The sequence below is a fragment of the Dendropsophus ebraccatus genome, chromosome 1 (genome assembly GCF_027789765.1).
Source record: "Dendropsophus ebraccatus isolate aDenEbr1 chromosome 1, aDenEbr1.pat, whole genome shotgun sequence".
Taxonomy (NCBI): domain Eukaryota; kingdom Metazoa; phylum Chordata; class Amphibia; order Anura; family Hylidae; genus Dendropsophus; species Dendropsophus ebraccatus.
The window spans coordinates 50024082-51177514 of record NC_091454.1 but is presented as its reverse complement, the minus strand read 5'-3'; the positions used below and the strand labels follow the sequence as shown (position 1 = coordinate 51177514).

Genomic DNA, 1153433 nt, shown 5'->3' with positions numbered 1-1153433 from the left:
GGGAGATCTATATTCGATAATATTAGTAGAGTTTTTGCGAATGTTCAGTTAGAAACAGAGGCCCCCCACTCCATCCTGTCTTTAGACGCAATGAAGGCGTTTGATAGGGTGGAGTGGGGGTTCCTCTGGAAGGTTTTGGAGGCATTTGATCTAGGGGACAATTTTATAAGTTGGGTAAAACTGTTGTACGAGACTCCTAGGGCGAGGGTGGTGGTGAATGAGGGGCATACTGGATGGTTCAACCTTACTAGGGGGACTAGGCAGGGGTGCCCCCTTTCGCCGCTGCTGTTTGCCTTTTATATGGAGCCTTTGGCAATGAAATTTAGGGAAGTAGAAGATTTTGAGGGGTTTGGTTTAGAAGGGGTAAAGGACAGATTTCTTTTTTATGCAGATGATGTGCTGGTTTTTTTGAGGGATTGGAGGGATGGCATCCCGAAAGTTATGGCTGTAATCGAGGAGTATGGACAATTCTCTGGGCTGAGAATTAATTGGGAGAAGTCGTCACTGCTGCCAATTGGAGAAGATATATCTGGGGTTTTTCTCCCTGTCGCGGTTCTAAAACCGGGAGTAGCGTTAGAGTATTTGGGAGTCTTAATCCCCGCGCAAATTGCTAAATTTTCAGAGCTAAATTTACAGTCTCTGATTAAAAAAATCCGGAGTAAAAGAGAGATATGGATTAAGATGCCAATATCTATAGCAGATCGGATTGCAATTATTAAAATGATTTTCTTACCGCAGGTATTATTTTTTCTTTATGCGTCCCCGATCTGGATTTCTAATGCATGGTTTCAAAAATTAATGAAAATGATGAATTCCTTTATTTGGGGTGGGAAAAAGCCTAGGTTAAAATATAGTACATGGACACAGAGAACGGGGGAAGGAGGGATAGGATTGCCGGATTTTTAAAAATACTTCTTAGCAGCAAAGGCACAAGACATTAAGAGAGGGCAGAAGTCTGCTGTGCTCAATTATATGTTGGGATTAGGTAAGGGGGTGTACAAGGACGTAGTAGAGGCCGTTGAGGCTAATTTTGGGGGTAAAAGTACACTTACACAGCTAGAAATGTATAGTAAAGTATGGGTAAGCATTAAGAGAATATGTAAAATAAAGGGAGGGTTAGGGTTCACTCCATTATGGCAAAATAGCAATCTGAAAGAGTTTTTTAAGATTACTAATACACAGTTCTGGAGACAGAAAGGGGTAAATTATTTATCACAGGTAGTAAAAGATGGTAAACTAATTACGTGGGAAGAGTGTAAGAGGGAATGGGGGTTGTTAGACTCACAAGTATTTTGGTATGCACAAATTAAAAATGCTTTTACACATACAATAAATAAGGAATTATGGAATATTAGTGATCATAATATAATTGAGTACATTAAGGAGTCAGGTCTAGCTGGGAAGTTCCTAACCCCTTTATATAGAATGCTGATTAGAGAAACAGGAAAAGGGCAATTAGAGAAATTGAAAGATAAATGGGACTTACTTATTGGAGAAATTCATGGAGATTATTGGAGTATTATCATTGCTAATTCTGGTTTGGTTAGCTGTAATGAGCCCTACAGACTTATAGTCCTAAAAATTTTGTATAGGGTTTATTTTTCCCCATTAAACGCAATGAGTAGAGGATACAGAAATAACTCAGAGTGTCCAAAATGTTTGAGGGAACAAGCTGATTTTTTGCATCTATTATGGGACTGTGAAAAAGTTCAAATATTATGGAAAAAGGTTATGGCATATATGCGAGATGACCTGCAAATGGATCCTGGGTCAGATCTTTCCCAGATATTACTGGGGGGATTCCCAAATGACGGAAAGGAAGGTTCCCTTAAAAATAAATTGTTCCTTTTAGTTAAGGTGCTGATTGCTAGGAAGTGGGGAGGGAATGATTCACCCAGTTTTGGGCAGTGGAAGGAATTAGTAGATAAAATATGTAAATATGAATTAATGTTAGCCAAGAAGAATTCTGTAAAATCAGAAAGAAGATGTAGGAATATTTGGAGTAAATGGGATAGCTGTGGGGGTAATTCTTGAAGAATAACTGATATTGATCACCTCCTCTCCCTTGCTTTTTGGGTTTCCCCCCAGGTAAATATCTACAGATATTTATTTATATATATATAATTTGGGTTGTTTTTTTTTTTGTTTTTTTTTTGGTCTATCTCTCTTCCTCGTGGGGTGGGTGGTAGGGTGGGGAGGGGGAGGGGAAAGGGGTGGGTTTAGGGGGGGATATATAAATGTATATAATGTGATTTTTTTTTTTTATTGTTCTTCACAAATATAATTGTGTTGTGGAGTGCTCTATTGGTATAGAAAAATAAAAGATATTTATAATTAAAAAAAAGAAAATATGTCACAAATTTAAGTTTGTTTCTTTTCTATTAAATTCTATGGTAATATATTGTTGCAGCAGAGAGACGCTAAAATCCGAACCATATATCTGTGGTAAGAATTTCTACAGCCTAGTTGTTGTTTTAATATATGTGTAAAGGCTGCCATACATCTTCAATAACTGACAGCCGAACAATCCTTCAGCCATCAGTTATCTCTCTCGCCCACCTCCTGTCCTTCCCACAGGATTATTTGGCATGGCCAAGTGATCTTGTGTCCTCCTTGGGGAGGGAAGGGTTAAGCTGCAGCCAGAGGCTATGGCTTACGGACAAAAAAAGAGGTAGGTTTTTTCCATTATGCCCGACCCCTAACTTAACCAAAATCCACTGTCGATGGTTGCTTGTGAGAGCCCTATACACCTTATACTGACAAAATTATATGGTGGATGGGAACATTAACGGAGAAGCTTACGGAAAGAAAAACAAAATAAAATGCAAATGCATAAAAACAACACAAAAGCACCACAGTAAAAACAACAAAAACAGAAAAGACTTTGTAGTGAAGTGTTTCTCCTTAATTTATTGATGCAGTAAACTGGAGTTTTTGTAAAAAAATAAATAAATAAAAATCTGTAAGAACCTTAAGGCCTCCATTACACAAAGCTTTTGGTGGCTTTTTGACTTCTAAAAATGTTATGTTTTTCTTTCACAGTTTAAAAAAAAAAACTGCATTTTTTACCTCTTCTGCTATTATCTGTAAAGCATGGTGTTTCTATGTTCTGTCTAGGAACATAGCAACCTGTGTCTGGCAGAGACATATTGTCTTCCAATTAGTGCCCTGCAGATCACACTACATTACTCTAAAGCACTGCAAATTAAACACTACAATTCACATTCCCAGACCAGATATCAAGTGTCAGAACAAGTTACATCCAGCAATGTTTGTAATGCTCCTATTTATTGCACCTTTTCTAACACTTTGGTGTCCTAATATAGTACACGATCTGCATAGGATGGCAGTGGTTTGATAACTTTACTAATAATAACCCAACAATGTTTCCTTTCATTTACTGCTGACCAAATATAACACTTACACTTTTATAACCAGTAAACTTGCAGTTGTCATGTTACCTGTCTTTGCATATTATCCTGTGTTTGGCATCCTGTTCACAGACTTTGCAGTCTTACAGGGATTGAAAACACAGAAAAGGTGCAAATCTTTCTATTATAATTTTTCTCTGTTGGTTCTGCTCCTGGACTTGGCTGTAAAGACCAAAATACTGTGTGTGAACATAGCCTCATACTAGCTTATAGTTAGTTTTATCAGTGAGTATAGTTTTTTGATACTTAATTAAAGGGAACATGTCACCCCGGTATCCCCCCCCTGCCGCATGCGGGGCCCTGTCTAGGGTAGGGGTGGGTTTGGGCAGCCTGTCCAGGGTGATAGGTTCCCTTTAAGGCCTAATATGTAATGTATTGCCATTGGTAAGGTGAGTTGTAATACCATACACAATCTCAGGACAGGAGTGGTGCTCATAATATTAGCATCTTACATAGTTAGTACAATTGAAAAGAGATGTATGTCCATCAAGTTCAACGATCTTAAGCCCCTGGCAATCAGAGGGAGCAAGCAAACGCCGATCTGTCAGGTCAGCGCTCACTGCTATTACACGCGCCAACTGCAAATGGGTAAGTGCGCGGAGGGGGGTGAGGGGAGATGCAGTAGGGGCTAAAGATCATCAAGGGAGCCCAAAGGAGATAGCGGTGGTCTGCTGCCACCACTTATATTAAACTTGATGGCAGAAGACTGCACTTTTCGGCTTATCGTTGCCTTTTATTATACAAAGAGATTATTGGCCATAATGGACAAATACAGCCGATAATCACTTCATGTAATAGGACCTTTAGTAAGCTTGATATATAGAAGGTTGTTCATCAGGTTTCCTTTAGGTTTAGGTTCTGGAGGAGCAAAGAGTGTGGCTTTAGAATTTGGTCAAGCCAAAGGTTAAGGAGGCAACATCCAATAAAACACAGACCCTGTGGTGGTTAGATTGGATCTGGCAGCAGCTTATCAGGGGTAAAATAAGCCCATGGCTAAACAGAGTGTCTCATCAAGATTCTGGAAATACCCTGTTTATCTCCATAGTATTTGATCAGATAAAAATATAGTTATTGATATGTAATTGTGCTTCAAATATCCAGGGGACATTTTCCAGCTCAGCAAGAGTCCAAGGTTAGGCCATCTCCTCTTGTTCATCCCTCTGCTTGCATACATATACTTCTCTTTGATTGACAGCGGGTACAGAATGCCCCATGAGCCATTGAAGAATCACATACATGGCTAGGTTTGACCCACATGGGTGCCTTATTCGGGCAACTCACACCAGAGGAGATTTATTTAAAATGAAGCAAAGAAAAAGAAGCAGTTGACTAAAACAATTGATCATATTTAAACTCTCCTTTTTTTCAGAAATCTTTTTAAAAACTAAAGAATCAGCTGACTAGTTACTATGGGCAACTGCTCCACTTTTCTTTTTCAATATAGTCATTGCAGTACATTGATATGATTGGACAACTTGTTCACACCACACAATGGATTACTGTATGTATGTAATTAAACTCATTTTTAATTAACATGTTAAGGTATACCCCTTCATTTCTGTATAATACTAATATGATCATCCTCAAAGTGTATCTGTCAGCTGTAATTTGCATCTCAAACTCCTGACATTGCTACATATTTGTAACTACTGGCACTCCAATATATGTGGAATAAACTTGGACTTTTATTCACCCATTATGTGCTGTGCAACGTTGCTTTTTCAATAATTAGTGACATCATTAAATAATTAGTGACATCATTAGTGACATCATTGACATTCCCTTGAAGATTTGCCAGTGGATAGATCGGAAGCTGGTGCCATGGTCCTTTTTTTCAACTGCACCCCGATTCCTGTGTATGGTGCTGTTCTATTCACGGGCACCGGCCGGGGGTGAAGCACTGGATGCGACCCAGTCTGCCCCGCCCCCAGTGCACTTGTCCCTGCCCACTGTCCCTACCTACTTGCCACCATCAGCCCTAGGTTTCTGCAGACAACTGGGTTGTAGTCCCTGACTTAAAGTATGTTTCACACTAAAGACAGACAGACACACACAATAGAAGAGGATCAACAGTCCGAGGTCACGATGAGCGTGCAGCAGATGTACAAGAACGTAATCCAAAGAGAAGTCAAGTCACAAGCCAAAAGGTCAGGGCAGGCGGAAAATCTGATAGCAAAGAAATCACTGAGCATTCTAGGGAACCTAGACTTAATAGACAACAAGGGGTTAATACACAGGAGAGGTTTTAAAGCATGTCCTGCTCCAGAACATGATTGGACCAGTCCTCCGATCTTCAACCGCAGACACCTGTAGTTCTTGCATGCTAAATGACAGGAGACCTGCTAGTCACAGAATCCCCCATGGAGATTCCCTACTTACTATTATGTGGCTGCCAAAACGTGTTCCTAGTGATCCCAGGGGGGGCAATTCAACAGAATAGGACTGGAGCACTGGAGGGTAGGTTTATAATAATACGTCCCAACACCTAACTGAAAATTAGAGTTAAAGTAGAACTCTGATAAGAAAATACCTTATATAAGGGCTAGGGATAATTTTTATCCTCATGTTCATACATATGCTTATCCTGAAATGAGGTGTAGGAATTAAAGAGTATAATTTCTTTTTTCATAGATATAAAGTACATGTAAAGATAACAAACTTAAAGGAGAACTATCAGCAGGTTAGACTAATCTAACCTGCTGATAGCTGTTAGGAGCACAGCAAGAGGTTAATTTGTACTCCTGATCAAATTTCCCCCTGCCCCTCATTTCAATGCAACACATTATCACTAGGACGGCTGTTGTTTTCATCGGAAACAACAGGCGTTCTTGTCTAAAAAATATATTGTGTGAACCAAAGCCATTTTTTCCATAAGAAATCATTAAAATGCAGACAATGGGTTCCACACCCCAAATATAATGATTATTTATTCGGAATAACATGTAGAACAGATGAAACAAACAAACATTTAGAAACCGCTGGATATGTCATATTAAAAGTTACTGCACAATATAGCAATCAGCATGTGGAGTATAATGTATAGTAAGTGCATAAACCTGAAAAACAGCAGCAGTTTGTAGATACAGGATGGAGGTGCAGATCCCCATAATGGAGAGGATGGGAAACACAAAGGTGGACAGAGACTGCAGGGAGCATGAAGGAATGAGCAGGGCAGATGTGCACACATACATGCAGCGCTCTCTGTCCAGGGAATACAGGGGTTACAGCTATGAAGAGATTACCCCCACAGTCTTGTCCCTGAAGCAAGCCCCAGCCTGAAGTAGATCTGCTATGATTTGGAAGGTGACGGAGACTTCCTGGGTCAGAGTACAGTACTGTAGACTAGAGATGAGCGGACCGTCTGACTTTTGGTCTGACAACATCGGTGGTCTCTCATCATGCCTTTGATCCCGGTCGCATACTTGCGTTCCCGCGAATATGCGGCCAGGATATTCCAGGGAATTCAACAGGGAAAAACTGTGAGCTCTTAAACCAAAAAGCTCTTAATCCAAGTTACTCTTAAACCAAGGTAACACTGTATTTCTCTTTATTTTGACTGCAGACGATTGCATTATTGCCACTGGAAACAGGTTCACAATCCCTCCCACCATTATTTATATCCAGGAACAAGGATGTCCCATACTTCACAACTCTCTTCCCACTGTACTCTACTTGGATTACCATGGATTATAACTGGTCCTCTGTACCTGAGTCCTCATTAATCATTCCCATTTATTCCCCAGCCCTCTTCTTTCTCTTTTCTATAGAGCAGAGAAGCAAGCTATTTTAGCAAGATACACACAGAGGCCTTGCTGCAGCTTATACCTCTACCTCCTTACTCAGTGCTGGATTGACAAATACACTGCTCTGTCTCTGTACTGAACTTTTTTTTTTCTCTTTGTGCAGTATATACAAGATATCATAGCAATCAGTCGCCTCCCACTAAGCCCTGAAAAAAACTGAGGAAAAAGCCAATAAAAGAGGAAACTATTACATTTAAATACCAGATAAAAGTTATATGATGACCACATACTATATGCTACTATGCCTTTTTTCAAACTACATTCCAATGTTACCTATGTACACATAGCACCAAAAAGACTGAAATACTAAATAATTAAGTGAGTGTGGGTGTTTTAGGATGTTGGAATTCAGTGCGCAACCCTTATGCAGTTCGAATTTCAAAAAGAATATTTCCTACTGAATGAGGTTTCTGATGAACAAAATATCAAATATGCTTTTATTTCAGGTGAAGTAAAATAGTGAGTGTCCGCTCCCATGTGGCTTATTTTTCTTTGTGATATGTGGACAACGGCGTCTCTATATCACTGGTAATTTCTGTATTAGTCTACCCAGGTAATTATGACAGGTTGCGCATTATTGAGACAGATTGCCTTAAAGAAACAACTTTCCAATTTTCAAATGACTGTACAGTTCCCATAATTTCAAGTAGATAAACGCAGCGCCAAAAAAGTGACATTTGTTATTGTTTCATTTCCCCGAGGATTAATTGAATTTCTGTAATAAAACATAGAAAAACGAATTCTGAATAATAGTCAGACATTCCCTCTACAAGAAAGAGAAATAAAATCCATTAACAGCAGGTAACTGTTCAAGTTTGCTAGCAGAGTGAATTTATGAGATATTGATTGGCTACCAAGTCAATTTTAATACAGATTAAATATTGTGGCTTTACTCCAGAGCCCCTGCCAACTCTTCTTATAATATTGAAACTTTACTAATTGGTTCAATTAATTCTAGAACTTTGAAACCAGTAAAGCTAGCATGGCTTCATGGAGATTATTTGTCTCCGTACCATTCTGCAAACATGTGATATAGTCAATTTTGCTTTGTTTTTAATCTCATGGTTGATTCCCTACAAACAAAAAAACAATTCTTGTATCTTCAAAGATATGGCAATTGGAATAAATCAGGATTATCCACAGGGAATTGCTATTTCATTCATGAGAGATAAAACCTTGTCAAAACCCACTCAAACATTGCCCACGAAGCTCTTGGGTTTCTAAAGCCCTCTTATTGCAGGAGTCTTTCAGGTGAACAATTTCAAAGAGGATCTGGGGACTGTATCACAGCATTACAATCTCTTCTAAATGAGACTACTGCCAGGAAGAAATTATTCTCCACGTCGTCCATCTGACATGAAAAACTTGGTGATGTAAAATTAATAAATGCTTGTGCTTAGTGCAATAAGGTAGTTGACGAATGAGCTCAAATTTCATAAGGTCAGGCTGAAAGTAGTTGTAGTTACATTAAGTATACATCATACACATGACAAAAAGTCTATTTAGATCTGCCAAAAGAACACCATTGTGCTTCATAGCTTACTGTATATTAATGTCTGTACTAGATTCACATTTCTTTAACTTTGTCTGGAAATATACTGTACCATGAAGCAGCCAGTGTCATCATTTCAGTGGTCCAAACAGAGTCACCAAGTGCCCTCTAGAGTTGGTGCAAGGCACCCGCAAACAGGCCTTATATATAATCATAGTCAGCAGGCAGGGTCGTGAGGGGACAATCAATAGTACCAGGGATGAGACAGGTATTGTAGTCAGAAAGGCGAAGGGTCAGGGCAGGTGGCTGCAGAGGAAGGTCAACCAATCCAAGTCAGCAACAGGAGAGGCATATAATACAGACAGGGGTCAGAAAGAAACCGTAATTCCTCTGGAATGGCAAAGGGCAGTAGTAGGTGGAGACCAGTTGCCACATCCAGGGCAGTTTTCTGCATGCATACCCAGCAGAAGGTGGAAGAAGATGCCAGAAGAGACAAGCAGCCCCAAGAACAGCATGGAGAATAGCAGAGAAGTGGACAGGATGGAGGCAGCGAGTGGGTGCTGGACTTGGGCAGTGCCATCGGTGATCACCCGGCAGCATTACACTAAAATATTAAATCTTTATATTCATAAATAATTTAATATTTATATAACTATATTATTACATGGAATCCATCAGTAGGTTAGAACATCCTTGGGGACCTTACACAGATTCACATGATGCATTTATATACTAAATGTACTATATAGTGTAAGCCACTATATAGTAAACAATGCCTTTTGCGAATCTGTATCGCCTGAACACTGCCCCAAACCCCTGATACCATTTATAAGCTCTTCTCAATCCATGCCTGGTCCCGGGGTCCATTTGTCTCCTGGGGCCAGTGTTTGGGTAAAAAAAAACTTCTTTGTTAAAAGGGCAGAGCCTAAAGCATCCGTGCCCTAAGCCTAAGAAAATGAAGGGATGAAGAGAGGCACTGCAGGCCTAGAGATACCTGAATAAAAGAAGTTTTTTTTACTCAAACACAGGCTTCAGGCGACACCCCAGAACAGGCATAATTTGAAATAAGCTTACAAATAGTTTTGGGGGTTTGGGGGAGGTGTTTGGGCCATACAGATTCAGTTTAAGAAAAGGCAACCGGAGCCTTGCAGGAGAAGCTTCTAACATTGTTTGTTTTCCTATGTGACTGTGCTGCCCTCTTTCAAGGTCATTATCAATTTTAAACTACTGTTTTTCAGTCAGATGAATATTCATTAGGCTACATCATCAATGGAAAGGGAAAGCAATGCACTGGGGGACTGGGCTTTTCTCCAGTGCACCAGACTTGCTAATTTACGTATCTAAAATGGTGGGCATATCTTCTGAACCATGCTAATAGGCCAGTACTACACAAACAGATTTCCAGATTTCTAAGCCGTATGTCCAGTGATTAGGTGCGCACTTCTTATGCTGCAGCTGATACTATGCAGTTCTGCTCCTGGTTGATTTGTTGCTTTCGTGTTCAGGTGATATGATTTAGCAGGTCCACTTAGCTAATCTGCCTCTTAGGGGTGTCCCAACTACCACATTGCTGCACTGCAGAATTTTTACACTGAAGAAGGCCTTGTAATGGTCTAAAACATGTAGGGAGGGGGCAATATTAATGGGGAGGCTATGTTCCCTTTGTGTGCAGCAGCACCCACCATCCCGCCTTCTCGCTGTTTTCTTGTAATAAGCAATGCAGAAAGCAAAAAGTTACCACCTTTTTATTCAAGATAGGTGTTTGTGCAGTCATTTTGTGACTTTTTTTTTTGTCTACATCTGGCACACAGCTTCATAAATCCTCCCCATTGGCTCAAAAGGTGGAGTGTTGGTCAAGGCAATACAAAGAAATAATAAAAAAAAAAAAAATAGACACAGAAGGGCTTTAGTCTTTTTGTATGTTTACCTGTTTAAATAATAAAAATAATAATAATAATAATAATAATAATAATAATAATAATAATAATAATAATAATACCACCAGATGGAGAATAAACACAATGGTTTCTCCCTGTGGACTTTAGATTAATAGATTTGCTGAGGAATATAGTAGCAGGCAAGTGGACTGGATTTAAAAGATCTAATTTACCGTTCTGTGGAACTTTTTCCCTTGGAAACCAACCTGCAGGCAGTTTCGTAAACATGTATTGATCATGGATTACATAAGGATTTCCCAACATTGACCTTAATGAGGAAATCAAAATTTGCAATAAAATCCACAATGAAATTCTTTAACTCTGAATTTCAAAGACAATAATTTTCCCTTTTACTGTTAAAATACATTGTGATGCTGAATATGTTACGTCAGCCCTTTGCTTCTCAAATAAAACCAGAGAATTTGTCATCTCACCCTCTCACAGGACTGACATTTGGATTCCTTGATACATTAGATACATGGAACATGGCTTTAATGTTTCTGCCATTGTCATGTTTCTAGTCATGGGAGAATTTGTCAGTCATCTTCCCACTGTCTTAACTGTGATCACTCATTTCACAATCTATTCAGATTATGGATAGACTGTAATCGAAGAGGCTATAAAATGTAATTGCTAACTTTTCAGCAAATAACAGCCGTAGAAAATTGAAAGGATTCCAGTAACATTTTTCATGGTATTAGTAAATGGCCATAAAGTCATAAAGAAATGATCTTAGGGTTTTTTGATTAATAGGTAAATCAGCCTCAGCACCATTGGTATTTTTATAAGCACTATGATATTATCTCATCCTGATAAATAAGCCTAGTTCATTGGAAAACAGGCATCACTCCAAGTGTGAAAGATGAAAAGCATGTATTGATATATGGGCAGTGTGGTAAAATGTAAATGATTACACTATAAAATGTCTCAAGTGCCACAACATTCTTTATCTTAAATGGCACTTGTTTTGTATGTATGATCCTAATAAGCACTCCCACTGCCAGATGAAACCACATTTTTTATTCTCTATACAGCTATGAATTGTTATCCTTTAAAGTACATGTTGTAGACTCCATGGAAGGAAAACATGCTGTCTAATGTGGTTTCATGGAAAGAAAATCTTCCTGTTAAGCAATGTATCATGTTATTACATATTGCGCCATGCTTAATATAAGCTGGACAAGGCATTTATAATAACATACAGATTGGAGACCAGAAAATACCCTTCTTGCTTCTTTTTTATGTCATGTGTTTATAGGCTTTATTTATCATCCAGTGTCTATACAAATATTAATTGATGGATTGGATCCTAGGCAGCTATAACACTAAATACAGACAGTGGTGTATGTAGGAGAAAGGCGGTAACAAAAATACCCCCCCCCCCCCCCCCCCCATCATTTACAATGCATCAGGAATGTTGTTTTTTTTTTTTTTTTTTTTTTCCTTTTAATTGCTTTTCTGGCCGAAACAGACTGATAAACTATCCGTAAGACAGGTCATTAGTCACTGTTCTGAAGCATAGTGACATCCCACACATCTTCAGATCAGCTGTTCAGTGCCCATATTACACAGTGGGGTTGGCAGCTTTTGCCACTGCTTAGTAAGCAGACATGGTTGCTGCAGCTCAGCTGCCATTAACTTGAATAGGAGCTTCATTAATGTTGCTACACAGTGAATGGAGCCAACTGCATTCACTGAGTAGTATAGGTATTGATACCTCATCGGATTGAGCAGATGGCAATGTTGCAATAAGGCAGTTCAAAAAATGTCTTCCCTCCTAAATATTGTACACCCAACTGTGATTGATTTTATTAAAAGTTGGCAAAATATAGGAATCACATTAACCCTAAACTTTCTGGTTACGTAGTGCTGAAGAGTATGAAACCTGAAAAACAGCTCTTAAGGGACAATGAGCCACCCAGTGGGACTGCTTTTTGGCACATTTGTGTAGTAGTTCTATTGGGGTTGCCAAAAAGTCACCAATCTTTGCCATGTGCAAGAAGATTCATGGCATGCAAGCCTTACTGTACATCACCAAGTACTATATCAAGCAATGGAGGGATTGCATGGTGCCACTAGACTTTGGAGCACTGGAAACATGCTCTGTGGGGTGATTAACCATGCTTCTCTATCTAAGTATGTGTCTGGGTTTTGCAAATGCACGATAAACGATACCCACCTGACTGCATTTAGCCAACTGTAAATTTGGTGGAGGAGGGATATTGCATGAGTTGTTTCTCAGGTAAAGAACTAGGTCCCTTAGTTACAGTGAGGGGAAATCTTAACGCTTCAGCATACCAAGACATTTTGAACAATGGTATGCCTTCAACTGTGTAGCAATAGTTTGGGTTTGGCCCTTTTCTGTTCTGTCTTAATGAACTAAGCAAAGTCCATAAAGGCATGGTTAAGTAAGAACTTGACTGGCCTGCAGCAAGGCCAATCCCAAACCCATCACACATTTTTTTTAGAAAAAACTTAAAAAAAAAAAAAAAGGTTCACACTTTTGTAATCCTTAGAAACTTCTATGAGCAATACCATGAATGCTCATAGGAATCACTGAAGTACCTATGTACTGCATTGATTCCACTTAGGTCTGGCTACTAGGGGTATGTCACATGCCAATAGCAGTGCCATGAGCCCGCACCACTCAGGCTGCTATGTATCAGTGATGCCAGTGATTGTCATACGGTGGCTCACTAACGTTCCTCTACATATTGTACTTCTAATTTCTCTGATATTTACTTATACTTACTATTAAGTATGCTTACAATTACAATACTATTCTCGCTGCTCTCTTTCTTGGTTTTACCTGGCTAGTTTACCTGATTGCTGTCTGTTTTCTGTTATTTATCCTCCATCGTTTCTGTGCACTTATCCAGTGTCATGTTTGTCGCTTGCAGTCACAGAGGCTGGGGCAGTGGCTGTGGGTGAGATCAGGGCTTACTCCATCCCTCTGGCATGACAGAACCACTGACAGGGCCATGAGTGCCTAAGGCTTATTGTTGATTGTAGAGACAAGTGAGCACCAAAATACTTGAGTGCTTATTACTCAAGTTGAGTGCTTGAAACAAGTAACAAGCACCCTTGGAAACAATGGGAGACTCAAGTATTTAACCAAGTGCCCCCCGCTGCATTTGCAATGGTGTCCCACCTTCCACCTCAAAGTGGTAAGTACTCTTTCCCCGCACTCCACCCCCCCTTCCTCTTCCAATGTAGTTTAAACTGTACCTGTCACAATCGGCCCTTCTGGATTAGTGGCAAGATCCTCAAGCAGCACTCAGTACACATACGAGTATCTAGAACTTTGAATTAAGCCAATACTCGCTCAAATACTATACTTGCTTGTTTGGTTGATACAGTACATAAAGTAAACTTATTTTGAAATAAGAAGACAAAGTGATGTACTTAAACATCAGTATCAGAAGACCTGCACGTGGTACATGAGGCAATATGGTTTGGCCAAATTATATACTAACTTCTGATGTTGGTTTTAAATGTAGCTGAACAAGCTTTCGTGTCAGCCATGGGTGCGATGTGCAGCCATTTCTGTCTTTTTGGCTTGCGCATATTTGATGTACTTAAACAGTAACATTGAAAAGGAGTTTTTTTTTGTCTTTTTTTGGTCATTAGATAAATAATGACCTTTATTTCATAATTTAGGCCATTATTGTACAAATGACGGCCATCATTGTAAAATAACAGCTGTTATTTGGCCTCAAACAGCCACAAAAACATTGTGGGAACATAACCTGTCGTATGTTTATAGTTAGGACAAGACTTGTAGTGATTTTAGTACCCTTCATAACGCCCTGTTCACACCACATTTTACAAACATTTGGCAATACAAGTGAAAAAAATGTACACATTATGGTGAACGTTTTTAATTATTAAAATCAATAAATATTCTAACAGTTTCCCTTTTAAAAGTCACAGCATCATAGGTTGTAAGGCTGAAAAAAGACACATCCATCCAGTTCAGTTTATTATGCTCTAGTGTTGATCAAGGGAGAGGCAAAAAAAAAAACACATGAGGTATAAGAGAATTTTCTTAATTTTAAGCGATTAATAAGGAATAGAGATGAGCGAACCGGGTTCGGGTTCGAGTCGATCCGAACCCGAACGATCAGCATTTGATTAGCTGGGGCTGCTGAACTTAAATAAAGCTCTAAGGTTGTCTGAAAAACATGGATACAGCCAATGACTATATCCATGTTTTCCACATAGCCTTAGGGCTTTATTCAAGGTCAGCAGCCACCGCTAATCAAATGCTGATCGTTCGGGTTCAGATGGACTCGAACCCGAACCCGGTTCGCTCATCTCTAATAAGGAATTAATATTGTAAAAAAAAACATGGGATAAAAAAAATATCTTTAAAAACCATAAAGAAAAACATAGGCTATTTTTACCTCTGTCATTTTACAAGTTCAGTTTGGAAATAGCCTTAATACACGAGGTAAAGTCAGGTTTCTGTGCTGGATAAGATTGCGGTACTTAATAACTCATAAACAAGGCAATCAAGGCCAGCTGGGCTCATTTCAACAGAGGACAAAAGTGCTTTATTGTTAAAGGCAACCTAATAGATGTAACCAGGAAGCTCACATTGCAAATAAATAATATTTTTATTATTTTGTTCAAAATCAGAATTTTCTTCTCCTTCAAAATATTTCAGCTGCTCCATTAACTTAAAAATCCTTCAAGGGGATTGTATCAGCTTCACCTTTTATACAAATAACAAAACTGAGTAAACACACAGTGCTGGGGTGACAGTGGCGAATATGCAAAACTATGCAGAACAAAAACTGAAGGAAAAATCATGTTTTTCCCAGAGCAACTTTTCCGTCTGTAAAATCCTTGGCAGAATCTGTTGCAGAAATTGTAAGCATGCACTTAGAATTTCACTGTATGTTGCAGATTATGATCAGGAAATCAGGTGCAGATTTAGCCCCTGTCTACCCAATGGGGCATATTTATCAAACTTGCACTGGTGGCATACGCCATGGAGAAGGCTCAAATTCCTACCTTCTCCATGGTGTCTGCCAGTCGCAATGCCTGCTTACCTAAGGATGGTTTGTAAGCAGAAATTACATGGATTTCTGCTTGGAATGCATGCAACTGGAGACAAGGGAAAACTCAGAGGTACATTATGGATACAGAATTTCATGATTTCACCTCATGGGAACATGTTGTCCTATAACAAGGAAAGGTAGCTGTCTACTGATAATGACATCCACTAATAATAATCATGATCACTATTTGCAGCCGTTAATATTAACAGATGGCATCCTTTCCCATTATGATCTCTTTGTGGAAACATAGCCTATCAACATTTAACTGAAAAATAAATGTTCACACAACGTCAAAAAAAAGAAAAGGTGCCTCTTTTCTTTTTTGGACATAGCCTTACATAGTGAACATAGCCTTACACATAATGAAAAATGAGAAATCATTCATGTATACGATGTAAAAAATTAAGGAAAATATTTTACATGAATCATGCTCTAAAAAAATAATGAATAGTGTTTGTTTATGCCCCCAATAATGTTTTCATCCACAAAGTCACACCCCTTCTTGTGATGAGTCGGTTTTGTCAGGAAAATGATATTTATGGTGAAAATGTTAAAATTATTTCCCTAGTATTTCCTGTTATTGTAGATAATTTAATCTGTCATCCATGCTGGTCTAGAATGGTTAAGATATTAACCTATCTACTATATCTCTAGAGCTATAGGTAGTTTAATCTCGCATATGGGTTTGGATAACGTGGTTAGGAGAGATAGTGAATAGAGTTGATCGAACCTCGGAAAATCCTAAGTTTGATTGAACCTTCCGCAGTAGATTGCTGATGTCTTCACAGTCCGTGCGGAAGAAGGAACGTGCCCTGGGTAATAGGCTGAATCCCGGAATTCCAGGAGGTCCCACGGCACTCTCCTCCTTCCCCACGGACTGTGAAGATATCAGCAATCTAATGCGGACGGTTCGGGAATGTTCGAGTTCGATCGAATCTAGGATGTTCCGAAGTTTAATCAACTCTAAGAGTAAAGGGAAGAACAGTTTAGCTAATATTTTACTTTATCTATTTTTATGATTAAAAATTATAAAGTGGGTTAAAGTTCTATTTTTATTATTCTAATATGGAGATCCAGGTCGACCGTTAAAGGGGAAGTGTCACTTAAATTTTCTTTTACTGATTAGAGACAGATACTAAATCTCTAATCTGTTTCTATTTTCTGACTGTATTTTTATATTTTTTATTTAACTTTTTGAACATTGCAAGGGGGCTGCCATCTTACCTTGGATGTTCTTAACAGCATTAAGTGACATGCTTTACAGCAGAATTCATGACATAGATGACAATAGAATAGAGAAGAAATCAGGCGATACCTTTTGGAGGCTAACTGAGTATATTTGATTGTAAGCTTTCGAGAGTCTAGCTCCCTTCGTCAGACATGATGTTATACAAAACTGAAAAAATCACAGACTTATATACACACTAGACAGATCTCATCTGTTTTGTATAACATCATGTTACCAACAATTCTTGAAAAAATATAATTAACTTAGAAACATTCTTTAAACAATAGGTCATTTCTGAGGACGTAATCCCTTTAACTGTCACAGAATCAATGAAATAAGGGATTTAACCTTGTCTGCCTACAGCCACCACTGGGAAGAGCCTATTGCAAAGTTCCTAGTGAACCCAATACAAAAGTCATATGCAGTGAGTGCTACCTAGTGGCAGATGAACAAATTTCATCACTTAGCTCAGCAGAGAAACCCTCTCTGAATAAATATATATATATATATATATATATATATATATATATATATATATATATATGTCTGTCACACCTTAATACACCCCAGCCTATAACTTGCCATGCTTTTTGATTCAATACTAGTGTTGCACATATCTTTGCAGCACAGTGTAATATGTTTAGTACAGTGTAATGTGTTTAACCTCAAAGTTATTCTTTGTGATCTAGCAATGAGTGAATGAGAAAATCTGTGATTTCTCTGTGCCAAGGTACTCCTCATAAGAGATTCACAATTAGAAAGGTCTAAAGTAATTTAGCTTCATGTGCAGAAGTGATAATACACACAAATTAGATTGACATATGTTTTCCCATATGGGCGTTTGTTCCCATGAGCCGATTTGGTAATAGAGACGTCTGCAACACATTACTCATCACCAAACAAAATACAGTGACTCAGCAGACGCTGCGTGGCTGCTATTTTCAGCACGGATAGAAGTATAGCAGCTTCAGTTGAGAAAACTGGAACAAGTGTTATCTATTTAAATCACAATTGAATGCAGGAAGAAAGAGAAACAAAATTTTAATGAAAATTATATAACTCTTAACATTTTGGAATTCCATATACCTTTCTGCACTTTGGACAGGATAAAACGTCCAAAAAAGTGCTATAGAGATGTATTAATTATCAAGCATGCACAATTGTATTTTGCTTCTCATAGGATCAGACATATTGTACAAAGCTAAGCATTTAAAATGAAATGAAATGTTTAAAGCCGGAAAAAAAAAAAAAAAAAAACATTTTACAGATGTAGCAGAGCTAACTTTACACTTGGCCTGCTGCTTCTGTCGAAGTGCACTTCTCAGTATAGTGATTTTATAAGAAGCAAGGACACCTGTCTTTGACTACTAACAGTAAGCCAGTGATGCATAAAGCTGACTTACTGTCTTGTAAGAGCCACAGGGGACTATGCATAATTAGTCACATACATATAGTAGCTCTATGCAAAGCAAGTAGATCTTTGTTAAGGTGACAACCACTCTATATATTTCTTTATTGGATTGATCTATTAGTGAACATTCTATATACTGTACTTCTCACTTCCAGTTCTCCTTCAGCTGGAAGTGTGTATACAAAGGATCTACTGCTGTAGAATATTATCTAGTCATTGCTAAAGACTATGCCAGCATGGAGATGGTGTAGATTTATTAGGCTGTCACACATATCAAGTGGGCAGAATTTATGAAGAAGCATGTGTCAATGTATTTTTATTTTATTTTTTTATTTTTTTTACTGCTGTTGTGGTTTTTTGTATTTTCTAAAGTGGACACTAATGGTCCTGTGTGTATGCACAAGATCTGCCAAGTCAGTCTTGCTAAGGGCTCTATTACTAGCAGTGATTATTAGCCAAATAGAGAAATACTGCCCTGTGTAATAGGGCTTGTGCTTAGCCAACAAAGAAGGAGTCGTTTTGGGGCTCATTGCTTAGCTCTGCAAGAATATCTCTCATCAGGTGCACATCTCCTTGTGTAATAGAGGATGTGTAGCCGATAAATGATGACAGCGAAGGGCTGTGTAAGCCAGTCATCTTTTGTGATCTTCCCTTTGTGGTAGTGGAGCCATATAATCCAATGTAATAGTGCACCTGGTGTTCAGATTGTTTCTATGAACACAAATTATTAGCCCTCTAGTGGCCAATATTAATCTATTTTGTATTTAATAACACAAACTCAGTATTATAACATTGCACATCTGTCTAATATATTTACATTGTTTTTGTTGCTTTTACTTATTTTTCATCCTTTTTTTTTTAACCCTACATATTGTATAAAATTTTCCATTCACTATTTGGAAACCATAAACAAGTTGGTATTTAGGGATTCTATACTTTTTATACTCTGTTTCTATTTTGTATATTTATTTAAGAATGCAAATGACTAAGCTTGGATATAAAACATATCTTTAAAAGGTTACTCACTTTAGTTTTTGCGACTCCGTTTTCACAGCAATTTATTCCATTTATCAGTTTGTGAAACTTCTGTCCATTTCTTCCTACCTGTTTGCCATGATATTTGTCTCTGCTACCCATCACGCTCAGAGCCAGAATAAGAAACCTAAAGTATTAATAATAAAAATATTAATAACAGAAACAATGCATCTAGTACGGTAACATCCATGTTACTGTACTAGAACAACATGAATTAGTGAATAAGCTCCATTTACTGTATTTGTTATATTTGCTTATAGATAGACAGACAGACAGACAGACATACGGTGTATAGATAGAGAGATATATTCATATATATATATATATATATATATATATATATATATATATATATATCTTAACAATCAAGAAATGAAAGAAATAAATAGCCAAATATGAAATAGATACATAGATAAATAGATAGATGATAGATAGATAGATAGATAGATAGACAAAAGATGGATGTTAGATATACAGATAGATAGATAGATAGATAGACATAAGATAGTTAGGTGTTAGATAGATAGATAGATAGATAGATAGATAGATAGATAGATAGATAGATAGATAGATAGACAGACACAGTAGATAGATAGATAGACATAAGATAGTTAGGTGTTAGATAGATAGATAGACACAGTAGATAGGTAGACATAAGATAGATGTTACATAGATAGATAGATAGATAGATAGATAGATAGATAGATAGATATCCACAATCAAGATATGAGATAGATAGATAGATAGATATGAAAACGATAGATAGATAGATAGATAGATAGATGTAGTAAGAGATAAATAAATATAGATATTAGCAGATTAAAATCCTAATTCCTTATTCATAAACAGGATGTTTTATAATAGAAATAAAGTCTCCAACAACAGTGAATTGCCTGCACTGAGTAATGTTATGTGACACTTTACAGAATTGTGTTATTTATTGTTCCATAATCTTATGCTGCTGCTTTACCAGTTTTAGGAAAACACTCTGACCCTGAGGATGATATAGAATAGAAACCTAGTTCCTACATGAAGATGCTCAGAGAGAGCCAATAATGACCCCACTACACACGCTGCATGGTTTCAATTACAGCTTTATATGAGTAGACAGCATGGGGCCAGAGAGGAACAATTGTAACAATCCAAATGGTTCTCTACTTCATGGTTCAGATAACCAAGAATTTGCTTTTGTCTTTCCTATTAATGTTTATTTTATTTCTTCGGCATCTCTTGTTTGAAGATAGGCATTTTAGCATTTGAATACAGAAAAAATTAACTTTAAAGCTTGTCCTGTAATAACCTGACATTTTCAGTCTTAAACCATATTAAAATTCATTTTCTTTTCTGTAGTCTAAAATAAAGTTGAAGTTGTTTAGGAAAGTGGAATAATTCACTCCTTTGAAAAACAAAGGACAAACTCAAGGAGACAAAATAGCATTTTGTTCTTTTGATAAAGCATATAAAAGTTTAGATGAAAGGTATAAACCAGGGGGAAAAGGCTTAATGATTGAATCATCCGTTTTTCAAAGAAAAGAGAATATTTTTTTCAAATGTAAACACTTTAGACTTTTCTTCTCTATTTGCTCCAAGTGTTCGGTTCATGGTAACGTCCAGTGAACATGAAGCTTAGTCCAAGTATTCCCAGAAATACTAAATGCTAAATTTCAAATGATGGATGATTTGTATTTTCACATATTAAATATCTTCTAAGAATATTAGCTAAGCCAAGCAATGGCACAACAAAGTATGCTTCCCCTGCTATTCACTAGATTTTCTTTAACCATTACATCTACATGGAAAAACTTGGATCAAAATTATGTGAAAATTTTGAAAACAAAAATTATTCTAAATTCTTTGCTTGTAGGAAAGATAGTTGTGCCACATTAAAAAACATTAAAGGGAAAGTGTCATCAGAAAAGAATTTTTTAAATAATGCTTTATATTAAACATATTTTTAAAGAATTTTTGGTTAAGTTTCTATCTTACTATCTATATTATAAAAATAATCCTGAAATCTTGCAGTTTTCTTTATCACCACTAGGGGCTAAAACTAAGGGCCCTATTACACCATTTATCTGACAGATTTTTTAAAGCCAAAGCCAGGAATGGATTTGAAAAGAGGAGAAATTGCAGTCTTTCCTTTATTACCTGTTTATAGTTTATTCCTGGGTTTGGCTCAAAGAAATCTGTCAGATAATCTGTTGGTGTAATAGGGGCCTAAAATGAGGCTGTACAGCATTGCAGTGACATGTGAAAATTTTTAACGTTTTAAAAAAACATGACATAGCCCTGCCACCAATAAAAGTTTAAATCACCCTCCTTTCCCATCTTATAAATAAAATACATACAATTAAATAAATAAACATATTGTCATGAATGTGCCTGTGCCGAACTCCGTGCGCCCCTTGGCTCATGCTGCACGCCTGAGATGGCGCTGATTCAGTGTTTTTGTATGTTTGTGCGTGTCCTGAGCCTTGTCTGAACACTGCTCTATTTCCTTCTGTGTTTGTTCAGCCACACCCGCTTTGCCTGAGATACTCCTGGCCATTCCGGAGTTAACTCTGATGCTGGTTAGCTAGTCTGACAGACTGTTCTCCCTGCCAGTCAGGTTGCTATTGCCCCAGGTGTTCTGAGGAGATTAGGGGTCTGGTCCAATCAGCTCCTGCAGTAGACCTATGGTCTCCTATAAAGTGTCTGCCAGCCTGCCTCTCACTGCCGGATATTGAGCTTGTCTCTGCCTGGTTCTGTTTCTCTTGCTCTGTTTATTCTGACTCTTCTGTTTTGTATTTCTGACCGTCCCTGCTAGCTGCCTGCCCTGACCATACTGCCTGTTTATTGACCTTACTTCTTGGATTGTGATTTTGTACTTTTCTGCCCGATTGTTGTGACCCGGACTGTCGACCATTCTTTATTGTGTTTTGTCTGTCTGTCTTGTCTTTGTGTCCCACCAAGCCAGTACAGGGACCGCCGCCAAGTTGCCCGCCGCCATCTTAGGGCGGATTGCGGCAAGCAGGTAGGGACAGTGGGCGGGGTTCAGCGTCAGGGCTCACTGTCTTGTATTGTCCTGCTGTCCGGTTCCTCACACATATTATATACCATAGCATGTGTAATCGTCCGATCTAATAAAATAAATCAATATTGTTCCCGCACGGTGAATGGCGTAAACAACATGCGGTAAAAAAAAAAGCCAGGATTGATTCATTTATTACATTTTATTTAAAATAAAATGAATAAAAATCGATTAGTTATGTCTCATCTTCAGAAATAAGGTAATAATAAAATCTAAAGATCATGGCACAAAAAATTACATCCCATACAGCCCCATACGTGAAAAAATAGAAACGCTATAGGAGTCAAGAAAGAGCCATTGTAATCAGACCTATTTGCAAAAAAAAAAGTTTTACTGTTAATAAAAATAGTAAAACATTAGAAAAGCAGTATAAAAGGCATATTGCTGTATTCAGACGGACCTATAGAAGAAAGGTATCATGTTTTACCATAAAGTGCATTACGTAAATAGGGAACCCCCCCAAACACACACAAATTTTTCCCAATTTCATCCCATAAATGATATATTTAGGGTTCCATGATGCATGGTATGATAAATCAAAAGGTGCCTTTACAAAGTACATCTGTTTCTGAAAAAAACAGGCCCTTACATAGCCCAGTAGCTTAAAAAATAAAAGAGTTATAGCTCTTAGAAGGCGAGTCGTGAAAAACAAAAGTGCTAAATTGAAATTTGTTCCAGTCTTTAAGGCCATTTTGGGCTCTGTCTTTAAAGGGTTAAATTTATTTCTATGTTATACAGCAGATGTTGCTAGAGTAAATAAAAGTTATGTTTTTACAGATATCCTGTATGCGGCCTTAGAGCGCTACTTAATTCACATTAAGGTGGTTTAAATAATTCAATATAAGAGCAAGCCTTAGTCAATGTTGGAAGATGACTTCAGAGTCAATTGCTTGCCACTAGGGTCTATTTTTCATAGGTTGATTTTCAACCCTGCTTGACCTCATTGACAATAGATCCTTTGTGTGTAAAGATTTACAAATTATACAATGCTGAAGTCAATGTACAGATAAAGGGTCATTGTAAATATAGAGGTTACAGTGGGCCCTCTATATAATTTTACTTGTGTGCTGATAGAAGTCCAGTTCAAAACTGAATTTTACCCGTTCCTAAAGTAAAGAATCAGATAAATGTCAAAAGTACAAAAAGTGGCAACATATGTTCTGTTATTTGTAAAGGTTATTATTGCCTATTGAAGAAATAAAGGTAACATTTCACCATAAATGTATTTGTTAGAGTCCTTGTTGCCACTATGAGTTATCAAAATATGAAAAAAAAAAATGAAAATTTCAGTAGTTTAGAAATTCTCCTATTCTGATATATCTTTCAGCACTTCGGGTTATTTTGAACTTTACAAAACTGAGCAAATGTAATCAATTTTTAGCCTTGATAAAGAGATCTTATTCTGAGCCTTGATAGTTCTTACAGGTCTGCCATAGCATGAAAAATGTTAGAAAGCTATTGAATTTTCCATAACATTAAAATAACCTGTGGCTCATATCAGAACAGTGGTTCAGGGAAGAAAAGGAGTGCTGCACCTCACACCTATGGCTAATACTAGTGCCCCTAGGCTAAATGAAAAACACATCAGAATTTTGTGTATGAATTGATCAAGCCATACTGCCCCATGTACCATCGTGCAGGTATCAGATACACATGGGTCCCTACACTAAGTCCACACCGTGCCAGTCAGTGGCCACCAACCCCGCAGGCGTGCATAGCCAGGGAATGGGGGCCATGGGATGGCCCTGCGACCCCCATGCCACAGGACCAGACCCAAAAGCACCACACCAGAACCCGGCCAGCACCGCCGGCGGAGAAGGTCGTCCCCAAACAGCACAAGTCTGGATGAGGTATTGCGCTCACCATAGCTGCTGCAGACAGAATGGGAAAAGACAGGAAGGATTAAAACCATGTGCACTCAGGTGTCTCCTGCTAATTGCGGTCATGTGGGTCTCACCAGGAGGAGTGCAAAACACGGAGAAAAGAGAGAAACAAAATGCGGTTCAGGGAAGAAAAGGAGCGCTGCACCTCACACCTATGGCTGATACTAGTGCCCCTAGGCTAAATGAAAAACACATCAGAATTTTGTGTATGAATTGATCAAGCCATACTGCCCTATGTACCATCGTGCAGGTATCTGGTACACACCGTGCCAGTCAGTGGCCACCAACCCCGCAGGCATCCATAGCCAGGTAGCCACTGACTGGCACGGTGTGGACTTAGTGTAGGGACCCATGTGTATCAGATACCTGCACGATGGTACATGGGGCAGTATGGCTTGATCAATTCATACACAAAATTCTGATGTGTTTTTTATTTAGCCTAGGGGCACTAGTATTAGCCATAGGTGTGAGGTGCAACGCTCTTTTTCTTCCCTGAACCTCATATCAGAACAGTGCTAGCGGTTCTGGGACATACTAGACGGGGCACTGGTTGTAGACAGGGTCTTGTGGCCCTGGATGCAGAAAAGGCCTTCGATAATGTCGATTGGGGCTGGTTGCAGATGGTATTAGAAAAATTTGGTATCACTGGCCCCTTTGGACATTATCTGAAGGCCATCTACACGGCTCCTAAGGCACAGGTATATTCATCCGGGGCGTTTTCTTTGCAAAAGGGGGCGAAGCAGGGCTGCCCCCTGTCCCCCCTCCTATTTGATCTGGCTTTAGAGCCGCTGGCTCTCTACTTGTATATATTGGGATACAAGTAGGTGCGAGAACACTCAAGTTGACGTGCTTTGCGGATGACATGTTGTTAAACATGCACGATCCACATGGACAATTGTGGGGGGTGCTTCGTTTTATTGAAAATTTTGCAGGGATCTCGGGTTATAAGATAAACTCCTTCAAATGCCAACTTCTTTACATAGGGGATCTGCCTCTCTCTGATTTTAAAATAGGGGGTGTCTCCTTACAACAACAAACCATCACTTTTTTAGGGGTTTAGGTAGTCTATTGACCGTCATCCCTATACAGCCTTAATATTACACCAATTATAGGTAAAGTTATCAAGGAATTAGACAAGTGGAAGACACTGCCCCTCTCTCTTTGGAAGAGCTCATCTGTACAAGATGGTATGCTTTGCACGTTTACTTTATCCTCTGCAGACCATACCACTTTTAATGGAGCACTTAGACCAATAAAAACTGCAGACAGCTGGGATCTCATTCTTATGGCAGGGCAAGAGGCCACGCATTGCCTATAAAAAGATGGCTCGTCCAAAGAGAGTGGGGGATCTCCAGTCCGATTCAAACGGTGGGAGACATCATGAATTCAGATGACGGTACATATCTGTCCTGGGAAAGGGTAGCTACTAAGGGACATCTAGGCCCCAATCAATACTTACAATATTGCCAACTGAAGGAATATTGCAAATCTTTAGCCTTGTCATGGGGGGTGGGGTAGAAGGAAATGTCCAGAAGCTTTGATGACTTAGTTGGCCCTGGATCACGACACGACTTGCTGTCATACCTCTATAGTGTACTGCGAAAACAAATGCTATTGAGGGACAAGAGTTATCTCTTTAAGGGTCTGTCCACACGTACAGACTCGCAGCGTAAATCTCGCCTGAGTCTGTCAGGTCCAGCAAGTTCCCTGTCACAACATACTCGCAGCTGTCTGAACGACCGATGCGTATATGTAATTCTGCCGGCCCCTTAACCCCTCCGGCTCCCACTCTGCTGTGTCTGTACATACATTAACTGTCAACTGCACGGGATCCCAGCATCCTGCTCTCCCGCCCAGCCAATCAGTGTGTTGCCCAGCCGCAGCCACTGATTGTCTGGATGGGAGAGCAGGACAGCGGGACCCCGTGCAGCGAGGACAGGTAACTTATTTACAGACACAGCAGGGCGGGAGCCAAAGGGGTTAAGGGGTCGGCAGAATTACATATACGCAGCAGTCGTTCAGACAGCTGCGAGTATGTAGTGACAGTGAACTGCCAGGACCTGACAGACTCGCAGCGAGATTTACACTGCGAGTCTGTACGTGTGAACTGACCCTAAAAAGTGGGTAACTGAACTAGCTGCTTATAAAGTTTCCACACAGTTGCTGAAAGGATGGGAAGGAGTGAGGAAACATATGGTTAATGAACAATGGCGGGAAATGTTTTTAGGATTCTGCACAGAGCAACATATGCATTCAATTTATCATATAGAGATGCACCTGCGCATTACCTGAGAGGATGCCCGAAGTAACAATTGACAGGGGCCAATCTAATGCATGTGATATGGCACTGCCCTCATATTCAACCCTTCTGGGTTTCTGTGCAGAGTTATTTAAAACAAGTGTGGGTAGCTGACGTACCATTAAGGCCTCGTAACCTGATTTTTCATGATTTCATGTTAGATCAACCTCATTTGACCTTGGGGAGTACCGGGGTCAAGATGTTGCATATTGATAGCCTAGCAGCAAAAAGTGCATTCTCCGCAATTGGTTACAACCTTATACCCCCTCCTTGGCAGAACTGACATGTGTTCTACACAGATAACATCTGTAAATTTAAAATTGAGACACTGAGACACAAAGAAAAGGAAACCAAAAAATGTATTTATAAATGGAGGGCCTTTATTTGTTACTACTTTTCTCGAGCAGAACTTGATGACCTGAAGACCAGAATTTAGGAGCACTGGCCGGTACAATACAGAAGGGTTAAAAAGTACTTAGGGAGTTTTAGAGATTTAGAGAGCTGGGTGACTACCGAGGGGGGGGGGGGCTGTTCTTATGTTGGGTTTTATTTTGTTTTTCATTTATATGTCTGACTTACTGGCACCTGCCTACTACCGTTTTGTGTCAGGATTATTCACTACTATGCAATGAGAGGTTGTCCTTGTATTTTATTGCTTGACTGTTGTCACATGCGGATTGTGTTATGACCGCAACAGGATTCTGGATCCGCTGATTGGGAACAGGGCTTTCTATGGCCACTGGGATATCAAGTAACTGGGACTCCTTTCTCATGTTAGGGCTAACTCCTTTGGGAATGAGACAGGGTAGGGTGGGGTGTACTAATGTGGCTTGGCACTCTCTGGTTGTGCTTACTGTGGCTCTACAACATGTATAATGTTCTTGATATTTCTTTTTTTTTTTTTGCATATGAAAACAATAAATATATATTTTAAAAAAAACCTGTGGCTAAATTACCCTAGGAGATAATTCAACATAAGCACATGATATTTACATAACTGTCCAATTAATATAAGGCAGGACTATACAGTTGTAAACATCTGTCACTGGCTCTCACTCACTAAAAAACGAAAAATACATGGAACACGTGTTTGGTGGGAAAGTGCAGCTAAATTAGCTTTTCAATTTGTTTGAAGGGATTGTTCGGCGTACAATATTAATAAGGGTACTCACTGCAATTACTGACAGCAGCTCCTTGTGTTCCTATAGAGCTAAAATCAGACTCCCCTTCTCCAAGTTGTGCCATGCTGCTCTGTGGTGAGTCTGTCCATAAGATAGCCGACATGGAGGAGCATGTGACCATGCTCCAACCCCCGAGTCTTCCATAGTCATATATACCCTCAGTGGTGGACATTGGGGTCAGAGTATGGTCAAACACTCTTCCATGTTGACCATTTTATGAACAGATCAACCACAAAGCAGGAAAGCACAGCCTAGAGAAGTAGCATTTGATTTTTGCTCTATGTAGTACACAGGGAGCTGCTGTCAGTAAGTGCAGTTAGTATACTTAATAACGGCATGTTCACATGGTGTAAGACTCCAACCGGGTCACAGAACGGCCAGTGTCAGAGAAGATCATACCGGGCGGATGATCTTCACTTCTGATGAATTGGAATGCAGGCGCATGCATCGCCGCTGCATACAATGGAAGGAGCGCCCGGAGCCGCATGCTCCATTGTGTGAACTGACAGGTTTTCTGCGGCCGCTATTTAATGAATATTCAATATATATTTGATGAATATATATTGAATATTCAATATATATTCAATAACTGACATGTCAGCTTTTTGCGGCTCTTCTAGGGATCCCGGCCCGAGGGTATACTATGTGTATACATTCCAGCCGGGATTCCATCAGCTGTAGCACATTGTAGGTAAAGTAATAATTAATACTTTGCTTACGTTGTGTGAACATAGCCTAATACTATGCACACTGAACAATTTTACTGTAAAGTGTTCAACCCCTTAAACCGAAACAATTACTAAGTAAGCCAACATGATGCATAGATTTGATTTAAGAAGTCTATCTAATCCTAGCATGCAGTAAAATCACCAAATGCACAGCATAACCATGATCCAAACAGGATCTTATATCAGCACTAGCGATGAGCGAGCATGCTCGTCCGAGCTTGGTACTCGATCGAGCATTAGGGTACTTGATGGTACTCGTTACTCGGACGAGCATCTTGTGATACTCGAGAAAATCTCATCATCAATTTCCTGTAAGTTTCGGCACAATTTCTCAGCCAATCAACATGCAGGAGACTCTTTGGTACATCCTGTGATCACGTGGGACCCATACATGTCGATAGCAACGATTGGTTGGCCAGATCAGATGACCCGTGGCTTGGCTTACATGCATGCTAGAAGAGATTAGGGACAGCGCTGCTGCTGATCAGGGAGAGCTTTAGGGAGGGAATTAGTGTTCCAGTAGGCAGGGAATACCAGCGAAACAACCAAACAGCCCTTGTAAGGGTTTCAAATCGTTTTTAAATTGTATTACTACACAATTTCAGCAGCACATTGTGGTGATCGGCTGCTGGCAGAAAGGGGACATTAGGTGTTGCATACAGACCCCTAAGAAGTGCTCAGTACTATTTTATGATTTTGTGGCTGGTGGTGCTGCTGTAATACATTGTATTGCTGGGATTTGTAGTACACCTGCATAGAACTTCACTGCTCATTGTAAATGGGCGTCACAGAGTGTGTATAGGTGAAGCCACCAACAGATTATATCCCACAGCCCCCCAAAAACTCGTGGGCCCTCTACTATATTCTACTATACCTTGTTTGCTGTCAATGAATGGAAACACCCAGTACTCTTGTTTGCGGCCAATGAATGGAAACACCCAGTAGCCTTGTTTGCTGTCACTGATTGCAAACTCCCAGTAACCTAGTTTACTGTCACTGAATGCAAACTCCCAGTAACCTAGTTTGCTGTCACTGAATGCAAACACCCAGTAACCTTGTTTGCTGTCACTGATTGAAAATACCCAGTAGCCTTGTTTGCTGTCACTGAATGGAAACACACAGGAACCGTGATTGCTTTCATTGAATGCAAACACCCAGTAACCTTCTTTGCTATCAATGAATGGAAACACCCAGTAGCCTGGTTTGCTGTCACTGAATGCAAACACCCAGTAACCTAGTTTGCTGTCACTGAATGCAAACACCCAGTAACCTAGTTTGCTGTCACTGAATGGAAACACACAGTAACCTTGCTTGCTGTCACCAATTTTGGGGTTTTTCATATGCTACCTCCGTTTTAATGGTTCCCTGTTTTCTCAATGCCATGCTGTGTAAGGCTGAGTTTTTGGGTGGTTCATATGCCTACCTCTGTTTTAACCAGGCTGTTGCCCACAATTCGGCATAATGGTGCGATTAGGCAGCCTCAGAGGCATGCATACATAGTGCCCCTGCTGTTTCCCAGTGGCGGTCTTTGGCACCAAGCACCCCAAGCGATCGCTTGGGGCCCCCAACATCCAAGGGGGCCCCCACGCCCGCTCTTGTGCTCAAGACGGCTGGACAGGGCCGCTGCCCCGTTCGCTGCTGCCATCTGAACTGTAACTATGAGCGCTCATAGTTACATGCAGCAGCACTGACAGGGCGGGAGCCATTGGCTCCCTTCCTGTCAGTCACTCTTGTGGCTGCAGAAAGTGTTTTCCCTGCGGTCACAAGTGGCCGCTTTGTCCTTGTGGTTCCGGCGCTCCAGTGACATCACTGGAGCATCGGCGCCAGGACAAGGGGAGTGCGGCCTCTTGTGATCGCAGGGAAAACCCTTCCTGAGGCCACAAGAGTGAAGAGAAGAGGAGACGCCCGGACCCAGGTGAATATAAGTGTTTGTTTTATTGTGTTATATACTATATGGGAGGGGGAGCACACAGGGGTCTGTTTAACTGGGGGAGCGCACATCGGGGGTCTATATAAATGGGGGGAGCACACAGGGGGGCTATATAACAGGTGGAGCACACAGGGGGGGCTATATAACTGGGGGAGCACACAGGGGGGCTATAGACTACTGGGGCTTCACAGAGGGGTCTATATACTACTGGTGAGGCAGACAGGTGGTCTATATACTGCTGGGGGCAGCAAACAGGGGGTCTATATATAACTGGGGGAGCACACAGGGGTCTGTATACTACTGGGGCAGCACACAAGGGGTCTATATAATACTGGTGGGGCACACAGGGGGTCTATATACTACTGGGGGAACCACACAGAGGGTTTATATACAACTGGAGGAGCACACAGGGGTCTATATCCAAGTGGGGGAGCACACAGGAGGTCTATATCCAAGTGGGGAAGCACACAGGGGGGCTAAATACCTCTGAGGGAGCACACAGGGGGGCTATATACTAGTGGGGGAGCACACAAGGGGTATATACAACTGGGGGCAGCACACAGGGGGTCTATATACAACTGTGGCAGCACACAGGAGGTCTATATACTTCTGGGGGAGCACACGGGGGGCTATATATAACTGTGGGAACACACAGGGGTCTATATACTACTGGGGGAAGCACACAAGGGGTATATACTACTGGGGGGCAGGACACAAGGGGTATATACTACTGGGGGCAGCACACTAGGAGTATATATTACTGGCGGTAGTGCACAAGGGGTATATACTACTGGGGGCAGCACACAGCGGTCTATTGTTGTGGAGCGCGTGTTGAGGGGGGGGGGGGCCCAGACATAACTTCGCCTGGGGCCCCAGAGATGCCAAGACCGCCCCTGCTGTTTCCTGTCCATTTCCGTTGTGTCTCCAGCATTTTCTAAGGTTGACAGGTTTTCACACGACTTTCCCTCTACCGAACTTGGGTCCCCTGCAAAAATGCTTGAGTCTCCCATTGACTTCAATGGGGTTCGTTACTCAAAACGAGCACTCGAATATCGGGAGATATTCGTCTCGAGTAACGAGCACCTGAGCAATTTAGTACTCGCGCATCACTAATCAGCACACATTGGATATGATTTATTTACTCTATAGTGGTAAAACATATTATAAAAAAAATGACATCACAAAATGCTAACTGCACTGTATTTACAGTAGTACTATTCTTTTTTGCAAAATGTCTACAATCTACTTTAATGATGTGCATGTATACTTCTTTGTAGTGTATATTGTGCTTAACTTCCACACGATTTACATGAATTAATGTTGAACAATTAACCTAGAAAATATTTTCCTATATTTAAAAAAAAAATACAATATTATTTCTTACTATGCTGACTGCTGTCTAATAAATAATAAATCCTATTCTTGCATCGATTTTCAAGGTTACTGTTAATCTTACATATCATCAGTGTCAAGGCTTAAAACATGGTTGTTTGAAACAATAAAGCATAAAAAACAAAGTCTCTGTTAAATATCTGCTACCTGGTATTACTGTATGTTCTTAGCCAGGTTGTTGTTAATAATAATAATAATAATAATAATAATAATAATAATAATAATAATAATATTAGAAACAGAAAATTGTCAGCAGAGAAAACCATCAGGTTCATCTAGTCTGCCCTTATATTATTTCCTTTCTTACTATCTTGAGCTATGTTCACACAACGTAAAACTACGGCCGTAGTTTTGCGGTGTGGAACAATGCCTTATTTGCAATCGGATCCCGGCTGGAGCGTACACACATCGTATAGGCTCCGGCCAGGATCCCATACGCCGCGAGAAAAAACTGACAGGTCAGTTTTCTGCGGCCGGAATTCAGTGAATTCCGGTCGCAGAAAGACCTGTCAGTTCACACAGTGAAGCGAGCGGCTCCGGACGCTCGCTTCACTGTGGGCTATGTTAAGCTCTGATGCGGGTGCACGCTGATGCGCCCGCATCAGAGCTCTGCGGCCGGAAAGATCACCCGGCCGGTACTTAAGTATTGGCCGAGATGATCCGTTCAGAGATCGTTCCGTTCTTTCAATTCAGCTGGTGTCAGAAAGTTATATAGATTTGTAACTTACTTCTATTTAAAAATGTCAAGTCTTCCCATACTTATAAGCTACTATATGTCCTGCAGAAAGTGTTGTTTTATTTTCAGTCTGACACAGTGCTCTCTGTGCCATCTCTGTCCATGTCAGGAACTGTCCAGAGCAGTAGTAAATCCCCACAAAAAATATCTCCTGACACCAATTGATTTAAATGATTTTTTATGCTGAATAACCCCTTTAAGGTTTTGATCATGCCCCCCCCCCCCTTTCCTCCAGTCCTTACAGTTTTTTATGGTTAAGTTGACGATGATGATGATGATGATTGTTAGTAAAACTGTTGTTAGAAAATCAGATTGTTCTGAAGACTGTTTCATAAGTGTCCAGTGCTATATAGAATAAAATACTTTTTGTTTCTCCATAGTACAATAGTGCTTAAAAAAGGAATTGAAGTGGTTCTAACTTCCCGACCAGTTTTGCCTTATACTTCATCAGTCCCAAAAATGAAGTTGGAAAGTGAAACTCGTTGGAAGAGAACAAATATTCTACAGATTACTTACTATAACATTTTTTTAATCTTATATGTTGAATGCAGTGTATGTATTTTGTCCACAGTAATTTTAGATTTCTTTCATTTCCTAAACAAAACCAGGGACACTGGTGTGGTGTACAAGCAGACTTGTAACTGACAGAAATTGAAGAAATGCCAGTTAACTTGCAGTTAGACCTTTTAGCAAAAGATTGCAGATTGCTCTGAGAAAACTGTTACCCACACATGAGAAAAATTTCACCCACTGGAGTAGTGACTCTGACATTCTGCTAAATGTATTCAGTGTTGTTTGATGTGATATTACCAGCCTTTCCCAACATGATCTTCAGTCACTATAACTAAGCATACACACTGTACAAGGAGTTGTATCTCATATGCAGATAGTTATATAAACAACATGTTTTGGAGGCTCTGATAGCATGTCCTAATATTCAGTTGAAAGTTTTTTTATATGAAATTGTAATCCTTAGCTAAACTAAAGAAAAGGTAAGGTTGGACACAAGTGTACTACTATTGGGCTGCGGAGAAACACAGATTTTTTAGACCTTTGTTAACACAGGAGGGACACAAATGTGACCTTTATATTAATTACTCTATATTATTGCTTCTGGCTTTCAAAAAATAATATTTGTTTTAACAATCCCCAAGTACTCCGGTTGTAATTTTTTTTTGGGGGGCCAACAAGTCTCATTGCCTGCATCCTTCAGCGATGATGTGTCTACACATTTGACTGCTGCACTTACATGCAGACGTGACACATTAACGCTGGATAGCAAATGAACAAAAAGACCAAATATGCATGCTTCCTTTTACGAAGCACTGCCTAAAAATATATCTCCATATACCATGTGTATATAACCTGGTTCTCAACCTGCTCAGCACCGTCACTCAGTCAGCTCTTCTGCTGTTCTCCATGCTCACTATGGGGCTTTTGGTGTTCATCCTCCATCTGGTCTCTGCTGATACCTCTGGCCACTAGGGGGAGCATGTGTCCACATGCTTTGGATTTACAGTATAAAGGCAGCTTCTCTCCACCTACCACTGCTGTCTGTCTGCCCTAAACAACCTGCACCTATTTAAGCTAGCTTCACCTTCTCCTGTCTTTGCCTGAGCGTCACTGCATTTGTGAAATCTGTAATCTGTAATTCTGTAATTCTGTAATCTCTGTGTATCCTGACCTGACAATATATATAGAAAGTTTAGCTTACCGTGTGCATATTACATGAATGGATGTTGGTCCTCAAATAAAAATGGAGCAGTTGACCGTACACCGGTCTTTAATGAGGTATAAGAACAGGAATGTCCGCAGCTCCAAAAAAAGTCTTGAAGTTTATTACAACATCCTCCTAAAAATCCATATTACAACAATAAAAAAAACACTGTCTGTTCTCTGGCTTACACTTCCTGCTTGTCCCCTGCCTTTACCATGTGCCTCCCCTGTTGCCCACTCAAATCCCCTGATCTGCCTCTGAATCCTGATCCTTTGACTAACTACCATATCTGTCTCATCCCCGGTACTGTGCTGACTCTCCTTTTGACGACCTGGCCTGCTGATAATGATTACTTGGCCTGCTCGCCGATGCCTTGCACCGACTCTGTCTGGTACTTGTAAATCAGCTGCTGCTCACACCTGAACATGTGAGGTGACCTGGTGTCCTCTGGCGACTCCTGGAGTGGGGGTATAAGGTAAAAAACCAGAGGACACTTCCCCCCAAAGTGATACATTTAAGTCCTCATAAGCACAGAATTACAGTATGTGCACTGTAGTTCTAATGAGAATGATTTACCTCCAGTCACCATTGTACTATTATGTGCTATTTGTCCTATTTAATATAAAGAGCAAGCCTTATTATACAGACTATAGAACTTGGAGCCAATGTAGAATTACATAGGTATAATTTGTTAATGCATTTTCTATTATTAGGCCATAAAAAAATAAATGTTAGAAAAATACCATTACTCATGTTAGATCCATGTATAACATAACATTAGGGAAAGGTTGAAAATGATATCATCGCCTTCCCATTCTGGATGTAAGGACAAGTGGGACTTAACAGTCACAGATGTACAGAAGAGGATTATTCTTACATTTCAATACAGAAAAAAATAAATAAATCTGGACTGTGAATGCCCAATGCTTAACAGGATTTGCACAATTTTACTTGATTACAAATCATGCGGCGTGAATATTAGGAGTTTTGTCCATTTAAGACATAATTTACAAAAGAAATTGACAAACCAGTTACCAAGAAAAACATATGGCTGTAAAATAAATCCCTCATTTGTTTCATATTAGCACCATCCTTGATATTTTCAATGAAAATAGACCAATGCCACGCACTGCTGAATAAAGAAATAGCTTTTTTTGTTCAATAGACGGTAGCACATGACTAATTCTGTACGTAGCACAGCACATTAACACAGCAGTTTTATTCAATATGAAAAACATGTTGTGCAGAGCCACAGTCTCGTCTACAACCTTTCAAATACTTCAGAGCGTTTGCTACTGCAGTGTCACCTTTGTTGGTATGGGGTAATAGGAAATTTCAACAGCTGTAATTCATTCCTTAACATAATGAACTGAAAATGTGCAATGGATATGAAATGCCGAAGTCACAAAATAAAACTTTAACCACCTATTGAAAAGTGCCTGAGTACAAATAGGAACACATATATAGTTGATAGAAGCATAAATTCAGTGACTAAGGTCATTTTGTTATAGCAATCATAATATGGGTTAGGTACCTGCTCAAGCACCTCTCTGGGCTGGTCTTTACCCGTCTCCATTTGTATTGATCACCAGTTTCGTGTTGGTAATTGTGCTCACAAATGTTATCACTCCAGTGGCGGCTTAGACTTCACATTCTGAGTTCACAATCTGTCTCTTTCATTGGGCACTTTTTTTTGTCTTGACCGCCCCTGATACCTTTTCTATGTAAACTTTGGCTCTTCTCTTTGGCTACTTATTGGCCCATCTTCTGACTTTGTTTTTTATAGTGCAGTTACCTTTGAGATTATCCAGGAGACTGGTTACCTGGGGTGTTCCATATAATTGTTTATACAAAGTCACAAGTAGAATAAACAAGTAGATAAAAGCCAAATACTCATTTCCCTGGTTACTCTTTTGAGCTTTGAGCAACCTAAAATTCACGATATACATTCAAGGAATGGTTTATGCCAATATTAAAATAGTATTCCAACTATTAGTGGATATTTCATAAATGTTAACAATGTGGGTCCCACCTCAGGGATGCATAACTAACAGGAGAACAGAAGTATCATTGTGTCACACAAAATAGTGGAGAAGAAAAGGACAAAAATCTGGAGAAAGCAAACTTGCATGCAAGAAGCTTTTTTTCCATTGAAGTCTATGGTAGTTAAAGTGAACCTAAGACAATGAAAATGCAGTCTAGTCTTCAGGCAGCATGTTGTGGAGCAGGAGATGCTGAGCAAAATAATATATGCTTTTAAGTCATCTATTCATCTACGTCTCTGGCCATTCTGGGCTTAGTAGTGAAGTGGGCAGCTATCTGAATAGGTGTGCATATAGAGAAAGCTGTCAATGATTTGGACTGCCCACTTGACTTGCTCAAAATTAGAGATAGGTGAATCAGTCAAAAATTCATTTTGTGAGACTACTGAATATTCATTCCGATTTGCAAATATTTACTAATCTCATGCAAACAAAATTCAATAAAACAGCCACAATATTGTAGCTAAAATAGTGGAACTATTACAGAGTAATGTTTTGTTCAACAGCTACTGTCAAAAATTGGAAAATGTCAGCCAGTTAATTATTTAATTTTCGCCCTGGACAGCAGTGGACTTTGGTGGATCAACAGCGTACAATCAATTTTTTCCAAGGACAGCAGTGGATACTGGCGTCCAAGCACCCACAGACTAATTTGTATAGACACTGGCTTCACAGCATCAACAGACTGGATTAACTAAAAACTGTCTTAACAGCACCTACAGACTGGTTTGAATGGACACTGGCTTCACAGCACACACAGGCTGGATTCATTGGAGACTGGATTCATAGCAACAACACACTGGGGAAACAATGGGTTAACTTCATGCATACAACCCAAATAGATACACTATATACAGGGGGAGGTGCTGACATCACAATGGGGCTTCCAGGTGATTGGACGGCCACAAGGGATTATGGATAGTCCCTTGCTCTCGCCAAGTGACAGTACTGTAACTAAACATGTGTGTCCGCCATTGTGGCCACCATGTTTAGCAAATTTGTTAATGAATTCACTTTGCAAAACAAAGCAAATAATGAACAACATGAACAAATAAATATTCAAAAACTTTTTCCATATAACTATATCAATCTGTTGAGCTTCTCCTGCTATATAAAGTGATGCAGACTGGACTGTATTTTTTATGTTACAGGTTCCCTTTATGGGAACAGCTGTGCTACTGTACTCCTCTGATTCTGGAATTTACACTGACTTTAATACAGATAGGTGAATTTAGTTTGTAAGCCCTAACAGGGAACCTGACTGGCAGTTTTCTATCTAATGGGGACATAGACCGATTTTAGTGATGACAAGCTTCTATAAGTTTTGCATTGCAGAATAGGTTGGTGCTATATAAATAAAAACAAAATATAAGACAGCGCTCCATAGCGTAACTCAGACAGGGCTGAAGTGGTGAAAGTAAGCACATGGAACTCTCACCTGAGTAGGTTGTGCTGATGTAAGGCACAACTCTTACTGATAGCAATAACACATATATAAAGTCTGTAGAACTCCACCATACAAGACGCTACCAGTACTGCTCTAATGTATGGGGGATGGGTATTAAGTTACGAACTTCGGGTTCTAGTAGCAAGCTAAATACCAATAAAACAACAACTGAACCTCTAATATATTACAACATATAGTTTTTATTGTTAAAATTACAATACAATGACAAAATAATAGATAAATACGCAATGAACCATGGCTGACAAAATGTTAAAAACGACAAACATACAGTGAGGGGGCTGCTGCAGATGGACACAAGTAAATAAATAAATAAATGAATAGATGGTAGACTAAAGTACTAGATATAGTACAAAAAGAGCTATGAATAAATGATTTTATAGTAAACAAGCTAAAAAAGTGCTATAAAGAATTCATAGATCTCAACTGGTGTAAAACTACTAGAGTGTCATACCATAAATGATAGCAGTCAGAGTGTCCACCGGCGGCCCCCACCCCAACGCACGTTTCGGCGTAGCCTTTTTCAAGGGGTACTTACTGATAGCATGTGAATGAACCGCAGCCACTCCCGACTAATCCCCACAGGGATTAAAGACAGTCAGTGGAGGAGGATACTGACTATATAAATAAAGGGATTGTTAATGAGAGTGGAAACAGCAGTGTATAGGCCACTCTCTCGTGCTGCTTTTCTTTATATGCTGCGGTTAGCAATTTAACTAGGAACAACAAGGGACATAAAGTAGACCCTTCGTTCTCCTGACAAGTGAGTGTCTCTGGCGGACAACCTTTGTGATTGGTCACAATACACCTATAAAATCCTGCCTAAATAGTCATGGTTACCAGACCTACAGGATGAAGCTAATTCATTTATGAAACAAGGCAACATTATGTAATAGAAGTTCTCACCAAAGCTGAGAATTTTTGCACCATTTATGTTAACTTTAGATTTCTTCTCTTAATTGCCCCATTGTTAGGGCTTCTGTGATGAATTATAGCAGGTGTTTTTCCTCTAAACGTGTTATATTCATATTTTCTTTTGGAGAACTCCCTATAGAAATACATCATAGCAACTTATTGCACAAGATGATGAAAATCTATTTTTGAACTAGCCAATGGAAAGGTTACTTTGACATTTAATCAACATCTTACATCTCTATCATTTGCTGTGTACTTAATTGCTTATCTGAATAATTAAAACTCCTTAAGAGAGGCCTTTGGTTAATCACATAAAGCTTATAATAGATGATGTTTTTACTCTGGGAATCGAGCACATTACAAACGGCAAACAACAGAAAATCACGGAGATTTGTTAAATCCTAGGCTTTCTATTTTGAACAAAGGCAGCATATCTTTATTATCGGTAAAACGTTATGTTAATGCAACACAGGCAGGTTATTACAGTATGCATAAGGTCAACTGTCTACACATTCTCTCTGTTTATTAGAAGAAATAGCTGTTGTGTTCTGTGATATTTTATCATCCATGTCTCTAATAATCAGCCTGCTAACTTCAGTTTGTTTGTTTTTTACTATTCCTTAACCACTTTATATTTGAGGTATCTTTTTCACCTTAAGGCTAGGTTCACAGAGGGTGATACACTGGCCGTGTCACAGAATGGCCAGTGTAAGTGAAGATCATCCCGGCAAGTACTGCAGTACAAGCCGGATGAACTTCATTTATGTTGAATTGGGATGTGGGTGCATCCGTGTGTGCCCACATTCCAATTCACCATTGTACACAAAGGAGAGTGCAGCCAGAGCTGCACTTTCCGTTGTGTGCATGACAGTTTTGTGCATGACAGTTCAAAGACAGTTCAGTGAATAGCAGCCGTACAAAACTGACATGTCAGTTTTTTCTTGCGGTCGCTAGGGATCACGGCTGGAGTGTATTATGTTCTATGTTTATGTACCATGTTTATACACTCCAGCCGGGATTCCATTGATTTCAGCGCAATGCATTTTTTTAATTAATCTAATTATTTTAAAATATACATTGTGTGAACATGGTCTAAGGGTGCCTTCACACATAACATATCACAGCTGATTGTATGCAGCGAGTCCCGCTGTGAAATCAGCTGCAATACTGGGCACTGTCATTTCATATGGCTTTACCTAAATTACCAAGCTAAATGTAATGAGTGATGGGTACATCCATAGAGCACCTGGGCAGCCTACGTGAAGCAACACTGTGACCGAAATCTATTCCAATGTGTGGCTTTGCCACAAATCAATGCAGTTTTCAAAATGATTGTTAAAGTGACACTGTCACCCCTTTTTGCATTCTGACTTCTCTACACAGGTGTAAAGGGTAGGACAATTTTCTTACCTTATTTTATATCATGGTGCCTGTTTCAGTAAAAAGTGATCTTTTCTCATTTGCGGACTGTGCCTCCTCGACGGCCATTGGTATTGACTGAGGGGGTGTGACCTAAAACTTTAGTCAAGACTATTCAAATGGCCATCAAGGCGGCAGGGCCTGGACATTACAGAGAGGCAGGGTCTATGTCAATGTTTTGGACGGGGCTAAAGGGCGATTTGGTCAAGAAGCCCCGCCCAGTTGGCACAATCCGCAGATGATAAAAGATCACTTTAAACTGGAGCAAGCACCATGACGTATGATATAAAATAAGGTATGAAAACTGTAAAATGTACCCTTCACATCGTAGTAGAGAAGTCATACTGCAAAAAGGGTGTGACAGTGTCACTTTAATGAACATCTGGCCTTGAAGGTAAAACTGTTTATCAGCAAAATTTTGCCATTATTACTGTCAAATCAATTTAAAAAAATCATGATACTCTACATTTCAAAGCAGATTTTGAACTGTAAGCTGGTCACCTGGTAGCCAATCCTTTTGGCCATGCACATGGTCCCAAAAGCACCTAGGTATTCTGTGTGAGATTACTTATACAAAATAGTGTCACATCTCAAAGTAATGGATTTATCAGAACATTTACATGAATAACCCAATTGCCAACTTTGAATAAAACATTTGCTTTAGAAAAAGGAAAAAAATACATATCTTATGTACCATCATTAACTATGTCATTCAACATAAAAGCTTTGAATACAGAAAAATATAAGATGGGAGCAGTCATGGCCACTCTACTTGTCTTTTATAATCGACACAATGTTCCTGTTCACAAATTTTCATAAGGTAATTGCATTGAGTTGTTTGTGCCTCTCATCAAGAGGTGCCATTTCAATCTCAGAAACATTGACTTTTCACAAAAGAAAACCTTCAACTCCAGAGCACACATATAGCAGGTGCTCTACATGCTTTTTAGTATGGTATTTTAAAAATTATTGAAATCCATCTGCATATATTTCTTTGTAAACAATGTTATTTTACAGTGATCAAATAGCAAAACTTTAACTTCCTGACACCCTTATAAATTCTCTGCAGAAAAAAAAATAAAAACATATACAGCATATATGTTAATGCATTATACAGTATGTTAATGCATTGGAAATTATGTGCAAGAAGCTCTATAGATTACAACAGTACCAGTCAGTATACATTTTAATGGAAATTTGACCCCTAGCAGTCCCCGCTGAAATAATACTGCGTTTTTACAGATATACCCCTAGGAGGTCGGCACACAAGGTATGGTATGATAACACTTTAGCGGCTCTATTAGGAGCTGCAAACAGCGTTATATGCATTATTAGGCTACATTCACAATTAGTTTAACAGTGCCCATTGCATAGCAATGGACGCTGTTAAACTGTCGGCCACCGGGCTGCATTCAGCAGCTTTCTTTTTTTACAACTGAATTAACCATTGATTTCAGTGCAAAGTGCAGCCAGCTATTGTTTCCGGACACCGTTCCTTCTAAAGAATAGGTGTTAAAATAACGATGTGTACATACAGCTGGCAGCATTGCATTAACTTCAATGTAATGCCGCCCCTACCATAAAGAACGAACGCTGATTCTATTGCAATCAGCATTGATTCTTTGCTGAAAAAAGCCTAAGGCTATGTTCACGCAACATAACTTTTGTATTAATCTTGGCCTTTGTTGCCGATTTGCAACAATGGTCGTGATTAATACAAAAGATACAGTGTACTGCAATTTGAGGAAATCCTGGACGGAGTTTACACACATAGTATACACTCCGGATGGGATCCTCATTGAATAGCACAACACTGTCAGCTAACACGATGGAAAGTCCGGTCGCACTCTCCATTGTCAGCTATGGTGAATTGGGATGCGAGCACACACGGATGCACCCGCATCCCAATTACCAAATGCCAAATGAAGATCTTCCAGCTGGTACGGCAGTACCGGGCAGGACGATCTTTACTGACACTGGCCGTTCTGTAACCCGGCCGGGTCACGGAACGGCCGGTGTGATACGTATTGTGAACCTGGCCTAATAGTGATTGGTTCAGGCCACATCCAAACATTGTATTTATTTTATTATTTAAAATGCCATTACTACTATATATACTATACTAATAAGGTGAGATTTTAGTTTTTTCAAGTTTTACTCTCTGTTTGAGGGTATGTTTACATGAGGTTTTTTTCTTTCCGTTTATTATTTTTTTTTAATTAAATCACCCATTACACATTTTGGACGCCTGTCATTACAACATGGTTGTTGGTACATTATTTTAGTTCAGGTGTCCTTTAGATAAATTTTTTATTGAAAAGTTGATTTAATTTAATAGTAAAGATGGTGAAAGGACGGTGAAAAAAGAATGGTGAAGCACCTAGATATAAAGATTCTTAGCTACAGTCCTCCCCATATTATTGGTAGAAACATAAATGCCTTTAGGCTATGTTCACACAATGTAAGATCAGTATTAATCACGGCCATTGTTGTTCTGTGATCCAGCCGGGTCACAGAACGGCCAGTGTTTTACAGTATGTGATCATAGCCTTAAGAGTGATCGATATCATGATTCTTTCAATACAATCCTTCTTACATGGTCGCTAAGCTTTGGAGGCGTCTCTGTGTAGATTAACAGCCATAGAATAAGCTTTTGATGATTTAATGATAAGGGTAACATAGGTTTAATATAGCTTTACAACATACTGTTGAGTTACTTTGTATTACTGTAAACTACTGTTAAATAGTGTATTGTCTGATTAAAACATGCTCTGATGATTCCCATTGAGAAAATCTTGTCTGTAAAGAAAAACACACTCTCCCACTCTATTATAAAAACTCAGCTATGCTGTTAGTGATATACATCTATCCATTAATAAATTTCACTACTTCAGAATTACAATTGTAGAATATAATACAGGCTGTAAACACCAGTGTAACATACTGCAAGTAATGCAGTGTATCTCAAGGATTCTCAAAATAGATTGGATAGATAGATAGATAGATAGATAGATAGATAGATAGATAGATACTATGGACTTAAGTTCAAAAGTTAAAATATCTATATCTTTAAAATATTTAGTGACTTTGTATACTGTATCTATTTGCTCTGTTAGATCTGTTAGATTACGTTGGTGGTGTAAGTCTAGCATTGACATCTTGAAATCCTCACAATGACTTCTATAGATCCAATAAGCGTTATTCTTCTGGTATTCATGAAGCTGTTGGCAACCTTTATTTTTTATTTTTTCAGTGGGAAAATGCATCTGTATAGAAGGCAAGTTGCACGTATTGGGGTTATACAGTGGATTTGTATGCCAGAAATGTAAAGAACAAATGCCATGTGAAGATGGCCTAAAGCCTTTCCCGTTCACATGATTTCATGGGGTCTGCAGTTACTTGATGCTACATTTAAACACATTTTCAGGTCAGGTGCCCATAGGCAATCTCCATTAAACTAATTATGAAAAAGTAATACCAACTGGTTGTTCCAGCAAGGCAAATGTGTGTCAGTGTTTTATGTTTCTTTCTAAGGATAACATTAAAGAAACTTAGTTTTATTCTGACAATAAATGTTGATAACGATCAAAAAGCATAATGAAATTATGAAATAATAGGGGGCTGTACTATCTATCTATCTATTACAAATTAGTCAATAGCTTTACAAAGGTAGTTTATTTTATCTTTCCATATTGTTAAAGAAATTACAGCACATTTTGCATCTTTGGGGTCTTACTGAAATAGTGAACCTTAAATTTTATTAGCATAACCCTAAAAGGCATTTTTATAATACATCTAACACAAAACAATTGAAGAAATGATAATGTCAGCTGACACTATTCAACAGTGGTTCGAGTGCCATTGCACATGATCGCTGGTCATGTGTGTAGTGTAGCAAAAAAGATGAACCCATAGACAATAGTGTAAATAATTCATAATAGGTGTATCGCTGGTAGGAGAAAGTAAGCACTGTCCATTCAAAAAAGTAAGGATGTACCAAATAGAGGGGAAGGGATTTAGTGGTCTTAAGTAGGGAGGATCACTAGTACTTGACCCTATTATGAGGTACCTGCAAGTATCCCCATGGCTAGACAGAACTGTCAGAGGCCCTGCTCAGGAAGCTACCTCTTACTTTCCTTTAGGTCTCTACTTGTGCTAGGTGAGGCTAGCTTCGTAAGTACCAGTTCAGCTTGTCATGTGCCCCTGGAACACAATAAATGGTAAATAATAGTCGTGGACACTCGGTGTGTCAAGCTGGAAGTACGTGTGGTAACCAAAAGTGCAGTATCCTGTCTAGATAAGGGTCCTTTTCCACCTACAGATGAATTGCTTAGGCGCTCGTTAGCGAACTACAAGTGATTTTTTTTTTCAAATGATAGGCACTTAGACGAGAAGATAAAAGTTTGAGATATGAGAAAAGATATGAAAAGTTTTTTATGCAATCGCAATTACGACCATACTTGCCTTCCTATATATACTGTGAATGATCTTAATTGCATTCATATCTATATACTGTGAGTGTCTACACTGAAAGACTTGAGAATAACTAACAAAGATTTGGGGGTCAGCTCAAAAGATGCGATAAACGACATACAAACAAATTTTTGTTCATCGTATAATGGATGCTTAGCTTACACCAGAAGATTATTGCTTATACATGTAGAATAGAGAAGAAATCAGGCGATACCTTTTTGAAGGTATATTTGATTGTAAGCTTTCGAGAGTCTAGCTCCCTTTGTCAGACATGATGTTATATAAAACTGAAAAAATCACAGACTTATATACACACTAGACAGATCTCATCAAAGGATTTTAGAAACTTTAAAAATAACAAAATGCAATATACACAGGGTCTGCTATTTACAACTGGTCAATAAACTAACTTTGCAACATTGTCTCAATATCCATGCCAGCTTCATGTATGACCTGTTCTGGCTACGAAGACCATTAATTGCTATCAGGCCATTAATCTAACAACAATTAGATAGCAACAAGAGCTTACCATCCTCTTGTCACGCCTCAAGAGCTCTAGTTTATTGACCGGTTGTAAATAGCAGACCCTGTGTATATTGCATTTTGTTATTTTTAAAGTTTCTAAAATCCTTTCATGAGATCTGTCTAGTGTATATAAGTCTGTGATTTTTTCAGTTTTATATAACATCATGTCTGACGAAGGGAGCTAGACTCTCGAAAGCTTACAATTAAATATACTCAGTTAGCCTCCAAAAGGTATCGCCTGATTTCTTCTCTATTCTACTGATTTCTATGGCTAACACGGTATAACAATACTCTACTTGCTTATACATGAACAGTTTAACTTTTTTGTAAGAGAATCGGTCCTTGTAAAAAGCCCCTAGGTACTGTAAGTGTCGGCTGACATTATAATTTTTTACAATTGCTTTGTGTTTCAATTGTTCTATGTATTATGCAAATGCCTTTTAGGTTTATCCTAACAAAAGTTACTTTTTAGTATTTTAGTGACTAAACCTGTACAGTGATCTCTCAACTTACAATGGCCTCAACATACAATATTTTCAACATACAATGGTTTTTTCTGGACCATCGTAAATTGAGACCAGACTCAACATACAATGCTATAGGCAATCGGGATCTGCAGCAAATCCAAAAAAAAAAATAGATGATCGACCAATGAAAGTGGCCATTTTAGTGGTAAACCCCAGTATTCCTGAAGTGGATGCAGTGACTGCCTGTCAAATATCCCCTCCCTACAGTATAGTGTGCGGCTCTCTACCTGTAGCAAATGAGCTGGTCCTTTGGGCACCAGGTGAGGACGGCTTTTATTTTTCTGGGACCCTGCTTGACCTGTACAGGACCCTAAACATGCTCCCATCTTCTACAAAGAAAGCAATTTACAATCTCCAGTAGCTCTTACTGACTGTTGTTTGTAAGGACTTGCTTTACCATATTAGTTAGCTTACCAAAAAAAGGGGGGGCCTAAATAGTGCGGTCTAAGCGCACTCAAAACTATCCAACACCAAAAACAAAAAGCAGAATGCAAGACCAATGTAAATATAATATTTTTATTTGTATATCAAAAAGAGAAATCATTTAAAAAATACATAATGGGGGGGCTAAAGCTAATACAAATCCCCATATAAACGGTGGATCAAAGAGTTTTTTACATAAAATGCTATATCAAAAGGTAGGAAAAAATGAACAACCTACATATACAAACATATATACTGGGCACTGGGTTGGTACTACATACAGCAAATAAATAACTCCCACAGTGGGTATATGGCAGAGAGACATATAAAAAAATACCATAAACACATAGTAAATATTACCCATACATGTCCTTAGTATATAAGTCCACCTCACCGTACACCCGACGCGCGTTTCGCGTATTGCTTTCTCGAGGGTGATGCCCCAAGTACTAAGCTCGGACCTTATAAACCCCATATAGCCAATCAGGTCTATGCCCACCATGTGTGTTGGATAAAGCAATCAGCCAAGCCGAAAAACCGGAAATGGCGTCACTCGGTCATGTGACCATCCTCCATCACATGACGGGCATATGGTCACCAGATACATCCTTTCCCATATATACACCCCCATCTGGAGTCCTCCCTTACAAGCCTAGTTAATGCCCTATCTCTCCTCTTCAAACAAATACTGTACCTTTGTTTGATCCGCGGACTGTACCGCAAAACCGGAAATGACGCGCGTCACGTGACCGCATCACATGACCGCGTCATTCCCGGAAATCCAGCCGCCGGAACTGCCACTCCATGGGTGTCATCCAGCGCGAATTATGGATTGTATATGCGGCCACGTGACATCCAGCAGGCCACATGACCGGACAGCAGATCACATGGCCGGCCCGATGTCACATGACCGCACGTATTGTAAATAAAGCCCTACATCCAAATGGACATTAACAACCAGGTCTGATTCTGCATTATGTATGTGTATCAGAAGACACGGGCGATATACATATATATACATATCCCAGAATGAAAAATAATAAAAAAATTAATAAATAATAAAAAATAAATAAATAAATAAAATACATATCCAAAAGAATAAATATAAATAGATGAAAAATAAACATAGCAATAAATATAAATATAAATATAAATATATGTCAATATATATAAAGAGTAAAATACATAAATAAAAAATGAAAAATAAATATGAATTAATTAAAAAATAAATAAATAAATAAAATAAATATAATGATGAAAATAAATAAAAATTTTTATGAATAAAAATAAATAATAAAATTTTGAAAAAAATGTAGAAGATAATAATACTGAAAAATAATAATAATGAAGAATAATAAAGAAGGAAATAAATATTGTGCACACAATGATGATCTAAGTGAGTGAAAGATATTAAAAGTGACAGTGCAAAAAGAAAAAAGTGCAAATGGTGCTAAAAGTGCAAACCAGTGCATAAAAAAGTGTAATGCTGTGGAAAGTGACAAGCAATACTTACCTGATAGGTTACATTAACTACAGTTGCTATATAATACCATAGAAAAAAAATATTTTTTTGAAAATTAATTGCACATAATCTATATATCCTAAATGGGTGAAAAAGGTATATGATATATAAAAAAAGAAAGAAGAAAGATATATATAGTATAATAAATATAATACACATATAAATAGAAAAATTTATAAAATGTATACATATATATGTATACATATATACATACAGTACATATATAAAACGTGTAGAATACCCACATATATACAATGTAATAGTGATACAAACATAAAGTGATTTATGTGCATAAATGCCAAAATATTCCATGTGTGTATAAATGTGTATGTGTTCATGTGTATGTGTACGTATACATGTGCCTACAAATCATGAGTGGATAAATAATGTGAAAAAAAGGGAGTGTGTATGATATACACTGAGTGCGATAAACTAACTAAATAAACAATGACGAAAATATAACTAAAATAAAAGGGATATGTATATAATGTAGATATGATAGAAATACCAATAAATATATGTGTGGCATGTCAAGATGAATATCTGAAAGATAGGTAGTGTGTGCATCACATGTCCTCCAACGATGTCCCAGAGGTATATATATGTGCCATACAAAAGTGCTTTTTCCATCATTATGTAAAGAACACCTTTCTATAAATAACAACGTACCAACTAAATATATAAATAACATATTTGCCCATGTCCCATGAACACAACAATATTGCATTTAATATACAACCCAGTGCCACAGTACAATAACCCAAGTACCGCAAATACCCAAAAACTTTAACTTTATAGATACAAGATAACTATCACACACATCACCTATTATTATAGTATTCAGATGATGTGATATGATCTTTTCTTCTCCTTGAAGGACCGAAAGTGTCGAGTGCTATGTGTAAACAATATAAAGTTACATCTCTAATTCCTAATGCAACCCGGCAATAAGGCAAGGAGATTGAGGAGTCCAGATATTGAATAGGCATATTTCCGATCTAGGTACCAAACAAGTCGCATAGAAGAGATGGACGGAAGAAGGAGGAGCAGAGGAATACCGGATTGGTCTATACTTGAATCATAGAACACCTAGAAATGAAAAGAGCCATAAAAATAGTTTTAATGAAAAATACAGATAAAATGCCTCAAAAAAGGCAGATATAAAAGCGTTTAAAAACAAGGAAATGGGGAAAGGGGTAAAAACTAATAAAGTAAAGGAGAGCCCCTTACTTAGGCATAAAAATAGTACAAAGGACCGTGCTTGGCGATTTGTTGCTTGGAGAAAATAAATTTGTAATTCTCCATGTATGCGTATGCGCTACGTATCATCATGTTCTAATCTGAAAAAAGGGGGAGAGGGGAAGAGAGAGAAAAAAAGAAAAGAGAAAAGGAAGGAGAGAAGAGAGCTTAGCTTTAGCCCCCCCATTATGTATTTTTTAAATGATTTCTCTTTTTGATATACATATTAGTTAGCTGCTGATTTTCCTTTAAGATTTTTTTTTCTCATTCCGGGATGACATTTTGGGGGTTCAGAACCAATTACCAGTTTTCCATAAAGTTTTGGTCTGAACATACAATGGTTTCCACATACAATAGTCGTCCTCGAACTAATTAATATCATACAGTATGTTGAGGGACCACTGTATTATTTCTACCAATAATTTACATTTTGAATCTTTATTCACCTAATCTGCAAGCCACAACATTTGTCTATTGTTGACTAACTCAATGCAATGCATGTGATATTTTTATACTCTATTCACATGCTTGGGGAAAAGAGCATCACAAAATATTGAATATTGTATATTGTCACAGATGGAACATTCGAATACACAGATCAGCAACTTTGGATTGCTGTGGCAGATTTTGTGAAAAATTCTTGATGAAATCTTGGCCAATTAGTTTGTCTCTTTAGAGAGGGCACTGCACTGTTTCTCTCATTTATTTCCGTGGACAATGACTACACAGGTGCAATTATTTTTAGAAAAACAGAAAAAATAGTACATCTCACCTGCACGTAATGGTCAATGCACTGAACCTTACTGGAAATATAGACTGCGAACAATATAGAAGTCCATAGAGATAGCTCTTGGTCTGACAGATTAGGAGGACACCAAGTCCTGTGCATGAAATGTCTAAGTCTTATTTCACTGTCTGGTTTCCATGGGCATGGCATTTATGTTTTTGTGATTTGAATAGTTTGTCGCTATTTCCATCGCTATATTTAGCCCTTCAGTGATTATCTTTACATTGAGGATGGGGACCTCTGTTCCCCTTCTTTACTGGATTCAGTAAAGGTCTTAGCAGTCGTGCCCCAACAGATGACTTATGCATATCTACTGTATGTCAGAGAGAAGGTCAGACATGTCTGTATGTTAGGGTTACAAAAACTTTAAGCAAAAGAAAGTCCAAAATTCAATATAGACAGTGAAAGAAAAGTAGTTAAAGAAGACACAGTAGTAATGCAAACTTACGATTATCACATTCTACCACAACTTACTCTACGCAAATGATCATTTTTGCTTTTTTTACATATGTAAATCCTGCAACTTTTACGGAATAAATTGACTTGTTTATCTTCCTTCTGGTATGCTCAGCTATATATTGATTTTATATAATTATTGTTTTGTTCTGTGTTAAACTGATGAATCTTATTTTGCCATATGCATTAAAAAGCTGAAAAAAATATACACTAAAAGCAATTTTCTTTAGCTTTCAGGCAAATTACATGTTATCTATAATTCTTTACAGGACTTTACTTCTAGTTGGAGAACATTATATGTAAATGAAGACTGCAAACACCTGCATTGAAAACCTTACTTGATAACTTACTTATCCAAGTTAGCTCTAGGCATATTATAATCCTTGCTACTTTTTGGGGGGTTGAAATTATATTAATACAACTGGTAGTCAAACTTGTAGAATGTTTGAAGAAACAACTTTTGCACTTTTCGACACTTAGTAATGTACAGATTTTCATTTTATAGGAAAAACATATCATATCGTATTATATATAATGCTGCCCCCTTAATTATAAAAGGTACATAGTCAAAAAATGTTTAGAATGTCAAACTCATAACTCAACATTTAATATTTATACTTTTCCCTTCAGGCTGATCTTTAGAGTGATTTAGTATGGCTACTGAAACTATACTTTTAAGTTTAAGGTATTGATTTTATAACGAAGAGGAATGTAAGACATCTTAGGCATTTATTTATTAACAACACTAAATATTCACTAACTATTGTACCAATAGATAGACTTCCTGGTGTAGATTGTTTCTTCAAGCTGAGAAGTGACCTCCATTAAGCAGCTAACCCATCCGATTCGCCAAATGACAGAATAACTGCTTGAAATTAAAATGGAAATCCCTCAGCATTGTTCACATTTAATTCGTTCGGTGATTTAACTCTTTGCAGCCTTGGGGGATTTTTTCCCCAATGACCAGTCCTTCTTTCAATGATTTTGTTCTTTGTTTATTACATGTTTTCTTGTAAAATTGGATTCAACCAGTTTTTTTGTAATTCTAAAAAAAAAAAGACATTGGCTAATGAAAAATGGCAAAAAATCATTAAGAAATTGCTCTCTAAATGTGTCCAAGGCTTTAAGCCATGTTAATTATTTTATTGATAATAGATCAAATCATCATAAAAATATTATTATATATTAAGGCTATACTTCTCGCCGCAGAACTACGGCCGTAGTTTTGAGGGGTGGAACATAGCCTTATTTTCAATGGGATCCCGGCCGGAGCGTACACACATTGTATGCGCTCCGGCCTGGATCCCATGCGGCAGCGGAAAAAACTGACATGTCAGTTTTCTGCAGCCAGAATTCAGTGAATTCCGGCCGCAGAAAGACCTGTCAGTTCACACTCCGGCTCCAGCCGCTTGCTTCACTGTGGGCTATGGGAAGCTCTGATGCTGGCGCGCGCTGCTGCGCCCGCATCAGAGCTCTGCAGATGGAAAGATCACCGGCCGAGATGATCCGGCCAGAGACCGGCCGTTCTGAGACCCGGCCGGGGTCACGGAATGGCCGGTCTCATACGTTGTGTGAACATAGCCTAAAAAGGCAGAAAACTAAACCTTAACATGATACAAGCAAGAGCGACACAGGTTTTTGTTTGTTTTTACAGTACTGTGATCAATAAACAAAACTTGTAAGAACTAACATCTTGCATCTAACTTTCATTTATGTGAAATGGAGAGAAGAGTGCAGCTGCACCTCACACCTATGGCCGATACTAAAGCCGCTAGGCTACTTTAAAAACAAACACCAGGAATTTGGTATACAATTTGATCAAACCATACTGCCCCGTGTACCCCTTGCAGGTATCCTGGTTCACACGGGTCCCTACGCTAACTCTGTACCATGTGAGTCAGTGACTGCCTCCCCCGCAAGGCGTGCACATGCTGGGAAGTGAGGCCATGGAATGGCCCTGCAACCCCACTGTCACAGGACCAAACTCAAAATGCCCCACACAAGCCCTGCCGACACCGCCGGCAGAGAATGCTACCCCCAAATGACACACACTCTTCTCTCCATTTCACATTTTGTAACTTTCATTTATCATGGAAGCCATAATACTGCGATCGGTCTGTTGGGCTATGAGCCTTGGCAGTTACCAAAGGACTACATTCACTTACAATAGGGTCCATTGGATTTCAGTCTTAATTAAAAAAAAAAATTGTAGCAAGAGTTTAAATGCATATGAGAGCAGAGCCTTAACCCCTTAATATCATATGTCATTGCCCATTCAAAGAGTAAGGACCTGAGCACACTAAGCTGACAGTCAGTGGCCAGCATCAAATTTACCTCAAATACTAGTTATCTAACTTGGTATCTAGGCTGTTAGATGACAGATACTGATGACAGGTTCTCATGGCTGCCAAGGGGCATGTTACAGCCTAGCCATAGGATGTCATTAGAATGACAGGAAAGTGCAATACACACATAAGCCAGTATAATGTATATGTCATCAGGTGACATAGGGAGAATGAAAATGTAATTTTAAAGTAAAAAAAAAAATTAAGAAAGGAAAAATCTATAGTGCAAGAAAAATGTGTAAATGTCTAAACTAAAGCAATATTTATCCCCCATGATAAATGCTGTAAAGCTGAAAATTAAAAAAGGCTATGAGGGACAGAATATATTTTTTTACACTCATTTACAAGCACATTGGTAAAATCCAACAATTTATCCAACAATTTATTCATGAATTTCTAAGAGGATCAAAGGATTAAAAACACAACACATAAATTAAATTTCACAGAGAAGACAAATACAGTATGTGGAAGAACAGACATGTCAGGTATGTTGAGAGGCCTTATTAATCCAATGTTAGGCTGGGGCTACACAGCGATTCCTACCATCCACCATGTTGCACTGTAGAAAGCCTTATAGATAGTTTTAAAAGTATAAACAAGAAGTTTCTAAAAGTGTCTACTATGTGACGGCACAAACCCAAAATTCTATCAATATGAACAACATCCTGCTGTTTGAAATACACCCGTTAAATTACTTAGGTATTAAAAAAAAAATTGCAGCACTTGTAGAAGTAGACAATTGGATGTAAAATTAGCTTCCACAGAGAATTCCGTATTTCTTGAGAAACACTTTAAGAGTTTAGTTGACTATTTCTTGTTTAAGCCTGAACAATAACCTAGCTTAAATGTCACTGTAAAATACACAGAAAAGCAAACATCATATTATGACATTTGGACCGATAGTGAATCAACTGTTTTATATAGGGTGACCAGGTGCAGGTGTAAGTGGCTATTTCATCATTTCCACTTAGCGTGTTTTTTCACCATAGATATATGAAAGGGTTCACAAAAGTTAGGTCAGAGAGCATGGTCTGAAACCATAGCTTCAAGCTTTTCAATATCACATACAGCACTAGTTGTAGGCTGGGATAGGTATCGGATAGTGCAGACACTTGATAGAAGATGGATCAAAAGAAGTGAGAATTAGATCATTTCTAACACAAAGTCAAAGTAGTGAACTTGAGACTTAAAAGTTGCTTGAATGAAATATCAAAGGAACAGGAGATATAGAGAACTTTCTCAGAACTTAATTCATGCATACCCATGTCTGTGCTTTTCTGTAACCGTACCTCAAATATAGGAGAGATTATTTGTTTACAGCCAGAAAAGTCAACACCTAATAAAATAGGGAACATGAAACTTATCATAAAATTGATTAAAACACCAAAACATTTTTTTCCCTTTAAAAAATAATTTTATTTGGGCTGTAATTTTATTGTGGTGCAAGTTCATTCAGGTACATAGCCTGAGGTGTTCTCTTCAATGATAAAGCCACAGCTTCGAATATTGAATAACTCAAAAAATGTTATCAAAGATTTAAAGTCTAGCAAAACATAAATTACTAGACAAGTCACAGTTGGACCAGCATAAAATGATTGGGTTACCCTTCTCTCCATGGCATTAGTGCGGGATGCACATTCCCAGAAATATCGCTATAATGGGTTAATGATCACTTTGCTTTTAATACTATGCAATTTTGTACTGAGCATACCCTGGGAAGTTCAGCCTTTTAGGCTTAGGGGTCCAATCAAAAATTGCGAGAGTTCAGGATTAAAAATAAAAATTAGGCCGAGATTTATCAATTCACCTGAAACCAATTTTGTCTGGTTTTAACTATAACAACCAATCACAACTCAGCTTAAATAAAAGCTGAGCTGTAAATAGTTGGTATGCTCAAAACCAGAGATTTTAGGCAGATTAATAAACTGGAACCACAGTGTCATGAAAAGAAAAAAGCAAAAAAAAACAAAAAAAAAAAGATCATTTGCTGATGACACGTTCCCTTTACCCAAGTTAGATTTAAAAAAAAATCTGGAAAGCAGTAAGGAAATAAAATTGCCTGTTGCTTGATTTCAGTGCTTTATCTATGGTGCAGAATGGTGCCAATTCAGGGCAATTATGGAGATTGTCAGCTGCTTTATTACTCTGTTATTGGTTCTCTACGGCTTAAGAAACTGATGTAAATTTCTATTATATACATCATAGCCTGTAGTTAAATCTACTTTTTAAAATTATTTAATTGCAACAGGATCAATAACCAAACTATCATTGCACTAGAAGTTCTCTAATGATAGGAATTAGCCACCTGTAGGAGTAAGATGTCCAAAAACCTAATAACAATCACATGTCTGTTCTTTAAACTCATAACCCCATAACCTACAAAGTCTGCTTTCTACTTTTAATAAACTAGCATTTTGTCTAGTAAATCTGTTGATGTGGTATCATATCCAAATTACCCTTCATTTTGAACAGCTGTAAATTATAATAACGATTGGATTGATTTTTATATAAATCAGTATTTGTGGATTAGAACATTAAAATTAATATCTAACTGGTAATTTTTATTATTGGCTCCTCTTCAACAGTCGACTGTGGAAATCAATGTTTTCTTGACTTATTCTTATTTGATTATGTTTTCTTCCTTTTTTATTTAGATGTACTCAGTTTGTACTTTTAGGCTATGTTTACGCAATGATTTTCAACAGGCATTATATAATACTAAAAATAACTGTTATTTTAACCCCTTAGTGTTCCAGCTAGTTTGGGCTTTAATCTGACCTTTCTCACTATATGCGGTTATAGTGCCATAATACATTAATATATGCTGTATATGCTGGCGATTCTGAGACCGTTTTTTCGTGACATATTGTACTTTTTATTAGAGGCTAAATTTGGTCACTATCTTGTGTGATTTTTTTGTTAAAAACATCAAAATATCATGAAACATTGGAAAAATGATCATTAATTTTTCCAGTTTTTTAAATATCAAACATACGCTATTTAGCATGCGGTAAAAAAAATACATAATTATTGTATTCTCTGGGTCACTATGGTTATGTCGATACCAAGTTTGCATAGTTTTTTATATTATTACTACTTTGTTGACACTATAGAAACTATCTTCCTGAAAAAAAAGGATAAAAACTGTCGCCATATTGCAAGATCCATAGTGTTCTTATCTTTCGCGCAACAGAGCTGGCTTTGAGCACATTTTCTGTGGGAAGATGTGTAGTTTTTACTGATACCAAGTATTACATGTATATGACGTCTTGATCTCTTTTAGGCTATGTTCACACTGCGTATAAGTCCGGCACCTTACATGTGCGGCTGAAACTACGGGCGTGGGAAAAATTGGCATGCTTCCCTAGCTTGTTTCGAAGCGATCTGAGGCAGGTCATTTACTTGGAAATCTTCGCCTAGCCCCGTAAACCACACAGAACCTTTTGGATCGAAAAATCAAGTTCAATTTGGCTGAAATAAGTACTTCATACGGGACCGCATGGAAATCCACGGCCGTGAGTTTCAACATTTCCGTCCTCAAACAATGGTCTTGTTCATTTTTCACGGCGCCGTATACGATTCGGCCGTAAGCTTTGTGCGGGCATATATCGTATACTTTCAAGCGAATGCATCAACCTCAAAACTTTGTGCGTATATACGCGGTTCGCACTACGGCCGGAGACATACGCAGTGTGAACATAGCCTAATGCTGTATTTTCTGAAGCGGATAAATAAAATACAGCAATTCTGGCGCAGTTTTTTTACATTTTTCTTTTACCGCATGTGTCATGCAATATAATTAATAAAAAAAAAAAATTGAGATTGGGTCTTTACGGGCGGGGCAATACCAAACATGTATAGGTTTTATGTTTTTTTTCACTTTTACACCACTGTACATTACTTTACACTTGTGTATATTAAGCAGTGATGTTAGCAAAGAGCTGACAGCCAATCTACACAGCCATGCCTCGCGCATGACTGTGTGGAGACCTTGCCGTGGGACTTCCGATCAGGTGTTTATATTGCTGCACCTGACCGGAACCCGTTACATGCCGCTGTCATGACTTAGCAGCGGCATATAACGAGTTAAAACTACCCAGAGCGGTAAATTGTTTGCTAAATAGCGGCTGCCAAGAAATGTCCTGAACATTAATTTGCCGTTCAATTCGAACAATGTCTGTTATTCTATTCATTGTGTGAGCTAATGGCCAATTGTGTAAGAAATTAATAAAGATTTTTAATTTACTTCTATTAAAACTTTTTTTCAAGCCTTCCAGTACTTCCAGTACTCAAGCCTTCCAGTAGCATAATCCCCCTAGAAAACCTCCCCTGTCACAGACCAATCACGGGAGGTGGCAGCAGAGAGCACTGTGTCAGACTGGAAAGAATACACCACTTCCTGCAGGACGTACAGCAGCTGAAACTTTTTTTTTTTTTTTTTTATAGAAACAAATTATTTTTTTACTTCTTTGTTAGCGACTGTCTATTTAATATGGTCCTGGCGTGACCAACGACCTAGGCACCAACAGTAACTCAAGGTTTCCCAGCAAAACTTTTTTTTCCTGCTGCCCCTGTTTTTTCAAATTTCCTTCAGTGAATCATGTTGATGCCATCTCTTCCCCAGAAATACAACACGCATGTATCCATGCGTCCATATTTGTAAATGTTTTTTTCCTGCTGTTTATGAACTGTTCTGTACATTTTCTGTACAGTTTGATCTGCATCTGCCTTAACATTCTTTATTGTGTTTGTCCATCTTGGCTTGATCTGTGTTTCACCTTACCCAGCGTAGGGTAGTTGGTTAGGCCACAATCGCTTGTTGCCTAGGGCAATATCAGCAGGTAGGCAGGGGAAGTATTTGGGGGGGGGGGGGAGGCTAGCACTAAGGCTCACACTATCTGTTAACAGGAGCGTAGTACCATAGGCTGGAATAGGGAAGCAGGGCTGCTGTCAGGGTCTGTTTGGTCACATGACAGCAAGTGAGAACCACAGAGCTGTGCAGGAGGACAGTGACTGAAACTTTTCTATACAGCAGTATAAATGGCTGAGTGTAAATGGCTATAATGTGCAAGCACATTATAGCAGGAATGGAAAGAATGAGAAATACAAGGGCTAATAAAGACTGCAGGGAACATGAATGAATGAGCAGGGCAGATGTGGGGACAGTATAGCATCCCTATCTATCCTGGGACGAAGATGTTATGGCTATGAAGATATTACCTTCACAGTCCTGTCCCCTGATGCAAGCCCCAGCCTAAAGTGGATCTGCTATGATTTGGAAAGTGAGGGAGACTTACTGGGTCAGAGTACAGTGCTGTAGACTACGCTATGCAAGCCATGTCCCTTCCCCACTCCCCCTCCCACCCAGTACAGGGAGTTTTTAAAACAAAGCAATGCTCTTAAACCAAGTTACAATTTTGAAAAACTGTGAGCTCCAATTGCAAAGTGCTCTCTATCCAAGTTACTCTTAAACCAAGGTACCACTGTCTGTGTGTGTGTGTGTGTGTGTGTGTGTGTGTGTGTGTGTGTGTGTGTATATATATATATATATATATATATATATATATATATATAGCGTGCATGTAGTATAAAACATGTAATACAGTGGATAAGGGGAGAAGAGTATTACAGAACTGGCAAATGCAAACACATTGCGCAGACGGGCACAAGGATGCAACAGATGGCAGAAAGTGGACAGTTCTTTAATGACCTGATATGCAGTCAATCAACAGAATACCGAGCAAGAAAATCCAAATCAGTCTTGTCATTATCAGGAGAATTTTAATTGAAGCAATAAGGTTCTTTCATCTCAGCTGGTTTCAAAGTAAGTAATAACACAAACAAGCATCCTCCACTGATATTCTTTAATTAAAGCCTTGAAATTTGTTATTTTAGCTGAATTGGTAATGTCATATGATTACCAAAATTCTTGGCAATTATATTTTAATTGTACATAATAGCTCATAAATTTTCTACCATCGCAACCTAAGGAGAAAATGTTATCACTTCAACGTAGATAAGAAAAACATTGTTTTAGGAAAATGAAATCTCGTAATTTGAATACCAAAATGATTCTATTGTATAAAGAGAGAAGCATATGTTACAGTAAGTGTGCTCAGTTATTAGGTTTTATTGTTATTACTTTACATCATTAAGCACAATTGTGTTTCTTTATGCAATCTATATGTTTTGATTTCATTTAATTTGTTGAACAACTAGCATTATTTTTTATATATAACTTTGTGTTATCTATTAGTACCTAAGGCCTGATGCGAAATACAAAGCTTCTTAACAATCAATGAATTAACCTTTCTTTAAAGGGAAATTCAAGCCTAGATTTAAAATTATTATTGTGCCAGGCCCTTACAAAAATTACTATCCTAGCCCCTCCCCCTCGCTGTTCCCCCACAGCTCCTGTTGGGCTCTGTCCGTTCCCCTGATCTTCTCTTTTCTTCCTCCTTTCCAGAGAAGCTCCTGGGAGCAGGACTGGCCGAGATAGTTTAGTGGGTCCTGCTCTTAAGCATTTATCTCAAAACAAGGACATAAGGGAAGATTACGGGACCAGAAGGGCAAAACAGGAGCTGCAGGGGAGCAGTGGGGGACAGTATGGATTTTTTTTTATTTTGTAAGTGCCCCAGCACATTGTTAATTTTTAACCTAGAGCCTAAATATTTAAGTAGTGTTGTAGATTTTCACCCTTCGTTTCAAGGGTGTAGGTGCAACTCTAATCTCTGCATGCACTGTTATAGTTATTCTCTGGGAGGAACATTCTGACAATTGTAGCAGTGCATGCTTTTTCTACACAAAACAGTGCGGACATAGATTGGACTGACTGTCTCATTATTTCTTCCACATTGCACACGTTTCAGGCCTTATTAAGGTATAATATGTGAGGATCAGTGTACATGCCCATCTGTCACTAAGGACGTTGTATCAGCGTATTCTCTATTCTTCACAAGATACTCCGGATAGTAAAGATAGACTTTCCTAGAGCATACGCCAGGTCACCTCTTGAGATAAAAAAAAATAAGTGACAGCTATTAAGGGCTGACCAAACAGACAGTATAGACAAATATGCAAACACAGGACACACCGGATGTAAGGGACAAAGACAGAGGTGCAGGTCATACGATGCAGTTCAGACAGAGTGTAAGGAACGGTAGCAGGTGCAAATACGGGTTGGTTCAGGTTTACACTCAGGATAAGAATACAAAGTCATACTGGAAGCAACTGGTAGTACAGGCTAAGACAGCAGGAACACTAGAACACCACAGTGGGAACACAAGAACCAGGTTGGAAATTGCAGGAACACTGTGGTAGGAAAACAGGAACCAGGATGGGGAATATAGGAACATTTGGCTGGGAAGTAACGGTAAGACAGATACAGGTTCTCAGGAATGCTTTTTCTAGGCAAATACAGGAACACCTTTGCAGGACCATGGGACCTTAACGTTCAGGCAGAGCATATGTGTAAGAAGCCTCCTGAAATGCCTATGCCACATGTGCAGAGTAATTAATGTGCCTATAAATCTAGGAAGGGTGTGTGCCCCCTCTAGTGGCCAGATTTACACTGCACGGAGGAAGGAAAGAGAGGACACATGCTCTAAGCAGCTTGGACTGAAAGCCATAACGACCCAGGAATACCCAGCCAGCGTTACATAATGGACCAATAGTTGTTGTTGTTGTTGTTATTATTATTATTATTAATATTATTATTATTATTTTTTATTATTATTATCTTTATTTTTCTATTCACATACAAAGTTTCTAATTCTATAAATAAATCATATAAATTCCCTTATTACAAAATTAAATTTCACTTCCCAATTATACATCAATTTTACCCACCTATTTTATTTACTCAACCCCTTCCTTTCCCCCTCATACAAATGTATCACTTCTTTCCAGTTACTAACATTTGGTGCTTCCTTTTCTTAACTATCACTAGTCTTGCCCAAAATGGCCTCTTATTTAATATTTTTATTTTCTTTATATCAAGCCCCATTGTCTGCAAGTCCTCCCCCAATTTACTCAACCATGGGTTTTCCACTAGATTCACTTCCAATTTCTTTATTAATTTCTTATAGAATCCCCTTCCAATATTTCTCTAGTACCTGACATGCCCATAGGGTATAAACCCAATCTGTATCCTCCTCTTCCTATCTCACACATTTGGCTGTTTTTTTCTTTCCAATTTTCCAGAAAAACAAGGGGTATAATGAAATCTATGAATCATATTGAATTGATGGTTTTGGTTCTTAGATATGACGTTTAGATTACTCCATTTCCTTTCGCACTGGTTATCTGCAATTTTTTCTAGATCTCTATTCCATTTTTCCCAGCTCCTCATTGTTATATCTGTTTAGTCTCACTCTCTCTCAGTTTTTTTTTGTATATCCTTGACATTCCTTTCTGCTGATTTGTACTTTTCGCTATAAGTTTGATCACTTCTGGTGTCAGTTTGATTTTGCAGATAATTTTATTTTCAGTTTTGAGGTACAAGGCATAACTTAATATTCTGTATTCAAATAGACCAGTGGTCTGATTGAGTATTGCACTTCTTTTGCACAAAGTGGTCTTCGTGTTCCAAGCAGTGTTTCTATAGAAAGCATAGATATATTATAGCATCTAAGATTAGGGTGCTATTACTTTACATGTAGCATTTTGTCATGCCTTTAAATGAGCATTTTTCGTTTAATCAAACTTCTTAACCCCTTCATGACCCGGCCCAAAATGATCCATATGACCGCGACAATTTTAAATTTAGCATTTTTATTTTTACCTCCTTGACTTCTAAGAGCTACAACACTTTCATTTTTCTATCTACAGGGCCATGTGAGGGCTTGTTTTTTTCAGGAATAAGTATTTTGTAATGGTATATGCCCACAAAGTAATTCTTGAGGAAAACTCCATGCGGAATCCGACGCTCGCTCCCTCGTGCTCCCACTTGAAGTTCCGCCTGTCACATAGGCTTCATTATAGAAAAATAAATATTAACTGCACACATTACATTGCCAAATATATTTCTTCTTTTTTTTTTTGGGGGGGGGGTATTTTTGCATTAAGGGTTTTAAACAGTTATCAACACGGGTAGTATATCGCTCAAAGCATATTTTTAGTATGCCATATTATTGCTGGACGTTTTGGTCAAAACATGACCTTTATCATCACATGGCGGCTTTGAACATAGCCTTAATGATATCTAAAGTAATAGGAGTGTGTTCATGTCTCCTAAAACAACAAGATACACCAAAAAGAGAAAGCTTGAGACCATGGCAAGAGCATCATAAAATCTAGAAACACTTATCAGATTGCATAGTTGTAAATATGCAGACATATGCAAAATAGTGCAAGTGAAGGACTTAAAGGTAACCAATCAGCACAATTGTGATGATATGGTTTCCTGCTGCACAGTATAGCTCTGCCGAGACTACCACCCACGGCTGCAACGGTAGCTTTACAGCAGGGAAAAAGTCACTAGTCACGGCTTTCTGCCAGTCAGCGCACTCTGCTCGGATGATTGACAGGCAGAGAGACCCATTAGTGACCTCTCTGCCTTTCATTCATCCCTGCAGAAGGCACTGACAGGCAGAGAGCCGCGACTAGTTGCCTCCTCATTGCACAGGGGAATAAAACAACTTTTTCCCCACTGTGCATATAAAGGCACTGCACACAATATATATAATGCCCTGGTACGGGAATGTATACAAGTATTCCATGCAGCAAGAAGTGGTGTTTCTGGTACCTATCCTTGTCCCACGCATACCGTTAGTGTTAAGGCACCCCTGATTAAGTTAGCAGGACACTAATGGAATGTGTTGGACAGGGGCTTGTTTCTTAGTGTTCCCAGACTACAGATGCTATAACTGCCCAGCTTTGTACTGGTAAATTTGTCATGTAATATTTAATGTCATGTAATACTTAGCCATATTTGCTATCCCCGACCCTGGAAAATAGGTAACTGAAATCTCTGCCAATTTATGTAGTGACATATCCTCCATAGCCGTAGCCTAGGTGGGGTTGAAGAAAAGCTGGATAACAAATCATATGTAAACTGATTATTTCTAAATCTGGAAAGCTGGGTACCACTTACATAAAGCAGTACTGGGTATATTTGATGCAGCAGAGCTGAGTGTGTATGATGCAGAAGAGCAGGGTGTGTATTGTGCATGCTGCAGAGCTGTGTATGTGTGAGTATAAAGTACTGTCATAAAGAGTGTTAAAGTTGCCCTGTCATTTTAATGAACTTTGATCTTTTCACTGCACTAAACCACCAGGGAAGTTTAATTAGTATGAAATATTTTTTTTTTTCCTGTTTCCTGTGGTCTAAACCAGGGGTGTATGTTATAGTCAGACCCATCCTATATAGCGAAAAATACAGTATATAAGCAAAATTAGGGTGTTTAGGGTCTATATCTTTTCCACTGCTCTCAGATAAATGCAAGACATAATAATGGAAAATTGTGCTGATTCGTATGCCAATCTGCCAATATCTCAGTAATTTATGCAACTTTTTCTTCTTGTTTTCTATGTCCATTTTTATGATAATTTAGGCATGATTAAAATTCATACAATTTCCTCTTTGGTCAGTTTAAGGATGTGGAATTATTTTTTTCCTCACAGTTGATTTCCTTTAAAGTTATTTAAGAATATTAGATCAGAAGAGGTCAAACCTTAGCACCCCAAACAGATTTTTGAGAGGGGGGGGGGGGGTAGTGCCTGGGAAGAACTACAGCTTTTTCAGTGTTGCCATTAGTGGTCCCTATGTTCCTAGAAATGTTTCTATAGATAACTTACAGATATAGCCATGGTAAATATGATCCCTGATGCAACAATTATGCCAAGGATGTATGTTACATCAATTAGAACATTGAGTTTAAACACATCATTGTGATCAAGTTAACACAGGCTACATCTGTAGATACCACACATAAATGTTTTTCTGTTTCCATTACTAATCTTTCTACTTGCTTTAACAGGTTTGCCCACTATGATTTTTTACAACTGACCCAAAGTTATCAGCACTACATAAGGCTTTATCATGCATTTAAATAAGTTTAACAAATGTATGTGATTGTGTGAATGAGTTTGTACTAGCAGCATATTTAGTTAAGTATCATTTATTTTTATTTTTCAGTAACCCCCTAGCATAACACATAAAATATTCTTAAGTACCAGAATATTCTTTAAGACTTTTTCTAGATAGACAAAGGGGAACATTTATCAAAGGGTGTAAAATTTAGACTGGTGCAAACTGCCCACAGCAACCAATCACAACTCCTTTTTCCTTCCACCAGAGCTGAAAGCTGAGCTGTGATTGGTTGCTGTGGGCAGTTTGCACCAGTCTAAATTTTACACCCTTTGATAAATCTCACCCAAGCAGTTTTTCATTATGAATGATCGGTTTTGGGCTAAGGGCAGGTAGGCAAGCTGGTACATGCAGAGTCTTATTTTTCTGATAAGGTATATTACAGTTTTTTTATATTCACATGCAGTATGATTTAAAAGAATTTTTTTTTTTTTTAAGAAATTAGCAGGGGTTAAGATTGCAAGCAGTTTTTCAAAATACTCTCTTTGTTTTTGTTTAGGTTTTCTATGTTTAAATAAATGTTATACATATGGCCACTAGATGGCCCTGTCAAAACAGCAGTCCATGCTCCCTTAGTGCCGATATTAGTTTTTTTTCTCTGTTCAAAAAAGGGAGCAAACATAGGAAGTCCCAATCCTTTGCACAAATATGGCTTGATATTGAATGACAACCATTCTCAAGTGTGCACAAAGCGGGGCAAGTCTTAACTGTACAGCTGTTGCACATCCTCATTCAGTAGCAGAGAATCCTGAGGGTGCTCACATTGTATGGTCAGCTCAGCACCAAAACCTCTGTTACCACTGTAATATTATACTGATGGAATACTTGTATAACAAGAAGATTGTCAGGGGTTTACCTTATACGGCGGAAAATGTTAACCCCTTCCTGACTGCAGCCCTGCAGCGGTCATGCAGAGGTTAACTGCAGCCGGTGTAGGCAGTGTGAAATACACTATGCCGGAGACGGAGATCCTCGAACCTCTCCTGGGCAGCCTCATTGGAGAGGCTCGGAGATGCTCGGCTGCCGGGAGAGCTTTGGGAGAATAAGAGAGAGGCTTCGTGAACTTCTTTCTCCTCTCTCCTTCTCCCAAAGCCCTCTGGCAGCTGAGTGTCTCCGAACCTCTCCAATGAGATGCTCAGCTGCCCGGGAGAGGTTAGGGGATCTCTGTCTCCAGGGCAGGCAGTGTACATCAGGTGAGTTAACTGTTTTTTTTTATACTGGTCGCCCCATGCGGAGGGGATGCGGCCATTTTTTAGCTCCCCCACCATATGGGGCGACAATACCCGGCGTCTAAGACGACCGCCGACTTTTAAGAGGAATTTTCTGGGGTTATAAAGTCGTCTTATGCTGGAAAATATGGTATTATTTTCAGCTGTCTGGATAACCTGCTGGTTAGAGAAATTGTGTAACATAAGCATTGTGCTGCACATTTAAAAATTTACGATGAAAGTGGTGAAATCCACTGTGAAAACCTGCAACAAATCTGCAAAAGAATAAGCATACTGTAAATATGAAAATCAACAGCACACTTATATTTCCATAGAGACAATACCCACAATGTGATGATGAGGTTTGTAAAATCTTTTCCACTTCCACTGTAATCCAATAGAGATTTTGTCTGCTCAAATCTGCAGGTAAACCTGCAGCTATCCCATCCCATGTGAATTCACACTAATAGCACATTCTCATATTCTTGATGTAAACTCTTTTCTATATATAGTCTAAACATATATTCTCCAATACAAGTAAATACATTGTAGCATTTGTGGTTTACAAGGCAAATAAGTGATACTGAATATGTACTTTATATTAAAATATACATTTTCCTATAGCAGCACATAACATTTGATGCTTACCTATGTCTTACAACAGTAAAACATTTATACACTCTTTAACAATATATAATTATCATCATGATAAATTGAAGGATTTATAATAAGGTAACAGTAAACACCATTTCTATTTATTTCAATAGTTTATTTTGTATCATTCATGATGCTTTACATCTGTTTTGAACGAAGGACCTTGTTATTAGAGATGAGCGAGTAGTGAAATATTCGACTTTCGAGAATTCGAGGCACCGAGATTCAAAATTCTCGGCACTTGGAAATCCAAATTCGACCACTTGGAGGTCACCAAGTCCCCCCATGAAACCTCCCTAAACGAAGCCAACACCTCCGGAATGACACTGTGACATTGGGGGAGCATGCCTGGGTGCACCCAACACCCCAAAATTGCAGTATAATGCCACTGTCCGCAGTTGCGAATGAAAAATATTTGCGAACGCTTTACAAACGTTTACGGCAATGTTCACACATTTCCTTCGTATTTCTTGCGCAGTGTTACATACATGATTCCAATGTGCGTCCATAGAGCGTCATATGATTTGTGCGTATCACGCATTACGCTGTACGAACACTAGGCCGCAGCAGAGCGGAGATTGGCACACTGGATATCACAAGCCTTTTACTGGGCAACTGGCACACTGGGTATCACGTGCCTTTTACTGGGTAACTGGCACACTGGGTATCACTTGCCTTTTACTGGGCAACAGGCACACTGGGTATCACGTGCCTTTTACTGGGCAACTGGAACACTGGGTATCTCATGCCTTTTACTGGGAAATTGGCACACTGGGTATCACATGCCTTTTACTGGGCAACTGGCACACTGGGTATCTCATACCTTTTACTGGGCAACTGCCACACTGGGTATCACATGCCTTTTACTGGGTAACTGGCACACTAGTGGGTATCACGTGCCTTTTACTGGGTAACTGGCACACTAGGTATCACGTGCCTTTAACTGGGTAACTGGCACAATAGGTATAATGTTAACGAGCCCTTAGAGGGCTAAACCAGGGACACTATAAGTCAATTGTACACACAAGGTACTGGAATGAATACAGTTGCTGATGTTGATGCTGCTGTGATCTATTTCTTAGCACTGAGAAGTGCTTAGGATGATGAGATGACTTTTTCGCTGGATATTAGCCCCGAAAAGGACTTTTGGGTTCAGTAGTAAGTCTGCCTAACCAAAACGCTATTAAAAACCTATCTGTCCCTGCTCGATGAACTCTCCCTGACTAGGTTGAAAGCGCATCTGCGGTCGAGAGGTGGGAGGCTTGTATTAAAGATTTGAGGTTATGTGGTTCAGCCATCCAATGAGGGTATACGCCGTTTTCACACTGCGTGCGTACTCCCAGGGTCCCTCACTGCCTCCCTGCATGGATTTAAAAAAGCGCCAAGTGCGATGGGAGGGCTTTCGAATGTTTGCCGTGTATTCCACACACTACTCAATTGTATTTCAATCTTTCGAATACCGCAATATTCGATCGAATACCTACTCGATCGAATTGTGTTCGCTCATCTCTACTTGTTATGTTAATAATGTCCAAAAGCAAATATGCAATTTCATGTAATTGATGACCAATCCCTAAGATTGTTAACGGTATTAAATTGGTGGGTGATCAATTGCCATCACCCCCACTTCTCAACCGTAAGGAAAATGTTACACTGAATTGTCATGAGCTAGGTCATGTGCACTGAATGCCGGGTCCTTACAAGGAAAGTTTAACCCCATAAAACACACGCTTCAATATGTGAGCATTGTGGAAAATTTTGTTAATGATAAACAGAATTTTTGATTTTGTTGTTGAAGAAAAGGACAGGAGACACAAGGATAGGCTTATTTCTCCCACAAGTGATTTTATTAATGCTGCCATTGTTTGCCAGACCAATCTACTGAACACAGATTGAAGCACAGTCTGTTTTTGTTTGCTGTGTGCCAGTTAAAAGGCTGTTGAAATAGTTGACAATAATCACTGAAGTTCCATCAGTGAGCTGTATGGGAATTCAGATAGAACCAAAATTAAATGTCCGCATTTTAAGGATCATAGGTTAACATGAAAATAGAAGAAAAAAAAGTAAGAACAAAAAAAAATGAATACTACATTTGTTTGCAAATTAAGGACATTTTTTTTCCTGAAAAATTATGAAAAATATATCACTGTGCTTCAATATGTTTACAAATCAGAAAGTCATCAGAGGTGCACATATAAAATACATATAAAAAATTATTTTGGTAGATTTCTGCACTGCAGCAGACAAACTAAGAGATAGCCAGAAGAATAAGATAAACAGAATTTAGCCCAGATTGTGTGTGAGCCAGACTATCAGAGGTGCCAGGATTATGTACAAATGAGCCTGGCAGAATAGTGTCTACTGGTCCACCCTAATCATGCATTATGATGCATTATGTATTGTATATTGTTTTCAGGACTCTACAATCCTGTACCAGTTGCTGTGATTCAGGAGCTCAGGATGAGAAAAACAGGATTAAACACCCACAAAATAAAGAGTGTAGGTACATTTGTACTTTTTATTGATGATTTGTTTACTACATGCAAAATAAAGCAATGTTCTAAATAGTCTTCAATAAAATTCTTTACCATTCAGCTGCTATTACCATAAGGGCCCTTTAAGATGAGCCAACCAGCAGCTGTATATGACCACCAAACTGGTAGATTAGGGGTTGTTTAACTCCTTCATGTCAGCCATATGTATATATACGTTCCTGCTGCACATCTTGCGTGCAGCAGGAGCGTATGTATACGTTCCTGACAGTGAAGGGCTTTTGATGTGTGCAGAACCGTTGCAGTGAGAGTGGTCCCTCACACATCAGGCGCCTGTCACTGACTGATCAGGACCCCCACATGTACTGACAGGAGGGGGTAAGCCACTTCCTTCTGTCCTGTCGGATCGGCCATCTGAGCATAGAGTCTGCTCTCAGGCAGGCTCTATGCATAGATCGCCAATAACACTGATCTACACATTCATCAGTATATGCAATCTATTGATTGCATATTTCAAAGCAAATTAAAGTGTTTTATGTGGGTTTTTTAAGTGTAATGAAAAAAGTGTAATGAAAAAATAGAAAAAGTATGTTTAGAAATAAATAAACATATTACATATCATAGTGTACAGAATGGTCCGATTTTTTAAAAAAAATTCTAAATCAGAAAAAAAATTAATAAAAGCGATCAAAATTTTCATTTTACACCAATGTGATATTAATAAAAACAAGAGATCATGGCGCAAAAAATAACACCCCAAACAGCCCTGTAGGTGGAAAAATAAAAGCGTTATGGCTCTTGGAAGGTGGGGAGGAACATTGCATTAAAGAGGAACTCCAGGTAGAGGTTAAAAAAAAATTAAACTTCTGCAGAAGCATAACGCATTACTTACCTGTCTATCCCAGTTTTGAAACTACCAAAATCCATTTGTTTGGGGGGTTTTGCTCTGTTTTGTGTTTCTGTTCTTCCTGGTTTGGCATTTCCCAGAATGCAATGCTTTCCCTCATGTGATCATCACAGCCCCTACCTATTACAATCAGTGAAATTAGTGCAGCAGCGGCTTCTGTTCAGAGATGGTAAATCAGTCAGGGGATTGGGTTATCCAGCCAAGCCTCCTGTGACATCACGCCCTGCCCCCTGTCTGCATCATCAGCAAACACACACAATGTGAGACAGAGGCATGGAAGATTTGTCTCCTAGGTGGGGATAGCAGAAGGAGCAGGAGACAATGTAAATTGACACATTTTTTCACTTCCTGGATTACTATCAGCTACCAGTGGGGCAGAACCGTACAGATACAGTAATACATTGTATAGACACATCTATATAACTTTTAATGTACTTTTAATAGAAAACAAGTTTTTCTTATCCGGAGTTCCCCTTTAATTTTACCCGGACATCCTGGCACCAATGACCTCGGTCATGAAGGGGTTAAGGAACCTTTACATGTCTAAAACCCAATCAAAGCAAAGCGGTTTATATGCAACTCAATTCAATGATGAAAACTGTTACTTGGCTAGCTATCTACCCATCCCTAAACTCAATGCACAGCGCTGGTTGTCTTTCCATATATTTATCGATATATGTGGCCCTCCCTGTGGTTTTGCATATTTGCAGCCTTACTTTCTCAAGTGCAATCAAACTGTAATTGAAAATTTCTATGTAGTTTTTTTTTTTTTTATTAATGTAATTGTTCCTTACTCGATAATTCTAAAAAGCACTTTGATTGTGCAAGGTATACATGATTATTGCCTTTTACTACTTAAACAGGGATTGATTATTATTCTAAAGATGACAGTAAAAAGAGAGTTGTATCTTTAATTGTCTCTGTAGATTAAGTGTTGCTATGAGCTAAAACTGAAATTCCAAATTAACTTTACTGTGAAGCCATTATTGTACAGTGACTTAAATTAAGTAAATTAAGGCAACACTTCTAAAGCAACTAAAACAGTAGACGAGGTCTAGAAAATAGGATACTTGGAAACACTTTCTAAATGTAAGGCAGTATTAATAAAAAAAATAAAAATAATAATAATAATAATAATAATGGCCATTAACCCATTCCCACATCAGCACATAACTGTACATCCTGCTGGTGGAGGGGGGTTCAGAGAGGGGTTGTGTGGTGACCCCGATCTGAAGCGCTGCGATCTCAGCTGCTATCTGCAGCCTGGGACCATGGCTATTACCGGGTGCTGACAGCTACATTAAAATGTATTAAGGGCCCCTCTCCCTGGTGTCTAGTGGGGAGATCTCCTCCATGCAAAGTGATTGTGGAATGGAGATCCCTTCTGCTTACTGGGCTGGGGCTAAGCATCGCACTGACGCTGATCCCGGCTCAGCAATCAATGTATCTAGTCTGCTGCAGACCAGAGTAAGGCTATGTTCACACAATGTCAAAAATATCGAAAAGGTGGCCAATTTTCATATTTTAAAAAACGTCAGTTTTTGCCGAATTTAACTGACTGCAATGGCAATGCATTGAAGTCAATGAGAAGACGGACTTTCAATACACAGTGTATTGAATAACCGACATTTGTGTCAAAATAATAAACATCATTATTTTCAGATGTTTTTTGCAAACAGCTGACATTTTTTATTAGTAGTTCACACACAATTTTTCTTTTGTCACCGTTCTTTCTCTGTTTTTACTATTAAATTCAATGAACTTTTCAATTAAGCCACACCCAAAGTCCAATTAGTAACTCCAAACTAAAATGATGTGCAAACACCAGTCATTGCACTAAGGGAAGGCCAGACAGCTAAATAACATCCGTTATTTTAGACTCAAAATAACGGACATCATTTTAAATGGAGCTCAAAAGATGTTGTGTGAACATAGCCTAATACAGCAATGATCTTATCGATCAGTGCTATATTTGGTATACTGCAGTGATCTCTATGGGAGATCATTGCAGTAATATTAAAAGTCCCCCAGGGGGACTAAAAGTTAAAGTATACAGTTGTTTTTATTAATAAAAATCCCATCCCATGATAAAAGTTTTAATCATCCCCCTTTTCCCATTTTATAAATAAAAATAAATAAACCTGTTTGGTATCGTCGTGCGTGTAATCGCCCGAACTATTGAATTATCACATTCATGATCTTGCATGATAAATGGCATAAGCACAAAAAACCCAGCAAAGTGCAAAATAACAGATTTTTGTCACATCAAATCCAGAAAAATTGTAATAAAAAGTGATCAAAAAGTTGTATATATGCAAGCAAGGTACCGATAGGAATTACATATCATGGCCCAAAAAATTACACCTCGGCCAGCCCCATAGACCAAAGGATAAAAGTGTTAAAGGATGGAAATAGAGCAATTTTAAACACATTTAGTTTTTTTCTAAAGGTTTTAATTTTTTAAAAGCAGTCAGTTCAAATATAAGTTATATAAATTACATATACAGTGGTACCTTGGTTTAAGAGTAACTTGGTTTAAGAGCGTTTTGGTTTAAGAGCTCACAGTTTTTCAAAATTTTGATTTGGTTTAAGAGCATTGCTTTGGTTTAAGAGCTCCCTGTACTGGGTGAGAGGGCGAATGGGGGAGGGGCATGGTCTGCATAGCAGGGTCTACAGCACTGTACTCTGACCCAGGAAGTCTTCCTCACCTTCCAAATCATAGCAGATCAACTTCAGGCTGGGGCTTACATCAGGGGACAGGACTGCGGGGGTAATCTCTCCATAGCTGTAACCCCTCTCTCCCCGGACAGAGAGTGCTGCTATACTGTGCCCACATCTGCCCTGCCCATTCCTTCATGCTCCCTGCAGTCTTTGTCAGCCCTTGTGTTTCCCATCCTCTCCATTACTGTACAGTAACTTATAATATCACATATTCTGCTGTTTCTGAATGTTTGTTTCATCTGTTTTACATGTTATTCAGAATAATAAATCATTATTTTTGGGGTTTGGAACCAATTGTCTGCATTTCAATGATTTCTTATGGGGAAATTTGCTTTGGTTTAAGAGTGGATTTGGATTACAAGCGCAGTCCCGGAACGGATTATGCTCGTAATCCAAGGCACCACTGTAGTTGTAATTGTACTGACTTGAGGAACATATTTAACATGTCAGTTTTACCATAAGGCAAATAGCGTAAACATGAAACCCCCAAAATGAAAACAAATTCCTTTTTTTTTATTTTCAATTTCACTGCACAAATTATTTTTTTCTGGTTTCAAAGCATACTTTATGGAAAAAATAAGTCTTTCATAGCAAAGTACAATTGGTTTGGCAAAAAAAAAAAAAAGCACACGTGGGTCTGTAGGAAAACAAATACAAGCGTTATGGACTAATAAACATGGAGATGAAAAAATTAAAGTACAAAAATAAAAATTTACCCAATCCTGAAGGGGTTAAATAGGTATCAAAAGTACTTTACCGGTCCACGCTCCGGCCTGCTTCTGTGGTTTCTGGCATCCTGACATCCCACTCAGCCAATCTGTGTTTGAAGGCCGGACAGCGCTATGATTGGCTGAGCAGGACTTCAGGGGGCTGGGAGCCATAAAAGCAGGCTAGAGCGTAGGCCTGTAAAGTATTCACTGGGCTGCGGCAGGCTTAAGAGGGGGAAAAAAAAACATGGAATGAAAAGGTATGCAAACTTCAGATTGATACTGTATATATTATTTAGACAATATAAATGTTTGTAACTTATGCTGCCTGTGAATTTACGGTTAACTGACAGGGAAACCAAACAAAGAAGCAGCTGTGCTGCTGTTGAATTAGTTGGACTGGCAGCTTCTCCTGCCAGTCAGATTGTTTAGTGTTCTGTGGAGATCTGTGGAGATCCGTTATTGAGTTTGTCTCTGCCTGATAGTGCTATTACTATTCTGACTTTGACCTTGCTTTTGGATCTTGTTTTGTACTGTGTTGCCCTTTGGTTACCGACCTTCACTCTCCTTTATTGTGTTGTGCGTTTTGTCTGCGTTTTATGTTACCCTTGCCAAGGTCAGGGACGGTTGTCTAGTTGCTCACTACCTTGAGGACATATTGTGGCAAGAAGGCAGGGACAGTGGTCAGGGCTAAGCTTAGGGTCCATTGTTTGCGGCTCCTGTTCTGCTTCCTTGTGACCAGTCCATAACAATAAAGGTGAAAGGCTGTACTGTTGTTTTGTCTATTTACTGTAAGGCTATGTTTACACAACGCCAAAAATGAAGAAAAGACGGCTGATTTTGATATTTAAATGCGATTTAACTCACTGCAATGGCAATGCATTGAAATCAATGGGAAGACGGACTTCCAATGCACACAATGAATTTAATAACGGATGTTTTTACCACAGACATCAAAATAATGCGCTCTGATTGGCTGAGCAGGACTTCAGGGGGCTGGGAGCCATAAAAGCAGGCTGGAGCGCAGGCCGGTAAAGTATTCACTGGGCTGCGGCTGGTTAAGAGGGATGGGGCTTTACATACTTGCAGCGGAATGAAAATTCCGCTGCAAGTATGTAAACCTATACAAATGACAGTACCAGGAATCGCTGTGGATTCCATTGTGGAACTCTCAGTGTGAAATCTGCTGCAATCCGAAACGTGTGAACCCACCCTTATAGTAGCTCAAATAGAACAGAAAAATGCTGGTATATAAATCTATGCCTATCTATCTATCTATCTATCTATCTATTTATGTCTAATAATTACCCTAATAGTCAAAACACACCCATGATAGTGGTCCTTAAAGGGGTTATCCAGCATGGGGGCACTATTTTGGGGGGACCGGGGAGGAGGTGGCTGAAATAAAAGATGTCCACTTACCTCGCCAGTTTCAGCGGCGGGTCCCGCATCACGGCGCTTCCTGGTGTCTGACGCCGCCCGAGACGCTACAAGACGCCACTCAGTGAAGGAGGCGGGATCGAAGCGGACTTTAAACGGATCCCGCCTCCTTCACTGAGTGGCTGAGCGGCCCTGAGATGTAGCATCTCGGGCGGCGTCAGACACCAGGAAGCGGCCGTGAACCGGGCACCGGAGCGCCGTGATGCGGGACCCACCGCTGGAATCGGTCAGGTAAGTGGACTTCTTTTATTTCAGCCACCTACTCCCCGATCCCCCCCAAAAAGTGCCCCCACGCTGGATAACCCCTTTAATACAAACCCATTTGACTTCTCCAAGTGCTACAAAAGAATCTTTCCTGGATATGGTTAATAGGAAAACATTCAACGATAAACTAGCGAAAAATACACAATGTCTGGTAGAAGTGCATAATTGTGATTTAAGGCATACCTACTGATTCAGAAATCAATATCAGTATTGCTATGTCTAGTATTCTGACAAAAACCAATTCGTTTAATTAATAGAAACCTTTGCCGTTACTTCATTTATGTATATTCCAACTGTGTCCATTAAAAGCATATTGATGGAAAAAATGTCCATAGCTTTGCCATGCTGAGAAACAATTCGGATCACTTAGGAAGAGATAAGTAATAGTAGAAACGCAATAGCTTTATCTAAGTTGGGAGACCTTACAGCAACAGCAATTCATGGTAATCTGAATTTATGTAAGGGCCTACGCACAGGAACATTGCTATGTATACAGATTCCGTATGACAGCACCAATCAAAAGTTTTGCCAACTTTTCATTCTGTGTTTTTTTTTTGTTTGTCTGTTTGTTTTTTGGTTGGTTTTTCTTTTGCTTGTTTTTCTACATTGTAGGTTCATATTGCAGATAGTGAAACATTACTATTACTATTACATGCAAGATGTTGAGGCAATATCATGCAATCGTCGGTCACCACATGTAGGCATGGTTTTGTTAGCATGCCATGATTACAACATGGTGATCACGAGATGGTATCCAGCCCACCCTCGTCTCAGATATTTCTCTTCTAGATCAAGCTGGAAGTGGAGTGCTAAAAACAAAGGAAAGGTAATGCCTTGAATTTTGAATAAATCACCAATAGTGCCCCACACCATTATACCTTCTCTATGCATTGAAAACCACACATGTGAAATTCATATGTTCGCCATTCCGGCATCACACAAAGTTATGGTGTTTGCATGCAAAAATCTCTAAACTCATCAGATCAGATACAGATTTCCACTGGTACTGTTAATATTGTTCATGTGCAGTTTCGGAGTTTGATGTCTGTAATGAACTTATTTTATGCAGCTGCAGTAACTCTTAGACCCATGGGTCAATTATAAGCAACAAGTGTTCCTAGAAATGCTTATTCAGTCAAAGAAAAAAAAATGGAATGAAAAGGTATGCAAACTTCAGATTGATACTGTATATATTATTTAGACAATATAAATGTTAGTAACTTATGCTGCCTGTGACTTTACGGTTAACTGACAGGGAAACCAAACAAAGAAGCAGCTGTGCTGCTGCTGAATTAGTTGGACTTCTCCTGCCAGTCAGATTGTTTAGTGTTCTGTGGAGATCCGTTATTGAGTTTGTCTCTGCCTGATAGTGCTATTACTTTTCTGTCTTTGACCTTGCTTTTGGATCTTGTTTTGACTGTGTTGCCCTTTGGCTACCGACCTGGTCTGTTCACTCTCCTTTATTGTGTTGCGCTTTTTGTCTGCGTTTTATGTTACGCTTGCCAAGGTCAGGGACGGTTTTCTAGTTGCTCACTACCTTGAGGGCATATTGTGGCAAGAAGGCAGGGACAGTGGTCAGGGCCAAGCTTAGGCTCCTGTTCTGCTTCCTTGTGACCAGTCCATAACAATAAAGGTTAAAGGCTGTACTGTTGTTTTGTCTATTCACTGTAAGGCTATGTTTACACAACGTCAAAAATGGAGAAAAGACGGACGATTTTGATATTTAAATGCGATTTAACTCACTGCAATGGCAATGCATTGAAATCAATGGGAAGACGGACTTCCAATGCACACAATGAATTGAATAACGGATGTTTTTACCACAGTCGTCAAAATAATGAACGTAATCATTATTTTCGACATCTTTTGCAAACAGCGGACGTTTTTATTATTTGTTCACACAGTTTTTCTTTTGTCACCCTTCTATCTCACTTTTTACTATTAAATTCAATGGACTTTTCAATTACGCCACACCCAAAGGGCAATTAGTAAATCCAAACTAGAATAATGTACAAACACCAGTCATTGCGCTAAGGGGAGACCAGGTAGCTAAATGACGGCCGTAATTTTAGACCCAAAAACGGAAGCAAAAACGGATGCAGTTGTATGACAACTGTTAAGATCCAGTTTCCATTGACCTACATAATTAAAAAAAAAATAATAATGTTTTTATTATTAGGTGTTGACCACATTTTCTGTATGTTAAAACTAAACTTTTGAAAATGGATCTGTTAAATGGAAAGCAAAAACACAGTGTGAACCAAGCTTAATGTGAACTATATTTCTGATAACTTAAAAAGTAATAGTACAAAGAATTCAGAAAGTAAGAGAACACAATAAGAGAAAAGAAGTGTTTCTTGCATGTTGTACTTGTTTAAAGTACCTGTAGAAAATCAAAGAGATTGCTGCATTGAATTAATTTTTGAGATAACCTTCAATCCCAAGGGACACATAGGTATTGACTGGGTATATGAGGTGAGTTAGAAGGAAACGTGAGAAAATCCAAAATTTTCTGGCTTTTTTTTTCTGGACGTGACTACAGTCATGTAAGGCGAATCAATCTGCCAGGACAGCACAACTATTTGTAAATTTCAGTAAAGTTTAAGGTTTCTAAAAAAGTTTAGGATTTTGGATTACTGTTCTAATATATTTGACATTAAACCTTCAGTTATCTGTAAACCATTCCACATAACCAATTTAAAGATCTCTGAGCTCATTCATCGTTCCTCATTTGAAGATATTACATACACATATGTGTACTGTATATAGATACAAATTCAAGCAGGTTATGCAGCACTCCAAAAATGGAATGATTTTGCCAAGCTTTACACACTCTTGTGACCACGAGTGCAAATATATAGAGCAGAAAGGTACTGCAGCACTCAAAAAAGTAATGTTAAGAAAACATGTTGTTTATTTCACCCAAAAACCACTGTAAAAACTATTCTTTTGGGGAAAAATAAACAACAAATCTTCCTTATGTGTTTGTGAGTGCTGCAGTACTTTTTTTTTTTCCTGTGTTTAGATAGATAGATAGATAGATACTGTAGATAGATAGATAGATAGATAGATAGATAGATAGATAGATAGATAAGAAATTCAGAATGAATGCAGCACTCGTGTAGCAATCGATGTGGTGCCAGGCGGTATATACCAGCGACCACCTGGTATAGGTAATATAAATCAGAAGAATACCGCAGCACTCGTGAGATAGAATTCAAAACAGCGTGTTTATTTCCCCAAACCGCAACATTTTGCTCTCCACACTGAGAGCTTTTTCAAGCAGAGCAGATTTTAGACACTCACCCTGTGTGGTTGGGGCCTGGTAAGGGTGGTTTGGGGGGATGAATCTGTAAAATTCTGCTTGTAATGGGGAATAGGACTGGTGAGAAGAAAGTGTATAGTTGGCATTAGAAGTGGTTAGGTGGACAGAGTGGGAATGGGAAGAGGAATGAACTACTGCCAACTAGGGGAAGGGTGGGATTGTGAACAGCACTACTGCTAGTGGGAGTGGAGGGGTGAGCATGGAGACAGTGATGTTACTAGTGATGGGGAGAAGTGGGCATGAGGAAAATACTGTTGTCAGTGGGGAAATGAGGGGTGGGAATGGAGACAATACTGCTTCCAGTGGGGGAGTGATGGGCATGAAGAAGAAGTGGTGGCCATGGGGCATTACTGCTAACAGTGGGGTACAGGGCTGTGCATGGGGACAAGACTGGTTCCAGTTGGGAATGGGCAGGCATGTGTTTAGCATTATTGCCAGTTGGAAAGAGGTGGACATGAATATAGTGCTGCTAACAGTGGCATAAAGGGCTGGGCATAGGGGACAATACTGCTAACAGTGGGGGAGAAATGGGGACAATGCTGCTACATTATTTTTAGCACTGCTGAGGAGGTGTTTTTGCTGCACTGTGTTGCTTGTTTAGCACTACTATTTTGTGTTACATTAGTGTATATTGTGATTATTTAGTACTGTTACAATATGTTATGCTTCACTGTTAGGCTATGTTCACACTACGTATATTTTAGTCAGTATTGTGGTCCTCATATTGCAACCAAAACCAGGAGTGGATTGAATACACAGAAAGGATCTGTTCACACAATGTTGAAATTGAGTGGATGGCCGTTATTTAATGGCAAATATTTGCTGTTATTTTAGAACAACGGCTGTTATATTGAAATAATGGCAGTTATTTACTGTTATATGGCGGCTCAATTTGTGCGAACATTGTGTGAACAGAGCCTTTCTGTGTTTTCAATCCACTCCTGGTTTTGGTTGCAATATGAGGACCACAATACTGACTGAAATATACGTAGTGTGAACCCAGCCTCAAAATGTAAAAGATAGAAATAGGTACTTGATAGTACCTTTTTGGGACGTATTATGGAGACTAAAATGATCTAAGAGGCAGGGATTTTAGAAACAAGCTTCATACTGTCTTCAAGATCAAAAGCGTCTTTCGTTCTTCAATGAGTTATTTGTTCGGTGATGATGGAGAGGTATTTTGTACACTGTTGAGGGTAATTTGGTTGCGGCTTGTTGATATTCGGCACTGTTTGGCAGTATTATTTTGGTGGTGAGGCCTAAGGGGAAATAATTTGGGAAGGCCTAAACTAGACTGTAACCTGATAGCGCCATGCTGCTAATTAAATATATATACTAGTTATATAACATTTGGCTCCCATTAAATAGTAATTGGCAATAGTTTGAGATTATGCTATGACATATGTTATGTTTTCTGTAATCACACAGGGGAGCCAACAATAGTCTATAGGTTAAAGTGAATAAAAGTATTCCGGAAATGTCATAAAATTTAACATTTTTCTTTCAAGGGTAGAATCAAAATATATGCTCATTTTTCAGATCAAAAGTCTTTTGTTCTTGAGTTTTCTTTCTCCGAATTGTGCCAGTTTGGTATTGCAATGATTTATCCTAGGAAAGTGTTCAGCCACAGGTATGTCTCCTTGATCATTTCAGCATTCTTTCATTTTGTGTCTGTGAAGATTGATTCTTGTTCTTAGTTTGCCTCACCAATGTAGCATTTATCTTTGCATCTCTTGTACTGTATGAAGTGTACTTCATTCCAGAAAAAAAAACAGGAGTTAGATTCTAGGGTATCACATTTTTCAGCTGTGAGTGACAGTTGACGCTGGGCACAGTTTGCAGCATCTAGTTACAAGCATTTGTGCCACTTTATTCTACTATATGGAACTTATTCTGTGTAAGAAGAAAGACATCTTTGTCCAGTTTTTCATGTTATCACCCATTGACAACAATAGGTTTAAAAGGCGATAACTGTTTTGTCAGCTTTTTAAGGCAAAAGCTGAAAAAATTGAAGCACCGTGGGAAAACACTAGAGATTCAATTTTTAGATACAAAGACTTTATGCATACAATAGTCAGCTAAAAGTAGCAGGAAAAAAAATAGTTTTTTATATTATTAATCAAACTTTGGCTTATCCATTCTTAAATTGTCCCTTAACAAGGGTCGGCTGTGGAAACTTTGTTAAATTTGTTTAGGTACCTTGTGTGAGTGTAAGATTGCAATCATGCACCTCAGGAGTTATCTTGCGAAAATCTTTTTCTTTCAAATTAACTGGTTTGAGAAAGTTATATAGATTTGTAATTTACTTCTATTTTAAAAATCACAAGTCGTCCCATACTTATTAGCTGCTGTATGTCCTGTAGGATGTGTTGTTTTGTTTTCATTCTGTCACAGTGCTCTTTGCTGACATCTATGTCTGAAACAGGAACTGTCCAGAGCAGCGGCAAATCCCCATAGAAACCCTCTACTGCTTAGGACAGTTCCTGTCTCAGGGTATGTGCACACTGAGTAAACAGGACGGAAAGTCCGTCGCATAATCCGACGCTCGCACCCCCTCGTGGACAGCGGCGCGCGCGCGCTTCTCCGCCCGTGCTATAGACTTCATTCTATGCATGGACGGATTCCTTCCTCCGCCCAAAGAATCAGTCGGTGCATAGAATGGAGTCTATGGCACGGAGGGAGACGCGCGCGCCGCTGTCCGTGAGCGGGTGCGAGCGTTGGATTACGCAGCGGACTTTCCGTCCTATTTACTCAGTGTGCACATACCCTCAGACAGAGATGTCAGCAGAAAGCAGTGTTAGACTGAAAACAAAGCATTTCCTGCAGGACACAAAGCAGCTGATACGTATGGGAAGACTTGAAATTTTTAAATAGAAATAAATTACATATCTAATTTTCTGACACCAGTTGATTTGTAGTAAAAGATTTTTGCAGGATACCCTCTTTAGTGCACATTCACAAGTACAGGATCTGCAGCAGATCTGCAGCAAATTTGATGGCACAGATTTAAATCTGCAGCAGATCCGCAGCAGATCACCAGCAGATTTGATGGCCCAGATTTGCTTTGCTTTGAATCTGCAACTTCAAATCAACACCATCAAATCTGCTGCAGATCTTCTGCAGATCCTGCACGTGTGAACGCACCATTGCAGCCGTTTTAGGTGAGCCAACCTTTGGGGCTGGTGACATTAGATTGGATAGATCATTACGCGCTTAGCGAAGCTACTATATGGCTCAACTGTGAGCACGCATCTGCCAAACATGTACAGTGGACATTCAGGCTCTTATTTACCACTAGGCACCCGTGCACCAGGGAGCAGAGAGAAGGTAAGAACTTTTTTTCTTGTTTTTATTTTTGTTGTCTCCCACCTCTCGTTCAGACTTGCCAGTAAATCTGGTGTCTTTTCGAGTTGGGGGTGGGGGTGGGGTATGGTGGTATTGGTCAGGTCTGCTATAGCGTTGTTATCCAACCACAGTATGGCGGTACTGGTCAGGCCTGGTATGGCGGTGTTATGCAGTCACAGTATGGCGGTATTGGTCAGGTCTGGTAAGGCAGTGTTATCCAGTCACAGTATAGTGGTATTAGTCAGGGTTGGTCAAGTGGTAGCAGAGAGTGCTGTGTCAGACTGGAAAGAATACACCACTTCCCGCTGGACATACAGCAGATTTTATGTTCTGGAAGACTTGATATTTTTTTTATTTATTTTTTTGTAATAAATTACAAATCTCTGACACTTTCTGGCACCAGTTAATTTAATTTTTTTGCTGAACTACCACCTTTATGGTGGCCATTTGGTGAGCTGAAGCTCACATTCTAAATAAGTTAGAAAAAATTAAAATAGTTTAAAAATAATAACTTATTAGATAACAAAATACCATGTTGAAACAGGACAGCAGGGTAGCTGTAAGTGTATAAAAATGGTGCCACCCAAATGGAGAAACAAACAGATTTTTGACATGAGACAAAAAACCCTACGAATCCAATAACTGTAAGCAGAAAGACATATGTTGTCGCTTTTCTTTTCATTTTCTACTTTTATTTTACTACACATATTATTGCTTATTTTCAGATGTGAATAAATAACCAGCTCCCGTTTTACAATGTTTTAGACATTAACGTGGCACTTTCCCCACCAGATAAAATAGCGTTATAGCTACGCCAGCTATTTTAAGTGTTGCAACTTGTTTATTTGTGTATTCTCACAGAGAATGGATGTAGAAAAAATCATATAAAGGTAACATATTGAATGGAGTATGCTGTACTTATTGCAAAACTGTTTCCTATTTTTATTTTTAGTTAAGCTCTGCCTGGTGCAACTGAAAAAAAAAGTTGGTTGACGCCACAAACTTTGTGACTGTGTCTATGAAGGGAATTAACTCAGTTTGAGACCCAAGACAATTTCATTGTGACCTTGAGCAAGCCACTTCATCTCCCTGTGCTCCAGGTACCAAGCAATTATTTTATGAAGTGTTTGGAGCAAGGGATATTTGTGTTAGTAGAATCCAGCCATACTATTCAGTAATATAAAGGAAAAGGAAAGATTCTGATTTATTAATGTGCTGCATGTTACAGAAAAAGACATAAAAATGAAAAAGTTTGATATATACTTATAAGGGAAAGCCGCAGCTAGATGGCTTCTTATCCATTTCCTATGCTAATAAATATGTATGGAAGTTAGCAAGAGAGAAAAAAAATGAACTGTAAATTCTTCAAACTTTTGTGATCCTAGTCAGTAGTATCTACATATACACATCTAACTATCACATTCCAAGATTCAGTATCAGGTTATTCAATAGGCAGTCCTGTTCACTGGGCAAGCATCTATACTGATAAATTAACTTAAAGGGATTGTCCAGGGAGCAGAAGAAGCTTAAGCTCTTTCTTCTCCCCAGCACTTACGGTCATTTCTCATCTTGGAAGTATCGCTTCCGAGACATGAAGGAATGGGTCTAAGTGCCCATCATTGTGTGCAGATAAAGGCACAATGTTGCAGTGACACTGTGCACCCAGTGCAAGTGTGGTTTCTCCTGCACGCAATGATTAATGCTTAGACCTGCCCCTCCATGTCTTGGGGCAGAGGGGAAGAAGACCTTTCAGCGCCACTGAGCAGAAGATTTTAGCTGTCCTATACTCCCCAGTCAACACCTCTAAGGAATTTGGTGGAAGTTATTCACACGTGAGGTGTGTTTTTGTGGTTATTTTATTTTAATGTGAATATTAAAGGTCATGTTCTAGAAGATCCGATCTGTGATTAGTATATATACTTGGTATCTTCTTTTTGTCTAATGACATGTGTTGGACTTTGCTGTGATAACCCCTCTAAAGAGTCAAAAACTTTACACATTTCTGTCAATACAAAAAAAATATTGGTATGTTGCAGAGACATGTCAGGTTTTGATCTTACCAAGATGACTTATTGAAGACTTATTCCTTAAGTTAGTTTTGATGCTGGTCTGCAGCCTCATTCTTTAATGTGTTCCAACCCAAAGACATAGATTTGGGCATCCCGTGCTGCACACAGAATACCCACCTATAGTTCTCTGCATAATAGCACATACTGTTTGGTACTGCTGCTATGCAATTTTAAAATGTTGTGAAATTTCAGTATCATGGTGCAGTTTAAGGCAATGTTCACACAACGTATATTTTCACAAAACTACGGCCGTTGTACAACAGCCGTGATTTATACGGAAATATACGTACATGGCCGGAGCGTATACGCATAATATACGCTCCGGCCGGGATCCCTTGTGGCGCAGCAAAGAACTGACATTCAGTGAATAATGGCCGTAGAAAACCATGTCAGTGAGCACTGTGGAGCGAGCAGCTGCGGCACGGATATGCCCACATCCTCTGCGGCAGGAAAGATCATGCAGCCGGGATGGTCATTTCAGAGAACGACCAGGAAAACAGCCGATCTCTTATGTTGTGTGAACGTAGCCTAAAGAAGTCCAGTGAAAATTTTTATTAAAATATTGTATTTCCCCCCAAAAGTTATACAAATCACCAATGTACACTTGGTCATACACTTGGAAATGAACATAAAGTGCTTTTTTTCCCCTGCACTTCCTACTGCATCAAGGCTTCACTTCCTGGATAAAATGGTGATGTCACAACCCAACTCCCAGAATTGTGCGGGCTGTGGCTGCTGGAGAGGATAATGGCAGGGGGATGCTCAGTGTCCCTCCAGTGCCCTGTGTCCCTCAGTGTCCCCCTGCCATCATCCACTCCAGCAGCCACAGCCTGCACAGCTCTGGGAGTCGGGTCGTGACATCACCATTTTATCCAGGAAGTGAAGCCTTGATGCAGTAGTAAGTGCAGGGGGAAAAGCCCTTTATGTGCATTTCCTGCAATAAGTGTATATTGGGGATTTGTATAAATTTTGAAGGGCAATACAATACTTTAATAAAAATTTTCTCAGGGCTTGTCCTTTAACCGCATTTGGATAATCAAAGTAAAATTGTGACCTTTTTTACATGATGATACCAACACAATTTTAGTTGTTATGCAGAGGGCTGAGGGCAGGTATTTAGTGTGGTGCAAGCCGTTTAGGTGGCCCACAGTGACACATGCACTGTTATGAAGAGACCTATGGGAGGGGAAACATGGAAGAGTGTATACATAGCCTAATGTGTGCAAGACATGATATTTCTAGTGAGGGATGCGCTGGGCAGGAATGCAGACTGCTAAGAGGGTAGTTGAAGGGAGCAGAGCTGGGCTGTTAGGAAACTTCTGACACTCCCTCTCTGCACACTGAGCGGCTGAGCAGGAGTAATGTGTAGATGACAGAAAGCACCAAAACACATCAAGGTATTGAAATAGATTTATTTATGCATATACCAACCTTTTCTATCACTTTTATAACTTCTTTACGCCCCAGATAACCCATTTAATTTACAAATTCAGGAAGCAGACTGATACAGCCAAAATGCAACCAGACATTTGCAAGAAAAATGTGAAACAATGCTCCCAGGTTGTAATACACCATGAAGCTTATTCATTCAATTCATAGCATCTCTGTTCTCTCCTCCACTGTCAGGAAGCTTTGATCATCCAATGACAAACTAATCCCATGTTATTTCCTGTTTCTGTCCTAATTTACATCACTCTGAACAAAAAGACCAGATGATGTTAAGGTTAAAAGGACTCATTTCTTTCCCATTCTGACTGCCATAACACAGCAAAACAATTCACTTATGTAAATGAAGATGCTGGAAAGACAGGGAGAACGATCTACATAGTTCATACAGACTGCACTGCCACCCAAATGTATATGGAACCGAGGAGGAAACTTTTTAAGAATATACCCCCTAGAGAAGTGGTCAAAGGTTGGTTTGTTGTCAGAAAAAAGTCCTCTCTTTTCTATGATCTGTGTTTTACATTACACATTTGAGCCCTAAACATAGTGTTGCTTTAAAAAAAAAATAGTTTAAACCAAATGTTAAGCCATACAACTTTATTAGGGCATGTTATAGGGGAAGTCCAGTGATTTCTAAAAGCCATCAGCCTGCAGGAGGATATTGATTACAAGCAGGGCCGGCGTCAGCACCCGGCATACTCGGGCAAGTGCCGGGGCCCACAGTGCCTCAAGGGGCCCCCCGGCACTTGCCAACACCATCTCTCTCCCTCCCGTCTCCCTGCGCAGACACACTGACAATGCCTGACACACTGTCACTGTGTGCGCACACATCATTGCAGGAGGCTGTGGGGGGAGGGGGGATGACCCGGGCGCAGGGATGAGGGAGGCCTTTCTCTCTCAGCGTCGGACCAGAGGAGAGGGGGGCGGGGCTCACTGCACGGCAGCCTGTAGAGGCCAAACAGCAGGTCAGGGCCCAGCTGCCTGTGCTGCCTGCCCCCTCCTCCAGCTGTATTCCTGGGTCTCCTGACCTCCACAGTGGCCCAGGGCAGAGGGAGAAGATGTGACAGGACTGCTGCCTGACAGATCCACACAGAGGTGAGTGTATGCTGTGACTGGGTATACATGCATATGTGTGTAAGTCTGTATGCAGAGGTAGGTGTGTGTAGGTGTGTGTGTGTAGTAGGGAGGTACGTTTTAGTGTCATCTGTGGCATATCTGCTGCAGTGGATTTATTGCAGACTTTCCCCTTTACTTTCCATGGGGGAGTCACAATATGCAATAAATCCACCGTGTTCGCATATCTATCCCTCTATTTAGTGTAGGTGATCAGCAGTGTATTATAATAAGTGTATAATACTCTGCTTTATACCTACACAGAATGGAGAGGTAAATACTTATTATCCTCCTGTATTAGTGTGTATATATATCCCCATTCTGTGTAGGTATACAGCAGTGTATTATATACTTATTATCCTCCTGTATGAGTGTGTATATATCTCCATTCTGTGTAGGTATACAGCAGTGTATTATATACTTGTTATCCTCCTGTAGGAGTGTATATATCTCTCCATTCTGTGTAGGTATACAGCAGTGTATTATATACTTATTATCCCCTAGTATGAGTGTGCGTGTGTGTGTGTGTGTGTGTGTGTATATACAGTATATCACCATTCTGTGTAGGTATACAGCAGTTATTATATACGTATTATTCCTCCTGTATGAGTGTGTATATATCTCCAGTCTGTGTAGGTATACAGCTGTGTATTATATACTTATTATCCTCCTGTATGAGTGTATATATCCCCATTCTTTGTAGGTATACAGCAGTGTATTATATACTTATTATCCTCCTGTATGAGTGTGTATATATACTTATTATCCTCCTGTATGAGTGTGTATATATCTCCATTCTGTGTAGGTATACAGCAGTGTATATACTTATTATCCTCCTGTATGAGTGTGTATATATCTCCATTCTGTGTAGGTATACAGCAGTGTATTATATAATAACTGCTGTATACCTACACAGAATGGAGAGATATATATACACTCATACAGGGGGAGGATAATAAGTATATAATACACTGCTGTATACCTACACAGAATGAAAGATATATACACACTCATACAGGAGGGGGATAATAAGTATATAATAACTGCTGTATACCTACACAGAATGGAGAGATATATACACACTCATACAGTGGGAGGATAATAAGTATATAATACACAGCTGTATACCTACACAGAATGGAGAAATAGAGACCCTCATGTGATGCCACATGATTTGCTATACAAAGGAGCCCGCTGAGGCTCTGTCGCCCAAGGGCCCACCAAAACCTGGTGCCGGCCCTGATTACAAGTATGAATTTACCTGTCCCCATGAGCACGGTGAGCAGCTGGAGCAGCCGTGGAAGTAATTTTCCCCAAGTTTTGATAATCTTTAGATCCTCTGGGTGGCCAATAAGAGATAGTTGCTGTCGTCTGCCGCCGCTCCTGTCAAACTGAGCAATGGCCAGCAGACCATCGCTATTGTTTAAGGTTATTGTTATTGTTATTGTTTATTGTTGAAAGACGAGGATCAGCCGACATTGTGCATGTCAGTAGGCTGGCTGGACCGCCTGGAATACTGGGATACAGCCTATTACCTAGGCTGAATCCCAGAATTCCAAGCGGTCCCCAGGATGTCTCCTCCTTCCGCATGGACCGTGAAGACATCAGCAATCAAATGCGGAAGGTCTGGTTAGGTTCGAGTTTGATCGATCCCAGCTTTTTCCAATGTTCAATCAAGCCTACATGTCAGCTGATCATTGCACTTTAACAGGAGCTATTACACCAAGTGATTATCGGCCATAAAGGCCGATAGTCGTCTAAATACATCCAGTAATCGCTAGGTGTCATAGGGCCTTAAGGTATATTACACCCTAAGGCTATCTTCACACATTGTTATTCAGTGGCCATTGTTTGACAAGGCCATTGTTTTGAGTGTCAAACAGCAGCCATTGTATTACGTGTTCCTCCAGCCATAAAGGCATCATCGTGCATAGCAACATTATTTTCCACGCATACAAGTCTGCTGGCTTTATGAGTGTAAATGAAAATCAATTAACCATCCAATTTCATTCACACTAAAGCCCACAGGATGGCCACACAGTGTGTGAAAAGTCTTTTTTTTGCGGCCGTAAAAAATAGACATGTTCATTATTTTATACAGCCGCAGTAAACAACGTCTGTAGTTGATGCAATGTGTGCACAACAATGGCCGTTGTTCTATTGAAATCAACAGAACAAAATGAATTCAGAAACCTACAGCCATAGTTTCCCAAATTCTATAGAATTGTGTGAGCATAGCCTAAGAGTAAAAAGTAACACAAAACTAATGTATAATATTTAAGACTAAATACTTAGCGAAATATAACTTTTCAAGAAAGATCCTTCGTAATTCCAGACGGTTCTCTTACAAATGTCAAACATCACTTGAAAAGGATTAAGATTTACTAAATGCTACCTACAAACATTTTAAGAGTTCAAAAGTGTTTTAATCATCCAGTAAGAGATAAAGGGGGTTAACCCTTCCTTTCCAAATATTACAATGCAGTCTTTATGTGTTGGGGCATAGGGTGATCTTCTTGATGGTCAACTGAATCTTGACATTATGAAGGCACACTTTATTTTAGAAGAAATGTCCACAGTATGAGCAGCATTGGAGTTCGTCTTTTACAGTTATTCACTGTTTGTCATGCTTTCTTATGAAAATCTTGATTATCATAGCTAGCCTTACAACAAAATCAGTCTGAAGATACAGTGTTTTCTGATAGATCAAACATTAGCCCAGTTTTTGATGCACAATTGAAAAACTCTCATATCTCCCTGGCATCTGACTCAAGCTGTATATATTTTTTATGTTTAAAGCTGTTGTGCCAAGTCTCCTATCGGAGGGCAGCATGGGTTATAAGGAGGGATGCTGAGCTCTGAGATTAAGAGTCTTCTATGATTTTATTCAGTATTTGTCATAAAGCAAGTTCAATGCTGTCAGAAGTTGTACAAAAAGCCTGTGAGTCCTACATTCCCAGCCCACACAAAGTAATTGACAGCTATCCATATATACAAATAGGAAAGCTGTCAATCACTGTGTGGGCAGGGTAGCAGGAATCACAAGCTTCCTTCATGAATGAATCAAATTATCGAAAACTATATATCCCCAAGCGCAGCATCTCCCCTTTTATCTCATGCTGCCCTCAGATAGGAGATCTGACACATCTTCTTTGATGTAATACAGCGACTTAAGCTCTGAATGTAGTTCTGCAATGTTTATGCAAAGAGTTAAAGAGGACCTGTCACCATTCTTGGCCTGTCTGTTTTTGCAAATGTAAGTAATGCCAAGGAAATAACAATCCGGGATCACCTATTTTTATAGCTTTGTGATGTGCCATTCCTCCCAATTTGGGTTAGGGTCCCTACACTGTCTTACACTATCCAATGAAAGATAACATAATCACAGTCGTTGTTACAATGGCTGTGATTACTGTGGAACTTATGTAGTGCTGCCTTCTAAGGAATCCCGGCCGGAGTGTATACACATTGGGGGACATGTATTAAGGTGCGTATCGGCGGAAGGTGGCGTTTTGCGTATTATTTTATTCGCAAATGGTCGATTTGCGAATAAAATATTCGCATATTGGCAGTTTCCGCCGGGTACGCCGGGGGGGGGGGGGGGGGGGGGGACGGGGTGGGGTTGTGGAAGGGGCAGATGGGGGGGCACGGACTCAGAGTCCGCTCGATTTATCTTTTCCTCTGGCAAAAGATACACCGAAAACCTACTCCACCTTTCAGGTGGCGTAGGTTTCCTGCCGTGTGCACCGACGCGCACGGGATTTATGTAGAGGCAGTACGCCTCTACATAAATCTCTGTAGCGCTGGAGATGCAGGGACATTTTTAAGTCCGGGGTAAAAAAAGTCGGACTTAATAAATGTCCCCCATTGTATACACTCTGGCTGGGATCCCTAGCAGCGCCACAAGAAACTGACATGTCATTTTGCGCCCGCATCTGAATTCAGTGGCAGTAAAGATCATCCGGCCGGATGATCTTCTCAGACACCGGCCATTCCGTGACCCGGCCGAGTCACGGAATGGCTGGTGTCTTACAAATTGTGAACATAGTCCCATACTGTATAGTGACATACCATCAACTGGTAACACCCAGTTGAATATTCAGTTTTTGATGCATGTTTTTAGCTGTACTCGTGCTTGTTTTTGGGCTTCAAACTCATAACAAAAGACAAAATATGGAGCATTAAAAACATAGGTGTGATGGTACCCTTAAATATCGCTTAAACTGAAGCTATTACACAGCTTGATTATCGTGCAGCCCTTGCCCTAAGTGTAAAATAATAAACTTTATACATCACTGTCCATTCTCCCTGGTGTTCTTCTCGCTTCTTCCCTCTGTCTGCTCCCCCGGGACTTCTAAGGTGGTGACAGGCTGCTCAGCCAATCACTGTCCGAGACAGGACTGTGCCGCATCCAGTGTGAAGCTTATCACTTTAGAGACCAGCTCAAAAGTTACAGCAGTGACTGCAGGCAGAAGTGAGAATGACACAGTGGAGCATGGACAGGTATGTATAATGTTTATTTATTTTTATACATTCATAAGCATAGCAATGCGCCATCTGCCGCTGATCATTTTTCAACAGGTTCATGATAAGAGATGAGCGAACATCAGGATTTTGCAGGTTCGATCGAACTCGAACATTCTCAAACCTGCAGCATTTGATTCTTGATGCCTTCCCGGTCTGTGGGGAAGGTGAAGCAAGCCTGGGTACTGCCTTGAATTCTGGGATTCCAGGCGGTACCCGGGCTGTCTCCTCCTTCCCCACGGACCGGGAAAGCATTGGAAATCAAATGCTGCAGGTTCGAGAATTCGATCGAACTTGCAAAATCCCGAGGTTTGATCATCTCTATTAATGATTGTTTCTTTAGCTGATCGTTGTCTGTATTACAAGGAGCGATAATCTGCTGAATCTACATGATTGAGCAGATTATCACTCCATGTAATTGGGCCTTTAAGGTAATGTAATATTGCTTTTCACCAGCATTTCTTTGTCTGTCACTTCTTGCTCCTTCTGTTATAAAAAAAGACCCAATCCGATTCACTAATAAGCATAAACACTGTAATGTTTGCATATATTTATTTTGCAAGAAAACACAAATAACAAAAATGTTCAAACATAAAACAAAGACTTAAGACACGGTGATTGTTGATTCTCCCAGCTGCTACTAGTTCAGTGATGGTCAGACTGGGACACAGAATCTAATGCTACGTTTACACGAAACTATAATTGGCCCGATTGTACGATTAACGATGTCGGAGTAACGGGTTTTTTTCATAACGATCAGCGTTCAGACGGTACGATATATCATACGGAAAAATCGTTTTGCTATCGTTTTGCTGCAGCCTGGCCCGCCCGCAGCCCGGCCCCCCGCTAATCCGCAGCCCGGCATCACGGTCAACCGCAGCCCCCTGTGCCGCCCCGATCGCCACCCCCGCCGCTCCGATTCGCCACGGCCGCCGCCACTCCGATACCCCCTCCCCCCACCGCCGCCGATCGCCGAACGATAATTTTACAATTACATTTGAGTGATAATCGGCTCGTGTAAACACAGCTAACGATCAAGCGACGAGCAATAAATCGTTCATCGTGATCTTTCAACATGTTCTCAATTTGTCGTTGGTTGTTCTCTGAAATTTCGCAGATCACTTTGTCTTAACCGATTTTTTTCACCGATTTACCCTATGTGTGAGATGGGCTCAAGCGATCTTAAAATGTCTTAAAATGATCGCATAACGATTTTTCCAAACAATATATTGTTCAGTCTAAACGCTGATCGTTAGAAAAAACACATTGTTACTTCAAAATCATTAATCGTTTGATTGGGCGAATTATCGCTCCGTGTAAAGGGACCATTTGACCAAAAACGATGACACAGGGCGGCCAGACAAAATTGTAGGACATGCAAATATAGACACAGGACAGAAGAAACAAAAATGTAGACACAGAAGCAGGAATGATATCCAGAATCACTTGGCAGAAGCAGAGTCTGGGAGCAGGCCAGGTCAGAACCAGAAGGCAACTTGGAAACAGATGACACTTGGAACAGGCTACAAACAGACAAGACTTAGAACCAGGATGACTTGAGGCAAAATCCACAGAACAGGGATAAACTATGCTGACACTCAAGCAGAGACTGTGAGCATTAGGCTGGTATAGTGTAGATAGCAAACCCTGATACACAGTAAGCAGCAGCTGTATGTAACCAGAAGACCAAAGACAGGTCAGGTTAACCGTTGCCATGCTGAAGTATAGGGTGTGACAGAAACAGAGGGAAGTTGCATAGACCACCAGGATCAAAAGAGATGTTATCAGCAGGGAAGAGATGAGCAACAGTGCTAATTATGACACACACAAAGGAAAAAGAATACCTGGAAGCTCTCTTATGAATAACTATAAGGGGAAACATTGATTTTTCAATATGTAAGGATACCTGGTAAAAGAAGTTCCAACAATAGGCTGAAAAGATTTTGAAGAAGACCACTGACATCTTCAAGGGTATACACACTATAAATGTAGAATATGGGGCCCTTAAAGAGAGAGAGAGAAAACAAAGGTCTGTTTTATTCCAACCCTTTGTTAATGGGAGGTGAATGAAAACCTATGCAAGACCCCCTCCCCAGAAAACCGGAAGTATTAGCAAACAAGAGGGGGGGGGGGACTAGTCAAAGGGTCACAAGTGCAGTGAGAGGGACCCATAGGTTTAAATTTTTGCTTTCTTTTTAAATAAATGCCAGTGTAAAGCTTCCTCCATCTAACCGTAGTGACTACTGCTGTAAAGTAATGTCGAGCAGCCATAACTCATGCAATGTTGATCCGTTCACAAAAAGAACAGCATTGTGTGTCTATACCAACCACACTATTAATAGGCTAAATAATGTGGACTTTTTTTTACCTCTACATTAGACTTGCACTAAAAACCCTTCCAGCTATTCTTTATCTGGATGCTGGTTTACTACAGAGATAAAAGCTTGTATTTATGTATACTTCCTGGCTTTTAATAAATACGCTTTAAAAAACGATAGCCTAGGCAAGTCATTTCCAAACGCTTCTACATATGAAGCAGGAGTGGATAACTTATTTAGACCATAAAAGAGACTACTTTTTTATTTTTTCCTCTCCTCTAAAGTTTCCCGATAGCTTTTCGCTCTAGATATATACAGTTGCCTGGCACTTGAGCTATTATTTAGATAAATCAGAGCACGAGAACCAGACAGAAATATAACACAAAGCAGATTCAGCAATATAAAAATGGTTTGAAATACTTCGGCTCGGTGCTAGCGTGGAATGTGTTACTTATCTTGAAACATATCATTTAAGCAGTAAGTACTTCCAGTATATGTCCACAGTAACTCATCGCTCATTATCCTTGACTACAAACATGTTTTTTACTCCGCAAAGACATCTTGGATTTAACTGTATTACGCTGAATATTTAGATTTATTTGTACATGTTACACCATCTGTGGCCTTATCCCATTTAGTTAATTGCAAATTTGAAGCAGTCATGATTTTTGCAATCATCCCTAACTTGGATCCTGAAAACTGTAAATGGGACATCTTGAAATTTATATGAGATGTGATTATAATGTCTTTTTGTTCCATTGCTAACATTGCTATAAATAAAAGTGAACTTCATATTCATGAACCCCATCAATCCATGAATTTGCATCTTTTTATAGACAGTTGCTTGGGGGGGGGGGTATGACTTTAGCATGTTAGTGAGCGGAAACATTTTCTTCAGAGAATAAATGATTTAGGGGGGAAAATAAATAAAATAAAGCGTTTCACGTTTAATGAAAATGTTATTAAAGATGACACTTCTTTTCTGAAGTTTTGAAGATGTGTTTTTTAGTGGTGGTGGGGGGGGGGGAAAGATAAAGCAGGGAAATGTTTAGTTGCCTTGAAGAGAAGCGGGGCCTGTCACAAAACATTTCCATGTAATAGAAAGTAAATGTAGCACAAAATCAAAATATCAAAATGCCATAGTCATAGAATTCCTAATTGAGGTAAGTAAATAATGCCTATTCCATAAGGCAAAGTTGTTGATCTCCTGCTCTCTAGCTGTTGAAAAACTACAATTCCCATCGTGCATGGACAGCTAAAGCTTTAGCTGTGCAGGCATAATGGGAATTGTAGTTTTGCAACATAAGGGTTCCAAATAGTACAGCTCATCTGCCACAAACTGCCTGGCTACCTACCACACTGGACTTCTGTGAGTTTTTACCTCTACAAAAGACTCCATGACATAGGTTCAAAATGTCAGATTACTCTGACCATTTTGTTGCACTAATAAATTAGAGGTTGAGACAGTATTACACAGATAAAGGTGGATTTACTACATTTTACTACTTCTATAGCTGCAAGTTTGTGCTTATTAGTTGATCTAGGCATATCACCCTAGGGTTGGGACATATGCAGCATAATTACTGAAAAATCCATACCATTTCTGCTGCAAAATCCACAGCAGAGAGTCAACATTGAATCTTGCTGATTTTTTTTGTGGATTTTGTGTGTGTGTGTGTGTGTGTGTAGGCACTAAGGTGATATAAATCTGCTCCTGTGCATTTAGTTGTAGTTCCACAGTAGAAATCTACCCCTGTAGATTTAGTGCAGGTTTTGATCTCCTAATAGCAAAAAATCCACAGAAGGTTCAATACAAATAAAACTGACATGGTACAGATTAGTGATGAGCGAGCATGCTCGTCCGAGCTTGGTACTCGTTCGAAAATTAAGGTACTCGAAGGTGCTAGATGATCGGACAAGCATCTCGCGATACTCGAGAAAATCTCATCATCCTATTCCTGCAAGTTTGGGCACAATTTCTCAGCCAATCAACATGCAGGAGACTCTTTGGTACATCATGCGATGACCTGGGACCCATACATGTCGATAGCAGTGATTGGTTGGCCAGATCAGATGACCCGGGCATATAAAAATCTGGGCCGGCGGTGCAGGGACAGCAGGGACAGAGCTGCTGCTGGTCAGGGAGAGCGTTAGGCAGGAAATTAGTGTTCCAGTAGGCAGGGATACTAGTAAAAAAAAAAAAACAACAGCCCTTGTAAGGACTTAATTTTTTTTTTTAATACTCCAGACTGCTGGCTGGGACTTGCAGTGCAGCTACCACTATCTTAGCTGCACACTGTGGTGATCGACTGCTGGCTGAAAGGGGACAGCAGGTATTGCATACAGACCCCCAAAAAGTCCTCAGTACTATTATATTTTTTTGTGGCTGGTGCTGCTGTTGTAGATTGTATTGCTGAGATTTGTAGTACAGCTGCATAGAACCTCACTGTTTTTTGTCCTGTGTAAGAGGTGGCATACACCATATAGCACCACTTACACACAGACTCTATACAACAGCCTCCAAAAACTAGTCTGACCAGTATCTTTTGTCATCTGCAGCCAGTCTGCAGAATAATGGCATAATGGTGCGATTAGGCAGCCTCAGAGGCATCCATGCATGCTGCCCCTGCTGCCCTGAGGTTGACAGGTTTTAACACAACCTTCCCTGGGCCGAGCTTGGGTCCCTTGCAAAAATGCTCTAGTTTCCCTTTGACTTCAATGGGGTTCGTTACTCGAAACAAGCACCCGAGCATTGGGAAGTATTCGTCTCGAGTACCGTGCACCCGAGCATTTTAGTACTCGCTCATCACTAGTACAGGTTAAAATATCATCTATTCTTCTGTTGCTCTAAATGCCATGCAGCATTTCATCTATGTTTGACCCTACCCATAGCAGTATGTAGGCAGAGAAAAAAATGGCATGTTAAAACAAAAAGATAATACCAAAGGCAAAAAGATATATTTCTAATTGTTATTATCACTTTCCTTTGTGTTCTATATTTTAAAATTAATAAAAATGTATATAATAAAAAAAGGAAGAACATATAAAGTGGAGAAAATAACTATTTGATACACTGCAGATTTTCCAAGTTTTCCCACCTTCAAAAAATAGAAAAGTAACATATTTTCCGACACGTATAAGATGACTTTTTAACTCCAAAAAAATCTTCTTAGAAGTTGGGGGTCGTCTTCTACGCCAGGTATGGTCACCCCATACGGTGGGGGAGTTCAAAAATGGCCTCATCCCCACCGTATGGGGAAACCACTACAAAAAAAACAAAGAGTTAACTCACCTGAGGCCCGTTTCCAGCCTCCGCTCACCTCCTGTCCCGTTCCCGGCCTCCACGCCTCCCGGCGCAGGCAGTATGACGTACACTGACTGTGCCGGGGTTCCCCAAAGCTCTCTCTTGAGCAGCCGAGTGTCTCATCGGAGAAGCTAGGAGACGCTCGGCTGCCAGGAGAGCTTTGGAAGAATGACAGAGACTTCGGGTACTTCCGGGCCCCAGGTGAGTTAACTGTTTGTTTGTTTTTAAATTTAGCTGCAGTTAACCCTGCCTGTTAGGCAGGGGTTAACATTTTCCGGCGTATAAGATGAACCCCTGACAATCTTCTTAAAAGTCAGAGGTCGTCTTATATGCCCAGTCAGCTTATTCGCTGAATAATATGGTATGTCATTTTTTTTGTAGGTCACTTCAACTATGAGAGACAGAATCTATCAAAAAAATTCCAGAAAATCACATTGTTTGATTTTTAAATAATTATAATTAGAGATGAGCGAACCTCGAGCATGCTCGAGTCGATCCGAACCCGAACTTTCGGCATTTGATTAGCGGTGGCTGCTGAACTTGGATAAAGCCCTAAGGCTATGTAGAAAACATGGATACAGCCAATGACTATATCCATGTTTTCCAGACAACCTTAGAGCTTTATCCAAGTTCAGCAGCCCCGGCTAATCAAATGTCGATTGTTCGGGTTCAGATGGACTCGAACCAGAACCCGATTCACTCATCTCTAATTATAATCCCTTTTATTGCATGAAATAAGTATTTGATACAGTAGAAAAACAGAACTTAGTATTTGGTACAAAAATCTTTGTTTGCAATTACAGAGGTCAGGTGTTTCCTGTAGTTCTTGACCAGGACTGCACACACTACAGCAGGGATTTCTTCCCACTCTTCCATACAGATTTTCTGCAGTTCTTCCTCCAAACATGGCAAGTGAAGTTGATAACAATAAGTTTTATTTTGGTTTCATCTGAATTCATGATCTTCTCCCATTTGTTCGTTGGCAAACTTTAAACAAGCCTGGACATGAGCAGGGATACCTGGCCAGATGTGCTTTTCCCCAGTTAGCTGACCAATTGGCTAACCTTTGTTTACAATTGGATTGTTTTCATGAGAGATCTGTCAGATCTTCTATTTTACCCCACCAATGAAGGGAAAATATTGAGTGGGGAGAAAATCACACAGCACACTGGGCATAGGCCATGCGGCGCAGAGCCAGGAGGGCCCACATTTAGGCTAGGTTCACACTATGTAACTGTGCGGCTGTATTTTTTATGCGGCTGTAAATGTGCGGATGAAACTGCGGCCGTGGGAAAAAATAGACATGCGGCTCAAAACATACGGTCATTTACTTGGAAATCTGGTTCAACTAAAAATAACAAATAAAATCTTAAGAAAGTGATGCAAACACCTCTGGATGCATCTGGGAAAGCAGTTTACATTAATTGCTATTACCGGGGTTTGCGATCCTCTGCACTAATGCCGATGTCTCTCATGGTTAATCTATTAAAATAATAAAACACATTTTCGTTGTAATAAAGTGCCTTTCGTTGTTCAATAATTAAATTTAAACTAATCCATCATTTTGCAATTAAATATACTGTTAAAATAAGTATATATATAAAAATATGTATATTTATATATATATTTATTTTTTGACAGTATATTTAATTGCACAATGATGGATTCGTTAGAATTAAATTATTGAACAACGAAACTGAATTTATTTCATCGGAAATGTGTTTTATTAATTAAATATTAATTAGGACCCTATGCGTTTTTTTTAATTATTTATTTATTTTAAAAAAACCCGCATAGGGTCCCCCCTATTTTTATAACCAGACGGGTTAAAAACCAAACGACAGCAGCCTGGTAACACCAGGGTGGGAAGAGCCATTGGTTTAGGCCCTCCCCAGCCTAAATCTTACCAGCCTGCTGCCGCCCGGTCAAGGAGCGCCAATTTTGACGCTCCAGGACCACTGGCACCCGGCTCTTCCCAGTACCCCTGGTGGCATTGGGTACTGGGGTAATAATAGGGGGTTAGTGTTAGCCATTTTATACCGGCTAACACTAGGCCCCAACTTAGTAATGGATTCCGTCTATTAGACGGCTTCCACTACTAAGTCTATAAAGTAAAGAAATAAAGACAAGACACAAGTTAAAAAAAATTTTTTATTCAAATAAAAACACCCCCACTCCCCTCATTGACCATTTTATTAAAAAAATAAATAAAAAACCGCTGGTCATCGACGTAGTCCACGGAATCCAACGTAATCCCCAGGATACCAATATCTGAAAAACAAAAAGGGAGAAACACACAAAAAACACACAAACAGGAGCACAACACCCATCATTGTGAGCGGTGTTGTGCACCTTATAGTATGCAGCATCTTTACAGATCGCTGCTTACAGTCTGGCCCCCAATGGGTTAAGGGAGGATGTATTGCATCCCCCTTAACCCCTTGGGGGCCAGACTGATGTCAGACTGCACCCATCCCAGCAAGGAAGGGGTTAACTGACCCCCCCTTCCTTGCTGGGAGGGGTGCAGTGCTGGGGAGGGGGTGGGGAGAGCTCTATACTCACCCCGATGTGTCTTCTTCGCTGGTCCGCAGCACAATGAAGTCACTGTACTGCGGACCGGCTCTTTATATGTGTGCTCAGCCGATCAGCCAATCAGCTGAGCGCACATATAATTCTAAATGTTTCTTCTAATAATGCTATTGTCATAACATAATTAAAAGAAACATGATGAAAGTGATGATTAGTACAGAATGCTCTTTTGCCGGCAATATGAATTAACGGCTTATGGAGCTTCCTGTACTAATTAATATTTAATTAATAAAACACATTTTCGATGAAATAAATTCAGTTTCGTTGTTCAATAATTTAATTCCATCAAATCCATCATTGTACAATTAAATATACTGTCAAAAAATAAATATATATATAAATATACATTTATTTATATATATATTTATTTTAACAGTATATTTAATTGCAAAATGATGGATTCGTTAGAATTAAATTATTGACCAACGAAAGGGACTTTATTACAAAGAAAATGTGTTTTATTAATTTAATATATTAACTATTAGAGGCATCTGCATTCGGCATCATTGCCGGCTATTTTTGAAGTACTCCGTACGGACCGCCTGTCAATCCACGGCCGCGTTTCCAGCCGCAAACAATGGTCTTGTTCATTTTTTACGGGTCCGTTTACGATCGGGCCGTAGATTCAGACATAGTGTGCACTGTGTAGCCGTATATCCTATACTTTCCAGCGTACGCATGAACCACCAAAAATACCGCCGCACAATTACAGCCGCAAATACAGCCGCACAGTTACATAGTCTGAACCTGGCCCTAATGTGCACTTCTCCCATTTCATTCTACAGAACACACAAAACCTCAATCAATCAAAACTTTTGACATGTCCCTATGGCATGTCAAAAGTTCTTTTTTAAGCTGACCTGTCAGCAGGTTTTAAGCAGTGGCTATAGAAATCCTGCTTCTGCCACCTGATTGACAGCTTTTGGAAGCAAGAGTCTGGCCTAGATTTACCAAGCTGCCTGAAACCCACACTGTCTGTTTTTCTCCACACCAACCAATCACACCTCTGGTTTTATATCTTAACAAGCTCTGGGATAATGAAACCTAGGCTATGATTGGTTACTGAAGGGAAAAACGGAAAATGTAGGTTTTAGGCAGCTTGGTAAATTGGGGCTTCTTTTCTTATGCCACTAAAACATTATTCCTACAAAGGGTTATGGATGACGTGACTGATGGTTGTCACATTGGCTGAAGATTAGTCAGGGAACACAGCTGTGTTGATCCCAAATGTACAATGCTTTTGAGTGGATCTTAGCTTACTTCTGATTGAACTGAGCTTAGGTATGCACTGCAGAGTTGAAGGAAACAATCTCAAGGGAAGAAGAGGATGTGAGGCAAAAAAAATCTATTTGTTTTTTCACTGTCATGTAAAAACTGCTTTGAGCTTGCGCTTAGCTCTTTATCAGACCAAGGTCATATTTACATACAACACGTATGAAAGGGTTTACAAAGCATAAAGAACACAGAAAAACATTAAAGTAACTTGCAAAATTACCATAAATAATCTATTTTGTCAACAAAAAATAAGTCATGCAAACATACATGTACATAAGCAGAAAAATGCCAAAGGGAGAAGCTTTTTCTGGTGGCTGGGCAGAATCTGGGAGATATAAGAATAAAGAGTCATTTTTTCAACTGAATGTTCATAGAATCATAATAAAAGGGATTAATAAAAAGGGAGCAACATTGGTGACTTCGGACAACACTGCAAATAGCAACATGCACCTCCCTCTTGATTCAGAAGGCATACTTCCAAGATTGCAAGAGGGAGGAAGCGGATCATTGTGGAGCAGAACAGGTAAGACCTTTTCTGCTCTCTGGATTACCCCTTTAATAGTAGGTGTAAGCCAGGTGCAGTTAAACATCAATCATTTTATACTCACCTTTTATACTTCTTGTGTCATTATATTACTACCATTGTTGTCAAGTTGATATGGTGCAGCCCTTAGTATAAACAAAATGCCCTTTTTTTTACTATTAAATTATACCTGTTTCTTTAATAAGCTTATGAGATATTATGGAGATTATTTCCTAGAATTAGCTGTCTTCTAATTACTTTAGCACATTGTTCTATAGAAAGTCTACGAGCCTGTCTAAGCCCGTGGCTGAACGCTTCTCTACCTGCTCTCTGACTAGGACACCATTATGGTCCTATATGATGGTCTCTGACTAGGGCACCATTACGGTCCTCCTCGACCAGGAAAGATGGGCGTTATGATACTGGCTACTTTGGTGTAATAGTGTGTTCTTGCATTGTCACATGGCAGTGTAGTGCAACTAACTCCATTTTCTTTTGTGAGTTTTGTCTTTTGAACATTTTGTCACAGTAGTTACTTCAGTGATACAAGAATGAGATTTTTCGAAAGCTAGGATTTAATGAAACAGTTTTAGCTCTTTACTGATAGACAAAAACAACTTATGGCTATGTTGTTGCACAGCCCCACATGAAGGGTGTACTTGGGAAAACAGGTGCGATGTGTAAGCCACTTTGCAATAACTCCAACTTAAAGGGGTACTCCAGCAAAAAAAAAATCTGTCTTCCAGTACTTATCAGCAGCTGTACACCCTGCAGGAAATTGTGTATGCTTTCCAGTCCGACACAGTGCTCTCTGCTGCCAACTCTGTCCGTGACTGGACCTTACCAGAGCAGGAGGGGGTTTCTATGGGGATTTGCTACTGCTCTGGACCGTTTCTGTCATGGACAGCAGAGGTGCCAGCAGAGAGCAGTACTGGAAAAAATACACCTTCTCCTGCAGGGCATACAGCAACTGATAAGTACTGGAAGACTAGAGATTATTATTATTATTATTATTATTATTATTATTAAAACTTAATTACAAATCTTTAGAACTTTCTGATACCAGTTGATTTGAAAGAAAAAAAATTCTGGAGTACCCCTTTAAGCCATCAAAGAGTCAAGTGTCACAAGAAAATCGTAAAAAAAAACTGATACCTCTCCTGACTTGCCAATTTTCTGTGTCTGGATTAACAGCAGATGCTTGTAGTAGAACTTTCCTCTCAGCCTTGACTGTCTTGGGGAAGCTTTACAAAGCCACATGATGCTGTAATGTATGAAGCCCAGATTGGTCCTCAAGAAAAGGTAGCAATTGGAGCTGGTTGGAGTAATTATACAATATAAAATTAAAGGGGTTATCCAGCGCTACAAAAACATGGCCACTTTCCCCCCTACTGTTGTCTCCAGATTGGGTGGGGTTTTCAAACTCAGTTCCATTGAAGTAAATGGAGCTTAATTGTAAACTGCACCTGAACTGGAGACAACAGTAGGGGGAAAAGTGGCCATGTTTTTGTAGCGCTGGATAACCCCTTTAACTAATTACTTTAGCAGGTTACAGGGAACTTAAAAGTAGAAGACTGGAGACTAGGCCAAAGGTATGGTGGAAAACCCAGCACTAACGTCTATTCAGCTGCAAAGATAGCATACAGTTCCTTTCACCACTTTGGCGAGGCCAGCCTGAGAGTTTCAGAGATCTGGACAAAAAGCATTGGATTGGGACCGCCGACAAGTTGTCCGCTGTCACTAGGACTGCTGTGGCAAGTAGGCAGGGGTAGCTGGGTGGGTGCCAGTGTTAGAACTGCGCCTGTCCTTTGTCTTGCTGGTCCTATATATCCTGACACTATGTCATGCCCTTACCCACGCCAGCGATCTCGGCGGTTCAACATGTCTGTTGAACCATCAGTAGCTGACCGTTTTGACAATATTGTGACATGGATGGAGGGCATGGTAGGCACCATCGCCATGGCACAGCTGTCACAGCGTGTTGACAACCTGACCCAGACAGCGACTCAGTCAACTACAACACCAGCCCCTGTGACTGTTCCTGTTCTGACCTCCCGTCCTAAGATGCTAATGCCCCACAGATTTTACGGGAACCCGACAAATTCAGGTCTTTCAGGGAGTCCTGTAATTTGTACTTTATATTCAACCCATTCTCTGGGGACGCAGAGAGGGTTGCTATGATTGTATCTCTCCTCCAGGGGGCCCCTCTCTTCCTACCTCCTGGAGCCCCTGAATGGAGTTCAGTCTAGAATTTGTTTTTGTCCCTAGGACAAATTTATGATGATCACAACCGTGCCGCCCTTGCTGAGTCCCATTTGCTGTCTATTCAGCAAGGTCGCCGCACAGCAGAGGACTACTCCTCTGAATTTAGACAATTGAGTGCGGTGACTGGGTGGTCTGATGCTCCATTGAAGACCCCTTATCGCCAGGGTTTGTCAGATGCGATAAAGGATGCCATGGTTAGTCACCCTACCCCCGACTCACTTAATGACCTAATGACACTTGCAATTTCCATAGACAGACGTCTGAGAGAGAGACGGCGGGAAAAGCAGGGGGTGACAACTGTGGTACCACGCCACAGTCAGTTAGCCAGGCCTTCCCTGACCCTTCCCAGTACTCCTGTGTCTTCTCCTCCACCTTTTCCAGAGGAGGAGCCTATGATGTTGGGGTCCACCTCGGCCGCTGCCCACCGGAAGATCCGTTTGGAAAAATCCCTGTGCCTATATTGTGGGAAACCTGGCCACTTCATCAGGGATTGTCCCTCGAAGCCTAATCAGCAGTCGGGGAAACGCCAGTGCCTGAGTGATGGTCCGGAGGGTCACTCAGACACCCAGGTACCTCTGCAATCAGTTGATAGATTTTTGTTACCTATTATCTTGTTTTGTTGTGGCAATTCTTTTTCAGGAAGCGCTATGGTTGATTTCGGTTCCACACTAAGTTTTATACGAACTTCTGTTGCTGTGTCTCTAGGTCTCGAGTTAATCCCGTTATATTCTCCATTTCTTGTTTCTGGAGCTGACTCCACCCCCTTGAGAGAAGGGAGGATTAAGTTCCGCACATCCAATGTTACCTTGAGGGTAGGATGTCTGCATCATGAAATTATGTCTTTTTTTGTTAGGGATGGGTTGGCGTCAGACCTCATTCTGGGGTTGCCCTGGTTATGCCTTCATAATCCAGTGTTCAACTGGAGAACCACTGAACTCATTAAGTAAGGCAGTTCTTGTGGTTCTCAACTAAGTCCAGTGGGTCCGCCTGTTTGTCTAGTTAATGATGCTGTTACCTTGCCTGGATACATTTCTGATTTCAGTGACGTCTTTGACGAGACAATTGCTGATGCCCTGCCTCCCCATCGCCCGTATGACTTTGCCATCGACCTCGTACCTGGGGCAAGGTTTCCTAAAGGCCGCATTTTTAACCTTTCGCCCCCAGAGCGAGAATCGATGGGCTTGTTCATACAGGAAAGTTTAAAAAAGGGTCACATCCGTCCGTCTGTATCTTCTATGGGTGCTGGATTCTTTTTTGTTAAAAAAAAAGATGGTGGTCTACGACCCTGTATAGACTACCGTGAACTCAACAAAATCACCATCAAGGACCAGCATCGACTTCCTCTAATCCCGGATCTTCTCAACCAGGTGGTAGGTGCCCAATGGTTCTCTAAAATTGACCTTCGGGGCGCCTACAATCTGATCCGCATTAGAGAGGGGGACTAGTGGAAAACGGCGTTCAATACTCCAGAAGGGCATTTTGAGTATTTGGTAATGCCCTTCGGTCTAAGCAATGCTCCTGCCGTCTTCCAGCGGTTCGTAAATGATATTTTTCATGATCTGTTTGGCTGATATGTGGTTATTTACCTCGACGACATCCTCATTTTCTCCCCGGACTGGGACTCTCAACTAAAACATGTACGTGAGGTGTTGTCCAGGTTACGAAAAAATTCTCTCTGTGCTAAATTTTCTAAATGCTTGTTTGGTGTCAAAGAGGTTGGGTTTCTTGGGTACATTCTGACTCCCAATTCAGTGCAGATGGACCCCATAAAAAGGTTTCAGCCGTGCTTCAATGGGTTAAACCCACAACTCTAAAAGAAGTCCAAAGATTTTTGGGGTTTGCCAATTTTTATAGGAAATTTATTAAGAATTTCTCCCTTGTTGTTAAGCCTCTGACTGAATTGACTAAAAAGGGGGTAGACCCAATCTCTTGGTCGCCAGAAGCCGAACAGGCCTTTGTACACAGGCCTTTGTACAGTTAAAAAAAAACTTTTCTTGCACTCCTGTATTGGTGCACCCAGATCTAGAGTCTCCGTTTGTAGTAGAGGTTGATGCTTCTGAGGCTGGTGTTGGGGCAGTGTTGTCTCAAGGTAAAGGACCCTAGACCAATTTAAAACCAGTGGCATATTTCTCCAGAAAGTTCTCCACCTCCGAGGTTAATTATGATATTGAGAACCGGGAGCTGCTGGCCATAAAGTGGGCTTTCGAGGAGTGGAGACACTTTCTGGAGGGAGACAGACATCAGGTTACGGTTCTGACGGATCATAAAAACCTTTTGTATTTGGACAAGGCAAAAAGGCTAAACCCTCGTTGTTAGGAACCGGACAGCAGGACAAGACAGTGAGCCCTAAGCTCAGCCCCGCCCACTGTCCTCTACCTACTTGCCACAATCCGCCCTAAAATGGCGGCGAGCAACTGGGCGGCAGTCCCTGCACTGGCTAGGTGAGACACAAAGACAAGACAGACAGACAAAACACAATGAAGAATGGTCAGCAATCTGGGTCACAACAGTCTGGCAGCAAAGGTACAAAATCAGGATCCAAAAGAGTAGTGAAATAACAGGCAATAAGGTCAGGGGCAGGCAGCAAGCAAAGGTAGTCCGAAAACAAGGCAAGGGACAGAAAACCAGAGGTAACGCAGATAGATGCAGGCAGAGCTGGAATGCAGGACAGGGAAGCTATACTGAATAATCAGCAATGAACTGGGATACTGAGAATGACTTATAGTGAACCAGAGCCCGGTCCAGAATCCTATTGGAGCAGCCTCCTGACTGCAGAGCATGCACAGCTGATAACAAGGAAACTGACTTGCTATAAGATCCCTTAATCACATAGAAACCAGAGCAAGAAAGCTTAACTCTGAACCTGCCAGAGAGCTACACAGGTGAACACGGGTGTGGTGGAAGCCTGCTAATCACCACCCTGCAAGGGCTGGAATAAAACAGTGTTCAGATCAAGTTCAGACATAAATTAAATACAAACATAAAAGTGCAGAATCATGGCAAAAAGCGCAGTCTCGGTCGTATATAAGGTTCCAACAGGAACATTCATGACACTCGTCAAGCACGTTGGGCATTGTTTTTTACTAGGTTTAATTTTATTGTTACCTACCGCCCAGGGGCTAAGAATGTAAAAGCCGATGCCTTGTCCAGAAGCTTTGGGGTCAATGAAGTACTAGAGCTGGAACCCGAAAGTATTCTGCCACCAGACGTGGTAGTAGCTAGTATGTCTGTGGACTTAAAGTCTTTAATTTTGAGATCTCAAAATACTGCACCTGCGAATTTACCTCCTGAAAAACTGTTTGTACCGCTGTATCTTAGGTTAAAAGTGTTAGATGAAATTCACTCCTCTGCCTTGGCTGGACACCCTGGTATAGCAGGTACCTCTTATTTGTTATCTCGTTCATGCTGGTGGCCTTCCTGGAAGAAAGATGTGCAGGAATTTGTGAAAGCATGTGAGGCGGGGCTTGGGCCAAGACCCCTAGGTCATTGCCAGAGGGTCTTCTCCAACCTCTCCCTCTGCCTAGCAGACCCTTGTCTCATGTGTCCATGGATTTTATTACCGACCGTCCCTCCTCCCAGGGGAAGACTGTGGTCTGGGTAATTGTGGACAGGTTTAGCAAGATGTGCCATCTGGTAGCGTTGAAAAAACTGCCCAACGCTAAAACCCTTGCAAGTTTGTTTATTCGACATGTCCTTCGCCTACATGGCATACCATACCCACGAATATAGTGTCGGACAGAGGGGTTCAGTTTGTGTCCAAGTTCTGGAGGGCGCTCTGCAGCCAATTGGGTACCACATTGTCTTTCTCCTCTGCTTTTCATTACGAGACCAACGGGCAAACCGAACGTTTAAATCAGTGTCTAGAGCAGTATTTAAGGTGGACACAGCAGACCTGCACCGCCAAGCAGTGTTCCAGTGTCTAAGGACCCACGGAGGTAGGTGTGCAAAGCTCCCGGCGACGTGTTCGGCTGAAGACCGGGGGTGCAGGACAGTAGCACAGAGATATAATGTATGGTAGGAAGATGAATCAGCACTCACCCGGTATCTTGAATCAGCTCACTTTATTGCATCTGTCGCGGGTAGCGAGGAGGGAGAGGTGAGGACGCGCACTGGGAAGGCCGTTTCGGGGTCACGTCCCCTTTGTCGACCAGGTGATAGCGTCATGAGGGAAGGAGGTGTGCTCTATATACAGGTAACGTGCACGTGACCAAAGAAAAAACACATAAACACAATATACCTAAACAAGAACATTACACAAACACACTGATATCATTCCATTCGTTAACACCAAGCGGGCCAGTAGCGTTGAGCCGAGAAATCCAGAGAGACTCTTTTCTTAAGAGTATTTGATGCTTGTCTGCTCCCTCTGGTATAAGATTGACTCTTTCCAGGCCGAGGAACTCCAGAGTCCTAGTATCACCTTTATGGGCAGTCCGTACATGTTCTATTAGGCGTGGGACGCTTTTGCCTGTCCTTATGGAATATGCGTGTTCTTTAAATCTTATCCATAGTGGTCTTTTGTTTTTTCCCACATATTATGACCCACAGCTACAGACTATTGCATAGACAACATATGAAGATTTACATGTAATGAAATCTCTAATCATACATTCGTGTCCCCCTAGACAGATGAAGGAGACATTAAGTAGTTGAGTGCAGAATTTGCACTGGCCACACTTTCTGTTGCCCTGGGGTAATGTCCGGGACAGCCAATTTTTATTTTTAACTTGTATGTTAGGAGTATTAAGATGGTCAGCTATTGTTCTGTTCTTTCTATAAGAGATGCATGGTTTCTTTTCTGCAATGTCCCTAAGGTCAAAATCTGATTCTAGGAGGTGCCAATGTTTTTTAATGGCCTCTTGTATAGCTGAATTCATAGGGGAATTCTGGAATATGAAATTAAACCTTCTGTCTTGATTTTTGTGTTTTGCTGAAGATGAAAGAAGGGTGCGTCTATCTTGTGAGTAAGCCCTTTGTCGCGCCTCCCTAACTAAAGTAGTGGGGTACCCTCTTTAAGCAAATCTCCTCTCCATCTCGACAGCCTGTAAATTGAAAGATTCATCAGTAGAGTTCACCCTGCGCAGGCGCAGCATTTGACCGTAAGGATTGCTTTCTTAACATGCGCAGGGTGCAAGCTGTCGAAGTGGAGAAGGGAGTTGCAAGAGGTAGGTTTTCTATACACCGACGTATGAATTTCATTATTGTGGATATTGACTTGAACATCTAAAAACTCTAAAGAATGACCCCCAAACTTAGATGTGAAAAACATATTTACGTGGTTGTGTGTATTTAAAAAAATGTATGAAATCAGAAAACTGTGCCTCTGTACCCTGCCAAACAACAAAAACATCGTCTACAAAACGATGGTACGATCTGATACAATTAATATAAGGGTTATCTGTGGAAAAAACAACATCGTGTTCCAGCTTAGCGAGGAACAGGTTAGCGTACGTACAGGAGACCGGCGTGCCCATGGCAGTACCGATCTCCTGACGGTACCACCTGTCCTCGTAGCGGAACACGTTGTTGGTGAGGATGAAATATAGAGCTTCCCCAATAAAGTCGCACAAGGTTTCAGAATTGCCGCCCTGTGTGACATGCCACTTAACAGCCTCTACACCCGCATCATGTGGGATGCGGGTGTAGAGGCTTACCACGTCAATGGAGGCCAGGGCACATTCGTCATTCCATGAGACATCGTCTAGAATTCTTAAAAAATCGCTGGAATCCTTTAGGTAAGTCGGGGTACCTTTTAGGATAGGGTTAAGGAGCCAATCTAAAAATTGAGATAGGCTTTCTGTCACAGAGTTGATAGCGGAGACTATAGATCGCCCAGGTGGCAACTCCAAGGATTTGTGTACCTTAGGCAAAAAATACCACCTGGGCGGTCTAGGAGCATCGAGGAGGAGCTTCTCTGCCTGCTTCTTGTCCAAAGCACCCGTTCTAGTGTGTTTGCCTAACAATTTCCTAAGTCCCTCTTGTACGCCTAACATAGGGTCCTTTTTTAAGTTCCTCGGCCTGGAAAGAGTCAATCTTATACCAGAGGGAGCAGACAAGCATCAAATACTCTTAAGAAAAGAATCTCTCTGGATTTCTCGGCTCAACGCTACTGGCCCGCTCGGTGTTAACGAACGGAATGATCTCAGTGTGTTTGTGTAATGTTCTTGTTTAGGTATATTGTGTTTATGTGTTTTTTCTTTGGTCACGTGCACGTTACCTGTATTTAGAGCACAACTCCTTCCCTCATGATGCTATCACCTGGTCGACAAAGGGGGCGTGACCCCGAAACGGCCGTCCCAGTGCGTGTCCTCACCTCTCCCTCCTTGCTACCTGCGACAGATGCAGTAAAGTGAGCTGATTCAAGATACCGGGTGAGTGCTGATTCATCTTCCTACCATACATTTAAGGTGCTATGTTGCTGACAACCAGGAGAGATGGTCTGAATTCCTACCAATGGCAGAATTTGCCCTCAATAATCATGTTAATGCTTTGACACAACTGTCCCCCTTTTTCTGCAATTACGGTTATCATCCTAAGTTCTCTGCTGTACCTAACCAAGAAGTACAATTTTCATCAGTTAGTGAGCTAACAAAACAACTGTGCACAGTTTGGGCACAAAGTCTGGTGACTCTGCGAAATGCTCAACAAAAACAAGTCAAATACGCCAACCATAAACGTCGCCCTGGCCCTGACTACGTAGTGGGTGATAAAGTCTGGTTATCCACAAAGAACCTACGTCTCCGAGTACCCTCCGCTAAGCTTGCTCCTCGTTTTATAGGACCCTTTTCCATCACTGAGGTCATAAATCCTGTTCCTTTAGATTACAATTGCCTCGTTCTCTTAAAATTCACCCTGTGTTCCATAACACAAGAGGTATATTCCTCCAGCGGTCTCTTGTCCTCCACCTCCTCCAGTGGTTGTACAGGGAGAGTTAGAATTCAAGGTGGAGCGAATCCTGGACTCCAGAAGAGTTCGTAACTCCTTACAGTATCTAGTACACTGGAGGGGTTACGGCCCAGAAGAACGTACTTGGGTGACCGCTCGATCTCCTGGTTAGGAGATTCCACTTGTCATATCCTACCAAGCCTGGAGGTCCTCATGAGGGTCTGAAAGGCCCCTCCTCAGAGGGTGGTTCTGTTAGGACTCGGGCCATGCCTTTGGCTCGGTGTCCATAGCAGCCAGACTGCTTCTCAGGTTTTTCTCTGCTCTGCTATTCCATGTGGTAGCAGAGCCCAGTGTTTCACTCTCTGGCTGATCAGCATAGGTGTTTGAGTGTTCACTGATTATTGACTGACAGCTGACTTACCAGTTAGCTATCTGTATCTGGGCAGGACCTGGAGCCTCAGCCCCAATCATGTCAGGGGCTGGGACTACAGGGTGCATAAGTATCCTCACTTGTCTCATGTTCTTTGCCTGAGATAGTGTTCCTTGATCTAGCGGTTTTCCCTGCATTGTATTTTTGGTTACCTGACCTTTGGCTTTTGGACTTGGCTCCTGGATTACGTTTTGTACTGCGCAGCCCTCCTGTTGCTGACTTGGACCTCTGACCTTTCTGTATTGTGTTGCGTTTGTCCTGTCTGTTGTTTTGTGTTCACACTATATAGGGTAGGGACAAGTTGTCCGCTGTACCTAGGACTGCTGTGGCAAGTAGGCAGGGGCAGCAGGGCGGGTGCCAGTGTTAGGGCTGCACCTGTCCTTTGTCTTGCTGGTCCTATATATCCTGACACCAGCGCTACAAAAACATGGCCACTTTTCCCCCCTCTCTTGTCTCCAGTTCAGGTGTGGTTTGCAATTAAACTCCATTTACTTCAATGGAACTGAGTTTGAAACCCCACCCAATCTGAAGACAAGAGAGGGGGAAAAGTGGCCATGTTTTTGTAGCACTGGATAACCCTTTTAAACCAGCAGCTCATTTGAGAACAAAGTCTAGAATTATGTTGCATTTAAACATGTATCAACATTAGAGATAATGTCGGTATCTCTGTGATATATTAGAAATGTTATCATATCCTATACTAATTAGCACTTAATATAAATTCAAAATATTTTTGTGTATTCAGATAAGCAGAGGCACAAATCCTTTCAGCGAGGATAGAAAAGACATTTTAGCATATTTGTAAAAGGACAGAATTAAACACAAAGGTCAAATGACTTACATGTATCTGCAGATGCCATATGGTAATTTGCATAGAAATATCATAGGTATATGGTATAGATATAGGTATACACTAATGTGATGCACAAATGTCACACAAATGTTAATATTAACATGATAGCAACACTGATTACCACAGCTTTAAGCTTTGATATATATACAGTGGTGCTGAGTACAATTCGTTCCGGTGCTGAGAACAATTCGTTCCGTACCAAAGCAAATTTTCTTAAGAAATCATTGAAATTCAGACAATTGGTTCCATGCCCCAAAAATAATGATTTATTATTCTGAATAACATGTAAAACAAATGAAACAAAAATTTATAAACAGCTGAATATGTGATATTATAAGTTACTGTACAGTATAGCAATCAGCATGTGGAGTATAATGTTTAGTAACTGCATAAACCTGAAAAACAGCAGCAGTTTGTAGATACAGGATGGAAGTGCAGATCCCCATAATGCAGAGAGCATGAAGGAATGAGCAAAGACATATGTAGACACATACATGCAGCACTCTCTGTCTGGGGAGAGAGGGGTTATAGCTATAAAGAGATTATATCCACAGTCCTGTCCCCTGATGTAAGCCCCAGCCTGAAGTGGATCTGCTATGATTTGAAAGGTGAGGGAGACTTCCTGGGTCAGAGAACAGTGCTGTAGACCCTGCTATGCAGACCATGCCCCTCCCCAACTGGCCCTTCCACCCAGTACAGGGAGCTCTTAAACCAAAACAATGCTCTTAAACCAAATCACAATTTTGAAAAACTTTGAGCTCTTAAACCAAGTTACTCTTAAACCAAGGTACAACTATATATATTATTTTAGGAGGGAAAAATTAGTGTTCCTATAACTAAGGCCAGCCCAAAGAGGAGGGGAGGGGGTTATTCAGGGTGAGAGAGGGTGGATTGATGGAAGCTGGTGCGGTTTGCTGTGAGCCATCCCCCAGCTCTGACATCTAATCCACTATTTTGTGGCTAGATAGGAGGGGAATGAACCAGATGTGCCACAAGCACCTGCTCCCATCTCATTGGTGCAGGCACTTGAGGGCAGGTAGAGGGCATCTTCACCACTTCACTGAGCCTGCATAATGGAGGCAGCACTTGAGGTGCATCTTCATGATACACCACCACCACCCCACTCCACAGCAACATTACAGGGGCAAAGGATAATCCAACAATAGGACTGAATGTGGCACCATGAATGTAAACCACCTTGTGGTAGAGATCTTGCAGTGTGAATAATGGAATAATGATTCTCTAACTTATGATTATCTTGTAAGTAGGTTTGGGAACATTTTATTTTTCAGGTCTACATGTGTGTGAATCATCTCTGTAACGTCTGACATGTAGGGGATTAGCTGTGCTTCATCTGTGGGAATCAGCTCTGTTATAGTGGGAATGCCTTGCCAGCAGTTTTCCGAGGCAAGGGAATACATCCATGCATACACATCAGGGCGGACACAGACTGCAAAGGGCCTCTGTGCAAAAAATGGGTTTGGGCCCCCATAACCTATTCATTTCTCCACCTTTTTGCCTTGAAGATGTACACATATGTACGCCTGTGTGTCCGGTATGTGTCCTGGTTTTTTGGGAGGGCCCTACAGCGCAGATGCCAGGGTCCACTAAAGGACTGTACTGCAGTCTGTGCAGGCCCCAGTGTGGGACTGAGGTACCTGTGGCCCACCAATAGAACTGATCATGAGGGGCACCCAAATAAATAATCCGTCAGAAGCGACATGCAGACCTTGTCCCATCTTGGACTGATTTATCTGTGACTCTTGGAATAAAAATAACTACAACTCTCACAATTCCTTACACTTATGAAGCTCTCACAGAAGACAACCCCTTGAGTTGTCTGCTTATTTGTACCTCAAATCTCAGCATATCCTGAGGGCAGCAGACTGTAGTAAATGCTGGGAGTGGTAGTGTTTGCAGCTGTTGTACTTGGAGGGTCCTAGGTGCATTGTACGAAGAACAAATGGGCCCTTATAATAAACGACCATGCTGCAGAGGGGGGCACAGTTATTAGCAAAAAAAAGCATAACTTACAATAAACTTACAGCATCAGCATCAGGGTGGGGGAGGGGGGGGCTCTGTGCTTTCTCTTACACAGTCCACCTTCTATCTAACAACTTCCAGCAGCCTGACAGACACACTGACAATAAATCACTCACATTCAGAGCTGCTGCTGCTGTTGCTTCTCTTCACAGGTATGCTGGACAATGGAGAACAGGAGGGGGGGGGCTGTCAGCAGTAGGAGGAGAGAGAGAGAGAGGAGAACCAGCCTCAGCATCCAGTCACTAAGTGGGCCCCACAGGAACAAGGGGCCCACACTTCCCTGGAGCTGATACCGGCTGGGGGCCCACTACAAACATGTTCCATGCTGAAAAATTCAGACTTGGTAAGACCAGCTAGGTTTGGGAGCTTTTCATTTTTTAGCTCTTGGCTGGAATACCCTTTTAAATATCCACATTGAAACTACTGTTCATAAGAGCAGCCCAAGGGAGGCGGGGGGTGTTAAGAAATGGCAATTTCACCTACTGTAAATGGAGATCAGGAGGTTATTTTCTTTTGCTCCCCAGTGCTCATTTCCTATGAATTCATGTCTCAGAGACACGGCAAGGGTGGGCAGATATCCCAATCACCCACATGTGATTTCAATAACTGCCCACACACAATGATCAAGCTATACCTTACAACTGCCCCCTTTACATCTCAGGTGGCTTACTTTTGAATTGTGCATTCACAGAAAGTAAGCGCCAGGAAGAAGAAGCCATCAGCCATTTTCTGCTGCCAGGTCAACCCCTTTATTAAAATATGTTTGAAGTACAAGGCATTTTGCAAGTGCAAGAAAGTGGTCATGTGGGATGTGTGTACATCATGTGACTGCTTTCTTTTTTGTCCTAAGGAAGAGCGGTACAAAAGCAAGATGCAAATAGTGAGGTCAAAGGTACAGTAAGCCAAAGTCAGGTAATCAGGTACAGCAGAAAGAGAGTAAAGACACAAGAGATACACTAGCATGCCTTACCAGAAAAGACTGATAGCTAGCAAAGGGTTACTAGACCAGCATGTGATTGGGCCCAGAACCCAGGCCGACAAGGTGAAGTGAAAAAAGTGTGTCAATCAAAAGCACAATTAAGGTTAATTCTTCACTGACCAAAGGGATCTACAATATGCAGGAAAGAGATGGGTGTGGTAAAAAATTACTAAAGGCCCTATTACACTAAGCAATTATTGGCCTTACTTGGCTAATTACTGGTCGGTCAGGCCCATATCAGCCGACATGCATGCTCCCTGCTAATCCACACTTACTGTCTGTGTGTGTAATAGAACAAGCAGTGAGCAGGGAACGGGGTGGAGGTGGAAAGAGGGCACTGAACTGAAAGGTCAGTGCTTGCTTCCCCCCGATTATCATGATGTGTAATATGGCCTTAAGGAAGAAGGAATTGAGCAGTATTCAGAATGGTGCAGATGAAAAACACAAATATCAATTTATGACAAAGAGACCCATCTCAGCCATATACCACAAGCCAAGGACCACGCTGAGGTCCTAACAGGTACAGTCATGACACATACTGCTATCTACTAAGGCTGCACATTGAAATTAATTACAAAACAATTGCATGGATGACATAGTATCATATATAATGTACATATAATGCACAACTGCAGTCACTGGCTCTTGCTTTTCTAGGTGTTGTAAATATTATATAGTGAAACATTATGGTTTTATGTACCAATTAAAAAAGAAGCCTGCTAGTGTATGTACTCTTGAAAGGTAAAAAAAAAAAAAAAAACGGAATAGTAAATGAAAAGCGCTGCCTGAACCTCATGCATACCATTTGTGTGACAAAACTGAAGATTGAATTATTAAACTATCCAGAAAAAAAATGTTGTTTAAATAAACAGAAACTTACAGGTTTACCATTAGATGTCTGAGAATATCATGCCTTTAAAAGAGACATCATGACACCAAGTCCTGCATGATTTAACACTGCTAAATAATTTGTAGAACAAGTAGTAATTCTTATCACCATTATCTTACATCCTTTTTGAATTTCAAAAGCTCTCCACTGGGCATTTTCATTTGGAGCAGAGACTGCATGAACTGTCAGAAGGCTAACTTTTAATCATTGACAGTTACGAGTTTACAACCGGAGAGCTCTGACTTCTACCCAGTAATTAGAAGAGAGCTTGTGTTCTTCCATGGTAAACGCATGCAATTAGATTCCTTCTGCCAGCTTTTCATTGCCAATATCTTCAACCTCCCACCAATACACCGTAGGATACAAGGTTTTGTCTCTTTTGATAATAATGGGATGGCTTTATTTAAATAGAAGTACCTTGACTAATATTTTTTTTATTAAATGAAGTATGAAATGCATAAATTAAGATTCTGGCTTACTTAATTATAATTATTTTATCATTAAATAATTTTCTTTCTCCTATTTTATTAACTCTTTATTTTAGAAGATACTTAAAGTGTTGCTGGGATTTTAAACAAAACTTTTGACATTCGATAAAGACATACAAAAACAGAAAAATGCAACAGCAACCTGCTGGATTTATCGTACGCACTCTTCCCGTCTCGAAAACAATCTAGATATTTGAAATGGAAAAACTGCTCTAAAAATGCAAGTGAGGTTCTTAGCAAACCATTTGCTCAAATAGAGTGTACCGTCTTACCACATTAAGGTGAACCTCAGAGAGATGGTTCTACACCAGGGATGGGGAACCTTTGGCCCTCCAGCTGCTGAAAAACTACAATTCTCATCATTCCCGGACAACCAAAGCTAAAGCTTCCGCTCTCCGGGCATGATGGGAATTGTAGTTTTGCAAAAGCTGGAGGGCCGAACGTTAAATGAGGATTCACGTATTTCTTTTATACATGTTTCCCAGGGAGCAATGCACCTAGGATTTCACTGGACTGAGCTCTTTATCCGGCAGCAAGCAGTGTTATTGTTTGGCTGCTCTCCCTGAGATCAGCGATCTGTTTCTCTACACTAACAATAGCCTTTCTTGGGCTAATACAAAGCCTACAAAACTGGACATGCAGGACCCAAGTAATCTATATTTTAAACACCCACAGGAGATGGGTGGAGTGCAAGTCAAAAGAAAGTAACCACATCCCCCACATATAACGCAAAAAAACGACCGTCACTCCAAAAAAAATGCAACAGCAACCTGAAGGTGCTAGGACTTACTGTATACACTCCCCTTTTTAAGTCATGAAGGCATGTCAAAGGTTTGATTGATGGAGGGTCTGAGTAATGAAATTTCTACAAACTAAAGGGAGAGGTGCAAAGCTGAATGCTGTTTCTCCTTGCCTTCTCATCGCTGGGTTCTATAGAATGTCTCTGAGCCTGTCTCCCACAGTGGAGAGATGATGGGGAAAAACAGCTTAGCGCTTCTCCCTGTTTGTTTTAGCGATCAGTAGTGGTCTATGTCCCTAGATCCCACTGATCAAATTTCTGATATATCTCCATGATATGTTAAAAGTATTTTATGACAGTTCCCTTGTATCTGTCCTCTACATCTTGATATATCATTGAATGTATGTTAGCACAAAGTAGGGGACACATGAAAACCAGTATTAAGCTACAAGACTGCAGGATTTACACTAAGTGAAACACATTTGGTTTTTGACACAATGGAGGTGCAACGTCTGAGTATATCGGCGATACAACGGCAAGTGTCAGACAATCTTTTAAATTATTTAAGTGTCTTTTAAGTCTTGTATGATAAACTATATTGCATGTATTTTGGCGGTACAGACCTATTTGTTTCAGCCTTTGGGCTGTTTGTTGTTATATCTTGAATTGGGCTTGAAGGGCTAGTACTTTCTATAGAATTGGGTGGTTTTTTGCTTGTTTTTTTTAAAGCAGACTGCTTTTCTCTCTCTCTCTCTCTTTTTTTTTTTTTTTTTTTTTTTTTTACAGTGTGAACATAGACATAAACTAATATGTTTCCCTAGAAATCTGTTCTGATTTAACCTTCTTTTAACCCTTGGTTGGACTTTAGAAATGCCAGTATGCCAGTGTCCTACAGACCTTGCAACTTAAGTAAGACAATTATACGTTTTATCAAACAGATCCAAATGTTTCAACTGTGCAAACACAATTACAAAAAAAATCTCTAATTACCATTTGGTATTTAAGTGATGATGAGTTCAGAGAGTTTACTCTATATACATATTCATCAGTAATGGCAGATTAAAATTGGGCTTTACAATCGTGTGTCAATAAAATTATCAACTCTTAGAAATACAGTTCACTGTAGATTTTTTGTGCATATGATGTGTTTGTTAGGTAAAGGTTGCTTCTATACTCAAATCCTTTGAACAACTTGGCCTTTTTTTCTAGCTTATATGTTTATTTACATCTTCCTGAATTTGTCAGTCAGAATTATATTTTTTAGGGGTTGCAATCCTTTTATTTCTTGCAGCTTCTCTTTTGTCAGGGAGAGTGGGAGGTGAGGAATATGTGTAAAGTGTGCCAAGTGCTGTCAAAATGCCTGTTCTGCACAAAAAATGAAAGAGTGTAAACATTCTAAACTTTTACATAATAAACCATTGCTTCAAATAACTGTTCATCTGTTAGATCTATTTAGGTTAGCTGCTGTTTTCTTATCGACGGTCCAGTACTATCCTCAAACTAACTTTTTAACAGTTTTTTTTTTTTTTACTTTTATCTATTTGCTTTTGTCGTGTTGCTCTCTTACATAGGCAGTTTGTACCGTGTCTTCATGAAAACCACATTATTCTGTAAAATATCCATTTACCTAAGATGACCTTATTTCCTTATTTTAGTAACATATGATGGCTCCCTAGAGGGGTTGTCAGAACCTTTTCCTTATTGAAATAGAAAATCATTTGTAATCCTTCCCTGTCCTTTAGTTATTTCCTACAACCTTATTTTGCCTCTGTGCCCCTGGGCATTTTCTGTTGCTGCTTTTTATTTCTGGTGTGCTTGTTTATTTACATAAAGAAGTTCCTATTGCAGGTCTCCTGCTCCACACCCACCTCTTCGAATGTAGATCCACCTACTCTACCCCTAGTGCTCTGTGTTATAAAAAAAAATGTGTTGTATAATATCCAATCTGTGTAGTTGGACATGATGGCTTAGTGATTAACACCATTCCCTTGCAATGCTTGGGCTCCTAGATCAGTATTAGAGGTGACTTACTAGTTAGTGCTTCTGTTTTTCAGAACAAAGGTTCTGGGTTCCCCCCCCCCAAGGGCAGCAACTGCAAAAAGCTTGTATTTTCACTGTAAGTCAATATATAGAATACATATTTTTTCTTTATATGTAGATTTTTTTTATGCCATTTTCTTTACTTTTTATTAAAAATATAGTGTAGTCAGGAAACCAAGTGTATGTAGACAGAGCTGAATTATGATTGTGGGTGACTCCAGGACAAAAAATCTTGGAGGGCCTTTATCAGCAACCACCGCAGTATCTTTCAATAAGCCTGTACAACCGGTACATGATTTTTTTGTTTTTTACATAAATAGACCGGTGCCTGAGTGGGGATGCCGGTGCCGCAGTCCTTTTTTTGAACCGCTGCCTGCCTGGTTCCCATGCACAGTGCTTGTCTATTACCGAGCACCGGCTGGGCATGAAGCAATGGAGGCAGGTTCCCAGCCCCCAGTGTGACAAACTGGCCTTCCCTCTGTGATGCAGCAACATTGATATTAATGGGGGATTCATCACACAGGAGCGGTACATTGGCTTTAAGGTGTACACTAGGTGCAGACTTTGATACATGTGGCCCTAGGAGTGTGCAAGATTTTTTTTCATTTTTAACATGTCTACTAGGCTGTCTACTCTAAATTTAGACCATTTCATAGGGGGCTTACATTTTGGCACATAACATCACTTTTAAGCTATGCCCTATTGCCGTGCATGGTGCACAGATCTGTCTGTTTTGTCTAATTTGTTTTAAGGGTGCGTTCACACGTACAGGATCTGCAGCAGGTCTGAAGAAGATTTGATGGCGCAGATTTGAAGCTGCAAATTCAAGACAAATCAATTCTGGGCCATCAAATCTGCTGTGGATCTACTGCGGATCTGCTGCAGATTCAAATCTGCGCCATCAAATCTGCTGCAGATTCTGTACGTGTGAACACACCCTAAATATGTCTTAGAACACTTGAGACACATTTTTGGGTGCAATATATAGCAAACATCTGGCACATACAATTCTATACTCTATATATTTCCCCCACTGTGGTATACACATCTCTACCAAAATCTAAAGACAAATAAGTGATAATCTGCCTTAAAGTTTTTAGGACTTTGTTGGTCTCCAATTTCCTTCATATTTATAAAAAGTCTTCAAAGTGCAACAATGACTTTTGGTGGCTCTTGAAAATTTTTCTTTTTGAACTGGCATCATAGCTGGAGATTGGTAGAGCTCTTATTGTGAGAATTTATTTAGTAAAGTAAATGCCCATGTGGGAGAGTCACCAATCGAATATTACTTTAAATTAATGCATAAAAATTGTTCAGTAATGAAAAATGTTCTTTTCTTGGAAAAAGAGGGTAAAATAGCTTACACCGAACTCAATACAGAGACAAGCTGCCATATTCATATTTATCATTCAGTTGTTGAATAAGCATTTCTTAAAATACAAAAGACAAATGTGATCAATTACATTTATTTAGAGACCTATTCTGCCATAGCAAAAGCTTTCGTTTCCTTCATAATTCATGTTTTGTTGTCAATTCAAGTTTTAAACCATAAGGGAATAAATGTTTTTCTTTTCAAAGCTTCTTATCATGCTGCCTAATGTGAAATGGTGATATTGTATTCACTGGATATCTTTGCAACCCTACATACTATTTCTATTTCACAAATATAAGAAGCTTAGCAGGATTTTGTCGGTCAACACAATGTTCTTTTGTTTATTTGTTTTTTACTTTATTTTATATGGGGTTGCATTTCTAATTGTAGATGAAATGCTAAAAACTTCAAGAGGTTTGTGCAATTGTAAAGAAAAAAAAAGCTCCCAACCGGTCAGGATTTGTATAGCAATCAATGAGATGAATGTCTGTTTCTAGCACCCCACTTGTTAGAAAAATTAACTATGTTAGTCATTATTATTATTAAGAAAGAAAGAATACTGGCAGTCATACAAAATGTACATTAATTATCAGCAGGATTTTACATAACCCATTCTACCCCCAAAATATTAGTATTATATTGTTAAATGATCCAATATACTGTGAAAGGTACAATGCAATATTAGCACAATTGTGAGAGTTGTCACATACCGAAAGCACTGTAGACCCGGTGACATAATGAGCAGAAATTACTTCTTCTCAACACAAATGAATACATGTGACAGGTTGTCAAATGGTTTTGGTATGCAATGCATACATATTAAATTAAAAGAATATTCCTTAAATATAAGATCACAGACAGACATGTGTTCCAAGCATTTGAGCTTAGTGGGATAAGAAATCGATAAAGGTGAAATAAATTGATTCATGTGATGTAATTGAAGAATGACTATTGGTCTCTTAAAGGGGTCTGGGCACCCTGCCATTCAGCGCTTGATGGCCTATCCTATAGATTGGCCATGAATGGATTTTCTTTATGAAAACCCCTTTAAGATTTATCAGCTCTGATATGGAAATGCATAATGATTGATGATATTTATTTAAATTGCAGTGTAACTGCTATGCTTTACTGCATCCCTAATACAGTAATATATCGTCTTACATGTGCCAGTGCCAACAAAATACCATATTTTTAATCGACATGATACATTTTAATACCTAAAGGTCAGTGTTAACACATTCCCGTGTCTGTTCATGTATTCATAGTCTGCATCAGATGGACTGGAAATCCCAGTGCCCTCATTTAAGTGTGTGTCTTTGTTGTATTATACAGTACAGCTCCTAAGTCAATATGAGACAAGCTTTGCTGTTAGCAATGGGGGCCGATCATTGCAGCCTTTGGCTTCTGAGTACATGGTACCAGGGGAACAGAATATTCAGACTCATAGTCCAAAAGTTAATTAGAATAATAAACCTTTGTAAACATTCCATGATATTAATAGGCAACTGAAGGTGATTGCATCTAGTGTGTAGTTCCGTATTTGTTTCTTTAGCTTTACTTAATCTTTGGTAGTTCCTGAAGAGCAGCAAGAACTACTCCATCGATATTGCTGTATACAGGAAATGTTTATCCGGTTTACTAATGTGCATGTGTTTCTTGAGCAGCCTCTACATTGATTTCTTTCCATTGTATCTCCATAACGATTTCTTTCATAGCTAAAACTGCATCCCATCTTTCATTTAGTTCTTTAAAAAGTCATTTTGCTAGTCGCCATTGCAACTTTTGGTACTACATTTTGAGTAAACTTTCGAGCAATGGGTCATTTAGTCTTTGGCTCTGGTATACTGTATGTTTCACCATTCACTTTAATTGACCAACAATACTGCATCTAGACAGAGCTGAGTGGAGTGGACAGCAGTGTCAAAGTATTGCTGCTTAGTCATTTAGCTATTAGTTTGGTTGAGCACCATGAGACTTCTACCAATTAGACATTGGTGGGCTATCCTAGTGATATACGATATGGCTATGTTCACACAACGTCTTTTCATCTCCGTTTAAAATTATGTCCGTCATTTTGAGTCTAAAATAATGAACGTTATTTAGCATCCTGGCTTCCCCTTAGTGCACTGGCGAGTGTTTGTACATTATACTAGTTTGGGGTTACTAATTGGACTTTGGATGCGGCTTAATTGAAAAGTCCATTGAATATAATAGTAAAAACAGAGACAGATCGGTGACAAAAAGAAAACTGTGTGTGAACTACAAATAAAAAACATCCGCTGTTTGCAAAAGACGCCCGAAAATAATGATCATGTTCATTATTTTGACGCCCGCGACAAAAACGTCCGTTATCCAATATGCTGTGTGCATTGGACGTCCGTCTTCCCATTGACTTCAATGCATTGCATTGCAGTCAGTTAAATCTTGGCAAAAACGGACGTTATTTTAAATATGAAAATCATCCGCCTTTTTAATATTTTTGACGTTGTGTGAACATAGCCTATAAATGTATAATATATATATATATATGTATGAGTCCAGAAGAAGTGCAAGCCGTGCAAAACAGGCCATCACCTGAGGAATGCCCCTGCTGTACTCTGTCTCCCACTTTGTTGATTATTGTCAATACAATAGATGATCAATTGTCTGTCTAAAAATAAAATTTAGGAAAGCATATATGCATAGATATTTTCACCCTAATTCATAACAAAGTATGACCTCCATTTAAAGCATTTACATTACTTGCAAAAGATTCTGTTTAGTGTCATTGTCTCTCCAGTAAAAGAGAAGTTCAGCATTAAAAAATCATAATCATTGAACCTCAAATAATTAAGAGTCTAAATAACTCTCTCTATATGTAAAAAGACATTTGGCTGTTAGCATCCATACCATGCTGTCAGACATTATCCCATTTATTAGAATTACTGACTATATTTGTAATTCAGTAAGGCAATCGGCTAAGCTAATTTGAAACAATGCTGACTTCCTAATTTGTACACGGTGACGTGTCACTGAACGCAATAATGTTTCAAATAAAGACAATGCAATTAACACAGAACAAAGAAATGATGACATGAGCGTAACCACCTTTCCGTTGTAAGAACTATCACGTTAACAACTTGCCAAATGAATTTTGTGATGTATGCCATCAAATGTATGGCAGAGATAAGTTAATAATCTCAATTAAAGAAATAATTAGGGTGACCTTGCTTATTTTTATGGCTTTTTTTTTGTTTGCCTTTATAAATGTTCAGTTTTACATTGCATTATCATTCCTTATCAGTTGGCTAGTTTTTTAGCAAAAATTTAGGTTAGGTTTGATTGAATAGAAATCCTTTATTAGTATAATATTCAAAACAGCATTTTTTTCCTGACAAATACAAAATGTCTTTCCAAAGAGATAACAAGGTGAACAATATTATATTAGTAACTGTACACTGTAATTAGAGTATGTATCTGAATCCAAACTGAAATACGATTGTGCTCCTGATTCATCTGCAATTGCAGTGACAGTGTACAGAAACAATTTGTGATCCAGACTTTTCCTGCTTTATGGATACAATACTGCTCATTACTAATGTAAGCCATGGTTACTTTAAAAAAAAAAAAAAATCTTTCCTCTTTCAGCCTTTCCTGGCAAATAAAAATATCATGCCTTACTCCACTCCCAACCCCCTTTGGGTACAGAGACATAGAATAGTCATATAACCTTTAAAGGAGAGTAGATATTTAAGGTGTTTTACATAAGTGGGTAAAAGCCACAATGACACCTAAAAAAAAACAACATGGTCTTTATTGTGGTTTTCCATGTGACTTTCCATGTGGAGTTCCAAGTTAAACAGCTCTGAAAAATGGCATCTATCTAGATTCCAGAGCCTGGAAATATAAGACTACAGAATGCCAGTGGTGGTGTGTGTGTGTGGGGGGGGGGGTGTTGAGGGGTCAAGGGAAGTTGCATGTAGGGTCATTTTCTGTTTTAACAGCACCAGAAGATATACAGCAAAACATCTATTGATGTAGAAAGAAGGAGAAGCTCTCACCTGGTACGTGAATAAGATGCTTTATTCTAGGAACTACAAGCAGGATGCATGCAGGCGCATTCCAAAAAAGCAACAACCCTTTCACAGCTACAGCCAATTCTTCCAGCTCACATATCATGTACTAGGTGAGAGTTGCTCCTTCTTTCTTATTTTGATGGATTTATTGCTGATGCCCTTTCGAGTAGAGCACCTTCTGAAGGGACTGTGTCTGTCCGGGACTTGCAGATTGCCATCTACGCACGGCTGAGTGCAGAAGTCTTTCTTGTCCTCATGGTGAGATATACCAAAAACTATTTGCATTCAGAAAACCCCTTAAGGCTATGTTAAAGGGAACATACTGGGGAAAGGTGACCGTCTTGTTATATAGATGGCTGCTAATAATGATCATGAACTGAGCATGTCCCAAGAAAGTGGAAGCCTTGTGGGCCATTACCAAGGGCAACAAGTTATCAAACAAAGCAGGCACATGGGGGATTAGGGAATCTATATATTTCAAACTATATATTTTTGCATATTTTACATAATGTATCAGCATGGACCTAGTTTCCTTCGTTACACCACCCGTTTGATCTGTAAAAAGAGCTCAACAGGGGCTTGTATTTATTTCTTTAAAAATCCAATATTACAAATTATAGTTGGTAAATTATTGAAGACGGTTTGTTGATTTAGAAAAATAATTGTGAATTTGGAGATGGTAAGTTTGGGGGAGTTTTTTTCCTTAAATTGGGAGAATCACTTTCTATCTCATATGGCTTGTATCTTTCAATAGATCAATATTGCAGGTAAAGTGATTGAAAGAGATCGATTTTTAGGGTATGTTCACAAAACATTTTCTGAGGCAAAAATACTACCATATTTTGCTCATTGCGGGCGTAAATACTGCCCGTGATCATTATTTATAGCCATAATTATAAACTACACATGTCGATGCATTTTTAGAGGAATACAATGAGGCTACATTTTTTTCTAAAGCAGTCTAAGGCTATGTTCACACAATGTTCTTTTTGCAATGGAATCAGCATCCATTCTTTACTGCAGAAGCAGCATTACATTAAAGTCAAAGCTATAGCAAGTAATAGCTGCCCACACAATGTAAAGTGCAGCAGCGGCCGCACTTTGCATTGAAGTGAATGGTTAATTGATTTGCGGCCACACCCAACAGTGCCCACAAGTCAATTGCAAAAGAAAGAACGTCCCTGCAGCCGATTCAGTGCTGGCGTTTAACAACATCTGTTGCTATGCAATGGGCGCTGTTAAACGAAGTGTGAACATAACCCTATTGTGCATATTTTTATGTACTTCTATATGATTAGTGTAAGCAATGCAGTTGCATTATAGCAGCCCTTCAATATTATTATATTAATATTATAAGAAAATATTATTCTTCCCATTTGTCATAACTTCCTGACATACTGATTTATGTTTACGGTTCAGAGAGCTTTTAAATTGAAGATAATATTGTGAATAAAGCTCTCCATTTTGTCCCAGGCTGCCAAGCAATTATGAGATTTTTCACCCTACGCTAAACTCATTATCTAACTATAGTGGAAATGAATATTATTTGAAAATTTGCAAGTAGGAATAAACTAACATCATCTAGAAATAGAAGCTGAAGACCTAGTGAGAGGAAAAGGTATATTATGAAATACAAACTGTATGCAGAACAGATATGTAGATAGATTATGAGGTAAACAGGAAATGTCGTGCTATGATGCTCGTGAAATGCTGCCTTCTGAATACACTACAATCTGTTATTATTTGTTTCTAAGTAATGAACTTTTACTGAGTATGTCCTCCAAAGCACAATATTTTAGTAAAGACCAGCATTTTGATGTCACTTTGTAACATACATATATAAAATATGTATAGTATATAGTATGCTATATATAGCATATATATTAGAGCCTAGTGCTCCAAATGGAAACTCTCAGTTGATTTATTTAAAAAATCAGTCATTTCACTGGTGCTCTATAAAACTTCCCTATTACCTTGTCACAGTGGGCTACAGCTCTCTGGTGATGTGCCCACCAGTCTGTGGTGGGACAGCATTTTTGAACACATCAGTCATTAATCCTCACTCCCAGCACCTAATAAGTAGGCATGAGTGTGGAGGCGTAGCAGCATGTAGTCACACTGGGTGAGTGGTCTTACCGGGCAAAACATATTTTTGGTACCAGAGGTCTAATTATCTTTTTTTGCATCACTTTCTTATACTTGTTTTTCTCTTTGATCATATTCCTTTGTAAATTTTTGCACTGGTATTTTTTTTTTAACTTTTTTGGCTGCACTTGCAGCTCACCCTTTTGTGCATATACATATGTACTAAAGATTTAAGCACTTTAGCAGTATATTGCTTTCTTAGATTCATACACCTTGGTACCCCTTGTGATTGAGTGACATATCATCAATTTAATTGCTATACAGAGTATATATTATCCCATCTGCCTTGTAAGCCATCCAATGCATGTACTGTATTATTTTCATGCCTCCTTGTTTTTTATATGTTTTTAGATATACATTCTTTTTTTTATATGTGACAATAAAGTATGGATTTGATTTATTGATTTGGGTGTACTGTCTAGCATCATTTTTTTGTAGGAGATATATTTATTTTCTGATGCATATGGACATTGGAGATAAGTAGTCTGAATTTAGGTTACTAAATTGCCCCACAATAAGGAGTTTATGCCTCGTTTTTTTGTCCAGGTGAGATTGGCAGTGCCGGCTCTGATCCTCTTTGCTGTTTAGCATCATTTACTTGTGTTACTGCATCATTTTTGTGAATACGCTGCAGTACTGCAATAAAGCTCCAACATGTGTGAACACAGCCCTAATTTTACTGCACACTGCCCTAATTTTACTGCACACTTCTGCACAATCAACAAAATTGCAGCAGCTGCTTCTGGACTGTCAGAGATGGTGAATCACTCAGGGGTTGGGGGATCCAGCCAAGCCTCCTGTGGCATCACACCCTGCCCCCTGTCTGCATCATCAGCCTGTGCTCAGCAAACACACAATGTGAGACAGAGACATGGAATATTTGTCTCCTAAGGTGGGAGAACAGCGAAAGCAGGAGACAATGTGAATTGGCACAGAGGCCATTTTTTTTCTCTTGCTGGATTTCTATTAGCTACCAGTGTAGCAGAACCGCACAGATATGGTAATACATTAAATAGACACATCTATATAACTTTTAATGTATTTTTAAAAGAAAACAAATTTTCCTTATGTGGAGTTTCCCTTTAATAACCCATGCAGAAGATAGGTCATCATCGATATTAAAAAACTAGATAACACCTTTAAGTGGCAATCAATTATCAGAAATGTTATTCATTACCAAATAGAGCATTTAATGATAATAATACACAAGACTGTGAAGGGATAATCAGAAGAATACATACAAATGTATCGTACAAGTTGTACAAAGCTATAAGAGGGCACCAAAAAGTGTCTATTTATAGTGGACTTTACTATAAATCTATAAGCCTCTGACTTCATTTAGAACCTTTCTTGAATTACATACGGCATCAGGCACTGTATTATGGATCTGTTTTACCCTACAAGAATTCTAAGAACATATCACATACTATATACACCACAGAGTACCTACTGCTTTATATAGCACTGCCCTGTGTACCTCCATACTGAGTTCAGCACAAAGAAAAAGTGGAAAAAATAGTGGCTTTCCTGGCGCAGTCCATCTGGACCAGGAGTGTAATGTCTGGATCACTGGGTTTCTTCAATGGTACCGGACAATGACTCCACGTTCTGGTGAAAAAAGGTCTTTATTTGCATTCAGTGACACGATTTGAGAAAGCCTCCCTCCTCTTCATCAGGCATCTTCATACTGAGTTCATAAGGATAATAGATTTAAAAGAGACATAAGTTCATCTAAATCATACTATTAACTTACTGTGATCCAGAATAAGCAAAAACAAACCCAAAGAGTACAAGACCTGCCAATAATCCCTGTAAAGTTATAAAGCCAATTTCTAACTATAAATATGCAAAAATCTTACATAGTTACATAGTTAATACGGTTGAAAAAAGACACATGTCCATCAAGTTCATGTCTCCATTTGAACAATTTATTAGTGTTATGTAAAATATCAATACTCTAGAGATAGATTGTTTCCCAAAAGATCCTAGCAGCATGAACTCAGTGGATGTCAGGATAATCCTGTCTTGTTCATAATGTAGTACACGGTGATAATAATGCACATTGAATGTCATAATTTATTTGGCTTGCAGGAAACATATCAATAAGTGTTGCAAAACAGAACAAAAAAAATAACTGAACCCTAGGTGAGTTTCTTCAGCTCTGGTTATATGAAACATTGCTATGCACCAACACTTCCCAAATAAATAATTCAACGTAATAAATCCTTTTGTGGTTTTTCCTCTGCTGTTCTGCCTGCTCCCGTTTCAGGGATCGTCCCTAATCAAATATGAGTTTGTCATCAGTTGCCTTATTAATTTGCCGTATAAGTAAGGAGAACATGATACGTCAGTTAATTGCCTTTGGTGCCGCAACGCCTGCTTATACAATCATGATAAATAAGAAAATATAAATAAAGACCTTTCTATCAGGTGTCCTTAAATAAGTCTTGGATGAAGGTTTCAGCTTCATGTGCACAAAGCCAGGCAGCCTTTTGTGTTTGCACCTTCATTAATATTCTGTGCTACACATCATCTGACTCACTCTTGATAATCTATCAGAACACCTGTTTTCTTTACAATGGCCACAAGGCAGCTCAAAACACTGTGGTATTTAGCATTTAATAATGAGCACAAGATATACAATTTTGACACTTCAAATTTTCTTTACAAACGTGAAAAGGAAAAGACATTTTTGAATAAATTTCAGAAACTTTAACATTTTCATTCTGCCCCTTCAAAGTTACGCTTCTCACATTCTTCTAGGGTTGTGCACAACCTGAATCAATCATTTTTGGGACCCAGGTCACATGATAAATTACTTCAATATACATATCATGGCTTAACAAGTAGACAAATGATAGTGGAAATCCACAAACAATTTATTATTTTTTTCTTAGTTTCCTGAGATGCCACACAGCAATATCAAATCCACAATATATTATAATCAGAAGCGATGAATTATGGAACTAGATTTTTGACGTATAAATTATTGGTATCTCTGTGATATGTTTTCCCGTGTACTCAAGTTACAAATCTGATACTTTATTTGGTGCTAAAAATATGCTGCATTTGCTTTCTATTTGGAATATGCTGACACTGTCCAACCCTCCTTGTATTCATTTATTTATTAAAGCACATTATATTCATTATATCTATATCCAAATATGTATCTGCCAGCACCTTTTTTATCTAAATTGTATCTAAGTAGTGGAAGATATTATGATTAGTAACCAATGTTTGTACAAAAAAAAAAAAAAAAATTCTACAAAGAATGAAAGCAGTAAAATGTAAAGATGTTAAAACCATAATTCACAATGGGCAAAGTTAGGTGAACACATCAATACTCAATAAAGCATGTAACTATACATAAGAAAGGCTTTGTTCACACAATGTCAAAAATAGAGAAAAGGCGGCCGATTTTCATATTTAAAATAACTTTGCCGCGAATTAACTGACTTCAATGGCAGTGTATTGGGAATGGGAAGATGGACGTCCAATGCACACAGTGTACTGAATAATGGACGTTTTTGCTGCGGATGTCAAAATAATGAACATGATCATTATTTTCAGACATCTTTTGCAAACAGCGGACGTTTGTTATAAGTAGTTCACACAATTCGCCTTTTTCCACTGTTCTTTCTCTGTCTTTACTATTAAATTCAATGGACTTTTCAATTAAGACACACCCAAAGTTCAATTAGTAACCCCAAGCTAAAATAATGTACAAACACGAGTCAGGGAGCCACTAAGGGGAGGTCAGGCTGCTAAATAACGTCCGTTATTTTAGACTCAAAATAATGGACGTCATTTTAAACTGAGCTGAAAAAACGTTGTGTGAACATAGCCAAAGAAAGCAGTCCAATGCAGAAGATCCCAAAAGGTGACTATATTGGTGCAATTAAAAGCACTCCACAATGACTCCGATGCATGTAACCATATTTTATTGTGTCAGCTAAAATAGCAATCAACATGGCTTTAAAGCGGACATACACTCAAAGAGATGTCACCTATAGAAACCAGAATAGAAAAAAGAAAACACTTACCGTAGCACGGTGCATTAAAGGAGATAAAATAAAAGAATATTCACAGGAACATAAACCACTACCTAAAAGTGGATCAGTAGTAGCTTGGCTGGCAGTTTGTGCAGTTTAAACACCTAGGGGGCGATTTATTAAACTGGTGTAAAGTAGAATTATCTTAGTTGGCCCTAGCAACCAATCAGATTCAACCTTTCATTCATTACAGATTCTTTGAAAAATGAAAGGTGGAATCTGATTGGTTGCTTGGGGCAACCGAGCCAGTTCTACTTTACACCAGTTTGATAAATCTCCCCCTAACTTTTGGAAGAGAGTCCCATTAATATACTCTCTCTCTCTTCAAAAGCAGAATTACCGCAGCACGTTGTTTTGAAGTCATCCCTTGGAGTGCTGCGTTAAGTCTGCCACAGTAAACTATTAGATACATTAGAATTCTGCCGGGATGCCGGAAATTGCCAAACAGGGGCACCTGGTTAAATGCTTCAGTCTCTCATTGATTTCCATCGGGTTCTTTACTTGAAGCGAGCACTCAAGCATTGAAAAATGCTTAACTCAAGTAACGAGCACTTAAATATTTTAGTGTTTACTCAACATTATTATTTGATCACTCCCCAGTTGTCTTTTTTTCCAAACTTAATAACACCAATGTTGATAATCTTTCTTGCTTCTCTGTGTCCACCTTTGAACCCTTTCAAGCTCTACTATTGTGTGCTGGAGTATGTCCACCTTTGCCCATCTGATACATTCTACGGTCCTATTTATATTAGCTGTGTGACACTGGTTACTACAGTTAAATCTACTGTCAGCTGAAAGTTCTTTTGCATATCTGTTTTACCATTTAGTAAATAACCTTGCCATAATTTTATACACTGTGTGCATTGGATGTCCGTAATTCCATTGACTTCAATACATTACATTTCAGTCAGTTAAAACGCGGCAATAACTGACATCTTTTTAAGTAGGTAAAGCAGACGCCTTTTCTCTCCTTTTGAGATTGTTTGAACATAGCCTTTCCTGGGACTTAAACAAAAGGAGTAAAAATGCTGATAAAAAATATATTGACAATATTACTAAAGTAAATCCAAAATGTAAGGGTTGTTAGTAGTGATGAGCGAATAGTGAGATATTCGAATATTTGATATTCGTACGAATATTCCGCGAATATTCGAATATTCGATCGAATATTCAATCCCATTAAAGTCTATGGGAACAAGTATTCGATTAGTATAAAACATCTATTTGACCATTTGGAGGGTGAAACCGGAAGCTGGGGGATTTGAACGCTTATCAAATATTTATCGAATATTCGCGGGATATTCGTACGAATATCAAATATTCAAATATCTCACTATTCAATCGAATATCTATTCGATCGAACAGTATTCGCTCATCACTAATTGTTAGAATAAAAAGGATCAGGCTGGTGCTAATCAGGTACTCACAGTGCTGTCATGGTGATGCAGTGTAAAGTCTTGAGAAGTCATGGATAGAGATAAGAATAGGCATAGATATACATGTACACACTTCCTACTTGATATGTGCAGACTTTATGGAAAGTAAACTGTGAAAAATTCCATCATACCATTTAGAGATATGCTTTCCATTAATGCGTCTGTAACCATATAAATACAGATCATATGAGATTCATAAGGAGTAATTTAATATAACCCATTAAATATCTATAGAGCTATACAAATTATTGAGAAAAAACATTCTCTATTGAACCTACCACAAAGTCCAGCATCATGCATAAAAGTCACACTTGTTTCCAAAAGTTGCACCATTCAGATGAGGCAAAAAATTGAAACATGAGTTAAAGCGACCCTGTACCCAAAATCTACCTCCCCAAACTGCTACTACCTTTGGATAGCCTCTTTTAATCCAAGATCCGTCCTGGGGTTCGTTTGGCAGGTGATGCAGTTATTGTCTTAAAAACAACTTTTAAACTTGAAGCCCTATGTCAAATTGGCGTGGCCTAGAGCGTGAACACTGCACAGGTGCCTTAACGACCTGTGCAGTGTTCACACAGGTGATGAATAGGAAAAAACCTGCCTGGAGCATTCCTAATGATGTAGAGGGTGGGGAGAAGGGACGGAGAGGCGGAGCAAGACTAATGCACAGACACTGTATGCCACACCAATTTGACACTGGGCTGCAAATTTAAAAGTTGTTTTTTAGGACAATAACTAAATCACCTGCCGAACAGACCCCAGGACAGATATTGGATTAAAAGAGGCTATCTGAGGGTACAAGTGGTTTGGGGAGGCAGATTGTGCATACAGAGTCGCTTTAAAGCATGTTTTATAATCCAGAGCTACTGGTCATCAATGGAAACAACCAGCAAGCTTGTCAGCAGACTCCTAAAAGCTTACTGTTAATTAGAATGTAGACTCTAATACACTGCTTATAATTTTAGTATTTAACAAGTCCATGGATTTCAAGTTGAACATGATGTGTGGTGCCTTTCAGGACAAGCTGCGAAGCATTTGTTATTACTGTTATGGGAAGAATAGTTATTTGTTCTGATAAATCTGCGCATTCTGTTGTACATGTTTATATTTTTTGGCAGTACATAAAATTGCAGAACACTTGTAATGTAATATAAGTCAATGACAGAAATAAAAGGAAGAGCTGAAATTCCCTTGTATTGGGTGCATTTAGATGAACTTAAATGGTTACATTTTCACTTTGATAGTACACCTATGCAATGAAAAGGAAATGCTGAACATAAGCAGGGGCTGTAGCAATATCTATAAAATATAGAAAAATAAAACAGTCTATTTTCCAAAAAGTATGAAGTTAGAGAAAACATCAAAAACAATGGGTTTTGGATTTCTTGAATATAAATCTATAGCTTTTTTTTCAGCTAGAAGAGGTTAAAAGTACATGGCTGTCTTTAATGCTTTATTTTAGATTCTAGTGAGAATTCCTTCAGACAATATGCAGACTGCTCTAATTATTGATTCAATGTGGAAAGTTGTTTATGTTTTAAAGCAATTAAAAAAATGAAAAACGAGATTCAGACAGTGTTTCTACATGTAGAGGAATGCATGTGGCCGAAACCACACTCCCATTTCTTCCACAATAGTCATGTGCTGTTATCTGGATTATTGGCCATACACCTATTGGTTACCGCATGAGAGTCTGGTATCGGCTGCATGTGGTGATGTACAGTAAATGTGGGAACGCGGCTTAAGACTGATCAGGTATGATGTTCAGACAGAAGATGGGGCGTCTGCAGGTTTAGGGCCTAGGGCAGCAGCAGCTGTTAATATGACCCCCCTGCACTACATAGTGCATTCTGTACCTGTTCTCCCTGTATGTCAATTTGTTTTCTGTTTTTTTACTTTTTGTGTGTGTGTGTGTGTGTGAAATTTTTGTGAAAAAGCAGAACATAAAAGATTTTATTTAATAATTTCTAGTAACAGACAATAAACCTTATAAAGGGCTGCCCTCAATTATAGATACTGTATCAGATCCAGGTATTTACAATGAAGTTGTAAATCAAGCATAGTTGATAATCATATTACATGTGAAAAAATGCAGTATTGTGTCATCTTTTGATAATATATTGGAAAAACTATTTATCATATGTACAAACAACTATGGGATCATGTATGGTTAATGATAATATACTTTTAAGAAAAAGAAGCTAACAGATTTTGAAAACGAAAGTACTTCACCCATCTTTGCAAGGTTTTATTTGGGCAGATGTGAAAGAAACAGCAGCAAGGCAAAGAAGGGGTTACACTAAACACTGACTTGCTGCTATAGATGAAAGCCCTGATTTACCTTTCATGGACATTAGAGATTCTATGGAAAATAGATGAAGCAACAGCTTGCATGCACACACCCCATAATCTCTATTTCTTGCTCCTTCTCCTGCACAGAGCAGTAGCAAATCCCCAACCCCTACTTCCTTTGTCATGTCTAGCTTCCTAGAGACACCTATAGGTCAAGACTTTACAGCTTTTTTTCTAGGTAAAGAGTCATTTTTGGTAATTTAAGTGAATTGTAAAATGTTAGGAATTGCATAGGCAATTTTAACTGCATCTAGTAATAAGGAATAGATACCCTATACACCTGAATCATTGTTCTACCTCTGCTACTTCGTAAGCTATTTTTTCTATACAATAAATAGTGACAGTGATAACAATATGGTATACCTTCTAACCGCTATGGCAAATTGGTTTATTTTTGGTATAAACTAACACAGGTAAATAATGTTTTGTGTTGTTTTAATTAAACAGTATCTGAATTTTACTCCTTCATTTTAAATTTATACTATTACTTGCCAGAGATGTACACAGTATGGTATTACAGTGAACACTTAAAAGCATACCTTTTTTTTTTACACAGTTTGAGCTTACACACATCTTTATAAAATCTCAAGTGAGGAACACCGTAAAGCATTTAATGAAACACACAATATACATTTAATAAAAATCAAAATTGAACACCAAGAGATTTGTGAGACCTTTGAATAGACCTGTCATCTGATTAATTGCACCTTATGTGTAGCTGCATTTGTACGTATGTTATAATTATCATTAAATCTGCATTTTAAATGCTAATGAGCTGCATTTGTCATCCAAGATGAATTTTGCTGTCTGCAAAGCTTTAAAATGAAGAACATTATGTTAATCATACATTGACTGTCAAAGTTTACATAAACTTAACATATCAAATTTACACACACCATAGTACAAAAAAATAAATATGAATAGGAAAATTGAAATTTAAAGACTCATGTACTTTACGTGTCTAAATTTTTAGGTTTAGATGATTTGAATGTCGTATTCCCCAATAATTAAAAACATTTTATTCATTTCGATGTCTCCTCTAGATAATGTGACACATGGATGATACCATTACTATTACCAATAGATATTGTCTGTACATACTCTGGCATTGTCCAGTCAGTGCTAATAGTAGCAGGGATATGCTAAATATGAATTGCCTATGAATCTGTTAACCATGGTTGGACAATGTCAGATTTTGTAAGGACATCCATTGACAAGGGAAATAGTAACCAGTTGTTAACAAATACACTTTCATTATGAAATAATAGAAGAATGACAATGTGGATGTCCAATCTACTCCAGAAATTATTTTGGAATATAGGAAGAAATTATTTGCTCTCTAGAGATGAGTTATCAGATTAGTTTTGCTTCATTCGAATGAAAACCTACCTGCGCTCATCTCCCTCAGGCTGCCGGCTCCATGTAGAGAGAGGATACTGCCCGGGGACCGCCTGAAAAATGCCTGGAAAACATGGATACAGCCATAGCTGCCTGGAAAACATGGAGACATCAATAGCTGCCTGGAAAATGCCTGGAAAACATGCCTACAGCCATAGCTGCCTGGAAAATGCCTGGAAAACATGCATACAGCCATAGCTGCCTGGAAAATGCCTGGAAAACATGCATACAGCCATAGCTGTATCAGTTGAAAGCGGTTCCTGGGCGGTATCTTCCCTCTGCACAGAGCTAGCAGCTTGAGCCAGATAAGTGCAGATCAGTTTGCTTTGTACAAAGTAAAACTAAAGTGTGACGAGTTGGGGATAAAGGGGTCTCCCAGCGAGGAGCCATAAGGGGAGGTCTCTGCGACCACTACAGGTTTAGTGGGGTTTTGTTAGTTTGAAGTCCAAATGTAATGGTGGCAGTAGTTGGTTACAACTAAGATGGCCCCTGATAGAGGGTGGGGGAGGGGGGAACAGGTATGGCCTTTGTGTAGAGACAAAGGGGTCATTAGTATGCAGAGGGAATACCTGGGGGAGGTAGTGAGCTGAGCTACGTGGTAAAGGGGGCGGGGTTGTAGAGTATAAAAGGACAGGTAGCCAGACCAGGGACACAGCACTTTTCAAGGTCCCACCCTTGTTATATATTGGATTTATTGTGTTTATCTGTATGTTTGGTTGTATTTACTGTGCTATTGTGAGGCAGAAATCACAATCCTTTTAGCCCAGGTTTGCACTTTAGGTTAGGGGCCTCATTGACAGGGACAGTTCTCCTATACGGGAGCGCTGCTGCCAATGGGGGAGGGAAGGTCTGGTCAGGGCAACCCCCAGTAAATGGTCGCTCTTAGTTTCCTGGCTGAAAGAGCGTGATTTGTGTCGGGCCTCCCCGTTTATGTGTACAATGTTAAATAAAGTGCAGCGTATGCTGCAATTTCCGCCAAACATGTGTTTATTGTGTTTTTTGGGAGGTATGGGTCTATGGGAGTGGGGTTAGCAGGTTTCCCCCTCATTTGATTCGCTCATCTCTAGTACCTGTCACTGTGCCTCTGCACAGTTTGCTGTGGAAACGCAGCTGACTTGGGAAGATCTGCTTTCCTAGGAAACCATCCATGCCTGGGAAGTTTATTAAGCCTATTAATTAAAATAGCGCTTGTGAACTTGCCAGGCATCAGTTGTATCTCCACAACTTGTAAAGGTGTCAGGTTCCCTTTAAATCATATTATATCACTTTATATACAGTCTGAGAACTTCAGATATTTGAAGTATTTGCCAAAGATAGACACTCATAGACACTCATACCGGTCTATCTTTGTCTGGCTAATAAGGTTGAATGGAGTAATGGCCCTTATGTATTACCAGCAGTCCATTTAACTTTGCCGACAAAAAATGTACTCATGATCAGTGGGGACCAACTGATCAGACACTCACTATTCAGACACTTACCCTTTTTAAAAGGGGACCCTTTCCTTTTTGATTGTACCGATTACTGTATAGCAATTAAAATGGTTTCGCAAAGTGTTGTGTGATAATGGTGGAAATCCAATGGAAGCTCTTGGGTGAGCAAGTTAGACGCACATACCTTCCCTGGCGCATATGACTAACTGCAGCACCAGCAAGATGACCGTTATTTCTGATAAATTGGGATGCGGGCGCATCTGTGTGCACCCACATCCCAATTTGCTGGCCCCAAAGCTCCTAACTCACAGATGTACTGCCAACACAGAAGCTAATACCCAGATGTACTGGCCCCACAGTAATTTGTGCCCTGAAAAGGGCAGTTAGTAAAATGTTCCTGTTTGTCTGTCCCTACAAGCAGCCCCCCCCCAGTCTGATCAGCAGCAGAATGATGGCAGGACACATGACCGTCGCTATTATACAGCGGGGTCACATGACTCGCCTGTCCAACAACATTCCATATGTGGATTCTGGAAAAGACCTGAACTTTCACTATTTAAAACCTCAAAATATGTTATTTCTCCAAACCTTAAAATCACATAACAATATTATCTAGCAAAAATAACATTTAATTTTTACACTTATGAGAATAAGCAGGTACATTAATGCAAGCTCACATGTTCCAAAGAAGGCTCAGATATGTCCAGGATAAGAAACTCAATTTACATCTTAAAACAAAAACTGTATTTTTATGTACTTTTCTTTATTAATGTAACCATATGTTTGAAAAGAATGAAGCTGTAATGAGATTTTTTTCATACTTGAAATAATGCATACTGTAAAATATTGAAGGATATAAAAGCCGGAAAATGCTATCAGAATCACAGTCCATCAGGGACATAGCAATATATTGTACATTGTGACCTCCACTTGGTATAGTAAGCACAAAATTGCTACATATTTCCATCCCTAAACAATGAGATGTTCATATTAACAAGATAACATTGGAAAAAAATCACATAAAGCAACCCTCTCAACATTATTTTCAATTTAAGGGCCAGTTCACATGGAGCAAAAGGGGTGGAATTCCACCTGCCTCTGTCTCCCACAGTATGTCTAAGGGAGGGTTTGCGCACCTCGACATTTCAATTCTTTGAGTGGAGAGCAACGAAAGTGGAGGCACCCCAGCCCTCCCATAGACATACTGTAACGGACTTCTCCCCCGCCCGGGCAGCATCTGTGATAAGATGCTAGGAACGGGGGAACTGTACAGATATGTGCCGTGCTGTAATGAATCAGCCGCGCGGCACTGTCATTACAATGTGGCACATATCTGTACAGTTCCCCCGCTCCCAGCATCTTATCACAGATACTGCCCGGGCGGGGGAAGAGTCTGTTACAGGCATTCCACATCCGTGTTCCGTGAGGAACACGGAATGTGAGAATGCAGCCTAGTATTTTACTTTTTTATGCACAGAATAGTCATAACATTAAAACCAGCGATGAATGAAGTGAATTACATTGATCTCATTGCAATATCACCTACAAGGAATGGAAAGAAAGGTCAAGCTTAAAGGATCTGAGCAGGGCCAAAATGGGATGGCTATATGTGTAAGTGCATATCCAAAACGGCTTAGCCCTCATGTCTGCTTACTAAGTGCTGGGAAGGACGATTAAAATTGTGTTGCATATATTTAAAGAGCACCCGGAGCCCACAAGGTACTCAGTAGAGCATCCCAATGCTGGACTGAGCATCCTTGCTAAGCATACAAAATAAAAACACATGTGTGCAGAAATTATGGAGAAGGGTAAGACTGAGAACATCCATGCTACACACATGACTTGCTGTCCTACAGCTAATTCATATACAATCCCTTTTGTAAGCAGTACTGTTTTGCTTTTGTTTTTCTTCTTTTTAAAAACCGATCTATTTAGCTACTTTTGTACTGCAGTAGTATGGGCCAATAACAGTGGATCTTCTTCAGGATATCTTCTATTAGCTGAAATATAAAATACCAGCTAATATAAGGTAGCCAAGATGGAGTATGCAGATTTCTCGGAGCTCCCTGCAACTCTCACGTATTATGTTTGCACTGCTTATATATATATATATAAAGCTTGTTAAACATAAAGAGAAGTATCCTTTTGTGAGCCTAAACTTTGATTAGAAGCGTGATTTATTTTATTGACATTCACCATAGCTGAAGCGTAGTCTCTTTTTATCGGTGTGTCATGGTTGAGAAGATTTTATGAGGCTCCTCAGTGAGTTTTTTCAGAAGGGACCTGCTAAAAGGAGATAAAAGTTTCTATTGTATGGTTAGGTCATTGAGCCTGAGCATATAAAAGGGACAAGGGCAGATTAAACAACTTGTCCTGTACAGATATACAGTAGTGCATCTGACTTCTAAATTCTGGTACAGCTTATGGACACAACTCCTTTCGGAAAGTCCAATTGGACTAATAACTTTTAGAGACTATTGTTTCCCCCAGCATCTTGTCAGTTAGAGGAGATGCTTTTAAACATTTGGGTTTTTTCCTTGTTTTTTTTTTTTTTTCACCATAGGAACATATACGCGAAAAATATTTTCAATATAATCGTATGTTAACTAATAATGCATGAGCTTCATAATAATAATAGTAATTATTATTATCCATATGAATGATATTGTATAAATTATACAGTATGTATAGAGAGAGACATGGTAAAACCTACTCAGGCAAGTATAATTAGAAAATGAATTATTGTTTGAAAAGTACCTGTCCTTTCTGGTGACTTTTCAGCTATCATTTGTTTATATGAGCAATGGCAGCATTTATAGCTAGACATGAGCACAACTTGAGCATGCTTGAGTGTGAGTTATTTGGAATATGAATACTAGTGGCTGAAAAAGTTGCAAGCACTCCTAGGGAGTCCAGAAAAGCATAGGCTGTATCTATGTTTTCCTAGACTCTCTAGAGCTGCTTCCAACTTCTTCAGCCATCGGTGCTTGGGTAAAGGTGGCCATACATTCAATAACTGATGGCTGAACAATTGTACAATTTTTTTGTTCTAATTTTTCTATATTTCTTTCCTTGAAGGGATGTTTAAACGAAACAAAAATTAGAAGAAAAAAAATTAAATAGGTTTTTAATGTTCTAATGTGTCGTGCAATCCAGCGAGTGAATTTACAACCATTACTACTTATTATCAATGCATATTGGTGAAATGAAAAGTACACTATCCTGTCTATCTTTACTATATGACATGTTACCTATAAATATGGCATCAGTTTTTTTTTATTTTGTGCTAAAATGTTCTCTCAAGTTTTATAGCTAGATAGGAGCAAAAAAATAACTTTACCACTGAATCTCCATAAAACAAGTCAGACCATGTCAGTGTGAACTTCATGCTAAGTCTTGAGAAATATATAAAAATAAATGTGTTCACCACTGATTCTCCAACATAAAATCAGCTTGATTCATTGCACTCTTGTATTGTATTTTATACTACAATATATATTTTTTTCTTGGAATTTCTCACAGTGTGCTTATTACAGCTACGAATCATATGCACATTCAGATATACACCTACATGAGTTGTCTTCCCAAGTTTATCTACAAGAAGATCAGAGTCCTTAGTTGAAATGTAATTCCAGAGATTTGATGACGAAAAATGTTGCAATTTCTTCAATAAAAATGCTGCATTTGCTTGTTTAAAGTGTTACCTTTACCTTGCTGCAGTTGTGTCTGAGGCTGGCAGTTATATTGATTGCTGTTGAAATCCAAGAAGAAGGAAAAGGCTTCTTTCTAACTTACTAACTTACTGACTCAATGTTAAACTTCATTTTCCAGCATTACAAAAAAAAAAAGGAATGTTTAACATTAATTGCTGTGCATTAACCTGTTCATGACCAAGGACGTAACTGTTCGTCAATTTTTGCATTACTGCTCATGAATGAACAGTTTTGCCCTCAAAAGAAACAGATTCAGTAGATGCTCCCGTACCATCTGTGGCAGGTCCTCGATGTCAGTTATAGCCGGGCAACCCTCCATCACTGCTGAGACTTGAGCCAGATCGCCACAGTTAAACCTATAGATGCTGCGATAAGTGTGACCCTGGCATCTAGGGTTGAAAAGAGTGAGATAAAAAGCTAATATGGTTGGCAGAAAGATGCTTTCAGCTCATACCCTTTTTGAGCCCAGTTTTTGCTGGAAAAATCATGCGAAAAGAGGCAGAGTTTATGAAAACCTTACCAGAAGGGGGTGTTTTGGAGACATTCATGGCTTTTCTTGAGGACAGGGCTTAATGCCTCATTTGGCTTTAAAAATGTTGGCAACTACCCCAGACATTAAAGGTACAACACAAAAAGGTGACAAAAATGTTCACACTACATTAAAAACATGGCCGTATTTCATAACAACAGCCATGTTTTTTACGTAGTGTTAACCGGCCTAATAAGTATTGAAAATATATCCTATATGAAAACATGTTCCTATACAGGATTAAGAAATGCAGATGATTTTCTTGTTTGGATAGGCATGGGTAATAGTCAAAAGAATGTAATAGTGATTTGGATCTGGATTTGCATCAAAAAATTATGATTGGTTGTTCCTCTCCCATCAGTGAAGATAAAGCTAAATGTGGAATCACCCTATCTTTATTAAATATTACTCTCTGCTCCTGAGCACCGCTGCGCATTCACCAAAGAATATGAGCCCCGAAAGTTGCAGAGGTAAGCAGTGTTATGATTTTTAGGTGGCACCAGTAAGTAAATTCTTTTCCTTATGAGGGTTGCTTTGCAAATTTTTTTCTCTGATTGAAGTTTGCGTGGCCTATAAGATTCCCTATACCTTTTAGTAATCTCCTAATGGAAAATGTTTACCGTTCAGTCCTACAACAAAGGCCTTTTTGCTAGCTGGTAATGATAAGGGGCGATTATCCTAAAACAGAAGTCTGCATATGAGTAAAGAGCATATTACACAGCACAATGTAAGGAGAAAGCGAGCGCCACAATGTCAGGTCAATGCTCACCTCCTCCTCATTCCCATCTTGCTCTCTGGGCTATAACATGCACAGACAGCAGAGAGGAAGAACGGGGGGTTGGGAGGGGTCAAAAGATTGTCTGGGTGGCCCATTGAAGAAAGCCAATATAATTACTCAGAGTGGCGGGCAGCAGACCACCGCTGTCTTGATTGTTTTGATTCAACAAGTTGGAAAACTGCGATCAGTCGACATCGCGCATCTAAATACGGACAATAATTGCTTGGTATAATAGGGCCCTAACTCTTCACTCTGGCTATCTGGCATGTTTGAAGACTCTTAAAAAGGACCAAGCATTGATTTTCATAAATGTCACCTCTGATGTGTGGCATATGAACTTAGGCTCCCTTCCTTTTGAATAAAGGCTACTTTGCAATTTATTTATTGCTGTGTCCTGAAAAACTGGGATCAAATCTTTTGCAAGTTTGCCATTTAAACACTGTTGTGATTATAGAACAGATAATGCGTATGAGGGAGGTAGGGTGGGAAAGTCAAATTTTATTTCTATTTGTATTTGTAGTCATTCATTTTTTTAAAAGGCAAGTCTTTGTCAATATAATATGTGCCGATGTCATAAAGTCATATGATTTAATATACTTTCTTCCCCTATAACATGCTCCAAATATAACAAACAATAAGAGACACTTACAAGCACATACATGCTTTATGGCTTCATTGTCATTGTAATTAATTCAAGGGTACATTTCATGTGTTTGATTTAACTGCAATGAATCCATTGCCCATGTGAATCTTGTGTGTCTGGACTAATGGTAATCCTTGTTCCTTTTATTATGCTTAAAAACCAGAATTATCAGTGTATGATGATGACTTAAGACAGATGAGCACAGCCTTGTATACAAAACTGCTGCTGGAGTAGCATCTGTACGTGGCTTGACAAATTAAAAAAAAAATGTTTGTAGCCATCTTATGCAAATGAAGGTAGATTTTCTGTGGTAACGCTTGTGCTTTAATACTCTAATAGAGGACATACTGCAAGTTGATTATTGTAATCCTACTGAGTTATCTCATCAGCAAGTGGATTAAGGGAGTTCTTTCTGCTTGAGGGGTCTGAATAAACATTTTCATTTACTCCTGCTGTGTCATTGACAAATAGAGCCTTTATCAGTGGATGTTTAGAGGCAGAAAGTAAACAAAACTATGGTAGACTACAAGCCTTGACACTTTTTATATCATTCAAGTCAATATCTAGCCAAACTTTTTCAGCGACTCAGTTAGTTAATATTTTTGCATTTTTATTTGTACTTTTTCTTCTGTTGAAAAAAAAAGTAAATAAATTAGTTTAAATTAAGGGATTACTCTGAAAAATATCAATTGGTCTATTGATAGTGATATTTGGTCAGAACAGCTACTGAGGTAATATGAGATCTACAAAGCAGAATAAGCTCACTTGTTAGGTCCGCACATTACTGTGATAAGTTGGTAAGGCAAAAGTAAAAAAAAATATATATATATTTGAAAAGCCTTGTAGGGGGGCATAGAATTAGTGTGTTTTTTTTTTTTTTTTAAAGATTGTCTAAATAAAATAAAAAAAATAAAAAACATAAAAATGTCTTCTTTTTATATATTTGTTTCAAGTGCAGTCTCAAATACAACAGCATCTCCCTCACCCCACATACACCATGCACATTCCCTGGCCCAGGTACAGGAGTGCCTGGCCTGGTGATTATAGTATCATTATAGTATCATGCAACCACTCTCAGATTGGTGGCAGTTACATTTCTAACTGTACAGCAGTGCTTCTCAAACTGTGAGGCTTCAGCAAACCAGCACTTGAGCAAACCCTAGGCACTTTATAGGAAAAGTATTCAACTGTCTTATGGAAAGATCCACTTTTTCTGTCTATAGCAATCAATGAGAGCTGAGCTTTTATTTTACCAGACATGATTGGTTTCTATGAGCAACAAACAGAATATTATTATAAAACAGTTTGATAAACCTCCCATTTTGTCTCTAAGCCATTAACCTTTGCAGGATTTAAAGGGTTTTTCTGGGCACACAAGTTTTTAATTTGTCTTGTTGTTCATGCCTCTGGGTTCAGTGGAAAAAAAAAAGAATACAGGGAGAGAAAGAAGCTTACACTCACTGGAGCTGTCTTCTGCAAGTGGAACACACAGGGAGGGGATGGGGGCGAAACACACTGGTGCGTCTCCTGAGGGAAGGCTGTTTTAGGTTTACACCCGCCTTACAGCCAGGATACCACGTCATTATGAGGGAATGCCTTATAAACACAGTGAACAGGTACATGTGATCAAAGTAACATAACGCATACAAAGTAACAAAGTAACAGCAATGGCAAAATAGCCTTACAGGAAGAAAAAAAAAACACTGAAATCGTTCCTCTCATTGAGGTCCCAAGGTCCTGTTGTGTTTTACCTTGCTATCCATACCGCTTCTCTTCTCAGTAAAAGCTGATGCCTGTCACCTTCCCAATCTACAGCAATAACCCTCTCTAATTCTAGGAACCGTTAGAGTTTCACATCTCCTGAATATATGGGTCTCACATGCTTGATGAGTCGGAGAACCCCCTTCCCTGACCACACCCACAGTAACAGTACTCCTTAAACCTTGTCCAGAGCAGTCTATTTGTTTACCCTACATAAAATTTGCTGCATGGGCCGACAGTCAAATAAACGGTATACAGGGTTTTGCAGGTCATAAACTCTTTCACATGGCATTCCCTGCTGTTATGAACAGATGTTGCCGGTCATGAACTTTTTGAAATGACATTCCAAGCCATTAAGACCAATGTAGGCAGTAGTAAGCATCTGGACACAGTACTCTCACTGTTAGCATTGCCTGTTTCTTGCAGACAGCATCTGAGATAACCAAGTACTGGATTTTTTAACCTGTTTAGTACTGCTCAGCGCATCACCTATGGTGCTAGGAAATCGCTGCTCAGGAGCCGCTGATTACATTTTTTTGAACTGCAGCATAGGTGATGAGCTAAGCAGTACTGAACAGGTTTAAAAATCTAGTACAGTGGTACCTTGGTTTAACAGTAACTTGGTTTAAGAGCGTTTTGGTTTAAGAACTCAGTTTTTCAAAATTATGTCTTGGTTTAAGAGCTCCCTGTACTGGGTGGGAGCACGAGTGGGGGAGGGGCATGGTCTGCATAGCTTGGTCTACAGCACACAGGAAGTCTCCCTCACCTTTCAAATCATAGCAGATCCACTTCAGGCTGGGGCTTACATCAGGGGACAGAACTGTGGAGGTAATCTCTTCATAGCTGTAACCCCTCTCTCCCCAGACAGAGAGCGCTGCATGTATCTGCCCTGCTCATTCCTTCATGCTCCCTGCCGTCTCTGTCAGCCCTTGTGTTTTCCATCTTCTCCATTCCTGTACAGTGACTTATAATTCACATATTCTGTTGTTTCTGAATGTTTGTTTCATTAGTTTTACATGTTATTCAGGGTGTTTTTAGGGTGTGGAACCAATTTTCTGCATTTCTATGATTTCTTATGGGAAAATTTGATTTGGTTTCAGAGTGGATTTTGATTACAAGCGCGGTGCCGGAACGAATTATGCTTGTAATCCAAGGCACCACTGTACTTGCTTATCCTAGACACTGTATGCAGAGAATAGACAATGGGGACAGTGCAAGTACTGTGTCCAAATGCTTACTACTGCCTACATCAGTTTTAATGGCTTGGAATGTCATCTCAAAAAGTTCATGTCCTGAAAAACCCTGTATAGCGTTCATGCGATTGTCTGCCAATGCAGACAATTTTATACAGGGGGAACAAGAAGACCGCTCTGGACAAGGTTTAAGGAGCACTGTTACTCGGTGCGGTTGGCGAAAGGGGTTCCCCGACTTATCAAGAATGTGAGAACTGTCCATTTAGGAGATGTGAAACTCTGACAGTTCCTAGGGTCAGAGAAGGTTAGCGCTGCAGATGGGGGAGATGACAGACATTCGCTTCTTTTGAGTATGGATAACAAGGTTAAACGAGACATTACCTCTGGGCCTCAATAAAAGCAATAATTGGAGTGTTTTCCTGTAAGGCTATTTTGCCATTATTGTTACTTTGTTCTCTTTGCTTATGTGTTACTTTGTATGTAATATGTTACTTTGATCACATGCATCTGTTCACTGTGTATACAAGGCATTTCCTAACAATGATGTGATATCCTGGCCAGAAGAAGGGTGTAAACCTGAAACCGCCTTCCCTCAGGAGACGCATCCCACACCAGTACCATCCCTTCCCCTCCCCGTGCATTTCACTTCAATAAAGTTGCAGAAGACATCAGCTCCGGTGAGTTTCTTCCACTCTCTGCATGTATTTCTCTGCCATTCCTTCTCTACACCCCGAGCAGTGTCCACACCTATAGACTATATTGGGTAATATATATCTTACATCAGCCATACCAATTGGCTTTAATAGTGCGACATCTGTCTCTACTGTACTAAAAGGGGGGGGGGGGGGGGGGGAAAGCCATACAAACCTGTCCTGAAAACCCCTTTAAACAGACATGTTTTCTGATAAATAATTACCCGAATCATGTTCAGTAACAAGTCAATTCCTGGAACTCTCATAACAGACAAGACATTCTGTCTTTGCTCTAGTAACAACCTACTTCATAAAGCAAAAAGACAAATATTTTAATGTATGTCTGGTGGTCTAATCATGATGTCTCGATGGTAAAATGAAGCCTAATTTGCCTGCAATGCAAGCTAGTTTTTCCTTAATCACATGTCGTAGCTGAAAGAATGAAACTTCCATTATGTCACCTTGGCAAAGTCTGTTTCCGAGCGTAATATCAATTAGCTTAATCCTATTGATTTGTGAAGCTGTCCTATCCTATTGTCCTGGCTTGCATGATTAATGAGACTCCTATTATGTACAAGTATTTTACGCGACACAAGTAACTGAAGAGATAACTGTTACCACATTTAATATTTCAGATGCGCTGAAAACCTGCTAAACATATAACCTCACGGCACAAATAATTTATTCTTTTATCGAGTTCTCAATTAAAAGATCTGTATTGTTAAAACAAACATGCTGGTTAATTGCTGCCCAAAATGTAAGTAATTGAAGAAGTCTTAACACAATTAATTAATGAGCTATAAGAAGCCTATGACCTATTCTATGTGTTACTCTGCTTAATAAAAACGAACTTTGCTGCCTAAAATGAACCACTGTGTCAACACTAGTTGACAGTAGCTGTCTGCTTTCATCTATTTAGTGCAAAAATAATATTTGCATAGAATTCTCATTCTGAGCTCGTTTTATACCAAAAATTCACTAGACTCACTTGACAGACACTTCGGATGCAACCCAAACATTAAATCTGGTCTCTCCGTGGGAAATGGTAACATTGTCATTTTCGCTTAATTTGAAAGCAGTGCCAAAGCTTTATGGCAGCATTCCAATTCTAGATTGTGAACTATAATTTTCTTTTTTTCTTTAACCAAGGTCTTACCACTAAATATATTAAATCCTAAGATGCAGCCACAACAATTACATTCTTAAGTGGAATTTAGTCAAACTAGGGATTTCACCTTAATTCATATTTGGAACTGATGCAGCTATCACAATTTAAAAATTGTGCAGCTGCATGTTAGGCGAGGTTAACACATTGCAGTCAATGCAGACTACACCACTCTGACTTGTGGTTTACAAAATAACTTTTATTAGCCACATGGTAAATTGCATCTACACTATAAGGCTATGTTCACACAATGTATTGACAACGGCTGTTGTTTGACACGGCTGTTGTTAGCAGTGTTAAACAACGGCCCATGTCTAGCATGTTCACCCAGCCGATACTTTAGTATCAGCCGGATGAACACTATTTTATTTCTCCAACAAGAAAGAAAAAAGAGATGGCACTGCCTGGCTCTCCACTAGATGGCACTATCTCAGGCTGGGTCCGGTATGTGGTGGTGCTCAATCCGAAATAAACATGCTGTATGAACAATGAATAAAGGATAAAAGGAGGCACTCACCAGCAGTGTATTCAGACCATCCGGCTTTTATTGCTGCCTCCCCCGCTCCCCCTGCGCACAGCAATAAAAGCCGGATGGTCTGAATACACTGCTGGTGAGTGCCTCCTTTTATCCTTTATTCATTGTTCACTATTTTATTTCTATTTGGATTGTGGGCACCTTTGGGTGTGCCCGCATTGCAATTAAGCATTGCACACAATGTAAAGTATGGCCGGCAGCCATACTTTACATTGTGTGCACAGCTATTTTCATTACCAACGATTGTTCTTTTCAGTGAAAAGCCGTTGCTAACAAAATTAATACCTTGTGTGAACATGGCCTAATACTGCAAAGACATAAACAAAAGGTCATTAATTAGACTACAATATGTGAACCTAGCCTCAGGACCAACACACATAGCAGAGCCAGCCTGGAAACCAGTGTGCTCAGGCCATACAACAACTTGGAAAGCTGCTGTGCAGCCTTCTTAGAGAACAAAAATCCTCTGTACATATGGAGTGTGATGAAGTATGCTGCCATTTTTCCCTATTTTTCAAACTTAAAAAGTCCTGTATACCTTTATATGTTTATACATTAACAGGTATAGTAGGGAATCTCATCCCTTCAACTCATAGCAGTAATACAATACTATACATGATCCATTAAAGCAAGCTACCAATATCAGCACCTATATTTCACATTACTTTGAAAGAGTTTTCCCACCATTAAAGTGATGACATCCCTTCCTGTGTTTTTGTGTGTGTGGTGTTTTTTTTTTTTTTTTTTTTTTTTGGGGGGGGGGGGTATGACTGATAAGTCCTGCAGCAATCCCCAACATGAAATAGACACAAAACTTTAGTGGTATACCCATCTGAAGGAGTTATCCCCTATGCAGAGCCATATCCTAGCAATATGTTATAGTATTTCAGAATAAGGATACTTTGTTTACTTCTATCCTAACAGTAAACAACATTCAATCTTATGTAAATCGCCTGTACAAAATTCTGCACCGTTTTATAGATTATAGGTAATTTAAATTATTACAGAAAAATGGTGTAACATTGCAATCACATTTCTGCAGGCTTCAGTGCTGAAGTTTCCCAGGTCCCCTTGCCAACTCAATCTCTGTAGAGAGTATTCTGTTCTGGTAATTTGTATATTGTGAAGTGTATTCTCTAAGGCATGTCCAGTACAGTTATCTGATGGTAGAAGAAAAACAAACTCCTCAACTACATTTTAGGGAATATGATACGTGTTAGAGACACGTCTGCATTTATACTGCTATGAAGGATGACCAGCAGTGACTGTACAGGAAACTTTGGTCTCTAGTAGAGACTGTCACTTTTACCAGTTGTACAATTGGTTATGTAAATTTATACAATGCATAATGCTGAAAGCACAACCAAAGAGCACTTGAAATTTTATGTTTACTTCAATCTCATTCTAAAATACTGCGGAGACACTATCACGTGTTTCTCACATCAGTAAACTATCCAGATTCTCTACCAGGAAAGAACAACTAAGGCAAGGGGGTCTCCAGTCAAGGAAACCACCTTTGGAAGGTAGTCTCCTTGTCTGGAGAACTCCCCCTGGCTTGGTTGTTCCTTCCCGGTGCAAGGTTTGGCTAGTTCATTGACATTTAGAAACACTTAATGGTGTCTTCGCAGTATTTTTGCATATATGTCCTCCCAGGGAAATGTTCCTAGATTCCCTGATGCTGAGAAACTGGTGATGGTGTCTCGTTTTGGTTTTGGTTTGGTTCAGTGTTTTGGTTGATCTTCAGTCAACCGTCATTTCTTTGAATACCTTAAACTCATGGACACAACAATTTTTTTCACTAGAGTTGAAGGGAATTCTCTTCAGAAAGCCAGATTTGCAGATTTAGGCCTCCTTCACATGTTTTGTATACTGACCGTAGCCGCTGGCCAAAATTACAGGCAGCTTAATGAAGTGCTTTTGTAGGATGTTCACAATGTACAGAGCTATTTAACGTAGGACAGTAATCACGGACTGATAACACATACAGAACATGTGAATGGGTCTGTAGCTTTCTCCGTAATTGCTTTCCACAATTACTGGCACACTGCAGAACATGTGAATGCGGCCGAATGAGGTCGATTCAGCGATTATCACTCCATGTAATAGAGAGAGCGATCAGCCAATGCAACGATTATCGGCTGATCAATTCTTTAGGTGTAAACCTAATATCATCGGGCACTGGGAGCGCAGCAATATGTATAATAGCGCTGCGCAGTCAAGAGCTGATGATTTTAGTATAAAATAATAAAGCATTTACATACCTTACCACGTTCCCCATGTCCTCAGGCCTTCCCCGATCTCTACAGCTGCAGCTCTGCCTTCTTTTTCTCCCTGGTCCGATCTCTGCACTGCTGCTCAGCCAATCATTGTCCAACACAGGACTAGGCAAAGGCCCTTGCCGCCCCATAGTCGGCCAGTGTAATTACTTAGTAAGCGAGTGCTGTTCTAGCAGATTGGCCCTCATTTACACTTTATGATTAGGCAGTGTCATATGACCCTTACAGTTTCATATGCTTTGGTCCTCACATGGATTAGCCCTATTCAATAAGGCTATTCCACATATAATACACCCCAGATTAACCACAAAAAATTACAGTAAGTGATATTTGACTTGTTTTTCACATTCGGGATTGCTAATTTGTGCAGGAAAAATCGTTTGAACAAATTGGAGCAAAATATAAAGACAAAGACCATTGACCTTATGAAGTACTTCAATCTACCTGTGCTCTTAATTAATAACTGGACTGTAATTCTGATATTTTTCCTATTGAGACAGACATTCCCTGTAATAGAAACAAATTGTTTACTCACCTGATGTAATTTCTATTGGTCACAAGTAAAGCAAATGATATTATTAACTCCTAGAACAAATTATTTTACCAACTAACAATAATTGTTATCTATTCTTGTGACCTATACGGCCATATCAACTTTCAGCAAACAGCGTTTGTTTAGAAAAAATCCTAACCTATGTTTAAGCACTTTTCTTTCACGCTGTGAAATTCTCTGATTTCTACAGACTTTGTAATAGAAAAGATTTAGGTAACGCCTTGCAATAACCTTTCTCTTCAATGATCTAACCATAGAACAAGAATTCCATGTTTAGTTTGCATGGTCATTCCTGCACAACATAGGTTCTACGTGTCTCTTTCGCTGTACTGCAGCTAGTGGGAAGTAAAAGGACGATGAGAGGGCACTCCCACCGACTGACAAGGACATCAGTGGAGCACAGAGAAGAAGAGGGAGAGCCCATTGACCATGCTGATATAATCACATACTCTTTAAATTCAATAAAGGATACTGGAGATTGGAATCTCAGTAGACATCAAGTCGGACATTCATTATATATGGCCAAAATTATGCAGACACCGGCTCGCTGATCGGTCTGACTCCCGGCAGGAGATAGACAGGCCCCATATAGAAGTCTTCCCACTATCTATTGATCAGCAGGGGTCATATGCACTGAAATCTCAAGTAATCAAAATTATTTTTATTTAGGTTTATCTTTTTTCTAGATTTTGTGTGTTTTTTAAATATATTTAACAATGAATGTGCGAAATCAATACTTGCATAACAGATGACTGCAGTGTATACTGGATATACAGTATATTCTATCTTCTATCAGCCCACTTAGAATACAGTAGAGTTTACCACAGGTTAATAAGATGTCGATGTAGACACCAATTACCAATGAGCTACAACTAGGCACTGAATACCATTTGCCCTGCTGGCCACCGATAGCCACAAGCTTCTCACACTTAATGGTAAAAAAAATAATAATTTCTGGTCAAGTTATCTGGCATTTAAGAATCTCTAAATAAAATTTATCTTCCTTTGGAATTAAAGTCCACTTTACAGTAAAAAAGGAAGTACCAGTATTAATACAGATGTGGCAGGTCTGAATTACTTCATCATGATATGACTTTGTCATAGTAATATAGGCACTCTACCTGCTGTCCTATGTTAAACCAAATGTAATATCACATTATATCACAATGCCACAAGGAACTTAGATCTGCTACATGTGTATTTGTGTGCATTGCTGGTTATCTTTCCTATTCGGTAATGCTATCTTAGTTCTGGGTGCATGTTTTTGACTGTATGAAAATACACTACTGCCACTATTTGAGGCACACAAATTAGAAAAGTCTGGTCTTAAAGTTTGTTGTAGGTATATGTCAGTATCCTATTTTGATATACTGGGTAAAACAGTGTGGACTAACGCTACAGTCACAGATTCAATGCATAGTCCGTATAAATGGCCAATCTGCTACAAAACGGAATTTGGGACTCCTGGCATCATCATTCATAATGATGCAGTGAGCTCTAAAACTGCTGTACAGCTGTGTCAATACAGTAGCGCAAAGACTCCACTGTTGCGGCATTGTGAAGACCTTTCCACAGGGCATCGTCCATATATATGGACCGTACACAGAACGTGTAAATATAGCGTAAGAATGCTCAATGATGTTCACACAACGTAATTTTTTAGTAAAGAACGGACGCTGATTGCAATGGAATCAGCGTTCCTTCGTTACTAGAAGAGCGGCATTGCATTGTAGTCAATACAATGTAGCCCACTGGGTTCACACAGCGTTATGTTAAAGCACCTTTTTTAGAACAGGCATTAAAATAATGTACCTGCCTATTATTCCTGGTCGCTGTTCAGTGAACGGTGCTCGCAAATCAATAGTAAAAAAAGAAGGTTCTGCAGCCGATACCTCTGAATGCCCTAAATGCAGCCTGGTGGCCGGCAGTATAACAGCGTCAGTTGCTATGCAATGGACACTGTTAACTGTTGTGTGAACATAGCCAAACAGTGTACACCATTAATACCAATATTGGATTGTGATTTTCCAGTTGTTCAAGATAAAACTGTAAATGAAAAATAGAATAGTCAGTGTAAATTAATGTATGTAATAAGTAAGTAATAATGTATTGCCAAAATGCCTTTTCAAAAACACGAAACTTAGTCTACATTACCTACATTACATTAGTCTACATTTAAGTACAATATATTATTGTGGAGATATTCATTATAGGCAATATATTTTTACTACAGCATTTCACTCTGCTTTCCCAGTTTTGTCTTCTTCACCTATAAATATGGCATTAACAGCAAGCTTCTATCTATGGATAGTCCTCAAGCCCTAAATAACACTCTATTCATCTGGATGGAGTCAATCTAGTATTTCCAGAGCTACAGCAGAAACAGCAATTTTCTTTGACAGTGAAACCGAAAGGGAGGTCATTGTCTCTTAATGGCCCCCTACAGAGTTAATCTCAGCCGCTAGGAACTATCTTGACTGCCTTGGCAGCAAACAGGTTGTGTTGGCTATATCTCTGCCTAGAGAGGAAAATCATTTCAATGCACCCATTGGCGATGTGCAAAAAGGTAATTAGCTCCTCTTTTATTTCGTGGCAACCTAATACGTGTTAATGTAGCAGGCCCCCACTGGTAGAATCAACTTTTGGTATTATGAATATTTTTATTGTGTTATTCTTGCCTTTGAATTATTTATAGTATTGCTAATGTATTTTAGATTGTGTTATTCACTAGTTTAGAATACAGTATCCATTAGTGTCTTGTAATTATAATCCATGTTATTAATGAACCTTTAAGTATGCCCCTCACCCAAGACCACCATAAGAAGCTTTGCATGGTCTCTTTTGTCTGACTATGGAATGCTTTGTGAATCTAGCAATGAAAAAGCTTTACCAGCTTACCATTATTTTCAAAAGGAATCAGGAAATGGCATATAGTTTGACTCAACTTTTTATGTTACGCATACCGTTTAATCCTTTAATTACTACGAAAGTTGTTTTTTTTTGTTTGTTTTTTGCATAACCAATTGTAATCTTTGATGGCATCCTTCATTTTACCATAAAACGTAAATATGAAGTAAAAAAAAAATATTTGCAAGATTAAATTGGGGGGGAAAAATGGAACTCCGCAATGCTCTTGAGCGGTTTGGAATTAACACCATTCACTGGTAAATTAAACGTGTTTTCTTTATTGTTTAGGTTAGTATAATTACAGCACTATCCAATTGTCAGCATTTTTTCCTATTAACCTAAAAACAAAAAAATGCTCAACACCTCCATATTACCACTTTAGTTTTTAATATATATATATTTTTTCAACAAAGCTGTATGAGGGCTCATTTGTCGCAACATGATGTAGTTTTACTATACCACATGGAGCCACTCGGCCTGCTCCATACTCATCTGATTTGCTGTATACAGTATGTGCGGTAGTTGGGCGATAACAGATTAAGATTTTTTTTTTCATGTTTTGCTCATTTTTCCATATTTCTATCTATAATAAAATAAGTTATTATAAAATAATATTGAAATCTTGCAGTTTTTATTTTGGACAATTGACCAAATATTCAGCAAACACTTCCTATTCTCTAGAGATTGCTGCCATTCTTTTCATTACAGGCAATATTATAATGAAAGGTTAAACTGATGTATAGATAAAACAGAATTAGACTATTAGAAGATAGTCAGGGCTCAGCTTCATTTGTTCCAGTACAATGTCCTCTGCACTGGTGATAGAGCATGACTGTAAAACTTTCCCATAGAAGTGAATTGGATCAGTGCCAATGTCCATTAGCCTTGCTGTAAAGCATATCTTAAAAAGCATTACTGCCCCATAAAAAAAACACTTTTGACATGTAAAAAGTTTTGACCAGTTGATGTCGGGTTGTTCAGACCTCTTTTGTTCATAAGATAGTACTAACAGTTTTACTCTCTAGTCTGCTGCTCTACCTATATCATTGCAGGATTAAGGTTCTATAGCAACCATAGCCAGTCTCCTGCAGCGAGACAGGAACACTAGAGAGCCAAGAAGTGAAGCACTTAGCCCTGTACTTCCTCCAGCTCTATTTAACAATCAGTAGGGATCTGAACAACTTCTCAGAAAATTAAATAGAAAATTAACAAAGAATACTAGCAGTATGCTCATCATTCATTAGTAAGAAGCAGTTAGCTAGAATAAAAAGTATACTTCTTTTGTGTAGGACTCAAAAGTGTAGCCTTCCACACTTTTGAGTCCTGGTCATAAGAACTGTGCTTCTGACAAATGGACAGAAGGTAGTCACAAAATTACTATATTCTGCCCATACATGTCAACATGGCTGTTGACCCCACACGGGGCTGGCTTATTTCATCAAAATCTTTTTATAGATTCCCAACTTGCAGCCTGGAGTGGGGCCGATGTGAACCTAGCCTTACTTTTGAGATACACTTTACATGTCATAACTGCTGTCTACCACTCAAGGTTATTCAATCTATCACCACTCTGGAGTGCTGAGCCAATCAGGGCCCTGGCTCAGTATTTCTTTTTAGGTCAAGGCTCCACGTCATCATTCTACATAGTGGTTTTGTGCTTCATGCACCCTAGAACTTCGCAGGCATGATGGGAATTGTAGTTTTTAACAACTGGAGGGCCTGAGTTTGACAACTGTAACCTAGGAGGTGCCTTATTTTTGGTAGCTTGTTTTGAGTCCTTTTGAACATTGTTTATGCCGAGACTCTTGTAGTCCTAATATAAGTCCTCTATAGCTAAAAAATGTTTTTGGATGTATTTGGATCAACACCTAATAGTCCAGGCTGATAATTTCACATGATCTGTACAGCGGATCTTTATTGGCTGACTGAATGCATACATTAAATAAAACATTTAGTGCTAAGAGTCTCAATTCAGATGCCTTCCAGCAAGAATTTTCTAGTCAAATTGAAGCTGCAGTAAAGCTTCTTATATGTGCTTTGTATACAGGATTAAATTTTGTCAAATAGATACACACAAAGATTTCCTAATGAAACTAATGCAAATTACGCATCTGGTGCCTTTTGTTTTCACCACAATTACTACACAATGGGATGATTCAGTGTGTTTATCCTTTAAATTTCTTTCTGTAACTACTAAATAGAAATTCTTGTAAGATGCCATTGTCATTACCTTCTCAGCATAAAGGTAAGTTCATGGTTATATGGAGCTGCCTGTAGAATGCAGGAAATAATGATATTGTTTTTTGCTCTTACTATGGTGATGACTGAAATACATTCTTATTCATTTAGACTGGCTTCGAGCAGAAGTCTATTTAATGATTTTTATTGTGCAAACAGACGGGGGACGCAGGAAGATCTACTATTTCATGAGTTCATTTACAGCAACCAAGATGTGTTTGTAAGGCAGGATAATTTATCCACATTTTAGAGGTCACATGATGCTCTTAACAGTTTTATTTGCCTTAATGTTCTCATGTTTTTTATTATCTGTAGTAAGATGTCTATGGCACAAATCACTTCAATGAGAATAATACAATTAACTACACATACATAGCTGCCAAATGTTTTATTTTTCTTACAGGAACTTAAAATGTAAAAATGCATAAAACATGCTACAAAACTACAAATATATCCTATCCAAAATCACAGTCCAAAAAAAGGAAAAGTTCATTGTACGTCAGAAAGTTTTTATTGGGTCTTACCCTCCTTCTCACAGATCTCAAAGATCTGTAGATTGCTGCAAAAAGAGTCTTGCTGCTTAAGAAAACTATGCCCTTGAGCATGTATATATATATATATATATATATATATATATATATATATATATATAATATTAGAATGCAAGTAGCATGAGCATACCTAAGGAGGGAAGATAGCTGGCAGAGAGTGGGGCGGGAGGTTGAATAACCAACGGGTATGCTTAAAACCTGCACAGGATAAATCATTAGTCACTGATCAGCAGAGCAGGGATAACCGGCCTTACAGACTACACACTGCAACTGCCACTACACACTGCCACTGCCACTGCAGACGCAGACTTACTAGTATCCGGAGACCGTGCTGGGGAATAAATTTTTGCTGTAGAGCTGCCAATGCAGCGATTCAGCGCAGTCCCACCCTAGGTCTTGGGAGCACACATGCTTCCCGTGTACCCCTACCCTGCATGGTTCTAAACAAGGGCCAGTGAGTAGCCGCAGTGCAGCAAGACCTGTCTAACTCACACTGTTAAGCCCTTCCATCACATACCCTGTAGTTTAATAGGCACATAAGACATTAGTGAGCAACAGAATCCTATTTTTGGGTTTGTCTTGACCTTCATTTATAAGCACCGTTTTCCACCACTTGTGGCACCTGTGCTGATATACTCCCCTGATGACGCCGCGGTAACAAGTGGCAGAAACGCGTTGGGAGAACATAACATATTTTTATCTGATTTGGGGCTCATTAGCCTCTATTCTGTGTACCATACTTTATATTATTTCTGGTTTAGGATGCACTCCGGATATGCGACAATCCAAACCAATTTTTGAAAAATTTGTAGCTTGGTGATGGGCACACTATTATTGGTGTATCTTAATCATTTGAAATAAAAGTTACATTTTTGGCACTATCCCCTCTTTTTTCTTTTTATACTCATTGCAGGGATACAATTATCTTGGACGCACACCTAAATTGTACCGTCTTATAAGACTACACACTCTATTCACTGTGTAGTGGTGGTGATCTGTAACTGCAGCTCTGCTCTGAAGTGAAAAAGAGCAGTTCTGCAGTTACAGGTGGCCACTAGTGTTGATCAAACTTGCCGAACTGTTCAGGTTCAGTAACGTTCTCCAAACCTGATTGCTCTGCATTTAACTCCCGGTGGCTGGAGAAGTTAAATAAACTTAGAAAACATGGATACAGCCTATAACAGTTGACATTTATGATCTATACTAACAATGGGGAATCAATGTTGGTATATTTCTTTATTTATAGAGCTTTTGGTCACTGTATATTGGTATAATTTGAGCAGTAGTGGTGGAGGTATTGTGTCTTATTATTACTAAGGCTATGTATAGCACATTATCTCTGTAATTTTTAGACGTGGCAGCAATAATATTGCTATTAAAGGGGTATTCCAATGTGGGCCAAAAATGTGCTGGGGTGATAAATAAAGCTATACTTTCCCCTTTACCTACCCCTAGTTCCCAGCAGGTTTGTCTGCTTCTAGTAGCCTGCCACACATCTCTTTTGCGTGCTTCTGAGACAAATGTTTGGAGCAGGACCTGCCCACCCAACCAACCACTGTGACATTAACTAAGCCAATGATTGGCTGAGCAGGTATAATTATTTGGCACACATCATGATTGGTGAGGTAAGAGAAGGTACTACAAAGAATACCATCCAATATAAACCTTCACCTATGCACCCTTAGCAGTCTGCAGTGAAGTCTGATTCATAAAATAGATCAAATAATTTTTTGATAATTGCACAGTTCTGTAGAATAACTATGCCTTACTTGGTAATTAAGGCATTATACATCTGTCTATGGCCATTTTTACAGTCAGAAAATACTCATCTGGAAGTCTTCCAGGAGGCTTCAGGAAACAGTCAGTATTTTCCGATCATAAAAACGGAAAAAAAGAAAAGAATAAATAAAATCTCATACTTACGTGATGCACGGCAGCGCAGCTAGGGAGAGAAAAGCCTATTGTGACTAGAAGTATAATACAGCCCCCAGCCAAAAGAGTAATTGACAGGACAAAGAGCCAATGGCTCATTGCTCTGTCTAGCACAGCACTGCAATTAACTGTATGTGCTCCTAATTAGGAATGCGTACAGTTAAAGGGCCAGGTGCAGCATCTGGCGACACTTGCCTTAGTGCTGACACTGTCCCAGACTGGCTTGCAGTGCATTCTGAATTCCAGTCAGTTTTTGCAGAAGCGCATCCAGAATCATACAGAATTCTGGATGTTCCCATAGGGTTCTATGGAGCATCCGTGCAAAAACATTGAAAAACCTACACAGCAAGATTTCAAGTGTGCTAGAGTATTCTGCCAAAATGCAATATAAAAGCACATGACAAAATATAGTCTCAATGATTGTAACTGTAGATCGGGTTGCATTCCAGATTAGAAAGCAATACTGCACACAATGCATAATATGCAGTCAAACAAATCTGGAATCAAACCCCCTAAAAACATTGCTAACACAATATGGGGAATGCATAAATGCCATACAACCTGCAATACCTAATGAGGGCAGAAAGACAGGATGGCCCAACCCATTATGCTGCAATCAGGCAGCTTCATCAGGAGCTATATTATGGTGTGTTCAAGTCACGGTGCTTTATTTTTATCTTCCTATACATTAAGCGTTTGTTATCACCTGCAGCACCCAACATACATTGCATATATACAAAGTGGTGCCCTCCTACTCTATTTCCTTTAGCTATTTTCCGAGATAGACACCCTTTAAAAAAATCCTGAAAGGTGCCCATGCCTAATAGAACCCTATGGGTCCAGAAATCTATCCAAATTTTCCTGATAAGAAATCCAGATAGATTATTCGGACGTGTGCATGGAGCTAGAGGCAGCATGATATAGATGTTATAGATCAGTTAACTTATTAGAAGTTAAATACACAGAAATATAAGCAATTACAAAATTTCACAAATCTTTTCTCACAACCACATTGGACCTCTCATTTAGATGACTGGATGGTATTACGTATTGGATAAATCTATGCACAGTTATTTCAAGAAATAAATTTGTATTTTACTTCTTTCTAGTGAAACATATAACAAATACATTACCTGTGGATTAGTTGACCGGACCTTTTCTTTAATGCTAGATAGTTTATAAAAAATGCATATAGCTTGACAGCATGTGGCGCTACCTTCAGATTTTAAAGTAGGCTGTATAGAATAAAAAATCCTTATTGGAAATGGTGGATCGAGCATCTTCTTGGTCTTTGATATTTTGTTGCCTCAGCAGGCTAATTATTCAAAGAGCCTGTAATGCATAAGCTCTGTAGACCACATAGTGGAGCTGTACATGATCCTGCGGCAGATTTTACATTTTACAAGATTTTAAAGATGTGTGCACTGGTATTCACTAACCGGTATGGTTTCAAAAGGTCATGCATAATAAAACCAGGAATATATTTCCTGTGGTTAAACAAAGCTTGTCACATCTTACGATGGACAACACAGCAGCAATATAATGAAGAATACATATCACAAAATGTTACACTTTAAATTATAGCAACTGTCACTGCAAAATATGCATGAGGTGTATACATGGATTTTGGTACCTAACCCTATTAATTTCATATTGTGAGAAATACAAGCCATATTAATTCTGTAATCTGTGCAGATTATAATAAAGGAGAAGTCCAGTGAAAATTGTTATTAAAGTATTGCATGCCCCACCAAAATTTATACAAATCACCAATATACCAGCTTGTTCGGGCACCCAGAGAGAAGTGGTATGGAATTCAAAGGCAGCCTGCTAACAAGTCGACGCCCAAGCCTAGCGAAGCACGTTGCTAGTACTGTGATTTTGCATTTCCCTACTCATGGTTTATGGTTTGGGCAGCATGAAAGTGATGACAGTTTTCCTTAAAATAAAGAGGAAGTATTTTTTTTTCTCCTGGACCAATGCCATTTATTAAAAAGGGGCTTTACTACAAAATCATGCATAAGGATTTAATAGACTTTATGTGAACATTTTGGCTCCCAGAATAATTTTTTTGTTAACATGAACAATATTATTCATTTTGGATATGTTTCTACTGTCATTTATTAATAACTGCAGTTATAGTTTCATTAGTATCTTGTATTTGTAGCACACAAATATTGCCTAGCACACTTTCTACAAAAACAGCATTTAATCCCAAAATAAAATCCTGTTTATAACATTATGAGGACAGATACATGGTTCACAAGTATGGCAGCGTACGCAAGCCCTAAAGCTCAGTTTAATTATGTTTCTGTTTTGTTAAAATTACATTTATCTGTGACAGAATAATCTGCTTCTTTTCTGTGCATGTTTGTATTCAAATACATTTATTCCTAAATCTAAAAGGGGTATTCTAAGCTTAAAGGTTTGTTTAAAAAAACAAAAAAAAACAAACGTGCTCAGCCTTTTAGAAAAATTACATATACATACTTCCCTCTCTTACCACCCCCACCCCATTGCCCGGTGCCATTCTCCCATAGCCAGTCTCATTGTGCATAGCTTCTTGTGTTTGGGGACAATGCGTGGTATTATTGTCTTCTTTTCCTCTCAACCAATCATCAGCTAAGGCAGAGCAGAGCTGTGGCCACTGACTGGCTGAGCAGGGCAATCCATTTCTTTTTTTTTTCCCAAAGGAAACAAGTAGTTATTTACAGAGCTTAAAAAAACTAATATTATAGGCAAGACCATTTTATGGTTAACATTTTAAGTTATCATGTGTACAGGTGACAAGCAGTACAACATAGATGGAGTAGGGAAAATCAATGTTGTAAAGATTAGGTGACATAAAGGTTAATCTGTCTCAGATGCCTCAGAAGAAGCAGTGTTGCTTAAAGTGACTCTGTACCCACAATCTGCCCACCCCAAACCGCTTGCATCTTCAGATAGCTGCTTTTAATCCAAGATCTGTCCTGGGGTCCATTCGGCAGGTGATGCAGTTATTCTCCTGAAAAACAACTTTTAAACTTGCAGCGCAGTGTCAAATTGGCGTGGCCTAGAGTGTCTGTGCAATAGGCTGGCACAACCTCTTTGTCCCTCCTCCCCGCCCTCTTCATCATTAGAAATGCTCTAGGCAGATTGTCTACTATTCATCATCTGTGTGAGCACGGCACATGGGCTGGATCGTTAAGGTACCTGTGCAGTGTTCAGACAAGTGAGGAATAGGAGAATACCTGGCTAGAGCATTCCTAATAACGAAGAGGGCGGAGAGGAAGGACAGAGAGGTTGTGCCAGCCTAATACACAGACACTCTAGGCCACACCAGTTTGACACAGGGCTGCAAGTTTAAAAGTTTTTTCAGGACAATAACTGCATCACCTGCCACATCGACTTAGATATATTTACTATGACAGTGCTACATTTTAATGAATCAGTCATAAGATATTGGAACAAAAAAGACTCCTTTGTAAATGGTCCCCTTTGTGTTTTTTAAAAAAAAGGTGTGAAAGTTGTAAGCTCATATGTATTTACCCCATTTTGTCTAAACACCCTAAATAAGGTCTAATGCAACCAAGTCACGTTACAAAATGCATTTCCTCAGTGTGCAAGTAAAGTGTCACATGATCTGTCACATGATGTCAGTGTACCTATCTAACTTCTATCTATCTGTTCTGAAATGCCCTTAAGTTTGCAACACAAATAAGCAAGGAACATAAAGACCAAGGAAGTCTTTGAACAGGTCAGGTACATAGTTGTAGAGAAGTATTAATAAGGACTGTGTTATAAGAACATCCCATATATTACTATTTAATTATAACAAAATGGAAAGAATATAGCATTCATAAGAGTATCAAGGAACTCAAAGTTCATAACAGAAATTAAAGTGCCTGTCCATAGGATCATTATAAACCATAAACTTTATAGTGTGACTTAAAGGGATGTTCCGGGTTTACAAAAAACATTACAAAAGCAGTTTTTCAGAAACAACACCATTCTTTTCCTCAGTTTGGGTGTAGGTTTTGCATCTCAGTTCCACTCAAGTAAATGCAGCTGAACTGTAATACCAAAAAGGTATACAGTATATCTGTGCAGATGTAATGCAACAGAGCACACACCCTTCCCATGCCCCCTTGCTTGCACGTGCATTGGAGAATGACTAAGCCTGTAGTTTGCAGTTGAGCTAAGAATACTTTAATCAAATTTATCCATTTTTATAACAAGTTGGAGGCTTTTTATATCAAAGACTAAATTGTGGATAGTCTGATATCCTTACCTCACCACGCTTCCCAGGTTTCCTCTCTCTGTTTCTCTGGGTCGCCCACTGATGAATCTTTCTCCACACTGATGTCCTGCTCAACCAATGACTGGCCGCAGCACTGTCCTGTCTCAGTCAGTGATTGGCTGAGCGGGCTGTTACTGCTGAGACAAGCCCAATCAAGAAGTGGTGGTGGCAGCCATCATTGGGGGACCTAAAAACATCACAGGCAGACACAGAGGGAGTGCAGTGAAGTAAGATAGTCTTAGAATTAAGAAGATATGTTTTGTATGAGGTCAGAACTATATAAAAAGTTTTTAATTACCGGATTACCCCTTTAAGCTTGGGATCAGTCAGTTGTGGTGGCCCATCTCATTTTGCTATGTGGCCCTATTAATTCTAGTTACTCCCCTGACATAACTTTTATAGCTAGCGTTAAACAGGGTATGTGTATTTCTACTATATTCAAGCTTGGAATTTTGCTGATTAAAAAAAATCATCTGATAAAACCGACAGCGTAATAAGGTAGAATACTGATTTAATTCTCCATCTGTAATTTAAATCAGTTTAAAGGAAAAGCTTTGAGAATGACATTTACTGCTGTCGTAATTCTGTAACATGTATAAATGATGCGTATATTATTTACGTTAGTCATTCAATGCATCTACCGTATATTATGGAAATTGCCTTGCTTTCACTTTTTGTCTTCCCGTATGCTGTGAGAAGCTGCAGCACACTTGGCATTTGTCAAGTAGGATGCTATAGTGCTTTTGTGTTGACAGTAGCATCTTCGTATGAGATTCAGTCAAGTAAATATTGTCACAAATCAAAGGACTGCATTTCACAAAAGAACCTCTATGATATGGGATTCATTTGCTAGGCTTACAAATATGGAAACAATTTCTGAAACCCGCCACATTCACTGTTTTAGGCTGTGTATAATGAAATAGATGGGCTGCATAAGGCTATTATTAAGCTTTCCTGACACCATCATTTTAATTTTACTTTAGATGCTCCACACAATTTTATATCACATTGAAGTTGCGCTTCTTGGACATTAATTTACAGTTTATACAATCTACGCCTGCAGCTTGCATTAGGCCGCTTCCTCCAAAGCTAATTTACAGAAGTAATTACTACTTATGCAAGGTCATGCATACATGCAGTCATTTTTCACTTATCATACAAATTATCCTTCCCTTGCTTGTAGTATCATGATCACACCATGGATGCACAATGTTATAAAACACTAGTCTCAAGAGCCTCAAGAGTCAACCAAGGCAGTTGCAAATGATAACTAGTTCAGAATAATTCTTTTGCCATTGCTAAATCGTTACATATTGAAGGCATGCACATAGCAAATGGATTTATTTGTTTGTATCACAGAAACAGCTTTTTATTTTAACTAGAAATATAGGGTGACATTCACTAAAAGTCTAAGGTGTGCGATTATTCTAATGGTGCTTATTTTTTTTCCATTATATTGTGTGTGATTTATGGAAAAGTCGCACTGTCATAATAAATGCGCGTAAGTATAAGGCCGGGATCACACAGCGTGAGACAACGTGTCACAGAACGGCTGGTGTCAGTGGAGATTATCCCAGCCGGTACTTCATTTATGTTGAATTGGGATGCCAGCCAGAGCGTATACTATGGGGGAGATTTATCAAAAATGGTGTAAAGTGAAACTGGCTCAGTTGCCCCTAGCAACCAATCAGATTCCACCTTTCATTCCTCACAGACTCTTTGGAAAATTAAAGGTGGAATCTGATTGGTTGCTAGGGGCAACTGAGCCAGTTTCACTTTATACCATATTTGATAAATCTCCCCATATGTGTATACACTCCGGCCAGGATTCTATTCATTTTCAGTGCAAAGTATCTTTGAATTAAACACGTTGTGTGAACTTAGCCTAAGGTTGCTCTGTTCTGATTGGCTGAGCAAGCTGTAAGCCATATAACAGTTCTACAGAGTCAGTTAGACATCAAAAGAGACAAAATGCATCATGGGAAAGCCCAAACCAGGAAGTGAAGGAAAGACACCAACTGGAGCGACAGTGCCAGAAGTAATGACAGGAAGCCGCGGTCACGCAGCTGAATGCCATTAATCCCTTGAACGCCACGATGCATAGCAATTACAGTATTTAAGAAGGTCAGTGACAGGATAAGCAACTGTCACTGACTGATTGGCTGTGGGGTTCCCATCACTTATGCTGACTGTTGGACAACGATCTCTCAGGCAGACTCTATGCATAGATCGCAGATAGTACTGAGCCCCAAGGGACTTATATGTGCAATTGTAAATGTGTAAAAATGAAAAAATAAAAATTTAAAATATATTTTTAAAAAACCCTTAGGCCACGTTTACACAATGTATTTTTTGATTAGACAATGGCGGTTGTTGCAAGACTCTGTTTATGAGACCAGGATGGTCCCATAGACTTACATGTGACACAGAACAGAGAGAGCCTGCTAATCCCGGCTAATTCTTATGATTGGTCATACCCGGCCCAATCAAACATTTTGATATGCCACTATAAATAATCAAAGGTATTTTGTTTGTTTTTTTAATCACAGTGCCCATTTAGGCTATGTTCCCACTATGATAATTTGCCATCCTATGTCGAGAAAAGATGGCCGTCTGTTCATAATGGGCTCCTTTGGGCTCCTTTCCCCAATATAGGATGGCACATACCTGGATATCTGTCGTGTGTGCAGTTTGTGCATCTTAACTCAAGGGGAGAGTTTTACAAGTAAAACGCAGATGCTTCTCTGTCCAAAATCAACATCATACATTACATGCATGATGCAATTTAAAGTGTGACTGTCGTTATAACTTTCAAAATCTAAATCAACAGTAGATGTGATATAAACCGAGTTTGCAATATACATTCATTATTCTTTTTTAGTTATCAACAAAACATTACACTACCTGTGTTTAGATTTTTTTTTAGAGACTAAACACAGGTCGAATGTTTCCCAGACCATCTGAGCGCTCACAGAGAAGGCAGTCATGTGACTGATGGACGCATTGAGCCGTAAATCTCTGCTCGTGCCAGACTTTATGTGTTTAGTCTGTTTTTTTCAACCGCCACAAGACTAAAAAGTTGGGGGGGAGGGAGAGAATGTAAATTGCAAACCTGCTTTATATCACATCCATTGTTGATTTAGAATTTTAAAATTATAATGACAGTGCCACTTTGAGGATACAGTTATACAGTAATTTGTTTTACACAATCATTATTATATAAAGCATGATGTGAACAGACACTAACATTCCACGTTGCTTCCCTTCATTCTTTCAGCAAACCCTGGCTATTGTGTGACAGACTACAGCCAGTGAAAAACAGTGAAGTGTTGTCTGCTATCAGACTGCTAGAACATCATTTTCCTATCATAAATGCTATTCAATAATATGTTCTATACCAATAACAGATAATGTATATACTAGATCATGTAAAGATAACATAAAACAATTCTTCATATGAATTAAAGGTAAACTACTAGCGAATTTATAAGGCGAAAGCTTTATTTTTAAGTCTATACAAACTAAACTGTTCAAATAATGTTCTTCTGACAGCAGTCTCTTAAGTGTTAGAATAATCTTCCCATGGGGGATGCATTGTTAAGAAAATAAGCTGGGTAGCCTATATGAATGTGGCCACCTTCGCTTTGCTCCCACCTAACATGTGCTTGTATGTGCTTCCAAGCATTTTCTTTCCTGTGGCCTTTTCTCAATGCTTTTGGACATGTCTGAAGCTGTTTTTTTGCCAGCACTCAAACGCCTACAAACAACAAGAAATGTGAGTCTTATTCTATTTCCTCCTCCAGTATTTTATTCTCAACATCCACTACCATTCCAACAGAATAATCTCTCCTGAATTAACCTCTAGCAACAGCATCTGCTACAGTGTTTGTCATAAAGTCTGTAGATCTGCTAGACTTCTAGAGCTGCACTAAGTTATATTTATTAATGCTACATGTTTCTCGTGGCTTTATAGAGATTTCTAGTCACAAGCTGCACTGCGTTCGGCTGCACTGTTATAGAATTTGCTATAACAGTTCTATGTAAAGTGTTGTTAGTGAGGAATGTTAGTGAAGAGGTATTTCTTACTGCCACCTGGTGGTGGTTTTCCTCAGTTAACGTTATTATGAGATCTATGGGAAGACATGCACCATGTTACTTAACATTAGCATCACAGAGAGAAAGCAGTAAATAAAGTATTGTGATTGATGGACGGAAGAACTGCAGGAAGGAGGCTCACTGGGGGTTGCTGGGCTCACGTTACAGACTCTTTGTCTCATTTGCGAGAGATGTGATATTAATTCTGTGTATCTTCATTCTGAAAACACAAGGATAACATGTATTTGGATATAAGAACTACAAATAATGAGTTCCCAGGTGCTGAAGAAAAGACACAATCACATAAATGTTTGTAAAATATTGAGAAATGAAGTTGTTTCTTATTTAAAGTAGTTTACAAACAGTTGTGCTGACGCTTCCCTGGTCCCTCGACAGTCTCCCTTTACTGACTCGGTATCTCATTACATGACCACTGGCTGTAGCGGACACATCTGGGGACACCACTAAAACCAGTGCATGGCTGCAGCAGTCATATGTAACATCAACATGACAGCACTGGGGATGAAAGGACAGTAAACTGCACAGGAACAGGGAACTGTCATCATGGGAGCTGGAAGGTGGGTACTACTCATTTTGTTATTAAAAAAAAAAAATAAAAAAATAATAATAAATTAATTGTGTTAGAGGATATCATTATTTATGGTATTGCATTATAAATATAAAATTAGATTATCGATAGGAATACACATACACTATATCGACAATAGTATTATGGCACCTAAGGCTTGTATGCAGCTGCTTGGACTTGGTCACAGTTCTTGGCTGAGTCAGCAGAGTGTCGGTAACTTTCATGCATTATGCGTCTCAGTACCTAATTACCCCACTTTGTGCATTTAAATGGTATGCCACTTTGTCGCCAACTTGCTGTGATTCCTAAATACTTCCCCAGGGCCGTTCCTACCATGAGACTAAATGAGTTTATTAATGTGGCGGCAGATTTGTCGGGGCGGCATGTTTTATGAAGTGGCCATAAGTTATACTGTCTGCTACACCACTGACTTCTTTGACCCTATGGCCTGTAAATGATAGCTGGACACAGATGTAAAATGCAAGGAAGTCAGGACTGCAAACACTTTTCAGGTATTGTTATATGCTTCAGACATCACTACATTACAAGAGAAAATTTAGAGTACAAACAAAGCGAAGTGCTTCGTTAGCTCAGCAGTCTGCTTATCAGCCAGCAGCCTTTGAACTCCATGCAGCTCTGTGCCACTCCGCTATGAGTGACTGGAAAAGCTGGATCTTGGCCTGGGAAACTGGGAGAAATTCCCAGGACTGGATGCAGATTTTCCAGGCACTTGTTGCTGAGTGTCAAGAAGCATCACAGAGTTTAAAGGCAGTGGACTGATAAGATTACTGCTAAGCTAACAAAGCACTTTGCTTTGTTTGTACTGTAAAATCCGCTCATCTCTAATCAGTACCCCTTTAAATGGAGCACAAGGTATAATAGTAGTATGACCATGATTAACCCCTAGACGACTAAGGACGTACCGATAAGCCATGGAAGTCTGTGCCCAGACGACCCTGGGTGTACGGGTACATCCTGACCTATGAAGCGCGCTTTGGAGCAGTGAAGCTCAATGAGCAGGCTCAATGAGCAGATCACCTATCACAATGATCAATGCTATGCCTATGCTATGCAAAAAAAGGCCTGAAAAAAACGAATTGCAAAAATGCAGTGTGAACCTAGCCTTACTTATGATTTGGTGGGGAGCGGGGTGGGTGCTAGGAGGTGCACTATTTCAGGTTTTGCCTACAATAATGGCATCCTCAGTTTAAGGGTTTAACAAAAGAGTATAAAAGGTCTTACCCGTTCTTCTCTCCAGTGTTCTACTTTCATCCTCTGTCCATCTCAGATGATAGCTTTCGAGACAAGTGGGGGGGGGGGGAGTCAGGTGCACAATGACAGAAGTCACACCCTCACGCGACATCTAATATCTGTACAATGTCTCTGTAATGTTGGCAATATTGTTGCCAATGAACATCACCTGCAAAATGCACCCTCCCCTCTTTTGTCTCAAAAGATACCTTCTAAATCAGCAAGAGGGAGGAAGTGGAGCACCTGGGAGCAGAACAGGTAGGACTTTTTTCGCTCTCCAGAAAATCCCTATAATCATAGAAGATCTATAAAGGAAGAGATTTCTCTTGTTGCAGCGGTAACGTCCTATTATAGCACCATGCTGGAAATCATTGAGCTCTTTATAATGAGATTCTTTAACAAATGTTTGTAAAGCAGAAGGCATTGTAGGTTGATTTTTTACACCTTTGGCAATGAGAATAAATGAAACACCTGAATTTACTGATTATGAGCTATGGCACAATACTTTTGTTCCAGCAGTATACATTGACATTACAAATTGCAAATTTTATTAGCCATGGAACGTGTGTACATTATAGATGCAGGCATAAAATGACAACGAGTGCCTCATTACATATTTTGTCCCACCAATAGGACTCACCCCCTATCCACAAGATAAGTGTATGATTATGGATGTCTGAACGTTGGGACCTTCTGTGGTCTTAAGAATAGGGACCTGATTCTCCTGTCGGGATGGGACCACAGTCACCTTTTATAAACTATAAAGCCAAGTACAGTGCCTGGCTGTCTCTGTCAACTTCCATAGACAATGACTGGAGTGCTCATGTGCAGGCATAAGACCTGCTCCATTCCAATGGGAGACTTTGGTTGCCATGTTCTAGCTTAAGGGTGTCCCTGTAGATCCTACACTTATCACCTATCCTATGGAGATCCAGAGGATAAGTTTTAAGGCCGTCAAACCTGTTATACTTGAATTAAAATATAACTCAGTTATTTACATATTATATCACCTTTAGCTATACTTTATAGGATGACCCAGATTATATAGGCTAAATCTAATTATTAGTTTTAGTTTTTATTCAAAGGATGCAACTTTCCATATTTGAGCAAGAAGGCTGAAAAACTGCAAATATTCCCAACTTCTTAGTATCTGGATGTCAGCCAACCAAGTGCAGCTGCAGTTGTGAACAATTTGCTCTAAACTCCTCCGCAATGTTACTGCTAGACATCACTAAATTATTTGTAAGAATAGCCAGCTCCATATGCAGATCAATTAGTGCCACCAAGAATATTTAGGATGACGATAAAGCTGTTGTCTGGCTCAATGTACAAAAGAAAAATTAATCGGATGTGGTTATGAGCACAGTGAATGCGACCATCAAATTTAGCACAATTTGGGAGAAGGAGCACTTCCTAGGCAGAATGGAGATGTAATTTAGTATCTTGATTTCCAGAATCGAAGATAAACATCCCTGGATGAAGCATCCAGTAACCAGGAAACAGATTTCATCTCCAGTATGTTACCTTCCTATGTCGGCACTCAGCAGCTCTGTTTACATTGTGTCATACTGCAAACCTTAGGATTTATATCACGGTTTGCTTAACCTTTTCTGAATATTGATGAGACAAGACACAGCTTCTTTTACTGTTGTCATAGGTAAACATACATTTTCCTGACTATCTTGTAAACCCATGATCTGTCAGACGCAAAGTAACATGCACTTCCAAAAAATATATTAATACACATTAAAAGCAGTGTTCAGCTGCTCAGAGCTTTAGTAACTCTGTTTTAATAATAGGGATTAGCTGTTACATGTTTGTTTGTTTCTTTGCTGGATGTTTTACTCATTTATACATCTATCATTAGTGGAGGCCATAACATCTTCATAAATCTGGATGAATCAATTTGATGTTTAATCACAACAAATATTGGGGTAGATTTAAAAATAAGTGTATGCACCAGAATTTTGGAACAGTTTGGACCAAGATAGTATCACATTACTCACAGTACCATAGTATCACAGTACACATTATTAGACAGATTTTTTAAAACAAATTTTTAAAAAGAATCCAAAAAACTACAACTCATTCTGCAAACAACAGGCTCTGACTCAACTGCATCACATAAAAAATAAAAAAGTTATAGTTATTAGAATATGGCCACTTACAAAAAGTTTTTTTTTATATTTGTGTTTTTATTGTGCAATGATAGAAAAACATAAAAAAACTACATAAATTGGGTATTGCCATAATTGCACTAACCTGCAGAATAATGTCCCTTGTATATAAAGCAGCGGTATACACACTTAACCAAGGCAATTTTTTGTCCTTGACTTTGCTGGTATGTCAACATATTGCATTGTGTAGATATATGTTACTAATACAGTGGTGTGGACTTAAAGGGAACCAATCCCTTTTGTGCTGATTGGACTCCCAGAACAGTTGCACAGACCTCCTATGCTGTCAGAGGTTGCGGGCTCGGTATGCTTCAAGTTGAGTAAAATGCTTTTTTATCCCATGGCAAGGGGAAAACAGTGAACCAGTCATCTAGGCTGTGACTAATCATGGCTCTCTGTCCTGTCAGCATGCTCTGCGGGGTGATTGACAGACAAGGAGGTCTGTAAGTGGCCATAGCAGACTTCTATTATCTTAAAAAATCCCAGTTTGTGCGGATGAAAATTATTTCATAATTTCATAACTTACTGTAGGGTGTATATGGTTTTAGGTATACTAAATGTATTTACATTGTATTCTTTAAGCCTGAAGAAGAGACTGTCCAAGTCCTAAAAATCTTTAATGAACTAAGCCTTAAATGCCTTACTGATCCCTGGCCCACTTGCATGCATGCATCTAAGAGGGGTTTAATGGTGTACGGTGAATGGCATGACAGAAAAAAAAAAAACGTTGATAGTGTCTTTTCATTCATACTGTTGCCCTTTTACTGACACTGGTGTACTGCACTTGCATTTAACTCTACAGTGAGTTAAGAGGCTGCAGTTTTATGTGTTATGGCTTCCGCCCAATGAAGTTCTCCTGGCCACAGCCACTGTTTTCAGACTCAACACACTCAACAAACCAGCAGTTCAGGTCATAGACACCCCTACTAGGTGTGCACCAAAAATCATTGTGTGATAGCAGGTTGGTGTGAATCTGCTTTAATGGCTCTTTTCAAGCAAGGCCTCTCAAATAGTGTTACGGATGCTTGGGTAGGCCATCCTGATGCCCCTCTCAGGCTGGGTTCGCACTTAGTTTTTGTGAACAGTTTTTTGTTTTCCCCATCCATTTTTTCCAAAAAAAATTAAATGAAAAAATGGATGGATTTGTGTGCATCCATTTTGATCTGTTTTTTGATTGACTTCTATTATAAAACTAAAAAACTAATCCGTTTTTTGTTAAATAGACACAAAAAAAAATGTCTACTATGTTTTTGTGTACGTTTAATAACCCTTACTTGCCCTCTATCAGTAACTGGAGCTCATTTTACCCCACTGTTAAGGGGTAAGATCTGATTTAGGTTTTTTTTGTGTGATGCACAATCTATCCTCTGAAATTATTTTGGAGCTTTTCTGGCTGGACCTCCATAATCCTGTTTTTGAATAGACCAAAAGAGAGCTGGTAAAATTAGGTTCACATCGTACTTCCCATTGCGTTACTCTGCATACTGCTGACTGTCTCTGAGGAGGTTGAGATTCCTAGTTTTATTTTTTATTTCAAAGATGTATTGAGCACCATCCAGGATCAAAATATCCGAAGGGAAAGATCTTTGACCTCTCTGTTCCTGAAAGTAGGGACATAAGGGATATATTTGTCTGTTTAATTCTCCCATAGGGGTTGGTTTCTTCTTTAAAAAAAAAAAAAAAAAAAAGACGGGATCCTCAGACGATGTATCTATTATAAAGAATTGAACAAGTCCCTTCCACTCATTCCTGATCTTAACAACCAGATTGTAGGCGCCTGCTGGTTCTCCGGAATTTATCTCTACAGAGCTTACAATCTGATTTAGATCAGAAAGAGCAACAAGTGGAAAACGGCTTTCAACACCCCAAAGGGCTACTGAATATCTTGTCATGCCCTTCAGGTTGTGCAATGTACTGGCCATTTCCCAGCACTTTGTAAATAGTGTTTTCAGAGCCTTATTTGGTAATTTTGTTGTAGTCTACCTACATTGGTATATTTTCTCTCCTTTTCTCTCCTTTTTTACTTATGCCAGAATCACCTCTTAGCTGGGTGGGGCAAGTTCAGCGCTCACTGTCCATGCCTCCATATATCCTCCCTGGTCATCCAGTAGCAGCCCAGCTGAAATTTTACTATTAGGCGATGTTTACACATCTTTTTCCATTGTGAAGCAAGAATACTAATGCAATATGCAAATTATGACCATATTTGCATAATTTTCGTCAAAAAATCATGGCTGTTAAAAAAAAAAAGGCCACAAAAAGAAGTTGCGTGAATACAGTCTAAAAGTATCTCCTAAATACATAGATTCAAACATTATATTTCAGTGGGAATATTGCAACATATGGCCCACATTTACTAAAACTCAGACTCTTTGTCCACCACAATTTTCAGCCAGATTCAGGGGCATTTTTGTGCAAAATAGACCATGACCCATTTTTCCATAAACTCTGCCCCTTTTTCCTACCAGGCAGAAAACTGTCTAAGTGGTGGAAAAGTATCTAAAATGCATAATAAGTGTGGAGAAAAGTCCTGTACACCACTTTTTCAGCCAAAATTCTGGCAGAGACACATTAGGAAAACTGGGCAAATTAATATTATTCTACCAGCAGATATTACTCGAAAGGATATTATCTTTATATTTTTTATTTATTACTTTTACATCTTCTGCCTACATTTGCTCAGAATGGGTTAAATCTTGCCTACGTTTTGTTGACACAAAGTGACATTTTGTAGCTTCAATGTCATGTCAATATGTGACATTCATATCTTGGAATTTTCTCTAAGCAGAATTCAAGACTATGCCAAGTGAGACTATTTGACAACAAGGCATGCTCTGCAATCTGTATAATATTGTTAATTGTGTCACTTTTCAAATGGCAAATGGTGTCTTTATTTGAACATGTATCAAGACAAATGTGCATCACTGTGGAAACTTAAGGTTTAAGGTTACAGTCATTGTATTGTTTGCATTTTTATCTAACTTTTTAATTATACTCAGTGTAATGAACAAGAAACAACTGATGGATATTTAAAAGATCTACTTTAAGTGGTGACAATATTTAACCTTTCTCTGTATTTGTAGTCGACTTTGTTGGTCTATCAGGAATACAATTCCCTACCACTTCCATGTAGTTTCCATCAGTAGAACTCATTTATGAAGTCTATATTCTGTCAGTAAACTGAGCAGCTGATGTGAGGTCACTGAACTGTACACTGACATGAGAGGACATGCATGTAGGGATTTGAATTGGACTCCAGAATAAGAATTCACCACAGTTAGTAGAAGCCAATGAGGCTCATCAAACATCCCTCATAGTGCAGAATTTTCTCATATCACGAGTATCCACAGGTGAGCAACGTATTTTTTTTTTCTTAATCAGCAAAGCTTGTATGGTTTGTGCCCTCTACTGTCTAAAATAAATTTAAGATTAACAGCTGACTGGACAGGGAAAAGCAATACTCTACTGTATACACAGCTATCACTATGAACCATGACTGTAGATAATAGCCACATACAATAATAATAGCTACACTGCAAAAACAAAAATATATATCAAATAGTCTTCTATTCTCTACTGAGAATTTCCAAAGTTCACATGATTTGTTGTTTTCTAGGCATTTAAAACAATACTATTTCTTATTGGTTGACACAATTCCGGGTGGAATACTGAAGAAACCAGAGGTTGGAAAGATTCAGATTTTTGATCGTAGAGCAAATGGAGCTCAATAAGGATATTTTCCCTTTGATAAAGTGATGTTATGACTGTTATATCAAATTTCACTGAAACACTGGATAAAACTTTTTTAGTTGACTGTAAATGTAACTGTAGCAACTAATTTGAACTGATTCCACTCATTTGAATGGGACAATTCTAACCATCTGGCTCTTAAATATGGATGCCAGATCGCCGGACACATTATACATTACTGTTGTATCCCCAACAGCCCCAGCAGCATCACAGATTTTGAATTTATCATGGTCAACTCAATGATACCGGCCGATGATCTTCATATCTGGTGAAATCAGATGCGGCGTACCTGTGTGCGCCCGCATCCCAATTCACCGCCGCACACAATTGAGCATGCGGCCGAAGCCACATGCTCCATTATGTGAACTGACATGTCTGAGCGGCTGCAGAAAACTGACATGAGTTTTTTGTGCGGCCAGATGGAATTCCAGCCGGAGCGTATGCAACGTATGTTTTGTATAAATCATGGACGTTGTTGCAAATTGCAACAACAGACGTGATTTATGCAAAATATATGTTGTGTGAACATAGCCTAACTGTGTAGGAGCTGTAGCCTAGAGATAGATCACATGTCTAGTACCTTACAAAAGTTTTCCCTGGGTTCAATTCCCCCTAATGGAAATGAAATGTGTGTATATACATTTTTATATATATATATATATATATATATATATATATATATATATATATAGTGGTGCCTTGGTTTAAGAGTAACTTGGTTTAATTGCATTTTGGTTTAAGAGCTCACAGTTTTTCAAAATTGTAACTTGGTTTAAGAGCATTGCTTTGGTTTAAGAGCTCCCTGTACTGGGTGGGAGCGCGAGTGGGGGAGGGGCATGGTCTGCATAGGTGGTCTACAGCACTATACTCTGACCCAGGAAGTCTCCCTCACCTTCCAAATCATGGCAGATCCACTTCAGGCTGGGGCTTGCATCAGGGGACAGGACTGTGGAGGTAATCTCTCCATAGCTGTAAACCCTCTCTCCCCGGACAGAGTGTGCTGCATGTATGTGCCCACATCTGTCCTGTTCATTCCTTTATGCTCCCTGCAGTCTCTGTCTGCCCTTGTGTTTCCCATCATCTCCATTACTGTACAGTAACTTATGATATAACATATTCAGCTGTTTTTTAATGTTTGTTTCATCTGTCCTACATGTTATTCAGAATAATAAATCATTATTTTTGGGATGTGGAACCAGTTGTCTGCATTTCTATAATCCAAGGCACCACTGTATATATATATATATATATATATATATATATATATATATATATACACATTCTCATTATTGTATAATTTTTACAAAGTCTAAAGAATACCCAATCAGGTCCATTTTATACAATGATAAGAAAAAATTATAACTATATTTAATTTCATCAGGTGAATCAAACCCAGGAAAATTAGGCCTAAAGATTCAACTATACCTGATTGCAGATCCTCCTTCTGGAGGCAGTGACTGAAAAAAAACCACTCAGATACCTTGGCTGACAGCATGAGCGAGAAGGGGGCTGGGCAGAGTGGGAAGAGTGAGGAGAAAGCAGTGGTGAGATGTGCTAGAGTGCAACACAAACACTGAGTCACAACACCTGTTTGACTCTTCATTACAGTAGGAGAAAATATAGCATGCTTACTAGAGGACTGTAAGCACTTCAAGTAGGGCCCAGGTGTTGACAGATTCCCTTTAAGTAAAACTAAACTGTGACACATGGGATGTTAGATTTTACAGCCATATAGCCAGTGATAATAAAGTCTAAGGCTTCACTTGAGGAACACATTAACATAATTAAATCTTTCCATAAACTTTCTAGAAAAGTTGCATTTCCTCAAAAACGCTGTGTTAGATACATACTTGTCCAATCCACCTAGAATCATTGAGCTGGATAAATTATGTGAGCAATGCTTGGAGTCAATGTACCTAGAATAATTTTTTTGCAGTTTATTATTACCTACAAAATGATATGGTTAGCTTGCATGTGACAAATGAGTGTTAGTCATTAGATGTTGATTTTCTTCAGTTGATTCCTTAATTATATACATAAAATTAAAGATTTTGGTACATTTAGTGCTGTAGTTGAATAAACACATCATTCATATTTAAGATAACAATTGTTTTTAATTTAACTTTGGAACAACTTAAAATTTAAACTTTTTAACGTTTCAATGTATAGAGATAAAAGGAATGGATCAAAAATGTATTTGGATAATAACACACAGATGCAGACTTACAGTGAGAATGGTAGAAGTAGTACTAAGTACACAAAATACCACCATCAAATTGCACTTTGGTCACAGGACAGGAGACAAATTGCTTTATGATGCCTGCATTTGCTATTGTTTTTATTCTTGCTGGTTGGTCTGTGCCAGCCATTTATTATTCTATCAAAACCAATGTCAAGGGCATGCTGGCTGCACAATTACTAATCTAGGACTTATTTGTTTGAAACTGGCCAGGTGTAAAGACAATGCAGTTCAAATGTCTATGTCACTTTTGGGTAAAGTGATTCATGATTAATAGTACTTCTAAGTATCTCATGCAAATGTTACGCAGGGGAATCTGAAATGTAAACTTTTATTATCCTAAAATCACACCCATGATAGCATTGTGGTGAACAGACAGAGCATACCTTTACATGTAAAAGAGTAGTTGTTGGTTTTTTTGCATTTAATGAGTGATAATATTGATGAATTTATAGCATCATTCTAATAATAACATAAAGTAATAATAAAATGAATGATAAAATTGTTTTTGTGTTTTTTAGTCTGTAGGACTTTCTGCATACTCTTAAAAGAGTCTTGTAGATACCTTATAAAGAATACAGGAGTCATTTATAATTCAATTTCTTTCATTTATTACTACTAGTCAACTGATGGACAAGACACGTGGTAGGACTTCACACTTCTTTTCTCCTTTCAGCTGGTTTCATACCGGCTACAATTTTTGCAACCCCCCCCCCAAAAAAAAAAAATGCCACAGACAGATGTAATTTTATGAAATGCCATACTTACTTGGTGTTTTATCTGTGGTGTTCAATGGAATTTCTTCTTTTTGTCTCAAAAATGGAAAAGGCAAAAAAAAAAAAAAAAAGAACAGTTTACCTAAAGTCAAAAACTCCAGAAGATAATCTTTGGCAGTTTTACTGGCATTTTCTGAAGGCCAGAAAAATTCCACAAAGAAGCCATGTCTGGGGCGCCCTTTAAAGACTAGGCTATTGGAGGAAGAAGTTGTCTTACAGGCATAGATTGATCCCCTAGGGCATACAAAGAAGACCTCTAAATATGGATAGAGAAATAGATAATTCAACAGGCACTGCAGACGTCCAACTTACTGGAATAGAACAGAAATTTATTTGCAATTCATAGTGGTGCACTAAAAGCAGAGCTCCAGAAACATTGCACTCCATTTTGTCATAAATAAACCACTTTTTATTACTATTTTTTAAAATGTTGCGGTTTCTGCTTAATTCTTTGAACAGTGACCTTTGCATCTCAGCTGTTGTTCCCTATAACCTTACTACTTTCCACCTTAATGAAAGCACTGCTTTTCTGGTAATCTGGGACATACACCTATCTGAAGAAAGGCAATTAGAGGTGGAGAAGCCAAACACAGCCAAACTAGATGTTTTACGCTCTTAGGGGGAAATTTATCACTAATGTGCCTGGCATATGCCCTGCTCACCTAATGGGCAGGCAGGGGGCATGGCAAGGCAGGGGGGAGGAGTGGCCTCCCCTTGCACCTGATTTACAAAGGCATAAATCATGGCAAAAATCGACACCAGCTCCAAAGCAGGAGAAGATCTGCTGGATTTACTAAGAGGCATGTGCCATTATATTAGATCAGCTTACTTGTAAATTGGTCTTGATAAATTCCTCCCTTAATGTAACCAAGATACAAAAATAGAGGAGCGCTGCGTGCTACAAGCTTTACACACTCCTCATTAAGCTCTATGAAAGTTATGTACAGTGTATAAAACAGCTTACTCCATTGTTGCCAGCTTACCCACCACCTCTAGCCAGATGAGGCCAGGAAGCCTTGGTTCTCAGGAGGTGAGATCTGTTTCTATTAGATATTTATAGCATATCCTGTGAAATGGGAATACCCATGGAAAGTAAGTACAGTGAGGCAAAGAGCACATGTATAGCCACTGGCCAGATTTTATCTATTTTGATTCTGTTGCTCATCAAATAATAATTGTTGAAGTTCAATACCTGGTTCAGTGAGACAGGGATGCATTTAAACATAGCCAAACTTTTTCTATTTTATTTTAAAATCATACCCAACCATCTTCAATAGTTTAATTATTTTGATCAGCATTATTATAATCATGAAATGTCATCTTGAGAAAATGGTAATCTAATCATTATTATATTTCAATGTCACCTTTGTCAACTCATGCTTAACTTTCATTAAACATGCTTTCATCAATTCAGTAATTAGACATAATTTGTGATATGACCAGCAATTCTCCATAAGTAGTTTGCCCAAAAGGCCCAAGTGTTTTTTCAAGCACAAATTATTTTGTAGCTGTCAAGGTAAATTGCAATCGGCTGCATATTCTATACAGTACTTCAAAAATATCATCTGCAAAGTTGCAGCTTTGCCTGTGATTAATTCTTTTTACTGGACAGATATGTTTGTCTATTTAGATACATTTTTTAATTTAGCGGAAGAGGCTCTCTCATTGAGAAAGTTTTGCTTATTTTAATGATATTACATTTTTGTAATGCTCTTTCATACCTATCAAGGTGATCGGGGATAATGGTCTATAGCTCCAGCAATTTACCATTTGCTCTCTACTTCCTCTAAATCCTATTACATTGCCAGCTATTCAGCTGGACCCTCAATATAGACACTATTATTCCTGAACACAGCAGAGTTTAGGGAACAGTTAGTCCCAGTAAAAGTTAGTCTCTATGGATAGGAGGGCAATAAATGGAAATCTAAGAAATGGTAGGATAAATAGAGGCTGATAATAAAAAAAACCCCATCTCAGCTTAGTCATCAAACACAGTCTAAAGTGACAATATAAGGACACACAGAAGTACCCAATGAGCAGAGTTGTACTAGAGCAAAAGAAGATGGAAAATGATGTAATAAAAGTTATCAGACAATTAATCAAAACCTGGCTGAAGTACAATACAAAAAATATATATTTAGACCTACAACATGAGAAAAGCCCCCTAAAAGCCCCCATGCATATTAAAGTGAATGCACCACCAGGTACATCGCTATGGGCATTTTACATGACAGACCGTAGTCGGCACTTGGATGCCGGAGGTGTGGCCCTTTCTTGAACCATCGCCTGGCCTATTACCAAGCCCCAAAACCTCATATTGCAGAGTGACCAGCCAACCATCTGACATGTATGATGGCCTCCCAATTTTTTCATACCAGAGGATGTTAGCGAAGAGAAGTATTGAGTACAGTATATTGAATTATACTGAATCAAGTCACCAAGTGGGGCACTCAACTGTTGAACATTTAGAAAAAGAAAAGATGGGTTTGCTCTCCTCTTCACATAGGACATCCATGACTATAGAATGTAACCTAGGATATTAACTAACAAAACAAGTGAGCCAAGTACTACTGTAAAATCAATACTATTAACCCTACTTCTATGCATTTGCATTGGGTATTGATTTTGCACTGGTATTAAGTTTTTGACATGTGGAAGGAAAAATTGCTTGCACTACATAAAAGTTCACACATTTTAGCAAGCAACCCCCTAAATGACCGGTTTACATCAGGCTCTTTCACCCTTAAAGGAGCACTCCAATAAAACATTTTTTCTTTCAAATCAACTGGTTTCAGAAATCTATACAGATTTGTAATTTGCCTCTGTTTAAAATTCTCAAGTATTCCAGTACTTAACAGCTGCTATATGTCCTGCAATAGGTGGTGTATTTATCTAGTCTGACACAGTGCTCTCTGCTGCCACCTCTGTCTGTGACAGGAACTGTCCAAAGTAGAAGCCCATCCCCATAGAAAACCTCTCCTGCTTTGGACAGTTCCTATCACAGAGGAAGTAGCAGAGAGCACTGTGTCAGACTAGACAAAAAAAACATAACTTCCTGTAGGGCAAATAGCAGCTCATTGGTACTAGAAGACTTGATATTTTTTAAGAGAAGTAAATTACAAATCTATATAACTTTCTGACACCAGTTGAGTTGTGCTTTAATCTCATAGATTTCCTTCCATCCTATTTAATCTCAAGTTACAAATACAGTGAGAAATACAGTATAATAAAAAATCTTCCTTATGTCTGAGGAGGTCAGCTATGGCCCCTGCTCCCTCACAATCTGATGACTGACCTTAAAAGTTCCCATACACTTATATATTTCTGTCGGCCGAACACGCCAGGTACGCCATTCGCAGGTTCACCCATCAGTTAAAAGTGTATTGGGCTCCCCTGAGGTTCCACAGATAGAGGAGATTGGTGGAGATAGGGGTCAGGCAGTCTAGCTATGGCAGAAAACAAAGGAATGTTTGGCCTTGCTGAACATTCATGTATATGGGGAGAATAGGAGAGATAATTTCTAACATCTTGAGTGATGGGCTATGGGGATCTCTGCCCTGTGATCCCCCGTCAAATATTACAACAAAGGGCTAGCAGTGCTTCCTGGCACTGTCATTTTGAATAGGTTTACATACTTGTAGCAGAGTTTTCATTCCGCTGCACCTCTGCGGCTCCGCTGCGGGACATCATACTGATTGGCTGAGCGGAACGTCAGGATGCTGCTCAGCTGTCCTTTTTATCCCTTTTTATATTTGTACGGTGATTACTTTCTTGTGTATGTTATCAAACTCCACAGCGAATTCCTTAACTGTCACTTTTATTAGGATTACATACTTGCAACAAGTATGTAAATGGAAGCCACCTTAACCCCCCGCAGCACGCTGCATACATTACTGGGTCCGCGCTCCCGCTTGCTTCAAGGGATCCCAGCATCTGAATGTCCTGCTCAGTGCACTGCCACAGCCACTGATAGGCTAAGCGGGACGTCCAGACAGCGGGAAACCGCAAGGCAAGCCGGAGCATGGCCCAGTAATGTATGTAGGGACTGTAGGGGTTAAGGGGGCTGCCATTTACATACTGGTAGTGGGTTGACAATTCAACTGCCAGTATGTAATCCTACTGAAAGTGACAGTTAAGTAATATGCAGCGGATTTCGTAGCAAAACTCGCAGCGTGAATTCCACTGTGGATCTGTTACGTGTGAAGGCACCCTTAAACTAGTGAGTATGTTGTGTGTGTGATGTGTGTGTGTGAGTGTGACTTAACAGCAGAGGGAGTGTTAGTGGTGTGTAGTCATCAAGGTGTGGAAGAAGGTGATTCGCCAATCTTTCAGACTTGTATTCTAGGGGCTATTACAGAGGAAAATAACAGGTACTCAGAGGCTGCTGATCTGACCATTAGGTTCACATGAAAAAAGAAGATTGATGCTCCAAGACCAAACATCCTTTGGTATTATGAAGTTAAAATTAATTATCTTTGTAAAAAAAAAAAAATATAATAATAATAAAAAAAAATTTGTGCTCATATGCTTAATGCAAATTCAAGACCTTATGCACACCTCAGTGAAAGCTGTATATCACAATATATTTTACTCTCACTAGAGAAATGGAGGCATTAAGGTGTAAGGTCTTAGTGTGTAAGGTCTAAGGGGGAGATTTATCAAAGGGTGTAAAATTTAGACTGGTGCAAACTACCCACAGCAACCAATCACAGCTCAGCTTTAGGCAGTGCTGAAAGGAAAGCTGAGCTGTGATTGGTTGCTGTGGGCAGTTTGCACCAGTCTAAATTTTACACCCTTTGATAAATCTCCCCCTAAAAGTGTGTATGTAACCTGGTCTCAAAGTAAAGTGGGATTTTATATTGAATGTTAGCTCCTTATATAAGTTATATGAAAGTATCTGTTCACTAATTTTTAAGTAGCCAAAAAGGATATGCTTTGCAGTTTAAGAAAGGTATGACTGCACTGTGCAACATCCTATACTGTCTATATTGATGAATTAAGGATGAGGCATACATATTGGATCACCTCCATGTTTTAGAAATATGACCTTGAGCTTATACGGTATGATGCATTATGTGTGTTTGATCATAGCCTTCCATTCACTTCATTGCTAATCACTGCACACTTTAAGTGAAATGTGGATTGAATTATAGTTTACTAGGTTTAATATTACTGCTTTTAAGAGAAAAATAAAAAACCCAAGATTTTCACATGGATTTTATTCACAAACTAGAAAATGTACCCGGCGCTGCCCAGGTGTAAAGTGTCAGTGTGTTAATTAGATTTATTCTAAGGTGCCCAGGAGGCCAATCTATGTCCTTGTTTTTTTTAAGGGAAAAACGCCAGTAGCCCTATATGTCCCTATATACTGGACAGTTCTGCACTGTTTAAATAAATTGTAGATTATGCACATTAGAAATAAAATAAAAACTTCAAACATCCGTCCTCTATACCTGTAGTGTATAGTTGGGGGGGCTGTATACCTGTAGTGTATAGTTGAGGGGGTCCTGTATACCTGTAGTGTGTAGTTCGGGGGGCTGTATGCCTGTAGTGTATAGTTGAGGGAGGTCCTGTATACCTGTAGTGTATAGTTTTGGGGTCCTATATACCTGTAGTGTTCTGTAGTATATAGTTCGGTGGGTCCTGTATACCTGTACTGTATAGTTTGAGGGTCATGTATACCTGTAGTGTATAGTTTTGGGGTCCTATATACCTGTAGTGTTCTGTAGTATATAGTTTGGAGGACCTGTATACCTGTACTGTATAGTTTGAGGGTCCTGTATACCTATAGTATAGAGTTGGTGGAGGTGCTGTATACCTGTAGTATAGAGTTGGTGGAGGTCCTGTATACCTGTAGTGTATAGTTTTGGGGTCCTGTATACCTGTAGTATATAGTAAGTGGAGTTCCTGTATACCTGTAGTGTATAGTTTTGGTCCTGTATACCTGTAGTATAGAGTTGGTGGGGGTTCTGTATACCTGTAGTATAGAGTTGGTGGAGGTCCTGTATACCTGTAGGGTAAAGATTTTGATTCCTCTATACCTGTAGTGTATAGTTTGGTGCCCTGTATACCTGTAGTATATAGTCGGTGGAGATCCTGTATACCTGTAGTATAGAGTTGGTGGAGGTCCTGTATACCTGTAGTGTATAGTTTGGGGTCCTGTATACCTGGTGTGGCAGTGTTATCCATTCACGGTATGGTGGTATTGGTCAGGTCTGGTATGGCAGTGTCATCCAGTCACAGTATGATGGTATTGGTCAGGTCTGGTATAGCAGTGTTATCCATTCACAGTATGGCGGTATTGGTCAGGTCTGGTATGGTGGTGTTATCTAGTCACAGTGTGTCGGTATTGGTCAGGTCGGGTGTGGCGATGTTATCCAGTCACAGTATGGCGGTATTGGTCAGGTCTGGTATGGCAGGGGTATCCAGTCACAGTATGGTGGTATTGGTCAGGTCTGGTATGGCAATGTTATCCAGTCACAGTGTGGCGGTATTGGTCAGGTCTGGTATGGCGGTTTTATCCAGTTACAGTGTGGCCGTATTGGTTAGGTCTGATATGGTGGTGTTATCCAGTCACAGTGTGGCCGTATTGGTCAGGTCTGGTATAGCGGTGTTTTCCAGTCACAGTATGGCGGTATTGGTCAGGTCTGGTATAGCGGTGTTATCCAGTCACAGTATGGTGTTATTGGTCAGGTCTGGTATGGTGGTGTTATCCAGTCACAGTATGGCGGTATTGGTCAGGTCTGGTGTGGCGGTGTTATCCAGTCACAGTATGGCGGTATTGGTCAGGTCTGGTATGGCGGTGTTATCCAGTCACAGTGTGGCAGTATTGGTCAGGTCTGATATGGCAGTGTTATCCAGTCACAGTATGGCAGTATTGGTCAGGTCTGGTATGGCGGTATTGGTCAGATCTAATATGGTGGTGTTAAATAGGAATTCTGGAGCTATTACCTACCAATCTATCATGATGCTAATTGGTGAGTGAGGATGGGGCGTCCTCAGGTTTATCACTTAGGGCAGCAGTAGCTGGTAATACTGCCCTGTATACATGTACTGTATAGATGGAGTAGGGGTCTACCAGTTATTTCTGTGGATGTTGTGAGACAGCTGCCCTAGCAACCACAGCTCCCTGTGAAAATGAAAGTAGTAATCCTAATGGTTGCTAAGGCTTCAACCTGCCGTTTACTGCTGGGCAGAGCTGCAGCTAATTATGTCACCTGTGTGTGCAGTGTGGAGATTTTCCCATTCATGTCTACGGGGCGCACTTTCCCCTCCCCTCCTGTACATCTAGCGGGGACGGGACCTTCGCTCTAACCTTCCCAGGCACCCAATGTATCTGTGGGCCAAATTTGGGGTCAAACGGTTCAGGTGTTTGGAAGTCTATAGAGGACAGACTTTCTTTTTTATGATATAGATTAGATATTTGACAACTTCAGGTAGGGCGATGAGGGACTGGCACGCAGCCAGAATGTATTGACATCACAGAAAAGGTGGCTATAAAGACAACAGTGGTATTTCCTTAATATATATTGCCTTACCATTGTAGCTCTGTGAAGTCACATAGTTAAAAAGCAATAAACACATGCTAGTTTACAGAGTGGCTAAAGTTTCACTAGCTGTTGAAAGATCAGAAAATCACAGTTATACGTACCATTACAACATTCTTTTATGTTTTAGAACAATTGTGTTTAAATAACATATATATATATAAAATAAACAGTCACAAAAATCAAAACACTTGCTTTTCTCCACACCAGACAAGTGCTGCTGAGCACTATAAATATAGCAGAGAAGAGAAAATTGGTGTGTGTAAATGGACAATTGAACTGATTGAAATACATTTTGTCTGCCAGAAAATTTATCTGACCTGCACATTTTTTTGTGTATGTACAACAATATTCATTATTGCCATTGTAGTGCGAAAAATATAGATCTGGGCGACGAACCCATCATGTGGAAAACATTCTATTTCGACAAAATGGGATTATTTCTGTAAAACTTTGTCAGTCCTAATAAATTATATGTATGTGTTTACATATGACAGATATGAAAGCGTTTTTTCACCATGAAAAGGAATTCTGTGGCCCTCCCTCACATATGTTCCCTGCTGACACAATTTCACATATCTGCAGTACAGACTAGGGATGGTCCGAAACTGCCGAGGTTCGGGTTTGTATGAACCCGAACACTCGGCATCAGATTCCCGCTGTCTGCCCGCTCAGTGCAGCAGGTGGATACAGCGGGAGGGCCGCCTGGAAAACTGGGATACAGCCTATGGCTATGGCTGTATCCCAGTTTTCCAGGCGGTCCTCCCGCTGTATCCACCCTTTCCACAGAGAGGGCAGAAAGCGGGAATCATTCCCGAGAGTTCGGGTTCTTATGAACCCGAACCGAACTCGGTTCAGACCATCCCTAGTACAGCTGTGTTGATGTTCTTTGCACACCTGATAGCCACTGCTTAAACCTACTATGTATTATTATGACTTTTTCGACAGTAGACCATAACAAAATCTCAGTAACATTTAACCCCTTCCTGCACCAACCCCACCCCAACACACAGACAAATTTCAAAATTTCGCTTTACGTATGTTTTCTTCCTCCTCAACACCAGTTGAGTATTACAGGGCCATATTTTTTGTAACACAACGTGTACTTTTTACTGCTACCCTTCATGAACGTAAGTTACTTTTAAAAATGCAACTATGCAAAGTTTAAGGCAATATTTTTTTTCACCAGACAGTTGAAATGACACGCTAAATGTATTGTACAAGTCAGTGCTACATTTATCTATTTAATCATCACTCTATGGGTACAGCCTGGCAGGCCATAGGAGTAGCATGACTACAACAGGCATCACAGGGGTGCGGAGCAGACTGCTGAACACCAATAACATGCACCAAAACTGATTACATAATTTTAACAGTTAAATGTCATCAAGTGATTTCCAATGTCGATCATTACCAGTGTGTCTCCACTGCAGATAACAGCTGGGACCTGCCGTATATAACACAGACTTAGTTCCTAAGCTTACGATGCTATGACTAGTGATGAGCGAGTACTAAAATGCTCGGGTGCTCGTTACTCGAGCCGAGTATTTCCTGATACTCAAGTGCTCGTTTCGAGTAACGAACCCCATTGAACCCCATTGAAGGTCGTGTGAAAACCTGTCAACCTCAGAAATTGATGGAAACACAACAGAAATGGACAGGAAACAGCAGAAGCAGCATGTATGCATGCCTCTGAGGCTGCCTAATGGCACCATTATGCCTAATTCTGTGCAACAGCCTGGTTAAAACAGAGGTAGGCATAGGGACCACCCAAAAACTCAGCCTGACACAGCATGGCATTGAGAACACAGGGAACCATTAAAACAGAGGTAGCTTATCATGAACCACCCAAAAATTCTGCCTGACACAGCATAGTGGTGAGGACAGAGTGAACAAGGTAGAAGCGGTAGCCAGTCAGCCTTCCAAAAATTATACCAGACCTAGCATGGCAGTGAGCTCACAGAGAACCATTAAAAGTGAGTGAGGAAGAAAGTGAGCCTCCCCAAAATTAGGCCAAACACTGCATGGCATTGAGCACACAGAGAACTGCCGGGATCAGCAGTAGCCAACATGAAGGCCAGGAAGGAGCAACAGTAACCAACATGGAGGCCAGGCAGGAGCAACAGTAGTTAACATGGAGGCCAGGCAGGATCAGCAGTAGCCAACATGGAGGCAAGGGCAGGCACACCAGTAGTCAGCAGTAGTGAACATGGATGCCAGTTAAGGCCAAGCAGTAGCCAACATGGAGGCAAGGGCAGGCACCACAGTAGTCAGCAGTAGTCAACATGGATGCCAGTTAAGGCCCAGCAGTAGTCAACATGGAAGCCAGTTAAGGCCCAGCAGTAGTCAACATGGATGCCAGTTAAGGCCCAGCAGTAGTCAACATGGATGCCAGTTAAGGCCCAGCAGTAGCCAACATGGAGGTAAGGGCAGCCACCACAGTAGTTAGCAGTAGTTTACATGGATGCCAGTAAAGGCCCAGCAGTAGTCAACATGGATGCCAGTTAAGGCCCAGCAGTAGTAAACATGGATGCCAGTTAAGGCCCAGCAGTAGTCAACATGGATGCCAGTTAAGGCCTAGCAGTAGCCAACATGGAGGCAAGGAAAGGCACAACAGTAGTCAACATGAATGCCAGTAAAGGCCCAGCAGTAGTCTACATGGATGCCAGTTAAGGCCCAGCAGTAGCCAACATGGAGGCAAAAGCAGGCACACCAGTAGTCAACATGGATGCCAGTTAAGGCCCAGCAGTAGCCAACATGGAGGCAAGGGCAGGCACACCAGTAGTCAGCAGTAGTAAACATGGATGCCAGTTAAGGCCCAGCAGTAGCCAACATGGAGGCAAGGGCAGGCACCACAGTAGTCAGCAGTAGTCAACATGGATGCCAATAAAGGCCCAGCAGTAGTCTACATGGATGCCAGTTAAGGCCCAGCAGTAGCCAACATGGAGGCAATGGCAGGCACACCAGTAGTCAGCAGTAGTTAACATGGATGCCAGTTAAAGAGAACCTATCACCTAAAAATCACTTTCCCTATTATTAAAGTACATCTCTCCCTAAGTCTATCTATGAAGATACAGGCTGCCTTTGCAGTCTGTATCTTATACTTTACCCAATTCCTAGTTTTCGGTGCAGCAAGGCCGGGCGCCGCCATCTTGATTAAGTCACTTGCGTTCCACAGCGGTGGAACGCAAGTGACGTAATCAAGATGGCGGCGCCGGCCTTGTTGCACCGCAAAAGAGGATTGGGTAAAGTATAAGATACAGACTGCAAAGGCAGTCTGTATCTTCATTTTGTCCATTTATGAAGGTACAGACTGCCTTTGCAGTCTGTATCTTATACTTTACCTGATCCTGTTGTTCGCGGCAGTAAGGCTGGCGCCGCCATCTTGATTACGTCACTTGCGTTCCAGCGGTGGAACGCAAGTAATGTAATCAAGATGGTGGTGCCGGCCTTACTGCAGCGAACAACAGGATCAGGTAAAGTATAAGATACAGACTGCAAAGGCAGTCTGTACCTTCATAAATGGACAAAATGAAGATACAGACTGCCTTTGCAGTCTGTATCTTATACTTTACCTGATCAGTTGTTCGCGGCAGTAAGGCTGGCACCGCCATCTTGATTACATTACTTGCGTTCCACCGCTGGAACGCAAGTGACGTAATCAAGATGGCGGCGCCGGCCTTACTGCCGCGAACAACAGGATCAGGTAAAGTATAAGATACAAAGCCAAAGAAAAAAACCCTAAATAAACGCAAATCACATGCCAAAACTGATTTTACAAAATATCAATCCTTTATTATTGTATAAATCCCAAACCTATCCCATAAAAACAACATATACACATTAGACTCCTTGAGAAAGGTCTACGAAACGCGTTGGAGGGTGAGGTGCAGGGGCCGCATTATAAGGGGATGGGGATTCCGTATGTATGGCACTGATCTGAGGTTTAACCATTTCAGGAATGGCAATATTAGCCATGTGATGTATAATTATATTCCTTTTGCTATACTCAGTATTTGGCTGGATGTATATTGGTTGCACTTAGCACTTTAACTAATTGGTTTTAAGCCATCCGGAATCCCATCATTTATGTAAACTAGCATAGTTCTTTTCCCCTTTTTTTGTTGTTGCATTGGAATTTGTTATAGATTGTTATGGTCCCCTGCACCGTGTTTTTTAAGTGTCTAATGTGTATATGTTGTTTTTATGGGATAGGTTTGGGATTTATACAATAATAAAGGATTGATATTTTGTAAAATCAGTTTTGGCATGTGATTTGCGTTTATTTAGGGTTTTTTTCTTTGGCTTTGGATATATAGAGTGAACCCTATTTGGTATTTATTGATCAGAGACCCTAATGTAGGTTTTTGTGTTGTTGTTTTAAAGTATAAGATACAGACTGCAAAGGCAGTCTGGATCTTCATGGTTACACTAGCAGCGTGAGTTAGGACAGACATACACAGCGATCCCACGCTGTATAGCGCGAGATCGCTGTGTATTCACAGAGCGGCGGGCAAAGGCTCATGAGAGCCCTTCCCGCCGCTCGGCATGCCGGGAGTTTCCTGTCTCGAGCCGGCTCTTTTGAAAAGAGTCGGCTCGAGACAGGAAATGAAAAATATTACAGTGACAAAACGAAGCAATAAAAATAATTAATTATATTTACAAATATTAATAAAATCACAATTCACATAAAATTAGCAAAAAAAAAATTGTCATTTTTGCTCATGATTGGTTCTCTTTAAGGCCCAGCAGTAGCCAACATGGAGGCAAGGGCAGGCACACCAGTAGTCAGCAATAGTCAACATGGATGCCAGTTAAGGCCCAGCAGTAGCCAACATGGAGGCAAGGGCAGGCACAACAGTAGTCAACATGGATGCCAGTAAAGGCCAAGCAGTAACCAACATGGAGGCAAGGGCAGCATGGTGGCTCAGTGGTTAGCACTGTAGCCTTGCAGCGCTGGAGTCCTGGGTTCAAAGACGACTAAGGACAACATCTGCAAAAAGTTTGTATGTTCTCTCCATGTTTGCGTGGGTTTCCTCCGGGTACTCCGGTTTCCTCCCACACCCAAAAACATACAGATAGGTGAAGTGCTGTGGAATCTGTGTGCGCTATACAAATAATAATAATAAAAAAAAAAAACAAGGGCAGGCAGAGCAGTAGTCAACATGGATGCCAGTAAAGACCCAGCAATAGTCAACATGGATGCCAGTAAAGGCCCAGCAGTAGTCAACATGGATGCCAGTAAAGGCCCAGCAGTAGTCCACATGGATGCCAGTAAAGGCCCAGCAGTAGTCAACATGGATGCTAGTAAAGGCCCAGCGTTAGTCATCATGGATGCCAGTAAAGGCCCAGCAATAGTCAACATGGATGCCAGCAAAAAGGGCCAGCAAAAAGGAGGCAAGGGCAGGCACACCTAGTGAGGCTCCCCAAAACTAGGCCAGACACTGCAGGGCCTTGAACACACAGAGAGCCATTACAAGTGAGTGAGGAAGCTAGTGAGGTTCCCCAAAACCCAAAAATTGGAGTGAGTCCAGGGGCTGGGATATGTAGTGGACATGAACGCGGGTGCTGACAGCTAACTGGATAGGCCTGCTCTCACTCACCACTCACCATCAAGAGTACACTTGATGCCTCTCGACCGGGGGTGGTGAGGCCCTGGCCACGGCTAGACAAAAAAAAAAAAACAGCTGGCTGGTTGGCGGGGGCGCGATCGGCAGGCCCCCGGCAACCAGTCCTGCTCCTCTGCAGACGTAGTGTGACGTCAGGCAGTGAGGACACATAGAACAATACAGTCTTCTTAAGAGGCCCTGGAATTTGAGAACACGGGGAACCATTAAACCATATCATGAACCACCCATAAATTCAGCCTGACACAACATGCTGGCGAGAACAGAGCGAACAAGGTAGAAGCGGTGGCCAGTTAGCCTTCTAAAAATTATACCAGACCTAGCATGGCATTGAGCACACAGAGAATCCTTAAAAGTTAGTAAGGAAGCACGTGAGCCTCCCAAAAATTAGGACAGACACAGCAGGGCCTTGAACACACAGATAACCATTACAAGTCAGTGAGGAAGCAAGTGAGCCTCCCAAAAATTAGGCCAGAAGCAGCATGGCATTGAACACCCAGATAACCATTACAAGTCAGTGAGGTAGCAAGTGAGCCTCCCAAAAATTGGAGTGAGTCCAGGGGCTGGGATATGTAGTAGACATGAACCCGGGTGCTGACAGCTAACTGGCTAGGCCAGTTGTCAGTCAGCACTCACCATCAAGGGTACACTTGATGCCTCTCGACCGGGGGTGGTGAGGCCCCAGCCATCGCTACACAAAATAAAAACCAAAAAAAAAAACAGCAGGCTGGTGGCCGGGGGCGCGATCGGCGGGCCCCTGGCAACCAGTCCTGCTCCTTCGCAGATGTAGTGTGATGTCAGAGCATGGCAGTGAGGACACAGATAACAATTAGAAGTGATACAGAAGCAATACAGTGCAGTGCCCATTAGTTTAGGGGGGACTTGACGGTGCTATCTGGTATGGGCACCAACTGTACACACTTTGTCACCCCAATACAATGAGCAGTGAAGTAAGTTCTATGCAGGATGCACTACAAATCCCAGCTATACAGTGCAGTACACCAGGACCACCAGCCCCAAAATCAAAAAGGAGTATACTGAGCACTTCTTAGGGGTGTGTATGCAACACCTAATGCCCCCTTTCTGCAAGCAGCCGGTCACCACAGTGTGCTGGTTAACAGTGTGCAACTCCCAGCCAGCAGTCTGTAGTGATAGTATTAATAAAAGCTGTTAAGCCCTGAAAAGGGCTGTTTGTTTATATTGCTAGTATATACCCTGCCTACTGGAACGCTAAATCCTACACTGACACTCTCCCTGACCAGCAGCAGCTCTGTCCCTGATCTCTCACAGCATGCGTCTGAAGCGAGCACTGCCGGCGCTGAGTTTAATATGGCAGGGTCATCTGATCTGGCCAACCAATCTATCTGCTATCGACAAGTATGGGTCCCACGTCATCGCAGGATGTACCAAAGAGTCTACTGCATGTTTATTGGCTTCGAAAAAGCGCGCAAACTTGCAGGAAACGGATGATGAGATTTTCTCGAGTATTCGCTCATCTCTAGTTATGACATGTAATGTTAGTAAGGGGTTAATATTAGTCTGACTGCCGCAAAAACTATCATGAGGCAACCCAGCCCAAACACCTTAGAAGATAAACCACCACACCTATGATCAGTGGCGGACTGGGGTTCCTTGGGCCCACCAGGGAATATTTTATTCTAGGGACCCACCCTACATACACCAGATATACCCAGCGCCAAACCTTTGACATTACTATAGCGGCTTTGCACAGTGCTTTGTATGTGACCGGCAATGCTCGCTCACTGTTTGTAACTGGTCAGACATTCTATGCCAGGGATAGGGAACCTTCAGCCTTTTAGCTGTTGCAAAACTATACTATACTATACTAGTTTTGCAAAAGCTGGAAGGCCGAAGGTTCCTCATCCCTGTTCTAGTGTATAGGAGCTGTCCAGGCAAGATGGGAGTTGTAGTTTTGCAACTGCTGGAGGGTCGAAGGTTCCCTATCCCTGCTCCATGCAAACAGCACAGCCGTCCACTTAAGTTTCTTGAAAGGTGAAGTCCCATGAAACTAACTGGGGGATTATATGTCATCCTGAAGCTGCTAAACAAGGATACAGACCTCCTGCTCAGGGGCCCACCAATGGGTAGGGCCCACCGGGGGATTCCCCTGCTCCCCTGTGGGCCAATCCGAGCCTGGCAGGTCAACTGACAGGTCAACTCAGTGCATTCACTCTATTTTTGTGTATACTACAGAATAAAAATGCATAGATAGGTGCATCATACTACCTGTGGTTACACCGAAGTGCGGTGCACAATTTTGCCATCTTGCAGGCCACAGGTCTAAAGTTGCCTTTGGCCAAAATAACGATAAGTGAGAAACCTTATAGCTTTTAACCTTATCCATTTCCCGAGCCTGCAGGTAAAGCCGAAAGTGGCACTGATCTGGGATCCTGGACACCAAGATGAATTTTTAGTGCCTGTGGATCCCCAGTCGGCTCCCTCTGGACAACTACTCAACTTCTTTGACCCCCTCCCCCCCATGCCTTGAATGTATTCCAACTTAATGCAGCAGTTTAATCAAATAATCTATTCTTTACGACTTCATTCACTTCCTATTGGAACTCATTAAAACTGTTTGCACTCACGGCCACTACAAACAAAATGTCATTCCAAACGTTTATTTCTATTTGTAATCCACCATTATCCTATTAAGCTTTTTATTTATGGCATGCAAATTGCATTGAGTTTGCGATCGGTTTAATCAAAATGAAGCCGAGATAACTAAGGGTGCTGATTTAAGACTACATTTTCATCTCCAAAATGATACACAATAATTACCAAGCGGGCCGAGAAAAGGAACGCATAAATGCTGACAGCTCCGGTGAAATTTCTTGTATAGAATGTCTTGAAGTAAATACAAAATGTTGACAGTCCTATCAGTCAGACAAAGGGACCAGCCAAAATGGATACACGTGAAGAAGTGGCAGCACAATGTGACCTTATTAATATTTATACAATATGATAATGAGCAGAGAAGTGGGATACAGTTTAGGTATTTGTAAACCCTGTTCAATTCGGCATTAAAATGTTTTTTAATTCACACATCATACGCTAATTAGCAAATATCTAATTAGTGTTAGAAGATTAATAGCTCATGGGGTTTATGGAGGCTTTTATTCTGTATGAGAAAGAGAAAAAAAGAGTGGTCTTTTAGTTAAAATGACTAAGGTACAGGAACTCCCAACATAATACGTTTAATTGATTTGTTTTCAGGACATTGAAAAAATAAATAAACTGCATGAACATAATGGAATCATTTGCCTGTGACAATGTTTGATAGCTTTAGGGCTACAAAGTTAACAGACAACATTCTCCCCTTTATAGAAATTACTACGCGCATAAATAGTGATTGGTATGAGCCTCAGCACAGGCATAGAGCAGATTTCCAAGGCAACCATTTTCTTTGATTTTGCCTACTATTATGCTTCGGAGAACACAGTGGTTACCTACATGTAGCCATGTCAACTGTCATTGTCTTGAAGCCTCACACATTCTGTGATATCCATTTTTCCAGCCTGTTCATCTCTGTGCCAGGGAGTCTGACAATAATGCTCATTTCTTTTTAATATATAAACACAACATTTTTAAATGTAGTGTGTGTTATTAACCTTTTTTTATTTTTATTTTTTTTTGGGGGGGGGGGTGCAGTAGTGGACAGGAATGGGAAAGTGCAACTGAGAATAAAAATAAATAAATAAAAGTTAAAGGGAAACTTCCGTGTTGAAAAATGCAATATGATATAAAATTGGGAAATGAGCAGGTTAGTTTTATAATAAAATCTTAAGTATAGGGTGAGCTACTAATTTAAATCTTTAGGCACACAGTATATTTCAGTCAGTATTTGGTCAGTATTTTGCAACCTTAACCTGGAGTGGATTGAAAACACAGAAAGGCTCTGTTCACACAATGTTGAAATTGAGTGGATGGCCGCCATATAACGGTAAGCCGTTGTTTTAAAATAACAGTAAATATTTGTCATTAAATGGCGGCCATCCACTCAATTTCAACAGTGTGTGAACAGAGCCTTTCTGTGTTTTCAATCCACCCCTGGTTTTGGTTGCAATATGAGGACCAAAATACTGAAATATACTGTGTATGAACCCAGCCTTAGGGTTAACCCCTTCAGGACTGGACAAGACACATTTTTCCATTTACAGAGCAATATAAGGACTTGTCCCATCTGAGTCCCTTCTATACACGGCGCTAGTGGTGTTTTTTTCTTTAGTAGTGCTTAATGGAAAATTAATACATGCTGATGGGGTTCAGTACGTATTACAGATTGTCATGATCTTATTATCTTCTACCAAGCTGTGTATTCAAAGCAGGGAACCCACTTAAAGGGAATCTGCAAGAGTCAGCTGCAAATCATTTTTCTAACTGCTGACACTATTAGAGACCTGTTAGGACAAGAAGACACATTGGGCAAGATTTTAATGGGGAACAATTTAGGCCACTTTTTTGGAGTAGAAAAGTCTTTGAGCAGCCGCAATTTCTAGGTGTGTTGTGTTTTCTTTCATTAATTTACAGGCGTAGTAGTGGAAGCTGTCTGAAAGACGGAACCTATTACTAAGTCGGGACTTAGTGTTAGCTGGTATAAAATGGCTAGCACTAACCCCCCCATTATTACCCCAGTACCCAATGCCACCATGGGTACTGGAAAGGGCAGGGTGTAAGTAGTCCCGCAGCGACAAAAATTGGCGCTCCTGGACTGACCGGCAGCAGGCTGGTATTATTAGGCTGGGGAGGGTAAAAATAAATTGCCCTTCCCACCCTGGTACTACTAGGCTGCTGTTGTTTGGTTTTAAACCCGTCTGGTTATAAAAAAGAGGGGAGCTCCTATGCCTTTGTTATTTTTTAAAAATTATTTATTTATTTAAAAAAAAAATGCATAGAATATCCCCCTCCTTTCCATAACCAGCCAGGTTAAAAACCAAGCAACAGCAGCCTCGTAGTACCAGGGTGGGAAGGACCATTTATTTTGACCCTCCACAGCCTAATAATACCAGCCTGCTACCGCCCAGTGCAGGAGCGCCAATTTTGACACTCCAGGACTACTGGCACCCGGCTCTTCCCAGTACCCATGGTGGCATTGGGTACTTGGGTAATAATTGGGGGGTTTCCACTTCTAAGCCTGTAAATTAATGAAAGAAAACAGAACACCCCCACACTCCTCGTTGACCATTTTATTGAACATTAAAGTCCGCTGGTCATCGACGTAGTCCAAACGAATCCAATGTAATCCTCTGCATGCCGGAATCTAAAAAAGAAAGGTAGAAGAAAATGCTCTTTACCTAGGAGACAAACCAGAGCCAATGAGACTATTTAGAGACAATTCTGAGACAAATAAATCAGCACCACAGAAAATAGACCAGGCTTATCCTTGATAGTAAATTGCACTTTAAATAGACCAGTCTATTCTTGCCATAGCAGAAATAGACCACAACTAGAAAAATCGCCTGTTGATAAATTTCCCCTATTGTACCTTTTATATATCCGTCTCTGCTCCTAGAATGTAGAAAATACTTTTATTCTATAGCAGGGGTGTCAAACTCAAATACGCAGTGGGCCAAAATAAAATAATTTGACAAAGTCGCGGGCCAAAATTGATAGTTATTGAAGAGTGCATGCGGCGGTCTTGACACTGTCAGAGTAGTGTGTGGCGTGCCTGGCACTGTCAGTGGTGTGCGTCTCCCAGTGCTGTACATTATTATAAATTACATGATAAATTGCTTTGACATGATTAAACTCCAACCTAAGTAATAGCCAACTCCCCAATATTGCCCCATGTAGTAGCCAACCCAACCAAAATTGCCCCACATATTAGCCAGCTCTTCCAATAGTGCCCAAATAGTAGCCAGCCCCCAAGTGTCCCATATAGTAGCCAGCCCTCCCCAATAGTCTAATAAAGTAGCCATCCCTCCCCTGTAGTCTCATATAGTAGCCAGCTCTTCCCAGTAGTCTTATATAGAAGCCAGGCCTCCCCAGTAGTCTCATATAGTAGCCAGCCCTCCCCTGTAGTCTTATATTGTAGCCAGCCTTCCCCCATAGTCTCTTATATAGTAGTCAGCCCCTAGAACAGTTTTTAAAGGAAACCTGTCACCCCTGGATGGCCCTCGATTACACCCTACCCCTGGATACAGCCCCCCATACTCCTCCAATCCTAACGGTCCTGCTCTTGATGCCGGTCCTGCCGCGGGGATACGGCCGCCCACTCATGTTTTCATGTAAGTGTGAGGGGTCGTATGCAGGGGTAGGGTGGGTTCAGGGGGCTGTCCAGGGGTAACAAGTTGTCCTAATAGCTTGCACTCACCCTTGTCTGCTGCCCCAGAGGCTGCGGGAGGCGCCCAGCACAGGACGTGTGTGATGACTTCACTGCGCTGGTGGTGTCGGGACACAGCCTACATACTCCTAGGCCGCAGGCTAAAAATTGGTTGTGGCCTACAAGATTATAATATGGGAGGTCCGAGCGGCGGTCCAAACCACCCATATTATAATCTAATGCAATGTCGGTGGGTCAGATGCTATTCAAACTGCAAATTGCCTGGTGGGCCAAAAATAATGGCATTGCGGTCCAGAGTTTGACATGACTGTTCTATAGTATGTAAAGTCAAAGAGGCTTTCCTGATCTCCTGATCTCAAAAGATCAGCTCAGAACTAACCAATTTCCTTATCTATATTAATAATTTACCAATGATGATTTATACAGTTCTTATTTGCTCTGTTAGCCATATATAAGAGGTACAGTAAGTGCATCCATTCCCGCTATTTACTAATATCAATAGAGAATATTGAGAATATAAAAATTATAAAAAAAAAAATCCATGCAACAGTTTCTTACTAATTTACAATCATTCTTCAATGACAATTTGTAATTCTGCATAACATAAGCTGCTGCATGGTGCTGCTCAATGCTACCATATTTTTAAAGGTTCTGATACTGCAGAGGAGAAAACCTTTACAATATGGCAGTATTGTGACATTGATTTTTCTTCCACAAATGTTATATATCAGTATAAGCATTCGTTCACATATTGTATTGTATACTATAAGCACACACAAAAAGACAAAAATTACTTGCATCCAATGACATGATATAGATTTAATGAAGAAAAAATAATCTAAATTGATTATGTAGCAAAACAAATAATATTGTAGATAAAACAATGAATATACAATCTTGGAATTCATACACTATACATGCAACCCCCACCCACAAAGCTAGCTGGGAACAATCTGTCAACAGGAAGACATGGGCTATGAGCTAGCGTTTGGATCACATGTGTGCCAACAAAGATGAGCTGTATCCAGTGTTTGTTTAAAACCAGTATAAAATTTAAAGGCAAAATTAGTATGAAATAGACTAGAGAATCGTGTGCTCTACTACTAATATTGCTATGCCCTAGATAAAGCTATGCTGACCTGCAACGTATAGGGGTAGCCCCATCGCAACTAATGCAGGTAAACCTGTAGAGTATGTCAAGTTAAATATTGTTGTTCCTTCCCCTGATATATCCACTCTAAAACTGGCATCTCATATGTAACCTTAGTAAAAATTCCTTGGCTTTAACATTTAGCTGAATCATTAAGGGGTGTATGATGAATCAGCCGCTGCAGCAGCTGTCGAGCACATTGCACTCCCAAGCTAGTGTACATTTCCGTTACAATACATGCTATACATATACAGTAGGAGGGTGGATTTAATAAGACTGGTGTATCTGTATTCTGGTATAAATTAAACCCCTATTCTATGCTGGATTTATTAAGATGTACTGTACATGCCTCTCAATAAATCTGGCAATTCAGAGGCTGTCATGAAAATCTCTGAAATCTATGCCAGCACAGATTTGTGCAATGACTTACACATGCTTGCAGGCATAAATCATGGTAAATAGGGTCACAACCCCTTACTGCAGCCCCCTGTCTACCCATCAGGAAGTAAGGGGAAAAAATTACCTCCTACGTCTATATATATTTATTCGTTTGACCACTGCATTTAGAGCAGAGTGGTGGTTGGTAACCAAGACAGCAAGCTGTATTTGCAAAAGTATTTAACTTTATGTACCCTTAAGGCGACTCTGTACCCACAATCTTACACTCCCCCCCCCCCCCAAACCACTTGTACCTTCAGATAGCAGCTTTTAATCCAAGATCTGTCCTGCGGTCTGTTTGGCAGGTGATGCAACTTTTAAACTTACACCTCGTGCCCGATCAGGAACCCTGTCATGTAACTGCAGGGGTCCCCATCGCTTCCAGAGCCAATGGAGATCTCTTACCCTCCTCTGTGCAGTCCGGCTGGTGTTCTGCTCATACAGTCTTCCACAGGCAGACTCTATGTGCAGAACGGTGATAACACTGATCAATGCTATGCCTATAGCATAGCAATCATCAGTTTATGCACTCTAAAGATTGTATGTAAAAGTCTCCCAGGGGGACTTATAAAGTGTTAAAAATAAGTGAAAACATTTTTAAAAATACCCCAAAGCCCCTCCCTAATAAAAATGTAAATCACTACCCCATCTATTTATACAAATAAAACATAGAAACAAATAAAAAAAAAATAAACCCATTATATACTGTGGCATACCGTGCATAATGGTACAATCTATTAAAATATAACAATTGTGATCCTGTACAGCGAACGGTGTAAAAGAAATGAGGGGGGAAAGCAATTTTTTTTACATTATATACAAAAATAAAAAATAAAAAGTGATAAAAACGTCCGATCTACACAAATATGATAATACTAAAGACTAGAGATCATGGTGAAAAAAATAACACATACAGCCCCGTAGGTGAAAAACTAAAGCTGTTATAGTAGTCACAGTAGAGCCATTTTGCTGATAATTAATTGCAAAAAAAAAAATCTGTAGAAAATCTGTGTAAACGTGCATATCATTGTGATTGGACTGACCAACTGAATAACAGTATCATGTCACTTTTACCGTAAAGTGCATAATGTAAACACAGGAACCCCACAAAAGTTCCAATATTATTTTGGGGTTCCGTCATACAAATTATGGTGTATTGAACTACACATTTAACGTACACTTGACCTTTCAAGTGCACTTTCAATGTGTGCCGGGCCCTTACATGTCCCTGTAGATATAAAAATTAAAGTGCTATAGCTCTCAGAAGGGGAGGAGGAAAAAACAAAAAATGCTAAAATTAAAGTCACAAGAGGGTTAATGATCCCATACAAATAAAAGCAAATATGACCTTAAACCACAATTTTCTACCATCTATCGTATGTGTCTTGGGGATGTGCCAAAGCTTTCCTGATGGCAGATGGCAGGAAAAGAGCGCATATGGTGGGCATATGGATCTCACATTGGTCATTTTCAGAGTTGTCCGGCTTATGACCCTCTTCCTACTCAGAACACATGCACATGTGGGTGTAGCTGAATGTGCATGTATATAGAAAATCACTTAGCTGTTTGGAATGGACAGCTACTTTGAGTATATGCCTACTTTTAGTTATAGTGGACAGTGCAGTAGGGTTGGCCCAAATTCTGGCTGCATGGAATTGTGGCTGCAATGCTGTCATAGTTATTGGCACTTTAGGTGACTATATGAACTTAATCACATTATACTACCGGTATATCCTAATAAATAAATATAATCTTGTCATATAGATTTATGTGAATTGAATTAGTATGGTAATATATCCAGTCCATAATTGTAGCATAAAAGGAATTTGCTTCCCTATGGTAATTCCCATAAGGCAATCTATATGTGTGGCCCTTTTTAATGTAGGAAAGAGGATATGTAAAGTAGCTTTTTCTCAGAGGGAGCGACTTTGCTCTCTTGTGCCACCTTTTGAAGGGAAACATCTCTTAAAGAGAGTGCTTGACTCCTTTAAAGGGAAGTTGACATCACTTTCATGCTATCAGAACAATGGGTCATTGGGGGCATCTTCATCCCATCAGCCTTGATTGATTGGTTTCATCCTGTTTGAATATAGGTTGAGCTCTATAAGTCAAGGCCAGTAGGGCAAGCAAAAGCCATTGGGAACTATCCCAATGACTCCAAGCCAGAATCTATCCCAAAAGGGTAAGTTACCAGTGCTGTACCTGTTCAAATAGTAAAATGTTTGACACTTAATTAGGGATAACGAAATTTTACTGTGTCTACACCTATTTCTGATGATGATAACCGTGGCTTTTCCAGCAAGGAAAAAAAAAATATGGGAGGTTGCAGGATTCCTGCTTCTTTCTAAATTATTGAAAGCTTATACGACCTATAAAATATGTAGTGTAGTTTGATTGAGTCAGCTGAAATATTGAGAATTATTGATAAAACTAACAATAAATGTGTTACATGAATATTTTAGGGATTCCTGGCTGGTCCCACTGTACTATATATAGTGCATTTGTTTATGTAGGATGCCATTTTAAACTGGGTCATTTTGCTATCACAACAGTGCATGGCTGAGCGAGTTATTTATCTTAAAGGTTTAACATTGTATACGAGCCATGAAATGACAGCTTGGAGAATAGCTGAGTTTTCTGCTTGGAAATATGCAGTGAGTGACTGGAAGATGAATTCTTTATAGATTATATGTATTATTTCTAGTAAATAGAGATGGAGAGGGGGAGATTTTTGAACCAGCTGGGTCAAATATTATAGTACCGAATGCTTGCATTTTAACCATAAGAAAAACAACCCAAAACTACATCTTTTCAGAATGCTCAAAGCCTAAAGAGTGTGTCTATTTCATACAGCTTCCGATCAATACTTCAGGGTTCAGTATTTCTGTGGTTCCACAAGCTTTGTCACATATGTCTTACTCTATTCCTACTGTACAGATAGAGACCTTTCTGACCTCCCATAATTTGGCCCATTGGTTACCAGATGGAAAAGAAAATATAGCCAGTGCCTGAGTAAAGGAATCATCAACTTGCTGTGATTGAAAATGCTAATGAAGTTATTTTTCCAGTGCAGCGCGTTCTTACGCGTGGAGAAATGGTTTAGACATTCAGCGGGCAGCAAAAGTTTTATATAACTGTAGTCGATTATTTTGTTAGCCAAATAATACCAATTGTAAAAGTCCTTTTGGTCAATGCCATTACACATAGTATTTCTGTTAGTCTTTTGGTCTGTGATGGGGTGATTATCAAAGAACACACAGGGATGAAGCAATTTATAAAAAGGAGGAAAATTTATTAACCCAAGTAGGCGCCACCTGAAATCCGGTGGCGCCACCTGGTAATCCAACACCAGTAATGTCCACCCATATGGATTTAGCAAAAGTCCACACAGTCTATCAGTCCTCTCCTCAGCAATGGCTTCCACTGGATCCCACAGATGTGCAGTGCTCACACCAGCTCCCCCTCTCTCAGAGCCTCATAGATCTCCCTCCCTTGGACCCTAGGATGTGCCACAGCTGCAGCTCCTGACACCTTCATCACATCTCAGCCAACTGCCCCCTGTGTTCTGAGTTCTTTGTCTTCTGGTCAGGATGTTTGAGCTAGGTGTCTGCATAGGCTACAGTCCCCTGCTTCACACCTAGTGTCCTCAGGGGTCAACAGCCAGGCACATGGTCACTCCTGGTTTTGGTGGAAAAATACTGATGGAAATAATGTGTTAACATAGTCATACACTATAATGAAAAGTGGTGACAATACTCTATGGGGGGGGGGAAACAGACGTGCTATATTCACACAACGGGATTTTGTAAAATAAAAATGTCCGTTATTGGCAGATAATGGCCATCTACAATGATCATGATCATAATCATCACGATCATTGTACAGTAGATGTCCGTCATCTGCAAATATCGGACATCTTCTTGACAGCCTTTGGCAATGACGGCACAGAGTCCAATTGTGTGAACTAAGCCTCGGATGCACATAAATATTCTATACACTAATCAACTGCTTCTCAGCACATTCAAAACTAACATCAGGAGTTAGCATACAGTCTTCTGGCTGGGAGCAAACTGTAAGCTTATCCACCTGTTCACACTGGTGTGGTTCTGTGCGACAACCATTGTTGCCGTAATGCAATGCCTGTGGGGTTATGTGACCCAGGGGGCTAGCATGTTAGCACTGACCTATGGCACAGTGGAGTGGTGTACCCTCGCACCTCCAGTGAGTGTATGGCTAGTTCCTGATAATTTTGGCTGTACTTGTTCCTCAGACCTCTTATATTCTTTAACCCCGGGCCAATTTAGTTTTTTGTGTTTTCGTTTTTTCCTCCTTGTGCTTAAAAGGCCATAGCACTTGCAATATTTCACCTAGAAACCCACATGAGCCCTTATTTTTTGCGCAACGAATTGTATTTTGCAATGACAGGCTGAATTTTTTCATAAAGTACACTTTTAAAGCAGGAAAAAAATAAATGTGTGGTAAAATTGAAAAAAAAAAAGCATTTTGTTTATTTGGGGGGTATTTGTTTTTACGCCATTCGCCCTGGGGTAAAACTGACTTGTTATATATGTTCCTCAAGTCGTTACGACTACAACGATATGTAACATGTATAACTTTTCTTGTATGGGATGGCTTGTAAAAAATTCAAACCATTGTTATCAAAAATATGTTCCTTAAAATTGCTCCATTCCCAGGCTTATAGCGCTTTTATCCTTTGGTCTATGGGGCTGTGTAAGGTGTCATTTTATGCGCCATGAAGTGTTCTTTCTATCGGTACCTTGATTGCGCATATGCGATTTTATTACAATTCTTCTGGATTTGATGCGACCGAAAATGCGCAAATTTGCACTTTGGGATTTTTTTGAGCTTACGCCGTTTACTGTGCGAGATCAGGAATGGGATAGATTAATAGTTCGGGTGATTACACACGCGGCGACACCAAATATGTTTATTTATTTATCTATTTAGTTAGTTTTAGTTATACCATGGGAAAAGGGGGATGATTCAAACTTTTATTAGGGAAGGGGGCTTTTTATTATTAAGGACACTTTTTTATTTTTTTTTAACACATATACTTGAAGCCCCCCTGGGGGACTTCTAGTATAAGCACACTGATATCTCATTACGATCTATGCTGTATAGATATACAGCATAGATTGATGAGATAGGCACACGATTGCTTCCGGTTGCTGCACTAGTGCCCACTAGACACCAGGGAATGGCTCCGGAAGGTAATCTGATGCAGCTGTCAACTTTGACAGCTGCCTCTGATTACATGATTAGCGATTGGACCGTGCCCGCTAATAGCCGCGGTCCCGGGCTACATGCGGCATCCGGGATCGCGGCGGATCGCGGCCCCGCTCTGAACTCCCTTACCGACCTCAGGGCATAAATATATGCCCGCGGTCATTAAGGGGTTAAGGTCTTTAGCTGTACTACGTCGTTTTGCATCACATTGTAGCCAATCCCAAGCTTGCACAAAAAGCATTATACAAATAATGTATATAAAATGAGTTATTTCTTGCAGGAGTATTCTGAGAGGAAAATTAAACTGTAATGTCTGTATCACAAACCCAGATGCACTTTCACTAATCTTTAGAATAATTGCCCGTATTCATCATATCTGGCATACTTTTAACATAAAGATCTTCAGAACTATTCAGATTACAAAATTAATATTCAAATTAACATGAATGTTCATTAATAGAATCAATTAAACATAATGTAAAACATTAAAGAACACCGAATATAGTGCAGTGTCACTGTAAATCATATCATATTCTATTTTAAATCAATTTTTGCTAATTCTAAATAGATCCCTACCTCTCTCCTCTCATATTACAGGAAAACCTGTAATTTTACCATGGCTTTGGAAGTCCCAGTATAAACTCCCAATCCTCACTTCAATTAACTGTAAAGTCCAAGTCTTTCTTTCCTATCTTACTTTATTAATAAAATATGCAAATACAAAGATTATTGACATTTCTGTTATGGTGCAGTCTGGATATTTGCGTAGAATTGGTATTTTTTTTAATCCATAAATGACTGCCTGGGAAAAAAATGTAGCCTTTATTACATGAACAAGTCAAATAAGTTCAAAAGCAACCATCTATAAGAATCCATATTCCTTAAATAATGTTATTCTATATAATGGTATAGATATGGGACTAATTATAGTATCTGTTTTTTCCACCCAGGATAGAAGTTTCTTTCTTTTCTCCAACCCGTTGTTACCAGTTCAGAAAAGAGGTTTGACAAAAGATTCTTGCTATCCAGCAGCAAAGTGGATGAAACCAACCAAGGCTGGTTTCACTTTGAGTAAGGGTGGTATTACACAGAACGATTTTTCGACGATTAACAATTAACAAGAAATCTCAAACGACCGATATGACAAATGATCTTAAATTGTTCACTCTATTACACAGGTCGATGATCATTACTTACTGGACTAGCAAAACGGTCGCCATTTCCATTTGGAGCACAATTTTTCAAACTTGTACACCCTTGGTCAATTGCTACTTTTTCCTCGCATTCGAGCTTAGTAGCAGTGCTATGGTCTGCCGCTAAGGAATTCTACATATCACATGCAAATGTAGTAGGCCTCTACAGCCTGTAACATTTATATTATGGTAAATATCTTATACAGTTGCACCCTGCATTGCATTATGGTTCTTCACGAGGCAGCACTATGCCTCACTTCATAAAACCAAATATTACATTGATGTGTGAAACAAATAAGAGCCACCAACTTCTAATAGAATAATGTGCTGGTTATATTGACATTGAGAATTTTCATGCAAAAATCGATTATACCATTGCAAGCCATGTACAAAGATAACTATTTTGTTTTGTCACCTTTAGTTGGCTTCTGGTTAAAATGATCATTTTGTTGGTAATAAAAGGGAAGGTCAATGGGATGTACAAACCACAAAATGTATGGAGAAAATAAAGGGTTTTTCACCACTGTATAGACAGCATCGGTCCGGCAGGAACCTTCACGCCCGGAAAATCCAGAGCAAGAAATACTCACAATGTCTTCATGACTATATTTCTTTTATTTCATACTTCGTTGCATATTGAAGCTCACAGCTGATGTACTCATCAGACACAGAAGTGACACGGAAGGTCAATAGGATGACCATTTACAATCAGTTTATGAGACAAATTCAAAGGTGACACGAATATAATCGAACTTGCTGTTGTCTCTCAAAAATAGCTGTAAACCAAAGATTGTAGCTTTTGGTTTATTTATTTATGATCCAATATATATATTTTTGGTGGACGTCTTCTTTAAAGGATAAGAGAATGGAAAAACAAAAATTAGACAAAGTAAGAGGAATAATTAGCTGATCTATTTGAAACATCTTCACCAGTAATATTGCCAAGGTAATCATGGTGATGGAACTAATGCCAAGATGTTAAGTAGAACTGACCCATATGTGCCCCAGAGTTTCGGAGTTGCCTCTTAAATTTGTGAGACTCACAGTCAGTTTTATTACTAGTTGGTAATTACTACAATATAGATCCCAACTATTAGATATGTTGACTCATAGTGTTACTTGACCATTTAACTCGGTTTAGAAAGGACATTACATTTTTCATTATTCCAACAGGTTCCACCCCACATTTTTGGCATATAAAGAAAAACCATAATAATATGTGTCTTCACTTCCTTAAGATTTACAATCAAATACTTGGCTCCTTCTTCTTCATTTTTAATGACATTGGGACATCTTCCAGGAATCCTTGCTTTATATATTGTATTTAGTAAACCAATTATTTTCTAGATAAAATGTTAAGTGCACTTAATATGTGAGATATTAATATTACGTTTTTGATTTAATAAATGAATGGCGTCCTCTTCGACCCGTTGACTGAGTATAAATAACCCTGGTGATTTGATTTTGGCTTTTTGCTGATTTTAGCAGAAACCAATTAACATCGATGTCCTGCGTAAATGGTTAATTATTATATTGTTGTCAGTCTCTCACCTTCCAGCGGAGACGTCCAGCTTGCCGGCAGAGGCGCAGATAGCACTCCAGAATAATTGTAAAGCACTTTGGAAGCAAAATGTATTAGATAGTTGCGAGAAAGTATCATTATTTGTTAAATCTTTTCTCAGATGCAGCTTTAGCTTCCGATGCAGCCAGGAGCGAGAATCACATTACCGTTTTGACTGATCATAAAAATAGCACATTTTAGTTAAGGCTTGAAGTATTTCTCTTAAATCAGTAGATATTGTAACAGGGATCATGCACAGCACCTCTAAGTAACAATGCCAGAGAGTAATTGGATATTAGTGTAGAGAGGAGTTGTTACTAACAAGGAAATCTGCTGTTCTTGTTTTTAAGACGTGAAAACCTTACCTTGAAACATTTCTCAAACAAAAGCAGATTTTTATTTTATCACCACTTGTGATGTTAATAGGCTAAAGCATATTTCTCTTTTATGGCGCTCTGTTACAGCAACCACAATACCGCACATTATCCTTTACTCAGATGCTGTGCTTCACGATTTAGAACAATGCAAGTCTTCTGAATGTCTGACTCTACAAGTTTAAAAAGTAATTGTGATACATGAGAAACCTGCCTCGAAGAGGCAGAAGCCTCTCTTACAACACCAGTTCCATGGATCATGGGATATATAGGAGTAAATCAAAAAGAAAAGAAAGAAAATCAAGCCAGATAGAAGCCTAGAAAATGACAAAAAAAAATCAGCGATAAGATCAGCAGGTGTCTCTTTGATGGAAAATCAGCTTATACTGTTTTTTTTTTCTATAAAGCCTTGATCCTGTCAGTGATTTTTATCTTTCATTTCCTTGCATGGGACGTGGTGTTTCCAAACATAGCCTTCTTCTAATACATTGAGTCCCACTTGACAAGTTCATTCATGCTTCTTGCCGTTTGTGTGAGATATGTATTCATTACTGTGAGCTCAGTGGGGACAAAATTTGGAACTTTGTACAGAAGCATTCCATCTTGGTTTAACAACCATCACAGCAATACATTCCGCCATATGCTTATAGAAGAAAATGGACTATTGTTCAATATTGAAGAATCATGGGGTGCTTGTAGAGTTTAACTAAAAGTATACTGAAAATTGCTTTATATGTACTATAATAGTAAAAAGAAAATGTATCATTGGTAAGCAGTGACAAAGTGCAGAGAAATGCAGCCTATACTATTTTCTGGGTAATAGCAATAGACATATCAGTAAGCATGAGCTGGGATTAGTGTACCATAAATACTGAGCCTAAATCCTTTGCCACCATGCTCATTCCTTATTACTGTGACATTATAGTGGGGTGAGTTGTCAATTGAGTGGGGAAACAGTAAAATATGATCTACTAGTAGACTTCTGAGAATTTAGTCTATATTTGTCCAATAAATTAAAAAGTTTAAAAAATTTTAGCAACTAAAGTCCAAAATGTAACGTCACAGTGTCTTCTGGCACCATGCTTGTAATCCAAATCACTCTTAAAGCAAACAATGGAAATGCAGACAATTGGTTCCACACCCCAAAATCAATGATTTTTTTAATTCTAAATAAGATGTAAAACAGATGAAACAAACATTTAGAAACAGCTAAATATGCCATATAATAAGTTATATTATATGTTACTGTAGAGTAATGGAGAGGATGGGAAACACAAGGGCTGACAGAGACTGCAGACCATGCCCCTCTCCCACTCCCCCTCCCACCCATTACAGGGAGCTCTTAAACGAAAGCAATGCTCTTAAACCAAGCCACAATTTTGAAAAACTGGGAGCTCTTCTTGCAAAATGCTCTGAATCCAAGTTACTCTTAAACCAAGGAATCACCGTGTGTGTGTGTGTGTATGTATATATATATATATATATATATATATATATATATATATACATACATATATGGTTTGGACTAACAGATCCCAATGGTAACCTGTAAAAAAGGAACGAGACAATCAATATGTGTACTTGCCTCAGACAGCCCTAGGTGACTGCAGGCAACTGGGCAACAGTCCAAGACTTGCAATGCGTGAAAACACTGAACATAGACAAGACAAACTTACAAATAAGGCATAATTATTCAGACTGGAAATTCTTTCCAATGTATCACTTTTAAAATATGAATCATGTTCTTAATTCCTTCCCCAAAATGAAAAGTGATGGTGACTGTATAAGTGAGTTTCCTCTAGGGGTCTCTGCAGTCAGAATTTATTTCTTTATTTTGGGTTGTAGAACTGCTGCTCACAGTCTGCAGCAGATAGGTTCCTGACCATACTTCTTCCCTAAACCCAATAGGTAGACCAAGCCTACCAGATCTTCAGGTAAGTATAGAACAAACACAATTTAAAGCAATTTTTCAGCTGTCTAATAAATGAACATACACTACCGTTAAAAAGTTTGGGGTCACATTGAAATGTCCTTATTTTTGAAGGAAAAGCACTGTACTTTTCAATGAAGATAACTTTAAACTAGTCCTAACTTTAAACAAATACACTCTATACATTGCTAATGTGGTAAATGACTATTCTAGCTGCAAATGCCTGGTTTTTGGTGCAATATCTACACAGGTGTATAGAGGCCCATTTCCAGCAACTATCACTGCAGTGTTCTAATGGTACAATGTGTTTGCTCATTGGCTCAGAAGGCTAATTGATGATTAGAAAACCCTTGTGCAATCATGTTCACACATCTGAAAACAGTCTAGCTCGTTACAAAAGCTACAAAACTGACCTTCCTTTGAGCAGATTGTGTTTCTGGAGCATCACATTTGTGGGGTCAATTAAACACTCAAAATGGCCAGAAAAAGAAAACTTTCATCTGAAACTCGACAGTCTATTCTTGTTCTTAGAAATGAAGGCTATTCCATGCGAGAAATTGCTAAGAAATTGAAGATTTCCTACAACGGTGTGTACTACTCCCTTCAGAGGACAGCACAAACAGGCTCTAACCAGAGTAGAAAAAGAAGTGGGAGGCCGCGTTGCACAACTAAGCAAGAAGATAAGCACATTAGAGTCTCGAGTTTGAGAAACAGACGCCTCACAGGTCCCCAACTGGCATCTTCATTAAATAGTACCCGCAAAACACCAACGTCAACATCTACAGTGAAGAGGCGGCTGCAGGATTTTGGGCTTCAGGGCAGAGTGGCAAAGAAAAAGCCATATCTGAGACTGGCCAATAAAAGAAAAAGATTAAGATGGGCAAAAGAACACAGACATTGGACAGAGGAAGACTGGAAAAAAGTGTTGTGGACGGATGAATCCAAGTTTGAGGTGTTTGGATCACAAAGAAGAACGTTTGTGAGACGCAGAACAAATGAAAAGATGCTGGAAAAATGCCTGATGCCATCTGTTAAGCATGGTGGAGGTAATGTGATGGTCTAGGGTTGCTTTGGTGCTGGTAAGGTGGGAGATTTGTACAGGTTAAAAGGGCTTCTGAATAAGGAAGGCTACCACTCAATTTTGCAACGCCATGCCATACCCAGTGGACAGCGCTTGATTGGAGCCAATTTCATCCTACAACAGGACAATGACCCTAAACACACCTCCAAATTGTGCAAGAACTATTTACAGCAGAAGCAGGCAGCTGGTATTCTATCGGTAATGGAGTGGCCAGCAGAGTCACCAGATCTGAACCCCATTGAGCTGTTGTGGTTGCAGCTTGACCGTATAGTACGCCAGAAGTGCCCATCCAACCAATCCAACTTGTGGGAGCTGCTTCTAGAAGCGTGGGGTGCAATTTCTCCAGCTTACCTCAACAGATTAATAGCTAGAATGCCAAAGGTGTGCAATGCTGTAATTGCTGCAAAAGGAGGATTCTTTGACGAAAGCAAAGTTTGATGTAAAAACAATGTTATTTCAAATACAAATCATTATTTCTAACTTTGTCAATGTCTTGACTCTATTTTCTATTCATTTCACAATGTATGGTGGTGAATAAGTGTGACTTTTCATGGAAAACACAAAATTGTTTGGGTGACCCCAAACTTTTGAACGGTAGTGTATATTTTGATGAATAAAGTTATTTTGGTACCTTTTTGTAGACCTTACTGCTTTAACCCCTAGACGACCCAGGGCGTATAGTTACGCCATGGAAGTCTGTCCCCAGACGACCTAGGGCGTAACTGTACGCCCTGGGTGTTTCTCCCGCTATGAAGCGTGCTCCGGAGCGGAGCGCGCTTCATAACAGGTGGGGGCCGGCTGCAATCAGCAGCCGGGACCCCACCGGTAATGACACGCTGCAGCGATCGCGCTGCCGCGTGTCATTAACTCCTTAAACGCCGCGGCGCGGAGTCCCCTGTCACTTACCGATCGGGACCCCCGCAGTGTGACTGCGGGGGTCCCGATCGGTAAAACGGGCCGCCGGAGGTCTCTCACCTGCCTCCGTGCGGTCCGATCGGCGATCTGCTACTCTAAGCCTGCACAGGCAGGCTCAATGAGCAGATCGCCGATAACACTGATCAATGCTATGCCTATGGCATAGCATTCATCAGTGTAGAAATCAAACTAATCTATGTAAAAGTCCCCCAAAGGGACTTCAAATGTGTAAAAAAAAAAAGTTAAAAACACTAACACACTACCCCAAAACCCCTCCCCCAATAAAAGTCGAAATCACCCCCCTTTCCCATTATATAAATAAAACATATAAAAATAAATAAATAGATAAACATATAATATACCGTAGCGTGCGTAATTGTCCGATCTATTAAAATATAACAAGCGTCATTGCGAACGGTAAACGGCGTACACGAAAAGAGGGAAAAAAGTGCGCGGATTACCGATTTTATGTTACATTATATATATAAAAAAATTAATAAAAAGTGATCAAAACGTCCGATCTTCACAAATATGGTATTAATAAAAACTAGAGATCATGGCGGAAAAAATGACACCCCATACAGCACCGTAGGTGAAAAAATAAAACCGTTATAAGCGTCACAATAGTCCCATTTTATTTATAATTAATTGCCAAAAAAAAGGATTTCATTTAAAAAATATATATAACATTAGAGAATCTGTGTAACCTGCATATGGTTGTGTTCGTACTGACCTATAGAGTAATGGTATCATGTCGCTTTTACCATATAGTGCATTACGTAGACACAGGAACCCCCCAAACGTTACCATATTGCATTCTTTTTTGCGATTTCACCAATTTATATCTTCATAAATAATATATTTGGAATTCCATCATACATGTTATGGTAAAATGAATGACGCCATTACAAAGTACAACTATTCCTGTAACAAATAAGCCCTTACATGGCCTGTAGATAAAAAACTGAAAGTGCTGGAGCTCTTAGAAGGGGAGGAGGGAAAAACGGAAACACTAAGATCAAAATTTGCGCGGTCCACTTGGTCATTTTGGGCCTGGTCCTCAAAGGGTTAATGCAAATTTTCTGCCGTGTTGTCTTCATTGTTGCCACTTTCTTGTCCATTGCACATCCTGTATCAGACTTCCTGTTGTCTTTGCGTACATGACTATAAAACTGCCTTAGAAAGAAGATACATTTATCATAACCCCCCCCCCCCCCTTAAGCTCTTAATCTTTCTTATGGTGCGTTCACACCTACAGGATCTGCAGCTGATTTTCTGCAGCAGATTTCATTTAAATAACTGAACACAGCATCAAATCTGCTGCAGATCTGCTGAAGATCCTGTAGGTGTGAACGCACCCTTACAATGAATTTTACATTTGTCTGTGTTTTGCCAGATTTTGCTTTTAATTTTTGCTAATGCAAATAACCGCAATCCTGCTCATCTAGGCCATCTTCAGTTGTTGTATTCATAGCCAATTTCTTATGTTGTTATATAAAATAGTGAAAATGTTTTTTGGGTTAAGGAAAGATTAGACATGGGTATAATTCACTATCTTAAGTAAGTTAGAGCGTGTGTGTAACATCATTCTTCATCGTAGAGATGCAAGAAAATCCTTGCTCAGCAGCTTAACACAGAGATGCCGTAGCTTTATTAATCATTGATTGAACTGTCAGGCATCCTTTCTCTACTCAACCCTTCAGGCCTTTAACCTGAAAGTTAGGTATTCTATAATTCCTCTGTTTAGCTGCTCTACAGCCCCATCCAACCGTATAAAAACTCTATAGATCTATCTAACACAGATCTATCACCACATTTATTGATAACTTTCTTCTGTTCTTTAATGTTTACAGTTTCTTAATTTTCAACAGTAAAAAATAAATAATTACAATGTAAAAAAAAAGTTAGAAAACTTTAATATTAGGTAACACTCCTGCTATTGAGACACCTGTCTCCAATCTGTGAAGTAAAGAAGGCCCTGATCATAAATTATAGAATATCTATTGTATTATCTGTTCTTAAAAAATTACATGTGATATTATAGCATTAGGCGAAAAAGTAAAAATATGTACAATGTGGTTTCACTAAACTTATTCCTTATAAGCATTTGTAAATATGCTTTATTTAATAAATTATACAAACTATAATGATTGCATCCTATCTATTTAACCCCCTAGATGCCTTAGGCAATAGTGACTACATCTATCATATAAACAGAAAGGGGAGCTCTGTCTCGCCCCGTCAGTCGCTCCAGGATGTAATCGTAGAGTGCTGAGCAGTTAACATGGAAGCAAGAGGTCTAATAAGAGGTCAAGATTTTACATTTTAACACTACTAATACACCTTGCAAAAGGCATGTTCAAGTCCTCTAGGGAGACTAAAGAAAAAAATCTTTAAAAATAAAACACACACACAATCATTATAAAATGTAATTCCCAATTTTTTAACCCCTTAAGGACCGGGGCAATTTTGATTTTTGTGTTTTCAATTTTTCCTCCATGTGCATAAAAGGCCATAGCAGTTGCATTTTTTCACCTAGAGACCCACATGAGACCTTATTTTTTGCGTCACTAATTTTACTTTGCAATGACAGGCTGAATTTTTGCATAAAGTACACTGCAAAAGCAGGAAAAAATTCAATGTGTGGTGAAATTGAAAAAAAAACACATTTTGTGTATTTAGTGGATGTGTTTTTATGCCGTTCGCCCTGGGGTAAAACTGACTTGTTATATATGTTCCACAAGTTGTTATGATTAAAACGATATATAACATAAATAACTTTTATATTATGTGATGGCCTGTAAAAAATTAAAACCATTGTTTACAAATATATGTTCCTTAAAATCACTCCATTCCCATGCTTATAACACTTTTATCCTTTGGTCTATGGGGCTGTGTGAGGTGTCATTTTTTGCGCCATGATGTGTTCTTTCTATCGGTACCTTGATTGTGCATATACAACTTTTTGATCACTTTTTATTAACATTTTTCTGGATTTGATGCGACCAAAAATGCGCAATTTTGCACTTTGGGATTTTTTTGCGCTTACGCAGTTTACCGTACGAGATCAGGAATGTGATTAATTAATAGTTCGGGCGATTACGCATGCGGCGATAGCAAACATGTTTATTTATTTATATATTTTTATTAATAACCTGGGAAAACGGGGGTGATTCAGACTTTTATTAGGGGAGGGGGCTTTTTATTGATAACACCAATTTTTTTTTTTTACTTTTACACTTATACTAGAAGCCCCCCTGGGGGACTTCTAGTATAAGTGCTTTGATCTCTCATAGAGATCTCTGCAGCATAGAAATGCTGCAGAGATCCATGAGATAGGCACTCGTTTACTTCTGGCTGCTGCAGCCGGAAGTAAACGAGTGCCGAGTCGGGGACGGCGCCATCTTGGAGCGGTCCCCGGCCGGCTTCAGTAACGGAGATCGCTCCTCCGGGACAACGTCCCGAAGGAGCGATCTCCCCACTAGACACCAGGGATGACGCTGCAAACGGTAATCGGATGCAGCTGTCAACTTTGACAGCTGCATCCGATTACTGTATTAGCGGGCACGGTCCGATCGCCGCGCCCGCTAATACAGTAATCGGATATCTGCGGTCCCGGGCTACAAGCGGCACCCGGGACCGCCGCGGTTCAGAGCGCGGCCGCCGTGCGGCTCCGCTCTGAACGTCCTTAACGACCGCAGGGTGTAAATATACGCCCGGGGTCATTAAGGGGTTAATTTATTCTATAAAATAAACAATAAAAATACTAAAATGTGACTATAAGGCTCTGCATTATTAAAAACATGGTGCCATTAAAAAAAAAAAAAAAAACCCTGGCTCGCACAAGACGACTGTATTCAGATATGACAATGGATAAATAACGTTCTGAACGTGTTGTATTATTACTGCACTGAATTTATTATCCGTGTGACCACTGTAACCAATAGCCTTTAGTTTTGCCATCATTAGTATTGTTCTCATTGTTCTGTGACATCCCTGTGTACATTGTATTTGCATCGTGCCTATTATCTCTGTTCCATGACATTGCTGTGTGCAGTATCCCATTTGGTGACATAACCTTGCAGTGTTTATTATTCATGTACATCACTGCATGCATTATTGCTGTCTAGTTTAGAGGCCATGTTACAGGTTTTACACCATGACATAGAAACTCCCTAATTATCACTGACGTACTAGAGCTGACATACTACTGCACACAGAAGCTCCCATAGTTGTTCCTGCCTGTGCAGTTCATATGTAAAATATTTCATGTTAAACTACAGCATAATCATTAATGCATAGGGTTGCAGTAGTAGCCTCCCCCAACACAGTGAGCACCTGGGACACATGATGCGCCAGTTCAAATTAGCTATGTCCTTCTTTTATTACATGCATCTGCTACATTTACTATACCACTGCTGCATATAAAATGTACACTCACAATGTTACATAACAGATCTTCTCGATTTTAGTATAGCATCAACACATCAATGGGAATTACTGTGAATTATATTGTGTAACCATTACATTCTGCTCCTGATGATAAGTGGTTATATACAGATCTGCAGATCGTTTTTTGCAGTAATTTCCTTCTCTTTTGCTAGTCACCGACTAACTGACATGTACTGCTCCTTATAAATAAGTGGTTTTTCAGCAGCTACAGTCATCAATAATGCAGAAGTCTTGATATGTGCTATAATATGTACTAGAGGAAATTATATACTACTATAATTTATGAAAGAATAAATGACCTGTATAAATACACTGGGCCTGCAGCATTATGCTTTTACATGACCGCAGAACTCTATGGTGACTCTATTCTTATACTGTAGAGGATATTTTATCCAATATTTTATTATTAGTAAACAATTATATTCAAGGGAAAGTGGCAAGAATAAAATGTGTGCAGTTTTTTTTTTGTGTTGTTTTTATGTCTTTTCCAGAGTACACTACCTCTTAATGACAGACAGCCTGATGTGTTTCTTTAGGAAGCAAGGGCAGTGACAGAATAAGAAAAGTTTCAGAAGACATCTTCCCATGAGGAATAGAATATTGCACAGTATCTCTCAGACGTAGCATAGTTATTCTCTTGGGAAACACACAAAAAATGTTGCTCAAATAGCATTACATCCGTCAAAGACACCCGAGTCTTCAACTTCATCTAAAAGGAGGAGAAAACAATTCCAGTATTTTCAAACCTGAGAATAATATTCTTTATATTTCTCTTCTGAAATAATAAGCATGATTGAGCCAGCATTTTTTCACTTTAAATGAATAATGCATCTTTGAAATTGGCAGGGGAATATCACTATGTTATATAATATGCTTCTTTTTCATTCACAGACAACTAAAACAGAGTCTTACTTACTGTACTTTATTTTCTATGAGATATGCAGGAGGAGGAGTAATTGTAACCCATTCAAGGAAAAAAATCCTTGTGCTTCAAAGAGCTATAAAAAGCCGGCAGAATATAGTGAAACGTCTAAGGAGCAGCTGTAGATATAGACACAGGACAAAATATAAATACATTGGCCCAGATTTATCAACCTGCCTAAAATCTGTCTAGCCTTATCCATAGCAACCAATTACAGCAAAGGCTTCATTTTACCAGAGATTGTTAACATACAAAAGCTAAGCTATGATTGGCTGCCATCATAAATAATAAATCTGGTCATTATGGTAAATGCCAAATAACAACAATCATATTTATGCAAATCATAGCAAGATAATAAATCTAATACTATATAGTAATATAATATAAACATATATATATATATATATATATATATATATATATATATATATATTTCAGCACTTAAAGAGGTTGTCCATGAAAAAATTACTTTTCCCCTATCCACAGGATAGGGGAAAAGTAGGAGGTCGCAAGGGTCCAACCTTTGTACCCCCTGACAATCTCCGTATTGGGCCCCACTGACTCTGTTATAAATAGAGCCGCATGTCTGGCACGCGACCTGCGGCTCAATTCATTCCTATGGAGCGAGAGAAAGAGCCAAGTATGTCGGAAGAGTGCTGTACTCGGCTCTTTCCATTAGCTCCATAGGAATGAATAGAGCCGCAGGTCGTATGCCGGACAGCAGCTCTAATCATAACAATTTCCTGGACAACCTCTTTAACACTTTATGCATTATATATGCTTCAGTATAAAAATATTTTATAGCTAAGAATAGAAATGATTAAAGGGTTTTCTTCAACCATCTACGTTTTTTTCTAAACTAGCTCACACTGTTGTATAATAAGTAATAGTAAAAAAGTAATATCTTACCGATCCCCCACTACTCTCAACACTTCTGAAGACCCCAAACGGTCACTTCTTCCTGGTCCCTCTCAACATGGATATGTAAACACTGCAACCAATCGCCTTTTGTACCAGGTCACCGCAGTGGCAGTGATTGGCCTCAACATTCATATGGATATTAACAGTATTCAGTAAAACACTATTCCCCCTCTATTGCCAGTATGTTAATTCTTGCCTCTTCTTATGATATTCTATGTTATATTAGCTTTTCAGAATCTCTGGTGAAATGGATACTGCTGACAATGGGTGTTTAGTAAAGTGTGGACTGGTACCCGTGGAAGAGGGAAAAGGCCATCATGTTTTCAATGTCTCTACACATTAAAGGACAACTCCCGTGCTAAGAAGAAAAAAAAAAAAACAATCAGAAACATAGTTTATATACTTATCATCCCTCCTGAGCTGTTACTGTTGGAATTTCCCACCATCTGCATACAGCCTGAGCTTCATCCTCAGTCTTCATTTCTCCCTTACTTCCTGGTTTCAGCTTCCCATAATGCACTTTGGCTGCTGTGACGTTGCAAGTGCCTGCCCCTCAATTCACTTCAACTCCCATCATACACTAAACATGACCCCCTCTCTCTCCAGTCAGGCTGCTGTATAATCACACAGGTTGTCATCCCCTGCACTGAAGCTGCACACACATATTTTTACTTTGCAATGTAGTGTAGAGATAAGAAGGGGGTCTGTCAAGGAGGGAAGATAAACAAGTGACAGTACTCCTTCACTCACTGAGTCCACTCGGCAGCAGGAGAGAGTATGAGGTGAGGGGGGAGCTGCCTATGTGCTGGGAGTCTGTAACGGAGAGAAGATAAGCAAGTGACATGCAGTTGCTCAGCCAATCGGAGCTGAGCAAGCAGAGTCACCTGACAAGGCAGGGGAGGGGGAGGCTGGTGTAACAGGAGCTAGAGCAGCCCTCCTGCTGATGACTCATCGTCACAAGAAGAAGCTGAGAGAAGAAACTGGTGACAACAGTAATTAGGTATGTGTGAGTTTAGTGCACTTCCTGGTGGGGGGTGGAGGGGGGAAAATACAGGGAAGGAGGACAGACAGGTGATTGAAGCACATTACAGAGTTATATAACTTTGTAATGTGCTTCAATTACTGGGAATTACTGGCTGCAGCACGTTGCCTCCCCCCACCGCCACAACAAGTGTGTCCCTCGGCCCCCTCCCCTAGTCCCCCGATACCGGAGATCACCGCTATTACCGTTATAGCGGTGATCTCCGGTACCGGGAATTACCGGCGCCGCCAATAGCTTTCATCTCCCCCCACCCACGGTGGGGGGAGATGAAAAATGTCCCCTCAGACCCCAGATCAGCCCCCCCTAGTAGGGCGATAACTAACCCGCTCCCTCCCCGGGCGGCCATCAGATCCAAGATGGCTGCCCCCATCCCTGCGAACAAACGATGTTTGTTCGCAGGGATGAAAATGAATAAAGGATCAAAGCCCCATGCTCTCCGCCACCGGAGGTAGCGGAGAGCATGGGGCAGTGATCGGGGACCCCCCCGTTTGGTCCCGGAGCAGGCGATCGGCGGTATATACTATATACCGCTGATCGCCTGTTCCCAGTGCAAAGAAGCACTTTTTATCCCCTGTCACCATAAATCATTGGTGACAAGGGATAAAAAGTGTCAGTAAGTCGCCCCCCAACTCTAACCACCGCACGCTGCCTCTAACCACCGCACACTGCCTCTAACCACCACACACTGCCTCTAACCACCGCACACTGCCTCTAACCACCACACACTGCCTCTAACCACCGCACATTGCCTTTAACCACTGCACGTTGCCTCTAACCACCGCACGTTGCCTCTAACCACCGTACGCTGCCTCTAACCACCACACGCTGCCTCTAACCACCACACTCTGCCTCTAACCACCGCACACTGCCTCTAACCACCGCACATTGCCTCTAACCACCTCACGTTGCCTCTAACCACCGCACGTTGCCTCTAACCACCGCACGTTGCCTCTAACCACCGCACGTTGCCTGTAACCAACCCAAATTGCCAATGAGCCCCTCCAGATTGCCCGTAACCACGCCAGATTGCCGTAACCAACCCAAATTACATATAAGCACTTTAGTTTATCCGTAACAAACCCAGATTGTCCGTAACCCCCTCACGTTGACCGTAACCACAGCAGGTTGCCTGTAACCACTGCAGGTTGCCCATAACCACCTCCAGATTACCCGTAACCACAGCAGGTTGCCCATAACCACCCCAGGTTGCCCGTAACCACAGCAGGTTGCCCATAACCACCCCAGACTGTCCGTAACCACTTCCAGATTACCCGTAACCACAGCAGGTTGCCCATAACCACCCCAGGTTGCCCGTAACCACAGCAGGTTGCCCATAACCACCCCAGACTGTCCGTAACCCCCCCCCCCCCCCGCATTACCTGTAATCTCATTTTTTTTATTGTATTTTAGTAACTGCGCTATTCTAATAACCATTACTAGCTGCGGTTTTGCTCCAGCAAATTGGCGCTTCCTTCCTTCTGAGCCCTCCTGTGTGCCCATACAGTGGTTTATGCCCACATATGGGGTACCGTTCTACTCAGGAGAACCTGCGTTATAGATTTTGGGGTGAAATTTTTCTCCTGTTCCTCGTGAAATTTAGAAATTTTAAACTAAACCAACATATCATTGGAAAAATTCGAGTTTTTCATTTTTACGGTTTACTTTTGAATACTTTCCTCCAATACCTGTGGGGTCAAAATGCTCACCACACCCCAAGATGAATTCTCTGAGGGGTGCACTTTCCAAAATGGGGTGACTTATGGCGAGATTTTACTCTGCTGGCACTACAGGGGCACTGCAAATGCACCTGGCGCTCAGAAACTTCTTCAGCAAAATCTGCACTGAAAATGCTAATTGGTGCTCCTTCCGTTCTGAGCCCTGCTGTGTGCCCATACAGTGGTTTATGCCCACATATGGGGTACCGTTCTACTCAGGAGAACCTGCGTTACAGATTTTGGGGTGAATGTTTTCTCCTGTTCCTCGTGAAATTTAGAAATTTCTAACTAAACAAACATATTATTGGAAAAATTTGAGTTTTTCATTTTTACTCTCTACTTTTGAATACTTTCCTCTAATACCTGTGAGGTCAAAATGCTCACCACACCCCAAGATAAATTCTCTGAGGGGTGCACTTTCCAAAATGGGGTGACTTATGGCGAGATTTTACTCTGCTGGCACTACAGGGGCGCTGCAAACGCACCTGGCGCTCAGAAACTTTTTCTGCAAAATCTGCACTGAAAATGCTAATTGGCGCTCCTTCCCTTCTGAGCCCCGCTGTGTGCCCAGGCAGTGGTTTATGCCCACATATGGGGTACCGTTCTACTCAGGAGAACCTGCTTTACATATATTGGGGTGACATTTCTCTCCTGTTCCTCGTGAAATTGAGAAATTTCAAACTAAAGGAACATATTATTGGAAAAATTCGAGTTTTTCATTTTTACTGTCTACTTTTGAATACTTTCCTCAAATACCTGTGGGGTCAAAATGCTCACCACACCCCAAAATAAATTCTATGAGGGGTGCACTTTCCAAAATGGAGTGACTTATTGGGAGATTTTACTCTGCGGACACTACAGGGGCTCTGCAAACGCACCTGGCACTCGGAAACTTCTTCAGCAAAATCTGCATTGAAAAAGCTAATTGGCGCTCCTTCCCTTTTGAGCCCTCCTGTGTGCCCATACAGTGGTTTACGCCCACATATGGGGTACCGTTGTACTCAAGAGAACCTGCATTACAAATTTTGGGGTGCTTTTTGTCTCATATTCCTTTTGAAAATGAGAAACTTTAATCTAAACGTATATATTATTGGAAAATTAAAATTTTCCATTTTTTTACTGCCTAATTGTGAATACTTTCCTCCAGCCCCTGTAGGGTTAAAATGCTCATTATACCCCTAGATTAATTCTTTAAGGTGTGTAGTTTCCAAAATGGGGTCACTTATGGGGGGTTTCAGGATACCAGACTTCTAAATCCATTTAAAAAAAGAACTGGTCCCTAAAAAAATCAGTTTCACGAAAATGTGATAATTTGCTGATAAATTTCTAAGCCGCATAACACCCTAAAAAAGTAAAATATGTTTACCAAATTATGCCAGAATAAAGAAGACATATTGGTAATGTGACTTAGTAACTAATTTATGTGCTACGACTTTCTTTTTTTGGAAGCAGAGAAATTCAAAGTTCATAAAATGCAAATTTGAATGATATTTTGATGTTTTTCACAAAAAAACACACAAAGTAGTGACCAAATTTTGCCACTAACATAAAGTGCCATATGTCACGAAAAAACAATCTCAGAATCGCTAGCATACGTTAAAGCATCACTGAGCTATAAGAGCATAAAGTGAGACAGGTCAGATTTTGAAAAATTAGCCTGGTCATTAAGGCCCAAACTAGCTGCAGCACGAAGGGGTTAAGAGTCACTGTCATTAAAAATAACTTTTGATGTCATCAGGCATGTCAAATGTTATTGATCGCAAATGTGAACAGGAGGTATGGTAAGGTAGAGAGCATGGCAGCAATGTGTTACTCTTTTCTCAGGTACTCTTAAAAGTGACTCTGTCACCTCCAAAACACCCCCCTAGACTTAAGTTATCAGTAGATAGAGTAAACAGTTCTGTTTCTGAACCTGCAATTTTTATCTTTCTTGCATTATCTTGTTCTTGCATTCCTTTCTATAAGCCAGAAAATTAAGAAGTGTAGGTAGTCTCCATTATATTTTTGAGCTAAGTAGTCCTCTATATGCATCAACAGGCCCAGTTTGTAGGCTTACAGTGGGAAAATTCTAAAAAGTGGAAAGCTACAAAATACAGATTGGAATCAGCATCCTTTATCCTATTTACAGATGACTTTAGTTTAAGGTTTTAAGGGGGGTGGGTTGGAGGTCACAAAGTCCCTTAAAAGAGTCACTGTGGTGATTTTTTTTTGCAGAAATCAATAGTACAGGCGATTTTAAGAAACTTTGTAATTGGTTTTATTAGGCAAATATGCCATTATCTGCATTTAAAAAGCCTTTTCCCAGGTCCCTCCTCCTCTCCTTTCTGTCTTCCACTGCTCAGAATCAGGAGACCTAAATCAGACGCATTCTGTTTGTTCTATGAAGAGGGGAGGGGGAAAAAAAGACAGAGCAGAAATGTTAACAGCAGAAAGCAGAGAACAAAGGATTCCTCAGCAGGGGAGCTATTCAGGGCCTATTCAGAGGTCAGATAGCTCAGTAGTGACTGTCAGAGGAGAGAGCCTGTGTTGTATCTTTTAATTAACTCTTTGTTGTCCTGTATTGTTTCTTATTTTTCTCTCTCCATAGGAGAACAATGAAGACAAGGGAGGGAGCTTTAAACTGCTGATTTTCATGATAAAAATTAATTTTTTGGCTAATAAACCCAATTACAAAGTTTCTTAAAATTGCCTGTACTATTGATTTCTGCAAAAAAAAAAATTCACGACAGTGACACTTTACGTTTTTAACCCCTTAAGGACAGAGCCTGATATGGCCTTAATGACAGAGACAAATTTTATGAATATGACCAGTGTCACTTTATTCATTAATAACTTCGGGATGCTTTTACCTATCCGGCTGATTCTGAGACAGTTTTCTCGTGACATATTGTACTTTACATTTCTGGTAAATTGGAGTCGATACTCATAACGAATCTTTATGAAAAAAAAAAACAAATAATGTGAAAAAATGAAAAAAAATGCATTTTTCCAACTTTGAAACTTTTTTGCTTATACAGAAAGTGGTTATACCACATAAATTATATATTAAATAGCATTAGCAACATGTCTAATTTATGTTGGCAGCATTTATTAAACGATCTTTCATTTTTTTTTAGACAATAGGAAGCTTAAAACATTAGCAGCAAATTTCCAAATTTTCAGTAAAATTTCAAAATCAGATATTTTTAGGGACCTGTTCAGGTTTAAAGTGTATTTGAGGGGCCTGTATGTTAGAAAGCCCCACAAAGTACCCCATTTCAGAAACTGCACCCCCACACTCTGCAAAAGCACATCCAGAAAGTGTTTTAACCCTTTAGGGGAGTCACAGAAATAAAAGCCAAGTGTGTAAGAAATTTGAAAATTAACATTTTCTGTGCAGAGATTTTATTGTAATCAGATATTTTTCATAATTATAAACCTATTACCAGAGAAATGCACCCCAATAATTATTGCCCCGTTTCTGAAGTTTATAGAAATACCCCATATGTGGCCCTATTGCGCTATTTGACACAACCACAAGCTTCAGATATAAAGGAGCGCCTAGTGAATTTCAATGCCTCCGTTATATTTGGTCATTTTTGACTGTACCACTTCAGGTTGGCAGAGGCTCTGGGGTGCCAAAACCTAAAAAACACCCCTAAAGGGACACCATTTAGAAAACTAAACCCCTCAAGAAATGTAACAAGGGGTGCGGTGAGCATTTGGACCCCACAGGTGCTTCACAGATTTTCAAAACAATTTGGCGTGAAAAAAAGAAAAATTTATTTTTTACACTAAAACGTTGTTCTAGCCTTCAATTTTTCATTTTCTTAAAGGGATAAGAGGAAAAAAAAGACACAAAATGTGTAGCGCAGTTTCTCCCGAGTACGGAAATACCCCACATGTGGCGATAAAGTGCCAAGGGGGCGCAGGACGAGCCTCCAAAGGCAAGGAGCACCAATTGGCTTTTGGAAGCTGAATTTCACTGGAAAGGATTTCAAGGGCCATGTCGCATTTACAGAGCCCTCGTGCTGCCAAGACACTGGAAACCCCCCACAAGTGACCCCATTCTGGAAACTACACCCCTCATGGAATCTAACAAGGGGTGCAGTGAGCATATGGACCCCACTGGTGACGGGCACAAATGTGGAACAATGTGACGTGAAAGGGAAAATTTTCATTTTTTAACTTTCATGGCACAAATGTGCCCGTCATCAAGGGGTCCATATCCTCACTGCACCCCTGTTAGATTCCATGAGGGGTGTCCAGTTTCCAGAATGGGGTCACTTGTGGGCGGTTTCCAGTGTTTTGGCAGCACGAGGGCTCTGTAAATGCGACATGGCGTTCATCATCCATTCTAGCCAAATCCAACCTCCAAAATCCAAATGGCGCTCCTTCCCTTCGGAGGCTTGCCCTGCGCCCACATGGCGCTTTATGTCCACATGTGGGGTATTTCCGTACTCAGGGGAAATTGCTCTACACATTTATTGTTTTTTTTTATCTTTTAGCCCCTTGTGAAAATAAAAAAATCATGACAAGATTAATGATTTAGAGTAAAAATTTTACAAAAATTACACTAAATGTTGGTCTAGCCTTGATTTTTTCCATTTCCACAAGGGGTTAAAAAAGAAAATGAACACAAAACGTGTAGGGTAGTTTCCCCTGAGTACTAAAATACCCCACATGTGGGCATAATGTGCCATATGGACACAGGGCAAGCCACCAAAGGGACAGAGCGCCATTTAGAGGCTGGAATGGAGGATGGAGGCCATGTCGCATTTACAAAGCTCCTGTGCTGCCAGGACAGTAGAAACCCCCCATAAGTGACCCCATTGTGGAAACTACACCCCATAAGGAATCTAACAAGGGGTGCAGTGAGGATATGGACCCCACTGGTGATGGCCACTTACGTAGAACATGTGCCGAGAAAATAAAAAATACAATTTTTTTCATTTTCACGTCCCAAATGTGGCCGTCACCAGGGGGCCATATCCCCGCTGCCCCCCTTGTTAGATTCCTTATCGGGTGTAGTTTCCAGAATGGTGTCACTTGTGCACTTGTGGGGGGTTTCTACTGTCCTGGCCGCACAGAGGCTTTGTAATTGCATCATGGCATCCTCTAATGGGAATGGCGGCCATACCTACTTAGCTGGGGAAAAGGGACCATTCTAATTTATTTGGGAGTATTAGGCAAATTATTGGTTTATAAGGTTGAAAATGACAGGTGTCCATCAAATTCAACCTGTGTTGACCCAGAGGAAGGAAAAAAACCCTTGTGAGGCAGACGACAGTAGCCTCATCACAGGGGAAAAATTCCTTCCCGACTCCATAATGGCAATCAGAATAATCCCCGGATCAACGTGACCCCTGAAATAGGAATAAGGGACAGAATTTAGATAATGTAGAACCCCAATGACATGTGGTGCGCCTTGGAGCGATCCAGCATGCAGAGGCCGGGGGGATCAGGACAGGTGTCACACTGGAAAATGGTGTCCTTCCTGATCCTCCTGTTACGCCACACTCTGCACTTCTTCTGGGGTCTCCTGTTTTCCAGTGTGGGGACGTCACCTGGAAAATGTTGTCCTGGTGCGGTACGGGGTCCCTCATATCCAGAAGCGCTGGGTCCTCTCCATGGCTGCTAAATATTAGGGCTCTATTACTACTTCTGATATGTTCGGATCGTGCCGCAAGCTACAGGGCAGCGAGGGACCGGAAGAGGGGGTGCTGGTGTAAAAGTTATCCCCATATAGGTGGTAACCTTTATCCAGCAGTGGGAAGATCAGTTCCCGGACGATTTTCCCACTTGTTCCGAGGATGGGGGGGGCATCTGGGGGCTGGATTCGGGTGTCCCTTCTTTCATACACTCTAAGGGTACGTGCACACTGCGGAATCGCGACAGATAACCCTTCGTGCATTTCGCAGTTGGCACCCGCCGGTGGACTAATGCAGGCGCGTGTCTCCACCCGTGTCATAGACTCCATTCTATGCACGAGCGGATTCTGCTCTCCGTCCAACGTATTCATTCTTTGGATGGACGATGGAATCCGCCTGTGCATAGAATGAAGTCTATGACACGGGTGGAGACGCGCGCCCGCATCAGTACGCCGGCGGGTGCCAGCTGCGGAATGCACAAAGGGTTATCCTTCGCCATTCCGCAGTGTGCACGTACCCTAAATCTGTAAGAGTACCCAGAGGTACGCTCACAGAGTTTGTAGAATTTCACGCCATACCGTCATCTCTTATTGGGACGGTACTGGCGGAAAAGACGTGTCTGGGGGGCAGCGTACGCTACGCTACCCCCCAGACATGTCACTGGATGATGAGGATGATGAGGATGAATGGAGGAAAGAAGGATCCCCCCATTCATCCTCACTGGCTGTTTCGGTGTCGGAGGCAATAATAACGTGTCCCTCTGACGCCAAAAACACCCTGGGGGTCATCTTTATACGAGGACTAGTATATGGGGTATGTAGTGGTGTAGTGTCAAACTTTTTTCAATGTAGTGTGGTGTAATGTAGCGTTTTACTTTAGGTATTTACTATTTTGGGGGACTCTGATCGCCGTGCCTCCGGCCCGATCGTCCGTCCTCGGACAGCACCGACCGCCATTTTTTTCCGGGTCATCGGGTCTGAATTGATCAGCCAATAGCGGCGATTGTAAGCACGGGGGTTGTTAACCACCCACCGTGCCGAGAAGCTAAGATGGCCTGCTATGATTTATAGCAGGCCATCTTCCCCGATCGCTGTGTGCAAACACGCAGCGATCGGGGAAACATCGGGCGTAAATTTACGCTCTGATGCGCTAAGTACCAGGGCGCAAGGGCGTAAGTTTACGCCCGATGTCGTTAAGGGGTTAAATAATAGTCATTCACACTAAACTTACTGGCACCAGCTGATTAAAAAAAAAAATCTTAGGAATACCCCTTCCAACCATAGGAACAATATTCAGAAAGAAATGTGGCTTATATAGGGATATCCCCCTCCCTAAAGAATTCTGCAACTGACACCAGGCAAAACTAAGGACCATATTACACCAACAGATTATCTGACAGATTTTTTTGAGCCAAAGACAGGAAAAGCCTATAAATAGAGAACAGGTAATAAAAGAAAGACTGAGATTTCTCCTCTTTTAAATCTATTCCTTGCTTTCCTTTAAAAGAGGTTTAAAATCTGTCAAATAATCTGTTGGTGAAATAAGACCCTAAGTCCCACTTTATTGATGCAGCAGCAAAACACTAAAAATCTCTGTCCCTATTTCTCCTCCAGCAATAAATTCTACAAGTTTGTGAGGTTGCAGAAGTCCCTGCAGACTGTCTAATAGGCAGGAGTTCCGTTTTTATTTCTAATTCAATCATTCCTGTTGCTGCATAACATTTTTTAGATGAAACAGGCAATGAGAATGCATGGATTATACACCAGCTATTTCATCTTAAATTGACTGCATTACATTTCGCTTGTGTTAAAAAATATATTTCTCGTTCCATTAGTACATTTAAAACCATAACAATGTGCATGATATTTTGATACTCTTAAAACATGAATAGGATATCCTGTCTATAGTCCTCATTATTTCTTGGTATTGTTCCGGTCGCTCAATGGCATATGGAGTCATTATCCACTTAATACTTAGAGTAGACACAAACCTCACTGCAGCGAGAGCGGTGTTGATAGGGGAGAAGCAAGCATCTGTCACCTGCAAGCACTGGCTAAAACCACTTTAAATCAGGTATTTTTTTCCATTTTTTTTTATCCCTAAATACAATATCTCTAGGCAGAACTTCACGGCTAAAATTTTAAACTCTTTTCGGTTAGGTCAAGATGCAATAACTTACTGCATCAGCAGTCCGAAAGTCAGGGGCAACATTTTATTCCAAATGCAATATATCATATTTCTCTTTGGCAGCTTTTGAATTTGTGCATCTCATATTTCATAGTGGATCCTGTAAACATAAGGTCATGACAGGAGGAATTGAATGTAGAGTTCAGTCCATGTAATAATAAATTGCCATAAGGAGGCACTCATCCTGGTAACATTTGTTGGCATTTATTTAGAATTGCTTCGGAACTTTTAATAATTCAGGGCAGATAATAGGTACAAAAAGTGTGTCTGTCATTAGGGGGAAATCTTATTGATATAGACATGGTATTTTGATGAAAATTGTTAAAAGATGACATATTCTACACATGCTGCCTTATTAAAACCGGGACGATTCCATCTTAAAAAAATATTTTTAACAGTTTGAGTCAAACTTTAAAGGGAAAGTTTTGATGTAAGAAAATGTAATATTACAATGGGATTGCTGTGAACTGATGTAAAAGAAAAAATCTCCAATTTGCAAAAGCAGGTTGTAAATACTGACAATGTTCCTTATTTGAACAGGTCGTGGTAAGTTAAGGACATTTTTCTATATGGTGTGTGCACTGCAAAGTCCAATTTCCAATTGATATAAATATATCAGTATATTAATTTATTCAAAATACGGCCATAGTTTTCCTCAAAGTTTACCTTTATTTTATGGTATATGAACATAGTCTGAATGGAAATGAGGCTGAGTGGAGATTAAAGGAGGCAGTCCAGCACACAGGATGCTTTGGCTTGGTGTAAGCTGGTAAAATGGCTAACAGTAACCTCCAGATAATTATCACAGTACCCACTGGGAAGAGTCAAGTACCAGAATTCCTGATGCATCAAAAAATATTGCTCCTGGACCGTACAGTAGCAGGCTAAGTAACAGTAGGCTAAGGAAGGCCAAAATAAATGGCCTTTACCATTCTAATAATTGTAGGCTGCTGATGTTTTGTTTTGTTTTTTTACCTTACTGTTTATGAAAAAGAGAGAGGTGCTTTTTTCCATAACCAGCAAGGTAACAAAAAAACAGCAGCAGCCTAGTAATACCAGTCTGCTATTGATCAGTCCAGGAACGCCATTATGTGTTGCTCCAGTACAACTGGTACCTTGCTCTTCCCAGTGCCCCTGTGGTGGATACCGGGTAAATAATGCGGGGGTTAGTGTTAACCATTTTACTGCCTAACACTAAGACCCGACTTTGTAATCAATGCCAGTGATAAAACACCCTCATACCGCTGATTGACCATTTTATTAAAAAGACAAACCTGAAGGTCATTGAAGTAGACCACCGAATCCGAAGTAGTCCTCAGAATACCAATATCGGGGGGTGGGTTGAGAGATAAAAAAAAAAAAAAAAGACAGTAGCAGAATACCTATCATTTTGACAGGCGTTCTTCTCCCTACAGCATCCAGCATCTGTACAGATAGCTGCTTACAGTTTGGACACCAGGAGGTTAAGTGGATATACGGTGCCTCCCCACTTAACCCCCTGAGGGAAATATTGTGCTTCATTAGCTGTGCTGAACACTTTCACAGGCTGGCCCACAGGGGGGTACGTGGTGATGCCATGTATCCTGAATTAACCCCCTGGGAGCCAGAACTTAACTGTCTGGCCCTAAAATTCAGGTGTCTATCGTTTCCAATGGGATCTGGGTTTAGGTCCATTTTTGGGTTCTATGCTTTGGGGATGGAAGTAGTGATTTGAGTGCCCACCGCTGTTAATTAATTAATTTAACACTGTGCAATGATGAACGCCAGAATGATGTCACTAAAGAGCACAATTCCAAAATTCATTAGGAGGGGCAGGCCAGCTGTAAAGTTTGACACCATTGTCTAAACATGCCACCATTTTTAGACCATCAATAACAATTAGAGATAATAATCTGCACCTTTTTGTCCAATATGGTGCATCCCTGTGAGATGAAATAGTGCATTTTGAGACTCTATACCATAGTAGCTTAAAACATAATAAATCTGTCTGTGATAGAGCCACTTACTCTGACCTCACAGCTAGGATAAAGGAGGACGTTTGTTTCCAATTTATTTGAAGACACACAGATGTTCTTTTTTATAGATTTTGGCACACTCAAGCACACATTGTATTATGAAGACTTCTAGGGAAGAATAGAGTACCTCATTGAGACACCATTTGGCAACACATTGAGAGTTTGCAGGTCCTTAATACAACCCCACAGGGACTCCATTTGCCGCCATGCAACCTTAAAAGAGCAATATACAATGCAATAAGTTTAGTTCCCTAATATTTTATGCAAAATGTGACTACACATTACACAAAGAGTACATCCTCATCCTGGCTAAATTGCAGAAAACGTAACCAAAATTGAATCCAAGAACAAACCATATTAACTCTATATTTTCTAACAGTACACCAAAAAGAATATTTTAAAGACACAACTCAATGTGATTTCTTTTCAAAGTCAAGTCTACCTTTCATATTCCATTAAATAAACTGAGGGATTTGTTCCTAACACTTACGAACGGCTTATAAAATATACACATCGGCGCGCAAACAGAGTTTTCATTTTACAATGAATGGTGGTGCTGCAACAGCTGTTCGGTTTTGTTATGAGGAAGTTGTTAATCAGGATTTTAGTGGGACTTAACTGTGGTTATTGAGCCGCCTGCATCCCAGTAATAGTTATAATCTAGCACCTAAAATTCAAGCTGAATGAGAGAGAGGAGCTTGGGGAAATCAGTCAGAGAGAAGGAGCAGGTGACAGCAGTTACTTAATGTAATGTCTTATTTCAATCCTCTCTATTCCAAAGTGATTGAGATCTGGTCAGATTGTAAAAAATGCCCAGCTGTAAAGAATGGGATACTTTGCGATTTCAATGAGTAGCTTCAAAATGGATGGCCAGCAGAACAAAGCCTTGGAGATAATGTAGCACTCTATTTTATAATAAGCCATCTTAACTTGCAGAGTGCAAAGTTGATCCATAGCTATTTCAGACTAAATAATACTGTACACTAAAGCCTGATGCCCTTTGTGAGCAACACATGTCTCTACACCATACCTTATATTGCACTGCAATCTAACACATTTACATTAATGCAATAAAGATGCTCTTATACACATGCTACTAATAATTACGGGCAGACGTTAGACTTTCCAGTGTTTCAAAGTACTTACCACTAGCACCAGTTCAAAGACATCCTAACTGTTAGTGATTTATCACTTGAACACATTCCGAAAACGGCGGTCATCGCATACAGCTGAAACCATGCTCCCATACGGTCACCAATAGACGTCCGATGTTGCAGATCAATGTTTTGTAATGCAGTTAATGAAGTAAAAAACAAGTGAAGATCATTATGGGAGAGGAAGTATAAAAGCAGAGACTACATTTGCAGACCCTCTTTAAATCTACTCCTGTTTTTAACTTTAGAAATGTGCCTCAAAGCCTGACTGTGTAGGAGTACTCTAAAAAAAAAAAAAAGGTTTAATAACAACTTCAAGGGGGCACATGGACTCTACTGACCTTTTTTTGTTTTGTTTAGCAAATATGTGTATTTGTGTGTGTCTCTGCATGCTCAGTAGTGGTGCATCTTCCCTAGTAAACAGAATTCTCCAAGGTCAGCCTGTGTTACAGGGAGTGCAGGGTGTCTACTATGCAAAGGGATGCCAAAAGATTAAGACATGTCAAAAGACTGTATATAGAGGGGTGGGCTGGGCATTTGTCTCCCGGGACGGTCTTTCCCCAGTACATCATAGGGCCACACCGTGCATGCTTACCCAGCATCGAACTGGGCCACTGGCATATCCTCCCCATCCTGCCTCACACGCGAGGCCGGGCGAGCACCAAGCCCAAACCCCTGACCTTGCTTAGCGTACCAATAGCTAGTCCTCCTCCCTCACTGACCTCTGTGCTGCCACCCCAACCTCCCTCTGCAGTTTCAGAGGCTGAAATGTAATCTCTCTAGCAGGTACAAAGATATGATATCATTGCCCCTGCAGGAGGATGTCCCGTGGCTGGTATGGTGATACAGTATGGTGATAAGTACAGTATGGTGATAATATGGTAACGTTATAACATATATATATATATATATATATATATATATATATATATATTGACTTCTTTACAATGAGCCCCTACAGAACTATGTATTCTGATTTACCACAAAGCATCCAGCATACAATACACCTAGGATCCTCCAACTACAACAGCTGCACACACTATAACTATGGGTTTCTATAGGTTGCAAACTACCTATTATGATGTGACAAATGACCTACAAGAAGCAAACTGCCTCCAGGGCTGTCCTACATATTGGGGGAAACAACCTATTGGAGGCAAACTACCTTAAGGGGCAGACTACTAGTGCTACCTATCTACCCAACAGGGCATGTACCCTTGTCCTTAACCCACCTACTTCTTTCATCAACCCAATTACCTACCCTGTTTAGGCTGAAATCACACTACGTATATTTCAGTCAGTATTGTGGTCCTCATATTGCAACCAAAACCAGGAGTGGATTGAATACACAGAAAGGCTCTGTTCACACAATGTTGAAATTGAGTGGATGGCCGCCATTTAATGGCAAATATTTGCTGTTATTTTAAAACAACAGCTGTTATATTGAAATAATGGTAGTTATTTACTGTTACATGGCGGCCATCCACTCAATTTCAACATTGTGTGAACAGATCCTTTCTGTGTTTTTAATCCACTCCTGGTTTTGGTTGCAATATGAGGACCCCAATACTGACTGAAATATACGTAGTGTGAACCCAGCCTAAAGTGTAAGGCACCAGGAAGGCATTTGGGCCACTATAAGTAGGGGAAAGATGTACCTTGGGGCTTGATCCGCAGTCTTTTCAATGTGCGGTAGACACAAGTGGGTAGTTAAAAGTATGAAGCTGACAGATTACCTTTAAAGGTGAAGTCCGGCAAAAAATGTTATTAAAGTATTGTATTGCCCCCCAAAAGTTAAACAAATAACCAATTTACATTTATTATGGTAAATGCTTATAAAGTGTTTTTTTCCCCCTGTGCTTACTACTGCATCAAAGCTTCACTTCCTGGATAAAATGGTGATGTCACGACCTGACTCCCAGAGCTGTGCGGGCTGTGGCTGCTGGAGAGGATGATGGCAGGGGGACACTGAGGGACATTGGCACTGGAGGAACACTGAACATCCCTCTGCCATCATCCTCTCCAGCAGCCACAGCCCGCACAGCTCTGGGAGTATATCTGTGTCTATGTGAATACACAAGAAATAAAAGGATGAGCATAAAGCATAAAACGATGAGTGCCCTCTGGTTTTCTTTTTACATTCTCTGGATTGTGATTACTTATCTAATGAGAGTGAGCACCGTTTTACATCCGATTGACCCCTGTTAAGTTTTTAATTAATTAGTGCCGATCTTTTTTTCTTCATGAGTGTGTATTTTTCCTTGTGCTTGGTGAACTTATCAAAAAATGTGTTCAAAAATCCTAAAATGAAAATTGTGCACAGCTTAGACATTGCATACAGCATGATCTAAGAAACAAGTAAAATGTATTCAACGGGTCAGGAACAGACAAAAGGTGAAATTTTTTAATTTAGGAACACATGATAAATAAGGCGCAAATCCTGTATTATTCAAATATTTAGGTGAACACACAAAAAAGATTTTTTCATAATTATTCGCACAACAAATACTGGTTCATAAATACCACTTAGAAAATGGGTGCAACCAAAACTTATTCACTGAAAAATAGGCGCAGAGCCCTTGATAAATGTCCCCCTATGGGTCTGTGCAATGCTTTTGTTTACAAAATGAAAGAAAACTTGAATAATAGAAATATTTTGACAAATTTCACATTATTTTTGGGTTCACAGAAAGACTATGTTCACACACCATTCTTTTTCAGTAAAGAACGGAAAGCTGATTGCAATGGAATCAGCGTCCGTACTTTACTGGTGGGGCGGCATTGCATAGAAGTCAATGCAATCCCACTTGCTGTGTTCACACATCATTATTTTAACACAGATTCTTTAGAACAGCAGCTGTTATTTTAAGTTGGGCACACGAAGTACTCTTTTTCACCGTCTTTTGTATTAAAATCAATGGACCTTGCCTTTAATTAAAGACACACCCAAAAGGGCCATCTTTGACTTTCAACTAGAAAAATGTTTTAAATATTAAATAACAGCCGTTGCTCCATATTCTTCCATAGGGTTAAACCTCAGCCACAAAGCAACTATGGGTGAAGCTCAGGGTTTTTTTGCATGTGGTTGCTAGAAGACAGATCACAACATTGTACTTTTTTTCGATAAATCCATGTGCATTTTTGGCCATGCAGCAAAAAACGCTATGCGTATGGGCCCCCTTACCTCAATACACGTCCAATTGATGCTAATTATGTGATACTTTTCATTCAATTAGATGGTACAGCCATGTGAAATGTTGCCTATAAGGCAGTAAAGATTGCAATTCCTCTATAATCACAATAAAAATTTACTTTATTTTGTATCGTACCCGCCCGCTCCTTTGCAATAAACAAGGTAAATTACAGAAGAAAGAGAAAGCCTGAAAACCTGTTAGTAATCAGGTGTTTATATTGCAGTATACAACCATACATTAAAAGGAAAGAAAGAAATATGTAATGGTGAGCTGAATTTCCCAGAATAACAATGGGAGCTGTGGGTGAATGTGTGGATGTTTGATCATGCTATTGTTACAAAGATTAAACAATAGAACTGCTTCTCAGAATCAATGCCAATAATATGTGTGAGGGGTAGAAGTGTCAGGGAGCTTTTTGCATGGCTTAGTACAATAAATTGCCTAACTGGCTGGGAAAATAAAATACATCTCAATAAATCCAATTAATCTGTTGCCTGAGTATTTATTATAGTGAAATCATGTCAGGACTACATAGTCAATTTACTAATGTAATAAATAAATGCATAGCCCCGCATCAGGTACATTCACTATAATGTTTTTCATTTTGTTTACATAAGAACAGCACAGTAAACATGTGATGGAAAATATACTTATCTGGCAATCGCCCACGTAAGACCTTGTGCACGTGTTACATTTTATGCCTGTGTTTTGAACAAGGTTATAATAGGGTGCCCATAGAAGAGCATGGTGTCATTTCTGTAATTCTGTTAGCTTTTATAAAAATTTAACAAACAAAAAAAGTGGTCGCATGCTTTACCACATTTCAAATATATGAAGGTTTTATCGGGAATGTATCATTATTTGTACATTTCTTCTTATCACTTCTAATCTACTGTACATTCCTATGTATATATTAAGTAAAATTGCATGTTAAAAGTAGTATATGTGCAATTAGTTTTATGTTATTAACCAAGTCTAAAAAAAAAGAGCATGCACAAAACAATTTGCAATTAGTGCACAATGATCAATTCCCCTCATTGTTTCTTAGAAGCATTTCTAAATGTGTCACCCAACAAAGCATTGTGAAGTGGTACATAGAGCTCTAAGCACCAAAAGTTGATAAAACAGGTAGTCTTAGCTGTCAAAATTACCTCTCTTCATGCTCCTAGTCTGATTTCACTGGTTGCTTTGGGTGGAGGGCAGGCACCATCTCAGTCAGTGGCTGTTCTGGCAAGCAGCATTGCGCTCCTTCGCTCTGCATTCTGCTGTTCTGTGTTCAGCTCTGTTATTCTGTGTACAGCTCTGCTATGCCAAAGTCTCATTCTGACAGCTGCATAGAGCTGTCAATGTGATGATGGATTACTACAAATAAGGTGGCGAGAAGGGAAGCCATGAGGGAGTAAGGGTGGTATTACACAGGCCGATGGGGGCCCAATAATATCTGTAAACAAGCGCCGATCTGCTAGATCAGCACTCATTTACTGGGCCTATTACACGGCCCGATAATCGTTTAACAAGGGCTGCAAGGACATCATTAACGATGCTTAAACCCTTGCTTAAACTATATACTTTACCTATCCACACTCCGGGGCTGCTCCTGCGGTCTGCTTCTCCCCGGGTCCCTTGTGCTCTAGCTTCAGAGCGGCCTGTCAGCGGTGCGTGGTCGGCGCCTGACAATTAAAATGTTACACTATGCCATAAATGTTCATTTTTAATCTGACAGTCAAAACTGATAAAATGTGCTTTTGGTTTTCTCTCCTATAAAATTCTATCTAAATACCATTATTAGCCTTGTTTTTTTAGATTAATGCTAGACTAGTGAGATTAGTATTCAAGAAGCTGATAAAATCTGACAGTGTAAAAACTACAACTAGATATTTATTTCATTGGCCACATTGCAGTTCAGTAGGATAGATCCTCTTCAGGAGATTGCAGGAAAACTTACCCACAAAACCCTTTGTGCCTTGATTTTGTTTTGGTGTTAGAAAGGAAAGGGGGAAAAGTGATAACTTACCGATCTCCCATCATTGGCATTCTGTAGCCCTGGACAACCCATTTTATTAAAATTCCCATATTGAGCTGCAATATAGCTGGCTGAAATGAATTTCACCTGGACACTCTTTGTAACACGGCTGTCCAGTTAATCATTTATAGCTTCACATATGTGCACATAAATTTTTGAGAATGAGAAAGAATTTCCCAGAATAATTTCCCAGAATATTATTTCCCAGAATAACAATAGTTATACCACATGGCATACAAAAAAAATGATAAAACTGCAACTTTTTTTGTATTCTCCTGGCTCCAAAACAATTAATTATATAACCCCAAAATCCAACCAATAAATACAACCCATCCCTAAGCCTTAACAGAACTAGGCTATGTTCACACAACATATCTTTTCGTAAAAGTACGGCCGTTGTTGCAATCGGCAACAACAGCCGTACTTTTTACGAAACGATACGTTGCTTGCCTTCTAGGGAATCCCGGCCAGAGCGTATACACATAGTATACGTTCCGGCTGGGATCCCTAGTGGCGCCACAAACAATTAGCGCCGCAATTCATTGAATAGCGGCCGCAGAAAACCCTGTCATTGCACATTATGGAGCAAGCTGCTCTTGTCGCTCGCTCCGTAGTGTGCTGTGTGGAGTTCTGATGCTTGCGCACACCGATGCGCCCGCATAAGAACTCTGCGGTGATAAAGATCATCCAGCCAGTATGGATAATCTTTTCAGATCCTACACTGCCCTACACTGCAAGAACATTAAAAAGTTATGACTTTCAGAATGCAGCTACACAAAAATAATTTTTATTTATAAAATGTGCAAAATTACTCAACTGTGAAAGAAGTACACATATTTGACAGTTTGTTTGAATATTGAGGACTACTGGGCTCATACCTATAATTGAGAGGACTACTTATTGTCCATGTTATTCAGGCGGATATCTCCGAATCAGCTGCACAGAACAATGTAAGGGATACACCATTCTGTTCAGCTTTTCAATGACTAGTTTATGCTACCCTGAGATAGGACAGTATAAACCTGCTGACTGAGTCTCTTTAAGGGTTTAAGACCTTATTGGCCTAACTTAGATCAAACTGGAATTGTGAAAACAGGTTAAAATTAGGTCTAAAGAGTACTCGGCATTAAAATAAAAATAAATCTTTCACATATCATTAGACATTGGTCACTGCTGAGACCTTTTGCAATATAAAGATATAGTCGGGGAGAGAGCATGGCAGAGATTGTGGCAGTGCACTCCACTCCCGTAAGGGCCGAAGATTCAAGCACTTCCGCTTCATTGTAACAATAACTTTCCTTACATTGATAGGTGCTATTTGTTGAAAACTAAGTAGTTTTACAGACACTAACCAGTAAACAGTGCTAACGTGTAATTCATTTTAGTCTGCCAAAAAGTCCCATTACTATTAGTTTATATATAATCTTCTGCTTTATGTGCAAATGCAATATTAAAACTAACCTGTAAATATTCAGCATTCTTATTGCAAACTGGTTCCACCATATCAAGGTAATGATGATTATTATCCACAGACAGCAATTTATTTATGACAAGTCTATCGTTCTCATTTCACTGCTTACCCACTGTTTATATACTGGATTTTGTATTTATTTTTCACTTCTTATATAGAGACAACCTATTCCTGTACGCAGATTGTAATGACTCACATTAGTGCTTGCTCAAAATCTAATTTCTCAGTGTGATCAATTATTCAGATGCAGCCATCACATATAATAGTATTCGTCTTGCATTTTTATTGGTGTAGATGTCTAACCAACTGTTGTGATCAGTAGTGTTTTGGGGGCAGTTCAACTGGGATGTTATAGAGAGAAGGCCATTTAGCAGAAATACATTGTGTTGGAATTTGGAAACCATCACTTAAGTCCATGTGGCAGAATTAGTTATACTGTCTAAGGCTATGTTCACACTGCGTATGATTCCGGCCGTAGTGCAAACCGCGAATATACGCACGTAGTTTTGAGGTTGATGCGTTCGCTTGAAAGTATACAATATACGCCCACACAGTGCACACTACGTATGAGCTTACGGTCGGATCGTATACGGCGGCGTGATAAATGAACACGACCATTGTTTGAGGACGGAAATGTTCCAACTCACGGCCGTGGATTTCCATGCGGTCCCATAGGAAGTACTTATTTCAGCCAAATTGAACTTGATTTTTCGATCCAAAAGGTTCTGTGTGGTTTATGGGGCTGGGCGAAGATTTCCAAGTAAATGACCTGTTTCAGATCGCTTCGAAACAAGCTAGGGAAGCATAACTGTACTATGGGCGTATGTTCGCGGTTCGTACGCATCCGGACGCATGTCTATTTTTCCCACGTCCGTAGTTTCAGCCGCACATGTACAGCGGCGTACGAAATGCGGCCGGACTCGTACGCAGTGTGAACATAGCCTAATACTATATGTCAGTTAATTCATAAATTTCAAGGAAGAATATCAGAGAAATGACACAGCGCAGAGGAAAAATACTTCATGCGCTATTTTATGGGTAAGGTCTCCATCAACCATAGGTGTCTTGTCGTTTGTGCACATTGTGCATGGGCGGCCCATGGAGTATCATTCACGGGCCATGCACAATCCCTGACCTTTCACAGTAAAATTGGCCATAGAACTATATGAACCTGGACTTTTTGTGGTCTTGTTCTATCAAATGCATGGACCATGAAATCTAGGTCACGTGCATTGGCCCTTAAAATACAATTGAAGTATCTTCTAAAATAGACCTGTTATGAAAACCTATATAGTCTGGTCAAGTTACTTTTAGTCCACACAAAACCAGCTCATTTCTGGATGCTGAACTTTCAATTACAAAAAACAGCATAAAAAATGTTGAGTAATTTTCTAAAATGGACGTCTTTACATTATGGTATTTGTTAGATGGTGTAAGCATATGGGTACCGTACCATTCTAATTCCAGGGCCAAAGTGAGCCCGTATTGTATGCAAAGCTGCCTATCCTACACAGAAGATGGTAACATGGAAATGGATACACTATTTTCTCATCCAGTTATTCAACAGGGCTGTCCATTATACATACAGGGCATGCAGTCTAATGGTCACTGAGAAGTGGTATGAAGTGGCTGCATTAATAGCCATTATGTTACTATGACACCTAATAGGTGTACTGATGTAAAGTTCCTCTCTACTGGCATTTCATTTATAACCTATGTTAGCCTAGGCATACTGGGAGGAAAACAACAGATATTTTAGATATCACAAGTATCCGTGCCAGAATTTTTTTTTTACCACTACTAGAACTTATCCACGCAAATGTATTATGGCTCCATTCAACTTCCAAATTGTATGAACCTGTAATGGTGCATTCATAAACCTATACAGTATACCCTATAGTACCACTGCACTTCAGTCTTCATACACAGGCTTTTTTCTGTTGGTCCCTACATAAACCTGATAGAAATGCCTTTGAGCCGATTGTGCCTTCCAGGTCATTTGTTTCAAATTGGCCGAGCAGGGTGTGCTCCGGCAAAAAATTGCCAAATGTAGGTCAGTCAGCTGGAAGTTGTATCAGTCATCCTTTAGGTCCATGCCACAGTATCAGAATATCAGAAGAGTTTAAGGTGCTAAGAAAGTTTAACCTGGTGAAAGAATTCCGTTCTCTATTTAGTTTTGAGAACAGGTACTTATTATGTGTCAATTGCCTTCCTATCGTTTGAATTAACAATTCCCCTAGTGAATCCCCTTTCCTTAAAGCGGATTTTGAAGATTTTAGATTGATGTCTCTAATTGCCCTCATTGCTGCAGTTCATCTGGATCCTTTTGAATTCTAAGAAGGGATTAGTTCAGTCCTAAAACCGGTTGGTCATTGCACATTGATGTATTATTTAACCAAGAAAATAAAAAAAAGTTTTACTTCAACTACATCACAGCAGTGACTTACTTGAGCAAGTCTTACTTGAACTACATCACAGCAGCGCCTCCAGCTACCTCATATTCTTATGAAACTTGGTAAAATCAGTATGTATGTGACTGTCCAGAAAATATATTTACACACATCCAAGGTATCATTCCAAAGTACAGATACAAAACTACAGAAAAATCCCTTAATAAGTGTAAATAATCTTGTCTGTAGAAAATGCAAAAACAGTCCTATTTTATAGAAACAAGTCCTGACATAGAAAATCTATAGTATTTAATAATATTTACTTTCTATAAATATAAATGGTGGCTTGGTGTACCGATTCCCTGCTCTCAATGGGTTCTGCTTTGTAGATTTTACGATATAGATAAAATATTACGTATTGTATGATTAGCATGCTATTAGACTTAATAGCACAGTGTAAATAGCACAGATGTCAGATGTTAGCTTTGATGAGTCTAGTGTAACTTAGGCTAATGACTGTAAATGGAAGATTGGTTGCTACTGGTTATTGAACACTTATTTTATTTGCACAGTGTTATTATGCTTGTGCTCATCTGAAATGCATTATCCTGATTCTTTAAATTTATTTTCTGTACACAATTGTTTTCTTTAGTAATTTCTTGTGAAGCTTGCCTGCTCTGATCATTGTTAAAGTCAGCAAAAGCATGTTCTTAAAGTGTCTGTTATTATTTCAACATATAGATTTAAAGGACAACTCCGGCCAAAACTATTTTTTAATATGTTATTACTTACGGAAAGTTAGACAAATTTCTAATGTACATTAATTATGGGAAATGCACATATAGGGCTATTTCCCTTAATTTAGTAGAACAGGGAGACTTCAGATTCTCTAAAAAGAGATGACGTCACGAACTGGGGGTGTAATTACAATGGAGTACCATTGACTTCTATATATAGTGCGCCCCTGCTGGACACTCCATTGTAATTACAATGGATGTGTATGAAAATGTAATACAGTATACAGTGTTTATGATTGAATACACAAGTGTCCTTGCTCCCCAAAGTATTTCATAAATGTAATCAATCTGTACATAACAGTAACCCGCCGAACCACTGCCCGCCCGCCGAACCGCCGCCGCTACCGAACGCCGCTCCCCCCTCCTCCTCCGGCCAAACTTTACACTATGTGATGGCTGACTCCCTGCCCGGCCACCGATCTCCGATCGGGGACATGCGGCCGGGGACACCAGGAAGCACCGGGAGCCGATATGTGTGATCGGAGAGCGGTGGCCGGGCGGGGAGTCAGCCATCACATAGTGTAAAATTTGGCCGGAGGAGGAGGGGGGAGCGGAGGGGGATGATAGCTGCACAGTGATGAGCGGCTCCCCCTGCGCCCATCAGCAGCAGCATCAGCGGCGGCGATATAACCCAGCTACTATTCTCCCATTACCATGAGCGTAGTAGTTGAGTCTAGTCCAGAGCGGCGGGCGTTCGGCAGCGGCATGCATTCGGTAGTGGCGGCGGTTCGGCGGGCGGGCGGTGGTTCGGCGGGTTACTGTTATGTACTGATTGATTACATTTATGGAATACCTGCTCCCCAAAGGACACTTGCTCCCCAAAGTATTCCATAAATGTATTCAATCAAAAACACTGTATACTGTATAACATTTACATGCACATCCATTGTAATTACAATGGAGTGTCCAGCAGGGGCACACTATATATAGAAGTCAATGGTACTCATTGACTTCTATATATAGTGCGCCCCTGCTGGCGATCCATTGTAATTACACCCCCGATTCGTCATCTTTTTTTAGAGAATCTGAAGTCTCCCTGATCTACTAAATTAAGGGAACTAGCCCTATATGTGCATTTCCCATAATTAATGTACATTAGAAATTTGTCTAACTTTCCGTAAGTAATAGCATATTAAAAAATAGTTTTGGCCGGATTTCTCCTTTAATTGCTTAAACCTGCATTAACCCAGGTATTGGTCCAGTGTGCCATAGTTAGGCCTAGGATGCAGCCTGTTCTTTGAATTTTTTCTATTTAATGTCATAGGACAAATTAATATATTAGTGTAAAGTACTGTATTGTCTAATACCAGTGTTTCTGGCAGGCTGACGGTGGGTAAAAGGGGTTATCCAGCGCTACAAAAACATGGCCACTATTGCACCACTTTTGTCTCCAGTTCAGGTGTGTTTTGCAATTAAGCTCAATTTACTTCAAACTAGAGACAAGAGTGATGAAGAGTGATGAAAAAGTGGCCATGTTTTTGTAGTGTAGTGTATTCACACAAGAAGTGGTTAGGCAACAGTGCCACCAGCAATCTACCAGAGGAACTGCTTCCAGCAGGCTAGAAAATTCCAGCAAGTTGGGGGAGTTATGTTAAGTAGCTTCACATAAAAGCCAAGCTGTGACAGGATACTGATAAGTTGACAGCTGCATCCGATTACCGTTTGCAGCGTCATCCCTGGTGTCTAGTGGGAAGATCGCTCCTCCAGGACGTTGTCCCGGAGGAGTGATTTCCGTTTCTGAAGCCGGCCGGGGACTGCTCCAAGATGGCGCCGTCCCCGACTCGGCACTCGTTTACTTCCGGGTGCAGCAGCCGGTAGTAAAAGAGTGCCTATCTCATGGATCTCTGCAGCATATCTATGCTGCAGAGATCTCTATGAGAGATCAAAGCACTTATACTAGAAGTCCCCTAGGGGGGCTTCTAGTATAAGTGTAAAAGTAAAAAAAAAGTGTTGTTATTAATAAAAAGCCCCCTCCCCTAATAAAAGTCTGAATCACCCCCCCTTTCCCAGGTTATTAATAAAAGTAAATAAATAAATAAATAAACAAACATGTTTGGTATCGCCGCATGCGTAATCGCCCGAACTATTAATTAATCACATTCCTGATCTCGCACGGTAAACTGCGTAAGCGCAAAAAAAGTTCCCAAAGTGCAAAATTGCGCATTTTTGGTTGCATCAAATCCAGAAAAATGTTAATAAAAAGCGATCAAAAAGTTGTATATGCGCAATCAAGGTACTGGTAGAAAGAACACATCATGGCGCAAAAAATGACACCTCACACAGCCCCATAGACCAAAGGATAAAAGTGCTATAAGCCTGGGAATGGAGCGATTTTAAGGAACGTATATTTGTAAACAATGGTTTTAATTTTTTACAGGCCATCAGATACAAAAAAAGTTATACATGGTCAGTTTTACCCCAGGGCGAACGGCGTAAAAACACATATCCACTAAAAACACAAAATGTGGGGGTTTTTTTACAATTTCACCACACATTGAATTTGTTCCTGCTTTTGCAGTGTATTTTATGCAAAAATTCAGCCTGTCATTGCAAAGTACAATTAGTGGCACAAAAAATAAGGGCTCATATGGGTTTCTAGGTGAAAAAATGCAACTGCCATGGCCTTTTATGCACAAGGAGGAAAAAACAAAACCGCAAAAATCAAAATTGCCCCGGTCCTTAAGGGGTTAATAAAGTCTGCCACTGGCCTATTACTCCGATCAATGCTATGCCTGTGGCATAGCATTGTACAGTGTATGCAATCTAATGATTGCAGGTAAAAGTCTCCCAGGGGGGCTTAAAATGTATATTAAAAAAAAAAAGTAAAAATGTTTTTATAAATACCTCAAAGCCCCTCCTTCAATAAAAGTTAAAATCATATATAAAATCATTATATAAATAAAACATATAAAAATAAATAAACATATTAAATACTACAGTGTGCGTAATTGTTGAATCTATTACAATATAACAATCGCCATCGCAAACGGCATAAACGAAAAGAGGGGAAAAAACGCCAGGATTACCGATTTTTTGTTACATTATATATAAAAAAAAAATGTATTAAAAAGGGATCAAAATGTCCGAGCTAAACAAATATGGTATAAATAAAAACAAGAGATCATGGCGCCAAAAATGACACCCCATACAGCCCTGTAGGCGAAAAACTAAAACCGTTATAAGAGTCACAATAGGCCAATTTTATTAATAATTAATTGGAAAAAAAGGATTTCATAAAAAAATATATATATATATATATATATATATATATATATATATATATATAACATTAGAGAATCTCTGTAAATCTGCATATGGATGTGCTCAGACTGACCTATAGAATAATAGTATCATGTCACTTTTACCACATAGTGCATTACGTAGACACAGGAACCCCCCAAACGTTACCATATTGCATTCTATTTTTACGATTAGACAAATTTATATCTTCATAAATAATATCTTTGGGGTTACATCATACATGTTATGGTAAAATGAAAGACTTCATTACAAAGTACAAGTGCTAGAGCTCTTAGAAGGGGAGGAGGAAAAAACAAAAACACAAAAATGAAAATTTGCGCGGTCCACTGGGCCTTGGTCCTTAAAGGGTTAAATTAAATTTAAAAAAAAAGTAAATATTTAATTTAGGTGTAGGTAAAGTGTTTTTAACACAAGTTCTTTCAATGAACTTGGATACATAAACATCATTTAGTACACTACCCACTACATCTGCCTCAGTATGACTCTATTTTATAGGTCCTTAGATTTGTAGTTAAACATGTGCTTTATAATTTACAGAAAGGATTACATCCTGGCAATATATGCTGCTGAATTCAAAGAAAAAAATATTTATTATTTATAACCTGTAGTGGACAAATAAATTAAGGGAACCTGTCATGACTTTCATGCTGCCTGAACCATGAGTCATTGGGGTGGTCTCTGGAGATTTCTCCCCCACTAAACCAATCTTGGTTGATAGATCTCTATCTGCCCCCCCCCCCCCCCCCCCCGGGGGGGCAGAAGCCACCAGGGATTGTCCTGAATCTGGAAGCTTGGCTTTTTTATATGAATCCTCTCTGTCCCATCTTTGCAAATTTTTGTTTCTTGTATGCCCCCCCTTGTTGACTTGTTGCCTCTGTGCTGTGATCCAGCTATTGTTTGACTACCTTTTTCTGGAGTTAAGTTGGTAGTAGTAACCACATAAACTATGAAATAAAGTCTTCATAGAATATGCAAAATTATGTGGAATGCGATACAATATAGAGCAGTATAAAGGAGTTTATCTGTTGAAAGCCAAGTATGCAGAAAAAGAGGTAATAAACTGCACCCAAAAAGTTTTGAATACAACTTTAGACATGGCATAAACCAAGCCCCCCACAATTCAGCTCACCAACCCCCAAACTCTAGAAACTGCAACTGAAAACAATCTTTTGGTGATTATTTATTTTTAAATACATATTGACATAAAAGTATATTTTATGGGTTTAATTACATATGGCTATCATTGCAAAATTTCAGAGAAGTACTCTATATTCTCTGCATTGCAGCATTCCGTGTGAGCACCTAATTAGCCTCTTAGGACAGCAATGTGCAGTATATATTCTGCATTATTTGTTGCTGTGCTCCACAGATTTACACACTCGGCTAATTCCCAAACTAGCTGATTCTTCATTCTAATCACTTTACTAGCCTAGGTTAAAGGAGCAAGTAAACAGACTATTGGAAATTAATACATATCAAAGCTTGTGTAACACTAAATCGTAAAGTTCAACAGAGAGAGAAGTTATTTGCTGTATGAATATTAACAATGTTTTTGTGTTATCCTTAACAGGCAGCAAACACTTGAAAGGTAGTGAGTCCTTCCATCACTCTGCGGAAAGGATTTTGAAGTAGTTAAGAAGTCAAAATTATTGTCTGAAAACAAGGTTGAAAATAAGGCTGAAAAAATGTGAACATACAGTAGCTTATGGCGAGGTTTATACTTCCACCAAGGCACCATTCAGAGACTGCATTAGGCACCACAAATTGGAGCTGTTTAAGAACAGACACTTATGGATCCAAACATATTCCCCAGAGATTCCATTGACTTCAATGGGGTCCATCAGGTTTCCATTTGGTGTGCATTTAGTCTGTAGAATTTGAGTCAACAACAAAATGAGTGTTTGCAGAATTTTTTTGTCTGCTCCGATGCTGCAAAACAAACAGAACTTGCAAAGGAGCTCTGTCATGTGAACAGAGCCTTAGAGTGCTTTACCATTGCACAGTGTCAATTCGTCTTGGGAAGTTCCCAGTGGCTACATCAAACGTACAATAGATCTCCATTCACCATAAGGAAGCCAAAAAAATGGAAATCTTTTTGCCCTTTAATGGGCTGGTGTATGTTGGTATAGTGTAATTGAAATATTTTTATATATATATATATATATATATATATATATATATATATATACTACCGTTTAAAAGTTTTGGTCACATTGAAATGTACATGTTTTTGAAGGAAAAGCACTGTACTTTTCAATGAAGATAACTTTAAACTAGTCCTAACTTTAAACAAATACACTCTATGCATTGCTAATGTGGTAAATGACTATTCTAGCTGCAAATGTCTGGTTTTTGGTGCAATATCTACATAGGTGTATACAGGCCAATTTCCAGCACCTATCACTCCAGTGTTCTAATGGTACAATGTGTTTGCTCATTGGCTCAGAAGGCTAATTGATGATTAGAAAACCCTTGTGCAATCATGTTCACACATCTGAAAACAGTCTAGCTCGTTACAGAAGCTACAAAACTGACCTTCCTTTGAGCAGATTGTGTTTCTGGAGCATCACATTTGTGGGGTCAATTAAACGCTCAAAATGGCCAGAAAAAGAGAACTTTCATCTGAAACTCAACAGTCTATTCTTGTTCTTAGAAATGAAGGCTATTCCATACGAGAAATTGCTAAGAAATTGAAGATTTCCTACAACAGTGTGTACTATTCCCTTCAGAGGACAGCACAAACAGGCTCTAACCAGAGTAGAAAAAGAAGTGGGAGGCTGCGTTGCACAACTAAGCAAGAAGATAAGCACATTATAGTCTCTAGTTTGAGAAACAGACGCCTCACAGGTCCCCAACCGGCATCTTCATTAAATAGTACTCGCAAAACACCAGTGTCAACATCTACAGTGAAGAGGCGGCTGCGGGATTTTGGGCTTCAGGGGGCAGAGTGGCAAAGAAAAAGCCATATCTGAGACTGGCCAATAAAAGAAAAAAAATAAGATGGGCAAAAGAACACAGACATTGGACAGAGGAAGACTGGAAAAAAGTGTTGTGGACGGATGAATACAAGTTTGAGGTGTTTGGATCACAAAGAAGAACGTTTGTGAGACGCAGAACAAATGAAAAGATGCTGAAAGAATGCCTGACGCCATCTGTTAAGCATGGTGGAGGTAATGTGATGGTCTGGGGTTGCTTTGGTGCTGGTAAGGTGGGAGATTTGTACAGGATAAAAGGGATTTTGAATAAGGAAGGCTATCACTCAATTTTGCATGCCATGCCATAGCCAGTGGACAGCGCTTGATTGGAGCCAATTTCATCCTACAATACAATACAATAGTAGAGACAGCACTTCCAAAGAATCCATGTGAAGTTTATTGTACACCAGTGCAATGTTTCGGCATGATAGCCTTTTTCACAGGCTTGAAAAAGGCTATCATGCCGAAACGTCGCACTGGTTTACAATAAACTTCACTTGGATTCTTTGGAAGTGCTGTCTCTACTATTGTATCGTGGATTCCCTATAGCAGCAAAAGTTATTGAAGCCCTCAATAGAGTGTTTTGCTAAGTCAGCGCCCCACAAAACCTGTCCGTTTCTGCTTTGCTGGGTGCCGTCAACCCCCTTTAGCCGCAACAATGTATTTTAAAAAATGTTTAAAAAAAAATACTGGCCTGGGTGCAATCAAGTGTTGCCTCCTCCTGCTCCTCAGCTTGTCTGTTCCAAGACAAGGGCTAGTCATTTATATTTTCACATTGACTACCAGCTAACATCTAGATGCAGCATCTATTTATTCTTTTTTTTTTCCCCTTTAACCCCTTGCCACAAAATGACGTTTGGGAAACCTGTAAAGCAGGTAGTTCCCGCAACATGACGTTTCCCAAATGTCATGCTTTCCCTGCCCCCCCTGTCCCTAATGACAATTGGGCAGCAGGAGGAGGCTATGTCACACAGCCTCCTCCTGCTGCCACTGCCCGGAGGGGAGCCGCACTCCCCGCAGGCAGTTAACCCCATAGACGCCGCGGTGGATGCGACCGCAGAATCTATGGGGAGATTTGTGGCTCGGGTGCCGATCGGGTGGCGGGAGGAGGCCTCCTATCGCAGCCACTGCCTGATCCTCCCCCTTGCCCCCCTTACCCTTTAGTTTCAGACACTGGCCCGTTCCCCTTCCCCCGGATGTGCTTCCCCCCCTCCTCCCCCGGATGTGCGTCCTCTCCCTCCTCCCCCCGGATCGCTTCGCAGGCCCCCCCCATGCTCCGCTCCCCCACCCCGTGCTCCTTCCCCCCCATTTCTTTGGTCCCCCCCCCCCGGAGCCGCGCAAGCAATAGCGCGACTTCAGTGGAGGTTACCATAGTAACCCAGTCGCTTCTCGGTTTATCTTGGTTACTATGATATACAACGATCAGGCACCTGCACTGAGGCAGGCGTCTGATCGTTTGAATGAGCAGTCAATTGTAACACTGACTGCTCATTCACTGTACAGTATAATGCATTACAGCACACATCATGTGCTGTAATGCATTATAGTGTATAAATATACCTGAAAAAAAAAAAACACACACACACTCACATAAATATATAAATAAATAAATAAATGGATTAAAACAAATAAATGAAATAATTACATGAATAAATAAATAAAATATAAATAAATAAATATATACATTCCCCATCCCCCTTTATAAATGATCTCCTATAAATAAAGTACACATATTTGGTATCGCCGTGTCCGTAATGACCCCGTCTATTAACCTGTTACATTAATTATCCCGCCCAATTAATGCCATAAAAATAAATAAATAAAAAACTAAACAAAATGACAATTTCTTGTTAATCCCGCCCAGAAAAAGGATAGAAAAAAGCTATCAAAATGTCACATGTGCCCAAAAGGTCTACCAATAAAACGTCAGCTTATGCCGCAAAAAAAAAATCGCTCACATAACTCCATTGGCGAAAAAAATTTAATAGTACAGGTCTTACAATATGCAAGACACAAACAGTATTTATAGTATAAATGCCATAAACTATAACAAGCTATATAAAATGGATATCACTGTAATCATACCGACCTGATGAATAACGATAACATGTCATATGTGACATATAGTAGATGGGGTACAAAAAAATGATGGAAAAACAGACGCTAAATTGTGTTCTTTTATTTGTACCACCTCATAAAAAATTTAATAAATAATGATCAGGATGTCACATGTCCCCCAGAATGGTACCGATGGAAACGTCAACTTGTCTTACACAAATATTTCGGCACTGCAAGGCCTCTGTGACATGATATAATTGCTATAAAAAACCTGAAATAAGAAAAGACCCCAAAATTACACAAGGCTTCTGTCAGGTCTGAGGCCTGTGGTTGAGTCAGGGGACGCAGCACTGCGGCCACATATGGGTGATTTCTAGAAACATTGAAACGTGGGGAATAAATAGTGAATTCCATATTCCAGTTAGTATTTGCTGTGTTAGAGGAAAAAAATGGATTAAAATGAAATATCTGCCAAAAAAATGAAAATTTAAAATTTTCCCTCCAACTTATTTCTGTGAAACATCTAAAGGAGGGATTTATGGGGGTAACTAACATACAGGCCCCACAAATCCACTTCAGAACTGAACTGGTCCCTAAAAAAATCTGAATTTGAAATTTTCCGGAAAATTTGAAAAATCACTGCAAAATTTTGAAGCCCTCTAACATCCTAAAAATTAAAAGGACGTTCACCAAATGACGTCACCATAAAGTAGACATGTTGTAGATGTTGCAGTAATAATTAGTTCATGTGAAAACTATTTTTCTCAGAAAAAGAGAATTTTGAATATAAAGGATTGTAAATTTTTCTAATTTTTGCGCAAATGTTGTGTTTTTAACAAAAAAACTACTGAGTGTATCAACCAAAGTATACCACTAACACAAAGAGGAATATGTCACGAAAAAACAATCTCAGAATAACCGCAATAGTTAAAAGCATCACAGAGTTATTACTACATAAAGAGAGACAGGTCAGATTTGAAAAATAAGCCCTGGGCATTAAGGCCAAAACAGGCTGAAGAGGCAAGGGGTTAACTGCCGTATGTTGTCTAAGATGTTTTTATTTCTGGTGTCTTTTTTGTGAAAACATGATTGCAGAGTCTCAGAAATACTGAGTGAATTGTGTGACTCCTATTTTTCCATGGTATTCATTACTTAGATGCATGATTCTGGATTAACCCCTGAGCACTTGTTAACAGCTGATTAACTTTTTACTTGTTAATGTTTTCTGCGTGTAGCTTGTGCCACAAATGGTGGTAGACGAGTGCCAATTTGATTAGTAACTTTGTCAGACCAACATGCTAATTTCAAGCCATTGTTTGGTGCCCAAACAGTCTACACCATAGTAAATGGTGCAGCCACGAGCCAAACTTTGGCGTTCATGACAAGTGATAGTAAATTCCGCTATGTGTGACCAAGCCTATGTTCATGCGGCAGTAATGCTGTGAATCTTATGAGAGGAATATATGTGGTAAAAGAATTCGGCTGCATGTGGATGTACAGTAAATCCTCCTGTAGATTATTGTCTCCATTACTGATATAGTATAAATAAGAGTATGATTTTGCTAAAATATAGAAACATTAGCAAGAAGGCATTACTTTTGCAAGCTGTCTAAACAAATTATGTATGCGTGGATGAATAAATGGATACTGACAAGGGAGGAAGTGGGTTTCTTCAGGAAAATGAAATGGAAACATGCAGCTATTGGAATTTGCAAGTTTCCATTACAAAAATAATCAAATAGACACATCAGTCTGGAGCACATATTACCCCCCAATAGCTAATTCTGAGAGTCAGTCTGCAACACTGATTAAATAGTCCAAATACAGCAATACATTCCCCTCTTATAATGCAGAGCAATTTGGTTTCTTATTTCCTAATCCTAATATATTATAGGCTGTTATATGATACAGTGCTAACTGGGTATTGTATTTAATGTACTTTATTACCACAAACAATGGAGTACACATGTTGCTCACTTCTTATTCTGAGGCCATCTTCTCATGTTCCAGGTGAATTGTGTTTTCTGATGGCCTTTTTACCTAATTTATAACCAACTTGCCACATTATGGTCCTTTTAGACGCTCACAAACAAGCGCTGATCAGCTGTGCCTCTACATGGCCCTGATGTAACAATGTTATTGACTCATGCTGCGTTTACACGTAATGATTATCGCGCGATAACGATTATTTGCGCGATAACGATCAAATTCGAACGATAATCGTACGTGTAAACACAGCGAACGAGCAAACGACGAACGAGAAATCGTTCATTTTGATCTTTCAACATGTTATCAAATCTTCGTTCGCCGTTCGCAAAAAATTCACCGATCGTTCCGTGTAAACAGTCTTCGCGCGATAGTCCGGCCGCCCGCCGCCCCGTTCGCAGCCCGGCCCCCCGCTCGCAGCCCCCTGCACCAGCTCGATCGCCACCGCCGCTCTGATCGCCACCCCCGCCGCCGCACTGATCGCCACCCCCACCACCGCTCTGACCGCCACCCCCGTCGCCGCTCCGATCGACCCCCCCCCCCCCCACGCCGCCACCGCTCTGATCGCCTCCGCCGACCATACGTTACCTGCTCCGCGTAGCAGGTCTTCAGCATCCCCGGCTCCCCTCTTCAGTGCACTGATTGGCTGAAGATGTGAGTCGGGAATTTCAAACGGCTACTACCGTTTGAAATTCCCGGCTCCCCTCTTCAGCCAATCAATGCAATGGCGATCGGAGCGGCGGCGGGGGTGGCGATAAGAGCGGCGGCGGGGGTGGCGATCGGAGGCGGCGGGGGGTGGCAATCGGAGCGGCGGCGGGGGTGGCAATCGGGGCGGCACAGGGCGCTGCGGTTGACCGTGGGGCCAGGCTGCGGGGGACCGGGCTGCAAGCGGGGGGCCGGGCTGCGGGCGCACAATCGCAAAACGAATTTTCCGTACGATATATCGTACCATCTAAACGCTGATCGTTATGAAAAAAAAATCGTTATTCCGACATCGTTAATCATACGATCGGCCCAATTATTGTTTCGTGTAAACGCAGCATCAGATCGCATGCACCTTGTGCAGCAGGCCTGTGACCAGTACTCTGGATGGTGGGGTACATGGTCCCGTTTTGGGTAATATGGGAACTCTTATCTTCCAGTGTTGGTGTTGCCGTCTACATCCTAAATATGTTGATGGTACATAGTATGGCACATTGATTTTGCCCAGCCCTCCACAGTAGACTGGTGCTATATTTAGAGTTAATTTATTCCAACTAGAATGCACACCTTCTTTATCACAATTATCTGTCTTCTTCAAATCAATGTTAATATGGCCTATAGATTATTTGCTCTTTTTCTACATTATACCGCTTTATGCAGCCTTCACATATACTTACCTAGCATACTTAGGTATAATATGCTCATTCGTACATTTCTGGACCTACATAATTTAATGGCTATTTAGCTTTCACTTATCGTGTCGTTGTTTTTTCAATGCTCAGAGGAGCCTGCACAGCTGTTGGTGGGGAAGGGCCGTGCGCTCTGGGCCGTTGTCATCTTGTGATGCAGGCTAGGTCATGTGATTCTCCTGGCAGTGTCCTGCAGCTTAGAGTGGTGTCATCAGCGGGAGTCAGCACAGACTTACGGACCATTTACCATGTGGACCCCTCTCTAGTGGCATTATGTATGTATTAACCTATGGGACATGTTGTTGTTGCTATTAATGACTGTTTGATACATATGTGATTTGATTTCACACTGTCGTATCCAATTTACAGTAGGTATACATCCTACAGGGCTAGTACACTAGGGGGACACTTGATGAACAATGTACGGATTTAATTACAGTTTGCCACTTATTTTCCTTAACTTATACACTGTATTCTACAGTATGTTGGATTATGAATAAGTTCACTGTTTGTATTGATTGATTTTGGAATTGAATGATTACCTGTATATTGACTTCAGATGCATATATATACTAAATCATTGGAGTGTATTGTATCAGTTCCGATCCTCGCGCCGGCTGTATCTTTAGGCCCCACCTCCTCTGGCTGTTAATAATTTCAGAGGAGGCAGTGACTTGAAGTTACAGCAGAGAACTGTCAGTTCTCTTTATCTTTCACAGGATGATTTGCAGTCGATAAAGAAAAAATCTAAAGCAGGTTCCCCACAGACGATCAACTAATCGGTCTTCGGCTGATCGGTGTCACTTTTACACAGGTCAATTATCGGCCCATGTAAAAGGTTCTTAAAACCAGATTTATCAATCTGCATTTAGCAAAAATCTGGCGTAGAATGCCTTCACACATACAGGCTGCGTTCACACTACGTATATTTCAGTCAGTATATTTCAGTCAGTATTGCAACCAAAACCAGGAGTGGATTAAAAACACAGAAAGGATCTGTTCACATAATGTTGAAATTGAGTGGATGGCTGCCATTTAATGGCAAATATTTGCTGTTATTTTAAAACAACGGCTGTTATATTGAAATAATGGCAGTTATTTACTGTTATATGGCGGCCATCCACTCAATTTCAACATTATGTGAACAGATCCTTTCTATGTTTTTAATCCACTCATGGTTTTGGTTGCAATACTGACTGAAATTTACGTAGTGTGAAATTTACAGTGCTGCAAGTTTTGAAGCAAAATCTGCTGCTATACCCCATATTGTCATTCCCTATGGCAAGGATGTAGCCCCAGCCTTAATAACCCAGGAGCTGCTGGGCTAATACATTACCTGCCCAAAGCAGGTGGGAGCCCAGACAGCTAATATATTAGCCAATCAGTTGGTGGGTTAAGCGGGCAGAGTCAAAGGGAATGACACTAAAGAGCATCGCCGCAGATTTAACTGAAATCTGCTCCGATACTGTATGTGTGAAGGCACCTTTATTTGCTATGATTGGTTGCTATAGGCAAATGAGACAGATTTTCAGGTAAATCTGGTCTAATGTTGCAAGGCTGTTTATAAATTAAGCAAAAAGGCAATTCCTTCTAATGTAGGATACTAAACTGGGTAAAGTAATCACCACAGAGAAGAATAATATTATATTACAGAGAGATTTGTAGAAGCTGGAGGCTTGGGCAGATAAATGGCTAATAGCATTTAATGTGTATAAATGTAAAGTCATAGAAATAATAAGTATAGTTATGTGCTAAATAATAAAACTGGGTAAAACTGCTTCTGAAAAATCCCTGGGGGTATTGGTGAACAGTAAACTCAACTGTAGTGACCAGTGCCAGGCAGCAGCTGCCAATGCTAATAAAATAATGGTATACATCCAGGGCCGTTTTAATACATTGGTGGGCCCAGTGCACAGCCCTCAAGAGTGGGCCCCCCCTTCCCTTTTGGCACATTGTATAATGTACTGAATTTGCCCCCACACTGTATCAAGAGCCCCAATACATACAGTAGTTACCTTATAACACTATTTCCACCATACAGTGATTACATATTACATAAAAACTGCACTAAACAAAACAGAAAGATATCACCAATGATACCATTACATAATACCGCCACATCATGACCCCTAACACTACAACCCTATAACAGAGTGCAGTTACATCCAGTGACTCACCGGGGGCGTCTTCTCCGATCAGAGTCTGTCACCTTTTCTTTTTCTCTCCATCCAGCCTGGGCCACCTTAAAGTCTTCTCCTGGCTGTGAATCTTCTCTCCAGAATCTGCCAGAGAAATATTTTAGGCTCCAACACATACAGTAGTTAGGTCCCTTGTACCCCTATACAGTAGTCACACCCCTCTGTACCCCTACATAGTTACACCCCTCTGTGCCTCCATAGTTTTAAGGTGTCCCTGTAGTATATAGACCCTCATGTGCTCCTCCAGTTATATACAGCCCTCCTGTGCGTTCCCCCATTAGTATATAGCCCCCTGTGCTCTCCCCCAATAGTATATAGCCCCCCATGTGCTCTCCCCAATAGTATATAGCCCCCCATGTGCTCTCCCCAATAGTATATAGCCCCCCTGTGCTCTCCAATAGTATATAGCCCCCCTGTGCTCTCCCCAATAGTATATAGCCACCCTGTGCCCTCCCCATTATATAGCCCCACTGTGCTCTCCCACATAGTATATAGACCCCTGTGCTCCCCAATAGTATATAGCCCCCTGTGCTCCACAATAGTATATAGCTCCCCAATAGTATATAGCTCCCCTGTGCTCCCCCATAGTATATAGCCCCCTGTGCTCCCCCATAGTATATAGCCCCCTATGCTCCCCAATAGTATATAGCCCCCTGTGCTCCATAATAGTATATAGCTCCCCTGTGCTCCCCAATAGTATATAGCTCCCCTGTGCTCCCCCATAGTATATAGCCCCCTGTGCTCCACCATAGTGTATAGCCCCCTGTGCTCCCCAATAGTATATAGCTCCCCTGTGCTCCCCAATAGTATATAGCTCCCCTGTGCTCCCCCATAGTATATAGCCCCCCTGTGCTCCCCCATAGTATATAGCTCCCCTGTGCTCCCCCATAGTATAAAGCCCCCTGTGCTTCCCCATAGTATATAGCCCCTGTGCTCCCCCATAGTATATAGCTCCCCTGTGCTCCCCCATAGTATATAGCCGCCCCCCATAGTACATAGCTCCCCTGTGCTCCTCCATAGTATATAGCCGCCACCCCATAGTACATAGCTCCCCTGTGCTCCCCAATAGTATATAACCCACCATAGTATATATCTCCCCTGTGCTCCCCCATAGTATATAGCTCCCCTGTGCTCCCCCATAGTATATAGCCGCCCCCCATAGTACATAGCTCCCCTGTGCTCCCCCATAGTATATAGCCACCCCCCCATAGTACATAGCTCCCCTGTGCTCCCCAATAGTATATAACCCCCCCATAGTATATAGCTTCCCTGTGCTCCCCAATAGTATATAGCCGCCCCCCCCATAGTATATAGCACCCCTGTGCTCCCCCATAGTATATAGCTCCCCTGTGCTCCCCCATTGTATATAGCTCCCCTGTGCTCCCCCATAGTATATAGCCGCCCCTCCCATAGTATATAGCTCCCCTGTGCTCCCCATAGTATATAGCCGCCCCCCCCATAGTATATAGCCGCCCCCCCCCCCCATTGTATATAGCCCCCTGTGCATATGCGCTCCCCCTCCCATATAATATTGAAAAAAACAAACACTGTTACTCACCTAGCTCCACGCGTTCCTCTTCTCTTCCCTCTTGTGGACGCACTTCCTGCGGTCACAAGAGGCTGCACTCCCCTTACCCTCGCGCCGACGCTCCAGTGACATCGGGCGTTAGAGGGAGAGTGCGGCCTCTTGTGACCGCAGGAAGTGCGGCCACAAGAGTGACTGACAGGGAGGGAGCCAATGGCTCTCTCTCTGTCAGTATCTCTGCTGCTGAAGCGCTGAAGCGCCGCAGCAGCAGCGGGCGGGCGGGGGCAGCGGCGGACGGGGGGGTAGATTACCCATCCATGGCGCTCCCCCCCTGACAGGCTGGCAGCCGGAGCCCTGTGCGACCCCACTGGTGGCACATAGCAACGGCCGGCCTGCTCGGGGGGGGGGGCTTTAACCAGTGGGCCTGGTGCACGTGCACCATGTGCCCTCTGGTTAAAGCGGCCCTGTATACATCAAAAGAGGCATAGATGCTAAAGATGACAACATAATTTTGCCTCTTAATAAATCACTGGTCAGACCACACATGGAATGGAATACTGTGCACAATTTTGGGCACCTGTACATAAAGGACATGGCTGAACTGGAGCGGGTGTAGAGGAGGTACATCTTGCTACATGAAATTGTCATGGCTGATTCATTGAAAAAAATAATATTACAAGTTATGGGCACTAGATTTCATGTAATAGGATTCTGACCCAGAGATTATTCTGATTGCCATTGGAGTTGGGACAGAATTTTTTCCCTGTGATGGGCAATTGGTATCTGCCTTGTAGGGTATTTTTCCTTCCTCTAGATCTACACAGTAGGATTTCTGTAGGTTTAACTTGATGGACTCTTGTCTTTTTTCCACTATGCAACTATGTAACTATGTTACTATGGAGAAATTGCAACACTATAATGACATCAGGAATGGCAATGAAAGAGGAAATACTGTACAAATGGTTCCCAAGAACAAATAAGGAGGCAACTGGGATGGGTCTGTAGATGGGTCTTTAAATTACAATGCCTGATCCTATCCTAATCTGCTGCAATACCTATTGATGAAAACACCCATATCATCTTAAGAAGTACTTTTTCTTAACAAATATATATAACTTTGTTAAAATAAAGTATTCCCCAGCATACCCCTTTAAGGCTTTTTTTAGCCTCAAAATGATGTCCGTCATTTTGAGTTCCAAATGATGTCCGTCATTTCGCGCTTTGCTTTACAATGACAGCTGTTAGTACATTATTGTAGATCAGGCCCTTTTGGGTGTGGTTCTTTTTTGAAGGTCCATTGAATTTAGTAGTGAAAATGGTAAAAGGACAGTGAAAAAAATGTGTGTGAAAAACCAAAAATAGCAGCAATTGTTTGCAAAATAACATCTGCAAATAATTGTCATAACCAAACACAGTTCATTATTTAACACACTATTGGGAAGATTTATCAAACTGGTGTAAAGTAGAATTGTTTTAGTTGCCCCTAGCAACCAATCAGATTCTACTTTTCTTTTCTCACAGAGTCTTTGGAAAATGAAAGGTGGAATCTAATTGGTTGCCGCGGGCAACTAAGACAATTCTACTTTATACCATGTTCGATAAATCTCCCCCCTTTATGTGCATTTCCTTTATGTGCATTTAAAACGCCATCAAAATCTTTTTCCTTGGATGACCGTCAGCTATCGGCAAATAGCAGCCGTTGTTCTTATATATGTTTTAAAATAGCGGACGTTATTTGTCTTTAAATAAAAATGGACATCGTTGTGACAGGTCCCCTTTGACATTTTGTCACGTCCTCTTTACACGTCAGGAAAATCTATTTGGATTTCCTATGAGGAAATCCAGGTAGATTTCCTGACCCATTGAAGCATGAACACCCTTCAGGATTTTTCTGTTCATTCCGAAAAGTAGGTCAGATAATTATAGAACTTATTTTTGTTTGGAATTCCGTCACAGATGCCCCCATAGTAGTGTATAGGAGCATCCAGAATTAGGGGCACTTTCCTGATACACATCCAGAAAGCATCTGGAATTATGGATGCTACAAAACATTTTTTTTTCCTGATCAGGAAATCCTGAAAGTACTCCCAATGGTTTCCTGGCCATAAAACTGACATAAAAGTGTGAAGGGGGCCTTACATTGAGCTTTATGAACTGCATCTGGCAAAACATGGCTTAAGGCCCTATTACACAGAGCAAGTATCTGCTGACTTAGGAAGGTATCGACCCATGTAATAGAAACAGCGATCAGCAAGGGCTGCTCGGACATCCCTAATAATGTCTACATAGCCACTCCCACAGGATTATCGAGCTGGTCGGCTCAGTAAGTGTCCATTTACACAGAAAGATTATGTGACAGATTATCTGCCAAAGATTTCAAGCCAAAGTAAAAAGGAGACTATAAACAGAGAACAGGTCATAAAGGAAAGCCTGAGATTTCTCCTCTTTTCAAATCCATTCCTGGCTTTGGCTTCAAATCTTTGGCAGATAAACTGTCACATAATCTTTCTGTGTAAATGGACCCTAATGGTGCGTTTACACAGAGAGATCTATCTGACAGATTTTGGAAGCCAAAGCCAGGAATGGATTTGAAAAGAGGAGAAATCTTTATGACCTGTTCCCTGTTTAAAGTCTGTTCCTGGCTTTGGCTTCCAAAATCTGTCGGATAAATCTCTCTGTGTAAACGCACCATTAGCCTATCCTGTGCATTGGGTAATCTGATACGTCCTTCAGCAAAAGTCTTTGGCTATGTTCACACAACGTTTAACAGCGTCCGTTGCTATGTTAAACAGCCGGCCGCCGGGCTGCACTCAGCCCGTTCCTGCAGCCGATACCTCCATATCGGCTGCAGGAACGTTCTTTTTTCCCAATGGATTTGCGGGCACCGGCAGCTGTGCCCGCAAATCAATTAGCCATTCACTCCAACGCAATGTGCGGCCACGCTGCACATTGCGTTTTTGTGAACAGCTGATGTTTCCGGCTGCTGTTCAGTGAACAGCGTCCGGAAATAATGTACAGGCACATTATTCTAACGCCCGTTCTAAAGATCGGGCGTTAGAAGAACAATGTCTGAACACAGCGGGTGGCATTGCATTGACTTCAATGCAATACCGCCCCTGAAGTAAAGAACGGACGCTGAGGCAATTGCAATCAGCGTCCGTTCTATACTAAACTATGATGTTGTGTGAACATAGCCTTTCTTTGTGATTAACAATCTGACAATCTGCCTATAATACTGATCACATTGCAGCCCAGACAGACAATTTAGGTTCTGATTATGTAAACAGAGAAATGCAGCAAAAATGCAAAAGTGTGAACACAGCCTTAACATAAAAATATCATTGACCCCAAAAACACCAGTAAAACTCCACAAAATAGCAATAAAACTCCAGTTTTCACATTCTGCTACAGACCTTTACCAAACATATGGCTGCGGCATTGTAGCCTGACAAATTGTGTGTGAAACTGGCCTGCAGGACATCTAATGCCTACTTTAGCTTGATTCTTTTTATCACACTGTACTAATACAATGTTAGGCATAAATATGTAATACATTCAACCCATATGGAATCATCTTAAATTGACTAAAACATGAAGAAAATGAGAAAAATATAGTGTAATCTGCATATGGCCGCAAACATTATTGCACTTCCTAAAAATAAGCATACAATGCTGTTTGCCTGAGCAAAATTAGTTTATTAAAAGATATTACTGTGTGGAGTTCATTTAGTATGCTTTAAGAATCTAATAGCCAACTCTTGCCATTTTAAGCAAACAAAGAATATTTTATGTTAGCATGATTTATTAAATAGTTTCTCTGCACTTTATTAAATAGACAGCAGGTCTATTTTTTTCTCGGGGCTTTAATTCCCTTTACACAGTTTGATGTTCAACCTATTACCATACCTGGAAAAAAAACTCATTTGACTCTGAAATATATATTGTCAAAATAAGAATATAGCTAGCCTGCTAAAGCTTATGAATTGAGAAGCATAATAATAATTTATGCAGAAAATGACTTCATACATAGAATACATTGTTATTGTATCAATGGTTTCCAGCATATTGCAGAACATTCTGAATGGAGTGTATGCTGCTTAACTATCAGATACATTTCTGTACATCCATATACTGTATATCTTTTACCATAGCAGAGAACAGAGTCTGATAACAGATCAGACTTACTGTTGCAACTGTGCTAGAACTCTAGTGTAATGTGCACCAATCTGTAATGACTTTATTATAAATTAAAAAAAAAAAATGTTGTGTCAGTATAAATGGAGTGGTTTCTGTAAAGGGGCCAATGATTTGACACTTTTTACCAAAGATGTGCAAGAATTCTGGAGCTAAATTCTGGCACAACTGAAGCCAACTATTAGTTGTTCTAAGCTTAGACTAAACAGGCTAATGTACATCATATACACAGTGATAAAGCTGTCAATTCCTAGGATATGATCACACAACATCTTTTTTGGCCATTCGATGAACGTCTTTTTTGATAGCTATCAATTGAGATTATTATAAAATAGCTGATATTTGGTCTCAAAATGAAAGCCATCCTAAAAGACTGCCATTGACCAGCCAAAAAAGGTGGCGTGTGAACATATCCTCTGACTGGCTAGTCTAAGTTTACACTGCTTAACAGTTTTTACACTAGTTTATATGGAAAACCCCAAACGTAGGCCCAGCTGTAATTTCATAAAACTGCAAACAAACTGCAAAATGCTATTGTGCCATGAAAAAATGCTATAGCAGTTACCATCCTGGTCCAGCTGGGCCAAGACTTGTCGCAGTAATATGGTACAAAATTAAAAAAAAATTGCTATTGCACTACACCCGTGAGAAACCAGCCTTAGGCTTGTTCAAAAACAAGCAAACCCATTCAATTCTAGGTGAAGTCCTTAAAAACTTAAAAATTCTAGGTGAAGTCCTTAGAAACTTAAAAATTCTAGGTGAAGTCCTTAAAACTTAAAACTTTTCACAATGGAATATCACACACAATCACATATTTTTCACTTTTGGAAGGTTTTCCACTGGGATTTGTAACATAGCTATGGGGATTTGTGTCCATTCAGCAAAACATTAGCACGGTTAGATTATGGTGTTAGGAGCCTCAGACTTGGTTAGCAGCCTCCGATAAATGTCTCTTGATGTGATAAAATGATAAATGATATGTGATAAGGGTAATGTCAGAGCTCTGTGTCAGCAGTCAAGTCCTTCCACTCCAACCTCAGCAAATCTATTATTAACCTTATTTTATTCATGGGTGCAAACAATATGTGCAGGCCTTTCCTAAACTGTTGCCATAAACACTGTTTTCTAGATAGCTAAATCCTAAATACCTTTTTATGAACTCCAACATTTTTTACCATTGCACCCTAAATTTTACAGGTAGCTTATCCTGTCTTTTCCTTAACCCGGATTCATTGATTAAAAAAAAAAAAAAACAGTTAATTTTGTTATTGCTCCCGAGAATTGGATTTTACATTACACACGCTAATATTCAGCATTATATGTAGTGATCTCTGGCTTGTGTAGCCATGGCAATTCAATCCATGGAAAATCTGTGCTTATTCCTTCTTACTGCGGTGTCAAGTTGAAAGTCATTGACCTCCAGTACAACCCCTTCTATAGTTTAACTAAACGTGGAGCTGATTCCACTGGTTAGAAGCAGTCCTTTTCCTACCCATTGTATTTTGTATTAGTAGTCATTGTAGACACTATATAAACCCTTTTAGTGTTTCGTTTAATAACTGAGATACCATAGGTTAAATACTATTGTAACATATAACCTATAAAGCAAAAGGTCAAATGTGTGGCCTCTTAGATCAGACTGCTAGGTTTGTAAAACAGTGAGCTGGATGGATGTCTCTTTTCTACCTAAGTAACTGTAGCTATGTAACATTTAGGCTACGTATAGCGCATTGTAAAATAAAGGTAAAATGTGGCCATAATTTTAAGGTTAAAATATGGCTGTATTAATATAATAACTGGCTCCATTGAAGTCTATGGGAAATTGGCCCATAGCACACACTCTGTATAGAATAACGGCTATAGTTGATTTTGGCTGCTAAAATCATGAACATGAACATTATTTATGCTTTGGAAAAAATATGGCCACACATGGCCATACACATTCACACATAGTATTTTGGTCAGTATTTTCGTCAGTATTTGTAGCCAAAATCAGGAGTGGAACTGACAAGAGAAAAATTAAAATGAAAAGATTTGTTTGAGTTTTTGACCCACTCCTGCTTTTGGTTAAAAAATGCTGAGCAAAATACCATGTGTGAACAAAACCATGTTTGAACATAGATAAAGTTAGATTTTTACTCAAAATTACAGAGGTATTTACATAGTAACATAGTTAAGAAGGTTGAAAGAAGACAAGAGTCCGTCAGGTTCAACCAAGAGAACCCCTACTGTGTTGATCCAGGAAAAGGCAAAAACCCCTATGAGACAGATAACAATTGCCCCATCACAGTCACATCACAATAATTCCTGGATCAACGTATCACCAGTAATCTAATGCCCATAACTTGCAATTTTATATTTTTTAAGAAAAGCATCCAGGCCACCCTTGAACCTATTTAATGAATCATCCATGACAACATCATGTGGCATTGTACAATAGTTTCACTGCTAAGAAAGAAGATTGTCCGGCTCCAGATATCCAGTCCCATAAAAGCAAACTTTTATTTGAAGATGAAACAGATACTCTTAGTCCAAAGGATCGACATGTTTCGGGCTACATGCTCGTACAGTAAAGAATCCACATCTGTGCTGATGGTGAAATCTTCTTTTCTCTAGACATAGAGGATGCCCATTTGTCATGGTTATAGACCTAGGAGTAAAAAGGAGTAAAATCACTACAAAGATTTCTGTACTGTCCATGCATATATTTGTACATTGTAATCAGATCGCCCCTGGGATGTCTTTTTTCCTAAACTAAACAACTCCAAGGTTGATAACCTGTCTTGGTACTGTAACCCACCCATTCCCTTAATGACCTTGGACGCCCTCCTCTGCACCTGCTCCAGTTCAGATGTGTGCTTCTTATATACCAGTGTCCAAAACTGTACACAGTATTCCATGTGGTGTAAACTATGGTCTCATCTTTAGCATCTATGCCTGTTTTGATGCATCCCATTATTTTATTAGCCTTGGCAGCCGCCGCCTGGCACTGATCACTGAAGTTCAGTTTACTGTCCACCAATAGCCCCAGGTCCTTTTCAGAAACAGTTTTAACCAGTGTTTTATTATTTAGCACATAATTGTACTTATTAATTTTACGGCCCAGATGCATAACCTTACATTTATGCACATTAAACTTCATTTGCCATTTGTCTGCACAAGCCTCCAGCTCCTCCAAATCCCTCTGTAATATGATATTATCCTCCTCTGTGATTACTTTACCCAGTTTAGTATCATCTGCACAAATGGAGATTCTACTCTGTAGCCCCTCTACAGGGTCATTAATAAAAATATTAAAAAGAAGTGGACCCAACATTGACCCCTGCGGTAACCCACTATTAACTGTTACCCAATCAGAGTATGTTCCATTAATGACAACCCTCTGTTTATTATCAGCTTTTATTTTACTGTGCGTGAACCTGGCCCTAGTATGGATACAGGTATTAAACTACACTAGACTTATACATTGTTTACACTGTATTTATTCTGCAAAAGTTAAAAAAAAATTACTCTTCCCAACCTGACAAATCTCAGTGGCAGCTGTATGTTCACATTAGGGATGAGCGAACCGGCCCAGGTTCGGGTTCGTATGAACCTGAACTATTGGCTTCTGATTCCCACTGTCTGCCCGCTCCGTGGAGAGGGTGGATACAGCCTTAGGACAACCTAGAAAACTGGGATAAAGCCTATGGCAATGGCTGTATCCCAGTTTTCCAGGCGGTCCTCAAGGTTGTATCCACCCTCTCCACGGAGCAGGCAGACAGCGGGAATCATAAGCCGATAGTTCAGGTTCATACGAACCAGAACTTGGCCGGTTCGTTCATCCCTAGTTCACATACAGTACCTTCAACATTCCTCATAGAAGCTCATGTCAGTTTTGGATATATGGTTGAACCCAATACATCGTTTATATTTACTAACCACAAAGGCCTTTTTCTAACCACACTATAAAGTTGTATGAATTGTTTTATTGCACATAGCCATACATTTTTTTTTGTCTTCAGTCACATTACATGGATCTGTAAAACACAATTTTGTTTTCTGATCATGGACTCAGTGTCCTCCCCTGTTAAGGTTAAGTTAGGGTAAACCCAGATTTATACAGGGCCACTGGTATCACGGGGCACGGGGCACTGTACATTTACATATTGCAGATGGAACAATCTCATAGAGCAAGTGAAACAAGCATTTTTTACACATATTTTTTTTCTTTTATATTAGTTTTTCTCAATTTACTTTGAAAAGAAGATATGCAGCACTGAAAACAGTAGAGTAGTGCAGAGAGTTAACTGGTTTGGGGCTCACAGCCTTATAATAAATGATGATGTCTGGAGTTCTAATAGTCTATTTTGTAGAATACTGTCTGTGCGTGGAACCTGTGAATCTGGACCAATACATGTATGCTAGTTCATTGGCACAGAATTCTGGTGCCTGTAGCCTAATGTCTTTTATTGTCTTATCACACATGTTTACATGCTGTGGGTTTTGAAGCATAGGTATTGCATTGCATTGCATTACCTTAACTACACTCCATTCTACATTTCCTGGCTCTTTTGTGTAAGCTAGTTTTAGTTTTTTTTGTTTTTGAATCTTTCACAAAGGGTTTTTAAAGCATTTTAAAAACACCTGTTGTTTGAAATGTGCTTTAGAGGTGCACTGTATCAGAATGGAAAGAATACACCATCTCATGCAGGGCATACAGCAAATATTATAAGGCTTAAAGGGGTTGTCTGGCATAAACTAGCAATCTATAATGCTGTGGGGGATATAACAGTATACAGCATACTTACCCGACCAGCTACGCCACAGCTGACGTTATCCGGCTAGTCCACTGTCCACCGCTCTCTCCTCTTCTTCATAACTTCCGCTGATGTGCTGTTCCAACAAGAAATGGCTGGTCAGCATTGTCAGTGTAGTGCTGTCTATGCTGAGTGGCCATAACCTGTCAGCTATGATGGAGTGGGGGATAGGTAACCATACTGCACTGGTATGGATTACCATAATAGATTAGTAGTTTATTTTGAATAGTGTTTTTGAATAGAAGTACTTTACAAATCTGTATAACTTTCTGGCACCAGTTGATTTCACTTTTTTTTTCTGAAGTACTCCTTTAACCCCTTCATGACCAAGCCCAAAATATTGTAAATGACTGCGCGAATTTTAATTTTTGCATTTTTGTTTTTCCCTTCTCACCCTCTAAGCGCTCTAGTGTTTTCATTTCCCTGTCTACATGGCCATGTAAGGGCTTTTTTAAGGAACAAATGTACAAAAATATTATTTATAAAAATAAAAAATGGTGACATTGGAAAAAAATGCAATTTTGTAACTTTTGGAGGGTTCCCGTGTCTAGGTAATGCACATTCCAGTAAAAGTGACATGATACCATTATTCTAAAGGTCGGTCAGTCCAAACACAACAATATGCAAGTTTACACAGATTTTTTATTTTTTATGAAAGTTTTTTTTTTTTCAAATAATTATTATTAGAATAGCCCTATTGTGTTATAACTGTTTTGTTTTTTTCACTTATGGGGCTGTATAGGATGTCATTTTTTTTTTTTTGTGCAATGATCTCTAGTTTCTCTGTTTGTGTAGATAGGACATTTTGTTCACTTTTTACAATTTTTTTAAATAAATAATGTAACAAAAAAACAGCAATCCTCTTGTGTGACCCCCTGTTTTCACACTGCGGGGGTCACACAATCACACTGTGAGGGTCCACAATGGTAATTGACAGGAGCTGCTCTTGTCACTCTCAGGGTAAGTTCACACTTACCGGATCCGCAGAAGATTTCATTTAAATAACTGAACACAAAAACAAATCTGCACAATCAAATCTGCTGCGGATCCTGTAGGTGTGAACGCACCCTCGAGGGGTTAATGAAAGGCTGTAGCGTGATCACTGCAGCCTGTCATTATCAGTGAGGGCCCAGCTGCTGATAGCAAGCAAGCTCAGCTACTGGTACCGGTATGTCCATGGTTGTCTAGGGGCTAAGCACAACTACAGTACAATAACCACGTGTGGTTTTACATAACCCCAGGGAATATTATGACACCGAAAAACCTATGCTGGTTTTATATTTGGCAATATCTGTGAGGCGAAGACAACCATATAATGTACAAACATGGCATTTTGCCATTTTTCCAATTCCCCCTGGGAAGCTCTGTACTCCTTCCGGAGCACATCGTCCATATTTATGGACCGTGCATGGAACATTTAAATCCCTTCTTAGGCTGCACAGTTCCTGTTTAGTTGCCATCTATTGGGTGTTGTCAGGGATGAGCAGTTCCATGTGGCTGGCTATGAGAAAAAGGGCCTCTCTACCTGACTGGTGACATTCACTTCAGGATTCATTTTTTCGGTGGCACTGATTAAATAATGTGTCTCCCTTCTATTAAAAAAAAACTAAAAAGGCGATTCTTGCAATGTTGCTCTGAGAGTTCAGTAGAATAACAAGGAACAGAAGCTTTCTTGATCCCTCATTTCATTCTGTAAAGTTGACAGGTCTGCATTTTGAAGACGAAAAATCATAATGAATATGTTTTGTATAGAATAATTCGAGCCGATGGTACACCATTGTGATTTTGCTTCAAAGACCAGCTGAAATATGCATGCAGCTTCTTCTCTAAAAGCTGACAGGCTTTGAATGTTGTGCATCTGTCCATTCTTCTCCTCATGTCTTGTGTTTTTAATGAGTCTCTGACATTTGTGAGTGCTGCTAAATGACGGATCTGACTGAATAGAGGCATTGCGGGGAGACAAACTTATAGAACCAAAGTGAAGATTCGGCTCATCAATAGACCCTAGCAAAATGTATTTACAGGACCTCAGGCTTACTGCATGAGATGGCACAGCCAGATTCCTGGGGTCTGCGAGCTAACAATTGGAAATGCATTGTCATTGTAGAGACCAGATCTGCCCTGTGAGGAGGGGAGGTCTGTGTGTCTGTGCATCCTGTTTGGATGCCTTAAATATACAGGTAAGCGTGGGTATGTTGACCTACTACCTATGCCTTATGTTCAGGAAGTGCGTCCTGCCATGGATACCTCCAGCAGGTGTAATACACATAATAGATAATTGCGATCCAACCTCGCCAGCCACGCTCAGCGCTGCTGAGAAAAAGCAACACATCCTCATCCACAAGGATTCATCCGGATTCCATTGTGCATTCACCATGACAAAGGTGCATGTGGCACCGAAACGTCGGGTTTTTTAATGGTCTGTTGAACTGTTTTCTGCCCAATAAATACACTGAAAGCATCTGCAAAAATCTTGTGAAAACTCGTTACTTCTGAAATACTAATACGGGTGTTCTATGTTCTGTATATGATAATAGTGCATGTTATGTACTGTATACACCCTATAGTATCAATATGGATAGATTTCTATGACATCTTTGTTCTGTATATGATAATAGTGTGTGCTATGTACTGTATACAACCTGTAGGGTCAGTATCTGCAAACATCTTGTGAAAACTCGTTACTTCTGAAATACTTATACTGGTGATCCCACAACAGTACCCTAAGAGCGCGACCCATCACCCCATTACTACTATACATTTAAGTGCAAGTTCCATTCCATTACTCCATCAAAACGCATTCTTTTTTATTTACACAAAAACATGGTCAATCTAACTAGGCTGCTGCTGAGGGCCCTACTTGAGTTTTATTTTATTTTATTTTTTTTAAAGTGTCACTTTCGTATAATTTTTTTTTACCGTCTGCTCGATGGCATTTATTACAAAGCCGTGTCTTAGAGTTAGGCAGTAAAATAGTTAAAGAGTCACTGTCGTGAAATTTTTTTTTTTTTTTTTGCAGAAATCAATAGTACAGGCAATTCTAAGAAACTTTGCAATTGGGTTAATTAGCTGAAAAATGCATTTTTATCATGAAAAAGCAGTTTGAAGCTCTCCCCCCTGTCTTCATGGTTCTCTTATGGAGAGGGGTTGAGGGAGATGAGGCACCAAAACAGGACAACAAAGAGTTAATTACAGCTACATCACTGGGCTATCTCCTCTGAAGTCAGCACTGACCTCTCTGACCTCTGAATACCATGTTTCACACAGGTCCCCCTGTGTAATCCTTTGTTCTCTGCTCTCTGCTGGCGAATAATCTCCCTCCTCCCCCCTCATCTCTCCATAGAACAGACAGGACTCGACTGATCTAAAAGAGTCGAGATTTCCTGATAATGAGCAGTGAATGAGAGAGAGGAGGGGGGGGGGAGACCTGGGGAAAGTATTTTTGAATGCAGATAATGGCATATTTGCCTAATAAATCCAATTACAAAGTTTCTTAAAATTGACCGTACTATTCATTTCTGCAAAGAAAAAAACAAACAAAAAATGACAGTGACACTTTAAAGTGACTATAGTTCCCCCTCTTTTTCATAACCAGCAAGATGACAAAACAACTAGCAGCAGCCTAATAACATCAGGGTAGGAAGGGCCCTGTATCTTGGCCCTGTGTAAAAGCATACTGTACATGTTTCCCAGCATATAAAAGCATAAAAACATATATGTTTACATTTTGTAATAGATTTGTAGGTCCAAGGTGTTTTTACAGCATGCTGTAGGTATGGTATATAGTGGGTATTTATTTACTATATATGAGCCTGATAAGCTGTCGGTAGGGTGCTCACACATCAGCTGTTAAGCTCCATCTGCACTACACAGTGAGTGGGGCTGGAAGTAATGTGTCTCTGTTCCCTGTGTAGAGGTAGCAACTAGAGATGTGCGTAACTCGAGTGTGATTGCTCTGCATTTAAATACTGGTGGAAGATGAAGTTGGATGAGGCCTAGGGAGTCTGAAAAACATGGAAACAGCCATAGACTGTAGAGCAGGACTCCCTAGGGCTGCATCCAACTTCTTCTAACAGGTATTCAAATGCTGAGCAATCGCTCTTGAGCATGCTAGAGTCGCGTCTTTAAAAATTGTTTAAAAACACTTCCCAGTCTGGCCCTGACTTGAGCTGATGGCAGGGGAGCGATATCTGATCAGAGGTGGATTAATTTTACCATAGGCTCTGGGCTGTTTATCAAACCTGCCCCCCCCCCCACACTGTAACTATGACAGCACTAGCATGGTGTTCATAGTACAGGATAGATAATGTCACAATGCCCTGATTTGTGCAAAATTGCTGTAAAAAAAAAACTAACTTTTTTGCAAATTATGGTAGAACTGTAGCCAGGAGACAATACATCACTGAAACTGAAGTCTATTTGGGTGGCCATGCCCCCTGGCTACCGTCCGAAATGGACCTATTATGATCTGCTACTGTATCTGACATTGGCGTCTAAACAGTGTGGCCACACATCATTGGAGGTTCAGGGGGCTGATAGGCAATTGGAGCCAATTGCCATGACAAGCCAGTGCCTTCTAAAGGTCTCAGCCCTGAGCGGTTGCTGTGACTGATCTGCCAATGGCAAACTGTATGAGAAAATCACTGAAAAATCAATTTAATGCATTGCAATGGCAAATCACCCCACTGCCATATATTAATGCAAAAAAAACAAGGTCAGAGCATGTAGGACCCCTAAATAATGGCGACGGGGAATTAATAACTGGGGATCAGGAGAAAGCTGAGTTACTTAATGGGTTCTTCAGTTCTGTATATACAAAAGAGGATGGAGCTGTGGTGGGTGGGGCCAGTACTGAGGTGGGTGGGGCCAGTGCTGCTAACACATGTAATGTACTGAACTGGTTTACTATAGATATGGTCCAAGATAAATTAAACAAACTCAATGTAACCAAAGCTCCAGGGCCTGATGGATTGCACCCCAGAGTTCTTAGGGAACTCAGTTCTGTAATTTCACTACCCTTGTATGAAATATTCCGTGATTCTTTGCTTACTGGTATTGTGCCGAGGGACTGGCGTAAGGCAAATGTAATGCCGATCTTCAAAAAGGGCTCTCGAACTTCCCCAGGTAACTATAGACCCGTAAGCTTAACGTCCATTGTGGGGAAACTATTTGAGGGGCTTATAAGGGACTACATCCAGGAGTATGTAGTGGCTAATAGTATTATAAGTGATAACCAGCATGGTTTTACTAAGGACAGAAGCTGTCAAACCAACCTAATATGTTTCTATGAAGAGGTAAGTAGAAGCCTGGATGGCGGCGCGGCTGTGGATATAGTGTACCTGGATTTTGCAAAAGCGTTTGACACAGTTCCTCATGGACGTCTGATGGGTAAGTTAAAGTCTATTGGTTTGGAAAATTTAATGTGTAACTGGATTGAAAACTGGCTTAATAATCGTACCCAGAGAGTGGTGGTCAATGATTCCTACTCCGAATGTTCCCCGGTAATAAGTGGTGTACCCCAAGGGTCAGTACTGGGCCCTCTTCTGTTTAACTTGTTTATTAATGATATTGAGAATGGAATTAACAGCAATGTTTTTATCTTTGCAGATGACACCAAGCTTTGTAGTACAGTACAGTCTATGGAGGATGTGCAGATGTTACAGGATGACTTAGACACTCTGAGTGTTTGGGCGTCCACTTGGCAAATGAGGTTCAATGTGGATAAATGTAAAGTTATGCACCTGGGTACTAATAACCCGCATGCATCATATGTCCTGGGGGGAGTTACTCTGGGAGAGTCACTGATGGAGAAGGATCTGGGTGTACTTGTAGATAATAGACTACAGAACAGTATACAATGTCAGTCAGCTGCTTCTAAGGCCAGTAGGATATTGTCATGCATTAAAACAGGCATGGACTCTCGGGACAGGGATATAATATTACCGCTTTATAAAGCTTTGGTGCGGCCCCATCTGGAGTATGCCGTCCAGTTTTGGAACCCGATTCATAAAAAGGATGTTCTAGAGCTGGAGAGGGTACAAAGACGGGCAACTAAACTAATAAGGGGAATGGAGCATCTTAGTTATGAGGAGAGATTAAAAGAATTACATTTGTTTAGTCTGGAGAAGAGACGTTTAAGGGGAGATATGATTAACTTATTTAAATATATAAATGGCCCCTACAAGAGATATGGGGAAAAGATGTTCCAGGTAAAACCCCCTCAAAGGACAAGAGGGCACTGCCTCCGCCTGGAGAAAAAAAGGTTCAATCTCCGGAGGCGACAAGCCTTCTTTACCATGAGAACTGTGAATCTGTGGAACAGTCTACCACAGGATCTGGTCACAGCAAAAACAGTAGAGGGCTTCAAAACAGGGCTAGACAAGTTCTTAGACCAAAATAATATAGATGCATATGTATAGAACATATCACCCCTCCCCCTTCCCTGTATCCATCCCCTCCTTGGTTGAACTTGATGGACATGTGTCTTTTTTCAACCGTATTAACTATGTAACTATGTAACTATGTAACTATGCCAGCACAGAGGCCTTTAGAAGACATAGCACACTGAGAAGGTTTCATACAAGCTGCAGTGCCTGTATAGATTACTTTACTTTATAAGGAACCAATTTTCTTTATATAGAAGTAGACTCTGTACATGATAACAGGAAGTGTTATGCACTGTAAGCAACCTGTAATGTCTGTAGTGTATGGTTATAGAAGCAGAGTGAGTATTATGAGTGTACTACAGTATCTGCTGTATAAACCCTTTATTATCAATATGGATAGATCTCTATGACATCTATGTTCTGTATATGATAATAGTGTGTGTTATGTACTGTATACACCCTATATTATCAATATGGATAGATCTCTCTGACATCTATGTTCTGTATATGATAATAGTGCGTGTTATGTACTGTATACACCCTATATTATCAATATGGATAGATTTCTATTACATCTATGTTCTGTTTATGATAATAGTGCGTGTTATGTACTGCATACACCCTATAGTATCAATATGGATAGATCTCTATGACATCTTTGTTCTGTAATGATAATAATGTGTACTATGTACTGTATACAACCTGTAGTGTCAGTATAGATCAGGGGTGGGCAATTCATTTTCTCATGGGGCCACAAGACAAATTTAGGGTGCCTTCACACATACCGACTCGCAGTAGAAAACTCCCTGCGAGTTTCTGCTATGAGCAGAGGTCCTGGAAGGCCACTATCACTACATACAAGCCGTGGTCTGAAAGACCGCTGTGTGTATGTAATGCAGCCGCCCCCTTAACCCCTTCGGCTCCCGCACCGGTCCCGCACTGCTGTCTCCATACATTACCTGGCTCTGGCTGCACGGGGTCCCGGGGTCCTGCTCTGCCGCCCAGCCAATCAGTGGCTGTGGCTGGGCAACACACTGGCTGGGCGGCAGAGCAGGACCCCGTGCAGCCAGAGCCAGGTAATGTATGGAGACAGCGGTGCAGGACCGGTGCGGGAGCCGAAGGGGTTAAGGGGGCGGCTGCATTACATACACGCAGCGGTCTTTTAGACCACTGCTTGTATGTAGTGATAGGGGCCTTCCAGGACCTCGGCTTGTAGCAGAAACTCGCAGGGAATTTTCTGCTGCGAATCGGTAGGTGTGAAGGCACCCTTAAATGGTTTTCGCGGGCCAGATCAATATACTTAACTCAGTTCTGGTGGACACGGCAGGAATGTTTCCCAACCTGTTCCACCTTGAGACACCACTACCAAATAATAATGTACAAAATACAAAAAACTTCATTCAGTGACTCACAGATGACGTATTCTTTGATCTGAGGCATCACTTACCCTTTTCCTCACATCCGACCCAGGCCTCTACTATGATTTCTTCCAGCTACAATTCATCTCTTCAGAACCTACCAGACTAATATCTTAGGCTCCGCACTTTTCCTTCAACTTCCTTCCCTTTTTCCTACCTACTGTATATGCTCCCATACAGTAGTAATTCTGCTGTTTGGTGTAATGCACAGTAAAGTATGTGGGTTGCCACATGGATCCCACATATAGTAATAATATCCCCTTCTGTGACAGCCCCCCATATAGTAATACTTCCTGCTGTTCTCCCATATAGTAATCTTGCCTCCCTGCTCTTACCCCCATATAGTAATATTTCCTGCTGTGTCCACCATATAGTAATAATGCCCACTGCTGTCTCTCCCACTAACAAAGTAATAATGTCCCATGCTGTGCCCCCATAGTAATAATGTGCTTTGTTATACAGCCCCCCACCCACAGTAATAATGCCCTTTACTTAGAGTGAACATAGCTTATGAGACCTACATATTAAGTGTACAAAATAAGGCTATGTTCACACAACGTACTTTAAGTTCAGTATTAGTCATGGCCGTTGTTTGCAACACGCCCGTGATTAATACTGAACTTACACTGTGCTGCAGCTTGAGGGAATCCCGGCAGGAGTGTACACACATAGTATACTATCCAGTCAGGATCGCTAGCGGCGCCGCAAGAAACTGATATGTCAGTTTTCTGTGGCCGCTATTAATTGAATAGCGGCCGCAAAGAACCTGTTAGCGCACACGGGTGTGCCCGCATCCGAATTCATTAGTAGTGAGGATCATGTGCAGTACCGGGTCACAGAATGGCCGGTGTTTTTCTATGTGTGAATATGGCCTAACAGTGTGCTATGTATTTATTCAACCTGTAGTGTCAGTATAGATGGACCTACAGTATATGAGACCTATGCTCTGTATATAAGAGTGAGTTCTGTGTACTGTGTACAACCTGTAGTGTGTGTACCGATGGATCTATGAGACCTATATCCTGTATATGATAAGTGTGCTCTAGTTACTGTGTACAACCTGTAGTGTCATTATAGAAGAACCTACAGTATATGAGACCTATTCTCTGTATATAAGAGTGAGTTCTGTGTACTGTGTACAACCTGTAGTGTGTGTACCGATGGATCTGAGACCTATATCCTGTATATGATAAGTGTGCTCTAGTTACTGTGTACAACCTGTAGTGTCATTATAGAAGAACCTACAGTATATGAGACCTATGCTCTGTATATAACAGTGAGTTCTGTGTACAACCTGTGGTGTGTGTACAGATAGATCTATGAGACCTATATCCTGTATATGATAACATTGTGCTCTATGTACTGTATACAACCTGTAGTGTCAGTATAGATGGATCTATATGAGACATATATTATGTATATGATAACAGTGTGCTCTATGTACTTTATACAACCTGCAGTGTCAGTATAGATGGATATATATGAGACCTATGCTTTGTAAATAATAATAATAATAATAATAATAACAACAAAATAATAATATTTTTTTTATTTATATAGCTCTAGCATATTCCGCAGCACTTTACAATTCTGGGGTTACATATAAAATATAGAGAAAATCTGACATTACAGAAATGACTCTTAAATATGATGCGTGAGGACCCTGCTCACAAGTGGTTAGTTATAGAAGAGATTTACAGTATTAGCACAGCACTTTTCTGCGCTCTTCCGTTGGCTTGACAGCCTGCTGTCTTTGAACTCCATCCTGCTTCGGGTGCCTGGAAAAGCGGGATTCAGTTCTGGGAAACTTCTCCCAGAACTGCATCCAGATTTTCCAGGCACCTAGAGTGAAGTTCAAAGGCAGGCGGCTGACAAGTAGATGGACGAGCGTAGCATAGTGCTTGCCTTTGCTTATCTCTGATGCTGAAGGACAAGGGGGTGATGTTGGAGGATGAGGGGGGTTATGCTGAGGGTGATGATGCTGGAGGATGAGGGGAGTCATGCTGAAGGATGAGGGGTGTGATGCTGGAAGATGAGAGGAGTAATGTTGGAGGATGCGGGGAGTCATGCTGAGGGGGGTGATGCTGGAGGATATGGGGAATGATGCTGGAGGATGAGAGGAGTGATGCTGGAGGATGAGGGACGTGATGCCGGAAGATGAGAGGAGTTACGCTAAAGAATGAGGGGCGTTATGGTGGAGGATGAGGGGCGTGATGCTGGAGGATGAGGGGCGTGATGCTGGAGGATGAGGGGGATGATGCTGGAGGATGAGGGGAGTGAAGCTGGAAGATGGGAGGAGGGTAATGATGTAGGATGAGGGGAGTGATGCTGGAGGATGAGGGGGATAATGCTGGAGGATGAGGGGGATGATGCTGGCGGATGAGGGGGATGAGGGGAGTGATGCTTGAAGATGGGAGAAGGGTGATGCTGGAGTATGAGGGGAGTGATGCTAGAGGAAGAGGGGAGTGATGCTGGAGGATCGGATGAGGGGAGTGATGCTGGGGGATGAGGGGAGTGATGCTGGAGGATCGAATGAGGGCAGTGATGCAGGAGGATGAGGGGAGTAATGCTGGAGGATTGGATGAGAGAAATGATGCTGGAGGATCAGATGAGGGGAGTGATGCTGGGGGATGAGGGGAGTGATGCTGGAGGATCAGATGAGGGGAGTGATGCTGGGGGATGAGGGGAGTGATGCTGGAGGATCAGATGAGGGGAGTGATGCTGGAGGTTTGAATGAGGGGAGTGATGCTGGAGGATGAGGGGAGTGATGCTGGAGGATTGGATGAGAGAAGTGATGCTGGAGTATCGGATTAGGGGAGTGATGCTGGAGGATGTGGGGAGTGATGCTAAGGGGGTGAGTGATGCTAAGGGAGTGATGCTGGAGGATGAGGGGAGTGATGCTGGAGGATGAGAGGAGTGATGCTGGAGGATTGGATGAGAGAAATGATGCTGGAGGATCAGATGAGGGAAATGATGCTGGGGGATGAGGGGAGTGATGCTGGAGGATCAGATGAGGGGAGTGATGCTGGAGGATCGAATGAGGGGAGTGATGCTGGAGGATGAGGGGAGTGATACTGGAGGATGAGGGGGATGATGCTGGAGGATTGGATGAGAGAAGTGATGCTGGAGGATCGGATTAGGGGAGTGATGCTGGAGGATGTGGGGAGTGATGCTAAGGGGGTGAGTGATGCTAAGGGAGTGATGCTGGAGGATGAGAGGAGTGATGCTGGAGGATGAGAGGAGTGATGCTGGAGGATGAGAGAAGTGATGCTGGAGGATCGGATGAGGGGAGTGATGCTGGAGGATGAGAGAAGTGATGCTGGAGGATGAGAGGAGTGATGTTGGAGGATGAGAGGAGTGATGCTGGAGGATGAGAGGAGTGATGCTGGAGGATGAGAGGAGTGATGCTGGAGGATCGGATGAGGGGAGTGATGCTGGAGGATGAGAGGAGTGATGCTGGAGGATCGGATGAAGGTAGTGATGCTGGAGGATGAGAGGAGTGATGCTGGGGGATGAGGGGAGTGATGCTGGAGGATGAGGGGGGTGATGCTGGAGGATGAGGGGAGTGATGCTGGAGGATCGTATAAGGGGAGTGATGCTGGAGGATCGGATAAGGGGAGTGATGCTGGAGGATGAGGGGAGTGATGCTGGAGGATGAGAGGAGTGATGCTGGAGGATCGGATGAGATAAGTGATGCTGGAGGATGAGGGGGAGTTATGCTGGAGGATGAGGGGAGTGATGCTGGAGGATGAGGGGAGTGATGCTGGAGGATGAGAGGAGTGATGCTGGAGGATGAGAGGAGTGATGCTGGAGGATCGGATGAGGGGAGTGATGCTGGAGGATGAGAGGAGTGATGCTGGAGGATCGGATGAAGGTAGTGATGCTGGAGGATGAGAGGAGTGATGCTGGGGGATGAGGGGAGTGATGCTGGAGGATGAGGGGGGTGATGCTGGAGGATGAGGGGAGTGATGCTGGAGGATCGTATAAGGGGAGTGATGCTGGAGGATCGGATAAGGGGAGTGATGCTGGAGGATGAGGGGAGTGATGCTGGAGGATGAGAGGAGTGATGCTGGAGGATCGGATGAGATAAGTGATGCTGGAGGATGAGGGGGAGTTATGCTGGAGGATGAGGGGAGTGATGCTGGAGGATGAGGGGAGTGATGCTGGAGGATGAGGGGAGTGATGCTGGAGGATGAGGGGAGTGATGCTGGAGGATGAGGGGGGTGCTTTTTTGACACATGTAGTGTGTGTACAGATGGATGTATATAAGCCCTGCACTCTGTATATGATAACAGAGTGTATGTACAACCTGTAGTGTGTGTACAGACGAATGTATATAAGCCCTGTACTCTGTATATGATAACAGTGTGCTATATACAACCTGAAGTGTGTGTACAGACGGATGTATATAAGCCCTGTACTCTGTATATGATAAGTGTGCTATATACAAACTGTAGTGTGTGTACAAACGGATGTATATAAGCCCTGTACTTTGTATATGATGTAGTGTGTGTACAGATAGCTGTATAAAAGCCCTGTACTCTGTATATGATAACAGTGTATATACAACATGTAGTGTGTGTACAGATAGCTGTATATAAGCCCTGTACTCTGTATATGATAACATAGTGTATATACAACCTGTAGTGTGTGTACAGATGGCTGTATATAAGCCCTGTACTCTGTATATGATAACATAGTGTATATACAACCTGTAGTGTGTGTACAGATAGCTGTTTATAAGCCCTGTACTCTGTATATGATAACAGTGTGCTATATACAACCTGTAGTGTGTGTACAGATAGCTGTATATAAGCCCTGTACTCTGTATATGATGTAGTGTGTGTACAGATAGCTGTATAAAAGCCCTGTACTCTGTATATGATAACAGTGTATATACAACCTGTAGTGTGTGTACAGATAGCTGTATATAAGCCCTGTACTCTGTATATGATAACAGTGTATATACAACCTGTAGTGTGTGTACAGATAGCTGTATATAAGCCCTGTACTCTGTATATGATAACATAGTGTATATACAACCTGTAGTGTGTGTACAGATAGCTGTATATAAGCCCTGTACTCTGTATATGATAACAGTGTGCTATATACAACCTGTAGTGTGTGTACAGATAGCTGTATATAAGCCCTGTACTCTGTATATGATAACAGTGTGCTATATACAACCTGTAGTGTGTGTACAGACGGCTGTATATAAGCCCTGTACTCTGTATATGATAACATAGTGTATATACAACCTGTAGTGTGTGTACAGATAGCTGTATATAAGCCCTGTACTCTGTATATGATAACAGTGTGCTATATACAACCTGTAGTGTGTGTACAGATAGCTGTATATAAGCCCTGTACTCTGTATATGATAACAGTGTGCTATATACAACCTGTAGTGTGTGTACAGACGGCTGTATATAAGCCCTGTACTCTGTATATAATAACATAGTGTATATACAACCTGTAGTGTGTGTACAGATAGCTGTATATAAGCCCTGTACTCTGTATATGATAACAGTGTGCTATATACAACCTGTAGTGTGTGTACAGATAGCTGTATATAAGCCCTGTACTCTGTATATGATAACAGTGTGCTATATACAACCTGTAGTGTGTGTACAGACGGCTGTATATAAGCCCTGTACTCTGTATATAATAACATAGTGTATATACAACCTGTAGTGTGTGTACAGATAGCTGTATATAAGCCCTGTACTCTGTATATGATAACAGTGTGCTATATACAACCTGTAGTGTGTGTACAGATAGCTGTATATAAGCCCTGTACTCTGTATATGATAACAGTGTGCTATATACAACCTGTAGTGTGTGTACAGATAGCTGTATATAAGCCCTGTACTCTGTATATGATAACAGTGTGCCGTGCACTGTATACAGCATGTAGTGTGAGTAGAGGACCATGTTGCTATGCACAATCCCATATAGTAATAGCAGCAGCCCTATCACCCCCTGGGGACCGGCGGGGACGCTCCTGACAACTCGCAGTCCCTCACATAAGGAGCTGACATAGTCCAGCCCTGCTAATATATATCTGTAGCGATGCAGCAGAGCTGTGGCTGCACTCCATTGTGATAGTAGTGGGTGCAGGGGATGACACTCTCCTCTCCACTACACCTGTGTACGTGTGAGTGGGTAGAGCCCGGTAGCGCCCACCCAGCCGGTGGCATTAGGATGCAGTAGCTTGGTGTCGGTGTGCGGGGCTGGCAGCACGGCGGTGCGGGGCGCCCGTGGTCCCTCCTCCGTCCCTCTGTACCGGTGCAGTGATTCACATGTGCTGTCACATCCCGGTGACTCGTCCTCCCTCCGTCTGCTCACGCCGGAGCTCTGTCATCATGTGTGCGGCTCCTCAGTCGTGCTCAGAGCTGCTGCCTCTCACTTGTGCTTAGGACTGAGGCGCCGCCACATCGCTGCCGCTCCTCCGCTACCGGATTTACTACACAGCACAGCCACCGCCGCACAGCCCGCACCTCCGGGACTTACAGCGTGGCGGGGACAGGAGGGAGAGCCATGCTCCAGCCGGCCACCAAGGGGAGGAAGCCCGCGGCAGAGGCAGCAGGTAAGCGGCGGCTATTGTGTGTGAGCCGGGTAGCTGCCCAGGTCTGCCCGCTACCTCACTACCTCACCACTGCGTATTATGGCGACTTGGCAGCCAGTTTTGCCTAGGAAGCATCGCGCTCTGTAGCCAGGACATTCCTCGCTCCCTCTCTGCCCTGTGCTGCTGTGCCATCCTGTGCTGCTGTGCCATCCTGAGCTGCTGCTGCAGCTGGCATTCCCTGTGTTATGGAGGTGGGCACCTCTGTAGGTAGAGGCAAGGCTCTCACTGCCAGGGGTAGAGGGGCAGAAGTTGCTGGTAACTTGGGTGACATGCCCAGAATATAATATCACTATATATATATATATATATATATATATATATATATACACACACATATATATATATTTCCCCATCCATTGAGTATTCAGGAAGGTTACCAACCCTGAAATTTCCTCCCCCCCCCCCCCCCAAAAAAAAGTAACAAAATGCATCTTTATTCTGTATGCATTGGGCAGGGGTGGCAGCTGGATATACATAGTGCACTTGGCATATGTAAGAATGCCATGATAAATGAGTTGACCCGGCATCGCTCTGCTCACAAAAACTATCTTGACTGCCCGGCTCTCAAGGCACCCATTGATTTTTGTCTCCCTGAATATCCAGCATTGTCCTCTAATCCTATCAGGCTTTCACTGGCTGCGGGAACAAGAGCCGGGCTTATACTCCCAGGGTACGCAGCACTTAATTCAACTTACACATGCCACCTTACCCTAGGAGTTGTCACTCCTGGCGGGAAAGCTGACGGGCACCCCAATCTCTCCCTGCACCTGCATGGTGGATAACCTCATCTGGGCCTGTACATCAGTAGTCAGCTGGGCACTTTAGCTCTGAATGAGTTCATAGAAAACCGTGTTCCCAACTGATTATTAGATTTTGTAGTAACGCTCAAGCCAAATGGCGTCCCATATGTTCTGGAACACAGCTCTGCTTTCCATGAAATTCACACCATACAGGTAGAGAAGACAGTCCGCATGCCAGGACTCTGCTCAGGGGTCAAGGTTGGCAGCGTCAATGGGATACAGGGGTACGCAACCGCAGCAGAATATTTTTGTGAAATTTCTCACATTTTTTGCATTCCATTAGGTGGTGTTTTTACCCATTACACACACTCTCTCTCTCTCTCTCTCTCTCTCTCTCTCTCTCTCTCTCTCTCTATATATATATATATATATATTTTTTTTCTTTATTTATAGGATCATATTAAGAAAAGGTTTTATCATGGTATAATGCGGTTAGCATACTATATACAACATATAATATGCACCTGTAAATATATTTTTAGGAATATTATATATATATATATATATATATATTTATACAACTTAATTTAACACACACACAAACACACACACACACACATATGCCATGCATTATTAATTATATACATAGTATTTATGATTATATATATATATATATATATATATATATATATATATATATATATACACACACACACACATATATACATATATCACATATATATATCACACACACACAGTAGCAGTACAGTTTGTATATTGTTTATTTAGCATTTGTACATTTTATGGCATAGTGATGCACATAGGCACAAGTTGGTTACATGTGTCCTTTCTAATACTTTATATTTTCATGATCCGCTATTATTCCAGATGTGGTTTGGGACAGAAGAACAATGAAGCCCTATGTAGACCATTCCTAATAAGATGCACTTAGCTGGACATTTGTCACCTAGCGGCACTGGAGCACCTGCCTGGTGTCTGTGTGGAGGCTTTGCTGTACTTTTACCAGTAGATGTTGCTAGAGAGTAAAGAAAGGCATCGCCTGTATACACGGGGACAGAGCATTGGCATTAGAAAACAAAGTAGAAGCTAACCCGGTACCTGCTGTTACCACTTACCTGAGTGGGTGATTAAGCTGAAGAATATAATAAAGCTTCCCTTTGTGTTTAATGCTGAATAGCTCCAGACGTCGCCGCTCTGCCTTTCGCCTCAGACGCATCGTTGCCTGTTTTCTCTGTTTTTGTGTCATTTATCTGTTCAAAATTGCCACCTCTTGGTTAATGCATTTGCTTAAGTAGGGTGAGTCCTGTTAAAGTGTGCGCCAATGCAATTGTATCTAGAAAGGGTTAATTGAGATGCAGGACACGTAAGACCGATGAATTGTAAGCAAAGTGAAGATGTGAACGAGGAGCCTGGGTGGCTATTAAGGGGCTGGAGGCAGATGCCCACATTAATGGGCTGATTAACATTGGAGACATATTAAGAGGCACAAAGGCCCGCAGAAGGGCGCAATACATTACCCGGCACATATCAACTCTCCGCCTTACAGTATACAGGAGTTTCTGAGCTTCAGGAAAACTAGTTACATAGACAACTTTCTGAAGTCCAAAGGGAAGGATAAAAATAGAGAAAGCGTAATGTGAATTTTGCTTGTAACCTGAAAACCAGAAGCATTCCTTGATATGAAACAGTTATGATAGGAGTCTTTGTGGTAAAATGAGAAATTTGTCCCAGAGGACTGTAATCGCACTGCATAGATGGATATTTTACTGATGCAATTTCGAGTAAGCACTGACCTCTATCCGTACAAGTATTTATTTGTAGACGTATAACATCATCTGACAGGTCTGAAGACCGCAGAGTGGGATCCAAGATCCATACCTTGAAGTGTGTCTGTATAAAGTGAGGAGTAAGCCGACCATCCTGCTCTAAACTAGAGGGGGAGAAGATTTCAGCAGCAGCAGCCAATGAAACCGGAAAATGACGCCATGCCGAAAAGGAAAATCACTCTTTTATTGAGTGGGTCCTTAATAATTACTAAGCTGTAAATGGTGGCAATGAATTTTACGCTCCATTAAAATGGTTCTAGTGCCTGGTGCTACAGTATATAAGACGCCTTGTGTATTGTGAGCACCAGCACTGTGTCTTTTAAATGCATTACAGCCTTTGGGAACTCTGGGAGAACCGAAATTGTCAGGATTCTTGATTTCTACCAACTCTGAATATGTATCCCATAAATCAGTCCGTCTTAATCTGCCTGACGCTGTGAGAATTTTACACAGCCACCAGAGACATTTTCCCTAGAAATCTTACATTTTGCGGATTTGTCGGATGCCATTACAGCAAATGTCTTAGTACGTAGTTGCTAATTTATTAACAAAGCTCTGTGACTTCTGTGAGAAGCAGCGAGTGATCTTGTTTAGCTGAGGTGTTATGGATGAACTCTTATCTCCATAGAAATGCAGCTTGTGTCATCACAACTTGTACACTTGTTACTGGCAGAGCCGTTGTATACACACATCCAGGGGGATTCATTCTCACGTCCTAGACCCATCACCTTAAATGAAAACAATGTTACTCAGCATGGTGCGGTCCATTTGGACCTAGACAGAGATGATGTGCCGACTTTTATTAACCCTCTAGATAGTTTTGGAGTTAAAGCGATAATTCTGCATCCATAAACCATATTTCTATTAGCAGCCACGTAATATTATCATACAATATCTCTCTTCTTGCTGGGATCAGTCGCTGTATCCTGTATAAACAGCAAAACATTGAACAGGACAAGAGCTAAAACAGAAGCAGCACACAGTGTAAATAGACATATGGTGAAATGGTCTCAGTTCAGTTTTTTTTCTCTTTATATAAATTACAAAAATTTAGGTTTACCAAAAAATGAGAAGTTTTCTTTTTTTTATTACTTATATTTTGTGTTACCTGGTCGAAAAATATTAGATATATTAGATATTCTCGATGTTGTTTTGAAGTTTTCGCCAAATATGCGCCAGACGGACGGTCTGTACATCATTCGATTGTTTACTGGATTGTACAGCGTTCAGTATTTTGGCTAGCACTTTTATTGATAAGTATATAGGTTGGAATTGTCCACAAGAAAGAAAAGTCAGATTATTTGGGCCGTAACGGGACGCGGTTTATGTTTCGATTTATTTAGGGAAAGTTTTAGGAGCTTATGTAAATGACATTTAATGACACATAATCTTAGTTCATGAATGAATACGTCTTTGACAACACTTGGCTTTCAGATGACTGAAGCAGGAGAGCAATAGCTTGATCGCTCCTATTCTGCCATGGTGTAAATAGAAAAGTAATAACAAAAGATTACCCATCAGGACTGAATTATCTGTACTAATATGTCCATTATCATTCTGTACTGGAGATACTGGTCTAACATCACAAGGATCCAGTAATTCCATTAACCTGTCAGTTTATTATCTACCAACCTATAACAGGGGCATGTGAGGTCACATTCCCATTGCCTTGTGTCCAGGATGAGCAACATTAGATTACTTCATATGCTTATGGCATGCTTGACTGCATTGCTCTATGGTTAATTTATATATCTATGGACAGTGCAATGTACTTTCTTTTTTACATTTGCAATTTTTGGCTAAACGTCCAGTTTACTTTTGGTGCCATCTTCTGTCTAATATCAGAATTTGATAGTATTAAACATAGCGGTTCATTGTGATTTCAGCAGTATTACCTATAGTTTTAGTGTTGATATCATATCTAGGAGTAGAAGATTGTCTGGGCTAGGATCTCAGACTGGAGATAGTAGGTGCGACTAAAAACCTCACTGCAATAACGCAGAAAGAGACCCGAAATCCTGATGCTCTTTTGTTTTGTCTTTGTGTTCTTCATTCAGATTTTTTTTTTCAGCTTTGGTCAGTGTGCCCAACAAGTACACCGAGTGTAGGCATCTGGTTTTAATAAGAATACAGTAATGTAAGGGTTAATGAGAATTTTATAAAGTCCAGTTCCCTAAAGTTCGCTATCAGCGTATTGTGTAAAGTCACAATGTCTTTAGAAAAGGTAAAATAATGGTGACTTTGCTGGCGGCCAGTCTGCCTTATTTCAGATGCGTAGCTTTTATTTTAACCCTTGAGCTAAAGAGGGTTTTTTTTTCGCCTCTCGAGAATTTGGCTGTCATACCATTTCAAATGTTAGGCCGAAGTACTTGTGTGAGTCTTTTTTTTCCGTATTTTTTTGCTGGGCTATAATACTTAAACTTTTGTTATCGCTTTCTGGTTCTATTATTAGTGTTTATTCATGTTTTTTTATTTGTAGATATTTTGTATTCAATCACCTTAAATGATATAATAGATGTATAGAACAGATTGCTTTGGTTATGTGATAGCACATATATGTAGAACATTTGGTGCTTTTCTTTTTGCTTAGCAATTTAGTAAGAAGGATTTTTTTAAAAAAATATGTCTATTCATAATATATAATTTCTGGGCCATTTTTTCTTGTAAAAGTACTCTGGCATTCCTGTATTATTCTTCCCAGAAACATATGAATAAATTGACAAGTAGGTGTTAATAGTTGAGGGTGTGACATTGTCTAATCAGTGCTGATGGTGACAGAACTTGTAGGGACGCATCTACAATGATAGCACGCAAATGTCAATTTATTCCTAAATGTGAGAAGAACTGACAGACCCTCTGTTAGACATTTTATTGCATAGTGGTTACTGAGTACTAAATATACTATCAGCAAATACCACAAGCTGTATGGTGCATTGTGCAGGTCCTCTGAAAACTAAGCCTTTATTAAACATCACACATTATATAATAAGTTCTGGTTTAATTTTTTGGTTTTCCTTGAATCTTACCTGAAGTGATTTTACATAAGGCCATAATCCTTTATTTCTATTATTATTATAATGGCTAAGGTTACATAAGGTTTAATTCCTGAGATATTGTCCATCTTGGCTACTACTTACAGGTTATTTATTTATTAACCAGTTTATATTGAAAAATATTATGGCTGTGTGAATTGTTCTTATTAAACATTGTGTATTGTTTTATGTATACAGCTCCCATGCATACCTATATTTCTCCAGTCTACAAGTAACAGGTAACAGCCTACAAGTTTTGCATACTCTGATCCTACAGTGCGTCCTTAAAGAGGTATTCTGACTGGGACCCCTTTTCTGGCAATGCCATGGGGGGGGCAAAAACAATTACATTCACTTACCTCCCTGGCATCATCGCTGTCCCCTACATTCCGCTGCTCTGGTTCCCCCGTTGTGTGGCTGCTTCCCGGTCTAAAGACGTGACATGTCAGGCCCAATCAGCCATTCAGTGACAGAGGTAGGGCTCCGCTACAGTTGCTAAATGGCTGCAACATCATGTTTTTAATCAGGAAGCAGCTGCTCACCAGAGGACCAGCGCAGCAAAATGTAGGGGGTAGCGCTGGAAGGCAAGTAGATTTAATAGTTTTCACCCTCTCCCTTCCTGGGTATTGGCAAAAAAGGGTCCTAGATGGAATACCCCTTTAACTCTAATATACATTTGGTTATTTAGCAGGCGGGTAACTACTACAGATGAATGATAATCTGACTACAGGATCAGACTATGCAGAATGTGTTTGTAGTCTGTTACCATGGAAACACAGAAGTTTGCTTGGCAGACACAAAACCATAGGAGATTCTTAATTAAGACTTTTCTCCATTTTAAATCTCTTAGAACAACAATAAAAAACCTATTTTCGCAAGGGTGGACCTTCCCTTTAAACTCAGCTAAGATCTCTCGTTGCTTATTAGAATTGTGTGCTGTCTGCATTTTAGCAGAACTCTTGGAGTGCCATGCATGGTGAGCTGGCCGACAAGGCCTCAATTAGACACTTTGATGAACACATTCATACACGCTGACTACTGGTTTGGCAGAAAGTATTTGAAAGCCTTTGTAAATAAAGCAGATAACCTTCTTAATGGAAATGTATTTTTCTCTCTGCTTCGCCATTACATATTTTAAGTAGAAATTATCACTCCATTATATTTTTCTCCTGTTTTGTTTGGGAGAAATGTGCCATTGCTATAATTTGGCCTTCAAAAGAGAACATTACATGCTCTAGTATAAATAAGAGGCAATAATAGTCAAAAAAATGTGAGTTTTAAGCAAAGTGATTTGTCACTGACATTCATTTCAAATGCGCTTCTCATGTTTACTTAGGGATTTAATTCATCTGATAACTAACATCTTCATCACCAAGTACCTTGATGCCAGTAGTGAATCTGGTATTGTGTAAAAAGGTTTTGCCATGTAAATCTTCAGCCTTAGAGTAGCTTCACAAGTACCTAAATTGCAGCGGATTTCAAGTTCTGCATCCTCGCTGTGAGACCGTAGCCCCTGCCCATTTAACCCACCACTGCCAAGCTAATACCTTACCTTCCTGTGCTCCTGCCTGCTTCTCCGGCTCCCTCCTCTCTGGCACCCCACTCAGCCAATCAGTGCTCTGCGCCACTGCAGCCATTGATTGGCTGAGCTGGGCGTCAGTGAGCTTGGAGCCAGAGAAGCAGGCAGGAGCATGGAGAGGTAATATATTTGCCTGGCAGCTGGTGGGTTAAATGGGCAGGGGCTACATTCTCGCAGTGGAATTCACAGCTACCATAAGGGCAGATTGTACCTGAGGATTTGCAGAGTTAAAAACCATAGTGGATTCCAGTACCAGAAATGTCAATATCTATTGTGGATGTCACCCTTTAAGTGTTTAGAAGTGAAATCTGCGGTGGACTTTCCCTTAGGGCTTAGATTAAAATCCTTTTTTTACATTGATTTTGCTCCAATGCAGACTTGCAGAAATTGCTGTTCCATTTTAGAGAGTAGGAAAGTGGAGAGGTGGTTATCCAGGCAGCACCACTCTACCTGTGCCCTGCAGTTATTGCCCTGCATAAAACAATGATATGTGGTCATACAAATGATAGTCACTTGTAAATCGGGTATGTGCTCCTGGCAATGATGGAAATAAATAGCCACACAGGTGAGATTGTTCACTGCGAGTAATTGGCCCATGTGAGGGGTCATTTCAGTAAATACCAATCAACTTATACATGGTTAATCAGAGTTCGTATCAGGCAGCTCTCCGTCTATGTGAAAGGACCCTTTGTTATAGAAACTTTCTCATTGTACCATAAGAAATACTGTATGTGGCAATATGGTGCCTCGCCACAATTGCTCTTCATGCAGCGTTTATGTCATGGTGACATGTCAGTGAGGGTCTGGGTGCTGAGACTCCTGCCACTTGTTAGAATGAAGGGGCAGAAGTACATGACTGCACACACTGTGCCCCTTCATAAACAACTATAGCGAGCATTGTATGGTTATAATAGAAGTTCATAGGAATTCCTGTATAGGCATTGTCCCATAGGATTATATTTCTGTATAACAGTCACTATAGCAGTTTAAGAGATGAATAGGTACAACGCTCATCTGCCGCTTCATTCAATTGCTGCAGTTCTCAGCACCCAAATTAGTGACATGTCAGAAGTTTTTTGAGATGATAGGTAGACTTTAAGGAGAAATAAGTGATTCTTATTCATACTGTATTATATGCTGGCAATGTGTGGGATATCATTTCAGCAGTTCTGCGTCTTTCAGCCTACATTATCATCAACGCTGTTATAAATAGGGGATTGGTGTAATGTTTGACATACACGTACGTATTTGTTTCTCTAGTTGAGGTATGGCACTAAATATTGCCAGATGAATATGTATATCATAGCTAAATGATCAGGTTATCTCAAAACTACATTTCATCAGAATTAATTTAGATGAGCTCGTAATTGGTTTCAGAGTTTTATTAACCATCATTTCTACATGATATTGCATATCTTGCTGCTTCATTCATTTATAGGAACGTTTGTTGATGTTTCTGTTATGGTGGTGAGCGCAGCAAATATGCTCTAGCCTGCCATGGTCCCAATGATCTTTGCTGCTGTTACACATCATTACCCGTTTTATAACTACCCAGTCATTCATGCCTGGTATCAACAGATGCCAGGCCTGGAAAATAAGCAAATCCTACCTATATACAAAATTCCTAATGACTGTCATGACAATACACAAAGCAACGGACACGATTGCTCCTGATTTCTTCGGCCCCTTGATGATGTTGCGTTTTCTTTAGACATAAACATGATTAATCCAATGAGAAGGTTTTTTTTGTATTGGCAAAAAATTGGCAGGTTTGGCAAAAACGTCGTAGAAACTGCCTGAAAACTGGGCTCTGTAATTGAGGCCTATGGCAGGAATCACACATACTTACTGTCCCAGATTTATCAGTCTGTCGGAGACAACAATCGGGGGGCATTCCCTGGCCCCCAAGTGCACCTGTCCACTTTCCTGCTTGCCCATGTAGCTATACTGCTATACCTTCCAATGCCTATTCTAATGACTCCCCTGCTGTGATGTATGTGGATCCTGTTCTCAAATCTCAAATGCACAGTAGCACTTCCTAGCCACTATATTGTCAATTTAGTGAGCATGCATGGGATCTACATTATGTCACATTCATGTGTTTTTTCTCGGTGCCTGTATGTAGAAAGTAGACGTTGATCCAGCACTATTCATTAAAAATCCAATCACTACACACACATATAGTGACCCCAGCAATCTCAACGCCTTATTACCTGGCCCAATATAAAGGTGAAAGCCTCCTCCTTATTCCCAGCTCACTGTCTGTATTATTAGGCACACAGACAGCAGCTGGGAGGAGGGGGGTAAGGGGGAGCAGCAGGGTGGCTGCCAGGGCAATATTTAGATCGTCTGGGTGGCCCATTGAAGAGAAAGGCGGTCTTCTGCCACTGCTCCTATTACAGAGCAAGGCACAGCAGATCGTTGCTGTCATGAATGTGAGTTTTCAACATGTTAAAAGGCCATGATCAGCCAGTATCGTTCATGTCGGCTGGTATTTTAACGTCAGATATTACACCAAACCATTTTCGTCTGGAATAGCTGGTAATTGGCCAAGTACGGACGATAGTTGTTTGGGTTAATAGGGCCATTAGACATGTTTGGGGTAAATGCCTACCCTTTGACCTGTGGCACAGGCGTCTGAATGCATCTAGGGTATATAGGGTCACTTGACGTGTTGTGTGTAATCGTTGGACTGTAATGAATATTCTATAAGCGTTTGAAAATGTTACCTAAAGTGTTTGATGAACATCTGCTTTCTGCATACATATTTGCATACTGGACCGAGTGTAGATTTGTACACTGGGACTGAGCAGGTGAGCTTACGCTTTTTTTGTATATACTACGGTCCTAAATCCCTGCCTTTGGAACGTTGGTTAATAGGTGCAGGACCGCAGTCCCCCTGCAGTGCATTGAGACTGGTGCAGATAGCACTGTGATTTGTACTTCTGTAGTCCTTTGCCTCCAGTCACAGAGACAGATTCAGGGCCTACTTATTATTGCGGAAGTAGAAAGAAGTCACACCAGGGAGGGAAGCTGAGAAAATGGGTCAGAGTCAATTTGCAATAGAAACTCATGCAGGTGCTGTAGATGAGTAGGATATGTGGGTTTGGCCGCTTTGCCCCATATAGCTTCTTTCTAGACATCATTATTATTAACCAGTGTCCTATGTAGTTTGTGTTCTTATGTTGTTTAAATGCTATTTCCACTATAGTGACAATATCCATTGTGCAGGCGGCGGACCAGGGCAGCGCAGCCTATTCACACACACTATCCCTAGGTAATGAATGTTAGAATATCCCTCTTCCAGACTCTGCTGTATAAATCAGGAAGGATACATGGTGTGCTTTATTTGCCGGAAATGTTGCGTATCTTCACAGAACAGATCCTTGCACCTGATGGTTTTTGGAACAAGTTATTTTTTTGTCATGAACGCCATCCCTAGTTTTGTAGTTTATTGTAAGGGATTTAATATTTCAATTACTTCCCAGCTGAGTAAGCGTATAATGTACACAGCTGCATGGAAGCAGCAATACGGTATCTGTGACCTGATGCCTGTTTACTCCTGTTGTGCAGTGTACAGCGGAGAGGTGTTAAGCCAATGAAAACCGTATCACCAAATCGCCAAGACACCCGGTTAGCATCTGCATTGTGTGAAGCATTTACAACTCTTTCTGTCAGAATATTGATGCTAAGCTGTTCTGCCCTGTAGAGCTTGCAGTCTCCGTCAGCTTCAGGAGATGTAATGTATGCAAAGGTGTGCAAAGCTATCAACTGGTTCTTAAAGCTGGTCTCTCAGTATGTTTTATTGCTTTTTGCCTTGTGCCCTTATTAAACAGCATGTTATGACTGTAGCAATAGCCTCAGTGATGTCCCCAAGTCCCCAAGTTTTATGTAAGCAAAGACTTTTGTTTCTTACAGGGATTATTTCTGTGAAGCCAGCACTAACACCACCTGCACTGTGCCTGGATGGCTGTGGTACTGTGCCTGGATGGCTGTGGTACTGTGCTCGGATAGCTGTGGTACTGTGCCTGGATGGCTGTGGTACTGTGCTCGGATAGCTGTGGTACTGTGCCTGGATGGCTGTGATACTGTGCCCGGATAGCTGTGGTACTGTGCCTGGATGGCTGTGGTACTGTGCTCGGATAGCTGTGGTACTGTACCTGGATGGCTGTGGTACTGTGCTCGGATAGCTGTGGTACTGTGCCTGGATGGCTGTGATACTGTGCCCGGATAGCTGTGGTACTGTGCCTGGATGGCTGTGGTACTGTGCCTGGATGGCTGTGGTACTGTGCCCGGATGGCTGTGGTACTGTGCCCGGATGGCTGAGGTACTGTGCCCGGATAGCTGTGGTACTGTGTCCGGATGGCTGTGGTACTGTGCCCGGATGGCTGTGGTACTGTGCCCGGATGGCTGTGGTACTGTGCCCGGATAGCTGTGGTACTGTGCCCGGATGGCTGTGGTACTGTGCCCGGATGGCTGTGGTACTGTGCCTGGATGGCTGTGGTACTGTGCCTGGATGGCTGTGGTACTGTGCCCGGATGGCTGTGGTACTGTGCCTGGATGGCTGTGGTACTGTGCTCGGATAGCTGTGGTACTGTGCCTGGATGGCTGTGGTACTGTGCTCGGATAGCTGTGGTACTGTGCCCGGATGGCTGTGGTACTGTGCCCGGATGGCTGTGGTACTGTGCCCGGATAGCTGTGGTACTGTGTCCGGATGGCTGTGGTACTGTGCCCGGATGGCTGTGGTACTGTGCCCGGATGGCTGTGGTACTGTGTCCGGATGGCTGTGGTACTGTGCCCGGATGGCTGTGGTACTGTGTCCGGATGGCTGTGGTACTGTGCCCGGATGGCTGTGGTACTGTGCCCGGATGGCTGTGGTACTGTGTCCGGATGGCTGTGGTACTGTGCCCGGATGGCTGTGGTACTGTGCCCGGATGGCTGTGGTACTGTGCCTGGATGGCTGTGGTACTGTGCCCGGATAGCTGTGGTACTGTGTCCGGATGGCTGTGGTACTGTGCCCGGATGGCTGTGGTACTGCGCCCGGATGGCTGTGGTACTGTGCCCGGATGGGTGTGGTACTGTGCCCGGATAGCTGTGGTACGGTGCCTGGATGGCTGTGGTACTGTGCCCGGATGGCTGTGGTACTGTGCCCGGATGGCTGTGGTACTGTGCCCGGATGGCTGTGGTACTGTGCCCGGATGTCATTTTTATTAACCTTTTTGATGTTTTTCTTTTATGTTAAATGGTTATGATTTTAGCATTTTTGTTACATTTCTTTTTCAAAGTGCAGCTTGCTCTGGGTATGGCATTTTTTTTTTACTTACCGTAGCATTCTATATAGAACTTCAGAAATGCCAGAAAATTTCAGAAATAATTGAAATGCATGTCATGTTTTACAAGAGAAAATTCTAAAAAAGAAAGAAATGTGTGTGAAGGAGCCCTAAAGCCAGTTTCACATACAGCATTTTGTTTTCTTTAGGGGTTTTCACTCCCATCTATTTTCATGCCTTTTTTTTTTCATTTAAGGGGGCTAAAACCTTGGAATCCTGTGAAACAGAATGTGTGTCATTTTTGTGGTGTTTTTGTGATCACTGTCGTCTTAAAGCCCGCTTTAGGCATGGTGTTTTTCTCTTTTCTCCATACATTTCTCTATATAAACAGAATGCAGTTTAAAACTCTTCCCGCATCTGCCTTACTTAATGCATTGTAGGCACTGTGTGGGGGTGTGCTCCTGCTATGCGAGACGGAGAAGGGTGGTGAATTGCTATTGATTTTCTATTGATTGCTACAGATTTTCTCTTGATAACTATAGCTGACCCCCCACCTATTAGAATGTTATGGTGTGTATGACTAAAGGAGAGGATTACGAGACCACCCAGGTGACTGGTTTATGGCATTGTCCCTGGTACAATATAACACCAGCACTGTACCAGCAGCCGGACTTGGGAGCTTGCTTGCTTGGGACTTGGATATAGGAAATCATAATTCAGCATATGGCCATCTCCTTTCTGTGTATCTAAAATTAAATGGTACAATGCTGGCTTGTCATGTGCAGGCCCCATACTGAACAGTTTCTCCTTTCAATCCCAATGTTGTTTCCTAACCAATCATTTCTAGGTGCTGATGTTTTTTTTCCCATCTCTCCTTTCTCAATTAACAAAAGCCAAGGGCGGCCTGCAAATCACATTACAATGCATTACTACTTCCACGTGCTGACACAATATCAAGCATCCCCTCCTATTTCTGTTCATTTACAATCTGGGATACAAAGCACTCCCACATGTATCCAGAGCTAGTTTTAAGGCTTCCCACAAATGCAATATGTATTTTATGGCTGTTTTTTATGGTCTCTAATTTATTCTGGATGTTACAGCTGAAAATGCACTTTCCCATTGCACATTGTTGGCATCCATGAACTGCAGTCATTCCCTAAGTGATGTGAACACCCTCCCTGCGTTCCCTGACACGTATGTATCTTCACACCGGGGTTTAATTAAACATTGACGCTTGGTTGCAGTGCAGAAAAAAAAAAAAGAGAAGAAAAATAATTCTGCCGGCTGCAAATAAAACAGCTACTCTTGCACATTTAGTTCCCGGCATAAGCAAGACACAGAGAGCTCTTAAATAAGTCCTGTCTTCTCAGACGAGAGATATTGTAATGCTGTATGCATATTCATCCAGGCCCTGTGCATGTTAGGTCTGACGTGTCTCTACGCCGACTGCTCAGAATTTCTATAGAGAGATTGAGGCCTTGGAGACAAGCGAGTCAGATGGAATACAGTGATGATATAATGGCTGAGCAATAGTGGTACATATTGCTTTACCATGCAGAAGCTTGCATCATGCCAGTATAGCATCACACATTGCAACCTGATGAAATCATATGTAAGAGTAGAATTGTCATATGGTATAAAGGGAAGAAGCCTTTGTGTCATTTCTGATGTACTGTACCTTTATTATTAACCCTAGGATAGATGTCAGCTTTGTGCGTAGCAGCATCCTTGTCTGCTAATGCCTGTATAAAACAATGTATCATCGTATGTCAGGAAAATTTGTGTTCTAGCTGGTTTCTGGTGAGAGACTGGGATGTAGAGGCTCTACATCATCATTTACAGGAAGTAAAACAATGTGTGTAATAGTTACATAAGAAAATTAGGATAATACAGTAGGTTATTGTAGTGATCTTCCAGTCACACACAATAAGACCAGAGCGGTGTTTGGATATTAGAAGAATAAAGCCTTTAGGATGCAGACAATGGTAAGTTTTCCTGAAGCCGTCTTAGTGCGATGAAATGGATTTAAAGCACAATGGAGGATATTTTTCAGTAGTGTCATAGGATGCATGAACTTACTGAGTCGGCAAAAATCATGCAAATTTAGTGTTCACGTGCGGTTTAGTGTTCACTGCAGGTTGTGATATATGATATATACAGCAGAATCCACATCTATGAAATGTGTATTTCACCCTTTGGTGAATTACATAGTAAAAGTCTGGCAGTTGTGCAAGGCAATAGGCATGCCTTCTCCTTATCCTTTGTAGTGAATTAAATGGATCCGTTTTTTTTTTTTTTTTTTAGCTTACAGAAAATCGTGGCTGAACTCTTTTATTTGGATTTTAAAAGTAAACATTTAAAAAAAAAAAAAGTTGACAGACAGCAAAAACACAGTGGGAACCTAGCTTTAAGGGGTTATCCAGTGCTACAAAAACATGGCCACTTTTCCCCCTACTGTTGTCTCCAGTTCAGGTGCAGTTTGCAATTAAGCTCCATTTACTTCAATGGAACTGAGTTTCAAAACCCCACCCAAACTGGAGACAACACTAGGGGGAAAGTGGCCATGTTTTTGTAGCGCTGGATAACCCCTTTAGTATAAAATGAGCCAATAATGTTGTTAAACCTTACTGTGCCTCACCAACAGCTCGGGGGTGCCTTATATTTAAAAAGCAAAAGCTGTCGAGAAAGACATAAAATGGGTTCAAGGCCATGTTCACACACAGGACAATAAAAGCAAAATAAAAGCAGGTGGCTAACAATGAGCATGTTCATTATTTTGACTGTTGTAATAGAATACGGATGTTATTCTATACCATGTGTGTTTAATAACCCATTGACTTTGGTGGAGCTTTTTATTACTTTGAAAATATGGCCGTATTTTGACATAAAAATTACAGCTATATTTTACCTTTATTTTATGGTGTTAACAAAGTCTAAAACACAATTCTTCTTTTCCTTATATTCTACTTTTAAGTTGCTATTCACAACAAAATGCTGGTGTACTTTGCCGTTGTTCTCCCCATATGGTGAGTAATGTTATTAGTCAGTGGTTAGAAGAGATGAGGGAACCTAGAGCATGCTTGAGTCTATCCGATCCCAAGCGTTCGGCATTTGATTAGCGGTTGCTGCTGAAGTTGGATAAAGCCCTAAGGCTATGTGGAAAACATGGATATAGTCATTAACTGTATCCATGTTTTCCAGACAACCTTAGAGCTTTATCCAACTTCAGCAGCCCCCGCTAATCAAATGCAGAACGATCAGGTTCGGACGAACTCGCGCATGCTCGAGGTTTGCTCATCTCTAGTGGTTAGTAATGTTATTAGTGTATAAAAGTAAAAGCCAATACACTTGTCGGGTACTGTTGTTGTTCTTCACACTTGTTGTTGATTACAAGTGTGAACTTACCTCTCCCCGTGCCTGTGGTAGGTGGTGGGACCAGCCTCGGTATCCCCGCCAAGCCCTGGGGTCTCCGACTCTGACGAGTTACAACCTGGCTTATGGACTGGCCGGTCAGCCAGTCAGCGATTAGGGCAGGATGCCGCTCCAGTCACTGATTGGCTGAGCAGTCAGTCCACTAACTGGGACAGGTCTCTTTCCTCCAGTCGTGACGTCATCACAACTTGGGGGAAACTGCCTTCCGGCGGGGGTCCTAAGGCCAGTCCCGCAGCTCACCACAGGCACAAGGAGAGGTAAGTCCGTACTTTTAATCAATTTTCGCCCTACCCCAGCTGGCTGCCTGATTTTATAAATCGCCTGACTTTAAAGGGAACCAATCACGCCGAAATTGCCCCCATTGATAAGGAAGCGTGCTGGTACATCAGCCAGCACGCTTCCCAAACATCCCCCTGTCCCCTCCGTCCCCTCTTTTGTTAGCCCGTAATCTTACTTTTGTGATGTCCCGCGCCGTATGCTAATCAGCCCCAAGTAGTCAAGGTGGGCTGAACTAGTCAAGGTGGGCTGTACTAGTCACGGTCCTGGGCGCTGTAATCACGCCCAGAGGGGCGTGATTCAAAGACCTTCGCTCCGCCGACGTCCTCTCTGGCCCGCGTTCACGTCGGCGGCGCGCTGCGTCTTTCGCATGCCGCGCATGCGCAGTACGGTGGGAGAAGACGCTGACGTACTGCGCGTGCGCGGCGTGCGGAAGACGTCGGCGTTGGAACGCAAGCGCCGCCGACATCTTCCAGCGCCGCAGTACGTCAGCGTCTTCTCCCGCCGTACTGCGCATGCGCGGCATGCGAAAGACGCGGGGGGATGTTTGGGAAGCGTGCTGGCTGATGTACCAGCACGCTTCCTTATCAATGGGGGCAATTTCGGCGTGATTGGTTCCCTTTAAATAGTACTCCTATATCTCCTTATAGCAGCAGCTGTAATAGGTAAGAGAGCTGTGATTCCAGCAGTGGGATGAGAGATAACATTTACTACTGTACATGCTGCAGACATGTCTGTGTGTCTTCATCAGTTTACTTCTCCCCCTCTCTTCTCCATGAACTTCTATAGGCAGCAACTGTAGCCAGATTCCATATTGATCCAAATCGAAAGGAGAGTGGCTCACAAGTGCATTTTACTCTCTAAAGAAGTGTTACAAAGTATCTGGTACAAAAATCTGGTACAAATCAACAAAATGCAACAAAATTCACATCAATCCTTACCTGCAAAGACTGTGTTAAATATACTAGACCAATATATGTATTAAACAGATGTACTTATCAGAACTGCTGACATCACAGAGCTTTCCTATCATTTCTATGGTATCATTTATCCATGTAATGTTTGGTGCCCCATGAACTTCAGTCGTGGAGTTGCTATATCCAGTACAGGTGCTTTAATGGTGTTTGCTGCCGCAGTAATTCATCATAGCGGCCAGATGTTACTTTATAGTGAACAGCAGTATAACGTCCTGCTTCCACTTTGTAAAAGCTGCTCTCTATCCATCGCAGAATTCCTGCAGGTTGCCACTGCTGGCTTCAATAGGAAATGCACAGCCATGCAGAGCTCATGTAAAGTTTTACCCACAGCATTTATTTTTTAAATCAACTTTCTTTTTACAATATTTCTTTCAACAGCATACAGAAAAATAACATGCCAGGATAGTATCCAGTAGTAGTAACAACAAAGTAGTGAGCACGCAGGCCCTAATGCAGTATAGTTAGGTATTTAAAGAGACTCTGTCAGTAGCATTATGGTGTCCTATCTCAGTGTAGCATTAACTAGTGTGAGAGAATCTGAACAAAATGATATATCACTTACATTGTTCTGTGCAGCAGATTCAGACATATCCTCTTGAATAACATGCACAATAAGTAGTCCTCTCCATTATGTGCATGAGCCCAGTAGTCCTCAGTATTCATGAGAAGCAGAAAACTCCGCCCACCAGCTGCTGATGGGCAGTTATCTATCCTTGCTGTGTATAGGCAGTCAGCTGTCAATAAGCAGCTGGAGGGCGGGGGGAGGGTTGGTGCACGATTCATATTCTCCTGCATATTAGGAGAATGGCTGAACAGAATGATGTAAGTAATACACCCATCTGTTCGGAATTTCTGTCGCTAGTTTATGCTGCCCTCATTTAAGGCAGCATAAACCTAGTGAAAGATTCCCTTTAAGTTGTAACAGAAGCAGTTGCAATCAAACTTAGTATAACATGGAAAAAATTACAAAATAAAACTACTATATACTTTCCAGGTAGATATTGTATTTTGTAGGTGGATGTTACATTAAGGCTGTGTTCACACGTCGTATGAGACCGACCGTTCTGTTACCCTGGCCGGGTCACAGAACGGCTGGTCTCTGCACAGATCATCCCGGCCGGTACCGCAGTACCGGCCGGATGATCTTTTGGCCGTAGCGTCCTGATGTGGGCTCGCGCCCGCATCAGAACCTCCCATAGCGCACAGTGAAGCGAGCGGCCAGAGCCGCTAGCTTCATTGTGTCAACTGACAGGATTTCCTACAGAAAAATGACATGTCAGTTTTTTGCGGCCCCGTGCAGGATCCCGTCCGGAGCGTATACAATGTGTATGCGCTCCGGCCGGGATCCCATAGTAGCAGAGGCAATGTGCACACACGTGTAAAGTACAGCCGTACTTTTACGTAGTGTAAACATAGCCTAAAGCTGTGTGTCAGTGGAAGGGTCAGGCTCCATACATTTGTTTTTTAGGGTCAGTGATTTTTTTTTTTTTTTTTTAAATGCAGTATGGTCTGAGTGCCATTTTTCTGGCATTTTCCCATAGGAAACATGTGCAGGTGATGCATATAAATCATGACATTTTAGGCCAATCTTTTTACCAAAATCAGGAGTAAACCAAAACACAAAAAGCTCCAGATTTTAATTCTGACTAAAATACAGACACTGATCAAGGTACTGTGTAAGAACATAACCTATAAGGGTATGTTCACACGTGGTGGATATTCTTCAGATTTGCTCTAAATTATTTATTATTTCACACGATTAATTAAATTGGGGAGTTAAAATCTGCAACAAATCTACAACATATCCTCCACATGTGAATATACCCCCCAAAAAACATATTTTTTCAAGCAGTTCAATGACCCTGTTCACCTTACATTTTCTCACTGTCACTCTCGAGACACAAGCGGTGTTCCGTCTCAGCACAGCGCTGTTCTGTCTCAGTCAGTCAGTGATTGACTGAGTGGGGTCTCATTCCAGATATGAGAGTGCCAATCAGGCTGTCACTCTCAACCAATCACTGGCTGCAGCTCTGGAGGAGCACGGACTGGTGAGCATATATATATATATATATATATATATATATTATTTTATTTTTTCTGCTATCTTGACCAAATTTAAAAACAAAGGGGGATATTTACCAAACATGGTGTAAAGTGAAACTGTCTCAGTTGTCCCGAGCAACCCGAATCAGATTCCATCTTTCATTTTCCAAAGAGTCTGTGAGGAATGAAAAGTCGAATCTGATTGGTTGCTAGGGGCAACTGAGCCAGTTTCACTTTACACCATGTTTGATAAATCTCCTCCAAAGCTTGCAAAAATTTGGTTTGTTAGGGTTGCTAAAAACTGCCTGCAAAAGCATGATATAAACTGCATGTAGTTGTGATTGCCATGTTCATGTAAATATATTGTAATGCTAGGTAAGCATTCAGTATTTACTGAACCACGTATATGATTACATAAAGTGATTGTAATTAATCTCATTGTATATGTTTTTCTAGCACCGTGCACTGACTTACTACCTTAAGAACCTTGTAATGAGGAATTGTTGACCTTGTCTTAGTCCCTTATTGTACTGTTACAAGTAATGGGGGAGCACACAGCTTGGTAATAAGACTAAGGAACAGCAGTAACGTCTGATGCATGACACCGCCGGATCACTTTAGAACAACATGACATCACACTTTGCCAATTCATTATAAATCATTCTTTGTTTTGACTAATTCAAGTGAAATCTATGTTACATTTCTAATAAATTGTCTGGCGAAGCAAGCAGTGCAGGCAGCCTTTGTGAGGCTCCCATTGCAGAGTGCAGCTTCCTGCGCTGTGTGTATTTTGTGCCTAATTAGAGTTGAGATGAGCTTATACATGCATATCAGAGCCGCGTCACCAAACAACTGGCATTGTAATGACTCCAATATGTCTCTAATTAATAAAAGCCAAACCTCAGCAAACAGGAAGGAACGAGTGTGTGTTTTCTGCCTGCATGCAGCAAGCTTAGGCGCTATTGATTGGGAGACATCACACGCGGACCGCATTGGCCTTCAAGGGGCGTGCAGATGGCGCCTTTTTTTGCCAATTACAGGTATATACTGAAGAATTACTGATCATCTTAACAGTGGAAAAGTTTGTTTGTTCCAGCCGGTGATGACCTGTGTCTCTGTATACAGCTGACGGCAGCTGCAGCAATTTGTAATTAACCACTGCATTTCTGCAATAGCTCCTCAGGCTCAAGGGAGCAGTTCCAGTACTGGCGTTATATTATCTAATTGACATTTAGGCAGTTCCACCATATATTATTTAAAATGGCTTTATCGTAATGTTTCCTTTTTTAAATGCTTTGCCATGCAATTCACAAAACTGCTGTCTGAAACCCTGAAAAACCCTCTTCTGAAAATGGCAAATGTAATCCGACATTATCACATAACTATATCACGTATTTAATGCGATTACCATTTACAGGGTCAAACAAGCTGTGGTATTAATTTCACTACCATTAGGACGCATTGGTAACGACCAGAGTTTTATTTCTCTTTCCTTTGGCTCAGCAAAATAATGTAACAGAATATTTTGTATTTTTGTAATCCGTGGCATTCTATCTTCACAGGGCACAAGCCGTATGCTGTAAATTGTTATTTGAACTTGGAACACTTGTGTGTCTTCCTTCCTTGTATTTCTTCCTGTGTACAGATCTGTTGTTTTTTAGTGGGGTGTCTGTCAAAGCTTAAAGTGTTTGTGTCTGTCTCAGAAGTTTATGTCAGGGTACATTTCTAGGCTATGTTTACATGTTAGTGAACAACGGTCATAGTTAATGCACTATGTGCACAACAACGGACATTTTTCTATCGAAATCAATAGAAATCAGTGAATTTGGAAACCTACGGTCGCTGTGTTCAATGACCACTTTAGCCATAGATTTCCAAATTCATTACAGTGTGTAAAAATATCCTTAATAGGAAGACTCTCTGTCATCTTACTGCATGATGTATCCGTTATAATCAATTATTTTTCTCACATATAATTTTAAATAGGTTGTCATTCTTGCATTGTCTTATAAGAGTGGCCCTGGCAAATATATTTGATTTGTTATGATAAAATTATTAAACAAATAGATATTTTTCTTCAGAGTTACCCTTTAAATGAAGAGTTCCAGGCTTTGGCTGGCTTACCGTAATGAACTTGACAGTTATGTTATGCTGCTCCCACTAAGGACAGTATAAGATATGGACAGGCACACTATATCCAGCGGTTTGCCTCTTTCGCCAAACAAAGTGTAGATTTGAAGACTGCACACCACTAGCTGTCAGCCTCTGGTCTGTAAAGAGTCACTGCTGCTACAGGTTTCTGTGAATCACTATACCTAGGGAGATGTAGCTATAGGTTAAATATGTGTTTGGCCTCTAGGGGGCTCACTACTTCTATACGTGTACCACACTTATGTTGCATTTGCAGTTGTGCCAGGCTAGCCTCCTATAATGGAAGCCATTCACTTCATGTAATGAGTCTGGAACCAACCTTAGTGTGAAGCATTCTAGGACACACTAACAGTCATTAGTGGGTTGGTAGGGCAGTCATGACTTTTTTAATGCCATGTGCTGCCATTTGACTCTATAACAGATATCAGCATTAGGGGCAGACCACTGCAAACAGCATGCCTGCCTGTATGTTATGCCCTCGGCAAGGAAAGCATAACATAGCTAACAGTTTCCTTTTTAATTGTACCTGTCATTATAAGAAAACTTTTGACATGTCTTAGAGACATATCAAAAGTTTTGATTGGTCTTGGTCAGAGTGCTCACACCTGTACCGATCAGGAGAACGAGAGGGGAGAGGAACAAGCTGCAATGTGTCCTCTCCCAGCTCTGTGTGAGAAGAAAAGGGTTGGGCTCCATAGACTTAAATAGACTTTATTTTTTTACACAGAGTGGGAGTGGCTCTTTCCGCTTGTTCTCCCGATCATTACAGGTCTGTACTCTCAGACTCGGACCCATAAAAAGTTTTGACATGTCTCTGTGACATGTCAAAAGTTTTTTTTATGGTGACAGGTACACTTTAATGGTGCGTTCACACCTACAGAATCTCCAGCTGATTATCTGCAGCAGATTTCATTTAAATAACTGAACACAGCATCAAATCTGCTGCAGATCTGCTGCAGATCCTGTAGGTGTGAACGCACCCTAGGGGTGCATTCACAGGTAGCGAGTTTGTAGTGGATTTCTCGCTGCAAGTTTCACAGCAAATCTGTTGCAATACCATTATAGTCTGTGGCCCTCTATTTTAATTCCACTGCAAGAATGTAGCAACAGCCATATTTAACTATTTAGCTGCCGTAGGGTTGAAAATAATACGCAGCCAATGCTTACCTGCCTGTGCTCCCTCATCGCGCTCCTGCGTGTACAGGTCCCTGCTCACTGACAGCCTGCTCAGCCACTGAGATGTCCTGCTGCAGACAGTGAATGGCTGAGCAAGCTATTAGTGAGCAGGGACCCAGACACTTAGTGCCATGAGGAAGTGTGGGCAGGCAAGTACTGGCTGCTTATGATTTTTAACCCCATGGCAGCTAAATACTGTAGTTAATTATGGCTGTCGCTACATTCTTACAGTTGGAATGAAAATTCGCATTGAGAATGCAGGGCCGAGTATTGCAGCAGATTTGCAAAACTCACAGCGCAAAATCCGCTATGAACTACTTGTTAAGTGGGAACGCACCCTAAAGGAGTTGTCCATGCAGGCTACAAAAAGCTGTGTTCACCCCCTCCCCAGGCATAGCGCTAAAAGCAGCCCTGCCCTGACAACCCCTGTAAGGTAGATATACATATATTTGTGATTAGGTGAGATCTCTGTACCTATTGAATATGTAAAGGTGAGCTGATACATGCTGCGTGACAATTGAATGCCTTTTGAAGCCTCAGATTAGACACACTCGGTTTTGTAAAATAATGTTCCATAATTTCTGTAAAAATATTCATAATGTAGCAAGATATTAATGAAAACTCTGTATTAAAAAAAGCCAGTTTAAAAATGGTACAAATACAACTGATTGTCTAATGAGAATTTGTCAAATTGAGAAAGAATACTGAATCTTAAGTAAGACCTTATTAAACTGTTAAATATGGATTGCTTTTACCCTAATGGCCTCTGAATTCTATTACCATCCCATTAGGCAATGTGAGATTTTAGCAATTCTGTTGTTGTTTCCAGTGGGCAGTGATTATAATAAAAAGAGCAGAGGTTAATGTGATTCATCTGCTTTAATACTTGTAACTCAAAATCCCTTTTCTGTAGTCACTGGATCTTGTAACGTTGTTTTGTATCATTTGGACCAGACTCTTGGGGGTAGTTGAAAGGATGTAAAGAGCTTAAGAATCTATGTGCTTTTTCAACAGAAATGACAAAGTGTTATTGACGTACCGTCAAATAAACGTTATTAGAAAAAGTGACATTTTACAGCAGATTACATACTGTACATATAGCTATAGTACTAAGCTGATATCCAAGGGTTTTCCAAGCAGGTTACTCGACTGCTGGTCCGATAGACCAGAGCACAGCACTCGTAAGAACTACTGGCGTTATAATCCTTAGATCCTCTAAGACAGAAAAAAGGCAAGAATTATGGGATGCTTTACCCACCCTACTTTCAGGTTAGAATGGGGGTTCAGGGGTTCCTAGCTAGTAGAGGGCTTAGGGATAACTAGTTACGCATTATGGTATTTATGTGTGATCCATGGCTATAGCTCCACTGGGGACAGTAATCTCTTCTTGCATCTGCACCTTCACTGATCAGACTTTATTAGGCTGAATTTCAACAAAGTGGGGGAAATTTATTAAGACTGGTGAATGAGTATGCTAAGCTTAGATAATGCCCTGCCCCCATTCACCCCACAGGATTCACTAAGAGGCGCATGCATCTTAGTGAAAACGAGAGGATCTGCACTTGGTGCAGGCCTTGTGTAAAAATTCACACCTGCCCCAGAGCAGGTGCTAATTTTTGCCAGGCATAAAGCTTGATTAATGAGGCACAGGAGGCAGCTACGTCTCCTCCCCGCCTTGCCGCACCGCCCCTGCCCGCTCATCAAGCAAGCAAGGATACATTTTGTCCTCCAGGGTTTTGCAGTATTGTTTCTTCACTTATCTTTTTTTTACACAAATGTTGCAATAAAATACTGCTTTAAAGCCTATAGTGAAATATAAAACACAGTGACGATAAAGAACATTGGTTTGTGCTCTTACAAAATGGTTGGTCCGTGGATGAAGTCCACTATCTACCTTCGTGATCCGTGAAAGAACATCCGTTTTGCTTCCGTTTTGCATTTGTGTCTATGTTTTTCAAGGATCCGTTTAAAGCTTTTTAAATTACAATCATTATATCACATCCGGATCTCATAGACTTCTGTGGGGAAATCTGTGCTGTGATCCAGTTTATGACATGTCCTATTCTATCATGGAACAGATTGCGGATCCATGAAAAAAAACATAACGTGTGACTAGTCTAATAGAAAGCAGTGGGCTATAAAATTGTCCCTACAACTTCCTGGAATGTGTGAATGCAGCGTTAGTGGGAAAGGCAGTGTGGCTTGAAATGTGACAGTGTGCACCATTGTCACACCAAACATTGGTGTACGGTAAGCCAACTAGTAGCTGGGGTACAGTTATCAAGGGTGTCTACCAAGGTGAGTTTATCATGCAGCCTGATACATTTGGTGCATTTTATTACTACCTAAGGACTTATTCCCATGTCCCGTATTCTACGGACAGGGAAGCCCTGTAATGGAGTGTTGCTGCGCGGCTGCTTCATTACAGTGCCACTGAGATTCAAACACTTTATCTGTTCCCATCTTGATATTGATACATCATGCCGGGCAGGGAAACACTCCACTACAGCACTTCCCTGTCCGTAGCATCCGTAGAATATGGGACATGGAAATAAGCCATGCCCAAGTTTACCTTATATGTGTGATAAACAGGATCAGCCAAACTGTTCCACTCTACTTAGTTGCAGAGCGGTTTTTGTGTTGTTTAAGACAAATGATGTGATTCTTTCGCACATTATATGAATTGGCTATACAAATTTTTTTTTTTGTGTTTTTTTTATATAAATGACAGAAAAAGAACATCAGTACACCAGAACAACTCAATGTGAATGGCTCTTATGTGTTTAAAATGTAGATTATGGTTTTCAGATTCTCTACAATGGGTTTGAGTTGATCTCAAGCACTAAAGGAAACCTTGTTCACTTGTTCCTATACTTGTTTTATTCAGTTCAAGGAATTTCATGGGTAAACAAAGAACAAACAAACAAAACAAAACACACTATCTAGATATTGGCCATTTTCCAAGTGGAACATTTCCGAAGGACGTCGGTGAGATCTAGTAAAATCGTATCCAATTGCATTTTAAAGGGCTACTCCGGCGCTGATAAAAAAAAAAAACAGGTCCCTGAAGCTCCAGTTGGTCTTCATTTTTTTCTTTGCTTCCTGGTTTGGGCTTTCCCATGATGCACTTTGTCTCCTGCAATGCCTAACTGACTCTGTAAAACTGTTAGATGGCTTACAGCTTGCTTATCCAATCAGAGCTGAGCAACCTGAGTCATGTGACAAAGAGAGGCTAGTTTAACAGGGCTTAGACCAGCCTCCCTCTTGATGATGTTATTGTCACAAAATGGCTGCCACAGAACAGCCTGGGGTCAACAGTCATTAGATAAGAACGAGTTTACTTCACTTCCTGGTGAGGGGATTGAGGGGGGAGGAGATAGGGAAGGGGGGAAGATAGGTGATTGAAGCATATTACAAAGTTATATAACTTAGTAATGTGTTTCAATTATTGGGAAAAAGCTTTTTGCTGGAGTATCCCTTTAAGGTAATCTGCTGCGGGTTAATGGGGCAGGAAAAATCCAAAAGGTTTCCGTCCCAAGTGAATTTACCCTTACATGAAGAGTTAAGCAACAAATCTTTAATAACAGCTCCTTTTCATCCCAAGGGACCTGATAGGACACAATCCCAAAAGGAATTGGCAGATTCTCTTATTTCAACGGCAGTCTTCAGATTTCAGTTCCCTTTGGGGTATTAGCTTCTATAGAATTTTAGTAAATGATGTTGGCTGCTAATGTCAACATTGTACAATATATAACTAATGGAAAATTCCAATACTATGATAATAAAAATGTTACTTTGGTTCTTTTTATTTATGGGTTTTCCAAGTAATAATTTATTTCCGTTCCTCCACATGAGGGTACAGTCACACATAGTTTTTCGGCATGTATGTTATACCGAGATGAGTGATAAAAAGACATGCGCAGTGTGCACCCATTGTTTTCAGCGGAAAAATGTTCTGCAGTTCACACTCTGTTTCTGTATTATTTCAAATATTTTAAATACTTTAGAATAAGTGATGCCACTTATTCTGAACACATTACTAGGTAATGTGCATTGGCAATGCAGAATACAGATTAGCACCACTAAAGTTACATGCCTGCTCAGCGGCATTGCTGTGTTGTCCCATTTACTTGCCATATGCAGTGTTTTAAAAAAAAAAATTGTACAGCATGTGGATGAGATTTGTAGTTCTCTCTGAATTATGTGCACAGAAAATACACAGCAATTCCACAACATGCGCATCTACCCTTAGACTTTAGCTATGGCTATACAGTTAAAATTAATTGGTAATGCTACAAGTCACAGTGTAGCCCAGGCTATAGAGATGACTAATTGTAGTAGGTGCTATAATGATACCAGTCACCAGCATTTATACTTTTACTGGTGGTCTGAAACAATACAGTATACTGAGGCTGTAAATTGTAGCCAGTGCCATTTTACTTTTAGGCTTATTAAAAATAAGACATTTAAAGTGAATCTGTAACCTCCGGACTGCTTACCAAGCTGGTTGCACCACTGGATAGATATCAATGAAAGCATTCAGAACATACCTTTGTTGCCTTTGTATTTTTTATTTTTATTAGAAAAACACCTTTATTTGGGCCGTGAATGGTGTCAAAGAGGCAGGGGCCTAGTATTTCCTGGGCCCTAGCACCCCTACACCTTACTGTGCTGTATGGAGACTGTACCTGGCTGATTATGCAGGGGTTGGGCACAAAGCACAATGAGGCGTAGCAACACTAAGGCCCAGGATATAATAGGCTCTGCCTATTTAACACTATTCATAGGGCAAATAAAGTTCTATTTTTTACTGACTTTTTATACTGACGTTCTAATTTTAAACTGACTCAGCAAAGGTACTCTTGGTAACAAAGGTACTGTATGTTCTTAGTGCTCTTACTGATATCTATCCAGCTCAGTAGGCGGTTAGGGGGTCACAGATTCACTTTAACAACTCATCTAAATTTCAAGCTTTAGGCCTTATTCACACAATCTGCCCGTGATCTGCGCAGTGATGACCGGAAGAGGTTCACGGCATGGATTACCTAATTATGCGCTCCTGTCATCTCTGCCGCCAGGCGGCAGTGGTGGGGGGGTGGGTGTCTGCACATTGGGGGATCTGTGTGAATGCTGCATTGGCGACCAAGGCCAATTTTACAGGACATGTAAATGCAGCCTTAGCATTAAAGTTGCCTTTTTGTGAAGGTTTGAGGTATGTATTGATACTACTGTAAATGACCTAGAAGTTTGTAACTTTATTTAAAATTTATTCTACACAATTATTATTTTTGCAAAAGCAATAAAAGTTTAGGTTTTAAAAATGCATAAAAATTGTGTTTGTGAATTTGCTTTTACATGTAGTAAAATTATTTTATACAAGGGGATTAATATTACCCTTATTCAATAATCACAGTGTCAAATCATAAATGTCAACCTCCAAACCAAGGTCCTTTTCACTTTAAATTCTAGTCATTCGCTCCCCCATATGTCTATATAAAGCAAAAAGAGAGACAGAGGATGGGAGAAATATTCCTTTCTTGGACTCATTCCAGTCTCCCTTTTGCATTAAAATGACTTACTACAGAGCAGATCTCCTAAATGTGATGTGAGAGGTGCTTTAAAGGGTTTTCTGAGACCATAATATTGATGTCCTACCCTTAGGATAGATTTCTGCCATTTCACTGATCCACTAAATAAATAGCACTGACGATAAACGGACTATAGTACTAGGCACAGTCATAACTGTACTGTGCCTTAAAGTGTCACTGTCGTTATGACTTTCAAAATCTAACTCAACAGTAGATGTTTGCAACTTACATTTATTATTATCATTTTTTTTTAGTTATCATGGAAAACATGGCACCTCCTGTGTTTAGACTGTTTTTGTTCCAAAGAGTCTAAAAACAGGAAGTTCCATGTTTCCCAGGTCATCTGTGCAGTCACAGAGATTGATGGACACAGATATTTGATTGATGGACACATTGAGCTTTGACTCTTTGTACTGGCTGGGCTCAACCAGTACAAGAATAAAAAGCTGCGTTCAGGAGACTGGACCTGGATTTCTGGTAAGTACAGCTTTGTTTTACAGCATGATAACAACAAAAGTAATAATCATAAATGTAAATTGCAAACTTGCTTTATATCACATCTACTGTCGATTTAGATTTTAAAAGTTATAAAGATGGTGACACTTTAAACCAGGGGTGGGGAACCTTCGGCCGTCCAGCTTTTGCGAACTACAATTCCCATCATGGCTGAACAGCCAAAGCTTATGCCAATCATATTATAGCTCTGTTCTGTCACCTGCCAAAAACTTTTCTACCTGCTAGGGTTGTCTGCATATCACATGGGATTTTAGGAGAAGTTTTCTTCTTCTTCTTCCAGACTTTTGATTGTATATAAAGCTAAGCACGTCCTGATATGACCTCACTCGGTGAATCGGAGTTGTCTAATTGAGTAAGACTTGTCGAGGCTGCATCATCAGACTTCATTAAAATCCTTGGATATGATTGGCTTGCCATGGCGGAATATGTTTACGCCATATCAAAACTGGATGTCAAAAAACATTGCTAGGAATGCAAAAAGGTTGTTCGTAATTACGCGGGAAAAGGATCACAATAACAAGATAATTACAGAGCATTTACCTAGTCTCTTTTTACAGCGTCTTAAAATATGCAACAGACTAATTATGCATGTCATTCATCAAGATACTGATTAGTTTGTTCTAATTATCATAATGAGCGGTAAACAGCAACTTTTAAAATAAATAAATCTTTGGAGACCTTAGCATGTAGAGGAAGCAAGGAAATTGTAAACAAGCATGTCATGGTATGATTTAACCCTTTGGCACTGTATGACGTACATGTACGTCATACAGTGCCTTGTGTTCGTTGTCCATTTATGCCAAATTACATGATCAGAAAAGCTGTGACCGACAGCAGTAAATTACCAATGATTGACAACTAGACACCTGCTACAAAGGCCATGTTTAGAAAAAACTTCTGATCCTAACCATTTAAAGGGGTATTCCAGTATGAGATAGCAGAGTGTTTGGCCACTGAGCCCCCTGCAATCTAATGAATGGAGTCCTACCTCCTTTTGTTTTGAATAAAGGGGCATGATGGTCTAACAAAGGCCCCCAGGTCTGTCATGTGCTTCTGGTTATCAGGCCGCCCCAGGGGTAATATTTTGCTACTACTAGATTTTAGGTAGGTCAAAATCTTATGTTTATTTAAAACAAAGCCCCCCCACTCACCTTCCCCTAACAAAAATAATTTTATATACAGTACGCAAAGGACTGGGACTGCACAGATCACTACCTATGTTTGGTTTCTTTCTTCTTTTTTTTTTTAAAGAGAAAAGACCAGATATTAGCCAGAGGGAGCATGGGCTGCTGTTTGAGAAAAGGGAGACACCTAGTTCCCCCATGTTTAAGCCTTCTCATTTTTGGCTGTAAGTAAAGACTTTTTTATGGCCATTTCCCTAAAACCCAGCTCTATGGAGTGTACGTCTTATTGTGGTCATATGAATACAAACCCAAGTCTTTCTTCGGAAACTCTGCAGCTCCTTTAGCGTTACATTTGATCTTGTGCTACCTTTTGAATAAATACCGTTTTTGCCCAGTCTGAGAGTTTTGGGTGACAGACCTCTCTCGATGCCGGGTGATGCGCTGCCAGAGGCTGGCCGGGGAGGGGGGCTGCAGGATTCATGGGGCCTCATGCAGTTTTTTGCTATGGAGCCACACTTGAATCCTAGCTATGCCCTTGCATATGCATATGGGAAAATGTTAAAAGACAAAACAAAACAAACAATTGAAAATGGGTTATAATTAGAGATGAGCGAACCTCAAGCATGCTCGAGTTCATCCGAACCTGATCGTTCGGCATTTGATTAGCGATGGCTGCTAAAGTTGGATAAAGCTCTAAGGTTGTCTGGAAAACATGGATAAAGTCATATGCTGCATCCATGTTTTCCACATAGCCTTAGGGTTTTATCTAATTTCAGCAGCCACCGCTAATCAAATGCCGAACAAACGGGCTCGGATGGACTCGAGCATGCTTGAGGTTCACTCATCTCTAGTTATAATGTTTTTTTTTATGTGGTTACACATTACATTTTTGTCATTATAAATTGTAATTTCTCTGACAAATATTGAGTGTTGTCGGATGATCTAGAGGTTTTGCTGGAATGGTTAAAAAAAATCTGACATTTTGCTTATGGCCATTACGGTGCTTAGAGAATTTTATCTCCCAGTTTCGTACAGCCATTCTAGATAACAAAAGCCTTGATCAGAAAACTCAATTAATCATCCTGTGGATAAATGCGCAATAACATTGTATCACAACTTCCATAAAAAAGGCTAAAGATAAGTATCAATATGTATCTGGCTATATCACAATGAATCAGAGATGTTCCCTAGCTTTGGAAAGTAATCATTGCACAGCATATCACAATCTATCATAACAGCTGCACTGGAAATACAGGCCATCTCTGCGCCGTGATTGGCTGAGAGGGTTAAGAACCTTGAAATGAAGTCACGCTTGGGCGCCTGTGTGAAAGACGTTCATATCGCAGGCTTTCATATGGTAAACACAAGTTTAATCTCCTGCATCCTATGTGTCAGCACTGAAGGGCCTCTCTTCATAAGATTGTTAATACAAGCCTTGATTGGCTCTTTAATCTGCGCATATCAGTAAACAATAAATCATCTTCTTTATTGGAATGGGAGCATTTGTCATGTCCCTCCATTGGTGGTTATCATAATTACTCGATATTAGATTCCTTTCTGCGTTTTTTTCTGATTAAAGTGTGCGACCTCATAATATGCTAATGCCATTAATGAGAGTGGGATCTTAACTCTTTACAGTCTTGTCAAGATATTCACTGACCAACCCTGGAAAGGAGTAATAATCCGTCTTTTATTTTCTGTTTTACCATTTATTGATCTTGAATAGGCTAAATGTGGTATTATGGCAGCAGTTAGAATAAAAACGACATGAAATGGGACAAGTGCATCTTATTTATGATAATGAGCTGTAAGGGCAAGCAATGTGACCATGTATAGAATTACCATATTACTGCAAGGCATGTACTTACACTGAACTGTGAATGGCACCTAGTATGTTACTAAAAAAGAATGTAAGTGACTCCAGAAGTCAACTTAACCTTCATAGACATCAACATCAGAAAATAAAAAGTTGGGCAGTAACACATTTTGATATATTATATTTTGTCCATTTACATGGTTTTCCACACATTTAACATTCATGTCCTATCCAGAGGCTGACTGATGCGGTGCTGATGACCAGCAACCCCTCGGATCAGCTGTTCAGGAGAGCCCCAATTCCTGCACATACACAATGTAAGGCTGGAAGTTTCAGTGCCACTCATTGTGTAGTGGTGGTACTGGGTTACTGCAGTAGTGGTGGTACTGGGTTACTGCTCCCCTTCACTTTAGTGGGAGTTGCCTGCAATAAACCAGTGCCACCACTACACAATGAATGGAGACCAACTGCTTCCAGCTGTTCATTGTGTATGTGCTTTTGTAGACAGCTGATTGGGGTGGTTGCTGTGTGTTTGTACTCCATTGATCAGTGATTGATGGACTATCCTACATACAGCTTGTGACAGGGCTTCCCTTGCCTTATAATAAATATCCAATAAAAATAAGTCAGCAGCAAACTTGCCTCTAAATTCTTAAAGGGGTTGGCCACTTTATAGTAAAATAGTTCAGTGTACAGTATTAGTAAGTGTACTCACTATATATACTGACAGCAGCTCCCTGTGTACCTCATAGAGCTAATATCAGACTCCCCTCCTCCAGGCTGTACTGCTCTGCTCTGTTTTGTTTCTGTCCATAAAATGGCCGACATGGAGGAGCATGTGTCAGTGTCCACCACTGAGCCTGTATATGTCTAGGGAGGACACAGGGGGTGGGGCATGGTCACATGCTCCTCCATGTCAGCCATTTTATGGACAGAAACAAAATGGAGTAGGGCAGCACAGCCTTGAGAAGGGGAGTCTGATTTAAGCTTTATGAGGTACACAGGGAACTGCTGTCAGTATATACATTGAGTACACTTACTAATACTGTACACTGACCTATTTTACTATAAAGTGGCCAACCCCTTTAAGTTTCAGTACAGTACAATATACAGTATGTTATCAACAGTATGTGTAAATGAGGAAAAGTCTATCCATCCTTTAAGCCGGCACTTGACTCCTCACAATGGATCCTTACAAGCACACATGGAGATGCCACTGGAGGTGGATGAAATGGGAACACATCACAATGATGATTGAGGGGCAGTCCGCCCACTGCATCAGGCATCCATGTGTGCTCATAAAGATCCATTGCAAGGATTCAAGTGCCGTATAAATGGACTTTTTCCTATTTTTCCCTATGGCGACATACTGTATTTTGTATTGTTTAAAACTTATCAGTTTAAGAATTTAGAAGCTATTTTGCTGCTGACATATCCCATGGATAAGCCATTCATGTTAATTGCCTGGACAAATTCTTTAATCTGTGACTAATCTTATACAGCAACAATAAAGCAGTAGGGATTCTCAGTGCACCTGGCCATCTTCAGGTATGGCCTAACACATGACTTAATGTGTCTCTCATTCTTCCCTGTCCTTCACCATTCATTAGAGCAGATGCCAGGCCCAGCTGTCCATCTTGCTTTTAGAGCAGGAACAGCATTGCCCCTCTTTATTTTCTCAGTAGTCATATCAGGCGCCCCTTACTAGTAATAACAAAGGGACAGGCTATGCCCCAACCTCTGCGGGCAGTAACACCAAGCTTCCCCACAGGCCATATCCCCTTTCCTTCAATCACAGCAAGCAAAAGGCTTTGGGTTGCTCTGAATGGTGCAGCATTTACATCTTCAGGGTGCGTTCACACCTACCGCATCCGCAGCTTATTTTTCCGCGGAAATCCGCAGGTCTGGTAGTGCAGATTTCAACCTGCGAGAAATCCGCGTATGTGTGCGTTTTGCGTTTTTTCCGCAGCAAGTTTATCGCAACTAAAATGTCAGTTTAAAATGTCTCTCATTCTAAACTGACATTTCAGTTGCGATAAACTTGCTGCGGAAAAAACGCGAAACGCACACATACGCGGATTTCTCGCAGGTTGAAATCTGCACTACCAGACCTGCGGATTTCCGCGGAAAAATAAGCTGCGGATGCGGTAGGTGTGAACGCACCCTCAGGATAGAAAAAGGGGAACATGTTTGCCTGATGGTCACTGATGGATTGTGTACAATATACATCTGTATTATCAGAGATAATTTTTTTGTGCCCTTTCATTTCTACCTTTTATAATGGTTTTCATCATTGCTTTAAGAAATACAAGCAATAAAATATATGAATAAAAATGTAGCAAACATATGAATGTCCATTTTCTATCCATTTTTCTGCCATATTTGTTCAATAACTTTCCATTTGCTATGGTTGAGGTAGCACTACTCATTTACCTTGGGGAATAGGATTTATTTACGTTGTTGAGCAAAGACTTTACCAGTGCCTTGTCTTGCTACCAGTCTAAATATATAGAAATGAGCATTTAGTTCCTGCTGAGTTAACACCATTTGCTTAACTTGAGATTCCAGTAGCAATGCATGATTTAAGGCAATCTTTCTTGTCAATGATGCCATGTTTAGGGTTTTGTCTATGCTTCAAGATTTACTAAACATCTTTCATCAAAATGCTGGATTTATATGTTCATAGAAATTTTGACTTGAACAGCAATACTTGAACAACAAGTATAAAAATAGCTTTCATATTTTTTTCATCTTAGTAACATAGTACAGTGGCCTAGAATTCTTCCTGACTCCAGATCTGGAAATAAGAAAAAAATCCTTGATGCTTCTCCAGACTCTAGTAACTTTGACTGGTAATAATTTTTACACTACAGAAATACATCCAGGCCTCTTTTGAACTCTTTTATTGAGTTGACCATAAACACTTCCACTGGCAGAGAGTTTAATCTCACTGCTTCTACAGTAAAGAATCCCCTATCTATGTCGGTGTGGAAACCACCTTCCCTCTAGATGTAAAATATGCCCCATAGTATCAGCCTTGGCTATAAATAAGGTAACAAAACAAATGGCTTGTAATAAATGCTTATCTTGGGCACTATCTCTCTCCTTATAGATATATGGGAATACATATATATATATATATATATATATATATATATATATATATATATATATAAATACATGGAAAATTATGTGTACTTTACAATAAAATACTATAGATATATGTATTTTGGTATCTCACTCAATGTGACCATTTTGGTTAGCCTAAAGATAGTTGCATCTGTATTACAAAAATGATGAGTCCTGACTGATTGAAATTACATACAACACTCATTACACATATAGGATTTGTTTTACATTTTCCCTGATCATTGCTGATGAAATGACACTGGTGTTTAACCAGCTGTACAAGATACTGCAGCTATGCACATTATTGTACAGCAGGTGCTGGCCATGCATCCCTTACAGGAATCCAGTGTAGTTACTCTGGGGAGGCAGAGGGGTTGGAAGTGTAAGGCTGGGCTCACACTGCGTTTTTGCAATCCATTTAACGTATACGTTTTATGGAAAAAACTGATGCAAAAACTGATGCTATTGTTTGTAATCCGTTTAGATCCGTTTTTCATTGACTTCCATTATAAAAAAAACTGATGCATTTTTTTTTTGACGCACAGAAAAGTTGTGTTGACACTACTTATCTGTACGTTAAGAAAAAATGCATCCGTTTTGATCCGTTTTTTTTTTTTATAATGGAACGGATCCAAACAGATAACACACAATTGCATCAGTTTTTGCATCCTTTTTCCATAAAACGTATATGTTAAACTGATTGCAAAAACGCTGTGTGAACTTAGCGTAATTCTATACCCCATCAGCACACTAGTCCCTGTTGCCAGAAGAGAAAGTTTGCTGCCTGGGTAAATAATTTTCTGGTATTAATATTATTAATGATTGAAATGGACTGCAATGGGAATCTAGAGTCAGTTTATAGTAGTCTTCATGTTGATCTGCTATATGTATATATATATATCAGCAAAAAAGGCAAAAAAAGATTGCTCCCCACTCCTACGTGTTGGAAGTAGCATCTCTTCAAATCAATGTTCAGTCCATAAAGAGCTTTAAAAATATTGATTATATGCCAAGTCAAAATGTTGCCTATGGGAGATATTTGGGCCCTGTGTATAATCCCCAGTCATCTTTTAAGGCTCCTCATGGGTCGAACAACTGATTTAAAAGGATGCTACCTCCAATAGATAACATTGAGGTACCAGCTGTTTTCTTCTGATGCACAATTCTTTCCCATAGAGCATTGCATGGCCTAGTAGAACATATACTGGTTTGGCAGTTTCGTTTGGAGTCTACCCCTCAGTCCGATTTTTCTCAGGAAAGCTGGATTCACAACCAGTGTTTTGCACTGTTCTTTTGTTCTTCTAAACATTTTTCATATTTTTGGCGCAGTTTTCATAGTGTTTATTTAGTGATTTTTATCTATCGGTGAAAGTAGAAACCCACATTCTCTGGATCACTGGAACATTTTTTAAGCACTGCTACTAGCCCATTGGTGCAGCTAGGTAATTTCTACTCAGACTGGCATAGACAGATGCAAGTTCACATGGGCCATTTCATTGACACTTGACACCACACAGTTGCACGTCAAAGTAAAGATCCAGTTAAAATAATCCTTCCATATATCACAGATAAAGGTAGAAAGGTGCAAATGGTGAAGTTTGTGATCTGAGACTGCCTGTGGTTCTCATAATGATAGGACTTAAAAGACAGCTCAAAATCTTATGGCACTGCACAGAGGTTTGGTACTGAAAATCTGACACATTTAAGGAAAGCTGCGTCTGATCCAAGATTGGATTTAAGAAAAAAAAAAGATCATCACAATAGAGCACGGTTGTTTTCTGTTAGACAAATATGGCTCTTTTTTCATTCTACAATTATGCATTGTTGAGTGTTATTTAATTTCTCTCAAGAGTGTGGTATAATTTTCTCCAGATGTTGCCACCTGCTATTGATGTAGCTTTCCAAATATTGACAATCTTCATTTTTTTCCCCCAAATTCGGTCCTCCTTCCTACTGCCAGTTTTCTGCCTGACCTGATCAGCTGCAGCAAAACAGGAATAGCATCCATGAACAGCTTCAATTTGTGTATGTCAGTCCCCTGGAGTGTTTAGTCACCATGCTGTCCAACCATCTGTATTTTATTGATGATGGCAAAAGGAAAAGAGAATTGATGCTAACAGGGATTTCCTAAAGGTTTGAATATGTAATGTCAAATCAAGGTGAACAAACTCTCTGTAGCATCGAGAGACTTAATCTTGTGGAACAGAGGAATTAATAACAAGATTTTCCCCACAATGCTAAAAACACAAAGCTTTATTAAATTTTCAAACTCTGCATTGACATCTTCATTTCCAAGTTACAAATATGCCCAAGTAGCCTTGTACAAAGCGATAAAGCTGGATGCTGGTATAGTAACTCAAATATTTTACTGTAGGGTGTGCCCAGGGTAACTGTAAATGGTGTCATTTTTTTGAAACTGTGATTTGTATATAGTTGTGCCATTTTGGACAAAATGTTGTGAACCAGGTTACCAGTTGCTGAGCCTACAGCTGGCAACATGATTGTGGAGAATTGCAGTGCTGGATTGTAGATGCAGGGGCTTGGTTGGAAAGCCGAGAGGGAGAGGAACAGAAGAGCTTCCACGCACAGCAGACAGGCTGCAAGTATAAGTGAAGAAATGTGCCAGGACTGCAATCACCAGCCTGTTCAGCTTCAGTCACCATATAGTGCTCTCTGTGTAAGAACTGCTATGCCGCTGTGCTATATAATGATATTTCCAAACCTAAGTGTAGGTAAGTAATAAAGAAATTATAATGCGAACTACAGCCTGGACTGTTTAGTCTTTGCTGTTCCATTTAGTCTTGTGGGGTGGCCACTGCTGAACTCCATGTTCACAATTAAGGATCTTGTGAAATTGTGAAATTTTAAACTGGTGCTGTCCTAGAAACTGGTGCTGTCCTAGAGGCAAATGAAAACATTTGATCATTCAGGGTGCTGAGACCACCACTGATTGCCTAAATGAGCAGGGAGAAGCACTCGCTAAATGCCTTCACTCCACGTCTTGTCTTATGTCAGAAGACAGATAAAAGTTTACAAAACCCATCTCCTGCAGTGACATGGGGAGAGAAACACTGTCACACTCTTCTCATTGCTGGTTTTTAATAGAGACTGATAAATTTGAATTGGCACAGTGGCAGGAATATTGGAGAGGGATGTCTGTAATACCTCATTTCTATACATATGCTCAGGCATATTTATAATTTGTATGACTTGTTTCTGAAATCTATTTTATGATTTTATGTAAATGCGGTTGCTTGTGCAACGTGGGCATGGCTTTCTGCAAGTCCCTTATAGATGAATGGGACAGTCACAGAAATTTGTTCAATAAACCTCACGTGAACATAGGCAGAACCAGTCTCTTAATATGGTGCATGATGCACGTTGTTCTAGGTTTAGGAAACCTCACTGCTCTTTAATCCATCTTTTTACAATCATGTCCTGTGCTTGTGTGTGTGTGTGTGTGTGTGTGTATATATATATATATATATATATATATATATATATATATTTTTTTTTTTTTTATTATTATTGTTTATGCGCCAGCAGCAATGATTACCTTGTTGTGCTTATAGAGACTATCTGACTATATATTATAACCGGTTGAAGTCCTTATCAAGTGACAGGAATGTTGTTCTCCTGTAACCCCCGAGTATTATCTATTCTCTGAATGATCGACACAGCTGCAGGAGGATGTAAAAATAAATTGTTGGATTTATTGTACAGGTTATATCCATGTACTGTGTCCCCTGTCGCTTCCTTACTTCAGAGGGGAATAATGTAGATATTTTTAGCTGCTCTGAATTTAGTGAATTCCATTCAAACTCTCCATTATGTAGGTTGAGACAATAATGTTGATTGTATGAATGGTCTTGTCATATGTTCCCAATTTCCTTTTTTTACATGCTCAAAAAATATTATATTCTTTATGTAATTTGCATGGGATCAGAAGAGTGAGCTAAGATGTAATGGTCATAAATGCCACATTAGTTATGACTGACATTTTTTTCTTAGAAACCAATGCCTTCTGTGATAATAAAGAGGCAAAGTTGTGAGCTAGGACGGAGTTAAGATGTGTGTACAGGGATTCTATACAAATCACAGCTCCACAGATAGGTGTCCTTTCCTTTGTTTAGTGCACTGTACACATTTTTAGCTACTGCAGATTCATCGATTGCCTAGTGTAAGGATTATCTGTTACTTTAGGGAATTGTATTGTTAAACCATCGCAACTATTTTTAAAAATTCCTTTTATACATTTAAGACGAAAAATGAAGCAAATTTACAATAAATCTTAATTAACAATGTTCTACCTTTTTGTGTCTACAGCTCTACCTTGCGTCTACATGGTAACAGACTGCAAACAAACACTGTAGTCAGATCCAACAGTTGTACATAGGGTAGGTTAACAAAAAGGAGGAGGGCAAGATTGCTATTTGACTACACGGAATTCGTATGTAGCATGTTACCATGAAGACTTGGGTTTCCTTTAAACACAAAAATTGCAAGGTTTTTAATTAAAAAAAAAAAACAAGGTTGATTACCTAAAAATATGATGTAATGGTATGTTTTCTCCTTTTTCTTTTTTTATAACAGATTTATCATCTGTACAAACAGGAGCTATTCTAGTAAGGAGCAAATGCCCTACATTTAGAGTCAAGAATCCCATCCTATAAGATCAGGAGAGCCTTCCCCAAAGTTGTCTTAATATATAAAGTATTTGCGGTTGATTTGATGCTCTTTGATCTTTATTTGCTTGTCTTATTATTTGCTTGTCTATTGACTTCTGTTGGTAAGGAAAGGCTTCAATTATAAAAAAAAAACGGATCAAAACGGATCCTCTTTTTTTTTTGACGGACGCAAAAACGTTGCTGACACTATTTTTTTTTTCGTTAAAAAAAATGGATCCGTTAAACGGATTGCAAAAACGCAGTGTGAACCCACCCTGACATACATCTTTATGCAGTGCTGAATAGCTTTGCTCAGTGTACAAATGTGAATCAAATAAATATTTCCCCTATATAGAGCTATAGGAATATTACAGCTTCACATTATTCCTGTTTTGCCTCAGAAAAGGTGGAGTCTGCAGAATACTGTTGTATACTGTGTCCCTTGAGCCCAGTAAACCCAATGCTGAGCTTAAGCAGTGTTGTCTGGGTTATTTGCTGAGGTCGATTTTTCTTCCCATTTGCTAAGCTGCTATATATCTATTGATGCTTTAGGAGGTTGTTACCTTGATGTTTAGTTATTGCTTAACGTGACACTTGCACATCTTGTAAAATATTGATTCAAATTTCACATAATATTCTGAAGATGGCTATAAGAAGAACACAGACTTGAAAAGTAGGCCACTCATGTTATCATCAACATGAGTGGGCATCTCATTGGAGATCTCTTGTGCACCTGCCAAAATGACCTTGGTTAGTGGAGAGATGATAGAGTATTTTCCAGGCTGCGTCTGACAGCAGTGCGATCGTAGCACGTTTGACAAATCGCTCACATTAAATCGGGGGGCACTTTCGACAGAGCTGGCGTCCCTATCCATCAGTCCTGATTACGACACAAACGTCAAATAAGGCACAGAGCGCATTTGTCAGGGAGAGTAAAAAGCAGTTGTTAGAAGGAGTGCTACCTGTCATTCTAATAGACTAAAGTCTGCTGCTTTGTGTCTCATTGGAGCAAACTGATTCACAAATACATAATGTAGGCAGCATTGTTTGTTTGTCTGACTAGAGAGGTTACGTCTCATGTTTATGGGAGGTTGTATTATTACAGGTTTTATTCACAAACTCTGTGCTGCATCCAAAGTTACTTAACCAGTTAATTTCTTGAATTATCTAGCACGCACTGCAGCTCATTACAGCGCACAGTATTTCTCCAGGGTGTTCTTTGATTTCTGGAAAGCTGAAGTAGCTATAGGTTTTACTCATGTACAGAACGGTAAAGGGAATCTAAAATAAACTGTGTGCTTGTTTTGATTCCTCTTGATGCCACTTGAAATGTAGTATCTGCTGTGATCAACCTTTTATGGTATATGATAACGCCATCTGTGCCCGAAGGGATGGGCATCTACCATCGTTCAGTGGAAGATTTCATATACAGTACCTAGATACTTTTTTGCATAATTTCCAATAATTATATATTTGGCTTAATGTTTGCAATGTTTTACCATCCTCTCTAAATAAGTTACCTCCTTCAAGATGATGTTGGAAAATTATTTGCCAAACACTGGTCATATCTAGAGGGTCACCAATTTTATAAACTTAAATTCTGAGTATAAAATGCTGATATACAGTTATTTGTATTTGTTTCCTTATTTACCTGTATTGGTTTATATTTATTCTTTTCCTTGGTGTTGCGCATAGTAGAGCAGCTTGTTGGTGTTATAAGACAAGCTTAACCCTTTCCCGCACGAGGATGTAACTGTACGTCCTCGCGCGGGTGAGGGCATATGAAGCGCCACAACCGCCGTTGTCCCGGGTGCCGCATGTAGCCCGGGGCCACGGCTATTAGCGGGCACGGTCCGATCAACTATATATATATATATATATATATATATATATAGTTACATATTGTTGTAATCGTAACTACTTGAGAAACATACATAACATGTTTTTTCATAGGACAAAGAAAAAGAATTGTGTTTTTTTTTTCAATTTCACCGCGCATATAATTTTTTTCTGATTTTGCAGCATATTTTATGCAAAAATTCAGCCTGTCATTGCAAAGTACAATTAGTGATGCAAAAAATAAGGGCTCATATGGGTCCGTAGGTGTAAAAATGCAAGTGCTATGGCCTTTTAAGCACAAGAAGGAAAAAATGAAAACGCAAAAATGAAAATTAGCCTGGTCCTGAAGGGGTTAAATGGCTTGCTTTTCTTTTCGACCAAACAATGCCACTCTTGTGCATTTTCTGTGTTGGGGACATTCATGGAAATGCTAAATATGGCCCATAGACAAGAGTAGTGCTGCTTAAGGGGAAAAGACAATGAGATATTTACTGTATGTCTAGTCTCTTAACTAGCCCCCATAGGCATGGATTATCAAACATAATATACCTAGTAATCCATTCTACACATTGGGGACTGGTGACTTTCTTCTTCCGCTTGGTGGTGTTTTCTTTGACACAAGATTCTGTACGTGTCTTCATTGAGAAATTTTCCTTCATCGCATTCATAGTCAATAATTTTTTTTTTGTTCTAACATTTTTATAAGATTTCATTGTAAAACAATAACCATACTAAATACTTTGGCAAGGCTATAACAATAACTACAGTAAGAGTAGCCATGAAACAATGTGTTTTGGTATTTTTACACCACATCTGTTTGCTGTATGAATCAAAAATTTCCTGGTGCTTGCAGCAAACATACCCATAGAGACCAGTCTCCTAACGGAGGCTGGAAAAGTGTCATTTTGGTCTCAGATTTGGCTAGATTTAATAGGGGATTGCAATTTTCTGTTTGACTAGTATACTTGTAAGAAAACACATACCATGTGTTATACATTTTTTTTAACATAGGAACCTATGTATGACATATGCCAAAAAGTGATCCCCAACATATACCCTTGCCAGACACTTCAAGAGCCTAGTAAAGATATCTAAATGACTATTTTGTCTGCTTATACTTATTGTAGATGTAATATACCTTACTTTGCAGGTCTATATTTTTCACAATGAAAAAAAGTTGTGTTTACACTGACAATTACATTTCATTGCTTTTTTTTTTTTTTTAAATGTCAGGGACCGTAGAAGAAAAGAAATGCTGGTTGACAAGACAGCCATGAAATCATATATGTGTCCTTAAGTATCCTAAACAAATAGGAGCCAGCATGACAGTTGGTGAAGTAGTGTTTTTAGTGATGGAAGTGACAGATGCCACCAGAGGGAGGACAGAACAACCCTCAGTTCATTTTTGTTTATGAAATGGTGAACCACGCTTGAGTTGGCATCTCCTGACTTCTCATTACCTTGGGTTCTCTTCTGTGCACACAGTTTCATTTTTTTGTGCTACTTTTTAAAAGTAATTTCCGTTTCCATCAAACCAAAACTGCTCTGTCTGTTGTTTTATCTGCATCCGTGGGGGGAGAGTGACTCCTTTAAAAAAAGAAAATAGGATATAAATCTAATAAAAGTATAATATAAACTGAACTCTTTGGGTCTGTTTATCTCTCCCACTTGTGGAGCAGATGAGATCAACTTAATAAAATTGCTGTAAGATCTTTCACAGTGATCTAGTTTTTACAAATCTTAGAATTGCTTCTATGGAAAAAAAATATTAGTATTTTTGTCTATTTTTAACATAAGGCTGTGTTCCAAAACATTTCAGACACTTTTTGCATTTTGTCCATTTTTTTCACATCTGCAGCTAAATGAATATTGTGCATGATGGTTGCCTAAGTCATTATTCTCACAGGCCTAGTTTGTCATGATTCTCGTAAAACTAAAGATTATTTGCAAAAATTGGGGGGAGAACTGGGGGTGTAGTTTCCACAATAGAAACTTGGCCTCATGGGTCAAATGAGAGGAACACACTGGTTAGCATACTACATGCACCTGTAAATCATTGTCCCGCGAATGGGAATTAAAAACCTCTACCATTAGGAAATACTGTCAACATAATGGGATGTCCTTGGTCTGCAACAACGTTTAAAAAGGTTGTATGTGTCAAAGGCCATATTACATAGCACAATGTGAAGAGGAAGAGAGCGCTGACCTGACAGGTCCTCCTCGTTCCCCACTCGCTGTCTGTGCTATTTTATGCATGTTGAACGAGAAAGATCAGCCGACATTGTGCATGTTGGCTAATCGTTGTCTTTCAACATGGCCTATTACACCAAACGATTATTGGCCAGAGCGGACGGTAATCGGCCAAATACAGTCAATGATTGGTTGGTGTCATAAAGCCTTGAGGTTGCCCAGTAGAACATTGCCAAGAGCATCACACTGCCTCTTTCAGCTTTTCTTAAGGTTTTATATCTAAGTTGTTTAGATTCCTACACTTGCCTACTTTTCCTTTAAATACTTGCTGCCTACTACATCCCACCACTTGCCAGGTGCCATTGTAGCAATATCAATGTTATTCATTTCCCTTGTAAGTGGTTTATTTCTTATAGGCGATCTCATTATATGCTGATAGGCTGTTATGTTGTTGTTGTCATGTTTACTTTAGTACAAAATGAAAACACATTCCATATGATTGCATTTGTATTCATAGCAGCCATAGAAAATGCTGCACTTCCTCTGAACAGATACTAGTATGGAGCCCGAACTAATGCAGATGTTGGATTCTGCATAACACTGTCTCCACTTGACCAAGTAATAGTGTCTGAGCCGCAGTAAGACACTGTGCTATGCATTTTTATCCTTACTAGTGCAGAACACCGTTAGCTTTCCTAGTTATGGTGGCTAAACAATGACAGCTTTGATTTGACTATGTTAGAGTGTTTCTCTTTTACCCAGATAAACAGTTGTTTGAGATTAATGAACCGTTGTTTTCCTCTGGTTGTTAGAATTTATAATGTCTGGGGAGCGATTTATTGTATGGGCCTAACCAAAAATCATGGACTTAGCACATTTACTGGACCATTAGGCACCTAGATTGTACAGAAGTGAAACTGGCCGTTAGCAGAAACACAGGGGGCAGAAGCTTGTTGTGATCTGACTCTGTTGTATTTAGTAGCCTCAGTACACAGTTTTTTCCTATTGTAGCTGTTTTGAATGCATCTAATTCAGGTGATTATTACACGATATTTTTTACCACTTTTGCTCTAAAAAAAGACAACTATAAAAATCCACATATGTCCCGTAGCCCAAAACCAAACACAAGTTCCATGTACCACAAAATAGGCACAAAACCCAGCAAAAAGTTTCATTCATTTCCCCAATGTCTCGAAAAGGGATAGAAAGAACACAAGGATTACTCTCATTGGTGTAGTTGTATTTTGTATTACCATTCAAGCTAGTGTTTTGCCGTTCCCTTCAGTACTTGTAGGGTTAATGCAGTTTCGCATAAGAGAACTGACTACAAAAACACAGGAGACGAAAGGCACAAGCACCAATTTTTCTTTTGTTGTGAAATGCAGGTAAATACAATGGTATAGATGCAACATTACTCTTGTGCATGTCCCCTATGACCTCTCACTTTAATAGCTTTTCTGCATTTACTAGGGGGAAAAAAAGGACAAATCTTTTCAATGTTTTCTCGACAGGCCATTGAATATCAAAAGGTTTTTCTTACCATTAGAAACAGATAAGTGCATTAATTATACGACAATTACTTTGAGTTTTTGTTTAGTTACATAATAAAGGTTGGTATGCTAAAAGGTAAAATTAAATTACACCTTTAAAAGCTGCGGCCGAATACCATTTTGCATCCAATTTTAGCCAAGATAATTTGGGTAAACAGAAAATGGACAAATTGTACTTTTTGTATAAATTGTGAAAGATGCTTCTGGTTGTAAGTGAATAAAATGTGATATTTAATAAAAACACTTTAGAGAAGTACTAGTAATGGGCATAAGTCTTTTTTTTCAACTGTGCTATGTTGGGTTGGGTTATTTTTTTGGTTGATAGTAAAAAAAAAAAAAAAAAGAATATAGTAGCAGTATATAGCAGTATAAACAGATGTCTATATAGAAATCTTCTGTGGCTGTTGCTGAGGTTCAGAATGATAAAGGAATATATCAGTATCATTGGGGGTGTCAGCTCACCTGTTTGTATCCGGGGCCAGATTTTGCAGATTGGAGAGTGCACGGATCCTGGGTAGACTAGACTAAGTACGCATGCGCGAAGTGCGTTGTCCAGCCGCAACACTCCCTAGAGTGGGTTTAGTTTTTAATCTTTCTGTTGCTTTGCTTTTTTATTGGAACCACTGCAATAGTCAAATTCAGTAGTAGAAGTATAGTAGGGAGTTCCAGTGTGTTCAGTTAACTTAGTAGATGCTTGGAACAAACTTTCAGCAGGTGTGGTTGGTGAATCTACAGTAACTAAATGTAAACATTCCTTGGATAAAAACATATATCCTAATAAAGGACAGACTAAGGGGACCAGGTGATCTTTTTCTCCTGACAATCTTCTATGTTCCTAAGGGTTCTATTCCACGGGCCGAGTAGGGCCCGATCAACGATGTAAACGAGCACCAATCTACTAGATCGGTACTTGTTTACTTGGCTGAAAATCGTTAGCGAGGGCTGCAGGGACATCATTACCGATCATTACCTTGCAGCCCTTGCAGCATACATTACCTAGCAGGGCTTCTTCGCCACTCCGTCCTCCTCCCCGGGTCCTGCGGCGCAGCATCAACTCTGGAGCGGCCTGACTGAGCTGTCAGACCACTCAGCCAATCACTGGCCGCGGCGCTCCCAGGCAGTGATTGGCTGAGCGGACTGACAACTCAGTCAGGCGGCACCGAAGCTGATGCTGCGCCGCGGGACTCGGGGAGGAAGATGGAGCGGAGGAGAAGCCCTTCTAGGTAATGTATGGTGCTTCTCAAATCGTCGGTCGCCTGCCGCACACCGCTATTCCACCAAGCAATGCGCGGTGGGTGACCAATGATTTTAGGTTTGGCCCTAAATAAATGATCGCCCGATGACACGATCATCAGCTGATCATTTTCTCTATTCCACTGAGCAATAATCTGCCAAATCGGGCCGATTCGGCCGATTATCGCTCCGTGGAGTAGGCCCCTAAGGGCCCTATTACACCTGTGTCATTGGCCCAGTGTTCTGCTGATGAATGAGCATACACCTGTTCATGGTCGACCTGTCAAGCACAATTTGCAAGTATGATTGTCAAGTATCATAATAGGCTATGCAAATTTAACCTGGACTACAAGATGGGCACTCCTTTCCTGCAAACATCAGGCCATCTAATAGGGCCCTAATACACAACTATACTGCAGGCTATTTAAAGGGGAACCTAACTCCTGGCAACAACAGAAAATAAAGCTCTATGTGAGAGTGTGCAGCTTCCATTACTGTTCTTGGTACTGAATATAACGGCCTGTTGAGAAGCTGTTATACAGTATAACTAGAAAAGCTATAAAATGTGTGTAAATGAAGAGATATTTGTGTGTTCTTTATAAGATTCATTGACCTTAATGAAATGAAAGGTTAATGAAATGTTAATGAGTATAAGATTAAAGTGAAATCTTTCTTAATTCCACCTTTAAAATATTGGATGACCTTATGGCTTTAGGGCTACTGTTTAAAGTGGTTGTCTAGCACTGCTGAAATTATAATTTTTTTGTTTCAAGCTGGCTTAAACATAAAAAAATTCGAACTTATCCACTTCTACTGCTGCTGATCAGAGGCTCCTCTGTCGCCACCACACAGCACATCCTTGCTTCTTCGACATACAGTGGCAATGGCAATCAATGTCTGTAGTAGTGGCTCACTCAGGCAAGGAGGTATAAGTCCTTTTTGTTTTTAAAGGGGTTCAAGGCTTAGAAGAGCATGGCAGCTTTCTTTTTGAAACAGCACCACTCCTGTTCTCAGTTTGGGTCTGTTTTTGCAGGTCAGTTCCATTTAAGTGAATAGAACTAAATTGTAATACCACACACAACCTGAAGACAGGTTTGGTGCTGTTTTTTTTTTTTTTTTGCAAGAAATTAGCTTTAGAGTTTTACTAATCCTGGATAACCCCTTTAAGCCAGCCTGGGGCAAAAAAATGTCAGTATGTCATGTCATGGAGTCAGGAGGAATTTTCTCCCTGTGATGGGGCAATTGTCATCTGCCTCATAGGCATTTTTGCCTTCACCCTGGATTAACACAGTAGGGTTTCTCTAGGTTGAACCTGATGGACTCTTGTCTTCTTTCAACCTTATTAACTATGTTACTATGTATGTGAAAAGAGCTTTTATTCTGCAGTGGACAGTATTGGTTTAAATGTATTCTTTTTCTTGTAGTACAATGCATTCAGGCGTTCTTCTCTGTTTACCATTTCTATTTGTAAAAATATGAAATACAGATAATCCAAACGTAGATGTGGATGTTAGATTTCAGAATGATTGTAGATTTGATCTGTGAAGTAAGGGAAACATTTGTGTAATATACTACAATTTATTCTTCAGGGTTTTTGACATACAAATGTCAAGAAGGTATCTTATAATTTGGTTTCAGAAAGCAAACATTAGCAGATACTTTTTGAAGTATCTACCCTCAATGCGTGAACAATCATTTCCAGCGTGTCTAAAATAAGCCGTACGCTCCTGTCCCTGCCAAACAGCAGACCTTTCTGTATTGTTCTACAAACCTGACTTGTTGTTCGGCTTGATCAAGCAATCACAAACTATCTGAACAATAAAAAGTCTGCGCAATTAACTCATCCTTCTGGTTTCCTTCCCAAAGGGATCCCCCTTAACAAACACAGGCAAAATTCCACTGCTCGCTAGCGGTGTTACTATATTAGCTAATTAGAGAATGTCTTTATCTATTATTAGAAGCTCACAATAAAGAGAGATCTCACTATATAGCCTCTACAGAAGCAAACACATGCAGCCTGCGAGGCTGTGTATACAAGACTACTAACACTGGACATCAAAGTCATCTGCAGGGATCTTATCCCCTATTTAGAAATGAGTGTTCTTTATTCAGTACTCTGTAACTACTATGCTGTGTAAGAACCATCGGTAACATCTGAACTACCTCCACCAAGACAATTTTTCAGCATCTGCATGGTAATAAGTGAACTTTTTTAAATTTCAGTTTAATGAATGAAAGTTGTATTTACAGAAACCACTTAAGGGTAGCTACACACGTAACAGCTCAGCAGCGGATTTCACAATGCAAGTTTGCAGAAAAATCTGCTGCAGATCCCTTACTGTCATTCTGAGTAGGATTACATAACACTGCGGGTTAAGGGGACGGCGTTTACATAGTATGTAATCCTATTCAGAATGACAGTAAGGCTTTTGCAAGGGATTTCGCTGCAAACTTTCTGTGTGAAATCCGCTGCGGGTCGGTTACATGTGAAGGAACCCTAACAATTGATGCCAGATATTTCTTCATTGTGATACTAGTCATGATTTTTTGTGTTGCACCACTGATCCTCTCAGAAATGTTCAATGTTAATTAGAGTAAAGTAGAGCAGAACAATCTGCAATGAATTTGCACCAAGTACTGCCATAAATACATTGATATATTTGGTTAAGGCGATGTTCACACTACGTAAGTTCCGTGAAAATCACGGCCGTTGTTTCAATGGCCGTGGTTTCCACAGGACTTACATAGTGCTGCCTTCTGAAGGAATCCCGGATGGAGTGTATACACATACACTCCGGCTGGGATCCCTAACTGTCAGTTTTCCGCAGATGCTATTCATTGAATAGCGGCCGCAGAAAACCCCGTCAGTGCACACCGATTTGGCCCCCCCCCCCCACACGCCCGATCGCTGCCCCCCCCAGCATGCCTGATAGTCGCCCCGGCCACCCCGCACGCACTTTTATTAAAGTATTGTATTGTCCACCAAAAGTTGTACAAATCACCAGTATACACTTATTACGGGAAATGCACAAGTGCTTTTTTCCCTGCACTTACTACTGCATCAAGGCTTCACTTACTGGATAAAATGGGGATGTCATGACCCAACTCCCAGAGCTGTGCAGGCTGTGGCTGCTGGAGAGGATGATGGCAGGGGGACACTGAGCATCCCCCTACCATTATCCTCTCCAGCAGCCACAGCCCGCACAGCTCTGGGAGTCGGGTCGTGACATCACCATTTTATCCAGGAAGTGAAGCCTTGATGCAGTAGTAAGTGCAGGAAAAAAATAAGCATTTCCTATAATAAGTGTATATTGGGGATTTTTATAACTTTTGGGGGGCAATACAATACTTTAATAAACAATTTGCTGGACTTTTCACTTAAATGTAGGAGACCATGAATATATATGAGTTTGTGAGTTTATATCTGCTCTATATACACATGTCTTTATTAATATTAATATCTCTGTAATTCATATCTTATGAAACACACTTTCTAGCAGTGATCAAATCATCTCCTGTGAAAATAGCTTCCAACCTGAGACTTGTTTAAGTTACTGGTTTGTAAAAGTCCCCTAGTGACAGCTGAGATGTTTCCATGTAGTCCAGCGAGTATACGACTACTAAGCAAAATTAATCATTTTAATTGCCCTTGGATATGGATAAACTGCCTGTTTATTCGATTATGAAATGTGCAGTGCTCAGCTCTGCTGGTATACAACCAGTGCATTTAAAAAAAGAGAGAAAAAAATATAAAAATAATAATAATGATGGCAATAATAATAACAATAATAATGATAATTATTATTATTATTATTATTATTATTATTATTATTATTATTATTATGATTATTATTATGATTATTATTATTATTATTATTATTAATAATAGTAGTAGTATTTCTTTAGTAATCTTTCTTATGAAATGAACAGACCAGACCCAGTGTTCCTTCAGGCCCATGCACAAAAATCTGTTACCTGTCCATGAGATTGGAGAACAAACCCTCACATTGTTTGTATGTTGTTGATTTGTGAAGGACCCGGGACCTAAATCAAAGACGGGGACAGACAGACAGTGTGAGCCCTAGTGCTTGACCCTCCAATATTGCTACTGCCTAGTTGCCAGTCTTGTGCTAGGCCACAAGCAACAACTGGGCGTCAGTGCCTATGCTGGGTAAGTGAAACACAAATGGAGACAAGATGGACAAACACAATAAGTAATAATCAGGCAGATACAGGTCAAACTGTAAATAGCAGAAAAGTACAAAAACAGCAGGCAAAGCTACAAGAGACTATCACAAGAAAGGTCCTAAAGCACAAGTAGGCTTCTTATGAGATGTCAGAGTCCCAGTCCAGGGCGCCATTAGACCAGCCCTATGACATCCAGAACACAAGGAACACAGACTCACAGAAAATGGAGATGAGTGGCAAAGGCAACTGTCAACCACCTGGACTAGGCTAGCAGAAGAATCCAAACGGGTTTGGTGAAACCTGTCAATCAGCACACAGCAAGTACTAGAATAGAGCAGAGATCAGACTAGTGCAATGAAACAATTCATCCACTGAATCATAGCCAAAAATGCAGTCTCGGCCATATCTTATGGGCAGAGGACCATGCTGAGGTCTAAACTGACATGGACATGACAATTTTAAATTTTAAATTCAAAGTAACTTGATATACATCCTGGCCATGTGACATGTTTTTTGCAAGGAGCATCAACAAGGGACCTGTCTGCATTTAAAAAATTCACTATGTTTAAACTGTGGTGCAGATTGACTTAAATTATCTGGTTTTAGGGGAGAATTTACCTGGATTGTAGTGTAGAATACATGTAAATTCTGTGATAGAATGCCCATATGCTTTTCTAGTATCGGGTCCCAAAGTGGTAATTTAAGCAGAGATAAATTGTACACATGTCCAAACTATAGGCAAGTAATAATACAGTTAAAGGAGAAGTCCAGTGAAATTTTTTATTGAAGTATTATATTGCCCCTCAAAAGTTATACAAATCACCAATATACACTTATTACAGGAAATGTTTATAACATGCTTTTTACCCTGAACTTACTACTGCATCAAGGCTTCACTTCCTGGATAAAATGGTGATGTCACTACCCGACTCCCAGAGCTGTGCGGCTGTGGCTGCTGGAGAGGATGATGGCAGAGGGATGCTCAGTGTCCCTCCAGTGCCCTGTGTCCCCCAGTGTCCCCCTGCCATAATACTCTCCAGCAGCCACAGCCCACACAGCTCTGGGAATTGGGTCGTGACATCACCATGTTATCCAGGACGTGAAGCCTTGATGCAGTAGTAAGTGCAGGGAAAAAAGCACTTTATGTGCATTGCCCGTCATAAGTGTACAATACAATAATTTTCATCGGGCTTCCCCTTTAATAGAATGGAGATTTTCTGGTGGACTGACAGAGTTTACCTTCTAATTATTAAACCTACTTTCACACTGAGTTTCTGTACAGCACACTCCTGTTTCTGGTACTTACTAATACGTGTAAAGTAAAATAGTCCAATCCATGCAAAATTCCCTTTTATGACTGAGCTTTAAATCAGATTCTCTGTATATCAGCACATATTATATTACTACCATTAGTACTTGAGCCACTCAGCTCCACCGGAGTATCACTTTCTACTTTTAATGTTAAGCGAGGAGTCTGGAAATGTAATAAATCACGAAGTACAACAATGTCCTTTCAATGGGCCCGCTGACTATAGTTCCGCTGTAAAATGCCTCCTGGTGCATTATTTAGCAAGGCAGCTTTTTTTTTAAAGGCAACATATTAAGCAATTGCTTTCCTGAGGGTTAATCTGAACACAAAGTATAATGTCTGTTTAATCTACTGTAATGAAAATAAATCACTGATACTTTTAGTCTCCTAGAAAGACACAAACAAAGAGGTCAATATCATAGTAATGGTAATTGAATGATAAATTAGAGAACGGAGAGAAGCAGACATAGAAAATATTTTGTGTAGCCATGGGAGAGTTTATAATGTAACTATGTACCGCACATAGGGATTTCAGCTAACATATTGCTTTTGTTGTCTAATGCAACTGCAGAAATAATGTAAAATAGAGTCATGCTATTTCATGTTATATGGTAACCATTGGGATTCTACTCGATCCTACAAAAAATTTCCAGAAAAATGGTATAGTATGTTTGTATGTATTTGCCATGAGCCACTAATAAGTGTGCTGGGTCCCTTTTTCACAGTACTTAGATTTGCTAAAGCATTAGTCCCTGTGATCTATATATTTCTAGTGGCAAAGAAGACATTTATATATTCAGGTGTGCACTTTGTACAAGACATAATCTGTAGATTTTATAGAGCTGACAAAAACATGGAGCTATAAATCTGAATATCGTTGAAAAAAATGGGACAAATTATAAAATACTGTCATAAAAATATCATTTTAGAGAGCAACGTGGAAAATTAGCATTGAATCTTCAATTTAATGACTGTGCCGGCAGATGTTAAAAGAATGAGTTCAGCTTGAGTTGTGTGAAAAAATCACAGCTTTCTTTATAGGCTTTTGTAGTGAAATCAGCCACTGTTTACCACATAGTAAAGACTTGTACGCTGTTTAATATCTCACATATTTATACTGTTCCAAAAACTGAAAAGCAGTCATATATAATAAAGCGATAGGAACACATACACAAGAAAGTTGAATTTAGAATACGGAGTATTTCCATGACAACGGTTGCTATGCTATGTCTAATTGCAAAGGTTTTATTTTAATTACGCAGATTTTTTTTTTTCCGAAAGCAACAGGGAGTTTGTCAGGAAATACCAGGAGAGAGAAAGAAAAATAGCTTGTTGCGCTCTTAAAAAATATACAGCTGGGCTCTTTATCCCCTGGCATTTTTAGTGTTGATAATCAGCACAGAAGACTTTATCGTTTAAATAGGAATCTGTGGGTGGTGTTATGGTACAAATTGTTACATTTCCCATTCTGTGTCCTTTTTGGGTTATAGCCAGAAAAAATAATGATGTGGCAATAGTCGGCTTCATTTATGTATCATTTCTGAGATGTAGTTTTCATTGTACAAATCCTATAAATGTAGAAATCATTTCAAGACAGCTAAACAATTGTGTTGCCTTGGATTCATTTTATAATAACAATCTTAAAATCTATCTGTCATGAATTATGTATGCTGACCTGATTGGCATGCAAACCATTCTGCTGCTGGAAATTTGGGTATCCATGGTTTGGACCACAACAGGTTGGTTCCGTGCACAAGCCCCATTCTGATCTAATAGGGCTTATGCACAGGAACGAACCCACGTGGTTGTGTCTATGGATACTCGAAATTCTGGCGGCATAATGGACTGCTTTCCAATCAGGTCAGCATATATCATGATAAGTACAGTTCATAGGGTAACTTTCAGTATAACTTTCAAAATCTAACAGGGGATGTAATAATGCATGATTGCAAGGTACATGAATTATTTTCTTTTTAGTTGTTATAGTAACATAGTTAATGAAGTTGAAAAAAGACAAGAGTCCATCAAGTTCAACCTACAGAAACCCTAATGTGTTGATCCAGAGGAAGGTAAAAACTCTTATGAGGCAGATGGCAATTGCCCTATCTTCCCAACTCCAATATGGCAATCAGAATAAATGCCTTTATCAGTGTTCTATCACATGAAATCTAGTGCCCATAAAAAAGAGACCAAACATAGGAAGCCTGGCCAGTACAGATTGTCACGGCTCAATGTGTCCATCCATCAAATGACTGCCTTCTCTGTGAGCATGCAGATAACTGGGCTATCTGCCTTTTGTTACTTAGCCTCCTTCACAGCATTATACTGCATGCTAGCAGGGAGCGCAGATGCAATGGCGGAATGAGACTGATATGGATCATTAACTGCACCTCCATGAACAACCATCATATGGACAGATAGTTCTCTTGGCAGTCAAAGAGGAAAGGGGGCAGTGGTAACATAACAATCAAGGGATACTTACCTGTCCTGGTGCTCCCACTGCCACAGTGCCACTGCTCACTGTTTACCTCCAGTATTCTTTTTCTCCTGGGTTTCTGTGTCATCATAAGATTGCCGGAACTACCTGTTCAGTCACACAATGACTGTAGTGATGTCTCGCATCTGAGCTGGGACTTCACAGGATCGGGAGATCCATGAGACCAGCAGTGGACCTTGTACAAAAGGGTTTCCTAATTGAATTTATTTCAACATTCCATGTGCACAACCAACCTACCATTATTGGTTTAAGGGTTTATATACTGGGCTCAGTACTTATAAGTATAAATAATATAGTGCGTTTACTTGTGTTAGGCTGTGCTGTATCTCCCATTAGAAAGAAAGTTGTGTAATTCAACACATGGGGTTTTACAAAGGTATCACAGTGGCACAAAACGGAAGTATAAGAATGTAACGTACCATTGTGTATACAGTTTTGTCCTTTGTATCTACCCTTAAAACTCATGTGACATTATTCTTCTGAAGAACATCACTTCTGAAGAACATCACATACTGCTGATTGTGAGTGAAAGTGGAGTTTAAATGGACCCTTACGTTTACTCAAGTTACGTTCATCTTATAGCAGGAGTGTTTACAGACAAATCTCTTAAGCATTATCTTTAAAAGTGCTACCCCTAAAATGTGTCTATTGTTTTTAACCACTAGGGTCTCTCTTTCACTGAATTTGCTGATTCTTGCCTGTTGTTAGGGTCGTTTCGTCTGCAGAAATGAAGCAGACTGCAGGAAGTGGGGACGGGTCATTGTTTATCGCATGCTGCTTTCTGCTCGTACAATCTCCAAGCTTCAAATTCAAACTATCTTTGCAGATGCGAGTAAGTCAGCTGTTGATTCCCTACGGAATATGCCTCTAGCAGATTTCTTTACTATTCACAGGTCAAATTTCTTTATAATTAGTTAGCTGCATTGATTGACGCTCATTTTTATGCTATTTTTGTCAGGATGTATGGTATACAGGCTTTTTATTTGCTAAAATGACTATTTGAGTTCTAGACCATTATGCTCAAAAACAACCCAGAAGACAAAGTGCATTCTACCTAGAATACAGAGAGACAGATTTAGCAAGTAAAAAGCCAATGCAACACATACACTCCTGTGTGGGTAAATCATAACCAGTATGGAAAGTGAGGCCAGGACGACATAGAACAGTGTTGGTAGATTCATGCCCACTGGAAACAAAGAACTGCAAAAAGAGGGGAAACTAAACTGGGGGCATTTGCTGGATCAAACCACAGACCACAACAGGGAAAAATCTATGTATCTAGGGGAACAAAAGCATGGAATAAAGGGGTACTCCAGTGAGGAAAGAGTTAATCTTGTTTGATCTTCACCTATGATCTAAGTTTGTTTGTAATAGGCTACTACTTCATGAATTGGGCAGTTTGTCTGCATCACAGCCAGATTAACCACCTGAAGCTGCTAAAAATCCTCACTGCCTGCCCCACTCTCTCTACTCCTCTGTACTCTGACTCCCTTCTGAGACTGAGCACAGATGATCTCCTTCTTTTCTTTGGGCTGGGCAAGCTATAACATGTCTTCTGTAGACATCACATCTATCAGTGATCAATTCGGCCAAGGGGCAGGGAAACAGTCTCCTGAGCAATGTAGGGAAAAGGAAAACCATTTGTTTTATCTCTCTCTCTCTCTCTCTCTCTCTCTCTCTCTCTTTCTCTATCTAATCTAGATTAATAGAAAGATAAAGTGATATATAAATATAGCCAGAGGTGGGTGGATAATAAAAAAAAAGGTGGGTACCAGGCTGTAGGCTCTGAGGTGTGATGCATGTTGGGAAATGTAGTTTCTGGCCGAGTTCCATGATGTAAAACTGGAATCATTTGTAAAAGTTTTAATCTGGGGTTAGAAACAGTGTAGACAACCGGGAAAGGTATCAAACGATCATTGAGTGCACTTATATGTTTTTTGTGCATTTGTGCAATTCTAATGAACTCAGGTACACTTTACAGTCATGTGTGCAGTCATATATTGCATGTTTTTTTCTTTAGTACCAAATCTTTGATCCAAAGATAATAAGTTGAAAAAAAGATAATACATGTCCCTTTTCTGCCTTTTCAGGATCAACCTTGGGCTCTGGCTAAAAAAACTCTGCCTTGTTTGATCTTAAAAAAAATCCCTGCACTCTATAGTTTTGTTTGCCTTCTCATATGCACATATTTCACTTATGTTTCCTCGGCATCTGCTTTTATGGACATTTAATATGTTTGGTTTTCATTTAGACTTTTTTTTGTGTCTATTTGAAAAATTTAAATGTAAAAGAAAAATCTACTTGTATTTGGTCAATCAAATTCTTTGCTAACAACAGGAAAGTTATATATATATATATATATATATATATATATATATATATATATATATATATATAACAGATTTATTAGGGTATTTCTTTTTCTGCAGTAGCATTGACAAAATGGAAGGCTATGCTTTATTTCTCAGAGAACAAACATATGCTTACCAAGAGTTTCACTCAGAAAGGTCTTATGCGGCCAATATGTGCCAAGTGTTTCTAACAATCAGTCTGTGCTGCTTTGTGTCATTTGGCTGCTATACAGTTTTATTAATCGATCCCTTTATGATCTCAGCAGTTTAAAATTCTCTGAGAATAGGCAGGCGGAATTGATGGTAAAATGAGTATCAAGTGCTGCTATTTTAAACTGCTTGTTCGCTGTCCAACTGCTGAACCTTGCCACAGCAGAGGCTAAAGGCAAGTAGTGATTGTTCAGGAAAAAGAGCCAATGACAGTCTCTACCAAACCTTACTGTTTAATCACACATTATCTCCTGCTAAACAAATCATGGCAAAGGAAAAATAACCTTGGTTGCAAATGTGGTAGCATGTGTTTGCAGGAGCAAGGTGCTGTTCAACATGCACGCCATGGAATAGACAAAGCATGATTTCTGTCGGGAGGAGACTGTCTCTACAGCTGGACTAAGCAAAATGGGAGTCAAGAATTCAGTTTTTATGAATATGTTTAGGCTTTTATTATATTTATAGTCCAGGCATACATACCTCCCTTTGTCTGTGGTGAAAATAAAATGGATTTTAAAGAAAATTGAAATTGGAACCCTTTTGTGATGATCTATCTAATGACTATCTAAGGCTATGTTCGGCGTATGGGACACAGCGTATCTCTGCAGTACCGGCTAGATGATCTTTCCGGCCGCAGTGTTCTGATGCAGGCGCATCAGCGTGCGCCCGCATCTGAACTATCATAGCACACAATAAAGCTAGCGGCTGGAGCTGCTCGCTTCATTGTGTGAACTGACAGGTGACATGTCAGTTCTTTGTGGCACTGCATGGAATCCCAGCCAAAGCGTATACAATGTGTATACGCTCTGGCCGGGATCCCATAGAAGAATAAGCAGTGTTCCACACTGTACAAAGTACGGCCGTTGTTGCCGATGGCAACAATGGCCGGACTTTTACGCTGTGTGAACATAGCCTAATATTGTATACTCTTCAGCGAGAGTATAATTGTCGGATCTGGTTTTGCTATACATATGCAACATATACAAACTACTTGTATTTGCTTTAAAGGAGAACTACTTTATATATTAAGATCAAAACCATGTCTGGGAAGAAATTTGAGTTGAAGCTTGTACCTGGATTTTTATATCTTATATATCTACAACTGTACATATAAAGGGATATTTAAAGGGGTTATTTATAATTTAAAAAGAAATAACTGCTTAGCTACTTTCTTACAAAACCCTCAGATTGTGTGCGGTATTACAAGACAATTGAATGAATTCAAAGGAACAGAAATGGAAAACCACACCCAAACACCCAGTACAAGTGTTGCCCTGTTTCTTGAAAAAAGTGGCAATGTTTTTCTAACCCCTTTAAGGGGCAAACATTTTTCACCTATGAATTATCTCCTGTACAAATGACAAATAGTTTGTTGGAATTCTGACTGCTGGGTCCTCTGCCAACTTATAGGAGTTCTTAGTCTCTGACCCAATCTACCAGCATGACTGCTTTGAGTCGGAGCTTGCATGATGCAGTGGCCAAGCATTTACACCACAACGTTATGGAAGTTACAGTGTGATGGCACTCTCTCTGCTCTCCCATACTGTAATATAAAGCAGCAAACCCCCTTCTGGACCATCACTCCATAAGTCCCTCTCCATCCCTAATATATATATATATATATATATAGAGAGAGAGAGAGAGAGAGAGAGAGAGAGAGAGAGAGAGAGAGAGAGAGAAAGCAGCATACTAATTAAAAAGTGTGGAGGGTGCAGGCAGCATTAACCTTGATCACAGGTCCCAAATCCATAAAGTACAGGAAAAAAGCTACCATTTTTAAGGTGGTGGGATGGGAAACATGTTGGAGTCGGTGTACTTTGGTTTGTGGTGAATTCTGTTCACATATTTTTCATATTGTGATATTGTGCATTAGTTTGTACTAACATTACTAAGTTATTGCAAGCACTCAAGTGACTTTCTTTGTTGTAGTCCTGCAATTGGTTGTAGTTTCAGACAATAGCAATGAGATAACTTCAACTATATTTTATCATTTCTGTAATGAAGAACTTAATACACTGAAGATGTAATAAAACAGCATTTTATCTAAACTAACAGCTTTTAATTTTCTCCTGTATGGTACAAACCTCTTGTAGCCTTTTTATCTAGCACACAGTGACATCCATTCCACTGAATCTGTACACAGACATACTGTATTAGGCCATGTTCACGCAACGTATCTTTGGCATAAATCACAGCCGTTGCTGCAATTTGCAACAACGGCCGTGATTTATTCAAGAAATATGTTACACTTCAGTAAATGGAATCCTGGCCAGAGTGAACATACATACTATACTATACGATCCGGCCGGGATTTAAATCGCTGAATAAAATACTGACATGTTAGTTTTGTGCGGTCGCTATTCATTGAATAGCGTCCACACAGACATGTCAGTTCGCACAATGGAGCATGTGTCTCTAGCCGCACTCTCCATTGTGCGCATCTCAATTCAACAGAAATGAAGATCATCTGGCTGGTACTGCAGTAACGGACAGGGTGATCTTCACTGACACTGTCCGTTCTGGGACACGGCCGGGTTACAGAGCGGCTGTTGTCATACGATGTGTGAACCCAGCTTAGGGCCAGTTCACACTGAGCAAGATCGTCAGAATTCCACGGCGGAGATTTTCGTCGCGGAATCCCGTCGTGCTCAGTGTGCTGCTGTAAGTAAATGAGAGGGTGCACACTTGTCCGCTGCCGCCACCCTCCGCTTAAAGAAGTGACATGTTAGTTGTTTGAGCGGAGCCGAAAGGGAGCGGACGAGCGTGCGCCCTCTCATTTACTTAAAGCAGCACACTAAGCACGGCGGGATTCCGTGGCGGAAATCTCCGCTGCAGAATTCCGACGATCTTGCTCAGTGTGAACTGGCCCTTAGGGTGTAATATGTCTAGAGTAACAGACACATTGAAACAGTACACCTCCATATACCGGTAAACAGATTGTACTTATTCTTCATTCTCAGTTTTCTTTGCCTTACAGCCTCACCCACATGACAGCTGGCATTTTTTTCTCATCAAAGGGTTTTTCTGGGGATCAAAGTTTTTTTTATTTGTTGCTGGGATGCTGGTAAAAAAGAAAAATAAATGATACTTACCCCAGTCCTTCACAGGTTCTGATTTAGTGAATTTCAGTATCTACTTGTTGCTAGTTCAGAGACAAGATGTCTCAGCAAGACCTGCCTGCTTAGCCAACCATTGGCTGAGAGAGAATATTGCTGTGACCAATGATTGGCTCAGTGGGCAGGTCTTGATCTAAATTCTGCCCTCTACTGCCCTCTGATGTGACTTTTTTTGGATATATATAACTTTACAGGATCACCGATGTTCACTAATGCACATGCTTTTTTACAATTACATCACTGTTCACTATATAGGTTATCTAATTTTGTCTTGCCCTCTTAAGTTTAATGTAGATATGATTCTAAGATGAGTGTTTTAATGCTATTTGAGAAGTTGCTTGTAATTGTAATATATAATAGATTAATAAAGATGTGTTTTATGTATTTTTGAATGTTCAGGTTTATGGTATAACTCCTATAGCTGCACTTCCTTCAAATGGATGGGGGGCAACCTGACACTCAGACCCCAAAAAATGAGGATTGTATTGCATACACATAAGAATTATTGTATTTTTAGATTAGACTAGAAGCCAGTACTTCTAAACCGATATGCAAAATGCACTTATCCATTAGGTTTTTGCCTGTTGTATATGGATCGTGGGGTAATTTGTGTCTAGTGGTTTTACCAGGGCAGCCATGAAAATGACTGTAATGTTATAGATATTTCTGACAAAGTCCATTTGGAAGATCAATTAAGGATTGTTTACGGTGCTGGAAGAGAACTGGTAAATCAACATAAATGTTCAGAGAGAAGTGTGGGTTTCCAAAAACAATAAAAGGAAGATTAAAAACAGATTAGCAAGCAATAAATTAAGCAGCGAAAGACTTAACAGACTTTCATATGCCATAGATTGCCCTGGTAATGAAGTTTAAATAATGCATTTTGGCTTCCTTTTCAGGGTGCAGTGTTAATGTTTGAAAGCATTGATGTGCACATAGGCTATTATAGATTACATATTATAGTGCCCAACATTGTGTGTAATTTATTGCAGATATTGTATCCAGTCTGACCTGATTCCTTGTGAGTCTTTACTCCATGGGAATGTCTGTAACCTCATTTAACAGGAGGCAACACTTATATGTTGGGGTAACTTTGTATCATGGTCACGGTAGCTCTGCTGCAGAAGCCTTGCCTAAACGTAAAGTAATGCTGCTGGGTTATACAACCATGACATCAGTAATTAGCTAATGAGTTTCATTGCTGCCAGATTTATGTGTTCAGCAGACTTGTACCCAGAGAAGCTGGCGCCTTGTTTCTTGAGAAACCTTGGACCAGAAATAGTTTTCTCAACAGTTGAAGTCCACAATTTCGTCTTCTTCTCAGTTGTATATTATGCAAGGTCACAAAGGTAGAAGAAAGACACATATATAACCCATATATAGTGAATATACGAACAAATACTGTACCGTGTATGGGTAGAGTGGTCTTTTTCTTTGTTTCTGTCAAAAACATTGAATGGTGATGTCCATTCCTCAGTGATTCCACCACCTAGCCCTTTCTGTTCATCCCTATGTCTTCCTTGAAGTATAACATGGGTTACCACAATTATACTCATTGAATATTTTATTGGACAATAATTTTTACATGAATAAAATTCTGTTTTAGGGACTGTCTATAAGTATAATCAGTGATAATTTCTTACATGTGAAAAGAAAGATTCAATAAGTCACTTACTTGTGCTTAAAGGGATTGCCCAACCTGTCTTTAATTGTCATATGAAGCTCAGAGAGGTGAGAATTTAGAGAAAACTCGCCTCCCTTGCGCACCCTGTCATCCACAAGATCTTGAAGCTCTGGTCTTTTCAGTACAGTGCTTCTTGGTCTGTAGACAATATATCACAGGCCTGCTCAGGCAGGACACCGCTGCAGCCACTCGTTTCCTGAGCTGGCCTGTGGCAAATCATCTTCAGATGCAGAAGCATTGAGGGGGATTTTTTTAACCATACCAGCCCAGGAAGCGCTAGGAAATGTCTCATCAAAAACGACTTATTGTTTAAATAAAGTTTTTAGTTTTGTTTTCTTCTCAAATAATCCTGTTGTCTTGCAGTTCTCATTCTTGTTACTAAACCCAATAACAAGTTACATGGTTAGTATGATTGAATGAAGACACATGTTCATCAAGTTCAACTTAGGAGGAGATAGGTTAAAGGGAAGGGGGATGGATGATGGGTAGGTTCTATACGTATGAATTAATGTTATTTTGGTCTAAGAACTGTCTAAGCTTGTTTTGAAGCCCTCCACTGTTTTTGCTGTGACCAGATCCTGGGGTATACTGTTCCACAGATTCACTGTTCTCATGGTAAGGCTGGGTTCACACTGAGGTTTTTCTCTCCGCCACAGTTCCGTTTAGCTGTTCTGTTTTTAAACAACATAAATGGAATCTAACGTATCCGTCCAAGACCCCATTCATTTCTATGTATCTTTCTTGTGCTTCGTTTGCATGTATTCCGTTTGTGTTCCGTGTTTGGGAACGGAAAAAAAAATCCTGCATGCAGCTTTTTTCCCTCCGTTTGAAAAAATGGAACACAAACGGAAAGTGCACTTCCGTTTTTTTTTTACATTATAGTCAATGAGGACTGATCTAAACAGAAGGTATTTATGCTTACATTTGCAAGTTAACAGTTTTGCAATCAGTTGAACATTTTGCAATCAGTTTGTATCTGTCTGCTCATCAGTTTTTTGCTTATCCATTTAATTAATATGGACGGATCCTTTAGCAAATAAGAAAAACGTTAGTGTGAACCCAGCCTTAAGAAGGCTTTTCAACATTTCATGTTCTTTAGAGAAACTTTTCAGCAGTTTCCACCTTATCATCACAGAGAGGATTACAATGAACAAAGACACCAGTAGGTAAAATAGATTAGGCGTGATGGACAGAGCTTACCTCCTCCCGTGCTGTAATTTTGCTGTGTGTAGGCTCTGCCAATGAGTGATGATCTTACTGAAGATTGCTACACGTAAAAGGAACTTTAGGCAATATTGCTGGCCCCATAATCATGTACAAAAATGTCTCACTATCTGGCTCTAATCAGTAAAAAACAACATGTTCCCTACAATCCCTACTTGTTAAAAAGGTTTATGGGACAATTAGCTAATAACAGATTGTCTACCTGCTGTGAATCCTGTAAATGTTAAATTTTCATCTCTCCCTGCTCTATGTCTATATATGTCTATATAAGTAATATAGCCTCAATACATCATACAGTCATCTAAACCAGTGCTTCTCAAACTATTTCTACTGGAGCCTCACCCAACAGACCAAGGCAATGCCTGGGCCTCACCAGACTGACTAAGAGGGTGCCTGGGCCTCACCATATGTGGTGAAAGTCCATTTAAAAGCTGAAAATAAAGATAGGGCTACCTTTCATCCATCTCCCAAGCTATATGTACTAATAAAGCAATACAAAATCAATTAATAATGTTGCTAAAATTGAGATTTTAGAGGACTAATAGTTAGTTTTGTAAAAAACAGACTCCTTAGCTGGGCCTCACCAACAACTAGGGGGCGCCTCACTGGTGAGACCAGCCTCACAGTTTGAGAAGCACTGATCTAAACTACATGTCACAGAGCAAGGAAAGAGTGTTCTAAACACACTGTTTTTCTGGCGTGTTCTCCTGGTCAGGGTCTGAACACCAGAACTGAGCAAAACTTTTAAAACCATTTAAATCAGTGGGTTGTCTGTGTAAATAAGGATGAAACAGGTTACACAGAGAGATGCTCTTTTGAACTGCTCTTCACTCCATCCAAGAGTTGAAAAACAGGGGATGCCATTTTATTGACTCCCCTAACAGAGCATAAGAAAGTGAGGTGTCTAAACTGGACAACCCTTTAAATTGTTCGCCTCTGCATGTGTAACACTAAATTCATTGTAGGGACTTTAAAAAATACTTGAAAAACATAGTTATATTTAAAAGATGAACAAGAACATTAGAAAGCTTTAGTAATAAGTGGGAAAGGGGAAAAGGAGCCTCGCCGAGTGATAGTTGGTTAATTATTTATATAGCTCCTGCATTCATAGTGCTCATCATTAATGAATAATAATAGTATAGGGATCCTACCACTAAGAGCACAGGACATAATTTAGTGCGCAATATACCGGGAGACAAATGAGTAACAACTGTAATTAGCCAACATTAATGGGTGACATCGTAAATGTAAAGAGCCTACATGAGATCTGCTTTGTAAGCATGAAATTATTGATTTAACCCGTGTGTTAGGAGACATACTGATATGAACATCTGGGAGTTGACACAAGGCTTGATTGACTAACCATCATGTATACTGATAGCATTTGGTATAAAGGGCTAGTTACACCTTGTTGAAGTGACCACGTTGACTATTGCGGTCTAAAGTGCGTACATGCATAGAGGAAGAGGGAACAAAACAGGGGTCACACTGTAAGGCTATGTTCACACAACATTTTTTCAGCTCCGTTTAAAATGACGTCCGTTATTTTGAGTCTAAAATAATGGACGTCATTTAGTGTTCTGGCCTCCGCTTAGTGCAATGACTGGTGCTTGCACATTATTTTAGTTTGGGATTACTAATTGGCCTTTGGCTGTGGTTTAATTGAAAAGTCCATTGAATTTAATAGTAAAAAAGGAGAAAGAATTGTGAAAAAAGAAAACGTGTGTGAACTACTAATACAAAATGTCCGCTGTTTGCAAAAGACGTCCAAAAATAATGATCATGTTCATTATTTTGCCGCCCACTGCAAAAACGTGCGTTATTCAGTACACTGTGTGCATTGGACGTCTGTCTTCCCATTGACTTCAGACGTCTTTTCAATATTTTTGATGTGTGAACATAGCCTGCCCTTATACTATGGCTCATATACTGGGATATACTATCAGTTTGTATTCCTCTACCTTTATTTTATTTAACCACAAATAGGATTGGACCCTAGAAGAAGGAGAAGTTGTCCTTAACCCCTTCCCTCCTGGGCATATTTTCGTTTTTGCTTTTTTTCGTTTTTTTCTCCTCGAGTTTAAAAGGCTATAGCACTTGCATTTTTTCATCTACAGACCCACATGAGCCCTTATTTCTTGTTTTTTATTTTTGCAATGACAGGCTGAATTTTTGCATAAAATATATTGCAAAACCAGAAAAAAATTATATGCACAGTGAAACTGAAAATAAAACGCAATATTTTTTATTTGGGGTGGTTTTGTGTTTACGCCATGCGCCATATGAGAAAACTGACTTGTTATACATGTTCCTCAGGTTGTTACGATTACAACAATATGTAACATGTATAACTTTTATATTATTTGATGGCTTGTAAAAAATCAAAACCTCTCAAAAAAACTAAATGTTCTTTAAAATCGCTCCATTCCCATGCTTATAGCGCTGTTATCATTTGGTCTATGGGGCTGTGTGAGGTGTCAAAGAAGGGGTTAAAGAGAGGTTTTCTTATTTCTGCTATTTAAATTGGACATATGGCCAGAAAAGTGTCTCTTATTTTCTATTTAAATTGAGTCTCTAAATTACATGAAAGGGTTTTTTTCCACAAATAATTGTGGTATATTAAATTCCTGTTCCCAGTGGAAGTCATTCTCCATTGGAATCTATGGAAAATACAGAAACAGTCCACTGTCTTGGCCTTACATAGCCATAACGGATCATGATGGTCCCAGCAGTCAAACCCACATTGATCCGACTTTTGTTGCATATTAATAAAGAGGTTATATAATTCTTGGGAAACACCCTCATCAGTGATCATCAGTCTGTGATAGAGTTGGGAAGAGACAGACTGTATAATTTCTCTCAGGCTTATTGAGGAGAGCCACTGCTAATCTGGATATAGTGCAGACTGTATGGACTAATTTAAAATGTAAAGGTCAATGTTTGATAGAATGGGTCAGGCTGAACTGGATGAGGGAATAGAATTCATTACTATATGTTTCAGCACTTTGAAAGCAATAGTATACATCTTCTCTCTATCCCACTACATGAACTCATTTATTGGAAGAACATCTTTTGCAGATGGTGTCAGCTTTGAAAACAGACTAAGTTTTTTCATCACTTAGTAGAAAAGTGCTCTGTATTCGATATTCATCAGTCAGCTTCTAGAAACGGCAAGTCAGAGTATGAGTCTGACATCTTTCCTCTCCTCTAAAGGTTAAAATATCAGCGGCTGCTTCCTTCTTTAAATTGCTTAATATCTCCTAGCTTAAGAAAACGTGTATTTTTTTCCTCTTTTAAATCTTATACCATGAACTTGCATAGAAACTCAATTTACATTTCTGACATATTAGTCTAGGCGTCGCCCACTAGGAATTTCTGTAGCATTTAGTTTTTTGCACTTGAAGCTCTAAGGTTTTTTTTGTTTTTTTTAACTTTTAGATACTGTAGATCACAGTGTGTTTAATTCTGTGTCATAGGTTTCATTGGAAGCCTTGTTTACAGATTCCAATAAAATACAGCAGCATACAGTATGCATGCAATGTAAGGCTATGTTCACACAGCGTAAAAGTACGGCCATTGTTGCAATTGGCAACAACCGCCGTACTTTGTACGCCTAGGAACGCCTCATGCTCTTCTATAGGATCCCGGCCGGAGCGTATAAACACAGTATTCGCTCAGGTCAGGATCCCATACAGCACCGCAAACAACTGACATGTCAGTTTTCTGTAGCCAAAATTCAGCGAATTGCAGCCACAGAAAGCTCTGTCAGTTCACACAATGAAGCAAGCGGCTCCGGCTGCAAACTTCATTATGTGCTGTGAGGAGCTCTGATGCGGGCGTGCACTAATGCGCCCACATCAGAACACTGCGGACGTAAAGATCCTTTCAGAGACTGGCCGCTCCGTGACTCGACACATTGAATGTAGCTGGCTGCTCTCGGGTGTCAGCACCTCGGTGATCAGTGACAGATGACTTATCCTCAGTATAGCTCATTAGTCTGTTTCCCCCATAAGACCCCTTCAAAAAAGGGACAAGATAGGGAGGAGGTTGCAAGACAGTGGCCTCTTCTTCATCAATATAAGTAGGGCACCCAGAGTTTAGACTATCAATAAACAGAAAGTGATGCCTGAAAGGTATACAGAAAGGTATACCTGTGATAAGCTATCACTTTGTGAGATGAGAATAATAGAAAATTCTATCATCATGTTACGTCTAAAATGACTTATGCTATGATGATTGCTACAGAATTAGTGGCATTGGGCCCACTGGATTAGTTGCCCTGTACCACTCTGAAGTAATAAGAAGTGTTATATAACTAAGTGTTTCCCCCCCTGGATATATCAAGTACGTATATAAGCAGGACTTTAACACAGAGATTGCAGTTTTACCTCTTCTCTGTTCCTTTTATCAGCTTTCACCTTTGGTTTCATTTTGTATTCTCTGCACACTGTATCACCTATCTTATTCTCCATGGGTATTTTCCTCTTCACTATCAAGACTGCCGAGCTCTTATCCAGTGGTCAGCCTAATCTTGAAGACATAACGTTTAAGAGTAAAGAGAGAAAACGTGAAGGATCACTGTCTTATTGTAAAATGTCCCAAACCAAAATAAGAGATTTTTGAGACTACTCAATCTTAAGATTTTGATAAGGTTAGCTGATATTTAGCCACCTGGCTCGGTTTCACTGTACCTGAGTCAGCAGAGCGCTCAGAATAGTGTGGGCTCTATTACAATATAGCTGAAGCCTAAGCATGAGAAATGTAGAAATACAAATAACAAGGAGAGAAATTGCATATGAGCGCAATTAGACATATATCAAATACCATTGCCATGACAGCTCTGACATCTCATCTCTTCTCTGGGCACAGCCTGCTGCATTTACTGGTTTGGTGGATAGCAACTGATCAATCTGCATTAAATTCTCTATTTGTGAATCGCCACTGATGAATATGTTCACCCTTAAGATTGCTTTTTTTTTGTGATAAAGTTTTTCTGATTGACTGGAGTACAGGATATAAACATATTCTGATATTTAATAAGAATCTATATTGAGGCTAGGTTCACACTATGTAACTGTGCGGCTGTATTTTTTATGCGGCTGTAAATGTGCGGATGAAACTACGGCCGTTTACTTGGAAATCTGGTTCAACTAAAAATAACAAATAAAATCTTAAGAAAGTGATGCAAACACCTCTGGATGCATCTGGGAAAGCAGGGAAACAGTTTACATGAATCGCTATTACCGGGGTTTGCGATCCTCTGCAGTATGCCGATGCCGATGCCTCTCATGTTTAATATATTGAATTAATAAAACACATTTTCGTTGTAATAATGTCCCTTTCATTGTTCAATAATGAAATTTAAACGATTCCATCATTTTGCAATTAAATATACTGTTAAAATAAATATATATATATATATAAATAAATGTATATTTATATATACATTTATTTTTTGACAGTATATTTAATTGCACAATGATGGATTCGTTTAAATTAAATTATTGAACAACGAAACTGATTTTATTTCAACGAAAATGTGTTTTATTAATTAAATATTAATAAGTATAGGAAGCTCCAGTAAGCCGTTAATTCATATTGCCGGCAATAGAGCATTCTGTACTAATCATCACTTTACTTTAATTAAAACATCAAATGTTTCTTCTAATTATGTTATCACAATAGCATTATTAGAAGAAACATTTAGAATTATATGTGCGCTCAGCTGATTGGCTGATCGGCTCAGCGCACATATAAAGAGCCGGTCCGCAGCACAGTGACTTCATTGTGCTGCGGACCAGCGAAGAGGACCCTATGCGGGTTTTTTTTTAAATAAATAAATAATTTAAAAAAAACGCATAGGGTCCCCCCTATTTTTATAACCAGCCGGGTTAAAAACCAAACGACAGCAGCCTGGTAACACCAGGGTGGGAAGAGCCATTGGTTTAGGCCCTCCCCAGCCTAAATCTTACCAGCCTGCTGCCGCCCGGTCCAGGAGCGCCAATTTTGACGCTCCGGGACCACTGGCACCCGGCTCTTCCCAGTACCCCTGGTGGCATTGGGTACTGGGGTAATAATGGGGGGTTAGTGTTAGCCATTTTATACCGGCTAACACTAGGCCCCAACTTAGTAATGGATTCCGTCTATTAGACGGCTTCCACTACTAAGTCTATAAAGTAAAGAAATAAAGACAAGACACAAGTTAAAAAATTTTTTTATTCAAATAAAAACACCCCCACACCCCTTATTGACCATTTTATAAAAAAAAAACAACAAACAACCGCTGGTCATCGATGTAGTCTACGGAATCCGACGTAATCCCCAGGATACCGATATCTGAAAAACAAAAAGGGAGAAACACACAAAAAACACACAAACAGGAGCACAACACCCATCATTGTGAGCGGTGTTGTGCTCCTTACAGTATGCAGCATCTTTACAGATCGCTGCTTACAGTCTGGCCCCCAAGGGGTTAAGGGAGGATGTATTGTATCCCTCTTAACCCCTTGGGGGCCAGACTGATGTCAGACTGCACCCATCCCAGCAAGGAAGGGGTTAAGTGACCCCCCTTCCTTGCTGAGAGGGGTGCAGTGCTGGGGAGGGGGTGGGGAGAGCTCTATACTCACCCCGATGTTGTCTCTTTGCTGGTCCGCAGCACAATGAAGTCACTGCGCTGCGGACCGGCTCATTATATGTGCGCTGAGCCGATCAGCCAATCAGCTGAGCGCACATATAATTCTAAATGTTTCTTCTAATAATGCTATTGTCATAACATAATTAGAAGAAACATTTGATGTTTTCATTAAAGTAAAGTGATGATTAGTACAGAAAGCTCTATTGCCGGCAATATGAATTAACGGCTTACTGGAGCTTCCTGTACTAATTAATATTTAATTAATAAAACACATTTTCGTTGAAATAAAATCAGTTTCGTTGTTCAATAATTTAATTCTAATGAATCCATTATTGTGCAATTAAATATACTGTCAAAAAATAAATATATATATAAATATACATTTATTTATATATCTATTTATTTTAACAGTATATTTAATTGCACAATGATGGACTCGTTAGAATTAAATTATTGAACTACGAAAGGGACTTTATTACAAAGAAAATGTGTTTTATTAATTTAATATATTAACTATTAGAGGCATCGGCATTCGGCATCATTGCCGGCTATTTTTTAAGTACTCCGTACGGACCGCCTGTCAATCCACGACCGCATTTCCAGTCGCAAACAATGGTCTTGTTCATTTTTTACGGGTCCGATTACGATCGGGCCGTAGATTCATACATAGTGTGCACTGTGCAGCCGTATATCGTATACTTTCCACCGTACGCATTAACCACCAAAAATACCGCCGCACAATTACAGCCGCAAATACAGCCGCACAGTTACATAGTGTGAACCTAGCCTGAGGGTACATGGTTAGGGGTCTGCAACTGTAGATATGATGTATGCACAAAAATGTATGCACAACTATATTGAAAAAGAGACAAAATATATGTGTCTATATCTACTATAATATGTAAAGTAAATATAATATAGTGTATACTTAAATAACAAAGCAGCTACATGCAAAAAGAGAAAAAAAGAAGCATCTAAAAGTTACTTAGAACAGGGCTAAACAAATCCCAGTAACAATACAATTCAACTACTCAATGCGAATAATGGAACCCACCAGTATAAATTTATTGTTGCTTTGTCTGTGAGAAAACTCTTAATCCATTAGTTATCCTTGAAGCGGCAGAACACCTGCCCCAATATATGGCCTTGTATCTAATGCTTAATGTTCCCTTTGCGACCCGTACCCAGAAAATACACTCTTTTAAAGTGGTTGTGTTATTTTAAATATTCTCATTTTATCCTGGCGGAGATTCAAGCAACACAATGGCCTGCAGGCTTTGACACACTGAGCTGTTTAATTGGGTGGCGGCATATGGCTTAAAGCATTGAACGCATCCAATTCAGAAAAACGTATTGTTCAGCTAAAAAGCTCTGCAAAGTCTATATGTATATTTTAGAGTATGCGTTAACTCCCCAGGCCTGATTGCAGTGGTAATGTGAATTTTTATAGGTGCGCCCTTTAGGCATTGATATGCCTGGCAAAGCACAAATACTCACTTGTGGCTTTAGACAAGAGGAAGGTCAGCGTACTTGTCAGACCGTCCCTTCAGTCTACAATCCCAATCACACAGATAGTGTAAGAAAACATGAGCTGTTTTTGCTAAGGGCTGGCATAGTTCGAGCATCCCTGGTATGGTAAAATTGAATTCAATTAGAGGGTTAGCGGGAGCATTGACCTTCAAAACACGGCATCTCTTAAAACAGCTGCACTTTCTGTCAACAGAGATATTACAGAGGGGGATCACTAAGCCATTGAAGAAGAACAGATTTTTCTTCATTGCTCTCCTTAGTCATTGGTTTTAATACTATGCATGTGGATTGAACAGTTTTGCATCTGTCCCTCACATTGCAATTGTTCAGCATCACCGTCTTGTATTGAGCTGGATAAGCAGATGGTCCCATATAGGTGATAGGCTTGCGGTCCGGCCAGCATAACTTCCTGCCTTCTTGCTGAGAGGTGGGTTTCTGCTTGACAGGTATGTTAAGTGTTTCATATATTGCACACTATGGGATTTGGGATTCAGTATCTTAAAGCATTTGTCTTTATCTATCAGAGCTATAACGCTGTATTATCAGCTCCTCTGGATTTCTCTCTGAATGATGATTACTGCTGACTGACACACGACCCCCTCACAGTGCTCCTCTTATGATTGATTCTTAATGCACAGTATAATATGCCAGCAACCCCAGCTTATCCCAGTCAAATATTCTATAATCCAGATATTTGTTTCTAACAATACAAAGAGTAAATCTCTAGAGATAAAGAAAATGAGAAAACAATCATAGTAGGGGGTTGGCTGAGTATATTTGTAAGCAAGGGAATATTAACAGCGCCGTGATTGGAAGAATTAAATGCTTTTCGTGTAAAAAAGACTATACTTCTCTACCTTTAAAAACTGTGAATCCTCCCCATTTTCCTCCAGCAGAACTTGTAACTCTGGCAAGTTATTTCAGAATCTGTTTGATGTTTGTCTCTAGTGGTTAACTGTGTGTGACTGCACGCTCTGTGAAGTCAGATGGATGGCTATCCTAGAAAGGAGCATCATTGGCTTTGATCTGTATATTCTCTCCCCGTGGGACATTTCCACCTTTTCAAGTTGGGGATCAGTTAATTATTAGATGAAATTGGTTTGGGGACCTGAAATCATTTTGAAGGCTGGCAGTAGTTCTCTCGGTGATGCTGTATGCTCTTTGATCTGCGGAGCTGCGTTTTTAGAAGATCGCAAAAAGCTGCGTAACCTGTAGGTTGAAGATCCTGGTAATGTAAATGGGGTAGCATCTTTCACAAGGCAGTTCTGTTTCATCCCCTTCTCTTACATGTCAGCTCTCTCCACCTAGCTCATTTCCCTTGTGGTCTATTTAGGTCCTGCAGCAAAGCCTGACATTGCTCCTGTGCACAGCGACCTTATATATATATTTTTTTTCTAACTCTCATTGTGGTAACGTGACACAGACTTGAGGGTGAATTCTGCAGGTAGTGGCCTTGACTCATGAAATTAACTGGTAACTTTGATCTACCTCCAGTATACTTAATAAGGGTCATAGCCAGAGCAGTCCCACTTGGCAACATAAATTGGATTTGTAATATATTGAAAGAACCGTGTTCTCTGCATTTCAATATGTTTTTCACACTCTGACATCACTCAGAATCAGAACTTTTTTGCTCAAATACAAGTTGCCTTAACTAAGTAGAAAACTGTAGAAAAGAGTTTTTAGAAAACCAACAGACAAAAATAATGAGAGCAGTATCTGTAGGTTTGCCTCTATGTCTGTCCGATATATATTCACTGCTGGTATGTCCTGAACTGGAATGATGAGTAATTGTTTTGCCGGGATTGGTATAGGAGTTTTTCTCCCTTTTAGTTACATTTATTCACCATTTTATTTATAGCTATTTTTTCCCAGGGCACCTACCGTGTATTCTGTCTACATGCTATACTGAAATAGACGCCAGTATTATAACTATTGCTAGGCCATCTCGTAACGCGTTTCATGCTATTTATTGAAGGCCTTTAGTATCAAGAATTTCTAAAGAGAAACATCCAACACAATTCTTGTACCGGTGGTATCTGCTTATGTGCTAAAATAAATGCTTTGGATTTCCCAGTAGAAGAAGTTAGAGAGGCTTGTATTGTTAGAGAGGCTTGACAAACCATGACAGGGATGCAAAACGCATTTTGACCTCGCCTGAGCTTCCCTCACTCAGTTCTGATGTACACCTGCAGTTTAATAAAGTCCTGACATTAGCTCAGAATGCCATCATTGTATTATCCTTCCAGCTTGATTGTCACCGTGTTAATGGACTTAGCACCACAGTTCTGCTTTTCAGCACATCGGCAGCATCTGATAGCTATACATAGCTGAAGGATATAAGGGGATCCACTATGAGCAAAGCCAGTTAATTGTTCTTTTTCTGGAGTCTCTGATTAGCTTAAAGAAAAGCTGTCACTATCACAGACCTATTATTGTAAGGACTCCAGTATGTGGCCCTATAGCGTTACAATAGTGGATACAATTACACCCACTTACATAACCTATATCTGTTCTATTCCATACAGCAGAAAAATGGAACCTACTTGGGCATAGGCCAAAATGACTTTTTTTTTTTTTTTTTTGCCTCAGTTGGGTCTATGAATATGTTTGCTGTAAGGTGAAAAGACACCACAAAGAATATGGAGCATTTACAGAAACCTTTCGAGACACATGAGATGCTTTTATGTACAGTATTATCTTTTGTATGACACATTTAGCAGTACCTAATGATAGATGATTTACAAAAAAGTGGATCAAGGTTAGGACAAGTCAGAGCCATTTACTTTGTATTAGAAAATGCTAGATTCTCATAAAGTCTTGGATATAAGTCAAATATTTAACAGACTTTATATAGTGCCCCTTGCAACTGTATTGATAAACCACAGTATAGGGCCTATTAAAAAATAAAGGCTGCCTCGTTTTTGGCAATGGAGCTAAGACCTTGAACCCTGTGCATGTTTTTCATTTGGATTGAAGACTATTCTTAGCAACCTTCATTATATAGACATGGTTAAGTGAATAGTGCTGTGGAAAGTGTATGAAAATGTTGACTAGGTCACCGTTACTCCATCCAAAAACTGAGACAATGTAAGGGGGACTGATTCAGAAGGCCTTTGTGTCTAGACAGACGTTCTGCCAAATGATTGTTCTGTTCTTACAGGAAGAAATATGTTATTTCTAGTTAAGTTATTTTATGCAGGTGACTTAAAGTTGTCACAGCTTTATTCTCTATAATAAAGCTATTTTAGATGCAAATAGAAGGGAAAATACAGTGTGTATAAACATGCCTTGCTGTAGTGGCAGTATTTTGATAGAAGCCGATGCGGCTGTCGATAGCTGCTTAGTGATTTTAAGCAATATTCAAATTGCCTCCAAAGCTCCAAGGTCTTTCTCACATCAGAGCTATTTCAGGTTTAAGTCAGTCTGACTTTATTTAGCTATAATTTATGTTCTTTTTGCCTCTGTTGTTTGTTTGTGTCTCCCTTGCTGCAATACCTCATTCATTTTCAGTCAGCAGAAAGACTGCGGAAAGAATTTCCCTCCAGATCTGCTACCTCCCTAACTTTTACTTTGCTATGCAGTTTACCGTCAAGCCCACACAAGCGTACTTTTAGGTATATTTTGTATAGTGTCCGTGGTGTTGATCTATTAAGATGATGTCCTGTGTTGGTCATCCTGTGGATGAGTCTTACACCCATTACCATATCAGATGTTCACACAGAATAATTGCATACCATAAGCATCTGGAATCCACTGACAGAATGACACACTCCCTTACTTTATTACTGGAGAAAAAGTCATTGTAATTCATTGAATAGATTTTAGATGCCGAAAAAAAACAGAGAAAATAGGATCTAATAGGACAGAACAGAACTAATGTCTCATTCAAGAAAGCAGCTTCAAAATATGATCTGTGGTTGAAGATACCTCAAAGTACGAGCTGCCAGCAAATCTGAATGCCAGAGGGAGAGAAAATAAACAGCAGAAGAAAACAGGCTTTGCATGGTTGAATTTAATGAGCAATTAGGCAAGAAATAAAAAAAATACAGGAAATACAGTCCATACTGTCAAGAAACATAACAATACTTACCTGAGCCTAAATGTTCCCTTTATAATAATAAATGCTGCAGTAACACATCCACATTTTTCTGCGCTCGTTAAAGACAAAAAGATCAATTTGTAAATCGGTAAGCGGTAAGAATTGCGTTTCTCTCATTACCGCTGGTGGTGTGGACCTTTTTTTTATTAATATTATTATTATTATGAGACAAGTTCCTGGTCGCATTTCTCCGTTCATGCCGGATTCCAAGTTCCCATTTAATTGACAATTTATAGCTGAACTGTCAGACTAGTCTCACTGCTGGTGATATTTACCTCTTTTTCCCCCCTTCCAGGGCTGAGGGTTTTCTATTATTTCATATTCATGTGTGCATTGCTGTGCCCTATTACCATGAACAGGAAGTCTAGTGCAGCAGTTTTTTTTCTATACCTTTTTACATATTCAATTCTATGTCAGAGATGCTCAATGACAGACAGGAAAACATTTTTATTAAAAGATGAAAAAATGAAAAGGGTCACATTTATTTAATATGCTAACCAAGCTGACCTTGCTCTTGAGAAGCTGGTAACAGTTTTTTTGCATATCATAATGAGCAAACTCGAACCACAGTGAATACTATTTGGTTAAAGCTTTTCTTTGTTTGAGCCAAATATAGTCAATATTGTGTGCATGTGGACCCATAGGTGCATCCTTCTGATATTACTGAATTATAATTGTCTATGGCCAGGTTCATATATGAGGCTGACAAACAAATATCTCTTGTGTAGCTAAATGTTTTGGTGCATTTTAAAATGTAAGCATGCCATGTCTTCACAGATGTTTTTGTACATATGTGGCAAATATAGTTTTCTTAAAAACTGTTTAAGAAGCCCAAAACGGCAGTCAGCATCAAATAAATGCTCTAGGCCATTGTCATGCTCAATGATGAAATTTGCCTCAAGATTATCCATTGATGACAAAATAGGATAGTCCCAACTCAAAAAGTTATGGATGGGGATAGCAAGCTTATTGGTGGAGGTCCAACTGGTGGGACCCCCACCGATCATGAGCCTAGAAGAAAAAGTTCTTTAAATGAAGACAATTTTTCTCTGTTGTCATGTTTTTTTGAGGCTGACCCCTATGGATAGAAGATAATGTTTTGAGTTGGGAGTAACCCTTTGAGAAAGCAGTTACCAATTTCATTTAAGGGAAGTGACAACTTGTTTTCCATATGTGGTAAGAAAAGGTTGCCAGGGAATTCCGCATGTCTCTAGGAGCTGGGTAATTTTAATTGTGCTATGTTTACTGCAGATGAGAGTACAGAGTACATCTTCACCTTTCGAGAACAATTTCAATGGTGCCTTGTACTTGATACCAGTAGTGAATTGGCCATTTACAGTGCATAAATATTCTTAAGCAAACTTTTTAAGTATAGAGGAAGAATGCCGGTATTTTTGGATATTGTAAAACTCATATATGGCTTTTTTTTACTAGTTTTCCCTCTAAAGGCTCCATCTTTTATTGCAGTTTTTTCCTGGAGGCCAGCTCCAAAGTGGGTGCAGAATAGCTGCTACGATGTCTCCAATACACAGCAATGACAAACACTCTCTGACATACGCTTAGCTGCAGCAGTATGAAGGACAAAGCAGTGACATACACTTTCTGACATACACTCAGTTGCAGCAGTATGGAGGACATTACACTGCAGTAATGAGCAGTATAGCAGTAAATCTGGCACTGGGGTAATACTTACTACAAGCCAAGACTAATTGGTTGCAGCCTCACATTAAAAATGTTCACAACATCATCATAACAGTCATACACGATAACCTAGCAGCAGAAAACTTCTAAAAATTACACCATGGCATAGGCTAGGTTCACACTGCACTTTTTTGTTCATTTAACACATTCATTGGAAAAAAACGGATGCAGTTGTATGCCATCCATCAGGATCTGTCCACAGAAATGTGGCCGACCATGTTTTTCTGTATGTTAAAAGTAAACATTTAAAAAGGAGCTGTAAAACGGACAGGATAGTGCAGTGTAAAGTCCAGTATCCTAGTAGAAGAAAAACTGTCCAAAAAGAAGACAGTTGCATCACCCTTTTTTCTTTTATTTAGTTTGGTATGTATCAGTATATTTTAAGGGGGGAAATAAATAGTGGCCCAAAAAAGTCCAGCCAGAGGAGTCCAGATGTCCTGTGTGCCAGGATCAAACCATTTCCTGTCACTGTAGCATGCCTGTAAATATCTGTGGTGGACTGGTGAGCGTTCTGTTAGGAATACATGCTCAGGTCCAATGTAGTTTTTTCCTTTCAATAAAGTAACCACTCCAGTTGAAAAACACATTTTACTCATATTAGTCACTATCATTGTTGGTTTTAGAATAGTAATGAACCAAAATTACATTTAAACCAACTTTCGAGTTGATTTTACCGCTTGCCGTGAAGAGTACTTAATCTGCACATCGACATCTGTTAACAAACACCATTCCACTCAACATATTAATATGACAAGTTAGAATCAGTGCACTAGACTAAGGACTGAAACCATTAGCCTTTATTTCTTTTCGTGTTGTTGACCTTACATTGCAAGGTGTCTTCCAGAAATACAGCTATAGCAAGCAATGAATCCGCCTCAGTAAGCGCTGATAAGACAACAAATGAAAGCTTTTCACAAGCATTCCGAGAAGTATTGATAGTTGGTGAGCAGTAAAAATCTGTGGGTGGAATATTGACACAACATAGTTGAGAACTGTGGTTATTCCCTAATGAAGTGCAGCGACCCGTAGTAGCCAGCCATGTGTAGGTTATCTAATTCTCTTGAGATTGATCATAATCTCTCTGTTGATCACAAGAAATTGCTCCTCAATAATAAATGGCATGCATTAGTTGCATCTCTATTTTTTCTCTATATATAATATATTAGATACAATTTTTGTTTAAAGCGCAACTATAATTTCAGTAGCCAAAAAATGAAAATAAAAAGCCCTCGTGTTACCTTTTAAAAAGAGCCCTAAACTGCATTGATAGTGTGTACGCTCGCTGAGATATCCCCAGTTGTTTGGCTCAGAGGAATAAATGAATTTTTCTTCTGGCTGACTGAAAGTGGCCGTGGCCTATCCCTCATCTCCCTGGCTGCGTCCTTCCATTCACTGAGCAGCACCTTAGCAGATGTATCACACATAGCAGGATCAGATAGAGCCCCAGCATACAGTATCACAATGTAAGATTAGATACAGAGCCCCAGCAGATGGTATCACACACAGTGGGATTAGATACAGTCATCTGCTCTCATTACACTGTAGGATAATGTCAGCCATGGAGGTGGGGGCACTTGCTGCAGACATCTGATAGTGAATGTTCTATGTACTGTGGAAGGACTACAGCTGTGTTGTGCTGGGACTTGTAGTCCTCCCCTCAGTGACTCACCCACTCTCCCTCATGCAGTACATTGGAGTGATGGTGGCACTGAATACACTTGTCCCTCCATCCAGCTCTTCCCCTGCGCTGCTCCTCACACACAACACCCTCAGCTCTGCTTAGTCACCTCTGTGAGGGGAGGGGGGAGGACGTGCTGCTAGGAGGAGAGGGGGGAGGAGGTTTTGTTTATGTGTGTGTCAGGGCTGTTATCTGATCCTCCTGTCAGAGTCCGTACACTCAGGACGGATCTCCAGGGAGGGGCGTGTCCAGCAGGAATGCAGGAAGTCAGAGCCAGACAGAGCTGTAAGGGCATAGTCAGCCTTATATATTTAAAAAACTGTTCATTTTAGGTTATTAATGTGTATTGCAAAAAGTCTTATCATGACCTAAGCTAACTAAAACTGAATGGTCAAAATATTTTATAGTTGCGCTTTAAGGGATTGGTTTACCATTTGATCACGTCAAAGCAAGCTCATTTCTGAGTGGCATTCTGTAAGCCAGGGCTTAACAATTAACAAGGGCCTGGTTGTGGTGAGCATAGTCATTTGCTGGTACCACCTAAACTTAACTTTTAGAGTCTTTCTGTTAAATGGAATGGATTGCAAAAGAGGAGATCCCCCCTCACCTGGGATCCATTCCTGGCTTTATTCTTAACCATTGCTGGTAAAAACCTGAATTTGTAAACATACCCTCAAAAAAGTCAGAATAACTACTGGAATTATTACATTTATTACTATTTGACAGTATTGTGTGTAGTTCCAATATAGGCCAGTTAGTGTCTCTGTTAGAGCCTTATAAGATTATATTCACACATAGAAGAACTGCTGCTGAAATCTAAGTTTAGTACAAGGTAGAAAAAGAAAAACGGCACTCACCATTTCTCGTGTGGTTTCTTTATTTCTGTGCAATGTGGATTACATAGCAAAGGGGAGAGAGTGATGCAGAGTGCGTCTCAGCTTCAGCTGTTGCTGAAATCTCTGCCAGTGAAATTGAGTTCCATTCATCAAGCTTAGATTGCTTCAGCAGAAATGTGTATATATGTGCAAATATACGCATGGGTACCCTAAATCCAGGTGATTTTGCCTTTAAAAATCTCTCATTAATATACATTGAAAACACAAATGTCACTTTTGTGAGTGTTTCCACACAGAGGCTTCCGTTGAAATCAATGTGCACTTTAAAAATCTGCATGAAAAATCCAGATGGCGCCAAATTCTGACTGGCAGATTCCACATTGTTAATACCCAGTTTGTCAGAGCTGGGACCTTAACAGTTTAAAGCCTACCTGTCGCTAAAAATAACTTTTTTACATGTCACCAGACATGTCAAAAGTTATTGATTAGCTGGTCACACCCACTCTGATCTGAAGATATAGCCAGTGAGAGATCTCAGCAGCTCAATGCAATCCCCTGCCAGCAGCCCAGCCCGTCAATATTCATAATGGAAGTCTATGGGAAATTTTTACGTTATGAACTGCCAGCAGAGGAGTGGATCATGCTGCTGTGATCTTTCCCAGGCTACTGTATATTTTCTGATCAGAACAGCAGTCAGCAGTGAGACCAGCTCTGATCAATAACTTTTCACATGTCTAATGACATGTCAAAAGTTATTTCCATTGACAGTGCCCAATTCAACAATTTTTTTTTGTAATTTGTAATTTACTTCTATAAAAAAAAAAATTGCAAGTCTTTCAGTACTTATCAGCTGCTGTATGTCCTGCAAGACATGATGTATTCTTTTCCAGTCTGGAGAGCAGGAGAGGTTTTCTATGGGGATTTGCTACTGACATGGACAGTTCCTGACATGAACAGAGGTTGCAGCAGAGAGCACTTTGTCAGACTGGAAAATACACACCACTTCCTGCAGGACATGCAGCAGCTTAAAAGTGCTGTAATACTGGAAGTAAATTACAAATCTATATAACTTTCTGACTTTACTTAATTTGACAAATCTCTGGCTCTTGCTGAGACCAGTTGATGTGGAAGAAATTTTTTTGTAAACTACCTCTTTGGGGCCAGGACTACTCAATGACTGGTCATGCAACAGCAAATCTAACCCAAGTTGCAAAACAAAAATATTTTGTGCAACTTGCTGTCGTGAGACATTGCTACAGTTGTGATTTGGCTGTTAATAAAATAGACAAGTCGCACAGATGTCGCTAGCAAGTCGCAGTCACATGCGACTTCCATTAATGTCTTTGGCAAAGTCATGTACAACTTACAACCTGCAGGATGGATCTTTTCTTCCTGTTGCGTACCATTCACTATCACTAGGTGCAATGTTGTGCAATCTGTGTGTAGAACAACCAAATTTGCTTTGTAGCCCAAACCTTGAAGGGTGTGTCTTCAGCAGATTCTTTGGTTGTGGATCTAGCAAAATCTGCACTGCAGATCCTTCTCTGTACCACAGGTTAATCTGCACATTCATTTTTCTCTGCAAAGTGTCAATGAGACATTTTCCTGCAATATGCACAGATGATCCACGGTGTATCTGCCCCATGTGAATAAACTCTTACCCTGCAAAATAATCACCAGAACAGATTTTCAACTGTAAGCAGAGATTTTAAAAACAGTTAGGATTTGATATACAAAATCAATTTTATAATTTTACAGCAAATAAGCTTTATTTACAAAAGCAGAAGTAACCCTTTTACTTATTCCGAACATATATGAATCAATACCACGGGCAAAGCTCTGGGAGTAGAGTCCCCTTATGGACCTGACTTACAACTTTATTTTTAGGCTATGTTCACACAGTGTTTTTTTTAAAGAAAAGTATGACTGTGTTGGCTATTAAAACAACGGCCATTCTTGCCTTAAAATAGTACATTGCATTGAAGTCTAAAGGGAACAACGGCTGTTGTTCACATACTGTATTGAACAATGGCTGTTGTTCCCCTATGGCTGCACAAATACTTGTCAATTATTTGTGGTAACTAATGCAGGAACAATGGCCAGTGCTCCCACTCGGGGCACACAATGTATGGACGTTCTGATGGCCATACATTGCATTGATTTCAATAGTTAATTGGATTGCAGGCATACCCAAATATGCCCGCAATCCAAATAAAATAAAATGATGTTGCAGCAACCGCTATTTATACATAATGTGAACATAGCCTTAATTACTTATTTAAAATCATGCCGTAAGGATAACAAAAAAACATATAAAAGCACTTTCCATAGTACATCCAGGTGCCATCATCCCCAGGTAAGTAATGGGAATACTTGCAAATTTTCTGTGGCATATAGAAGGTGGGTTCAGACTACGGAATTCTCGCGGAAAAATTCTGCGGAATTCCGTCACCTGTACTCGCCTGTCACGTCAATTCTTTGGGCGGAATGCAGAATCAGCCGGCCCATAGAATGGTGTCTGTGAAGCCAGCGGAAAGGCGGTACAGGCGACAGAATTCCGCGGACAAATTTTTCCGCGAGAATTCCGACGATTGAACCCACCATTTTGGCGGAATGCGGAATCAGCCGGCCCATGGTGTCTATGGAGCCGGCGGGAAGCCACCCGGCCGTAAGCACATATAGGCGACGGAATTCCACAGAATTTATCCGCGAGAATTCCGTAGTCTGAACCTGCCCTAAAGGGGCACTCCAGCAAAAAAATATATATCTTTCACATCAACTGGTTTTAGAAAGTTACATAGATTTGTAATTTACTTCTATTTAAAAATCTCCAATCTTACAGTACTTATCGGCTACTGTATGTCCTGCAGCAAGTGGTGAATTCTTTCCAGTCTGACACATTGCTCTCTGCTGACAGAAACTGTTCAGAGCAGTAGCAAATCCCTATAGAAATCCTCTCCTGCTCTGGACAGTTCCTGACAGGGACTGAGATGGCAGCAGAGAGCACTGTATCAGACTGGAAAGAATACATTACTTTCTGCAAGACATGCAGCAGCTGGTAAGGATGGGAAACCTGAGATTTTTAAATAGAACTAAATTACAAATCTATCTAACTTTCTAAAAGCAGTTGATTTAAAAGAATTTTTTTCCACCGGAGTACCCCCTTAACCACTTCACAATTAGGCCCTTGTCCAGGTCATGCAGATCCTTAACCATTACTCCTGCTTACTGTACATCAGCTTTAAGAACAAGACTGCTCAGCTTATTATACCCCACTCCTTGACAGGAGCCGTCATCACAAGATCATCAGTGTTTTTCATTTCACCTTTATATGTTTTAATGTTTAGCTGGTCAGTGTCTCCTGTATGAGGCGGCCATGGGCAATGACGGACCATGTTTGATCTCCCGCTTGTAAGCTTTGTGCTTTCACTAGCTTGTGCATGAGTTTCCTGTCTACACGCATACGGTATTATAAGCAAGGTTACTGAGTATCTTCAAGGTTGTATTAGCTCCTCGGGGACTCACTGTTCACAATAACGTTAGTTACATTACAATACAATACAGTTTAGACAGTAATATTATCTGCCCTATGACATATACTTTTACTTAAAGACTATTCACGGTTAAGCACTTCTGATTGTCTATAGCCGATATCTGCCTGATAACATGGAGGAAGCTGGATATGGTAGCTCTTATTGCTGATTGTGTAATTGTACGGTGGACATTGTAATTAGAAGGATATCAAACTAGTAATTCTCCCTCTTGTTAGTATCCCTAGTGACTAGGGACGTGCATTTCATTGTAAGTATGGAGTTAAAACTTGACACATCCACCACAATAAACAACACTAACATTATTTAACATTAGCTTCAATTAAGAGAAATCTGTCACCAGACAGAGCTTTGCTGGTGAGGGCATTTATAAAGCAAAGCTAGTGGGCGAACTAAGGGATATGGATGTTCTGATGAGACTATAGAAAGCAGTATAAGGAAAAGGTGCATTTATTTGTCAGGGAGCCATAAGGATTAATACAGCCTAATAAATTTTATACAATATCCCCGAAATTTCAAAAATCTCATTTAGACTATGTTCACACAACGTTAAAAATAGAGAAAAGACAGACACTTTTGCAATTTAAAATAATGTCCGTCTTTGCCGTGATTCAATAAATCTCCCCCTATATATTTAATAACACGGTATCACCGCGGACATCAAAATAATGATCATGATACGGTGGCTCAGTGGCAGCGCAACATCTGCAAAGAGCTTGTATGTTCTCTCCATGTTTGCGTGGGTTTCCTCCCACACCCAAAAACATACAGATAGGTGAATTTAGATTGTGAGCCCTATTGGGGCCAGGGAGCAATAATTGGTAAAAATATACAAAGAAAAGCATCTTTATGACGATTATTTTTGGACGTCTTTTTGCAAACAGCGAACGTTTTTATTAGTTGTTCACACACTTTTTTTTTTTTTGTCACCATCCTTTCTTCGTTTTTACTATTAAATTCAATGGACTTTTTAATAAAGCCACACCCAAAGGCCAATTAGTCCTCCTGAACTAGAATAATGTACAAACAGCCGTCATTGCACTGAGGGGAGGTCAGACAGCTAAATGACATCCGTTATTTTAGACTCAAGATGACGGATGTAATTTAAAAAAAATCTGAAAAAACGTTGTGTGAACATAGCCTTATGATGCTGGCGCTGTAATCTGCTACAGAACTGCTGCGAGAATTTCCTTGCAGATAAGGAGATATTGCTATTGACTATTTTATATCCACAAAGGAGATCCGGTGGTTTTACATAGTTACTAGCATCCTTGTTGCTAAGCAGTGGCCCAAACATGTTGATGTTACTTAATAGAAAAACACCCTTAAAAATTGCCTGCAAAATATAATAAATCCCCATGATTTTACTGTAAATGTGACCACAGAATTCACCCTATCTATTCATCCCCCTATCTATGACTGTAATAAGCAGAGATGGTCAGAGGTAGAAAGTGGAGCGCCGAAGAGCAGAAGAGGTGGGCTTTTTTCTTCTGTCAAACAGCCTGGGTATTATTATGGAAGAAAACATTTTTCCCCAGATAACCCCTTTAGGGTGAAGTCACACATACCACATTAACTTTGGACTTCATGTTGCAATTTTGTCAGTGAAATCTGCTGTGGTACTCCGTAAAATTACAGTCTAAGGCGCACATACATTCTCGGCACGCTCCTGCTTTAGTCTCCTGATCTCGGCTCAATAACGGCCTGCTTAGCCAATCACTGGCGAACACATATATGATATAGTCTAAGAAAAGCTTTATGAAATAGTTTCAAGTCACAAAAGAAAAAAACAACAAAATATCCATATTTAGCATTTTCTGTAGCACATATTCGTAGATTTTAGTGTGATTCCTTCCCTCATGTATGTCACCATATAATAGATGATTTCATACTGTTGCAAATAAGAGGGTATGTTTATGTTTGAGAAAAGGCAATTTCAGACAGTAAACAACCTGCTCTGTATCACTTTAGTGAATCAGCTCAGTATGCATTGTCTTAAGGAGCTGCTTTTTTTTCTTCTGGTACAACAATTATGATAAGGGAGGCAAACAGGGCTGAACAGCAGCAGCGTCTATTGGTGCTTGTTTGCTGGTTTATCTGAGCCTGTTAGCAGCGTGCTACTGCATCCTTTATTTAGAGAACACTATGTTGCGGTATCTGATGTGTGTCATTTTAGCATAACACAACAGAGATAAAATGGACATTGATTTTGAAGTTGTGAACACATACTGGCCGAATTGGTGGGAAAGAGTAAATTTAAAGCAGCAATTTTTGATCGGCTACTGTGAAAAACAAAATTACTGGCTCATCCTTTGTACATATTCCTAAGCGTCTAGTATAAAACTTTTGATTATTTTGATATAAAAATATTTTTCTCCTTTTTTTTATTTTCTGAATGTAAATATTTAGTTCTGTACATGATTATGGGGGAAGGCATTCAGCCTGAGCTGTGCATTGAAGAGCCCCCACACTGAAACAAACAGAAAACAGCACTGGGTTAAATAAATCTTCCTGCCCTGCAGTGTCTATTGCTTGTCTATTAATGTACAGTATGTTATATAGGTACTTGCCCCTTCATGCTCTGTTGTAGTTGTCATCTGTCTCCATGAGTTGTATTTTTCCAAAAATGTTTGGAACCCATTCCACAAGGAACCCTCAAAGGGAGTGACCCCATTTCCACAGCATATGTTATTTATGTCTGACGGGTCCCAGGAATGAATTTCCTGAAACCAATCCTGCCTGGTTATGTAGCTGATGGCTGACATATCCCAGCAGAGAATAAATGGAAAGGTAGCCATGTGTTGCTATCACAATTTACATCTGTAGGGGTTATGAAATTATCCAATTATCGGGTAAATGAGCGATCAGCTGGTAGCCATTTAAATATCATTATTAGCCACATATTGCCCTGTGTAATGGTGCGTTTACACAGAACGATTATCGTTCTAATTTTCACAATAACGATCGCATTTGAGCGATAATTGGCTCATGTAATCACAGCGAACGATCAAGCAACTAGCAAAAAATCATTCATTGTAATCTTTCAACATGTTCTCAAATCGACGTTGGTCGTTTGCTAAAAATTTGCAGATCGCTTTGTGTAAACAGTCTTTAAAAGATTCACCCAATGTGTGAGATGGGCTTAAGTGATTTTAAAAATTATCAAAATAACAATTATTCGAAGGATTTACTCATCTAAACCCTAATCGTTATAAAAACCAAGTTGTTGCTTCAAAATCGTTAAACGATCAATTACATTTATTTATTACACAATATATGTAAACAAAGCAGTTTTCATGTGCTTGTTAGGAATAGTGATGTTTTCAAAAATTGGTGTTACTTAAGGGCTCGTTCACACAGAGCAAAAGCAGCTGAATTTCTGTGCTGAATCAGCGCTGAAATTTCAGCCATTAAAATAGGTGCAGAGCTAATTTCCATTGTGTTGAATGGAAATTCTGCTCTGCAGTTCACACAGTGGAATTTCCGCACTGAACTAATCCGCTTTCCGCCAGAAGAATGAACATGTTCATTCTTCCGCTAACGGAAGCCTATACAAATCAATGGGGCTCTGATTTTCTGTTTGAGCGCGGAATACGCGCGTATTCAGCGCGGAATACAAGCGTAATACAAGCGGAAATTACGCGCTGAATCAGCACGGAAATGGGGAAAAAAGGGGGGGGGAGGATTCTAGTATATATTCTGGTATAGTCTAGTTTACTCACCAAGTACTCGCTGAATTTCAGCGCTGAATGCATGCGGATTCAGCGCGGATTCCTCAAGTATTCCGCGCTGAATTTGTCAAGAGCTGATTACGAGCTGAACACTTTCCTAGCGGAATACGCAGGGATTCTGCTTACATTCTGCTTATATTCTGCTCGGAATTCAGCGTCAGTTGATTTCAGGCGGAAATATTTCCTTGCGTAATCCGCCCCTTTTGCTCTGTGTGAACGTAGCCTTAGAGGAGGACGAGATGTGTATAAGCATTGTTAGGCCATGTTCACACACTGTGTTGACAATGGCCGTTTTTTGACACTGACATTGTTAGCAGTGGTCACTGTCTTGCTTGTTCAACCGGCCCATAATGCAGTATCGGCTGGATGAATATTGTTTTCTTTTCAGTCTGACACAGTTCTCTCTGCTGACATCTCTGTCCAAGACAGTAACTGTCCAGAGCAGGAATGGTTTTCTATGGGCATTTGCTGCTCCTCTGGACAGTTCCTGTCTTGGACAGAGATGTCAGCAGAGAGCACTGAGTCAGACTGAAAAGAAAACATTTCCTTTAGGACATACAGCAGCTGATAAGTAGAGATGAGCAAACTGTTCGGACTTTTGGTCCAAAAGCAGTTTGCTCTCTCATCATGCCTGTGACCCCTGCCGCATAGTTGCGCTCCCGGGAATATGCGGCCAGGATATTCCAGGGAATCTATGTTGAAATCCCTGGAATATCCTGGCCGCATATTCGCGGGATGGCAACTATGCGGCCGGGATCACAGGCATGATGAGAGAGCGCCGATGCTGTCCGCTCATCTCTACTAATAAGTATGGGAAAACTTAAAATTTTTAAATAGAAATAAATTACAAATCTGTATAACTTTCTGACAGCAGTTGATCTGAAAGAAAAAGTTTTTCGTTGGATAACACCTTTAAGCATTGCACATAATGTACGCAGCCGTAATTTACATTGTGTACACAACAATTTTCTACGTTAGCAGCTTGCCAATCTGTGGCTATAGAAAAAAGACATGTTCATTATTTTCTGCAGCCATAGTTCATCAACTCCTGTAGTGTATACTGTGTGTGGCTGTTGTATTGAAATCAATGGAAGCATATTGATTTTATTAACAACGGACTTTTTTTTTCACTGAAAAGAACGGCCTTTCATAATGAAATTAATATATTGTGTGAACATGGCCTAAGATAGGTGACTTAAAAAACCTGCACTGCATGAGATATGTTTCTTTATATATAAAAGGAAAGGATCGGCACCAACACAATAGAACTCATGGAAAGAAGGGTGCTATAAACGCCACTATACACTGTATCAAAAGGAGTTAGAGCTTACAAAAACTTGGGCACACCACAAGGGTTCCTTTCTCTATCCTAGAAGTTGGTAGGTATCAGAGGGTGTTGCGTGCATGCTCTGTGATCTTTGCAGAGGTCATTGTGCAGGGTCGGTAGGAGATGAGCTATGATTATCACCTATTGTCTATGGTAGCTACTGTGTTATCTGCCTCTAGATAAATAACAAACGTGTTACCTTTCATTGTAATCCTGACTGTGTTGACAGTGACATATCTGCTAAAAAGTGTTAACTACAGAACAGGACGTGTCACCCTATTGCCAGGGCTTAGTGTGACAATTCCACTTAAATTGTAATTTACACTCAATATACTACTCCACACAATACAGAGTGCAATACCTTATCTAGCATGCATTACAAAGCTAGGCAAAGAGAATAGTAATATGCTGAAGACAAATTCCAGGGTGATTTTTTTGTTTTTGTTTTTTTACATAATGCACTGAATATAAAGGAAATCAAATATAATAGGGAAGCAGCTGACAGGTTCTTTCTGATAAGGTTTATATAAAAATAACTGGAGACAACATTATATAGATTACATAGCTAAAAACCATTGGACTTCAAATAAATCTGCCCAGAAAAAAAAAGTGAAAGAAAAATTTCCATTTGTAGCTGGCAGATCTAGTTATACATATCTCATCTTCATGAATATAAAGCAAGCTGATGAAAATATCTTTTTCCATTTTTCAGCGTCTGTTGAAAATTAATATTTTCAATACAGTGAAGATTAAGGGTATCTTTATTGTCGACTGTGGGTGATCTTCTTTTCAACAATGTGACCCTGTAATGTGTTAGATGTTTCATATTAATCTTGTTATCACTGCAATTTTAGGGGCTGTGGCAGACTGTATGGATTTCAGCACACCCTGAGAAATGAAAAAGGCCTATTCTCTTTTTTTTTTTCTGAAATAATTATGCTTTCAGCCTAATCATAGGTTTTATAACTTGGGTTTTCAAAACATCCAAACAGTTTTCGATCTACAGTGACAATGTGTATTTACTTCAGTCTTTATACTGCGTGAGGAACCATTACCATATCTAATTTGTCTTTATATTTACATACAGTATGTAGTGTATGTAAGGAGTGGTAATGTAAATATTGTCTTCTGTGGAGAATAACAGGCACTATATCATTAGAAAAAGACCTATTCAGTTTTTTAAAACATTTTTGGTATTTCTTTATAATATAATTCTCCATTTCATTATTTAAAAACAAAACTAAAATCTTGCAATCTTTTTACTCTGATAACTTACAGTAGTCTGGTACTTGGGTAGAGCAGAGCTTCTAAAGCCTGTATTTCTTAGACATCACCAGCCAATTCATGGTGATGTTGGGAACTTACATTAACACTACTGTGAAGCAACAAATACTCTTGTGTCAATTTTTGCACCATGATGTCTAGTTTTTATTAATAATATATTTGAATAGATCAGATGTTTTAATCACTTTTTATAATGTTTTTATATATATAATGTAAAAAATCAGCAATCCAGGCATTTTTTTATCCTGTTTTCGTTTACGCCGTTCGCCATATGGGATCATTATTGTAATATTTTAATAGATCGGACAATTACGTATGCTACGGTATATAACATGTTTATTTATTTATTTAACAATTTTTACATGTTTTATTAGTCTAATGGAATAGGGGGTGATTTTAAGTTATTGGGGGAGGGGCTTTGGCGTATTTTTTAAAATATTTTTACGTTTTATTTTTGACACTTTGTAAGTCCCCCTGCCATAGCATAGCATTGATCAGTATCATCGGCGTTCTGCACATAGAGCCTGCCTGTGTCAGACTCTATCAGCAGAACACCGGCTGGACTGCACAAAAGTAAGAAGAACTCCTCCAGCGGTCTGGGGGGATCCCGACAGGAGCTGCTCTTGTCACTTACACTTAAACATCGAGGATCGTTTAAGGCAGGGGTGGGGACCTCCCGATGCGGCCCGCGGCCCGCAGCTCCCCTGTGATGCTCGCCGCTCTGCTGGGGAAGAAGCCGGCATACACCGCATCCTCCGGTGTCTGTGACAGCTGCCGGACACCGGAGGATGCTGTCTGTGCCGGCTTCTTCCCCAGCAGAGCGGCGCGTGTCTTTACTCTCTTGCGGGCCGCGCGCGATGACGTCATTTCATCGCGCGCCGCCTGCAGGAGAAGACCGGCACAGAGGACCTGGGAGAGAAGAGGACATGGGCTGCGTGGGAGCGGAGGTAAGGTGAGTGGGATGTTTATTTTTTTATTTGGGGGTTAACTAGGATCCCAGGGACATGCCAGATGGGGGGGGACAACTAGGCTACCAGGGACATGACTGATGGGGGGGACAACTAGGCTACCAGGGACATGACTGATGGGGGGGACAACTAGGCTACCAGGGACATGACTGATGGGGGGGGGACAACTAGGCTACCAGGGACATGACTGATGGGGGGGACAACTAGGCTACCAGGGACATGACTGATGGGGGGGAATAACTAGGCTACCAGGGACATGACTGATGGGGGGGACAACTAGGCTACCAGAGACATGACTGATGGGGGGGGAATAACTAGGCTACCAGGGACATGCCTGATGGGGGTTAACTAGGCTACCAGGGACATGACTTGGGGGTTAACTAGACTACAAGGGGCATCACTGGGGGTTAACTACAATAGCAGGGGCACTAGGGGAACAATACTATGCCTTGTCCTGGGTGCTGCAAACCCCCGCTACTAACTGCCGCGCACGGTATGCGGCCCTCGAATGATTTTATTAATGCCAGACCGGCCCTCGACATGGAAAAGGTTCCCCACCCCTGGTTTAAGGGGTTAAGTGATACTTTTTTTGTTTTCTTTTTTCTTGTAACACAACACTACATTTGTCCATCTCCGTAGGTATTAGCGGGCACGGTCCGATCGCCGTGCCCGCTAATACAGTAATCAGATGCAGCTGTCAAAGATGACAGCTGCATCCGATTACCGGATTCAGCTGTTCCCTGGTGTCTAGTGGCGGAGATCGCTCCCCCGGGATGTTATCCCGGAGGAGCGATCTCCGTTTCTGAAGCCGGCCGGGGACCGCTCCAAGATGGCGCCGTCCCTGGCTCGGCACTCGTTTACTTCCGGCTGCAGCAGCCGGAAGTAAACGAGTGCCTATCTCATGGATCTCTGCAGCATATCTATGCTGCAGAGATCTCTATGAGAGATCAAAGCACTTATACTAGAAGTCCCCCAGGGGGGCTTCTAGTATAAGTGTAAAAGTTAAAAAAAAAATGTTGTTAACAGTAAAAAGCCCCCTCCCCCAATAAAAGTCTGAATCACCCCCCTTTTCCTAGGTTATAAATAAAAGTAAATAAATAAATAAATAAACAAACATGTTTGCTATCGCCGCGTGCGTAATCGCCCGAACTATTAATTAATCACATTCCTGATCTCGCACGGTAAATGGCAAAAAAATCCCAAAGTGCAAAATTGCGCATTTTTGGTCGCATCAAATCCAGAATAATTGTAATAAAAGCGATCAAAAAGTCATATATGCGCAATCAAGGTACCGATAGAAAGAACACATCATGGCGCAAAGAATGACACCTGACACAGCCCCATAGACCAAAGGATAAAAGCGCTATAAGCATGGGAATGGAGCGATTTTAAGTGACGTATATTTGTTGACAATGGTTTAAATTTTTTACAGGCCATCAGATACAATATAAGTTATACATGTCACATATCGTTTTAATCGTAACGACTTGAGGAACATACATAACAAGTCAGTTTTACCCCAGGGTGAATGGCGTAAAAACATGTTTCCCCCAAATAAACAAAATGCTTTTTTTTTCAATTTCACCACACTTTGAATTTTTTTCTGGTTTCGCAGTGTACTTTATGCAAAAATTCAGCCTGTCATTGTAAAGTACAATTAGTGACGCAAAAAATAAGGGCTCATGTGGGTCTCTAGGTGGAAAAATGCAAGTGCTATGGCCTTTTAAGCACAAGGAGGAAAAAACTAAAACGCAAAAATCGAAATTGGCTCTGTCCTTAAGGGGTTAAGATAATATTGGTCCTGCCCATAGTTTTTTTTCCCCCGTTATTGAAAGAATAATTTTTGTATATTGTATAGCTTCATTATCTTCCAGGGTGATGGACATATGAAATACCAAGGGTTAGATGTCTAACATGAATGAATGATAAAAAAAACAAGCAAGCCCGACAATCATGTGTTTACTGAGTGACAGATTAGTACAAAAGGTGAGAAGCCACTGTCCTTCAGGGCTTGCCAAGAGAAAGAGAAGGTGAGGGAGATGCTATTTACACGGATGTGTAGTGCAGAATGGTATGCACCTCACACAATGAAAGCAATACAACAATTAAAAGGAAGGCTGACATCTGTATGTAGGCGAAGATTACAAGTGAGAGTCCTATGATGGAAAGACTTATTGTAATTGTAGAAGACATCAGCAAATGAGTTTTCGTGTTACTTCTGAATGTAATGTAAAATAACATGTGGCCTTCATGTTACCCCCGATTACTTACAGATTTAGGAACATATGCATGTTTCCTGCACCAGTGTTTTATGATTCATTCCAGTCCTTGTACGTAGATCAGCACACAAGGGGAGTGAAAGGCCAAACTCTTTGTAATGAAAGAGCTCATGATACGCATTAGTCTGAAATCACGTTATTGATGGAGCTTTTAAATTAACCTTAGATTTGTTTCCTCTCCCTTTTCTTACAAGCAGCAGACATTGGTGTATTAGAATGTGGGCAAGGAAGAAATGTCAAAATGTCAAGTGGCATGTGTAACTATAATGGGAAAACATGGCTGTTTTCTGTGTTGGTCAGGGCATTACTGTCCATATTTGCAGTAAAATTCACAAGGAACACATACAGATTTTGACACAGATTTCAGGGATCCCAACCGATCAAGAGAATAAGGAAGCTGTAGGCGTTTTCCTGAACAGTGCTGCTCCTCTGCACCCACTGTGCAGGTAACTGCAACACAGCTCCATTTTCCTAAACAGTGGGGGTCCAGGAGCGCCACTGTGCTGGGATAATACACCACTAAACTAGCACTGAGACCACTTCATTATGAATCATTGGGGGAGCTGATCATCAAGGATTTGGCTTCTAACAGCAGAATTTACTGTCAGGCATCTAGTAAAGCTGGAACGCATATTATTCACACTACTAGACACTAAGGTTAAAAAAATAAAAATAAATAAACCATACTGAGGTTAAAGGGGTACTCCAGACTCCAGTTCAAATTAACTGGTGTCAGAAAGTTATATAGATTTGTAATTAATTTTTTTTTTTTTTATCAAATACTTTAGTACTTATCAGCTGCTTTATGTCCTGCAGGAAGTGATGTAATAATATTTCCAGTCTAAGTTAGTAAAAGAGAAAAAGCAGAGCATAAAGAAGAATGCATCCCCAAATGTAGAATATTGTAAAGTAAAATATTGTTTTATTGACACTGGCTAAAATGCTTAAAAACACATAAAAATCCAACTTGTACACCCCAGAATAAGGAGTATAACAAAGCAGTGTTGTGTAGCCCCATACAACATCAATGTCTCACCTGTGCAAAAAAAATAAAATACTGACAATAACGTGCACCATGCAGGACATGGATGTTATACATAAATGGACAATATGACCTGTTATGTTACGCTCAGCAGCTTAGTTAGGAGAGCTCTGGGGAAATCTAAAAATCTCGGGGGAGGGGGGGGGGCAGCGTAACATAATAGAGAATCTGTACTTATCTGTCCCCGTGCCCCCTGCAACTCAGCATCACTGCTCATTCCTGCAGCTCCCATTCCTGCTGCGTCACTTCCCCGGATGAGAAATGCCAGCTCAGTCAGTCAGTGTCCCGCTGCAGTCACTGACTGGCTGAGCGGATACTTCCTGCCAGGACGTGACAATGCAGGAAGCAAGGAGAAACTGGAGACCAGTGGCTTTCAGTGAGAGGTAATGCGCAAGGAAGGGTAAGTATAGAGTAAGTATGGTAACTATTATGTTCTTCCACCCTTTGCCATCCCTGGATTCTTAGATTTGGCTAGAGTTTCCCTTTACAGTCAATAGAAAATTGGCAGCAGTGCACTTACCATATAGAGTAACGGCTGTAAGTGATTATAACTGTCTAAATAATGAACATGCTCATTATTTTCCACCTCCCGCTACAAAATACAGCCATTTTTCCACCTGTTAAGACATTCTTTTGGAGATCTTTCCTTACTTGCTGAATATCCTTTTACGCTGCCCAATATGGATCTAAGCAAGGACGAAAGCGATCCCTGATTGGCATTTGTTTGCCGTGCCTTTAGAAGGCAAGATGAATCCAGTGGCCAGGCCACACAAACATCTTACACAGGGAGATGCGGTCAGCCAAGAATTGGGCATTTTCCTGCTCCTCAGGTGATTGCTGTCACTTTAACACAGGCGGATTCTCAGCTATGCCAGTTAAGAAACTGAACATATTAGTGCTTGACTATGTTAAGAAGTCCCCTAGAGCACAATGAGTTATAGCTGAACACGTGCACTGCTGCTCCAATCACCCAGGGATCAAGGGACCGTTGTTCTCAAGATTAAGGGAGTTTTTGTGGTCAGACCACCATCGATGGCCTAGTTATCTCTTGGATAGGTGACAACTTTAAATATTGGGATAACCTCTTTAAGTTGTTTTAAAAGTTAAATATTTCTAGTTTATAAAAGATATGGTTTTTTTTAAACCAAAGCCAAATGATGACCTATATTGCCATACAAATCAGGATTATAGTCTGGACCTATTAATTAAACCTTACAAGAGTATGATCGTTTTTATGTTTTTAATCTGTTGACACATTTTAGAGCTGTCCCTACCATGTAAATTGTTATAGCAGAACAATAAAAATGTTCCAACCATTACATCAAACCTCACCACACTCTGTAATTTTCAGTGTCACTTTTATCTCTCAAAGTAACAGTATTATGATAGCTGGCAGATCATTTTCACCTTGCTACTTTTTTATAATTCAGTTTCAGATACTTAAAGCTTCCAAAGAACTGCCTGAGAGCTGGTTAGGTTCATTAGTGCAAAATGACAATTGGCAATGAAACAAAAGATTTCAGAAAACTTTAACTCAAATGACAAAAAGGCTTTTCTTTCTTGTTAGCTTTAGGATGGCAGACTAGTTCGGAAATATTCGGTTGAGTTAATATGCTTTATAACTGAGAAGGAATTCAAATTTGTAAGATATACTATGCAACTTAAGGATCCACTCAAACATCATGGAAGCACTATACCATGATAAATGTATAATATTCACAATTTCTCGTTCTGAGTAATATGCCACAGTTTTCCGTAAAAAAATCAAGAATATTGCAGTTTGTAAAAGACAAACTTGGAAACAATAGCACACTCAGATCCAACTCATGGATAGGAAGGGTGAATTTTTTTGAAAAGAAAAGCAAATAACCATCTTTAGGCTATGTTCACATGGCATATGAGACTGGCCGTTCCATGACCCGTCCGGGTCACGGAACAGCTGGTCTCTAAAAAGATCATCCCGGCCAGTACCGCAGTGCCGGCCGGATGATTTTTCAAGCCACAGGGTTCTGTTGCGGGCGCGTCAGCGAGCGCCTGCATCAGAACTCTCATAGTACACAAGGAAGCAAGCTCGCTTCATTGTGTGAACTGACAGGTCTTTCTGCGGCCGCAATTCACTGAATTGAGGCCACAGAGAACTGACATGTCAGTTCTTTGCCGCGCCGCATGGGACCGCAGCCAGTCCCGCTATCCCAAGGGAATGATATACATAAAAACCTCCAACACTACGAATCAAGGATCAAGGGGCGCAGGTCCAGAAAGAAAAGATGAAAGTAACGTATAAAATAAATTTAATGAGACTCAACGCGTTACGGAACCGCACCGGTTCCTTTCTCAAGAGTCATGATGACTCTTGAGAAAGGAACCGGTGCGGTTCCGTAACGCGTTCAGTCTCATTAAATTTATTTTATACGTTACTTTCATCTTTTCTTTCTGGACCTGCGCCCCTTGATCCGTGATTCGTGGCGTTGGAGGTTTTTAAGTATATCATAGAGTGTACAGGGCAGGGATCCCAAGCGGGTCCCTGCAAATTCGCTGCGGATCCGCCCAGTGAGTTTGTACCCTAAATGGGTTTTCTGGGAAGCAGAAAGGCATTACCTCTGTTAGTAAACAAAAAATACAGACTGAAAGTCAAAGTAACACAGCAGCTCAGTTTTTATCCGAGAATGAAACAAAGTTTTGGTATTTTATTCATTTTTCTTTCTTGGAGTGCTGGAACCTTCACCATTTTTTTCACCCTGTTACCTCTGTTAGCCCCTGGCACTTCCGCCTTAGAGAGAGGGGGCGATCATGAAGTCACAATTATTGTTTGCTGCAGAACCACACCCATACCTGATGTCCAATAGTTGCACAATGTTGTACTGACATTGTGCAGCTATGGGACATCATGTGCAGGCCTGTTGAGGGCAGAAGCATCAGGGAGCAGAAGAGGTACTGTAATATCTTCCCAGATTAGGGAATTTTCTCCCAAATTTTAAACACTGATTAGAGCCAGATACTCAAACATGCTTTATTTGTCTCTATTTTTTTATTGTAATTTTTTTTTGTCTTTTATTTTTATATCAATATGGGCACAGCCATGTTGCCTGCCTGAGCTGCTTTTAACAGCATTGACAAATATACCTTAGAGGAAGCCCCATGGGCATTATTACAATAGTCAGAGAGGGAACTCTATTGACTTCTATTAGAGTTTTGAAGGAATGCTCTGTAACCTTTGCAGAGATCCTAGTGCAGACAGGGAAGGCATGAGCTATGTCTATTGCCTATTATAACTGGACTGATACACTCTTATCTATCTACTGGTGTAACCTTTCACTTTAATCCTACCTGTGATAATAGGAAGGAGGCTGCTGAAAAGTAATCTTTATAGAAAAGGACGTATCAGCCAATTATTAGGCTTAGTTGCTAGACTGAAAAAAGATTTCAGAATAATATTAAATATTATAGATAGTAAATGAAAGAAAAATCGCTAAACATTCTTCAAAAATGTTTAACATAAACTTGTAACTTTCTGATGACACATTCCTTGAATTAACAACATTAGGCTTCCTAAACTCACACTTTTCCTATTACCAGTAGGTTTTATGATGAAAATATTATTCTGTATTTCGCAGGGTGTACATACCCTGCTGTACAATTTGTAGAGAAAATAAACGCAATTTGGAAAGAAAATAATACAGCTGTATAGAACAATGCTGATAGAGGAGTGGGCTATACATTAGAGTTTTAATGTGTATGTTATCGGAATTGCCTTCTCCTTCCCTCTGGATATATTGATATTTCTATTTTTTTCTGAACCTTCAATAGGCTTTCCTGCTGCTTTAATCAAAACGACATGTGTAAGAATAGATGAGGAACAACTGGAAAAAAGAGAAGGTCCTTAAAAAGATTTAACTAAAAGGCTCGAAACTGTCAGAAGCTTTTAATAACCGAAATTCATGAAAGTCGCTTGTAGTGAAATTCAGTATATGTGATATTCTGCAGCCAGGCCCTTGTTCAAAAAAGAAGGTCTGACAATTGATACATTTGAGTAAACTACATGTTTCAAATAACTCCTCTTCCCCCGTTGTGGTATGCATCATCTGTACCTCCAACTGCATGTTGTCTTAGTATCAAGTAGATCAAAAGAAGAGCTTAATACAAGGTTGCTAAGAAACGCATTTTCAAAATGGCTCAACATGTGTCAATATAATGGATAAGGAGCTTGTTTCGGAACTTGATGCATAGCTCCAGTATGTTAGAACACTCTTTTATGTCTAGCAAGAAAAAAAAGGTGATATATCTATCTGCTTATGAAAAGATATTGCTTCTTGATGATGAAATAAAGAAGCACTTACAATAGCAATGCATCCAGGTGGTCTCGCTTCATAAACAGAGTAAGAAAAAAATTACCCAGCAGAGTTTTACTTTTTTCAGTTTTTTTTTTATGCTATGAAAAATATAGTTGAAGAAATATCTCTATGGAAATGCTGTAACATTATTCTAAGATTAAAGGGGATATCTGAAAAATGGGGGAAAAAAAGTGTGTCTGGGTTCACACTGCGTTTTTGCAGTCCTTTTAACGTATCCGTTTAATGGAAAAAAGGGATGCAAAAATGGATACATTTGTGTGCATATGTTTGGATCCGTTCCTTTATTAACTTCCATTCTAAAAAAAATTGAATAAAAATAAAATAAAAAAACCCATCAAAGTGGATGTTTTTCCTTTTTTAGCGTACACATAAACTTGGTTGACCATGTTTTTGTGTACGTTAAAAGTAACCATTTGAAAATGAATTTTTTAAATGGACAACAAAAACGCAGTGTAAACCCAACCTTAGAGGCAGAGACTACTCCATTTATCCTTTGGTATTCCCTGACAGTCTTAGTTTCCTGGAAAAATGATGTGCCTACCATCATTGGCCTTAGCAGTCACATACCGTACATGTTACTTAGGACTTGCTAAGAACTATACAGTTTTAGCAAAGGAGACTAATAATTCATTTCATACATGTCTTTCCTTTTCTGTCTCCTTTCCCCAGTTCTGCGCTTGAAACTTTCTTATAAAGACACAGAAAACTGTGTCTGAGCTGTTCTGTTAGTCTCCCCCTCCTCATCCCTCCCTTCCTAGATGGCTCATGTAAATACTTTTCAAGGTTGACTGTCTCTGCACTTTGTAATGCGGAAGAGTTAACCCATCCCGGCCTCACAGAGTGCAGAAACAGCCAAGCCAAGGCCACTGTTTACATGAACCGCCTTGCAGAAAGGCTCAGAACTGGGGGAAGCAGACAGAAAAAATAATGGCATATTAAAATTGCCATGTTTTGTTTTGTGTATTTTCCTTCTCCATCAAAAAAGTAAGCCTTTTTAACCCCTTCAGGACTGGACTGATTTTGGCCTTCAGGACCAGAGCTCATCTTTAAAACCAACCTGTCAACTGTGGTTGTAGCTATGTGTTGCTATAACTTTTCTTTCTGATTCTGAGATAGTTTTTTGTGACATATTGTACTTTAGGTTAATGGTAAATTTTTGGCGATATGTGAAAAATGTAATTTTTTATGGAAAAATGTCAAAAATTTGCATTTTTCTCATTTAAATTTTTTTGCTGTCACCGCACAGGTTTATTCATGTAATAATTTTATTGCCAGCATCATTACACATGCGACAATACTAAATATGTGTACTTTTTTTTTTTATTCTCCCCCCCCCCCCCAACATTTATTATTGTATTGGGGGCTATGGGGATTATATGTAAATTTTTCTTCATTATTAATATTTTTTGGTGTGTGTGTGTTTTTTTTTTTTTTTTTACACTTTAATTTATTGTCCTATCATTAGGACTTTACTGTAAAATTGCCTGAATACAGGCATGTTGCATTGCAGTGCTGATCAGCACTGCAATGCATTATGCCTGTAATAGGCAAAGCTGATCAGCCACTGTAGCTGTGACACCAGGAGGCTTCGGGGAAGGATTCTCCCTTCTTGAAGCACCATATGTGCTGCGATCGTACTGATTGCAGCACCTGTAGGGTTAACTGGCGAGATCCTGACAGCCTGGCCCCCCTGCGGATGACACCGGCGCAGCTCCTGCTCCTGTCATGTACGGGCACAGCTCCTGCTCCTGTCATGTACCGGCAAATGGACGTGTCGGTACATGATTATGTGGGAAGGTGTTAAAGTACGTTTTTATTGTTTTTAAAGTTCATATTTTATCTTCATGCTTGCTAAGTATGTGGACTCTCCAGGAATGTCATGGTATTTCTGACCCTGGTTCTCTAGTTTTCCCACTACCATTACTGCATCGTATTTTATTGCCTCTTGACAATCAGAAGAAACTCATGCTGCTTACTTGTAAATTAGGAGGCAAACGTTCAGATAGAAAAGGCAGAGCTTTGAACAGAAAAAACTTCACACACGGGTATTGCACATGAGTATTTAGTAACGCTGGAAAGTGTATGACCTATAGCATACAGCTGTGTAGAAATACTTCATACAGGTTGATCTCCTGCTGATTTGTTCCATGTTTGTCTGGAAAGGAGAGGAGGCATTGGTGTGTTTGTATATGTGTGTATGGCTATTATCCCACTAAGCCATATTAATATCCGTGGAAGGGTAACTTTACAAAGAAGTGAAACTTAAAGGGAATTTGTATTTAAAGAATGACCTATTGGATAAAACAAGTTTGTATGAAAAACATACTTTTAAGATTTTTATTTTTATTTTGCCATAAATGTTTTAAAATAATCATGAAATCTTGCAGTTTTCATTTTGACCTATAAGCCTAAAACTAAAGTGAGGCTTCCTGTTCTGTACAGATAATTTTCCAGCAGTGCCCTCAACACAGACAGGAGTACGATGATAGGTGACACCAGTATATAGATAATAGGGGTACACATAATAGCTGTTGCACACAACTCAGCCTACAACTTCCTGTAGAATGGCCTCTTTAAAGGTCACAGAGCATTCCCAGAAGCCTTTCTCTTTTATTTGAATAGGACAGAACCTGTCTGTTGGTGCCTATGGCCCATGGGACTTGCTGTAGAGCATATCTCTAGATACTTTTAAAACAGCTCATACAAGATGGCAGCCCCAGTACTAATGTACAAAAGAAAAAAAAACTACAATCAGAAAATAGAAACAACAAAATACCGTATTTCAGGACATGGCTCTGATCAGTAAACAAAAAAATCTAGGTAATACATTACCTCTAACAATATTTTTTGTCCAACTGCAGGTAGGACAAAGGATGAGACCTCTGCCAGTGCCTGACAACTAGACACAGGACAGTGAGAAAGTGGAAGGCCAACAAGATTTATTTATATATTTCACACCTTTATAGGCTGTATTCACACGTAGTATTTTGGTCAAAATTATAATGGAAAGATTTGCACAGCTTCTGTGGTTTCAAATCACTCCTGGTTTTGGTTGAAAAAATGCTGACCAAAATACTGGCGGAAATACTATGTGTGAACATAGCCTTAGTTGTAATATAGGTCAAAATGAGATTAAAGGAGAGGAGGTGCTGGATTTTTTTCAGCTTTTTCTATATTTAGTATTCCTTTAACAGCAGGTAGCACATGCTATATAAACATGAATGGGTAGAGGCAGTAATTTAGTGCTAATAGTTAGAAGTCTTTGAATAGTTAATAGTTTGAATCTTTCAGGAACACTTTAAGCCAGCATGTGGCTATTAAAAATTCAGAGGCATTGACCATAAATATAATTAATGATTAGCCTTTAGAAGGCAATGTGATCATTTTGATCCTTTACTATTGAGAATCTAGGGATGTCAAGTTAAACAACACCTTCTTAAAGATAATTGAATCTAAGATCCTTGCATTTTGAGGCTATGTTCCCACACAGTATTTTTTCTCAGTATTTGGTCAATATTTTTCAACCAAAACCAGGAGTGGATTGAAAACACAGAAAGACTAAGTTAACACACTGTTGAAACTTAGTGGAAGGCCGTTATTTAATGGCAAATAACGGACATTATTTCAAAACAACGTCCATTTTTTTCAAAATATTTTGCAATTATTTGCCAGTAAAGGGCGGACATGCACTAAATTTCTACAGAATATTCTGTGTTTCAATCCACTTCTTGAAAAATACTGACCAAAATATTAAGTAAAAATACTGCGTGTGAACATAGCCTGAAGGAGATGAGATATTACAATCACTATATTTATATACTCTATATGTATTAGTAAATGTACCCAGCGCTGCCCAGTTATAAAGTGGAGTAATTAACCTTCCCAACTACCATTTTTGTGTGTGTGTGTGTGTGTGTGTGTGTGTAGACACTGACATCATCTTTGTGAAACATAATCTGATCTGCACATTTTACCTTTTATTTATATGGGTCTGATTTCAGGCAGCCGCCCCTAGCAAATAATCAGATTCCATCTCCCTTTGAGAGTTAAAGTAGTTATTATATTGGTTGCTAAGGCTTCAGTATACCTTCCCAACCACCATTATTTTGTGTTTGTGTGTGTGTGTGTGTGTGTGTGTGTGTGTGTTTGTGTGTGTGTGTGTGTGTGTGTGTGTAAGAAGGGGTGTGTGTGGTCAGACACTGACATCATCTTTGTGAGGTAAAATCTGATCTCCAGAACATTCTACCATTCATTTTTTTGGGTCTGTTTTTCCCCAACCCTCTCCTCGTGAGCTGCCACCATGCCTGGCTTTCATCTTTGTCTTTGTAGTTGTTTGGATCTGCTCATTCATGTCTCTGTAGCTCTGGCTGAAGCTAATTCCTTCATCTGTGCATTGCTGGGGAGACATGCAGCTCTAATTCTATCACCTGTGTCTGCAGTGTGGAGATTCTCCCAGTCATTTCTATGGGGCGGTCTTCCCCACCCCCTCCCCTCCTGTACATCTGGCAAGGACAGGACCTTTGCTCTAACCTTCCTGGGCACCCAATGTATCTGCATACCAAATTTGGGATCAAGCTATTCGGGCGTTTAGAAGTCTATAGAGGACAAACGGAATGACAGACAGATATAGATATATACATCATGATGTACACTGTATGTTATGGAAAGGCCATATTATAGGACACGTCAAAGAGAGGGAAGTGAGCACTGACCTGTCAGTTCAGTGCTCGCTTCCCCCTAATTTCCTGCTCACTGTCTGTATTACACGCACAGACAGCAAGCGAAGAGCAGCAGGAGGGGCTGCCCAAACAATCTAAGAAAGAAGTTATCGGCAGTCTGCTGACATGAACAGGATTTTTCAATATTTTGGCTGATTGTTGCCTTTTAACATGTTCTATTACACCAAACGATTGTCTGTCTGAGTGTCGATAATCATTTGGCTCTATGCCATACATGTCTGATGTGGGATTGCATAGTCAATATCCAGTTGCATGGCCTAATTGATTGGACCAAAATTGTGCCATTTGCAAATACAACTTGTCTGACAAGAAAACATGCCCTCTACAATTATGTCAATTGAAAAGTATGGTTTATGGAACGTGACGTAAATAAGAATATAGAATGATAACAATAATGATCACAGTAAGCATATGTGATGGAATTATTCAGGGTACGTGTCATTGGTTGGTAATGTTTCCACCATATCAGTCAGATTTTTTAACTGCTCCTACCTTCAAAATGCTTTTTTTTTTTTGTTTCAAACTTCCCTGTGACTTGTGAGGCTGACGTATAATGCTTGTATATCAAGACGAATTGTATTTGTATACCAAAAATCAATACCTGAAGTCTATGCCTCAAAAACAATTAAGACCGCTTCTACTGCATGACAAACAAAGTAGGTGATGCACTATCCTTCAATGTCAGGGCTGCCCATCAATATGTGGTATTGACTTTATGGAGGTAGGTTAGATTACATTGCTCAGCAAAGGATTTTAACGCCTTAACGACAATCCATACATGTTTTACCATTTCTGCCTTCTCAATGAATGTACATACAGAGCTTAGCACTGTGCATATAATGGACAACTGTCAAATGACAGAGAGCTGTTTGCTCTAACTAGACCCAGCACAGCCATTATTGTGACAAATATCGGGGCTATGGCAGCCACAGTGTTAGGGGAAAGATGTTATGTTAAAAATTAAATCTTGTCCCCTAGTGGTCTTATATGACATTAAAGCAGTAGTAAAAAAAAATCCACCAGAACCCGATACATGCCACAGTTATGATTTGACAGCGGCATTAAAAGGGCTAAGCTACCCTCCGTGTAGTTATACTGACAGCTGATCCCCTGCGATTCCAGCGCAGGTGCGCGGCAGAGCCTTCCGATACATACATCGGAATAAAGCCCATTAGGCGGTCACTAATGGGTTAAACACCAGCCAGAAATAATGTTCAAGGACATTATTTCCAACTGTTGTTTAACGACCGGCTATTCTTTGCGATCTTTAGTACGATTGCAATTTTCTGGTTGCAGTGTACTACTATGGAGGAGGCAGATTGCTGTGTACATCACAACAGTGCTGAAATAACAGCAATACATATGTGTAGGTGCAAACTTAGCAGCAATACTATTTTGTTTTTCTTTTCTTTTTTAACAGCTGTAAAGGGGCCACCCCCTTTAAACTTTTGTGCAACTTGCTATGTTGTATATTGTATTTAAATAGGAAAACCAAATACCTAAGGGGGATCAGATTACAGCTATGGGTCCTTACTCCTAGCAGGAACTTAAGGGTGAATTCGAACATACCATATCACAGCAGATTTCACACTGTGAGTTTCACAGTTAAATCCGCTGCAATACGGATTTCTATTAAAGTCTATGGCACTCTATTCTGGCAGCATATTTTCATACCACTTCGAGAATGTATCTTGCCATAGACTACTTAGCTCCTGACACCAAGCTTACTTGTCTGCGTTCCACCAGCACACTACTGCATGGTTCTCTGGGTCCCTGCTCAATGATGGCCAGCTCAGCCAATCACTTGCAAATCACTTGTAAAAGGTGCTTAAATGTTTCTACACTTGTCAGTTTTTTCTCTTTCCAACACATAAACTGGTTGTTCACTCTGGGAAACATTTGTGAAGACTGGCGTAAGCAGAGTTGCCCCATTCTCCTTGGCATATGTCTGCCCTGTATCCTCCGCCCACCTTATGGGCGGGCACGGGGGTAGGGGGGACACAAGGTGTAGCAGGTGTAGATTTGTTGCGCAGGGCTGGATGGGTATGCGCTCCTTTTTCCCGTGCAAGAAATCTACACCTGCTAAATGCCTCTTCCCTACCTCAATCCCCCCCCCCCCCCGCCCATTAGGCGAGCAGAGGATTCGGTGGGCGTTTGCCTGGAAGAAGGGGACAAATCTGCGCCTTCTCCCTGGTGCCATTGACTGGTGCCATTATCACAATTAATTTTTATTTATTTTGCTTTTCATATTCTGACTGATCAATGCAGATCAAAGTATGTAGACAGCTATCTGTGAATATATAATAAAAAATATTATGAACTGTAGCAGTGTTTCCCAACCTGGAGCTTCCCAACAGTTGCAAAGCTAAAACTTACATCATGCCCTGACAACCTACAGGGACATGGTGGGAGTTTTAGTTTTGCAACAGCTAAAGAGCCAGAGGTAGGAAACATCAACTTATTGTATAGTAATTTGCTTTCAGAAATCGTCATAATGCATATATTTGCTACTGGAGCAGAAGGGGTTAAAGCATCATACATCAAAGTAACATAAACTGCAATTTGTTCAAATGATCCCATTTTGTGTCTTCTAAATAATATGACATGCCTGTAATTAATTTCAATGAGTTCCATTGAGATATTGCTTGTACTTGAACTTACAGAGGCATTCTTTCATGTCAAGCCTGTCTCCGTTATTTAAATATTTTTGCATGCTCTTTAAAATGTTTATGTGCTTAAGAAAGTGGTTTCTTTGAATTAAAGAGAAATAAAAAATGTAATTATGAATTCTGTACTGGAAAGTAATGCATTCTAAGTGCTGCTGTAAGAGAGAGCAACATGGGCGAGCAGTGCGCCTTTTCTGAGTTTAATTGGCATGGAAAAAAAATAGTTCAGAGAAGTATAAAGGAGTAAGTGCCTGTCATCCTTATTCTAAACATTACAGAAGATCAAAGAATAAATTACATTAAAAAAAATACTGCAATAGTTCAGTAAGTAATAGTGTTTCTGAAAGAAAATAAGGAAGAACATATGGATAGACTTCTTTATTAGACAATCTGATTAAATGAAAAGTTTGTACTGCTTGAGTAAAAAAAAATCAACAAGCAGAGCAGCTGTTCTCAGTTCTCAGGAAAAAAAAACCTGCAGACTTTATTCCCCCAATATATTTCTGTGTGAGATAATAAGGTCTGTTATCTCTCTGTGTGATAGATGGATAGGTAAGATACAGCCTATCCCCACGTATGCACGGAGTGATTAATTGCATGCCAGCTATGTTGGGAATATAAAACGAAATCGGATGCCAATTAGGAAAGTATAATAAGGACGTACATTAGCACTAGGTTTATATAGGGCTCTTTTACTGTATATCAAAGTCTTCTGCACTGACTTTAAGTCTTTATACACATTGCAGAGCTGTGTCCTGGAGTCTATGCAATAGCAGGACATGGGTCTCTTCAACTCCATGACTATAGAGTTACTGTATATTGGAGCAGTTCTTGTAAAGGAGAATATCTCTATATTATGGCAATCTATAGAGCTTACCATGATATTTTACTAGAGATGAGCGAATCTCAAGCATGCTCTGATTCATCAGAACCTGAGCGTGCAGCATTTGTTTACTGGTGGCTGCAGAAGTTGGAAGCAGCCGTAGGAAGTACTGGAAAACACAGATACAGCCTATGGCTATGTTGATACTACATAAGAGACCGGCAGTTCTGTGACCCGTCTCTGAAAAGATCATCCCGGCTGGTAGTTCAGATGATCTTTAGCCCTGCAGAGTTCTGATGCGGGCGCATTTGTGCGCGCCTGCATCAGAACTCCCCACTGCATGCTATGGAGCGTGTGGCCTGAGCCGCATAGTGTGCACTGACAGGGTTTTCACTGAATAGCGGCCACAGAAAACTGACATGTCAGTTGTTTGCGGTGCCGCTAGGGATCCCGGCCGGAGTGTATACTATGTGTATATGCTCTGGCAGGGATTCCATAGAAGGCAAGGCAACGTATATTTTCGCATTAATCATGGCCGTATATTTACGAAAATATACTTTGTGTGAACATAGCCTATGGCTGTATCCATGTTTTCAGGGCAGCCTTGGGGTTTCATCCAACTTCTACAGCCACTAGTATCAGAGCATGCTTGAGATTCGCTCATCTCTATTCTTTATGCTTCATCATGGCACATGCATATGGATATACCGAAGTATTGGGTTGCCATTGTAGGAATTCATAATCCACAGATTTGTATGATGCTTAAAAGAGAACTCCGGATAGAGAAAATTATTTTCTATTAAAAAGTACAATGAAAGTTATATAGATATCTCTATGTAATGTATTACCATTTATGTGCAGTTCTACCGCTCTTGTAGTTGATTGACATCCAGAGAGTGAAGAAAACTGGCCTCTGTGCAAATCACTCCATCCCGTGCTCCTTCTGCTGCCCACCTTCCCCCTTATGAGACAGAAATTATGTGACCTCTGTCTCACATCGAGTTTCTTTGCATGGATCTGAGGCCTTGAAATGAGTGGGGTATATATGGGAGTGTGTACCTCTAAGACTACTGGCAAATGTAGTCTGATAGCAGTGCATGGGAAGAGGAACAGCAAGAGAGTCAGAGCAGGCAGAAAACTGCATCAGAGGAACGGGACTATGGTACAACCATAGGAAGAGTGTCTGGGGGGAACATACATAAGAAACATGCGCTGTTTTGAATTTTTTTTTTTTTTTTTACAAAGCTATGAGATTGAGGTGTAATATGTACCTGTAGGGACCTGTGCACGTAGCAATGCCTATTACATACTAAAGTCGACATTGCTTTACAGCAGGCTTATAACATAAAAGGAAGCAGTTTTTAGTAAGTCGGATGTAATTCTACAAAAACCGCGACCACCATTTGCCTGCTCAACTGGAGAAAGTATAGTCAGGGTATGAATGAGGCGTCACAAAGATTCGTTTACTAGAAATAAAATGATGGCTTAATTCCATTTCGGCTACAAGTATGGTGAACTATGGGTCACCTAATAGCTCCAGTGGGGGCCCTCTCATTATAGTTGAGCTTCAGCTGTGTTAAATATGAAGCAAAACCCGTGAGTTCATTTTTCTAATATTGTGTTTAGATAATGTGCTTTAAACAACTCCGAATGTTTTTCAAATAAACAGAAAATGTCAAAATAGCCCACATCCTATTTTATTTCCATGTTAAGTAAAGCCTGTAAAGGTAATGCATTATTTCCTCCCTTTTTATTTAATGCAGCCATTATGGTAATAAGAAAACCTGGATGTGTCTGCATTGTTGATTTATATAAGCAGTGGTCTGATTATGTGTGCTGTAGTATGGAGAGGCTTTCTCTGCCTTAATCATGTTCCCTTATGTGGGCTGCTAATGTGTTCCTCTGTTTTATAACGTATTTAGATCTATTCATTTATTTATTTTTCTCTTTGCTGTGTTTTCTTTTAGTAATTGTATTTAGTCATTTAGATTTTTGGTCTCTATCAAATAATGAATGTCTGTAGCTAATAAGGGGCTTAAAATGTTATTCTGCGTGGTATAGGAGCTCTCCTTCAACTTTGTACTGCCAACTAAAGAAATGTAATACTGGACCGTCCATATGATGGTTGTGCAGCAATATAAAGGATAGTTATGTGTGGCAATTACTAATATTACTATTACTATAGAGATAGTTATATGCTAGTCAATGCTGCGGATGGTAATTAGCTGTGGAGCAATTCCACAAGAACAACAAAAAAAAACTCATATACTAATGCACACTATTTGGGGGGGAAATCCACATAAACTGCATTATGGAAGACAGAATAAGTGCAGGTTTTTCTGATGCATGGATGTCCAGGTCACATTAAGGGTGGGTTCACATTTACATGTTCTGCAGCAGAACAGCAGCAGATTTGATGGTGCTGATCCACAGCAGATTTGATGACGCAGATATCAATGTAACTAAATGTTTGGACACAGTATCAAATCAGGGCATCAGCAGTTGGAATGTATATATATATATATATATATATATATATATATATATATATTTATATATATCTTAATGCTGACGCAAATGGGTTAATAGTATGTCTGATGGAAGCCTTAAATGGGCTCTGTCATTACCAATAAATATTGTTAAATTAACAGACAAGGTGATATACTACAGCTTTGCAATTTACTTCATCTATTTTTTTTGCCTGATTTCTATTTGTAAGGCAATGCTTTACATTCGGCCACTAGATTTCTTACTTACTGAAAAACTGCAGTCCAGACTCCAGCACTAAGGTCATTTGGTCTTTAATAACAGCAAAAAAAAAAAAAAAGAGACCAAATGCAGGAAGTGAGGCAGGTGTCCTTCTGCTCTGCACAGACTGGCCCAGTAAAGATGAATGCTGATTGGCCAGCAGCCTGCATGTCCTATACACATTTCTTGTGCACTACTGCAGCTAAGTAAAATAACTGATCTAACAGCCCCGTCACCAGCTCAGAGTGAAATGCAGAAGCATGAGAAGCACAATGGGCCACTAGATGGGCTCCTGGTGTGCAAAAATAAAATCAGACAGCATACATAAAGCAAGCATTAATTATATATTTCATTATATATATATATATATATATATATATATATATATATATATATACATATATATATGTCATGATAGGTACACGTTAGGGCTCAAAATAATCCTGAAAGGGTTAAATCATGATTAAAGTAAATTGTTTTGATATTTTACATTAGGACATAGGAATCAGCTTATGTTGCTTTTAACGTATCCTCTGATAATCCCACAAAGAAAAATAGGATGTTATATATAGTCAGGTTGGCCTAGATAAAATGACATGTGTGTTTGACACAACAGTGTAGAAATGTGACATGGCATTTTACTCCCTGGTGGGTGCAGTGCTATAGTCTCTATGTAGACTTGTTTGCTGAGTGTAGCACTGGAGTATACAGTGCATTCTTTCTTTTTCTCTGAAGTGTGAAGGAATTCTTAACAATATTCTGGATGGAGAACTATTGGGGTGGAAGTGGAGCTGCAATAAATAGCATTGCAGTCATGAGAATCTAACATGCTCAGATTAACTATTAACATGCTGTAATGCAGGTAAAAAAACATTTCTGAGAATTCCAATGTCTCTGAATGAATGACACATTAAAGAGAATCAGATTCTGTTTTTTGTTTGCATAGCAGTTTCTTATTCTACAATGTTGTTCAGAAAAAACTACTCTAATCCCATGTTAGCATAGAAACATAGAAAATTGTCGGCAGAAAAAGACCACTGGGTCCATCTAGTCTGCCCTTTTAGTATTTCCCTTCCTATTATCTTAGGATAGATATATGTTTATCCCAGGCAGGTTTACATTCTATTATTGTAGATTTACCAATTATATCTGCTGGAAGTTTGTTCCAAGTATCTACTACTCTATTAGTAAAGTAATATATTCTCACGTTGCTTCTGATCTGTCCCCCAACTAACCTCTCACTTTGTCCTCTTGTTCTTGAGCTCAGTTTTTTTCTAAAAACACTTCCCTCCTGAACCTTATTTAGTCCTTTAACACATTTAAAGGTTTTGATCAAACCACCTTTCTCTTCTTCCCACCAGACTATACAGGTTTAAATTCTTGTCTTTTCTGATATGTTTTATGCGTGACACCATTTTTGTAGTCCGTCTTTGGACCTGTTTTATTTTATCTATATTTTTGTGTAGGTGAGGTCTCCAGAACTGGCCACAGTACTCCAGATGTGGTCTCACTAGAGCTCTATACAGCAGGACCATAATCTTTCTCTTCCAAATGCTTGTAAATAGAAAATCTTCAATGGGACTTCCCAATAATAAATTACATTTCTCTTTCATATTTTGCCATGCAGCTGGTGTGTGTAGACTAGGGGGGGGGGTTGGGTTGTTACTATTTTCTGAGTGTCTGACATGCAGACTGCAGTATGCATGGTGCATTTCTATATGCAATTTAACCTGTTGGTTACCAAACTCCTGCCCAGATGCTAGATGCACAGTCCTTTGCACTTCAGATTTTTGTGTGCAAATTCCATAAAAAATTGAGCCAGGTTTTGTCCCTTTCCATTAGTACATTTACTGGTTAAATACACATCCCTCTAGCCACACCTCATTTTTGGAACTAAACATTCAAACTTCAAAATATGGTGGATGAGGAATAATAAATTCCCCTCTCCCCCAATGGCGGTTGCATATCAGTTATGTTGCCCCCTGGTGTTTCCTTTAAAATAAATTCTACTTACGTGCTGTTGGATGTGCATACTCAGTAGCTAAGATACAGCTGCAAGAGTATACAAAATGACATTCTTTCCAAAAGAACAACTTGAGACAACTTTCTCTCTAGTGTAACATTAAGGGCAAAATGGACTGTTAAACTATTCACATATAAATTGCCATGTGTACCCACAAATGGTGACACTATTTAAAGAAAAGTTGAACAGATTAGATATATTGGCTCAGACCACAGCCAGACATACAGGCAGAGGGATGATTGCTGGAATTTTTGTTTTGCCTTTTATTCAGCAATGCACCATTTTGTTGAGATTGTCTTGAGATTTTTTTGTGCATTTTTGATCAGCCCCTTATTATTGTTGAAAGGGCTCTGCATTAGGATTGAGACATTTCTCGAAGATCTTACAATCAGTCAATAGGATTGTACAGCGGTGGCAAGGAAATACCTATTCATATATTATTCTATAATTTATAACATATCCATCCCAGCTGGTTAATATTTAATTAAATGTACGCCTGAATAGAAGTGATATACATGACACAGAATGTAGTAATGCAATACAAACAAGAATTTACTTCTAGCACTCTTGCTGCTGTCAGTCTCTTCGTTTACAGAAGTGCCATGTTTCCATTCTTTTGAGGATAACACTTTAAAAGTAATAGATGAAAGGTATAAAATGTTATTTATGGCATCATGCATACAAACTCATAAAAATCTATTTTTTTTGGCATTTTTGTTATCAAGGTAATCTTATGGAGGCACCCTATGGCTGTACACACCTCATTTGATATATATAATTCCAATAAAATTCCTAACATATTTAAATGTTCATCATTTTAACCCCTTAAGGACCAATGACATACCTGTGCATCATTGCAACCTTAGGGGAGTCCCTCTCTGAACCGCACAGCTTCCACCTGCTATCAGTAGCAGGCCAATCGCCATGCCCAGCTGCATTTAACTGCTATTTAAACAGTATCTGTGGTGGTATAGTGGTGCGATTGTTGCTGAGCCAGTGCTCTGCACCACGATGACGCTGATCCCCGGATCATCAATCAATTAATATAGGCTCCAGCAGCCCATAGTAATTCTGCACTGATATTAGGGATCATTTCCGTACATATATCGGTATAGTTAACATAGAAGTCCCCCAGGGGGAATTAAAATTACTCTCTAAAAAAACAAAACATTTTTTTATTAATAAAAAATCTCATCCCATAATTTAAGTTTAAATCAACCCCTTTTACCCATTCCATAAATAAAAATAAATAAACATATTTGTATCGCTGCATGCATAATCACATAAACTATTAAATTATAACATTCCTGATCTTGCATGGTAAGTGGTGTAAGCGCAAAAAATGCCATAGTGTAAAATTGCTGATTTTTGGTCACATCAAATTCAGAGAATTGTAATAAAAAGTGATCCAAAAGTTGTATATACACAAACAAGGTACGGATAGAAAGAACAGATCATGGTGCAAAAAATGGTACCTGACACAGCCCCATAGATCAAAAAATAAAAGTGTTATAAGGATGGTAATAGAGCAGTTTTAAGAATAATTAGTTATTCTTTTTACAAAAAAAGGCTTTTATTTTTTTTAAAGCCATCAAACAAAATAAAAGTTATTTAAGTGACCTATTGTTGTAATTGTAATGACTTGAGAAACATAGATAACATGTCAGTTTTACCATAGGGTGAATGGTGTAAACATAAAACCCCTGAAATGAAAAAAAAAAAAGATGTTTGGTTTTTTCAATTTCACTGTGAAAATATTTTTTTTCTTGTTTCACAATATATTTTATGAAGAAATTAAGTCTGTCTTTGCAAAGTACAATTGGTGTCACAAAAAAGGGCTTGCAAGTCTGTAGGTAAAAAAATTGCACGTGCTATGGCCTTTTAAGCCCTTCCCTCTTCAGGCATGGGAGCGGAGCTGCAGCAGCATATCGTCAGGCTGCCTCTGCCCTTCTGACAGCCACTCACACTTGATTGGCATCCTGAGCCCCAGGCTTTAATTTAAGTTCCCAGTACTCAGGATGCCAATCAAGCGTGAGTAGCTGGGAGGAGGCTAGAGGCATTGTGACTATATACCACGGGGCACCATACCCTTCACAAAATGTTAGGAAGAGCCCCGGAAACTGTGCCTTACAGTTACAAGTTACTAGGAGCAACTTACACAGCATAGGCCAAGGCATGTGACTGGTTCCCTTTATGATCCTCAGCAGCAACAATAGCAGTTCAGTGCTTAGTTTAACCCTTGCTCTAATCCTGTTTATACTGTTTCTTTCATTTCTTCTCACATAGCAGCTTACAAGCCTGGTGCATCAGTAAGCACTTCTCTCTCCATTAAAGTATGCTGTGTAAATCATTAGCCCTGCACAGGGCCAGTCTGTTCAGTCCATCATTCTTAAAGTGACACTGTTATCCCTTTTTTACATTCTGACTGCTGTACACTACTGTAAATGGTAAATTTACCAGTTTTTATACCTTATTTTACATCATACGTCATGGTGCATGTTCAAGAAAAAGTGATCTTTTATCATCTGCAAATTGTGCTAAGTGGGCGGGGCTTTACGGCAACAGTGCCACCATAGGCCCCACCCCTCCGTGTCGTCATCATCAGCACATAGGCCCTCTGGTATGGCCGACCTTGAAGGGGTGGGGCCTAGACCTTTAGGCCAGCCTGTTCCAATGGTCGGCGAGGGGGCAGGGCCTATATGCCAATGACGTGATGCTGTGACCTAGTTGTCACTATTTTGTGACCCATTTTTCCCGCTTCCAATACATAAATATTGTGAACTGACTGTCTACTCACTCCCATCCCTAGCTGATGCCATTGTTATTTGCTTCTCCTTTCAGCGGTGATCGATGTATTTTAATAGCATATGCAATCATAGCATATAAAGCAACTATTTCAGAACTCAATTTCTTGTAGGTAGAGGCTCCGAACACTTGTACACTATGAATTTAACTTCGTTATTTGTACTTAGCAGGCATGAATATGACTTTATTTGTACTTAGCTGGCATGTTTTAAACAAGCTTTCATAGGTTTGTAATTTGATTCATGCAGAAATGTTTTTCAGCACAATTTAAATGACTGGCATTAAGGTACTGAAATGTGCAACTCCTAAGCAGAATACAGCATCAGGGATGGTTGACCACAGAAACATTTAAAAGAATCAAGAAACCAACTTCTGGTACCATTAGGGGAAATGCATTAGTAGAAGTTGAAGATTTTTTTTTTTTTTTGAAGCTTTGTAAATTTTGTTATTCTTAACCACTGGTCCAAAATCAAAATTGGCCCAGTTGATGTGGAAGAACATTTTAAACATGATTGTGCAGATGAAGTGATTTATCATAGCAGTGGATGTATAGATTGCAGAATCAAAGACCTCAGCTAACATGGGTTAAATCTCAGTTGTTTGTTGGGGCAAAGCTTATTTTTTGTTGACATAAACCCCCTTGGGTATGTTCACAGAGCATGTTTTTTCAGTAGAGGCACAAACTAGCCCCATTTGGCAGGTGCTTTCCAGAGAAATATATACTCAGAATAAAACTCAGAACTTGACTTCAATGCTATGCCGTCCCTGTAGTAAAGAACGGACGCTGATTCCATTGCAATCAGCGTCCATTGTTTACTGAAATATTACGTTGCATGAACATAACCTAACAGTGTGAACTGGAGCATACATTCCGATTGAAAACAATGGCACAGTCACTGTACCTACAGTATTTTGCAACATAAAAATATATGCTGCATAATGCAGTGTGAATCCAGCCTAAGCCTTACTCTAATTTATTTTAGTATAAAGAGGGGAATTCTTAAAGATCTATTTCTGGTGCAGGCCTACTCTATGATAGCCAATGTTTGATAAGGATGTCCATTAGTAATGATCATGATCATTATTTACGACTGTCATAAAATAATATCCGTTATTTTAAAAAAGGAGTCCAGTGAAAATAACTTGCTAGTAGGCAGGGAGGGGGTGGAATATCATAAACAAGCGCTACTTACCTCTGTCTATGCCTACGAAGAACTGCATCACAGGCCGCTGGACTACGCTGAATCTAATTTTCTCCAGACTTCTGATGTCATCACGAGAGGAAAGTACCTGACCTGGCTGATGGATTTCTTTATCAGCCAAGCAGTGACTGCAGAGGTTTCCCACCCAAGTCACTGACTGACTGAGCGGGCAATCCATCAGTCGAGTCCCGATGCTGTGCAAAAAGAGGTACAGGAGCCTGGCAGGAGTCCCAGAACAGTAAGGCAGTGCTGCAGAGGCACAAAGACAGGTAAGTAGAGCTTGTTTATTATGTCCCCTCCTGCTCCTGCCTGCTGGCAAATTATCAACTTCACCAGACTTCTTTAAAAACAACGGCCATTGTTTCACCTAAAAAGATGTTATGGAAACATAGCTATAATCTGGTATATATTTCAACTATAATTTATGCCATTTTTGGAGTAAATCACTACTATATCTGTTGGGTGATAAGATTCTAGCCCCCTTTGTTAAGCCCCTACACACTTTTTGAATGTAGCTGACGTGTTAAAACTGTTAAAACGTCACACTTGTTGGAGCAAAAGAAGTGTGGGGCAAACAGTTGACAACTAACAGTTTTATAGGAAAAATTCAGTGTAGTACATGAATCACACTTTTTTTAAGAGCAGAATATTAAAACATGATCCGGCATAAAAAGGTTTTGAAGCCTACAGTGGGAACATATTGAAATAGGATGTTATCCTGTTACGCCTGGAGTAGTGAATCCACTGGACCGTCACCAGTGATGGCACTAACCTCACCAGGGAGCGGAGTCTAAGGGGCCGCTGGTTTTCACCAGAGCCCGCCGCGGGATGGACTTGCTGCGGCAGGCGACCCCCAGGTCGCTACCCCTGGCTCGGTTGCTGGTGACGGCAGGCGAGGCGTAGCAGGAGCTGTAGGCAGGAGATGATACTGGCAATGGTCTGTAGGTGAGACCGCACGTGACAGGCAGAACACAGGAGCAATGGTGAAATAGGGGAACAGGAACCAGGAACAAGGACTAGGGACCAGGTAGCGGATAGGAAACAGTAACAGGGACTAGGGACCAGGTAGCGGATAGGAATCAGGAACAACAGGGAGCTGGGCCAAACGCTATGGGAAGCATGTAGAGGCTCCAACCAAAGGGATTTATAGGGGAGTGATTGGTGCAACTAACCAATTAAGGGCGGACTGGCCCTTTAAATCTGAGACAGCCGGCGCGCGCGCGCCCTAGGAGGCGGGGACGCGCGCGCGCGCCGGCCGGCACAGCGACAGACAGGAACGTGGAGAGGTGAGGCGCCCCCCGGGGCCGAAGTAACAGCAGCGCCGGGTCCCTGACTATGGACACCGGCTGCTGCATGGGGCAGGAGGCGGTCGCGGCGGCGGCCGTGACAGTACCCCCCCCCTTTGGCCTCCCCCTCTTTCTTGCCTGCAGATGGCACAGGAAGCCACAAAGTCTTTGACATCTTGGAACAGACTGGACCACCAGTAGTGACGGGAGATCCGTTGGCCGGTCTTACGGACTCCAGAGTGCCCGGCCTCCAATAAGGAATGTCCCCACTTCAAAATACCTCTTCGAAGCGCAGGGTGAACATGGGTCTTTCCGGGGGGTATTCTCTGAAGAGTAGAGGTGACGACTGGTACTAGGCGATCAGGAGGTATACTGTGGCGAGGGGATGTGGGTTTGTGGATGAGATCCTTCTCGGCAGAGAAGGCATCCGCCAAGTCTTGGTCTTCTGCCAGTAGGCCGGATAGAGGCTTGGCGGGGTCAGGTGACGACACCGAGTACTTGGTCTGAGGTGACTTGAGACACTGGTTGGAACAGTCCTGACCCCAACTGATAATCTCCCCGGTTCTCCAGTCCAGCTTAGGAGCATGTAATTGCAGCCAAGGGAGTCCCAGGAGGATGGCGGGGGATGAATGGGGCAGGACGTAGAAGGATATCTTTTCCTGATGTAAAGGACCCACCTGGAGGACTAGAGGTGCGGTCTGGAAATATATCTGGTCGGTAAGAATCTCGCCCGTGACCGAGGAGATAGTCAAGGGCCTGGCTAGTTGGATCACGGGTAGCCGCCATCTTTGGACCAACGTTGCCGCAATAAAACTGCCTGCTGACCCAGAATCGAGAAAGGCAGTAGTCTGGTAATTTTGTCCTGAGGGTGACTGGATGGAAACCGGTATAGACAAATTTGGAAAGGTAGCGTTCACGCCTAGGGACACCTGTCCCACCGGACCTAGGTGCGAGCATTTCCCGGACGTTTGGGGACGTAGGGGACATCTCAGCCGAAAGTGATCCGAACCACCGCAGTAGAGGCAGAGATTCAGCTCCAGACGACGGACTCTTTCATCAGGCGTCAGGTGAGCCCGTTCCACCTGCATGGGAATCTCAGGAGAGGGCTGGGACATAGGAAAGTCAGGATTCTGGAAAACCGGCGCCAGCTGGGGATGGCGATGGGAACGGCTCAGTAGATGTTCATGCCGAACCTCCTCCTCCCTCTCCGAAAAACGAGTATCAACTCTGGCGCCCAGTAGGATGAGTTCGTTCAGGGAGGTAGGTAGGTCTCGGGCGGAAAGCACGTCTTTCACTTGACTGGATAGGCCCTTCTTGAAGGTGGCTGTTAGAGCGGCTTCATTCCAGTCCAATTCGGCCGCCAGGGTACGGAACTGGATGGCGTAATCGCCAACAGAAGAGCTCCCTTGAGAGAGGTTGAGAAGAGCAGTCTCGGCTGAAGAAGCACGGGCAGGTTCCTCAAAGACGGAGCGAAACTCGAATAGGAAGGCCCGGAGATTGGCAGCAACAGGATCATCACGGTCCCACAGTGGCGTGGCCCAGGCCAGGGCTCTACCCTCCAATAGGCTGATGATGAAAGCCACTTTAGAGCGCTCGGTGGAAAACTGACTACTTAAAAGTTCAATATGCATGGTGCACATTGTCAGGAATCCTCTGCACAACTTGGAGTCACCAGAGTATTTGCTTGGAAGAGCAAGTCGGAGTGTAGAAACAGCGTCAGGAGGTGGTGTGCGCTGTAAGGCGGCAGTGAGTTGCTGGATCTGCTGCGACTGTTTCTGGATTTGTTGCGCCTGTTGAGCGACCACTCTGGCGACGTCACGGAGATCAGGCACCTCGCCGGGATCCATGGTTGGAGCCTACTGTTACGCCTGGAGTAGTGAATCCACTGGACCGTCACCAGTGATGGCACTAACCTCACCAGGGAGCGGAGTCTAAGGGGCCGCTGGTTTTCACCAGAGCCCGCCGCAAGGCGGGATGGACTTGCTGCGGCAGGCGACCCCCAGGTCGCTACCCCTGGCTCGGTTGCTGGTGACGGCAGGCGAGGCGTAGCAGGAGCTGTAGGCAGGAGATGATACTGGCAATGGTCTGTAGGTGAGACCGCACGTGACAGGCAGAACACAGGAGCAATGGTGAAATAGGGGAACAGGAACCAGGAACAAGGACTAGGGACCAGGTAGCGGATAGGAAACAGGAACAGGGACTAGGGACCAGGTAGCGGATAGGAATCAGGAACAACAGGGAGCTGGGCCAAACGCTATGGGAAGCATGTAGAGGCTCCAACCAAAGGGACAGGGCATGCTGGGATTTATAGGGGAGTGATTGGTGCAACTAACCAATTAAGGGCGGACTGGCCCTTTAAATCTGAGACAGCCGGCGCGCGCGCGCGCCCTAGGAGGCGGGGGCGCGCGCGCCGGCCGGCACAGCGACAGACAGGAACGTGGAGAGGTGAGGCGCCCCCCGGGGCCGAAGTAACAGCAGCGCCGGGTCCCTGACTATGGACACCGGCTGCTGCATGGGGCAGGAGGCGGTCGCGGCGGCGGCCCGGAACGCTGGCCGCCGCTGCGGCCGTGACATATCCTTGTGTGGATTTTACATAAGATTTATTATAATGAACTTATAACAGTGCAGATTGCTTTTTTTTTACTTCATAAAAGTAGTCCCCTGCTGCAAGTAATTGGTGATAATAACTCTCAAAAATGGTGGAAAAATAAACAGCTGTCAAAATCTGGTTAAATCCCCCCTGAAATCATTTATTTGGCCTGCTTTGCTTAATAACTATTCATTAATGGGTTTTATTTAGAGGAATTAATTTATTTGTATAATATACACATGCATATCAATCAGTGTCTGGAGGTTGCCTCTCCTTCCTCAGATTGAGATCATTTATTTCATTCATTGAATATGTCCACTTATATTAGCCGTGGCACTAACTGAAAAGGTTCCAATCTATCCCTATTAATTTCCCTTGGGTATTTCTGCGGTAGGCTCTTACCCTCTAAGCTGACAGTTGCACTCAAAGTTTGACTTGGATAGAAAGTATTCCATCTTATTTACAATACTGAAGCCTGACGAAGGGATTTAATTACATTTAACATCTTGCTTCCTGTCAGCATTTCATTCAGCGTATTGTCAGCTACTTGCCGTTTTCCGTTTTACAGTATTTATATTATTATTTCTCTGATAAATTTTTTATGGTGATGGCACGGTTACTATAATTTAAAGAATCAGATTATTTGGTTGCAGTATATGTAAAGGTAAATGGGTTTTGATGATTTTTTGTGTGTGTTTTAGTTTAAAAGTTTTCTCCCTAGGTTTTTTTTATAAACAATGTACTTAATTTTGTTTCTACAGCCAGCAAAGCACATACAATCCTTCTCTGCAAACTTCCTTTTGTACGCTTTCCTCTCTTTCTCCAGCCTATGCCATTCCCCTATCAGCCTAGCCCCCCCCCCCCCCCCCTTTAAATCTCTAGAAGAACTGGGAAAAACTTTTTACTGAAGAATATTTAGAAAGTAGATTCATTGAGCATTAAGGAAACAAATCAACAATAACAAAAATACTAAATCTGTGCAAATATGTCCATTGCCTATATAGGACAGTTTAGGCTATTATAAGAAAGATCCCACTGTTCGATGGATACTTCCAATACTAATGTATCTGTGCATTGGAAGACTTTATATATGCAGTAGTAGTGTCAGATATTAGTATTACACAGTCTCTCGCTTGAGTTTTCTTAGCACAATAATAATGTTTTTATTTGTATAGTACCAACTGATTAGGGCTCACAATCTAAATTTACCTATCTGTATGTTTTGGGTGTAGGAGGAAATGCATGCAAACACATAGAGAACATACAAACTCTTTGCTGAAGTCGCCTTTGATGGAACTTGAACCCAAAACAGCAAGGCTACAGTGCTAACCATTGAGCCACCCTGCTGCCCACAAAGGCAGGCATCAGACCCTCACTTCATCACACTTTACCAGTCACTACTTTAGTGTTGTTTCAACCCACCACCCCCTCCTCTAAAAATTTAGCATAAAAATCCATTGTTTTGGTTGGATATCTTACTAATGAATTCATTAAAATAATAATAATTATGCTCACAATAAAATGCTCAAGCTCCTCCGGCTTCAAAATAATCATAGGCACATCTTTTTTTTTAATAGACACTGGACAAATTATATATATATATATATATATATATATATATATATATTTTTTTTTTTGACAGTCAGTAAATTTAAGGATGGTTGCTATATTGTGGCTCATAAAGTAAAGCAGATTTCATGCACCCGCTTGCTGTCTTTATGTATACCACTTCTGTCTAGTCCTTTACTCCTGACTTTTTATTCGGAACTCTAATCACTCACATGAAACTCCCAAGTAGAGGTCACAAGATAGATGGCATCAAACATTTCATTAAGTGCTATGTAATTCCAAATATGTCATTAATTTCAGTATGTCTCCAAATATAGTCCACTAATTGATAATTAGGACTAAATGAGTGACAGCGATAGTCTTAACCGAGTGATTCCGAATGATAGTTATGACTGAATTAATGTTGTTATCAGCTTTAATTAATTTCAGTGAATTTTATGACTCGTGATATCCGCTGCCCACAAGCAATTATGGAGGAGATTGTGTTGTGCTTATTTATAGCGTTCTAACATCTGGATGTACCGTAATACCTGGATTCTAAATCTTTACACCTAACCATTGTTATGCCCTTTGCCTACTGTCAAAACCCTGTCAGCTGAAAGCCAGTCTTATTTCAAACCTGTTGTTTCCCTGTGTTTTATAGCATTGTGTACATAAGCATTGATAGCTGCTTCTCTAATAAATTTTTATATCATAAGAATAGCAATTTCTGCTCCAGAACCAGCACAAACACACTCATTTGTATCCAGACCACAAAGGCTATAAATAAGAATGCAATTTGCGACACATCTCTTTTTAGCTGAACTTGTCCCATACTCTCGGTTGTATTATAAATGCATTTCTTCCTGTTTAGCTGTTAAGCAAATGTCTTTAGAAATTAGTTCCCTGTGTGATATTTCCATTCTGATTCAAAGCACTTTCTCTCCTTGGCCTACCAGAGCAAAAAGGACATTTTTTATTAAGCGTTTTTATATCCTGGTGTTCCAGCATTGATTTTTACAATAGCAGGCTGCAGATTTTCAGATTGTTGTGCCAAGACATCAAGTCACTTGAGTCTGAGAACTGCGGAGTCACAACATGTTGATTAGAGAAAAACAAATATTTCCTAAACAGGGCAGGGATTTCGTAGGACACCATAGAACAGTTGTGCCAAAACCGCTGTGGTTTCTTTAAATGATTTTTTTTTATTTCCTATACTGTACTACTAAGTATTAACATGTCTCTTGTTTCGAAAGAAATAGAGTATAATTTAGTCTGTGTTTACTTTGTACTTCCAAGAAAAAATTAACTGCTGTATACGTGCTGTTGTCATTAGGTGGAAATAATACAATGTTTTATATTTCATTGTTGCCAACATTTGAACATCAGATGATGAGATCTGCTGGGGGTCACATCATGCAGCTCTCGGCAGGACACTCATCTGCTGGTGGTAAGTGTGGCTTACATGAGTGCAGACGCGGGGATGGGGGCGGGTGTTGGATGGAGGGATGTATATGTGGTGGTGATGGGGATGGGGATCGGTCTGGTACTACTCCCCCATCATCTGCTTATACTATGAGCAGATGTTGGGAGGAGTAGTACTGTGTGTATGTGTCCCACACACCAAGCAAGGAGGGAGGGGGGAGGTAGTTAGATGTACGGGCACCTCTCTCCCTCCCTGATCAGTGCTATCTGTCTCCCTCTCTCCTGGTGTGAGCCTGGTCCCTCTCTGCCTTGCGTCCCTCTGATACATTACATACAGTTGCATATGCAATACAGTTCCATAGACTTTTACATATACAGCTCCCCCTGATGGACACTCCATAGGAATTACAACTGATTTGTGACGTCATGGTTTTTTATAGAATCTGAACCCTGTCTGACTGATTAAATTAAGGGAAATAGCAGTATATGTGCATTTCCCATAATTAATGTAGATTAGGAATTTGTCTAGCTTTCCTTATGTAATAACATATTTAAAAATATGTTTGTTTGTTTTTTTGTTCGTTTTTTTCTAATTTTCCATTATACCGTCTGTGATATAAAATAATCTTGAAATCTTGCAGCGTCCATTCCCACCACTAGGTCTAAAATTGAGTTGAGACTTGCTTTTCTGCCTGTAGTAATAGGAGGAAGCTGCTGTAAAGTGATCAGTAGTCTTACATTCATCTTAATGGGACAGCTCCTGTTTATTGTATGTCAATAGGGCCCGCTGTAAAGCATAACACTAAATGCTGTTAAAAACAGCAGAGGCAAGATGGAAGTCCCCATAAATATGTACAAAAAAGTACGAAAGAAAGAAAAAATAGAAAAATAAGACAATAGAAACAGATTGGCAGAAAAAAACATCAATAGCAACAAAAAAACTGTTTCAGTATCTGGTTTTAAAAGAAAATTATGTGATATATTCTTTTTAAGGTAAAACCTTAGTGATGAGCGAATAGTGAAATATTCGATATTCGTACGTTCGATCGAATATTCAATCCCAGTCTATGGGAACAAGTATTTGATTATTGAAAAACATCTATTCGACCATTTGGAGGTTCACCAAGTCCTCAATGACACCTCAGGAAAAGGGAAGGGGTATTTGAATCGAATATTTGGCGTACTATTTGATAATATTCGATACTATCGAATACCTTACTATTCGATCGAATATCTATTCGATCGAACAGTATTCGCTCATCACTATAAAATCTGTTTTGGTCTTTGAGCAATTAAAGGGATATTCCCATCTCATAAAGGGATATTTTATCTTCATGATTTTCTGTCACTTTTTTGAGATTTAAATACCCATTTAGGGAAAGTTTCAGGAACCTCAGGGAAGTGGTAAAATTATCATGTAAAGTGTATAGCAATATTAGCACTGTTCTCAAATCGACTACTTCTGCAACATTTTATGTTAATTGATTTTATCCCAGCATTTTATTCATGAGAAAGAAAAGAGGAAAAATAAAGCCACAGCTGCGTAGTGTATGTGCTCAATATACTGTACCTTATATATTGTGCCATATTCCTCACTGATCATAGCCAAACACCCAATGGAGTGGCTTGATTTTCTATATATGATAGTAAATTATATATTTAAACACTTATTCTTGCACAGCTATTTATTTACCAGCTGCAAAAATGATGCAAGAGTAACTGGATGGAAACAGCTTCAAATTCAACCAAAGAACAAAAGAATACATCTGATGTATAATTTTCTTTTTCTTCAGGAGGCAGTAATGCATATAATTACTCCAAAGCTATTGCACAAACCATGCAATAGTGGGATGATAGCCATGATGTATGTAAGATCTATCAGCAGGGGGTTTATCTTTTATGATCTAAATTTTAAAGTAATGAAGAACCCACTAATACATACACAGTTTTGTTTTTCACCAATAACATACTGAGCTGCAGACTGCACTCATACACAGTGGGGCACATATATGAAATAGAGTACACTAGACAAGGAATGTTGCAATATTGACAAACAGAATAATAAAGTTCAAAAACGGTCAGCACAATCCTCTCAAAATAACATTTTGGGGTTAACCCAGTATCTGTTGTTGAACATGGACAGCTACCATTAGATCCTGGGGAGAATACTCATATATAAAACACAGGAAACACCAGCAGCTTATAAAAACCAAGATCTTTAATCTGAACACTTAAAGGACAACTCCGGTGCTGATTTAAAAAAAAAAAATCACAAACATAGTTTTCACACTTACCATTCCGCTGTTTGTTGGTCCCTAAAGCTTCAGTTGGTGTCTTCATTTCTTCTTCCTGGTTTGGGCTTCCCATGATGCACATCAGCTCCTGTGACATCTTAGGCCCCCCCTCCCTCTTCAACACACATGCACCTCTTTCTTCAATCATGGTCAGTTCAAACACACAGTTCCCAGTCTTCTGCACACACATACTTTCACTTTACAATGTAAATAGTATAAACTGTACAATGAGCAAGATTGTGGTTACCTATTAGGTCAGGACAGAAGGGCTGGGGGATAGAGGAGGGGTACAGATAAGACAGCATCCATGGAGGAAAGAGCAAATGACTCATTCACTGCCTGAACTGGACAGAGGAGGAGGAGGGAGGAGGAGGAAAGGGGTCCCATGTAACTGCTTATCTGCATAGAGGAAGGGGATAACAGGATTAATTTACTTACTGATTGTACTGGGCATCGGGAATGGAGGGGAGGAGGGAGGTCCCTGTAACTGCTGGGGAAAGAGCAGGAGATTCATTCACTGACTCTCTAGAACTGTCAGATGCCTAAAAGCTTGCTCAGCCAATGGGAGCTGAAAAAGCTGAGTCGTCTGACAAGGGAGGCTGGCCTAACAGGACTTAGACCCTCCTCCCTCTTGATGATGTCATTGACACAAGATGGCTCTCACAGAACAACCTGTGGTCAACAGTTATTAGGTAAGAATGAATTTACTTCTTTTCCTGGTGCGGGGTTGAGGGGGAAAAGATAGGAAAGGGTGGTAGATAGATGATTGAAGCATATTACAAAGTTATATAACTTTGTAATGTGTTTCATTTACCGGAAAAAAGTTTTCACCTTAGTTGCCCTTTAAGATATCTTTTTTTTCCTATTTGTTTCAGGCACTCAGTTTTTCATCAAGGCTTAATGTAGATCAGGGGTAAATATTGCCCCATAAGAAATTGTGAAGCATGAAGGATACACCTGTGTGTCATGGCAGTTAAGCGCTGTCCCCTCTGTAATTTAGTATATCCATTCTGAACTGTAAAATAATATGGTGTCAATAGAAAATTAATGCAATAACTTTTGGAAAATTCTATGGATAAGCCACCAATTATCCACATTTGTTCTGCATAACTCCTGTAAATCTGATTCAGTGTGTGTGCTCAGACACTTGTGATACTGCACAAGGAGATAATGATAATATTAATACAATTAGAGCTGTTAGGACAAGGTCACTTTTCTTTATGGGTAAATATAAATGCAGCAATAAAAAAGAAATGTTAGTGAACAGCTACATTTTCTAATGGTATCACCACTCAAGCCATTGTATACCTGTATTATACTCTGCAAAGGCAAAAAGCATTAATGCAGTTCTTTACCTAGTAAATATCCTGCAATTGCCTGATTAATGCAAGTTAAAGATTTAATAAGGACACAATGTAAAGCTAGTGCAAATTAAACAACACATCTGTTTGCCCCTCTGGTAAATCACCCACAAAGTGTGAATGTGAGATCGATGCTGAAGTGTGAATTTTCAAGAGTAAGTTGGTGAATGCAGAAATATAGTGATACTCAATACAAGTGACTTAAAGAAATATTATGCGCAGCATGTGTCTCCGTAAATGCACAACTGTTCATTATCCTTTAATTATAAACTTCTATTCTTAGTTATGTATAATGTTATAGTGGTATTTCCAACAGAATGTGTATGTTAATTCTAGCGTCTTGTGAACACGTACTGATAGCTTACAGTTCAGAAGCAATGCTTATTTTCCTCAACATGCAAGTCTCCTCAATCACCTATAGAAATGATTTTTATAGCCCAGTATGAGATTGTATGAGAGTCCAAATACATTGTCTATTATTATGACTTATTTACTCTCTATATTTGTGTATTCTTGGACAGATCATTTATATTGTATAGTTCTTTATCTGAGTCATTGGGGTTCCAGTTTTTTTATTGGCACACTCTGTAGTGTGAAATTGGAAACCTGGTAACTCCAAGTCCGCTCGAAATTGATAATCTATATTGTTCATGTTGTTTCATGTTGTTTTAAACAACGAAGGTGATGTGAAAAGAGCCCAATATTAGTCACTGCAGCTGTTCATACTGTCTATATTTTTTACTTTCTTAACATTAATGTGGTATTTTGCGTTCACACCTTGGGGGCCCAAAGGCTTGATCAGTGGGAGATCAGTCAGTTAAAACATGGCAGGAAAAAGGACATATACATAGCTTAAAAATAATAAAAAAAGGATGAAAGGAATTCTAACACTATGTATAATGTCCCTATTCCACAGGACGATTATCATTCACATAATCGTTAACGAAAAACACTGCAAACGACCGCTATTGGGAAAGACCTGAAATCTTTCACCCATTTACATAGAACGATAATCGTTACTTATGATCGTTCTTGCAGTCATCTTGTCGTTGCTATTGCGTTTGTCACTACTTCAAACGACCGAACAACGTTTTATTCAATGCAAATGATTTGTGAATGAGCAACGATAAAAATAGGTCCAGGTCTTATAATCGTTAACTGCTATTCAACCGAACGATTATCGCTTACATTCGAATGACTTATCGTCCCATAGAATAGGACCCTAAGACTACTTCAACACTACATATATGTTCTTCTTTACTTTCTATCACTTTTGATTATAAACAGTAGAATTTGCAGCTTAACCCTTAGACGACCCAGGGCGTATAGTTACGCCATGGAAGTCTGTCCCCAGACGACCTAGGGCGTAACTGTACGCCCTGGGTGTTTCTCACGCTATGAAGCGTGCTCCGGAGCGGAGCGCGCTTCATAGCAGGTGGGGGTCGGCTGCAATCAGCAGCCGGGACCTCACCGGTAATGACACGCTGCAGCGATCGCGCTGCCGCGTGTCATTAACTCCTTAAACGCCGCGAACGCGGCGCGACCGCGGCGTTTAAGTGTAAGTGACAGGGGGAGTCCCCTGTCACTTACCGATCGGGACCCCCGCAGTGTGACTGCGGGGGTCCCGATCGTTGAAACGGACTGCCGGAGGTCCCTTACCTGCCTCCGTGCGGTCTGATCGGCGCTCTGGTCACTGAGCCTGCACAGGCAGGCTCAATGAGCAGAGCGCCGATAACACTGATCAATGCTATGCCTATGGCATAGCATTCATCAGTGTAAAAATCCAAGTAGTGAATGTAAAGTCCCCCAAAGGGACTTCAAATGTGTAAAAAAAAAAAGTTAAAAACACTAACACACTACCCCAAAACCCCTCCCCCAATAAAAGTTGAAATCACCCCCCCTTTCCCATTATATAAATAAAACATATAAAAATAAATAAATAGATAAACATATAATATACCGTAGCGTGCGTAATTGTCCGATCTATTAAAATATAACAAGCGTCATTGCGAACGGTAAACGGCGTACACGAAAAGAGGGAAAAAAGTGAGCGGATTACCGATTTTATGTTACATTATATATATAAAAAAATCAATAAAAAGTGATCAAAACGTCCGATCTTCACAAATATGGTATTAATAAAAACTAGAGATCATGGCGGGAAAAATGACACCCCATACAGCCCCGTAGGTGAAAAAATAAAACCGTTATAAGCGTCACAATAGTCCCATTTTATTTATAATTAATTGCCAAAAAAAAGGATTTCATTTAAAAAAAATATATAACATTAGAGAATCTGCGTAAACCTGCATATGGTTGTGTTCGTACTGACCTATAGAGTAATGGTATCATGTCGCTTTTACCATATAGTGCATTATGTAGACACAGGAACCCCCCAAACGTTACCATATTGCATTCTTTTTTGCGATTTCACCAATTTATATCTTCATAAATAATATATTTGGAATTCCATCATACATGTTATGGTAAAATGAATGACGCCATTACACAGTACAACTATTCCTGTAACAAATAAGCCCTTACATGGCCTGTAGATAAAAAACTGAAAGTGCTGGAGCTCTTAGAAGGGGAGGAGGGAAAAACGGAAACACTACGATCAAAATTTGCGCGGTCCACTGGGTCATTTTGGGCCTGATCCTCAAAGGGTTAAAAACATCAACATATCAGCAGTGGTCCCTATTATAAAGCCATTGGGATGCAGTGAGATATGTTGTATCTGAAATTTAACAAATGCACAACATAATTTCTTTCATTATAGTCTTCCATAATAAATCAAAGCTGAGATTAAAATGTGAACAGAGGCTGAGATTAAATTTGTATTTACTTTTTCCACTTTTTGTTTTTGTTCACCATACAAATAACATGTCTGTTATATACCTACTGTTTTTTTGAAATGAAAACCATAGTGTACATACAAAACCTTTTTTTGCTATAACAAACACACAAATTTGGACTATAGTCCTTCAAAATGTATCAGGTATAAAACTGGCCGTAGACCATCAGTAATGGTATGTAATTAGTAATAGTGTTAGTAATGTCTGTAAATCTAATGCATTAGGAAAGTCCTCCGACCTGATCAACTTTTTCACATATTGTTATGGACTTGTACCAAAATATCAGAATTCAAATTTATCCACAAAAACTCAAAGGGAAACTGACAGCTTAGATATGCATATATCTAGAGCACTGCATATATATAGAGCACTGCATGTACATACCTTCAGCCATGCTTTATGATCTGGCATCTTTAGGTAAAACGTTCCTTTTTCTGGGCTGAGACAGAGGCGAGTCTGTGACCCTGTCTGCATCTGCCCCGTACAGCCTTAGCCCGTCCTGCTGTCAAGCTGCTGCTGTGTCTTCAGACCGCTGCGAGTGAGCCATGGCGGTCTGAAGACTCAGTAGTGGCTGGAAAGAGGGGCGGCCTGAGGCTGTGCAGGGTGATCACAGACACTGTTACAGAACTGTTTCTGTGACACCAGATGTCCTACAATGCACTACTAAGTAGTGCTAAAGGTCCTGTCAGGGTAAGCCAGCTTCTACAACCTGGAAGTGCTGGGGAGCTCTTCTCATCATTTTAATAAGAGAAGCATAAAACTAGCTTTAAAAAAAATGTTGATTTATTTATTGGGGGGCAAACTCACCACTTACTTAAAAATATATGCGGTGAGGCAACCCCTTCAAGTAATTGGAATTCAGTATGATACTAATCATGATACTGACTTTTAAAAACAAAAAGGTCACCATAAAAGCAGTGTATAAACTTAGCCTGGGGACTTCTCCTAATGCAGGATTCTAAGGATAATAGTTATTTTGATTTAATAGAAAGCAGAAAGAACATTAAAATTGTCTGTTAATGAAAGGCATTGAACAGAGGTTAATTACAAAGTATGCAGGGAGACCAGAAATAGATCAGAAAAATTTCAACTGTAAAGTTGTAAAAGTGGAGTTTGGAGAAAAAGCAACCGGTTTTATCCCAAAACATATGTAGTATGAAGCTCTTATCAGTGCCAGATGGTTGCTATTCCTTCAGGTAGCATTGCTGCCAGTTACATTTTGTTACTTAAAAACTGAATACCAATTTTAAAGAATAAGTACTAATACATGCATACAATACAGGAGGTGAACAGACCCCATCATTTTGTTAAGAGCAAAGAAATTATACTTATTTCCAACGTAACATTTAGAACAATTTTGACCACATTCACTCCGCACAAATTACAACCACAGTGACAAATGTTGCCCAAGTCAAAGACACTTAAAGTGCCTGTACATTTAAAAGAATTATTCTTGAAAGTGTGATTTTAGGGCTGTCACTGTTGTTATTGAGCTGCTGAAACTCCACTGCATGGTACAAAGCTTTTTCTCATTTTCTCTATATCGGGGCTGGGAACAGAGCTCGGCAGTTTGCCAGCAGTACTCACACGTATTTCTTTTCCCTTACTTCTCTGGCTAATTACAGGACATCACAAGCCCTCCTTATTACTGCTATGCCATGACATATAGTTCTTGCTATAGGTAGGAAAATGTGCTGGGTTTGCAAGGTGCTGTATGATCAGAAAGGAAAAATTGGCATTTAGACTCTTTTTTTACCATTTACGCACAGCATGGAGCAGGAGGCAGACAGGCTCCGGATGCATGCATGTCATCCACTGTTTCTTCAGTTCATAACACTGTCTAGGCCCTGCTTCCACTTTCTGTGTCACATAGGCTATTAAATTGAGAGAAGTCGTTTGAAATAGCAGTAACCACTAGGTACATTGCTTTTTATTTTCCTTAGTCATTTGGCGCCATGTTCCCACACATGACAACGTCTTTTCCTGAGCACTGGCCCGGCTCAGAGTACTGGGGGTTGGCCCGTCGCAACCCAGTGTGAAACCTCCTCCTCTCAATAGAGCCATGTTACAGGTGGGAAGATACAGTGCCACTAGGGGACAACAGGCCTGCCCCCAGTTGGGAAAAGACCAATGAAGAGCGCGGGAACCAGATGGCATTTCAAAGGACAACCACCAGGATCCCTGCTGAGCAGCTAAGGTAAAAAAATAAATAAATCGATGGTACATTCGCTTTAAGTAAGGTGTTTAACAATCTAAACTGAAGGAACAGTCATGATGGATAAATACTTTTATTTTGTACACTGGGTTCTACAATAGAGCTCAACAATGACATTAACTACAAAGAAATGAAATTAATCGTGACTTGATCACAAATCAGTTCTTACTAAAAATTTAATGTGCTTTTATTGCAGGAACAATTAAGCTAGGTTCACATCTGCACTAATATTTCTGGTTTTCTGCTCAGTGATAGAAAGAGAAAACTGAAATAAGGGCAGTACAGAGTCAATTACATAACAGTCCACAGTGCCCAGTGATTGGCTGAGCAGGCATTTCCTGTTTTTTAGGGTGCCTTCACACCTACCGACTCGCAGCGTTAATAACACTGCAAGTCGGCTAGGTCCTGGCAGATCACTGTCAGTACATAGTCTGAACGACCGCTGCGTGTATGTAAATCTGCCGGCTGCTTAACCCCTTCTGATGCCGGCCGGCCGCCTCCCGCTCAGCTCTGTATACATTACCTCCTCGCTCCACGGGGTCCCGGCGTCCTGCTCTCACGCCCGGCCAATCAGTGTTTTGCCCTGCCGCAGCCACTGATTGGCCGGGCGGGAGAGCAGGACGCCGGGACCCCGTGGAGCGAGGAGGTAATGTATACAGAGCTGAGCGGGAGGCGGCCGGCCGGCATCAGAAGGGGTTAAGCAGCCGGCAGATTTACATACACGCAGCGGTCGTTCAGACCGCTGCGTGTATGTACTGACAGTGATCTGCCAGGACCTAGCCGACTTGCAGCGTTATTAACGCTGCGAGTCGGTAGGTGTGAAGGCACCCTTAGATAGATGAGAAAGCAGAAATCTGTGATCTGCAGAAAGACAGCAGCAGGGAATGAGTCAAGTGAGCATCTTTTTTCTACCAAGCCTTACCCTAGACAACCCCTTTAAGTATTTTAATAAACAGACCTTTTATAGCAATTGTAGTGGTAAACTATTTGACATATCTAGAAATAAAACTAGCTTGTCACGTCATACAAGGACTGTAATAGTAATAGTGACACAGTGATATAGAAACAGCGAAGACCACTTGGTCCATCTAGTCCATCTACCACTTTAGCATTTTCATTCTTATTATCTAAGGATAGATATATGTATATCCCAGGTATGTTTAAATTCAGTTATTGTAAATTTACCAACCACATCTGCTGGAAGTTTTCTCTCTTTTTAATATTCTAGCTTGCCCCTGCACTTTACATTAGTTTGAAGCTTTATTGTGCTTTGTTTCTGGCTTTAATGGTGTTATGAATAATGTCTTATGTGAGTAAAACTAAGCTAGTAACCATCTGAAATTCTCATCTTGTAATGTGTGGGTCACCACTGACCACATGTATAGGGATTACTCCTGACTTCAGGAGACTTCAAGTAATTACTCAATATAATTAATTACCTCTACATCATGATCTGCTATCTATACCACGGGTTCACAGATTGGTCCTTGAGGGTAACTGATAGACTCGTGACTTGGGATATGACTAATTAGTGGGTAATTAACCAATTAAGGCAGTTTTTTCTATAGAAAGGATGTTTAGCTTGGTATTGCACTGGACACCAGGCGTGCACTTTTGTTTAATGTAATTATTAGATACGTTAAGGAATATTTTTTCCTAATAAAATAAGAAAAAATTTCCTCAGAGCTTTGTATATGTGAAAAATCAGATGTAGCCTTATATTAACACCTCTCCGATATATGCACTGGAATTGTAAATAACAAATCATAAATACATATGTACCATAAAAGCATCCGTCTTTATATTTTATCAATACTATTTTTGTAGGTGAAGTCTCCAATATTCCTCACAGTAAAAAGTTATAGCTTTTAAAGTGTCACTGCACAGTGAATATGGTCGATGTCCTAAACAGAAACTATTTTTTCCTATGAATGGTGACATTAAAAATACCAGAGATAAAATTTGTGTCTCATAATAACCCTTGACAAGAGATTTTTTATATGTTGCCTTTGAAATATCTAACATATGCACTTGTGCATGCAATGGGTGAGCTTTCACCTGAAAAGAAAATGTTTAGTGTGGAGACAATATATATTTAGCCATGGTTATTCTCTTACTGGAAATGGACTAGAGGCCCTTTATCTTGCTTTTAAAACAAACATTTTAATGATAGGCCTTAAGCCATACTATGGCCGACAGCTTAAACAGTCAGATCAGATTCAATCAATATTTTCTAAAAAAAATTTGGCATGCACCACACAAGACATATTTTCTTGGTGGTCCAGTTTTTTTTTTTTTTTTTTGCTTATAGCAATCATGGCAAATTCATAGACCATGGGAAGCTTTTAGATATAAATGGTCACTGCTGAAATGTCACTCAAGGCTAGTAAATGATTGCAAAATACAGCTAGGTAGGTTAGCAGCAACTATGATGTTTTTTCGTTATGGACATAGCTTTCTAGTCAAAAGGTTGTACATGAGCAGCATTTTACATCAATTTTAACATACTTGATCAGCTTTCCTGTATAGTCCATGTGATATTTCACTAAGCACATTGTTCCATGCAGAACTAACTCCTGTGAAAATCTTTATATTTCCGAAATTTACATAAGAATGAAGAAAAAAAAAACCCTAATAATTGTTAACACTCTGGATCAAATGTACATGTGGAAGTTTTGATCTTCCGGTTAACTTTATCAAAGCAGATATTTCAGAAAGAAGTATTAGGAAGCAGTAATAGATTACTCAATTACTGGTTCTAAAGGTTAAAAAGCAATTACACTTTCAGGTAAACTGTTATGGGCATATAAGGAGTAGCATCTTTTTTGGTGATTATGTACGTTGTATATGACATTTCATAAGTTTAACTTTCTGTGGGATCCAGCTCTAATTTTCAAGTCCCATTGAGTTAGTGGGAGGAGACACAAGAGGGAATCTCTATGGAACACCCTAAGAAGTAGTAGCTGCATGGAGGACATCATAAAGCAGTGTTCATCTCAAGACAGTCTTGAACAGTTTTTGCAAATTCAATAATAAATTTAGGAGAAAGTCAGGAGCCTTCTTCTATTCATTTGTACTGTTGATTTATGCAAAGTTTGTTGAAAATGTAGTGCCTATTTAGCTTGTCGGACAACTATTTGTGCTTTTTCTTTCCAATGTGAATTTAGGATAATGCAAAAGCAGGGCCCAACCTAAAGTTAATAAATCAACCGTGTTTTGGAAAGTAAATAATTTATATGTCTATATATCCTCATTTATTTCAGAGAACAGAATATTTATATGAGGCCACTGGGTATAGCGAAAATTTAAGGCAGTCAAAACCTTTGCAGTCTTCCAAAGCGAATGTGTGGAATGTTGCAGAGAATTTGTCATCCATTATGTATACATTGTGGGTATTAATCATAGAGGCCGTCGAGCATTTTGTAGCTGAGGGCATATTTTTGCATTGCATCATTTAAAAATTCATGCCCTGCTCAATACACGACTTGATTTGAGCGTAATAACAAGACCATCGCAAATATCAAAATTCCAAAAGACAGTGCATTTGTCCTGATAGAAGGTAGGGCTTTATTTCTGAGCAAAACAGCTTATATTTGCTACCCTTGTAAAGAAATACAGGCCTGTCATTGGCGTATAAATAATTTATTCCCGGAGTGCGTGCATTATGCTGTATAAACAAATATGAGTATGAGCTGCTCTGGTGTCCAAAATAAAACTTTTCAAATATCGGTATTCCTGAAATAACAATGGAAGTAGAATTGTAATTCTTAGCCTTCTACTGCAATAGGAAAGGAGATTTGCAGAGGATTTATACACTCTTCAGTGTTTTCCTCTCTCTAGCACAAATCCAAGGATCAGTCTTAGAAACTGGTATTATATCTCTTTGCAGATGAATGGTTTTCTGACACGAGATATATTTTTCATGCGTGTTTCAAGTACAAATGCCTGTTGTTCAGAAATGCAATACCTAGGAATTCACTGATGTAGTGTTGTCTCTAAAAAGAGACAAAAAAACATAAAGCTGTTCTTGTTCAAATGGAACAAGCCAAGTGTAGCATGGGTAAAATTCGCCTTACCAAGTATACATCCTAGTTGATTATAACATGGAGTTATTGTTTACATTCAAATTACTGTGTTTTCTCTGCGGCTGAATTGCATATATTCATTTCATTGCAGCTTTTGTGTGTTTTGTTTTTTTTTTTATTTTTTTTTTTTTATTTTATTAAAATTATTTTTTGTTTTTTTTTTTATAATTTTTTTTTTTTTTTTTTTTGGGGGGGGAGAACCATGCTATGTGGTATTACAGTTTGTCCTTACCTGAGCTTTGTAGCAGGCGTAGCGACACTAAAAAGAAAGGGGCCACCATGCACCATTTCTGCTGTTTTGCTCTGTTGACTTAAAGGGGAGAGCACTGAGATACACATAACAGGAGTCTGATCTCACTTGGATGGACCAAAAGTACTTGTGTTGAGCCCTGTAATTATAATGGTCTTTAGAGAGTCCCTTGCATTGTTACATCTTCATAGTAGATCAGTAATGCTGAATGCTTTTCAAAAACATGTAATGGAATTCATAAGAGAGTTGATCAATTTTCTGCCCACTACTCTGACTGGCTCGCAGTTTTGGCAGTGGTTTATTTCTCACTGGAATAAAACATCAATGTGTTAAAAACCATTTGAAATGTGTTCCAGCTGGATTATACCAACTTTAACCCCTTAATGCCCCCTTATACCTTATATTTTATGGTTCAAAGACAAATCTTTTTTTTTTTTTTAATTGTTGATTCGAACAGCTATATATATATATATATATATAGCTATAGCTATCTTTTTTTTTTCCTTGCAAAGAGTATTTTTTAGTGATGCCATTTGGGGTCTTTATTATATACTTTATTTCTCCATTTAAGGAATTCAAACACCCCCACCCACCCCCCAAATATTCAGTAAGAACAACATATTAAAGCTTTTTTTGGCTTAATGTTAATATGGGGATGTGCCAGATAAATATTGTGTTTGCACGCTTTAATATTGTTATGTCTTACCACAACAATACGGGCTGTTACACAGAGGGCTGTGAGCAGCTATTCAGTGTGGCAGGGAGGCATGGAGGAATGTGAACACAACCTAAAGTCTAAAAGAAGCCACATGGAGGAGTAATGGGAAGAAGCAGGGTGGGGCTGCCAGATAACTGGTGACACTCCTCCAGCTAGGAACTGTTAGGCTGGGTTTACATATATAAGTTTGCATCAGTTGCGTTTTTTGTCTAAAAACTGACCACAACTGATGTCACAACTGATGCCAAAAATGCATCAGTTGCCATCAGTTTTTCTATCCTTCTTTTCATTAAAAAACCATCAGTTTCCATCAGTTGCCATCAGTTACCACAAGTTGCTCTCATCAGTTGACATTTTTTTTCCCAGTATGTTTTCCTGTCATTTTTAATGGGATTTGCGGGGGAGTGCACAGGGGGGCTATATACTAATTGGGGGAGCTCACAGGGGGCTATATACTACAAGGGGAGAGCGCACAGGGGGGCTATATGGGAGGGGGAGAGCGCACAGGGGGGCTATTTGGGAGGGGGAGAGCGCACATGGGGGGCTATATAATACTGGGGGAGAGCGCACAGGGAAGCTAAATACTACTAGGGGGGCAACAGGGGGGCTATATACTACTGGGGGACAGCGCACAGGGAAGCTAAATACTACGGGGGGGGCAACAGGGGGGCTATATACTACTGGAAGAGCAACAGGGGGGCTATATACTACTGGGGGAGCAACGGGGGGCTATAGGGGAGGGGGAGGGCACACAGGGGGAGATATATGTTTATTTTTTGTTACATTGTGCTGCGATTTGCCTTAACACCGGATGCCAGAGCCGAACAGCATGTGTCCTGCCCGGCGAGGCATCCGCCGCACCGCCGGACAAATGTAAACCCGGCCTTAGTGTATGGTAAGCAGCATGAGCTGGAGTAATGTGGAGATAAACACTAAAAAACACATCAAGGTATTAAACTATGGAAGGAACCCTCTCCTCGTGTCAAACTCCATGTATGCTACAGTCGCTATATGGCTAGTACAGCAGGTTCCCAGCTACTAATCACTGGCAGATACTAGCTGTGGATCACAGTGGCACAGCACCCATGCCCTTGCAATCAATATAACACACATGAGCAAGATGCTTTCTTTATGTAAGGCTAGGACCCTTAATGTGTGGCATTCCAGCTGTTGAACAACTAGCCATTGGCTATCCAGGCATGCTGGAGCTTGTAGTTTTGAAACAGGTATTAAAAAAAATAAAAAAATTAGAAGAACAGTGATGTAAGGCAATTTATTGCCTTTCGGTACATCATGTGTTAAGATAATCTTCTTAGCCACAAGTAGAAGTATAACACAATGAAAATAACGTAGAGGTTCTGAAAAGGGTCTGTTTCTTTCAGTATCCTTTAGTTTGAAGTCTATGCAGGTATAATGATATTTAGTCATGTGATGTCAGGTGTTGTTCATCTACATCTGCTTCATTTACATTACATTGGAAAAAAATCAAATTGTTATTTTGCAGATAATAAATGTCTCTTACATCAAAAGTTTGTCAATAAAAAGCAAAAAAAAGTACAGTACACCTTAGTGTGTTAGTGGAGCCATAAGGAAACAGCACGAGCTTTGCAGGCTAATGTGTAATGCAGATATGTATCCAACAGCTTGCCATCTGGATAAATATTTTTTCACTCTTTTTCTCAAAGTAAGTTCAAGTGATTCTTCAGGACCTACATTCCCCCAGACTCCTAGCAGTGCCATGGCATATAATTGGTCTTCTTATCTAAATCGTCTAAGTATGTCTGCCATCTCTCTTATGAGAACATCAAGGTTGTAAGAACATAATTTCAAGGAGATAAATAGATTACAGGGACAGCCTTAATGAAACAAAGAGCTTTAGGGCTGATGTGCTATTACGCTTTGTTTTGTACGTGACAGATTGGTTAATCCTGATGTAAAGGATACAATTTAATGTATTTCTAGTATTTTATGTATTACCTTCTGGAATCAGCTGAAGGCCGGTGAGAACGCTGCTGCTGTGAAAAAGAGAACAAAATAATAACAATTCAAAAAGTCCAATAGAAAAACAAAGGAAAGATTACTAACTCAATATCACAGATCACAGAACAGTGGAACTGGGTACAAAAATATATACTTTTTTTTTCTTTGGGGGGGGGCATTTTATACAAATGTGATTTAAAGGGAACCTGTCACCCCCCGTGCCGGGGTGACAGGTTCCCGACCCCCCGTTAGAGACCCCTATACTTACCTCATCGCGCCGGGTCCCGCTTCTGAAGATGGTCGGGTCCCGGAGATCTCAGCCGCCGCAGCCCGGCGCGCGCGCTGAGAGATGAGTCCAACGCTCATAGAGAATGACGGAGCGCTGGACTCTCCCGTCATTCTCTATGGGTGTTGGACTCATCTCTCAGCGCGCGCACCGGGCTGCGGCGGCTGAGATCTCCGGGACCCGACCATCTTCAGAAGCGGGACCCGGCGCAATGAGGTAAGTATAGGGGTCTCTAACGGGGGGTCGGGAGCCTGTCACCCCGGCACAGGGGGGTGACAGGTTCCCTTTAAATCTTAGGGCAAAAAGTATCAATATGTTTGTCCTCTTTTTTTTTTGCTAGTTTTTGTGCACAGTGTATTTTTTCAACATTTTTGCTACATTAATCAAGGCATTTCTCAGTTTTTGTGCCAAAGGGGGAGTGGTTTCAGATTTGCTACTTTTTTGGGGAAAATTTTGCACAGCAGTACGCCATTGCCACCCTATCGTAGTCTTTTCTTTAGTGAAGCTGTTTTGGGCAAAAATTGTGCACAAAAATAGTGTAAGAACCATCAAGACACTTGATACAAGCAGCTAATCCTAATCTTTGTGTCTTTTAACTATTTTGTTATTTTATGTTTTGTGACGATGAATAAAGCTACTGAATTTTATGAAGCTGCGGATGCACACATTTTTTCCTATCTTGGATGATTCGGGCTGCGGTCTCCAATACCAGCACCCGCGAGCTTCCAAATCACGGAGATCCACACATCAGGTGAAGTTAGGCTGAGTGGGTGAGCTGACAACATTCCTTTTGTTTTAATCCTAATCTTTGCACAACAACCATAACATTTTGCGCAGCCGATAAAAAGTATCACCTGCTCAAAAAAAAAAAAAAATAGTGCCGATGATATGTTCTCCCCGTAATTTAGTATATTTAATAAGTATACTGTATATAATAAGTCTTAAGTGGTTCTATAATATGAATTAAAAAAAAATCTGTTTTCTTTTCACTTGTATCTATTAGTATAAGGATCTTGAAATATCTGCTGTGGAGCACACCTGCTCTGACTACAGGAGGGGAGCAGAAATTGAGCAGCCAGTCCTGCATACACACAAATGTACCTTTTTAATCCTAGAAATAGTCATATTTTCCATATTTAAAACATCATTAGATAAAAATGGATTGCGCATAAAACATGAAATGCTTTTCAAATGCTAATGGAACAGCACGCTGGGGCAAATTCACTACATTGCATGCTCCAAAATTCCGGGGTATTTTGCACCAAAAATTGGTTTATATTTATTATGAGTTTTAAGGTATATTCACACAACTTTTTTTTAGATGAAAATATGACCATTCCAACATACCCTTAAACATCTTTTTTCTTTGCCTAAAAATGGAGATAGTGTAAGCTTTGGCATAGGGAACAACTTACCATTCAATACTTACCATGTTGCCTGGTTTAAACATTAATTATTTTTTTACTGATTTGAAGCCAAGAATTTTTTTACAAGAGGATACAAATGAATAGCACAAGCTCATGAATTTAGTAGAAGCAATGATGGAAGCCTCTTCCATAAAAATTACAAAGATAAGAGAAGCGAGAGAGAGGGAATGGGGTCTGAGGGCAGCAAGAAGTGTAGAGAGTGAAAGCAGAGCGACAGGGACACAAGTAGTACACAGAGATAACCGGGGACCATTATTCTGTCATGAAGGAGACCCTATGCCTTGTATGTGTAATGTAAGAGTTCACCTATCTGTGTTACCGCCACATGGTGATATCACATAACAATAATTATGCAGAAATTCTACTCTAAATATACATCATACATTCAGCATATACCTGCCTGCATTTCTTTTTTTTCTTACTTTTTTTGTGATATTTATTTTTTCACAAAAAGTCACTTTCTAAACAAACCATTTTTATAGATAAAGCAAACCAGGAGATTTTGATGTGCCATGTAATACCTCTGTATTATTTGATATCCTTGATAAGATTGCTATATTTATACCGCATCTAGGAAAAAAATCCTTATGCCCTTTACCTTAGGTGATGTTCGCTGCATAACAAATTATCCCAAAAACTTTGATAAGAGAGAAGTTGTAAAAATAAATACCTTATCAGGACGTATCATCTTCCCTTCTGGCACTCTTTATATGGCATTTCAATGAATTAAGGTCAGCATTGTGCTAGAACCTGGTGCTTTTTTTCCACAGGCATTTTCCTATTTTATATGTTAAGAAAATGTAAATAGGAGGATGTGATTGTAAGATACTGATGCATTTTTTATACCCTCTACAAGAACATAACTTAAATCACCCCAAGGTAACAACCAAGCAGACACTTTAATGCAAATATTCAGCATTAAGTCTGGCAAGTATATTCATAGTTTTAATAAAGCTTGCCCGATGAAAGACTTCTTTGCAACATTAAATGAGAGAGTTTTCTGCTAAACTTGTGCTGACTCCTGATAAATAGCAACGCGGCAAAAACTAATATTGTGCAAAAAAGTATATTATTAAAAAAAAATCAGCGGAAAGAAGGATTTTGAAAATAAATGTAAAAATGCAGGTATGGTATTTCAAACTAAAGTGAAGAAAAATAACACCGGGCTCTGTTTCTAACAGTACAAAAGCTGTAAGATTTATCAACTCATTAGTTGGAAGACATAGGAGAGGAAGAGAAAATAGACATGTTCAATAGGAAGGGATATAAAGTTCATGCAGGGAGATGTGTAATTAGAGCTTATTTCTAAGCAAGAAGGCAATTTAATGACTGTAATACAGTGTAGTATGTGATAATCCAGTTTGCAAGGTATAGGCCCCTTTAAGTTACCAACTGAAATAGCTATTTAGCATGGAAGAGATGTCATATTAGTAAGTGTTGCTCAGTTAACACAATGTTCTGGTTTCTGTTTGTGCTGTTAGAATCTATAATCCAGTGTTTGCATTACATGCACATGCATAAACTAAAAACAATTTTAATAGGGGAAAAAGTATATATATATATATATATATATATATATATATATATATATATCTTGATAATATGGGTTGTATGCACTTATCAGGCCGATGTACAGTATGGATGAATGCCCTTTGACAGCAATACATCCATATAAAAGCATATAACAGTACAATATGCTAAGGGAATTATGGGTGCTGATTTACCACTCTGTACAACTTAGTTTGTGGAGCCTGTGTACGTGAGGCCTTATATGCAATAATTGTGCATGTTACCTGTTTCTTAGGGCTCTATTACACAGAGCAATAATCAGCCAAATCAGGTCAATTCGGCCAAATATCGCTCCATGTAATAGAGACAAGGATCAGCCGATGGTAATGGTCTGAGTCTAAGATCAAGCTGCCAACCGTGCATCGCTATGTATAATAGCAATGCACGGTTAAGGATTTAGTAAACTGTTATACATTACCTCTCCATGCTCCCGGTCTTCTCCTGCCCTTTGCTTGCTTCCCGGCCTGTGATTGGCTGAGCAGCCTGTCAGCAAAGGGCAGGAGAAGGCTGAGAGCATGAAGAGGTAATGTAATACAGTTTAGAGCTTGCTAAACAATCAGCGATCCGCGCAATAGGCTCAGTAAGCGAGCACCGATCTAGTAGATTGACACTCGTTTACATTATTGATCAGGCCGCCATCGGCCCGTCTTATTGGACCCTTAATCTTTTTAGTGTACACCTTTGGTTGTATTAAGCTAGTAGCATCACAGTGTCCAGCTACCCCCCCCCCCCAAAGAATCCTAGACTTTTGTTGGCCGTAAGCTCTTGTAGGCAGGGTCTTCTCTCCCTCCACTACATGTTTATTGTACTTGCTTTTTGGCATTATATACGTAAAGGGGACCTGTCATCACTGTCAGGCCCGGTGGCTTCTGTCTGCCCATCCCCATCCAGCCTTGATTGAAGTTTCTTCCTATAACCTAACAGGAGAGATTCTTTAACCAAAGATAGAGTCTACAATATTCTATAATGCCATATAAAGGGTGTTAGCATCGGGACACTGGCAAGATAGGCAGACAAGACAAGAACAGTGAGCCCAAAGCTGAACCCACCCACTGTCTCTGCCTACTTGCCACAAGACAGCCCTAAGAGACTGTGGGCAACCATGGTGCCGGTCCCTGCACTAAAATAGGTGGATAACACGTAACAGGACAGACAAACAAACACAATGTAATCAAAGTCTACAGTCCGGGTTGGCAACGGCGGCCAACTAAGTACAAAGCGACAGGCAAGAGGTCCAGATACAGACACAAGGTTCAGGGCCGGCAGCAAACAAGGATAGTCAAAGCAGAGAAAGTCGAGGGTCACACACAAAAAGAGAATCAATACTAAGCTGAACAGGAATTTAGAACTACAATAACCAGCAAGGATTACTGGAGCTGAATACTATTTAAGAAGGATTAGGGACCAGCCCCTGATCCTCCACACAGCTCACCTACACAGTAGCAGGTTAACCCTAAAACTGCTAAGGCATAGCAAGTAAGACGTATGGGGCTGAACAAACCTAATATACACCTGTGTTCAGACAGGTTTCAGGAAACTGCACAGAAACATAAAACTCAGCGTCTTATCGGCCACAGAACCCGAACCAAGGCACAGTCCTGACAAAGGGCTGTTAAGTTAGAATGGAGATGTGTGCATGCTTTCTATGAGAATATTTATGATATGTTATGTGTCCGATTCTCACTGTCAGGATACATTGACTTGTTTTTTAAATAGTTTTTGGCTTTCAATCCTTTTAAAGTGTTTTTCTGAGATCCATTAACACATAACTAGAAGCTTTGCTATTCGGTAAACATTTTCTTTATCAAGTATAAGAAAGCATTTCTGCCTTTAGATTTCGGCATCTCTGTTGATGACATCTGATTGTGGAGATCAAATGTGTTTCAGCCCAGGCACATACAGAGATTTCTTTCGTGCCGCTTGAGGCTCTCGCTCACAAAGACGAAAGACACTTCCCCTCAGTCCTTCTATTTTTCAGACAAATTGGCAATTTTCAACATATGTCCAAAAGATTACTCTGAACAAACAGGGGTTATAACAGGTTACTGGATGCTGATAGACAGAGCCAATCTGCATGTAGAAGTGACAAAATGGATAAATGATATGACTTGCCAAAAACACTACAGCATGTTGCCTCAATATTTTTTCTTTTAACATCTTTAAAAAGGTATTGTAAGAAGATGGTGTTTTGTCTGGATGTGCTGGTGTATCTACATTTCATGTTACATATTGAAATTGCCTAGTTAGAAACAGAGTTATACATTGTGTCTCCTGTTGACTAAGGCTGACCATTCCTGGCAGCATCTTATTCTCTTCTTCATGTTAAAATGAGCACATACAACTGATCCAAGCATGCATGTCTATGGAGAAATAGCCAAATGATTTTGTGAATGTCAGTCACAAATTCATATAGAAAGCTTTTATCTATCAATGGAAGTATTTTTTAATGTATCCAGAGACATAATTAGGCATTGTAAGTGTTTTTTTTCTACACCAAACACATATTTGCACCATTACATGGCACTTCCAGAATTCCAATAACAGTGGGTTTTCCAATAAAATCATCTATCCTACCTATCCTAGAATAGGCAATAAATGACTGATGCCACAGTTAGCTGATGTCTTCCTCAGCCCTATAGACACCAAACTGGGTGACAGAAAACAGGCTTATCTACTACTCCAATTAAACTTGGTGGAATAGGAATCTCTTGACCCCTGTTCTAGTAATAAGTAGTATTCTTGGTGAACTAAGTTAGTGTAAAAATCTATTTAACCACTTCGAGGCAGCTCATAGATGGACAAGTAGTCTGTAATTAAATAGGTTATTCAGAAGAAGAAAAACATATCTGCTTTCTCACAGGGTGTTTGGTATTACAAGTCTGTTCCATTCAGTTCAATCAAACTCTGCGTGTGCTAATCCTGGATAGCCTGGATAACTATGTCTAATCCATTATAGGGGACCTACGGAACAACAAAAAAATGTTTTACACTGTTAAAATGCCCATCTAGGGTCTTTTTTAACCTTACGAGGAGCACAGTATGTAAAATTTTTTAAAAATGGATAAAAATAGCAGCCCAAACAAAAGCTTCTGGACATCTCTTTTCCATCCTCTATATCAAAACGACTATATGAACTTTTATAGCAGTTTGTGTTATTTAGACGTATTCCATTTTCTCCCATTTGTCCCCATATAACAAAAATACCTGAGAAGAAGAAACTTAAAAAAAAGAAGAGAGAAAATGTGTTTTGTCACTTTTGTCCATCGGCTGTGTCTGATATCACATTTTATTTAAATAAGGTAGTACTAGACCCAAGGGGGGATCCTTACCTGTAATATTGGTCCACTATAGCAATATGTTATAGGGCAATACTAATTTTATTAATCATCAATTCATTCATCATTTCTGTTAATACCTATTCACACAGAAGGTTTCTTATTAAAAATATTAACAATGTACATAATGCCAGTGGGCAACACTCTACCGACACTGACATAGTTCTGACGGGAAGGTACATTTCTGTTTGTTCTCTCCTTTTCCCATTACTAATAGGATATAATCTTGCAGATACTTGAGAGTATTGAGCAGTATCGTTTCCATAGTGAAGGTGATTTTTCAATTACAGTTAAAATCCGAGTAATAGTAAATAATAAAAGCCAGTGACTTTCAAGAAATCGCATTATGATAGTTTTTCTTCTCAGGAGACCTTCATTGTCTTTGCCAAGTTCTGATACATGGCTCTAGGACAGTCACACAATATTTGATCCTGTAATTCTTTTTGTTCAAGTACATTATTGTCATTATTATACTTGCACCCTGAATTAGTTATGCTTCATATCTATAATTTACTTCCAAAAACAATGGGATAGATTGCATCCTATGTAATTTGAGATTACTCAGACAGGCCACCGTGGCAAAAGACAAAGATTACTCCAAGGATTCATTGGGGAAATTGTCATTTTATATTTCATACAATAAATCCCTCCTTAATAGCTCCTTGATTGCTTAATTTTCTGGGAAATCATTTGCAGCCAATTTCTTTATTCAACTTACCATAATAAATAGAAACTTAATGGTCATTAATGTTCATCAATCATCTATTATGAAGAGAGTAAAAACTTTCCAAGTTTTCATTATCTTGCTGGTCAATGCTAATTCTCCCTTCCCCACCATTCTTAATGAAACTGATGACTCTACAAAAGGTTTCCTCATTACACTTAATCTTGGCTCTTGCTCAAATTACCTTGATGAGAACTTGACACGTGTCAGTCAAAAGCTTATTACAATGTAATTTTACCAAAACGATTCCAATTACCCTTCGTGAGCTTCTATGGTGCCATGTTATTCTACAGAGCAGGAGTTAATACAAATGGCTGCTGGCATTCTGCACGCTAATACAAATACCCTTAAGCCCTCATTCCATATCATAGTTGATTTTACTATTTGCCATTCTCATAGATTGAAAGGAGATGGAAGCAGATCAATTTCACAAATAGGTGCCATCTATTCTTTATTGTGTTAAAATGGAGATATGCATTTGCTTATGTATAAAGAACCCAGGTTGTTCTTTTTGGAATGTAATAACGCTGGTAAGGTCATCATAGATATGCTGTATCTTTGACATAGCTTAAAAATATGTGCATTTAAATCTATTCAGGCAAAGTGTAAGAGGATAAATTACTTATTTGTATTGTATTACAATGTTTTTGTTGTTTTCTTCACCAGTATTAACATAATTGGGGTGCTGCCTACTAAGCTAATCCTATGATCATAGGCAGTAAGGTTATCAATTATGATATAATAGGAGAAAAATTGACAGATAATTCATCTTCATTCATTCTTGTTCAAGTATTGTCAAATGTAATCATATGTCAGATTTGTTAAGTCATCAGTTTTAAAGAATGTTTAAAACTAGGAAATGTTTCCTTGTCAAAGTTAAGTTATTACACACATAAATTGTTGGGTTTAAATCTCTGCCATCAATAACCCCATTTTTTGGCCATGAGAAAATATCATTTTGATTCTTTTTTCTAAGTGGAAGGGACCCAGAATTAGCATGTGTAGTATAAAGTGACAAGGAATGGGGAGTAAGAATGTTATGATGTCTAAAGTTGTTAATAGCATATACTAGTTTTAGCAAATAAAGCATAATGATTGTACAATGGGAGGTTATAACATTTTATAATGTACTTTCTGTGTTCATTCTTTATGGGGTTTCAAGATCGCTTGTTGAAATCATTTTATAGGAAACTTAATTGTTTATTTCCAGTGAATAAAAAGTCTTGGTCTTGTAATGGACACACACGCTCAGTTTGTTAGAATATTGGGCTCTGGTAGACATACCATAACTGTAGTAAGCTATGCAGCCGCATATCATCACACAACCAGGTCTGGGTAGACTGAAAAAGTAGGCCGATGATCATTTAACCTCTTAATAGTTAGCAACCATAGGATGTAATGTGTCTCACAGAAACATTTGGGAATGATGCTTTACTATGGCAGCCCAAAGCCTGGTAGTGGCCCCAGGGTCTGCTACAAGCATCTGCCTATTAGGCCTTAACAGAGGAAAAGCCTCAAAGTTTGCCTATCATTATAAGGTAAACTTTGTTCAAACTAAATACAAAAAAAAAGGGGGCCTGCTTTTTCTTTTTAAAAAGATGTCCAATTTTGCAATGCTTTGAAGTGAGTAGAACAACGGATGTCGCATTGTATTAAATAACGAAATGTTTTGAATGACCCAAAATGGTGCCGGTGAAGAACACAACTTGCCCAAACAATCATAAAAAGCACCCAAAAACTACATAAATTACCGACAGTAGCTATTATTTTAATATTCAGAACATGCCACTTTCCTCATCTACTTGCTGCAAAGTTACAGCTGGCTGCTTATACACTATGGTCAGTGGGTGGAGTGTGTGCCACCTTATGAATATTGAGGTTCACTGAGCGTGTACTCATAATGGGCAGGGCTACTTCACTCTGCTTTGTGTCCTCAATATCAGCAAAGATGGCTACAAGAGTTCATTGTTGCAGTAAGTTTCTCTTTCGATATCATGTAGGACAGAATAACCTTAGTGTTTTTTTAATGTCCAAACACTCTTGGCATTAAGGACTTAATAAAATTAGTCAACAGAATACTCAATGTTGTCATAGTTTGTCATTGTTTCTTGGTTTAGAACCATGAAAAAGGGTTAACCAGCTCCTTGTTTCTAGGGTAAATTTTGTAAGTAGGTATACATCACATAATATCCCAAAGCAATTCTTAAAGGGGTAATCTTAAAGGGGTTATCTCTCTCCCTATTGCCCCACCTACACCTTTGCTGTCATTTCAGAGGTATAACAGTTTAACTTCTCAGATGTGGGCGGTGTACTTTATCGTGATCACAGTGAAACAAGCAAAACAAGGAAAAATAATAATAATAATTTGTAGTAGTGTTTGTATATGATGCATCAGCGGATACATCTAGCTCTTGCTTAATGTTAAATGTGGTCTTTACATAGACCTTTTACACAATAGCAAGTCTATATGGAACTTACAGTGAGCAGTAACTATATACTATACATACAGCTGTAAATGCAATGTGTATGAGCACCTGTATTAATAGGAGTGATCACAGTGCAGTCAATAACACTCTGTTGCGCATCATAATTCTTGATTACATTGGAAAGATGGAGATCCTAACCCTTATTTAAGAACTGGATGTGACTTTGTGGGTCTCTTATAAGTTCAGTTCAGCCATGTTTCTCATTCTTCTGTGTTCTTTCCATCTCCCCCAAGGCAGTGATTTCATACAGACAGACAATTACTGGTGTCAGCAAACATGTTGCCGCGGTTCACTGGATGATTAGTGCCTGATATTTGGTTGAAAGAATAATTTCTGCATATCAATCCAGTAAGCAGATAAGCCACGTATTAGGCATATCACACCCAACATCCCCGCTTCCCACATTATCAGCATTCAGCTATCACAAGCTCCTGCTTCTCAGAAAGAAAATAATATATATTTTAGAAGGTGTTGCTGTAACAATTAAGCCCAGGGGAACATATGATGAGACAAGAGATGTGTAGTTAGCATGTGCTTTCAAGTATGACAAATGTACAGCAATGTAAGTACTGTAGGTACAATATTCACCCAGCCATCCACAATGCTGTATATTTTCATCTGTAAAAACTAAATGTATATTAATGTGTATCATGGTACCTGGCAATTCTAGGCATATTTTATTAATGCAGGTGCTGGGTCATTAGTGGTTAACCTCATTTTCTTGTTTTTGATTTATACTTTTGTCACATTTTTATTGCATCAGTTTCCTGTTGCCCTGGTGTTCCAGCGCTATATGATTCTCCTTTTAAAAAAAAAAAATAAATATTGGGAAGTAATATATCCAAATTCCAGATTCCTTGGGCTATTGCACTTCAGCTTCTTGAGCTACCTTCTGAATATTCTTTACCAAAATTTTCACACCAAATTGATTTTGTGGTGGAATTTCCACTGTAGATTTTCTGTGCAGACATGCAAATATAAGTTTAAATGTTTAGAAATTCTCAGCATTTCCACAGCAATTTCTACAACATTGCAAATTTCGAGTTCATCATTGAACTCAAGGTGGAAAATCCACAAAAACCATTGCAGAAGGAAAACAACAGTTGACATGCATAGATATTTTCAGCATTGTGTGGTTGAGATTTTTAAAATGTTATCCATTTTACTGCCACTTTAACCCCTTGCCGCAAAATGACGTTTGGGGAACGTCATGTAAAGTAGGTAGTTAATGCAACATGACGTTCCCCAAACGTCATGTTGTTCCTGTCTCCCCCCGCAGCCCGTAAGTGAGATCGGGCAGCGGGAGGAGGCAGTATCACACCACATCCTCCCGCTGCCTCTGCCCGGAGGGGAGCCGCGCTCCCCCCGGGCAGTTAACCCCATAAACGCCGCGGTCGATGCGACCGCAGCGTCTATGGGGGAGATGTGGTGGTTGCCGCTGATCGGGCGGCGGGAGGAGGCTGCAGGACGTTGCCTCCTCCCGCCGCCACTGTCACAGTGTCCCCTGGCCCCCCTTCCACTGCCGCCGGTACCGGAGATCGCCGATATCAACATTATACCGGCAATCTCCGGTACCGGCGCCGCCGACAGCTTTCATCTCCCCCCACCGTGAATCCATGGTGGGGGGAGATGAAAATGTAATAATCAGACCCCAGATCAGCCCCCCTAGTGCCCCGATCACTAACCCGCTCCCTCCCCGGGCGGCCATCAGATCCAAGATGGCCGCCCCCATCCCTGCGAACAAACGATGTTTGTTCGCAGGGATGGAAATGAAGGAATGATCAAAGCCCCATGCTCTCCGCCACCAGAGGTAGCGGAGAGCATGTGGCAGTGATCGGGGACCCCCCCGTGTGGTCCCGGAGCAGGCGATCAGCGGTATATACTATATAGCGCCGATCGCCTGTTCCCAGTGCTGCCGGCACTTTTTATCCCCTGTCACCATAAATCATTGGTGACAGGGGATAAAAAGTGTTACAGTGTCGCCCCCCAAGTCGCCCCCCAACCCCCAGTCACCCCCGTCCCCCAGTCACCCCCCCTTCCCATTATACGTTACCTGATCCTGGAGCTCCTTCCTCTTCGGTGTCCTGGCTGCTTCTGATGTGCGCATGTGCGCCAGAAGCATCCAGCTCTGAAAATTTAAAGTGACAGAGACCAATTTGGTCTCTGTCACTAAACTATGATTACTGTGATAGAAAATATCACAGTAATCATAGTATTACAGTGAAAATGAATGGATAAAGTACAAAAAGTGAAAAACACACAAAAAAAACACACACACTTTTTATTATAGTAATAATTGCAGTTTACTCCCAAATTACCCCTAACCCCCCCAGATTACCCGTAACCACCGCACGTTGCCCATAACCGCCGCACGTTGCCCGTAACAACCGAACATTGCCCGTAACCACCGCACGTTGCCCTTAACCACCGCACGTTGCCCGTAACCACCGCACGTTGCCCGTAATCATGCCAGATTGCCCGTAACAACCACACGTTGCCCCTAACCACCGCACGTTGCCCCTAACCACTCCAGGTTGCATGTAATCACAACAGATTACCCGTAACCACCCCAGGTTGCCCGTAATCATGCCAGGTTACACTTAACCACCGCACATTGCCCGTAACCACCGCACGTTGCCCGTAACCACCGCACATTGCCCGTAACCACCGCACGTTGCCCGTAATCACGCCAGATTGCACGTAACCACCGCACGTTGCCCCTAACCGCCCCAGGTTGCCTGTAATCACACCAGATTACCCGTAACCACTGCACGTTGCCCCCTAATCGCCCCAGGTTGCCCGTAATCACGCCAGATTACACGTAAACACCGCACGTTGCCACTGACGGCCGCACGTTGCCACTGACGGCCTCTGTTGCCTCTAACCACCCCAGGTTGCATGTAATCACAACAGATTACCCGTAACCACCCCAGGTTGCCCATAATCACGCCAGATTACACTTAACCACCGCACGTTGCCCGTAACCACCGCACCTTGCCCGTAACCACCGCACATTGCCCGTAACCACCGCACGTTGCCCGTAATCACGCCAGATTGCACGTAACCACCGCACGTTGCCCCTAACTGCCCCAGGTTGCCTGTAATCACACCAGATTACCCGTAACCACTGCACGTTGCCCCTAATCGCCCCAGGTTGCCCGTAATCACGCCATATTGCACGTAACCACCGCACGTTGCCCCTAACTGCCCCAGGTTGCCTGTAATCACACCAGATTACCCGTAACCACTGCACGTTGCCCCTAATCGCCCCAGGTTGCCCGTAATCACGCCAGATTACACGTAACCACCGCACGTTGCCACTGACGGCCGCATGTTGCCACTGACGGCCGCACGTTGCCACTGACGGCCGCATGTTGCCACTGACCGCCGCACGTTGCCACTGACCGCCGCACGTTGTTACTGACCGCCGCACGTTGCCTCTAACCACCCCAAATTGCCAAAGACCCCCTCCAAATTGCCGTAACCAACCCAAATTACATATAAGCACTTCAGTTTATCCGTAACCAACCCAGATTGTCCGTAACCACCCCACGTTGGCCGTAACCACAGCAGGTTACCTGTAACCACCCCAGATTGTCTGTAACCACCACAGATTACCCGTAACCTCCTCCAGATTACCCGTAACCACCCCATATTACCTGTAATCTAATTTTTTTATTGTATTTTAGTAACTGTGCTATTCTAATAACTGTTTCTAGCTGCGGTTTTGCTCCAGCAAATTGGCGCTCCTTCCCTTCTGAGCCCGGCTGTGTGCCCATACAGTGGTTTATGCCCACATATGGGGTACCGTTCTACTCAGGAGAACCTGCGTTACAGATTTTGGGGTACATTTTCTTTCCTGTTCCTCGTGAAATTTAGAAATTTCCAACTAAAGGAACATATTACTGGAAAAATTCGAGTTTTTCATTTTTACTGTCTACTTTTGAATACTTTCCTCTAATACCTGTGGGGTCAAAATGGTCACCACACCCCAAGATGAATTCTTTGAGGGGTGTACTTTCCAAAATGGGATGACTTATGGCGAGATTTTACTACGCTGGCACTACAGGTGCACTAAAAAATGCACCTGGCGCTCAGAAACTTCTTTAGCAAAATCTGCACTGAAAATGCTAATTGGCGCTCCCTTCCTTCTGATCCCTGCTGTGTGCCCATAGAGTGGTTTATACCCACATATGCGGTACCGTTCTACTCATGAGAACCTGCGTTATAAATTTTTGGGTACATTTTCTCTCCTGTTCCTCGTGAAATTGAGAAATTTCAAACTAAACAAACATATTATTGGAAAAATTTGAGTTTTTCTTTTTTACTCTCTACTTTTAAATACTTTCCTCTAATACCTGTGAGGTCAAAATGGTCACCACACCCCAAGATGAATTCTTTGAGGGGTGTACTTTCCTAAATGGGGTGACTTTTGGGGGGGTTCTATTCTGCTGACACTACAGGGGCGCTGCAAACGCACCTGGCGCTCAGAAATTTCTTCGGAAAAATCTGCACTGAAAATGCTAATTGGCGCTCCTTCCCTTCTGAGCCTAGCTGGGTGCCCATACAGTGGTTTATGCCCACATATGGGGTACCATTCTACTCAGGAGAACCTGCGTTACAGATTTTGGCATGCAGCTTCTCCCCTGTTCCTCGTGAAATTGAGAAATTTCAAACTAAACAAACATATTATTGGAAAAATTCGTGTTTTTCATTTTTACTGTCTAATTCTGAATACTTTCCTCTAATACCTGTGGGGTCAAAGTGCTCATCCTACCCAAAGATGAATTTTTTGAGGGGTGTACTTTCGAAAATGGGGTGACTTTTGGGGGGATTCTATTCTGCGGACACTACAGGGGCACTGCAAACGCACCTGGCGCTCAGAAACTTCTTCAGCAAATCTGCATTAAAAAAGCCAATTGTCGCTCCCTTCCTTCTGAGCCCTGCTGTGTGCCCATACAGTGGTTTACACCCACATATGGGGTACCGTTGTATTCAGGAAAACCTGCGTTACAAATTTTGGCATGCTTTTTTTCTCATGTTCCTTTTGAAAATGAGAAACTTTAATCTAAACGTTTATATTATTTGAAAATTTAAATTTTCAATTTTTTTACGGCCTAATTGTGAATACTTTCCTCCAGCCCCTGTAGAGTTAAAATGCTCATTATACCCCTAGATTATTTCTTTAAGGTGTCTAGTTTCCAAAATGGGGTCACTTATGGGGGTTTCCAGTATACAAGCCTTCTAAATCCATTTAAAAAAAGAACTGGTCCCTAAAAAAAAATCAGTTTTGGAAATTTTCACAAAATGTGATAATTTGCCAATAAATTTCTAAGCCCCGTAACACCCTTAAAAAGTAAAATATGTTTACCAAATTATGCCAGAATAAAGAGGACATATTGGTAATGTGATTTAGCAACTAATTTTTGTGCTATGACTTGCTTTTTTAGAAGCAGAGAATTTCAGAAGTTCATAAAATGCTAAATTTTCCAATTTTTCATGATATTTTGATGTTTTTCACAAAAAATACACAAAGTAGTGACCAAATTTTGCTACTAATATAAAGTGCCATATGTGACGAAAAAACAATCTCAGAATCGCTAGCATACGTTACAGCATCACTGAGCTATGAGCGCATAAAGTGAGACAGGTCAGATTTAGAAAAATGAGCCTGGTCATTAAGGCCAAAACAGGCTTTAGAGGCAAGGGGTTAAATGCTGTGGACTTTCAACACAGATCCACAAATCCTCTGCATTTCCAAGATGTTTGTTGGTACTTTTACGATTTGCACTTTTTCAGTATTTTGAACTCACTCTTTGTTTTGACAAAAAAATCCTGGGACAGAATTGTGGCATAATTTGTATAATTACATGGCTTGCTCCACATTTATTGGGAGTATTAGACAGATGTCCTCTATGAATAACAAAAGTGGAATAGTCCTTGCAAAGGGGATGTGGTTTAATATGTGACACTGTACGTAAAATGCCATAAGATTCTGGTCCAGTTTAAGCAATCTAATAATTGGTCTAAGCTCAGACTAGACAGATTTAAATATGTCTGGCACTGTCTTTTTAGCCTCATTTTAACAAGATATGCTTAATCCCAAACATCTCTACTCACAGACCCTTGGCACTCTCTTACAGCTCCTGATCCTACAGCCTCACCTCCTGGCTTAGAAATGCCTCTTAGCAAAAAATCTTTTGACTTTTGACTACTCTTGTCTCCTGTTCAGGTGCGGTTTGCAGTTAAGCTCCATTTACTTCAATGGAACTGAGTTTCAAAACCCCACCCTAGCTGGAGACAAGAGAGGAGGAAAAGTGGCCATGTTTTTTTTAGCGCTGGATAACCCCTTTAAGTACACTCCAATTGTGCTATTGTATTCCAGTCTGCTATATTGCCTATTGAGATGTACAATGTATGTTTAATATGTTTATATGAAAAAATTAATAAAAATATAGGTTTGAGGGAAAAAAAGAAAAAAAAGAAATACCACTTACCCAGTCAGTGATTGGGATGGGCTACGCTGCAGTCACTGGCTGAGCAGGTATTTCCTGCTGAGATGTGGTGATGCAGGAAGCCCAGATAAACAGGAGATAGGTGCCTTTCAGTGAGCTGTTGCCACTGCACTGCAAGGGGGCATGGAGCCTGGTAGGCATACCTTCTTTATTATCCTCCCTCACCCTTTATCTGTCTGAGATGTTTTAAATTTCCTTGGAGTTCCCCAGATTTCTTGGTTATTCAGGATTAGAAAAGATTAGCTGCTTTTTTATTTATTTATTTTAAATAAATAAATGTCCCCAGGTTGTTTGTGGTAATAAAATTTAACTCCATTCACATCAATGAAACTGAGAAATGCCACATAAAAACTGTAGGCAAGAGTGGTGCTGTTTTTAAAAGAAAGCAACTGTGTATTTCTAAGGCTATGTTCTTACAACATAAAAATAAAGGCAAAAAATGGCCGTTGTTGCAAAACAGCAACCATTATTAATGACCATGATCATTCATAGCGGTCACTATTTTTCAACAACGGAGGTTATTTGCCCTTATTTTTACATTGTGGGAACATAGCGTAAAGACACAGTCTACAATAAATCCACAATGTTGCAGATTTTTCCGTTGGAACGCTGCAGATCTTGAGCTGCTGATATTTATATACATGAGGGGGATTTATTAAGACCAGTTTGAAATAAAATTACCCTGCACTAGATTTCATTGTGAGATGCCTTGTTTGTGTAAAATTTTGCACTTCTTTGACACATCTGTGCTTGGCGCAGCCTTCATAAATTCCCTCCACTGATTTTTATTTAACTTTGCATAATCCACTCCAAAATCTGCCACATCAGTCTCTGCATATAACAATCGTGTCCCTGACATTTCCCTGATAAAGTTCAGGCAGTATACTAAAGATAGTATCATTTGTAAGTTCAGATGACAATTAGAGAGCTGATTGCTGAAATGTTGTTCATTTGTTACATGTCTGATGTGGAGATGTAGGACGTTCATGTCCTCTGATGTCGTCTCATTTATTTAATACAAAATATGTAAAATAAAAACTACATTGATGCCTTGTCAGGTTACATACAATTTAATTAATTGCCGGTGAAGGGTATCATCACCTGTTCCTACACTGACATACAGGGGAGTCTAATTGGCTGTTTAAGAAGAAGCAATTTTATACCAGTAGATCCATTTAATTATCTATCATCTATCACAAATTATCTCCCCTAGACAGATATATCAATGTGGCGGCAAAGTGCAGCCACTGTGCAGTATGATGGTGTAAACACTGACACTAATCAGTAACACTGCCTTTTTATAACTGTAAATAGTTTTCTCAGCATTAGCAGTTGAAATACAGCTTCATCATATGATCCCCTTATCACAGATTTAAATTGATATAGATGAAAAGCTCATGAGCTAAACTGAAAACTTCCCTTATTGTCTCTTCTAATAGAGCACATACTTACCTCCCACCATTGCCACTATCAATACCCACTTCTTGTCCTGGCTCTGCTGTTATTCTGCCAGCTTCTGATAAAGTCCTCCACTCAGCCAATCACAGAGCTGAGCAGGGGAGCAGGTTGTCATCAGAAGCTTTCAGAGTGGGAGTACAGCTGAGACAGGAGGAAGTAAGGCAGGAGCTGTGGAGAACCAAGGGAGGTATGTAAGTGCTTTGTTGTTGTTTTAATGAAAATGGAATCAGTAAGGAAAGTTTTTGTTTGTCTGTAGAACCCCTTTAAATGCTGGGAAAGCTTGACAAAGTAATCCTAGTTCTTATCATCTCCCAGGTAATATTGTACTTTTTTCGTTATTTAAACAGATTTTTTTCCTTTCTTCGTAGGGAAGGAAAGTCCAAACTCCAAATGCTGTTATTCTGAGAGTGGTGGCGTGACAAAGTTAGGAAACCAAACAAATAATAGGTATCCAAAAACTCCATGCCATTTGGACCTCTACTCTGAAGGTAAATACTCTGCTCTAAATGTTCTGCTTTTGATCAAATATTCTTTTTGTCTTTGTTTTACTTCTAAGCTCAAGAGCTGTAGAAGCTGTGCTGAGCTTCAGCATTCATACCTCTTCTACCCCACCCTTCTTCACATGATATTTAAGGCTTAGGGCCCTATTCCACGGGACGATTATTGTTTGCATAATTGTTAATGATAAACGATCCACACGACTGCTATTGTAAAAGACCTGAAATCGTTCATCCATTTACATGGAACGATAATCGTTTCTTATGATCGTTCTTGCGATCGTCTTGTCGTCGCTATTGCATTCGTCACTACTGCGAACGACCGAACAACATCTTATTCAATGTGAACGATTTGCGAACGAGCAACGATAAAAATAGGTCCAGGTCTTATTAAACGATCAACGATTTCTCCTTAATCGTTAATCGTTAACTGCTATTCAAAGGAACGATTATTGTATAGATTCGAACAATTTAACAATAATTTGAACGATAATCGTCCCGTGGAATAGGCCCCTTAGATTTAATCACTATGCTTTGTACATCAATTATTCATTGCAGAAAGAAGTGTGTGTGTGTGTGTGTGTGTGTGGGGGGGGGGGGGGTCAGAGGCATGCATTCAGCAGCCTCTTTGACATTTGAACTCCAAGGAAAACTTGAATCTATAATTTTTCAAATAGTCATTAGCTAAAATACAGGTATAATTTGTTTTATCTCCATATGACATATTGGCCCATGTCTCTAGATTTAAGTATAATATAGGGCTGACAGATTTCCTTTGGATATACTATAGTGCATTACAAGCAGAATAGAAGTAACATTTTAAAATATTTAATTTCATACAAAAACTAAAAATGCAGCTACTGGCCACTATAGAAATGTGGGAATATTCACTTCCAAATTTCTGCAGCCATTACTATATTAAACTGGGGTTTGCTGAAATCCATGCATATGTAGCAGAAACAAACAAATTGAAAAGATTTTAATTTGCAGATGAACTTGACGTGTGACACCATAGCCATTAGGATTAATTTACTTATGGTGGAAGTGCTGTGGATTTTACCTCGAGGACTCGTACAAGCGAAATCCACAGAGGAATAAAGTATTGGCCAAATATCCTACAGTAGAATATTAAAATCTACAGCATGTCATTTTCTGTTAAGGATTTTCACAGCCGATTTCAAGGGTTAAATCCACAGTAAATCTGCAGCTAAATCTGCATGCAACAGCAGATTTTGCTGGAGATTTTCCACAGATTTGTGGCTGAAAAACCTACTAGGCCATAGCTCAAGCCGCTGTTGGAAATGATAAAATTAATCTATAGAAAATTTCCAAGGAAATTATAGAATTTAAATAGGTTTTCTAAATAATTCATTAAGTTTATTATCATAGATTTTTTGCTGCTAAGAATTCAAACAATTAGCTGTGATCTGTGAGTATCCTGAAGCGTTCAAGTCTACTGTAATACAGCTGTAAGGGAACATCAAACATAGGCAGGGTTCACACATATCTTATATTTTCTATTATTACGTTCCAAAACTGTAGCAGAACAACTAAAAAGAACCCAGCACCATGGGATCCATTTTACACCAGATCTAAAGCTGCCCTAAAGCTTTTGGGCGGAGGGGGGTGATAAAAAAAAAAACTTTCAAGTAGCAGAACCCTTTGTTAATATGGCATTTTTTATGCCACCTGTCGTTTGTAAAAAAATTTAACATAGACATGTAAAAAGTTTTGATCGGTCCAGGTCTAAGTGTTAAGACCCGTACCAATCGGGAGAACAAGCAGAGAGAACACCATGCTACAGTGCGTTCTCTCCTCACTCTGTATAAGAAAAAAAAAAGAGTCAGGCTTCATACACTTACATAATGAGCCTGACACAGAGCGGGAGCAGAGCACACTGCCGCGCATCCTCTCCCACTCGTGCTCCCGATTGGTATGGGTCTGAACATTAAGACTTTAGACATGTCAAAACTTTTGACTTGTCTCTATAACCAACAAAAAATACTCGACCCTCCAGTTGCGGCCAGGGGTAACAGATGCAATATACTCCCAATCCCTCTGGCTAAATACCTGGGGAAAAACGCACCTTATAATGAAACCAAACTAAAATGTAACTTTCAATCTGACATACGGATAAAATCTGTTTGTCAAATGGTAGAAAGAAAATGTTAAAAAAACAACAGTCGTACTGCTACCGTATGAACCATATGCAGCAGGACCAAAACAGGTCTTAGTCACTGAATATGGTGGGGCAGTGTGCTGTTAATATTTGAAATCTGCCTATAGCCCCTTCAACATGTTTTGCTGCGTCTGCAGTGTCCTCAGAAAGAATTGCATTTGTCCCCAGGCGTTTAGCCTGAGGGATTGGGAGTATAATGCCTCTATGAGGTCAAAAGTTTTTACCAAGGACAGGTACACTTAAAAAATAGGTGTTTTCTTTTACACGTCTAGTCTGAGGGTGCCCTTAAGTGGTCTCTTTCTATATATATATATATATATATATATATATATATATATATATCCCCCTCTTAGTAAAGTAGAAAAGACATAAAGGGGGGGAATTTAGGAATGGTACGCCCGAGGCATGCAGGTGCAGATTCGTCCCTTCTCCCTGGCGTACGTCTCCCGTGTGCCCCGCTCGCCCGATGGGCGTGCTGGCGGATCTTGCGGGGACGTGATGAGGCGGGGAGGAGGCGTGGCCTCCTCTAGCACCTCATTTGTCATGATTTACACCTCGCAGGCGCAAATCACGACGCAAATCTACACCTGCTGGAAGCAGGTGTAGATTTGGTACGCCTGGCGCAGATTCGGGCGCCCGGACGGATTCACTAAGAGGCGTACACCTCTTAGTGAATCCTGCCGTGAAAAGTGGGCGGAGCTTAATATAAGACTGGCGTACTTCGACGCTGGTCTTCATAAATTCCCCCCATAGTGTTTTATTGTTAAAATGTTACATACAAAATGTTAAATACGTTACACACACATACACACACATGCACACACACACACATATATATGTAACATTTTAAAAATAAAACTCTTTATTTCTTTTCTACCCAATTGAATCTAATAAGTACTAAAATTAACTGCATGATACATTTCATTAAACCAACACCGTATATACATATATATATATATATATATATACATATAAAATTGCATGGCCTCACAGCAATTTGCAATGCATGGTTGTTAACAGGTAATGCAATTCTGGAGATGTGTGATTTTACTGTGTGACCCTGATTATATTACTCAGACTTTCCTGTTAGTGTAAGACAATTGTAATAATAAAAATATATATATTCTTAGGTCATATTGTTTTTTTTTAATGCTTTGTGTGTTGAACATGGTTTTCCTTTATAATTAAAACATCATTAATATTTATCTATATATATATATATATATATATATGAACAGTACCAAGAAGATGTGAACTCCAGAATATTCCTGAAATAGTTAATATCGAATCACTTTTTCATCTAACATGGTTGTCAAGACAAAATATGGGTTTCAGTGCTGATTATTTTTCTTCTGTTATTTCCTCCATTCTCCATATCCAGTTCTTTACTTTATGAACAACATCCTTCAATATAGACAGGATCCAGTTGGCTATATACATGGTAATGCATTTGAGCTGGAATGGTGACATGTTAAATCTAAGAAAAATTGTATACAATTACATGTGCAACACTGAAGACAGGTTGACAAATATCGTATATATTGTTACTGTTGTTTCACAAGTTAAAGTAATCTTGTTTTATCAAGCGTTATGTTATGCATTTCTCAACACAATTATAACAACTCATTTCTTAGCACTGAGATATGACTTACAGTCCAAAGTAATTATAACTGCAATTGAGATTGCACATTGGATGGACATTTAGTAATTATATTCTCAAGTCTAAATTTAAATTGCTTTATAGTAAGGAAATTATGAAGATACTGAGTTGTAGTCATAGAGCAACATCCAGGTGACTGACAAATGTTTAAAGCTATATACCGTATAACGTGTCATACAGTGGGGGAAAATAAGTATTTGATACACTGACGATTTTGCAAGTTTTTCCACCAACAAAGAATGTAAAGGTGTGTAATTTTCATCGTAGGTACACTTCACCTGTGAGAGACAGAATCTATAAAAAAAAAAATCCATAAAATCACATTTTTAAGTAATTAATCTGTATTTTATTGCATGAAATAAGTATTTGATCACCCACCGACCAGAAAAATTCTGGCTCTCACAAATCTGTTACTTTTTTTTCTCTGCAATCATTGGCTGTATTAATTGCACCTGTTCAAAATTGTTACCTGTATAAAAAACACCTATCCACACAATCAATTACACTCCAACCTCTCCACCATGGCCAAGACCAAAGAGCTGTCTAGATCTTCACAAGGCTGGGAGGGACTACAGGGCAATAGGCAAGCAGCTTGGGAAGAAGGCAACAATTGTGGTTGCAAGGATTAAAAAAATCGAAGAAACGCAAGATGACTGTCAATCTCTCCCGGTCTGGAGCTTCATGTAAGATCTTTCCTCGTGGGGTAAGCATGATTCTAAAAATAATGTAAGGAATCGTCCCAAACCTACACAGGAGGACCTGGTCAATTACCTGAAGAGAACTGGGACCGCAATTTTTATTACTGCTAGAAACACACTACACTGTCATGGATTAAAATCCTGCAGGGCACGCAAGGTCCCACTGCTCATGCCAGCACGTGTCAAGGCCCATTTGAAGTTCATCAATGACCATCTGGATGAGAAGGTTTCTGTACCAAATATTAAGTTCTGTTTTTCTGTTGTATGAGATACCTATTTCATGCAATAAAATGCAAAATAATTATTTCAAAATCATACAGTGTGATTTGCTGGAACTTTTTTTTAAAGTTTACCTACAGTGTACCTACAATGAAAATTACACCTCTCCATTCTTTGTAGGTGGAAAAACTCAACAGTGTTTCAAATACTTTATCAAATATTTTCCCCACTGTATGTGTTATATATTGTCCTGAACTTTCATATGTTGCCATAGACGGCAGTAGTGTGCATTAGGGATTATGCAGGTAAGCAGAATTAGCGAGCAGAGTTATTCACTGTTTTTGCATGATACACTTTAAATTTTATTTAGATTTGCTTATTTGAAGGGTATCATCAAAAAAATTATACATTATTTTTCACAGCAGACTCGTTTCTAGTGTAGGTGATGTCTCAACTTTTTAGCCATCGAGGATTTTATGTTCACATTACGTATATTTTCATAAAACCACGGCCGTTGTTGCCGATTGCAACAACGGCCGTGATTATTACGAAAATATACGTTACCTTGCCGTCTATGGAATCCTGGCTGGAGCGTATACACATAGTTTACAGATAGAGATCCGGCCGGGATCTCTAGCGGCACCGCAAACAACTGACATGTCAGTTTTCTGCGGCAGCTATTCATTGAATAGCGGCTGCAGAAAACCCTGTTAGTGCACACAGTGTGCAGTGGAGAGTTCTGATGAAAGCACACACGGATCGCCCGCATCAGAACTCTGCAGTGGTAAAGATGATCCGGGTCACGGAACGGCTGGTCTCTTACAAGGTCTGAACATAGCCTCATACTGTACATGCAGATTCTATTTGTTTTGCACTGTACTGTTTTTTAGCCTCACATTTCTGTGTGTGCTATTCTTTAACGATCAGTATGCATCCTCAGAGTAACATGGTCATGTGCCAGTTCACAATATATATACAATATACAATACATTGACCAAGCCTCGGAATGTAATTATACAAAGCTGTTATTTATACAGCATAATAATTGTGCATGTGATGCCTTAGCATTGCGGTTTATGTTTTATATAATTCCTTGTTATGTACCAAGTAATTAAGAAATGCAAGGGTTTTATTGATAACATCATCCTGCCATTTGGTTTTATATTGAAAGGTGCTTTAGTGCTGCCACATGATGAAGGTCACAAAACAGCTCACAGCAATAGCATAGATAATAACAATATACATATCAACCTTGGCTGTTTCTAAGTAGCATATTATTGGTCTCAGCCATGGACAAATCTTACCCGATAACTACGGTCACCTGTTCCCTACTTTGGGTTTAGCTTTTACAATCTTCCTCAATCGTTGACACAAATCTCCACAAATATGGAAAAAATAAAAGACTGCAGCTAAAGCAAATACAGCATTCACCATGTAAAGGTTATAGTCTGTTAATCTCTTTAATGTTCATTCTGTAAATCTTTTCGGAAATGAAATCCAAGTATTAAAATGAAATCTCAGACAATCAGCAACTATGGAAATGAGAGTAGGGGCTAATAGATTTTTAGGGCATATCAGTTACTGAACATAACAGAAGGGTTTCCTTAACTCCTTATGTAGACATATATATTTATCCTGCTTAATCTCCTTATGCTAATGGGAGTTCTGTTAGTTCAAGCAATTCCATTTGACCAGAGTCCACTTGTTTGAAGAAGAGTAAAGTTGAAAGCGGGGTTTTGTATTGACTTGTACTGTTAATTTGTATAAAGCACCATTCTTATGTCTTTAACTATAACTGGAGGAAAGTGACAACATAAATTAAGCATTTGTCTCTTTAAACATAAACGACTTCAAAAATGAAACTCCTAACCTTTTTAAATTACAATTTCGAGGACTGGGGAATGAATCAATTCATTTCTTTGAAGAGTCATTTAAGAATCCTATTTTAGTTTCCTCAAAGGCATTCACTTGCTCTCTGTCCAACTTCAAATCGAAACTGTTTGACGGACTGGCCTATGGCTTTGTAGCGATTTGTAAGACTGTTCTACATTGTTTCTTGTGTAAAGTTAAAGACTTGCAGCTCTTACACAAATAATGTGCCTATATTTGGACTACCCATACTATAATATATTCTTGTTTATTACATGAACAATTTTAATCTGGCTACAAATTATTTTTCCCAAATAAGTGTAAAGAGTTTAGATTTTTACTGTTGAGGAATAATCTCTAATTCAGCAACATAGAGGAAATACAGGAATATATTTCTTTGTAAATATGCTCATACATATATATGGGCAGTCAGTTTGATGTGCAATAGGAGAAAACCTGCAATAATCCTTAAAAACAACTGATATACTAAAACTGCTATTTTCTTAAATTTTCTTAATCTTTTATTTTATTTTTCAAATTTGAAATTCAGCCATTTTTTTTTATTTATAACTGTTTCCACTAAGTTTACCAAATCTTATAGCAGGAAGTAGCAGCCATTAGTATAGGCTGTCACCCATCTTTAAAAAGGATAATGGTTATGCAATTTATACTTTGCATGACAAATTTGCCATGCCATAATCTTGCCAAAATGGGCGAGTTCTCTGAGCTCTAGTGATTTTCAGATAAACATAAATAATGTATTTGAATTTATAGTTTAAACTAAGCTTGGCAGAAATTTTAAACTTGAAGAGTTTGTCCAGGCAAAACTAACTTGTTTCCTATTCACAGGATCACAGGTGGTCTGACCACCCTCACCCCTCTTCCCCCAGATCTCTGCTTGGCTCCTGGCTTCTTTCTTATGAATACAGCCACGTGTGCTGCACGTGACCCACTGCTTTATTCATTCCTATGGAGCCACTGGAAAGAGCCGAGTGTTGTACTGTAATGAGAAAAAAAGAGACAGGGGGCGCTTCCTCGTTTAATAAAAGATAACCAGGTGAATGGTAGCAGGGTCTTACAGGGATCCACTCACCTGGATAGGTTGTGCAAAATTTAGGCACAACTCTATATGCAGCATAAAGGGGTGTACTCCGCAGCTGTACCGGGGGACGTCACCACCGACGGTGGGAGAAGCAAATGCAGATGTGTAATCAGCCGATTACAGGACCAAGAGTGGAATCCACACTAGGTATAATAAGCGCAGGAGTATTCAGATTTGCACACAACGGTGCAACCAGGGATCATCCAGAGGTAGATGGCATAGTAAACATATACTCTTTTATACTCCCTATATTGTCTAACATGGGCCTTTATCAAGCATCGATAAAGGCCCATGTTAGACAATATAGGGCCGAAACACGTTGCAATACAAGAGTATATGTTTACTATGCCATCTACCTCTGGATGATCCCTGGTTGCACCGTTGTGTGCAAATCTGAATACTCCTGCGCTTATTATACCTGGTGTGGATTCCACTCTTGGTCCTGTAATCGGCTGATTACACATCTGCGAGTGTTGTACTGGGCTCTCTCTGGCCGTTCCATAGGAATAAATAGAAACGTGGGTCATATGTCTAACCTGCAACTGTATTCATAACAAATAAGCCGGGTCCAGATACAGAGATGTACGGAGGTCGGAGCCCCCGTTATCTCTTACTTGACTAGTTACTTTTGCCTGGAAACCTCTTTAAACTAAACTTTGCATACTAAATTCATTTCATTTTTAGGTGTAGCAATTCTGTACCCTGCAATGCCATGTAAGGTAAAATGTGGAGTACTTACAGTTCCCTGTAACAGAGCTTAAAATCCTTTGAATACTGCCTTTGCAGCATAATACTTTACCCTAGACTTAATGCTATGGGAAAACACCTTTGTAAAGCTGAATGTATTTGAATGTTTTTAGTCCAGGGCATACAGAGGGTATAGTAATAATGATTAGATTTGTATGCGTGGTGTATTACTGACCCGTACAACACAAATCTGTATTATGGCCATGTGCTTGAGGACTAGTTCTTAACATGCCTTATAAAGCATATTGTATGGTACAGATGTGCTAAGGAAATGACAGCTGACTGAAGAACATTTCCTGCTCAGAAAAGTATATTTATGTAAACGTTGTGAAATGACTTAGATTTTAGATCAGTGCCCATTTACAAAGTCTATTACACAGGCCCTATTACACAGGGAAATATCTGCCTTATTTGGCAGATACTCAGCTCATGTAATAGGACCTTCAGGCTGTTTTCCCACATTCACTATTTCTTTATTTACATAGAGGACAATTTATTATGTGAGCTCTGACTACTCGGGCTTTGCCATGTGATTAGCATTACCAGACTTCATCAGATCATTTATGACAGGAAAACACCTGCAATCATGCCCGGTAATGCTCATCACATGTCAAAACTCACACAGTCAACATTGTTGAGCTCATATAAAAACTGCAAAGAAGCTGCACTCTTCAATTGTGGCTTCAAAAAACTGTGGGACACTGTGGCACTTTTTATTAAGATATCGTAACTTGTGATGCAACAGAATGTGTTTTTACCCCAAGGTTGGGCATAATATCATGCTGAACAGTAACCAAGAATAGATCTCAGTCCTTTGGTAGTGCTCACTTTATCTTTTTGCTGTCCAAGGGGAGTCTCATGCAAGCCTCTCATAAAAAATGGCAGTCTCTCCAAATCTCTCCCCTGCTTAGTGCCTCTCTAACCTGACTCCTTCACTAGAATCCTCAGCGCCTCTTTTGACTTAAAGTGCCCAGTATGCACCTCTCATATTTAACCCATATATATATATATATATATATATATATATATATACATACTTTTTTTTTACTCTGAATCCTAAATATTCTGTTTATATTGCTTTTTCTCACCAACCCCTCCATGGGGGAAGTGCAATATACAGGCATCTGCATGTTCTTTTCAGAATTTTCCTTTGGTATACAGTTTTCATCCTATTGCCCACAAATGTTCACACGTTTCTGTATGCATCTGTTGCATAGTAATGGACGCTGTTAAACTGCAGGCCGCGAGGCTGCATTCAGGACGTTCCTGCAGCCAATACCTCTGTATCGGCTGCCGGAATGTTCTTTTATTAACATTGACTTGCAGGCATCATCGGGTGTGCCCGCAAATCAATTAACCTATCAATTCACCTCAATGCAAAGTGTGACCCCCAGCGCACTTTACATTGTGTGAACAGATATTGTTTGGTGGACAGCATCTGGAAATAATAGGCAGGTACATTATTTTTTATTTTAAAGAACGGGGGTTAAAATACCAATATGTGAACATTGTGGACAGCGTTGCATTGACTTCAATGCAATGCCGCCTCTACAAGCAATCAGCATTTGTTCTTTACTGGAAAAAAAAGTAGTATAAACATTGCCTAACTGTGCACATGAAATGATGTCAATTATATAGTATACAACTTACATATACAAGTACCATGGGGGCACCTTTGAAAATGAAATTTTTAAAGGAGGAAAGGGTTGTACAAAATGTCAGATTTTTTTCTTAGGTTTAAATAAATAGGCAAATGTGGTAAAAGAAATTTTTTCGTCCCTTCTCCAAAACGCTACAGTTTATCTAGAAAATATAAGCTTTGAAATGAGTAATGTTACATGGTTTGACTGTAACATGCAGGGTTCTTAATACATTTTCTGCTAAATGAAAGTACATTCCTGCTCTTTTTGAGTCATTTGTTTATATAGCCTTTCTTCATTCTCACAGCAGGTCTGGAGGTGTTTTGTCATTTAAGATCATGTCTGTGAAAATCCAGTGTTAAAAAACAAAAAACGAGAGCTGTAGTCTGTAGGTAAATTAGCATAAATGTCACTATCTTTGTGCCCTCCCGTGCCCTCCCTATTTTTTTCCTCTTCTCTCACATTGCACTGTACATACTATATTAGAAAATATTGTTTTATTTCACGCCGTTCGGTTTACCATATGGAACTGTTACATTTTTCCATTATGATTTAAGAATGTCAACTTATTTTATGAAAGATAAGGTTTCCTAATGATGATAAAAGCCATAGTTTTACAATATCTATGTATATACCCTGTTAAAAATATAAAGTTTCAAATTTCCTGCTACTTTTTTCTACTTTGTCATCATGACTTTTATGATTGGATGAGTGAAAATTCGGGAGCTTCTCATTAATGACATGTAGTGACAGGTTGCTTTATCGTACTCCAGTGGGTTTCTGACACACACATATGACATATACTACTTGGAGGTTCCTGGAAAACTTTATTTAATCATGAACGGTGAAGCTTTAACACAGTCATCCAGATTTACGAATGATGGCAGATGTACCAAACCTGACAAGCACACAAGACTAACATTTCATGGAATTGACACTTGATTTTAGAAAGGACACAGGATACAAATAAAAAGACATCTTTCTTATTAAAACCTTTGTTAGTTTTTAATAGTACTTCAGTTATTTTAGTGTGTTTCTAAATGTTTATTTATTACTTGACAGCTGAATTTTTTAGTATTTCTTTCCGTAGAATATACAGAAAAAGATTGTCACTAATACATTGAGGGTGGAAATGAGGGTTTATTGCAGAAATGTATTAGAAAAGTAGAATAGAATAAACATAATAAGGAAAATATGTTGCACAAGTATAGAAAATGCCACCGTTAGGAATATTGTGTAGACACACAGACTTTTAGGTCCTATGCACAGCTTAGTACAGTCTTCCAGTTGGTATTTGGTGCCATACACTTCTGTGTGACCTTATTGTACTTGTGTATGCTTTACTTCGATGGTGTTGAAAGGGAAGCATGGAATTTTTTGTCTCTATGTAATGTCTAGTGTTTAAAACTAACTTGTCTTTGGCTTTAAAGCAGAATTTTCTGGTGGAACTGCTCTACAGTTAGATAAGGCTATCCCGTATGCCCTTTGCCTCATAAGACACTGCCCCCAGTCAGTAGAGATGCCATTAATGCAAAATATAAGTAGGTTGTAATGTGCTTTAGTTCATTTAATATTTTTTTTCCTCTAGAAAGATTGGCACACACTTTTAAATGTATAGCTTATGCTTATGACAACAATGCTTAAGCTAGTTGTCAGGACAGGGAGATACATACACAAACCAGACAGTGGGTCCTAAGTCTGAACCCACCCACTGTCCCTGCCTACTTGCTTCAGTCGGCCCTAGGCGGCCGTGGACAACCACATAGACGTTCCCTATGCTGAATACGTGCACACGGAATAAGACAGACGAACAAACAAGGAGCCAGGTCAAATCCAAACAGACAGCGCAGTACAAAATCAGCAAACAAAGGGATAGTCAAATAGTCAGACAGAAGGTCAGGTAACTAGTCGAACACAGAGGGATTAGGAACGGGTTCGCAGGAATAGACAGGGAAGCTGGGACCAGGGAGTTAACCTAATAGCCAGCGATCATTGAATGACCGCTGGCTCTTTAAATACAAGACCAGGAGCCCGGACCAGAATGTGATTGGCCCGGACTCCTAAGTCCTGATCCACAACAAATGTCAGGCTGCAAGCTGGTGGCAGAGACTTCTGCCACTCAGCCTGAGCCTGATACTGCTCAGCTGAACACTGCTTTGCTCAGCTGAGCGGCCGCACGTCATTGGAGCCTGTGGCGCCGCTGGTAACCAGATACGCCATCGGGTCACCGTGACGTCACACGTCCCCGGCCAGGAGGACGGCCCCGCAACCCGGAAGCGGAGTTCCTGACAACAGTCCTCTGGAAGTGCATTAAATATCATAACATGTTCAATCTCTGTTGTACTTGCTTAAATAAACAGTTAGGGTGCGTTCACACCTACAGGATCTGCAGCTGATTTTCTGCAGCAGATTTCAGTTAAATAACTGAACACAGCATCAAATCTGATGCTGTGTTCAGTTATTTAACTGAAATCTGCTGCAGAAAATCAGCTGCAGATCCTGTAGTTGTGAACGCACCATTAAAAAATATGCTTAGTGCATGCAAAAGACATATGAATACAACAGGTAATACAACAGCCTTTGTAGATGCCCTGTGGCACTGGACCTTTGGGTCAAATCTTAGTGAGGACATCTGTTTAATGTTTATATAATCTCTCTGTGTTTGTGGGGTGTCCAAAAAGTACTCAGAATTCCCCCTAAAAAATTTACTTATACAGTAAACTCCTTTGTAACTTTGTCTGCACTATCAGTCTGTATAAAGGTCCCCTTATCCTTATACTTTTGTTGCCCATCAATCTATGGTATATGGGGCCCTCCTGAAAGAACGTTGAGAGATTATATTGGTGGTGATAGAGGTCGGGAGTGATGAAAGGTCACCACAGACCCCTTGGCTTCAGATAGTAGACATAAATGAGGGCCAGACAATCGTTCGTTGATCAGTTATTGAAGGTGTATGGCCACCTTAAGAGGTTACTCCAATGCTGGCCATTTATCTTCTAAAGCTGTGCAGTGCTATTGACATTATAGACTAAAAGTCCCCTAATGGAGCACCAAAAAGTTTAAACATTTAAATAGAATAGACATTTTAAAATAATAATAATAATAATAATAATAATAATAAATGGCAAAAATAAAAATACATTTTCCTGACACCATCATTGGTGAGTATATGCGGCAGTGGGCAGTGGGGGGGAGGGATAAAATAAAAATTGTGGACTGCTTCTTTAATGCCTAAGTGCAAGGTTACATATGCCTGTTAGAAACTAGATTATTTTTTTTCTGAAAAAGTTCTTTTCAAGATTCAAGTTTTCAAGATTCAAGTAGGACACAGGACATTGGTTTTAAAATGCTACTAAAAGAGCTATTTGCAATAACATGAAACAGAGGAAATTGAAATTAGCTCTTCTCACAGTATTTGAAAAACTTTCATTACAAAAACATTAAATGCTACAGCACACATGCAAATCAGCCACAGCTACATAAAAATAAACTGAGGATCTGTTAAAATGTAATCTTCTTATTGTGGAGTAGCACCTACTGGTCCCTCAAAATTAAGAGGTTAAACTAATGACACAACAATGAGTGTAGGTTCTCGTGGTTGGCAGTTTGTTTCACGTTGTAGATTAATTTGCTGTGATTGCAGTGAATTAAATACAATAAGCATCTATATTATTTAAGAAAAGTTGGTCAGCCCTACAGAGTAATTATAACTGCTTCATAAAATAAAGAATTTTGGGGGAAGAAGAGGAGTCTTGTATAAATAAGGCAAAATAAAGTAAGGTCAGCATTTTGTCGGATATCAATTTGTCATTACCTACATCTACTGTACATCTGCCAACGTTTAAAATTGGTATAGAGAGGGAACTTTCTTTGTTAACTTTTGGACCACAAAAGGTATTGCAAATCTGATTGTGAGAATCTACTTCTGAGACAATTTTGGTTTATTTTGGCAATATGTATATAACCACATTTCCATTGGAACTTGCTCTTAATCAAATATAGCTCACCCATTACTTGCTGGGATTTTTAAATATGTCATTTTCCTTTATTTTTTATATAAAAGGGTGTCCTAAATTACATCTGTCCCAAAAACATATTATAATTACATGTGTTGCATGCAAAAATAAGAATGAAAGTTCAACATGTACTAAGGTTTCTAGTGTGTTGACAACTTCGTTAGATTTTTTTAGCTTGAATTGAAAAAAAATTTAATTTAAATTTTATTGTCCTTTTGCAACCGTGATGCTGGACTTATTTAGATTACACATTAAAATATAGTCACTGCGGGGGTAGCAGGAGTTCAGTCAGTGCTGCAATTCCACCCTTTGCAGCTCCAAACATACTCACTCTAGGGTGATAGACATTCTTAGTGCTGATGTCAGAAGCAAAGGGTACTGCCATCTAACAAAACTGGAGGTGTTAAGAGATGTACAGTAGCATTACAGCCGTGACGCCTGTCCCAGTGACCCCAGACACTCTATTTCCATACAGCTTATGTCATAATTAAACTGTATTATTGGGTCAAATGTAATTTGTACTGAGATAGCATAAGCAGGTTTGCTCATTTATTGCACCATAATATGTAGTTTTGGCATAGAATGAACTTTTCGATTGTTTTGTAGAAGAAAAAATCACTCTGTGACAGCTGTAAGCAGGTATAAAATAGGCTACATTACTCATTTCACTTTATACATTGTTAGGCTGGGTTCACACTACGTATATTTCAGTCAGTATTGTGGTCCTCATATTGCAACCAAAACCAGGAGTGGATTAAAAACACAGAAAGGATCTGTTCACACAATGTTGAAATTAAGTGGATCGCCGCCATTTAATGGCAAATATTTACTGTAATTTTAAAACAACGGCTGTTGTATTGAAATAATGGCAGTTATTTACCGGTATATGGCGGCCATCCACTCAATTTCAACATTGTGTGAACAGATCCTTTCTGTGTTTTTAATCCACTCCTGGTTTGGTTATGAGGACCACAATACTGACTGAAATATACGTAGTGTGAACCCAGCCTTATGCTACAGTATGTTCCCACATAGTATTAGACTGGCCGTTCCATGACCCGGCCGGGTCACGGAGCGGCCGGATTCTGAAAAGATCATCCCGGCCGGTACTGCAGTACGATGATTTTTCACACCACAGAGTTCTGATGCAGGCGCATCTGAGCTCGCCTGCATCAGAACTCCCCACAGCACACTATGAAGCGCTCCTGAATAGCGGCCGCAGAAAACTGACATGTCAGTTTTCTACGGCTCTGCGAGAGTTCCCGGCCGGAGCGAATGTATGTGTATACGCTCCGACCGGGATCCCATAGAAGATAAGACAGCGTGTCCTTTTGTACAAAGTACGGCCGTTGTTGCCGATTACAACAATGGCCGTACTTTTACGAAAAGATACGCTGTGGTAACAAAGCTTTAAAAAGGTTATCCAGCAAAAATATTGTCAGAAAATTATATAGATTTGTAATTTACTTCTATTAAAAAAAATCTCAAGTCTTCCCATACTTATTAGCTACAATATGTCCTGCAGGAAATGCTTTATTTTCAGTCTGACACAGTGCTCTCTGCTGACATCTCTGGCCAAGACAGCAACTCTCCAGAGCAGGAGAGGTTTTCTGTGGGAATCCTCAAAGAAACCCTCTCCTGCTCTGGACAGTTCCTGTCTCGACCAGAGATGTCAGCAGATAGCACTGTGTCAGATTGAAAATAAAACAACATTTCCACCAGTTGATTTGAAAGAAAAAGATTTTCGTTGGACGACCCCTTTAACGGCCCCAAGATAAATATACTTGTCCTTGGTTGACGACAAACACTATTGTTTTTATATTTAGATATTTATTGGTTTCTTTTTTTATTTTCTTTTTTATTTATAGTAACTGTAAGCCAGGGTATTTTTCGCCATGTGTAAAGATATAGAATTCTGACTGTGCCTCATACCATTGTTTTGCAGGACAAAACACTTTGTAAAGCTATTAAGTGATAGTCTTGTATAGTGAGAAACCACCAAGAAGGAAAGTCTATCTGTTAAGTTAAAACACTGGAACTTGCCATAAATCCAATTTGTGGTACAGTAGCTCTAGGACACCTAAAGCTGTTAAGAAAGAGTGAGTTATTCTGCTGAAATCAAATATAATCCGAACATGACTAGATAGCTTTAAATTGGCAAGGTCATTTCCTGATAAATAGGCTGGTTTTCCCACAGACACAATGTAATCTTTCCATCTACTTTAGGCTTTTTCCAGAATGTTGGTATTTTTATTTTGATGATGGATTATGACATGTTGTGTAATTCCCACTGTCTATTAATAGTATTTGCTTCTGAAGGTATTCATTTTAAGGGAGCCCAAGAGAATCCTTTTTTTGAAAAGTTGCTGTAATTGACAGGATTTGGGGAATAATGTGTTTTCAGTTGATGAATTATGGGCAATAGCGATCTGTTTAAATAAGATTAGCAATGTCAGAACCAGCACATTTTAGTATGTCAATTATTATTCTCTTTATTATTGACTTGTTTTTATAGTAGTATAGTAAGACAGGTTAAAAGTAGCACTCATTTTGTTTTTATTAACAGCTATAGAGTTTTATTTTATCAGATTCGGGAGAAATGATGGATGATTTTTTTATTTAAAAAAAAAGGTAAATAAAAGGAAAAAGAAAAATTACTTTTTGGACAGTTAGCCAGCTCAGTGATCTTTATTATTTTATTCCTAAAGCAGTTGAACAGTTCTAACCCATCAATACACTCTGTAGCTATACAGTAGGTATTAAATTTACAGAGTCATGCATGAAGCTGGCGAAACACCTTCAAAATCTGTTAGCCTAACATGCATTCTGCTGACAGCTATCTGTACTACCCCCATACACAGAAATGCTCACCTGAGTATTCATAAAGTGACTTTGTACCCACAATCTGACCCTCCCCCCCCCCAAACCACTTGTACCTTCAGATAGCTGCTTTTAATTCAAGATCTGTCCTGTGGTCCGTTTGGCAGGTGATTCAGTTATTGTTCTAAAATACAACTTTTAAACTGGCAGCCCCGTGCCCTATGGGAGTGGCCCAGATTGTGTATGCATTAGGCTGGCACACCCCCTTTCCGTCCCTCCTCCCCACCCTCCTTATCATTAGGAATAGTCCAGGCAGATTGCCCCCTATTCCCCACCTGTGTCAGCCCGGCACATGGGCTGGATCGTTAAGACGTCTGTGCAAATGTTCAGCATGGAGAAAATATTCCAGTGGCATTCCTAATGATGAGGAGGGTGGGGAGGAGGAACGGAAGGGTGGTGCAAAGTTAGGGCACAGATATTCTAAGCCACGCCCATAGGGCACGGGGCTGTAAGTTTAAAAGTTTTTTTTAATACGATAACTGCATCATCTGCCAAACGGACCGCAGGACAGATCTTGGATTAAAAGTAGCCATCCGAAGGTACAAGTGGTTTGGGGGGGGGGGGGATGTTTAGATTGTTGGTACAGAGTTGCTTTAATGGAAAGAGGGTGGGCAGAATTACGCTGATCCCGGCTCGGTATTCCATGTATCTGGACCAGAGTAATAGAGCACAAATCTTATAGATCATTGCTCTATTATATACATAGCATTGATCTCATTAGGAGATCAGTGCTTTGTATATAGAGGTCCCTCTGGGGCATTCTAATTAATGTGAAAGTTTAAAAAAAAGTGTTTTTATTAATAAAAAAAAATCCCCTCCTCTAATAAAAGTCCAAATCACCGACCTTTTCCCATTTAATATAAAAAATAAAGAAATAAATAAATAAACATATTTGGTTTCGTCCCATGCATAATCACCTAAACTAGTAAAGTGATCAAAAAATTGCATATACACAAACAAGGTACCGATAGAAAGAACAGATCATGGAGCAAAAAATGACACCTCACATAGCCCCATAGACCAAAGGATAAAAGCATTATAAGGATGGTAATAGAGTAATTTTAAGGAACATTTAGTTTTTTTTTAAGATTTACATTTTTAAAAAACTGCCAAATAAAATAAAAGGTATCCAAGTTACATATTGTTTTAATCGTACTGACATGAGGAACACCCCCTCCCCCCCCCCCAATTAAATAAAATTGCATTTTGCGGTTTAATTTAATTTTTTTCCAGTTCTGCAGCATATTTTATGCAACAATTAAGTCTGTCATTGCAAAGTACAATTAGTGACACAAAAAATAAGGGCCCATGTGGGTCTGCAGGTGAAAAAATACAAGCGCTATGGCCTTTTAAACACGAAGAAGAAAAAGCAAAGGTGCAAAAATGAAAATTGGCTCAGACTTTAAGGGGTTAAAATTATTATCAAGAAAAGTATTACAGTTGTGGTTCCCTTTTGTAATTGCCATGAGTATTAGAGTATAAAGAACCAACACAGGGGCACATATTTCTACAATAAAAAATTACTCTTTATTATATGCAGTTAAAAAACTTAACAATCAAAGATGTAACTTGTGCTTAACAACAACCCATTAAAAAAAACCCTCACCTCAGAATACATGGGGTTAACTAGACATAAAGTAATTACAATTATAGTATCTACTATATGTCTAGATAACCCTATGTATTCTACTGAGGTGGTGGTTGCTTTGTACATCTTTGATTGTTACATTTTTTTATTTGCATATAATAAAGAGTAATTTTTTATTGTGCAAATGTGAGCCCATGTCTTGGTTCTTGTATACAGTATTTGAGTGGGTTTCCAATAAATTGTGTAGAGTGATGGAGTTATAGAATGTATAACAAATTGATGACTAAGTTATTGCGGTGTGAGCGTCACACAGAGCTTTTGTGTATAACAGTATTAGAGGTAGTATTAGAGGTAGGTCAGCCCTTGTGCATAATTCCTATTATTATTATTCCTATTATAACCTCTGGGTTATACACCCTGCCCCAATAACATGTTTCAGTGTTATGCACCATCATTGAAGAGAAAGGCTATCCCTCTATAGTCATTCCCCCTGATTAAAGGGTTAGTGGTCAAGATCAGCATTCAGAAAAAAGATGAAGCAGGGAAAGTTCAGAATCTCATCAAGCAGGCAACCATTGGAGGCTGATTGACACTTGTAGAGTTATTCTTGCCCTAGGCTTAAAATTAATATTGTATTGCCCCTTCCAAAATTCCAAAATACTTGCCAATCAACTTATCAACCCCCTCATGCACATGCACATGCACACGAAACTGCTACTTTTTGATTTGGTTAGCACCATTAATAAAAGTTACACATAATGGTGAGTGCCCTCTGTTTTTTTTTTTTTTTTTTTTTTTTTTTTGCATGGATGTTTTATTGGGAGATTACTGTTATTTATGAGAGATGAGCACCTGTTAGTAACAATATCCTTGTCACTTATATCGGAACCCACTAGTCCAAGCCATGGTGGTGGTCGTGTTGGTTGCTGTATCCACAATAGATTTAATAATGTGCTACATTTATTTTATGCTCATTAAAGAGCAAGCGGGGACGCCATTGTCAGGAATAGGACTGGAGGACACGAGGCAGGTGATGCCCTAGCACTGACACCCCCCACCCCCACCCCAATGGACCCTGCCTGCTCAGGGGGATGCTGGCAATGCTGGAAGCCTGGCTTGATGTCCACCTCCTTGCAGCCATACTCTTCTATGAAAATGTAGCAACTGCTTCGCAAGCATGTGCGTTACACATTGCAGTGTTTGCCCTCTGTTTCTCTTTTGCATGAATGTTGTATTGGGACATTACTGTCCAAAACGTGGCAGAAGTAGTGCTGGTTGCTGTATCCACAGCAGATACAATAATGTGCTACCTTCATTTCAAGCTCATTGAAGAAATTAATCATTATATTGTGGAATAGTCGTACACAATACAATTGCATGAGCTGGTTAATTTTTTTATGTATGTATAAAAATGTGAAATGAATTTAGTGAATGCAAACAAATATTTTGTGGCTGTTTCATTAAAATGTAGTAGATCATGCTTTCACAGCCAAACACCGTAAACACAACTAGCTGTTGCCTTATAAAGAAGGTGTACAGCTTTAATCAGACTGCATGCCCAAGATTTATTTCTAAGTGTGATTCAGAAATGTCAGATGTAATACACATACAAGCATGTGGTTGGCATTTTGATGACAGCAGGAGTTCTCCCACCACTCAGAACCTCTTTGTTAAGACTGCCAAATATAAAAATAAAAATATTTAAAAAAAAATGTGGTCGGTCTTATTATTTTTCCTGATAGATGAGGGATAAGATATGTGTGCCAATAATATTCTGCAGCTAAAATCTAATTTAGCAAGGACATAACATAATATAAGATCCAAAAGAAAAAAAATATCTCATTAGCATCTGCTGGCACACATTAGTCACTAATACAAATTTGTCTCAAATACAATGAAATTAAGTCTCATCTCTTTCTCCTGTTTTATTTATTTTACATCTGATGAAGTATCACTTGGCAGCGGAATTATTTTCCTTATGAGTTTGTTAACATGAAATTAAAATTTAAATGAGATGAACTTGCAGTATCAGAGCATGTACTTGGGGCTGACCTGCTCTACACATTTCACAAATGCTTCCAACTGCTCCCTGTCGTATTAGTCAGTGCCCTGAATTTCTTTACTTTCTTTAATAATAATAATTTTATTTATTTATGTTTGTGATTTTTGTTGTCTATGTTATCTCTTCAAACATTTAGTTGTCTTTATAGATTTTTTGCTTTTATTTTACTCTGTTTTTCTACAAAATTGCATGATATCTACCTGCCATGATTACTACAAAGTCTTGGCATTCTATAGCACATCCGAGTTTTTTTTTTTTACGGTTAAAGGGAGTAGTTATGTGAAAAATTTTGCACATTTATGCCCATTTCCATTAGAAAGATGTTATAAAGACAGATTTTGAGTCAGTCACGTTCCTCCTACAGAAACGCTACTGTGTTGATCCAGAGGAAGGCAGAACCTCTATGAGGCAGATGCCAATTGCCCCATTACAAGGAGATAAATATCTTTCTGACTCCAAAATGGCAATCAGAATAAATCATACTTCTTATTCCAGCAGGGCCACTTTTTTTTTAGGTTTTCTTTCCTTCGTGGTTCAGGGACATTACAGCATACAACTTGATACAATGCAGTTACAGGTCATTTTGAAGTTGCAGTAAAAATGACCTGGGCATTGAGGCATCAATGACCCATGGTCTTGAAAAGGTTAAACATAGCAACCATTTAAACAAGAATATATTGCACAACCCCTCTTAATTTCTTTAAAAAAAAAATAGCAACAGTGCCTCTTTAACCTTTCAAAGGCATTCAATGTTGCTAGAACGGGAATTCTTCCAAATAACTCATCAATAGATTTCAGGGGGACTGTGAACTTGCCGCAAATGCTAACACCAACTTTAAAATGTTGACAGATACAGTGTTAAAACAGGTGTCTATGTGATTTATTGACCAAAAGAAAGTACCTGCACAATCCATTTTTTCCAATTTTTTTGTATGTATTTATAGATACATTGATTTATTTATTATTAGCCTCCAAAAAGATGTAGCTCCAATTCTCCAAAGAGAATTGCGTAGTCTGTTTTATCTCTATGGTGTTGGTCTTGGCGCATGTTTGGTACAGTTGTAAATTACTTTGCTACATAACTAGAGCATAAGCTGAGATTTCAATACATTTTCCCAAAAGTTTGTTTTCAATGACAGTAGTGATCATAATATTAAAGAGATATATTGAAGGAATAGCCGTCAACAATATTTAACACCATTTGAAGTAAATAGACAATACAATGCTCGTGGTCTGTTATTTTGCTGCATGTTTGTACACATCAAATTGTAATCTTATTAAGGTTTTTATGATAATCTACTTTTAGGTTCACAGTCTGTAGCTACCATAAAAAAGCTATCAGTTCTAGTCGTACAAAAGTAATTAACATTGCCAGCCATAGGTAATGAATACTGCTGATGTGCTATTGTAAAAGTAATTTAGAGAAGCTGAAAAAACTTATTAAGAAAAGTTGTAAACATTTCGGGAAGCTTGATAACGGAGATGAGGAAAGGGAAACTTAAATCATTTGCTATTTTCCCCTCCACATGTTTGAAAGCCCATTAATATTACCTTAATATGTTTCTGATGCTCTATAGTCACAATGAGCAGTGTCTAGCAGCATGGAAAGCTGATGATCGCTAATGAGAGTAAATTATTGACTTTAACCTTCTTTCGACCCCCATGTTTCGACATTTCAAAAATAAATGAAATGCAGAGGCTGGGTGCAAGTGAATAATTATTGGGACCTGACTTACATTAAAATGTATTTTCCCCATTAGATGTGCTTTTTTGAGATAACTGACTATGGCTTTAGTAGATAATGCTGGTTAATAATGTAATCCAGCATAGCAAATTGCAATTTGCCACATCTTGAAAATACTGTTCTGGATAGGTTGTTAGTAATGGCGCATGTATGAATGCGCTAAAAAGTTTTTTTTATTTACCTTAATCCAATTTCTCTATAGTGAGTTTCTATCTGGCTTGTTGTGCGACTATTAAACCTTATTCAGGTGACTTTATATTTTGCTTCCGTAATGAATATGGACCCCATAAGGATATGTTGGAATAATTTTGCTGTATCTACAAATATGATGGCAGGGTATGTAGACATATTAGTTGCCACTTTTGACTTTGCTTCTCAGAGCAGCAGTTCGCTACTCCACGACTATGTCCATACTACAATTTTTCCTCTCTAATTTTGAAAAGAAAAAATAGCATCCGTCATTTTAAGTTCATAATGTCATCCGTCATTTTGCTGTTGGGCCGCCCATCAGTGCAATGACAGCTGTTGGTACATTATTCTAGTTTAGGCGGCCTTTGGGTGTGGCTTGAATTGAAAAGTCCATTGAATTTATTAGTAAAAACTGTAAAAGGACATTGAAAAAAGAAAAATTGTGCCTGAACAATCCAAAAATAATGTCCATTGTTTGCAAAAATAATTTTAATGACGCGCAGACAATGTCCGTTATTTAATACACTACGTGCATTGGATGTCTATCATGCCATAGACTTAATAAATGTATTTGCAAAAAATATTTACATTGACAAGAGAGATACGAAATCTAGGAAATCCTTTAACTTGTATTTCTATTATCATTATTTAAAATGTTAAAAAAGTATCCTTTTACCCTCACATATGTGGAATGCCAAGTAAGCATCATTGACTTGGGGGCTAGTGTGTCTGTAAACCAAGAAATGACTGCTATACAGATAAAAATAATGTAATTTTTATAATTATCTTTTTAAACTGTACTTCCGTTTCTAAGCTTTCACTTACATAGAAACGGATTAACAACATTCCTTGGGCAGAACAAATTAATATAACAGTAATTTTGTTGACCCTAGAAGAATTGAGCTTTCCGTTAAAAAGGACAGCTTTGTTATTCATTAAGCACATCTGCTATGCTGATTATTGCACACGACTCCCATTCTCTTTTGCTGTGGTGTCAAGTCACAGGCTTTTTGATTCATTACAAAGGACTCTCTTTTTCATTATGGTATGTTCATGAATCATATGATTTTTCCCCAAACTAAATTAATACAAAATTAAATTGTGCAGTAGTTCCTCTAAGGCATTAGAAGCATATTCTCTTAAATGTCAAATCTGGATATATTGCATAAATTTTGCATCTTTTTGTATAAATTCCAGCTTCTGGTTGCTTACAGCAAGCACCGTTGACCTTAAGTACTGTTTATAATAGTAAACTTGTGATATTGGCAAAACACGTAAAGTAAATTTGTTTAAAGGTGTTCACTGTGTTATACTCCGCAAAAATAAAATAAAAGGCAAAACTAAATACACTATGTGGTTAATGAAATTTTATTACATTTAAACTTTAACTACCCATTGTCTTATCTATGTTAAAGAGGTCTCTTTAACATAGGCCCCTATTACACCAAGCGATTATCGGTAACGAGTATCGGTATTAAAGGTAACAATCAGCCGACATGCACAATGTCGTCTTATGATTGTCTTTTAAAACGTTGAAAGAAAAAGATGATGATAGCAACGGTCCACGGACCGCCGCTCCGTGTAATAAGAGCATCAGCAGCAGATCACCACTATCTTCTATGGGCCAGTCGGATGATCTAAAGATCCCCCGCTCTTCCCCACTCTCTGTCGGTACCTGAGATAGCGCCAACAGCGAGCAGGGAACAAGGAGCAAGCGAGCGCTGATCTGACAAGCACTCATCTGCTAGATCGCGGCTCATTTACTGAGCCTATTACACTGCTTAATTGGAGATCATTAGTGATGTCCATGTTTCCCTTGCTTTAAAAGTGTAATAATAAAGTATATACGTTACCTATATACCGTTATCTTCCCGTCTTCTCCATGCAGCCTCTAGTGGAACTTCAGAGCCAATCTCTGAAGTGACAGGCCATTTAGCCAAACACTGGCTGCAGCGGTCCCGGCCAGTGATTGAGCGGCTTGTCACTTCAGAGACTGCTCTGAGTTTTCACCGGCCTTTGTGGGAAGTGTGGAGAAGACAAAACACACCAGGGAGCATGAAAAGGTAATGTTTAAACTTTATTATATTCTTTACAGAATCATCAGCCATCAGCCATAATTTTAGGTCAGGGCCTAAAGACATGATCAGCCAATGATCATTGTCATTGGCTGTCTGTTGTCTTTCTTACATGGAACAATGATCTCCCCTAATCATCCTGATTCTGCAGGAATCTACCAGGAACAGAGGTTACTCCATTCATGGTAGATAAAGCTGGGGGTTTAGCTGTCATACTGAAAGCCAAGCTCCTGCAATCCTTACGTGGGGGGCCCACAATACCTTATTCTAGGTCCTAGAATAAGGACCCTTAATAATCACCATAAAAAGGCACATCAGTGGTCATGAAGCGGTTAAAACTTCACATTTATTTAGAACCCATTAAAAAACACAAAACATGTTTCGAGCTCTGTGGCTCTTAATCACGACTATGTGTATAGTGGCTTCCTGTTGATGCTGTCATGGGGAAGAGAAGGATCGTCCTTGAATTTACACCCCCCAAACTTTAGTTCTCGGGGAGACTAGTCTGGCAACTTATTCTTTTTATTTCTTTATTCTTAATGCATAAACACTCAGCTGCGTTACCTATTGTTTTGAGTATGGCCAATAAATATCCATAAAAGTGGACTCCAATAAGATGTCTCATTGCTGTCATTTAATAGAAATGTTTATTGATTACTTTCAGTGGTGAAAAATAAATTCTGGTCATGTGGGGGCTACACTTAGGTGCAGGGCTAGTAAAATTATCAGCTATGTGCTTTCCACCCAGCCGCGAATCTATGTTTCCATGAGAATACCTAGGTTCATGCGGCATGTGAGTTAACATGCCAAAACTTCATTCTGTCATTTGAGTACTAAAAAAAAAACTGCATTTCTCCATATGAAATCAGAGACATGCAGAGGTCCAGTAGAGGACTTGTGCATGTTTATGGCAACCCTATTATAGTTCAATATAAACTAGAACATTATGCTTAAAGTGTCGAAATCAATAGTACAGGCGATTTTAAGAAACTTCGTAATTGGGTTTATTAGCTGAAAAAGCATGTTTGAAAAAGCAGTTTGATACTCTCCCCCCTGTCTTCATAGTTTTCTGTGGAGAGGGGGAGGAATGGAGGGAGATGAGGCACCAAAACAGGACAACAAAGAGTTAATTTGCAGCTTCATCAATGGGCTATCTCCTCTAAAGTCAGCACTGACCTCTGAATACTAGCTTTCACACAGCACGCACTGTGTAATCCTTTGTTCTCTGCTGGCGACTAATCTCCCTCCTCCCTCCTCTGACTTCCCCGCTCCATAGGTTAGACAGGGCTCGACTAATGTAAAAGAGTTGAGATTTCCTGATAATGAGCAGTGAATGAGAGAGAGGGGGGGGGGACCTGGGGAAAGTCTTTTTGAATGCAGATAATCTAAAAAGACAGAGAGCACTGGCGGGCGCACATAGCGTGATACTGTATTAGAACTGAATAACAAAAAGGAACATAAGATGCCGCTCACCTACGGCGGACGAGCTCCGAGCCCGACATCGCCTTGCGCAGATTAGTAGAAGCCGTCTGCAGCCAGTTCTGGAGCACCGGATAAAAGGTAGGAGAATGCAGATTGGAGATCGCTGCGGGAGGTCCTGACAAGCAGAGTGTCCAGGGATATTAGGCGCTGACCGGCTGTCTGTCTGCTACTCCCCAATGGATGATAGGAAACGTAGTTCAGGATAAACGTATTTAATAGTAGAGGGATTACACGTTTCAAGAATCCATTGGGGAGTACCAAACAGACAGCCGGTCAGTGCCTGATATTCCTGGACACTCTGCTTGTCGGGACCTCCTGAACGCAGATAATGGCATATTTTCCTAATAACCCCAATTACAAAGTTTCTTAAATTGCCTGTACTATTGATTTCTGCAAAAAACAAACAAACACAGTGACACTTTAATACCTTTTCTTTTTTGTGACCATCTTCCCACAGAGTATTTTTCATGCTTATTCTGAAATGTATTTTGTAATGCAATATGCAAGAAAACAACATGAAATATATGGCTAGAGATGAGCGAACCTCGAGCATGCTCGAGTCGATCCAAACCCGAACTTTCGGCATTTGATTAGCGGTGGCTGCTGAAGTTGGATAAAGCCCTAAGGCTATGTGGAAAACATGGATATAGTCATTGGCTGTATCCATGTTTTCCAGACAACCTTAGAGCTTTATCCAGTTCAGCAGCCCCAGCTAATCAAATGCAGATCGTTCGGGTTCGGATGGACTCGAACCAGAACCCGGTTCGCTCATCTCTATATAGGGCCCATTGTTTATAATGGTAATACATGCTGTACCATATTTGTACTCATCCCACATGGAAAATGCATCAGAGGCCAGGACACAGGAAATCTGCATGCCTTGGATTTCTGCAGAATATTTTTCCAAAGTGTGAACACAACCTGAACACAAGTTTACCAAGTACAGTCCTTACTGATTATTCCTTCTTATAGACCAAAACAGTTTGAACTCTTTATTACTACACAGTATATTTAAATAAATGCTATGTGATGTGCTGACATACTTATAGAAATGAAAAAACAAACAAATAGTTTTGCATACTGTAAAACAATGCAACAGGTGGATTGACTCATTAAGCTCGGGGCTAGCTCCAGGAATGCATTGTTCTTGAAGTTTTGGTTTGACTTGCTAGAAATACTAGTAGCACTTGTAAATTTCTTAAGTAATTCAGCCAAATGTTGTTGCTTGATGCTTTTCTACTTATAATGTGTTATACATTATTTTTTTCCAGTAGTTTTCCTTTTATTAGCATTTTGAGAAGGTTCAAAAATAATTATACTAGACATTACAGCCATTTTGGTTACTTAGCATATTTTGTTGTGCAGAGTGTGCAGAGCGTCTATCACTTATGCTGCAACAAAAACCTGTAACACAGGCGGTACTGTCAGGCTAGCATGATAGTTGTCAGCAGGCTCATTAAAGTATAGGATTTGGTTATGTAGATAAGGACTGTGGTAAGGTACTATACAAGTGACCACTATGACAACTTTTCCTGATTGCAAGGTTTACTGAAGACATAATACCAACAAAATACCATACCAAGTGTGATTACCATGAATTACACATCAGGGCTATACACAGACTGAACAGTGTGACATTTACTAACTGGTTAGGCAGTCACTGGAAATCAGCAGAAACCAGAGTTCTTCCAACTGACTTCCATTCTCTTTGCAGCCACAGAGGATAATGAATACAGTACTTGATGTTTTAGGTGAAGCTCATCTCTCTCACATTTCTTCATCCAACAAAAAAATGATCCAACATAAACTGTTGATCTCCAGTTAGCCTGATCACGTTTTTCTCACTTTGTTATCTGGCACATTTTTTGTCATATGTAATGTATGTTCACCTGGACACTTCAGTTAAATGGTTATGGATAATAATAATAATAATAATAATAATAATAATAATAGTGCAAAGCAATCACTGTACAGATCACATACTGTACCAAGCAAGGAGAGCGTGAACCATAGTTTCTCCATGGCCCGTTAATGCCAACTTAAAGAAAAGGTCCCTTTAAGAGATGAGCGAACCCTGGGCATGCTCGAGTTCATCTGAACCTGAGGGTTTGGCATTTGATTAGCGGTGGCTGCTGAAGTTGGATAAAGCTCTAAGGTTGTCTGGAAAACATGGATACAGCCAATGACTATATCCATGTTTTCCACATAGCCTTAGGGCTTTATCCAACTTCAGCAGCCACCGCTAATCAGATGCCGAACGCTCGTGTTCGGATGAACTCTAGCATGCTCGCGGTTCGCTCATCTCTAGTCCCTTTCACAGAAACTACCAATGATGAATTTCAGTGACAACTTCCAAATACACAGAAAAAAAAGAGAGTAATCCAAAGGAAGAACAGATATGGTTATGGAATGCATTGATATATAATGTTTTCACGAGTGTAGATAGCTGTTCATAAAGGTGTCAGACTCCTCAGCTCAGAATCATCATCAGCTCTTATTCACATTTAACTGTGGCACAATGGATTTATAGTATCACAAAGTACAAAACAGAATTCATAAGTTGAGACCATGCAGACCACAAACTCGATCCCCAATGTACATTTTATCTACCCAATTTTTTTAAAATAAAGAAAAAGGAAATATGGGCTTTAGATTAACTCATCCATGGTTGTTTAAATAATTTTAGAAAGGGTTTTGGATTGTATGGTTTGTTCTCCATTAGCTTTCTATAGTTTACATGGGTAAGGAGATTTATGGGCCTTTACACGGTATGATTATCAGTTGAATGGGTCGATTCTTGCCTCGTGTAAAAAGTTCAGCTATCAGACAACAAACAAGCAAATGTTCATTCATCAGCTCATCGCTGTAATCGTGCAGGTCTATAAATCATCGTTAGTCATCAGCACATCTCCCCATATACACAGGGGATATGTTGCCCACAATGATGGAGGCAAATGACTACATGAACAAATCAGGAACAGTTTATGTGGCTATTCACTGCCAATAATTGGCCTGTCTAAGGGGTTCTCAATGAGTACAAGTCGACTTGTATGTAGTTGATTTGTGCACATATCGGGCCCTTGCCCACAATCTTATACCTTTTCCTGATATGTTGGACCTATTCCTTTTTTGTTGTTTTCCTGGAATAAGCAATTTCGGGGCTAAAGCAACTTATCCTGCCTTAATGCATAGTATTAACATACCCTTTAGCAAAACGAAATGTGAATTTTAATGGGAAAGTGAAGAAATAAAATATTGGAAAAAGACCAGTTTTCATAATCAAATGTTTGTACAAATATTTTTGTGCTTATTAGACAAATAGAGTCTTGAGGTGATGGAAATTTCAATAACGCAAACATATTGTAGAAGCATTTTGGTATTCTAGCTTAACACACTGTCATTCTAATTAGAATTAAGTTCGGTATAACCTAGGAAAAAATGAATTTCAACTATCTGACTGTACATGTAAAATATGTACAAAATTCTCTGCAGTATTCCAGCAAGGTTCCTAACACGGCCCTGAAGTTGTTTTCAACCTTGAGTGTACAAGCTATTTAAGGCAAGATTATTTTTGTATAGTTATTACCAATGCAGTATAAAATCAGCATTCAAGGATAGAAAGGCACAATAAATTGTAGTTTCTTCAGGATTTTCCCTGCGACATTGTGTGAAAGTAGAAATGTATAGATAGGTTCATCATCGATATGCAATGCAGTATGTTCACTTTTGAAGGAGATCAACAAGCTGCTGCTTTAAAATCACAATATAATTGCTAGTTACTGGCATGATTTCAACCCGGTGAACGCGTGAACTGCATTCTAATCATGCCAAAGTGCATCTATGTAGGATTTTCTTTTCAGCTTTTGCTTTTAAAAATGAGCAGATTTACAATGAAATGATGTTACTGTTTAGGGCGATAAGAAGTATTAGACCCCGTGGACAGGTCCATTTAAAAGCAAAATGTAATTCTTATGTAGGGACAAATTGCAGTGGCTTTTTATAAGGCAGGTTTTCCCCATTTCTAATATTAAAGTCTTGATACGTAAGGGCGGACATTCACAGTTTATTTGAAAATCAGTATTATTATGTATCATTCATTGTACCCATGTTATTTTGTATGCGTATATTCACACAGATTTGTTTGAAGAAATTTCAGCCAATCTGAAAATCTGTCTGATTTATCAGAATGAGGCTGTAATCGAAATATATGGATTTCAGATTACTAGGACAATCTGCGCACTTTTTCCCCTCTTTTCGTGTACGCCGTTTACCGATCACAATGACGCTTGTTATATTTTAATAGATCGGACAATTACGCACGCTACGGTATATTATATGTTTATCTATTTATTCATTTTTATATGTTTTATTTATATAATGGGAAAGGGGGGTGATTTAGACTTTTATTGGGGGAGGGGTTTTGGGGTAGTGTGTGTGTGTTTTGAACTTTTTTTTTTTTACACTTTTGAAGTCCCTTTGGGGGACTTTTACATGCACTACTCTGATTTATACACTGATCATTGCTATGCCATATTCATAGCATTGATCAGTGTTATCGGCGATCTGCTCATTGAGCCTGCCTGTGCAGGCTCAGTGTAGCAGATCGCCGATCGGACCGCACGGAGGCAGGTAAGAGACCTCCGGCAGTCCGTTTTACCGATCGGGACCCCCGCAGTCACACTGCGGGGGTCCCGATCGGTAAGTGACAGGGGACTCCCCCTGTCACTTACACTTAAACGCCGCGGTCGCGCCGCGATCGCGGCGTTCAAGGGGTTAATGACACGCGGCAGCGCGATCGCTGCAGCGTGTCATTACCGGTGAGGTTCCGGCTGCTGTTTGCAGCCGGCCCCCACCTGCTATGAAGCGCGCTCCGGAGCACGCTTCATAGCGGGAGAAACACCCAGGACGTAAGGTTACGTCATGGGTCGTCTGGGGACAGACTTCCATGACGTAACCCTACGTCCAGGGTCGTCTAGGGGTTAAGTACCTCTACTCTTCTGGAGTTCCCCCTTGATTACCGGTGGCTGCAGAAGTTTGATGCAGCCCTAGGAAGTCTTGGAAAATATGGATACAGCCTATGGTTTTCTAGGTAGCCTTGGGGCTGCATCCAACTTCTGGAGCCACCAGCAATCAATTGACAAACCTGAGCGTGCTCAAGATTTGCTTATCTCTAGCAGTTAGGTGATTACATCATAGTCATATTATTGTAGAGAATTTAATAACACCATTTTGATTTTCATTTCATGGGCAAAGACTTCATTTCTAGTCAGTGGTGCATTATAATACCATTTTGGTGGCAGACAAGAGCCAGGGGCACCAAGTGGTCAATGGCTTCCCAAAGTACCAATCACTTAATCACTTTATCTATATGCCTCCATTAAGCAGCTTGGCAGTTTAACCACACAGCTTATAGATTGTCCACTGCTCAGGATCGGCTTCTGTGCAGAATCCCTGAGCCGTACTTTTTGAGATTGGACATAAACAGTCTCAGAGCCTCGCCATTTGTTAAACTTGTTAGGCATATCCTTTTTTTTACTATTACAGTTACATCATTCTGTCCCTTCCCTCCCTGCACTTATTAACTGTGCACTGAGAAAACTGAAATACAACAGGACCCCATGGTGCCTGGAGAGGTGAGTAACTCACTAGACTCCAGGTATAGAATATTAACCTTAACCACTGCCACAAACCACCAGAGATTCGTACATTAACCCATTTTAGACTAAACCTTGCCCTTCACCAGTTTAAAAGGCTCCTCCTTGGTCCAGACACTACTGTTTGGTGTCCTGATAAGCAGCTTTAGGACTGTGGTGGAACCTGGACCTAAAAAAAAGTTTGAGAATGAAACTGGTAAGTTTCTGGTATGAGATCTGAAACAGGTCTGGTTTGATGTTGACTATAAACATCGAATGGATGGGCCATAGTGGGAAAGAAGGCCTCAAGTGTAGGAATCAGCCCAGATCTTTTAGTTTGCAGGCTGTGCATTAATTTACATTTTACGTAGCCAATAAATGCTATAGTGCATTGGATATCTTAATGGTGTATGTGACAAACATAGTGTACATTTTTTCTTTCCTTGTTATATAGCTACATTAACAATATGGATAGATCCCTTTGCTATTTCAGTAGCATTAATAGCCAGAGTATAATATAAGAGCTCTAGTAATGGGCATGGAAATAAATTAACAAATATGTAATTACGCTTAGCTGCTTGCAAAAGAACTCCCTACTGTGTAACCTGCTATATTATACAGCTACCACAGCTTAGCTTAAGAAATGAAGTGCAAAGCTAAAAGAGCCATCGATCAGCTGTGCCTCTGTCCTTTAGGGCTTATCTGTATGGCTCAGGTCTCCATCATTAAACAACATTGACAGTTGATTAAGTTAAAGGTTAAGATTGAATGGCAGATCCTATGGCGATGACAACTATGTGTTAGCTAGACGGAAATTAATTATTTAGCTTCTCCATAGCTTGTATGCCCACTATGGCCGCGCTTGATACCCTGAAAAGGTTAAAGGAATGTTAAATAACCATTTACCACCAAAGCTTCTTGATGCCATATTTAAATGACACAACAAAACTGACCCAATCTCTGTTAATCCATTACCAGATGCAGAGAGATGAATAATGTTTGAATGTGCATTTCTTGATCCTTTCACAAATATTAATTCAGCGTGTCAGAGTAAAGACCTGTCAAGCAGACTCCAGGACTTTGCATCAGTGATAGATATGCACATTTTAATAGTTATGCAGATGAACCGGATTACTTTTTTTTTCTTTCTCCTGGAGATGATCAGGTACAGAATAATGGCTGCTTGTAAAAAAAGATGAAAGTACAAGCGTTGGTGTTCAGACCAGTATGTACGTGTGTGGGTGTATATATGCTATAATGTCTGCGAACACTGTGTAATTGTCAAGGAGTCCTGGCCACAGAACTTAATCCTTCTACACAGAAAAATATAACAGTACGCTGCAAATGCAAGGACATGTCAGCAAGGAATATTTACATTATTCTGAATTGAATTACTGCTATATTTACTATATATTGAGGTTTCTAAAGCAGATTTTGATCAGATTGTTTGATCCCATACAACAGCAAAAATGTGACCTCTCTTAAAAAAAAAAAAAAAAGACTTTGGTAGATAGGATGAGAGTTTTGTCAAAAATACAGTATACTGCAAATGCAAATATATATGTGAACACTGTAGCATGTTCACATGCATATTCTGCTATATTTACTGTATTTTGAAGTTCCTAAAGCATGTTTTGATCAAAGTATGTGATCTCATAGACCAGAAACAAATTTGATTACTAGATACTACAGAGAATGTTGCTTACAGCTATACGCAATCCTACCTTGCTGCCGGAGCCACACGCTCCATAGTGTGCACTGACAGTTTTCTGCAGCCTCTATTCATTAAAGAGCGGCTGCAGAAAACTGACATGTCAGTTTTTCGAGGCACCGCTAGGAATCCCGGACGGAATACCCTAAGCCTGCAGCACAAAGTAAGTTCCGTACTAATCACTGCCGTTGCAACAATGTCCGTGATTACTGCGGAACTTACGCTGTGTGAACATGGCCTTAGGTAGATAGGTGGAGTTCAAAACCATGTACATGGGGGATTAACATTAAAATATTAGCTAATCCTACAATGTTAAAGGTGTTGTCAATTATATGGAGGTGTACATTTATCTTCTTTATTTTAGACAGTCCCATATGTGCCACACTTGTTTAGAAGTCTTCATCTTTTAGTTCTTCTTTTCTCCTTTCTAAGACTGGAAAAAATGTATCAGAGTTAATGCCCTTTTCTGGAAACGTTCATTCGGCCATTGATAAGCCCGTGGAAAAGGCCCAGTGATCAGCCAATGATCAGGAAAATAGCTGCTTATCAGCCACAAATCTGTAAGCAGGAGAATACAATCAATAGTGATGGCCGCACATCGATACTCATATCTTGTGAAGGTGCTGCAAGCAAACACCAATCACACTGATCGGTGCTCATTTGCATCTGCAGATGGCCGAAGATTACGTAATATAAAAGGGCCTTTAGTAAATGTAGGCAATAGTGTTTGTGTTGGATAGTCTAAAATGAAATTTCATGACCTTTAGGACATGCAGTGCTTGTTTATAGGTATGATCTAGTTTTTTTTAAGCAACATTGGCTCATATACTGGAGAATATGTATATTAAAATTTTCTTTACAATTGCAGTTGCAGTTTTATTAAAAAAAAAGTGCAGCTAAGCTATTATGCCGCGCACAACCTTTGGAGATTTGTGACTGTAACTCTGGGCATCCGATTCGAAATATTTCTATTGGTTAAATATATAAAGTAAGATAGTTGAGCTAATGGCACTAGAAAGATTACATTTATAGTGCCTGTTGCAATAAGCTGTGTACAGGGGCCATTTAATCTTTCACCCAAGACCCTGTGCTAAACTTGCTGACAGAATAAAGGTGTTGTGTTGCAGAGAGCATGGGGTCCAGGGCTTTAGACAAATGATCTCTGCCTGGGGCTTATGTCGCCATTGAGAACTATTTTCCCTATGAGTCTCTTATGAACGCCCATGCGATTATTTATTAAGCAGATCAGTGCAGATCAGATCCTTATGTATTTTATAAAAATAAAAGAAAAATATTTTTTAGTATTTTACCATTGCCTCAGTTTATTTTTAAGTTCAAAGCAATTCTCTGAAGTTCAATAATAATAAAAATGTATCAGTCCTTTATAAGCCCACTTCACTCGTTGCTTTTTTTTCCAAAATTTTCCTTTGAAGCTAAACAGTGAATGGATTAGCCCGGTGCTAAAGAAAATGCCCTCTCTTATGTGTGAAAGCTTGGTAATTGCAACAAAAAGATGCTTAGTGGATCCTAATATTCATATAATTAGATTATCTCTCAATCCTACCTCATCTGAGAAAGCAAGAGCAATGTAATCCAAGCTTGTTTACTTTGGCTATTTTTCTGATCATTATTTCATTCCGATTGCATCAAAGGTTGCTGGCAATAAGACCACATCAGCATATTTGTCCACAGGACAGGTATTTGGACACAATGTAGACTAATCCTGTTGTTTTTTAGGATATGCCACTTAAAGTCTAAAGCCTGACTGGGCAGCTAAACTAGGAGTTCAGATACAGTAACTGAATAATAACAAATCCTCTCTCCGAGCTTTAACGACATGGCTGTCTGTGATCCTTAATTGATTCAGAAATGCCAGGCGTTTGATGGAAGGCAGAAGAACATTATGCAATTGGACTGCATACACAGCTTTGTGAAATGCAAGAAGAGGAACACGGAAGGATACATTGAAGCTCAACCTTCTAATCACATTGGCATATGTTTAATCCATTTCACATAAAGCAGTAAAAAAATGGAAAAAGAGCTAGTGCAGTTTTACATATTCACACCAAAGACACTGCATAAAGCATTGAAATGCCCCCCACTGTGACACATACAGCCAACCGCAAGCATTACATGCACACAATGTTCAATACTTTAAAGAGGATCTGTAATCTCTGCTGTCATATTTGTTGTTGTAAATACTTACATTTCCCATAAAATAACAGTTCTGGCCCATCATTTCTTAGAACGTTACTCTGTGGTTTCTCCTGAACATTTACAAGAAAATAAACAACTGGGCATTACCATTCTCCTTGTCAAAGGGGTGTGTCCCTGCACATTCTGATGCTGTCCTGATTGGACAAAGTCAGAATATGCAAGGACACACCAATTCCTTAGACGAGTGGGGAGGAGCGTACAGCTGAAGGATTTCCATTTCTCTGATCGCTACATTCTAGAAATTGTTGGGGTTCTAAACACCCAGTTCTTGACTAATCAAAACTTTTTACATATCTCTATGATAGTTTTTTGTTATTTTCTTAATAGTACCACATTATGTGTTAGAAAGAGAAGTTTTTGTCTCTTCCACACGGCCATCAAAGTCAGAGGCAGATAAATATATCTTTAGCAGAAATCCCAAATCAATCAAGTTTGGGATTTCTGCTAAATCGTACGTAATTGCCCAAACTATTAAAGAATCACATTCCTGATCTCGCACGGTAAATGGCGTAAGCGCAAAATCCTGCCAAGGTGCAAAATTGCTGATGTTTAGTCACATCAAATCCAGAAAAATTGTAATAAAAAGTGATCAAGAAGTCGCATATATGCAATCAAGGTACCAATAGAAAATACGGATAATGATGCAAAAAAAGACACCACACAGCCCCATAGACCAAAGGATAAAAGCGTTATAAGAATGATAAAAGAGCAATTTTATGGAGCCTTTAGATTTTTAAAAAGGTTTTAATTTTTTAAAAGCCATCAAATAAAAAAAAAGTTACATGTCGTTGTTTACCATAGGGCGAACAGTGTAACCACAAATACCCCCCCCCCCCCCCAATAAAGAAAAATGTGTTTTATTTTCAATTTCATCGCACAAATATTTTTTGTGGGTCTGTAGCTGAAAAACGATAGCACTGTGGCCTTTTAAACACGAGGAGGAAAAAACAAAAGCGCAAAAACAAAAATTTGCCTGGTCCTCAAGGGGTTAATATGACTATAATACACAGTGTGGGATATAAGATAGTTGCTACATGGGCAAGGTTAAAGAGGTACTGAAGGAAATCATGGAACACAGTGTGTTCTATCCTCTGTAGAAATATAATTTTATTGTGTGCCAATATATTAGCAAGCACAAAAGCCAACCACCTTATTTTCTATTAATTTGGCAGTATGCTGTAATATATGGTCTGTTTCCTAATATCCATCACTGCCTGGTCAAACATTTTGTGTATAACTGAGAAGATTTCAAACTTTTCCAGGTAGGAAAATATTTTCAACTAAACCATGCAACAAGAAATAACTTCACAGTTTGCCTCATTATATTTAGATACCTTTTAGTCACTGTGTCTATGATTGATCAGTTCTACTTCTCAAGTAGAGATCCTGGAAATAAGCCCTGTTGGGAGTAAAATGATACATGCTAGCGAAATTGCCGATTATATTGCTGTATGGAATATGCACCAGTAAATCTTAGATGACAGTCCCATAATTTCTAAAGAGCAGTTTCTTCTTTTCTGTATAAGAAGTTGTACATGCAGAAATAAGCAGTAGGTACAGTTTATCCTTTGTTTTTTTTACCATTTTTTAAAGTAGTATAGTACTTGGTTCATTATGAGTCTAATTAAAGTGAATACCCTAAAACACCATGTAACTTTGAATCAACATGCTATGCTAATCCATTTCCAAAATAAATAAGTTGGAGTTTGTGCTTCCCTAACCATGATCAGCAAACCATGATCGGCTTCCTATGAACAGTGATGCATGATTCACTCTAACATGGTGTTTTAGAGTAGTCACAAACAGAACCTGGTTAGGAACTGGGCCCCAAGTCATTGGGGGTGGTTCTTCGAGGCTTCTCCCCACCCTGCTGGCCCTGTTTGATCCCTCATATCCTTAACCCAAAAAGTGGAAGACCAGTCAGTCAGGCCTGGAGGGGTGTGGAGAAGCATCGGGGGACACAGAGCCCCTTGCTTTGATAGTGTCCTCTATATGATTGCTCTAAAATGCCAAAACATTTCAGAGTGAATAATAAATCAACATACAAAGGGAGCTTCTTAGTGCTTATTGCACTATAACAACTTCTTTACCTCCCTGCACTGAGCATGCTTAAAACACTAATAGAAGAAAAAGTTCATATGGTCCACATTGCTGCAGTAAATCCAAATGTCAAAATGCACATGACAGCAGCCCAGACAAGATGGCTTCCCAATGAGCACGTACGGAAAATAAAATCTGCAATCAGAATATAAAAACAAATTAGAAAAGAAGTATATGTATCAGTATTTGTTTTTTATATATATATTTTTTCTGAAGGAATCTGAAAAAAAAGAAAGAAAGAATTCCAGAAAGTAATTGTTGCAGTTTTGTACACTTACTGAAAGACTTCTGTTTACATTTTATGCAATGTGCAGCCAAATGTAATAATAATAATAATAATAATAATAATAATAATAATAATAATAATGATGAACAACACACCTATTTAACAAAGTAAGTTGTGCAACATCTAACAACAGTAACATCTATAGATTTTGTAAATTTTGTTTTCTCATAACGAGAGCCACAAAGCATCTATAAACTTTTAGCAGAGATATTTTAGCAGACATATTGAAAGCATAACCGCATGCTGGGTTGGACATCTAGTTCACATAGTTTATTGTAACCTTCAAGCAGGTGTCACTAATACATATTTAAATAATGTGCTTTGCATGGAAATATCTTCTCTTAAATCATAATACCTTGTGAATTGAATGTAATGGTTTATAAAACTGTACCACTTACATTTCCATAAAATGTAATACTCTTTTCTACCTGTCTGCCTTAGACAGCTTGTGACTACACTATAGTAGCTGTTCTGAGCCTTCATTGTTAAAGAGAATACTAGTCCCTTTATAAATGTAACATCAGTATTACTTTTGACTCCTAAAATTGGATCCACGAAAGAACCCATTTATTCCTTTATGCTATCACTATTTGAGTAAATGAGAACCTAAATTTAGCCACTGTTTAAACTTACTTGTAGAATAAAATAGGAAAGTACAGAGCAGACATAAGGGTATTGTTATCTGAAACACAGTCTCAGGCTTTTCTACAATATATAGATAATTGCAAAAAGGAAAAAAATCCATGACAATGTGCAATGAAATGTTGGATAATAAGGATCACATATTCCTAAGCTTTGATGTAAATATGTGCATAAATAGTTCTCCTACACATAGATTAAGTGTATTAATATTTAAAGGATAAAATAGATAACCAACTAAAGACTACGTTTTTCTACTTGATATGGGCAAAGGTACCCCCAGGACATTGGAACCTAAAAGGAACTATATGCCTGAGATACAACAGATTACAGGGATGCTGGTCTACCGATCTGTATGTTTATTTTGGATGTGGGAGGAAACCGGAGTACCCGGAGGAAACCCACGCAAACACGAAGAGCACATACAAACTCTTTGCAGATGTTGCCCTTGGTGGGATTTGAACCCAGGACTCTAGCACTGCAAGGCTACAGTGCTAACCACTGAGCCACCGCATAATGTGAGGAAATTGAATACTGCCCCCTACTATATACATCCTGAAGCAAACTGTCCCTGCAATAGGGATTGGTTTAAAGATCTAGGGCCGTTAAGGGGTGCGGAAAGACAAAAAGTCTGAAGCACAAGGCAAGTTTCCTTTACTGGATATCTGACACACTAGTCCAGGAGTGTCAAACTCTGGCCCTCCAGCTGTGGCAAAACTACAATTCCCATCATGCATGGACAGTGAAATCTTTGGCTTTGGCAGTCCAGGCCAAACTGTAGTTTTGCAACAGCACCAGGGTATTGCGTTTGACCTGTGCACTAGTCTAGTCTGTTCACTGTAAAATCAATACCAAGGTACCCCTTATACATTAGACGTAGATTGGCTTAAATTGGGGATCACACATATTACGTTTTTATGCATTTTAAATTTCATAGAGACTTTAACTTTTGCCTGCAGGATGGAATTCTCCTTTTATAAGGCAGCGGCCCTGATGACAGTTATACTTGAAACTGATAAAAGTGGATTTCTACCAAAACAATAAATTATTGGGATACATTTAACATCTAATTGAATGTTAGCCAACTGATGACAGACTGCCATTGTCTGACATGAAGTCACCCTTCTATGAAATTTCCTTCTGATAGCTGGACACAAGATATGATATGTAGGAAAGAACTTTTATCAATGAACAATGGCCCAGATTTATCAACCTAGTTTAAAAGCTAGACAGCGCAAGCTAAGGAATGAGGCAAATCCATCACTGCAGCTCAGGCTGTTTGATGCAATTGGTGCAATCTGACTGTCTAGTCCATGTTTTAGAGCTGTCTAATTTCTATGCCATGCTAGAGGTGTTTGAAAAATCTGTATCTCAGTGTTAAGTGCGTCTTGGCACCATGTATCACAATTTTGACCATGTAGTGGCTGCCAACATAACCGGTGGCACATTATTGTTTACTTGGTGCACCATGCTGTTGATCTAGTGGGTAGTGGCTTCTCTCTATAGGTGGACTTCCTTTTCCTGTACTTAGAAGCAATGCATATAGTACTGTACGCATCATATTTTACGTACTATTCTTCAAGTTGTGTGCTCTTGCAATTTAGCGAGCAGTGGTACAGTCAGTGCTGTCTCTTTCAGATAACTACATGTATTAAATGAGTGGCGATCCATTCAGTACTTCGTGCAGTGCCACACACCTCATAGCCAGCCAGAGGCTGATGTGCTTCAAGGAAGCACAGGCCACTGGCATGCTATATTAAATAGACATTGTGCAACACCATGTTACTGCAGTGTTTCCCAACCAAGTTTACAAGGATCCTGTGGGTCCTTAAAGGGGTTATCCAGTTGGAAAAACATTGCTACTTCCTTCCAGAGACAGAACCACTCTTGTCTCCAGTTCAGGTGTGGTTTACAATTAAGCTCCATTCACTGCTATGGAACTGAGTTGCTGGATAACCCGTTTCAGCTCTCATAATAGTGATCCGGAATACAGTCATTATAAAACTTTTCATTTTTCAATGGCTAGCGTGCTCAAATATGGTTTGTAAAGTAAAATATGTGACCCAAATGACAGCATTACATAAGAATTATAGAACTTTATTTGTGCCTCTACACAAGGCGTGTTTGAGACGGTGAAGGCATTAGGGGTTCCCCAGGAGTGAAGGCATGTTTAGTGATAATAAGTTAGGAGTTAAGGTAATAAACAAAAAACATCTATCAGAATTATGTTATGGCAGCGTCAAAAGTGTTTTATTTTTTGATTGTATTAGATTTTGTTTCAAACTATGCAGCTATGCTGTGCTTGGTCTGGAAAACATTAATGTGTCTTGCTGTCTAAGCCAGTTTTGTAGCATAACAGTGGTATTTTAATGAAGCCAGAAAGACAGAGCGATCTGCTTGGTAATAAAGCTTAAGTTTACTGCCAGGCCCATGCTGCTAGTGCATATTATAAAACAGCATGGAATGTGGCACAGATGTTGTGGCAGCCATATTTTACGCCCTCCAAAAGGTCATGTCACTTGTTGTTGCGTTCAAAATCAATATTAAATATAGCTGTCAGAATTTTTTTTGCAGTATAATTTTCGAAATATTTTAGTTCTTTTGACATATTAGTAATATGCTATATAATTTGATTCTTACAGACATAACGTGGCTGAAAGACATTATGTATTAAAAATTCCTTGCGGCTAATCCCTGTGCAGATCCATAGCATTTAAAACTGTAATCCAACGGTCTACGTTATATATTTTAATGGGTTCTCTTGCAATCCCACATTGAAGTTTTTAATTGGTAAAATCCATCAGGGAAACATAGCACTAAAGGGGTTGTCCAGACAGATGTGACCAGTGCAGCTGCCACACTACCAATCCCCATCTCCTGCTGGTCTCCTATATTCCCCAGTTTCTGTTAGGGCCTTATTACACCAAAAGATTACTTGACAAAGCCAGTAATGGGTTTGAAAAGAAAAGAAAGCTCAATCTTTCCTTTATTACCTTTTCGCTGTGTATAGTCCATTCCTGGCTTTGGCTCAAAAAAATCTGTCAGATAATCTGTTTGTGTAATAGGGCCCTTACATCACAGAACCACAAGAACTGCCTAACCAATCAGTGGCTGCAGTGGTGTCCTGCCTCAATCACTAATTGTAGCTCCTGTGGGGCTATGACATCAACAGGACCTGTGGAATAGAGGAGACCAGCAGTAGACTGGAAATATGACTTGTTTATAGTGTTTACAGCACCCCCTGCTGCCCAGAATTTTTATTTTACCTGGGCATACCCTATTACAGGGGCTGTCAGCACCGCTTGCTCCTCGTGGCCCACTCGCTGTCAGCGTTATTACACCTGTCATCAGCAAGCAGATAAATGCAGGGGAGCTGTGGGGGGGCTGCCCGGGTGATCGCTAGATCATCCGGGCAGCCCATAGCGGATAGCAGCGGTCTGCTGCCTCTGCTCCTGTTCCACGGAGCGACAGCAGCAGATCATTGCTCTCTAAGCTGTCTGCCTTTCAACATGTTGAAAGGCAAACGACAGACAACGATCATCTGACATTGTTCATGTCCGCTGATCGTTGTCTTCTATTACACGGGACGATTATCGGCAATAACAGCTCATGATAATTGCTTCGTGTAATAGGGCCTTTAGGCTATGTTCAGACTACATTTGGTACATTATTCTAGTTAAGGTGGACTAATTGGCCTCTCGATATGTCTTTAAAGGGAACCAATCATGCAGAATATGCCCCTCATGATAATGAAACGTACAGCACGCTTGCCAAACATGCCCCTGTACCCTCTGGGCCCTCCTTGATTACAATGTAATCTTACTCTTCCAAAGTCCCGCGCTGTATGGTAATTAGCTTTAAGTAGTGACGGTGGGCTGAACTAGTCACGGTCCTGGGTGTAGCTAGGCAGGGTCCAGGGCGGTTTCGAGCGCTGTTATCATGCCCAGAGGGCGTCACCTGGGGCTTGCGCTTCACGTCCCGGGGCCTGCGTTCCACGCCGGCTGCGCTGCGACGTATTCAGCAGCCGTGCAGGTGCAGTACGTCAGTGTCTTCTCCCACCGTACTGCGCCTGCGCGGCGTGCTGAAGACGTTGCAGAGCAGCCAACGTGGAAAGCGGGCCCCAGGGCGTGGGACGCAAGCCACAGGTGACGTAAGGCGGAGCGCAGGTCTTTGGATCACACCCCTCAAATCGCTCGAAACCGCCCAGGACCCAGCCTAGCTACGCCCAGGACCTTGACTAGTTCAGCCCACCGTGACTACTTAGAGCTAATTACCATACAGTGCGGGACTTCGGAAAAGTAAGATTACGGTGTAATAAAGGAGGGCACAGAGGGTACAGGGGCATGTTTGGGAAGCGTGCTGGGTGATGTACCAGCTGGTTTCCTTATCATTAGGGGCATATTCGGCATGATTGGTTCCCATGAAAGGTCCATTGAATTTTTCCAGTGAAAAAAGAAAAACATGAACATGTGCATGAACAACTAACAACTTGCAAAAGACTACAATAACGGACGTCTTTTTAAATAGAAAAAGCGGACAGCTTTTCTTTTTTTAAACGTAGTGTGAACATAGCCTAACACTTCTCCTGTCCTATCCAATTTTGCATTTGACTCAAAACTGCGTAAAAACGGCAACAACAAAAAAAATCACCTGTTATTCCAGCCTGTTTGTATCCAAACACTGTTTGTACATTTTTTTTACAGACTATAATATGTAGCTTATATTAATCTATTGGGTTATTAGCACGGGTGTTTAAATCATGCATACTTTAAAAAAAAAAACACAGATGGGTTTGTTTGTTATATTATAAGTCTGCTACATTCACTTCAATGGAACTGAGCTGTAATATCACACATGAATGGTGCTGTTTCAGGAAGAAAACACCTATGTTTTTCTAATCCCTTTTGAATTACACATAGCTCTGTTACCCTCTGGGTATATAGACCTCGATGGCACTATAATATCTCTGGTCTGCATCTTAACTTGCTTTCCTAGATCTAACAGCCTGACTAGATCCTCAAAAAAGGAGCACTTGAGGCAGGACTATGAGTCACATGGATGTCCTTGGAGTATACCTATTGTTATTTCTGAAGGCAATGTGACACCGTACCACGATGCACAAAGGGGACCAATTACAATAACATCAATAAGCAAAGTCATTTTCTTGACAGGGATAAATCAGCTAAACCCAGACAGACTTGGAATGACCTGTATTGCATCATTATGTAAAGGACCACTTAATCGATCTTAGTGTATGTAGTGTAGAATATGCATGTAGATTGCTATACAGTTTAAGAGATAACGTTCCTATTCCTTATTTAATGTTTATTGTCATCACCAGCTTAACATTTGATACATAAGAAAAATAATCAATGTTATACCCAAATGCAGTGACTTACACACAATTTTGCATAGTCTGCATGTTTATGTGGTCAGTTTTATTATGTATGCTTACTTGCATATCCACCTCTATACAGAAGGGGGATGCATCAAGACTGGTGACTATGTAAACCCTCTAACCCCCCATGCTTCTTACTAAGAGGCGCACACCTCTCAGTAAATCCAGCAAATCTGGGGCTGACAAGTCTATCCAATCTTGTGAAAGGCTTTGGTGAAGTTACAGGGGTAGCATAATATTACAAGTTATGGGCCGTAGATTTTGGTAATACGTTGATCCAGGGATTATTCTGATTGCCATTGGAGTCGGGAAGGAATTTTCTCCCTGTGATGGGGCAATTGTCATCTGCCTCGTAGGGGTTTTTGCCTTCCCCTGGATTAACACAGTAGGGTTTCTCTAGGTTGAACCTGATGGACTCTTGTCTTCTTTACACCCTATTAACTATGTTACTATGTTACTAGTTGCAGACAACCAGAATGCAGCAATGATTATTACCATCTGTCTATCCATCTTTTACTATTACGTGTGGTATTCATACCTCATGTTATCTCATTTAGTAGAGTTAAATTATCACTAACGTGTAATCTGTGTTCCTATGACTATGTCTATTTTATGTTTTGTGTACCACTGAAACAGTTTATTTCCACAACTGTTTGCATTTGCTTCCCTACAGAACATGAATAATTCACATTAAATGTGTGCCCTGTATAAGAAACACGTTATTTCCTATCAATGCGTGTGTGTGTTATGTGTTTGCTTGCACAGCAATTAATGTCTGTTTTCTGGTGCGAAAATTTGAGCCTCATATTAAACCGACATTACATAGAACTCAGTGTAAATTAATTCAAGCAACTAAATAAAAAGCATGTGGGCTAAGCAGAAAATACCCACTGGTAAATAAGTTACCACCCCCCCAAAAAAAAAAAAAAAAATGTGCTGGATCTTATCCCAAATCAAGGTCTCAAGGCAAAACTATTTGACTGGCAGATGATAATACCAGAGATAATTGAGATTAATGACACCAGTAATGAAAATACCAGTTGGCTCTGGGCTGCACCCTAATCCAGTCCAGTACATAATATAGAGCAGATGGCTGGCCAGACTACAGGAGGATGCAGCACCCATCATCCATTGCCATCTCATATATTACAAGTTGAGGGACCTTGCAGGCAGCTGCCGACTCCATATTCAGCTGATGTTGACAAGAATATAACAAGCTGCTTCATCTAATGTCCCTATTATACTCTTATAGCAATTTGGCTAAACAATGCAACTTCTATTATTTCAGTAGAGTAATGGATGCTGTGATTTTCTTATTGGAAATTTAGATTTTTCGTAAATCTAATGATTTATGCCTCAGTCAAAACATAGTCACTGTCAACTGTAAAGGGGTTATCCAGCCTTTAAAACCTCCTCAGGATAGGCCATAAGACACCCCAGCTCTTTAAAGAGGATGCACTGCTCATGCTCAATGCATTCAATGTTCATATCAGCTGTCGGCCTTTCTATACATGCAATCGTTGCATTCTTTGTAGGTCTCTTGAGCATAGTATATTGGTGCATTCCAAATCCCTGCACCCTCACGCGTCAGCGTTTTGAAGAGACTGCAGCATTTATGCAAGTACTGTAGCCTGTTTAATGTTTACATGAACTGCCGACCTGTCCGTGCTTTCAAATGCCGCAGTCTGTGTAGCTATCCTAAGGATAGGTCATGAATATAAGCTTAGTGGGCTCTGACTCTCGGCACCTTGGCTAATCAGCTGTTTGAAAAGGCCATGGGGTTTATATGAGCACTGCATCCTCTTTAGTGTCGGTGCTTCTGCTGTACTATTGGTAGCTATCCCAGCCAATTCTATTTGTAGCTATACTTTAACATTATCGAAAATGTTTGTGTTTCACATTATTGTTCCAGAAGATGCCATGCTTTCTCGCTAACTATACTGGAATTAATAGGCGATTTCACCCAAAGCTAAATTAGCCAAACATCAGCATGTGTTTTAGATAGAAACTGGCCCTAGCTCGCATTGTGGTGTTTATCCAGCCGAGGGTCGTGCATTGCTTACATATCTCTCGGCTAAGGTGAAATACTTTGTACTTCTGGATGCTTTTAATGTTTTTCACTGTCTGTAACATTTGCATGTCACTGCATTCTGCTTAGCATTAATGATGGACTCTGTCCTTGGAAACTAATGGTATGAAAACAAAAAGTACAAGGGAGCATTCAAACAGAAATGAAAGCAATTAAAGAGACAAAAATTCCCCACAGCAGCCTTTTGGGTAGCTATTTGATCTTCTCACCGAGGAATATAAGCTTTTAATTTCCCCTACCTTTGCTTAAATGAACAGCTAAATTGCGTTAATTTAAATCCCCCACAGAAATATTTGTTGTTCTGTAGAAAACGTATATATATTTTATTTAAAAGGAAGATTAATTATTGCCTGTCGGATTCCAGATGACATTTGGACTAAGATTTGGAACGCGGATAACTGCCTGGATATGCCTGGCTATTACAAATGAAAGAAAAGAAGCAATGCTAGACTCAAGGCTTATGATATAGTGGCTGACAAATTATTGACTTTAGCATTACCAAATCCTCATTTACTTTGTTTATTTGGGGATGACAATGTGATTGGCCCAAGGTCACACGGAGGTGTTGCAGGATTTATGCCATTCTCTCACAGGCATTTATATCCACAGGTTCAGCCTTATAACACTGAACTCTTATTAGACATTTCTTGTCCAGTTTCTAATACTGTACATCTTTTCTTTGTAATTAAAATAAAGGAAACCTTATTTTGCCGATTTAAGAGATACATGTTGGCATGATGTTCTGTTCATGGAGTTGATCAGACAGCTTACTTCTGTTACAGAGGATAGAACGGTATAAATCTAAACAGAGATGTCCGGGCAGACCTGTTTTTTTTTTTTTTAAAGTGCCGGGGAGGTTAAAAAAAATAACATGCTCTGACCTCTCTGGATCCAGCGCTAGTGGCCGCATACCACTGATCATGTTCCCTTACGCTTCCTGGTCTTAGGGGTGACCCAGGTTGTGACGCGTCACATCCTCTTAGCCAGTCAGCAGCTGAGGAAGGACATCACTACACTGTGCGCACTGAACGTCCGTCATTCCATTTACAGTACTTCAGTGCATTGCTTTGAAGTGAATTAAATCACCACACTTACAGAAGGTGCTGAGTGCACCTTTGTTCTAGTGATCAGAGGGGATCCCAGCACCTGGACTCTCACCGATACAAACTTCTGACATGTTGCTATCACATGTCAGAAGTTTGTTTAAATGATAGGTAGGCTTTAATGCTTAAAAACTGTGCCTGGTAAGAATGGAAGAAGCCATTCAGAGGCTATTCTTAGGGCCCTATTACACGGGCCAGTTATCAACCAAACAGGCCAATTTGGCCCTGTGTAAAAGGGCCAGAGATCAGCCGACAAATCCATAGTTTAGTTCAGACATGCTCAGAAATCATCAGTCATCAGCAACACATGTCCCCGTGTAATGCTCATACCTTATGGCTTAAAGTGTTGGGCCCTTATTAGTGGCTCCGACCATCTAATGTGTTATCCCTCTTAGGAACAGCATAAAAAATGTTATTCCTCCTTACAGTTTTACTTGCTGTCAAGTTACTTGCTATTCAGTACATCTACGCAATTCTCCCCATGCTCTTTTTTTTCTGACTATAGTAACCTCACAATGGAGTGCACGGGCAGATACTAATGAGATACTGTACCAGCTGTGCCCACCTGCGTTGATTTTAATACACTAGTCAGCACAATGTTAGAATACTGCTTTTCCATATAATGCTAAATTGGCAGCTACTTTAAATGTATACTACATTATAAATTACCAAAAAAATGTTGTGCTTGGGTTGTCCAAAGCCTATTTATTCCTATCCAATATATTTTTCTATTTTTTTAGTCACTCATGTATTTAAGAGTGCAGAAAACAAATCCACATATTTAAAATCATGCGTGTGAACAAAACCTTAGGACTTTTTCACATAACAGTATTTTAATCTGTAATTTATGAACAAAAAACAGAAGTACGACCTACACAAAAAAAGGATAATAAAAAGATTTGTGGACAATAAATAGACAATAATAAAAGACAATAGCTCTTCCAGGACTGCTACTGCTTCCGTATAGTAATAAGTAACTGATGTGAAAGATGTTTTTCTTTAGTATTCTCCATAAATGAAACCACAAAGGGGCAGCAAGACACGCCATGTGAGGAGACATAGAAGTTCATGAGAGATTACTTACCAGTCTTCCAAATTCAACTGAACATTAACTTTATGAGCTCTTCATAAAATGAATGATATGCAAAATGAGCATCCATAACCGATCTCATTAAAACCTGCATCATGGACATAAACATGTGCATAATGTTATATAAATGCTCAGCCCATCAAAGATGTTCCTATAATTTATATTGTCTTTAGCCATTTAACAATTATACATGCATTGACTTTCTGCTAATGACGCATTGTCTATGTGCGATTGGAGGAAAACGCCTCTGTCATGATTGGGAGGGAATATTCTTGTGAAATATAAGGTTAGACAATTCATGTGACATTTTCAAAATGTTTTTCTTCTTCTTTTATGCTCTTCTATTCATCTTCTTTTCCTGCTGCCTCTTTTAGATATATGTTTATTTTTAGGTATTTAGAATTTACTATTGTTCTTAGTTTTCAGAAGGGGTTGAAAGGTGAAAACAAGCCATAATCCCCTTTATGAGTTTTGTTTTGTAAATGCTTACTAAATGTATTACTTTATTTTTTTACTCTGCAGTTATATAATCTGACAAAGATAAAGGATTATATTAACCATTTGGGTTTTATATTGAGATAGCAACACTTGGACATGTATCTGGGTGGAGATTAATGGAGATATGGCAGTTGAATAGCTACTTCTGCTCAGTGTCTTCACAAGGAGTTTTTTTAAACAATCAGAACATGGTTGAACATAGCATTGCCTCCAGTTTTGTGGGTTCAGCTCCAGTGTTCAAAGTCTGTTGTTTTTGAGGAACTTGCCTGTTTAAAGTTAAATAAGGCGATTAGTCCAGATGGATTGCACCCCAAACTTCTTATAAAACTCTGATCTGTAACTATTACCCAGCCCCTTCTAACAGGAGATGTTTCTGATGATTGGGCAATGGCCAATGTTATACCCATCCACAAGAGGGTAGTAGAGAAAACTACAGTAACTACAGGCCAGTTAGCTTGACATCTGTAGTAATAAAAATTATGGAAACTTGAAAAATAGAAGATAATTTATAACCTTAGAATTAACAATTTGATGCATCCTACCAGCATGGCTTTACTGTAAACCTGACTTGGATAAACATATATCTATCCTAGGATTATAAGAAAGGAATTACCAAAAGGGCAGACTAGATGGACCAAGTGGTCTTTTTCTGCTGACACTCATCTATGTTTGTATCTGTTTCTTGTTGTACACTGTGAGCTTATAAAAAGATCAGTATTTCCTGCATGCTTTGGAGATCATCTGGGCTTGTTTTCCATACACTCTTGTATGCACAGGAGAGGCTGTGTAGAATTTAGTATCAGCATAATAGATTATCTTTTACTTGTAACTGCTCACGAAAGTCCTATTCACCTTAGAGATATTTTCAACCTCAAAGTGTCACTGTCGTTAAAATTTTTTATTTTTTTGCAAAAATCAATAGTCCAGGCGATTTTAAGAAACTTTGTAATTGGGTTTATTAGCCAAATCTGCCATTATCTGCATGTAAAAAGCCTTTTCCCAGGTCCCCCCCCCTCCTCTCCTTTCTGCGGTCCACTCCTCAGAATCAGGAAATCTTGACTGTTTTTTCATCTTTTTCATCAGTCGGATCCTGTCTGATCTATGAAGAGGGGAGGGGGGAGGGGGAAGGAGCGAGATTAGGGGGCAGCTGAGAGCTGAGAACAAAGGATTGCTCAGGGGGGGGAGCTATTCAAAGCCCTAATTAGTGGTCAGATAGCTCCATGGTGCCTGTCAGAAGAGAGAGCCTGCCATGTGAATGTAAATTAACTCTTTGTTGTCCTGTTTTTGCTGCTTTTACTTTCTCTCTCCATAGGAAAACCATGAAGACAGGGGGGAGAGCTTCAAACTGCTTGTTCATGATAAAAATGCATTTTTGGGCTAATAAACCCTATTACAAAGTTTCTTAAAATCACCTGGACTATTGATTTCTGCAAAAAAAATTTTAACGACAGTGACACTTTAAGATTTTCCCTTGCTTTAGACTATGCTCACGGCCATTGTTAGCATTGTCAAAAAACGGCTGCTTTCTTGCATGTTAACCTGGCCGCTACTGCAGTATCTGCCAGAGGAACTTTATTTTATTTCTATTTGGATTGCGGACATGCTCATTATTTTCTGTGGGCAAAGTTCAACAAAAGCCGTTGTGTATACTGTGTATATACACTTCGGCCATTTTCACTGAAAAGTCAAATGTAACTAAATTAATACACCATTGCGTATGGGCATTGTTGAGGCAACATTATGAAGCTATCGGCGTAATTTTGTCCACATATGATGATTCCAACTTGCTACTACCCCCTCTCATCTCGAGGGTATACTTCCAGGACATGCTGAGGGAGTGCCAGGGAGCAGAACAGCTAAGTTACTTTCTGCACGACAGACAACCCCTTTAACCATTGGTAATACAATGCTTTTCTCTAATCCCAATGTTTTGCCCTTTTTATTTTTACTTATGTTTACCCTATTATAGTTGCATTTCCAGCATACTGGACACTGAAGGGAATCTACCACCATCAGTCCCTATACTCACCTTTTACTATGTGCTGCAATACTTCTCATATGGAACCTCCATCAGTGCACCAAACTAGCTTATTAGTATATCAAGTTTTTTTAAAAAAAATATCTTGTGAATGGTGCAATTTTCATAAGAATAATATCACTGTGATCAGCGTAGAAGGTCAGTATGGAAATTTGTGGTGGTAGATTCCCTTTAACTTTATTAAATATAATGATATGCAATCTCAGCCTAAAACATATAAATGATTCATGTACAGTGGTCCCTCAACTTACAATGCCTCAAAATACAATATTTTTAACATACAATGTTCCTTTTTTGACCATTGTAACTTGACACTAGACTCAACATACAATGCTACAGACAGTCAGAATCTGTGGAACGTGTAAATAACTTGATGATCAACCAATGAAAGTAGCCATTTTACTGGTAAAATCCCAGTATTAGTGAAGTGTAAGCACTGGTTGGCTGTCTGGTATCTCCTCTCTACAGTATAGTGTGATACTGCATCTCCTGTACTACTGTTTGTGTCTAGTATCTCCTCTCTACAGTGCAGAGTGATACTACATGTCCTGTACTACCGTGTGTGTGTCTACTATCTTCTCTCTACAGTATAGTTTGATACTACATGTCCTGTACTACCGTGTGTGTCTAGTATCTTCTCTCTACAGTATAGTGGGAGACTACATGTCCTGTACTGCTGTGTGTGTCTACTATCTCCTCTCTACAGTATAATGTGATACTACATGTCCTGTACTGCTCTTTACCTGTACCAGGATGAGTTGTGCCTTTGGGCACCAGATGAGGGCGGGTTCATTTTATATTTCTGGGACCCTGTGTGATCTGTACAGGACCCTGAAAATGCTCCCATCTTCTACATAAAAAGAAATTTACAGTCTCCTGTAGCTTTTTCTGACTGTTGCTGTATCCATATTAGTTAGCTGCTTATTATCCTTTAAAATTCTTTTTTTTTCTCATTTTGAGGATTTAAAACCATTTACTAGTATTCCATAGAGTTTTAATCTCAACATACAATGGTTTCAACATACAATGGTCATCCTGGAACCAATTAATATCATATGTTGAGGGACCACTGTATAATATAGGGGTGGAAAGTATTATTTCTGAGCGTGATGGTGCTCCACATGTTGCCTTCTCATACTGAAGCATCATAGTTCAGTGTCATTGCACATGAGTGATGTTGGGTCATTGCTTAAAACAAAACTTGTGCAGTAGAAGGATTTGACCGATTTGTAAATTTCAATTTAGTTTTCCACTTACTCTGCTTCATTACTGTTATTATTGCTTCAGAGAATAATGAACAATTTGCAGACAATAGACATTCAATTCTACATTTACAACCTAATGAATATAAGCCTTGTAATACGTTTTCTACTATACAACATTAACTAAATAAATGGCTTACTCTGGAAATAATACATATAAACTCCATATATTATGCGGTAACTGGGAATGACCTCACAGTATAATGGATATTCATTCAAATTGTCAGTGATGCTGCTTAATATGAGGGATATGTCATCCTGTAATCTCTTATAGACATTGTTGTGAAATAAATGGATGGCACCTAATGACAGCTATTAAATGTTCCTAATTAAAACTTATATGTCATGTGTTTTTTTTCTCGGCAGCAGGTTGTAGGAAAGCATCCACAGAACCCAGCTGCTGCTCTCACATTCCTCATTTCTCTGTGCAGATACTATCAAGTACATGAAATGAAAAATGAAATTGTTATTTGTCCTGGATACCATTTATCCTGGTATCTGAGCTGCAAGTTCAACAAAAAAAAGTGTAGAAGTTGCAGAAGTAAAAACAGGATAAATAACTATGTCTATAGAGATTTACCTTCTTATTAGTTGTGCAGTGACCATAATATTATGTCACTCCAAGGGTCACATGTTGTGTTTAGACTATACAAATATCTGATATATATATATATATATATATATATATATATATATATATATATATATATATATATATATGAAAATCGATGTGTAGGTTTTTATATATACCATATTTTCTGTCGTATTTTCTGGCGACTTTTTAAGCCCGAAAAATCTTCTTTGTCTTATACGCCAGGTATGGTCACCCCATATGATGGGGAGCTAAAAAATTGCTGCATCCCCACCGTATGGGGTGACCACTTTAAAAAAAAAAAATTCTACTCACCTGTGACCCATTCCCAGCAACCGTGCATCTCCAGTCCCCTTCCCGGCGCAAGAGGTCCCCAAAGCTCTCCTGGGCAGCCGAGTGTCTCATCTGAGAAGCTCCGAGACGCTCGGCTGCCGGGAGAGCTTTGGGAGAATGAGAGTTAACCCCTGCCTGACCGCAGCAGGGCTCCAGCTAGTAAACCCTGCTTCAGTCAGGCAGGGGTTAACATTTCCCGGCGTATAAGACGAACCCCTGAAAATCTTATTGAAAGTCAGGGGTCGTCTTATACTTCCAGTCGTCTTATATGGCAGAAAATATGGTATATGAAAAACTAATGTGAGGGTTTGTGACAAGGAGGCAATATAAACCTCAACACAGTGCAGAATTAAACATAAAAGATCAATAAACACAATAATTGTACAGAAATGTCACTAGTCATTCAACTTTATTAATATTTTAAGTACGGCAAAGCCTTTACCTTTAAGATTCAAAGATGCTGATATTACTTCATCAAAGATTTCCTCTGCACAAAATGACTCCCATATATATCAATACACGCCGGCATCACAGTGCATTTCAAGAATTGGATCCACCTGGCAAAATATGGTAATAAATCTTCCCCAGAAAATGTGATTACTGGGTTAGTCAATGTAATATATATGGCTGTGTGAAAGCAAATAAACATATTACCGATCAGTGAGAGGTTAGAGCATTATTTATAGTTAAAAGTCTAAAGAAAAACTATCCATTCTGTATAGGGAAGCAAGAGAAAAGCTGTTTTCTCCTAAATATACAGTACAACCCTAGCTACAGTTGTCAAAAGTTTAGTAAAATTGCTAAAAAGAATAATACCAACGAAAGTTTAATTCAATGTGATATTCATCTGCAATAAATAAATAGATGATAGTAATAACAAAAATAATGCTATTAATAATTACATCAACTGTAGGAATGGAGATATATACCCAACATATACCTCAAAGTGTACAAAAATTGTACAAAAATGAGATTTCAATTTTGCCTAACATATATGTTGCAGCGTTCTGAAATATGTTTAACCCCTTCACCACCACCATAAGGCTATATACGCTCCTACTGCAGATGCCCAGTGGAGTAGAAACACGTTCCTGCCATGAAGAGGCTTTTAATGTGTGTGGGTGAGAATCACATCACCAGAGCAGGAGGTAATTACAGGCGGCCACAGTTACATAGTTTTGTGTCATTAACCCCTTAAGCTCCGTGATCTATAGCCATCGCGGAGTTTTAGGAAGTCAGTGACCGGATAAGCACCTGTCACTGACTGATTAGGACCGGCAAAATCTGTCTTGACGGATTGGCGATCTTCTGCTAGAGTCTGCCCTCAGGCAGGCTCTATGAGAAGATCGCTGATGGTATGATAGCATTGATCAGTACAGTAATTCCTCAACTGACAATGGCCTCAGGATACAATATTTTCAACATACAATGTCCCTTTCCGGACCTTCGTAACTTGAAACCAGACTCAACATACAATGCTACTGTCAGTCAAGACCTGCGGCACATGTGAATAAGTTGATAATTGACCAGTAAAAGTTGCCATTTTAACTGTAAAATCTCAGTATTAGTAAAGTTCCTGCAGAAATTGGTGGGTAGTTTCTTCTCTCTACAATACAGTGTTAGGCTAGGTTTACACAACTTTAAAAAAAAGCAGCCGTTTTTTCACGTGTGAACCTAGCCTTAGGCTGGGTTTACACACAGTATTGGTCCTTATATTGCAACCAAAACCAGGAGTGGATTGAAAATACAGAAAAGCATTTTGCTCAGTGTTTTGGTCCTCATATTGCAACCAAAACGAGAAGTGGATTAAAAACACAGAAAGGCTCTGTTCACACACTGTTGAAATTTAGTGGATGGCCCTCATTTTATGACAAATAATGACCATTATTTCAGAACAACGGATATTGTTTTAAAATAACACCAATTATTTACCATTAAATGTTGGCCATCCACTAAATTTCAACAGTGTGTGAACAGAGCCTTTCTGTGTTTTTAATCCACTTCTCGTTTTGGTTGCAATATGAGGACCAAAATACTGAGCAAAAATACTTTGTGTGAACTTAGCCTTATCCTACACGTCCTGTACTGCGCTTTACCTGTGCCAGGATGGGTCGAGTCAGTGCAATCTTCTACATAGAAACTGCTTTCAGTAGCTCTTTCTGACTGTTGTATGTAAGAACTTGCTAGTTATTTGCTTATTTTTCTTTAAATCTTCATTTTTTCTAAATTTGGGATGATATTTTGGGGCTTCGGAACCAATTACCAGCTTTCCATAGAGTTATGGTCTCAACATACAATGGTTTCAAAATACAATGGTCGTCCCAGAACCAATTAATATTGTAGGTTGAGGGACCACTGTAAATGCAATCTTTTTAAAATAAATATATATATTTTTTTAAAAAGAAACTTAAATTTAATGAAACACCAATAAAGTTTAACCCCTTCCGGACCAGGCTAATTTTAGTCTTTGCGTTTTCGATTTTTCCTCCTTGTGCTTAAAAGGCCATAGTACTTGCATTTTTACACCTAGAGACCCACATGAGCCCTTATTTTTTGCGTCACTAATTGTACTTTGCAATGACAGGCTGAATTTTTGCATAAAGTATACTACGAAACCAGAAAAAAATTCAAAGTGTGGTGAAATTGAAAAAAATATGCATTTCTTTTATTTGGGGGGAATGTGTTTTTACGCCATTCGCCCTGGGGTAAAACTGACTTGTTAGGCATGGTTCTCAAGTCGTTACGATTAAAACGATATATAACATTTATAACTTATATTGTATCTGATGGCCTGTAAAAAATTCAAACCATTGTTAACAAATATAAGTTCCTTAAAATCGCTCCATTCCCATACTTATAGCGTTTTTATCCTTTGGTCTATGGGGCTGTGTGAGGTGTCATTTTTTGCGCCATGATGTGTTCTTTCTATCAATACCTTGATTGCGCGTATATGACTTTTTGAACGCTTTTTATTACATTTTTTCTGGATTTGAAGTGACCAAAAATGTGCAATTTTGCACTTTGGAAATTTTTTGCGCTGACGCCGTTTACCGTGCGAGATCAGGAATAGGATTACTTAATAGTTCGGGCGATTACGGACGCGGCGATATCAAACATGTTTATTTATTTATTTGTTTACTTTTATTTATAACCTGGGAAAAGGGGGGTGATTCAGACTTTTAATGGGGGAGGGGGCTTTTTACTAATGACAACACTTTTTTTTTTTTTTACACATATACTAGAAGCCTCCCTAGGGGACTTCTAGCATATGTACTTTGATCTCTCATTAAGATCTTTGCTGTATAGATATACAGCAAAGATCAATGAGATCAGCCGAATACAAACGAGTGCCGAGCCGGGGACAGCGCCATCTTGGACGAGTCCCCGGCCGGCATCAGACAGGGAGATCGCTCCTCCGGGACAACGTCTCGGAGGAGCGATCTCCGCCACTAGACACCAGGGATGTTTGACAGCTGCATCTGATTACTGTATTAGCGGGCACGGCGATCGGACCGTGCCCGCTAATACTGGCGGTCCCGGGCTGCAAGCAGCACCCAGGACCGCCGTGGTTCAGAGTGGGGTCGCCTCGCGGCCCCGCTCTGAATGCCCGCACCTGCGCGAGGACGTACAGTTTCCTGCGCGAGGACGTGTGGGAAAGGGTTAAATTACCTCCTTTCCCATTATACAAATAAAAATATGTAAAAAAAAGTAATATAAACATATATAATAAATTATATATCATAGCGTGACTAATTGTCCTATCTATTAAAATATAGCAATATTTTTCCCTCACAGCTAACACTAGGATTTACACCAGGATTGCGCAAAAAATGACACCCACCAGCTCTGTTGGTAGAAAAATATGCATCAATGACCATTAATCATGAAGGGTTTAATATTAGCTTGAGATCTTTGTAAAACAACACAATTTTATGCTGCTGTTGTGGCTTTTTTTTTAGGAAGTTTTTATCAGCATTTGGCTATGTTCACACAACGTCAAAAATATTAAAAAGGCAGCCGATTTTCATATTTAAAATAATGGACGTTTTTGCCGAAATATAACTGACTGCAATGCAATGCATTAAAGTCAATGTGAAGATGGACGTCCAATGCACACAGCGTGTTGAATAACGGACGAACATGATCATTATTTTCGGGCGTCTTTTGCAAACAGCGGACGTTTTTTATTTGTAGTTCACACACAGTTTTCCTTTTGTCACCGTTCTGTCTCTGTTTTTGCTATTAAATTCAATGGACTTTTCAATTATGCCCCATGCAACGGGCGATTAGTAACCAAACTAGAATAATGTGCAAACACCCGTCAGTGCACTAAGGGGAGGTCAGGCAACTAAATAACGTCTGGTATTTTAGACTCAAAATGACATACGTCATTTTAAACGGAGCTGAAAAAACGTTGTGTGAACATAGCCTTTACCTGAATAATGACTTTTTTCCCGTGTTCTTGTAGCATTTTCTTTTTTAATTCATCTTTTTTTTCTCTTTCAAGTCATGTGATTTTTCATCATGTGATTCAAGAATTTATTTTACATATGGGGGAAAAATAAAATGCCAGACATAACAACAAAACATTTACACCAGCACTAGTTTTCTCTGAGATGGAAAAAAAATTTCAAAGCCAGATCATGTAGCATTGTCATAAAATGCGATAAAACCAAAACTGCAGTGTAGTTTCAAGTTTCATACGAAGCAAACATCTGGCTGCAACTTTTTGCAAAATAAACTCCTAAAACTCCTCATTGTGTTTTTTTTTTTGTTTTTTTTCAGGCTATGTTTCCACTCTGGGAAAATGATATCAAGCTTTCTGGACGGCCGTCATTTTATTGCCAAAAGACAGACACAAATAATGACCATGCTCATTCTTTGTTTCTGACATTATCAAAAGTTTTTGACATTATCCAAAATGATGTTTCCCTTTGTTCCGAGCCTTAGTGTTTCTATGAAAAAAAAGCTAAAAATATAGTCCTTCCACTTTTTAGTGCAGTTTCTTTTTTCCCATTTGCCAATGTTTTTGAGCTTATTTGATTGTTAGCAGATTCTGTTGTATATCAGTTTTTTACGATTATGTGATCTTTATTTTAGAAACACATAGAGACAAAGGCAAACAGAGCTAAGGCAATAGGAAGTAATTGTTGGGATCCTGTTTAGCATCAGTCTTAAAGGCTAAGCATATAACACTTACAGTGCATTGAGAATCAGCAGCTGACAACGTTGACATGCCTAGCCTGTAGCAGTTATCGGCTCATTAAGGTAGACGCTTCTATCTGCGGACAAAAGGCTTCTGTTCCTTTTCTTAAAGCATTATTTTTCTTTGCTCACCAGCTGAATTGGCTATATTGTATTTAACAAGACATTGATATGCTTTTGAATTATTTTCAGTGGCAATGATTTTACTGTTTGTTATCTAATGCGCTCATATCACCTATAATGGGGAATAATGCTTTATTTCATATTTGAAATGTGGCATTTAAAGTGGTTGTCTAGTGTTTTGTCCTTTTTTAAGGCCAAGACTAGATTGAAAAAGCATTACTCGTCTTTCCAATCCCCCACCACTGCTGTCTTGACACACAGAAAATGCTACACTACCTGCTTCAGCCATTGATTGACTGATTGGGCATTCTAACCATTTCCTGTATGTTAAGATGGAACCAGGAAGTGGGGAACAGTGGGGATCCAGTGAACATCAGAATGACAGCAGCGGGAGATCTGACAGGTGAGTAATGGCCCATTAATATAACATTCACAACAGCTGTATGCGGAACAGTTGCATACTCTTGTAGCTATAGATAAACATAGATGGTTACAAGATTATAAGAAGCTAAAAAGCTAAAAATCAAACCCAGTTTTTCAAAGTATCTCCTACTCTTTGTACCATTTAGCTTTTTCCTCAAACCTACCATACAGATATTACATTTGAGGCAACTGCTCCTTTAGTGCCACTTTTTGTTTCAAGGGAAGACGGGATGAGTGACATTTTAATCGACCCATCCTCAATCAGCATTTTATTGCAGCTGTCAATTGGAGTGCAATTTGGCTTTTGTCGGTATGCTCCCCATAATCTGTCTTAGTGACACCAACTTATTTTTTCAGAATTTATTTCTTCATTTTTCTGCATGGGCGTCAGTGGACCAATTGAACTTTATACATCTGACAAATAAAAGTTTTCACAATCTCTATGAATTATTTTGCTCCATGGCAAAACAAGTTTAGTGCCTTATACATGGTAGGGAGCTCAACAGCATTTTTGTCATTCTGTTCATTTAGGACTTAATAAAACAGAGATAAGACCTATTGCTCTTGTGAAGGTAGTTGGCACAAGGGAATAATTCTGCCCTTAGCTTTGGTTTCACGTTTTATGTCCCCATCTGTTACAGTTCACGTCTGGGGAATATTGAATTTTCCTGTAAGTGTAGTACACTGAAAAGAATTGCTATTTTTTATTTGCAATGGTTAATTATTTATCCTTTATGCTCTGTGACAACTAATATGATGATTTGTGTGAAATATTTCATTATTCTCTTTGTTGTCATAAGAACTAAGGTCCTTCTTATTTGTCCAAAGCAATGTAACATTTCCATATTTTGGAGACATTTATGACTGTTGGTTCAACCTTATAAGTAATTGTAGTTGCAAAGAAATATTTACTAAATAAATATTTAGAACAACAGATTAGACAGATTTACTGAATATAGGGCAGGAAAGGGGAGAGTGGTCATACCTTTATTTTGAAGATCTGCTGCCCCATTAAAGGAGAAGTCTGGCCATTTTGATCTTTTGGCAGCCGGCAGGGGGAAAGTTATTACAGAACGCTACCTTACCTCTCCATGTGCCTGCGCTGCTACACCAGCTGTGGGACCCCAGCCGGAAGGCATTCCCGACTGATGGATTGCCCGCTCAGCCAATCAGTGACTGCAGTGGCATCCAACCCCAGTCACTAGATTGGCTAAGCGGGCAGTCAATCAACTGGGTTGTGATGTAGGCTGGGAGAAGATTCTAATAGGGCAGAGGACGGGAAGCGACTATACCTTTAGAAGGTCAACTTCCACATTAAAGGGGTTGTCCGGCGATAAAAAATTATTCACAGAATAACACACATTACAAAGTTATACAACTTTGGAATGTATGTTATGTCTGTGAATGGCCCCCTTCCCCGTGCCCCCCCACCCGTGTACCCGGAAGTGTGGTTCGCTATACATACCTGTCACGTGCCGACCACGGTCTCCGATCCTCAGCATAGACGTCTTCTTCGGGCGGCCAGAGGATCTTCCCGAGTGCTGGCAGCCCTCTGCAGCGTTATCCGAAGCTCAGCCGCGATTGGCTGAGCATAACTGTGCTCAGCCAATCGCAGCTGAGCAGCTGATGACGTGGCCGCATCATCAGCCGCTCAGCCGTGATTGGCTGAGCACAGTTATGCTCAGCCAATCGCGGCTGAGCTTCGGATGACGCTGCAGAGGGCGGCCAGCACTTTGGAAGATCCGCTGGCCGCCCGAAGAAGACGTCACTGCTGAGGATCGGAGACCGTGGTCGGCACGTGGCAGGTATGTATAGCGCACCACACTTCCGGGTACACGGGTGGGTGGGTGGTGGGACACGGGGAAGGGGGCCATTCACAGACATAACATACATTACAAAGTTGTATAACTTTGTAATGTGTGTTATTCTGTGAATAATTTTTTATCGCCGGAAAACCCCTTTAATGATAACACTTTCAGTTTCTTAATATGTAAATGAGGGAGTTTAGTGCCCTGGGACTTGTCCTGTATCCCTCTACCCACAGCTCTTCCCCCTGGCCTCCAAAATGCCTCCATATGAATTTCCATACTGGCCCTCTGCAGTGATGTCACGCTCTGCCGCCTATAATTGAAGAGGGCCATTATGAATGCTGCCATAGCTGATGGGTACGTGGAACAATGCACTTAGGGTGCGTTTACAAAGACAGATTTATCTGACAGATTTTGGAAGCCAAAGCCAGAAATGGATTTGTAAAGAGGATAGATCCCAGTCTTTCCTTTATGACCTGATCCCTGTTTATAGTCTGTTCCTGGTTTGGGCTTCAAAGATCTGTCAGATAAATCTGTCTGTGTAAACGCACAATAAGGTTTACAGGACCGCACCTGTGCACAGGACTGCCTTATTATGAATGCTGCCATAGCTAACAGACACGTTAAGTCCCAGTGCACTGAACTGCCTCATTTACAAACTAAGAAAAATAAGAATTTATCATTAATTTGCAAGCTGCACTTCCCACCCTGCCCTATTAGAATCACCAGGTTAGATCAGTCTACACTAATGCTAGATTCACTTTAAATGTAACTTTGGAAGATTGCCCAGGGAGAATTGTAATGGCGCGGTTGTAATTCATACTTGTTCTAGTGTCTCACATATTGTCCTGATTAATTTATTTTTAGACAAGGAAAAAAAAGCAGAAATTGTAAGGGAATTCATCATACTCGGTACTAGTATAAAACCCTAATTTTTGTTCAAGCTGCATTTACACAAAAAATTTACACTTTTTCAGTGCATTTGTTCCATGCTCACCACTTTCTGTACAAGTGGGACTTAGCTGGACGAAGCATAGAATTATTAATATTTGCGCCAGAAATAGGTGTAAATTGGGGCTCAAATCCACTCCACTACACCAGTGTATTTGTTAAAAGGGGGTGGATGTGCTGTTTAAGTAAAATAACTTATACACCTATATTGTTCTTCTTCCCCACTGATCTGTTGACTTCCTGGTTTCCTTGTTTGCCATGCAACTGTTCATACACTTTACCACAAACCCACATGGGGGGATTAAGTCTATATCTTTCAAACAGGACATTAGTCAGAAATGCTTGCACATTTGAAATATGTTTAATTTCACCTAATACATTGGTTAAGACCACATTTTGGGACAATTCTTTTAAATTTATTAAGAGGCCATATACTGAGGTAAGGGATTGGCTACAAGTGTGATGTGGGTATGCACATTATAATGGCCATCCCAGTCTTAAGCAGTGACCAGATTGTTAAATAAATTGGACAACCCCTTAAAATTTAAATAAAAAGTATGTGTTAATTAGGAAATAGCAGTACATGCTAGCACATCCTTTTAGAAGTGAATGAGATGGACCCAGGGCATGCACAGTAGACTCACAACAATCCTATTTAGCTCCATGACCAGCCATCCACCACCTATTTGCATAAAGGTGAATAGGAAAGGTTTATAAAATAAGTTTGCAGCCATCATATAATACTACACATTTTGGAGTCTTGATGCTGCTAATACTACCTTAAATAGAATCCCGAGCGTGCGTGGTGAAGTAGCTTAGTTGCTTACATGACAGGCTGTCCCAGGGGAAGTGTACCACCCATGAACCATCTAGCTTTCATTCTTATTATAGATTTAAACTTAGTGAAAAAAAGATATACCCCTATCTCCTATGTACTATCTTTTTTCACCTCTTTCCTATATCCTATCTTTTTTTGTAATTTTGAATGCTTGCTGCACCTGTAAACAATATTGCTGTTGGGTATTTAATTTTCTTGTCTTCCAGGGTTTACAGCTGGAATAGTAGGAACAATAGAACACTTGTGACGATAAAATAAAATAAAAAGTCGTAAATGCCTTTATGAACTCAGAATTGTAAAAAAAAACTGTATAATTAGAAATATAGATAAACTATTCTGTATTATTGTCACACATTTACTTTGTGTTGATATTGCTCGTGGCATAATTCATACCTTTACATTTAAAGTTTTTTTCAAGATATTGTTTGTAGACGTAGTTTGTAGTTAGTGTAAAAAAGGTGGGAAAAATAGGCATTTTCTTGCAAAAACAGCTTTTAGCTATGTTCACACACAGTAAATGTGGCCGAATTTTGAATCAAATAATGTGCTACATTAAAGTCTGTGGCTATGTTCACACATCAAACATCAAAGAAAGAGAAAAGGCGTCCATCTTTTCTATTTAAAAAGACGTCAGTTTTTGCCCCGATTTATTTGTTTTCAATGCAATGCTTTGAAGTCAATGGAATGACAGACGTCCAATGTACACAGTGTATAAAATAATGGAGAATGCACAGATGTCAAAATAATGATCACGTCAATCATTTTCAGACGTCTGTTGCAAACAACGGACACAGTTTCTCTTTTTTTTTTTTACCGTCCTTTCACCGTTTTTACTAATAAACTCAATGGCTTTTCAATTAACGACCGAAAGGCCATTCAGTGCATTTTAAACCGAGAGGAAAAAACGTCGTGTGAACATAGCCTGTGGAAAAACTGCACTTATTGTAAAATATATGTTTGTTTTTCAGTGTGCACAGATTGACATCTTTCTATAGATTTTAATGTAGTACATTGTTAGATTATAAATTGTGCCATGTTTTATACGTATTTTACTTCTGTCATTTTCTTATCTTTTATTGTGAAATTAGAACATGTTCATTATTTTTACTCCAGTACTCAATTACAGACATTCGTCTCCACTGTGTGTGCACTAATGGTCAGCTCCCCATGGACTTCAGTACAGCACGTTAATAAAAATTATTACATTGAACACGGCTGTGTTTTGATTTTATTTTACTGTGCATGGTCAGTGTAAGGCATGTCACCTGGATTATTACACCAGTAGTGTCAAGGTTCTCAAGAATGCCACCACACATTAGTTTTGGTAACTGTAGGTTTATTGTAGTGCATCTAATCCTGTGTGAACAAGGCACCTAGCTGTCAGTTCTCATTTTCTGAAAACTAGAATGACAGTTCTCTGTTCCTTAAGGATGGCAAGTTGGAGCCTAAAATAAAGTCTAAATAAAGTTGGAGATGAAGATTTATTTGCAACCCTGACATCCTAGGGGAAATAAGAGAGTGGATATCAGGGGAATGCAAGACACATATCTCCTCAGTTAACTAAAAATTCCTAATCTTGTCAAATCTAAGAAAACATGAACACTATTCATTTTCATCACCAAATACATTTCACTAGGTTTCAATGTGCATTTGCCGAATGCCTTGTGTTTATTTGTGAAGAAGCGAGCAGTGATGCTTGCTCAGAGAATTGCTGCCTATTACCATATATATTTGCTACTGAAGGTACAAATATACGTGTTGTACCATTTCAGAAGAAAAAGAGTAAAAGTATGACCATGCATCTTTTACTTTATTGCCACCAACCAATACTGTATGTAAAATACAGCTATGAATTGCTTTACGTACTGTTTTTATGTACTGGTACTACATGTGCTGTACTGCCCTCTACCTACTCTATGAGTTATTTTCTCTACCTATACTATATGTATTGTACAAGTACATGTATCATTACTTTATGTACAGCACTGTTATACAGTAGCTATAGTACTTTGTGTGCTTAACTCCTGTTTAGTATGTACTATTAAGCCTATCTACCTGTACTACATGTATTAAAATTCTGTTTGTACTGCCATCTACCTTTGCAGCATGTTATGCACTGCTATCTACCTGTACTCCAATTTGTCACAGACCACAGTGTAAAGTATTGCCGAGACCCGTACTTTACATTGTGCGCACAGCGTATCTTAGACCTGTCAAAATAGACCTGTCAATTATTTTGTGCGGCACAGAAACCCACGGCCGTAGTGTATGCAGAGTGTATACACTACGGAGGTGTTTCCATAGCCTGTAATGTAATCAGCCACTGTCAATAAACGATAGCCGTTGCTGCATCTTGCAACAGCTGATGTTGTTCATTGCAATAATACGTAGTGTGAATGTGGCCTAATATTGTAACTCGAAGAAGCAACATATTAAATATTATGCACCCGTGGGGTTACAAGATGAGCCTATTACATAGATCCATAAACATAGGAGGAGGGCTGCATGGAGATCCTTAGTAATGTCTTCGCAGTCCTTGCTTTAGGGCACCTTTACACACAACGTATCTGCAGCGGATTTCTGACTGCAAATTCGCAACAAAATCCGCTGCACATGCATTTCAATGGGCTGACATATTCGCAGCAGGATTTTCACCATTTTCTCAGCACCATTAACCCCCACAGCCCCGAAGCATACATTATCTGCTCCACACTCCTGCTTGCTTCAGGGCATCCCAGCGTGTCCCTGCGAAGTCAGCCAAGCAGCTGCCCTGCCGCAGTGCACTGAATAGAAACAAAATATAAGACAGCGCTCCATAGCGTAATTCAGACAGGGCTAAAGTGGTGAAAGTAAGCACATAGAACTCTCACCTGAGTAGGTTGTGCTGGTGTAAGGCACAAATCCTACTGGTATCATGTAAATGAACCGCAGCCACTCCTGACTAATCCCCACAGGGGTTAAAGACAGTCAGTATCCTCCTCCACTCCAAGGCGGGTAAAACAGGCACAGGTCCAAAGGTAATAGTGATATAAAATATCATAAAATGTATTAAAAGAATTATGCCAGCGACACAACGTGTTTCGAGACCGGTCCAGTCTCTTTAAGTGTCTAATACCATAATAATACTACTATATGTGCCTTTGTATTATTATGGTATTAGACACTTGATAAAGAGACCGGACCGGTCTCGAAACGCGCTGAGTCCCTGGCATAATTCTTTTAATAAATGTTATGATGTTTTATATCACTATTACCCCTTGGACATGTGCCTTTTTTTACCCGCCTTGGAGTGGAGGAGGATACTGGCAGTGCACTGATTGGCTGACCGCTGGGAGACACCGGGAGGCCCTGAAGCAAGCAGGAGCGGGGAACCCAGTACAGTATCTTCCCGGGCTGCGGAGGTAATGTTGCTTAGTTTGAAATACTCGCAGCAGGATGACAATCATTGGGCAAGTATCAGCAGCGTATTTCGCAGTGAATTGGGTGAACGATTTCAGGTTGCTTGCAATAGCGGTTGTTTGAGATCGTTTATCGTTAATGATTGTAGAAACGATAGTCATCCCGTGGAATAGGGCCCTCTCACAGCCATCAGCGAGGAGCCTCCTACTTCTGTCTGTAACTACCCAGCAGCTGACAGCTCAGGTTACCCTGCTGTGGCAGGAGGGCTAAGAGCCCTGGTGTCAGTGTTTTGCTAAAGGAAGGGGAGATTGGTAGCATCACAGCGAGTGATAACTCTCACTATACTCATTGTGCAGAAGATGGGCGAAGCAGAGGACAGTGCATGCATGCAGCATATGCCCCCCACCCCCACCCGACATTTCATTTGCAGATCGCTCTTTAGCCATGCATTTTCTGTGAACACATATCCTGACAGATGTTAATATTTTCAGAAATAAAGCCTTTGCACATTGTATGTCTGTGGTGAGACAACTCTTTTAGTATAGTATATAACATAGTCTAGAAAGCAAGAAAGCACTTGTGAGAAGTTTGTGAAACTAGTATTTTGTTCTCAATGATCCTAACGTTAAAGACTAGAAGCTGATTTAATTATCATTCCTAATGTCTGTATGCAGTGTTATAACTGTACAACAGCTCAATGTCCCCTATTTGCCTAATTTTACCATAACGGTAGTTTCCTATGGGAGGCTTTGAAAGAAGCTGTCAAAATGAAGCATATGGTAAAAGAAGCTAGCTATGAAACATAGTGGATGAAGCTTGTTACAGCACTAGCTGTTTACACAGAGCATGTGTCATATCTGTGCCAGATCACTCACTGTGCCGGCATGAACTTCAATCTCCTGCTGTTTGTGCTTTCAGGGCTTCTTTCCATTCATGCCATATTCATCTAGCTCCTATGCCTTTTGGATGAAAAGTGTCAAAAAATTGATTTCTATGGTGCCATTCATATACTTGCATTTTTTATATAGCGTTGTTTCTTTTTTTGTTTTCCTATCAGCATGTCATGTTCTTAATCCATTCCATTGCATTTTCTGTTCTCCTATTTCAATAGACTATTGCACAATTAAAATCTATTTTATTTTATGTGATCTGAAACTGAAAGACCTCTTTTTTTTTCTAGGCAATGTCTATTATATATTACAGCAAAGTAGCCACCAATAATCCATTGTTTTCTTTCCTTAACTCATCTTGTACAACAAATATTGACTGAAAAGTAACAACACAGCAATGTCGGAACTCACTGAATGACAAGTAAATAAGATACATGGTTCAATCTGTCTTCATCTTATAAGTGCTATTGGCATACAAGGTTTATCACCGTACAGTAATACTGCTCACATATTTTCATAGGGTCATGATCAGGGCTCCTTGTTACTAAGAAAATGAGTTTCCTAAGGTGAACTAGTCCTAGACTCCATGATATTTTACTGTGTAGCCCCATATATTTTACATAGCTGTCTGTCTGTTTTTATATTTATGTTCATTTAGAATTTCCTTCACATAGCTGGCTGTCCTGCTAATTTAAACCCATATGCAACAGCACACTCTTTCTGGCTGTGCAGACTCTTTCTGCTTTAAAGGTGGGAAGGTTGTGCACAGCAGATCAGAGTGTGGAGAGGAAGAAAAGCATTCAGGGATTACAAGTCAAACAGGCTGCACTGTAGAAAAGCACCCACAATGGACTTTGCTTTCTATTAAGACTTGACAAAGACTGTGGGACCTCTCCCACTTTCCAATGCAAAGCATAAATGACAAAATCTTTCAGGATGGTTGGGAGGGATAACACAATCCACAGCATCAGTGTCTTGCAAGAGAAAAAAGATTCCTCCTGGGCTATAGGAGGAGTAGAAGGAATTGATTTTTGCTGGTACATGAGCTCTGGTAAAGGCAGTAGAATCCTGTATATATCCACATGTATTAATGGAAGGGACAGACTCAAGTGAGAAAATTTTGCAACTAGGAGCAGGTTGCAAACTGAATATCAGGAATGTCTTGTAAGAAAATTGCCTATTATTTAAATCAAGATTTTATGTTAACTATGTTATCTATATTAAAAATCTGAAATGTTGCTTTTTCCAATGTGTCCAATAGGCCTAAACGTAGCTGAGACTTCCTGTTCTGCCCTCCTTATCATCACAGACAGGAGAACTGTAACAGATAACCCAGTGTCCCCATGCCTGCAAATTACTAGCATAAGAGCATTCAGGGCGTTGCTCATGGCCAAACAGCATCGCTGCAGCCCGCCCAGCCCGTCCACTCCCTTCCTGCCTTATGCATATTCATTACTGCATAGTGGGCTCTATACAGGACTGCTGCGCAGGGAAGCTGGACCATCAGAGACAGGCTGCTTCCTGGTGGTCACTCAAGACGTAAGTAATAAAGTCCATCTGATACTCACATCTTGAGTGACCATCGAGAGGATTGGTGGTGCCCCGGGGGAATCGCGCATGCCCGGGAAGCAGCCTGTCTCCGACGGACCTGCTTCCCTGCGCAGCCATTCTGTAAAGAGCCCTAAATGCTCTTCCCTAAATGCTCTTATGCTAGTAATTTGCATAGGAGCATTTAGCCATTTTATAAACAATGGGAGGGGGGAGAAAAGTGTAACTTATGGACATCTTCTGCTAATGTAAACTGCTACTGCAGCATATCAGCAGGTTCTCTGGGAAGAACCTGCTGATAGTGCCGCTTTAATGGCGCAACAGTGTAAATATACATCATTGGTCATCAAGAGATTAGCCTGTTATGTTTAGTTTTTTTTTATATTTCTGTTTTTATAACATAATTCACAAATACTAGTCCTAGCAAGTGTTCTTTGCTATTGTTTTTTAATGTTACCTTGAAGTGTTCTATGTAACAGCTTCATGAATGCATTAAATAAAAAATATTGGTCTGTTTTTGAGGTCAAGGGGAAGGTGGTTAAGTTATATTTTTGTACGACAGTCTGGTGACAAGACAAAAGGAAGCAGCAGATAGGGGATAGTGATGCAGTGTGACAGCAAGGACAATGATATATACTAAAAAGAACAACAGAAAGGTTTTTAAGATAATGCACTGTCTGGGAAAGAACTGCTGACGTTCTCTTAGAGATCTGAGCCATGGAGATTTTATTTAGTTCGGCAGAGCGGAGCCAAAAAAGAAAAAAAAGCCTGAGCAGTAATATGTCCCTTTAGACATTTTGCAGTAGTTGCTTAAAGTTGCCTTCTCAATCTTCATTTAAGTACAATCTGTATTTTGTCTCAAAGATATTTTAAGTGAGCCTGACACCCAATAAATACGTGGCAGTAATAGTGTGGGGAAGTTTTTGTCACATTGTTGGGTTGGCAATGCACCTTTCTTAGCTTTTATAAAGTTGAACTTATTTCTTTATTTTCCTACTATTTAATTACAACATTCCCTGGTTTTGTGCAGTAATTTCTCACTGTCTAGCTGTTTTTCACTCATGCTGTCAGGTTTTTGAATGCATTCACCATCATTTCAGTACATCGGAACTTTTCTCCAATTAGCCTTGAGTTTTCAATCACTTCGGCTTCAGAATGTGACCTCTTGTTCTCATATACTTATTTCTTTGAAATATGCTTCCATCCTTGGCTTTGTTAAACCCCTTAATGTTTTTCAAAGAACAGGCCTAAGCTTTCACAAGGACTAGTTTGAAAATATATTTTTAAGCATCTCCTGCTTCTCTCAAACTGAGCTCTTCTACCCACAAAATAGCAAGGCGGACTAGATGTAACGCCTTTTCTGGAAAGCAGGAAGATAAATTTGTTCACATGGCTCTAAGAATATTATAATGTTCATAAATTTTTGTTTTTTGAAATATTTCATGAGTATGTAGTGACTAAAGATGTGCGGACCAAAAGTCCGACAGCATCTGAGCTCGATCGTGATGCCTGCGATCCCAGGTGCATACTTGCGATCCCGGAATTATGTGGCCAGGATATTCCAGGAAATGGATCCATTCCCTGGAATATCCTGGGCACATATTCCCGGGATCGCAACTATGCACCCGGGATCACAGGCATCACTATCGAGCAAACTGCTTTTGGACCAAAAGTCCGAAAGGTTCACTCATCTTTAGTAGTGACTAGAGATGAGCGAACCTCGAGCATGCTCGAGTCCATCCGAATCCGAACTTTCGGCATTTGATTAGCGGTGGCTGCTGAAGTTGGACAAAGCCCTAAGGCTATGTGGAAAACATGGGTATAGTCATTGACTGTATCCATGTTTTCCAGATAACCTTAGAGCTTTATCAAATGCCGATCGTTCAGGTTCGCTCATCTCTAGTAGTGACATGTTAATCTATAAATATCCTAAATAAAAAGCATGTCATAGTTATAATAATAGAAGACATACCATAGTATCTGTATTATTCACTAGACATAAGCTAACCTTCAAAAAGCTTGAGTTCACATGAAGCCGAAAGATCTGCATTTGAATCCGGCTGCCTGAAGAAGGTTCATGCGAATCCGAACTTTGAGCAAGTTCACCCATTCCTATAATGGATGCCTTTTGCATTGTTGAAGGTATTTGCTGCCTTTTTGTTAGGAATCTGGAGTAGCCTGGTCTGAACTGGGCCTGGTGTTTTGATTTTGTGTGCTACACCCGATTGCTTCTTAGCATCCAGCAATGCAAAAGTTAAGCTGAGAAGCTTTTGGACTTGATTATGCACCTGTCTTGTCTCTGTGATTAACGGGTTTCTCTACCTGTCTGTAACCTGGTAGATCAGAGCGGCGGTCCAATGGGGATCCGGACCGGGCTCTTGGTCAGCATAAAACAAAGCTGAGGCAGAATCCCAGCGCTGGCTATTAGATTAACTCCCTGGACCCAGCTTCCCTGTCTTCTGCGATCCTGCTTGACTTTTTGACTATCTGATTGTTTACTGATTCTGTTCTGCACTGCCTGTTTGGACTTGACCCGGCCTGTTTGACTATTCTTTTGTGTTTGTTTGTCCTTCTTGTTCCGTGTGCACGTATTTAGCGTAGGGAACGTCTATGTGGTTGTCCACGGCCGCCTAGGGCCGACTGAGGCAAGAAGACAGGGACAGCTGGTGGGTTCAGACCTAGGGCCCACTGTCTTGTTGTATCTGTACCTCCCTGTCCTGACACTTTTTTATTAAAATAAGTAAGAAGGCATACCATATTTTTCTCTTCATAAGACATACTTTTTTCCCCAAGTAGAGGGAAAAACTCAGTCTGTCTTATAAATTAAATGTGCTTATCTCACCACCCCTAATGCTCCAACCCCACCGCTTATGCAAATTCCCTTATGACCCCCCTCCCTGTGAGCCTGCCTCTGAGCAGCACTGAGCACCAGGCTGATGGAGGGAGAACTGCCTGGCACCGATAAACTTCCTTCCCCTGTGGTCTGGAAACCCACAATGAGCACCAGGCCAGTGGAGAGAAAGCCAGTGATACACCCCCCCCCCCTCCCCATGTTCCTCCCTGGGAGCCTGCACTGAGCACCAAGCCAATAGAGGGAGGGCCGCTGATACACTTCTCTCCCCCCCATGCTCCTCTCTGAGAGCCGACACTAAGCACCAGGCTGATGGAGGGAGACCAATGGAGGGAGGCCTATACACCCCTAACCCCCTCCCTTCGTGCTCCCATTGTGAATCTGCCACCCATCCACACTGAGCACCAAGCACTTCCGATAGAGATCCAAAGCACACATATGGGAGATCAGCTGTCATACAGGTGCAGGAGTGTGGCAGGTTGTTATGCGGTTTACTGTAATATACTGAGGGGCTGTTGCTGGGTGGTGTAGTGCAACCTTAGGGCACACCTTATGTAACCTTCCTGTCCTCTCAGCATATACACAGGGGAATATATTTAATAAAAGTCTTTACACAGTAGCTAGGCAGGTATATGGAAACTTTACTTGAAGAATAACTATGTACAATCTAATACAGGGGTATCTGATGATAAATATAGGTTGGCTTTATCAGAGTCCTTAGCTTCAGCGGGGGGGGGGGGGGGGGTTACTTGGTTACTATAACTTGGAATACAAGAATAGAGTAGACAGACCTGTTTCAGGGACTTCGCGATTTCCAGCCTTTATAAGGTATGTGTGAATAGGTACTTAAAGTTACTGGAAAGACTTGAAAGAAATGACGCTGTCAATGCTTACTGGTAAGCAGGAGGAAGACGCATGAACACTCTGACTTGAGAGCCAGGAAGATATGGATGGTGAATGGGAGACCCTCTAACATTTAACCAATCCGACAGCAGGCACTAATAAATACAGAGAATGTCCTACTGACACTTCAAGGACACGTATTATTCCTTTTGGCTGCTTTGGAAACAGGTTAGGGGGTTGGGTATCAAGTCTGACAGGATTACTGAGGTGATGCAGGGAGGTTAGATGTGACTCTGGCCAGGCCAGACCACCACCAACTGTCAAGACCCGCACAGCCCCCTGGGTAGAAGGTGGGTGGAGCCAGATTTCCCCTGGCCAATCACTAGAGTCTAATGGGTTGCAGGGGAGGAGCACTGATCAAGCTCAACACTTGTTTACAAACATATAAATTGACCAATCAATATTCTCCTAGTGTCTCTCTATGGAAACTGTAATAACACTTGTACCAATAGAGGTCAGTAACAGCATTCAACCAAATACATGACAGAGAACAATACTCATTTAATACATTACCACAAGAGATGCCAGGAAAAGACACAAACACATAGGCCCCAGTACAGACAGTCCGGGGTTGCCAATGGCAACAATATACCTCCAGACGCCTGACAGTATATACCGGAGGGGGCCATTACACTTATTCTAAAACCGTTGTAAAATGCAGACAGGATCAGAATAACGCCTATTAGTGACGGCCGTAAAAAGCTGTATTGGCGGTGACTGAGGGGTTAATTCGATTTTTTATTTGATGATCATTTTAGAGACATAGAATAAGAAAATGGAAAGCCTTTTTATACATTACTTTAGTTTGGGAAAATGATCCTCAGCATTAACTTAGTAATTATAGTAATATAGCTCTACAATGTAGTATGTGGACAGGTGGGTAAAGCTAGGAGTAGACTGTCTATGATTCTTAAATTACCTGGGTAGTTATCAGGTTAGCAATTGCATGAAATGTTTCTTCTTTTCATTTGTACATTAGGGTCTCTCCATTCCAGCATACTTATGAATCTGCGTTAGCCATTGCTTATGCAAGCTTCTTATATCTTGTTCTAGCATATATATTATATTGCTCTGGATTACTGTTTATAATTCCTACTTTATTGGCCTGTTTGCTTGTGGGTTGTGACTATATAAGCCATACACACTGTACTTTTGCTGTCTTATGCATTGTTTCCTGTATGCATTTGTACTTATAATATTTGTCTGTATAAAAATTATATGTTAATGCTTGTTCAGTGAACAGCGCTGTTCACACAATGCAATGTGTGGCAGCCTCTGCACATTGCACTGAAGGAAATGGCTAATTGATTTGCGGGCACACCCGACGGTGCCTGGAAGTCAATGTTAAAAGGAGTACGGTCCTGCAGCCAATACAGAGGTATCGGCTGCAGGAACGTCCTGAATGCAGCCCAGTGGCTGGCAGTTTAACAGCATCTGCTGCATAACAACGTCCATTAAACATAGCCTATATGTATCTTTATAGAAAACAACCTTCTTAGCAAGCTCATTCTACTCTGGTTTAGTTTTGTGCTCCAGTGAGGTCTGATACTTCTGGTGAGCAATCTTTTTGGGAGTTTCTGCCAATTTTATATTGTACAAGTTTTATTATTGGCATCATGCACATAACATTGTCATTTGGGAAATAATGAATGGAACATTTTAAATTCCTAATGAATAAAACCATAAATAGTATAATATTTTACTTAGAATTTTGGCTTTGACATTTCCAATGTATTACAACGTTAAAACACCATAGAATGGATCAAAGCTGGCTTTTAAGAACATCCAGGAAAAATCAACTATAAAAGAGCTGCAAAGAAGACTGATTTTTAATCCATTTAATGCATGTAAATTTCCTATAGATGATTTTTCTTTTCCCACAGGCAATTTTTATACACATTTTCACTTCTTTGGTGCCAACTGTTGGTAGATGATAGGAAAATAAATACCAATAAACTGCATTAAAGATTCCTGATCAAATCAGCCTCATTAGGGATCTGTATAAAGTTGAGCATGTGCTCAGTACAGAGCGTGGATAACTTGACTACACTATGGTTTCTCTGTATGCCATAAAAACATTACACCAAATTATCTGCACCATAAAATCATAGAAAGGATTTTAAGATTTCTGTGCAAAAGACTTGCACAGTAATATAGCCTTTATGAGTCATATTTATATGGTGTTTCTCTTTATAAACCAGTTCAAGCTTGTATTTACTAAATTATATGGTTAATTGGATACATAAATGGGAAGATGTATATGAAATAGTAAAACCAGTTTGAAGAATTATATCAACTGAACAGCGTCCTGTGGAATATAAAACACTCCATCCAGCAGACCCTTCCATAGTGATAGTAATTAGTCCTATTGTTAGAAAATAGCTGGTATGCTAGGTTTTCTTTTTATTATTATTATTTTTTCTATTTTATTAATACATTTTTATTGATCTTGAAAACTTTACAACAGAAAGAAATTTCCCTTGGGTCTATTAGATATTAGTATAATAGAGATGCATGTCATAGAACAGTTACAGTTGTCTTTTAACATTTTTAAAAATCATTATCTGCCAGCTGTGAATCACTGCGTGTAATAGTGATATGTGGCTGACATCTAAGGGAAAGTAAAAGAATCAACTTACCTCACCACGCTCCCCTATGTCGTTCTAGCTTCTTCCCAAGTCTGAAGCCATCTGTGGAGTGATAGGCCGCTCAGCTGATCATTGGCTGTGGTACTGCCCAGTCTCAGCCAGTGATATAGCAAGGGCTTCACGGACATCAGTAATGGTGTCTGGGCAGCCCTTGCTTCATGATCATCAATCTAGCAGAATTGTCACTCCCTATATTAAATGTTGGGCCGTGTAATATGGCCCTTAGTTTGGTTAAAAGAAACACGTGTTCTTTTTAACAAATTCCACCTTCCCCACATACTTTGCGTGTATAAAGCAACCTTAGGAATACAGCGACAAGGCAGTGGTAACACTGTGATAGATTCAGAAATAAGCTTGTATTAGGTCAGAAAAAGCATTTTCCAGGTCCATCTAGTTGGGTAGAACTAGAGAAATTCCCTCTCTGTTCAGAAAAACAGCAGTTGTATGAGCAGAGCCAGTTGCATTGCATTCAGAGTAAGAGTCTGCAGAAAACATGATACGCATAGCCATACTTAGTGTTTAAACAGAAGAACATGTGTCAGTACCATGATACAGAAATATAAAACATATATATCTATACAGAAACTCAATAGGCTACAGTCAAGCTACAGCATTGTGACACTCAGGTATCCAGACAATAGTGGTAGTTATTAAGTCCAAGTGATATAACCAGGTAACAAATGTCTGAGGTCATTACAGAATAGCACTTATGATCATGATAAAGTATATACAGTATGTAATGTATCGTTATCATATACATGTACAGTATACCTTCTGCAGAGTACATAAAGCATACTGTATTAATGAAACAGCACTATTGGTATGCATGGATTTTGTAAGTGGGGAATATAAAATCTACAATAATATGAAGCAAATGGAGGGGAACTAATATTGAACATAAGTAATAGTGAACATAACTGGTGAGGACTGCAATGCTATATATTATAGCCAAATTAAATGTAACAATCTATTGGTTTCATCTCTTATCTGATGGCCCTTGATAGGTATGCATTCATATAGGTATAGGTATTGTATTCATTGAACCAATGAATGATCAATCTGTGCTTGAGTTGTTTGACCATACTGTATAATAGACATAGTCGGCTCCTTTATAGTTTCCTAAATGTATTACTAAGCAGTACCAATACCTTCACAATATACTGGCATGTATAGTATTATAGCACTTGTTTGAAGATCTTGTTTATTTTTTATTTTATTTATTTTATAAATAACTGTTGTTAACCACTGAGATACCTCGTGATCTTAGTCGACCGTATCCTGTATCTGTCTCCATAGATACAGATTCAACTAAGAGAATATTCTTGAATGTTTCCTTATCTTCTAAAAATATAACTGGATTTTCTTTCTATAAAATGAATTATTTGCATACACTTTAAAAAGATGAACCCACATTTTAAATAAAAGTTGATAATTGCTAATAATTCATTATACTGTTAAAATTCTAGTGTTTTAGTTCCTATATTTATGTATAATACATGACAGAGACATCTAACTGTTGCCATTAATATATAGTATGTACCTGTTGATAACTGTAAATAGTCAGCCACGTTTTCATTTCATCCACATTCCATCATGAAATTGTATGATCCCTAACAAATCATTTCTGTTCTCCTGCCTCTTCACATCAGCATCAAAGCAAATAAGAATATTGCCATAGTCCATCTATTCCCTGTGAGATCTGTCATTAGCACCATACTAAATTACTGTAATTAGCAGCCAGTAAATGATGGGTGTATGAGTGCTTGTAAAATAAAGTGTAGTAAACAACATTCACTCTAAGGATGCTACATACATGTTATTTGTGCTGGTAAATATATATGGTTTACTTGCTGGCTTGGCTGATGATTGATCCAAGTTTTGTAGAAAGTCAATGTCATAAAGTAGATTTCAGTGCACGTAGATAGTTACACTGAGCTGTCAAACTGAGGTATCCCATTAACAACCCTATATAAATCTTTATTAGAATTTCCGATGTGTAAATCACTCAGAAACAACTCATGAGTCTATAGGTATCTGGGCCTGTATATATTAATCACAGACTAGAATTAAGCAACAGCATACAGTATCTGCAGTGCAAAATTAAAGATGAAAATGCTAAAGAAGCAATGTATGTAAAAATATGTTTGTGTAAAATGCATCTAAAAGTTTGATGTGGATATGTGTACGCCATTGCTATGGATTTATAGTGGAGTTTGACCTTGCTATTGAAGTCAGTTGGGAATATTTGCAATAAATCAGCAATGTTTCCTTCAAAATATTTGATGTTATGGATTTGAAACCCACTTTGCATGTCAATTTCTGCATGGATTTTCTGAAGATTTTTCCCTTAGTCGGTGAATGACATCTTTTAAATATCTATAAATGTTGTGTGATCTCTGCAAGGAAAATCTGCAGCCATTAGATCTCCTGTGACCCTCTCCTTACAGAAGAAAAAGAATAAAGGTCAGAGATTATCGGCCAAATCAGGCAGTGTGTAATAGAGCCAGCCATCGGCAGATGAGCGAGCAAGCACACGCTGGTCAGCTGATTGCTGTCTTTCAACAGGCTAAAAAATTATCTGCAGTGCAACATAACTTTTCTATTAATCACAGCCGTTGTTGCAAATCGTTATGTTGTGTGAACATAACCTAAAAGATAATTTTTTACCCTAACCAAGGCACTGGGAGCATTTTAAAAGACACAATTGGGAAGGACTTTTCATCAAATGGACAGTACCAGTGGTTTAGGAAGGTGGGTTGGTGAATATAGTATCATTGTAAGGCCATGTTCACACAACGTATAACACAGGACGTTACTGTTATGAACGACTGGTATTACTGAAGATCATCCCGGCCGGTAATGCAGTACCAAACGGATGATCTTCACTTCTGCTGAATTCGGATGCGGACGCATCCGTGTGCAACTGCATCAAAATTCACTGCTGCACACAATGGAGCGTGTGGCCGGAGCCGCACGCTTCATTGTGTGAACTGACAGGTTCTCTGTAAATGAATAGCGGCCACAGAAAACTGACGTGTCATTTTTTTTTTGTTTTGTTTTTCTTTTGCTGTGCCTCTAGCGTTTCTGTCAGGAATGCTATGTGTATCATGATTTCAAAGACAGCAGCACAATGTAATTTTCATATTAATCATGGCCGTTGTTGCACATTGGCAACAACGGCCGTGAATAATATGAAATTTACGTTATGTGAACATAGCCTTGTTTGTAAGTTTGTAAGCCCATCAAAACCATGAAGAGGTGTGAACATAAAATGAACCTATGGCCTAAATAAGGCAGCACCCTTAAAGCTATGTTCACATTTTTTGTTTTCAGCATTGTTTGTTTCCATGTTTCTCCCTTAGTGTTATTTCTAAGCTGTGCTGCTGGGTTAAAGCTCTGGACAGAATCTGTCTCCTTCATCCTCTGGCAGCTAGGTCATTCTTACTTCTTAGTTACAGTATGCTTCCATGCTTCTGCAGAGGCTTTGCTTCTTTTCTGGCAAGCAGAATATGTTCTTTTGGATGCTCTACAGTAAACGGAGGATCACTATGTAAAGACCTTGCTAAGGAGAGTGTGACTGGGCTTGTGTGTCCAGCAGCATGCTTATTAGGGGGGATGTGTACCTTGCCATTCCCTTTGAAAACAAGGTGGTGCCGTATTATATAAATAAATGTTTTACAATTTCAGTGGATTATTTTGATAACAGCATGCATATGAAAACCATACATCGGATATAACATTTTATAGTGGGACAATCCCTATGTAGAATTTACTTCTCCAATTTAACAAATGAAAATAGGAATCAATAAGTCACATCCATGCTTTTACTAACCTGACAAGAGATCTTAACTTATGTCTTTTCTCTACAAGCCACCTTAGAGTCAGAGTTCTCACCTCAGAACGTTTTGACCTGTATCTTGTGATCATCAGTGAGGTCACCACTAAAGCAGCAGTCTGCGTTTGATTCATTGATTGCTTGGGAAATATACACTAGTAAGTGCTTTTTCCATGCTGGGTTTTATGTCTGGATCTATGTAAAAGCTAAAGTAACCATGCAGTAGGATGGCAGCCACTAGAGAATTGCTTTGTGGTATAGAAGAGGTGAGGGTTACGTTGCCGCATGTCAAGATCTGTTTATGGGCGGAACACTTTCCACCTTTCTATACATATAATGGTTAAGCAAACAGTTTTAGCAGAAGGATAGCTAAGTACAGTCTTTCAGTGCTCAGAAAGTATGAGTATAAGTCACTTATTGTTCAGAAGTGACCAGTCCATGCATGGCTTGAGGCAACAAATTAATTGCTCTGTCTTTCTTTAAGAGATAATACTTTGTTGCAGGGTTCTGCTTATAGTGCAGTATGCCTTGTTGTAGGATAAAAAGATGTTACATTTACTGTATCTCCCCTGATACCCCTGAAAGATGGGCAATTTATCCTTTTCTATCAGCAGAACTCCTTTCCAATCTTGTCATCTTGATTCTTTGTCAGATTTATAGTGCAGCTTTTCCATTTCAAAGAGGGACTTGAGGTTCCATAGTGCACAGAGCTGGTAAAATATTCAGCACTGGAATAGAATCATCCTCCTAACCACACTTAGATGGCCAGTGCTGGCTGACTTTACAGCGCTAACTGATGGCAGCCTCAGGCAATATATTTTAAAAGCTATTGTTTGGTCAACACTGGCTCACGTGTTCAAGTGAACAAAATGGGACTAGTTGGCTTCTTTAAAATAATAAGTGACATCTTGTGGGGTACGAATATGCACAATATTGCTGAGAATACACAGCTCTCGTCATTTTAGCTTACAATTTCAGCACTATCACCCGTTATTGTGCAGAGGCTCCTGGATGCAGCAATCGTGTCGGGCAACCTCCTCTCAGGTTACTGTATATAAAAGCATAGCCAGACAACCCTGCAATTCTGACACAAACATTAGTGGCAACAGAGGGGCAGTGTCCCCAGTAAGCAGAACTGCATATAGAAATAAGAATTTCAAAAAGTTAATTTTTTGATAAAAAAGTAATAAAACTTTAAATAAGACAAAAAAAAAATAGCATTTCTAAAATGGATACATTCTGATGCAAAAATACATGTGGGTGTGAAAAAAGACAGAAAGTTACAACCACACAGTTGAAGTTAAAAAATAAATAAATGTATATATATATATATATATATATATATATATATATATATATATATATATATATATATTGCGCTGTGGGACTGGGCAGGTGTGTGTGTGTGTTGGGGGGGGGGGGGGGGTCAAAAAAGGTAAGTGTAGGATTTTCTTTTATAGCAAGCTAATTACCAATAAAAAGTAATGCCCAGAAGAGCGCTTCAAAGCCCTTTCTAGCTATATAGCTCCCCTGAATGCCAGCCATTCAAATAAATGTCAGGCTATAAAATAGAACCATACATTGACAGAGAAAATAATTAAATGTTATGTTTTTTAAATTTATTGCACCTTTAAAATGAGATGGAAAAAAATAACAAAATTCAATGACTACATCATAAAATATGGCCTATAGTACATTCATTAAACATATAATAATAATAATAATAATAATAATAATAATAATAATAATAATAACAATAATAATATATTGCAAATTAGTTTCAATGACCTCTGTATATTTTGTGCATATACATACATGAGAATAAGACATGAGGGAATGTAAGTTGTGAAATTTTTTAGTCACCATAGTAATTGGTTTGTTAGTCATCCGTACTGATTTTCACTAATTTGATATAATTCATATTATGTTACAAAAAAAAATAATTAAAATATTTCAACATAATAGTTAAAATTTATTTAACGGCAGTAATTGTTTGTTTCAGTTGCACAAGTTACATTTACTGCATCCAACAGTTCTGATAATATGTGAAATACAGAAAAAAAAAAAAGACTGAGTCACCAAACAACCCAGGAGAAGTAAGACTGGATTCACACATAGCATTTGGGCATTTTCTATTTTGATAATTATTTATTGCCTAAAAATTATAATGGAAAAACATTTGCACTTTTTTTTTTACTTGTTTTGGACTCAACTATTGGTGTTGGCTAAGAAATACTGACTAAAATTTTTACAAAATAGTACAGATTAACACTAACAAGCTTAAAATAGCCCGGAGGCCCTATTACACGGAGCGATAATCTGCCCAATCAGGTTAATGCAGCTGATTAGAGCTCAGTGAAATAAAGACAAACGATCATCGGCTGATTGTTGTATTTCAACATGTTGAATGGTTGATGAATGTGTGAAAATAAATAAATAAATAAACATCATACATACCTGTCCATGCTCCCCAGTGTCCTTCTGCCAACTTCCTGAGGACACTTCTGAGCCAGTCTCTGAAGTGACAAGCCACGCAGCCAATCACAGTCCATCTCGGCCAGAAGGTAGCAAGCAGAATCTAGAAAAACACTGGGGAGCAAGGAGAGGTGTGTATTAGGTTTATTATTTTAAACTTAAGGCAAATGCTGCTCAGACATCGTCCCTGCTACACAATTATCGAACCATGTAATAGGCTCAATAAGTGAGCGGACTCGAATATTGGGCCATGTAATACCCCCTTGACAGGCTGTAGGATACACAAGGGAGTGAATATTACTTGGTGTTGCCCTGTGGTCTTAGCTAGCCATTCAGTTGAGCAGGAACCTAACTTCTTATACACAAGGCTTTTTTTTTTTGTTTAAAGAAGTTGAGCCTTATACCTAATTTCATGTTCACTAATCATTTTTCAGATATACAGTAGCTTAGCTTATCTTAAGGTGCCCATATGCCTTATACTAAAGTTGGCCATCTCTCTAAGGTGTGTGGAAAGCTATTGACTGTTCACCAGCAAATTATGCTGGTAAAGAAACAGATCAGGTGTAAAGGATAGTTCTCGGAGTGATAAGCCAGTGCTATAGCAGTCTGACTAAGGGCTCCTTCATTGGTTGATCAGGTCATATCACCTTGCAAAAATCTAATCTCAAAAATCTAATCTAATAGGCGGAATGAATGTTTGGCTAAGAGTTACTGATGTTTGGCCACCTACAAAGCTATGTTCCTATTTACAAAGAGATTGGACTCTCGAAACGTCGCAGACTAGCAGTGTTGTTCTGACGCTGATCACCTCAGTGGATTGTCCCATGTGAAGCTCAGCTGAGCCAAAGAGACTGTGCCGCCTCCTCATTGCATCGCAACTGTCTGAACTGTGCACAAAAGGTGAATATGTAACCTTTAGAAAACAAGTTTTTCTTGTATTTTTTTTTTTGTAAAGAAGTAAATTGCAATATTAAAGGATATACTGGTATGAAGTTATTATTGCAATGTTCCTATTTACAACTAGTGTTTATATATTACTTGTATCTATTTACTTTGTAAATAGTTTCATGACAAGTAACCTATCATTTTGTGTTTACAGCTTCTTAGCTGATCTATAGGCCTCTCTGTGGGTAGTTCACTCCTTTAGTCATGTGTACTACGCGCACTATGACCTCTCTATTTGCTAACCTACATGCAGTGTGATAGGGACAGAGGGAAGTCTAACATATGACGATAACAAATAAAAAGTACACACAGCCATTAAAAGTGTGGAAGATAAAATTCTGCTAATCCGTGCAGCATCAAGTACCTACTTATATGTACATGCATGGCAGGAGTTACAGATATAGAAGCTATATAATAACTGATCACTGTGATTATTTTCCACATAGATAACAGTGTGATGCATCTAGTAGTAAGGCCTTTCAGTGTTTTCTATGGTGATTTTTTACAAAGAAGGCTAAAAAACAAGTCGGAAATACAGATATTGTGGTTATGTCGGCTAATGAGCATGCCGCATGCTGATAATCTCTTATAATCTTGGCACCTAGAGTAAAAATATTTTTCCCCCAACCAATGAAGTTTTCATTCTGCAGAAAATGTATCATTATACTTAGAAATACTTTTTTTTTCTAACCACACTATTCTTACGCTGGCAAATAATAGTCGGTCATAATGTACTATGTGGGGTCAACGCTAGAGCTTTTTGTAGAGTTTACAGACTGTTGCAAGGAAAATTATTCTAGTGTTTGCAAGAACTATATGTTTTAAAGGTTATTCTATGGGAAAAAAATGTTAAATATAATCAGATAATCTTTTGTTAAGTTATAATGATAGGTTTACTATCTTTTTTGATAGATAATTTTACCATCTTTTTTTCTCAGATACAAATTATAAGAAATATGCAGAGGCCAGAGAAAAGAAATATATATATGAATTTAGGAGCAGCGAGGCCATTATTTTTTATGTCACCCACTTTATTGGTGTAAAATATAAGAAACTCTACAGTCATTATTTTCACTCTTCGGAATTGTAGTTTACAATATAGAATGGTGTGGAAATGGCAGCATAAATTTAATCAGTTCTTTGCTATAGGATATAATAGTCATTATTTCTCTGCAAACAAGATGCCAAAGCTTATGCTGGCAGTTTGAGTTACCGAATAGCAGAAAATAAATGATCAGCCTTTCTTTTTGTGCCAACACATAATAAGATAGGGAAAGAATATGGCCCACTTGCCTATGATCTATTGGCAATCAGCAGAAGACTTGGCTTTTGCTGTTGCTATTGAAAATGTATTTTTTTTTTTAATAAATGAATACACGTTACATTAAGAAATCTATTATGCTGCCACTATTTAAGGTATGAAATACTTCAACGTTGTATAGGTTAATTACTAGAAACGGATTTATTGTGTCTATTGAATGTTTTTCCTTTTTAATATTGTGGAAATATTAGATTATATGAGTGTATTGCATGAGTGGTAACCACAAAACATCCCCCAATGCTAGAACTAAGTTATGTCAACGCACACAATGCTTCTTTTTACCCAGAAAAGCTCACGTTAGCACAAGAAATGCAATTTCTGTGTATTGTCCCCTTTATATATTACTTCTGTGTAACCTACTGAATCTATGGTATTAACCCCTTCTGTCAAGTGTGAACTGTTTGGTTTGGTGGTGGTGGCATTATGGTGTGTAAAATGGCTTTTTGCCATACCCATTTCTGATAAGCATTAGTAGACATTTGGACAGTAGGGCTTATCTAACCCTTGTAGCCTTTTTACACATATAGATTTCTCAACCACGGGCAGCTGCAAATGTGCAGCGATTACAGAGATCGACACTCATTTACAGTGACTTTATATGGCATAAGAAATCTAGCTGCTGAGCTGCACAAACGATCCATGTATTGTTCCTGCAGCCATGTTAACTGACAGCACATATCTACATATATCCGTGCTGTCAATTTCCATATCACACAGCAGTACAGACTTGCTGCTGCTGTTGTGATCCAGCATCCTGTTTTCCTGACTCTCCCATCTAGTCTCTGTCTTCAGGCCCTGCGTTCTCCAAAATTAGTGACAGCCAGAGGAAGCGGGGCCTAAAGACACAACAACTAGATGGAAGAGCTGGAGAATAAGATGCTGGATTGCAGCAGATATTAGTATTTACTGTTCTGTGATATGAAAACTGACAGCACAGATATATGTATACCCGTGTTGTCTATTTCCCTTTATGGTCGCCGCCCTCACATCCCCTATTAACAGAAAAATGTGTGAACGATGATGATAAATTTCAATGTTTGCTTTAACCTCTTAAGGACGCATGACTCACCCGTACGTCATGCGCCCTTAAGAGGTGTTCGGAGCGGGGCCGCGCAGCGACCCCGCACTGAACCGCCGCGGTCCCGGGTGCCACTTGTAGCCCGGGACCGCAGGTATTAGCGGGCACGGTCCAATCGCCGTGCCCGCTAGTACAGTAATCAGATGCAGCTGTCAAACATGACAGCTGCATCCGATTACCGGATGCAGCACTTCCCTGGTGTCTAGTGGAGGAGATCACTCCTCCGGGACGTTGTCCCGAAGGAGCGATCTCCGTTACTGCTGCCGGCCAGGGACCGCTCCAAGATGGCGCCATCCTCGGCTCGGCACTCGTATTGTTATTAGTAAAAAGCCCCCTCCCCTAATAAAAGTTTGAATCACCCCCCCTTTTCCCAGGTTTTAAATAAAAGTAAATAAATAAACATGTTTGCTATCGCCGTGTGCGTAATTGCCCGAACTATTAATTAATCACATTCCTAATCTCGCACGGTAAATGGCGTCAGCGCAAAAAAATCCCAAAGTGCAAAATTGTGCATTTTTGGTCGCATCAAATCCTGAAAAAATGTAATAAAAAGCGATCAAAAAGTCGTATATGCGCAATCAAGGTACCTATAGAAAGAACACATCATGGCGCAAAAAATGACACCTGACACAGCCCCATAGACCAAAGGATAAAAGCGTTATAAGTATGGGAAGGGAGCGATTTTAAGGGACATATATTTGTTAACAATGGTTTAAATTTTTTACAGGCCATCAGATAAAAGAAAAGTTATACATGTTATATATCGTTTTAATCGTAATGACTTGAGGAACATGCACAACAAGTCAGTTTTACCCCAGGGCAAAAGGCGTAAATACACCATCCCCCCAAATAAAAGAAATTTTTCAATTTCACCACACTTTGAATTTTTTTCTGGTTTCGCAGTGTTCTTTATGCAAAAATTCAGCCTGTCATTTCAAAGTACAATTAGTGACGCAAAAAATAAGGGCTCATGTGGATTTCTAGGTGGAAAATTGCAAGTGCTATGGCCTTTTAAACACAAGGAGGAAAAACCGAAAACGCAAAAAACGAAAAAGGGTTAAACACAATTGGTCGAGGATCAGCGTTTCTTGGCAGATAATGGCCATGTGTAAAAGGCCCCCTAAGTTCATCTATTCATGGACACTGTTTTTTGCTCTTCACAGTTCCCAGATCTTAATCTTAAAATCCTAGTCAAATCAGGTAGATATCTCCCTGTCTAATAGCTTAACGCTTTCTTCTGACCTGTTGGAAGAGAATCAGCTGATGGTCAAATATCTCCCCGAGATGAGGAGCCAATGGCTGATTAAAGCAGATGGGGGCACAAACAATCTAGTGATTGTTTGTGCAGCCCTTGCTGCATGATTATCAAACCATCTAATATGTCCTGTAAACGAGCGCTAATCTAAAAACTGGCATTTGTTTACATTGCAGCTCAGGATGTGTAATATCATAATGTCATAATTTAGGGTTGAGAACGGGCAGTTTAGAGCATGTCAGTAATTCCATATGCATTTGCATATGATTGTATTATCCTGCAGTAGTAAGGTGCATAGAAGAACTCCTGGATTAAAGACATTTTATTGTAATAAAATACATACAAAAGTGCAGACGTTTGTGTATATGTTATGCACACAATTAAACATGGTTTTCAATGCAGCAGAATGCTTGAAGCAAGAAGATAATTTCAATTTTCAGCAAGTTATCAAGCCATTTGTAATGATAGAACAAGAAATGATTTTTTTTATTATATTATTGCAATCCCATCCACATGACTGGCCTCTTAAAGCTTCCCATGTGGAGGTTCTCTATGCTTTATAATTAAGGACATTTGACAGGGAAATTGAGAGTATGTCAAGAATCTTGAATATTTGTACAAATCATTATCAACATATTAACTGACTTAAATGCTGCATATGTGTTTTACAGGCTGGTAGGCAGCTCAGTTTAATTGAAAACTGAGCCTCAAATAGGACAGTGCCAGCCAAAATCCAAAGTTTTCAGTCATCTGCCGCGCACAATACATACAATTGAATGGTGCCTCTTATCTGTGCTTTCCATTTACTTGGGGGAAGAAATCTTTTATGGAGGCCAGACATAATTTACTTTCTATTTTAAGTTAGGTATACATCTCCTCTAAGTGAAAAGAAGTAGCTGCACTAAAAGTAATAGTGGCCACTCGGTACTGGATTACAACAACAATCTGTAGCAACGGTATGGTTTCATACACAAAATGTTCCTCCGGATTCTTTCTACCACCGGAATGAATTGCACTTTCCATTTACTTAAAATGTTCCATTAAGGCTATGTTTTGACCCTCTACTTAGATTTCCAAATGACTTTTTGTATTTATGTTCACTCTTATTTTTCAGTAGTTTTTTTTTTCTTTTCATAAACTACAAGTGAAAAATAATACCAAGCTGCAGTTGTCTTTGCTCTAAACTGGCTGGAATAGTTTTGCTGCCTCTCTTAGGCCTAGTTAATGCTTCTTCTTGCGTTTCACTGCAATTAGTGTAAACTGCTTTGGCCTGTTATTTGTTTCTTAGGCTATACATCATTTTCAATAACAAGCAAACAACTTTAATCAATGTTAATAAGTGTGATGATGACAATGGAGTGCAGAAGGTGAAAATGACTCAAAAGAGTTATTGCACAGTATCGTCCTTTATGAATTCACAAGTACTTGTTCCTTGATGTAATGCTGCTGAAAGTACTATAGGCTGTGTCATCATTTCTTAGGGCTAAGAATACTTTTCACAAACAGTTATTGTGTACTCTTTAAAGGAGAAGTCTGAAGCAGGGGCAGGAAGGAATAAACAAGTCCTAAATGCATAATAAAGCTAGGTTCACACTATATACAGCTACATGTTAACACAATGGTTTTTCCTCTCCTTTTAAAATTACCTCCGTTAATTCACTGTTTGGCTGCCCATCAGTGCAATGACGGCTGTTGGTACATTATTCTAGTTTAGGTGGACTAATTGGCCTTTGGGTGTGTCTTTGATCGAAAAGTGGCAATTGCGGGAATAACGAACGTCTTTTTAAACAGTAAAAACGGACACCTTTTTTTTTTTACATTGTGTGAATATAGCCTAAAAATGATGACCTTCCTTTCACAACACAGGCCGTTATTTATACATAGTGTGAACCTAGCCTAAATGTAAAGGAAAGTTCTCTGCATCATTTTTTTTACACTTAATTCTGGTACAGACACATTACTGCATCTGGCCCATGACACTAATGGTAATGTAATCAGTAAGTAAACCAGTTGCATAAATAACATAAGACTGGTGAAAAGTTAACAGGGAAAAAAAAACACATTGGAGAAGTAAGCGAACTTGATATGATTACTAGTTTTAATAAGTTGTAAGATCTGCTGTATGAAATTGTTCAGAATGCTATTAAAAATTGCATTACCAGCTTAGGTGAACCTGACAGAATAAGTATAGGCTGTGCGTATAGTGCAGAAAAGGCTTTTTAGAAACACAAATAATGTGCATTAATGTAGATGTTGTTTTGGTGTACAAGTGTTTTTTTGAAGTTTTCATATTGTTTGTCAAAAGCATATGGCCTTTTCAGAATATTACTTAATTTGTTAATATTGTAACAAACCAAAGGTTGCCAGTTTGATGTCGCTTCTTTGCCTTTGGCACCAGAAACAAAATGTTCCCTTTAGAAATACACGCTCCTGTAAAGAATTAATTATATTTCAATTGAGGTACTAGAAAAAATGTTTTAATATTCAATGTTCGGGAAACAAATACTTTAATGGGGTGTTACACTACGGCCTATGAAAGAAGCAACTGTGTGGTATGGCATCCTGGAGATTCCACAATTGTCTGATTGTTTTATTTATTAACCTGACACAATAGACACGTTTTATAGGCCCAGCAATGTTGTATGTGAAAGTGTTAACTGGCAACATAGTTGATTCATCATGAACATTTAAAGGGGTAAATCAGATTACATGAAGTATAGTAAATAACACATGTACTACTATAGATGTGGGTGTTTGGTCTTTGTTCTGCATATAAAGAGCAGTTTAGTGCCAATACTTCTATTGTAGGTGTGATCAATAAGTATCAGTAGTCAGTAGCATTTAACAAAATTCTTTCGCACCGTGCATTTTTCTGATGTTTTACTTTGCATAGAAAAGCATAATTTTTTATTTTTACTTTTTTGCTTTTTTTTTCTGTCCACAGCATTTGCAACCCACCACTAAGGGCCCATTTACACAGAGTAAAACTGGCAGAATTCCGTGGCAGAACTCTTCGCCGTGGAATCCCTTTTACTCTGTGTACACTGGCTCTAAGTTTGGGTAACACCTGGACCTGCCATTGTTTCAAGGTGCACATCCAGATGCTGTCCAGCAGCCATTGTGAATCACATGCTGCAGTCACGGCATAATGCACAACAATTGATCCCCCAATAGTGGATAATCAGATGAACATTTAAAAGCCAGCATGCTTGTGATTAAGATCCTTACATTTTCATTTGTGCATCCATAAAAAAATACAGGAAACCTAGAAGTTTGAACAATTACTGGCTGCATCCTTTACTTAGGGTTTAAAATGCATGTAAAATATTGCTATTCTGGTGTTTTCTGCGATCTAGTCATCTTATAGACTTGTCATATAGACTAGTAATAATTGCCTTCAGTGCCTTGGAGTACTTGTGCTTAGGGTAAATATTTGAGAGTATCATAAGTTGTCGGTGTGGTTAATAAATGTCATCTGTTGTGTTCATTATGACAATTGTACCTCCCTTGTCTGTTGGTTTAATTACAATGTCCTTATTGTCTTTCAAATATTGTATGGCCTTTGTCTCCAGGGCACTAATGTTTTTATATACAGCATGCTGTGTGTTGGCACATGGGCTCCCTGCAGCTTACTGGTATATATCAACAGGGACTAGGTATCCTGCCATGGTACCATATGGTATCAATAAAATCTCTTTTAAGCAATGCTTCTGGATGAGAATACCTCTGCAAAAAAAGCATTTTTGTAGGAAGTTGCACCTAATATATAATGCTGAATGCTTTATTCTTTTTGAGAAAGAGCATTAGTCTTAATCTTATGATGTTATGGACTGAATACAATTGTAGCAGATCATCATCTTTGATCCTAAATGAGTTTTAAACTCCATGATACTATTTTTTTGTCACCATCGGCATAGAGAACATCACCAGAAAGTGCCACATAGGAGGATCATATCAGCCCCCCCCCCCCCGTGCTTACCCCCTTGCTGCCGCTGCGTGTAATAGGGGCTTCAGTGTGGGCTACTTCTTGTCCTGCCATTGCTTCTAGGTGCACATTCATATGCAGCTCTGCAACCATTGTGAACCACACGCTCCAGTCAAGAGCACAACCACCTAAGCAAGTGCAGTGTATGCCACTTAATCCCACAATAGTAGATAAACTTTGAAAAAACAGTATTGTTGTAATTAAAATCCTTACATTTTTATTTTTACATCCATATAAATAAAAAAATACAGGAAGCCCAGAAATATAAGCATGGTCAATTACTGTAACCTAAGAGAGGCACAGTCACGAGTATGCCCAAACTTTACAAACAAAAATGGATTTAAAAATAATAAAAAAAAAAAAAGATTTGTATCGCAGGAGAAGGCCTGGCTATTTAAATTACTTTGGCGATATATATTAGGCCACATAGATTTCTGTTAGTGCCCTACAAAGTTATGAATTGTCCATATGGCTATGTTCACACAACGTTTTTTCACCTCCTCCCCTTACTGCAATGACTGGTGTTTGTACATTATTCTAGTTTGATTACTAATTGGCCTTTGGGTGTGGCTTAATTGAAAAGTCCATTGAATTCAATAGTAAAAACGGAGAAAGAACAGTGACAAACGAAAAACTGTGTATTAACAACTAATAAAAAAGTCTGCTGTTTGCAAAAGACATCTGAAAATAGTGATCACGTTCATTATTTTGACGTCTGCAGTAAAAACGTTATTCAATGCATTGTTTGCATTGGACGTACGTCTTCCTATTGACTTCAATGCATTGCAATTGAAGTCAGTTAAATTTTGGCAAAAACTGAAGTTTTTTTAATTATCAAGATCGGACGCCTTTTCTCTATTTTTGATGTTGTGTGAACATAGCCTATGGATGTAATGTACTTTTTTGTTAATGATTCCTAACAATCTCTACATAAGTTGCATCTTCCAGGAATTGCTCTTTTTACAGAATTTTCCTTATTCAGAGTCCTCTGTTCCATCTGTCATAACGGTCCCCCTCTTTCGTGTAGTATGTTTGAATTTAGGGCAGTGATAAGATACGTCTCTATTTTATGTCTATTTAGAGACATTCCAATCTAAACTACACATTGATTGTTTGTTGGTCTTTAAATGTTTTTTCCCCCCTTATATGTACTTTTGCATAATGTAACATCTTGTTATTAACAATGAACAGCTCTCTCCTAGATAATCTTTGACCTCCCGTCTGTGTTTAGCAGATGTAACTGTCAAATGATAAGATGGGGGAAAAATATATAATAGCAGAGATATTTTATTCAAGGCACCACTGCCAAATAAATATAAAACATACAACCTGAGTGTATGCAGCAAAGCATCTATTTAATTAGTATCTGGTAGATGTGTTAGAAGGAAAATAGCTAGCTGTGAACAGACAACTTTACAATTAAAGACTTTACATTTTTCATTTTACTTCTTTTTTACTTAGTGAAAAGCACACAAACTACAATTATGATGATAGACTTTATAGATAAACCTTAGAGTCCAACATTGCATGTAAAGCACCTTAAAGAGAAGACAAACTCCTACGTGGCTGGAGAAGATTGATGCAGCCCTAGGTTTGCATCCACCTTTCCAGTTACCGGTAGCCCAATGTTGAGCGTTCAGGGTTTCGTGAACTGAACTCTACTGTTAGGCTAAGTTTACACAATGTATGACAGTGGCAGTTCTGTGACTTGGCCGTGTCACAGAACGGCCGCTGTCTGTGAAGTTTAACCTGCCCGATATGTACCTGCCGGATGAACTTGGTTTCTTTTGAATTGGAATAAGGGGACATATGGGTGTGCCCACATTCCAATTAGCCATTGCAGACCATGTAAATTCCCTCCGGAGCTGCACTTTACATTGTCTGCACTGTCAGTTTTCTGTGGCTGCTATTTAACGAATTGCAGCCACACAAAACTGACAAGTCAGTTTTCTGTGCGGCCACATAGAATCCTAGCCGGAGAGTATACAGAGTGTAAACACTCCGGCTGGAATTTCATAGAATATAATGCAATGATTTTTTTTTTTAATAAATAGCGGCCAGTGTTGCAATCTGCAACAACGGCCATTAGTAATTAAAAAAATGCATTGTGGGAACCTGACCTAAATTTGCTCATCTCTAAATACAATAATAAATGATTGTTGCTGGAAGACTAACAACAATAAGGACAGATTTACCCGGTCTCAGTATGTTTCAACCATTTGTTCCCTCTGATAATGTGTATTATTTTACAGTAAGAATTACCAAACTGTGACTTGAGATTCTCTATGTTGTAGCTGTTTACTCTCAAGCCCATGACAAACAAGTCTAGTTTTCTAAGAGACAGCCCTTTCTGGGAATACAACAAATCTGTTCTTATAGATGAGATGAATAATTGATTAGTTACTCCCTACAACTTTGGCCTTTGACTGTAGATATTGCATAACAGGAACACACCAATATATTTAGAGGGAGTCCAACATTCACAACTAACAAAGTGTAGTACATTATATGTATTTTAAATGCAAGTGCACATTTATGCCCATTAATATATTGTTCTTTTATGGTGAATCTCATATATAAGTTTTAGAAAAGACTCTGTAAAGGCAGATGAAAATTATTGTTATTTAATGTTATATTTTACATGTCAATTCTTTAAGTGAAGAGACGCGGAGAGCGGAGGCATGCGAGCTCTCCTGTTCAAAGAGATTGAAAGCAGGATTCGGCGCCAAGTCCGCGTGGGGGAGTTTCCGCACAGAATCTCTGTGGCGATTTGGTAGTTTGGATGGGGCCTTATTTAAGGCCCCAATTCATTGTTGGCAGCTGCCCCTTTGCCCATTTACAGTAATGATCTACTACTATACCTGGCCTAGGAAAACAAGAACAGAATGAAGGAAAACTGTTGCCTGGCCTGCTTCATAAGCAGCTATGTGATACCAGCAAACACTTTTTAATCAGCTAAATTGCTATTAGGTTGAATGTGTTCCCTATCTCAACTATATTAAGTCATTATAATCTTTAATTAAAATATATATTAATGCAGAGAATTACCATAGCATTTAGTGTGTATCTTATAATTTAGTAACCCAGGAGATTAATAATTCTCCCAGTATCAACAACAAGAAGTAAATGGAATATTTTGGGACTGTAAACAGAATGTGTGAATCGATATTTGCTCAGCGTTTTATGGAAGGTATACTAGAAAATCAACCATACTCTGGTGATTAGCATCCACTCCAAACTTAAGATGCTCTGGGGTTTTAAAATTACCATAGGAATTAATGTAATCTTTTTAAAGGACTTAAAATATGGTAATAAACATACAACGTACCAGCACCTGCAGCTCAAGGTACCAAAGTTATTAGAGATGGATATAATTATATTTTTTACAGCAGGGATCTAGAAAACAAATTGTCATGAATATGGATGAGCTGATTCTTCATTTACGATCCTATTAACTAAAGAAACTTTTGCCTAATGTTTCAGTAAATTTCAAGTTGTTTTCTATCTATTTTTAATACACTTTGTTCATTACATCAACATGAAACACTTGGGTTTTTGGCAAAAATCTGAAGAAACTTGATATATACATTACTCTGAGTTGCTTCTCTACTGGGAAATTGAATCAACTTATTATTTGTCAAGTCACACAACAGCATATTAATATTTCATCATGGTAAATTCATGAAAGGGGTAGTTTACCTGACTCCCAAATTTGCATGAGCTACACTCTGAAATGCAACTTTTTATGTTTGCACCACATCAATAAAGTAGCAGAACATAAGTCTTCTGTATAAATGAGCAGTTCTCAATGAAAATTTGGAGAGTTGTTTTCAGAAGCAATACACAGTAAATTTTTGATGAAATACTTAATAATATCCTAACAACAAGTCCTATATATTAAGTAAATGTTACTAAATCACCATAGAGGATTTTCATAGAACACAGGAGGAGAAAACATGGCTGCTGTCTTTCACAAACCACACCACACCTGTTCATGGGATGTGTTGGGTATTGCTGCTCATCTTGACTGAACTAAATGGGCCTTAGTTGCAGCACCACACATAGACTGAGGTGTCACACTGTCGACTTTTTTTTTTTTAATCATTTTTTTTTTAAAGAAAGTATACACTTTACTTATTCTTTTTACCACTTAAGGTTCTATTAAAGAAGAAATCATAGGAACATTTTGGCAACCCTTTTGCTAATCACATTGTATTTTTTATATTTTTTACAGTATTTGGCTAGGTTAAAAAAAAAACGTTCCTGCAGCCAACACAGAGGTATCAGCTTCAGTAACGGGCTGAGTGCAGCCCAGCGGCCTGCTGTTTACCAGCGTCCATTGCTATGCAACAGACGCTGTTAAACGATGTGTGAACATAGCCTTTACGTGTTGTTATGTCACCGAACTTCCGCTAATGGACATATAAAGTGGTTGGACTGTGTTCACACTATCATTGTCCCATCACTAGAGCCGAGCAATGAAAAAAAAGGGGCTCCAGTGCTTCCCATGCACATCAAACACCAACAACTCTCAGCAGACTCCCATAATGTTGTACTATTTTGGAAGGAATCTTCCATGCAGGTACCTTGACAGTGCCTTTAACAGTAGTGGGAACCAAATTATCTTTGTGCATATAGTTTAACTGCAGTGATGCTCTTTTTAGATTTTTTTGTTTTTCAATTTTTGTTTGGTGCTTATATCTCAAGAAGGGAAGCCCTTGCGATGTGTGTATCTAATGGATACAAGGGCTTATAAAACAGGTGGCCAATTACCCCAATTTTTAGCAGTTTGAAACACTTTGGGGGAGATTTAGCAAACACGGTGTAAAGTAGAATTATCTTAGTTGCCCCCGGCAACCAGATTCCACCTTTCATTTTCCAAAAAATCTGTAAGGAATGTAAAGTGGAAGCTGATTGGTTGCTAGGGGTAACTGAGCCATTTCTACTTTACACCAGTTTGATAAATCTCCCTGTTTGTTTTTGTTTTTTTAATTTAGACGAGTTAGCAGACCCTCTGCACTATTTCGCATTGATGAAAACAGAAAATGTCACTTCCTCTATCAGTCCTTCCTCAGAATTCAGTTCAGAGGGAGACGGATTATGCTAGATAATATCAATGTGTCTTCATTTTTTCTGTTTATTTAACCGATCCATCTACTTTTCTTCATATTTCCCTAGATTCCCAAGGGAGAACAAATAATCCTTTTTTAAAAAAATAATAATAAAAAAAAGAAACTAATAGGGCAGATGTGTTTTATTTCTGGATCGGTCTGAAAATGTTTCCACTTTTTTGGCAATATCCAACCAATAAAACAAGTGATACTCAACTCATGGTTTAAAAAGAGCCTTTGATTAGCTATTTACTAATGCATTCACTGTAAAGGCCCTATTACACAGGTTGATTATCTACGCTATAAGGCTATGTTCACACTACAGGAATCTGTTGTGTACTAATAATTACGAGCGCAAATAATGGTCATGATTATTATTTGCAGCCTACATTATTAACAGATGGATGCAATTTCCCAATAATATCCCAAAGTGGGAACATATCCTCAGGCAGATATCGCTTCATGGAATAGGGCAATGAGTTTACGTGATTGTTTCTGCAGCCTTGGCCCACAGAAATATCAAGCCATATAATAGGCTCTGTTAGGCTATGCTCACACAACGTTCGAAAAAGGAAAAAGGTGTCTGCTTTTTGTTTAAAAAAATAAAAACGTCCATTATTGCATCATTTTAAATGACTTCAATAAATTGCATTGAAGTCTATGGAATAATGGAAGTCTTTTTCACACAGTATATTGTATGATGTCCACCTCAAAAGACAACCGTCATTCAATACACTGTGTGAAAAAGATGTCTATTATTCCATAGATTTCAATGCAATTTATCGAAGACACTTAAAATGATGCAAGAATGGATGTCTTTTTTAAACCAAAAAGCGGACGCCTTTTTCCTTTATTTAAAAGCTCATCGTTGTTTGCACATGGATCCCCATCTCTCACACAAGGCAAGAATTAAAGGACACTCCATTACATGCTTGGACTGGCTATGTTGAGTACCGAGGCTATGTTCCCACTATGGAAACTGGCCAACCATATATCATGATTATTATATGCATGTGTCATTATTAATAGATGGCCACCCGAAGGGTCTTACTGTGTTCACTAAATATGTCATGTAATATTTGTACGCAATATCTATGTAGGCCACATGTTTCTGCAATCTATGCAGCATTATTCTCTCTTATTTTGATAAAAACATATTTAACAAAATTAATCTGGAAACCAGTCACACATGCAGTCATAGGGCCATGTTTCTGATGTCCATCTCCTGCAGTAGCAGATCTGTGTTGTGAAGGAAGACAGTGAATAAACACTACTTGCTACACAATAATCACTGTGAAAGGAGAGCGGAAGAATGAGAACTGTATTCCTTTACATTGTAATCAAATAAAGATAACGGCAGCACACAGCTGGGCAAGATAATGGAAATGAAAAATAACTACTTCCAAAATATGGTGACACCACCTGGTGAGCATTTGCATACATACCGTAAAGGTGTTTGTCTTCGTAGAATTTTACTATTAGTTTCTGTTTCTTTCATAGTGTTGATCTATTGGGAGGAAAGGGCTGCTGTATTTAATCATGGGGGCAAGGGGATGCCAGTCTGATACTGAGAAAATTTAAATACTATGCTTTTACTTACAAAGGCTATGTTCACACTACGTTTAACGGCGTCCGTAGCATAGCAATGGACGCTATTAAACTGAGGACCACCAGGCTGCATTCAGCCTGTTCCTGCAGCCGATACCTCTGTATGGGCTGCAGGAACGTTCTTTTATTAACATTGACTTGCAGGCACTGTCCACAAATCAATTAACCATCTACCCCAATGCAAAGTGGGGCCGCCAGGTAATTTTACATTGTGTGAACAGCTGTTATTTTCGGATACTGTTCAGTGGACAGCGTCCGGAAATAATAGGCACATACATTATTTTAACACCTGTTCTAAAGAACGGGCGTTAAAATAACGGTGTGTGCATACAGTGGGCGGCAATGCATTGACTTCAATGTAATGCCACCCCTGTAGTAAAGAACGGACGCTGATTCCAATGCAATCAGTGTCCGTTCTTTACTCAAAAATAAAACTTTGTGAACAAAGCCAAAAACTGATGAAGAACTCTGCAAATTGGCTGTGATGTTCATTCCCAGCATTTAAATGATAAGTTTTCACCAATAAAATGTAAAAAAAAGCCACAACTTTGTTTAGGAAAACTTACCCGTCTCATAAACAAACAGTTCCTTTTATTTTATTTTTTGCACTGATTCATGGAAACTGTTTCATATAATTCACTACAATGAATATGTTTTCTATAAAGTGGTTCCTTATTATTGTTATTTATGTTCCTTGTTGTTTATTTACCAGTGAATTGTGAAAAGGTAAACTTTAATTTTCAAAAAATTAGCTGAGATAATTTGTGGTCTAATATCTGGGATGGCTGGCATGATAGCCGGATTTTATACCTTATCAATTTTTCAGGGTGACTAGTGAATCAGATATGGACATTGTAAATATAAAGACTGCAGGAAAATGTGTGAAACAATTAGGTGTATCATTTTTTTCACCTAAGTTGTTAATAGTGAAGGTTTTAAGGTATGGATTTCAGATATTGTTATATGATCCTGTCCCCATTGTCATTATTAATACTCTATCATAATTGAAATAATATACGAGTCCCATTTGCGCTCTTCCCAAAACAACATTGCTAATAAGGCTCTTCCTGCGTTAGTGCTAGCTCCTCTAAAGTACATTTGTCAGCATGTTTCAGACTGCATTCATCTGTTAACTTGGATGTCATCGGAGCTGTAGAAACAGACAATGCATACTAGACAAAATCCTGTTCCTTATAGCATTATCATTAAAAAGGAAGAGAATTCATTAAACGTCTACATAGGATAGAAATAGTATATCTTGATATACATATTTCTAAACTACAATCAGTCACAAAGTTGATGGTCCAGGAAAAAGGAATAATTCACATCCTACTTTCTTGTATTCCTCCTAGTAGTGTAAGCTATTTTTTTTTTTTATTCATAATTTGTATTGTTTCCCTATTAGCTTACGTTCACTTGTGTCAGTTTATATTTTATTTTTTAAATTAAATGGTGTGTGATTACATCTAGCAAACAGCCCTCCTCAGTTTCCACTCCATGAAATGGCGAGATTGAGATAAAGCTGTGACTCTCAGGACCTCAACAACAACAGTCCGGGTATGTACACACTACGGAAATCCAACTGAACACCCATCGCGGATTCCGAAGCTCACACCCACTTGAGGACTCTGCCGGTCGCCTCTCCATGGCTTCCATGGACTCCATTCTATGGTGTGCTATATTCTGCCATCTGCACAAAGAATGAACCTTTTCATTCTTTGGATGGATGGCGGAATCCACTCGACCATAGATTGGAGTCTATGGCACGGGCAGAGACGTGCCCGCCTGCCAGAGTCCGCAACGGATCCACAAATTTGTCCATAATTGCAGATCTGCAGTTACAGGCAAATTTATGGCATAATGATTTCTATTGGGCTATTCACGCTATCCATAGTCTTATGGACTTGTACATCTGTAACGTCCGCAAAACGTATGAACTACCTAAATTTAAAATTTCACCCTCCTATTTTTTGCGGATCCACAAAAAATACGGATTGTGGATGCACTACAGATGCTCTATGGACATTTTTTTCTTTTATTTTTAGATGAAAATTTAGGTGAAAATGATTGCGGACATAATATACAATCCTGAAAAAGTACTCAACATGTGAATGAGGCCTAAGGGTCCAAAATCACCTTGTCACCATTCTGAAGGGTTAATCCAACGGAGTCATGCAGATTTATAAAAATTCATTTGAAAGTATGGGAACACTTGTACTTTTTAAACAGTGAGGAAAATGCTAAAAGATGGAAAAATACAAACTACATGTGTGGTTCCAGTTTGGAACTTGTGACAAGCATTGTACCATGTGCATGTTTTTTTAGTAACATGAAATGTGGTAAAGAAAAGTACTTTAAAAAATGAAATTAAAGAATAAGGAGAAAAATTATAAAACTACATTATTTTCTGTGTTTGGGTGTCTTTTTGTACGGTTTCTGCACATGGCATTCTCATATGCCCAATCCCTAAAGAGGCACACATCAAAGACACTTGGGTCCGATTTTGTTTGGCATGGTATTCTCTTGTCGAAGCAATGCATTAAGAGTTTACTGCTGGAATCACACACAGCAGTTAAAAAAAAAAAATAAAATGTAAGGCTTGTTATGCTGGAATCACACATGGCAGTTTTTCGGAAAACGGACACTGCAGTTTTTGTGCCAAAACCAGAAGTGGATTTGAATGGGATGCAAAATATAAAAGGAGTACTTGTACGTCTCTTTTCTGTTGGACCCTCTTTTGGTTTTGGCACAAAAACGGCAGTGTCGGTTTTCCGAAAAACTGCCATGTGTGATTCAAGCATAACAAGCCTTACATTTGGGCACTCAGATTTTTCTACAAACCAATGTTTTACACAATTTTTTTTTAATATCTGCCATTGTTTTAACACTCTTACCCAGTACAATCCATTATAACAGCTCATTGACTTAAAGTTCAAACATATTAAGACTTGGTAATCCTGAATATTGTTAAGATTTAGTAGTTTTCAGTAAATGTTAACACAAATCAAAGATGTCTCACGCCTTTTGAAGGAGAATACAAGGTTATTCTGAACATTTTATTTCTGTATGTTTTACTATCTCAGAAGCATTCAATTTTTTATTCTTTTTCTCCCTTTCTATGAAGGATTTAACCTGCTTTTACAAGTAGAAGCTTTATGCAGTCGCTGAAAGCAGTTTGTTGCCCTTTCTGTCCCTAATTATGAAAAAAAGACATTTTGATAACTTTGATTGACAGGAAGGACAGTTTTTATACTCAAACTTTAATCTGCGGAGTTTGTTCATTTTCATATTTATGCCTTCTCTACTTAATACCCGAGATGTGCAGTAGAGCGAAACGCAACCTGCAAACATGAATGATAATCACGCACGGTTTATCTGCATACTGTAAAGATTTCTTAAAAATCAGTTATAGGAAGGCCGTCCTGCTTAGCGCTTGTTTATAGAACTTGTCACTTAAGGAGCATTTAGAAGGTCTGAAACTGTTAGTGTGGAATTAATCCCTGTAGCTCTATTAGAACATCTGGTTAAATAAATTCAGGGATGTGAAAAATCCACTGCTTAGCTTTTCAGAGCAATGAACAAAATAAAACAAAACCAGTATTAAAATAACACCAGTCTACAAGGCATTCAGCAGGAAAACAAATGCATGCAACTTTTTGATAAAACAAGCTTCCCGTGTTAGTTTGATATGACACAAAGTAGCTGTGTACACGCTGAGGAAAACACATGCCCTTGCTTATCAGAATTATAGGCTGCCGTAAGTGTTGCCAGTGAATTATTAACATTTCAGCCATTTCTTTTTTACATTTTCCAACAACACAAAAACTAACTAAATGTAACAACAATAGTATTAAACATAGCAGCTGGGGACCAGCAACTAAAGAAATCCCATCCCCAGCCGCTTGGTTACACATCTATAAAAAGATTATGTATTGTGGGGAGTTCATTAAACTTTTTTTTTTGTATTTTGGCATTAAAAAGTAGCAAATTTGTGGGCAAGCCCTTGTTTTGTGGGAACATTTGCAACTTTTTTGCCTCTTTATTTCAGCTGTGGAATGTTTTAAAAAGGGAGTGGAGCTTTGCCTAAAAAGGGCTTGGCCTCCTGCACCTGCTGTACTTAGGGAATGGGCATAAGTTGAAGATTTTATTCTGGGGGGCTTGCTCTGCAGACTAGCAGAGGAACATCACATAAATAGCCACTCTTTGGTAAATTCTTTGGCCTGTGCTCTCATCTTATTCTTTGTCAGATTATTTCAATGTGAACACAGGTTTTAATTGGTTGAAGAGTCTTAAATTAGAGAGACATGTCAAAAGCTCTGCTCGGTCGGAGTCTAAGTATTCAGACCGCAATTACTCGAGTCAAGTCCAGAGAAGTCCATGTGCAATGCTTTCACTCCTGGCTCAATGCAAGTCTATAGGGCCGTCTAGGTCGCAGACACAGGAGCGCATGGCAGACTAAGACCCTAAACGATAGACTTTTTTGGCATGTCTCATTAATGTGTCATGTTATTTATTTTATAACCAATGCCTATACTGTATGTCTGCAGTTTTGACATGTTGACAGTATTGCCCATGATCACATTTTCATTTTTTTTTATCAGTTTTGTATTTTATCCCTTTGCTTCATTTGTCAGCCATTGATCGAAAAGATAAATTGGTTCTGATTGAAGTGATGAAGGCCAATACCAATTAATGCATCTTAGCACAAGTGTGAAATTACTTTGTACATCTAGAATGTGTTACTTATGTGTTCTTGAGGGTTTTAGGATTATTTGTGGTTTACAATTTGCCCAGTGAACGGACAAGTAAAGTTTTTGGACTTTGACTGTCACAACGGTTTGTAACTCATCTAATATTGTTTTGACTTCTGACTGCAAGTGGTACGTCAAGTGCGCTGTTTTCTTCAGATGCTACAGTGATTGAAAGAATATTGCTTCTGATGCCTGGAAGTAGGATTGTAAACATAGTGTAATAGGGGCATTTAAGCTGTCAGCCAGCAAAGTAATATGTCAGTTATCTTTATATAAATATACAAGTATTATGTCCTTGGGTTGTATTTGAACAGTCTCCTGTCTTGAGTCATAGATTACTCTACATTCATTACATCTGCAAAAATGTATGTATGTGTTTCTAAAGATGTATATAGCTGTAGCTTAGATTACTTAGGTTTTACCATTGCTAAAAACTTTTTGCAAGTTAATATATGACGCAGATCATTCCTGAACCAGGAAAAAGAGCAAATTTGACATTTTGTGGATGGCGAACAAGTGCCTTCTCATTTTTGCCACATGCTATTTTAAAGATTGGATATATCCGATAGGCTGGGTTCACACTACATATATATTTGAGGCTGTATATTTGAGGCTGTATAGCAACCAAAACCAGGAATGGATTGAAAACACAGAAAGGATCTGTTTACATAATGTTGTAATTGAGTGGATGGCCGACATTTAATGGCAAATATGTGCTGTTATTTTAAAACAATGTCTGTTATATTGAAATAATGGCCGTTATTTACTGTTATATGACGGCCATCCACTCAATTACAACATTATGTGAACATAGCCTTTCTGTGTTTTCAATCCACTCCTGGTTTTGGTTGCTATGAGGACCTGACAAGAGGGCCAAATACTGCCTGAAATATACGTAGTGTGAACCCAGCCATATACTGAAATGGTTTAAGATTGGACAGGATATTCCATTTTGCTTATGCCTCCCTATTGGGTGACTGGTTAAGGAGATTAATTGATTGACTTCACTTTTCCTTTACTAGAAAAGATGCGCTTTATCCTCCTTGGTCATTCAACCAATAGGGGGATATTATTCCAGATACACTTTCTCTTCCGACAAGTGATCAACTTTGTTAAGCCATGTAGTTAGTACAATACTAACGCTAAACTTGTGGGCAAGAGTATCTGTGGCCAAAATCTTTACATCAAGGACCAATGGCCTCTTTTATTATCCAAAGAAGGCCTGAAAGTTGGGAACAGCCAAACTGCCTAAATTGGACCTTTTATCCGAAAAACAGAGATGTAAATAATCATGGGGCAGTTAACGAGCAAATGTTGGCTAATTAGCACATAAAAAGGCTATGTTAACGCATGCGTTTTCATTGTTTATTGTTTCATAATTTAATGCCAATAATTAGTGATTTGATTACCGTCCAGCTGTCTTTCATTACGTTACTGCAGTGAAACTCCAACGTGTGTGAACTTACCCCGAAGGGCAAGTGATTAGCCGACAAATAAGCACACATAAAACGCACACTCATCAACTAATTGAATCTTTTATTAAGTGTCACATCCACATCCTGTCCAAACTGAGGATATGCAGCCCATAGCAATGAATGTAAATTGATTGATTAAACCTTGTATTGGTTCCTCGGATCAACTCAGATCTTATTGATCATTGCTTTCTATTGGGGCTGTGTTGGCCCATGTCAAAGAGCCTTTAGTCATTATGATCATATAGTCATTTCCTCATAGTCCTTTCCAGCACTGACATATAAGTTATTTTGTTAATATGTAAATAAGAGCCAAATACCCAGACGGCCTAAGGACCCTTTACAGGGGACGATTAGAAACGCTCATTCTGCCAATAATTGGCCCTAAAGTGTCAGCGATCAGCTGATGAGCGGGAAAAAAACTGCATGTCGGCTGATCACACCTTTTGAGCACCCCTAAAAATAATTTTTTACCGTTTTCCTCTTTTTCTATTTTACATTTCTGTGTGTAGCAATGTATTTAAATGGCCGCATGAATGATACAGGGATTAATTGTGCCATGTAAAGGCACTTCAATCTCCCATAGAGGTTAATGAGTGTTGCATAGGGAAGGTACATGTAGCACTGCAAGCTATGTTGTTTGATTAGCTCAGTAGCTAGTAGTAGTTTACATGCTACACTGTTAATGCAGCTCCCATTAACCTCTGTGGGAGTTACTGTATGCAAACTGTAAAAAACATCTCACATGGCTGTTTTCAGCTTCCTGACCTTCTCTGGATGGTGCAAGCAAGACCAGGCCCTTGATCTTGATATAAGTGCAGGTCTTAGTGGTGGGAACCACATGTATTACACATTTATGGCATATCTCGTGGAACACCTCTTTAATGAGGAAGATGGGAACACCCCTTTAGTGCTGTAGTTCCTCTGGTACAATCCTTTCTCAATAGGCTACTGTGGTTGGCAGTTTGGTACAGGAAGGAATTTGGCAAATGCTATATGATGATTTGGGTTTATATTTTGTAGAGGTCATTTGGCAGAATAATTTGCAGCTTATATGGTTCTATTAGGGACAAATATTTAATCAGCAAAAGTGCAAACTGTCTTTTTAAGGGCTACATTTTCAATTTTTTGTAGTAATGCTGCTTTTGTAATATTAGCTTTCCTATTTTTTTGTCAAAACAATGGATTACTAAACAATAACATATATATATATATATATATATATATATATATATATATATGACACAGATACCTTACTACAGTGTAAGTTGGGCCTTTCACTCATGTTATTGTAGTTTAGCTTTTATTTTTTGAAAAAAGTTGGGCAAAACAAATAGCTATTATATTTTAGACAGTCACACAATAATGGGTTATATGCTAATTGATAGAATTTCATTGTAACAATCTAATTATTTTTTCTTACAATTTTCTTCTATGTGACAAATGTAAAAAAATAAAAATTCTAAAGTTTCAGGCAACGTGCATTAGAATTTCTTTTTCTCCAGCAGCCTGTGCTTTAACCATAGGTAAATACTCTCTTTTCATGCACAAGCTACATCCTCATTATGATACCAAGATAAAATACCACTTTCCTTTTCCACTCAGGATGGGGAAAAATTTAAACTCGAAAATGTTAAATGTGTACTTAAGTCTTGGTGAAGTGATGATAATGTGAGCGAGGAATGATACGTTTCTTAGGAGCCTTCTGTAAAACCATTTTGGACCCCTCTTATAATTGAGTAGACTATCTGCTTCTGCCATTACACACAAATGAGTGGTGACCTGTTTATACCCTTACCATGCTGTTTGTGAAAAAGCTGCAGATGACAGAAATCAATTTAAAGGATCCGCTAATCATAGTGAAAACTCTTATCCTTTTTGGTTCATTATTAGACTCTTTCTAGTCTTACATGAAAGGTAGAATATAAAGCATTAATGGATAGAGTCGGGGGTAAGGGGGAAAGTTCACTGGGCTACAATCAAAAGGATGAACATTTCTACCTCTTATTCTCATTACAGTTTATATAAAAGAAAACAAGAGCCGATTTATTGGACTAGCACATAGTCACGTTTACTAGTAGAATCCATACATCATACACTAAATAAGAAACCCTTTGAATCTATGCATTTAGTATGCATTGTATATTGGCTGGAGGCTGATAACGGACTATTTAGATTTTGTAATTCTTTAAATACGGTTCTATATATAGCAAGAACTTGGCATCAGGCCATAGTTGTACTTCAGGCTGTGTATAGGACAATTATTGAGAGCCACTGCATTCTTAATCCTTGTACTACAGGAACTATTTAATATAATATTTATCGGCTTAATATTTTAAAGAATTCATTTTTATCCCGTAGAAAAACTGTTTTCTTCTAGAACTGTTTAAATTATTTTAGAGTAATTTTTAATAGCGGCTAACAATTATGCTTTTATGATGCTTTTAAGAGTGAATTGTGGAAAAGCAAACATACCCCACGGTCTAATTTTGATCCATTTCAACCAGTAATTGGCACGGAATCTCGCAGTCATTTTTCTCTGGCCTATTAACATAATTTGAATTTTTAATTGCATTTCATAATTACTTGTTGGAGTTAACAAAGAGCCTTATTTATTCAAGTGTTTACGAACAAAAACCCAAATGTAACAAAAAGTAATTTGGAATTTATTGAGCTTGTTGAAATACTTTTAAAGGGGATTAGAAGGGACTTCTTATCATAGCCACAGTTGTGAGTTTGATTATCTGAATTTAATTTTCCTCTCCAACTTCCATATTATACTTGGTTTAGTGTAGAAATTTTCTTAGTTCAAATTATTAGGAACAAAAGAAAGGCCCCACTATAAGGTAGTACCATTGCCTATCTTCATAAATGTAAGTTGCATTTGATTTCATTATTCATTTTCCTTCATTTTACTTTTCCCATTCTCAATAATGAGAACACTCTTGTTAATAGAGATTATTGTGCTGTCAAGCTCTGAACAGTGCTTTATCTGAAAGATATTGTTAGTATAGAATTAAAGTGACCATCCTTGAAAAATAATATTTTTCTCACGATCTGGGGCGGTAAAAAAAAGTAAAAACATGCTATACTTATCTCGTCCGAAACCTGCACAGCTGACACACCAATTATTCCAGTCTTTCACCCGACTCTGCTTCTTTCAGGTTCTGTATCGTCCCTGGACCACTCCTTTAAAGATGTTTCCACAGATTGGACATGTTTATTAAAGATGAGCGGAACTTTCAGACTTTTGGTCCGAAAGCCGCTCACTCCAGTGTGATGCCTACGATCCCGGGTGCATAGTTGCGCTTCGGGGAATCTGCGGCCAGGATCTTCCAGGGAATTCAAGATACATTCCCTGGAAATCCAGGGAATGTATCCTGAATTCCCTGGAAGATACTGCCTGCAGATTCCTGGGAACGCAACTATGCACCCGGGATCGCAGGCATCACAGGCATAATAATTGAACGAAGATGCCGTCGGACCAAAAGTCCGACGGTTCGCTCATCCCTAATATTTATCATGTATTGTGTGTATATCTGTTCAATCGATGTCCCACCACTAGAATCCTGTGATCACAAGAGCTTTATCAGTTAAAATTGAATACTGGGCTATTATTTACAATGCAACTCTTGAAAAGCTAATGGAGATTGATAAGTACACCTCTTAGGTTTCTCCATATGAATGGTGCACCAGCATGCAGCTCCATTCAACATTCTACATATAAACATGGCTGATCGGTAAAGGGCAGAAAGGCACGGGGTTCTACTAATCATGGGGTTTCCAAGCAGAGGGACCCCTACAGTCATACAATGATCAGTTATCCTATAGATAAGTGATAAATGTCCATTGTGAACAAAGTCCTTTAAGAGCAAAACTTTATTTGTGACTATTGTTTTACAGAAACAAGAATGTTGTAGATCTGACAAACAATTATTGTCAATTATTCTCTTTTGTGCTACTTTTTGGTCCAATCCTTGATATAAAATGCTGAACTACAATCATATTGCAGCAGTTTAGGAGGCGACCATATAATAAATAGTAAATGGGGTACTGGAGATTCTAAGGAACAAGAACACCCTAAAATCTGATTATTTTTAGGAACCTTTAAATAAATAGGAATTAAAATGGCAAAACAGTAGAATTTAAATTGTGTCTTTGAGACAAAAAGGAAATTCTCATGGGAAATAATACATGAAATAGGAGAGTAGATGACATAGAACAAAAGGATACTTAGTCAAGTTTAATGTGAGGTATGTGGCATGTAGTAGTAATTTTGTTCTTTTCTGATACTAAATCACTTCAGCCTAAGCCTAAGGGAGCTTGACCAAATGCTACAAACAAGAACAAGAAATAACATGAAGCTTTGGCCATCACATTGAAAAGTAACTGAACTGTCCAATTCTTAGTGCACAATAATGGGGCACTTACACGTGCCCTGATTACGGTCCATCTACGGAAGATGTGCGGTGGACCAGTATCACAATGCTGGAAGTTCTGTGATTCCATTCCGTAGCATATCTTCTGTAGCACATCTTGCTTTTAAATCTTCATGCTACAGTACTGACACAGCCGGACTTAAGTATCTACTGCATTAGCCGGTTGAACATCTCAGACATCAGCCGTTGCTTGACCTGGCCAGGTCAAACAAAGGTTGATGTTTATACAATGTGTGAACATAATCATGCAGCCATGCACTTTTTAAACGCAAGCTACACCCTTACAGCTAAGTCACATCCATGCATCGGGAATAAAAAACCCACAATAAATGTAGAATGAATTACACAAGAATTCTGGTGAATTTGCAATAGTAAATCTGCCCCATAATAGCAATAGTTTTTTTCATGTTTTGAAACCAAAATACGCAAGCCCATGCTAAGAAATATTATGAGATCATAAAACCATTATTGCTACTTCTGTGTAATAGTTTAACATGTATAATGCTCAGATGTAATACTTTTAAGAGTATGAAACATATGTACACAATTACAATGTAAAGATCATTAAAACAGATGCCTCATTTGTTAGAATAATCTGCCAATGCTGTGCTTTATCGTATACATCAACCCACACAATAAATTATTGGATATTATGGACATCTGTCCTGTCAAAACTTGTCAGTTACATAAATTGGCCCTCACAAATCTGTTATTGCTATGCCACAGTATGTACTATTCATGCGATAGAGGAAAATATATTGTAGTGTTGGTAGGTGTTGATTGTAGAATACATTTCATCTGCATAGTTTGTCATGGAAATGTGCAAACTGTTCTTTTTGTGGTGCATGAAGGAGTCTAAATGGGCATTTAATATAGAAAATATGCAGAAGATAAAGTCTATTTTCCTTAGAATTCCTACATTTATGGGTGTTTCACCCTGAAACCTGACAGGCCAGTTGGACCTGGTGGCCAAGTACATTGTTATTTTATGAAGATTTAATAAAGACACTTATTCACCAGCATTTTTTTCCATATGGACAATTCCCTTGTATCCTCCTGCTCAATTTTGCAATCAAGATAACTATATAAGGCCATGTTCACATGGCGTAAGACACCAGCCATTCTTTGACCCAGCCGGATCACAGAACGGCTGGTGTCAGAGAAGATCATCCTGGCCATTATTCGATTATCTTCATTTCTTTTGAATTTGGATGCTGGCACACCCGCACACTCCATTATTCGATTATCTTCATTTCTTTTGAATTTGGATGCTGGAGCCGCACACTCCATTGTGTGAACTGACAGGTTTTTTGCGGCTGCTATTCAATGACATATCCTTTATTGCGCTCCCGCTAATGATCCCAGCAGGAGTGTATACTATGTGTATACTCTCCGGCCGGGTTTCCCTCAGCTACAGCACAATGTAGGTAAAGTACTGTAATAATCACTGCTGTGTTTCAAATTGTCAACAACGGCCGTGATTAATACTTTACTCACGTTGTGTGAACTTAGGTTAACACATTTTTTTTGTATACTGTGGCCCAGACTTACTAAAACTGTCCAATTTCTAGAGTGTAAACTTAGATAAACAGTCTTTAATGGAGCCAAATTTGTTAAAGTCTATCAGGCTGATTGATAAGTCTGCCACTTCTGTTTGGTACCTCTATACTCAATCAGATTGACTCCAGCATTCACCAATAGTGTATGCTGAAAGCTCAGGGCCCTATTACACATACCAATAATCTTCTGAATCAGGTTGGTTTGGCAGATTATTGCTTTGTGTAATAAAGACAATGATCATTGGCTGATCAGTGTCTTTTAACTTGTTTAAAAAATTACCATTCGCCTGCCGCATGTTGTTATGTGTAATAATGATGTGCAGCCAAGAGCTGATGCAAGGATAAAGAAAGAAATAAAGATTACAGTGTACTTACCTGTCCAGGTTCCCCCTGTGTCCTAATGCCTCGTTCCCGTGTCATCTGCTCACTGCAGCCGCTTCTGGCACTTCCAAACCCATCTCTGATGTGATAGGCCGATCAGCCAATTACTAGTCGCTGCCCTGATCCGTCTTGGACAGTGATTGGCTGAGCGGCCTGTCACTTCAGAGACGGAATCAGAAGTCAAAGAGGTGGCTGCAGTGAGTAGGGAACATAGGAATAAGGCTGAAGAAGGGAGCTTAGATAGGTACGTATTCTTTTTAGTATTTTTACACCTGTCCTAATGATGTCCGTGCAGCCCTTGCTGCACGATCATCAAGCCATGTATCAGCTTGGTAAGCGAGCGCCGATCTAGCAGATCGGCACTTGCTTACAGCGTAATATTGGGCTGTGTACAAGGGGACTTCGGTGCACTGGGGACGCTGGGCCCAATAGTGCTAAAATCTTCATTTATTAAATGTGATGATAGATTCACTTTAAGTTCTGAAACAAAATATTGGTTTAAGAACCAAATTGAGTTTAGAGCTGTACTACTATACGAGACTATTCTAAGTTTACTCTAAGCCCCACCTTTTTGCTGAGCCTAGCCACAAGACTCTTGATTTTACTATAATAAAGCTCTTCATAATTATTGTAAAGTAGAACACACATTTCCTGTAAAAGTCAATCCACCTGTCTGTCAAACATTGCTTTTGTTTTACCTTTATACTTAATGACAGCTGAATAAGTGACTAGTAGACCCAGGGAATTATTTACACAGCTGAAGTTACTGACACAAATTTACAGCATCAAGGTTTTAATTATAATATTTTAAAGTGAAGGAAAATATTAAAAACTAAAAGTGCTACAAACAAATTGTGCTGATTTGCATTATATTTCACATTTTTATTTAGATAATGTTATGCAGAGACAGCAGAAGTGTGACTTCCATTACTTGTATACTAATCTAGATACCGCTGCAGATGATGTTTTCATGTTGTTACTTTTCTCAGTCATTATTTATTTGTTCTTTTTACTTCAAATTACCATATTATGCGATTATTTAATCTGCAGCACCAGTATAAATATATTCTAGTGATGTGATGTTATGCATAGCCAGTTTGTACATCTTTTGGTAGTCCAGTACTCGCGATCACTAAATTGTCTGGATTTTGTAATAAAAGATTTATTGAACTAGTAAAATTCTATTTCTGTAGGGTAGTGCTCTGCAGATGTTCTAGATTTTATATTTTTTCACCCTTGGGTTTATTTTTGTTTTACACTTATGTGTGCCATTGGTTCCCCATGTCACATTGGTAATCTGGAATATTTCGTAACCTGAGAACTGTCATTCTCTTGATGGATTACAGCAATGTTACAGTATCAAAATGAGACATTTTAATTAGAAACTACATAGATACCATATCATACCATGCTATATTAAACTGAATTTGTCACCCTCTGACTTCCTACCAAGCTTGCGGCACCACTGGATGGATATCAATCAAAGCATTCAGAACATATCTTTGTAGCCTGTGTCCCAAGTTTTTATTTAAAAAAAAAAATAACCAAACAAACCTTCGGCTTTCAATAATGTCAAAGAGGCAGGGCCTAACATTCCCTGGGCCCTAGCCCCGCTACACTTCACTGTGATGTATTCCCGCCCCTTGCATAATCAGTGACATACATTTTGCATATGTAGTGGTGCTAGGGCCTGGGAAACTATAAGCTCACACTCTTTGACACTATTTACATGGAAAAAAAAAGTTTTTTTTTTGTTTTTTTTAAATAAGGACACAGAAACCAAGGGTATATTCTGGAAGCTTATATTGATATTTTTCCAGCATTGCCAACAGCTCCGTAAGCTGTCAGGGAAGGGGGGGGGGGGATTTGCTTTACATAATTGCAAATATTAAGCTTTACTTCAAAGAATTCTTGTTAAAAAAAACTTTTGCTGCTGAGTTGCAGAGACCCACTGTAAACAGGAGTTATAGCCAGGGAGAGAGTGCAATCCACCCCCCGGCTGTACCTCCATAATGGCCAATTCCGACAATGAAAGTCTATGAAATTACACTGTCAGAATTTGGGGCCGACCAGGAAGTGGATTGCACTCCTCATCGCTTCTCATATTTCCTTATAAACTTTATCTTGAAGAGTCCCCTTACCTATCTTTACTTATAACACTAAAATAGTCTTTAGTTATTGAAGAACCGGTGACTATGGCTTTAGTCTTCAGAATAATTCTATAATGAGGTTTAGCTCCCACCATTTGCTAAAGTGAAGGTGCAGAAGGACTCTGCTGAGCGCTGGTCTCCTCTGTACACAGCTTTCTTGGCCCTCTGTTGAGAACCAGGCAGTGTCAATCAAAAATGAAGAAGTACATTTTACCGAACGGTGAGGGGTCTTAGCAACCCCACTGATCAAAACTGATGACATGTCACCATGACTTCCTAGAAGTTCATAAAAACGGTAGGTATCCTTTAAATATATGGCCACCTGTAATATCTTCTGTGATGATACAAGATACACTTCTCTGTGACCGTGTTCTCTGGAAATAACCATTGTGTGGTTCCTTCCTAACAGCATATCTGCTCACCTGTAGTTATGGTCCATGCAGATCCTGACACTTTAAAAACTCATCTTATTTATCATAGATAGCACCTTTAAGGCAATGGCTGCCAGTGCTTCTATTCATACTGAGAATGGTGACCATAGCATTGTATGACATCTGTCTCTTGTTATCTTCTCTGGAAAATCACTTTGCTTTGCTTTTTCATCTTATTTGACCCATTTGTAGCTAGTGTATAGTATTGTTCATCAACCTCCAAAGAAATAGCCAGGCAAATCTCTTAGATTCCTTGGAAGATTCTTTCTAATAAGGCAAAAAAACTATTCTTTGTATTGTGCTGTATGACTCTTTGTAAAAGGTGAAAATGTAACCTTCTGCACGTCTGACTTATAATAACATATTATAAAACTACCGATGTCATAGCTGGATCTGTGTTTTTATCCATTCAACAGCTTAGCCTGTCACTTTTTAATGATATAAAATAGCGTTTGATTTGATTTCAGTATCATACCTTTCTTAATCTTTGTGAGACCTTGTTTAGCATTTGAGTTGACAGGCACTCTCCAAAAAGGGAACATCTGAAATGCATTTCAATTACAGAAAAAAGATAGAATATATTCATGTAAATTATTATTATTATCCAGTACTGAATGATCTGAACACTACTATTGTGTTGGAATCTGTAGTTAGTATCCAGGCTTATTTCCTAATTCAGCCATTGAGCTATGGACTGATTGTACATTTATGTTTCTTATTCATATTGTGGCTGTGAAGTCTCAAATCTCTATTCAGATAAAAAAATATGTATTGTTTTTTTTTACTGCACACATGCAGTGTACTGTATAGTCTTGTAATTAGTTCGGGTGGGTTCATACCATGCTCTGGCTTTACATTGACAGTGTATGATGGGGATACCTGAAAAACATGCCAACATATACCACAGCATACTTACGATAGGCAAAAAAAAAAGTTGCATATATTAGGTCCATAAAAATGAATGCAGCCACCTAGTTTTATGGTGGAACAATTACAACATACAAGTCAGACGCATGCAATGCCAAGGATTTCCTGGTGGTAGTTTAATAATGCAATCTGCAATTTCAAGACTACCTCAAGTATGGTTCTTTGAAGAGGAAATCTAGATGATGGTTCTTAAAATTTGTCATATAGTAGATGTTTATGAGAGAATCACATTGGTTTTATGTCAGATTATTAGCAGATTAATCTATGGACAGTGCCAAAATTCGGTAGTTATTAAATCACATAAATTAGTATTTATATTTTTAAAGGGACTGCCCACTTTTTAACAACTTTATGGGAATGCATACTAATTGTGACAGGAAGGCATTCACTCATACTAATGCCCCATTGCAGCCCCTGTTTGGAATAATTTTGTAGCTCTTTCCCTCTGTTAGTCTTCTGTCCCTGTGCGCGGCCAGACAGCATGTGCTGATACATGTCACTCTGCCTCCTTCACTGGGTCTGGGCCTCCTGCCTGAGCGCAGGGTACTTCTAAGGAGGAGGCACAATGATGTGTTTGTTATTTGCTCCTCTATAGGCAGCCATTTATGGATGGGGAAGCTGCCTGGCAGCACACAGGTAGGGCCCAGAGCTACATATAAAGACCACGTTCACACTTTGTAAAACAGCGGATATTCTGTGACACAGCCATATCATAGAATGGCCGCTGTCTGTGTAGTTCATCCCGGCCAGTACTGAAGTACCGGGCGGATGAACATCACTTCTTTGGAATTGGAATGTAGCAACATTCAGGTATGCCCATGTTCCAATTAGCCATTGCAAAAAATGTAAAGTCCACCGAAGCTGCACTTTACATTGTGTGCACAGTCAAGTTCCTGTGGCAGCTGTTTAATGAATAGCAGCCACACAAAATTGACATGTCAGTAAATTTTGCGGCCCCATGCATTCCAAGCTAATTAAAGCAATCGGCCACTGTCATTAAATAGCCCTTGTTTAATGGAAATATACGTTGTGTGAACATGGCCTTATACTGAATGGGGCCTTATCGGAGCATTAGTATATGAGTGGGTGCCTTACTGTAATGATTAGTACACCTTCCAGTAAAGGTGTTAAAGAGTGGAGAACATTTTACAGTTAAATCTGGCTTAAGAAGGTGCCATGCTAAACATTCTACCTGTCATTGTGTGAAGGCTGATTCAAAGTTTGAAAATGGAAGGTGATATAATTTGGGTCTGGTTTACATGAATTATGGTTCAGTAAAGGGAAAGTTTGATGCCATATTTTTGCATGCAGGGCCATATTTTACCTGTTAGTTCTCTGTCTGAATAGATGCAAATCTCACCACGCATATTCCACAGTCTTCTGAAAAGCCTACCCAGAATAGGGGAGGGAGAAATATAGTGACACAATAATTGTATGCAACTTTTAAAATATGTAAATTCAAGCTGGGTGAAAATATGAGGCATATCATGCAATGCCAATTCAGCCTGTTTGTTCATATTGTATAAAAGTGTCACCATAGTAGTGTGCACTGTATTTGCAGTAAATGATAAAAGATAAGCTAGTAATTATCTACTGCTATATGTTTTATGTTTTATCACAGACGACAGAATGAAAAATGACCTCACTCATGCATGTAATGTCTATACTGGAATGTATAATAGAGAGGTTTGTCTGATGTCTCATATAATAGATGTGTTCGGAGAAGGAAAATGACCATTTTATTGGGAATATAGCGGGAATGTGTATTATTAGAAGAAGAATAAGTTACTGCTATATTTAATACAACTTTAGCAGAGATAAGTGAAAATGTAATGGAGGACAAGTCTGAATAAACATCAGAAAAAAGATTTGATTAAGAAGGACAAATATTTTCAGTTCTTGACCTGGTACGGTGGTCTCAGGCAAGATATCCATAAAAAAGGAGTGCGTGGCAGCAGAGAGCACTTTGTCAGACTAGGAAAAAAAACACAATTTCCGTCAAGACATACAGCAGCTGAGAAGTACTGGAAGACTGGAGATTTGGACCCCATTATTAGTTAATTGGTGGCCATTGTTGATGTGTGTGTTGCCTAATGGGTTCAGCACAATTGTCATGGTTGCTGTTATGTTGGAGATCATGGAAGTTGTACAGACAGAGCCTTATACTGATCTTTGAAGGGCACAGACTTCCAGCATAGTCACCCCCAGTTATGCTAGTTAGTTAGTTACAGCCTGCAGAGGTATTCATCACCTAGTAATTTTAGAAGGATAACACCTCCATAGTTTTTATATATTTTTTCCTATGTTTCTGTGGGTTCCACAAACTAATTGATTGATCAATTGGCTTTCTATGATATCGGTCTATGGGTGCCTTTACAAAGAGAGATTTATCTGACAGATCTTTGAAGCCAAAACCAGACAGACTATAAACAGAACAGATCAGGAAAGACTGAGATTTCTCCTTTTTTGAAATCCATTCCTGGCTTTGGCTTCAAAAATCTGTCAGAAAAATCTTTCTCTGTGTAAAGGCACCCTTAGGGCCCTATTACATAGAAAAATTATCGTCCGTATTCGGCCAATATCGGCTGGTACAGCTGATAATCATCCCGTGTAATAGAAGGCAACGATCAGCCAACATGAATGATGTCGGCTGATCGTTGCTGTCGATTGTCTTTCAACATGTTGAAAGACAAACGACTGTGACAGCAGCGATCTGCTGCTGTCGCTCTGCGGAATAGGAGTGGCGACAGCAGACTGCCACCATCCCCTATGGGATACCCGGACGATTTAGTGATCAGCTGGGCAGCCCCCACAGCTTCCCGCAGCCCCCCTGCACTTACCCGCTCACTACTGCTGTGTGTAATAGCGCTGTCAGGGAGCGGGGAACAAGGAGCAAATGAGTCTTGACAGCGATCGTTTGCTCCTCTATGTCACCCTGTGTTATAGGGGCTTTAGTATGTATATAATAAAGGGAAATTAGGCTGTGAATCACCCAGGAGATAAGGAGTGATGACAATCTCATGTTGCAATTGTATAAGCAACAGGAAAGGACTACTTGCATTTAAGAACCATAATGTGCAGTATTTCCAAAAAGCATTTGCCTGGATGTCTCCAATATAAATGAAGTCCATTGTTACCTCGTACGCTCAATGTTATTATTTCAAGGGGCAATTATGTATTATTACATTATATATATATATATATATATATATATATATATATATATATATATATATATATTAATATAGTCTCCAGTGTCTAAAGAACGAGAACGTGTCAGATCAATAATATATATGAGAACAATGAAAAGTGTAAGAGTTGCTTCCTTCCAGAATTCAGCCTGGACATTATAATATGAATTTCTTTGTATTATAGCATCATCTGAAGACAGATTATCTCTATGAGATCTAATCATTGTATAATATATTTGATATATGCATGAACAGAACAAAAAATATTACTGAATGTCATTTTCTCTGATGAATCTGGAGCTGAATTAATTAAGATAAATTATGCCCTTGCTTTTTATAGCAATTAAATAATCTGACTGTAATAAGAACAATTACAGTGGCAGTACTGATATAAAATCTACACAAATGGGTTTTGTCACTTTCCTATTCTCTGTAATATTTTAGAATTCTTCAAGCAGACACTATTATAGTCTTGAGGAGAAGAGCAATGTAGAGCAAAAAATTTTCTAACCTCTTTCTAATTGTTAACGAAAGACTTTCAAATTAATCAAGTTGTCCCCATTGCCTGCTTCCTCACTTTCCGCCATGCAGTAGACATCTTTATATGGTGCGTGTAAAATTAAAATGGATATATATATTTGAATTTATAAAACTGATCATTTTCTTTTGGACAAGGGTGGTTAAAATTTAACTGAAATTGCCATTTTTTAGCCACGACTTGGTATCATGGAAGTATTGCATCATAACTTGTACTGTATGTAGTAACATCAAAGCATGGTTATCTCATTATATTATGTATGATATTGTTTGCTCTTAGAGCAGCACAACATAGGTATGGTATTTTTGTGCCATTGTTTCCATTTATAACAATCGACAATAAAGTAAATTCTCAAGTCTCAACTTGCTGTGAATGTGTATGCCACTAGGGGACCCAAAGTAACAGTTTATAGACATATGTGTGACTTGAAAGTATCCTTTCTCAAATGAACATAGTCTTTAGTGTCACCCGGTAGCTTTCTGCACTAGGTAGGTCCCTGCAAGTCAGTATTTAACACCTTAAAAAGCCTTGAAACATGATCGGGGATAATTAGCCAAAACAGAATTCTACCTGAAGAAAGAGTACCCATTCATAGACAGTTGTTTTGAGGTTCATGCCTCTTGTCCACACAGAGAAGGGGGCTGGCTGGTTGAGAAAGGGCTTTGACATAGGTCTGATTGGGTAATATCACTTAATTAGAAGACCACCAAGAGGGTTTTGGGGGCCATGCAATGGTCCCAGGAAAACATATGCCAGGTAGTTTCCCTCCAAAAGGAAAATAGCTTGGTCACTGGTGTCACCTGTTGAAAATTGCCTCCCTTCAAGACAATGCTTGACTCCTTAAAGAGCCTTAATGGGGTATCATAACACAAGACCAAAAAAAATTAAAAGCAAGTGAGGTGCTTTAAAATAAAGTTTAAAAAGCAAGCATACTCACTAGCCCAAATCCCCAGCCATTGATGTATTGACAGCTCCTGTTTTTCTGTTGCCTCTTGGTTTATGTGACATACTGCCCCTGCAGGAACTAACTGCTAAATCGACCCCTGACCACAGCAATGACTGAGTGGACTATTTCTGCAGGGTTAACATGTCACAGTAACCAGGAAGCAATAGGGATTGGATCTGGCATAGCTGAGTGGTGGGGGATGAGTATGCTATCTTTTTTGTGTTTAACCCCTTCAAGACAGGGCCCTTTGATGCACAAAAGTCGGGGTCAGATTAATTAATTAATATTCCTCCCTGTCTTCTAAGAGCCATAGCGCTTGGGATATATAATTAATAAAATCAGCAATCCTGGTGCGTTTCTTTTTCAATTTACGCCGCTCACCGTGCGGGAACAATAATGTTATATTTCAATAGATCGGACAATTCCGCACGCTACGATATGTAATTTGTTTATTTATTTATATTTTTATTTTTATAATGGGCAGGATGGTATTTTATTGGGAGGGGTTTATAAGGTTTTTTTAATACTTAAAAAAAAAATAGTACTTTTTTATACTCTTATCACTGTAAAATATGCAATCATTAGATTAAATATACTGATCTATGCTATGCCATAGCATAGCATAGGTCAGTGTTATCGGCGATCTATGTATAGAGCCTGCCTGAGAGCAGACTCTACACATAGATCGCAGAGGACAGAGATAAGGAGTGTACCCCCCCCCCTGCGGGGGTCCCGATCACTCAGTGGCAGATGCTTGATCTGTCACTGAGCACCATATACGCCGTGATCGCTGTAGATCACGGCGTTTAAGGGGTTAATGAGAGTCGGCTGCGAATTTGCAGCTTACTCTCATTACCTCCAAGCCCCGGACATTGATGTGAGTGGGATTGCTCTCTATGCAGTGCTCCCGCTCACATCAGGAAACCCCTGTAGTCAGGAACGTATATATACATTCCTACTTCTCGGGATATGTGCAGTAAGAACGTATATATACATTTTACTGACGGGAAGGGGTTACGCACCCTTGTTCACTTATTTTTTTTTTTTCCATCCGGAAAACCGGACAGGTGTTCTATGGGTTCTTGTCCCACATTAGTACAGAGTAGGGTGCTGCCTTTATGAAAACTTAGGTTTAATTCAAACTTGCATATAGTACCTGTGTTTAACATTTTTACATTGTGGATACAACATTCCCCCATGAGTATTATTGGACTAAACTTATAGCTTCAGGCCATGTTCACACAATGTGAGACACCAGGGCATTCCGTGACCTGGCCGCGCGCTCCATTGTGTGCACTGACAGGTTTTTCTGTGGCAGCTATTCATTCAATAGCGGCCACAGAAAGCTGACATGTCAGTTTCTTGCGGCGCCGCTGGGGATCCCAGCCGGAGTGTATACAAATAGTATAGGATTCCCTCAGCCCTCAGCATAACGCAAGTTCCGTAGTAATCACGGCCGTTGTTGCAACGGCCGTGATTAGTACGGAATTAGCGTTGTGTGAACATAGCCTCATAGTAGTGATTTGTGGTGTTTGTTTTCCCCATGAAACCAAAATTGTCTGGGTGTAACCTCAGAAATACGGACTGGTAAATACAAATGCATTATGCCTGGTTTAATAAGGCCTTATACACGATATTCTTCACTAACAGTGTGATAGAAACTGTTACATGTACTGTCCCTGTTCATTGAGATGGCAGCAATGCAATTATACCATAAGGACAATTTTCTTGATAATCAGCTTGCATGTATAAGAACATATTCTTCTGAAGAGTTTTTTGCGAAAGGCAACAGAGTCTAAAAAATACAGTTTAATCCTGAAAAAACAAACAAAGTGGAACGTCTTTGGAGCTGATTATGTGCTTAAAACATTATTTTAAAGCATATAAGTAGTCACTGTCATTAGCGAGCTTTATAGAATACAACAAAACAATAATGTCAATATGTCTAAGTAGCACCTGACGTGGTACAGTAAGCCCGTGCTTTAATTAATTTTTTCTGCACTACAAAAGTCTTCGGCTCTAGTCATTATGATTAGGATTCATCAAGCAGCTATACTCATCTACTCCAAAGAAACTTGGGCTGCTGGCATCTGTCTCTAATTGCCTACTGCTGCATAATCCATGTATTTTACAAGTAAATCTAAGCCTTTTTAGAATAGCCTTTATAGGTACTTTTCTCAATATGAGATGCATCTGCTCCACTCCTTGCAATCATACAGTTGTAATTTACAAATATATGGAAATCCATTATGTGGATGAAGGTTCATTATTGTTAATGAAGCTAAAAATGGTGCAGGTTATTTAAGAATTTGACGCATCTATAAACGTTTAGACCAACTATTACTATACACCATGCTTGGATATTTTTTGGAGTATAATCACAGGATACGCCATGACATCCGATAGATGTGGGTCCCATTTCTGGATACCACCTATTGAGGGTCCTTTAGGCTGGCTCCGACCAGATTAAGAGTCCCCTAGCCTGGTTGTGGCCTCTGGAGGTGGTGAGAGTCAAAAAGAGACAAACACGATTTACATAACCCCATTAGGTGAGTGTATAAACAGCATGGCACCACCAGAGCTACAGAAACAGCACAACTCAAGGGGCTATGCCGTTTATGCAGCTCCCATTAACATAGTGGGCACTGGGGCAGTTTAGCATGGCTTCTTTATTATTTTTGACATAGCAGGACTATATATTAACTATAATACTCTATGGACTCCCACTGCAAGAATGTAGTGCCATAGACATTAATGCTAATCAGAATCGCAGCGGAAAACTTGCAGCATGAAATCCAATGGGATACTGTACATGTGAATGTATCCTTAATCTCAATTTTTCATGTTGTATGAACAATATTGTAATTATGTTATTGATGAAAAGTGGCAATATAAAAATTATTTCCACAAAGTAAGCTGCACTCCCTGCTTGAGCTTCGTCTAATGTCCTCTGTGGCTTACTAGGTCAATGATCATTTGACAGCAGAGAAAAACAAGGAACTTTCTGACATCTGATTGCCGTCTTTAAAGGGGAACTCAAAATGTATTTTCTTTTAAATCAACTGCTGTCAGAAAGTTGTGTAGATTTGTAATTTACTTCTGTTTAAAGGGAACCAATCACTTAAAAAACGCATGTAAAGCTATGGGAATGTTCTGTAGCAGCACCCAGCACACTTCCCAAACATGCTTTTATACCCCCCGTCCCTGCAATGTACAAGCCAAAAACGTACTTTATAAACTCGGCGCTCTGTATGTAAATTACCCCCAAGTAGTCCTCTGGGCGGGGAGCTGCGGGCAAGTAGTCACGGTCCCTGGGCGTTCTGCATTGCAAATCTCGCCCCTCTGGGCGTGATTAGCCTGCATAATTGTGTCGGCGTCATCGGAGGCGCGCTGTCTCTAACGTCAGCACGCCTACGTTCTTGCTGTGCCGCTCATGCGCAGTACAGCGGGTCCGGTCTGCGCCGTACTGCGCAGGTGCAAAATCGCCTCGAAGTCATTGCCGGATCTCCAGCAATGAGTTTGAGGCTTTCTGCACGTGCGCAGTACGGCGCAGACCGGACCCGCTGTACTGCGCATGAGCGGCACAGCAAGAACGTAGGCGTGCTGACGTTAGAGACAGCGCGCCTCCGATGACGCCGACACAATTATGCAGGCTAATCACGCCCAGAGGGGCGTGATTAGCAATGCAGAACGCCCAGGGACCGTGACTACTTGCCCGCAGCTCCCCGCCCAGAGGACTACTTGGGGGTAATTTACATACAGAGCGCCGAGTTTATAAAGTACGTTTTTGGCTTGTACATTGCAGGGACGGGGGGTATAAAAGCATGTTTGAGAAGTGTGCTGGGTGCTGCTACAGCACATTCCCATAGCTTTACATGCGTTTTTTAAGTGATTGGTTCCCTTTAAACATCTCGTCTTCTAGTACTTATCAGCTGCTTAATGTCCTGCAGGAAGTCGTGTATTATTTAAGTCTGACACAGTGCTCTCTGCTGACATCTCTGTCTGTGACAGGAACTGTCCAGAGCAGTAGAGGATTTTCTATGGGGATTTGCTACTTCCTTAGACAGTTCCTGTCACAGATAGAGGTGAAAGCAGATAGCAGTGTGTCAGACTCAAAAGAATACACCTCTTCCTGCAGGACGTACAGCAGCTGATAAGTATAGAAAGACTTGAGGTATTATATGGTATATATATATAATTATAAAGTAAATTACAGACGTTTATAACTTTCTGAATAACCCCTTTAAATAAGAGCTTACATTGAAGAAACCCACAATGCTTTATAGGTTATATGTTTGAAAATACTGTAGGATGGGTTTAGTATTTGGTAAATATCAGGCATTGGTAATACTTATTTTAGTTGGTATTATATTTAATATTTTTTTCATTTATAATGCCTCCAAGAACCCCATACATTACAGTAGTGTAAAATATGTGCACTAAATTCTTAACACAGGGTTAGTATGACAGTTTTTCCACCAAGACTTTATAATGTATTTTCCACAGTGGTTTGTGATTGTTTTACTTACTTCCTTTTTACTGTGACTGATCTAAAATATAATGGAAGTCTGTCAACAAAACTCATTATAACATGACAAAATAGCTCCCTGTCCCACAACTATACAGCCGGAAAATCCCAGATGGAAGAGCCAAAGTGACGAACACTTGAAATTGTTTACCTGGGTTATCAGGGTCAGATAATTTGGGGCATGTCGTTTCTTTCATGCAGCCCTCCCTCAAATTGCAAGGGAAGAACAGTGGAAAAAGCAATCCCATAGTTGAGCACTCTTTCACTGTTTAGACATATCTGCAGACTGATTGAATTTTAGACAGTGGAAATGTATATATTCGCTCAATGTGCTTTTTCTGGATTTTTTTCTTTTGTCGAAATCTCTGGTTGGCTTTAGTTTGACTTGTAACTTTTGCAGCATTTTAGCAAGAAGAAGAAGAAGAAGAAGAAAAAAAAAAAAAAGAAAAAGTACTATAAATGTAAATGTAAAATATACAGCACATTCTGTCTTTTTGAAATTGTTGGTGTGAAAGAGCCCAACAGTTCTTTATTTAAACAAGGTCTGCTTCAACCTTGATTGACTTGCCGTAAATTGCCTGGTATGAAAGGCAAAAGGAAGTGGATAGAAAAATGGCAATCACAACCAAATGTATCCTGTGTATGAATGACAGGTACCAGAGATGTGCTGGAGTAAGATAAATTGGCATGAGTGGCCTCTTCTGACAGCTTTTGAGATGGGAAATTGTTCTTGTTAATTCATGGCTAAATCCTTGTCATTTATGGTCAAGAACCGCCTAATTGCATAAACAAAATTAAGATTCCTTTCCAACATTTTGATACTTCTGTTGTCAGGCATAATTATTATAATAAAAGGAAAGGTTTAGGAGATTTCTTATTATGAATGCAAATTGAAATCAACTCTCTGGAAGACTCTATTTTATGTCACTGAGCATGAGCAACCTATTAATTTCAAAACAATATTCCACCCATGGGCCGCAAGATGCTCATTAGCATATCTCTCAGATCTGTCTTGGAATGCATTTTGTTTGCTTAGGTGCATAGGCAAGCATCGCGCCTATAACCTTATTCCTACAACTCATTACCTAGAGTATTATTTTACAAGCTGACAATAAAATAAAGGGTCAGTGGAAGGAAAGTGCTGGATGTCAGAGACGACGTCTAGCCCTGATGAATGTGGATGTAGTTTTAGCTCTGGTTCTAAAGATCAACTAATAAAACAGATAAGGGGAAAAAAAAAAAAAAAAGAGATAGCATCCCTAGCATCTCCATTTTAGCATGGCAACATGATAACATTGTGCTACTTACGATTACTGGTTTATATCAGTTTAACATAGACTACAGTTTCTTTTACACATGGTAACATCTCTCATTAACGCTATTGTACCCCGTGACGTTCCTTGAAATGTTGCCGTTACCGGTGTCAGTAAGCCCTGTGGATATTACAAGTGATGTGGTTAGAATGATGAATATTCTCTACCTCACTTAATAATGGGATAAGCATGGAGCAAGATCATGTTCTGCTTTAGTATCATTCAAACACACAAGTGACTTGTCAATACAGATTCATTTAATAGCTGTGAGTGGCTCATGTGAAGCAGGAAATGCAGGGACAAATACCAACATGTTATGTATCTGAATAACACCACATGAGGTTACGGCACCCAGGAGGTTACCCTTCCCATTTTACACGTTCATAATTTTTGTTGTTAATTGTGGATTTGCAATTATGAACAAAGTGTGGTCCCATGGGTTTCTTTGACCCTATTCACATGTGTGTAATTTTACAGATCTGTCAATTGACTGTAATCCATGCAGCAAAAAAATATTGACATGCCCTAGTACGGACCATACAGACCGTAATTGCAAGAAGTTTATGGGAGTGTATGTAATTTGAGGATATTACAGAGATAACGTCCGCAAAGTACAGATCCATAATTATAGCTAGTGACATCATTTTGACCATTTCTCCTTTTTCTAAATTACTTTCTACGTTTAGGGATCCGCAAGAACTTTTTTCTATAGCATTATTTGCTATCTGCTAGGTGAGGGTCCTGGGATTCCTGTTGTGTCTATGAAATCCCCCACCTAGTTTAGCTCTTCCTGTGATCACCATAGACAGTAATAAGATTGACATACACATGCTTGGTGCCCTTTTTTAAAAAATTTTTTGGAGCCACTGTTCTGACTGACGTATTGCAGCTCCACGGACCAGTGAAGGTGCCTCAGTTGGGACTGTTACCTATCAGACAATTATGGCATATTCTGTGGTTAAGCCACAAATATCTATGGTTGAATACCCCTTATGGTGGGGAAACCCCTTTAAGTAATAAAGAGCCTGTTTTCACAGATATATGTGTGCTACTCTGATAATTGCAAAGTCTCATAAATTTGTTATACATATGATTTTCTCATACACAAAGGTGAAACTGCCCTTTAAATATTTCACAGCAAGGTTTGGGTCGGCCACTGTTTCAAATCTCTGAATAAGCTGCTGATAGCAATACATCCAGTGTTATTTATTATACTAGATATCTTGAGCACAGGGGATATGATAAAAGTACAACAAACAGCAATGAATCTACCAATGGAAATAAAGTAGACCGTTTTCATTTCTGCTCTTCCAGTCGGAGGAAGCTGAAAACTCTTAAGCATGTTTGATTGATAGTGGAATAGGGAATTTAATCTGTGACTATCATTTTAATAAAACATTGCAGTTATACAGTATTTATCTGCATTCACAAACGTTTTTAGAGGCTTCTATTGGTTTTTCCTTCCAGAAAATCACTTGCCAGAGAAACATTACATTTCTAGGTAACTCTGCATTTTCCATGTTCATTGCTGAGAGTGTGATCTTACCACCTACCGCTATCTTACAGCTATCCCATCGCATGCCTTTTGCTAATTGTTACCTATTTTGTAGGAAGTAGTACTATTAAATACCACAAAGACAAGCAGCAGCACAAAGTGAATGCACAGAACACATTTGTGGAGAAATGCACTGTTCCCAGTGGAGACTTTCATTTCGCTACTTAGAAATGAGGTTGACTGGAGTAGGTCAAAGCTTTGCTTGGGAATATTTGCCAAGGCTTAAGATTCTTTGCTTTAATCAGGAAGTAAAATAAGTGGATAAAAATAGAAAATAAACTTTTTTACATTTGAAACAGACAAGATTATCTTAATTGCTAGAACTCTCGACAAACATTCACCCCCTATGTCTTCTCAGTTGAAACAAAGCAGGAGTCAAAATAAAATGAAAATGGCTCAGTTTATTAAAATTAATAATTTCCTTCCATCTTTTTTTCACGGATGCATAATTCTCTATTAGCACCCAAATCCCAAGAGATCCACAAAGGATTTTCTACTGTTTATTAATAAAACGGATATTTCTAATAAAGTTGCTTTTGTAGAGCTGTGAAGAATGTTTTAGGATTTCTAGCAGTTAAAGGTAAAGCACACAGGATTGTTACGCTATATACATTTTGTGAAATTCCCCATATAATTCTAATCATTTGTGCAGAAATAACACACATGGGGGGGGGGGATTTATCAAGATCGGCATACTCATACGCCAGTCTTAAATTAGACCCTGCCCCCCTTTTCTCGGCTTGATTCTCTAAGAGGCACCCCTTTAGTGAATCCGGCAGGCTGTGCACCCAACCCTGCACCTGGCGCAACAAATCTACACCTGCTGGAAGCAGATGTACATTTGAATTACGATAAATGAGGCATAAATCATGATAAATAAGGTGCGGGAGTAGGCCACACCTCCTCCCCACCTTGCTGCACCCTCCCCCGAGCTCCCTGTCCACCCCCCCATTGGGAAAGAGGGGGATACGGCATGCATATGCCAGAGAGAAGGGGCAAATTTGCGCCTTCTCCCTGTCGTACTCCCCTGCCGTAAGTTTCATAAATGCCCCCCCATGTTCACATAACGTTTTTTTCTGGCCCATCTAAAATGATGGACGTCATTTTGAGGTTAAAATGACGGGCATCATTTCACTGTTTGACCGCCTGTCAGTGCAGGAACGCCTGTATTTTATTTTTGGTAACCTTCCAAATCTGTTGTTAATGAGATGGAAGGGGGTATAAATGCAGGTTTAGACAACAAACTATTTGTAGTCTGTTACCAGGGAAACATTTAAATCTCCTTAAGAGTTTAAAGGGATGTACTATCGGGTTTGCCCATGAATAGAACGGCACAGGAGCAGGGAATACTGTGCCATGGTCTTTCTTTTGAACCACTGTTCACGGGCACCGGACGTGGATAAAGCACTGGAGGTGGCCCAGCCCGCCCCAGTGAGAGAAAACCCCCGTCCCTCTATAACACGGCTTCCTTAGAATCAATGGAGCTGAATCATAGAGGCGTGGAGATTTTGTCCCACTGGGGCTGCACTTCAAAACAAGGACCATGGCATCAACTTCCTCGCGCCGATGCCGTTCTATCCATAGGAAAAGCTTAAAGCAAATGTACCTGATGGAAGAAAGTCTGTTTTTTTTTTAAATAAATACTTCCTAAAAAAAATTACCACTTTAAATAAACAGGAAAAATAGAAGAAAGTTACAATTGAGTAGATCAGCATGTTACTGAAAAGGGGATTAAGCAGCTTGTTATTGGGATTGGTTAATCTCCCAGTGTTTAGACACCCATCTATCAATATTTTATGGTCTATCCTATGATTACTTTAGAAAAAGCTTTTTATCATCTAGTAGTTTGGCAAGATGATATTGCACAATAAATAACTTTATTTTTCCCTAAGGTTGCATTGCAGGTTGTGACAGCATCATCCAGCCATTTACAAGGAATGTATGTTCACATTAGAAAAGGTCTCTACGTCGGAGGTATACATCGGCATACCCACAGGCACATTCACTTTAATGGACCAAACATAGTCTAGAAGTGCCTGTGTAAAGTCAATTTCCCTGTACATTCAGTTCAAGACCATATATAGTCACTAGTAAAGTCCATTAAAGTGAATGGGCCTGCTGTGGATACATCACAGTATATGTCACCATACCTTTCTGTTGGTATATAGACAAATAGCCCTTTTCTGATAGATGAAAGCTAGGTACTGTGAGATTCGGTGTGCCAAGTGATCATGGTGTTCTACAGTACCTAAATATCATCAATATAGGTATAGGATCAATAGAAATATTATAAATGTATGTTTGTTATCGTACTGCTAAATTCATTGTATACCAGGCAGTGTCTAAAGCCTAGACTTTGTATCTATTATACTATCACAGTTTGCAAGCAACCTGGGAACACTTAGGTTTTTATCCCAGCACTTATTTTAGATATTCTTTGCCTTTTCCTATCCAAAAGTTAAGAGAGTTGAGATTTATTCAGCCTAACTGCACATTACAATGATGACAAGAAAACTGCTCTTAACAGCATACAGCACAGATTTTATTTATGTAGAATTTTTACGTCTCCTTATGAGTTGTGTGACATGTATTTCATCAATACACAGCAGAATATCTATTTTGCCCAGGCTGGAGTGAAAAGAGAAGCCATTTTTTATGCTGAGAATTAAATGCAGATATCTCGGTGCTGTCATATCATAAATAAAGAAAATAATAATTTACAGGAGATGAAATCCAAAGTTTTTTTTTTTTCCCCACTCCAAGATTGAACATCAACAAAGTTGAAGTCAATTATACTTTATTCCAGCTTTAGAAACTGGTACAATTGCAGACAGTTATGACCTTCTGGGCTCACAGGTCATTCACTTTTCATTGTTCTTTGCAAATACCCCTAACGCAGAAGAGTAATGTACCCTCCAGTGTGGATTAGGAAATCTGTTCAACGGCTCTGAAATATTGCTGTGCTGTGACCTTACTTGGCCTCGTACGCCTCTCTGCGATGCACGTTTTATAGGAAGCCAGGGAATTTCAGGTAAAACAGTCTGTCCTGGATAGAAGATTACAGTAGGGCAGTGCATCTATGTAAAGGTGATGTGTTTTGAAAACTAAATGAAGCACTGTCTCCGCACGTCACATTTGCAATCTCTGAATTTCACTGCAGCATATGTGAGCAAAAGGAATCGTTCAGTGAGCAATCCTGAATTACAGAATTTCAGTTTATCTCTATCATGCGGCTTTGTTCTGTTGCTTTGACATAGAGTCCACATGTTCCCTACCAGTGACTGACAATCTGTTAGTAAGAGCTGTAATTTTTAAAGTAATGCAATGAAAAATATTGTTTTTCCTGGAAAGGAAGCAACTACTCCTCCATCATAGTCTCACCTATATGTCTCAGATGATTGATTATCAACAAGCATCTTATGACAGGTCACCACGCCATCTATACAGTGTGATGATGGTGGTCCTGCCCAGGATCCTGTAAAGGAAATGGCTTATTCATGAATGTACAGGCTTTACATTGTGTCATTCCCTGGATAGGTCTCTGGGCAGGTCATGGCAGTTATTGCCATTCAGTTGAGAATAATGTATACGCTGGCTGCATGATTGACCTGACTGAATGTATTGTGTATCACAGAATTTCCTGGGACCATTGCCTGTGTCTTTCCCTAACAAAAAAAAACTTTGCACTTTGAAGCTTTTGCCCATAGTATCACTTTAAAAGGAAGCTATGAGCAAGTTAGAAGCATCTAATATCTCCCTATAGCATATAGGGCACTGAGGATGAAGGTATCCTGAGAATAATAATAGCATACAGGGCACTGAGGATGAAGCTAAGTTTCTTACCTTCATCCTCAGCACCATTTTCGGGATATTGGTGTTTATTTAATGTGCCAATGAGACATTTTGGTGAACTAGAGGTGGGGTCACTTTTCTCTGGTGCACTGGTCCACCGCTGCTTGCCGCTTCTAGTTAGTATTCATTAGGAGGGGAAAGCTTTGCCTGGTTACTGAGTTCCTGTTCGCTGCAATAGGAGCTGTGCTGAAGTAACCAGGCCACTACACACTGAACAAAGGTTACTGCTGGCCCTTTTGACAGTGTAGATCTAGCAATGGCAGCTCTGCAGAATAGCTAATTGATGGGGTTATCACTGATCAGATATTGATGGCCAATCCTAAAGGTATGTCATCAATATGTGGAATCAGAAAACCCCTTTAAGGGTATGGCTTTTTTCTGACTTTATTAGGTTAAACTGCTATTCTAACATTTGCTACTGCACACCCAAATTTCATAGAAATTATTTTTAGAACTAAACATATGTACAATGTTTTCATTCTTGCCTATGGGACAATACTTCACCCCATTGCTAAACAAGTCATTGTAACAAACTATCCCTTTGTGTGAGCTTGTGGCAATACACTGTTACTAATATTAACACTCTGAATGTATAAGTGATGTATTTTTCTGCAAGCACTGAGGTTATTATGAAGTAGTCAAGGATGGTGTGTTGGAGTCAATTAGTTTCACTTTATTTCAGCTCCAGTTTATGTTTCTTAGGAAGTTAAACTTTTATGTGATTGCAAAGTTGCTAACTTTAGCACATTTGTAAAACAAGGAGTGCTGACTTGTTCATTCTGTAGGTCACAAACCTACAGCTATTCATCAAGGCAAATACATCGACTCTTTATTATGTAGAGGACAATGGCCATCAAATGACAACATAATGTAAAATGTTCCACATGCAAATTGATTTCATTATAATCGATATGCAGTCTGTGGAGATGGAATTTGTATTGTCAACAATGACCTCCCTATGTGTAATCTCTAATGGTACCTTTCTAGTATTTCATGAAAATAAAGTGAAAAATTAAGTCACAATGTACAAGTGGTTAGATAGCATAAAGAGGTTATCCAGCGCTAGGAAGTTTTTTTTATATAATGCTGCCCTGCTGGAGAACTTAAAGTGACACTGTCACCCCTTTATTTGCATTATGACTTATCTACACAGGTGTAAAGGGTAAATTTTCATACCTTATTCTATATCATACATCATGGTGCTTGTGCCAGTAAAAAGTGATCTTTTATCATCTGCGGACTGTGCTACCTGGGCGAGGCTTCACAGCTGCAGCATCACTTAGCTCCGCCCTTATTGCCACCTTAGGCCTCGACCCTCTGTGACGTCATCACACATAGGTCTCGCCCCCTCGGCAGCCATTGGTATGGGCCGACCTAGAAAGGAAGGGGCATAGACCTTAAGGCCGGCCTGTACCAATGGCCATCAGGGGGGCGGGGCTAGACAGCTATTACTTTACAGAACCTGGGGTCTATGGCACCGTTGTGGCATAATCTACAGATGATAAAGGATGACTTTTAACTGGAACAAGCACCATGATGTATGATATAAAATAAGATATGAAAACTGCAAAATTTACCCTTTAAACCTGTGTAGAGAAGTCATAATGCTAAAAGGGGGTGACAGTGTCCCTTTAATAAATATCTTATTCTTACCTCTCCTCGCTCCCCCAGTGTCCTGTTGCGGCCTCTCCACAGTCCCCTGCTGACTGCAGCCACACCCACTTCCGAGAAAAACTTGTTTTTGGAGAGACAGCCTGCTCAGCCAGTCACTGACTGAGACAGGACAGCGCTGTGGCCAGTGACTGGGTGAGCGGGCTGTCACCCCCGAGACAATTTTGTCTCCGAAGTGGCAGGGCTGCAGTTGTGGCGGACATCGGAGACACCACAGCAGGACACCGGGGGACTGCGAGAAGATTAGAATAACATGTTTTTAATGTTCTCCAAAAGGGAAGCATATACAGTATATATATATATATATATATATATATATATATATATATATATATATATATAAATCCTAACACCAGATAACCCCTTTAAAGTTGAACCTAGAGCTCTTTTTGCATGTCCATTTTAAGACAACCATATACATTTAAGAAGCTGTCCGACCCTTGCAATTTTGCCCTCCCAACTGTTCCATGACCGATAATGTACTGTAGTTACAAAGGAAGGATCAAGCATGTTAGAGTTAACTGCCTGAGCCTTTTGTTTTTGGGGAGGTGTCTGGTCGCGGCTCAACTCCCGTTCCCTATTCCGGACAATTGAACTGTTGGTAAAGGCTAATGTTCATTAGTATATGGGTTAAATAGGGAAAATAGCCGTTGGCTAAACAATTTTTTGTCCAACAGCTATTGAAGGTTTATGGGCACCTTAAGCAAAGGCAGCGATTGTCCCCAATAGTTAAATTTACATTTCCAGAAAGAATAAGAGGCGTGGCACACCACCGGGTTCCATATCCATTTGTATCTAACCATTTCAACACTACCATGTACCTTCATTTAAAATTTCCTGTGATTGTGTTATCATGCACCTCCATGCCATCAGTTGTACTTCCATCTTTGTCTGTGAATCAGAGTTCTCTGATAACTGCCCTGTGCAATGCCTGCTGCTGTTCAAAGACAGAAGCAATTTACTTATTTATTTATTTATTTTTTTTTTAGCCAATTGGATGTATTTTATCAACTATTTTAAGTGTGTTTCTTATGCTTTTTTTGTTGTGTGATATACTTTATAACATACTAAAAAGTTTGGTGAAAGAAATCCTTACAATAAAACAGTGGTTTGGAATTTAAATGTTGTCACCTAGAAACAAAAAGGTCACACTAATAATAATACCTCATTTGAGATAATGACTCAAAATACTGCCTGTCAAACCCGCTAGCTACTATGTAAAAGGTCATGTTATATACAACTTGCATATGTGCAATGTCCCACCAATATAATAATTCCTTGTTTCCTTTATCATGCTCCTTGGTGGATTCCATTTATAGTTGTGGAAATGTTACATATACATAAATGTTTCTATGTGCACGTTCATTACATTCATTGCTGACCTTTGATCCCTGTTGCTCTTTCCCAGGTCGTCCCATCCCATCTACATCTTCGTCTAGCCTACTACCATCCGCACAACTGCCCAGCTCCCATAATCCTCCACCTGTAGGCTGCCAGATGCCACTGCTTGACAGCAATACTTCTCATCAGATCATGGACACAAACCCTGATGAGGAGTTTTCTCCTAACTCATACCTGCTCAGAGCATGCTCGGGCTCACAGCAGCCTTCCAGCAGTGGTAAGAACCTTCTGTCGAGCTCTTAGTGATCTGTCATTAGTTGTTCTTTGTTTATGTCTGTTTCCAGAAATGCGCGGAGATAATTCTCATCATGCAGTATGTATTTGGTGTACGTGTGATGTATCTCTGCCATTCTCTCCCCTGTATCATCATTCATTATGACAATAGAATGTCTTCCAGCACAGCTATATGATTTATATTTAGAATATATGTACTAGTAGAGAAAAATAAGGCTCAGGTTTCCCAAGCTGCTTTGCATTTACATTGACTGCCTATTTCTGGAAAATTCTTAACATGCAGCATAGAACATGCACTATGCTGTATAATCTGCTTTTATTAAATGTATGCACAGACACCTCAGCAAGGATGTAATATATCAAGGAAAAAACGGGTCAGGAAGAGGCAGATAGAGGCGCTGAGGCCTTGGATCCATTGGAAAGGAAGTTTATCTCTAGGTGGATAGTCTATAGATACCATTTTATAGTTGCCATGACATATGAGCAGTAAACGATAGAGCCCACCGGCATGTGTCTAGGGAGGGGGGTTATGACTCTCGATGTAGAGATCGGAATAATATTAGAATTAATTCACTTTATGTTTGAGGAGAAGACTTAAACCCTTGTAATAGAAATATTGTTTGTTGTAGTCTGACATATTATGCACAATATGAAGAATCTGTATCAATAACTTTTACTTATTTATGATACAGTTTGCTTTTATTGTACTCTCTTTGCCCGATTTTGCACAAGCTCAAGTACATCCATTATGAACAGGCTGTTGGCAAAACAACATTATTATTATGGGAAATCCTATACCCGCATTAAAGATTAGGCAGAAACTTACAGCTTCGGAATCCATTGTCCATTGTCTGTCTTTCCATCTGGTGTCTTACAATTAAGCCTCTATTGTGTAGCTCTTGTACACGTTCTGCAGCATTAGTAGATTTATAGTTAGCCACAAAAAAAAACAACAACATACAAATACATAGAATAAAATAAAAAATGTGCTGTCTCCAGGCCATGCTGCTAAGTGATAGGCACATCTGTATGTTATCCTCATTAGTATTTGGAACAGGCGTGGTTGGTTGTCACACTTCAGGTTACAAGACATTGGCAACAGTAACTCATCCAAAAAGTTCTTGTTTAAATGTACTTGACTTCTCTATGCACAACTTGCAGGCCCCACAAAGAGATGAATTTTTTTTTTATTTCTCTCATTGACTGCAGTGTAATACTATGTTCACGCTATGTTTTCACAGCTCTGTTTAAAATGATCCTCCTCATTTTGTGTCTAAAATGACATATGTCATTTAGCTTTCTGACCTTCCCTTAGTGCAATGACTGCTGTTGGTACATTATTCTAGTTTAGGTGGGCTAATTGTCCTGAAAATTAAGTTTAATCCCCCGGTGCGTAACAGGGAGAGGCACGTCAGGTAGGGACAGCTCCCCGCCCATGTCTAGTCACCGCTTTCTGCTTGTCAGCGCACTCAGCAGGAATGATTGACAGGTCAAGGTGGCAGTAACAGGCTTCTCTGCCTGTCACTTATCCCCACTGAGCATGCTGACAGGCAGAAAGCGGTGACTAGACATGGGCGGGGAGCCGCCCAGATGACTACCACCCCAATTGGACTGATTGGTTCCCTTTAAAGGACTACTCAATAATACCTGGCCCATTCACTACTGTATATGCTGTATATACATTTTATCTGTTATATTTGATATACATACAGAGACTGCACACAACTGTAATGTTGTTTTAGGCGCAGCAGTGAAGGTATGTACATATAGTTCTGCATTGGTTTTCTTTGCATTTCTTTTAGTAAGTATATTATGTAATATGCAATTATTAATACTATTGTGCTCACTGTAGTTTGATAGTTGTGTTATCCACTCTTTTTACCACCTTTGACCCCAGTCAGTGGAAACATGGTGTGGGAGAGCCAGATTTATGGAGCGATGAGCTTGTTGAATCTCTCCAAGGCATATTACTTGGTATAAAGACATGGGAGCTGCTTTGCTGATCTGCTCATGTACGTACTTTCTTTTAGTTAGGGATAAGCTTATGCCCTTGTGGATGTATTAGAAGTGCCTGGAAGTATTGATTTTTTTAGGCATTTGCAATAACAGATTCCTAGATCTGGGTAGCTAAGAATTACTTTATTTTGCAGTTATTTAATATGAAAGCCTTGCCATTCTGTGTTCATGCTGTTTTCCAATAGATGTCTTGAAAATTCCTAGTTGCATAAAGTATGAAATAAAACCAATAGCATCTCTGTGTTTTATTGGCAAAACAAAAATCTATGGTGAGATCTGATGTCTATAGTGCCTAATAAATAATTCTAGTTATTTATTATATACATTTTACATGTATGTATGTATGTATGTATGTATGTATTGGATTTATTTTGTTTACAGGTACTGCTGTGGAGTAATACAGTATGTGTTATGAGAATTCTTCTATATTGAGAAACTACCACTGCTTCTTGGTATTTACACAGTATGGTAGTGCTAAAGCTATCCATACACTTTACAGAGCTATTGACAAATGCTTGTCTTGGTTATATCCACTCCTCTCACCCATCTCACCCATAATTTTGTTAACCTATAACAGCCTGTTACGTCTTTTCCAAGATATCTGCCGACAAGAGAAAGTTGCCAGCATATACATCAGCTGGTCAGATGGTCAGCAGGTTCAGTGGCATTAAAGTGTACTTATACTTTTAGACAACTCCTAAAAACTCATGTTCGGTGGGGTCCGGATCACTAAAATGAATGGACAGAATAACTTTTTGTCAAAGTAGCACTTTGTTCCTCTATTTCTGAGGGGACAGTAACTCAGATGGGCCCTTCTGTACCTACATTCTAGCTATCAGTGGGGTCTCAGCACCCAGACCGTTCCCAATCACAACATCTGACATCATTATACAATTTGTCTAAAAGATTACATACACTTTAACCCCTTGCCGCATAAGGACGTACCGGCACGTCCAAATCCGCAGCCCGTTCCTGCAGATGGAAGTGCCGGTACGTCCTCGGAATGACAGGGGCGCAGGAGCTGCGCTCCTGTCATCCCCGGCAGGGCCCGGCTGTCAGTGATAGCCGGGCACCCGCCGCAACTGCCGAGATCCGTCCCGTTCTTTGAGGGGTGCACTTTCCAAAATGGGGTGACTTTTGGGGGGGTTCTATTCTGCAGACATTACAGGGGCACTGCAAACGCACCCGGTGCTCAGAAAATTCTTCAGATAAATCATGCACTGAAAATGCTAATTGGCACTCCTTCCCTTTCTTCTGAGCCCGGCTGTGTGACCATACAGTGGATTATGCCCACATATGATGTACCGTTCTACTCAGGAGAACCTGTGTTACAGATTTTGTGGTGAATTTTCTCTCCTGTTCCTTGTGAAATTGAGAAATATCAAATTAAAGGAACATATTATTGGAAAAATTCGAGTTTTTCATTTTTACTGTCTACTTTTGAATACTTTCCTCTAATACCTGTGGGGTCAAAATGCTCACCGCACTCCAAGATGAATTCTCTGAGGGGTGTACTTTCCAAAATGGGATGACTTATGGCGAGATTTTACTCTGCTGGCACTACAGGGGCACTGTAAACGCACCTGGCGCTCAGAAACTTTATGCAAAATCTGCATTGAAAAAGCTAATTGGTGCTCCCTTCCTTCTGAGCCCTCCTGTGTGCCCATAGAGTGGTTTATGCCCACATATGGGTACCGTTCTACTCAGGAGAACCTGAGTTACAGATTTTGGGGTGAATTTTCTCTTCTGTTCCTTGTGAAAATGAGAAATTTTAAACTAAAGGAACATATTATTGAAAAAATTTGAGTTTTTCATTTTTACTGTCTACTTTTGAATATTTTCCTCTAATACCTGTGGGGTCAAAATGCTCACCACACCCCAAAATGAATTCTTTGAGGGGTGTACTTTCCAAAATGGGGTGATTTATGGGGGTTTCTCTCTCTGCTGACACTACAGGGGCACTGCAAACGCACCTGGCGCTCAGAAACTTCTTCAGCAAAATCTGCATTGAAAAAGCTAATTGGCACTCCTTCCCTTCTGACCCCAGCACACTTATGGGGTACCGTTGTACTCAAGAGAACCTGCGTTACAAATTATGGGGTGCTTTTTCTCTCATGTTCCTTTTGAAAATGAGAAACTTTAATCTAAACGTATATATTATTGGAAAATTTTAATTTTCCATTTTTTTACGGCCTAATGGTGAATAATTTCCTCCAGCCCCTGTAGGGTTAAAATGCTCATTATACCCCTAGATGAATTCTTTAAGGTGTGTAGTTTCCAAAATGTGGTCACTTATGGGGGTTTCCAGTATACAAGCCTCCTAAATCAACTTAAAAAAAAGAACTGGTTCCTTAAAAAAATCAGTTTTGGAAACTTTCACGAAAATGTGGTAATTTGCTGGTAAATTTCTAAGCCCCATAACACCCTAAAAAAGTGAAATATGTTTATGAAATGAAGCCAGAATAAAGAGGACATATTGGTAATGTGACTTAGTAACTAATTTATGTGATGCGACTTTCTTTTTTTAGAAGCAGAGAATTTCAAAGTTCATAAAATGCAATTTTTTTAAAATTTTTCATGTTATTTTGATGTTTTTCACAAAAAACACACAAAGTAGTGACCAAATTTTGCCACTAATATAAAGTGCCATATGTGATGAAAAAACAATCTCAGAATCGCTAGCATATATTAAAGCATCACTGAGCTATAAGCGCATAAAGTGAGACAGGTCAGATTTTGAAAAATGAGCCTGGTCATTAAGGCCCAAATAGGCTTAGTCTTGAAGGGGTTAAAGTGGTACTGTCATTAAGAAATAAAAAACAGATGATGTCATAGAGACATGTTAAAAGTTTTGATTGGTTGGAGTCCTGAGTCCCCCATCATTAACACAAGAGAAGCACTCAAATAATCACTTCTCTCTGTTTCTCCTTACTTTAGGGATGGGCAGCACTTTTTATAGTTCTATATAGCACTATATAGCACTGATATAGTTATTGTCTAATCACTGAGAAACAGAAAGCTTCTGTTTTCTCTATAGAAAGTTGTTCTGCAGCAGCCGTATTATGTGTTTTAGATGGATAATAAAGGCTCTTAAAGTACATTATTTAGAATATTAGAAGTCATCAGAGTTCTGTGACCTGTATAACAGTACCTGGCCAGCATCCAGCATAATATTAAATGAGCCCTTGGGGTGTGTAGGTCACACTTGTAGTTGTACCATCATTTTATTGCCAGAAGACAGATAATTGGACTGTACAGTCTTAACATTTGCAAACAAACAGTGGAAATAGAAAACAAAATGTTCTTTTTAACTCTATGAGATGGAGACTTGAGATTGCGCAAGTTGTCAGCAATTAGGAAGTTCCATCTTGCCACATTGCCCTCACATGCAAGGAGATGTCTTATGAACTTGGATACATTTGACAAGTTTTTCTGGAAACATCACTACCAATAGTGTCTGGTGCCAAAAGTGAGGAAAGATTGACAATACTATTGTGACATTAGGAGACACATACCTGAGATGACAACATTACCATAATTTTAAAGATAGACACCTTACCTTAAGCTTGGGATGTTATACAATGCATGTTTCATTGGAGTCTGCTGCATGATAGTTTTCAGACAGTCATTGTAAGCAAAGGAACAAGCTAAAAAAATAGATAGATAGATAGATAGATAGATAGATAGATGATAGATAATAGATAGATAGATAGATAGATAGATAGATAATGGATAGATAGATAGATAGATGATAGATAATGGATAGATAGATAGATAGATAGATAGATAGATAATATATAAGAGACACATAGATAGATAGATAGATAGATAGATAGATAGATAGATAGATAATAGATAAATAAATAGATAGATAGATAGAAGATAGATAGATAGATAGATAGATCTGTCTCTTATCTATTATCTATCTATCTATCCATCTATTATCTATGTATCTAATCTATCTATCTTTTATCTATCTATTTATCTATCTTCTATCTATCTATCTATCTATCTATCTATCTATCTATCAATCATTTATTGATGTATCTTAATAAATATACTTCTATAAACAAAGAAATGCCCAGAGTCACTAGCTGTCACTCAGACCTCATTCAGACAGATTTCTTCTACCCATGTTTAACCCCCCATATTCTGGATGTAGTACTTAGTCTTTAATGGTTTTGCTGATCCAAAACTACAACATCCTGTGAATTTATGGTGCCATTACTTTGGCTCAGTGGCACCGTGAGGAGTCTGGATGTTACTTTTGGAATACAAATAGATAACCTGGTACAAGCAAAGTTCAATGAAGAATAGTTTAAATGAGGCTGTAAAATCCTGTTGGTGGAGTTACTGCATTTTTTTTAGATATTTGCCATTTATGGAGTATACAGCTATATTGGCTGATAATTTAGGAACACTGGAGGGAATTTATCAGACCCAGCATTTCCTTTGGACGCACCAAACCCATTAAGAGGTGTAAGTCCCATGTAAATCCGCTCGGCTGCATGAGGTCTTTTTTTGTTACCTCCATCCACTTTTTGGTAAAGTCATGACATCTGCACAAAAAGGTGATGACATCTGCACAAATTTTCTGTAAACTGAGGATTGCACAAATATGTGCAACTTTTATATGCCATAAATGTGACATACAAGATTTAAAGAATTCCTCCATATGACTACACGCATGAGTAACATTAAGGGAAGGCTTAGTTGTAGTTATGCCATTGAACGAACATATTTTAGTGTTCAATATTATTTCACCGAAAATAACTGTATATGTGTAGATAAAGCATTAGGTTTTTGCATTGCAGATACACCAGGTTACCTTAGGATAGCCTTGTGTTGCCTGAGGAAACTTCACTGGCTAACCCCTTTATGAAGTTCATATGCTTTAATTGGGCATAGGGACATGAGTAGTCCTGATCTATCTGACATCCCCTTTAAGTCATAAATACACCATATTTGGTAAATTACAAACAGTGTTCCCTAGCTTATTGCTTTCCAGCTGCTGCAAAACTATGGAACACTGTTATTTAACATAGTAGCCTCATGAATACATGAAAAAGATGCACAATAATCATCTAAATTAATCTAGTTGGCTATGGCAGGAGTAGTTCCATGGGTAAATGAATGGATAAAGTCATCTCTAATATCCCACAGTGGGGAGGAACTGTATTATATTGTTGGCAGGCATTTATAGTATTAATAGGTTTTAAAGCACCAGGTTACAGTAAGTGCCTTTTCTGTAAAAATACTTTTACCCTGTGATATTCAGATGTCTCTGTATGTAAGTAATGGTGATAGGGTCCCAGAGAGAGACTACATGTCCTGTTAACCCCTAGGAAAGTTGAGGGCGGGGGAGCATGGTTGAGAGACCAGTCCTGCGTCCCATAGTGGTGCAGTGATTGACAGCTTTCTTGTATGACCCAGATGTAAAGGTCTCAGTCAAAAATGTCGGTAGGTTAGACAGAATACATAACCTTACTGACCTAAATCATCCCATATAGAGCTATATATCCCAGAGCTCAGCATGCCCCCTTTCCTATGCTGTCTGTGGATATAAGAGCAATATAAGAGACCAGACATGTGCACTTTAGAATCATACCTGTTACTCCCGCAAGTATAAAATAATTGAATTTTTAATAGAATTTAGACTTTTAAACCACAAAAGTCTTTATTAAACATCACAAAAGTTCTGAACTGAAGATAAATGTGATTATAACACTCTTAAAATGACATTATATCATTGGGATAATTGGTTTATCATTTGGAAAAGCAGCATCAATCATAACTGGAAGCAGTACGCTGTAAATGAATGCAACCTTTCCATTGTGGAAGACTGACACTATAATTGCTGGCATCAGTTTTTACCAGTGTGGAAAAGCGCTCTCTACCTCTGATCTTCCTTTAATGGAATGTCTAATGAAGAATCAGGTTGGAGCAAGCTTAATGTCATTAAAATACAATGGAAATACATGGCTCTCCTTTGTCATTAAACAATTGTTCAGATACAACACTATTGTACCTCTATCGTTCTAGCGGTAATTGGCTATTAATTGTATCAATTGGTGCTGTATCTATTATAAAAGACCACTTACCAGGGGACTAAATGGTAGATTTAATGTATAGATTAAATAGCTGGAAAAAAAAATGTTGTTTCGTAAGCAGGGACTTTAACTTTTGCCATCATGTACTGTAGGTAGTCCATTATTAGGCTACAGCTAATGAGACATTCTGTAGGTACAGAGACATATTTCCTGCTGAAGGAATGAGCCACCAACCAGTATGGTATACAGCAGCTGATTATATGAAAAGCTTGCAATATTTCTAGATTAGTGTGTGACTAGCTCGCCATTCATTCTCCATGGGGCTCCTAAACATTGCCAAGCTCAGCGCTAAGAAACAATTTTCCTCCATTCTCATGAGCAGTGGGGATCCCAGCAGTTGCACCCCTACTGATCAGCTTGTTATCCTCTGTGCTGTGGATAGGGGTTAACTTTCCCTCCATAAGTTATTACCTGACTCATTAGTTACGAAAACTCTTCCACATTGACAATATTGCTAATAAATGCTAGCAGTATTATCTTCAATATGTATTATTTAAAACATACTAGTTTGACTATTGGCTAAGTTCTTTAACTGAACTGATAAAAAGCCTGTATCCATCCTGAGTACCAAATATCATGAGTACCAAATATCAGGGTTGATTCATAAATGTAGTTTATTACTGTGGCCAAGATAGGCATAAGAAACCCTGTGCAAGAACAGTCTGTGCTCTTTTCCTTTGAGAGCTAAAGGACCTGGCCTGCATATGCCCATCCCTGAGTATGGATGATGATTTAGTGCCAACTCTTAAGTTTTGTGTACACACATAGTATTGGAGGAATGGATACAAAACAGAAGAGACATATAAGGCTTTGTTAACATCTGTACAATGGCTTTCTAAGGAAGCCACAAGTACTGATTCCATTGTATGATGGCTCCATAGAGTACCTGTCAGACTGAGCTGACTTACAATGGGTCTTCTGTTATTTTGAGGGCAAGAATAATGCTGCATGATGGGGTATCTGTGCTGTGAATAGTGACAAAAGTTACAACAGAACCTCTTGACAAAATGTAATAGTGCCTTAGTCTTTCCTTTATACTTTTCCTTAGTCTTGGATCCACTCCTGGCTTTAGTTATAAAAAATAAATAAATATATATTCATATATATATATATATATATATATATATATATATATATATATATATGTACACATATATTCTTAGATATACTCATATAATAATAATAATAATAATAATAATAATAATAATAATAATAATATTATTATTATTATTATTATTCACCTGGCTTTAGCTAATTTTACAGCAGTATTCTGCTCCTAATCTGTTAAAATGTGCAGGCCTCTTCAGAGCTTAGGAGCATGAGGTAGCTGTCCATGCACCTTGGAGTGAAATCTACATCTGAAAGGAGCTGGCCTTAGTTTTTTCGTTTCTTTAGTTTTAAGTGAAAATATTAAGCATTTACAAGAATAGGGATGATACAGCTAAAGAGAAAAATTGGTTTTGTAGTCTCTAAGTATACTGTCAGTTGTCTTGATATATTGAATTCATAAAATATATTTTATACAGAACTAAGGGAATGTTTGCAATAAGCAAACATAATAAAAACTTGCAAAAATTTAATTGCATCATTAATTTCTCTCCTCTTGCTGGAAAATTCAAAGTACTGGAAAACATTTTGTGTTGTAGCAATTTATTTTCGTTTTATCTTTATATTTTTTATATGCAAGTAAGTAGAATATTTAACAAGTCCATGATATTCCTACTAATAAGCACATGATAAAATTTTTGGGAGAATTATAAATTACTGTAATTTTGCTGAATTGCCAACAATAATATAAACCAACTTCTGGACTATATGCCTTGCATTTATTTAAAATATATTTCACCCACTGAGTAATGGGATCCTATTGTATTGGTTATTGTGATCTTTTATTTTCTTGATGTTGGAATGTAGTAATAAATTATCTTTATTTATAGGAATTTTATTATTACAAATGTAATTTTTAAAATGACTTGCACAGACTTAGATTTCTGGTCATCGTTCGCCTAACAAATATCTATATATAAATTGCAACATGGAAACAATCGAGTATAATAAAGGAAATATATATGTCACTAACTTTCTCCCCCTACAGATACAGGTTCTAACTACCTGGTAAGGCAATATTGGGTTTCAACGGTTATTTACATAACTAGACATTATTCCCTATTTACAGGGTTGGGGATAACAAGGAGATCGGTGGGGGTCAGACTGCTCATCAACCATAATAGTAAAGGAGAAATGTCCCCCAGACTGAATGTAGCACACCATGCACCTGTGGCCAGTTCTCCGTTCATTCTCTGTGGAACTTCTGAACATTGCCAAATGCCAGGGACTGCATTCATTCTGAGAACAATTTCTCCCCAATTCATATCTTTTGTAGATAGAGGTTAACTTCTTGAGATAGGAATACCTGGCAAAAAATAAAGATGAAGGATAGATGGCAGTACCTAGGAAATAGCAACCAACTCTAATACATTTCCTATTGTCCTTTTATAAGATATTTTATTGAGGAGACCAAAAAACATTGAACTTCAGGAAGGTGAATTTAGCTAAAAGATACCACCCACCTCACTGACTAGAATGATACCCACAGGCACTAAATGGAATATTCTTAAATTACAGCAAATAGAATAAAAAACAGTAAATCGTTACTAAATGACATCTAAAGGGAGCAATAAATAATAAAATTATATACCATAAGCTACTAAAATGGCAAGGCTTTGAAGAAAAATAAAAAAAATAAAGTATAATAAAAACGTGATTACAGCAAAGCTGGAAAGAGAGAATCACTGCCAAAAGTAAAAAACCTAGCCCTAAAATGTTCTTTAATTTACCATATGTATAGTAAAAAGGTTATGGAATGGAAGAATGGAGAATGGAATTGTGGAGGGTCAAAAGGAGAAAGAAAATTATTAAACATTTTTTCCCACTGTATTCACTAAGGAAAAAGAAATGTCAGGGAAATGCAGAAAGATAATTTAAGCTCTCTACTAAAAGGGATGGCTATTTTCTAATAAAAATTAAAGAATGCCCAAACTTCTCTGTAAGAAAAAACCTCTCTTTCCTTACCACAGCTTTTCAGTTCATGGCCCCCCCAACTAAGGGTGACAGATTCCAATACGTAGGACTCGCAATGGGGGTTTTCCATTTGACTACTTCCTTGTCTCTGTCCATTTCTGTGCATGGCACATTTTGAATATCACTGATAATCACCTGAAGAAAAATCCTTGTCAAGATTACTTTTTGGGAAACAATAGGCTAGTTGACTGCAAATTTAAAGGGTTTTTTTTTTCTCTCAAACCCTATTATACCGAGATATAGAAGTTTATTTCACCGAGACATTGCAAAAGAATAATTACTTTATAGAAGTTGATGCAGCTTTAGGTTAAACCATTGTCTTCCTGTTCGTATACAGGACTGTCTGCATCATCTCAGTTAGAGCCATTTTCATACTAGAGACATGCATTATCCAGAGATGTCACTTTGAAGGATATCAGTAAAGCCCTTTCTAACTTACTGGTGAGTCGCTGAACTGTAAATCTTGCTATCTAGATACAGGATTAAACAGTTATATTGTATATTTTGTTGAGGTCCACTTCCACGCTTAGTATTGGTTTAGTGGCCTAGAAATAATCTTAAGAGAAGTCTAGAACGTGTTGTCATAGATTTGAAGATATTTCAGCACAATAATAATGGGTTTATGTCATCTTGGGTCAATAGCTTGTAAGAGGTAACCAATTCATTTTTGGCATTTGAGTGAATCGTTGATGGATGGATTCAGTATATATGGAGAGGGAGAGATAAATGTAAGAGAGATAGACCATGTACAGCAAAGAAGACAGTAGCTTTCTGGCTCTGACCATACATATGGCTGGTTTTATACCTCTCCCACTAAAATATTATTTGCTTTATGAATCACTATTGTAAAAGTCAGTGTGTTTGCGCAGTGCATCAGAGGTTATATGTCGGGATGATATACCTCTGATGGGTGCACACTTATGTAGCCCAGACCACTGCATAGAACTTGATATACACCTGATATATTTTTTCCATGACTGCCACATCTGAAAAAAGGTATACCAACATATATCAGACCAGATACATGACACTTTCTTGGTCTTTGTCATGAGAATGGAGGCCAAGGCATATTAGTCTGTTGGGCTTATTCTTTGCTGTGTGAATGAAGCCCAAATGTTATAAAGGAAGAGTTTTACCATGTTTACCAACAAACCCTTCAAAGAAAAAATCTGGACAACATACTGCTTTGGCAACACAATTCAGGGCACATTTTCATGTACCAAAATCTAAGCAAACTACAACACCAAAACCACACCAAAACCACAAAAATAATATGATATGTGGTTTTCCCACAGGTTTTTCTTAAATCTTATAGATTTATTATTAAAACCTACACAATTTTTCCCAACAAATCTCAAAAGTTTTCTGTCAGTGATTTGTTCAAACCTGAATGGAGTGGCATGCATCACTTTTTTATCAGTGCTTCGCAATTCTCTCGCAATGTGAGCCAACGTAGTCAATTTGTTGAGAAAACACAGTCAGATAAAATTCCAATAGGGGAACAATCTACAATAATAAATCATAAATCTTCCTTTCATTTTATGATTACTAAAGGCTATGTTCACACACAGTAAATCAAAAGCAAAATATGGCCATGTTTTCAATATAATAATGCACTCCATTGAAGTCAATGGAAAATTGACCGACTGTGCACACACAGTATAGAATAACGATCGTAATTGATTATGACCATCCAAATTATGCTTATTTACCACCTGCTTTTGCAAAATGCACTTTTTGTCACCTGTTAACACATTTTTTATTTTCACTCAAAATCACAACCGTATATATATCTTTATATATATATATATATATATATATATATATATATATATATATATATTACATTTTTATTTTTTTTTTAACCGTGCTTGAACTTGCAGATCCGCAAGTGCAGATTTGATGCTGTGTTCAGTTATTTAGATCAAATCTGCTGCGGTTCTGCTGTGCATCCGCAGCAGAAAATCCGCTGCGATATGGTGTGTGTGAAGCTACCCTAAAAGTTAATAAACACAGCAACTTAAAGGGGTTATCCAGTGCTACAAAACCATGGCCGCTTTCTTTCAGAGACAGCACTCCAGTTTGGGTTAAGATTTTGCAACTCAGTTCCATTGAAGTGAATGAAGCTTAATTGCAAATCACACCTGAACTGGAGACAAGAGTGGTGCTTTCTCTGGACAAAAAAAGTGGCCATGGTTTTGTAGCACTGTATAACCCCTTTAAAGTACATACATTTTACTTCTTTTAGTGAACCTATTTTTACTCTTTAGCTCAGTTTTATTTATTAACTTTATACATTATTGACCTGGATTACAGTTACAATAACCACAACTCCTGCGGTTCCATGGTACTCTTAGTTTACTTTAGTAGATCTACATGAGGTCCAGGTATTGCAATCATAATATGGATGTTAAAATGCAGGACCATGGCCACCTAAAACTGCCTAACTTTACAAAATGAAGAGCTTTCCTATTTGCAGCAAGGGACATGCCCAGCAACGAAATGAAATGTTGCAGAAAGAAGTATTTTACGTTGAACGTCTGGCAGAAGTCACCTGCTTATTATGGTTATTACTTTTAGAACATGATTTCCTATAAACAGTTATTTTCTGAGCTGCTCTTGAAGAGTCACCAGGTCAGATTTTGCAGGAAAGCATTCTAGCCCTCATACATTTAGATCAGCATCAACTTGTAGCTGTATGGTAAATATAGTCTGGTATTCAATTAATGCAAATTTTCATCAACAATGCCTAAAAGCTCTGAACAAACAGAAGCGTGAAATAGGAGGCAGAAAGATATTAAGCAAATGTTTTATTCTGTATTGTCACTAACTATAAATCACTTCCTTTCGTTTTACTTACCGAATTTCTAGTAATAACTTCTCATTGAAAACTGTTATGCATTATACCTTGTCTCCTTTGCCTTCGTCTAAAACATACGGCAGTGACACCAATACATCCCATGTGTTAACTAGGACTAGGGATGAGCAAAGCTACAGTAAATTTGGGTTCGCAAAACCTTGAACATTTGGAATTTGACTCCCAGTGGCTGGAGGAGATGGATGCAGTTTTAGGGCTACATCCATTTTCTCCAGCCACTAGGAGTCAAATGTCGAGTGTTCAGGTTTCGCAAACCTGGACATATTTTAGTTTCTTTTATCTCTAATTAGGACTAATGTTTTGGCAACAACAAAGGGGCTAAAATCATCTTTATGTAGACCAGTGCCACAGTAACCATAGAAATAGCTTCCTTACAGACACCTTGAATATGTCTTATATGCACACTATATGCACACTATATGTATATGCACACTAGCAATTCTTGCAGAATTTTGCATGGAATCGAAATTCTGCCCATAAAAAATTAGCACTCTTGGCTCCATTGGCACCATTGTTTAGTGCACACAGCAGAAATTCTGTCTGGATTCTGCTTGGAATCCACGTTTCCACCCAAAGAATTGACATGTCAATTCATGTCTCATGTCTCCTATTCTACTTCTATTCTGCCAGAGCAGAAAAGGAGAGGAATTTCAAGCAGAAATCTTTCCTCTTCAGTTTCTCACGGAATCTGCAAAAATTGCTCAGTGTGCATATACTCTTATATTGCATATTCACTCAATTACACATTAACACTATGTTCACACTACGTAAAACTACGGCAGTTGTTGCCGATGGCAACAACGGCCATAGTTTTTGTGCAGCGGAACACAGCCTATTAAGCTATGGGATCCCGGCCGGAGCGTACACACATTGTATGCGCTCCGTCCGGGATCCCATACAGGGCCGCAAAAAACTGATATGTCAGTTTTCTGCGCCCGGAATTCACTGAAATTCACTGAAAAATTCACTGAAAGACCTGTCAGTTCACACAGTGAAACGAGCGGCTCCGGCCGCTTGCTTCACTGTGGGCTATGGTAGGCTCTGATGCGGGCGCACTGATGCATCAGAGCTCTGCGGAAAGATCATCCGGCCGGTACTTAAGTACGGAACGGCCTGTCTCATACGTTGTGTGAACATAGCCTAAGGCTGTGTTAACACAAATATAAAATAAAGGCAAAATAAAGAACATGATTATTATTTCAGGCCATATTTATCCAAATGTGACAGTATTTTGCCCTTATTTTTACATTGGGGGAACTAGGCCTCATGTTGTATTGTAATATAAAAAAGTGAATGAAAGTTTTATTTTAACTCATTGCCATTTTAAAGATGTCTCAAATAGAGTACCACCAGCTCCACATTGCAGTATGTCATAGGAAAATATTGTGAGATTCCCACACTTCATTAAATCAAAGCTGTGAAATCACTTCTTAGATCACATAGAAACTTTAGTTCCCTTTGGCTTGTTGCTCTTTCCACTTCCAGTTTCTTTCAAGAAAGAAAAGACAGTATTACCCCTTGGTAGTTCCTTCTTGAATAATTTACTAACCATTGTTATTATTAAAGGAAGGGGGTATAGTGCAGGTTTTGCAAAGACTGTACATAAAAGGGATAAGCTAACATGAACCCAGCCTTAATCCCAGCCCTTATAGCAGGGGCATGGACTGCCTCTATAGCATACTGGGACATGCCTTTCCTTTAAAGTTCTATAATGAAATTCTCTTTTTCATGGTTCTACTGATGACAGGCAGACTAAAGACTACCATGAATAGGAAGTTGCTAACCAGACAATGTGAAGCGTAGATGTGTTCGTGCCCAAGGTTAGCATGTTGCATACACATAGCACACTGTTAGCGGTTAGTTTATATAAACAAATATTTCCTGTCACCCACTTTCGCAGGCAGTAGGAGGATATAGCTGGCCCCCTGAGTACACCCTGAAAATATTAGTGTTGGCATCTTAAATTGCGGCTGCCAGTGGGCTCATTGCTAATACTACTCCGCAGTAACACATTTTTTATATTGCGCACAATGTTCTGTGTGTCCGATATAAGAATAGATTACACAAAGTAATACAAAGCATGTTTGAAGATAACAGGCGATGATATTCTATCTATATTCCCACTTGCCTTGAAACAGATATTAACCTCCACAATATGCCCTATTATATCTAGATGCATCTGTTTTTCCATCATAAACCATTACATGGCTTCAATTGCTTTCTCAGCACTCCAGGAGTGAGATGGAAAACTGTGGTTTGCTGTTAAGCTGTCTATCTGAAACTTAATCCGCAAGTTAATTACATTTACTTCTAGTTTGAGAGGAGATGTTATTCTGCGCAAAAGTGATATGAAAAAAACAGGTCTGCCGTAATCTAGGTGTATATGTAGCTCTTTCCCAGACACACACACAAGAGAAATCTTGTTTAATTTATCTAATAGAGAAGCAATTATTTCCATCAGATTCTTTCTCTTCGGGATCCACAGTGAAATAAATATTCAGTCGCTGCCGTTTCATCTTTTTTTTTTTTTTTCATGTCAGTCTGTCTGCAAGCGACTATCTGTGCCTGTCTGCTTATCTATCCGCCCATCCATATCATGATTTACTTCTGCCGCTTCTTCCATATTGATACAAGATGCAATTTTTTTCCCCTCCAGTAAAATATCCCAGAGCAGACTCTACTGACACAAACATAAGCTCTTTTCAGTCAGCCAGATCCATGTGTTACATCCTCTTTCTCTGGAGATGTGAATGTTTGTCCAAGTTCTGAATTATCAGCTCTCTGCAAATGACTACTTTTGAATGTTCCGATTTCAAAGTTGGAAAAGGGCTTCATATTCCTTTGTGCCAGATCCCCAAATATTTCCACAATGCATTCTGTGGCATTCACAGATGGCTGCAGCTGCATTTCAATCTGTTCCATCTGATTGGATTCTATGTTTTCTTCCAGTCTCTGGTAATGGTACAGTCGTTCCCAGATCCCTGGGTTATTTTCATTGTTGTGACCTTTCCTTTCTACCTGGGTTGCCATGCCATTCCGCTTTCTCTCCTAGATGCTTAAGAAACTGGCTCACACTTTGCTCTCTCTGCCGCAGTGACAGTCATTCTATTTGATGTATTTGTACCAGGTATCATGTGGCTATGAAAGTGCAGTGATCTTTACTGGCTGAGTCCTTCTCACACATCTAACAGGTTCTTCTGACTTTCAGGTCAGGAATAGCAATTCAACAAAAATTTACAGGGCAAAAAATCAGGACCCCTGCCGCTCGAGGTATATTAATAATCATTGTTGTTTCTTGTGATTTTTCCCTCTAGTTCTGATGTTTGCAGGTTTGAAGATCTTTGAGGCTTTTTTTTCCCTTGCTATCTTTTTATTTATACACAGGGAAAAAAAGTTTCTGAAAAACTAACCTTACATTTCCGTGTGTATATTTCTTCATCTAGTGCCTGTTGTTTACGTATGTTTTGCATGGAGGGACAAAAAGCAATATAATACATGAGGCATTACTGATACTCTGCAGTAGGTCTTTAGAAAATATTCACATTCCTGTTTTATGACTGCAAACAAAACACAAGGTCTTTTGGTTCAGGCCTTGAATCAATTTGTACATTTTTCATGACATACACAATAAAAGCCAGAGATATGTACAGTTTTAGATGTCCTTGGGTGCGTAGGAGTGCAACAAATAATGGATTGTAATGGTGTTAGCATATCTGTACATTGCAAACAGCAGGTTCAGCTTTGTATTGGAGGGTCTTTTATGTCAAAAAAACAACAAACTAACTTGTTTTTATGCTAAAAAAATGAATTCAGTCTTGATCAAAATGTAATGACATTAGTGTTAGTTTTTCAATTCACTGGGTTGTTTTATTTGGGGGAAAAGTGATAAAACCATTGTGAGAAGTCTGTGTTTTAATATTTATTCTGTCTAGCCTTCACTTATCATAGACACATCTATATCTATAGTGCAACAAAAAAGAGATAATGTGTGCATGATTTACATTAATAAAACTTCAGCATTGGCCTCAGAATGTAACGTTTTGGCGTTACGATCAGCTCCCAATAGCAGTAACAACTGCTAGATACAAGAAACAAGCTGTAGTCGGCAAAAGTCGGTACACAGACAAGCATTGTCAGAAGTCAGCCCCATGTCAGCACACATATATCAGCAATATGGTGGAGACAAGCATAGTCAGAAGTCAGCACACAGGTACCAGCAATATGGTGGAGATAAGCATAGTCAGAAGTCAGCACACAGGTACCAGCAATATGGTGGAGATAAGCATAGTCAGAAGTCAGCACACAGTTATCAGCAATATGGTGGAGATTTTGCTTGTAAAATGTATTGCATCTTCAAAAATGAGAAACAAATGGTACAGGAAGTGTTTTGGCTCACGCTTTTATCAACTGTGTAACATAGTCCATACTAGCTATTCATTTATAGCAAAAACAACAAGACGTATCCATGTGCACAGTCACGTGGTTACCGTAGTAAGTAAAATAGAGGTGCATTCATACACAATGTTTCCTAATATACACGTAAATGTATCTGTATGTGATATCAATCAATCAATGTATCCATATATACATAACAATGCTTTAACTATTCTAAAACAAACTATTCCAATCACATTGTGGATTCCTTACATTGGGGCTTGATTGTAATTGGAATAGTTTGTTGGAGAATAGTTAAAGCATTGTTACATGTATATATGGATACATTGATTGATTGATATCACATACAGATACATTTACGTGTATATTAGGAAACATTGTGTATGAATGCACCTCTATTTTACTTACTACGGTAACCACGTGACTGTAAACATGGATACGTCTTGTTGTTGTTTCTGCTATAAATGAATAGCTAGTATGGACTATGCTTGAGCCAAAACGCGTCCTTTACCATTTGTTTCTCATCTTTGAAGATGCAATAAATATTACAAGCAAAATTGATTGGTGAGTGCCGAGAAGTTTGTTATTAGAGATCAGTACTACTGCCTGGGGCACAACAGTCTTTGGGTTTTATGCAGACACAGCACACCTATGGTTATTATACGTTTAGAATTGTACAACAGCTCACTGACAACACCTCTGAAAGGTAAACAAGGTCCAAGCAGTTTACACTACACACCACTGACAGCTCTTCTTCACCTCCTTGTGTTTACCATTTATGAAACTCCTCTTCAGGTTTATTTATCTAGTAACTTTTCTTTTAACATTTTATCAAAGCCAGCATGTAAGTTCGATCCCTTGTATCCCAACGCCCCACCGGCTACAGAGTGCAGAAGCGAAAATGCTGGTTGTGATAGAACTGTCAGTGCGGACATTACTATAGTTACACAATATCAAGCGGGGTCACTCTTACTAGTTGCTAGGCACCCACTGTACTCAATTGGCCGCTGCTCTGCAAACCTTCCCCTCGCAGAGCTTAGTCATTAGATTGTCTGAATGACTCACTAATAGTTATATATGATAAGGAGCTCAGGACTTTATTAGACTGAGTCCTTAACCAGAAATATACAGTTGATCACTGCAGGTTGAGAAGAGGCATGAGAATGTATGGAAGGTTTTCTATCCTGAAATATTTTTTTTTTTTAATGGAGTAGGAATATGGACTATAAATATACTTCTAAGAGTAGACTCTCACAGTTTTACCGTACTTATAAATGTATATCCTTAATAGTATGTACAACTTACTAGGTCTGTATTTTGTATCTCATTGGCGCTCTTCCATAAGGCATTGCAGGCTATAATTTGACATTACAGTATTGTGTTATCGGATAAATACTAGCATTCTGCTTAATTGGAACGTAACAATCTCTTAAACATGATAATAGTTTGTGCTGCCAGCTTTACATAACAACCAAATGGTGATCATTTTGCCAATCAGTACTAATAACATGGCTGTTACTTTGTTCTTTCTCATTGCTGCGTAGTTTTTCTCTAGCAAAGAAAGCAAATGAGAGGCTATCTGTATTGAGTCGGGTAAGATAAATGTGATAATTATTGGTGTGATGGGCTGTCACATCTTGCTGATAGATTGTAAATCTCTATAGAATGGAAGTCAGACCTCCTAAATATTGATTTTAACGTGCTCATATATGTTTTCTGAGTATATACACTAATATATATATATATATATATATATATATTAGGGATGAGCGAACCTCAAGCATGCTCGAGTCGATCTGAACCCGAACATTTGGCATTTGATTAGCGGTGGCTGCTGAAGTTGGATAAAGCCCTAAGGCTACGTTCACATTAGCGTTTGACCATCCGGCACCATTCCGTCTACCTTTTCCGTTTTAGAGTAAGCAAAACGGCAACTGTCGGATCCGTTAAATTCCCCATAGATTCCCATGCTATTTTAGTGTGCTCCGTTTGCCCTTATTGTGCTCCGTTTGCATGCAATCCGTTCAAGATCCGTTTTTTTTGAACGGAAGAAAAACTTGTGTTTGCAGTATTTTTCTTTCCGCTTAAAAAAAACGGATCACGAACGGAAAGTGCACTTCCGGTTTTCTTTTACATTGTAGTCAATGAGGACGGATCATATCCGTTTTTTTCATCCGTTTTTTGCACTGAGCATGCGCAGAAGCAGCAAGAAATCAAAGAAGAAGAAAAAACTATACTGATAGAAAAATGGATGCTGGCTGATGCAAACGGATGCAAACTGATGTACAAAAGTCAGTTTTTTAAGCCAAAATACAAACGGACCATTAAAAAAGATGAACATTTTGCAATCAGTTTGCATCAGTCTGCTCATCCGTTTATGCTCATCCGTTTAATTAATATAGACGGATCCGTTAGAAGTAAAGAAAAACGCTAGTGTGGCCGAGCCCTAAGGCTATGTGGAAATCATGGATATAGTCATTGGCTGTATCCATGTTTTCCAGACAACCTTAGAGCTTTAGTTCAGCAGCCCCAGCTAATCAAATACCGAACGTTCGGGTTCGGATCAACTCAATATATATATATATCCAATGTATAAAATGTACATTGCCCAGGTTTGCTCTGAACAGCAGGCATCCACATTGTCTGAACTAGATGAAATACAGTATACTTAGTTATGTTTTGGTCACCTCGTAAGACATGAATACATTATTCAGTGACTGGTTGTCCTTAGTAGTGTAGTACACCTAAGGCTATGTTCACACACTGGTTTTCAACAGCTATTATTGGTAAGTCAAAATAACGCCCATTGTTTTGAGTATGAAACAAGGGCTGTGGTTTATCCTGGTGTGGCAATGGAACATTATTCTAGTTTAAATAGAACATTAACCCTTTAAAAGGTTTGTCCAGCGAAAGTGATATAAATTTGTAATTTACTTCTATTTAAAAATCTCAAGTCTTCCCATACTTATCAGTTGCTGTATGTCCTACACAAAATGTTTTTTTTTTTCTTTTCAGTCTGAGGCTGTGTTCGCACAGCATTTAACAGTGTCCGTGGCATAGCAACACATACATTTATAGGCTTATTTGTTGCTTGTATGGTATATCTAATATGAAAAATCTTTCCTTATGTCATTCCACAAAATCAGAATTGCACCATAAGCTCTCAGTTACCATTGACATAGCAGGGCTGCCTTGCAATTGACTCAGTATTTAGTGAGCATAAGTACAGTATGTGTATTAGAAAATATACAAACCATAGGGAGGTATTTGTTTGTTTCTCAGTCATCCGCATGATAAAGCATTTTAACATGGTTGGTGTGTGCTTTAGCAGAAACACTCCAGATCACTGGGAATTCTCACTTGCAACCATCCATATGTTGCTGGTTCACAAAGACATTACTTTGCTACGTTTGCCATTTTTCCTGTATTAAATTATTCGGAGTTTAAAATTTGCTTATACAGTATTTAGCATTATATTCATGCCAGACATAGGGCATGAGGTGTTTGGTTATAGGTTATTTGACCCCTGCAAGATTATGTGTTAGTATTGTTCTCTGTATAAGGGCCTGTTCACACTACGGAATTGACTTGGAGATTCCGCTCGGAACCCCCACCTGCGGACTCTGCATTGAATCCTACCTGCTATCTTTATTCATGGGAGATCTCACATGCCTCCACTCTCCGCGCCTCTCTGCTCAAAGAATTGACATTTCAATTCTTTGAGTGGAAAAGCCATGGGGAGCAGAGGTGCACAAGGCCTCCCATTGAAATAGATAGCAGGCGGGATTCAGCGTAGAGTTCGTGGGCAAGGGTTCCGAGCGGAATCTCCTTGCCGATTACGTAGTCTCAATGGGCCCTAAAACATAGGACTGACTGCACCACTTTCCTGAAGACCGATACTCTAGGCTTGAGAAAGCTGCCTCTGCCTCCATCTCTATCGGACCATGCAAACTAGAGATGAGCTAACCGGCCGAGGTTCGGGTTCGTATGAACCTGAAATCTCGGCTTCTGATTCCCGCTGTCTGCCCCCTCTGTGGAGAGGGTGGATACAGCCTGAGGACCGCCTGGAAAACTGGGATACAGCCTATGGCTATGGCTGTATCCCGGGTTCGCTCATCTCTAGTTACAACCTCCTAACAACAGATGACCATACCTGCAATGATGACTTTGAGTAATCTTTTATTGCACAACAAACCTTGGGCCATCCTGACAGTCACTGTTGGACAACTGTGCCTCATTGACAACAGTTGGGATTGCATCCACTACCGGAAATGTCTGATCTGACTGATCTGGCTGATATTGAGAATTGCCAGGAGTTTGTAAATGATATCTTTATTTCATGTTTATTGTTATTGGTTTATAGTTATTTTATGATATGAAGCTTTATTTGTTGTGTTGTCGTTCAGTACAATATCATTCTTATGGATGCAAAAGCACACCCTTTAGGCTTCCATCAGGTGATTGTGGCCTCATGGATACCTTTGATCTACTGTATATGCCGAGAGCCTTCCTGGTGTGTACGGCAAACCTAAGACACCAGTACAATGTGTGCAGAGGCATTATGGACACTAGCTGAGAAGTTGGGTAAATGCTGATTAGTGATTTCATTCGGTAATGAAAGCTTCCAGCATTCTTAACTACCTAAGTCATGTTTGGCTGCAGTTATTGACCTCTTAAAGAGGCATTATCCACTTGAGCAAGAAGAATTCATCATTCTGTGTGCATGTGTAGGAAGTATGCATTAGTGAGGAATGGCTGTTATCTTCACCCGATATGGATGAGTGGAGAAAGCATTATTCACAGGGAGCTCGGACCACTTGTGTTGCTTTTGCCTCTGGCTTAGAATCAGATTGATGGTTAAAATCTACATTCTCGATGAACACGTGTTGCATTAACATAGGGAGCCTATACATACAGCATAGTGTGTTAAATTCAAGCTATATTACACAACATGTTAAGGCAGGGAAACATCTTATATGCAGAACTAAGCATATGTCACAGTCAATTCTGTAGACTGTTATATGATTAACAACTTCACTATTAGTTCATTAGGTAGACTTTGTCGCTTGGCTACATAGTAAAGATATGTACTTGTCACTTATGTTGGGCCCAGTATGTCACCTATAGCATCATTTCTGCATACATTTCACAGGAGATATGTCAATTATTTTTGATTTCCTGCAAGTTTCTCATATTTGGATCCAGCCTCATTGACTCTACCTATCAACAATTCTCAGAACATAATCCTTCCCCGCACAAGGAATCATCCCATTATTAAAATGCCACTATCACCTCAATTCCTACCAACTTGGTCCTATGGGGTTTGACATATCTCTCAGCCCTTTATGAGTGCATGACATTACAAACTAGCTCTCCAGCCTTTTAGATAAATTCTTATCTTACAAGACATCCAAGTATATGTCAGTGAATGAATTTGACACTGTAATTTTACAATTGTGCTTATCCTAGGGTATTCTATAGCTGTGATATGGTATGTATTGTTCCTATACTCATGTCTGAGTTTATGGCTAAACTAGAAACTTCTAAGCAAAGTTTTGTGTACAGTTCAAGTTCTAATATTTTACCAAGGGTCAGAAAAGTTAATAGGTATTGACTTATTCCAATGTATTTTAAGATGGTAGAATAAGCAGTAATACTATTACTTGGTAACATTGCAGCATTGTGAACACTTGGGGGCTACGTTCACACTACGTAAGTTTCCGGACGTAGTGCGTTCCGTGAATAAGCGGCCGGAAACTTACGTAGTTTGCGTACAATGGAAAGTATACGATCTACGGGCGCACAGTTCACACTACGTACGAACTTACGCCCGGATCGTATGCGGCGCCGTAAAAAATGAACCAGACCATTGTTTCCGGACGGAAATGCCGTAACTTACGCCCGTAGCGTAACATGCGGTCCCGTACGTAGTGGTGATTTCTTCATTTTGCCAGCTTTTTGTTCCGATCCAAAAGGTTCTTTGGGGTGTCCGGGGCTAGGCGAAGATTTCCAAGTAAAAGACCGCTGTTAGATCGCTATGAAGAGCACTCGGGAAGCGTAAGTACGCTACGGGCGTAAATTCGCGGTCCGTACGTATCCGGCCGCAACTTGCGTAAAGTCCCGGCTGGAGTTTCATACGTATATGTCCGGCCGCGAAAAATATGCGGCCGGACATATACGTAGTGTGAACCTAGCCTAGAAGTGTATGGTACAAGTCAGGAAACATTATATTCCTATCCCTTTCTTTCCATCAACTTTTTTTTAACTCAAGTTGTGCATTAAAAACACAATGTTTGCAATTGCAGTACAATGAAACAGATAGGATGCTGGATGGGTTTCAAATGATTTATCAATATGTCAGTTTAAGTTTCAAATGATCTATCTATATGTTAGTTTAATTTTTCTTGTATAACATAAGAATGTATTTTTTTAGGGTGGATGAAAAGTGAATTAAAGTGAGTATGTCACCCCTTGACCACTGAGCTGCTGGCACAGCTGGATAGATATCAATAACAGGTTACACAAAAAATACCTTTATTTGGGCTGTGAATAGTGTCAAGGAGGTGCACTGGTGGTAGTATATTACCCCTCGGTGCACCTACCCTCTTTATAAAGGTTCATCTGGTACTGTGCAGTGATGAGCCTTGAGTTTTGGCTCTGCAGAGAGCTAGTTGGATATTCAATAGGATCCAACTTCTCCAGCTGGGGTGAGTCAAATGTTGAGCATTCGGGTTCAAACGTTCAACAAGTTTGCTCATCACTAATAGGCTATGTTCACACAATGTCAAAAATAAAGAAAAGGCCACTTTTGCAATTAAAAATAATCTCTGTTATTGCCGCGATTCAACTGACTGAACTGCAATGCATTGAAGTCAATGGAAAGACGGATGTCCAATGCACACAATGTACTGAATAATTGACGTTATCACCGCAGACGTCAAAATAATGATCATGTTCATTATTTTTGGACGTCTTTTGCAAACAGCAGACGTTTTATATTAGTCGTTCACACACAGTTTTGCTTTTTTCACCGTCCTTTCACAATTTTTATTATTAATTTTAATGGACTTTTCAGTTAAAGACACACCCAAAGGCCAATTAGTAACCCAAACTAGAATAATGTACCAGCAGCCGTCATTGTACTAAGGGGAGGCCAGACAGCTAAATGACGTCCGTTATTTTAGACTCTAAATGACGGACGTCATTTTAAATGGATCTGAAAAACATTGTGTGAACATTGCCATAGGGAGTAAAAAAGATAGGACTTTGTTACCTCTGTGAACTCAAACAGATTCCTGTCATGTGCAGTCATAATGAACCAGTTTTACAGAGATTTGGCAGATAAATACACATTAAACATTTATAAAAAAAAAAAAAAGATAAGATAAATAAAAATGATTATGACACAACAGTAACATGTATCCTCTTTAACATGTAAAAGCTTTATCAAGGCCGCACATGCCTTGTTGATGAATCTATCATAGGAGAAAATCAAGGGCATGTCAGATCTGGCATTAATTTCCTGGTATTTGTCAGCTTTCATGTCATTTCAGGATTTCCACATCTTCCCAGCTAATGCTAGCTGTGGGCTGCATCCTTTGTTTCTCTAGATTATCTTTGGGTGACTATATATATATATATATATATATATATATATATATATATATATATACAGTGGTACCTTGGTTTAAGAGTAACTTGGTTTAAGAGCGTTTTGGTTTAAGAGCTCACAGTTTTCCAAAATTGTGACTTGGTTTAAGAGCATCGCTTTGGTTTAAGAGCTCCCTGTACTGGGTGGGAGCGCGAGTGGAGGAGGGGCATGGTCTGCATAGCGGGGTCTACAGCGCTGTACTCTGACCCAGGAAGTCTCCCTCACCTTCTAAATAATAGCAGATCCACTTCAGGCTGGGGCTTGCATCCAGGGACAGGACTGTGTAGGTAATCTCTTCATAGCTGTAACCCCTGTCTCCTCGGACAGAGAGTGCTGCTATACTGTGCCCACATATTCCCATGCTGAACAAACACCCCTTCCCATTGCTGTAATGTGACCTCTGACAGCTTTCCTGCTTCTCTATTCTAGCCCCTTGTACTACGCTACTGCATTATGGGGATCTGCAGTTCCACCCTGTATCTACAAACTGCTGCTGTGTTATCAGGGTTATGCACTTACTATACATTATACATCACATGTTGATTGTTATTCTATACAGTAACTACAGTAACTTATAATATCACATATTCTGCTGTTTCTGAATGTTTGTTTCATCTGTGTTACATGTTATTCAGAAAAAATAAATCATTATTTTTGGTGTGTGGAACCAATTATCTGCATTTCAATGATTTCTTATGGGAAAATGTGCTTTGGTTTAAGAGTGGATTTGGATTACAAGCACAGTCCCAGAACCAATTATGCTCGTAATCCAAGGCACCACTGTATATATATATATATATATATATATATATATATATATATATATATATATATATAGTGGTGCCTTGGATTACGAGCATAATTTGTTCCGGGACAGCGCTTGTAATCCAAATCCATTCTTAAACCAAAGAAAATTTTCCCATAAGAAATCATAGAAATTGGTTCCACACCCCAAAAATATTGATTTATTATTTTGAATAACATGTAAAACAGATTAATCAAACATTCAGAAACAGCAGAATATGTGATATAAGTTACTGTACAGTAATGGAAAGGATGGGAACACACAAGGGCTGACAGAGACTGCAGGGAGCATGAAGTAATGAGCAGGGCAGATGTGGGCACAGTATAGCAGTATAGCAGCACTCTCTGTCCAGGGAGAGAGGGGTTACAGCTATGAAGAGATTACCTTCACAGTCCTGTCCCCTGATGTAAGCCCCAGCCTGAAGTGAATCTGCTATGATTTGGAAGGTAAGGGAGACTTCCTGGGTCAGAGTACAGTGATGTAGACCCCGCTATGCAGATCATGCCCCTTCCCCACTCGCGCTCCCACCCAGTACAGGGAGCTCTTAAACCAAAGCAATGCTCTTAAACCAAGTCACAATTTAAAAAAAACTGTGAGCTCTGAAACCAAAACGCTCTTAAACCAAGTTACTCTTAAACCAAGGTACCACTGTGTGTGTATGTATATGTATATATATATATATATATATATATATATATATATATATATAAAATTATAAATCCTGCATGTTACAATCTTTCCCTAATATCTAACAATAGGGTCCACGAATAAGAATATAAAGCATACTCTACTTAACCAAATTGCTTGCATAGAATATTTTAGAAGTGCTTAAAAATGAATCTAGTATATATTAAGTTGATAGATTAACCTTAATATGCAGTGTTAACTAGGGTTCATTAAGGGTTTACTTGGACAGTAAATGTATTTTATACTAAATAATTTAATGTTAATGATAAACACATTTTGCTTACTGTCTAAAGCGTAAGGAAGTTATAATTAAAGCAGTAATAAAAAATTGCACACTAAGGAAGTATCCCCATTATGCTGCAATTATAATGCTAAATACCTGTGTTTTGGAAAAGCCTATAGCTAAGAGAATAGGAAATGAAAGTCTATAATTATAAATAGTAAGGCCTAATTGGTTCAATTGCCATATTGCTACATTTTGGATTTAGTCGAACAATGTGATCATTACACCACCACTTTTGCCACCAATTTTCAATGGAGGTGTCACAATGAAAAATAATTGCGATATTCCACAATATTAACTGCACCCTAATTGCAAAAGTTTTGAAATATAATTACCATGAAAACGAATGCGACAAGGAACATTAAGTGTAATTAGTATTAAAGAAAGAAAAGAAAAACCTGTTAGAAGCTTGTTATTGTCTCATAAGGTAGCTTCAAATTAGCTGGATGTGGAACACTTTCATCCAGTTTTACTATAATTTTCATTATTAACATAGACTGTAATAAATTTATTTGACATTGCCCACACCTGCCAACACGGCAGGAGATCACTTGTAATATGCGCTGCCTCTGTGTTTCCCATAGAAACCATTAAGACGTTCATGAAAATCTTGTTGTAAAGAGAGAAAAAATGAGGAGTGTGTTATCCACAAACCAGGCGGTTCTGCCCTCTCCATGTTTAAGCATTTAGTTAATGCTTGCCTCTCCCCCATTGTGTGAATTGATGTTCTGTTAACCTCAGATACAGTAAGTGTTGCATTTCAGCACTTGGACAGCTCCTTTACCTAGTGCAGTCGTTACTAGCGTACTGCTTGGTTTTTAAAGCTTGAGGTTTGTTTTTTTTTCGTTCAGTGTGGCAGACTGTCTGGTTGTGTGTATATTGTATACAGGTATAGTGTATGGAAAGCTTAATACATACAGGTCACTTTCATTTTTCAGGTGGGCAGTGTACCATGAGCACATATTGCATTCTTGTCTGGATTTCTTGTCACTTTTTCTGGATCATCTGGGTGGATGGAAATTAAGCAGAAATAATCATTCCACAAAATATTATTCTATGACATCTTGCATGAAAGGCAGAGGTCGGGGTCCCACCTCTTTTGAGAGTCTCCTCACCTCTATTCTTTAAACCAAAATGGCTGCTGACTGGTTCAAAAGCAGAAACTAAATGGAGATATGGTAATGCATATACACGACCCTTTGCATGGATAGGTCTATGTTTTAGAAACAACTAAGCAACCTTGGTGTAACCTTTCCATTCAGTTGCCTCCTGCATGTCACCACTTTGGTTTTCTGAATAATACTGTAGTTAGGGACCCACGTCCTCTCGATTAGGTGGAAGGCGCAGATATTTGTGGATAGAACTCCCATTTATGGTGCTAGCCAGACTTATTTTTTTATATCTAAACCTCTAATTTATGAATAATAAATATGATTTTTATTGACCTCTCTTAAAAAACACCAGTGCCCATGTAAAAATTGCTGCAGTTCTCAGTGCATTGCCGGCCATACATGCCATCCAGACATCATCACACACAGAGGGTGACAGTATACGATACAGCTACAATGTAAAAGGCAATGGAAACCTTGTGTCAGTACTCAACATTGTGCATGACTAACCTCCCACTCTCTCCTAGTCTGTGCAGTGTTCATAACATATGCACAATTGTACAGATTGGGAGGAAGAGGAGATACTATTTACAGACTAAGCGTTACTGCAACTTTTACAAACAGCACCTTTCAGTTTTGATGGGACTAGAGATTAATATTAGAGATTCTTTTTAGACACTATTGTAGTTGCATCTCACAAAAGGGGCATGGTTGTGGTTCTAAAAAGGGGTGTGATTTAAAGGGGTGCTCCAGCTGAAAGCTTTATCGTTCAAATCAGCTGGCTCAGAAAGTTATATAGATTCATAATTTGCTTCTATTTAAAAATCTCAAGTCTTCCCATGTTTGTATGCAGGAAATGATGTTTTCTTTCAAGTGTGACACAGTGCTCTCAAGCAGCTTACAATAATGGTAAGACAGGAGATTTTTAAACAGAAGTAAGTTACAATTCTATATAACCTTTCTGATTTGATTCGAAAGAAAAATATTTTCACTGGAGTCCCCCTTGAAGAAGGAACATTGTTTGCCAAAATGGCACCATGTTTCTGTCTGGCACAGTTGGTGTAAACTTAGACTGGACAAACTAAGTTTTACTGTTTAAAATTAGAGAGTGTTAATTAATCTGGGCCAGTATCTTTACTACTACCTGAGCTTTAAGACAAGGGGGCAGCATACTGTGTATTTACTATTTACCCTTGAGAAGATTCGCTATTGATAAGATGAAGAATTGTTTTCTCCTTTATATTTCCTGGACTTGAGATTTCTGAAAGACTTTTTCCTTCCCTGACACAGACGGCAGCTATGATTACTGAGATTATGATATGTTACACAGCAGGTTGTGGGCAGAAGAACCATTGCTGAGGTTCAGCTGTTTTGTCTTCTGGTGTTTGAACAAAGTGATGATGATAAGTTGGGTATAGTGGTGCTTTGTCTGCAGGTGTCCCACATCTTACATTGTGCCAGATCATCACATAGACAATTGCCTGTCATCCACTAAGATCAGTAGTAATGTATTTACTTTCAGTGTTACTGAATCTCTTGACACCTGATCATCTGCTGCTCTCGACACATTCAGGCCTTTATAATTTGCTGATTTAACATTGTATTAAGTATCAATGTTGCTGTTTAGTTACGTGTGAAATATGAAAAAGTTACTAGTTGGATTCCTAAACTGTTGTAAAAGCGAGAAACTGCTTGTAATGTTATGGTGGCTTAGTTATATTGTTTGACGTTCAGACTTACCATCCAGGGCGTCATAGCCAGAGAGTTTAATAACACTATGTATGTATATATATATATATATATATATATATATATATATATATATATATATTTAGTACCACTACCCAAAGATGGATAATACAAAAAAACACAGCCAGTTAAGTCCTGTGTATAGGTAATAGTTTAGGCATACACATTTATATATGTTAACTTTTGACTAACTATCTCCATCAACTTTTGACTATTTCCATCATATGGTACAATAATGTCCTAAACTGATTGTACATATAGACCTAAATACACGATTTCTAGCCTACTACAGCTTGACTCTATTCATTGTAATAAAACTGACCTGCAATACCAATTCCAAACTGAGAGCAAGCGTGTCACTGTTTATGAAAGCAGCTATGTTTGTCTAATTCTGGATAAGCTCTTTAATTTACTTTAGAGAAACAGACACTATATATCTATATATATATCTATCTATATATGTATATATATATATTTATATATATATATATATTTCTTATATATATATATATATATATATATATATATATATATATATACACGTATATATGAGTATTTTACTATTTTTCGGCTTCTATAGCAGGACTTTGTGTACTATGTTTACCAGCGCAGCATGCTGAACAGGTAGTACTGTTTGTACCTTCTAACTCAATCTGCCAAGGCATCCTATTCCTATGGATTAATGTGGACAGCACAAAGCTGCTGCCGCTGACCCGCTATAATTCTGCATCTGTCACACCTTCTCACTTGATTTTATAGCCAGACAGATGAGAAAAGTCACCAGCAGGCAGCCCATCACTATTTCACCTGGTGGAAAACTAATTCTATTTTGTCCACCAATTGTCGGCCATTTACATTAAAATTACGTTTTCCATTAGGTTTGTCTATCTGTCCAAGTACATCCAAGGAAATGTATATCTCTTTCCTTGTAATGAAAACAAGAATCCTGATGTAGTGCTGGACAGATTCTTTATGTAAAAATACCCTGCCGTTTCTTTTAAGGCCGGTTAAGACATTTTGCTTCCAAGAACTGATGCTTTTTTCTTGGATCTGTATGCAAGCCATATGGAATAGTTAACATTAAAGAGGAGTAAGATTGTTAGAGTGGTTTGTTTCACCTTTTCTCATCCATTTGATTGCATATTCTGGCACGGATGTTCGGTAATGAAGATTGATTGGGATACAATTAATACCAGTAAGTGGCAGATCTGGAGCGCATGTCTTACTAATAAATAGAGCAGGTAATATCCATACATATAGTGGTAGTTAGTAGATCTTTAATGGAGTACATTTTATCATATTAAGCAAGCCCAATGGGATCTTTTAACCATACAAGTAGAAGACATTTATGTAGATATCAGTCAGACATACCATATAGTCACAATAGTTGTAGTTCTTTGGGCATGAGTCCAACTAATGTCCTCAATAAGGCATGGCTTAGGTATCCATGTACAGTATGTAGTAACAGTTATCACCATTTATAGGAGTAGTGATAAATGTTACATAGGTTGGGGTCATGATAGGTCCAGTATGGAGGAGCTATATGGAGCACTTACTGGGCATGTAAGTTTTCCTTCCCACTCCTTTTTACAGTACCTATCAATATAAGATGGAACAGGAGTTCGGAGTTCCCTTAATCCAGCAATCCTTAAATGGGTTGTCCAGCGAAAAACTTTTTCTTTTAAATCAACTGGCGTCAGAAAGTTATATAGATTTGTTATTTACTTCTATTAAAAAATCTCAAGTTTTCCCATAATTATTAGCTACTATATGTCCTGCAGGAAATGTTGTTTTATTTTCAGTCTGACACTGCTCTCTGCTGACCTCTCTAGCCGAGACAGGAACTCTGTCTCGGTTTTCTATGAATCCCCATAGAAAACCTCTCCTGCTCTGGACAGTTCCTGTCTCGGCCAGAGATGTCAGCAGAGAGCACTGTGTCAGGCTGAAAATAAAACAACATTTCCTGCATGACATAAAGTAGCTAATAAGTATGGGAAGACTTGAGATTTTTAATAGAAGTAAATTACAAATCTATATAACTTTGATTTAAACAAAAAAGTTTTTAGCTGAAAAAACCCTTTAAGGTTGCAACCAATAGTTAGACCCCACTGGTCTTACATTTATTATCATTCTGTAGATAGATGATAACATTAATAGTGGGAAACTCCCTTAAAATTTTGGGCACTTCAAGTCTAAAATTGGTGGAGTTTGGATATCTAAGTCAGTGACCAATCACTTGTATTGTTGAATAGCAGTGAATGTATCCTGACATAACTAGAAAAGAACCCAAATAATCCTCTTTAACCATTTTGATAAATGGATCAAAGAGTAAAAATAACCAGAAATAGTCTAGGTTTACATCTGCATTCACCTTATAGTTTTCTGTTCTGTCATAGGAACAGAATACTGAATGTATCACCTGATGTATACCTACGGCATCTGATGAACAGACCACCTTGATATATAATGAAGAACATTAAAAATTAAAAAAAAGTTAAAAATAGATAATATTCCCAGTACTTTAACTGCTTAGTCCATAGGAAGGCCAAACAAACTCAAACCCATAGATGTTTATAAAATATTTCCAAGGGGTCTCTTGGCCCTCTTCTCACCTGGTAAGTATGCTCGGCTGTTTCGGTAACTGCTGTAGAAAGTAATAGTGCCAGCTGTAGAACACTTGTACTGTATTTTGTGGCTGCTTCATCAGGCATAAAAGTGTTCAGAGGACCCGTGTTCTGATGATGGAACCCACATCTACATGCTCTGCTTGTCTATATTCTATTGATAATGACATAATTGTCCATAATGGGAATACTTGAATAGGCAATAGAATCATTGCCTGGTTAATCACACAACAGCATTGTTCTGGTTATGTTCTAAGGTCTCTCCCACAATCTATTTATGCCCAGAATCCAGCTGCATTCCTGGAATGTACTGATATTACAGGTTATAGTCATTATAGTCATTAGGTTCTGGAGGAGGGTTAATTATCCAGGGATCTATTTGGGTCCTCAGGGTTTCTTCTTGATCAACACTATTGGGTAATGAGGATAATAATTCCCCCCCCCCCCCCCCCCCCCCCCCCAATGCAATAACCTCAAAAATGCATTTAGGCTTTTAAAACTTCCGTGTGTTAGGAATATAAGGGTTACATTATCTACTTTCAAGCTTAATATTCAGATTTTACGTTAGGGTTGGCATTTATTATTAGTTATGTTATGAAAGAAAATTGCAGAGTTGTATAGCAGGGGCTTCAGTATAGTCCTGGGAAATGTTCATGCGTTAGTGTGCAACCAGGCTCTAAAATAAAACATTCATATAAATCCTCCAACATCCACATGTATTATTCTTATGCATTTCACAGAATCTTCATCAGACTGACTGTCCAAAGCCCTGGAGTATCAATCACAATCACACTTATTTGCAGCTTTGGCCAGAATTGACTCACTTTCATTTTGCCTTCTGGCCTTCATCTAGTGGAGGTGTAATAGTAAAACTGGAGTTATATCTTGATTCAAAGTAAACTAGGATGACAGTGTGCAGTTGGCATATCTGTCTTGTACTGTTTCTTTCTCATTGCTGGAGGCATCCTATGTTTAGACATTTTAAAAGGAGGATTTAATGGGGGAAATTTGCTATTTCTAAATCGTCAATTTTTTTGTCCTCTGGAGCCCCAAAGTTTGGCACATGTCAGGTAAGTGCCATTTACTAATAATGTACACTGTATGGGCAACCTTTTTTTTTTTTTGACACTTGTAGAGGGATGTATATGTTCTATTTTTATTTACTAGTGAGAAAGACTAATTTCTGATGCCATTTTTTATGCAAGCAACGTAAAAATCTAAGGTGTGAATTACTTTATGTTTTGCATCTGGACAAAGATTTACTAACCAGCAAGCCAATTTACAATTTTTCATCTTTGCACAAAACTGAGTTAGACTGAAAAACTGCTTCTCACTCAGCCGCATAATTAAAAAAAAAAAAGTGCATTCACACTATATGGCTATGTTCACACAACGTCAAAAATAGAGAAAAGGCAGCCGATTTTGATATTTATATATATCTGTGATTTAACTGACTGCAATGGCAATGCGTTGAAGTCAATGGGAAGACAGACGTCCAGTGCACAGAATGCATTGAATAACGGACGTTTTTACTGCGGATGTGAAAATAATGAACATGGTCATTATTTTCGGACGTCTTTTGCAAACAGCGAACTTTTTTTATTAGTTGTTCACGCACAGTTATTCTTTTTTTCACTGTCCTTTTTCCGTTTTCACAACTAAATTCAATGGACTTTTCAATTAAGTCACACCCATAGTCCAATTACAAACCCCAAAGTAGGATAATGTACCAACAGATGTCATTGCACTAAGGGGAGGTCAGGCTGCTAAATATTTAGGCTCAAAATAATGGACGTTATTTTAAACGGAGCTCAAAAGATATTGTGTGAACATAGCCTTTATAAGATTCATGTTATACTTCATAAATACCATGGCAAACATCAATGTGTAACATTCTTTACATTGTTTGTATAACAATCTGCTTTTATTGATGTACAATGATATCTGTGTCATTGTTTGCTGCTATCTTTTTATATGTGACCTCAGAACATATTGACTTACAGATATCCTTCAGTAGGGCAAATTAGAGTGTGCAGACATTAGAGAGGTATAGAGATATCAGTTGGATGCAAAGCATTGGCTGTTACCTGTCGTGTCTCTCTTGTAACACTGGTCCTTTATGTTATTCTGGCTTCAGAGGGGTCTCTTAGATTTTACATTTTGCATTGGTGCATATTTTCCAATGTGTTGCCGAGTTCTGAAGCCTTGAAGCAATGTACAATGATAAACTAGCCTCCAGTTCAACTCGCAGAGCCCTTTCATTGGAATTTACTTGACAGGGTTTCGTTACAATCAATTAATTCACTTCTTACAACTTAATGAGGCATCATAGACAACCGAAAGCAGAATGTCATTAAACTTAGCCTAGCTGTGCCCTTTTATTAGAGCAATGGTGGAGTTTCCTCAACAGCATATTCATGTTACAAGAAAGAGTGAATTAGTGGCAATTACAATCAACAATAGTTCCAGAATATAAGGGTACATTGTGGATATTATCTCTGAAATAGCATTCCTTTGGTTCTAATGATCAAAATTGGTGTTTGATAAGGCGGCTCACTTCATCTCCTTCATTACACATTTTGTAGATCAGGATTTAAGATTACACTGTAAAATACTTTCCTATTTTGCACAACATGTACATATAGGACAAGATTTCACAGTTCTATGCACATATATACGGTAATTCCTCCTTTACATACGATTTTTATAGGTAGTACATTAACCTACCAGTATGTTTTTGATGGGGGATAAAAACTGAAGTACCCAAAAAAGCCTAAGTTATCATGAGGGAAACAAGATAATTGCAGTGTCCCCGGACAAGACTCACTGCTGGCAGCTCCATCCTGGTCATGCACCTGCTCACCTCCATGTTGGGCTTGGAGTTTCTGGTCTCCATTGGCATCAATATGTCTCTGCTTTCTCCTTCTGATCTTTATTGAAAAGACACCTCTGGTCACTAGGGTGTGTGCACGGCCACATGCTGGGGATTTATAGGGCCAGCTTATAGACCAGAACTCTTGGCATTTGATTTTCAGTTGCTGAAGAAGTGTAATGCAGCCCTAAGGCTATGTTCACACTACGTAAGTTCCGCAGAAATCACTGCCATTGTTACAATGGCCGTGATTTCTGCAGTACTTACGTAGTGCTGCAGGCTGAGGGAACCCTGAGGGAATACATATAGTATACACTCCGTCCGGGATTCCTATTGGCACCGTAGAAAACTGACCCTGTCAGTTCACACACACACAATGGAGCGAGCAGCTTGGGCCGCATGCTCCATTCTATGCTGTGGGGAGTTATGATGCGGGCGTGCACATCAGAACTCAGCGGCACTAAAGATCATCTGGCCGGTACAGCAGTACCGGACGGAATGATCTTTTCTGAGACCGGCCGTTACTTGACCCAGCCAGGTCACGGAACGACCGGTCTCATACTACATGCAACCATAGCCTTAGGCTATATCCATGTTTTCCAAGACTCCCTAGCCCTCCATACAACTTCTTTAGCCACCAGTAATCAAATGCAGAGAGTTTGGGTTTGGAAGAACCTGAGAGCGCTCAAGGTTAGCTAATCTCTAGCACTAATTTGTGAAGTAGGCCCATGCTTTTTCCCACAAAGCTTTTTCCAGGTTATTCCCCCAGTATCGTCTCTCACATTTCCCTTGTTCTAGTTCCTTCTCAGACTCTTCCATCCATTCTAACGCCTAAAGTCTCTTGACCTGCTTGCTGCCTGTCTTCCTCATTCCCTGTCTTCTGAAATACCTCCTTTAATTGTTGGTGACTAAAGATCCTTATAGCCAGGGAGACCAATTCCCAATTCAAGTACCGACTTAGCAGATCAACACTTATTTAATGAACCTTTCTGATAAAAATCTAATCTCCTGATGTGCCTATTAGTTTCTTTGCTAATTCTAATATACTTCTATACAGGAATTTACCTGATCTCTAGTTCTTTTGGCTCTGCTCAGTCTTCTCTTCCTCTCTTTGATCACAACTTCCATTAAAAATTTTCAGCCATCTTAGGATGTGTCACTCTTACCCATCTATCACTCATACAGAAATCTACATACCATTAACACTCAATAACGTCATTGTTTTCACTCATTTCCATTTCCTGCCCCAATCTGACTGTCAGATACTTCAGTAAAATTGTCAGAATTGCCCATAACCAAGCTATGTCCCATACATTCTGAAACTGCATACACAAACATCAACCTCCTCTCAAACTTGTTTTCTTCAGCAATGTTCTACTATAAATGTGTTGAACATTTATGGAAAATAATTACATATGTCTCCAGATATCCCCTATTACAAGTTCATGTTCACAACCTAAAATTGTGGCCTTCACTGTTCCAAGTCTATTTGATTGACAACATGTGACATGAAATTATATGCCCTAATACCTGCATCTCTATCCAGCTCCCTGCCACCATCACCCTAACTAAAATACATTAATCCCTCCCCTTCTGAACATGCTCTTTTTACTTCATCACTGAAAAAAAAAAAAAAAAAAAAAACTGTCACAAAATCTTATTTCTGCATGGGACACTATATAGAAACTTTCCTTACTAAAGCATCATATGAGTTCCTGGCAGCTAAACATAATAGTGGTAGTAATAGTATTCCTTTCTTTTTCTTTTCTTTTTTTTCTGGATCTGGTTGCCGGATTTGACACTGTAGAATAGCACCTCCTATTTAGTATGCTAAAAACCTTGCGGACACTGACCTTATGGATACTTGTATATTGTTTGCTTTTCTACTTGTTTTTCTCTCCTTTCTGTTGGGATTCCCTAGGAGTCAGTCTTGTGTGCTCTCCTCTTTTTTCTCTTAACAGCTCCTGTTGAACATACCAGCAGCAGAATTATCTGTCAGTCCATCTCTTCGTTGTATATAACTCTTACTGTGACATCACTCTGGCATTGATATAAAACACCAGTTACTGTCTGTCTGTCTCTGTATCTGAAAATTAATCATTTAGTAACTGAGACACCATTTCAAGCTGCCTAAACCTGATGACCCTATTGTATAGTACTACAATAACCCATGGGCAGTGGGCCCACAGTCTCAGGGTTATGTTTAAATGACATCTATATTAAATAATTTATATTCTCATATCACCTGCATCTCACAAATATCTCCAGAATCAGCCTATTCTGTTGAAATCATGAAAACTCCTATTGTTGCACTGATTAACTTGCATCTTCCTTACTGTAACCCATTGCTAATACATTAAGTCTTCTACTATATCTTCTCACTTGTCGTTTTTCACCTAAACTGTGCTCTACATTCTGTCAATGACCTAAGGCTAATATACTCTGTGCCCAAGACTTTCTGCATGTAGCACCAGGTTACCCTAAACATTAAGATTAATTCCCATCATCCACATTTTTTTTTAATTTAAGCCTAAAATCTAATAAAAAAAACCTTTGGTCTATTCCAAGTACTCCTAAAAAAAAAATAACCCTTTCAACACCACCCCAACACCCTTTGCACCCCATGCAGGTTTATGTTTGCTACCTTAGTCATTATTAAGGATTGCAAGGCCATTGTACATCAAGCAATTTTACTAGTTTATCACCCCTTTCTCTTCATAGAGTGTAAACACTCAGTCCTTTAAATTGTAAATTTGTTTGTTGCTTTGTAATTTCTATGCAATTTACTCCGTATACAGTATGTATGCTCTAAGGGTATGTTCACACTGAGGCTGGCGGGATCCCGTGGCAGGGGCTTCGCTGTGGAATTCTGCTGCTTTTACTCAGTGTGGACATACCATAAGGTGTAAAACATTCTGGAACTTGCTGGCAATTCAGAAATGTTATTATTATTAGAAAAAATATAATTTATATTACTATTGTTACAGCATTTGTTTGGTAACAAAGTTAACCTGCAACTCCCGCCTACTGACTGACTGAACTGGTCTGCTTCATATGGCTTAATGCAGCATGTATTGAAATCAGCCTTCTTTCAGGCATATCATGGTTGTAAAGTAGTAACTTAAAGGGGTACTCCGGCGCTGACAAAAAAAACAACAATCAATCAATCAATCAATCAGACATAGTTTTTACACTTACCATCCCTCCTGAGTCTGTCTCCATTTGATTTTTCTGCTGTTTGGAGGTCTCTGAACTTCCAATTGTTGTCTTCATTTTTTCTTTACTTCCTGGTTTTGGCTTTCCCATGATGCACTTTGTCTCCTGTGATGTCTAACTAACTCAGCCTATCAGAACTGAGCAACCTCAGTCATCTGACAAGGAGAGGCTGGCATAACAGGGCTTGGACCCGTCTTCCTCTTGATAATGTCATTGTCACAAAATGGCCGCCACAGAGCAGCCTGGGGTCAACAGTCATTAGGTAAGAATGAGTTTACTTCACTTCCTGGTGGGGGGTTGAGGGGGGAAGATAGGGAAGATAGGGAAGGGGGGCAGATATGTTTTGGAGCATATTACAAAGTTATATAACTTTGTAATATGTTTCAATAACTGGGAAAAAGCTTTTCGCTGGAGTACCCCTTAAATACAAAATTATGAAATATTCAATTCAAGTTATGAAGGAAAATAAAAAAAGGAAAGTTGAAAAAAGGATTACTAAGCGATTTCTAGGAAACTGGGTTTCCATTGAATGATAGTGAAAGCCATTATTTACAGCTCAGAAGTTGTCCATGCTGTCATGAATCCCTTCATGGCACATCAATTACCTATCAAAAAAGTCACAATATCTCAGAAAACCATCTAAAGAACTACAGGCCCCTCTAGCTACTAGACTCTGCTACTTTACATTCTATAGAGAGCGGACAATACAGCTCACATCTTGCGTTGTATAGGTTTATGAATTGAGGTGTAGACTGTTTTCTCTGTTTATGACTATGGCTTATATTAATAAATTTATTGCCAAACAACATAAGTTCACTGGCTGAGCTGGGTTCACACTACGTATATTTCAGTCAGTATTGTGGTCCTCATATTGCAACCAAAACCAGTAGTGGATTAAAAACACAGAAAGGATCTGTTCACACAATGTTGAAATTGAGTGGATGGCCGCCATATAACAGTAAATAACGGCCATTATTTCAATACAACAGCCGTTGTTTTAAAATAACAGCAAATATTTGCCATTATATGGCGGCCATCCACTCAATTTCAACATTGTGTGAACAGAGCCTTTCTGTGTTTTTAATCCACTCCTGGTTTTGGTTGCAATATGAGGACCACAATACTGACTGAAATATACGTAGTGTGAACCCAGCCTTATTGTGCAAAGCAAATGGGTTGTAATGGCACAGTGGTAGGTCTATACTCATATTGTCATAGCCACAGGACATAATCAGCTGCGGACCTCGGAACTAGTAGCAGAAATATTAAAACAGTTTCGGAGCTCCTAACATCATAATGAGTGATGATACCAGGAGCTCTGAAACTGTTAAAATATTTGTGCTACTATACTGACACCCTGTATTAGATGCCAGGAGTTCTGAGGTCCAGTATGCAGTATGCAGTCCGTGCTCTTACCCTATATTGTGGGCGTGTGAATGGACCATAACACAGACAGCTAGAAAACATTGCAGTAGTGGTGGGAAACATAAAGAAGGTATACTTACCTTGTCCCTATGCCCCCACAGTGCTTGAAAACACCTAGCGCACATAGAGTAGGGATGGGGGGGCATAATATCACTTTAATGTTCCCTCCAATACTTGATCCTGCTTGAGACTTTCAGACATCAATCAATCAAGTAGGGAAGTGGAGGAGAGAATTAAATAATTTTTCTACATTTTAGAAGCACAGCTGGATATATGAAAGGTAACATATGCCTCTTTGACCTATGAGCTATCTAACAGTGCCCGTAATTTGGAATGTAAATTGCAGCTGGCCGATTCTCTTTAAGGAAACATGGAAACATTGCAGAACTGTGTTTATTCAGCTTCTATTTGTACTAGAGGACACCTGGAAGGGGCAAAGACATTTCTACAGTTCTTGACATATATACATTTAACTTTTGCTTCATATTTAACCTTCTGTGCGATAATCATTAGAAAATGATGACAGCAAATAAATCAAATGTTAATGAATTGATAGGATCAAGGTTGTGCATTGGCTTTAATGTCATATTGGAATTGGTGATAAATTAAGAGCCTGGGATACCTGTGTAGTACAAAGTAATTACTGTATATACTACCCCGAGAGATTTCAGTCATTGTCATTAAACACACTCTTAGAAGAACTATAAAGATTGATAGGTTATCTTTGCTGAGATACACACAAATTTGTCATGATATCACAATGTCTAAACATGCATAAAAAATTAAATCACAACATCATTAATAAAGCCAGAAGTTTACTTTATTTGATGCAATTTCAAAACACATTAAAGCTGTCTATAACATGATATATTTCCATCATAAACTCTGACTTTTTGCCGGGCCATCTACACAATGAAATATATTGGCATTTGCTACGCACTGTTAATCTTTTTTGTGGAAATGCTGCAGTATATTTGGATATTTATATGTATCCACTGTAACAAATTAACATTGCCTTCTAAATGGCAAAGATAATACTGAAGATTCCAGTGCGGCAACGAGCTTGACACCATGTGACAAGTCCAAAATTGATTTAAAGCGAGATTCCAGCTCTTAACTCATCAGACAAAGAGCCATGATGTGAAGGTCCACCAGGGACAAGAGAATTCTAGAGGATGAAATTAAATGACCTTGCAGAAATGACCTTGCTTCTTTTGCCTGGATAAACAGTCAGCATTTGTCAATGTTCCTCAGCCGTGGAGAAAATGTAGATATCCTCAGGGTTCTAACACCGTGGAGATAATATAACAAAAGACACCGAGGTAGAATTAGAAGCAATTATGACATTGGTGTCGATAATGTTCTGTAATCAAGATTCTCCTAACAGCTCATAAACAAATGAAGAGGGAGGAAGGGTTGTAACATTCACTGTTTACAAATAATAGGTGAATAACATAATTACAATCATTTTATGATGTTACTTTAGACTTTACAAAGCATTAAGCTAAGCATTTGCGTTGCACGTTGGTGGATATATCATTCTTTGATTCCTCTATAATGTGCAATTGCTATTTCTTGCTTTTGTCTGGGGGCCTCTCATATTACATTTAGATTGTATCCTTTATCATCCCAAATTGACATTTATGCTTTCACTTCTATTGTTTGCCTAGCTTCTCCTTGGTATGGATCAACAATTTGTTTTAATCTATGTCACATCTCTTATCTCCCCCGACACGAAGATGTAGTCATTTTACACTAGCATACGCCTACAGTAGTTGTGTTAGCAACAACATAGAAGAATTCTTCCTAGGTTATATAAATTACCGAACAACACTAATTTCTCCTCCATTTACATCATGTGGATGAGATTGTACCGAGAAAATTGAAATTAGAACAGGTTTAAAAAAAAAAAAAATTATCATGATAATGATGATTCAGGGCAGGGATTCAGGAATTTAGACGTATGATTTGCATACTAGAAGTGTAGATTTCTGCAAAATACAAGGGCATATGTACGATATACAGCAGTGCTTTTCAAAGTTTTTCTAATGGAGCCTCACCCAGCAGAGCAAAGTAATGCCAGGACCTCACCAGACTGACCAAGCAGATGCTGGCGCCTCACTATTTGTGGTTGAAGTCCATGCAAAAATAATAACTATTACTCAGTCTACCCTTCATTTGGCTCCTAAACCCTATCTAACATAAAATAAGAACAAAGTAAGTCAATAATGTTCTTTAACCAGAGATTGTTGCAGTCAGGGAAAGGTCTGTGCAGCTTATAGTCACTTCCTCATCTGCTTTACACTGGGGAAAAAGGAATTTTTTTCCGATGTGTGAGGCCGGGAAAGGGGTGGCAACTAGTTATCTGGGCGTGCAGGGATGATTGACAGACAGGGAGACCACTTAGCGGTCTCTCCGCTTGTCAGTTATCCCTGCAGATTATAATCAATTGCCTGCAGCTTCTCACCCTGGGCATTAGGTTTAAAAGTTGCCCTTTAAGAGTTAGAAGAGGGAGCACACACTGTAGGGCCCCCAAAGACATTTGAGAGTTGAGTCATGCTAAACTGAATGCTACCTTTGCAGTCTGTCTAATATATATATATATATATATATATATATATATATATATATATATATATACAGCATTATTAATTTTAACTTGATATGTCATGTTGTATGCAAATAGAGGCGTTTTTTCTTTCTCATGTCAGGAAAACATGTTCATTGTCCACATATGGAGCATGCACATGTTTCAATTGTAAACTAATTAAAAAAAGGAACTGGACCTCTGTTTTTTTGTATGAACCGGGTATTTCAACTACATTTTTTCTTCCATATTTTCCAATTGTCATGTTTTCACATAGTACATTATAATTTTGTCTTTGTAATTGGCACACATTCCTTCTGTATTGAATAGTGCACAAAGCTTATTCCCACAATGCAATTACAGTATAATTGCTACAACTGTATTATCTTTATGTCTAGAACATACAGTACTACATCCTAGAGACATTCATCTTTTTCTTAATCTAGTACTACAATTACTCAGTATTACTATATGTAGCTTGTGTATAAAATGTTTTACTGCAGATATGCAGAAAGTGTTTACTAGGCTTATGCACATTGTCATGTGATATTTCTGTATAACCTATGAGTTGTTAAATAGCCATTAGGGCACCCACAGACTTGCGTGGCCCCTAGTCTCCAAATCATAGCCAGGCTTAGACAAATTGTGGATGGAGATAGGGGTCGGGCTTGAGGGAAAATCACCACTCAACCCCTTTATTTTGGGCCGCACCGAATATTTCTGTGTATGGGGAGGACAGGGCTGGACAGGAAAGATAACTGACAGCAGAATAATCATTCAGCAGTCAGTTATTAAAGGTGTATGGCCAAATTTATCCACTAACTTGTTGTATGGGGCAATCTTCTCTCTGTTCTCTTTGCGCTGCTATGGTTTGGGCATGTTGACTGGGAAAAAAAGTATGCGCCAGATTTTTCAGTCCGATTAATGCTACCACCTGATATAGCAAGCTCTTCTCCCACCAAGACAATGCTTATCTAGCATGAGGGATTAGAGCTAACTCATATAGGAAACGTCCATGGTTAGAAGTACAATGGCAAACAATTTTGGAGGTGGAATCAGGGCTATCTTATTAGCATTATGGGCCCCTGGGCAGAGCATCCACACTTAACCCCCTGGGGGCCAGATTGATCTTACACTGTACCCATACCAGCAAGCAAAGAAGTTAAGTTTCCCCTTCCTTGCTGGGATGGGTGCAGTGCTGGGAGGAAGAAGTGTTCATACGCACCTCCAACGTCTTTCTTCTTTACCGGATCCTGGCACACTGAGCTAGAAGTGTGTTGGGCTCCGGCTCTTTAAATCTGACATCAGCCAAGCAGCAGCTAAGCCGAGATGTTGTTGCTGTAACAAATGGCAGCTCAGCCAATCAGCAGCTGCAGCAGGTTCTTGGCTCAGCTGCTGCTTGGTTGATGGCATATTTGAAGAGCCAGAGCCAGCTGATAGAAGACCCCCCCCCCCCCCCCATAACAGAGCAAAGTCTAGCCCCTGAGGGGGTTTATTTATCCCTCTGAGGACCAGACTGTCCCATTTTTCTAGGATTTTATGGCAGTGTGAAGCTAGCCTAACAGGTCATGCTTCATGGAAAAATAAGGTACGAATTAGCTTTTACCCAGAAGAAAGAAAACTGTCTCTTTAGCACCATCTATTAAAGGTACATTTCCTGCAGCAAGGACATCTCTACCAGCCAAACATTACCCTTCTCTGTACTCTGATAGGTGGCGCTAGATTTACAGTTTCCTTCCTTCTGGAGGGAAAGACATTTGTATAAATAATGGCAGGCAACCAGCGTTCACTCTATGGGGTTGCTGGCAGCAAGCCCTAGCAACCAGTTTGTCACAGATTATATAAAATTGCAGATACTTGGTTGGATTTAAGATATACATCTCTGTGTGTTACTTCCATATCAATGTGGACATACAGGCTTTCCCCTTACTAAGGCTCGTTTGGCTATGTATAGAAAGTATATGATAATTGGATTTCATTGTTCTTTATCTCACTGGTGGTTTATTTGTTAGTACATTATAATTGTTCTTTTCTTGCTGTAAGAAAAATCATCTCAACATTCGCCGACTTCATTGTGCTTTATGCACGGCTAAAATCTGGGCCCACAGCTGCAGTGTAAAGTACGAGGGACAGAAAGAGCAGCAATCTGAGATATTGATTACCTAAAATGTGGTCTGAAAAACTACTGTTACGCGCTGCATTTTTTATTTTTTTGTTTTTTAAGCTGCCCCTGCAGTCTTTAAGCGCAAACCAAAAGTTGATCAGGCAGGAAACAGACATATAACTCCTTCCTCTATCTTTCCCGATCCTTTAGAATCCAAACTGCTGTGTGTTACAACCTTACAACTTAGACTACTGCGCACCTTGGCTGTAGTCTCCTATCAGAGCTGTACTAAAAAGCAGTCAGCTCAAGAGAGAGGCAAATAAGCCTCACCCAGAACACATACTACTCTACCCTGATAAGCTGTGTTCACACGCTGCAGTTTTATTGCAGTATTGTTGCGGTACTGCAGCATTTCCACTGCAATGAACAATATTGCAGTGTGTGAACACAGCTGCAAATGCAAATCCATTTGAATCATATTAATGTAATATTTTTAGGGGGAGCCATGGGGATACAGCATCCTGAGGTCTATATCCCTGTTCTATACAGTATAATATTTATATATATTGGGGAATGACATTTATTTCCAAGTGATTTGCTAATAGGGCAGAGCAAATGCCTGGAAATCTAATTCCCACCAGCTGCTTTCCCCACCTTGATGTGTGGAAGCTGTCATGGCAACCCCATTCTCCACTGACAGGATTCTGGAGACAGCAGCGGGAATTTCTTTCTGCCATGCCTGTCCTCCCCCAAATCACTTCTGCTTGTAAATGCAAATAGGTGTGTGCTTAGGAATTGGTGTAAATGCACTTGCTATTAGTCCAAGAAAACAATTAGTATTGTCAGTGTTTATTAGCTGATTGGATTGAATGCATTTAACTTTACCGTTAATAAATCTACATCAATTCAGTTCTCAAGATAAGCTCTTGGGGCAATGCTGTATGGATACATATAAGTAACAATACTAATTGTAAAGTCTGTCTATAAAGTCTATGTTCAGTCTGTGTTTTATGTATATGAATTGAATTGGTGTACCTTAGATTTATTAGAGTACTAAATTAGTTAACACTGGTCATAGGGGGCAGTCACACGTTCTGTACACGGTCTGTAAATACACACAGTGTGCTGCAGAATGGAATTCTGTACTGTACTGACACATAGGGGGGACATTTATTACGTCCGTCATTTTTTAAACCCGGCTTTAAAATGTCCCTGCAGCGCCGAGGTTTGAGGATTGATGTAGAGGCGCAATGCGTCTACATTAATCCCGTGCACACCAGAGCCCCTTCATGCAGACAAAGTGAAATCTATGCCAACATTTTCCAGTCGAAAAATGTTAAATGCATTGCACGCAGAGAATGCACCCCTCCTCTGCGGGTAGCCACACACCCAGTTCTGCCCCTTTCTGCCCCTTTGACTCAAGCGGCACAAAGGGACCTGATGCACATAAAATATTCGCATTTTAGCCTGATACTAAATGTTCCCCATGGTGTGTGCACTCCTAGCTTATTTCCCATCGACTTAAATGCAGTGCATTATTATATTAAATTATGGCCATATTTTACCTCTATTTTACAGTGTGTGAACATTGCCTTATTATATGGGCATAAGTTATGCCCAATACAGAGGCCAGGGAAGAATATCCAGATCAGTAGGATCCCCAGCAGTCCTTTGAGTGGAGTAAAACAGCAGCATTGAAAGAATGAAACAGGATGTGCATACCTAACCACTGATTCCAGTGGAATGCCGGTAACGGAGTCCTCCCCTGCCCAACGCCGTGCTGTAATGAAGCCTTAGGGTAGAAAAAGTTGCAGAGTTGCTTTGCTTTTATGATCCCATGTGTGACAGGGGAATAAATCAACCATGGGAAAAAGCAGATAAATTACTTATGTATAAACTGTTCTCTTTCTATTGGACTGGGTTTACACAATGTTTTTTAAATCCATTTTAACAAAAAAAAAAACGGATGGAAAACAGATGGAAAAACAGATGCATTTGTGTGCATCCATTTTGATACGCTTTCCATTGATTCTAATAAAAAAAAAAAACAGATCAAAGCACATCAGTTTTTTTGTAGCCTTAGGCTTTGCATACTTGATAGCGGACGTCATTTAGCTGTCTGGCCTCCCCAGTGACAAAAGAAAAACTGTGTGTGAACAACTAATAAGAAATGTCTGCTGTTTGCAAAAGACATCCGAAAATAATTGTCATGATCATAAGTTTGATAACATCGGCACAGCAATAACATTCGTTATTCAGTACATTGTGTGCATTGGACATCGGTCTTTCCATTGACTTTAATGCATTACATAGCAGTCAGTTAAATCGCGGCAATTACTGATGTTATTTTAAATAGCAAAAGTTGCCGCCTTTTCTCTATTTTTTAAGTTGTGTGAACATAGGCTTAAAGTGAATGTACCAGCAGTACATTCGCTTTTAAAACTTCACATAGAACGGCGCCGGTGCGGGGAAGCCGGGCCATGGTTCTAAAAAAAGGACCACAGCTCTGGCTTAAAGGGGTAGTGCGGCGGTAAAAAATTATTCACAAAATAACACACATTACAAAGTTATACAACTTTGTAATGTACGTTATGTCTGTGAATGGCCCCCTTCCCCGTGTCCCACCACCCCCACCCGTGTACCCGGAAGTGTGGTGCGCTATACATACCTGTCACGTGCCGACTCGTCTCCGATCTTCAGTCATTGAAGTCATCTTCGGACGGCCGGGCCGAATCCCTCCGACCGTCCCGAGTGCCGGCCCCCATCTGCCGCGTCATCGGCTGCTCAGCCGCGATTGGCTGAGCATAACTGTGCTCAGCCAATCGCGGCTGAGCAGCCAATGACGCGGCTGTGTCATCAGCTGCTCAGCCGGGATTGGCTGAGCCAAACTGTGCTCAGACGATCGTGGCTGAGCAGCCGATGACACGGCAGAGGGCGGCCGGCACTCAGGAAGGTCGGAAGGATTCGCCCGGCCGTCTGAAGATGACTTCAATGACTGAAGATCGGAGACGAGTCGGCACGTGACAGGTATGTATAGCGCACCACACTTCCGGGTACACGGGTGGGGGTGGTGGTACACGGGGAAGTGGGCCATTCACAGACATAACATACATTACAAAGTTGTATAACTTTGTAATGTGTGTTATTCTGTGAATAATTCCTTACAGCCACACTACCCCTTTAACTGCTGTAATATCCATATGAAAATCTGCTGGTACATTCACTTGCACAAAAATTGTGCATTTGTACAAATTGTTAAACTAAAAGATCTTCTGCTTGAAGAAAAAAAAAAAAAGAAACCTGTCCTTATGTAGCATTTGCTACTTTTTATATTTACCTTTTATTTATCACCCTTTATATGTTAGCTATTTTGTTACCTCCTAATGTGTACTTTTACTTGTTTTGCTTGATATTTTATTGAAGCAGAATGTAGTGAATCCACACGGCATTTTTCTTTGTTTTATCCTTAGTTTTTGGAGCTTACGAGTCTATCATGCTCACTAATGAAAATGTAAGCACTTCTGCCAGCACATAAAAAGCATATTACCTTAATCACAATTTACACTCAGTGGCTGAAATGAATGATTTTTATCAAAAAGAACCCGAGGAGCAGAGCACATTTATTAGCCATGTAAACCACATTACCAGCATGGGGTATTTAATGTAAGGTGGGTAGATGACAAGGTTCATTGGGCAGGTAGTTTATACCACTTAACACCATCAAGAGTGTGCTGCTGTTATTAACATGGCAGGGGATCTCCAATGTTCTCTTAATGAGAATGATAGTGATGAGTGAAATGGGACCCTTTTGCTCTGTGGAGAGTTGTATAGATTGAGAAGTGTTTGCCACTGGGCAAAGCTGTCCTGCTGTTTGATAAACTTAGTTCCTGGTTCACGGTGCTGCCTACTAAAGTGCATAATGTTTCTAAAGCTATTAAGTTGAATTATTTCCTGCAGTTGTCTCATTCCAATAATTTAGATTCCCATGGACAGAATCCCACACCCAGAAAACAACTGCTAGACCAAGGATTTCTAATAATAGTATGAATGTTATATTTTACTACCTGACTGAAAAGGATCCTACAGCATTAAAGGCACGCTGACTCATTTATTAATCTGTTCTACATCATTTATTTTATTCGATGCACCAGGAAATATTCTTGGTCTTGGTAGTAATTATACTATATATATATATATATATATATATATATATATATATATATATATACTGTATAATATAAAAGAGCTAGGTTTTGTTTAGAATATCAATGCAAAATACAATTGATTGTTGTGACCCTAATGGTATTTTTATAAGAGTTATTTTTTGGCATTTTCCTGCTATTTTCCTTTTTTTTTTGTCTTCTTTTTTTTTTGTTACCATTTCTGGTGCAGTTTTTATTGCACTTTTCTTATATTTTGGGTATTTATGAAACATGCAAAGTTTTGTCAAGACTAGTCTTATACAACGCTTGGCATTAAACTCCCCATGTCTGGAGAAGCTGAACACTTCTCTAGGGAGTTCTAGAAAACCTGGACACAGCCATAGGCTATGTTCCCACTACGTTTTTTCCTATCTATTTTTGAAAAGAAAAAATGACATCTGTCATTTCGCTGTTTGGCTGCCCAACCATGCAGTGATGGCTGGTGATACATTATTTTATTTAGGAGGACTAATTGGCCTTTGGAGGTGTCTTTAATTTAAAAGTCCATTGAATTTAATAGTATAAATATTGAAAGGACGGTAAAAAAAGAAAATCTGTCCCTTGTTTACAAAAGACATCCGGAAATAATTGTCATGAACATTATTTTTATGTCAGTGTAGAAATGTGTCCATCATTTTATACACTTTGTGCATCGGACATCCGTCATTCCATTGGCTTTAAAACATTGCATTGATGTCAATTAAATTGTGTCTATAATGGACATATTTTTAAGTAGAAAGGGTGGACTCTTTTCTTGACATTATATGAACATAGCCATAGACTGTATCCATGTTTTCCAGGTAGCCCTTGGGCTGCATCCACCTTCTCCAGATGCGGGGAGTTAAATGCTGAGCATTTGAGTTCGGAGAAGCCAAACCCAGAAACAGGACTGAGCAGAAATAGAATATATCAATATTATACACATCAATGGGAGGATGGGGGGTACATTCTGTAGCCTCGCTTCTTTAACCTTGGACATGCTTAGAAATATCCCCTAAACATCAGATTGAATATAGAAACATAGAAGATAGTTGTCTTCCCCTATATTATTTTTAGAGTTGAGCGTACCTCGAGCATGCTCAATTCTGTCCGAACCCGGAAGTCCCGGCATTTGATTACCTGAAAAAGTTGGATGCAGCACTATGGAGTCCTGAAAACATGGGTACAGCTATCAGCTGTATCCATGTTTTTTTTTTTTGTCAGCCTTGGGCTGCATCCAACTCCTTCAATCACTGCTAATCAAATGCAGAGACTTTCGGATTTGGACGGACTTGGGTACGCTCAAGTTACGCTCATGTCTTAGTGTTTCTTTTGTTATGTTTGGATAGAAATGTTTTTCCCAGGCAAGTTTACATTCGGTTCCTGCAGATTTATCAACCACATCTGCTTCAAGGTGGTTCCAAGCATCTACTACTGTTTCGATAAAAAATATAATAATAATATTCTTATTAATAATAACTATATTCTAATAATAATATAATCTTTATGTTATCAGTTTGGCTTGACACGCCACCTTATCGTGACACATTAACCCGGATATTTGTATGTATGTATAAAAGAAGGATTACCTCAGCAAATAGTAATCAGATTCCATTGCTCTGTGGTGAGACAAGTGCTACATATCACAGTTACCCTGCAGATATTCAGATATCTGCAAAAATTACCATCCATTATGGCATGAGTGCTAATGATATTTATAGGTTATTACACCATGTTTTGTAAGCATGTGATGACATTAAATCCCTTTTCATTCTGGCTCCTACACAACGGATTTCCTATAAATAAATTACAACTGAGAGCGGAACAATACAGCCCAGTCCTGTGTAATCATTTCTGTGCATCTAGATACTTGTTAGTTGTTATAGAAGAACACTTATAGGCATTATGTAACACTAGCATGGATTTGCGAACAATATACAATATATAGATTGCATAAGCGTCTCCCATTTTATTTTTTTCCCAGAAACATGCATTTATTTAAGTCTTCCAAACAGGACGTGGTTCTGACCTCCAAAGCTGTGAGAAGAATATAATCTTATCCCGAGGAGATCAGAGAGTGTTGCTTTGTTAGAATGTATTATTCTTTCCTGCAGCGAATTTCATGTCGTTCTTTCAGAATGTCTTTACAATATGTGTCTGTTCAGCCAGTGTACATTGTCCTACTATGCAGCGCACTAAACAAGGTAGGGAAAGTATGGATTTTCACTCCTTGCGGTGGTCATGCTTGAATACTTGCCCTAGAGGAGAAATATTTCTGCAATAGAATAGTTTTAAAAGCTTTCCTTCTTTCAATTTATACTGTATTATTTATGGCTCTGAATGGATGCTAGATATATCAAAAGCTGGTCAATTTTCCTTGTAATTCAAAGATGAACTATAGGTTATGAGTGATAGCAAAGACGGAAGAAGAGAATACTACAAAGTGAACAAGCACTTGTGCTAAATAAGTACAGTGGTATTGTCCTTTTTATTGCAAACTGCGCCATAGTCCAACTTCTAAAATGATATTTGTTGTATGGCCACCCTGACAGATTGCTGGCATCCTATAAGGGTTGGGCCTTTGTTGGGCTCACAGACACTTCACAGTAAAGACATTACAGATTTGGCCCTTGATTTTATTGAATTCCAAGGACAGCTACATTTGCCTATTACCACACATAGGGTTCATCTGATATTAAAGCCTACCAGGCAGGAGCGGCTTCAGGTTTTTGCTGGCCCTTGGACAACTGACTGCCACTGACTGACTGACACAGACACACTAAGACACTGACACGCTGCATTTACAGCTCAGTCTTCTCCCTCTACTTGTCCAGGTAAGCCCTATGCTGACGTCGGCCCTGCTGCCAGATCTGAGAAAACTAGGAGTCTCATGATAACACATGTAGACCATATACAGTGCAGTATCATCTTGTTGCCTATCCCCAGAACAATCTGTACTATTCTTTTGTCTCCCTCTTTTTCATTTATGCTTATGTGACCAGGTTGTAACCTATCCACGTCATGCATTCTATAATTGACTCTATGAATGGCATAATTTGAAGAATCTTTTTCAGTAGGCTCATACATACAGTACTGAGCAAAGGTTTTAGGTAGGTGTAGAAAAGATGCTGAAAGTGGGGAGCCGTCTGATACCAGGGAGCCATCGGATTCGCTTCAGGAAGTCCTGGAAGTAATGATCTCAACATCTTCCAATCTGTCTGGAATCACATAGACAGAAGGACTTCAATAAGCACAGATCTCCTAGATGTCTGGAATAACTTCTCTCCCAAGTTCCTTCAAAAATTCTGTGCGATATGTAGAAAAATTCACGGTGTTCTAAAGATCTATCAATCCGATTTAGATTTCTCTTCTGTTCATTCACTTTGCATGTATGCTCTTAACGCTTAAATCTTTGAAGATGTCTTATTTATTCCACACCTTCCCTAAACTTTTGCCCAGTACAGTATGCAAATATCCCGATATGATATATACACAAAAATACATAGTGCATATAAGAAGTGATGATAAATGCCTGAAGAGTTCATTTATTTGCCAGAGCCAATTACAGCACTTCATTACTTCCTAATGAATTCCTATGATACGGTGAAGCCCAATGTTTACATTCATCACACAATGCTCTAATTCTCCTATTGTTTAGTTAATCTAGGATAAAGATAAATATTGTCAAGCTTGCAATTTCTAGGCCAGGAAAAATTATAGGAGCCATCACTGTCCTATTATACTAATTGTTTTGCAATAATGTGATTGGTTAAACAGCCTTTGATGGTGGAAAGGAAAGATGAACCCAGCATATTGCATTACAAATCAATAATGGCTCTGCAGCCACGCTTCCTAAAAGCACCAATCTGTGTTGCTTCACTTCCTGTGTTAAACATCACAAATGTTTGTAGTTTAAAGCAGGCAAGTCTTCTAAAGATAGCCGGGTGACATTTCTGATACAATAAAGCCTAAAGACTTCAATGTGATGCATGCCAGAAGGCAAAATCTAGTTTGCTGAGTCTAACGTTGCTTATATTGAGCTGCCAAGGTAAAGGTTTTGTGAAAATACATTATTGGAAGTGAGGGGAGGGGGCGATGCATTTTATTCCTTGTAATTTATTACCACTTTACCAGTTTGTCTGTTGCTATTATGTTTGTATGAATGCCTGAACATATTGTATCTGGCCTTAGACGTGGTGTCTTTGGGAAGGGGGGGGGGGGATGCACACTGTGTAATATCACAAATGCTGTGTACTTCTGCTAAAACAAGCAGGTTCACCAGCTTGTCAACTTTAATGAAAGGCCAAGCTTGTCATTTTTCAGATGGCTTCACTATTAATGGGTTTTGACAGTGTACTCATTGCAGGTCAGAGGTAAAATTCCTAAGTAGAAATTAATCCCACAGAGTACAGTGGGCAATGCTTCCTTCTCTGACCTAACTCAAGAAATTCTGATCTTGCAGGAAGCGAAGGCTTTGCATTGTTCCTCTTGATGCTTTCCTGGGCTGAGAGTGAGACTGTAATAGGCTCCTAAATCAATTTGTATGAGTACATTTTTTGTAGTTATCGGCTTTTACACATATAAAAAACACATACCGTATATCTGTATTAAAGACGAGATGCTGTATTGTCCAATTAGAAAAGGTGACCTGTGTTATGTGGCACTAAGACGTTAGCAGCATATTTTCAGCCGTCCTATACATACAGTACTCAATTCAATAGAGATTTTGAGAATTTGGAGGTCAAGCCAACACTTGGTCCCTTTAGTGCTCTATTATAGAACAACTGAATAAAAATTCAGATTCTGATTAAAAAGGTCCCTGCTATTAGAATATATGCACACAGAGTAAATAACGAGCCGACAGCAGAATCCGCCTGACCATAGAATGGAGTCTTTGGGACGGACAAAGAGCCAAGGAGGAGCGCGCGGGGATGAGTTGCGGAATTCTCTGAGTTATCCACCACATTTACTCTGTGTGCATATACCTTTAGGTATACTGCTGTCATGAAAGGTTGACCATGTTTAGTTAGCAGATACATGTCAAAGTAACATCCACATGAATGCCAGGACTCAATGTTCCCTAGCAAGAACAATGCTTTTACTGACTTTTTTCTTTTCATTGTGATTTCTGGTGTCATCTCTTTTTCAGGTTAGAGGCATACGGGTGCCCAACAGTCCGTATAAGTTAAAAAAAAAGTATCTACATTCATCAGACTAGTCTACCTTTTTTTTTTTATTGTTGTGTGGTCGAGTTTTGATGCTCCGGTAGCCACTCTAGACAATTTCAATAGTACCCAGGTCAACATGGGCACCTGACTGGTTTGCACTGTATACTTAGACACCATTCTATCATTTCCAGCAATTTGTGCTACAGTATCTCTTGTGTAGGATTTGACGAAGCATACTAGCCTCCACTCTTTAGGCACATTGATGAGTCTGGAGCTGGTTCACTGGTTGTCCCCTTATGACCTGTCATTTTAAAAATGCTCTCCCCAGTTATCGAGTCTTTTTAGTTGATGTAGCTCAGATTGTTAGGCCCAGTTTAATCAGCTTCGAACACTTTGGGGGTTAGGTGCTAGTAGTAACTGCCTGCAGCAAGAATGTAAAAAAATTTGGACCAAAAAAAGTGCTGACAAATTTTCAGTGTTTTAAACACTATTCAGACATTTAGCCCCTTGCTTGGCAAGGATGTTGAACCTATTGGAAAGTAGCCATAGTTTCTCTTTTAAGGGTACAAACACACCACTGATCCGCAGCAAGATCCGCTGCAAATACCTGCCCTGTAATCTCTCTGGGCAGACATACTCGTGGTAGGATTGACATCCTGCTGCAAGTATGAAGGGAGACTGCCCTGTTAACTCCCCACCGGCCGGAGCAAATACATTACCTACTCTGCAATCTGGCTTGCTTCGGGGGGTTCTTGTCTACACATCTCGCTCAGCCAATCAGTGTGCTGCGGCAGGGCAACACACTGATTGGCTGAGCGGGACCAGTTTTTGGCACATATTTTGACATAAACCTAAGCCTACTCATACATAGTGTAAACTTAAACTAGACAGTCTAAATTATGCAAAATTTTTAAAGAGCCGAGGATACTGTTAAATGTGTGTGCATTCCTAAAAGGGTTATCCATGATTAGCAAAACATAGCTGCCTTCCAGAAACAGTGTTACTCTTGTCCTTGGTTTCTGTGTGGTGCTGCAGCTCAGTTATATTGTAGCTGTAACCAGAGGACAAAGAAAGAAGCTACCCTGTTTAACTCCTTTATACTGTCTAATATACTTTGTCTATGGGTTTTTAATTAACCTCAAGAACTGACTGTTCACTTGCTGGCTAATAGATCCAGTCATAGTATTTATGTTAACCACCTGGTTTTAATATTGTGGCTGGTTGATGAATATCTCCTCATCTTGAATGACATGTAGTGCCCAAATATTGCAGCTATGGGTTTGTATTTCTACATAGGGCTTTCTACTTTAGCATACAATTTACCTTCCATATAGGTAATATTTAGCAGAGCATTAAACCTCTGGTTTTCCCAGCAGCAGTGCTAAATATGAAGAATTGATTTCACATGTTGTTAGTGATACAAATCTGAAAATAATTTGGAATACATTTATTTACAGATGTGTCGGATAATATAGGGTTGCACAAGGCATAAAAGACGTCACATAGAGACTTATCATAATGCTTTTCCCTGCATGAGTTTCTTTGGAAGGAAATTGATAATATCACCATATTTAAGCACACAGATGCTTTGTTGTGTTCATAAAGAAGTTTCTTTTTTTTTTTTTTTTTTTCCTCGACTCACGTTCATTTATAAAGTAAAATCTCAGACAGAGAACTACAAATGATTAGTATTTTCTTCACATAACTGGTGGAGGGCACTGGAATGGGTATTTACTGTATTTTTGGACTATAAGGCGCGCTTAAAATACTATGATTTTCTAAGAAATTGTAAGTGCGCCTTATAGTCCAGTGCGCCTTATATATGGACCGGGACAGCTCCGGCCTCCATGGCGCAGATAGGCTGCTGAGCTCACATCTCCCCGCCACACAGCACAGCGCAGCGCTCCCTCACCTGGACTCCCGGCCCATGGCTCCGCAAGCCTGTCCTGCTGTCCTGTTCTCCCGCTGTAGCGCTGTACTGCTCTCCCGTTGTAGCGCTGTACCGCTCTCCTGCTGTCCCGCTCTCCCTACTCTCTGCAGCCCGGATACAGGTTCAGGCATAGGCTTCAGGCATAGACTTTCATTCAATAGGGCCACCTAGTGGCCGGAGGTTATAGAGCAACACTGTACTGTACTGAGGCTCCTAACTATGGTGGCCACAATGCTCCATGCAGAATTTTGCCAACAGGACTCGCTGGCAGAATTCTGCCTATCCTGCATGGTGCATTACGGCCACCATAGTTAGGAGCCTCAGTACTGTGACATAGTAAGGAGCTTCAGTAAATACAGTACTGTGATCAGCAGGTGACATAGTAAGGAGCCTCAGTAAGTACTGTGATCAGCAGGTGACTTACGTTTTTCGTTTGTTCAAACTTATACACTATAATGCGGTGCACCTTATAGTCCGGTGCGCCTTATATATGAACCTAGATGGCTTAGCAGGCTAAAATTGAAGGTGCGCCTTATAGTCCGGTGCGCCTTATAATCCGAAAAATACAGTATGTACTGACATTACAAAATGGAAATAAAATTTACCACACTCTGGGAGAAGGTTTTAATATGTATGTATTAATATACAAAAAATTTGCAAAATCACTACAAAAATGAATAAATAACATATCTCCTCGATATCTATCTCCGCCTGGCCAAAATTGCTCGCCCACTCGGTAGGAAATCTGTCATGTTAACATTTCTTAGACTGCTTAGCTTGATTCCTTTCAATTCAGCAATTAAATGCTGTTGAATACATATTCTTCTCTTTGGTCTCAGACATCATACAGCCATTGAGTTAATACTCGATGTGTGCATTTGTCATGCTGGTGCAAGAGCCAAGCAATTGGATGACTTTGAAATGCCTCCTGAGATATCAAAGCCTGTGACCTTTTTTAGCAGACTAACAGGTCACTTGATGCCTCAGATAAATGTATTGACCTGCAACAAATGTCCAGACACAGATCATGTTTAGTGGACGGTAAATCAAGAATATTGCTGTTTTACATAGCTCAGTAGAGGGCAGCATTATTATCCTTTTTGTATAAATAATAAATTAAAAGCTCACAATTCCGTCTATGAAAGTACAGAAAGTACAGGCTGGAGCGGCAGCTTCCAAACTTCTTCACAGGGTTGTGGAACTTGTCTGCAAAGAAATAAAACTGCACATGCACACAGAACATCTACTTGCCTCCAGCAAATATAAGTGTAGTTAACATTTTGTTTAACATTTACATGCTTGATGGAAATGTTTGGGTGTATGTAAAAAGAAAATGGGAACTTAGGCAGGTTTTTAAAGTTTAGAGCAAAAGCTACCTGTCAGATAAAAGGTATCTCACCTGTATAAGGCTGTGTGCACGTCACCTGTTCTGTGGTGTATACATTGGGAATCTGTCAAAAAAGGTTACTAATGTATAATGTGCTGGCTGCTAAATCATTGACTTTAATACTCTCAGTAAAGTCAACTAGTGAGCAGCAGACCATACTTTCCAGTCTCACAAAATGAACTTGGAAAAAGGACACAACGTAGTCAGTAGCTGACTGTGTTAGATCCATTATACTTAAAGGAGCACTCAAGCGAATATTTTTTTTTTTCTTTCAAATCAACTGGTCCCAGAAAGTCCCATAGATTTGTAGTTGAATTTTCAGTCTTCCAGTACTTATCTTCTGCAGGTGTAAATTTCTGCCATGGTTTCTGCCTGTTTCCGCCTTGCTTCTCCTGTTTCCGCCTTGCTGTGCACCTGTTAGGTGAGCAGGGCTTACATCTGGTATATGCAATGGGAAAGGCAAAAACTTGTGTCCTTTTAGTAACGTATGTCAGGGGCGCACATTGATGGATGTGCCCCTAAGTGTACAGTGGAAGCATGATGTGTACATAGCAGCTCTTCTTTTCTAAAGGCCCCATGCACTTCATACTAACGTCTGCTGGTCTACAAAGGCACCCTAACTACCCTATCAGATGTGATGGATTTTTACGCCTTCATACTCCAAGGGATGAGGAGTACTAGTAAGACTTGTGTCACAAATAATAAGTCCTCATACAATTGTGTCAGGAAAAAAAATTAAAACGTTATAGTACCAAGAAAAAATAAACAAAAAACGTAATTTGGGGCTTGAAGGGGTTAATTACTGACCAACCCCCACCCCTCCCGTATACATACACAAATCACCACATTTTTTTTTATTTTTCAATAGCAATACCCGTTCTTACTGTCATGAACATACTGCAGCACTGGTGAAAACTCATTTAACAAGCATTTGGCAGCAATAATTATTGGACTTACAGGATCACAGAATGACGCTCTAGTCTATAAACCATTGAACTATATGTTAAACCCTTCCACCTATACCTTGACCAAGCGGAAGAGGGTTCTAATTGGTATTTCCATGTTGTAACATTGGCAGTAAATGGTAATGAAATGCACATCTCATTCCATGTTCTATCCTATTTTGGTCTCCCCAAGCACTAATATTTCTATTCTTATGAATATTTTATGCTGGCGTTAATATTTTGCAGAAGATACGGGTGGTGTAGAATCTCGATGGAGATTCTAAAAACATGCAAAAGATTACCCTCTCTCTTTCCTATTAAACTCTACAACAGCATGTTAGATTTCCCGGAGCTTCAATCAAACACTTTTTAAACAAATTGAAATACTCAAACTATTATTGATATGCCTGTAGGAATACCATCCAGATGTTTATTCTGATTTGGGGGGGAAAAAAAAAAAAAAACACACCAAGCTGATTTTTTTTTTTTTTTTAATGAAATGGTGAATATGCTTGTAGCTTTCTCGTGGAAAGAGGTTTTGAAGTAGATTTTCTGCCTTGATCCATAGAGAGGAATTTTGGCTTCTCGGTGTTTAGCTGCTGCATATGCTTGTCTTGTCATAGGATGATGGTTCACAATGGTTACTTATGGTTATGTGTCTTCACATTAGCATATTATGATGGCTTTATTTTGTTTGTCTGGTCTATAGCTTTTATACATTTAAATGAAGAACACAGAGAGCTCTATTTAACTTTACTGGTTCATTAGCAATTCCAAGTTGATTCATATTTAAGTATGTAGAATGTGCCAGTTAATTGTTTTTTTAATGTCATTCTGCTGCAAAAATATTTCCCATAAACTTTGCAAAGAAACTGTTCATGTAAATGTATTAATGAAAATTGAGAAGTTAAAGAAAATGCAGAAAGCTCTGTAAGGTTTCAGAAGTGCATATTACCATTTCTTCCCTCAGTATAATGACTGCATCCTTTTTTATTTCATTGAGTATTCATCAAGTAAATATATTATTTATGAATTTACCTTTCATGACCACAATGATATACCTACATATACAGTATTATTTACTGATCAGCCATAAGATTAAAATTACAGACAAGTGAAGTAAATATCATACCATTAATTGTCATTAAAGGAGTAGTGTGGCGTTTAACTTTTATTAACTAAATAACACACATTACAAAGTTATACAACTTTGTAATGTGTGTTATTTAAGTGAATTGCCCCCTTTGACACAAGATGGGTGGGGGGAACACAGGGAATGGGGCCATTCACTTAAATAACACACAATACAAAGTTGTATAACTTTGTAATGTGTATTTTTTAGTGAATAAAAGTTAAACGTCGCACTACCCCTTTAATACAACAATGGTTCCTGTCAAGTACTGTAGGGGACATCATAAGCAGAAAGTCAACAGTCAAGTCAAGTTGACAGGCACAATGGGCAATGGGCAAGAATAAGTATCTTGGTGACTTATGGTATGTTCACACAAGGTAATTTTTCAGTAAAGAACGGACGCTGATTACAATGGAATCAGTATCCATTCTTTACTGTACTTTACAGTCAATGCAATGCCGCCCGCTGTGTTCACACATCGTTATGTTGACGTCCGTTCTTTAGAACAGGCGTTAAAATAATGTACCTGCCTATTATTTCCGGCGCTGTTCACTGAACAGCGTCTGGAAATAATAGCTGTTCACACAATGTAATGTGCGGCGGACGCACATTACATTGAAGTGAATGGCTAATTGATTTGTGGGTACACCCGATGGTGCCTGCAAGTCAATGTTAAAAAAGAATGTTCCTGCAGCCGATACAGACGTATCGGCTGCAGGAACTTCCTGAATGCACCCAGCGGCCAGCAGTTTAACAGCGCCACTTGCTATGCAATGGACACTGGTAAATGCTGTGTGAACATAGCCTTATAATGAAAAAAGTCCAGCAGCATCCAAAAGTCAAATAATCTTCAAGGTTAGGTTTCCAAATACATAAGTGCATATGTTTTAACCCAAAATAGTGATCACTAGACATCTAGGTCCAGGCGTGGCACTCATACACCGGCAGTCACATGCCTTAGGAGGAGGAGACAGTGTAGTGATATCACTTTGCTCTCTCTCTCAGTTAATTCACCTTGAAATATTAGCCAAAGAGTGGGGGTGGGTGGCGCAAAAGACCAGACGCTCCCCACTTGCACCAGTGTCTTACAATCACTGCTTCTCCATTGTTCAGTAAAGTGCTGTTATTTTAACAACCAGTTAGGATTGGGCCATCTGGTCCAGTCCTAAAGATGAGCAACTGTAACACAGATTGGTGAAAAGTTAATGCTGGCTATGATAGAAGGTGTCAGACTACACAGTACATCATAGCTTTGAGCATATGGGGCTGCATATTGGAACATATGAGTTTTATAAGAGGGACCTACACTACTGTATATTAAAAAGAGGGTTTTTTAATGTGATGGCTGATTGGTGTATACAAAGAAAGGGACAAAAGATCACATTCACTACCATAGTTTATTGGCGTCAACGTTATAAAATGGGGTTAAAGCTACTGTATATAAAGCTGGAAAAGGAGCAACAAAATATTGAGAATAAGCTGCACACATAAAGGTTTAGCAGGGAATCGTTTATTTGTGTTTTTATTATTTTATCTCTTTTTATAACAGAACTCGCAGAAGGACAAAGAGAGGGAGATGGAGAGACATATATACTCTACCTCCAAACTGAGGCTTCTACACTGCTGAGGGAGGGAGACAAAAAACAAAGATTTCTGGGAGGTAAATGTGTTGCACCAAATGTAATAATGAATATCATATTAAGTTTTGGAAACAGGCCAACATTCCTCCTAAATGACCATGCTATTACTACTATATACTACTACTATACATACTGTGAATAAATGTACAAAATATTTATCATACACAGTCCTAATAAGCCCTATTGATTGTGGGCTTGTTCCCAAACTGTTTACATATAGGTAATCTATAAAATGCTGCTATACGATGTATACAGTACATAGAACTACCATGCAGGAGCTAAAAATCCAATAAATAATACAAACAAAAGCTCAAATGCAACCATAAATTATTCTGCAAATATAGCTACGTATTGTTTCTCCATGTAGACCTAAACATTACCCTAAAGAGGCATGGTCACAAAAAAAAAAAAAAGAGGGCATCAACAATTTTACATTATACTCTCTCAATTTTTTTGTTACATTTTCAGGCTATGTTCACACTACGGAAGGGACCGGCCGTTCTGGTACTTAAGTTCCGGCCGGATGATCTTTCCGCCCGCAGAGCTCTGATGCGGGCGCATTAGCGCGTGCCCGCATCAGAGCTTCCCATAGCACACAGTGCAGCGAGAGCCTGGAGCCGCTCGCTTCACTCTGTGAACTGACAGGGTTTCCTACGGCCGCAATTCATTGAATTGCAGCTGCAGAAAACTGACATGTCAGTTATTTGCAGCGCCGCACGGATCCCGTCCGGAGCGCATACGATGTGTATACGCTCCGGCCGGGATCCCATAAAGAAACAGGCAATGTTCACAGGCGCATTAAGTACGGCCGTTGTTGCCGATGGCAACAATGCCCGTACTTTTACGTAGTGCGAACGTAGCCTCAATGTTTAAATGAACATTATACATATGGCCACTAGGTGTCTCTCTTCACTGTGCATGTGTACAGCTGCTGCAGGTCCACATGCAGTAGCAGAGAATCCTTTGGGTGCTTGCATTGTATGGTCACCTCTTCTGTGACACGGCACTAAAACCTCTGTAACCACACTGATATTATACTGACTGAATTATTGCATAACAAAGAGCATTGTCTCCTGGTAACCCTGCATAGATGATATTAGAATAAGTTAATAATATAATTGCCCTCGGTTTATATACAATCTGCATGATGAATAGTTGATTTTCCTTGCTTGAGTGCACAAAGGACTGGGACTTGTGTTTGGTCTCTTTTTTTAAACAGAGAAAAGACCAAATATTAGCATGTTTTACCGCATGTATAATGTGTATTGCAAAACTGCTTGTGATCACACCTAGAGATGAGTCGAGCCACCCTAATCCATATTTGTACCGAACTTTGCAAAAAGTTCGGTTCACTTCCGAATTGGACTCTTTGCAAAGTTCAGACATGTTCGTGAAGAGTGGCTGCACATCTCAGAAAAAAAAAGAAGTTATTCCTACTTGTCCACTCTTCCTGGTGTCTTTTTGCAGCTCTCCACTCCAGTCCCGTCGCTTCTTCCGGTGAGGGCCCACTTAGCCAACCACATGCTGGCTGGGACGGGACAGCTCTGCAGCCTATGATTGGTTAAGTGGGCTGTCACTCTTGTCTCTAGAGTGACAGCACGCTCAGCCAAACACAGACCGTGGTGCAGTCCCATTCCAGCCAGCCTGTGATTGGCTGAGCGGGCCTTCACCAGAGAAGAGAATGAGACCGGACTGGACCAGAGAAGAAGTGGCTCACTAAAGTTTTGTTTTTCGCAAACTCGAACTTTACATTAAAGTTTGGTGAACCTGCCGAATCACACTTTTGACAAGTTCACTCATCTCTAATCACAACCCCTGATAATTAAAAAAATGGGTACCATTATGCTTTAAATCAGTAAATTAAAGTAAAATATAGATAAATATAATCTGGAAAATATCACCATACAGTGTTCAAACAATAGCTCCAAAGAGAACAACTATATTATGCTAAGCATTTCCTTTCTGTCATAAAATGTTTAGATAATACCACTGGCCTTTGCCAAACGCAGTACAATCACATATTTATTATGGTCAAATGTTATGGTTCTCAGAGAGATAAGCCACCACCAGAGCAGTCTTGCTGCAGCTTACCCCTCACCATAGGGAACATGGCCGAGCCTTCAGAGGACAGGGAGAGGATAGTATGGATAGAGTGGTAGAGGCCATTTTTCATCCATTAATTGCTTAGACACTTCAGAGTGCCTTGTTAGGTTTGTATTAGTTTAAGATAGTTTTAAAGTGACTCTGTACCCACAATCTGACCCTCCCAAACCACTTGTACCTTCGGATACCTGCTTTTAATCCAAGATCTGTCCTGGGGTCCGTTCAGCAGGTGATGCAGTTAATGGCTTAAAAAAACGACTTTTAAACTTGCAGCCCCGTGCCCAACGGCCGGGGGTTAGAGTATCTGTGCCCTAACTTTGTATTACCCCTCCATCCCTCCTCCCCACCCTCTTCATCATTAGGAATGCCACTGGAACATTTTCTCCATGCTGAACATTTGCACAGGTGTCTTAACGATCCAGCCCATGTTCAGTATTCACACAGCTGATGCATAGGAGACAATCTGCCTGGAGCATTCCTAATGATGAGGAGGGCGGGGAGGAGGGACAGTGCCAGCCTAATGCATACACAAACTAAGCCCCGGCCGTTGGGCACGGGGCTGCCAGTTTAAAAGTTTTATTTAAGGACAATAACTGCATCACCTGCCGAACGGACCCCAGGATAGATCTTGGATTAAAAGCAGCTATCTGAAGGTACAAGTGGTATGGGGGGGCAGATTGTGGGTACAAAGTCGCTTTAAATAATACGAAAGCAATAAAGGTTGCTGCCATTCTTTTATTTAGAAAAGTTTATTGCAGAAATATATCCAGTTTTGGATATTATCAGATAAACTATAACATACTTTCCTCTTTATATCTGATGTATTCGTGCACATTGTATTGGCACATTTTCATTCCCTACGCAAGTTGTATATCCTATTTGCAAACTGTTTATTAATTTTATTATTATCCATAAAGGCATAATTGGATCCATTATTCTGCCAGAGTCTTTATATAGGAAAGTGTGCAGTGCATGCTATAGCACTTGATCTTCCATGTTAAAACGAATTCTTTTTCAGCAAGGAAATGGCTTGGTGCCATTCTGCTGCAACTATAGAAGTAAAATTATTAGAACATTTGTCACTTTTAAAACTGTGTGAACAAAATATCTCTCACAAACATGCCAGTCTTTCTCTCAACACAGAGCATTGCAAATCATGTATTTATTCTTAAAAAGTAATTGTGTTTGAAGAGAAACTATTATTATTTTCATCATCATCTTTGTTGTCTACTGTAAGACATGATTTGAATGGATTTACCTGAATTATACAAACTGTTCACTGCATATAGCTACTCTATATCTATGCAACATGCACACGTTTGTGTATCCAATGCAACAATCAGGTTTAGCACCTGGCATGGGTGCAGAGGATGGAAGGGATGGTGGGGGCAAACCAATCTGCCTTAGGGTAGCTGCACACGTACCGCATCGCAGCTGATCTGCAGCAGATTTGACTAAATGAATGAACACAGCATTAAATCCGCACTGTAAAATCTGCTGCGGATCTGCAGCAGATTTGATGGTGCAGATTTGGTGCTGTGTTCATTCATTTAGTCAAATCAGCTGAGGATCAGCTGCAGATCCGCAGCAGAATATCAGCTGCATTACGGTGTGAAACTACCCTTAGGGTATAAACCCACACACCGTATATGCAGCGTATTTACTGCTGCGATGCGCAGCAAACTCGCAGCAAACTCGCAGCAAAATCGCAGCAGATTAGATCTAAATAACTGAACACAGCATCAAATCTGTACCAACAAATCTGCTGCGTATTTGTTGCATATCTGCTGCATATACGGTGTGTGGGTTTATACCCTTAAAGGGGTTTTCTAATGACCAAATCTATTTGTAACTATCTAATAACACAACATATATTTTTAAAACGCTTTTTTGCTACCTTTTTCTGGTGTCCTTTATGTTTTTCCAATGCTTTGGATGCAAGCTGTCTGCTTTGTTGTCTTCACAGCCCAATCTCATGTCTAGTGTAAATCTTGTAGTGGACCTCCTATGTGTGAACCTCCTATGTGTGAAGGCACCCTTAGACAGTTTTTGGACAGTATGTTCATTGTCAGAAAACCTTTTCAAGTGCCTTTAGCAAATTATAAGTCAATTATAGGCCAAATAAAGGCTTATAGAAAGTTTGTTCCTGATAATTGACCTGGGGCCAGCATAATTGTTTGTTGGCTGTACATTGACCCTTAGGGGATGTGTAGCTGACAACAATGAGAGTGAAGGGCCTCACAAATGATCCTACAACTATAAAAGCCCCCTTAAAAGAGCACTGATCTGTTAGATCACCACTCCTTGCAGACATACATTGGACTGTCTAATAGGACCCTAAGCAATAGTAGTTAGATACAAGGCTAGGGCAGTAAACCAAAGCTTTGCCCTGGGGGCAGAAAAGCCAAGCTCCAGCTAGGTTTTCTTTTGCATTTATTGTCCACTACATAAGAAAAACATATGCTGCATGCCTCCTCCAGCACTTCACAATAGTAGCAGAAAATAATTCTCTCTAATTACAGAGAAGTAGCGGTGAACATTGTATGCTTCTAGAACACGCATGAATCACAGTTTTGCAGTCTGCTTCTTGGTGGTTAATAATTAACATTCCTGTCAATTTTCATTGTGCAGTGAAGTGCAGTTTAAACGGTAGGCTGGCAACACATTTTGGAGACAGGCACACACATATACCTGCACATGACAAGATTGTAAATTAGCCAGTTTGGAGGATGCCAGGAATAAAATGTTCTCATTGCTAAGATTCATAATGTAGATAAATGAGTATTCTTCAGACTAGGCTTTTCTTGTTATAATACACTCCATACCAGAGGATAGGGTCAATGAGCTTTGACAAGAGATCTGATCCCAAGATACCTTTCCACATAAAAATGAGGCAAGCCAACAAGCAAGCAGTGGTAAGGAAAAAAGAAACGTACAAAAGCTCTAATTAGGATTGCAATATAGGTTGTTCTGAATGTTTTAATTCTCTGTCTAAATGAGACCAGATTTATGAGATCGTAAGTTCTGCAATATAAAACTAATAATCAAACTTAAATGTATGCCTCTATAAAAATACATTTCTTATAGGCCCCATGCACACATCCATGACCGTTTTTACGGGTCAGGAAGTCATAGTATTTTTTGACCATCAAAACAGAAAGGGAAAAAAATATATAAAAACATATACTCCCCTGCTGCACTTTAGCTTGCCTTTCCCACTGCTGTGCCAGAGCGCTGAGGAGACTGCGGCTTCTTGTGTCCAAAGGCATAATGCTGCCTCCGCCAAGAAGAGTGGTTGACAAGGTGGGGTGCCAACTGCCCATCACCCTGTCAAACACAGTGTTGTATTTAACTGTATGTGCCCTGATTACAGTTAAAAGGGCAAGCACAGCACCTGGCGGCACTTGCCTGGGTACTAACGCTGGCTCAGGCTGGTTAACAGCATACCCAGAATTCTGTATGTTGAAATTCCCATAGGGTTCTATAGAACATCCGTGATGGAATTCTAACCTATTTTCCATAATGGTCACCCTTCAGGAAAAATCCTATAGGGCGTTTGTGCCTCATAGAACCCTGTGGGTCCGTAAATTTATCTGGATTTCCTGATTAAAGAAAAAAAAAACAACTTAAATTTACTGGGTGTGTTTATGAGGTCTTAATGTGCCAAGTAAAAGGTTCAGCTTTTTATGTTACCTTTTACGCTGTTACTCCACATCCAAATCCACATGTTGGGGAGATTAACCAACGAGCAATGAAATACAATAAATAATGATGTTTGCCATTTTTGTACCAGATATCCCTGTAATAGTAAAAAAAAAGTGTAGAGGAAAAAAACAAAGATGATAAAGGATGATAAGAGAAGAGAGTAGAAAGAGGCCATATTCTGGCCATAGTAAAAAGGCATACACTCAGGATGTATAAAACTGGGAATGGAGTCTAACAGATTTTGCAATTTTCAACTATGCAAAGCATCTCCAGGTAGTGTCTGCTGAGTAAACATTTGTAGATAGTATTTCCAAAGTAAGGTACCAGGATCAATAAACACAATAAGCAATATAGGTCAGGGCAGGCAGCCAGCATAATAGCTAGGTTTTACTGGCTAAGACAGAGTGGCACCCAGGGCACAAGCCTCTCTATTTCCCCCATGCTCTCCACTTTCTAAGCAGTAAAAGCTAGAGATTCTTCCACCACTATGGAGATCATGTTTCTGCCGTAATTTTTGGGTCATAGTCAATAGTCATGAGCAAATTTGACGAACACTCAGGTTTGCCAAAACGTTCTGCATTTGACTCTCGCTGCCTGGAGAAGCTGGATGCAGCTCTAGGGAGTCCTGGGAAACGTTGATACAGCCATAGGCTATATGCATGTTTTTCTGGCAGCCCTATAGCTACATCTGCAAGATTGTTAATTCCTGACTGAGAGTCTCTGTTATTAAAATCTATATAAATGTAATGCTCAGTAATGTCAGGTACTAAAAGGAAGATTCTTGGAGCTCTTGTGTTAGCAAATTGAATACATACCTTCGATTGCATCTCCTCAGCTAGAAAGTAAATCTTTAAAATCACGTTCTAAGTTTATTACATATGATCATTGGGGAAAACAGTTGTTCAGCCATGAGCGCCCATCAATGTATAAACTGGAAACTGTTTTATTCCCAACCGTTCATTCCAATACACTTCAAACAGAAGAGATTAGTGGCCACTGCCACCGCTTGTCTTTTCATTGGTTCTTTACATATCATCAGGTCTTCTAAAGCATCCAGTACACAAACCGCCCTGCAAATTAATGTTGACTACAGCCGAGAACTGAAAAGGTTTAGGCTCTGGAGATGTGTCAGCATCACTTAGTTTCCTTTTGGTTTTATCTTTCACTAAATCAACACTTTAGTTTGCCCTGAGATAATCAGAATAATTTTAGTCTTTATTGAGTTGAAACATATCAAGGTCGAATATAAAATACTTACAAATACAGTCAATAACACATACAGCAGTGAAGAACAGGGAGATCAATACAATAAATGTATATTACTATATACCATAACATATGGTAAAAGACACTTGTGTATATAAATGTAAGGCAATCATTGTTCACTAGATATTATGGTTATTGAAGCATAAAAATAAATAATAAATATAAGTCAAAATTCCTTGTAGATGTATCCCACTAAAATAATTATTTTAGCAATTGTCTATACATGCCGGATAAACGGCTGTAGAACTTGATATTTTTAGGCACTTGAAGCCTGTATCCACCATCTCCTCTCCCTAAACTGCTGGTACTGTCTGTTTAAAGACATTAAGGGTACCATTACACGCGTCGACGGTGGCCCGATCAATACTGTAAACGAGCACTGATCTACTAGATTGGCGCCCATTTACTGGGCCAATTACACAGCCCGATAATCATGCATGGACATTGTTAGCGGTGTCCATGCAGCCTTGGCCTAAACAGTTTTCACATTACCTCTACACATTCCCGATATCCACCTGTGCTCTGCATTGCTTCCTTCCCAGTCGTGCATGCTGCAGCTTCAGAGCGGCGTGTCTCAGCTATTACATGTAGCGATGCATGGTTGGTGCCTGATGATTTTAGGTCAGGGTCTAAAGGAACAATCAGCCAATGATCGTTTCATTGGCTGATCATTGTCTCTATTACACGGAGCAATTATCGTTCTCTGTGTAATAAGGCCCTAAGACCTCCCCGGTCGTGTCTTTTTAAATATGGCTGGAGCCTTGGTTAGGGTAAAAAAATTAGCTTTTAGGGTACAAACCCACACACCGTATACACAGCAGATACGCAACAAATACGCAGCAAATACGCAGCAGATTTGTTGGTACAGATTTGATGCTGTGTTCAGTTATTTAGATATAATCTGCTGCGTTTTTGCTGCGTATTTGCTGCGTGTTTGCTGCGTATTTGCTGCGTATCGCAGCAGTAAATACGCTGCTTATACGGTGTGTGGGTTTATACCCTTAATGCCGATGAGGCATGTCCTAGAGTCTGTGCCCTAGGCCATGCAGTTTTTACACCAAATACTTACCTGTGCCCTACATCTGTGGAGTTGGTTCAACTGGTCTGAGGACCGTGTATATTGCTGCACTGCCTTCTGTTGGTGGAGATCTACACTGTGCAGCAGTGGGAATTTCTGTTTATGCTTCTTATTAGTGTTCTGCCTACTATCGCAGAACCTGACTAGGTGAGTGGTTTTAGTTGGATTGCATATGCTTTTCTACTCACACATTACTACACCAGAAGGCACCCCCTGTGTTTTCTCTTCTCTATCGTGCACTAAATCTGTAACACCTCTCCTTTCTTTCTTTCTTTCACCTTGCCCCCCTCGTCATTAGGAGAAAGGAGAGGCTTTGCGGGCCTAGGGCACAGACACTCTAGGCCTTGCTTCATTAAGTCGGCTGCTGTAGATTAAAAGATAATGTAAAAGTGAAAGCAATCAGCCGTGGAGCAGGAGATGCCCGATCCTATTTATTAATGATTGCAAATTTTTCCTGTGTAAACAGGGTTATCTGTAGCCAATAATGATAAAGGGAAAATAACAGCACAAATATGCATATATCTGTTCTGCCAGTTTTCAGATGATCACAAGTAGTGAATACTTACCTTCTGTGCTGCTTGTTATCCGACATCTGGTGTTTCAGCCCACTGACCAGGCCCGCTTCTGCCATGAGGCGGAATGAGAATTCTGCCTCAGGCCGCAGATTCTGCAGTCCTGAAGGGGGCGGCCCCTTAGTTGTCAGTTTACTCCTAACCATCCCCCGCTCTAGCAGCGATCTATAAAGCCTCCGCTGCCCATGCTTTATCCTCACTCACCAAAGCAGCAGTAATCAGCAGGGAGGATCGGAGGTCCGGCTGGGGTGAATATCACTTGTGGCCCCACATCACCCCCTCGTCCTCGGACCCCTCAGCAGCACTCTCACCCGTATGTCCTACCCCCTGCTGCGCTCTGTGTATAGCTGTGCTGTGGCAGATATCTGTATGTAACTGCTGCACTAACCTGCCGATCTCATGTGTAGTGGGGCTGAATTGCTGAGCTGTAATGGTCGTGTGGATGAAGTTTGTCCTCGGGGAGACAGACGCTGTGTCCCAGAAGCACAGATATGTTCCCATTAGCTGCCTGACAGGGGCGCCATACCTGCACATTGTCAACCAATTTGGACTTAGACAAATTGGTCCACCTTAAGTAACCTTCCTCCTTAAGAATTACCCCCTCTCTCCTCTCTCCCCTCTGACAAGCCTCCTGCTTCCGGGTTAGCAGCACATGTCGGGACGGTAAGGGAGAACGGGCTGTCTGCAGATACAGTGCAGCTCCCTGTATAGAATACATCTCCCTCCCCTACAGACCTGCACCCTGATCCCTGCTCTGCATGAAAGGCAAGTGTAAATGTGTATGTGTGTGTCATGTCAACATTGTGCATGTGTGATATGTGTATATTGGGTGCACTGTATGTTATACAGGTGTGTGTGTGTGTGTGTGTGTTGTAAGTGTGGATAGGTGAGTGTGTTAGTTTTTATTTTTATCATCAAAATGTCACCAGCTGTGTGCCTGTATACTACTATATATACTGATAACCTGCCATGTGCCCGTGTACTGCTATCATATGACCTGCTATGTGCCGTATACTGCCTTCATATGAACAACTACAGAGAGGGGAGGTATACAGTACTGAAAACTTGGAAACTTTGAAACCTCTTCTGTGTTGTCCTCACCCAGGATGATAGGTAGTGCCTAAAAATGGCAAATTATGGTGGAGCAGGATTGTGTGGGAATTTATTATAAGCGACAGGTTTTCAGTTAACATGCCTTACTTATGGTTTTCAATCAGCTTGGGGGGAGGGGGGGGCGCCATTTCAGGTTTCGCCTCAGGCAGCAGAATGCCTAGAATTGGCCCAGCCACTGACCACTGTAACTTCAGGCTGCCGTCTCCTCCAGAATGATTGACTGATGAAGAAGGCAGGGCCTCAAGATACAGCCAAAAAGATGGAGCCGGTTGCCGAATCGCAAGCAGTCCAAGCAGTGCAGAAGGTATGTATGCGCCGCTTGTGATCATTTGGAAACTGACAGTATATATATATATATATATATATATATATATATATATATACTGTATATATATATATATATATATATATATATATATATATATATATATATATTTGTTTTCAGCTGCTTCCAACAAATCTGTAAATGTAAAAGGACCTTAAAGGGGTCGGACACTTTATAGTAAAAAAAATTTAGTGTGTAGCATTAGTAAGTGTATTCACATTACTTACTGACAGCAGATCCCTGTGTACCTCACAGAGCTACAATCAGGCCCCCCTCCTCCAGGTTGTGCTGCCCTGCTCTGTGTTAATTCTGTCCATAAGATAGCTGACATGGAGGAGCATGTGATCATGCCCTTCCCCCCAGTGTCCTCCATAGGCATACACAGGTTTAGTGGTGGACACTGGGGACGGGGCACGGTCACATGCTCTCCCATGTTGGCCATCTTATGGACAGACTCACCACAGAGCAGGGCAGCACAGTCTGGAGGAGGGGAATCTGATCTTAGCTCTATGAGGTACACAGAGAGCTGCTGTCTGTACATACAGTGAGTACAATTGCTAATTTGAGTGGCCAACCCCTTTAAGGAAACAATCTCTAACCAATAAATAAGCATTTTTTTAATCCACTGTTAGGCTATGTATTAATCACGGCTGTTGTTGCCGATTTGCAACAATGGGCGTGATTAAGGCAAAAGTTATGTCTGAGAGAATCCCAGCCGGAGTGTATTCACATAGTATACACTCCGGCCGTGATCCCTAGCTGCTGCAAGAAAAACTGACATGTCAGTTTTGTACAGGCGCTATCCATTGAATGGCGGCGGCACAAGCCTGACAAGTCACACAATGGGGAGTGCAGCTCCGGCCGCATCCCAATTCAGCACAAATAAAGATCATCCGGCCGCTACTGCAGTACTGGCTGGGATGATCTTCACTGACAACGTCCGTTCTGTGACTCGGCCGGGTCACAGAACAGCCGGTGTCTTACGATGTGTGAACCCGGCCGGAAGCTATGTTCACACGGAGTATGAGACTAGCCATTCCGTGACGTGGCTTATCTCTGAAAAGATCATCCCGGACGGTACTTAAGTACACGCCGGATGATTTTTCCGGCCGCAGTGTTCTGAACTCTCCATTGTTTGAACTGACAGAGCTTGGAACTGACATGTCAGTTCTTTGCAGTGCCGCATGGGATCCCGGCTGGAGCGTATACTATGTGTACTATGATCCCATAGAAGAATAGGCAGTGCTCCACACTGTACAAAGTACGGCTGTTGTTGCCGATAGCAACAACGGCCGTACTTTTACGCTTTGTGAACATAGCCTAATACAGTACGTGTTTTTATATTTTGTATATTTTATGCATGCATTTTTTTTTTTGTTTTCTTTTTCCCCTGTGGTTTTCTAGTCAGTTATAGAATCTGTAGGAAAAATGGCAAAAAAAAATCATTCTGATCCATAATGCGTTTAGAAAAAAATACTAGTAAGGACTGTGCACAGACCGGTGAAGAAAGTTTTGTGCAAAGCCCTGGTTTGCACAAAAAATGGGCAACTTTTCACTGTCTCACTCCCTGCTCTCCAAGTGGGTGGGAAGGGGGTGCAGCACTGATTGAGGGGGATTTCTGATTAGAGTGGTGTATGAAGTGGTGCATATGATAAATTCCCCTGTAAAACTATAAGATACAGTATAGCACTAATATTAAAAGCAATATAATCATTGTTTCTAAAATGTTTTTTTTTTATTTCACTACAAAGTTTCGTGTTGAATTTGGCAGCAGTGTTGGTGGCAGTACTATTGGAAAAATACACAGAAAATGTGCTTTTTTGGCATTGAAAAGTATATTTATTGCATTTTTACTCTTCTATTTCTGCTAGAAAAATAATGTTAGGTATGCTTTGAATATCCTATTATATGAGAAATGCATAGTTTTGCTGATAACACGGTCTCAATGTCTTCTTACAAAGCCGTCTAAACACACCCGAGAAGGTACATTAGAGAATAGCTTGATAAGGCTGATTGAATTGAATCCATGGGTCCTGATTTACCGCTGCATCAGACATTAGTAGCAAATACCTTTTTCCCTTAACAACCTGTATTTTCTCTCTTAAGTGTAGATTAGGTTTCTAAATCTTCTATGTTTTGGAGATGTTGAAAAGCACTGGTGCCCTTGGGTCAAGTATTTCTTTTCTTGTACTGGCTCCGTATAAGAACGTAAGGATAAACCCATTGTGTCAGTATAAATAGCATTTGATTTCTCCATCTGGAATAGCAATCTGAGAAAAACAAGATTAATCATTGTAGCACATTCTTATTGCACATAAATTACACAAGGTGGCTCAAAAGAGAAATCAGCACAATTCTCCATTGTCGAATAAAAATAAATATATAAGGTGAAATTTGTCATCTAGTATTAGTGGATAAGGAAGCACCGAAAATCCATTCTTAATACTAGTGGGTGCTTGTCCAAACCAAAACTATATTGGTAGAAAACTATAAGAATAGATAGTCATACTATATGCATGAAACTATGTAGACTATCACGCTGCTACCTATAAATATGAGCTTGTTGGGCATCCCATTCCAAAAAACATGGGTATTAATATTAAAGTAGGCCCACTTTTACAGTTGTACCAACCTCTCCTGTTCAGAGAAAGCCTCCCACGAATATGCTTTGAAATAGGCTGTGTCCTTGGACATCTGCTAAACCTTAATTCAGTCATTAGATTACTAGTACTGAGACGTGATTTATCAGATCAGAGGCCACTTCTACCCTGTTTCAGAGTCCCTTTGCAGTATGCTTTACAGCAAGCTTCTGTGCATCTGCTTCGCCATAGGAACCTGTTACTTATGCAGAGTTTTTATGCTTTCAGAGGTGTCTGGAAACAAAATTAGTAGAGATGAGTGAGCACACTCTACCAAGTATAGTATTGGCTTGAGTATCGGGCTACTCGAAAGTACTTGACACTCAAGCAAGTACTACATGCTTCTCATGTGTTTGTTAACAAAATACTTGTTGAGAGGTTGCTATGCAGAGTGATAAGTATAATTTACTTATTAATCCCACCACCAACAGAACAGGGTTAACTTAGCTGCTACTTTCAGATTAACCAGGTACCCTTCACCTTACCAAGCAGGGGCCACCTAGTTAGATACTCGAGTCTCCCATTGCCATTGCCAGAAGGTCACGTCTCCATAGATACTAATGCATTATCATTTAGCTACGTCTCCTTATCCATGAAGACTAGACCTTCTGGATTGGGGATGGGGGGAGGGGCAGGGCAACACGAGTTGTGGTCCCCTGCCACACCTTCATTTATCATGGTTTAAGCCTGGAAAACATAAGCCATGGCAGAGATCTACATGTGCTCTGGAGCAGGCATAGGTCCCACAAGATTTACTAAGAGACGTGCGCCTCTTAGTAAATCCATCAGACTGCATAGGGTCGGTGCTTTATTTAACACCGGGGTATGAGTAGCCCTCTACCAATCTATGATAGCATAAAATAAATACTTTATAGTGCTCTTACTGTAGATCCTTGTGTTCAGTTCCTTTCTGGAGCTTCTGCTTTTTAAAGATGACCATAAACATTAGACATTGGGTACAGTATTTGGTGAGAATGGCAATATTGGCTAGTCTTTTTTTCTCAAGAAGGATAAGCCAGTAGCAGTTAGAGGTATTTAGTAGAAGCTTATTCTGCTCTCCCTATTGCTGGCATAACTGAGCAGGCATGTGTAGGGGAAATTGGGAAGAATGTAAGAATGGCTGTCGGCTGAACAAGCTTGTTTTGCTTATAGCTAGACGTACGTATCAAGATGGAGTCCAAGTGTTGAAAAATAGTTGGAAGTTTGTCTTACAGGTTCCACAGCCCTGGTTGCTATTACTAACAGCTAACTTGGAACAAAACCTGTACTTCTGATATTGAATAGGTACCAAATCAACATCTTAAGTAGATGAATTCATAAAGGGCAAACACAAAGTATCTTACAGGAAAAGTGGAAAGACATTAACGCAGAAAGATCTCTGCCACCCACTTACAGTATTTCTTGGACACAGTTATGCTAATAACAGGGCAGCATGAACGCCATGAAATATCACTGGTGGAAGAACGGTTGTAATTTAGCATTGGCTTTTTAAAAGCTTAATATAACAAATCAATTTTTGCTGACATTCCTCACATCGTACCACTTTAAAGATGGAAATAAAAAGTTCAACAACAAGAAAATGCTAAATTCTCAAACTTCCATACCTTGCTTAAATAGCTAAGCTTCAATTTAATCCTCAATTTCCAATGTACTAGCTTTCTTAGCATCAGATTCCTGCTGGCAATAAGTAGCAAGAGGTCTGCTTGTAAAGCATCCTGATTGGCATCAAACTGTTAACATTTATTTGTGCCCACGCATATATCAGTAGCATTGGGTTTTTTCACCAGATGTTCAATATCCCACTAATGTGAAGGGAACTCCCACCTACTCACTTAACAGTTTTGCTCCTAATAATTTTCATACACATCAAACCTTTCTAAATTCCAAATGATCCAAGTAGTCATCATGCAGCATCGAGCGATGAAGCACATGCCAACCTTTTATTGGCTGCAGCGATAATATATTTATATAACCTGCTTTCCGCCTTGCTGCTAAAAATATGCAAAAAGTGAAAAATCTGTTAAAAGCTGTGTTTAATAATCCTCTCATCCAGTGAACATACTCCACATGTGCCGCTGCGCTAATTTCAGTCATAATCATAGTGCTACCAAATAAAAGCTGCAAATTTTGTCGATTTTTGAGAAATCTACTAAGTATCAAATAAAAGTAAAACAAAAAACAAGATAAACAGGTCACTAAGCCTCACAATAGACTAGTATATGCTATTTTATAAAGTTCCCTTCTCTTGGATAACAATGAAAGGTACCACCTCTGCTATAAAGGTGGAGGCAGATAACACAGGATCCACCACTGACCATAGGTGAAGATTACAGTTCACCTCCTTCCCCTCGCTACATTAAACTCAATAAGTCATTGAGCACATATACAAAACTCTCCTAAAAAAGTCATTGAGTCCCCAGACCACGTATCCACTGTTACTTCCAATGAGATTACATACTCACAGCGGAATTGTCTTCCCGATGTCAGTATGTAAAAGGCAGCCCCCTTAACCTCCTGGCTTGCTTTGGGTGTTCCTGGCGTCTGGATGTCCTGCTCAGCCAATCAGTGCACCGCCAAACCCCTGAAGCAAGCCAGACACAGAGCAGTAATGTATGTACCGGGCTGTTGGGGGTTAAGGAGGCTGACTTTTACATACTGGGGGTATGTAATCCCATTGAAAATAACAGTCAAGAGATTCACAGCAGATACAATATGTGTGAACCCACCCTTAAAGTGCACGAGCTTAGAAAAAATGGCTTCCTGCATAAACATAAGAAAAAATATAAAATCACAGAATAAATTAGGAAAGATTAGGAAAAAAATTGTCCCATTATATTTTATCATACTGCCTATGTAACAATATTACCAATGGGTTATACATCACTTCATAGTATGTCAATACTACTATAATTTTTTACATATACCTGGGGGTACTATAAAAAAAAAAAATACTCGCCTATCTCAGTCTCCTGCTGCTGCTGTTCAGATGGATCCTGGTCCCAATCGTCACCTTTTGTTTCCTTGGTCATATGACATGTCATTCCCACCTGAACTGCCCTGCGCAGCCAATCTCTGGCCACAGTGGTGTCCCGCCTTAATCTGTGATTGGCTCACTGGGGCAGTTCCTGTAGGGACAACACTTTATAGGAACAATAAAGAAGTGGTAACAAAAAGGAACCATGAGCCATCTGAACAGCAGATTTTTGGAAATCAGTGAGAGTTACTTCTGTTTTATTTTTATAGTACAGCCTTATATAACAATATATCACCCCTTTAAGTAGGAGAGCTGTATGTACAGTATGTCACGCTGATTGTTACAGTGTGATTTCTATCCAGGGGCTTGTTGTCAATAGAAACAGTAAAGGAGTTTATTGCCAGTTGCTGCTTCCTAGAATGCACTTTAATATAGTAATGGGAAACCAGTTGAATTGTGACTGTATAATACAACCAGTAAATTAAGAACACAATGCATAATATAACGTAGTTACAGAGTAGTTATATTTTTCTGTACATTTGTTCTATATATAACCTGGTTCTCAGAGATTTACATGCTCTCTAGGTTGCATGATTTCTCCAAACCTCTTGTAATTGTGGCAGTGCGAGGTTATAATATATGTTTTACCGTTTCCTAGTCCTACCTATAACTAGATATTTGACCAGACATCTTCCATGGGCCTCAAGCACACGGCTTAATGGTCAGAGACTGTGGCTGTGTGCATTGCGCATAATGTGCAGCTAATTCAGTTAAACAACACAACAGGGTAGAGCATATCAATGAATAGCGTTCTTCCTGATGTAGTGCTATGGAAGGAATTGTAAAGGAATTTCTCTTGTAAGAAAATCAGATAAATTAGAGCTCCATCTAGTGACACCTGTTGTGTAATAATTTGATTTGCAAAGTCCATAGAATCAATTACATACATAGAAACTAAGTTGACCCACGTAAAACTATATTCTGTGGACGGGCAAATAGGCTATGTCAAAAATTCTGTACTTAATAGGAGAAAATCTAACAGAAGGTCTTGAGCTGTGAGACTCCTTGAGTAAGTCAGTCACAGAGTGCTGGCAATGTGCATCATTTTTCCTTGACAGTCAGATGTAATATTTCATAATGCAATACTTAATTTGCATTGTTTTCTCATCAGGAGAAACATGGTAGCATTTGCGGGCTACGAGCTGTGCACAGAATGTGAGGATTGGTAATAAATGTAATCTGATTTTGCAGACGTTCTACACATTAAGTATTAGAATGTCCTAATCATCAGCAAATGCAAGGATGTCAGGCTGGCCCCAGGGAGATGTTATTTTCCTTAGAAATACAAAGATGTCTGGAGCAGAGCAACTCATATATTGGGACCTATGGTATGATTTTTGTTTTATGGCCTTAGTGTTCTCATAAATTCCACTTATGTATTATTTACCCATTTACCGCTTGGGGCGTCTGCGGTGCATTCTGGGAAGTGTTCTGTGCCCTTTATGTCATTAAAGTCATTGACTGTAGAAATCAAACTGCAGAAGGCTGTGTGTGAAATGCATTTCAGGTGATGGATGCCAAGTAAACAGAAAGTGACCAGATATGAATGCATCAAGAAAAGCAAACCTTGATTCTATTATTTATGGCTATACATTTCACTTTGTGTATATAGCACCGACATGTTCTGCAGCGCACATAGTCATACACTATGTTTTTAAAATATGATAGGAAGCTGGGAACTGAAATAGCCATGGTAAAGGGGTTGTCCAGTGAAAATCTTTTTCTTTCAAATCAACTGGTTTCTGAAAATTATATAGATTTGTAATTTACTTCTATTTAAAAAATCTCAAGTCTTCCAGTACTTATGAGGGGCTGTATGTCCTGCAGGAAATGTTGTTTTCTTTTCAGTCTAACACAGTACTCTCTGCTGACATCTCTGGCCAAGAGAGGAACTGTCCAGAGCAGCAGCAAATCCACATAGAAAACCTCTCCTGCTCTGGACAGTTCCTGTCTCTGCAAGAGATGTCAGCAGATAGCACTGTGTCAGACTGAAAAGAAAACAATGTTTCCTGCAGGACATGCAGCAGTTGATAAGAACTGGAAGACTTGATATTTTTAAATCTATATTAGTTTCTAAAACCAGTTAATTTGAAAGAAAAATACTTTTGCTGGAAAACCCCTTTAACATTCAAACTCTGTATAGATGATGGCCATGGCGTTTTTTTTTAACCCTGGATCCCACATAGACCCCACCTTGCTGCTGAATGTATATATGTGTGTGTGTGTGTGTGTGTGTGTGTGTGCATAATCCCATAGAGGGAAGCTTAGGTAGACAAATAGTTGTGAGGAAAATGGATGGTTGACAACTTTTTTATGTGTGTCATTTACCCATGATTGATAGTTTATTACTAGTTTGCCTGGTATAGGCTTTGTAAAAAAAAAAGGCTACAATAAGAATACAATAAGATTGTTTTGCGTTTTAAGTGAGAAAATATGCATTGCTTTGTGAAAGGCTGCAGGTTGGATAACAGGGGACTCTGCAGGCCACTGGTTCACAGGTATATCATGTAACATTATTTATATCAAAATAACAAGCTTTGTAGGAGGTGTTGAATTCACTAAATATGACCCTAGTTGAATGATTTGTATGTAAGTGCGTACAAAAAGGAAATTCCTAAATATAAATCATAGATGTTAAACGGTCAATAGCAATATTGCTCCTTCTTCAGATAAGTAATTTATATGTTCTATATTATTCAAGTCAATTTCCAGTGAATTGATATTAAGTGGCTGCTGGGTTGAAATGGTAGTTACTCAACTGTGTATCAGTGTGACTTATAAGACCTTTATCATCACTGGCTTCCTTCCCAGAATTTCCTTTTGGCCTCTCCTTAACTGTAATTATATTTATTTTAGTACTTTATTACTCGGTATATCTTATTATTTCTCAGTCTACAACATGCTTAATGTTTAACGTCCAATTGCTTGCAGCCACCGCATATAAAGCTCTACAAGTATTTATCCATAGCCATATACTTATTGATCAGTTAATGAATGACTGTTTAGCCTCAGCCTCTTTAGCTTGGGAATCTGAGGTATAATATACCATGTTGGTTTAAAAAAAAAAAAGCCACGCTGATATAGAAATAAGTACCGTCACACAGTGTTTTATACTATTGCATTAGCTATGTTGTTTCAAGCAAAAGGCCAGAAAAATAAATGTTATTTAATATTATTTTCTCAGAGCCCATATCACAAAACATAAAGATGTAGATAGCCATAAAGGTCTGGACGATTTGGCTATGTTAACACATAGCAATTGACGTTATAATGCCGGATGCCTGGTGGCGTTAGGCACATTCCTGCAGTCGACACTGTTGTGTCAGGTGCAGGAACATTATCTTTTTACAACTGAATTGCAGGCACCATTGGGTGTGCCCGCAATTCAATTAACCATTGACTACAATGTAAAGTACGGCCACCGGCCATACTTTACATTGTGTGAACAACTATTTTTTAATGGCTAAGTAATTGGCATGTTCAATATTTTAACACCTGTTCTAAAGAACGGACATTAAAATAAGGAAGTGCGAACACATTAAATTCAATGCAATGTCGCCGCTGCAGGAAAGAGCGGATTTCATTGCAATCAGTGTCCGTTTTTCTGGAAAAAAAGGCTTTTATATTGGTGGAGGTGTGACCCTTACTGATCTCCTGATTGAAGTGCTGGAACCACTTTATTGTTTACTTGGCACAGCTTTGTACATTTTTCAGTGGCTGCTTGTGGTACTGCAGCTCACTGCTCCCTTCATTCAGGTGAACAGGGCATAACATTACTACCGAATAAAAGTTTCCCAACATATTGTTTTATGACACGCCACTTTTAGCTGCCAGGCCACCAATAATCTTTAAAACCTCTATAAAGCGTACCTCTCGTTTTATGTAACTTTTCAGGATAAGTTGTCCTATGTGTACATGAGGAGCAGCACTGTTTCTAGCCATGATATGTTTCCATGATACCGAGTTCTGTGGTGTCTCCCATATAACACACACACATACATTCATACATAGACATACGCAGAAGACTAGATCCTGAATTTCTGTGGGTTCAATTAGTTCCAATTAGCTTCAATTTCTATGCAGTCCAATTAGCTCCTATCTAGCCTCTTTGTACTCTCTCTCTCTCGCTATCTCTCTCTCTCTCTCTTTCTCTCTCTCGTACTATTTATCTCTGCAAAGATAGTTGAACCAAAAGTGCATACTCCACAACATAACTTGCATACAAATTTTGCCTGTATGATCATTCTCCAATGAAATAAATAGAAAGTATGGAAATGACATAGTGTGTGGCCTGCCAGAACGTAAACATGTTGTTTACTGCATGTACAGTAATAACACCATACACTAAGGCTACTAAAAATATAGGGTCTGCTGAATAATATTATGTATGAGGTGCTCTATCCACATGTCTCCATTTTAGGAAACATAGCGTATAATATGAAAGTGTCACTTGTGGAAAAAACAAAAACAAAAACTAAAACAATTTTTTTTTTTTTCACGTCATAACCCCCACCGATTTCTAAAGCTCAGCTAAGTGCCTCTCTCCCTATCTCTCTGCTTGTTGCAGGAGATGGACTCTATGTTAGATCTATGCTGTGAGACAGTGAGAGAAGCATTTAGCTGAGTGCTTCTCCCTGCTTTTTGATCAATGAGAGTTTAAACACCCAGAGCTTATGAAAACTTTTGACATGTCTTTATGTCTTTATGAACATTTTTTACAGTAACTTATTTTTACTTTGACGCCTATCCGAATGCATATATTTATTTATTTTCATGTGTCATTTTCTTAGATGTAAATACAGAAATGTTTCTTATTATTTTCCAGGCCCAACAAATCATCACAGCCAGTCAACACTTCGGCCTCCTCTTCCTCCTCCTCACAATCACACTCTTTCGCACCACCACTCCTCTGCCAATTCTCTAAATAAGAATTCCCTGACTAACCGAAGAAACCAGATTCATGCACCAGCACCAGCTCCGAATGATATGGCCACCACCCCAGAGTCGGTTCAGCTTCAGGACAGCTGGGTACTCAACAGCAATGTCCCACTGGAAACCAGGTACAGTGTGCCTCCTAGAATAAGGTACAAAACAAGGTTTCTTATTTTGTATGTTTGTCTGTTTTCCCATCATAAGAGACATCCATATGGGTGATAACTGTATTTATTATATGATGATAAAAGTGGCTTCTGCTTTAATGAACATGGGGGTTTCTTCTTTGTATTGTGAGCCATCCAAAACATGTTTGACTAGAGGTAAGCCCAGTCTATTTATAACCTCAATTCTCAACAAGTCACATACGTCCAGATGATGATGTTTTGTCAGGTCCACACATTAGAAAGCTGCTTTAGCATTGCTGATACCTACAGAATAGTTAGAAAGGTATTGCCCAGGATTGTCCAATATGGAGCTTACTATATTTGTCATTTCCTAGATGCAAAAAAATTGGGTAATTTTGTTCCATTTAGTTGTATTTTTATTTTATGTGTTTCTTTTTACAAGAAAAAAAAAGAAAGATAGAACCTTAGAGTAGTGCTTCAGGGTCAAAAGATCCAGCTTTGCCTCCTTGACCCTCCAAAGCCATTATTTTGCTACTTAGTTCTCAGTTTTTCTTGTCAGTTCTGGAGGTACAAAAACAGCTAAAGTAGCTTTGCAATGTGAATATACTGCCAAAAAGCTTTAAGATTGTTGGTGTTTTGAACTGGAGTAACCTCCAATGCACAGATATAGAGCCGAACAGCAACAACATAGCAGAGCTCCGTTTTTCTCTTGCAATTAAACTGAATTTGTAATCTACTTTAACCACTTAATAGTTGCATTAAAATTAGAAAATCCCTTGTGAACTTTTGTTGCTTTTTTTTTGCAGATTTATTGTAATAAATAATAATTATTTTCAGTTTTTTCTTTTCCTTTTTTTTTTAACCATGCACTAAACACAACATCCTATTATTGTTATTATTAGTTTTATAAACACAGTTTGACACCAAATTTCTATAGATTCATATTTTGTATATTTTCTTAGTATTTATTAGGGGAAAAAAATGACATTTGTGTGCCGATGCATTCCAGGAGCAATAACTATTTTATTTTTACTTGTGCCATGCTTTTTTTTTTTTTTTTTTTTTTTGCAGGATATGCTGTAGTTTTTATTGGTGTTGTTTTAGGGTACATAGTAATTTAACATATATAGTAAAACGTGTTACAAAAATTATATGATTTCAATTTGTAAATGCTCTGATGCAGGTAGAACAATTCACCACTGCAGCTACCCATATATAGTGCAGGAGTTCAACATCTAGTAATGACAGCATAGAAATACTCCTTACTTGAAGTTAATAGGCAGATATATAGATTTTATTGAAAGCAATCAAAACATGTGACGTTTCAGTTCTTAAGACCTTTCTCAGACACTGAAAAAAACTAATGTGTAATCAGAATAGAAATAGCATGTGGAGATTAACAAAATGCAAAAGGACATAAATACCATAAAATAACACACAGTAAAACAGAATGAGCACATCTGTGACAATGGAACTGTTTCAGAGGGATTGTATTGGAATAGATCCTGGATTATTGTAGCCAGAAGTATGCCATAATAACAGTATATTACCATAATGTGCAGTAATCCTCTACATAATGTACCTAAAAGCTGAAAATAAGGTAAATAAAGTGGCATAGGTAAAAAATCCAACTGTACATATATACCACAGCTCTAAGAAAGTCAGCCAGACTAACACTAATACAAACAGGCATAGATAATAGCCATAGGAGTAATCATGGTGCTATATATCAAATATAGTGTAGTTTGCATATAAACTGTTACTGATATATGGCGTAAAATGTTAAGTGGGGGCATAGGCAGAAAAAATAGGGTTTGTATACTAAGGAATACAATGCAACATTTCAGCTTGATGGGGCCCAATGTAAGCCAATTGTATTCTTGATCCTTTAATAAAGTTTGAAGAGTATTCCACTTGGATGCTGTTGGACTCCTTTGCTACCAGTTACTCTGTCCACATTGGATTATGGACCAACCAGCTTGCATCCAATTTACTACTGCAACTTTGGGACTACTGGTGCTGTTGGATTTGCTTTTGCTTTTCAAGATGGCAGGCACAGACTAAGTACTGTAGTTACACAGGACAGAAGAGAGAAAGACATGTAATATTGTATATGACAATAGGTAAAAGAGTAAATATGAACATAAAGTAAGAAACAGATAGATCTGTAGAGAAGATGAACTGGTAGGAAGTACATAAAAGGAGGCAGCAGGAGCAGCATTGAGACATGAACAGAATAATTATGGAACTGGAGTGGTGATGGAATTGTTGTTCTGGAGACTATTGAAATGGTAAAGAGAAAACACAATGGGGAAATTTATCAATGCTTTCAACAAAATTAGTGTAAAAAATTCCCACATTTATGTGCAATGTACTCAGATTTTGCATAAAATACCGGTTATTGCAAATGAGCAGTTGCTCAAAAATATGTAATATTTTTACTGCAAAATCTACACACAAATTTTTCCAATGTATTGGAGCCATATCCATATGTTCTGGCAGAAGAACTTACGATAAGGTCTGTAACTCATACTCCCTAGTCAAGCCTCTGTGTTTTAACAATTGTGGTAGGTTAATCCAGTATACTTCTCTAAACTTAAAGAAGCAGTTCACTTTTTATTTTTTTCGCCCCCCCGGGTAGCCGCTGTCAGAAGATGATCGGTGTCCCGTTCCCGTCGGTCAGTTCCGTCCCACGGTGCCGTTCACATCGGGCGCGCGCTCACTTCCGCCGGCTGCTGCGAGTCCTCTTCTCTGCCCAGTGATTATATGCCGGAAGTCACTCGCTTCCATGCATTCTCTATGGAAGCGCGTGACTTCCGGCGTTCAAATGACAAGGGAGAGAAGAGGAGTCACAGCGCCGGCAGAAGTGAGCGCGCGCCTGATGAGAACGGCACTGCGGGACGGAACTGACCGACGGGAACGGGACACCGATCATCTTCTGTAAGTATACTTGACAGCGGCTACCCGGGGGGGGAGAAAAAAATAAAAAGTGAACTGCTTCTTTAAACCATTTGGTTCTATAGCCACCCCGTGTGACCTAGAAATATAAAACTGAAGAGGTGACATAAAAGGTTGAGCCTCATGAAAATAGGCACATATCAGGAGTAGTTATTGATGTACCATGTAGATAATTTATGCTGGGAAATCCTGTTACGGACACTACTGGATGTTTCCCCTCATCTATAATAAGCAATTCACTATTCATAAGAATTATGTTGATCCTGTTGTATTGGAAGCGAGGAGCTTTCAACTTTGTGGATGGTAAAGTAATAGACTATTACAAGCTGCCGCTTTGACATCAAGATCAATTGACAAGTGTCCATCCCTGTCCTCTAGTACTTATCTGTGTAGGAAGCTAAAGCTAGTATCCATATGCAGGGAGAATTGCAAATTTGACAGTATACTGTACATCCAAATGCCATTCTAATCACACTTGGCGTAACAAGCAGTTACACGTCAATACAACTCACCCAGGGGCTGACATCATTGCATTGATACCCGCAGATCCTTCCAATGGAGTCATTAATTCTTTCATAGACCTATTGGAACTTGTCTTGACCAAAAATACTCAAGGGACAAGGATCGAATGTGGCCTCTCCATATGTAATTTGGCTTATGTCTTCTAGGAGAATTATGTTTATATACCTCCATTGTACACTAGCCAGTTTGAAAGTGTTACACCAACAATATTTTTTGAATATTGGAGAAGCCGTGTGAAACCCTCATTGAATTCCACAGTTTACTCAACTTGGTCTAGCCTCAATTTTAAGCCTCCCTACACATGAAAACTACCAACATCAACTTCCTAGCCCACAAGTACTGAAAAACAGGGATGGCAATTGTCAACTGATCCCAAACCCAAAAATTAGGTACCCATCAATGCCTGCACTCTTCCCACTGTTAACATATCAAGTGTGGTTACATAATATACCATCCACACATAGGGAAGGGCACTCTGGTGCAAGGTTTCTTCACTTGTCATAACAATTAACTGGTATAAGCTATCAAGAGTCCACGCGACGTATTATATACCAAAGAAATGTCCAGGAAAATCTATACTGGATTTAACTATTAAGCATTTTAGAGGCTTGTATAGATAATATGAGTTACTGAGTTTTTTTTGTAAGCACTGGTATTAGAATTTATCATGTATTAATACAATGTGTTTTCTGTTTACTATTTCGTAGTATTTCATACCACTCTGGTTCCCTTACTATTCTGCTCTTGTCTCGCAGCTTTTCTTGGCACTTCCTTGTTAGTATCTTCATCCTACTCACATACACGTGACAGGACCACTGCCAAAATACCTAAACCATACATCCACAGGATTTGACACTCTCATACCCTCTAAAAAGCATTTTTTTTTTTCGTGTGTGTATGTGTTAGGAATAAAGCCACCAACAGCTTGTATATGGGTATGATGAGCATAATTTATTTCTATCACACTGTGAGCACAGTTTAAGTGACTGAATAGGTGGCAGATGCACTTCAAAGACTGAAATGTCACATTTTGATTTATTTGTTTTCGCTTTAAGGCTATGTTCACACGTCGTCCTTTTAAAGTAAAGAACGGACGCTGATTGCAATGGAATCAGCGTCCGTTCTTTACTGCAGAGGCAGCCTTGCATTCAATTCAATGCAATGCCGCCTGCTGTGTTCACACATCGTTATTTTAACGCCCATTCTTTATAACGGGCGTTAAATTAATGTACATGCCTATTATTTCAGGACATTGTTCAATTAATAACTGTTCACACAATGTAAAGTGTGGCAGACGCACTTTGCATTGAAGTGAATGGTTAATTGATTTGTGGGCACACCGGACGGTGCCTGCAAGTCAATTGTAAAAAGAGAATGTTCCTGCAGCCAATACAGAGGCAGGAACATGCCGAATGCAGCCCGGGGGCCGGCAGTTTAACAGCGGCCGTTGCCATGCAATGGACGCTGTTAAACGCTGTGTGAACTTAGCCTAATTCTACAAATGCTTCAATACTGATCCACTGAAGTTTAAATAAACCTCAAAATGTGTACTATCAACTGTATGTGTATAGAACATTGTAAGGAATAAACAATAGTAAAAGAGTATTTTTTCTCAACACTAGCAATTCATTCATTGCAAATGGAATTCATGTGGTAATCTTATTTGCCTGACTCATTGGCACGTATAAGCAGATCACATGACTCTTTTAGAAAAAGAATGGACATCAGTATTTCTGACCAATAAATTAAGGTTGTCTTCCCCCAAATTGATTTGAAACCTCTGAGATATTCTTCAAGATTTTGAGCTAGAAATTGCTATTTCAGATCAGGCCGGTTTTGCCATATATTGTTAGAGATTTGAGAGAAAGGTTAAAGGTATTTTCAACCCAACTTTGGTGTAATAAATCTTAGGATGACTCCATCAGCACCCCCAGAGACCATGTTGACAGAATACATTTTTAAAGGCAAGAGAATGGCCTTCATTCCCTTATCGTATGCTATAATGCTGAATACAAAATATAATATTCTGTGCTGATTTCCAGCACACCCTTTCTCAACATCCAGCTTTATTTCACATGATTATTTCAGCTGCGTAGCGTTGTATAGCTTAGAACAGCTAGAAATTGGCCATCAAAACACATTTTTACAGATGAATTGGCCACACTAAGTAATAAGTATTGTTGGATATTGAAGTGACCCTCCACTACGCAGGTCACTTTTTATGATATGTTAGGCACTTGATTATTTTGACATTCTATATATTTCTATGGAAATAACAATACCAGCAAAAGATGGTTTAAAGGGGTTTTCCAAACATTATTGGTGTTAATATTATTATTATTATTATTTATTTATTTTAAACTGTGCTCAGGTATGTGTTAAATAGAAAAAAATCTATACAAACTTACATTAATGCTTTTATATCAACACTAAGGAAGCTGAAGCTCTCATTTAGCCATTCTCTGTCCAAGGTGCTGCACTGCTATGGCCAGTGATTGACTGTGTGGGTGCTTCTTAAATCTCAAAATAAAAGCCGATACCGCTGTTTAGCCAGGAAGGTCACTATCGAGATTGAGACAACAGGGTATCAGGGCAAGTAAGTATAATTTTTCTTTTTAGTTTTGTAGGTTAAGACAACCCTTTAACCTGTCTGTTTGGATAGTGCTGACCCAACACTTTATGATATTCCTGCAACTAAAAATTTTATTGCAATGTCTGTAACAACTGGAGTCGTGGATCTGCTGTACCACCGCTAGCGAGGGTGTAAGCCGCAACAGTGATCGGAGTCTAAGGGGCTGCTGGTCTTCACCGGTGCCAGTCACAAGGCGGGATGGACTTGCTTCGGTAGGCTACCCCTGGCTAGGCTTGCTAATGGCAGCAGGTGAGGTGCAGCTGGAGACATGTGGGCAGGCAGGAACATAGCTGTGACAGTCAGTAAGCGAGCAGGCCCTAGGAGGTGGGGACGCGGGGACAGCAGGGAGCAGGAGTGCGGAGAAGTAAGTCATGGCATCCACTTGCAGGACACAGTGGGGGAGCAGCGGAGCAGCGGCCCTGAGCATGGTACGCCACCACGGCCTTGGCAATGTCCAGTAATTGCCACATGTTAACACCGGTAATAAATCACCATGTTTTATTAATGCATGTAAACCACTCTGAGGCTGCGTTCACCCATTCAGTAATGCAATATAATTGCAGTAATTGATCATTTCATTGCAGCGCTGCAGCATTTTATTGCATTACTGCATCACTTCATTGCAGTCATTAATCATATAATTGCTGTCCAGCATCCTACATTGCACTAACGCAATGAAACTCTGTGTGGGAACATACCCTAGTCTTGTAATCTTTACAAGTGCATCAATCAATTAAATTTTTGAAACATGTCTTTTCCACAAATTTAATTGTTACACACTGTGCAAAATCGGACCTCAAACTTTAGATCCATCACCAGAGGCTTTTCCTGTACTGCACCGTCTCGGAGCGGCTCACAGGAGAGGCCATGGATAAAAGTAATAGTTTAATAGGAACAATGGCTGTGATCTGACAATAAGATTCTCCTCCTTTCCTCGGAACCAGCAGAGAGATTTCAAACATAAAGTCAGGTGACAGTGAAATGCTGGAGGGTAAAATACATGTTCTGCAGAGAAAAAAAAAAACAATTCATTTTTGAAGCACTTTGAAGTAACAGCATTGAGGATCTCACCAATTCCAATCATGTCTAGAAATCAATGTAGACTGTGATATGTATGGATGCAATGCTGCAGCGTTCCCATCATAGTTGCCCAGTCGCAGGTCTTTGGTTGTAAGAGATTTGCATTCTGTGCTAGCCTTGGTGTGGCCTGCTTTCAGTATATCACACACTGGATTAGTACAGCAATAATGAGCTGCTGTGCACTAGAGGCATTTGAGAAGTGTTCCTCCTGTGGCATGGCATTTAGGAGTTCCTGGAAAACATTAATTGAAACCCTTAATTACCTGAGTGACATTGCAATCCGTAATGACAGGCGCACCTGCAACTTTTGTTTTTCTCTGTATAAAGACAAAAAAACACCTTGCAGAATCTGAAGCCGCTCAATCCTCTTTCTCTCTCGCCGTGCTTCTCAGCCCTGGAATATCATCAGACTTTACATTCTCTAATGATAATTATGGTTTTGTTCATTTTAAACTACAATTAACTTTTTCCTCCCTTCGGGTGTATTCACGCGGCGTGGAATGGCGTGGCGGAAAGCCGCATCATTTTCACTCCACGGTAAAGACAATTGGCTTTTTGCTCTGGTAATTATGGAAGAAACTGTAAAACTTGTTTGCTGCAGTTTATGACATGGTTATATTGCTTCTCTCTGCTGGACCACTTTGCATTGTGTGAATACGCCCTTAGGATCAGTCACAAGTTGCGGTTTTGCCATGGTTTTTTGTCACTACCTATTGCAAACGTGCTATGGTTTCATGGAAATAAAACCACAATGTTTTAACAAGCTCTTAAAGAATAGGATTGTTCATATTGTTTGTCTTACATTACAGTGCTTGTACAGGATTAGGAACAGCAGCACAAAAGTCTCTAGTATGTGGACTAACATACAATCTGTGGCATTGTTCTAGGTGAAAACAGCCGTGTTTTTCCAACTCTGTTCAACACCTGTATAAGTGTCAAGTGACATGAACACTGCATTATTAAAGGGATTCTGTCACAAACCTCATCACTGATAAAGTGCTAGTAGTGCCTAATAGAGGATATCATACCATACATACCGTGCTTTTAGCCTTGTGATCACATGGTCATGAGAAATTAGCATTTTATTCAGTATAAAAAAAATATCTTTGTTTTGGTGCCCTTAGGGCGCTGCTTAATTCCAGGTTCACTGCCAATCCCTCCCACAGCTCTCCCTTTTGCTACCGTATCCACATCCACTTTGTATGACCGATCTGCCATTGTGCTGTGAAGTCACTCACAGCCAGAATTTCGAGGCACTGGGGTTACTGCACATGTGTGAGATTTTACTCTGGGCTGTTAGTGATGTTAAAGGGTAGGCTCAGTGATGCAAAGAGGGTAGGGATAAAAGAGCAGGGGAGATGTGTGGGAAGGACCAGCAGTGCACCTGGTATAAAGCCACATCTTGAGTTCACCAAATAAGTAATTTGCATATTGAATAAATTCTATTATTCTTGAGAATGACAAAGCTTAAAGAAAGGTATTATGTACAGTTTAAGTCCCCTGCTAGGCAGTACTAGCATTTTATTAGTGTTGAGGTTTGTAATTAATTCCCTAAGAACATATGCCTGCTTTAAATGGCCTTAATTGTATTTTTACATACAATAACTTTGCTATGTTCTATATTTTCCTGTTAATTTTAGAAATTAAAATACATTAAAAATCAAGAAAAATGCAACAGAAACGCAGCTGTTTTGGGGCAACATGACACTCTTTGGAAAATGTCTGGTTGCCTTATCTAATGCCTTCAAATTTTCCATGTTTCAATTTTGGCAAAAAAGAGGTTCAGTCCTAGTAAGTCCAATCTGCTTTGTTATTGGATATAAGAGGCTGGACTGCCATCTAGTAAGCAGAAAGAGTATAAAGGAAGAAAATAGCATCAGGACCATCTTTCCTACATGGAAAAATCCAGCTCTTTTTTGTGGGGCCTACTTTTTTTTGTAAGTAGGGCCCTACTCTTTTGTTTGTATGGGCCCCACTCTCTTCTTTTACTTTATTTGGTGTCCATTGCTCTAAACGTTTTGTGGCACCTTTTTTGGCTTGTTAAAAAAACACTATGGGGGAGATTTATCAAACTGGTGTGAAGTGAAACTGGCTCATTTTCCCCCAACAACCAATCAGATTCCCCTTTCATTCCTCACAGGATCTTTGGAAATTAAAGGTGGAATCTGGTTGCTATGGGGAACTAAGGGTCCTATTCCACGGGCCGAGGAGGGCCCGATCAACGATGTAAACAAGCGGCGATCTGCTAGATCGCCACTCGTTTACTGGGCCTATTCCACGGCCCGATGATCGTTGAGCGAGGGCTGCAAGGACATCGTTACCTATGTCCTTGCAGCCCTTGCAGCATCATACATTACCTGGCTGCAGGGCTTGTCCTCCGTCTCCTCCTCGGGTCCCCCGCGCTCTATCTTCTGAATGGCCGGTCAGCTGACAGACCACACTCAGCCAATCACAGGCCATGGTGGTCCCGGCCTGTGATTGGCTGAGCACTCCGTCAGCTGAAAGGCCATTCAGAAGATAGAGCGTGCGGGACCCGGGGATGAAGACAGCACAGAGAAGAAGCCCTGCAGCCAGGTAATGTATGATGATGATGCTGCTGCTGTTTCTTCTCAAATCGTCGGTCGCCTGCCGCGCACCGCTATTCAACCATAGCGATGCGCGGTGGGGGAACGATGATTTTAGGTCTGGCTAAATGAACGATCAGCCGATGACACGATCATCGGCTGATCATTTTCTCTATTTCACCGAACGATAATCGGCCGAATCGGGCCAAATGGGGCCGATCCGACCGATTATCGTTACTGTGGAATAGGGCCCTAAGACAAATTTTATTTACACCCGATTTTGATATTTAAAATAATGTCCCTTTTTGCCACGATTTAACTGACTGCAATGGCAGTGCATTGCAGTCATTGGGAAGACAAACATTGAATGCACACAATGCATTGAATAACGGACGTTTTTACCGTGGACGGCAAAATAATGAACATGATCATTATTTCCGGACGTCTTTTGCAAACAGCGAATGTTTTTTATTAGTTGTTCACACCCAGTTTTTCTTTTTCCCACCGTTTTCTGTTTTTACTAAAAAATTCAATGGACTTTTCAATTAAGCCACACCCAAAGGCCAATTAGTAACCCCAAACTAGAATAATGTATAAACACCAGTCATTGCACTAAGGGGAGGCTAGACATCTAAATAATGTTCGGTATTTTAGACGCAAAATAAAGGACGTAATTTTAAACAGAGCTAAAAAAAAACGTTGTGTAAACATAGCCTTTGTCACTCTTTTTTACAATCACATTTTAGAAGTGTTTCTTTTTTTATTCTTAGAATTTTTTTAACATGGAAAATGGTATGGCCAAAAATAATCCTACAAAAGTGAGAAAAACAGTACATAAAAAAACAAGAATCCACAGTTTTTCCATAAAAAGCACAGTTTTGTTTTGCTCTTGTGCACTTTTTCCATGCTAAGGAAAAATGGCAGAGGGAAAAAGAAAAGGGAATGAGTATCATGTTGCAGTATAACTTTATCATTGGCTTAGCATTTATGACAAGATACTATACATTCTTAAATGACCAAATGATTGAGAAACATCATAAAGCATTCTTGACCTTGACCCCCTCTCCTCCCTGTGTCATAGAGTTGCATATAAGTAATTCACCATTTTGTATTTACTTCTTCCTTTTGACATATTATCACTTTGAAATGGTATTTATCTTTCACTGTTCTCTGAGGACACATATTTTCAAAGGTCTCTGAAAGAACCAAAACACTCTTTGTACACGACTCGCAAATAAGATTATTCTTCAAAGGGAAACAGTGAGCTTTATGCAGAGCATATCTTAACTCCCTCTTTTCCGCTTACCCGAAAACGACTAGCAACTTTTAGAAACAATCCAAAAGATTGCTCAAATTTTAAAGTTCTTTACAGTAAAAATAATTAAAAATTCAGATTTTTTTTCTTAATCCCACTAGAGCCTTATATGACCGTATAAGTCTGCTATATTACAACAAAAAAACAGTGGCATCAATGTTTAGTTAGAAATCAGAGGAATTACTGCTGCAATTGCGTATAATAGCTGCATTTTACCAATCTCTAATGACTTGATGTCTGTCATCAGTGATGGCCCTAACTAATAATGAGTCTCAACAAGAACAGGAGTATCAAAAGTAGGGGAATCTTTCTACAACGTGAGGCATTATCCACCCAGAAGAGGTGTTTATTTTATTTTTACCCAATATTAACGGAAAATGTGTTATTTTACTCTATACACATTTTTTGGTCGGATTTGGTTGTAGGAACCTGCAGCCAATGTAACATAGATGATTGTGCACCCTATGGTCCTCTAAGGGCCATATTACACGGCCTGATAATCTATGTAACTGAGAGATGAACACTCCCCGGCTTCCTTCAATCCTTCAGGCTTCTCCCTGCGGCTACTGGCACTCCTGAGAGGTCCAATCACTGGCCGAGACGGGACAGAGCCATGGCCAGTGATTGGCTGAATACCTTGTCATTGCAGAGACTGCTTCAGAAGCTTCAGCTGTAGCTATGGCGAGCTAGGAAAAGCTGGAAGGACAAATGGGAGCGTGCAGAGGTAAAGTATAGCTTTTATTTTTTTCTCCACATTTTCATCGATCGTGCACCTCCTATTACACAGAGCCATGAGCAGTTGGTGGCTGATCGTTTTTTAAACCTGCTGAAAGACAACGGTCAGACGATAATTTTAGATTTTCCTATACATTAGATTGACATTAGTTTTCCTTAGGCATTATTTTCAAAATAGAATCTCTTATTGTTCCTTTGATTATTGGCTGAATGAACATTTCAAAGAATGTACATTCCCAATGATTTCCTATGTACTTAGCCTTGTGATCAGTCCATGAACCAGCAAACTCTTGTCCGTCATCTCATTATGCAGCCGAAATAACCATCATTTGTCATCAGGAGCATGTAAGTAGGGATCAAGTAATCATTTGTAGAGTCGTTCCGTCCACACTATTGTGCTATAGCGTAGATCAGTATATGCAATCTAATGATTGCATGTTAAGGCTATGTTCACACTACGTATCTTTCCAGCCGTAGTGCAAACCGCGAATATACGCACGTAGTTTTGCAGTTGATGCATTCGCTTGAAAGTATACGATATACGGCCGCACAATGCACACTACGTATGAGCTTACGGCCGGATCGTATACGGCACCGTGAAAAATGAACAAGACCATTGTTTGAGGACGGAAATGTTCCAACTCACGGCCGTGGATTTCCATGCGGTCCCGTACGGAGTACTTATTTCAGCCAAATTGAACGTGATTTTTAGATCCAAAAGGTTCTGTGTGTTTTACTGGGCTGGGCGAAGATTTCCAAGTAAATGACCTGTTTCAGATCGCTGCGAAACAAGCTAGGGAAGCATAACTCTACTACGGGCGTATGTTCACGGTTCGCCTGTATGTTCGCAATCTGGCCGCATGTCTATTTTTCCCACGGCTGTACTTTCAGCCGCACATGTACGGCTGCGTACGAACTACAGCCGGACTCGTACGTAGTGTGAACATAGCCTAAAAGTGTAAAAAAAAGTGTCCTTAAAAAAGTTTTTAAAAGTAAAAAAAAACTTAATACCCCCCCTCCGAATAAAAGTTTAAAATAGCCCCTTGCCCATTATAAAAATAAAAATATTTTTTAATAATAAACATGTTACATATTATAGCGTGCGACATCGTCCGATCTATTAAAATAGAAACGGAGAGTAAACAGAAAAAAAAAAACACACACACACCAAGATTGCAGATTTTTTTTAAAATTATATATCAGAAAAAAATTAATAAAAAGAAATCAAAATTTTTCTGTTACACCAATATAATATTAATACTTAATAAACTAGAGATCATGGAGCAGAAAATGACACCCCAATCAGCCCTGTAGGTGGAAAAATAAAAGCGCTATGGCTCTTAGAAGGGGGGGAGGAACATTGCATTAATTTGACCTGGACATCAAAGAACTCTGTCTTGAAGGGGGTATGTATGTAGACAGTAAACGTGTAGATAATTTTTTACTAAAATTTTGTTATTATTGGTTTACCCAAAATGCTGTATATTGCATAGATATGACAATGAATGGTAGTTATTGTGTCATCATATAGTATTTTTGTTTGTGGCTTTGGCCGAAATCCCATAACCCGATTACAGAATATTCACACATCCACTGAGAGATCTACCAAATGAATTACTTTTATTAATGTTCTCATGTATACATGTGTTTCCGATGTGTGCAGGATGCATAATGAGCTAGTCTCAGAACTGAGCTCACACCATCACTTCAAGTTGGTGTTCTTTTGCTGACAAATTTAGTCAGAAATTGTCATAGGAGTTAGTTATAAATGGGACCATGGTATCTAAACAGTTGGAAACCATGTAACTTCCCAAGTGCGAGCACCGCCTGACACAATTATGGAGTTAAGATCAGTTGTTAGGGCAGCCAGGGGCCTTCTAAATGCCTGCCCCTATACGAGTCTAGATATCTAATTTAAAAACTAGATTTAAAAAATCGACCTCTTCCATTTTTCAGAACTCCAAAAATGTTAAACATAACTGATATTCCCCATGTGTAAATGGCTGAACTTTTAACATTTTACATTAATCACCCTGTGCAGTGAACACAAAAAGGAAATAAAAAAAAATACCCAATAACAGGTTAGCTCACTTTGCATCTCAGAAAACATGGAATAAAAAGTAATTAAAGAAGTCCCATCCACCCTAAAATTAAACCAATTAAAATTCAAAGCGTTGTGCAGTCAGAACCCATCACATCAGAATATGGTAATGAATAGTATGTTTTTTCTAAAGTCTATCATTCAATAAAAGTGGTAAAACAGAACAAAAACTATGTTTTTAGACCCTGACCGATCTCTAAGGTTATGTTCACATTCCGTAACAGACCGTCTGTTCCGTGACCCCGGCCGGGTCATGGAACAGCCGGTCTGTGTCCGGATCATCGGTACTTAAGTACCGGCCGGATTATCCATCCGGCCCCAGAGCTCTAATGCGGGCGCATCAGCACGCACCCGCATCAGAGCTTCCCATAGCACACAGTGAAGCGAGCAGCCGGAGCCGCTCGCTTCACTGTTTGAACTGACAGGGCTTTCTGCGGCTGGAATTTACTGAATTCAGGCCGCAGAAAACTGACATGTCAGTTTTTACCGGCGCCGCATGGGATCCCGGGCGGAGCGCATACAATGTGTGTACGCTACGGCCGGGATCCCACTGAAGATAAGGCATTGTTCCACACCGCAAAACTATGGCCGTAGTTCTGCGGCGAGAACTAGGGACGTAGTTTTACGTAGTGTGAACATAGCCTAAAGCAAATGAGGACTGAAGAACAAGGCTGAGAGCTTCCCTCTGTCCTCTCTATGTAAATGACTGAAACACTACCATGGACTATCACTGGGATTCTTGAGTCTTTCTCGGTCACTTGGCACAGAGCCATCAGGAATGTCCTTAGCATTTACTCCTCCTGGCTTGTCTGGCTTGTGTGATAGCCCAGATCTCAATCAATCAATTTTTTGGCCATGTCTCTACAACATGTCAAAAAAAGTGACTGTGTCCATGTAAGTCAAATATCTTTGCAGATTTGTATCCTAATATATTGGCATAGGGGGCTCTATATACAGATTTACACACTGTAGCTAATATGAAACTCAATGTAAGCTCTGCATATCTGTATGTCAGCTTCTCCTAATGTTAGCTACAGGTAGCCAGTATGAGAATATAACAGTAAACAGGAAACACAGTTCAGTGTCAGCCCAGGAGAGCTCAGATGCCAATGGTGTTTATGGTTGTTGTTATTCTATTAGTGTGAAGTTACAGCTGTACAGAATCCCACATATAGAGTCATGCTGTCCCATAATGTATATATTCACCATCAGAAAGCTACAGAAGTAATATTATGAAATAGCCCAGCTGCCATATTTTTGTAAGCCGCAGTGATACAATGTGTGACATATTGGCTTAATATTAATACTGACTTATAAAACATACTTGTTTACATAGGTAATCTGATTAGCATGGAATATTTACTGAAAAGGTCCTATGAGACTTGCTTACAAGGTTATATATGCTTATACATAGGCTAAATATTGTCAATAAATTATGTATTCCATTCTTTCCTGAAGTAATATATGAGATTCAGCGTTTTGGGAGATCTTCAGAAACAATTCCTTTGGTTATGACTGACAGTGGTATTACTGTAATTTATATTTTATCCAACACAGTCTCACTTTAATCCCTCCTGTACACACTAACAGCTTCATGCTTCTGGGCAAATAGTTAATATATATATATATATATATATATATATATATATATATATATATATATTTTATTCTTTTATCTTGCCAAGAAAAGTTTTATTTTTTTATTTTTCATTTTTTACTGCATTGCTGTGTATCTTCATATAACTTTACAAAGACTTTCAAAATAAAATTGAGATGACAAGGCGCATTAGATGTGTATCAATTTCCAGGAGTTTCATAAAATTTATGAACAGTAGGAAGATTATAGCTAATCACTTACGATGACCACGAGGTGACTCTGTGGCACCTCTTACTCATTTACTATACAAGATCTGCACTGCTTTGTTTTTCAATCATATTAGAAGTTCCAGGGGTGGGATTTACTAAGAGCAGCGGTATATACTCTAATCATATAAATCTCTTAGAGCAAAGCTGACCCATACCAGGTGAGCAAGACAAAAAAAATTCCTCCTTTCACAGATGATCCTTAACTGCCTCAGTTGAGACCATGCATCCACAGAATTAATTTTAATTGACCACAGGATGCCAGGATAAATGGTTTTTCATTGTATGGCTAAAAACAACGCGTTTTGGCTCGAAAAATCACAATGAGTCTTACTTAGGTGTTCACTAAATCTGGCACATCTGCGGCTGCCTGTGTGTCAGCCTAAGAAATCTACACCAGCTCTAATCTATACATTTCCACTATAATTTATGGCAGTTACTGACAAAGGAATAGTAAATGCTGAGGGTAATTTTTTTCTTACTTTTTTAAACCAAAAATGAGTAAATTCCATAATAATCCCCCCTCCATATTTTTCACACTATGTATGCACCAAAACATAAGACAAACCAGTAATTAGAAGCATTAAAAGCAGGGCAAAAAAATCAAAAGAGGTATTCAATTCATTTGCCAGACATGATGCCCATCAAATACCATCTATAGTACCCAATACACTGACATCCATAATGCCCCATATTATCAGCCATAGTGCCCCATATTACTAGCTATGGTGTCCAACATACTAACAGCCACAACGCCCTCTGGTATTATCAGCTACAATGTCCCATCACATTACTAACTATAGTGCCCATCATACTGACAGCCATAGTACCCCATTATTACACCACTTACAGTGTCTGAATCACATTAAATAGCATCCATTGTGTATATTTCTTATGAGGAACAGCTTTCCAGTATAAGGCTATGTTCACACTACGTATGAGACCGGAGTCACAAAACAGCCGGTCTCAGCCCGGTTCATCACGGCCGGTACTTAAGTACCGGCCGGATGATCTTTCCTCCGTGGAGCTCTGATGCGGGCGCATCAGCGCGCGCCCGCATCAGAGCTTCCCATAGCACAGAGTGAAGCAAGCGGCCGGAGCCACTCGCTTCACTGTGTGGACTGACAGGTCCTTCTGCGGGCGGAATTCATTGAATTCCGTCTGCAAATAATGGACCTGTCAGTTGTTTGCGGCGCCGTATGGGAACCGGCCGGAGCGTATACGATGTGTGTACGCTCCGGCCGGGATCCCTTAGCAAATAATGCTATGTTCAACCCCGCAAATCTACGGCTGTAGTTCTGCGGCGAGAACTACGGACGTAGATTTGCGGGGTTGAACATAGCCTAAGCATGGGAACCATGGCTAGGAGGTCCTGGTAGAGCATATACTGAACAAATTTGCTGTGGTGAGTGTACGAATGTCTTCATTATTCACAGCTTGTACTGTTCTGTAACCGTTCAGTTAGCAGATAACATATAAAGATTACGGAAAGCCTGGTAAGCACATTTGACTATTTTCATGGTTGCCTATCTAGTTTCTGAGGAGAAGATGTTGCATATTCTCATCAGTGGTGGAGTTGGACCTCTATGTGACTTTTACAATTTGAAATCCCATAGAAAACTGTTAATGTCTGCCATCGTCAACAGAGATTAATCTAATGTATGACTGGATGGTTGTAGAAAATGAGGACCTTTTAGACAATGGAAATTTATCATAGTTTTTCCGTGGCGTAGATTGGCAAAAAGTCAAATATTTTTGTGAAGTAAAACCATAGTAATTCCACCATAAAATCTTCACGTTTTCTTGATTTGAAGCGACTCTGTACCCACAATCTGACCACCCCAAACCGCTTGTACCTTTGGATAGCTGCTTTTAATCCAAGATCTGTCCTGGGGTTCGTTCGGCAGGTGATGCAGTTATTGTCCTAAAAACAACTTTTAACAGCCCTGTGCCCAACGGCCGTGGCTTAGATTGTGTATGCATTAGAATGGCACAACCTCTCTGTCCCTCCTCCCCACCTTCCTCATCATTAGGAATGCTCCAGGCAGATTGTCTTCCTCACCTGTGTCAGCATGGCACATGGGCTGGATCATTAAGGCACCTGTGCAATGTTCAGATAGGAGAAAATGTTCTAGGAACATTTCTAATGATGAAGAGGGTGGGGAGGAGGAACGGAGGGACGGACGGGTGGTGCAAAGTTAGGGCACAGATACTGCAAGTTTAAAAGTTTTTTTAGGACAATAACTGCATCACCTACTGAACGGACCCCAGGACAGATATTGGATTAAGCTTATTTTTTAGTAACATGTGAATCCAACCTTAGAGGAATTATACTTCCACAACTGATTTCTGACTTCTCGGTTATTAATAATTGTGTGGTTTAAACAATGCGTATATAGTTTACTGCTAATAAAATTATATAAATTTATATTTTTTTGAATACTTTTAGATCCCCGCACCTGGTAAGAAACTTATTAGTCATAGCAATGTACCTGAAAAGCTATTACATAATTGCATGTTTTTGTTCATTAGCAGTAGGGTATCTCAACAATTCTACATAGTTCATCCTTTGAGTCTGGTTAATTACTGAGATAGGTAATTACAGCAATTGAAACATGTCTGTTGTCTAGCAAAGCAGTATGCATGTCAAGCTATGAGTAAGGAACAGCATGGCACCATCTAAATAACTTTTGAAAATAATCTTGAGCCAGATGTTCTTAAATGGAATTTACAGGGTCAGATTCTATCCTAATCATTCACGCATATCAGAAAAGCAGTGGGATTTGAAGTATTACATTGAAAGGTTTCTAACATAATTGATTCAATAATCAATAAAGGCAGCTGGCAACAATTTCAAAATGGTGAGGTTGAAAACTTTTTAAATAAAATTAGCATGAGAAAGGCATGTAGTTATCACCTACTGAATACATTAAACACAAATGCTATAGGGACTCATGGTCATATAAACTTAGAAGTCACTCTTAAAGGGGATTTGTCATAAGAAAATAACCTATTTTTTTTTAAATATTGTTTTGTGCTATTTTTTCAACATTTCCTGCAGTTGTCTTCCTGCTTTGTACACAGTACACACACACCAGTGCCCTTCTTATCAAGAGGAGAACAGTGATAGGTGTATAGCCCACAAAAGTACACAAAATACCTGCTTACAAACCAGCATGCACCTCTCTGTAGAATGACTTCTGTAAAGCTGCCCAGACGCCCTTCTCATTCACCTGGCTAGGTCCAGTCTATTGTTTATGGTCCATGGGGCTTGTGGCAGAGCTTATCTATAAGTGCTTTTAATACAGCTAAGGCAAGATGACAACATATCAATCTGCTAAACTGAAATTAAAAAAATGTACAATCAGAAGCAATTTTCATGCGCAATAAAATAATACCAAAATATGGCCATAAAATTGGCCGTAAAATGTAAAAAAAAAACAAAAAACGGCCATATTTCTAGCAGATCCGCTCAAGGCATTTAATGTTCATTCAATGTTCTTCTGTCTTTGAAAACAAAAAATGGCGGATCTGCTGCAGGAACCGACAGATCGGCTGCAGGAATGTTCACCCAAAAGCAAAAGACACAAAAGACACCCAAAAAATGGTCATGATCATTATTTTGATATTTTATACACTGTGTGCATTGGACGTTCATCATCTCATTGACTTCAATGCATTGCATTGAAGTTTATTAAATCACGTCGATAACAGGCGTCTTTTTAAAAAGAAAGGGCAGATACCTTTTCTGTTTTTTTGATGTTGTGGGACCATAGCCTAAAAATGTAATTGGCAAACTTAAAAATGTAGTGACAAATTCAAAAATAAGTAGGTGGATGAGAAAATCCAACAGCATCCAAGTATGTGCAAAACATCTTCTAATTTTTATTGTCTATCCGTGTACAATACAAACTCAGGCTATGTTGTCATTTGTGTACCATTTTTCCAGTAACATCAGAAAATGAGGCAGATGTGCACTTTGGCATTCCTTTACCCCTTAGTGCACTGATACAGCCACCCACATGCTCCTCTTACCACTCATCTTCATAACTATTGAGTAGATAAGCGAACCTCGAGCATGCTCGAGTCAATCCAAACCGGAACTTTCGGCATTTGATTAGCAGTGGCTACTGAAGTTGGATAAAGCCCTAAGGCTACAGTATGTGGAAAACATGGATATAGTCATTGGCTGTATCCATGTTTTTCAGACAACCTTAGAGCTTTATCCAAGTTCAGCAGCCCCCGCTAATCAAATGCCGAACGATCGGGTTCAGATGGACTCGAACCCGAACCCGATTAGCTCATCGCTACTATTGAGCCATCCTTCTGCAGTGGCCTTAAGTTATGTTACTGCAGAATGGCGGTTTATTATTCAAAAGAAAGATTAGTAAGAGGAGAGTGTTTGCAGCCATATTGGTGCACCAAGGGGCCAAAGAATGCTTCAGTGCATTCTTGCATATGATCTGCCTCATTTGCGTATCAGTAAAACCGATTTTACCGGAAAAATGGACGAATGGCACCATATCGACAGTGCTGTTGAGCTCATCTTAATTTACTCTTTATCAGCAGGTTAGGGATGCGTGAGTTTCTTTCATTTGGGTTCTTCTGGTATAGAACTATACTCATCTTCCCCGCTCTCCATTGCTCTTATTGAGTCCAATCCTGCTATTGAACACTTCCTGGTGTCGCCTCAAGTAATCGCCCATTCATGCAATTAGTGGCTGATAGTAGGACACTGCTTACAGCATTAGGCTATGTTCACACTACGTAAATGTACGGCCGTTGTTGCCATCGACAATAACGCCATACATGTTCTTTTATGGGATCCCGGCCGTAGTGTATACACATCAATGAATTGCGGCCGTAGAAACCCATGTCAGTTCACACAATGAAGCGAGCGGCTCCGGCCGCTTGCTTCATTGTGTGCTGTGAGGAGTTCTCATGCGGGCATGCACTGATGCGCCCGCATCAGAACACTGCGGCCGGAAAGGTCATGTATCATGGATCGGGATGATCTTTGCAGAGACCAGCCGTTCAGTAACCAGGCCGGGTCACGGAACGGCTGGTCTCTTACAGCGTGTGAACATAGCCTTTATCAGTTGAGAAGGCTATTCCTCATACCGACACCAGGAAGTGTTGCACAGCAACAGGGGACTGGGGAAGGTGAGTGTATATATATATATATATATATATATATATATATATATATATATATACATATATTTATCTCTTTTTTTAAGCAATTGAAAATATAAAGAGCTTACAGATTGTGTATGGTCTTTATATGGGCAGTGATGGGAGAAATACAGTATGAGGGAAATGGTCAGGAGATTGCCAAGCCATGATGCAAGACTATGATATAGGACTAGCATCATATAAACTGGAATGGGATTTTTATTTTATGAGCAATGCAGCAGCGGCTCATTCCCAATGACACTTTCATCTGTGTTAATTAGAATAATATGCCACAGCAACATATCAAAACAGTTAGCGATAATTGCTTTTTACTGCATGTTACCCGTCAGCGTATGAATGCTGTGCTTTGTTTTATACAAATACAATCATTTTAACGTTTCATTTTACTTTGTAGTTCATATGCACATATATTCTCATTCATGCTTAACTCTAATGTGAGAGAACTATACCAATTGAGAAGCCCTTGTGATGCAGCTCTGTAAAACACACAATCAAATACTATACATTCATATCCACCGTAACAAGCTGATTTCACTCTTAACTTACAGGAGTGGAAATATCTTGTCTTTCTCTATTTCCATTTTCCTTGGTCTGCAATGGAACGTGAAGCGCTTGCTAGAACAAATTATTGTGCATAAATCATGAAATCACAATGCACCAGATATCAGAAGAGATGAAACGCGCCTCACTATTCCCAATGTTTCTGAACAGTCTGTTACATACTATGCTGAAGATTAATACAGGGAAACATACTTGCGTACACACAGATGTTACATTTACATGCATAACCTATGTGTTTTTGTGTCATATATGTATATCACTATCATGTATGTATGTCACTATCAGTCCAGTCTCCACTGACTATGGGTCTGAAGGTGACTGATGATACAGTATCATCTCTCTGCAGCTTCATCCTCCATCCTATATAAATCATCGGTCTGCCAACTCTTATTCCACTACTCCAAGGTTGCAGAGCCCCACAGAGGCTATTACGCTGGGAACTGGTGTATTATATAGAACATCTGCTGCTCCGTACACATATTGGGGACTTGAGGAAATAATGGCATGCCCCACTTTCTCTGATTTTTATCAAGACTGGTGTTAAATCTACTGATTTTATTAACTTCTAAACCTGACCTTGAGCAAATAGGCACACTCATTGAATTTACATTCTGTGAAGATGTGGCTAGAAAATTAGGAATAACCTTGTCAGTAACTCATCTCGGCCAGAGAACTTTCACAATAGAAACAGGCATAGAAATGACAAGTAATACAACAAAAGAACATCTGTATAAACTGTAAAACTAGGGTGATCCCACATAGGTGGGAATATTTTATGAGGACTTCTTGGCCTTTTTAGCTAAAGATAATGGTGGGCATTTATCAAGGACTGCACCTAGCACATACTGGTAAGGGGTTGCACATTTTTGCACACATTGTTTAACATATTGCGGGAGATTTTCCAAAGAGTCTGTTAGGAATGAAAGGTGGGATCTGATTGGTTGCTAGGTGCAACTGAGCCAGTTTCACTTTACACTATGTTTGATAAATCTCCCCCAATAAACCTAAAACTGCATGTACTGTCACAAATCACATCGTGCAGCACTGTTTTTCCATCAAAATAAAAGTAAGCAAATTACAACCCAACAGAACCCATGTTCTGTGCTGTCCTGCTCTGTGATGAGTCTGTTCTTAAGATGGCCGAGCATAGAGGAGCATATAACCATGACGATGTGGCCCCCATAGGCATATAAAGGCTCAGTGGTGGACACAGAGGGCTGGATTTGGTCAAATGCTCCTCCATGTCAGCCATCTTATGGACAGAATCACCACAGAGCAGGACAGCACAACCTGGAAGAGGGGAGTCTGATGTTAGCTCTCTGAGGTACACAGGAAGCTGCTGTCAGTAAATGCAGTGAGCACACTTACACTGTATACTGATCTTGTGTAACTACTGTTACACAAGATCAGGTGTGTAATTTATGGTGTTAATCGAGGATGCTTAATCGAGCATTGGGGTGCTAGACCAAGTAGCTTGTGGTGCTTGCTTAAAATTAGCCATACACCTTCAATAACTTCCAAATGAAATATACAAAAGTTATAACAAACACACAGGACTCTGGCTGTATGCATTTTGTATTTTTTTCTTCTAACTTTCATATATTTCTTCTAAACATCCCTTCAGAGAACAAAATATAAAGAAATTGGAACCCAAAAAATTAAATAGGTGAACCAGGCACCCTCCGGTCTCCTGAACAGGGGGCAGCTGGTTTAATGCTCGAATCACCCATTAATTTCAGTGGGTTTCATTACTCAAATTGAGCACTCAAGCATTGAAAACTGCATAACTCAAGTAATGAGTACTCAAGCATTTAGGTACTCGCTCAACACTAGTGCAGAAATATGTTAAACTGTCTCATCAAGAAAGTACCAGTGATGGGTTTTGAAGGTTGCAGTCATGCCCCTTGCAGGCTGGGGGGGGGGGGGGGGGCTAAAAAACATTTTGGTTGTATAAGGGGGGGGGGTGTTAATAAATCATACATGATAATTTGACCAACTAACCTAAAAGCTAACCTTGAATTAGGCTCAAGAAGCTTCTTGTTACATGTGTCTGCTATGATATACAGTACATATCTCTGTATCATTCATGGTGCCTAAAAAGTCACACAAATACCAGTTTCAGTACTAGTACCATGGAAGTGACAACTAATCAGTCATAACAGTAAAAAACAGCAAATAAAATTACTTCCTCATTACATTGGCACCTCTTAAGGAGTAGGGGATATAGGACAGCATGTGAAAATTTGATGTTGGAAAAAAAGTATACTGCTTAAGGATCTGAGCAAGGTCGAAATGATAAAATATCTGTCTCAGAGCATCTCCAAAATGGCAGGTCTTGAAAGGTAATCCCATTATGCAGTGGCTGGTGCCCGCCAAAGTGGTTTATGGAAGGGTAAGTGGTGAATCAGTGAGGGAGTCATGGGTGCCTAAGACTTATTGTTGAACCTGGGAAGCAAAGGCTACCCCATGTGGTTGAGTCCCACAGGAGAGCTATTGTAATGCAACTATTTATAGTTAGTGTTGGCTGTGATAGAAGGTGTCATAACGCATTGAAGGGAATGTACAAAAACTGGGCATTCACACATTGGTATTACATGAAATCCCACTGACACAGTAGCGTCTTCCTATGTGCTGCACGTTATAATTTATATTAGCTCCCAGCTAGCATAGATTTCAGCTATGATTTACACTAGCTCTCTAGAGTCAATTAAAGTCCAGATTATTGGTCTGATTTCTCCTCTGCCCATTTGGCAAGAGTAGCATAAAGTTGAAATATGACACGTTCTTACACAAACCATGGGTACTGGCTTCATAAATTTCCCCCATTGTGTTACTGGCTCACTCCTTTAAAGCATCTGTTGCTTTAGAGACCCCTTTCATTGGTCTTGTGAAGTCCATTCTTTGATTGGTCAGAGCTGTTTCAGTACAATGGTGGAGGTGGAGAGCGAAAGGTTACAAAATATTAGGTTAATGTTATGAATTACGAGTGTATTTGCCTTAACGTTTATTGAATAAATTTGCTTTAAAGGGAACCAAACACCAGGATGGAGCAGATAAAAACAATTACTAGATGTGGTAATAACTAGTGAAGAGTGAACATCCTGATGTTAGGTTCGGATCCCGAACACGAACATAAAAAAATACTATGGCGATTAGTTATTGTTCCTGTTCGCTGAACATTCACGAACAGATAACGAAAATACAGTAGAAGTGTATGTTTTGGTCTACGCACATCAATGTTAAAGCGCAAATTATACAGATACAGATTACATACATTTCCATCAAGAGTTACACACATGTGGACGGATTACCAGGTGCAAAGCACAAATTACGCAGTTGTGTACGCAGTAGCGTACATATTGCGTTCATTTCGGTTTAGAGTTATGCACATAGCCTAAATTACGCCGTTGCATACGTTCTCAAGTTTGAATACGTTGGAAAATAACCATAATAAATCGTTATAACCATTCCGATCATCGAACAAAGTGTTCGTGATCGGTGAACACGAACAATCAGCATCATGTTCGTACGGACATTTACGAACATGTTCGTTCAATAACTTTTCTTACCATATTTTCACTGTGTGATGTGGTAATTTCAGATGCATTAGGGCAGAGACCGGGCTGTAACTAGTCAAGGCTCTATGTCTTTGAGCGCACTCTGCGAGGGTGATTGACGGGCAGAGAAGCTTCTATGTCCCAGCAGCATGTAAGCCTTCTTGCTTTAGACTACGCCTTCAGTCATTACATTGTGTCTGTTAGTATTGGACAAATCATTAGTCTGGTCTTAATCAAATTAATCTATTTTAGAAACGTTATGAATGCATTGTGCACCAGTGTTATAGATGTAACCCTATGGGTCATGTCTCGCTTGGTACGTGTTTTATTTACAGTGATATTGGAAACATGCTGTTGACTTTCACTACCAAGTATCAAAGGGCATTACACAATTTGTGTTAATCCTATAAAATATGTCACAGCTTGAAATCAGATTGATTTTTTCTCCCTCACGCGCAGATGTAGCCATAGCAGTATAGTAAATACTATCAATACTTCACTACACAATGCTCAGCCTTTTTTGAATCTCCATTTTGGATTGATAATGGCTCAACATTACACTGCAGCTTTATAGTCGCACGTAATTCAGGCACTTGGAGAACAATAGACTATTGTGCTGCTAGAAAATAGAATGTAGGTAATCCAATGTGTAATTCATGTTGCTTCATTTGAACACAGTAGTTCAGTATTGGAAAAAAGACAGCCTTTGTTACGGGCAAGGCTACAACAAAAGCAATTTAAAGTAAGATTTAAGATTGTATAATGTAGAGCGAACAGCTGCTTTAAAGATTCAATATTATGTACCTGGACAGGCAGCAGAAAAACTGTAATAGATTTAATGTGTCATTTGCTAGAATATAGAGGGTGACATGAAATGCTTAAATGATAATGGTAAAAACTGAATTTATAGGGTTAAAATCAAACCATTATTGGAGTAAATATATAGTGATGGGCTACACTTAGTAAAACATTTAACCCTTTGAAGACCAAGGTCATTTGTGCCAGGATATCAGGGCCAAATTAATGAAATTAATGCAATGTTCCTCCCTGCCTTCTAATAGTGCTTTAATTTTTCAACCTACAGGGCTGGTTGGGGTATCATTTTTTGCGCCATGATCTCTAGTTTCACCGTACAGGAACAATAATGTAATATCTTAATAGATCAGACAATTCTGCACGCTACAATATATCATATGTTTAATTTTTTTTTTTACTTTCTTATTTTTATAATGGGCACGGAGGTATTTTTAACTTTTATGGTGGGGGGGGGTATAAGGTTTTTTTAGACTCTTTAAAACTTTTTTTACACTTTTTTCACTTTAAAACATGCAATCAATAGATTGCATGTACTGAACTATGCTATGCCATCGGCCTGAGAGCAGACTCTATGAACAGATTGCCGAACCGACAGGACGGAGGTAAGAGGCTTACCCCAGCCCGTTGGTACATGTGATCTGGACCCCCGCAGCATGGCTTGTCCTGTCACTGAGTACCTTAAACGCTGCGTTTGCTATAGATCGCAACGTTAAGGGGTTATCCTCGGCTTCCTGGAAACTGATGTGTGCGGGACCGCTCTCACTACAGCGGTCCCACACACATCTACGGCCCCTTCAGTCTGGAACGTGCATATACTGTATGTTCCTGCTGCACTTGGTATGTATTGCTGTCGTGAAGGGGTTAAAATAAATCACAAACTCTGGTACTCCCAATACATAAATGACGCTAATTCAGATTGTAAAGATTGTTGTTTCTTATTTGCAGAAAGAAAAAGTGAAAGAAAAACTAGAATGAAAGAAAAAGTGGCAAATGGACCATGGCCACAAAATGGGCTTTACTATGCAGAAATGGTGATATATTATTCAATGGCAGGCTATAATATGCAGGACCTTAGACATGTGACTAACAGAGATTAAAAAAAAAAAAAAACACTAACCTTTGAGCCTAAACTCTACTGCACACTTCAAACAAGAAACCACTGCAGCATCTTGTGGTGTCCTTCGTCGTCCTCATGTAGGGCAGGGAAACCAAAATGGGGCATTTACCAGCAACCAGGACCGGGCTTTCTCATAGAGGATCTGTGCTGGGCATGCATGTTCACTGCTGTTCAATTAAAGGGATTATCCAGGATTAAAAAAACATGACCACTTTCTTCTAAAAACAGTATCATTCATGCCCCCAGTTTAATTTTGTTTAGTGTAGTTTTGCAGCTCAGTTCCATTAAAGTAAATGGAGCTTAAATGGGTTGTTGGAGTTATTTTTACTTGTCTCCTACCCACAGGATAGGGGAAAAGTATGAGATTTCAGGGAGTCTGACCTCTAGGCCCCCCAAATCTCTAGAATGGTGCTTGACTCCAAACTGGAGACAAGAGTTGTGCTGTTTATGGGAGAAAATGGCCATATTTTTCTAATCCTGGACAACCCCTTTAATTTGAAGGACATATGCCATCTGTTCTTGGAATCTGTGACTTTGGAACCAAACAAATTAGCTAGTTATCCCCTATCTTGTATTTCTAAAATACTCCTTTAAAGTAATTTGTAACTGTTGCTTTGGCAAAATAGCGCTCACAGAGCTACAAAAAGCCAAGGCAAAAACCCCACAACTCTCCTGTATTGGTTATTGATGGCATTTAGAGAAAACTGACTATTCTGATCTAACTGCAGGCCATCCTATATGGCCAAAGACACCATAGGTCACAGTGTAACAGCTTATATACACGCTTGCTTCGGCAGTAAGCATTTCACTAAGACCTATAATGCTGTAGTTACAATAAAATATTTAGGAAAGGACAGGAAAAATAGCAACAGAGCCCTCTAAAATACAGGCGTCATTGTGATAGAGGATTCAACCTGCTGTCTAAAGCCTGATGAATTCAACTTAGTACCATGTATAATAGATGTAAATAGAAAAATAATTTATCATGAAGAACATTGTTGACCATTTAAACACACTTCACATTTATTATTTCCTGTGGCACATAATACGGTCTTTAATTGTTGGACTTTGAGGTAATTTTTCCATTTTAAAGAAAGCAGCACTAAGACTTAATTTCCATTTTCACACAAACAAATGAAACCTTGAGGGTGTCCTTTGATTTGGTATTATTTTATAGGTTATTCTGCTCTACGGGTATGTTTTTCCACCTTGCCACAATTCTCACAATGCAATGTATTTTAATTTTGCTATACTTCCAGTCATTGCTTGCTGCTGGCAGTGTATTAATCACAAAACCAGAATTGCTCAATGGGCAAAATCAGGATGTAGAATCTCCTCCAAGTGTAATATTTTCTGTTGCACTGTTGTCATATGGGAGTCTTCCAGGGTTTGTTCATTTAATGTCATATAAAAAATGTAAAGAATAATAAATGAATCAATGTAAATATTTTTGAGTGATAAATATTTGCATTGAATCTTCTCGGATGAGGGCTGACATTTGAAGCTTGTTTGCTTTGGAAGTAAACTATAAAAATACTGTATTTTACTGGGTTCCCAAATGTAAACCTATTCTAACAGGAATGTTGGATTGTAAAGAAAGCAAATAAGTGTATGAAAGCACACACTTTCTATTTTTCTATTGTTAATGCAGAGTTAGTTCTAGAATTGTGAGTTAACTAATAGCCCCCCCATCCAAATTATTATAAATTCAGCACTGGGATGCTTACCATTGAGGTTTTTCAGTGCTGTCATAAGGCCAGTTTCAGACTGGCGTTATGCTAGAGACTTTTTTATATATATTATTGCTGCAAGCACCTCCCCAAGCAACATGAAGTGACAGCTGTCAGCTGAGGTCTCATCAGACCAGTCAGGCCAGACTAGCACCCACAATACAGATGCCAAAAAGTGGTCACAATATGATCAGGTGAAACTGACCATACATGTATATTTTTTTATTACATATCAATACTTAGTAGAAATGAGTGAACTTTGAACGTGGCACTATGGCTGTGTCCATGTTTTTCAGGACTGTAAAAGGCTCCTGATTGCTTCTGGATCTAGTAGTGTGCCTGCATAAGGCTCTTTATTGCTCGTGAATCTAGTAGTGTGCCTGTATAAGGCTCTTGATTGTTTGTGGATCTAGTAGTCTGTTTGTATAGGGCTCCCTATTGCTCCTGGATCTAGTAGTGTGCCTGTATAAGGCTCCTGATTGCTCCTGGATCTAGTATTGTGCCTATATAAGGCTCCTGATTGCTTCTGGATCTAGTAGTGTGCCTGTATAAGGCTCTTGATTGCTTGTGGATCTAGTAGTGTGTTTGTATAGGGCTCCCTATTGCTCCTGGATCTAGTAGTGTGCCTGTATAAGGCTCCTTATTGCTCTTGGATCTAGTAGTGTGCCTGTATAAGGCTTCTGATTGCTCCTGGATCTAGTATTGTGCCTATATAAGGCTTCTGATTGCTCCTGGATCTAGTAGTGTGCCTGTATAAGGCTCCTTATTGCTCCTGGATCTAGTAGTGTGCCTATACAAGGCTCCTGATTGCTCCTGGATCTAGTAGTGTGCCTGTATAAGGATCCTTATTAATCTTGGATCTAGTAGTGTGCCTGTATAAGGCTTCTGATTGCTCCTGGATCTAGTATTGTGCCTATATAAGGCTCCCGATTGCTCCTGGATCTAGTATTGTGCCTATATAAGGCTCCTGATTGCTCCTGGATCTAGTAGTGTGCCTGTATAAGGCTTCTGATTGCTCCTGGATCTAGTATTGTGCCTATATAAGGCTCCTGATTGCTCCTGGATCTGGTAGTGTGCCTGTATAAGGCTCCTGATTGCTCCTGGATCTGGTAGTGTGCCTGTATAAGGCTCCTGATAGCTCCTGGATCTAGTAGTGTGCCTGTATAAGGCTCCTGATTGCTCCTGGATCCAGTAGTGTGCCTGTATAAGGCTCTTGATTGCTTGTGGATCTAGTAGTGTGTTTGTATAGGGCTCCCTATTGCTCCTGGATCTAGTAGTGTGCCTATACAAGGCTCCTGATTGCTCCTGGATCTAGTAGTGTGCCTGTATAAGGCTCCTTATTGCTCCTGGATCTAGTAGTGTGCCTGTATAAGGCTCCTTATTGCTTCTGGATCTAGTAGTGTGCCTGTATAAGGCTCTTGATTGCTCCTGGATCTAGTAGTGTGCCTGTATAAGGCTCTTGATTGCTTGATTATGCTTTTATTTCACTGTGTAAACATAACCTTATGATACTACAGCAAAATTTCAAGATTTGACTTTTTTTTTTTTTTTTTTACAATATGCCATATTGAAAATCAATTATCTGTTTTTAAAGCCCATTCTACCTATTTTCTGGTGACTCGCTATTGAGTTAGGCCTTGTCTAATGCACCTAAAGCAATGGAACTGGATAAAGAGCCACATTTTATGTAAAGGACTGAAAGTGCTGATGAAATATCTAAATGTATCTTTTAAAGCAATGCCCTTTATATATGCTATTCATAACAGAAGCCAAACTGGTCACTAGATATTAAAAACAAAAAATCATAATTTAAAGAAAAACCTACAGAAGCCTCACGGAGGGGTATAATACACAGGACAGGAGATCCTCTTTGATAAACGTATACCCAACTAGGAAATACTATATGGACAGGATTAATGGTAATGAGACAGCCCCTTAGAAGACAAGCTAATGTGCAAGAGTCTTTATGTCCGCACAACTGTCAGCAGTTTATACAGTGCCAGAGTCTGTTAAAATAACAAAACATTCAACTGGATGTGTAAAAAATGTAATTTAATGTTTCCAAACACAGATAATTATGATTAAGGCTTACATTTTCATTACTGCTCGATTAATTTCGGCTATGGCCATATAGACAATGCGACATAGTAAAAAGGTAGCTGAATAGTTTCTATGGTTAATTGTTTTGGCTTGTTTGTCAGAGTAATAATGCATGTTTCTAAGTGCTTCTGCACTTTTAAAAGTGTCAGTCTTAAAGCATTGTCTTGAGACCACACTGATTATATATTTCACAGCACAGGGATCTCTCATTGTAACATAGCTTCATTATGGATTTTATTTTATTTCACATTTAGTGCTAATTTATGTTAACACAATCTTCCCCAAAATTAATTACCTGCCAATGGGATGGATATTAGTTTGAAATTAATTTTGCTTTCTGGGTTAATTAGAATTGCATGGAAGTCAGCATGCAGTTGACTTGCAGTAATAGGAAGATGAATTACACCCTTGCCTCGGTCCCAAAAATATTGCTCCCCTCCCCTAGATTGCTTTAACAGTAAAGTAAATGAGCCAAAACTTTTTTTTTATTTGATTCACTGCAGAACAAACAGTGCCATCTACCTGAGTATCACTTAACAATAGGCTGAAGACTCAGCAGTATTGCTGCTCATCTGCATGATTCTACGATCGGAAATGTAAAGACAATCATGTTATTTTAAATGATATTTATTTACTGCTTTTGTTAGTGTTGCCGAAGCATAAACTGTTTACGCTGTTATTTTTGATATTGAGAAATATTCAAATTGAAGACAAACTAGATCTTTGCCATGCAGACCCGGTAGAGCAAGCATTGTGAGTGTATTAAAACGCTGTTTCTTTCGGATTGCATAATTCCCAATCTGTCTTTTACTTTATGTGTAGTTTACCCACGCAGCGGTCTTCCATATCAATTAAGAGATCATACACCTTTAGCTAAACAGACAAACTTCCTCACGACAGGAAGATTGTCATAGCTTTATTACTTTTAATAACGTAGGCGAGGCATAAAGTTGTGCTAAGACTATATAAACATGGGGAAATCCACCCAGAACATTTTCTGGATTTTCACTAGTAACCCCAAAGAAAACTGTATTGGACTAGACAAACATGGCATTCAGGAGAGACGTCTCAGAAAATGTGTTGTTGTTTTTTTTATTTGGCATTTGGCTACTCCTCTTATCTACCTCTAACAATCTGAGTTAAACTTCAAGCTGTACCCTCATTAAAGTGAGATCAATAGGCAAATTTAGATCACTAAGAGGGGAATTTATCATTTGGCTCTTTTGTACAGGCTTTCTAATGCTCGTAAGTAATGTTCCTATATGCAAACAATTTATCAAATATGATGTTTAGTGAATTGGTTGTATGCCACTACCGTGTTTCTCTGAAAATAACACCTACCCCAAAAATAAGCCCTAGCATGTAGGCAGGTTCGGCCATCAGTGTAAAGGGTGTGGGGCTTTCCCCAGACTCCACTAACAGATCATGTTGGTAGAGAAGAAGGTCAGAGAGATAAGCTGCCTGCTACAGTTGTCTGGCGTCGGCTTACCCCTCATAAAGGACACAGAAATGTTAGGCTAAGCAGAATGTTTCTGATAAAGGGGGTAGGACAGGGAGATAACTCTCAGACAAACAATTGTCTGGCCAACGGTTATTGAAAGTGTATAGCCACCTTAAGGTTTGTCTAGTGTCAGGATCTCGCTCACAGATTGGGTATCCTAGTCCAACTGGCATCACTCCACTCCTAAACATTGTGGCAGCTTCTGGACACTAGGGGAAGCTGCGGTGGAATGCAGTTGGAACATCAAGGGCAGTAACACTGATCAATGTCACTGGGGTCTCATAGTAGCTGAACAGTGTAAAAGCTGCAGTCTTGGTTTCATTCCACATTACTTAAATGGCATTTGTTGTTTTCCTTTCAGGTCTTAAGGCTTTTTTTTTCGTAATCTGCGAAATAGAGTCCTAATGGAATCTCAAAATGGACATTAGTGAGACCCTACTTCTGATTTTCCTGGTTATGGTCATGTCTAACTAATAGTCAGCCTCGCTCCTCTATGTAAAGGCCCTATTACATGGGCCGATCTGATGGAGCAAGCAAGCTCTGTCAGATCAGTGCTCGCTTTCTTCTTGTTCCCCGCTCGCTGCTGGCAACAGTACATGTGCCGACAGCGAGTAGGAAAGAGTGGGGGGCTGCAGGGAGGTGCGGAAAGGGTTCCTCAAACAATCTTTAGATCATCTGGGGAGCATATAGGAGATAGTTGCGGTCTGCTGCCATCACTCCTATTACACAGAGCGACGACCAGCAGACCATCACTATCGTTCTAGATTTTTTCAAACATATTGAAACACAAGGATCAGATGACATTGTGCATGTCGGCTGATTGTTGCCTATTAACAGGAGCTATTACACCAAGCGATTATTGACCATAATGGCCAATAATTGGCCAAATACGGCTGATAATCACTTGGTGTAATAGGGCCATAAGCCCCCTTTGTCTTATTAATGCTTACCACTCAGGTGTATGTTAACAAAAGTCTAGTTTGAGAACAAAAGACTGACGTGATTTACTGATTACAACTTGTTTCTGTACCGCTGCAGAATTTCCTTATTGCTCTTTTGTAAGTGTTATAGACACATTACCTCGAAATATCTTTGTAGTTGTGCTTTCTGCTGTGATATTTAGCTGGATATAGCTGAGGTTTACATGCTTTCTTTCTTCAGTTTCCATGTATCCACAGCTATCTGGCTGTGGCCTCAACCAGCTAAACACTAAATCATGACCTTGGTGATAGCTGAGAAGAACCCTAATCACCAATGACACCCCCATTACAGCTAGGTTACATACCTGAGAACATTATCATATATTAATGAATGTAGAGATGAATTATCAGAGACTGAAGGATTTAGGTCTAGCCTTTCGATCTCAGTTGTCTGAGTACAGTATGACCTTGTCTTCAGGTGCAGACAGTATTCTAGACAGGAGTTTAAAGATTTACAGTATTATTTTATCAAATTCACTGAAATGTGCCAGATTATTATCAGGAATGGTTTGCTGTGTCTTCTATAACAATATGTGGATATGTTCACAGTGATGGCCACCATATCTATGACTTCAAGTAGCATACTCCTATGGCAAGTAGCTGCTTTTCAAGTGTGAATGAACATAATCTTTTGGTGATCTCAGGCAGTGCTTTACTATGTGCCATTATGCCTTATTGTGACATAATAACTGGTGAAAGTATTGTGACATAATAATTGGTGAAAGTAAACAGGACTTGACTGTCCTCCCAATGTCAGACTCTACTCAACGTTGAGCACTGTGCCCCAGTCAGCTTATATGTGGCTTTTTGCTGTTGGCAACCGTGAGCAACTCCAGAGAGTGTCTGTAAATAAAGTCAGACGCCAGATCAGATCCCAAAATATGTAGGGAAAGTGGGTGCTTAGGCCCTATGTGAAATGAGGGTAGAGAAGGTTGGAAACTACAAAAAACCTTCATATGCAAAACAGTCTATCTGTAATAAAATGTATGCTCACTTAGACTATGAAATATTGGTTTGTGTAGAATATTGTTTTAAAATTAGTGATGTACTGCTGATTATTGCCATATTGTGCAAGTTCTAGATTTTTGGGACAGTAGTTGTAGCTGGATCTGATTTTATGCTTCTTATTGTTTTGGCAGGTATGATATTATGAGTACTACCTTTACCTAGCCTATGCAGTCTGGCATTGCCGTTATTGTCGGAGAACAACTAAGTGTCTGACACTTTGTTATATATAGCCACAAATCACTATCCATAACAAAGTGTCAGACGTATAGCTGGGCTCATAAAATTATTCAGTAAACTATTTTATAATGGCATATGTTTAACCGGATCAAAAAAAAAAGGACAAATTAAGGAATTGTGGAGGAATTAATTATGTATTATCAGATTGGTATTTGTGTTAGGTATTTGTGTAGAGTTGGGCAAAAGACGTCAGTTCTTCCCACTCTCCACTTATTTATAATATAGTGTTAGATGTTAGGTACACAAGAAAAAAAATAAAAAATAACTCCATCAATAGTTTTAGTGACAACCAAAATGATAATGCAGTGTTAAATCTTTTCTTCAGGGAAGCATATTAACACAACAACAGTAGAACGCCTTGAGGATCTCTAACTCTTTAAGCCAATTATAATTTTTGCATTTTAATTTTTTCTTGCCCTTTGTATGGGGCTTTTTATGGGGCCAATTGTACTTTTTAATGGCAACTTCATACAGCAGTGGGGGTCTCTGATCGTAGCTAAACACAGCTAGGCATGAAGTGGTCTCAAATTCTCCTTATATCTCCTGTGCACATAAGATATACATGGGCACCCAATGATGCTGAGGGATAAATGTAAAAGGTTGCTTCTCATTAGTGAAGGATAAGGAAATCCAACAAAGTACTAACTGAAATTCCAAACAGGTTCCCCCATATCTGTGATTTGGGTATTTGCTCTGAAGTGGCCTTCCTCTAAGTCTGATAACACCATCATGTTTGCCAGGGATTGTATCACACGATGACATGATCACTATCAAGCATAGATTAACCCTTTCTACTGTAAGGAGCCCAGGTAAATCTATACAGCCCCTGTTAACAGCTTGAAGTGTTTGTCTAAATTCAGAACAGCTCCTCCATTATGCATTATAGTTCCTCTGCTTCATCATCACCCATTTTCCATGACTCTGATGAATAAACTTCTCCGTTTTAATGTAAAATAGAGCTGTCTCCCACGCAAGGAACAGGAGTCTATTGCATTAAACCCTATTTAGATAGCAGAGTTAAGATGAGTCTTCACATCCCACTCAGTCAATAGATCATTAGCAGCTATATATATTATGTGTGTGCTTGCTGAGTACTTTTTTCCCCCTTTTATTCTCTTCAAGTATTATGAATCTATTAATCTGGACTAATAGCCATGGTTAGAGCTGAACAGCAAATGCACAGCGGAGGAAAAATAATTAGACGCTTTTGTTAATTATTTCATGAAAACTGTGAAAACAATCTTATTTCATTCCTAAAATGTCACTCTTAATGAAACATATCAGCATGCTCCCTCTTTTGTATCATTGTAGAATTCCTTGGTGTTTCAACCAATATTAAAAAAATGATATCTTAATGGACTAAGATTTGAAACAGTCCACGGTGAAATAGCTGATTTCTTACATAGTAAAGTGCTGAAAGTTGTACAATTCAGAAAAAAAGAATATGTGACAAAAAGATTTTTCAACTATTTTAAGTTTTTCCTATTTTGGTAGAAAAAAAAAGTCAAATAAGTGGTAAAGCCCATATCATTTTTTGACAGTAATTTCAAGGATAGGAGGATAATTTTAGAACAGTATGAAGGATCAAGTCTATTCTATTTTTTCTGGTATCCAGTCTCTCCCTTTTTTTTTTTTATTAATTACCATCAAAGAGACAACTTTTTTTAGGCCACATGTCTAATTCTTTGGGGGGAAAGTCTGATCCCTGGGACCCCTGTTATAAAAACTCCATAGGATAGGGAATAAATGTCCTCAGTGGAAAAATCTCTTTAAATATTAAAATCCTGGCCACCACTATGGGGAGTTTAGAAACATGTTGCATACATGTTACGTATGTTTGGTAACCTGATTTTAAGTTGAAACAAATTTCTAATGATATATTGAGAAGTTAAAGAGGTATTCCTATCAAATTTAACTTTTAATATGTTGCTGCCCTTAGGAAAAACAAAACAAAGAGCCTTTCTTTACCTTTCCGCATTCCCCTGGGGTCCTCCTACGTCACCTTCAGGTTCCGGTGAACGATCTAGCCTCCTTTTCTGAGAAAAATTCACAAGCAGTGACAGCCCTCTCTGCCAATCACTGGCCGAATTGCTGTCCCATCTCAGTCAGTGATTGGTCGGGCGGGCTGTAACTGCTAGATGAGTCCGTCTTAGAAGTGGCTGTAGGATCGTTCAGTGGGCATCCGACGATGACAGAGGATGACACCGGGGGAGCATGATAAGATAATAGCCTGTTTGTTATGGGCAGCAACATATTAAAACTTTAATTTGAATACCCCTTTAATTGCCACACAATTTGGATGTAATTAGACACAGTAATAGTATAGACACTGTCATACAATAGGTAACATAAACATAAAGGGTGAACTTATTAATATCTATTCCTGCTGCAGATTGGTAACTAGTAGCACATTGTGCTACTGGTTTGTGCAAAAAAGTATAACTCTTTACTGATTCACAATTTGCTAGCCAAGTGGGTGTGGTTTGGCACAGAAGGGCATCTTAGCCGTTTCCCTCCACAGCATGTGTCAGCCACAGTATCATATTAAAACATTTTAGGTCCTATGAACTGTATAATTATTCTGGGTTACTTTGGTCTCAGACATTAAATATTTGGAAAATCCTTAAAATTACATTATGAGCAATATGGCCATTGGTTCTGTATAATAAGTTTACTTGGACACACACAACTGTCATGAAAAAATATTCTACGGATTGTTCAAGAACCACATCAAATGAGATGAGTCACCCATGCTTTAGAAAGGATGGTGAGATGTATTCGAGAGATCACTAAACAGAAAAATAGATTGACATTCGTGCACTTGATTGAATCTAATACTTTTTTGGTTTTGGAGCTCTGTCTACCAGAAAACTGACTTTCTGCCGTATGAGTATGGATAGTGCTATCCTGCATGTCCACCAGTTAACTCCCAGGCTGCATATGAGCACTAGTCTATGTTACAGAGCTGCCATGAAACAATGTTCTCCCGATTGCCAAACGCTACTGACAACAGTCACATTCTGGCCACGAGGCATATGCACACTTTCTAATACATGATTTTCTTATTAAATCACTTTCTTTTAGTTTTCAAGGCAAACACAAGTCCTCTTTATCCCAATGACATTATTCATTCTGATGCAGCAGTCTCATGCATTACATAGATGTGACATTCAATCACGGCTGGTGTCAATCAATTGCATAACGGTGCATTAATGAAACAAACTCTGTATGAAATAGATTTCCTTTCTGAAGATTCCTTTTGTCATCTGAGATAATATTTCAGTGTCATCTGTTTACCAGCATTATGCAAGTGGCCATAAATAACCTGTCTACTGCCATGAGTATTTCGGTGCCGGTATAGAGGAAATCATATACAGTGGTGCCTTCGATTACGAGCATAATTCGTTCCAGGACTTTGCTTGTAATCCAAATCCACTCTTAAACCAAGGCACCCATAAGAAATCACTGATATGCAGACAATCGGTTCCACACCCCAAAAATAATGATTTTTTTTTTATTCTAACATATAGAACAGATGAAACACACAATGAGAAATAGCTGGATATGTGATATTATAAGTTACTGTACAGTATAGCAAACAGCATGTGAAGTATAATGTATAGTAAGTGCATAAACCTGAAAAAACAGCAGCAGTTTGTAGATACAGAATGGAGATGCAGATCCCTATAATGCAGTAGCGTAGTACAAGAGGCTAGAATAGAGAAGCAGGGCTGCTATCAGAGGTCTGTGTGGTCACATGACAGCAATTGGGAAGGGGTGTGTGTTCAGCATGGACCAATCAGGAAGTGAGAATCACAGAGCTGTGCAGGAGGACAGTGACAGGAACTTTATATACAGCAGTTTGAATGGCTGAGTGTAAGTGCAGGCACATTATAGAAGCAGTGTGTATAGCTGAGTGTGAGTGCAGGCAGATTATAGCAGGAATGGAGAGGATGGAAAACATAAGGGCTGACAGAGACTGCAGGGAGCATGAAGAAATGAGCAGGGCAGACGTGGGCACATACATGCAGCAATCTCTGTTCGGGAAGAGAGGGCTTACAGCTATGATAAGATTACCTCCACAGCCCTGTCCCCTGATGTAAGCCCAAGACTGAAGGGAATCTGCTATGATTTGGAAGGTGAGGGAGACTTCCTGGGTCACAGTACAGTGCAGGCCATGCCCCTCCAACCCTCCACCTCCCACCCAGTACAGGGAGCTCTTAAACCAAAACGCTCTTAATCCAAGTTACTGTTAAACCAAGGCACCACTGTACAATGGCCAGGTTATACAGGTGCACACTTTTATGGAAAGTGAAAGATCTGTCCTTTTGACCATAATCAGAGCGAAGTCACTACTGTAGTTTATAGCTAAACTGTTCTCTTTGTGTAGATGCTGTTTGGTATTACCTTTAGATTTAATATAGACAAGGCTGAGTTCTAGTGGTTTAATTTTCCATACTTATATATCAGTAGTTGGAGAAGGCACGACAGCTGGAAAATCAAAGTAAAACAATATACATAGCGAAGACTGCTTTATGCGCTTTCACATTAAGCTACAGCACAATGTATCCCAAAATAAAGCAAAATCTTGCTTGTCAGCTAGAATGGAACCAATTCATCGCTAAGCAGCATGCTCAGTATACTCATCAATTTTATGCGTTATTCAATCCCCCGTTTTGAACAGCTTACACAGACAAAGTTGTCTTCCCAATCACTTTTAGAGTTTGTTTTAACACTCTTATAAATTTCATTGAAACCTTCAGTGTATTTTATTTCAATATAAAGATTTCATTTTGGCCTTTTGTGCAGAAACATTTTTCTTTCATCGCAGTAACTATTGATGGATATAGGGTGTCAAGCAGGAAGGAGTGCATGATTTCTTATGTGCAATATGCAGGGATATGTAGTTATTCAATTGTTCCTTCTGCTGACAGAAACATTTGTCTACTTGTAAATTTAAACAGCGAGTTATTATAAACCTAACGCTCCGCAAATTTACAAAAATGTTTGGGTCGCTCACTTTGCACTCTGTTATCACAGTGTATTGCTGTCCTGGCATCATGTAGATTCCTAGGCGGTAATTGTCATCATTACTTTTGATGTGAGGTGTTTGTGTAATCACAGGGGAAGGGTCCTCAATAGGGGGTATTACCTATTGTGGGCAAAAGTCCAACAGGAGCACCCATAAGCTCTATATCATAAAAGGGACTTATGCTTTAGGATTTTGCGCTATTGCACCAGAGCAATACAACCTACCTTGGTTAAAGGGATTATCCCAAGGTCAAAAGTTATTGTGTGGTTGTAATCTGACAATTGGGATCCAAAACGAAGTTCAGTTTTTCCCCAAACAAACAGGGTGCATTTGTAGCCACTGCTCCATTAATTCTCTATGGGACTTCGAAACATTGCTAAGCACAGAGAAATTCAGAAGCCCCATAGAGAATGGAGTGCTGGCCATGCATCTACACTGCTGCTCCATTCATATGGGGTACGGTTGACCTCCACTGACATTGAAAGTCCCAGTGGTCAGATCTTCACAGATCATATAGTTATCTCATAGCCAGTGAACGAGGAATAACTTTTGATGTTTGAAGAATGTCTTCACAACTAATGTCATTTTTCATATTTTTTAAGATATTGAATGGTATCTAATCAATAAAATACTTAAGCACTCACTGATAAAGCTGTCATTCCTGGCCAGGGGAACCTTGCATCACTTGATCCTCATGTTATGAACTCAATAAATCTATGAAATATATATTGTATTTTTTCCGTTGTACAGTCTATGAAATTCTGCTTACTATGCTCAGAGGAACACCGTCTACACGGAGCACCAGTAATCTCCATTGTTACAGATCCTGCCAGTTCTCACATGTATACAGTCTGGAATATGTGAAAAGCAATTGCTACTTTTATTTTAAAAATCAGCAGACAAAATATTGTTTGTCACAAGTAAGCAGATAATCACCATCACTTTTCCTGCCGTATGAGGCAAAAACCTCAGGATTTTTCACAGACACTTAGATTTAGTGATCTAACATTATATGAGTTTTCATAGACCATCATTCCACCACCTCAGTGTATTATTACTGTAAAGTTTTAGCAAGAACTGTATCCTTGCTCCTTATTATGTCCAATATGTCTCCTGCCATGGTTGTGTAATAACATCTCCAGTCTTGTAAGGTTTATGACTCCACTCATAGATTCTTATTTCTAGAACTAGTCAATACACTGCTGTGGCCTGTAGGCAGCATTCAATAACTCACGCCTACAACACTGATTTACTTTACAGAAACCATACTGTCACTTAAATTCTTCTTCATTTTCCTTTATCAGAAAGACCAGCCCAAGAATGCTTTCTTATCGATTGTGGGGAAATTTCTGCATGGTCAGACTTAGACAATTTTTTTTTTTTAAATTGTTAATTCTTTCTGTCATTACAACCTTAACAAATTGATATGTGAGTGTTTTACCTGAAAACAATAGTAAAACATATTCGACATGAAAGTGTTATTCTAGTATCAAAAGAAGTTGATAAGTTGCTAGAGAAGTGGTAAAAGTGTAAAATCTCAAAGTCATACTCACCTATCTCACTCCACTGCACCTTTTGTCCCCCACCCCGCCTGGTCACTATTTGTTTCTGCTTTGGAGACAAGGCATTACAGCAGGAGCTGCCCACTAAGCCAATCATAGATTAGAAGGGGCACTGCTGTGGCCACTGATCACTGAGATTGTGCTGCAGAAACACTGTGGAGACAAACAGTGGGGGGCCAAAAGCCATTGGAATTACGAGCTGCTGGGATGAAGTTATTTTTTTTTTTTCATTCCCCTGACAACATATTACATTTTTCTAGATACTATTATACTCCTTTAAACGGGTATTCCGCTCAAACATAACTTTTCATACATTGCTGCCCATGGTGAGACTGACAATTCCTTTCATACTTGTTATTATATATTCAGTCTCCTTCCCCCAGTTCTCAGCTGCTGCTTTCTGCTGAAAATGCAAAAAAGCTGTGTGTGAGCCTTTCTCTCTGTCTCCCCCTGACTGGCTTTATCTGCAACATTGTAGATTCTTTGTAATCCTGGGAGGGTTAATCGCAGTGAGTTCATCAGCAACGTGACCTCAGAATAACCCTCCCAGCATTACAATAACGCTACAATGTTGCAGACAAAGCCAGTCAGGGACTTTTTTTTTTTTTTTACATCAGCTGTCTCATAAGGGAGGGGGAGGAGGGGGAGACAGAGAGAAAAGCTCACACACGGTTTTTTTGAAAGCAGCGGCTTAGAACTGGGAGAAGGGGACTGAATACATAATAACAAGCATGGAAGGAATTGTTAGTCTCACAATGGGCAGCAACATATGAAAAGTTATGTTTGAGTGGAATACCCCTTTTAACTCTGTTTCCACAAGTATGAAAGAAATCATAGGCAATCCATACATCAGTGCTGGATAATGTCTGGTAAAGGCCATCAGTGCTAGTAATTTAGATCACACTGTTGCATCTCTGGCCATGTCAACCAAAGGCATCTATCTTTATATAATAGTCCAAATTATTATGTTTTTTTTTATAGGGGGCTTCTGTCAGCGTATAGTATCCATCTTGAGTTGATGTCTTCAGTCCATAAATCATCAAAGCTTTACACAAGCCCTAGACATTACACAATATTTCACAATGTTGTATTAGCTGGATTACGTAATAACAGGCTTTCATATGATAAATTCGTTTAGTTCAGATGCATGTACCATATACTATTCACGATGGTCTGTAGAATAACCTACAAATACATAATCTATAAATGAAGTCTAATGCAGTGAATGACTGGCCTAACTTGTCTCCCAAATCATCCGCACAGATGACCAGTATTTTGCTTGTGAAAGAGACTAGGCTTTGTAAAATATTCCCGTATACCGGTTCACAATATTTTGTCCTTTCCCGAATGGCTTTTTATTTTTATTTATTTTGCTTCAGCCTGCACATATCTCCTTTCAATTCTATTTAAAGCTGTGACAGAACAAGATGCCTGAAGGCTGGCACCTGCCTTTTAGTCTAACATGCTACCTTTCTGTCAGGCAGCTTTCAATTATTGTGCTTCTGCGCATCCAAGTGCATCTTCGTCAAGAGATGCAAGATGGCAGTGACAAGCCTTTCTGGTACTTAAGGCTATATGCATGACAGTCTACCTTTAACACTTGCATAAAACTCTTCCCTTGAAGGACATCTGGTAGCTTATGTAGCAGAAATCCAAAGCTCTTCAGTACGCACTGTGTGCTTCCTACACTGTTCAGGCAAATCCCTTTTAGGTAAAGAACACACAGTTATTTACTAGTTCTTAGTGGGGTTTTTCCAAGTTTGATTTTTGCCTAAAAACGTCTATTTTTAAACAATGTTCACAATCAGTAGATTTCTAGGAAAAGCAAGTACTTTGTCGTCTACATTTGACAAATATATTGTAATTGAGGACACGACAACGCAATAATATACGGCTATACCTGGAAGTAGGTACATCCTGGAAAGCATTAGCAGACAGCGTTTTCAGACTTAACTTGACAATTAGACATGAGCACATGAAAATTTATGAAGGTACTTGTCTTTATAGCACAGGGGTCACTCCAAGTCTGGGCTCCTAATAATACACTTATATTGAGGAGACTGATTAATGCACAAATGCTAATTTAGGTCAAACACTATTTCAAATGTATGAAAACAGTATTAAAGGTAAGCTACATGTCTTTATACATCTCTCAATATTCACAATTGAAAATATATATTTTTGTTAATTTGGAAATCTGTCAAATGTCTAGTGTTTCAAGTGGGTTTAAGACATAACATGACTAATCTGCCAGATTAATAGACCTCTCTCTATACAGAAACAGGGAGTGGGGATCACCCCTTTGACTCGTGGTCTGGGTCAACATCAAAGAGATTACAGGTTCCCTTTAAAGCGTTGTGGTAACTTTTGACGTGTCATCAGACATGATAAAAGTTGCTGATCGGACTGCTCTAACCCCGAGATACAGCCAGGGGGTATCTTCAGGAGCACACATCTTTCCCTGCCTGTCAATTGAATCTGATGCTTTAACTTGATTACATTCTATGGAGCAGTTACATGTTCTGCCCGTAGGGGAGTAGAGTGCAGTGCCGCACAGTCCTTCCTGGCCGTATCTCTGGATTGCAGCAGGTCTCTGGAGGGAGAACCATTGTGATCAATAAATTTTGACATGTCCGGTGAAAAGTTACTACAAAAGAAAGCAACGCTTTAAAGGGAATTTGTCTGTTGCAATTCACGTTTCAAACTGCTGATACTGTTAGATAGCTGTTAGATCTATGACACACTTGGGACCTATCATATATCTGTCTGTGCTTCCAGAATGTAAAAAAATCCTTTTATTCTATAGTAGAAAGTGTCGAAGAGGCTTTCCCAAGCTCCTGAAGTGAAGCAAGCTGTAACACCTTCTTACTTCCTCTTCCCGTACCTTACCCTGCATGGGACTCTGCATTCAAGTGTCAGTCAAGTAGGGAGGGGGAGAGAGGAGATATTCCAGCTTGCAGCTATTCAGGAGCTTGGAAAAGCCTCTTTGACTATTTGCACCAGAACATAAAAGCATTTTTATCATTTTGGAAGCACAGATGGATATATGAAAGGTATCAAGTCTCCTTGTCCTAACAGCTATCTAACAGTGTCAGCAGTTTCAAATGTGAATTGCAGACAATAGTGTGTCTTTAAGTCATCATACTATACAACATGGTTGCACTAAAAAAGTCCCATTTAGTTAAATATGATTTTTTTTATGGTTTTTATACAGTGCAGAAAAAAATTATTGCAGATTTTAGAGCCCTAATTGAATGGCTGAGCCCTATCTCGTCTGCGAAAATGTCTCCAGTTTCACCCAGTGCACTTTATTGGCTCAAATCCACACATAATGATTTATGACGGGATTCCATTGCAGATTTTTTTTTTGTGCAGCACCTGAACTTTTCCTAATATTTTGTAAACTTTGGACTTTTCTACATCTATTAAAAGGTGCAGTGTAGAGCAATTTCTTTGTGATGAGGCTTGTTCAATAATGCTGGGGTATAACTTAGTATAGCAATAATGGAATACATTGTAATTGATGCATTGAGTGAAAGTTTCCTCATTTATCAGTGTCAAGATATAACGGCTTGTATTATTCCCATCTACTCCAGTATGTGATTAAGCCGCTGACAGTAGAAGGTGTTGCAAGAAATATAGCATATATCATAATATCATCTGCCAAAATTTGTAACATACCAATTTAAAATTACTGCTCAAAATTGTCCTTCTAATGAATGCAAATGTATCTTCTGACCTTCACTAGTGATGACACAGGGATTTATGGGCTTCATACACTAGAAATAGTCCCAATGTTACTTGGGGGAAATGTTCACAGTGTGCACCCAAAGGCAAAGATCAAGCATTTTATACCAACAGTTCAGCATACTCTTATAAGGGTGATCGGGGGAAACAAGCTGTTATAGCTGAATAACCTACAGACAACACCTAAATCTTACTGGAGTCTGCCACAATGCTGAATGCTTTTTTCTGTTCTTAAACCTTGCCATGTAATGATGATGATGATGATGATGATGATGATGATGATGATGAATTGTCAAGGCAATTTTTTTTTACTTAAGTTTGATTTTAAGGAATACTTTTTCTATAGTACATTTTACTAGGCAATGATTTAAACATTTCAATTTCAATTAACAAAAAAGTAGGTCTGCGTAGAATGTTAATTTAAAGATACAAGACTTAGCCTATAGTTTCCCCATACACTTTAGACAAAATCTGGTCAAACTTGCCAACCTTAACTGGACTGGCTGACTGTCTAGAGTATATGATGGCCACCCAACTTTCTTTCTTTCTTTCATGGGGAAAAAAGGGTTGGGCATGCTGGAATTCAACTGCACCACCCTTTTTCCAGGAAATAAACTGCTGCCAGTTATCTTCATAAATCATACATAAAAATCAGGAGATATATCAGTCATTCAGTTTGGTCAACAGTTCTTTAAACTGTATTGCTATCTTAAAACTAACAGTCATTGCCTAACTGGCACAAGAAAGAACATTTTATAAAAAAAACATGGAGAAGAAGCCACAGGAGTATCTTTACTATAAGGAAGTATGGAGAAGAAACCACAGGAGTATCTTTACTATTAGGAAGTAATGGGCGAGAAGCTGCAGCAGTAAATTTGAAGTATGGAGAAGGAGCCACATCTTTCCTATTAGGAAGCATGGAGAAGCTACAGCAGTATCAAGGAATAGAGGAAGCAATGGAGAAGTAACTGCAGCAGTATCATTCCTATAAGCAAAGATGGAGGAGAATCTGCAACAGTATAATTCCTATAAAGATATATTGAGGAGAAGCCACAGCAGTATCTTTCCTATAAGCAAAGATGGAGGAGAAGCTGTAGTAGTATCATTTCAATAAGGATGCATGGAGGAGAAGCCACAGCAGTATCTTTCCTATAAGAAAGGAACTGAGGAGAAGCTGCAGCAGTATCATTCCTATAAGGACACATGGAGGAGAAAACAGAGCAGTATATTTCCTGTAATGAAGGAATGGAGAAGAAGCTGCAGCAGTGGTATCATTCCTATAAGAATGGAATGGAGGTGAAGCTGCTGCAGTAGCATTCCTATAAGAAAGGAATGGAGGAGAAGCTGCAGCAGCAGTTTTATCATTCCTATAATAAAGGAATGGAGGAGAAGCTGCAGCAGCAGCAGTATCATTCCTATAAAAAAGGAAAGGAGGAGAAGCTGCAGCAGTATCATTCCTATAATAAAGGAAAGGAGGAGAAGCTGCAGCAGTATCATTCCTATAATAAAGGAATGGAGGAGAAGCTGCAGCAGTATCATTCCTATAATAAAGGAATAGAGGTGAAGCTGCAGCAGTAGCATTCCTATAATAAAGGAATGGAGGAGAAGCTGCAGCAGTATCATTCCTATAAGAAAGGAATGGAGGAGAAGCTGCAGCAGCAGTATCATTCCTATAAGAAAGGAATGGAGGAGAAGCTGCAGCAGTATCATTCCTATAATAAAGGAATGGAGGAGAAGCTGCAGCAGTAGCATTCCTATAAGAAAGGAATGGAGGAGAAGCTGCAGCAATAGCATTTCTATAATAAAGGAATGGAGGAAAAGCTGCAGCAGTATCATTCCTATAAGAAAGTAATGGAGGAGAAGCTGCAGCAGTAGCATTTCTATAAGAAAGTTATGAAAGAAAAGCAACAGCTACTTCTTTTGTATGTAGAAGGGTGGAGAAGAAGCTGCAGAAGCATCTTTACTTTTTTGTAAGGAAGGAGGGAAGAGAAGCTGTAGCAGTATCATTACCATAAAGAAGCAATGGAGAGGATACAAAATGTGCTCTGTGTGGGGCAGAAAATAGTAAATACAGTAAAAAGTAAAATATAAGTTAAGATTAATCAATGCATAGCTGTGCATTAGGGTGTTCTTTGTATGGGTTCTCTGCCTCATAATAAAAATAAAGCCAATTTCAGCCCCATTCTGACCCCTGTCACCTATATTTGTATTGGTCCACAACATAAATGAACTGACCGAGACAGTGACCGTGATTAGAATATGTTTTTATTGTGATCTAATGCACTGTAGCCATAGTAGTTTTGATCAGTAGGGACTGCTGTCATTGGTTGAGAGAATCATGTGACCTAAGCATCTTGCTTATATACATGTGACCACTGAGTGAACAAACCTAAGTGGTTAACACTCAGCAGGAATGTTAACACGGATATACCTCAGTATGTGCTGCATGTGCCTCATGAAATGTAGAGAAAGGACACAAGTGTCAGTATCATTGTCTTCCTAAACTAATGGATTACTTTTCCCAACTTCCTTCACATTCTACAGATTTAGACAGTGTTCTTAAAGATGTAATTTCTTTGATGTATGGGGAGCTGTGCATACATAGCACAGCTTGTACCAAATTGTAATTAATGGCAATCTATCGCTCCCACAAGACTCATCATTGGGCATGATGATCAAGGTTGCATAAAAGATACTCATCCTGACTTAGTAATGGCCGACCGGAGAAACTTTGTCCTGTGTGTTCTATTTCTATTTTATATTACCTACTGGAAGATTCTTGTCAGCAGCTTGGAGGGTGTGTTAAGCCTCTGCTTTCAGGAATTGCGGTATCTATTTCTGCGCTAGAACATGCTGTGATTCATGTGGTGTATTATTCAGTATGTCTACGGGGTTTGCAGGACGCCCTCCCACTTCACTGTCTTCTCTGAATTGAAAATAAGAGTAGATTTTATCAATTTTTTTCTACGGACTTAAGCTACTGTGCGATATCTCAGTTAACAGGCAGAACTACTTGCAAGACTTCTGCCTTTCTTTGAAAGATCTTTGGTACTTCTGAAATGTGACCAACTGAAGGGACAGCTCTGGTGCTGAAAACCTGATTGATTCAATCTCATCGCGAACTTCTAGCAAATGCTCCTGTAGATAGCTAGTGCGGAGGTTGAGTGAATGACTGATATTAGGAAATGTATTCTAATTTATTAAAACACAATTATATAATGTCATGCATGTCTGTGCAGAAACTGTAAGCAGAGTTCAAGCTGTGTGTTATTTATATGACATTTGGTTAAATGAATCAACTTCTGTCTGCCTCGACATCTGACATTGCTCTGTAAATGAGAGACATTAGAATATATTAACTTCTGGGTGAAGCACAAAAATACAATTGTGCCAGACAATGAAGTAAGACATATGCCTTGATAACATTTCTAGTTCGATATTAAATTGCCAGTTATTATTATTTACATGGTGGCTGACAGAATGCTACTACACACATGGGGAAACATCAGCTGTCATTACTAGTCTGCTTAAGGTGTTCCAATATTTTTAAAGGTGAAACAAGCGAGAGACGTGGATGCTTATTACTCCATCACTTCATACTCACTCGTTTTTATCAGTGCTGCTATTGTTCTGTGCAGGTCAGCTGTGTCAATAGGCACTTATGGTGAGCAGTACACCTATACACAAGCTCAAACAATTCCTTTATAATGTATAGGATGTAAAAAATTTTAGATGGAAAGAATGGACATCAGCTGCACTTTACTTAGAGTGTTTACCACTGAGTCTACCGTATCTGGTGACAACTGTGATAATGGCTTCTGGCAGAAATTTACAATATGTTGAATGAATTGAAAGTCCAGAGAGACTTCAACATTTTTTTACCTATTATACTCATCAACATTATAAGGCTATGTTCACACAAAGCCCCCCCTCCATTTTTGTAAATACAAATTATATCTGTAATTTTCAGTTCAAAATGTGGTCTGACAGAAATGGCTGCACATCGCACCCATGGCTGACACGACAGCTTATTCAGCTACATTTAAAACCAACATCAGAAGTTAGTATATAATTTGGCCAAACCATATTGCCTCATGTACCACGTGCAGGTCTTCTGATACACATGAGTCCCTAACCAAAAAAACATCACTGTGCCGGTCAGCGACCACAATCCCCGCAAAACGTGCGCAAGCAGAGAAGGGGGGCCACGGAATGGCCCTGCAACCCCATTGTCACAGGACCAGACCCTAAAAGGCCCCCCGGACCCCGCAGGCGCCACCGGCGGAAAAAGTGGACGCCAAGCAGCACAAGTGTGAACAAGCTCTTACCTCTCTCCATTCCTCTGCAGGTAGAATGGGAGAATACTAGGAGATCCTCCCCTTATGTACACAGGTGCTTCCTTCTAATTTGGATCACATGGGTCTTACAAAGCACGAGTGCTAGCCACAATGAAAAAAGGGACAGAATACATAAAATATGCACAAGCCAAAAAGACAGAAATGGCTGCACATCGCACCCATGGCTGACACGAAAGCTTATTCAGCTACATTTAAAACCAACATCAGAAGTTAGTATATAATTTGGCCAAACCATATTGCCTCATGTACCACGTGCAGGTCTTCTGATACACATGAGTCCCTAACCAAAAAAACATCACTGTGCCGGTCAGCGACCACAATCCCCGAAAAACGTGTGCAAGCAGAGAAGGGGGCCTTGGAATGGCCCTGCAACCCCATTGTCATAGTGTAGGGACCCATGTGTATCAGATACCTGCACGATGGTACATGGGGCAGTATGGCTTGATCAATTCATACACAAAATTCTGATGTGTTTTTTATTTAGCCTAGGGGCACTAGTATCAGCCATAGGTGTGAGGTGCAGTGCTCTTTTTCTACCCTGAACCGTTGATTGAGAATTCCATTGAATTTAATATTAAAAAAACGGTGAAAGGAAAAGGAAAAAAAAACTGTGCCTGGACAACTAAAAAAGAACGTCCGGTGTTTGCAAAGACGTCTGAAAAAAATTGTCAAGATCATTATTTTGGCATACACACAAAGTCCATCATTTTATACACTGTGGGCATTGGATGTCCGTCATTCCAATTACTTCAATACATCGCGATAATAATGGACATCTTTTTAAGTAGAAAAGGGCTGCCTCTTCTTTTTTTAATGTTGTGTGAACATAGCCAATGGATGGGTATTCTTTTCCTTTAAAGGTTACTTTTGGAGGTTACATTTATTTTTGTTGCCAATTTTGTATGGATCCATTAGAAACAGGGCACGTACAGAGGGACAGATTGCAGATCTGCAAAAACAAACAAGAAAAAAAACATTACATTTAAATCCCCCCTCTGTACTCATAATCCCAGAGTGACCACAGATTTGCTGTACAGCAATAAATTACAAGTTATGCTGAATCTTCTTCTACAAAACTATATATCATTCTGCTTAGCTCCTATTGTTCTATAGCATGCTGCCTGCAGATAGTACACCTTGTTCAATGTGACCAGTTCATCATAAATGTATTCTTATGTAATGTCAATACCAAAGGTTGGAAGAAACAGTGGTTGGAAGAAAATGCCAGACTTTTTTCTTCTATTCTTTTTTTCTTCCTTACTATGTGCACAAATGTAAATTCATAAAAAAAAAATCATTTTTTTTTCTTTTAAAAAACGGAGAAGAAAAAACCTTGTGTGCGCATAGCCAATAGCCTACCGTCAATAAAGTTTTGGGTGAGGGAATGGTTTGTGGTAAGACTTATGAGGTGCTGAGGATCTTACTTTCATCCTCGGCACCGTTTCTGTTCATTTTATAGTTTAATCTCGAGGCTAGGGATAGACACTACTCCACCCAGTGAACCAATCCACCCCCCGATGCATCCCTTTATGTTTTTCATAAATAAATAAAAAAATACATTAAATATAAACTATGAAAATCATTAGCTGTTTACTACCCTTAAGATGTCCATGGGCCTTGATACCTATTGTATACTTGTTGGTGAAATCTTATTTACATGCCTGTGTTTTATTGTGGATTATAAAACTACCCCTAGATATGTTGTTTAGCCTCAGAAGAGTTCAGGAGAACAACTGTGGGTTTATTTATGATAAATTTAAAATTAAAAAAAGAAGTAAAAAAAGGTCTATACAGATCAGGTCTATGCTGGTACCAGCCTTACATTCTGTTTGACAGGTTAGTTGGTTTCCATGGTAAATTTTACAATGCAAACCTACAGGATAAAAAATGAGAATGATAAATGTTTGTATTGAAACATGTCCTACTGCTTTTCTTCTCATGGTATAAGATTCCTTCCTAATCTTTTCCACACACACAGCCCCTTTTACGCCTGTTTATGAATGGATGTTTGTGTATCCGCTTCGTGTGTGACTCCCTGTGAAGTATATGACTTTATTTATATTACAGGTAAACATATACTTAGAATGCTAATAAGGCACTGTTCACATTGCAGCTTTCCCATCAGTGGTTATGGTAATATTGATGATAAGAATGATGAAGAGTGCAGCACAGTTCTTACCGCCAAATATACCGTAACCTGATAAAAATGTGACTGACTCCATTAAAAGTCAGTCCAAACAGATTCTTCCTGGCTGTCCTGCATTATTATAATTGTAAGCTACACGCTAGCATGGGCAGAGCCTAAGTCTCTCTTATTTTTCCTCTCTAATACTCTTTGCTATACTGTATGTTCAGCACGCATCTACTACAAAATGTAATGGAGGATTAACAGTTTTAGCTTTATTTGTATCAAATACTAGTTGCATACAGGCATAGGCAAGTGTTGGATTGGTTTTAAATGTGCTCACAGCTTTGCTCAGACACAACTTTTGCATTGTTGGGGAGGCATGTCAGTTCTCATTTTTGTGTAAATTTTCCAGGCATTTTATCCCCTTCAGTCTTGTTCAGTAAGTGATTTCAGGATTTCTGTTGAGGAAAATAAATTATGTTTCTATTGAAAACCATTAAACAATGGCCTTTCTGCAATTTACAAAAAAACTGCAAATGTCAAATTGCCGTGAAAAAACAAAAACAAAACAAAAAATGTCATGTAGGTATTAAATTTCATTTTACCAAACATCTGCCCACAGCATTTGGTAGCCAATTTGGTGTTTTTACATTGTGGTCATATTTTACATTGTAGTCAATCTTAAATTGAATTGAGGGCACACCCAATGGTGCCCGTAATTCAATTGTAAAAAGATATTGGCTGCAGGAACGTGCCGAACACCACCCAGTAGAGTGGGAAAATAGCCAAAGGGTAGAAAGAGCACATGTGTGCACCCTGTGTGTCAGAGTAGGAATGTACTTGTAGGGAGAAGCATGAGCGGGAGGTCTCTTGGCTAAATGGTAGTATTTGCAGGTGAGCTAGAAACTATGTCTGCCGGGATGTACCATATGTCGATGGAGTCCCATAGCTGGAGTCCAACATCTGTTAACCACTTTCGCTTCTACTTGCTTATACCTGTGGAAGTGTCTATGCAGAAGGGCATAATTTTTTGTTTTATGAAAGCTGGCATCTATTAGAAACCCACTAACCCATTAAGGGTCCATTTTAGGGGTAACAACGGCCGCTGTCTTGTATTTTTACCTGGTCGATACTGCAGTATTGGCCAGATAAACATTATTTTATTTCTATTTGGATTGTGGGCACCTTTATTTGGGTGTGCCCACAATCCAAGTAAGCATTGCAAACAATGTAAAGTATGGCCGGTCAGCCGTACTTTACATTGTGTGCACAGCTATTTTCTACACCCACTGTTCGCTGAACTGTGGCCATAGAAAATAGACTTGTTTGTTATATTCTGCGGCTGCTGTTCAACAACGGCCATAGTCTATACAGCCATTGTTGCATTGAAATCAATGCAAATGTATTGAGTTCCTTACCAATGGCTGTTCTTTTCAGTGAAAAGAACGACCGTTGTTAATGAAATTAATACATTGTGTAAACGTGGCCTAAATGCCAAGACATCCCTTTAAATACTAAAAATATTACTTAAGCTATTGGAATTATTACTATTCTCTGTCTTATTTTTATAATTTTAAGACAGGTGGATAAAGAAGTTAAATCACATGGACTGGCAACTTTGTCTTTGACAAATAGAACTATAAAATGTATAGCAAGGTTATTAAAACTTTCTTTAAATCCCTGATTTTCTGCTCTGGACAGCACAATTATTTGCACAGAGCTGCACATTTCTGCATCTCAATTGCTGCAGGATGTATGGTGTTAGATATATTCTGATTTGGCCTTAGGGATAAAGAAAAACAGTTCATTAGGGCTTTGTGGCTCAACCTCACAATTCTTACTGGTTTCCCTAGGGTTTTAATGCAGGAAGATTATTACAGGGAGGGTGGATGTTGGTTGAGTATTGTAATGTGTCCTGTTGTCATCCACATAGCTACTTGTTAAGCAATTACATTAAAAATCAACAATAGGTAACCCATTACAATTCTGTCACATCCCATGAGAAAAAAATGTCTGTGATATCACTGGATTTGGGGATGGACAGACAGAAATAACAAGTTTTACCAGAATAAATAGAGTATTTAAAAGAAAGCAGGTCTGTCTCCTGCCAGCAGCAATGTATGATTACCTGCTATGGACAGACATACCATGTGTATTGTTATCTAATAGAGGAGGTGACTGCAGAATATGATCCATGCACTGCCAAAGGCAAACTACAATTTAAACAGTCCCCTGTGTTATCAAATTGTCCTTATTTTGAGGCTGAGACATTCGACAGATCGAGGGAGCTTTCATTGCTTTTCATAGTTAGGTTTACAGGAATAGTTTGTGATATATTGCCTATTTAGGTATATATATATATATATATATATATATATATATATATATATACAGTATATATATATATATATATATATATATATATATATATATATATATATATACATACAGTATATATATATATATATATATATATATATATCACATCTTCAATAGGCTCTTCCCTTTTTTTGTCATATAGGCCCACAATCTGTAGCTGAGGGTTAATGGTCTAGTTGTCCTAGGATACATCATTTAGAGATATGTCTTGCATAGAACAATCTAGAGTTACGAAAGTGTTTACAGATTTTTATGGTGTTTTATAGTGTTAATGTAATGTTTGTAGTTGATCTGTGGACATTGTTCTGCTGGAAAACTTTGGGTCCTTACATTTATGTGAATAGAACTTTGCACATATCATCTACCTAAATAAACTTGCAGATCTGACAATTTCTAGGGTAGAGGAGAGGAGTTGGTGGTGGCTGGGGGGGGGGGGAGTTTGGTTTCTAGTGTAAGATTGGTTGTACTGTTGATGCTTCACATCTCAGAACATAAACTGTTGCCATTTTAAGTACAGTTGACCAGCCACTCAGAAACACGAGTACCTTGGGCAGGAGATTGATAACTGGCCGTGCTCTTCCTGGAGATAGGAAATGGACAAAACAGTTTATACTGTCACTATAATTGTTATACCTTGCATCAGGTGGTTCACAATGTCCGTGTATAGCACTTTTTGTGATGGAAGTGTAATTTGTAAGTTGACTTTCCTGTCACATACTATATTTCTTTTGTTTGTACTGAACCAACCTTCTTCAGAAAATACAAACACAAAAAGATGTTTAATGAAAAATTGCAGATTGCTGAGTTTACCCGTCATTAGACATTTTAAAAGTTTTGATCAGTTGGGGTCTGAGTGTTCAGATGATAACTGATCAAGGTAACGAACCGGAAGAAGTCAGCGCTGCCGTGCATTCCTCTCTTCTGCTCCGTCTGACCTGGACGGTTCCATAGGTCTACATTTTGCAGCGATGCAGGTCACATAACACTGAATCAGCAGAGAATGTGCCACACGTGGACTTCTTCCGGCTCATTCCCTGAATGGTCACGGCCTGAACACTCAGATGCCAACCAATGAAAACCTTTGACATGTCTCTATGACATGTCAAAAGTTTTTTCTACTGACATACTATTTGAGGGTAGTAGTCTCTACAAAGCGAGAAAAAAAATAAAGCTCTAGGTTTGGCCTCCAAGTTCCTCTCAGTATCTCATTTTAAAATAGCATAGTGTATCTATGATCTGCTGCAATAACAAGTCTGATCCATGAAATTCCCTCATAATCAGGATCTGTGGCTAACATCTTGGTGTCAGATGCCACAGGACATCTTCAGAGGTCTTATGAAGTCCATGTCCCAGTGGGTCAGAGCTGTTTTGGTGGCATGAGTGGGACCTACACAATATTATAGTTTTAATGGTACGGGTGATTGATATATTTTCATTTGTGCTGATGGAAGCTGTTTGAGTTAAATGTCATTTATCAATGTGTATGTGTCCTTCATATATTGTGCTTATCATCATTTGCTACAACTATGTGTATGGATGAAACACAGCAAAGTGTCAGGCTTTCAGCAGGAGTTTGACGCTTGTGTCAGTGAAAGGGAGTTCTTTCATTTTCATCCTTTCTACATATATCCTAGCATGTTGAAGATGACTTTAAAGTAGAAAATGTTTTCTGCAGCATTTTTCATGGTTGTATTTCAAAGACATTATGGATGTTCATTGTATTACTTACAGCTGGCTGCAGTCTTGTGGTCCCAGTGGATTCATTTTCTACAACTCAGTGGGAGGATGTTTGACCACAAGAACGTTACTAGGAAACATGTCTGTTTTTTTTTTTTTTTAAACCATACATTTTATATTATTGACTTCCTTTATTATTTACAGTGTTTATAGTATTTTATTAATACACTGTAATAAACATATATTTTACCATTACTTACATTACCAGTTGAACAACAGCTTGAAAGAATTGTCATCCAAATGTTAAGGATTACTATTGCTATTTAATTGTAATAATGTGTGTTTGTGTGTGTGTGTGTGTATGGCTATGTTCACACAACGTCAAAAATATTAAAAAGGCGGCCGATTTTCATATTTAACTGAGATTTAACTGACTGCAATGCAATGCATTGAAGTCAATGGGAAGACAGACGTCCAATGCACACAGTGTATTGAATAACAGCCTTTTTTGTGCCGCGTGCGTCAAAATAATGATTTTTCGCATTATTTTCGGACGTCTTTTGCAAACAGCGGACGTTTTTTATTTGTAGTTCACACACAGTTTTCCTTTTGTCACCGTTCTGTCTCCGTTTTTACTAATTAATTCAATGGACTTTTCAAATTAAGCCGCATCCAAAGTCCAATTAGTAATTCCAAACTAGTATAATGTACAAACACCCGTCAGTGCACTAAGGGGAGGTCAGGTTGCTAAATAACGTCCCTTAATTTAGACTCAAAATGACGGACGTAATTTTAAATGGAGATAAAAAAACGTTGTGTGAACATAGCCTAAGGGAGTATAATGTTGCTGAAAACAGAGTAGACCTCAGTTTATTAGATTATTGGACTGCAGGATCTAAAAAATAAAATGATGTTGCTATGTAAGAGGTTTCATTAAAGCTTTTTTTCCCCCCTGGCGACAGGTTGTACTATAATATAGCTATCACTGAAAGGTAACGCTAAGAAATTAGCATTATACTTTTAAGTTCAAATGAAAGGGGTATTTCTATCTTAACATAGTTAAACTTGTAAGGCTAGCAAAGTTAAATTCAATCTGTCAGCTCCCAGGCCCTACCTGAGATGCTGACAGTGAGCTGTAGCTGGCAGTCCTCTAGTGAGCATGGTGCCTTTTGGTAATTTTCCGTGCAGTGGATTATGCACAATTTAAGACTTTCTACTGTAATGAAGTGTAAAAGAGGAGTTGTTTGTGCTGCACTCCTTTCTCCTCCTTCTTCTTCATGAAAAATCAATGCTGCCCAGCCTCCTGCTCGCTAAGCTGTTGGCCAGTGTCTCTGATTGTAGGTCAGTCCTCTGTAGGCAGGTTATGTTCATTCTTTGGTTCAACTACCCTGATGGAAATCAAATATAGGTCTGTATTTTTTTTCTTATTATTATTGTATCATTTTAAGGCTATATTCACACACAGTATTTTTGCCCAGTATTTTGCTACCAAAACCAGAAGTGGCAGCACCTTAGGTAGGGCCCGTATGCTAACAGATTCCCATTAAATACTTTAGCAATTTTTTTCCAAAAAACATGGCTTGAGAAACGTTTTTAGACTGTTTGACCCCAGAAAACTGGAGCACTTTGATGATAAATTCCCCTATATGTTTTACATTGTTATTGGTTTAAATGATGTGGTCTAATTCTAATTTGCTTGGCACATTTTTCAAAAAGTCTTTTGCCATCCTAAGTTTCTTGCTTAAAGTATACTGCGGCTTGCTTTATCTATACTTTTGGGTATTGTAACAAAAGTTGTTATTTGGGATGATGGGAAACAATATTTTCCATCATGAGCTTGTCTTCATAGCTGACTCTAACACCATAGGACCCAGGAGACAGCAAAGTTACCGCGCTCTCAATATTTAGAAGGTTAAAGGTAGTTTCCAATTAATATGTTATAATTAAGAGGTTGAAATGTTACAAAGCCCAATTAATTCATTGTTTTGTACTAAGTCATTGACTGTATTATGCCACAGAAGAGCAAAGCAATAAAATGCTACCTTGTTAATCCTGCACCGAAGTTAACTTCGGCCTATGTGATTATAGATTAGTTCCATAGGGAGAGGTGTCTGAGCCGTCAGCCTGAAAAGGTGGCAGTGCAAATGGGGATAGGAACGTGGATCATTTCTAAACTAAACATTTGGAAATACCTTTTGTTTTCTTTACAGTGGTAAAAACATTGCAGAACTTAACAAAAGGTTTATACACGCGTGAAATGATGAGAACTGCTAACGTTTACCTGATAAAGGAATGGCTATTTACAGACTGTGCTAGAACAGAAAAAACTGTGGCCTATTCCATAAAATGCCATATTACAGAGATAGTCTCCGTAGCAAGATATAGCATCACACAGAAGGACTCCATATGCTTATGTCCAGGCTCTATCATTTGCATAAGGCCTGAAGGTTTTTTTTGTTTGTTTTTGTAAGCGAGCACTATTTTACACAATGTGCATGTTATTGCCAGTGAATACTTGCACAGGATTTCCAAATGCTTAGATATCCATCACTTCGAAGTAATGCAGAGCACACATGAGCCCTTTGTATTGAATCAGTAGTATAATTTGTTGGCATATGTTTTTAGCATGTATAATTGTTGGATGAGGTTTCCCCTCAAAGGTTTCCTACGTCCTTTAAGGAGATTAATAGAAGTGTGACTACTTATTTGTTTAATCACTGCACTATTTGGTTGTTTTCAATGCATATTTAGAGGAAAAATTTATTAAGCAAATGGAACAAGGATTATTTTGCAAATGGCTATAAAACCATTGAAGGCATGGCTTGAGCCTATTTCTAGAAATAATGTGTCAGATTTTTATTTTTTTTTATTTTGTGCAAGATATTGGTGCACATGTATGCCAACCATGAAGTGGTAAAAAGACAAAAAATAAAAAAGACAAAAACACATTCCAAGAATGACATTTTGAAAATTTGAGAAATTATGTCCCAGTTTGGTTTTCCAATCATATATTCAAACTCATTCTACAGCCGTATTGTTTCTCTGTGTCCAGACTTTTGTACAGGAATGTCAACATTTTTTTTCCAGACGTGACAGCATAAATACCGTACATATTGACTGTCATCTTTCGAATTATCTTCCTTGAGAGTGATGGGAAAGCTGTCATTTTGCTATTGATTGAACACGCTGGAAGAATAACATGTTTTTTAAAAGTTAATTCAAAAGGTGACAACCAAAATGGCAAGATTTTTTATTGTCAATTTTGCAAAGGTAGTCTATGAAAACATAAAAAAGACTTAGCACAGTTAATTAACAGTTGTGGCCACTGTGGTGGCCGTGCCCAAGGCCGACACCGCTACCATTTTCCCCGCTGGCTCTGCACGGCGCTCCTCTGCCCGGAACGCATCCCTGCCTCCCAGGGCACGCCCGCACCGGCTATGCTAGATTTAAAGGGACAGTGCGTCCCTCATTGGATGTGCACCCAATCGCCTCTTCTATAAAGCTGCATCTGTCCTGACATTCCCTGTTCTATGGTGTGTGGTCCCAGCTCTCCGTGATTCCTGCTTGTGATTCCAGCCTGTGATTCCTGCCGTTCCTGGTTCTTGCTATCTGTGGTTCCTGCCTGTGATTGCTATCCTGGTTCCAGCCATGAGTCCTGCTGGGTTCCTGCCTGCCTACCACTTTCCAGCGGTACATTTCCCGCCGCCGCTAGTAAGCCAAGCCAGGTTAGCGACCTGAGGATCTCCTACCGCAGCAAGCCCACCCCGCCTTGCGGTGGGCACTGGTGAAGACAGAGGCCCCTTAGACTCCGCTCCGTGATGCGGGTTACGCCATCGCTAGCAGTGGTACAGCAGGTCCCTGACTCCAGTTGTTACATAAACTTTGACACTCCTTGTTGTATTCAAGTAGTTATATCTAAGTTAAAGTGTTGCTGTCACTTAAAAATACAAAACAAAAAGATAAACATTTAACAGGTTTTGATTGGTTGAGGTCTGGGTTTTCTGACCCTGCCAATAGCTTAAAAAAGCTGAGAAAAGTGCTTGGTCAAGTGTTTCTTGCCCTATAAAATTTGTCTCCTGCAGCATGACAAAGAGAAAGACCCTAAGCGTGCAGCAGTGACCTGCCTGCACAAGTGAAGACCAGAAAGCAATGATTGTAAAAATGGAAAGAAAGAAAAAAGAACTATGGACAACCCCTTTAGGCTATATTCACACAACATTTTTTAGGTGAAAAAACTGCAGTTGATGATCACTATTAACTATTAACGGGTGTCATTCTTAAAAAAAAAAAATAGCCCTTTTTTAGACTAAAGAGAAGTTTTGGGAACAAAGCTTTTACCATGGAATGTTTATCAAACTTTGACCTCATAACTTCTCATGTACTGACGTATGGCCAATTTTACATCTTCTTCCATTCCATATCTGTAGTATATTCTAGTTCATGCTATAACAAATCTCGGCTTCAGCCACCACAGACCAGTAACCAGCAGAACACATACAGTATATGCAGTGTGCTTGGCTGTATTTTTTTTCCGTTTCACTGACTGGTTTCCAAAAACACTAAAGGCTGATGTAAGACTTTAGTTATTAACATGTCAAACACAGCCTTTACTGTAAATGGTTAGAAATCATTAAAGGCTCCTTAGAGAAATTAAAGTTGTTTCTGTTTTTCTCAAAAGTGACAATGGACCCTAAATTACAATACTCAATCTACCTTTCTAGAACTTTCAATGGAGCATTAGCTGGGAAAATACCGATATCTGTGGATTTCCCACCTTAAAATGACGTTATTTTTTTCTATGTTCAAAGACATTTTATATTTTTACAAGGTCTTATTTAATGATCTTATCTGCGGATCGGCTGCATATTTTCAGCACATTTATTTGTGGTTAAGATGTTATTTTAAAGGCTTAACATTTTCCACAGTTATTATATAAAAATATTATCTGGTAATAATATCTGTCATTTACTAGCACAACATTACATACTTATGCAAATGTAACACTCAGCCACTAGAATAGTCTTGTTTCAGAAGAGATTCATCTGCCATCTGTTTTACAGATAGAACATTATCAGCCTTCATGAAAGGGTTTCACATCTACAGTAGGAAAAAAAATCTTCAGGATAATACAGTTGAATCCTTAAAATAAAATGGCCAAATGCTGCTTCTTGTATCTACTGTAGTAATGGAAATCTGGCTTAACAATAGTGACTGACTTTAACCCCTTCATTGCCAGATGGGTTTGGGCCTTAAAGGGGTATTACCAGATAATGGGTGGGATGGGAATACTTATGTGAAAGTCAGAGGAGGGTAAGTTAATGTAAGCAACTTCTCTGAAATTATAATTACTTTTATGCAGTGTGGGGTTATGTATACATTTCTATCTATTTTTTTTTATGTTTCCAACTGAATATCAGTTAAATTCAGCCCTTAGACTGTGAGGGTAGGTTCACACTACAGAATCCGCGTAGATAAGTTTCGGCAGATTCCGTGGCTCGTACCCGTTCATGGCGGTGCGCATATCCGCCCGTGCCATAGGCACCATTCTATGGCTGGTCTGATTCTGCGCCACCGTGAACAGGTACGAGTCACGAAATCCACTGGAACTTATCCGTCTGGACTCTCTAGTGTGAACCTACCCTAAGAGTGCATTCACACTGAGGAATCTGCGCAGAGAACATCCCGCAAAATTTGCTACTCGCCCCCCGTGTGCTCCCGCTTCACTCTCTGCCCGTCCCATAGACTCCATTCTATGGTCAAGCAGATTCCACTGTCCGCCCAAAGAATTGACATGGGAAGGGCAGAGATGCGAGCAGGAGTGTGCGGGGGGGGGGAGCAACAGGGTATTCACTGTGCGGATTCCTCAGTGTGAACGAACCCTAACAGTCATATGGATGCTTAATAAGTGTAGGAATTTTTATAATGTACAGTATTGGGGAAATGCATTTGCATTCGTACAACGGCCGTGATTATTATGAAAATATACGTTACCTTTCTGTCTAAGGTGTCCCAACCGGAGCGTATACACATAGTGTACGCTCCGGCCGGGATCCCTAGTGGCGCCGCAAACAACTGACATGTCAGTTTTCTGTGGCCGCTATTTAGTGCACACTGTGAAGCGAGCAGATCTGGACGTTCGCTCCATAGCGTGCAGTGGAGTGTTCTGATGCGGACGCGCAGGGATGCGCCTGCATCAGAACTGTGCAGCCCGAAAGATCATCCGGCCGGTACTGCAGTATCTTTTCAGAGTCATGGAATGGCCGATCTCTTACACTGTGGGAACATAGCCTTTGTTTGCATTTTTTTATCCTATGACTATGGACATCGGTAAAAACTGTGATAAAATAACAAAGTTGTTCTTACTGGTCTAACCTGCTTCCAACATCATTGTTCTTATCCTTTTCCCCAGCTTTAGGACATGTTCACACAATTCTTTGAACAACCGTTGTTAACAAAATTAATACAATTCCACCAATTTCAATGGGACAACGGCCATAGTGTATACACAATGTATACACTACAGCTGTTGTTCACTGCGACCGCACAAAATAATTGACATGTCTATTTTCTACAGTAGCAGTTTGGTAAACCCAAAGGTGCCCCCAAAGCAAATAGCAAAAAATAATGTTTCTAGGGCCGATATTGCAGTGTTGGCCATAGTTACATGCACAATGCATGTCCCTGCACTGTAATAAAATGGCTGTTATTAAACAACGGCCTTTGTGTTACAGTGTGTGGACATAGTCTTTAATATACCAATCTTTAATATGACTTTTAGAGGGTTAACATGCTAGGCTTTTCACTACAAGAGCAGGAGTCCAAAGATGGTGTGGTATACTCATATATGGCTTTTTATATTGTACTGTAAAACTATAGTACTGTAAAACAATACTCCCTACTGGCCACCATAAAGCCACATTTAAAATGTGAAAGGAGTTGTCTGCCCCTACTAACCAATATTAACAGAGCGGTGCAGAGCACAGCCTCAATATTCATAAAATACCTAATTAGCATAATAAACGCCTAATATCCTGAAAACAGCACCTAGAATGTAGATGAGACAATAACCTTCATCCTCAGCACCCTCTGCCCTATACAAGATGTTTAAAGGGCAAGAATGGGCTTATTCATTTATTTGAAAGCCCCTTTTACCATCTTGCATGTCACAAAAGTTGTTCTTTTAAGTAGATTGCATCACAAAACTGGCCTAATTCATTGCATAAAATCCTGATACGATAGTGTAATCTTGAAAACATTGTCACACATTAAGATTGAGTCTACTAGAAGCCTGTGCCTGAATGTTTTGTTCCAGATGCCCTGACTTCATATATATTAAATGATATCAATGTTTCTATGTGAATAATAAGGTTTATGAACAAATGCAATATTATCTGTCAATTCCGCTTGCAGCTAAACATATCTGTGGACATTTACACTTGCATGAATATTTGACTAGAGTATTGCTTATTGCATTAGGGGATTTTTTACTGCAAAAACAATAAGTAGCGTTTACAAACGGTGGCGTGCATTGCAGTGACATCCTTGCCGCCAATCCTTATCGTAACCTTATGACAGCACATTACAAATGTCAATCAGTTGTTTTATAATCTTGTCTCCTTGCTCTTTCCAGGCACTTCTTGTTCAAGACATCATCTGGAACAACTCCTTTATTCAGCAGCTCTTCTCCTGGATACCCACTGACTTCAGGAACAGTTTACACTCCTCCTCCGAGACTTCTACCCCGAAACACCTTCTCCAGAAATGCCTTCAAGCTGAAAAAACCATCTAAGTATTGCAGCTGGAAGTGTGCAGCATTATCGGCAATAGCTGCCGCCATTCTCCTTGCTATTTTGTTAGCTTACTTCATTGGTAAGTCCTATCATGCTTTATAGTTAATAGAAATCTTGATCGTTTTGACAGAAGGTATTGTGATCTACAGTGTATAGTGGTCAATCCTATATGTTAGGAGGGTTATGTTCTCTTGGCCCTGCATCTTTTCAAGTTTGGAGACTAGTAACAATTCTAGCAAAAAATTCATTGTAGTAAACCACTAATCCTCAGTATCAGAAAAATATAAAGAAGAAGAGGATAGTTTTCGTGTGAAAAAAATAATTGGCAATTTTTGGAGCCTAGTCATACATAACTATTATAGATCTTTGTTCCCCAATGGGAAATTTTTACGAAGAAAAACCTTAACATAGCAGGAGCTAAGAATGAGCGTTATCTTACATCCCTAGGCTATGTTCACACTACGTATATTTGAGGCTGTATTTGGTCCTCAAGTCAGATCCTCATAGCAACCAAAACCAGGAGTGGATTGAAAACACAGAAAGGCTCTGTTCACATAATGTTGTAATTGAGTGGATGGCCGCCATATAAGGGTAAATAACTGCCATTATTTCAATATAACAGCCGTTGTTCTAAAATAACAGCAAATATTTGCCATTAAATGGCGGCCATCCACTCAATTTCAACATTGTGTGAACAGATCCTTTCTGTGTTTTTAATCCACTCCTGGTTTTGGTTGCAATACTGACTGAAATATACATATACTGACTGAAATATACGTAGTGTGAATGCAGCCCAAAGGTGTATGATTATGTTAATACTTGTCACAGAACAAAAGCCCCAGAAGGATAGTTGTAGAATGCCAGAACTTATCTTCTAATGTTGTCCGGATGTGAGCGTCAGCACTGGGCACCACAATAAATCTGTTCCAATTCCAATTATGTTACTAGAGATAGAAAGATAGAAGAGAGAGTGAGACAGAAAGGTTTGTTAGACTGATATGAAAACGATATAAGCTAAACAGATAAGTGATAGTCCAGACAAAGAATAGATGTTGCTGTAGAGGAGAACACCTGGGGGATTGCTGCGACTTGTAGTCTGGTCCTGGTTATTGTAGCTCTGGTCATACTGTTATGACTTCCAGTGGGATGCACTATACCATGCAGCATGAGCTGGCATAGTGATTAGGGGGCTGCACAGTAGCTGATGGTGGCAATAGTTCCTCCAGTGCGCACCCTAAGTAGTGCCTGGCCTGATGGGTTGCCCTTGATTGTGAAGTGCTGTAAAAAAAAAAAAAAGCTAGACATTAATAGAACGTTTAAAAAAGCGCAACCTTTACTACGAGTACTCAAGTTTCTCCACAAATGGATATACAGGCTCTTTAACAATCCAATAGCAGGATTTGGCTGAAGATAGGATATCTCAGAAATTAGAATGTGGTAGGGGGCCTGGAACATATAAAGACCTCACTATCCTTTGTTATGTTACTAGTGTTTCTTTTTTCTGAGGTGACATGCTAATTGGCTCCCTGTTTATCCCAGAAAGTTTCTACCTAAACTGTTGCTGCAATTCCCAACTGTGGGGTGCAGGTCTGTGAAGTCTTGTAGCTTGGCAGCCACTTGGTTCCAGGCCTGGTCTTAAGCTTCCTAGGGTCTTAAGGTGAAGTCACAAAGCACTTAGTATACCCTTTTCTTTCTCTTAGGTAATCCTGAAACAATTGCAATTACAATAGAAAAAAAAAAAAACAAAAAGAAAAAAACAGAACACAGCATAAAATTAGTATGAATGTACAGATACATATAAAATAGGGTATTAACTCAACAACACCCAGACGACAGGCTCCATAGGGATCCCGAAGGGACACTGCAGATAGAAATTAGATAGATAGATTTTTATGTTTTTTTACTGTGTGATTTGGCCAACAATGACTGCAGCTCAGCTAAATTTATAGAAAAAGTGGAGGAGCACACATACTGATAGGAAAATAAGAGATTTTGTTTACTTTGCATAGGGGCACACAAATATAGCTATATATTTGAGTTATGTTAATATATAAAATACATCTAATTTTCTTAAATTGTGTTTAGGGATGGAATATGATTCATCATTTTAGCTTCCCTCTCCTATAAAAGTGATTGACAGTCTGGTGGACATGGTCTGTTACCACTGGAAACTCTCCAATACAGCAGATAACATTAAAATATTCTCACAGGGACATACATGTCATTGAAGACCAGGGTCACTAGGCACATTGCACAGAACTGAAAATTCTTGAATCTAGGTGTAGCTTGTATAGCAAACTGAAGAGCAATGTTTTCCCCATTGCTAAAAAGCACAGCATACATTACTAAACATTACTTCAAGAACCTTCTTTGTATAAGATGCTGATCAGAAATCTTGACAAGAGTATCTTGGCCTTTCTTAATAATTTAAATCTTAGTTCGTATTTAGTCGTAAATGAGAGCAATTATCTAAGCCACACTTTCCATAAGCACCTGACTTCTCCCAGCAGCAGACAGAGCACTGCAAGACGTCTTCTATTACAGCTCCAAATGAAAATTTCCAGAGCTATATATCTTGATTATGCCAATGCTCAGTGTGCAATACCTTAACATAAATCAAAAGCTTAAAAGTTAAAAAATGAAAATTAAAAAGTCTTCACTTTCTTCACTTAGAAAGTAGACAGTCTACTAGCTGTTGTCTCATAGATATTACTGGAATCATTAGAGATACTGGAGGCCCTATTACACAAGCCCATTGGCGAGTCTGCAGAATGCTCGCTTCAAATAAGTAGGTGTAGCAGCAATGAATAGCATCTATATAATAATTTGTGAACATAAAAATATTAATTGTTTGTGGTGAAATGGGCTATGCAGGCTACGATCATTTGGTTGTTAGCTGACATGATGTTGTTGATAGTGACCAATGATTTTTTAGTAGTTATTAAGACTATAAGGCTGTGTGTAAATATGTGTCTGGAATCAGCATTCAGTAATTTACAAGGATTGTACTGAAGATCGCTAGTATGGATATCTGCTGATGTGAATGGACTTTGAGGCAATGCAAAGCATGGCACTGCAATGAAATCTGATGTGCTACTTTGCATGGCAGCTATCTACTGTAAGAGAACAGTATTCGGCATGTCTCCTGCACATTCTATATATGCTATTCCTATAGGGGAAATGTCACAAATGTTCCTCATAGTTTTACAACATGTACAGCTGTCAGACAGGGCCAGGTCATCCAAACCAAATGATCATTGTACACGTTTGATTGCTACTGGAAAGCTATGAGTTTTATCACACTTGTCATGTGTTAAACCCTAGGGGCAGCCAATGAAGGGAGAAAACGTGAAGAAAAAATAGAAGCCTGCAAAATTCCAATAAATACTTTCTTATTTCTCAAAAAGAGCAGAATTATCGTATATGAGTGTTAAATTCGTATTTGTATAGTACTAATGATTGCATGATTGTTTAAGGTAATGTTATCTGTTATCTGTTAACGCAGTTGCCCATGGTATCTAAATTATTAGAGACCCTTTGGGATTGTGTTAAAATTAAAAAAAGGTAATGCTGAAAGGTTTACCCTTGCTGCACCCAGTGCTATAGTTCCAGTTCTCCCATTGTTTACACGGTTGGATTGATGAAATGCTGATATACCAATGTCACGGCTGCAGCCGGTCACTGGCCCCGGTGGCTTAGTGCTATAGTATACTAAAGCCAGTGATTGGCTGCAGTTCTAAGCATGTTGGCATCTCCTTCCTACAGCCATGTAAACAATTCTGTTGGGGAGGACTAGTGGAGCAGCAGAGCTGGGCATTAAGAGAATTAAACTGGTAAATATTGCAATTTTTATTTTAACATAATGCTAATTGGTCCCAAATTTTAGAGAACCAGGATAACCCTTTTAAAGAGTCTCCACCCATATGACTACTTCAGATGTATTAACATAGTATATATGTTTTCTTCTCAATTCCTAGTTGGACAATATAAGAGTAATGTCAGGAGAGGTATTAAAGGGCTGCAAATGTGTTGGGGCTGGATTAGTGATGTAAAATATGTCAAAATAAATTATACTAGTATGTTCTACATTCTGCTCTTCTATTGAACGGTATTTTACCTGAAGAAATGATATAATATTTAAATAATCCAGCAGTGAAGGATTAAACTGAGAGATTAAACATTCTAATACCAAGTCTTCTTCTTAAAGAAAAGAAGGTGTAGTGCTAAAGAATAAGAGGGTTTATTGCATGGTTCCTCCCTCTCTCTCTCTCTCTCTCTCTCTCTCTCTCTCTCTCTCTCTCTCTCTCTATATATATATATATATATATAAATTGAAATATAGGGCTGGACGGCACTGTGTGGCTCTCTGTGGCTCAAGTGGGTGCTTCAACCTCAGTGGACGGACTCCAGGACCACCTTAGTAGTACAATAAAATCGAGAAGAGGCAGCACTCCAGTATTCAGTAAAAAAAGAAAGATGATTTATTCACCCATTGATGTGCAACGTTTCGATCTCCCAATGAGATCTTTTTCAAGCGACTTGAAAAAGATCTCATTGGGAGATCGAAACGTTGCACATCGATGGGTAAATAAATCATCTTTATTTTTTCACTGAATACTGGAGTGCTGCCTCTTCTCGATTCTAATATATATATATATATATATATATATATATATATATATATATATTTGCACTATATACTGTGTATATATATATATATATATATATATATATATATATATATATATTTTTTTTTTTTTTTTTTGCACTATTCTTATCCTTAGCGTGGGTGTGGTTTGCAGCTTAGTTCTATTGTAGTGAATGGGGGTGAGTTGGAATACCACACACAACCCCATAGCAGATGTGGTGCTCAGAGTAGCTGTGTTTTTTCAAGTGCTTGGTTTGCTGCCAGTTTATGGACTTCTGCAATGTTGTTCTATTTGTAGTTATAAATGATGCATGCCAAGCCATCGTTGCACTCTAGGATCATTGCTAGGATATCGGCAAAGAAAAGTAGTCTGCTGGCCAGTTATTACCATCAAAAAACCCAGACCCCAATAGAAACCTGACAACCTCATTATAAATGAATAAGGTTCCATAAAGATTTATCTGTATCCATTCAAAGTACCAACATATTCCAAACTCCATCAATCTAAATATTTTTTTCTGCTACCGACCATAAAAACATCCAATGGATTGTAATAAGATACACCACGTTGTAGTCATAAACTGCCCTCCCCACCATGTTGTACCCATACCTACTGCTCATCCTGCTCAGCATCATAATCATTGCTATCTTTTATTACAATGTACTGGAAAGGTAATACCATTTTTACTACTTCCTACAAATTTTGCACATTCATTTTATTTTTTAGAGTTAAAGTGACTTTTATCTTTCAGTAAAAGCTATGGTAAATCAATGCATCAAAAGTAGCAGCAGCATCACAAATAAAATCTTCGAACACACCATATACATGACAATCAATTTCTTAAATGACTCGGTCTGGAATCAGAATAACGTTAAGCAAAATTCCTTTTAGAGAAATCAAATGCAATGATATTTCTCCTGAACAACTGGGAACCTACAATAAATTTCATATGCTTTCATCCGCAAATTATCAGCCATTAAATCTTCCCGCATTTATGTTCTTTAATTACATTAGTCTCCGTGGAGTTCGAATAACGTTTTTGCCTCACAAAGTCTTGGAAGTGGGATTATTTTTCAAAGACATTTAGGACGGTCAAGGGTAGCAACAAAAATAGGTTTGCCGCAATGACTGAAAATTTGTTTTCCTCCATGGATAAATCTGAGTTTATATTCTATTCCTGGACGAGCTTGTCTCTGTAATGTTCTTTATGTTGTGTACCTCAGACCTCTACTGTATTGGAGCAATGGAAAGAAAAGAGAAAGTGCCACAAGTAATGACAATGCACACTTCCTCATAGGTGCTTTGGTTTTATAAGTGGTAGTCTCTAATTTTAGTGCCTACAGTGGTTGTCTTCTTGAACTTTATATACCTAGGCATATATGCTTTTCTGTGTAGATCTAAAAAAAATAGAAATAAAAAAGTATACCAGGTCATCATTCTGTAAAAAGAAAGTTAATATAAAGAGGTAAGTTAAAAAAAAAAAAAGCATTCTTATCTCTCCAGCATTGTTTGTGCTTACTGCCACAGGGTTTCCTGGGCAGAAGCAGAAGTTTTTGGTGCAATGTACACCAAAAATTCTGTTTCTGCCCAAGAAACCTTGTGGCAATAAGCAGTGGACAGACATCCAACACTATGTACAGATATATATATATATATATATATATATATATATATATATATATATATATATATATTGCTCACTCATTGGCTAATCACCCTTTTATACGGGCCAATATCAGATGAATGTGCATTCCTAGGCATGTTAGTGAGTAATAATGTAAAAGCACCTCACTTACACAGATCATGTTGTCTAATATGGCCTTAACTCTGCTTATGTGATTTCTACATGACAAGGTCAGGGAGGTGAGTTTATGCCATCTCCCAACAAATCATTGTTATTTTTGATAATTAAAGAATTGCCTGACTGCTCTATGAAGAACCCTTGAATCGTCTCCAATCATACTAGGCTACCCATTTTCTTATCTGCCAGACAGCCCTTTTAAAATAATCTGGATTTTTTTTCTGAACCTTATATTTTAACTATACCATACTATAAGGTTGCTGTGTATCTTTATCATGGTGGTGCCCACTTTGCGTTTTTTAAATTCATGGGCACCTCTGATCATCCATGCTTTGATGAGTTTTATTGAGGAAGTTAAAAGTAATGGCAAGCTAAATTTATAGTTTCCTTCATTGATCCCTATATATGATGCATTATGCATACGGATAGGCTATAAAAACCATTCACAATCCATCATCTGCTTAAATATTCCATTTACATTCCTTTATGATTGCCATTATTGCCCCATTCATAGAGATTAGCTGCAGTCTAACATAGGGGCTAGTAAATCAGCAGTGTGTGCAGCTCTAAATGTATAGGATGGCATGGAACAGATACACTAGACGGATCAATGCTCGGAGACGATGTCATGCCAAGATGTCCTTACCTTACATTTAGTAAAAGTAACTGCTCCCATTAGTCTCGGGTAATAACTTAACACTAATGCACATGCATTTTACAGAGACTATTGGAGTTAACCAATCCACAGTTGTATGTGTTCTTTCCTTAACAAATCTATAATGCATGTTCATCATCTGCTAAAGAAAATTGAAAACTAGCAAGAAGTAAAATTTTCTCATGTGTATGTTTGCAATGGCAGTATAAGTACCGTGTGGCCTGCCCAGACAGGTCTAAATACTATATAGATGCAAAGAGGGGTGTCTAACTTCTACATGAGGGCACCAAGGCTACTAACTACTACTACATGAAAACAGAGGGAAATTATTAATATATTACTATTTACTATACTATAATCTTTATTGCAAATCCATAAAACACCAGAAATAAAAAGACGGTTGACGCGTTTCAGTGTAGGCACATGCCTTGTTCACAACTTGGTCTGATATACAGTAGATGGTGGCCTTTTTACTATATGAGAGCATAGAGGGACCCTGCGTTCTATATGAGGGCTAAAATTGGGTCTAAATACTACATGAGGGCATAAAGTGGGCAACAGTGAGGAGCAATACACATAGGGATGGTGCCTTAGTGAGATGCCTAAAATGTTTGTCTTGTAGAGATGAGGCATCGCCAGGAGAAGTCTTCATGATGGCCAAGCCAGACAGAGGTAAAAGGAAAAGTAAACAACCTAGCAAATTTGCTTTAACTTTTAGCTGTTGGGTGTGACCCATGGTAGGCCTATCAGCTATGGTAAATAATCTAAAGAGAATATAGATATTATTAAGTAGTTATTCCCTTTATTTATGTTGCAGTAGACTGGCTTTTTTGCATATAAATTATTTAGTATAGTTCCCTTGAACTGCATGGGACTATTTATTATTACCCAGCATTTGTACTATACATTTACTCTATTAGTATTGCGGGTACCCCCTTCTGGTGTTGCCTATTTGGTCATTGACCATCAGCTATAGTGTAGTCCTCATGCTGCCCAATAAATATTAGACAGATATGAGATAAAGAGATAGAAGAATGGATGGACAGCTAATTAGAAAACAGAAACAGCGCCATAGCTGCCCCTATGTTGCGTGTGGTATTGCAACTTGGTTCCATTCTCTTTTAGTGGAATTGAGCTGCACTACTACATTCAAACTTTGGAGGACAGTGGTTCTGTTTCTGCAAAAAGAGGTTGTGTTTGGGGGCCCACTGAGACTCTCTTGCCCCCCCCCCCTCTAAGCTGATCCCCTAGCTACGCCCCTGACTCCTGTATAAGACTACCCCTCTTCCAACACACACCAAATTAATAAAAAACATCAGACATCAGCAAGATCTGAGAGGCAGAGTAAGAGGTACAGTCATACTGGTAGGATACCAGACAGGTGAAAGAGGTGTGGGCACATCACCACTGTACTGTATTTCTTTTTTCCATACCACGGGCCCTTGCAGCTTGCTCTGCCCTTCATATGGTCGCCCTATACGGCAAAGATGAGACCGTTTTCAAGCTCCCCCCAGTGTATGTGAAGACCACAAATTCTCCAGTCCAGTTCCAAAGTTTTTCAGCACCCACCCTATAAGATGGTATCGGGGTATAAGACGACCCCTAACTTTTAAAAAGATTTTGCTGGGTTTAAAAGTAGTCTTATATGCAGGACAATACTGTATATATACTCCCTCCATGTGATATGGTACTGCCATACAACACAGGATTACAGAGAATATTGCTGTAATATGGCACCTGATGTCTCTATGTGAAATTGGAGACATATAGAGGTACAGTATGGATTCACATCAGTGCTCTTGAGTGCTGTAATACATCATACAGTGGTGTATATGAGCTCTTACGCTGCTAATCACACTAGGAACAATTGAAGCATCTCACGGCGCCCCTCCTGCTCTTGACTCCTTCTTGTGCTGTGTTTATTGCCTTTAGTTTGAAATATTTTCAAGTAGCCTCTGCTGTAATTTTGCCACTTTCTTGCCTTTATCATTACAACCCTGATGTTCTCCTGTCGGTTTCCTGGCAGTAAAATACTGTAAGCTTTTTGTGGAGGCATAATAATGAAGCCTTGATAAGAGCCCGCTGCATTCCTTGGGAATAGGTGTTCAGCAATATTTTATGCTAATTATTTTTTATTTATATCATAATAAATTGTGCACCATATATTTTGCTGAGTACAATTCCAGAGTCTAATTAGCATTTTATTTAAATGCAATTGCAATATCCTGACTCTTTGAAGCCACTTTTTTTTCCTAATGATCGAATGCACTGAAAACCTTTAAGCCTGGTATACAAGGAAGCATGGCATTTATAACTGTGATGGTAAACGCTTAATTGTTTGATATGTAAAGACGTTAAATGCTGTATAAGTTTATGCACCGTGGTCTGGTTCCTGTACACGAAGCTGGTCTATTCACAGGCACCGGCCTGGCCTGAAGCACTGGAGGAGGGCCGGCCTGCCGCCATTGGGAGGAAACCTTCTCCCCTCTGTGACGCATGAAGCCGCATCATAGGGGGGGGGGGGGGGGGGTTCCTCCCACTGGGGATGAGCCAGCCCGCCTCCAGTGCTTTAGGACGGTCCGGAAACTGGGAATAGACAGACACAGTGTACGGGAACTGGGCCTTGACTCATAAATAGGACCACAGCTCCGGCATCCCTGTGGCCTGGGCTGGACTATTGATGTTAAAATCTGTTAAAAGCTGTTATACCAGGGGTAGCCACTACCAGGTGTACGGAACTATGCGTTACAAGCAATAAAGAAACCACAGTCAGGGCCACTTCTGCCCTGAAGTGTCAGGCCTCAGGTGGCATATTTCAGTGTCCCTGAGGGGTGGCATGTTGAATGACCACAGATAACTGTGAAGCTTACTGTCTAGCATCTCCTGCTACAAACTATTCCCTCCATGTCTCTTAGGGCCCATTCACACTGAGCAAACAAGGGCGGAAATTCTGAAATTCTGTCCTACCTCACTGTCTCAATGTCAGTTCTTTGAGCGGAGAGCGGAGGCGCGCAATTCTTTACATTGAGATAGTGAGGCAGGCAGGATTCTGAGTGTGCAGCACAAATCCTGCTCGGAATTTCCGCCTGTTTTGCTCAGTGTGAATGGACCCTTATTGTGTACTGTTGGGCCTATTGGCCCAATAACCTGCAAATGTCAACTGGACACCGATGTGGAATGCAAGGCAAGCAGGAATAGTAATGCAGTAAGTGCTTGATAGCTTTATATTATACAGAGGTGCCTGACACACAGTACAGAGTATTATACAGAGGTACACAAAGTAAACCTTACTGGCACTGGCAGATTTTCTGGAAAGAAATTTAAAGTGACACTATTTGCATTTTGACTGCTCTCCACAGGTGTAAAGGATAAATGTTACAGCTTTCATTACTTATTTAAATCACACCTCATGGTGCTTATTCTGGTAAGAAGTCGTTTTTATCACCTGTGGATTGGTATATGTGGGCGGGGCCAAGTAATTAAAGGTGTAACATTTACCCTTTACACCTGTGGAGAGCAGCCAAAATGCAAATAGGGGGTGACTGTCACTTTAACATACATATGATTTTCACCTCAAGCAGCAGAAAAGCTAGAATGTCCCCGGCCACAGTGCTTACATATGTCCCCTTTAGTCAGCTGATTAGCTAGGGTGCTGTTAGTTTGACCCCTACCAATCCGATTTTAAAGGTCTATTCTAGGGTTAGGCCGTCAACTTAATATACCCTAGTCTATCAATATAAAATAGAACAAGGGAGTACTATAGGGCAATGGGTTTGTTACTATTTAGATCCATTTGTGCTTAGTGTTGGTCTTAAAAAAAAAGTTAAATTGTTATTAACCCATTCTCACCCCCATATTAACTGTAGATTTGAGTGTTGTTTCAAACATTTGACTAAAATTGCATATCTATTTTGTTCATTTCTACAAGGCTTACTATCAATTCATATTGTACTTGCAGTGTTAGAGGATGATATCGCTGTCACAGTTTCTGCTTCTGTGCTTTGATAATTAGACATTTACTACCCGTGCCCTCAAGATTCATTGACTAATCTTATGGCTGAAATTAGTGAGCAGGTGAGGTGGCGTCACTAATTAAAAACACTCAGGCAATCTGTGAAGTCTGACAGCTTAGCAATAAGTCTGTCATCAAAGTGGACAGCCATTATGGGAGGAGGAGCCATGGATCTCCTAACACTTACTGTTCTTAAGAAAACATCCAATACATTGCAACAGTGCTTTCCAGGATTTTCTCTTTGACTTTGTTTTTATATATTATTACTCTCAGATGGAGGGAAAAAAAAGCTTGCTTCTTATTGTCACCTACTCTTTATGGGATGCTCCCTTTAATAGATGTCAGGGAGAAACAAGCCCCCCCACCCCCCACATTGTGGAGGTGCATATTTCTTCTCCATTAAAACACTGCATGGCTCATAAAAAATCTTATGCCAGTTTGACAGTCTTATAAAGAAGACCCAATACCTCCTAAGTCCCCTTAAAGGAGAAGTCCGGCGAAAATTATTTTTTTATATGTTATTACTGATGGAAAGTTATACAATTTTCTAATGTACATTAATTATGGGAAATGCTCATATACTGCTATTTCCCTTAATTTAGTGTACCAGGAAGTGTTAGAATTCTCTCAGAAGCAGTGACGTCACGACAAAAGGTGTAATTCCCATGGAGTGTCCAGCAGGGGGCGCACTATATATAGAGGTCAATGAGTACCATTGACTTCTATATATAGTGCGCCCCTGCTGGACACTCTATTGGAATTACAATGGATGTGTATGTAATGTAATATACAGTGTTTTTGATTGAATACATTTATGAAATACTTTGGGGAGCAAGTGTCCTTGCTCCCCAAAGTATTCCATAAATGTAAGCAATCAGTACATCACAGTAAGCCCGCCGCCCGCCGCTACCGAACGCCCGCCGCTGTGGACTACTCTCAACTACTACTCTCCCCACCTGCTCATAGCATGTGCAGGTGATGGGAGAGTAGTAGCCGGGTTATATGGCTGAGATCGCCGCCGCGATGCCGCGCAGGGGGAGCCGCTCATCACTGCAGCTATCATCCCCCTCCGCTCCCCCCTCCTGCTGCTTCCTTACTCTATGTGATAGCTGACTTCCTGCCGGGCCGCCGGCACGTGTGAACGGAGAGCGGCGGCCGGGCAGGAAGTCAGCTATCACATAGAGTAAGGAAACAGCAGGAGGGGAGCGGAGGGGGATGATAGCTGCAGTGATGAGCGGCTCCCCTGCGCGGCATCGCGGTGGCGATCTCAGCCATATAACCCGGCTACTACTCTCCCATCACCTGCACATGCTATGAGCAGGTGGGGAGAGTAGTAGTTGAGAGTAGTCCACAGCGGCGGCAGTGGCGGCAGCGGCGGGCGTTCGGTAGCGGCGGGCGGCGGGCTTACTGTGATGTACTGATTGCTTACATTTATGGAATACTTTGGGGAGCAAGGACACTTGCTCCCCAAAGTATTTAATAAATGTATTCAATCAAAAACACTGTATATTACATTACATACACATCCATTGTAATTCCAATGGAGTGTCCAGCAGGGGCGCACTATATATATAAGTCAATGGTACTCATTGGACACTCCATAGGAATTACACCTTTCGTCGTGACGTCACTGCTTCTGAGAGAATTCTAACACTTCCTGGTACACTAAATTAAGGGAAATAGCAGTATATGAGCATTTCCCATAATTAATGTACATTAGAAAATTGTATAACTTTCCATCAGTAATAACATATAAAAAAATAATTTTCGCCAGACTTCTCCTTTAATCCCAGATGTAATTTTCCATTTACCTGGTGGGCCTAACAGACTAGTACCTAGATATAGTGCCCATGCTAGAATTTTGTTTCAAGAATTTCTAAAATTCTTTTTTTTTCAGATTGATGGGGGGGGGGGGGGGTATTATTATTTTTATAGCACAAGGCTGCAACATACAGTAAGGTGTAAAAAAAAAGGTGAAAGGATCTGAAGACATTCCAAATACATTCTATGTTTCTATGTAATTCAATGAGATTCTTTTGGATCCCTTCCCGAGCAGTGAGACAAGTAGGACAACATGAAAGTTTAATCGAAAATCTCTATTGAAGGATAATAATCCTGTGGTTAGCAATTGTTCCTTCTTCCTGGGATCTCACCATCTTACAACAGCAGCTAGAAGGCTCAGAATGTTTCCCTCTGTTATACATATTTTTAGTGATACATCAAAAGATCTAAAAAGTATACAACATTTCTAATTAAAAACCCTCCTACTTACACAGAAGGCCATGTAAAATCCCATTTTATGGCATAGGAAATTTTTTTTGAATTAGAGCTTGCATGCTTGGCTGTTTTCATTTTCAATTTGCATTGTTAATAATTGCAGATTATGCCATTTTGTTCATGACAAGAAAAAAAGGAACAACATAAAGACTGAAGAGAAAGACACAGAGTTAGAATCTGCCTTTTTTACCCATGAATGTATTGCATTCTACCATATGAAATGTGCAAACAACTAAGATTAGCAACATAATAACAGAAAATAGCAAAATATTCTGGATTGTTGCTCAAGCTTTCTTTGCATGGGATTAAACCCACATGTAATTATTTGGAACAAATAACAGGACACAATAAAAGCCTTTTAAGTAAAAACCTAAGCACCAATAAAGGAGGAGAAGAAGAATGACAATGGAATATTTAGACTAGAGCACATTCATCTTCTGTCTAACAAGGTAGTGGCTCATAAGATTATAGGGCTCACAAGATAATACAAGGTACAAAATTCAGTGGTAATAATTACAAGTAACCAGAATGACCAGGGCTAGAAGCTGTGACAAGGTCACACATCTAAGAAAGCCATGTACTATGCATATTATGGTGTAAAAACAAACAAAAAAACATAAAACGCAAAGTTCAACAGCATGGTGAGGAATTGTCCATTGGTAGTAGAGAAAGGTGGATGCACGCAGCCCAGCTGACAATCTTAAGTCCCAAGAGTCTATCAGCATCCAAAGTTCAGCAAACACCCAAAGGTTTATTCGTTCAGGTACAGAAAGCGATGTTTTGACCTGTAATGCTCTTCGTGCTTGATAAACACCTTTACAGTTCGAAATGTCGCTTTCTGTACCTGGACATGCAATAGAAGAAAATCATACAATGCAAAGAAAAGGTAACATTTTATAGACTTTTGATTGCTTTTTTGAACGGAGTGACTGAGTAATTAATACAGAGTTTGCTTTTCCAGGCTAAAGATCTATTTAGTTTTTTTTTTTTTTTTTTTACTACACAGAGAAAATGGTTGACAAGCATCAAATTCCCCTGTAAGACCTTGGCACATGACATCTTATGTAACTTTGCATTAACCCCTTCTTGCCCATAAAACACATGTACATGTTCCTACTGCCGATGTCCCGTGCAGTAGAAACGTGTATATACGTTCCTGACTGTTAAGGGGTTTTAATTTGTGATTGGATGCTCCAATGAGAGCAGCTCTGCACACATAAATATCCCTGGAGCCAGGTATAATAACAGGCAGCAGCAATCACACAGCTGCCTGTCACTAACCCCTAAACGCTTAAGGATATCTACCTGTCTGATTGGGACTCAATCACTTACGCTGACCGGCGGGGGTATAATACCTCCGTCCTGTCAGATCAGTGATCTTCTCATAGAGTCTGCCCTAAAGCAGACTCTATATGCAGATCACCGATAATACTGCAGTGGCATAGCATTGATCAGTATATGTAATCTAATGATTGCAAAAATAAGCCCCCTAGGGGGACTTACAAAATGTTAGGAAAACAGCCCTGTAGGTGAAAGAATAAAAGGGTTATAGCTCTTAGAAGGCAAGGAAGAAAACACTGCCTCATTGAGACCTGGGCATCTGTGCATCAATGACCTTTGGACATAAAGGGGTTAAAGAGCTGTAAGGAGTGTGCTGCTCTTATACAGTACCATGCTGTATTTAAAGAACAGTTCTCCACTAGATATCTAAATACATACACCATCTTATAAGGTATGTAGCTATTTTATTTTATTTTTTTGTGGTTCAGATTTGTAAAGAAAGAAATGTCGCCCTTTTGTATAAAATTGGAGGCATTGACATCAAGTAACTACCTCTATGAGAGCCTTATCAGGGCTTCTTACAACTTCATAACACAGACATCGGCTCTCAGATTGTTTAGGTGTAAAGATGGCTGGCTATTGGCAAGCATATCTATGCCTAGACAGAGACCATTCGGTATTGGCATAGGTCAGGGGCGCCGCAATGATGAGGCGACCTGAATCGTCTGCCTCAGGCGGCGCCAACAGCTATCTTCATGGGGGCGGCATTCAGTGGCAGATTATAATATGAGCGGTTCGGGCGGCCGCCCACATTATAATCCGCCACTGACTGTACCCAGGGCCGCTTTAACCAGAGGGCACATGGTGCACGTGCACCGGGCCCACTGGTTAAAGGGGGCCCCCCGAGCAGGCCGGCCGTTGCTATGTGCGACCAGTGCGGTCGCACAGGGCTCCGGCCACCAGCCTGTCAGGGGGGAGCGCCATGGATGGGTAATCTACTTACCCCTCCATGGCGCCCCCTGCAGGGCCCCCCCCGTCCGCCGCTGCCCCCGTCCGCTGCTGCTGCGGCGCTTCAGCGCTGCAGCAGCAGCGACACTGACAGAGAGAGAGCCATTGGCTCCCTCCCTGTCAGTCACTCACTCTTGTGGCCGCACTTCCTGCGGTCACAAGAGGCCGCACTCTCCCTCTAGCGCCCGACGTCACTGGAGCGTCGGCGCGAGGGTGAGGGGAGTGCAGCCTCTTGTGACCACAGGAAGTGCGGCCACAGGAGGGAAGAGAAGAGGAACGCGTGGACCCAGGTGAGTAACAGTGTTTGTTTTTTTCAATGTTATATGGGAGGGGGAGCTATATACTATGGGGGAGCACAGGGGGCTATATACTATGGGGGGGCACAGGGGGCTATATACACTATGGGGGAGAACGGGGGCTATATACTATTGGGGAGCACAGGGGGCTATATACTATGGGGGAGAACAGGGGGCTATATACTATGGGGGAGAACGGGGGCTATATACTATTGGGGAGCACAGGGGGGCTATATACTATGGGGGAGAACGGGGGCTATATACTATTGGGGAGCACAGGGGGGCTATATACTATGGGGGAGAACGGGGGCTATATACTATTGGGGAGCACAGGGGGCTATATACTATGGGGGAGAACGGGGGCTATATACTATTGGGGAGCACAGGGGGCTATATACTATGGGGGAGCACAGGGGGCTATATACTATGGGGGAGCACAGGGGAGCTATATACTATGGGGGAGCACAGGGGGCTATACACTATGGGGGAGCACAGGGGAGCTATATACTATTGGGGAGCACAGGGGAGCTATATACTATTGGGAAGCACAGGGGGCTATATACTATTGGGGAGCACAGGGGAGCTATATACTATTGGGAAGCACAGGGGGCTATATACTATTGGGGAGCACAGGGGAGCTATATACTATGGGGGAGCACAGGGGAGCTATATACTTTGGGGGAGCACAGGGGGCTATATACTATGGGGGAGCACAGGGGGCTATATACTATGGGGGAGCACAGGGGGCTATATACTATGGGGGAGCACAGGGGAGCTATATACTATGGGGGAGCACAGGGGGCTATACACTATGGGGGAGAACGGGGGCTATATACTATTGGGGAGCACAGGGGGCTATATACTATGGGGGAGCACAGGGGGCTATATACTATGGGGAGCACAGGGGAGCTATATACTATGGGGGAGCACAGGGGGCTATACACTATGGGGGAGCACAGGGGAGCTATATACTATTGGGGAGCACAGGGGAGCTATATACTATTGGGAAGCACAGGGGGCTATATACTATTGGGGAGCACAGGGGAGCTATATACTATGGGGGAGCATAGGGGAGCTATATACTTTGGGGGAGCACAGGGGGCTATATACTATGGGGGAGCACAGGGGAGCTATATACTATGGGGGAGCACAGGGGAGCTATATACTATGGGGAGCACAGGGGGCTATATACTACTGGGGAGCACAGGGGGCTATATACTATGGGGGAGCACAGGGGGCTATATACTATGGGGGAGCACAGGGGGTTATATACTATTGGGGAGCACAGGTTAGCTATATACTATTGGGGAGCACAGGGGCTATATACTATTGGGGAGCACAGGGGAGCTATATACTATTGGGGAGCACAGGGGTCTATATACTATGGGGGAGAGCACAGGGGGCTATATATTATGGAGAGCACAGGGGGGCTATATACTATTGAGGGGGAGCACAGGGGGGCTATATACTATTGGGGGAGAGCACAGGGGGGCTATATACTATTGTGGGAGAGCACAGGGGGGCTATATACTATTGGGGGAGAGCACAGGGGGCTATATACTATTGTGGGAGAGCACAGGGGGGCTATATACTATTGTGGGAGAGCACAGGGGGGCTATATACTATTGTGGGAGAGCATAGGGGGGCTATATACTATTGGGGGAGAGCACAGGGGGGCTATATACTATTGTGGGTGAGCACAGGGGGCTATATACTACTGGGGAGAGTGCACAGGGGGGCTATATACTAATGGGGGAGCGCACAGGAGGGCTGTATATAACTGGAGGAGCACATGAGGGTCTATATACTACAGGGACACCTTAAAACTATGGAGGCACAGAGGGGTGTAACTATGTAGGAGTACAGAGGGGTGTAACTACTGTATAGGGGTACAAGGGACCTAACTACTGTATGTGTTGGAGCCTAAAATATTTGTCTGGCAGATTCTGGAGAGAAGATTCACAGCCAGGAGAAGACTTCAAGGTGGCCCACGCTGGATGGAGAGAAAAAGAAAAGGTGACAGACTCTGATCGGAGAAGACGCCTCCGGTGAGTCACTGGATGTAACTTCACTCTGTTATAGGCTTGTACTGATAGGGGTCATGGTGTGGCGGTATTATGTAATGGTATCAATGGTGATATCTTTCTGTTTTGTTTAGTGCAGTTTTTATGTAATATGTAATCACTGAATGGTGGAAATAGTGTTATAAGGTAACTACTGTATGTATTGGGGCTCTTGATACAGTGTGGGGGCAAATTCAGTACATTATACAATGTGCAGAAAGGTAAGGGGGGGCCCACTCTTGAGGGCTGTGCACTGGGCCCACCAATGTATTAAAACGGCCCTGACTGTACCATGTACTGGAGCCCCCCCGCCCCCGGGCAGTATCTGTAATGAGATGCTGTGAGCGGGGGAGACTGTATTCATAAGCGCCGCGCTGTACTAAAGCAGCCGCGCGGTGCTGATACTACAGCGCGGCGCTCATGAATACAGTCTCCCCCGCTCACAGCATCTCATTACAGATACTTCCCGGGGGCGGGGGGGCTCCAGTACATGCATTCCACGTCCGTGATCCGTCAGGATCACGGAACGTGGGAATGCAGCCTTAGTCCCCCGGCTGATGTGCGGCTGCCCGGGGTGTCCCGTCCTGTCCCCGGCAGCGTGCGCATCAGAGAGCTCCCCGTGCGCCGGAAGTCACAGGCACAGGCGCACGGGGAGCTCTGTGATGCGCGCGCTGCCGGGGACAGGACGGGACACCCCGGGCAGCCGCACATCAGTCGGGACCAGACCAGAGAGGCTCGACGGGGGAACGGAGGGCAGGTGAGTTGTGTGCTGTTTTTTGTTTTTGTTTTATCTGCTGTGCAGGGGGGGGGGAGAGGGGGACCATCTATAAGGTAGGGGGGGGAAGGGGGCCATCTATAAGGGAGGGGGGAAAGAGGGGGACGATCTATAAGGGAGGGGGGAAAGAGGGGGACGATCTATAAGGGGGGGGACCATCTATAAGGGAGGGGGAGAGGGAAGAGGGGGACCATCTATAGGGGGGGCCATCTATAAGGGAGGGGGGAAAGAGGGGGACCATCTATAAGGGGGGGGCCATCTACAAGGGAGGGGGGAAAGAGGGGGACCATCTATAAGGGGGGGACCATCTATAAGGGAGGGGCGGGAGGGGGACCGTCTATAAGGGGGGGGAAGAGGGGGACCATGTATAAGGGGGAGAGGGGGACCATCTATAAGGGAGGGGGAAAGAGGGGGACCATCTATAAGGGGGCATCTATAAGGGAGGGGAGAGAGGGGAACCATGTATAAGGGGGGGAGGGGGACCATCTATAAGGGAGAGGGGACCATCTATAAGGGAGGGGGAGAGAGGGAAGAGGGGGACCATCTATAAGGGGGGGGGGAAGAGGGGGACCATCTATAAGGGGGGGGAGAGGGGGACCATCTATAAGGGGGGGAGAGAGGGAAGAGGGGGACCAACTATAAGGGGGGGGGAAGAGGGGGACCATCTATAAGGGGGGAAGAGGGGGACCATCTATAAGGGAGGGGAAAGAGGGGGACCATCTATAAGGGAGGGGGGAGAGGGGGACCATCTATAAGGGGGGGAGAGGGGGACCATCTATAAGGGAGAGGGGACCATCTATAAGGGGGGGAAGAGGGGGACCATCTATAAGGGGGGAAGAGGGGGACCATCTATAAGGGGGGAAGAGGGGGACCATCTCCTAAAAGATCAGCACCCTCCTCTCCTGACATCCTCTGTGCTGCTGGGACTTCTCCTATAGGATTAGCACCCTCCTCTCCTGACATCCTCTGTGCTGCTGGGACCTCTCCTATAGGATTAGCACCCTCATCTCCTGACATCCTCTGTGCTGCTGGGACCTCTCCTATAGGATTAGCCCCCTCCTCTCGTGACATCCTCTGTGCTGCTGGGACCTCTCCTATAAAGTCAGCCTCCTCCTCTCCTGACATCCTCTGTGCAGCAAGGGACCAAACATTATGTTTATTGGGGACAGCAGTGGGGGGGGGGGCAGTAGTGGATTATAATGTGGGCGGATTGACGGGGGGGGGGGGGGCGTCATTCTATAGTTCGCCTCGGGCAGCAGAGAGGCTAGAATCACCCCTGGCATAGGTATATATATTTTTACATATATTACTTTTTATTGACAAAAAAAGCATAATCTTTTGTGCACTTCTTGCCATAAAAAATATAACCACAGAGACCTGATGGAACCCATTATAATTCAATAGGATCCTTTTCAACATAGGGGTCAAAATGTCATGGCTTCATCAATAATGGATGCCATGAAGCTCCTGTGAACCAAAGCTACTCAATGGATGGAATTAGGGTGTCAGTGTTGCATCAGCTGCACTAAACATAAACTGCTGTTTTATATACAGTACATATAGAATTATCATGTATACTGATATTTCTGTCATTACCACTGAATGGAAATGAAGAAAGAAATGCCGTGGCTCCAGGAAGCAAGCAGAGGGCAGGAGAAGACCGGAAGGGTGGAGATGTAATGTATTTACAATTCATTCAATCATTAGTGATGCACAGTCGGCGGCCGATGTTTTTGGTGTCGGACTTAAGGGCCTATTACAGAGGAGCAAACGAGCTATTCAACGTGGCTGCAGCGAGCGGGTGAGTGCGGGAGGGGAGGCGGGGAGCTGCGGGGGGGCTGCCCCGGTGATCGCTGATTGTCCGGGCAGCCCATAGGATACAGCAGCGTCTGCTGCCGACGCTCCTATTCAATGGAGCGACGGCAGCAGATCGCTGCTATATCAGTCGCTTGTTTTTCAACATGAACGATGTCGGCTGATCATTGCACTCTATTCCACGGGACGATTATCGTCCGTAGCGGCCGATATTGGCCGAATACGGACGATAATCGTTCCGTGGAATAGGGCCTTAAAAGACACGATCAGCTGATGATCGTTGTCATCGGCTTATCGTTGTCTCTAGTACATGGACCGATAATCAGCTGACTCAGCCTGATTCAGCCAAATATTGCTCTGTGTAATAGGGCCCTTAATTATAGCTGAGGAACTGGAGCCCACCCACATATTACTCAGCTATAAGTAAGTGTTCTGGTTTCTTGTCTGTTGTTAGATTCATGGGGACCCCTCACTCATCCATTTGATCAATGTATCTAGTCACATATATTTATTACCACTGTATGTAAATAGTACAGTGTAACTAGTTCTAGTAAACGGCAGGAGTACATTTGGAGTCATGCTACACCTCGTGAACCTAGTAGTAATGGTTGTTCTATTTACTTAAATGACAATCTAGAAAAGATAACAGCAATGGGGATGATACATCATCATTACAAGGTTCATTGAAGAAAGAGCATTTATTAACACTTTGTTTTCCTCCACAATGCTATAGCCTCCGTACCCTTTATTCTTTAGCAGCCATCATCTGGAGACATGAAGGGCCATTGATAGTACTCAGGCATCAGGATCACTATATATCATGCATTGTGTGTGTTTGTGTATTTGTGTGTTACACAGCATTCGGGTTGACATGGTAACCTGGATGATCAGGAGTTGTCCCCTTGATCCTTTAAGTTTCCATGGCAATCCCAGATCCACGAGTAAATCCCTGCTGGCTAATAGTGAAAGCAAATAAATGGACTTAACAGTATATGCATGTAGCTATATAAGCTGCCAAAGACAAGGCATTCAATCCAAATTAGCTGACATCCAGGAACGTTTAACACTTCCATCACTGGAGATATTCAGCAGTTACGGAACGTATACTGAGAGCTTCCTTACACAGGGCTGCCTATAATAGGGATAGTAAAATGAATCCCTTAATCTGTGTTTAAAGCGATCTGTGAAAAAATGGTCTGTAATGGCATCCTAGGGCATCTACATGCGCAAAAATTGTTTACTTTGATTTGATTCATGTTTTTCACTGACTTCATAGATATAACGTGTAACGTCGGGAAAAAACATGGATGCCTGTCTAATCTGTACTGCCCTCATAATCCACACTATGACATGAAATGGAATGGGGATCCATAAAAAAGCAGAATGTGTGAACAGCACAATAAGAATCAATGGGACGTGTGAATAAGGCGTTAGGCCGGGTTCACATATTATGAAATACCAGCCGTTCTGTGACCCGGCCGGGTCAGAGAACGGCCAGTGTTAGTGAAGATCATACCGGACGGATGATGTTCATTTCTGTTGAATTCGGATGCAGACGCAAATCCCATTCCCAACATTGCACACAATGGAGAGTGCAGCCGGAGCCACATTCTCCATTGTGTGAACTGACATGTCTGTGCGGCTGCTATTCAATGAATAGTGGCCACACAAAACTGACTAGTCAGTTTTTTGTGCCGCCGGTTGCGTGTGGCCATTCATTCAAATACAATGTATGTTTAGCATAAATCATGGTCGTGATTTATGCTAAACATACCTTTTGTGAATATAGCCTTAATCTGCACCAAAACAAAGGGTTCACATCTTTAAGAAATGTTGCATTTTGTTTAAAATACATAATAAATTTGGCATCATATGCCATGTACTTTACTGGCACAAATTAGAACAGAATTCTGGAATGTTTTTCTTAGTAAATCTCTACCTTTACATACTGTACATACAGTATTGCTTATGACAAACTGTCAGCAATATTGATATAGGAAAGGAGTTTAATTTATTCTGTGTGTAATATACAGTATACGCCGTCTCGTCTGTTAGTGACTTTAGGTCACATTGCGTAATCTGTGAAGGGTGTAGGTGAGCTCAACTAACTGCTTATAGAATCAAGCATGGTAACTATAGAGCCCAATAGCAAAACTTAAGGGCCGCATTTCACCATGACACTTTCTGCAGCAAGCAAAGGTAGAAAAAAAAGAGCTTATTAATATAGGAATCTGTACTGTGTGCTAGGTTGTTCACATGCCCTACACAGTGTCGGACTGGCCCACCAGAGTACCAGAGGATCCTCCGGTGAGCCCCCAGCTTTAGAACCTGCACTAACACTGACTGACATGTAGTTTCTCACTGGTTCTTCATTGGTGGTCCCCCAGGATCATTTCCTCTGGTGGGCCCCAGATACCCCAGTCCGACACTGGCCCTACATAATATTTTCCACAGTCCCTTTCCTCTTGCACTGTGATCACTGTCACATAGACTCTATCACCTGCTGCCCCCCAGTGTAATGATATCCCCTCCTCCTCTATGACGTGCCTCCATTACAATTAAAGGAGCCGCATCACAGTGGGGAGGGGTTATTGTCACACTGGGGGGCTGTGCTTGGATCCCTGTGCTAGTGCAGATCTGCTAATGTAAAAAAAAAAAAAATTGCCTTAAAGGGGTTATCCAGCACTACAAAAACATGGCCACTTTCTTCCAGAGAAAGCCCCACTTTTGTCTCCAGCTTGGGCGTTTTTTTGCTGCTCAGTTCCATTGAAGTGAATGGAGCTTAATTTCAAACCGCACCTGAACTGGAGACAAGAGTTGTTTTGTCTCTGAAAGAAAGTGGCCATGTTTTTGTAACACTGGATAACCCCTTTAAGTTCTGTCTTAGCTCAAATGTAATAGAAACCTTGCTAAGCTGCAGCTTTCTCCATCCCCCACCTCTCACTTTCCCTCATGATTGATGTACTGGGTTTGACTTCAAGGACTAAGCTGTTTAAATTAATCTTGCAGAGTAGGGTGAGTTAGGTGAGGGAGAAGACGTGCATGCTGCAGCTCAGCAGAGCATCTTTGACACTCTCAGAAGGCAAATTTAATTTATAACTACAAAAAGACGGGTGTCATTTCCTATGTCTTCCTATCAGCTATCTACTCATCTACTGTCTATTCATGATATAGAGTAGAGTGTAACTACCACTGCAGCAGTCATAGCGGCTGCTTTAGGGTTGTGTACTGCTCCTGCAATACACTGCGCCCCTTGACCTGTCTTCCTTTGCTGCACCCGGTGCCCAAGCGGGCCTCCCGGGATCTGCAAATGTCCCTTTAACTGAGAGCACTAACAGTTATGCAATTATGACTACACATGTTGGCTTAGTGGTCATTCGGGAAGAGAGGGTACTCAAAAGTTTGCTTTGGGGTCCAGCCATTTCTTATTATGCCCCTAATATAGAGCTGACAGACTCTCTTTAAATTTCTGGAGGAAGACTTGGCTGACATTGTCATTGAAGGGACTGTAGAGGAGCTGAACCTGCTCCATGCATGGCAGGTACAGGCTGCATGAACACCTTCCTGAAATAGATTGCAATGAATTAAGTATAACTCAGATTCCAACTTATTATTTAACCCGTTAAATGCAGTGGTCAATTAAAAATCTACAACATGTCATTGTTCCGAAAAATCTGCATCAAAATCAAAGTGAATTTTAGACCCGTTTAACTCCATCCTTTTTACTTAGTGTCTGAACATAGCCTAGGGGGGACTCTGTATATTAAGTACATTACTGAGCCTGGAAGTTTGTCTCTACAGAAGCTGCCTAACTGTCCCTGCCCATATGATATCATGAATGCTTCAGGACGTAGCAACAAGACATATAGAAAGAAGCCGTACTGCCACGTGTCTGAAACTACCAGGCTTACTTGTTTCCCTTCTAAACCCTTAGGGATGTCCAGATTTATTCTGCTGTGCCAGGTTTAATTTTTTAAAAGTAATATGCATAATGCATAACATTGCTGCAGTTAATTTAATTTTAGCCTTTTTTAATTTGCTGGTTCAATGCTTCACTGTTTTTTCAAGATTTTTTTTCTGTGTTCTTAGGAAATTAGCTGGAAAAAAAAATACTTAGAGGTACTGTAACAATGCTGTAGTATTTTCATTTTCCTGATATGAATGCACACAATGATTTCTTGTTATTTTATTTTGCCTAACAAAATTAACTCAAATCAGACAAGACTTTTTTAAAAGGTCAATTGGCCCTTTGCTAATATACTTGTATGCTAATAGCTTGTTTGATGTGAGCGGTGAGCACGAGAACGGTCATAACTGAAATACTTTGCATTAAATCAAATTTAACTTGAATAGGAAAAAATTGCTTATAATGAGCTTTGTAGATGACTGAGGGCCCATTTATACTATTTCATCGCTGATTACAAAATGTATTTCTGATGCATCAAGCGGAGCACTGCTGTCATATTTATTGGTCTCTGACCTGGGCAATGGGAAAGTTTTTTATTCTCTTCTCCTTTGCTAATTTTTGAGAGAAGATATGAAACCTGCATGCATCTTGACACAATGATATTCATCCGGCTTTGTCTATATCATGAATGGTAAATGCATGGAATGATAAATTGCAAGTGGCTGATTCGCTGAAGGTTAATGTTAAGTTCTTACAATAAGCACTTGTTGAAAATGTTGGATTACAGCTACTAGAGCTTATAATAGGAACACAAGATTTCAATCATGGATTCTTTGTTTCATGGGGCTAGCGGTCACAAAGGCGACGGGCCTTCACATGCCCTAAACATGCTTTAATCTAGTAGATTGATCTAGGTACTTGATCACTGCATGATTTATTTGGCCTTTTGCGGTCATTATTGTTGGCTGCATATCCTCCATTAATACAGGGCAATATGCAGCTGACTAATTATGAGTTTTAGACATGTACAAACAATATGGTTAGCTGGCAAATGAATGTTCTCTTATAAAAGGGCTTGGCCACTTTATAGTAAAATTGCTCAGTATGCAGCATTAGTAAGTGTACTCACAGCGCTTACTGACAGCAGCTCCCTGTGTGCTAAAAATCAGCATCCCCTCTTCCAGGCTGCCCTGCTCTGTGGTAAGTCCGTCCATAAGGGACAGGCATATACAGGCTCAGTGTTGGACACTTGGGGGAGGGGCATGGTCACATGCTCCTCCATGTCGGCCATCTTATCACCACAGAGCAGGACAGCACAGCCTGGAGGACGGGAATCTGATTTTAGCTCTATAAGGTACACAGGAAGCTGCTGTCAGTACGTGTAGGGAGTACAGTTACGAATACTGTATACTGAATTATTTTACTATAAAGTGGCCAACCAATTTAGGTAAATCATTGGCCTTTTTACCCAGAGACTGAATGTTCTTTCAAACGTTTATTTGGATGGTGTAGAAACTGAATAAGTATGAGGTGCAATAGGGAGGTACAAAACCTAAAGATTTTTTGACTTGCTGATTCAGTAGGCCTTCTACAAGATAAAACAGTCATTTATTTTCTATGTAACATGAGCAAAAGTATAGGAAATGTCCGCTCACCAAAATTGCTGTAGTGGTTAACTCAGTTGGCAGTGGTATCCCGAAGCACGTGGAAAAAACATATTGCGGGCCACAACCCGTAAGGCAGCCGAATTTATTTTCTATGCCCTAGGCCAGTTTCATGCAAGTGTAGTATGGATACAATTTTGATCTATTGACCAGAACTGACACCATCATATCATAGATCCCTATGATGCTGTCAATTCAGGTGATTCAACTTGTATTAGATTCAACTAAACATTGGTTTTATATACGGTGAGTATTTTAATGTTGTTGCCAAAAACATTGAGTATTGCTAAATGGTCATTGCAATCTAAGCATTTTCTAACCTACAGAAAATATCCCTTCTGAACATTGAGAATGGAAGGTAAAACAGGTTATCGGGGATTTATTTAGCAATTTCAAACAAAACCAAACTATAAAAAAAGAAAAGTCATGGTAGATAATTCCTGAGTGCCTTCCAAAAAGCTGTCTGTGGTATAATGACATTTCTGCACTAGAAGGCTACATAGAACATGTTTATAGAAGGAGGTTATACGAGCGATGAGGGCTTATTCCTTTAGAAATACCTATTTGATGAGACCTTTCCTTGCGAGCACTGGCAGAGGCTTTGAGCTAAACCTTACATTATTGAACAGTATCTTCTTTCTTTCACTCCATTAATGTTTAATACTGACTGACACACAGGTTGAAGCATGAAAACGTGAATTCTTTGGGTGGTCCTCGGACTCTGACATTGAAATGTTCAAATCTGCTCAGACCTGAGCACCAGGCAAGCTCAATATCAGGAACATATTGGCAGTTTCCTGCTGTTCCTCTGCTTGTAGACCATGCTAAAACTGAGACACGGACAACTATATAGAGTTGAGAACATCTGCAACAGCTAATGATGAGGAGGACGTTATAAGGCAAAGTCCTCCTCGACTTATTTTTAGTATAGAGAGCGTGTATTGACATGCTTCTTTACCTGACAGTAATAACAGCCATAATAACTCCGGAAGAAGGGCTCTAATCGACCCTGAGGAAGGTTGTATGTATGAAATAAATTTGTTTCTATAGGTTACCTTGTTCTCGTGGTCTGGCCTGTGCTCAGAGTTTCCCGTTTGGTGGTTGATACCTCATTTTTTTGTGCTTTTTTTTTTACATTTTTACTGTTGTGAATATAATTCAAATAAAGGCAATATGGATTTCCCAAATGAGTGCAAGTCAAAATGCAAGAGTGACACACATATCATTACCATTTGGACTTGACATTGTTTTGTTAGGGTGTTTTATCGGGTGTTTGTTAGGGAGATTATGGGCCGAAGAGAGTGTGGATCTGCCGATAAAGCAATTGCTGAATTGTCCAGCTGGAATTGTGCTTCCCTAAATATCATAACTGGTTGCCACACATCTCCCTATGTGACAAAGATGTGAGTGAAGGGCTACACAATCACTGAGCCATGTAAAAGGCTGGCTACATAAACACCAATCCACTGTATCAGCGCTCATATTGGGCATGGGTCCTTTCATTTAAATGGCCTGTACAAATACGTTTATCATTGGTCTCTGTAGCTGTATAAAACATACTAAAGAACACAATTGAGAAGGATAATAAGTGTGAATATAAAAGAGCTTACATTTAATAAGTTTAAATATGTAAAATTGGTAGTTTCTATATTCCAGCATGACAGCTGAGACTGGGTGAGCTGCCTTCTGTATGCCCTGGAAGTCTCCATTAACAGTTCTGATACTGCAACACAGCCACACTGCTACCATATGCCATTGCCTTGCTTATTTCCTGCATGTACAACACATAAGTATATATGCATATCATATTAATTAGCATGTTTTAGTGGCACAAGGGTTAAAGAAAAACATATGTTTTTGATATGCTCGTGAAAACATATGCATTGAGTTTACAGTGTGTGTGCCTCCTTTAGCATGATCTTCTATTTACATATAATCGTCTCCCAGGGGGGAAGACAGGCTTCAGCTATTGTAACCGCCAACTGCTGCGTTTTTCCATTATTTAATAATCCTGAAATAAGAGTTATTAAAAATCATTTCTGGTTCTCAAAAATCAAATAACTGTGTTCTGCACTTAAGGTGATTCTCATGAACACAGAAGGTCATGTTGCAATACACTGCAGTATGACTTCATGAATAATTTCAGATGTAATTGCACATTAATCTTGGAATTAAGATTGAATCTAGGGGGACACATATCTGTAAATAGCAGTTTGCTTTATTTCGGATAGGAAGACGCAGTGATGTTTTAATAATTAAGGAGTCTATTCACTTGTACTTTATTCTATTCCTCCAGCAGGATTCCTTAGCGATTAGTTCCAATATGAGCTACAAAACAGCAGTATTAATTTTGTTTCCAAATACCTACAAGTGCACTTCATGTCATATGAATAATATCCATGCTTGTTTAATATTCCTACGGACGCTCGGAAAAAAATCTCTTTCATGAATGTAATGGAATATGTGTTTGTCATTTATTGACAATGAAAGACACTTTCCATTGTGTGAAGATCTATTTGCTTCTCGGTTTCTTTTAGAAGTCCTGCCACATGTCTGTCAATGAATACTGCAAAAAGTTAGAGCAGTACAATTCAAGGCTTGTTCCACTGATGTTTTATATATACCACACAGCACGTTCACCCAGTGTTTCATCTGTGCTGCCCCCCACCTACTGGATTTCATTGTCCTGTATGTACTCTGCTGACGGCTTATCTACTGCTCTAAATGAGCGCGTTATCTTGTCAGGGTGAAAGGAATATTAGCATTGTAGATATGTCCACTAACAATGTGAATTACACTTGAAACAAATGTATTCTGAATCCAAAGTAAGTGTCTTCTTCATCGCATTGACTTGTGACTGTAATACAAGTAGCATACTTAAAGGGCTAATAAGTAGGACATAAAAAAAGGGTCTAATCTTGACACCCAAATAATAAGCAAATATATGAATGCCAATGTCTCAGGGGGTTACCAGAACAAAATGAGGAAAAGAAAAAAAACTCCACTTGGAAAGTCAAAAAGTCGCTCACTGTTGTTCTTTTCTGTCATTCTGAATGTCACATTTTGTAAAGGACCAAAATAGAAAAAAAAATTATATATACTCTATCTATCTTGCAATAAATATATGCTAAAAAGCTATAGTGATAGCCAAATAATATATTATATTAGATTAATAATTTTATAATTATTATAGTTTTTATATATAATGATATACATAAATATTTTTTTTCTCACTGACATTGGAGGGCTGCAGTCTATTTTTGATTGCTGTAAAAGTTGCAACAATAGAGCTAGGTGTGGACTGCTCACACCATCTACATTTATTTCTGAATGCTATACTGCTATACTGTGTGTATATGTATAAAATCTTGTCTCATTGCTTAAAAAAATCTCTGAATCAATCCCTAACTACTTGATAACCATCTCCCTTTTATTATTTAGAGGGGTTGTCCAGGCTTAAAAAAAATGGCTGCATACTTTTAGTAACAGTGTCACCCCTGTTCCTAGGTTGTGTGTGGTATTACAATTCAGCTTCATTCACTTCAATGGACCTGAGCTGCAAAACCACACACAAACTGAAGAAATTTTCCTTTCTTCTTTTTGGGTATAGTATTTCAGCTCAGGTCCATTGAAGTGAATGGAGCTGAATTGTAATGTTGTTTTTAGAAGAAAGCAGCCATGTTTTTCTAAGCCTGTACAACCCCTTTAACTCCTGAAGTGGTTCTACTATACCCAAACCTACCTTCTCTTCATTTCATTTTATGTGCCATGCTCTGTCCTTTATTTCAGTATCTTGCTTGCATATATGCAACTTTTTTGTTCTGGATTTGATGCAACTAAAAAACAGCCATTTTTATTTATATAAAATGCAACATGGGGAGAAGGGAGCTACTGCACTAGCTACTAGCTACTATGACACCTATGGCTGATACTAATGCCGCTCGGCTAATATTAAAAACCGGCCACGTCATCAGCTGCTCAGCTGCGATTGGCTGAGCACAGTTATGCTCAGCCAATCGCGGGTGAGCTTCGGATGACGCTGCAGAGGGCGGCCGCCACTCGGGAAGATCCGCCGGCCGCCCGAAGAAGATGTCACTGCTGAGGATCGGAGACCGTGGTCGGCACGTGACATGTGAGTATAGTGCACCACACTTCCGGGTACACGGGTGGGGGGGGTGGGACACGGGGAAGGGGGCCATTCACAGACATAACATACATTACAAAGTTGTATAACTTTGTAATGTGTGTTATTCTGTGAATAATTTTTTAGCGCCGGACAACCCCTTTAACCATTCAACCAACTTTGTTCTAATCAGTACATGAGAAAAAACACTATATTTCTTGTACCTGGAATTATTAGCAGCTTTACTTTGTATATCTTGAATTTTGAGGTTTAGTTATATTTTAGTACAGTAAATTTTTTTGTTACCATTTGGACATTTATCAAGGAGTTGTAATCGGAGCTTGATGTAACACAAGAGTTGGAAATGTGGATTACTGACTCCTCCGCCCTGGGTAAAGTACAGTACATATATTACTTGTGATTTTTGTGCATGGTTCTTCCTCAATTCTAAACACTTTCGGTTTCCTCTCTGAACTATGACCTTGCTGTGTATCACAAGCTTTCCCACAATCCCCCTCGCTTGCATTTTTTATTGGAGACTTACTGCCAATACTTCAGAGACACACTAGGAGATTGGAAGCATATGCCCACATTAGTGAATTTCATAATATGGCTGTAACCAAGGGCAATAGGTTATTAAAGCAAAGCAGGCACTTTGGGGACCAGGAGGTGTATATCTCTTAAACAGTACATTTTCGGAAATGCCTGTAGCTTTAAAATGATTAAAGGAAATCTGTCACTAGGTTTATGCTGCTTTAGATGAGGGTAGCATGAACTAGTGAAAGAAATGCTGAACAGATCAGTGTATAACTTACTTCACTCTGTTGAGCCGTTCTCCTAATATGCAGGAGAATAGGATTCTTGCCACACCCCTCCCCCCATCCTCCAGCTGTTGATTGAAAGTTGACTGCCTATACATAGATAACTGCCAATCAGCAGATGGTGGGCGGAATTTTCTCATTAATATTGAGGACTCATGCTTATAATGGAGAGGTCTACTTATTCTCCATGTTATTTAGGATGATATCTCTGAATCAGCTACACAGCATAATGTAAGTGATACATCATTCTGTTTAGATTCTCTGTCACTAGTTTATGCTACCCTGAGATAGGACACCATAATGCTACTGAAAGAGTCTTTTTTAACTCACTTTATGCATCAATTTAACTTGTTGGGAAAACAGCCGGTAGTGTCCAGTTTTGTCTATATGTGTACCTCTGCATTGTAATGTGCTATGGATGTATATACTTTTTAAATTTAATGTTACATGACCAATACCACATATGTCAGTATGTTCTCTACTTTTGTCAACATATGAGGCATCTACATTTATATTTATCTGTCTTGAAAATTGTGAGGCTATGTTCACACAATGATTTTCAACGGGTGATATTTAATGGCCATTGTTCTGTTGTTAGAATTACTTTGGTGGCCGTCATTGCAATTAGTACATTATTTTAGTTTCGGTTGAAGGATGACCACTTTCAACACCCTTTTTGGTGTGGCTATTTTTAAAGGTTCATAGTATTATGTTAAAAAGAAAGCCAAAGGACGCCTGAAAAAAAAAGAAAGAAAAAAATCTGTGTGAACAACTTAAAATAACATCTGTTGTTCTATAAATAATGACCGCCAATAAATGTCCTGAATATTAATTTGTGTGAGTATTTGAGTATCAAATAATCACCATTATTTTACTAAAAAAAAGCCAGTGTGTGAACATAGCCTTAACATGTAAATGTGTTCATATCTGAGCTCTTATACAACATCTGCACAAGCCCCACCACCTCCAAAAAAAATCATGAACACTTTTTTTTAAGTTCCCTTTATTTACAGACTGCATTTATTTATGAATGTTTGGCAACCCTGGTTTTATTACATTCTAAAGAAAATGGAGATACATATTTATCTAGGAGTATGCCTAGTGTATTTTTACATTTTGAACACTGCAGGCTTCTTGCTGGGTAGCTGAAGCACTTTAAAATCATCCGTGTATCACAAGCCATAGAAACATCTCTTCATTCCATCTCTCAAGCGGACGAATCAGTTGGGAATATAAAAAAAGGACAATATTATTTGTCTTGAATATGTTTTTCATAAAAGATGAGGGATAGAGGGAATACAAGGATGCTTTCCATTCTCCTGTACATAGAACACTTAATATTATCCTATGAATGCGCTCTATTCTAACAGAATATAAATCATCTCGTATATTGAGACACAATTTTTTCCCACAAATCAAACATCGTCAGAGCCGTGGTCTTGTTTTGCCGATGTAATATTTCTGAAACTCCTGAAATAAATAAGGAATAAATGAGAGACAAATTGCATTCTAATATATAATTTCCTTACACTTACTGTGCGTGGTTGACTAGAAGAGTAATAAACTACAACAAATGGGAGACAAGACACCAGCCTTTTCTGCACAGAGTGCAGTGAGGCTGCAAAAACAGAAATAGGTTTTTCATTCCTCGTGGGGATTAGGTTCTGTCTCACTATGCAGCCTGTTCAGAAAGCAGCAGCTGCAAATTTCCCTGCAGCTTCATCAACCAGCAAAACAAACATGTAGAGAAGAGACATGATGCACGGCGACCACATTGTCACTCGCAGGGCTGTCTGCTCTCACTACTTTCTAGTGGTGTCATTCTCCAACAATAAGGAATGCATGAAAAACTCAGAGATAACAACCAGTTTTCCTACAGCAATGTCTATTTCCATTGACAGGAACCTTTGCGATTAGTTACAAATTTCCAAACACAGAATAGTATTACCTGATGTTATGGGAATTGCAAGTGACTATAAACACCAGGGGCACCTTCCTGACTACCTTTTTTTTTTTTTGCTTTTGAATTCAAAACTAGATACATTCTAGTTCAAATTGAAGTTATTGCTGTAGAGTCTGTGGAACTCTGGTACATACCTGGCTGTGCTGCAGCATTTGGTAAAATACCACTCTTAGGAGGGCAGCCCAAATCAGCCCACAAATGTGTATGTGTGTGTGTGTGTGTGGGGGGGGGTATTTGGTGGGGATAAAGAGAGGGTAGAGAGTGGGGAAAACACTCAGAGCATAGAGTAGAGGGTGGGAGGGAGATATCAAATATACCTCATTTTATACTATATGGTTACGGAACAGCAGGTCTCTGAAAAAATCATGATCTTTGCAGCCGCAGAGTTCTGATGCGGGCGCATCCCTGCTTGCCCGCATCAGAACTCTCCACTGCACACTGTGGAGCGAGCAGCCGGAGCCGCTCGCTCCATAGTGTGCACTGACAGGTTTTTCTGCGGCCGCTATTCAATGAATAGCAGCCACAGAAAACTGACATGTCAGTTGTTTGCGACGCTGCAGGGATCCCGGCCGGAGTGAATACCATGCGTATACGCTCCAGCCGGGATCCCATAGACAGCAAGGTAACAAAAATATACATTGTGAGAACATAGCCTATAACTTCATGTGAATTGGATATGCATGTAATTATTTGACCCATCATGCAAATGGTACAGTGTAGCCTGTGTCAACTTACTGGCTACCTACAGTACACGCACCATTGCAGACAAGCTCTGGTCTGTTTCTCCCACATGCCAGCAGCAGGTTTTCCAGGCAAGTCATGCCTTCTCACTGCACACACTTTTATAGGCTCATTTCTGTCTTATCCTACAGCCAATGAGTTTGAGCCCCACACTGTACACATCTGTTCTACTTAAGATCCTGTATTTGAGCAGGCAGCAAGGAAACGAATACCTGCTGCTCAGCTATTTTATGACAGGCTATTGTAGTGCTGCCGGGGCACTGTATCATGGACTGCACAGTGCACAAACAGTCTAAAGCACCATACAGCAGAATGTATGTCATATATGAAGGCATGAAAAAAATAAAAAACCTATATACAGTATATCATCAATGACTCAATGGTATATGGTATATACATAACTTTAAGTAAGTGGATTCAAACCACATAGTACTTTTCTTGGATAAAGGTATGTGAAGGAGTATACTTGCTACCCATTTGCTTTATAAGAATATGGTATCTTAGCAGTTATGACTAGTATGTGAAAAACCTGATACATCAGTCAGATGTTACCATAGTTATTGTGAATTCACCTCAAAGACAAATGGTATGCCGTTTGCAAGTACGGACAGGCCTGCAGCCTGTAAACATTGAAGAGACTGCCGTGTTCCCACAAGCAGTGTTCTTAAAACAGCTGATCGGCAGGGGTGCCCAGAGTCGTACCCTCTCATATCTAATATTGATGTCTTATCCTGGGGATAGGCCATTAATTTTTAAAGGCTGGATATCACTTTAATGGACTATATAGAGTCAGAGAGGAAAGAAAATCACATGAGTCTGGAAAGGGAAACCTGACCGTTTGAAAAGTTTATGTATTGGTTAGGAAACCTTATTATGTTTGGCAGGAGTTTACTTTTCTGTACTATTGCATGTGTTATATCCTCCAAATTGTCTGCACAAGTTTTCTGCCAGTTTTATTTGTGATTCAGTACAGCAAAGCTTAAGGGTAGCTTCACATGTATCGGATCCGCAGCGGATTTCACACTGCGGGTTTGCAGCGAATTTCGCTGTGGATCCTGTAATGTGAAGCTGAATGGGTGCCGTACACGCAGCAGATCGGCTGCCTGTATGGAGACTGGCCCCTTTAACCCCTCGCAGCCCCAGCCCCGAGCATACATTATCTGCTCGGCGCTGTGGCTGTGTGAGGCTCCTGGCTCCCCTCGCTCCTCATCAGCCAATCAGTGCTGCCGTGCTCTGATTGGCTGATGGGGGGCGAGGGGAGCCGGGAGCATCACACACAGCCGCGGCGCCGAGCAGGTAATTTAAGCTCGGGGCCGGGGCTGTGGGCGGCCGGTGGCGGGGAGGGTGGGAGAGGGGGTTAAAGGGGCAGCCAATCCACTGCATGTATGGGACCCATTCAGCTTCACATTAAAGGATCCGCAGTGGATTTCGCTGCCAACTCACAGCGTGAAATCCGCTGCGGATCTGATACATGTGAAGCTACCCTAAAGGAGAAGTCCGGCAAAATTTTTTATTTAAGTATTGTATTGCCCCCCAAAAGTTATACAAATTACCAATGTACACTTATTACAGGAAATACTTATAAAGTGTTTTTTCCCTGCACTTACTACTGTATCAAGGTTTCACTTCCTGGATAAAATGGTGATGTCACGACCCGACTCCCAGAGCTGTGCGGGCTGTGGCTGCTGGAGAGGATGATGGCAGAGGGATGCTCAGTGTCCCTCCAGTGCCCTGTGTCCCTCAGTGTCCCCCTGCCATCATCCTCTCCAGCAGCCGCAGCCCGCACAGCTCTGGGAGTCGGGTCGTGGCATCACCATGTTATCCAGGAAGTGACATCACCATGTTATCCAGGAAGTGAAGCCTTGATGCAGTAGTAAGTGCAGGGAGAAAAGCCCTTTATGTGCATTTCCCGTAATAAGCGTATATTGGGGATTTATATAACTTTTGGGGGGCAATACAATAATTTCATAAAAATATGCGCCGGACTTCTCCTTTAAAGCAGACCTGTCACTCAGAACCTGACTGGTAAGAACTTTTTATATGTCTTTATGATATACCAAAAGTTTTGACAGTGGTGACAGTGCCCATGCATACTTCAAAGTTCAGTGCTAACCACACCCCCATTGCAAGATCCTGACACACTCCCTCTTGCTCTCTCTATATATAACATTACATTTCAATAGGAAGGAAAGAATTTCTCACTGGAAACTGCTGTGATAGAAATTAAACCTGATCCCAAGCTGTGTGAGGGAAATCCCGAGCCATAGCTATAAGAAGGTCACCTGCAATGACAAACACACGCTGGGCTGTAAATCTAAGAAGTGAGCGCACTATGCTAGTGAAGAGAGAGGAATTGCACAATGAGTAAAAGAAAGAATTGATAAAGCGTTTCTCAGCATTAATTGTCTGCAATAGTAGGCACAATGTAGCCGGTTAACATCCCTATACTTTATGCCGTTTCTCTATTTTCACTGTTAAGACTATGATATGAGAATACTATACTGAAAATATCTTAATTAGTAATATTTATTCAGTTGTAATGAAACGTGTCGGAGTAATCACGATATGCACAGTAAATGCCAAACAACATCCAACATATTTATTATCCATACTGTAATAAAATGCTGCTCTCTGAAGAGAATGGAAGCCATCTGCTTGTGATGTCTATGGCACCAGGGCTAACCCAGAGACATGATGAGGGAAATGTATCACAAGTGGTGCAAAGAAAAAAGTGGAGTGGTTGTGCTTAGAAACCTATTAGAGTCTACCTCTGATATATCAAGGAGCTCTCGGAAGATGAAAGCAGCCACCTGGTTGTTTCCCATGGGCATTTTCTCCACTTTTTCTGTGCGCTAGTTTTGATAAATCTCTATCTGTTATCTGGACGTGCCTGTGCTTTAGGGTAGGTTTAGACTTCATTTTGTGTTCACCGTTCACATTTTTAGCCGCTTGAAATTGGAAGAAAGGTATAGGTACATGTAAACAATGACTTCTAGGATATGTTCACACACAGTTAAAAAAAAAAAAAAGTTAAAATACGGTTGTAATTCTGAGTGAGAATAAAACTATGTGAACAGGTAAAGAAAAAAACATCTGTATTTTGTGAAAGCAGGTGGTAAATTAAGAGCATGGTTATTATTTATTGTCACAATTAGACAATTAGTTTGATCTGCGCTCCACTCATCTAGCCGCCGGCCTTTCAACGCTGCTCCACTTCCTGCCACTCTTCCCTACAAGCCGGGGAAAAGCTTGATCTAATCCTATGAAACTGGGAGAAGTTTCCCAGGATTGGATTCAGCTTTTCCGGCATCCTGGGAGGAGTGGAACAGTGCTGTAAGGCCAGCGGCTTGATGAGCGGAGCGCAGATCAAACAAAGTGCTTCGTTTAGATGAGTGATTCGCCTATCTCTAGTCAAAATCAAGGACTGCCGATAAGCTAGCTTCAGTTTATGTATCCGTTTCAATACTTTTAATATTAACGTTCAGAAAAACATGGTCAGCCATATCTTTGTGTACATATAAAAAAATAAAATAATTTGTTTTAAAACCATGTTGACACTTTGTAAAACACCAGCCGTTCTGTGACCCGGACGCATCACAGAACGGCTGATATTACTGAAGATCATTCCGGCCGGTACTACAGTAGCGGCCGGAGGATCTTTATTTTTGCTGAATTCAGATGCGGGTGCACCTTCCATTGTGTGAACTGATAGGTTCTATGCAGACGCTATTGAATTATTGGTGGCCGTAGAAAACTGATATGTTGCAAATTGCAACAACGGCTGTGATTTATACAACATATACGATGTGTGAACATGGCCTAATAGTGTAAATTAATGGAAAACAAATCCTGCAATAAGGCATAGAACTGCATCCATTTTTTTTTCCATTTAGGCTATGTTCACACATGTTATGGACACTCAAAAACAATGCCCATTGTCTTGAGTGTCAAACAACGGCCTTTGTTGCATTGAAAATAGCACATTGTGTGAACAACGGCCTTTGTTTGCATTGACTTCACTGCAACACATTTCAATATGAAACAAACGGCCATTGTTTTAATTGTAAACAACACACGTTGTTTTATTTTAAAAATACGTGTGAACGTAGCCTAAATGTATACATTAAATGGACAGAAAAAACAGTGTGGACCTAGCCTTATTCTATACCTAGTGTGCACTGCCAACCAATTTCACATTGATTTTAATGAAGCGCATTATTATATTGAAAAAAGAGCTGTATTTTAACCTCAAAATGCCATATTTTTTATTTTATTTTACATTGTATGAACATAGCCTTGTGTATTGTATAGCCTAGAATTGTGTATGGTAAATGGATTGTTCCTGTCTGACCACATTTCACAGGTTTATATTAATATATTCACTGTATGTACTTGGCAGATGTAGAAAAGAAGAATAAAAAGTTAACTATTCTTTAATATAACTGTAAGGCTATGTTGCCACATTGTAAAAATAAGGGCAAATAACAGCTATTATAAATGATCATACATATAATTAAATTTTTGGTAGGAATCTTAACTAGTGGGTAGCATACAATTACATCATCCACATGCCACTTTAAAGTAAAAAGTCCCCAACTTTATTTTTTTAGAGAAAATTCCAGGCAAACATAAATATCAATAACACTGTGCAAAACAGAATACCTAATAAATACCTGCCCGGACGGGCGCTAACTATACAGCATTCTCACCTCACTCCAAATAACAGGCTTTCATAGAACTATAGCAACAGCTCACAAGCTCCTGTGGCTTCCAGGCTCTCAGCAATACACTGTGCTTTGCAGCCTTTTATGCTGGAGCAATGATTATACCTGTTTACAAGAACTGTACCGGAGTACAAGGTAATTGCAGGTCCCACTACCAAACCTACTGGCCATTACATTAAGATCCAGGACCAGTACTGTTAAAGGAAACGTACACCCCACCCAGTACTTTATCAGCCACACATCCGAAAATTAGTAATAAAGTCAATGCACTAAAAAGTTAAGCCATAATACTAAAAGCACCAGGAGTGGCACCATTTGTATTATCCATATAGTGCAGTAATATATTAAAAGAATTGCATTATTTGCAGGTCCCCCTTAAAGTGTCACTGTCATTATAACTTTCAAAATCTAAATCAACTGATGTGATATAAAGCAAGTTTGCAATTTACATTTATTATTTTTGTTGTAAAACAAACCTGGACTTACCAGAAATCCAGGTCCAGTCTCCTAAAGGCAGATTTTCTGACTTGTGCTGGTTGAAAAAAACAGACTAGACACAGGGCTTCCGGCCAGTACAGAGAGTCACAGCTCAATGTGTCCATCAATCACATGACTGCCTTCTCTGTGAGCGTTCAGATAGCCTGGGATACACTGGACAAGAGTCAGAAAACAGGAAGTGCCCTGTTCTCCATGATAACAAAAAAAAAAAAATGTATATTGCAAACTTGCTTTATATCATATCTACTGATCATTTAGATTTTGAAAGTTATAATGACAGGTACACTTTAAGCAGTAGGGCACACTATAGTCAGATAGCATGGCTGAGGAAACTAAAATGTGATCTCATTGCATTGTTTAGACAAGTTAAACAATCCCTGTTCGTTGGCCACACATGGCTGTATGTAACATGGCCCCATCACGGATCTGTAACAACTACCGATGAGTGTATGGGGCCATAGAAATTAATGGATCAGCAATCAGCAAGTGTTAAAGGGCCTTACTCTTAGAAGAAGAAAAAAACAGACACTGAGGCCGATTTATAGCTACAATCTCTTTCACCACAACCACCAGCCTTGATTGATTGATAAATCTCTCAATAGATAGATAAATAGATAGATAGATATATAGATAGATACATACATACATAGATCTCGATCAATGCTGGTGGGGTGGGGAAGTTACTCAGGACTGGATTGACTGCAATGACTCCTGGTTTAAGCTGCATGAAAGTGATGACAGATACATTGAGCAAGCTTGTAAGCACCTCCCTGAAACCGGACACCCAAGACACGGGTCTCCACTCCCCATCCCTTTTTCTCCTAGCTCCACCCTTGCACTGAGGTATTGAATGGAGAGTCATGAATAACACAACTCCTTACTCAGACCAAGGAAGCCTTTAATGCGAAGCAAGTCATTGACTTAAAATGATGTCTGGTGAAGTCTGGTTTATACATAATAAATTGTAATTGATGGAACACAGGCAGCAATGAAGATGTGAATACATGATGAAAGCTCTTCCTCCTATACAGAAGGGACAATTACGGATGGCTGACTGAAACCATGCTTGGAGTTTGGTGATCATTACGAGGTTTTTTCATGAATCAGGCTGTTGTTCCTGTGAGATGCAGAAAATACTGTAACGCTGGCGATTCTCTCCACAAATAACAGCCAGCATTCTTTTAAGGCTGACACAACTTATTTTTGGAGAGCTAACAACATATATTGATTTTCCGTCAGTCTTTTGTATCCAGATTCTCAAATAGACCTGCATTTTACTTTATTTCTCTGGGACAGTGATTGGTGGAGATAAAGGGTCTACTTGTTCTCATCGCCTTGGCATGAAGCTTGGCCTGTGTTTCAGAAATAAAGACTTCAGCACATTTACCTTACTCCAGTCAGAACATTGATTGGTAAAACACAGATGGTCCTTTTCAGACCCTGTCAAATAAGTAGAATCCAGTTCAAAATTGAGGTGAAATCCTCAGGTCAGGTTTTGTTTGCATTGCATTTGAGACACAAGCAATATCATGTATTTTTATCTGGTCTATTCCAGTTTCCTTGGATAACACTTTCTCTCTATGTAACTGTCACAAAATACTATCACTCCCTAAAGCTATTACGTGAAGCCTCTGCAAAAGTCTCTGCTGACTTTTATTTCTATTTGAAAAAACTTTTATTTTTGTTTTTTTAACTAAGGATGGCATATTATTTAGCTGTTGCAATTCGTGACTTTTTGGAATGGTTAAATGAGTTGTCCAGCCAGGACACTGTTTGAATGTATTTACAAGAAGGGAGTAAATAAAAAATATGGGCAAATGTGCCTGATGGCCTAACGAATAGTTGATTGTCATAGTGACGAAACTTGGAACCCCCATCTGCCTGTCCAGCACAGCTGCAGCCCCCATATGTACTGAGTACAGACGCAGAAGCCTCAGCTCTTTACTTTGTTGTGCAATGTTACTGTAGCTCAGCTTCCCGCTCTGTAAGCCGCTATCGGTCACTCAAAAGTGGTTCTGATTTCAGACAAAAATAAAGCCAGTATGATTAACCACTACATTGCAGAAATGTTATTTCTAGCCAAGTAAATCTAGAGTCATATTTTGTGATACATTCTCACTGTGGATTCTGCACCACAAATCCTCTACAAAGTTCTTTGCAGTACATAAACCAAAAAATCAGCAAGAATTTTTAAGCTTGATGGGGATTTTCACACCCACAACATACCTGCTTTTCATATTTGTTGCAGATTTGCTTAGCAGTTAGAAACATAGAAGATTGTTGGCAGAAAAAGACTGCTTGGTCCATCTAGTCCAGTGCTTCTCAAACTGTGAGGCGGGCCTCACCAGTGAGGCGCCCCCTAGTTGTTGGTGAGGCCCAGCTGAGGAGCCAGTTTTCACAAAAGTGACTATGATCTGCACAGTCCTTTTGCTGTTTGCAAAAATATAAATTTTAGCAACAATATTAACTTTTTTGTACTTGCTTTATTAGCATATAGAGCTTGGGAGATGGGTGAAAGGTAGCATTATTTTCAGCTTTTGAATAGACTTTCACCACATGTAGTGAGGCCCAGGCACCCTCTTGGTCAGTCTGGTGAGGCCCAGGCATTGCCTTGGTCTGTTGGGTGAGGCTCCAGTAGAAAAAGTTTGAGAAGCACTGGTTTAGTCTGCTCTTTTAGTATTTCCTTTGTTACTATCTCAGGACAGATATATGTTTATCCCAAGCAGGTTTACATTCAGTTACTGAAGATTTACCACCAAGAAAAAGGTATCCCGGCATTGCAGAGTTCATCTCATAAGCAAATTGCAATATTTAAGATGAAACACTCACTACTTGTAGTTTAAAATAGACCTTTATTGCATTCAAGGGTTGTGGAGTAGTGGCTCGTGGATGGGTGAAGGACCGTTTCATGCTCCAAACACTATGTGCTTCGCCTGAGGCTTAGTGTTTGGTGCGTAAAAAACAGTCTGTTGCCCGTCCAAGAGACTCCACTTTACGACCCTGGAATGGAATAAAGGTATATTTTAACCACAAGTGGTGTGTGCCTCACCCATAATCTGCCCCCCAAACCGCTTGTACCGTCGGATAGCTGCTTTTAATACAAGATCTGTCCTGGGGCCCATTCGGCAGGAGATGCAGTTACTGCAGCGCTGTCGCAGATTGATGTGGCCTCCTCCCCACCCTTTTCATTAGGAATGACCCAGGCAGGATTTTTCCTATTCATCACGTCTGAACACTACACGTATGCTGGATGGTTAGGGCACATGTGCAGTGTACACACAAGTGATAAATAGGTAAAATCCTGCCCACGGGCATTCCTAGCGGTGCAGGCCTAGGCCACAGACACTTTAGGTCATGTCAAATTGACACAGGGCTGCAAGTTTAAAAGTTGTGTTTCAGGGTAATAACTGCATGACCTGCAGAATGGACCCCAGGACAGATCTTGGATTAAAAGCAGCTATCCGAAGGTACAAGCTGTTTGGGGGAGTCAGATTGTGGGTACAGAGTCACTTTGAAGACTAAATCATGAAACAACATATTTGTTTAAAAAACAAACTACATATATATATATATGTGTGTGTGTGTGTGTGTATTATAAAAGCTATATATTTAAGTTTTCAATAGAAGTATTTCATGCAGAAAATGTCAAGTTGTTAAAATTTGAGTCCTCCTTTGGGTATTAAAACTATTTTCTATTTAAAATGTGATCTATTAAACAGAATGTAAAGACTAGTGCTGCCCCTCAGAGCATAAGACATTTCTACATTTATGGGTGAGTGGGGAAAGTTTAATCTCTGGGTAATAACCTGTCATAGTCTGGAGACGGATACATGTGTATATAAGGACATTGATAGAACCAGAAGCTTATAAATGTGCAATAGTATATAACTATAACATATTTTAGAGAGTTATTGTCTATGTAAACATTCTTGCTGTAAAAATATTTTTGGGTGAATTTATTTAAGATTAATCATGAATAAATAAGTGCTTTTTATATGGAATATGCCCATATTTGTTTCTGGTGTAATTGGTATTGAAGTGGGTTTTCTGTTTTATTAACCTGAGGAGACACTGAGTAGGAATGGAACAAATCGGGATACATTGTGCCCGAGGATTATCTATTGCTTTGAACCTAATTTGTGTTTAATTTCTACCTTTATGTAAGAAACTTATAAACTGAATAGTTAAGGCTATGTTCACATTGCGTAAAACTACAGCCGTAGTTCTCGCCGCAGAACTACGGCCGTAGTTTTGCTGTGTGTAACAAAGCCTTATGTTGAATGGGATCCCGGCCGGAGCGTACACACATCGTACATGCTCCGACCTGGATCCCATGCGGCACCAGAACAGAACTGACAGGTCAGTTTTCTGCGGACGGAATTCATTGAATTGCGGCCGCAGAAAGACCTGTCAGTGCACACAGTGAAGCGAGATGCTCCGGCCGCTCGCTTCACTGTGGGCTATGGGAAGCTCTGATGCGGGAGCACGTTGATGCGCCCGCATCAGAGCTCCGCGGACGGAAAGATCATCTGGCCGGTACTTAAGTACCGGCCGAGATGAGCCGGCCAGAGGCCGGCCGTTCCGTGACGCTTTCACGCAGCTGCCTGTCATTAACAGCGATCGCAGCGTTTTTTTTTTTAAAAAACCCCTATTAAAAATGCCCCAATAAATATTTATGTTACCCCTTTTCCCATTATATAGATAAAAATATAAAACAAATGCTAAAAATAAATATATTACCTATCGTAGCTTGTGGAATAAGGTGAACAGCATAAAATGAAATACCAATAAAACTAGAGATCATGGCGCATAAAATGACACCCCAACCAGCCCTGTAGGTGAATAAAAGCGCTATGGCTCTTAGAAGACGAGGAGGAACATTGCTTCAATTTGACTTGGACATCTGTGCTTCAATGATCTTTGGTTATGAATGGGGTTAAATGAGTAAAAACAATAATATAAGCTGTTCTCTTTATGATTTAAATTGGTAAAGAAAGCAAACCAACATCTCAAATATATCTTAATGGGATGTGACTATCTAACCTGTTTGGGGAGCCCTATTTGACTTCACAGCGGCTTTAGGCCACCTCTTTGTACACTCTGTCCCGTAAGAGTTCAAATAATATTCCTCTTTTCTGTGTGTGAGTTGTGGTTCTAGTATAATAATTGGGATGCGCTACCTGAAATGATCTATCTTGTTAATTACAAATAAAATATTTCACTTGTGTTACCAAGACTGTGTTGTCGGAAAAATGTAAGCTCCATGTAACCTACGTGAGCAGTAACTGTTGCTACAGCAATGGTATAAATAATTAGGAGGCAGCGGTGAACAAGAACATAATGGATTTAATTCGAGTACCGCTAATCTTTCCTGGTTTTGCCCAAAACTATGTTGAATCAAGTGTTTTGTCAGCCAGCACATTATTTTCCCTTCCTTTGCTATGGAAAATATTTGCTATTAAATTAAGAAAGCAAATCCTTTTCTTTTCGTCTAATCAATGTTCTGCATGCATTAATTACCACATAGTGATTAGCCGGAATAAAAAGCCGGCCTATGTCTGCTTAACATTTACATTACAACTTTTAGCAATGTCTTTGTGTCCGGAACGCATTAAAAATAACATATGAATGGCTTAGCAAATGAACCCCTACTCTGTTAATGTTGGCTGCATATGCAGATCGAGATGTTTTTGAGAGCTTATCAGTTGCTAAGATACTGGCTTGTAACACAGCAATAGGTAAGTGATAGGATTACATATTTTTCCTTTACATTTTTTTTTTTCTCCAAGTTTTGGGAGCACAAAACCATACACTTGTGGCTTATGTCCTAAATAAGTATTTACTATAACAGTGTCAAGTATAACATGGGCATGGCAGTAGATGCTTGGTCTATTACATACTAAAGCCACCCTTGCTACCACTCTGCTATTACTGTCCTTGATACATAAATCCATCTCCGGGAAGCCAAAGTTTGTATAAGTTGTTGGTTCACACTAAACAGCCTGGGACCTAAGAATGGTTTCCTGCTGGTACTTTTCTGAGGTTCTGTTCACAGAAACCATGATGCAGACTCGGATTCAATGCACAACACATACCACCAGCGCCTGTTGTGCTCTATAGACATACACTGAGATTTGTTTAATGTCAAAATCAGTGATGTATTGATGGGAGAATTTCATACATCAACAATTTTCTAACATGGAGTTATGCTTGTATGAGCAGTATGTATGGTATTGTGGAGTATCTGTAATGTACTCAGGAGGCATGTACATGGCAGAAAATATTCTGTTTCAGGACATCTAGTATGGAATATCGGACTTTCCACCATAGAAATTTCTGTAGCTCTCCAAAGAAAGGTACAGATTTTTAAAGCGAATATACAACTGGGTACATCGCTTTGTGTTTTTGACATGAACAAACTAGCACGGGCGCCAGCATGGGTATGACGGTACAGCAGTCCTTTTTTTGAACCACCACCTCGTTCCCACGCATGACGGCAGTCTATTCCCGAGCACTGGCACGGCATGAAGCACAGTGTGCTAATCTCCCCTCTCTTCTGTCATGCGGCTCCATTGATTCTAATGAAGCCACGTCACAGAGGGGAGGGGATTTAGTTACACTGGGGGCTGGCGGGTCCACCCCCATCACTTTCATGCCGGGCTCAGGAATAGACCAGCACTGTGCACGGGAACCGGGTGGCAGTTCAAAAAAAGGACTGTGGCACTGGCATCCCCATGTGGGCACTGGTCTGTGTATGTAAAAAACGCAAAACAATGTATCTAGTGGTGGGATTGCTCAAAATGGAGTCTGAAGAGTGAATGGGGGGCTATGATTGCACTAATACTCTATATGCTAAGGTGGCCCAAAAATGACTGTTATCAGCTACAATGCCCAGCATTTCCATCCCTATTACTGCCTGCCTACTACTCCTGACTTTGATTGACAACCTCTGTGCCGACTACTGTAGGGCTGTGTCTCCATCTCCAGCCCTTAAGATCTATTGACAAATCATGATTTAATGATAACCCATACAAAGAACACGTGTGGTGATACCTTATGTGCTGACTATAATTATACAACTTGAGAAATACTAAGAAAACCCTCAAAATATGACATGGTGGTGGTCCTTGGGAACTGTTGCTGGAGAATACTGCTATAGGTAATGGTAATGCCAGGCATGTGAGCGAATTGGTCCTGTCCTGTTAGCATTTGCTGCTGTTGCAGGTATAAAAAATGTTAAACTGCTCTGTTCTCAAGCAGACGTCCTCAAATCTAAAGCTGTATCTGTTAAAGGTACCTGGCATTGTGATTAGTTACACTATTGGAATCCATCAGACTGTTGCTCTTTAAGGAATATCAGTGCAGATTGACACAAGATCTTGAGTGTGCTGTCACCATACAATATAAGCTGTTTAAACTTTTGCATTTAGTGAATAAGAACAGAAAAACAAAGATGTACCGACATAAGTTATGAAGCTGCAGAACATCACACTTTAATATGAAGTGGATTGTATCTGAGCCCTAGGAGACACATATGTGTCCAGAGCACTTGATAAATAGGTTAAACTATTTGTTATGATTTGATGGCGCAGTATTAAACTCGGAGCTCTTACATTATAAAATGTTACATTTAGTGTAGTGAACAGCAGGCTGGTCTTAAATTCAAGCAGAACTATTTCCAGTTACCACCCGCAGAGCGCAGAATTATTCTTTGCATTAAATGGAAATCAGATTTCAAACTAGCACTGAAAATGGGATGAAAGGGGAAAAATGGGACAGTTAGATGCTGGATATAGTTTCAGTCTAATCTGCTGAGAAAAAATGCTGGTTACATAAACTGAATTTACACTGTCAAATGTGAATAGCAACGAATGACATTGTAACCCAGTCCTAAATCTCAGAGCTGCTCCTAGAACTTTGAGGCTCAGCTTAGAACAGGAACCAAATGCCATGTTTTCCTCTTTTTTTTCCTTGTATTCTTGCGCCACACTCTTCTGGTGCCACACTCTTCCTGTTATGTAAATCTTAATCTAAAACCATTAGCGGGACAAAATTCTCGCTAGAAAATAGGATATGCTGTAAATGTCTCAGCCTGGGTCTTATGCTAAGGATTGGGGTTGCCTTGGGGTTGCCTTGTGCCTTGTTGAAAAAAGACTTTTCTGCTAGTGTAAAGTTAGTCTACATTTTTGTAAATGTGGGATATGGTAATAAAAGAGTGCGTGCATTAAGCTGTTTCTGTATCTCCCGTAGAGAATAACTCGCCATGGGAGGTTATGTCCCCTTCTTGCGCTGTTGTTCTCAGATTCTGTGTCTTATCACTTAGGGTCCTATTCCACAGGGCGAGGAGGGCCTGATCAACGATGTAAACGAGCGGCGATCTGCTAGATCGCCGCTCGTTTACTGGGCCTATTCCACGGCCCGATGATCGCTGAGCGAGGGCTGCAAGGACATAGTTCCCGATGTCCTTGCAGCCCTTGCAGTAATACATTACCTGTCCAGGAGGACAGAACGGAGCAGAAGCCTGGACAGGTAATGTATGCTGCTGCTTCTTCTCAATCGTTGGTCGCCCGCCGCGCACCGCTATTCAACCGTAGCGATGCGCGGTGGAGGAACGATTATTTTAGGTCTGGCCCTAAATGAACGGTCAGCCGATGACACGATTATCAGCTGATCGTTCTCTCTATTTCACCAAATGGTAATCGGCCGAATCGGGCCAAATGGGGCCGATCCGGCCGATTATCGTCACTGTGGAATAGGGCCCTTAGACTCCACTGACCATGCATTTTGAGCATATACTATTAATTATCCGTACAAATCTGTACAGACAAAATCACTTTGAAGTGTCCCAGTCATTTAAAAAAAAAGAAAAGAAATAGTGATGTAATGTTTTCGACCCCCACTAATTGTTAAAACGACTGTGGAGAAGCACTTAGTTAAGGTTCTATTACACAGGCCAATGAAGGCCTGATCAATATTGTAAATGAGCGCCTATCTGCTAGATTGACACTCAATTACTGAGCCTATTACACAACCTGATAAACGTTTTGCAAGGGCTGCACAAACATCGTAAGCAATGTCCGTGAAGCCTTTGCCTAAACAGTTAATACATTACCTCTCCACACTCCCGGACCTCCCCTGCACTCTGCATGCTTCCCGATCCCTCGGCTGCAGCTTCAGATGGGTCTCTGAGTTGACAGGCCACTCAGCCAGAGAAGCTGAGAAGAGAGCAGAAGGCAGGAGAAGACCGGGAACATGGACAGATAAAGTAATAACTGTTTGTTCCATCGTCAGCCATCGACTGCGCATTGCTGTTACACGTAGCAATGCGTGCCCAACCATTTCAGGTCAAGGTCTGAAGAAATTATCAGCCGATTATCGTTTCATTGGCTGATCGTTGTCTCTATTACACAGAGCAAAAATCGGCCAAATCAGCCCGATTCGGCAGATTATCACTCAGTGTAATAGGGCCCTTGGTAATAGGAGCTGCATGAGACGGGGTCCATAGACATCCTTTAGAATCTGCTGCAGCCAAGGAACAGTTGGAATTAATCACTTAGCTGAGTGCTCATGCTGGCTTGTTCTAGTATTATTTTGACATTTTTGAGGAAAGTTAGGCCTCAGTCACACGTCTATAGTACAGCCCGCAGCCATGGCCCTGCGGTCGCTCACTGCACTATGAACGTGCATTTGTAGTGCTCTGTGCTTCACAGACCACTACATAGAAGTCAATGCTGCAAATTTGGGTTCTCACTGGAAACTGTGTTTTTTTTTCCCGGCATGGATCACTGCCCCTTACACATTCACACACGTGTGAATGGGACCATTAAAATCTAATTGTGAAGCTTGTATGACCTAATAATATATATGGCAGGCAAAGATGACAATAGACTGTGTCACAGACAACACAATGCATAAACAGTAAGGCTTGTTACATACAAGTAAATCATCATACTTCTACACCAAAAAGAAAGCATTCTTCTTATTGTATCATAAAGTCTGTAAAATGAATTATTATTATTGAATTTTAAAATCTTTAGGATATTCCGTATTAGCTGAAAATATTTGGAATGCAATTTTGGCTACTGTGTATTCCTGATGCAACCCACCTGCTATTGTTGTTAAGCAAAAGCTCACTAAAGTGGCACGCTAAAATATTGACTGCTTTTTTCCTACCCACATGAAGTCAAATTAGATGATAGAAGGGTCAAAAAAAGACTGATTTCGGCTGGACCTGTTTATTCCGTCTAAATTGAAAATGCTTTAGATAATGTAATGCAGGACAAAATACACAGGTCCACACCACAGGCGCTCGCAGGCAGACACCATCTGCATCAGATGTAGATGGCATTCTCATAAAGCTTGGACTTTCTGCAAACTGATTTACTCCCTTTCATTGATCTCTCCAGGAATGATGACTTTGACTGACTTGCCCTCTCAGAGATTGAAGTCATCACCACAGATGGTCCAATACCCAGCAGGAAAGGTTCCAGTGAAGGTTAAGTGGAAATGATTGGCTAGAAGTGAATGTAGAATCCCGCAGTATGGCAATCATAGGAGAAGTGTGTTGCCTCTTAAATGTTGTGATTGCACAGCCCAACCAAAGCGCTTGGGTGCGACCTAACACAAGTCAGATGATACATCCAGAAATAATACTAACTATTTGGCCTTAGGCATCGACTCTGAATGTCTTATAAATTGTTTGCCCCGGTAGGTCCAGATGAAATTTACATGTTGCTTTGCTTGCTGAAAGCAATATTAGTGGTATTAGGAAGCAGACTTTGAGTGCGATCATCCAGTTTGACTACATAGGAACTGACTTTTTATTACTTTCTAAATTGACTACTGAGTGCTCAAATGCATTCTATTAAATTGTGCAAATAACCTCTTTATGGTGTATTCTGTGCCTTTTAGATGGCTCCCGAATCTACCGGGAATGTGATTTGACTATGAATCAGGATGTTAACCCCATAAGTACCTTTCTAAATTATTAGCAATTACCATGATTGGAATAAATAATTGTAAACCACATTGTAATCCGCCTTCTGCTTCTCTTTGGGTGCTCGGCGGCCATAGTCACGTCTAATTAAGATTTGCTTTTTTTTTTTTTCCTTTAAATGCCCTTAAAATCATAATATCCATCGTCATGCAAAAAAAAAAAGGGACAGTGAGTTTCAGAGCAGCAGGTATTAACGCAGTACTCTGAGGGGTTTTTGCCAGAATTCTGCTAAAGTGTTCACAAGTGTCATTTCCATCTTTAACTAATTTCAGTTTTTAATTAGCTCCATGTGAAAAATGAGGGTTCATGCTGAGCTAAGCTGTCAGCGCACACTCTTGTTTCGTCTCTTGCCTCTCAGGACAATTAAAGCAAAACAGTTGATGCAACACTAAATGTGATCATGCAGGACTCATTGAAACCTTATTGCTACTTGTGGCCAGCAAATCAGTGACACTGCTGCTCTGGCTGATCAAACAAAGATTAATGTATCGGGATCAACAATAGAAAGGTCAACAGATATGGCGTCTTCATTTGAACAGTAGCTGACACAGCAACACAGTGGATGCCAAGACTGGGTTCCGGAGTTGTCAGAGGAACAATTCTTATTCTATATGAGAACGTCCACACATTGCATTATACAGTTGGATCAGAGACACATAGAAAGAAGAGTGGCAGGGGTACGGACCTGATCCAAGACACATCCTGCAGCATCCTACAGTTCATACATCATTCCAGTACGTGATGTTGTTTTTTCCCTTCTCTTATGATCTTCTTACCTCCCACAGAAAGATAAGGGATTCAGGCTCTGCACCCATCTGGTTCTGCTGCTATTGCACAAGTTGTGGGTACAGCAGCCAAGAAACAAGCATCCAGCACTGAGAAACAACCCGCTACAGAAAATCTGCATCATGGCCAGAGCAGATTAATGCAATTACAAGCTAAAATGTGTGTTTTGGCACTCTATTTTTGTTATGTGATCGTACTGTGGACTAATTTATTTTGGAATGAAAGGAAATGTTCCATAAGGGTTACGATTTACATTGCAGTTCATTAGCAGACTAAAATATGTTTTACTTCCCTATATAAATTGCAGCTTGAATATATTCAAAGTTTGGTACAACATATGTATATTTTTTTTAATTATTTTCCCTGCCACTACAAGGAAAATTTACTAAAAACTTATGAAAACTGTAAACAGGAATATTCATCAAATGAATGAAGAAAAAACCCACATTGCTTTAAAAGCACATTATGTATGCAAGGGTTGATGCAGTTTTGTGGACTCATCGTCATGTTTTATGGTTGTAAAGTTAGAGTCTGCTTTGTTTTAATGCCTTGGAGTTTAGCTTCTTGCACAATATATATACGATTGTCCGCTACTCTAGTACCAGCTTGGACTTTAGTAAATGTGCCCTATCCTTAGGCAGCAAATCAGCTACGGAAGTGCAATGAATAAATGCTTAGGGCACTTCTCACTGGCTCTAGATATAGCTAGAACTCTTAAATACCCATCCTTTTGGAAAGACCACCCTTTTATCTAGGCCAGATCTTATGTGGTGGATTTTGAGTCCATTATACATTATGCATAATGACCTTTTTTTAAATTTTTTTTTTAATATATTTTATTTTATTTCCAGTGCAAATTTAGGTAGTGATTAGAGATAAGCAAACTGAGCCGAGGTTTGGGTTTGTGTGAACCTAAACCTCGGCCCAGTTTGCTCATCTCTAGTGGTGATCTCAAACAGGTTTCACTGTAGTTGTTAAGGGTTGTGAACTAATGTTCAGTGACAAAAATAGCTTAAAGGGGTTTTCTGGTCAAAATCTATTTGCGGCCTATCCACCTGTCACCACAATAACAGCTTATTACCGAAGCTGTGCCACTAGAAATAGACAGAGTATGAGAGTGGGAAGCCTCTGCTCCATGCATGGTTTGTAGAGGTGGCATTCTGTAACTGCACTCTTTATTGCTAGCAGCACGGCGGTGCTGATCCGATGATTCTCTGGGACGCTGGGTGGCAACACTCTGCCAAACAAGTACTGGTGACATGTCCTGTGGATAGGCTAAACATAGCTCTTTTTTTTTTTAATAGAAAACCCCTTTAATTATCAAAAAATGAATATCGGCCTGATGCTTGTATAATATGCAATCTCTAGTGTAAGTATATCTAGTCAACTTCTTAGTACATACAAAAAAAGATTACATTATCCTATTACATTATCTGAATGAGAGGAACGCCCCCTTTATCCAGACCAGACTTCTTCATATTTTCACTATGCATTGTGTACCCACAGTCTGACCCCCCCAAACCGCTTGTACCTTCGGATAGCTGCTTTTAATCCAAAATTTGTCCTCGGGTCCATGTTTAAACTTGCAGCCTTGTGTCAAATTGGTGTGGCCTAGAGTACCCATGCCCTAGAATTGCGACGCCCCTCCATCCCTCCTCATCATTAGGAACGCCCCTAGAACAATGTCATCTTTTTATCACCTGTCTGAATACTGCACATGTGTTGGATCGTTAAGGCACCTGTGCAATGTTCACACAGGGGATGAATGGGGAAAATCCTGCGTGGGGGCATTCCTAATGATGAAGAGGACGGGGAGGAGGGACAGAGGGGCGTTGCAGTCCTAGGGCACAGACACTCTAGGCCACACCAATTTGACACAGGGCTGCAAGTTTAAAAGTTGTTTTTTAGGACAATAACAGCATCACCTGCTGAATGGACCGCAGGACATACCTTGGATTAAAAGCAGCTATCCGATGGTACAAGCGGTTTGGGGAGGCAGATTGTGGGTATAGTCACTTTATGAGGATAACCTCCATAGCAGACCCCTTTTTTTGCAGTTTAGTTTCCCCGTATTTAGAAAGCTTTTTACATTCCATATTGTTCTGATTTCTCCCTGGGTTTTTGACTTTGGCTTGTACCCATTAGGCCCTTAGCTTTATGCTGATTGTAAAGTAGTAGAAGTAAAGTTCTTTAGAAGCATCTTCCCACTCTCCACTTGCTGTATACTTCTGATGCGGGATATATTTCATATTGCAGTAAGTGTTCTGTAGCTATATGGATCCTTTGTGCTGATTGGTTTCCTGGGCTATAATATATTTAAACATGTGGCAGTGAAAATTGTTCATAGTATTCCTCCCAAATTTGTATTTGAATCCATAGCTTTGGCAGAACAGGCCATGCCCAAACATAGAAAAATGTATTCTCTTATACTAATAAACCAATATAATGATTATACATTTGCTCAGCACTGAATACTGGCGTCTCTTTCATACAGTAGGTCAGTGGTTTCCTTCTTGAGAAAAGTACAGTTACTTATACCAATAGACTTTACATGGTAATTAACCAATGACTATAACATCAGCATTTTGCCGGCATGAAATTCTCCTTAGTAATTAGTCATTCATTAAGCCCTATAGTATGCATATTATATGTAGTACGTATTTAACTCAGGTTCTGAGACAAAGGCTAATGTTGGTATTAGGACAATTAGCTCTTTGTTATTACAATTAATTTTATGCACAGTTCTCAGGTGAACTTTGAAGAAATCCTCGATTAATCACTGATGGCAAAACACCCACTTAGTTTAGATTAACAGTTCTGCATGCGGCTTGTCCTGCTAAGTAACTTAATTAAAAGTTACAGAGTAAGGAGGTATTTTCCTTTTTCTATTTAGAAAACTATATTATTACGGGAGACTTGCTGGTAATAGCCTGGTGAGCTATAATTATTTGTTGATATTAATAAAAATGGATATTAACATCACAACCGCTTCCTGTTGGATCTCATCTGAATAATGACGCCTCTAATCCTTTCTTTAATGATATGTCCTTTTGTATAAGAATACTGGCAATTAGGATGAAGCTCCACTTTTAACTGTGTTCTTGAGACATGTCCGAAGATAGCATCATCTTTGTGTCCCTTGAGCTTAGATCCCCCTTCAATGCCAGAAAAAAGAAGCTTAAAATAATCTGATGTCTTAATAAACACAAGTGTGGATATATATATATATATATATATATATATATATATACACATATATATCGGAAGAAGTCTAGCGGTATTTGGCACCACAATGTTAGGCAAGACACATTATCCTGCTAAAGAAGACATTCACGTTATAGAGTAGTGTTGCCATAGTGGTGTATGATAGTCTGCGGCATCCCTGTAAATGCCAGGATTTAAGGTTTTCCAGCAAATCACCGCCAGGAGCATCACATTGGCTTTACTGCCGTGCCTTCCTTCAGAGTAATGCTTTTTCTTCTCTAGGAAATCAGAGGCAATGCACCCAGCTGTCCACATGATGTAAAAGAAAGCACGACTCTTCAGACCAGGCCACCTTTTTCATTGTTCCTTGGTCCAGTTCTGTTACTCACAGCACTCTTAGCAGAAGACAGGGGGCAGCATGGACACTTTGGTCTGCAACTAAATAACCCCACAACAAGCTGTGATTCACAGTGTGCTTGGACACCTTTCTAGTATGGCCAGCAGTATTTGCTGTAGCAACTCTTGTGCAGAATCAGACTAGTCAGGGAGGACTAGTTGTCCTTACCGGGACCAATTTTGGGTAGGTTGTAACCAGGGGCGTAACTAGATATGGCTGGGCCCCATAGCAAATTTTAACTATGGTCATAGCCTTTAACATTTAACTGCAAGTAATTGTCAGGAGCGGTTACAGTTAAAGGGACATTTGCAGCACCCAGGAGGCCACTTGGCCACCGGTTGCTGAAAATAATGACGTCTCAGGGGCCCAGTGTATTGCAGAAGTGGGCCACCCTGTAGCAGCCGCTATGGCTGGTAGTTACGCACCTGTTTCTAACCACTGCAAACTTGGACACACCACTAGAACTGCAATTTTGTGTTGTCCGTGGGGGGGGGGGGGGCACACATTGGGGGACTTTCTGAGGTACACCTCTTGCATATACTGTATGATAAATACCACTTTATAGTATCTATCATACATTGCTTCACATGTTTAAATAAGTGGTGCCTACTTTTTTACAAGATCCTGCTGTATGGAATAGTGCAGAGATCCTTCCTATTCCATCTGGCGGAAAAGCTAGAACACTTTTCCGGCCTTCATCAGCTGATTGGGATCTATGGGCTCGAAGCTGTACTACACATAATAACAGGTCTATTAGTGGCAAAAACTCTACATGGCAACACTCCAAATAGTTCCAGTAAGGCAAAATTAGCACTTTATTCAGCAATGCGTGTGCAACATTTTAGAGAGAAATGTGTAGACTATGCACAAACTTTCCTGGTGTGTTTATATCAGCACTCATGTCAAATTGACATTTAATTCACTCCTATAGTCATGTTGCATGCACATGAACAAAGGGCCTGAAATGTCAGCAAAAATGTTCTGTGTGATGTGTGAATCAATACATGTCTATGAAGATCATATCAAGGCACTTGAATGAGAGGGGCACAAGGCCAATAAAGAATAATGCTGATGGTTATAAAATTTTGTTTTTCTTGAATTACCACTTAAACATAAATGGTCTGCAAAGTGAAAAAAGTATACATTAAAGTATAGCATTGAAAGAAAGGGGGGGGGGGGGGATGATGTACGCTACGTATGCTCGGTATATTGTTTTCACCTCTCATGCCAGAAGATATCAAATAAATTAATCAAATATTCTGATCCACCCCAATAGAGGTTGAATTATGGTGATACAGAGCATTACAAAAACTGTATGGATGTGGCATAGATGAAATCTCAATGAACTGTAGAAGTAGGCTATGTTCATACAATGTGGTTTTGTGGCCATGTTTCCCAACAGTTTGCAGCAAAACTACAGAGTGTGAGCATAGCCCAAAACTGACATGCACGTTTTTTGTAGAGTAAATTCTGTCACAAAATGGCTACTATACAACATACTGTATATCTGGGAATATATCCAGGAAGGCAGCCGTATATTTAACAAGATGGCCGCCTTTACCCAATATTTTCCCAAAGTGTCAACAAAGCCTTGAGGGATAAACAAAGCACCTAGTAGTGACCTTGGCATAGGATACATATGAAACCATAGACGCATCCACAATGTAAGGGTAGCTTCACATGTACCGGATTCGCAGCGGATTTCACACTGCAAGTTTGCAACAAAATCCGCAGCGAATCCTTGTAGTGTTAAATTCAATGGGGTTACATACCTGCAGCGGAATTTTCATTCCGCTGCGAGTATGTAACTGCTGCAAGTATGCTGCAGTGGATTTCACTGCAAACTTGCTGTGTGAAATCCGCTGCGAATCCGGTACGTGTGAAGCTACCCTAAATCATATTTATTTCAATAACAACAGATACAGATGGGCATTTCAGTGCTGAACTCATGCCTTCTTTGGGTCCCGGGGGGTGGATCCACACCTAGCATACATTTAAGCATTATCCTAAGCCTGGATTCACATAAGGAATTCTTCTAAAAACTATCATATTCATATTTTTTCTGGGGGAGTAAAAGATGCTGCAGCCAGATGTTAACTGTGAGTCAATAAGAAAATATGGAATGTCAGACCCTCACACTTTAGTGGTGTTTTAGGCTTTTTTTCGCAGCATGATACGGTATAGTGTTTTGGGTTTTTTTCCCTTAAAGACAATAGCAGCATTTTTCCTTCTATATACTTCTATGGGTGTTGGGAGAAAAAAAACACAATAAAAAAATGCCATGTGTGTATACATGTTGGCATTTCTTCATCTTGTATTTCTATTTCTAACACCAATCCACAGGCAACGTGACGAGAGGGACAGAAATGATCTCTGCTCATGAATTCTGCAAATTAATAAGCCTATCTGAAATCAGGGATCAGATTTCTTGTCATTTCCTTTAACAGCATACCAGGTTTTCATATCAGGAGTCTGCAGTACATTAGTCAGCATGGCATTCTTACAGGAAGAAATATGGGATTTGTTTCTTGTGTGATCATAGCAAAGATTTGAGGTTCCAAAAATTTCATGCAGGGAAAGAGACCTGCCGTCATTATCATACATTAAAGCGATCTGTCATGTGACTGGTGTGAATTAGAAAATTCCCTTTCTCTGTATTGTATTCCTTTCATAATGAATTGGGGGGAAATTACTTATAACAGCCGACTGTGTGCCTGGAATGGCATCCTGCAAAGCTAATAGCTCTACCGCTGGGCTTATCTGCATGTGGATATTTTTGCTTTCTGGACAATGGACCAGCCTTCCATAATCACATAATCGAATACATTTCTGGCGGCTGAGCACAAAGGAATAATGAAAGTGGATGTGCAATCTGCACTCTCCTGTGTATAAAAATAAGAAAGGCTCCCATACCTCTGTGATAATCAAGATCTGAAAAAAAATCATAATTCCCTCTATAGCGACCCAGGATAAAACTAGAGAGAGGGGGAAAAGATTGCAATCTGAAGATTGTCACAAGGAGTTCATTTTATGCAGTCACAAGCATTGATTAATGTATCTGCCATTTTGTGCTCTCTGACTAATCTGGGGACTGTCATGAGAATGGATTAATGCAGTGCCGCTCTTTGTTCTCGTTACAATTTTAGTCACCAAAAGTAACTATCTAAGACTTTGAGTGGTAGATTTTATAGTTGTCCCCAACATCGTCACGGTCCGGCGGAATGAGAAAAAGCCAAAGTAATCAATATACGGTAGAGTAAAATACATAGGATGGGATGCCAGATTGGGGGGGAGATTGGTAAATGTGTTTTCTCGGCTGTCAAAATGAAATTAGCCAATTTAGGCCTTGGTGACAATTACTTCTTCACCAATTTAGGAGCCAGGACAAGGTAATCTTTAAACAATCATATTTAATAGGCATTCATAAAGCTGGGATCATGCTAACATGAGATTTATTGTCGAGAGGCAGTCTAATGTAGACAGGGTCATATCATGAGCTGAATGCTTAGCAAAAAAATGAAAAATATAATTCTCGTTCCCATTATAGGATGACATATCCCCAAGGAATCCACATCTCGAGGTTCTATCAGGAATAGATGGCATTATCTGCGGACAGGTCCTAATGTATAAAATAATTAAAGGCCATGGACACCTGTCGGCACTTTTTAGTGAAATTAACATATTTTGTGATTACAAAAACACTTTTGTAATAAGTGTTGTTTTACAATCCTTTCTAACCTTTGGCCTCTGAAGCCACAGAATCCCTTTCAGAGTGAAATTCATCATAGACTTGTCTGACGGCTTGATGACTAGTCATCATGACCATATTAGATTAAAGGGGTTGTCTAGATAACATCTTTTTCTTTCAAATCAACCAGTTTCAGAAAATTATATAGATTTGTAATTTACTTTCATTCAAAAATGTAAAGTCTTCCCATACTTACCAGCTGCTGTATGTCCTGCAGGAAATGTTTTTTTTCCCAGTCTGACACAGTGCTCTCTGCTGACATCTCTGTTCCAGACAGGAACTTTCCAGAGCAGTAGGAAATCTCTATAGAAAACTTCTCCTGCTCTTGACAGTTCCTGTGTCAGACAAGATGTCAGCAGATAGCACTGTGTCAGACTGAAGAGAAAACAACATTTCCTGCATGACATACAGAAGCTGATAAGTATGGGGAGACTTGAGATTTTTAAATAGAAGTAAATTACAAATCTAAATAACTTTCTAAAACCAGTTGATCTGAAAGAAAAAGTTTTTCACTATATTACAGACAATATCTTGGTGTAGAGATGACGTTAATAATGTATTGCATTTATGTATTAGAGGAGGAAATAAAACCTTTTTCACAAAGAGAATTTGAGTTTCCGTCACTTCCATACTTGCAAATTAATCATTGCCTTGTCAGGTATAACTTAAGAGCGGCAGTTTAAGGCCCGGGACTCTTAGATTTACGATTATGTTCTGAAGAAAGTCGGAAGAAAACAGGCAATATCGGACATATATAAAATTTTATTGGAATCCAGTACCAAACATTCTCAATATTCTACGCAAAAAAAATGGTAAGAAATTCTCTGCAGCATATCCCAGTCATTTACACAAGATTTAATATGTGCTTCATAAGAATGTTCGAGAGACGGGCTTAGAAACTATTCACAATGACCAAGATGTCACACGTGTGATGTCTACCTGCTGCACCTGCTTATAGGTATCCCAGAATGATATAGCATTACATACTGTTATTCAGAGAGGCAGGCCGCCAGAGCACTTGTTGTGTCTGGGGGTAGTATGATGCCCTGTACTAGTCAGGAAAATGATTGCAAATAACACAGAGACAAAAACAACTTCAGAAGCAGCAGGTTGTGGATTCTGTCACTGCTCGGCATCTGTATATAGATTAAACACTAGTATGGTGTCTCCTAAACAAAGAATGGAACAGTATGTGAGACAGTGGCAGTAATAAGAAGCGGTGCATGACATACATTCACAACTGGGATAACAACAAACCCATATCTTTTTTTACTTGTCAAGTTTTCTGATTTAATGAGCAAGGCCCTCAGACAGCTCAATGGGAATTGTACCTGCCGCATTTCATAGGAACGGACATCTGCCATCATTATTCATTCTTACGACAGATACAAATGAGAGAGGTGACCTAAGGCAATGACCAGAAGTGGAGGATTGCAAGTGGCTTAAAGTGCACCGTAACGGCGAGAACATAGGGAGCGTACAAATATTTAAGGACAACATGAAAGTAAAACTGAAAAAGGAAGAAAAAAAAGAGTGTTATCCTGTGAGCCTATTGCTGGTGATTATGCCGTGCACACTGTCTGGTAGTGCAGCTCAGGCACTGAATTCAACCGAGTTACAATACTAGGCACATCCTAGGAGAGGAAAAAAAGCACCTTCTTTATCACATCCTAAAGCTGTGTGTGGCCCGTGTTCTTTAAGGCTATGTTCACACATTGTATGACATCGGCTGTTCCGTGACCTGGACGAGTCACGGAATGGACAGTGTTAGATAGGATAATCCCTTCCGGTATTGCAGTACCGGCCTGATGATCTTAAGCGCCACTGAGTTCTGATGCGGGCGCATCAGTGTGCGCCCGCATGAGAACTCCCCACTGCACACAAGGGAGCATGCGGCTGAAGCAGCGCGCTTCATAGTGTGCACTGACAGGTTCTCTGCAGCTGCTGCTCAATGAATAGTGGCCACAGAATACGGTGCCGCGAGAGATCCCAGCCGTAGCGTATACTATGCGTATACGCTCCGGCCGGGATTTCATAGACGGCAACATAACATATATTTTTATATAAATCACGGCTGTTGCTGCAATCGGTAACAACGGCCGTACTTTTATGAAAATATACATTGTGTGATCATAGCCTAAGGCTGGGTTCACACTATGTATATTTGAGTGGATGGCCGTCATTTAATGGCAAATATTTGCTGTTATTTTAAAACAACGGCTGTTATATTGAAATAATGGCAGTTATTTACTGTTATATGGCGGCAATCCACTCAATTTCAACATTGTGTGAACAGAGCCTTTCTGTGTTTTTAATCCACTCCTGGTTTTGGTTGCAATATGAGGACCACAATACTAACTTAAATATACGTAGTGTGAACCCAGCCTTATACTGGATAGACTCATTTCATGTAGACTGTGCTGAATGGCTATTTCTAGTTACATTATAGGACCTTCAAGATCAGATTTAGTAACCTTTTGTCTAGAACATATGTTTTTGAAGCAGGCATGCTACCAGTGAAAGGTGCCGAAAAGCATGGACTAACGTTGTATCCATGAAGCTTTTAAACTGGACAGGATTATCAACAGGACAGCAACAGGGCCATGTCTGCCTTGAGGCAAGATGAGCATGTTGCCTCAGGCAGCAGATTACAGAATCTCTGAGGAGAGGTGCATGGAAATCATATTGTCCAGCATTTTCTGATACATGAAAGGACTACAAGGCAGTCAGGACTGGGAAAACTTTTTTCTTAGGATTTTCAGTGGGAAAAAGGGGAACACAGTTTCAGGTTTTGCCATAGGCAGCAGAAAGGGTAACATGTGAAAGTAGAGAGTGCAACCTCCATGATACCATGCTAATCTCATCTCAGTAATAAGAAGTAGGCCCTACTGTTCCTGTGAGAGTACTTTTTTGTGGCAGTAATTCTGCATTAGAGACAGAAGATGCCCTGTACTAGATTGTAACAGTAATAATGTGATAGCAATGTGAGACGTAGATCTGCCATCACCAATATGTACATTGTATAGTGAGTCAAAGCCCAGCATGTATGTAAAGCATGTAGCATGTAGCAGCCTCCTTCTGTAAATGGAGAGCCCAAAGTAACCCTGCCCATCCAGCCTCATTTACCATAACCATGCTTTACTCTCTTAATGCAAGTGGGTTTTTTTGTTTTTTTCCTATACAGAGTAAAGGCTTTATAGATATTGGATTTTGTATCGATATTAATAAAGTAACTGCTCTTATTTTTTATCTCCGCATTCCCTGCCTGTACTTTCTTATTATATTCATCTCTTCCTCCCCAAGCCTTATGATTTAATTCCGTCACCCTTAACCATTGCTTTGGGTAGGCAGTTCCATTAATCTACCACTATTTCTAAAATGGTCTGTCACACTTTCCCTGAACTGGCTGCTCTTCCATCAGCCTGGTATGACATCTTGTTTCTCTCCTTAGAAATATGTATTTGTTATGTTTCTACCACAACATGGTTATTTTTCTTTTTGCTTCCAGCCAAACATATTTAGATTATTTTACAGCTACAAATCAAATCGTATTCCTAGGACAGAAGTGGGTAGCTCATAAGTAACAGTGGACTTTATGTCCTTGTCATTTGTTTTATATATATATATATATATATATATATATATATATATATATATATATATAGCCATTACAGGCATATGGCATTTAAATTATATGCTTGTACCGGACAAGGGAAGAAATGCCTGGATCATCTGTATCTCAATGGAAAATGTATCGGCTACACTCTTATATTTCCCAGACTGACACTAAAAACTGATCCCCATTTTATTTCTCTCTTATAAATGACTTTTTGTTTCAGGGTGCTCTGCGGCTCTTTCATATATAATCCTAGAAGAGTTGTATCCTTGTTGTTTTTTTTTTTTTTTTTTTTTCCAGTAGTAATTCATTGCATACATTTACAGATTGAACATAAAGAAGGAAGTGAAGTGGAACCAGGACAGAGACCTAGAAAGAGGCCAGAATGGCATTTTATTTATAAGCATTTTCATACTATCTGATAGAATTAACCAACTGAGCATTTCCATTTCCCATGTACAATGCTCAATCAATGGCTGCAATGAAGTGGCATTTCAATCAATGGAAATCTTGATTTGCTAGTACCAACTGAGTGTCAAGAATGAGGAGACGGATGATAATTTCCTTTAACTCCTTCAGTCCATTTCCCCAGAGCAGCAATGCTTCAGTGATTTAGTGGCATAATAAAAGTACATTGCTGCTTCTCAGAACTATTTAAACCTTATGTTCTTCTCTTTACTTGCAGCGAATAGTCACATCTATTGAGTAGGCTAAGAAAGTATTTTATACTGTACTCCTCTCTAACTTTTTGGGGTGTTCACTTGATTGTGGGCATATGCCTACAGTCCAGGCTATCAGATACATCTTGTTATTATAGTATTATAAATTCTGTGCAGACGCCTTCCAGGTCCCTATAAATGTTGAAGTGTTTTTATTCTTGTAGAAGGAGGGTTATCTTTTACCATTTACCATTGGATCATTCATGAAAAGCTCAGACAGTGCACTGAAACATAATGCACAGTATTTGGTACATCCATCGGGCCAGGTGTGAATGTACAGTGAGCTGTAATACATATTATACAGTATAGGTATTGTCAAACACATTCAGTTGTTTTGATTAAACCTTGAGAGACGCCAGGCAGGTGTGAGGACGCTGACACATTGGGGAAGATTTATCAAACATGGTGTAAAGTGAAACTGGCTCAGTTGCCCCAGCAACCAATCAGATTCCACATTTTCAATTTCCAAAGAGTCTGTAAGGAATGAAACAGGGAATGTGATTGGTTGCTAGGGGCAACTGAGCCAGTTTCACTTTACACCATGTTTGATAAATCTCCCCCATTGTGGTACCATGTAACGCTGCCATGCTCATGACGGTTGGCACTACATTTGTGTATGGGATAATGCTCTGAGAATGTTAGAAATAGAGGTGAGCGAATTTACAGTATAAACGAAGCAAATCACTTCGTTAACTCAGCAGTCTGCTTATCTGCTGGCTGTCTCTGATGCCACTCCATCCCAGGTGTCTGGAAAAACTGGATCCAGTCCTGGGAGAATTTTCCCAGAACTGGATTCAACTTTTCAAGCCGCCTAGGGTGGAACAGCAAGGAGCGGCACAGACCTCAAAAGCAGCAGGCTGATAAGCAGATTGCCAAGCTAACTAAGTGATTTGCTTCGTTTATATTGTAGATTTGCTCATCTCTAGTTAGAAATAGTCTAGTACAGTATTTCCCAAACCTTAATAAATCACCGAACTCTAGGTTTGTAGTTTTACGTGAATCAAAGACTCCTATGTGACTTCTAATACTCGTAATAATGTAATAATAGTAGATTGTCTGCTATTCTTTACAAGACACACCTCAGGAGCTTCATGTGAATGGCTGAATGAGGGTATGCAGATTGCTTCTGCAGTGAGATATGAGAAGCAATGCATACAGATACAAAAGCGCTGTAATGCTTTTGTGGTAAAGCTACAGCAAATAAACTCACTTCCGTTTCCATTGTAATTATCTGTCAAACCCATTGTGAAAAACTGGGCTGCTTGCCAGGTAGTAGCCAGAATGTGGGAAATAAACAGTAGAAATGTGTTGTTGAGCTATAAAACAATATCAAGAAAGTTCATGTGGTCCCAAATTCTACGAACCTGTTTTTCTTTCTTGACTCTTAACTGCAAAAACTTTAAGGGATACTAACAGTGGGTTCTTACAGCCTGTTAGTGTCCCTTTAAATTTTGGAGCTAGGAGTCAAGAAAGAAAAACTGTTTGGCGGAGCTTGGATGCTTGGATGCTGGGTGGTGGGACTTGGATGTTTGGATGCTGAGGAATAATGTACTTTTTTATTTTTTTATTGTTGTCTTGTTTCCTAAAGACAAAATAGGAAATTTCATACTATTTAACAGCTAATAAGTTTGTCAATGTGACAGATCTCAGTGAGGGGTTTACACAGCAGCTGAAAGAGTCAATGGGGGTGGGGGGCATTCCTGATCCTGCAGGCTGGAGAAGGAGAGGAGAGCACACAAAATGCAGCCTACAGGGGATAATCATATAGCCTGTGTACAAGTGTATATAGATAGAGCTTATAAAGCAAAATGCAAAGTCTGTAGGAGCAAAAGTGAGAAATATTTTTGGAGTCCTATAGAGAATTTTTTTGCAACATAATATGTATAAAGTAAAATTAAAATATGAAGTGTCTATGACCTTTAATTGCATGCAAATCTGAATGGTCAACCAGTGCAGTGACTATAAGCTGGACAGAAAGATGATCCTGACTGGTGCAGTTAGCAAAGACAGGAAATAGGAAAGTTTGGAGAAAGGAAGACTCATAAGTAAGGGTGTGTTCACACTACAGAATCCGGGCAGATAACCCGCCTTGGATTCCGCCACTTGATCCCCCTTGCATTTCCGCCCGTAGTGTGAATGCACCCTAAGGAGTTATAGTATTCTTGTATAGTAGTGATCCACACCACCTATCTGTATTTGTAAGTTAAGGATGTGGTATGGAATCTTTCTACTTGCCTATGTCGTTCTATCACAAAATTAAAGTTTTTCACCCAGTGTTGCTTTAGGACTATGTTTACACAGTTGTCTCCTTGGCATGGCCGTATTAACAGCTGCTGCTGCCCTAGGCACTAAACCTGAAGACGCCCCCTCTTGGGGAGTGTGGTTTCGGAATTGACTTTTTCATGGTCTTTAACTACTAAAACATAAATTAACACATTGAATTGATGATTAGAGCCGTCTGCATATTGTCTGAGGGAATTCTCACCACAGGATTGGTAGGTAATAGCTCCAGGTATTTACGAGACCTAAATAACTCCACCATATTTCCCCCCCCCCCCCCCCCCCCCCCTTTCGAAAAGACACCGGATTTACTGGCAAGTCTGAACAGGAGGTGAGATTAAAAAAATAAAAACAAAAAAAAGTTGTCTCTTTCTCCCTGCTCCTTGGTGCTGCCCCCCTGAAAGGTGCTGCCCTAGGCACCGGACCACGGGTGCCTAGTGGTTAATACAGCCCTGCTCCTTGGACTATACATCCGACACAATATGTTTGCTAATTGTCTTCAATTAAATATCTTTCATCTTACAGATTTTTTTTTCTTTAGCAAAATTTACACATTAATCAATTTGGCCCTAAGGGGTAAATGTTCAATAGTACGGAAACATTTCTGTTTGTTTGATAAGTGGAGCATTGGATATAAATGCTATAACCTTTTAATTGCATACATTTAAATTAGCAATTATAAAGCATGCAACTATGAGCATAAAATCAATATGTTACACAACATTGGGACTTAAAAGGCTATTAAATGTATGTTATATTTAAATTTCCAATACAATCTAATATTCAGGTCTATAAACTGATTAAAATGCCTGTTAAATGTTTGGAGGTTTGTCTCCTTAGCACCGTGCAGTGTGAACTAGACAAGCGCAGTTATGTTGTCAAAGCTGCTGAAACAACCAACAAACTTGTGACAGCAAATGACTATATTAATGTAAATAATGTGAAAATTTCAGAATAGAAAATTGCCAATTATTAATGGAGGTGATGGTTTACTTTCACATTAATGTCTATATTAATACTTGAGGAAAAATTTGTATTAAAAGTATTAGACATAAAGTGGGGAAAACAAGTATTTGATACACTGACACTTTTGAGAGTTTTCCCACCTACAAAGATTTTTTGTTGTAGGTATACTTTAGCCGTGAGAGACAGAATCTATAAAACAATTCCAGAAAAGCACATTGTTTGATTTTATATAAAAAACAGCTGTCCACAAACTCAATTAATCACACTTCAACCTTTCCACCATGGCTAATACCAAAGAGTTGTGTAAGGACACTAAAGACAAAATTGTAGACCTGCACAAGGATGGGATGGGCTACAGGACAATGGCCAAGCAGCTTGGTGAGAAGGCAACAATTGTTGGTGACATTATAAAAAAAAAAGAAACGCAACATGACAATCTTCCTCGTCTGGGGCTCAATGCAGGATCTTGCCTCCTGCGGTAAGGATGATTCAGAAAAACGTCAGAAATCAGCCCAGAACTACACGGGGGGACCTGGTAAATGACCTGAAGAGAGCAAGGACCACAGCCTCAGTTAGTAACACATTGCACCATCATGGATTAAAAGACTGCAGGGCACACAAGGTTCCCCTGTACATCTCCATTACATGTCCAAGCCTGTTTGAAGTTAACCAATGACCATATACTGTAGATGATCCAGAGGAGACATGGGGCAAGGTAGTGTGGTCAGATGAGACCATAATGGAACATTTTGGTATCAACTCCGCTCACCGTGTTTGGAGGAAAAAGAAGACTGAGTACAACAGAATACAGTCCCAATTGTGAAGCTAGGGGGTGGAACCATTAAATTTTGGGAGTGCTTTTCCGCAAGGGGACAGGATGTATTGAAAGGAGGATGGATGAGGCCATGTATTGCAACATTTTGACCAACAACCTCCTTCCCTCAGTAAAAGAATTAAAGATGTGTTGAGATTTTCCATCATGGCAATGACCCAAAACACACAACTAGGGCAACTAAGGATTGGCTTCGTAAGAAGAATCTTAAGGTCCTGGGGTGGCCTAGCCAGGCTCCAAGCTGAATCCAATAGAAAACTTTTGGAGGGAGCTGAAACTCAATGTTGCCCAGCGGCAATGCAGAACCCTAAAAGCTCTGGAGGAGATCTGTAGGAAGAACTGGGACAAAATTCCTTCTGCAGAGTCTTGAACTACAAGAAACTTCTGACCTCTGGAATTGGAAACAAAGGTTTCAGTAACAAATATTAAGTTCTGTTTTTCTATTGTATTAAATACTTATTTCATACAATAAAATTCTATTTTATTTTATTTTTTTTTAATCAAACAATGATTTTCTGTCCCTTAAAGTTGAAGTGTACCCACTATAAAAATAATTTATAAAAATAAATTCCTTTAAGTCAGTGTGTTTCATTCCAACTAGGAGTCTTCCAAAAGGAAAGAATACCCACCTGTAGACATCTGTTTTGGGGTTATTGCCCCTGATCAGTACACAGCATAGTGTTAGGTTGCTTTTGAAGGGCCTATTATCATGGGAGCAAAGGGATACTAATTCTCTTTCAGGAGAATATCATAAGGACACATTGGAGACATAAAAAAAACATTCCTGCTCCAGAGGAAATTCAGTGAATTTCAATGCACTAGAAATATCAGGATGTATCTGATTTTAAAAAATAAATAATTATTGTTGTATCTTTTATTTTTGCTGTGTTTTCTACATTTAAGTTAAATAGAGTGAAATCTCTTAAAAGTCATTTATCTGTGTATTATTCTGTAGATTTACTTGCAGTCCTATGTAAAAACCACCTGCAAATGAGTTTTAAATACTGCAAGAATAGACAAGTTAGACCGAGTATACTACAGCAGAAAGAAATCAATGCAGGAAACCACTTCTCACAGCGTGACAGCACATGATGGGTAGTGTTCTTTTTATGCAGAATAAAAGGGTTAATAGATGAAGACATTATTTCTTATCATCACTGATGTTGTCACAGGTACCCATCTGCAAGGGCCAAGAGCCAAGCCTGCACAATCATGGTAAATTGCCTGCAAAGAGATACACATGCAAATTGCCCCAATTAATTTGCTAATTGCATCCAATGTTTGTACTTCGGCTATTGTAAGTATCTGACTTGGCTGTAGACCACACATTGAGTGGCAATGACTTTGACAGATCGCAAAGCACAGGCATTTTTTTCAGGGAAATGATAAAATATTGAAATGCTTGAAAATAATTAATGGTACATAAGATTTTGAGTCGTCAGGAGTCAGTTACCAGCCATGTCAGAACAAAAGAGCTTAAATGTTAAGTTGGATAAGTTGTTTTTTTTTCTTTCCGCCAAGCACTGTGGCACTACCAAAATTAGTTATATTTTCTACTAATAACCACTATCCATGATATTCACTCCTCTTGTGAGAATGATAAAGTGACTATATCCTCTTCTGTTTAAGAGGTATTCCAGTATCAGAAAATTGTATTTAACCCCTTCAAGACCGAGCCCATTGATGCCCGGATGTCCAGATCAAATTAATGCAATGATCCTCCCTGCCTTTTAGGGCCATAGTGTATAGACCATGATCTCTAGTTTTATTATTATCATATTGGTGTAACAGAACATTTTTTATTGATATATAATATAAAAAAATTTGCAATCCTAGTGTTTTTTTCTGTCTTTTTTTGCTTACGCCGTTCACCGTGCGGGAACAACAATGTAAAACTTTAATAGATTGGACAATTCTGCACGCTACGATATACAGTATGTTTATTTATTTATTTTTTTAGAGCCTGCCTAAGAGCAGGCTCTATGCATGGATGGCCGATCCGACAGGATGGAGGTAAGTGGATTACCCCCACCCGTCGGAACAAGTGATTGGGACCCCCACATCCCAATCACTCAGTGACAGGAGCTTGTCCTGTCACTGAGTACCTTAAACTGCTGGATCGCAGCTGCCTCTCATTATCGTCAGCTCCTGGGACACTGATGTGTGTGGGACCCCTCTCACTGCAGCGGTCCCACACACATCAAACCCCTTCACAGTCAGGAACGTATATGTACATTCCTACTACACGGTGTATTTGCAGTATTGCTGACGTGAAGGAGTTTAAATAAAGCTATCACCTCAAGATATACAACCCATTAATAAAGTGTCATCACTAATAGTACTGTCTTCAGCATGCTTTTTTTGTGCTTCTCCACTGACTTCTCCTCCCTCCCCTGGCTCCTCCCTCTCTCCCGGGACAACGCATCATCATCTGATGTCACAGGAGGTGTCGCTGGCTCCTATCTCGGAGATCTTCACCCAGTAAGAGCAGCAGCATAGCACCTTAGCAATCCCAGTGTATGAGTGACTCCCTTATCCCCTCACATGCCATCTATAGTAGTGTGCTGTAAATCATTTCCCACAACTGAGCCATCCTGCTCATTCCATGGCCCTTTCACTGGCACTATGTCATGTTATAGCAATGAGGAGTAGCTGCCATGCTATGATTGGCTTCACAAAAGTAAGGATGTATATACAGTACTTCATGTACTACTGGCATACAGCCTAGCTCTGGCCATGTCTCCTGAAATAGCTGCACATCATGGACTTGAAGGGACTTGAAGGGGTTTAATATAAGTATGGAAAATGCTAAAACCACCTTGTCATCACTCTAAGGTTATGTTCACACAACGTATATTTTCGTAAAATGATTGTACAACGGCTGTGATTATTACAAAAATATACATTACCTCTCAGTCTATAGGATCCCGGCTGGAGCGTATACACAGGGTATACGCTCCAGCTGGGATCCCTAGCAGCGCTGAAAACAACTGACATGTCAGTTTTCTGCGGCCGCTATTCAGTGAAACCCTGTCAGTGCATATAATGGAACAAACTCCATAGTATACAGTGGAGTGTTTTGATGCGGACGCGCACGGATGATCTTTTTAGAGACCGGCTGGGTCACGGAATGGCCTCTCTAACATCGTGTTCACATAGCCTTAAGAGGTAAATATACCAAAACCTTGGAGCTTATTCAAATCTTTTGAGACTACAGGTATGCTTTAAGAGTTTTAAATGGACCTTTCCAGGAAAGTACAGGGTAGGCCATTGACCATAATGGATCATCAATGTATTGTGTAAAGAGAGCTGAGCAAAGCCAACAAGATATGAAGTGGCAACACGTCCTTTTTCAACACGTCTTATGTAATCTGGCCCTTATTTTTTTATATATATATTGCTGCTCTTAAAAAGGAGCTTACCATACTAAGCCGGGGTCCTCCTGCAGCATCCTCAGGTTCCATGCTAAATATTTCCACTGTCACTTCTGAGATCGACTCGTCTCGGCGGTGAGAGCCCACTTAGCCAATCTTTAGTACCAGTGCTGTCCTGCTCCAGTTAGTGATTGGCTGAGCGAACTGGCACTGCTGTGAAGAGTCTCAGAAGTGGTGACAGGAGCATTCAGTAGGGGATCTAAAGACCCAGCAGGAGGACACAGTGGAGAGTAGTTAGATAAATAAAGGGCTCAAGTACCCCTTTAAAATGATATCATGGGCTAGAAGGGTCAGTCATGCTGGATTTCAAACTCCCCAATCCTCTTGTTTATCGCAGCCTTAGTGCTTTTCCTGTAAGTCTATGATGAGTTAACCCCTTTAACTGTTCTTCTTTATAGGGATTTAATCTCTTCCACATATATTCTTAATATGTTCTTATTTTTATGGGGAGCTCTGGAGAGTTACAGGAGCAAAGATAGAATATTTTCTGATGCTGCATCCTCTTCAGATTCTATTCTTTGCCATCTCTTCATCTGACTAACAAGCTTGAACAATATCTGCTGCTAAGTGGACTTAATATAACCAGAACATGCACTTATACATCTGGTATTCAATTTACTATGGGGTCAAGTCCTATACGTAGAGCCTTACCTGTTCTTCTGTTCTAAAGAGCTACATCAGCTGTCCACTTTGATGTGAATCAATATTCTGCGCACACTTCACTATGTATGGCCTTACATACCTTCTAGGATTCTGCCCCGTATCTATATTCATTATTCTAATGCTAATGAAAGCTACCGGCAGAGATGATATAGACTGAGATGAGGTATACCGGGATACATAACTCAGTAGACTTCAGATGTAATAATGAATCCTCTGCTAAATTTACCTTCTAATTAATAAATTAGCAGCTCTAATTCCCACCAAGGAATTACTACTATTTTAATTTCCATATTATTTGAGAAGTGATAGCAGCTTACCGGACCGTCCTGCCCGTCGACACATGTCTGCCGTGACCTACATTTGCCGCATAGTCTAGCAGCGGAAATAAGGTGTTATGCTGTAGGGTTGGAAACTTACACCAAACATTGAATTGAAACTGCTCGCTAACAAGACAATTATTCCAAGGCTCCTCTGTCATGATACCAGGCCGCTGAACTGCAAACAGCATCATATATTCACAATGTCATTGTGTACAGGAGATTTATGAAATATGTGGAATTGCAGTGTGTCGGGTTTATGGTCCTTTAATCTTTGTCACATCATGTAACATTTATTTCGACGACATTACAGAATATGTTAGAACGGCATACTTTGCAGCAACAGTACCTCGACAGACACCCTTTAAGTTAATAGGAACATTGATTTTCCTAAAGGATCAGTCATACCAGTCATAGCTCAGCTAAATACAGAAGCCATGACAATAGTATGAACAGAGCCTGAATGGGGTCTGGCAGCGTGCGTTAGCAGCCAGATGTTACATTCTAAGCGCAGTTTTATTAATAATTCTGTTCATGCTATGTAGCATAGAGCCACATGTTTCTAAGCAATGCGATATTTTATTTTTTTTCATACCGCATCCTGCCCTATTCCTGTTGTTGCTGGGGAGTTTTCTTCCTACTAAGTGAAGTTGCTTCTACTGTTCCTTTTCAATAAATTATAGTTATTATAGTAGAGTACACATAGAGGTAAAGCAGCAAAATGCTTGCAGAAGTATATATAGAGAAAACTGAAGTCAGTATATATATATATATATATATATATATATATATATATATATATATGCAGCTCAGCTTTAACATACATTGAATTATCGCATGCATTGCAAAAATAATTAGAGATCAAATCTTCGCACATTGCTGTAAACAATATGGGAAATATCACACATAACACACATAATATATTCCATCCGTCCTTAGAATATAAGTAGCTTTACAGGAAAAACTTCAGGGTGCTTTAAAAGATTTCTTATTGAATTTTCATACATAAAAAAATAGGTTATGGAACAAGGGGGTAATATTGTTCTCATTATATGCTTCATGATTCTTCATTTATCTGCTTTCTATGGCCAGTATAAATGTGATCATGGAGTGCAATCTATGATGATGTTCTGTGACATAAGCCTCTGTTTATAGCTGCTGAGGTTGACACAGTCAGATAGGCATTTTACACTGACTTCTCCTCACCTTGTCTCTCCTGCAGCAATGCATCTCCTCGGACTGAACTGGCAGCTCCAGCCAGCAGACGGACATACCTTCAACAATGGCATAAGAACCAGCAGTGATGATGTTGCAACAATGCCATCTGGAGGCAAAGGTGAGATTCTGTTTAGTGCTTGTCTCCACAGTGATTGACATACACTTAATTCTGCCTGCATATCTTAGGGCCTGCCGATCTGTCTGTCAGAGGGACATGCCATTGTCCCTGCTAAGTGTTCTTTTTTTTTTCTCCTTTATGCATCTGTTTTCAGCACCGATAGTTGAAAGGTCTAAAGACGTGTTCTAATATAAGGATGACAAGGTGGAATTGCTACTGTAGCTGGAGGTTAAATCCTTCCCCAGCAATACAAGTATATACATTTATAATATACTAAATTACAGCGAACCAAAGGGATTGCAGCATAAAGCAAATGATCTTCACCCCTGAACCCTATGTACATCTGTCCTCTGGAGCTTGTTACTATGTAGGAATTAATAGATTTTCTGTATATTTATTATAAATGATGTGCGGTTCAGTGTCCTAACGCAGCAAGACTTGCATACAGTTTGTTGTATAGAACTGCATGTACTGTACTATTAAAAAGGCCTTGCCTTTATTTTATTCATCGAGGATTTTACGTATGCACTACATAAAGGGCACACTGACATTCTAAGTATGTGTACATAAAAAAAGACAAAAGCTTACTCATTGTACTATGCAGGATGCTGGCTTCTTTATTAGACTATGAATCCAGTCAGCATCCCAATATATAAATGCAGCATGTGAAAAAAAATTAAACAATTAATCAGCTTTTATTTGTCTGGGACCCAGGGTTGGCTCATCAGTACTTAAAAAATCATCCCTTGTAACTACATCCACACACGTATTGAATTAATATCTATTACTCTTTTGTAGCCTCATATGCACTGGTTCCCAACGCTGTTTTGTTGCTACACCCCACCTCTAGTCTTAGGATATAGAGATTTTTAATCTGAGGGGCGTGATTCAGAATCTGGGGGTGTGAATATAAAGGTGATTTTTAAAAAAGCCTGGAGACCCTATCTGGGTGTGCTTGGGTGAGAATTAGGTGTGGTAAGGAGCATAGCTTAATCCCCCACCACCCACCCCACCACAAAGTACCAGAATGTGCTTGCCTCTTTGTATGTCCCTCTTGGGAGTAATACTATTATCTTGCTGGGAGTTTGGAGTTATGCTATATTTTGGGAATATGGTAAAATACGCATCAAGGCTAGAAAATGCTAGAAAATGGATAAGGTTGTAAACAAAAAAAAAGTGATACTCCCTTATTCAGTCCCCTAAAGCTGCTCCTTCGATGCTCCTGGTCCCCATTTACCACCAATTTTCCTTGTTACAGTGATGTGTTGTCCCCACAAGAACTGCCAGCTCAGACAGTCACTAATTGACACTGCTGTGCGGGGCAGTTCTTGCGAGGATGACATCACAGGAAGCAGGAAGAAGTAAGGGCAGCGATCAAGAGCCTCTGAGCAGCAGCTGTGGGTCATTGGGGTAGGTAAGTATAAATTATTTTACATAAATTTCATTACGCACACACACACACACACACACACACACACACACACACACATATATATATATATATATATATATATTCAGATGAATTAGCAATTTGTTGGTAAAAATATTTGAGCCCTCTCCTCTTATTGCTGTCCGTGGAAAGTGACAAATTGTGTCCTACGGTAAGTCACTGACAAGTGTTAGCAAGCAACTCTTTTACTCTGTATGGAAACCTTTTAATTAAAGGTGAAGTCCGGCCAAAATTATTTTTTCATATGTTATTACTTATGGAAAGTTATACAATTTTCTAATGAACATTAATTATGGGAAATGCTCATATACTGCTATTTCCCATAATTTAGTGTATCAGGAAGTGTTAGAATTCTCTCAGATCCAGTGACGTCACGACAAATGGTGTAATTCCTATGGAGTGTCCAGCAGGGGGCGCTCTCTATATAGAAGTCAATGAGTACCATTGACTTCTATATATAGTGCGCCCCTGCTGGACACTCCATAGGAATTACAGTGTATGTGAATGTAATGTTATGTACTGTACTTTTGTGACTTCATGAAAACATTTATGGAATACTTTGGGGAGCAAGTGTCCTTGCTCCCCAAAGTATCCCATAAATGTATTCAATGAATACATTTGCAGGGCACCGAACAGGGAGGGAGAGAAGTGCCATCTACCTCCTCCCTCCCTGCTCTGTGCTGGGCACATATACAAAGTACTACTCACCCATTATCTGCAGATAATGGGGGAGTAGTACCTGTGCTATGCCTATCACATCCTCGCCGCCGCCGCTCACACAGGGGCTGCTCTTCATGCCCCCTGCTGCTCCCCCTCCTCCTCTCGGCTTCAAACTAACTATCGCGCAGCTGACTCCCACCCGCCGCGCCGCTCCTCACTATCCGGCCGGCCGCTGACTCCCTCCCGCCTGCACGCCCGCACACCCCGTCCCTCACACCAGGAAGCGCCGTGCTCCCGGACGGGGTGGGGGCAGGCTGACACGGCCGGCATGCAGGAGCAGAGAGAGGTGGCCGGCCAGCGGGTGGGAGTCAGCGGCGCGATAGTTAGTTTGAAGCCGGGAGGAGGAGGGGGAGCAGCGGGGGGCATGAAGAGCAGCCACTGTGTGAGCGGCGGCGGCAATGTGATAGGCATAGCACAGGTACTACTCCCCCATTATCTGCAGATAATGGGGGAGTAGTACTTTGTATATGTGCCCAGCACAGAGCAGGGAGGGAGGGGGGAGGAAGATGGCACTTCTCTCCCTCCCTCCCTGCTTGGTGCCTTGCAAATGTATTCATTGAATACATTTATGGGATACTTTGGGGAGCAAGGACACTTGCTCCCTAAAGTATTCCATAAATGTATTCATGAAGTCACAAAAGTACAGTACATAACATTACATTCACATACACTGTAATTCCTATGGAGTGTCCAGCAGGGGCGCACTATATAAAGAAGTCAATGGTACTCATTGACTTCTATAGAGTGCCCCCTGCTGGACACTCCATAGGAATTACACCATTTGTCATGACGTCACTGGATCTGAGAGAATTTTAACACTTCCTGATACACTAAATTAAGGGAAATAGCAGTATATGAGCATTTCCCATAATTAATGTACATTAGAAAATTGTATAACAATCCATAAGTAATAACATATAAAAAAAATAATTTTGGCTGGACTTCTCCTTTAAAAGTACAAAAATTATATTAAAAAACTCAAGTGCTTTGTGCCAATTCTTAAGTGTGACAGTACAGAGAACAATTATCTGCCAAGTACAATTATTAAGCCTATAAAATGCAAGCAGTTGTATTGCAGAAGCAAGTTATACATTGTATACAATTACACTACTTAAAAGTATTGAAGGAAAAATGGAATGCCACCCAAAAGTCCAAGAAGCTCCACAATTATTGCTAGGTACAGTATGCCATACTGAGCCAAATTATTTGGGAGTCATTGCAGGTGTACAACAAAAGCCTCTTTATTACTGTGTTTGGACTGGACAACCAATAAAAGTCTACTAGATACTACTCATCTTCAGATGTAGACCCAGGCGCCCCAGGCTCCTACTCTGGACACCTAGACAAGCTGGAAAGTGATGAACATGGTTGATTTCCTGGTCATACACTGGAAAACCAGTTACAAGGGAACTGAAATGCATGGCAAACAATGATACAGATTTAGAGGCTTGTTTTATCATGGAAACTATGAAAATGTATTACAATGACAGATCTTGTATTTCCAAAAGTAATGTAAACCAAGAACAATGCTATTTGACTCTATGTCAGGGTCTTTTTTCCACATGTTTATCAACTGCCTCAGTTTACTGTAATGTGCTTTGACTCAGGATACCAAATTACTGAGTTGTAGGTGAAATAAACCTACATGAACATGATAATATGTACTGTCACAGAGGCCAAGATTTATCAAAGGGTGTCAATATACATTGGTGTAAACTGCCCACAGCAACCAATCACAGCTTCTATTTTATGTTACCAGAGCTGAAAGCTGAGCTGTGATTGGCTGCCATGGGCAGTTTACACCAGTGTATATTTTACACCCTTCGATAAATCTCCCCTCTCAGTTTTTTTTGACACCGTGATGATAAATACTCCCGAGCTCCTTAAAGAATCCATGTGATGGCATCCTCTTGGCTTTGGGCGTGCTAAAATATTCAAATTCATCAGACCACTAGAAATCTGTGGTACTCGTGAAAATGAATGTTCGGCAGAGAATAACGTAGAAGTTTTCTAATCGGATTTTGAACAGTTGTAGGGGAGGAAAAATGCCAGACTATTATCGACTAATTTAGAGAAACATGGCACATCTCTATTGTGCATAAAACATAGACATAACAAGAATAAAACATAAAACTACTCAGAGTGAGAAGCTTGATTGCAAACTCTATGAAGTCCCTCTGGATCCCCAGGTTCAAGGCCTTAAATCATTCATAACGTTAGAAAAGATTCTTGTGGATAAGGATAATATCAATCCAAAGTGTTTCTTTTATTAGTCTACAGGTTAAAGAAAACAAAAACCCTTCCAACAAGTCACTATATTAAAAAACGGTATGCAGCGCTTGTGAAAGGATAAAATAAGTGTAGACTTGGGTTGATGCGTACATATGTATGTAAAGATTCAGTCCCAATTATGTTCTATAATGTAATTTTTCTTCAAGTTTCCAGTATATGCAGATCATTGGCGTTGTTCAGCACCTCAAAAAAACAACAAATACTAGTCACCATTTCATACTGTATATTTATGTTCCTCTACTGGTATTAAAGGATTATACGCATATGCTGATAATTCAACTCAGCTCACTTCCTGGTTTGGAGCGAATCAGCTCAACTTCTCGGTGTCTCCTACTGAGCTTACACATGTCTCTAGAACAACAGTCTCCAGAACTAAAGTTTTCCGCTCCCCAAGGTCCTTACCACCCGACTGGCATCTCAGCTGACCACCACTTTCAGCTATGAACAGTGGTCGGGAACCTAGGCAAAGAGCTATTAACAGTTTGGAGTGAGAAAAGGATCAAACTACTAAAAAAAGGGATTTTGCTAATGCGAAACAACTGCCAAATTCCTCTTTTTTGCACTCCCTTTCACATAACAAAAGTTTAGTTTACGAGAATACCCCTTTAAAGAAAATCCCTAATTTATTGTGTCCCTAAAAAACCCTGAGCTTCATTTGTCTTTACAGACACAATGTAGATAAAGATTACAAAAAAAGCTTAAAAATACTTTTTGTAAACTTTCTAAAAAAACAACCAAAAAAAAACAACAGTGCATCTAAATAATTACAATAAACATATATTTAATACGCTTGATTAAACATCACACAACAGTAAGTAACCTGGTATCCCTGTAACCATAACAACCCGTACAATAGAAGGATTTATTTGTGGAATCTGCTAAATATCATAAATATACACCTATTTTTCAGAATTGAACCCATAATAAAAGTTAGCATAAATTAAGTGTTTCCTTGTGTGTATGGAAAATGGGTCTCTACCTGTTTTACCATCAAATGCCTTGAATGATGCCACTGTATAAACCTACAGTGACATGTTGCCCACTAGCAAAAAAAATGCCTTTTCATAAAACATGTTTTTGTGCAAAAGTAATAAGGCATAGAAATTCTAAACCATATTCAATAAATTATATATACCCATTGTGCCAGCTAAAATACAACTTCATGTAAAATACAAAAAAAAATAAGTTATACTAACAGAAAATAAAATAAATGCCGTGGCTTTTGTGTTATGTAACAAAATGGATATAAATTGCTGCTTTATTTAAGGGATATTCCCATCTGGATAGGTTCTACAATATGCACGGTATCTATGAGATAGGATTATGAGATAGCATTACTAAGAGATGCCTGAGGGTCTGGCCACTGGGGGCCCTCCACAAGAATGGGGAACCCTAAAACGCCTGTGCGCCCCGCCCCCCCAACACACACACACATTTATTTTCTATAGAGTTGCAAAAGATGGGCAAAGGCAGCTTTCCTCTATCTTTGATGGCTTCACAAAAAATTTAAATGAAGACACCCACACGCAGCTTGTGGAGATTTTAAAGCGAATGGACTCTAAGTGTTGCACATGATTTCTGCGCCTGGTGCTGGTCTGTTACCAAGCACTGGCCCAGGCTAAAGCACTGGAGGCGAGCCGGCCCACCTCTAGTGGGAGGAAACCCCCTCCCCTCTGTGACGTGGCTCCATTAGAATCAATGGAGCCGCGTCATAGAGGGACGGGGGTTTCCTCCCACTGGGGGTGAGGTGGGCCAGCCCGCCTCCAGTGCTTCTACCCGGGTCGGTGCTCAGTAATAGACCTATTTTTGAACCACGGCACTGGTTTTCCCACACCAGCACTGTTCTATTCATGTATAACACTTAAAGGGAATGTACCTGATGGTCCTTGTACTCCAAATTAACTAGGACCCCAGTGGTTGAACCTTCCTCAATCTCTTAGTTGAGCCCTATGTTGTGGATACTGTGGATAGGGCATAACTTTTAACGTTTAACTTTTACCCCTTTAAGGCCCACACTGGTCTGACTGTTGAGGGGTTATAAATAGATCTGGAAGCACACTATAGTGTACAGTATTGATAAATCCTTTTTAAGTTAACACCTGCAAAAAAAAAAAAGAAAAATGTAGTGTTGTTACTAGCTGGAAAATATACGCTTTCCCCTTTCTTACTAGATATGCTTGATGGGCTGGCCTAATACATTTCCAGGCACCTCACGATACTTCTTAAACCATGGCACACATTTTCATCAACTTTAGCCAGTAGCACAACATAAATAAATGTTTTCATTGAACTTTTTCTCCCAGTGGTTTATCTTACTAAAATTTAAGATTATTTATTTGACAATATTTACCTAAACAAAATCACTGTGCATCTAGATGGTACAAATCGATGGCCATTGATTGCTTGTCAGCCATTTCAGTAAGCCAATCAGGATATATTGGCAATTGGGTAATTAAAAAGTGCCCATCCCCCTCAGCGTTGCTTTATTAAATCATTTACTTCTCTAGTGTTTTAATCATGATGGATCACACTTTAAAGTAATGTAATCTGATTTGGCAATCACTAGATAAATAGTACATAAATAGATCACAATATGTAAAAAAAATAAATAAATCTAAATTTGTAAGATTCTTAGCTAAAAGGATTATAAATCCTTGGGCAAGTTAATTTAAGGTGAGCGCATTTAACTTTATCTTATATCTACAATTAAAGATTAATTGTGTTTCTTATTTTATGTATAGATGTTAGTTGTATTGCATTCCATATTGTATATTGTTCTATTTGCTTGAAAAGACTTCGAACTAACACAGTTAAACAATTACCAAATAGTATCAGTATACAACAAATCCAGTGACTCACAGGTCCCCCTAATAAACTAGCACTACCCATCTAGATAAACTGTGCCACTCTCCCACTAAAAATTGTGTTACTGTTCCCCAGGGGTGGATTATCTTTACCATAGGCCTCAGGCTGCACACTAAGCTTGCCCCCCCCCCCCCCCCCCCCCCCCCGCCTACACCCCACTGTAACTATGGCAGCACTAGCATGGTGTTCATAGTACGGGATAGATAATGTCATATTTACCATGTACCTGTAGTTTCATAAAAATGGTTATCAGCCAGCACTGTGCTCACTTTTCAGGTTCTAAATTTGATACCTAAATACCTTAACAGAGGCGCCATTGTCTCCACTCCCTGCTTTTTGAACCTGTGAATTAGTAAGCAAGGCTTCCTGATCCATCTATAGCTTGAGCCCCAGTGGAATGTTATTCTATGGTACAAGACTGGACAGGTGTCTTTAAGGAGTTAAAGTATTAAAAAAAACTACTACCCCCTTCCTCCTGATTCAATTTACAACATTATTCCAGACCTCAACCAGATCCCTAAATACAGAAACTGGACACCAAAATTAATTCAGACCCCAAATTGCACCAAAATACACACACACACACACACACACACACACACACTGCTCCCATGATCCTGCTCTCTTGTGTCCCTGCTCCCACCCCAGACTGATCACTCTGTAGCCAAAATACAACTCCCATCATGCCCTGCTAGTGGAGCGTCACATGTTGAATAACACTGCACTAAGTAGACTGTTTCCCCATTAGCATACTTACTAGTGAAGGTACTCGGGCTACTTCACTGCTCTGACCTCTTCTAGTCAGGCCTGTGCAGGGAAGAGTGATGCAGACAGTGCTAATCACACTGCATCATATAGGAGGTGTTAGGTTGGAGTGTTCCCTCACTCCAGCTAGTCCTCAGTTATTACATTGTATTGGTTTCTTAAAGACACCAATGTCATTGATATATAACATGGAATCAAAACATGGAATCAATCCACATGTATACAACAGGTGAGGGAGGGCAGAACAAGGTGCATTGCAGCAATGGCTGTTTTGTGTGCTTGCGCACTTTGTCACGGTTACACATACGTAACCGTGACGAAGTGCGCAAGCTCACAAAATGTTGCCATGCACCTTGTTCTTTACTCCCTCACCTGTTGTATACATGTGGATTGATTCCATGTTTTTTGGCTACAATTAAGACTGAAGAGAAGCTACGGTGAGTGCAACTATTTCTGTACCTACAGTGGCTGGATTACTTAGGGGTAAATTTACCTCTGTTCTAGTGATTGGGTTGGGGGGGGGGGGGGTAGTCCCTGTAGTGGGACTACCACAGTCAGCTTGTTATCCTACATCTTGTGGATAGGAGATAATTTTTTTTATCTCCTATTATCTCTTATAATTACCAATAATGCATCAGTAGTTATGAATTGTTAATATAATAGACAACATGGCTAGCGTGCAGGTGATTAAAGTGACTCTGTACCCACAATCTGACCCCTCCAAACCACTTGTACCTTCAGATAGCTGCTTTTAATCCAAGATCTGTCCCGGGGTCCGTTCAGCAGGGGATGCAGTTATTGTCATAAAATAACTTTTAATCCAGCGGCGCTGTGTCTAACGGCCGGGGCTTACATTTGTATATGCATTATGCTGGAACACCCTCTCTGTCCTTCCTCCCCACCCTCCTCAGCATTAGGATTGCTCCAGGCAGATTGCTCCCTATTCCCCACCTGTTTGTATGATGAACATAGGCTGGATCGTTAATACACCTGTGCAAAGCTCAAACAGCAGTAAATGTTGAGGAGGGTGGGGAGGAAGGACAGAGAGGGTGTGCCAGCCTAATGCATATACAAATGTAAGCCCCGGCCGTTAGACACAGCGCTGCTGGATTAAAAGTTATTTTTATGACAATAACTGCATCACCTGCCGAACGGACCCCAGGACAGATCTTGGATTAAAAGCAGCTATCTGAAGGTACAAGTGGATTGGGGGGAACAGATTGTGGGTACAGAGTCGCTTTAAGAAGGAAGAGCTGTGATATTTGTATGCACTCTTTAGGTTTAGTGTGAATAACGGGGGGGTTGTATCAGTTTGTGCCTAATCATAAATTCAGCACTGCTACTGCATCTGTTGTTAGTCTAAGCAATATACACACCTTGTTTGCTTGTGGCCCAACAGCAAGTGTAATTATATGGCAAGTGTCAATGGGCAGAAACTGCTAGACCTTAATGTTCCCTCTGACTAAACATAATGAAGTCATACATCTTAATTATCTGTGCATGACTGCATTTACTATGGCTTAGGAATGAGAAGCTTAAAATTTGGAATGTTGTTAAAGTTAAGAAGTCTGAGCAGCCTCAAATTCTTAATGCTATTTCTTGTAGAGAACGCACTAAATATTACGCTCATTCACAAACACATATACACACAGGCATTATATTTGAAGAAAACATCCATTCTTACCGTCATGTTCGAGATATTACTTTATAGTCCCCGGCAGATAATAGTTTCTGTCCTCAGAGATGTCCATTTGACCTTTTAAATCTGTGTCTGGTGACTACTGTAGCATTCTATAATTATATCCTGACATGTGCGTTGCTGAAGTTGACACTGATGCTTGATAACAAAAACAAGGAATCATACACATTAAAATCTTATGTACTCAAGTAGCATTCATGGACCAAAGTGACACTGATGGTTGAGAACAAAAACAAGGGATCATGTTCATCAAATTTGTGTGTCCTCTTAGTGACACGTTGCAGTCCTTACAGCGCTTCTCATGCTTACATTTTTCGTTTCTTTGATAGCGTCTTGTTTATTGTGTGATTTGACACAGCATGACTTGTCAGCAGCTATTTATTCGTCTTGTGGTGTACTTTTATGAAAAGAAGGCAATAAATTCCTTTACATAAGTTACCTTATTCCCTTTATTAAATTAAGTAAAGAACACACATATAAAAGTACAGTTTTTTTTTTTAAACATATTTCCTCTTTATCCTACAGATGGCCACTATATGATCAATTTTTATAGAATTTTTCTTTTCAGATGCTAAGGCTGGATGTTTTTCTGAAAGATCAACCATAAGGTCAACTCAATTATTTACAACACTAGATGAACCCTAGTGGCAAGCGATGGGCTTGAAAGTCGGCAACAAATGGGTTTGTCTTGTGACATTTGGGGTCCTGTTATATTATTGGCACATAAAAGTGTCAGACCCTGGGCAGACCTTGCATATTTCCTTCTCTAAACATTTTCAACCTAGAAATTGTTCCGTCACATTCATACCAGGTTAAAGAATGTTTATAGTTGCAGTATAGGCAGGGTCTGTTAAGGCCCTGACACTATTATGTGCCAGTAATATGACAGGACCACAAATGTCAGAGGACAAAACCATTTGGTGCTAACCGTGAAGCCTATCACTAGTCACTAGGGTCTAGTTTTATAGGTTGATTTGGAGGTAACTGAGTTGACTGTATTGTTGATATGTCCTGTGTGTGCAATGATGTGAACATGTTCGGTAAGAAATCACTTTCTATGACATGGATAGCAATGAAAAAAAACAGCATGTAAAATACAGTCCCTTCTTCTTATCATAGTAAGAGTACAGTATTCTCTGTGAACTTATTGCTAGGGCCTCCGATTGGGGAGATTCCCTTTTGCTTCTTTACCATGCTTGTTAAACCAGATTCCAAGGGGAGCCAACACCCGATCAGCTGTAAGCCGCACCACACAGTGAACAGAGTTTAATTTCCTTAGTCCTGTGCGTGTGACTTTGATGCCCTGCGCTGTACTAATTCTGGTACACTTACTTAATCTTATGAGACTAAGTAATTAGGGATGCAAAATAGAAAACTCATTCATTGATGTTCAAGGTCAATATGAAGATTTTCAGAATGGTTCCTTCTTACGTGCCATCTGTCTAGGCAATTGCACTGTAATGATTTGAAGCAAAAAAACATAAATAAAAACACAACTGTTAATTTGCGGTGCAGAAAATCTAAGAATAAATCACGCATGACTCTGCTGAGATATTTGTCTTGAGACTTGTAAGTAATAAAGAATTTGTTCTATGCAAACTCTGAGCATACAGTAGTCCTACTCAATGATCATACTGTATATTTAAATCTCTAAGATTAATTTTGAACTGCAAAAAAAAATAACGTTAAATGTACGACAATTACAGGCAACAGGCCTAAAGCAGAGCGTGGATGGAGCAGTGGCAGGGTCCATGGTACCCTCCACAAGGTCCAGTGTCTGTGGTATCGCCCTTTAAGGTCCCATAGTATTTAAGACAGACTTATTACTATGACTCACGTTGGCAAAAATTTCCTATTTTTTTCGCAACTGTAACATTGAGCATCTTTTGCAGAACATGTCTTGAAATTAGCTGTGTGGACCTAGATGAGTACAGTTTGGTAGCATTGTGTTAGGCTCTTGTTGCATTGAATTTTCCCAACATACTCTATACCTTCAATCTATAGCTATGATAGATGTCACTTGGTATCCATCATACATAGATCTTTGACCTGTTGGCTTGTGGAGTCGTTAAGTCACAGGAAGTGGGAGATAGAGTAGACCAGCGGGAGACAGTGGTGGCAGCACACTGGCTGTGCTGGACCAGGGCAGGTCAGTGGCACTTGATTATAATGTCTACAGCACTCCTGCTGCCCAGCATGTTTTTTTTTTGGCCCAGACAGGCCCTTTAATTTAGTCCCCTAAGTAATGGTCTATGTCAGAGTTTTACCAGTAGTTCCCCAATGTGAGAAGTTGTTTCTATGAGTTGATCTCTTATTTTGTTATCTGCACATGTGACTACAATACCTCTCTGTACATCCATGATACAAGTGTGTTTATAGGGTATAGATTATCCAATAGGGGAGATCTATCAAACCTTGTGCAAAAGAACAGTGATGCAGATTGTTTCTTCCTTTTTTGAAAATGCCTCTGAAAAATATAAACTGTAATCTGATTGCTTTAGACAACTATTCCTCCAATCTTTTGCACACTGTTTGGTGAATCATTCCCATTATGTATGTAAAAATCATTCCTTAATTTTTATAATAAAGCATTTTGTCGAAATAAAGTAACTGCCACATAAAGCACACGACTTCCCGGTACATCACCATCTACAAACCAAAACTGGTGCAACCCCCACATCCAGTTACCTTTCATTATTTACTATACTATACTATACTATAATTATAGAAAATAGCCACCATTAGCTAAGTAGTGTGTCCTGTTGGAATGGTTATATCCTTAATGATGATATCCCATTGTCCTCTCTATTGTTCCAGTGTACACTAAAAACTATTGTTCTCCTAACTTTAAATACCATTGGCTAAAAGTGAGAAGAAAGTTGATAAATATCCTAGTATTGGCTCAGTAGACAGATCCTTATTAACCTTTGCAAATATGCACCTACATTCCTAACAATGCTAGCACAAAATATATTACCAACTGTACAAAAAGCTCACTAGGGGCTCTTAGTATAAATGTTTACAGGCAGATAAATGTCAGCTCAACCTTACAATAGCGTTTCACTGTTTATTTCCACTTGCTCATGCGGAGTACACCTGTGATAACAGGAAGTCTTCCATAAGGAACAGAGGGTGCAGGATGATTCATGGTCCAGCAGAGATACACCTGTGTTTTATGTATTTGTTGTTTTAGCTGTTCTGGAGGCTTTATGTTTTCTAGTTGGTATTAGTTAGAACAGCCATAAAACGTGATACATGCAACCCTTGAAATCCTGCAGAAGGCCTGCTACAAGTCATAATCATGATATGCTGTAAATCTGTGCTGGGCTACATTATCAGTGTACTTTCAATTAGTCACATTCTTTTTTTTTAACCCAGGGGAAGAAAGAAGCAGTTTTAGGATTCTGCAACTAGCTGCCTAAACTGTAAAAATGTATGATTTGAAGGGATGAAATGTTAGTCTAAAAGGATTCCATATATCACTATACATCTAGAAATTTCTGATTCATGAATGAAAAGCTACACACATGCAGAGCAGTCGGAGAGGAAGAGCTATGACAATGTTAATAATGCAACATATGTCTGAATTAAAGGAGTCATCCAGCCCCTCTCAACCAGTCGAGTAATGGTTCCGGCCATAAAATATGGTGCTATTAGATATACCAGTATACACTCAAAAGAAAGAAGGAGTAGGAGGGCACTTTTTAACCGTATACTATTAGGTATTTTAGAACTCATGATACTTTCTGGACTCAGTAACTGTCCTGTCCAGCATGCAGCTGCTCAGCATCCAGTGTCCGGTGGGGCAGGAGAGAGGGGCTGTATGCTTAAGAAAAAGGGACTGATGAGAACAGGGGTGGGGTACCTTTGGCCCTCCAGCTGTCCCATCATGCCTGGGCAGCCAAAGTTAAAGCTTTTGGCTGTCCAGGCATGATGGGAAATATAGTTTTAAACCAGCTGGAGGGATGAATTAATCCCTGGATTGTAGAGCCTTGCATGAACTGTCCTCTTCACGCTGTGCCACAGTATCACCAAATGGTTAAAGTTAGGTCAGGAGTCTAAATTGGTCATTAAACATTTGTACACAAATAGTGAATGGTTAATGTGGACCATCGCTCAATGCAAACAACTTTCAGAAGACGTGTAATAAAGGGTGAAATGATTGCTACAAAAGCATTACTAAGGACCTGGCTGTACTTTAATGATTAGAAAAACTTTCTACAAAGAGAAAAAGATACAGAACTGTTGCTACTCTCTTAGTATAATAATTATGATGCTAAAATCATTACAGGAGCAAAAAGGGCCACCCTGAATGAGGTGAGAAAGAACCCATGGGTATGAAGGACACCACTAAGGAAATTGCTGCTGTCACAAGTTTACCTGTGGCAGACTCAGTGTTCCACAATGCTTCTGGGAAAATGTCCTGTACAACATTCTGCATTTAGTTACCAATGGCTGAAGATTGGATACAGCCCTAAGGCTGCCTGGAAAACATGGGTATACCCATAGGCTGTATCCATGTTTTCCAGGACTCCCTATGGCTGCATCCAACTTTTCCACCACCAGTAATTAAATGCAGAGTGTTCAGGTTCGTCAGAACCTAAGTGTGCTCAAGATTCGCTCCTCGCTAGACAAAAGACTAACATATTATCCATGCCCTCAAGCTGTAGTGGGTTACACAATGGATCCTATATTTGTGGCCAGATTGGTTGTTACCAAGTAGGTTTATGTAAACATAATCAGAAAATGACTGAATGCAGTTTTGCAGCTTGGCATTAGACAACTTACATTTATACATAGGCTATGTTCACATTACGTAAGTGACCGGCCGTTCTGTGACTCAGCTGGGTCATGGAACGGCCGGTCTCTGAAAAGATCATCCCGGCCGGTACTGCAGTGATTTTTAGGGCTGCAGGGTTCTGATGAAATCCCCACAGCATACTATGGAGCGGAGCCGTTCGCTCCATAGTGTGCAGTGACAGGGTTTTCTGCGGCCGCTATTCAATGAATAGTGGCTGCAGAAAACTGACATGTCAGTTGTTTGCGGCGCCGCTAGGGATCCCGGACAGAATGTATACTATGGGGGAGATTTATCAAAGGGTGTAAAATTTAGACTGGTGCAAATTGGCCAAAGCAACCAATCACAGCTCCTCTTTTCTTTCACCAGATCCTAAAGCTGAGCTGTGATTGGTTGCTGTGGGCAGTTTGCACCAGTGTAAATTTTACACCCTTTGATAAATCTCCCCCTATGTGTATACGCTCCGGCCGAGATCCCATACACAGCAAGGTAATGTATATTTTCGTAATAATCACGGCCGTTGTACAGGGGCAGTGGTTTTACAAAATATATGTGTAAACATAGCCATATACTGTGTATCTATATAATAAAAATGAAAGTCTGTCTGTCTGTCCCAAATAGACTTCCAAACGCCTGAACCGTTTGACCCCAAATTTGGCACACAGATACATTGGGTGCCCGGGAAGGTTATTGCGAAGATCCCGTCCCCGCCAGATGTACAGGAGGGGAGGGGGAGGTGGAAGAGCGGCGCCCCATAGAGATGAATGGGAAAATCTCCTCACTGCAAACACAGGTGATATAATTAGCTGCAGCAGACACGGCAGTTGGAGCCTTAGCAACCAATAGAATTACTGCTTTCATTTTCACAGGGAGCAATAGTTGCTAGGGAAGCTTCATCACAACATCTACAGTAATAACAGTGGTAGACCCCCTACTCCGTCTATACAGTACATGTATACAGGACCCCCTACTCCGTCTATACAGTACATGTATACAAGACCCCCTACTCCTTCTATACAGTACATGTATACAGGACCCCCTACTCCATCTATATAGTACAGGTATACAGGACCCCCTACTCCATCTATGCAGTACATGTATACAGGGCCCCCTACTCCATCTATACAGTACATGTATACAGGGCCCCCTACTCCATCTATACAGTACATGTATAAAGGACCCCCTACTCCATCTATACAGTACATATATACAGGACCCCCTACTCCATCTATACAGTACATGTATACAGGGCCCCCTACTCCATCTATACAGTACATGTATACAGGACCCCCTACTCCATCTATACAGTACATGTATACAGGACCCCCTACTCCATCCATACAGTACATGTATACAGGACCCCTACTCCATCTATACAGTACATGTATACAGGACCCCCTACTCCATCTATGCAGTACATGTATACAGGGCCCCCTACTCCATCTATACAGTACATGTATACAGGGCCCCCTACTCCATCTATACAGTACATGTATAAAGGACCCCCTACTCCATCTATACAGTACATGTATATACAGGGCACTACAGGTATACCAAACTGTGACTGGGTAACACTGCCACACCAGACCTGACCAATACCGCCATACTGTGCTGGATAACACTGTCATACCAGACCTGACCAATACCGCTATACTGTGACTGGATAACACTACCATACCAGACCTGACCAATACCGCCAAACTGTGACTGGGTAACACCGCCACACCAGACCTGACCAATACCGCCATACTGTGAATGGAAAACACCATCATATCAGAACTGACCAATGCCGCCATACTTTGACTGGATAACACCGCTATACCAGACTTGACCAATACCACCATACTGTGACTGGATAACACACCTGACCAATACCACCATACTATGACTGGAAAAAACTGCTATACCAGACCTGACCAATACCGCCATACTGTAACTGGATAACACTGTCATACCACACCTGACCAATACCGCCATACTGTGATTGGATAACACTGCCATACCAGACCTGACCAATACCGCCATACTGTGACTGGATAACACTGCCATACCACACCTGACCAATACCGCCATACTGTGACTGGATAACACCACTATACCAGACCTGACCAATACCGCCACACTGTGACTGGAGAACACCGCCACACCAGACCTGACCAATACCGTCATACTGTGACTGTATAACACCGCCATACCAGACATGACCAATACCGACACACTGTGACTGAATAACACTGCCATATCAGACCTGACCAAAAAAGACACCAGATTTTCTGGCAAGTCTGAACAGGAGGGTACTGCCCCTCTGCAAGGTGCTACCCTACGCACCAGACCATGGGTGCCTAATGGTAAATACGACCCTGCAGGTATACAGGACACTATAGGTATACAGGACCCCAAAACTATACAATACAGGTGCACGGGACCTCCACCAACTATATACTACAGGTATACAGGACCCCAAACTTTACACTACAGGTATACAGGACCCCAAAACTATACACTACAGGTATACAGGACCTCCACCAACTATATACTTCAGGTATACAGGACCTCCACCAACTATATACTACAGGTATACAGGACCCCAAACTATACACTACAGGTATACAGGACCCCAAAACTATACACTACAGGTATGCAGGAACTCCACCAACTATATACTACAGGTATATAGGACCCCAAACTATACACTACAGGTATACAGGACCTCAAAACTATACACTACAGGTATACAGGACCTACACCAACTCTATACTACAGGTATACAGCACCTTTACCAACTCTTTACTACAGGTATACAGGACCCCAAAGCTATATACTAAAGGTATACAGGAACTCCACCAACTATATACTACAGGTATATAGGACCCCAAACTATACACTACAGGTATATATGACCTCCACCAACTCTATACTACAGTTATACAGGACTCTCAAACTATGCACTACAGGTATACAGGACCCCCCCCCCCCCCCCCCCCCAACTATACACTATAGGTATACACTAATTCCACTGATTAATTTAGATGAAACAATACCTTTAGCTTGGCCTCCTGGGCACCTTAGAACAAATCTAATTAACACACTGATACTTTATACCCGGGCAGCGCCGGGTACATTTTCTAGTATATATATATATATATATATATATATATATATATTGTTCAAACCAGTACAGTATTTCAAATTATTATCATCAAAATGCTAAAAATTTGATTTAAATACATGCTATTACCTTGTGTTTGCTGGCAACTACAGCAATGATTTACAGTTTGTGAAACAAAATATCCTATTCAGACTCAGGTGTTTCTTTTGAATATGCACCAGGGTGCAACAAACCTCACACCGGCTGAATACATGTGTATATAGTGGCTTTTATTCTGATATGTAACAATATCATGACAAGCAGCTGCTCTTCCATTATGCAAACAACCTGTACAGTAAGTTCACTTTTATTTCTTCATGGTTGAAAAATCGTTTGGTGAGGGATGAATGCAAAACACGTAAAATGGAAGGCAAGGTTGATGATAAGAGAAGCAGTAGTGACTGCTTTCATTGTGCGATTTCGGCTGAGTTATGCAAATCGACCTCCGCATTGGTATTTGTTTGAAAAAGAGAGTTTTAAATTGGTGCTATTGACCTTCACTTAAATGACATTCGAACGTCAAGCAGAGTGTTGCAGTGGAAATGCGGCTGTTGTCTGCAGGTGGCAATTGATGAAGAGATTGACTGACACTTTACTCGGCAACTCATTTTTGCACTTAATTTGTGCAGGAAGAAAGGTTTATCCTCTTAAAAGATTTGAGATAAAGCGGAGAGCATTGCTGATAAATAATCTCTTATAAGATCAATGTAAAAATTTATTTTAAAGAGGCTGAAAGAATTTTCGAAGTTAGTGGAAATAATTGTGGAAATTTCCATCTACTTACATTATCCAGTATTGATCTGGAGACATGTCATTCAAAGTGTTCTCCAAGCACTAATATTATATAAAGTAAAAAAGGCTTTTAATGAGAGAATATCTTTACGTTGTTTCTGGTGGTAATGCAGAATGCCTATAGGAGGCCTTTAGTGTAGAGTTCTTATGATTTGACTAGAGTTGGAATCTACTTTAAGGAATTATCACATTGATGGCTTTGATGGTGGGACATGCAAAAGACCGTTTGATCTTCATTGTGCAAATAATACTGTTATGTGGCTGTGAAGGGATATGTCTCAAAACCAATGCATGTATCCCACTGCTGCTACCAGTTTCAGACAAACATACGGGCTAGTGTCTCTATGAACTGGGTAAGATTGTAAGGGTAAATGCTATTAGGCAGAGTTAGATCTCACCCCAAGTATCAGGAAAATAAATAATGAAGTCTTGGGTCCTATCAAACCTTTATGTCCCATGCTTCAGTTGAGCTTTTTGTCATATATTACAGGACAGTTGCCCAACATGGATTTCTATGGCCCATCTATTGAAATTCCAGCCCAATAGACAATAGGGGGAGATTTATCAAACAAGGTGTAAAGTGAAACTGTCTCAGTTGCCCCTAGCAACCAATCAGATTCCGCCTTTCATTACCCACAGACTCTTTGGAAAATGAAAGGTGGATGGTAATGTGACTAACATTACCAGATGGATAGTCACACATGTCAACCATACACATAACAGTGCAGCAATAAAATATAAATATTTATATATATAAAAAAAACACAATCAAAAACAAAACTTAACAAGGTAGACTGAATTGATGTTTAATTTTCACGCCCAATTTTGGGTTAACAATTTACCAATTGTGGCCATTCCTACATACAGGCTATGACGGAACCAGAAAGTAACATGTCAAGTCAGAGCGGAGAGCGGAGCCTCCCTATACCTTACATTGAGGCACTAAGGCAGCTGGAATTCTGAGCGGAGTCCGCGACGGGTAATCCACTCAAAATTTCAGCACTGATTTCTCAGTGTTAACTGACCCTAAGGCTATGTTTACACAATGTATAAACAACGACTGTTATTTAGCATTTTAAAAAAATGGCCGTTGTTTTAAAGTATCAAACAGCAGCTATTGTTTTAAATAAAAATTGCAGTGAAGTCTTTGAACAACAGGCAGAAATAATTGACAAGATTATTATTTCTACGGATGTAGCAAACAACGGCCATTCTTTTCATAAAATGTATGTTGTGTGAGCATAGCCTTAGGGTTGTTTTTTATACCTAAATGGAAATAATTAGTAGTAAATATCTGCCTCAAGTTTGAAATACATGGACATCACTAAATGCTCAGTTTCCTCCATTAAGATGCTTTGCCAGGCCCTTACTACAGCCGCCTTCTGTTGCTGCTTGTTTGTGGGTATTTCTGCTAGTGAAAAGCATGCTCAATCAGGCTGAGGTCAGAATATTGAATCGGACATTGAAGAATATTCAATTTGTTTGCCTTAAGAACCTCTTTGGTTGCCTTTGTGACACACTTTGGGTCATTATCCATCTATACCATGAAACACCATCCTATCATTTTAGCAGCATTAGACTGAATCTTAGAAAGTGTAGAACTATACAACTGAGAATTCATCCCACTACATCTGTCTACAGTCACATTAAAAAAACATCAGTGCCCTGGTTTCATTGGCAGGGGTATACAGTATGTTGATGCCATAATACTACCTCGATCAGGATCATATGGTACTCTTTGCATCACGATCCCTTCTTTTATTTTCTATGTTCACCGCCACCCCACCCCAACCTCCCTAAAATTCTGGAACAAGTTTTTCGTAGCATCATCTGTCCAGATAAATTTTTTTAAAAAAAGTTAATAATATAATTAGCCTAAGTTAATCGCAACCTGCATGTTAAACAGGTATCTTTCCTTGCGTGATTGCATAAAGTACTTGGACTTTCTGTGTTTAGTCTCCAATTTTGAACAGAGAAAAGACCAAATATCTTCATGGAGGGAGCATAGACCACAGTTTGGCATATGTATAACATATAAATGAATAATTTTATTTCACCACAAAAAGAACTCTGCCCTTATCCACTTTAGTTTTCCTCTGTGCTCTTTTTACCTGTAGCTTCCTTTTTTATATACTAAGTTGTTGACTTGACCACTTCTAAAGCTTCTTCTATCTTTCTGATAGATTTCGGTTTATCAGCTTTATAATGGCCTTCTTCGCTTGCAATGACACCTCTTTAGATGCTGTATTAAGATTTCCATTGAGTCGCCACCAAAAGCAAATGCAGCACACCGGACCATGAAAGTCCTGTCAATCAGTTGTTCTGCTACTTTTGAGTGAATGAACTGTAACAGAATGTCTTTAATTCCTCAACACTAATCTTTTGATAAACCTCTTGAATTAAAGCAGATGTTCTACACTTCAGTGACACATTGATAGCTTTGTTTCATACCCAATGTGGTGGTATACGGAGGCTAAATTATGATATCTGCGTCACTTTCCAGATGCTTTTGGATGAACTGTACATACAGAAATCCTGTAACCATAAAGCAGCAATAAGCTAAAAGTGAGTCATTGTGTGCATTCCGCACAAATTAATATTTAGAGCTATAAATTTTGTAAAAAAAAAGGAAAAAGGAAAGCAGAAAGAAAATGAACACGAACTCTGAACACTGCTGCTCCAGGCAAATTCCGTCCTAGGTCTTTATGGTGAGAAAGTAAGGCTTAGACTCCCATTGTTTTCAAGCAGAAAATTCAGACACCATTGGGTATGCAATTTGCTCATTCAATAAAAATCACACCATGCTTTCAATCCAGAGCCAAATGTCATAAAACCATTATAGGATTATATTCCTACTAATTCTGTTAATGCACATTTGTTGAGAATCGGCCTTTTATAGACATACACTAGAGGGGAACTAACAAGGGGAACTCCAAGATGCCAAAAAATAGGTTGATGCCCCCTTACAATAACACTAAAATCCTAATCATAATTTATTTAATTGAAAAATGCTTGCTTTTAATTAATTGTACTTTAAGAATAGCATATCAAGAACAAGCCTACAAAGACTGGAGTTTTGTCAGTTTCTAAGTTAGGCATAGTTCTAACCACTTCTTAAAGTAGCACATGAGCATGCAGTAAAAATAGACATACAGTACAGTGCCAACGCACCACAAAACGGTCCAAAAATAAAAAAATTCTGCCCACTGGGGGAGGGTAAGGGAGGGTTCAAATTGCAGCCATACAATGCAAAGCCTCTGGGGGAGGGGTAGTAGGCATTTCATAATACAAGTGCATAAAAAGTAATTTCAGTATTGCATTTACCCAAAATATTGAATAGAAGAAATATAAAAATGAATAGAAATTAAAATAAATAGTGTAAAAGATATAGGGCCACATGTATCATCCGGCGAACGGATGATTTTTGGCGGAAAGTGCCGATTTGCGTATTTTTTTATACACAAATGTCCGATTTGCGAATAAAATATTCGCAAATCGGCACTTTCCGCCGAATACGCCAGGGGGGCGGAAAGGGGGCGTTTAGTGGCGGAACGGAGGGCGCGAACTCAGAGTCCGCGCGATTTACCATCCGTTCCGCCCAAATATACGCCGAAAACCTACTCCAGTCCTCAGCTGGCGTAGGTTTTCGGCGGTGCGCAACGGCGCACATGGGATTTATGTAGAGGCAGTCCGCCTCTACATAAATCTCCATAGCGCCGGAGCTGCGAGGGCATTTTTAAGTCCAGCGTAAAAAACGCTGAACTTAATAAATGCCCCCCATACTGTTTTAGTTATAAGGATATGTGTATTATAGCATATAATATAAAAATACATACCATGTCATAACTATACTATAGTCATAGTAAATTATGTAAGTTATGGTCATTAAAACATTTTCAAGTTAATAGTAGAGGCTTCTACACCACACAGCTCCACCATCCTTGCGCCTGTATATGTCTCTTTATTCAAGAGAACGCCCCTAAATGTATGTTTTCTGCTGTATTTATAAAAACCTGGAGAGCAGTGGTATAGTAGATTAGTCCCTACAATGATTAAATGCAGAGTTATAAAGCTTCCTTGACTCCATGGCTTTCTGCCATCTGCTGTGTGTAGAAAAGTACCAAATTAGGAAGGCTATCACAACACATTTTTTGTACTGCGTCAGTCTCGTCAATATGTCTACAACTCCTATACAAATTCATGGGTATCCATGGTAACAGACTTCAAACCTGATGTAGTCTTACATTCTGTTTCAAATCTTTCCTGCTTCTTGCCAGCCTATCAGATGTACATTATACATTATTTTAGTGGCATGCTTAGTAGATCAATGTTAAAATGTCTCAAAGTAAGTGAATTGTGACATACACTGTCCCATGTACAGGTGGTAGCTCTTGTAGGTTATATTATGAGCATGTAGGGAAGCACTGGGTATCTAAAGACTCACATTAGTGTGTAATATTTAGACTGTATTTCATGTCGCCTGTGTGAGTATTATTGATTCTTTTATGTTAACAGGAAGTTAATAAGGCAACTTTTGTTATATTACAGGACAGTGCTAATCTCATACTGATTAAATGCTAAACTGGTATAAGAAAACGGAAAATAAAAATAAAATCACCTAAACTTATTTTTATAACATCGCTTCTCGTTTCTGTACCTATTTTAAATGCAGGAAGTGTACTTAAGTAGTTCTGTTTGACAGGTTTCCTAGCCACAGACATTTTTCCAACCAGACCTATTTTTTGCTATTAAATTTTCGCCATTGTCACAATGCAGCAGTTTTAAGGCTTGCTACAAATATCGTCATGTAATAAATGCTCAGAACATAATGCTTGTAAGTCATCTCGGCGTCTTTAGAACAATTAATACTCCTTCTGAGAAAATACAGCTTAGATGGCTGGTTTTTCTGTGGGGTGACATCACGGGGCTTCAGATCTTGCCCAGATTTGCTTATCAGGTGTATTTCTAAATGTGTACAGTAAATCCACTCCATCTTATATTTATACTAATGAGAAGCAGGACAAATGCCACAATCTCATGGCATCTGCTGTCATTTCTGGTATCACTGTAGTCTCTATGCTCCAGTCTTGAACAAATGCCATCGTCTACATTATTCATAATGTCCTCATCAACCTTGTCACTGTTTCCTGCACATTCTATTGCTTGTTCAAGAATAACTAGTTCTTGCAGCAGTGTGTCCTCTTCAGTCCACTTTGGCTCCAATCTACTTTCAATTATCATCCAGGCATGACCATCTGTTAGATCCACACACTCTGAATGTGTGTGAATAAATGTAAAAGCAGGTACGAATACAAAGCCTGGATGTTTATCACACACATAGAAAAGAGGAAAAGAGAAGCAGCCAAAGCGAAAGGTTCTCTGGATGACATAATAAGCATCATTAAGCACAAACTGGCCAGGACTTTAGGGGATAGCATCCTAGGTACAAAGATCACTCAATTAACACCAATTGATGTATAAAGCATGTTTGACCTTTGTCTATACCTCTGTTTCTAATATAAGAAAACTCTACGTTTATGTTAAATTGCCCCTGTCATTTAATAAAACATTTTGCGTGTCACAGAGGCATGTCAAAAGTTTTGATTGATCAGGATATGGGTGTTCAGACCCAAATACATCATTAGAATGAGTAAGGAGAAGCCATGCACTTCACTCCCCGTCTGACTGCAACCTCTGTCCAGTTGTAAGAGATGGCCCAATAGAGGATTGACTGGTCAGAGATTACAGTCAGCCAGGGAGTGAATTGCACAGCCGCTCACTTCTCATTCGTTCTAATGCTCATTGGGGCTCTAAACACCCCGACCAATGATATCTTTTGACATATTTTGCTAAAAGACAGGGCACATTAACATTTGTCAAAAACTAGATGACTGGTGTAATGCCAGTCTGTTGGTGTCTGAGGGGTTCTGAAAACCCTTTGGCCACTAGTATTGTAAATAAAACATAATAGGTATGGTGCATTGTCACATTTTGCAGCTTTGTTACACCTTGGTGTAGTCATTTAGTATAGTATTTTCTATCATAGCTGCTGTCCCACAGGAAGCCAATGCGATATCTGACGTAGAACATTTGCCAAATTACTCACTCACTCAGCTCTGCTAAAACTAAACTTTGCCTCCACGGGAAGTAAAAGTTGTATGTGACCATAGACAATTGTATCTTATTGTGACTGGTGCAAATCCATCCCCCCAGAAGCTAACACATGCACATGTAGTAATAGACTCAATCTGGTTGTTATGCCACTAGTAAACAATAGAGTCCTGAGCTGCCTATGTGATTCTCAGCTGATAAAAGCATATAACATACTGAAGCGGACGCTGATTGATTGTATTCTCAGAGAATGATGAAGGTTGAGGCCATTCTCTAGATTTGTGGAATGTGTTCAGATGACTTAGATGTAATTGCTTTTGCTTATATGTAAATAATAAGAAGATGATAAAAGGGTAAACTACCAATGATATAGCAAAATAGCTGCTGTGTCAGTTTAATTCCTATATTTAAAGTTTATTACGCAATATTAACATTCCAGTACAATATAATGCAGATTTATACTTAATACTTAATAGACAATGTTTTCAGCCTGTGAGGCTTTCAGAAGTTTAAGAAAAAAAAATGTATGTTTAGTTTAAATATAGTTAAAGATGCTGAGAAACACTCGATCAATGTCTTTTCTCAAGGCCAGGGCTATACAAAAATGTGGATTTTAGCGGAAATTGATGGCATAACCACAACAAAATTTCACATGATGCATCTCTCTTCGTTGAAATCTGCAGTTAAAAGTCCATAATTAAAATATTTTGGATTTTTATATCCGCAACTGTAAGGTCATAGGGAAATCCATACCAAGATTACCAGTGTCAGGTAGCTGCTGGCATAGCAAATGAGATCATGGGGTACATCAAAAGGAGCAAAGATGAACATGGTAGGAAATAGTTCTGCCACATATTACTAGTCAGACTTCACACTATTGCTTGTGTGTGATCAAACCTGGGCAACCAGAGTATTAACCAGAGCATCTTTGCTGCTTTTCGTGCAAACCAGGGAGCTGCTGTGGAGACTAAGGAACACCTGTGCAGTGACTGTGCAGAGATCCCCTTAAAGGCTGTGTTCAAACTGTGTTTTTTGCAGTTTTTTTTTTCATCCCTTTTGCAAAAAATAAATACATAAATGAAAACCAATGGGAAAAACTGATGTATTTGTGTGCATCCATTTTGATCCGTTTTTCCATTCAATTTTTTTTATCTTTTTTTAAATAATGGAAGTCAATGGAAAATCAGATAAAAACAGATATACACTAATACATCAATTTTTTCGCAAAAGAACAAACAAACATGAAAAACAGACTGCAAAAAATGCAGCATGAACCCAGCCCTTTTCCCGTATCCACAGGACAAGCGATCGGCTGTCTTTGTTACTCTCATAGGCCATGAACGGGACAGAGGTGAAATACTGTATGTGCACTGCTGCTTCATTCAGATGGGAGCTTTAGGAGGGTTTCACTGTTTGGACACTACTGTATGTCATAAGACACATCCCCTTAAAGCTTCATATCTGGATTGTTAAAAAAAGAAATTGGAAGCTTGGGTCCCAACTGCCCTGAAAAAGTGATAGCGTGCTAAGGCCATGTTTCCACTACGTAAGTACCGTATACACATGGTATACACTCCGGCCAGCATCGCAAGCGGCGCCTCGAGAAACTGACATATTCGTTTTCTGCGGCCGTTATTCAACGAATAGCGGCCACAGAAAACCCTGTCAGTTCACACAATGGAGCATGTGGCTCTGGCCGCATGCTCCATTGTGAGCAATGGGCAATTCGGATGCGGGCGTGCACGGATGCGCCCACATCCGAATTCAGCGGCAGTATGGATCATCCGGCCAGTACTGCAGTACCGGCCGGGATGATCTTTTCTGACATGGGCCATTAGGGTCACGGACTGGCTGATGTCATACAACGTGTGAACATGGCCTCGTACTGCATAGTTATATAGAACCTGGATATGCAGGGACTATAACATCATTGAAGTTTATGCTGTATACACTGTCTATTTTGTATTTTTATTTATTTATTAGGAAAGATATTTTTGGGAAGGCTAGGACACCAGACAATGACTCTGCAAATTGTTATCTCGTCGGGAAGATAATAAATTGAGGCAAATATTTACACAAATGAAAAGATTTGACCAAACACTTTTTTTTACATAATAGAAAATATTACAGATTTGATCTTGACGTCTGCATTCGTCTGCTCACTAACCTCCTTGGATTGCCTCATTTATAACTGCCCTCAGCATGTATGTAAGCAAATTACTTTTTCCCCTTCCTAAAAGCATCTGCTCTACTTTACCACTAATCTGTACCTCTTCCCGCAGGTCTTTAAATAGGCCATTAAGAGAACATCTCCAACAGAAACAGACTGTCCTTTTGGACCAACATAACAGATGCTGGGAAATACCAGAGTTTACTAATGTTGTTTGGACAGAGTTTGAAAGTGATTATGTGTAGAAAGAGGTTGATGGTATGGGTTAATGTAAAACCAGATCACATCCTGAGTTTAAAATGGTTGGGGAGAACATTAGCAGCCACTTAAATACTTTTCATAGAAGGTCCTACTGAAGTAAGTCTTTATGTGAGCGATGGGTATAAGTCGCCGAAGGACACTGTGTCCTTATCCAAAAAAGTGCAGTGCACAGCTATCTCCAGCATAGTTATTGTGCAATTAAGGCATATTCACATTTTAGATGTGTTGGAATGTCCACAGAATTTCGGGAAAGAATCCAGTCTCACAATATGGCTTCCCAACACAGCTAATTGGAGAATGCTACCTGCTTTGTGGAAGCTAATTCAGACCAAGTTCCAGCACTTCATAAACACATAGATCTCTTATTAAGAACTAGCTGTTTCTCCCAAAATTTTAATAATTCTATGTTTGCCATTATAATAAATGTATTTCAGTTAATGTTTTTTTTTCTAACTAAAATAAAAAAAAAATGCTAAAATAGGAAAACATATACCACACTTCTATATTTTCCGTTACTATAATTTACATAAATCAAAAAAGAGAAATTTTTCACCCGTTTTTACAAAAAAGGATGAAAAAGAGATGGAAATATGAATACATGTGTGTGCATCCCTTTTGATCCGTTTTTTTTATTGACTTCCATTATAAAAAAAAAATATCAAAATGTATCCATTTTTTTTAAGGTACACAAAAAATATACAGTAGACCACCAAATTTTTGTGTTTGTTTTAAAAAAAGAGATGAGAGTTTTGATCCGTTTTACTACATAATGAAAGTCAATAAAAAAACGGATCAAAATGGATGCACACAAGGTTGCTCATAAACCCAGGGGGTTGCGGCCTTGCATGGCAAGAGCCCAGGTAAGACCAGCCAATGTCTTGTTTATGACCGCCCCATGGCCTACTTGCACCTACCTATTTTTTTTGTGACAGTAACTAGATAAAGGGGACATGGTCTGGACTTACCTGGGCTCTTCTTGTGTGTGGGGGGATGACTTTTGGGCATGTGAGCCTCACGTTTATATTAACAACAAGGCTTGAAAAATCTCTGTGCTAGAAAGGACTAAGTAGAAAATAAATAGTATACTAAAATCATGACATTGAGCCTTATCTAGCCATTGACTTATTTATACCCGTTTTCCTGCTGACATGTCCACTTTAAGTGCACAGTTACAAACATATATACAGATAGGCAGCCATAGATAAGCATGCATAGATGTACATATATAAATACAGTATAAACCTTCACTGTTTGGCAGACATGGCAATTTTCTATCTCTCAGTATGTTATTTTTCTGTTTTGTATCATTACAAAGAATGACTAAACTGTCTTCTAAACCAAAAAATCTGAGCTATTGGCCTACATGTTTGACAACTAGCGGGATATACATATCTGTGAGGATAAATTGGATGTAATGTAACAAAGCTTGGTTTTGTGAATCAGCAAAAATCAACAGCTGTGCCTTCTACACGAGCTATTCCAATAACTAACAGGCGCCTTGGGTATTATCATCTCGTACTGTGTGTTTGTGCCTCTCAGACCAAAACGATACATAAACAATCTGTGATCTGTTCACACACAGTGTCCGCTCCTGACTGCACAATTACCAGCATAGTAAATAGAGGCAGAGAATAACACAGACCATCAGCTATTGTGTACAGCAAATATTCCACCTTCTCTTTATTGTATTACTCAGTATATTCTGTCACATAGCAACATAGTTCTTTATTTAGCATCTTAAGGAACCACCTTGCGAATTTTTTTATTTTTTTATTTAACTCCTCAGATTCTTTTCACACTCCATCTCACTGTGTCCATCAGACATATATGTCAAAAGCTAATCCCCTGATATATACCTTCAATCAGATGCCACTAAGACATTCGTCCTGAGGCAGTGAGGCATCCATCCTACGTAGGCTTTCAACGTCAATAGCATATAGCTTATGAAGTCACGTGTCGAGAGCTGGTTTGGGGAGTAGATCAGATGCGCAATAGTCTGGCAGTATTTCTGGAACTGTGCAGTTTGTGAACTGTTCTCGGGCTGCTGTGGTGAAAGTTTATTGTGAGTGGACAAATGCGTCATTGCAAATAATCAGTGTGGAAACTGTGGAGAACCTTGTGTCATGATGTGAGACATGAATGTGGCTACAAAGGTGTGTGAAGGTGGAGCAATACACTACAGTGGAACAGCTCCCCGCTTAATTCAACCAAGGAGCCATCAGACGTGTATCCAAAACAATAGTTCACTCAACCCTTCTGTATAGGGGGCTCTGTAGCAGGTGGATGGTGACTGCACCTGTAATAAAAAAAATCAGAAATTAAAAAGAAAAGGAATTTACAGCAGTATCAGACTTGCACCCCCCTTGGTTGTCAAATGATTGCCTTCTGTGATAAATCATGTTTTCTGCTTTATCAGATGGAGAGACTGGCATGTCAGGCGGGAAACATCAGAGGACAATCATGGCACTGTGGCATATGTTGGTGCTATATAAGCAACAAGTACATAAAATATAAAGTACATTCAATTAGACCAAATATACCATTTTAGATGTGATTTTAGAATGTACAGTGTTCGATTACAGAACATTATTTATTACATACTGTAATCATATTTACCGTTTACCAATTACCCATAATTTACCCATCCAGAAATCCAGAAAACACACTAGCCATCTAGGCATTGTATTGAGAATACTAAGAGATTGCAGCCATTTGTAATTCAGTACCATACAGGTAACGCCACCAGTTGCTACTGTGACAAGGTTGAGAAATTTGCTAATTGCAGGCTAAAGAGCGTGTGGCCATAGGGCAGAGCAATCCTTATTAATTATACTGATGAATGGGATATAATGTGATTTTAATGATCTGTATGCATTATCATGTAGCTGCAGCACGTAGAAGTCATGTTATTTCTGAGTGTTTGCTATCACTGTAGCATTTATAATATATTTCCAATTTGCATTTTCTGCCATTACTTTTTATATCTTCCATATTCTCCCATTTGTCTGACATCTGCCCAGTTGTGGAGTGAGCTTTATTGATAGTGGTAATGTTTTTTTTTGCTTCAGAACTAAAGGGGCATTCCATACTAGTAATTTTATACTTAAAAGGGTTTAATGTGGGAGGAAAAAAATGAATTGACCTACTGTTGATCCCCTCTTCCACCCCCGGGGCTGCTCCAGTTGTTCTGACCTCCGCTGCCAAGTAGGAACTGCCTGCTCAGCCAACCACAACCTGAGGTTGGTCACTGCTCTAGGTACTGATAGGCTAAGTGGGCATTTCCTATGAGTTAAGAGCATAAGGTTTATGTTTATAGCTAGTAGTATAGTTACAAGAAAAACTAAGTGAAATCTTTGGTATAACCTGGCTTTCTGCATTACCTATTCTACTATTCTTCTACCTAATAAATTTGTAAAGCAATGTCCTCTGTAGGCCTGTCTGTAAAAGGGTCTGACCCTAATGGTTTCTTTCCTTTTGTGTAGTATTCTACATACACGCCCCATAGAAACCAGCTGTAAGGTATAATATAATTGGTTATATCCACTTAACTGTGTAAAATAAATACTTCCTAAATGTTCCATGCTAATTGGAAATAGGGGCTAATTTTGTACAAGGTAGGAGCCTACAGTGTATGGCGTCTTCTCGGTATAAATAGTAAATGTAAAGTCAAAGCATCAGTGACTTTTCTGACAACATCTGCTGAAAGAGTTCTAAGAAATGTCAAGATGTTCCTGAGAGCTCTTAGACAGTGAGAGGATACAGACTTTCCAGAGAAGAGAAATATACCTCAGCTAGTAAATATATACAGTACCCCAAAAAGAAAAGAAGCAGTAAAGCTCAAGTTTTGGTTCATGTTATTCATATTACTATATATATAGTATATATACTGTATACACAAACCTTCTATAGATGATGCGGCAGACGTAAACTTGTAAGGGAAAGCAATGGGCAAGAATCCCCCAGATGTTAGATGAACTATCTTTTAGGTCCTGAAATTATTGGTCAGAAGCTCAGAAAATAAGGAAGCATGTACTCACAAACTGTTAAAGATGAAATCCCCATAATGTTCTGTATATAAGAATATAGGACAGTGACTTCCCTAGTGAGATTATAAGCTAAAGCCAGATTTCACAGTGCTCTTCTCTAGTACCTTATACCGGACATGGTTTAATAGAAGAGTGACTGCTAAATTCATGTAAGCTTTTGAATGAAGTTTGCAGTGTATATTTCCAGCAGTGTGAAATGAGCTTCACATCAAGCCTTTCAGCCCATTCCTCTTATCAAGTATCTCTTGCCTTCACAGATTTTAGTTTAAGATGAGTTTTTAATAGAAAAAATATATAAAATGTATTAGAGTATGAAGCTTTAAAATAGGACAAACAGATCTGTGAAAAATCTGATTCCCAGCAGTTAATATTTCCACACTCGCTCATCCTTGTTAATATATTTAATATCCTTTTCACATATTGAGGAATGAAAGAGCACTGGGTGCCTTACTGCGTTGACTGTCACATGTTCATTGAAACTCTATCTGTAACCTAAAACAAGATGGAAGATACTGGAAATTAAAGTGGTTCAAAGTTCAAGTAAGGGATTTTCCTGCGTATAAGACTACTCTTTAACCCACAAAAGTCAGGGGTCGTCTTCTACGGCGGGTGTCATCTTAACTTCTTAAGGACATATGACATACCCGTACGTCATATGTCCTCATTAGCACCTCAAAGTAGGGCCTCGCGGCGACCCCGCTTTGAAGCGCCGCGGTCCCGGGTGCCGCGTGTAGCCCGGGACTGCCGCTATTAGCGGGCACGGTCTGATCGCCGTGCCCGCTAATTAGCTAATCGGAGGCAGCTGTCAAAGTTGACAGCTGCCTCCGATTACCGGAGGCAACCGTTCCCTGGGGTCTAGTGGGGGAGATCGCTCCTCCGGGACGTTGTCCCGGAGGAGCGATCTCCCTGTCTGATGCCGGCCGGGGACTCGTCCAAGATGGCGCCGTTCCCGACTCGGCACTCGTTTACTTCCAGCTGCAGCAGCCAGAAGTAAACGAGTGCCTATCTCATTGATCTCTGCAGCATATCTATGCTGCAGAGATTTAAATGAGAGATCAAAGTATATATACTAGAAGTCCCCCAGGGGGGCTTCTAGTATATGTGTAAAAAAAAAAAAAAAAAGTGTTGTTTATAGTAAAAAGCCCCCTCCCCTAATAAAAGTCTGAATCACCCCCCTTTTCCCAGGTTTTAAATAAAAGTAATCGCCCGAACTATTAATGAATCACATTCCTGATCTCACACGGTAAACGGTGTCAGCGCAAAAAAATCCCAAAGTGCAAAATTGCGCATTTTTGGTCGCATCAAACCCAGAAAAAATGTAATAAAAAGCGATCAAAAAGTTGTATATGCGCAATCAAGGTACCGATAGAAAGAAAACATCATGGCGCAAAAAAATGACACCTAACACAGCCCCATAGACCCAAGAATAAAAGCGTTATAAGCCTGGGAATGGAGCGATTTTAAGGAACGTATATTTGTTAACAATGGTTTGAATTTTTTATAGGCCATCAGATACAATAAAAGTTATACATGTTATATATATCGTTTTAATCGTAACGACTTGAGGAACATGCATAATAAGTCAGTTTTACCCCAGGGCGAATGGCGTAAAAACACAGTTCCCCCAAATAAAAGAAATGCGGTTTTTTTTTTCAATTTCACCACACTTTGAATTTTTTTCTGGTTTCGGAGTGTACCAAATGCAAAAATTCAGCCTGTCATTGCAAAGTACAATTAGTAACGCAAAAAATAAGGACTCATATGGGTTTCTAGGTGGAAAAATGCAAGTGCTATGGCCTTTTAAACACAAGGAGGAAAAACCGAAAACGCAAAAATGGGCCCCGTCCTTAAGGGGTTAAAGGACGGGTGCTGAAAAACTGCGGAACCAGACTGGAGAATCTGCGGTCGCCGCATATGGTGGTGGGAGCTGAAAAATGGCCACATCCCGGCCGTATGTGGCGACTGTAAGAAGGGCAGAGCAAGCTGTAGGCGTCCGGGGTATGGAAAAAGAGATACGGTAGAGTGGCGCTGTGCCCAGAAAAACACACCTCTTTCCCCTGTCTGGACGCCCTTGTTTCCTACAGTATTACTGTCCCTCCTTCTCAGCCTCTCACATCTCACTGCTGCTTAATTTTTATTTGTTGTGCATTGAAAGAGGGGTAGTCTTATACAGCGAGTATATCCCAAACTCTATATTTTAACTGGAAAAGTTGGGGGTCGTCTTATAAGCTGCAAAATACAGTAGTTTTAATTCACATGTTCAAAACTACTGGACAACTCCTTGTTCATGCCATATATCATGGACCCCCCCAAATAAGACGAGGATAAATATCTTGTCCTGACCAACATAAGCTCTGGAAGTCTTCTGGGCATCCAATGAAATAATAGCTGTAGATGGGCATTAAAGAGTCCCCATGCAAGAAGTGTGTCTGGGCCTCTGTGCCTTCAATGCCACTCATACATAGAATATATTTCACTCAAACCACACAGGACTCACACCTCATCTTCATCAACTATATAGGTGCATGTATCACTTACACATAGAGCACATACCACACACACCTCACACATATACTACCCACACAATAGCCCTGACATGCGTAACTTCTTATGAAGTATCATTGTATTACGGAGAGGTGAGAATCTAATTTGACTATTTACATGTATGTCATTGCTGATTCATAAGATTGATGAAAGTGTAAAATACTCTATTAATGAAAATATTCATATCCAATATAATGGATAGTATAGCCTTCATGGTTTGCATGTGCTTAAATGGAGCTTTATTTTTGAAGGCCTAGATACAATATTCTATATGATTAGCTGCTTGGGAACTTTGATGTGTTTAGTAAAGGTTGGTTTTGATGAGCATATATCTTATTCAACTACAATTTGATGGGAATAGAACCATTCAACATTCCCCTTCAGAGGTAATAAGTCAAGATGAAAGTCAAGGTAATGCATTTCAAAAATCCTTGAGGACTTCCTTTCTAGAAATAATGTATGATGCTCTCTGTAATGCAGATTGTACTGTCCCTTTTATCATACAGTCCAAATAGAGAAATAAAATGAAATAATTGTTTTGTCTTTCAGGACCTTGGTCTAGCACAAGAAACAGCAGCATAGACAACGGAGAAGTAGAAATTGGCCGTCGGATCACCCAAGAAGTACCAGCGGGGGTGTTTTGGCGATCACATATCCATGTTACCCAGCCACAGTTCCTAAAATTTAACATATCATTAGGAAAAGATGCTTTGTTTGGAGTTTACATAAGAAGGGGTTTGCCTCCATCACATGCCCAGGTATGAATGATAAGAGATTGTACACCATGGGGAACTCTGGAATGGAAACAAGGTCATTGTGGATCTCAATCTAACAAGCAAAATGCAACTGTTTAAAAAACACAAAATATAGAATTGAGAGAGATTGAACTGTATCCAATGATATATTAACAGCTTGAAGGCCAATTTGATGCAATTACTCAATAACACTGCACAGTTATAAAAGGTCAGAATTTTTTTTTTTGCCAGAGACTTCAGTTTTTACTGATGTCACTGGACAGGATCTTAAGTCTTAATTCTTTAACTACGTTCAGAGGGGTTCATTACATTACATTACTGTACCTGATGTCTCTGCTTCCTAAATACAGTTCATAAAGCAAGCTAAGTATAGGTATGGAGCCAGAAAAGAATACTAAGGGACACTTTGTCCTGAAACCTGTACGATTGGAATCATAATCGTAAAGTTGTAATAAAGTGGATCTGATATCAGGCTATGCTGTCCTGTTTGAAGACAGCATAGAATAAGGATAGGATACTTAGCCTAAAAAGCACAAAAAAATATTCTAGCAGACTCAAAATTATGTGGCCGCTATATTCACAGGCTTAGCCCATCCCTGACACAGCAAGGATTAAATTGCTACTATGTATCTAAACACTTTTAGGCCAAAAAACATGAAACAAGTGAACAGTGAAGCCACATTGCAGTTTTATTGCGGTACTGCATCATTTCAGTGTGTTACTGCATCATTTTATTGCAGTGGTGTATCACTTCATCTCGGTGCTGCATTATTTCATTGCAGTGCTGTATCATTTCATCTTGGTGCTGCATCATTTCATTGCAGTGCTTTATCATTTCATTGCGGTACTGCATCATTTTATTGAGATGTTGCATCATTTTAGTGTATTACAGCATCATTTCATTGGATTACTACATCATTTTATTGCATCACTGCATCATTTCATTGTGGTGCTGCATCATTTCATTGCATCACTGCATCATTTTATTGCTTTACTGCATCATTTCATTGTGGTACTGCATCATTTCATTGTGGTGCTGCATGATGTCATTGCTTTACTGCATCAATTCATTGTGGTGCTGCATCATTTCATTGCTCTACTGTATCATTTCATTGTGGTGCTGCATCACTCGATTGCATCACTGCATCATTTTATTGCTTTACTGCATCATTTCATTGTGGTGCTGTATAACTTCATTGCTTTACTGTATCACTTCATTGTGGTGCTGCATCATTTTATTGCGATGTTACATAATTTCATTGCTTTACTGCATCATTTCATTGCATCACTGCATCATTTTATTGCTTTACTGCATCATTTCATTGTGGTGCTGCATAACTTCATTGCTTTACTGTATCACTTCATTGTGGTGCTGCATTATTTTATTGCGATGTTACATCATTTCATTGCTTTACTGCATCATTTCATTGCATCACTGCATCATTTCATTGCATCACTGCATCATTTCATTGCTTTACTGCATCATTTCATTGCTTTACTGCATCACTTCATTGTGGTACTGCAATGTTGATGGTGTAGAAAACATTCACAGCTTTATAATCCCTCCCATATGCAATGTACATTTTTTCATTTGCAGTACATTCAAGAGAAAACCAGACTTGAAAACTTTAAGTTGGCCATGCACCGTGGGTTTTGCTGTGTTTGGATTTTTTTTTTGGTCATTGTCTGGCGCTGTAGTTAAAAAAGGTTATTCATTCAGGCTTAACAATGAATCTGCATCCCATCAATCAGCAGTTTGTCACTTTAACTTCTGGTATTGTCATAGAAAGCAGCAACCTTTACAAACCAACAATGAGCCGGTGAAAACAATCAACTAAAATCCCAAATATATATATATATATATATATATATATATATATATATATATATATATTGCTTGTTGACTAAACAGCATGATTTTCTCTAGATTTCCGATCTGTATTGATGTGTATGGACAGCTGTTTGTTGTGGGTGACAGCTCCACTTGTCAGTGAAGGGCAGATTTGTGCACTTGGAATACTTACTGCGTGCTAATACGAGGGAGATCCATCTCAGCAGGATGAAGAGACAAGGACGGCATCCTGTTGCCTGTGTGTACTCTAATTACATCTAATTTGCCGATCACTAAAGCTCTCACACAAAAGACTCCACTGTGTCTTTTCATATCAATAGGAAACACCTTCAGATCTCTCAGGAGGACCTTCTCACCTCCTTCACTGTCTCAGCTAATCTCTTTCATCTGGGATGTTCTATTATTGCTGTCCATATCAGCTGACAATTTTTGCACCATGTGTTTAAATAACTGACACTGTCGCTGGGATAAAAGATATTTTGCTACAATCCAGATGCTTCGCCAGCTGAGCCAGTAGGCTACCAGCTCCCTGCACAGTCCCTTAGGCGATACCTTCTCACTTAAGCTGCGAGAACGCTGTCCTCATATCCAGTACAGGCTCAATACGAAGCTTCACAACAGAGATGAGACAGCCAACTATATCCCTAAATTGTGACTTCTAAAGTACGGCAGCATGTGTCCTGTCTAGATGCTATGACATCAACAGGCAGTGTAGACTCTCTGCATTTAGTATTTTTTCTCAGAATAGTATTAGGTCTTACTTTTAGGTCAAGAGACTTCTTTATCGTATTTTGACTGCAATTTGAATATTCTTCGTCTCCACCTGCTTCTGCTCATTTCCAGTTTTTAATTATTTTTTGCCCACCCTAATTCCTCTGAAGTTAATGAATGGAATGTTATCTGGAGCCGTGTTTGTTCCATTTAGTGCCTGAGACACTTGTTGTAAACACATGGTCTGAATCGAATCAACCACTGAGGCATCGGAAATGTTGTCTTTGCTCATCCTGAATATGTGATTTTGTGTGTTTTTCTTAACGCCTTGCTAATTTGCAACTTTGTAGCGTTGGCTGCTTGGCATCATGGGATTGTAACTGTTTGCTTCATGCCGCTCTCTTGTTTATGTTTGCTGACCATTCCAATTATTTGACGTTTGTTAAGAATGCACAATGTAATGGAATTACCATTTAACTGGATTCAGTGAAAGTCTTTACAAAGAGGGTTGTTTACTAGCAGTTACTACTGTCATGAATATGTATAAAGTACAGCATATGCAAAAGTCCCAGAACACCCTTTTATTTTCCAAACCAAAGGACAAAAGACATATCTACATACCCCAGCAGGTAATAGGTGAGGGGGCCCTATCTTGTAGTCTATGTCCAGAACATGTCCGCACGTTTTTCCAATGGAAAGGTGGCATATCATGTAGCATATCAAGGGCCAGAACTGTCCCAGAAAACACAGAAAGTTGTAACAACATCGGGAATGTTCCCTGTGATGCATAACTATTCTGTAATGATGCATTCAGTGTGTTGTCCATGGTGCTGAACTGTTTTTTTTTTTTTTTTTAAGTATGATACCAAAAGTAGATACCAGTGAACCTTGACAGTGAAAAGTTACTATGGTCTCTTTCAATGAGTGGGATACATTAGGCAACAAATCATCAGTAAGATCTTAAAGTTGTTGGAACCAGCACAAATGGGCATGCATAGGGATCTGAGCAACTTTGACAATAGACAAAAGTGGCAGCATCTTGTGGAGTACTACCGCACCAATAAACAATGGGTTTTTATCTGTCAAAAAAAGTCATATGAACCACCAAGTCATGGGGTGCCTATTAATGCATGTGAGCAGCAATGAACCAGCTGATTTGATCCCCAAAAGAGATAGTGTACCACAAATCTAATCTAATGTGAATGATGTCAGGGTGTACAGTGCTGTGTAGCCATAGATCAGTCAGAGTCCCTATGATTACTGCTGTGCTGTTCATTGCTCAAAATGCCTGCAATGGGAAGAGGAGCCTAAAAAGTGGACCATCAAGCCAGGGAATATCGAAATGGATGGCCGGGAGCCTGTGCCTCCCTTACCTGAAAAAAAAGGGCATCAGAGTGCAGAATGGGAAGAAGAAAAGCTAGTGGGGGTAGTTTGATACACTGGGAAATGTTCTACAGGAGAACATTAATTCTTGGCATTCATGTGGATTTGATACAGTCTGCAATGGCAGACTATCGTAGGTGCATCCATTCATGGCAGAAGTATTCCCTAATGGCATTGGCCTCTTTCAGAAGGGTAATGTCACCTGCCACACTGCAAAAACTGTCCAGGAATAGTTTGAGGAACATGACAAAGAGTTCAAGGTGTTCATTTGGACTCCACAAATCCCACATCCCAATCGGACTATAATATGTGGAATATCATGGAAACAAAACATGTTAGATCGATAGAGACACTACTCTACAGCTTACTAATGTCTTTTTGCCAGATAACACAGGACGTCTTCACAGGCCTTAGCTAGCACAAGGGGGAACTACACGATACTAGCCAGGTAGGGTTCATGTTATGGCAGATCAGTGAATATACTTTATATTGCATTAGTCAGTGACTATAATAAGTATAATATGTCATAGTTATTGTACAGAAAAACAATGTACCATGGATTCATTTGCTAGATATTTTAAGCAGCTTAAGTAGCAACTCAATAAACTAGAATAGCAGGTTAACTGTTTTATTCAATTTCGGTCACCCTTAAGATCTCACCACAAGTCAAGAGGCACACTCAAAAAGGGCTAAAGGAAGAAGTTTTTGCTTCAGTTTGCAGTTACTCTTCGATCAGACCAACTGCTGTGCCTGCCCTGCCATCTGAGGTAAAATCGACAGCGCGCGTTGGGGAGGCAGTGAGAGCTGCCAAACCCAGCTGAGCAGAACAGCATGCAGCCAGCAAGAAATGTCAGCTTTTATTGCTTCTGTCTTCCGTGTCGACCCTCTGCAAGAAAATATTTCAAAGTAATATATAGATATTTTTAACTCTTCCACCTTCTAATGCATATATATATACAGTATATATATATATATATATATACATTTCTTTTTTTTTTTGGGGGGGGGGGGCAAAATTTTGGTTAACCATATTCTTAATTGGTGTAGATAGATAAAAGTATTAAGTAATAATCTTTTTAAAACTTTTAAAGTTAATATTACCTGGTGATTTCAGTTGTATAAAGCTTTCTTAGAAAACCAGTTATCAGCCCAGGTTGTGCTCCCGTGGATCCCATCAAATTGCATCACATGCACAACTCAGATATAAGACAGAGAAGTCACTGGGTAATTCTATGAACTGTTAGAGGATGTCTCTCCAACTGTCCCATTCATATGAACTGGACTAACAGAAATCCAGGTTCTTGTTGATATAACAAACCCATTCAGATATATGAACTTGTTTCCAGTTGCAGAACTTTCTGCAAGAAATCTGTCACATGTGAATTGAATCTGCAGTAAAAAAAAATAATACAAATCACTGTGTAAATAAGTGTGTAAAAAAGTGCATAGGCTCGCTTCACATTACACGTTAAATGTCCTGTTTTTTGTACGGGCAGCTTCTTTTTATTTTTATTTTTTCAAGTTTGCTGTTAAAATTTAAAATAAAAAAAAAAACTGACTTTTAACAAGATAGCCAATGTGATGTGAACTAGCTCCCCCGTGATCTAAATCCCTGCTTAATGGAGCTGTGGGCTGAGCATGTGTCCTGCCGCTCCATTGTTTCTCTACAGAGCTGTCAAAAAGAGACTGATTCTGCATATGGTTTTCCTTTTGGCAGCAGCACTTCCAACATAAAAAAGTTCATGGTACAGATATAAAATCCTCAAGGTTCTACACTGATTTTACTGTTAAAAAAAAATTGGATCCTGACTAAAATTTGTGGTCGTATGGACTGCAACCGACATGTTTAGGAACGACAGAAACTCATTGAAAACAATTGGATGAGTTAAATGATCTGTTTAAAATAAAAAAATAAATAAAAAAAAACGGACTTTTAACAAGATAGCCAATGGGATGTGAACTAGCTCCCCCATGATCTTGAGTACAGAGACTCTTAAATCCCTGCTGAATGGAGCTGTGGGCTGAGCATGTGTCCTGCCGCTCCATTGTTTCTCTACAGAGCTGTCAAAAAGAGACTGATTCTGCATATGGTTTTCCTTTTGGCAGCAGCACTTCCAACATAAAAAAAGTTCTTGGTACAGATATAAAATCCTCAAGGTTCTACACTGATTTTGCGTATAACACTATTGTACGAATAATGCCTATTTTTTGTTAAATGATGTCCGTTATTCGTATAGTAGTGGCCGTTGTTTACGTTATAGACAAAAATATGGCCGTTTTATGCAAATTGCATCCGTTATTTTCATAATATAAACGTATTCTTCATTTCATAATGACAGATGCCCAAAAAAGTCCTTAAAAAGGCCAACAGGAGTCTTTGTTTAAACACAGCCTAATGACCTGAGCGGTCACGGTCAGATGAACATGTAGGAACTGAACAATGAAAACTTTTTACATGTATCTATGACATTTTAAAAGTTTTTGTTAATGACAGGTACTCTTTAACCCTTTGAGGACCAGGCCCAAAATGACCCAGTGGACCGCGCAAATCTTGATCTTAGTGTTTTCGTTTTTCCCTCCTCCCCTTCTAAGAGCTCTAGCACTTTTAGTTTTCTATCTACAAGCCATGTAATGGCTTGTTTGTTACAGGAATAGTTGTACTTTGTAATGGCATCTTTCATTTTATCATAACATGTATGACGGAATCCCAAATATATTATTTATGAAGATAAATTGGTGAAATCGTAAAAAAGAATGCAATATGGTAACGTTTGGGGGGTTCCTGTGTCTACGTAATGCGACATGATACCGGTATTCTATAGGTCAGTCCGAAAACAACCACATGCAGGTTACACATTACTTTAACATACAGTACTTTGATTTCTACACTGATGACTGCTATGCCATAGGCATAGCATTGATCAGTGTGATCGGCGATCTACTCATTGAGCCTGCCTGTGCAGGCTTAGTGAAGCAGATCACCGATCGGACCGCACGGAGGAAGGTGCGAGACCTCTGGTGGTCCATTTCAACGATTGGGACCGATCGATAAGTGACAGGGGACTCCCCTTAAGGGGACTTAAGGGGACTTAAACGCCACGATTAATGACACGCGGCAGCGTGATCGCTGCAGCGTGTCATTACCGGTGAGATCCCGGCTGCTGGTTGCAGCCGGCCCCCACCTGCTATGAAGCGCGCTCCGCTCCGGAGCGCGCTTCATAGCCGGAGAAACACCCAGGACGTATAGTTACGCCCTAGGTGGTCTGGGGACAGACTTCCATGGCGAAACTATACGCCCTGGGTCGTCTGAAGGGTTAAGGATGCGTTCACACATACAGGATCTGCAGCAGATCTGCAGCAGATTTGATGGCGCAGATTTGAAGCTGCAGATGCAAAACAAATCAATTCTGGGCCATCAAATCTGCCGCGGATCTGCTGCAAATTCAAATCTGCGCCATCAAATCTGCTGCTGATCTGCCTGCAGATGTTATACGTGTGAACGCACCCTTAGGCTCAAAAAACTGTTGATATACAAGAAAAAGACCTTAAAATGTGAGATTTCCTTTGCTGCAAAATAAGCCATTTGTTAAGCATCAGAATACAATGGTGGAGATAAATATGGGAAAATGTGTAGTATAATGCAAGTATGTAAAGCAAATTAAAAAAAAAAAACTGCACCAAAATGTGAAATGTGTTTCTTTCTGTCACATACAATTTTTCTCATGCCTGAGGCCACGCCCACTTTAGCATCATAGTCAGGTTCACTGGAAATGTGCTATTACTTTGGTGGAAACTTTTTATTTATTGATCGGAATGTAACGTCTCAATAAATTTGTAGAGTTTTTCACGAAATCTTATTCATTCATTCCCCTCACTGTGTGACAATAGCTTAAGGCTTGGCTCACATGGTTCAGCTTTCCACATTTCTATTGCATTGTAAAGTACAAGGTGAAAAACTGCATCGTAAAAATGCAATCAAGTTTGACTGCAAATCGCTGAGGGTTTGTGTTACTGACTGACTTTATCAGTGAAACACATTTTTTAAATGCTTCTACTATTTCACCTCTGAAAACCTTGCTGTCAATAACCCCATTGCAAATCATAAGGCCATGTTCACACAAAGCTTTTTTTTAGCCATTTTCAAAAATTTACTTCTTTTTATTTTTATTTTATTTTTTTTAAACTAATGCGTTCTGTTGAACGCACTAGTCAATTGAGGGCTTAAATTTTCGGCAAAGTACAGCTGGCAAAAGAGGGTTTTTTTTATAACTCCTACTCTAAATGGGCAATTCCCTCTCATGATTTAATAAAAATGAGCACATTTTTATACAGCTGAGAATAAAGCTTGTAGGTTCACACACTGTCTTTTTCTGGCCGTTTGTAAACATTTGTAAACCATCATTTTAAGGTCAAATAACATCCGTTATTTTGAAATGATGTCTGTGATTTTAAAACAGCCAAAAAGGTGTGTGAGTCTTGCAATAGTGGGAACATGACCTAAAAGCCAAATACTGTCCACCCCAACCTGCAAAAAAAAAATAAAAATAAGCATCATGTAAACCCATCTTTAGAGACAAAATTAAAAACAAAAAAAAACCAAAAGAGAATTGTGCACTTTTCTTATTAGGACATTGTGAACAGATAGATTTGATCTTGTTTGCTGTACGGCAGGGCTGGCAGTAGAATAATTTTCTTAATGGTTTTTTAAAGCAGCAGTAAAAATATGCAGCAAGCAGTTTATTTCAAATTAGATGTTAGTCATTTTCTGTTCCTTAATGTTCATTTTCCTTCCTCGTTGAAGCACATTTACTAAATATAAATGAATCTAAAGATATATGTAAAATTGATCTAAAATGAAAAAAATGACCCTTCAGCTTTTATCTGAATGTAATTAACTCTTTCATTTAATACAGTGTGCTCTTTTACATTTATGTCTTTGAATTAGTACTTTATAAACTAACAGCATAAAGCAAGATGGTACTGTAACTCTAGTGTTTGGCTGTGCTAGAAAATGTACCTGACACTGCCCGGGTGTATTAATGACATTTGTTCCCAGTAGGCCAATCTATGAGTTTCCTGCAGTGTTTCAGCAGCCCTAGCAGCAGCATGGCGCATTTGTTGAGCTTGCTGTCTGGCCTAAGTTTCCTGCAGTGTTTCAGCAGCCCTAGCAGCAGCATGGCGCATTTGGTCAGCTTGCTGTCTGGCCTAAGTTTCCTGCAGTGTTTCAGCAGCCCTAGCAGCAGCATGGCGCATTTGGTCAGCTTGCTGTCTGGCCTAAGTTTCCTGCAGTGTTTCAGCAGCCCTAGCAGCAGCATGGCACATTTGGTCAGCTTGCTGTCTGGCCTGAGTTTCCTGAGGTGTTCCAGAAGCTCAAGCAGTAGCATGGTGCATTTATTCAGCTTGCAGTCGTGCCTGAATTTGCTGAGGAGTTTCTGCAGCTTGTGATACAGTATTCCTTACAACCATAAGAGATTTCCTGCCAAATAAGTGAGTTTTCTTTGGTGGCATTTTGCCAAATTGAAGTTAATGTTAGACCCTAAAGAGGTGTAGGGGTGTCTTAAAAGCCAAGAACAATACAGTTTACAAAATCAGAATCTCACAAACAGGCTGGCTATAAGTGAGTACTGATCTTGGTTTAACTTTAACTGGGTCCAAAAGATACCACAGATGTCAATGAGATCAGCCGCAGGTTGTTACCCCTCACTGTTATAAATGAAAACGGTAGTAGGTGCCCAAAGAGCAGAAGTACATCTGGCAGGGACAGGACCTTCGCTCTAACCTCTCCGGGCACCTACTGTATCTGCTTGCCAAGATTGCGGACAAACAGTTCAGACGTTCGGAAGTCTATATAGGATAGACAGGTGGACAGACGGGCATTCATTTTTATTATATAGATAGGAAGAATATTCTATATGCTTTGCGTGTAGGGCAGAATGTATGCTTCAAGGGCTTATAGGTATAGATTGTCTGGAACTTAGATTCCACCCATTAAGTGAGTGACTGAGCACTCAGCCAATCAGTAACTGGGGTGAGACACCACCCCAGTCACTGACTGGTTGAGTGGGCAATCGCTCAGACAGGCCATGATGTTGCAGCCGGAAGAGCCAGGTACATGATGTACCCAGTTTCCAGCTATAAAGACATCCGGCAGCTGCCAGCAGGACCCAGGAGGGGCGCAACAGAGGCACGGGGATTGGTGAGTTTATGTTGTTTATTCTTTCCCACATCCCCCTGCCCTCCTCCCTTTTTTGATTATTGTGGGACTCCTCCTTTAAGTCATTTATAAGTTTAGGATGTTTTATTTTACTAAAACAAAACATTTTCCTATACTTCTTACAATATCTAACATCCTTAGCAGCCTTTCCCTCCCTGTGTGTTCTCCACTGGAAATACATACTTAACATATGAATACCAATAAAGTACATTTTAATACATAGAATTTAGTTTATTCATATGTGAACTTCAGAAACATCGGAAGTGCCCATATTCTATGGCCATATAGGCACCAAGTATTATACATAGTGCAAGGATTGGATAATATTACTAACCAGGGAAAGACTGGAGGAATTTAGTTTGCATAGGCTCCAAGAAGGGTGGGGGGAGATATTATTGGAATATTGAAATAGGGTTCAGATGGGAACTGTGCAGGAAATGTGGTCTCAGGTACAAGGAATAATATCAAACTAAGGAGAAATACTAGGAAAACATTGTTAAATCCCTTTGGAAGTATCCAGTCACATATTGATAGCTTTGTTTCATATCCACTGTGATCCAGTGTACAGAAGCTAAATGATGACAATTGTGCCAGTGTCCAAATACCTCTGGACCCAAGTGTAAAATGCTGTGCACATACAACTAATGCTATATTTTGAATAATATTTTGTACAAACAGTAAAGACAGAACAGTCTTGCCTTGCATCCCAGTGCTCTTCTGGTCTATATCCCTGATCAAGTGAATAGTGTATGGGGAGCTGCTAACTTATGGCGTATTAGCGCATAGTATGCTTCCATAATCACAATCAGCCATTCACTTTCTGGATGGCACTTCTCCTTTTGAAGCTTAAGATATGACTGATCGCTCTACTGTATCAATGCTAGTACTGCTCTTCTGGAATTCCTGCTGTGTTCCCAGCTGTATGCACCTGCGTGACAATATAGCAAATAACACAAATGTAGATTCTTACAGCAGTGACTTTTCTTGTCGCTGGAAGGTGAAATGAGAACTAAACGTTAAACCTATTTCAACACAAGTCATGGGGTTTCAGTGTGTTAAATGGTTTGGAACAGGCTAACATGGTGTCATTTACAAAAAGGAACATGGATGACATTTGTATTATTTTGCTAAGTCATGTTTAACATTGCATGGTTCAGTCTAGCATGGGCGACATTAAGGGCAGGGGTATATAGAGGGGAGGTAATGGGTGCATCAGAGCAAGGATTGGCATACTTGCTTAAAGGGATTCTCCAGAGGAGGGGAAAATATTTAAATTTAGCTGGTATCAGAAAGTTATACAAATTTGTAAATTACTTCTGTTTAAAGGGAAAAAAAACTTAAGTCTTCCAGTACTCATCAGCTGCTGTATGTCCAGCAGAAAATAGTGCATTCTTTTCAGTCTGACACAATGCTCTCTGCTGCCCCTTCTGTCCTCATCAGAAACTGTCCAGAGCAGGAGAGGTTTACAGATTTATATACGGATTTGCTGCTGCTCTAGACAGTTCCTGACACAGACAGAGGTGGCAGCAGAGAGCACTGTGTCAGACTAGAAAGAATACACTACTTTCTACTGGATATATAGCAGCTAATAAATACTGGAAGGCTTGAGTTGTTGTTGTTTTTTGTTTTTGTTTTCCTAAATGGAAGTAATTTACAAATCTGTATAACTTATATATGTTTATTTGAAAACATTTTTTTCTCTGGATTACCCCTTTAAGGCTGTGCTACACCGAAGTCCAATATGGTGCATTTTGTCTTAAGGCCCTATTCCATGGAACGATTATTGTTCGTATTCGGCCGATATCGGACGCTACGGACGATAATCGTCCGGTGGAATAGAGTGCAACGATCAGCCGACATCGTTCATGTCGGCTGATCGTTGCAGTCGCTTGTTTTTCAACATGTTGAAAAACAAGCGACTGATATAGCAGCGATCTGCTGTTGGCGCTCCATTGAATAGGAGCGTCGGCAGCAGACGCTGCTATATCCTATGGGTTGCCTGGACGATCAGCGATCCCCTGGGCAGCCCCCCCCCCCCCCCCCCCCCCGCAGCTCCCCTCCCGCACTCACCCGCTCGCTGCTGCCGCGTTGAATAGCGGCGGCTCCGAGCGGGGAACGAGGAGCAAACGAGCTCTGAGAGCGCTCGTTTGCTCCTCTAAACGACCTGTGGAATAGGGGCATTACACAACTTGAGAAAGGCCTGTGTGCCTAAAACACTTTGGTAGTGCATGGCTTTATTGTATATTGAAGGTAAAAGTAAAGTAATGCTTATTTAGGATCTATCATATTGTCTAGTGATATTTTGCCTGTTACGGTTATAAATATGTTCTTATGTTCCCCCAGCATTGTTTCCGAGCATCTAAGTAAAAGCTACTCATACAGTATGTCCCGAAAAAGTACTTTGTAAAACCTACTGATGTAGGCATGGGGGTGGTCTGGAGCTCATAACTAGTCATGACTGGTGGGAAATCTTACAGTCAATCCTGCCTCCCTGGGATTGTTGGTGTGTAGGAGCCGGCAGCATCACAAAGGTACCATCCCTGAGCAACAACGCTCCCAGGTAGGCGTGATGGCCGGCAAGAATTCCGCCACTCTTGACTAGTTAGGCCCTCCTGACCGACCACATCGGTAGGTACATTTATGCCCAGAAACAGTGCTGGGGGCATATAGGAACAAATTAATAGTTGTAACAGTGTTTTTCTCATGGTTTTTGAGTGGATTTGCACAAAAAATTGAAACTTTTTATATATTACAGCACTCAACCCACAGCCTCTCAGACATTCGCCAAAGCAAGTTTAGGATAAAATATAGTGACTGACAGTGTCCCTGCTCTTAGATGCATCTTTTAAAAGCATCCTTTTTTTCCAGTATATACCACCATTCTGTTTAGAGATATATTTACCATCCTGACTTTTGATTTCTTGTGTAACATATAGAAAAAAGGTTTCCTTTCGATTTCTAATTTACAAGACAGGAACACTGACAGAATGTTAAGTGATGCATTTTACATTATGGACTACTGAAAAACAAGTCTGAGTGCGTATTCCGATATTTTACTTGTGGGCAGCATGGGAAGGAGTGTTTACTGTACAGACATAGCAAACAGAAGATGCCAATTTCTGGTTTGGAAATTACTTCCCTGCGCTTTAGTGTCTTTGCAAGGATAAACATTATGAGCACTCATGAGGACTTGAATTATAAAAGTAAAATGTTCTTGGAAAAGTAATTTTTGTGGTTTTTGAGCTCTGCATGGCATTAAATAGTTACTGTTTTCACACCTTTAAAAAAATGTATCTTTTGCTATGTGTGAGGTTTTATTCCCAGTATAAACTAATTATTAGAATTTTTTTCGCAATAACCATTTGAAACCTCTGAACATGTTTTTGTTTTGTAAGATTTTCTGGATGTAAAGGACCGGGTGTTACATGTTCCTTATACATTTCAATAGAGAGCAGAGGGGTGAACAACAAGGCAGGTGAGATAACTGGAGATAGCGAGGGAGAAACAGAGACTATACAGGTTTACAATGAGTTTTACAACTTACCCCAGGGCTTAATTCAGAGGCTGGACAATACTGCTCTATGACATCCTCTGTGCTGCTGCTTCTTCGGGTGTATTGTAAATAAATAGAAGAGCATAATCCCCTCTTCTGTGTGTGTGTGTGTGTGTGTGTGTGTGTGTGTGTGTGTGTGTGTGTGCGTGTGTGTCAGATGGCATACGCTACCCACTAGCACAGGGATACTGAAATTAGAGATGGAGGCTGCAGAGTCTAAATCCAAAGAAATATCCTGGTCTTCTGGAAACAAAGAGCAGCAGGGGCATATATCCTAAGTCTCTCACATAGCGATCGAATGTCTGAGACCAATGTCTGAGACACAGGGAAGAAACTTCTTTATGAAGATAAATGGTTTTAATAACAGTAAGTAGTACCTTGGTACTATCCTTGTGGTTCATTTAACGTTGGACATGGACTTCCACTCATGGATTGTCAGCGGATCCAAAAATAAGTCCAAATGATAGATTCCAATGGAGATGCACTCACCTGTAATGTAAAGAATGTTTTATTGTGGTTACAAAACAGCCAACATGAAGAACACAAGGCAACAGCTGTTTCACACTAAGATGCGCTTCACCTTGACCCGACGTCACACCTCTAAAAGAGCTACTATATACTGTAGTTGTATATACTATATACAACAATAGACAATACACCTATACACAGTGCTAGACCTCTGTATGGTGGATGTCTACAGAGAATTGTTGGTATTAGAAGTAGTAACAGAGGCAGTCAAGGCGGGATCATATACTGTTTACAGTAAATCCTAGCACTGGCAGGTTGCTGTTGTATCTCTCTGTCACATTGCTGGATTAGGGTTGTATACTATGGAAGTTGGTACACAGGAGGAGATTTATCAAAGGGTGTAAAATTTAGACTGGTGCAAACTTGCCATAGCAACCAATCACAGCTCATCTTTTCTTTCACCAGAGCTGGAAGCTGAGCTGTGATTGGTTGCTGTGGGCAGTTTGCACCAGTCTAAATTTTACACCCTTTGATAAATCTCCCCCATAGAGTATTCAATCTGAATGTGTTAGACTATCACTAAATCACAAAATCTTACTGCAACATCATCCAAGCCCAGTGTTCGTTTTTTGATCTGAAGTTAATATGAATAAATCACAAAGCACAGTAGCTTCTTCTCAGCCTCCTATGAGTTGTAGAGGTTCAGGTGATCTATAGCCACATGTGATGTTTCCCCAAATTGCACTTATGCAGCAGTACTTTGTAATTTTTTTACCACTATTATTATTCCGAAATATTTCTCCATTTTATTACAGTTCTCCACACCACACATTATTTGTAATTGCAACACAAGAATCCTTTTTTATATTGCCCTGAAAAAACACTGACAGATTCAGTAGGCAGAAAAAAACAAAACATAAATGCGTGACCATGACTTCATTTTTCTACCAGCTTTCATACAGACTCTTGGCCATTCCGCTTTTAAATTCACATTCAACTTGAATAATTTCCGCATTTACAATAATAATGGCGCCGTACATTTTCCAACGTACTGTTAAAACGTCTAGTATTCAACTATTTGTTTTATTCTGACTATTTTACTGCACTAATAAGTTCATTACAGCTAAATTAATAATAACCAAGGAAAATGAGTCAAATCTCGATTTTCATATGATAATGCAGCTCACACACAACAGTTCTCTGATAGTTAAAGGGAATTCGCCTTCACTTGCCTGAATCATGATGCAATTGGGGCACCGGGCACTCACCGGTAGTGAGTGCCTGGTTTCTTCCTGTCTAGGTATTGGGAGAAACTTATCACTCTGGTGGAACGAGGAGAAGCCACTGGCCCCCATTAAAAAAACATAATAAAGGGAAGACAGGCTCCCTTTAAAACTGTTGTAGATACAGATACCAGATGCATACATTGAAAAGAAGTGTACATTACAGTTTTGCATAATGCCTTTTTGTCGGGGGCCTCAAATGAGCACCGATCAGCAAAATCAGCGCTCGTTTGTAGTTCTTTTACATGGCACGACAAATTGTTCGGGCAGCCCAAAAAACTGACAGCACAAATATAGGCACAAATAAAGATCACAGGTAGTAGACTATACTTACATCTGTGCTGCTTGTGATCCAACAGTTCTCCAGTCCGGCCATTGGCTGTATCCTCACGTCCTGCCTCCTCAGGCTGTAAATCAGACCCAATCAGCAGAGGATCGGGCGTTTTCTGTGTCACTTTTACATGGTCCAATTATGGGCCCCAGAAGCATTTTAGCAATGCTCATTTACAATAATTACAATAGGGACTTAACAGTGTAGTAGGCAAGTGATAAGATTGCCTTTAGTAGGGTTCTTTAAGTTCTCCCTTCAGTTAGATTTATGGATATCTTAGTATCAGTAAGAGATAGATTGACTCTTTTTATTCTTTATTATTATTATTATTATTAATTAATTATTATTATTATTATTAATAATAATAATAATAATAATAATAAAAGTAGTAGTATTACTTTACTCCCACCAAGTCTGCAGATGGCACAAGAACTTTAAATACTTTTAAAAGTAGGCTGTCGCCAGATACAGCACTTTAAAGACAACCTGTCACATCATCTGAAATGTTCAGCTGTCCAGTTAACAAGTGAGCAGTGGATAATACCCCTTTGACAGTGCACAGACTGCAGTGATATCCATGAAATGTCAAGGAAACAGTCACAAGTACTTAGTTCTCAGTCAGACATTAACCTGAGAGAGCTGGAGGAGTGAGCAGTGGAGACCACCTAGTTGGCAGTCTAGATCCTAATTCGTATAATGGCTGCCTGTGCTACCATCTTGTGTTGTCTCTTGTCCATTGAGGTCATGAGGTATCTTATTAATGTTTATGTTTTACATTTATGCTACTGTTTGTAATATTTAGCCTCTATGGCGCCAACCTATTTCATAACACTGTACACAGAATGTCATCCCTATGCCCAGTTGAGCTCAGAATCTAAATTATTTCCCTCCAAATAAAGCTATTAGTAAATTTTTGGAAAATGGGAAGAAACCAAATTACCCATGGGAAACCAACGCAGACTTTTGCCCTTGGGGAAATACACAACTCAAGAACCCTTTATGACCTCCGGTTATCAGATTTTCCTCAAGCCATTAGCTTTTGAGTTGAAATTGGAAGAGTTAGGCTGTAAGCGCAAAGTGCAGCCATTTGGCAAAACAGTTATTGGCTGAATGGTCATATCAAATCGAAACCTGTTTTTTTTTTTTACATTTTTCGCCTAAAATGTTTTTACCTTTTAAAAAAAAAAATTCAGAAGAAATGTGAACCCAGCTTTAAAGACATTTCACTAGATTTGTCTCTCTCCCTTGTAAATACCATATATATTCACCTGCGGCTTTCTCTCCCATCCCTTACATCATGTTTATTCCTTCTGTGTCTTACATTTTTATTAGTTATTGTACAAGATGAATCTTAACATGTTTATTTTAGGTATCTAGTTATCTTTTATCATTTTTTCATGTTTTAGATACCAGAATTAGAATGTAAGCTTGTGGGGTCAGTGATTTATTGTTTGACCTTGAATAGAATCTAAAGTGTGCATTTGCTGCAGTAATGAGCTATAAATCGGAATAATTTTAAGGGGACTATTGTGAAATCAGAGGATAATTAGGATTTTCTTATGACTCGATCATTGGTACTTTTAGAAAAACTTTTTTTTTTTTTTTTTATCAAATCTCTCAGTTGTGAAATTACTTTTATGATATATTGAGACTGTTGGCAGTAAAGTTTAGTGACATCCATTCAGATAAAAAAAAATGGTATAAATTGGGCTGAAGGGTGCTCATCATAATACAAATATTTTACCTTTTATTTTTTAATTATTATTTTTTTATGTTGCCATTCACCATAATGTTTCAATAATGTTTTATTCTAATGGTTAAGATATTTTGCACACAGTGCTACTAAATATGTTAAGTTTTTTTTTATTTAAAAGAAATTGGAGGATTTTGATTTTATTATGGGTAAGTAATATATTGTTTGTACAGATCAATACAATGCCGTTAAATCAGTGATCTACCAGCACAACCTGCAGATGGAAGCCTGAACAAGTGGATAACTAACAGCAGTTACAGAGGCCTAGTACTGGCCTGCCATGCCAATGAATCAGCTCCCTGTATTGGAGGGACAGTCCCTACTTTTGAGCGAAGTCCATCTTTCCCTCTTTGCCCCTTACATGTCCCTCTTTTTGACCTAGGCATTAGATTTGCATTAATATACTTTCTATGTTGCTCTAGAAAGTGTCTGGTTTCTTACAGTATAATAGACCCAAACTTGCATATTATTCCATCATGTGGTTCAAGTTGGATCCTAAAAATTGTTATATTCAAATGAATCACGTTATATCACACATGTGTGATTGCATCAATCTGCAGCAGATCCTGTATGTGTGATTGCATCAATCTGCAGAAGATCCTGTATGTGTGATTGCATCAATCAGCAGCAAATCCTGTATGCGTGATTGCATCAATCTGCAGCAGATCCTGTATATGTGATTGCATCAATCTGCAGCAGATCCTGTATATGTGATTGCATCAATCTGCAGCAGATCCTGTATATGTGATTGCATCAATCTGCAGCAGGTCCTGTATGTGTGATTGCATTAATCTGCAGCAGATCCTGTATATGTGATTGCATCAATCTGCAGCAGATCCTGTATGTGTGATTGCATCAATCTGAAGCAGATCCTGTATGTGTGATTGCATCAATCTGCAGCACGTCCTGTATGTGTGATTGCATCAATCTGCAGCAGGTCCTGTATGTGTGATTGCATCAATCTGCAGCAGGTCCTGTATGTGTGATTGCATCAATCTGCAGCATATCCTGTATGTGTGATTGCATCAATCTACAGCAGATCCTGTATGTGCTATTGCATCAATCTGCAGCACGTCCTGTATGTGTGATTGCATCAATCTGCAGCAGGTCCTGTATGTGTGATTGCATCAATCTGCAGCATATACTGTATGTGTGATTGCATCAATCTGCAGCAGATCCTGTATGTGTGATTGCATCAATCTGCAGCAGGTCCTGTATGTGTGATTGCATCAATCTGCAGCAGGTCCTGTATGTGTGATTGCATCAATCTGCAGCAGGTCCTGTATGTGTGATTGCATCAATCTGCAGCAGGTCCTGTATGTGTGACTGCATCAATCTTCAGCAGATCCTGTATGTGTGATTGCATCAATCTGCAGAAGATCCTGTATGTGTGATTGCATCAATCTACAGCAGATCCTGTATGTGTGATTGCATCAATCTGCAGCAGGTCCTGTATGTGTGATTGCATCAATCTGCAGCAGGTCCTGTATGTGTGATTGCATCAATCTGCAGCAGGTCCTGTATGTGTGACTGCATCAATCTTCAGCAGATCCTGTATGTGTGATTGCATCAATCTGCAGAAGATCCTGTATGTGTGATTGCATCAATCTACAGCAGATCCTGTATGTGCAATTGCATCAATCTGCAGCAGATACTGTATGTGTGATTGCATCAATCTGCAGCAGGTCCTGTATGTGTGATTGCATCAATCTGCAGCAGATACTGTATGTGTGATTGCATCAATCTGCAGCAGATACTGTATGTGTGATTGCATCAATCTGCAGCAGATACTGTATGTGTGATTGCATCAATCTGCAGCAGATCCTGTATGTGTGATTGCATCAATCTGCAGCAGGTCCTGTATGTGTGATTGCATCAATCTGCAGCAGGTCCTGTATGTGTGATTGCATCAATCTGCAGCAGATACTGTATGTGTTATTGCATCAATCTGCAGCAGATCCTGTTTATGTGATTGCATCAATCTGCAGCAGGTCCTGTATGTGTGATTGCATCAATCTGCAGCAGGTCCTGTATGTGTGATTGCATCAATCTGCAGCAGGTCCTGTATGTGTGATTGCATCAATCTGCATCAGATACTGTATGTGTTATTTCATCAATCTGCAGCAGATCCTGTATATGTGATTGCATCAATCTGCAGCAGGTCCTGTATGTGTGATTGCATCAATCTGCAGCAGGTCCTGTATGTGTGATTGCATCAATCTGCAGCAGGTCCTGTATGTGTGATGCATCCTTGAATTAAGAAGTTTAGAAATGTCTGTAATTTTTTCCTAGACTGAACCACAAGTGTCCCTTGGGGTATGGCCCCCGCTGGTGTTTTTACACCACTGTCCGCACTAATAGTGGCATTTCAACAATTAATATAACCGATAACAGAGACGGTTCCATGGCGGCTTTTAGCAGTGTCCCTCGGCTGTCGAAGCAACCAGGAGTCACAAGTATGGAGCGGGCTTGTTCATGGCTCAGTCACATACATGTACATGATTTTGAGTTAAAGGGTTAAATAGTACTTATTAAAGTTTCTATAGGACTAGGCTGTGCAATAAAAACTGAACATTATTCACCTGAAAAGGTCACATAAAAACATAGTACAATGTAGAGCCCTATTTACACGATATACTATTGTAAATGTTCATATAGTAAGAAAATAAAGCAGGAGTACATAACCCCGACCTCCCATTTTTTCTTTTTTTTTGTTAAACTATTCCTATTAAAAGATCACAAAACTAACAGAAAATGAATGCAACTGAGAAACGTTGTGGATGAATTATGAGTTTGATTTCTCTCTTTCCATATAAATAAGAGCTCTTGTCTCCTGTCATCCAGTCGTCTTCCTGACACCGCGACCCTGCGGGGAGCTAATCACAGCTCTTGCTCTGATCAGAACCTTTCTTTGTCAGCTAGACTAACATGATCCCATTCTCATGATCAATGTGAGACCCAGTGGCTGGACCACCCTCCCATATCAGTGTTTTATGACATGTCCTTTCATTTCATAGACTCTTTGCTTCAAGCTGCAAGATAATTAAGACCTACAGTCTGCACAGAAATAATAGAGCTGTGGTTGGCCATCCTTACAATACCTTTCATTGTTTGCTATTGTTTATTGCAGATTTGTTGTGGCATTCCTATAGATTAATGTCCCAATTCATTTCAATAGGAAAGTCAAAATCTGCAACAAATCTGCAGCTTGTGAACATGGCTCATGGCTTTAGCTCATGGTAAATATGTATTACATTACAATGGACAATTCCAGAATATCCTCTTTAAACGGCCTCTTGTATTTGGACACTTCTGATATAGAAGAGTCCACTGTCAATAGGCTTATCCCTCTGCTGGGGCCAGCAATAAGTTGTCATCTGTGGAGGAACCTGGCAGGACGTATTCAAAAACTCTGCAGCGCCACCCTAGGTGAAATTATACATAACACCTATTTAAAACAATGAGTTGTCTGTACACAAGTGATGGAGTTCTTAAGAATGATCTCTCCTCTATTAACTTAGACTACCTAATAGTTTATATAAAAGTGAGTTTTATACCCTAGACAACCCCTCTAAGAATAGTGCTACCCAGGAGAATATAAATGATTAGCATTATTGCATTGGCGAGGCCATGTCATTTACTCATGTCTGACATAAACAATACATTATTTGTTCTGTATAGAACATACTGCGCATACTGCGAATACCAGTTCACGTCCCTACAGACCATTATAAAAACTTCTCCACTATTCTCTCCAAATCATCCAGAGTTTGGCCGCTATTTCAATGTCTGTGTCATTGCAGTAAAATAGTAGTTATAGAATATTTTACAGATCCACTTTAGAGTTTATTCATTGTGAAATCTAATGCACAGTTAGCAATGCATTGACTTCCATTCACTTGAATTGAAGCTAATGTATTGTTAACAGCACATTACCCTCCTCCTAGTACTACTGAATGAGGAACCAAGGCATATTACTAATGTGAATTTTCTAATAGATTCATCATTCAGGCATGGCAACGTGATACAGCTTTCCTGCTTTACAGCTCATACAAAAGCAATATTCAAAAGCAGTTTTGCTCTGTTTCACAATGAAATTTGCAAACCTGTGAAACAGCTTACACAAATAAGTAAATTGTACGGAAATTGGAAAGAAACAAGCAAAGGACACTGAAAACCTATTACATGGTATTGTACAAAGTGCTCTATAATTAGAATATTGCCCAAATCCAGTCTTTGTGTAGTCAACACATAAACATTAATACAGGTAACAGGATACAAATATTTATCAAAAATGTATTCTTCTGAGATTTCTTGGCCTTGGAAAGTTTAAGAATCACAGAATTACTGTCATACAGCCAGATAAGTCAGATTATTTTTCTGGTTATCCTCCTCTTATATAATAAGGAGTTGTATACAGTAAATATCAGTCCCTCAATATATTCCTGTTATTGGAAAAGAAAGTAGAAGAGCTGGGTTCCTTATATTGCCATTTGAGGCTATTCAGTATAAGTGCCCATTTACAGCAGCCTCTCTTTCTGGCCACAGTGCAAAATGATTTTCTTCTGTTCTTATCATTTCTTCATTAATTTCAGTAGGATTTATCTGTTGTCAAATGCTCTGAAAGCTTGCATACCATTCATTCTTTATTGTTTTTGAGGGGTAAGGGCCCCATTACATGGAGCCATAATCGTCCGATTATCGCTCCGTGTAATAGAGACGATCAGCCGATGAAACAACCATCGAATGATCATTGGGTTAGGTTTGGATCTAAAATCGCCGGGTGTCAACTGGGCAACGCTACATGTAATAGCGATGCATGGCTGATGATTGCCCAAACACCTGATACCCGTCAGCTAACAGGCCACTCAGCCGCTGCTGCTGGCACCGAGAAGCTGCAGAGCACAGGAGAGGAGACCGAGAGCAGGGAGAGGTAAGGTATCAGGTGTTTGGGCAAGGGCTGCATGGACATCGCTAACAATGTCCATGCAGCCCTTACTGCCCTTATCGGGCCATCTAATAGGTCCAGTAAACAAGCGCAGAAGTACAGTATTTTTGATGGAACCAGTGACATATTTTGATGCTGCTAAATGCATATCCTGGCTCCACAGCAAGAGGATAGTTACTCTCTAAGCTGTAGCAGAGTTTTGGTGAGATAATATGGGGAGCAAGGGGGCTGGTAGTGTTGTGACAAGGGAGGGATGCACAGGCACTACTGTATGTACAACAATGACCTATATTAGTCTTACTTATAGTAATACTGTAAGTTCAAGTTTAAAAAGTTAAGTTCTATACAAAAAGATTCTGCATATAATAAAAAATAATATTTCCCCTAATAATGCATCATATTTCATAATGCATCATTTTCTTATACTCTTTATACTCTTATGCTCCTTACACTTTCATCTGTTCTTATATACCAATCATTAAAATGTGAGAACTGCTTTAATATTGTAACTATCATATGTATCCCAGAATGTTAATGTTGTTGAAATGGCACAAGCCTTGGATTTGAGCATTATGTGATGGAGTTAGACTAATGAGGTATAATTATTATTATCATAATTTACATCCTGTTCTAAACCATCCTAACATCTTAGATAAGCTCTAATGTCATTTCCATTTTCAGTACGACTTCATGGAGCGTTTGGATGGCAAGGAGAAGTGGAGTGTAATAGAAGCCCCAAGAGAGCGCCGCAGCATTCAGACGTTGGTACAGAATGAGGCCGTGTTTGTCCAGTACTTGGATGTCGGAATTTGGCACTTGGCCTTCTATAATGATGGAAAGGACAAGGAGATAGTATCATTCAATACAGTTGTTCTTGGTAAGCATATTCCTTTATTGTACATTCTCTGATTGTGATGATGTTTGTGTCAATGTTATAGATTTTAGATTTTAATACAGAACTAGGTTGGTATTAGCATAACACAGCAGATATATAATCTGTCAAATATGTCAAAATGATACTGCCACCCCTCGACCCCTCATGCAGCAACGTCAATGGGCCACAGGACTCTATAAAGTACTTAAAACCTGTTAATGCAGAATTCACAATAGTTCACATTTATTTTGATGGTGCTTGTGACACATAATTCTCTTAATTATGAAGTAATTGTGAAGGGGCTTGGACACAATCTTTAGCACTGCAGCCCTTTTTTAAGGTTGGACTTGGCTGAAGTTCTACATCCTAAAACCCCTTTGATGACATATGAAGAGCAAAAGCTTAGGTTTACATAACCACATATTAAAGGATGGCACAATTCGCAGTTTATAAAAGGGCTTGTCTAGGGCTAGAAAACATGGTCTGATTTCCTACTTCACCATACTTGTCTGTGGGCCGTGTCTAGTACTGCAGCTCCTCTCCATTCAGGTGACAGAATTTTAGCTTTAAATTGATCTCTCAATTAGTTATCCTCTGTCCACAGTGGGATCCAACTGCTGGGAACACCATCAATCCCAAAAATGGGGAAAACATTATGGGGCTTAGACAAAACTGTGCAGGTCAGATGCCCACCAATCACCTGTTATCTGTACCTTGTGGCTAGGATAAAACTTCTTGAGATGGACATACCCCTGGACAGATAGAGTTAAAGGGGTTATCCAGCGCTACAAAAACATGGCCACTTTTTCCCCTACTGTTGTCTCCAGTTCAGGTGTGGTTTGCATTAAGCTCCATTTACTTCAATGGAACTGAGTTTCAAAACCCCACCCAAACTGGAAACAGTAGGGGGAAAGTGGCCATGTTTTTGTAGCGCTGGATAACCCCTTTAATCAACACTAAGAGCACTTTTTCTGGAAACTTCTAAACTGATCCTTTTTTTCTAATCCTCTACACTTCTTTCACATATTCTTAGGCATGCTTCACACGTGTATATTTTATATGTGTATACACACCCATATTATGCAAGAACTGACACCTATGACCCTAGATCAGATTGGTGGGTGTTTGTAATATGTATTGGTACAGTATAAGCATCTGAAATATACTTTTTTGAAGTCTACCTATCTCAAAATCCTTCCTTTTTAACTCAAATTGTTTTTTACAAATTGTGCCAAGATAGCAAAAGTCCTTTCTTCCCAGAATTTCCAGTGGAGCAGCAATGGCTTGTAAGTCTCCACACGTCTTTATGATGGATTCTCCTTAAGGAGAATTAATATCCCTTGGACCCATGTTGGTAGACCTCTCACTAGCCAGCCAAACATCCTGATCTGTACTGAAGAAGGGCAACAACCCTGAAACGGCTGTATGCAGATGGGGAATTATTCCTTTTGGAGAAATAGTTTGGCTTGGTATAATATCCCCAGTCAATGTTTTAAGACTTTTACATAGAGTGAGCCTTGAAGGGACATCTCTTTGCTGACTACATTATGTTAATATTCACAGCAAGATTAGGGATGTGACAACCGTTCATAAACTGTAAAAAGGATTTGTAAAAGTCAGTTTACATTTGGTTACCTGTTAATACTTCTACTTGATTTTTTTTTTTATGGCTCTGTTCACTGTTTTGTTGGTTTTGTAAAGTGTGTCTATTATGGTTAAAAGTGTTTATGTTCATCTGAGAAGTATTTTTTTTTTCTTTGATAGAGGAACAGAGTGGTCAGGATCCTATTTTTTGTCAAGACAGAAAAATTTGACTCTGTTTTTTTTGCACAATGCACATCTAGAGCAACAGGATCCTGCAACATAGGCGTTCTGTAGCATCCTGTTATACTATCCTGTTTGGCGTTTGTTTATTAAATAAGACTTCAACCTTCAACTTCAATGGCTATAAAAAACAAACGAACATACAAATTGATGCAGACTGATACAATTGATCCATAAAGAAATTGTGAAACAGTTAATCCTATTAATATTGGTCATTATTTGTGGTCATCATTATCAGTAGACGTGCGCCTTTTGCTGTTAAATGATGTCCCGTTTCCGGCTGTCTCAGTGTACATAGCTTGACCAGGCTTGCCATATTGTCTATGACAAAGGAACACTGTTGCTGCATGTAATTTTTTGTAGTTTTGCATTTTCTATGGTTTTTCTCTGCAGTTCTCAAATGCAAATGTAGAAGCACAGCCTTAGGTTCCTATTCCACGGGCCGAGCAGGCCCCATCAACGATGTAAATGATCTGCTAGATTGGCACTCGTTTACTGGGCCTATTCCACGGCCCGAAAATCGTAAGCGAGGGCTGCAGGGACATCCTTGCAGCCCTTGTTTCATACATTACCTGTCCAGACGCAGGTCTTCTCCTTCTCCTGGTCCCGCGTGGCAGCATCAGCTTTGGAGCGGCCTGTCTGAACTGACAGACCGCTCAGCCAATTACTGGCAGTGGCGGTCCTGGCCAGTGATTGACTGAGCGGTCTGTCAGCTCAGACAGGCCGCTCCGAAGCTAATGCTGCCGCGCGGGACCGGGAGAAGGAGAAGACCTGTGCCTGGACAGGTAATGTATGATGTTTGTGAAATCGTCGGTTGCCCGCCGTGCCCACTATTCCACGTAGCGATGCACGGGTGGCGACCGATGATTTTAGGTTTGAACCTAAATGAACGATCAGCCGATGACAAGATCAAGAGCTGATCGTTCTCTCTAATCCACAGAGCGATAATCGGCCAAACGGGCCGATTCGGCCGATTATCGCTCCGTGGAATAGGCCCCTTACACACAGGACTTTTTAATACTCAGCAGAGACAGCAGTGACATCAGACATCCTGGTTTTAGGCAAAAGCTCATATAGGAAACTCCAGAAAGGGAAGCAAGATGTAAACCTAATGGCAAAACCAAAGAGGTGTTTCTATTTCTCACACAGACCACATTATATTTGTAGGATTTCTGTGGTCACTGACCCTTTTTTTGTTTCCATTTACCCTTATTCTTTCTCCTTCCACCTCATTGCTGATTGTTTAGATTCTAGCAGGCTTTCTCATTGATCAAAGGACACAAAACATGTAAAGTGCATGGACATCTATGGGGGGGGAGGGGCAGAATACACTTGGACTAGAGGAAACCACAACTAAAAAGTCAGAGGTAACCAGTCTAATAGCCAGGTAGGCATCTTGGAAAAGCAGTGACAGTAATTGGACAGATATCAAGAGAAAGAAACAGCATTTCATTCAGTTCAGAGGCTCTTGCACATATGCCTATTATCAGAACTTTTTTTCCCTATCAAGGGCAATGGAAAAAGCTGAAAGCCTGTGCACTCTGTGATCAGCAATAAGAGAGGGAGACGCAGACATATGTCAACCTGAGATCACACTAAGTACACCTTTGGATATAGAAAAACTACCTTCTTGTGCTTTCAAGCAAAGGAGCAGAGAGCTTGCTTAGAAAAAAAAATCACCATGTGCAAATAGTGTGACATGTCTTAAAAGTAATGTCAGGATTTTTTTTTTTTACTTTCATTAATAATGGTTCCAGTGTATCGTGGATACAGTATATTCTAATGAACATTGCTAAAAGCCTTGTGTCTCATATGATTCAGGAATTATCCATGCCAACTGCTGATGGGGCTTTGTGTAGGGTTAGTGTCCCCAGTGTGTCAAATATAGTCATTTATTATATGTACAAAACTTATTTTGTTGATCTATTTTCACTCTTTCCAGTAGAATGTTAGTCTTATGTACAGTCTTATATATATATATATATATATATATATTGAAGTCACACTGTGGTTTTTGTTTTTCTTCAAGATTCCGTTCAAGATTGTCCTAGAAATTGTGATGGAAATGGTGAATGTGTTTCAGGAGTCTGCCATTGCTTTCCAGGATTCCATGGGGCAGACTGTGCAAAAGGTAATGTTATATTCAAACGTTTTGCTCTTTATCAGGCAAGAAGAAGGAATTTAAAGCTTGTGGTTCATTATTTTGTATAACATTGAACCTTCTATTATACATCTTTCCCCTTTAAGAAAATAGACTATAAAAACATAAATAACTTTAGGTGTCTTAAATGGCTAAAATAGTTCTTTCATAGGGATAAAAAGTCATATCAACAGAGGTTTGCTCAAATCATTTAAAGATACTATGAAGACCAGTAGTATTACTTAAGTGTGAATAGGATGCAAAGGTTTAATCTCACTTTAAAAAAAAAAAAAAACTTCCTTGAATCCTTTGACATTTGAGTTCCATTCATAGACTTTATACAGTACATTTGCAGGGATGACATCAGCAGCATGAATCTCTCCAATAGATAGCTTCACTCCTCTCCATTTTAGTGGACACTGTCATTTCAAGCATAGCGTAGCAACCAAGAGCTATATGCACTTAAACCTAGCATCCTTTGTATTTCTTTAGTTCCTTGATCTAACCTAGTTTTGTTCCTCTTCAGTCCAGTTGGTTGTCTTGCAACCTTTATTTCAGTATCTTGTAGTTGCTGTTGTTTCCCCAGTTTGATCTTATCGCATTTGTATTTCGCTTCATAGTTCAGTACTGTTCAGCCTTGTTTTTTGTGTCTCTGGGTCCTAGAGCCTTCCTGTTATTTGTGTTAGGGTCAGTTCTGAATATTACAGTTTTTATCAGGGGCATTTTCAGGAACAGTTAGGTTCAGTACTGTCCAGCCTTGTTTTTGTCTCTGGGTCCTTAAGTCTTCCTATTGTTTGTGGTTGTGATCAGGAACAGTTAGGGCCCTATTAGACAGCTTAACATTAAGGTGTACCTGTTGTTATAATAAAATTTTGACATGTCATAGAAACATGTTAAAACTTTTTTTTATTTCAGACCCATACCGATCAGAAGATAGAGCAGGGAGAAGTTGCGCTGCAGCATGTCCACTCTCCACTCTGAACTTAAAAAAAAAAAAGTCCTCTCCACATTCTATCTCCTGATAGAGTCTGAACACTCACACCCAGATCGATAAAATTTTTTGACATGTCTCTGTGACATATCAAAAGTACTTTATAACAACAGGCACACTTTAAGGAGCAAGCCAGTGCCACCTGTCAGGGTCAGCGTTCGATTACTCCTCGTTCCACACTCGCTGTCAGTGCTATTACACGCACCAACAGTGAGGAGGAAGGAGGAGGGATTGTGAAGAGCTGTGGGAGGGGCTGCTGTCTATATTGCCCATAGAAGGTTGCATTATTACAGCCGATGGCCAACAGACCGTTGCTATGGACATCGATCAGTTGACCTCGCGCATGTCTTGTTGTCTTGTTGTCTTTCCGCATGAGCTATTACACCAAAAGATTGTTGCCGGAATGGCCGGTAATTGGCAAAGTACGTCCGATAACTGTTTTATGTAATAGGGCCTTTAGGTTCAGTGTTCACTAATAGGTCTAGAGAAAGATTCAGTCAGTGCTCGATAGGGTCAGCTTTTGTAGTTTTTGTTCATCAATCTGGTTCAACTCCTTTCTGCTATCTTCAACATTCATTGTGCCATCATCCTTTTCAACATTATTGATTATTGATTTCTTGATTATTGATTTCTCTAATCTAATGTTGCTGCTTGTTTTTAGTTGCCTATTTGCATTGATAAGTGTGTTCTTGTTTATTCTTGTGACTATCTGGTTGTTATATATTTTGGCCCCACTGTACAGTAAGTCCTCAGGGTATCTGAGTACTGGGAGCCACTGTTAGCATCCAACAAAGTCCTGTCCTGTTATCTTGTGACCAACAAGAGACATTACACTATTAGGACTACCTAGAAATTGTGAATCCCTGAACCAGATTGCGAAACTTCCCATACTTTTTTTTTTACAACTCCTCTAATAGAAACCTATGAGAGTAAATGAACACATTTCCTGCCTCCAGATAGACACTTAGTTGACGTGGCTTGTTTTGAATGTGAGCGTAAGAAAAGCTCTAAATTAATATTAAGAGGAAAACACTTTGGTAGCAGCCTTGTGTATGGGTAAAAGTCTTTCCCTTTGTTCTCCTCCAAAGAATAAATTGTCATTTTTGAGCATTAAACCTGCACTGCTGATCTAGGAATGAAGTGTAATTTATATAAAATGAGCCGGCTCTGCAGAACCATTCACTGTTAGCTTTGCTATTAATCACACTTTGATGGTTCACAAAAGTTTAAGGCTTAACTATGTATTGCCGCAGATAGTCCAAACTTGTGCAGACATTTATTTCTGTGTAAATAGAATTTTTCTTTTTTTTTAACTATAACATAGTTACCAGTAATATTGTCCTTTCATTATCCTTTTGTCATGATAGTAATGAATTATATTAATACTTTCATTATTATTTTTATGGCCACTACTATTATAGTCATTTTAATGGTGTCTGATCTGTTACCCAGTGCAGTACATAAGAGCTCATTTATATTATCGCTGCACAGTTATCACCCCTTCCATAAAGAGACAGAAACAATAAAATAATGTATTTATATAGAGCCAACATATTCTGCGGTGCTGTACAAAGCGTGTCACATGACCCCTTGTCACAAACTAAATTCTATCAGTATAAAGTGTGGGAGGAAACTGGAGTATCTGGAAGCAATCCACACAAACACAGGAAGAACATGCAACTCCAGGCAGGACCAAAGACAACAGTTTAACCAATAGTTTAACCAGTGTGCTGTCCATATTTCTTTGCATAGTGCTAGGATACTTTAGTGTTTAAAGGGATATTTTAGGATATTTTATAGAAAAAAATGTATTTTAAATCAACTGGTATTAGAAAGTTATACAGATTTCTAAATGACTTCTATTTAAAAAAAAAATCAAGTCTTCCAGTACTTATCAGCTGCTGTATGTCCTGCAGGAAATTATGTTGCCTTTCCAATTTGACACAATGCTCTCTGCTGACATCTCTGTCTGTGTCAGGAACTGTCCAAAACAGGAGAGGTTTTCAATAGGAATTTTCTACTACTCTGGACAGTTCCAGACATGGACAGATGTGGCAGCAGAGAACATTGTCTGACACTGGAAAGGAAAACAGCAGGACATACAGCAGCTGATAAGTACTGGAAGACTTGAGACCACCCAATCCCATTCTAAATACATGTCCAGCATTCATTTAGTCAGACAGGAATTCTGGAACGGTCCTGGAACAAACACCATCTTCTCCTATAGTAATCTCTGACTTCATTTGAGTTACTTTTAAGCGAATATAGATTGGCTATTTGCATCTAGGTTTGTGTCAGAGAGGTCATAGGTGACTAAAGGGAGACTGTGCGGCTTGGCATTAAATCTGTGCGGGCAGGGCTCTGGCACATTTGTATGGTCACTGTCCTGGTACATGTGATAGGACACTACTGTAGCACTAGCTTCTATGTGTGGTTTGCACATTTTTTCTCTGTGGCAGCCACAGTTGTATATAGATGTTGTTTTTAACCTACACTTCTTCATGGGGACATAAGAGTCTTCTATACTCCCGACCAGCACCTAGCTATTATTCTGGCTCCTAAAAAGCCACTATTTGCCCACCTCATAGTATATAATACAATATTAGCCACCCAGACTGAAAACACATGCTGTTAAAACATTAGCTTTATTTGCCTTTCTATTAATTTAGATGGTTGAGAAGCTAGAAATAAGCATTTTTAACCTAAAAACAACAACCTATATTTTAGATACTATCGGGGAGATTTATCAAACATGATGTAAAGTAAAACTGTCTCAGTTGTTTTTAGCAACCAATCAGATTCCACCTTTCATTTTCCAAAGTGCCTGTGAGGAATGAAAGGTGGAATCTGATTGGTTGCTAGGGGCAAATGAGACAGTTTCACTTTACACCATGTTTAATAAATCTCCCCCTATCTCTTTACATAATATAACCAATGTAAAAACATGAAATATCTGTATTTGCTTAAGTAAATGACTTGATATACTAAGAGAGCTGTTCCTCTTTCTAATCTATTTAGAATACAAAAAGCAACCCCTAGGTGGCAACCTAGAGCCAGCTCTCTTCCTTTGCATACTTTTCCCAGGGACCATTGCTCACAGCCTTGCTACCTTTAGCTGCTGCTTCTCAGGGATTCTGGTGAAATCAGCTCAGCACCATAGTTTTGTGTCTAATTCACCTTTAGAAAATCTGCTGATCTGGGACCTTTGACTATATCCATATCCCAATTATTACACATTATTAGCACAGTTGTAAATGAAGCAGTCCACTTTGCAGCTTTGTCGCTAAGACGTATATGTAAAAACCACTCTTCCTACAGCGAATAAATTCTAATGTCCTTCAAGTGCAGAAGAGTCCCCTGTGTAAAAGCATTGAGCGGGAACAAATTATATTTATGTACTGTTCATCACACCATGAGGCATCCTTGAGTGCTTTAAAATGAGAGAACAACACAGTTTAAACATTTCCATAATGATATACTTTAAAGGATACGCTTTGTGTCTCAGGAAGCATTTGATTGATATATTCCCTTTTGTGGAGACAATGTTTATAACTGATAAGGATTACAGTGTGCTTCTCTCGGCAGTAGGTTGCTGTGTTGTGTGTCTGTCATACTGTCATTTCAAATCAAAAGGGGGCTACATAGAGCCATTCCATCATAGATCACTAATTCATTGCTGAACTTCTCTTTCATGCTTTTCCAATGCTGCATTAAGTCAATTCACACAAATTGTGACTTTGCAATGCCGCTATAGGCGCTTAATGATCAGAGTCTGGTTTTTCATTTTTTTCCCTTTTTTCCAGAGAGTGAGAAATTAGCATTACTTAGCGTAGCTTCCTCCAATCCGCTCCTCGGGTAGATGCACACATTTGAGTAACAATGCAGCGGAAATGTTATTAGGCTTTTTAATGTCTACTTTAGCGGGATAAATTAATAAATACTAGAGGTTTTATAGGCAGGGATGGGCCTCACCTGCAGCATTGCAGTGAATGGGATGGAATCCGTACTCTGTGCTGCATTGCTGAAGGCTGGAGGGTTCTGTTTCATCGATAAGTAATCACATCACAGCATTAGTGTGGTAATATGATGCTGGGTGTCAGTTCTGCTTCCAATCAAGAAGCCATTCCCCTCAAAGGAAAATGATCTGGAGCTAAAATACAATGGTCTGGAGCTAAAATACAGATGTTATGTCGTGGCTTAATATTCTAGCCTGACATTTCTTGGTCGGCCTTATGGGATGGGTGCCGAGGAGGGTTAACCAGAAATATGTTATGACCCTGGTATCTACAGGGCAATCTGCAGTGATATTATCTTACTGAACAGAAAGTGTGTCAGTCAATTTCTGGCATTTTGTTCACTGCATTAAGCAGATTAGGATGGACAGAGATGTAGGTTTTCAACAGATTTCTTGCCTGTTTATACTAATTATTATTATTGTCATCATTCTTTACTTTCCACATTTTTACACTACTAGAAACTGCCCATTGACAGGTGTGGTGCTGTTCGGGGGGGGCACTTTTAAAAATCTTGGACAACCCCTTTAAGGATCCGCATATCAGTACAAGATTTTATATCAGTGTAACTAAATAACTGCACACAACATCAGATCTGCGCCATTGGATCTGCTGCCGATACGGTACCTGTGAATGCACCCTAAAGGAATTTTTATCAATATCTGAACAATAGGTTTCCTGCATTCAGAACTCAACACACAAGGGGGGAAATTAACAAAGACTGGTGTTTTACACTAAAGTCTTAAGTAATATCTGAATGACTCCGGGAGTTATGCAATCGTTGTAGCTCGAGGGGCTATACCATTTGCACAGCCTTAAGTTCCCTAGATCAGTATACCCTTTAAGCTCCATTACAAAGCCATGCATTTTTTGGGGGCAAACTATTAGCCAAGCAGTCCTGGTATAAAAACCTTTAGGCACCTTTAGTGTATGACCCCTTTTTAATAATGCCCATGTGTAGTAAATCCATATGCAAAGATAGACAGTACGAAAAGAAAAAAACAGTGTTAGCTAATGTGTAGTGACTGTGCTGTTTTCGAACTTCACGAACCTAGATTCGTTATGAAATTTGCAAAAAGTTCAGTTTTTTTGCCACAGTTCATAACGAGTTTGTAAAGATAGCAGATGCACAATTTAACGCACAAGTAAAGCAAAAAAGAACCTTTGCTTATCAGTCCACATCCTCCTATGGGTCTCTGGTGTTACCCACTTATCGATCACTGCATTTACCATGGGCTTCCTCCCCTGCCAGTTCCTTTTGTGTATATTTACAGTACTTATTATAGCATGTTTTTGTTCCAATTATGCTGTTGGAAACAAAAACAGCAACATTGGAACAAAAACAGGCTGTGATAAGTAAATATACACAAAAGACTGTGACGGAGGCGAAAGCAATTGGCATACACAGGGATCATGTCTATGCAAAGCTAACATACAGAAAACAAACTGTATGCAACTGCTTATTCTCCTAAAATAATATAATTTATTTTATTTTAGGGGAGTAAGAAGTTGCATATACTTAGTATGCATAGCTAACTTTGCATAGACATGATCCCCAGGTATGCTGATTGCTTCTCCCCCGCTACCTTCTTTTGTGTATATTTACTTATTACAACATAGTCATGCCATGTGTAAAACAATATATATTCACTATACAAACCATTTAAGGTTCGATTTGGACAAACTCGAACTTTACAAAAGATCGATTTGACAGGTTTGCCAATGTATGAAGCAAAGTTTGCTCATCTCTACATGCTCGGTTACTGCAGCTCAGTTCTCGACCACTTCAATGGCCACTAAGCAATGTTTGGAGCTATTGCCTCCAGCTCTATACTCTATACTGTGTGATGCGCCTGCCATGGCTCCAGCACACAGCTGATTGGAGTGTTGGTGCAAGACCCTCACTGATCAGATATTATTGTGATAAAAAGTCCAGGAAAACCCCTTCAATTGTTACATGTAAGTAAGGACATGCCTATTGCAATATATCTACATACTGTATATCTAGTAAGTTATGATTCAGAGAACATTTCATGATGGAATGAATAGTCCTCTATATAGAAACACTAAGCACTAAAGTATATGGCAAATAGAATCATTTCCACCCATTCTGTAAAGTAATGTTAGGAAGGGTCTCTGAAGCAGACATCTGTAAGGCTTTAGAATGCGGGTAACATGAATTCTGGAGAATAAATGGAGAAGAGTCTTTTTGAAATATTCACTCATGGACTGTATATCCGTGGCCTGCGTAAAAGCACAGGGCTATAAGTGCAGCTTTTAGAAGCTTTATTGTCCCTGCATTTTAGAAGATCTGTTGTGGGTTCATGGTTTATTGTGTGCGCACAATGGCAGTGGTTGCATCTCTCTATCCTTTCTGCAGACATGCCTCAATCATCTTGAGTATTTTCCATACGATGCTTCATAGCTGCGAAACATTAAAGGGAATCTATCATGAAAACATTGTTATTCTGTGGTGTACCGTTACATGTACTAGTATCATACAGCCAAGTGTAAGATGCTTATTAAAAATGAATTCATTGTGACAGTGTTGAAACCACCGCGCTGCGCAGTATGCATTTTTTATATGTTCTTGCATTGAGAACAGGAGTACTTTTAAAAGTATATTATTCTGTGCACTTGTAGAAAATGACATTTATAATGCAGTAAATGCTGTATTATCCAAGGGAATTGTCATATTCAAATGTTATGAATGGGCTCATGTGTGCACAGCTATAGCCATGACTTATATGCAGTAGACAACATTGTTTTCAAGTTCTTCTACAGTTACAGCTTGTACTTTCTACCAAGCTGAGGTTACTGAGGTTACTGACAATGCACCAATAACCTGCTGATCTGCCATCTCATGACAATAATACTAAGTGATGGTGAAGACTGACATTCACCAGGGCTTGGAAACGGAGAACCTTTGAAGGAGAATGGAGCCAATTCCATTTCTTCATGTCTGATCTCCATCAGTCTCCAGAATACAGCCTGCAATCTCATTGTCTGGCTGGGTTCACATATATCAGCCAATCTTGATGGAAATACTGAAAGCAACAAGCCGGTTATGTGGGATGAATTGATGCATATACAGGCAGATCTATAAATTTGCCAGACAAAAACGCTGCATGTATTGATGCAACGCTGCTACGCTGTCATGCCATTGCATTATTGTAAGTGTTTGCTGCTACTGCAATGGTGTTCAGAGGGATGAAGAACCTTTGTAGAAGTACTGTAGGGTGGTGCTTGAAGAGGACATAGGTGCTAGGTATATATACTGTATGTGTGATTGATGCCAAAAAAGTTTGTTGGCCAGCTACTGTATATGGTGCAGTGGAACAAAAAGACCTGTCAGAGAGTAACCTGAGTGAGACAAGTGTGATGTATAGGGAAAAATTACTCAGCGGGCCATGGACTATACCTAGAGATATTGAGGCCTTTACACTGTGGTCTATTACCAATACAGGGGATAGGTGACCGGGTATAGACTATAATCAGAGAGAGACTGAGGCATGTACAGTATACAGTACTTGTACATATATACCTCTGACTGACCCCCAAGCCATCCTTGTGCCCTGCATAGTCTGTAGTGATTTTATTGCTTTAACCACCCAAGAACTGTGCCACACTGCCACTCCTACTCTTATTGTGAGCTGTGTATATAGTACCAAGCTATGTGCCCAAGTGACTGTAACCATAGGACTTAGCATGCATAGCTTATATAGCATCTCTTTTCCAGCCTGTTTGTGCCTCAGACAGATAAGTACATATAGTGCAGAAAGCTTCCTACTTAACAATACATTTTGACACTTAGTTCATGTCCATAAACAGTGTTTAACCCATCACCTCAGATCAAGGACACAAGAGCGAAGTTTAGTCTGATATCATGAGAATAACACAATGTAATGGAATATCAATGGTAATAGATATGGTAGCACAGGCGAGGACGGAATAAACCACCATCCTGGGATATTTTTAGCTACATTGTTATTGAATATTACTGCTGCCATACATCACATTGTCCTTTCCCACCTGCATTACCCTTCTTCTTGGTTTTGCAGAGGCATGCCTGTCAAAGCAGCCTGTAGTAAAAACGTGATGGCAATCAATACAAGGTAACTCGGCCCTGTGATGTCCCTGACACAGATCACTGGAACATTGTAAAGACGCAGTTAATCTTTTCTCTATATACACCACCTTATCCATGAGACTCTAAGTCTTGTATCTCAAAGCTTCACCAGTATGCTGAGTGCACCGTGCCAGTACCAGTCTGATGATGAAACGGTTGCCAAGTGGATGCTTTTGAAGTGCCCTTTGTTTCTTTACATGAGAGGCTTGCACAGAAACTAATACAATTACAAAGTAGGCATTGTACAATTAATTCATGCCTTGGATGATAGTTTTTGATCCTTCTTAAGTGACTTTTCAAGGTTATGGAGTGCTGACATGCTGATTTGTAATGCTAAAGTCCAGATTCATGAAGGACGTTTTAACCTAGTATCTGGAGGATCTGTATCTGTAGTCGAAGAATCTATTTTTCAGAATGCAGGGTGATGCAAGCTGATATGTAAGCACATAAGTAGCTAGAATAAAATAAGATCATAAGCAAGATGTCTTGGGCACCAATTGTCCTTATTTTTCATTGATACAAAACTTGGCATCAATTTCATACAGAATGAGGCTATGTTCACACTATGTATATTTTTGTATTACCACGGCCGTTGTTGCCGATTGTAACAACGGCTGTGATTTATACAAAAATATATGTGTTTATTAATTCCTATGTCTGCTTATATCTATTGTCTACATCACCAAGCCATTGTACTTTGTCCAGATTATAAAGACACAGCACTAAGGCAGTAAACTGAAGCTTTGCCACAATTGAAGGAGATTCTAGTTATAGTTGTGACTGTATAGACAAACTGGGGACAGCATTAATATTCCAGGACTGATGCATGACGTCAAGGTTTCAAAATTATTTTACCAAACAATAAGAGGAACATGACATGAAGCAGCGTCTAGTGATTGCTTATTTATTCATATTACCGTTAAAAAAAAGAGTGTTTACCCCTAGAACACTAAAAAGAATTTTGTTCTCTAGAGAAAAAATCAAACATAGATTCCCTGTTAAATTGGAAATCATACGGTCGCTTCTTATGGACCAGAAGACAAATGCGTCTACGGAATAATCACATTTTTATTGCGGGCGAAAAGTTTCAACAAAGTAGACAGAGTTCTGTGTGGCAAAGTCTTTTAGATTTGGATTTACTATACAGATGTACAGATGTAGCAGAGCTGAGTTTCCTGTTTCAATATTAGGTTAAAGGGGTTATCCAGCGAAAATCTTTTTCTTTCAAATCAACTTGTGTCAGAAAGTTATATAGATTTGTATTACACTTCTATTCAAAAATCTCAAGTATTCCCTTACTTATCAGCTGCTGTATGTCCTGCAGGAAATGGTGTTTTCTTTTCAGTCTGACACAGTGCTCTCTGCTGACATCTCTGGCCAAGACAGGAACTGTCCAGAGAGCAGGAGAGGTTTTCTATGGTGATTCGCTGCTCTGAACAGTTCCTGTCTGGGACAGAGGTGGCAGCAGAGAGCACGGTCAGACTGGAAAGAAAACACCATTTCCTGTAGGACATACAGCAGATCATAAGTACTGCAAGACTTGAGCTTTTTAAATAGAAGTAAATTACAAAGCTATATAACTTTCTTAAATCAGTTGATTTGAAAGAAAAATATTTTCGCTGGATTACCCCTTTAACCTGGTAAGAAAACACAGCCAAAAATAAATACATTTTTAACAAATATATCAGAACTAGGGTTCCCAAACTAGATTCTACTGTATGGTCTCAGTGGCTCAATACAGCTGCCAATATTTACATATAAATTTCAGGATCCCCCTTTAGGTATCCCAGCACCCAGATGTTGTTAGAAATCCACCCTGTGATGACTGTATAAACATTATTTAGCTAAAGACTCTGGCGTGCAGTTGATTTCTACCTTTTTTTGAATAAATTTATGTAACACATACATTGTGTGAACATGGCCTTAGACAGAGAAAGTTTCTTAATTGTAATACACCACCTGGGCTATGAGGTGTCGTCTATACAGACAATAAGTTAGGGTCCTCCTGCAGTCAGTATCTGGAACGTCTATGAAAGAAGGGGGGGGGCGGACATTATGAGACATAGACATGTTTTAATTGGAAAACCCTATAAAAGCACTTGATCTTCTAGGTCATGACCAAGTTAATCAGCACGTGGCACTTTGGAGTAGTTACATGCTGACATCAAGTGTAATTCTCTCTTCAGGACAGCAAAGTCTTAATTGTTTAAGGCGCCAACCACTGTACAGCGTATTCAGAGCTGGCACTACTGAAAGGGTTGATCCTTTGACCATCAGGCTAACAAGGTCTTTTGTCTGTCCACCCTGTGGTGTGTAATTTTATGTGACGAGCCAATGTGAAATACTGTTTCCTGTGAAGTAAATTGTTCCATTATGCAACAGTTCATCTAGAAATACAAGGAAGAAACGATACAGAAGCATCCTGATAGTTGCATCTAGAGTAGCACTTAGCAGTTAAGTTTTATTGATTATGCATTATAATAAGCAATCTGTTTGGGTTAATATCTCACACTAAAATTGCCTCCTTTTTTTTCCCTTGGAGCAATTTACATTAAGTTCTATCAAAGCGGCTTTTTGACCTCGTGTAATAACTGTCATTATTCAAGTACTTTGCCTTTGCAAGTTTTGTTATTTTTGTGTCATTACTTTCCCTTATTGCAAACACTGGCAATGTTTTTATTAGAATCAATCCGATGCAATCTAAGGATTACACTTATAATTTTATAATAGGAACTCATAGCCCGTTTATGGACGTTGTGACGGATGTTGGTGCTTAAAAAAGATAATTAATGATGCATGAAACAGACTTTGTGTATGAAATACAGTACTGCAGCACATAGTGACAGTTATATAGATGACTATATAGAGAGTTACAAACCTCCACTCTGAATAAACAGACATATACAAATATAATAGAGCTCGTAAACTATCAAGACACTGCTCGGTTTCATACTCAGGTAGGGAAAAATTACATTTTGGCACTATATAGCCATCACTACATGGACATCTGGTACATGAGTTTGTTGGATTATCCATTCCAAAACCACAAGCATCAATATGAAGTTCAGCCCCATTTTGGATGCAGTAGCATTAATATTTATAAAGTATGAAAGAATAATCCGTCACTCACCCACCGCGGTGACTTCAAGATAGTTTATTGCAGCAAGTAGCATTGGCAGGGAGGGAGACATGCAGGTGAAATTACTCATCTTGGGACAGCTGTTTCGGATAATCCCCTTCCTCTAGCCAGGAGTGAATGCTACATACTGCAATAAACCACCTTGAAGTTACTGCAGTGGGTGAGTTCCGGATTATTCTTTCATACGCATATTTCATACTGTTTGTTTCTGCCTGAGCACCACTCACGTGACCAGTATCACCCCTCAGGGGATCCTAGTGACTGTATATTGAACTTTGCTCCTTATATAAAGCTACTGGTGCAGGTCACCTGTTTCTAATGGATGTAATAATATTAATAGTCAATGAAAATAAGAGATCTAACCTAAGGCTGGGTTCCCACTACGTATATTTCAGTCAGTATTGTGGTCTTCACATTGCAACCAAAACCAGGAGTGGATTAAAAACACAGAAAGGATCTGTTCACACAATGTTGAAATTGAGTGGATGGCCGCCGTTGAATGGCAAATATTTGCTGTTATAACGGCTGTTATATTGAAATAATGGCAGTTATTTACTGTTATATGGCGGCCATCCACTCAATTTCAACATTGTGTGAACAGATCTTTTCTGTGTTTTTAATCCACTCCTGGTTTTGGTTGCAATATGAGGACCACAATAGTGACTGAAATATACGTAGTGTGAACCCAGCCTAAAAGTTAAAAAGCATCACTATGTAATAATCCCTTCTACAACAAATTTTACTGTAGGCACTATGCATGCTATGGCTTTCTCTGGGCATCTGCCATATCCAGATTCAGGTAAATGTAGCCAAGCTACAGTTCCCTGAACACTATTTGCCATAAGTGCTTCTATGGAGGTAAAAACTTGAAGGGGATGCAGTCTATTCATTCTTAGGATCAGTGAACGGCCCAGAGGTCAGGTCATCACCAATCACAAAATGACAGTATATCTTAGTAATATAACATCACTTTATGAGATGAGAATACAATCCTTTAAAGGTTTAGTATAGCTTTTATATCTATCTGGTTGTCTGGTTAAAGTGAATGTACTAGTAGGTACATCTCTTTAAGATTTTTACATCAATATACCAGCGCCTGCACTGAGATGCCGCTGCGTGGTCCTACTTTTGAACCATGGCCCGGTTGATGTGAAAATCTTAAAGCGATGTACCTGCTGGTACATTTGCTTTAAGGTAGCTTACTGAAGGTTTAGTTGGAAAGGCAAAATAGTTTTGTATGCATGGAGCCTGTTATGGAGAAACAATCTCTGTACTATGAGGCAGTGCCCCCATATGATGACATATGACAGACATAGTGTCCTCTGGGACACCTGTGTAATATGGTGTGATGGAAAATAACATGTCAGATTTATATGGAATCTGTATTGCTCTTTGTAAAATATCAGGCAAGATAGAAGTCTATTGGCGGCATAGTAATATAATATATTTGTTTTTTTTTTATAAAGCTGTAATCGGGGGGAAAACTTAGCAGCACCTTTTTTACTTAGAATGTATCTTCATTTGTTTTTGGCCAGAACATTTAGCAGTGAACTTTCCGTTTCCATTCCTGAAATAACAGAGGCATTTAATGAAAGAACTTGGACAAGGACAAACAATTAATATTCATTTTGTGTTGTGTGTCCTCGTCGCTAGACACATTTACTTGTATAATGTACCATGAAAGTAGAAGTGTGTGCCCTAGGCTCACAATATACGAGCATTTACCTTACCAGCTTATGAATTATAGAAGATAAAGCAACAGAGCACAATATAAGCAGGCAAGGGCAGAGACTTCTGAAGTCATTATTTAACATGTAAAAAGTAAATAACAAAATAGAGAAGACTAGGAGAATGCATCTATTGTCTTCTTGCAAATAGCGAAATAATGTGCGCAATAGATCACACATATCCATCTTATCTAAATGGTTGAGACACACAATAATTGCACCCCGAGCTGACAGCCCATGGCTTTGGGTGATTGATATCACTATATGAATTATAGTGGGGTAAATCCATGAATCAATGTCACCACATTAAAGGAGAAAATGTTATGGGCAATACAAAGAGAATAATAACATGGTGCTCATTAGGAAAACAAGACTCAATATATACCATGACCTTCAAGGTGCAACCTCAATGGAATCACCCAAAAGTTTCTCTGAATATAAAAGCTGATATGATACTGAAATTTTGAGCAGCCATTCCAACAAATTTACTTTTTATAGTGTTCCACTTTTATGTGCGAAACATTAAAATATCCTGAATTCCCATTCACACCCAAGTGGTGCACTGTATGTATCACGTGCCCAGTTCAGAGTTTACATTTTGATGCAGTTTTACCCACTTGTCTCCTGCTCCTGGAATAGACATACCTGATCCCTGACTATGTTGGAGTTAGGTACCCTCAGCCATATATACCACTCCTATTAAAGTCAATGGGAATTGCGGAAATTATGCAAGTTGCATGCATTGGTTGTTTTCAGCTCCCTGACCACCTTCAATGGAAACAAACAGGTCAAAGAGGGAGGGAAAGTCCTTGATCTGAAGATAGGTGCGGGTCCCAGAGGTGGGTATTCATTTTATGATTTATAATGGTGGTAAAAAAGTGTGTGGAAACAAAGAGCAGTTTTCCCAATAAATTCAATATAATTCAAAGGGGACAAAATGGTCATTTTTGCACCTTATTGTGTAAAACAAAACTGCCAAATAACTAAGTTTTTAACATAACACAAAGCAGTCTAGCCACCACATACATGCATGAGCACTTTGTATAATATAATAGGGTTTCTTGGTAAAACAGCTGTTGTTTTCAATTTACACAACAGCCGTTTATTTTCTTAAAGTAATGATTTGCATTGAAGTCAATGCAAACAACGGCCGTTGTATTGTATTGAACAACGGCCGTTTGATAGTCAAAACAATGGCCATTGTCTAATACGTAAAACAGCCATTGCTTTTAGTGCCAAACAATGACCATACTTTACATTGTAGTTGATGGTTAATTGATGATGGTTAATTGCGGGAACATTATATTTTTACAATTGAATTGCGGGCACACCCAACGGTGCCCGCAATTCAATTGTAAAAATATAATGTTCCCGCAGCCGATACAGCGGTATCGGCAGCAAGAACGTGCCGATCACCGCCTGGTGTCTGGCAGTATATAAAAGTCCTTTGCTGTGCAACGGACGGTGTTATACCAAATGTGAACATAGCCTTATCATGTAATAAGTGCAATTTTATAGTGTTTTCTCCTTGTGGTAGCTATATGTCCTCAAACCTACTGTATGACAGCCATTTTCTCTAGAGACTGTCAGATAAGAAATTGTTACATACAACAGGTATAAAAAAAAAATGAAGATTGTGAGGAAACCTGGGACTTAGATTGAATACAGGCACAGACAGTGTGAGTCCTAGCCCTAAGTCCCCCAAGACCTGCCTACTTGCCAGCCTGACCCTAGGCAGTCAGCGACAACTGGGCAATGGTCCCTACACTGTGAAACACGGAACGCCACAAGACAAACAAACACAATAAAAAAACTGTCAGATACAGGTCAATCCGGAGATTGCAGAACAGTACAAAACAGCAGGCAAAAACAAAGGTAAGAAGGACAGGTACAGAGGTCAGAATTCTAAACAATTCCAATACTTATTGGTCCAGAGAATGGTTGGACCACCCTTCTGACATCCAGACCACACAGAATACAGACTGACAGGGAAGGGAGATAAGTGGAGAAGGCAACTGTTCATCACTACTCAGTCTAAACCATCTGCAGTCTGGTTAATGCTAGCAGAAGAAACCAGATGGGTGTGGTGGAACCGGTCAATCACCACACAGCAAGTGTTGGAATAAGACACAGTTCAGATTGGTAGAAAACATGCACACTGAATCACGGCTAAAAGCCGTACTTTACGGGCATAGGACTGCACTGAGGTCAGTGGCGTAGACATAACAGTGGTTCTCAATGACATTTGAGAACTCAAAAGTTTTATGTTCACCAAAAATATTAATATTCTGATGTAAAAACCATAACAAAGCTCCAACCAGTTCATCTGTTAAATCCTGTTCATTTCCATCCACTAATGGAGAAGTTGTCCAAGAATTACCGGTGAAGTGGGAACAAAACATGTTTAGTCAGTCCAGATTCTACTGAGCAAGGAAGTCATTTAGAATTTGTTTTGCACAAAACTGTTTGGTATGTGCCGTCATTTTCTTTCAGAGGTTTGAAGCAAATGGCAGCTGTGTGTACCTAAAGGCTTGAAGGCTTAAGAGCAAACAGTGATGCTGAGAGCAGGCTTTTTCTCACAACAGTAGCTTGGTGGGTGCTTGATTCCTTATGATTTTGCCACTTTCACTCCCTATTGAGTTTGATGCAATTTTCCCTCATAACAAAATCTAACATGATGGGAAGTAGAAAAATAGAGACTATTAATTGGTAAACAAGCCGGGTTTTGCAGCCCATTGCAAAAAACTCTGACATTTTTGAAGCAATAAAAATCATAAGCACAGAAAATAAAATGAGCAATGCCAAGTCTTACTTTCACATGAAAAGGGCATCTGAAAAAAGACTAATACAGTGCCAAAATTAAATTGTCCTTATATTAGATGCACTTGCTACAAAGGCTTATGTTGGAATACTGTCATTGAGCGACATGCATCTTTATAAATAGTGCAGTTAGTCTGAAAGTAGTCAGCTTGGGACAAGTAAATGAGAAGTAAATGCCATTATTTGAGAAAACTACAAAATTCTTCCATGACTATATAAAGCAAATGCACATATTTGTCTCTGAGGAAGCTACAGTCTTATATTTAGTCAGTATCAGGAGCCGCTTTAATTCTCAACTTTAACTATATATAGTGAAAGTCAATTTTTCTATGTTAAGAATTTTGTTTGCACACAGAGGAGTGCGAAAACTTGGAAACCTTTATCTATTATAATTGTACAGTGGTTTAGTTCTTAGATTTAAAGAAATGTTCCCAGAATAAATATATATATATATATATATATATATATATATATATGATTCAGGGTAATGTATAAGTAATACTTACCTACTTTAATACCCCACAGATGCCGTTATGGCAGCTCCTGGTGTCTTCTTGTCATTGTCACCTTTTCCTGGTTCTTGTGACCCTGTTATGTGTTGTCTCCAAAAGAATTGCCAATCAGTAACTGAGGAATTACACAGCTGAAGCCAGTGATTGGTTAAAAGGGGCAGTCCTTGCTGTGGTGGTATGTTATAGGAACCAGAAAGCTACAGTACAAACCAGGACAGGAACAGCAGCTGTAGGGGCTGGTGGGTACTACCCTTAAGCACATACAGATACAGACAGTACTGTACATAGATATGTTACAAAGATAGTGAACAAATAGTCTACCCATCAGCTTGCTGTAAAGACACGCCAACAAATACGCTCAAGGGTATAAGGGATGGGGCTTAACATAATTTGTGTCCTGCTGTAGGCAGGGCGGTGCGAGGGGAAGCTCCTTCTGCAGCCAGTTGTCTTTAGAGCAAAAGGAAAAGAAGAGAGAAATGGCAGATCTCCTAGGATATACAATACATTCTGACATATTTCACAGTTTTAATTGCAGTTTGAGAAAAAGTATGATCAAGGGAGTAAAAGGCATTAAAGGAGAAATGTCTGGGATTTCTATATTTAGTTTTTTATATATTTATATAAGTTTTCATGTACATTCAGGCACAGTTATTACGTGCACAGATTAAATATGAAAAAAAATGGTTTTTGATCCATTTTCATATTAATATATTTCATATTCTTACAATTTATATCAAATGTAAGGCTCCTTATAATGTAGAGTATATCTCGTCTTTTTTATTGGCGACTGGTCATCAGTTGTTTCTTTGTACAGTTTTTAAGCTTTGGGCTATCGACCCAAGGATTAATAAGAAAGGACAAGGCAATGCAAAGTCTATTGGATAGATGTTTACGAAGTGGTCAGGACACTCACATGCTTGTTAATTCTTAATTACATCAGGAAAAAAAATAATTTTGGTAGTTGTCAAAAAGCCTATGTCCTTCCACTCCAAATAATAATAAAAACTTTCATAACTGTAGAACAGAGGCTCCGCTCACTACAGGTATTTTAAATTAATTGAATTAATCATAGGCTTAAAAGTCTCAAGCGATCTTGTTTAACTTCCCTGGGTTTAATTAAAACATCTGTGCACTTTTAATTTATCGATTTCTTCAACTCATATGTCATGTTTTTAACACACCTCAGCATGCACTGCATCATTTTTAACCCGATTTCCACTTAACTGAAGCAATTAAATTCACCCCGGATTAATTAAAGCATCCATACTTTAGTGCTTAAGTCAGCGTGTGTGGCTTTCCCCTCATGGTTTGTGAATGTCAGGGATTTGACACACCTGATGAGTTTTTTGTCCTCTGAAATTCTTGGATGAATCTCTTACTTTCATCCAAATAGGATGCCCTGGAAATTGTGCTTTTGTGAGTTTGTTTAGAGACTGAGCAGGTTGGTTTTTAGAATTCTGAACACTGCGGAGCTGCCTGGTGTTCAGATGCTGGCGTAACTAGGTGTACAACATAGGGATTATGCTGATGCCAAAGTACATGCATTGTTTACAAACATAAAAATGTTATGTAAAATAATAATCTAAAAACTTTAAATGCCTTATGGCGACACATTGATGTAATTTAGATTAGCATTGTATGTATCCATAATTTGGTATTTACATAGAATCTGACAGACAAAAAAAAACACATAGATAACTCAGGCTTGGTCTGAAGCAATAAATAGATCAAAAGTAGTCACCTACTATCCACCTGTTTCCTGCTTCAGACTGATTATTAGACCATGCCCACATTCAGGTACCCACAAAGGGGAAGGCTCCATGCTCTATAAATTGAGAAGCTCTCAAGTTTGGTGGCCATTTGGCTGTGCTACACAGTAACCCCTGCCCATGTTAGTGTGAAATGCTCTGTTTTCTTTTTAACTGACTTTAGAATTCCCAACATAATCATTTATGATTATGACAGGAGCTTCAAAACGGTTTAAATATTTGCAATACTGTACAGTTGCGCTAACAGTACACTAGTGCGAAGATTTAAAGTGTCACTAATACTTTAAAAAACTTTTGACATGTCCGAGAGTCATATTCATAAGAACGATCATAAGGGTCAGTTCACACGTACAGACTCGCAGCGTAAAGGGTGTGAATATAAGGCTGAGGCGGTCAATCATAAGGTATTGTTTCTATTGTTGTTTTTCTTCTTTAATGCCTCTGTTACAGGAAAAAAGATATAACAGGTCAAATGTGCCGAGTACAGAGCTTGACATCATTATTCATGATGATTCCGGGAGCTCCGAAATGGCCACTGTCATTTAAAAAAACTTTTGACATGTCAGAGAGACAGGCCGATCTTGATAACTGTCACATGGTCTGCAGACCATGTGTCCAACCAATCACGTGACACAGAGCCAGGAGAGAACTGCACTCTCCCAGCTCCTCATTTTTAGGGTCAGTTCACATGTACAGACTCGCAGCCTAAATCTCGCTGCGAGTCTGTCAGGTCCTGGCAGTTCACTGTCACTACATACTCGCGTCTGAACGACCGCTGTGTGTATGTAATTTTGCCGGCCCCTTAACCCCTTCTGCTGCCGCCCGGCCCCCGCTCTGTATACATTACCTCTCCTCGCTGCACGGGGTCCCGGCGTACTGCTCTTCCACCCAGCCAATCAGTGGCTGCGGCTGGTCAACACACTGATTGGCCGGGCGGGAGAGCAGTAAGCCGGGACCCCGTGCAGCAAGGAGAGGTAATGTATACAGAGCGGGAGCGGAGTGGGAGCCGGGCGGCAGTAGAAGGGGTTAAGGGGCCGGCAGAATTAGTGACAGTGAACTGCCAGGACCTGACAGACTCGCAGCAAGATTTAGGCTGCGAGTCTGTACATGTGAACTGACCCTAAAAATGAGGAGCTGGGAGATATCTGCACTCAGTGCAGTTCTCTCCTGGCTCTGTGTCACGTGATTAGTTGGACACATGGTCTGCAGACCATGTGACAGTTATCAAGATTGGCCTGTCTCTCTGACATGTCAAAAGTTTTTTTAAATGACAGTGGCACTTTAAACCATTTTGGAGCTCCCGGAATCATCATGAATAATGATGTCAAGCTCTGTACTCGGCACATTTGACCTGTTATATCCTTTTTCCTGTAACAGAGGCATTAAAGAAGCAAAACAACAATAGAAACGATACCTTATGATTGACCGCCTCAGCCTCATATTCACACCCTTTTCTTAAATAATATTCACACCAACCCGTCACATCAGGAAAAAGTGCAGACAGACAACCAAATATGAGAGTATAACTCAGAAACAGTGTGAGGGCCATAGCATCAGACATAAAACAATAAAAAAAATTTAAACTTCTGATAGGTCCTTTAAAGCAAAAGTTTATAAGAATATTCTAACCAGTGCAGAACTCTGGTATGAGTTGCACAAAGCATTGACCGGAGGTCAGTTACTAACATACTGTAAAAGCATTGTGCCTGTACTTTACTGTATCTAGAATGTATTCAATATCCTGAGATGAAAGATTCTATGTGTTCAAGTAGAGCTTTTCCAAATTCTGTCCGCCTTTTAGACCATGGTAGTGTGTATTATGTTGAGGCAGTAAAAACATCTCCAGATATGACAAACGAGGAACATTTCGCTTCCAGGAACAATACATAGTGTAGTACAACAGTGGCAACAAACTCTTGATAAATAAAGTGACTCTTTCCGCAGACCTGCTAAATTACCCTTGAAACATTTACAGTGTTAAACAAATATGAAGCGCTGCTAAAGGTTTTACTTGTGGTATTTTATCAAAGAAAGAAATGGCAGCAAATTGAGCTCCTGCGTAAAACTAATATATATTTGTCCAGTTAAAAGCTAAAAACAACAATCAGAAATATTGGAACTGAGGGGGGGAAAAGTATTCTAAAAAAGTCCTTAAGAAATATGGCAAAGAAACCTTTCTATTTTGTCCGAGGGCCCTATTATATATAAATAACTGCAATGTAAGTATAGATCTAACAAGATTTTCTGTTGTAGTAAAAACACTGAAAATGTGCACTACACTATGGTTAGACTCTAATGCTACATTTCAGAACGACGCCAATGGAACAACTCTTTACAACACAATTATTACCTCATATAGTCTTAGCCATAGAAGAGGAATGTTAGTACAGACTCACTTAAGCATTATAATTGTAATAAACTTCCATTCTGTTTCCATGTGAAACATCTGCACTAAGTTGGAAGTCCAGAAAATTGTTTTTATGGGCTCAGGCTAGCTTAAAAAAAAAAAAAAAAAAAAAAAAAGGGATATTGACCAGCCCGATCATCTGTTTTCCAGTGCACACCACTGGACACCAGTATACTGAGACTGGTAGCAGTGGGTATTTGCACAGGTTAACACCAATCACAAAACTTTTGGGCACAAGCAAACACTATAAAATCTCTATAGACTAAAAAAAACCCTTAAAAAACACAGTCCACTTACTCTAAGTACATATAAGCCTATATAGGATGGCTAGTTAGTGTCACTAGTCCATGTAATGGCAAAGTGCTGGGAAGATACTGTTTAAAAAATGCTGTTTAAATTACATGGACTAGTGACACTACCTAGCCATCATATTAGGTCTACATGGGCTTATATGTACTTAGGGTAGGTAAAAAAAATATATATATTTTTTTAAACTTTTTTGTTTTTGTCTATAGGGATGTTACACAGCGATAGTAAAAGTTTGATTTTAAGGGTCAGGTATTTAAGGATTTTTGTGATTGGTTTTGTGATTGGTGTTAAATGGGACCCTTGTCCCATTATCAATAATACCTGGAAATAATCATATATTGCTATTAAAATTGATCCAAAGTTTCATACAATTATGGTACCTGATGAAGGCCAGGTTCACACTACATAAGACACCGGCCGTTCTGTGACCCAGCCGCGCCACAGAACAGCTGGTGTCAGTGAAGTTTAATAAGCTTCAATTCTATTGAATTGGGATGCGGGCACCCGCATCCCAGTTCACCATTGAACACGGGCGTTGTTGCAAATCGCCAACATCGGCCGTGATTAATACAAAACTTACGTTGTTTGAAAGTAGCCAATGCTATAAATGGGCTCTGTGTAGTATGATCCATGTTAAAGTCAAGCCCCCCAATGTCATATTTTATATTGTACTTGTTTCAGATCACTTTTTAGGATAAGCACCCGTGTGTCTATGATGAGAAGCACTATCTCCATTACATATCTTATTACATATATTACAAATATAAAATAGCAGATTTCTGCTCTTCCGTCTTCATCTATAATATTCAGTTGTACCTGAGCTAGTGGATGGGGACAGTGGCGAAGGGGTCGTCAGGATTGTAGCTGTGACCTGGCCCATTAATCAGGGCCGAGCTGTCACACAGGTTTGAGTTCAGAGAAGTAAAGTCATAAAACAAGAGACTGCAATGACAGGAGCATAGGATATAAGAACTGTGATAACCCCTTTTTCTTAATTTGGTATCTGCAAATGCTGTCCACCAACAAGGGTTAGAAATAAATAATTTTTTACTCATATATAGATTGGATTTGCTAAATATATCTATGGCCAGGGAAAGATTAGTGTTACAGATCCTGGACATTCAGCTCCTGCACAGGTACATACCTCTATAGGGGTCTACAGTATCCCTACTGATTCTGTCTGAGCCACAAACAAAAGGATACATATGGTCATAGATAGGGGAGGGATCCACACCAGGCATTTGTCCAAGAGCATTTAGCTACATCCCAGAATGGAGACTATGCTCTATTATAGCTCAGATACATTGTATACACAGAGAAGAGGGGATCCTGCCCTTCTTTGTCTCTGTACACATCTTAGAAGCAGCAGCATGGAGAACATTATAGAGCAGTAGGTGGGATGGGAGTAGGGTTCATTAACTTACTATGATTCACATAGTTTATATAGTCACACTTTAAAGTTGTCTTTTACTTTTTTTACTGGCTTTAGATGAATGGGGTTTCTTTCCTACTTCAAAGTTGATCCATAAGTCTCAGTGCCCCTAAAAGACAATGTTTCCATAGAAGTTAATATGTTATTAGAATATACGATTTGGGATAATCCTGGCCTGAAATAGGTAGATAAATGTATTTGAAGAAGACTTGCCTTCAAGTTGATACAGCAGTCGTAAATGTGTCTCAAGACCTCCTGAGATGTTCATAAGAAGCCTTTTAAGCCATTGCCTGGACTATATGCTCTTAGGATTCATAAGACATCTTCAATCAGTCTTTTTTTTTAAGCTTATGCAGCGAGAGCTTTAAAACTGTATGTGTTCATTGAGTGTATTGTGAAATTCAATTAGAATCAATTTAATGCTAGTATTTACATCCAACAGTGTTTATTTCAAACCTGCAAAAACCATGCAGATTGATTAGCCATGTAGATTAGGTCTGTGTGGTTTCCAAAATGTAAACCATAAAATTATCTGTACGGTGCTCTCCTGTTGATCCAAATAAAAGTTATCATAACCTAAGGCACATCTTATCTTACAAAGAAAAAAGACCAAAGTTATTTGTAGAAAATAAAAAGTCTTCTAAAAAGTAAAGAATTAAGATTAGAATAGAAGGAAATCTAAGCATTTGGGAATAAGGGAATGAAATACAATACAGTGGTGCCTTGGATTATGAGCATAATTCGTTCCCGGACCGCGCTTGTAATCCAAATCACTCTTAAACCAAAGCAAACTTTCCCATAAGAAATTATTAAAATGCAGACAATTGGTTACACACCTCAAAAATAATGATTTTATATTCTGAAAAACAACATGTAAAACAAATAAAACAAATATTTAGAAACAGCTAAATGTGTCATATTATAAGTTACTGTACAGTAATGAAGAGGATGGGAAATACAAGGGCGGACAGAGACTGCAGGGAGCATGAAGGAATGAGCAGGGCAGATGTGGGCACATACATGCAGCACTCTCTGTCCGGGGAGAGAGGAGTTACAGCTATGAAGAGATTACCTCCACAGTCCTGTCCCCTGATGCAAGCCCCAGCCTGAAGTGGATCTGTTATGATTTGGAAGGTGAGGGAGACTTCCTGGATCAGAGTACAGTGCTGTAGACACCACTTTGCAGACGATGTCCCTACCCCACTCGCGCTCCCACCCAGTACAGGGAAGCTCTTAAACCAAAGCAATACTCTTAATTCAAGTTACAATTTTGAAAAACTGTGAGCTCTTCTTGCAAAATGCTCTCAATCTAAGTTACTCTTAAGTACCACTGCCCAGTCTACTGGCATCATGGTATAGAACAAGAGGGGCTGAGCTGAACTTCTAAGGTTTAGAAGTCTAGTGGGTGGTCCTACTCAATGGCTGACAGCATTCATTTTTTTACCATAAATGCAGAGATAGCTGACAGTCACTATGTAGTCCCACCCACTGGACTCCCAACCACAGAATAAACTGAGTGTTAAATAAAGGAAATATGTAAATGTTTTCCCACAATACTACATATCAAGTGTCTCAGCTCTCTTTTACTTTAAACAAAGGATGAGACAGTTAAAAGTTTATTCTATTGATTCCTTTAATGTAGCGAGAGGGCTATGTTGTCCCTATAGACTTCAGATTTTCTGTAAATCCCAATATAATTTAAATATCTTTAAAAAGAAACTTACTGTCTACAAAGACAAGCCATTTTCCAAAATTTTAGGCGATGACCAATGAAGTGATTGTTGCAGGTTACTCTTGTAAGATAAGGGGCCTATTCCACAGAGCAATAATCGGCCGAATCAGCTCGATTCGGCCAATTATCGCTCTGTGGAATAGAGAGAACGATCAGCCGATGATCCAAATCATTTACCTCACCAGGCTGCAGGGCTTCTCCTTCTCCCGCTCCTGCACGGCAGCATCAGCTTCGGAGCGGCCTGTCTGTTTCTGGCTTTGGCTTCAAATCATTGGCAGATAATCTGTTAGATAATCTTTTTGTGTAAATGGACCCTTACTCTTTTAGGTTACTCTTTAGAAACTATTGACAATTAGTTCTCATCAGCGAAAATGCTATGGACTGCCGCAGACATGGTAAAGTAAATCTATGAGAACACTCTGGCAGTCTTTGTTATATGTGTTACTTAGAGGAACATAAAAATAATTTAGTTGTGTACAGTATATGTGTATATAATATGAATATATGTATGTGTTTATTGGTTTATTAATTCATACATAACATAGGATGCAGTGTTAACCTAGATCCACATGAGCATTCTTGTGACCTATTTTCCTACCAACATTTAACTTCTATATAGTGTGTATATAATACGTTCATAAAAATAGGCCACAAGGCTACACACTGCCTAGGTTAGCAGTAACTCTGTAATGGCATTTTTGCTTGTTGCATCATAAAACCCATTTTATGTTTTGTAGTAGTGTCAGCTATGTATAGTAAGATATATATATATATATATATATATATATATATATATATGTACAGTATGTAGCCAGGCAAAAAGATTTCAGACTGTTATGTTATCATTGACCTTTTAAACCCAGGAATATGTTCCTAGTTTTTATTTGACTTTAAAGTCTACTTTGCCCTTTGTGGGCTGTAATAAAACTTTGTTTCCTTTATCGGCAAGGAGACTTTTACCTTTTTCCTATTTTCCTTTTGGAAATAAAGTATCGCATTGTACATGAGCTATCACAGTAGCAGTGTGTGCTGCTGATTGTCATTCATGCAGCTTTACAGCATCTGTTCAATACATAGCCTGGGTATCGTTGCCAAAATCAAACAGTATTGGATTTCATATTACACAAATTAAATATATTTATAAAGAGGTCACAGCGCACTGAGATGAATCAATACTTAGCCTATCTGAAACCACAAGTGTATTGCTTGATTAACTTACATTGCAAATACTGTGCGCACATGTAAGCATTAATATTTGCATTCTCTGTCTCTTTCTATCATGTATTTTCAGCTGCGTGCCCAGTGTTGTGCAGTGGAAATGGGCAGTACTCCAAGGGCACTTGCATCTGCTACAGCGGCTGGAAAGGAGCCGAATGTGATGTACCCAGCAGTCAATGCATAGACCCTACCTGCAGCACCCATGGCTCTTGTCTAGAAGGAAACTGTGTGTGCTCTCCTGGATTCAAAGGGGACAATTGTGAAGAAGGTACATCTTATATTAGACAAAATGCTAAGAGATATAGAAGCAGCTGCCTAGTGGCTTCTGTGCAAGTAGTCAACAAATATAACTCCTACAAAGAAACTGTAAACAGCATACACTGCTTAAAGAAACCTTTGACATTTACTAGAATCAGGCTCTTTATCAATGGGTCCAATGGACTTGCACTGTGAGTCCTTCTCAGTGACGTGGTACAAAGTAGTGAGAGAACATCCTTAGTGTGCTCTTCTCCTATCTCCTATACGTAGTGACCTGTTAGGGTTTAACTACTCAGACCCTGGCCAATCTAAACTTTTGATATGTCTCTATGTCAATGACAGTGGCCATTTAAACATTAGCAGGTTACAAAAATACAAGAAAGCAGTAAGATGTTACGTAAAAGTAGTATATGTCTCAGAGATAAAGTACACAATGTAAGACACCAGCCCCCCAAAATTGTATACCCCTAGAGTGGTTAAGGAGAGTACCATCTCATTTTTTGATTTGGCCCTAAGTACTAAGGCCAAATAACATTTGGTGTAAATTAGACTAGACAATGTAAGGGCACTATTAAATGTTGTGATTATTGGTCAAAGAGGCCACTAGAACTCTAACTATATTAGAGCTAGTGATCATTGGCCCATTGAAAAGTCATCAGCTGTTGGCCGCACATCTCCTTTTGCAATAGGGAATGTGTGGCCAATGGATATTTGTCAGAAAGAGCCACAGATCAAATCTAAAAAAGGCGCTGTAAATGGGCACTGATCACTAAAATCAATCCTCATTTACAGACTGGTTTGGGCTCACTAATAAGGCAGATTTATTACAGAGGCTCACGTTGTTTGATACCTCTTCCTTTCTTCGACTGTCTAATCCAGTGATGGCTAACCTTGACACTCCAGCTGTCGCAAAAATACAGCTGTCGAAAAAATACAATTCCCATCATACCAGGGCAGCCAAAGCCATATCTTTGGTTGTTCAGGTATGATGGGAATTGTAGTTTTGCAACAGCTGGATTGTCAAGGTTAGCCATCACTGGTCTCGTCTAAGAATATACCATGTAAGAGGAAATGATGGTAAAATCTGGGTTAGATGTATGGGGAAGAATTTATTATTTGCACTTTTTTCATAATAATAAATAATAAAAGCATCTAAGCAGGTCCTGTGCTATATATCTTTTGGCAAGTAGATGTTTTATAAGTCACCATAGACAAATACTCTATATGATAGATTTTTAAAAATGGTATGCCATGGAAGGGATATTCAAGTGTTCGGAGCTTTTCATATGTAAGACATATGATAAATGGTAAAATAACCTTATGTTTCACATAGCATTTCAATACATTATATATCAATGAGAGCGCGAGTACAAGTAATGCGGACATCCGTCATTTAAATGCACTAAGAACCGGCCGCCAAAGATACTCCAAATGATTATAGTATAGGATGATGAATGACTTCTTATGAAGTGTTCTGTATTAAGCGAAAGTCTGGATCCAGGCCACAAATCCTCAGCCACAATATTGTATAGAGAAGCCACCGTTCCCTATAGTACCATGTGTTCTGTACAAATAATAGTGATAAAAGGTTAAATCAATGTTCACGCCAGCTCCTACACCAACTTGTGACAGACATTGGAACGTCTGACTGCACACAGTTTTACACATTACTATAATATTATGCAGTTGATAGTATTGATTGCTCTTCAAAAACTAATGAAGCCGTGTCATTCACATGCCCTTATCAAAGTACAGAATGGAACTAAGAACTCTGAGTCAGCTGTATTTTTTATTCAACTTAAGCTTTTTAGTTGGGATATTCATCATAGTATGTCGTCCAAACAATTCACCTGAAATGAAAGTGGCACGGAAATCAATAGGATCCATATATTCTGCCGCATAAACACTGTTGCTGTATTAACAAATTTGCTATGGAAAATGAAATAGAACATTTGTCAGATTTTGCACTCCGTTGCGGCATGGACCTAACTGAAATTGACAAATTAGGTTAACTTAGTACTGTTGTGTTTGCCAGTCTTGTGGTCGAATCATTTTTCAATGACATTTAACTTCATAAATGTAATTCACGGTTCAGTGGGGTCGTACAGTGTGTACCGCTCACACGGTCACACAATATACCTATGTTTTCCTGTAGTCAGTGAGTGGAAATTCCAAGCCCTGTTATAAAAAAAAAGAAAAATGTCCAGAAACCCTTTAAGTATCTGTTAATAGCTGCACTTTATCCCTTGCTGAAGGCTATTCAGTTCTTACAGTAATAATTCTGATTTTCACTTAATTCATCCACTGTACCATTTAAACATATTAATTTTATCGCTCTACGTTGTGGTGACAGTGACATAAAATTTGAAGAGCCTCCTGTGACCACTCTGTTCTACCTTGATTTTTAATGGTTGAAAGTATAAAATTTACATCCCCTCATAAAAAACCAAACCGTGCTTGTGAAGATAGCTGGAGAGCATGTCTGTGTCCGGAATTAGGAATGGACCATGTTGGTGTGAGAAAAAAAAAATCCCTTGTAGTCATGTCTTAAGGAGCCACAGAAGGAAATACCATTTCATCTATTACACATAGGCAATACACATAAGACCATTCAGCCATTAGGATTAACTGATGTATAATGTCCACAAGAGATAACATGTAAACTTTACCATGACAAAAGCTTATGCTGAAAACACTTAAGCAACTGTAGAAAATTATAGAATCCTAGACACATAAAATTTTCACAATTCAAATCAACAGTACATAGGAAATTCAGCAACTGCCTTTGAACTCCGCTCCTGGTGTCTGAAAAAGTGCCTGGATGCAGTCCTAGAAGAGGTATCACAGGAACTGCATCAAGCTTTCCCAGGCACCCTGAGTGGAGTGGAGTTTAAAGGTAACTGGATGACAATCCAACAGTCCTCGACTAATACTGTAGATCCATTTCTTACAAATTCTGCTGGTTGTCCATGGTAACAGACAGTGTTATATCACCACTCCGTTGTCAGGCACACAATTTTCCGACTATCATTGAACATGAAAAGAAAAGAAAATACAATTTGACACGAATTGGAATCTTGAACCAAATAGAGTACTTATATATTTATGTAATTGCAGTTAAAGATCCATTATGTTAGATTGTTTTTTGCATTTTTAATGTAATCCATTCTTTGTCTGCCATTTTAGTTGATTGTATTGACCCAACATGCTCCAACCATGGAGTGTGTGTGAATAAAGAATGTCTCTGCAGTCCTGGCTGGGGTGGCCAGAACTGTGAATTACCAAGGACTCAATGTCCAGATCAGTGTAGTGGACACGGGACGTATCTCACTGACACTGGTCTGTGTAGCTGTGATCCTAACTGGATGGGTCCGGATTGCTCTGTTGGTAAGAAAACACAGTAACAATTATAATATTGCATGTTTGCATTGACTTGATACATAGCCTTGTTTATTATTTCTTCCCACCATTTTTGCTTGTTCATCTATCTATTAACCCGAATGGTTTATCTATAGCAGTGCTTCTCAATTCCAGTCCTCGGGCCTCACCAACAGGTCATGTTTTGAGGATTTCCTTAGTATTTCACAGGTGATATAATTATACTCAGTGCATCAGGTATTAACACAGATGTTCTTTGTATGGGAAATCCTCAAAACATGACCTGTTGGTGAGGCCCGAGGACTGGAATTGAGAAGCACTGATCTATAGTATACAGTACTGTACATTGATTAGGGTACCGCTGTACTGATCCTTTGATTGCCACCACTTCAGATAGACATGACTTGGGGATCTATTTGTAACGTAGCATAGCTTTTTGGTCTCCGACACAATGACTCATTTTTCTCAATTACATATGTCTCAATGATGAAAAAACTTTCAACTTACACTTCACAATTTTGCCTTCTTTTAATATAGACATCAGGAAATACCCCTGACATATATGTTATATGGAAGCCACTGTCGGGCATTTATATACTATAGATTAATATAATCGATACATTGTGAGCTTTTTCATGATGCATCCATAAATAGGTTATAATGGTATCCATGTAGTAGATACCTTATGATATTCTACTGAAAAGATCAAAGTTTATCCATTTAATGGATTCCTATGACAGATGCCATACATTGTCCATAGGCTCAATGACTGACAGAGGTGGGACACTGCTGAAGATAGTGATTGTCTGTGCAGCTGACTCCCTAGAGAGATATTAATTAGATGTTCTGGACAAACATTCCCAACATGTGCCATATACTTCTTTACTGAAGAAGGGGAAAAAACGTGCTAACAAAAACCTGTGTTGCTAGATTGTTAATACAAGACCTATGTCAGATCCTTTGAAAAGCTGGTTAAAATATGCATATTACTGGTGACCTGATAATATATGATTGGTGTCACATTAAAAGAGGGTTATAAACGGAAAAAGGGGAAAACAATAGATCACCCCGAAAGACAATTATTGTCATGGACACAACATCCAAGAGATATCCGAAATATGGCAGTACCACAGGACAGAATACTGTAAATTTCCTCCATTGTGTTCTTTTTTTGCAATTTCCTGCTTATTATTTAGCATGGCAAATTTACTGGAACCTAAGTACTAGATTGTACAGGTATTGATGTAGTCATGTGTAGTCAGCGGAAACAGACATTTTTTTTATAACTTTCCACAAGCTACTGCAGAAATCCTTACCAAATAGCCTATGATAGATCATTTTGTAATACACCTGTAGAAATGAACCAGTATAAAAGATGCTGGGGTCCAGGAACATTCATTGAGAATTTTAGCTGCACACATTTCTTCGTGGCATATGCCGCCTTCAGGCAATGAATACCCTACATAACATTAATATATATGTAAAACAATCAAGTCTCTTGATGTACTGTATAGATGGACGTGGCTGTCTGATGACACACCGGTACCATCAAATTAAAGCTCTTCAGCATTTCCCTTTCCTTTAAATAGTAATGTGAACATAATTCAGGGAATAACTGAAAGCATATCCAATGTGTAGTATGAATGATGCATAAGACAAAGCTCAATCATCATTTTACTGCAGAGAAGAGGTGAACCAGTGAACGAGAAAACAGCAATGAGCACTTAATTGTATTTCACCACCGCACTCAGCCACCAATGAGGTTTTGTTTTTTTTCTTGTTGTTTATTTGGACTTGCAATTATTTTCTAGGCTTGTTTTGTATAGCCACATAAAGAGATAAAAAGCTTAAAACTAACATTTAGATTCCAGTCCAAAGAACCAGGTATAAAATGGTAAAGCAGCTGTTTGCTAGATAGATTTGATTGACAGTATAAACACTCAGAGTCATAGTTATACCAACTAGAGAAAAGAAGATTAAGGATGGGTTCACATGTAACAGAATCGCAGCGGATTTCATGCTGCGAGTATGTAAGCGGCAGCCCTCACATTACCTGGCCTGCACTCTGGCTTGTTCTGTGGCTCCAAGCTCAGCCAATCAGTGGCGGCGGCAGGACAGTGCATTGATTGGCTGAGCAGGATGTCAGGATGATGGTAGCCACAGAACGAGCTGGAGCTCGGACCGGGTAATATATGCACCGGTCTGCAGGAGGTTAAGGGGGCTGCTGCTTACATACTTGCAGCGAGATGACAATTCTGCTGTGAGTATGTAATCCTATTCCAACTTACAGACTGACGTGAAATCCGCTGCAATTCCATTGTGCGTGAGCCCAACCTAAAACTAAAGGGCTAGAAAGATAGACAAAAATAGAAAGAGAGATAAATAGAGAGTAGTGATGAGCGAATAGTGAGATATTCGAATATTCGATATTCGTACGATTATCCCGCGAATATTCAAATATTCGATCGAATATTCAATCCCATTAAAGTCTATGGGAACAAGTATTGGATTAGTGAAAAACATCTATGTGACCATTTGGAGGGTGAAACCGGAAGCTGGGGGATTTGAACGCTTATCGAATATTTATCGAATATTCACGGGATATTCGTACGAATATCGAATATTCGAATATCTCACTATTCGCTCATCACTAAAAGACAGATAAATAGATAGATGGAGGAATGGATAGACAGATAGATAGATAGATAGATAGATAGATAGACGAAAATAGAGAGAGATAAATAGATAGATGGAGGGATAGACGGATAGATAGATGAAAATAGAGAGAGAGATAAATAGATAGATAGAGGGGTACATGGATAGATAGATAAATAGAAAGATAGATAATAGATAGAGAGATAGATAGATAGATAGATAGATAGATAGAAAATAGAAAGCGAAAAATAGATAGATAGATAGATGGAGAGATGGAGAGATAGATAGATAGATAGATAGATAGATAGATAGATAGATAGATAGATAGATAGTTCACAACAGGGTGCACTCCAGAAACAGTTGGTGAATAGTGTGCCAGCAACTGGAGATTGAATTGCCGTTTTCTTGTAGATAAACTACTGAAAAAGCACGAGAAAGGCTTTGAGAGGAAGCAAAAATGTTGCATGTGAACATTTTTTTTTTTTTTTAATGGAATAAATATTTTTTGTTACTATTTTGGGAGTGTTTCAAAGTTCTTCAGTTGTAAACAGAGAGATAGATAGATGTTGTTAGTTGTTAAAGGGGTTGATTCACAAAAAAATATTGAGGGAGCTTTATCATGGTGTTTTATTGTATGATTTTCTTTGTTGCCCATAGCAACCAGAGCTCAGCTTTCATTTTACCTGAGCAATCGGAGACTAGAAAGTTTCTTTCTTTTATCATTTTAACAGCAATTGTTTGTTTTTTTGCTTTTCGCTCTTGTTTGTTGCAGAGGTATGCTCTGTGGACTGCGGCACTCATGGTGTTTGCGTTGGTGGAGCATGTCGTTGTGAAGAAGGTTGGACTGGCGTGGCATGCGACCAACGTGTTTGCCACCCTCGCTGCACTGAACATGGAACTTGCAAAGATGGAAAATGTGAATGCAGAGAGGGCTGGAATGGGGAGCACTGCACCATTGGTAGGCAAACGACGGGCATCGAAAGAGGCACATATTGCTTTATTCTCATACAACATATCGCCGTTGTGTTTTGTTCCATCAAGGGAGCCTTTATGTGTCAACTGCAGAATACAAATTGAGAACAAGTAAATGAGTGGTTAGTGTAAGTCAGAGACATGCCATGTTATTACTGAATGGCAATGTATTGGCACAATAATCCTGTCAATGGTCGCATTATAAATTTCCACCCACAAAATGGGCCCACATGTCTTTTTTTTATAATGTACAGTTATTATCCGTTTCCATAGTAAGTTAACAGGATTTGTATTACAGCAGTTGTGGCAAACCTTAATGGGGCATTGCTTTTGACAATGATCATATCTTGTAATCCTGGACTTTGGCCAAAGGCTTTTAAGCATGTGAATTTGAATGAGTAAATTAATAAAAATCTTTGACCATTGTTCTTAAGCAAAATGACAATGTAGCATAATACAATCTAGAACCAATAGCAACATGTAATCAAATACAAACCGAACTTTGACATTTTAAGATAAAAATGTCTATAACAATGATTTATCTGAGGTAAAATACAGTAAAAATAGAAATAATAAATGAATAGGCCAGATATATGCCAGAAATACAGTAGGTTACTTTTATTGGGGAAAGGGAATTTGTTGTCACTTTTATGGTGCCTCAACCAGGAATCATTGGGACGGTCCCCAATGACTGCAGCTTGCCTTATGGCCCAAGCAGATGACTCATGTTTAAGGCAGCATGAAAGTCATGACCCCTGTCCATATACAGTGGTACCTCTGTTCTCAAACTGCTTGGCACTCAAACTGCTTGGAACTCAAACTGTATTTTCAAGGAAAGTTTGCTTTGGTTCTCAAACTCTTGCTCGGTTCTCAAGCCCTTTCGGGCATCCAGTCTTGAAGTACTCAGTATCTGAACATTTTTGCAAGTGTGGATGGTGGGTTGTATGTGGTAAGTTTAGCACTGGTGAGGCTTTAAAATACAGTACTGTATATGGCTGGGTTCACACACTGTATACTTCAGGCAGTATTTGGTCCTCAAGTCAGGTCCTCATAGCAACCAAAACCAGGAGTGGATTGAAAACACAGAAAGGCTCTGTTCACACAATGTTGAAATTGAGTGGATGGCCGTCATATAACGGTAAATAACTGCCATTATTTCAATATAACAGCCGTTGTTTTAAAATAACAGCAAAAATTTGCCATTAAATGACGGCCATCCACTCAATTACAACATTATGTGAACATAGCCTTTCTGTGTTTTCAATCCACTCCTGGTTTTGGTTGCTATACAGCCTCACAAATACAGCCTCAAATATACATAGTGTGAACCCAGCCTAAGACTGCTGGAGTGCATATACAGTACAGTAGTAGTACAGGCAGTGCACCACCATACACATCCTGTACAGTACAGTATAACATTGCTGGAGTGCATATACAGTACAGTAGTAGTACAGTCAGTGCACCACCATCCCCCATATGTTACAGTGCTGGGGTGGGGGGGACTCTATACAGTAAAGGATGAGTGTGGAGTTAGTGACTACTGTACTATAATTGCTGGTTTTGTTGAATGTTTCTTGTGTATAATGTACTGTACAGTATAGTGCTTCTCTGTAATGTAGAAATTAAACTTGGCACTTATCAATGTAATATATGGGTACTTTAGGTAATTATTGGTGGGTGCTGGAAACAATTATACACATTTACATTACTTTCTATGGGAAGACACTTCTTGGTTTTCAAACTGCTTCCAGAACCAATTAAGTTCGAGAACTGAGGTACCACTGTACCCTATTATGGCGTAAGAACACAATATAGGGGAGTTCCCTGTGTGGTTCTCCATCTCTCAGCTAGAGATAAGAACTGTGTAGGACCTTAAAGGGGTACTTTGGAGAGTACAGTTATACAGTTATAGTTATACAGATTTGTAAATTGCTTTTATTTATGTACTTATCAACTGCTGTATGTCCTGCAATAAGTGGTGTATTCTTTCCAGTATGACACAATGCTCTCTGCTGCCATCTCTGTCGTGACAGGAACTATCCAGAGTAGTAGCAAATTCCCATAGAAAACCTCTACTGCTCTGGGCGGTTCCTGTCACTGACACCAGGACACCACTTCCTGCAGGACATACAGCAGCTGCATGGCGTGACTAAATTAGACAGTAAAAGAATCTATATGGATTTAACTGGAAAAGGAGACCAGATTCTATTATTGAACATGTATCAGTTGTAGTTTTTGGTAGGCCACAATTTTTATTTGTAGAGCACAAATGTTCAGTCCCACTGACCAATAGAACTATTTCTTATAGGAAAATGCTACCAATATTTACACAGCAATAATGGATACATTAGAAACATTGAGATGTCTGTCTGAAGCATATTTTCATGTACGACAACAGCATTAGTCTTGTAAAATATATACAATAATTGTGTATACTGTATATGCAGTGCTAAAAATAGTTGTATGATATACAGTACTTGTGTTAGAAAAGTAGTCTATAAATAATAATACCAGTTTTAAGTCAGTATTGTTCCAAATTCAGAAAGAAAAAAACTTTACTGAGATCTGGAAATACTTAAAAGTTAAAGTGTATCATAAGATGTGTATGCTGCTGCAGAGTGGCCTATGGCTGAGCACTACTTGCTAAGGATCTGTCTGGATGTGTTCGCTATCAAGGACCTCTTTGTTGGATGATTAATTAGTAGGCGATGTGCTTACAGTGCCAGGAAAATAAATTATAGAAACAAGTAGCAAACACCGTAGTTTTCCTCTTTACTGATTAATTTAAATTTCCTCTTTCTGTCCCTATGCATTGCATGAAAATATAGATTTTGTTTGCTTGAACAACCAAATGTGACTAAAAAGGTCAAATTCTGTCCCTAGAGCATTAGAACCAGATTGTTTCTCCTGGCAGATAAGGTATTTCCGATTATTATGGTCTCTCTCAACAGATTTGCTCACTCCAGCAACAGCGGGGTTACAGGCTTAATTTAAAAAATCTTGATACTTTGAGTAAGAATATAATCAGTTTCAGGACATATCCTAAGTTATCTTTTCATAATTCAAATTTTATCAACAATCTTAATTGAAGCCATATATACACGAAGACATGATTAATAACTTTGCCCTACAAGTAACTTTCTGTGCTCATTTACATGCACACATCCAGAATCCTTTGCACTTGCTCAATTCTGTATGAGTCAGTTCTAGAACACAGTGTACTGGCCATGGGAGTAACCCCCAGAGACAAGCATTCCTCCAATCTCCAAATGGAAAATTAAACACTTTCATTAAAGTAGCAAATACGTTTTTTCTCATTTGCGTTTAATTTTTTTTCTTTTTTAATTATTGTTTCAGTTGGGGACACCTACTATATTAAAAGGGGTTTGCAGACTAATACAAGTGGTCCCATAGCATAGAAGGTAACTTTCTGACTGCATGCGTTATGACTACTAGGACACTCCACAATCATCAGAATGGGGACAAACAAACACTGAAAGTGGTGAACCAGTCTTCACTAGGAACAGAGCGGTATTCCCTGCCAAGGATAATAATATAAATTTTATTTATATAGCGCCAACATATTCTGCAGCTCTTTACAGTTCTGGGGTACATACATAGACAAAATTAAATACTACAGAGATACACATGTAACCATCAAAGGGGCCCTGCTAACATACAATCTATGAGGAGAAGGAGACAAAATGCAGAGGGACTAAAGTGCTACCGATCACCAAAAAAAAAAAAAAATTTACATGTCAAAGAACATGTCAAAGTTTTAATTGGTTAGGGTCTGAGTGTTAAGACCAATCCTCTCCCTGCAAAGTGTCAGTGAGAAAGAAATATTTGGGGCACAGCCATGGAATTCTCTAGCTTTGGCTATCCAGGCATGGTGGAAATTGTAGTTTTGCTACAACCAAATAGCTGAAGGTTTCTCATCCCTGATTTAAAGGTTGTGTTAGCTGTTTGGTCTCACATGGCCAGGCAAATTTACTTTATTTAGATTATGCTTGATATCTCAACTGCGGGTGTATGCACAATGGAAGATGTGCCAAATTTCTTAAGAGTTGTGCACATTTTAGGGGAACTTGGGCTCCCCAAAACACAACTATTTTGATAACACCAACCTTTATAACTTCCACCATAGCCTTTAAATACAGTCATTCATAGAGCCTGTATATATTTTCTTTGTTTTCTGTGTCCAGCTAGGGTTGAAGTATAAATGATAAAATCAGAGATGGTGGAAATGGGATTGGGCAGATAGTTGTAGTTATTGAGGTTAAGTAGGTAGAAGTTGCATGATAGGATATGACATGATAGGCTGGAGGTCCTGTTACAGGTGGTGCACTGGGGCCTCACAGCTTTGTGGTATACCTCTGAGTAACATCAGCGCCTAATCTGTTCCAGTATATTAGCTAAAACGGATTAATAATTTAGTTATGTACTGAGTTATTTTTATTAATAAAAGTAGTCATTATGCAAAACCAAACATGCGGAAATCAATTTCTAAGAAGGGGGATTCGGGATAATTGGTTGACATGTATAAAGTTCAGAATTTACCTTAACATTGAGAAATTTACTCTTAACAAAATCTAATTATTATTTTATACATCTCCTCTGATAACTTAAGGCTTTGTAAAGTGAATAATGAAAAATGATCAAAGAAAAGCGCATCAGAATATTCTGCATCCTTTTGATCTAACAAGATACTGGGTTAATGGTAGGATTTGCAAGCTGAAGCATTAAAGTGATGGAAAAATATCAGAAGATTGTTAATGTATGCGTCACACCACTTACAGTAACTATTAATGTCTTTCTAGCATTAGAGCAAAAGTTGACAGTCAAAAATTGGCAGTTAAAGTTGTGCAAAAGATATTATTGATGCCTAAGAAAACAAGTCCTTCCTAGGCTATGTTCACACAATGCTTTTTCCTCTCTGTTTTTTAAAAGAAAAAAATTTGCGGTTTGGCCGCCCACCAGTGCAGTGACGGTTGTTGCTACATTATTCTAGTTTAGGTAGACTGATTGGCCTTTGGCTGTGTCTTTATTTGAAAAGCCCAAATTGAATTTAATAGTAAAAACAATAAAAGGAAGGTTAAAAAAAAAGAAAAACTGTGTGAACAACTAAAAAATAGCACCCAGTGTTTGCAAAAGACGTCAGAAAGTAATTGTCCTGATCATTATTTTGACGTCTGTGCAGATAACGTCCTTTATTTTAAACATTGAAGTCAATTACATCGCTGCAATAACGGACGTCTTTTTAAATAGAAAAGGTGGCCCACAATTTGTAAATATAGCTTTAGGGCTATAAATGTGGCGGAATTCTATGGCGGACATCACCACCACGTGCATTGCTCTCTGCTCAAAGAATTGACATGTCAATTCTTCAAATAGAGAGCGGTAGGAGCAGAGGTGCTTAAGCCCTCCCATAGAGAAGCTCACACTGAGACAGGCGAGAATGCGTGACAGAGAGTTTCACCGCAGAATTCCACCACATTTACCATACTTTTCGCATTATAAGACGCACCTGCCTATAAGATGCACCCCTGATTTGGACCACTAAAACAGGGAAAAAATATTTTATGCTAATTAAACTTCCCTGGTGGTCTAAGGTCATGAAGGGGATAATGCAGTGAAGGGGTCAAAGTTTCTTCAAATGACAGTGCCTTGTACCTACACATACACAGCTGCTGCATGCACAACACACACTCAGCTCTGCTACACCATACACTCTCAGCTCAGCTACACATTCAGCTCTGCTGCACCAAACACTCTCAGCTCAGCTACACATTCAGCTCTGCTACACCATACATTCTCAGCTCAGCTATACATTCAGCTCTGCTACACCATACACTCTCAGCTCAGCTGTATCACACACACTCAGCAGTACAAACATATCCACAAGCACACACAATGTTATATCAACACACACACAAGGTAACACACACACACACACAGGGTAACACACATACTGCTGTTCTGTACTTAGACGCGACCATTTAGTGTAGGACCTGCGGGAATGTGAGTTGAAGGACCTTCACATGACCAATGATTGTGACATCACCAAAGGTCCTTCAGCTTCCGAAGGTCCTTCAACAGGTTGCCGTCCTTCAGCAGGTTGCCGTGTATATCCCCTCCCGATTTCTCTCCTGCCGGGCACTGATCTCACTGATCAGTACTGACAGGAAAAGGAAGAGGACTGCACAGCTGATGCAGCCTTCCAGACCATCAGGGAAGGAGTCAGGGTGGTCTGACAGTGTCGGGCTGCCCTGTCTCCTGTATATAAGACGCAGGCACTTTTTAGCAAGATATTTTCTTGCCAAAAAGTGCGTCTTATAAAGCAAAAAATACGGTACTCATTGTGAACATACCCTTAGTGTGACAACACTGCACCATTGTAGAGACTATCTTCAGGTTGCCCGGCATCCTGGTAAATTGATAGACATTATTACTAGTCCAGCCTACGCTCTGAGTCCTGTAGGATATTCCAGTAACTAATATTTCGATTGGTACAATGCACCAGATCACCTCTCTAGTCTAGAGACAGCAGTTTGTTCTCAACCTTAAATCACTGCAGGAGGCTTTATTACAAATAGGGTATTGAAGCATCAAGAACTATAACATAGACACTTGTAAGTTTAAAGCTAGTAGTTTATTCCCTTAATGGTCACATTAATTGCTTATGAATTTGTAATTTAGTTTCCCTTTTCCCAAGTTAAAGTTCTTTTTACTAAATCCACCATGTGTGAAGACATATTATCCCACGGAATTGCCCCCTAACTTAGTCTAATAAACTTAAAATTGTTTTTATTGCTCCCCTTTGCAATCTGTTTGTTCTACAGAGCGTGGACCACATTTTACAACTGGGATTATAGTGAATCCTGTTGTGCTGTCTCATTGGTTACTAGAAAGCATTCTCTGAATCCCAGATGTTTGATTGAGAGACTAAGGCTGCCTTTCTCAAGCATTGTTTGTTTAATGGCAAGTCTTCCCCCTCCTGAACATACCGCTCTTCTCTCCTTTTATTATGGTGCGCATATTAAAAGGCTTTGGGTTTACCAAGTTTTGTAAGTAGGGAGCTATAATTTTGAAAAACTGCCAATCAATGTCATGGATTATTGCGCCTGTGCTAATCCCTCTGTATGTACAGAATTAGACCAGCTCAGGCAGTGAAGTGCAGTCAGCTGACAATAGCGAGGAGACTTGCCTCTCCTACTGTGATGTGATTTAAAACACTTTGTAGTTGTCGACAACTGGCTGCAATGTTTCAGCAATAGCAAGGTGTGCATGTATAACAGTATATAGCTATGTCTAACTATGGAACAGAATTCATGGCAACACTGTGAGTAAGCTGAAATGAAGAAAAGTTGTTGTTTTTTAAGATACTCTGTCACTAGGTTAACTCTGTCCTATCCGAGGGCAGCATAAACTAGGAATAGAGAAGCAGATTAGAACAATGTATTACTTATATTATGTATGCAGCTGTTCCTGAGATTCACTTCATGGCAGTCCATGCTTTTGATGAGGACCAGCTTCCTCTACCACTGACCCCTGATTGACAGCTTTCTGAGTATACTGTGTAAAGGTGGACATCCTTTACATCATTGTAAACAGCTTCACTGCTGCCATCAAATAAGGTAGCCTAAATCTAGAGCCAGATTTCCTTTAAAGCGACTCTGTACCCACAATCTGACCCCCCCCCCCCCCCCAAACCACTTGTACCTACGGATAGCTCCTTTTAATCCAAGATCTGTCCTGAGGTCCGTTCGGCAGGTGATGCAGTTATTGTCCTAAAAAACAACTTTTAAACTTGCAGCCCCGTGCCCAACGGCCGGGGCTTAGAGTATATGTGCCCTAACTTTGCAACACCCCTCTGTCCCTCCTCCCACCCTCTTCATCATTAGGAATGCCACTGGAGCATTTTCTCGTGTCTGAACATTGCACAGGTGCCTTAAAGATCCAGCCCATGTTCAGTATTCACACAGCTGATGAATAGGAGACAATCTGCCTGGAGCATTCCTAATGATGAGGAGGGCCGGGAGGAGGGACAGAGAGGTTGTGCCAGCCTAATGCATACACAAGCTAAGCCCCGGCTACTGGACACAGGGCTCCTAGTTTAAAAGTTGTTTTTAGGACAATAACTGCATCACCTGCCGAACGGACCCCAGGACAGATCTTGGATTAAAAGCAGCTATCTGAAGGTACAAGTGGTTTGGGGGGGTCAGATTGTGGGTACAGAGTCGCTTTAACTATTATACAGGATGAGTCAAAAGGCTCAGGTCACTTTTTTATTTCAGAAAAGAGAAACATTACATGTCTGAATACCCCAGCAAGTAATAGGTGAGAGGCCTAGTGTTTTAGGCTATGTCCGGAACATGATCACCATCTTGAAAGCTGCCATATTGGTTTAATGTGAAATGTTTCAAATGGAAAGGTGGACATGAAGCATATCAAAGAAGACCAGAAATGTTTCAGAAATTGACTGTTGTAATATTTCTTGTGATTCAAAGTTATCATGCGGGTCACAATGATTAGATCTGGTGCCTTTAGCTCTTTGTTCAGCACGTTAGTTAGTTATGCTTCACAGGGGACATTCCTAGTTGCTGTTGCAACATTCTGTGCTGATAACTTTTGAACCGCAAGAGATATTGTGGCTATCTATGTTTGGGACAATTATAGTGTTCTTTGATACTGTGCCCTACTGTGTTGATCCAAAGGAATGCAAAATGTTATTCATCTAAGCGGACCAAGAGAAATTATCCCAGTCAGCGGTATAAGAAATCACTAATCTTACTAGCCTTGAGCAAAAATATTAATGTTTGAGGGTCTATTCTAATGTTGTGGCTGCAGCCACATGCAGCCGAAGCCATAACATTCCTGGTAATATTGTGTGGTCATTGTGGGTGTGATTTCACCTACAATGTTAGTACATTATCCCTATAATTATTTGTTATCGTGCAGAGAAGATGGTTTCCAGAAATGAATACAGAGAAGTATAGAGAGTGACAGGACAGATAAGGTCCACATCACAAATCCTGACCTACATCATCACATGTATATTTAGGGCAGTGTCTTTATGTATAATACAAGTGGTGCGCCATTATAAGTAAGCCCTGTGCTTGACATGAATATTTTCATGCTGATGCCGGTGCGACAACATTGATGCACAGTGGTAGTTTAGTCCATAGACTTTCTGCAGCAGATGATTTACACTTCCACTTGTCAATTTTCACTATGAGAAGCTTTTGTGCTCTGGGATTTGAGAAGAGAATTCTTCCCCAAAATGATCCCTTGCTATACTGCGGACGTGATTTCTGCACTTCGCCACAAAGTCTAACAGTTTATACTTAAAAATGTCACGGCAGGTCAAGTAGGAAGCAGAAAATAAAGTGCAATGAAAACACGTTTGCCTTGTCCCCTTAAGTCCCAAGAGGCCGATACACTAAACCCAAAAGTGTCTTCTTAACTTGCTGTATTAGGCAGGAACAGAATAGATGATGGCAAGACACTACAGGCACAGTCTTTACGAAGCTACTTTCTGCTATTCCCTGAAGTAATGAAAACAAGGCCCTTAATCTGTGATGATGTTTCCTTGACTTCAGATGACTTGCAATCATCTGTAATATTTTATTTACACTGTGTGGTCTGAATACATGCATCGGCTTTGTGCTGCAGGGTTGGTTTTCTCAAGTCTTGCAATGTACATGGATTCTTACATAATTTGCTGGTAGAAAGACTATAATAAAAAGTCAATGCAGCTCTACTGTTGACATAAAGTGCATGTGTAATAGGACAATGTTGTGCTGAAAAATACTGTACGTCATACTGTTCAGTTGTTTCATTCACAATTGTTAGAAAGGATGGGATAAAAATACTATAAAAAGTGCCGGTGCATTAAACACATTAGAGCTATATTGCCACTATGGGATTTTAGCACAAAATTACAGCCGTCTATTGATATTGACGCTCGTAAATAATGGGAAAGTACCCCTAAGGAGTCACCCAATACAGATTAATTGTTTGGTGTTTTATCTTATGGGCCAATTCTGGGTGCTTCTTCATTTTATTGTTAACTTTTTTCATCACTTACAGTATATATATTGAAATATTTAGAATTTTAATTTTTTGGGGTTTTTATTTATTGTCCAAGCACTATGGATAAGGGATGTAGACTGGCTAAAATCTATCCACTGTAAAAAAGAACACATATTCCCCAATTTCTATATCCGTAGCTTAATACAATAATAACAACAACAATAATAATTACAGCCAGTTTTTGGATACAATGGCCTACATTTACTAAAACTGTCTATGTGCAAACTTAAAGGGGTTGTCCAGCGAAAAACTCTTTCTTTCAAATCAACTGGTATCAAAAAGTTAAATAGATTTGTAATTTACTTGTATTAAAAAATCTCAAGTCTTCCCATACTTATTATCTACTATATGTCCTGCATGAAATGTTGTTTTATTTTCAGTCTGACACAGTGCTCTCTGCTGACATCTCTGGGCGAGACAGGAACTCTTGTCTCGGTTTTCTATGAATCCCCATAGAAAACCCCTCCAGCTCTGGACAGTTCCTGTCTCGGCCAGAGATGGCAGCAGAGAGCACTGTGTGAGGCTGAAAATAAAACATTTCCTGCATGACATATAGTAGCTGATAAGTATGGGAAGACTTGTGATTTTTTAATAGAAGTAAATTACAAATCTATATAACTTTCTGACACCAGTTGATTTGAAAGAAAAAGATTTTTGCTGGACAACCCCTTTAAAATATGCCAGATTTATCAGGCTGTTTGATAAATCTGCCCCACTTAAAGATGGTCTAGTTTTGCAAAGTTTACACCAGCTATTACTTGGCTTAAAGTTCACCAGAAATTTTAGCCAAATTCAGGTAGCTATTTGGCAAAGTAGGCCATGCCCCTTTTCCTGCATAAGCCACACCCCTTTTTTTCAAAACAGGCAAAAATTAAATGTGGAGAAAAGTCCAGTGCGCCACTTTTGCAGCAAAAATTATTATGGAGACACATTTGTAATCCTGGGCCAATGTGTGCACTGATGGCTGCTTTTCCATATGGAGATGCAAGGAGACTATAATACACACGATCCTGAGGCAGGCAGGATTCTGCCAATTTTACTCCGTGTGAAATGGCCCTTAAAGTTCATTACTAAGGGAACGTCATCAACAGCAGAGTGAGTACAGGCTTACACTGTCCATACAAACCTATGGAGGGGGGAGAGGCTGAGGAGAATGAGTGAGCAAGAAGAGCTGACAAGCAAAAAAAGATATAGCGCTGCTCCTCATGTACACACACAGGACAGCATCTTGAAAATTATGCTTTAATGCTTTAATGTATATATGTATCTTTTACAATGTTGCATATGTCAGACAATTACAATTAAACCTAGAGTTTTGCCGCAGACAGGACGCAGTTCTGAACATAAGGTTTAATCGTTGTCGCAGTCTCCTAAGTAGCTTACAGGCCATTCAGATTTGAGACTTTGTGCCATAGTCTACTGTGAAGCGATGGAACCCCCTGGGCTAGTACTTACTGAGTCACTGGGACACTGTATGTAAAAAATGTCATCATTCTAGGAACATAAACTGCAATGCTAGGCATTAAAAACATTTTTGAGTAGGTTGTTAAGGAAGGAGTTAACTAATGGTTGCCGCTGTCCAAATCACATCAGGGATCAGACCATTATGAAAAGGAAATGTCAATTCTGTGCTTTTGGCTGCAATATTTTCTCTTAACACTGGGAATGAATTCAAAACTGCTGCGTTACTGTTGTTCGAAGCTTTTATCCTCCTAAGCAACTAAATATTTTAAGGCGGAAAGAAAAGTGTGAATGCTGTTGGTTTCTCAAAGTCGCTGTCGCCTATTAACCCCATTCAGCGCCAGATGGCCTGGCTGCTCTGCAAATGAACAGGGTTAAGTTAGATGCCCATTATAACTCACCAGCAGAAATTACTATTTGTAAAAACAAGTGCCCAAATACAATTAAACCACAGTTCTGAAAACATAGATGTATGAATCAATTTAAAAAGCCTTCAATGCAGAAATGTATTAAAACCTCAAGGAAACTGCTTGGTGTCATTTTCTTTCATATCTCGTTTTTTTTTAGAAAGCATTGTTTCAGAAACGTTCTGGTATCTTACAGCCTGTACTTATCTTAAGTATACAAACACCTTTATGAGGGTCAACAATTTGCAATCGTAGTGATTGGGTTATTTGGGGATACCTGGTGTCTAGTGGTTTACTCACATGGATGGGCAGAGAAAGACTTACACTTCTAATAATACAGTATTTACACATGGGGACATATTATTGAGTTACACCAGTTGAGCAATAGTGTTACATAAAAAGGTAATAAACTTATACCAAACCTTTGAATAGATACAGATTGGAGATGATCAAACCTCACGCACACTTGGGTTTGTCTGAACTCGAACACTCTGGATTTGATGATGGTGGCTGAAGAAGTTGGATGCAGCCCTAAGGCTGCCTGGAAAACATGGTTACAGCCCAAGGCTGTATGTATGTTTTCCAGGACTTTCTAGGGTAATTAAATGCTGAGCATTTGGGTTCGGACAAACCCAGGCCTGCTTGAGGTTCACTTATCTCTTATACAGATCAAACCCTAAAATAAGTATGGCCCTCAGAATAAATACAGACTCCAAACTACATGGTGGTATTGGTCAGGTCTGGTATGGCGGTACGATGCTCCCATTTTTTCCCCAGTAGTCGTGTGCTGTTACCTGGCTTATTGGCCATATGCCTATTGGTTACCGCATGAGGGTCTGGCTTCTGCTGCATGTGGTGACGTATAGTAAATGTGGGGACGCGGCCTAAGGCTATGTTCGCACTACGTAAGTTCCACAGAAATGTCGGCCGTTGTTACGGGTGTGATTTCTGCAGTACTTACGTAGTGCTGCAGGCTGAGGGATCCCAGCAGGAGTGTATACACATAGTATACACTCCGGCTGGGATCCCTAGCAGCGCCGTAAAAAACTGACATGTCAGTTTTCTGTGGCCGGTATTCAGTGAATAGCGGCCGCAGAAAATCCTGTCAGTTCACACAATGGCGCAAGCGGCTATGGCCGCACGCTCCATTGTGTGCTGTGGGGAGTTATGATCAGAACTCATCACACATCAGAACTCATCAAACCCTAAGGAAGTACAGAAACCAGTAGATTCTCCATAAAAATACAGATTGCAGACCATTCCCTCTAAACAAGTACCCCAGACCAGTCTGGATAAACAAATACAGAGCTAAATAAATAGAAACCACAGACAATGTACCCTAAACTGATGTAGACTCCAAACTAGACCCCCTTTATATAGACCCTAGAACAGAGTTGCTAAAGTTTTGAAAAGCACAAGACATTTATTTTGCTCTACTACTTCCACAAAGGAAAAATGGAGGGAAAAGACATTTCTATACATTTATGGATGATACTATACCTATAAATAATGTAGTCACCAAATAATGGTCAGATACCAGTTCTACACAGTGAAAAGTGAATACATTGTAGGTAAATCCAATGATGTGTTTAGTTATTGCAGTCATCCACTTTCCCTTATGTTCTCTATCCAAATCCAGGTAGCCATGTTTTTGTGTGCATGTTTTGTTGTTGTTTTTTAAATCCCTTGTTGGGTTTCCCACAACCTGATAATGGTCCAAAGTACAGTATTATGTGCATCCTAAGGCTATGTTCCCACAAAGCAAGGGACTGGCCATTCGGGTCACGGAACGGCCGGTCTCTGAAAAGATCATCCCAGATGATTTTTCAGGCCAGAGTTCTGTTGCGGGCGCATCCACGCGCGCCCGCATCAGAACACTCCACTGCACGCAGTGGAGCGAGTGGCTGGATCCGCTTGCTCCACAGTGCGCACTGACACGATTACAACGGCCGTACGTTTACGAAAACATGTGTTGTGTAAACATAGCCTAATAGTTTTTTTTACAGGGGTTATCCAGTGCTACAAAAACTGGAGACATGGGGCAAAAGTGGCCATGTTTTTGCAGCGCTGGATAACCCCTTTAAGGTCACAGAAGCAAAGAGAAGGACATGTTCAGATTACTTAGTTTGCATACAGTCTACAAATCATTGGACTTTTGAGATACTAAACTACGACAATTTCAAGAACTGATCCCTTCCTTTGTATGTGAGGCTTAAATCTTTAATGGTGTGATACTTTAGGGGTTTCTATTTATGTAAGAATTCACCTAAGCCAAATTTCTTTTATAACTCTACCAAGACAAAGTCTAATAGCTGAAAATTGCCTGGCTGCCACATTGTGCCTTTTATTGAGGACTGTGTCTGGATTTTAGAAACATATTATCATCTTTTATGAACTGCAGAAACAGGACTCAAGATACCACAAGGGGTGAGGGGGAGCTGAATATGGCATACGCTGCTGTGCTTCATCCCTGTGCTAGCATTGTGTCAGAATAAGCTGTTGCTTATGTGTCGTTTATAGCTAGCCATTAAATTAAGAACACAAGCAACATGAAGCCGTGGCATTCTTACTAATGTCCCAAACTATGACATTTCTAGTGCCACAGCATTTCATAAACATTTCATGAGAAATCACAGGAAATCAATAAAAGCCAAATGTGCACAAATCCAAGTGAATTTTTTCGGGCCAAAGATGTAACATGAAAGAAAGATGGTCGGAAATACTTGGAAAAACTAATAAATACAGGAAAATGATAAAGGGCGAGCAAAACAATAAACAACAACAACAACTCACTGACTAGGATAAAAAAAAAAGTGTAACTTCACTCAATACAATCTAAACAGGGGAGGGGGCATTAAAATGCCTGTGCCCCAATAGTTCGCCTTATTAACTTCCAATATTAAATATCATCTCATTTTACATTCTTCTGACCCTTTTAAGCTTTGCATTTCTTGCTAGGTTTAGAATAATAACTAAAAGCCCTTCTGATTGTAATAGGATCACTGAAATGTAGGACACCACAATTACCTGCCACAGATTTTTCTTAGCTTATTATCATGGTTAATTGTATAACAATAATGTTAATCGGTGTCTAACAATCGTAAGCACATGTTATCTGCTAAGGCCTGAATCACATTGTGTTGGGGCATTACTATATGTTCACTGTGAGTATTTACAGTTTTCTGTCTCAGATATACAGTATTGGCTATGATTTATTGAAAAAACATTTGATACCAATTGATACATTTTTCCATCCAAACAGTTGTATTAAAGAGCTGGATTATTTGAGCAAATGGACCACATATAGGTAGTGAGGGCCAAATATATAATAAATTTCCACTGTTAATTGATGTTTTCTTTGGTACTGCAACTATAGGCTTGTTGTATAAGAAAGGCTTAGAAACAGAGAAACATAGAAAATTGTCAGCAGGAAAAGACCACTGGGTCCATCTAGTCAACCCTTTTAGTATTTTCCTTCTTGTTATCTTAGGATAGATATAGTGGTTCCTTGGTTTAACCCTTAGGGGACACAGCCAGTTTTCATTTTTGCATTTTCGTTTTTCCCTCCTCGTGTATATAAGGCCATAGCGCCTGCATTTTTCCACCTAGAGACCCAAATGAGCCCTTATTTTTTGCGCAACTAATTGTACTTTGCTATGGCAGATGTAATTTTTGCCTAAAATGTGCCGGGAAACCAGAAAAAAATTATATGTGTGGTGAAATTGAAAAAAAAAAAAGTTTTTTTATTTATTTGGGGGGGGGGGGGGGGGGGTTGTTTTTACTATGTTCGCCCTGGGGTAAAACTGACTCGTTATATATGTTTCTTAAGTTGTTACGATTACAACGATATGTAACATGTATAACTTTTATTTGATTTGATGGCTTGTAAAAAATTAAAACCTTTTAAAGAAAATATATGTTCCTTAAAATCGCTCCATTCCCAGGCTTATAGCGCTTTTATCCTTTGGTATATGGGTCTGTGTGAGGTGTCATTTTTTGCGCCATGATGTGATCTTTCTATCGGTACCTTGATTGCACATATATGACTTTTTGATCGCTTTTTATTACAATTATTTTGGATTTGATGCGACCAAAAATGCGCAATTTTGCACTTTGGGATTTTTTTGTGCTGACGCCGTTTACCGTGTGAGATCAGGAATGTGATTAATTAATAGTTCGGGCGATTACGCACGCGGCGATAGCAAACATGTTTGTTTATTAATTTATTTATTTATTTTTATTTATAAAATGGGGAAAGGGGGGTGATTCAGACTTTTATTAGGGGAGGGGATTTTGTGTTATTAAAAATACTTTTTTCTTTTACTTTACACATATACTAGAAGCCCCCCTGGGGGACTTCTAGTATATGCACTCTGATCTCTCATAGAGATCCATGCAGTATAGTTATACTGCATGAATCCATGAGATCGGTGTTCTATTACTTTTGGCTGCTGCAGCCAAAAGCAATAGAATGCCGAGCCGGGATCAGCGCCATTACGGAGCAGACCCCGGCCCGGGATGGATGCGGGGATCGCCCCCCCGCAATCGCGCCGCAGGGGGGCCATCCCCCCACTAGACCACCAGGGATGGATATGAGCAAGTATTTAGAAGCAGCTGTCAACTTTGACAGCTGCTTCTAAGTACTTAATTAGCGGGCACGGCGATCGGACCGTGCCCGCTAATAGCCGCGATCCCGGGCTACATGCGGCACTCGGGATCGCGGCAGTTCAGAGGGGGGTCGCCGCGCGACCCCCCTCTGAACTCCCATAGCGGCACGAGGACGTTCAATAACGTCCTGGTGCAGCTATGGGTTAAGAGTAACTTGGGTTAAGAGTGTTTTGCAAGAAGAGCTCTCAGTTTTTCAAAATTTTAACTTGGTTTAAGAGCATTGCTTTGGTTCAAGAGGTCCCTGTACTGGATGGTAAGGAAAGTCGGGGAGGGGCATGGTCTGCATAGCGGGGTCTACAGCCCTGTACTCTGACTCAGGAAGTCTCCCTCACCTTCCAAATTATAGCAGATCCACTTCAGGCTGGAGCTTACATCAGGTGACAGGACTGTGGAGGTGATCTCTTCATAGCTGTAACCACTCTCTCCACGGGCAGAGAGTGCTGTATATTTGTGCCCACTTACAGTATGTCCTACTCATTCCTTCACGCTCCCTGCAGTCTCTGTCAGCCCTTGTGTTTCCCATTCTCTCTATTCCTGCTATAATATGCTCAGCTATACACACTGCTGCTATAATCTTCCTGCACTTACACTCAGCTATACACACTGCTGCTAGAATGTGCCTGCACTTACACTCAGCTATACACACTGCTGTATAGGAAAGTTTCTGTCACTGTCCTCCTGCACAGCTCTGTGATTCTCACTTCCTGATTGGTCCATGCTGAACACACACACCTTCACCATTGTGATCATGTAACCACACAGATCTCTGACAGCAGCCCTCCTTCTCTATTGTATTGTACTACTCTACTGCATTATAGGGATCTGCACCTCCATTCTGTATCTACAAACTGCTGCTGTTTTTTTTTTTCATTCCTATGCACTTACTATACATCACATGCTGCTTGGCTATACTCTACAGTAACTTATAATATGACATATCCAGCTTTCTAAATGTTTGTTTTACCTGTTATTAAGAAAAAAAAAACATTTTTAGGTTGTGAAACCAATTGTCTGCATTTCAATGAATCCTTATGGGAAAATTTACTTTAGTTTAAGAGTGATTTGGATTACAAGCACAGTCCCAAAACGAATTATGCTCATAATCCAAGGCACAACTGTGTATATTTATCCCAGGAAGGTTTAAATTCTATTATTGTAGATTTACCAACCACATCTGCTGGAAGATTGTTCCAAGCATCTACTACTCTTTCAGTAAAGTAATATTTTCTCACGTTGCTTCTGATCTTTCCCCAACTAACCTCTCACTGTGTCCTCTTGTTATCTTAAGTATCAGTTTCCCATATTTGCTCTATATAAGGTCTCACACACTCGACTACAGTATGTTGTATGGTTCTATAGTATGGCACCTATAGCTTACTATGGGCCCATTTTCGAGGCAAGTAGTCTTTATAAGAGTTATGGAAGCAACTGAGTAAGAGCAGTCAGCATATTACACTCACTAGTGATTGGTGGGGGTACACACAGTGAGGCCTTCAGCTATGTAACACTTGTTAGATATTGTGTGGATTGTAGGAAGTCAGTTATCTGCTCAATAGGCTAACAAACCAGCAAATACTCATTCATTGACTGATCACAGGGTTTTGACATGGTTAATAATCATGAATAGATGGCTGCATACCCCCTGTGTATTAGGAGATGTGCGGTCCATGAATGGTAAAATTAAGGGCAGCCCCACTTGTAGGATTACTAAGCTGAGTAATAGGTTCCTTATATGAGTAATCTGCTGAATTTTCTTACACAGCTGCTTCTGTACAGTAACTCTTATTAAAACCGCTTGCCTCCAAAAGGGACTCATAGTAGGCTATGGGCACCATGCTACAGAATCATACAACATAACTCTGTAAATGAGACCATCTTAAGAGCTCACATAGAATGTAGAGAGCTCACATAGAACATTTGTCTCTTCCGAAGTGAACAGCTGTCAAAGTCTTCTCAGAAGCTGTATTAGTAGACCAAAGCACTTCACACGATTAACACTTCTATCTCTTTATCCTTCTTTCTGATTTATTGAATGGGTGAGCTTAAAAGAACCATTGATTTCCTCACATGTGTCATGGTAAAAAGGACTATGCAGAAAAGTTTACAAAACTTCCGGTGTCTTGGTTATACTGTCAAAACAGCTGCCTTTTGGAAGAGCACAAAACTAGTTACCTTAGCTAAACTTACATCCAAAAGAACCAGCCACGGGCATTGTGACATTGTACGAGGGGGAAAAAAAAAATTGTCTGACCTATGAAAACGAGCAAGTCTTTGAAATGTTAAGTTACTGCTGCCGCCGTATTTAATATAGAACCTTAGATGTCCAGAAGGATTATAACTTAATGCCTTTGATCATACCCTTTTCAAGTTTTTCTTTTTTTTTTTCTCCTCTTTTTCCTGCTTCCTTCATTTTAAAAGGGGTGCCACAGGCTCCCATGTAAGTTATGCCTTTGCTAAGCAACGTAAATCTCATTATACATCACTTCCATTTTTTAAACCTCTCAAGAATACCAAATGTAAAGATAAACTAAAATTAATTTCTCATAAATGTTAGCACCCTCTTTTTTTTCCCAGAATATGAAACCTTGTTCAATTAAATGAAGATGCATACTCATAAAAGCTTGATTTCTTCCTTCATTTTTCTTCATCCCTTAATCCTTCTTGGATAGAAAGCATGTTGAGTTAAATTCCAATCATCAATTAACTCCCTTTTTATTTCAGATGTGTCTTTATTTTAAAATGTAGGGAAGCATTTTGATTTTTACAACTTAATTGAAAGAGATTACTTTATTGCACAAACCAGTCATTTTAATTTTTAAAATGAAAAACGGCTAAGCTTCCGAGCAGAAAATATTGCTGGAAGATTATTTGCAGTGGTCTCTGCTATGATTTTGGTGTGAGAGAGTTTATATGCTCTCTGCCTTTTGCATTTTCTAATAAATTAAACTTCTGCAACTCTTACTGGAAATATGTATTTAGATCTATGGGCCTAGGAAATAGTTCTAGTTAATGAGCCAGGGAATTAATCAATATGGGGGCCTTTGCATATTGTTTCTTGTAGTGGCAGTGGATGAACGTGTAAAAGGCGACATATGGATAGCAAACGGACCGGGTAGAGTAGCTGGTGAGTAATGAATGAATATCAGAAGGTGTTGGAGACAGTAGATAACTTATTTATAGGTAGGGGAACAGTTAGGTAGAACTAGAGTTTAACATGCCAACAAATAGGAATGTATTCATAGTTTTGAGGTGCTGAGATTATACAGCTCCACGTGATCCCATAAGATGCCATTACATCATTGTATATGGTCAGTGACACACCTTTTCTGGGTGAGGTGCAGAATTACATTCAGCATTGTTACATTAAATGGCAACATTAAGACTGTCTCGCCATCTATTGTTGTGTGGATCAAAGCGTATACACATAGGGGGAGATTTATCAAACACGGTGTTAAGTGAAACTGGCTCAGTTGCCCTTAGCTCCAGCGGGGATTCCAGCCGTCCACACCAAAAATTGACATGTCAGATTTGTGCGGCCACTATTCATTGAATAGTGGCCGCACAGACCTGTCAGTTCACACAATGGAGAGTGTGGCTCCGGCCGCACAGAAATGAAGATCATCCGGCGGGTACTGCAGTACCGGCCTGGATGATCCTCACTAACACCGGCTGTTCTGTGACCCTGTGTGAACCCGGCCTTAAAGAGGTATTCTGGTGAGATGAAATACAGCTAAATAAGTCTCATACTCAATCATATTTGAAAGCTTATTTATACTGAAAGCTGTCTATAATCATAGTGTAGTCACCCTTCCCTGGAATCTGTGTACTGCTAACATTGATGGGTATATCAAAGGTACCTTGTGCTTCCTTGACCTAGCAGTGCCAGCCAGGGCCGTTTTAATACATTGGTGGGCCCAGTGCACAGCCCTCAAGAGTGGGTCCCCCCCTTCTTTTTCGGCACATTGTATAATGTACTGAATTTGCCCCCACACTGTATCAAGAGCCCCAATACATACAGTAGTTACCTTATAACACTATTTCCACCATACAGTGATTACATATTACATAAAAACTGCACTAAACAAAACAGAAAGATATCACCAATGATACCATTACATAATACCGCCACATCATGACCCCTAACACTACAATCCTATAACAGAGTGCAGTTACATCCAGTGACTCACCGGGGGCGTCTTCTCCGATCAGAGTCTGTCACCTTTTCTTTTTCTCTCCATCTAGCCTGGGCCACCTTGAAGTCTTCCCCTGGCTGTGAATCTTCTCTCCAGAATTTTGCCAGACAAATATTTTAGGCTCCAACACATACAGTAGTTAGGTCCCTTGTACCCCTATACAGTAGTTACACCCCTCTGTACCCCTACATAGTTACACCCCTCTGTGCCTCCATAGTTTTAAGGTGTCCCTGTAGTATATAGCCCCTCATGTGCTCCTCCAGTTATATATAATAGTATATAGACCCCTATGCTCTCCCACAATAGTATATAGCCCCCCTGTGCTCTCCCCCAATAGTATATAGCCCCCCTGTGCTCCCCCCAATAGTATATAGCCCCCTGTGCTCTCCCCAATAGTATATAGCCCCCCTGTGCTCTCCATAATATATAGCCCCCCTGTGCTCTCCCCCATAGTATATAGCTCCCCTGTGCTCCCCAATAGTATATAGACCCCTGTGCTCCCCAATAGTATATAGCTCCCTGTGCTCCCCAATAGTATATAGCTCCCCTGTGCTCCCCAATAGTATATAGCCCCCTGTGCTCCCCAATAGTATATAGCTCCCCTGTGCTCCCCCATAGTATATAGCCCCCTGTGCTCCCCCATAGTATATAGCCCCCTGTGCTCCCCCATAGTATATAGCCCCCTGTGCTCCCCCATAGTATATAGCTCCCCTGTGCTCCCCAGTAGTATATAGCCCCCTGTGCTCCCCAGTAGTATATAGCTCCCCTGTGCTCCCCAGTAGTATATAGCTCCCCTGTGCTCCCCCATAGTATATAGCTTCCCTGTGCTCCCCATAGTATATAGACCCCTGTGCTCCCCAGTAGTATATAGTCCCCTGTGCTCCCCCATAGTATATAGTTCCCCTGTGCTCCCCCATAGTATATAGCCCCCTGTCCTCCCCCATAGTATATAGCCCCCTGTGCCCCCCCATAGTATATAGCCCCCTGTGCTCCCCAATAGTATATAGCCCTCTTTCCTCCCCCATAGTATATAGCCCCCTGTGCTCCCCCATAGTATATAGCCCCCTGTGCTCCCCAGTAGTATATAGCTCCCCCTCCCATATAACATTGAAAAAAACAAACACTGTTACTCACCTAGGTCCACGCGTTCCTCTTCTCTTCCCTCTTGTGGACGCACTTCCTGCGGTCACAAGAGGCTGCACTCCCCTTACCCTCGCGCCGACGCTCCAGTGACGTCGGGCGCTAGAGGGAGAGTGCGGCCTCTTGTGACTGCAGGAAGTGCGGCCACAAGAGTGACTGACAGGGAGGGAGCCAATGGCTCTCTCTCTGTCAGTGTCGCTGCTGCTGCAGCGCTGAAGCACCGCAGCAGCAGCAGCGGGCGGGGGCAGCGGCGAACGGCGGGGCCCTGCACGGGGCGCCATGGAGGGGTAAGTAGATTACCCATCCATGGCGCTTCCCCCTGACAGGCTGGTGGCCGGAGCCCTGTGCGACCGCATTGGTCGCACATAGCAACGGCCGGCCTGCTCGGGGGGGCCCCTTTAACCAGTGGACCCGGTGCACGTGCACCATGTGCCCTCTGGTTAAAGCGGCCCTGGTGCCAGCAGTGTGGAATGTAAATTGCAGCTTACAAATTCACTTTGTAAGGGAAAGTTCCCACTAAGATACTGATAAAGTGCAAAGTGTGTAAAGCAGTATTAGCAGGAGAGGAGACCTAACTTGTAAGCAAGGTTGCGTTTGTTATGTGTTGAAACCAGAAAGGGAGGAGGAGCATGCAGTGGATGCAAGATGCCAGGGATGATACATAGAAAGACAGAAAGAGCAATACACAAATTCCAGCCTTCCAAGGGGAGGGTTAGTACACGGAGATCACAGACAGCTTTCAGTATTACACCATTAAATCACTTTGGCATGCAACTTATTTAGATGTAATTTCATCTTCCCGCAATAGCAATAACTGATTCTTTTTATCCCTAAGACTTGCTGACCTAATGTACAGTTGCAGCCCCTATATCTATATAACTTATGTCACATCATTGCAGTAATGGCAAAATGTAACTTATGTCACATGAAGTAGAGATATATGTTTGTGAACATATGTAAATTCAGCCTCTCTCTATATTTCTCCACTATCTATCACTATACTAGGAATAGCTTAATGTCTTTGGGGGGTTACAAGCATATGAGCATATGGAAAAATAATTTACATTAGGGAATATGTTTCCCTCTCCTTCCCCTATTTATCTTCATGTGGTTCAATAACAGTCATGTATATGGCTAATTTGAGTTGTTTTGTTGGACAATATGTTATACAATATGCTATCATGTTTAGTTGCATTAAAAAATATGCTTTATAAACAGAAAAGTTCTGTTTCCCCTATAGACTCTTCAAAGTCAGTTACAAATACAAAGTTTTACTAAGAAGAACAATTTTAAACACAAGTACAATTATATTAAAGGAGTATTCCACCCCAAATTATTATTATTAAATAAATAACGCCATGCAATAACGCCCCCCCCCCCAATCTGGTGCCAGTGGTTTTCATCTCACTGGTGGGCCTGGCCTGGCACCTACAAGCCCACCACTGACATTAGCGCCCCCTGGCCTCTCGTACAGCTTAGTTCATTGTTTACAGTGTAGCATCACGAGCATCAGAGGAGAGTACAAGTCCTCGTAATAAGGAGGTGCACGGGATGCCGGGAGATGTAGTTTCCTGGCCTGTCCCATGTTGAATATAGCGCTGGATAATGGCCGAACTGAGAGACCTACAAGAGTGGAAGAGGACTTTAAAAACTCAGGAGAAAGCTGTGATTAACAAGAGAGGGCTTTGGAAGTTGTTGCTTGTTTTTAGAGGGTTATAGGCACAATGCTACTTTAAGGAAATATCAGAGCATTATACTATGTTAATCATGAACTTATTTTTCGTAGAAGAAACATTGTTATTTCACTCTGCAAATATTTCTATGACCTCTAAAGATCGCTCATGCTATAGAAATTCCACTACACAGTGTAAGTCGTGACCTTTTGCCTATATATATTCACATGTACCTTTATGGCTTGGAAAGTCGAGGCAGATCCTATGCATGATTCCTCTTTATATCCATTCCATAGAATTGCCAGAAACATAGTAACATTGAAAAAAAAGCTATGTCCATCTAGTTCAATCTATTATCCTGCAGGTTTCATCTTAATAAAGCCAAACTGACCTCCATGAGCCAAATGCCAAGTTTGCTATCTCAGGGTAAACTTTCCTGCCAATTTAAGTCTTCATTACGTAAAAGCAAATGAAAGTTCTATAAGTTTTTCTAGTAAAGGAAATCCTATAATGATATAGAAGCCTATTTCCTTTAAATGTAGTGATTACCCCGTTTTTAAAGATATAGTCCTGAGTAAAAAAAAAAAAGCAAGTTCTTGTGCTGACCTTTGATATATTTGTCCATAATTATTAGCTCAATCTTTCTCAAATTAGATTTTTTTGTGTATTGCAGTCTACCGATCCCTTTTATTACTTGCCGTTAAAGAACCTAAAAACTCTGCTGTGGCCCAAACTTTAAACAGCATTTCATGATCTTGCTTATCTCTGCAGCAGCTACCAGGCGCAGGTTGCTGCAGTTCAGCCCAATGTCCGCTAATCCACATGAGTTTTACTTTATGTTTACACTTAGTATTTGATGGTATGATGAATACAGTATTTAGTTTCTAAGGGCATTACCTTACATGTACCTCTTGTAATACAATAATGGTCTCTTGTGTGTTAACTACTTAACAAGTTCACTATCATCTGAAAACATTATATAAGGTCACGATATATGTTGAAAAGACCAGGGACCAGAGTAGCAGTTTTCCAATATTAATGGATTTGTTAAAGGAAATCTGTCAGATGTCCTTCCCAGCTGCCAATATCACATAGCATGTAAGACAGCAGTATTCACTACACCTTTTTTGTACCATCTATGCTAAGTAATGCAGATAACCAGTTTATTCAATATGTATGAAAAGTCAGATAGGCCGTACTTTGGACTGTCAGGTCTCTCCACTCCTTCTTCCTGTCCCATGACATCTTGACTGACAATCGGGATATGGCCTCCAGTATTGATCTCATGCTTTAAATTTTGCCCATTTACCAGTAAGTGATTTAGGATGTTGACAGCAGTAGGGTAACTCACTGCATGTGCACCAACAGTTACATTCACATATGCAATAAGAAACAAAGTTTCGGGAGGGCACCTTGTTTGCCCAATAGCTTCCCCAGTTTCTCTCAGGATAGACATGGGTCTATTTCCAATAAAATAGTTACATTCACAGGACATGTGCAAGATTTGTAGTGCTCATAACCTGAGACAATATGCAAAATCTTCACAAGGAAACTTTATTTCAGATGTAGGAGGAAAAACAGGCGATGATTATTTGATGTGCACACCCCGCATGCTCCCTCTTAGCCTCTGATGTCACACTGTAGACCCAACCTTATAAAAGAACAGGTGCAGTGATATCAAGCAACACATGTAAAAACATTAAAATAACACCACCAAAATGCTACAAAGGCAATACAATATGCACATGAATAAAAAAAAACTTACATGAAATTAGGACCGTCAATGTCAATCATTAAGGCCCAGTGGCCCAATAGCTTCTGTTGGTAAGATTAGCTCCTTTCGGAGTAGCAGACCATGTCTGTCTCCTCCTACTGGTGGGTTAAATACATGCAACAATCTCAGAAATGGCAATTCAGATGTTAACCCTTTGTGTACAGTACATACATGGGCAATTAACCTTGGACATCCCTTGCCCATTTTTATTGACTGCAAATGTTTTGCCAATCTGTGACTACATAAAACGTAAGGTGTTTTGATTCATGTGCATAATTTATTGTGTTTGCTTTTGTAGCCCTTTGTTGGTGCTATTTTAATGTTTTTAGATGAGTTGCTTGATATTGCTGCACATGTACCTTTATAAGGGGGGACTACGGGGTGACATCAGAGGCTGAGAGGAAGCATGTGACTTTTACTCAAGCATTTTTTAATGCTCAAGTGCTCTTCTCGAGTAACAAACCCCATTGAAATCAAAAGGAGGCTCAGGCATTTAGCCAGATGCCCTCTGCTTGACAGACTGGAGGGTGCCTGGTTCACCTATTGATATTACATTTACACATCCCTTCAAGGGACGGAATATACAAAAGTTAGAACATAAAAATGGAATACCTTACTGCAAGACACATTAGAACTCTGGCGGTATGCTGTCAATCAATCTCAAGACAATGCAACCCATTGTTGATTGATAACTAGGGCACATTCAGAATGCTCCAAAAATTCTGAGTAGTCCCACATTAGGGCCTAAATCTTGAACAGGTGGATTAAAAAGAATTGAGAACTATCCCATGTACATGAGCTCTAAGGTTCTGTCTTCAATGTAATTACAACTAGATAGTATTCTATTCAAAATCCTTTGAACAAACAAAAAGTTCACTGACTATACTTGTAATGATACATTAGGAATTGCTCTTTATTCTCCGAGGCATTGCTCTATAGAATGTCGCTGCCAGGCATCCTGTATAATAGGGGAGGTAATGACAGCCTAACACTAATATTAAACATCTCACTTATCTAGGAATTTGTTTTGGCTGGGAAACGTGTGACTAATAGGTGACTATTGTATTTTGTCATATTTTTATTAGCTAACAAGTAACATTCCTTGGAGACTGCCTAGTAAAATTGAGGCTTGTCGTTTTCTTTAGATCCTACAGGATTTTAAATTCTACCCCAGTGTTTGAAATAATGAATTCTCAGAAGAACGCTGTGTTTCCTGTAATTAAGAATCCAGCAAGATTTGAAAAGAGCCGAGAATTCAGCCGAGCCCCTACTGTACAGTCAAATGGTTTTCTATGAATTATTAACAAGCCAGGCTATCGATAAGTGTCAGCTATTCCCAAACAAGGATGCATCATGCCTTTACTTTTTATAGCTCCTTGGATCGCAGTGTGAGCTACATCCTTGCTCAAAACATTAATCATACACTAGCAGAAAAGCTGTAAAGGCAGAATATTGGTCTAGTACACTCACAACAACTGCGGAGCTCTATGCACTGACCTGTTATCAGAGATCTCTGCTAGATGAAAGAATTGGAGACTGGATATTTATTTTCTGAGGACAATTATTGTGTACAGTGGTTGTTTTGATTCCAGGCTTTGTTCATAGGAAAGAATGAACCTTTCGGAGTTGTCAATAATACTCTCTTTTGTGGGGGATGCACTTTAGGTTTTCGATGTGGTCTGTTTTTTTCCTGGTAAGATTTATCGATAAGAACAGCTGTATATAGTGTTCTGTATCTTAAGAGGGTGACACATTCTGGATAAACCAGCCAAATCATCATAAAGTCACAAAGGCAGCTCATCTTGAGTGAAATATATATTCTACATATCACATCACCCATGACCTTAGTATAGTGCGGCATGACTAGAGAAGAAAGGAAAACATATGTGGAATTAGTCACACAGCTACAAAAATGAAAATGTTGTTGCATATAGCTCTAATCAAATGCAAACCACCTACCTATGACTCAGGGGAAGCGTATTCTAGCAACCTGTACCTTGTTGGTGCCCACTCATTTCCATTATATTATAGCATGTTCCTTTATGTTTCAGAAAGCAAATAGGTTGCTTTCAGATGGCCATAATGTGCTTGCATTTGAATGTCCAAATGATGGCTGCAAGACAGAAATGTTTGTGTTTTTTTTTTGGCTGAACTGAGCGCATTGTAAGTTTAATCAGAACCATGGGAAATTCAAATTGCCAATGTAGGCTATGTTCCCTTAACGTTTTTTCTTGTCCGTTTGTAATGTTTAAAATGATGTCCGTCATTTTGAGTCCAAAATGACTTCTGTTGTTTTCAGGATTGTATGCCTGTCAATGCAATGACGGCTGCTGGTATATTATTCTAGTTTGGGTTACTAATTGGCCCTTGGGTGTGTCTTTAGTTGAAAAGTCCATTGAATTTAATAGTAAAAACAGAGGAAGGACTGTGTGTGAACAACTAAAAAATAATGCCCAATGTTAGCAAAAGACGTCCGAAAATAATTGTCATGATCATTATTTTGACGTCTGTGCAGATAATATCCGTCATTTTATACACTGTGTGCATTGGACGTCCGTCATCCCATTGACTTCAATGCATTCCATTGCAGTCAGTTAAATCTGGGCAATAACTGACGTCTTTTTAAATAGTAAATGTGTCTGCCTTTTCGCTTTTTTTTATGTTGCTCGAACATAGCTACAGTATATACAGCTAAATAAATATTGCCCCAGCTTGCAATTGTTTTGTATTTCTAGTTAAAATATTATGAAAGTATTATTACACCAAAGGACACCAAACCTCTATACACTGTGATATCAATGGAAAAGGCTATGTAGAAGCGCAAATGTTTGTCATGTGAAATGGTGGATCCAGAACTTCTTCATCGTAGTGATGATTTTATTGTAGGCCTGCTTTAGATAAAGCCAAAAATGGCAGGCACCACTAAGCTATTGTTTGGGGCTAGCAAAATACATATACAGTATATACAGTATATACAGTAAATACATATACAGTATTAGCAACGCATAGAACAAATAGACAAGTGGTATGCTACAGGTGAATGCCATTGTTTGTCTTTTCCTTCTTTGAAATGGCCGTAATGCACAGACATTTTAATATCTGTATTATGGACAAAAGTTCCAGCCTGACCCAAACTACTGAGCTTATGAATCCCTCTGAGCTGATGGTTTAGGTTATAATACCCACATTTGGAGACCCATTAGAGCTACACAAAATTGCGCCGGATGGTCTGTTCAAGATTGTACTGTACCTAATTCAGATGGATACCCAACCAATTAACTTCAGTGGAGTCCCTTGGGTTTTGGTCTTTTGTGGGTGTCTGAGAGAGTTTAAGGCCCCAATACTGCATAAGAACACTAACCACAGTAGTGGATTATAATAGGGGCATTTTGGGCGGCAGTCCGGGGCCCTGAGCTCCTGGGGGACCCATGACCACCCAAAAAGACTTTTACTTTCAGTAGTGTACTGTCTCCTGGCTACACTTCTGCCATGATTTGCAAAAAACGACTGTTTTCTATGGCGAATTTGCACAAATCAGGACATCATGACATTATCTGTCCTGTACTATGAACGCCAGGTTAGTGCTGCCATAGTTACAGTGGGGTGGGGGGGCCCAGGCTTGGTGAACAGCCCGGGGCCTATGGTAAAGTTAATCCGTCCCTGACTAACCATATAAATGTCACATTGTAAATGGGGGGGGGGGGCTCGGTTACAGAATCGTGTCCCTGTCATTTGTAAAACCTTTTAACGTGTCACAGAGACATACACATAGTAATAGAAAATCAGCATCCAAAATTCTAGTGAACAAGTAAAGTGTAAGTCTTAAAGATAAGGTGCATGTGGTCGATGGGGGTCGGCACTCCGATGGCTGGTGGTGCCTGGGCCAAAGTATAGCACATAGAAAAAGAAATTCCCGGCACTCGCCAAATCTTCTGCAAGGTGATTTATTTACAAGTGTAAATACAGACAGACATCAAGGACTCGTTTCGGCGTGGAGCCTTTCTCAACAAGTCTATGACTTGTTGAGAAAGGCTCCACGCCGAAACGCGTCCTTGATGTCTGTCTGTATTTACACTTGTAAATAAATCACCTTGCAGAAGATTTGGCGAGTGCCGGGAATTTCTTTTTCTATGTCTTAAAGATAAGGTGCAACCTATTTGGGATGTTGTAATAAACTTGCACTTTACTTATTCACTATAATATGGGATGCTATTTGTCTATAACTGTGTGTATGGACTGGGTGGTGAGCAGAAGACACCACTGAAACCTTTATCCTACTTGCCAAAGTTGTCCTGCTGGATCTTTTCTGTTAAAATATGTCACAGAGAAATGTCAAAAAACTGGTCTGGGTGTGCAGACTGCCATGTTTTACAATGAGTCGGAGTTCTCTGCCCAGTGGACTACTAAGGCCGGGTTTACATATGTCCGGCGGTGCGGCGGCGTTTCCCTTCGGCGCAGGAGAAAAGCGCCGGAGGGAAACGCATCTTTGAACTGATCCCATTGTTTTCAATGGGATCGTTCAAAATGTGCGGCGGTGACCTAGTGGCCGCCGCATTGCCGGACCGTCGGTGCGTTAGGATGCATCTTGCAGCGTCCTGGCGGACCGCCGCTCCGGTGATGCGGCGCCGCACCAATACAATGGAATAGAGTGCCGGATGCCTCGCCGGGCAGGACGCATGCCGTTCGGCTCTGGCATCCGGCGTTCAGTCAAATAGTAGCACAAAATAAACATATATCTCCCCCTGTGTGCTCTCCCCCTCCCCTATAGTCCCCCCTTGGTCCCCCAGTAGTATATCAACCCCCTGTTTCTCCTCCAGTAGTATATAGCCCCCCTGTTGCCCCCCCAGTAATATTTAGCTTCCCTGTGTGCTCTCCCCCAATTAGTATACAGCATTGCTGTGCGCTCTCCCCCAATAGTATATAGCCCCCCATGTGCGCTCTCCCCCTCCCATATAGCCCCCCTGTGCGCTCTCCCCCTCCCATATAGCCCCCCTGTGCGCTCTCCCCCTCCCATATAGCCCCCCTGTGCGCTCTCCCCCTCCCATATAGCCCCCTGTGCGCTCTCCCCTTGTAGTATATAGCCCCCCTGTGAGCTCCCCCAATTAGTATATAGCCCCCGTGCGCTCCCCCGCAAATCCCATTGAAAATGACAGGAAAACATACTGGGGAAAAAAATGTCAACTGATGAGCGCAACTTGTGACAACTGATGACAACTGATGGAAACTGATGGCAACTGATGGTTTTTTATGAAAAGACGGATAGAAAAACTGATGACAACTGATGCATTTTTGGCATCAGTTGTGACATCAGTTGTGGTCAGTTTTTAGGCAAAAAACGCAACTGATGCCAACTTATATATGTAAACCCAGCCTAAGTCCGCAATAACCAGAGATTTCAATCAATAATTTACAAGTTACACTCAATAGTCCCCTGCTGTATAACAAGACACTGGTAGACTGGCCATCATTCTTATAGCAAATACTACCCTTTAATAACGGCTCCTAGTTTTTCTTATAATCTACACTTAGAAGCCTCATTGTGTTTTGTTGCTAGCCTCATGCTGGAAGACTGATCTGGTGACAGCGATCCATGGGTTACAGTTATCAGCATATTACATTGATTTTCCACATAAATCCTGTTATCTGATATATCCAGTATCATTGTTCAAAGACAAGTCAGCATGCATAGGGAGAATAGCAGCATTCTGACTGTAAGAAATTGATTTCCTTATTAACTCTCTGTATATGTTGATTTTCGGACAAATAAATGTTATCTATTTTTTAGTAACTCTTATTAGCTTCTGTCCCATATGGATCATCCCAATTATCAAATTACTAATCAGATATCACCTGAAATCCTGTTTCTCTCTCAAATACCCAGCATGCATCTCTTTCCCTGTCCTTCATTCCTCTTGAAGTTTTCTTCCTAAATTATTTATGAGAAATATGAAACCCTAAGATAAAACTGAAAACTAATAACTCAGAGAGAGGATATAGGGTGCGTCTTCAAATCTTATCTGTGAAACTATTATTTACACAATATTACGCCTGCATTTTGCTCACATTTGTCATTGATTTTGGCCCATTATAGCCGAAACACTGGCAGGCTCGTATTTTATTAGCTTCATTACAGACATTCAATGGCACACATGGCACACGGTTGTACTCTCCTTTTACTCCATTCAAAATAATAGACGCACAAATTTTTATAGTATAACCTTCCTCGGACTTAGAAGGCGTGTGAAGTGCGCTGTTACCAGGCAACTGAGATCACTCTGACATAATTCAGTTAAGAGTATATGTGGGCCTGCAGTTTTATTTTCAGGTTATTTTAGTTGGCTTTATTTCCTTTCATCCAGATTTACCTAAAGAGCTCACAGTCTTGGGCTATGTTCCCACACAGTATTTTGCTCATTATTTTGGTCAACATTTTGCAACCAAAACCAGTGGTTTGGATTGAAAATAAAGAAATGTTATTCTCCCACACTGTTGAAATTTAGTGGATAGCCATAATTTTATGGCAAATAGTGGCCGTTGTTTTGAAATAACCACTGTATTTTCAATTAAATGTCGACCATCCACCCAATTTCAGTTGTGTGATCACATAGCCTTTCTGTGTTTTTAATCCACTCCTGGCTTTGGTTGCAAAATGCTGACCAAAATACTGAGCAAAAATACTGTCTAGGAACATAAATTAAAGCTGCACCAAAAATGACAGAATATTTTCCATGACTTAAAAAAAATGTTGGGTCATCAAAAATTGACAGGAGTTCTATATTTATGTGGTTCATTGTAATGCAGCACTTTTAATAGTTAAATTTTTCATTGTAAGGCTGTGTTCACACTACCATCAAAGCTTTCATTCACTGCCTCCGCTGGCAGTTCCGTCAAAACGACAAACCTTGTTATAGACCAATGAGTGTCCCTTAGGTGCTCTTTGCATCCATCATACATCCACTGTTCCAGACATGGTTTCTGTTTTAACAGTAACCACAATGTCAGTGTAAAAAGAGCCATAGCTATACATTTCTATTCTTATAGATAATTTTTATAATACATGGGCTGTCCTAGAGACCTAGACCCATGCCAAGGTTGTCTTATGTTAGCACAATGAATACACCATTTATCTACCTTAAAACTTACAGTCTTTTGAAAAAAAAAAAAAGAATTCCCTATCTATACCATGTTCAGTAATTATATTTATCTTTGCAGAGAACAATACATGTAATTTGCTTTTTGTCCCTTAAATATGTCTTTTTCACATGAAGATACTGCTGTAGATGTTGCCATATGAATGCAAGGGGTAGTAGCTGATATATATATATACAGTATATATACACACACATTGTATTGTTGCCCTTAAGAACCAATCACAGCTCATCTGTTATTTTAAGAACAGTATAAGAAATAACAGCTGAGCTCTGTATGGATGATATTTCCAACATAGAGAACTTTACTAAAAGACAGCTTCATAAATCTCAGTTCTAATTTATACTAATGTTAGTGTATACATAAAAGTATGTATTAACCAAAAATTGCATTAAACCAACAAAACCATCTAACATCAAAACCATAACATTTATCTATACGGAGGGTTGGCTGGTAATGAAGCATTTGTCTTCCGAGATAATGATCAAAGAATAGAGTACATATTAACACAATATGCCGAGAATGTTCTACTTGCCATAGTAATTATGTGAAATGGTTCTGGTTGAATAGCTCTCTGAGAAGTTAGTCGTTTGAAGGCATTGATCTATCTTTCATAGACTCCTTCTTTTATTATAACAACAATAAAATCAAGCATAATCAGTTCTAACTTACAAGTGGAATAACTCTTAGTCTGTGAAGTATTGCACAATGAATTAAATCATTCCTAAACCATTTAAAGTGCTTTTGTAACATAAAAGCCATTCAAGGTGCTCGCCATACTCCACAACTTCTAGGTCTCATTGACTTGCTTTATAGACGACATGTCTCAGTGACAATTAGGTCACCAAGCAAAGAGATCTGCTCAGCTGGGAAGCTCCATCACAGGCAGATCACAGTAAGTGCTCAACACTTCAACGATTCACTTTACCTACCATCAAGTGGCCGCAAGGTTGGACAGTATCTATATTAATATTTCCAGACACTTCCCTTTATCCAGTGTTACCCTAATATCTATATTCAATAAAATATCCCCTTTGTGACAATGACATTTGCCTGTGTAGGAGACTAGATTCTACAATGAAAGTGACTTCCATCCCCTTATATCTGTATGACCACAACTTGAGTTCAGTGCTTCGCCAAGCTTTGTCATCCTGATACAAGTTTAGCACAAGTATCCACTACATTACTCAATGACGTACTTCTTAACAAGCTGGTGCATTAGATGCTGCTTTCAAAAAGCCATGAGTGCCCAAAATCCATTCTTACATTGAAAATTGCAGGTAAAGTAAACCGGCTGGAAGAAATACATAAAAGGTCATTTAAGAATACATTGAAGAAGTAAAACTTGTTTAAAGAACACTCCAGACAAAACTCATACACTGTGTTTTATCTAGATTTGTACGTTCACCTTATATTTAATCTGCTGAATCCACCAGCTTAAGAAACACCTAACCGCCATTGCAAATTAAATAAATCATGTTAGTAATACACCCATATATTTTCTGGGGGAGAAAATCTGCCACATAAATGCACCAAGCACCTGAGGCTATGTTCACACATGCAATGTAAATGCAATGGGAATGTATCATTTAATTGCAGTAATTGATCGTCCCATCGATCAATTGATCGACTCCAATGTGTACCCTGAAGGGCATATTCTTGCAATTTTTTTCAAAGTATAAAGTTTTGTTTAAAATAAAAATGCATAAAAAATAATGGAGGAGATAATGAAAAACAATAAAGCTAGACTGAACAATTTAGGAATGCACCAGATTATTAACAGTGGCTTCTGCTTGGCAGTTTGGTGCATCTTTAGGCTATGTTCACACAAAGCAGTTAATTAGCATTTAATCTGTGTTAATTAGCACTATTTTGCAGGGAATTGCACAATTTGTGGTAAGACAGTGCTATTTTTGTCACTATTGTGACGGAATCGCAGCAAATGTAGCGATATTTTAGTGTGATTGCACAATTTGTAGCAAGGACCGCTAATTAACACTAATAAAATAATAATTAAACACTAATTAAATGTTTAAACATAGCCTCAGTCAATGCCACTTAAGTCAATAAATATTTTCATATGACCTGCTTGGCACTGCAGATTCTGAGAGTGCCGTCCATTTTTCAAACTGCCGCCTACTTCCCACATAGTAACATAGTTAGTAATGTTGAAAAAAGACAAGAGTCTCATTAGGTTCAACCTAGAGAACCCCTACTGTGTTGATCCAGAGGAAGGCAAAAACTCCTGCGAGGCAGATGACAATTGCCCCATCACAGGGAGAAAATTCCCTCCCGACTCCAATGGCAGGATCTGCTCCATTTATTATATACATGCAAATAAAGTTACTTGGTGCACTGGAGGCGGGCCCAGTGCACTGATGTCCTCTCCCCTAGGCCACACATGCCAGGTGCTTGTCCTGCCTCCAGTGCACCATATGACTTTATATGCATATGTAGCAAACAGAGCAAATCATGGGAAAGGCAGCAGTTTGAAAAATGGAAGGCACCATTAGAATCTGCATGGCGGCACTGAATGAGAATGTTTATTTTTTTTTAATTGTAGTGGTTAATTCATTTTAATTATGTACCATGTATTAGTTGGCCTGCTTTATGCTCAAAATACCATGCCCACTTTCCAGTCAAGCCACACCCACTTTCCAATAAGCCACACCCCTGTGTAAAGGGTGGCACCAAAGGTCTTTTGTGTTTTCAACACTTTTTAATGTAGTGCAAATCATGGAAGCCAGGTTTTTTTTGTGACAAATAGCAACAGATTTTGGTACAGGGAGGTTTTGATAATCTTGCCATAGCCACTGAAAATGTTTGAAGGCAAGGGGGGAGATTTATCAAACATGGTGTAAAGTGAAACTGGCTCAGTTGCCCCTAGCAACCAATCAGATTCCACCTTTCATTTTCCAAAGAGTCTGTGAGGAATGAAAAGTGGAATCTGATTGTTTTCACTTTACACCAGTTTCACTTTACACCATGTTTAATACGTCTCCCCCCAAGGTGTATAACATATATGTTTGGCAGTAACATTTGAGATTCCATCACTTTGGGTTACAGGCCCAAAACCTGAGGCTGCACCACTAGAAAATCCTGATAAGATTTCCTGTTCTGGTTGGTTTGGGTTATGTGCCGTGTTGTTATAGAGAGCCGCAAGCTACAGTCCTGTTCACATGTAAATGTGTGGCTTTACTAAAGTCAAGACACAAATAATTGTATTAATAGCACTACTAACTCTTTACAGTATTGAAGTATGTTCAGTATTGATGTAAAGCCGCATGCAAAATACCGCTGCTCAGTCACATACAAGCTAGCCCGGACATAAATAAAGATGAGCACAATTGCTAACATGAATAAGTCTTGGGCCTCTGATGGCAATGACCTCTTCACTTCTTCGCTCGACTATTTGCTTTGAAGTGACAGAATATTTTCTACCTGTACAGTCCTTGTGTTTTATATTCAGTAGTAGGTTTTATTGGTGCTCAGCAAACCCATCATTTTATGCAATATTCACATTTTAACTACACCACGCCATAAAATCATTTGTCTCTATAAGCCGACTGCAGGCAGGAGCATCGCATCATTATAATTATTTATAATTATCTAGCCCGGTTACTATAGTGTGGCAAATACATGTGACATTGCACATAAAAAGCCTGCAGGTTCAGGCTGGAGGTAGGAACACAGTCCTGCTTTTCCCAGGTGTTGGAGCACTAAAATCACCTACTCACTTGTCATTATTGCAGGGTCCAAGCAAGACGGCACACATGTAAATTACACACTTTACTATCAGGCTACAGGAAAATAAAATAAACTTGGTGTTTTGATATACTATGAAATATTATATGACAATCAGTGGGGAAGAACCTGTGTAATATTATCCTATAGGAATCTGTTCTGTTCCAGTTATCTATTACGAGTAGCTCAACTGTATAAAAGTGAGTGTCCATAGATACAGTAGATAGATGACGACAGATAAATAGATAGATGAAAGATAAGAAGATAGATAGATAGATAGATAGAAGATAGCTAGATAAATAGATAGATAGAACCATAGATAGATAGATAGATAGAGTGTGATCAGCACAACATGAAAAAATGAACGCTTGATAGAACAATAGATGGATAGAAATATAGATCTATCTATCAATCTATTTCTCTGTCCGTCTATCTATCTATCTTTCTTCTATTTATATATTATCTATCTATCATATATCTATTATCTATGTCCTATCTATCTATCTATCTATCTATCTATCTATCTATCTATCTATCTATCTATCTATCCTTCTCCCACAGACATCATGTAAACAGCCCCTGGCATCAGCTACTTTACGTATGTCTCAGAGGGGTTTCCTTAATGTGCATAGCTTTTCCTGTGTTGAATCAAAATAGTTTACAGCTTTTGTATTTAGTTTCATTACAGGTTGCTATTAGACAAAAATTCTAGAATGTTTATATCCAACTGAGCGCTGATTCTAGCGAATGTCATAGGGCTGGTGCTTGCACTGGAGTCTTTAATGCAGGCAAGAGTAAATTCTATTGGATTTCTAAAGTATAGAGTACATAGTTGATATGGCTGCCTAATGTTGATTTAAGATGCATCCAACCAAGCATAGCTGTGGCTGATGGAAGATCAATTTTCAGGCATGGATTCATTTTATCATCTATGCAGACCACAGTCATCTAGTCCAGATCGCTATCTTTTATACTTATCTTCTTCCTTTCTTCAACCAGATGGCTGCCCTGATCTGTGCAATGGCAATGGGAGATGCACACTTGGTCAGAACAGCTGGCAGTGTATCTGCCAGACCGGCTGGAGAGGGTCTGGATGCAATGTTGCCATGGAAACTTCTTGTGCTGATAACAAGGATAATGAGGGAGGTGAGCAAAAGTCTTACATTTAAAATCCCTAAAGAACAGAAGGTTATATGTTCACTTCAGATGAGAGTGATTTACTGACAAAAATCTGTTACATTCCAAAAAAATGGAAAAAAAAAAAAGATTTACAAAAGAAGTTTGGTAAATATATCCTAGTCATCAAAAATGTATTGAATTTTTACTATGTAGTTTGTTGGTTTCCAGAGATGTGAAATTCAAACAGGATTACAGCCTGGAGTGGACAGTGAAGGTGTTTTTTTTTTTTTTTTTTTTTTTATAAATTGACTTGCTTGAAGAATCATAATTTCAATCTCCGTTCATATAGTATTCTCTTTTAAAGGCCCTCACAAAGTAGTTATAAGGATTGTCTGGGAAGAGAAAAATGTTTTTCCCCACCAACAGCACCACACATGTCCAAAGACTATATCTGTTATTGCAGCTCATTGGTAAAAACAAATATATATATATATATATATATATATATATATATATATATATATATTTAGCAATGCGCTTAAACAGGTTGTCCAGGGATAAATAAAATGTATATATTTTATTGCTGGAGGTAGCTTGTAAATAAATAAATACATTTTAAAAAAACATACTTACCTCCCCAAATCCCAACAGCTGCTGCACCAATGCCCCCAATGTTCACTTGCCACCTGTACTTTCTGATTCCTGGTGATGCATCCTCCCGGGGGGATCACTTCTCAAGGAGACAACACTTTACCATGAACCAGGAAGTAGCAGTCATGGGTTGGCACTAGCATTGGCACAGCAACTGCAGGGATCAGGGGGAGGTAAGTATAGCTTTTCTTCAATTTTCACACCAGCCCCAGCTATATACATTTTTGTTCATCCCTATACAACCCTTTTAATTCAGATACTCTGTCAGCATGTTTTTGCTTTATTTATTTTTTTCGAGTATAGTAGCATTATGTTATTATATTATACAAAGATTTGAGAACTACCTTGACATATTTCTCTGAAAATGTGGAGCCCATTGAAATTTATTTCATTGCAATATAAACCTTTAGTCCATCTACATTATTAATACATTGCATTAGCCAAATATCTACTAACGAAATGTATGTGAAGATACAAAAAGGTTGTTTCTGTTGATAACTGGAAGGACAGTTGTTTCACAATGAACTTACATGGGTCTCATAATCTTCCATGCAGAAATAGTTATAGTGCTTGACTTTGTTTATGTTAGAAGCAGAAAAGATCAGGCAGACCATCTGCTTTGGATGCCAATGTGCCATTGATATACAAACATTTTTTTTTCCAAAATTCAGCTTCAACTAATCCATCTTATGCGCTGCCATTTGAAGCTAAAATTGCTCCTCCATGCACTATGAATCAACAGATTGTGTTCAGGAATAAAACAAATCTGCTAAGTTCTCTCTTGTTTATGAGCTTAGATGAGAACTTTCGACTGATAGGGGATCAGCAAGACTCACAATAGCTTGTTATCAATGTGTTAAATTATCTGTACACTCCAGGGAAAGCAGTACATAAAAACAAAACTCCTACATTCTTTGAATAGAAGCCTCTTGATACAGAGTGGATGCCAAAGAATTTTCTAGCTTTTTTTTTGTATTCAGTTTCTTTTAAAGGAAACTTGTCAAGTAGACAATGGTGTTTGATCTGCATGCAGTATGTTAAAAAACAGAAGGAACTAAGAAGATTCCTATAGTTTATTGGGGGTAAAACTCTCAGTATAACTTATTATATTAAATGCTTTTCCTTACTTTGCTTAGTAGGACAGTGGACGATGATATTCAGTGTTTGCCCTCTGTATATGACCATGTGTACAAAGATAGATGTTAGTCACTAAGTAGGACCACCCACTTCGCATATTAGGAGCAGGAATTTAAATGTACAAATTATACTAACTCTGAATACAAGTTATAGTGAATCCAACAAAACTATGTATTAAGCTATGCATCTCCTTCTATGCATCTCCTCCTGCTTTACACTGTAAAGCACAGATAGGACTACATGTACACTGTAAAGTTTTGCTTTTAAATCTTGTATGTGTGGTTTATTTCAATTATGAAGCCACATTTCGAGATTATTATAGACTAGTCAATTCCCATATTTAAAGTGAATTTGTGACCTCCTGACCACCTACTGAGCTGAAAGCACCACTGGATAAAGATAATTGAAAGCATTCAGAACATATCTTTGTTGCTTGGGTTGGGCTGTGAATGGTGTATTATTTCCTGGGCCCTAGCGGTGCTATGTCTCACTGATCTGTATAGCCGCCCCCTAAATAATCAGCCATTTACACTCGGCATATAGCTGTATGGGTGCTAGGGCGTAGGGAATAATAGACTCCACCTTTTTTATATTATTCACATCCCAAATAAAGAGTTTTTTTTAAATAAAAAATAAAAATATAGACACAATCACCAAATGTATGTTCTGAATTCTTTCACTGATATTTATGCAGTGGTGCAACCAGCTTAGTAAGCAGTAGGAGGTTACAAATCTGTTAAGATTATATAGGTACAGTAAAGTTGAGTATGTCACTGAATTGCATTAAGCAGTAATGCCCCTATTCCACGAGTCGTTTGGAGAAGCAAACGAGCGCTATTAGCGCTCGTTTGCTCCTCGTTCCCCGCTCGCTGCCGCCGCTATTCAACGCGGTTGCAGCGAGCGGGTGAGTGCGGGAGGGGCTGCTCGGAGGATCGCTGATCGTCCGGGCAGCCCATAGGATATAGCAGCATCTGCTGCCGATGCTCCTATTCAACGGAGCGATGGCAGCAGATCGCTGCTATATCAGTCGCTTGTTTTTCAACATGTTGAAAAACAAGCGACTGCAACGATCAGCCGACATGAACGATGTCGGCTGATCGTTGCACTCTATTCCACGGGACGCATATCGTTCGTAGCGGCCGATATCGGCCGAAAACGAACGATATTGCTCCTTTAAATGACCCGTGGAATAGGGGCTTAAGAGTTAAACAATCCCTGCAGATAGGGACAATATTGGGCAGGGTGCAAACTGGGCAATGTCCCAGGCCTTCATACCCACGGGGAGACTCCCCTGGCAATTAATCGTCTTTTGGCACAGTGCTCTGGATTAGCACCACTTTCAGCTCATCCTCAAAACGCATATGAAATATATGCCAAAGCTGGGAGTTATGGGTAAGTTCACGCATTGCAGATCTGCTGCAGACTATCTGCAATTATCTGCAGCAGATCTGCAACTGGTTTTAAGTACATTTTTTTATTTCAGTGCAGAAAAACTGCACTTTTTTGCAGCATGTGAACATACCCATAAGCTCCCTCTGCTTCCATCATCTATATGCATCACACTGCCTGTGCCAGGATGCTGCCTTCACATATGAAAATTCAGCTGCTCCTCTCCTGGTGGGAGCATAGAAAGGTGAGTATAACTGGAAAAAGTATTCTCTGGAAAAAGAAGAGACAATATTTTCAAGCTTCGGCACTACTTCCTTGGAAGCAGTAGTTTTTTTAGTACTAAAAGTATTATTTCTCTATTAATAGTCACTTTCCTAGTGCCTGAAAAACTTGAAGAAAAAATTGTCCGCACTGTTTTTAAAAGAGTACTGTGGTGGCAGTGTCATTTTATTGATTTCCTTTTTCCCAGATGTCTTGTAGTCTATAGTCTGTTATAATAGGTGAAATTGAGATTTCATAGCATGAATGCCTGATTTAATGAACCTGAGCAGGTCCAGCAGTCTGATAGGTGGGCGGCTTTGGGCTTACAATTAAAATTCTACATATATTTTAATAACTGTAGCTTATCCCGATTACAGACACAGAAAGATCCTATATGCTGTAGAAAGGAAAAAAAAATCTTATTTCTGGGAACACCAGAACTAAATCATTTTTGGACCACCGGGTCAAGGGTTGTTTTGCACTAGAAGATTTCTGCATTAGAAAGAAAGAGAAAATCTTTGATGGAAACATCACTGCTGCAGTCGGATGGAACACTCTTTATATTGTCTTGTTTTAGTGGCAGTTGGAATGTACTTTGTAGCAGTCAAGGGTTAGAGAGAGAATAATGGATGAGTAAGCCTGATGACCTGCAAGTCTCTAGAGGAAAGTCTAGGAGTCTTGTGGGACCATCCTTCAGATACCAAAGGTGTACAAAGAAGTTTGCAGCATATACTTGCCTGCAGGTATATTATATTATTTATACATTTATGATGCCGCAAGGACACATTTTTACAGAGTGAGAAAATCTTTCTGGAGCCAAGGATTTATAAAATACTGCGGTATCTCTAATTATATGACTATTCAAGCCAATTATCTCCATGTTATTATATAGCGATACATTTAATTAGAGCAGGACTAATATTACTAAGATTACTCATAATTATGATTATGTAAAATCGCTATATAGCTGGTTTATCAAGGGATCATTATACCTCTACCATATGTGTTACAGTGCGGTGCAGTTTAAGAAATATATAGCTTAACACAGTTATTTCAGCTTCAGATATCAAGGCAGTGTTTGACCAGGAGCGTAGATCTACCAAAGACAAAGCTTACAATGGGCATATACTAGGTAGACAAGGTTGACAACTACAGATTCAATTTAATGGACAGATGAAATAATACTCTTATTTCTTATAGATTTGTAAAATGTAAGTAGTTACACTAGATTGTTGATATATGGTGTAGATGCCCTATAGAATTAGCTTCCTCTTATCACAAAGAAAGCAACAGCTAATAAATGCAGGTGATCACGGGAGAAGCTGACAGAACAAGCGTTTGACCAATGCATGTTGCCAATTTAAAGCGAATGTACCAGCAGGTACATCGCTTTAAGATTTTTACATCAATAGACTAGTGCCTATTGACTGGTGGTCTATTCCCCGGAACCAACCTGGCCTGAAGCACTAGAGGTGAGCCTAATGGCTCCCAGTGTGACAAAACCCCTTCCCTCTATGACATGGCTCCATTAGAATCAATGAAGCTGCGTCACAGAGGGGAGGGGATTTCGTCACACTGGGGTAGGCAGGCATCCCCACGCCAGCCCCAGTCTATTGATGTAAAAATCTAAAAGCGATGTATCTAATGGTACATTCGCTTTAAGACAAGTTGATTCAGCTCACCTTGATAATCTGAAATGGCACGGATCACTTTTAGATTATGCACCTAATGTACTGTGCAAAACCATCTTCGATCCAGCCATAACTGTTACAAAGTTGTAATGTTTTTCATTCTGAAAGGTTAAAATATCACTACCAATAATCTTAATTTGTGTCATTTGTTGGATTTGAAGCATACCAATGTCCTTAATCATAGCCTGGCCATAACTAATGGCATTGTCACATTTGGAACAAGCTGAGTCTATTTGTATTAGTGATGATATTTTATCCCTTTGGAATAAAAGAAAGTTGAAATTATATAGAAGCTATGCATCACCGCGTCGGCGTTGAGTGGCGGGAATGGCCTTGGGACCCCCTCGCTGGAAGTTATTTTCCCCCAAGTTGTGATGACATCACGACTCGAGGGGAAATGCCTGTCCCAGCTTATGGACTGGCCTCTTAGCCAATCAGTGACTGGAGTGGCCTCCGCCCCAGTCATTGACTGGCTGAGCGGCTAGTCCATTAGTCAGGTCGTGACGTGTACACCCCAGAGATCCCGAAGACCGGCGGGGGTTCCAAGGCCAGTCTCATCACTCACCACGGGCATGGGAAGAGGTAAGTTTGAACTTATTATCAAATTCATCCCTGCTCCTGACGGCTGCCAGATTTTTAAAATTCCCGGACTTCTTCTTTAAGTTGGTGTGTGGCTTTTGTATGTCATTCCATCATGCTCTGAAGTAGACTGGGTAGGCCATACAGGATAATGATCACAAGTTGAGTCTCACTGCTACATGTACTGTACAGTATGTTCTACAGTTACAGTCTACATGTTCTGCAGTTGACTGGGAAGATTCAATTTTTCTTTAGATTCTAAAGTGATCTCTTCCTCTCAAAGCCCCACCCCCACAATAGCTAATAGCTTCATTTTACATAATTTTGGGAAAGAAACTAGATTTTGTTCCTGAAGGTTCTCTTCGATCATTCGAAAATTATAAACATAACACTCCTTTAAATTAAATTTTAGCATTCTATTTTTATAACTAGTCTTATTGCAATTTAGGACCCATTACAGTAAAGAGGACCTACTATTTATTTGTAAAATGTTGTAGATTGTAGTGCTTATTGAAAAAAATTACTTTTGAGTAGCCTCCAGAAAATTTAGTGGAGTGATATAGTGAACTCCATGGAGATGGAGTGTCCTGGAAAAACTACCGTGTGCAACATGAGTTCATTTTTATCAAGGTATTCATAGGCAAGCTTTCCTTTTAACTTACAATATCTTCAAATTGTTCTGGGTTTTTTTTAGTGCCTGCTTGTATGAATTGTCATGTCTTCCTGCCAGACATTTAATGTGATAGAGAAGGTAAAGGGAATAGTTAAAAGATGTTATTTCTAAAGCAAATATTTGAATAGAAAATTTTATTTGACTCTATATACATTAAAAGGTATCATGTTTTATTAACCATATATTCTAGATTGGTAAAAGTGGCTTCATAACTTAAAACTGTGGGAAAATGGCATCTAGTATCTATTTAGATGGGAGAGAAAAATACTTCTTTTTAATTATTAAAAGATTGCTCTCATATCACAGAACAATTATAATTACCAGTAATTTCCACTTTGTGGATTATTTCGAGTTCTATTTATGTAATATATGTGAAAGACTATAACAAAAAATAACAGAGCTGCTTCAGTCAGTCATTCTACATTATGCCGTCTCCCGGTTCTTCACAGGACCGTTTTGGGGTTCTGACATATATAAAAACAACATTTTAATTTTAGCAGTGGAAGAAGAAATCTCCAAAATAGAAGCCTCCCAGAATAAGCATATAGACAAGCTTTGCACCAAACGCACCTAAAATCCTGTGATTTTGTACTGTGAAGCTCTGTGACATTTCAGATAATACACGTTTTTCATAGTACAAAGGCAAATCATGTCATTTAGCTTTCTCAACAAGCTTTGGCTCAGCAGGGGGGATGAAATGTAGAGCTGACAAAAGAGTTTTTTTCTGTATACCAAGTACAAGTATAAAGGGCCATACTACTCCTGGATTACAGACTGGACCTTCTAGGTAGGCAATGTTCACATAATGATGTTTAAAGGATCTGAATAATTGAGAGACATTGACCACAGTGCTAATTACAGGAACATCTTCCCTTTTTTTATTATTGTGAAAGGCAAAATATGCAATAGAAACCCATCAAGGTCTTGATATATGCTCTCCTACTTTACAAGGAAATTTCAGCTACAGGGCTTTTGATACCAACTATTTCTTTTGGACTTATAATATTCTTCCCTTCTTTCTTTTCTCGTTGACAGTTTTTATGTGCTGTCTTTTTTATCCATAAAACTTTAATTATGAAAAAAAATTCTCTTAGGATTATTTAGATATCCTTTTGGTACGCAGCCTGTTTTTGGTCTTATGAAAGAGCCAAGGCGTGGCAGGGAGGAGGTGTGGCCTTCTCCTGCACCTTATTTATCATGGTTTACACCTGCTCGCAGCTGTAAATCAAGATTCAAATTTACACCTCCTGGAAGCAGGTGTAGATTTGTTGTGCTGGCAGCAGGGTCGGACGCATGGCTGGCCAGATTTACTAAGAGGCGTGAATTCGGCTGGGAAAGGGGGACTTGGCCTAATTTAAGACCTGCGTAGGCTAGGTAGATATTTCCATAGTAAGATGCTACTTCTGCCACAATTTTTACCTCCCTATGAAATCAGACGCCTACACTGCTACAGTAGGGCCACATAGAAGAAAGGAAATACCCCTTTACAGCCATAGTACAAGGATGCTTAATGGTTGCTGGTAGGGATGGTCCGAACCCTCCAAGGTTCGGGTTCGTATGAACCCGAACGCTCGGCAGCAGATTCCCGCTGTCTGCCCGCTCTGTGGAGCGGGTGGATACAGCGGGAGGACCGCCTGGAAAACTGTGATACAGCCTATGGCTATGGCTGTATCCCAGTTTTCCAGGCGGTCCTCCCGCTGGCTCTGCCCGCTCCGTTCAGCGGTACAGCGGGAATCAGTACCGAGAGTTCGGTTTCGTAAGAACCCGAACCGAACTCGGTTCGGACCATCCCTAGTTGCTGGGAGAATGAGCCTGGCATTCAGATGAGCCTAAGTTCTTCTCTATATTTTTTTTTATTTTGTATCAACTAGGGTTTTTTTTATTTATCTCTTTATTTTTCTGTATCACTTATGCTTTTCTTTATTTTTTAGTATTACCTATGCTTTTCTTTATTTTTTTTGTATCACCTATGCTTTTCTTTATTTTATTTTTTTGTATCACCTATGATTTTCTTTATTTTTTTTGTATCACCTATGCTTTTCTATGTATTTTTTGTATGACTCATGCTTTTCTTTATTTTCTTTTGTATTTTGTTACTTATGATTGAAATGATTCTTGCTTTTCTGGGGCACAATTTATGAATTTTTTTTTTATATGGTCTTTCTGACAAACTGATATAAAGGTAAGAAGTTACTGGATTATCTCCAACAGAATGTTTATACAGGGACCAGTTCAGCCCTGAACTTACTGCAATAACGGCTATTACTGCTGGGACCTATTCTACTAGTGCAGCACAAACAGCAATATCATTTAACCTATACCTGCTACCTCGTCACTGCTGTGGGAGCTGCGGCTACCTGGACCCATTAGGAAACCATTTTGTTTGGCTTACACCAGTGTTGTGCCCGGAGAGCACAACCTACTGTGTATAGGTGATCAGTTTTCTTCCCCTTGCCTCTACTAGAGCTCTCTTTATCCGTTTTTATGCATCAATGCATTGTGTTAATTTTTTCCTTTTATTTAGCATTGTCTAAATTACAGTCTTAATTTAAAATATATAATTAAAAAAAAAAAATCGAAAATAAGGATAAAACATACTGTAGGCAGCATATACACTAATCCTTACACTATAGCAGAATTGATAGCTGTAGTATCAGCTATACAGTATAGTAAGTAAATCTACCCAGCACACCTCTACGTATTATTTCATCAGAAAGACAAATTAGTCGCTGCAATGACTTTCAGAGTGTCATCCATGCTAGGTAATAAGCAGAGAAAGTCTGTCATCTTCAGATCTTTTCTTGGCCCCGCTAAGTTAAGTGACTAAAATATTACTCCTAATTATGTTGACCAGATGGATCTAAAGATATGTGGTGAGTCAGCAGCACTTGACAGCAAGTCATTATTCTATTACTTACTGCATGCATCCAGAAATACCTGCACATTGGGGAAAACAGCCAAGAAGGATGGATCAGTGAAATAATGATTGGCATGTGGTCTACCTGCTGGAGGAAAGCCTAGAGCCTACACTTGTATGTAATTGCACACTTTGAAATAGAGGAATTAACTCCTTCTCTGTTAAAATTGTCAGCAAGCAAAGATCACAGGGCTGTGCTGTGTGTTGGCTGTGCTAGGCAGTACGGTTTGCAAAATAAGAACGCCTTTAGCCGCACATTAGCAGTTAAATAGGAACAGTCCAAGTAGTCATTTATCATGATCTTTTACCGTTCTTTAGCACGTCCTAAGTCTCTTCATTATATTAAAGATTCATTTTAACTTTAAGGACCGCTCTCATGCCCTTGACTTTGGCAATAGCGCTTAGAGGGAGTTTGCTAGTAAGTAGTAGAACTGTGATAAAGTATAGGGGGGAATATGTGATGCATCCTCTTAAACAGATAGAAGCGTATGATAGAGCAAGGGGGACATGTCTGATTAGGTTTGTTTCTAGACTCACTATGGCGGGGAGTCAAGGTTTCCTGCAGGACTTCAAGCTGCAAATGAAGAACATAACTAATTTATATGGCTGATGCAGTAGTCTTTCTATTGGCAATATAAGGCCTTGTTCAACAAAAGTATAATATAATGCATGCAAGTGGACACTGGATAAGCCTATTCATACGCAGTAGAAAAAACTTCCTGCAGGTTTGCTGGCTTGGTCTAAAACTCCCTAGTTTTCTCTATTGAATTTACCTACTATATTTTGAAGGCTTGTATTGTATGTCCTTGTATAGTACTATTAATATAATACTCACTAAGACCGCATTTTCAGTTTCTGTAGAATATTGTCAGTGCATGGACTGTATTCTATGGACCAGACAGCATGTTAGTAAAGTAGCATGGAGATTTAACAGTTTCAGAGCATGAATGATGATGCTGGGAGTTCTGAGGTCCAGTCTGTAGCATACAGTCCATGCAATGTCCATATCTACAGGACGTGTGAATGCAGCTTAAGGCTATGTTCTCACAACTTTATTTTAGGTGGAAAACAGATGTTTTTTTTTTTTTACAATGATAACCGTCATGATCATGATCAATAATAATGTGTGTCATTATAATAAAAAACACAGTTTTTTTATGGGAACATATCCTAAGAAAGATGTTCCTCTAACAGATAGATAGATGAAAGATAGATAGATAGATAGATAGATAGATAGATAGATAGATAGATAGATAGAAGATAGCTGCAACACACCTGTACCTAAAATCGCCCTGTATAACTTTCAGGCTGGTAATTGTAACCTAATACGGAAAGAAAGAATATCACACTTCGTATTTCAAAAATCATACACCTTGAATATTAGAAACAATTTCTCTTACTTGATATATACACTTTTTTCCTATTGGGAGTAATAATAATCATCATCTAAAATACCCATCTTTTGCAACCAGAAAGAGGGTTATTTTGTGATTCGTGCTCCCAAATAGAATTTATATGTTTCATTTTAAAATCACATGGAAACCTCCAATCTTGTGAAATACAATCCCATAAGCCTACTAAAAGTAGTAAATGTACATTCATCTACAGCTGTATCACGTCTGTCAGCCTCTATGCAGGGAACTCTTAAAGTGACTCTGTACCCACAATCTGTCCCTTCCAAACCACTTGTACCTTCGGATAGCTACTTTTAATCCAAGATCTGTCCTGGGGTCCGTTCGGCAGGTGATGCAGTTATTGTCTAAAAAAACAACTTTTAAACTTGCAGCCCTAAGTCAAACGGGCGTGGCTTAGAATATCTGTGCCCTAACTTTGCACCACCCCTCCGTCCTTCCTCCCCACGCTCCTCATCATTAGGAATGCCCCTAGAACATTTTCTCCTGTCTGAACACTGCACAGGTGCCTTAACGATCCAACCCATGTGCCGTGCTGACACAGCTGATGAATAGGAGAAAATCCGCCTGGAGCATTCCTAATGATGAAGAAGGTGGGGAGAAGGGACAGAAAGGGTGTGCCAGCCTAATGCATACACAATCTAGGCCACAGCCATTTGACACAGGGCTGCCAGTTTAAAAGTTGTTTTTAGGACAATAACTGCATCACCTGCTGAACGGACCCCAGGACAGATCTCGGATTAAAAGCAGCTATCTGAAGGTAAAAGCGGTTTGGGGGAGTCAGATTGTGGGTACAGAGTCGCTTTAAAGGGAATTTCAGCAGGTGTAATTCACATTCCAATCTGCTGACACTGTTAGATAGCTGTTAAGTTCAAGTTGACACAAGATACCTTTCATATAACCAGCTGTGCTTCCAGGATGTAGATAAATGCTTTTATTCTCTGGTATTAGGAGTTGAAGAGGCTTTTCCACTTTCCTGATCTACTGCAAACTCCTCTCTCCCCCCTCCCTGCATGACTGCCACCTGGAGTCCCAAGCAGGGTGAGGTATGGAAGGGAAGAGTTGTTACAGCTTGCTGCAGGAGCTTGGGAAAAGCCTTTTTGACTCTTACTCTACTCACACACAGATATATGAAAGATACCACTTGTCCCCATGACTTAAAAGTTATCTAGCAGTGTCTGCAGTTTTAAGGTGGCCATACACACTAGATCATGACATCATGACCAGAAAAGCATGGGGGAGGCGGTGTATATATATATATATCAAGTATCAACTGTATATTTGTATAAGGTTCTTTGTATAACTAAATCTCTACCACCATGTTACACACCAAATTTATTGAGAAGCGTACACCACTCATAGATTTTTATTCTAGTAGAAAGCCACACCCCCTCCACACATTGCATTATTCTTTCCATTTTAGTGGTTGCCCTACAGAAATTGGGACTGTTGTCTACTATACCTGTGTGGTGGCCCAGCACATGTACAGCATGCCAGTTAACTCTGTCACTTACCAAATGCCATGATGCATGTCATATGTAAGGAACATGAGTGATGCCGTGTTTAGTCCTATTTAGTTAGGCTATACAGTATGTGAATTACATAGTACTGATACATGGCTATGTAATAATATAATGGTTGTATAATGGTTATCCCATTCCGCTATGAAGACAGTGGTTAACTGCATCAATACAAGAAAGTTATAAAAACAACAGTTTAAATCTACATATAGGCTGGGTTCACAGTACATATATTTCAGTCAGTATATTTCAGTCAGTATTGCAACCAAAACCAGGAGTGGATTTAAAACACAGAAAGGATCTGTTCTCACAATGGTGAAATTGAGTGGATGGCCGCCATATAACAGTAAATAACTGCCATTATTTCAATATAACAGCCGTTGTTCTAAAATAACAGCAAATATTTGCCATTAAACGGCGGCCATCCACTCACTTTCAACATTGTGTGAACAGATCCTTTCTGTGTTTTTAATCCACTCCTGGTTTTGGTTGCAATACTGACTGAAATATACTGACGGAAATATACATATACTGACTGAAATATACGTAGTGTGAACCCAGCCATACAAAGGAAAAAAAAATATTGTTTTCTACTATATAAACAAATAAAAAAAACTGAGGATCATTAGCAGCAGCAGCACCACTTTATTCTATTCCTCCATTCTACCAGGTCTTCTGTTGTACTTACATAGGGCATCATTACATACATGTGTGTGACCAGCCTACTGTAAGTTATTGTTATGGATCAACAATTTGATTTGTTTTATGTTCAGATTTATTTTTCCCCCTTTAGGCATAAAAGTTTTATTTTCTTCTAACCATGTGTATTGGGCATTGTGCGTGCATCCCAGTCACACCAGCATACCAATAAATCACAGTGCATGTGCAATAACTTAGTGAGTCTAGCCCTCTCTTAATACTACTTAGATACTGAGAACTAAGATACCATTTCATATGATGTGTCTTCGGTACATAAAACTCCCCATCTCCAATACATTCTCCTGGGAGCTAAATGCACGAAAACAAGATTAGGAATCTATTTCCATTAATCCTGTTAATCCATTGATGTCACAGGTTAACTCTTCAGCAAAATAAGCTTTCTATAATAAAGAATTCAGAGGCAAAAACGGCAGCATATTGATGCCTTAGCTTGACGCAAATGTGTCTGTGTGCGGTCTGGATTTGTCCTTGTGCCATTTACTTAGACCTACACCATTAAAGTCTGTAAATATCAGTGACACTCACAGCAAAGGCACAAACAGATGCTAAACTGTGTGTCATTGCCTCCTACCCACAGCCCCTGCTCTTATGATCTGATCAGCTTTGTTACCTTTTACCACTTTACCTACTGATCATTATACTACCTGCACAAAGGATCTTTAAATATTAATAAACCCTCCCCTGGCCACCAACTAATCCTAAGGCTGCATTCACAAGTCCCGTAAAATTGTCGCGGATCTGCGACCACGGACAATTTTAGGGAATGTTGATGTGAATGCACCCATTCATATGATCTGCACCACGAAAAAATAGGACATCACTCTGCACAGCACCCTGACGTCGGCCAAGTCTAACACCTTTGGAATGAAGTAGAAGGGAGATTGCAAGGCAGGCCCTCTCCTCCAACATCAGTGTCTGACCTCACAAATGCTCTTCTGGATAAATTGGCAAATCCCTACAGACACACTACTGAATTTTATAGAAGATCTTCCCAGAAAAGTGTTAGCTGTTTTACCAGCAAAGGAAGGGTAGGCAGGCAACTCCACATTAAAGTCTATGGGTATAGAATGGTATGGCATAAAAGCTCCTGTATGTGTAATGTGTAGCTCTCATATTACTTTGTCTAAAAAGTGTATGGCACAGACCGTTCCGGTTGGCACAGTAAGAATCTGCTTTATTTCCAGGTATATACAGTAAACGCTGTGTATAATCACTTCCTCCCAGCACCAAAACATGTCAATGAGTTGCTCTCTTTTGCCAATTACTGAAATAACTAGAAACTAGTTTTGGAGGATGGGAAGAAATTGAAGTATGCAAGGTATCATGGCTAAACACTGAGCTATGACCAGAATGTCGGCTGTTTCCTAGAAACAGAGAGCAGGCAGACGTGGCAGAAAACTATTTCTAATAACTTGACAAGAATGGACTTTAAGGCGACTGTTTAACCTCTGAGAAATAGATTTGTCACCCGTACTATACATAGCTGAATTGTATTCTCAGTAGTTTTCTTTATAGCAGCAGGAATTAAGAAGCAAGTGAATTTTGCTGAGCAACTTTACATTTTCTTCACTGGACAGTTCATTCCTCACTCCCCAATTTTTATTTTTTTTTCGCCCGAGGAAAAGAATTCAATCAGACTTATATGTCCCCATGAAAATAACCATCAACTCCGTATCACAGGGAGCAATATAACTGCCATGCTTCCAAAAGGAGGTGGCAAAACAATCTCCCGAAAGAGACACGGCCCAACCTGCACACCAAGGAAACTTGTAAAACTTAATATGATGCTTTTATTTATTGTGCCTTATAAGGTCTCGCATCCTATCTTTTAATGTAATTTTTTTTTCACAGACAATACATAAAACTTGGGAGCTTTAGAACTAAATGTTTTTGACCTTATATTTTTCAAAACTATAACTTGCATAGAATGCATAGACCCCCCCCCCCTTCTCCTTTTCCGACATTGATTGCAATACTTGTATATGCAAATCCGGGTTTATGAATATGCGGCGGAAACTTGGGAGATGAAGAGCCCTTCACTTCATCATGTCTTCTGTTGGGTATTGGCAGCTTGCCAGCAACGAATGAGTTAATGTAATCAGTGTCCAAAATGTTTTATATCCCCCTGTGCGGCTATAAGTCTAGTAAATAGCAATGCACTAATGGGTTGCAGAGAATGCATTTATCTTTGGAAGTGGGAGGGAAGCCTTTGTAATTCAGTAGTTATGGAAATCAACCACAGTATCAAGCAAAATCTATTATCCCAGTGCAGCCCATTTGTATTCTTGGAATATTTATGAAAATTACTACAGATATACTAATATATGGGTTAAAATTAGACGAGCTAGATTTATCTTGATTTGATACTTCATTGGTTGGAAAAGTTGTACATTTGGATGGACTTTATGCTTCCAAATGCAGCAGCCTAATTAAATCTCACTTAACAGCAGATTACATTACTGCTACATTTATTAACAAACGTAGGGGGCTTTTAAATGAACGTTCTGTCAAAGGATTCAACAACTTGCATAAATCATGACTTTCAAAGAATGTAATAGAAAAGCGGTTATGCATCGCCAGCTCATATCATTTATGTTGTGTAGTGTTGCAAACGTGATCTGCTTCCGAAGCATGCATTCATCCACACCACGTTTACTACAAAGCCCCAAATTATAGGGACACAACAGCCTGCTTTATTTTATCTCCCCGCACACCTACAATGGGACCAGACAGCAAGGTCGGCGTGGGTCAGGCTGCTTCTGTTTTCTGCAAAATGAAAACTAATATGTAAACAAAATAGCATGCAAAATGATCAATAGGCGGAATGTTCAGCCGCTTACTGCCTACGCCGCCAGCCACTTTATGCAGCCAAATACAGTCACAATAGCAAGGTTTTGTAAATCTGTAATTTTGCTTTTTATAGAAAATTCTTTATATAATGTTATTAGGAAATTTTCTACTACTTCTCCGCAGCCAGTATTGTGTAAGTGTAGTTACTTGGGGGTGCTAACAAAGACGGCAAAACCTACTGTGAGCACACTAATACAGAAAGCACAGTATTTATATTTACTGATCAGCCATCAGCAACAAGTAAAGTTTCTGGTGTTGATTTACTGATTTATTGAAAGCTTTAAAAAAAAGGGGGGGGGGGTGAAAACTTTGTCACTTCACTTCATAACCACGGCAAGATACTCTGAAAAAATCCTGCAGGTAGACAGTCCTCTTCTGACATCATGGTACAGTCATGGTACAGAATTAGCGTATTACAATGACAATGCAGTCTACGGTACTTCCAGAGTTCTGTACCATGGCTCATGTCAGAAGTGGACTGCCTACCTGCATGATTTTTTTCAGAGTAGCCTGCTGTGGTTGTACAGTGAGAAGTATCCTTTAAATGACAGGTCCTATGGAGTATCCCTGGAAAAGAGTAGGTAGTACCTACCAAAAGGGATTCAATAAAGAACTGATGAACTGACAGCAGGATTATGGGCATTGATGTGTGCGGAATGAAGGAAGCAATGGAAAAAGGTGGCATGGTTGGATAAATCACACTTTCTCTTTCCATTTTGCAGATATCAGAGTGCATTGGTGTTGCCTACTTGGAAAGAGATAGCACAAGGATGTACAGTACTATGGGAAAAAGTCTAGCTGGCAGTAACAGCATGATGTTCTAATCAATGTTCTGCTAGGAAACTTTGGGTCCTGGTGTTCATGTAAATGTTACATTGACATGTGCCACATATCTATATGTTGCTGCAAACCAAGTGCTACCCTTTATGGCAGCAGAATTTCCTAATGGCAGTGACCTCCTTTAGCAGGACAACATGACCTGCTACAGAGTAAAAGTTAGCCAGCAAATGCTTGAGGAAAGAGTTCAAGGTCTTAAGTTGGCCTCCAAACTGCCCTGATCTAAATTTAAATGAGCGTCTAAGTGATATGTTTACAAAAGCTAGATCAATGGAGACTCTGGCAAGGCTAGGTTCTCACTGTGTTTTGCAGGCTATTCAATGTGTATGTTTTAAGGAAACAAAAAACAGATTCAAAAATGGATGATAAAAACAGATGCAGTTGTCTGCTCTCCATTGATTTACATTCTGGAAAAGAAAACAAAAACAAAACATTGAAACAAATCATTGGATTTCTGTACTTCAAAATAAATGTACTCAAATGGAAACAATGAGACAGATACTTTATGTCCTGTAAGTTGCAGTTAACATCTTGGTTACAAGTACAACAGGACACCTTAACAGGTCTCATGGAGTCAGTGCCTCGACAAGAACTTTCATACTAGAGATTAGTGTGGAAGAGGCAATGGGCAATTAATGGCTGTTAAACTAAACTTTAAAGGGATACTCCGCCGAAAATCTTTGTCCCAGTGATTAAAACACATTACAAAGTTATATAACTTTGTAATATGTTTCAATCACCTATCTACCCCCCTTCTCTACATTTTTCCCCCTCAATCCCCCACCAGGAAGTGATGTAAACTCATTCTTACCTAATGACTTTTGACCCCAGGCTTTTCTCTGGCAGCCATTTTGTGACAATGACATTTTCAAGAGGGAGGTGGGTCTTAGCCCTGTTAGGCCAGCCTCCCTTTTGCAGATGAATTAGGTTGCTCAGCTCTGATTGTCTGTACAGCGTCAGTTAGACATCACAGGAGACAAAGTGCATCATGGGAAAGCCCAAACCAGGAAGTGAAGAAAAAAATGAAGACACCAACTGGAGCTTCAGTTCAGTTTTTTTTTTTTAGCTGTGCCGGAGTTGTCCTTTAAGGGCTATGGGGATGGTAACAACCTTGTCAAGTGCCTTCAGTTTGAACAGTTGAATTATTTGGACAGTTAGATCTACAACGTCCAGTAACCTGCATAGGTTGAAAAACTTTCTGTTATTGTCCTTTTTTCAAGAAAATATGTTTGACCATGGAATGTGTTCCGTTGACTACATACTTTAGGTTTAACGTTTGATTAATATTTAACTTTTCCTTTAAACATAAGACGTTATGTTAAAGTGGTTTTCCTATGATTAAATATTACTTTTGTATTAGATCATATAAAATTTGAAAAAAATTCTCATCTTATTGTTACATACTTGTTGTTGTCATACCTATTCCTGTTGTTGTTTTGATCCCGTCACATAATGAATGTCCACTTAATGTGCCTAATGTTGGTGAAAAGAAGCTGCCTTTATTGGCTGGCCTGCACAATAGCAGAAATCACTTCACCACCTACAGTATGTGCAAGAAGATTTACCCAATCTTACTGAATCACTGAGCATGTGCGACCATGGGATCTTGACACATTATGTGGACGTTTTAAGAAGGAATCAAAACAACAGCAGGGGGCACCATGACAAGTATGTAACACCAATATCTAAATACTGTTGTTGTTTTTTTATAATTTTTTTTGGAAATGTTTATGTTTTGCAAGATTTAGTATTTAGTGGTGGGAAAGACTCTATAATAATAATAATTTTGTATTTTATTTTAACCCCTTAGCGACCCATGACATATCTGATACGTCATGATGCCGCGGGGGGTGTTTAGAGCGGGGTCCCGCCGGGACCCCGCCCTGAACGGCGCTGATCCCGGCTGACATGTGCAGCCGGGCAGTGCCTCTATTAGCCGGCACGGGTCCTGTTGCCGCGCCTGCTAATTAAGCCCCTAAGTGCAGCTGTCAAACCTGACAGCTGCACTTAGAGGCTTCAGACCTCAGGTCCCTGGTGTCTAGTGGGACGGATCGCGGTGGAGGAGATCCGTTCTTCTGGCCGGCCCGGGCCTCAGCGTCGGAATGACGCTGATCCCGGCTCGGCAATAGACTGCTATGGCCGGCAGCAGGCCATAGCAATCTATGACCGATCTCATCGATCTTTGCTGTCTATATACAAGTCCCACAGGGGGACTTCTAGTTACAGTAAAAATAAAAGTAAAAATGTTTTTTTATTAATAAAAAATCCCCTCCCCTATTAAAAGTTCAAATCACCCCCCTTTTCCCAGGTTATAAATATAAAAAACAAACATGTTTGGTATCGCCCCGCGCGTAATCGCCCGAAAAATTAATTAATCACATTACTGATCTTGCACGGTAAACGGCGTAAGCGCAAAAAAATTCCAAAGTGCAAAATTGCGCATTTTTGGTTGCATCAAATCCAGAAAAAATTTAATAAAAAGTGATCAAAAAGTCGTATATGCGCAATCAAGGTACCGATAGAAAGAACGCATCATGGCGCAAAAAATGACACCTCACACATACCCATAGACCAAAGGATAAAAGCGCTGTAAGCATGGGAATAGAGCAATTTTAAGGAACATATATCTGTTAACAATGGTTTGAATTTTTTACAAGCCATCAGATAATATAAAAGTTATACATGTTACATATCGTTGTAATCGTAACGACTTGAGGAACATGCATAACAAGTCAGTTTTACCATAGGGCGAACGGTGTAAATGCAAAACTCCCCGAAATCAAAACAAATTCCTTTTTTTTTTTATTTGATTTTTTTCCGGTTTCGCAGCATATGTTATGGAAAAATAATGCCTGTCATTGCAAAGTACAATTGATTTCGCAAAAAATAAGCGCTCATATACGTCTCTAGGTGAAAAAAATGCAAGCGCTATGGACTTTTAAACATAAAGTGGAAAAAGCAAAAGTGCAAAAATGAAAATTGGCTTTGACCTTAAAGGGGTAGTCCACCCAAAAAAAATTTCTTTCAAATCAACTGGTGCCATAAAGTGCCAGAGATTTGTAATTCACTTCTATTAAAAAATCTTAAGTCTTCCAGTACTTATCAGCTGCTGTATGCCCAACAGGAAGTTGTATTATTTCCAGTCTGGAGAGCAGGGGAGGTTTTCTATGGGGATTTGCTGCTGCTTTGGACAGTTCCTGACATGGACAGAGGAGGCAACAAAGAGCACTGGGTCGGACAGGAAAGAAAACACCACTTCCTGCTGGACACACAGCAGCTGATAAGTACTGGAAGACTTAAGATTTTTTAATAGAAGTGAATTACAAATCTCTGGCACTTTATGGCACCAGTTGATTTGAAAGAAATTTTTTTTGGGTGGACTACCCCTTTAAGGGGTTAAGGCTTGGAAGGTGTTAAGTTAACAAAGACATGTACACTACAGAGGTGTCCCAAAATTCTTCAAACATGTTTTCTTTCACATTACTTTTTAAAAAGTATTAAAAGTATTAAATATTAACAAACACACAGATGGGACATGGTTATAGTGTACACTTTTTACATTTTGAGACAATTGCATATAATCTCCACTACAATTAATAACCCTGTCATTATAAAAGTTGTGCTGCCTACTAAGCAAACTTAACTAAATTGTTTCCTAGAAAAAAAAATACACTGATGTCACATTTTCTACCCTGCGTAAAGGCCGCACTTTAGTGTCTGTATAACTTCGTCACCTTAATGTCCATTAGTGCCAAGCTGAGATGATGCCTACAGACTGGGAATATTAGAAGGTTTATATCATGCTGCCTTTCTAAGAATTGCCTTATGAAATCTCGGCAGGTGTTACTGATGTCAGTGAGTGTGACATTATACACAATGGTATTCTTACCAATAACAGATGACTACGACACCATTTCCTATTATTTCCAAACTTTTATATACCACCAAGAATAATTATATGAAAATTACACACAATTATATCACACACAGGCTTAAAGTGACTCTGTACCCACAATCTGACCCCCCCAAACCACTTGTACCTTCGGATAGCTGCTTTTGATCCAAGATCTGTCCTTAGGTCTATTTGGCAGGTGATGCAGTTATTGTCATAAAAAAATTAATTTTAAAATTGCAGCTCCGTGCCCTACGGGCGTATCTGTGCCCTAACCTAGCACCACCCCTCCATCCCTCCTCCCCGCCCTCCTCATCATTAGGAATGCTCCAGGCAGATTGTCTCCTATTCACCACCTGTGTTACCACAGCATATGGGCTGGATCATTAAGACACCTGTGCAATGTTCAAACAGAAGTAAGTGTTCCAGTGGCATTTCTAATAATGAAGAGAGAGGGGAGGAGGGACGGAGGGGGTGGTGCAAAGTTAGGGCACAGATACGCCCATAGGGCACAGAGCTGCAATTTTTTTTTTTTTTTATGACAATTACTGCATCACCTGCCAAATGGACCGCAGGACAGATCTTGGATTAAAAGCAGCTATCTGAAGGTACAAGTGGTTTGGGGGGGGTCAGATTGTGGATACAGAGTCGCTTTAATCCAAGATTTTATATGGCAAGTCTCTGTGAAAGGAAAGTATTCCTTCAAGGGGATATACTTAGTCCCTAGCATAGCAACACAGCGGTTTTCATTAATGGAACTCAATTCTGTATGATACTCATGGTTAACTTTATCACTTTATCATTAGATGAACATACCCACAGAGTAACAACTAATGGGGTATGCTTGTCTACGCCCCTCCAAACTTTTACAATTGATCCGAGTTTTAAATCTCAGAGTGGAGCGCACTCCCAGTTTAAGGTGCTGGAGTGCCAGGCAACGGAGGCTGGATAAACGTCTCCTCTTCAAATAAATTCAAGAAATTGCGGCACTTCCATAAAGTGAAAAAAAATCTTTGGTGTTTATTCAAAAAAATACATCAGCCAGTGCAACATTTCTGTCTCATCCATGCTTGAGAAAGGTATCTGGATGAGACAGAAACGTTGCACTGACTGATGTATTTTTTTGAATAAACACTAAAGATCTTTTTCACTTTATGGAAATGCCTCAATTTCTTTAATTTATCTATTCATCGAGATAGATTGAGAGAGAGAAAGAGAGATTAAACAACATGGTTTGCTTTTCTTTTCCTTTGGTGAGCCGGCCTACAGATGAGGTGTTATAGAAGAGACAGAGATCTTAAGACCTCCGTCTCAAAAGAGAGGGGGAGGATAGAGGAGTGGAAACAGAGCAGGAAGTGAGGATTTTCAGCAGCTTTGGGGCCCAATTCATGCCTATTACAAACAAGCTTACATTATAGGTGGGGATTAAGCAGGGTTAAATCTTTCTTAACCAGAGAACCCCTTTAACCTTAGCTACTAGGAAGATAACTTGTAGGTGACAAACAATATGGCTGCACCGTCTGTTAATACCTTTAAGGATGATCAATCAATCACTGTATTTTGTAGTGTAATTTTTTTATTTTATTTACACAGCTTTTTTGTGTTTATATGTGCAAAACAATTTCTTGTTTGCTTTTGCGCCACTTATATTTATCAAAATTCCTGCATAAAGATTCCTGCATGAAGTCAAATTTGCTTTGACTATTTCAGTGGTAGCTGATTTATCAAATATAAAGATTTTAAATTGTTGAAAATTTTTGTGCAATCTCTCTCCAGCTAGGACCATTATTTGAAAAATACATGCAGATAAGATATTTTGCATCATTTTGATAAATTAGGACATAAAGGATGTCTGTTCAGCAAAACCGTGTGAAAAATACACCATTATTAATCCCCCCCCCCCCCCCCCCTATAGTTTTTCTCTAGGAGTCTTGAAAAAACATTTCTACATTAAAATATTGAACTCGATTACTCGAAAACTAGATAGACCAGAGAAATCTACTTTTAATTATGTTAGTTGAAGGCATTTACTTTGTGCAGTCAGAAATGTTATTGACGTCTGGCAGCGGAGGGCTCTGACATGACATTGACACTGATAGAAGAGGTTTTGTAGTGAAATAAACAAATTTCCACAATATCGCATTAGACCTCTAAGAGCCAACATACATAGTTTTATGTGGCTGTCGTGAGAGTATCATTCATGACCTGAGCGGACCTCATTGATAAATACTGACTGTCTAAAGAACACATTTTTCACTTCTGAAAGCCTACTGTAAACTGATGCAGAGATCAACAGGTGATAAATGATTAACAGCATTTTCAATATAATAAATTGCTTAGGGGTTAACTTGAAGGGATTCAGATAGTGTATACTGTATATGATACACCAGGCAATCCAGATATAAATCGCCAGTCCATGCACAAGCAATGTGTTACAAATTGGAATTTAAACTCACTGCATCAAGCTCTGAAACTGTTCAAATCTTTGCGCTACTGTCCTGACACAGCTGCACTGCTGTGTCAGTACAGTAGCGACAAAGATTGAAACTGTTTCGCATCATTCCATAGCACATTGTCTGTAATTGTGGACCCTGCACAGAACATGTAAATGCCCCTTAGTTCTTCTGAACCACCTCTTTATGAACAGTACCCTCTCACTCAGACTAAATTTGCTAAATTTAGCTCTTTAGTAATGATGAGCGAACATGTTCGTAAAGTTCGTACAAACGTGACGCTAATTGTTCGTGTTCGTAGATCACAAACAATTTGTTTGATGATCGGAATGGTTATACCGATCATTTTTTAACATATTCGAACTTGCAAACGTACGCCACTACACTTTGCACCTGATAATCTTTACGCATGTGGGTAGATCAAAATGTACGCTTTTACTGTATGCACACTAGCCTTGTTCTTTGATAAGACACCGCAAACACCCCACAAAGACTACTTTTTAATGCAACTTTGGGTTGTTTTAAATTATGCAATTTGTTTCATGATGTGACTTCACTTCTACCCCCCCCCCCCAGTTTCTTCCCATGTTATTCTATAATGTGTAATGAAAACAGTCAAAGGTTTTGTGTTCCCGCTGTCATGTAAAGGGCAGCCCTTGTGAAAACAACTGCATGATATGTGGCTATAAATAGCATAACTATTGGCACTACAGAGCTGCGTACCTTCATATTATACAATACACCATGTTAGCGTAAGAAGCCCAAAAACATAGAGCACCTGACGAAGAAAAGAATAAACAACTGATTTGCATAACCATATACAATTAACATCCCACTAACCTACATACTATTTTAAGTGTCTACGAGACGATCGATGCATGAAAAAAAAAATACTGGATTTTCAGAAAAAGATGCTTGAAAGCTTTATAATCATCCGATAAGGAATCTTGGCTCCTGTTAATTGTAAAGCAGGGAATATTGGCAATGAAGCAATGGTAAATATTTACATGCATGTTATACAATGTTATATATTGATAGTAAAGAACATATAGTTAGTTATATTATTCAAATAGCGTTCAGTCTGATGCAGCTAATATAAAATGTACACGATCCTAAAAAATGTAAGACTGACAAAAAGATAGAAATAGTCAGAACTACTGGAAATACAAAGGATCTGCTGCAGCCTATAGGAAATTTTTGAACAATCCTATTCTTAGACTACAGGCTGACAATAGTGTGTAGATGGGTGACACATTTACTGGCCAAATATGGAATCTATAATCATAGCTCCGGTTTGTAAATAGCTATCCTGAATAAGGTTACATTCTCCAGAATATCCAGCTGTTGGAATAGTGTATTTGAATGGACATTACTGCTTGATCTGGGGATGCCATACACCAACAGAACAATTATGCAATGGCGTCTTGTTATATGTCCTCAGTGTTCCCTTGTGTTCATACTACCAGGCCCGCTTCTGCCATGAGGCGGAATGAGCCTTCCGCCTCAGGCGGCAGATTTTGCGGTCCCGCAGGGGGCGGCATTATGTCCCCCCTGCTGTCATTTTTGTTAAGTATCACTTAACAAAAATGACAGCGGCCGCTAACCTGTCCCGTCGCCCGCGCTCTCCACATCCCGTCAGGTCCCGCGATGTCACCCTGCAGCTGTCACGGACCTCCAGGCTGTGGTGAGTGCCCGGGGTTGGTGGGGGACGTGCTGGGGTGATCGGGTCGCGCGGGACCGCCCCGCGCGACCCGATCACCCCACTCACTCACCACAGCCTGGAGGTCCGTGACAGCTGCAGGGTGACATCGCGGGACCTGACGGGATGTGGAGACAGCAGAGATCGTGGGCCGGCTGCGGTATGGGACAGGTGAGTAGATGGCTGCTGCTGCGATGCCGGCTATCACTCGGGGCGGCCGCCTGAGGTTTGCCTCAGGCGGCAGAAACCCTTGAATCGGCCCTGCATACTACCGTAGCAACCCCTAGAGCAAGCAGTAATAGAAAGGCTTGCATTATTGCTGAAGAATATGATTGCTTTGGAGCCTTATTTAAACCTGAGAATTCAAAATATAAATTATAAGTAAATAAGACAAACCTTCAGCTCATCTTAGAAATTTTACAAGCCAATGCAATGCACTGAAGTCAATGGAATGAGGGACGTCCAATGCACACAGAAAGGTTTACATTATTGCTGAAGTATATCCTATTCTTATGCTACAGGCTGACAATAGTGTGAAGAGGGGTGACACATTTACTGGCCAAATATAGAATCTATAATCAAATAGCTCTGGTTTGTAAATAGCTATCCTGAATAAGGTTGCATTCTCCAGAATATCCAGCTGTTGGAATAATGTATTTGAATGGACTGATAACTGAAGCCAATAAAATGCATTGAAGTCTATGGAATGACAGACGTCCAATGCATGCAGGGTATTAAATAACAGAAGCTGTTTGCACAGACTTCAAAATAATGAACATGACAATTATTATTATTATTATCATTATTATTATTATTTGTTTTTCTTTTTTCACCATCTTTACTATTAAATTCAATAGACTCACACCCAAAGGCTGATTAACTGCCTTATATAGAGGAGGAGGTGCTGACATCACAGATGAGCCTGCAGCTGATTGGACGGGCCCTAAGGATTTTGGTTAATCCCTTTTTCCCGCCCAGTAATGTTCCAGACAGCATCCATTTTGTTTTTTGCAAATTTCCTTAACGAATGGGCAGGAATTCGCTTTGCAGAAAGAAGCAAATTAATGGCCCGGTTCGCATCAAATTTTTATTCGCTTTACTCATCAATAATTTTTATCAAGCAATAAATTCTGAAAATTGCTGCACTGCAATAGATGCTGTTGGACTCTTTTCTCTTCATGCTATGAAGCCTGCAAAGGGATTGCGGGTTTTCTGGCTTTCATCATTAACATATGGCCGTACTGGATTGTTTTCAATGGTGCTGTTGGACCTTCCTTATTATTGGTATGTCTCCATGACATGTCAAAAGTTTTCTTTGAAAGTGACAGTGCTGTTTAAAGGGGTTGTCCAGCGAAAATATTTTCTTTCAAATCAATTGGTGTCAGAAAGTTATATAGATTTGTGATTTACTTCTGTAAAAAAAATCTCAAGTCTTTCCATACTTATTAGCTACTATATGTCATGCAGGAAATGTTTTCTTTTCAGTCTGACACAGTGCTCTTTGCTGACATCTCTGGCCGAGACAGGAACTGTCTAGAACAGGAGATGTTTTCTATGGGAATTCATAGAAAGCTGAGACAGAGTTCCTGTCTCGGCCAGAGATGTCAGCAGAGAGCACTGTGTCAGACTGAAAAGAAAACATTGTCTGTAGGACATATAGTAGCTAGTAAGCATGGAAATACATGAGATTTTTTAATAGAAGTAATTTACAAAGCTATATAACTTTTTAATATCAGTTGATTTGAAAGAAAAAGATTTTCACTGGACAACCCCTTTAATATTAATATGAGGTATCATTCATTGGTAATGCTAAATACTGTACATGTATAGCAAATCAGTACCAAATACTGCACAGAAGCGAAAGATTATGAAGCCTACTGGTGTGTTGGTGTAAGGAAGGTCTACAGCATTTGCTGCCTCTATGGTATCATTGTATCATATTTTTTCAGTCTCCCTATTAGTATCTTAACACACCCTGTGAATTCCGTAAGCTTATTGGTGGCGAGGGTATTTGTGAATGACAGCTTTATATATTGAAGTATTTACAGGCAAATGTGTTCATGCTTGTAATCTCTTTACAATTTGTTACTGCACAGAAGGAGCTGACTGCACTGCTATGGATCATATTTTTTTTTCAATTATTTTTCACTTGATTCGCACCTGTCAGTTTCTGCTTCTCCACAGCGGCACCTAAAATTTAATTGCTTCCTCGTGTTTTCAGTGAATAATAGAAATCCTCAGCACTGTTAATCTTATATTACAAAAGGAATGTGTAAACCGACATTTATACCCAGTCTACACTCTACACTTCACAATAGCAGCAACAAAATCTATAAGAATTAAATAGAACTTGGCAACACTAGTCTTTAAATAAAATGATGTGTTATAGCGCAATAATTCAATTCCAGCAAATCATGTTATCTATCACTGGTATAGTTAACCTCATGGATGTTCAAATCCCCTATAGTGGAATACCCTGAACTGGCTCTGAAAGCAATATGATCCTAAACAGTTAATTTGCCATTACCTGCAAACCTGCACTAGCCCTCAGAAACAGGCCTCCAATCTGGTTTCTCTCAACATCAAGTCAACATAACTGCTAGTACATGACCTCATCATCTTCCTCCTAGACTACTTCAGCATCCTTCCCTGTGGTTTCTAATGCTCTTGTACTCCTACAATGTATCCTAACTCCTCTGCCTGTTAACCTATTTCACTCCTTGTATCTTCACTGTCTCTTCTGCCTCTAACTTTAATGGCTTTTATTTTCCAGGCAGAAGTATTTCAAAATACTAATAGTGATGTACAAGGCCGTCCCTGCCATAGAGCTCGGCCCTAATCCTTTGATATTCCCATACACGCACACATAATCTCCTTCAAAACCTACAGTGCCTCTTTATGATCAATTAGTATATTTATTACATGACCATCGGAAAGACTCCTCCTATGCACTGCTTATTATCATTACTTGATATGTACAGCTAACTGAAATTTAAGGGGCACTCTTGCAATTTCTTTTTTTTTTTTTAAAGGAAACCTGTCACCCCGGCTGACGGGGTGCAGGCAGTCTGACCCCCCCTGGAGCCCCTTATACTCACCCCTTTCATGAAGTCCCAGTCCCGGACCCCGTCCCGGCGCTGAGAAATCCCCTGAGGCAGTCATTCTCTATGGGCGTCATCTCTGGTGACCGCGCGCGGCTTCCAACTGGGATTTCACGGCAGCGGGATGGGGTCTGGGACTTCGTGAAAGGGTAAGTATAAGGGGCTCCAGCGGGACGGGGTTGGGCGGCCTTCACCCTGGCAGCCAGGGGGACAGGTCTCCTTTAAAGAAATCAACAGGGGATGTGATCACAAGCAGTTTTGCAATATACTTACTTTCTCTCTCTCTCTCTCTCTCTATATATATATATATATATATATATATATACAGTGAGTCCAAGAAGTATTTGATCCCTTACTGATTTTCTTTGTTTGGCCACTAATAAAGACACTATTCTTCAGCACTTTTAATGGTAGATATATTCTAACATGGAGAGACAGAATATCAAGAAAAAAATCCAGAATATAATTTTAAAGAATATATTTTAATTAATTTGTATTTCAATGAGGAAAATAAGTATTTGATCCCTCTTGCCAAACACACTCAATACTTAGTGGCAAAGCCTTTGTTTGCAAGCACAGCGGTGAGACGTTTGTTGTAGTTAACCACAAGTTTAGCGCACACACCAGGGGGAATTTTGGCCCACTCTTCTTTGCAGATTCTCTCTAAATCATGAAGGTTGGTGGGCTGTCGCTTGGCAACTCTGACCTTTTAGCTCCCTCCATAGATTTTCGATCGGATTGAGGTCTGACGACTGGCTGGGCCACTCCATGACCTTAATGTGATTTTTCTTGAGCCAATCCTTTGTTGCCTTTGCTGTATGTTTAGGGTCGTTATCATGTTGGAAGACCCAACCACGGCCCATTTTCAGAACCCTGGCAGAGGGGAGAAGGTTGTCCCTCAGGATTGTGCGGTACATGGCTCCATCCATCTTCCCAGTGATGCGGTAAAGTAGCCCTGTACCCTTGGCAGAGAAACACCCCCAAAACATTATGCTTCCACCTCCATGCTTGACGGTGGGCACAGTGTTCTTGGGGTCATAGGCAGCATTTTTCTTCCTCCACACATGGCGGGTGGAGTTGAGGCCAAAAAGTTCAATTTTGGTCTCATCTGACCACAAAACCTTCTCCCAATAACTTGGTTTATCTTTCAAATGATCATTGGCATACTTGAGACGCGCCTCCACATGTGCTCTCTTCAGCAGGGGTACCTTTCGGGCACTGCAGGATGTGAATCCATTGTTGCGCAAAGTGTTGCCAATTGTTTCCTTGCAAACTGTGGTCCCAGCTGCCTTCAGGTCATTTGCTAACTCCTGCAGAGTGGTTGCAGGACGATTTCTGACTGTTCTCAGCATCATTGCCACCCCACCAGGCGAAATCTTCTTTGGAGCACCGGGCCGAGGTCTGTTGATTGTCATGTTATACTCTTTAAACTTTCTGATAATTGCACCAATAGTTGTTACTTTCACATCCAACACCTTACTAATCTTTTTGTAGCCCATTCCAGCTTTGTGAAGGTCAACAATTCTGACTCTGAGGTCCTGTGACAGCTCTTTGGTTTTACCCATGTTGGAGACTTGAAATCTGTGTGATCTGTCTGATTCTGTGGACAGTTGTTTTTCACACAAGTGATTAGTGAGAACAGGTGGCTTCAGGTCAGGTAACAAGTTGATTGGGAGTGTCTAACTGGTCTGTAAAAGCCAGAACTGCTAATGAATACTAAGGGATCAAATACTTATTTCACTCCATGAAATACAAATCAATTAATATATATTCCTTAGATTTATTTTCTGGATTTTCTTTTTAATATTCTGTCTCCCCATGTAAGAATACATCTACCATTAAAAGTATAGAATGATCATGTCTTTATTAGTGGGCAAACAAAGAAAATCAGCAAGGGATCAAATACTTCTTGGACTCACTGTATATAGTTGCAAGTAGTTTTTTTTTTTAGTTTTTTTTTTTTTTTTTTTTTTTTTTTAGTTTTCTATGTTTAAATCAACATTATACATATAGTCACTAGTTGTCTCCCTTCCAGTCAAACTGTGGCCCATGCTCCCTCTGTGCTGATATTTGGTCTTTTATCCAAAAAAGAGAAACCAAACACCAAAGGTCCCAGTCCTTTGCCCGCTCACAGACATGGCTTAGTATTAATTTATAACCATTCCTGAGGGCACATGGAGCAGGATAAGTCTTCACTGTTCATGTGTACAGCTGCTGCGCATCCACATTTAATAGCAGAGAATTATGGGGGTGCTCGCATTGTATGGTCAGCTCTCCTGGGCCTGGTGGTACAGTCACTTTAAGATACATAGTATAGTGCCACCTGGTGTTCAAAGTGTGAATCACTATGCACATCTACCTATCGAGCTATGAGCGTTAGCGGACACATATGATCAGTTATTCTCCCCACAACTAGATCTCTGCATAGTGATTTTATGTTTACAGCCAATGGAAATAGCTTGCAACTTGTTAGGAACCAGAACTTCCTATGACATTTTTTTTTATTAGGGGGGGGGGGGCTATCCTAGTAACCACTTGAACTTCAATTTGGAAACTTCTATCATGACTAGTTACTACAAAAAAAGGATAGTGCTTACAGACCCTACCCAGATTTATGACTTGGCTAATTGAAAGAAACATGGCCCCAATGAAAGATGTCAACGAAAACAGGGGAAAGGATTATGAAACGCCTTTAGGCTATTTTGATGGGTAGAAAATCTGCTACTAAACTTGTATCAAACTTATGGGTTCTACACTCCACGGAGGAATTTAGTTGCAATGCATAGCATCACCACCTACCTCCTTGGGCCATACAGTAAACAGCAGTGCATAGCACTAATGGGAGTCCCCACTTTGAACTGGGTTTTCCGCTCAAGAGCAGAAGACTCCTGCCCCTTAGCTCTTCCCACAGCCCATCTTTTGCTGAGCAGGAGACACACTATTGTTTGAGGAAAATCCACTAAATTGTGGAACCGGACAGATACGTACATTGTTTATTTTATTTTATTAGCCCAGCCTAGCTTAAAAATAAAAATATATTGCCCAACAAAACCCTTTAATGTCATTTCTGGGATTTGTGTGTTTGTTATGGTGTAAAGAAGCTGGGTGATCATCTATTTCAATGATTCCATAATTTTTGACACGTTAGACATATATTGGCCTCAGAGTTTTCTGTGTGCTATGCATTACACTTCATCCTTATGATACACAGACTTGTTTTAGCTTCCTCTCTCTCTCTTAGGAACAAAGAATAATTAGAAAATGGCCCAGAAAACTACGCAGCCTATGTTTGTCCAGCTCTTTATTACAGGTGTCCTGGACTGTAATTCACTTATTATATAAACCAAAGCCCTCTATTTATTGACTATTATCACATAAAGTTATATAGATAACTTAGCCTTCGCGAACAGATGTTCTTAGTGTAGCATGAATCCACTCACTATGTAAATTATCCACATTTACCCAGTACAATCCTTATTCCAGTCAAATCTATTTATTTCCTTCATGCGTATGGAAATAGGAAGATTGTTATGCACATTTTTAAATTACCCCTTGCTGAATTTCTCTTGATTTCGTGTTTTAGTTTAATTGTATAACCAACCAAAATCTTAGTGGATTCCAGTAAAAGCTATAATTATCATAAGATTCTTTATGTTGTTTTTCATTGACCAACGAATATCATGAATTATTTTGCGTTTAAAAAAAAAGCTGAACAGCACTTCATGAGAATATTTTGCAAGTTACATGTGGCTTGCTAAAATTATAGTTCATCGCTCTTTAAATAACAAGAAAAATTAGAAAATAATACTTTGCTGTCCTCAGTGGAACAAGTTAACCCAATGTATGACTTTAGAGAATTGATAGGAAGATACTGTAGAACATAAAATCCAGAAATCAGGGATAGCTGCCATAGATGTAATGACTCTATAAACAATTATTCGTGGCTTGTGCAATGGGGTCAGGTCTAGATGGCACATAACTAATGTCTGACATATCCACAGGAAAGATTAAAATTTTATATAAAACCCAGAAATGTCACTGGCCTCCAATGACACAGCCAGTGAGCAGGTGCACTACAATAGAACTGAATGAGTACATGGTAGGCACACATGTTCCATTCTCTTTAATGAAAGTTGTGCAATCTGGCTTTGGCTTCAGATCCAAAGACACATATTTTAAACGAAAAAGACAAAGACCAGTACAGCTAGTGGCACCTCTAGGAGTTACGTCCCGCTACTATTCCAGAGGGATTGCTGGGTGCAGTGGTGCGGAGGGGTAGATCTGCTAGATGGAGTGCTCAGCAAGAGAGTGTAATACTGCTTTTACACGGAGCGATAATTCCCCAATCGATCATTTAACGATGTTGAAGCAATGATTTGGTTTTTATAACGATCAGCTACTTGTAAAATATGGCGGCATCATCTGGGGAGCATCCATTTATACCATATTTAGGTACATTTATAATTTTGGACCACCCCTTTAAGACTCAGCAAATGAGCTTGATAAAGATGCCAGATTGGCGTTGAAACGCGTCGCTCTTTTCTACTTTACATATTATCGGAGTGTGCAATAAAGTGCTTTTGTTAGCAACAAGAGTCCCTATTCCTCTGCCAAGGCTGAAAGGTTGTGCGAGATCACAACCACACGTCTGCTCAATACAAACGTTTCATAGAGTTGTGCCTAGTTCAGCACAACCTTAACAGGTTAGTTTCCATTTAATGAACGACACCTGTCTCTTGATCCACTGAAGAAACTACACTATAGTGCGTCTGTTTTTTGTATGGTAGTATGCCTGAGCAACGTTTAGCTTCTTCCTTGTTTTTTTGAATGCCTGTCCATCTTTTGCTTTGTCCTACCTGCTTTCCTCTGTCCAATAAGTGGTTACTTTGGAGGAACTAGGACATAGATGATGCAAGCTGTTACCTGTGATACAGGAGTTTAGTGGAAAACTGAGACTTTCCATTAAGTGCAAGTGAATGGAAAGAGGGTATGAGAATATTGTTTACTATTGTCTGAAGCTCTTCTCATCCTTAAAGCTACTTTAATGTGTGAATAAAAAATGATTTATCTACCTGAAGATCATTTGGGAACTGGAGAATGCCATTAATGTCAGTGAACCATGCCTTGGATAGCCACTGTGTTATATATTTGTAATGAGTGGTGACAAGCTCCCAATATTCCATTCACACTCTATGAATTGCCTGTGATATATATGTTATATATGTAATGTTCTGTGACATCGGGAGAACAAAGTCTCTGTGGTCTTGAAGGGTATATTCAGATGTTATAGAGTGCTGCCCTTTGCTTTAAAGGAAATGGGAAATAAATATATAAGTCTCTCATCCAATGTCAAAAGAATGATATTCTTTTTTACTGGTATTGAATGGAGACGTACTAACCTCCCAGGTCCTGAACTGGCAATTCTGAGCAGTTTGATTGCCTACTTGATTGTTTGCAAGATAACTGTAAGATTGGCAGTGACAGGGTAATTTAGTGGAGATTGCAATGTCAGACTATATCCAAAGGGGCTCACTGGCACAATGATGTGATTCTCCTGACTGACAGGCCACTGGGAGATTGGTGTGCCAATTTAAAGTTCACTGTCTTCCAAAAGTGCTTGCCTGTAGAAGCCTATTATCATGCTGCTGTTATGAGGTCATGTGGAAATAATAGGTTCACACATATGAATAGACATAAAAAGTGTAATGAAACATATATGTGTTTTAAAAAGAAGACAATGACACTATATGGAGCCGAGCCTAGTCATTAAGATGTGTGAACCATTCTTTGGAAGAACAGCTCTCACTCTAGATAGATAGATAGATAAACATTAGATATAATAAGTATTTATAGAGTCTTGTAAATAGAGCTACTCGATAGCACTGCAATTCTGGCTGAAAGTTGTCAGGATCCATAACTGCTGTGCATGATTCCTTGCTACATTGTGTCCTATGAAGAGATAGCTTGCTGGTATGAAATCCCAGAGTGCAGAGTCTTGTGGAAAAGCTGCATTAGCCTTGTGCGATAAAATCTAGCGGATTGGATGTCAGTAGCATTCTTAGCAATGGACCCAATTTATCTGTGTCATTCTGTTTCAATCATATGCAAATAGCTTAAAGGAATCACTTATATATTTAATTACCTTAAGAAGAAGCTAATTTGCCAGACATGGTAACGTTATTGTGGTGGTATTGATTTCACATTTAAAAGATTACTTACAAAAAAAAAAATCTTTCCTTCTTTTCACACATCGGAGCATACAGGCTTGTCCTGTAAAAGCACGTGCTTGAATGAACAACCTGTAGTGACAGATGAGCTGTGAGAATCAGGACACAATGTTGGATAGTCTTTACCACTGCCCAGAAGAATGAGAAGCAATTGGAAGGTTTTGTCGCCATTCTTAAAAGCTGCTGCATCCTGTTACAGAATATTAGGCTTTACAGAGGGCGAGTGTTCTCACAAAGCTTGGTCTGGGGTGGCTGTATTTACAGCTAGGATTGCTTAGGACTGACGGGGGAATGTTTCCCCATTAAAGGAGAAGTCCAGCAAAAAATTTTTATTAAAATATTGCATTGCCCCACAAAAATTATACAAATCCCCAATAAATACTTATTATGGGAAATGCTTATAAAGTGCATTTTTTTTCCTGCACTTACTACTTCATCAAGGCTTCACTTCCTGGATAAAATGGTGATGTCACGACCCGACTCCCAGATCTGTGCGGGCTGTGGCTGCTGGAGAGGATGATGGCAGGGGGATGCTAAGTGTCCCTCCAGTGCCATGTGTCCCTCAGTGTCCCCCTGCCATCATCCTCTCTAGCAGCCACAGCCCACACAGCTCAGGGAGTCGGGTCGTGACATCTCTATTTTATCCAGGAAGTGAAGACTTGATGCAGTAGTAAGTGCAGGGAAAAAAGCACTTTATTTTTCCATTTATGTATAGCACCACCCCTCTGTCCCTCCTCCCCACCCTCCTCATCATTAGGAAAGCTCCAGGCAGATGGGCTGGATCGTTAAGGACCTGTGCAATGGAGCATGGAGAAAATGTTTCAGTAGCATTCCTAATGATGAAGAGGGTGGGGAGGAGGGATAGAGGGGTGGTGCAAAGTTAGGGCACAGATACTCCCGTTTGACACAGGGCTTCAAGTTTAAAATTTGTTTTATAAGGATAATAACTGCATCACCTGCTCAACGGACCCCAGGACAGATCTTGGATTAACTTTTGGGGGGCACTACAATACTGTAATAAAAAATTTTGCCGGACTTTTCCTTTAAGAGGAGCAAAAAAAGTGATGTGTCTCATACCAGCTTCACTTAGGATAAAGTTTGTAGAATAGCAATAGGCTAGGGGTTGATCGTATGTGTATGGCCAGCTTTAGAGGTAGATTGCAGCAGATATTTTGGCACCAAGTGGCCAGTTAGACCCAAAATGTACTCCATAGAATTCATGTGAGCTCAAACTGCTTAAGGGTGCCTTCACATGTAACGGATCCACAGCCGATTTCACGCTGCGAATTCCAATGGAATCCGCTGCGGATCCAGTGCCATTTATCCCTATGAGAACACATACTCGCATTGGGATTGACATCCCGTTGTCAGTATGTGGGTTAACCCCCAGCTGCCCGCAGCTCGCCGCCGAGAGCAAACATTACCTGCTCGGCGTCGCGGCTGCATGTGAGGTTCCCGGCTCACGACAGCAAGGCATTTTGCAATCTGTTTTTGTCATCCGTTTTTTTTTTTGCAAAAACAGATGGCAAAAAACAGATTGCAAAAAGCCAGTGTGAACCCAGGCTAAGACAGAAAGCTCCTGCCAATACCCATATTGATCAATTTTTCCATTAAAAAAAAACAACAAAAAAATGGATCAAAACGTACACAAAACATACATAAAAACGTACTGTAACAACCTTATTTTTGTGTATGTTAAAAAAAACCCGGATGCGTTTTAATCCTTTTATAGTGGAAGTCAATGAAAAAACGGATGTGCTGTGCTGCACTTCACCTAAAAGAACCATTATTACCAATTAAACATTGGATTATAGAACTATTTGTTGCATTTATAGGACTTTAGATTGCTGTCCGCTGAAGGTGCTAGGAAGCTAGAAATGGTGATATTGAAGAGACATCTTCTTGTATTCTGCTCTATAGTGCTGTCACTTACTGTTATGTATGTCCACGTTGCTGGTCTTCACTCACTGCTATTACTTTCTTTCAGATGGGCTTGTGGACTGCCTGGACCCAGACTGTTGTCTGCAAACAACATGCCAGTCGAGTTTACTTTGCCGTGGATCACGTGACCCTCTTGATATCATCCAGCAAAGCCAGTCAGGCTCACCAGCAGTAAAGTCTTTTTATGATCGAATCAAACTTCTGGTAGGAAAAGACAGCACGCACATCATTCCGGGAGAAAATCCTTTCAACAGCAGGTACAAAATAGAAAGATTAATACAGATTTAGAGGATCATATGAAGTTAAAAGTAGAATCCTTTAGCAGCTGTGGTATCCACCTTAAAAACAATTAACCCTCACGATTGCAGTTGCCTTATATGCAAAGGTTTCTGAGTTTTTTTCTACTGCATTTAAGTATAGATAATAATGTAGGTACCATGTATTTATGTGTTGTAGTTTTATATGAACTAGTTAAATAGAAGGAAATACTGTGACTTCATAAAGGAGCGTAACCAGAGATAGAATGCAATTAATAAGGGAATTTTTGTCATGATTATATATAGTATTTTGGACAATGTCCATATGGGAGCTGAATATGTTATGGCTTACAGCAATTCATTCCTAGTCTACATTTACAGTATTAGAGATCTAACATAAAAACAGTTATATAGAAGCCAAGGGTAATAAATCAGCCTGGTTACTCATTGGTAGCCACATTATATGTGTTCTGCATTGCAGCTATTTTGAGCATCACAAAGTGACTGCAGAGATTGCCTCTGGGTCGCCCTTAGGAAATCCCATCAGTCCTTCTCCAGCTACACAGTGTCAACATGATCATTACTGGACAAGGGGACAACTCATTGTCAGTCCAATTACTGTACATATTAATAGTGGAGTCTGATTAACTAGTATGGTATCTAGCATTCGTTTTGTTGTACGTATAGTGCAGTGCACACATCATATCGAAATTCCGTATATGAAATCACATCACTATACTACATATAAACATATACCATGTTTTCCACCATTTTTGTTGTTTGGCCAACAACAGACTTGTGAACAAAACATATATACTGATTGATATACATGTACAGTAGGTGGTTATTAACTGTGAAATATTCCATTAGGAGCTGAAATGTTCAGTTATCATTACTTACATAGTTGATAAGGGTTAAAAACCAAATAGAAAATGACCATCAAATCCACCATATGTTCCTACTGTCTTGATCCAGAGAAAGACAAAAACAGAAGATGCTCCATTTTCCCTCCCCAATCCAAATATGGTTATCAGAATAAATCCCTGGATCAGCATCCCACCTCTAAAAGGGATGAACAAAGCTCACGCACACTTCAGTTTGTCCGAACTTGAGCATGTGGCATTTGTGTTGCTGAAGAGGTTATATACAGCTTTAAGGCTGCCTGGAAAACATGGATACAGCTATAGGCTATGTTCACACTACGTATGTTTCCGTATGTAGTGCGAACCGCGAATATTCGCCCGTAGTTTTGAGGTTAATGCGTACGCTGGAAAGTATACGATATACGCCCGCACAATGCACACTACGTATGAGCTTACGGCCGGATCGTATATGGCGCCGTGAAAAGTGAACAAGACCATTGTTTAAGGACGGAAATGTTGAAACTCACGGCTGTGGATTTCCTTGCGGTCCCGTCCGGAGTACTTATTTCAGCCAAATTGAACTTGATTTTTCGATCCAAAAGGTTCTGTGTGGTTTACGGGGCTGGGCAAAGATTTCCAAGTAGATGACCTGCCTCAGATCACTTCGAAACAAGGTAGGGAAGCATAACTGTACTACGGGCGTATGTTCGCGGTTCGTACGCGTCCGGCCGCATGTCTATTTTTCCAACGCCCCTAGTAGTTTCAGCCGCACATGTACGCCGGCGTACGAAATGCGTCCGGACTCGTCGCAGTGTGAACATAGCCATAGGCTGTATCCCTGTTTTCCAGGGCTCCCTAGGGCTGCATCCAACCTCTTCAGTCACTGGTAATCAAATGCTGAATTCTCAGGTTCAGACTAAAGGCCCTATTACATGAAACGATTATCGTCTGTATTCGGGCTATATCGGCCTGGTGATTGTCTGGTGTAATAGAAGACAACGATCAGCCAACATGAAGGATGTCGGCTGATCATTGTCTGTTGTCATCTTTGAACATGTTGAAAGACAAACAACCTAGATAACAGTGATGTGCCCCGTGGAACAGGAGCAATGGCAGTAGACCGCTACTATCTGCTATGGGCTGACCAGACGATCAAACGATCGTCCGCAGCTCCCTGTGCACCCTCCCCCCTTTTACCCGCTCGCTGCCGACATGTGTAATAGCACCGTCAGCAAGCGGGGAACGAGGAGCAAGCAAGCACAGTCCTCTCCATCGCCCCGTGCACGCCCCAAGCGAGTTCGAGGTTCGCTCATCTCTAAAACCTAGTACCCATAGCATGTACTATACTTATTTTGAAAAGAGTCTATCCTCTTAGATTTGTTCGGTGAATCAACCATCAGAGCACTGTGTGGCCGAGGGTTTCCTAGTCATCACTGTATTGTTTATTGCAGGCACTAAACAGTATGAGCAGACAGGGCATTGACAGTGTTTATTCTACTGTATTACCGAGACAAATGGTTTAGCCGGTTTGCCTTTATTGTGGCTATGAGACATCCTGCAGGGGTTTTTGAACTGTCAATCTGAGCTACAAGGTCAATTGAGATCAGTCAGGCCCCTAGAGACCATTAAGACCTGTTAAAGCTGGTAATAGCTTGACAGTACACTTTCCTCCACCATCAACTTCTACTTAAGTTGCTAAAGAAAGAAATATAAATTGATAGTTTTCATTGCGGCAGAGAAAACTGCATAGCGTTCCCAGAACATTATGTCAGAACTTAGAATAAAGGAAAGGTAAAGACTTTACATACAAGAATTCCTCCATATAGAAAGGAGACTGCTATATCCATATTTATATATATATATATATATATATATATATATATATATATATATATATATGTATCACATTGTACAAATATCCCTATGTCTACAATTAGCACATACGTGCTCGGATTGTACTAGCGTTTCAGCTCTGGTATTGATTGATAGGGAGTAAGTAATAGTAAAACAGGGAGAGACACTAACTGTGTGAGATTGATTTCCAGACGGTGACAGGGATTCCATTATCTGCCATGAGGCTCCGGTCATTTTGATCCTTTTGCTTTAAGCCTGGGAGCCAGTCCAGGAGTCTTCGTGTGTCAAGAAGCACTGCTTCTACAGAATTACCTCTAAACTATTAAATCCAGCTCCAGAGCGGCCTACCTGCCAATTTGCCATCTTTGAAAGACGCAGTGCTTTCCTCTATGTGCCTTTTATTAGCCATTACAAAGAAAGCCTGTTTTTATAGGAAATGTAAACAGAGAAACTCATGGCTTTCAAACAATAATGATAGAAAATGACTAAAGGCTATATTGCAGCAATATAATCAATAGCAAGAGCAACACTGCCACCAAGGAGAATGGGCTTATTGTTTATCTCAGGAAAAAGCTTTCACAATTGTGATATATATATAGATAGATATATGGATATATATATATATATATATATATATATATATATATGATTTGTAGGTGCATTTTCCCATTGATGTATACAGAGACCCAATAGCCAAGCTAGAAGTACTTTTACCAATATGTTTTCCACACTGTCTTTGTTTGTTGTATGCTGTACCCATATAGTTGTATAGCTAAGTTTATCATCAGTGTATCTGATGGTACCAATGTAAATGTTCAATACAAATTTATCAACACTACATCTGTAGTTGCTCAGTCAGTGTCCCCTGAGTTACACGCAAAGAGTCTTGTAAGAACTGTGTAAGCCAATATTCTGTGGGTTGTGTGATCTTGAAATTCGTTACATTTCATGGCTGTCACAAGCTCTGCCTGGAAGTTCTGTGATGATGTGACATGCTGTAAGACATGGTTGCCATCATACATCTGGACCCCTATGCTCATGGGTCCTTCATAGTCCTTGTGACCCTAAGAATTATGCAAATTTGACTGGAAGATTTGTTACCGTCGGTTGATTTTATTTAATCCAATATGTCCGCATCATTTATCATATCTTTCTGTAAAACACCATAGCAGTCTCTAAAATAGGAGTTTGAATTTTATGTTACGCATAACCAATTAGACTCTTTGAATGCTTTCATGTAATACATTCAGTTTTAATAAGTACAAACAGACTACAGTACTGACCTTGTTTCTTAAAGCAAATATACCATCAGGTACATTCGTTTTAAGTGATGCACATGAATAGAGTGACACCGGCTCAGGAAGCCGGTGCCACAGTCCTTTTTTTGAACTGTGGCCCTGTTCCTGCACATGGTACTGGTCAAGCAACCGGGATGAAGCACTGAAGGTGGGCCAGCCCGCCCCCAGTGTGAGGCGGCTCCATTAGAATCAATGCAGCTGCTTTATAGAGGGGGGGGTCCTCCCACTGGGGATGGGCCAGCAAATTTGTTGTAGTTTATTTATATGTACAATTTTGATATCTGTCAGGACTAGGGAACTGGACAACACAAGACGGGTGATGCCCTAGCACTGACACCCGCCCTGCTGTCCTCGCCTGATTGTCTCGACTTCCCTAGGCAACAACGGACAACTGGTTGATGGTCCCTAGCCTGTACAGTTTTGACAATGAATGCGGAAAAGACAGACAAAACACAAATACTTGTGCTCAGAGGTCGGGGTCGGGAACTAGCGGTCTGTGAAGCACAAAAACTAGTAGTCAAAAAGTCCAAGCCAGAAAGTCAAAGATACCAGAATAACAAATCAGGAACAATGCTAGGTCAAGATTTACTCAGGGTATGAGGCTCTATCGCAGGCAGGGAACCACAGGCAGGGGAGGATACTCATGGAGCCTGGAGTCCCAGCCCCAGGCGTAATTAGGGCTGAGACTCCAGCTCCAGAACGCATATTTCAATTTGACTGGCAGTGCCAGCCGCCAAATAGTGATACAAAATGCAGGACAGTTTTGCCACTCAGTTGGGGCAGTGCAGCCTCGGCTGCGGCAAGATTAAAGGATGCCATTGTTGCAGCCAACAGGCTGGCTGTGTGTTTTGGCATTGTTGGGAGCCATGTGCGCGTCCCGGCCGCCACAATATCCAAAAGTAGAATTGCCAATATCTCATATTTCTAATATTTGCAGGCCCCACCTATAGAAAATCATCTAGAGATTTTGTTCCCTCAGTCCCCTTTAGCCAAAGGTGGTTTGGGAGCTGAATTTGTCTGATTTAAGCTTTTTGTATAACTCCTATGGACTTTAATGGGAGTTGTGTAAACAGCATAAGCCACAGCGCAACATTGGTTTCACATGGATAACAGCCCATTCACCTGTTAATGGCAAGTGGGGACCTTAATCTAGGGATAGACGCCACATCTAAGGGATTCTCCACTCTAAATCACTAAAACAGTAACACACAATAATAAAATCCCCTTTTCTACTGTGGTCACATCTGTAGCCAGTGATTGGCTCTGACTTGTCTGTGGAGGAAGAGGGCATGCTCACTACTGCCACCTATTGAAGGGTAGCATCCCTACAAGTAGATATGTAACCCTTTAAAACACCTTGATGCATAACTAGGGAGTATAAATCAATTGAAAATATTTCCCAGAAAGAAGAGTTACCTATCTGTAGACAGCTTATCTGGTGTTCTTGCTCTTTATCAGTACAGAAAAGGTATCACAACATCAACAAAGTAAATAAGAAAACAAAGTTTTTCAGGATTTCTGCTAGCAAATGTGTTCTAAAAGTCAGAAAACTTCTTATCTATAGTAGAAATTTTAAAACTTTGCAAAGGTGTCTAAATAAATCCATACTTTTCCTAGTTTCCCACATTTTTGTATGTTAGTGGCCGCCTCTGAGAAGGCAGATGATAGAACATTCCATTTTCTATTAAACGAAAGTAAAATACAGTACTCCAACGGAATTACAGAAAGTAGCCCTTCTCAAAACTATACATACATAATGTAAACCGTACAGGTCCTTAGAGAAATAGCTTTTTGCTTTGTTGCTTTTGTTTGCTAGCTGACCGATCAGCTATAATTTTTCTGATTGTCTATCACATAGAAATGGCAGCTTTTCTGTGGTAAATATATACAGTCTAAGAGTTGCCTGAGAAGTGAAAACACCTATAAATATAAGTTGAACTTTTTTTTGTCTTACTGCATTTATATTCTGCTTATTTTATTTTTTTCATTAATATTTCCTTACAGAAAATTAATAAATTTTTCATTTTTTTCCAGCCTTGTCTCCCTAATAAGAGGACAAGTCATGACTGAAGATGGAACCCCGTTGGTTGGAGTCAATGTGTCTTTTGTGAAATATCCAAAGTATGGTTATACTATAACACGCCAGGATGGCACGTAAGTACCATACATTTCTGCAACTTTATATGGTAGTAACCAGGGAGCTAAGGCCAGGAGGCATCTGGATTGTGGCAGCTTGTTAAGCATGGGATGTGACAGACAGACTTGGGAAAGGCCTACCGCCAAACCACACACAGTTATAAACTTCTATCATACTTCTATCTACCCCAAACATTTTTTGTACTTTTGTGGAGGCATCAGTTAGCATCGGTTTTAGAAAGAATTTAAAGGAAAACCTCAAAGAGCTAGTGTGCCATAAGACATTTTGGAGTTTGGAGTCAGGGCTATATTAGATGTACTGTATATTGTTGAAAATGGAAAATGTTTGCCAGTGATCAGACAACAAAGGAGAAACATCCATTTACCTTATCATCAGGATTATGCACTAAATAAATATATTTTTTTCGGCAGAAAAATTCCCCGTCAAAACTGGGGATGTCCTGGCAAAAATGATATGTGTTTATGATGCCTGAATGATCAACTGATTGTTCTGGCAGTTATTCACCATCAATTTTTTAAGACTTTTTAAAGGGAATCTGTCAGTTGTAATTCAAATTATTTTATTCTCTGATACAAGTCCAAGTTCCAAGCTCCTCATCAGTCAATGTGATGCATATTTACATACTGTATGTTGGTATTTGTAAAGTGATAATATTGATATGGATGATCACTGTGTATATAAACCATTCAGAGTGACTCACATGTTCGCATGAGTAAGGGGATTTGTTCCCTTGAAACATCATAGCAAGCCTCCAAATAGTTGTATGAAATGCCTCCTGACGTTCATGTGAAAAGTTGGGTTGTAAGAAATGTGCTTTTTCATCTATTGCCTAGGTGTAAACATTTCTGCGTTTAGATGCCCACCATTTTTACAGACTTTCCCCATGCCATGTCTTAGCTACACTCTGCATCCATAAAAGTCCAAAACCATAAGCCCATGCAACCATAATTTCAATACATATTAAAAACCTGGAAGATTTTGATGGAAAAGCTTGTAGATTTGTAAAACTGAACAATATATTATTGTCGGATTAAGAGGTACACGCTATGTGAGTGAGTTCTGCCAAAGAAGAGGTGTGGCTGCCTGTCATCTTGTCTACTTTCATAATAATACAACTGATAATTCATTCAAAATGTAGATTATATTAAATCAACTCAGCGAAATGAGTGGATTTTGCTTTGCAATGTGCAGCAATGTGGCTTGTTTTTCAGGAAAAGAGCAAAGACACTCAACATTTGCCAAAAAAATGGCGATTGACTGTAATGTTTAGTTTTAAATGGCAAACATCTGCTAAAAAATGTAACCTGCATTGTGTTATATTGTAGGTTTGATTTAATAGCCAATGGTGGAGCTTCTCTGACCCTTCACTTTGAACGGGCCCCCTTCATAAGCCAGGAGAAAACTGTCTGGTTACCATGGAACAGCTTTTACGCTATGGACACTTTGGCAATGAAGACTGAAGAAAACTCTATTCCTAGTTGTGACTTAAGTGGCTTTGTGAGGCCGGACCCCGTCATTATCTCTTCACCGCTTTCAAACTTCTTCAGTTCTTCACCCAGACGCAACCCTATAGTTCCAGAGACACAGGTACTTAAACTGAATGCATCGACTGATAAAAAAAAAAAAAACATACCTAAAACGAAGCAATGTGCTATGAAAATGCACACCAGAAGACTTTAACAAATTACCATTTCAGTGCAGTTACTTGCATGGTTTCAAGAGGATCACAAGACTGTATTGCTGTTTATTTCACATGAAATAGTGAGGTTTCGCTAGTGGCTCTCAATACAATGTAATCTTTGTAGAATTGCATTTCCCAAAGATACATTAAACCTTAAAATGCTATGGGGTTAGCACAAAAAGTCACAGATAATAAGAAAAAAATCTATTCTTTTGTAATCCATGTTTATCATTTATCTTAAACGGTACATTATGAAGAGATGTACAAAATCTTCTAACTTTATAATAACTTTTTTTAGAGATGCAGAGTAATTTTACCATTGTGGTTTTTATTGTGTGAAAATAAACAAACCAATGAATAGAGGCACACATGTGTCTGCAATTTTGTATCATAGGGAAATCAATGCTTTGAAGATTACTGCAGAAAATCTGTATATAAAAGATATTGTTTCTATGGGCATGGGGGTAACTTCAAGGGATGCCAATGTTGGGGTTGTCTAAAAGAGCCCTTTGCCCCATATGAAGAGACTAATACTATAAAGGACATGTGATAGCTGGGAGCAGTGTTACATTTTTGTATTTATTAGAAAATGGAGATGCACCGATGTCCTATGGAATATGCGTCATGCTATACATGTGCAAGAGTTATGTGTAGGACTAATGAATATTCAGTTTAGAGGGCAAGATATCTTTAGTTATGTATATACCCAAAAGTCAAAATCAGTGACATTGAGGCCATGTTTACACAATGTATTATTGTAGAAAAGAACGACCGCTGGTTTTAATGAAAACAGTGACCGCTCTATTCATCCTGGGTGGCATTGCGTTGAAATCAAAGCAATGCCGCCCCTACAGCCACACAAATGTCAATGTCAATTATTTATGGCCGCTAATGCAGGAACAATGGCTGTTGTCCACGCTCTGTCCACACAATGTTGGGCTGTTTGACGGGCGTACATTGCATGGACTACAACGGTTTATTGGATTGCAGCCACACCCAAATGTGCCCACTATCCAAATAAAATAAAATGATGTTCCTGCGGCTGATATGGCAGTATCGGCTGTAGGAACATGTCAAACAACGGCCGTTGTTAATGCAGTGTGTGAACATAACATACCCTGAGTGTGTATAATGAAATACTGTTCATCTCCTCTAAACTATTTCTTTAGTGTAGAGATCATAGAAAATGGTCAATAGTTAAGCTGGCTAAACAGATAAGACAAAAATTGTCCAAACCTGCAGATGTGGAGCAACAAAGGGATTGGCGTAGTGGATGTCAGCATATCCAATTTTTTTGTTCCTGTGGGAAATAATCTGCTGCTAGAGGTGTCGGGCAGCAGCTTATTTCCCTCTCTTCATTGTAATAAAAATCCACGCTTAGCTGAGCCGAAGAGTCAGGAGTCGGGTGAAATAGCTGTCGGCAAAATGAGCGTTTTGCTGTCAGCTATCTCATGTGTATAGCCAGATTTAAAGGAAAGTCAGTTATTTAGTGAAGCTGGCAACAAGCGGAACTGTGACAGCCTTTCAAATATGTGTATGTAATAGATAGTGGTTAAATAGGTAAAACATGGTTGTAGGCAGTAAAGGGCCTATATAATGTAGTACATACTCAATGTGGCCCCCCCACCTATAAGTAAAATCTTCAGCTATCGATGCCTCCATGCACCTTATGCCGTCATCTTTAGCAGCATACTGATATAAAATTTCCTATTCCTATTTCCTATTTTCTTTCAAAACAAAAAAAATTTGATACATTTTTACATCGTACTAAAGTAGCAGGTGCCTGGGCACCTTTAGTCATAGAGAAAGACTGGGGGTTCTGCATCACCTACCCACACAGGTAATATATTGGTAGAGGATATAGGAAACAAAAGTTTTGTGTATGAAGACTATGGGGAAGATTTACCAAGCATGGTGTAAAGTGAAACTGGTTCAGTTGCCCCTAGCAACCAATCAGATTCCACTTTTCATTCCTCGCAGACTCTATGGAAAATAAAAGGTGGAATCTGATTGGTTGCTAGGGGCAACTGAGCCAGTTTCACTTTACACCATGTTTGATAAATCTCCCGCTACATACTTTACCCTCAAGCTCAGCATCTCACCCTCTATGCTGCTCCATTCTCAGGTGGAGTATAATAGGAGACCTAATAAACCTGCTTTATGGAATATAATTCATATTGTGATTGTTAAAGGGCTTTTCCAACCATCTAAAATAGTGTGCAAGTGCAACTGCAGTAAGATTGATCACTTTACTGTCTGTAGCTAAAATGTCTTGTATTTACCCCTTTTTCCCTCCCCATCACATGCATCTTCTCTCTATCCCTCCTTGGCTCTTTCACATCTCTCCCAGCCTCTGGAGGAGATATGTTTCTTTAGGTCTTAAAGTGGCCATACACCTTCCATAGCCAACAGAGGAATGATGGCTCAACCATCAGTTATCACTCTTGTCTGGTTCCTATCCTTCACATACATAGGAACATTCGGCACGGTCATGTGTTCCTGTGTTCTCTATGGGGAGGGTTTACCCACAGCCAGAGATCTCTGGTTGCGACTTATTTTTCCCAGAACAAAGGGGGTTGAGCCCCACACATCTTATAATTGTGGCTAAAAGCTGCCATGAGCGCCAGGTGTGGCAGACAAAAGTATAAGGTGTATGGGGAGCTTCAGAGCAGTGTCTCAGTGTGTGTTGTCTGTTATGTTAGTTAATAATTGTAGCAATATCTTCATTATTTGTAATACAGAAGTGACACCTATGAAAGTGGAGTGAAATAATGGGAACTGTATTTCTTTCCTGTACATTAGTAATCCTGAAAACAGTAAGCCCTGGTAACATAAAAGCATGTAATATTCCATCTTTTTCCTTATTTTGATTACTTCTGGGAAACCTTTAAAGTGATAAAAAAAAAAATATAAGGTGCAGGATATAAAAAAAAAAATCATTCTGTTGACATTATTTTCACTTCACTGATCTCCTATCGCTACCAATCGACTGGGTCCCAACTAATTTTCATCTTGGTTGGTGGCTTGCTTCAGAAAGTGGCTATATTCACACAACAGGGTGTCCACGCCATGACCAGGCTGATGGACTGGCCAAATAGTCCACCTAAACTAGTGACAACAGCCGTCATTGCACTGCGGCCAAACAGCAAAATGACCAACGTAATTTTAAACTTAAAATGACAGAGAAGAAAAAACATTGTGTGAACATAGCCATTAACTGCTCCTATGTTTCAAGATGGGACAAGAAAATGGAGAGCGAGAGAGTTAGAATGGTAACGGCAGGAGATAAATGAAGTGAGTAATGCAATTTTTCAAGCCAGTCTGCCCCTTTTGAAAATATATCCCACCAGACATTTCCTTTATTAGTTATTATCTGGTGTAATAGATGAGAACATTGCCCTATATTATCAAGAACAGGACTGTCATTGAGTATAGTAGATTTTATAAATGTCGAAATTTAAAGCCCCTGTAAACTGAGCCTAAAGGGAAAGGTAGTTTATCATAGGGTTTATGTTTAGATACCTAATAAAGTAAAGGAGAAGTAAACAGTGGAGAAAAGCATCCTGAGTGTGCTACGCTTTACTGATTTATGAAATTGATTTCAAATTTCTTCATGTTTTAGGTTCTCCATGAGGAGATAGAGATGCCAGGCTCCAACCTAAGACTGTGTTATCTAAGTTCTCGAACTCCAGGATACAAGTCATTGCTGAAGATCACTATGACTCAGTCAACTGTCCCCCTTAACCTTATTAAAGTTCATTTGATGGTGGCAGTAGAAGGACATCTATTCCAGAAGACTTTCCAGGCATCACCAAATTTAGCCTATACATTTGTGTGGGATAAAAACGATGCATATGGTCAGAAAGTGTATGGGCTCTCGGATACTGTAGGTATGTGCAGCTTTTGACGTGGATCAAAAGTCTTATAGAAGTAGAGAACAAGCAAAAAGTAACATTTGTGTTTTTTCCTGTAGTCCCAGTAACTATTTATCACTATATTACTATATCACTATGTGTCCTATGTGTCTGATTTATTTTGTAGCCAGTAGGATTTTCGTTATATATAGAACACAAAGTTGCATTTTGCTACTGGAATTTTTATATTTTTTACCTTCAACCTCAGTTGTAAGACCAAATGTGCCTTTAGATATGGTAAAAGGTTAACTCAGTTTCTACTGTCTCTGCAGAGACCATGCATTAATCTATAGCCAGAACCTTCAGAACCGCATCATGAAATGCTTTGTGATAATTCTATTTTGTTCCAAGGCAGAAACTAAGGAACAGCTGCTGGTACTTTTTGTAATAAAACAGAGAGGAAGCCAGGTTCACTGAAATAGGTCACAGATATTGTTTACTTAGTACCAGTTTCTTTTAGCCAGCATTGGTTGGCTTGTAGTTTTATGTTATTACTTTTCCCTTTTATGTAAGTTGCAAAAGTAGTTGAAGTTTATACTGCTCTTTGTCTTATATTGTTTATAATAAGAAAGAAGAAATGAAGATTAATTGGTTGGCAGGTCCTTTTTTTTTTCTTTTGGAATGGTATTATTTTACTTTAACGTTTTTTTTTTATAAATTAAAGCTTTCAAGTCTAAATTAGATCTAGCCATTGAGATTGTTATTATCTGTAAGGGCTAATTTCAGTGACCCCTCAACACACCGGTAAAGACAAATGTGTGAAAGACTCAGTCTGGCATACAGGTTGATGTGTACTAGGAAAGTTAATTTTGGAAATATTTTTCTTTTTAACTACTAGAATAAAAATTTGGAAAAAAAAACATTTTCGCCAATCATGAATGATAAACTATCAACTCAGTGCTTTGCAATGTTTGAAAGCCCTATAAAGAATGAATGGAGCACTATCCATGCATTCACCCTTCCACTTTAATAGGTCCCTATTAAGATATAACTCTGTGTAATAGGGCTAGTGTTATTCATCAGCTAATTGGGCTAATCTGAGCTACGAAAAATTGTCAGCCATTGGCCACACATCTCCAAAGGGGACTGCTAAATATATGAAAGTGCCACAGCGATCATTGGTGCAACCGAGCCTCTTGACTGATCAGGCCTATGTACTGTAAATGAATGGCAATCACTGAGATCAGCTCTCATCTGTAGACCAACCTGGGCCATCTATTATCATCTGGCCCTACATTCAGGAACAACTGACCTCTGTTCTCAGGATCATTAGGTAGCCTGGCACCCCCAACCCCCCACTGGTTAGTTTTTCCTTTATCGTGTGGATAAAGTATTACAATGACTCTTAGGATAACCCAGCTAAGTCTTCTGGTAGGTTATTTTTGCAGATCCCAAAATGGAACAAATGAGCACAGAAAATTTTGCAAGTACGAACAAGAATGCTTATTAACTTCGCTATTCATGAATAGCCTTCCTATTAGTCTTTCATTCACATCTAATTTTATAACCACAAAAACAACAGAGCCATTTATGGCACTTTCTAAGCTGACAACCTTAACAAGCTATTATTGTACGATTCCACTTAAGACCTTTGGGAAGAGAGCAATTCCAAATGACTCCCTCCCAAATTAATTGGAACGGAAAATGAATTAAGATATATATTTATGATGTTAAAACCTCCAAAATTGCCATTAGATCTGTTCTTTACGAAATTCAGCTGCAGCGCATCCTCTGTGTGGAATACAAAAGTACAAAAGGAAGATAGCATCATTTATCACAATACTGCAAATGTTCTAAGCAATTGAAAGAAGATGAACTATTAAACTGCAAGCGTAAAAAGGAAAAAAAAAAAGAAGCGGCAGTTCTCCATTATTTAAAATGTTCTGATTTATATATTATCTACTGTTAGATTATTCACTAAGTTCTGGCGTATGCCTCAGCATCCTCTTTTCTGCTTTATATAATGGCACATACCATTCCTGTCATTCTACATAATTAAACAGGACTGTGACTTTTACTAATATCTATTGTTTTTTGTCTTGATATATTTACAATTCAGTTGCTTGATTGGAGTCGGTTTCTGTCTTCAGGGCTAGATGTAATACTCTGCTTTCTGCTCATTTCAGTCTCGGTTGGCTTTGAATATGAAACTTGCCTTGGTCTTATTTTATGGGAGAAAAGAACAGCAGTCTTGCAAGGATTCGAACTGGATCCTTCGAACCTTGGAGGCTGGTCCCTGGATAAGCACCATATACTAAATGTTAAAAGTGGTGAGTTTAGATCCCTCAACATTTTATGCAAACAATAAAATGTCATTTGAAGTTCATAATTTTTTGGACTTTTTAAATATCTTGTATGCAAAATCACAAGGTAACAACAAATAACACAAAGTTCATGTATCAGTAGAGTACTGCATACATACCATATTAAATGACCTAAAAGTAAAAAAGAAGATTGAAGTACTCCTTCCCAACTTTGATGGCAACAGCACTTTAGTCTGGTGTAGCCTGGTTTTACAGTATGTAACAGGATCCTTCATTTCTCAGTATGCCCTGGTTGTACCCAGAAATAAAAGTCAAAGATTGCATCCTGTGATTCTTTTCAGAGCTGTTTGGTATGTCACTAAATAACCTGGGAGGGTTTCCTCTTCAGCCCCTATGTTTGCCATTGTAGGGGATGGTTTAGTTGATGCAGTAAGTTTTATTCTTTTTGTGCAGAAGTTGTCTGCTTGTCGATATGATTTTCCTCCCGTACACTTCAGTTTTAACTATAACTGAAACTGCTTGTATGACCACTTTTGCTGATTTTGGAGTAGTTTCCTATAATGTCGGAGATCAGACTTGTCAGATATCAGCAATCACAATTTTTGTAGAAGATAAGTTTCGGGAATAGGGCTCTGGCATTACGTTATGCTCTTTTTTTCCATTGTTATTATTCTTGGCTGTTTAAGGAATGAAAGTTGAGCTCTGATTGGTTACTACGGGTAAGAATGTTTTTCTTTCTACACAGTTTTGATAAATGAGGCCCATCATAAAACAGAACCTCTGCATCAGATATCAGAAACAGCCACTACAGTGTACATAGCTGTGCTTGGCATGGTGCGCCCCAGAACACTGCAACTCCTTCCATCAGCTGATCTTAAAGATAAGAAAAATAAGCCATATATATTAAAGTCCTAAAAAAAAAAACTAAAAAGTAAAATGACCATTTTTGCATGGATAAAATGTTGCCTGAGCATTGCTATGCATAGATTTCTTTTTTAAAAAAAGGAGAAGTCCATTGGATTATAAAATCCAGCAGAGCTAGCAGGGGGGAAACCGATTACAAGTACTTACTTACCTCTTCCCATGCCTGCAGTGAGCGGCGGGACCGGCCATAGGACCCCTGTCGGAAGGCATTTTACCACAAGTTTTGATGACGTCACGGTTTAAGGGAAAAGGCCTGTCCCAGCTGGCGTCCTGTCCAGTCACTGACATGATCTACTATAGGAAAAAAACAAGCTGGTAGTGGAAATTGCAGTTTTGTAGCAGCTGGAAGGCTGCAGTTCCCCATCCGTGGAAGGATCTTCTGCTAATGTCTTGGTGTCACATACCCTAACATACCTTTAGAGGTCTTATGGATTCCATGCCTTCATAGGTCAGAACAGAATTGGAGACTTACACAATATTAGGCAGATGGTTTTAACGTTATGGCTGTTACCATATAACTTTTCTGCAGTGCTTATACCCTTCTAAAAGATTTACGCAGAAGTATCTTTTCACTCATTACAGTTTTACATTACAGCTTTAGCCCTAAACGTACTGTATAACTCAGAATGTAACATCTACAGCCTATGGCTATATCCATATTTTCCCGGACTCACTAGGGCTGCATCCAATTTCTTCAGCCATTGGTATTCAAATGCTGAACAATCCGACTCCAGCATTCTCGAGTTGCGCTCATCTGTAGTAACATGTAAGAACAGTTCCACCTCTTTGTGTGTGTGTTTTGGTTTTCTAATTCCAGAATCCCAGACGCCAGCCACCATTCCCATCCTTACATTTTAGCTCTAGGCAGACAATTCAGCTAATTATGTGTGGTATTATACTCCTCTGGGCTCCACTGTTGGTATATTGTAAAGACAGACACTGTAGTGTTCACTCCTGACATATTAATGTAATGGTGTCAACTGTAATTGTGGCTTTATAGAGGTTTGAGGAGTAGCTGGTAGATATAGCTATACTTATTGGATTCTAAATGACATTTAGGTGTTAATTTTCTTCCCCACTGTTTTGACTAAGGACATTATTTTCCAAGTGCTTTTTTTTTCCTCATTGCACATCTGTGGATAAAATCTCAGGACCGGCGTTTAAGCTTTTATTTTAGATGTACCCAGCTGCTGCTTCCTCCCGCTAACCAAACACTATTATTTCTTAGTCACAAAAGTGTCATAGGACACTCGGATGCTTCATTGTTTTAATTAAGTATTGTCCCCAATTTATATCATATTGCGTACAGATCTCATATTTGTTATTACAGTAACTCCTCCCCGGAGAACCGAGCAGTTTGATGCTGTGCCATTATGTGCATAATATCTATAGAACATATATATATATATATATATATATATATATATATATATATATATATACCACCTCTTGTCAATTTGGTCTGTTTTTCGCTTGTCAATCACTGATGTTTTATCTTGCCAGGCATCCTGCATAAAGGCAGTGGAGAAAATCAGTTTCTTTCACAACAACCTGCAGTCATTACGAGCATTATGGGTAATGGGCGTAGGAGAAGTATATCGTGCCCTAGCTGCAACGGCCTCGCTGAAGGGAACAAGCTATTGGCTCCAGTGGCTCTTGCAGTTGGAATTGATGGAAGCCTCTTTGTGGGAGATTTTAATTATATACGACGCATCTTTCCCTCCAGAAATGTCACCAGTATTCTGGAACTTCGGTGAGATTTTAATCTTGACATAAAAGTTAGCTGGAATGTCAGGCAGCATGCTTTTATTAATATGAATTTTATAGTTGACCTGACACAGCTCAGAACCACTAAGGTTTTAGGTTGTCACACGCTAAATACACAGAGACACTGAAGTATTGTAATTGTGTGTTTACCCGAACTGTTTGTATAAGTGATAGCAAATGGGAAAAATCTAGCAGAAAGAATACTGATACTCTATGCTCCCAATGTTCTGAACTCTGAAAGGGTATCTCCACAGGAGGGGGTCCTTTACTGTATAACAAGGGGACGTGCTACCGGCCTGCTCATCAGTGAAGGAGAAAGTGACACTTTGAACAGATGTTTTGAGCTTTGCTAATGTCCTATGGACTCAGAATGACATTTATCTCTGTCAGAAGACAATCCATTAAGTGTACAGCACATTTACTATCTGTACATGATTTGTGTTGCTTGTTTATTCCGTGTTGCCCTCTGCAGGATAAAATCTAATTTTACATTTTTTTTTCTTGCGCTGGCTGTTTTACTGTATAGCTTTACATTAAATGTGGAAATTTGTATATAAAAAACTTTAAACTGAGTGGTAGCGTTTTCAAAAATAAACACAATCTATAAGAAGCATTAATAAAGCTGTGAGGGCAAGTCCTTGAGGTGTCATCCACAAAGCCCTGAATGGCAAATCAGCCCAGTGGAACAGATCGAAATAAAGAATGACCATATAGATTTTCTGTTTGACAGATTATGTTTTTCTTTTGTGCTTTGTTTTAGCAGGTTTTATCACCTTCGCCATTGAGATATAGTAATGTCCTTTGGAAACTTACATAGTTTAAAAATGGCTATAATGGCTTTAGTTTAGTGTTTTTTTATTGTAAGTGTAAGTTTCTTTATACTGTGTAACTATAGGGAGCGTAGAGGCTAAGTAGACCCAAAGTCATTGTGCCACATAAGGTGGGGTTCACTGTGCTTGAAGCAGACTCCAGCAGGATTCGATTCCTGTAAGCCCTGGGATAGGTCCCAGCACATGCTTTAAACGGATTCATAGACTCTAATTTACTCTATGAAAGCTAAAAGTGTATTATTTTGGCCTCCATTCAGGAAATATGTGTCAGCATTTGCTAAATTAAATATTTTGGGCCTCCATGCTATTTTCTTCAGCATGATCCCGTAAAAAAAAAAATACCATGTGATTTTTTTTAATAACATTACAGTATGACCGGATGGCACCCTATGGAAGCCTAAGTTGGGTATAATTCGGAGGTATTTGTTAAGGTCCCCTCTGATGTATGCATCTGATGAAAACATGAAAACGGTTTATGTTAATTAAAAAAAAAAAGCAGAAAATGGTCCAACAGCAAAAAAAATAAAAAAAAATAAAAAAAAATGGCTGGAAAAATAAAAACAGGCCAAATGGCTTTCGGTTTGTTTTTTGTCCTTTTCCAGCTGTTCTTTGAGGCTAAAAAGAGAGCTTGGGGTGTCCATGAGTGAAATAACACATTATTCTATAGTCTTACTGCATATATATCCCAAGCAAAATAAGATTTCTAGTTATGGCTGCCAAAATGCAATCATACGAGGGCCAAACAAAAAATTTAATTTGTTAGCTTGTCATGAGGTCAATTATGGGTTAATTAGCTAGCATTACCCTATATTTTTAGTGGCAAAATTGTCAAATCATAGAAAGCCGCAGTTTGCTCACTTGCTCTAAGGAGAAAAAAAAGTCTCTTTTTAATAACATTGTGCAAATTATCTGTAATTTTCAATCCAATCGAATTAGTGTATTACCCATTGTACTTCTCTCTGCCTTTTTAAATTGTCTCACTATTTTTCTCTCTCTTTTTCTTTCCTGTCCATTTTTCCGGCTAAAGAAACAAAGAATTTAAACATAGGTAAGGCTTTGGCTTTGAACCGCACAATGGTGCCTTTCTTTTCTTTTGCTGTTTGTCCATCTCAATGCAATAGAATAAAATGTTTCCAAGTGAGGGATCGCTGCTGGTAATGACTGCTCCCCTCCCCCTGGAGATCCTCATTGTTTTCTACGTAATGCTAGTAGTAAAGTTGTTTTCTGCTATTATCATTGTTCATTGTTATATTGGCTTAGTACAGCAAACATATAATTGTGCTACTCAAACATCCTCCTCAACCACATTCATTTATTTCTGCTATTACTTGTGTCACAGAACGGTTTTATTAGCACATAAGCCGCCTAAGTGGCAGTTGTTTTGTTCATAAGTAATTATGAAAAGGATCAAATTAAACCATTGTTAAGGGTAAAAGATGGAAGTCGGCTTTTCAGCATACCAAGGGCATGAGCACTGACAGCAAAAGAGCAGAGGCAGTCTGATATGCAGAGCTGACATTGCTGTAACGTCATAAGTAGCCGTAGGTTACAGTATATTTGATCTTTATCGGTGCTGGTTACCGGTGAGATGCCGGGTAGAAATTAAATGGCAGTGACCTTGAAAGGGATGCTTTGTGTCTCTTGAAAATGGGACCAGAAATACTGGACCGATACTTGTATGGTCTCTCCGATAAGTGTATACTGTGTATATGTGAATGTGTCTGACTTGTACAAATTAGATTGTGAGCTCCATTGGGGATAGAGTCACGTACTGTAGTAAAACGGTTCTGTAAAGAAAGTCAGCAAAATAGATAGAATTGGATTATAGATTATAGGGATCATTTATCATGGTTTATGTCTGGAAACAGGTGTAAACCATGGCAGAAAGCTACACCTGCTCCGGAGCAGGTGTAGGTTTCTGCGGCCGGTGAATGGGGGGAGCCACCTAAAATGGCATGAAGCAGATTCTGAAACCACTTTGTGGTGGGTTTCACATGCAGTGTTTTTTGCAGTTTTCTATTCAGTTTGTTTTCGAGTCAAATCTAGAAGTGGATGCAGCTAGAAGGGGGAAGAAAAAAGCCCTTTTTTTGTATTTCTCATTCGTTTTGAATCCATTTCTGGCTTTGAGTTAAAAAAAAAAAAGTAAACATATTATACAGAGAAGCATCTTGGCCCAGATTTATCAAATAGAACTGGGTGTAAACTGCCCAGAGCAACCAATCACAGCTCAGCTTTCAGGTCTGGTAACATAAAAGCAGAGCTGCCATTGGTTGCTATTGTTTCTATTTTTCACACTGAAATAAATCTGGGCCAGTGCCTTTTGGTTTGTGGCATTTTGGGGTCAGTGATGTTTTTTGACAAAACACAGTAACTTATATATTCATGCTCTTTTTGTTGTCTGTGTTTTTCCCATCAACTTGCCTGTACAGTTTCCAAAATAGCAGGAAAAAAACATGTAAGACCCTAAACATCTGATCTTTGCAGGAAGTGGTGTATTCTCTCCAGTCCATATCAGGAACTGCCCAGAGCAGTAACAAACCCCCATAGAAAACCTCTCCTGCTTTCCAGACTGGAAAGAATACCACTTCCTGTAGGACATACAGCATCAGATAAGTACTGGAAGACTTAAGCTTTTTAATAGAAGTAAATTACAACTATCTGGCCCTTTCTGGCACCAGTTGATTTAAAAGAAAACATTTTTTGGGTGAACTGCTCGTTTAAGATGTGTTTTATTACATATGGGTTAAATGAAACTTTGCACACTATAGTATCTCAATCTGCTAGAGGCTCACATGTCAGTGCTTGGGGTTCATTGCACTAGATGCTTTGAAGCCATGATTCTACCATATGAAAGTGATGTCAGGATTATCAGAGGGACATTGCGGAGTGTTTTCTTTTCATTATAATCCCTAATTAAAGCTGCATGGTGGTGACAAATATTCTGCGGCTACTTCATTGTCATGGGTTTCATGTTTTGCTCAGTTTTTCATCTTCTGCTTTGCTATTTAGCAATGTTGGATTTTTAGTCTGATTACTATGGTTAAATGGAACAGACTTTCTCTGATCATTTAGTGAACCTTTCACTTAACTAAATCCAGGCAGTGACATTATCACCGAGCCGACTCTTCAGCTTAATTAACTCACATTTCTGAAGCAGATGGCGTACTTGTTTTCTTAACTCACAACCATAAGCATTTCATAATTTGTAACATATATATATATATTTTTTTTTTTTTTTAAGGCAATGTGCGGCATGATGAAACGGTTTGGGTACCCAGCAATTTGCCTCCATCCATTCAATGTATTATTAAATCATGGTTTGTCTTTATCATTTCTCTTCATATAACTCTTTCATCGCCACCCAGAGCTATCCCTTTTATCTCTAATCCCAAAGCTGTCAGGATTGTTATTATCCAACATTTCATCAGGAAATGGGATATATCTCACAGGGATCTAATGTCACCATGACATTGAGTTGAGAATAAGATGGCTTTTTTTTCGCTACATATATTGGCCTTAAAGGGGTTCTCCACCTAAATTAATTTCCCAAAAATTCTATTAATATAAAAAAACTTCAGTCAAACCTTTCTTGAAGGGCTTGACTGGGCACTTTTTAGATACATGATCAGGAAGGGGGAAAAGTAAAAAAAAAAGGAATTAACACTTTTTTGCTCCCACATTGCCACAATTATAAAATAGCTTTGGTCCCTATTATGTGGTCTTGGCAGGCTGGAGTTAGTTGTAGTAGACGTAATAAAACACTTTTATCTACAGGATAATGCGTTTTGAGAGGAGCCCTTTTCATCAGATCCAGGCAAAAGTTACTAATTTAGCTTTGTAACCATATTTGTTTCCATATTTTAAAGTCCATATTCTGAATGTAACAACCAGACTTTGGTGTTTTAAATACAGTTCAGAAGAATCGTGGGGGGTATGGATTGTTACATATGGGTTAAAGAGGTGAGAATTACCTATTCTATCCTAATGCTAGACAAAATAAAAAATTGACCAAAAAAAAAAACCTGAAAGCTGGCGAGGAGTGTCTTTGCTCAGTAGTAATGAGCTGTAAGAGTTCTGTGTTGACAGCCTCAAATGATAGGTCACAGTTGGTGCTGTGAAATAGAGAAAGGAGAGGCCGCTTGGTATCAATTCTATATATTCTATAGCTTATGTTATAAGGGTATGTTCACATATTTCAAGCAACTTTCACAGCAGCCCCAAGAGGTTACATTGTAGTAAACAGGATTTAAAGTGACTCTGTATCCACCAACCCACCCCACAAAATTGCTAGTACCATCCGTTTGATGAGAGTAAATCCTTAGCTGTTGTGTCTTTTAAAATGTGACTGGTGCCTTGGTGAGAGCAAAAAATGATCGCCTCTATTTCTTCTTCCTCACCCTCCTCATCATTAGGAACACCCCAAAGCAGAATTTGTATTCATTGCTCGTACAAACTGCACCTGTGTCACTACAGCCCAGGTGCAGTTTAGCCAAGTGATGAATAGGAGATAAACTGCCTGGTACGTTCCTAATGATGAAGAGGGTGGGGAGGAAGAAACGACAGGCGTTGCAGACATGAGGCACAGACACTCTAGGCCACATCAGTTTGACTTACATGGTACAGATTAAAGCTATGTTCACACTACGGCCGTAGTTTTGCGGGCTGGGACATAGCTTCATTTTGAATGGGATCCCGGCCAGAGCGTACACACATCGTACATGCTTCGGCCGGGATTCCATGTGGCGCCGGAAAAAACTGACATGTCAGTTTTCTCGGAACAGCCGGTTGTTCACGTAATGTGAACATAGCCTAAAAGATCATTTTTTGCTCTAACCAAGGCACCAGGTGCATTTTAAAAGACATGACCGGTAAGGATTTACTCATATCAAACAGACGGTACTATTAGTTTAGGTCATTGATACAGAGTCACTTTAAGCTGAAACCTGTCCGCACAACGCATGAAAACTAATGGCATGTAAAAAATTAAATAAAATTCTTTTCCATGTGTTCCCCAATGTTCCCCAATGTGCGTATTCACAGTTCTAGAAACAGCAATTGTCCCCTGCAACACTGGAACAGTACAAAAGAAGCTTCATCACAGGAACAATATACTGTACATTACTACAATAAAACACATTATAGTGTAAGGCTATATGGAAACATTTCTAGGCCTTATGTCTCCAGGAACTTCTGAATATAACAGCTTCTATTAGAAAACAATACTACAAGCATGTGTTCTTGTTTGCCATTGACCCTGAGAGTAGGCGTATAGGTTTCTATAGCTATATTCATGGCCTTGGACTCAAAAGAACTTGTGTCTATGTTACTTGCCTTGACACTGTGGAACATGCTGAAAAACAAATGCGCTATCTGCAATTCCTTGAAGCACTTCACTACTGGCACTTCATAATAACAGAGGTGAATAGCTCTAAACTCCAAGACGAACATAATAAAGATCTCCCCACAATCTACAGGAGAATAGAATTGTTTTCCCTTTATGTTCTCACAGTAATACACACTTCTTAAAATCATATCTACAGAAATGTCACAGGTCATACTTATTGTATAAAATGTGTACGTCTGTATTTGCTCATCAGCTCAGTATGGAGTATAGACTTTGCAGCAAACAATATCCTTGTGAGGAGTGGGTTATTCATAGAATCTATACACGTCAGTATGTTGGTCAGTATTTTACATCAGTGGAAAGAAAAACTAGACACCTACACAGAGAAAAACTATAAAAGAAAGATGTCATGTCTGTCATGTTTAGGACCCACTCCTGGTTATGGCTCATAAATACTAATGCAAAATTCTAACCAAAATGTTGTCATGTTAAAGTATTCTAATCATGTGGCAAGTTCCTAGTTGTAGTGATTCATGGCAAAGCTTTGTGTACACATTGACCCTAACAGGGTATCCTGCTATTCCACAATTTTTCATATAATGCTGATGATGGGGACAATAAAAGAAAATAAAAAGGTATATTTACAGACCCCAGTCCCCTGCAGGTCCTTTTACAGCGTCTGGTCATGCTTGTCTCTTCTGCCTGTTTCCAAGACAAGATGTAGAAGCTGGAACTTCATGCTCAGCTGATCACTCCTGCTTCTACACTATGTTTAAAATAATGTGGCATCCAGGAATAGCCCTTAAATACACAAACATATCCCCATTTAGTTCTGTCTCAGATTTTGGCTCAGGGGCCAAACTGCCATAAAAGTACAAGATACAATTTATGCAGTTTTCTTGCTAATAGGCACTACTATTAAAGGGACAATTTTAAGGCCCCGTTCCCACTGAGCAAAGGTAGCGGAATTCCGCGACGGAATTGTCCGCCGCGGAATGCCGTTAGCCTCCCGCTCAAAATGGGAGTCTATGGGAGGCGCGCGCTCCTGCTCTGTACGTGCTGAAGAATGAACATGTTCATTCTTCAGTGCGTACAGAGCGGGAGCGCGCGCCTCCCATAGACTCTCATTATGAGCAGGAGGCTAATGGCATTCCGCGGCGGACAATTCCGTCGCGGAATTCCGCTACCTTTGCTCAGTGGGAACGGGGCCTAAAGGGGCATTCCCATCTCACAAAGTGATACATATTGCTAGGGTATGCCATAACTATATGATCCCCACCGATTATAGGAATGCCGACAGCAGTGTAGGTAGTTACAGCCAACCTCATTTAGTGAAAACAGATCGGTGGCCTGTGTAAACAGTGAATGTACTTAGCCTTACATAAGTGCTGTGCCCACTTTGGACTTACAATTGGATCAGGTTTTAGAGGTCAGACCCCTATTAATGTGTTCTCAATTTAACAGATGGGAATACCCCTTTAAGCACAATATTCTAAAATGTATAAAGAGTCCGTAGCTATACCACCAACATACACCATGTGTCGCCACAGTTAAGAACTTGTTTGCAGCTTAATTTGATTAAAAGGAAACATGGAAAATGAAGGCAGCCTGCGTGGACAAATGTGGTGGAATTAAAGATGCTTGGAACGTTTTCTGTAAAGTGGATCTGATTTGAAATGCTTTACAGCTACTGTAACAGTAAATTAACGCCTTTTCCCTCTCTCCTTCAACATATGCTTCTTTTCCAAAACTTTCCATCAACTGACCAGCAGGGCTAAAAAATAGTTCAAGTAGAATTAATTACAATTTGCATTTGATGAAGCGATGTAAGCACAGATGTTCTATGTTACATTTCAATGGAAATTTGATGAGAGATAAAGATTGGATTTCACACTTTTTTTTTTGGATTAGCAGATGGTAGACAGAAATAGACGCCATCTCTTTATGAGAAACAAATTGGGCCAGAGGTCTTGAACCGCCAACTTACTGACCAATTTTTGTAAATTTTTGCCAGCGGATGTTACAGCAATCAAGACTTAAGTACTGTGTTATGCCACCATGCTGATTTCAACATAGTCCAGCAATAATGTTGCCCTGGAATCAAGAATAACGTTAAATGAGCCTACATCAAGTATTATCTCCGTTGTCAAACAATAGAAGATGATAAAGTGTTGTGTATCAGCGTATAATAAATGTGCGTATGGCTGAATCATGAGACCACTGATGAGGGAGTCAGTATCCGAGAATTGAGCCATTTTTGTGTAAATGTTAGTCATTGTCATTGTTATATAATGGTCTTGGGTAGGTCAAAATGCACATTGGATCCTTTAAATATAAATGTGTATATGTGGCTGGACATGTAGTTATATATGTGGTTTATAAATAGTTATAAATAGTTAATTACACAACATTTGCAAAATCTGAGATCTATGAAATTCCAATTATTTGGATTGTTATTACTTTTTTCTCCTGTTCATATGGTACCAGGTAACAGCTGTCAGCAATGTGCTGATCTGTTCTAGATAGGCGCACTAGCCACATGAATGATCTGTCTGTAGAAATTAGCCAGCTTGTTGATGGTTTCCCATCTGATGCCTACGATACAAGGGTATATCAGATACTGCATACTATATGCTAGATCTGCTGACTATATAGTTAGTAATAGCAATAAGCCTTACAACAAACATTACATGCATTATGGAAACAATATAGGGCCTTTGCATTACATAACGTTTACTAAGTTAAGTAAGGACAATTGCATTCATTTACAAATAACAGAGATCTGTAAAGTGATATCAATGTATAATGTTGATAGTGTTTGTATAGTTGCTGCTGTAATGTAAATGTCCGTTTCTTTCTTTTGTGTATTCTTCGTCCTACATTCAAGCAGTGCAAGTTATCTGCAAAGCTTTCCTAGTGTCTGTCAGGATACTATCACACAGAAAATGCCCTTATCTTCAAAAGGTGTTTCTGTCGGATAGCGCCCTTACTGGCACTCCCACATCTTAAGGAGTCATGCAGCTTATGTCACATAGTGGCTTTCTATAACCTCATTTATTCTTGTACTGTTCTACTATACATTCCAGGTTGTTCTGATTAACTCATCTCTGTCTCTTTTTTTTTTTTCTCTTTCAAAGCAACAACATAGCACATAAATATTATCTGGCGGTTGATCCTGTTTCAGGCTCCATATATCTGTCTGACACAAACAGTCGCAAAATTTACAGAATCAAGTCCCTGACAGGGGCCAAGGATATTGCAACCAACTTGGAAATCATTGCTGGCAATGGAGAACAATGTATGCCCTTTGATGAGGCAAGATGTGGTAATGGAGGGAAGGCAGTAGATGCCATTCTAACTAACCCACGTGGTGAGTAGAATTAGTTTTAGAGTATCCTTATGACACTACACACAATGATACTTACCCTTATAGGCATTGATGTGAGATTACCATTACTGTTGGTCTACAATGTAATACGCATGTTAAAGGGAACCTGTTATGTCATCACTTTCTTGCTGCCTGATGTCATTGTGGAAATCCATGTAATGCCCCCCCATACACACACACCGCCCCCAACACCCACCCACTCATACACACACACGCTTACCTCCCATCTGCCATGATTGACAGATCTTTCCCCGATTGGGTATATGGTGACCTCTATCAACCAAAGCCAAAGTGGGAAGAAGCCCCTGAGGCCTCCCACAATGACTTTTGGTTCATACAGCATGATAGTGCCAGGTTGCCAGGTTTCCTTTAAGAAGTTCCATGCTTACTAGTCAGCTGCCAATTACATCACATACACAGTCATGTATTAACATGTACACATATATGACTTTCACATGGACATCTTTAAAAGTCTTACCATTGGCAGATACAGTGACAGTATAAAAAAAAACTGGATACTTATCTATTGGCAAATAGCATTGAGGATTCTAATTGAGCAATAAATGATATATAATTGATCAGGGAAAGGTTGAAGTTAATAGACAGGTCTCCCTTCCCAGCTGGGATAGTTATGTATGCAGGGCTAAATTTACAACTCATTCTGCCCTAGGCCTTTATACCCATTATAAAGGTTCATTTACATGCCAAAGTATCTTCACGATTCACTTATTTCTAAGCGATCATAAGGATAATCTACTGTATCTTGACTGCTGCCAGGACGAGGTTGGAAAGGGCGGCAATTGAGCATGCGTACTGCTGCTTCATTGAATTTCTATAGGGGTGACAGAGACGTCCAAGTGCTGCGCTCCAGTATATAGGAGATAGTCACTAAATGGTGCTAACATACCTTAAATAGCATTACACGGTGACTAAATAGTACCATCATATAAAAATTTAATAAAACAACATACTGTTGCCAAAAAAACATGAACACCAATATTACCCATGCCCTACTAAGGGCATCATTTGCAAAGAGCTTGTATGTTCTCTCCGTGTTTGCGTAGGTTTCCTCCAACACCCAAAACATACACAAAGGCACATATAGATTGTGAGCCCTAAAGGAGACAGCGACAAAAATTGACAAACTATGTAAAGTGCTGCGGAAACAATTGGCGCTATACAAATAAAAGCAGTATTGTTTAATAATATTACCATCATACAGGAAATTAATTTTACCACCATTTTAGCAGAGTGTCAGCACAGTGTGGAAGAGACAAGTAAATTAAGCATTAGGCTATGTTCACACTATGTAAGAGACCGGCCGTTCCGTGACCCGGTCGGGTCACGGAACGGCCGATCTCTGCAAAGATCATCCAGGCGTGCGCCCGCATCAGAACTCCCCATAGGAGTTCGCTTCATTGTGTGAACTGACAGGTGAATTGCGGCCGCAGAAAACTGACATGTCAGTGCTTTGCAGTGCCGCACAGGATCCTGGCCGGCGCGTATACGATGTGTATACGCTCCAGCTGGGATTCCATAGAACAATAGGCTATGTTCCCTTCTGCATAAAGTATGGCCGTTGTTGCCGATGGCAACAACGGCCATACTTTTACGTAGTGTGAACATAGCCTTAATAAGTTACCGTCAAAGGAAGAATAAATGACGGATCCATTGACTCCTAGGTGACATCTTTCCTGACTTTCCCAGTCTGCTAATATGGCCCAGACCAACATGACAGCTCCATTTAACCATGGCTCCTTGATTTCCAGGCATGTTTTCACCCAAGGTAGAAAAGCAAATTCCCCTTTCTGCTGCTCCCTTAAAATCTCTTCTTGTCCTCATCACAATACTCTGCCCTCTATAGTTTGTCTGTTGTGCCACCAAATATTGTACTATGATCTAAAAATAAAAAATATTACACTAAATACAATCAAATAGGGTGTCCAAAAGTACCCCAAAATAAACAGAGCTTAAATCCAAAATGAGTCCCAAAATCATACCATATAAGCAGTGACCTTAGTGATATACAGTATATATGTAGCCACACAAGGCACTTTAGACCTCCATCATCAATGCTGGGTTCACATGCTATGGATGCCAACTGGTACATAGTACTATACAATCAGGTCTGTATGTTATCTTGAATATTTTATCATGACCCAATGAACATTTACTGTATCCTTTTAAACTCATGCTGGGTTCACACTACGTATATTTCAGTCAGTATATTTCAGTCAGTATTGCAACCAAAACCAGGAGTGGATTAAAAAAACACAAAAATGATCTGTTCACACAATGTTGAAATTGAGTGGATGGCCGCCATATTACAGTAAATAACGGCCATTATTTCAATATAACAGCCGTTGTTCTAAAATAACAGCAAATATTTGCCATTAAATGGCGGCCATCCACTCAATTTCAACATTGTGTGAACAGATCCTTTCTGTGTTTTTAATCCACTCCTGGTTTTGGTTGCAATACTGACTGAAATATACGTAGTGTGAACGCAGCTAAACTGTACACAATGACTGCTATATACTGTACATATAGTTACCGTCACAGCTTGTAGATATTAAGTGGTAATTGAATACTTTATTAATTCGGAGACTTCTTTAGATTTCCTTCACATCAGTTTAATGGAATTAACAGTCTGATTTACTTAATACTGTAGATCCAGAGTCATCTTTGTGGCACGTCATGTCTCCTCTCTTGTGCAGGAATTGCTGTAGATAAGAATGGATTCATTTATTTTGTTGATGCGACAATGATCCGAAAAGTGGACCCCAATGGAATCATTTCTACGCTGTTAGGATCTAATGACCTGGCGGCAGGACGACCTTTAAGCTGTGATTCTAGCATGGACATCACTCAGGTAAGTTGGTTTTGTTGTATTTCATAGAATACAAGTTTAGAATCAGAGCTTATTGAGAATCAAGTAAAGAATAAAGTAAAGATAAAACTTATGTTATGTTTTACTTACTGGTGGCCTATGTCCTAACAGGCACCCAACTGGTAGGTGTATAGATATTATGTGCACTAGCTTTGTGTCCGTCCTAATAAGGTACAGTATCTTAGATTATCTACAAGCCTAACCTTTCAGACCAATGCTGGAAAAGCAGATGTACCCTGAAATTGATTCTCTGTTCTGCACATAGCAGCAGATGTTTTATTTTCTCTAAGGGCCCTATTACATCAACAGATTATCTGACAGATTTCTTTAAGCCAAAACCAGGAATGGATTTGAAAAAGAGGAGAAATCTCAGTCTTTCCTTGACCTGTTCTCCTGGCTTTGGCTAAAAAAAAAAAAACAAACAGATAATCTGTTGATGTAACAGGGACCTAAGTAATAAAAAGAATAAGTAATATAAACACTATTAACAGCAACCCCAGAAGAGGGAAAAGGGTTACAAAGGGGGCTGCAGTACTGGGGAATTACATTATGTGCTGCAGATGGCGTCCTGCGACCCAGCGGATTTACTGTATTATTCATCAAAAATAGGCATAAGGGGGGGATATACGAAGGGCGGCATACAAGTACGCCGGTCTTATCAGGCCTTGCCCCCTTTCCCCCGGCAGGATACACTAGATTTTGCGAGCAGGCGTAAATCATGATAAATGAGGCTCGGGAGGAGGCCACGCCTCCTCCCCACCTTATCACACTTCTGCAAGCTCCACCAGCCCACCCATCGGGTAGCTGGGCGTACGGGAGGCGTACGCCAGGGAGAAGGGGAGAATCTTCACCTTCTCCCTGGCTTACGTTTTGTAAATCCCCCCAAGATGTCCCGCAAATCTATGCCAGCTTTTAAGTGGTGTAGATCCTAAACTGTGGACCGCAGACATTGAAAGATACAACAAATATATTTAGAATCTTGCACCACAGGCACATCTTGCTATAATGAACTTTACCTTTAAGGTCAGTGTATTAAATACTGGTCATGATGTATACGATGGTGTATACTGCAGCACAAATGATACAGCAGCCAGGGGTTTCACTGGTCCAGAGATTTAGATACTAAAAACATCATCCAGGACTTAAAGGATGCTAACATTTTTATGTCCGAAAAGCCAAACATGCAGTGTACATATTAATAGACTTAATATTAATAGACTTTTTTTTAATCCATACACAACCTTCACACCTCCCCAAGGAAAGCTGAACAGGGCCAATTAGGAAGAAAGGGGAACAGCACTCAGCCTAGCATATCTGCCCCTTGATTTAAGGGTTGGGGAGAGGGGAATCTTAGCACTTGAACTTCCTCCTGATCAAAACTCAGCAGACTGTTTTTGATGTTGGGCATCACCAGGGACATCTTAACAGTATTATGGGCCCCTGGGCAGGGCTGTATTAACAGCTGCTGCTGCCCTAGGCACTAAACCTGAAGACGCCCCATCTACACACACCTATTGGCGATACCAGACCTGACCAATACCACCATACCCCCCACCCCCCTGGAAAAGACACCAGATTTACTGGCAAGTCTGAACAGGAGAAGGGAAACTAAAAAAAATAAAAACAAAAAAAAATGTTTTTTCTGTCCCCCTGCTCCCTTGTGTTGCCCCCCTGCAAGGTGCTGCCCTAGGCACCGGACCATGGGTGCCTAGTGGTAAATACGGCACTGCCCCTGGGCAGAGCTGTGAACTGGCTCATTTCTCCAGCCCCACAGGGCCCATACATCTCTCCTTTCCTGCTTGGCTGGGGACATGTGACGTGGCCACATTAATGACATTACATGTCCGAAGCCGGGCAGAAGAGATGGACGAGCTCTGCAGGGCTGGACTAGTAAGTTTCCAGGGCCAGTGTGTAGCAGGATGCCCATGCCAGAAACTTAGTGAACTAGTAAGAGCAGCTAGCGGTACCGGAGAGGGGCCCCAGTAGGCCAGCTTTTGAAGGAGCAGAGCGGCCGCTCTTTTAAAGGAATACCATAGACACAGCCCCTGATTGTTTAGGGGCCCCCTATGATTCATGGGCTCCGGGGTAGCCTCCTACCCTGTCCGATGGGAAAGACAGCTGTGAGCATCACATGGTTAAAGTAAAAATGTTTAGAGGTTGTACACTTCTGATATACTATGAAGGATACATTTATGTAAATTCACTACTTAAAGGGTTTATCCGAGACTGCGCTATTAATGAACTGTCCTTAGGATAAACCATAATTATTAGATTGTAGGGGATCAGGGCGCATGGCACTCCTGTTGACTGAATGTGCTGCAGCCCCCTTATTGTTTATGTGGCACAGCTCCATCCTTATAGTAGTGGTTGTGCCTGTTATTGCAGCTCAGTCGCATTTTTTTCTTCAGCTTTAATACCAGGCACAACCATTGCCAATAAGGGAGAGCTGCCACACATTCAGTCCACTTATTGGCAAGCAGATAAAGTACTGTAGTCCTATATTGAAATGTTATGTTATTCATTCATTCATTTTATATTCAAAAACTATTATATTCAATCTTCTATGTAATATTCAGCTTCATGCGATAACAAGAAGCAAGCATAGAGGCAATTATATATTATAGCAAATATTACTGTATGTGGAGCAAGGAAGTTATGGGATTGCTGGCTAATGATATAACATATTTTTCAGGTTCGTATGGAATGGCCGACAGATTTAGCTGTTAACCCTATGGACAATTCTCTCTATGTCTTAGAGAACAATGTTATTTTGCGGATAACAGAAAACCACCAAGTCAGCATCATAGCAGGACGCCCCATGCACTGCCAGGTGCCTGGCATAGACTATTCCCTGAGCAAGCTAGCTATTCATTCTGCACTGGAATCTGCCAGCGCCATAGCTGTTTCCCACACTGGGATCCTTTACATTGCAGAGACGAATGAAAAGAAGATTAATCGAATAAGACAAGTGACAACTAATGGGGAAATCTCCCTTTTAGCCGGTGCAGCTTCGGACTGCAACTGCAAAGATGATGTCAATTGCAATTGTTATGCTGGAGAAGATGGCTATGCCACGGATGCGTTCTTAAACTCTCCGTCATCTCTGGCTGTGGCACCTGATGGCACAGTATACATTGCAGATCTTGGAAATATCCGCATAAGAGCTGTTCTTCAAAACAAACCAGTTCTCACTACATTTAATCAGTATGAAGTTGCATCCCCTGGGGAACAAGAGCTATACATATTTAATATCAATGGGATTCATCAGTACACTCAGAGCCTAGTCACAGGAGAATACCTTTACAATTTTACTTACAGTGCTGACAATGATGTGATAGAAGTTGTCGATAATAGCGGGAACTCTCTGAAAATCCGCAGGGATTCTAATGGCACCCCACGGCATTTCCTGATGCCAGACAATCAAATAATCACCCTAACACTCACTACCAACGGAGCACTGAAGTTGGTTTCTACACAGAGTTTGGAGCTATCTTTGATGACGTATGATGGGAACACTGGGCTGCTGGCAACAAAGAGCGACGAGACTGGCTGGACAATGTTTTATGAGTAAGTATACAGCAATATGCAGTCATAACAATCCAAGATTATGTAGTTATGTGTAATAAAAGGGTTATATTCTCTTTTATGACCCAACTTTAGACGACTAAAGACAATCTATTGCTTATTACCATATTTTTACACAAAGAGAGAACACCCACATAATTTGTCACCTGTGCCACATGACCTGGAGCTAAACTGTAGCACAAAAACATTGTTGTTGCAGTAGTACATAGAAACATAGAAGATTGTCAGCAGAAAAAGACCACTGGGTCCATGTAGTCTGCCCTTTTAGTGTTTCTCTTTTTATTATCTTAGGATAGATATATGTTTATCCCAGGCGGGTTTAAATTATGTTATTGTAGATTTACCAACCACACCTGCTGGAAGTTTGTTCCAAGCATCTACTACTCTTTCAGTAAAGTAATATTTTCTTAAGTTGCTTCTGATCTTTCCCCCAAACTAACCCTAACCTCTCACTGTGTCCTCGTGTTTTTGAGTTCAGTTTTTTTTTCTTAACTACTTCCCTCCTGAACCTTATTCAGTCCTTTAACATACTAAAAGTTTTCAATCATGTCCCCCCTTTCCCTTCTTTCCTCCAGACCATACAGATTCAAAGTCTTTCCTGATATGTTTTATGCCTGACACGCTCTACCAGTTTTGTAACCTGTCAATAAAAATGGTAGATGTAATATACAGATACAGATAGATAGATAGATAGATAGATAGATAGATAGAATGTTTAGCTAAAACATAAGTTCATGTTCACACAGGAATAAAATGCTGCAGATTTTTGGCAAATTCTGCCATTTAACTTCAATTGAGAAATCTAATTTTAACATACCCACTCTATATGCTTACTCATTATATTAAGTGCATGCCTTCAGAATTTGTATTTCCTCCTATTCCAACTAAAAGCTTGTAGAGTAGCCATATACAGGCAGATAGCTTGGCTATTACAACCATTGTGGATCATATTCTTTGTGAGGTAAATGATATGAATTCCTTCCCTGTTGGAAATCTCTTCTACCCTATTGATTGTTAAATCTCCCGACAATGCTTTATACCATAGACTATAGAACCTACAGAAGCAATAGGGTGAGCAAAGTCTTCCTCGAATGAAAGCGTCAGATCGTTTGTGTCTGAAGATATTAATTTCCGACCCTGAAATCTGGTTAAAAAAATCCCAATATTTATTTAGTATCACATAGACATATATATATATATATATATATATATATATATAAAATCAGCACCCTAAAGATGCTGTGCAGACAGCAAGCAACTACTCACACATATAAAAAAAATGCACAGAAATTCTGGGGACCTGCCATCAAGGTGCATTGTACTTTGCTGCTCCTTTCTTGTACATTATGAGAATTATTTTAGCCAGTTTCTCACCTCTCGCAGCACTGGGGTTACTATGACAACATTTGTGGAGCGACTGTGTTAGAATTTCGGCTGTCATTTAAATATCCCAAGGAGATATATTTTAGCTGAAATGCAAGTGTACAACTGAAGGCGGAAAGGAAAGCCGAGAAACGCTTCTATATTATACAGGGAGAATTTTTAGATATTTTGGGGAAGTATAGTATGTGTGAATGGTAGTAATGGTATTGAAGGTTTATATAATGAGAATAGTTAATGATGTTTTATGATCTCTCTTTTATTTTTAATCATATCATTTACAATTCAATAGAAACTGTAAAAAAAATAAAAAATAAAAAGCAAAAGTGTTTTCATGAAACATCCTAAAATTGTTTGTAGACATTCCCAGTAAGATACAAAGCAGGGCGGCGGCTTAGCGTGCAGCCCCTTGCCTCGGCAGTGTATGCCGACGGACGTTCTTTGCTGTCAGTGGGAGTCCCATGAGCGTTATCAGCAGGCACATGTGTGCAGATAGCATACGTGAGGACGTAGTGTGGGCCCCGACCGTACTTCATTAACATGTTAATTAAATGTATTGTCGCTTGTTGATAGTTTTATATTCACCACTTTAATAGAAAAAGTGTGATCACTGTCACGTTTTCTCTAAGATACTTTACCAACTTCACAGATCTACAAATTGCTTGTTTATGCATTTCACATTGTAATCTGAACTTTTTCTGCTCAGCACAAAAAATAAAAAAAATAAAAAAAAAATCCGCCTTTAAAATGGCAATTATTTGATTTCCCTTAACATGAGTTCTAATTTGCCATAATAACTCACTTCTAATTGTCATCATTTGTCAGTACAAACAGGTTTTATGATGATGGGAATTTCTAAAGTGTCACATTTACATTTTTATAAAGTGGGAAATATATATGGTGTAGAACCTCCCACTCTCCAAATGTTAGTACATACTGCTTACCCATCTAAAACAACTGACAGGCCTTGTTCAGGATCTGATTCATTAGTGAAAAATAGAAATAAATATAAGGCCAAGTAAACAGATTTGACATATTTTCTAGTATATGATAGCAAAAAATAAGAGCGAGAGAAAAGGCGTCCGCTTTTTCTTTTCCAAATTACGTCTTTTGTTACTGCATTTTAAATTGACCTGCAATGCATGCATGCAATGGACGTTTGCTCGGACGTCAAAATAATGATTATGATAATTATTTTCGGACGTCTTTTGCCAACACCGGACGTTTTTTTAGTTCTTCACACAGTTTTTTTTCACCGTCCTTTCATAGTTTTTACCATTAAATTCAATGGACTTTTCAACTAAAGACACACCCAAAGGGCAGTCAGTCCACCTAAACTAAAATAATGTACCAATAGCCGTCATTGTAATGACGAGCGGCCAAACAAACAGTGAAATGATGGACGTAATTTTGAACTCAAAATTACGGACACCATTTTAAAAAATAATAAACAGAAAGGAAAAAAACTTCATGTGAACATAGCCTGAAAATCCACAAAGGAGCATAAAACGCCACTCACAAGCTGCAGAATAACATACACATTTCAGGACTTAAAAGTTCTGCATTTCCTTATGATTCTTATCACTAATATTATCCCTTGCAAAGCAAAGGTTTTTCAACATCCTTGCAATTAAACCTGAACATGCACATCCATACATCCCACCAAGGTGACTAGTGTGCTAGATCTCACTTCCAAAAGTAATTTACCAAGGGTAATAGAAACGAGGGAAGAAAAAAGGGGTTAGGGTATATTCTGTATACATAGAAGATTGAGATTTAATCATACCGCAGCAGCACGTCGCTCAGTACAACATTATTTATTAAGACGGTACAATAATGTAAAGGTTAAAGGCTCTATATAAATTACAGATATAAATGTAAATTCCATAAATAGTTTTAATCCCTACAGAGAATGGAAATTTGTAGGATGGCATTGGCTAGGTCAGAACAAGTTGTAATGAATCTTTTAACACAACACTATATATCAGGCAGCTCAGCTCTTTCTGCTCTATAACATGATGCTTGTAGATTGAACAACAATTTCATGGTGACAAGCGCCCTGTATTTTACTGTATTAAAGGGGTTTTCTGGTATCAGAAAATCTTATTTAAATAAAACTATAATTCCAAGACATGAAACTTATAGTGTTATGACAAATTATGTTGGCTTCATAATGCTTTTGTGTGCTTCACTCCTGGCAGGAAGTTATGTAGTTCTTTCATTTCCATTGTTGTATTGACCCAGCTCTCCAGCTCCTTTCTCTCTCTGGAGTGCAACATCCCTAAGGGCTTTATTACACAGAGCGATAATCGGCCGGTTTGGCTGATTATTGCTTTTTGTAATTGAGACAGCGATCAGCTGATGAAACGATCATCGGCCTAACATTTTTTTTAGGCTCCGATCTAAAAATCATTGTCCACCGATCGCACATGTAATAGCAATGCGCGGCCAATGGCTGATGATTGAACTGTTAATACTTAACCTGTCCACACTCCCAGTCTTCTCCTACGCTCTAGCAGATTGGCGCTCATTTACAGTATTGATTGAGCCTTCATCGGCCTGTGTTATAGGAACCTTACTATTACAGGAGGTGTACCTGGATATTGTCCCTGAGACCCACCCCGAGTAATCTCACCTCCTCTGACCAGCCCATACAGTACACGGAGATTATATATATATATATATATATATATATATATATATATATATATTTAGGGAAGAATGAGGTGTGATTACACCATGCATAAACAATGCCAAAGAAAAACAGACAGGCAATGAGCAGGGAAGCTGCTGCAAACTCACTGATTTTATAGTAGTCTTCAGTGAAATTAGGTGTTCTTCAACAGCTCCGAGAGATGAACTGGCTGTGCTGTGGGAGGAGAGTGATTAGGGTGGGAGGACTGTCATAGAGACCTGAGGTAAATCAATGCATTGTGGAAATTGTAATATTGACCAATAGCTGTAGCATTTTTTTTACCTGATGTCAGAATGCCCCTTTAACGGAGCATATTAGATAGTAAATTATGGTGCAGACTTTTTTGTACTGATTTAGGCTATGTTCACACTGCGTATGAGTCCGGCCGTAGTGCGAACCGCGAATGTACGCACGTAGTTTTGAGGTTGATGCGTTCGCTTGAAAGTATCTGATATACGCCCGCACAATGCACACTACGTATGAGCTTAGGGCCGGATCGTATGCGGCGCTGTGAAAAATGAACCAGACCATTGTTTGAGGACGGAAATGTTGAAACTCACGGCCGTGGATTTCTATGCGGTCCCGTACAAAGTACTTATTTCAGCCAAATTGAACTTGATTTTTCAATCCAAAAGGTTCAGTGAGTTTTATTGGGCTTGGCGAAGATTTCCAAGTAGATGACCTGTTTCAGATCGCTTCAAAACAAGCTAGGGAAGCATAACTGTACTATGGGCGTATGTTCGCGGTTCATACAATCTGGCCGCATGTCGATTTTTCCCACGCCCATAGTTTCAGCCGCACATGTATGGCGGCGTACGAAATGTGGCCGGACTCTTACGCAGTGTGAACATAGCCTTATAGAGCTGTCACATAACTTTATTACTAGCTTAAGTGAATAAATTAAGGGGTCCATTTGGGAGTGACTTTGACGTTGATTTCTACATCTAGTGGAGTCAGTTCCTTGTACAGTGCTATATAGTGTTTTAATTGATCATATCTGGAATGTTACTTCCCCTAAACTATATATTATAAAACAATCCAAACAGATTGTGAGTTTTTTATTTAAACAAATGAATAAGTAAGTAGGTACCTCCAGATCTCGTCTCTGCCCTGGTATTTCTCTATGGCCATTATGGCACAGTATGTAATATGGCTAGTACTTGCCTATGCTAGGCCTTTCTTTCATTAACATAATAATGTGAGGAGCAGGTTTTAGACGTGGTTCTTAAATATGCTCTGCTTAGGAATAGCACAGCACTAGAGGGGATTCTGGTGACGGCTTTATATTATCAGTAACCTGCCTGTGTTACTATCATAACTAAACTAATCTAAGGGGCATTGTGGAAGTGATGTGAGCCTGCAGGCCCTCTCATGATTATTGGTGCTTCAGTGACTTTTATCCCTAGGCCTGGCTTCTTGCTTGTACATGCTGCTGGGACTGGAAATATCTCTGCATTTTACATTTTCAACCAGTCAGTAAGCAGAGCACTCGTTTGACATGGGGACCACATCCACAAATTCTGTGTGTACTCATCTCAGACACTATCTACCTGCCTACAATGCAAAACTGACACCACATGTGCGTGAATCTAAAGTTATCTATAGGAGATTTAGCTGCACCCAAATTGGCACAGTTAACATTAGCTTTATTATTCTTTAGTATGTCGCTATATAAGTATATAGTATTTCCCACTCATTCACCCTAGTCATGTATGCGGATAACAGTATAAATTAAAATAATATTAATAAGTGAATAATAACCAATACCCTTATTTTAAATGCTGAAAGAAATCCGGATTTTCAGTATATCCCATATATTGCCACTTATGTAGCAGGTTTTTATTGCTTAGAGGGACATCTAGTGGTGAAACTTGATGCTGCACTGTGCCTTCTTACAGACATTGCCTTTTCATGTTCTGTGAAGGTAAATCCACTGTGGCAATAGAAAATAAAAATCAATAGTACTCCATTCTAAATATCACTCTCAAATTAGATATGTGAAAGTTAACAGTAATATAAAGTTTCTTTCCAAACAGCATGTAAAGTGTGAGGCTATAATGGGTAATTTGCTGGCTCTGTGATGAGAATAATTAGCTGTAATGTCTGGTAAGGCAGTGTATTAATTAGCAAATCATACCCCTCACAACTGTAACATTGCGTTCAGAACTTAATGTCAGAGCAGGAAACATAATGACACACAGAGACGCACATTACACTCTGCTCTATGCGGAAGGAGAACATTGAAAAGGAAAAATAGGACTGACTGGGAAAATCTTCTCTCTTCTTCAAGGAGAAAATGTGGTCAATAAATATTTCATTTGTACAGAATTTTCCTAATATACAGATGGTTCCCTATTCAGGAAAAGAATACATACTACTGTGTACACAAGAGACCAGACATATCTTCAGTTTCTGATCCAATAGTTATTGTTTATATTAACCTCTTCCTGACCGATGACATACCTGTACAGGTTAGATGGGGAAGTACTGTATGATGTGAGTTCAGAAGCCAAACCCTCTCCAAAAAGGTGGGTGCCGGGTACTATGTGCAGCTGACACCTGTGCCAGAATGATGACTTCATCTAAAACAGTATATTGTGCTTCATAGGTGATTTAGGGGTCCAATTGGCTCACTGTGCAGGGAGCCAATCAGTTGTCAAGGTAGCCCAAGGTCTTCTGTAGGTCTGTTGTTACTGCCTGCCATAGGCAGACTGTACTATATGTATACTTTATGTATTATATTGTAATAATAATAATATTCTCCTAAGAAATCCCAAATAATAAAAAAAAATCTCTTTTCTGATTTTCAAAAAAAAAAAAAGAAGAAAGAACAAAAAAGCTCTGCAAAAAGAATAAAAGTTATAGGGGTCAGAGCATGCAATGCACAATGACGGCATTATATACAGTGCATAGCTTGACATACAATAGAGATATAGACAGTCAAGGACACAGCACAACAATCATATGATTTTTTAGTACACAGTGTACAGTAATTCTAAACTGAAAGATGGAAACATGAAGGCACATCTATAATCATAGGAAGCTTGTTTTATAAAAAGAGGTGTACAGCATTCATTTCTTCTTCAAATGTTTGCTATATATATATATATATATATATATATATATATATATATATATATATGCAGAGAGGAAAAAAAACTATGGTAACAATGTTCATCTTGTGTCCAGGTAATATACAGCCCCCTGCAATGGATAGCCCTTGATACTGTGACATATAGGGAGTTATTTTACAGATGCTGGTTCTGTCTGGGCTCTGGAGTAACCCTATTATACAACTGCAGGGTGCCCATAAGTGGTCAAGGCCTTGGGTCCTCTGAAGGCCTCTGTGGCTGCTATGTTAGTTCTACTAATAGGATATTAGTAGGATACACTAGGAGTGTAAAAAAATATTTTAAAAAATAAAATAAATAAATCTAAACCACAAAAAAATTACATGATTGATGTCACTACGTCTGTGATATAACATTAACCCCGCACGGTAAAGACTGTAAAAGCAAAAAAAAAAAAAATATCCAAATATCCAGAATTGGAGTTTTATGGTCACCTTACGGGTAGCTTCACACGGGCGGGCTCGCAGCGAGATTCTCGCTGCGAGCCCGGCAGGTCCTGTCAGTTTCCATAAACTACATACTTGCTGCGGACCGCAGCGAGTATGTAATTGTACCGCGCTTAACCCCTTCTACTCCCGCCGGCTCCCCCGCTGTAAGCAGCATACATTACCTGTCCTTGCTGCACGGGTCCGGCGTCCTGCTCTCCCGCCCGGCCAATCAGTGGCTGCGGCTGGGCAACACACTAATTGGCCGGACGGGAGAGCAGGACGCCGGACCCGAGCAGCAAGGACAGGTAATGTATGCTGCTTACAGCGGGGGAGCCGGCGGGAGTAGAAGGGGTTAAGCGCGGTACAATTACATACTCGCTGCGGTCCGCAGCAAGTATGTAGTTTATGGAAACTGACAGGACCTGCCGGGCTCGCAGCGAGATTCTCGCTGCGAGCCCGCCCGTGTGAAGCTACCCTACATCCGATAAAACACTTAATAAAAAAAATTATCAAAAAATCTTCTTTATTCCAAAATGGTAATAAAACTGCAGCTCATTATGCAAAATAGAGCCTGCACACAGCTTCAGAGACAGAAAAATTATTAATAGTTGTCTAAACAATAAGTAAAACAAAAATCCTGAGAAAAAGACTAAGAAGAAAGTTTACATGTCATTTTAAGCCATGTTCACACATAGTACAAACAGTGGCCGTTGTGTGACATGGCCATGTCACACAATGGCCGCTGTCTGAGATATTCACCCGGCTGATACTACAGTATATTGCTGGGTGAACATCACTTCATCTTAATTGGAATACTAGCACATTCGGGTGTGCTCGCACTCCAATTAGGCATAAAACACAATGTAAAGTATGGCCGGGAGCTATACTTTACATTATGTGCACAGCCTATTTTGTGCCGCTGTTCACTGAATAGTGGGTGCATGAAATAGACATGTGAGTTTTTTGTGCAACTGCAAAGAATACCGGCCATAGTGTATACAGTGTGTATACACTATGGATGTTGTTCTTTAGAATCTAATGTAAATCACACTGTTAATAAACAGCGGCTGTTGTTATTGAAATGAATATTACAAGCGATTTTAAGAAACTCTGTTATAGGTTTTATTAGGCAACAAAGCCTCTTTCTGTACTCAAAAAGCTATTTTACCTCCTTAGTTTTTATCAATGCATTATCAGGCAAAGCTGTCTACCGTACAGAGAAGCAAAGTAAAGATGGGTTTGCAGAGTCTATTAAAACCTATGGAGGGGGGAGGGGCTGAAGGGAATGAGGGAGCAGGAAGAGAACACAGCTAGCTTGTGCAGTTTGGAGACTGTCTGGGCATGTAAAACACTGGATTCACAGGCCAGAAAGGCCACTGCTTTCCTGAAAGCTTCGTGAAAGAAGATTGCGGGATGATGTGTTGTGCAGGGATGACTTTTTTCCTCTCCGTGCTCACTCATCACCCTTGACCCCTACCCTCTCCATTGAGCATAATAGACACAGAAATCCTGCTTCTTCTGAAGTGAGGGGGAGGTAGGAAAACAGCTTTTTGAGTAGAGAAAGAAACTTTTTTTGCATTCTAAAACCTTTTATGGAGCTTCTTAAAATCACTACTTTTAATATTTATTGATTACTGAAAAGTGACATTTAATTGACAGTTACGCTTTAACCTTACCTCACAAATAGGGTTTTGCCATCCATTATGTTGTGAGGGGTACCATGTCAGTGAAAAATTTAATATTATATGGGTCATAGAAGTTGCAGGAAAAAATCATAACTGTAAAAACAAATATGACCATGGGGGGGGGAAGGGGGGTTAATTTAGATGACAAAGGGAAGAGAGTAAGTAATATACCAATCTACAATTCTACAACAATCAAATTTGCAAAGCAATGTACCTTGATGAACAGTAAAGTTATCGCTGTTTTTCCAAATTGTCATTGGGGTGCACAGCATGTATCCAATAATCTCACACATAGACAGAAATGTTTTCCTTAACTAGGTAAACTTCCTATGGGTAAGGCCATTCTGTGACTGGAGCAGTGGCATTTTTCACCATGTACAGGAATGTATTCTGCTAATGTTTACAGAGTATACAGAGAGGTGTAGTATATGAAGAAAAAACAAGAATGGGTTACAATACTGGACAATCTCTTTCTATTCTTTATTCCTCTCCTTTGTCCTTGCTCTCATACTTCTGTAGACTCACACACGCAGCTGGCCTCCTCCTCCTCCTCCTTGTCTCTTATCACGCTGCTGGTAGAGCACCATGAAGCAAGGCTAAATGATATACAATGTGATTTACTATGATTGTTAGGAAGACTCCATTCTATATAGCTATAAACAATGCAGCTATTTTCTTTTTAACCTATAGTTCCAGCACAATTTCTGTAAGGATGGCGCCATTTTATTGTAAAGCAGGCACTTCTGTTGAATGTGTGATTTTTTTTTTTTTATCCTTAAGCTGCTACGCTTAGATTTTTGTTATTTACTCACTTGTAATGAAATTATCACCTTTCTTAACAGTATCAACCCTGTATGTAGGGCACGAAATAAGCTACTAGTTAGCTTTTTTAGGTAACAATGTACTTAAAGCAAAAATACTCTACATTGTTGGTGGGTCTGTGTGGACCTGGGATAAGAGTTTTTCTTTTCAGACCCCTTTCATTTGCTTTACACTTTTTCTTGAAGTTCCTCCGCTAAGGTTAGCTAATCTGCTAGGGGTGTACACACAGATGTGAGGTAGGCTTTTCTGGGTTAAATGTGTGTAATTCACCCACCTTCTATTGTTCTCCGCTGGGATCTGGTTCTGCCTGCCAAGATATTTTGTATCTTTATTTCTAAATAATAATCTATGGGGGCCCCTGCGTTCTTTCTGCCGAAACTGGTCTCTTTGGGAACGCATTGTTCCTGTAGTCATCCCACAATATTCATCTATCAAAGGGAATTATCTTCCTTGCTGTTTTTCTGCCAATTCTCCAAGTATTCAGAATTGTTTAACTAATTGATTTTTTATATTGTCGTCTGCTTCTGAATACCTGGGATCTTGAAATCGTTTTCCCCTTTCAAATCTCTAGTCTATTCTGCCCTGTGTTTTGTACTCAGGCACTTTTCTGTTTAACTCATTCCTTCTTCATTTCTGCCAGTACTGCCACTATATTTTAGTAAGGCTTGGTGTTCATGTAGTGGCTACAATGCAATTGCAGTTGTATAACTTATATGTATGATTTGTTTCCTCAACCCAAAAGCAAAAGTGTTTCCCATACAACTAAATCTTAGACTTTAAAAATCCTTATAGACAGAGCTATCTTCAGCCGTTCACGTCCACAAAAGAGCGCTGATCATAAAGATTGGCGATCGCTTGCAAAGCTTTTACATGGCGCAATCAATCGAGCGCCCGGGCTGCACGAACAACCCCTGTATGGTTTGTGTGGCCATTTAAATATATTGCTATCAGCCACACACACCCTATTTACACAGGAAGATTTGCGGCCATTAAACTATGATTTATAGATGTGATCAGCCGATGAGCAGGCATTTTAACGCTCCACGTCTGATCGCTAACACTTTTACACAGGCCAGTTTCTGAAGCCCTCTGTCACTATTTATTCCATGCTTTTACAGGTCCCAGACCATGTCCGTCTCTCATCACTGTGAATAGAATAGCTATTGGCACCTCGAAAGTTACCAATGTCCCTATTTGTCCCACTGTCTCCTATAGCCCACAGTCCTAATTCTTAGACCTGGTTATACCTTTTCCCCCTTTTACACTAAGGATCTGTGGACCTTAAATTGTTACCACATCCCCTATTTAGAACTCTTTAATTCAGGTGCCAATGCTAGGACCTCACCTGTCTTGTATCTTTCAGTCCCATACTAGACAGCTATTGCCCTTCAGATTATAGCTAACATCGTTCCAGCATGCAGCAATTCTAGGAAATATAAACTGTTTGTCCAACCATGGAAAGTGTAGTGTAACACGGTGGCAATTTAGATTTAGCACATGGTCAGCTTCAGCATGCTAAAGGGGCTCCCCATTCTGGTGGATGGTCCTAAATAGATGCACTAACATGGCATATAGTATGTCCTAAGGTTGTCTTCAAGAAAGAATCCCTTTAACTTCCATCCAGGCAGTAGGATTTTACATGGTAAGGATACAAGTCTTACTTTGTTTTTTGTCTGATTAACACAATTCTAATGACTTTTGACAGAGCACAGTGCATTTACATTCAGGTCCAAATACCTGTACTATCTGGGAGATCTTGTTAATATGTAAATTACTATGTGCCATTTAATAAATAGTAACAGGTTTCTATACCCTTGGTATGACATTCTGTATTCAGAGCAGGACAATGAAACTTTCTGATTCCTTTTACAGTGAATAGTGACCATTTCTATCCTAACTTATCCATATCCTATAGACAAAGCTTAGTGTATCCATAACCTATAGACAAAGCTTAGTGTTCTTAGTGTTTTTACTGCTGTTCTTTAAAGTAATATTGTTTAATTGACTTAATTTTAGCTATGACAACGAGGGCCGTTTGACCAATGTAACTCGACCAACCGGAGTTGTCACCAGCCTCCATCGAGAAATGGAAAAATCTATTACAATTGACATTGAGAACTCCAACCGGGATGATGATGTCACTGTTATAACCAATCTATCCTCAGTGGAGGCATCATATACAGTTGTTCAAGGTATTGTGCCATAAATAGTCATCATTCACTCATTATTCCTAGATGTATTTAATTTTATTTAATCTTCTTATGAGTTTCCAGCTAAGACATGTGGAAGTGTTGGGGTTATTTTAACTTTAAAAAACAATCTGACAGAAGCCATTCAACGTTTTTCTAAGGAAGCAAATACATCAGATAGGTCTGATCATAAGTCTGTGGTAAACCAATTGTAGTGTATATAAACATAGATCTAACAATGCAAATGTTGAACTCCTTTTTGTTATATAGCATTATGCATGTTTTTTTAAGAAAAAAAAAGTCCTTCAAGAGCTAATCATGGTATGAACAAAGCCATATTGTAGTAGAATATACTGTGGGGTCCTGTACCTTGATCTGTGCCCTAAGGAGTTACTAGTGTATTACGACTGAAAAACTGTGACATCAAAATAGCATTTGTTCTGACACACACTAGCTTTTCTGACATAACTGTAGACCGTCTTTTATCTGTTGAGGTCATTGCTTTTGCAGCATTTCAAATGCTGAAAATTCTTCCCAAATGTAGCTTTATAGAGGGTGTAGCATACATTGGAGAGATGCCTCAAGGTAAACATACATGTCTTTTGGACCACATAGGCACACAATAGTAGTCTCTTTAATACTGGCTATTCTGTACTGAAAATCTTTTGTTGTCACTAAAGGAAATTTTCCTACAGGAAATTAAAACTCCACGTATACTGTATGGAAAATTCAAGTTTACAAGCCCCCTTTACTACTGCATGAGCTACTATATAGTGGAAAGCTATACTAGCTCGGAGTTAGCATACATTCCTATATGCAGCGTATGGGCAGCAGCTGCAGCGGCAGATGCATTGAAGGGCACATACCTTTCAATGGATGTGCCAAGTCCAATGGCAGTGGGATTTTACCAATGACTGGCATGTGAGACATCAGACTAAAGAGTAAATTTCCCCCTATGTGTTTTTGCAGCAGTATATAAACATTATCAATTAAGATGTTCTTACTCGATGTCACTCAAACTATTTAACATAATTTCTATTCGAGGTACAAGCAATCTATTTGATATTTGCTAGATCAGGGGTATGACTGGTGGAACCACAACCAGTCACCAAGTACACTGGTCTCTCTCCAGCAACAAGAAATCAGCGAAGGGGCTTTGAATGGAACCGCAGTCAACAGTAATTTATTTTGAATGGAGTAACAGGGACTGCAGCTGCATTCATACTGCTAGGTGCTGAGAGGCGTGGTTGGCACTTCAGCTGGTACCCAGTGCAGTATCAGGTTAAGGGAACACTCAAATGTGATTTTAACGTTAATAGTAACATAGTTATGCAGTTAATAAGGTTGAAAGAAGACAAGAGTCCATCAAGTTTAACCTAGAGAAAGCCTACTGTGTTGATCCAGAGGAAGGCAAAAACTCCTATGAACCCTATGAGTTAATCTTAGTTTATTCAGCAAAACGCTGACACACTGGACATGGGGTAACATAACTAGTTAGCATAGGACACCCACAATTACGAGATGTGTATTATGGAGACACACACAAATGTGTGCAGGAGATCCTAAGGAGTTAAAGCATTGAAATTGTAGTCATGTTATATCATTCGTAAGGAACTGTTGATAAAACTTAGATCTACTATCTATACAGCTTAACTGTATTGTCCATGCATCTTCTCATTTGCACTTCCCTTAAAACAATCTCAATTGGATGCACAAAGAAATTAACCTTTGCATCCTTTAGCACACATCTCTGTTTGCAGACAACCAGTAAGCACCAGTGTGAAACATGGCTTTACATGCCTTATATTCCTAACCTCACTTATACATTATCATTGATCTCTAGTCATTCGAAGTCATAATATGGACTGCTTAGCGTCACCCTGAGTGTTCTTCTATAAATCAGGGTACAGGCTAGCAATGGGGACATCTAATGCTACATGTAAGTAGTCTATGTGCAGCGCTCACAGCAGCCTAAGCCTCGTGAAATCCTCCGGCCTGCTGCAAAATCTCATTCTCTTCTGAACAATATGCATTGTATCTTCTCTTTGTACAAATAAAGCATATTTACATGCACAAGCTCCAGCAGGTCAATACCATCTTTCACTTCACTCTGTTAATGCTCCATACCTATGACTCAGGCTTTGATTCGGCTTTGCGTTGTGGGATGTGATGGACAGTAGCACAATACATTTTGTATAGGGCGTACTGATATCTCGGATGCACACAGCATGCTGAAGACAGACTGTGTAAATTAAATATTATAGCCTTTGCAGGGATTTACGAGAGGCGGAAGCCACAGCAATGTTGTTAGCTGAGATTGCCTCTAACTGGCCTTGCTTGATGTCAGTGGTGTAGAAATAATTCTCGGCAAGAGCATGTCAGTTTTATCCGATGGCAGCAAGCAGATGACCACAAACTTCAAACAGACAATGAGATAGTCAACAAGATAGTCAAGGCTTCATATTGATGTATTGGCCTGTGAAAACGGGTGATTATCAGATAGTATTGTCTGTAAGCTTTAGCAATAGCACAGTAGATCCCTTTTTCAAATGTTAGCTTCTACATGCTATCCCCTAGGGCGCATATCTAAATGTCTAAGAATAAAGGAAACATAAGCAATTGATCTTCTTGTACTAATCTGTTTTGTTCTGCTGATCTCAGCTCTGTGAAAAGAGCCCTTTGAGCAAAAGCGGTTTCTTCCTTTTTATTTAATTCTATTTAGAAATGAAAGTGGAGAGAAAATCTATAAAAAGTGGATGCTCTGAGTACAGGTGTATTGTGTCAGTGGAATCGACACTGGCGAATGGGAGGTGAATGGGGAAGCCCGACACAAAGTGCACACCTGTGTTTCTCTTCTTTATCTTGATAGAAACAACAATCGTTTTAATAGACACCTGGCAACCAGATTAGACCTTTTGTCTATTAAAGTCAGCATGACACGTTTTACCTTTTGTGAACTTTTTCTTAAACTTCTGGGAAATGTCAGTATATGTGTTTATTAGGTAATAGGCATTTATTACCCATTTACCATCAGATGCCGCAAGTTCTTCAGTGCATTAAATGGCTTGTTTTACTGTGGAGATACTATGATATTGCCGGTGACACTCCATTGACAGCACAGGCTCTTGGCAGGTGCATTCAGCAGAACTTAGGACTTAGAACTTATTCTGTTAGGTTCAGAATAGATTTCTGGATTGGTCGAGAGAGTCAGATAAAAGGCCCTTATTGATACATGATTAAAATCATCGTAAAACATAAGAACAGATAATTTCCGACAAAAATAGAACCTGATCCACAACAGACTGAAGGAAGGGGTCCCTACAGACCCAGTTAAAAGTACTTTTGTCCAGGAATTATTGCTGCAGCAAGGATGCAGGTACACTCATAGCACACAAATGTTTTACTTTTTTTTTCGGGGGACAGCTGAAAAAAAAGCCACAATAAACTTGCTGCAGTCTTTTCTGCAGCATTTTCTCATTTCAACGTAAATTAGTATAGATCCCTTTATCTTTAGCATTTTACTAATTTGCATGCCCTATATTCCTGTCATGGGATTTTTCTATCATCATGTCATTCCAGGATTTCTATTGAATTATTAGGAAAAAATGCCAAAATTCCCTGAAAAAAATGCCAAAACCCCAAACATCATGATTTCTCCATTGACTCTCCGCTAACACTTGGCAGCAGTGTTTTTGAGTTAAAAAAAAAAGGGGGGGGGGGGACAATTCTAATGATCATATATATGCCACAGCACAATTAAATGAAATGACTTACCTTTTCTACATATGTATGAATGTATGTACTGTACAGGATTTGTGTTTTTCTGGTCCAGCATAGTAAGGTGTGCACTTTGGTGCATGCTTGCACATAGGAAAGCCTTTTCTCTGGAACTAGGATGGCAGATTCTAAGTTGGCAATCCCATCTGCACTAAAGACTTTGTTAGGAGAATAAGTGGTGCAACATGTTGCATTAGTTTTTCTCATAAAATGACGGACACTATAACTAAAACCATTAGAGTAAGTAGGTTCCATTTGTGCCACTGTCGTTTTTTCTTTTCCTATAGCAGAATTGTAAATTGGAATTATGCAGATGTGAGCATATTCTCTAAACCATTTGTTACATTCTAATGTGGTAATATTCTTTTTCCCCAGATCAAGTAAGGAACAGCTACCAGTTATGTAGTAATGGAACCTTAAGAGTGATGTATGCTAATGGCATGGGGATCAGTTTTCATAGTGAACCCCATATTCTGGCCGGCACAGTGACACCTACAATTGGAAGGCGCAATATTTCTCTACCTATGGAGAATGGACTGAACTCTATTGAATGGAGGTTACGGAAAGAACAGACAAAAGGCAAAGTGACTGTGTTTGGAAGGAAGCTCCGGGTAAGTTTTATCTCTGTTGACTCACCACTGTATAGTTAACTGAGAAACTCTATTTCTCTCCTAAAGAACATTGTGTGTTGCTCTTTTTATTAAAAGAATTTGGACAAATATATGACAGATGCTTATTGACCAGATACAATTGAAAAATGTTCAGTTATGTGCACAGAGCCTGGAGTATTTCATTTTTACATTTAGCATAAATCACAGAAATGGATTGAATAAATACAGAAAGACAGGGAGGCAATATATTCCAATAATGAGAAAACCAATATAAATGACAATGACATGGGGATATTAATATAGGATCACACAGTACTACCTTTGTAGGATGGAATGTACTGTAGCTTTCAAATCATTTTATGTTATTGAATTTTAGGATCTGCTTTATGGTCTCATAGCATATTAAAGGTAATACATAGCGGTAGAACTAGACAATTTAGTCAATGTCAGATCCCAGAGCTTTCACGGCATAAGAGACTAGCCCTCCGGGTCGATTCTCTATATAATATGATTTGTTGATATTCTGGAATTCTGAAGTTACTTGTTGTACAGCTGTATAGATACATGACCCAAACAAGCAGCCTCATTACAAAGGAGGGAAGTGAAATGTGGCTCCTAACTTCTGTGATGTATTTTACATTGTCTTTCATCCATAGTGCCAGGGTTTATAGCATATAATCATGCCTCCACCTCATGTAATGGATGAGCTGGAATATTATTATATAGCACAATCTCATCTGTAACTACTCATCGGGGGAATTTATCAAGACTGGCTCTTGATAAATTTCACTGGCTTACAAAAGTTCACTGGCTTAAAAAGTTCACTGGCTTACAATGAGCCTAACTTATGAATGCAAGTCTTTTTCAATAAATTTGTTGCATTTGCAGGCCTAGATTTCCACCGCACTTTACAGGGCCGTAGGAGGCCATTTTTCCTTTAGGGTGCCTTCACACCTACCAGATCCACAGTGGATTTCATGCTGCAGATTTGCAGTGAGATCTGTAATCTTTGGCCACTTTCTGAAACGTAGATAGGGTGGCATGGGGGAAAAGTGTCTAATGTTTACAAATGTACGAAAGCATTCCAACCGGAAAAAAAACTGCCATACAATGTTGATAGAATCCCCTTTAGGGTGCCTTCACACCTAGCGACTATTTACGCTTAGTTATTTACTCTGCGAGTCTGTCAGGTCCTGGCAGATCACTTTCACCACATACACGCAGCGGTATGAACGACCGCTGCGTGTATGTAATTCTGCCGGCCCCTTAGCCCCTTCAGCTCCTACCTGGCTCCCATTCCCACTCCGCTGTATACATTACCTCTCCTCGCTGCACGGGTCCCGGCGTACTGCTCTCCTGCCCGGCCAATCAGTGGCTGCGGCAGGGCAACACACTGATTGGCTGGGTGGGAGAGCAGTACGCCGGGACCCGTGCAGCGAGGAGTGGTAATGTATACAAAGCGGGAGCGAAGCAGGAGCGGAGCGGTAGCTGAAGGGGTTAAGGGGCCGGCAGAATTACATACACGCAGACCGCTGCGTGTATGTAGTGAAAGTGATCTGCCAGGACCTACCCAACTTGCAGCGTAATTTACGCTGCGAGTCACTAGGTGTGAAGGCACCCTCAAACTATGTGCACATACACTAAAATTGAAGCAAAGTGCAGACAATTTTAAGGTCAAAATACAGTCGTATTCTCAAAATATCAAAATAATAATGCTTCATTGAAGTCAAAGGGAAATTGGCAGGTTGTGCATTCACTGTATACAATAACAGCCATAATTTATTATGACTATCCAAAGACTTGGTTCACACAGCCTTTTTTTTTAGAAGAACAGACACTGATTGAAATAAAATCAGTGTCCATTATTTTCTGCAGGGGCGGCATTTTTCATTCAATGCAATGCCACCCGATGTGTTCCAACATTATTATTTTAACCTAAAAAACGGGCGTTTAAATAATGAACATGCCTATCATTTAGCTGTTCACACAATGTAAAGTACGGCCACACTCAACTGTGCCCACAATTCAAATTGTAGAGAAAATAATGTTCCTGCAGCTGATACAGCAGTATTGTCTGCAGGAACGTGCCGAACGCTGCCCGTAGTCTGGCAGTATAACACGGTCCGTTGCATGGTATATGTTGTGTGAACATAGCCAAATAATTTCCCACCTACTTTTGCTACAAAAAAAGGCTGTTTTTTTTTTTTACAAATTGTTTTATTTTTTTATTTTTACTAAAAATTAGGACGCCTAAGCATCAATTTAATTCCATGCCCACTGTTTATTGTTTTATATCAGACCCTCTTGTATTTTCACATTTATCATTTGTTTATGCCTGAAAAACACTTGCCAGATTTGTCATCAAATGCTGGAATAAATGGAATGGAATAAAGCCATTTTCCTCAAGTAAAATTGCTAAGTAGAAAAAAAAAAAAGAAGAAAAACAGGAAACTTCATAGAATTGAGTGAACTGTTGGGAAATTGGGTCTGTTTTATAGAGATACATTTACTAATACTTCTATTTTAAGTTGTTCCCAAGTAAATGTTAAAATCCATTCGGTGCTGTGTTTCTGTTGAGGTCACATTTTTATCTGAATTTAAATTATTCATTATAGATTCCAAAAAAGTAATACAATTTATCTGCCTGTGGCATGAACAAAAAATGCACCTATTCCACATTGTGCGGAGCTCTTTGAAGGAGAGAAACTGGGGAAGGCAAATAAAAGCTTGTTATAAAAGTAATCAGAATATACTAGTGTTGTAAAATATTTAGCATGTGCCCTTTTAAAAATATTTTCTTGCATTAGCAGTTTAATAAACAGGGGGAGATGCAATTCATTGTTGTGAGAGAATGGGCGGACAATAAAATAATCTTTATCCTTATTATATTCAGCACCTTTACTGCTCCTGGCAAGATACAAATAATCCACGGCTGCTAAGTGGGAACTGCTGAATTGCCTTTTTCCCCCTTTTTCTAATTGGGGGTTTAGTGTGATTCAGCTTATGTACATTAAAAATAAAAAAAGGAAATCTGTTATTAGAAGACAATAACCAGTTCATGCCCTAGTGACTAAATATTAAAGGAGGAATTAAAGCGAATCTGTCAGCTATGTACGACAGGTCCAAGCGCGTAATAAATATGAGCCCAGCATATTCATGAGGACAGCACCTCTCCTCAATGATAATTGGCAGAAACCTGAAGATTACCTAAAGCAAAGGTATTACACCAATACTTGCTGCATCATTTTGGCACATAATATGGTATTTAGGTCCTGACTCTTTCCTGGTAAGCCACTCCCCCTTGTCAAATGAAATACATTTACTTTTGTTTTTGCAGAACACAATATAACAAATGTGCCTGGATAGCAGTGTGCCATGATTTTGTCACATGTGGAGACAGAATTCTGAAACATCAGCTGGAAAACCCCTTTAAAAAATGTGTCAAAATCTGAGACACAAATAGTTGGTTTAATCTTAGGGTATACAAATTATGGTACACTTCTGAGACACAAATAGTTGGTTTAATCTTAGGGTATACAAATTATGGTACACTTCTGAGACACAAATAGTTGGTTCAATCTTAGGGTATACAGTCTTCAGATGCACGATATTTAGCAAATAGTGAATGCCACATTGATAAATTTGGTGCATTTGAAGACTGTCTACTCTATGTTTGCACAAAGAAGGTGTCAGGAGCCGGGCACTCCTGGAGCGCGTGGCTGGCTCTCTGACAGTGCCGACGGTGTCCCTGGCGACCGTCCTGGCCAGTTGTTAGGGGTGTGCCAACAGCGTTCATAGCAGCCAGGCGGTTGCGATGGTGCTTCTGTTTGATGTTGCCGTGGCAGGGGCTTCACTAACCCAGGCTGATCGGCATCAGGTGTTGTGTGTTGTGGTGATTTTTACTGACAGCTGAAATCACTAGTCAGCTGTCAGAGGGTTTCTGGACCTGGAGTGTCAGCCCCAATCATGCCTGGGACTCCAGGCTCCATAAGTATCTTCCCCTGTGTCTGAGTCCTTGCCTGCGATAGTGCCTAGTTTACTAGTGCATCTTGACCTAGCATCGTTTCCTACACTGTTGTTTTTTATTATTATTATTATTATTTATTTATAAAGCGCACTTAATTCCAGAGCGCTATACAGGCGACAAGGGTAACAAATAAGAACATTACAAGATCAAAACACATTACATGATGGCAGACTGATACATGGGGAAGAGGACCCTGCCCGCGAGGGCTTACAATCTATAAGTTTTTCTGGTTATGTGACTTCTGGCTCGTGACTGTTCGACTACCCTCTTGGATTCCATATTGTACTGCGCTGCTCGTTTGTTATTGCCCTGGAATTCTGACATCGCCTTATTGTGTGTGTGTTTGTCTTGTTCTGTTCAGTGTTGCACTTAGATAGATCAGGGTTTGCCGTCTAGTTGTCCATTGCAGCCTAGGGCTTCTGAGGCAAGTAGGCAGGGACAGCGGGGCGGGTGCCAGCTTCAGGGCTCACCTGTCCTTGTGTGATTCTGTCTCTGATTCCTAACAGAAGGTTTTAGTACATCTGGACCAATGTGTCTAGGGAATGTCATATTCTTGTATTGAGTATCAGTAAACACCTGACTGTAAAATATATATTTTTTTAAATACTAACCTAAATGACCTAAGTGCAGAGAGTGAATTCAGCCCAAGTCTGTAATATTGTGTTGTCTTGGCCATAAATAAATCCCTTCCCATTCCTCCAAGCCTCAATTGTAACAACCCTATATAATGTAGTACCATTAAGTAATACTTGATTGAAAATGAACATAAAGCATCTGTATTGCTCATTTATAAGGACATGAGTAAGTTCTTGTTATCTCAGTATCTCATTGATGTGATTTATGGTGACGCACGTTCACTGACTTGTAACCATTCCCTTGCTTTTGACTAGTCTTTTAAGTGGTTTCGCAGTCTGATAGCCATTAGGCTTAGAGGGATATTGTATCCTTATAACCCGCCACACAATTATGGAGAGCATTTAACCTTGCATGTACACGACTTAGTCATAGGGAATCAATTTGTGGTTATCATTAGCTACCGTCCATTGGCGACCAGTTCTTACTACTTCTTGACTTTGAGAATTGCTATTGTTTTACATGCAGGTGCTGTGCCTTGACAGCTAAAAATAGGCCACATCTGGCAATCCAATCATTAACAATGGGATTTTAGCAAAGCATAATTGATTTTGGACTTAGCAGTTGATTATTTGCAATAATTAATCTGTTTGCCTGAGAAGTGAGCTCAGCATTTTGACTTTTTTTTTTATTATTATTTCTTTCGAAAGTAGCAGCCTACAGCAAAATCCTGACACTGATTATTAAAAAGTTAATAGAGGTACTTGTGATAATTAACCAAAGTTAAATGCACAAGTCTTCCAAGTGAAACCTCGCTACAGGTTAGATTTCCTGGCGTCATGTTTATGCAAATGAAAACATTGCTTTATCTATCAACACCTCAAAATTTAATTGTCTGGTGTTAGTTCCCGTTAAAGTAATCACATCTCTGTTTAGCTCTTTTTAAATGAAAATCACTATGAGATTATAGAAGGATGAGTGGACTGAAAATGTAATTTGAAATGAAGTAGAAAGTCTAGAGTTAATTTGCATAGAGTGGATTTGCATATTACGTTCACAGAATCTTACTTTAGTTCTCTAGTTCTCTCCATTTCTGTGGCGTTCATTTGTTCTGTGACGTCTCCATCTTTAACACTCCGGCTTCTAATGCCGTGGAAGAATTGCGAGGAGAAGTTCCGCTGTGTAGTGTAACGACTTAAAGTGAAAGCCTACTTCAAAGTGCATTGGGCTGCTGTAGATTCAAATTACAATGACACTTTCCCCCCCAGTTCTCCTTTTGCTTTTATGAATCAGGGAGATGAATTAGCTCTTGATACATTTCTCCTAGTTTGACTTCTATAGTTTCCATGACAACCTCGGTGGACATTTTAGGCCATCTACTGAATTCTGTTTTTTAGCAGTAAACAGCGACATAAAGATAAAGGAAAGCTAAAAACAACTGGAGTGCCATTTTCTGAGGAATGAAATCAAATATAAATTCTCTGTCTTAGCAAAGTGGTAACAGAAAGATATAAGATGCATGGCAACCCATAAGTGTCTAATGAATCTGCTAAGTAACCGGCTCTTTTCCTGCCAGTTTTCTTACAAACTTAAGAGGCTGGACCTAAAATACTGAACTTGTAGCAGACAATATGCGTCAGTCTGATGCCAGGTACGCTGTGGTGTGCTGCCTTCACAAACTCCCCACCATCAAGCCAAGTAGGACTTTAACAGGGAATGGAACCTGAATTCAACCTTATGAAGGGCACATCTAATGGTCATAAGATTTATCCACAATCGACAAAGAATCAAATTACACTTGTGCTATTTTTGTGCTATTTTTGTTCAAGGGGTACAATGGAGAAATTAATTTTTTCAAAAAATGTATGTTGGAAAGTTATACAGATCTGTAAATTACTTCTATTTCAATCTCAAGTCTTCCAGTACTTATCAGCTGCTGTGTGTCCTGCAGGAAGTGGTGTATTTTTTGCAGTGCTCTCTGCTGCCACCTCTGTCAGTGACAGGAACTGTCCAAAGCAGGAGAGATTTTCTATGGGAATGTGCTACTGCTCTGGACAGTTCCTGACACTGACAGAATACTGGTAAGCAGTGGCGGATTATAATGTGGGCAGTTTGGGCGGCCGCCCGGGGCCTGAGGCTCCGGGGGACCCCTGCCACGCCGCCCACATTATAATCCGCCACTGTACTGTCCCCCGGCGCCTGTGCGCCTGTGGCTCTGACTTCCAGCGCACGGGGAGCTCTCTGATGTGCGCGCTGCCGGTAATAGGATGGGACACCTCGGCAGCCGTGCATCAGCCGAGGGACATACCAGGAGGCTCGAGGCTTGACGGGGGATTGGATGACAGGTGAGTTGTGTTGTGTTTTTTTTTTTGTGTGTGTGTTATCTGCACAGGGAGGGGGGGGGAGAGGGGGATATCTATGAGGGGGGGAGAAGGAAGAGGGGGACCATCTATGAGGGGGGAAGAAGGGGACCATCTATAAGGGGGGAGAGGGAGGAGGGGGACTATCTATGAAAAGGGAAGAGGGGGACCATCTATGAGGGGACCAGCTATAAGGGGGAAGAGGGGGACCATCTATAAGGGGGAAGAGGGGGCCAGCTGACATCCTCTGTGCTGCTGTGACCTCCCTTTATAGATCAGCACCCTCCTCTCCTGACATCCTCTGTGCTGCTGTGACCCTGTGACCTCCCCTAAAAGATCAGCGCCCTCCTCTCCTGACATCCTCTGTGCTGCTGTGACCCTGTGACCTCCCCTATAAGATCAGCCCCCTCCTCTTCTGACAACCTCTGTGCAGCTGTGACCTTGGGGGAGGGGCAACAGCAGGAGACCAGGTGGCAATATGTTTATTGGAGGCAACAGCGGGTGAACAAGTGGCAATATGTTTATTAGGGGCAGCGGAGGTGAAGTGGACAATGCTTACTGGGGGTAGCAGCAAGGGACCAAACATTATGTTTATTGGGGCCAGCAGGGAGGGGAGGCAGGCAGTGTTTATTGGGGACAGCGTGGGGGGGGCAGTAGCGGATTATAATGTGGGCGGTTTGACCGGGGGGGGGGGGGGGCAGGTTGGGTGGACAGCCCAGGGCCCAGGGTACATTTAATCCGCCACTGCTGGTAAGTACTGGAAGAGTGGAGATTTTTAAATAGAAGTAATTAATAAATCTGTATAACTTTCTAACTCAGGTTTATACAAAAACATTTCTTTCCTCCAGAGTACTTCTTTAACTGAAGGAAAGGAGTGACAAAAACAGCCTGCCCTGCTCTGTGGTTACTAATACTATACACTAAACAATTTTACTCTTCTAATACTCCTTTAATAAAAGCAAAGTTTTCAGAATAAAGTCAAATCAGCAAGTTAGTATTGCCTAAATTAAAGAGAGGTGCTACCATCTCCCCCACTGCATACAATATAATAGAAGTATGGCTGCTGATGTTTGGGGATGATATTTAGCAGGACTATTTGAAACTATCTGCTAAATGTAATCCCCAAACATTGTGCAGACTTCTCTCTCTGGAAGCCAATCATTTATTGGCAAGAAGCAACCCTACTCTAGGTAATACAAACTATGCTTACAGTATATACAAGAACCTCATAACTATCCTGCAAATGGCTGTGACTCCACAGTAGCTGAGCATTGCAGCAGTTCTAGTAATTGAATGTCCTAACATATACATGTTAAAAAAATCAGAGTTCCATTCCAGAAAATGGAAGATCAGCATTAAGAGCCTGTTTAGCCATAATGTGGCTATTAAAGTTCTGAAGGAAAGTAGGAGTTACACTTTTTTTTTGTTTTGGTTCCCCGTATAATTAATATGACATGGTAATTATGCTGTGCAGCACTATTCCTTTACATATCACAATGAAAATGCTCAATTAAGTAAGCACAACCTCTCATAAGCTTTCTTCTCTTTAATAATGTGTATGCATTCTTTTTGTGAAACTGTTACGGGAAGCTATATTTAAGTGTGTTCAGGAAGGACAACTGTAAAACACTTTCCACAGAAAAGCAGTAGGTAGAAGTAAAAGCAAAGCACAATACACAAACCCACAAACTAGAGAGAAAAGCAGATTATCTTTTGATTTGAGAATATCACTGAAGACTGAGTGGGAGTGCAATGTTCAGCTTCAGAGGAGACTTCTCTTTATGTAAAATCTTTAATACATCATTAGCAAGTAGAAAAGTCTCACGACTCCATCATATCATTGGACATTAAAGGGGATAAATAAAAAGCCTAAGATGTTAAACAATAACATTCTTAGTATACTTACATTTGGAATTCTTTTCTGTTCCCCTGCTGCTGCTCAGGTCCCTGAATTTCATACATTACATGAGAGTTATGGCCTGCTGTAGTGACGTCACTACGCCCCATATGTCACTGCAGTGGGCCAAGAGCGGTCAGCCCATTCATAATAATAGTAGTAGTAATAATAATAATAATAATAATAATAATGTGTTATGCCATCTATTATTTTTGTTATTCCATTTTTGGCAATTATAATTTTTTATCTTAAAGGGGTTCTCTGATGTAACAAAACAAAAAAAACTATTTTCAAACTACTACCACCCTGCACCAACCCACCCTGCCAGTCCACTCCTACTCTTGTATATAAAGCCACTATATACCCTGCAGGTACATTACTTCCTGCAGGACATACAGCATCTGATAATTACTGGAGCACTTGAGTTTTTTCTTTTTTTCAGATATATGTATTGTAAAATCTTTATATCATTTTTCTAACACAAATTGATGTAAAAACATTTTTCTTGTTCTGGGTACCTCTTTAAAGCAGAGACATGTCAGAAGTTGCAATCAGTGGGGAGCAGACTTCTGAGACCCCCACCAGTGTCCTTTCGTTTCTACACAGCTTGCCTCAGGAAAAAGACCTCCACCGATCTCAACTTCTGACATGTCTCAATGTATGTAGTTGTATGAGCGTTAAAAAAAAAAAAAAAAGCATTACTTTAATTTAAATGTAATTTTCAGAAATCAGTAAATATCAATAGTACAAGCAATTTTAAGAAACTCTGTAATAGGTTTTATTAAGCAAAATAGTTTCCTTCTGTACTCAATGAGCTGTTTTGCAGCCTCCTCCCCCCACTTCAGAAGAAGCAGGATTTCTGTGTCCATTATGCTCTATGGAGAGGGGAGGGGCCCAGGGGGATGAGTGAGCATGGAGAGGAGAAAAGACAGCCCTGCAAAACACTACATCCTGCAGTCTTCCCTCACCAAATTTCCAGATAAGCAGTGATGTTTCTGACCTGTGAATCCAGCGTTTTATGTACCCAGATAGTCTCCAAACTGAAGAGCTGGTTCTGCCCTCTTCCTGCTCACGCATCCCCCTCAGCCCCTTACCCTTCATAGGTTCTAATGGACTCAGCAAATCCGTCTTCACTTTGCTTCTCTGTAATGAAGACGGATTTGTCTGCATAGATAAGAAGTGAGGGGGAGGTGGTAAAACAGCTGTTTGAGTATAGAAAGAGGCTTTTTTTGCTTAATAAAACCTATTACAGAGTTTCTTAAAATCGCTTATACTATTAATTTCTGCAATAATTAATTTTTAAATGATAATTACACTTTAAAGCCTCCTTCTCTTTCTGAATATTAAAACAGGTTTAGTCTTCCCGTATTTATTTTGCTAGGTCAGGTTTACAGTTTGGTTGAGACTAACATCCCCAGACAATAAACATTGATCAGCCAGTAGAAGTTTAAATATCATCGTCTAACTTGTCCTTCTGTCTGTAATCAGGTGAGAAATGTCTAGTATCAAGTTTTATAAATAAGGAGATATTGGGCCCATCTGTAAATACTACTATGTTCTACACACATTTACTTTGCTTGCTCTATACAAGATGCATTATTACCTGAAAATAATGGAGCAAATCATGTTTTGTGTTCTTTCCCTTAGGTGCATGGGAGAAACTTGCTGTCAATAGATTTTGATAGAAATTCTCATACAGAGAAAATATATGATGATCATCGGAAGTTTACTCTAAGAATTGTCTATGATCAATTAGGGCGACCTCTTTTGTGGCTTCCCAGCAGCGGACTTGCACCAGTCAATGTATCTTATTTTTTTAATGGTCGCTTATCTGGACTTCAGCGTGGAGCTATGAGTGAAAGAACCGAGATGGATAAACAGGGAAGGATTATTTCTCGCGCTTTTGCAGATGGAAAGACATGGAGTTATACGTATCTTGAAAAGGTAAGTAGTTCTTACTGAACTGATGTAGTAGTTAAAGAAGAACTGTTAGGTAACATTAGATGGTGCATCTAAAAGCAGTATACAACAGAGACTGAAGAGCCAGCAATACGTAGGATCAAAACATTGCCATATTTTGTATACATTAAACGGGAGTCCCCATCTAGGCAATGTTAGGAAAGAGGATAACTAGCTGATTGTAGGAGAGGTAACTACTGGGGACCCTTGCAGTCTCGAGAACAGGGACCCCGGTCACTGTTTAGAATTCATTCTTTATGGAAGTTACCAAAAACAGTCAAACACTATACTCAGCTGGTTCCACAGCTCCCATAGAGAATGAATGGAGCGTCAGTGCATATGCATGACCTGCCATCTCATTCTAAACAGAGACTGGGGTCCCATTCTTGAGATTTTGTGAGGCTCAGCGCTCAGACCCCCTGCAATCAGCTAGTTATCCTGTATTCATCTTTGAGGGTGTGTTCACACATAAAGGATTTGATGGCCCAGAATTGATTTGCTTAGAATCTGCAGCTTTAAATCTTCACCATCAAATCTGCTGCAGATCCTGTACGTGTGAACGCACCCTTAGGCTATGTTCACACTACTTATATTTGAGGCTGTATTTGGTCCTCAAGTCAGATCCTCATAGCAACCAAAACCAGGAGTGGATTGAAAAAACAGAAAGGCTCTGTTCACATAATGTTGTAATTGAGTGGATGGCCGCCATTTAATGGCAAATATGTGCTGTTATTTTAAAACAACGGCTGTTATATTGAAATAATGGCAGTTATTTACCGTTATATGACGGCCATCCACTCAGTTTCAACATTGTGTGAACAGATCCTTTCTGTGTTTTCAATCCACTCCTGGTTTTGGTTGCTATGAGGCCTGAAATATACAGCCTCAAATATACGTAGTGTGAACCCAGCCTTAGGGTGCTTTGACACGTACAGGATCCGCAGCAGATTTGATGCTGTGTTCCGTTATTTAGTTACATTGATATCAAATCTGCACCATCATATCTGCTGCGGATCTTGTACGTGTGAACGCACCCTAAGAGTGGGTTCACACATACCATATCGGCAGCGGATTTCACCCTGCGAGTTCACTGCGAAATCCTCTGCGGATACCTTCCAAGTTACTTCAATGAGATGACAGACTCACAGCAGGATTCTCATCCCGCTGTAAGTATGGAAAAGTCAGCCCCCTTAACCCGCACTGCCCAGGTTTATGCATTACTGGGTCCCCGCTCCGCCTTGCTTTGGGGGCTCCTGGCGTCTCCCCCCGCTCAGCCAATCAGTGCGCTGCGGCAGAGCGAGTATGTCATCTCATTGAAATGACTGGGAAGGTGTCCACAGCGGATTTTGCTGCGGATACGGTATGTGTAAACTCACCCTAAATAGCCACAGTAAATAAGAAGACCTGGATGCTATAGCAATCACTGCAATGTGCTGTGCAGGGTAAGCAGAACTCTCACTGGCAGGCTTTATCCTACTTTTTAAAGAAATATTTTACAAAAGCACATAAAAGATATACATCATTCAAATATAGCACAGCTTTTCTTCCTCAATCATATTGCTGAAAGATTGGGTAGCGTAATGCTACGTTTACACGGAATGATAATTCGCCCAATCGTACAATTAACGATTTCAAAGTAACGATTTTTTTTTTATAACGATCAGCGTTTAGACGGAACGATATATCGTACGGAAAATTTGTTTTGCAATCGTTTTGCGATCGCTTAACCCTTTGAGGACCAGGCCCAAAATGACCCAGTGGACCGCGCAAATTTTGATCTTAGTGTTTCCGTTTTCCCCTCCTCCCCTTCTAAGAGCTCCAGCACTTTCAGTTTTTTATCTACAGGCCATGTAAGTGCTTGTTTTTTACAGGAATAGTTGTACTTTGTAATGGCGTCATTCATTTTACCATAACATGTATGATGGAATTCCAAATATATTATTTATGAAGATATAAATTGGTGAAATCGCAAAAAAGAATGCAATATGGTAACGTTTGGGGGGTTCCTGTGTCTACGTAATGCACTATATGGTAAAAGCGACATGATACTATTACTCTATAGGTCAGCCCGAACACAACCATATGCAGGTTTACACAGATTCTCTAATGTTATATATTTTTTTTAAATGAAATCCTTTTTTTTGGCAATTAATTATAAATAAAATGGGACTATTGTGACGCTTATAACGGTTTTATTTTTTCACCTACGGGGCTGTATGGGGTGTCATTTTTTCCGCCATGATCTCTAGTTTTTATTAATACCATATTTGTGAAGATCGGACGTTTTGATCACTTTTTATTAATTTTTTTATATATATAATGTAACATAAAATCGGTAATCCGCGCACTTTTTTCCCTCTTTTCGTGTACGCCGTTTACTGTTCGCAATGACGCTTGTTATATTTTAATAGATCGGACAATTACGCACGCTACGGTATATTATATGTTTATCTATTTATTTATTTTTATATGTTTTATTTATATAATGGGAAAGGGGGGTGATTTCAACTTTTATTGGGGGAGGGGTTTTGGGGTTGTGTGTGTGTGTTTTTAACTTTTTTTTTTTTTACACATTTGAAGTCCCTTTGGGGGACTTTTACATCCACTACTTGGATTTTTACACTGATGAATGCTATGCCATAGGCATAGCATTGATCAGTGTTATCGGCGCTCTGCTCATTGAGCCTGCCTGTGCAGGCTCAGTGTAGCAGATCGCCGATCGGACCGCACGGAGGCAGGTGAGAGACCTCCGGCGGTCCGTTTTACCGATCGGGACCCCCGCAGTCACACTGCGGGGGTCCCGATCGGTAAGTGACAGGGGACTCCCCCTGTCACTTACACTTAAACGCCGCGGTCGCGCCGCGATCGCTGCGTTTAAGGAGTTAATGACACGCGGCAGCACGATCGCTGCAGCGTGTCATTACCGGTGAGGTCCCGGCTGCTGATTGCAGCCGGCCCCCACCTGCTATGAAGCGCGCTCCGCTCCGGAGCACGCTTCATAGCGTGAGAAACACCCAGGGCGTACAGTTACGCCCTAGGTCGTCTGGGGACAGACTTCCATGGCGTAACTATACGCCCTGGGTCGTCTAAGGGTTAATCCTATCTCGCACATAGGAAAAATCGGTGAACAACTCTTTATACGGAACGATCTGCGTTTTTTCTGCGAACGACGAACGACGATTTAAGAATATGTTAAAAGATCAAAATGAACGATTTCTCGCTCGTCGTTCAATCGTTCGCTGCGTTTACACGTACGATTATCGTTCGAATTCGATCGTTAGCGTGCAAATTCGCACGATAATCGTTTCGTGTAAACGCAGCATAAGTCACCTGACAAATTCTAGTGAGAAGACTGCAATATACTATTTCTCAATTATGAACCATCTTAGGCCTTGGTTACATTGTGGAGATCCATTCTTCTTCACATCTTCTTAGTTCTAATGGAGGATTGAATTGCAGCACAAGGGATAAGAAGAGCATTCCTTAATATCTCCTTGAAGAGTGCTTCTCATTTAACTTGTATTCCTATTTTGATCTGAAGGACGTATGACGATCACATCTCCAATATATGTAATGAAAGTGGCCTTATTCAGATAGAAAGTGGAGCAGGCCAGCTATAGGAGTCAAGGAACTGGTCGGCTGTGGCTGCCAGGAACTGGTCGTAGGTGAATTGAATCATTAGTTTTTTTTACAGGGGTCACCGCATACAGTGGGGATGTGGCTGTTTTTGAGCTCCCCCACTGTATGGGGCGACCATACCCGTTGTATAAGATAACTCCCAAGTTCTATGAAGATTTTTCGGGGTTAAAAAGTTGTTTTGTATGCCGGAAAATTCGGTACATTATTAAAGTATATTTATTAAATCAAGCCTCTGAAATGTATGGAAGTCAAGATCCTGGGATTGTCACTATAATGACCAGCCCAAGTCATTGGCTTTCCTCAGCATAATGTGGGAGGCTAAAGATATAGTTATAGACAGCATGTTGCCCCTTTGTATCCCTCCATGTAATAATGAAGGTAGGTGGCATACAGAGAAGACCTTGTATCCCATTCATTCTTACCAGAATGAATGGGTTACATGGGCTTCACTAAGTGCTGTTGTCACTGGACGTCTCAGAATCCAAATCCCCATGACTACAATTACTGACTTGTCTCTATGAAATGATAGTAGCGAGTATTGAATTGGCTCAGTGGTCAGAGGAAGTTAACACTTTTCTTGCAGCAGAAGGCAATCGCTATAGACATGACTTTAATCTCGCAGCGAGAAGTTCAAGCTGTTTTATATACGTCTCTCTAATAAAGTCTGTTGGAACTTTTTAAGCCTACGAGTGCGATTGTTTTTCAAAAATATAAAATTCAACTGAACTACATTTTGTGGAAATAACTGTCATAAAATTTTATGTACCAAGTATTGTGCATTCAAGTAATAAAATGAGTAGTCTTTACCATCAAAATTTACAGTTCAAAATGTTATTTCTTGATGTCGGACATATCTCTGGAAAATAATCTTCTGTGCAGCGAGTGCTTTGCCATTTGATTACTGATTTCATTTATATACACATATATATTCTGGGACTTTAGTGTTTACTGTTTAATAATAAAATATATAATATTTTATTTCCTTTGCAGTCTATGGTGCTTCTTCTTCAAAGTCAGAGGCAGTACATCTTTGAATACGACTCATCAGACCGCCTTTACTCTGTAACTATGCCGAGCGTAGCTCGACATAGTATGGCAACCCATACATCTATAGGCTACATCAGGAACATATACAATCCTCCGGAAAGCAATGCATCAATTATTTTTGACTACAGTGAAGATGGCCGAATTCTAAAAACTTCCTATCTTGGTACTGGCCGGCAAGTATTCTATAAGTATGGGAAACTTTCCAAGTTATCTGAGATCGTATATGACAGCACTGCAGTCACTTTTGGTTATGATGAAACTACTGGAGTTTTAAAAATGGTCAACCTCCAGAGTGGTGGTTTTTCTTGTACAATACGTTATCGGAAGATTGGACCCTTAGTGGACAAACAAATCTACAGGTTTTCTGAAGAAGGCATGGTGAATGCAAGATTTGACTACACGTACCATGACAACAGTTTTCGTGTTGCAAGCATTAAGCCTATCATAAGTGAAACCCCACTTCCGGTTGAATTATACCGCTATGATGACATTTCTGGAAAGATTGAACATTTTGGTAAATTTGGAGTCATTTACTATGATGTTAATCAAATCATTACGACTGCAGTGATGACACTAACAAAACATTTTGACACTCATGGCCGCATTAAAGAAGTCCAGTATGAAATATTTAGGTCACTCATGTATTGGATGACTGTGCAGTACGATAGTATGGGACGAGTTATAAAGAGAGAACTAAAGCTTGGTCCCTATGCTAACACGACTAAGTACACATACGAATACGATGGAGATGGTCAGCTGTTGACTGTTAATGTTAACGACAGACAAGCATGGCGCTACAACTATGACCTTAATGGTAACCTGTATCTGTTGACCCCTGGAAATGGTGTCCGTCTTCTGCCATTGAGATATGATCTCAGAGATAGAATAACACGTCTGGGGGATGTACAGTATAAAATAGATGATGATGGGTTTTTGAGCCAAAGAGGTGCAGATATTTTTGATTACAACTCAAAAGGTCTTCTCACCAGAGCGTACAACAAGGTCCTTGGATGGAACGTACAATATCGCTATGATGGATTGGGCCGCAGAGCATCATGTAAAACAAACTTGGGCCTCCACCTGCAGTTTTTCTATGCTGATCTCCATAATCCAACAAGGGTTACCCATGTGTATAATCACTCAAACTCTGAGATTATTTCTTTGTATTATGATTTGCAAGGCCACCTTTTTGCAATGGAGAGCAGCAGTGGGGAAGAATATTACATTGCCTCTGATAACACAGGTACACCATTAGCAGCTTTCAGCATCAATGGAGTGATGATCAAGCAGCTGCAGTATACACCCTTTGGGGAAATTTATTTTGATTCCAATCCAAACTTTCAGCTTGTCATTGGATTTCATGGAGGACTATATGATCCATTAACAAAACTTGTGCATTTTGCCCAGAGAGATTATGATGTGTTGGCTGGACGTTGGATATCTCCAGATTACACAATGTGGAAGAAAATTGGAAGAGACCCTGCACCATTCAATTTATACATGTTTAAGAACAATAATCCTCTGAGTACTGAAATGGACCTAAAAAACTATGTGACAGGTAAGCGATTATTGCCCAGCTGGATATTTAGAGGTCTTTTATATGTAGTGAGGGCGGAATGTTATCCAGATAATTTAAGAATAGCTGAACTGTTTCTCAATGATCCCTAATAGTTACTGTCCTAGAGGTTAATTTGACCCATTCCTATTAGTTCACATGTATTGATTTAGCTGACTATGCACAATGATCAGGGATTCTTATGCCAGCTGGTTACCACTATAAAACATGCCATATGAATGAGGTTTTATAATACTGGCCTGTTGGTGCATAGGTATGACAAATATATAGAAATCTATACAATTATTACAACTGCATAATTATACTCATATCTATACAATATAATGCCATCAATTTATGAACTGAGCAATCCAAAGTACAGGATTATTTCAGTACTACCGTGTTTCCCCGAAAATGAGTCTTATATTCATTTTTGGTCCTAAAGATGTGCTATTTCTGAATTTCAGGGGATGTCTTATTTTTATGAAGAAGTATTCACACTTCTTGTTGAACAAGAAAAAAATTACCATATTATATAGATATAGATATATATATAGTTGTGGTCATCACAATCCAGCATAACCAGATAACCCCCTACCTCCCTCCCTCCACCCTACTTCTCTTAGCAGCATGGTGGCTGAGGATGGGTCTTACTTTCTTGGGATACCGTATTTTTAAGGGGATGCCTTATTTTAAGCTATTCTGTAAATCCTCCACTATGCCTTATTTTCGGAGGATGTCTTATTTTTGGGGAAACAGGGTACCTGTGAAAACATACATACTGTAGAATAAATTTCTTAGTATTAGTAAGTACTTATGGGCATGTATTAAGGGGATTTCCAACAAACCAATATGCTTTGAACAGACATATTAGATACTGGAGTGAGGAAAGGTGGCCATACACCTTTAATAACTGTCAGGCAACAGTTATCTCTTTTATCCGCCCTTTATTCTCCCCATACACAGGAAAATTTTAGCACAGTCCAAGTGTTCCTTTGTTCCCCATAGGAAGGGGTAAGCTGAAGCCAGAGAGCTTCAGTGGTGGTGGCTTGTATTTATTAGAACAGTGGGGTGAAACTGTGATTTTTCCATCATGCCTGACCCGTCTCCACTGTGAGCAGTGGAGTCAGCTGGCAAAAGTATGAAGTGTATGGGAACCTTTACTCTTTGTCTTAAATGAAGTCTTAGCTATACCTCTATACAAAAGGTATGTGCGTGCAATGAAACTAAAAGAAGTGCCTTAAAGCGATTCTGTACGCACAATTTGTCTCCCCCAAACCGCTTGTACCTTCGGATAGCTGCTTTTAATCCAAGATCTGTCCTGGGGTCCGTTCGGCAGGTGAAGCAGTTATTGTCCTAAAAACAACTTTAAAACTTGCAGCCCGTGCCCTACAGGCGTGGCTTAGGATATCTGTGCCCTAACCTTGCACCACCTTACTGTCCATCCTCCCTACCCTCTTCATCATTAGGAATGCCACTGGGACATTTTCTGCATGCTGAACATTACACAGGTGCCTTAACCATCCAGCCCATGTGCCGGGCTGCCACAGGTGGGGAAAAGGAGACAATCTGCCTGGAGCATTCCTAATGATGAGGAGGGTGGGGAGGAGGGACAGAGAGGTTGTGCCAGCCTAATGCATACACAATCTAGGCCACGCCCATAGGGCACGGGGCTGCCAGTTTAAAAGTAGTTTTTTAGGACAATAACTGCATGACCTGCCGAACGAACCCCGGGACAGATCTTGTATTAAAAGCAGCTATCTGAAGGTACAAGCGGTTTTGGGGGGGGGGGGGGGGGCAGATTGTGGGTACAGAGTCACTTTAATATAATAAAATGCCACTGTGAACTAGGTAAGAGTTTCTTTCTTCTGAGGAACATACTGATTGTGAAATCTTCTTTATATTGGTAAGAAATCTTACTACAGACTAATAGGAAATCTAAAACTAAAAGAAGTGGTTTCTCACAATGTTCAGCTATTATGAAGCAGTCTATAATTGTTTTAATAGTGTACGCTGTATCTTCCAGGAATAGAAAGAGACCAGCTGATTAGTACAACATAGATGGCATAAATTGTCACTAAATGGCCATTTATGTTGTAAGGAAAAGAGTCACTAATCTTCCATTATGAAATGTGAGATAAGACATTACAGGGAGGAACAAGTATGCGGGGTTTGTTCTGTGATTACAAGACAGAAATAGGTTCTTTACAGAAGAAAAATCCCAATGAACGTGACTGTGAGAAAGAGGCTGAGCGTTTCTGACAAGTGGGGTCACACGTGTTTCATATGCTTAAACGCTCCATCCAGCTATTGTCTTGATAATTAAACTTTATTAAACAAGACTGCTTCATAGCCAAGTAGTCATGTTAAATTACCGTACTTATGTAGACAGAAGTAAGATCCTTCAGAATGGTACTCTGAAATTGCTTTATAATTTTACTTCTTTAAGGAGGTCATAGATCACATTGTAGACTTATGAGCATTAAGATGAAGTAGTGTTTGCTCATTAATCTGCACCAATTAAACGCAATACTTGACATTAACCCTTTAAACATAAGGGTGTTTTAATCCTTAGTGTTCTGACAGTTTTAAGTGGTTTGGCACACATAGTGGTTTAATAGCCCTAATTTTTAAAGTTTATTTAATTACCAAAATAATGTTTGTACAGTGTTTTTTTTTTTATTATAATTTTGTTTCCAGAAAAATATCTTTGTAAAATATGTTTTTATTTCAATGTTCCGTCTTAATGCGGCTATAAAGATAGCGTGGGCTGTTATATTTCATATATATTTTACATAAAAGCCTGGGGAGAATCATAGCAACTGGTCTTAAAGCACATACAAGAACAGCTCTAACACCATTTTGAGAAGGTGGTTTTCACCTTTATATCATTGTTTCGCTCCAACTAGGAGTCTTAGAACCTTGACTAGGAATGTTTTCCTAGCCGAAAATCTCTCCAAAAGGAAAGAATACCAACATTCTTGGCAGGAGGGAAGGTAGCTCCCTGCCATGACATTAGCGTATTACAGCCTGGATTAGGCCTGTCAGGCACTGTACCCAGCCTTGCTGCTGACATGGATGGGTACTCAAGTATTCATGGCAGCTCTGGAGGTCTTCACAAGGTCCCCCAGCTGCCATGAAGATTAGAGATGAGCGAACCGGGTTCGGGTTCAAGTCGATCCGAACCCGAACGATTGGCATTTGATTAGCAGTGGCTGCTGAACTTGGATAAAGCTCTAAGGTTGTCTGGAAAACATGGATACAGCCAATGACTATAGCCATGATTTCTACATAGCCTTAGGGCTTCATCCAAGTTCAGCAGCCACCGCTAATCAAATGCCGAAAGTTCGGGTTCGGATCGACTCGAGCATGCTTGAGGTTCGCTCATCTCTAATGAAGATGCATTGGACCAGGGTTCCTCCTCATCGCAAGAACGGGTGAGTATGAAGCTGCAGACTCTTTACAAGTTGCGTCACAATCTGACCTTTGCAGGTAAAGGGTTAATCTACCAGGAAAGGAGGTTTCTCCTTTCCTAATAGACCCAGCAGGGGGCGGCTGTCATATCGGCCTGTTGAGCTCCCACAATCCCAGCACGGGAAACCCACAATCCATTATTTTAGGCTTGCTGTAAAAGGATGGTGGCCTAGAATAAGGACCCTTAATGACTGATGTGAAAAGTCATATGGGCGGTCATTAAGGGGTTAAGAGGAAAGTGACTGTAATTTAAAGGGTTTATAATTATAAAACTTATTTTAGCAGCGCTTAAATCAAACAAAAATTATAAAAAAAAAAAAAATGGTAAAAACTGTCACTTTACAATCCTCCTCCTGATTGAGGAAACTAGCCCGGTCTTGAACTGGTTAAGTAAAATACTGTATATAAACTATTTCCACTAGTTCTGCACCTTTCTACTGAATCCATTTTATCAATACAGAATGTGCTGAGAGAATACCTATATTCCCATGGCATAGGAGATGAGACTAATGTTCTATATGAAATCTATAAAACAGCCCCTCATCATATGCATATAGATAGTAATGATTCTATATCTTATGTCTATTCACCAGATGTGCAGAGCTGGCTTGTGATGTTTGGATTTCAGCTGAGCAATATCATTCCCGGCTTCCCAAGATCCAAACTGCATTTTGTGCCACCTCCATATGAACTGACTGAAAGTCAAGAATGTGAGAATGGACAGGTAGGTCTCATCTCCTTCACAAATACGAGCTGCCGTGCCTCGGTGTGATATCTTACATTTCCACTTGTATCACTTCGGGATGGGATTTTTATTCTAATGATCTTATGCACAATGTGCGTTTTGCCTGCCTAGATAGTTATGGTAATTGCAGTATCATTAGCTCTTTGTGTGTATACCCTTGAGTTGTTTCTTGATTAACAATAGTACAGGGAAATTTAAAGGTAGCCGGCCATCTGTTCCATCTACAGTATAACAGCCTACCCCTTTGGGATTTTATGACTTAAAATAAAAATATAGCTTACAGCTACTGTATTGCATGCGTGCTTTCTATATATGCAATAAAAACAGTGTATGCGTTATAAGAAACTGAGAAATGATTCCTTTTATGGGGAATATGGCATTTTCAGCTTCACTAACTCGCCTTTTATTTACAGGACATGCAGTGCATTGGCAGATAACTTCAAGCAGGAATCTGTAAAAAAAAAAAAAATCTGCATTGAAGGGTCACAGAATGCAGCTGCGGGATCTTAAAAGCAGCTGCATGGATTAATGTGCTCTAAACATTTAATTAAGACAAAAGGAACAAAATATCAGAGCTCGACTGGTTTGGTCCTAAGCCCCAGGCCACCACATGCTTATTACTGCTCTGAAGCATGCAGAATGCAATCATGGGTTGGAGCCTAGTGCCAAAGCTTCCTGTTGCTGGCACGGGAGCGATAGAGCTCTGTTAGAAGCTCCTTACCCATACAAACTGCATTAATGTAATATTTATGATATGGTGTGTGTCTTTGGTGATAAAGGACATTAGTGCTAGCAGAAAATTACATGCCCCGACTGATGATAAAAAGAATTGATTATGACAAACTGTATGGTTTTTGTGCATTTATATATATTCATTGAAGCCTAAACAGAAAGCACATCCCAATACAAATCAGAACGTGCTCTCCGACTAGTGTTATCACAAGGCGCAAAGAATATGTAAAATGGTTATTTTTGCAGGCTTGTTTATAGAATATGCCAAGTCCTCCATTATCTCACTGACGGTCACTGTGTACTGAACGTGCGTCACATTATATGACCTTGGCTGTGTCAACACATTATCATGGATGTCACTTCATTACCAAGTAAAGTATTACATGACCAGTGGAGGGACACAGGGGAGCTGTAGCAGTAATACGGGGCATATTTCATACCAGACATCCTGGAAGGGAACCTGTCATCATTTTCGTGCTGCCGGAACCACGAGTCATCAGGGTGGTCCCCAGTGGTTTCTGTCTGCCCACCAGCCTTGATGAATAAATCTTTCCATATACCCAAACAGGGAGAGAGCTATATATTAAAGGGAAACTAATAGTCCAACCTGATGTTATATTCCCATAGGGCCAAGGACACTGAGGAGAAAGATGGTTTTCTTACCTTCATCCTCAGCGTCGTTTTCGGTAAATCTTGACTTTAATCAATATGCAAACTAGCGGATAAGTACTTAAAGGATTAAGATGTTAAAATAGAAGTAATTTACAAATTTGTATAACTTTATGACACCAATTTAATTTAAAAACCCTTTTTCTCCGCCAGAGTACCTATTTCGCCAGAGTACCTATTTAAGGCTTGTGGTGTAGGGAGAAGCCACCTGGGACTTTCCTGATGACTCGTTATTCAGGCAGCATGAAAGTGGTGACGGGTTCCCTTAAAGCAACTCTATACCCACAATCTACCCCCCCCCCCCCCCAAACCGCTTGTACCATCAGATAGCTGCTTTTAATCAGAAATCGGTCCTGGGGTCCGCTTGGCAGGTGATGCAGTTACTGTCCTAAAAACAACTTTGAAACTTGCAGCCCTGTGTCAAATTGGCTTGGCCAAGAGTGTCTATGCTCTATGCCCAGCCTCTTCATCCCTCATCCCCACCCTCTTCACCATTTCTCCTATTCATCACTTGTCTGAACACTGCACATGTACCTTAAGAATCCAGCACATGTTCAGTGTTCAGACAGTTGATGATTAGGAGAAATCCTGCCTTGGGCATTCCTAATGGTGAAAAGGGGGGGAGGAGGGATGGAGAGGTGGTGCAAGCCTAGGGCACACACACTCTAGCAAGATTGTGGGTACAGAGTTGTTTTAAAGTTATCAGACATTATGACAAAATATTTATAACAGACTTTATTATAACTTCCTGCTGTTATTCTGTCAACATTTCTAGTGGTGGATCCTACTTGGTATCCAGCCAAGAACTTTCCCAAAACCTGTAGAGTAATGTGGACCATCTGTCCTCATGTCATGTACACAGTTCCCACGGCTGATGCTGTAAACAGCTGGAAATCATGCATGCCCAGTTTTCCTTGACTCCCCCCTAAACTGCAATTTACACTGATGTGTCTGTGAGCAGCAGTCATGCAGGCCTTACTATTAGCGATCCTGATGCTTGCAAATTTTTCTGAGCAGTTTGCTGTCATCATGCTCAATTTGGAACACTGCGTGAGCAACTTCTGCAGAGACGCTCAGCTGTAATAGTCTTTTAGACTTGTTTTATGTGGACTGAATAAACAAGAGCCTACACTAAAACCATTATATCTTACATACACTGTGCAAATAATTGTGGCTATGCAAATACAGGTTTATTTCTGATTCATGCTTGACCGCATGTGGTTTGCAGGCCTATTTGTAGATAGCAGGAAACTCATAATGCACTTGCCTAATAAACTAGTCTGCATTAAGGTGCTGCCACTCGTGCAGAACAAAGGACTTCATATCCAAAAACAGAATTTCAGGATAGGTGCCAATATTTCATCACAATTTTGCTACATTCAATTTGGCCTCATTTCTCTTTATTTTAGAAACATTCAGCTGAAAATTCTGAAAACAGGGGATTGTGCACGTTACGGCTTGTACTTAATACTCCACATTTCATGCCTTTTTTCTACTAATCTCACAGCAGAGTGCCATATAAATCTCAAAATGTTTTTTTCACATTTATTTGTGGACCGTTTCCTTTTGTAATATAGGACTTTACTTTTCTCAAATAGCTGGATAACTTTTCTAATTTCATGTGATTTACTTTTATACTAAATTAAGGGCAAAATGTAATTAAGGCAGTATTGCGTGACCTTCAGAAATCTGTACAGTCTAGTTCCTATGGTTCAATGCATTACTTTTTAACTTTCTACAACTAATTCATTTCTCTGTCTTACAGCTAATTACGGGTGTTCAACAGACCACTGAAAGACATAATCAAGCATTTATGGCATTAGAGGGTCAAACCATCGTGAAGAGGCTGCATGCAAACATAAGGGAAAAACTGGGACACTGGTTTGCAACTGCAGTTCCTATAATTGGAAAAGGAATAATGTTTGCAATCAAAGAAGGCAAAGTGACAACAGGAATGTCCAGCATTGCCAGTGAAGACAGCCGGAAAATTGCTCTTGTGCTTAACGGAGCTCACTACCTGGAAAAAATGTACTACAACATAGAAGGAAAGGACACCCATTATTTTGTCAAAATCGGCTCCTCCGACAGCGATCTAGTCACCTTAGGTTTGACAACGGGTCGCAAAACACTAGACAGCGGAGTCAATGTCACAGTCTCTCAACCGACCCTGCTGATAAACGGAAGGACTCGCAGGTTTACAAACATAGAGTTCCAGCATTCATCTCTCATATTAAACATCCGCTATGGGTTGACTGTTGACAGCATGGATGAAGAGAAAGCGCGAGTTCTTGACCAAGCACGTCAGCGGGCATTGAGTGCAGCTTGGGCAAAAGAGCAGCAAAAGGCACGGGATGGGAAAGAAGGCAGTCGCTTATGGACTGAGGGGGAAAAGCAGCAACTTCTAAGCACAGGAAGAGTTCAAGGCTACGAAGGGTACTATGTCCTTCCAGTAGAGCAGTACCCAGAACTAGCAGACAGCAGCAGTAACATCCAGTTCTTGAGACAGAATGAGATGGGAAAGAGGTAACAAATTAATCTACTGTCATCCGCCCTGGGATGAATCAGTAGTAAAAACTGTTATCTCCTCTCCTAAGGAGATGAAGACCTAAATGGGGCACTAGGCTGAATTGTTTTGAGACAGTTAAGTGGCAGGAAAGCTCACATTTTTTGAGTTGAATGCTGCTGACAACCACAAATCGAAGTGGACTTAAAGCCTGACATAAGTAAAACACAAGTAAACAAAGTACCCCTGTGATATTACCCACTTCTTCTGGGTCTCTGTTACAAATAATAACAAGAATTAAGGCCTCTGAATTACCTCACTTCTTTGACGTGGGGGAAATACAGAAACACAAAATTCCAAGCGGCCGCCTTTGCGAGATCTTTTGCTGAAAACTACTCAGACTGCTTCTTTGATAAGTATTCCAACATTTTGATTTACAAAGAATGCTTACTGCATTGAAAAATTAAAAAAAAAAAAAACTAAGACTATGGAGCGATTTCTAGAAACAACTGTAAAACTAAGAGCACTGGATAAACTCTGACAAGAAAACACAAACTTTACTTGCACTCTTATCCCCAAATGCTCTTACTTAATTTATTCATTAAGTGGGTAGAGTGTGACGTGTGAGTCAAATGGCTTTCACTACAGTTAAAATTCATCCTCTTGTTTGTATTTGAGAAATCCATTGTGGACAATACAGTATAACAGTTACAGGGTGTAGTCTGTTTAGAATCAGTAGTTTGTTGGTATCAGTTTCAGTAGAGATGTGGGCATTGTGACACTATCGCAAATGGGCACCACTTCTGATCACCCTGTTCATATAAGAAGGCCAGATGGCACAATCACTGTTTCAGATTAAAACTAGAAATGTGTTTGTTTGGTCAAAACAATAAACTGAGACAATCACCTTACAGTCACCACAAAATGATTATGAACTTTGGTATTTTTTCTTTCTTTTTTTTTTTTTTTTTGTAATATACATGTATGAACTGTTCATTGAGTTTTTATATTATTTTAATTTGCTGCTAAATGAAAATTAGAGACAGGCAAAGATAATTTATGGCAAAGTGTTTAAATTGTTTATACATAAATAAAGTCTCTAAAACTGTGAATGGTTTTCTCCTGAATGTGGGTATTTTTTTTTACTGAAAATGTTTCTTTGTATTTGCACCAAATGTGAGATTTATCACAGCCAACTTTCTAGAAAGATTATAATTATAGATGAGCGAAATTACAGTAAGTGTGGGTCTGCAAACTCCCAAACTATCAGCGTTTGACTTCTGAAGGTGGATGCAGCCTGAGGACTGCCTGGAAAACATGGATACAGATTAAGGCCATGTTCACATGGCTCAAGAGACCAGCTGTTGCCTGACCCGGACGGGTCACATAGCGGCCGGTCTCTGAAAAGATCATCACCCCGACTGGTACTGCAGTACCGGCCGGATTATCTTTAAGGCCGCAGAGTTCTGATGTGGGCACATTGGCGCGCGCCCGCATCAGAACTCCCCACAGTGACCGCAGCCGCTCGCTTCATAGTGTGCACTGACAGGGCTTTCTGCAACCGCTATTCACTGAATATCGGCTGCAGAAAACTGACATGTCAGCTGTTCGCAGCACCGCTAGGGGTCCCGGCCGTAGCGAATACTATGTGTATACGCTACGGACGGGATCCCATAGACACCAGGCCAACATATTTTCTCGTATCAACTACGGCCGTTGTTGCAATACTTTGTGTGAACATAGCCTAAGGCTAAGTTCACACAACCTATACCTTCAATTAATCACGGCCAGTGTTGCAATTGCAACACCGGCCGTGATTTATTTCAAATATATATTGCATTAAAGTCTATGGAATCTGGCTAGGATTCTTTGTGACCACACGAAAAAGTGTGGTCACAATAGTGGCTGCACAAAACTGACGGTGCAGACCATGTAAACTGCTGCTCTGGCCGCACTTTACATTGTCTGCTATGGATAATTGGAATGTGGGCACACCGGAATGCACCTGCATCCCAATTCAAAAGAAATGAAGTTCAATCGGAACTTCACTGACACCGGTCGTACTGTGACATGGATGTGTGACAGAACGGCCGGTGTCTTACATTGTGTGAACCCGTCCTCTGTCTGTAACCATATTTTCCATGCAGTCCTCTGGCTGCATCCACCTTCTCCAGCCAACAGGAGACAGATGCAGAGTGTTCGATAGTTTGCGAACCCAAACTTACTGTAAATTTGCTTATCTCTGATTATAATCTTCTGTGCAACATGGAGGACCTTAGGCTAAGTAATAAAAAGCTAAGTGTAAACTGGACATAAAAAATAATTTTATATGTTGACTGGTTTTGCCATGCAACCCCTAGGCTTGCTAAAGAGAACAAAATATTTTAGCTCATACTGTCAACAAAACAAAAAAAAATGGAAGGAATGGAAGTAACCATGCCTTATTTTGTTTTCGTTTTTCAACTGTTACATAAAAAAAAAAAACAACAGATAAACAATGAGCCCCAGGGATGATAACCAGCAGATATACAGCTATTGGAAAGTACAGTATGATACAAGGATTACTTTATCATTACACTTTTTGCTATAAAAAAGACCAGCATCTCTATATGCTCGAAATACATACACCATATGTGGAGTACTTGAGGTTTCTTCAGTCAACCAAGGTCCTCATACAGTATATAATAAAAAAAAAAGTGAGGAGTCTATATAGCCTGCTCCTGGAGGTTAGGTGCAATCTAAATAGTCATTTGGCCTGAAGGAGCTGGCACTAACCACTGTATTCCTCCATGTGATAAAATGTCAACCCTGTAAATCCTGTAAAAGCATAGTTGCTTCTTGGATGTTGCTCTTCTATATGATAAATTCCATTTGTTTACTTTCCTTACTATGGATACCATATCTATTGCTACATACAAGTACACTTTACATTTAGAATACTGATCATTTATGCTATAGTCAATGACGATGAATATAAATGAATACTGTGGGAGTGTCACATTTCATCAAGGTGTCCATCATTTTAACAGAAAGAACAAAGATTCTTCATGAGCACAGCCTTCTATTAATAGTGAATGTATTGATGAAACAATATGCAAGTAGTGCCCTCTAGTCTATAGACAGCGCTATGTAAGGATTTTGAGCCCTGACCACTAAAAAGACTTATTATAGAAAAAAAAAATAATGAACAAGAATGTTGTAAATGGTCACTTTAAAAGGAAATAAGTCACTAGTTTCGTGCCACCTTAAATGAGGGCAGCATAAACTAGTGACAAATGCTGAACAGATCAATATATTACTGTCATGATTCTGTTCAGCAATTCTTCTGATAAGCAGGAGAATGGGATTTGTGCTGCACCACTCTCTGTACCTTACAACTGTTGACTGAGCTGTATGACTATACACAGTATAGATAGACAATTGCCAATCAGCGGTAACTGGACAGAGAGAGCTGGTACTCATGAATATCAAGGACTTACTGAGCACATACAAATAATGGAGACGACTAGTGTGCTATGCTCACTCATCGCCATTCAGGAAGATATCTCCAAATCAGCTGCAAAACCCACTGACAGGCTCTTTTAAGATGACATTTACTATTAACAGTAATGGTTAACAGTAAAAAAAAAATAAAAAATTCCAGCCAAAATATTCAAAACCAAAATAGGGTGATTCATCATGCTTCAAATAAAAAAAAAATAAAAAAAAAGACAGGCCGCTCATCCAGTTACTGGCCACACTGTCCCATCTAGGCCAGTGATTGGCTGAATGGCCTATCACTGAAGAGATGGGGCCAGAAGTGTCAGCGGCAGCTACAGTGAGCAGGGAACACAGGGAAATGACAGCAGGACACCGGGGAGCATGGGTAAGTATAAACTTTATTATTTTCTATATAAAAAAACAGGGCTGCACAGATATCGAGCAAAGGCTCAGTAAGCAGGCACCAGTCTAGGGGATCAGCACTCACTTACTGTGCCACAGCAGGCATCAAGGGACTACCTGGATAGCCTTACATACAGATTATTGGTGAGCCCAGCCCAAATTGCTGGTGATCATTGACAGTTATCAAATGTGTAAGAACACACACACCATATGTGGAGCTTGTTAATTTACAAAGGGCCCAGAGGATTAGTGAGCCCAATAGTCAGTTTCCTAAGATCTATTTTATTGCATGTAAACTGAATTCATTTCATGGCCCACAACTGGTGGATTGAAAAACTTTAAAGTAGTGCCTTATGCTGAGCTATTCAAGAGCAAGGTCTTCTTGCACATGGGTTTCTTTGTCTTTTGTTCTTATTGGTTAATATGTATGCATGGCCATCTGTATAGTTTGCAATGACTTCCAGAGATCAAGAAGCATGCTCGAAAAAGAAAATAAAAAGGTCAGAAAGTCAGCCTCCAATTACGCTTCCATTTGTGCATGAATTAGGTCATGGTAAAAGCAAGGAAAGCATGATAAAAGGGTTTGGTAAATCAATTCTCCATTTATTTTCATTAAGTAACAATAGCAGTTCCATAATATTGTGAGGATGACAACTACATGTTTCAGAAGGAAAGGTCAGTAAAAAGCTTCATCATCCTCCTCCAGTATGTATGTATGTGCAAGTAGGACAAGCATAAATTCTAGTTTACACGCAGCCACCTGATTCTAATAAAGGTGGAAATTTTCTTTTTTACTGAAATATTTGCACCATGATACTAGAATCACGCAGAATGGAAACCACATTGTAAAATGGAAGTTGATATTTCTCAGCTACAGATTTGATGGTCAAATAAAGGTCCCCATACACTTTAATAGTCAGTCCCTGACTTTGGCAGGACTGTCTAACTGTATAAAGTGTTAAGGGGCCTTGTGTCTCTCCCCCCCAAGATCAACCCTGACTGACTGTGCAGCAGCTGCCACAAACAAATCAACATAGATAAATACAAAAACTAATTTCCCCGCCCTAAAACTTTTGTCAAGCGCAAATTATATTTCACAATAGAAAACATAACTCAAGGTCAGCAAAGAACACAGTTGGTGCAAACAACACAAAATCAAGCAAAAGCTCTAGGTAAATATGTATAGTGTTTGATACAATTAGCTTGAAGGGATGTTTTTTATGCCTTATTATCTTGTCACATAGCAGTATACTGGAAGGAGAATTTTATTCTTCTGTATACCCATGAGAATGCAGCCTACAAACCACCTACTCTGAACTGTGCTTTGACATCTCCCTCTTGCTTCTTTGCTTTTCTCTAAGTCCTTTATTCAACACCCACAAGGCCCAATTAAACTATTAGTATACAGACACATGGCATTGATGCCTGGAAGCTTCACAAAATGTTTTTTTTATAAATTTTAATTTTTAGAATCAAGTCAATAAAATGGAAAATATAAAAGAAAGGCTAAAAAACCTGTAGTGTGCTATTGTTGTTAGGTTGTATAGAAAAAGGAAGAAATACATGGAGAAGCCCAAGAGAAGCTAAACAATATCGTATATATAAAAAAATTTAGTATTGCAAGAAAAAGCATAAAAAAGCTCAAAGTGCCAATAAAAACTGTCATTCACTTTCCAACCCCAAAACTTAGCTTTTATTGTCATGTATCAAAAGTAAATACTCCAAAGTTTGACAAGTTATATCATTAATGGTGGTATGTTACTATACATATGTGGATGTAGAGACTTCTGGAACTGTATATTGTTCCATACATAGGGGTGGCTTGGAGAGATTAGCTTGGATTTTAAACTCAGATTCAAAACCAGTGTCACTACTTCTTGGTGTACACCATCATTCCAAGGCTTGTGGTCTGCTCTCTACAAACTCCCCAGATCTGGTTTCTGGTTGTATTTCTAATATTACTGATATACTGTGACAGGAGGATGTAGAGAAGCAAAGAAAATAGAGGATGTCAACCCTAAGTGCACACCATCCAAGAGTAGCAGCAGCACTGTCGGTTATGTAGAGGACTGCATAGACTCTACAGTAGCATCAAATGTTATTTACACAGTTGCTTAAAGGGAATCTGAGCTGATAACTGATGGGACACTAAAATGAATTGTACCTTTTCTAATGGTGATGACTAGAGAGCGAACTGAAGATTTGTTACCAACTTTGCAAAAAGTTTGTAATTAGATTGTAAGATGGCAGTTGCAAGTTTTAATACTAATAGAAAACAAAAAAAAAAGCGTCTATATTTAACTGTGTCTCATGCGGGTCCCCGATGCCCCAGCCGATCATAGCAGTCTTGTGCCACTCAGCCCAACCGCACTAAAACAGCTAAATGCCTGTAATCGTTTAATTGTTTTAGTGCATTTCATTTAAGGTTTTGTTCAGATGAACCTCTGTCATTCATTCAAACAGTTTCCCCGCTTCCAGCATGATATTAATAAATCATGTCGGGCGGGGAAACACTCAAGGACAGGGATTCCACATATGTGTCGTCCGTGCTTTACGGAGCGAACACAGAACTTGTGAATCCAGCCTAAATCGTAGTCATAAGTGTCAAGAGGGCAGTCCTGAGCTACCAGAAGGCCACAACATCACCTGCTTCCTTTCCTTCTATGTTTGATATATAGGACTTGGCTCACAGAGACAAAAACTTGATTTTATAACTTGGGCCTTAACTACACTGCAACTTTTTGGTTGCTACTAATTAATTCTAAAGGAGTTATCTAAGAATAAAAAAAAAAAAAAAACCTGCTTTCTTCTGAAAACAGCACCACACCTCTCATCAGGTTGTGGGCGGTATTACAACTCAGCTCCATTGACTACAATGGACCAAAACTGCATTACAACATACAAACTGGGGTCAGTTGTGGCACAATTTTCAGAAGAAATAACTTGTTTTCCTAGTCCTGGATCACCCAGCTGTGTCATTAAAGTGCCACGAAGATTCAAACACTTTTCCCGCCTGGCATCATGGTATTGATTATACAATACCTGATACCAGGCAGGGGTACAGTCCACTACACCACTTACCCATCCATAGGTTCGGTGTTTTACAAAATGTGAAAATAAGCCATTAATATCAGTAGTGAACACAAGGGGAAAAACACAAAAAGTACAAAAGTACAAAAACACAAGGGGAAAAAAGGGTTAAATGAGAATTAAAACTGGGTATACCCAATCTTAAGATCTAATATGACATGGGCACGTGGACTCCTCTCTACTAGCAAAAAGGGATAGATGCCTATTGCTGTGGAAATTTCAGCAACACCATATATTACATGGTCATGTGTTGACTTCAATGGCATATTGTTCAGCCATAGGTGTGAGGTGCAGCAGCTCCTTTTTCTCTCCATGTCCGTATATTGGTCAGTTTGACATGTTGAGCCCTTAGTGAGAAAACTTGGATTCCAGCAACCATATACCATGGTAATCAGCTATTATACCATACAGACCCACCTCTCATACTGCCACCATACAAATGATTGTATGGAGAAATCTCACAGCGTTCATGAAGTTGACAGCTTTTGCTGTGTATGGTCAGCTGCAGGTACTTCTATTATAAAAAAAAAAATCAAAATGCATCCTTTTTTTAAACATACACAAAAATGTGGTCGACTACATTTTTGTGTACATTAAAAAAAAGTGTTTTGAGCCCTTTTTTTTTAATAATTAAAGTCAATGGAAAAAGGGACTAAAAACAGATGCGTCCGCTTTTCTATCCGATTTTTTGCAAAAAAAAAAAAAATAGTGTGAGACCAGCCTGAAAGATCTGAAATGCTAACCAAAATCATCTTAAATTTTAAATTGCCACTAAGACTACGGCTACATGGTAGACTTCACAAAATGGGTTTCTTCCATTATTGCCATGGCAACAGCACCATGCACCATTACTACAGTTTTTAATCACTGTCAAAAGACTAAGCGGCAGACACTGTCATTTTGTCTGGACTTATTTGCAAAAAAAAATCTAAATCTAGTTATGCTATTGCTACAAATATGTTCAAGAACTACTGTAGGCTGTTATTGGATAGAATGGCCACTTACATAGGCACAATGGTATTACGTTTTCTCTCTCTAGTTGGATGCAGAATTGTGATTTTCATTGCACAGTTTTATTGACACAATTAGTTATGTGAAATCAATAAAATACAGAAAATACACAATATTCATAGTGATGTTATGCCTTATATAATGCGGCTGGCTCAACCCATACATTATACTCAATGACCATTCATGTACCCGCTCAGAAAAAGCTAAAAGCTCATTGCTCTAATCCTTCCTGATAAAGGTTACAGCTGATCTGTCACCATAATATGTGAACACATACAAGGGCAACATATTGATATGACAGGTGCACTGAGCTTAAAAGGAAAGGGCACAAAATGATATTGTGCTGTTTAGCTAATGGCAGCAAAGAGAACACAGTAGACACGTAGGTGCAGTATAATAGAATATTCTCCTGGTGTTTGCACTGCTTTTTGAAGTATGTACCAAGAAATCTAGGGGTGCCCTGGTATTCTGGGAGCTACAGCATGCTTTAGTGACAGTGCATATGGTTTACGCATTACTTACCTGTCTATGCCAGTTTTGAAACTACCAAAAATCCATTTGTTTGGGGGGCTTTTGCTCTGTATTGTGTTTCTGTTCTTCCTGGTTTGGCATTTCCCAGAATGCAATGCTTTCCCTCATGTGATCATCACAGCCCCCACCCATTACAATCAGTAAAATTAGTTCTGCACCTGCTTCTGTTCGGTCAGAGATGGTGAATCAGTCAGGGGATTGGGTTATCCAGCCAAGCCTCCTGTGACATCACGCCCTGCCCCCTGTCTAAATCATCAGCAAACACACACAATGTGAGACAGAGACATGGAAGATTTGTCTCCTGGGGGGGATAGCAGAAGGAGAAGGAGACAATGTAAATTGGCACCGAGGCCATTTTTTTTTTTTTTTACTTCCTGGACTTCTAGCAGCTACCAGTGTGGCAGAACCGTACAGATACGGTAATACTTTGTATAGACACAACTATATAACTTTTAATGTACTTCTAATAGAAAACAAGTTTTTCTTACCTGGAGTTCCCCTTTAAGGGCAACCATGGATTTTTTTTTTTGTTTGTTCGTTTCCTTTTTTCAAATCAATTGGTACCAGAAAGTTATATAAAATTGTAATTTACTTCTATTTAAAAATCTCAGCTATCAGCTACTGTATGTGCTACAGGAAGTGGTGTCTTCTTTCAGGATGAAATAGAGCTCTCTGCTGCCACCTCTATCCCTGACAGGAACTGTCCAAAGCAGGTGAGATTTTTTTATGGGGATTTGCCACTGCTCTGGACAGTTCCTGTCATGGACAGAGGTGGCAGCAGAGCACTGTGTCAGACTGGAAAGAATACACCACTTCCTGCAGGACACACAGCAGCTGACAAATACTGGAGTTGAGATTTTCAAGTTGAAGTAATTAAAAAAAATCTATAACTTTCTGGTATCAGATGGTTTAAAAAAAAATCACTGAAGTTCTTAAAAGTCGCATTCAAGGGGCAGTTCAGCAAAAAAAAAAAAAAATTCTTTCAAATCAACTAATGCGAGATGGGTCAGAGATTTTTAATTTACTTCTATTAAAGGGCAACTCCCGTGAAAAGCTTTTTCCCAGTAACTGAAACAGGTTACAATGTTATATAACTTTGTAATATGCTTCAATCACCTATCTGCCCCCCTTCCCTATCTCTCCCCCCCCCCCCCTCAACCAGGAAATGAAGTAAACTTATTCATATCTGATTACTGTTGTCACCAGGCTGCTCTGTGGCAGCCATTTTGTGACAATGATGTCATCATGAGGGAGGCTGGTATAAGCCCTGTTAGGCCAGTCTCACTTGTCAGATGACTCAGCTTGCTTAGCTCTGATTGGCTGAGCAAGCTGTAAGCCATCTAGCAGTTCTACAGAATCAGTGAATGAATCTCCTTCTCTTTCCCCAGAAGTTACAGGGACCTCCCCCTCTCTCTGTGCCCCGTACAAACAGTGAGTAAGGGCCCTATTCCATCGGACGATTATCGTTCAGATTATCGTTAAATCGTTCTAATCTTAACGATAATCGTTCGGTTGAAATGCAGTTAACGATTAACGACCGAACGAGAAATCGTTGATCGCTTTATAAGACCTGGACCTATTTTTATCGTTGCTCGTTCGCAAAACGTTCGCATATCGTTCGCATTGAATAAGACATCGTTCGGTCGTTTGCAATAGATACGAATGCAATAGCGACTGAAGAAATTATCGCAATTACGATCATAAGAAATGATTATCGTTCCATGAAAATGAGTAAACGTTTTCAGGTCTTTCGCAATAGCGGTCGTTTGAGATTGTTAATCGTTAACAATTATGCAAACGATAATCGTCCGGTGGAATAGGGCCCTAAATGAATCCTGTTATCTCCTCTTTCTCCCGTGCAGATAAGCAGCCCTGAGTTAATAGCTGTCAGGTTTCACTGTGTGTGTGTGTGTGTGTGTGTTTGTTGGGGAAGGGGTGGGGTGGTTGGGCACAGACATCACAGTAGACAAAGTGCATCATGGGAAAGCCCAAACCAGGAAGTAAAGAAGAAATGAAGACAGCAATTGGAGTTTTAGGGACCTACAAGCAGCGGGAAATTCAAACGGAGACAGACTCAGGAGGGATGGTAAGTGTGAAAACTATGTTTATGATTGATTTTGTTTGTTTTTTTAATTAACGCGGGAGTTGTCCTTCTAAAAAAAAACTCTAGTCTTCCATTACTTATCATCTCCTGTATATACTGCAGGTAGCGGTGTATTCTCTCTAGTCTGACACAATGCTCTCTGCTGCCACCTCTGTCCATGTCAGGAACTGTCCAGAGCCGTAGCAAATCCCCCCAAAAAACCTCTCCTGCTCTCCAGACTAGAAAGAATACACCACTTCCTGCAGGACATACAGCAGCTAATAAGAAGATTTGTTTTTTTTAATAGTAAATTAGAAATCTCTGGCACTTTCTGGCACCAGAAAGATTTTTTTTTTGGTCAGCTACCCCTTTATGTTTATGCACACAGTACAAAAGCTAAACATGGCAGTAAAGTAGGTATGAACAGGTATATTTTCCATAGACCTTAATGTAGCATGTTATTAGATTTATATTACAGCCACATTCTGGTACATTTTGAACACTAAATCTGGGCCAATGTCTAGTTGCTGTGCTTTGACTCCCAGGGGTAGCATGGGGAAGGGATGTAAAAGAACTAAATTTGTATAGTCTGGAGAAAAGAAGGGAAAGGCGGAACATGATCAAAAATTTTAAATGTGTTAAAGCGCTAAATCTCGTAACCCATTTTGAAGTTGGGTTACATCATCATGGGTTAAAGGATGTACAGAGAGGGCTCCCGACGCGAGCCCTCCCTGTATGGTGCCAGCCCCCGGTGCTATCAGCAGCCAGGAACTGGGGCTATAAGCCAGCACGGTCCCATTGCCGGGCTAATTTACCATTTAAATGCTGCTGTGAAAACTGCCAATGGCATTTAAATGACTTCAAAAAGCGATCACCTGGGTTCTAGTGGCCATTGATGTCTATGAGAGTTCAGTGCATTGTACATACAGGTGGATTTCAAGTTACTATAAAAAAAAAAAAAAAAAAAAAAAAAGGTTTTCATTAAATAAAAAATCCCAATGTGATGTTTTATTGCATCAGCAACGTCATTAGGAACTTTGACTTCCTAATAGACATACTTCCTGATGACTAATGTCAAAAAGACAGTTACTACTCTAATCACAGACTAAGGCAGGGATAAGCTTACACAGACATTGTGGGAAGCTGGAGTAATGAGAGTCGTGGTGGTACTCAGCGCCAGAAGTAACAGTTCATAGATACAAGCCACTTACAAAAGATAAATGGAGTTGCGGCACTCACCCGATCTTCTCTTTATGCTTTATTGTAGTATAAAGTACATAAGATCCAAATGGACGCTGAACTGGTGAGGGAGGACAAACAAAGGTGCACAAAGCGACGGCTGTTTTGTGCGCAGGCGCAATTTGTCACGGTTAAGATCCTTCCTGATGATGTTGATGATGTGACAAAACATGTAGAAGAGACTGGGAACATTTTTAACAGAGATCCTCTGTGTGTGCAATACTCAAACACAAGCACTTGCAATCCATTAGGAGGGCATCGGCAAACTAAAAGTACATTTACCAGCTTGTGTTTTAGACTTAGGGTGCATTTACACAGACAGATTTATCTGACAGATTTTAACAGCCAAAGCCAGGAATGGATTTGAATAGAGGAGAAATCCAAGTCTTTCCTTTATGACCTGTTCTCTGTTTATAGTCTGTTCCTGGCTTTCGCTTTAAAAATCTGTCAGATAAATCTCGTTGTCCCGATTGGAGCGGGTCTGAGTGATCAATCAAAACTTTTGTCTCTATGACATTTCAAAAGTTTTTTCATGTTGACAGTGACAGTGATACCCCCGAACCACCTTTTTGAGGGGTTTGTGCCTATAATACCACTCTATTTATGTCCCTTGTGCCTATAATACCATTCTATGTATGTCCCTTGGTCCAGTGATGTTGCATAGGTGATGGGGCAATCCTCTGTGTATACTGCGCATGAGTATATCTGAGAGGCACCTTGATGTCCACTTTTACATGCTCACAGTATAGTTGACTATCACATTGATTACCGAGACCCTGATTTACTTATGCAATTCCTTGAGCCATTGTCTGCTTTCTTTAAGGTCAATATATCACAGTTTTACAATCTTTTCTTTATAGACAATGTAATTCTAAGTGTTTAGAATTTATATAACATTAAAAATAAAAGCGTGTCAGTCCCATCCAGAGGCTGCTGGAGAAAATAGAACAAGATTGGTGGTGCAGCCTGAATTGATAGATTTGTTATTATTTTTTTATTTATTTCCATCACCTGCATGCCAGCAGTATTAATCTTTTGGAGATGAATACCACAGTGATTAATAGCAGCTCGTTTGTTGCTTTTCACCTGTGAAATAAGGAGGTCACGTTTCAGATCACTTTGTGGATACATGACAGAACAACAATTGCTGGGATACTGTACGTTTGGGACTGATTTATGGAGCATTTACGAATCTTTACTGTCGTTACTCGACCAATCTAAGGGTTTGAAAGTGTAGTTAGAGACCCCCTCATTCATCAACCTATGCACACTGCACCAATGTGTTTTACTAATACATACACTGAATTAAATAACCACTTCTGGTACGGAAATCCGATATTAGGAAAGAGGCATTAACTCTTCAAGCGACTCTGCACCCACAATCTGACCCCCCCCCCAAACCACTTGTATTTTCGGATAGCAGCTTTTAATCCAAGATCTGTCCTGCAGTCCATTCGGCAGGTGATGCAGTTATTGTCCTAAAAAATACTTTTAACCCCTTAGGGACCAAGCCTATTTGGGCCCTAATGACCAGGCTCATTTTTCAAAATCTGACCTGTCTCACTTTATGCGCTTATAGCTCAGTGATGCTTTAACGTATGCTAGCGATTCTGAGATTGTTTTTTCATAACATATGGTACTTTATGTTAGTGGCAACATTTGGTCACTGTCGTGTTTTTTTGTGAAAAACATCAAAATATATCATGAAAAATTTAAAAAAATTTGCACATGACAAAAATTAGTTTGTAAGTCACATTATGAATATGTCCTCTTTAATGTAGCTTCATTTCGTAAACATATTTCACTTTTTAGGGTGTTACGGGGCTTAGAAATGTATCAGCAAATTATGAAATTTTCATGAAATTGCCAAAACTGATTTTTTTTAGGCACCAGTTCTTTTTTTAAGTTGATTTAGGAGGCTTGTATATTGTAAACCCCCATAAGTGACTCCATTTTGGAAACTAAACACCTTAAAGAATTAATCTAGGGGTACAATGAGCATTTTAACCCTACAGGGGCTGGAGGAAAGTATCCACAATTAGGCCGGAAAAAAATGGAAAATAGAAATTTTCCAATAATATATTTGTTAAGATTAAAGTATCTCATTTTCATAAGCAACATGAGAGAAAATGCACCCCAAATTTTGTAACGCAGGTTCTCCTGACTACAATGGTATCCCATATGTGGGCGTAAACCACTGTAAGGGCACACAGCGGGGCTCAGAAGGGAAGGAGCGACAATTAGCATTTCCAGTTCAGATTTTGCTGAAGAATTTTCTGAGCGCCAGGTGCGTTTGCAGCTCCCCTGTAGTGTCAGCAGAATAAAACCACCGCAAAAGTCACCCCATTTTGGAAAGTACACCCCTCAAAGAATACATCTTGGGGTGTGGTGACCATTTTGACCCCACAGGTATTGGAGGACAGTATTCAAAACTAAACCGTAAAAATGAAAAAATTTAATTTTTCCAATAACATGTTTGTTTATTTTGAAATTTCTCAATTTAACGAGGAACAGGGGAGAAAACTCACCCCAATATATGTAAAGCAGGTTCTCCTGAGTAGAACGGTACCCCATATGTGGGCATAAACCACTGTATGGGCACACAGCAGGCCTCAGAAATAAGGGAGCGCCAATTAGCATTTTCAGTGCATGATTTTGCTGAAGAAGTTTCTGAGCGCCAGGTTCATTTGCAGTACCCCTGTAGTGTCAGCAGAATAGAACTCCCCCAAAAGTCACCCCATTTTGGAAAGTAAACCCCTCAAAGAATACATCTTGGGGTGTGGTGACCATTTTGACCCCACAGGTATTGGAGGAAAGTATTCAAAACTAAACCGTAAAAATGAAATAATTGAATTTTTCCAATAACATGTTTGTTTAGTTTGAAATTTCTCAATTTCACGAGGAACAGGGGAGAAAACTCACCCCAATATATGTAACACAGGTTCTCCTGAATAGAAAGGTACCCCATACATGGGCATAAATCACTGTATGGGCACGCAGCAGGGCTCAGAAGGGAAGGATTGTCATTTTAGTTACAGGCAATATGTGGGTGTTTACTGGCTATCTGAGGTTGCGAAAGGGAATCTGGTATGGTTATGGGCAATCTGGGGTGGTTACAAGCAGTCTGTGCCAATCTGGGTAGGTTACGGGCAATCTGGGGTGGTTACGGGCAATCTGGGGTGGTTACGGGCAATCTGGGGGTGTTAATGGCTATATGGAGGGGTATAGGCAATCAGGGGGTGTTTACTGGCTATCTGGGGGTGTTCACTGGCTATCTGGGAGTGTTCACGAGCAATCTGGTGGTGTTCACTGGCTATCTGGGGTGGTGACGGGCAATCTGGTGGTGTTCACTGGTGATCTGGGGTGGCGACCGGCAATCTGGGGTGGCAACGGGCTGTCTGCGATGGTTACGGGCAATCTGTGATGGTTACAGGCTGTCTGGGGGGGTTACAAGCAATCTGGGGGGGTTACAAGCAATCTGGGGGGGTTACGGGCAATCTGGGGGGGTTACGGGCAATCTGGGTGGTTACAGGCAATCTGGGGAGGTGACGGGCAATCTGGGGTGGTTACAGGTAATCTGGGGTAGTTACAGGTAATCTGGGGTAGTTACAGGTAGTCTGGGGTGGTTACGGGTAATCTGGAGCGGTTACAGCTAATCCGGGGGGCTTTTGACTTTGGTGACAGGGGTAAAAAAGTGCCGGCACCATTTGGAACAAGCGATCAGCGGTATATAGTATATACCGCTGATCGCTTGTACTGGGACCACACCAGGTGGTGCCCGATCATTGCCCCATGCTCTCTCCGCTGGTGGAGAGAATAGAGCTTTGATCATTTTTAGAAATTCCATCACTGTGAACAGAGTCTGATCCAAGATGGCCACCCAGGGAGGGGAGGGTCAGTGACCAGGTCACTAGGGTTAATTCTGGGGACGTGGGGGACATGTTTTAATCTCCTCTCGCTGTGGATTCACTGTGAGAAGAGATGAAAGCGTTCAGCTGTGCTGGCAATGCCCGTTATACTAGTAATAACGGCGATCGCCGGTGAGGGGACTGGCCGGGACTGACCCCACATTCTACCCCAACCCCTCAGCTACCTCCAATAGCTGAGAGGAGAGGGCTGCGGGCATTACCGGCGCCGCTGCACTATTCTGCGCCATTGCCATAAAGGGCTGATGGCAGCAGAATAGAGCCCATTAGAGATCGCCGTAAAAATCCGTATCGGCGGTCACTAATAACATAATACATGTATTCTCTGGGTCACTACGGTTACGGCGATACCACATTTGTGTAGGTTTTTTTTAACTATTACCGCTTTGGCGCAATAGAAACTATCTTCCTAGCAAAAAACCCCAAAAACTGTCGCCACATTGCAAGATCCATAGCGTTCTTATCTTTTGTGCGACAGAGCTGGTTTTGGGCTTATTTTTTGCAGGAAGATCTGTAGTTTCTATTGATACCAAGTTTTATATGTATATGACTTTTTGATCTCTTTTATAACGTATTTTCTAAAGCAGATTGATAAAATACAGCTATTCTGGTACTGTTTTTTTTATTTATTTTTTACAGCGTGTGTCGTGCGGTGTAATTATTGATATAGTTTTATAGATTGGGTAACGATACCAAATATGTATATGATTTGTGTTTTTGATCACTTTTATGTCAACTTTTATTGTGTATGGGGAATGTAATGCATTTTTATTATTGGGGGGGGCTGTGTTGTGTTTGGTGCACCCTTTTTTAACTTTTTTTACTTTTACACTAGTGTACATTACTGTACACTAGTGTAAAATACTTAGATCACTGATACAATACATTGCAGTACCTAATGTACTGCAGTGTATTGTATCATGCCTCATGCTGACAGGCAATAGCCACAGCCACCCCTGTCAGCATGAGGCATCTCCATGGTGACCCCGGGGACCTTCATTAGGACCCCGGGATCACCATGGCGACCACCAGGACACTGGACGGCGCTGCGGGACATCGCGATCGCGTAAGTGACCAGCGGCCCCGACCGGGACACACCGGCACCCGTTAGATGCCGCTGTCATGGTTTGACAGTGGCATTTAATGGGTTAAACTGCTCGGAGCGGAGAATCCTCCCCTCCGGGCAGTTACAGGAGGGTGTCAGCGGTCACACTGACTGCTGATCACCCGCTCTGCTGCCGCCTCCGGGCGGTAATTTATTCCGATGCGCCCGCCGTTAAAAGAAGTACGCATCGGAATAAAGCCCATTAGTGGCCGCCGTGAATATGCGCGCGGCGGTCACTAAGGGATTAAACTTCAAGCCCGTGCCAAAAGGGAGTATCTGTGCCCTAACTTTACACCACCCCTCTGTCACTCCTCCCCACCCTCTTCATCATTAGGAATGCTCCAGGCAGATTGTCTCCAATACCCCACCTGTGGCAGCCCGGCACATGGGCTGGATCGTTAAGGGCCTGTGCAATGTTCAGCATGGAGAAAATGTTTCAGTGGCATTCCTAATGATGAAGAGGGTGGGGAGGAGGGACGGAGGGGTGTTGCAAAGTTAGGGCACAGATACTCCCGTTTGGAACGGGCTGCAAGTTTAAAAGTAATTTTTTATGACAATAAATGCATCACCTGCCGACCGGACCGCAGGACAGATCTTGGAATAAAAGCAGCTATCCGAAGGTACAAGTGGCTTAGGGGGGGTCAGATTGTGGGTACAGAGTCGCTTTAATATCCCCATACACCTTAGACTTTGATCGGACGTACCTGTTGCTCAGAGCATCATTAATTGCTGCTTTTCACAATCATTTTTCCTGTGTAAAAGGACCCTAAGGCTTTAATGTCAAAAATTGTTTGCATGGCACAGAGACAAAGTTTTGATTGATCAGGGCTAGGTGTTCAAACCCCAACCAATTATTAGAACACAGCTATCATATTTTCATGAAAATTTAGTGCGACGTGTACAATAAAAGGGAACATCTGACATTTTCCTGTATTACTGGAAGTATACATTTCCAGACTTCTTGAAAGACAGAGTTGTTGCAAAACTTATCAGAAAGCAGAGCAGCCCCCTCCTCATTTATAAGACATACATTACAGTTTTGACCCAATCATTGGCCACAATGCTATCCCATCTCAGTCAGTGATTGGCTAAGCAAGCTGTCACTGCCAAGAAATGGTGACAACTGTGGTCAGCAGGGGACCTAGAGATGCTGCAGGCGGACACTGGGGGAGCACAGAGGGGTAAGAATAATTTGCCTTTTATATTTTATAGCACAGCAATATATAAAACGTTTTTAAGCACTGGAGTACCCCTTTAAGTACCCCACCACTCTGCTACCCTAGGCACAGACCCCCAGGTGCCTAATGGTAAATACAGCCCTGAATTTATGTATTCGTCAGAATAAAATTCTATACCCATATGATGCCGATTGTTACCCATATAATATGTGTTGTACTTTTAGACAATACCAAGTGGTATATTTTTTTTACTTACGGACATGAAGAGAAAGGAGCGCTGCACCTCACACGTATGGCTGACATTAATGCCTCTCGGCTACATTTATAAACCAACGCCAGGATGTTAGTATATAATATGATCAAACCATATTGTCCCATGTACCACGTGCCCCATATTGCTCCATGTTCACACTTGTGTTGCTTGGTGGCCACTTTCTCAGCCGGTGTTGTCTGCTGGGTTTTGGGAGGGCCCTTGGGGTTTGGTCCTGTGACATTTGTGTTGCAGGGCCATTCTATGGCTTCCCTTCCCTGCTTGCGCACGCTTTGCAGGGTTAGCGGTTGCTGCCCGACACAGTGTGGAGTTAGTGTAGGGACTCAAGTGAACCAGGGGACCTGCACGTGGTACACGAGGCAATATGGTTTGATCAAATTATATACCAACATCCTGGCATTGGTTTTTAAATGTAGCCGAGAGGCATTAGTGTCAGCCCTAGGTGTGAGTGGCAACAGCTCCTTCTCTCCACGTTCATATTTTACTTTTCTCCCTTTTCTGAAGAGTTAGCACTCCTCCTGGTAAGACCCATGTTACCCCAATCAGCAGGAAGCACCTGTGCACACATGGCAAGTACCTCCTATTCTTCCCGTTCTACCTGCAGGAGCAATGGTGAGTAGCAAGACCATGTTCACACTTGTGTTGCTTGGTGGCCACTTTCTCCGCCGGTGGTGCCTGCTGAGTTTTGGGGGGGCCCTTGGGGTTTGGTCCTGTGACATTTGCGTTGCAGGGCCGTTCTATGACTTCCCTTCCCTGCTTGCGCACGCTTTGTGGGGTTAGCGGTTGCTGGCTGACACAGTGTGGAGTTAGTGTATTGACTCATGTGAACCAGGGGACCTGCATGTGGTACATGAGGCAATATGGTTTAATCAAATTATATAACATCATCCTGGCGTTGATTTTTAAATGTAGCTGAGAGGCATTAGTGTCAGCCATAGGTGTGAGGAGCAACAGTTCCTTCTCTCCATGTCCGTATTTTTTTTACTTACTGGATAGAAAAGCATAACATAACTTATGTTTAGAAAAGCATAATGTGACCTATGAATAGAAAAGCATTATGTGATCTATGTATAGAAAAGCATAATGTGCTGCACATGCCTATATAGTAAAACATAGTTAAATACCACCAGTATACCACCAATGATGGAGACCAAAGTGAGACTCATGATCTTTGTCAGGTGAACAAGTGCCTGTGGTTACAATTGGTGCTTTCATTCACATATGCTGGATTTATTCACCTGAAAGCTGTGTGAACGTGGCCTAATTCATGCATATTCTAAATTCTGCTTTTAGCACGCAGAACACATCAGGTGCCCCCTGACAGTACAGAGAAGGCAAGAAATCAAGGAACAGTGTGTTCCTGTAGAAAGACAGTATTTGACCTGGATACGAGGCAGCATAGACTGTGGCTGACTCCGTACCTGAATATCACAAATAGCTGAAGCCCACACACTTTACTTTCTCCCTCCTCTCTCTTTTGATTGCTCCCAGAAGATAAGAAAGCCTGTGCTAACAGACGGCTCGGTTGATGCAAGTCTGAAAGCTTACGGGGAGAGAAGGCAAGAAAAAGTTACTTCATGCTGAATTAGTATGCAGCATATTGTAAATCTCCTTGTAGACTCTGAATTATAAAAAGGACATTACCTTTCTAGAACTCAGCATCAGGCGGAAAACAGCCAAGGTGATAAGTCTAAAAATCACATTTCCTTATGTAAAGCTATGATTCAGATCTAGAATCAAGAGTTTTTTCCCCCCTCAAACACAGGCAATAAAATAAATGAAGAACCTAAATATATATCCAATGAATATACACTGTAAGCATAAAATTCATGAGCATGCTAATAACACATATATAGTACATAAAAAGATAGAGAAAATAATTAAGGAAGGAAGAAAAAGAAAGCGTAGATAGATGATAAATAATGCTACAAAAGCAACAAAAGAAAAAGAAAGATAACATAGATATGTAGCAAAGTGCCATAGAACTTTAATAAAAAATAAAAACAACATTAAAAAGTGTTGGCAGCTTATTAATCCATAGCAAAATGCATAAAATGTGATGCAACACTTCAGTCTTCTCACAAGATCATTTTCTTATTCAATAGTTTTTATTAGAGTTTTATATAACAACTAGAACTTGTCAACTCCCACTGGCCAAAAAATAACTGTTTTTGGTTGGAAAAAAAATTCCTATGTTTGCTATTAACTCATGCACAACTGGGATCCTTTAAAGGGGTATTCCCACAGGGGAAGTTATTCCCCTATTTACAGGATAGGGCATAACTATAAAAAAAATCTCGAGAACAGGGACCCCAAAATTTCTGCTGAATACAGCTGTGGGCATTGTGCGCGTGCAGCAGCTCTATTTATTCTCTTTAAAGCAGCAAGAGAGAGACAAAAGCTGCATTTAGGGGGAATACCCCTTTAATAGCACCTTCAATCTAATACATACTGTACATATAAACAATTCATTCTATACATGTCATTATCTTTTGTCTCCTTCTGCCAGTTCTGAGCTGCTGCTTTCTGCTTAAGACACAAAATCTGTGTGTGAGTTATTCTCTCAGTCTCCTCCTCCTCCCCCATCCCTTCCCAATTGGCTCATGCAATCAGTGTCCCTGGCTAGCTGTTTCTGCACTGTGTAATGCAGGAGCATTAATCTAAGGTCAGGTTACTTGTGACCTTACTGTCCTGGCCTCATAGAGTGCAGAAACAGCCGACCAGGACCACTGTTTACATGAGCCGTCTCAGAAGGTAGGGGAGGCAGAGTGAACAGCTTACACATAGTTTTCTGTGTCTTCAGCAGAAAGCAGCAGACTTATAACTGAGGGAAGGAGACAGAAAAGGTAATGACATGTATTGAATGAATTTTCAGTCTCCAGGAGGGGAGATGATTAATTTTACCTGAATGGAATACCCCTTTAAACCCCTATAGTCTCATCAATAAGATGTTGGTGTTGATTGTGATGTTTGGGGTGGATGTATTGGAATCATTTATATTTTGTAGCTACAAAGTCACCCATGTAATTTAGCTAGATGAAAATACTACTGAACACTTCTTGCTGTTTGCCATAATAATATAATTTAGAAGTCTTCAACGAGAGAAAAGTGAAATGGTAAAGTATCCTGCAGGTATGTAATACCTTATGAACTTTTCTCCCAAATACTTTTTGTTTGTTAGGACAAAATGAACCTGACAGATACATTCTACCTTATCTTTCTGCTAAAATAACATATAATTTTGCACTGCATGAAAAACGGCACCAGCAACCATACAATTTTGTACAACATCATAGCAAACTGTACCCAAATAAAACCTTTCTTACATAGAGTTTTGGATTAAAACAAAAAAGGTAACTTTATATTTTGCAAACAATTTGGTTATACAAATATACATTATACAAATAAGTGACAGCTACAGTATGTATGGTTAAAAAAATGGAAACTTTTATCCGCTTGTGCCTGAACATGACATTTTACAGATATTTTATCCAAATGAAGGTCGCTCTTTCACTTTGTTCTATTTTCCAACCTCCCTACACTGAGAACCAACATAGACACACATTCTATTTTAATAAAATTACATATATATCTATGTTAAAAAGAACAGGTGGCACTCTCAAGAGAAAGATGTGATAGTGGGACTGAAATGTTGCACACTGATGGATGAATAAAGAAGAGGATTCTCTATATTGGTTTAAAGTAAAAAAAATAAAATTGATTGTATTTGGTATTTAAATTTTTGGCCAATACAGTGAATCATAGGCAGATATTAGTATCAATAATTATTATCATATTAGCTGCAACTTCAGTCTGTGTCCTGGTGAGGGTTTTTTCCCTTTGTTAGCTCTTATAAGCAGGAGACAGGGAAAGCATGTCACGTTACATCTCATAGGACATTTTGAGAGATTTGCACACAGCAGATAGAGGGAGTCAGGGGAGTTTCAGTAGCACTCTCTGCAAAGAGGGATCCATACAGAGGAATATGGAGCTGCCAGGAGGGATCTGATAGAGGATGATGTAATCCTGTACTACTGATGGGTGGGCAGGGGGCATGGCAAGACTGGAAGGAGGTGTGGTCACCTCCCACGCCTGATTTATCATGGTTTATGCCTGCTAGCAGATGTAAATCATGGCAAAAATCTATACCAGTTCTAGAGCAGGCACATTTATGCACATGCCTCAGATTTGCTAGATTAACTAAGAGGCTTAGTAAATCAAGCATGGGGTCTGGGGCAGGGATATAAGATCTATTTTGTTAAATAAATCCAAAGAGCAGAAAAGCAATCCAGCACTGTTTAATTGGATGTTTTAATGCACAATGCCCCAGAGTCAGTGTCCATTGCTTGGAGCTATCCCAGCCTGAGTAAGCGCGCGTGTGTGAAACAGCCTGTTGCCCTGGTGGAATGCTCCTGCAATGCCATTACCTGCCATGTGTTGGACTTTTGCATGAATAAATGACCCGAATTTCACTGTATGGTGAGTCCCACTTATCCTTTGTACATCTTCTACTGGATTCAAACCTAATAAATACACACACACACACACACACACACACACCAAACACATATTTTCTGGGCAACAGCGTCCTGCAGCAATTTTCAACCCATTCATTTTTAAATGTTATAGGTCATGCTAAAAAAAGATCATTATAGAGACGGTCTGCTGGCCGTTGCTCCGTGTAATAGGACTGGTGGCAGTGGCACTTTCTTCTATGGGCCACCCGATCACCTAGGCACCCCCTTCTGCTTCTCCCCACTTGATGTCTGTGAGTGTGATAGTATAGACAGCGAGTGGGGAACGAGTAGGAAGCGAGCGCCGACCTGACAGGTCAGCACTGGCTTGCTCCTAAATATTGGGCCATTTAAGTTGTAGTGCTGCCAGCACCAGTACAAAGCAGTTACCCCCCCCCCCCCCAGCTTGGTACATGAATCTAAACAAAGTACCTCCTTCCTACAATCTGCAGTACCCCCATAAAATGCATTTCATTACATTTTCCTGTAAATGTCAACATCTTTTGACTTTTGTAGAATAGCTCTACTAGTACTTAAATAAATATAATATGAAGCAAGTAATAGTAAAATCACACACCATATAAATCCTGTATTAGTGCCTGTGACACACCGCTCAGGATGTTTAAACCACAGGTCAAAGTTGTCAGATATTCAGCCAGTCCCGTGAGAGAGTTGACATAACCTGCGGCAGGAAAAAACAATCAAGGAAGACAACAAAGCGTCTTTATAGTCATATACACAATTTTTGCGCTGCTCAGTGATCCTAAACTAACACTCTGTGACCTGAGGCTGCAGCTCTGCCGGCTATTAGCTCTTCATCCAGTTCCGTAACTAGTCTGACCAATGACTCCAAAAACTGCCTAGTGCTAAAATCCAGGAGCTGAACAGTGAGTCATCACAAAGGCTACATGTGAAGAGATGTGTCAGCTTGCTGGTTGACTTGGATGAACAGCCCACTCACCACTAATTCTATGTCGATGCCCTTTACATGCATCAAATGAGACACTTTCTGTGTAATTGAATGAAAAACCTTGGAAAGACACAAAAGCTGTCAATGTCACTTCATGTAAAACTACTTTTCACCTGAAACTAACATGGCCACAAAACCTAGTCTTGCTTATAGTCTAATCGTATGAACTAACAGTATCATTAAAATTGCAAGCATTAAGGGTAGCTTCACACATACCAAATTTGCAGCGGATATGATACGAGTTTTCAGCAAAATCTGCTGCAAATCCTGATAGTTTGAAGTTCAATGGGGTTACATACTCGCAGCAGAATTTTCATTCCACTGCGAGTATGCAATCCGGACCCTTTAACCTCCCACCGCTTGCAGTGCTGCCGTACACTGATTGGCTGAGTAGGACCGATACATACTCGCAGTGGAAAGAAAATTCCGCTGCAGGTATGTAACCCCATTGAACTTCAAACTACCAGGATTTGCAGTGGATTTCGTTTGGCTGAACTTGCTAAAAGCCACGTGATGCGCTCCAGCTAATAAAAAAGGCTGCCGATGCGCATGCGGGAAATTTGAACGACGATCGTCACCAGTGGGATGGTAAGTATATTTTCTGTGTATGTCTATGGGTTTTTTTCGGGGGGAGGCGCCGAAGTACTCCTTTAAGGCAAAAACGGCCATTGTTTTTTTGCCTTAAATAATACAGTGTGTGAACATAGCCTTAATATAGAGAATTCACAGTTGGCCCACCGGGGATAAAACTACAGTTTGATGCTTTTCCCCAATGTGCAAGCCCTTCAACTGCACCTCTGCTCTTTGGAGGTCTGGCTCAGCTTTACCATGTAGCAAAATAGTATGAACTTCTATTATTATAACCAGGGGTGTAAGGGATTTATAAGATAAATAAGGTAAATAAGCCCCAAGACAAGTTTTGCCAAATATATACAGTAAAATAAAAGGTTGAATAACATACTTTATTCAGGTGCACTGACAAGATCTGACAGCACATGGCTGTAAAAAAAAAAAAAATCTACATTACTATAATACACAGTGTGACAAAGCAACTGGATCTGCTGGGTGGTACTGAAAGTCTAAGAGGAAGTCTAAACAAAAGCAGTGTCAATGGAGGATCACAAAAGGGTGGAGAACTGATGCCCCCATAGCAATTATTTATTCATGCTATTACCAGCACATTCAGGCTTAAATGCTGTACATTCAATATATACTCTGCTCTAAAATTGCTTCATTTCATCAGTGGACAGTGACAACTAGGTGGGGCTCCATGACAGTTGGGCTCTCTCCCCAGCCAGTAGAGGGGGTCCAACATCCGTGAAGCCCCGCCTAGTCAACATTTTTAACCACTGAAATTAAGGGAGAGCAAGGGGGGAGGGGGGGTGACAGTATTACTTTAAAGAAGGCCTGACCACTCCTCTGACACTCCCAGATCCAGGGGTCAAGCCACAAGATCAAGCCACAACTGCCTACCAACGTCTTTTGCAGCTCCACTTGGGGGAAACATTTCCTTTGGAGATGCTTAGAGATATATAAAAGATGACAGGATTAATCTGCCACTCTGCAGTGATAAGCAATGGAGTTAAGGCTCTGCAGAGCACCAGACGAATATTTCATAGGAGGGTAGGCAGGCTGGGGTGTGGTAGTCCCCCCCCCCCATGCACAAAGCCACCTCATTTACATATCTAATAAACAACAAAGTTCTTGAAAACAGTGCTAAGGATCAATGTAAGAAAATTACCTTTATACTTAGCATCCCATGCCCTATAGGAACATATCAGCAGGTTAGATTCTTCTAACTTGCTGACAGTTTCCTTTTAAATGTTAAATTATTCTAGGGGTGACCATTTTTATTGTAAATGTATGCAGTCTTTGCATTTTCTACATCCGTATCCTAAAATGTACATGCAAAACAATAAGGCCTCGTTTACATGAATAATATAGATTTGTTATACGACACCCAAAGCTATCTTTACTGTGGCCTAATCTCCTACTTTTTTTGGTTCATTTTCTTATCTGCACAAATTATGAAATACTGGATTCTGATTATCTGAAAAGATGGTTTCCCTGTCATGATACTGAGCTGCCGAACCACAGGAGCAGGCAGTCTTATCACAGAGCCATATTCAGTAAAGTTTTTCTTGGGGCATATCTGTAACTTTCTCCACAGAAATATAGAGTTTCTTCTATATAATATTAGCTAACAATGTAATTTTCATGCCATCTAATTTTGTCAAGAAATCTTAAATGGAAAGTTTTTTCTACTTAAAGCGACTCTGTACCCACAATCTGCCCCCCCCCCCCCCCAAACCAGCATCAGATAGCTGCTTTTAATCCAAGATCTGTCCTGGGGTCCGTTCGGCAGGTAATGCAGTTATTGTCCTAAAAAACAACTTTTAAACTTGCAGCCCTGTGTCAAATTGGCGTGGCCTAGAGTTTCTGTGCCCTAGTAGTACAAATTGTGTAAACACATAATGAGAATCTGGAAGAAAATAAAGTAATGGCGACATTTAGCATTTTAGCTAGTGTTGAAAAATAAACAAAAGCGGCAAACAAGAAATAACAGAAAATGTAGTGCAAGTCTCACCAAACTGGACCCAGGTTTGCATCAAATCCAAGTTGTATGAAGTTTGGAAACAGCATTTTAATAATTCAATAAAGTTTATTCATACAAGTGTACAACATTTTGTCTGAACACACTCTCATCTCAGTAGAAATAAATTAGTTCTCCAATCCAATCAAATTCATAATTTACAAAAGCATAATATATGTAACACTGTAACACCGCTGGTATAATAAATCAAACAATGCTAAAAATGTGTCAGACATGATTATTAATCAAAACAGTGTAAAAACGTATTCAAGAAAAAAAAAGTCCCAAGAGATAAAATACAGGAAGGCAGAGGGGTGGAGGAATATAAAGAAAGTATACTTACCAGTCCTCATCGTCCTAGTGCTGCCTAGATAATAGCGGACATCTGCCAGCCTCCAGCAGCTCCTGCTGCTAGAATGTCACAGACTGGCTGATGGATTGCCCACTCACAATCAGTGACTCTGGCAGGACACCCCTGCAGTCACTGACTGGCTGAGCCAGCAATCAGCCAGTCTGTGACATCCCAGCAGCGGGACCTGGGGCCGTGATGTAGGAGAAAGCCGGACAAAAATGACATCTGGCGGCTGTCCGAGAAACCCAAAAGTAGTGCTACATAAGTATACTTTCTTTATTATATGCATGCCCCCCCCCCCCACCTTCTTGTATTTTTATGGGAGTCTCTCTTTAAAGTTTTAAAGTATGAGCACGGCTGCTGCTGTATTAGCTATGAATTCCACTCTTCATCCAATAATTCCGGTTCGCATGAAGAGAGAAAATCACCACTGATCTGGCAGCGGCCGTGCTGACAAGTACACTTAAGGCTATGTTAACACGCTTTACAAACAATGACTGTTTGATCATTAATTTCAGACATAGGTACTGTTAAACAACGGCCGTTCACACGGAATGGCCATTGTTTGTACAGCATGTCAGTATAGCCTTAAAGTGTGAAAAATATTACAGATCATTTGAGTAGTATAAATCGATTGATTTGTGCTATTTTCTACCCTTTGATATTTAGTGGATGCCCTCTGTTCCAGGCCTGGACAATGAGTCTTATTTAACAAAAATTATTATTATTATTATTATTATTATTATGATAAAAAATAGCAGTCATGTGCTTCCCTATATATACCTTAGACATGTAGATACCGTAGTAGAGGGTGAGGGGTTATGGCGGGGGAAATAATCTCTCTGACATTTCTCAGATAGCTCTACTCTTTATACTTCCAGGATCCATGGTCTGCATTCCAAACACCCCAAGTTTCTGCAGAATGTCCCATTCCTCCCTCCTCTGTTTTCTTCCCTTTCTTTATGAGTGATCATTTTTCCTATTATTCTCTTGAAAATATTTCAATACAAACAGTTTAAACATGGCAAAAAAAAATTATAAAAAACTTAGTGGAGAGAGAGTAAAGGCCCTATTACAAGGAAAGATAATCACCCGTATTCGGCCGATATCGCTGTTACGGCCGATAATCGTCCCGTGTAATAGAAGGCAACGATCAGCCGACATGAACGATGTCGGCTGATCCTTGCTGTCATTTGTTTTTCAACATGTTGAAAAACAGACAACTTTGATAGTAGCGATCTGTTGCCGTCGCTCCATGGAGAAGGAGTGGCAGCAGCAGACCGCCGCTATCCTCTATGGGCTGCCCGAATGATCTAGCGATCACCTGGGCAGCCCCCCTCCAGCTCCCCACGGCCCCCCCTGCACTCGCCCGAGTAATAGCGGCAGCACTCGTGTGCTCCTCTATGTTGCCCCGTGTAATAGGGGCTTAAGCTACTATATGTAGGTGTATGGGGTTTAATATGGGGTCTGTAAGTTATTTAGAGGGTTTGGTCTAGGATCTATAATTATGTAATTATGATTCTGCTGTCTGTCCTTACCATTCTGTCTGTTATGTCAACTTCGAAAGTTAAACTCGGCTGAAGTATATATTGCATGATGGATACAGCAATGTACTGTTTTTTTTCTTCTTTTTTATACTGTAATGAAAACCCTGTTTCAAGTGTGAATAGGGCCTTACCTTACTCATTAACTTCCATGGACCACAAGAGATGTTTCTGTTAATCCCCTTCACTTCCAAAGACCAAGGGGCACATTTATCATTCATATTACAGCATTATTTTGGCGTATTTAATATTTTTGCGCAAAGCATAGAATTTTAAGCAACATTTATCAAAGCGTTTGCGCTATTTTTGAGTGGTTTTCGTTGGTTGGGCCTTTTATCATTTTTTTTTTTTTTTGCTCAGGAGGTGGAGGCGTGGTTTCATCTAAGCTATTTTATTAGCCAGAGTTATCATAGATTATTTTTGTTTTTGCACAAAAAAATGCCCAGCAGTATTCCACTCCTATCCTGGCATAGTTTTTTTAGCTAAGTTTTGTTAGCACGGTGCACAGAAAAAGTGAAGATTCATCAAGGCTTGTGCATCTAATGATAAAATTTAAGTAAGGACTGAACAGCACAGAAAAAATGTTTAGTCAGAAAAAAAAATTACGCAGATGATGAATGTGCCCCAAAATCTTTACCAATGTTCAATTACTTTCATAGTGGTGGAGAATATTTGGGCGCAGTTTGGGCCATAACACCTGGTATTTTCTATGTGCAGGCAAGCTATAGTAATTATATATGAGCTTCACAAGTTCAAATGTGAATAGTTACAGAACTCCAACACCGGACTTGTCTCTCTAAGTCGCATACAATTGCCCCAAACTTTTGTGAATAGCTGCGAGTCGGATGAGAGAACTGTGAAGAAAAGTGTGAACACTCATTCCGTTCCATAGAAACTGACTGTTACTCTTTTCTTCCTATAATGCAAATACAAAGATAAGTGTCTTAATTAGGTTTTTCTGCCTTCCCCTTTTTCATTGCTCGCCAAAGCTACTTGTAAAGCATTTTCATGCTTCATACAGTCTTTGTTTTTAACTCGGACATGTTGGCTACTTGATAATGGAGAAATTATCATAAGAACCTCATTTTTAATGGCTGGCATAGAGTGAATAAATAATAAAAAAAAATCTTCTGAATGGAAGTAGATCAGCAACTTACAGAAACACAGACATTAAAAGGGCTACCTACATTTATGCATTAATGGGCGCTCACAAATTAAACTAAAATATGTTTTAGGTAATAATTGAGATGAAATCACCATCTGGCCTAAATTAGCCAAAACATTTTAATGGATCAGGCCATGCCTCAGGACTCCAATCCACAACATTTAACACAATTACGTAATATTTAATTCATTTCTCAGTAGGAATTTAAAGGATGATTAGAGTTCATTTTATTTCTTCTAGGGAGATCTTAATTACAGCTGGAGCCTTGACCATACACGCTGCGTTAATGCCAATATAGACTAAGTCACTTATGTTTCTTAAGACATCTTTCACAGTTCACAAGACTATGAATCATATTGGCTGCTGTAGGATTAATGTGACATTGAAATAGTCTATTTAAGTGTGCCCTTCTTAATATTTCAAGGTGTGAATTTTCCCTTAATTGTTTTAGTAGAAGATAAATTGAAGTAATTATTAAAAAGAGATAGTAGACAATATATCACTGCACGTGCAGATTTTTTAATTATGTCCTTGTTTTTATCATACGTTGTACATGTCAGAAACAGAACAATAGGATGCATGGCGTTTCCTAATAATGCCTGTTTTATCAACTTTCAATTTTGATAAATATTTTGGAATTGTATAGAACAATAAACAGAAATAATAACGGACAATTAAACAGAGATTTTACATTGGATGACAAAGAAAAATTAATTACTCACGGCTTACATCAAAAGCTTTGGGACTGAGAAAAAATGGAGAAAATAAAGCTTATGGAAAGGAAGCTCTCGAGTCATGTAGGAGTACATTGGAGTCCACATAAGGCATGTTTGAGTATTCACATAATTTATCATATGAACCAGGTAACTGAAGGAAAACCAGCTCAAGCAGAATTCAGTATAGCTAACAGCAAATGAAGAACCCAAGTGTGAGCAAAAACTAGTCTAAAATACATCATGTCAAAAGTTTTGATCAGTCCGGGTCATTCCCTACTCTCTGTAACAAAAAAAAAAAAAAGCTCCATAAAGCTCCAACTCACACAGAGCGGAGGGAGAATGCGTTCCAATGTGGTCCTCTCCATGTTCGCTCTCCCAATAGAGACCTGGACCAATCAAAACTCTTGACATGTTGGAAGTTTTTTTAAATGACAGTGACACTATAAAGCATTGAGATTTTTTTTTTAATAAAAGTAATTGTCAGACTGGGACAAGCAGGTATAGAAAAAGACAGACAGTGAGCTCTGACTGGTACCACCCACTGACCCTACCTACTTGCCCCAAGACAGTCCTATATGTCTGCGGGAACCACAGTGGTGGTCCCTACACTGCTAGAAGTGCAAACACAAAACGGAGACAGACATACAAAACACAATATATCAAGGTCAACAATCCGGGTCGGTAACGTCGGGAAGCAGCGGTACAAAAAAGTGAGGCAGAGGAATAGTCAGGGACAGGAAACAAGGTCAGGGTGGGTGGCAGACCACACAGGTGGGTATACAAAGGTCAAGGTAAAGATCCAGGCACAGAAGAAACACTTAGCATGAACCAACTCAATAGCCAGCAATTAGGGACATAGAAACATAGAAGATTGTCAGCAGAAAAAGACCACTGGGTCCATCTAGTCTGCCCTTTTAGTATTTTCTTATTATTATCTTAGGATAGATGTATGTTTATCCCAGGCATGTTTAAATTCTGTTATTGTAGATTTACCAACCACCTCTGCTGGAAGTTTGTTCCAGGTATCTACTACTCTTTCAGTAAAATAATATTTTCTCACATTGCTTGTGATCTTTCCCCCAACTAACCTCTCACTGGCCATGACTTTACTATAAACTGGATCCTAAATCAAGCCACACAGCAACTGAAGCACTGCAGGCTGAATGGCAGAATGATCTGTCCCTCAGCCTGAGTGCAATACAATTCAGCTGCACCAGCTGGGAGGATTCGGGCTGTGACACGGAGCTGTGGCGTCCCTGGTTACTAGGGATGCAGTCGGATCCCTGTGACGTCACCCGGCTCTGGCAGGACGGGCGGCACTGTGTATCTGCGTCGCCTGTCGGAGTCAGGCTGGAGGAGGACAACTCCGGAGCCCGGGCAGGTGAGTTCCTGACAGTAATTTACAAATTTGTGTAACTTTCTCACACAAAAATCTTGTTTTTTTGCCAGATTACCCCTTTAAATGTGCATATAGCTGTGTATTAAACAGCAAAGTCTCTTCTGTTAAAGCACCTAGTAAAGTAAATGAGTCATTCAAGTTTTAATAGTTCCAAAAAAGCCAATGTGATTGGAATCCAATACCGGATCAGGAATTCTTTTGATCCCCTTCCATCGCTGATGTCAATGCTAGCAGCATTCCCATTTTTCCTGTGAAAGTTCTTTAGTCTCCATCTGATGCACAAGTACTTTTTATTGTTACCCATTATTTTTCAAAATAGGGTATCTAATTTATGCTGTAAAATTGACAAATTGTGCTCTTTTTAAATTAAATAGTCCATAACATTTATCAATGCCTCTATAATTGTTTTTCACTTATATATGCTGTACATTATTAACATAATTGAGGTCATGAGGCACTGTATAACTCAATTTATGATTTGTGCAATGTTTTTCACAATCCCTTCCCAGCCCTCTGGTAGTGTAAGGAATAAGTAAAAGGAACAGTTGAGAAAGAAGCTAGTATTAAACAGGAAGAACAGTAAAAGCCAAAAGATGGATTCCCTAGCACATATACCTTTTAGAAAGGTGTCAAGTGGTCTTGGTTCGTAGAAAAAGTCTTGGACCCACAAAGGTGAAGTGAAAGTGGTTCTTTATTACAGGCAGCGACAGTGCCGGACTGGGGTACCTGGGGCCCACCAGAGAAAATTATCCTGGGGGCCACCAATATAGAACCAGTGAGAAACGACATGTCAGTCAGTGCAGGTTCTAAAGCTGGGCCGACACTGGACAGCAAAGTGTTTCAAAAGCAAGGTACCTTTCGGGTTTTCCTGTTCTTCCTGCCTATCTGCATCACTACGTCACTGCTAGCGGCTCGGAGGGTGGGCGGCTGCAGTCTTAGATTTGAATTTACACGCTCAATAGTGTTGTGCCTACTTTACGACCAGCCCAGGTAAATGGACATTTGGGTGTTATTCCAGCCCTAAAAACACTCACCTAGAATAAATTGTGCACATGCAGTGCTCTCTGTTCCTTTTTAGCTCTTTCTATTTGCTAGTACCAATGATTTATGCAAAGTTTATTAAACGTGTACCATTCAAATGTCAAATATTGCCTCCCGGCTAGCAGTCTCCAAACCTATGGCTTACTAGCTGATTTGAAACTAAAATTCTAAACATGCCCTTAAAGCCCACAGGATTGGAGCATGGTATGCTCGGAGTTACAGTTTTACAACTTACAACAGCTGGTTGGAGGCTGCCTCTACTTTGTGAAGCCACAAAGTTAAATACTCAGAGCTCTAATAAAGATGCATTTGCATGCAAACAAAATATGAGCAACATAAAAAGTAAACCTGTTAATAGAAGAAAATCAGCCAAAATTATGGCACATTGTACACCATGTCAACTTGAGCTTGTCTTAAGCAAAAAGAAAACAACATACTGGCCTCTTAGCCTCTTAAGCTTCCTTAAAATTAAAAAGTGTCTTTGGGTTTTGTTTTCCTGTGTATAAAGATGGTAATTAATTTCTGAGAGCATAAGGCAGGAACATATTTATTCATGCTACGCTAATAATTGCATAGTTGGGAAAAATGCCGACTTAAAAAACGGCAATCATATGTTTTATATTTATGTATTATTTATCCCTTACTACAACAAGAACCAACTTTAATTACTAGCTAATTGCATTATCAGCTATTAAGCCGTGTTAAATTGTGCCTTTTTAAACGGCTTTAGAACATTTTACATTGTAAGTGAAAATGTACATTTAACACCAGATGGGGAAAAATATGATGTGGTTGCTGGTTTGCCAGCAGGATACCTACAAAGTCCAGCTGCCTCAAAAAGAAAAAAAAGAGGACAAAACACAACCTAAAAGTAAACTGAGGGAAGTTTATCATTGACTGCAATAATTACCCGTCCCACTTGGCCACTTTGCAGATGTATTATCACACTGGGGACAGTGGGAGTAACAGGCAGGGTGAAAATATCCTCTAAATGTATGAGAACTAGAGATGAGCAAACCTCGAGCATGCTTGAGTCCATCCGAACCTGAACTTTTGGCATTTGGCTGCTGAACTTGGATAAAGCTCTAAGGTTGTCTGGAAAACATGGATACAGCTAATGACTATATCCATGTTTTCCAGGGCTTTATCCAACTTCAGCAGCCACCGCTAATCAAATGTCGAAAGTTTGGGTTCGGATGGACTCGAGCATGCTCGAGGTTCGCTCATCTCTAATGAGAACCATTGTGAAACATATGCGACAAAATCTGAGTCTCCATGCCAAATTATTCATTTTTGAGGGGTTACTTAAGATGGCAATATGACTTAATTCCAATGATATCAGATTGGTACAGCTCAACTTTCTTCAACTCCATCGATTGGCTGATTGAAGAGGTTCTGATCTCAGTCAATGCATTGCTATGTAGAATAAGAAGGTGCAGGGGCCACAGAGTAGAATGAGTGCTGCAGCCCAATTTTTATTAGGATTGATGGTGGTCCCAGGGGTTCCTCAGTGATCATTAAATGCTGACATATACCAATATGTCATGAATCACATCAATAAGGATTACTTCATGTGATCACCTGTAATTTATGAAGTAACCTGAATGTGAATGTTTAATTTTCCTGCATTGCCACCACAGGGGAAATTAGAAATATACATTGCCCATTTAAATTAATAGGATTTTGGTGTAAGAAGGACAAAAGAGAGAGATCCTTTTCTGTAACTTTTCTCTATGGTGGTGAAGAAATGTTAAAATTCCCTGTTAGGATTTTCTGAGGATGATTCTTCTAAACTAGACAGCTAATAAAAACAGGCATTTTTTAACACAAGAACATCTCATAGGTATTGTCTTTGAGGGAGAATTCAGGGCTAGGGGGATTTATGGCAGAGTTCCGGGGAAGGGGAGGATTAAAGAAGTAACATTCTTTCACCTCCCCTTTTCCAGCGCGGATGCCGTATTCCGCAGTTCCGGTCCCCCAGTCCGGGCTATTTCTGGGTCTGAGTGGCGACCTAGGATGTGACGTACCAGGCCCGCTTAGCCAGTCAGCGGTCAAGGTGGGACCCTGTTACAGCTGCTGACTGACTCAGTGGTCCTGGCACGTCATGTCTCAGGTCACCTCTCTTACCAGGAAGAGGCCTAGGACTGAGGGACCAGATCTGCAGAATACTGACATCCGTGCTGGAGCGGGGGAAGTGAGAGCATATTACTTCTTTCATCCTTGCCCACGCCCTGCCAAAAATCACCCCAGGAATTCACCTTTAAATAACTTGCTTTTTTACCTCCTCAAAACATGTAAAAAATTTTCACTAGGGTCTCACGTACAGTAAATTTGCAGTTCAATACCTATTGTTAGATTCTAGTAACAGAGACACCAAGATGGAGCACAGGAGTTGGAGCAGGGTTTAGTTAGTGCTATGAGCAGGAAAGAAAGCCTTAACTATGCAAACGCAAGGTGAGCTCATTTGGCTCTTACAGAGGGTCCATGTTTTGAAGGGTAAATCAAGGTTTTCTATCTTTCTTTGACCATCCGGAAAGTTCTGGGCCGCGGTCCCTTGTGTAGCTTGTCGTCATCATCTTTAGCAGTTCATTGCTTAGACCAGGGCTACTTTTGTGATTCCATGATGTAATACCCCCTCCTTTCAGTCATCATCATTATCATACCACCTGTCACCTATACTTGAACTGTAAATAGTATCATAATCTCTCAGCACAATGCCAACTGGTACAGTCCAGTCCACGTTTTTTAAGCAGTATGTGATAGCCTGGCAGAGAGAAATCTGTGATGTCTTATGAAAGGCTCTGATGTTAGCTAGAAATACACACACTAGACTTCCTTTATCTTATTGTATAAAGGAAGTCCAGTGTGTGTATTTCTAGCTAACATCAAAGTTCTGGTCCTGGCCCCAGAAATGGAGGGCATGAGAAGTCGCTGTGACCATGGTGGGCACTCTTAGGCACTCAAAAACAGCAGTTCGAAAGCAAAAATCACTTGCCACCATACTAAAGGGTTAATCTAAGTAAACCAGGAAAGTTTTTTAAATGCTTTTGAAAGCACAGGTATGCTTTAAAGCAAATGGTCTATTCTTTCAATTTTCAACTAATCCAAATATCCATCTAGTCTCCAAAGCACGGTCTTGAGTGACCTTCTACAGCCCGATAAGATGCATTTGCAAGTCATGATTATATATTTCATATCTACACACATCTCTATCTATATACAATATAATGGATGTATTAAGGATAGAAATGTGGGGGAAAATGTACTATATAATATGAATGATGCACATGAAATGAAAGTTGCCTTGGAACAGCATTAAATAAAAGTGTTCACATGATATAACCAAACATTGCAATGTGACTAATGGCTGCTGCATTTCTAAGAGGCAAGAGAATGGCAAAACAATAATCCCACATTCATTGGTATTTTAAAAGTTTATTACTGAGATTTTAGGATTCAAGTAGTTAAATTAAATTTGCATCCAAATATCGAGGTATAAATTAGATGGAATATTGCATAGGACTACTTACTTATTATAGTACATTTTGAATTGATGCCACCACAGTTGAAGAGATTGTGAATATCCTGTCCTTTTAGCACTTTACATAAAATCAGTATCCACCCTATCCATACATATTTTTCGAAATATTCATGCTTTTATCTGCCAGGATTCCTTCATTTCTGACTGCCATTAGGAATGCTGTCAAAACCACAATTCATTGAGGTTATCCCTGGTGGCTTCTATATGCCCTGCCAATCTTCATTGATATGTCTCTCCCTTTGCACAAACTGGGAGAGATAGAGGCGATGCATAAAAAACATTAAAATCCATAGGTCACCGGGCCCAGAAGGTATCCATCCTAGAGTTTTGCAAGAATTAAGTACTGTGTAAAACAGACCGTTATTCCTAATATTTAAAGATTCTATAATGACAGGGATTGTTCCACAGGACCAATATTTATACCAAACTATAGGCCCTTAAAGTCTAACATCTATAGTGGGTAAAGTATTTGAGGGGTTTGTAAGAGATGCTAAAGGACGCTGGTTGACCTCAGGGAGATCAACCAAAACACCGCAGAGACACCATCACGTGTCTCAACGTCAGTGTATTCTAGAACATTGCCCCCTGGGAAATCGAATATGCAATATTGCATATTCAATTTCCCAGGGGGCAATGTTCTGTAATAAGTACAGTCATGTGCTAAATAATAAAATCTGCTTCCGAAAAGGACCTGGGGGTGGACAGTAAACTCAACTTTAGTGATCAGTGCCAGGCAGCAGCTGCCAAGTCTAATAAAATAACGGGATGCATTAAAAGAGGTATAGATGCTAAAGATGAGAACTCTTTTTAACTTACTGGTCAGACCACATATGGAATACTGTGTACAGTTTTGGACACCGGTATATAAAAAGGGCACAGCTAAACTGGAGGGGGTGCAGAGGAGGGCAACAAAGGTCATTAAGGGAATGGGTGGGTTACAGTACCAAGACAGGTTATCAAGCTTGGGGTTATTTACGCTAGAAAAAAGACGGAATGGACAGTACAGAGATCTTTGTAGTGGTATTTTTACTCCTAGGTCTATAACCATGACAAGGGGGCATCCTCTATGTCTAGAGGAAAGAAGATTTCATCATCAGCATCGACGCGGGTTCTTTACTGTACGAGCGGTAAGACTGTGGAACTCTCATAATGTTGTCATGGCCGATACATTAAATAAGTTCAAGGGAGGCATGGATGCTTTTCTTGAAAAATATAATATTACAAATTATGGGTGTCAGGACTGTATCTTTGCGGAGCATTATGCGCCCCCTGTGCCATTCTGTTTCTGTGTTTTGTTTTGTAGTGTGTGAACACTGGTTATTTGCTCACCTTGAGAGACACACCCGACTTCACCTGCTGAGTTCTGTCTGGCCATGTCTGGGTCTATCTGTGTTTTGGTTGACTGACTGACCTGTGACTGACAGGTCTTCCTGCCAGTGGATCTGTTTTGTTCTCAGCTGTCTGTGCTTGGAGATCAGGGGGATGGTCCAATGATGTTCTGGATCAGAACCCTGACCTCCTATATAACTTCCTCAGTCTGGGATATCATTGCTGGTTATTGACTTAGTCTCTGCCTGCTTGAGTTCTGCTATTATCTGTCGTTTCTCAGACCCTTCTGCCTTGTGTTCTGACCTTCCTTGCTAGCCGCCTGCCCCTGACCATATTGCTTGTTTTTTGACTCTGCTTATTGGATTGTGATTTTGTACTTTTGCTGCCCGATTGTTGTGACCCGGACTGTCGACTATTCTTCATTGTGTTTTGTCTGTCTGTCTTGTCTTTGTGTCCCACCTAGCCAGTGCAGGGACTGCCGCCAACTTGCTCGCCGCCATCTTAGGGCGGATTGTGGCAAGTAGGTAGAGGACAGTGAGCGGGGCTGAGCTTAGGGCTCACTGTCTTGTCTTGTCCTGCTGTCCCGTTCCTAACAATGGGCATTAGATTTTTGGTGATACGTTGATCCAGGGATTATTCTGATTGCTATTGGAGTCGGGAAGGAATTTTCTCTCTGTGATGGGGCAATTGTAGTCTGCCTCATAAGGGTTTTTGCCTTCCCCTGGATTAACACAGGGTTTCCCTAGGTTGAACCTGATGGACTCTTGTCTTCTTTCAACCTTATTAACTATGTTACTATGTTTTAATCCTTCCCAACTTTTGCTGAGAGCAAAGAGGGCCAGGCAAAGCAACATGCCATGTCCCCATAGCAACACCCAAACACTTTTCCCACAGCTGTTCACACCATCATAGGGTAGCGTCATACGCTGTAGACAGAAGTGGACTAATATCAGTATATAATCCATGTATATATGAAACAAATATAATCACTGTACCTTCACCACATAGTGGCTAACACCACTATACTATTACTATGGTATACCAAGCTCAAAAATACCAATAAGAAACACGTATTATTGCCACACCATGACCACTAGTAGTTACTCCCCACACACACATACTGCCCATGTAGGCATCTTCTCTATTTACACCCCCTCCCCTCTATGTAGACATCTCCCCTGGTAGTAACTGCCTCCTTATGTAGACATCTCCCCTTTTCTTCAGAACCCCTTCCCATATGTAGGCATCTCCCCTTTTCTTCAGACCCCCTCCCCATATGTAGGCATCTCCCCTGTTAGTTATTGTCCCCTCATGTACGTATTGCCCCTATTGTTTGGACCCCCCCCCATGTAGACTTCTCCCCCGGTGGTTACTGCCCCCCTCATGTAAGCATCTCCCCTATTGCTTAGACAACCTTCCCCCTATGTAGGCATCTCCCCTATTGTTCTTCCCCCTTATGGAGCTAGCTCCCCCGGGGCATCGCCCAGTGTAAAAGGAAAAAAAAAACAAAACATACCTATCTGTTGTGTCACACATATCCCATGAATTCTCTCCGTGCTCTGAGTGCACAAGTGGCATCACTCATGCACTAAAGGAGGGAGCAGGCTCTTGTGGCCAGAGACACAACACTGCCTGCGGCCACAAGAGTAATTGGCAGAGTGGAGAGCCAATGGCTCTAAGTATACATGTACATTATAATGTGTGAGTCTATGATAAATAAACCCAGGTAATACAGAGAGCAGGGGACAATTAGATAACGGAGCTCAGGATGATACTGGGGCTGACAGCTCCGATGGTCAGTATAACAGTCACAAACCCTGTCCTGGATAGTCAATGGTGAGCTGTGCAGATGGTGTTCGAAAAAAAGAGAAAAGTATGTCATACAAATATGGGTGGCACATCCCAAATAATAAATAACCGTATCTCTCACAGTTAAATAGAATAATTCTTTATTAATATATCAAGAACTACAAGTGCAAAACAAACATCTAAAAACATTTAAAAACAGAGAAAGATTCTATTGGACTGGGCAAGGTAGCCACAGTACCACAATATCCCGACCTGGTATAAGTATAGACCCCCTCCTATGAAAAAGCAAATAATATATGAAAGCAAAACAATAACCAATAAAACCAAATGTGTATGGAATGTGGCTATGGCTGTAACTCAACCTATGTCTGAGATGGACAAGAAGACCAAAGAGTATCTCAAGGAAAATGGAGAAAATACATGGTAGAGCATAGGAACAGATATCACCATAGGAAGGAGACCAAGTCGGGAACTGACAACCCCACGCGTTCCGTCTCTGTGCCGAGACTTTCTCAAGGGTACTGTTACAAGATAGTGTGAAGTATAAATAGCACTTGCAATTAACACAAATTAGTTTCCATACCTAAATCAAACTGCCCATATTCCTCCCCACATGGATCACGGTCTGCAACCCCGGCATCGGCATCAGCAACTGCGCATGTGCACCATGTAAACTCCGCCTCTAACATGACGTACCAAATCATGTGATGCGGCCCCATTCAAATATGGCCACGATGTTATCATTGCCCAGATTGCGCATGACACTTGATGTCTCTAACTCCAGTCAGTTGGATTTAACCCCATCAGCGCTTTCAGATGAAGCGCGATTATACAAGTTCTAATATACACAAACCCAGCAAACCCTGGCCATATAAATGATGGGGTTAAATCCAACTGACTGGAGTTAGAGACATCAAGTGTCATGCGCAATCTGGGCAATGATAACATCGTGGCCATATTTGAATGGGGCCGCATCACATGATTTGGTACGTCATGTTAGAGGCGGAGTTTACATGGTGCACATGCGCAGTTGCTGATTGGGGACGCCGATGCCGGGGTTGCAGACCGTGATCCATGTGGGGAGGAATATGGGCAGTTTGATTTAGGTATGGAAACTAATTTGTGTTAATTGCAAGTGCTATTTATACTTCACACTATCTTGTAACAGTACCCTTGAGAAAGTCTCGGCACAGAGACGGAACGCGTGGGGTTGTCAGTTCCCGACTTGGTCTCCTTCCTATGGTGATATCTGTTCCTATGCTCTACCATGTATTTTCTCCATTTTCCTTGAGATACTCTTTGGTCTTCTTGTCCATCTCAGACATAGGTTGAGTTACAGCCATAGCCACATTCCATACACATTTGGTTTTATTGGTTATTGTTTTGCTTTCATATATTATTTGCTTTTTCATAGGAGGGGGTCTATACTTATACCAGGTCGGGATATTGTGGTACTGTGGCTACCTTGCCCAGTCCAATAGAATCTTTCTCTGTTTTTAAATGTTTTTAGATGTTTGTTTTGCACTTGTAGTTCTTGATATATTAATAAAGAATTATTCTATTTAACTGTGAGAGATACGGTTATTTATTATTTGGGATGTGCCACCCATATTTGTATGACATACTTTTCTCTTTTTTTCGAACACAGTTGCTTTTGTTATGTCATTTTTGGGTTGAGCACCCCGAAAATTACATTTTTTGATTTGATTTGAGTAGTAGTGCCCTGTTGTCTTCATTATACAAAGCTGTGCAGATGGGGTGCCTCTCACTGCTGCCTACACTGGTGCAGACATAAAGGTAAGTTTGGAGAGTGGGGCCATTGATTGTGATTAGGTAGGGACAAATATTTTTTTTTTTTTGGGGGGGGGGGGGTAAATTTTATAGGTAATTCACTTTTCCAATGAAAGTCTTACATTGTTTTTAAAGCTAAATCTACATGCTGAAAACGTTTCTTGGTGACGTGTAGTACCATGCACACTGTTTCAATACACTATTTCCAAGAACTGTATTATTTCATCAGTCACAATTTTGTTGGTATTTGTATCCAGCAGCAAAAATTAAACAAATGAAAAAAATTAAAAAAAATTTTAGGCAAGGTTCACACTATGTAAGACACCGGTCGTTCTGTGATCTGGACGTGTCACAGAACGGCTGGTGTCAATGAACTTCTAACCTTCTTTAGAATTGGGATGTGGGCAAATTCGGGTGTGCCCGCAAAGTGCGTCTGGAGCCGCACTTTACCTTGTCTACTCTGTCAGTCTTGTGCGGCCGCTATTTAATAAATAGTGGCCGCACAAAACTGACATGTAAGATCTTTCAGCGGCCACAAGGAATCCCAGCCGGAGTTTGGACAGAGTGTATACATTCCGGCCAGGATTCCATTACAATTAATGTAATCAGCAATTTTATTAAATAACAACCAGGGTTGCAAAACTGCACCTACGGCTGTTGTTTAATGAAATTATACACATACATATATGTGAAGTTAGCCTTATACAAAAAAAGTTGAGCATCTTTATGTTGGAAATATTTCCCTCTTTTTTTTTCTTAATGTTGAAAAAAGTAAAATGAGTAATAAAATTCAGCTATAATAAGAAGCAAAGTCATGCTGCTATGCTATATATACTAGTCTCACTCCTGGAAATAAATGATGTTGACATTTCTATGTATTGCACATTTCTTTCTGGCTGGTTCATACTGTATACTGCAGATCTTTGTCACACGTTGTTCCTTGTGAACCTTCCTGTTCCCTTACTAAACAGGTCATCTATTCTGCCAGTTTTAATTGCTACCTTCTCTCTAAAGGCCACTATCCCATTAATTGCTTAATGCCTGGAGTCAAGACTAGTCTTTCAACCATGGATCCCAATAGATTTCTTCCAATGGTTTTTTATTCTATCCTAAGTGCTGAAACATGACTCTCGGCAAATCGTAAGGTTTTTCTTTTTGGCTGTTTTTCAGGCCTAATTTGTTTGTTTCCTAGGCAGACAGTTGCACTGTGTAGCCACAGAAATCCCCATGCACATAGACGAGTGTACATTACACTACATAACGTGCAATACACAACAAAATCTCGACACAGTTTAGCCATGTGAGGTGCTTTAAAATGCAGATTTCCTACTTCTGTATTAACGAAACAATATCATTCTGTGAATAGTGAGCAGGCCCCAGTGATCCAATGAGGCATATATTCTACAACCGTATAGGGTGCTTTATTATATAAGCTGTGAAAAACATCTGCTTCATACATATTGCACAAGTAGACTATTAAAATGCAAATTTCTACTAGTCTTCAATTTCTATTTCCCATCTCTGAGGTAACAATGTTAAGTTGTTTTAGTGTTTTGTAATAGCAATGAAGAAGTCAAAAGTAAAAAGGGAAGAAAAAGACCAACGGAAAAAAGACAATAACGATCAAAACTCCATTAAAGAATAATTGGATGTATAGTGATAGAAGATGCAGGAGCTAATGCATCCCTTCCTTGAACTGGTGTGTGCTGCAATACGCCTGCTGTGATATACTGTGTCTGTCCATGGGACATCAGCTAGCTCCAGACTGAGAGGCATACCCTGCAGCGAAAATGTACAAATACAGCACAAACAAAACTCAAGGGATAATTGTTACTTGGTCCAGCCTCATATACTGCGCACACTTCACCTAAGATTTACAGTATTCTTATACACTCTCTGCAATCATTGGGCACAGACCATCAACCTTATAACACCTTCATTGCTCTAGCTTGTGTAAATGACTAAATGACCTATTTCCATCCCATTAGGCAGCAAAATATGCATTATCTGGAACATACCAGTAATAATCCTTCTATAAATGGACACTATTGCTTAAGGTATATATGCTATAGTACACTTTTGCCAGTTTGGATGTATTATGACTATATATTTATAGTATATACTCATGCTTTATATCAATAGAGCAATAAGCAATAGAGTATATAGAGCAATATCACAGAAAAAAAAGTGTAATAGTCTAATACAGTGGTGCCTTGGATTACGAGCATGATTTGTTCCAGAACTGTGCTTGTAATCCAAATCCACTCTTAAACCAAGGCAAAACGTCCCATAAGAAATCACTGAAATGCAGACAATTGGTTCCACACCCCCAAAATAATGATTTTTTAAAATTCTGAATAACATGTAAAACAGATGAAACAAAGATATAGAAAACGCTGAATATGTCATATTAGAAGTTACAGTACAGTACGGCAAACAGCATGTGGAGTATAATGTATAGTAAGTGCATAAACCTAAACAGCAGCAGTTTGTAGATACAGGATGGAACTGCAGATCCCCATAATGGCTGAGTGTGAGTGAAGGCACAGTATAGCAGCAGTGTGTATAGCTGAGTGTGAGTGCAGGCAGATAACAGGAATAGAGAGGATGGGAAACACAAGGGCTGATAGAGACTGCAGGGAGTATGAAGGAATGAGCAGGACATAGGTGGGAAAAGTATAGCAGCACTCTCTGTCCGGGGAGAAAGGGGTTACAACTATGAAGAGATTACCCCCCACAGTCCTGTCCCCTGATGCAGGCCCCAGACGGAAGTGGATCTGCTATGATTTGGAAGGTGAGGGAGACTTCCTGGGTCAGAGTACAGTTCTGTAGACCCTACTATGCAGACCATGCCCCTCCCCTACTCGCCCTCCCACCCAGTACAGGGAGCTCTTAAACCAAAGCAATACTCTTAAAGGGGATATCCAGCGGTACAAAAACATGGCCACTTTTCCCCCTACTGTTGTCTCTAGTTCAGGTGCGGTTTGCAATTAAGCTCCATTTACTTTAATGGAACTGAGTTTCAAAACTCCACCCAAACTGGAGACAACAGTAGGGGGAAAGTGGCCATGTTTTTGTACCGCTGGATAACCCCTTTAAATCAAGTCACAATTTTAAAAAACTGTGAGCTTCTTAACCAAAATGCTCTTAATCCAAGTAACTCTTAACCCTTAGGGGACACAGCCAGTTTTCATTTTTGCGTTTTCGTTTTTCCCTCCTCGTGTATATAAGGCCATAGCGCCTGCATTTTTCCACCTAGAGACCCAAGTGAGCCCTTATTTTTTGCGCAACTAATTGTACTTTGCTATGGCAGATGTAATTTTTGCCTAAAATGTGCCGGGAAACCAGAAAAAAATTCAAAGTGTGGTGAAATTGAAAAAAAAAACGCATTTCTTTTATTTGGGGGAAATGTGTTTTTACGCCATTCACCCTGGGGTAAAACTGACTTGTTATGCATGTTCCTCAAGTTGTTACGATTAAAACGATATGTAACATGTATAACTTATATTGTATCTGATGGCCTGTAAAAAATTCAAACCGTTGTTAACAAATATACGTCACTTAAAATGGCTCCATTCCCAAGCTTATAGCGCTTTTATCCTTTGGTCTATGGGTCTGTGTGAGGTGTCATTTTTTGCGCCATGATGTGATCTTTCTATCGGTACCTTGATTGCGCATATATGACTTTTTGATCGCTTTTTATTACAATTATTCTGGATTTGATGCGACAGAAATTGCGCAATTTTGCACTTTGGGATTTTTTTGCGCTGACGCCGTTTACCGTGTGAGATCAGGAATGTGATTAATTAATAGTTCAGGCGATTACGTACGCGGCGATAGCAAACATGTTTGTTTATTAATTAATTAATTTATTTTTATTTATAAAATGGGGAAAGGGGGGTGATTCAGACTTTTATTAGGGGAGGGGGTTTTGTGTTATTAAAAATACATTTGTCTTTTACTTTACACATATACTAGAAGCCCCCCTGGGGGACTTCTAGTATATGTACTCTGATCTCTCATAGAGATCCATGCAGTATAGTTATACTGCATGAATCCATGAGATCGGTGTTCTATTACTTTTGGCTGCTGCAGCCAAAAGCAATAGAATGCCGAGCCGGGATCAGCGCCATTACGGAGCAGACCCCGGCCCGGGATGGATGCAGGGATCGCCCCCCCGCAATCGCGCCGCAGGGGGGCGATCCCCCCACTAGACCACCAGGGATGGATATGAGCAAGTATTTAGAAGCAGCTGTCAACTTTGACAGCTGCTTCTAAGTACTTAATTAGCGGGCACGGCGATCGGACCGTGCCCGCTAATAGCCGCGAGCCCGGGCTACACGTGGCACCCGGGATCGCGGCAGTTCAGAGGGTGGTCGCCGCGCGACCCCCCTCTGAACTCCCATAGCGGCACGAGGACGTTCAATAACGTCCTGGTGCAGCTATGGGTTAAACCAGTGATGGCTAACCTTGAAGCTCCAGCTGTTGCAAAACTACAACTCTTATCATGCCTGGACAGCCAAAGCCATATCTTAGGTTGTTCAGGCATGATGGGAATTGTAGTTTTGCAACAGCTGGAGTGTCAAGGTTAGCCATCACTGCCTTAAACCAAGGTACCACTGTATATGTAATGCAGTACAAAAGATGGAAGATCAACTAATAAATTACAAGGTAACGTTTCAATATAACAAATTTGTTATCTTATCAAACCACGTAGTATTTACAGTATTAAAACCACTGGTTTCTCTAGAAAATAGATAGTATATGACCATACTGAGTGTCAACACAATCCTCAAAATTCCTTCTTACACTCACAATAGTGAGAATGCAGTTATAGGAGTTGGAAGCAACCACGAGCATCAAACTAGAAAGAACCTCAGAGTGGTGGCAAATGCTGGGTGACATGTCATGTGATTGGCACAAGCTACTAAGTGTCAGGTAGAACAATAAATATAGCATGTAGGAAGATGTCCTGTGGAGGAGCCCACGCCCGCCATCAGTACTGGAGTATATAAGGTCCGTTTTGGGCAGTAGCCTGGGCCCTGAGCTCTCCCAAAAAGACTTTTAGTGGTATATTGTCTCCTGGCTACAGTTCTACCATGATTTGCAAAACATCGCTGCTTTTTTACAGCAATTTTGCACAATTCAGGGCATCATGACATTATCTATCCTGTTTTATGAACTAGTGCCAGTGCTGCCATAGTTGCAGTGGGGTGGGGGCCCAGGCTTGGTAAACAGCCCGGGGCCTATGGTAAAGTTAATCCACCCCTGCCAGCCATGTCCTCTTACATGCTACTCTCCAGCTTCCCTTGAAAACATGTTAAAGAAATGATTGTCAGTGGTGGTTCCCAGAAAGCTACTACCTGCCCCAGACAAAAGACTACACACCATTGTCGCACACAAGTTTACATATTAGAGATACACACTAGTGAAAGAGATTATGTTATTAAAGGGGAAGTATCTGCAGGTTAGACAAATCTTACCAGCTGAGATCCCCCTATAGTGCTGAGGAGGGAAGTATGTGTGTTACCTTCCTCCTCAGTGCTGGTCCCGCACTGTTAGTCGGGGTAAAGTCCGCTCTAGAGCACCATTAGGAGCACTGCCACGCCACCCGGCCCGCCCCTTCTAATGATAATCGATGGAGGGGACGGGCCTGATGATGCGGCAGTGCTCCTAACGGGGTTCAGGAACAGACTTTACCCCAATTAACAACGCAGGACCAGCGCCATGGAGGAAGGTAAGATATATACCATCCTCCTCAGTGTCCCCAGCGCTATAGGGGGCTATCAGCTGGTTAGATCCATCTCACTTGCTGAAAGTTTCCCTTTAACTCATAAATGATAGGGACTAAAAGACAAAATATGGGAAGAGAAAAAGTAAGCAGACTGAGATGTGATACAACTGGCTTATTACTTCTGTGGAAAAAGTGGTCGACAGTAAATTAGTTACCTATCCGGCGGGTAATTTAGCTGTCAAGAACATGTCTAAAGAGATTTTATTTTCAGAACATAAAGGAAGGGGTTAAAGAGAGTTAAAGAGAATGATAAAATTAGTAAGCATACACCTATCATATGTATATATTAAAAGAAATGCATTTGCTGAAATCTGTGACTGCTTAATCCTCAGGCAAATTTAATCTATCTGAAAGTTGCACTGTCATTTATCTCCTTTGAGAGATTAGAAAAAAGGTAGAAAAATAATTTGCAGAATTTCCTCCAGACATTTAAATGCCATTTTTTTTTTATTTTTGTGTACGAATAATTATCACATTTACCACCATTATTTCACAAAGGTCAATATGTAATCTGCGTTCAAACAGAGATATCCAAGGGGTATTTGATAGATAAGGGTCTTCAAGCTTAAGTGCTTTGATTTACAACACAGATCTTACTGAGAATTAAAAAGATAATAATGCTTTGAAACAAGAGTGAATTTCTGATATGAGAACTACTGGTACACGGAAAGCATGCCTGTATATTACCTTACTGGCATTGATAGTCAATCCACAATGACACAGCAGCTCATAAACATAATCATAACATCACATTTATGTTATTATCCTCTAACATTAAAGCAGCTCAGTGATTCGGAGGAACCCCGAGGGCATAGAATAAAAACAGTCAAAACTGCTACAACATAGGAGAAGAAGTGATCTTCGAAAGAATACTCCAAAAAGAATGTGAATGTTTAAATGTTTTAGTGTTACACTATGAAAGTCTGTTATGTACGGCATCTTCGAGCAGATTTATCATCTTCATATGCTGTCTCTAATAGCTCCAGGTACTCTTCGTCTTTGTGGGCCATATTATAGAAAAATATTCAGACTTTTATGTAAAATAAAAACAATCCCAAGGACACATGTATACATGCCAATGTTATCTCCTGTCCTTTTGAGTGACAGCAATTTGGACATATACAGCTATTGTTTGAGTGAATATGGAAAAATAGGTGCAGAAAATACATTTTGTTAAACCAGTATTCCTACTCTGACTTTCTTCTTGGCTATAAACTCCCTGTGGCACCCTGGTTAATTGGTCAGTTTACCATAATAGGAAATTCTCAACTGTTTTAGAGCTGTAGAAACCAGTCAAATGACCTCCAAAACAGTCTTCTGGTTGTCTTCTATATCAAGTGCCATCAAACACATGACCCACACTCATTATGCAGACCCCACTGTTTGTGATGTCACAGTTTTCCTCCCTGCTAGCCTGCCCACAGCCCCTTTCAGCCCTTCCACAGCCTTGACACTAGTCTGCAGCATGTCTCCATGTTCATAGGCCTCTTTATAACATTGCATGTGCTGTTATGAAGCAGCGAAGTTTGTTATGCATTGAAAATCCAACCTCAGCACTGTGCATAACAGTCCATACTATTGCAGTACTGCTGGGGAACCATCACAGTAATTTTTACTGCAGTTCTGTAAAATTGTGGGGAAAATGTGCAATTTAACAGCAATTATGTAAACCATTTTTCGATTTAGCATAATCCCATTAAACCACAACGGCACTGTTATACATAGATGTGGGCAAAAACACATAAAAGAGTTCAAAAACAGCCCAAAGCGTGAATATAGTACATGCTATCCAGCATCTTCACCTTCCTCCTAACAGTGCATTCTGATTTCTGGATGTTGTATCTCCTTCCCCTGTCCTTCAGCTGTCAATCACTCTAAAGGAGCAGGGGTGGGAGATATACTGAGTAGTGCCCCAGAACGGAGGTAGGTTCACTAAGTTTTATACCACCTGATCAAGTACATCTGTCAAGTGTACACATATATGTATTTTGATGCTGGAAAACCAAAACTGCACTACCCCTTTTCTGCCACTAGGTGAGCCTAAGTGATATCTTATATTCCCTATGCACATCTGGAAGAAGAAGGGTTAACTTGTGTGTTTTCTGTATTCTGTTCTGACTAATTACAGGTGCAGGTACCACACACACCAAACAGCCAGCCACCTTCTTGTCTCCCTTCTAGTACTTTCCTCCACCAATAGGAGTTAGACCAGGAGTCAGCCATATTTTCATACAGCTAGTTCATGGTCGGAGGTCTTCTAGTCAGTCTTGAGTGAGGAGAACAAGAGAGAGAGTTTTGCTGCAGCAGTTTACGGCCAGGCCTGGCTTAGGGTCCATTTACACAGAAAGATTATCTGACAGATTATCTGTCAAAGATTTGAAGCCAAAGCCAGAAATGGATTTGAAAAGAGGAGAAATCTCAGGCTTCCCTTTAGGACCTGATCTCTGTTTATAGTCTGTTTCTGGCTTTGGCTTCAAATCTTTGCCAGATAATCTGTCAGATAATCTTTCTGTGTAAAAGGACCCTTTGGCCAGGGCCCTGGAGCCCTTTTGCTATATAATCTGAGGAGTTGTCTTGAGATTATAATATAATCTGAGGAGTTGGAGTGAGATTAGGAATATAGCTACTTTTCCTTATGAGAGACCACAGTATTGCACTAATTAGACAAGGGCCTCTATACAGGCCCTACACTACCCTCTCTACACCAAGTGCTATTCCACCTTACCTCTATCTAATGTCTATCTCAAGTGTTGTTTGTTCTCCACTAGCACCTGTGAGCGGTCATGTTATTGTACTTTATTGTATTGCACTGAATTTATACACAGTAAGGCTGGGTTCACACTACGTATACTTCAGTCAGTATTGTGGTCCTCATATTGCAACCAAAACCAGGAGTGGATTAAAAACACAGAAAGGCTCTGTTCACACAATGTTGAAATTGAGTGGATGGCTGCCATTTAATGGCAAATATTTGCTGTTATTTTAAAACAACGGCTGTTGTATTGAAATAATGGCCGTTATTTACTGTTATATGGCGGCCATCCACTCAATTTCAACATTGTGTGGACAGAGCCTTTCTGTGTTTTTAATCCAATCCTGGTTTTGGTTGCAATATGAGGACCACAATACTGACTGAAATATACGTAGTGTGAACCCAGCCTGACCCATACAATACCCACATAAGGCCCTACACTAACTACATACAAAGCCATACAGTACTCATCTGGTGGCTCACAATGTGTACGTTTGCCAAATAGTAGTTAATAGTGCCAGACTGTGAACACATAGAATCATATGGGGCCAAATAGTGTTTTGTGTCAGTAATTTTGAGGCAAAAATACGAACATAATTTTGAGGTAAGAAATACAGCCGTATTTTCAATACAATAATTCGGTCTATTAAAGTCAATGGGATTTTGCCGACAGGGCACACAATATATAGAATAGCAGCCATAATTGATTGCGAACATCCAAAGGCTATGCTCACACATAGTTCTTTTTAGGTAAAGAACAGACGCTGATTGAAATGGAATTAGCATCCGTTCCTTACTGCAGGGGCACCATTGCATTGAAGTCAATCCAATGCCACACGCTATGTTCATACGGGCATTAAAGTAATGTACCTAACAATTATTTCCGGATGCTGCTCAGTGAATAGCATCCGGAAATAATAACTGTTCACACAATGTAAAGTGCAGAGGTGGCGGCACATTACATTGAAGTGAATTGGACATTTATAATACCTAAAAACAATTGCATATGGAGTGGACAGTCAGGAGACCCGACTTTTTTAAAATGAATATTGGTGTCTTCTCTGATTAGCATGATTTTTCATTTTATAGTAAAGTGTTAGCTCTAGAAATGACTTCTGATCAGTGCAGGTCTAGTAACTTCCACAAAGCAATATGAATATGTGTGTTAGTAGAATGAATTGCATGAATTTAAAGACTACATTGGGTATGTAACAGGGCTTATCTTCTACAAGGTAGATTGTCATGGACGATTATTACATTTCTTATTATGACTGACTTTGTTTCCAAAACCTTTTGACCACTGGGCATAACCAACAAATGTGGTGCATAGATCCTTGCTCAAAAAACATCTAAAACAGAGAGGAGACACAGTCAGGTGTATAGTATGTAAACATTTAGAGACATAATATGCTCAATGAAGTTTTATTTTTTATAGCTGTTCCTGTTAATGCTACCTAGCTTCTCCCCTTACTCAATTGCTCAAAACTAGAGATGAGTGAACCTGGAGCAACCTTGGGTTCATCTGAACCCGAACACTTCATTTGATTACTGGTGGCTAAAGAAGTTGGATGCAGCCCTAAGGCTCCCTGGAAAACATGGATATCACCATAGGCTGTATCCATGTATTCCAGGACTTCCTAAGGCTGCAACTTCTTCAGTAATCAAATTATGACCATGGTCGGGGTTCAAATGGAGAGAAGTTGTTTAAAATGACACTGCCCATTTAGGTAAAGGCTGTACAGAAAAATAAAAACTTAAGAATAGGTTACAAAAGTTATCATTAAGCAGCCCCCCAAAGATTTTTTTTTTCAAATCAACTAGTGCCACAACATTATACAGATGTGTAAATCACTTCAGTTAAAAACGTAAGCCTCAGCACTTATCAGCCGCTGTATGTCCTGTAGAAGGTTGTGTATTCTTTACAGTTAGATGTGGAGCTCTCTGCTGCCACCTCTGTCTATGTCAGCAAGTATCTAGAGCAGTAGAAAATCCCCATAGAAAATATTTACTGCTCTGGACAGTTCCTGTCAGGGACAGAGGTGGCAGCAGACAGCACCATGTCAGAATGAAAAGAATACACCACTTCCTGCAGGACATACAGCTGCAGGACATACAGCAGCTGATAGGTACTGAAAGGCTTGAGTTATTAAATAGTCATTTACAGATATGTATAACTTTCAGACACCAGTTGAAAATGTTTAAAAATGTTTTGTTTTTTCATCTGGAGTACCTCTTTAACCAGGTTTCTCAGATACATTTGGAATTTTACAATATCCATGTATTTTAAAATTCATAGCCAATGTTTTAAGAGTCAAAAACATTTTATTTGCATTTACACAGAAAAAATCTGATCATTGAATTAGAGACTGCTTAGATTAGGGCTGGGCATGCATCAGTGTAAGGAAACAGTCTGGCCACTGTTCAATTTTGCTATTTCTGACCATCTGGCAAGAAAAGGGTAAAATCTGCCATTATTTTTCTTTAATATTTCTGCCAGGTATAAATCACTTAAAAACAATAGTCTTGGCAAATGTAAAATTCCGGATTATGGGAACAGCCTACCAAGTAGAAAAATAGCTGCAGGTTATTGCAGGCATTGATAAATATACACTCATTCTACTGAGTAAGAAACAATAGCCTTTCAGATAAAAGGTAAAGCTGAAAAACAGTCCACAATGACCTATAAAATGTTACTAGAGGCATTCAATTTCTTTGACCTTCTTTTGTCCAAAATACCAAAGTCTGTAAATGTCCTCGCTACAAATCACACGAATTACTGTGAATCTGTGCAATTATAATGTCCCTGGTAAATACTGTACCGCCATTAAATAATATGTTCTGTCTTCAGGAAGAATGCTTTCTACAGTTTTAGCAACATCTTCTAAATTAGTATCATTTAGATTTTGGAACCATAGATTATCATTAACAACGCCTATTCTCAGGCAGAGATTAGATCTCTATTGCCAAACAAGGAACATATTGGCAATTGGGGCACAGACAAAAGCCTAAATTGGACAAGTCGCAAAGACTGAATTGGTTGTCCAAAAAAAAAAAAAAAAAAAAAAGAATTTAACCATTGTACTTGACACAATGTATTATTCTTGTTATTCTGCTTTCAGAATTCATTTAAGAAAAAGGACAGACACAGCAAAGTTCAGGAATATCACACCCTGTTTTAGACAAAGAGCGGGTAATATCTGACAACCTCATACTCTCATACTGCTCATACTGGTAAAAGAGCAAGTGGCCTAAAAATGTCCAAAAACTCAGCCCCACATATTCACTTCAAGAGTTTTGATAGATAAAAACCAACATTTTCCTCCTTGAAGAGGGCTAACCATTCAGCAGATAATTGGACTTTCCCAACAATGGATGTTTTTTTTTTAGTTTTTTTTTTGTTCTGCAGGCATTGTTCAATTTAAGTCAAATATTTTACCTAGAACTTGAAAAGTAAAACATGTTTGGACAATCTTAGTCTTTATAGAATTTTCATTTCCATTGAAATACTTAGGAACTTTGGCCTTCAATATAAAAGTGTGGAATGATTTGAACACTTAAACTTTGATCTGAACATGTCATACAGAACATTTTCATTTCAGGCATTATTCATTAGCCATGCTGAAGTCAGCTGGGAAAGAATTGATAAAGAAGTCAATATAACAATTGCAAGAAGAGCAAGAAAAATATTACATTTACATGCATCTCAATTCTTTACTTTTCAGTTGGTTTAAAAAAAAGGTCCTTACATTTTTTTTAAAACTTTTTGTATTGTAACTTCTTATATTCTTTCTATTCAAGTACCTCCCCGTTTCACTTTTTCACTGATAAAGGTATGCTTATATAGGATTCTGTTAAAGATTTTAAAACCCTAATTGAATTAAGTCAAAAAACCCAAGTTATATAGGAAGTCGTCAAATACAATAATAACCTATTCCCACAATTTATCTTCACTGTTGATTTAGACGGCTGCTAAGACGGATGTAGGCTACCTGGAAGAAAGACAGAAAAAAATATATATATTTGACACAATTTAAAGCCAAAAAAAAGGGATGAGGAAAAGTGTCAATGAGCAGAATCTACAAGGTCTTTTCAGAAAACATTCTAAATATTTTTAAAAAATATGCAATTTTTTTTTTTTATTAATAACGTAACTTTTAGTCCCCCAGGGGATTCCTATCAGCAATGCACTGATTACTCAAACAGAATAATGCAGTACATATGCTGTTTTATCCATTGTTTGTTTAATTATTAAAGTGAATCTGTACCCACAATCTGACCCCCCCCCCCAAACCGCTTGTACCTTCAGATAGCTGCTTTTAATCCAAGACTTGACCTGCGATCCGTTTGGCAGGTGATGCAGTTATTGTTCTAAAAAACAACTTTTACACTGGCAGCCCCGTGCCCAACGGGAGTGGCCTAGATTGTGTACGCATTAGGCTGGCACAACCTCTCTGTCCCTCCTCATCATTAGGAATGCTCCAGGCAGATTGCCTACTATTCGTCAGCTGTGTCAGCTCGGCACATGGGCTGGATCAATAGGACACCTGTGCAAATGTTCAGCATGGAGAAATATGTTCCAGTGGCATTCCTAATGTTGAAGAGGGTGGAGAGAAGGGACGGAGGGGTGGTGCAAAGTTAGGGCACAAATATTCTAAGCCACGCCCATAGGGCATGGGGCTGTAAGTTTAAAAGTTGCTTTTTAAGACAATAACTGCATCAGCTGCCAAACGGACCCCAGGAGAGATCTGGGATTAAAAGCAGCTATCTGAAGGTACAAGTGGTTTGGGGGGTCAGATAAGGCAGATAAGGATGAGGCTAAGCTTGTTTAAAAGCCATTATTCATCTGCCACACATCTTCTTGTGCCTTGCCTGCACAATAATTGAGCCATATAATAGGCTCCTTAAAGTGTACTTGTGATTAGGAAAAAAAACTTTTTACATGTCAAAAGTTTTGATCAGTTGGAGTCTAAGGGGGACATTTATCAAAGGGTGTAAACTTTAGACTGGTGCAAACTGCCTACAGCAACCAATCACAGCTCAGCTTTCCTTTCAGCACTGCCTAAAGCTGAGCTGTGATTGGTTGCTCTGGGTAGTTTGCACCAGTCTAAATTTTACACCCTTTGATAAATGTCCCCCTAAGTGTTCAGATGGCAACCGATCAGCAAAACAAGGCAAGAGAAGTCTGAACTGCCTTACTTCTCCAGCCTTGTTCTCCTGACTGGTCGCAGTCTGGACACTCCAACCCCAACCCATCAAAACTTTTGACATGTCTCTGTCACATATCAAAAGTTCTTTCAAATGACTATGCTTTAGACAGGCACCAATCTACTTGATCGGTACTCAAATCACCCTAAATAGTGATTAAGGAGGAGACGGATTCATTTCTGATCTTAATCCCAGAGCAGCATGGATTTGCAGTAACACCAATAACAATACATGGAATGACCTTGTTATGCTATAAATACTACAAACTAGCTTATTACAGCTATTAACAGCATTTCACTACTTTTCATATGAAAATTATTTACAAGGCAGACGGATTCACAGGGCAACATATAGGAACATGAAATTCCCTAGTGCCTTTCATCTTAATATTGAGCAATGATTCTAATTATAACATTACATTAGGGAATAGCTTTTCATGTACTGCAACACAGTCATATACATGTAATTATCATTTTTAAAAGCAACTATGATTCAGCACGTTTGTTTTTACCAATCTGGATAAAAGGAAGAATATTGCCAATTATCATTTTTACAAGCAGCAATAGACTATTGCCACCCAGTGGCATACAAATACCAAAATACACCGCACTACCCATGAGCAATGTTTTATTGTTAAATGATTAAATGGCAAAGTGAATGCTATGTTTTGTGCCATGCAGAACAATCAGATGCCGACAGTAGAAAAGTAATGTTTAATGTCTTGTCGAAAGCCACCAACTAAATACTGCACGTACAAGCACAAAAATAACCAAGAGGAACATGTTTGTTGCTACAGGTACCTCAATCATGAGCGTACAGTCTACTAAACAATGGCCTGCAGAATCCAATTAACACTAGTTAACAGCTGCTAAATGACATAATTGCCTATCCTCACCATCCACTCAAATGCTACTGCTAATTGTTCTCAATTTACAGCTAATCACAAGTACACACCCAGAAGTAGTAATACTAGGCAAATTGTGTGCGTCTATTTATTTATCAACAAGTCCTTGAAAGTTCTTCAATAGCGGAAACTCATTTTATATGGGAGAAAAAAAGGCTCATTAGTATTATTAGAGCTTCTATGGAAAGTGTTCTTGATGAAGCGAGCTGGGTGGGTTACACTCATCAACAAACAAGGCTTCCATCTTTACTTGTTAATTGAAACAAAATGCTATTCTCATACAAGAGGCAATATTTGAGTCTCAGTATGTGCCCGATTATTGTCATTCTAGCGCAATATCTGGGGCCACAAAGAGAGAGACAAGTCTAAAGTCTTGCCAAAGTGCTCTATTATTTTTTTTTAACTCTCAAGGCACATATTCATATTCAGCTAAGTGAAATGGGTCTTGGGAAAACGTTGAGATTATATCACAGCAGGGTAATATCACTGTATATTGATATCTAAAGATAAATGGTAAAGACAAGGTATACGGACCTGATGGGTACAAAGGAAAATATGGTGTTCACCATCTACCTGCTATAATTCATTTTGCAGTCTGTGCAGTATGCCTATATCAAAAGAAAAGCAGAAAACCTAAAATTATCTTGCTTGTAGGCTTCTGACCAAGCTGTTTAGGCTAAAAAGTAGCTTTCGGACATTTTCCTGTCATTTAGGCTGGGTTCACACTACGTTTTTGCAGTCCTTTTTTTTTTTTAATGCATTTTTTTGCAAAAAAAGACGCATGAAAACAGATGAAAAGAATGGATGCATGTTTTCTGTTTTCCCATTGACTTCCATTATAAAAAAAAAGGATCAAAGAGGATCCGTTGTTTACTGACACAAAAATGAGGTTGACTACATTTTTGTGTACGTTAAAAAAACTGATCTGTTTTAATCTGTTTCTTTTTTATCATGGAAGTCAATGGGAAAGGATAGAACAGATGCACACAAATGCATCCTTTTTTTCATCTGTTTTTTTGCAAAAAAAAAAACTAATGAAAAAAAAAATTACAAAAACCTAGTGTGTACCCAGTCTTAGAGTGTTTTTTTGTATTTCTTTAAAGGCTGATACATATAAAAAAAATAATCAAACAATGTTGTTCATCACTTTTTATTTCCTTTCCTTTTTTGGGGGGGGGGGGTAAAAATGTTATAATGCAATTAATTAAATATTTTTAGGACAATAATGGTCGAAAAAGTGTGCAAAAAAAAAAAAATCCAATTTTTTTTTTTAAATAAAAAAGGGGACAGCCATAACACTGTAGTTGTAAAATTTTACCCAAAGTTTGCATTTCATTACGTGTAATGGAACTTAAAATGAAAAAACTAATTTTTTTGCTCTTTTTTTGAGCAGTAAACATATTACAGAGGTTGTTCTATAGCTTAAAAACAAAAATGCGGTGTGTGAACATACTGTAAAATGTATTTTACATTAATGCCAAAAGCAGTTTTGGCCACAAGCAAAAGAATGACAAAAGTTAAAACAAATGTACCATCAGGTACATCGCTTTAAGTTTTTTTTTACATGAATGGATCGGCCCCCTGGGAAGCCAATGTCGTGGACCTTTTATTGAACTGACTCCATGTTCCTGCACATGACGCTGGTCTATTCCAGAGCGCTGGCCCAGCATGAAGCACTGGGGGCAGGCCCGTCGCCCTCCCCTATGACGACTTTCCCTCTGTGACATGGCTCCATTGATTCTAATAGAGCTGCATAAACGAGGGGAGGGGGTTTTCGTCACCGGCGCCGATCCATTCATGTAAAAAACTTAAAAGTGAAATACCTGATGGTACATTCGCTTTAAGAGCTTCAGCTGCGCATAGTCAATCATACTCCCATGAAAGAAAGGCAACTGTTCTAAATAGCACAATAGTGGATCTAATCATAAGTTGAACAAAAGAGGTGATGAGGAACAACCATCTCTAGTGCCGCAATTTTATTTTGCATTTATGTGAGAACTATTTTACTCATTGTAAGATTGTGGATAACACTTTTCAATAGTTGTAAATACCAGTCCATAAGATGAGAAAGACACACCATATGTTGCAATGGACTAACATCTGCTCTCAAGCTATTGTCTTCTATTTCTCACCATTTCATGACATTAAGAGACTGTCATATACGTTAATGAAATTATTCTACAAGCAAATCCTATGTTCGTGGGATGTTCTAACCATCAACAACAGTAATTTTCACTAAGCCAGTTGTCAACATGTCTTCATTATGAAGAACACAATTCATCCCTGACCTCATAAGTGACACAATCATGTTCCTTTCAACAAACCCCTTTATTGTATTAACTGATGATTATAAAAAGAAACATCATCCATCAGATTTCTCATTGAAATAGTCTTCAAAGTCTGACTATTGAATTATATATCCATGATTATATTCACTGGAAGACAATCCAGAGCAAACGACTATAATTGAAGAGAACTCGTAGGTCCTTTGCAAAAGTTCAGTTATTCAAGGCCGATCCATAGATAATAGGTAATTATCCCAATAACAGCAAGAATAATAATAAACAGAATCACTCATAATATACTAAATCATTTAAACCGGACAGAAGGTTACGCTTTAAGACTCAAATCAGAGTTTTGATCACATCTAAAGACGAAAAAAACATTTGGGAAAAAGGTGAATTAATGAGCTGTTTACCAAGGTTGTCATGCACAGACATGATCAGGGAATGTTTCTTCTTATGGTTACCAGGGGAAAGTTAATTCAATGAGAAGAGATATGCCGGGACAGTGAATCTACAAATTATACCAGAATACAAAGTGCCCATAGATGCATACCCTCCTCTCTATTTTGTTCTTGGTCTCTGCTATTGTAATTTTTCTAATGGAGGACCCTGAAGCTTTCGTTCCCAGGATTGATGCAGGTCTCAGAGGTGATTTTTGGACATACATACGGAACAATCCATGAATGTAACATTAGAAAACAAACATGAATATCTGCTATTATAATAAAGAGAACGAGTAGTTCTGTCAGCTGTCATTTATTCAGATTATAGTAACAAACTTCTGATACCTAGTAGTTCTTATGCACTTCATGAAATAAAACAATTTATGTACAATCTTGGTACATCTGTTCATGTGCAACATGTAATTTCCTATGGAACTGTCCAAAATAAAAGTCTAAGAAAACATAAATGCCTTCAATTACTGTGAATACTGTTTTTAAGGGATATTTCCTGTCAAACATGACATTTTATTTGTGCTCCTGAATTAGTATATGTTATCTTCCAATGTTGTTGGCAACATCCTGTTATATTATTCCCAAGGGGCTCAGTGCAGTATCACATGGTCACCCTGACATCCCATTAAAGGGAACCTGTCACCCCCCATTCCGGGGTGAAGGCTGCCCGAGCCCCCGCTAGAGCCCCGAATACTTACCCCATCCCCAAGTCCCGTTCCTGGTCCCGCAAAGGAGATATCCCCGTCTGAAGCCCGCACGCTGCTGAGATGAGTCCAACGCCCATAGAGAATGATGGCTCCATTCATTCTCTATGGGCGTATACCACACATAGCAGTATTATTATTGTACATGTCTGCCAATAATTATTTATATCTGTAAACACATAACCATATACAAAAAGATAAACTACATGGTCAAGCCTAACGTACATCAAAATAACAATAAAGTGCAATAAAGGCAAACCAACTAGGTCAATCAAAGATTAAACAGGTAAAAAAAGGCAACATGGCTAGTGTTCATTGCTTGAGAAAGACTTAATCGAAGACATCGAAACAGGTATGTGAAATTTTACCTTCAATAAACACCATTTGAACCGCTGAACTTTGGAGTGTTGCAAGACTTCTGTTCTAGATAGATAGGAGATAAATAGACGCCAGCAGACAGGTTCTGACCAAGAACCTAAGGTAGCTACTCAAAGAATTCTCCGTGGCACACCAGGGTAGTGAAAAAAGTAGTGCCGTATTTGAAAATGGTGATGTAGTAACAGAAACGATGTGTACCTCTTGTTACTGCACTTTGCTATGAAGTTTTTACTGGATGGAATAAAACTCACCTGAACTTTTTCACTCTGCTAGTTTGTGGAGTATCCTTTGAATAGATATATGGATAGATAATAGATAGATAGATACATAGATAGATAATAGATGGGATAACAGCAATAGTTTGCTGCAGAGTACACTGCACTGTCATTTTTTTAATCTACAGGAAAGGGGGGGGGGGAGTAATATTTTATTTAGTCCCAGTCCGGCCCTTATGCTGCCACTGGCTGCTCCTTTATTTTTACATATCCTAATGAACTATGTAGGTGTACTGGGTGTGCCCAGCAGCCCAAGTGCACAAAACAATTCCTCTGCTTGGTGATGCACCACTTCCTGAATCCAGTCCCAGGGAGCAGTGACAGAGCAAAGAGCCCATTGGCTCCCTGCGTTGTTGGCAGCGTGATTAGCGGGTCAGGTTTAGTTAGGGTGTGTTTAGTAGTGTGGGGGCAGGGCTTGAGGGGGTGTGTTTAGCAGGAGGCTCACAATTTCTAAAGAGCCTAGGGCCCATATACCTCTCAGTGTCTGCCACATTGCCTTCATATTATCAGCCACAAAGCCCACTGGTGTATTCTACATTGCTAGCTACAGTACAGCTTATCTTCAGCCACAGTGCCCTCTATAGCTAGTGACAATAAATCATCGCAAAGCTATAGGCCAGATGGAGAAAATGGAAAAAAATTGAAACAGGGAAGATGATGCCTGTAGTCATTGATTGTAACTGTGTATTCTTCTTTGGACTGTGTCTAATCAGTATTTTATTAGTTTTTAATATGGTGGTGTTGTCTTGGTTCTGTCACAATATAGTGGTTTTATACAGTCACATTATAGCGGAGTTATTCATAACAGTATGGTGGTGCTATTATATGTAATTGCAGGTAGGCTACTTTATGGGAAGTCACCCCTTCTCCCCGGTGTACGCCTGCTGTATCCCCTGCTTATCTGCTGATTTATCACGCTTGCAGGTGAAAATCATGATACAAATCTACACCTGATGGAAGCAGGTATAGATTTATTGCGCCTTTGTGACACTGACAGCCTGAAATAAAGAATGTTTTTTCCAAAGATGCCTGATCACAGAGCATTGCAGGGTGTATATGCAATACTTGTGTATATGAAACTGGATAGGTGTCTGCAGTAGAAATGAGCGAACCTTGAGCATGCTCGAGTCCATTCGAACCCGATCGTTCGGCATTTGATTAGCGGTGGCTGCTGAAGTTGGATAAAGCCCTAAGGGCAAGTGGAAAACATGGATATAGTCATGGGCTGTATTCATGTTTTCCAGACAACCTTAGAGCTTTATCCAACTTCAGCAGCCACTGCTAATCAAATGCTGAACGATCAGGTTCGGATGGACTCGAGCACGCTTGAGGTTCGTTCATCTCTAGTCTGCAAAGATATATGCAGACTAATATATATTAGGAGACCCATCAATTTCAGATCAATTGGGGCCTGACTAATAACATGCCACACTGATCAGTTGACTTAGGGTAGCTTCACACGTACCGAATTCACAGCAGATTTCACTCTACAAAATCAGTTGTGAATCCTGGTACTGTAATCTTTAATGGGGTTACATACCCGCAGCGTAATTTTCATTCCGCTGCGAGTATGTAACACCAGCCCCTTTAAACCCCCCCCCCGGCCACCCCCAGCATACGTTACATAATCTGCGATACAGCAGCATCTGAGTCTACCGACGCCCGTCGGTCCCAATCAGTGACTGCGGCTGGGCTGTACATTGACTGGCTGAGCAGGACTGACAGGAGGTGGGAGCCTCAGATGCAGCCGTGGCACAAAGCAGGTAATGTATGCTGCGGGGGGTGGGGGTTAAAGGGGCCGGGTTACATACTCGCAGCAGAATGAAAATTCCGCTGCAGGTATGTAACCCCATTGAATCCCATTGAGTCAAATCCGCTGCGAATCCAGTACGCGTGAAGCTACCCTAAAGGAGACAATTCATTGCGTATCAGCACAGTACCAGGCACATGCATTGTAAGATGTGACCACCGAAATCGCAAAATAAAAAAATTTATAATATAAAATGGTAAAAAAAATTAATTCCTGCATATGATGGAGAAAAATAGTCAAAAATAATTTATTAACCTAAATAATAAAAGTTATAGCATTCAAACTGTCAGAAAAAAATGACGACGACTACTAGCCATACCCCCTACATTCTCTTAGTTATGCCTTATCCAGGGCACAGTGGCTTAGTCTTAAAAAGGTTAACATACAGTATGCGGATAAATGGCACTTGGGTTCAAAGTCTTTACAATATGTTCACACAACAGATTTTTCCATCAGAAATATAAGTCACAGATTTGGAAGAGAACCCGCTTCAGAAATCCAGCATACACTTTTTGAAATTTGATATTGCTAAGGGTTCACATGGGGATTATTCCCACTTACATATGGTCAGTTAATTGGAAGAGACTGTTTCTATGCATTGAACTATCACCATTTACCTTAGTACACTGCATGTTCACAAGTTCTGCCAGCTTGCCTCTAGACTCTGCCTTTCTGTGCTACTTCCATGGTAGAGGTTAAAACAAAAAGGTTTGAGGCAACAAGTCAAAAGCAACAGCCAAGTAAACACAGAAAAAAGCTTAAAAACAATGTTAATATCCTGGAGTGGCTAAATCAGATGTCAAAGCAATTGAAAATTGTTGGCTGGACTTGAAAATGGCCATTAACTTATAGTTCCTAGGCAACTTCACAAAGCTTGAAAGGTTTTGCAAAAGGCAAGGATAAAACGGTATTGTCCACATGTATAGGATGTTTAGAAATATTTTATATATTGCTGCCCTGTTGGTAAACCTAGCTTACACAAAAATGTGGTTGACATGTTTAGTGTACATTTAAATTAACCATTTAAAAATGGATACATTAAACGGACTGCAAAAACTCAGTGTGAACCCAGCCTTACTAGCTAACATTTTGTTAGGACTCGGGCTGTGCGTTTGGCTCAACGTCCATAGCGGCCAGACTGCTTCTCATGTTTTTCTCTACTCTGCTTTGCTATTCCTTGTTGTAGCAGAGGACAAGGTTGCACTCCCTGGCCAATCAGCATAAAGTGTAGTGTGTTTGCTGATTGTTGATTGACAGCTGACACACCAGTCAGCTGTTGGTATCTGGGGAGGACCTGAAGCCTCAGCCCCAATCACGCCTGGGGGCTGGGACTACAGGTTCCATAAGTACCTTCCCCTGTTTCCCATCCCTTGCCTGTGATATATCCAGCGTTTCTTGACCTAGCGATTTACTTTTACTTGTACTCCTGATTACCTGACTTTTGGCTTGTACCTCGACTATACTGACTTTGTATTTATATTGACCGGCTGTTACAGACTAGGACCTCTGACTACTCCCTTTTTTGTGTGTAATGGTGCATTTACACACGAATATCGAACGAATATCGTCTGAATTTTTGCAATAACGATCGCATTTGAACGATAATCGGCTCGTGTAAACACGAGCCAGAAATCGTTCATTGTGATCTTTCAACAGGTTCTCAAATGATCGTTGGTCGTTCGCTAAAAATTCGAAGATCGCTTCGTGTAAACAGTCTTTCAAAGATTCCCCCTATGTGTGAGATGGGCTTAAGCGATCTTAAAAACGATCGTAATAACGACTTTTCTAAAAAAAATTCTAGCGATTTATTCGTCTAAACGGTGATCATTATAAAAAAAAACAAATCATTGCTTCAAAATCGTTAAAGATCGATTGGGCGAATTATCGCTCCATGTAAACATAGCATAAGTCTTGTCTCTGTTTTGTGCTTCCACTTGAATCAGGTTAGGGAACACCGCCCAGTTGTCCGCAGCCATTTAGAGCTGTCGAGGCAAGTAGGCAGGGACAGTTGAGGTGGGGTGGGGGGTCAGTTCTAGGGCTGCACCTGTCTGTTGTCATCCCAGACCCCCCCACCTGACACATTTTAGGCCTACATCCGGAATTGGGTCTGAGCTGATCCAGCCAGGCATATGTTGGTATTTAGTTTTGATTACATCAGATCAAGAAAGGAAATGGTTTTTAGCATTTAATGGAAAAAAATAAATTGTGGTCATGTTTATTTTCATTTTTTTTAATTGTTCTTTATGAATTACATCTAATAAACAAGAGTAATTGGTGACAAGTGTTTTCCGCATTTTCGCCTTGTGGATTACTTCTGTGGAAGAAAGAAGATGGTTTTTGGCTTACTGTATTTTGCCTTTTTTTCTGTTGTTCCATGTGGATAATGCTTAATAAAGTAAGAAGATTATTTTGGCTATGGGTGTTTTTCATTTGTTGTGGTAAAGCGATGGTTTTCGGTGAGAAGCATTTTACATTGCTATGGTGCAACATGTTCCAAAACTTGCAGAAAAAAAATTGTTGGAATAAAGCAAGTGGTAAAAAAAACAATAATCAATTAGTCGAAAGTATGAAAGTATTAGTTCCCTATGTCCTTAGTGGGATATTCATTTTTCCCAAAATATCTGAAATTCACTGTTGCAGTCTCATATGGAAATCTGCAAAAACTGTGAATTTATTGGGGACATTTTCATCCATATAAGTAGAGAAAATCCACACGGACTCAGTATTTGTACGGTATAAATTTGCATGTTATAGTTTTTAAATTTGCACTGCAGTTCCACCATTCACCACTGTAATATACTACAGATGCAGATCTACTTCTTAAAATCTGCAGCATATCCACCCTGTGTGAACACACCCTTATTCTCCTGATTGGATAGATGTTACTTGATATGGAAACCTTGTATGGTTGCCTTGGAAGTTGTAACACCTAGCAGACCTAGCATTGGCGTCTCTCCAGACATGATCTGAATAGTGGGCACTGGATTGACACTAAGTGATAGTTTGCATCACATTCATACTTCTAAAATACATTTTGCATACATTGATAAATCAATAATACAAAGTGAGAATGAGGGCTAAATAGTCAATTTTATGGTACATTAATCTGTATATGAGCTCATTAGTTAATCTACATTAAACAAGGACACGTGTGTGCCATTAACTCACATGATGACATATAAAATTGATGTAAATGTAAGCTTAATTGTCCGCAAAGGAAAAAAACTATGTCAGTGTAAGTAATATGAATTTAATACTATTATGATTCCCAGAGTTAGCATATGTCATAACAATATAATACTAAGAGAATTATACATAGCTTTGTAACGCAGTCTAAACTGTAGCTGTTTCTTTAAGACCATACATAGCTTAATCAATAATATATTTATAAACATGCCTACTAGGGGTATCCCTGCTAATGGGGTATAATGGTAGCACCTTAAAAATGTGTTCTTTCTAAGTATATAATTGGTTTTCTCTAAAATGATTGAGAAATAATGTACCATACTCTCTTTAAATGCCCATAAAAATAACACATTATCCTTCAATGAACCATAAATATCACAGTCACAAAGAAATAGAATAAAAAACATACAAAAAAGAATACACTGCAGCCCCATTGTTGCAGGTTGAGAATATTCACCATAATTGTTAGGCACACGTTCCCACAGTCCACCTACATTTGGACTTCATGCAAGTTATAATTTGATCACTGCTGAATAGCTAATTGATGAGCATATGGAGCCGTGTATCTTAATTCTTGACATGTAAGTACAAGTGCTGTACAAAAGCTTAATATAAGTCTTTGATTAAGTCCCTTGCTATGGCTATTATTTCTAGGCAGGATCCCATGTTCCTAGCTTCTTGACCTTTTCTTTCATGAGGTGTCCAAGTATTATGCTCATATATCAAACAAGCAGTATAGAGCTCTTGAAGAAAACGCAAGGGATTCATGCATGCAGTACAATGATAGACAACCTTTGTTGCTATACTGGAAACGTTCATGCTTCAGGTATGAACACACGTAAAAACATTGTAAGAAGATAAAAGAGAAGCCTGTAATTGAGATGGAAGTAATTTGATTTGACTATATGTTTTAGAGTCATACACTTAGGTTTTACTTCTATTTTATAGTCAATTTATAAAATAAAACAAAATAGCAGGCCCACTGGCAAGAACTGATTAAAATCCGCACTGCACTGCATTTTAGACACTTTTTCGCCACATTCAACTAGGGGGTATAACTTACCTGGAAGTTAATGTGGATTGAGTTTGGCTTAAAAATGTCCTCTTTTTGGTGCCCATTTTTGTTTAGAAAAAGCCAACTAATAGAATGTGCAGACTAAAAAATGTGTGAGAATGCACCAGATTTTTAACAATGACTGGCACATCTTTAATGTATAGATTACATTGTGTAAGAATGAAAGTTGAGCAAACTTTGAGTACACTCAGGTTCATCCGAATTGGAGTGTGCAGCATTTGGTTAGCGGTGGCTGCTGATTAGGGATCAGCGAACCGGCTGAGGTTCAGGTTTGTATGAACCTGAACTATCGGCTTCTGTTTCCCGCTGTCTGCCCGCTCAGTGGAGAGAGTGGATACAACCTGAGGACCGCCTAGAAAACTGGGATACAGCCTATGGCTATGGCTGTATCCCAGTTTTCCAGGCGGTCCTCAAGGTTGTATCCATTGTAGCCTCTGCCGCTGGGCAGCAACTGTGAGCTTCCGGTGTGTGTGATACAGAGGCTGCCTGTGCCGGAAGCTCACCCCGGCGCTGCATTAAGGGGGGAACTTCCAAGCCTGCCTCCGTCCCTGTTGCCCGGCTGATCCCCCTACCCCCCTGCCTGTCACCTCAGCTGCCCCCCACATCTTCTCCCTCCTGCCCCCCCCATATTCTCACCCTGCCACCCACCCATCTTCCCCCCTCATCTTCTCCCTCCTGGCCCACCATATTCTCCCCCTGCCACCCTCCCATCTTCCCCACCCAGCTGCCCCCCTCATCTTCTCCCTCCTGCCCCCCCCATATTCTCCCCCTGACATCCTCCTATATTCCCCTCTCCTGCCCTCAGCTGCCCCCCTCATCTTCTCCCCCTGCCACCCCAGCTGCCCCATCTTCTCCCCCTGCCATCCCAGCTGCCCCTCATCTTCTCCCCCTGCCATCCCAGCTGCCCCCAACTTCTCCCCCTGCCCCCCCAATCTTCTCCCCTGCCATCCCAGCTGCCCCCCAATTTTCCCCCTCTGCCACCCAGGTCAGCATGCAAAGTGCCTAGGGCAGCATGAACTCTAAATACAGGCCTGGCTGCAACTGACTTCTTTGGCCACTGATAATCGAATGCCGCTCACTCGGGTGGGAATGTATGCATAAGATTCACTCATCTGATCACTTTTTTTTTTTTACTGTAATCTGGATGATCAACTCTTGCTAATGAAGACTGTGTTTACACACAGAGATTTATGAAGATTTATGACAGATTTTTGAAGCCAAAGCCAGGAATGGATTTGGAAAGAGGAGAAATCTCAATCTTTCCTTTATGACCTGTTCTCTGTTTATAGTCTGTTCCTGGCTTTGGCTTAAAAAATCTGTCAGATAAATCTTTCTGTGTAAAGGCACCATTAGGCTATGTTCATGTTTTGTATGAGACCGGCCGGATGATCTTTAGCGCCGCTGAGTGTGCACTGGCAGGGTTTTCTGCGGCCGCTATTTATTGAAAGTTTCAGTTTCTCGTGGCGCTGCTAGGGCTCCTGACCTGAGTGTATACCATGTGTATACACACCGGCCAGGATTCCCTCAGCCTGCAGCACTACATAAGTACCGCAGAAATCACGGCTGTTGTAACAACAGCTGTGATTTTTGCGGAAATTACGTAGTGTCAACATAGCCTTAAAGTATCAATCTGGGAATGCTCTGCAAATCCATTGCAAACCCAGGGGATCCATATCTGTCGAGGTCTTCATTGTAATAATACTGCTTTGGCTAACTGAAAGATCTCCCACCGCAGATACAAACTAAAACCCTGCCCCCAAAAGGGCTATAGTTTTTCTGCCTCCTTAAGTACCCTTTTACATGGGCCGATTATTGGCTGTATAAAAGTGTCAGCAATCAGCAGAAATCCATGAAAACACCTTCTTATTGGCTGATCGCATCTTTTGAGCAGCTTTACTAATCACTGTTTACCAGCTGCACATCCCCCTATGTAAACAGGAGTTATGCGGCCAATTTATTTAATGTATTTAAATGAGATCCTTTGTGCAGCCCGGACACTCAGTTAGTTGTGTTGTGTAAAGGCACTGCGTCCAGAATAGTAGAAAAAAGAATACACCACTTTCTGCGGACATACAGCAGCTAAGTAGCACTGGAAGACTTGAGATTTTTAAATAGAAGTAAATTGCAAATCTATATAACTTTCTGAAACTAGTTGATTTGAAAGAAAAAAATCATTGCTGGAATACCCCTTTAACCCCTTAGCGACCCATGACGTATCTGGTACGTCATGGTGCCGCGGGGGGTGTTCAGAGCGGGATCCCACCGGGCTGATATGTGCAGCCGGGGAGCGCCTCTATTAGCTGGCGCGGGACACGTTGCCGCGCCGGCTAATTAAGCACTTCAGTGCAGCTTTCAAACCTGACAGCTGCATTGAAGGGCTTTAAACCTCATATCCCTGGTGTCTAGTGGGACGGATCTCCGTTCTACTGCCCATGCCGGGCTTCAGCGTCGCAATAACGCTGATCCCGGCTCGGCAAAAAGTGTTTTTATTAATAAAAAATCCCCTCCCCTAATAAAAGTCCATATCACCGTTTTTCCCATTTTATAAATATAAATTAATAAATAAACAAATAAATAAACATATTTGGTATCACCACGCACGTAAATCGCCCGAACTATTAAATTATCACATTCCTGATCTCGCACAATAAACGGCGTCAGCGCAAAAACATTCCAAAGTGCAAAATTGCGCATTTTTGGTCACATCAAATCCAGAAAAAATTTAATAAAAAGCAATCAAAAAGTCGAATATGTGCAATCAAGATAGTGATAGAAAGAACACATCATGTCGCAAAAAATGACACCTCACACAGCCCCATAAACTGAAGGATAAAAGCGCTATAAGCCTGGGAATAGAGCGATTTTAAATAAAAATAAATGCCGTCATTGCAAAGTACAATTGGTTTCGCAAAAAATAAGCACTCATATAGATCTCTAGGTGAAAAAATGCAAGCGCCAGAAGCAAAATTAGAGGGGGGCAGGGGGGGCTGCCGCTCCCGGGCCCACCAAGGCTGGGGGCCCACTGACAGAGGCGAATTTGCCTCCAGGGCTAGTCCCTCAGTAGCTGCTTAGGGCCGCAGCTGCCATGCACAATGCAGCTGCCTTATCCACAACGCAGGGGGAGTTGGCATCAGTCGGTTTTGCCGGTAAATTAATGTACCGGGTTGGTCCCGATAGGCTCCGCCCTGGATAAAATAAGCCCCGCCCCCGGCAGTACCTGCGGGTCGGATGTTAACCCTATTGCTGCCAGAATAAACAGAGCCTGAGGAGGATAGAGAGGCTGCACAGCAGCAGGTGGGATCTGATAGCACTGCCACTTTGAGGTAACATAGCTTCCCAGCATCTTGTATGATAACCAGTGTGTGAGAGACTGAGAGCCTGGACTGTGTATAACCAGTGTGTGAGAGACTGAGAGCCTGGACTGTGTATAACCAGTGTGTGAGAGGCTGAGAGCCTGGACTGTGTATAACCAGTGTGTGAGAGGCTGAGAGCCCGGACTGTGTATAACCAGTGTGTGAGAGACTGAGAGCCTGGACTGTGTATAACCAGTGTGTGAGAGGCTCTATTATATGCTCCGGCAGATTCCGCTGTCCGCCCCAAAGGATTGACATGTGTGGTATTACAATTTGGCCTGTTCTCATCAGTGGCAGTGAGCTGCAATACAACACACAAACTGAGGACAGGGGTGGTGCTGTTTCTGGAACAAAGCAGCTATGGTTCTCTAATCTTGCATAACCCCTTTAAATTTTACATGGCCATATGTGAATTGTAGAAAGCCTTTTACACTGCTCTCAATTCCTATTCTAGTAATGTAGTAGAATATTCCCTTTATTATTTGGAAAGCAGTGTCGTCTGCTGAGGTTCCCTATGGGTAACTTAATCGGGTGGGGGCCCACTCAGACTTGCTCGCCCCCCTAGGCTGAACCCCTAGCTATGCCCCTGGCAAGCGCTATGGCCTTTTAAAAATAAAATGGAAAAAGCAAAAGCGCAAAAACTAAAATTGGCTTTGACCTTAAGGGGTTAAGGAGGCGGGGCTTTATATGCTCGCCGTGAAATGAAAAATTCACTAAGTATGTAAACCCGTACAAAATGACAGGACACAGGATCACAGTGGATTTCGCTGTGGAACTCGTGTGAAGGTACTCTTACTCTTAATATTTAAAGAACAGCATTACAAAAAAATGGTATTTTATTGGAAAGGAAAAGTCCTTTTTTTTTCGCGCAGCACAGCAATTATGCACAAATATGAGGCTTGGTGGAAAATGTGCAACTTTTTACATGCTGTCATACAAGCCTTGATAAATTTCCTCAGTTATAATATATTTTTTAGCAATTTTACAGCATAAACCATTTTGCATATAGTAAATGCATGTAAATCACATGTACAAAATCTATGTATTAATGAAACTATAGCACATAAAAATACATGTATGGTAGTGTGACTAAATAGAAAAGAAAAAATATACCTACAACTATCCCAGCTGAGAAGGTGACAAATGCAAATGATAGTCTATATAAATGTGTAACTAATAATATAAATGCAATTTTAAATCTCTGTTTAAGTGCTATAACATTTTAATGTAGTTGTCAGTAACAAAGAACAGGTGGTTAGAAACAGATTGATGCATAATCAATGGGCAAAATACACATTGTATAATTTGAGACCATATGCTTACAAAATTGGTTAACATTAATATTGCTTAATACAAGTCGTGGACATCTTGAAAGTTGTTCTAACACCTAATAATGTTGCTTCAAATTGCATTCTATTTCTCGCCTCCTTTTTGGCAAACGTAAGAAATTAAAAACAACAACTATCTACACGTATCTGTTTCAAGATATATATTAGCAGTAACCTAAAAAAGAAAATCATCAGATTATAACAGTACATTCCTCTATTTAAATGTAAAAGAACAGTTGGCCAGGTGTGCTTCTCTAGCTTGTATCTTTTCTACTCTAGTTCTTATTTGGTACAGCACGTTTCAGGTTTCTGAACCTGTTGTCAGGCACAGATTGAGCATATTTGCTTGTAGTTTTAAGGAAAAGAGGAAGGCTAGAACCTTTTCCCCAGATCCCCATGCCAACTGGAATTAAAAGTAATAATAGTAATAATGAGAACAATAAATGGTTATGTTATATACAGCATGTTTTTTCATGTAAATAAATAAATAAAAATATATATATAGCAATAAATGCCCCAGAATTAGGGATGGGCCGAACCTGCCGAGGTTCGGGTTCGTATGAACCCGAACGCTCGGCAGCAGATTCCCGCTGTTTGGCTATGGCCTATGGCTATGGCTGTATCCCAGTTTTCCAGGCGATCCTCCCACTGAATCCGCCCGCTCCACGGAGCAGGCAGACAGCGGGAATCATTACCGAGGGTTCGGGTTCGTACGAACCCGAACCGAACTCAGTTCGTACCATCCTCTCCAACACAGGAGCCAGAAGCAACAAACTCTGCAAGCTAAGTACTTCTATATTGTATTGTGAGCGAGTTTTGGAGCGTGCGAGTTTTTGATCTAAAGTGTGTTTTTGTCTCAAGTGTGGGACTTTAATATTCTGGGAAGGAGTGTATAACATACCTGTTACTGAGTGATATCTGTCCTTACTGGGTTTATAGATAACAAATCCCTGTACACATATAGTATATAGCAAGGTACTATAGATTAGTTTATCTGTATTTATTTTCCTAGAGGTTATATACATTGTATCTGGTTTACTTGGGACACATTACTATAGCCTGTATACACACAAGCTTGCTGGAGGTTACACAGGTGGAGGGGGAGGGGACTGATTGCTAATTAAGAGTTGATAAATTACATCTGTGTGAAGCCTCCCAGTCTCTCCAACACAGGAGCCAGAAGCAACAAACTCTGCAAGCTAAGTACTTCCATATTGTATTGTGAGCGAGTTTTGGAGCGTGCGAGTTTTTGATCTGAAGTGTGTTTTTGTCTCAAGTGTGGCACTTTAATATTCTGGGACTTTAGATTCGGGGAGTTTTAGAGGAAAACAAATTGTTTATTTGCTTTTGAACACATTGTTTGCTTTTGTTGCTTGTTTGTTTTTTCTTTCTTTATACATAATATCCCCATATAAATGAGCGCCATGTTTGACAATGCGGCCCAATGTACATCTTGTGCGATGTATGCAATCCTTGATCAACCGATCGAGGGTGCATACCATTGTGGGAGATGTGTGCATGTTGCTGGTTTGGAAGCCCAGATCCTGGATCTAAATGAGCAGCTGCAACGATTGAGATGCATTGGCAAACTGGAAAGGGGTCTGGTGCTCACTGAGCAAGCGCTCCAAGGGGTAGATGGGGGAGAGTGTGATAGCATGGAGGTACAGGAGGAAGAGGCAGCTAGTTGGGTCACAGTTAGAAAAAGGGGTAGAGGGAAGAGTGTGAGGGAGGCCAGTCCTGATCTGGCACACCCCAACAAGTTTGCCAAATTGGCGGATGAGGGGGATGTTGATTCAGGGGTGGCATTGCTGCAGCAGGACACTGCCTCTGAAAGCCAGGGGGGTGTCTGCTCCAGTAAGGTGGGAAACAGGAGTTCAGGGCAGGCCAGGCAGGTACTGGTAGTGGGGGACTCAATTATTAGGGGGACAGACAGGGCAATCTGTCACAAAGACCGGGATCGTCGAACAGTGTGTTGCCTTCCTGGCGCTCGAGTTCGTCACATCGCGGATCGGGCTGACAGATTACTGGGAGGGGCTGGCGATGACCCAGCAGTCATGGTGCACATTGGCACCAATGATAAAGTTAGAGGTAGGTGGCGGGTCCTTAAAAATGATTTCAGGGACTTAGGCAGGAAGCTTAAAACTAGGACCTCCAAGGTGATTTTTTCCGAAATATTACCTGTACCACGAGCCACACCTGAGAGACAGCGGGAGATTAGGGAGGTAAATAAGTGGCTCAAGAGCTGGTGTAGGATAGAGGGGTTTGGGTTCATGGAGAACTGGGCCGACTTCTCGGTCGGTTACAGGCTCTACGGTAGGGACGGGCTGCATCTCAATGGGGAGGGTGCAGCCGTGCTGGGCGAGAAGATGGCTAAGAGGTTGGAGGAGTGTTTAAACTAGGGACCGGGGGGGAAGGCAACTACAATATAGTAAGTAAAGACAGAGTAGATGGAGAGCTGGGCCTAGATTATGGAACTGGGGGTGGAGCGGCGGGAGGGGTTAGAATAGTCACTAGTGATAAAAGGAAAGGGAATATGGAAAAATATATTAAATGTATGTATACTAATGCTCGAAGCCTCACTAATAAAGCTGAAGAATTAGAACTCATAATGGTTGAAGAGAAATATGATATAGTGGGGATAAGCGAGACATGGCTGGACGAGACCTATGACTGGGCCGTTAATATCCAGGGTTATAGTCTATTCAGAAATGACCGTAAAAATAAGAAAGGGGGAGGGGTCTGTCTATATGTTAAATCATGCCTTAAGCCCATTCTGCGGGAGGATATATGTGATGATAATGTGGAGTCTCTTTGGGTAGAAATAAGGGGAGGGACAAAGAATAATAAAATTCTTATACGAGTGAGTTATAAACCTCCAAGTATAGTGGAAGAATCAGAAAATCTTCTTATAAGACGAATAGATGCGGCAGCGAAGCAGGGGGAAGTCATTATTATGGGGGACTTTAACTACCCAAATATCAACTGGAAAGCAGAAACCTGCAGCTCCAGGAAGGGAAGCGTGTTTTTGGAAATAGTAAAAGATAATTACCTTTCCCAACTAGTAGAGGAACCAACAAGAGGGGGGGCCCTTCTGGACCTGATCTTAACCAATAGGCCCGACAGAATATCAAAAATAGAGGTGGGGGGTCACCTAGGTAATAGTGACCATAACATAGTAAGTTTTCAATTATCCTTCAATAAAATGATTAGCAGAGGGGTTACAAAAACATTAAATTTCAGGAAGGCTAATTTCCAAAAACTAAGAGAGGACCTTGGGAACATAGACTGGGACAATGCCTTCAGAAATAAAAGTACACAAGAGAAATGGGACATATTTAAGAGCATCCTGAGTAAATCGTGTGAACGACACATACCATATGGGAATAAACGTAGTAGAAATAAGAGAAATCCAATGTGGTTAACTACAGCTGTAAGGGGTGCAATAAATTATAAGAAACAAGCATTCAGACAACTAAAACAAGAAGGTAGTGGGGAAGCATTGAGCAACTATAGACAGAAGAATAGAATGTGTAAAACGCAAATAAAAGAAGCAAAAATAGCAACAGAAAGAAGGATAGCCACAGAAAGTAAAACAAATCCCAAAATGTTCTTCACCTATATAAATAACAAAAGACTTAAAACCGAAAATGTTGGTCCCCTCAAAAATAATCTGGGTGTAATGGTGGAGGGGGAAGAGGAAAAGGCCAATCTACTAAATACATTCTTCTCTACTGTACTCACAGAGGAGAATCCCATAACAGACGATATGACTAGGGATAATGTTAATCCTCCCATAAATCTCACCTGCCTAACACAACAAGAAGTGGGGAAACGCCTTAAAAACATTAAAATCCATAAGTCCCCGGGCCCAGAAGGTATCCATCCTAGAGTTTTGCAAGAATTAAATACTGTGTTGGACAGACCGTTATTCCTATTATTTAAAGATTCTATTACGACAGGGATTCTTCCACAGGACTGGCGCATAGCTAATGTGGTACCAATATTCAAGAAGGGGTCAAGGAGTGATCCTGGAAACTACAGGCCTGTAAGTCTAACATCTATAGTAGGTAAAGTATTTGAGGGGATTGTAAGAGATGCTATACTGGAGTATCTTAATGAAAATAATCTTATGACGCAGCACCAGCATGGATTTATGAGGGATCGGTCCTGTCAGACTAATCTGATCGGCTTCTATGAAGAGGTAAGTTATAGACTGGACCTGGGGGAGGCTGTGGATGTTGTGTATCTGGACTTTTCAAAGGCATTTGATACTGTGCCGCATGAAAGGTTGGTCTACAAAATGAGGATACTGGGACTCGGGGAAAACGTATGCAAATGGGTAAGTAACTGGTTGTGTGATAGAAAACAGAGGGTGGTCATTGATGGAACATATTCAGATTGGGTTTTAGTTACTAGTGGGGTACCACAGGGGTCAGTGTTGGGTCCACTTCTTTTTAATATTTTTATTAATGATCTTGTAGAGGGGCTACAGAGTAGAATCTCCATTTTTGCAGATGATACTAAACTGGGTAAAGTAATCAGTACAGAGGAGGATAATATCATATTACAGAGGGATTTGGAGAAGCTAGAGGCTTGGGCGGAGAAATGGCAAATGAAGTTTAATGTGGATAAATGTAAGGTTATGCATTTGGGCCATAGAAATAATAAGTACAGTTATGTGCTAAATAATAAAACACTGGGTAAAACTACTTCCGAAAAGGACCTGGGGGTATTGGTGGACAGTAAACTCAACTTAAGTGATCAGTGCCAGGCAGCAGCTGCCAAGGCTAATAAAATAATGGGGTGCATCAAAAGAGGTATAGATGCTAAAGATGAGAACATAGTTTTGCCTCTATAAATCACTGGTCAGACCACACATGGAATACTGTGTACAGGTTTGGGCACCGGTATATAAGAAGGACACAGCTGAACTAGAGCGGGTGCAGAGGAGGGCAACAAAGGTCATTAAGGGAATGAGTGGGTTACAGTACCAGGACAGGTTATCACGCTTGGGGTTATTTACGCTAGAAAAAAGACGTCTTAGGGGCGATCTGATCACAATGTACAAATATATGAATGGACAGTACAGAGATTTTTGTAGTGGTCTTTTTACTCCTAGGTCTGTAACAATGACAAGGGGGCATCCTCTACGTCTAGAGGAAAGAAGATTTCATCATCAGCATCGACGCGGGTTCTTTACTGTACGAGCGGTAAGACTGTGGAACTCTCTGCCACATGATGTTGTCATGGCTGATTCATTAAATAAGTTCAAGGGAGGCCTGGATGATTTTCTTGAAAAATATAATATTACAAGTTATGGGCATTAGATTTCTGGTGATACGTTGATCCGGGGATTGTTCTGGTTGCCATTGCAGTCGGGGGAGGGGGGGGGGGGAGTTTCTCCCTGTGGTGGGGCGTTTGTCTTCTGCCCCATAGGGGTTTTTCGCCTTCCTGGATCAACACAGTAGGATTTTCCTAGGTTGAACCTGATGGACTCTTGTCTTCTTTCAACCTTATTTACTATGTTACATCCCTACCCAGAATACATAAAAAAAATGGTAGATCTTTCTCAAGCTGTATATGTCCAGTGGAACCTGAAGTCGCGAGGGTTTACTACATCTGACATTCTGATCTCTGATCCAAGGCACGTAACCATCTAGGTGCTATGGAAAAGAGTGAAGCAAGGATACCATGACTTCTATGCTATCACCCAATAAGCCCAGCCTCCCCCCCCCCCCCCATGAGATTGAAGTTTTATATATACAAATATATCAATAAACTACAGCTCAACCAGCAAAATACACATCCTTACACAGCTTCATCAATGGCAAAAAAGTAATTAAAAAAATTGGGTAAATAAAAGTTGCCATATTAATAAATCAGATAGGATATTGATGTATTTACATACTGATGCTGCTTCTAGGCTTTCATAGTAATCAAACAGATGTAACTTGCAAGTCTGAACAATGTTATAGCGTTACTGGAGGCTTATATCCATTGTTGTTAAATGAACTGGAAACTGCCTTAGAAAAAGCTGTTAGAATTATCAACTTAATTCAAAGTCAATAGATCTAGCAGAGATGGCGGAGCACAACATCCAGCTATCTTCGTCGGTCTGTATTCTGTGTTATTAATTCAACTACAGTATATCAGCATTATTCATGTCCTGGTGGTGTTATATAGTCACAGTATGGGGATATTATTCAGGTACTGGTGGTGTTATATAGTCACAGTATGGTGATATTCAGGTACTGGTGGTGTTATATAGTCACAGTATGGTGATATTCAGGCACTGGTGGTGTTATATAGTCACAGTATGGTGATATTATTCAGGTACTGGTGGTGTTATATAGTCACAGTATGGTGATATTATTCAGGTACTGGTGGTGTTATATAGTCACAGTATGGTGATATTCAGGTACTGGTGGTGTTATATAGTCACAGTATGGTGATATTCAGGTACTGGTGGTGTTATATAGTCACAGTATGGTGATATTCAGGTACTGGTGGTGTTATATAGTCACAGTATGGTGATATTCAGGTACTGGTGGTGTTATATAGTCACAGTATGGTGATATTATTCAGGTACTGGTGGTGTTACATAGTCATAGCATGATCATATGATTCAGGTACTGGTGGTGTTGCATGGTCACAGTATGGTGATATTTTTCATGTACTGGTGATGTTATATAGTCACAGTTTGGTGATATTATCCAGGTACTGGTGGTGTTATATGGTCATAGCATGGTGATATTATTCATGTACTGGTGATGTTATATAGTCACCGTATGGTGATATTATCCAGGTACCTGTGGTCATTATCCAGTCACTGTATATTATCTAGCTTTGAGTGCCACTTACAATCATAAAATGATACCATATTGGAAACTGCAATGCAACTGCAAGAGAGCGCATACGCTTGAAACATGTCCGATTGTCTGTGGGGTTCCTGCACGATGGTGTTCATGCAACTCTTTTTATGAAGTATAATAAAAGCCATCTTTCTTTGCAAGTGCCGGATCAAGTGCCGGATCAAGTTTCTTAACTGCAACACAACCTGATTGTGTGTTTCACCCTGAGGCTGGGTTCACACTATGTATATTTGAGTCTGTGTTTGGTCCTCATGTCAGGTCCTCATAGCAACCAAAACCAGGAGTGGATTGAAAACACAGAAAGGCTCTGTTCACATAATGTTGTAATTGAGTGGATGGCCGTCATATAACAGTAAATAAGGGCCATTATTTCAATACAACAGCCGTTGTTTTAAAATAACAGCAAATATTTGCCATTAAATGACGGCCATCCACTCAATTACAACATTATGTGAACATAGCCTTTCTGTGTTTTCAATCCACTCCTGGTTTTGGTTGCTATACAGCCTCAAAAATACAGCCTCAAATATACGTAGTGTGAACCCAGTAAAACTGTATCTTGTGTAATGGAGAATTAGAATTATTGTTGTATTCATAAGAGAAAACTGCTCTTCTGAATACAGGACAGGAAGAGTGTTCTTCCTCATATACACACACGGGCTCCTGATGATGAGGAGTCACCTGAAGGAAGAGATGGCAGCAACTAATAAAGCATGAGACATAATAATAAAGTAGCTACATATTAAAAAAAAGTCTCCTATACGCAGCAAGTTAGACTCAATATACCAATAGAACATTCCTTTTTACTGAAGCATAAAGCAGCAATTGCAGCTTTGTATAGAGCCTGTTGTTTCAATGTGTATTATTCATGTATGGCTTCATGGTGGGATACCGAGGAGACATTGAAACCCAGCTGCACTGTGCAGTGTTTTTAACCGTTACTACAATCATTTGTTGGGAATTTGACAACAAAAGCTATCCACACTTCTTGTTACCAGAAGACCCCTGCATCGCACATTCATGAGCAGTCGTGGCCTGGAGAGATATTGAACCTCTTTATTCTTCTGAATTTGTTCAATAGCATTTCAAATTGTATGCAATGCAATATTTTATAACATCCCTATTGGTCTGGGTCTCGGTGATACTTTGCTTTGCACAGTGCCTCTACTGGTGTTCATTTTCATTTGTAAAAGAAGTACCTGGAGTAGCCAGCACTGCCGTATGATGACTCAAGAAGAAATGAGAAACCAGTTTGATAAGCAAAATCGGAGATGTCTCTAGTAAGGAGAATAAAGGAGACATTGCTAATGAAAGAATAAAATGAAGAATAAAGTTGGAAAGGAGAAACAGAAACACAGCAGCAGTGGGACTGGAAAAGTAATGAGATATCAGTGGGGTGAGGCATTTAGAATTCTGTGCCACAGTTAGAATGGACTTTGAAGTTAACTTGAAAGTAAATATTGATTTTAATGTTGACTTCAAGGTTTAATACAAAGTTCAGTGTTGGCATCAAAGTCCAGCTGGCCCAGAACCAACTTCTTCCCATTAGTGTTTGAAGGCCTTGTGTGGAATGTAAATTTTAATGTTAAATAAGCTCAAAACATAGCCCCTTCAGTCTTGTCTCCAAGTTGGACTTTCCTGTAAAGTTGTGCCAATAACTTGAATCAGAAGTTTGTATTTCTTGCACCAACATGTCCAAAATGTAGAATAGTCAGAATCTATTGTACAGAGTATATTGTACATCTATAAAGCTTTGTCAGTTTCCGGTTGGATTCATGTAAAGCAAAGTGTTGGTAGGTATATGTGAAAGGAATGTATTATCCATTCTTTAAATTAAGTTTTTATCTTAAACATATTTTAAGAATTTTTGGTGATTTTTTTTTTCTAATTTTCTATTTTACTATCTATATTATAAAATAATCCTGAAATCTTACAGTCTTTATTTTCCTCTCTAGGTCTAAAACTAAAGGTCTCCATATACTTTAGACAGGAGTGTAACTAGAAATGGCTGGGCCCCATAGCAAACTTTACCCATGCACTCCCCTTGCTGACTGACCACTAATCTGTTAAGTGTAGTCATAACTGCATAGCTGCAGGAGCTGGTAAGGAGTGCTTTAAGTTAAAGGGAAATTTGCAGATCCTGGGAGGCCTACTTGGCCACGTGGTGCTGCAAATGATGGCAGATCAAGGGGCCGAGTGTATTGGAGGAGCAAGCCACAGGGCCCCCTGATGCGGCGGGCCCCATAGCAGCCTCTATGACTACTACAGTGGCTAAGCCCCTAACTTTAGACTTTTGAAGGCTGTACCTGCCACTCGTGGTGGTTTCAGCAATCAATCTAAAGTGTATGGTCCTCTCCTGCACAACCACGATAGATAACCTTGTGGCTGTGCATGATGGAAAATCACCACCCGACTCCTTTGTTTCAGGAAAGATAAACCAACGTCAGAGCTGTCTGGTTGCGGCTTCCCCTTTCTCTCCCCATAGAGAAACATTTGTCCGTGTATAGGAAGGACAGGAGAAAAGACTGAACAACAAGGGCTGAACAATTGTTCAGCTGGCAGTTATATGACCACCTATAGACAGCATACTGTGACCACAATAGGCAGGACCAGTCCCATTTTAGACTTTTAAAGTTCTGTACCCACTGCTCGCAGCAGGTTTAGCCATCAATCTAAGGTGTATGTGACTCCTGAACAACCACAGACAGATAATGTCAGTGGTGATGGAAAATCCCTGTGATGGAAATTCACTGCCCCACCTTTTTCTTCAAGGAGAGAAGCCACAGTAAAAGATTATTTATTGTTTAGAGCCTATGTAGACCAAATGTGCCCAAAAAGTATAAAGCTGCACATAATAAATGATATTTGCCTAGAAGACTAGCCATACAGAAGATTTCATGTTATCACACACATTTTTCACTTGAAAAGATAACCAGGAACCAAAAGTTGTCAAATTTTGAGAAATAAAGCAATTGCGCAAATAATAATAATAATAATAATAATTTTTATTTATATAGCGCCAACAGATTCCGCAGCACTTTACAATTGCGCAAACTTTTCTATACTGTTTATAATTCCCCCATGGTGTTTAGTTCCCTGAGGTACACCCTGGTTAACAATATCATGGTAGATGGGGTGCCCTTAATGGTAAGGTATGACAGTAGAACTTTATCCATAAAATAGAGGTATACAGTCTAAACAGTTCCAACAGTTATTACCAATGATGACAGCGGGTTGCTGGCAATGAAGAGATAACCACCTCAGGAGCTAAGCGCCAGTAGCTACCAGGGTCGCAGCGGTCGCAGTGCCCTTGCCACAGCACTGCTCCCCCCATAAATCACTCTTGTGACCGCAAGAATTGTTTTGCTTGCGGTCACAACATCAGACTCGTCTGGGCCCCCGGCAGCGCCGTGCATCAGTGAACTCCCTGTGCCGCCTGGGGCCCTGACTTCCAGCACAGGAAGTGCACGTCAGAGACGCTTCCTGTGCTGGAAGTTCCAGCCCCGGATAGGACGGGAAGCCCCCGGCAGCCGCTCATCAGCTGGGGGACCGGACGAGCCTGAAGAAGGAGAGGATCGCCGGGGTGTTAGGTGAGTTTGTGTTTGTCTTTTTTTTAATTCTGCTCAGCATAGAGGAAAGAGGGGGCCATCTATAAGAGGGGGGAGAAGAGGGGCCATCTATAATGTGGGGAGAGAGGGGGGCATCTATAAGGGGGGGAGAAGAGGGTGCCATCTTCAAGGGGGAGAGAGAGGGCCATCTACAAGGGGAGGGGGGAGAGGGGACCATCTATAAGGGGAGGGGGGAGAGGGGGAATCTATAAGGGGGGGAAGAAGAGGGGGCCATCTATAAGGGATGGGGGAAGAGGGGGGGCATCTATAAGGGGGGGAAGAAGAGGGGGCCATCTATAAGGGATGGGGGAAGAGGGGGCCATCTATAATAGGGGGGAGAGAGGGGGTCATCTATAAGGGGAGGGGGGAGAGGGGGTCATCTATAAGGGGAGGGGGAGAGGGGGCCATCTATAAGGGGAGGGGGGGAGAGGGGGCCATCTATAAGGGGAGGGGGGAGAGGGGGCCATCTATAAGGGGGGCAACATGCTGTGGGGCCATCTTTTGGGGGGGGAGAGGGGGCCACCTATAAGGGGGGAGAAGAGGGGCCATCTATAAGGGGTGGGGGAGAGAGGGGGCCATCTATAAGGGAGGGGGCAACATGCAGTGAGGGCCATCTATATATACCATAAGGGGGGTCACATAGTGTCAGGGCTACCCACTAAATGAGGGTGTAAAGGGGCCAATACAGATGTGCAGTGAGATGCAAGAGATGAGGATGGTGTCAGTGTGAGGAGCCTAATATGTCTGTCTGGCAGATTCTGTGGATTCGTGGCTCGGAGAAGTTCTCATAACGGCCCAGGGCAGATGGAGAAGAAGAAAATGAAAAGGGAAGAACTCCGATCAGAGAAGACGTCCCCTGTGAGTCACCTGATATAACTGCACTGTAATTGATATGGTGTGTGCAACCTGTGTGGAGCTGCGTCCACCTCTATATGACTGTATGAGGTGATAGTGATCTGTGTACAGTGGATCTTATTCAGTAGCAGCGGTGGTGTTAGTCAGTATGTGGTGGTATTAGTCGGTATGTGGCGGTGTTAGTCAGTAAGTGGTGGTAATATTTGTTACTTTTATCTGGTACTGTGTTTTATTGGTCTTAGTAAACTGGATTTGGTCAGTAACAATATGGTGGTGATGGTAGTGGTGTGGCGGTAATATTTACCCCTTGTATACTCGTACTATTGGCAATATTGTTCTCAGTATACAGGATTTGGTCAGTAACAGTATGGCGGTAATATATATGGTGTTATTGGTAACACGTGTCTTGCGGTACATTATATATATATATATATATATATATATATATATATATATATATATACACACACACACACACACACACACACACACACACACACACACACCTACCAGTAGCATCACTTAGCTGTGAAAGGGGGAGGGGGGCCAAGTTGACCTCTCGCACCAGGGACGAGGAGACATTAGCTATGCCCCCGCTAAGCGCAGAACATTATTGACACGCAACATATTAAGTCACAGAGGTGATGGAGAAATCATATTAGTTGGCTTCTAGGAGTAGAAAGGTGGTCTGTGCTCAACCAGAGGTCCACAAACAAAATAGACAGCTGAGGGACCCTTCAAACCTAAACCTTCAGGCTAAAAACTAGAAGAAGCTTTTCCACTGTAATATGTAGTAGCTGCAGAGTAACTGTAGTTGCATCAAGCGGTGACCAGGCATGTTTCTATGCAACCCTGATAGGCCTCAATAACTAACTTAACATAAGGCTTTAGAATTCACTTTGACGCCAGAACTCACTGAATACTGTGAGATCTGGAAGAAATGGTATTTATAGGTTGTTAATTATACCAACTTCTCCCCATGTATTATAAATTAGACACAATTACAGAGAATGCTGCTCAGCTGTTAGTGGCAACAGAGAGCATTAATGTTTAGGGTGCGTTCACACATACAGGATCTGCAGTAGATTTCATGGCGCATATTTGAATCTGCAGCAGATCTGCAGCAGATTTGATGGCCTAGAATTGATTTGCTTTGAATCTGCAGCTTCAAATCTGCACCATCAAATCTGCTGCAGATCCTGTACGTGTGATCGCACCCTTAATGTGATTTAGAGTCCGTTCACACGTACAGGATCCGCAGCAGATTTCATGGTGCAGATTTGATACTGTGTTCAGTTATTTAGATGAAATCTGCTGTGGATCTGCTGCAGATAATACTTGGGGAAAAGGAATCCTCTATCCAAGTATCATATCGGCAGTACTGTGTTGGAAAAGACTTCAGAAGAGAAGGATTTAGGGGTAGTGATTTCTGACAGCCTTAAAATTAGTCACCAGTGCAACCAGGCGGTGGGGAAAGCAAATCGTATGCTGGGGTGTATAGCTAGAGGTATAACCAGTAGGAAGAGGGAGATTGTGATCCCGCTGTATAGAGCTCTAGTGAGACCACATCTGGAATACTGTGTCCAGTTCTGGAGACCTCACCTAAAAAAGGACATTGATAAAATAGACGGGCTACAAAAATGGTGGAGGGTGTGAGGCATAAACCATATCAGGAAAGACTTAAGGATTTGAATCTGTATTGTCTGGAGGAAAGACGGGAAAGAGGGGACATGATTGAAACCTTTAAGTATGTTAAAGGACTAAATAAGGTTCAGGAGGGAAGTGTTTTTAGTAAAAAAAACTGAGCTCAAGAACAAGAAAACACATTGAGAGGTAATCCTTTGAAAGATCAGAAGCAACGTGAGAAAATATTATTTTACTGAAAGAGTAGCAGATACCTGGAACAAACTTCTAGCAGAGATGGTTGGTAAATGTACAATAACAGAATTTAAACACGCCTGGGATAAACATATATCTATCCTAAAATAATAAGAAAGGAAATACTAAAAGGGCAGACTAGATGGACCCAGTGGTCTTTTTCTGCCGACAATCTTCGATGTTTCTTTGTTTCTATGTTTTTGAGTAGAACATACCAGATATTACTATATGGCTACAAAAATCTTAATACTTTGTATGCCCACACATACGTAACACAGAGGAGGAAAGGGTTATGAAAAAACAACATCAGGTTCTTGGTGCGGCTTTGATTCTAAATGGCTTACACTACACTACAAATACAAGACTACAATGTGATACAATACAAGAGAAGAAACAGTACAACACTTAATACCGTATAAACCTTATGGAAAAGGAAGATACAGGATTACTCCAAAAGGTGTTGCAGTGTTAATAACATCTGCAATGGAAAGTGAGAAGAGTACATTGCAGTTATGTATATTAGTGATAGAAATATCACTTTTTTGCCTAGCAGTCTTGTCGGAGAACTGATTAGACTGCATTGTTGGCAAATGAAAAGACAGAATACTCCAAGGATTACCACAAAGGGGCTGAATTCATTTGTATTATCCTCTCTCTCTCTGGATGGATGGAAAATCTCCATTATAAAATAAAAAGTTGTTAAAAAGCCTAATCCACTTTAGATACAGAAATAGAATTTGTGAGAAATAGATGATATATTGTTTCTATACATAGTGTTGGATTAATCTCCATTCCTTCACATTTATATTTAGGTGTGCATTCTGGAAGCCATGACGTTGTAGATTATGAATCATATTTTAGGGGTTGTTTTCGGGAGAGCTGTCTTTGAATTCTAGATATATATATTGTTTCTCATACATAATGAATGTTCATTACTATGTGTTCTATTATAGTTCATGCCATATTTTCAGTGTGAAGAACTTTTCCACCTAGTCTGGATATTTTTGGAAAATACACTGCACTTCTGCAAAAATCTGACCTAAGAATACATCTTGTTTCACAGTTCAATAATATTGTATTGCTCCCATTAGCAAGAACTTTAGGATTGTATACATCTGCAGGGTTTTATTATTTTATTAGCTTAGTGCTGTGTGCAAGCAGTAGAACCAGTGGGCTTTATAAGATGTAGCTAAATTCATATAAAAGGGAAAAGAAATTCAATAATACAATAGTTCAATTGTGCTATATTTTTACATGGAAAATGAATTGATGTGATGTGAAATGAATATAGGCAACACTTCTTGAAACACACAGTATAAACGTCATTGCCGCATTCTGAAGAGGATACTAGTAATTTCATTGTAATATAGAATTTTGTGAGGGTACCACACAATAGTCTCAAGCAGGGTGGTCTAGTGCCAAAGTGGATCACAATATAGACAAAAAAAAGAAAAAAGAAAGCACTATATACAAGCACACCTTAAATGTATAAAGAAATTATAATTTTATTGAAACACAGAAAATTGTTTAAAAACACTTAAAACATGACAACTAGAGATGAGTAAACTGGGTTCGGGTTCGAGTCCATCCGAACCCGAACGATCAGCATTTGATTAGCTGGGGCGGCTGAAGTTGGATAAAGCTGTAAGGTTGTCTGGAAAACATGGATACAGCCCATGACTATATCCATGATTTCCACATAGCCTTAGGGCTTTATCCAACTTCAGCAGCCACCGCTAATCAAATGGACTCGAGCATGCTCGAGGTTCGCTCATCTCTAAAGACAACATATAGCACACACAATGTGTACTGTCAATCCAGTCTGCAACAGTAAATATCACCTGCCTATATTCCTTGATGCATAAAATCCCATGCATAGTACTACAAGTGCCTGCATGACAAAATATACAACCTGTACCATGGGACTTCAAAAGCGGACCGAGAGGAGAACCAGTCCAACGCGTTGCGTCGCACAATGAGACTTCGTCAGTGACCAGTAATTTAATGTTACGGGTGACACACAAACGATGCCCAATTTTATATTTGTATATTGCTGAATTCATGTGTCCATGAATTTATTATCCCAATTAGTTTAGGGTTTTCTGGGACTGGCAGGACAGTGCATGTTGGCATTCATACCAGCCACATATAAATTGGTGATAGACCAATAAATAAAAAATAGTTTTTTGAGGATAGGTCACCAATCAATAAAAAAAGTAATACAAAATCCCTTTAAAGGTCCTAAACATCACTTTATAATCACCCCAGATTGTTAGCTTTCCATGAAGGCCATACATATTGTAACATAGAGGAGTCATAACATTAGAATTTAGAATTCTGCTATTTCACACACTATATGGGTCCTGGAAAAGAGAAAGCCAAACCAAGGATTACAGCATCTAATGTAAGAGAACCTGTGTAGGGATCCCCTCAAAAATAGATTTATAAGCAGGCACTATGGGGGAGATTTATCAATCTGATGTAAAGTAGAATTGTCTTAATTGCCTCTGGCAACCAATCAGATTCCACCTGTCATTTTTCTAAGAATCTGTGAGAAATAAAAAGTGGAATCTGATTGGTTGCTAGGGGCAACTGAGCCAGTCCTACGTCACACCAGTTTGATAAATCTCCCCCTAAGTTTTTCCATCTCTTGTAGTGATAGGTGTGTTAGTGCTAACCAGCAGCATATGGGGGATTACTGTACAAGTGTTGACATATAGTCCCTCCTGTTATGTTATGTTTGTGCACCCTATTTAGGCATTGGTGAGAGTATTATATGTAAAGCCACATATTTAAAAAAAAATGTGTAGAAATTTAATTTTAGTAGGAATATTGGGTAATAAATATAAAAGAGTATACATAGGGATGAGGACAACCTAACATTTTTGTTCCTAAGGCCTGTATATAGCTCATACATTTCCAAACCAATAATTAATGATCCTAAAAATAATGGACAACATATATACAGTGGTACCTCGGTTCTTGAACTTAATTGGTTCCAGAAGGCAGTTTGAGAACCAAGCAGTTTGAGAACCGAGCAATGTCTTCCCATATAAAATAATGTAAATGGTTTAATTGGTTCCAGCACCCACCAATAATTACCTAGAATACTCATTTATTACATTGAAAAGTGCCCGGTTTTATCCCTACAGTACAGTGCAGAATGGTACTATACTGTACAGTGCATTATATACAAGAAAACCAGAAATTAGAGTACAGAACTCACTAACGCCTCACTCATCCTTTACTGTATAGAGTCCCCCCAATCCCAGCGCTGTAACAGATGGGAGATGGTGGTGCACTGACTCTACTACTACTCTACTATATATGCACTACAGCAGTCTTATACAGTACTGTATGTGAAGCCTCACCAGTGCTAAACTCACCAGGTACATCCCACCATCCAGGCTCGCAAAAACGTTCAGATACCGAGTAAAGTGCCTGAAAAGTGTTTGAGAACCGAGCAGAGTTTGAGAACCAAAGCAAACTTTCCTTGAAAATACAGTTTGAGTTCCAAGCAGTTTGAGAACCAAGGTACCACTGTAGTTACATAATAGCAATCCCAAGTTGATCCAAAAGAAGGCAAAACCCTGCTGGCAATAAGACGAGTTGTTGGATCACCATTTGACAAGAAAGAAGGCATGGGTCCAGGGGTGGGCACAGACTGCATAGGGTCCCTGTGCAAAAAAATTGTCAGGGCCCAAACGAAAGCAAGCATGCCACAACATTCCTCCCCCACCCAGGGGCAAATAAAACTATGCACATTTATACTACACATTTTTTAATAGTTTACAATACAAGTAATAAGTAATACAGGGCAGGAGAAGTGGAACTGTGCACTGTCCATACATACTGAGAAATTTAACCAGCATACAAGACAGAAGAAGTGGTACTGTGCAATATATATATACAGTGGTGCCTTGGATTACGAGCATAATTTGTTCCGGGGCCATGCTTGTAATCCAAATCCACTCTTAAACCAAAGCAAATTTTCCCATAAGAAATCACTGATATGCAGACAATTGGTTCCACACCCCAAATATAATGATTTATTATTCTGAATAACATGTAAAACAATTGAAACAAACATTCAGAAACAGCTGAATATGTGATATTATAAGTTACTGTACAGTAATGGAGAAGATGGTAAACACCAGGACTGACAGAGACTTCAGGGAGCATGAAGGAATGAGCAGGGCAGATGTGGGCACAGTATAGCAGCACTCTCTGTCCAGGGAGGGAGTACAGCTATGGAGAGATTACCTGCACAGTCCTGTCCACTGATGTAAGCCCCAGCCTGAAGTGGATCTGCTATGATTTGGAAGGTGAGGGACACTTCCTGGGTCAGATGACAGAACTGTAGACCCCGCTATGCAGACCATGCCCCTCCCCCACTCGCGCTCCCACCCAGTACAGGGAGCTCTTAAACCAAAGCAATGCTCTTCAACCAAGTCACAATTTTGATAAACTGTGAGCTCTTACACCAAAACGCTCTTAAACCAAGTTACTCTTAAACCAAGGTACCACTGTATGTGTGTGTATATATATATATATATATATATATATATATATATATATACACATACATATACACACACACACACGCTGAGAATTACACCGAGCATACAATACACTGAAACATTCTTTATAATACATTATGATAAACTATGATAACCTCTGCCCTACAATGCAGAACTCTATAGACTCACTTTAGGTGTCTTCTGCCACTGATCTCTCTGTGCACTTTTTTAGGTTCAAATATCATGCAGTAGCCTCCTATATATAAATATATAAGCATAGATAGGGAAAAAATTAAAATAAGTAAACATAAAAATATTTTTAAGCGTGACTGTCATTAAAAATTGTCATATAGTGACAGGGTCCATATATACAGTATAAGAGCAGATACTGAAGATTAAACTAAGCATAGAGCAATGGAGAAGTGGTACTGTGCACTGTATATATATACTGAGGATTACACCCATAGTGTAAACATACCCTAACCCCCCCCCCCATCCAGACTACCCCTCTACCCACAGCTCCCCCACCCACACAAAACCCCACCTGCCCCCCATCCCCACACAAACTAGCCAATAGAGGAGTGCGGTATGTGGGGCAGGCAATGCGTGGGGTGGCTGCTGGCATCTCAGCGCTGGCGGGCCGCGGGTGGTAGGCGCCTGGCATGGATGGATGATACATACAACCTATGTGGCGGAGCCCTGGGGAGTGGTGGGGCCCACTAGGCTGAGGCTCAGAGTTCGAGCCTGGTAGGCCCCTCTGTTGCCCTGGGCCCCTGTGCAGCTGAACCGGCTGCACAAGTTATATGTCCGCCACTGCGGGTCCATGAGAGTATGAGTTTCTTCACAAATACAATCCGTATTGGACTAGGATACCTGGGACCCAATGAAGAAACAACATGCTGAACCAGTGCCATCCTTGACTGATCTGTATTTGTGTCTATCACTTCCTTGTGAGGCTCCTGTTGGCTGCACTCTGTGGGTCACAACTAGAGATGAGTGATGTTCTCTGCAATCCACTCATCAGCCTGCTTCCATTTAACTGACTGCTGCTCCATGCCGCTCCTCCCCGGGCACTGGAAAAAGCTGGATCCAACCATGGCAAACTGGAAGAAGTTTCCCAGCACTGGATTCAACTTTTCCCCAGACCCATGGAAGAGCAGCACAAAGGCAATATGTCAATGAACAGATTGCAGAGATAAAGAAGCACTTTACTTTGTTATTACTGTAAATTTGCTCATCTCTAGTCACAACCATTAGCCCTGAAGGTTCATCAATAAATTTTTCTACACAACCAGCGGTTATGAAAGCATTGTCTGTTCAATTGCACTTCAAATCCCAGCATATCCTGGGGGCTGTAGACTTCAGTAAATGATAGGGATCCCCTCCTTCTCTATTCATTTCCGCAGCTTTATTTATAAGGCGATGTTCTCACAGTGTGAGACACCGGCTGTTCTGTGACCTGAAATGACCAGTGTCAGAGAAGATCATTCCGGCAGGCACTGCAGTAGATCATCCGGGCCGGAACTGCAGTTCCATGACCTGGATGATCTTCACTGTCGCTGAATTCGGATGCGGGCGAATCAGTGTGCGGCCGCATCCGGAGCTGCACGGTCCATTGTGTGCACTGACATGTCTCCTGCGGCTGCTATTCAATGAATAGCGGCCTAAGAAAACTCACATGTGTATACACTCCGGATGGGATTCCCTCAGGTGCAGCACTACGTAAGTACCATAGTAATAACTGCTGTTGTTGCAAATTGGCAACAACGGACGTTATTACTTCGGTACTTACGTAGTGTGAACATAGCCTTATACTCTATAACAGCCCTCTCAGCATAGAGTTACATTAGATTGTCAGCAGTCTCTTCATGTTAACAAATCAGCTGCATATAACCGTATACCAGTGGATTGTAAACTGCATGACAGGAAATGCTGGGAATTGTAGTGTATAGAAATGTCTGTGAACCACAAGTGTCCCTTCAAAGAGTTGGAAGGTATGGAGGAAGGGCTGACTGCAAAGCATTATGGGGAAGCCTGATGTCATGTGTTTTTAGTCTTTATCATCATCATCATCATAAGCTTTACAGCAATGAAGGAGCTTTATCCATAATAACCAATCACAGCTCACCTTTCATATCTTAACAAGCACTTATAAAATAAAGCTGAGCTCTAATTGATTGGTTGCTATGGGTCAGTTAGACTGTCTAGGTTGCGCATGGCAACCAATAACAGTTCAGCTTTTATTTTTCCAGAGTAATTTGAGAAACCAAAGCTGAGCTGTGATTGGTTGCTATGGGCTAAATCAAACCATATTATTTAGTGTCCTTAGTGTGGCCTAACCATAACTTGTTTGCTTGGTCACAAGTGTGTAGTAAACCTGTGTGTAGTGACCTCTGTAGTAAAGTGCATCAGCAGTCATTAGTCGGTTAATGCTTCAGATGTGTTTACCTGAAGTAACCATGGCAACCGTGCAGTGTGATGACAAGCTCTTATGTCATAAAAAAGGTTCCATAAAGCAATGCACCGCGCCCTGATCAGTGCCATCTTGGATGCGCCAGAGGACCTTGAGCTGGACCACTTTATTCCCCCCTACCCTTGATGTAATTTGGAGGTTCTAGCAGGAGAAAAGGGGTGGTCTGCTTTAGACTACCCCTTCATCGAGTCTCCACCATCTTGAGAAGTGTACTTGGATCTGGAAGAAGAGATACATCCGCCTAGCCATCAATAAGGTGACAGATATTGCAGCCAGCTTTTATATTTATAGTATATTATTACCCTCTAAGCCCAGGGGAGGGGCAACTCTCCAGCCATGGCTCCCTCGAGGTTTCCCCCACAGGGGGTTTTTCCTCGCCTGAGTGCTGGAGGGTGACTCTTTGTGAGTCAGGGGTCTGCCATTTTCAGTGTCATGTAATTGTAAATAAAATTGGGACCCTTTGACACCTGATTACAATGTGTTGTGTGTTTTATTTTGTGTTCTTTGGTTTAACTTATTATACTTAGGAGTTGGGGGTTCATTAGGGCAGAGTCATAAAGCTGGACATCTGCCTGCTACACAGATCTATCACCTGCACAATGAGCACAAGTAGGATGGAGCAGTGTCTAGTAGAACCCCTGCCTAGCCCTGGATTAAAGGGACAATCTTGAAGAAAAAAATGCATTGCAAGGTTTATACCTACATCTGCAAGGTTTGTCAAAAGGTTTTTTTTTACAAGTGACAGGGTCAGACCAATCATAGCATATGAGAGCAACATGGACACCACCATAAATATACATCATGTATATACAACCCAGTGGCTGTTGTGTGTGTGGGCAGCATCAAGGGCAAGGCAAAGTATTGCCCCACATACATCCAGATGTGGCCTAAACAATCTGATTGATAGGGGTCCCGGTGGTCACAAGAATGTGGGGAATGTGTCCCACTCAAATAAACAGTGGGGACGGTGCTCCATTAATTCTCTATAGGTCTTGTTATCCCTTATCCTGTGTAAAACTGTGGGAGAGGGGTATATTCTCATGTACTATATGGCTGGACTAGGTGTTTTTAGGAAATATGGCATATGGCATTTTGGGAATCAAAAACGCTGCGACCAGATCTTAACTGGTGTCAGAAAGTTATAAAGATTTGTATTTCACTTCCATTTAAAAAATGTCCTGTCTTTCAGTAGTTATTAGCTGCTGTATGTCCTGCAGGAAGTGGTGTATTTCTTTCCAGTCTGACACAGTGCTCTCTTCTGCCACCTCTGTCCATGACAGGAACTGTCCAAAGCAGGAGAGGTTTTCTGGCTCAATGTTTTTATTAGGTTTTTAAGAACATATTACAAAAGAGAAAATCTATAAGCACTGACTTTAGTGCCAACAGTAAAGTTAACATGTTTGTACAACAGCAGGAGAGGTTTTCTATGGGGATTTGCTACTGCTCTAAACAGTTCCTGTCATGGACAGAGTTGGCAGCAGAGAGCACTGTGTCAGCCTGGAAAGAATAAACTGCTTCTTGCAGGACATCCAGCAGCTGATAAGTACTGGAAGACTTTTAAATAGAAGTAATTTACAACTTTATTTTCAGATACCAGTTGATTTGAGAAGAAAAAAAACCTTAATGCCGGAGTACCTCTTTAACTTATATAAAAAAATAGAAAAGTTAGATTACATAGTCTAAAAATGCGCCATATTTAGGTCCCATTCACACCAGGTTTTTACTCATTTCGCTCCCTGACAGATACCTCCCCATATGGTGGATGCCGTGTTATACCATCTGTCCTACATAAACTCCCAAAACTCATACTGCAATACCTCTTACTTTTTATTCTGAATCATAATGTTATAACTCAAAAATGATCATGATCTGTCTAAAGAGATCCTATCAGGACATATTGCACGATATTATTCTGTAAATACATAAAACTAAAATATTCTCAACGTGACCATAATAAATTACCATTATGCTGCATACATAGAAGACCACAACCCCCAACATGACCATAATCTATTCCTATTATACCCTCTGCATAGAACACCACAACCCCCAACATGGCCCGACCACTGGACGAGAGCATAATACAAATTCTATAATACTCTATACCAGGGGTGGGGAACCTCCGGCCCGCGGGCCGCATCCGGCCCCTGAGACCTCCCGATGCGGCCCGCGGCCCGCAGCTCCCCTGTGATGCTCGCCGCTCTGCTGGGGAAGAAGCCGGCATACACCGCATCCTCCGGTGTCTGTGACAGCTGGCGGACACCGGAGGATGCTGTCTGTGCCGGCTCCTTCCCCAGCAGAGCGGCGCGTGTCTTTAGTCTCCTGCGGGCCGCGCGATGACGTCATTTCATCGCGCGCCGCCTGCAGGAGAAGACCGGCACAGAGGACCTGGGAGAGAAGAGGACCTGACTGCGTGGGAGCGGAGGTAAGGTGAGTGGGATGTTTATTTTTTTATTTGGGGGTTAACTAGGATCCCAGGGACATGACTGATGGGGGGGGGGGGGGGCAACTAGGCTACCAGGGACATGACTGATGGGGGGGGGGGGGACAACTAGGCTACCAGGGACATGACTGATGGGGGGGACAACTAGGCTACCAGGGACATGACTGATGGGGGGGGGGGACAACTAGGCTACCAGGGACATGACTGATGGGGGGGGGGGGGACAACTAGGCTACCAGGGACATGACTGATGGGGGGGGGGGACAACTAGGCTACCAGGGACATGACTGATGGGGGGGGGGGACAACTAGGCTACCAGCGACATGACTGATGGGGGGGGGACAACTAGGCTACCAGGGACATGCCTGATGGGGGTGGGAATAACTAGGCTACCAGGGACATGACTGATGGGGGGGGACAACTAGGCTACCAGGGACATGACTGATGGGGGGGGGAATAACTAGGCTACCAGAGACATGACTGATGGGGGGGGGAATAACTAGGCTACCAGGGACATGACTGATGGGGGGGGGGAATAACTAGGCTACCAGGGACATGACTGATGGGGGGGGGACAACTAGGCTACCAGGGACATGCCCGATGGGGGGGGAATAACTAGGCTACCAGAGACATGACTGATGGGGGGGGGGGAATAACTAGGCTACCAGAGACATGACTGATGGGGGGGGGGAATAACTAGGCTACCAGGGACATAACTGATGGGGGGGGGGGACAACTAGGCCACCAGGGACATGACTGATGGGGGGGACAACTAGGCTACCAGGGACATGACTGATGGGGGGGACAACTAGGCTACCAGGGACATGACTGATGGGGGGGGACAACTAGGCTACCAGGGACATGCCTGATGGGGGTTAACTAGGCTACCAGGGACATGACTTGGGGGTTAACTAGACTACAAGGGGCATCACTGGGGGTTAACTACAATAGCAGGGGCACTAGGGGAACAATACTATGCCTTGTCCTGGGTGCTGCAAACCCACGCTACTAACTGCCGCGCACGGTATGTGGCCCTCAAATGATTTTATTAATGCCCGACCGGCCCTCGACATGGAAAAGGTTCCCCACCCCTGCTCTATACCTACAACCTATTACAACCCCCAATATGACCATAATCTATTTCTATTATACCCTCTGCATAGAACACCACAACCCCCAACATAACCTGACAACTGGATAAGACCATAATACAATTCTTTTATTGGCTATACATAAAGCACTACAACCCCCATCATGACCATAATGAGCCTACCGCATTACCGACATGTATGTAAATAGGAAGGAGGGAAGAGGGTCTAAGTTCAGAACAACCTGGCTGCCTTCTTGCAAAAACAGCATCACACCTGTCCACAAGCTGCAGGTGGAGTCCCATTTATTTCACTGGAGCCGGCTGCAATACCAAATACAACCCTATAGACAGGAACAGGGCTGGACTGGAGCTGAAATTCAGCCTTGGCATTTCAAAGCAGACAGGCCATGTGCCATGAGATGAAAATGTTATGAGAATGTGCTGTGAGTGCAGCATGGCTATATATTGTACAGTCACCCCAATGCCTGGAATTACAGATAGTCACCCAACCCCTTCCCTTTCCCATTTTACTAATTGAAAAAAAAACATTGCAGGATTGCATTTTTGTCACATTATATACCAGAAAATAATTTGTAAAAAGTGATCAAAGATTCCCATCTACATCAGTATGATACCAATAAAAACTATAGATCTTGGCACAAAATTTACCCCCAAACAGCCCCATAAGAGAAAAAATAAGAGTTCTGGCTCTTAGAAGGTGAGGAGGAATAGATGTAGAGCACTGCTTCTGCGTGACCTAGACACAACGGGGGAGATTTATCAAAGGGTGTAAAATTTAGACTGGTGCAAACTGCCCACAGCAACCAATCACAGCTCAGCTTCCAGCTCTGGTGAAAGGAAAGCTGAGCTGTGATTGGTTGCTGTGGGCAGTTTGCACCAGTCTAAATTTTACACCCTTTAATAAATCTCCCCCAATGTGCACGAAGTAAAGAAGGAAATAGTAGCACTCACCAATTCGGTCTTCTTGAATCTTTATTTCTTACATGAAAAAGTAGAAATACATAGTGAGCGGTGACAGCTTGTTTCGCGCTCTACGCCGCTTCTACAGACCTCCCGAGTGCAAAAGAAGGTATGCTTGGAGTTGCAGTTCTGCAGCAGTAGCCTCCCAACACAACAACTCCCATCATACCTTTGTTTGCACTACATCTCCAAGCATACCTTCTCTTGCACTACAACTCCCAGCATACCCCCTTGTGCACAAGAAGGTATGCTAGGAGTTGCAGTTGTGCAGCAGCAGCCTTCCAATATAACCACTCCCAGCATACCTCCTTGTGCACTGCAACTCCCAGCATACCTTCTCTTGCACTACAACTCCAAGCATAACTTTTTGTGCACTACAACTCCCAGCATACCTCCTTGTGCACAAAGAGGTATATTGGAAGGCTGCTGCTGCACAACTGCTACTCCCAGCATACCTCCTTGTGCACTACAACTCCCAGTATACCTTCCTGTGCACTACAACTCCCAGCATGCCTCCCCGTGCACAAGGGGGTATGCTGGGAGCTGTAGTGCCCAAGGAGAAAGACTGGTGGTTGCAGCAACTTTCTTAGTGGCTGACAGTAAGGACTTTAAAGTGACTGTACCACCAGGCCCAGGCTGAAGCACCCTTAGTGGGAAGAAACCCCAGCCCCTCCATGACGTGACTTCATTAGAATCAATGGAACCCTATCATAGAGGGGCTAGTATTTCCTCCCACTTATCAGGGTGGGTCAGCCCGCCTCCAGTGCTTCATCCTGGGCCTGGTGGTACAGTCACTTTAATAGATCTCAGCAGCAGGGCTCTTGAGACTTGTAGTCCTGACAGCCCCACACTGTGCACGTTGCCTTTGCAGTGACAGCACTCTCCCGGCAGGCCATGCAGCCACTGTCTAAAGTTTAGTAACTTTCAGCCACTCTCTTGTTTCTCCTCCTCCCAGAGTGGCTGCACACCCTGCACAATGTGTACAGTGCCCAGCTCTCTGACAGCTCCCAGCACCACAGTGGTTAACCCGTATAACTTACAGTCCCGTCCACATCATCTTAGGTGGATATACTGACTGCTGGTGCCCGGTAAACTCTGTGTGGTTCGGGGGCAGTGCGCATAGCTACTCACTTGCTGTCCAGGCCCAGTGTCTCTCCCTCACCCCCACCCCCACCCCCCCACACAAAACTGTCTCCCCCCTGGGTTCCGCTCAGGTCATCTATGCCTCCTGTGTGTGCGCTCCATCTCTCCTGCTGCCACTGATACCAGGGCCCGCACTGCTCCCCCGCTCTCCAGTCATCCTGGCCCATGTCCTCCAGGGTGCGTGTATGCGCTCAGCTTCTCAGATCCCTCTCTCCAGATCAAAAAACTCCAAGCTGCTGACTCTGGGAGCGGACCGTGCATGGGCGGAGGAGGTGACACTAGGGGGCAGAGGGCGAAACAGAGAACATGATAACTAGTCACTGCTATACACTGTATACCAGTCACAGCTCTGATTTACCACTCTTCCAGTATACTAGCCTCTCACACCAATGTATAGTTTATAATCCCCCTCATGAGGGCTCCTCATTATACTACCAGTATTATGGTATACTGAGGGGCCCACAGGAGGGGGATTATGCTGAAGGTAATAAAGCTCCAGTCTGCTCCAGCTACTCCCAGTCACCCCTAAGTCTGCCCCAGTCACCCCCCAGTCTGCTCCAGCCACCCCCCAGTCTGCCCCAATCTGCCCCAATCTCCCCCAGCTATCCCCAGTCTACCCCAGCCAGCCCCCAGTGTGCCCCAGCTACCCCCCAGTCTGCCCCAGCTACCCCCCCCCCCAGTCTGCCAAAGTTTCCCCTAGTCTGCTCCAGTCCCCCTCAGTCCCCCTCAGACTGCCCCAGTTACCCCCAGTCTGCTCCATTTACTCCCAGTCTGCTCCAGTTACCCCCAGTCTGCTCCATTTACTCCCAGTCTGCTCCAGGCACCCCCAGTCTGCCCCAGTTTCCCTCAGTCTGCTTCAGTCACCCCCAGTCTGCCCCAGTCACCCCCAGTCTGCCCCAGTTTCCCCCAGTCTGCCCCAGTTTCCCCCAGTCTGCTTCAGTCAACCTCAGTCTGCTCCAGTCACCCCTAGTCTGCTTTAGTCACCCCCAGTCTTCTCCATTCACCCCCAGTCTGCTCCAGTCACCCTCAGTCTGCTAGAGTCAACCCCAGTCTGCTCCATTTACTCTCAGTCACCCCCAGTCTGCTCTAGTCACCCTTGGTCTGCTTCAGTCACCCCCAGTCTCCCCCCAGCTACCAAGTTTTCAAGGTTTTGTAGGGCCCCATGCAGTTATTTGCTATGGGGCCCCATGACTCCTAGCTACACCCCTGCTCCTCATCTGTTCCTGTACTACTAAACCCCTCATGTGTTCCTGTACTACTACTACACCCCTTATCTATTCCTGTTCTACTACTACACCCTTCATCCTTTTGTGTTGTTCTTACTGTAAAGTTCTAACTGGAAAATTCTTGGAAAAAAACCCCCAAAACACTGGTGATAAGCCACACCCCGTAAACCACACCCACAATAGGCCACGCCGATTGAGACCACACCTACTATAAGCCACACCCCTTGTTGCCAACACTAAAGTGTCCCTAGAAAAAATTTTCAAATGTTGGCAACTATGCACTTGGGAGTTCACCAACCAAACTGCATCATAAACGCACAGTGTGACCCCAGCTGAAAGCTGCCAAGTCTAATCATGTAGTCGCGGGGAGTCTCACGCTGAGTGTTTGGGTTCAGATAACGTAACTGAACCCAAACATTTTGACAGATTCTCTCAACACAACTCCTCAGCAATATACTTAGAATATGTGACATTTCAGCTTACTTATATAATGTATATAAATATACATAGTTTGAACTGTGGCTTGCATTGTATTAACAAATCCACCGTATACCAGTAGATTCTAAGCTGAGTGACCGGAAATGCTGGGAATTGTAGTGTATAGAAATGTCTGTGAACCACAGGTGTCCTTCCAAAAAGTTGGGAGTTATGAAGAAAAGGCTGACTGCTAAGGTCTGATTTGCCTATAGCAACCAATCACAGATCACCTTTCATATCTAAACAAGCTCTTATAAAATTAAAGCTGAGCTTTGATTGGTTGCTATGGGTAAGTTAGACTGTCTAAGTTGCGCATGGCAACCAATCACAGTTCAGCTTTTATTTTACCAGAGTAATTTGAGAAAATAAAGTTGAGCTGTGATTGGTTGCTATGGGCCACATCAAACCATATCATTTAGTGATCTTAGTGTGGCCTAACCATAAGCTGTTTGTTTGGTCACAAGTGTGTTATGTGACCTCTGTAGTAAAGTGCATCAGCAGTCATTAGTGGGTTAATGCTTCAGATGTGTTTACCTGCAGTAACCATGGCAACCGTGCACTGTGATGACAAGCACTGATGTCATAAAGAAGGTTCCATAAAGCAATGCACCACGCACTGATCAGTGCCATCTAGGATGCGCCAGAGGACCTTGAGCTGGACCACATTACTGCCCTCTGACCTTGATGCCATTTGGAGGTTCTAGCATGAAAAAGGGGTGGTCTGCTTTAGACTACCCCTCCATCAAATCTCATCCTTTTTGATGAGTGGACCTGGATCTGTGAAGGAGAAGAGATACAGCCGCCTAGCTATCAATAAGGTGATAGATGTTACAGCCAGATCTCTCACACATCCAGTTTATTATATTTATAGTTTGGTATTACCCTCTAAGCCCAGGGGAGGGGCAACTCTCCAGCCATGGCTCCCTCAAGGTTTCCACCACAGGGTTTTTTTCCTCGCCTGAGTGCTGGAGGGTGACTCTTTGTGAGTCAGGGGTCTGCCTTTTTCAGTGTCATGTAATTTTAAATAAAATTGGGACCCTTTGACACCTGATTACAACGTATTGTGTTTTTATTTTGGGTTCTTTGGTTTTATGTTTGGGAGTTGGGGATTCATCACATATTGCAGAGTCATCTGCCTGCTACACAGATCTTTCACCTGCACAATGAGTGCAAAAAGGATGGAGCAGTGTCTAGTATAACTCTTGCATGTATGTGCATATCCCTGAATTAAGGGACACTCAAATTTTGAAGAAAAAACATGCATCGCAAAGGTTTATACCTACATCTGCAAGGCTTGTCAAAAGTCTTCAAGTGACAGGGTCAGACCAATCATAGCATATCATAGCAACATATCATAGCAACCACCATAAATATACATCATATATACACAACCACCATAAATATACATCATATATACACAACCCAGTGGCTCTTGTGAGTGTGGGCAGCAACAGGGGCAAGGCAAAGTATTGCTCCCCCACACATATACATCCAGGTGTGGCCTAAACAATCCACAGGATAGGGGATATAAAACTGATTGGATGGGGTCCCACTGGTAACGAGAATGTTGGGAATGTGTCCCACTCAAATAAACTGTGGGGACTGTGCTCCATTAATTCTCTATAGGTCTTGTTATCCCTTATCCTGTGAATAACTTTGGGAGAAGGGTATGTTCTTATGTACTATATCGCTGGACTCAGACAGAAATGTCATTTTTGGGGGTCAAAAACGCTGTGAACAGATGTTAGCTGATAGTCAATGGGGAAAAGCGAAACACAATACCCATAGGGCATTTTTCTGCTATGGTGTTTTTTTTGTCTGTTTTTTTGTGAAATCGTTGTAGTCTATGTGTTTGGTGTTTTGCCACAGACCTCTATAGGGGGGATATTATCATGTCTATATGGGAATCTGTGTTTTTTCCCCAGGTTATTAACAGAAAACCTGGAATGACATGATAAAGAATCACATGACTTGTACTGAAAAAAAAAACCTGCAGAGGATAAAACGTCAATATTATTTTAAAATGAGATCATGGCAGAAAAAAACACCAAAAGCAGGAAAATGTGCAACAATCTTAATCTTGGCCCAGATTTTTAGTGAATTTAGTAGAATTAAAGGGGTGAGTTTTTTTCTTTTAAATCAACTGGTGTCAGAAAGTTATAAAATTTTTATTTTACGTCTATTTAAAAATCTCCAGTTTTCTAGTACTTATCAGCAGCTGTATGTTCTGCAGGAAGTGGCGTATTCTCTCCACTCTGACACAGTGCTCTCTGCTGCCACCTTTGTCCATGATAGGAACTATGCTATGAGGGGATGAGTAAGTATACTTTTGTTATTATGTTCCCACACCCACCTGCCTTGCTGAGATTTGTTAGTTTCAAGGGGCTTAACCTTTTAGGTTACAAACCCACTTGCCGGATCTGCAGCGAGTCTCCATGCTGCGTTTTTGCAGCGAGACTCGCTGCAGATCCCGGCCCTATACTTTTAATGGCAGACAAACACGCAGCAGGGATGTACATCCCTGCTGCGAGTTTGTCTGCAGCCCACCCCATTAACCCCCGGAGCCGCCGGAGCTGATACTTCACCTGATCCCGGCTCCGGCGGTTCCCGATGTCTTCAGCAAGCCGGAGCGGGGACCAGGTGAAGTATATGCTCCAGCCAGCCGCCCGCAGCCCCGGCCGCCCGATCGCCCCCCCCGCAGCCCCGGCCGCCCGATCGCCCCCCCCCCCGCCCCCCCCCCGCAGCCCCGGCCGCCCAATGGCCCCCCCCCCCCCGCAGCCCCGGCCGCCCGATCGCACCCCCCCCCCCCCCCGCAGCACCGATCGCACGCCCCCCCCCGATCGAGCGGCCGGGGCTGCGGGGGGGGCGTGTGTGCGATCGGGGCTGCGGGGGGGGCGTGTGTGCGATCGGGGCTGCGGGGGGGCGTGTGTGCGATCGGGGCTGCGGGGGGGCGTGTGTGCGATCGGGGCTGCGGGGGGGGGCGATCGGGCGGCCGGGGCTGCGGGGGGCGATCGGGGGGCCGGGGCTGCAGGCGGCTGGCTGGAGCATATACCTCACCTGGTCCCCGCTCCAGCTTGCTGAAGACATCGGGAACCGCCGGAGCCGGGATCAGGTGAAGTATCAGCTCCGGCGGCCGGGGGGTTAATGGGGTGGGCTGCAGACAAACTCGCAGCAGGGATGTACATCCCTGCTGCGTGTTTGTCTGCCATTAAAAGTATAGGGCCAGGATCTGCAGCGAGTCTCGCTGCAAAAACGCAGCATGGAGACTCGCTGCAGATCCGGCAAGGGGGTTTGTAACCTTAAAGGAGAAGTCCAGCGAAAATTTAAAAAAAGTATTGCATTGCCACCCAAAAGTTATACAAATTACCAATATACATTTATAACAGGAAATGCTTGTAAAGTGCTTTTTTCCCTGCACCTACTATTGCATCAAGGCTTCACTTCCTGGATAAAATGGTGATGTCACGACCCGACTCCCAGAGCTGTGCGGGCTGTGGCTGCTGGAGAGGATGATGGCCTCCCTCTGCCATCATCCTCTCCAGCAGCCACAGCAAATTCACTATAGTAATTTGAAAGGTTTGGCGCTGGTTATACCTGGTATGTAGGGTAGGCCCCTAGAATTAAATTCCCAGGTGGGCCCAAGGTACCCTAGTCGTACACTGCTCCCCCTGGGTACTCCTGGGCATCTTTAACCCCCTCCCACTGCTGCACAGTTAATTAACGTCGCTGCAGCCTATGCCTGATGCTGCAGCGGCGTTCATTTATGATCGAGGATAACACAGGCGCAGCAGCTGCACCTGTGTCATCCGGGGTGGGTCCCGGATATCAGTGATAGCCGGGGACCCGCCGCAACTCTCGGCACCGGAGAGCAGTTGCTGAGAGTTAAACCTATAGATACTGCGGTCAGCACGACTGCAGCATCCTTAGGGCTCCTTACAGAGAATTGTCCCTGTATAGAGGGAGAATTCTCTGTCCGGTGTCCATAGGGGCTCTGGGAAGTGATCGCAGAGCCCCGATGGTAGCCATGGAAACCGGAAGCCTCAGGCTTCCGGTTTCCTGGCTATGGAGGCCGGCGGGGGGAGAGAGGGAAGGCAGGGCACGTGGCCGTGCGCTCTGCCCCCTTCTCTCTCTCTCCTGCCGCCTGCCACAAGATTGTAACAGCGGCAGGTGACAGAGGAGAGGGGGCAGACATAGAGAAATCAGCTTATGTGATCATTATGATCCCATAAGGTGATGTCCGAAAACGACCTGGGCATTGGTGTATCAATGATCCCAGGTCGTGGAATGGTTAATGTCTCCCGCTGCACACTCCTGTCACCGCTTCCATAACGGACTTGTCTTGGCAGGGGCAGCTCACTTGGTAAATTGAATGGAGGAGTACCTCTTCTTCCTAACAGAGATCAATCACCCATTGATGTATTTGGTTGCCCTTCCCTGCACCTCTTTTATCTTTTTTTTTATAAAGCGTTATAAATTATCATTGGCAGAAGAGATAGTAGGTACAGCTCAATAAATGTCTGGGAGGGGATAATGCAGTACCTAGAAAGAATGCACTAACCCAAATATAAATATATAAGGACAATGATAAAGATAGTGACTAGCCCTCTAGGTATCCCCAACATGTACTACGGTATGGGATAAAATATGGATTAATCATTTAATAGTTTCAAGACGGCATAAGGCAATAAAATGCATATAATTAGAAGACCATACCACAGGGCCCTTGTGGAAGTACTACAAAATTGTTAAAAACACTGGGGGGGGGGGAATAATTGTTTGTGCATTTGAAGTGATTTGTCACAGCATTTTGCCAGAAGACCCATGTTCTTTTTTATATATATATAACCATCTAATGATGAAACATATTAACTCCCTGCTTTAGGCTTCATGGTACTCAGGTTGCCATACCTGCCTAGATACCCAGTTCTCATATTATAGACAAAACTAGTCAGATTAGTTATCCAGTAGCCAGGAAAGGTTGGGTTAGAATCCCTGGGAAGCTGTAATTGACAAATCCACCATGTTACATTAAAACTACAAGATTCTAAATCTAACTAGTTTGGCAGATTTATCTTTCAGGGTCCCAGGAAAGCTGGGTTTCAAAGTAGAATAATAGGCATAATAGAAAAAGTAAAACATTAAATCTACCAAGATAAATCCCCTTGCTCCAGACAGATTATCATTCCAGGAGCCCAGAAAAGCTAGGTAACACACATACTAGCTAACACTACCTATATAGAGAATGGGGGACATTTATGAAGTCCGGCGTCTTTTACGCCAGGCTTACAAATGTCCCCGCAGCTCAGACGCATTGCCTCTACATTTTAAAACCTACGCCAGCTCAGAGTTGGCGTAGGTTTCAGTATCATTTTTGCACAGAAAAAATTATAAATGTGGCGCATGCAGAGGCCGCGCCCCCTCTGCATGCAGCCGCAGCCCCCGTAACGCCCCCCTCTCCGCCCCACTGGCAAAGGTGGGGCAAATGCGAAAAAAATATTTGCCAAAATACCGTTTGCAAATATTTTTACGCCAATTTGCCCCATCTGCGCCTAAAAGAAGCATTTATGTGTTTTCATACATGTCCCCCATTGTGTACAGCCTCACAAGACTTCGAATCTATCTTGTCAGTACCACTTGCCTAGACCATGGGTCTCCAAACTACAGCCCTCCAGCTGTTGTGAAACTACAACTCCCACCATGCCTGGACAGCTAAAGCTTTGGATTTGGCTGTCCAGGCATGATTGGAAATGTAGTTTTGCAACAGCTGGAGGGCCGCAGTTTGGAGACCCATGGCCTAGACCATTAGTGTAAAATCCCTCCTGCCTCTATAGGCAATATAGACCAGGGCTGTGGAGTCGGTAAGCCGCAGCTCCGACTCCAACTCCAACTTCTGAATTTTATCAGGACCGACTCCAACTCCGACTCCTGAATTTTATAAGGACCGACTCCGACTCCTGCTCCTTCATAAATGGACAGTCATATACCAGGGGAGTTATTTATCACACTGGCTCAGCAGCTTCTCTAATGTCCTACATGATCCTGGGGCGACTTCTGGGGGGAAAAGGAAAGATTTTCTGGGGGGAAAAGGAAAGCTTCTCTTGTGTGTGCAGGGGATGCAGCCAGTCTCCAGCCTCCATATCCTAAACTACTCACAACTAGATAGAGCAGGTGATCTTTTCCTACTGACAATCTTCTATGATTCTAACTAAATATTCACCATACACACAGAAACACTGCTAATAATGCCAGATCCCTGTAATATAGAGGTCAGCCATAGTGATATACAGGGGGTCACACATTGTGATATAGAGGGGGGTCACACATAGTGATATAGAGAGGGGTCACACATAGTGATATAGAGAGGGGTCACACAGTGATATAGAGAGGGGTCACACATAGTGATATAGAGGGGTCACACATAGTGATATAGAGAGGGGTCACACAGTTATATAGAAGTCACAAAGTGATATAGAGGTCACACAGCCTGCTGCAGCTATAGCACACACACACACACACACACACAGCCTGCTGCAGCCATAGCGCACACACAGCCTGCTGCAGCTATAGTGTGCACACACACACAGCTTGCTGCAGCCATAGCACACATACACACAGCCTGCTGCAGCCATAGCACACACACATACACAGCTTGCTAAAGCCATAGCACACACACAGCCTGCTGTAGTCATAGCACACACACACACAAACAGCCTGCTGTAATCATAGCACACACACAGCCTACTGCAGCCATAGCACACACACACAGCTGCAGCCATTGAACACTGAAGAAAAACACACAATCTTCTCCCAGAGAGAAAACACCACACTGAGGGCCAGTGTGCTATTAGAATGTTGCTCATAATATATATTCAAGAGCAAAACTTGTAAAATTCATATCAAAATTCAATTCTACATTTTTTAAAGATTTTTTTAAAGCTGGAGTCAGAGTCGGTACATTTTGTTTCCGACTCCAACTCTGACTTCGACTCCAGCCAAAACTAGCTCCAACTCCACAACTCCGACTCCACAGCCCTGATATAGACATGCAGGCACCTTGGAAACCAGGGTTACAGTAGACTTTTAGTGGATGAAACAACTAGTTTTGCATGGAATTAGGCAGCAGGCTGGTCATCCCTTAGGCAGACTTTAGCAGGCACAGAATCCAAACAACACAAATTTCATGTCACTGACCTTAGCCAGCTTTATTGCCAGTTTGGGTACAGAAATAAAACTGAAAAAAACATCCTTTGCTTGTCCGGGTCTAACTATACAGCAATTTCTTAACTAACCTATTGTCGGCCTAATACTTGGCATCAAATGTAACAGTAAAGTCCATGCTCTCACAGCCTCCTAGCAGATAACCTGTTCCCAGGCTGAGAGCAAAGGTGTGTCTGCCCTCCTGGCCTCTTATAAGGCTAGCACACCTAAGGAATAGTTCACTACACAGCCCAAGACCCAGACTGTCTAGATGGAGTGGGGGCCCACCTGTCTCTACCTATTCCAGCAACAAAGGCCCTGATATGGGTTTTACCTCAACTGTAAATGCAGTGACCATGGATCCTTGCCTAACCTATTTTCTGGTTGCTTTCTACTGTATATAATAGACAACAAGGGGCAATCGGCACTACAGGTACAAGAAAGAGCAGAACACTAATATCCCATTAAGATGATGTATACTGGGGTGCTCACTAAGTCCATGTATCCATATAGGTAATAACACTTTCAAAAGATCAAGTAGTGGCACTCACCAGCGTAAGTTTTGTGCAGGTTCCTTTCTTTCATCAACGCGTGGACATGACCAGGGTGGATGCCAGACAGGTGCAGGTGATAAAGATGTGTTCTACACAGCCTCCTATACAGGGCACTGTCCTTGCAGGTATTGCAGGGATATAATCCCTGATCCTTTCCCTAATTTCCATTGTTGATGGTGAGCTCATAGAGAGGTGTCAATAGGTCCTCTGCCAAAGATGGAATGCAGGAGGTATTTCTTTGGCAGCTAGATGTACAGCTTTATGATACTGCATTATATGATGCATACCCATCTACCAATAAATAAACAAAAAAACACAAAATAAAGACACGGCACATTATAAAAAAAAAAAAAAGCAGCAGCATAAAGCTGACAGGCATGATACAGTGCAGCATATTATATGAGCAATCAGAGGATTACTGGTGAAAGTCACCTTATAGGGCTAATAAAGAAGTGAGAAAAAAAAATGAAATAACCATTAGTTGTATTCATATTTTCCAGGACTTCCTAGAGCTGCATCCAACTTCCGCAGCCACCGGTAAATCAGGCGGGTCAATATACTTCTTTTAACCCCTTTAAGACCAAGCCTATTGATGCCCGGATGCCCCGGTCAAATTAGTGCAATGTTCCTCCCCGCCTTCTAAGAGCCATAGCACTTCTATTTTTCCACCTACAGGGCTGGTTGGGGTGTAATATTTTGCGCCATGATCGCTACTTTTTATTAATATCATATTGGTGTAAAAGAAAAGTTTTTAACGCTTTTTATATATTTTTTTTCTGATAATTTTAAAAAATCAGCAATCCTGGTGTGTGTTTTTTTTTTCTTTTTTGTTTACGCTGTTCAGCATGCGGGAACAATAATGTTATATTTTAATAGATAAGACAATTCCGCAGGCTACGATATATTATGTTGTGGGGGGGGGTTTATATACATTTTAAAAGGGTTTAAAGGGTTTTTTTTAAATACTTTTAAAAACTTTTTTATTACACTTTTTTTCCACTCTTATTTCACAGTAAAACATGATTTATGCTATGCCATAGCATAGCATAGATCAGTGTTTTCGGCGATCTATGCATAGAGCCTGCCTGAGAGCAGACTCTATACATACAGTAGATGGCCAATCCAACAGGGCGGAGGTAAGTGGATTACCCCCGCTCGTCAGTGGAATAGCTGCGGTGGTCCCAATCACTCAGTGACAGAAGCTTGTCCTGTCACTAAGTACCTTAAATGCCACAATCGCTATAGATTGTGGCATTTAAGGGGTTAATGAGAGGCAGCTGCACAGTCCGGAAGTCAGGGCCCCAGGCACACAGGGAGTTCTCTGATGCACACACTGCCGGGGATAGGATGGGACACCTCCAACAGCCGCACATCAGCCGGGGGCAGACAAATCCGGAGTATTGTGACCGCAACGCCAGTTACGCCACTGGTTACTACAATCGTTTACTCCATCTGATCCGAGCAAAATACAGAAGGATTTGGAATTACACTGAAAACTTGGCAAATGAATGCAGAATAATGCTGCGTTTGCACAGAGAGATTTATCTGACAGATTTTGGAAGCCAAAGCCAGGAATGGATTTGGAAAGAGGAGAAATCTCAGTCTTTCCTTTATGGCCTGTTTTCTGTTTATAGTCTTTTCCTGGCTTTGGCTTAAAAAATCTGTCAGATAAATCTCTCTTTGTAAACGCACCATTACAGCGAATGATTTGTGAACAATGATTTTAGGGTCAGATCTAATGCTAAGTTTACACGAGGCGATTATTGGGCCGATCGTACGGTTAACGATTTCGAAGTAACGATTTTTTTTTATAACGATCAGCGTTTAAACGGTACGATATATCGTACGGAAAAATCGTTTTGCGATCGTTTTGCCCGCAGCCCGGCCCGCCCGCAGCCCGCCCCCCCCTCTCAACCGCAGCCCCCTGCGCTGCCCCGATCACAACCTCCACCGCTCCGATCGCCGCCCCCGCCGCTCCGATCGCCCCCCCCCCCGCGCCGCCGCTCCGATCGCCACCCCCGCCGCTCCGATCGCCACCCCCGCCGCTCCGTGCTGCCGTGCATTGATTGGCTGAAGAGGGGAGCCGGGAATTTCAAACGGCTCCCCTTCAGCCAATCAGTGCTGCCTTGCATTGATTGGCTGAAGAGGGGAGGCGGGAATTTCAAACGGCTCCCCTTCAGCCAATCAGTGCTGAAGAGGAGCACTGATTGGCTGAAGAGGAGCCGTTTAAAATTCCCGGCTCATCTCTTCAGCCAATCAATGCGCTGAAGAGGGCAGCCGGGGATCTCGTAGACCTGCTACGCGGAGCAGGTAACGCATGTTCTTGGCCCGGGCGGCGGGGGCAATCGGAGCGGCGGCGATCGGAGCGGCGGAGGCGGGTGGGGGTGGCGATCGGAGCGGCGGGGGTGGTGATCGGAGCGGCGGGGGTGGCGATCGCAGAGGCAAGGGGGGCGATCGGGGCGGCAGGGGTGGCGATCGGAGCGGCGGGGGTGGCGATCAGAGCGGCAGCGAAGGTGGCAATCGAGCCGGCGCAGGGGGCCGCGGATGAGCGGGGGGCCGGGCGGGCGGCCGGACTATCGCGCGAAAACTGTTTACACGGAACGATCGGCGAATTTTTGGCGAACTACGAAAGATGATTTATGAACATGTTAAAAGATCAAAATGAACAATTTTTCGATCGTTCGCCACGTTTACACGTACGATTATCGTTCGAATTTGATCGTTATCGTGAAAATTAAACGTAGCATGAATCAGCGATCAACGACACAAAAAAAATTACATCGTCCACTACCTATTAGTCCAGTTTCAATATCAGGAAAACGGTAATCTGTATGTGATATATGGAAATTCTGAGTCATGCATCTAGCTCTGGAGCAGGAAGGTATAAAGTTGGTGGTTGGTGGATCTTCTAGGGAAACAGCGCTGTTTCCCTAGAAGATCATTTATTCTTAAGAATATATATAACATGTTGCACACTAAGAATTGTGCCATTCAGTACACCTTTGTCTGTTTGTATGACTCAGAAATAACCTCTGTGAAAGCAAAAGCCTGAGAAACCCAAGTGACAGTATTCTGCCAAGAGGCCTCTGACTTCATCTCACTTTTACATGTCACATTTTCAATAAACGGCAGTGAGGGTCATTGTATTGTGACTTCTTGCAATCATTTTCATTAATAGTAAACTGACAAAAAAGATAAAAAAATGGTTTGCTTTCCTTTGACAAATAAAATTAATTTACATATACTAAGTTATAAAAATCAACTGCAATTCAATTGAACACAAATGAAAATACAAATGCAAATAAAAAAGCATATAGTACTTTTTCTATAAATAAAAATAAAAAGCTTGGCATATTTCTCATGCAAATCAAAAGGAAATTTAAACGGGTTGTACTGACCATAAAATGGTTAATGATTCTTTTTTTATTTTTACCTCAGAAACAGCACCATCCCAATCCATGGATGTTAGTTAGCTGTGGGAAGATCTAGTTTTTAAAGAAAGCATATCATGATTTTCCATGCTTCTGGTGCTCTGCCCGCAGTCACCGGAAGAACTTCAGAGCCGGTCTCTGAAGTGACCGGCTGCTCAGCCAATCCCTGGCTATGGGTAGTACCATCTATGGGTAGTACCAGCAATTGCCTGAGCAGCTTGTCACTTCAGAGGCCAGCTCTGAAGTTCTAGTGGTGGCTGCAGGAAGCAGGTAGAAGCAAGAAGAATACAGCCCTATCAGCTGTTGGCCCGAGCATCGCAATTACACATAGTGATGCGCGTTCAGTGGACAATGAATTTTAGGCTGGAATAAACTACAACAATGAGCCGGTGATTGTTTCATCAACTGATCGTTGTTTATATTACACGGAGAGAAAATCTGCCGAAGCGGCCTAATTTGGCAGTGTGGACATGTCACGGGAGAAGTGTTCGAGGGGGTGTACATCTCACCTAGGTTACTGCTTAGTGTGAGATGGTGAGTCCAGGAGGGATCTGTTGCTCAGCAGTGTTATGCTGCTGAGCTATTATTTACTGTTGCTGGGCCTGGATTTACATGGAATGGCAGGTAGGTTTTGGTAGTGGGACTTGCCATTCCCTCCCCTCGATCCAGTTCAGGTGTTGGGATCAGGTGAGCTCTGACCCTAATCAGCCAGAGAAGGTAAAAGCTCACACAGTGTGCAGATGGTTGCTCTCAGCCAGGAGTGAACAGCCTGGGTGTCTGTTTGGGAGCAACCTGTGAACATAGCCTCTGCTGGAGCTAATACACACCTTGCGGTATTCAGGTGAAAGACGTCCTGTTTTCAAGTGTTAGATAGGTGAAGAAACCTGTTAGTAAGTGCCTAGACGGGCAAGACCATTTTGTTTGTTTTATTCTTAAAGCACGGTGCTGTTTGATGGACTGTTTATGCTGCAAATAAACGCCAAGCTGATATTTTACAAGTCCAAGTCTGCTGTGAACTGTGTCCAAACACACCATCCCCCGGGAAGATCCCTACAGCAGATTATCGCTCCATGTAATAGCGCCCTTAGTTGAGGTCATTAAACCGGTCATCAGACCACCGGTTTTGTGGCCATCATATGTGCACAAAAATGGTCTGCATTATACCAGTGTAAAATAAGTCTTTGTGGAGTGCAGTGTTTATGATCCAAAGTTTTTAATTTGCTGGGTTTTATTTTTCAGATTTTTATCTGCCAGTAGCAGGTAGTGCACTCAGTATTATGACTCCATCTCCTACCAGTTGGCTGTTAGGTATTTATGAGGTCAGTGTCGAACTGGGGTGTCTTGGGACCACCCTACATATACCAGATAAAACCAGCACCAAACCAATTTCAGGCAGACAGGAACATAATAAGAAAGTATACTTACCTGTACCTGTGCCCCCGTAGCTCTTCTTTAACGATATACGACAGGCACTGGCCTCCTTCAGCTCCTCCAGCTGCAACGTCCCATACTCTACCAATGGATCACCCACTCAGCCAATCAGTGACTGGCATGGGACACCGCTGCAGTTACTGACTGGCAGTGGGCAATCCATCAGCCACTCTTTGACACCTCTGGTACAGGAAATCACCAGGTACAGCTTGCATGCTGTTAGATCTGCTGCTCCAAGGCCACACTGTGCAGGCTGCAGCTCCTCTCCCTCCCCTCCTCTTGTGTCCCGACTGCCAGCAGCAGCACATCAAATGCGGGGCAGCCTGAAAGGAGGAAGGTGGGGAAGGGTCTCGGGGCGGATGGGATGAAACCCCAGGTTACTATATAGAGGCAGTGAGTAACTGGATGACAGGTGTGTGCAGCAGTGCTAGGGGATTATATGTCATTTTGGAGCTGCTAAACTTGAAGGCCCACCTCCTGCTCAGGGGCCTAACAAGGGGAAGGGCCCAGCCAGGGATTTCCCTATTTCCCTGTGGGTCAGTCCAAGCCTGGTGTAGAGGGTATAATAGAAATAGATTATGGCCATATTGGGGGTTGTAGTAGGTTGTAGGTATAGCGTATTACAGAATTTGTATTTTGCTCTCGTCCAGTGGTGGGGACATGTTGGGGGTTGTGGTGTTCTATGCAGAGGTTATAATAGGAATAGATTATGGCCATGTTGGGGGTTGTGGTCTTCTATGTATGCAGAATAATAATATATTATGATCATGTTGAGAGTAGTCTTTTATGTTTTTACAGAATAAAACAATATACAATATGTCCTGATAGGATTTCTTTAGCGAAACAGAAGATCTAGATGTGTTCCACATTCTAGACGAACCACAATAATTTATGAGTAACATTATGATTCAGAACAAAAAGCAAAAACAGTAGGTATTGCAGTATGAATTGGGAGTCTATGTAAAACAGATAGTATAAAGTGGCATCCACCATGACTATGTGGGGAGGTATCTGTCAGGGATTGAACAAGACATTTTTACACTGTCTAGTCTAAGTTTCCAATGTCAAGCTAATTGACTTTTTTATTTAATATAAAGTACCCTGGAAAAAAAGGTTTTTTTCTTCTCAAATCAACTGGTGTCCGAAAGTTATATAGATTTGTGAATTACTTCTATTTTAAAATCTTCCAGTACTACTGCAGGAAGTGTTGTATTCTTTCCAGGCTGACACAGTGTTCTCTGCTGCCACCTCTGTCCATCACAGGAACTGTCCAGAGCAGTAGTAAAACCCCATAGAAAACCTCTCCTGCTCTGGACAGTTCCTGTCATGGACAGAGGTGGCAGCAGAGAGCACTGTGGCAGACTGGAGAGAATACACCACTTCCAGCAGGACATATAGCATCTGCTAAGTACTGGAAGGAGATTATTAAATAGAAGTGAAATGCAAATCTTTATAACTTTCTGACACCAGTTGATTTAAAAAAAAATATATATATATATAATTTTTTCTGGCACTTTTTCTCCCATTTTCTCATTTTAGGGTAGCTTCAAATGTACCGGATCCAAAGCGGATTTTACCGATATTGGTTCCGGCCCCTATAACCCCCGGCCGCCCGCAGCCCCGGCCCAGAGCATACATTAAGTGCTCAGCGCCGTGTGCAGCTCCCAGCTCCCCTCGCTCTTCATCAGCCAATAAGTGCTGCCGTGCACTGATTGGCTGATGAGGAGAGAGGGCAGCTTTACACAGTCGATGCGCCAAGCAGGTAATGTATGCTTCGGGCCGGGGCTGCGAGCGGCCGTTGGTTAAAGAGGCCGGGTCCCATATCTGCAGCGGAATGAAAAATCCTTTGTGGGTATGAGGCCCCATAGAACTTCACTATACCTGGATCCGCAGCAGATTTCGATGCAAATCGCAGCGTGAAATCCACTGCGGATCCGGTACGTGTGAAGGCACCCTAAGTGTAAATTACTATTGGCGCTTTTTTTTTTTTTTTTCAGTACAAATCATGTGATTATCATGTCATTCCAGGTTTTCTGTTGAAGAACTGGGGGGAAAAAAAACACAAATTTTCATATAGACATGTCAATATTCCCCCCCATAGTAAAAAAAAAAAAAACACCATTGCTGAAAAATGACCCAAGAGTATTGCGTTTTGCTTTTCCCCATTGACATCTAGTCACAGTGTTTTTTAAACCTCAAAAATGCCTTATGCCATATTTCTGAAAAAATGGAAGAGTCCAACCATACAGTACAGGGATGGGAAACCTTTGTCCCATGGGATGTTTGCAAAAAGCTTCGCTTTGGCTGTCCAGGCATGATGGGAATCATAGTTTTGCAACAGTTGAAGGGATGAATGTTCCCCATCCCTAAGAACATACCAATCTCCCAAAGTTATTCACAGGATAAGGGATAACAAGACCTATAGATAATGAATACAGCACCGTCCCCACTGTTTATTTGAGGGGGACTCATTCCCCTCATTCTCGTTACTACTGGGACCCCTACCAATCAGCTTTATATCCCCTATCCTGTGGATTTGTGGTGGGGCCAGCTTCCTAGGCCACACCTGGATGTATGTGTGTGGGGGGGGGGGGCGCAATATTTTGCTTTGCCCCTGATGCTGCACACACACAAGAGTCACTGGGTTGTATGTATATGATGTACAGCGGTGCCTTGGATTACGAGCATAATTCGTGCCGGGGCCGTGCTTGTAATCCAAATCCACTCTTAAACCAAAGCAAATTTTCCCATAAGAAATCATAGAAATGCAGACAATTGGTTCCACACCTCAAAAATAATGATTTATTATTCTGAATAACATGTAAAAAAGATGAAACAAACATTCAGAAACAGCAGAATATGTTATATTATAAGTTACTGTACAGTAATGGAGAGGATAGGAAACACAAGGGCTGACAGAGACTGCAGGGAGAGTGAAGGAATGAGCAGAGCAGATGTGGGCACATAGATGCAGCACTCTGTCCAGGGAGGGAGGGGGTACAGCTATGAAGAGATTACCTCCACAGTCCTGTCCCCTGATGTGGACCACCACCTCAAACCATTCAGTAAAAATTAGTAAAAAAAAAACAACTATTATGGCACGGATTGGCCTCCTGGGTATCCTTAGAACATCCCAATGAATACACAAAAAAACAAACGCTCAAAGTGATATTGTCACCACCTTTCCATATAAGGAGTTCTCAGCACCGTTCTTAACCCCTTAGTGACCGCCATGCTGCCTTTTCACGGCGGCCACTAATGGGCTTTATTCCGATGCGTACGCCTTTTAACGGCGGGCGCATCGGAATAAATTACCGCCCGGCGGCGGCTGCAGGACGGGTGATCAGCAGTCAGTGTGACCGCTGACACCCTCCTGTAACTGCCCGGAGCGGAGGATTCTCCGCTCCGGTCAGTTTAACCCGTTAAATGCCGCTGTCAAATCATGACAGCGGCATCTAACGGGTCCCGGTGGATCCCGGACGGCGCCGTGGGTCACTTACGTGATCGCAATCTCCTGCGGCGCCGTCCAGTCCTCCGATGTCTCCATGGTGATCCCGGGGTCCTAATGAAGGTCCCCGGGGTCACCATGGAGATGCCTCATGCTGACAGGGGTGGCCGTGGCTATTGCCTGTCAGCATGAGGCATGATACAATACACTGCAGTACATCAGGTACTGCAGTGTATTGTATCAGTGATCTAAATTTTACACTAGTGTACAGTAATGTACACTAGTGTAAAAGTAAAAAAAAAGTGAAAAAAATGTGCACCAAACACAACACAGCCCCCCCCCCAGCCACCCCCCCAATAATAAAGATGCATTACATTCCCTATACCCAATAAAACGTGACATAAAAGTGATCAAAAACACAAATCTTATACATATTTGGTATCGTTACGTCGATAACGACCCAATCTATAAAACTATATCAATAATTATATCGCACGACACACGCTGTAAAAGAAAATGCGTCATAAAAGAGATCAAAAAGTCATATACATATAAAACTTGTTATCAATAGAAACTACAGATCTTCCCGCAAAAAATAAGCCCCAAACCAGCTCTGTCGTGCAAAAGATGAGAACGCTATGGATATTGCAATGCGGCGACAGTTTTTGTGGGTTTTTGCTAGGAAGATTTCTATTGCGCCAAAGTGGTAATAGTTAAAAAAACCTACACAAATGTGGCATCGCCATAACCGTAGTGACCCAGAGAATACATGTATTATGTTATTAGTGACAGCCGATACGGATTTTTACGGCGATCACTAATGGGCTCTATTCTGCTGCCATCAGCTCTTTATGGCGATGGCGCAGAATAGTGCAGCGGCGCCGCTAATGCCCGCAGCCTCCTCCTCTCAGCTATCGGAGGTAACTGAGGGGTTGGGGTAGAATGTGGGGTCAGTCCCGGCGAAACCCCTCACCGGCGATCGCCGTTATTACCAGTATAACGGCGGCCACCGGTAACAGACATTGCCAGCGCAGCTGAACGCTTTCATCTCTTCTCACCGTGAATCCACAGTGAGAGGAGACAAGAACATGTCCCCCCCTGTCCCCAGAATTAACCCTAGTGACCTGGTCACTGACCTTCCCCTCCCTGGGCGGCCATCTGATCCAAGAGTGATGGATTCCTAAAAATGATCAAAGCTTCATTCTCTCCACCACCGGAGGTAGCGGAGAGCATGGGGCAATGATCGTGACCACCTGGTGTGGTCCCAGTCCAAGTATATATACTATATACCACTGATTGCTTGTTCCAAATGGTGCCGGCACTTTTATACGCCTGTCACCAAAGTCAAGTGCCCTGGATTACCCGTAACCACCCTGGATTACTTGTAACCACCCCAGATTACTTGTAACCACCCCAGATTACCTGTAACCACCCCAGATTGCCCGTCACCACCCCAGATTGCCCGTCATTACCCCAGATTGCCCGTAATCTCCCCAGATTGCCCGTAATCTCCCCAGATTGCCCGTAATCTCCCGATTGCCCGTATCCCCCCCAGATAGCCCATAACCATTCCAGACAGCCCGTAACCACCACAGATTGCGCGTAACCACTCCAGATTGCCCGTTGCAACCCCAGATAGTCAGTGAACACCACCAGATTGCCTGTCACCACCCCAGATAGCCAGTGAACACCCCCAGATTGCCCATCACCACCACAGATAGCCAGTAACCACCCCTAGATAGCCAGTAAACACCCCAAGATTGCCCATAACCACAACATATAGCCAGTAAACACCCCAAGATTGCCTATAACCACCCCATACAGCCAGTAAACACCCCCAGATTGCCCGTAACCACCCCAGATTGAACGTAACCACCCCAGATTGGCACAGACTGCTCGTAACCACCCCAGATTGCTCATGACCCCACCAGATTGCCTTTTGCCACCTCAGATAGCCAGTAAACACCCGAGATTGTCCATTACCACCCCAGATAACCAGTAAACACCCACATATTGCCTGTAACGAAAATGACACTCCTTCTCTTCTGAGCCCTGCTGTGTGCCCATACAGTGGTTTATGCCCACATATGGGATACCATTGTACTCAGGAGAACCTCCGTTACAAATTTTGGGGTGGTTTTTCTCCTCTGTTCCTCATGAAATTGAGAAATTTCAAACTAAACAAACATGTTATTGGAAAAATTCTATTTTTTCATTTTTACTGTCTTCTTTTGAATACTTTCCTCTAATACCTGTGGGGTCAAAATGGTCACCACACCCCAAGATGTATTCTTTGAGGGGTGTACTTTCCCAAATGGGGTGACTTTTGGGGGGGGTTCTATTCTGCTGACACTACAGGGGCTCTGCAAACGCACCTGGCGCTCAGAAACTTCTTCAGCAAAATCTGAACTGGAAATGCTAACAGGCGCTCCTTCCCTTCTGAGCCCTGCTTTGTGCCCATACAGGGGTTTACGCCCACATATGGGGTACCATTGTACTCAGGAGAACCTGCGTTACAAAATTTGGGGTGCATTTTCTCTCATGTTTATTATGAAAATGAGATACTTTAATCTTAACAAATAAATTATTGGAAAATTTCTATTTTCCATTTTTTTTACGGCCTAATTGTGAATACTTTCCTCAAGCCCCTGTAGGATTAAAATGCTCATTATACCCCTAGATTAATTCTTTGAGGTGTCTAGTTTCCAAAATGGGGTCACTTATGGGGGTTTCGAGTATACAAGCCTTCTAAATCAACTTAAAAAAAGAACTGGTCCCTAAAAAAATCAGTTTTGGAAATTTCATGAAAATTTGATAATTTGCTACTACATTTCTAAGCCCCATAACACCCTAAAAAAGTGAAATATGTTTACGAAATGAAGCCAGAATAAAGAGGACATATTGATAATGTGACTTACTAACTAATTTTTGTCATGTGCCTTTTTTTTTTAGAAGCAAAGAATTTCAAAGTTCGTAAAGTGTAAAATTTTCTAATTTTTCATTATATTTTGATGTTTTTCACAAAAAACACACAGGACAGTGACCAAATTTTGCCACTAACATAAAGTACCATATGTTACGAAAAAACGATCTCAGAATCGCTAGCATACGTTAAAGCATCACTGAGCTATAAGCGCATAAAGTGAGACAGGTCAGATTTTGAAGAATGAGCCTGGTCATTAAGGCCCAAACAGGCTTGGTCCCTAAGGGGTTAAACTTATATTGTGGACATTTTATATCTTACCATATAAAGGATTTCTTTGTGGTCTCTCCCCTCAAAAATGCATGTTATTGTTGGTGGACAGTGTCGTAGGGGCGGGGCTTAACGGCTGTGTAACCACATATCTCTCATATTGGGACACTGAGAATAAAGGTAAGAAAATTACCTTTATCCTCAGTATCCCGGCTCCATGGGAACATTACAGCAGGTTAGAAGACTAGAGTAACAGTAAGAGGACGGAAGAGGTAAGGTGTTTCCTGCAGCCTTCTGATAGCACTGATGCACATGTCAGTAATAGAAGTGTAAGGACATGGGAGTCACTAACATCACAGGCTGCTGAAATACATAAACCACTGCACCATGTTCCCTAAGGAAATGTACTGAAACATTCAGACACATATACACAACATGTATACTCCACACAGATATACACATGACTTCTACACACACATATACACATGACATACTGTACACACATATACACATGCCATTTCCACATTTATACATATGCAGTGTCCCGGAACAGCCCTTCTTATGCTCACACTTTCATTATAAACAGTTCTGTTCTGGAAAGCTATGGTCCACTGCAAACTGCGTGTATTGTGTCCCCCTTCTCAGTATTTAGGTCTGCCATTTCAGTCATTTATTGCATGTGAGTTCAGGCATCAGTGTCAAAAGGTATTATGTCGCCTCCTAGTGTTCAAGGATGGTACTCCTCATGTATATTCCTCTGTATATGCCTAATGGTGTGATGATGCAATGGCTGGATGTCACGTGACTGTGCCCTGCTTCCATGGTAACACCAATGGTCATCGAGCTTTTGGCTGGGGTTACCATGTGACTTCCTGTGCTACCTCAGTCTATTCCCTACCATCAAGGGGATAGGTTGTCTGTTAGTCCTCTCTCTCCCTGCAAAAGAGAGAGGCCTGCGTTGTGCTCTGCTGCTCCAGTCCACTGGCTGTGTTCCTGCCTCAAGTCTCAAGATTCTCATCTGGGTGTCGATTCTTCAGTCATTCTTCAGTTCCTCTCATCATCATCTTCTCAACAGCAAGTATTCAATTCAAGTCTCATTCCACCCAGCATCTCTGCTTCAGTATCACTACTATTCCCATTATTCAGCACGCTAATCTCACAGCCTATTGCAGCATCACCCATTATTCTGCTTTATTCAAGATTGCCTTATTCCCGGTTGCATCCGGAGAGACTGTTACTACTAGTTACCACCGTTACAATAAATACACAACTACCGTTGTTTCTGAACCTTGGCATTGGTGTGATCATTGGTGCCCTGACTAAGGACAACGAAGAATGGCATGCCCAGTATTCCCGCATGGTCAGGAGCCCGGCTTCCAGCTGTAGCACCCTCGTGCCTAAACCGTGACCACTACTTCCTACAGCTGCCCCGATTCCTGCACCCATCCAACATCTGTATAGCGGAGTGGCCCCTAGGGGCCAGGGCATCGCATTTGGCGTCACGAACAGGATATCGTTTACATTGTGTGCCCCAAGACTGTGCCGCAACCCCCAAAGAGACTTTGTACCTGTCCCGGCGGCCCAGGAAGGGGTTAAGGCCGCATTTCCCAGGTTCCCGCGCGCGCGTGCGCCGCTCAAGCTCCGCCCCCGGCCCTTCCGCCATTGTCTCTGTTGCCGGGGGAAGAAGATCCCTGCTGCGCCTACCGGAAGTCGCCGGGCCCAGCTTCCGCCCGCTCCACCGCTGTCTCCTGCAAGCCGCTGTCTCCTGCAAGCCGCTGCTCCTGCCGCGGTCATCTCAGCTCACCGCCAGTCGTCCGGACCGCTTGTGCAGCTCATCCAGGGATCCCGTCTGCTGCGCTGGGACAGCCAGATAAGTGAGAGTTCCCCAGCATGTCCAGCTCAGAGGATGACGCCGTTGGCGGGTCAAGCAGTCCACCCCCCTCACCCGCTGGCGCACCTGTTCCTCCAGCTGCCCCCCCTGCATCTGCTAGTGCCGCTGGAGTGCCGTTTTTCATTGGGCCCTATCACCTGCCCAGCTATAAGGGAGAGCCCCACACCTTGGCTGCTTTTAAAGAAAAAATTTCCCGTACTCTAGAACTGGTTTCTCTCTCCCCTACTCAGCAGGTACAGCTCCTACTCGGACAACTAGAAGGTCCTGCTGCAGAGGAGGTTCGGTCATGGCCTGCTACAGAAAAAGCCGGGGTGCAGCAGATTCTTGATCGCCTCCGGAGGGAATTTGAGGTGCAGTCCCCCACAGAAGTTCGCCTCCATTTCTATGATCGGTGCCAGAAACCAGGTGAGACCCTGAGAGACTATGCCCTTGCCCTCCATTCTGCCTATCGGGCCCTACAACAGGTGGATGTCATTGACCCCTCTGCGGCAGAAAACATAATCACAGACCGCTTCATAGCGGGCATAGACTCTAGGCTCATTCAAAGCCAGCTGCGCATGTTGGCTGCACAGAACCCTAGTATGTCCTTCCTGGATTTCAAAACTCTGGCTCTGAGGGTAATCGGAACTGACTCCCACTGCCATAACTCTCCCCCGACCTCGAGTCAGCCAGTACTGACAGGTGTGACCCCTGGGCCTATCCCCACGCCTGCTATTTCACCTGTTCCAGCTGTTCAGGCCATGCAAGCTTCTCTCACCAGCCCCCTGGTTACTCCTGACCTCCTTACTCACGTAGTTAGCTCTCTATGTCAAGCCATTCAAGAGCTAAAGGGGACCGCGTCCATCTCCTCCTCCCGCTCTACCTCCAGTCAGGACCTGTCCCTAGAGTCACCTCCCAGGCACCCACGCTCTGCCCCCTCCATGCCTCACAGGGCCACACCACGAGAGCGGCCCTACTGTGACTATTGTCGACGACATGGACACTACCAACCTCAGTGCTTTCAGTTAAACGGGCCACCCCCGGGTCCGAGGGCCAACACCCGGGAGGTAGAATCTCAGGCCTGCAGGAGTCACAATGGCTCTTAAAATTCCTATCGCAATGCCCGCATGTGACTCTATGGATAGACGGTGTGCCTCTCGAAGCCTTGGTGGACACTGGGTCCCAGGTTACTACCATCCCTAAACATGTTTTTGACGCACATTGGGACCGCAGGGTGTTGTGTCCAGTGGAGAAGGCCAGGTTAAAACTGATTGCTAGTAATGGTCGGCCTATCTCACAACTAGGGTACTGGGAACCCACTATATGTATTGGTAACCGAAGGTTAGCCCAGCAGGGTGTTATAGTCACTGAGGCTCAAGGGGACAGTGGTGTTACAGTCTTGGGCATGAATGTCATTCGCCATGTATTCTCTGAATTAGTTGCTGCCCTGCATAACTCTCTGTCTCAAGCTTCTTCCCCCTACAGACAAGCCATCCAGAAGACTATCAAAGCGCTCACCGCTCAGCAGAGGTTTGTCAATCACCGTGGGGAGATTTGCCGTGTCCGTACTAAAGATGCTCGCCCCATCACTATCCCAGCTAACAGCGAGACCCTTATCTGGTGCAGGGCTCGACCGGGCCTAGACAACGCCGACTGCGAGGCTCTACTGGATTCCATCGAGATTGAGGGACAACCCCTTGTCATGGCTGCCCGAAGTCTAGTGACCGTCTCCAATGGTCAGGTTCCGGTACGGCTGGTCAACCTCAGTACATCTTCAGTCGACTTACCTAAATTTACTACGGTTGCCATGCTCCACCAACTCGACCCTGAGGACCTCATATGTGAAGAGACTATTGCCCACCAGAGGTCGATTAGGACATCATCAGGAGAATCCCAACAGTCCCGCGCTCCTTGGTGGGATGCCCTCAACATCGGGGATGCCAACACCCCACTCGAGTATGTTCAGGGGGTACTCAAAGTTGCCAAGCGCCATCACGAGGCCTTCAGCAAGCATTCACTTGACTTTGGTAAAACTGGTCTGGTCCAGCATCGAATCAACACCAAAGATCATCCTCCTATCAAGGAGAAGAACCGGCCTATTCCGCCTGCCAGCTATCAGCAGGTGAAGAGACTGCTCCAGGAAATGAAGGACACCAACGTCATCCAGGAGAGCCAAAGTCCGTGGGCTGCCCCTATTGTCCTCCTTAAAAAGAAGGACGGCAACATCAGATTCTGTGTTGACTACCGGAAGCTGAACACCATTACTCACAAGGATGCCTATCCACTGCCTCGTATAGAGGAATCTATTGCTGCTCTGGGTTCAGCTGCCTACTTCTCCACGTTGGATCTCACCAGTGGGTATTGGCAGGTGCCCATGGCTCCGGAAGACCAGGAGAAGACGGCATTCACTACCCCCATGGGACTCTATGAGTTCACCAGTATGCCGTTTGGGCTCTGCAACGCCCCTGCCACATTCCAGCGGTTAATGGAGAGGTGTCTCGGTCACGTCAACTTCCAAAGTGTATTGCTCTACCTGGACGACGTCATTGTCTACTCTCGCACTTATGAGGACCATATTCATCACTTAGCCGAAGTGTTCCAAGTTCTTATTGACCATGGCCTCAAGATTAAACCGTCAAAGTGCCATCTCCTCAAACCGCAGGTGAACTATTTGGGCCATGTCGTCAGTGCCGCGGGGATACAACCTGACCCCGAGAAGATTTCAGCTGTGGAAAGCTGGGGTATTCCCAAAACGGTGAAAGAGGTGAGAAGCTTCCTTGGATTTGCGGGCTACTACCGCCGCTTCATACCCCACTTCGCCCAGGTGGCTGAACCACTCAATGAACTACTCCGTGGCTGTCCCCGAGAGAACTATAATCGACGGCTACCCATAGAGTGGTCTGAACGCCAGGAGACGGCGTTTCAAACCCTGAAGGCCCTGTTGATCTCGCCTCCCATCCTGGCTTACCCTGACTATAGTCAGCCCTTCCGTCTCTACACCGACGCCAGCTTCCAAGGCCTAGGGGCTGTCCTGTCTCAAGTCCAAGGTAACCAAGAAAGAGTTATTGCCTATGCCAGCCGAAGTTTAAGAGGTGCTGAGAAGAATGACAGTAACTACAGCTCGTTCAAATTGGAGTTGCTTGCGCTGGTGTGGGCCGTTACAGAAAAGTTCAAAGATTACCTTGCGGCTACACCATTCACTGTCTATACGGATAACAACCCGCTAGCTCACCTCAATACCGCGCGACTGGGCGCTCTGGAACAACGTTGGGCCTCTAGGTTGGCCAACTTCAACTTCGAGATCAAGTATCGAAGTGGCAAGGCCAATGTGAATGCTGACCTGCTGTCTCGATTGCCTAGAGGGGAGGAAGCCCCGGAGGATGACGACTGGGAAGATGTAGAGATGCCTCCTTTCTATCAGAGATTCGTTACCCAGAGTACTACCACGGCGGTCAAAGCGGGCGAGGCGACCCCTGAGTCTTGGGAGAAATCTACGACTACTTGTCCACTGGGAGAGTCCCCATGAGAATCAAGAGGCCCTATCCAGACGTTGAACTGAGGCGTCTCTGGAGGCAGAGGAATCGGCTCTTCCTCCATAAGGGCCTACTTCTGAGGAATTCATTGGACCCCGTCTCTGGAGAGCGATGCCATCAGATCTTGATTCCCCGGCGAGACTCCAAATTGGTGTTGGATGCCTACCACGATCGTTCCGGCCATTTCGGGGTCCATAAGACTGAGGCGACCATCCGTCAAAGGTTCTATTGGATCGGGATGCGGGCTGACATTGAGAACTGGTGTGCTGAATGCCCCGCCTGAGCCCCCTTGCATTCCATTGTGTCCCACCGGCCAAATCAGCTCGTTGCCTTAGACCATGTGAAGTTGTCCCCGACGAGATGTGGATACACATATGCCCTGACCATGGTCGATCACTATTCCAAGTGGGTAGTCGTGGTACCCGTCCGAGACTTGACTGCAAGGACCACAGCCATTACTTTCTACAAGGAGTATGTGAAACACTGTCCTGAGTCCCTGCTCACAGACCAAGGCCCGGCTTTCGAATCTCAACTCTTCCATGAGCTGTGCACTTATCACGAATGCAAAAAGCTTCGTACCACAGCCTATCACCCGCAAGGCAATGGTCTCTGCGAGAAAATCAACCAGGTTTTCATCAATATGCTCCGAACAGCTTCAGTGGCCAAGCGGGTGGAATGGCCTCACCTGTTGGATGAGCTGGTGGAGATCTACAACAACACCACCCATTGCTCTACAGGCTACTCCCCTTTCTATCTGATGTTTGGGCGCCAAGGTCAGCTTCCTCAAGATCGCGCGCTTGGAGTTCAAGTAACTGACACTGTCAACCCCCTGCCTGATACCGACTGGGTCCAAGAGCATCAGAGGAGGATTCAAGACGCCCGAGAGATTGTCGACCAGAAGATGGGAGAGGCCCACCAGCGTCAGGAAGATGCTTATAATCAAGGGGCGCATGCCACACCACTAAGAGTGGGGGACAGAGTCTGGCTAAAAAAATATCACCGCACTCACAAGTTGGAGAGTTTATGGGAGCCTGAACCCTATGTCATTTCTGCTATTCCCTATCCAGAGACTGATGTGTATGAGGTCAAGAAGCCAGGTCTGGCCCCTCAAACTGTACACCGGAATAGGATAAAGCGCTGTGTAAGAGAGGATCTGCAAGGCCTCGCAGCATTCTGTCCAGCACCTGTACAGGCACTTCCGCCAGTTCCAGAGGCTCCATCTAAACCGGTCTCTCTTGAAGATATGCTCCAAACTGAACCATTCCTCATGGCTGTTGGCTATCAGGGGATTCCGATGAGCACTCCAGTTGTCCTGCCTCCTGCGGCTCCGCCTCCTGCGGCTCCGCCTCCTGCGGTCCCTTCTCCTCAACCAGCTGCTGTCAATGACCCCCAATCTGTTCCAGAGCAAGCTACTCATGAAGCCAACCTCATGCTGAGACGGTCTGAGCACTCAACTCGGGGAACACTACCAATCCGCTACAGAGACCAAAGTCCTTAACTGTTCCTGTTCTGTTGTTGTTTGCTGTGTGAAGTTCCTGCAACGTTCAAGGTTCGTGCCTGGTCCTCCTGACCAAGTCCCTGTACTAACCAGCCATGTGCTGATGGACACTCCCTGACCAAACTGTTCTTCAGTGCCTTATATATTATATTTTCCTACCTCTGAGTAAGCAGACAAGTCATTTAGATAGTCTCAGAGTAAAGTGTGTCCTTTGAAAAAGTATTTCTTCTCACAGTGTATGTTCTCATGTCAGAGTCAGACAGTTTCCTCCTCCTCTAAATAAAGAAGTCAGTCTACATATTTATATCTATAGCCTCAGAGAAAGTGTATTTTTCAGAAGAATCTTCTATTTTCTCCATGCATAATCTCATTGTGCATTATTATCATATCTATAGCTGGAAAGATTTAGTTGAGCCAGTTTGTATGCAGATTTTCTTCAGATTTTCATTCAGATTTCTCTCAAGGTTTCCTTCAGAGTTATGTGAGCCAGTTCTCCTCAGGACCTCGCATTATTTGTTGTCTTTTGTATTTCCCTTCCTTTTGTTTCCAGGGTTTGTTCACCTCTGTCTTGTCCCAACACAGTAGTTGCTACACATAGTCATACCTAACATTCACACTGGTCCATATATATTGCACCTTGGATACCCTTTCGTGTGTTTGGCCTAGTGAGTAATTGTGTTGTATGATTGACCCGTATGCATGGGCGCCCAGATGTATGCTTGCTTTTATTATTTTGTTCTATTCTCTTCCAGGTATCCAAGACATTTCACAAACACGCCAAGGGAATACACAGGTCTTCACAGTTCTCCTCCAGTAGGGTAACACTTAATACAGGAAACCTACTGTCAAACTGACTGGAATATGGAGGGTCGCCCGCCAGCAGTTAAGTTGTCCTGGCTTCCATGTCAGATGGTCCACGCACTAACTACCTGTAACCAGAGTACGTTAGGCACCCCTAGGTGAAGTCCTGCCACTAGGGTTTTCTTTCTCTTCATATTTCTCTTGTCACCTGTGCCTTGAGCATGGGAAACACACATCTACAGATTCACTCACACTAACATTCCTTCCTCTTGTCTTGTTGTCCTGGTCCTCTATGTTCTTTCGCCAACATCTACTTCAGCTTGTGGTTCGCCAAGGTCGGCTCATTTCTAGTAGGGAGGTATGCAGTGTCCCGGAACAGCCCTTCTTATGCTCACACTTTCATTATAAACAGTTCTGTTCTGGAAAGCTATGGTCCACTGCAAACTGCGTGTATTGTGTCCCCCTTCTCAGTATTTAGGTCTGCCATTTCAGTCATTTATTGCATGTGAGTTCAGGTATCAGTGTCAAAAGGTATTATGTCGCCTCCTAGTGTTCAAGGATGGTACTCCTCATGTATATTCCTCTGTATATGCCTAATGGTGTGATGATGCAATGGCTGGATGTC

General features: G+C 40.0%; 1 protein-coding gene and 1 long non-coding RNA gene across 2 annotated transcripts; one reads left to right on the top strand and one right to left on the bottom strand.

Moving 5' to 3' along the window:
• The first annotated feature begins 277858 nt into the window (after positions 1-277858).
• On the top strand, positions 277859-1028667 carry TENM2 (teneurin transmembrane protein 2). Its single transcript, XM_069970729.1, has 30 exons — positions 277859-278323; positions 433916-434035; positions 565496-565705; positions 627606-627716; positions 648357-648591; positions 711678-711916; positions 784091-784204; positions 818415-818623; positions 841798-841993; positions 845844-845945; positions 872226-872420; positions 875597-875797; positions 879216-879401; positions 916719-916865; positions 952835-953045; positions 959095-959214; positions 960544-960805; positions 964522-964789; positions 966940-967083; positions 969505-969754; positions 971626-971646; positions 979080-979312; positions 982048-982202; positions 984913-985787; positions 997963-998138; positions 1002288-1002523; positions 1013028-1013324; positions 1017969-1019583; positions 1023648-1023778; positions 1026966-1028667. Exons 1-30 carry the CDS (start codon positions 278275-278277, stop codon positions 1027725-1027727), a joined length of 8070 nt encoding a protein of 2689 aa, XP_069826830.1. The 5' UTR covers positions 277859-278274; the 3' UTR covers positions 1027728-1028667.
• An 87538-nt stretch (positions 1028668-1116205) lies between these two features.
• LOC138792813 (uncharacterized) lies at positions 1116206-1142022 on the bottom strand. The gene is made up of 3 exons (XR_011363184.1): positions 1141966-1142022; positions 1133601-1133894; positions 1116206-1116276 (listed from the first exon to the last, which is right to left on the bottom strand). It is a non-coding gene; the product is annotated as an uncharacterized lncRNA (long non-coding RNA).
• Between the last annotated feature and the right edge of the window lie 11411 nt (positions 1142023-1153433).

Excerpts from the sequence above, each read along its gene's own strand:
- TENM2 (XM_069970729.1), top strand. The coding sequence starts at position 278,275 with ATGCTCCAGCCGGCCACCAAGGGGAGGAAGCCCGCGGCAGAGGCAGCA. Across the intron at positions 711,917-784,090 it reads TTTGTTAGCTTACTTCATTG|CAATGCATCTCCTCGGACTG; the intron begins GTAAGTCCTATC and ends TCTCTCCTGCAG. Across the intron at positions 971,647-979,079 it reads AACAAAGAATTTAAACATAG|CAACAACATAGCACATAAAT; the intron begins GTAAGGCTTTGG and ends TCTCTTTCAAAG.